The sequence below is a fragment of the Zootermopsis nevadensis genome, unplaced genomic scaffold (assembly GCF_977971745.1).
Source record: "Zootermopsis nevadensis isolate Lab colony 2312 unplaced genomic scaffold, Znev_1.0 Znev_ptg000013l, whole genome shotgun sequence".
NCBI classification, from domain to species: Eukaryota; Metazoa; Arthropoda; class Insecta; order Blattodea; family Termopsidae; genus Zootermopsis; species Zootermopsis nevadensis.
The window spans coordinates 864,201-1,987,917 of record NW_028259145.1 but is presented as its reverse complement, the minus strand read 5'-3'; the positions used below and the strand labels follow the sequence as shown (position 1 = coordinate 1,987,917).

General features: G+C 37.7%; 20 protein-coding genes, 1 long non-coding RNA gene and 1 pseudogene across 58 annotated transcripts; 10 read left to right on the top strand and 12 right to left on the bottom strand.

Annotated features, from left to right (window-relative positions):
- Positions 1–84,161: 84,161 nt before the first annotated feature.
- On the bottom strand, positions 84,162–88,143 carry LOC110835550 (uncharacterized). The gene has a single exon (XM_022075866.2). It carries the CDS (start codon positions 85,530–85,532, stop codon positions 84,438–84,440), a length of 1,095 nt encoding a protein of 364 aa, XP_021931558.2. The 5' UTR covers positions 85,533–88,143; the 3' UTR covers positions 84,162–84,437.
- Positions 88,144–88,253: 110 nt separating this feature from the next.
- On the bottom strand, positions 88,254–93,179 carry LOC147873831 (uncharacterized). The gene is made up of 2 exons (XM_087348788.1): positions 93,116–93,179; positions 88,254–90,982 (listed from the first exon to the last, which is right to left on the bottom strand). The coding sequence occupies exon 2, from the start codon at positions 90,916–90,918 to the stop codon at positions 89,824–89,826; it is 1,095 nt and encodes a 364-aa protein (XP_087204914.1). The 5' UTR covers positions 90,919–90,982; positions 93,116–93,179; the 3' UTR covers positions 88,254–89,823.
- A 13,488-nt stretch (positions 93,180–106,667) lies between these two features.
- On the bottom strand, positions 106,668–164,251 carry LOC110835546 (uncharacterized). The gene is made up of 12 exons (XM_087348766.1): positions 163,565–164,251; positions 159,287–159,504; positions 158,144–158,308; positions 157,856–157,969; positions 157,538–157,692; positions 119,560–120,864; positions 119,173–119,290; positions 113,838–113,977; positions 111,358–112,375; positions 110,674–110,847; positions 109,008–109,036; positions 106,668–108,789 (listed from the first exon to the last, which is right to left on the bottom strand). The coding sequence occupies exons 1-12, from the start codon at positions 163,584–163,586 to the stop codon at positions 107,940–107,942; spliced, it is 4,308 nt and encodes a 1,435-aa protein (XP_087204892.1). The 5' UTR covers positions 163,587–164,251; the 3' UTR covers positions 106,668–107,939.
- Positions 164,252–165,337: 1,086 nt separating this feature from the next.
- Positions 165,338–267,289, top strand: Bruce (BIR repeat containing ubiquitin-conjugating enzyme). 2 transcript variants are annotated; one of them, XM_087348367.1, is made up of 63 exons: positions 165,338–165,486; positions 165,633–165,949; positions 171,096–171,277; positions 172,775–172,909; positions 175,775–176,019; positions 178,863–178,991; positions 181,187–181,406; positions 181,737–181,920; positions 183,576–185,306; positions 186,184–186,463; positions 187,507–187,728; positions 191,544–191,776; positions 194,223–194,437; positions 194,784–195,028; positions 196,400–196,699; positions 198,086–198,340; positions 199,893–200,107; positions 201,226–201,378; positions 201,833–201,936; positions 206,184–206,498; positions 212,112–212,417; positions 213,604–213,747; positions 214,437–214,643; positions 215,448–215,657; positions 216,764–216,975; positions 218,617–218,876; positions 219,786–219,967; positions 220,257–220,367; positions 220,450–221,062; positions 222,261–222,691; positions 223,227–223,640; positions 223,812–224,076; positions 225,196–225,416; positions 227,077–227,272; positions 228,117–228,350; positions 229,594–229,724; positions 230,797–230,971; positions 232,506–232,706; positions 234,107–234,386; positions 235,271–235,536; positions 236,265–236,425; positions 237,659–237,804; positions 238,987–239,166; positions 239,251–239,495; positions 242,575–242,739; positions 245,185–245,371; positions 246,662–246,810; positions 247,791–248,024; positions 248,517–248,759; positions 249,179–249,394; positions 250,011–250,237; positions 251,353–251,569; positions 252,697–252,911; positions 253,947–254,135; positions 256,064–256,247; positions 257,913–258,111; positions 258,818–258,941; positions 261,012–261,153; positions 261,775–261,992; positions 262,942–263,181; positions 264,013–264,201; positions 264,330–264,464; positions 265,502–267,289. In XM_087348367.1, the coding sequence occupies exons 2-63, from the start codon at positions 165,745–165,747 to the stop codon at positions 265,796–265,798; spliced, it is 15,129 nt and encodes a 5,042-aa protein (XP_087204493.1). In that variant the 5' UTR covers positions 165,338–165,486; positions 165,633–165,744; the 3' UTR covers positions 265,799–267,289. The 2 variants fall into 2 exon arrangements, with proteins under 2 accessions (XP_087204493.1, XP_087204494.1); XM_087348368.1 differs by lacking the exon at positions 206,184–206,498 and having other exon boundaries at positions 165,338–165,949.
- A 1,627-nt stretch (positions 267,290–268,916) lies between these two features.
- Positions 268,917–280,076, bottom strand: LOC110829986 (uncharacterized). 3 transcript variants are annotated; one of them, XR_002543140.2, is made up of 6 exons: positions 279,698–280,076; positions 279,400–279,615; positions 278,991–279,301; positions 276,440–276,663; positions 274,720–275,070; positions 268,917–274,036 (listed from the first exon to the last, which is right to left on the bottom strand). XR_002543140.2 is itself a non-coding variant. In XM_022064305.2 (6 exons), the coding sequence occupies exons 1-6, from the start codon at positions 279,890–279,892 to the stop codon at positions 274,021–274,023; spliced, it is 1,110 nt and encodes a 369-aa protein (XP_021919997.1). In that variant the 5' UTR covers positions 279,893–280,076; the 3' UTR covers positions 268,917–274,020. The 3 variants fall into 3 exon arrangements, 2 of the variants coding, with proteins under 2 accessions (XP_021919997.1, XP_021919996.1); XM_022064305.2 differs by having other exon boundaries at positions 274,923–275,070; XM_022064304.2 differs by having other exon boundaries at positions 268,917–275,070.
- Positions 280,077–281,820: 1,744 nt separating this feature from the next.
- On the top strand, positions 281,821–312,080 carry Prp39 (pre-mRNA processing factor 39). 4 transcript variants are annotated; one of them, XM_022064308.2, is made up of 18 exons: positions 281,821–281,935; positions 287,785–287,942; positions 289,213–289,621; positions 290,794–291,344; positions 293,235–293,463; positions 295,990–296,264; positions 297,406–297,531; positions 298,774–298,922; positions 299,829–299,954; positions 301,744–301,933; positions 302,332–302,442; positions 303,637–303,801; positions 305,304–305,439; positions 305,757–305,965; positions 306,454–306,513; positions 307,853–308,034; positions 308,995–309,081; positions 309,775–312,080. In XM_022064308.2, exons 1-18 carry the CDS (start codon positions 281,857–281,859, stop codon positions 310,202–310,204), a joined length of 3,672 nt encoding a protein of 1,223 aa, XP_021920000.1. In that variant the 5' UTR covers positions 281,821–281,856; the 3' UTR covers positions 310,205–312,080. The 4 variants fall into 4 exon arrangements, 3 of the variants coding, with proteins under 3 accessions (XP_021920000.1, XP_021919999.1, XP_021920001.1); XM_022064307.2 differs by having other exon boundaries at positions 295,987–296,264; XM_022064309.2 differs by lacking the exon at positions 281,821–281,935 and adding an exon at positions 282,090–282,149 and having other exon boundaries at positions 295,987–296,264.
- A 2,483-nt stretch (positions 312,081–314,563) lies between these two features.
- Zpr1 (zinc finger protein Zpr1) lies at positions 314,564–326,378 on the top strand. 3 transcript variants are annotated; one of them, XM_022064333.2, is made up of 9 exons: positions 314,931–315,173; positions 315,533–315,785; positions 316,170–316,327; positions 317,902–318,187; positions 319,886–320,046; positions 320,644–320,907; positions 322,208–322,407; positions 325,211–325,291; positions 325,548–326,378. In XM_022064333.2, exons 1-7 carry the CDS (start codon positions 315,057–315,059, stop codon positions 322,340–322,342), a joined length of 1,374 nt encoding a protein of 457 aa, XP_021920025.1. In that variant the 5' UTR covers positions 314,931–315,056; the 3' UTR covers positions 322,343–322,407; positions 325,211–325,291; positions 325,548–326,378. The 3 variants fall into 3 exon arrangements, with proteins under 3 accessions (XP_021920026.1, XP_021920025.1, XP_021920024.1); XM_022064334.2 differs by lacking the exons at positions 314,931–315,173; positions 325,211–325,291 and adding an exon at positions 314,564–314,704; XM_022064332.2 differs by lacking the exon at positions 325,211–325,291 and having other exon boundaries at positions 314,933–315,173.
- On the bottom strand, positions 324,535–333,741 carry LOC110830002 (dynein axonemal light chain 1). Of its 3 annotated transcripts, XM_022064338.2 has the most exons (5): positions 333,537–333,741; positions 329,272–329,420; positions 327,310–327,421; positions 325,879–326,059; positions 324,535–325,300 (listed from the first exon to the last, which is right to left on the bottom strand). In XM_022064338.2, the coding sequence occupies exons 1-5, from the start codon at positions 333,537–333,539 to the stop codon at positions 325,182–325,184; spliced, it is 564 nt and encodes a 187-aa protein (XP_021920030.1). In that variant the 5' UTR covers positions 333,540–333,741; the 3' UTR covers positions 324,535–325,181. The 3 variants fall into 3 exon arrangements, with proteins under 3 accessions (XP_021920030.1, XP_087204491.1, XP_087204492.1); XM_087348365.1 differs by lacking the exons at positions 324,535–325,300; positions 325,879–326,059; positions 327,310–327,421; positions 333,537–333,741 and adding an exon at positions 331,675–333,370 and having other exon boundaries at positions 328,027–329,420; XM_087348366.1 differs by lacking the exons at positions 324,535–325,300; positions 325,879–326,059; positions 327,310–327,421; positions 333,537–333,741 and adding an exon at positions 331,735–333,370 and having other exon boundaries at positions 328,027–329,420.
- An 85-nt stretch (positions 333,742–333,826) lies between these two features.
- LOC110829998 (serine/threonine-protein phosphatase 2A 56 kDa regulatory subunit gamma isoform) lies at positions 333,827–493,080 on the top strand. 4 transcript variants are annotated; one of them, XM_022064327.2, is made up of 14 exons: positions 333,827–333,966; positions 334,238–334,306; positions 389,853–390,069; positions 440,768–440,967; positions 468,506–468,639; positions 469,824–469,893; positions 470,604–470,734; positions 471,197–471,256; positions 472,255–472,468; positions 473,269–473,388; positions 474,845–474,972; positions 475,066–475,167; positions 481,371–481,560; positions 483,484–493,080. In XM_022064327.2, exons 1-14 carry the CDS (start codon positions 333,940–333,942, stop codon positions 483,625–483,627), a joined length of 1,806 nt encoding a protein of 601 aa, XP_021920019.1. In that variant the 5' UTR covers positions 333,827–333,939; the 3' UTR covers positions 483,628–493,080. The 4 variants fall into 4 exon arrangements, with proteins under 4 accessions (XP_021920019.1, XP_021920018.1, XP_021920020.1 ...); XM_022064326.2 differs by having other exon boundaries at positions 481,368–481,560; XM_022064328.2 differs by lacking the exons at positions 333,827–333,966; positions 334,238–334,306 and adding an exon at positions 359,451–360,061 and having other exon boundaries at positions 481,368–481,560.
- A 1,879-nt stretch (positions 493,081–494,959) lies between these two features.
- Positions 494,960–573,271, top strand: LOC110829988 (RNA helicase aquarius). 2 transcript variants are annotated; one of them, XM_087348358.1, is made up of 27 exons: positions 494,960–495,236; positions 495,330–495,430; positions 496,477–496,633; positions 497,310–497,516; positions 499,842–500,010; positions 501,575–501,753; positions 551,000–551,113; positions 552,851–552,954; positions 553,052–553,163; positions 553,921–554,134; positions 554,532–554,580; positions 555,806–555,903; positions 557,030–557,167; positions 557,484–557,701; positions 558,628–558,797; positions 561,113–561,244; positions 562,463–562,597; positions 564,415–564,705; positions 564,803–564,992; positions 566,022–566,155; positions 566,770–566,930; positions 567,750–568,017; positions 568,319–568,490; positions 568,817–568,987; positions 570,324–570,521; positions 571,611–571,787; positions 572,973–573,271. In XM_087348358.1, exons 1-27 carry the CDS (start codon positions 495,156–495,158, stop codon positions 573,183–573,185), a joined length of 4,353 nt encoding a protein of 1,450 aa, XP_087204484.1. In that variant the 5' UTR covers positions 494,960–495,155; the 3' UTR covers positions 573,186–573,271. The 2 variants fall into 2 exon arrangements, with proteins under 2 accessions (XP_087204484.1, XP_021920002.1); XM_022064310.2 differs by having other exon boundaries at positions 494,962–495,236; positions 566,031–566,155.
- mthl5 (G-protein coupled receptor Mth-like 5) lies at positions 502,006–512,628 on the bottom strand. Its single transcript, XM_022064315.2, has 7 exons — positions 512,334–512,628; positions 509,075–509,481; positions 507,986–508,286; positions 507,602–507,680; positions 507,155–507,321; positions 506,525–506,660; positions 502,006–505,422 (listed from the first exon to the last, which is right to left on the bottom strand). The coding sequence occupies exons 1-7, from the start codon at positions 512,428–512,430 to the stop codon at positions 505,152–505,154; spliced, it is 1,458 nt and encodes a 485-aa protein (XP_021920007.1). The 5' UTR covers positions 512,431–512,628; the 3' UTR covers positions 502,006–505,151.
- On the bottom strand, positions 515,746–532,846 carry LOC110829991 (G protein-coupled receptor Mth2). Of its 2 annotated transcripts, XM_022064316.2 has the most exons (9): positions 532,606–532,846; positions 527,074–527,159; positions 525,411–525,657; positions 522,908–523,218; positions 521,612–521,690; positions 520,347–520,510; positions 519,152–519,296; positions 518,295–518,387; positions 515,746–517,693 (listed from the first exon to the last, which is right to left on the bottom strand). In XM_022064316.2, exons 2-9 carry the CDS (start codon positions 527,093–527,095, stop codon positions 517,486–517,488), a joined length of 1,269 nt encoding a protein of 422 aa, XP_021920008.1. In that variant the 5' UTR covers positions 527,096–527,159; positions 532,606–532,846; the 3' UTR covers positions 515,746–517,485. The 2 variants fall into 2 exon arrangements, with proteins under 2 accessions (XP_021920008.1, XP_021920009.1); XM_022064317.2 differs by lacking the exon at positions 527,074–527,159 and having other exon boundaries at positions 532,606–532,845.
- On the bottom strand, positions 566,767–575,561 carry LOC110829996 (uncharacterized). Of its 2 annotated transcripts, none has more exons than XR_015535029.1 (3): positions 574,440–575,561; positions 567,062–572,123; positions 566,767–566,969 (listed from the first exon to the last, which is right to left on the bottom strand). It is a non-coding gene; the product is annotated as an uncharacterized LOC110829996 (long non-coding RNA). The 2 variants fall into 2 exon arrangements; XR_015535030.1 differs by lacking the exon at positions 574,440–575,561 and adding an exon at positions 572,253–572,976.
- A 39-nt stretch (positions 575,562–575,600) lies between these two features.
- Positions 575,601–595,817, top strand: LOC110829989 (protein phosphatase 1 regulatory subunit 21). 3 transcript variants are annotated; one of them, XM_087348362.1, is made up of 17 exons: positions 575,601–575,712; positions 577,255–577,338; positions 577,434–577,628; positions 579,707–579,829; positions 581,021–581,143; positions 582,348–582,543; positions 583,743–583,930; positions 585,508–585,698; positions 586,702–586,838; positions 587,176–587,268; positions 588,518–588,645; positions 590,419–590,568; positions 591,241–591,426; positions 591,519–591,635; positions 592,610–592,756; positions 593,955–594,188; positions 595,037–595,817. In XM_087348362.1, the coding sequence occupies exons 2-17, from the start codon at positions 577,276–577,278 to the stop codon at positions 595,061–595,063; spliced, it is 2,298 nt and encodes a 765-aa protein (XP_087204488.1). In that variant the 5' UTR covers positions 575,601–575,712; positions 577,255–577,275; the 3' UTR covers positions 595,064–595,817. The 3 variants fall into 3 exon arrangements, with proteins under 3 accessions (XP_087204488.1, XP_087204487.1, XP_087204489.1); XM_087348361.1 differs by having other exon boundaries at positions 575,602–575,789; XM_087348363.1 differs by lacking the exon at positions 575,601–575,712 and adding an exon at positions 575,941–575,961.
- Positions 595,818–596,955: 1,138 nt separating this feature from the next.
- On the bottom strand, positions 596,956–603,304 carry LOC110829993 (iron-sulfur cluster assembly 2 homolog, mitochondrial). Of its 3 annotated transcripts, none has more exons than XM_022064319.2 (3): positions 603,137–603,304; positions 598,591–598,806; positions 596,956–597,293 (listed from the first exon to the last, which is right to left on the bottom strand). In XM_022064319.2, the coding sequence occupies exons 1-3, from the start codon at positions 603,250–603,252 to the stop codon at positions 597,116–597,118; spliced, it is 510 nt and encodes a 169-aa protein (XP_021920011.1). In that variant the 5' UTR covers positions 603,253–603,304; the 3' UTR covers positions 596,956–597,115. The 3 variants fall into 3 exon arrangements, with proteins under 3 accessions (XP_021920011.1, XP_021920012.1, XP_021920013.1); XM_022064320.2 differs by lacking the exon at positions 603,137–603,304 and adding an exon at positions 600,988–601,098; XM_022064321.2 differs by lacking the exon at positions 603,137–603,304 and adding an exon at positions 600,399–600,535.
- Pkc98E (Protein kinase C) lies at positions 601,113–642,782 on the top strand. Of its 2 annotated transcripts, XM_087348359.1 has the most exons (14): positions 601,119–601,624; positions 615,220–615,280; positions 616,185–616,344; positions 619,099–619,130; positions 621,069–621,151; positions 622,448–622,592; positions 624,537–624,679; positions 625,735–625,957; positions 627,678–627,985; positions 630,194–630,348; positions 634,365–634,503; positions 634,693–634,881; positions 635,787–635,933; positions 637,972–642,782. In XM_087348359.1, exons 1-14 carry the CDS (start codon positions 601,280–601,282, stop codon positions 638,146–638,148), a joined length of 2,307 nt encoding a protein of 768 aa, XP_087204485.1. In that variant the 5' UTR covers positions 601,119–601,279; the 3' UTR covers positions 638,149–642,782. The 2 variants fall into 2 exon arrangements, with proteins under 2 accessions (XP_087204486.1, XP_087204485.1); XM_087348360.1 differs by lacking the exons at positions 634,365–634,503; positions 634,693–634,881; positions 635,787–635,933; positions 637,972–642,782 and adding an exon at positions 632,700–634,356 and having other exon boundaries at positions 601,113–601,624.
- Positions 642,783–646,596: 3,814 nt separating this feature from the next.
- Myo81F (unconventional myosin 81F) lies at positions 646,597–811,116 on the top strand. 5 transcript variants are annotated; one of them, XM_022064340.2, is made up of 35 exons: positions 646,597–646,963; positions 667,361–667,473; positions 741,142–741,204; positions 761,333–761,588; positions 764,145–764,335; positions 765,309–765,527; positions 766,526–766,690; positions 767,600–767,842; positions 769,306–769,431; positions 769,769–770,008; positions 771,219–771,367; positions 773,237–773,449; positions 773,821–773,990; positions 774,233–774,369; positions 775,290–775,435; positions 777,361–777,396; positions 779,346–779,547; positions 780,658–781,134; positions 782,565–782,772; positions 783,196–783,350; positions 784,598–784,822; positions 786,006–786,140; positions 787,737–787,966; positions 788,848–789,043; positions 791,225–791,389; positions 792,470–792,617; positions 794,495–794,775; positions 795,225–795,361; positions 796,050–796,258; positions 797,491–797,789; positions 799,294–799,501; positions 800,017–800,306; positions 801,638–801,877; positions 802,832–803,035; positions 804,272–811,116. In XM_022064340.2, exons 1-35 carry the CDS (start codon positions 646,951–646,953, stop codon positions 804,437–804,439), a joined length of 6,657 nt encoding a protein of 2,218 aa, XP_021920032.2. In that variant the 5' UTR covers positions 646,597–646,950; the 3' UTR covers positions 804,440–811,116. The 5 variants fall into 5 exon arrangements, with proteins under 5 accessions (XP_021920032.2, XP_087204481.1, XP_087204482.1 ...); XM_087348355.1 differs by having other exon boundaries at positions 794,474–794,775; XM_087348356.1 differs by lacking the exon at positions 777,361–777,396 and having other exon boundaries at positions 794,474–794,775.
- Positions 811,117–811,529: 413 nt separating this feature from the next.
- Positions 811,530–852,131, top strand: Klp98A (kinesin-like protein 98A). Of its 8 annotated transcripts, none has more exons than XM_087348342.1 (25): positions 811,530–811,702; positions 815,143–815,212; positions 820,859–820,972; positions 821,600–821,716; positions 825,199–825,441; positions 826,593–826,762; positions 827,430–827,671; positions 828,818–828,993; positions 829,794–830,030; positions 831,009–831,198; positions 832,053–832,227; positions 832,774–832,846; positions 833,744–833,833; positions 835,098–835,271; positions 836,811–836,951; positions 838,565–838,690; positions 839,526–839,648; positions 840,596–840,684; positions 841,950–842,394; positions 842,862–843,047; positions 843,515–843,654; positions 843,834–843,950; positions 844,089–844,137; positions 845,487–845,720; positions 845,943–852,131. In XM_087348342.1, the coding sequence occupies exons 1-25, from the start codon at positions 811,656–811,658 to the stop codon at positions 846,177–846,179; spliced, it is 4,005 nt and encodes a 1,334-aa protein (XP_087204468.1). In that variant the 5' UTR covers positions 811,530–811,655; the 3' UTR covers positions 846,180–852,131. The 8 variants fall into 8 exon arrangements, with proteins under 8 accessions (XP_087204468.1, XP_087204470.1, XP_087204469.1 ...); XM_087348344.1 differs by having other exon boundaries at positions 821,587–821,716; XM_087348347.1 differs by lacking the exons at positions 811,530–811,702; positions 815,143–815,212 and adding exons at positions 816,805–817,102; positions 817,214–817,895 and having other exon boundaries at positions 821,587–821,716.
- A 1,773-nt stretch (positions 852,132–853,904) lies between these two features.
- On the top strand, positions 853,905–868,338 carry LOC147873830 (uncharacterized). Of its 3 annotated transcripts, none has more exons than XM_087348351.1 (7): positions 853,905–854,312; positions 854,445–854,507; positions 855,603–855,765; positions 856,720–858,697; positions 861,627–861,735; positions 862,391–862,859; positions 864,631–866,245. In XM_087348351.1, the coding sequence occupies exons 1-6, from the start codon at positions 854,242–854,244 to the stop codon at positions 862,824–862,826; spliced, it is 2,820 nt and encodes a 939-aa protein (XP_087204477.1). In that variant the 5' UTR covers positions 853,905–854,241; the 3' UTR covers positions 862,827–862,859; positions 864,631–866,245. The 3 variants fall into 3 exon arrangements, with proteins under 3 accessions (XP_087204477.1, XP_087204476.1, XP_087204478.1); XM_087348350.1 differs by lacking the exon at positions 864,631–866,245 and adding an exon at positions 868,198–868,338 and having other exon boundaries at positions 853,906–854,312; XM_087348352.1 differs by lacking the exons at positions 853,905–854,312; positions 855,603–855,765 and having other exon boundaries at positions 854,461–854,507; positions 862,391–866,245.
- Positions 864,173–868,844, bottom strand: MED6 (mediator complex subunit 6). Of its 2 annotated transcripts, XM_087348354.1 has the most exons (6): positions 868,766–868,844; positions 868,209–868,266; positions 867,425–867,584; positions 867,070–867,244; positions 865,511–865,763; positions 864,173–864,400 (listed from the first exon to the last, which is right to left on the bottom strand). In XM_087348354.1, exons 2-6 carry the CDS (start codon positions 868,237–868,239, stop codon positions 864,303–864,305), a joined length of 717 nt encoding a protein of 238 aa, XP_087204480.1. In that variant the 5' UTR covers positions 868,240–868,266; positions 868,766–868,844; the 3' UTR covers positions 864,173–864,302. The 2 variants fall into 2 exon arrangements, with proteins under 2 accessions (XP_087204480.1, XP_087204479.1); XM_087348353.1 differs by lacking the exon at positions 868,766–868,844 and having other exon boundaries at positions 868,209–868,343.
- A 47,116-nt stretch (positions 868,845–915,960) lies between these two features.
- LOC110840053 (pre-mRNA-processing factor 17-like) lies at positions 915,961–928,961 on the bottom strand (annotated as a pseudogene). Its single transcript, XR_015535151.1, has 10 exons — positions 928,938–928,961; positions 926,558–926,639; positions 923,719–923,948; positions 922,572–922,668; positions 922,138–922,351; positions 920,228–920,336; positions 919,574–919,728; positions 918,959–919,092; positions 918,191–918,412; positions 915,961–917,654 (listed from the first exon to the last, which is right to left on the bottom strand). The product of XR_015535151.1 is annotated as a pre-mRNA-processing factor 17-like (transcript).
- A 6,855-nt stretch (positions 928,962–935,816) lies between these two features.
- On the bottom strand, positions 935,817–1,122,062 carry LOC110840052 (oxytocin receptor A). 2 transcript variants are annotated; one of them, XM_087348339.1, is made up of 6 exons: positions 1,121,544–1,122,062; positions 1,119,764–1,119,859; positions 1,009,411–1,010,907; positions 966,481–966,575; positions 953,739–954,004; positions 935,817–936,673 (listed from the first exon to the last, which is right to left on the bottom strand). In XM_087348339.1, the coding sequence occupies exons 3-6, from the start codon at positions 1,009,903–1,009,905 to the stop codon at positions 935,931–935,933; spliced, it is 1,599 nt and encodes a 532-aa protein (XP_087204465.1). In that variant the 5' UTR covers positions 1,009,906–1,010,907; positions 1,119,764–1,119,859; positions 1,121,544–1,122,062; the 3' UTR covers positions 935,817–935,930. The 2 variants fall into 2 exon arrangements, with proteins under 2 accessions (XP_087204465.1, XP_087204467.1); XM_087348341.1 differs by lacking the exons at positions 1,119,764–1,119,859; positions 1,121,544–1,122,062 and adding an exon at positions 1,087,853–1,087,970.
- Between the last annotated feature and the right edge of the window lie 1,655 nt (positions 1,122,063–1,123,717).

Here is a 1,123,717-nt window from a genome sequence, read left to right as displayed (position 1 = left end):
AGCACCAGGCAGCACATACATGTAAGTTTTTTCTGCTACTTGAAATGCTTAAATAATGAAAGGTAACAATATTTTACTTTTACATCCAACAGTTACTTATCAGACAAGAATATGTCCCATATTTTGAAACCGAAAATTGGGCAATTCGATATAATATTTTAGATGCCACTTACATCCTACTTTCTAGAAAGAGGGATTTGGATTACCGGTACATTTGAAGCCCTTTGTAGGACTTTTGGTACTTTCAGAATCCTTGTAGTCCAGTGATATGCTGTAGTAACTTTTAATACTGAGCTATAAAAGGTTTAAAACTAATGCAGAAACTGAAGATTTTTGTCTTCTGGGTTGTTGCGCTGTGTAGTCTGGTCGATGTTAACCAATGTTTCAGAGGTCATACTGCCTCCGTCATCAGGGCAATGAATATGCCAATAGGGTGTGTGGGGCTAGGTTTACAGGAGCTCCTATAAACCTAGCCCCACACACATATGGACCTTATCATAAATTTCCTTTCTCAGCTCTCCCATCTAACCTGTTCCACTGCCGCCAAAGACCTTCCACAACAATTTGTTCTTTCACCAGGTCAGCAAATGGGCAAAATCAGACTTCTCCACTGCTTCTAGTTTACACTGGTGATTCACATGATTTATAATCTCTCTTTACTATGAATGGTTTTCTACCCTCCTTCTGGTTGATGACCATTTGTAATTGTTCAGTTTATACGATAAAGAAACAGAAAATTAAGTAGAACCAACTTGCACACAGAACTACGATGCAATGTTTTCTCAACTAGAAGATATCAGTTTCTAGCCACATATACACTGCCATCAGACTTCCATCTTTACTGCGAAGGTAACGAACCCATCAGCGAGTGCACAGCATAAAATCAGATTTGTTACCCAGAAGCCCTGAGGATGAGAGCAGCGATTGTTCTCTAAACTTTGGCAAAAGATACAGTTTATTAACCATTCAGCCAACTGATGCGGCTTGTAACCCAAGAGTCTTTCATAAATACCAGACTTTTAACTATCAATGCATTTTTTAAAATGTTTGAAAGATTTTGTACTTACATGAAATGTACCACCATGTCCAAACTGGTTCAGGAACCTACCCAGCCTCCTGTCCAATGGGTACTGGGGTTCTTTCCTGGGGGTAAACCACAGCCTGGGTATATCCATTATTTTCTATTCTATTCACTCACCCTGATCTGGTGCATGCAGCTATAACTCATTTCCCCAAATGTCCTCATGGCATCAGCTTAAACACAGGAATGCATCGTTATGAGTGGTGCTGAAGTAAGCACAGGAACTGTTTGTAAATCTGGCCTGGAATCGTATGAACAATACGCTCACTACTGAATGGACAGCAGCTAACTCCTCTGTTCTGCCAATTAGGTCCTTCACAATCTACTCACTACCTACTGGCTATTCTATTTCAGGCTTTCTGAAATTACATATTCACTCTGAAGAAGACGTGACCTGCAATGATTGCTAAAATATTGGGAAAATATACACCAAAGCTGCTCGTTCCTGGTAGACGAAGTTGCACACTTAACTCCAGTCGTGAAAACCGAAGGACAAGAACGAATAGAGAAGCTAACATTTTTGTGTTAAAGTATTTTCCAAGTATGTTTGACTTTCAATTTTGAACAATTCACATCCGTAACCGCGCGAAAGTTCAGTTTTGGAAAACAAGTATGCCACAACATGTAAAAGTATGATTCACGAACTTTATTTTAAAACTATTCAGAAACATGAACAGGCGAAAATGCAGGACTGGTAATCAACAAAATTTAACTATGAATGTGCTATTCTCCTTATACACTCTGTGCAACAAAAATTAAAAGCTTCATATTTTCAGTCTCATACCGGAAGTAATTCAGGCGTACAGGAAGCACCATAATTACCGCCATCCGTAATCTCCTTGTTTATATGTGGCTCTTCCCTTTCTTCAGTTATTTGAAATGGTTTGTGTCAGATGTCTATTAACCAAAGACATTAACGTGTTTTACCTAATTTTTAATGGGACGTGAATTAATGTTCATAAGATTTTCAAGAAGATTCAGTACGTAAACCTGTAAAACCAAGGCGGAAATTTCTCCCTTCAGACTATAGTATCGGCTAGTAACCAAATTGATAGCGCGGCTGATTTTCATTGATGTACAGGCCGTGCAATGAAGTTGGAATTTTGGTGTTTTTTTATTTTTAATGCATACGTTGTATTCGCACAGGTACTCATTTAAACTGTGTACTTATGTTTTTTTGTAACTTTAACGTTTTTCAGAAGGTATGAAGCCTGGTCCTAGGCAATGCTGTTACCACATGTCAAAAATATCCTTCTCTGTATGCATGGAGAGCACCAATCTTGCAATTTATTCTAGGAACAGTAGAAACAAAGCCATTATTGAGGTTATGGAGAATTGTTTTGTAATAGAATTTGATAGGAAGGAGGAGGACCAGCATTGGGAATGAAAGTTTGAGTGTTGATGATTGTATGGAAACAAAGATTGAGTTGTTATTTGAACGTTCTGTAAGAGCCAAAAGTGGCACCACTACTACATTATTTGCACAGGAAGTTTTACAAGAGTACTCTGCCATCAGTTATAAAATAAGAATACCGGTAGTTTTAATTTTGAAATAGTTTTTATAGATTCAAATAAAAATAGTAGTGGGTTCATATGTCTCTACTTGAGAAAATATATATTTAAGTAATATTTTATAAAATGTTTTTGTTCCCTACTATGTAGTGCTCTATTCAGTGCAGGCTTTTCTTCTGCCTCGTCTTAAGATAATTTAATTTAAAACAAGAAAAATGAAGTCCTTCACAAGATTTTCAAATTGACAGCTCAAGGACTACAGAGCAAGAAGGTGGAAAGGAGTTATGTATATTGAATTGTAGGAAATCAGTAAAATATATGACTTCATATAACAACTAACCAAGAAAGTGGAAATGATTAACTTACAGAAACTTTTTTGCACAGAATAATTTTATTAATGAAAACATGTTTTAGGAAAAAACATTAAAAGTTCTAATTATGATGATGAAAGTCAGTGCAGTTATTGTGACTTCACAAGAAATTAGTCTTTCTACAAGCAGCTTACAATATGAATCAAAATTTTACAGGAAATTTTTTTTTGGTCCCTTTTCTGTGATGTCCACTTCCAGTAAGAAATATCACTTGTAATGCCGAGCTCTGTGCTTCACCATGTCACTACGCTGAGCAAATGGACGTTTACATATGTCACACACAAAGGGCTTCTCCCCAGTGTGCGTACGAAGATGACCAACCAAGTATGTACGGCGTCGAAACCGAGCATCACAATATGTACATGCATAAGGTCGCTCTTCAGAGTGCAATGCACGATGGGCATGCAGTCCACTCAGGGAACGAAAGGGTTTTCCACATTCTGAACAACAAAATGGCCGTTCACCCGTGTGAATACGTTCATGTTCCACCAGAGTCTTCCGTAGCGATAATTCCTTCCCACACATTTTACACACAAATTTCCGTGCCTTATGTGTCTTAGCATGAGTGTCCAGTTGTACCTGAGTTTTGAACTGCTTCTTACAGACCTCACATGAGTATACAGTCTCTCCATTGTGGTCTTTCAGGTGAAGTGCTAGAGTCAATTTAGATGAAAAGCTGGAATTACATATGTGACAATGAACAGTCTTTTTAAATGTTTCACTTTCTAAGATCTCATCACCTGTGTGAGAAGCTACATGCCTCTCCAAAGCCATTACTGATGGAAAAGAACTGTTGCAAATGTGACATGGATTATCTTTTTCAGGTAAATGTCTTGCTTGATGTTCTTCCAAATTGCTCTTTCTTTTAAACATCTTGCCACATATATCACACTCATGAGGACGTTGTTCAGAGTGAGATATGGCGTGATACCTCAAGTTTGATCTGGTTGCAAAACTCTTCCCACAAGTTCCACATGCAAAATTCTTTTCCCCTGTGTGGGTGGGCATGTGCATCCGAAGCAAGTTACCGCTCTTAAATTCCTTACCACACATATCACAGACATATTTCTTTGTGACTTCAGTATCCCAGTGAGCTTTGAGATGTGACATTAAAGAACTTTTAGATCTGACAGTCTTTCCACATGTTTGGCATAGGTACATTCTGTCTGTTGAATGACTTGCAAGGTGCAATTCATAATCATGATAATTTTCATAAGTCTGGTCACATGTCTTGCATGCATAAATGGGGGAAGTCAGATTCTGAGGCACTTCAGTACCTTTCATTCTGGTTTTCACACAAATAATATGTAATGGCTGTTTTTTGACAAGGTTAGGGTCTTCTTCACTTGGGTAGCTTTCTGTAACATAATCTGAATAGACAGCAATGTCTTGGTCAGTTTCTAATACTTCATAATGTTCCTCATGTCCTTCTTCTATAATTTCATCCATATATAAGTCCCCTTCTGCACACGTCTCTGATCCAGTAGACACAATTTCATTTTCTTGAATATAATAGCTGTGATCAGACATGATCTGAAATTCTATTTCTTTGTTACTTTTATTTTTGTCCAGCATTTCTTGTGGTACTGTTTCTACCAATATCCATGATGATTCATCATATCTGGAATGAAAATAAGAAGGGTTTCAGAATTACTTTTATGTTATGGAATGCTGTCAACTTATCAGTAACAAATTTACTAGTTAAATAATGCAGAAATTACATTGGAAGCATTCTCTAATATCTGTTTTGCACACCAATAAGAAAAACTAATTTTCAGAATATATGGCCTACAGAAAATAAGTGAAATGTTATAAAAATGGTTTAAACAAAATCACAGTCTGTATTTAAACCTTCAAGTACTGGTACCATGGGCATTAAATTGTGTTCTGACAGTGTTTCTCCATTTTTGTTAACTTCAATTCTCCTTATCCCAGCCACAGAAAGAATGGTTAGTTCAATTTAAATATTATTGAGCTAAATATACTATACATTTCACTCTGCACTATGCCTGGATGAAAGGGCATAAAGAAGGGGGGATGCAATGACATTAAATGATCTAAATTAGATTCTATTAATCTGTAATAACTAATTTGTTGTTGAGTAGGAACAGCATAAATCACATCGAGGAAAATATTTGGACATAAGATGAATGAATTAATGTGAAATGAAGGAAAGTACTTAATGAGAAATTTTATTATGTACTCTTTTCTTCTAATCTTGTTAGTATGCACACATACACAACATTCATTGATGAACTGAAACTCTACTGCCACAAAGAAATAATTTTCAGCACCTCTTATAATGTAGCCAAGTTGATTTTATGGTTATGGAATGATACTTCAATCAGAAAAAAATTTGTAACACTTGGCAGTGCATCATGCAATTCCTGCTGTGAGCTGGGAAGTGACAGTAGCATTCTGGTTTATCAGTAAATGCAATCTATATAAATAACTTCAAACTTGGAATCCAATGAAGATGGTCAATTGGCAACCTGCCATACAATATAACTGCAATGCAAAACATTAAACATACATAAAATGTATGACTATTACCTTTGTAAAACAGTATATTTTAATATGCTCATTTAAATTATGAGTAACTAGCTGAATATGAGGTAGGATGTTATGTTGCATAAAAGGTACTAAGTGTTCTAGTGTACAGATTAACACTTGTACTTGATATTCCCAAGTTCAAACCTCAAAGATCAGCTAGCCTGACAGATATTTTATGTCCTTCCTCAGTATTTCCAAGAAAATGGTTGCATTTGACAAATAAATAGCCCAAGACTTATTCCTTAGGATTAAAATTATGCAGAAATACTGTACAGGAACATTTCAACTGCACATTAACTGTATGCACTATCCCATAAACACATACGGGGTTGAAGCAGGTTGGGTTCTGCACATCCTTTAAAAAGAACAACATGAAGGCTGAGTAGTCAGCTTCATGTTTCAGTCACTTTAATAATTTGTGGAAGTATGCCCAGTATGACAGATTTATTCTGGATGTAATAGTATGCAATGTCCTTTAAAATTCCAACCAGTGTGTAAGTAGCAAGTTGTCAGTGCATGTCCTGCTTGCAGAAGAAATGTACTGTTTTATGTGAAGATTAGAAAACCTCAATACTCAAGTTAAAAATCTTCATTAAGTTATTCCGGACAAAAGATCAAAACTAATAAATAAAATATAGAATGTTCACCAACATTAACTTCAAGGTTTTAGCCTATTGGCTTATTCAGTTGCAATCTGAATTGTTACTCCATTTTCTAGGTCTTCCCACAGCTTAACTACGTCATGAAGCATCTTTAGTATCAATAGTGCCATTATCAGGTGTTATGTTATAAACTTTTTAACAGAATTACTGAATTTTACTGATTTTTTAATGATTTTTAGTTTTCATTTTTCTTAAAATAAGAACACCTGATGATGGCACTATTGATACCCGAAACATGTCGTAAATGTTCCACATGTAAATCGAGTACTCGATAAGGAACGAAAAATGATATTTTAATCTTTTATTTATCTTATATTGTGATTGACAGCCAATTTTAATATATTTTTAATACTATTTAAATAAATCACAATATGACGCACCTACAATATCTTATTCAATCACTTCAGATTCTTTAACTAATGGGTCTTTATGATGTACTTCAATAGATGTCATTGTTTTTCTTGTTGTCATGCATTAATGAGTGTCCATGAAGATATGCTATGTAGAGTATGGAATGAAACTGAATTCAGATGGTGAGTGTGATATGGGATGTGTGTGTGTGATATTACCTGTGGAGGTCACATCAAACATCTGTGAACAATATTGCTAATGTTGGGCTACTGTCATGGAGCAATTTTTTTCCGGTCACACTATGTTGAATTTTTTATGCAAAATTTTAACTCTCTGTGCTTTGTAGATTTATTATTTTCCTGTAATCAACAGCAATGGTTTCTGTCAGTTGAATGAAATTCAGAAAATCATTTTGTGGGATATGTACATTAAACCAATGAAGAAATGCTGAGGGGTTGCATGACCTTAGTTTTCAATTTTAATTTATTAGAATGAATCTGAGACACAGGATGATACCCTTAATGAAAAGCCTATCTACAATAACATGGCCCAACTAATACAGTGATTTCAAGAGTTGGTAAACATCTACCAGACTACACAGTGCAACAACCCAGAAGACAAAAATCTTCATATACATATATTAATTACGCAATTAAGATATATATAAAAAAAATCTTCATACTGATCATATATATTTCATTATGCCATATGAATGTAAGATTACATATAGTAATTATTGTATGGTTGAATACATTTGTTAAAGTATTTATTCAATTAGTATACAAAGAAATATGTGAAATATCAGAATATAAATACATCAATAGATTAGAAATCAGTAGGATTTGAGGTTTTTATGGTGGTGAGTCCAAAGATGTCTGTCTTCTGGGTTGTTGTGCCATTGTGATGAGCCCTGATGATGGAGGCAGCAAGGACCTCTGAAACGTTGGTAAACTTCTACCAGACTACAAGGTGAAACAACCCAGAAGACAGTCATCTTCTCAGTTACAAATCATTTCACAGTGAGATACTACCTTTTAAAGTATGTGATATGATTAAAAGATCACAAAGTATGAGGATAAGATACAAATTCCATTTTCTAAGTTTGTCTCTTTTCCCGAGTTTCCAAATTGAACAGTCATACATACTGAGTTAATTTCTACCACAATTATGAACTGGAACTGTACCATAAGTTAAAAGACAGCCTCTCAAAAACATTCACTCATACAAAGACCACTGGAGTCCAGAGACTGAAGTCACAATTACTTTTATTTTCAAATTTTAATATTACGTGATGTACTGACCTGCATATCAGCAGAATCTCAAACAACTTACAATGTTTAATTTTATTAACATATTACAAATTACTACAATAAATAAATATATTCACGTAGGGAATATCAGGTGATTCATATTTTGTGATGCTTCATTGGAGCACTACATGTTTATAAATAATGTACACTGGAAGTTACTTAGTTAAAACTTCCACCAAGTGGCATCGATAATCTGATGATGATCTCTTGAGGTTGAAACGCGTATGGCAATAGTGTCTTTTTATAGTGTTAATAGTTTTTGTTTACTTATTTTATATACCAAGTGGCAGCTTCGATGAGATGTCATGTTTTTCTTTTCTCTCTCATGGTAATGCCAGGTCAGAACTTTCTTTAAGAAAATTCATAATTCATTAATTTAAAGTTACTTTTACATTTACTGTTGATGCTACTAAGAAATCCAACTTATATGCAGTGTAGTGAATACCCCATGATCAAAGGACTTGTTAACCTGGCTTCAACACACTTAAATAAGCATCATATGTGTAAACATATATATGTATTCTACATATGGCCAAAATCAGTGGGCAAACTGCAATGTACTGCCTGGACAATCAACTACAAAATGCAACAATCATTGTTTAGCTACAGAGTTCTCCATATAGAGGCAATAGTTTACACAAATGTATTGCACTAAATGTCACAGTGACCCAGTGCTTTTGTTTGGAGAGTGATAAGTGTTTCACAAGATACAAGTTTGAATGTATTACTTTCAAACATGTGTTTAATATTTTAAAAACCCCTGCCAAACTCATGAGTTTAAAATTATATTGTAAGTCACAAATACTTCCTTTCAGTATGGCACAAAGATATTCTTTTTCCATTGCTACCAGACATATCACGCCTCAGTTGACGAAATTGGAAAGGGAACTAAATATGTACAATGATCTACACATCTCATTTAAGGTATAGTTTAATACCAGACGGTACAAAAATTAGCATCTTATTAAGATTTGAATATTCACATTAAGGTAAAAGTAATTCAATAAAAATATTGAATGATGATGTAATACACATTGAAACATGTCGTCGATACAAAAAATGTAACGAGATGCAGTATCTACTGCGAATGTTATAATTTTAAGTAATTTTAAACAACGTTATTTTAAGTTTGTGTATAGACGGAAAATAAAATATTGTATCAATAAAACACAAACATGACGCAATTAAGATATAAAAAAAAATATTGAAGTTATTCACTAATAATAATCTGATACCATTCTCATTGTAACTTTGTATTGAACCAGTTTTTATTCTAAATTCTGATCTGAAAACCTAAAGAGGTCTGGCTACCAAATAGGTACTCAAATAAATTTTCACTATATTGTTTCACTGTTTGTGACCACCTGCACTGTGAAGTTTAATTCTATGTTTCTTCATATCACCATTCTGAGAAAATCCCCGGCCGCAAATGTCACAAACATAAGGCTTCTCGCCCGTATGAGTCCGTAGGTGTCCCTCCAGATGTGGGCGACGTCGGAACCGTTTGTTACAGATGGTACATGGAAAAGGCTTTTTGTCTGTGTGTGTCTCACTATGAGCATGCAATTGTGCTGGGGTCTTTAGGGCCAAACCACAAATCTTACAAACATAAGGCCTCTCACCTGTGTGAGTTCTAATGTGGTTATCACGACCATGCTTTGAGGATAGAACCTTACCACATATATCACAAGGGAAACCTACAAACTGTCCTGTGTGGCACCTCATGTGCATCGTAACTTTTTGTTTTGTGGAGAATTCTTTCTCACAAACAGAACATGGATAACTAATACCATCCTTTTCTTGTTCTGAACGTGCATTCACCAAACCATGCATATTCTGTTCATGTCCCCTCATGTTCCTCTGCCTCTTGAAAGCTTTGCCACACACTTTACATTTATGTGGGCGCAGGTCTGAGTGACAGACTTGATGGTTCTTTAACAGATGCTTGGTTCCAAAACGCATCCCACAAGTTTCACACACAAATGGTCTCTCCCCTGTATGCTTCACCATATGACGCCTCAATTTGGCACCAACATGGAACATCATTCCACAAACCTCACAGATATGTTGCTTAGGAATACCTTGATGAATGTGCTGCTCATGTACTCTTAAACTAGCTGTCCTTTTGAAAGATTTTCCACACTTCTGACAAATGTGAGATGTGGTGGGAACTTCCTTTCCATCAATTTTTGATTTAGAATGAATAAGTTGATGGTTTTTGAAGCGCTGTTCTGAAGTTAACACCTTGCCACATTGATCACATTTACGTTCAAACCTTTCTTTATGATCTATTTTCAAGTGTTGTTTCAAAGATGATAAAAAGATGAACCCCTTACCACAGGGCTGACATACATACGGTTGAGGACCTGTATGAAGGCTAATATGAGTTTTAAGTACATTTTCATTCCTGTATGTCTTCCCACAGATGTCACACTTTGCTCTTTTTTGGAAGTGTTTCTTTGTATGTTCTCTCAAAGATTTTTTTGTAAGGTACTTTCTCCCACATATGCTACAAGAGTGCCTCATAAGTTCAATTTTTCCAGACAGGAATTTGTCAGACTTCTGTGCGATCTTTGAGTTTGCCATAGACTTTCTGTAAGTGTTTTTGAGCTCCTTTACAATAATACTGGAGACTCTAACAGGGCCCTGTTGTGTCCCTCCACATTTATCCAAGTCTGTTGTTGGAGAAGCAGATGACACTGCTGAAAGTTGAGCTGGCTTGGACAGGAAAAGATCAGTGCCTCTCACTGATACTGAGGATGGTGGAGGTTTTAAAGTTTTCCCCAGTTTCAGAGAATACCTGCAAGACAAAGTGTGCATAGTAATTATCACATAGGTCACTCAAGTTTGTTACGGCAGCATGTTTTAACAGTAGCAGATCAGAAAAAAAATTGACAATTAGACTGTAGCACTAGTAACATTTAAAATGAATATATGTTTCAGCAGTGCTGAATCTCTTCAATAAGAAGAGCCAGTTATTGAAACTATAAGCCACAAACTTCAAATTCCATGGTCAGAACTTCTTGTTCAATGTGTTGGCAAAATTAAAAGAGTTGCAAGAATTTTCACTACATGTGCCTTGCTTATGCTAGTGTTCAGATCATATACAAACAATATTTCCAATATATTCAGGCCTCTCACTGATATTCTTTATTCATTTTCAATGACTATTATAATGGGGAATACTACAAATAAAAGGCATATTTTAAAAGGATAATCTAATTAGTCCTACACAATTAGACATAACAAGAATATTATGTTAAAGATCTATTTATGCAGTCAATTAAACTGATGCCTTATACAGCAATCGTAACATCTTTGGTACAAATAAAATTGTGAAATTTAACAATGGCCTAAAAACATACATTACCACAAGGAACATGACTGTCTTCTGACATGTTGCATAATATAGTCTTGTAGAAATGAGACAAAATGTTTCCACAAGACTGCATGGTGCAACATTCCATAAGACAGTTATCTTCATATTTGCTGCTGTCAGAACCAGGAATCTCAATTATCTTCGGCAATTTTTATTTTTGTATAGAACAGGAAATTAGGAACGTCCAAGAGAATCAATTAAATGGAAGAGAGATAGATGTCAACAATGTATAACTGGAGACAGCAAAAAAGTATATAATAGCAGGGAAATACAGGAAATATAAATATATAATGTATGCATACCTAACAAATGAAAAGATGCAACATTTTATATTTGTAAATCCACTAACATAACACAAGTAATGTTAGTGATTACAGGAACAACAGGCATAGGCTATAACATATAATTTATAATCCGTGGCGTAACAGCTCCAGAGAGCCAAAGCCGACTAGCTTGACTGCTGGCCTCACGTTCACATGCCTAAGCAGAGGTAAACGATCATCCAACTAGATATAGGGTGACGTGTGGTCAGCACGACGAACCCCCAGCCATTGCTAGTTTTCATGACTGGATTACGCTACTCATTGTAGCTCCCCAATTTCCTCACGATGCTGGGTTGGCACCGGTCCCATACTCCAGTCAAAAATCTCATGAGAAATTTCTTGCCCCGAGACTCTCGAACCAGCACGTGGCTACGGCACGTGACTAACACATAACTGATACTGACTGTAATTTCATACAATTTAATGCAAAGTAAACTTAGTGTATCACACTGATGAACACACACTGAAGATGGCCTAAATGGCTAAAATACTTATATGTAATAAACCAGTGTGGTCCAACTGGCAGCCAATGGAGTGGATCCGGCCCACGACCACTTGTAATCTGGCCCGCAAAAGTATTTGTTAATTTGTTACTAGTTAGTACAATCCAATTTTTTTAAAGTTGTTATTCCATCACTAGTAAAAGAACATTCAGCTCAGTGCTCTCACTAAAGCCTTTGACTTTAAAAAGCATAAGATGCACATTCTACTGGTACAATTGTTATTGTATCAGATACAAGCTGTTAAAGTAGCAGAGTTCAAATAATTTGTGTAAGTTTTCCAGGTAAAAATTGTGAGCGATACAAGCTGTTGCAGGATAAAATTTAAAATAATATACAACTCTGTAGTAGTTTGTGAACATTTAAATACAATTTATATTTCAGCATATGAAATGGTAATTTGTCATTTCTGAATAAGTATTATTAAAGAGAATGGCAATGCAAAAATAGTGACAGCAGGGGTTTCTTGGCCCTCGGGTCCAACAGGAAAACTATTCTGGCCCAAATGAGGGAAAAAGTTGGACCACCCTGTAATAAACAATCAACTGTGAAATGGTAATGATGAAGATACAAATTGCAATTTGAATTTTAGAGGGGCTTGAATTAAGATACTATGAATGGAAGAAATCAGGTACTTGTTTATGATGCTGTTGATAATTTATTAGGTGATAATATTATTACCATAAACAATGACAAGTTTTCATGAAAATCTGTAGACAATGATCCAAAATAAAACATAGACACAACCAAGAAAATATTATTTCCTTCTTTATTCATCCTTCTATTGTCAAGATATTGACATAGGACATGTGAGTACAGTACATGGATTTAAATTTACATAAATTTAACACTTCAGTTAAACTATTCTGTAACAAGATGCACAAAACTACAAATAATTTTCTTCAAACATATACACGTATAACATAACTCAACTACCAAGTAGAATGTATGGTGTAACAGAAAGGTTCTAAACTTCCTCCTTGAAATGTTGATTTTTTTCTAGTTTCCTGATTTTATTTGGTAAGGTACTGAATTTAATTCCTGTGTTCACAACACTACACTTAAAATTTTAGTCCTGCAAAACTGGACATGAAGATTCAACTTTTGGCATGAATTTCTGTGTCTGCTTCCAACTTTTCTATATTTACTTTTATGTAACACAATATTTGAAGTAAAAATAAGCTACAGAAAGAATATGTCGGTCTCTAAAGAGTTGTCAGAATTGAGTATGTTTCCCCACCTGAATGATTATTTGTATTATTTGGTTTTGCAATTTGAAGATGTTTTTGGTTTCAGTACTACCACCCCAGAAAATTAAACCATGCCTCAAATAAGAATGAAAATATGCGATATAGATACTCCTTATGACGTGGGCTCATTATATTCTTTAGAGGCTGTATCATGTAGCAAATTTGACAAAATTTGGAGCTTCATGATTTAGCATGCACATCCCATTTCATATTTTATGTCATAAGTATGTCTATGATTTATAGACAATCTCCAAACTAATAAATCTGGTTAAAATATATAATAAAATACAGGTCAATACACAAAACTTTATTAGGATGTTAAAAATTTAAAATTTAAATGTTAAAATTTAAAATTTTAAATTTGCGCTATTCATCTCTATAAGGATGGAAGATGATGTATTACATCGAAACATGTTGTGAAATGAATGAAAGCGCTCTAATGTAACATCCTTATAGAGATGAATAGCGCAAATTTAAAATTTTAAATTTTAACATTTAAATTTTAAATTTTTAACATCCTAATACAGTTTTGTGTATTGACCTGTATTTTATTATATATTTTAATCAAAAACACAAACATGACGCATGTAAACCTTGAACTTAATAAATCTGGCTTTTGGTTTTAATAGAGTTCTTTTTTGACAAGTATGAAAAATAACTGTTATTGTTTTTTCTACATTTATCCTTAGGCTCTTTGTGCAAAACCATGAATGGATCTTTTCCATATCCTTATTTATTTTAAGTTGGGGGGTTCTTTCCTCCCCTGCCATTATCACCATGTTGATGTCTCCAAATAAACTATTTGCTCTTTCAGAAGCACATGATTGAAAAACTTCAGCTAATTCATTCACAGCCTTTCTAACTATGTGGGCTGTGGCACTGTCCTGCATGAAATGCCCATATGCTGTTTTGCATTCAGTCAGTTGTTCAAAAAAGACTGAAAGAATTAATCTCACTTAACATTAGGAATTTTTTGTTCCATCAAGAAAAATTGCCCTTTTATTCTCTGAGCACTAATTGTGCAATATACTTCGACTTTCCAATCATGTACAGGCACACTGTTCAAAGAACAACTATGGGATTTATGGCCAGTTTTCCCGAGAAGAAGCAGATAGCCTGCCAACCTCTGATTTCAGGGCTGTTGGTCTCATGATAAATCAAAGTCTATGTAAGATCTGTGACTAACTATTAAAGTTTATTTATGTACAGACATTTAAAGTTTGGTTATAGAAAAGGGAAATTTATGGAGGAATGGTTCTTGGCAAATGCTTGCTAATAAATGATTTTATGAGGAATATTATATCAAATAGTTTATTGCTACTTTTAGTTTTCACTACACACATATTCTACAATGTTAAATGCAAAACATACTGATATTAATACTTGTCGGGATAATAATACCCTCTTGTCTGATAGATACTTATGAAACATAACACACTCTGAATGTCAGTGGTAACAAATTCAATTCAAGAGATTTGAACCACTTTTTTACATATATATCTGTTAACACAGATCAGTACCCTTTTAGTCACTATTTAAAGATTTTAAGTGCATTCAGCCACAATTTTAAATTTGGTCCCTTTTATGACAGGCAGACATTCTTCTTATGGCTAATGGAATTTTTTTATAAAAATATGAATGACCAACAGATTATATTTCATGACAGTTGAGCCAACACTACAGAGAACAAAATTTCCTGAACGTTTAAGGTGGAAAAAACAGGTTTTCTTACCAAACTAATTAAAGTTTTAAGTAAATCTTGGACTCTCATAAGACCAAGTAGTTTAGACCTGTAAAATAATAAGATCATACTTTTTTACTTCGGTTCAATAGGACCATGGAGTTTCAGTCTATGTTTTTTCATGTCACCATTTTGAGCAAAGCACCGGCCACAGACATCACATGCAAAAGGCTTCTCGCCTGTATGGGTGCGAAAATGTGTCTCAAGATGTGGTCGACGACGAAAACGTTTGTTGCAGGTAGTACAATGAAATGGTTTTGTGTCTGTGTGTGTTTCATTGTGGGTGCGAAGTTGAGCCTGTGTCTTAAGAGCTAAACCACAGACTTTACAGGCATACGGACGTTCCCCCGTATGTGTTCGAATATGATTATCCCGCCCATGTTTTGATGTCAACACCTTACCACACAGATTACAGGGGAAACTCATGAACTGGCGTTTGTGATATGCCAGATGTGCATCTAATCTTTGCTTAAGAGAGAATCCTTTCTCACATATTGTACATGTATATGAAATACCATCCTTTCCATGTTCCGGCTGTACAAGTTGGTCTGAATGTGAGACAACCAAACCATGGTTTTTTTCTTCATGACCTCTCATGTTCCTCTCTCTCTTGAAAGCTTTTCCACAGAACTTACACTTGAAAGGCCTAAGATCTGAATGACAAATCTGATGATTCCTCAGCGTCTGTTTGTGACCAAATCGCATGCTACATTTTTCACATTCAAATGGTTTCTCCCCTGTGTGCTGAACCATATGACGTTTCAGTTTACTTGCTAGATGAAACATCTTTCCGCAGACTTCACATATTTGTTTTTTAGGGACCAGCTGATGAACAAATCTCTCATGAGCTTTTAAGACTTGTGTTGTTTTAAATGATTTCCCACACTGATGACAAATGTGAGAAGTTGTAGGAACTTCCTTTTTGTTAGGACTGTTTCTCAGCTCCATAGACTCTGGAAGTTTTTTCTTGTGTATAATTCTGAGGTGATATTTTAGATGTGCCAAAAATATAAATTCTTTGTTGCAATGTTGACAAGTATACTTTCTTGGTCCCTTGTGGCGTTCAACATGTATTTTCAGCATACTTTCATTTTTGTAACTTCGGTCACAAATATGACACTTTACCCTTTCCAAAAAATGCTTTTTTGTGTGTTCTCTTAGTGATTTCTTTGTCATATACTTTCTTCCACATAATGAACAAATGTGTTTAGCAACACTGTCTCTTGCTGCACTAGGAATTTGAGTAACTTTAGTAAGTGTTCCTTTCTGATGGACATTTGTATCGCATAATAGTCTGGAACTATTATCTGGCACATATGAAACTTGTTCAGTTGCTGAATTTTTATCTGTAACTGCCATTGAACCTGGTGATATTTCTGAAGCTGTTCCAAGATTCTGAAGATACCTGCAAGACAAATTGTGCATAGCTATTACTGTAATACTACTAATAAGATTTGTTTTATGTGACAAATATTTGCAAATCAGAAAAAAAACATATACAGACACTGGAAGCAGACGTAGTGCACATGATGTCTTGACAACTCTTTTTCTGCCATTTAAAATGTCATGTCATACTAGTTATAATACCAACTTAAGTTCACAAAGAGAGATTTTAATTTGACGCATGTTATGTTCACCTAGGTACTACTGATATCAGTTTAATACCATGTATAGAATAAGATCAATGTAACTTTAAAGCTAAATAAAATAAATAATTTGTAAAATATTATATTACTCTTACATTAAACACAACTATTACCATCCATGAGAAAACCAATAGAGTTATTATGTGATTAGGTATGAATAAACAAACAACCACTCAAGTGAAGTTCCAGTCCTGTTTAGCATTATACCAAACACGAAAATAAAAACTTAATTTTGTAACCTGTTTCATATGCAGGCTCTATAATATAAAGTCATACCTGCACAAAATACTGTCATTAAGACCTGTGTGTTAATAATTGAGGTAACATAATCCTAAACTATTATCAACATAAATTTTCAGTAGTGTACGCACACAATTCTGATGAGAAATCAATGTTTGGTCACTGTTCACAAACATTTAAAATAAATGAATAACCTCCAATAAAAGAGCACCGCAAGTGGGAAGGTTGTCCATTGTCAACATCACTGACATTACTGGATGATATTAAAATGGATATTCAAGAAATAGGAAAGTTAAAGGAAACTACCCAAGAGGGATACCAAATACAAAATGGGAAGAAACAAAGCAGGAACTGTGGGAAAAGAAAGTAGTAAGTTACATAGTGTTAGAGAAACTACATAAAACAGGGACTGAATATGAAGGAAATAACATGGCACATTCCAAAAGTAACTGTTTTATTATTATATTTATAAAATAATAATAAACAAATTGCATGCTCAAACTCAGTATAGCTGAAAAACACCAGATTCTGATCTCTAAACTTATCTTTTTATATAACCAAAGAAAAATCATCCTAGTTACAATAATAATTACCTTCTAGTATTCTCACATAATAAATGTAGGCAAACAACAGAACCCAAACTGAGGTGCATCTTATAATCAGAAACATATAAGAAAGTTACTTTATTCTCACATGTACGCAGTGCAGAGAACCCATAATGTTAAAAAAACATTGTTTCTAAAAGAAAACCAGCCTTAATTAAGATTCTTATGGAGAAGTATATCAACCCAAAACAGTGGTTTGTGGGACTCTGTCTTTTGTATCTCCTATGGTGCCTGACAAGTTCTGATATTTTACTTCACACATGATGTTTACCAGTGTTTTAATCCCACAGAATTATACTATGAATACAAAATCAATCAATTAAAACTAAGATATTTTGCATGAAAGCTGATGCACAAAATGACTTGAAAACAGCTGCAAAGAAGTCCTAAATAATAATATATGTTCCAGAAACTAACACTGCCACATTCAAGAACCGTTCTTTCTTTTGAACACTAGATATGAGAAAGCATTTGAAGTGTATTCTGCAACATTAAAAAACAGAAGGAGCCATTTTATAACCACCACACATTTTTTGGCTCAGAAAACAACTACCTCTAAATTCCACAACTAAAATTCCGATTTAAGTACAGTCAAGCCCTGTCAGAGCAACACACCTTGTCCATCATCAATACTGACTTTAAAGTAGGGTCAGTGGTAAACTGAAACTTTACTTTTTCCAGAATATTTCCAATACAGGACTAACTGATGGGTTTACCCATAAAAGGGAGACACACACATGTTGGAAAATGGTGGCTAGTGGAGGTGGGATTTAGTTGAAAATTACACAGAGAAATTCTGTTCCTGGCTTTCATAGGTGAAATGCAAGCGAGGGTGGCAGTACACATATAGAGGCACTGTACTGTATTGTACTGGAGTTTGACTGTATGTACATTAAAGGAAGAAAGAGTTTGAATTTTAATAAAGTATGTAAACTAATATTCAACATTTATGAATCAGCCATTAAAGTTATGATAGTGTTTCTTTGTTGTCGTGGAATAATTTACATGCACACAGTACCAACAAAAAAACTGTTACTGGAACTTACTAGTGTTCAGTTCTCAGAACCCTCAGGGTCCATATCAGTAGAAAACTAAAAGCTTGTTGGACACTGGATGCATCAGCATGACAGTGCCAGACCACGTGTTATGAACACTGTCACTCAATTTTTGATAAGTAAAACAGTGTATCGTCTACCCTCATTACAACCCAGATGTAGCACCTTGTGACTCTTTTTGTTCCCAACACCAAAAAGACAGCTTCGAGGACAGCACTTCCAGACCACAGATTCCGCAGCCAAAGCTGCAGAAGTGATTTTAAAGATGTCCAAAAATGGCTTCAAACATGTCTTTGATGACTGGCAAAAATGCTGGGATAAGTGTACTGAGTTCAGGGGAGCCTTACAACAAAGAAGGTATATTTTGAAAAACAGTCTTTATTGAACAGCCCTCATACTTACATCATGTTGATATTTTCCTTTATATATACACATTAATAAGGCTTACTCTGTGAAACTAATGTGTTTTACCTTCATATTTTACAGAATATTAAGCATTACATAAAGCAAGGTATTTTACAGAACTAAAATTCCTCTAAGAAATCTTCACAGTCATGTTCACCTGAAATGTGGTAAAAGGAAAGTTTTTAAGGAAAGATAAACAAGGTAAATATATACAATGTTGTTCATTCACAGCCTTATCAGTTGTCAGTTTACACAAGTTACACATATTCTTTTCAGTTCAATGGTAGAAATGGCCATGAACAAAAGTAGGAAGATGTACTGCAGTGGTGTACACATTTTCTAAATGTTACCTTTGTGGTAGAAATGAGCTATAAATTTATGACTTAGAGCAACATATTAGGAACTCAGGAATGTATTATGTCTCTTCCTATTTTAAATAGCTTTATAATCTACAAGTTTATTTAGGCGAAGATACAAACATCTTGTTGCTAAAGCCAAATACATACATAAGGACACATTAATTTTGCATATATATTTAATTAACTTATTCATACTCAACTGACAACGGTTTAATAATGTGAAGATAACAGATGTTATAATTAAAATAATTATTATATTTGTTTACCGTCAAATCACAATAAAATAGTAAGATAAGATAATTAAAATGATTACAATATCATCTTATGTTCCGATGTAAATCGAATGCTCGATATTGAACATAAGATGATATTTTAATCATTTTAATTATCTTATCTTACTATTTTATTGTGATTTGACGGTAAACAAATATAATAATTATTTTAATCAATATCACAATATGACGCAACTATACTATCTCATGAATAGATGTTATAATACTTATTTTATGTTTCTTTGTACAATTCTGTGCTGTATCAATGTGGTATAAATGAAAACTAATAATTGATAACATATTAAAGCAACAAGTCTATTGCTAGGAAAGCTGACCAAGGATATGTGGATACATAACCTTGCCTTGTATTTCATTAAACTATCACACCAGCAATATCAGAAATAAGTACATTTTAAGAAGCAATCTTGTAATTTGAAAACTGAATAAAAATGTTAAAATTTTTGTATCTTCTTCAAGTCATTATGTTCCAGTGGTATACTAGTGGCAGAAATAAACACTAACAGGTATCCATAACATAACAATTCTGGCTCATTTGCCATAATTTGACTTCTGGCCCTTGTAAATGGCTCCAATGATGTCAGAGCTTAAGGGAAACAATGACTTTTGCGTGGGCATGATGTGTTGGTGGGTGATGTCATCATAGAGGATCTACCCATGTGCTTAAGTGACAGGATAATGACTACTGAGGTAATCAAGACAACTATCGCACCCTGGGGATTTCTACCCAGTTATTTACACATGCAGACAAATATAAATATAGGTCTTCATATGAAGTGCTCATAATTGTTGTCTTACTTTAACCAAAATTGCAATGTGTTTACAAATTTTAGTAGAACTCCCTAATATTAAATTTAATGAAAAAGAATCCAGTCATTCTTAAGCTGTATATAGATGGACAGACAAACATGACATGGGAAAGCCAACAGGTGCATTTTTGCAGTGTTTATCTGTAAACATGCCAGAAAATTTATCAACATTGACTGACACATTTACTGTTGATGAATACAAAATAATCATTGTATTTAATTAAATATATACCATATTAAAAATGTCTATAACAAAAGTTGTATGCATTAATGTGATATACTTTATGTAAGGTGCAAATTTTTTGTTTTGAACCATTTTTGAGAAAAATTATGAAATATGATTTGAGCTTCACCTAAGAAGGGGCTACACTAGATTGAGACAAAACAATACTACAAAACATTCAAAAACTGACCAGCACTTTTAAAGATAAAATATGCAGACAAATAACATCTCCAGTGTGCATTAATTTCATACACTTTATGTGAAGAAGACATAAGAAAGTAACATGTTCACATCAAAGCGGTTTCACAAATTGATAAATGCAGTTCACTGCCATTTTTTCTGGATCTGGAAGCTGCACAATCATTACTAACTAATGGACTAAGACAGAGCATATAAATATATCTATAGTTTATTACAGGGTAACAAATTCTGAAAATGACTGCTGTCTAAACAAACAAATGAGTTAGTAGAATTTGAGGTTCTCACAGTGGCAAGTATGAAGATGGGCGTCTTCTGGGTTGTAGTGCCATTTAGTCTGGTAGAAGTTTACTGATGCTTCAGAGATACTTATTGTCTCCATCATCATCACCCCCCCCCCCCCCCCCCCCACCAGACTTGCTGCCTTTATCAAGGTGGTGATGATGAAGACAGCTACAACCCAGAAGATACCCATCTTCGAACAGAAGAGCTGGAACACCAGTAAAGCCATAATGTCTCAAATAAAGAAGATAACTTCTCTTAACTGTTAATTGCTAGATGAAAAGTAAAGGCACTGAGCAAGCTGGCTCAGGGTTAATGTACCTGACTTATATTTTCTGGATAGTAAAACTGAAATACAGCCACAAGTTCTTGGAGACAATTCCTCAATCCCCTCATGCCAAAACTGGGAATAGTACCTAATGACAGGTCATGACTATTTTCTTTGACATCCTTATGGTTTCAAATTTCATAACCTCCAACACTACATAATCTCTTTGGCGGATACAGTATTACAAATCATTAAATAAAATATGGTGGACTCTCCCTTAATCAATGCTCTTGCTTAACCACGCTTTTACCAGGAACATCCAGTTGCAGTGAATATAATAATAAGTTGAGTCAGACTTCTTATTTTATTTATCTACACAGATGGATATTGTATTTAAGAAGTGGAGGGAATATGTGGTGAAGAAACAAGTGTCATCAGTACACCAGCAAAAAGTGATGGATTATATTTAACTGACTACATTTAGTAACTGAAGTTACATCACTATTACAGGCATTTGAAGATTACTAAACATTTTCCTACTACCATATTACTTGCTGCACACATATTCAGGTTACATTCAATTTCATAGAGTAAACTTTGTGTATTGCTTCAATCGATGCATTTGTTGCCTACAACTGTGTGTACCACATGTAAGAACAAATGCAAAACTTGTCAGCAACTGTTTACATAATTAAGAGACACTATGCAACTTCAGTCTATGTTTCCTCATATCTCCAAGCTGAGAGAAAGCCCGACCACAAATATCACATTTGTGGGGTTTCTCGCCTGTATGAGTTTGGATGTGTATTTTCAAATGTGAATTGCGAAGGAATGCCTTACCACAAAGGGTGCACACATATGACCTCATGTCTGTGTGATACACTATATGTTGAACAAGACCTCCTTTCTGGGTGAAAGCTTTATTGCAAATCTTACATTTGAATGGTCGCTCCCCAGTGTGGATATTTAAATGCATGCTGAGAGAACTATTAGAGGTGAAGGTTTTACCACATATATGGCATGTAAATACACGTTCTATCCGTCTCTTATAACCTCTGTGATTAATTGCCTGATGTAAGCAAAGTGCATTTCGAGAGCTGTACCCTTTGTCACATTCTTTACACTGAAATGGCCGCTCGCCAGTATGAATCCTTACATGACTGTTCAGTCTCTCATTAGTAGTAAATTCCCTGTTACAGAATCTACATGAGAAACTCAAAGAAACTTTTTCCATTCCTCGCCCTAAAGATACAATACCATGACAGTTTCTTTCGTGAGTTATTAGAGCACTGGAAGTTTTGTATGCCGTATGGCAAACTCGGCAAACATGTTCTCGAAGGCTTGTATGGGAAATCTGATGCTGCTTCAATAGCCATTTATTTTTTCGCACCACTCCACATACTTCACACATAAATTGTTCCTTTCTCTTTTGATGTACTATAGCATGGTTCTTCAGTGATGCAAGGTATTTAAATACTTTTCCACAAACTTCACAGATGTATTTCAAAGAATTCTTTAACTCAGATGTATGTCGCTTTTCATTGTCTTCATGGACACGTTTTTCATGAGACCATAATTTACGGAAAGTATCAAAAACATCACCACATGCATAACATAAATACTCAGAACATTTATCTTTTTGTTTAAACATAGCTTTTTGATGACTCTTTCTGTGAATTATTAATTCCAATTTTGAATGAAATACCTTGTTACAACCCTTGCACAAAAACTGAAGTTTATCTATGTGATCAACTATTAAATGCTTCTCTAAAGAAGATGCAAATACAAACTTTCTCTTACAGTATAAGCATGAATGAGAACTGACTGCACCATGTGTCAATTTATGAAGTGTTAGCATGTTCTTATTTTTGTAAATCTTCTGACAAATTTCACATTTTTCTGGCTTACACAAACGCATCTTTACATGATGTTCTAAAGCAATCAATGTAAGGAATTTTCTATCACAAACAGTACAAACATGTTTTGGTTTTTCTACACCTGGAATATGATACTTCATGTGAGCAGTCAGTTCTGCAAATGATACAAAATCTTCATCACAAGCAGAACATGAATAAACATTTATGAAACCACCAGTAGTTTCTTTTAAAGAATTTTCAGGTATATTTGATAAATCAGGTATGTTTTCTTTGCTGTATTCCTGGGGCTGTACAACAGTATCACTGTTCATTTCAGAACTTTCACAAGCATTTAGGTTGTTATTAAGTGACATATCAGCCTCCTCAAAAATATCAGCATTTTGGCTGACATTTTCATGGCAAGTATTGCTGCTTACTTCATGTATGTTCTCATCCTTACTTGCCTTCAAAACATCAGGGAGGAATTCAAAGTACCCATCAATATAATCATGATAACAAACTGATGCACTGTCCATCTCATCAAAGATCTCTTGCTGAATACTATTAGAATTTGTATCTTTGCCAGTTTGGAGGTCATTTTCTGCATATGCATCATCCGGATCATTTTTAACACATGTTCCAATAGCAAACAGGTCATACATAGACATATCATCAACATCCAATTCAATGTCAGACTCATCTTTAACGTCATCTCTTGCCAGTGGTGAGGGCACAATTTCTATTACATATAGCTGAAATTCTTCATCAAGATTCTTGGAAGATTCAACATATCTGGAAAATAAAGCAATCCTCAGGGTTACAAAATTAAAGGATTAAATTACACCACTCAGCATTGAAACATTTAATATCAAGTTAAATAAGTAGTTTAAAGTACAAATACACGTAATTTATTTTAATTCCAAAACTATCCACTGATGTTGATGTCTTCACTATTTGCAACATTTGAATATTAATATGATGTATGCATTTCATTTATGTTGCTGGAATATCAACAATTGTATTACACTTTTTCTTATAATTAAAAACATTGTATAACAATAATATTTCCTTATGCAAACAATGAAATGAATTACATGTGCAGAAAGGAAAGGAATCTTGATGAAACACATACTGACATTGACAACTATGCAATATAAATGTTTACTTATCTATCTGCTTGAAGTTACAACTATCTTCTAACTAAGACCATCCTTCTTGAGTACCTGAAACTGCTCAACTAGTAAAGAAATTCTCTGCCTTTTATAGAACATAAAGGTCAATTACCATGTTCACTAGATCCTGTCCTGGGCCAGATCAATTCAGTCCATACCCTCATGCTCTATTAGATTAAGGTCCATTTATAAATATCTTTCCATCTATGCAAAGATCTTCTGAGCGGTCTCTTTCCTCCACTTACCAACCTAATTTTTGTATGGACTTCTCATCTCCTATTTTACATGCCCTACTGATCACACACTCCTTGATTTAATTAACCTAATAATATTTGGAGAAGAATTTTCTCTAGCATTGTGTTATTGCAATCCTCTCAGGCACAAATATTCTTCTAAGAACCCTGTTTTAGAACACCCTTAATATGTAGATGGTGATAGCCCTGATGATGGAGGCAGCAATGACCTCTGAAACGTTGGTAAACTACTACCAGACTACACGGCGCAACAACCCAGAAGACTGTATTTTCACTTTAATGAATACTAGTCTACAATAAAATGGTATATAAAATGAAAATATCTCATGACATATTTTAAGTTATTATTGTCAATTTGTATTTGTTATATGACTTCCTTCTAAATATTAGAAGCAGAATAAGGCTTAATGTAAATGGAAATACTGCATATGTGTCAAGGTGATCCATCACTGAGTTCAATTACAATTAATAAATTACAACACCCACCATATTCTGCCAGTGTCTATTTGCCACCTTCAGGGGGTTGAACTTGTGTTATAAAGCAGTAAAATTTTGCATAAGTATGATACATTATGTTTACATACACATATGTATACTTTGTGCAGAAAGAAATGATGTGCTGAAAATTTTCAAAGTCCAAAACCAGAAGAAAAGCAAGCATACAGCTGGAGTCATAAATTCAATTATTCAGAATCCCCTTGTATTCATCTGTATGTGGCCTTTCTGTACCTTTCTTTAATTACAATTATTTGTGCCAGATGTGTATTAAGCAAAGACTCCAATATCTGAAGAAGAACAGAGTCTTGTATATTTGGAAAGATCACATTTGCAACTTCAAATCCTCATTACATTACTTAAACCACCTTACATGGCTGGTATCCCAAGAAGAATTCATTATACTTAATTGCCATGAAAAGCTTCAGATCATACCTCATGTCATATGTGTATCATATTCATATTTTACAGCATGTAGCAATTTTTTATTACATATTTTTGAGAAATATGATATAATTTAATTTGGGCTTCATGCAAAACAGCATTTGTTATGATGACTGACAAGCAAAAATATGTTTGTCTAAATGTTTTAAGTGTATCCCCCCACACCCCCTGTCAAATTTCACTGAATTCTGTCAGGTAGTTTCAGAGATCAAACATGTGAATTATTGGATAGACACAACCTCCCGTTACATGATCATTTTAATCATGTCTTGCAAACTAAAGAAAAAACTCTTTTTTTTTGTTCTAAATGAAGCAGAATACTTTATGTTATCATAGTCCATGTTTTCTTTCCACAAAGCACACATATTATTAATAGCAAATAACAAATGTGTTCTATTTAACAATAATGAATACTAATACTCCAAATAAAACTACAACATGAGAGATTTGAGGTTCTCACAGCTGCAAGGAATTACAGCACTGCAGCATTTTTTCACTTTTATATCCTATGTCTTATTACGTAGATTAAAATAGCCAAGCTTTATAAAAGGAACACTTTCACTTACAGCAATCCTTTGTTGAATGATGGAGTTACAGCCCTTGAATACAACCACATTTGAATCAGTTAACTTTTAAAATATCTTAGTTTCAAAATATACTATATTTAGCAGAATAATTTTCTCCATTTCCACTTCTATTATTATTATTGAGTGTTCTGTCTTACGACAGGTCCATTGCTCTGCCCAAAAAGAGCTCTCCAGTTTTCCCTATTCTCAGCTTCTCGTTTTAATTCCTGGAACGTCATCTTATTTCCTTGTTTAAGATCGTCCACTTCTATAGAGGAAATAAAATTATTTCCCCATCTGTGCTTTAAAGATTCAATGTTTTAAAACTACTCTTCCAACTTTATATTCCACCAACCACCACCCACCACCACCACTACTACTATCACTACCATTTTACAGTACATTCTATGCTCTACTATTGCAGATTCCTTTCAGGAACAAAGGTTTACTGCATACAAGTCACTATAAAATTAATAAAAACTGGTATCCTGGAAATATAATAATCTCTCTTTAAGTCTATGAGAATGTTTTCCAATAACTTCGCAAGAAGCACAGTACTATACCGCACTTCATTCACATCTGATACCATTAACTTTCTGTTCTGATACTGAATTATTATAATTGTGGATGAAACTAATGCTGTCTTTAAGATCTAAGTATCAGTAGCTAACCAAGAAACATGTATTATACGTGATATATTATTGTCTTTTGTCAACTTATATCAATTACAGTAGTAGATTTTATAATGTCAATTTTAAAGACATCAGTGTAGCCTTCTGCTGCAACATTTAAATCAAATATATCCTGACACCATTCAACCAGTTAGCGTAAATGGCCTTTACCCTTGTACACTGAATTTTAATACATTTACTGAGTATGTCCTACTACAATAAACACAAAAGGGTTAAATCCTAACAAATGTAAATGTTTTAATTAAAAACTCTAAAGAAGTCCATTAGTTATGAAAGAGTGTATGATCCAATAAGTCAGATACAGTAGCTTGATATAGGAACTGAGAGTGAAATCCAAATTCAAACCTTCATGGAAAGTAACAGGCAAAACAGTGCTACATTCATATAAGTGTTCATCATATGCACATGAACAAGAAATATAGTATATTCCGGTTAATTGGGCCATCGGTTAATCGGGGCAGCCATTTATTTGGGACAAATATTAAAGAACAAACCTTTTTAACTCTTTACGTGGAACCGCATAATTGGGCCAAAGTGTTCTAGTCCCGATGTGTCCCAATTAACTGGAATCCACTGTTCCTTATGAACGAAACATGTGTAATCTGATATAAAGTTATATCTTTGAGACTTTTAAAAAAAAGAAGCAATCAAGCTAATAGTAATGACTGAAGTCCTACTTACCAAGCATCAAAGACACACAAAACAAAATATATAAAGGGGCACTGAAAATAAGGTATATGAAGAGTATGTTGTAAAGGTATGTGGAATGTTCATAAGAAGCCTGTACATTAAGTGTAACTGACAAATTTAATTTTTCTACATTTTAAACATATGGCGTGACAAAGCATCAAGTGAATTAATTCACTTGATGCTTTATAAAATTCTCTAACACAGCAAGGAGAAATTTGTATATCACAAATTAGTTTAAATATGAACAACTAAAAGATACCTACTGCCTTTTTTCAAAGCAAGTGTATTCAGGCATTGCACCAATCTATTGTATCTGTGCTACAGAAGGAACAAATCACATACAGACTCTGTATCAAGATTACAATCAGCACATTCACTACATTATAGGAAAATCAATTTATATGTTATATCCAGGTAAGTAAATGAATTCCATAATTCCTTTATTTCTTTCAGTATTAAGACATGTCAGTGGAAGAACATTATTAGATAAGTAATATAATATGCATATAATTTTCTTACATTTCTAAATACATTTCTGATATCTTGTAATACAGTGAAGTCACACGGATTCTGTGTCAGAGGCATGCAAAATACTGGACATCTTGATGCAGTTCTTGAATTTTCTCTGTGTATACATGATACTTCAGTCTGCCATAAACTTCAATTTCAAGCATGTTACACAGAATTCTTTGTTAAAATCCAAATAAAAGTCCACAAAATTACATGTTATTATTAGAATTTATAAAGTGAATATTTTGATATAACAGTGGTGAATGAACCTCCATGTTCCATAACACAAGAAAGTCTTGACAGTTAAATAATTAACTGCACAGTTAAGACACTGCTATCATGGGTATTATTTGTCAGGTTGGCTTGCTTTAATCAGACAACTTAAATAACTTACTTCTATTATAATTTCTGATACCTGAATTCTGTCAATGAAATACTAAACTACTGCACAGTTGCATGAATAAAGGAGTTAACAGGACAGACTATAAACAAACAGTCAGACGTATGCCAGTTATATCTCATTATTCTCTACTTTGAGCTGAAAGCATGTAAATAATCTTTTTTGGCACTTGTTTTCTTAGATATGTGCAAATTTTAGATATAACCTGTTGGAAGGTGTCATTTCAGAACATTAAAATACATGATCCAAAGGAGGTGAATATAATTCATGTTAAACATACAGTTAAATAAAAAATCCTGATTTAACAATTGACAAATGCACATAGTAATAGTAACTGAAATCTCAGTAAGTCAGTTCTTCTTTGGTATAACAACATTATGAATTTTCAACCTGTGTTTCTTCATATCTGTCAGCTGAGCAAACCCACGACCACAAATTTCACAAATGTGAGGTTTCTCCCCTGTATGTGTGCGGATATGAATAACAAGTGTTTCTCTCCTACGGAATGCTTTTTCACAAAGGTGGCATGGATATGGTCGGTGGTCTGAATGAAGTGCAGAATGATTTACAAGACTGGTCCTTTGGGTGAAAGCTCGATTACAAATCTTACACACATATGGTTTCTCCCCTTTGTGTATTCGAAGATGGATGTCCCTATACTGTTTAGTTGAGAAGACTTTGCCACACACTTCACAAGGGAAGACTCCTTTATTGCCATACACCTTGCGACCTTCATGAACCACCCTCCGATGAAATAACAAGGAGCTGTAGATCCTGAAGGAATGGCCACACTGTTCACAACTAAATGGGCGTTCACCTGTGTGAGTACGCATGTGGGCTGCCACTCTCTTTGGTGTAGTGAATTCCTTCTTACATACACCACAAGGAAAACTCAACGACTCTTTCACTTTGCCTGGTCCTAATGAAAATATCCCATGAACTTCCTGCTCATGAGACAACAGATTCCTATGTCTCTTGTAAGCAGACCCACAGATTTTACAAATATAGGGTCGCTGTTCTGAATGACATTCTTGATGCATTTTCAGTTTGTAATTAGTTTCAAATCTTTTGCCACATGTTTCACATACAAAGTTTTTCTCTCCATGCTTTAATATGTGTTTCCTCAGGTATTTGCTAAACTGGAAAGCCAGTCCACAAACCTCACAGATATGCTTCTTTTCACCAAAAAGGACAACTGGTATATGCTGATGTACTCTCTTTTCATGACACCTCAATTTACTTGAGGTGTTAAAAGTTTTTCCACATGTATGACAGAGGTATGATATCTCTACGTCACTCCAAACACTAGGATCATGAGTGATTCGATGAGACTGCAATTTACTTCTGGATGTAAATACTTCATCACAAACCCTACATCTGTGTTCAACAAGTTTTTTATGTTCTGTTTTTAAATGCTGCTTCAACAAAGATGTAAAACCAAACTCCCTCCCACAATGTTGACAATGATAGAGCTGCGGTTCAGTGTTTTGCATTTCCGCATCTTCTAATTGCTCAGTTACATATTCATTGTCTTTCATGTAGCTGTCATATAATGTAAAATTATCACCACAATTGTAGCCAAGCTCTGAATTTCTATCAAACAAATCAGAGTCATCTTTGCTTTGTATATTTTGGGGGAAAATTCCAACTCCAAACACTTCATGAGCAGAAAGGTCATCTAGTGGCTCTTGACCAAGTAGATGGAGCACATCTTTGGTCTGGGAAATGCCACCTTCTGTCACCAAGTTAGTGTCTTCTTTTTCATGTTGAAATATTTTGATTTGTTTTTTTGATAACCTGCTGCACCTGGAAAAAAATTGTGCTTGCTTATTAATTTTGGCAAAATACAATACATAGGTACTTTCACATTTTCTTTATAACAGATCAGTTTTCAACTCTGACTAGAACGGTGTACAGCTACAACCTGTATAATGTTGCTTTGTACAACAGTCCGGTTCTTACGTAGTTGAAAATTAATACCATTTTGCACAATGTTGTTGGTGTCTTGAATTTATGTTGTTGAACAACCAAAATATGAATTTGTAAATGTTCATTCCTCTTTTTATTAAATCCCACAAAATCTATGCCACGCATTCATTATTACCGACAAAGCATCTGACAATTTATTGAATCGTGATCCAATGCAAGAAGACTATGAAAAAGTTTCTGCAGCACTGCACAACGCCATTCCTTACTACCTTACTTAAGTCTTTGTTCTTGAAACATGATGTGTAATATTTGTCTAACGTTCATGATGAAGGTGTATCTTTAAATTGATGCATATAGACAAACATTTTTCTTCACAAATTTAAAATTTTTAATAACTTTTAAAAATGTGCAACATTATGGAAGCTGGCTCTGCTTGTTAAGTTATATGATGTGTCATGTTCTGTGAATAAATTGGAAATATAAATTCTCTGCTCATACATAAAAATTCACTCAAATATTTTATGCTTCTCCATGAATTATTGGGTCTTGCATTTCTTCTAATATCATCCAAATAGAAATAAAAGTTGGCAGACTGCTGGACAGTTAATTACTGGATTTTAGTAACCACTTCTACTTAAAATGTATATCACTGATAAGTACAACTGTTGACTTTGGAGTGTCTTACAGATGGATTAGGTGCCATCTACACCCATGAGTTATCTCCTGCAAATGACTGTCACTGTCTGCAGTTTCTTGCTCTGAGCACTTCTATGTTGAAATTGTCCAGATCTAAGGATAGCTCAACAAGGGGGCCTAACACCTAGTGTTTCTGTCCTTTCCTTTTAAAATGAAGATGCATGAAGATCCAGCTCCTGAAATGTATTTTATTTCTATTTGTAATTTAGACAAAGTAAAAAAAAAAAATCTTACAGGTCATAAACATGATTCATATCCCAGTGATGACTTGTGATTATGACATGTTTTTGGTTTGAATACAATGTACGCCTACAAACTTCTTTAATTCTTTCAGCAAAAAACCTTTAAATGCTTTCCAACTTATATAACTGACAAGAAAATATTTTTGGTGATGTTAGATAGCAGGGGATCTTACTCTTTCTCCCCTACATACCTGCTGTCCACTATGATCACTAAATTATTTTAAATAATATCTGCTGAGATGTGTGAACCATGGAGCAACATTTAGTTTGTCATATTTCCTTCTAAGGTCCCTTTCTGAGAATGGTAATTCTAAAGATTGCTCAGACTCATCGTCGTGAAAACCTCAAATCCTATAATGGTAATTTTATTAGTACAACATGAGTCAACAGAAGTTTACATAGATATCATGTAATACACTATTATTTCTTTCTTTTCATAAAATTAGGTCCGTAATAGTTTCTAGTCGATTACTTCAGAAACATTTGTCAACTTGAATATAAAAATGTTTTGATGAAACTCAATTAAACCTGAAGATTCAGTATGGACCAAAGTTAATATTAAAATTAAATAAAAAATATAAATAAAAGTGATTTAATAAATTACAATCACATACAAGTCCCAATAAAATACATTCATCCAAACCTGATCTATCAACACAAATAAACTCAATACCAGCACAAGTAAAAATGACAGCACAGAAGACAGTTCCATAGCTGCTTGTCCCTAGAGAAAATATCAACCGTTTTCAATGAAAGAGTTAAGAGTGTAATGGAGGAACATCGTCTTCGGCCTGTTTTACTATATTCTTCTTCTCTCTAATATTAGTTGAAATAACTATTAACATTTTGAGGAAAGGAAGACTAAAAGTATGAAGACAGCCTGTATCACACACAGCACATGTAAAAGTCTCATTAGCATTTTACTTGATTTATAATGTTGTAATACCACCAATGCAAAACAACATGGTTGTGTGTGTGTCCCCTTATGTAACAACCTTTCAATTGAATGGCTTATTTTCACTAAAATGTAATTAATTTTCAGTCACTAGAGGCCAGTCTATCTTCATACAATATGTAAAAGCTGCAGGAGGAACATATATATAATTTATAAAGACAACCAACTTCAAAGTTCATGGTATTCCTTAAAAAGTTGAAGGTAACAACACAACCAAAATGTTCCTTGAAGGTCCATCACTTTATTCACAAAAATCCTTGATCCAGTTTAATCCAGTCCCATCTCAACATCCTATATTTCACAGATTCATCTTGATATTTTTCTCTCCTCTATGCCTAGATATCCCAAGTGGCCTCAAGGATTTCCAAACAAAATTATGTATGCATTTCTCATTTTCATATGCATGCTACATGCCATACCCACCATACACACTCCTTGATTTAATCATCTAATAATATTATGGCAAGAGTATATATAACTATACTCTTTTTCCTGATACTTCATCTTTCGTAGAAGTCAAGCAAAACTGATATAAATTTCAGTTTCCAAATTTAAAAAAATTAATCAAGGCAACTCTTAACCATTAAAATTATGATCCTAAATACTAAGATGCAGTCTTTAAATCTTCAACAATACTTAATTGCCTGTATTAAATAATATCTGTTATCTTAATAATATGCTATCTTAAGAGAAACTCAGAAACTGATAATCTATCAAAATTAGTCATACTCTGACTCCTTTTTATCCATTCAGAATATGTATGACAACATACATATTAAAAATAAAACTTCAGATGGCAAATGAAGGAGAAGAATTACATTTTAGTATGAAATACATAATGCACATATAACCCAAATAAATAAATCTTTCTTAAAATTCCCCTGAAATTATATTTTATTCATTCATCAAAATACTGCCATTAAAATCTACTGCAGTAAATGCATCAATGGCATGCCTGCCATGCTTGTATACTAATCAACTCACACATCTGTCTTACACTTTTACATCATAATACAATACACACACATATGAACTATTTGACCAGGAGACAGATAAACTAATATCCTAGAAAATAATGTGGCATTTAAAAACTGAATTATGTTACAAATTAAATTTATGCAAATAAGCCACTAATAACTTGATATTTACAGTCAGTAAAATCAATTAACAAACTATTAATCCACATTACTTATGCTTTTCTTTGATGAGGAGCATTGTGTATTTTCAATCTATGTTTCTTCATGTCAGTCAACTGAGCAAATCCTCGACCACAAATATCACAAACATACGGTTTTTCACCTGTGTGTGTACGGATATGTATTATTAGTGTCTCACGGCGTCGGAATGCCTTTTCACACAATTTGCAGGGGTAAGGTCTGATATCCGAGTGCAATGCTGTGTGCTGAACGAGGCTAGTCCCATGTGTGAAAGCTCTGCCACAAACCTTACAAACATACGGTCGCTCACCAGTGTGGATACGAACATGTTCATCCCGATAATGCTTTGTTGAAAATATCTTCCTACATATGTGGCAGGAAAAGAGACCTTTGTTTCCATACACTTTCCTGCCTTCATGAACCACTCTGCGGTGAACCATGAGAGACTGGTAAATCCTGAATGTGTTTCCACACTGCTCACAATGAAATGGACGTTCTCCTGTATGAACCCGCATGTGAGCAGCTGCTCTTTTTGGTGTTGTGAATTCTTTCTTGCATACATCACATGGAAAACTCAAAGACTCTTTCTCTTTACCAGGTCCTAATGAAAATATTCCATGCACTTCTTGCTCATGAGAAAGAAGATTCCTGTGTCTCTTGTAAGCTGACCCACAGACCATGCAGGCATATGGGCGCTGTTCTGAATGGCACTCTTGATGCATCTTTAGTTTATAATTAGTTTCAAATCTCTTTCCACATGTCTCACATACAAAGTTCTTTTCTCCATGTTTCAACATATGCTTCTTTAAGTATTTGTTAAACTGAAATGCCAAACCACACACTTCACAGATATGCTTCTTCTGACATTGTCGTATAGTTGATATTTCTTGATGAGCCCTCTTTTCATGACACTTCAACTTACTTGATGCATTAAATGTTTTTCCACAAGTGTGACACAAGTGTACACCTTCTTCACTATCACTACAAGCATTTGAATCGTGTGTTGTCTTATGAGCTTGTAATGCACGTTTAGATATGAAAGTAGCATTGCAAACTGTACAGAGAAACTTCTTGAGATCTTTATGTTCCTGTTTCACATGTCTTTTCAAAGATGTAACAGAAGTACACAACTTGTTACAGTGCTGGCATTGAGATGGTTGTGGATTTTGTTTACTCTCAAAATTCATGTCCACAAGCTCATTGATATAATCATCACTTATAAAATAGTTGTAATCATTTACAAGAACATCAGAATTTACACCCAGATACTTCAATTCATTTGATTCTGTATAATCAGCATATGATTCATGTAAATCAAAAACTTCATAAGCACACAGATCATCACATAACTCCCTTACAGTCAGCTGCAAGGTATCCTTAGCTATTAAATTACAATCTTCTGTGGTTTCTTCCTTAATGGAAAAATGTTCTTCCTTAGTCGAGTTCAACACACTGATCTGTTTCATTGAATACTTGCTGCACCTGGAAAACAAAGTATTTCTGGTAATTACTGTTGGCAAAACTATAACTTTACCACAAGTTATTACAAAATACTGATACTAAACATTTGTATATTCCAAATATACTGAGAGTTATATATACATAAATATCTTATAAACACATGATGTCTCTTGCCACCTAGATCTTCTGACAGATTTTGATTGACTTTGGAATGGGAAGTAGTTACTGAAAGACTGCTAAAATTATGATTTGGGTTTTTTTGATAAAGAAGATTCCACTGCACTGGACATCAGGTGACTACATAATGAACTCTGTTGTACTGTATGTTTTATGAAGCTGCATTAATGCTAATGATAAGTCCTGTGCGTGGACAACCCACTGTTGACTGCTTATACATACTTCAAGAATAAGAACATGTTTCCTTCATCCTGCAATGAATTGAACGAACAGCAGCTGGAAGGTGAATTTAAGAATGAAGGTAAGACATGTAAAATACTCACCCCCAGGACTGCAGAATATAAAAGAAAAGTAAGATGAATGCACACATGCCCATGAATACTCACAGTTTATTATGTATCATCGTCTTCTGGTTGTCAGAGGCTATAAATATTACTCTGTTTCTCAAAAGTACAGCAGTGACTAGCTACTTCTCAAGTTTGTATGAAGCTTACACCTCTTTTATGGGGAGAGATAGAGGGGGATAAAAAGCGGTAACATAATGCCCAAGGGAGTTTTAATGCATGCAGTGAACATATTCAACAAATGGAAATTAATTTTAGTAGCAGGAGTAATGATTTTCATACTGGGGTTCGCTTTTGTCATGAGTGTAAAACTCTCTCATTGCACTAATAATTTGTTCAAATTAATATCACAAAAGTTAAAAGTATAGTTTGTACAACATGGCACAGAACAGCATTGTAAAAAATAATGGTGCTGATGTGCATTAGTATTTAAAGTATACACAATGTTATTACAGTTTATTCTTCAAGTTGCAAAAATACTATTTTGATGGCTGGAGTGCACATGTTGTACACACATCCTGCATATAAAAATTGTGGTTGAGGTTGACTCAAAAGGCAAGACATACTTCCAACTAACACCTGGGTAGGTTAGACAGTGAAATGATTCTGTACCAACTCTAAGCCAAAGCTTGTCTAAATATTTAAGAATTAAGTCTGTACCACAAAGAAATATAATTCACCATAACAGAAAAACAACTGTTAAATGCTGTTCAAAGAAATAATACGTGTTTACAATGAGAATCATACAAAACCAATAAGTAACATCAAAATGTTCGTTAAAGAAAGTTCCTAACTGCTATCAAATATGTCTATGTAAGGCTGTAAAATTCTTTTGACTCAGTGAATATTAATTACACTTTTCTCCTTGGCTTATAAACGTTCCAAGACTGAGGTATCCAGAGTGTAAAAACAAGAGATATTTTAACACATCATTATTCCTGATCTGTCGAATAGTAAAACTGTCCATGAGATGACAACATTACATACTGACTGTATGGCTGAGCTAACAAACAAAATTGTTCCAATTATATACCACCTTATTGTAAACTCAACACCATTATTAATGTTTCATTACTTCTTGCATATATGGTAAGAACAAAGCATTACAAGAATCCAAATTTCTATTAAAATACACAACTTGACTCATGACAATGGGAGACACAAATGAAATTCACTATTTCTTCTAGTGACTATTACTTTCTAAATGTGTCCGTTATGCAAACCCATTCACACAACAATACGCATTACACCTAAAATCAGACAGGAGCATAGTGTTTCAATACAATTTAAATCATTATTATATTAAAATAAATTTAAAGTAAAAGGGCGTGAGGATGTAGATTGATTCAGCTCAAGATAAGGCCCAATGGTTAGTCCTTGTCAATATGGTAATGAACCTTTTTGTTCTGTAAAAGGTTGGGATTTTGACTAGCTGAGTGACTATTATCTTCTCAAGGGCTAACAACAATGGTCTTAGTCATATTAAAACATTGTTAAGTAAATATGAGAATGTGTCATATGTTGGATGCAATCAGTCTCCCTCAAATTGTAGGTATTCTGGTACATGATCATAAGGAACTGACACCCAATGCATACGCTCCAATATTAACATTTGTCAGCTGTACACCACCTACATTGTCCAGCTGGCTGTGCACTACAGCAAAATACTTTTAAAATGTTGATTCCTCAGTTAAAGTGTGGCTGGCAGCCCAGTTGTTCAGGGGTTTAAATCCCCTATACCCACACAATGAAGATAAATGTTTTCATTAACTCTTCATCTGCACTATTATATTACAGCTAAGTCCTTCAACATTTCACAGTTCAGTGACTGTGCTCTGTGCTGGTAAAACATTGCATTATGAAGACAAATAACTAAAGTGGAAATAAAACTCCATGCATTCTCAACCTTGATGCAATATTACTGGCTTTACGCTCTGTCATTTTATCTGTAGGGATAGAATGTATTGGACAGGAGGCTGGGTGAACACCAGAGTTGTTTAGACACATGTGAAACAGAAAACACCTGTCTGTCATAAAACACACCTAGGAAATCCTGCACAAAGTGAGTCTTTTTTCCTCACTCAGCTGCCCCAAATTCAGTCCTGATACGGATACTAACTGAAAACAGATTGTGCATGGTCGATTGTTTTTGCAATATAAAAGTGCCATATGGCAATGGCCACTTTTTCACTACTCCATTTTAATATAAATTAAAAGAATTAATAAGCAAGAAGAAATTGCTATTGGTACGTTAGAATCCAAAAGTACTAGATGTTGCAAGTTTATTAAAACTAGTTTACATTTATCTGTAACATGCCAATATGTAAAATTCAGTGATCAAGTTACAATGATGAAAATATTATCATAAAACCATAATATATCATGCAGTCACCATGTTGTATTTAATTTTCCTACAAAGCTACCATCATGAAAGTTGCATAATTTGCAATCAAAAAGATATATCACCGCAGAAAACCTAAGAACTGTACAATGAATGGTGATAATGCTGGAAACAGCATACAAGTATGCACAATCTAATGCCACGTTTCTTTAAATTTATATTTTTAACAATAACAGAACAGATGTGTAAACTTGTGAAGAGGGAACTTTTGGAAAATAGAACGTTGTTCTCAGAAAAGAAGCATATGGATATTATTTCCAGAATCATCAATATAAAGCTTACAAAATCATCAATGATAATAATTCATAAACATTCCAAATATGTAACATTTCGACTATGCAAACTTTATGTGGACTAGACAAAAGATTTTAGTGTAATGAATGATGTACTTTACATTATGTACATGTAAACTTTGAGATACAATGAACAATGTTATGAAAAATGTGTTGATATAGCTTCATAACACTGAAGGCTTACATCTCTGCACTTGGTGTTATAAAAACATGCTTGATGAATTTGTGAGGTCCTGAAAATAGTAGGGAGTATGTCACTAATACAGTGCCACACTCCTTATTGGGTTGCTAAAATCATTGACTGGGGTGTTTATAGTTCTATAAAATGCAGAGATCAGTCACTGCTACTCTTTCTTTGATTGAACAGTACTATGAATTTTCAGCCTGTGTTTCTTCATGTCCGTCAATTGGGCAAATCCACGCCCACAGATATTACAGACATGAGGTTTTTCCCCAGTGTGTGTGCGAATATGGACAGTAAGTGTCTCTCGACGTCTAAATGCTTTGTTACAATGATTACAAGGGTAAGGTCTTGAATCAGTGTGGGATGCAGTGTGATTAACAAGACTTGTTCGCTGAGTAAAAGCACGATTACAAACTTTGCAGACAAAAGGTTTTTCGCCTGTATGTATCCGGAGGTGGACATCAAGATAATGTTTGGTTGCAAAACTTTTACTACACACATCACATAAGAAAACTCCCTTTTCAACACATTTTCTGCCTTCATGCACTACTCTGCGATGAATATACAAACTGCTCCGTGATGTGTATCTATTTCCACATTCTTCACAGCGGAATGGACGTTCTCCAGTGTGGGTTCTCATGTGAATGGCCACCTTTTTCCTTGTAGTGAACTCCTTTTTGCACACATCACAAGGGAAGCTCAAAGACTCTTTTTCTTTTCCTGGTCCTAAAGAAAAAATTCCATGTACTTCCTGTTCATGAGAGAGAAGATTTCTGTGCCTCTTGTACGATGATCTGCAAATTTTGCAAATGTAAGGGCGAACTTCAGAATGGCATTCTTGATGCATTTTGAGCATGTATTTAGTTTCAAATCGTTTCCCACAAGCTTCACATACAAAATTCTTCTCACCATGTTTCAACATATGTTTCTTCAGGTACTTAGAAAATCGAAATTCCTTTCCACAAACTTCACAGATTTGGTTTTTATCAGTGATTTGTTTTCTGGGAGAGTCTTGGTGCACTCTCTTCTCATGGCCTCTCAATTTGCTCAAAGTATTAAAAGTTCTTCCACATGAGTGGCAGAGATGGGTAATGTCATCATTTACACATGCATTTGCAATATGAACTGCTTTGTGGGACAGAAGCTTGTTTTTTGATGGAAAAACTTCTTTGCACATTTTACATGTAAATTGTCTGAAATTAACATGATCAGTTTTCTGATGCTGTTTATAAGATGACAGTGAGATAAATTCTTTGCCACAGTGATGACATTGTGAAAGTGGCTTCGTTAAATGTCTTGTTCTTTTGTTATCACTAAAATAAATATCAGGACAAAACTGAGCATTAAAAGTATTATTATCTAATACATCAGTGCTACTACTCTGTGGAATATCTGTATAAAATGATACTGATTTATTCCTCAGAGTTTGCAAACCAAACACTTCATATGCTGACAGATTATCACATGATCCCTGCTCATTGAAATCCACTTGTGCCTTTATATGATGGCCATCTTCATCATTGAAGATTAAATATGAAGAGTCTTCTCTAGTTTGTTGAAATCTTTTTATCTGATTCTTTGTAGATTCTTCAAACCTGGAAAACAAATTGTGCCTAGTGATTACTATTGGCAATGTTTGATTTTGCAACAAAGGAACTATTTCTCAGGCTTAAAAAATATACAAATATTCCACTTCTAGTGATCAGTCATATGGGTGATGAAGTCAGCAATTAAAATAAATACCAGTACTTTGAAACACTTGATGCCAGTGGCTGTAGCAAAATGTTCTCTCTTCAGTTTTAGCAAGTAAGTTCAGTTTCTGAACATTCATATCTGTAAACCACTAATTAATTAAAATCAAACATGGGAAAAGGGTGAGGCCAGGCTGAAAATCGGTTATATAAATGGGAACAAATGGAAAGGTGGTATTTCTCAAACTAAAAGGATATAAGTAGAGTCCTTTGGTGTGAATGAGGTGCAAAGTGAAAAAAGGAGTACTCTATGTAACATTCTAACCTCTCTTATTAACATTTATGGGAACTTGGGATCACAGCTACAATTTGTCATGATCAAATACTAATTTCCATTAACATTTCAGTACTAGCACTAGAGTAAGTTAATTTTTCTATTTTTTTCTATCATTTCATGTAAACAAACGGAAAAAAAAACAGACTGTGTAATACTAATCATTACTTATATTTTCTCTGTGCATCCATAATAAGTTAGTTCTAGTGAGATCTGTAAATCAAACCCTAAACCCTTGACGTAAGTGGAAGGAAGGTTAAGGAGAGGAAAGGGATGATAGGAAGGGAGGGAGCAAGGGAACAGAAAGATGGTTGACACCCCTCCTGGGGTAGAGTTGGTGAGGGATGTCAGCAAGTCACATCCCCTAGTAAGGACATAAACAGAATCCAAAAGCAATAGCTTTGGGAACTCGTATTATTATATGAATCTTCCTAACTCCTTAAAAGGAAAATCCTGACTACAGCCATAAATTCTGTAATGTTCTAATGGAGTATGAAATATGAAGATTGCAAAGGAATACCTACCAACTACCAAGTATGAAGAACGATCAGAAAGTAACAGGACTAAATCTACCAGGACCTGCCACAGGTTGCTTTGTTGCAAACTGTAACCTGTCACTACATCTCATACATGTTCAGTATGGTCTGTTATGTCCTTGTGTGTCCATAGGACTTATATAAGAATGTAAGAGTGCTTAATATACCAATCATACATTATTTATATGCAGAACATATGTGTGTGAAAACACTTGAGTGCATTTTGGTAATACAGGCAAAGAAACGTTTGAAACAATAAAAAATTCATCAGACATTATCTCACAGTATTGAATCTGAGAGGAATTTAACAGTTTCTCAGAGATGTAGATTAACTGCAGAAAGTCAGCTAAATCTATAAATAAGAGTTTCTCAACCTATGGTATGCAAGCCAATGTTGAGTGGTACGCGAATTACGTAAGAAAATCAGAAGATATTATAAATAAGTTTTCCCTGAACGCATTCGGTTACTGGTACATTTAATGTGTTAAATTAGAATTAGTGGTACACCAGCGAAAAAGGCTGAGAACCACTGCTATAAATTAATCATGTGACCAGAAATTAAAAATATGTCTTCAAAAACAGTTGAATACAGAGTTGACCAAAATATTATCAATGGTAATTTAAGCTATAGGAATTGCACAGACAAGTAGATGATAATGTACCTGCACATTACATTTGTTTCCCAACAGAGAAATGGGTAGTAAGATCATGGTCCACTTTAGGAAATTAAACATTATAACAAATTGTATTATCAGATTATTATATTTCTTTAATTAATACCTACTGTAGGCATATATCTTTTTTTAAAATCCTTCCACTGTCATTGATATGACACAGACAACAAAGAAAATGCATAACAATGCCAAATGTTTCACATTTAAGGACATTTTCCTTCTTATCTTGACGACAACGTATCATTAAGATTTTAAGTGTGCACATTTTGTGTAGCCTGTACCACAAACAGTAAGAGAATTTAAATATTCAAACCTAAAAATATCAAAGTTGCTGTGTGTTCTAAGTTTGTGAAGACGACAATGTAGGTTCTAATACTTCTTGTACTCCTAAGGACATGTTTGTAACATGTCACTATACAATATTCACAGATCAAGATACAGCAATTCAATTACTACGTTCATCAAATCAAACTAATTCATGGCAACATCACTTTTCTATTTCCCATTTTCTTAAAAAATCTCAAAGGAAGTTGCACAATTCTCAAAGAGTGGTCACCACAAGACTTTAAGGACTGGGTATTAAATGGTGATAATATTGCTCCCAACAAGTTTGCACAGTTGCCATACTGAAGACATCAAGAAGTGGAGATCTACAATAATTACTGTGCTCATACCAAGTTTATTGCAACTGGTCAGGAAGTGTGTACAATATTAACATCTGTAGTATTTGAACCCAGAGAGGGATATATCGGCAGACATGTAACTTGTTAATAAGGACATGAAGGAGAAATCCATGTTAATTCAGAGCACTAATAACAACAAATTAAAATTCTTAAGTATTTCTTCAGCATAAAAAAAAAGGTGTAATATTCTACATGGTGGGTGCATCCATTTATATATCTACAACCAATTATTAGAAGCACTCTTGATCAACAAATGCACAGGTAGGAATACCATGTCATTAGAGGTATTCCAGACACCACATATCCCAAAATTAAATCTTCAATATTATGAACAGGCCACTGTAGAAACTCATGGAATAGGGAACACTGCTATGGCCAATCAATGTAGGAAGAATGGATGTGGTTATTGTATAAATTCATACTATCCTGTGGGTTTTACAGCCACAGAATACTATAAATGTTACTAATATATCCACATTATAACAGATAAATACATAGACTGTCCCAAAAAGATGTATACACATTCAATGAATGAAATGAAGACATTTTAATAAACTCAACCATTAAATATGCCAGCAATGGCACTTGGCGAATTAGCGAAACAAATGTAGGTGTTCAAAGTGGCACAGCTGACAGCAGGGCGCAACTGTCAGACAAGTGACCACCAATGTTGCAGCTGTGTGTATACCTTTTTGGGACACCTGCATACGAATACTGAACATTGATATCATGTATTTCTAAGTACAAATATAACATTTGCCAAGGCCAAAAATACACTGACTAAAAATGGAATGAATTATGTGCATGAAAATTCCTGTACAAGGACATACATTTCCATTCGTTAATCTAGCTGTGTTGGGAATAAATTACTGCCACTTGCGGAGACCTCTCAAGGAGTAATAAGTCACTGGTATGATATTCAATGACCTTGTTACTTGCAGGGCATCACAGTCCATAAATCCTATGATGTTCTGCCAATTTTGAAATTCAAAATGTTTTAATACAACAAAAAATTAGTTAAATATATTTATTTTGTACAGTCTATACACAAACGTTTGAAGTTTATTGGTGTTGTAAAAATTATATAATATTAAAACATTTTGTTGTGTAAAATATTATGTTAGCGTTCTTAATCGTAAATACGATTAAGAAATCGTAAATACGATTAAGAACGCTAATATAATATTTTACACAACAAAATGTTTTAATATTATATAATTTTTACAACACCAATAAACTTCAAACATTTGTGTATAGACTGTACAAAATAAATATATTTAATCAAACACAAACATGACGCACATAAGATACAAAAAAAATTAGTTTTTTTTTTTAAAATGTAGCATTATGTTATTAAAACACAATAACAATCCAACATATTTAATCCCATTTGCATAAAACGAGTTACTAACAAATATTCTCAGACTGTCTCATTATTCTGGGTATGATCGTTTCTTTAGACATACAATTATTACTTCACTGAACTTCTGGAATTTGCAAAGAAGGTAGCTACTGCCACATATTGAAATACTTCTCAATCTGTTAATGTTTCCTTGATTTAACAGAACTGTGAATCTTCTGCCTGTGTTTCTTCATGTGACTCAATGTGACAAAGCCACGCCCACAGACATCACAAATGTGAGGCTTCTCCCCAGTGTGCATGCGAATATGGACAATGAGTGTATCTCGGCGTCTAAATGCTTTGTTACAATGATTACATGGGTAGGGTCTGGAATCAGTGTGAGTTGCAGTGTGATTAACAAGACTTGTTCGCTGAGTAAAAGCACGGTTACAAACATGGCAAACAAAAGGTTTTTCACCTGAATGTATTCGGAGATGGACATCAAGAGAATGTTTCGTTGCAAAACATTTACTACAAAAACTACATAAGAAAACTCCCTTTTCAACATATTTTCTGCCTTCATGCACTGCTTTGCGATGAATATACAAACTACTCCGTGATGTGTACCGACTTCCACATTCCTTGCAATGGAATGGACGTTCTCCAGTATGGGTCCTCATATGAATGGCTACCCTTTTCTGTGTAGTAAACTCCTTTTTGCATACATCACAAGGGAAGCTTGAAGACTCTTTTTCTCTCCCTGGTCCTAAAGAAAAAATTCCATGTACTTCCTGTTCATGAGAGAGAAGATTTCTGTTCCTTTTGTAAGATGATCTGCAGATTTTGCAAGTGTACGGACGAACTTCAGAATGGCTTTCTTGATGCATCTTCAACATATATTTTGTTTCAAACAGTTTCCCACAAGTTTCACATACAAAATTCTTCTTGCCATGTTTCAACATATGTTTCCTCAGGTATTTGGTAAACTGGAATTCCTTACCACACACTCCGCAGATTTGTTTTTTATCAGATACTTGTTTGCTGGCAGAGTCTTGGTGTACTCTCTGCTCATGGATTCTCAATTTGCTCAAAGTATTATAGGTTTTGCCACATGTGTGGCAGAGATGGGTAATTTTTTCATAATTTCTGCACACACTTGCACTATGAATTGTTCTGTGGGACACCAGTTCATCTTCTGACAGGAATATTTTTTTGCATATTTCACATATAAAACCTTTAAAGTCTACATGATCGATTTCCAAATGCTGCTTATAGGATGACAGTGAGATAAATTCTTTGCTACAATGCTGACATTGTGAAAGTTGGTCTTTTGAGTCTGCATCAGGATAAAACTGAGCACTGGATATATTATAATCTAATATTTCAGAGGTACGGTTCTCCAGAATATCAGTATCAAATGATACTGATTTACTTCGCACAGCTTGCAAACTAAACACTTCATATGCTGACAGATTATCACACATTGCCTTCTCACTGAAATCCACTTGTGCCTTTATATGATGGCCATCTCCACCACTGGAGATTAAGCATGAAGAGTCTTCTTTAGTTTGTTGAAAATGTTTTATTTGATTCACTGCAGAGTCCTCAAACCTGGAAAATAAATTGAGGATATTCAGGCTTCAAATAAATAAAACACAAATATTTGAATCTGGTAGTTGAAAACACTATTGAAGGCAAACCCAGTGCTTTAAAACACTTGCTGTTAAAGGAATCATGTAAATGTTCTCTTTTCATATTTAGTAATGCACTTTGGCCTCTGCACAGTAATAATCACATACATTTATTTTTAAAAACTTAACACTGGAAAGTGGAAGGACACTGGGAATTGGCAATATAAGTGAAAACAAGAAGAACGTGGTAATTACCAGAATATGGCCACATATGTGTGGATAAAAATCACATAATGTGTTCTGGATGAAAACTTCCAACAAAATCCTTTTTGCTTACCTGCAAATAAAAGTCACACAGCACTTCGCAATGAATGAGTTCTGAAAGAAGACATCAACAAAGTCCTTCTTCACATTTCATTCCCTTCTATACATGTTAATGACAATCATGGAAGATTTGCATGACCCTAGCTTGTTATAATCAAATATGAATCACAGTTACCACTTTAATAATACCTGCATTATGGTTTCTCTTTATTTTCAGAAAATGCACAGAGAACACCATTATAACAGATTATGTTTTTGAAGTGTTCCATATAATACCACTGCATGGCACATAAACCTACAAGACCACCATAACACTACGGAACTCTCAAATCTCACAAGACTAATTTTGTCATTCTACTGTAAAGACAAGTTAGATGCTGCCTTCATTGCCCGTCCCTGTCACTACAATTCACATACTCCATTCAATATGTTATGTCCCTATGACTCAAAGACTGTAGAGGTATATTTTTCCAATCATGCATCATGTGTAACAAAGATATGCAACAATCTGTGTGCATTAAAAAAGACAGGCTTGACTAAATGAAAGTTTATTAAACAACGGCCTTTTCTGTCATAGTAGTGTTTCAGTGGAATATAACATTTTCTGTGGAATGACAATCAACTGAATTCAGTCATCAGAAGCAGCCTATACACCACAATCTAGATAAAAGTCCATCAAATCAATGAACTTACAATATAAGAGTCATGAGATAACAAAAATGAAAAATCTATTTGCTGCTATGGACAAGGTACTGAATTAATGACAATTTTCCATGATTATTTTGATTATAGATATGTGGTGAAGAAATGGTTATGACAATGCACCTTTATAATGCTCTTTAATTTTCAAAGAAGCAAAAATTTGGATACCAAGACCACATTTCATCTACCATCGGCCACAGCTGTACTGAAGGAGCACAGAAAACAATTACACAAGATGAGTTCCTTTAAGAGATTTAACCCTCACGATCAAGTTTTCCTGTCAGACCAAAACCATCATCACATCTTACAGGCTACAGGCCTAATTTTTGGTTATAGGTAATACAAATGGGTTATCCTACATATCCAGGATCACAGCATAACTCAGTAATTTTGGAAAAATAAGAAAAAATAGAAAAGTTGTTGCAAAGCATATGATTCCAGTCTGAAGTGCTGGCATATTTTTTTACATAGGACAAGCCATTATGGAGCTACACCCTTTACATTATCAACATTAAAAACTAAGGCCATGTTACAACATAAGACATTACAACAACAGAGGTATGTGTTTCCACAGTTTCCTTCACTACTGTTTCCCGAACTCTGGAAACAACAACAACCAATATTTGATTTGCATTTTCCCATTTATTGATTTATTCCGCAATATTCCGATCTGATGAATGGGTAAACCCAAATAAAATAAGCTGCGTGAATGAATTTTTTGTGTTACTACGTTATATAACCATAAAACAGAATGCCTTTACTTACGATAACCAATTTGCTTACTGCATCTCTTATTTTAAGTGTCACACCAAATAACGACAGTGTAAATAATACACTAACTGTAAAGTATTGCTATGTATCCAACTCCATGGAGCAGAGTCCTTCTCGAGAAGCCAAAAGTCACCCCACTGGTCAAGAAATTGCACACAACAATTCATTACCACATTCAAAGAACCCGACAATGATCCCTATCCTAAGACAAACTAACCCAGCCAACACCCTCATGCCTTGCTTCATTCACTCCATTTCAATATTACATTTCCACCTAAGCCTGAACATTCTGAGAGAGTACTGTGATAAGTGTGTGTATGCATGTAACGGTATGTCCATAGCTTTATGTATCTGGCTGCATGGAGTAAATACAAAGCAGCCAAGTTGTTATCAGTAGAGAGTCACACCAACTCGACACAACTTAGTTGGCGTAGACCTGTCCTAATTAATCTCCTGTCTAACGAATGGACTGGCACTGAAGTCATTGTCATTGTAACTGTTTACTGTCAATCACCAGGTTGTACATGCAGTCTTCGCCCTTCTCTTGGTAGCGACAGGGGAATGCCCCTCCCATTCACAACTGAGAAACTGATGCCCGGCTGGAAATAAAGCGCGAGGCTCACTCCCAGGTGGCAAAAAGCTGATATGCAGTATTTTCCTTAACAAGGTACTACTCCCCCCACTTACACACACACAGACACGTGTATAAAACAGGATGGCACAAACACATGGTATATTTTTACACATATTTATTCATTCTTAATTCATGTAACGTTCTTTACATGTGCATAAATTAATATTGTTTTAACACATGTCAGACCTACATAATTAAACCTGTCAGGATGACATAGTTTAGATAAACAAAAGACACATGGTTTTAAATAATGCAACATCAACCCACCTAAAAATGCTTCAACATATTACTAGACAAAATCTCCAGGCAGACAATTTATATGCATATAACTTGATTACATACATAATGAATCATTTTGAGTCTAACTCTACATAACAGAAAATGGAATAACGATTATGGAAGGCAATTACTTTTACTTTAAAGCAAAAATCACAGTGAATGTATATTGTGGGACTCTACAACTGTCAAACTCAAAAACAACATGGAACACATCAACCAAAAAATTTCGCTTTAAAATATAATTTAAAGAAAGTGTCAGAAATTAACTAGCATAAAGAGAAAAACCAACCAAACGTGAACTTCATCAGCAGAATTACAGTGTAAATATAAATGTCTTAGAGTGACTCTGGTATTCAACATGGTTCCAATTACACCAGCTACTCTGTCAGAATTTCATTATCTTCTTTTCAGAGGAGGTGCATTGTGAATCTTTAACCTGTGTTTCTTCATGTCTGTCAACTGAGCAAAGCCACGGCTACAGATTTCACACACATATGGCTTTTCACCCGTATGTGTTCGAATATGCACCAACAGTGTTTCTCGACGTCGGAATGCCTTGTTGCAGAAACTACAATCATATGGTCTAGCATCTGTGTGTAATGCAGTATGATTGATGAGGCTGGTACGCTGAGAAAATGCACGATTGCAAACTGTGCAAACATACGGTTTCTCCCCTGTGTGTGTCCGTCGATGCACTTCAAGGTAATTTCTTGTTGAAAAGGTTTTATTGCAAATAACACACAGGAATTTCCCTTTTTCCACCCGCTGCCTACCTTCATGTACAACTTTACGATGAACATACAAACTGCTACTATAAGGGTAAGTATTGTTGCACATATCACAGTGAAATGGGCGCTCTCCAGTATGAGTCCTCATATGAACAGTCACTTTCGCTCGTGTTGAAAATGCTTTATTGCACACATCACACGGGAACATTTTCATAAGACTCTTCTTCGACTTACTACGGAGTTTGTGTGCATCTTTCGGTTTTCTTGGACCAACAGCATAGATCCCATGAACCTCCTGTTGGTGGGAAAGTAAATTTCTATACCTCTTGTATGATGAACCACAAATCTTGCAACCATATGGGCGCACTTCTGAGTGACATTCCTGATGGAGCTTCAGGATGTACAGGGTTTCAAACTGTTTCCCACATGTTTCACAAACAAAATTCTTCTCTCCATGTTTCATCATATGCCTTTTAAGATATTCTTGAAATTGAAATTCTTTACCACATTCTTTACAAGTGTGTTTCACATCAGTAGTTTCATTACTGTTTTTATGGCTTGAATGAACTCTTCTTTCATGACTCCTTAAAGTGCTAAATATACCAAATGTTTTACCACATACACTACAAAGATAGGGGCCATCACCGCCTGTGTTTCGACTATGAACGGATTTGTGAAACTGCAAATCGCTTATGGATTCAAAAGTATCATTACAAGATATGCATCTTAATTCATTAAGTTCAGTATGATCTACCTTCAAGTGGTGTCTGAATGATACTTTAGTGAGAAATGTTTTACCACAATGCTGACAGTGGTGTTTATCTTGACACAAGGCCTTATTTCCTTCAATGTGTCTGCCCTCTATATCGTAATAATAACTTTCAACATCAACATAGTAACTATGATTGATGAAACAACTGCCAAGTAACATGCCAGTGTTCTGGTCATAAGGGCAACCTGAAAATACATGTTCAGCCACAGACTGAACTTTATCACCCTTCATGTCTTCATCCTTAACAAGTATCAATGTGCTCTGCTCATCTGGGTACCATTTATGGAAACCAAGAACTTCATAGGCAGATAAGTTGAATACTTCATATGCAGATAGATTATCACAAGTGCCATGGTCGTCAAAATCAATTTGTGGTGTTAATATTATATGCTCATTATCAGGCACTACAGATGAGTCTTCAACGCTTTGATGAAATGTCTTTAATTGTTCCTCTGATGACTCTTCTGACCTGGAAAATAGATTGTGCCTAGTGATTACTACTGGCAAAACTACTTGTTGTACAAGAACAATAATTCGGTATTTAATTGGCAAAACATAACAAATAATTTATATTTTCTAGAAAGATCTAGAATCTTGTAAGACTTGAGGTTCTCACAGCGGTGAGTATGAAGATATCCGTCTTCTGGGTTATTGCGCTGTGTAGTCTGGTCGATGTTAACCAACGTTTCAGAGGTCATACTGCCTCCGTCATCAGGGCATCGACCAGACTACACAGCGCAATAACCCAGAAGACGGATATCATCTAGAATCTTGCATTTATTAAATTATCTACACCACATGAGATCATGCAAAAATTCTGTCCAACTCCACTTATTTGTCTTGTGCTATGAAATACACAATGAAAGATTTTGCAAAACCATCTTTGGTAAGACAAAGTAGGTCAACTTTCCATTTCCCTGGCAAAGAAATGTTCTCTGCTGACACTGAGACACCCACCAAATACAGGAGCTCTTAGATACTGTTAATTCACTGGCTCAATACTTCCATTTATTTGTATGTGTTTTGCACATGGTGTAAATATGAAATCAGTCCTTGAAGCCTACGTCAAGGTTCAATATTTACACTAGCCAATTGGTTCACAAAGTAGTCACAGTATATATATAATTCCTAATTGCCACTTATTTATGCCGTTCAGTGCATAAGCAGCTGGAACATAGAACCACACACTTATAAAGGTTAATGTCTGGTAGTACTAGAGGGGCTGATTGTTTCATGTAGACCAAAAAATATACAATGAACAGAGATGCACTTATCGATGAGATTATGACAATGAAAAGGAATTTGGGAAAATCACATAATCATTTCTCCATCTGTGGCAATGTATTTCATGGCACAGAAAATAGAAAATATTTTATATCTGCTCTGCTAGCACAGACTTCTTTTGAATATTTATTAAATACAAAACATTTATGTTGCACACTTCCTTATCTACGCTTATAGGATTAAGGAGTTTAAACATTATTACATAAACACGTTAAAGAATTAAATACCTCCAAAAAATTCTTGTATCATCTACATTTCAATATAACATTTGCTTGATGTCACCTCAACTCATTTGGCAATCTTTTCATAATGAAACACTGGTGACAATGGAACATTTAGTCTTTAAGTCAAAATATACAGAATGCAAAGAAAATTCAATTTTTCCAATGATTCTGTCTGTGTTTAATGGAATGAGTCATCCACCAAGAGACTTTTCCATCCTATTAATTATAGTAATTCAAGGTTTCATAACAGGAAAGTATTGTATAATGTTATAAATGCAATGAAATAATAACAACGGCCCACCTAACATCAGGATGCCCCATTATAGCAAAAAATAAATACATAATAACACATTATAGTTTGGGCACATCTGCATTATTCAATATGAAAGACGTAAGACACTGATACAACAGGAAACTGGTACACACACATACCTAAGTTGGCATGCGAAGATAAAGATATATCGGTACTATGGAATCAATGAGTGCAGACAGACTCTGGCAAACGGGGCAGATATAATAATTAAGATAAAGAGAAATACAATTTGCTTGCTAAGAGATGTAACAATACCATAAGATGGACTGAAAAGTCATTAAAATACAAAGGTCTATGTACACAAATTCAAGAAGTTGGGGGGGGGGGGGGGGGTGTAAAAAGAAAGAGACAAAATAATAATAATACAGGATATTTTCTTCAAAAATCCTTCAAGCTGGTAGGTACAGTAGAACTTCATATGAAGAATAGAAACTGCACAAGCTAGGATAACGTAGTAACAAAAACGGAATTCAAATTCTACATATGTTCTTGTCCATAGGTTTTCGTGGCTTGAGTTCAAATTGACGTTTCAGAAAACTTTTCAGTTGTCACTTTCACAGCAGGATTGGGCCAGTTGTGAAGGCCTCATATAGGGCAGGCAATGAATGGCAAGATAAACACAACAGTGCTGATTGGCGGAACAGGCTGCTCTCCAACGGGACAGGAAAGAGGGGGCAGAATTTGGGGAGGAGGTGATGATTAAGTTCTGGTGACCATGTTGGAGAAGAAAGGATTTGCAGAAAATAGTAGAAGGGAGTGGCAGATGTTCATCAACCAAGAGGTTCAGACAGGACCTGTAGGGTTGGTGATTTGAAGGAAAATGGGTAAAACAAAGATTTCCTTAGCCTGTAGCTATCCTTGCTTTTGAAGTTGCATGGGTGCTTGGACATCTCCCTGATTATGTGGGGACAGTAACTGCTAATGTTGGGCAATGACTTGTTTTGTTAAAGTTTGCCTGGTGACTGTAGAATGCTTGGCTACCATTGACTGCCAGTTCTCCAGTCTTGTGTCTCTTACATGTTCTGTAATCTTGGTGGAGATATAACTGCTGGTTTGTCCAATGTACATCTTGCCACATGTTGTAAATTTGGGTTTGGAACCATATTACATATTTTTTAACATGTTATAAACTTACTTAAGAATTAAGTACATGTGCATCACATCGTTTTTACCCCACTGCCAATGATGCAGATGCACATCACTGTAGCGTCACTGACCTTGCCTGTCTGGTCAGCACTGTCATTTACTTTATTGTTGCCTAAGTGACACACAGCTTGAGGCTAAATTTATTACAGCGCAGATTTGGTTCAGTGCTTCTGAAGTCCAGAAATCATATGAGATAAAACTGACAATTATTGTTACTCAACTTCAGGTCCTTCATAGCCAGAAACACCACAATGTGACTGAAAAATTCTATACATTGTTCACAAACAAGTTTTTGGACCAATGAATTTTATTTTGACTAAATTTTGCAAAATTGTAAGGGAATTTATATTCTAATACTTTAACACAAAGCATAATGCAAATTCAACAATGAATGTCTTTTGTGTGACTGAACTTACTGTTCACCAACAAAAGAAAATACTTAATATTCTTATGTAGTTAAGAACTGTTCTTAATGATACACACAAGGTTGAACCACATGGTATATGAACAAAACAGCACCACTTATACACATGTCACGAGTAAGTTTTCAGGGTACATTCAACAAATTAAAATATAATAGTACAAATACCATCTGATGCACTGTATATCACAAAAAACCACCCCAAAAATACATTTTCTTTTGCCGTTCGTCATCAACTTAAATAGGTGGCAGTGAACATGTTAATCTTCTGCCATGCCATTTCAATACATTGTACTCTGACATATCACTTTAGTTAATCTAAATTTGTATATTATGTTTCAATTTATAACTTGTGTCAGATGGTAAACCCACTTCCAAAAGTACCCAAGGTGCAGTACAGGGGACAGGCAAAATACTTTAAAATGTTCTTTATTATAATACAAAATAAATTAAACATCCAGCAATGATAAAAAATAGTTTAATTAAACAACTTATAAGTGAATGCAATGCATATCTAATACATCAATAATGTAAATTACAAAATAATATGAAAATCACACTTAATGCATTTAAAATAAGAGTTATCCCAAATTATCTAATTCGTTCCAACACAGATATAATGATGTTATGACTTAATACTTGTCTCTCAGCAAGTTTTTCTATGATCGTCAACGTATTTCATCTGTTTGTTACTTTGTTTCCGCAACATTATGGTTCTTGAACATATGTTGCATTAAGTAACGTTTAAGCCGGAATCCCATTCCACACAGGGCACACTCAAAGGGTTTGTCATCTGAATGAATAACTCTATGCTTCAACATGTCTTTATTTGTAATAAACCTTTTATGACAAATATCACAAGGATGTGGTCTCTCCCCTGTATGGGATCGCAGGTGAATGGAAAGACTATACTTGGTTCGGAAATGTTTCTGACAAGTGGGACAAGACACGGCATACGATTTGGTATGACCTTTCTTATGAATGTAAATTGAACATTTTGTTCTGAAGTCTTTCCCACAGATTTCACAACGGTACGGACGCTCTCCTGTATGCGTACGAACGTGGTTATCCCGAGTCACTTTCTCAGCAAAGTCTCTTCCACAAATGTGACACTGAAAATCCCTCCTCCCTTCGTGTACATTCCTCACATGACGATTTAGTGCCCCTGGAAACCTGAACTGCTTTCCACACTGTTCACAAGTGAATGGTTTTTCTTTTGTGTGAATGTGCTCATGAAATTTCAGCACTGATCTCACAGGAAAACACTTTCCACATTCTTTGCATTGGTGGGGCCTGTCTCTTTCTTCACCTGTATGGCTCTTCATGTGCCTGGTCAGCAAACCTGGGAAATGAAAGCTTTTCCCACAGATGACACATTTGTGAGGAAGAACGTTTAAATGGTATTTCTTATGTATACGCAACGCCACCTTAGACTTAAAACACATTTCACAGAGGTCACACGGATAAGGACGCTCGCCAGTATGAATTCTCACGTGGTCATCACGTGCTACCTTCTCACCAAAGTGTTTCCCACAGATATGACAAGCATAATCTCTCCTGCCTTCATGTACAGTGCGAAAGTGCCGATAGAAACCGCTAATATGCCTGAACTGCAGTCCACATGTCTGGCAAATGTGTGGACGTTCTCCTGTATGTATCCTTGTATGCACCTCTAGAGTTCTCTTTTCAGAGAAGGACTTTCCACATTCTTCACATCTGTACAATGTTAAATCAGCATCTGATCCTCGATTCTGCGCCAAATGAGTCCTGCAATTTTCATCCACTTTCAATACTGGAGAGTATGTTACAGGATTATTCAATGCTGTGATTTGTTCAGTATCAATTCCATCTAGAGAAACATTCTCCCTTTGTATTGGTCCTGTCTTGTCAACTTTTGTGTTAGGATGGTAACGCATCACGTGTTTTACAAGATCAATCCTGCGGTAGAATCCCCTACTACAGATGGTACAAATGTATTGTCTTTCTCCTGTATGTTTCCTCATGTGTGAAGCAAGAGCAGACTGAAAGTGGAATTTCTTTGGACAGTGCACACACTGAAAGCGGAATGATTCAAGCCTTTTGGAATGATACCTCTTGTGAGAGCAAAGCATGGCCTTCGCCCGAAATGACTTGTCACAAAGGTCGCATCTATATGGTTTTTCACCCGTATGTATCCGTTCATGATCATCCCTTCCTACTTTCTCAGAAAAACCTTTCTGACAGAAAGTACATTTAAAATCTCTTCTTCCTTCATGTACAGTTTGAAGGTGACGTATTAATCCAAACTTCCGATGAAAATCTTTTCCACAAATATGACAGGTGAGAACATGTTTGTCACCGACTATCATACCGTATTTTGTATCAAAATTAATACTGCATGTACTGGTACCAGGTACACATCCCTCTAAATTCAACTCTTGTGATATGTTGGAACTGTCATAGTTTTTATCATCAGAAACAATATTCTGTTCACTGAAGGCCACTTTCTCTGGTGAAAGGGAATTAGAATCTTTGGAAGGACGAGTGCTTTGCGAGTTTACAGAATCAATAGCAGGTGGGTTTAATGCATTATTAGCGTCTTCTTCTATTTCTACTGCTTCATTTTTAAATTGATCTGCAGCACCAACTGTTGAACTGGAATGACTTTCCAACACACGTTTCTGAAGTTCAGTGTTGTTCTGGAAGTCAAGCTCACAGCTACTGTACTTAAATTCTTTTTTATGTTTTAACATGTGTGCAGCAAGAACAGTGTGCAAGCTAAATTTCTTTGGACACTGTGTGCACTGATAATGAAATGAGTCGTATAATCTGATATTTAATTTTTCATTCATGTTACAATTTCCGTCATTACTTACATTCTCTGCACAATTAGGCGAATCATTGGCTACTACACCCGACTCTTCATCAGAATTCATGCTACTTACTGATGCTTTAAGAGCCCCATCTTCCACTGGCTTTGACTTTTCTTTCTCTGAAAATGGTGCAAACTCATGATGGAATCGTAATTCATGTCTTTTGAGATCAATCTTGCGAGAGTAACCTTTACTGCAGACTGAACACTGATACTGTTGAACAGCTGTGCACTTCAATGCATGAGAAACGAGAAGGGACTGGAATCGGAATTTTTCAGAGCAGTGATTGCATTTATAACTGGCTGAGTCATAAGACTTTCTGTGTGTCTTTTTATGTTGGTCGAGAAGAGACTTTGTCTGGAACACTTTGTCACAGTGGATACATACAAATGGATTGCTACCTCTATGTAACCTTTCATGTTCATTCTTTGAAACTTTGTCAAAGAAATCTTCCTGACAATATAAGCAAATGAAACTCTTTTTATCATGCGCAGAACTAATATGATGCAGTAATTCTGTGTTACTTTTTAATTTTTCTCCACAAATATGACATGACGTTTTCCGTGAGCCTTTTGAATGTAGATCCATATGAGATTCTAGCAAACTCCTCGAACCAAGCTTTTGATTACACAAATTGCAGGTATAGTATTTCTTTCTTTCCATCAGCTGTTTTGACGCATATGGATCACCTTTGTCAGCAGCTTCATCTTGTTTACTAGATTCATTCCATACCACAGGTGTCACAGATTCTTCCAATGGATCAGTAACATTAATATGTTTAATATCTGTCAGTGAATCCAAGAACACTGTTTCATCTTCCCATTCTGCAGCACCATCTTCACTTTCATGCAACAGTGCTCTAGAGCATGTTAGCTCACTTGGTACTTCTTGGCCACTTTCAACCTTCAGTCTCTCCACATTCAATTCAATTTCTTTTGGATTTGGATATGATGCAGTATTCTCAGCAACAGTGTTGTATGATGAAATTTCCCAGTCCACCAGTTCAATTTTAATGTCCATTTCAGGTATAATATCAAGAGATTGTGTACCAATGGGAGTTTCAGAGGTTTCTGGTGGTACTGTACTATCTCTGTTTGCTGATATTTGGGGAGACTGTGGCACACACCTGAAACATAAATTTTCATACTAAATATGTGCATTCAAGTATGCTAATTTCATACAAATTCCTTATGAATTCTGAGATGTAAGCTGTGGCTTCATCATACTGAAGGGTAATTTTCAGGAATTCAAAGTGTTGAATTTATGTTATATAAATAAAAAAAATTGACCGAATACTTTTCAATGGTAAATTTTGTTTGCATACATATAAGAAGTAATTGGGAGATGTTCCAGGTTGTTTCAATGTCTGAAACATATACATACATGTACATATTGCGGCACTATACCTAAAGCCAGGACTGAACAGAAATATCTGGCTACATAATTACATACATACAGCTAGTATTTCCATCAAAGAAAATAGTAAAATTTAAAAGTATATCAGTATATTCCAACAGATCACAACCAAATCTTTGGAACATGTGGTTTTAAGAGTTACACAAATTAACACTCACATAAAGTCTAATATTTTCCCTAAAAGTCGCACACACACACACGTTTCATGAGTTTGGCTCTATTCCTGGTTAGCTGTCATTATATTAGCAGACAATTTTATTTCCAGCGTTACTTACAGAGGTGTAAAAAATAACTTTACCAAATCAAGACAATTTTATTGAATCATGTGAAATCAAGTGGTGATTTACTTTGCCACAGAAGCAGCAAGAAATACAAATGAAAAGCATGAGGGTAGACACAATACATTCCAATCCTCTACCAGTTGGAGACTGAAGAATCATTTAAATTACAAAACAGAAATACAACATGTTAAAAAAAAGAGCTGAACTTTAACGTGACTGAAAAGACAAATTATTACAAGATACAACAAACGATAGAGACACTATTGGCAGAAAATCAGTTCCATTCTGACAAGAAAGCAGTGCTCTAAATAAAGCAAATATTTTATTCATTAATTTTCATATTAATTTAGCTGAATTTTGTTCTGCCATTTGGTACGCATTACCGGCTTCCCATAAAAACTGTGTGTGTCTGAATCACTCAATTTACCAGGTGGTCAGGAGATGCTAGAAATGTTCTAAAACCAATCATATAAGCCCAAAAATTGTACTTACTGGTGTGGCACAAGCAGAGTGCATTTTTCTGAATAAGGAAATATGTATACACTATTAATGACAAAAATTATACACACAAAGCTTGAAACAAAGTAAACAGAATTAAATTTAAATGTAGATGAAACAATCACACAATGTTTGGTTTAAAAAGCATACACCCAGAGATTTTCAAGTACAACTAACTATATACTTAAATTATTTTACATATACAAATTCATTTCAAATCAACTGCATAAAAAGCCAAGTATATCACATATTATTTTTTCTTGTACAACATATGTAATTGTTTATCCCAGCAAACACTGTGAAACTAAATGGCAGCATTAGTGACAGAATGTTATTTTACTACACATGGTAATCAAGCAGTTAGCATTTAAGCTTCATACCTGCGAGGTCTCAGGTTCAAAAACTTCACCAGGAGGCCAGTTACCATTACTGATATATTTTTATGATCTTCATTAGTCATTCCTGGCACAGGGTATAAAACCAATTCTAAGAAAATGATTTCCTTGAAGTGATAATTCGTGAATGTAAACTCAGGTATGGGAGGTCCGTTGCAAAGATGGGCTAAAGTGTGTTAAACCGACGAGTATTCTTAGACATTTCCCTTTAGAAAACATCCAAGAGCATGCATCATTTTAATGGCACGCCTTTGCCAAAAACCTCTACACAAATCTTAACGTCCATTCTTTTGAAATATACCAACTAAAATAAGTGTTGTTGTAAGCGTTTAAGAGTGAGCGGCAAACTAACTAGGTAACTGTACATGTGACATATAAACTCAGCATACCACTGAAACAAATATTGTAGTACTCAGTTTATGTGTCATTACTGTTAAGACATGACTTTTAAAGGCTCCTTGCCACATATAAACATATTATTGGAAATGCATACATACGAAAAAAGTCTAAGTTGTGTATGACCTGAAGCTTTCACAGCAACTAAGAAAAAGGAATTCTTCTCAGCTACCAGCTGTGTCAAATGGTTGAATAGAGAAATGGTGTTTTCTCCATTTAACCACCTGACATGGCTAGTAGCCCGAGAAAATTCACTTTAAATCTATGTCGAATGGAAGAAATGAGAAATGCAGACATTTAATCAGAAAACATGAATGGAAGAAGCAACTTGAGAGAGGATGACACTAAAATGGATCTTAGAGAGAATTAGGGAGTTAGCGTGTGGAATGGGTGCATCTGGCTCAGGACAGAGTCCAGTGGGTGTTCTTGTGAAAATGGTAATGTATCTTTGGGTTAAAAAATTGTGGGAAACTTAATGACCAGCACAGTAATCATAGTTTCTCAAGAAGGACTCTACTCCATGGACCAAGTTCATTATGACACAAAATATTCTTGATGAATGCAATGTCCTAAAATGCTGTAACAGTGCATGTAGGAAAGTAAATGAGTTCAATTTCAAATAAATTAGAAATACAAGAATACAGGTCAATATATAAAAAAGATTTGAACATGGTTTGGAAACTTTAGAAGCCTCATAAAATAAAAAAAATTCTCTACCATCTTCAGTCAAGAACAGATACCAACATTTATACACACTAATCAATATAACTTGTACTCAATAATTTTCTGCAGCACACTACAAGAAAATTAAACAGTTTCAACTACTACAACTGTCATACGCTTCCATCACCATGGTCATTACATAGTCAGTACACTCTTGGTCATGGTTTTAGCATTACCTAGCAGTCCAAATGCCCGTATGCCACACACATCGCAGTACTGCTCTGATGGAACGAACTGTGCCATTCACTACTCACAATACGCCACTGTCAACTCCACAGGAGCTCACAAGGAAGTTCAGTTGCTAAAGTTATGTCATCCGTATGGAAAAAGGCCAACTATGTAACAGATCTGGTGGCTATGTCCTGTTTTGTAAATAGAAAAGTTTGATTTTTATAAAATAATTCTCATTCTAGTTTTCAGTACCATTGACATGTGTAAATATTATTTCTTTTCATCTAAAATGCCTTCAGACAAAGTTAAATTCCAAAACACAGTAGTCAGGCAAGAAAGCTTGTTTCTATTGTCCACATAATCATGAAAATATGAAGTACAACTGAGCCTCTTGAAACCATGAAGGAAATTCAAGAAAATAACAAAAGCTGGAACTGGAGTTTCAAAAAGAAAAGCATGAAATACTGTTCTGCAAAGAAGAAATACAGACTCCTCAAGAGATCCAGACATACCAACACAACTGCAGGAAAGACATGAATTCTATTAGAGAATGAAGATTTATTGCTGATACTCAAATCCACAGCATGAACAGGCAATTATCAGAGACAACTTTGTGACAAAAAAACTTATCACAACACTTTGTTTTGGTACTTCATAATGCATCTTATCATAATGCACAGAACAGCCCCACTACTACCTCAGAACATAAATAATGCAGGTCTGTCTCAGTATCTGAAATGTATCTCAACAGTCCCCATATAACAAATTCAAGTCATATGAGATGAAGTCAATAAACTTCAACTTAAAGTTTGCATGGTAAACTCAATCTTCGAACAACACAATATTCTACTTTGCGCCCGTCACCTTATCATCCAGAACTCAGATCTATAAAATTAATATGGGGCCTGGAGAAAAACTGGGTTGGTCACAGAATGTGTCATTCAGACTTAGCGAAGTTAAAAATTTGTTGGAAGAAAATTCAATTCACCAGCACCTGATGAGAGAGTTTCAAGATGCTGGCAAGCAAAAAGCTTTAAACAATATTACTGGGAGGCTGAGAGAAGAATAAATCATTTTGAAGAAAGATTATTTATTACATATCTCAAGCATTTAACGAGCTAATATGGTGAATTGGAGAGCAATACGGATATCTCTGGGATAAAAAGATAAAATTCAGCACAGTAAAAGCGCGTAACCAACCTAAACAACTGATTAGTGAGTCTATTAGATCAAACTTTTTAAAAATATTGTTAATATTCTAAGAATATTAACAATATTTCATATATTTTCCAGTTGTCTGTGATGAGAAATGTTCTAGACTGCTTGCACTTCATTCAGTTCCCTGCCTGTCCTTTCTCTGGCCCATATCACAACATATTTGTCTGGCTAGGTCTATACCAGCTGATCCACATTGATCAATGCCTCACCAAACTGAATGAGAGAAACTTCTATTACTGAGAACATCTTCATCCAAACTCTGAAGATAGCAGCTTGTTTACCTTGCTTGATATGCAAGTTTCCCCTGAATGATGCCCATCCAAGTGGCTGGTTCTTGTAGTTAATTTTTCCAGCATTTCAGAGGCCCTTGCTGAATAAGCTGTGTGCAAATAACTGTTATAAGATATAGGAACCAGTCAGTCAAGGCATCTCAAACCAATTTTACTCAGTGCCCTGATGATGGAGACAGCAAGGACCACTGAAATGTTGGTAAACTTCTACCAGACTACATGGAGCTACAACCCAGAGGACAGCCATCTTCCTACTCACTGCGGTGAGAACCTCAAATCCTACTTAAGAGAGAAACAGTATGTACTAGCCAAAAACCTACTGGTCACTGACACAGGGAACACTCATAGGCCCTCATTAATGTCTTCTATTTTTAAAACTGAACTGAAAATAAGGAGAAACTGTGGTATATAAATTGAATATATTGTTCCAACAGAGGATTATCTGGTGTATAAAGAGTAATAAAAATGTAATTTATATTCCCTTCTGTTTCTACATCGTAAGATGTAATGAAGGATATGCTCTAAAATATTTGGAGAAATCTTAAGAAGAAACTGTGCCAGTTTCATCTTTGTTAAAGAAAATAAATTGATATATATGAAACTATACAATCAATACCATACTGGAGAAGAACTAATCAGCAAAACACAACAGGCTGCAAACAGTCGCAATGTACTACACAAAACATTAAATCACAAGATCTGCTATAATACACTTTATTACAACTCCAAAATTATCATCAAATCCACAAATTACAAGGAAAATTTTAATAATACGTAATTATCTTGCTGTACCTCAATTACACAACTAATCAAATATGATACAAAACCTGTAGTACAGATCATTCGTACACAATTAAAAGTAATGGCAACATGACACAAATTATTAGCTCACAAAGTTATAAACTCACATTGTGCAAATTATTAATTTATGACACAATTTATTAATTCACAATCACAAACTTTCAAGGATATTCTAATATATCAAAACCTGAGACATAAACCCTGAAATCCAATTTCCTGGTGAATTCCGCACATGATAGAGGCTAAAACAATCAATGAAAAGAACAGAACCATTAGTTACAAAGCCATTTTGTTTCATCTTTGCATCCCATGACGTGATTTCTCATGGTTCTTTAGATACCTCTTCTGTCCAAAACAAAGGCCACAAAAAGAGCAAATAAATGGTTTCTCATCTGAATGAATCAATTTGTGCCTTGTGAGGTCATTCTTCACACCAAAACCTTTACCACAGACATCACAGGTGTGAGGTTTCTCACCTGTGTGTGTGGTCACATGAGCTAGAAGCTGCTGCTTCCACCGAAATCGCCTTTCACAGTAAGTACAAGGGTGTGGAAAGGAATCTGTATGAATTTTACTATGGATATATAATGAAGCCTTTGTTTTGAATGGTTTACCACAAGTGTGACAAACATAAGGACGTTCACCTGTGTGAATACGCCGGTGGTCTTCCATGGCAGCCTTCAAAGCAAAACTGCGGCCACATATGTCACAACTGTGGTTTTTGATGCCAGCATGGACATGTTTCAAGTGATAGTATAGACCACCAGTGTAGGAGAACTGCTTCCCGCAAATATGGCAAGTGAAAGGTTTCTCGCCAGTATGGATTCGCTGATGGGACTTGTAGCTGTCCTTCAACGCAAAGTTTTTCCCACATATCTCACACTGATATGCTTTCTTCACTTTCTTTTTCCTTCCAGATGCTGTATCATCTTCTGTATTACTTTCCTCTTCATTACATGATTCCTCCTCCGAATCAGACCCATTCATTATAGCCTCATTTTCACTTGCTGCAACTTTCAAGATCATGTCATGAACTTGAATATGCTTCTTAAGATGATAAAGCCTCTTAAAATGTTTACCACATGTGTCACATGCAACAAAGTTCTGTTCAGTAGGTTTTGCAACAATTTCTAATTCCAATGCAGATTTTACATTCAGTATTCTTAAATCTTTTGTTTCATTTTCATGAGGAACGCAATCATCGTCAGTTGGATTAGATCCATGACCAAAACTGTCAGAACAAGTGTCTAGAACTTTTTGGAAATATTTTCCACTAGATTCATGTAACTTCATATGGGCTTCAAATAATTTTTTGCTATTAAGCATACTATCACATATTTCACATTTAAACGCACGTTCTGAATGTACTTTATCTAAATGAGACAATAAGTCATTCTTCTGGTTGAAGAGACTTCCACAGTAATCACAACTTTCAGGAGAAATATCTTTTTCTGTTTTTATCCAAACAGAATGAGCATTTGACAAGTCAGAAGCAGAAGCAATGGTACTCTTCAAGTGAACTGTGTTGCCCAAGTCACTTTTCAATTTGTGGAAAGCTCTGAATGATGCCACTGAGGACTGAAGGCACCTGCAAAACAAAGCCTACTGTAAGTGTTACTATTTTCCTCTTCAACGAAAAGATGCAATGGCAGGTGCAACATTTTTTGAGCCAGTATCATATAAATATAAAAACATAACAATTTGGATATTTAAAAGGTTTCATAATAAAATAAAGTATTTTGATATTAATGCTTTATATCAAACTGAAGCTTCAATTTGGAGAAAATTATCGCATTTGTCTATATAAACACCACAAAAATATACAAATGTTTGCTTACTCACTTATTTTATGATCCTGTATCAAATGCAAGGTTATGCAATACTGAATTATATGTGGTAAAATAATGAATATGGTGGCAAACTGAACTATCCTGGCAGATGCCAGATGGGAGGAAAAAAGAACAGAACTCTTCAAGGTAGCTGCATCCTAAGAAGGACAGAAGCTAATATCCTGAATGAGAGCCAGATTATTATTTTGCTAAATTCTTTGTTAAAAGACTGTAAAATAAAAACCAAAGAACCTGAAATTTCCTTAAACTATTTAGTTAAAATAACTGAGTTATTACTATGATAACTTCACAGGCAGTGAAGGATGATCAGCAGTTGCAAATTAAACACAGAGCCACTGTAATGATAAGATACAGCTGCTGCCCTCTTTGATGTTTATGTAACTTGGCAGAGTTCTCTAATTATGCATGATGTGTGGACCAAAATGTCCAAATTTTAATACATATTAAGTTTCAAATGCATTTCAAATACTGTTTTATATCTGAATTAAATAAAATGAAAAGCATTTAAGCAAAATTCACATTTGTTTATGCCTGAGGAAAAAGAGGAATTAAAAATTTATCTTGAGCTTCAAATTCATGAAAGTAATTGGTTATGACTTTCTTCAGCCATGAGATGGACCCCAAACAGTCATCTCTTTTTTAAAGCAGTCCTTAGTGGACAATAAGTTAGACATGCCTGCTCTAGATCCATTTATATACTGACCATACAGATTGAAGTGATTGGCATCAATATTAATGTTGCTCTTCTGGGTTGTGATGCTGCATGGACTCATAGGTAGAAATCAATGTTTCACAGAAACAATCTGATTCCATCTTCGGGCTGAAGACAGAACATTATATTTCTCTGAAATGTTAATTTCCACACATCACAACCCAGAAGAAAATTGATATCTTCACCACTGTTAGTCTCAAATCTCACATAAATGGTATAATTTTTCTGGACAAATACCTCATGCAATATATGAACTGTTATGCTTGATACACATTCCCTCACATGCAGTATATGATGAAAAATTTTCATACTGTTACTGTATAAACCCCAGTCCCATTTACGCATAACATTTTCTTTGCTGTACTGCTACGCAGCACATAGGTATTTTGTGGGAGAGGTTCATTCTTTACCTCAACACTAGATTTGGGTTAGTGGTCAGCATCACTCCCTGGCTGTGGTTTACCCCCAGGAGGCTGGGTGAGCCACAGAGCCAGTCTCAATGCAGAGGCTAGAGGAAAAATCCTCTGTCAGATTCACACAATAGGCAAATTTACTTATAATTTCAGTACACATACCACGATGTCGTTATCACAGAACAGCGAATCATATAGAACTGGACAATTTCACAAACTTAAGTTAGTAGTGCCTCCAGTAACAGACTACTTGAACATTATGGCTTTTGTTCGCCTTAAAAACCGAGTAAGTATCTGCAGTGGAGGCAACTATGAGGCAATTTCAATAGCTCCAATGGCAGGATGACAGTAAGAATTATGGATGGTAAAATATCAATATTTAACCTCTAAAAAAAAGTGAGTTAAGGGAAAAGCTAAATTAAGTCAGTCTAATACCTCTGCAATAGAAGTGCAAATGTTAGCATATTGTTTGCCCACCGTGTTCCCCCGCATAAAACAGAAGTATAAAGTAAATTTCAGTACTTTAAATTCTAGTTACATAGCCAGTAGAAATAGCAAGTGACTTAGAATAGAGGAGCTCAATATAATTATCTCAGAATTATGACTTACTAAAATGAGTGTGTTGGCATACTAGAGCACAATTTAACACAACAAAAATACTCCTACGCAAACAATCACAAGAAATACAACACAGCATACACATAAAAATCAACATCTTACTTGTGCTAATGAAGTATGTACACATTATACACTCACCAAATAACATGAATGATAACTTACCTCAAGAAATAGTTGAAACCATAAGATTCTCAAAAAAAAACGGAAAATGGCTGTCCATAACTGTACACAGCCAGTAAACAGTAAGGATCATAACAAAAAACCAAAACTGGGACAGAAAAGCTGAGAAATCACTGGGTGGCACGGAAGGCAGAGTCAAGTATGATGTTACACTGGAATACGCAAACTCAATTTCAGGTAATATAACCTGACTGATAAGCAATGCTAATATCAAAGTCTACTGATGAATCACATTCTCAGCCAGTGAAAACTTTCCAACATCCTCAATCTATTGCTGTAATATTCACATTTTCTGGGCCTTTCAAATGGCTGCTTTCTGAGAGGATTCTCCAAAAACAAAATCTCTATGCATTTCTTGTTTAGCTAAAGAGAGTTATTTGAATCAACAAGTAAGACAAGTGGAGAATGGTGAATATTCCATGCCAAGGATACTTGTGATATATACAGCTCACATAGTTAAATTGTTACAGTAAAATCAAGCCCATAAAAAATATAAAAAAAAGTATCACTGTAAACAATAAGATTAATTTTCAATATTTAGATTAAATTATCTACTACAAGGTCCATGTTAACAAATGTTATGAACCTCGACTCACTGAAACTCAGAATGACTGTAATTGAAAGGTTTCAAAAAACTACCAAATTTAATTCAGTATTAATAGTCCTTTATTAATTAATACAAGAAACATCATTAAATAATAGTACAATGATTAACATCAGATTACAAATCTCAAATGGGAATTGCACTTAACTGTATATGTTAAATGTTAACTGCATATCTAAATTGGCATTTCTGAAGTAAATCTCATCAGGCAATGTACAAAATCAAACATACAAATAAACAATACACAGTACAAAAAATAATTCTGCAAATGCTGTGAACACCCATTCATAATTTCCAAAGTTAATTCAAATATTTTCACAAGCGAAAGGAAAAACTAAACTGGACTTGGACATAAACTTCTGGATGAAGTGTTCTGTAAGCTTCAGGGTAACCCTCCCCCCACCCCAGTACATTCTTTTGTACACATTAAAGTAAACTTTAAAAATAATTTTCATTATTTAGCAATGGATGTCAGGTCTCCTGTGAACATACACACACAGTACCTATAAGTGGACAGCCGCCTTTACTGTGAACTCTGCACACAAATACATGACTACCCCCCTCACATGAGTTAATTCCGTACAAAATAGCTTCGTAGCATGTAATACTAGATAATGCATAGTACTCTTATTTATTTGTCCAACTGATTCTTCTGCTCAGGAAGTCACAAAATGTGAGGACAACTTCCTTTTATCACTGAACATACTTTCACAATCTTACGTGTATAAATATGCAGCTGAGTGTATTGATGCAAGAATAGTATTATAGAAGTTTGCGACAAACAGAACTATTAATAAAAAAAAACACGTCTTACATTTTCTCCTCTATAAATGCCCAACTTTAAAAAGCAAAGAATTTAATTTTTACAGTTCTTTTAAGAAGAAAATAAAACAACTTTTAATATACTGCATTTTTACATACCTGCAGTTGCTAATGTTGAAACTGTTACAACCAATACAATTACTCTAATTTTTATATAAAAGATACCTGACGCAAGATATTCCCTTCTTTTGATACATTTTGCTTGTGTCTATCCAAATTACAAATTAATTTTAAACTACCTATACACAATAGTTAGAGATGCATGTTTTAAACATTTACAACCTTTTTCTTTCCCAATATATTTAGCAGTATTATGGAATTTTAAAACAGGAACATCAAATGACAATCAACCTAGCATTTCAAAATAAAAAAAAATCCTTAATGAAATAATAGTTTGCCTATGCTCTAAGTTAATACTACTAAACTAGATTCTATTAGTCAGACTTATTAAATTCCTATTAACAACCTGAAATGAAACATTTTATATACTACTAAAAATTAAACATCGTCTCTTTTGGAATGAGGCTAATTACCTAGAATCTATGTAAACTTTACATTTATAAATACACTTTTCAATTTGCAACAAGATTCCTATTTGTGACCCGGAGTCTATGGTTCCTTGCATGGTTCTTGAGGTAACGCTCTTGTGCAAAATGCTTTCCACATATTACACACTCAAAAGTTTCTTTGTTTGTGTGTATCAAGGTGTGATCCTTGAGAGTTTTACTTAGACGAAAGCTCTTGCCACAGAAGCGACAGGTGTGGGGTTTTTCTCCAGTATGGTGCAAGATATGTATGTTTAACTGCTGACGCCGGCGAAACCGTTTATCACAGTGAGGACATGGATGTGGAAAAACGTCTGAATGAAACTTGCTGTGCACAAACAGGGAGGCTTTTGTTTTAAACGCTTTCCCACAAAGATGACAAACACATGGACGTTCTCCAGTGTGTGTTCTCCGGTGATCATTCCGTGCATTACTATTTGCAAATCGTCTCCCACAGATGTCACAAGCATGATTCTTGATACGATCATGCACCTCACGAACGTGACGACTAAGAAGAGCCTGAACTCGAAATTGTTTACCACACACATGGCATGTGAATGGTTTTTCACCTGTGTGTATGCGCAAGTGTCGAATATAACTATATCTTGTAACAATATGTTTATTGCATTGGTCACAATGATACACTGTTCGCCCATTCACCTCAACTTTTGCACGAGATACGTCATCCTGTTCCTTTTTATTGTCACTATCATTATTACTTTGCTTAAGGTCCCTCTTGGCCATCTCTTGTGGCAGTTTGGTGTGATTAAGCAAATAATCACCAGAATCATCATCATCATCATCATTTTCATAAAAATCTCCCATTTGTCCCAATTCTTCTGTGTGTCGCTTTCTGTGTTTCATCATGTCATATTTCCTAGTGTATGTCTTTCTACATACATCACAGGGGAATTCATACTGTTTCATTTGTTTTGATTCTTCACTTACCATACTTACTCCTTCCAATTCAGATGAAAGCTCTACTTTAATAGGTAATTCAGAATCTGTTTTGTTTGGTGAACAAGATCTTATATCACTTGAAGTTCTGTCTGATGTTTTGAAACTATGAACTGCCAAAACATGTCTCTTCAAATCAAACTTCCTTGGAAGGAATTTATTGCAATAGGTACAAAGAAACTGTGTTCTTTTAGAACCATTTTCTTTCTCATGAGGCTTATGAATCCTCATGTGCCTTTTCAGGTCAAAACTTCTGGACAAGACACTGTCACAAATAGTACAAGGATAGTTCTTCCTTCTCACTGACTGTTTATGGACATTTAAGGATTGTTCTGTTGATTTTGAAACAACTGAGGCAAGCTTCATCAGACTAGGTACTGAGATATTATTTCTCCCTGAAATATCAGACCATGAGTCATGTTGCTGATAATGGCTTTTCATATGTTCCATGAACTGATCTTTATTATCACAAAATATTGCATCACAAGTATTACAATGGAATACTTTTGATGAATGAGTTACTGACAAATGCATTGCCAATTCACTGTTGCTATTAAAATATATTCCACAGTAGCAGCATTCAAGTCCACTTTCAACTGTGCGATCTTCAGTTTTAATGAAAACTGATGTGGCATGTGATGGGTCAGGGACATTCTCGTTCCTGTGCAGAGTTCTCCATGGATTCTGTGTGTCAAGGAAAGCTCTGAATGATGTCAGAGAAGACGGATGATACCTGCAAGATAAAGTGTGCAGAGTGATTACAGCTGTTGAATGAAGATCTTGAATCACCTTCTTCTATAGGAATTTAGGCTGGGGATGTTACACTGAAATTGCTATTTATTTCAAGAAAATTATCCTAATTGTAAACACTACAGAACAATCTTTAGAAAGTCAAATACCTGATTTGAGATGGCTACCACAAAAGCATGTCTCTGAATCCAATTAAGGCCATGTGAAATCTAAACTACATCACCACCACTTGTCTCCTTGAGATTCATTTTATGTTATCTTCCCATTTCCACCTATGTCAACTGAACAACTGCCTTAAAAGTTCCCCACAAAAATTCTCTCTGCATCTGTTAACTTACGCCACCCAAATCTTAGCTGCAAGTTCACACTAATGTAATTAACAGTATCTTGAAAAAAGAGAATTTTTAAGTCACAAAGTTTCTCAATTTGTAACATCCTCTATTTTGCACCTAATTCATCTCTCTTACATCCAATTATATTCATCGCCAATTATTTTCAAATATAATTTATGTCCATTTCACAGAGAAGTGAGCCATGTTGTACCATAAAAAATAAACTAAACACACAATATTAAATGACAACTACTACCCATAACATTCCATACCTTTTACATAATCCACTAACCGAAAAACACGTTTAGTAACATTAAAGAATTTTGGGATGCTATGGGTCATATAAATATTTTAAGATAAGAAATTCACAAATTCTTGTTCAAAACATTTCCCACACCCCACACATTCAAAGGTCTGTGTGGTTGAATGGACGAGACTATGGTTTTCCTCAGACAAAATCACTTCCAACAGAAATGACATATAGGGGGTTTTCTCCTGTATGCAGTAAGATATGAATGTTCACTTGCTGTTTCATCCAGAAGCTTCTACTGCAGTGTGGATGAGAATTAGGGAAAACATTGTGATGTAAATAAAAAGAGATGGTTTCGGTTTGAAAGCAAAGATGGCAAATACTGTATGGAATCTCCTGTTATTATTATGTGTAGGTCCGTTTACAAATTTACATCCACAGATATCACAGGGATATTTCTTGATACCTTCATGCACATTCTGCACACAGCAAGGCAGATGCACTAAACTTCTGATGTGCCTCCTGTATGAATCTGAAGTGATAGACAAAGCAGTATCTAGCAGCTACCATGATTTTTTATTGTGCTTGCAATGGCAGATAATCTCTCCACATATACAACTATTTTTGGCTGTGCAATTTCATCATTATCACAACTGCTTACTCTTGTATGGTTGCTTCAGGATTCCTTTCACGAGTATGTAATAGATATAATTACGGAGTCTCATTCTTGCTCCTAGTTTCTCCATTCTGACTTCAACACCTGTCACTTCTGTTTCTCATCATGTCATATTTCCTCATACGTGTCACAAGAGAATTTTTTCTTTGCCAAACACAAACCCAGACTTTTGGCTAAAACTTTGATTGAAGGAAAAAGGTCTGTTGAGTCACATGCTCATTTCCTACCTTCTGACACAATATTTTCTTAAATTCTCTTCAGTGGTATTAACAATATTATGTTCCTTCAAAGATCAGACTTCTTTACAAGGCACTCAGCACAAAAGTGGCACTTTAATGTTTTAAACGCATCATCTACCCCAATGGTCGAATAAGGATGCATTTTTTGTTGTATGTCTCATTATATCATACATTCTGGAAAAATACCTTTCGACAATTTCTTTGAGAAATTCTGATTTACTTCACTGAAACAATTACTTAATTTTGTGACTTGCTGTTTAGTTTTGAACGCTATGACTACAGTCATCAACTTAATAATTTTCAACTTCAGTACCTTCACTTGTAGTCTCTCATTTTAAGTCCTTATGAGATAATGTTCCACAAAGTGGTCCTTATGGCCAAAAAAATCTAATTACAGAAATCACAGTAATACACAGAATTTGAATGTGCAGAAAATTCACTTCTAGATAATATCTCTGATCGCAATGAACACATACAATGTTAGTCATCTTCAGTCTTAATGTGGACACAAGATAAAAATAAAGTGTCAGTTACACTATCTGACTTGTGTTGCTTATTCAGCAACTTTTCTTTTCTAATGATGTAAAAGATGCCACAGGGGACTGCTTACACTTGGAAGATAAAGCGTGCAGACTGAATAATACTGCTTGCCAAGCAAGCACTTTTACCCTTTTTCCGGATCATGACAGAGAAATATATTTCATACATTATTATTACCAGATAAGATAGCAATTTAGAAAAGCAACAAACATTATATAAACTTTACAGAAAGAACTTAATACACGCCTACTCCACCACTTCTGCCAAGTTGGCCAATTTCCGTACATAAAAATATTATGCATTAAAAAAGTGTTAATAAGAGAAGTGTTACTGATGGAAGTTTTTTTTAAATAAATCGCATGATGTTTATAGAGTATAAATATAACAAGCAGGCTTGATATTTAACATCTGAAGTACGTGCTTATATTTCAGATACGCGTTGACTGACAACAAAGTGTATGTTTATGTCTTATTATAAGACTGCAGGACAATATTATATAAAAGCTGCTAATGAATCCTTAAAGAATGTGGCAAAGTTCAGGTATTGAGAACAAAGAAAGAAGATATGAAATTCAGAGAAAACTTGCTACAATGCAGTTCAGGTCTTCTACCTTCCTCCCCGTTATACCAAACCACACAAAAAAAGTACACAACTAATACTTGACTTGTTGTTTTACATGAGTTGTGAACTTAGTCACAATAAGGGAACAACACAGACTGGCAGTGTTTATGAATGTTCAACAGGAAGGTTGTGATAGGGCACTGGGAAAAAAGGAGAAGTATCATGATTTGTATCTTACACAAAATATTGTTAGGATTATCAACTCAAGGAGGATAAGATGGGTGGGGCACTTAGCACATAGTGGGAGATAAAAATTCATACAGAATATTGGTTAGAAAGCCTGAAGGGAAGAGCTCACTTGGAAGACCTGGATGTAGATGGGAGTGTATCAAGGAAATGGTTGAAGGGTTTGGACTCGATTGATATGGCTCAGGATTGGGACCAGTTGCAGTATCTTGCAAAAATGGTAATGAACACTCGCAAAACACACAAGTTCATGACTAGCTATGTGACTATGACTCCCCAAGAACTCTACTTCAAGGACTTGATTGATTACTTGTCTTCTGACATGCGGGTATGTCTATCATCCTAGAATGTCATTAACAAATGGGAGTTTGGGAATGTTTGGCAATAGAAAAAAGATATGTAAATAGTGTACTTTGTAAGAATCAAAATAAAGAAACTCCAATGTTGCCCTTACTGTTTTAATCTCTCTTGTATCTGCATAAACAGCTTAATACATGCACATTGTACATAAAGGCAAAGACAGTTTTGAATCTTGCCAAATGCTGGGAATTTGGTTGTAAAGCTGTTTTAATATCTTAACTGAAGCTGGAAAAAACAAAAAAGACAATAATGCTTATATGATCATGATGATGCTAACAACAAGAAACAAGGATGACCATCACCATTATAAATAATAAGTGAAACTATGATTTTAATGTTTCAAGATATTTATTTTCATGTAATAAATCAAATACAACAATGTACAAATATTAAGTCTAGTTGTTACAATATATTTTTTTTTAAATTTCTGATATACACTTATATAAAAACGGTTCTTCAATCTCGACATTAATTTCAAGTTAAACATTTCCCTATTAAATAAAAGGAATAGGTCTACTCTAAAGCTGATCACTAAATGGCTTCACAGTAATGTCACGATTGTACCAAATGTTTGTGAACCTGCTTAAAACCATGAGATTTAAATCAAACAAAGCAGAAGGATTTTGATATTAAGTTCAAGATACACCAAAATAAATGTCACATTACATTTATACACATATATCATCTCCACAAACATAATGTTCAGCCATTCACCACATAGCCCTAAATCTGAACATAAATCATTCGCCAAATTAACTCACAGGAGCTTTTAACACATTTTGTGTATTTCAATACATTAGAGGTCTTAAAATGCACTATGCCTCCTGTTACTTTGTTAGTAAAACAATGAGAACACCGTCATACATTGATTTCTACATAACCTACATACTTCATCTACCACAGAATAGAGATGCCTCACGGACTTGGACATACAAACAGAATAACCTTTAATACAACTCACATCTAAGTTCATTTTATTTTGTTTAGATACTCTACTCATGTAATATTTGGAAACATTTGGTTATATTTCTAAATTTCCTATACATTTATATTCTTTTCCATAAACTGAATGAATAATTGTAAAAGGTGTGGGTGCTAAAGTGACCTTTGTACTACCGCCATTAATTGATCTTTTGTGTCCCCCTCTTTATTTAATCTGCTAGTAGCCTTGTACCTGTAGCAAAGTACAGTATCTTACTTAGTAAGATCTAATGATAGTCACCTGGTCTCATGAAGTAGCTACACAGGTGACAAAAGCTTAATTCAGCCAAGGTCTCATAGTCACCTATAACAGTTTTCAGCGGAATTGGCGACTGAAGCATGCACCAATCACATGTGCTGTGCCATGGTAGGAAGTAGGGGTGGAAAAAGGGCGAGAAAGTGAGGAAACAACATACAGTGGTGCCACATGTAGCATCGTGGAACATTGGTTTCCAGTGAAAGGTTACAACACTACACAAAGAACATGTAATAATTGGCACCAATGCAGTGCGGCTGCCGATGCTTCTACCACAGGGTTTCTGAGCAGACTGAGGTCTCCCTGCTTACCAACAGACTTTCTTTGTGCTGACTGGTCACTCACAAAGAGCAGAACTCGACTCAGCCGCCAATTCCGCTGAAAAATACTATAGTATATGTGAGGCCATTTCTGTTTAATGGTGACACCTCCCACAAGCAGAGCCGCTGATTTCCCCAAATTCAACGAGGAGTCCCCTTAATTGACAGAGCCATGGTAATAGACCTGTCACTCATTTTGCTTGGAACCTACTGAGCTTCAAAAAATCAGTGGTCCTTTTAGCAGAGGTCCCAGCTAAGAATCGCATTTTGTCCTGAAATGACATGCCGATATCTTTAGCGTTCCCTGCACACCCAATCCCTGATAGCATGCCCTGTAGATCTCCCACAGATAGATGATGCAGGCATGCTCTTGTCTTGCAAAGAGCACTTTATAGATAGCTGGTCAACAATTTCATTACTCTCAATCCCCTTACATAGTGGCAATCACAGCAAATATACACTGTTGCATTCAGCCAGTATCATCAGGGACTGATGGAAATCCCAGAGCAACCTTGAACTAATCCTAGAATTGTAAAATTGTTAAATGCTTTAATTGCAGCTTGACTGCTGGAGAGTATATAAATGTTCCTTTTATGTAACCCCCTTTTAATATGTATTCTCATCAGCACATGCCAGTCTATAAACTGACTTAAATCAAACTGTTAAATTAAAAAGCTAAGCCAGTTGGTTAAATAAATGAAAAATGAATATCACACAACATACAGATGAAATGGTACTTTTCAAAAGAGACTTACTTTTTTATATCTGTTGGAACTGATAAATTAAAACGAAAAACAATCCGACTACACCTGTACTGTAATGTACAGCAAAGCATAAAAGGATTTCTATTTACTGAAGTCATAGTTCATATTTAAATCCCATTCTCACCAAAGTAGCTTGATAACTAAATGAAAATTACCACAAAACATTTTAATTCCCCCGTTAGTACGTATGTATCTTATGTTTTCTTTATCCCCCATTTATACTTGGTCTCTTGCATGAGAAGAACAACACAAACACCATATTGACTTTACAATACATGGTACCCTAAAAGAGCCTAGAGATGCCAAAGGGAAGGCAACGTGAAGAACAGCTATGCAAGTGACTCCACCCACTAGTCCCATTGGCCACCCAGTCAGACAGCAACTGCACCAGGCAGGGTATATATACATAGGATTTCCTGGGCTCCTCAGGAATCAGATCCCTGATGAGAACGACCAAGACAGTACTCAAAATATTGGTTTTTTGTGACCACCTAATGTGGCTGATTGCATAAGAAGACTACACTGTACTATATAACAGACCTTAGTAAAATAAGGCATGAAAGTGTGGAATCGATTCAAATTGCTTAGAATAGAATCCAATGGCAGGCTTTTGTAAAGACTACTAAATTTTCAAAACTGTGAAAAGCTACGGAATTCTTTGTTAACTGGGTAATCATCAATTTTTCAAGAAATACATTGTACCATGTAATCAGTTCACTGTAAACCTTTTTCTACAATCTGGATTGTTGGGTTTTGTGGACCATGTCCATTTGATGATGTTCTGAGAACAGGATCTGTCCTCATCTTCAGGTGTAGTGAAGAGAGCACCTACTCTATGTGATTTGTCAGAATGTGCTAATCCAAATCAATGGATGAGGACAAGGACAGATCCAGTTCTTGAAATGTTGTATGTTTTATAACATCAAATAATTGGACAAGGTCCAAAAACCCAACAAACCAGATTGTATTACACCAACATCAGAACCCTTCAGCATCAGATTTTCTGTAATGTTCTTTACAAAATGTCCAGGAACATATTTTTCTGATGCGTGCTTCAAATTGTTTTTGTGATATGCGTTCTATGATTCCTCAGGTGATTTTTTAGGTATCGCTCCTGCAAAAATTGTTTTCCACATATTGTACAATGGAATGTCTGAGTATTAGTATGTATGAGTTCATGGTTTTTCAGTTCATGTGTTGTTCGAAAACACTTTCCACAGAACTGACAGGCATACGGTTTCTCACCTGTATGTATCATTATGTGTGATTTTAGGCTTGGACGTGTCTTGAATCTTTTATCACAATGAGGACACTGATAATCGCCAATAGCTTTGTGAAATCTATTATGCATTTTGAGGCAAGCCTTGGTTTTATATGTCTTCCCACAAACATGGCACATGAAAGCTCGTTCTTCAAAATGGATAAATCTGTGTTCAGCTCTTGCACTACTGCTGGAAAACTTTTTCTCACATATATCACATGGATATTTCTTAATGCCCTCATGTACATCCTTGACATGGCGACTGAGCAATGTCTGAATACGAAACTTCTTCCCGCACTGAGGGCAAGGATATGGTTTCTCGCCTGTATGTATACGAATGTGGCGGACATAATTGTACCTTGTAATTATGTGTTGCCTACAAAAACTGCAATAATACAACGTTCTACCATTCACTTCAACCTTAGCACGAGATACTTCCTCTTCACTTAATGGTATCAGATTGTATTTAGAAAACTCTTCATAGGCTTTATTGCGTTTTGTTTTAATTCTCTCTTCATCCTCACATTTTTCTTGTGTGGCATCTCTAACATCATGCATCTTTTGATGTCGCTTAACATCATACTTCCTTGTGAATGACTTCCCACAAACTTCACAAGGAAACTTTCCCTGAGAATTCTGATTTTTTGCAGTATCAGTGTCACCACATTGATGATCATTAAAAAAACCCATCTCAGACTCATGTTTATTCCAGTCACCTTTGACGTTAGCAACATTTAAATCAGAACTTAACCCAGAACAATTTACAGATGATATGTGCTGGAAAATAAAAGCACTTTTTGACTGCAAAAGGCCATGTACAATTCTCATGTGTCTCTTCAAGTCATATTTTCTTGAAAGCAATCGACCACAATACTTGCATTTACAGCCTACTTTCATAGAGACATCTAAACTTACATTTGTTGACATATGGTTTTTGTTATGCTCTCTTAAGCTTCCCTTAGATTTAAAGGTCTTGGAGCATTCAGTACAAGCATACAGCTTATGAGTTTCATGAACTTCCATATGTCTTTTCAAGTCAAAATTCCTTGTGAATATTTTCCCACATACATCACACGTGAATTCCTTCTTTGATGAATTAATTCTTAAATACTTAGATCTTTTTCTTTCTTTACTAATTCTACCTGTAGATTCTTGACTGTCTGTGCTTTTAGCAATACTGGTATCTACACAGTCTGTCCACAAACTTACCGATTTACTTTCTTTAAGAACTTTGTGGCCTCTCATGTGCTCAGAAAATAGCCCTTTGCACTGATATACTTCATTGCATTCCATGCAATGCAGCCTGTCATTTGAGTGAACTGAATATATATGCGTGTCTAGTTCTGACTTATGGGAAAAGCAAATACCACAATAAAAACACACAGCGTCACTCTTACGCAAGTTAACATCATGTCCTTTCAAGTGTTCCAGAAAATCATCTTTTATAACAAAAGTTTTATCACACAGACTACAATTCAAAACACACACAGTTGAAACTGCAAGATGGTGCAATTTTAGATCACATTTCTGGGGGAAGGACAAGCCACAGAAACAACATTTGATCTGCAAGTCATTATCAGACTTAATACTGACAAAATGATAATGCTGAGAAAGACATTTATCTTCATCTGTAAATGTTATTCTTGATGAATCTGGTGTGTGTTGCAATGTTGATGATGATGTCGAAGGAGAAAGTTGATACCTGCAAGATAAATTGCGCAGAATAATTACTTCTGCTGTTCCAAATTGTGTTCAGAGTCCGCCTTTTATTACTGCCAAACATATTTAAACAACATTTATGCAACTACCTGTGAACTAAATGAAAAAGATGACTGACTGTCTTCTGGGTTGTTCTGCCATGTAGTCTGGTAGAAGATTACCAATTTTCAAAGGTGCTTGATGCCTCTGAAACATTGGTAAAAATCTACCAGACTATAGAGCGCAACACCATAGCAGACAGTCATCTTCATACGTATATGCCACCTCAGATCTGAGCTGAGAAATACCAAAACTTGGTTATAAAAGTGTATGCTCTCAGAGCAGCACATTACTAATAACAGATAGAGGGTTCATCACATTTGAATCATATCTCTATGAAATGGAAGCACCAAACAGTAATTTCATATAGCAATTTACTCAACACCCACAAGACTTAACTCATTTATCTACATCATCTTATGCCTCCTTGGCTATTAAAGGAGTTACAAACATCTCTCCATCTGTTTACTCCTGTTCACATTAGGTCAGTTTTATTTTGGATTTTATAACAGTCAGAATACCTCAGACTCAAAATCACTTTATTGAAATATTTTGTTACGTAGGTACTTTGTGTTTTCAAAATAGCATCTGAACTTCAACAAGGGCGCATGATGGGTAGTTTTGCTGCCAATGTGACATGAACTGAAACTATATGACTTGTTCAACGGTAAATGCTCACCAATCAGTCTACAGCAGTAACTGCTACATCAGAACAAATAGTGTTTTTTTTTATAGTTTTTGGCTACTTACTTACATGTAAATTTCACATTCTGTTTATGTATATTCACTTGCAGCTCAAGAGAGGATAAACCAATTTGTCCGACTTGGAACGCTCATGTCTTTAAAGAAGGAAGAGAATTCAGAAAGCTAACAACTCTGAATAAGTGTCCTGGGTTTGAATACAGTTGAGGGTGGTTTCTGAAGCTTGGACACTAAGCACTACAGTACAGCACCATGACTAATGTTGCTTGTTCCAGGAAGAAAGATCATAAACCCAAAAACTCTCAAAGGTTTGAACCCTGATGGCTGAAGAGAATAGATAAGACAACAGTTTGTTTTGGCAATGAGATTACAGGAAGACCACAACCTTGAAAAAAGCGTGTTTGAGTTTTAGTGATGATAATTTTTCTGTTCATAGAAAACTCATGTGACAGACAACTGTTTGATGTCAAAACCTTATTTGTTCCCAAAATATCACTAATATAATACAGTTTAAATACCTGTTTGAGTTAAAATGTTTCCATTTAACCCATGCTTTGCCATGATAATCAGTAAAGTTCAAGGTTAAGTCTTTAAAAAAGACGCAGGCACTGATTTTAAGAGAGGAGGTTCCATGGTTTCAAGCGAATTTAATATAACATGGAGTACAAGAGTTTCAATAGTATAAGTTTTGTGTGATGGATACTGTATAATGTTACATTATGGTGTATGGGCATAATCCTGTTTAATGTAAGTTTGTAAAGTTACTAAACAGAGATATGCAGTACAATCATAAAATTTATATTAGCTGCATACTGTTTCAATAGAATAAGTTCCATGTGATGGATATTTTCATGTTACAAAAGTGTAGGTAAAATCCTGTTTAATGTGAGATTGTGAAATTACTTTTGAGAAGGAAATGTGGCTTATTTATGAAGATAATGATGAATTTACTCATTGTCCTCATGATGGAGGCAACAAGTACCTCTGAAATGTTCGTAAACTTCTCTACCAGACTACATGGCACTACAACTCAGAAAACAGGCATCTTCATACTTGCTGCCATGAGAACCTCAAATCCTACTGTTGTGTTTACATAACTGGATTGAATAGAATGTGATGTAAAACATGAACCTAGAGAGATATGGTAGAGGAAGGGTAGCTTGGCCAATAAAATTTAAGGCATGGGCAAGAAATATGGGGGAAAGAAGGAAGGTAGAAAAAGCAGAGCAGAATGTATTCTGTGTATTTAGTACAGAAAAAAATCTCATATTTACAAGCACATCTAAGTGGGAAAATACTCTTTCGTAAGGCCATACATTTATAATACTACAATGCCAGAGTTATGCAAAGAATTCTATGGTTAAAATATAAATTTCAACACCCAAACACTTTGAAACCTAACTAAACATTTGATCACAAAGGAAGGTTATCTCGAACATTACGGATTGTAATTAGTATCACTGCAATCATAAACCTTACAAATATTTATGTAAAGTAGAAGGTTTTGGAAATGTGTGGTATACAGGGATGTTTCTCTTGCAGGAAAAAATTTATACAGCTAAATTTATTTAAAAATCTAAGTAGACACTAAGAACAATTAGTATCAATCTGCATAATCTTCAAATCAGTCATATGTAAAAGAAATTTCATGCTCTACAGTATCATATGCATGTAAAATAATTCTGAAGAAACACATTTACATCAAAAACAATAAATTAAACAATCTGCTGGCATGCTTACCTTCCAAAACATTTCTGACATGGTGGAAGGCCAATTACAGATATAGCACAACAGAGAAACACAAGAACATAATAATAATTGAATGTAAATTAATACTTAAAACAGTAACACAGTTATTGTAGAATGTGACTGACAGAAACAATTCTTTGTTACAAATATATCGCAGTCCCTTCAGACAACACTAGCAGATGACGCACATCTAGCAAGACAGTCTTTAATTGAAGGGCTGTAATTGAACACAGAAAAGTCTTTCTGATACCAAGTAGGAATTCGAAAACCAACAGCTTCCAGAAGGGAAGGTCAGTATTCAAAACATAGTAACTTGGACAAGGACCAGTGCATCAATTCAGTACCTCCTCTTACATAAAGTTTGGAGTTTTAAACACTCTAAAGCGTTAGCATAGGTGTAATGCACGTGAGGAAGGATACAATTATAGCAAAAGCTGCAAACATCTGCTGGATATGTTCCAGTTTTTTGGTATCAGTAGTTGTAATAAAATTCCACATGACTGAGGCATACTCAAGCTTTGATCTATCTATGGTAAAATGCAATATACAGGCAGTCAAGAGAAGCAAATAAAAAATTTGAAGTGCGAACAAGACCCAGCAACTTAATATACTGTAAAAACACATAGTCAACATCATTGTGGAATCAAAGGTTAGACTCAATAAATATTCCCAATAGAATCAGTATATGTTACATACAATTGACAAAGTTTATAATCATAGTTGAATGTATTGGCTTTTCTTAAGAAGGAAATTACTCTGGTTTTACTAATATTGGATTTCATGAAGTTGGCAGTGCTCCAACTTTGTACAGAACCAATGTCAGATTGAAGTTTATTGCAGTCATCAGGAGATTTAATAACATGGAAGATTAAGATTTGATAATAATATACTTTAATAGGTGGGAGTTTCATTAAAAAATTGTTCTGTCTTGCTTCATAGCACCACACAGTTAAGAAAAAGTTTGGAAGAACAGTAAAGCTGTGTGGGATCATAATTTCTCCATGTTAGGAATGAAGAGAAGTCCAATTTGAAACATTCTTACTTGACCTCACAAAGCTACCATACGTACCAAGTCTTACTTGCATCATACACAAAAGTTGAAAATACATTCCTCTTCCCACAATACAAAATGCTGTTTGTAGGCAAAAAGACATTCAAGCCGTTATTTTATTATTAATTCCAATTCCATGGGTTTTTCCATGGTTCTTCAGGTATCGCTCCTGAGCAAAAAGCTGTCCGCATACCAGACATTCAAAAGGCTTTTCATTAGTATGTGTAAGAACATGTCGTTTCAGTGATTTTCGCATTCGAAAACACTTCCCACAAGTTTGGCAACAATGTGGTTTCTCACCAGTATGAAGCAAAAGGTGCACATTCAATTGCTGTCTTCTACGGAAGGACTTATTACAATGTATACACTGATGTGGAAATACATCCATATGAAACAGATTGTGAACATAAAGAGATGCCTTTGTCTTAAATGCTTTCCCACACACATGACAGACACAAGGACGCTCTCCGGTGTGAACCCTCCTATGGTCCAGCATAGCACGTTTGTTGGCAAACTTACGTCCACATATATCACAAGGATGTTCCTTTATACCCTCATGCACATCCCTAACATGACGATTTAACAATGCAGATGTTCTAAACTGTTTGCCACATACATGGCAAGTACAAGGTTTCTCGCCACTATGGATACGTAGATGTCGCACATAGCTGTACCTTGTCATAAGGTACTTACAGCAATGTTCACATCTGTAAAGTGTCTTGCCTTCTATAACCACCTTTGCAGAAGCCAATGATACATTGTCAGTACTACTTTTCAAGGAAACAATTTTATCCACATCTTCGCTGGAATGCCGCTCTGCATGTCTCTTTAAATCGAACCTCCTGGTAAATGATTTAGAACATACACTGCATGAAAAGTTTTGACTTGTGTGTATATCAAATGTACTTGTTTTCCCATCTGAATTCTCCAAATGTGCATCATCACCTGAGCATGAGTATGCATTTCCGTCTACAAATGCTGGTCCCATGTCAGACAGTCTGTCATCAGAATATAGATACTGCTTCTTGCTGTGCGTTATCAAATGCCTATGCAAATAATATTTTCTTGTCAGCATTTTACTGCAAATATTACACAGTAAATCAGTTTTTCTTTCATTATTAAAAACAAATTCTGTAACTGCAACCTTGCTTCCATGAATACTATCATCATTTGCTTCTAGTAGAGTACTAACTGGGCCATTACCTGAAGACAAGCTGCCTGATGGAATATCGTCTCCAGAACCAATATTTGAAAGTGTTTGAAAAAATTCACCATCAACCTGATCTGGCTTCCTGGAATGTTTTCTCAAAGGTCTGCGCAAATCAAATGTTCCTCTAAGTACTCTACCACAAACATGACATGGATAACCTTGAATGATGTCAGTCTCTGACAATTCAGAACTTCTGTCACCAGACTGAGCACCAGAAACCATTTTTTTAATGCTGCCTGCTGTATAATAATTTACATCTGAGGACACAAACGAACCCAATTTTTTAGCATGCATTTTCAAATGCCTAAGTAAATCATGCTTTCTTGTAAGTTTTCTACCACAGACATAACACGAGAAACTTTTATTCTTCCCACATATTACTGAATCGTTAGTCTTTTCATTGCTTGTACCAAGTGAATTTTCATAGTTCCTACGTATTTCAACTAAACAAGATTTAAGATGTTCACTGTCAGGAAATTCCTGAACATTTTCAGTAGCCAAGCCACTGTCAGAAGTACCATACAAATCACCAGCAAGACTTTCTACATTTTTAAAAACAAAATCCTGTAATTTGTGTTTTTCAACGTGTCTGCAAGCATCAGACTTCCTCTTAAAGAATCTTCCACACACACTGCATGGAAACTGCTGATTTGCTACAGCAGAATGTTTTACTTTTCCCAATCTAGATTTCCCAAAACTACGGCCATTATGACCTTCATACATACAATCCTTAATCTCACAGACATCTGATTTACATTCCAACTCTGACCCAGACACACATCCTGCAGGAATATTCAAACTGGCCAACTCCTGCGGATGTACTGTAGAGATATGAATTATCAACTCAGCTTTCTTAGCAGATATATGTCCACAATAATCACAAGTTAACCATGCATCCTTTGAATCAGTACATTCATTCTTAACGAGACCATTGTCTGTCAAAGCATCAGCGGTATTCCTGGGCCCGGCCATGTTCATTTCATTTTGTTCTTGGAAAGTTTTGAATGGAGTCTGAGGAGGCTGTTGACACCTGCAAGACAAAGTGTGCAGAGTGATTACAGCTTCTCATGCCACAAGTTTCAGGTTTAATTAAAGTTGCAAATGAATTGGACTTCCAGGAAACAAACACCAGAAATGCTACACGCTGGATATTGTTCAGACAAAAGACCAAATGGATGATGTAATATTTTCATATGAAGTCTATATTAGTGCACTTCTTACTTCATTTAGTGACACTGCCTCAGTTGCATAGGTTATATAGTGTTGAATTCGAGGATGATTGTGGATGAAGAACAGGGAGAGATGTGGAAGAAAGATGTCTTATCCTAACATCCGTTTGCAGAGGCTGAGTAGAACCATGAAAAATATCAGAGAAGTTGGTGTTAAGAACACCAATTAACCCCCCCACCCACCCACACGATACATAACATGAGCACAAACCACTCAACTATTGACAGTTTCATTTCATTATCAAGCTCTACAGAGAGAATTGATCACTGGTTCTTCAACACAGTCCTTACATTTTATATCCAATATCAATGCCAATGGGAAATTACTGAACGCAACACCAAGGGAACAAAATCACATTCGGATAGGATGTTCAAAAACCCATTTCATTCATTATATTTACTGAAGAAACAGAATTAACAGCAAATCATACACACAAAAACATGGGACTGCCAAATAAAATAAGTCTTGAAGATGACTGTCTTCTGGGTTGTTGCACTGTGTAGTTTGGTACAACTTTACCAATCGTGAAGAGCCATTTGCTGCCTCCATCATCATTCATCAGCCTGATGATGGAGGCAGCAACTTCTACCAGTCATTTTCATACTTGCCACTGAGAAAACATCAGACAAAAATAAGTCTTACTGGTCACCAGGATGGTGAGCTTTCATGTGTCTTTTCAGGTATCGTTCCTGCTTGAATCCCAAACCACAAGCAGAACAAACAAATGGCTTATCATCTGAATGCAACATCTTGTGTCTAGTCATTTCATTTCTTGCCCTAAAACCACGTCCACAAATATCACAAATATGCGGTTTTTCACCTGTGTGTGTCACTAAGTGTTTCACCATCTCATGCTGATTCCTAAACAATTTACCACAGTACGAACATGCGAAAGGAAACACATCTGTGTGAATTTTATTATGTTTATACAATGTAGCCTTTGTCATAAATGATTTTCCACAAGTACTACACACATAAGGACGTTCTCCTGTGTGGATACGGCGATGATCTTCCATAGCAAGTTTAGCTGCAAAGCTACGACCACATATATCACAGCTGTGGTTTTTTATGCCTGCATGAACGTGCTTCAGGTGATAATATAATCCTGCCTGAGAGAAGCTCTTACTACAAATGTGACAGGTAAATGGTTTCTCGCCTGTATGTACAACTTGGTGAGACTTCAAAGTGCTTTTGCAACTAAAGTTCTTCCCACACAATTCACACTGAAAGATTGGTTCATCTTCTGGTGGCACATCACTCTGATGTCTGTGTGTTCTTTTATGTCTGTTCAAATGATATGTCCTATTGAATATTCTGCCACATATATCACAAGGAAAATCCTTCTTTGTGGATTTGCTGCCAGTTCTCTTTGTTAATTTAACAACCTTAAGCTTCTTCAATCTAGTCCTTGCCTCTTTCTTCCTGCCACAACTACCACTGCTATGATCATCAGGAGACTCATAATGTGATGCTTCAAACCCTAAGTCTAAACTGTCTGAATCATACACGTTTGGTTCCTCTGCCTTATTTTGTTCATGACCTTTCATGTGAATCTCCATAGCATATTTGTTCCCTCTGATTTTCTCATCACAAATGTCACAATGATACAACTCATCTGAATGATGCTTTTCATCTGTCTTGGATGTGTGTAATTCATCTGAGTTGTAATCTTCAGACTTAATCCAATCAAAAGATTCAGATACAGTAGAAATGGTGACCATGGGCTCGTACATGCTCTTCAGTGCACTTTGTGCCAGTTGGAACTCCCTAAACGTTGTCAGAGTAGGCTGTTGGCACCTGCAAGACAAAGTGTGCAGAGTGATTACAGCTTCTCATGCCACAAGTTTCAGGTCTAATTCGAGTTGCAAATGAATTGGACTTCCCGGACACAAACACCAGAAATGCTACACGCTGGATATTGTTCAGACAAAAGACCAAATGGATGATGTAATATTTTCATATGAAGTCTATATTAGTGCACTTCTTACTTCATTTAGTGACACTGCCTCAGTTGCATAGGTTATATAGTGTTGAATTTGAGGATGATTGTGGATGAAGAACAGGGAGAGATGTGGAAGAAAGATGTCTTATCCTAACATCTGTTTGCAGAGACTGAGTAGAACCATGAAAAATATCAGGGAAGTTGGTGTTAAGTACACCAATCACTCCCCAGATACATAACATGAGCACAAACCACTCAACTTTGACTGTTTCATTTCATTATCAAGCTCTAAAGAGAGAATTAATCACTGGTACTTCAACACAGTCCTTACATTTTATATCCAACAGGCACAGAGTGTTTCATATTACTGATGTACAGTCATTTCTATTAGACATATCCCCATAAATATACCACAACAAAAGGAAACGGCTTCTCTTTGATCTAGTGAAAGACTGATGGAACAGCAGTAACTGAAGAGTCCCTCACAACATTCAACTCCTTTGTACCTTGTCACAACACATCAACACTGTTATTAACAACGAATATAACACAGTAGATCCTACTTATCAAGCACTAACGTTAATCTTTATCATTTACAAATAATTACGATCAAGCTATAATTTGCAGATATATAACCAATTCACAGAAAAACAAAAACCACAACAATCTTCTCTAACTCCTCTGGTTGTTCACACTTGTTTACTCATTGCATTTTATTCTTCTCTCAATTAACTCCATGGAGCAGAGCCCATTCTAAGAAACTGATAGCCAATCAGTTTAGAAAATGCCTAACTTTTATGAAACAAAAACGTTTATTACCAAATTCACAAGAGTCTGTTACCACTCTCTATCCACAGTCAGAAAAATCCACCTATTAACTGTACAAGCTTCATTTCTAAATACCTTTCACTTTTTATAGCAGCCACAAAAAAGTTAAAAAAATAAAAATAACAAGCATGAAACATATTTGTGATTAAAGAGTGCTGCCAAAGAATGATTGGTTGCTTTCACAAGAAAGAGTACAAAATTCTGTTAGCTGTTCATAAATATTTCAGCAGACAAGTAGTATAGATATGATTCACAATGTGCAAAACATTAGAAATTTAGAAATAACACCTGTGCCATGAACATAAATTCTATCATGATTAAATAACATTCCTTTAAATATGAATGGGTATAAGCCATTGCAACAAAATATTAAAGCTCTTCAAATCCATCATGCATTTACACATGCAGAAAATCATTTCAAACACCAGTAAAGATGGATTCACATACAAACATAAAGTCTTGCCTCCATTTAGTTTCTTGTGCACCAGCTGGTGTTGTCTGACAGCTCTAAAGTGCCTCTTTCCTAGTCAACGGTTCACTTTGCATAGACGCAAATGAATATGCTCAGCCAATATCATCTATAGTGTGCTTGGTTCCTTCTTAAATGAAGACAGTCCTTGAACTGGTGAACAAACTTTCCATAACTTTTGATACGCAAATGTTCATTATTGTATTCACCAGAGTAAAAATTCAGACCCTGCCGAGTCACTTCCATTCATTTCATGCCTATTTTTCTTCAAGATCCATTTAATTGTATCCAATGTCTTCCAAGTGGTATCTTTCTTCCAGGTTTTCTAAGTAACATTTTGTATGTATTGCTCACCCCCTTCTAATCCACAATGATTAGATAAATCTAATAATAATTGCTGAAAAATACAAATTATGAAGCTCCTCATTATGTAGTTTCTTTAATCCTCTACCTTTAACATTTCATAATTCAAATTTATGAGCACAACTTACAATTTTGTGGTCTGTAACAAAGACGTGTTCATTGTATAATACACCTGCGTAACATAAAACTGAGAGCCTGAAATACTGCAACCAACAAACAAAGTACTATGATCATTTTCTCCAAAATTAAGCCACTTTTCTCCACCATTCACACATTCCATATGCACAGTATCTGTATGTCCAACAATGTCTTGCAAAATACGCAAACAATAACTTCAACTACCATTTCCTAAAGAACAAGTCAGCAATAAAAATTCCATTTTTGTTTTCACATCTGCCATAATTTTAATTTTACGCAGTATGATACACAAGCAAGACTGCTGCTTTCAGAGCACGTCATCAATTGCATAGTCAATGTCAAAAGAATTTCGTGTCAGTAAGAATATTAAAAATTTGAGGAAATCCTAGATATTTAAAGAAGAGATGATGGTAAATATTGGTTACAACAAACACCATTAAGCAGTATTATGAATATAATAACGGTGAAAAGGAGGAAGTCTAATGGCATAATTCTGAGAACATGGTGATGAAACTTCAGGTTCCAAAAAATTAGACAATTTCTTGACGAAATTAAATAATGCCACCTACTCAAGAAAGGTATTAAATTATTGTATTAGTTATTAATGCCTTTCCACCCTTCTATTTACAATAAAAATTTGTGGCTATTCATTCTTGGGCACTTTTACTCGGACTATCCTGTAATTTCACATTATCCTTGAAAATTAAAAAAAAAAAAAAAAACTGCCCCCACAATAATTGTAAGTTCTAATTTTCTCTTTCTTTTAGAAAGAAGTATAATTTCTACTGTTAGGATAATGATGAGTTCTAAGTAATACTAAATTAATACTGAAATCATTTATTTTAATGATACTGAAAAACAATGTCAGAAAATTAATACAAAAATATCTCAATACATCGACATCATACATAAAAAAGGAAATCAGAATTGAACTACATACACTTGAATATCCTCTAGCTCAAATTGATCTAAAATTATAATGTTCAAGGGAGAAGAGAAGTGGTCAGCTCCAAATTACATGGGAGATCAAAAAACAAATAGAGAAGAGCCCTTTACACACTTCTCTGTTATCACTCTTATCCTTTTCCCAGATACCTTCGTATTAAGAATCACCTTGCAATCATTTTATGAGGCTTCACTATTAGAGGTACAAAGCGAACACTCATAAGTGCTTACCAGGAATATACACACTGCAGCAAATATGAAAGGGATCTCTGTTTTCAATCATAAATCTCTGTACCAAAATAGGCTGAACCTCGCAAATTATTTTAAAAAAATTAATTGAATAAAAATTTACTTGGATATTATCCATCGTCTAGTAATAAAACGTAAAACGACATTTCGGAGATGGGATTAGCTCTATCTAGTGGGCCCAACTGAGTAGGAACCTGAAGACGGAGATAGAGCCCCATCTCCGAAACGGCGTTTTACGTTTTTTATGTTTTATTACTAGACGATGGATAATATCCAAGTAAATTTTTATTCAATTGACTCTTCACCATCGTCAAGAAGTTTTAGATTTAAAAAAATTAAAATCACAATAAAAATAATACACTTTAAATTGACTCTGTGACCAAGTCACTCAAAGTGGCAAGTCATGGGCTTGGGAGGAAAAAATGTTACAAAGAAAGTAATGGAAAGGCTTAAGAACAGTGGTGACTGGCTTTCCTGGTTATAATTTCAGGAATACCTAACACAACACATGACTAAAGAGTATTATCTCAAGATTTTCAATACAAATAAAAGAGAGACAGAAACAAAAGCCAGAAACTACCACCACTAATTAGGTTTTTGTAATATTCCACTGTTCTCCATACTTGGCTAAGATACTGATGGGATGTTATTTTTATCAAAATATTTACAGAATAACTGCTGCATTTTATTTATACCATTGTGGAAACTAAATTTACTTCAAGCATCATAGTATATCACTAGACAGTAACCAGTTATCAATCTGCCAATGGGAAATTACTGAAGGCAACACCAAGGGAACAAAATCACATTTGGATAGGATGTTCAAAAACCCATTTCATTCATTATATTTACTGAAGAAACAGAATTAACAGTAAATCATACACACAAAAACATGGGACTGCCAAATAAACTAAGTCTTGAAGATGACTGTCTTCTGGGTTGTTGCACTGTGTAGTTTGGTACAACTTGACCAATGGTGAAGAGCCATTTGCCGCCTCCATCATCATTCATCAGCCTGATGATGGAGGCAGCAACTTCTACCAGTCATTTTCATACTTGCCATTGAGAAAACATCAGACAAAAATAAGTCTTACTGGTCACCAGGATGGTGAGCTTTCATGTGTCTTTTCAGGTATCGTTCCTGCTTGAATCCCAAACCACAAGCAGAACAAACAAATGGCTTATCATCTGAATGCAACATCTTGTGTCTAGTCATTTCATTTCTTGCCCTAAAACCACGTCCACAAATATCACAAATATGCGGTTTTTCACCTGTGTGTGTCACTAAGTGTTTCACCATCTCATGCTGATTCCTAAACAATTTACCACAGTACGAACATGCGAAAGGAAACACATCTGTGTGAATTTTATTATGTATATACAATGTAGCCTTTGTCTTAAATGATTTTCCACAAGTACTACACACATAAGGACGTTCTCCCGTGTGGATACGGCGATGATCTTCCATAGCAGGTTTAGCTGCAAAGCTACGACCACATATATCACAGCTGTGGTTTTTTATGCCTGCATGAACATGCTTCAGGTGGTAATATAATCCTGTCTGAGAGAAGCTCTTACCACAAATGTGACAAGTAAATGGTTTCTCGCCTGTATGTACAACTTGGTGAGACTTCAAAGTGCTTTTGCAACTAAAGTTCTTCCCACACAATTCACACTGAAAGATTGGTTCATCTTTTGGTGGCACATCACTCTGATGTCTGTGTGTTCTTTTATGTCTGTTCAAATGATATGTCCTATTGAATATTCTGCCACATATATCACAAGGAAAATCCTTCTTTGTGGATTTGCTGCCAGTTCTCTTTGTTAATTTAACAACCTTAAGCTTCTTCAATCTAGTCCTTGCCTCTTTCTTCCTGCCACAACTACCACTGCTATGATCATCAGGAGACTCATAATGTGATGCTTCAAACCCTAAGTCTAAACTGTCTGAATCATACACGTTTGGTTCCTCTGCCTTATTTTGTTCATGACCTTTCATGTGAATCTCCATAGCATATTTGTTCCCTCTGATTTTCTCATCACAAATGTCACAATGATACAACTCATCTGAATGATGCTTTTCATCTGTCTTGGATGTGTGTAATTCATCTGAGTTGTAATCTTCAGACTTAATCCAATCAAAAGATTCAGATACAGTAGAAATGGTGACCATGGGCTCGTACATGCTCTTCAGTGCACTTTGTGCCAGTTGGAACTCCCTAAACGTTGTCAGAGTAGGCTGTTGGCACCTGCAAGACAAAGTGTGCAGAGTGATTACAGCTGCCGATGATCGTATCTTGGTAGCCCACATCACCATTCATACGCAGACCACACCATAACACTTAGTACCAACAGCCTGCTATAATTGGCATCATCCTTTATTCAATACATCATTGTCTACAATACCTTCACTTTGCAACACTACTTACAATTTACAGGATGACACTGCAAAAAAAACTTACAGGAAATATGATTTTTATAACATGTCAGTAGATATTCATTCATACAATCATCCAATACATTACCAATAAAAAATTATCATTCATCATGCACAGCAGCCATACTGCTGTTAAACAATGCTACTTATTCAGAGGAAGTTTATGTAAATAGAAAATAGTAAGATAAGCAATCTTATTCATACATCCTATGTAGCACCTGAAAAAACAATACTATAATTCCTAGGCGTAGGTAAATCGAGATTTACAACTTTATTTATACTATTACAAGTGCAACCATGATTACGGAAGAAACTAATTTGTATTTTCTATCCCCTCTGTGTGCACTTCTTTACTAGCTTCCAGCTGAGAGACTTTGTGTTTTTTCATGTTATGGTTCTTCAAGTACCTTTCTTGCCTAAAACTAAGATGACACATGGCACACTTGAATGCTTTGTAATCTGAATGAACCAATTTGTGTCTGATCATGGCATTGTGATATCGGAAACGCTTTCCACATATGTCACATGCGTGGGGACGTTCACCTGTATGAATCATCATGTGCTTTGTGCACACATATTGCCGCCTGAACGACTTGCCACAATGAGTGCACTTATGTGGGAATAAATCTGTATGTGACCTCTTATGTGTGTGAAATGTTGCACGCGTCTTAAATCTCTTGCCACATAGATGGCATACTAAACGACGTTCTCCTGTATGAACAGTCACATGATCATTTCTTGTGCGAGTGTTGGCAAACTTTCTTCCACATATTGGGCAAGCATGCTCTTTGACACGTTCATGAACCTCTCTTACATGCCGTTGAATCTGGGGTTCAGCTCGGAACTGTTTGCCACAAACATGACAAGTAAAAGGTTTTTCACCTGTATGTATACGCATATGTCTAACATACGTGCACCTACGGAATAGATTCTTACTGCAGACTTGACAGTGGAAATAAATCTTCCCATCAACTTTAATTTTTGCATGTGATACAGTGTCATCAGTTCTGTTATCTTCCCTTTTACTATTATTTCTGGTATCAGATGATATATCTTTTGTTTTGACCAAAGTGCTGTTCCTACTGTCACCCAGATGTCTCTCACTTATTTTTCCATCATCTTGCTGAAAATTATGTACATTTTTAACGTGTCTTTTCATATCAGCCTTCCTGGTAAACATCCTTCCACATATCCTACAGGTTATTTCTTTATTTGTAACCATGGATATCCTTGCAAAGTCTGATTCTATGCTCTCACCAACTCCCACAATATCATTACAGTTTTCTCTTACAAAGTGTAAATGTTCACTTTGTCTTATGGCATCAGATTTCCTTCTAAAAGATTTCACACACTTACTAAATGTTAATTTTGATGACAAGTTAGGATCTATATCAGAATTTGAATACATATTAGAATTTGATTCTGATGCCCGCCATAATATTTCACTTCCCCTAGAGCTCTCAGACCTGTCTTTTAACACTCCAAACAAATGCATGCTTTTCCTATGTCTCTCCACATCAATCTTTGTTGTAAAAACTTCACCACATGTACTGCATGAAAATTTGTCATTCATCTTTTGTAAACAACTTTCCAACTCCCTATTCAAATTTTGACCACTTCCATTATCCAAGATTTCAGACATGCCGATCACTTCATGGTCATGCCTCATGTGTTTGATCATTTCCGCTTTACTCATGAATACACTACAACAAGTTGCACAAGGAAAACTAGCACATTTTGTTCTCATACGATAGTCACTTCTCTCTGCAAACACAACTGCAGACCTGGATTCTGACATAAATATTGTTTTAAATTGGTCTCTGTGGTTCTCCATATGTTTGATGAACTGAGTTTTATTTTCACAGAATATTCCATCACAAATTTCACAGTGAAGTACTCTAATGGAATGCCTCATTGACAGATGAGTTGCTAATTGACTTCTTACACTGAAAATATATCCACAAAAGTTGCATAATCCAGCTGTCTCAATCCAATTTTGCTGAACCTTATTTAACTGAACATAAGTTTTAACATCTCTCGTGTTGTTCTGGTGATAAATGTTTTGCAATGCACTCTGGCATGCCTCATGGTAAGCTCTGAATGATGCCAAAGGAGCTGGTTGATACCTGCAAGACAAAGTGTGTGAAGAGATTACTGCTAATGGCATGCAGTTCGAAGAGAATCCAACTACTTGTATTTGTGCTAACAAGTAGGAAGAATGTAAGACTTGAGGTTCTCACAGCGGTTAGTATGAAGATTTCTGTCTTCTGGGTTATTGCGCTGTGTAGTCTGGTCGATGTTAACCAACGTTTCAGAGGTCATACTGCCTCCGTCATCAGGGCGATGATGACGGAGGCAGTATGACCTCTGAAACGTTGGTTAACATCGACCAGACTACACAGCGCAATAACCCAGAAGACAGAAATCTTCAAGTAGGAAGAATTTACTGTAAACAGGTACAAATGAACAGTAACAAACAAAGACCACAGTATTTACAGTAGTTGACAAATTTACTTACTGAAATGGATACTGCCCTCATGTCTGTGGGGATTGAAGACATTTAAATGTCAGGGAAAACATTTGCAATAATTATGCCCAGAAAATTATTTAATTTTAAAATAAACTATTAAAAAGAACTTGAACCATTAAAAAGATTCAAGTAATTTGTGCGCCATGGGCTCTATATAAATATCAAAACTTTTGTTATTACAACCTCCAAGAGAACTCTGAAGATATCTATATATGTAATGCCTTTTTTATTACATTTATTAAATTAATTATGATAAGATTCAGCAACATAAAATTTCCTAATTTTCATTTACAGGACTATACAATATTTCTCTTTCACTTACACTACGAAAACTCTTTTAACATATATCATAACAAAGTCCTTCAACCCAGTCTCATTACCAAATGTGAAATGCAAAGTTCATATTTTGGTATTCTGCATTGTAGCAACATGTATAGTCTTGTAGTTAGTTACAAACATTTTGAACATGTCTCCACCTTCAGGGCACCGCGTACAAGACTATATGATGTCAAAACCCAGATCATAATAATCAACATTTTGGATGAGCATGCTACCTCCATATTCAGTGTAACACCCTCAAGAATATGTGATGTTACAACCAAGATAAACACAATCTGAACTCTAACTTCTATAAAAACCTCACATATAATATGATATTCTTCAAATTACAATTATATGACACCTGTGTAGCATCTTAATACTACAAACTAATATACTTCTCTCATGAAGAATAACTGACTTATGATAAGTGAAGAGGTAATTCCTCAAGTCCTTCATTTCAGCCACATTTTTTATACTGTTTCCTTCCTGTAAGAATAATTATAGTGGTACATGCCTGGCATGTCATTCCAAAATTCCATAAGGTTGACAAATTACAAAGACAGCCAACTGCAACTGCCCTAATTCACACAGCCCTAGATCCCAAGGTAAAGTCCCAGGTTCAAGGTTTTCCACAAAACTCTGAAAAGGGCTGTAACTGTCATAAAAGAATTTACATCTATATGGGAGCAGGTCATCATATGAGAGAAATGAGCATTTATAACTGAGCAGAAAATCATAATGGAGAAACTGGATGTTTATATGAAAGCAAGTAATAATAATGGGGAAAATGAGTGTTTATACAGCAACATCATACACTGGCAAAACAGTGTTTATGTGGTAGATTACTGGGCTGAAAACTGAGTGTTCAAATGCAAGTTCATGTGGGGGGAACTTCTCCCAAAATTATAACATCAAATATCTCATAAAAATAACATGTTACACTACCAAGACAGAAAATAAATTTCTCTATATGAAAACATTAAAAGCCAATCATTAAATTCAGAAACTGAACACAAAATAAAAAATATTTCATAAAACAAAAATTTAATTCTGAATCTGATGCACATATTGTCTGCAGTTTATGATATAAATGCTTCAAAGGAAAAGCTGAAGACTAAATCAATGCAACATTATTATAAATGATTATGAACTCAGCATACATATGGACAAGACATACACCAAAAAGTTTTCAAGCACATACGTGAAGAAAGAGTTGACAAACTGGTTAAAAGAGAAACAAAAGCTAATTCAAAGCAAAGGATATATAATTTTTTGTAGTACAGATGGAGCAGGAAAAGATTTAAAAATAAAATCCTTAGGCAATAACTCTTAAAGACAACTGATTGAACACAGACATCACAAAACGCACTAAAATAAATTTTAAAGGAAATGTATGGTATGACCCACAACAAGATGGTTTACTGAAATGTTGGTAAATATTGAGAGGAAAGGGAAGAGCTGGTGAGAAATAAAGGAGGAGAGATAGGAAGATACAAGATATTTGAGATTTTTCATACTTTTGACAGTATAAAACAGAAACAATGTCTGAAGAAATAAATAATTACAAGAACACTAACATTCATTACCATTAAAAAAGTTAATAAAACCAACGTTTATTTTGATTCGATGTACACTGCTCAAATTGACATTATCATTATCAACCAGAATGCCTAATGTACCCATGCTCTCAAAATCTGTATCTTGCCAATAGCTTATATTGTGAGTCACCCACAATGGTAAATGTTAATAACTCTCCTAAATCAGAAAATAGCTTCAACACACCTTTTTGGTTTATTGAACAAGTAGCATGAGTTTTAAAATTATTTAGTATCAATGAGAAATGACAGGAACAGTGAAATGGGGACGCTAACAAAATAAAAAGTTGTCATATTCTTCAAGATACTACTTGGCATTTAATGGGGGGGGGGGGGGGGGGGGAAAGGCCTGGGGTGCAAAAAAAAGTGGGGGCCACATTTTAACCAGACATCACAAAAATGTTATTAAAGTGCTCTACTACCTAATCAAATCTCCTCAGTTATAATCATGTACTTTACATTTAATGCATAAAATATTTGTATTTATATTGCCATTAATGTATAATAGATACAAAAGAAAAACAAACAACAATCCACTCACTATAAAAACCAGCATATTACAAAATGTTACTCAGGCCCTCATACTATGATGGTACATTCAAAAAAATCTAAGCAACCATAAATTGACAAGAGATTTGAAACTTGGAATGCACAGGTCAGGTTCATAAAAAAACAGTAGTACAAGAATTGGTATAACAAAAGTTACATTTAGTCAGCGCACAGGAGGCTAGCTGGGAAACAGGTGGAAATTGGAGTGATAACTATTGCTTATAGGCAGCCTTTATTGTACATATGATCATAATTGTATCAAAAGTTTGAAACAGTAGTTTCTTTGTACTGTATGTTGTGTTTAAAACTAATAAGAGGTTACACAGCTTATCCGTATTCATTTTGTTTGGGTCCTGCAACCAATGAAATGGGATTTTCTCCCTTCAATCTATTAATTTTTAACATTCTTCATCAAACCAGAGTTTACTTTGCTTTCACCTGTAGTATCCTAGGCTCTCTTTGGCTTAAATTTTGATACAGTTTCTGACATTTTCCCACTCCCTGTTGATACCCAGACATTCATCCTTATCTGCCTCTAAAATTTGTCATTAGGAAGGTACAAGAACACAAGGAAGGGTTGGAACCACACCGAGAACATCAAGCTTCGGTCAATGCTGATAATTTATTGGGTAAAAACAAACATTTGGCAATAAATCAAAATTGCAATTTAAGAATATGGAGAATTCTGAATTCAAGGAATGCTTACTACCAAACACTTCCCTGCTGCTATCGGAAAATATATGAGATAAAAACATACAATACCATTAATTCTATTGGCTGTATTGTAAATGAAACCTGCCTCTTACAACATTGAATATGAGGTTTAAGAAAACTGTGTAGTAGGAGTCCGATAATATGTAATGATCAACGCAAGGAGGACATGATAAGCAGGTCACATAGCATGTATGCAGCTAGAAATGCACTTGAAATTTTGATCAGAAAACTTGATGGGAAGAGACCACCTGTAAGACCTAAACACAAATGGGAGGTTAATATTAAAACGGATCTTGATCAAATAGCGTGTGGATTGGATATATGTGGCTCAGGATAGGAACTGCTCGCAGGCACATGAGAACACAGTAATGAATCATAAATAAAAAATTTCCTGCTGAGCAACTATCAGACTCACTAGACTCTGCTCCATGTAGGTATGTATTAAATGGATTAATATCACTTCGTGCGAAACAAAATTTTGCTATATGAAGTAACGTGGAATCCTCTATATGCTAAAATTCATGTAGCACATTACATCAGGTCTCTCAATTTGATCTGGCCTTGGCCATATACGTCTATGATCAACATTTTGAGAACCTGCTGCTGTTGCCTAATATATTATATTTCAATTTAAACAACAACTGAATATAATGTAAGACATACAAATGTCTGGGTTTATAAAATTATCTAGAATATATTTTTACGTATTTTTATTAGACTGGCATGAACTACACGTTCAACACATGATTTTATAAAAATGAAGTGTTTATTTCATTACAACTGATTCAATGAATCACAAGACTAATCAACAAAGGCTCATACAAACAGCAGAATAAGAAATTGTATGCAATTAATTTTCACTAAGTAAAAGAATCCATTTACTTTTAGTCAGTGATGAATCCTGTCATGGTTTTTCAGATAACGCTTTTGTCGAAAGCGAAGTCCACATTCTGCACACACAAAGGGCTTCTCATCTGAATGAACTAGTTTATGTTTCGAAAGTTCATATTTTACACGAAAGCCTTTATCACAAACTTCACAGCTGAAAGGTCTCTCACCAGTATGTGTGAGGGTGTGGGCAAGAAGCGACGGCCGTGATCGAAATCCCCTACTGCAGTGGGAACAGGAAAATGAATAGGAATCTGAGTGACTTTTATTGTGAGTATATAGACAAGCCTTTGTCTTGAAAGTTTTGCCACACGAATCACAAATATATGGACGTTCACCTGTGTGAACCCTGCGATGGTCATCTCGAGTTGCCTTAGATGCAAAGGTCTTGTTGCAGATATCACAGGCAAATTCCTTAACACCTGCATGAACATCTTTGATGTGCCTATTCAATCCTGCAGGTACACGGAACTGTTTCCCACAGACATGGCAGGTATAAGGTCTTTCACCTGTGTGAATTCGAAGATGAAGTTTAAATTTATCCTTAGAAGCTATTTTCTTCCCACAGTGGCCACACTGGAAGCCGATGCTTTCTTTTTTTACCTTATCCTTCTTAACAGAACTTTTCCTGTTAATGACCTCAGTTTTCTTCAAGGCTGCTTTTCCTTTATATTCAAAACTACCTTTACTTGGCTTGAGCCTAAGGGACCTTTCTTTTCCAGAACATGACTGATGCCTTGTTTTGTCTATATTAAGATGTTTACTGTTCACTGATGATGCATTAATCAAGCCACTGCCCTCCATTCTCAGTTCAGTAAAGATTTCACTGCAATGGGTGTTCATACCAGTAATGCCATCCTTACATTTATCATCATCAAATGCATGTGCAGAACCACTATCTTTCTGCTGATACACACTTCCAAAAGCACTACTAGCTTGCTGGAAAGTTCTGAGTGATGATAAAGAAGACTGATGACACCTGCAAGACAAAGTCTGTAGTAAGTATCTTGACAGGAATTAGGAGCTGGAGCCCTAGGAATTTCTACGTTATAAGATTAAATACTAAAATACATAAACCAGAAAATCTTCACCAGTATTCCCATTTATTTTATGTATAATAAAACAAAGAAGCCGGCAAAATATCAACATTGGTACGTTGCATCAGCAAAGGTAATAACACAGATACGAGACAGGAAGATTGTTATTCGAGTACTTTTCTTCACACTTTCAACTTTCCATGAGCAACCTTCATATGTCTTCTCAGGTACCTCTCCTGTCGGAATCTGTGGCCACACTCATTACATGAAAATGGCATCAAATCTGAGTGAATTAATTTGTGTCTTGCAAGTATATGGCGCAACCGAAAGCCTTTTCCACATATGTCACACATGTGGGGTTTCTCACCTGTATGTATCAACATGTGGAGAACAAGCTTTGACTGACAATAGAACCCAACATTACAGAATGAGCACCTAAATGCAAACACTCCTGTGTGAATCAGTTTGTGACTATATAATGCTGCTTTTGTCTTGAATGACTTCCCACACAAGTCACACACAAATGGGCGTTCGCCAGTGTGGGTCCGACGATGGTCATCCAGTGTACGCCGATTAGCAAATTTTCTGAAGCATATCTCACATTTAAAATTCTTCACATGCTCATGCACATCTTTAAGATGGCGACTCAACCCCGACCGAGTTCGAAAGCATCTCCCACATACGTGGCATGTGAAAGGACACTCTCCAGTATGAATCCTCAAATGACAAATCATGTTATCCCTCGAAGTTAAATTCTTTCCACAGTGTTCACATTCAAATATGTGACACTGTTCCTCCACCAGTTCCTCAGCACCTGTTCTGGAATGGTCACTTTCATTTGTTTTGTAAATGTTCTCTGTTGGTTTTGGCTCCATAATATTACTCTCACTATTTTCTCTATTATTATTGGAAGATGCTTTTTCACAGTGCCTTATTCTGTTACCCTTCTTGCTAGAAACAGTGTTTCCTTTTACCAGATTACATAAGACATGTTCCAAAGAGTTCAATGAAGTCAATGAGGACTGTCCAAACCTGCAAGAAAAAGTGTAGATAGTTACTGACAGCACTGACACAACAGCAATGTCCATTGCTTGGACTCTTACAGCATCTATGAATGCGCTCATAAGCATCTTGAGGTGTGAACAGTGTTAAAAAATCACTTCAAATAGGCGCATTTTCCAACACTATTAAGTGTTTAAACTTTTTTCTTCCCAGCAGCATGAACTTTTGCACACCTGTATTAAGAATTCTCTTTTCTATCAAATCATTTTGTACATAAAACCTTCTCGATCATTCTGAATTAAATGTTACTGATTCACAGTTTATAAGATATTTCTTGTGAACATATCTTATATCACAAATTCAGTGCATTCCATTCATTCTGGAACAGACACTTTTACTCCTTTTTTTTCCCCTGTACTACAATTAATAAAGTCAGGTTCTTCTTATACACCCTGCAATACAAATTCAACAATTCCTTTATTCTTTAAAGCAACCAAATTCAACCAACTGCTTAGAATGGGCCAGAGAAAAGCGATATGCTTACCTATCTAATGTTCAGGTGAGACAAAATGTAGACTGCTGCAAGATTAAAATAAATGCCACTTTTCCTGGATGCATTTGCCTTTCATATGGGTAACAAGTTTCAGATACTTATTCTCTATGGATAGGCCTTGAAAGAGTAAGTCTAGTACACAGAAACTTCAAAATTATTACATATAATACCAAAGTTTCGCCTAATTAAACTCTGTTCGTATAGATGCTTGAAATAAATATCATCAGCAATTAATATGTGTAGTAAAATACGCAGTAACTGACCATCTGTAAACAGTGGATGCAAATCAAATTCCATTTAATAAAAAATAGAAAAACTGGCTTAGCAACAACTTCAATTTGAACATGTAAGTGAAGAAAATAAGCTTAGTAACTCTAATAGAAAAGTTTCCTTGCCAATGTGTAATTAATTGATTAAATTGAATAAAAATTTTCTTGGATATTATCCATCGTCTAGTAAATATAAAACGTAAAACGACGTTTCGGAGATAGGGATTAGCTCTATCTAGTGGGCCCAACTGTGTAGGAACCTGAAGACGGTGATAGAGTCCCATCTCCGAAACGTCGTTTTACGTTTTATATTTACTAGACGATGGATAATATCCAAGAAAATTTTTATTCAATTGACTCTTCACCATCATCAAGAAGTTTTAGATTTGATATAATTGATTAAAATTACATTTTGTAGCAATCATTATACAACATTTAAATACATATAAGTAATAAATATTCCACTTTCCAGACCAACATGTTTCACTGCCTTGAGGGGCATATAACATATTTATTGGTTCAATGATGCAATTCGTAATATTAAGATCAGTTTTCAACATGCATCGTAAACTCTTAATTGTGGGATTAAAATACAAGCTGTTCATGGGAGAGACAGAAACAGATCCACTTAATAAGCAACCAACCAGTCTGTTCAATTGCCCCACTTTGAAAGATGGCTTATAACTTATGGTTGAAACAAGTTGTTGGCTTCTTGGCAGTAATTCCAAAACTGCAAGCAATGACACAAGACGAGCTCATGAGACATTAAACATGGTCCCACGCATAAATGTCATGTTAGTTAAATTCAAGTTGGAGTGGGGTTACTGATAAGTAAATAATACAACTACCACCATGACATAACAGATGAATGTTAAAACAGTTCTGCATTAAGGTGAATCCTTGAAACTGACATACGCTTAATTGTATGTAAATAAGGGAGTTAAAACCCTGTACTGCATGTCTCCTGGCCAAAATTTAACTGTAGGGTGAAACAGTTTACAGGTACAGTGCCATGTTACATTACAAACAATAAAAATTATAAATAAACTGGTAGAAAAGCATCAAAAGAACTAGTTGCTCAGAGTAAAGGTTTTAAAAGGTAAGGCTCCTTCAAACTTCAGTCTTATAACAAGTTTCTATTCAACACACAAAGAAAGAAAGAAAGAAAGAAAGAAAGAAAGAAAGAAAGAAAGAAAGAAAGAAAGAAAGAAGGAAGGAAACACCATTCTCTTCTGCAAGAGACTTATTTCTTTTCATATTTGTATATGTCACTGTTACAAGTTTTTAAAATTAACTAGGCTAAAAAAAGAGATTACTTATGAGTATAAAGAAATTGCCTAAACTAAAAAAATCTTGTACCACATCCATCTGTGCCAGTAGGGATTTATCCAGTGTCAGCAGTAATAGCAGTTTGGCTAAGTTAAAGTCCCTCACTGTGTCTTTTCATGCAATACATAGGACAGGAGTTTCTGGTATTGCCTAGGTCAAACCAGTTTAGACAAAATTCGTGTATTTCCAGTAAAAAATAAACCGAACTGCAAAAGCTGACTGCTCATTTCGCACAGAAATACATACGTTCTGACTACAGAGACCCATTCAATTGAATGGCAGTGTTAAGGACACAGCTCTAATATTTTAGAACAAGGATTTCCATCTTTTGCGCCCTTTTATTGCAGGCCAAGAGTTCACAAATCAAAATTTAGTGAAATGCAGTTGCAGTTAATTAAAAACACTACTAAATTAGACATATTGTTCTAAATGGATTCATATATTAGGTACTCAATAACTTTCTTTAACAAAACGAGTCATTACCGAGATATTTAACATCACTCTTGCTTAAGTAATCCTTCAGTATCAGGTTCGATTTCTGACGTGATTCACGAGCATCCCTTCATGGGTTCATCTGTAAGAAACACCTCGTTCTTGATTTGATATTACTCAAGATGAAAACTTTCTTCCAGCAACCGTTCTAACTTTTTTCACCATACAGTGAAGTAATAAACAAATTATATATATAAGCTACACAAAATGCATTGGCAGGTCAAATGCAGTTTTATACAAACAACACTGCCAGCTGTTGAAGCTCAACATCTTCCATTACCTGAACTTGCACATTTCATTTAAATTTTAATAATTACACTACTAGAGGTACTAAGACATTTCTACCTATGAATACTACACAAAAGACTTACTTCACTAAGTATGTAATGAGAAAAGAATTACTAAAAACAAGCTTTAGAAAAGTCACGGACCTGCATGAACAAGGTGATAAAAAAATATGTAATCCCCTCCCCCCCAAAACACATCCACACACACTTTCTGATCAACAATTCACTAATATTATGGTAAAAACATAATTAAAAGATGGATCATCCCTGCATCAAAAAATACTCATGAGTATCAAGAACAATATGACCACAGACTCCCATGAATGTGGAGTAATAGCTATAACACTTGTATAACATTTTAAAATAATATCAATTTTAGCACCTGTAATCTTACTTGCATTTGAAACCAGAAGATGATCAACCAATCAAAGTTCAATGCACACAACAATAATACAAATAGTCACTGGTTCCCAAATAATATATGTTTGTATCAAGACATTGGATAATGTCAGTAGTTGCGTAAGTCAGGTAAGTAAGTGTCTATCTGTTTGCAACTGTTTAAAGCTTTCTTCTGATGTGGACCACGGTCTGCTGAGTTGCCACATTACCGTGAAACAAATAATCCTGTTGTGGTTTATGGTTAGGTATGTACTAGCCACCTACACAACAATTACCAGTGTATATAATTAAATCACAGACACCCACTGCACTATATATCATCCCGTGATAGACAAATACTAGGGCATATTAACTAGATAGAAAATAGATTAAATACTCTTGGGCTACGAGCTTCAGTCGCCACGAAAGCTTCACTTCATACATCAGATAAAAAATACATTAATGGATACTCAAGATTCATAAAGTATGTGAAGTTTACACAGTATACGTCTGTGAACTAGAAGCTATAAGTAGAAAATATTCTAAGGTTAAAATAGCTGGAATTCACTATTGGACAATAATGGGATTCAAAGGTTCTCATGGTTACAAAATAATGGGGCTGCACATCCCATTGTTAAACACATTATACAACAGTGTTATGACCTTCATGATGTGGTGTAAAGAAACCCTTTGGAATGACAATGTACTCCAAACAGTAAACCATTCCAATCTGGTTGTGTAGGAAATGTGTAGTCTTGTAGGTATAAGGTTTCTCCAACACTATGTTAACCACCAACACAAAGTACCATAAGCCAGGAAACCAGAATCCAAACCTCAAATATCATTCACTGGCTTATTATTATTTAGTGTTCTGTCTGACGACAGGTCCATATGAACAGGATCCTTCCATCCTTTTCTCGGACTGGGACCTGTTCATATACGTTCTTGGCAGATGATCCAGAAGTGGTTTGCCACTGCCTTCTTCTGTGTGTGAATGGAGTAATTGTTGGGATGCCACGGAGGAAAACTCCGTGTTGCCTAGACCACGGCCTTGCCCAACACAAGTTATAAATTCGGGCACCGCCGGGAATCGAACCCGAGACCCCAGGATTACAAGGCCAGCGTTCTAACCGCTAGACCACCGTGGCTCTTTCACTGGCTTATGTATATACAATATGTTTTCAAGCATATGACCTCACATCTTTACACTTTCCATCAGCATTTCATATAATAATTTTCATTAAAAAGGAGCATTCTACAAAAAAAAATATGCATGTACATTTCCTTTATCATTTTTATTTTATTTTATTTAAAAACAATTCCATCTAAATATTTACTATGCTAACATCACCATCCGAATAACTAGAATTTGCAGTAAGAAAGGTATTAATCAATTAAGCATGATTTGGTTTCCCAAGGTTTCAGTTTGTCTTGTGACACATTTATATTTCTATCAAGAAATCACCCACAAGAATTCACCGAAAAGCACGCATTTGACTCGATACAAGTATAAGACAGATCAAACACACACATATAATGGCAGTTACATTAACCTTCAAGCCAATAATTAAATACCTACTAAAGCTAAGACTGTAGAAGTTTTGAAATGACTTGTCAGTAAGATATTAGCAACATACAAACTGTCAAGTTTCTCCCACTTCCAATCACTCTGCAACTGTGGTTGTTTCAACAGCAAATTGCTCACTAACTTGTCTTCTGCATCACTCGAGATACAGCTAATAAAGAAGGCTTCTAGCTAAAAGCGCACCCTAAGGCTACTGGGCTGAAGAGTTAATTACCATTTTTATTCAAGGCGTACAACTTAAAATACAATCCAACAACAGCAAACTAAAGTAAACAAATTAATTCAGAAGAAGGTCCGCTCCCATTTAAACATTCTCCCAACCTTCCCCCTGACACTTGAATCAAGGTCACTCCAGTTACAAGGCAGCTGTTTCACAGCAATTCTGAAATAACCGTGCAGGCGCAAACATGATATATTCATGAGCATGACAGGTGTTACTTCACAAAAATTACTTTGCACTGAAATCATCTGCAGGTGTTTGTGAAGTACTTCACAATGTGTATCCTGGCAAGGACTGAATAAGACGATACGCCTATTGTTAATAAAATTTCTGAACACAGGAAATGTTTGCAACATGAAACACGAAGGATAATGAAAGGGATTGCTGACTTCAACATGATGGGGTAATGACCAACACTGTGAATACATCTGCTTTAATGCACAGGTTCTTCGGTAAGCACAATGTTGGGTGTGGGTTTTAGCCCCACAATCTCCAAATCCTACCCCGTCACACTATTATCTATGTGAAATTGCCAAGTTTATTTTAGTAACACATTAAGTCTGGAGGAACTCAAAACAATACTGAACGGACTGCTGCCAAACACCAACTAAGAAATGATTCAAAAAGTCACACAGATTACACTAAAAAGAATGGATGCTTGCTTTCAAAAAGATAGTTGGCAGTTCCAGACTGCTCAAAAACAGTTCTGTAAGTTCTTCATAACAAATAAAAAAAGAACAGGTCTTTTAAATTGGACATCCTATGTTTTATTATTTATAACAAAAACGTTCTTTTTAATTTTTCAGCACTACCAATTACTTAATGTAACTTCTGTTCTGAACAAATGACCCATTCAAAATGCTGTATAAATTCTGGTAATGTTATTATGTGGGTGATTGCCTCAAAATTTGTACAATCAACAGCACATTTATAAAAAACCTGTGAATTATAACAAATTATACACCTCTTTTCAACAGCTTACGGTATAATTGCTTCAAATACTTAGAATTGTTCCATGATTATTTTTATACCAAGGACTTGAGGTGGGGGATGGGGTGGTAGTGGCAGTGACAGTCTGCATCCAAGGAGTCATGAATACTGCCTGGACCAGATTACTTGCTAGTTACCTAGTGCTGTAGATAGCTGCACTCTGAAATGTCAGTAAACTTCTTCCAGACTACATGGTGCAACAACCCATAAGACACCCATCTAAAAGGCAATGCTTCTGAAATGGATAGAAAAGTGTGAAGGCATGCAAGCAGTGCACATCACCTCTTCCTCTTTACACTGTATTAAGAATTCACAAGAAATCTGGTCCCACCAGTACTATTCACTTGAAAATAAATGCAATTCCTCTATGAAATATCTCTACTCAACACTGCCAATGTGGAAAGTTCATACCAGATCCACAGTAAGTACGATTATTACAGTTAGTTGAAAGTCAAAACTAGGTAAGACATTTAAAATTGTAAGACTTGAGGTTCTCACAGCGGTGAGTATGAAGATTTCCGTCTTCTGGGTTGTTGCGCCGTGTAGTCTGGTCGATGTTAACCAACGTTTCAGAGGTCATACTGCCTCCGTCATCAGAGTATGAAGATTTCTGTCTTCTGGGTTGTTGCGCTGTGTAGTCTGGTCGATGTTAACCAACATTTCAGAGGTCATACTGCCTCCGTCATCAGGGCGATCGCCCTGATGACGGAGGCAGTATGACCTCTGAAATGTTGGTTAACATCGACCAGACTACACAGCGCAACAACCCAGAAGACGTAAATCTTCACATTTAAAATTATTCATTGTCAGGACTTTTTCCATCGTCTGTTCTTTAAAATCACAGCGTTTTGGAGGTTGGTTCTGTCTATGTCTTCAGTTGAGAGGTACTGTCCACAGATGACGAGAAAAACCCTGCTGGGGGAAAGTCGTTTCTGTTGCGGTGCGGGGGGAATGTTACTTATCAGCTGGACTAGAAGGCTGCTATTGGTGGGAAGTGTGATACGTCAGAGTTTTACGCTACTGCACACAGATCGAAAACATCAAGCAGTTAAGAGTAGCGTGTAGTGAGCGCACTTGTAATGTGTTCTGTGGGTGTTGCGATAATATTCTAGATTAAATCACTGTGCCACTGTGAGGTAATCTTAAATCTATACCCATTAGAACACGTGAAAGCCTGTCGTCTGTTGTTCGTTCAGTGGTTGTGGAACGAATGCTTTTAGGATGGGTCGTCACTCACCGCGAAATCTTGCGCATGCGCGTATATCGAATTCCTAGCAGGGATTTTCTCCTGATCTGTGAACTGTACCTACTCAGTTGGGTCCCTTAGATAGAGCTAGTCTCTGTCATTAAATAGCATGATTTATATTGTCCAGTGACAGAGACTAGCTCTATCTAAGGCACCCAACAGAGTAGGTACCTCTCACCTGAAGACGGAGACAGAACCAGCCTCCGAAACGTCGTGATTTTAAAGAACAGATGATGGAAAAAGTCCTGACAATGAATAATTATAAATGTAAACTACCGTCGTCAAAACCCTTTAGAATTGAATTAGGTAAGACATTACTTCTATGCAATAAATATTATTACAATGTTAACCTTTACCATCTGTGCCTGTGTATTGCACTAGTGTACTTGTTAATACCATGTTCAATCAGCAGCACCATAGCAATGGGATGTGAACTGTAAATCTCCCATTCCCGTAAGATAAAGGCTAATATCAGTTATTAAACAAACATAATGCCATATTTGGGCCAACATGAAATGAAATGTGTTAGAGTTGGTATACAATACTCAGCTCAACAGAGTATTTAATGCAGCATTTTAAATCACGACCAAGATGCAGAAATTGTGACCTCGTGACTTCAAAATTGCATTATCTGTTTCTACAAGGCATGGTTATAAATCAGTCCTAAATTCATTCATACTCTAACTTTGGCAGGCATAAATCTGATCCCACATAGTACTAACCTTCACTGGATACTAGAGTAAAGAGAATGGAGTTAAAAAGCTGTAACTCTCTTTACTGCCTCTCATTTAACTGGAAGAAATGCTGAAGTTAATGCACTACTTTCCTCACTATCTTTGTGATGAGTTTTAGTGTGATTTTTCAAGTATTTCTTCAGTCTGAAGGTATGTCCACATCTAACACATACAAAGGGTTTCCCATCTGAATGAATTAGTTTATGTTTCCCAAGCTCGTACTTGATCCGAAATTGTTTTCCACAAACATTGCAAGCATGTGGTTTCTCTCCAGTATGTTTCAGAATGTGCAATGTCAGAGATGTCTGAGCTCGGAAACGTTTATTACAATGTGGACACCCAAAGGGAAAAACATCTGTGTGACCCTTGTTGTGAACATAGAGTGACGCCTTTGTCTTAAACGTCTTCCCACACAAATCACAAACAAAAGGTCTCTCCCCTGTATGAATGCGACGGTGGTCCTCCAAAGTCCGTTTGTTTGCAAAGGCACGTCCACAGATGTCACACACATGCTCCTTCACCCCTTCATGAACCTCTTTCAGATGGCGCTTAATCCCAGATGGAGCCTGAAACTGTTTGCCGCATATATGACAGGTGAATGGACGTTCACCTGTATGAATTCTAAGATGAACTTTCATATTTTCTCTTGAGGCCAGTTTCTTGCCACAATGATCACATTCATAAACAGGGCGATCTTCAGCGCCTTCTTGGTGTCTTCTAGAGCTATGCCCATTCCCTTCATTATGCTCGTAACGCACAACACTATTATCACCATCTACAATGTTTTTATTATAACCGGTGATATCACCTGCACTATGGTACCATCTTGACAATTGTGACATTGTCATGCAGTTCTCCGAAGTATATTGAGCTTGCTGGTAAGCACTGAACTGTTGCCACCTGCAAGACAAAGTGTGCAGAGTGATTACTGCTTCTTGGGCGTATAAAATGTTCTGCTCAGGAGAAAACAACTTATTAAAAAACTTGTTGAAGAACAAACCACATCAAAGACTGCACTACAGCTAACCAAACCAAAACAAACCAAATTATAACACTGCCACTTAAGAAAAATCACACTATCTTTACATATTAGAAAGCATACTATTATCTTTTCCCACCTGACATCAGGTTTCACTGGCACATAATCCTACTACATAACATTCTCATTAAAACAAATATTAACTGGTAACAAGGAGAGTTTAAAAATTCTTAGCTCTTAATTTCACAACTTGATTCACAGGGACTTTTAAAAACATGAAAGACTTGATCCAGATAACCATCTATATTCCACCCACTGCATGTCAAAGATATATGACAAAAAAGAACTGTACATACATATATACATGGTTCAGACCCATTCTGCTCCAACAAAATTCCTTTTCTAAACAGAGGTACTGCATAAATTAAGCATTAATGTCCATCAACACTGGCAACATTGCGCACTGATGGTCACACAACATACTGTAATTCTTTAAAAACACAGAATTGTATGTACAAATGATAATACCTGAATGATTCTAACACTTAAAATTGCTACATATCAATAGTCTAAGCCTTAATAAGAACATATTAACATGCATCAGTCATAGAGCTATTTATATTATGGTTCCTCAGAGATCCCTTCAGATTATAATTTTGTCCAAAGATGGTACATCTGCAATGTAAGTAATGCTGGCCTCATACAATCTATGAAGGCCAGTGACTGAATTCTTTTCTGAAATGCAGCATCTTAATGTTTCAACACAATTATAATCAAAGTACAAACAGCAAATTCATAGTTTGTGCCACATAACTGCATCGTTGATCACCGACGTGTGTGTGGGGGAAAAAAACAAAAATTGTCCCGCAACATGCCATGCAGGTAAACAAAGACAGGCGATTACATTTTGTCTCCATCTAAACAAGTTAAATGCATATACTGTCAACTTACTAAAATTACTAACTTACTGAGAAAATTAAATATAGTGTTCTCTTGCATATCTATGATCCACTGCTTTGTCAATGTTCTCCTTTTTCATTTTATGAAACTTTTACGCATGCAACTACCTACAAAAGTGGTATTAAATAATACAGCACTACATTGCTTTCATTCCCTTATGATGCTTACAGAATGTAATAAACAAGTTATGGGAATTCAATATATAACTTCAGCTATTCGGTGAGAGCTGTGTTGAATGTTTGGTGTTAACCAACATTAAGAAAACATAGCAGTTGCCATTTTCAAAGCACTAGTGCAAAAAAATATTTTAAAAGAAATCACAGCCAAAGTACCACCATTTAGAAGATGGCCATCTTCTGGGTTGTTGCGCCACGTAGTCTGGTAGAAGTTTAATGACATTTCAGAGGTCCTTGCTGCAGCAAGGAACTCTGAAACATCTGTAAACTTTTATCAGACCACACGGCGCAACAACCCAGAAGACGGCCATCTTTCATACTCTGACTTTCCTGAGACACTTTACAATATAAAAAAAAATTATAAAAAATATATGAAACAATCTACCTAAAATGTAACTTGTAAATACATTATTCTTTATAATACCAGTAAATGAAAGAAACACAATTTTCATTATAGCTGAAAAATAAAAAAGTTGTCACATTCTCATTATTGTTACACCTTAGTAGTTTTCCGTAAAACTACATACTGAAAGATTAACAAAGGCCTTTCTTTATCCAACAATCCACAGTAAACAGCATTTCACCTGATATCACAAATAAGATTTTCAAGGAGATGGTACATTATCCCATTTCATATCGATGTGAAAATATTTCTAAACAAATACTTACCTTAACAATGGTTGGGGGAAATGTTGCTCCAATTTCAGTCTTCACAATATCCTGCTTTAATTTACGAATTCTCCATATGGAATACTTAAAAGACAAGATACTGTACATTCCTCCACTGCCAGAAACAACTGCTGATATGAAGTAGTGACCAGTGAAATGACAGCGATAACTAACCTTAACGCCAACACATAACAACATAAAATGAAGACCAAAAGTGGACTATTGCTCTTTGTATAGTCAGTGAAGCACAGTGCTCAAAATTAACTTACCAGATACTTCTAAAAACAACACATTATATATTAAAATTCAATTTATCTTCGGTATGAAGCCATATCTGTTGTTGCTAAAACTCAGGTTCAAACACACTATTGCAAAAGCTCAGCAAAAGGTCATAAAAGCTAGTTTAATCCAATATCCCCCTAAAATCTACTATTTGCAGCAGTTACAGTCACATTCGTTCAGCACTATACATAATAAGACTCAATATTATCAGTCAAAATTATATTTAATACAAATAAATTACTACACTGAAATCTAACATCACACAATATTTTGATTTACATAAAAGTATATTTCTGATGTTCTGACAACAATTTCGGTTTTATCCGCTACTTTCTCAAAACAGAACACCTTTGCATTCACGATCTTTTCTATACATGATGTTTAAGTCTTATAAAATCAAACATCACTAACATTTTCTCTCCTATGATGATTTTTATCATGGTTCTTAAGGTACCTTTTCTGTGCAAAACACACACCACATATGGCACAAATATAAGGTTTTTCATCTGAATGTATACGCCTGTGCCGTCTCATGTCATTCTTAACACCAAATCCCTTCCCGCAGACATCACACACATGAGGCTTTTCCCCAGTGTGGGTTGTCACATGGTTCACAAGGTCTTGGTGACGTCGGAACTTTTTACCACAATGGGTACAAATGAACGGAAATAAATCTGAATGTATTTTTATGTGTATGTACAAGGTAGCCTGGGTTTTGAAAGCTTTGCCGCAAGAGTCACACACATATGGGCGTTCACCTGTATGAATTCTACGATGTCCATCCCGAGTTGCTTTAGCAGCAAACATTCTCCCACAAATGTCACAACCATGCTCCTTAATGCCTGCATGAACTTCCTTGAGGTGTCGAGCAAGACCAGCAGCCCACCGGAACTGTTTACCACACACGTGACAAGTGAAAGGTTTCTCCCCACTATGTATCCTCATATGCACCTTTAAATTCTCTTTCACTGCCAGAGTTTTACCACATAAATTGCACTGATAACCAAGTGGCTGGTATTTATCCAACTCATCGACATCTGGCTTCTGGTCTACATCACTATCATCATTGGTTATTCCATACCACATGCTTTCACTATCCAAGTCCTCTTTACTTTCCTCTGTGTCCTCAATTCTTGGTTTTTGCTGTACTGATGGCTTCCGATTGCAATGAGCAGTCTTTTTAGAATGACCAGAAGTAGATCTATTGCATACATCTTGTCCTTTGAATGGTCTACCTTTCTTTCTGCCACTCGCAGGGTATGAGCTATGTGAATAACCACCTACTGCTTCATTTCCTGTACTCTGATCGTTCGAGCCAGCTCTGCTGTCTTCCAGTTTGGAGTACTTCAATGTACATGATTCATTATGTACAGACTTTTGCTGGCATGCTTTGAATGTCGTAGGAAGAAGCTGTTGACACCTGCAAGACAAAGTTTGCAGAGTGATTACTGCCGGTCCTGGAAATCTTGTGTATTTGCCAGCAGTCCATAGAAAGACATTCATTCTTCTCTTGAAATTTTTTTTACCAATTCTTAATCAACCCAATCCATAAAAATGTGCAATATTTATGCAGCTTTGGAAAGATGAGTAAATGTATTAAAATAATTTTCCATATGCTAGTCAAGTAAAGAAAGACTATATTAAATTTACAAGCATCAGAGCCAAACTTCTAAGAAAATGGTATAGTTAAAGTTAACTACTATTCCCAACTTCCTTCCAGGTACCAGTATATAAGAAATATAACTCAGAATAAAGATTGTTTATTACCAATATAGAACAGCTTCTATACAGGGAACAATAATTACACCACTCCATCTTATTGGCATGTACAGATTTGTATACAAAGTTACAATATCCATACTAAAAAATAAACTGTTCACCCCTTAATCAGTTTAATAGTTGTCAAGTTCCTCACTCAAAGACACTGTAAATGATATTCAATGAGAAACTGTTAACAGTAACTACTGAATCAAATACACACAAGAAAATGTTTACTTCTTAAAGAACAAAGGTAGCCATGATTCATACACACACTGTGCAAGTGCTTACAATTTCCAAAGTCTGCAATCTTAAGTGATGGAAGCAAATAGGTGGTGTCACAATTCTAATCATTCACAATTCCCTTGTACTTTTGAACGGAAAATTTCTGCATTTTTCAATTGCGAAGTCACAATAATTTTTTTGCAAAATATATTTAGAATATTTAATCAATTACATAAGTTTTACTGCTTGCTATTACAGTCTCCCAACGAGTCGCAAGCTTTTAAATTCTGTCCTTGTAAAAACTTCTTGGTTTTGATTCAAAATATGCTATATGATACCAATGTTGACCTCCTTGAATCTTTCATATTTATCGTTATTTAAATGGTTTTTGCAATGATCTGAATAAATGATAATTGGATGGTGCCACATCCACTGAATATGGCAGGTGGTCCAAAATTTCTCAATTCAGTTCCTCTATTTTTTGCTGTCTCAATGAATTGGCATGGGGACAGGCATTGTCCTGGTGAAAGGCAACTCCTTTTCTGTTGACCAGATGTGGATGTATTTCTTAAAGGCATTCATTTACTCAGTCCAATTATAGACAGTAAACTTCTGAATCTATGGTTTTTTTGAGTTAGAAAACAAAAACTTTCTGTTCAACCCAATATAATATTTATGCACAAACATTCATTTAAATTGTGCAGCCATGTACTGTACTACACAACGTTTTAAAATTTCCATGTGGAACTCATACCAAGAGCTACTGGAAATGGACACAAAAATGTGTATACAGTGATATTAAAAAAGAACAACCAACTACTGTTTGCAAAACACATGGTCCGAGTAAGTTTTATTAAAGAGCAAAAACAAGTTTTTAGTATTATCATCAACATTTTCACTGTACCATTTGAGCTGCAATAGCAAGGCTTGGAATGCAAGCAAATGTCAAACTCACTGACTGGCCATCATGAGCACCTGATATGAACGTCATCAAGAATGTGTAGAAGTGAAGAAAGCCAAGCAGGAAACCTGGCCCCACCTACCAACAAGAAATAGTGATGTTCTCTGGACCCTTATGTCAGACGCTTGGGATAAAACTCCTTGGTATCAATGATATGTTATTAATATATTGACAAATTCCAATCTAAAACAAATATCAACGGCTGAAGCTCAGGGATTCTGGGCATCCTATTAAAGATGCCAAGTCTTAATAAAGCCTCTTAAAGGAGAAATACACCTTTTATAAGTAAATGGTATATTTTAATGTGGATAATAATACTGAACATTGATTTTTCCTCATTAATATAGTCACTGGACTGTATATGCTCTGCAGACAAATAACAATTACACATTCTCTTCCAAATAACGAAGTATGCATTTTTCAGTAACCGTTTCCAACTGCAGTTAGCGCGAGTTCCATATGGAATCTTTCAAACATATGGATGAATAATACACAACTGCACAGTTGAAATAAATATTTGTGTGAATACAGAATACGTACTTAAAAAACTTATGATACTACCCTGACTCGAACTTACAGCCTTCTCAACACTAATCTCCTGCCCCACTGATTTGTCTACCAGAAAATACTGATGGCCAAGCAATGTAGGACCTTAATTTTTATTTTGTCATGGAATCCAGTCACAAGTCTCGAGAAAGACATTAAGTAACGTTTACTTTAAATCAGGCCGACATACTGGTGTCCTTGCTCAATACATGTGACAACCATAATTAATGGAAAGCAGAGAAACATCACATTGGGATATTTTCAAGGGAATCACAAATGATAGTAGTTTTGGGTTGAGAAAATTTTAAGCACTCAATTTTTGTTTTACAAAGTGTGTAATATACAAAGGGTGAAGATAATACTTAACATGGTTCTGCATAATAATCACAAAATAAAATTCTGCTGTTAATTTTACATCAAAGCAAGTGTGCATAGGAATTCTGAATTCAATACCAACTAAAAAAATTACTACATTCTTGCATTTAATCCTTCATTCAAGTAGCGCAAATGAAAAAATAAATTACAACTACATATATTGTTCTTGTAAATTAATTTGAAAACTGTTGGATGCCATACAGACTTGAACATGGAATCATTCATGAAGAAACCTGTCCTAAAAGTAAGTGCTGAAATGACTTGTTTTGAACATACAACCTGAAAGGGTCAAATGCTCACAGCAAAAGTTCATTATGGTTTCTTTCTATTCATTCTTGAAATTCATTCATATATGATAGCAGACAATCTTCCGGATTGTAGCGCCATGGAGTCTGGCAGAAGTTTACCAATGTTTCAAAGGTCCTTGCTGCCTTCAACATCATGACAATGAGTAACCGTAAAGTGCTAGAACCCAGAAGACGGCCATCTTCATATTAACAGCCTTGAAACTTAAATCCTATGCATATATAAGCAGTTCTTAAAACTTTTCCTCCAGCATTGTACATTCTATCAGCAAATGGTCTTTGAATACATTGTTTCACCATACACTTCCACCCACTTCTAGTTTACAATATTAATCATGCACATCTGACTGATGTGAGCACATATAAACTCATCTATAGATAAAATATTGACTGTGCATCAGACAATGGAGGAAAGAGTGGGAAATGGAATACAATTTTACACTTAAAGACTCTAGACTAAAGCGAAAAAATTGTACAACCACCTCACTCAATCTGATATACTCCAAAACTAGTTACGCTAATTACAATGTATTTAAAGAAAAGTGAAAGTCTTTATAGGTGCATATTCTTTTGATGCATTTATATATTCAGAACTGTCAAAACAGGATGCTTAGTCAACACATCTTTATAATTTGCAAATAGGATGAAACTACATAGGATGAATGAATGCTGATAATAATCACCAAGTATTAACATAAATAACCATAAATACAAAATATGAAAACTACAGTAAAGTGGACAATTTACAAAGATAGAGGTCCATGTCTGATCATCAGAATGTGCGATAAAATCATAGTACAAAACCAGATAACAAATCCATTGAAAACAAGAGAAAGTTGAAATAATTCATAGAAAAACTAAGAGCAAACACATTTAGGAAAAGCTTATTATCATTCAGTTTCCAATCCTTAGCTTCCTGCCTCCCACCTGAACACCTATGACTAAAATATACAAAAGTATAGTTTTGCCTGTTGCTTTGTACAGGTAATGAACTTATCTCTCACCTTGGGGGAACAATACGAGTGTACAGTATGAGTGTGTTTCAGAATAAAGTGCAGAGGACAGCATTTAAAACAAAGGAGAGGAAGAATATGATGGAGGTATTGTATGATATACAGTTCTGTATTGTGTGTTCTTCATAAAACACAATCAAACCCTGAAGCGGCACCCCAGCATATACTTCCACCCTCAAAATGCACCCACATAAACCTCAGAATAAGAATTCCCTAAGTAATAAATGGGAAACCCCCATAAAGTGACACCCTCTGGTAGCTGCCATCTGAAAACGGCTGCGGCACCAGAAATGTACCATTAAACAACATAATCAAGTCCAACACAGTGCAATTCTATTGTCTCCAATGGTTGATTGGGAGAACAACTGCCTGGAACATTCGGTTGCACAAATACTGTATGTACTATATACCAACAATTGTGTTAACGAGCAAAACCTACACAGGTATAAAAGCTCAGAAAGTGTATTCCATACTGGAATACACGTTAACATCCCCATGCGTTCTTTGCAATGTTCATTTAGAGGTATTAAATTCACCTTGTTTAATATATCCAACTTTGGCCACCAGTCAAAGCACCTCAATGTCCATCTCACAGATATGCTCATCCATCATCATGTTATCACAACTCATGGGATATTCAAAAATACAATTGTTAGGTCATGTAGAATAGCACAACGTCCACACCAAATTTCATCTTAATTCATCCAATGATTCTACAGTTGAATCCACTGGACAGACACAACCAGCCCATAATGTGTTCTCACAATCACCTTCATGCAAAGAACATATAACTTGAAGATATCAGTCTTCTGGGTTGTTGCGCTGTGTAGTCTGGTTGATGTTAACCAACGTTTCAGAGGTCATACTGCCTCCGTCATCGCCCTGATGACGGAGGCAGTATGACCTCTGAAACGTTGGTTAACATCGACCAGACTACACAGCGCAACAACCCAGAAGACAGAAATCTTCATACTCTGATGACGGAGGCAGTATGACCTCTGAAACGTTGGTTAACATCAACCAGACTACACAGCGCAACAACCCAGAAGACGGATATCTTCATACTCACCGCTGTGAGAACCTCAAGTCTTACAACATATAACTTATAGTCACTCGGGGTCAGAGTTGGGTTGTTATTGGGGTCAGAGGCAACATTTCAAATCTATGCAGTTGCAGCAAATAAACCCATTACTAGGAGGGCCTTGAAATCTGAAGGAAACATTATGGAGAATAAGTTGTGTAAAGCAACAGATAAAAGCAAGAATTCTGGTAGAAGTTACAGATCCAACCTCATCATCCATTCCTGTTTGTCAGCATGTGGACCCTTCCATAATGAAACATTACTTCACACTCTAAGTAACCAGTACGTTAGTTTGAAAACAATCACTAAGCAGGTCACAGTAAGGTTATGTAAAACAAAGATAAACTGTATAACCACTAAGTAAAATTTGAGGTTTTCGTGGTGGGGAGTCTGAAGAGGGCTGTCTTCTGTATAACCATTGTCAGTTGTGTCTGACATGGTGAAGAGCAGTTTAAATGTTGAAATAAAAAAGTTATCTGCCTACAACAAACAATATCCTGTAACAAACTAGCAGATGCATGCCAACTGTTTCTCCACTTTATGTGTTGGAGACATACTGAGGGAATAACAAAAAAAGGAGGTTTCGATTTACCACTACCCTGCTTTAATGCCAATACTGTTGGTGGACAAAATGTGATGCCCTAACCAGGTTTGACCATATCTGGATGGTGAAATTAGGAGATGGCCATCTGTGATGATGTATCATATTCACTGGTAGATTAATGTTTCATAGTGCTTTGCTGCATTCATTATCACCTCTTCTCTATGGAGATGGAGGCAGAAAGTACCAAACTACATGACATAGCATTGCAGGAGACAGTCATCTTTATATTTGCTGCCAAGAGAACCTAAAATCTTAACAAGGGTGAGATGGACAACACATGCAGCACACAATGAGGAGACAAGAAATGTGTACAAAATATCAGTAGGATATCTGAAGGGGTGACACCACTGGAAAATCTGAGTACAGGTAATATAATATTGTGTGTTAAACAGCATAAGGATGAAGACTGAATTCCACTTGCTATAAATATTGGTTTCAGAAACAATGTGGGGGAGATCTAATTAAATTATCATACCAACTAAAAATAATGAGCAAAAAGTGAAGGTATTCCGTTTTGATGGCTGTATGTAGATATAGCTCAGATAATGACAATTTTAATCCAGTATATAACAGTACATTAAGTTAAATGTAATATTCTGGATTGTGATGCAGAATAGCCTTGTACGACATAGCCAAATTTTTGAGGATTGTATGACCTCTGTCTTCAGGATAGAAGGCGATGGAGGTGACACATTCCCCAGAAACATAGATAACCACTTGGAAGATTGCATGTTGTCACAACAAAGATTGCATGTTACCTTCACCCCTGAGAGAACTTAAATCACAGATGGTGAAACCATTTATAGTGTGCTACAATTTTGTGCCCTCCAGGCTAGTTACTTCCTTATATCTAATTTGTCTCCTTATACATACAAAATCCAATAAGACAAGAACTTAACATTGAAACTGATTTCTTTTCAACTACTGACAGCAATAATTCAATTATAAACCAACAAAAATAAGACCTGCATACCTCACACAAAACTGACAAAAAAAGATAATGTATCAGCTCTATTTCCTTCAATTTATAAAACTGCTAATTATAAAGAGATGTGGGCTTCGCCTAAAATTACTTTATAGCACAGGCATTAAATTCTAGCATCAAAACATTCTACACTACTCAAAAGTCCAAATCTTAACATTAGACTTTTAACAATAAAATATATTTCATAAAATAAGTATCTTTCAAATATATACATGAGGGCAGTTGCAGCACCAGAACACAGAAATTTACTGTACGCTTGGTGTGATCTGTTCATGAGTAGAAATCAGCCTATTCATTATGACTGTCAGTATTTTCTTCTAACATAAAATCTAAGTTAGTATAGTCAATGCCAGTATCAAATTACCATCTGCTGCAAAGATATAACGTTAAATTTGCCATAAACCATGAACTCCTTTGTATCAGCAGCAGTTATCTGCTTTCTCATCACAAAATTAAACTTTACTACAACAGTTTCAGGCAAACTGCAATCATTTATCAACAACTGAATTTAAAAATTTAAGACAGCCCAAAACAGTAAATAATTATTTACAGAAAGCTGATGGTGTTCTGGGTTATGCCACGTGGACTTAAACGAAGGTACCAATATTTCGGAGGAACGTACTGCCTCCACCTTCAAGGCAGGCAGTATGTTCCTCCAAAATATGAGTTCACATAGCATCACACCCCAGAAAACCAACATCTACATCTTCACCACAACCTATAACCTCATATATTTACAGAGAATATATATTAAGGTACAAATTCAGTACTCATCTCTCGTCTTGAATGGCGTATCTTCTCGTGGTTTTTTAAATATCTTTTCTGTCTGAAAGTCAGGCCACACTCTGTACAAACATATGGCTTGTCTTCTGAATGGATAAGCTTGTGCCGTAACAACTCCCCTCGTACTCTGAAACACTTCCCACAAACTTCACATGCATGAGGTTTTTCACCAGTGTGCGTTGTCACATGAGCCAACAGCTCCTGACGACGACGAAAGTGCTTCTCACAAGAAGAACATTTATGTGGAAATAAATTAGTGTGGATTTTACTATGAATGTACAGAGATGCTTTAGATTTGAATGCTTTACCACAGGAATCACAAATGTAGGGACGTTCCCCGGTGTGTATACGGCGATGGTCCTCGGTTGTTGCTTTAGAAGCAAAACTTCGGCCACATATGTCACAACTGAATTTTTTTATGCGGGCATGCACATCTTTCAGATGTCTTGCAAGGCCACCTGAATCACGAAACTGTTTACCACAAATGTGACAGGTAAAAGGCTTCTCTCCTGTATGTATACGCATGTGCCTAAAGTAACTATCTTTCAGTGAAAAGTTTTTTCCACACTCAATACAGTGGAAGGTGGCTGATCTTGCACGCTTCCGTTTACATTCTTTCGCAGACTCATCACCTAACATTACTTCATAATCTGTTTTCACATCGCCCTCAACAAACTCTGCCATTAAACACTTGTCATTTCCATCATTCTCCACTACATGTTCTGTTTCTTGCACTGTACCTGCTGTTGAAGGAGAGTGACATTTAGAATGTCTTTTCAAGTCATACTTTCTAGCAAATGTTCTCTCACAGACTTTACAAAGAAAATCCTTTCTCTCAGAATGAAGAATTTCTCTACAGTGTCTCCTTGCTTTAACCTCCCTTCTAGGAGCATGCTGTACACTGCAGGAACCTACACTGATAGCAACATCATGTAACCCATTATCTTCAGTGCCACACTTATCCAGACATGTGACCGAGCGGGAAATAGGTTCAACTTTGTCCTCTAGTTCTGCATCACATTTAGTGTTATATGTAACATCTGAATGTGATTTTGACATGTGAATTTCCAATTCACTTCTGGTTGCAAATGAACCATTACAATGATGACAGTTCTTAATATTGCTAGATATTTCTTCGCACTTAATCCACACCAACTGATGGGGTGATATATCAGAAATGGTAGGTATGGTGTCCTTCAGCCCGTACATGTTCCTCAATGCATTATTTGCTTCCTGGAAAGCTTTGAATGACGTAAGGGGAGACAGCTGACACCTGCAAGACAAAGTGTGCAGAGTGATTACTGCTGTTGGTGCCAACACCCTCACTTGTCCCTCACCTCTATATGTTGAAATCCAGGTTTTCCATGCACGGGCCATTATTCACAAGATGTTCTGTTGCAGTGTTGTCAATTACATTTGTTTTAGCTGTACAAATTAGATGCACTGACCTCAAGCTGATACCCTCCAAAAACCTCTGTTTCAGAAGGAACATTCCCACTGCACACCAAATGGGTATTCATAAAAAATAAAATGTCTTCCTTTAAAAACTGGAAACCAGGATTTTCTGCTCAATGTTTCTAATATTACGAATATAATTAGACCACATACTCCACAGCTACACAACTATCACCATAATATGTATTACCATACTTTCAACAAAGAACTTCCTTTAACTTTTTGCACACTGTCCATAGATGAATGGGTGTGAATTTGGTCTCTCCCACAAAGGGGGTGGTGCAGAGATTGTAATCTGCTGAAAATATTCATCAAATACTACTAGAGTAATAAAACAAGACAGGATGACAGACAGGGCATGGAACATACACATCAAGAGGCAAGAAAAGCATACAAAATTGTAGCTGAGAAATCTGAAGACACCATTTCGGAAACTAATGTTAATACAGATCTTTAAGTAATAGGATATGGAGTGAGAACTGGATGTGGCACGGCACAGGGAACTTCCAGGTTCCATAATAAGGACATTTTGTGATTAGTCAAGTGAGAACTGCCTTTCCAGATTCTGCTCTGCATTTATTTATTTCATTAACTACTACCCCCCTTATTAGATACCTTATGTCTTCAATTTGCACCAAAATGAGTAAAACCATTGACACAGCTGTATAAAGTGAAGCACTTCCAACGACTGGAGTTGATGAAAGACTTTCGGGTTATGAGCCGTGTCAGGTGGCTGAATGGTGAATAAACCATATCCTCTGCCAACATTTCTAGAACAATCTCTGCTCACATCATCAGGGCTGTTGCGTAACAAATCTCAATTTGTTGCGAGCTCGCCATTGTTACGCAGCAGCCCTGAAGATGAGAGCAGAGATTGTTCTCAAAACACTGGCAGAAGATATGGTTTGTTCACCATTCAGCCACCTGAGGCGGCTCGTAACCCGAGAATCTTTCATCACTGATACGGCTATCAATATGACGAGAAGAACTGTGATTCAGCATTCTAAACAGAATTCCTTTTCAAAATGGCACTACATACCGGAATTCTAAACAAAATAATTACGAATTAAAATTATTACCAGCTACAATACATAGCAAATATCAAAGTAAGAATTAAAATCTATAATCAACATTATAAGGCTTAAATGAAGAGCTCGATGTTGACAGTAGTTCAGTCATAAAACTTATAATCTCAGTATCCTTCCATTGCCAGGGGTATGTCACGACAGCACAACAGGCCTGTAATAAATATTGGTGAATGCAAAACACACAACTGCTGGAAATTCACAAACATGTTGCACCAAGAATGGACTAACATTTCATAGGCGTTGCATACACCAAAAACTTCACGTGGCACATATGCCTGTCAAATGACAAATCTATCATACATGCTGAGAAAGCAGCATGACACAAAATATATTGCATTCAATGATTTAGCTACATTCAAAACAAAGAAAATTTTAATAATACAGAAAAAACTGACACATGTTAAAGCAAATGAAATATCAACTTTTCAAAATGACTGAAGAATTAGAGAAATTTTACTAGACACAAATCCCTTAGGGCACACACAAAGGAAACCCTATTCATTTGCAGGTCTGCACATCATGGTCTTGCTTATTCACAGAAAAAATTGCAACAAAATTCTTGCATCGTGGCAAAGGTACGTTGTTCTTGCACAGTCGCACAGAGTAATGCCCACCTGTGTCAGTAGCTAAACAGATGCCATGCCACACTGAATATACTACACCTGTCCTTTTCCAGTTTTTTAAACTGATTGTTGCCCTGGTGTTCATTCAACCAGAAATGCCAATGTCAACACAATAAACACTAACATCAAAGTTTTAATGCATATTAATCATTAAATATACATATTAATCATGTGTCTTTAGTACCCCTAACACCAGTCTTCCAATAATGTCTAACTTTACATATCACTATTTTACTGTGCAAGGATTTCAAGAACGTAACCCCACAAATGGCAAGAATGTGCTAAATTCTGCTTAATGCATGTGATAGTTGTCGTGTAGCAATGCAGAATAACAAGTAAATTAAAAACTTTTGAATCAAGTATCAGACATGATAACTAAAGCTGAATGTCAGTACGTACTTCAACTAGTGAAGTCAAATGTAGCAGAAACTACGAGGGTGAGTCAAATGAAAACCGTAAAACTGAGATAAAAATTTGAAATATCGCGCCATTGTCCTATAAGTTGGCAGACATGTTACCAATGCTATAAAGAGTATCCTATAGGTGGTAGTATAATGCAGACAAACATATCGCCATCACAGTGCCAATTTGAAAATGGCTGCTCCACTAGTTACGTGCACGAAAGAAGAACAACGTTCTGTAATTCGTTTTTTGATCAGTGAAGAATCTTGAAGAATCATCTTCGACCTGCAGTCAGATCAAAGCGACGTGGACTTTTGACTAGAGGTGTCCTTGACATGACAATGCTCGGCCCCATACTGCCCGTGCAACAGTTGCAACAATCCAAGACTTGCACTTTGAGTGTCTTCCACATCCGCCATACTCACCAGACCAAGTCCTAAGTGATTACCACATGTTTGGGCCATTCAAAGAGGCGATGGGAGGAAAGAAGTTCCGTTCTGACGAAGAGATACAGCAGGCGGTGTATGAGTGGTTGCGCAAACAACCACAAGAATTTTTTTCTAGAGGAATCCATACACTTCGTAAACGCTGGAGGGCCTGTATTGAACGAAATGGAGACTATGTAGAAAAATGATATGGTTGTGTACCGCTTTCACTCAATAAATTAAATTTTAAAAAAAAAATTACGGTTTTCATTTGACTCACCCTCGTATGCTGTTAACTTTCTTTAGCATACCTACATTTCAAATTAATTTAATACTGAAACAGTTATTCATTTCTAGTCAAATATAAAATCCACTGTAAAACAGACACACACTGGAGAAACAGACTGTGACATGAATAATGATTTACTGCTGGGAGAAAAAATGCTTAATCTAATGAGTACCCTTCAGCCTTGAGAAAGACAGAATTATTCAGTTTTATTGCACAATCTCATAGTATCACTCAATTCCCCCCCCCCCCACATATGCACCAATATGAATCATATTACCACTAAAATAAGCCACCTAATTATCCTAGCAATTTAAACACCTGCATCAAAGTGGTAACAACTGACATTTCTGAAAGCAGTCCTGAATAATGAAACTGCATGAACCTAGTGTCAGTATGTCATAAAAAGAATTGACATATCCTAACACGTAATTTAAAATATGTCGCTTGGGTGTTGCTTATTTATTCAGAGTGCCAAGAAACTAAATCACTTTTGTACTGTAAGCCAATTTCAATGGCAATAAAGAGTTTGCGTGTGTATGAAAACTACACTACATGTCATCAACAAGAAGAGGAATGCACTGTTTAGTAACAATTTTCCCCAATACAAATCATAAAATCTGAAAATATGTTAACACCTTAATTAAACTTAATCTCTATTATTCATGTGTGTGTTTATGCTTTATCATATCCCACTTCTGTGTGTAGGCTCGGCCACACTTTTCACACATAAATGGTTTCTCTCCTGTATGTATCCGAACATGACAATCAAGTTGAGACTTTTTACGAAAGCTCTTCTCACAAAAAGAGCATGCATATGGTCTGACATCCAAATGAATCTTTGTGTGAGAACGTAAACAGCTCACTGATCGGAATGTCTTATTACATGTGCTACACTTGTATGGACGTTCCCCAGTATGAAGTAGCATATGGTTGGCATGTGCCTGTTTTAAAGGAAAGCACTTGCCACAGACATCACATTCAAAATCCATAATGGCTAAATGTACAGTCTTCATGTGATAATCTAAGCTGGCTTTCTGTCGGAATTTCCTATCACAGTTGTCACAAGAAAATGGGCGTTCACCACTATGACTTCGCATGTGTACCTTCAGTTTATCTTTGTCTGACAGTTCCTTTTTGCACACAGTGCAACAAACTTCTGTACCCAACTTCTTCCCTTCATCTCTGTTATGTATTCTTGAATGCACTTTCAAGTTCTTAAGCCAGCGAAATTTCTGGCTACAGAGTGGGCAATGGAATGGCCGGGCCTCAGAGTGAGAGCGCAAGTGGATATTCAAATTGTGAACATTGAAAAAACTTTTCCCACACTTATCACAAACAAACTGCTTCACACCAGTGTGGAACAACAGGTGGTTTTTAAAATGTGTAAGACTCCTGAATACTTTTCCACACTTCTCACAAGTTCTAATTAGATTATTCTCATTCTTGAGATGCACTTCTGCATGTTGACTTAATGCATTTCTCTCTTTAAATGATCTGCCACATAAGTGACAAAGGAATTCTTTGTCATTTCCATGTATTTGTAAATGTTCTTCTAATTCAACAACCTGTTGGAAAGCTTGTGAACAAATGGTACATATCAGCAAGGGATTATTCTTATGGTACAATGAATGTTTAAACAGAGTGGCAACAGATATGAATCCATTTCCACAATACTTGCATTCAAAGGGCTGTTTCCCAGAATGAATTCTTTCATGATTCTTCATTTCTGCAGAACCCCTGAACATTTCCTCACAATGAGAACATTTAATTAATTTCTCAGTTAAATGCATTTTCTCATGGGTCTTCTGTAACTCCACTGTTTTCAAATCATAATGCACATTCTTGAAACTACCACCTTTTATGTAAAGTTCCTCTTTAATATTATTTAACTCGTACTGCACTGCGCGTTTTCCCACACACCCTTCGGTACAATCTTCGTAACTTTCAAGAATATCATTCTCCGACGGCTCTATACCATGCATAGCCAAATGTGACAAGAAGAGTTCCTTCACAGTACAAAATCTTTCATCACAGACCTTGCAATGGTAAACAGCATGTGCGTGAGCATCAGATAAATGAGCTAACAATTCACTTTTATTCTGAACACACTTCTGACAATAACTACAAACATGTCTATCCCTGGTGGTATCTTCATTATCTCCCAAATTCTCAAATATTCTTTGAGGTTGAAAACATTTATCTGCACTGTGAGGAATGTGTTGGTGAAACCTGGAAGATAAAGCGTCTAATGAGGATCACATTTCGTGCCAAACAGATTGCAACTTCTAGCATGTACCTCTGAGCTAAGATACATATTGAGTTTATTAACCCTTTGAGGAGCAACAGTTAAATGGCCTAAAAACAGTGCCAAGCGAGTTTCTTACCTCTCAAAATAAAATTCCACCACTTATGCCATTTTTGTCAAGGTCAAGAGAGAGAGGGAGAGAGATAGTCTGAGCACTCAGTGCTGTCAGTCCACAACACAAGTCAGAAGCTTACAGTCCTCAGCAAAGTGAAGTTTAAAACATGGATATGTTTAAAAAAAACATGCAGCACAGTGTTGCTGAACGTACTGTTATGTTCATATTCGTCAAAGGGCTAAAACCCAAAAAACAACAAAGCCTTATCGTGACCATTCCAACAGAAGCAACAGCGAAAATCATTCTTTCTTATCTGCATTTTTATTATAGAATTAGAAATAATTAATTCTTCCTACTTGGTTGTTAGTATTTATTCAATATCATGACAAACAAATATAAGGCATTAGAACCAAATAATTAATTACCTTTGGCCACTGTTCAATATGGTCCAAACATACAGTATTTTGAATTACATTTTTATATCTCTGTAAAAAGTACAACCCATATTCAAACAGAAAAACAGCCATGAATGATAAAGAGTCACAAGCATGAATCACCAATTAATTCAGCACAATGAAACTGGTTGAAGGATAGTTTTCAGACAGCAGAAACTGCTTGCTTGTAAGAAGTAAAATGTTTGCAAATAGTTGCAACATTCCTTCACTTTTTTATAGAACTCTTCACAATATAATTTTCTCATTTTAAAAATCCAAATAATTATTCTAAAGGACTACCTACCTACAAAATTAAACAATATTTTGGATGGCAAAACTCAGTTTTCATATTGCACAGCAAGATTAAAAATCAAATATAAATCAAAAGACTTGCAATAACATCAAGTGGATGCAGGCAACAAGTGTGGTTCAATTCCTTTCATTTTGAAGACCTGATTATGGGCACGTACAAACATTCAATGTTCAGAGGGCAGTACACATTGCAAATTGGCAAAGCTCGACCTTCAACACTTTCCATTTTGTAGCAGCAAGTAAGGATTTGGAGTGTACGAGGCGCGTCCACAAAGTAAGTTTCCCACTCGTCCCACAGCTAGCAAACCTTATATTGCGCGAAGCGACTGTGCGTACGTGATAGAGCAATGACGTAGCATGGCGCATACACTAACGGCACCTCCCGCATTCTCACAGTAGCATCGTTGCAGCTGTTGAAGATGGAGGTTCTTATTCCAGCTCCCGCCGACTGTGAAGTGCGGTCAGTGATAACGCTAGACCGCACACGGCTTGACGGACAGCAAGTCTCCTGCAGGAGATCAGCTGGGAGGTGTTTAATCATTCACCCTACAGCCCGGACCTCGCTCCCAGTGATTTCCATCTTTTCCTACACCTCAAGAAATGCCTGTCCGGTCAGCGTCAGCGTTTTGAGAATGACAGAGAGGCGGAGATGGTTGTCACACAGTGGTTCCAATCCCAGGCGGCAGACTTCTAGGACACAGGTATTCAAAAGTTGGTCCCACGATATGACAAATGTCTCAATTCCGGTGGCGAATATGTTGAAAAATAGCTGGACATTTGCTGTATCTGTTGCAATAAATATTTCCATGAAATTGTGTTTTGTTTCTGTAAACGGCCCCAGGGAAACTTACTTTGTGGACGAGCCTCGTATTATCCATCACTGCAAGACAACCCACATCCTGGTAGCTCTGAGGGAATACGACACATTTAATAGCTGTTCAGCAAACACTTCATGGAATCAGACATAAAAAAGACTGAAGAAAGAAACAAGCCAGACATAATTCACGATGAGTAAAACCTCACAAAACAGAAGACAGAATGGTAGGGGAGATCTTAATCAAATGCAAAATAGAGCTGCTCAAGCAATATGCATTTCTCATAATTCTCCATGAGAGAACACGCAAACAATTCAGCACACCAAAAGAGAAGGGGATAAGGATGATAAGATAAATTTGACAAATAATTTATAGGTAATGAATGAATTTTTTTACCAATACATATCAACAGCCTACATTAAATGCATCACTTGCAGTTCTCAAGAACAGAATTTCCAAGGACCCTGCAGAATGGCCTAGTCTTTAGTCCTTAAGTGGAACAAAAAGTGCTGATAGAATATTTACTTATTTGTAAATTTCAGTTATTCGATATGAATCCCATTTAAAAATTACAGTGCACATGTAAAGCCATTAATTTAAACTGATGAGATGTATCTTAGAACACAAAACCAGGTATTCTTCCATACATTTCAAAGCATAAGCAACGTATAACTAGCCATGCTGGAAATTAAAACAGGTTTATTCCAAATGGTACACAATTATTTAAATTGGTTCAGAGAGTGATTATCATGTGATTCTTGAGCCAGCAAGACAAAACACCAAAAACAATTACAGTACACTTGGGCAATAACGACAACACTAATGAAGTGACCCAGGGAAACAGATGACATGACTTTACAAGTTCGGTGGTGATGAGTGTCTGTAAACAGATGTGTGCAACATGCTCGTTTTGCATTAGACTAGTAGGTAGGATTTCCAATCAAACACCTTCTCCTCTTCCCTCTACCATTCATCATTCTACTACCCCTCACAAAACTTCATGCCATATACACCCCATTGTGACTTCCAGGATGTTTGTTACACACTCGCACATATAAACAAGAAAGTTAAATGAATATGCGTTCCACAAAGTCGACTTTGTGTTACAGATCTTTTATCCTTTTCCAATATTGTCAACATTGTACCATTCAATGTAAACTAAATCACAGTTGGAATGGCGGTGTTGATACTGAAGTCTGACACTATTAAATTCATCTGTAGCCTTGATGCCATACCCCTATCTCTTGCTGCTGATGACCAACGTCCCTTCAAGCATGGAGGCAAAACAACCCATGATCCCCAATTAAAAATTTTGGAAGAGAAAAAAGGAATCCAACACAGAAAAGATGCATTTCTTAACTGGTTACATAAGAATTTTTTTTTGGTGTGCAGAATTCGCAGTTTTATTTTTTTCAGGCTTTTAAGTTACATGCATGCAAGTACCTGAAAGTAAGCAACCCATTTCAATGGAATTAGTGATTAAGCATTGCCCAGAAACTTGTACAAATGCTGTTCTCACTTGTTAGTGCCTTAACTACATTAAAAAATCTGGTTATTTCACATAAACTGTGATCTTCTGGATGAAGAAGACCTGCAGTCTTGCACACATCACAACTCCATTGGCACAATCAGGCATTATAATCCAGAAAACTATCAAATCTCACATAAATCTACAAACCTATGAATAATTTATCATCTTACTGGCAACATCTAAGTATAAGAATTTAAAGTATAGTCAAACCCCACTGGGGAACCACATTTTAACCATCACTAATACTGGCATTACAGTGGATGTGTAATTCAATCAAAACCGTCCTCCTGTTCATTCAGAATATCTCCAACACAGAATATCTCCAGCACTGACTGAAGGGTTTACCTCATAATAGCTGGCAATGATAATGTTCTTTGAAGGGCAACAACCTATTTCGATCAACATTTAACAATTCCATTTCCCTGTCATACAAAGGACTCTAAAGGACTTGATTATAAAACTTAATGGTACATAATTATTTGTACTGCCATAGATGTGGGCAGATGGCAGTCAATGAGTGACTGTTTATTGGGATTCCCTCTGAAATTACGTAGGTAATTCGTGTTACAAGGCTTTTGTGAGCACAATGTCAGAGTGGCAGTATACAGAGGGTTGCTCTATTGGAGTTTAACTGTAGTTTATTATGCTGCCCAAAACATGTTCTATCCATTAGTTCACATGACAAAGCAGAAGAATAATTTCTTCACTTCCCCATCATATAAGCTGGGTCCAGAAATGCTCAACCACTCACAATGGATAAGTTTACAGGGACATGTGCCAAGTGTACCTTCAGCCTCTATACAAACATGTTAAACATGATTTACTAACATATGTAAAGTGCAGGAAGCAAATTAAAATGTGTATTACATTTTTCCTGATGTTATTTAACATCTACTACAGTTTGTACATATCCTGAACAAAAACACTTGTATTGAGTTTGCTTTGTAACTATAGCTGAGTAGATTTTGTTATACGGCTGTTAGATTCAATTTATATTTCGTAAGTCCAGGTAATCTTGATACGCTGTATTGTCCAGCACCGGATATGACTACCATTTTGGTCTGTGCCCTGCATACTTTACAATGCAATATTTTGCCAACACTTACATAAAACAATCTTTAAAGGACCCCTTACATGCCTCCAAAACACATATATAGCATTCAGAAAAGAGCACTTGGTGCATGCACGGTCTGTAGTAATTTATCATCTAAACGGACATTATACAGATGGTTAAAAAACATGTTACCAGTACAACCGTACCACAACATTAACAGCATACAGAAAAACTTGAATAAAGTGCCACTAACTGGAAACATCCTACCAGTTTTATTGCGTGCAGCTTATTGAAAATAATTTAATTGCACAAATGTCAACAGAATGGACTGCAGTTTTCGATAAACACGCCGTCTGGTCAACATTGCTGTTTCAGTGTGTTTCGTACTAGTAATATAAAAGTATGCAACTACCAAAGACTCCAAATTTCAACTCCCTCATAACCCAATGCTACTATTAGGAAGTTAAAAAATGTATATGTAGTGTAATAATTCTGGTGCATTCACTGTCATTACCCCTAGATTATCAATTACAGAATGCCAACTTTTGGTGCTCTATTACAAAGAGAGTAAAGAAAACGGAGCAGTTTAGCAAGAACCATCAATGTTAACATTTTATGAAAAGCAACTCGATGGTTCCCAAGTAGAAGAGTACCTAGCACAAACATACCCTTCATTTACCTTGAAACCGAACACAAAATGTGTATTACATTTTCCTCTGTCACTGTCATTCACTTTTACCTAGAGCATTTATTACTCTGATAAAAATTAGAAAGTTGCTCACTTCAAACATTGCTTAAAAAATGGCAAAGCAAATGCCAGCAGTAAGACTAATTTGAGGCTGGTACAGGCATTGAATTACCCAATCAGTGAAGAGAACGAAATACAAATTATAAGACACACAGGAAAATTAAGATCTAGTAATTATATGCTTCAAAATCAATCAATTCAGTTATGATGAACATTAACAATTTCATCTTGTTCCATTGGAACAGTGATAACTCATAACAACAGTGATGAACCTATGTTCAAGGCCAATTTAAATAATTAATCACTTCAGTGCCTGGGTTAAGATAAGAAATGGAATACCTAACTTGCTACACCTTTAGGATATTAATTGAATCAAGGGATCAGACAAAAATTAAGACATTTAAATTTTTCATTTGATGTGTATGTTCAAACAAACAAATATTACGGCATGTTCAAATGCATAATCAAAATACTGTTAACCCTTTGTGGTCTTATGTCAGACTGAGTCCGACATTAAAATAACCAAGTTCCAGTCCGATGTCGGACTGAGTCTGCCACGTATTTTACAAATTTTTTACATGATCTGGAGTCAAACTGAGACTGGCAAACAGTGTCAGCATATCATTCAAGCCTTCTTCTTTGTACTAGTTCTATCCTAGTTTTCCTAGCAAGACTTTGTGTACCTTATAATAGTGAAAGGAAGCAGAAGAGAAACATCGTTTTATTCTGACACGTGTCCAAGGAAGCCAGGACTCCACACCAAGTGTTTTGCCATACATCATAAAGTGAAGGAATACCATCGTGTGTGTAGCTGTCATATTTACTTAGAATAGAAGTATTTTATATCTGATAAAGTTATAAAACAAATATCGCATATTCCTACTACGAAATTATATTTTTAAATTATTTTTGACGCATAGAGCGATCCGCCACTGACATGCATATTCTTTTGTCTTCTTATCAAGCATTCTTTATGTGTAGTGACTTCATCAATTACACTTTGCATTCTGTTTCACTTTCATGGTGTCGATCTTGGTCTTGGAACTTTCAAACACAATCAGCCCAAAATAAAACATAGCTCAGAGAATATGAAATCCAATGCTTATAAATCGTATATCTGCATGCAATAAGATATGTTTAGACGTCGCCAAAGTCATCTCTACCGCCTTGGACTTAATTTATTCTCTACCAAACGACAGGAACAAGAAAGGTACCACTTATTACACATCTAACTAGCGACAGTGGTACAGTCCGTGAAAAATATTTCACATAGTCAGTAATCAAACAAAAGGAACTGTCATCCTCTCAGAACATATTTTCATCCTACTTTTTCTTCCGTTTAATGCAAGTTAAAAAAGAAAATCAAAACAGTTCATAATAGTCGGTGAATGTATACAGCTTAGTGGTATTTATATAGACCAGCAGAGAGCCATAGTGGTATTTAAAATGGACTGCAAATGGTTAAAATACAAACACAAACTAAATGCAGCATTCCAAATAAATTACAAATTAAATATGATGCCAAAAGTAACATCAATCAAAAGCAATAAACAAGACAATGCTCAAAACTAAGCAACTCTGGCAGTAAAACTGGAACTAAAAATGCCGAAGGTAAAGTAAAGCAAAACGTATTCAATGGTGCAAAATGATTTGTTTTGTACTTTCATCCCTCATCCTCACTCTCACACGCATTCACATAGAAAAACACAGTGGACACTAGGCAGGGATCAGGCCTTCACCAAAAGGTCAGTTTCAGAAACCATTCTTATTTATTTTCAACTACAACCAATACCGCTTACATTGTTTTCCAGAAATGCATCACGCTAAACACTAGAGAGATCCAACTAATGCCTAGAAACTTCTTTATCATTGTTTAGTTACAAATGCAAATTGTGTATGATAATGTAAAAACAATTAGACAGACAATTACTCTGTAAGACCTACTAGTATCTCAATTCAGATACTAAAGCTCAGCACAATTACCCTGTCATCTCTCACCACTCATTTCTTACTAAATGCCTTCCAAAAGTTGTGGGGGAGTTCAAAAGGCTTCTTTATGTTTTGCATATGTAAACACAGGTAAAGGAATAAAACCAGCCGACTTTTAACAAAACTTCAAATAAGGTATGCTGATGAGGAAAGGTCATTGTATGCTTTTGACACTCCATTATACCAATGTTCCTCATTTAGGGCACTTTCTATAATAAAACTACATTCACTATATTAAAATATTTGAATATTTCAGCAATAGTAAATTACATGAGACAACTTCAATGCTACTGTAAATTCAGAACACACTGTATTAAATGTAAGGTCAGAGATATTTTCTTACTTTCACATACATTTGAACTAAACATATAACTGGAACTTAAAAAGAGAAACAAGTAAGTCACATGAAAATTTATTTTAATCAAAGAACCACTCTATAAATATCAATTAATTTTGTAAATTCTTACCGATTTATATACAACACTTTAGAGGCAAACATCATACACAATTAAGCATAATTTTGTTATTTTTAGTATGTACACATAATTTGGGTGACGCACAGCATAAACTAATTCGAATTTTCATAACCACTTTTTGCAGAACAGTGGAAGTAATAATGTAGTCATCAACAAATCAGTTTTTGTTAAGGCTATACAACGGACATTCCGAGGACAGTACTCATCGATTATGCACCTGCATGTGTTTAGTCATATCATTCTTCTGAGCAAAACGCCTACCACAGATTTGACAAGCATAAGGTTTCTCTCCTGTGTGTGTCCGAATGTGAACTATAAGGTGCGGACGGCGACGGAAACGTTTTTCACAATATGGGCATGGATAAGGACGTGTATCTGTATGCACACGTTCATGAATTCGGAGCTGCTGTTGAGTACGAAATGTTTTACCACAAGTGTCACACTGAAAGGGTTTCTCACCTGTGTGAATGCGCATGTGATTATCTTTTGTGGCTTTGGCTGTGAAACTCTGATGGCATATCTCACATGTGTAGTCCTTGGCCCCATCATGAATGACATGAATGTGTCTTGCAAGAGCTCCTGACTGACCAAAGCGTTTTTCACAAATATGGCACTCAAAATTACGTTGCCCAGTATGACTTATCTGGTGTGTCATTAAAAGACTAGGTGTTGGCCATTGTTTGCCACAGTAATGACATTTAAACATGACACCTGGTCTCCTCCTAAAACGTGGAGGTATCAGCAACTTACAATTTGCTTCATGGCTTAAGATATGGCGATTTAAGTGTGACTTCCGTTTGTAGGTAGCTCCACAAAGAGAGCAAGAAAAGGGACGCTCATCTGTGTGGCTAATCATATGATCTAGCAAGTCCCTCTCATTTATAAACTTTTTATCACAAGTGCGGCATGAAAAAAATGTTCCGCATTTATGAGTTAGCATATGTTCCTTGATTTCAGCCTTTGTAAGAAATTTTTCTCCACAAACATCACACTTCTGCTTCCGCCTAGCTTTCCCAAAATGAGCTCTCAAGTGATCTTTCAAGCTGGGTTTTAATTTATACATTTTGCCACATATTGTACACATATATCTCTCATTATTGCCCTTGGTTAACGGATGGGATATTTTAGATTCCTCTTCTCTGTTTGATGTGTATGTACAATAACTCATGTGCTGTTTCAATGAAGATGATAACATAAAACTTTTCCCACAATACTTGCAATAAAATGGAGAAAATCCGGTATGCATTCTAAGATGGGTCAGAGAGACAGCCTCACTTTGGAAGTATTTCAAACAACACTTACACTGCACTGGCTCATTAACTAACAAGAGCTTGGCACGATATTTTCCACCAGATACTGCACATTTCAAGATGCATTTCTTACGGGCCCTAACGAGACAAGTTATTGAAGTCCGATCTAGTCTTAAAACAGGTTCATACACAACTTTAGTTTTATTTAAAACATTTCCATTAGACTGAACATAATCATGATCAGTTAACTGAGAAGTCACGTTTGTGTTCCATTTTATCTGATAACAGCTTGTTGATTCCTCTTCTGATATATGATCAGTGGTAGTAACAGATGCTGTTTTTGTGATTTGAACATCATTTTCCAGTTCCTTCACATCACATAAATAGTATTCCTTTTCATCCTCATCAGTTTTTATCCAAATTGAATAAAACTGTTCACTTTCACTATCAGATTTAACGTAACTCTCTGCTTGCAAAGAGTGCAAGAGGTCAGTGTTTTCAAAGACTTGCAATGTGGATGTGGCTTCTTGCTTGAAGTCAGTTTTTCCAAGTCCATGTGACCTGTAACACAAAGTGTGCAGAATAATTACTGTGGTCACTGCACCTTCAGCATGACCTGGATAATTCCTCTGGATCGTGCAGAATCACCACTTTATTGAATCACTCCACATGAGTTTCTCTATCTTCAACAACTGGTAATGTATTTCTTTCAACAATCACAAACTGATATAATTAAAGATGAAAGGTTGGCTTAGCCAAACCTAAAGTCTCCTTGCAAAGCATACTGTGTAAACAAGTATATCACTTTATCGGACCAACATTTAGGTAGTTTTACATCTACTGGCACTTATATTATCTAATTTAATAAAAAAAAACATCATAATTAACAGAGTGGAGATAATTTTAAAAGGATATAATACAGAGCATTCTACTATAAAAGGCATATACAATTTCAAATTAAAAACTGTGAATGTAAAACACATGAACTGAACGCTGGAATAAGGACATTTAGAAATAACAAAAATCTATGAAAATATCTATTACTATCCTGTATTCTCTTGCTCTTATTAGTTCTGTGTAATACATGCATTACACTGATAGAAAAACACCATGTGAATAAATGCATCACAAACTTAAATCAAAACATAATCAAACTCACAGATATCCCTTGTTTAACCTTCATTATACAGCAGTGTTTCGCAACCTTTCTATACTTGTGGCACAACCCCACTTTGCATATTGTGGGGGGGGAAGATGGTTTATGCCATAAAATCAAATAATGCAATTCACAACCATGTACAAGCAGTCTCCAAAATAGTATGTCGCAGGACCAAGTGCAAATCAAATATTTTGGAAACGATGATGATACAAGAACCACACATTATTACAACAATATACAACTACTGTACAGGCCTTTAAGACACAGTACTAGGCGAAAATGGAAGGATTTAGCCAACAATAAGGTCAACACAAACAAAAAAATTCCTCCCACCACAATGATCAGGACATCACACCCACAGGCCTGCACTGCGACAAACCATCAAAGCCTTCTAAGAAGAAAGACTCAATATGCACTTATTAATCCTGCAGACAAAATACAGGCATGAATGCTAACAACATGGCACACCAACAAGTGTAAATTCAATGGTTAGTAAGTTTCTCTTCAAACAAAATTGGGGAGTTTACAGATTGGGTTGCCATTATTCAAAGACATATAATGAAAAGTAGGAGTAGCAAGTGGGGACAACTTTTATAGCAGGGCAGATGGCCAGAGTGGGAGGGTTCTGTCACCTCTTTTTGCAAAAAAATACAATAAAAGTAAAGGGGAGGTATGTACATTTTGCTGAAAAGTGGTTATGTTACTCTGCAATTCCATTTAGTAGAGCTTATCTGTCCTCTGTGTGCCCAACCATAATAAAGAAAATGAAAACTGAGACAGAGTACAAAACAAGATAAACAATTATGTAACCTATTATGGTTATAATTCAGTATAGTGACTGGCTACGGACTGGGCGACCAGGGTTCGATCCCCGACGAGGGCAGAGGCGTCCAAACCGGCTCTGGGGCCCACCCAGCCTCCTATCCAATGGGTACTGGGGTCCTTTCCCGGGGGTAAAGCACAGCCGGGGCGTGATGCTGACCACTCATCCCCATCTAGTGCCGAGGTCAAGAATGAGTAGGAGCTATACCATCTCTCCCCCCAAGCGCCTACATGGCGTATAGTGGGACAGCTTTACTTTACTTTACTATGGTTATAATTATGAAACGAGGTAAAAATTTCGTGGCACACCCGGATGGCCTGTGCCACAATGGTGTGTTGCAAAACACCAGTTGCACATCACTTTAACAGAGGAACAGAGAATTTAAACTGCCATACTACAAGCTGCTGGACACGCTTTAACGCCAAGGTCAACAGCTTAGCAGTACACTACTCTGACATATGGCCAACTGGATTATGTACAAAGCATGGCACATACCTATGGCCTAGCTGTTTACATAAATACATAATTGCACATGGTGAAACATGTTTAGATCATGTGACGTAGCTAATTAAAGTTTTGTAACAATTACTTTGAAAACAACATTCCTAAATTTAAAGTTAAGTATCACGCTGGTAAAGTGTGAATAAAAAATCCAACAGAATCAAATTCAAAATGGCATTCATATCTGACTGCAATCACTATATTTTTACACAACGCAATGTTGCGCAGGAGTTAGTGCTGTGGGCTCTTACATGTAATAAAATTATGCCAAGGTCAAACTTTTTTACTTTTTGCTTGCAATTGTATTAAAGAATGTTATCATTAAATGTTATTTATGCCACCTCACTTCTTGGCCTAAATCAGGACTATGACTGCATTCTGAATAGTATACTGCTCAACTTCGTTACTACAAACATCAATGATTTAGGTTGATGAAAGACTCTCAGGTTACAAGCTGCGACTTGTAACCTGAACGTCTTTTATCTTCAGTCGCCGCAGAAGCTTCACTTTATACAAGTGACTTAAGTGTTCCTCACCAATTCAACAGTCGCTTCTAATAATTACCATCTGCCACTTGTCCAACATTTCAAATTTATTTTTGTCAAATAATTCATGACATAATTATTCAAAAGGATGTTTACTACTTTGCAATACCTTACATAAAACTGATTGGCCATGCAATTTAAATGAGAATTCTGTTGATTCTGTAGTTTATATAATCTTTAAGCCTACTGTCCATTCCCTTTATAAAACTTAAAACATTCCACCTAATTTCACTGACTTTCCAAACTGCTTATACCTGTGTATATAATATAAAGAAGAAGAAATTATTTTAAGGAATTCAAAAAATGTAAGCCTGATAATCATTAGGGAACTTATTCATACTATCGCAAACTAGTAAAATCACTATACTTCTGGAAATATATTTCTAAGTTTAAAATAAATTATCAATGTCTTACCCAAAATAATGCCAGAAACAAAATTTTGATGGAGCCGTAATTTGCAACCTCTTCTGTTCAATTTTTAAATCTTATGTTAACTAACAAATAATTCTGAGTTCAATGGTTTCAATTTTTTTTATATTCCACACATCCAGGATGCAGACATTAAATAGGTGACCAGTCGTCTCCGTTCAACGAAATGTATTGGACCTCAACAAAGTTCTAATTTTGCTACAAAATCTGATCCAAGCTATTTAGTCATCTTTTATTCCACATGTTCAATCTCAGTTTACTTACTGGGAGTTTTCCCAAATTACAGAAGCAAGTAGCTGTTGTGCCTATATTTAAGAAAGGCAACAGTGCTGTAGTTACAGATTATAGACCTATTTCCATTTCATAGAACATTTCCAAAAAAATTTAAAAGTATTGCGCATGACTGCCTTTGTTTCAATTTCAAATTTAAGTTACACCCTAGTCAGCATGTTTTCATCAAATTCTGCGGCATCAATTTAGTTCGTTACCTAAAACGTTTTGTCAGTGATGATTCAAATTTGCATAAAACATATTTCAATCATGTTAGATAGTAAACTGTATTTTCATTGTCACATTGAGCTTACGCATTGCACTGAGACATAGTGCTTCAGCTAGGAGCACCAGCAAATGACATATACATATTTTGAATATATTAAGCAAAAGAATGTCTAACTTGATTTACACTTCTTTTATATATACAAATGAATTTGTGCGAATTATGTTCACCCATAGCTCGAGAAAAGTGAAACCAAACTTGGCATGCTCATGCCTTGAAACAGGGAAGAGAATTTAGAATGGCCACATCTCCAAAAAGTGTCCTGAGCTCAAGTACCAGTAATAATGGTTTCTGTTACTGTGATATTACAGTTTAGCAAATTTCTAGCATACAGGTGACATCCACAGATCAGTGAAATTACTTTTTAGTAATAATATAATCTGTTGCAGGTGCTTGTAGCTTGCTATCGTAGACTATTTGATGTGGTGTATGAAGGTGAATTTAAGGAAAGTCCTACAAAATTAAACTCACTCACTTAAGGAAAAACTGTAACATCACTTCAACTGGGACAAGTTTTGTGGAACCAAAACGTCATCCTGTGTCATTCTGTGCTGCAATATTTTGTTAAAATATTCCAACATGCAGAATTTTATAATGTAATTTATTGCTGGTCTGTATTTCTCAGTCACAAACTGCAGGCACTGTACTTTTCTTCTTCAATGCACTCTATTTTATAAACCAGCTACAAAAAAGAAACTAGACTGTGGACACACAGCAAAATAACTGTAATAAAAGTACCGCACAAACAGAAGATGAAAGAACTATCATCAAATTGTTACAGTCAAGGCTTCATAAAAACTTTAGTTTAACTTATGCTGGAAAGTTGCCAGTTCAATCCTATTTCTAAATAAAAAGCGTGTTTTTAAAATTGATTTAGTACAGCATCACCTTCAGGCACTTCTGAGGAGTCCATTGTCATGCTAATTAGCTCCTGAATGGTGTATCAGACAAAAACAATTACATAAGGAAACACTGCTTACTAACATAATTTCTCTACAAGCAGGATTCCAGAAACTGCTAATGTATGTCACTTTACTTTCAAGTAATTAATTTACAATGGCAGGAAAACATCAAAGATTGTGAATGGAAGCTTTCATACGACACATCAAATATAACTTGAAAAAAGTCTAATTTTGATTCTATCACATGGATGTTGCTTGCTGGAAGGGGGGGGGGGGGGGGGGCAGAGAAAGAAGCTGGTCGTAAAGAAGAACAGAAATAACACTGAAAAGGTGTGATTTACATTACAAGACAATATCCACACACATTCCTTACAATCTGAACTTGCCTGGATGACAAAAAATTACCATATCATACATATACTGACATAAAAAATACACCATATCATACATATCCTATGCAAGCATTACCTTGAGTGTAGTCCACTTAAGCGTAGCAGTAAATCACAGATGGTGTAAAAATATATACATGTTTTCAACATAAGATTCATTCATACTCATCTTCCTACTCAAAATAGAAACTGGAGAAACTGCAATCCAGATTACACATTTCCACTCTGTTTCTATACATATTATGAACAAATCGATAAATGAAATGTCTCATCACCTGTTAATTATAAAAGGTATTCAATAAGAAAATGTATTATCTTTCTCAAACTATAATTTTCTTTATGATGTAAATCCATGTGTACAACAAAACATGAGCTAGTTCTGTGGTAGCATAATGAACATATACTCAGGTAGCCATACGGTCACATTCTGCAGAAAAACATGTTATTCTTTCACGCAGCTGCCATGCTGTTTTTAATTGGACAAAGAATTTCTTCATCCAAGTTGCATATTTTCCAAAGATCTATTTCTGTACATAATTATACAACCCTATATTAAGTGCCATCAGTATTGTTCCCACCTTAGAAGTTCATGTGTCTGCCATGCTGGTGTCACAATTGCAGGAAATTAAGGACAACAGAAAAACACCCACACAAAATTTCATCATGAGAGAACCTGACACCTCACCAAGTTAAAGACACTGCATAGGCCACTAACCAACCACAGCAATCGCATTCCAGACAGACATTAACAGAAGTTTCTACACAGTGAATGTTCACTGAGATTTCTGGGGTGAGACTGCATGTAGTCTAGTAAGTTTTTACCTAAGCACCAGGTTTATATAATTACAAGTGATAATAAATAAATGTGGCCCAAGTAAGATTCATTCATTACAATCTGCAAATAAGCCTACAATGCCAATTCATGAGCTACGCTGCATTTTTTGCATTTTTCCTAGATTATGAACTTACATTACCTGAATATAACAATAACACTACAAGACCTGTTGGATCGGAAATCTGTGCAAAAGGAAAATAAGCTCTATCAGTTTCGCACAAGACTGGTTCTTCTGTTAATACGTTTATGACAAACTTCCAATCGTCATTTATCCTCAGTTAAATTCCCATGGTCATATTCCTTAACAATTACGTGTTGCACATCACTGGCAGTAGGCAACATTACAAGACATTGGCAGAAAATGTTTATGAATGTTCAAAACTATGGCAATAAAAACTTGTATTGACAGCAGCCTTCAAGAGTAACCAAACATCATGGTCAAACTGTTAACACTGTTGTATATTCAGTAGGAAACAGGATTCAAAGCCTCAGTCTCCCAGGTAAAAAAAAACAGGACAGTACCTTACAACCAGTTCCTTCAACACAAACTTTCAAATTATCAGCAATGTTAACAGTTAATAAAACGCAAATAAATAAACCAAGAACAAGGGTGGTCTAATTACATTCCAGCTTGGAATAAATGATATTCTGATGATTACTGCCTAACAAAGTTTAAACGTAGTGTCACTTTACAAATGAAAAACCATTTATGTCACTTTACTTTCCTTTCAAATTAATAATCTCATCAAAATATATGGGATCTTTCCAAACAAAGAAAACTGTATACACTTCAAATTTAGTACTTATCATCCACCACCTTTAATGCTGTTGCACAACTGGAAAAAATTCTTTCACTGTACGACATGCGATTGTGATAGAGAGAGCAAAATACAAACCCAAGTGAATGAATAAATGGTAAACGTATTCAGGCAGTAATGATGTCGCTATTCCAAAAACTGCCTAATTAACCACAGAAATTCACATATCACATTAATGAAGGGATGTTATGCCGAAGTAAAAAAAATCCAGCTTATTAGGAGTGATTTACAGCTGTGATGGACAGGTTAGACTGCACCTAAATCTACAGACTGCTAAGATGAAGGTATTTACCAGGGTAGTCATAAGTTATATCTAATATGTAAGACTTGAGGTTCTCACAGCGGTGAGTATGAAGATATCCGTCTTCTGGGTTATTGCGCTGTGTAGTCTGGTCGATGTTAACCAACGTTTCAGAGGTCATACTGCCTCCGTCATCAGGGCGATGACCCTGATGACGGAGGCAGTATGACCTCTGAAACGTTGGTTAACATCGACCAGACTACACAGCGCAATAACCCAGAAGACGGATATCTTTATATCTAATATATTCCTATCTGACAGAGCACCATCAAGGTAACTAATGACATTACACAGACACCAAATCAATTGTACCATTCTCTTCTGAACATGTTTCAAATTAACAGGAGGTATATACAAACAGAATTTGGCCATATATGTTTTAGACAAGAAGTATGTGGAGTTCTAAGCCTACACACTGCCACTGTAATAAGTAAGCTACATGTTCATTTGGGTTATTCTGTTGGTTTCAGATTAGAGAGCTCTTGAATATGGCATCAAACTGGTCTCTGTGTAAGTCATCTAATTCACATTCTACAATTAACACTAACTTTGTATATTCACATCCAAATAATATCAACATTCACAGAATGGAAACAATATACTGAAACACGAGACTGTTTGCTCATTCATGGTCCGACAGGAAAACAAACTGGTATAGTGGTAACAGTGGTTAACAAAATTGCATACTTACTTTCATTAAACCGATGGCAAATTTTTACTTTTCCATACACTGGGATGACATTAGTTTTCAAATGATTGCACATGCACCTCCAAAAATGCTTCTGCTTAATCACGATTTCAATTAACATCAGAGAATTATATGTAGTTAATGATTCTTATCATTCAGCTCACATTCTTTTGACTTTTAATCTTTTATCCAAAAATGTCAATAATTACAAAACTTCAATTTCATTAATTGTTTTTAAGGGTGTGAAACTTACTTGGTCTCTCACCCCAAAGGACTATTTCAGAATATTGCACTGAAAAAATGTATACCCAAAGGCAGAAAGTAACAGGAAAACAGCACAAAAATGCACAAGATGCTTCATTAACTTCAAATCAAGAATAAGATGAGTGGTGCATGAGGCATTAATGTGAATTATGATAAACACAAACGTTTCACAAGAACATCTAAACAAATGACAACTCAGAGATAGGAAGGTAATATTAAAATGGTTTTTAAAGAAACAGGATTCATCTGGCTCAAAATAGAGACTAGTGGTGAGCTGACAAGGACGTGGTACTGAATCCTTCGGTTCAATAAAATGCAGATAATTTCTTAACTAGCAGAGTAACTATAAGCTTCTCAATGGCTTTGCTCAAAGGAATCAATAAATAAATTCAATACTATACATAAACACAAACCTGTTCCTTACAATGCACAAGAGACTACTATTTATTCTGATTACAACAAATAAACCAAATAATCAAAAATATGTAAATTTTATGGTAGTGATTTTTCTACCTTGAGAATGGCATAAAAATTCTAAAAAAAATTTACTTCAGTTTAAAATTCCTTAATTTACACTGCAGCCTTGCGGCAGAAATAACCACTAAGTATTGCCAAATACAGCAACCTAGAAGTCGATTATTAGCAAGACTAATATCCTTGTGAATTCAAACCTCTCAAATCAAAGTAATTTCAGATGGATACAGACCATAGTGAAATACACTGAACTTTTAATGTGGATCCCCCATGAAATTCATCTCATCTGACCAAGTCATTTGTCTTTCTTCATAAGTGCAGTGTCATAAACATTCCAAAATTTGAAGGTATTGTTGACTGTTGTAAAGAAATAAATTCATTCTGAATAACTTGAGCAGTCAGTGAGTGTGGATTTGATCACTGATTTTGTTACAGGGTTGCTGTACTGGAAGACAAGTCTCATTTTCCCAGACATCTGTTACAAAGTCAGCAAATCTCTGTTCTAATTTTTTACTTACTCCTGAGATTCTTAGGTTCCATTTTTTCACAGATTTTGTGCTGAGACCTTTGGTCAAAGGTGGTTTCTCCATTACATGTTCAGTTCTTTTATCTTCTGAACAGATAACTGAAGACCATTTCTCACTTTATACAAATTATGATAGGTCTTTTAAGTTGTCACTTGCAATGTCTTCCCTTTCTTGAAATTGCCTAACCCACACAAAAAAGCGAGCTCTACAAAATCGCTTGCCTGAAATGTCATAAGCGTTTTGAAAATGTCAGTAGCATTTTTCATCAATTTCACTGCAAATGCAATGCTGACAATCTGCAACCACAAAAACCGAAATCCAAATACAAACCTGCTTAATTACGCATTCATGTGAACACCACGGTGTTGCTAGCTGCAGTACAAAAACATCAGTCTAGACACTTATACATAGTTATGAAACCTCATGTCTTAAAAACATGCAATGTGTGTTACATCCCAGTGATTACAAGTTATCAAGGGTAGATAACACTACATAATGTGCTCAAAGTTTTGACCACAAAGAAAGATAAAACATTGTTAATACAGTAGTATACGTGATTCTGTATCTGTAAATCTGTGAGATAAAGAATGTATATTTTAAAGTTAAATATGCACACAGATGTCCCAAACAGAAGCACATACATAACCATGACAGCATTGTGCATACATCTTTTTGGGACACTACAGACACACATTAATAAAATTCTACACCTTCTTGTTTGAACAACATAAATCAAATCCATGAGATATAAAAGTACTTTCTCTCTCTCTTCTGCTTGTAGTCTGTATGATTTACCAATTCTTACTGTTGCATGTATGAATACCTACTCAACTGTCAGTTTCAAAGTGACCAGCTAGAACTTGTGAGTTAAAATAATGGAATGCTCAAAAACAATTAAGAACACTTACAAGTCAAGCCTAAGTCTGTTTTAATTAAAACCAGAAGCTACGAAATGAATCTTACTGCTAATACCTGATAAAAGTGAGAACACATGCATTACAATCAATAATGGTCACACAAACTTAAGCACGCTCAGACAAGCTACACAGAGCACCTTCATAAATAATAGCCGATGTCCATCATGTTTGTGCTTAAACAGTTATAATCACTGCCAAAGTAATGCTGTTGTTGTGATTCTTGCCAATACGATTTTCATTACTGACCATAAAACCTAACCTACCACATCTGATTAACAAGTTTCACAAGCCCTCCCCCAACCAATTCTTGGTTATTACTGCTACACATGAAAGTTTATTAAGTTTCTTCTGCGTTGAATGGGATCAGAAAATTACTGTGAATGGCAAGTAGGGAAGGATATGACAGGGGACTGTCACTCCCTATTTTAGCAATCTACTCCTGGAATGAATTAAGAGAATCGCAAAAATCTCAGCTACAACAGCTTCTGGGTTTGATGCCCAATGAAGATGGTTTCTGTAGCTTGGGAACTACGCGTAACAGAAGAACGATACCAAGATCAAAGTTGTTTGTTTCAGCAAGGAAATTATGGGAACAAAGACCGCAACTCCAAAAACTGGTCCTGGGTTCTAGCACCAGTGAAGATGGTTTCAAAAGTTCAGGAACTAAACGTGACAGAACTGCTCAGACATTAAGCATAATAGAAGAACGATTCCAAAACCAAAGTTACTTCTTTCAGGGGGAGAAAAAAACACAGGAACAAATGTCACAACCCCAAAAAAAAACTGTCCTGGGTTCAATTTCCAATGAATTTGGTTTCTGTGGATTAAAAATTAAACATGACAGAAGAGCATAGCCAAGACCAAAGTTGCTTGTTTTGATGAGAATATTAAGGGAATAAAGATCACTATCCCTTAAAAAAAAGCTGTACATCTCTTTGGAAACAGCAGACAGAAGAACAGTGTCAAGACCAAAGTTCTCTGTTTTGGCTGCAAGATTAAAAGAATAAAGAAAATCTGTTCTGGGTTTCAGTTCTGGTGACAATGGTTTCCATTTTCATACTTCAGTCTTTACGCAATACAAAATGGCACTAAGCATTTCTAAACGTGTAGGCATTTGCCAGATTTCCGCAGAGTAACACTGCGGGCATGAGGCTAGTATAAAGTATATTTATTTACCTTTATAATATGCACCATAAACATAAATATTTAAATTCTGTATTTCCTCAATCAGAAGATAAATATGTAAGAAAGAATGTGAGACAACACTCAAAGCCTTTACATATGAAGAAATATTAGTAATTATAAGCCTCTTACAGCAACAGAGACTGTAGAGATTCTGAATATCCACACATAATATTGCCCTACTAATGACTCCTACCTGCTAGGTTACAAGCTTATTTACCAAGACAATAACAAATTATTCACTATAAAACATTATAGTTCAGAAGCACAGAAACAAGTTTCAGTAACTCTAATTTCTTCCACTCAGTTTCACAGATAAACCGAGTACACAATATTTCCACTAATTGCAGACAGTTTTATAAGCTGAACACCAACAAACAAACAAATTTAATCTTCCTTTCTTCAGCTCACATTTTACTATGCTTCCATTAATTTGAAGCACAGTAAACAATTTCTCTCTTCAGCAGCTGTCTAGAAAATGTTTGGTATAATCTTTAAAAGAAGTCAAATTCCTGCCAGCTTCCCACATCCTCAATGGCATTTTCAGTTTTAAAATTAGTTCCATTCATTCTTGCAATGATGTTACAACAGAAATGTAATGGCTTAAGGTACTTACCAGTTCTCTCACAAAATGCATTCCTATTACTTGTAGCCACCAAAAGAAATATTCCAAGGCAAAACAAACCTCTACACGCAATACCACATACAAAGTACAACTATGTCCAAAATACATCTTTAATCAATAATAACTTCCTGCTGACAGCGTGTGCCTGTTTACTTTACATTCTTGAATGAGAGTATTTCTAGAGTAATATTCAATACGTTGAACACAGGCCAGCTGAGAAGCATTTACGTTAGACATCTGAGAGCTTCCTAACAATAACTGTCTCCATATTTAGATCTATGTCTTTATCTGACCTATCTAGATCTGCACTTAACTGTGTGTAATGACATGCCACAGTTCTACAATGAATACATACTCTTCTGAATTAAGGGGAAAAAAAAGTTCTCTTTAACAGTTCATTTTGGTTAAACTGTACTGTCCCTATCAGTTTCTATCTTAAATCATCCACGGAAATCCTACTTCATATACTGTGGGATCAAGTATGTACTTTTCGAGTAATAAAACAGGTGGGCCACAATATTGCACATGTTTGCAAGTGACAAAATTATATCTCATTTTCAACACTTTCTCAAAATTCAACCAATGCTATAAAAATGCATAAACCAAAACCTGTTGCATTTTTCTTAAATACATAATTAATAAACAAATTAAAGCAAAGGTTCAATTTGGAAAATGTGCATTTACTAATACCTACTATGCAGACCGATGTTAATTCAATGCCACTTAATATATACAGCTTGAAATTTAACTTGGATATAAAATTATAAAAACTTGTAAATGGTACCACATAAATTGATGGCATCTGTGACATTCAACCAACAAGGGCTTAAACAAATTATCTAACTACAATGAAATGTAATGGTACTGTACAGATAGTTTCTGACAAATCATTTTTACATAATGAATTACAACTTATAAGAATGTAAATAATTCCATGTGAGAATGCTGACTGCCTTTATAATTTGATATTAAAAGGAGCTAACCAACATAAAGAAACTATCCATACATTCCATTGATGGTAATAGGTTGTACATTTGGTTGCCAGTCCAACATTCAATGTGACATGTTACAATCTTCGTCACAAATATAAACATACAATTCAAATTTCAACACACAAGAAAACAATTCCTAATGTTTATCTGCATCTATTATAAAGCCAAAACAGATAACAATCATGTTCTGAAAGAAACACTGTAAATTCTGTTTTAAGACAAGGGTTAAAACTTGGCATAAAACATTCCTTCAATGGCCATGCTTCTTCTGCATGGTCCAGATTGCTTTGAACACCCCCAAAGGGCAGTCCTGTATTATTCCCATATGACACAGGTTACAATTATAATGGCTCAACAACCACACAATTTAGATTTTGAATTCCCACCCTCAATGACATTTTTATTTAATTTGTAACAATCATGAGATACATAAAATGCTGAAAGTTATTCAATGCTGCAACAAACAATGCAGTTGCCATCTTTAGGGTAAACGTCTTTCATCATCTCTTCTTCTTCTGCATGTCCGTTAAAAACTTTTCATTACCTCGTTTCCTCAACCAAGACTTACAAATGGAAAACAACCTAATGTTCAGCTCCACCGATCACATTCGACTCATCAAATCACCAAATGCATAGCTGTCTGCTCTTTTGGCTCCACTAATCATTTTTGTCATATCCCACTTGCTGTCTACTTCCTGCCCTACATAAGGCTTCCAAAAAGAAGCCCGACCAATAGACATTTACCCTGAAGAAGACAATTGCAATGTCTGCTTAAATATTTTAAAATATTCAGAATTCAATGTGACTCATCCCTGAAAGCCAAAGATGTACACGTTAACTCCAGCAGTGAAAACCTTAGGACAAGAAAACCAACGTTCATTTTTGTAATATTAAAGATTTCGTACAACATATAACTGGTTCCTTTGTTCCATGTATGCAACTTTTCACTTTTAAACATCTTCAAACAAATATATTTAAAAGATCTGTAAGCTTTTCATAAACAGAGAAGAGTATTCATTTTCATCACATCTGTTGGCAAAGAACATCAGCATAAACAAATTTTGAATGAATTTGATATTCTGAAATCACTACCCTCTCAGCTTAAAAATAGTATTTTGTGTTGGCCTACAGAGACTGCCACTCCGTTACCAGGCATAAATTACATTTACTAGCCTGAAACATGTTTTGAATGGTTAAACTCCAAACAATTAAAAAAAATAATGGGTGTAACTGATGCACTTTCTGGATCTCTATACTGGCAGTAAAAGAAAACACAATACTAATGTTCAAAACAGCACAACCTGAGAACAAATTCCATTTAACAACCAACAGCTTCCTGAACATGCCCTATTTAACAGCCAGTCAATACAACATGAACCTATACTGGGCTTTAAGTTGCACTTATTTGGACCCCCCCCCCCACTTCCAATGCCCGACAGATCTGCTTACAATTTGTTAACTACTAAGTTCAATGGGATGGTTTTCTACCTTTCTACTTCCTCACCTCCAGTCTTCATCAAAGTAAACAGAAACACAACTATTATAAGTTCGCAACTATATATACCCCAGAAACTGCGTATGATATTTGAAAGAAATTCTTAACAGAAATGTGTTTATAAAGATTTCAAAGTTCAAATATGCACACAAGATTAATTCTACTTCTGCAAATGGATTCCACAAAGATAAACTCAGAATAAATTAATAATTAACAACAATGGTACTAGCAACAATAAAATGAGGCATATTAACCAAACATTACAAGGATGTAACACAGGCAAGATACAATACTGACAACCACCCTGCAGAAGAGCAAATCTAATCATCAAGTTTAAATGTGAAGGTTCAAAATGTTAACTGAATACATAACACATCAAAGAAATAATTTACACTCCCCTAACATCACAACTTCTCACAAATATTCTTAACTTCTCTTGAATATAAGAGGAAATAATTCAATTTCAATTCATTAAAATACAATGCATATGATGATTTCAAAAAAACTCAAATATATTAACAAAATCAATCATTTTCACCCAATGAACACCAAGTTCCTCTCGCACTTGATCAATTTCTACAATAGGTTTTCTATAATTTTTTTTAAATTATATATCATGCTACAAGTCACCAATACCCTCATAAAATATTACTTTACAGGGATGGCCAAAAGTCACAATTGCATGGTGTAGAAGGCATAAAACAAGAATAGGGTTTGGTATGGAATTTCTTAATTACATTGATATCAATGCCTCTATTACGGAATTACAATGTGTCACACCAATCAGCATGTAGCACTGAACCTCCCAATCAATCAGTGTGGATACTGTCATTATTAACACATAAATGGCCATCAGACCGTTACTGGCATAATGGTGTTGATGATATGGCAAATCTCGCCTTTTAACTCAGCAAGAGTAAATGCAAATAATGCTTCAATGTTCTTTCACAATCAGTTATTGCATATCATCAGGTCAGCATTTCTGGGAGGCCAGATGAGAGGTCCATGTCATCCAATCCACAGTAAACATTTGCTGTTCATGAAAATGTACATCAGCAGCACAACACACTGGTGTCTCATATTCTTCCAAAATTACAATATTAGAAGGTTTACGTTATCAAATTATGGAACTAGCCAATGGGACAGCTCCAGATAACTTTCGCCAGTCATACACATCAAAGAAACATGGTGCAGTAATCATCTCAGTGGTTACTTCAGCCCACATCACAACATGAGCTGCATACCATACTACTTTTCTCAAAATAAAAGAAAAAAATTGATTTTGTTCAGTCCCACATTTCAAGACCTTACACTGATATATGCCACGCATTCGTAAGTGAATGTGTTCTGATGGGACGACAACTTTGGAAAAGTATGCAATAAATTTGCGTAAGCCTACGGCTGCGCATCCATGTAATGATTACTTTATAGATATTCTGGGCAAATGAAGAACCGACTCTTCCAAATAAACACGGAGATCCACATGCGCATTTCTGTGGTCTTCCACTTCATTTAGCATATAACACCAATCCAATTAGGATGTTTTTTTCTCCAATTTGCATAAATTATGCAGTAAGAGCTGCTTTACTAAAATCCATGGCCAAGTCTGCTCTAATTTCATCATACCTTTGGCCACTTTGTCCTTTCTCATGAATCCGCATGCTCGCACGACACTTCTCAATGGTCACCGTCAGCAATGTCTGAACATGTTATGATAAATTTGTTGTTACTGTTGTGTAAGACACGTCCATTAGTAACACACTCAAACCTACAAACCCCAGCCACAATATTTCATGTGACATACCTATCTCCCCTTGTTTCCAGCAATGTCTCACTGCCCACTCCTCTAATTTCTTTCATTTATGGCAAATATTTCATTATGGTCTATAGAGAAACCATGTGCGACTTATAGCCATCCCTGTGCATCCTGCATTGATGAGCATTTCAACAAACACTACAGAACAAAGTAAGTAAAAGACAGGCATTCAGAATCCCAGTGACAGATGCAAATGACAGATGGTAGAAGTTATGAAATACATCACAATGACTTAAAACATGGAAGATGTGCAAAGTCCAAAATGATAGGGTGGGGATAATTTGAAAGAATAGATTATACTTCACGTGTGTGTGTGTGTGTGTGGGCATAAAAATAAAACAGGTTGTAACATGTGATAGCTTAGGATTTGCCTAGTGGCTAACTGCTATTAGTTAACCTTCAAATTTCATAACATTATGGATGAGGTTCACAGAAAATTGTTAAGAGTAGTTCATAAGATTAGTGAGGAGTAAGTGGCTAAATAAGATGGCTGTCTTCTGGGTTGAAGAGCCGTATAGCATGATAGACATTTACCAACATTTCAGAAGCCTTAGCTGCCTCCATCATCACAGCAATTCATCAATGACAAACTTCTACCAGACACATGACCCAAAAGAAAAGCCACCTTCACACTCACCACAAGACAAACTAAAAATCTACTTAGTAAATGCCTACTTCCTGCATACACCAATATAGAATAATGGCGAGAAATTGAAGTGGAAACAAACCTTTAGGATTATATTATCTACTCTACCTCCAAATATCTTACAAATGTTTGTTATATTTTAACAACATTCTGAAGAAGTTAAAACAAGATAATATAAAATTCATGTATCACAAAGCAATGAATTACTTTACAATGCATTTTACTGCACAATTTAGTCTTCTTATTCATATTAAATGTGACTAAATAGCAAACTGCATAAATCAAGGCCCTGCTCAAATTATTTCCATCATTAACTAAAACTACCCCCATGGTGAAATTTTAATACTGTAAATGGAGAGCAGCTGATGATAAACATCGCACATTATCACCCAAACAAATTATGTTACAAAAAACAAGTTACCTTTACTCAATTCATATCTGTAATACCTCAACCACTATACACAACAAAACCATTTTTTTAACTCATGTTCAATTTCTAAGAATCTGGAGTTTTACTAATTTTTTTTTTCCCTGAAGTAAAATGAAATCTATAAAAATATTCAAGAATGATTTTAATTTACTGTATCACAAATCCTTGTACAATTTGAAGTCATGAAATGTCAATTCTGAAAACTTAAACTTGCATCCATATATATACTACAATCTCTTGTTTTACTTATCAATATCCACTGACAAAAATTAACTTTACTCTTAAATAGCTTATACTTTACTACCATAATGAGATATAAATACAGACAAAATAAAGCATTCATATTCAGAACATGAGAGGTATATCCTGTTATTCTCAAGCCTACGACATAAAAGAATTTTTGTAAACTCAGTACTTCTCTTACAAAACCGTGAATTGGAAACATAACTTTTTCAATGAAAGATACGTGGAAATACTGTTTTTATCTCATCAATAAAATATAAGCCCTGCTCAGGTCATATTCTTTGGCTCCATTGCATAATTTATATGAAAATGGGAAGAAAGTTAAACAAAATTCAGCCCATTTTAATCTGTTAGGATAGTAATAACCATTAATCTAAAATGTGCAACAAAGTAAGATTAGCAAGAGAAGCAGAAAATTGAAACTCAAACATGATCCTGAATATTCTTTCAATACAAACCCTACAAACTTGCATTAATATCAACGTACTACCGCTTTAAAATTATACTACATATTTGTACTGAAAATAAAATAAGCATGCAGTACAAAATACCGCACAGTTTTGGATACAGTATAATATATGAAATGACACTTCATTTTAAATATGTCTAGAACTGATCATCTATATTTTTTATGATGCAAGTCAATTTAGTTTCAACTTTATGATGAACATTTCCTTATGACTATTCATTCCAAGGTCATGTTGATTTTCTATAGCAGAAAAAAATGAAACATACAAAACTCAACTGATGGTTTAGAATGTGTTAGCTCCCTTTCTACATTAGCTTGCTTCAAGGATTAACTCATAAACAGTTCAGGTAGCTCAATATAGCATTCAGTAAAACACAGAATGATGTAACTTCTCTAGCAAATACCCAGAGTTGTGTGGATACTTATCACAACTATAAAGTGATCGCACACATCTTATTGTTAGTATATAGGGTGTCAAGAAGTTACTTGAAGGAAAATATTACAGTAAGGATTCACTAAAATACCTGTAAACATTCGCAGTCTTAATCCTACACATCACTGAAACTTCACACGAAACATAAGATCTACCACCCCCTTCTCATAAATCATTAAAAAATATATTGGGGGGGGAAGGTAAAGAGGAGGAAGGGGGGTTATTTTAAGTTTGTACATCAAAATATAAAATTAACTGGTTTCCAACTAAGACAAAAATCACATCTTTTAGGAACACATCCTTTCTGAAACACATACAAGAGATCTCGTAATGAACGAAAAATTTATGAATACAGATGAGCTACTCATGTGCATTTCAAAATAAAGCACATTATAAGTACTGACTGCCCTTCGACCACTTTCTTTAATTTATACTGCCCTTGTTACTTATTCCTACATACAATTCTAATATGTCATATACTGTGTTTTCATATTAACAACCAAGCAAGAACTTTTGCCAAGGAAGTACATCAGGTAGTCCATTAAATTTGTCAATAGTGCCACATACTTTCAATGTATACAGTGTCCCCCTAGAAAATGTATCCACCCTTTGAACATTCATGAACACATAATGATGTGCACAACAAGGTGATATTCAACAGTTATAGGAAATGATGCTAGAAGAACGTAACAATCAAATAATGCAGCTAAGTGGCACAGTTATTTGTAAACTTGCAATAAAATAATTAATACAGCAGAGTGGCGCAGTTAGCAGTAAACATCCCAGTACATAAAATTTTCTTGTTAACCCTTCAGCGTGGAGTGCCGAACATCGCTCGTCATGACGTAGTCTTCCCATGGCGTGGAGTGCCGAGCACTGCTCGCATAATGCGCGCTAAGACTTCTCCTTCTTCCTAGCGACTGACCTTGTATTTTATGTATTCTGGATCCAGTAGCCATGTAGAGAAAAAAGCTGGCTATCAATTGATATATAACATGACTCTGACAGATCGATTTTACCAGTGTTTTTCGACTTTGAAATATAGATCGATTTTTGAACTCAACTGCATTCAGCCTCTGCTTTGTGGCTCTCTCTAGGGAAGACAAATGGAGTAATATAGTTAAGGTTACGACGGCTGTGTAGGACACATTCCAAGCTTTCTAACGGTATATGATGTCAACGACCTTAGTCAATGCATTCTCTGTTCTCCCCTTGGTATGAACAGAATTCTATAGTACATATCTGCCGTCAGTCAGCCGTGATTATGGCTTCGAGTAGCAGGCGTTTTTTGTCTCCTCAAGACATTGCTAGAAGTGTAGACGAACCTCTAACTGATTCCGAAAGTAGCGTGTTCGATTCAGATGATGAATCAAGTGTAATCGATGATTTACCTGTGCGTGAAAGACAGTGTTTTGGTGTCCTGATTGTGAGGCTGGTCTCTGTGTTGATGGCTGTTTCAAGATATTCCACACAAAACTCAACTTTTAAGGTAAATTTTTTACTGTTCTATAAAGCATAGTGTGTTGTGAACATTTTGTTCAAAGTTTCACTAAAATTCATCAATTATTAGGGAAGTTGTGCCCATATAAGTAAAATGATGCACTTTCAGCTCAAAATTAAATCCCCAAGCAGAAACTCCTCCCACAGCACGGTATAGACTTGGGATTTAAATGCTCCCACGCTGAAGGGTTAATCAGAAACGCAGAAGAGTTCATTTACCTAGATGGAAGATGGGTAACAGGAGAGAAAAGTGATCTGTGAACCAACATCAATGGACTTTTTGTTTGTGGGATATTCTGAACATAGTCACTAAGATGTTAGCAACGCCACAGAAGCTAAGAGCATCATATATCTGCCTGTATCGCTATTTCACCAGGAGCATAAATAATCACTGTGACTTGCTGGTAACAATGCAGAAGCTATGATGGCACATTTGAGTCTTTAAGATAAATTTCAAAATGGTCCAACATCTACATGTTAAGAAAATAAGTTATTACAGTGGGTATACATGTTTTTGGGACACACTGTATAATGATGTTCCACGTACTGAACCGAGTGCATACAAAGCACAGAGCCATCAGTTGCATGTCAGTGCTGAGTAACTTGGTATTATTATGCTTTCAACACTACAGAATAAGGCAAACCAACCAAATGCACAGCCTACGTACAAATTTCACCAAGCTCTTCCCAACAGCTTGTACTTACCAGTATATCCTGTCTAATATATCATACAGCAGCATAAATCTAAAAAATAACCCACAACTGAAACCTGAAAACATTCGCACGTTCTGTAATGCAACACATCTGTAAAAACATAAAATGGTAGGGCAAAAATTCCCATTTCCAAAGTTACAAAATCATGGTGCTAAAGAGGCTCCACCCACCCCACCCCATTCCAAAGTAAATTTCTTGTATTATTCTCTTTATTTACCAAGTTAGGATACAAGAAAACACTGTCAAAACGGCAAAAAGTTAAGAAAAAGTAATTTTATTACTTATCCAGATTCTCCTGCACAAACTAGTGAATGTCAATTTTTCTACCCTTCTATAAAACTCCATTACAAGTTGGCAGAATGACTTGGAACTGTTCTTCACCCTTAAAATCCTCTGCAATGGGCACAAAAATGTTTATTTCCTCAATGTTATGCAATTATTATCCTCTTCAGTATACCATTAATTTAAATTAAATACCATAAACACTGAAGGAATCTGTAGAGTGAGTCCTGAATTCCACTTTACATTACACTGTTTATCAGAACGTCAGCTCGGAACAGAAGGGGCAGAACCAGCCAAACACGCATACCCATCCGCATGTACAAGCATTCCTGCTCTGCCAAGTTAGGAGGAACAAGGACGGAAAGACAGGAACTAGACACTATCCTTCAATTTGAACACCAGGAGCCCAACCCATTCCTTACTCACACACTTCAAGGAAATATATGAGTCAGTTAGGAAAAGAAGTATTATACAACTTCAATTAATTCAGTACAACATTAAAACTAGCTATGTTATTAAAATGTGTTTAAATTAGACTTATAGGGAAGTCTCAAAAGGTAACATTTACACACTTCTTATTCAGAATGGGCTTAAATAATATTTATTACTTTTGATTAATTTTTCATTAGAATACACATGCATCAGGAATGTACAAGAAAAACAAAGCGAGGCTGGATTTGAATGGGATACACAACTTCTTAGTTTGTGCTGATAATGTTAATTTATTGGGCAAAAACAGAAATATCAAAAAATTAAAATACAGGTATATAATACGCTAGTACACAGGCTGGTCTAGAAGTGAACACGAAGAAAACTATGCAATGTTCAGCGTAGGTTTCATGTCTCATCACCAGGCTATGGGACAAATCATTACCTTAAAGTAGCTAATAAATCCTTTGAATGGCAAAAGTTCAAATATTTGAGAATGACGGCAACAAATCAAAAAACTGCATTTAGGAGGAAATTAAGAACAGAACAAATTCAGAAAATACTTGTAACCATATCAGGAAGAAAAAAATACCTGTATTTTGTATGGGTGTAAAAGCTTGGCCTCTCACATTAAGTGAACCACTTAAAATAATATTCAGACCCAAGAGGGATGAAGTGGCTAGAAACAACTGCACAATGAGGAGTTACATAATTTGTACTTTTCTCCAAATTATGTCAGGATGAACAATTCAATGAGGTAGGCAGGGAGCTTAGCATGCACAGGGAAATAATAAACACAAACAAAATTTTGGTTGAAAAGTCTGTAATGAGAGACACTACTCACATGAACTTGGGGGGGGGGGGGGGGGGGGGGGGATGAGAGAATTTTTAAATGGATCTGAGAACTAGGGTTGGACAGTATGGACTTGATTCATCTGGCAAAGAACACAGGCACTTGGGAACACTGTAATGACCTTTTGGTTCCATAAGAAACTCAGAACATCCAGACTATTTGGCTAACTATTAAATTCTCAAACAGGACTCTGCTCCATGATGCTACTAAAAGGAAGCACTCAAATTTCCTGCCTGCCAATCCCAAGGGTGCAGAAAATAAAAATAAAAACAAACAGCCTACTCATAAAACATTTTGCTGCAACAAAGATGATTGCTATATATACACGCCCAATATTTCTCTCAAGAACGAAGACCTCTCTGTTCCTCATGTCCTGTCCTGGAGTTCCTCTTGATGAAAAGCAATATTGGGAAGAGCATTGGTATGAAAGTGAAATACGTAACATGAAATTCACCTACCTTTCACTTGCTGAATCCTGACTGGAACCATCCTTGGATTTGGCCAATTCAAGGGCCTTCGCAACTTGAGTCTTTGAACTGGTCTTCTGCCCAGATGTGCCAGCTGCATGTCCCTTCACTAACACCATTTTCAGCTTCGGTTTCTTCTCCTTGTTCTGAAATTACAAAATCAACTTACATAGTCATAAATACAAAATATTCCTTCACATACCACATCCTGAATACTGTAATCTGATCTCTAAGCATAATTTTTTCTGCATCTGAAAACTATTTTAACCTCAACACATCACAAAACATGAGAAACAGATAAGTACTTACAAGAAGTATTTTCTTTGGAGATGGAGTCTTTGAAACTTGGCTTTGTACTTCTGATGTACTTGGCTGAACAGCATCATCTGTCATTTCAGCATCCAATGATGGAGACTCAAACATCTGAAAACAAAAATGCATCGTGAGCATCTCCACCAAAACACTCCTTCGCTGTCTACAAAAAGACACCATATGCTAGTTCCCGAACGTATTTCAACATAAAGTACTCTTTGTGTTACATTTTCCAAATTATAAAGTAATGTAAAATTTAACTTTTTTTGGGTCTTGCAAACTTACCTCAGCACCCTTGTCATCACCGTCATCATCATCATCATCTTCCACTTGTAATTCTCTCAGCTTCTTATCAGCTTCTACACAACTAATGACAAGATCGTGCCATGCTATTAATGTTGATGCACACTGGTAACACATCTGTTGAGGTAAACTGTCAGTCTCTGTCACCTGTTGGTAAAACAAATTAGAAAATATATGTAAGACTTGAGGTTCTCACAGCGGTGAGTATGAAGATATCCGTCTTCTGGGTTATTGCGCAGTGTAGTCTGGTCGATGTTAACCAACGTTTCAGAGGTCATACTGCCTCCGTCATCGCCCTGATGACGGAGGCAGTATGACCTCTGAAACGTTGGTTAACATCGACCAGACTACACAGCGCAATAACCCAGAAGACGGATAACTAGAAAATATATGCTCTGTGTAACAACTCTGCAGTGCTTGCCAGAATCTGAAATTTGTGCTGGAGTTCTTCCAAATGTTTACACACTATTAACACAGGATTCCCCAATCGGAGTAGCCTTACACAGAGAATCCACACCCAGTCACTTCCGAGCGCTGATATGCATGTAGGTTTTCATGTAAAGTGACCATTATTGTAGTCCATTCTTAACCAAAACTGGAATGTGTACACAAATTTCAGCAGAACTCTCCAACATGTAACTTGGTGACAAACTGTTTAACGGTTCTCTAGTTTCTGTCTGCAGATGAACCAACAGATATGACACTAAGAGGCACATTTTTGACTACATAATTTTAACAAATCGTTACTGATTCAATTTTTAATGTCTTTTCATTATGGCATAGCTGTGAATGGAAAAGTATTAATATCAACACTAAACACAAGATAATCCTGTAATGGGCCATTAGATGTCAAATTAACACAGATCACAACCCAATCCCCTCAGAACGTAACAATTTTTGTGAAATTGTAGACCCTATGGAGATTAGTATTCCTGCCAACGGCACAACTCCAACACAAAATCCAATCCCACTGCAGTCCCAACTTGTTATTTGCTGTTTTAAAGAAAATTTACATGCTCAAACACCTACACAGATTTTTGTATGTAGATAACCATTCCCTATCATTATACAAAAAGAAAACATATACTTGTGTTTCTCACCAGCAAAACAATACATTCACATTACCTTGATCGGAAGGTGTTTCTCGATCTTCATACCAAGTTCATGCTCCAAACCTTCACCATCAAAAATGGGTATGAGATAATCGTTTGCATTGGCACACACACGACACAACTGGCCAGTGTCGACCTTTTGGCTCCATTCACTGCCTTCTGGATTATAATATTCTTCACCTTCCATAACTGAAGATTCCATCATTCCAGATGAACCAGCTTCTAGTTCAACTAATGTTAAAACAAAATGAAAATACTTATGTTAAATTAAATTCTTAATTTGGCTGTATATTACTTACAGGTAATTATGATTAAACTGTAATGATCAGGTGGCAATCCAAATTAAGTTCAATTCCTTAATAATAATAATAATAATAATAATAATAATAATATATTAATAATATCAGCAACAATAGCAATGTTTTTATGATTTGTTTTTGTGTGCTGCATCATTAACAGCCCAATGGCCTATTACAGATACAGGGGATAAGAACAAAAAAGAAAATACAACAAAAACAGAAATTATAATAACACAATTTTCATAAACAAAAATAAAATATACAACTCAAGACATAAAATAATAATAACATAAATGCAAATGCTTCTAAAAATTATAAAAATCAACATAAATTGATGCTACCAGAGGCACTGCAAACTTATTTAAAACAAGAACAGTAGCTGCTTGTTTCTACATATATGAAATTGTTGCTGAGGTAAGCTATGAATAAAAATACATTTAAGAATGTTCTGAAATTTGTGAACCACCTTTTGTTACAAAAGCAACAATATCAGCAAATCCAGCAGACTCAGAGGACCATAGACACTTTAAGACTTTACATACACCTGAGTGGGTACTAAAGATACAAATTCTGAGGTACATAACAGAGAGAGGAATTTTCCTATGTGAAAAATGTGATAACTGTTTCAAAGTACTTTGCAAAAGCATCAGCAACTCCACAGAGTTTGAAGGAAAAAATAATAGTCCCAACAACCTCAAGCTGAATGGAATTAATAATTTTTGTTTCCTAAATGTAGACACTGTGTATCCCAAAAGTTTATATAAATAATACGGAAATGTTCCCGCTGTTCATCAGCTGTATGGAAGAGGACATGTGATATCAATAATATGAGCGAGCACCACATTACTACTGCATTGTCCGGGCCTATCATGACGACACTTTTCCCAACTGACAGAGAGGATGCAGAGGATCATTTGATTACCCTGCCGCAATCACCAATCTGACTTTCCTTGTGGGGTTACATTAAGAATGTCTTACACAGCACAAAGCCAGCAACACTTCAAGAGCTCTGGCAAGAAACTGAACAGTCGTGCACAGCCATTCCAGCAGCAACTTCAATGGTCATTTGTCAATCAGTTGCTCAAGGCCATCACAGCCATGAAGTTAAAAGTGATAATTTTGAACACCTACATTACATTTGCTAATTCACTAAGTACAAATGTTGATGTATGTAGTGGTTTAGTTTATTCAACTGTCTTAATTTAATTCATTAAATGTGTGTATACATCTTTCTGTTCATATCTCAAAAAATTGTGATTTAAAGTTTACATTTACAAATTTCAACCAAGGAAGTCTGTCAAACTCAACAATGGCCTTCACAAGCTTTCAATAAAAATATTATTGATTACATGACATATCATATTTGTTCTTAAGAACACCTACAAATACTTTCATTACAATACTTTAAAGCAGGGCTGTGGAGTCATAGTCGGAAGCAATTTTAGGTGGAGTCGGGAGTCAGTAAAAATGGACCGACTCCGACCTCGACATAAAATCTTAAGAACACTTTCGCTACCGTGTGGGCCGCTGGTGGCCTCATGCTTAGGGAGATTCAATGACGCATTGAGCCACATGGTGTGGAATACCTTGTAACTTTGGCTCCAGTACCTTAAGAATACAAACTGTCAACAAATCAACAGACTTCTGCAATAACCATTAGATAAATATTTAAATACTGGGATACTGGGAACGACCTGTTCTTCAAGTGCCTGAGCACTGTGGGTCCCAACTTTTCGTTGGCTTAATCTATAGACATTCGGTAGGACTCCTTGGACGAGGGATCGGCCCTTCGCAAGGCCTCTACCTGTACACAGGACAGCGCAACACAGAAAAACGCGGACAAACAACTAAGGCTTGAGTGGGATTCAAATCCATGGTCCCAGCGACCAAGCAGCAGAAGGCCCTCGCCTCAGACCGTGCGGCCACTGCGGACCCCGTATATTTAAATATAGGTTATAAGTCTAAAAAAGTAACCTGATGATTAACGTGGTGGTGATGAAGTCGCTTGTGGTACCATTTACCATTTTAGTAGGTTTACCATTATTAATACATATTGAGCTTTCATAGAGGAGTAGGGGTAGGTGTCAGGGTTGGAGTCGGAGCCGAAGCCGAAGCCGGAGTCAGAGATTTTAGCATCGACTCCACAGCCCTGCTTTACAGCCAGAAAACCAAACAAGAAACTTCAATTTTCTGCCAGAGCCATGGGGAAGTGTCTGGTCCATTTTGGCTATTAACAGCAGCATCAACAGTGGCTGTACAACACACATGACCAGACATAATTATAAAAAATAGTACACAGTAATAAGTAAAGCCCTGAAGCAAATCTGTACAGAACATCATGCCAACTATATAGTTTTCAAAGGATAATAAGAGTTATCACAAAATTAGTCACATATACTGCTAACTTAAGGCAAGAAAACACATGTAAATGAAAATCAAACTTTCCCCTTAAGTTTAAGATAAAAAATTACAACTGGCAAAGGACACATCACTCTTCCCAACCAAAACCAGGAACATGAAAACCATGAACACATATAAAACAAAAATGTTCTCTGTCCTCATTCTCAAGGCTGTTTATGAGCCACATAGAAAACAGCCCTGAGAATGAGGACAGGATGGTCCTCAAAACGACGGCGATTAATCACCACTTAACATGGCTGATAGCCCGAGAAGACTTTATTAATAGTTGGAGACATTTTTACAAAGGTTAAAGATCATTATACTATTTTTAATCCTGTGGAGTCCATTTTGTTATATTAAATAATAACAGTGGCAAGTCACACATCAGAAGTTTCATGATAAGTATAAAAGAGTAAAGCTGTCCTGCTACATGCCATGTAACCTCAGATCTAGATAGATGTCAGTAATCAGTGACATGCCCCAGGTGAGCCTTACCCCCCTCCTCCCAGGAAAAGAGCCCTGTAACCATTATACACGAGGCTGGGTGAGATACAGCACACATTAAATTAAAGTATATGGTCTAGCTATTAAACACAGGCATGCTCAAAAAATACTACTGCAGTGCTGCAGACACTTGGATGATTAATTCATTAATCTATAATTTGTCAATAAACTGTTCTCATTTAGGGCAGCTGTTGATAGGAATTCATCTCCAACATCTGAACACTTCATAGTCATTATGCATTTCATTTTCCGAGTCCTCTGCATACACTACCAATGTAGCATACATACAGCATGCTTCAGGATTCTGCAGTAACTGATTACCTAAACATGCATTTTTCTGAAGTTGCTGTTGTTGCTTGTGAAAGAAGCTAAAATGAAGTATTTTCCAATTCATTTAGACTGTATTTTAAGGTCAAATTGGAGACTGCAAACAGGTGTTTTATGATTTACATCCTGGTAAACCTCTGTTTACAGAACACAGACTCTTGTACAAACATCTTAACACCTGTACAAACTTTACATAAAATTAAATTCAAAAAGTTTAACAATTATTTATTTTAATCCGTCTTATCACAATATTTGAAATTTCTTATAATTAAGATAATAAAATATCATTGATGTTCCATATCGATTGATCGATTTACATTTTGGAACATCAATGATATTTTATTATCTTAATTATAAGAAATTTTAAATATTGTGATAAGACGGATTAAAATAAATAATTGTTAGAATATTCACAATATGACGCAATTACACTATCTTCAAAAAGTTTATCAAGTCAGATATTACTTGCTATGTTGAGTGTCCAACTGTCCTCAGTTCACTGAGATAAAAAAGGCCGCAAAAGTCTCTCTTGGCCCATGATGCATACCACATTCACACAGTTAACCACTTAAGAACTATTCAAACACAGGAAACGATGAAAATATGATAAATTCCCTAAGTAATAATCGTATATAAACTCAATGGCTAATACAGTGTTTGTGCACAAAGTAGAAAAAATATGCATCTATAAGGAAATACATAACATGATATTTGCCATTATATTTCTTAACGTAATTATTATAACTATGAAAGCAACTTACAATTTTCTGATGCTCCGCTCATTTATGACCGGTTGCAGAATATTCAAACATGTTTCGTGAAGTAGACCATGATTACTGCACACACAACAAAACTCTTCCTTGTATGTAGGTGTTATTTTTTCACTGCACAATACCTCTATTGCAATGATATAAATACTGCTAAGGCCTCATATAATCGCTAATCCATTAAGCGGTACTTCCAACAAAGACAAAATGGCGGAAGCGTTGCTTACAAGCTAAAAAAATAGTTTGTGACTACCCATGACCTTCGAACTGATATGGGCGGTCGCAAGAATCCACATTATTCAGTACATGTTAAACATATGCTTCTCTCCTTCGCGAGACCAACATACGTGTGAAAATTGAACTCATAATCTGACTATTAACTCAAAATATTTTCTTCGCCACCGCCACAAAACGACGCTCTATTCGCAGTCCAAACTATAAAGCTTTCAAAACGTTGATATTGAACGCACTTCGACTATTTACACTGCTCATATATTCGCTTTAAAATATAGTTCTACAATTTTTAATGGGAAGAGCATACTACGAGTTCTTCGGAAATGTACAAGCAACAGCTATGTAATTCGAAAACGTTATATTATTACCAATTACCCACAAGACCGATATAAACTAAACACAAATATTAATCCGCAATCATTATAACAAAATCAACTCCAGCCTACCAATACGGTTGCAGCAGTTGTCGTAAACCCTAGCACAGAAGACAAGGATACAGTAAATTATAGACGATCAGATATTACGAATCCAAAATAAGGTTGCCAGTTTACAGTTTCTTGAACACGGGTTTTTTCCAACAAATTATGCGTATAGTTGAGAAAGAATATGTATATAGATGTAACACAAAATGGTAAAGTTATAGAACAGAATTTATTTACATTTCATAGGCCCAATCCAAGGATGTAGAAATGTATCAATGCACAAATACAACACTTGTTTCTAATACAAACATAAAATACATGGATTGACAATAATATATAGTCACCACATATTACCACACAAATAAATACACGAGAAAGCATACCCACTATTGTTCAGATGTATTTTATATTAGATGAGAATTTCTGGTTGAGGTAAATTCTTTGGAATAGAAGTGAGATAGATACTGTTTTAGTGCTGGCTTAATTTCTTTATGTTGTGATTCAGACTTTAATTTTTGGGAAATTTTGTTGAATAGTTTAATTCCAGTATAGTAAACATGACAACATATAAACAAGAATTCTAGGGGGAAAATACCTAATGCCAATTATTAGACTAATAACCAATAAAAAGTAAAATTGGAAGCCCTTTTACAGGTCGTTTGTATGATATGTTTACTCCTGTTCCCCCTGCTTATTATCTTTGTATATCTCCTTAAATGTTCTTTGATGCCTACAGAATGAGCAAGTGTTAAGACATCGGTATTTGCTGTATTTAGCAGAGAGGGTCGTTTTGTAGAACTACATTTGTTTGCATCAGTTCCTTTGATTTGTTAACCGTATAATCTATTGTAATATAGTTTATTAAAATATAGTTATAGGCTAGCATATATCGTATTATACTTCACACGTGATATTCTCCTTCAATCATAACTATTTATTTACTGGTTAGTTTAGGACGGTAAAAGCCTGTGTGTGGCCAACGGTTATTGTCTGCTGCTGGACAAAGGTACATTTGCTTCTTTGATCTACTCCGGACTTTTCTTTCCCGTTTAGTAGGTTGGCCATAGCATAAAGCGTTGATTTCCCCAAATTCCGATCAGAGATTCTGGTATCATTGTCGGTTAGGGTCGTCAGTTTCTTATTCAGGAGTTTAGTAAGCATTTCAACATACCACTTTCCAGTGTCACCCCTCGACAAACGCCAGGAATTGTAGGGTTATTTTTGCCTTGCATTGTGTTCTACAATATGGAGCGAATAATGGTAAAGAAATGTGAAATAAAACACATTCATTGAACTCTGAATAATTGTGGAAGGAACGTTTTAATTGTTTCAATGCATTCATGAACACTGTTGTTTTAACGTAGAAATAAAGGAATTTGTTGGAATGTTACTTTCTGGTCTACCAGTGGTCAACCAGTGAATCTACGCAGGTGTCTTTGGGTAGTACAGTCGGGTGGAACCGAACGAAGGAGGTAGAAGAAGAACATATTGACGTTATGATCACATGACTACATAAGTATGGGGGGCGAGAACCGAAGAAGCAAAATGGCTGATGACGATCCGTGGAAATTGTGTGAAGACGGTTGTTTAAATGTAGATACTGATTCGAAGAGTATTATTTATCACCCTAATTTAAATATTATACTGGTTTCAACAAAAACGTCAGAAGTTCATGTAGTCGACGTGAATTCAGGCGTGATTTTACAGAAGAGTTCTTTATCAGGTATGTCACACGTTGACTGTGAAAGCAGTCGAAGGCAATATCTTATTCAGTAACTATGTGTAAAGTGGTAATTCTGATGTTGCGTAACAGGATTATATAGGTTTAGCGGAAGTACAGAAGTAATTTATTTCCTGCATAGTTTGTAGACATAAGCATGTTCAGTCATTCCATTTGTAAATATTCTCTCTGTGACTCATTTAAAAAAAGGGTATTATTTGTAATGATTCGCTTACATTAAACTGCATGATTTCATATTGTCACCAGAAATATGTACCACTTGTCTGTGTCATTACTCGCAAGGGGTTTAGATGAAATAGCTTTCATAAATATTTTGCACATTTTCAGTTTTGTCTTTTTGCTGAACAAGTCAGAGGATTTTAGTGTATAAGACATGGTGTTACTTAACATTTATATAATCTGTAACATTTATTATGTCAATGACATTGAAGATATTTTATACTTCTTGTTGTGAATATTTTTACTATATTTTGTACCAGGATCTGTTATATGTAGATGTAATTTTGTGCTGTGAAATGGTTTGGAAAATTTTGAGTGTTTCTGTAATACAGAATTATACACTCTGATAACATATTGTGAATTGAAGTATTCAGTGCATCTGCATCGCTACAAAATTCAGCCTCATACTGTGACTGGTTTTCAGTATTGTTTTTTATTTTACACTTTATAGAATGAAAGAATGCTTTCTGAACATCTGAGAGCAGTAACTTGATATGAAATTAATCTAGATTTTCCAGGGGTTGTGACAGTGTTTGGTTCAGTACACCACAGTTCTGTTTGTTGGAAACTATTGTCTGAAGTATATTTGATATGTGTAGTGTGTTTCTCCTATCTTCAGGAGATTGGTTTGCCAGTCAAGTGACTGGTAATTGTAGTATTTTTTTTACTTTGAAATTAGTGACAGTTATCAGAATTGCTGTACTTGCATGTTAACTATTAAGTGACTGAGGTGCTGTGGTGTAACTCAAAACTAAGACCACTTAAGAATTTCTTGCTGTGTATCAATAATCTCTTGCCTGTAGCTGGGAGTAATGATTCTAGAAATACTGCGCATATTAATTTGAGGGTGTGGCTAGAATGTATGAGTGAGTTCTGCACACAACTATGAAAAATGTTGATATCAGCTTGAGTCCAGAAAAGCCTCCTTTCTAAGTGATGACATACTTTTTCTTTAAGACATGGTGGTATTATCTACTGCAAATGTTGTTTTGCATCTATTTCTGCCATTTGCAGAGAGTTCAGGGTCAGTCCAGCTGACTTTCCAGCAAGCAGGGCTGTGGAGTTGGTGCTAAAATCTCTGACTCCGACTCCTTCATGAAAGCCAATATGTATTATTAATAAGGGTAAACCTACTAAAATAGTAAATGGCACCATAAGAGAGTTCATCACCACCACATGAATCATCAGCCTACTTTTTAGACTTATAACCTATGTTTAAATATACGTCTAAAGGTTATTGCAGAAATTGGTTGATTTGTAGACAGTTTGTATTCCTAAGGTACCGGAGCCAAAGTTACAAAGTATAATTCTCACACCATGTGGCTCAACGAGTCATTGAATCTCGCGTGAGACTGTCGACGGCTCACACGGTATAGAAATTGTTCTTAAGATTTTATATCGAGGTTGGAGTCCGTACATTTTTACCAACTCCGACTCCACCTAAAATTGCTTCCGACTCCATGACTCTGACTCCACAGCCCTGCCAGCAAGACATCTTCTGTCAACATTTTCTCATTCTGTGTTCCTTCAGTGCTATTTACAGATGAAACAGTCTTCATCAGGAATGGTATAATGAATTTGCACAATTACTTGTGGGCAGAGGAAAATCCTCATGCTTTTGTTCAATGTAGACAAAAACAATACTTAGTCTTTAATATGTAGGCAGACACTGTTGACATTGTTTAGGTAGGTCCCAATGTTTAGTCACAAAGAGTAACAGTTAATGCGTATTAGAAAATGATATTTCAGCATTACATTTTCAGAATTCTTGGACCACATGTATTCTGCCTGATGATTGGTTGATGAGGGCATACTGAATGGCCCCTGCTTTAAACAAAGTCAATTTTTATCTCTGGGCACACTGAAAAGCTCTGATTTATGCATCTCCAGTAAATGACATAGCAACTCTTTGACAGTGAGTTGCCCTGATTTGGAAAGGAGGATTTTCTGGGTCCATGTTGATATGGCTGTCTTCTGGGTTGTATTGCCATGTATTCTGGTAGAAGTGTATCAACATTCCATCATCAGGGTGATGAGTAACTTGTCACCCTAATGATGGAGGCAGCAAGGACTGTTGAAACATTGGTAAACTACCTGACTACATGGCACTACAACTTCGAAGACAGGCATCTCAAAATTTATGTTGGTGGGAAGTGAACTGACAGAATTTACAGCTGGGTCAACTACTATGAAAATTTCCTACAAAGACTGTCATATATCCTTCATTATAAATAGATGCTTACATATCCCATTGAATTAAATACAGTAGATGAAGTGATGTACAGGCAGTGGTTAACAACAGACAGATCAACATCAGAAACTATTACTCATTCAGTGGAAGACTTTTTTGACAATTTCTTTGAAGAATAGTGCATTCTGCTGCATATTTATATATAGCAACACACATGACAACTTTCCAAAATTAACTCAAGTTAGTCCTCAACTTAATTGAGTATATTGTTCTGTGTGACTTTACTGACATTTATTCTTTTATTCTGCAGTATGAAGTTAACTCATTTAACTGGAATTATGCCCAAGCTGCAATTCACCCTTTTGTGATTTATTTCAAGAATGGAGACTGCACTTTGAACAACACTAACTGTGTGCTAATTTCAGACTATATCATGATGAGAAGGTTTCTTCTCTGATGAATCTGATGTTTAGAACAAAAATAGGAGTTTTATCTGTCAGTATTTTCATGAGAAGAATTTGGTATTACTGTTGAATGTCATTTTTATGAAACTTCCATGGAAAATGTCTATGTGTAGCTGGAACACTTAAGCAGCTAGATGCACATGCTAGCTTACAGTGAATGACCACATGCGCTTCAAATAATTACTCCTCTCTAGTCACATAACTGTTATATAAACAACATATATTAAAATGTACAATTTTGAGTAAATAACATTTCTGCGGTACAATGAGGATGAACACCTTGTGCCAAAGTAATTCTGCAATGCAAAGATGAATGTATAGTCAAAGTCTGATAAGCACAGGATGACTGAAAAGTCATGCAGCCCATTCCTTACACATGAAATGCACAGCTCAGTAGTTTGTTTGTTCTTTTGGTGTGTGTTTGGGCTGTGTTTTTATACATTCTCCCTCAAAATGCCCCCAGATTTAGAAATCTGGTGGTGATTGGTCTGGTGATCAAGGGGGTCAGAAGTTTTGAGAAATAATTGAACCTCCAAAGAACTTACTCAACATTTACATTGTTGAATTTGCTGTATGCACTGTTACCCCATCTTGCTGAAACTAGTAGTCTTTAAAAAAATGTTGCTTGAAGTTGCCTCATCAATACAAGTGAAGTGGCTCTTCAGAGTAAATTGCATCACAAAACCCAATCTCATTGCAGGCCTGACTTGATATTTGCATATGCTTTATATAATACTTGCATACATTGTATTTTTTTTTTCAAAAGCATGAAAATACTGCATTTTATGAATTACATGGTCAGATTTGAACACTTTGAAAACATAATTGTGCTGAATGTATTGGTGTAATAGGTCATTTAAAAGGGCATTTTATTAGCTTGAAATAAGTATGAAATTAGCTCTATTTCATATCGGGCAGAAGTTGTGATACTTATTTTTTGACAACTTGTGCCAAGAAATTGAGTTGTTTTACAGTTTTGGATATCTTCTCTCAAAAATGTAGTGGCCACGAAGCAGAAAAGTTAGCAGGAATAAGTTATCTTTATTGGGACTTCATTAAAAACAACAACAACAACAATTGTGGAAGTGTCAAGCTGAAAATATCTCTTTTCTTTGTTGATTTGTTGTGGAATGTCACTGTTACTTTGTATAACTTAATTCTTTAAAAGATTTTGGTTATATAATCTTAATATATTATACTTCTGTAATTTGGTCATCATGTGTATCCCACTAAGTACATAATGTTAAGGAGTTTCTGTAAAATACACATCTTTTATAATTTGTGCATAAAACACAGATTTCCAGAGTAGCACTAGTATAATACCAATACATATTATCAGAAGTGTTGTTTAAGCTACTTTGATTATTATATTTTCATGTAGCAGATCTAAGTTTGATTTACAGTTCCTTGGCCTCACATTCCTTCTTGTGCATAGATCGCAGACAAGTGTCATACATAAGCACAAGATACCTTTAAATGTTATCTATACCAGTTCATGTTCTTGTTTATAGTTTATAGTTATCAACTTGCAATAATCATGTACATTTTTTCAGGTTATTGTCTTCGTTTTTGAAGCAGTAGTCATGTTCTTAGTACTACTACTACTACTACTACTATGGCGTAACAGCCCAAAATCGAGCCCTAGCCTCCTCGTTCTTAGTACTACTACGACACAATTACAGAGCCTTTCAGCTATACTGTTCGCTACTATAATCTTGAGACTTGCAAGGAATGCAGGAAGTCTGAAGCATTAAAGCATAGCAGACACTATCTTTCCTCCCCCCCTCCTTCACCCCACTTCCTCACTGTGCAAGTCTCAAGATTACAGTTGCAAACAGTAGGTGTATCATTAGGTTTAAGAAAGTTTGTGAAGACATTCATGGTATGTTTAAAAAGTAATTTGTTAATGTAATGGACTAAGTATAATACTGAGGTTATAGCTATGATAAGGCAGTTGGTTGAACAGGATACCTACCTGTTTTTTAGCCTGATCTCTTCTGAATATGAATAATAGTTGTCAATTTTAAGGCATATTCCAGAACAGTACTTTCAAATAGGTGTGTCCACCAGCATCCTTTATCTCTTCACAAACCATAATTATTTCTCCACCTCATTTTGCACTATATAACCTTGTCAGTTAATACAGCATCTTTAAATAATGTAGGGAACAATCTTTAGTTGTAGATGTTGATTATCTTATTCATCAATTCACATTTAAGTAGCTCATATGTTACAGTAGATATTTATGTTTCAGGAAAAGGAGAAGGTATTCTCCATGGCCTGTACCTACCTTGTCATGATAAGATACTTTTCACCGATGGGAAAGGAATTGGTGTCCGAAGAGATTATAATGGTGTTCTATTGTTGGATACCATCCTGCAGACACCTGTCACCAAGCCAGATGATGTTGTGAAGTTGGAGTTGTTGCTGTCAGAGGTAGTTTATAACTTATGTACAGCATGTGAAATTGCGTTACCTTTTTTACTAGCATATTCTATAGTATAGATTGCGTTGGGATATGGTCGTTGTTGTGCTTATGAGGACTTTGTTGATTTGTCTCATGATTCCTACTTGTGAAACTGAATGTGATTAGATCTCTTTGGTTCCCTCTGGAACCAATTTTATTATTGAATTGACCATAATCAGTTTCCGTCATCCTCGGTGGACTAGTGATTAGCGTGCTCGCCACTGGACTGGATTTTAAGAAATAGTAAGATTTGAGGTTTTCACAGCGGTGAGTTATGAAGATTTCTGTCTTCTGGGTAGTTGCGCTGTGTAGTCTGGTCGATGTTAACCAACGATTCAGAGGTCATACTGCCTCCGTCATCAGGGCCCTGAAGACAGAAATCTTTAAGAAATAGTGTTTGAGGGTGTGGACTGGATTCATGTAGCTGAGGATAGGTTGCAGTGGTTAGCTCATTGAATGTAAGAATGAACCTTTGGGTTTATTAAAGGGTGAGGGAATTTCTTTACTAGCTGAGTGACTGTTGGCTTCTCGATAAGGAACCTGCACCTGTTATGATTAGAATAATAAACCTTTGCATTTCATGAAAGGTGGGGAATTTCATGACTATCTAGGATGTCAGCTTCAGCATCTCAAGAAGAATCCTGATTGGGGTCATCTTTTGAGTGATCTAACTAACTAACTAACTAGATGGCTTACTGAACCCGAAGGTTCATCACCGAATTAACCAAAGCCCTCCTCCAGACCCTGTCCTGGGCCAACAAAATCCAGTCTCCTTCAACTCCTATCTCCCATACATCCGCCTGACATTATCCTCCCATCTACGTCTAGGTCTCCCCAGAGGTCTCTTCCCCTCAGGTTTCCCAACCAGTACCCGGTGCACACCTTGTCCCATCCATGCGCGCTACATGCCCCGCCCATCTCATTCTTCTCGACTTAATCACCCTGACAATACTGGGAGAGGAGTACAGATTTTTAAGTTTGTCATTATGCAGTTTTCTCCATGTCCCATCGTCTTCTCTCCTAGGTCCAAATATCCTCCTCAACACCCGATTCTCAAACACCTGCAATCTATGTTCCTCCCTCTGAGTGAGAGACCATGTCTTGCACCCATACAACACAACAGGCAAGATTATTGTTTTGTATACTTTAATTTTCAGGTTCTTAGAAATCAGACTGGAAGACAAAATATTTTGAACTGAGAAGTAGCAAGCATTTCCAGAATTTAATCTCCTCCTAACTTCCTCATGAGTGTCATTTTGATTTGTTATTGTTATTCCCAGATATTTGAACTTTGTAACCCTTTCAAAGGATTTATTAGCCACCCTAAGATAATTTTGCCCGCTTGTCTGCTGACGACGAGATACTAACATCTACTTAGTTTTTTCTGAATTTACTTCTAGCCCCACCTGTCTACTACATGTTTTGAGTGATGTGATATAATAGTAAGAATTTCTTCCTTTCAACAGGCAATCTTACTGCAACACAGTCTGAGGTGTGTTGAACTACCAGGGGTTGATCATACAGCAGAAGTTCTGCAGGAGCTTGGGAACAAAATCAAGGAAGGACAGGGAAAGCCAAAGAAAGGGACCAAAGCTCAGAAGGTTAAATTAACTATTACTATAGTGTGCCTTATAAAAGTGCATATAATGCATAGTGTTATTTTTTTTTTCTTAATGCAACAGATGTGTATCCCATAAGTATCATGCCTTAAAATTGTCGGCTTTTTGTTAATATAAAATTGCTCATGTCACATTCAAATAGGGAAAACAGTTTCTCAGCCACAAACCAATTTGTTTTTTTAATAATAATTGTAGTCCATTTAAATACAGATTTGTTAGATTGCATTTGTATTTTGTTTGGAAGACTAGCAATTCTTCCATATTAAATATTTAATTATGTGCACTAATAATAATGATATGTTATTGTGATCTTAGTATTTGTTTCTTCTGACATTGGATGCAGTTTTTTCCATCACAGGTTTTAATTCTAATCGTTTACCGTAAACATTAATTTTATAACATTGGTTTTTTACAGTATAACATCCCTGTAATAGAATTCAAAGTGTCAGATTTGTGGCTGTCTTTGTTATATAGAAATCCTATATGGAAGTCATACAAAATTTGACGTAGTGGAATAATTTATTTTAACACCACGTCGTTTGTTACTTCTGGGAAGAGTTCACAACTTGTTCTCCAGTGGTTCACTTTTTTGTAGCCTTTCGTACTTATTTAGTATAAAAAATGTTTATAATATCACTAGTACCACCGTGTCCTCATTCCATACCATTTATCAACTTTTTAAATGCTCCTGAGTGTTACATTGTAGACACATCATGCCGACACAGAGTCCACCCCAGTTTGCACCTTTAACATCCTGCCATCAAGAGTAACCAGAATTTGGCTTTGAGAAGGACCTCTTCATCCACACTTTTGTGTGTGACAAAATGTACAAGAACTTGGCAGCTGTCCAAAAGTTGGAGTTTTGAATGGATTTTGATAAAAATACCAGTTAATGACTTATTCTATGACACCGACAATATGGCGCTGTATGAGTGGAAATTCCCATCTTGTACTGAGCTTGAGATTGAGTAGGAGCTATACCACCTTTCCCCCTAAGTGCCTGCGTGGTGCATAATGGGATAGCTTTTTACTAGTGGAAATTACACTTAGAAAGATGAAAATAAATTGTATAACAATTTATAATAATTTCTTGTCTTTCAATCCAGGGATTCTCATTCTTGGCCAGACCTTGGGTCACATTCACCCTTTCTAATTGACGTGGGTTGCGAAGTCATACATTAGGGCATTTTATTGAAATGCGGGTTATTTGACACTGACTTAGTTGAGTAATCAGATTATCAGGTTTTGTTTGTTTTGTAATTCATATGCATCCCTTTAAATGTCCATCAGAGTAGCTCACGGCCATATACTGATAACATTAGCAAGACTTGTTTCTGTACAGGATGCATTGTCATTGATTGAGAACCTGTGGATTAAAGAATTTACAGGAAAATATAAGTCATCATTTTCCCCCCAGAACATCTTAATTTTTCTGGAATAGTGTTTAAAGATTAGAGAATAGAGAACTAGATATTTCTCAATAATCTCTCTGGGTAAAGAAAAGGAACATATGCACAGGAAAGACAATTATAAAATTTTGTTGACCTGTGGAATAAATTATGATTAATAATATTTGCAGATTAACATACAGTTCAATCCAAAAACCTGTTGCCAAAGGAGGAAGTGGGGCAGTAACATATCTGACTATTGTATTTTCTTGGACATGTTGTTTTGTCTATTAATATAAAACATATTTTATAAGCTGGCTGTGCTTCCACCATCTTGTTAAACCATACAATCTATTCAATTGGTTCCACTGTTAAACGCTAATCTCAATCCCTAGACGTGGTGCTGTAACCAAATACAAGTCTATATTCACATTGTGATTATTTTTTTTTAATGGACCCCAGCTTATTAAGGTGGCGACTGACTTGTAACATTTGCCTGTAATGTAACATTCGCGGTGAGCATGTTACATTACACCACAACTGGTGTGGCGTATCGAATGCTCGTTTTGAACGCTCGGCTCGACCGTGCTCATGTGTGCTCCATTCATTTCATTCAATATGTCGGACGTGGAGGTTGTGTTATCTTTGTTTCATTTAATACGCTACTCTTATCTAAAGAACTCGTGAAAGCTCGTACGACGCCGCTCGACTGACTGACTGACTTGTAATGTAACACTCAAAGGGATTCGCGAAAAAACCGACAACACGATGGAGCGCCCGCGAGCGTGAGCGGCTCACATCGAGCGGCTCCGTTCGCTGTCTTCACTTGTGTAATGCTCGATTTGTAACACGTTACATTACAGGCAAATGTTACAAGTCAGTCGCCACCTTTAGGTTGTGCGACTTCATCTAATCACAAAAGTAGAGCCAGCTTCTGAAATTGTGTTTTTTTTTATTGAAGGAAAATGTCAAAGAATATTCATCATTTTAATCACACACCTTCGTCAAAAACCTTTAGACAACATCTGATTGTAATTCAGAGGTGTAAGATTTAATATTCTGGCTGGTGACTAGCTATTCTGACTTATGGCATTTTGTTGTTTTACTCAGATTCTCCAGGCAAACATAGGATAATACCATGAAAGTAGGCTGGCTGGCTGACTGACTTTGCTCGATTGGTTCCAGTTTAACCTACAAAAAATATTGATTATGAATAACCTATGAGGTTGTGACTGTGATGTTGAATAACCTAGAACCAAAAATAAATATGTTTTAAAATTATTTTGTTTTTACTCATGTAACTTGTTTGATTTTTAGACTTCAAGTTATTTTGTTTACTCGCTGTTTGCTATTGTTTATAAAACCTTTATTTAATTTTTGTTTGCTTTTTTCGCATGGCTGTTTTTATTTGAGTAGTTATTTATTATTCATTCAGTTCTATTTGGGAATTTACTTGCAGTGGAATTCAATATGTCTGGAGCTCCCTCACTGTGCTCTGAAACTTGTATGTGCTGGGATGGTTCAGGAGTTGAAGCGTCAGAACCGTCATATACCAGCATTATCAATAGCATCAGCCATAAATGAGCGACTGAATTGCCTGCTGCCAACATTTTCCAGCGAGGGAGTACCAGCTGATAGAGCTCTCATGTTCAGTGAAGCAGCTCGCAGGGACACCTTCATCAAGTGGCCACATATGAACTACAAGTATGTAACTGTTGAATTTCATTGTATTGTACATGCACTTCTTTTAAAATAATGTGGTTTCATAATTATTGTATATGTGTACTGTATAGTACAGTGATTATCAGCTCATTGTTTGTTGCCTTTATTTCTTGTAGTCTGTGATTTAATTAATCATAATATATGTTGTAATGTAAGAGCATGATACTTACATTTTACATTTTAACCTTTGCTTGCGTATGAACGTACAAATTCGTTAGGCATTTAAATTAAAATATCAGAGGATGTCGGTGCACTGTACGGGCGGCTGTAAGGTTAATTTCTGCAGCTCATAACTTTGTAATTAATAATGATAGCGTAATGAGGTTTGTACTATTCTGTTGTGGAAAGTTTTCTGTGTGTGTGGAGATCCGGCAACCCTGTTGAAAATCCCTTCAGCGACTACCTGGGAGTCTAAAAATAAACACCCTCCCTCAGTGGAGAAACTTTCAAGCACATAGCTGATCAAACCAACAGATATGCTCAGCAGGAAATTCCTAAAAGTGCCCATCCTCTCACATTTCGATCTAGGATTAAGAAGTGGCAAGATGTCACAGTAGACGAAATTTACGTGGACTTATTAGTGTAGTGAGTGTGCTGGTAGGGTTGTGTATGTATGGCTGTTTGAAGGACTACCACACAAAACTCAAATTCTGATCCACTTGCTCCAATTGGTCACACACAGGGTGCTCATCTTAAAAGGTAAGATTACAAAACCATCTTTTAAGAGGATTTCAGTGAAAAATTCATAATTATATCTCATATATGTAAGACTTGAGGTTCTCACAGCGGTGAGTATGAAGATTTCTGTCTTCTGGGTTATTGCGCTGTGTAGTCTGGTCGATGTTAACCAACGTTTCAGAGGTCATACTGCCTCCGTCATCAGGGCGATGAATATGCCAATAGGGTGTGAGGAGTTGGATTTTATAGGCAGGGAAGTGAAAGGTGTAGCCTGCCCCGAGCCAATGGGAGCAGGTATGGGGGTGGACCAATGGTAGCACATGGGCGAGAGTGGGAGAGGGAGAGAAAGTAGAGAGAGAAAGGTGAGTTTAGTTGTATGGATAAAGGCCCTGAAAGGGGCCGAGTTAGTGGTCTGGTTGGTTCTGGCGGCCAGAACCAACCAGACCACTAACTTGGTTGGTTAACATCGACCAGACTACACAGCGCAATAACCCGGAAGACAGAAATCTTCATATCTCATATAGTTCAAAAGTTATGGAAAAAAAGTATTTTACAGCAAAATTTAAATGGACATTTAAAAGAAACCACCGCCATCATAGCAAAACAGCGGTAAATGCGGGGTATTTAAAAATTCCGCGGCAACGGGTTAATGTTATGTGCATGATCAGGAATTGGTAAATTCTGAGATCCAGATCATTTTGGCTTGTAGAAATTATTATAGCACATAGATTTTTTTTTTGTGGGTGGTAGGGATGTTGTAGCCCTGATTGGTTTAAAATCTTTAATTCTAAATCTTATTTTCCAGTCTGTTGTCAGAAATATAGATGACTATGAGCTCTAGACCAGATTTGTTGAGAACATTTGTTTCTGAGATACCAGAATTAACCTACCTTTCATGACTGTGTATATGAATGTTGGTATTGTCTTTCTAACATACTGCATCTAACATTTGGTTAGTATGTAACATTCCATTTTTGTAATAATATATGTTTTATATGCTCTTTACATCAAACCTTGATGGATCTCCCAGTCTGGCCTACTTTAGTGCATTGATATAGGATTTGGTACATGCCAGGGACGTTCAGACCCAAATCATCCTTGACCGGCCCTGAGCATGCGTGTATTTTTCTTTCATATAATGTGGGCAGTTTTGATGTTATATTTTGCTAGAATGGTCTAGCGGTTAGAACGCTGGCCTCTTAATCTTGGGGTCTCGGGTTCGATTCCTGGCGGAGCCCGAATTTATAACTTGTGTTGGGCAAGGCCGTGGTCTAGGCAACACGGAGTTTTTCTCCGTGGCATCCCAACAATTACTCCATTCACACACAGAAGAAGGCAATGGCAAACCACTTCTGGATCATCTGCCAAGAACGTATATGAACAGGTCCCAGTCCGATGGAAGGATCCTGTTCATATGGACCTGTCGTCACACAGAACACTAAATAATAATAATAATAATAGTACAGCTATACCAGTAGGCTTTTCCTCTTTTAATCTTGGCTTCTGTTTTGGTCGTAGACCTCGCCTGATATCCTTGTAGTTGTACACGTTTTTGCTGAATTACATTCTTCAGATGTTGAATTTCTTGCTCGAGACTTTCAGTTTCACAAAGTGTTCTGGCACATTGTACTAGAGTAGTTAGTACAGTCCATTTCTGTGCCTGATGGCGTTCAGACCTTGTGTGGAGGTATAGATCCGTGTGTGTGGCTTTTCTGTATACCGAGTGTCCTATTGATGACGAAGATATTTCTCGAAATGTTTGTTCTTACACCTTTTGACCACCTGACAGCCAGAGAAGAATTTGTCATGTTTAGTCGCAGCGGAAGCTCCAGATCATACATTCTGTTTTTGACTGTCATTACAGAACAAAGAATAATAACTTTGCAACTTTCGTTATTATATAAGCCGTCTAAAATAATTATGGTATATGAGCAGTGTTGAAATAATCAGGAAGCTTTGCTTATGTGTTTGTGCAAAAATACATTAAACACATTTTTTTAAATAGTTTTTCCTACTGCTGCTTCAGAAGGTGAATTGTTATTCTGTATAACTTTAAGCAGCCTACATTTAAAAGGAAAGTCGTGTGTGTTGCTATATTTTTATGAAGCAGATAAAATTTTATAAGGCAAGAATTTATTTTGTTTTAGGTGGGCTTTACCAGACCAAATGGCACAAGCAGGGTTTTACCACCAGCCCAATTCTACAGGGGATGACCGTGCTATGTGTTTCACATGCAATGTTTGCCTTGTTTGCTGGGAGCCAACAGATGAACCGTGGTAAGTGACATTGGGATTTGAAACATGAAGCATTAATAACTCTGAATATTTAATTTGTAGCTTAGATGCGTCATGTTTGTGTTGAACTAAGTAAGTATTTATTATTCCAGTCTATACACAAACTTAATTTAAAAATGTTGTTGTTAAAATTATAGCGCTTTTCATCGTATTACGATGTTACATTTATTCGGCACTTATTATTAACGACATGTTTCGATGCTATTATTGCATCATCTTCAGGTTTTTATCGTTATTTATATCTTTATATTATATATTTAGTCTTATCTTTCTCACTCCTCCAGGGCACATTAAGCACCATGTAAGCTGATGGACAAGAAAGAAAAGTAGTAAAGCAGTGTAGTGTGCGGGGAATTGACTACAAATACTATAATTTAATCAGTTACACAAGAATTCATTAACATTTTTAGCCCTTCATACCTTTTAAGTTTTTGATCTCAGAAATTTTAACAGTGGAATAAATGTGAGTTATTGTTGATCGGGAAACAGAGTTTGCAACTCATCATATAAAATTATTGTACAAAATTATATGCATATTTGGTTCATAACATTTTCATCAGCTGTACTTGCGGTTTTGCTTCCAAAGCTGTTTATGGTCGTGGCCCAAAAATGTGCTTTTGATCTACAGTTTGTGAACCTGTAGTCTAGGAGAAGAAAGTCCGCATTGTAGAATGTACTCTTTTCCTTTGTCAGTGACTGCCTGCTTGCATAAAGCAAGCCTTAACATTTTGTTTGAGATTGAGATATTGTTCAAAACATTGAGGATGCTAATTATTGTTTGTTGTTTTCATATCTCTGTGATATTAGTATTGTGTCATATGTAGTTAGAAGTTAGGAGATTGGAAGATTATGCATTTCAGCTGTTTTCAGACATTATGAATACCCATTAGAATTAACTTTTTTCCCCAAATAAGTTCTTATTATATGGAGGTTGCACTGTAATTTACACTTATTCATCTCTTTGTAAGAGCCATCATATTCCATGCTTTGAGAATGATGCATTGGACAGAAACTTTCTCTTGAAGGTGTTTCAGAAGAGACAAGTTCTTTAATGATCAGAATCTTGTATCTGCACCAAAATGTTATATTTTGTATGTATTGAACAGTGTGCTGTTTGAGATAATACAAATTGACATGAAACCAGTAGTGCTTCTTTCAGCATGGAAAGTTAAGAAAAAGTACTGCAATTTAATATACTCATGAACTTCGGTTAAATTTTATTGGAATTAATATGAGTAGGTGCCTGGACATTGTTTATAACTCAAAAACATTAAGTATTGTTAAGTATAAAGGTACAATTTGGCTGCACGCGACAGAGACAAGCGACTGAGGCGGGGGACAGACACATCGCAGCTTGTCCCCACACACTACTGAGGTGGCGACCGAGACATGTGGCAAAGTGTTTGTTTTCTTTGTTTTGTTGAGACATACGTGCACATATTCTGTGAAAAATGAGTACACAAATGCTTCTAAAAAGGTTACTTGAAGAATAAGAAGAAGATGATGATGTGTTGCTGTGTTATTTGTTGCGAAAGAAACAAAGAAAACCTATGAGTTCAATATTCAAAACCAGACGTGAAGAAGGTTCTTTCTGTCGGTGGTCGGTTTTCTGCTACTAATTCTACCAATTGCTCATCTTGGTCACCAGTAAATTTAATTTCTGCCATTATTTTACTCAACAACACACGTGCTGCCTGAGCCCGTCGCGAGACACTACTGGTCCGAGAGCGGTCCCCTGTGCTTTGTCTCGCGCTCGTAATTGTACTTCATACGATTGTACAGAGAGCAGACAGGAAGCGACCAGTCTCTGTCTCGTAACTCTGTCGCTTGTCTCTGTCGCGTGCAGCCAAATTGTACCTTAAGTTCTTTTACATGTCAGTAAGGAAACTGAGCTAGGCTTTGGATTAGATGGAATTAACTACACAAGTCTGTGATGAAATGAAATGTATGATAAAGTCATAATGTTGTTGTAGGTAAGAAATTCTTTGTAGGTAGAAAGCACTTTCTTAAATATTCTTACTATAATATGCCATCCACTTTATGCAAATACAGTTTTTTGCCGGTGTCTCACATGAGATTAAAATTATGGAGAAACGAAGAAATTTTGTAGTGCTGAGTACAGTAATCACACGTAAGGACTGCTGATAGTACTACTGTTTCTTTACTGTGTCACTCAGGTCTGAACATGAGCGCCACTCTCCATCTTGTCCTTTTGTGAAGGGCGAGTACACTCAGAATGTTCCTCTCTCAGTGACATATGCAGCATCCCCTGCCATATCATTTGGGGATCAGGGTGAAGAAGTAGCTTGCATCGGAACTTCATCAGTTCCTGAACTAGTTGCTACAGCTACGCAGCATGGTCTTGTGGCAATATGGAATATCTCTAGGCAGTTGAAGGTATGTTGCATCAGTTCATATAAATTACATGTTAAAACATTAGTGAAGACCTTGTTAATGTAATTGTATAATAACGAATGTGTTCAGTTAAATTTCTCTGTCATAAATTACTAGTCTTCTAATGTTCTGGTAACATTTTGGTGAAAAAATAATTGCTAGGAAAGTAAATGTTGATTGGTTTTGATAATAATAATGATTTTGTTCTTGGTTCCAAGAATATAATTAAAAAAATGTAAAATGTTGTACAACTTTACTGTACATATGAACAGTGTACATTACTGTCATTTCTGAGAGATATTTGTAATTTCATACAAATTTGGTTTTGAGCAGAAGGAAGTATGTTTTTATATTACACCGTCTGACCCTGCAATAACGAGGTCACAACCTCAGGACAGCATCGGTTATAGTGATATCAGACAGCGGGAAGCATGGCCTGAAAAGAGTGATGATGCTTTTGGTTCAGAAGTTCCTTCCTCCGATATTGTGGAGATACCTCTATCTGATATTGCAGTTGGTAAGTAAACACTTTACAATGCAGTACAAATTCTGTTGTAACAAATTTATCCATTCAAAGATAATTTTGGGCACCCGGTTGATTGTTACCCTTGGTCTTGCAGTATGGTAGTAGAACCTTCTTTGACTTACTGGCCAAAATATTACGTGTAGATATTCCACAATTTATTTGGAAAATAGAGTTTTATTTTTCACTTTCTTCACTTTTTTCTTGTTAGCGAAAGCTCATTTGGTAGTGTTCTTACTTATGGTCTCTGATCTGTTTATTTTATTTGTTCCATTCTTCACATTTGAAAATGATAGGAGTGCAGTTGGTTTCTCAGTGTGTTATGACCAAAATTAAATTATTAGTACATAACACCATTTCAGAATGTTGTAGACAATCATACCAGTAATTCCATTTTCTTGTGCAAAGGTTAGTTTTATTCTTCAATAGTGCAGAGCCCCCCTCCACAGAGTTTGTGTGTGTAATTGTTTGTAAAATTTGACATGAACGCAGGTTGGCTGCAACATAAGTAAGCTCTTTCTTAATTTTACAATCTTTTATTGACCATTCACTTGTTTCACAGATTTGTCAGTTATGGTAAAGAACAGTTGAATTAGTTAATATTGCCAGTAAATAATCCATAAATAAAAATAATCGTTACTAGTATGAATTATGAAGTTGAAGGTCCATTTATATATCTTCAGTAAATTTTAATATTGAAGTGAGAAGAGGCATGTACAGCATTTATGAAGATGGTTGTCTTATGAGTTGTTGCACCCTGTAGTCGGGTAGAAGTTTGTAGGTAAACAGCAGACTACAGGGCACCACAACTTGGAAGAGTGCCATCTTTATACTCACCACCACGAGAACCTCAAATCATAATGCAATTTTTAAGTTTAAAATATTGTGGTCCTTTTGCGTTATCTCCCTGCCACTTTCTGTTTCTTCCTGTGGCTCTACAACCCAGTGTGGGTTTTGGCCGCCTCCTTTTGGAGGTTTCTTATCATTTTTAGACATTGGTAGGGACTTCTTGGACGAGTGATCAGCCCATCACAAGGCCTCTACCAAAGACATGGGTGAGAAATGGCGTTGAATTTTGATTACAATACATCTCATTCATGCTCGTAAAATTCTTTTACATGCTATAAATTCTTGACATGGGACTGCCAGTATTATTTCCCCTCTGAAGGAAGTCGTGCTGCTGATTTTTATCACCCTTAAAAAATCCATTGACCAGGGGTCCAGTGGCAAGCATTGCTACCACTAGACCGCCAAAGGTGACATCTCCCTGCAACAAAAATGTTCTTATATTTTCATAGTTTTGTACCCCTCCCCCCATTTCCAGCCATCAACTTGTAGCAATGTTTAGTTATAGTGGTGTTTGTCAATAAGAACAGAGTTGCATCAGTGTTGTGTTAGGTTTTATCTTAGGTTAGGCCATCTTTGTTTTATCATAGAGGTATATCTTTTACTACCATAACCACAGCATGATTAACCTGAGTTATGTTTTTATTATAGAAGCTTGCAAAGAAATAACAGAGATTGTCTATAAAATTGCTTTGTGGGTAGATATTCATTCCTTTTGTTCTAAAGAGAGTGCAGTTTGAAGTAATAATACATGCACTGTTGTTTAAAAATGTTGCGAACATAATTAGTTTTTCATATTTCAGAAAATTTATTGGGACCTCCGCTAGGCTGTCAAGACATGGAATTAACAGCAGTGTCTATAATGGGCAGTCCTCACCAACAGAAGAGTCAGCGGCATCTGAGAAAGAAAATTACAAAACCAATTCAAAGTGGCAGTAATGTAGCAATTCGGCCTTGCCTGGTTGGGGGTATTAGTGTTAGTCCTTCTGCAGTATCCAGTCAAAGAACTAACTTAGACCTTGTGTGGGGAGGAAGTAGCGATGTCATTAACTCTCCAATGGTACGAGCCTTGAATGACGTGAATGAAGCTAGTAACCGTGAATCTGCTGCATTGGATATCATGAAAGTCCGTGAGGGTGAATCTAGTTGTAACAGTGATCACAGGTCATCCAACAATGCTGTGACAGTGGACCGAAAGAAATCATTATTTCTTGTTGTGTATGATTTCCATTATCATAACCACATAAGAGATGAGTGTGGAGAAAGTAAAGATGATGGTAATGGGGGAAAGAATAATCCAGGTCTTGCCGGAAACAGTGCAAAGAAAGTTGGGTCTGGCACAGGAACGAGCGCTTCTTGCTCTGGAACAAGACAGGAGAATAACAACATGTACCCGGAAATATTCCTTTCAAAATTTCTCTATGATGTACCAGTTATTGAGGATATGGACACAGATATTGTTATGGCTCCACCTGAGTGTTTAGTAGATGGGTTAGAATTCCCTGCAGCCTCATCTTCTGGAGGTATCTATCCACCACCAGTCGCAGTTGCAGCTCCATCAGGTGGAGGAGTAACATACGATTCTTCATCAGTCAATGTGACATTTTCTGCCATAAATGGGGGCATCAATATGTCCAGTTTTCCCTCCACCTCGGATAGTAGCCCGCCAGTGATGATAAAAGTTAATCGTGAGTCCAAGAAAGATAGCTGTGTTGGTAGTAATAAGACCAGTGTGGATAGTATCACTAGTTGCCAGCTTACAAAACAACATGATCCAGTTGTAGTGCAGTGTATTGCGTTACCTGATGTGTACAAAGAGATGAGAAATCTGTCCATTTTGGGAATCTATCCTACTAAGGATGGTGGTCACCTGCTTGTAGTGCTAGGTTCTGCAGACTGTGATAGTAACGATAGTTATAATTCAGTTTCTGGTTATCATAGTATAATGTCTGTGCCACTAAATTCAAAGCACGAAGGAAACATGATGTTCGAGTGCAGTGATAATGACAGTGATATGGATATTGACGTGGATGACGTAGCAGGAAACATGGGACTTGCAACTAACGTGAAAACCACGTCTGTGTCAGAGGGCAAACCTGTTGAACAGCATCCTAGACAAAACTTTGGTTTCTTTCATGATGGTGATATATTTCAGGAAGGTTTAAAAATGCTAGACAATAGTGACTGCAAAAGGACAGACGCATTGTGTAAAGGGAGCGTGCTACTAGTGTACGCCCTCAACTTTGAAGGTGACGTAGTGAAACTGGATGAGACGCCTGTGAAGGTGAGGAACTTCGGTATATATGGGGAGTGTCCTGTGGAAGTGACTCTTCTCCCTCTGCTAGAGAAGGAAGATAACGGCGATTCTTGCAGTAATCTTCTGACCCTTGTAAAAGGATGTCCACAAGGAATGGCAGTATTGGTTTGCAGAGATGGTATTTTGAGGATTATTGACTTGTCAACTTTGAAAACAGTATCCCAGGCTGTGCCAGAGAAGAAAGGCACTAAATTTGTGTCTGCTACATATTGTAATAGTGAGTAATGTTTTGTACAATACTATACACAAAATGGGAAAGGATAGTAATGTAAATATATAGGTGATGCTAGTGTTGGAGACTGTAAATTTTACCTTTTGTTTAAAATGGTGAAATTTGGTCTCCCACTCTGAGGGAAGAATCTGGTCTGAGAATAAAATATGAAACTGGGGAAAATAATTGGAACTGAGAAAAGCAAGTAGGATATAGGATTAACGTTCATAACATGGAACTTTGTAATCCATATTCTGTTCATTTATTGTTAGGGTGATTAGCCCATTGGAGACAAAGCTTGTCTAAATTATATTTAAAAATTGCGTGTAGCTCAAAGAAAGCACTGCACTTCACAACAGAGGCCATTTAGGCAATGCTGCTTACAAAATAATCACTGTTTATTTTGTGAATGTGAAACCTATAAATACACACAGTGGGAAAAATGTGAAGTTACTGATTATTAAAGCAGGTGGTGCATGTAGTTACAACTTGGATTTCGAAGGTTAAATCAAGGAGAATGTTATGGGTGGAATGTGTAATTTGTATGGTGGGAATGAAATGTGCATTCAAAATCTTTGTTAGAAAACTTCAAAGGATGAAACTGCTTAGATTGAAGGATCTGACGGTGTGTGAAGATGTGGACTGGATGGGATTTAATGGCAAATTTTTGGGAACATTGTAGTTAAAAAGTGCAGTGGTTGAATGTTCTTGCACTTAAATTACAATAATCGCTCTTTTTCGTATGCTGTTTGGGGAATTTATATTTTTCTTCCCATACCAGTACATCATGATGATGGTTCTTTTAGGTTGATATAATGAAACTGTTTATATACTTGAGTATTTAAGATTGATGTAATTAAACTATGTATTTTCTTTTTCCCAGGCTTGGAGAGGCTTTGTGCCTGTACAGACAAAGGTTCATTACATTTCTTTATGCTTAATGATGACAGCAGTGTGGAGGAGAGAGAGGAAGATTGCCTCAGCCATGTGAATGACTTCTGTATGTCAGTATCTTCACATAATCTCAATTACCAACAGAACAGTAGTGTTGGATCACCACTGCCAACTAGTAATAATGAAGTTCCTGATACTATTCATGAACCCTTTAACACTGTAGGTGCATCCAGAAGTACTCTCTTGCCCAATGGCAATGCAAATTCAAGGTAATTACAAATAGATAGTCGTCTGTTATTTATTACATGCCACATTTTTATATATTTTTGCATAAAAAGCAGATGGAAAATATGTTGTTTCTTTATGTTTTTTAAGCCATATTATTGCTTCACCATTACCATTAAATTTCAAGTGATTCTTACTTTGGCATACAAATGCAGACATAAGAGATTCATCCATGTTGATTTTGAAGGTTATTAATTAAATCTAGTGAATCGCATAAATTAATCTCAGTAATACCATGCAAATACAATTTATTAATGTAAGTATTTTAACTCCTTACACAGTATTTGAAATATGAATCAATGGTTGCTTTTGCTTTGTGATACTTTGACATATGACAGTGTTCCACTTCTGTTACATAACATTTTTGGCAGCTGTTCCATGATAACACCTTATTAATCATGCCCATCATGTGTGTAAGTTCTACCTGGTATGAAAAAATAACTTTTGTTCTTCCTCCTTTTTGTCAGCAGAATGGACTGCTCCTTTGTCACAGATTCAATAATTTTGTTGTGAATAGACCACATCTTCTGCCATTCCTCCCGATATATATATATCCTTCATAATATCTCTGTCATTCCTACATAATCTTTACATATATTTTTTTTCTTCATTTGCATTTGTCCTGCATTTGTAGGGTCCGCGTTTTACCTCTCTTGGAGGTTTATGATTGATCTGTTTTTGGGACATTGGTAGAACTCCTTGCATGAGTGATCAGCCCTATCTGCTAGGCTTCCACCTATACAAACACAGAAAGACGCAGATAAATATCCATGCCTTGAGTGGGACTCGAACCCATGGTCACAGCGGCCAGGCGCACGAGGTCCATGCCTCAGACCGCGTGACCACTGCGCCGGCCAACCTTTACATATAATATGTTATTATTAAATAACATACAGAACTAATATCTATAGAATATTTATTTCCAGCATCTTGCTGTTTAGTGACACCATTAGCATTACAGATATGGAACAAAATGTAAACATAATGAAGTGGTGATATTTATGCGAATTATTATGTATCTTTGCAGTAGTGATCAGTTGTTGGTTAACAAGCCAGCATTAGGTATGCCAGAACTGCATTTGCTTCATGAACTGACAAAATATGAGAACTTATCCCCATGCTACGCTGCTACTGTTCCACCATGTTGGAGTGAGATGATGCAGGCTCAGAAGCAGCGACGTCATCCACAACATTTGCAACAGGGGGATGATCTTCAGCACACTAGAAGCTGGAGATTGCAGAATGATGCGTAAGTGTTAATGTCTCTGGAATGAGTTTGTTGGTTAACTGTCTTCAGCTGCTGAGGTTATGTGCCATTAAGTGCCATTATAAATAGATAAGGCATTGGAGGAAGCACTTGTCACTTATTTTAACCCCTTGTCTGGCAAAATCTTCTTCTAAGGTGCAAGAGCCCGAAGTCGAGCCTTGGCCTCCTCCCATGTGGGAGGTTTCTTTCTCTTTGAAGTGTACATTTATGAGTAGTGGGTGACAAGCCCAATGCCTCTGCATAATTTCTACTCAATCCTGATTTGTCTGCTAGAGCTGTCTAGTAGTGAATCAGGAGAGGCTTGGGTGAGATATGGCCGCTGAATTTTGCTTATGAAAGATCTTGTTCATGCTCATAAGGTTCTTTTACATGCTGTAAATCTGCCACGTGGGACCGCCAGCTTTACGTCCCCTCCGAAGGAAGTTGTGCTATGGATTTTTATCACCCTTAAAAATCCATCTACCTCGGCCAGGTTTGAACCCGCATATCTTGGGTTCAGTGGCGAGCATGCTATCCACTAGTCCACAGAGCTCGCCCTTGTATGGCAAAATGGACATCTAAATCCTGCTATAGACTGGCAAGACATTTTAAAAACAGAGTCACAGTGTTTTTATATTGATAAAATGGAATATGGTTGATATTACTCTATGGAATGATGATTTATTTTTGATTTCCATGTTTTTATAGTTCAAAAACTGTTCTAGGAAAGTCAGTAGCGCTTGGAGACTAATCTTGCACCTTCAACATGATATTGCACTAAATATAGGAGATGGTGGACTGAGCCTTAGTATGATTTTATGCCACTATCACCTAAAAGGGATTGACGAATGTCGTAAATTCTTAGGCATTTTCATTATGCACCTGGATTTGAAGAGGTTACCTTGTGGGTACAAGACACACAAGTTAATTGCTGTGCTAAGTAGTATAGCTGGAAGGAGAGGGAAAATTTGTAGTGGTAGAAGAATAGATAGCGAATCACTGGAGATTTATTTTAGCGTGTAATAACTGTCTTGCGAGCTCTTCTGTACTCTGCCTGTCCACAGTGGTTAGAAGCTATATTTCTGAAGTAGGAATACCAGTGATGTGTTTTTGATAGTTTTAACCACAAATTAAAGTTCATTTCAAGAGAATGGAATCAAGTTAGATTTTGCATTTGAAGTGTGCAGCATGTAGTCTGTACATGATGTTTAGAAATCCAACTGTTGTTACTCAGAACAAGACAATGCGCAAATAACCTGAAATGGAGGACAACATTTTTTCTCTCCTAATATGAGACTTGAAAAACTGATGTCTTGTTAAAGTTTGAAATATTAAATTTTTGAAACTTTATTATGATAGTTTATGATGTAGTGTATGCTGACATTCACACCCTACTGTGCTGTAGACATAACAAGTGAGAAAGACAAATATATCTGAATATATCAGCAGCCACAAGCTATCATATGTTTGCCTGCAGTATAACCAAAAGCAGTGAAATAGAAATATGTCTCAGTGTTAATAGACACGACTTACCACAAGTTTGCTTGAAATAACACTGAAGCTGAGAATAAAAGTGGTATGAGAGAGGGAAATTCATACTAACTGTATGAACGTAATGAGTTAAAAATGGTTTTTCTATGCAGAGATGTTTCTTAGTAGATGAGTCTTATTAGATTTTTAGTTCTCTTCCATTTGGATAAACATAGTATATGGGCAAAATGCCAATTAGTTTAACTATAATAAATTATTCTCTGGCTGCCAGCTGTGTAGTAAGGTGGCTTAATGAATAAAATGCCAACGATTTGAGAACCATCTTCATCCTCATCCTCATGGTACCGTAGGTCTGCAGTACCCTATGGAGAATTTATTATACATAGTCGCTGTGAAACGTTCGGATCATACAAGTTATTCAACTCTTTAGCACGTGGTACTACTGCCCTGTAAATAATTAATCGCTGCCATATTTTGTGTCATAATTTCTTTCAAAATCTTAAGATCAAGGTGTAAGATTTACAGAAATTTTGTTTAAAAAGTTGCTTTATGAAAAATATCACTCTCTACCTGTCCTAAAAATTAAAACATTTTTCTGAAAAACTCAGTACACCTTATATTGTGCTTGTTTCTCCAGACTAATAGGCGACGCATATTCACACCCAGGAAAGTGATACCCATAGTTTTATGCTGATTGTTCATTTATTAAATTCTGTCTGCAGATTCCACATTAAATCTTGTGCTGTGTGTTCTGGTGCATTGTCCTACTGAAAATATGTGTCTTATGTTTGTATATCAGTTTATTTTTAAAAGAAGGGTTTCAAAGTGTTGTTATTCATGTATTGATCTGTATTACCCATGCTGTGAAGTTATTGTTTAATTGCAACAAATATTGTTAAGATCATTGGCAACAGGGACAACAAGGAACTGCTGAAGTTCAGTAATGCGTCTCACTGTAGCTGGGCAGAAAAAAAACTGACTTGCTGTGAGAATAAGTTACTTATGATTCACGAACACATTAAATAATAACAACAGCCTACTTGAAAGCAGTCACACATTGAAAGCTAAGATTATGTTTGCAGGATGGTGACATATTCAAAGAATTAGATATCTTACCGTTGGCATCACAATATATATTTTCTTTATTATTGTTTGTATTACAAAACAAAACTCTTTTTCCATCAAACATTGACTCTCATACTATTGATACTAGACAGAGACAAAATTTGTATCTACCCCAAGCCAATTTAACTATTTATCAGAAAGGAGTTCACTATGCGGGTATAAAGATATTTAATAAATTACCCACAGAGGTTAAGAATACCTCAAATAATTTTAAAAAGTTCAAGGTTGCATTAAGGCATTTCTTAATTACTCACTCGTTTTACACTGTGGATGAGTACTTAATTGGATAACTATTGTAATAAAAATACTAATTATATTGTTTTGAATTTAGTACGCTGCTTGTCTAGATGTAATTTTTTAATGTATGTATTTTATGTTTTTATACTTGAGTTTGTGACGTGTTCTATATCCACTATTGGATTCTTGGAACTTGTAAATAAATAAAAATAAAATAAATATAAATACAAGGTTTTACTGTGCTTGAACAGTAATATGCCAAGGTTGTGAAAGACTTGATATTTATCTTTTAAGACACTCGTATTCCTGAATCGTGTTTTATTAATATCGTAACTGGAGTTCAAGTATAATATGGAAGACTAATGGAAAAGACGAGAATAACACTTATACACCATATCGTTTTGCCACTGCTTGCTTACCTTTCTCTTTATCTAGTTTTGCCAGGCTTCAAGTTTTTGTTTTGTGTAATCTACTACTTTTTGTCTTATTAATGAAAAAATGAGGAATTAGTTATTTTCATCGTGTTTGGATAAGATGGTATGTCAGATAACTGAAGGTTGGATAATTGGAACCTTACTGTACTTGTTCGTCACTTCTTTCATACCGTATTTGTACTTGTAAAAGACAAAGATAAACACACACACTTATATAGTTGAAGATTTCTGTCTTCTCGGTTATTGCGCTGTGTAGTCTGGTCGATGTTAACCAACGTTTCATCGCCCTGATGACGGAGGCAGTATGACCTCTGAAACGTTGGTTAACATCGACCAGACTACACAGCGCAATAACCCAGAAGACAGAAATCTTCATACTCACCGCTGTGAGAACCTCAAGTCTTACACTTATATAGTTACTTTACAAAGCATTGTTTTATTCTTTATGTTTGTAGTTTTAAAAGCACTTTCTGTTAAAGTATGTCAGGTGTTCTGTCAGAACTACTGATGATAATTTTTTGTTGTTTCCAGCACAACATGGGATGAGCATGTATTTGAGATCACTCTCCCTCGGAGCTGCTGCATTGGTCATGTGGATCTGAAATTCTCACTGCATGCTCCTTGCCCCTCACCACCTCACATCCAGGTCACACTGCTCAAGCAAAATGCCAATGGCATTGGTAGGAAGGAGAAGATGTTCACGCCACCTGTTGATGAGCCAATAGATTTCAATATTAATATGCAATTTGATGGAAACACAAAAGGTATAGTAGCTTGTTTTTTGTCTTTATTTTTCTAGTATATGCTCAAATTCTGATTGTTTAGGTGTTATAGTTCTTTCATATCAGCATGTAAAATGAACACTGCACTCTTCCCACCACCTGAAGATGTTTACAGTAGAAGTCCGTTATAATGGAGTTAATCAGATTTGGAAAAAGTGTTGTTATAACAAATGCTTGTAATAGGTAATTAATTATCTGGAAGGGTAAATGGTGTCTTCAGAATGAAACAGCAAATGATTTAAATTTGTATATTTTACAGAAATTTTAACTATATTTATGCGTATTCTGAAACAATGTATTTATCTTATTAACATTTTATGTTCGATTCACAGACAAAAGAAATTAACCCACAAGTTTAAAAACTGCAAGAATTCATAGTTAAATTGAAAATAATGAAATTATGCTCTAATTAAAACCAAAACGTACTCCTACATCTCTCTTTACATTGAAATTGGTGTCATGTTGGTTTAGATTGTGGTAATTTAAAGTTTAAAAACTGCAAGAATTCATAGTTAAATTGAAAATAATGAAATTATGCTCTAATTAAAACCAAAATGTACTCCGACATCTCTCTATACATTGAAATTGGTGTCATGTTGGTTTAGATTGTGGTAATTTAAAGTTTAAAAACTGCAAGAATTCATAGTTACATTGAAAATAATGAAATTATGCTCTAATTAAAACCAAAACATACTCCTACATCTCTCTATACATTGAAATTGGTGTCATGTTGGTTTAGATTGTGGTAATTTAAAGTGTCATGCCAGTAGGTGGCTTTGCCAACAACATAATAAAAATGTAGGACTACATAATAGTTGTCATAAAAGGAAAGATTAAGTTCATGCCATATTCCAGGTAATTTAAAAAACTTTTGATTAATAAAACAGGAACCCAGCATGTTTTTAAAAAATACCAACAGCTGCAATTGTGTTTTTGCTTTAACTCCACTTAACTTGAGACAGGATAATTTTAAAGGAGGTATACTTGCTTGTTGTCTTCTGGGTTATTTCGCCATATAATCTTTTAGATTTCCACCAGCGTTTTAATATGACCCCTGAAACATTGGTGGAAATCTACCAGACTACACGGTGCAATAAACCAGAAGACATCGATCTTCAGACTCACCACTGTGAAAACCTCAAATCCTGGCAAGCAAAACAAAGAGGGACAGAGCCCTTCATTTAACATTATTACATAGACTATGCATTAAAAAACTCCTTGAAGTGAACTTTTGTTATAGGCCATACTTATTTTTGCACAAGATTTTACTGTGTTTGGAAATGTTTTGTGACTGATAACTAGTTATACAGTGAAACCTCGATGCATCGTTTTCGGCGGGGGTGGGAAATAAAAACGATGAATGCGGGAAAAAGATAGATGCGGGAAAGCATTAAAAATTTAAAAAAAACAATGTTTCTCTTTCAAAGTTACTTCTTTTTACCAAAAAAGTCTTTAATGGACAGCTGGTTTGTCGAAACTTTACGTTTTAGACCAAACAGAGCACTTTCAACGTTCAAAATGTTTTCCTCGTCACGTTCACTAATATTAAGCGCATAAAAGAACGACTTCACTTTCGCCAATGCAGCGTGTGCTTCGGCAAAACTCGGCAAAGCTTCGGGCTCGCATTCGTCGTCTTCCTCTTCCTCACCACTCCCACCCCCTTCGCGAACAATAACAGGAAGAATGGAAATACTATTACTGCCGAACTCAACGAAACGTAGCTGTAGAAGACCCTGAACCACTGGAAACGAGATGAACCAGAAGAATGAAAAGTGCCGCCCGCCTTTCCTTTGTACTTATAATAAAAGCATTTGTGAAGAAATTCACACTGCACATGCCATCTGGCATCGCTGGAACGAAATATGAGTGCACCCTAATTAAAATCGTAAAATTTCTGACAATGAGCACCGCCATTCACTTCAACTATCACCCCTGCACCGCTGACCCCTCATTCCAAAAGAATCTGTGCTGGTTGGGCGACATAACAGGTTACCGCTACTGTGTATTCCAAAAACATTGTGCGTCTTTCGGTATTAATTTATCTCAAAACCCAGCATTTTAAATTCTCAGAAACGATCATTGCGGGAAAATTGTGGGCCGGGACTAAGATTTTTGAACGATCGATGCGATAAAACGATAGTTCGAGGAACGATAGAAGCGGGAAAATGTAACATTATTTTATATGGGATGTATTCGGGACCGAACAAAACGGACGATGCATCCGGGAAAACGATAGTTCCGGGAACGATGGATAGAGGTTTCACTGTATACAAATCTGATATTAGGAAATTAGATCATTCTATCCCAAGCTCCTCTCTGCTCCTTTGATTTTCAGGTTTTGTGTATCACTTTATAGCATAAATCCAAGTGTACCATTTGAATTAATATAAAACTGTGAAGTTATTATGTAATTTCCTTCCTTTATTAGGCCCTGTGGAAAATCCTGTAACTTCTGAAGAGTATCTGCGTGACCATAATACTGAAATTTTGTGTGGGCCAGTGAATCTTGCTTCCTGTCTTGACTTATCGGATCAAAGTGGTACTGTTACTCTCACAAGTCCTAAACTGTTTCGAATACGAGGGCGAACACTTTTAGTGCACATAAAAGCTCTTGGTGAAGATAAAGAAGCAGTTAAAGAAATGGTAAGAAGTTCATATGATATTGGACAACATCTGTGTCATTTATGTGCATGGTATATTCAAATCTATGTGCAGAAGTAATGAAGTAATTATTATTTGGTATGTTGAAGGTGTAACTAGGACTTAATCTGATATACTTAATAGATTGCTTGGATAGTTGCAGTATGAAATTGACCTCATTTGTGGAACAAGTGTAAATGTGTGTTTTCAACCAGTAAACTTGTTATTGTATATTCTATGTAGCGTCACTTCAATTTATTTTGTGTAATTTACATTGTGGTATAATTTTCTCTGTTGTAAATATGTTAGAATGTCACTGCTCTTAAAATTGTTTGTTAATAATTTTCAGACAAGTAAAATTCGAATTGGCGATGAGAAAGTATCTGCTTCAAAAAAGAGCAAACTAGACAGTGGAAAGGGAAAATCAGTAGACCCAGTGTTGGACTATTACCTGCACGTGCCAGGCAATACAGTGGATCGTCTTGCTAGTGCAGCTGCCAGTAAGAAGATGGAATATTACTTGGGCTGTGATTGGTTACATGAAATATCCATCAGTATTAGGAGAACTAAGCAAACTAACATTCCAAATGAAAGGTTAGAATGTTTATGTTTAATTTTAAAGCTTGTAGTAATTGAAAATTTCATCTCAATAATTTAGTTAATATATGTGCTGTTATCAATGAATGGGGTTTTTAAGATAATTTTACTTAATCCAGATCATAGGTATGGCCCTATGTGACTTACAGAAAATTGCCATTCGGAACATCTTAATCAGTCAGTAAATAGATGTGAATTGTATCACACGCTACACTTGAAAATTTCAAATCATACTTTCTGAGAGCTGAAGAAAACTAACTGTATTTATCCAAATACCACACACACATTTTTAATAAAAATTTTTGCATAAGTAAAACTGGATGCGTATGTTGTTTGAGGATCTGATTTGGGTAATGCAAAATGCAATTATAAAGAATGATTAAAAAGTTGTGCAGCCCAACATGAAAATGTGTAGTAATGGATGATGGTGTGTTGGAATGTTTCTTGTTTCTTGTAGTTGGTATCACCTTTGTGTCACAGTGTCACCAATGGTAGTGTTATATGATTTCATGGCTCGTTGACTGTTTTTGTGAAACTGGAAGTATAGATGACTAGAGAGTTGGTGTCCATGTGTGTTAACCGTGAAAAAGACTCGAATGATGTGTTAAAGCAGTCTTTTATGAAAAGTCGTAGGAAACTTGTATTGCAGATGTACATGGCCCATTTGAGTGTACAGAAGTCTGTAAAGAAATTAAACCTTTGGCTGTACCATATTCATGCAGTCCATGAATTGATTGAGCTGGACAAATCAAAGTGCTTGCAGTATTGCACGCTGTTTCAGGCATTCATTAAGGAAAATGGAATGAAATTGCTGGGTAGAATTTTCTTCAGTTCCACTTTATGGGTGTGTATAAGCCAGAGCAGTAGAATTTTGTCCTGTGAAAATCCACATTTGTTCTACAAAGTGCCCCCACATCCTGATAAGCTTGGGGTATTGTGTCTCATTGGCATGTGGTGGGCTCCATTTTCTTTGAGGAGGCAGTTGCTGGTAATATATATCAGAATCTTCATCACTCCGTTAATTTCACTCCCGTAAGTGGATGAGCATGATCACTGGCTTTAGCAAGACATGTGTCACATTTAATGAAGCCGTCACCTTTGCGGTAGTTCTTTGGTGATTCTCGAATCTGCAAAGACCAGTGACCTCCAAGATCTTCGTACATGTCCCCCAATTTCTTTCTCTGAGGCTACCTTAAAGGAGTTGTCTGTGATTGGAACACTTGAACCAACATACACTGGAGAAGACAAATATTGAAGTTGCAATTGTGAACATTACTACTGAATTGATGGAGTTTAAATCTCCCATTCCTGTATGGTAAAGATTAATAAATACAGGTTGTGAAATTACTGATTGTTTCTGTTTTACAGGAACCAGCGCTGTGCTATGTTGGAGTCAAATTCATTTGTTGAGAAGCTTGTGAAAGTAGTTTGTCTTGAGGGACCTGACAAGACTGTTGTAGCTCAAAGTATTGCTTTAGATATTTTAATTTGGGTGACGTCAATAAGGCTCAGTAGGCATAGAACAGCCAAAGGAGATGCAAAAACACAACAGTTGGAACTAGCTAGAATTGTTGAAAATAATCTAATCTCACTTATTAAACATTGCATACTACTGTCAGGAAGAAGTATTGCTCACAAGTGTGTGAAGCTTATCATCATCTGCAGTGAGTAAGTAGCATCTGATCGTCCAATATGTAATTTATCTGCCTCATTAAATGTGATTTTGTTGTAATAAGCTTTGCTTTCCTTACATATTCCAGTTAAAATGTAAATATTTCTAGATGTCTTTGTTTTTTTTTTTAATACCTATAATTACATCTAGTCTGTAAATTGGTTTAAGAGGTGCAGACATGAATTTTTACAGATTGTCTAGAAAGACAGTTATAAAATGTTTTAGAGCTTTAATTATTTCTAGTTTAGTGCTGCAACTCTTTAATAAAAGTTGATTTTATTACCTGAAATTCAGTGAAGGCCATGAAAACATTTATTCATATTCTTTCTTTTATGCAGGAATTCAAATTGACAACCATTGTATTATACAAATTTAACGTGGTCTGTGTATAATACATTATTCCTCTTCATGATCATCATCAACTCTAAAATAGTAATATCTTTCAGTGACACAGCACTAGTTAAAAAAAAAAGCACTTAACGTGGGTGGGATTTGATTGTCTGATAATGTACTCAGAAGCCCTAATTCATAAGCTACATTATACAGTAGGATATAGTGCACAAGAGGAATGATTTTGGGCAGACACGACTGACACCTGGAATTAAATTCTTTTAGATTCATTATTCACTGTTTGCAGAGTTCACAAATTGATATATTTCATACTTTTCATCACTCTGGATAGTGAAAGTCAAAACCTGCTTTATGTTGCAGTTAAAATAAGGTTATGCTGTGTTATGCATAAAGTATATAGTTTATTGCATTGCCAATGGTATATTTTTCAGTGGTTGAGGTAATTCTTTTATTAAAAATGATAGTTGAGGTGGTAATTCATAAGGTTTTTTTGAAAATTGCTATACACATGCACGAACACATGCGTTATATTTTTATTCGTATCAGTATAGTTACTGCGTGTGGTATAGTGTAGAAATGAATGATTTAAAATGTAGGGGTGACAGAGCCAGAACTGTCGCACTATGTTTCTCCTCATTTCCTTTTACTATTGTTTTCCTAGAGATATACAGTAATATGTGCACTAGTTGTCTTGAGAGTTTCCTTCCTGGTTGCCACTCAGTCTAGCCTTCTCAAGTTCTTGTGAGCAGGAATTCTAGTGAGTGTTAAGGAAACATATTATGTCCCCTCCCCTCGCTGTGAAAGACTTTGTTAAACCTGCTTCTGCTGATGTGCATAATCATTCATTATACTATGAACAAATGGTTGAAGGATTGGAATTTAGCAAGCATTTTCTACCAGACTCTCACAGAAACATTCCTTTTTGACTCTCCTCCCCACTCGTCCTTCATTTGGCTATCAAGATAACCTGCCTGTGTAGTATTTGTTTTGTTAAAATTATCTCTCATAATGTTGCTTTCATTTTCTTAAAGGGGAATGAAGAATGTTTTAGATTCAATAACAGTTCAGTTTGATGGCTGTGTTCTTCGAGCATTGCTGGAGTGGTTACCCATGATATCTTCTTGTATATCAGCTGGAGCACTGCAGTGGTATTTCCTGCTCCTCAGTCGTGTGATGTCACTGGATGTTTCAGCCACTACAGGACAGAAATGTGTTACACTTTTGCAGCAAATAGCACAAGAAATGAGTGCAAGATCCAGCCCCTACCACTTACTCTTAAGGACAAGGTTTGGTAGATTGGTACTTGTATTAAGTACATACTTATAGTAAATTAGTATGTGCACTTACATGCACATGAAAATGAAAGTGAACCGGAAACATATAATGTATGTGGTTGTATGTTCTATAACTTTGTTTTTGTGGGATGCACTTAACATTTTGATGATTTTTCTTTTAGCTTCCATTATTATTATTTGGTGATTCTGGTTAGACTTGTGATTTAATTTTGTCATTATGAAATAAATTCACTGAACAGTCTTGAATGGTTAATATATTCATGGCTACATGAAGGGAATTATGAATGAAATTTAATTTTATTTATTGAAAATAGAATTTTGAGAAAAACATTAGTCATATTGTATTTAATCATTTCATGAACACTAGTTACAAAACCTAGTTGTAATTTATTTTGTTAGCATGTTAATCTGAAAATTAGGTTACTTTGTATTGTGCTGTAAGTACTGGAGCTAAACATTTTTTGCCAAATTTAATCAATGTTGCATCGTTATTTTACTTGAGGAAAAGGAATATCATTATGGTATCCCACTGTCTTCAGAACATCTTATTGCGGTTTGTTTGATCCTGAGAAGGATGCCTTGTTCTGTGGGCAATTCTTGTTTGTGTAATGAAAGTCATAGTTTATAGAGGTTAAAAAGTAATACAAGCCAGACATTTTCTAATACTGACCCTACTCAGTTCCAGTATATACTCTGGTCCAAATTAATTTAGTGAAGATGACTGTCTTCTGGGATGTTGCACCGTGAAGATATGGTAGTTGGTTACCAACACTTTAGAGGTGATTTCTGCATCCATCATCAAGGCGTTGAGTGCCCTGCCCCATCCATTTCTGTGATGATGGAGACTGCAAGCATCTCTGAAATGTCAGTAAACTTCTACCAGACTACATGACCTAACATTCCAGAAGACAGTCATCTTCATACTCACTGCTGTGAGAAGCTGAATGTCACCTAAGTGTGATAATTTATCAGTTGTAACTCAGAAAATATGTCACCTAATACACCCATATAATTGTCATCACTTCACGTTTCATTTACTACTCTAACTCTATCCTCATCATTTAACCTTTTAACTATTGTGTTACAGCTCAATTTATGTTTTCCAAGGGAAGCATAAAATTGCTGGGCAGTGCGTAGACTAACATGGTCTTTAGTTTGATACTGATGTTCAATTACTTTGTATTAAAGTGTTTTCCATTTGGAAACTGCAATAATTTTCATTGATAGATTTGAGTTCTTTAAGAGCAAACTTCAGATAATTTACATGCCATTGATATATGTCAGAAGTCTTCATATCTGATACTACGTTTTGAATTGAACTCAACTTTGTACCCAGTAGAATGAAATGTGTTGTTGAGTCCATCTTGACATTGAACTGGAAAGGGTTAATAACAGTTTCCTTTAGCGTGATATTTTAAGAAAGGAGTATGTTTATCTTCAGTCACATTCCTATCCAATGATTTTGACCGATAGGGAAGACAGATTAAATGTTATTTAACTTTTTTTGCAGCTGAAGACAACTTATATATACATTTCTTTGCAGATTTGGTTTGTATAATACTCCTTTTGAACCAGAACTGTTTGACATTGAACCACCAGTACCTGCGAAGTTTTCCTCAGTTCCCATAACTTACGCAACGGTTGTTAGCGGGGAAACAGGTGGAGGTGCCATGGTAACAAGCTCAGGAGCTACTGCTGGATCTGCGGGTTTCGGTTTAACTTCTGATCTGGACCTGAGGGAGCTGCTGGGAGTTGGAGGTATGAATATGGTGAAATCGATGTTTCATACACTAAGGTGTAATAGTCGTCTACACAAAAATAATCATTAAATATATGAAGACTGTTTCAACCATTTTCACATATTGTGTATGTTAGAATGAGCATTTTTTAAAATTTTGTGAATTTTTATTATATTGATGATGTACTGTATATATCATGGAATGTGCAAATACTTAAACCATGTTACTAGTGCATATCACTGGCACCTGTTAGGGCTACCGCACACGTAAGACAAACAGTCAGACGACTGTTTCGTCGTTTGCACAAAGCCCTTAAAAACATATAGAGATGCGCACACTGTTACGACACGACAGCGACACGACTGGCAGTCGGTTACCTCTACCGACAACCCCGGACATTTCTGTCTACCAACTGTCGTTGGCCCTTCGAATTATATGAAAGCGCGCAGACGAACGACCTTTCAGTCGTTCTGCCTTTCATTCCGTGAGAGCATTTGCAGACAGTAGACGATTGTCAAACGTGGATTTTGTTGAAACTGCTGTAGTATGTGCACCTGTGATTCGCCTCAAGAAAAGGAGGAAAAGGAATTACTGGGTGCATCCATTATACAGTGAGAGACTGTTCAAAGAAAAATTCCATACTATGTATGAAACATTACGGAATTATCCTGCAAAATTCTTTTCATATTTTCGCATGAGTACACAAAGTTTTGATGAAGTTCTATTATTGCTGAGACCGAGTATAACCTATCAACATACGGATATGCGTCTCGCTATTTCACCTGAAGAAAGACTGGCACAACTGAACAAATCTCTTGCCAAAGTACTCTTTTAACATTGATGTTTGCATAATCTTTTTTTTTCAATTAATTGTTCGATATTCTCTTCTTGCAACATTCCTGACTTCTGTACTCGGCGAGCATAGAGGGAAGAATGTGGAACAAAAGAACGACTGTTTAGTCGTACGTATACCCATGCTCATGGACTGAACTGTCGTGTCGTTTATGGGTCTTATGCTTCAGCCGACAACGACAGAACAGTCAACCGACGGTTAAGTCTTACGTGTGCACTGGCCCTTACTGAATGATGCTGAGATGAAGAGAGAGAGATAAAGCTTCTGAATTGTGGTTTTTACAGGTGGATGTTCCAATCTTGGGGATAAAGCAGCAGCAATGAGATTTAAAGGCCTTACTTCAAATCATTACATGAAGGGGTTATTGGAAACAGAACCTTTGCACTTCACTTGTCATGCAGCCAGTGATGGGACCAAAATGGAAAAGATAGAACCAGGTCTGGTCTGGCTGTTTTCTTTGTGAAAGTAGCGTCACACTGAACACTTTCTTGATGATACCATTATGAGATTTATCATGTATTAAGGGTGGATATGGATAATTCAATAAGAGGAATTTGCAGCGTTAGCTACATGTTCACACAGCAGATATCTCGTCAACAAATCTCCTTTAGTGACTTGTAGAGCGAGTATGGTGTAAGTGCACGTTGTTTGGAAGTATGTGATGCTGGCAGTTGTTTAATAACAAATTTTATGAATAATATTTTACTAAATACATTGAAAGAAATAACTTTGAAGTCCCTCAGCAAACAAAGAAAATGTAAAGGTGCCTAGGAAGATATCAGAAAATAAGATTAAACAGCTACTTTGTAACACCTGCAAGACCTCTTCTCCTATTACCAAGAAGAATGAAGGTAGTGATGAACATGTCATTTATTAATTTTTATTTTTCAGGATCATCATCCGGTGCAAGTGGCTCTGTTCCTGTCGGGAGTTTCTTTGACCCAACAAACTTCATTACTACAAATTCTGGTTCTAAGAAGGCAGATACTGAATTTGTGAGTACATTGTGTGGTTTACAAAATTTGAAAGCAAATTTCTTATTCATATTGTTGTGATTTGTCATCTATTGAATTCTGTATATATCCTGGACCTCCATTGTGTCTGGAGAGTAAAAAGACTTGTGTTTGACCTTAGGAATAGATTTTTTTACCACAGAATTGGAAGTTTTTGTGTGGGGGAGGGGGGAAAGAAGTTTCAATTACAGGTACTTATACTGTCATTTTGAAAACTTAACACCATTCAGAATTTGTAAGTTACTTTTCGTGTGAGAAAACTTTCTCCACCATAAATTTTAGTGCCAGACAGGCTGTTCTATCTTATTTACCTTCGGCTGACTATAATCTCCGATATATCTGCTCATTCAGAATACCATATTTACCTGTGTTTAACACAGTTTTTCCCCCCTTCAAAATTATTCTTTCTTAAGATTAGGTTTTGTGTAATATGTTAACCATTTTTTAAAGGGGGGGAAGCAAGTTTTTTTTTTTGCCCAGTAAAATGTTGTGTGTGTCAGCGATTTGTAGTTATGAATTTTGCATTTTCTATTGCTGTCAAAGAAAATCCGCCAACAATTATGCCATTATCTGACTACTATAAAATATGAGCTTGTCTATGTCATGAATATCACGCCTCCATAATAAAAATCGAAATGAGGTCCATTCGACCAATCCGGGGGCGGTTTTGTGTGTTTCATCACAGTGTTGTTAAAGACCAGTTTTATTGAGCACATGGTCAGCACTGCACACTTTAACCATTCTCTACTAAAACCCCAATTGTATAAACAGTCTGTTGTAATAAAGAAACTGAAACCATAAGAAAACCACTGACCTAATCTAATGAAGAGTAAACTCACAGAATATTAGTTTGTGTCTTAATTTTCCTTCATCCTTCAAAGACCATAGACACTAAAACAGTACCATTCATATAAACTATTTTTGGTTAGTGCTTTGGTTAGGGTTGTAGATTTTTATTAAGTTTGGTTGACAGAGCGAGGGAGCGGGAATTTGTGGGAGGTGGCTACTGTCAACATATTGATTGTGCACACAACGACTGATTAACTGTGATTCAGAAATCTGATACATGATTTTTTTTCTCTCCCTGTACTTTTTTTATTTGAAAGTGTGTTTTCACAAATACTTGATTTTTTAATTTTCTAGTCCAAATATGCACATAAATGTGCACAAGTAAAATGGTATTATCCTTAGATTAATTTTTGATTTCTTTTACCAGAAAAAAAATTGTACAGTTTTGATGGTTAAAATCAGAATGCATTAGATGTAATATTTTTCGATTTTGCATATTGCAGTCTCCTCTTTGTGCTTTGGTTTTATGCTGATAAGTTGGACAGAAGCAAGAATATTTATATTTTTATAATTAGACCATAAGGTAGTTACATAAGATAAAATAAGTCTGAGTGACTCTGCTGCATTTGATCCAGGTGGATTCAGACAAATGAGGTTATGTGTTTGCGTATTGAAACAAAGTTCAGTCAGTTGGCAGACTGAAGGTTTTGTGTTGTTACCTTGGTTTATTTTTGATTTGCATAGTGTACTTTACTCACGTGGAAACCACTTCAGAAAAGAATATACAGTGAAACCTCTATCTATCGTTCCCGGAACTATCGTTTTCCCGGATGCATCGTCCGTTTTGTTCGGTCCCGAATACATCCCATATAAAATAATGTTACATTTTCCCGCTTCTATCGTTCCTCGAACTATCGTTTTATCGCATCGATCGTTCAAAAATCTTAGTCCCGGCCAACAATTTTCCCGCAATGATCGTTTCTGAGAAATTAAAATGCTGGGTTTTGAGATAAATTAATACCGAAAGACGCACAATGTTTTTGGAATACACAGTAGCGGTAACCTGTTATGTCGCCCAACCAGCACAGATCCTTTTGGAATGAGGGGTCAGCGGTGCAGGGGTGATAGTTGAAGTGAATGGCGGTGCTCATTGTCAGAAATTTTACGATTTTAATTAGGGTGCACTCATATTTCGTTCCAGCGATGCCAAATGGCATGTGCACTGTGAATTTCTTCACAAATGCTTTTATTACAAGTACAAAGGAAAGGCGAGCGAAACTTTTTCATTCTCTGGTTCATCTCGTGTCTTCTACGGCTACGTTTCGTCGTGTTCGGCAGTAACAGTACTTCCATTCTTCCTGTTATTGTTCCAGTCTATACTTTTGTTGTTGTTCCCGTAAATATTTTGTTATTCCTCTTACTCCTGTTAATTATTTTGTTATTATTCCTGTACCATGTCTCGCCCACTAAAGCAAGTCAGAATTCTTCAAGAAAGATTAAAAATCATAGAAGAAGTGGAGAAGAATCCATTTGAAAAAAGAATCGACATTGCTAAACGCCTTGGATTAGCACCATCTACTTTAAATTCAATAGTTGCAAAGAAGAAAAAAATCCGAAAACAAACTGACAAGTGCGGTAATTCATGCAAAAAAAGGAAATCCGGAAGAAAATCAACTTTCAGTGAGCTAGAAAGTGTCCTCTTCACTTGGTACCAGCAATCGCGGGCCTCAGGAATTCCTGTTGATGGCAACATCTTGCGGGAAAAAGCCAAGACGATAGCCGCAAGACTGAATATTGAAAATTTTGCAGCGTCGAATGGCTGGATTAGTAGGTTTAAAGAACGACATGGTATGGTCTACAAGAAGTTAGCCGGCGAAAGTGCTGCTGTGGATGTGGAAATAACGGAGCTGTGGCTCGAGAGACTGCCAACACTGCTGGAGGGATATGAGCCGCGGGACATTTATAATGCGGATGAGACCGGACTTTTCTACAACGCCCTCCCGGATAGGACTCTGGCATTGAAAGGTGAATCTTGCCACGGGGGAATACGTGCAAAACACCGAATTACTGTTCTTCTGTGTGTTAACAGTGACGGTAGTGACAAACGGGTTCCGATTGTAGTTGGAAAATCACGAAAACCGCGTTGTTTCAAAAACATGAAAAAACTTCCGGTGAAATATCACGCCAACAAAAAGGCTTGGATGACAACAGACATCTTTACGGCGTTTTTAAGTTCTCTGGATGCCTCCATGGGCGCACAAGGCAGAAAGATTTTGCTGTTTGTTGATAATTGTGCCGCTCATCCGAAGGACACGACATTTCTACGAAATGTGAAAGTCGTGCAGTATCCAGCAAATTGCACGAGCGTCTTGCAACCGCTTGATTTGGGCATCATAAAATCTTTCAAGCAGTTGTATAGAAAGCGCCTTGTGCAAACAGCTGTATGTGCAATGGATGCTGGGAAGGATGTCAACATGAAAATTGACGTGCTACAAGCAATTCATTTCACAGTGGCAGCTTGGCGGCATGTCTCCCAACCAACTGTTCTGAATTGTTTTCACAAAGGTGGCTACGGGTGTGAACTTCGCACAGAAGCAGACTCTAACGTCAGTGTGGATGAGCATGATGGCTTTCACGAAGACTGGAATAGATTTGGCGCCGTGAAAGACGTGGTTAAATTTGGTGACTACGCGGCAGTAGACAGCGAGCTTGCTACATGCGGAGTCGACACGATTGATAAGTTGTGTGACGATCGCGAAGGGGGTGGGAGCGGTGAGGAAGACGACGAATGCGAGCCCGAAGCTGTGCCGAGTTTTGCCGAAGCACACGCTGCATTGGCAAAAGTGAAGTCGTTCTTTTATGCCCATAATATTAGCGAACGTGACGAGGAAAACATTTTGAACGTGGAAAGTACTCTGTTTGGTCTAAAACGTAAAGTTTCGACAAACCAGTTGTCCATTAAAGACTTTTTTGGTAAAAAGAAGTAACTTTGAAAGAGAAACATTGTTTTTTTTTTAAAATTTTTAATGCTTTCCCGCATCTATCGTTTTCCCGCATCTATCGTTTTTATTTCCCACCCCCGCCGAAAACGATGCATCGAGGTTTCACTGTATATATTAAATGCAGGAATTATGTTCCTGGACCTGAGAAAACTTAGTGAATCACATTTATTGCAGGGGACAGGGGACATTATATTATATTACTTATAGAAATGCATTCCTAAAATTGTAATTTATTATATCCTTTCAAAATATTGTTGTTTCATTGGATTACTGGAACACTATAACATGATTTTATACAATATATAAAATGGCCATTGTAGTAATAATTATTTTTTAAAATTTACGTGCTTGCTCTTCTTTCAATGTAAGTTATGTAATATATCTGAGCTATACACGCAGTATAGTATAATGTTCTTATTTGTATTCATTTGCCATCAGATCTCATTTTATGAAGATGTGAAGAAGGAAGATTACTTTCAAATCATGTCCAATTCAGGCGTGAAGCTAAAGCGCCAGTCCTCGTACACATTTGATAATAAGAATAAATCTAAGGCCAAGGCACCGATAGTGGTTAATATGTACAGTCAAGGTGGTGGAGGTGTAGGAGATGCAGAAACTAGTTCAAGTTCATCATCACAACAGTCTACTGTCTCAGGTCCACCTCCCACCAGATTCACAAGTTCAGGTATTGGTTTGGCCAAGGAACATTCATCATGTGAAATAGACAACAGAAAACAACAGGAAGTCAGGAAGGTTTGCATTTGAACATACTACTGCATGGCTGATGTTTCGTCTCTCTAGAAAATGTATTTGCATGCTCTGTTCTTAGGCCCAGTGAGCTTTCAGTTTTTGATGAAGATTGCTGTCTTCTGGGTTGTTGCGCTTTGTAGTCTGGTAGATCTCCATCAACATTTCAGAGGTCATGCTGCCCCTGTTATCAGGGCGATGATCATCCTGATGATGGAGACAGCATGACTTCCGAAACGTTGGTTAGCATCTACCAGACTACAGAGTGCAACAACCCAGAAGACAGCAATCTTCAGACTCACCGCTGTTAAAACCTCAAATCTTATATTTTTTTTTTACTGTTTTTAGGTAGGCATATGTAAGAACTGTTGCTACAATAGATTAAAATATATTAAGTTTCATAATTAGTGGAAGTTATATAGAGTATTTTAATAGTGAAAAAACACTAAAACTTTGTTACTGTTGTTATGTTATAGCTCCAAATAACAGTGTAACCTCATAACTGCTTCAGAGTTGTTGGTTTATATGTATAATTTTCTGACATCGCTTTAAAATTTGTAGGTTTCTTTTCCAATTACATGCCTCTGTTCTCAGATACATTTGCTACAGCTTTGCGCATTAATCCACTTCAGCCGCGTTTTGCCGAGTTCTCGCTGTGAAAGCCTGGCTTCAATTTCAGGGTAGTCCGTTTTGGATCTTTGATGGACAGAATGACACTTGTATTGAATTTTTTCGATGAAGTTTATTTTACTCCTACCGTTTATCGTTTCAGTCATGTATAGCTAATCTGAGGTGTGTCACATCACTAGCCTGATCAGTCAGCGTGTTGTCATGACCTTGGCTCTCAGTTTGAGTTGCACAGTCTGGATTGGTCTATTTTTAAGGACACAGATTCAGCTAAATCTGTACTATCAATCTGACGTCTATTTTTGTTTTAATGTTAAAGCATCATGATAGAAAAACAGCTTTGCTCCGCTGTGAAAGCATTGATTGCATAATCAAAGAACGAGAGCTGTCGAAAACCAACATGGCGCGCTTGCATAGCAAAGCGTCTGGTTGCTGTTTCCACACCATGTTCATCCATTTGAGGCTGTGCTCTTCAGTCACCCACCCTCTTTTTCAAACTCTTAACAATAGTTCCTGGTAGAAATTTGTCTTTTGGAATTTTTTTCTTCCAAAAAATACAAATAGTGGCAACTTGTGACCATCTGCAGTGATTGCCAATAATATGGTGCATCATCACTTATCTGCTCCTGTTATTCTAACGTGAACTGATCTATCACCAACATGTTCAATAGTAGTCGATTCTGACATGCCAAACCATGTTAGAGCCTGATCAGAATTTCCAATTTGAGAAAGAATGTAGCCATGTTTCTTTCTTAATGAACTCGCAGATTTCTGAAGCTTAATTACTTTTTATTCATACTCTCCAGGTAGTTTCTGAGAAATTGTCCTGTGAATTGAGAGCTGCCTATGGTTCAAGAATTGTCATTCCAACCTATAACTAGCCTTGAATTTAGTTACAGGAATGTTTAATTTTTTATGCTATTTCAGTAGCTTCCGACTGCAGCGTTTTGGTAGAAACCATTTAGCTAGACTTCAAGTCCATGACATTAGCACGGAGTTCATCTTCTGTTTGAGGGAAGGCTTTTTGCTTGTGATAAAATGCCTGCTTGCCTTTAGGTGCAATCTGTAGCTCTTATTTTAACGCCATTCCTTAATGCTCTGTTTGTTCACTTCAAATTTATGACCTGCAGGTCTTTTGCTGTGTTTCTCTCTATATTAAACAACTTGCAGTTTAAAACTTGTAGTGTAATTCAGTCTGCTGTTACCCATAGCTAGATTGTGTTTGTTACTGTAACGAACAAAATTCAACAAATCGGAAGATGTATGCAGACAAACTGGGTGTGTCAACGATTTCTGATCATGAATTTTGCATTTTTTTCTCCCCGTCAGAGAAAAGCTGCCGGCAGTCACACCACCATAATCTGACTGATTTACAATATGAGTGCATGCAGATCAGTTTGAATACAGAGTACGACATGCAACTATAAATGCTAACACTGTCTACCTTTTTTTATTTTTGTTCAGTACCTACATTTTATTTATTTCAAAGCATATTATATATGATTGCTTGATTTTTTAATTTTTCCGTGTAAACTAATGGTACATGTTACACGTGTGCATGCACGTGCACACACATACACATGAGTAAATACAGTAGCCATGTTGACAGAGTAGTGATTATTATTGTTGATTGTTTTTGAATGTAAGTTTGTCGTGACATTTTGAATTCAAGCACATTTTTTCACTTTTAAGAATTGTTAAAAAAAATTCAAGATCTAGCATTGATGCAGTTCCTTTTGAAAATGATTGTTGCCATGGAAATTTTCGTATTTCTCTTTTTTGTGGTAGTGCACTATTCCGTTTTTAATCTTAATATTTTGTTTCTCATTTTTCTTTTTATTAATCATTACTAATATATTAATTTGTTACACTTTATTTTGAAATGTATATTTAATTAAAAGTATATAAGTATGTATTTATTATTCCAGTCTATACACAAACGTAATTTTAAAATGTTGTTGTTAAAATAACTCTATAACATTTGTAATATAAATATCACAATAAGTTATACTAAGTTATAATTATAATTATAGCGCTTTTCATCGTATTACGATGTTACATTATTCGGCGCTTATTATTAACGACATGTTTCGATGCTATTATTGCATCATCTTCAGGTTTTATCGTCTTTTTTATCTTTTATATACTCAATTTCATATACACACATCTTCATATTATTTGATGTGCCATGAAATATAGAACTGCGCCTTTGTGTGGAAAAAGTTAATAAACATAGTTACAGGGAGTGTCTTTACATAAATTGGAACATTTTAATTGGAAGCATAGTTCAGTGCAAGAAGCAGAATGCTAACCTTAAGTGACTCAACTAACATGTAAAAGAGAAATGTTGAAAATTTGTTGGGTTTTGTCATTTGCAAGTCTTGTATCTTCTATTCAGTGCGATGGAGAACCATCTGCTGTAGTCGCCAGATGTTTTGCAAGTTGCATTTCCTAGTTACCAAGCTGCATTTGATTCAGCACAGTCAGGTAAAAGAGTGACCTGGTGCTGAAGTAACCATCTTCGAAACACTGACTGTTGGGAATGGACTGTTCTAATTAATTCTCAGTCCTTACTGTGAATATCTGTTGTATCTTCCTTTGTCTATTTTACTTTCCATTATTACCACTACTCTTTAAGTTAAGTCACGGTATCACCCATAGTTAGAGATATGGAAGTAATGGAAGATGTCTTCTGGAATGTATGTTGATATGCATGCAGCGTGTTTCCTATTCACTGCTCACTCTGCGCTGAAAGCTCGTGTGATGTCTGGCGACTACTGTACTTTACATTGTTTGCAGTAACAGGAAGGACGGAATAAGGCACATTCTATACATAACATAAAAATTAGTAGGATTGGGAAAGTATTTCTATAAATGCTTTGAATTTCAACACTAGTTAGAATGAAGAATGGTGTATCTGCTTGTCCCCATTTTGAACAAGTCTTTCCGGTTTGATAATGTGATGAACATGCTTGTAGAACTTTATGCATTCATTCGTTTTCCTTTACAGTTATTATTTACAGATATGTGTAACGTGTTGAATGTTGCCATTTGGTGGTTAGCACTTGTTCATATTCAGAAGATACTGTAATTCATTCCTGTCCTGGAGGCTAACAATTCTTGCTGGTACTTCTGAGGTGTTTTTCCTAGTACTGTAAAGCAAATTCTGCATTGGCACTGTGAAATGGGTATACCTGCCTACTTTCACATCTTTTCAGATTAATTCATAGTCATCATACCAGTCACCACTACATAACCTATCCAGTTGAGAAGCTACTGTTAAATAAACTAGAAGCAAGCAAATACGTGGTGCACACAGAATACGTAATAGTCAGTCTGAAAGTTAATCTGACCTTGTCTGTATGTCTATAATATTTTTATCTCATTTCTTTATTGGGTTCTCGTAAGATTTAATTTGTGAAACCCAAAAAAATAATACAGTGACAATATGGTTTTATGCTACTTTATTTATTGATAAATATTTTATTTACTGTATATACAGCAAAATATCCATTTAATCTTAATGTTTTATTTTTTATTATTTGTTGTATTACGGTAGTTTCTCTTGTCCCTGCCGAATTATCTCAGACTTAAATTCGCTGCATTCAATTCTAACTGACCACTTTACAACCTCGGGTCTCCTTGCAGTCCTTTTGAATAAGGGTTGCCCTAGGTGACTCTCAGGGTTTGTTGAGAGGATGAGAAAGGTGATGCAGTTCAATACAGGATGATCAGCTGCAGGGTGGTGATTATGTGATGGCGCAGCATCTCCAGATTACTAAAAGGAGGACTCTCAGTATTATGTTTTAATTTAGTGTTATTTAATTTTCATTCATATGTAATGCATCACTCCTTTTAACCACACTACTCCAGTGTCTCTTTCTCTAGGCGTACTGCTCAAGAACTACAAACTCTTCTTCCTTGTCTTGTCTGTTGCCCCAAGTTAACTGGTGCAAGCTTGTTGGTTAACTGGTTATCTTTTACACAATTAGGAACAACTGTTGTGTGAGGCTTGACCCATCCCATCACTAGTGCCAACTTCTGAACTTAAAAAACTAATTAAATGTTTTTATAGTATGTGGGAAGCATTGCATTTTTAAGGCACTGGGGATCTGCCTGTGTACAGTGTTATTCTCAATTGCTTAAATCAGAGGTTCCCAAACTTTTATACCTTGCGCCCCCCCTTGAAACATTTCATAAATTTCTCGCCCCCCTTTGAGAACAAGTGCCAGCAAACAGATTTGACGTAAAATTTAGCTATGAGTATATGGCACTGTAAGACAACTAAACTGCCTCAACCAAGCAAAGGATGTTAAAAATGTTTCGCCATATTTTATTAAAGAAAGTTTTTCATACAAACAACACACCTCTCCAGAAAACCACTCGTGCCCCCCACTTTGGGAACCTCTGGCTTAAATTAATTGTGAGGGTTCATTAAACCAACTCTTCTGTTAGTCCGTGGTAAGTGAAGTGAAAATATCTGATTTTTTCATTAATATTCTTTCATGCTTTTTTTTTCTCTTTGCTCCACAGATATATTATCGTACAATTAATTTGTAACTGTAGTGGATATGAGGATTTTTGTTAATGCAGCACTGGCATATTTGAACATTAGGACATGTTGAGAGGAAATAAATTTTGATGGTTGTTGTTATTTGTCACCATGTGAATAATCATAGTTTTGTTTCACTTAAATTATATTAATGCTATGTGATCATTAGAACTGTTGGTATTGGTGGTACCTCTCCATTGTGCAGATTAGAAGTTATCAGTTGTTTGCTGACAGCATTTGTTCATGATGGTTTCTCGTGTGAAGGGAATGTCTAGTGAGTAGAATTTTTGTCTGGTCCTTATTCATTGTATACCTGACCAACTTCAACTGGGGATTTCAGTATTTTTTTATCTTTAGGAAGCAATAACATTTTATTTCAGAATATATATGTATATGGATGTTGTGAGCAAGTTTGAAATATTGTGGATTTTGTTTCTTAGGGTGATGAAGTGGGCTCTCTGCTATTACCATGGCAGCAACTGTTGATGATGCCTCCTCAGCACATGCTTGTCATTGAGAGGATGCACTCGGGTGCAAGGAGGTTTGTTGTCCTTGATTTCGGGAGCCCAATTTTGCTAACTGATCTCATGATACCCTCGTGTTCTGACCTTGTGTCTCTGTCCATCGATATCTGGTGTCAAGGTGAAGAAACAGATGGTCAGAGGCTAGTTGTAGCGTCTGACATTGGAACGAAGTCCCTGGTTATGAGTGATCTGCAACCACCACCAATATGCAGATACCTCAAGGTATGTTGTAACATAAGAGAGAATTTTCTTTTTTGAAGTTGAGTAATCATTGTAGCTCAATGTTTGTTTTCCTGATTTGTGTGTTTCTATAAATATTCAATTAAACACTGACACTTAATAACCAGAAACTATACAGCAATTATAAATACAGCTGAGACCTCATTAGTTGAAAATGTTCTTGACTGAAAAACACAAATCTTCAATTTTCATCACAGAGATTATCTGCTGGTTGTAGTAATTGAAGCTAATGATAGTAATGCTGGAATAGGCTTATAATAAACACTATTCTGTGAATAAAATGGGAGGAATGTAATTTTTTTTTTGCACGTATTGTAATTAAAATCAGAGTTGCTATGCCTAAAAGTTAAATTACATTGATATTCAAATTTCTTCTTCAGTTATCATTCCCATATTTCTTTAAATTTAGTCAGAAGCAGTCATAGTAGGCCACAGAAAAGCTGAGAACTTCTATTAAAGTTTTACTGGTAGAACCTACAGTCCTGGTCTCCTGTTAGAAATAAAAAAAATAATTCAATTCACTATGACGTAGAGGGCTTATTTGTTACTTCACATGAACTTTTCGCTGGATTTAAAATTGTCATCGTCAAATAGTACATATTCTCAGATGGGCTGTCACTGACTTTGAATTTAATGGTATTTTGAGCTATTTGACAAGGGTTTACTGTAAATGTCAGGTCTCGTCTAAAGAATTTTTCAGAAGCTGCAATTTTGTATGTGATGTAGAAAGCCGGAAATTACCCATATGTTTGCTTTGAGTTGTTCATTTTAAATGTAACCTCCATAGTTTAGTTCAAGGAAACTTATTTTTAAGCCTAATATGGCTTTTGTATGTATGAATGTATTTTATTGCAGTTTGTGCAGATTTGTAACCAAATAAGTGGGGTTGAGATATCAGTCTAAGTCAGAGTGCCCACTCATATTTCCATGAACCGATTTACTTTCGTAGTGATTTGAGGTTCTCACAACAATGAAGGTGTGACATTATGCGGTCTTGTAGGTGTTTAAGATTTTAAAGAAATGTTTCACTTCCATCTTCAGAGTGAAATCACTTCATCCTGAAGATGGAACTGTTAAAATACATAAGGTTTACATTTTGCTCCCCACTTTCCACAGCCAACTATCTTCTTCTGTGTGTTAAGACAGGATCAAATTTGTATGTCTTTAGATCACGACCATCGGAAGATACGGAATGAGTACTACAAGATGTAAGATTCCAATAGGTTCTTTCTATGGACACATAGTTATTCTACCTGGCGAATGTTATCCGGAGACAAGTGAAGTTCAAGGCTTCTCAGAAAACAATATCCAAGTAAGTTTGTTGGTTGTTGATATATTTTGTGTTAGCAGAGCGAAGAATTTGCGCAGTGTGACTCAGACTGGTGTAATGGTAATGGAAGCAAATTGTGGAGTGGAATATTGAAGGGTCCATAGTAGTCGAATAAAATTAAATGGAATGCATTGTTTTAATTTGGTATATACACAAATTTGTAAATAGAACCATACAATTTTCTGTCTATGTGAGATTTGCGTCACCGGTGCCGGACTGCATCATTTCCTGCGATAAAAAGAATGTAAGAAATACTCTCATTTTATACATACATTTTTGTGAACCTGGAAAAGACCTGTTTTCTAAATGGTTACCAAATTACTTGGCAGTTCATAGAAATTTACAGGTTTTACACAGTACTATTCATGATTAATCAGGACATAAAGGTAGCGATGATAATAAGTCTGCTTGCAATTGAGATAATAGTGTACCCAGTTTCTCTTTTAGATTTGGCATCCTGCATCAAGGAAACTATGTTTTGGACTTTAAACTTATATTCTTTTACGTCAGTCGTAAACCATATGTTTTATATCCATGATCATCTCGGCTGTTGCTCCGTGTCTTGGTACTCTGAAAAATTATCCCGTAAAAGTGTTCATAAATCTGCAGTGTGCACCACTTCAGCATAGCACATTTAGTGCATCCTGGTATTAATTTAATAATTATTTCAGGCTCAATTGTCTGTGCTGTCAGCATTGTTTGAAGACATTCACTGTCGCTATAGTTTAGCTTGTGCCAAACTCCAAGAGTTCCTTACTCCTTTGCTGACTTCAGAAATTCCTAATGTAGTTCACATGCACCATTATCTTCAGAGAGGAAGAGACATAGAGAAGTACTTTCCTAGCCCTGAGGGACAAAAAATTTTGACAGCATATCAGGTAAGTCTAATAAGCATTTAAATTTATGGTACTAACCCTTTCAGAAAAGACTTGTAGTGGGCAGTACGTTTTGAACTGACTTATCGTAATTAAGATTTTTGCCTAAGATTAAACAAATTTAGGTCATGCAGTGAAATATGAATGTACAGGAAATGTCTGTCACCTTACCAAGTTTATGGACTGGATTTTTTAAAATTCATGCTTTTCCTCAGTCTTTCCAGGCAAAGGCCAGGGTAGTAACTTAAATTAAGCTACAATTGCTTCTTTCCATATTCTTTGTTCATTAATCATCCGATCATTTTTCACTAGTTTTGCTACTGAAACCACTAATAAACCACAACAAATAGATAAGAATTCAGTGTCTCATACCATTTAAGTCATGATAAGGAGTCAGGCAGTGTATATACAGGCTTGTCCCTTATTTCAGTGCCATAGTCTGGTAACATGTGAAGACTAGGACAAATTTTTGTTCTGTGTTTGGTATTAATTCTCGGAATAAGTTGATCCCTTTGTTTTTCATTACACCCAAGAGAGATGAAGTAATGTGTTGGTAACGGAGGACATTGCGTAATGATGAAGACTTTTTAATTACATGAAGGCTTGATGTATGGGACTTAGCTTGGGTAAGGGAAACAAGAAATACATACAAAATTTTCAGAGGCAAAATGATTTTGAAAGGAATCTAAGAAAGAGAAGCATGACCTTGAAGATGACTGCAAGAACTCTGTGTTCATGATAAGCTAGCAAACTCCTCTTTCAGTTCACATAAATATTTGCACTTAAGGTACTGTTATATGTTTCCAGGAATGTGTGACATTTCAGCATCAGTTAAATTTAGTTCGTAATGTCATGCGACGACTTGAGTCTGCACAAGGCAAAGTGCATTCTCTTCCGGACATAAAAGGCACTCCGAGAATGCTGTCTGAAGCTTGTACAGACAAGTTACGAGTTCTTGGAGAAGGCCTTCTTGATCTGTTGTTGTATTTGGTCTATGAGATTGGACCAGTGCCCAGGGTAAGTAAAAACCTTTTCATCAGCGTGAATTAATGAGAGACTTGCTAATGGCGAGTTTTACTAGTTCTGTCAAAACTGAATTGAAGTCTCAGTCCCTGAAATTACTTTGGCACTTAACTATTTGTTCTCTTCTGCATGTTTTGTTGAAGCTGAACCCGTCTTGTTTACATCATGGTACTTGTCAGTTTGATTCTCATTCATTTTTACATTTTGGCAATACTTTCTTTGATTTCAGTTGAAGTAATTTAATTTGTAATGATTCTAATAGGGTCTTGAAATAATTCCTTTATTACATGCAGCTGTAAGCTCTCAAATGTAGAGGTACTATGTTTATTGTAAGGCATAAATAACTGGCTAAGTGAGTGTCATAGTTTTATGGGGGGAAAAAATTGTTCTTTACCCCTTTTAGCCAATATTAAATGCGGACTCAGAATTAGGACGCAGCCAGAATTGTTTCAGACCGCATGGATATCAAGAAAAAATCTTCCTCATTGTTTGTTGTGGAGACATTAACCAAATATCACATCAAATTGTAAAATCATGTAACCTGTATATGAAAATTATAATTGTCTCATGCAGTGTGTGTAGTAATTATTATTATTATTTAGTGTTCTGTCTGAGGACAGGTCCATATGAACAGGATCCTTCCATCCTTTTCTCGGACTGGGACCTGTTCATATACGTTCTTGGCAGATGATCCAGAAGTGGTTTGCCATTGCCTTCTTCTGTGTGTGAATGGAGTAATTGTTGGGATGCCACGGAGAAACCGGGGAAGCCCCCGGAGGAAAACTCCGTGTTGCCTAGACCACGGCCTTGCCCAACACAAGTTATAAATTCGGGCATCGCCGGGAATCGAACCCGAGACCCCAGGATTACAAGGCCAGCGTTCTAACCGCTAGACCACCGTGGCTTGTGTAGTAATATTAACGCTAAATCCGAAATACAGTAAACTTTTTTTGTGTGTGTGTTCGTCAGAATGAAATATTCTGTTGTCCAGTAATTGTCAAAAGAAACATACTGCTTATGTAAGTGTGTTTTGCAACACATTTTCATGCTATTATTTTTTAATGTAGTTGTGATAACATATAATATTGTTTGTTTTGCAGTTACCATTGGCATTGTATGAGTCATTTGATCAAGGTATGTGTGAACATTTGTTCCATTGCCTTTGTGTGAAAGAAGACACTCGAATGCAGTTGTCAGCATGCACGTTACTTGTGAGGATGTGTGGACTTCAGCCGTGGTGGGGCGATTTCTTGGCGAACACTATCACCAGACTGTACAGCTCACAGAATACATCCATTTTCCCACAAGATAGGTATATATGAATAATAATCTCTAATCATATTCTCTTCTTACATTGAAACCTTCATTTAAATCTTTTTTCCAGTAACGTAGTATCCATGACTTGCAATAGGTTTTTGTCTGCTTCATATTCGTCTTAATGAATGTGATCATTAGGTTTGGAATGCTCAAATAGAGCTCATTTACTATATTTCTAGTTCTTTTCTCTCTATTCTCTCACCTCAGCCTATAATTTTCTGTGCTAATGAAAAGCTTCGTTAGTTAAGAGCTTTGAAGTGAGACAACATTTGAAGAAAGGAAAAGGCTATAGTACACAGGTTACTTGTCATACTGCTCTTCTTCATATGCATGAATCTCAGCAGTGCTGTGTAAATATGGTTTATTCTTTAATCTGTTTATAGTTTAAATGCGTCATGTTTGTGTTTTAAATTCAAATATATAATATAATTCAAGTCTATACACAAACTTTAAATTGTTGATGTTAAAATTTAAAATTAATATTTGCATTGAAAATATAGAGTAGTTTTAAAGATAAGAAAACCCTGAAGATGATGCTATGCATTGAAACATGTAGTAGTATAAAGCGCAATACTGTAACATCGTAATAACGATGAATAGCGCAAAATATCAATATTAATTTTAAATTTTAACATCAACAATTTAAAGTTTGTGTATAGACTTGAATTATATTATATATTTGTCTTTAAGCTGTGTTATATTCCTGGACGACAGCATTTGGCATTATGTGAGATTTCAGGTTTTCATGGTTTCAAGTATGAAGATGACTTGTTTTCTGGGATGTTGCACCATGTGGTCTGGTTGAAGTTTACCAGTGTTTCAGAGGTGCTTGCTGCCTCCATCATCAGGGCAATGAGTAAGCTGTGCACAAGGAATTGGTTTGACATGTAGAGTGAGGATTGGTTGAGAGCAAGGTGTTCACTGATCTCCCTCTTGGTTCATGATGGATCCTAATAAGGGCTGTTTCCTCCCTCCTGTGCATGTCTGGCATATACCCGTCTCCCCTTCTTCCAGCCAGGCTGCCTTTAACCACATGCTCCCTTGGTCATACCTTATCCTCACCCTCTTCTCTACTAGTCTAGTCTCGCCAAGGTTTGACTGTGTCCTGCCAGTTCCCATATCTCTAACCATTTTCTCCCTTGCAGCTTACTAATTTCCCTGACAGTGGAAGCAGCTGGCACCTCTGAAACATCTGTAAACTTCTGTCAGACTACACAGCGCAACACTCCAGAAGACAATCTGTCCTTAACATTTTCAATTGTGTTGAGTCAGCAATAAGAGTTCTCTTGTAAGACTTGAGGTTCTCACAGCGGTGAATATGAAGATTTCTGTCTTCTGGGTTATTGCGCTGTGTAGTCTGGTCGATGTTAACCAACGTTTCAGAGGTCATACTGCCTCCGTCATCAGGGCGATGAATATTCATCGCCCTGATGACGGAGGCAGTATGACCTCTGAAACGTTGGTTAACATCGACCAGACTACACAGCGCAATAACCCAGAAGACAGAAATCTTCAAGAGTTCTCTTGCATGTATTGTCTTTATTTAGTGAAGTGTTTGCCCTTTCCCCTTAAAAATGTTGTTTTACTAATTACTGAATGTTGGGAGTGTCGCTACTGGTTTTAATGTGTTTTGTAGGGTGTTCATTTTGTTAACGTACTTGGGGAGGAAGTCCCTAGGTGGTGGTGCTACACGATGCTCAGTTTTGGATAGTGTACTGGGAACTCTCACCAGACTTCTCTCTCCTCTCACAACTCATCAAGCTGGATTTTTGCGCGCTGAAATGGATTTGTCCCTCATTGGCTGGATCCTGCTTTTTCTCTCAGTTTGTCTTGATACTAATGGTACATCTGGTTGCTCTGAGGAAATTGCTGATAAATCTAAGGACAGAGACCAAGGTGAAGTAGTATTAATTTAAACATTTTATTGACTTCAGTTTTGTTTTGGTGTAAGAATCAACAGATACTAGATGGTAGGTACTAGCTTTATTGTTTGTGCATTTTTTTATATACACACTTTTAATCAGGCAGTGTATGGAAGTATAGTTTCATTAAATTAAATACGTTGGATTGGACATTTATTGTGAAATGGAGCACGTGACAAAATAAAGTTTACAAAGAAAGATAAGTTGAGTATGGAGGAATTTCTGTTTAACATTTTTTGGCATTGGCATAGGTTTACTATCCAAAGTTCCAGTAAAAACTCAACAAATTTTAGCCTTCATGCAGCAAGTGTTTTAACTTATGAAACACACAACTTGATGGAGAGGCATTCATATCATTTTCATTCAGTGCTCAAGAAATAGTTTCCCACGCTACATGGTCTTTTAATGGTGACTGATGGTGAATAGAAAAGTATTTATACTAGTACTGTCTGACTGTGCACAAGTGGATTTTTTCAAGTGGCTAGTAGATGTGTGTTATATTTCTGGAGCCATGTCTGCTATGTGTGTTTACTTTATACACTGAATTACAAAACACATAAATCCACGTACGAGTCTGACTTGCGAGTCTGGCTTGGATATATTTCACCACACATGCATAGCAGACTCGGCTCATGACACCCCACCCACAAACGAGTTTGGCTCAATGGAACTCGAGCCGAGCCGGACTCGCAAGCCAGACTCGTACGTGGATGGGCCGCTTAAGGGGAGCAGATACTGAAACAAGGGATTCTAACCACATTGACAGAAAACAATACTGTTTACAAAGTTTTGTTCACAGGGTCACCTTTCGTATTAAGAGGTTGATGTGGATTATAAAGACTGAAGCTTAATGTTGCTTGACATATATTTCTTTAATGTCCAGGTACTGCTTCACGTTGGGATTTTATCCAAGGAGAAGTCGCAATGCAGCGACGAATGGCCACCACAAGTCGCTGCAATGCTTCTAGAAGTTACAGGCGCAAATTGCAGAAGCGTCTCATGCATCATAAGCAGCAACTTGAAGATCTTGAAGCAGCAAAGAAAGCATTCCATGCATCAACGCAGGTATAGTGGTCATTCAAATCTGTTACCTTTGCATTGCTCAGATCAAAACAGAAGAAAGAAAAGGAATTCAGAAGAGGCCTTAAAAAAGTTTGTTCTGTAAGTGAAAACGTGAAAAAATCTTGCGCTTTACTTTGGCACACTTCAAAAAATGGAACTAGCCTACAAATACTGACCTTATGGAAGTAGTATTTAGAAATTCATAAATTTGCTTTGTGTTGTGCAGGACTCTTGTTTAACCTTTAATTACCATGCCCTGTTTTTTATGTAAGAATTCTCTTTCTTCTGGAAGGCATTGTCAGCACTCTCAAGTCAAGCAGCAAACTTATCCAGCAAGTTAGAAGCTGCTTTGAAACAGCAAGAACAGTTCTTTAAGAAAACATTGAAACAACACTCAGCCAAAGTGAGTAAGATGAATTACGCATAATTTAGGTTTCTGTCTGATTAAATATTGCAAACAAAATTGTTCTGTTTTTCCATTACAGCATTTTAAGGATATTCTTCAAATACGTCGGAATGATGGTCCGACACTACTCAACAAACATGGTTTACCTGTTCCAAGGACATCTAGCACAACGTCTAGGGAGAGAGATGAGAGCGAAACGGAGCGTGACCTGAACTTGTGTCTCCCGCAGTCACATTGCCTACCTGTAGCAAAAGGACTTGTATCACTTATTCTGCAGATGGACTTCACTTGCAATATAGATATGTTCTTACTGGCATGTAAAGTTGTAGCTCGCATTGTTGTATCGACGAGACCAGCTATTACACTTGGTGAGTTAATGACACAAGATCAGTTACTTCATTTGGTGAGACTAGCCGTGTGGAATGATCAGCATAAAGCTTCATGGGGTGGCCCATGGTCTTCTCATGCCATCTGCTGCCTGCTGCAAGATATTCTGGAAGGAGTGAGAATGTATCCTAATCTGTGCAGCCAAGAAGGAAGTCCTGCAGAAGACGTCTCAGATCCTGCAGTAGCCACACCTGTTACTATGACAGAACCTGAAGAGCCTGTGTCTGAACCTAGCACAAGCAACAATATTCAGGAAGGGGAAGAGGATTTTAATGTTGAAGATACTACTGACGCTTCTACACCAGGTAAATTATGTAATGGTACATAAGTCATGTAGGCTTTTTTGTGCTATTCACTGATTCACCTTTGAACTCTTTAACTAGTGAAGTTCCATATACAAGAAAATCTGTGGAAACATCACTGAATTATCTATGTAAAGTTGGCCGCATTTGGCACTGTTTTACTGCATCAGTCAGAGTGGCAGAATGGCTGTACAGCGAAACCTCGATGCATCGTTTTCGGCGGGGGTGGGAAATAAAAACGATGAATACGGGAAAACGATAGATGCGGGAAAGCATTAAAAATTTAAAAAAAAAAAACAATGTTTATCTTTCAAAGTTACTTCTTTTTACCAAAAAAGTCTTTAATGGACAACTGGTTTGTCGAAACTTTACGTTTTAGGCCAAACAAAGCCCTTTCCACGTTCAAAATGTTTTCCCCCCTCACGTTCACTAATATTATGCGCATAAAAGAACGACTTCACTTTTGCCAATGCTTCGGCAAAACTCGGCACAGCTTCGGGCTCGCATTCGTCGTCTTCCTCTTCCTCACCACTCCCACCCCCTTCGCGGACAATAACAGGAAGAATGGAAATACCATTACTGCCGAACTGAACGAAACGTAGCTGTAGAAGACACGAGATGAACCAGAAGAATGAAAAGTTTCTGCCTGCCTTTCCTTTGTTCTTATAATAAAAGCATTTGTGAAGAAATTCACACTGCACATGCCATCTGGCATCGCTGGAACGAAATATGAGTGCACCCTAATTAAACTCATCAAATTTCTGACAATGAGCACCCCCATTCGCTCCAACTATCACCCCTGCACCGCTGACCCCTCATTCCAAAAGAATCTGTGCTGGTTGGGCGACATAACAGGTTACCGCTACTGTGTATTCCAAAAACATTGTGCGTCTTTCGGTATTAATTTATCTCAAAACCCAGCATTTAAATTTCTCAGAAACGATCATTGCGGGAAAATTGTGGGCCGGGACTAAGATTTTTGAACGATCGATGCGATAATACGATAGTTCGAGGAACGATAGAAGCGGGAAAATGTAACATTATTTTATATGGGATGTATCCGGGACCGAACAAAACGGACGATGCATCCGGGAAAACGATAGTTCCGGGAACGATGGATAGAGGTTTCACTGTATATGAAATTCTGAAGATGAAACGTTTCTGAGCGATGTAATAGGATTTATTGTAATATAATTTTTAGGACCTTCATGTTCCAAGAGTAATGGATTCCAGCTACCCTCACTGTTGGAATCTGATGATAGCGAGCTGGAAGACTTCCTGGATGACATACTAGAACGTGGGCGAAATTTACTAAGAAAGGGAGCTGCAAATCGTGTACCTGTTAGTGCAACTTCAAGCATATCAACTGCCTTGGATGCAAGACTAGAATATGGAGTGGAGGGAAGTGCTGAGGTGATGTTGCGCAAACTGACAGCTTTAGGAGCTTATAATTTGCCAGTCAGTGTGAATGCAGCAATCCAGCCTCCACCTGAAACTGCTAGACAACCAGCTTCTTCTGCGTGGGATGAGACTAATTTAGTAATTTGGCAACAAACTGATTGCAACCAACCTGACAGCTTGCAAATGCTGACTGCTTGCTTTGACAAAGTGTTTACAGAATTACATCAGCAAGTATGTATAATTCTCATCATTATTACAGTATGGACTGTCACAGTATTTTGTTCTCGTATCACCATAGAGCAGAGTCCTTTGAGAAACTGATAATCGCTTAGCTACTCAAGAAATTACCTACCTTTTTTGCATCCAAAGGTTTGTCACCATGTTTGAAAGAGCCTGTTACTGGTTCTTCTACTGAGTCAGATGAGTCCAGTTCACATAACCACATACCTGTTTTCTAATATTATTTTAATATTATATCCCATCTCTTCTTCTTACAGCAGAACTTTTTATTAAATCTGTATTTGTAGGTACCCTGCTTATCTGGATGTTTTCTCCTCCATTTGCCATAATTACAAGGCGCCCACTTGCCATATTTTTTAAAAAAAATTATGCAAAAAAACATACCATCCTAAATACAATATTTTTGCCGGACAGAAACCTGTCCCATATTTTGGTTTTGTGATACATTTAATTCATTTTGATCTTGTGCACTTGTTAATTTTTACTGTGTGATTGAATGTTTAAGGAAAATTTGTTCATATTTCAGAACTCATGGACAAATCTGGAATTGGTGCTACAGTTGTGGTTGACCCTGAATTTGGAATCTGCATGTGATCCGGGAGTGTTAGGAACATTTGACCCAGGGGTTTCTCCTTGTATATATCTCAGTCCAAATGCAGTGTCAGGACTAATGGCTGCCTTTGCATGGCATCCTGGCATCTCTCTGCGAGCTTGGTGTTTGGCATTTCAGAGCTTAACAATGTTAGCAAACACTCCATTTGCTGAGGCTGGATCACCAGAAGCAGCTGCCTCCTGGGCACCAGAGACAGTAGAGGAAATTGAAAACTCGCTAAGAGGCATGGCCAAGATAATTGTTGGTGATCCACAGTTTGTGCCCATGTTGCTACGTTTTCTCTCTGGTTCTGGATTGAACACTGGAACTTACTCTGCTAAAGGATGCGTAAGTAAATTAGTTAATTGTGTAAACTTGTAATTGGATTGGAGGGGCGGGGGGTATGTAGAAATACCTGACAGTTTTTTAAATGAAAGACGGGATGTTTTATGCATTATTTGAAATTTGCATTTTTAGTCAAAGTATTCATTGGTCTATTTCTGTTCGATGAATTTTCAGGCTGGACCATCTGTTTGTCATGCCCTCCATGATTTCCTTGTGAGACTACAGATGAGGTGTGATGTTGTGACAATTACCAGTAAATATGGAAATAAACTTAAAGAGTTACTGCTGAAACTAGTATATCAGTTAGTACAACCTTCAGGAGCCCTGGCTAACCGACAGGGACCGTTGGATGCTCAGTGCAAACTTGTTGAATTACTACTCAATCTCAACTTTGCTAACATTGATTTGAGCACAGCCATGAGTATTCTTGAATCAGTTGGTAAGTTACATTTCTTATTCAAGTCTCCGAAGTTCTTTGCGTACAAGGTTATACAAAAATGGCATAAAGGCCAAATCTCTTTCACTGTGACATTACACTGGGCAATGGCTCTGTTTGCAATTGAATGGGACACATCAGCTATTGGCATATGCTGATGATGTTAATTTATTGGGGGATGATATGAATACAATAAAGAGGAACGCAGAAGTTTTACTAGAGGCTGGTAGACAAGTGGGGCTAGAAGTAAATTCAGAAAAAACTAAGTACATGTTAGTATCTCGTCATCAGAAGACAGGCAGGCAAAATCATCTTAGGGTGGCTAATAAATCCTTTGAAAGGGTTACAAAGTTCAAATATTTGGGAACAACAATAACAAATCAAAATGATACTCGTGAGGAAGTTAGGAGGAGACTGAATTCCGGAAATGCTTGCTACTTCTCAGTTCAAAATATTTTGTCTTCCCGTCTGATTTCTAAGAACCTGAAAATTAAAGTATACAAAACAATAATCTTGCCTGTTGTTTTGTATGGGTGCGAAACATGGTCTCTCACTCAGAGGGAGGAACACAGATTGCAGGTGTTTGAGAATCGGGTGTTGAGGAGGATATTTGGGCCTAAGAGGGAAGATGATGGGGCATGGAGAAAACTGCACAATGACGAGCTTAAAAATCTGTACTGCTCCCCCAGTATTGTCAGGGTGATTAAGTTGAGAAGAATGAGATGGGCCGGGCATGTAGCGCGCATGGATGGGACAAGAGGTGTGCACCGGGTATTGGTTGGGAAACCTGAAGGGAAGAGACCACTAGGGAGACCTAGACGTAGATGGGAGGATAATCTCAGGCGGGATCTATGGGAGATAGGAGTTGAAGGAGACTGGATTTTGTTGGCCCAGGACAGGGTCCGGTGGAGGGCTTTGGTTAATTCGGTGATGAACCTTCGGGTTCGGTAAGCCATCTAGTTAGTTAGTTAATGGCTCTGTTTGTAATATTGAAATGGTGATGTTCAGCGCTAGTGTAACTAGTTCAGGATGTAAATTCAATTAAGTTTTTATTCAGAGTGATATTAAGAGTATGCGGTATATATAAACATGACATTTGTATAACTTATGATTTCTCCACAGGTGTTTTGGTTTACACATATATCTTGAGCCTAGAGAAAGTTAAATGTCGCAGTGTATCAGAATCGAATGTGATTGCTTCCTCATGTTTTGGTGGCCTGTTTGCTTCTGTGCTGGGAGGTGAAACAAAGCAAGGAAAACCAGCATCATGGGATGCTCTCCTATGCAGCTTGCTGAAATTAGTCAACAAATTGATCCAAACACCTCTGGTCTCTCATACACATGTAAGTTGCAATGATTATTTATATGAGAATGTTACAATTATTCTCATTTGTGTTAATGTTTACTATGTGTTACAAATACCATAACTGATTATAAGAATTAGATTAAAGTTATTGTAAACTCCAATGACAGATTTTTTAATATTTGACTGAATTAACCTCTGACATGCTTTTGTCAAGGAAGTAGTTTTTACTGTTTGGAAAATGCTGAGAATCTTCCTGTTCCAAGTTCACTGTCTGAGTTTTCAAAGCTGTAAGCTAGTCATGATCCATTAACCAACAATAGGTTTAGTGTTACTGTTGATTTTATTTAGTGTACACAGAGGTGTGCCATGGTGGTCTAGCGGTTAGAACGCTGGCCTTGTAATCCTGGGGTCTCGGGTTCGATTCCCGGCGGTGCCCGAATTTATAACTTGTGTTGGGCAAGGCCGTGGTCTATTCAACATGGAGTTTTCCTCCGTGGCATCCCAACAATTACTCCATTCACACACAGAAGAAGGCAATGGCAAACCACTTCTGGATCATCTGCCAAGAACGTATATGAACAGGTCCCAGTCCGAGAAGAGAAAAGGATGGAAGGATCCTGTTCATATGGACCTGTCGTCAGACAGAACACTACAAATAAAATATAAATAAACACAGAGGAGTCAAAAAATAGAACTACGTAATTTCTTATGTTTTAATGGCATTAATTAATCTCAGCGTAATGTCGTTGTTTAAATGCGGCATTGTTGATATTGGATAATACAGCCAGTGGATTCATCGTAGCCCCATATTTTCCAAAACCAAACTGACTGATGAAAGTTACTTTTAGATGGATATATTGTTTATTTATAAACTATAAATGGTAACACTTTTTATCAAGATGTATCAAGGTACTGGTATTGCATTAAGATACAAAACTAAAACCTTATATTTATGCTCCTAGAATGTACATTTTTCCATGATTTTTCAGTCCCATTAATTTTCCATCAAATACATGTCATTTCATTTGGAAATCACAGGTTTTATACATGTTTTGTTGTGAACTGGTCAGCTTTTGTTTTCAACTAACGTGTACTCCGACAATTCAGTTACCATTTTCCATGGGTCTTTCTAGCTTTCAAGCTGAGTATGCTGCATTCTATGCAGTTGTTTTATTTGAATTGATGTCTTTGATAAAGCATGTTTACAATACAAAATAAATTAAAAACTATTTCCTTAAAACAAAAACTCAACATATTAGTAACAGGATGTTTTCACATTCATGGGGACTTGTCTTTCCTTTGTGAAACAATTTGGATTATCATTATTAGCTCTGAATAAAATAGTCAAAAAAACACCATAACATTGAAGAGAATACTAATTTTAGTAGGATGTGAGGTTATGACAGTGGTGAGTACGAAGATGGCCGTCTTCTGTATGTTATAGTTCATGGGGATTATAAATTGTATTAATAATGTTCATACAGACCTTAATAATTTACCTAGATTATTTCAGATGAAGGTAATTATTATTATGTTATATCTTGCAATTACACTGTTTTTCGTTAATACCCGCAAAAGAGTGAATGAGGGGTTTGCTATAATTTCCTCTGGGAGCGGTGTACTGTTTTCCATCTCAAATTATTCTCCTTATAAGTCCCATAAATCTGTAGAGCTCATTATATGCATTTGGTTTGTAGGCAGTTAGGCAGGCAGAGAGTATGGAGGTATTGGATTGTCAGTCAGGTCACCTAGCAGCAGGAAATTCCCAGTTGGATAACAATGATATGTGTCAGACGGACGAGCATAAGGCTGCTGAACAACAGAACTCTGTTGATGTACGTCAACCGCAGGGTGTAAGGCAGGAGGTAAAGGTGCCTTGTGTTGCAGATACAGGTAAGTCATTTATGAGTGAGGTGTTCCCATATTCCCACAACTTCAATTCTGCTTCATTATGCCTTTAAATAATTTAGCAGATACCATTTTATTTATGGGTTTTCCCCCCTTTAAGGATCAGTTCTTATATCAGTTCAGCTCCCTGAATTTTAAATTTCTTCCATCTCAAAAAGTTCAGAATTAAAGTGATTTCACTACATTGCATTCATGTGTTATACAAATGAATGTATAAGATGAGGATAAATACTTGATGTAAACCTCATATTTTATATTTGTAAGTGCTGTTGTAACTTTTCTACAGATTTACACTAATGTAAATTAATTTGAGTGCATCAGATAATACACTAAACTTTTGGGTTGAAATTCTACAAACTGTAGATAAGTGTTTATCTCAAAGTATGTCATGAAGGAAACTGTTACATTACAAATGCTGGATTGTAACATGCACCCGAAGTTCTATTCCTGGACAGTGCATGTGAATTTTGTATTGGAAAATATGTTACTGAACACACTTTCCTCCATGCACATCTATTTTCATTCCATGCACTCATGTATCTTCACCCTTGAGATGCATAACATGCGTGAATAATTTTTATTCTTAGTTGGCACTCATATGACCCAACAGGAAATTTAAAGATCTGTCAGAGAGGTTAGCTGAAATGTTAATGTGTCTCAAGTAACTAAAGTAATGTTATAAAAGAAATTAACATTTCACTTCTTGAGAAGACTACATTTTTTATATGTGATATTACAGGTAAGCTGAAGTAAACAACAATTAGGAGCATGTATGTAGTTAAAAATGTAAGCCAAACTGAATCTTGAATGAAGTTATGTAATTCTGTAGTGTTGCAGCATCATCCAACTATGCTGAGACTGTTGAGCGCTCTGGCAGGCTGCAGTGGTTCTACCTTAGCAATGCTTCTTGGATCTGCTGCACCCCCTGAACAATTGGCACTGGGTGAATTTGGAGAGCCATTGTCCGTAGGGGATGCTGTATTCCAGCTGTTGGCCATGTTGGCTCGGAAGGCTACTTCACCACAGTTGATCCTCAGGCCCTTGTTTGATTTTCTGTCTTCTGGTAAGTTGTTTTCAAGGTCTGATGACAATGTTTTTGTGATATAAGCAAAAAACATGTGTTTTATGATTTAAAAAAATCTGTTTAGATGTGGTTTGCAGCAGTTTTCAGGCTTTACATAGATATTTCCATCTTGCCACGCACAATGTTTAGTGGTTTGATTCCTGTGTCAAGTGGGTTCCGTGCATTCTTACACGAGGTTAAATTAGCTAGAGAGTGAAGCTGAACTCTAACTCCCATCCCATGCAAAGGTTTAAAATTTGTGGAACTGTCTGCCCATTCCATATATACTTTTTTGGTGTCTACTCTATAAAGTAGTTAGTTATTTCTGTCTAAGATAGTCCTCTAAAATCAGAGAGTTAAGTACTGAAAAAAAGGAATTGCATTTAATTTAAAGAACAATCAAGATAATGCGTATTTGTCTTAGTAATGAATATATTGTTTGTGCCTCTGTTTTTCTGTGCATCACTTTAAAATTGAGATTGCCTGCTTTAATTTTACCTCAGTTTTTGTACATGGTATATATATATATATATAGGTGTACTGTATGGTGGACAGTTACTAAGAAAAACTGTTACTTTTAACTTAACTATTCTGCTTTGGACATGTCAATCTTCTTAGTTTTTTAGACAACTGTTTCAGAGACTGGATCTGTCTCCATCATCAGATTCTTTTTTTCTTTCTTTCTTTTTCTATGGCTCTCCGGTCTGTATTCGGTCCATGGCCTCCTCAATTCTCCTCTTCCATTCGGTCCTCTGTTAGGTCTGTCTGTCCGAGGCTTTGATTGAGGTTTCGAGACATCTTCCTTTTTACGGTGCAAGGTTGTTAGCCTTGCAACCAACCCCCAACCTGGAGGACCAGGGTACCTGTCGTAGTCTGACCTCTCCCCCTTGACCAATCTGGCTAGGGACGCCCTACCAGTAGCTATGCTACCGCCAGCATAGCTCTTGGGGTCACTGAGGTACTCAAGCCCCACGACCACGGCAAGGTGTAGGTACCAATAAGTGAGGCCATCATCAGATTAAAGTAAGAAGAAAAAGGGTGCTTATTGTGTCTAAGGGACATACCAGAATGAGCACCAGTTTTGTCATTACCTTAATCTGATGATGGGGACAGATCTAGTCTCTGATGCAGTGTGGTTTTTAACATAAAACTGAGGCAACAGACAAGGTCCAAAGTAATACTTGAGTTGATTGCAACACATCATTATCAGGATCTTTTAGACTTAAACTGATACTTGTTTCAGCATGCAATGCGCAGCCTCCTGTGGGTGCAGTTGGTGTAATGCAGCTCTCAGAACCTCTTCTGTGGTTTATTTTACGAGTAATAGATAAGGAGAGTGCCCTGGAAGAATTCAACAGAATGGGGGGTGTCAGGGTATGTATAAATCACGTTATTGTACATAACTTGAAAACACTTTTTTGTGAAGAAATGGTCTTACAAATGCAGCTGCAGGAAATGTGAAATCATTTCTGCTGGTACATACTGATCCTAAGTGTTTCATGATTCCAGTCTTTTGAACGTCATCTTTTTCACCTGTCTTCCCCGTTTTATTCCTTGCTTGAAACGTGTGAAATGCGTAATGTAAACGTCATCTGTCTATATGTTTCATCCGTGAATCTACAGAACAAGGTTTCTTGAAATTTAATATTGGAGAATCTGTACTATTGTTGTTGGACAAATTACATTTTGATTTTAATGTGTCTTATATAACTCCTGAGGAAGCCACGGTGGTCTAGCGGTTAGAACGCTGGCCTTGTAATCCTGGGGTCTCGGGTTCGATTCCCGGCGGTGCCCGAATTTATAACTTGTGTTGGGCAAGGCCGTGGTCTAGGCAACACGGAGTTTTCCTCCGTGGCATCCCAACAATTACTCCATTCACACACAGAAGAAGGCAATGGCAAACCACTTCTGGATCATCTGCCAAGAACGTATATGAACAGGTCCCAGTCTGAGAAAAGGATGGAAGGATCCTGTTCATATGGACCTGTCGTCAGACAGAACACTAAATAATAATAATAATAATATAACTCCTGCATCACATGAATCTCAAATAGTATTATGTATATTCATAACAGTAGTGTTCATTTCAGTTTTATGTTATATCTTCTCCTTTGTATTTGTTAACTGAAGAACATTGATAGGGGTATCAGAGCTAAGTAACTACACTAACTCCATGGAGTAGCATTGGTCTCAAGAAATTGATAGTACACTCGGTGTCTTATGGAATTGAAGGGATCATTACCGTGTTCATAAGAGCCGCAGAAGTAGTTGGTCTCATTTTAAAATTATACTTTTTGCTAATGGTGATTATTTTTATTTCTTCACTAGTAAAATAGAGTGTTTTTTAATGGAATGTTGGTAGAATTTATTAAAAGTTTATTGTCTGTTGATACCTCCTACTTGCAGTATACATGAATAAATAAATATATGTTTTGTTTTCCCAAAGGTGATCTGTGAGAATCTGGTAAAGAGTAACCAGGCCCTGATAAACGCACATCCAAGCTTGGTGTCTGTAGTAATGCAACATTTTAGCCATGCTCCCCCTAGCAGTTCCCTCAACAACAAAAAACTGCCAAGTCCAATTGAGATGTATGAGGGACTCCTAAATTTTGCTCCTTTAGGTGAGTTGCACTGATCTTCAATCACAGTTATTCCATTTCAGACCGTATTATTTCATTTCTTAACATTAGAACTAGCTTTTGTCTGTTCGGATTTTATGACAGTAGGTGTTACGCGGATAAAGTGACCATTGCTTCAGCCTAGATGTACTCTTCTGTTTTGCCCTGTTAACAGATTTCTGGGTGCAACTTGAATAATTTATTGCATTAGTTTATTGAGCACCATATCATGAAGGCATGTAGTGAAATGGAGGTATATGGATTCTTAACCTTGGCACTAGTTGATGGTGAGTGGCATGCTCTGTGTTGTAGCCACTGTCTGGAGAAACAATCTACGGAATCCAGTGAATTGTTGGGCTGATTGGGCACTAGAACTGATCTGAATCTGGTGATAAAGAGAATAATACCTGCCTTATTTAAGAAATTAACAACGATTGTCCAGCCTGTAAGCAGTTACTGTACGTTGTTATAAAATCCTCTCAGGCAATCAGCCGTGCCAGTGTTGAGTTAAAAAAAATATTTTGGAGACTAACTCTGTCTCGTAAGACTTGAGGTTCTCACAGCGGTGAATATGAAGATTTCTGTCTTCTGGGTTATTGCGCTGTGTAGTCTGGTCGATGTTAACCAACGTTTCAGAGGTCATACTGCCTCCGTCATCAGGGCGATGAATATTCATCGCCCTGATGACGGAGGCAGTATGACCTCTGAAACGTTGGTTAACATCGACCAGACTACACAGCGCAATAACCCAGAAGACAGAAATCTTAACTCTGTCTCCATTATCAGACCTGATCTCCAAAATGTTGGTTTTAACTCGACATTGACATGACTTGATTGCCGAAGAGGATTTCATAACATTCAGTTGATGTGAAAGTTACAGATCTTACATCGATGCTGTACTGATTGTGCAGTTTTGGTTTAGTTTTGTTGCATTACTTATAAAGAACAAAATTTATTCCTCTGGATATTTTTGATTCATGTTCAGTGACTAATAGGAAACTGTATACAAAAATCAGTTTTGACACACACACACAGAAATCTTTAATCACATGTTATATAAATTCAGATTATAATTTCTGTTGTGTAGCGTTTGTTTGTTTGTTGTTGTTGTTTTTTCCTCCTCCATACAGTAATATGTGGATTAGAGGGAGTAGATTATTTCACCTGCAGTGAAAACAGGAAAGGAAGTGATGTGCACAAAACTTACACACATGTGCGCGTGCACACACACAGTCATACTAAAAATGATACAACACATAATTTTCTCTGAATTTGTAATAACTAGCCTGTCCATTATATGCTGGTAGCACGTAGCGGTCACACCATTAAACTGACCACTCATCTCTGTCTGGTGCTGAGGTTAGGAATGTGTCTGGAGCCATACCTTTATATTTGATGTATTTTAATTAATCATGAGGACAACTTTACTAAGGTTACTACAGCCATGAATGGAATCTGGAAGATTTTTGTTGACTGTCGTGGAATTATGTAATACTGCTTCAAAAATAATTTCTAATTGGAAATATCGCTTGTTTAGGTACCATAAGTTCAAGCAATCCTACAGCTCAACCAGCCGATGTTTTAATACAGTCTGTGCCCCCTCATCGAAGAGCACGAACTCCAGCCTGGTCCTATCATTTCTATCCAGATGAAACTTGGGTAGACCTCACTCTGACTCTTCCATGTGCCGTGTTGTTGAAGGAGGTGCAGTTACAGCCGCACCTCACTTCATTGGCGAGTAAGTACCTTTTATGGGTTGTTAAGGTGCAGAAGCATTCTGATAGGTCATAACTTCTTTTGAATTTAGTTACATTAAACGACATTTCTCTTTATTCTGCATGCAACTCTGCAGGTTTTGTAGTAGATGCAATTTATGTACCTCCAAAAATATAAATTGAGTTCAGGAAAGTTTTAAAATTGAGGGGAATGATTTGAAGTGAAAATGTAAGTTCGTGTGTTGGTCTTTGTGGTGGAGGTATGAAAATGAGAAATGAAAGTTTTCACGCTAAACCCTTCAGCGGAGAATGAACGCAGTTACTGAATATTCAGTCTGGTGATTGTAATAACCAGGAATAGATGATCCTCATAAACACAACTGATTTGAATTACAGTTTCTTCTGTTTAGAGGTGGTAGATAGAATAAGAACATTATTAATAGGTCCTGGTAAATTTGATTCAAAGCTGTACCAACAATCAGACTTCTGTGAGTCAGGTTAAATAAGAATGTGTTTAGTGTTCAAATATTCTGCAAACTATAAGGTGGCGACTGACTTGTAACATTTGCCTGTAATGTAACGTGTTACAAATCGAGCATTACACAAGTGAAGACAGCGAGCGGAGCCGCTCGATGCGAGCCGCTCACGCTCGCGGGCGCTCCATCGTGTTGTCGGTTTTTTCGCGAATCCCTTTGAGTGTTACATTACAAGTCAGTCAGTCAGTCAGTCGAGCGGCGTCGTAACGAGCATTCACGAGTTCTTTAGATAAGAGTAGCGTATTAAATGGAACAAAGATAACACAACCTCCACGTCCGACATATTGAATGAAATGAATGGAGCACACATGAGCACAGTCGAGCTGAGCGTTCAAAACGAGCATTCGATACGCCTCACCGGTTGTGGTGTAATGTAACATGCTCGCCGCGAATGTTACATTACAAGTAAATGTTACAAGTCAGTCGCCACCTTTACATGTAGTCTGTGCGATTTTAGGTTCTCATGGTGGCAAGTGTGTAGATGTTTGCCTTCTGGGTTGTAGTGTGGTAGAAGTTTACCAACTGGCCCAATGATGGGAACAGCAAGAACATTTGAAACATCAGTAAACTTCTACCAGGCTACACAGCACAGCTGAGAAGACGGCCATCTTCTACACATCCAGTCACGGAGCAGTAGCTGTTACCACATAATTTCTAAGCCCTTTGGCAGCCTAATGCCCAGAATTTGTTCACCCCTGTTTGTTGATCATAATATCTCGTTTCAGTCTTATGGACCCTAAAAATTAAGGTGGCTGTAGCTTCACATAGGGTGATTATAACTCTTTGAGTATTTGTCACCCATTGTGACTTTAAAGAAATTACTTAGTTTGGAAGTGCCCTAGATGTTGTGAGTACATCTTCCATGTATTTGTTGCAAATCTTTCCAGCTTGTCCATCAGCTGTAGCTGTGGAAGTGTCTCGGGATAGCAGCTCAGGTCTCGTCCCAGTTTGTCCGCCACTGTCAACAAGTGGACTCACCTTTGTTCGCCTCAGTCTGCCTCAGCCTGAGATAGTCACTAGCGTTCTTGTGAGACTGTATAAACCACGTGACTCGTCTAATATTGGATTATCTCAGATTCGACTTCTCGGTTCTACTACCTTTGGTGAAACAGTTTTTAGGACTGCTAATATGGATGTCCCAGATGAAGAACAACTCACAAAATCAAGGTATTGCGATTATACACATTCAGTTTTTTGATCGTCAGGCAAAGTGCTGCTTTGAAAATTCTCAATTGAAACAAAAGGTTCTAAATCTCAGTTAATTTCTTATGAAATTAATAAAAAAGTAGAATAAATTGTAAAATTGTTTCTGCTTCTTATTATGACTTTGCAGGCATTGAATTCAGTTTACACTTTCATGAATTTTTATTACGTGAACGATTACTAGGGATAAGCAAACTACGAGTTTTCAAGTTGAGTCAAGTCATTTTGCTTCTTACAACACAATGTTATATAACTCTATTTCTGTGCTATTATTTCCATTGCTTTCCTGAAAGAATGTATTTTTAAAATAAACATTAGAACTCATTATGGGGGTTAGGTTATGCGTGTAATAAAATATTACTAAGCTTACCAATCCGTGAATCACATACCCAATATTATATTTTAAAAAAAAAACATTTCTACTCTCACATACATGTTTAAAATTTGGAAACATTGGCAAAAGTGTGAAAATCTCACTCAAAAATTACTTTTCTAAATTATGACAGCCAGTTGACATTTTTATTACAAACTCTAATAGATGGTAGCACTATAGAGAATGCATTTTTTAGCCCAGGCAGTAAAGTTGAATGATGTGCATTAAATGGAGATAATACTTTGATGTGGACTGATGTTGAATTTCACTCAATGTATAGTAATAATACACTTTTGACTACATTTGCATGCCATACGAATAGGATTTTTTTTTTTTTTTTGAAATAGAATTAGTCGCAACCACTTTCGCCTGAAAAAACCAAAAGAGTGATTTATCCACTATGAAACTAGAATGTATGAGCCTAAATGGAAGAATGATTGTTTCATTTTCATCAAAGCAAATTAAATGTTTGCAGTTTGGGCTGGTTAAGGTTGCTACACCACTGCCTTAGTTTGCCCAGTCAGGAGTCTGAGTTAGCAACCGCAGTAATCACGTCAACAGCGAGTGTTTCTGGTCTTCTGGAAGCATGTTGTGGTCTGTTGTTGATTCCTGCACCTTCACCTTCACTCTTTACCCCCAACTTGGAGCGAGTTCTGCTTAAACTTGGCCTACATAATCGTGAACTGGGACTGAAGCAGATAAATACTCTTCTTAGAAATGGAGCGGCAGCTTTTCTTCAAGGTATGTGCATCTCTTTAAATCCTGTAGATTCTGTTACATATGGGACAGTCTTTCAGGTTGTGGCTGTTGTGATGCCATTTAGTCTAAGAGGTGGTTCACCGACAAGAGTACGCAGTAACATGAATCAGAAGACCGTGATCGTCTTCTCTCATGTTAGCAGATTGTCTCTCTTGCGGCATTGCAGTTTTTCAGCCAGTCATAATATGGAACACTAAACTTCATTTTTGTGTGTGGTTTGTAATGAAGACTTGCTTGAAAACAGCATATTAACTAAAACATGCAATGTACGACATGTCTGAGTTTGGTGCAGTTTGTGTCAAGTCATTTTACTTATTTATGTTGCATCCAAGGACATCCCAGGATTATCTTTTGGTCTGGAAATATATATTGTAGGAAATTTCATTTTTTGTGTATGAATTTACATTTGCATAACAAAGCAAGAAATTTGTAAATATATGAGAAATGTGCAACATTTGAATATTTTGATGAATAAATTATTTTTATTTCTAATTTTAGAAAAATAATTTTCGATTACAGATTGTCTTGGATATATATGTGTATTTTGTTTCCGTCTAATGAAGGCCCTCACAGAGAGGATTAGCCGTTTGGAAATTTCTGTGGGTTTTCTGTGTTGTTTAGAAAAGAAGAGAATTTTTTGTGTTAGTATTATTTAAGTAATCTTCATATTTGTAAGGAGGATGAGTGAAGTCTCATGTGTGATTCCACAGGATCATTGCCTGTTGGTCAGTCCAGTTCATCAACATCTGCTGTTGTAGATTCAGTAGTGGAGCTCTTGTACCAGTTATGCACCACACAGGATGAGGCCACGAAAGACAGAGTGAACACTTTGCTCTCCTGGTTGCATGAAACTGCAGGTGCAGCTGTGCAGGTATGTTCAGCTCTGACAGCACTTGCTTAAACATTGACATAATGTTTGATTTTAATTCTTATAATATTTGAAGTTTGTCGGTATATACATACTATCCCACACAGAATAACATCCCAGAAGAACAACTTTCTTATCTTATAATATTGTTTGTGCAATTTATTGTTTAGTTGCATGCCATTGTCTTTACCCTCTTCCTGATTCCCAACATTGTTTACTATTCTCCCTTTTAACGCATTTCACAAAGAACTGAAATATATGGTTTCGTAGTCGCTTTTTGTAGACTTTGTTAATTGTTACACAATATTTATGCTTACAATTAAATTTTTTCTTTGTCATAATTGTGTATACAGTGAAACCTCCATCCAGCGAGCCCGAAGCTGTGCCGAGTTTTGCCGAAGCATTGGCAAAAGTGAAGTCGTTCTTTTATGCGCATAATATTAGTGAACGTGACGAGGAAAACATTTTGAACGTGGAAAGGGCTCTGTTTGGCCTAAAACGTAAAGTTTCGACAAACCAGTTGTCCATTAAAGACTTTTTTTTGGTAAAAAGAAGTAACTTTGAAAGAGAAACATTCAGTTGTTTTAAAAAATTTTAAAGCTTTCCCGCAACTATCGTTTTTCCGTATTCATCGTTTTTATTTCCCACCCCCGCCAAAAACGATGCATCGAGGTTTCACTGTATATGATTTAGCAAACAGGTGTATGATTTGGCTTACTGTCTCCAGATCATAGTACATTTTTAAAGTGTTTTCTTTTCCCCCTTCAGATATCCTTGATATAATACTATCCTTTCTGTAGTATGTTGACCTACAGGAGGAATAATAGTATTAGTAGTGATGATAGCGATAGTGATAATAGTGGTAGAAATAGTAAAAATTTACAATACAACAGAAAGGAACAAATTAATTAAGCTTAATATTAGATTTTATAATATACAGCCAGAATAATATTTGTGTTTCAGTTTCTTTATGTCACGTCCTTCTTTATAAAATATTTTACAACTAAATAAGTTTTGTTAAGTTAGAACTTTTTGCCAGTGGGCTTTATTTCTGTTATTGTAAATATATGAGACCTTAAGTCTCTGACTTATAAATTTGTTCATAAGCTTGACTACATAAAAGCGTGTTAGTAATATATGAAGGACATGAGAGATGTGCAAAGTTACATATCAGTATCTTTTTGCGTGGTTTTCATTTTCATGTTGTTACTACTGTGTTTTTATTTTAATGTGCAGAATAAGCAGTACATGCAACCTGGAAGTGCTGAAATATGGTCACCGTCATCAGCATACGTACATAGTGCTGCAGCTATCTTGTGGGCAGGGCACGAGTCTGGAGTCAATTATGATCTACCAGGAATGGTTACAACAGATTTGTTCAGGTAAGTAACCACAGTATGAGCAGGCATAGCTGAGTCAGTTTAGTGACTGGCTGCGGACTGGACGACCGGGGTTCGATCCCCGATGGGGCAGAGGATTTTTCCTCTAGCCTGTGCATCCAGACCAGATCTGGGGCTCACCCAGCCTCCTATTGTAGTTGCCACTTCCCTTACCATTCTTAACTTTGCCCCTATGGACTGCCTTTCTCCTTTCACCACTCATCACGGACTTTTTCAGCATGTTATTGTTCACAGGGTCCATCTTTGGACCTGTGCCTTTTATGGGATCTCCCAGTCACCATCCCATTCTCCATATCTCTATTCCTTTATTCTCCTCTTTCCATTGGCGTTATACGAGGCTGGTCTACAAAGTAAGTTTCCCTGGGGCCGTTTACAGAAACAAAACACAATTTCATGGAAATATTTATTGCAACAGATACAGCAAGTGTCCAGCTATTTTTCAACATATTCGCCACCGGAATTGAGACATTGGTCATACCGTGGGACCAACTTTTGAATACCTGTGTCGTAGAAGTCTGCCGCCTGGGATTGGAACCACTGTGTGACAACCATCTCCGCCTCTCTGTCATTCTCAAAACGCTGACGCTGACCGGACAGGAATTTCTTGAGGTGTAGGAAAAGATGGAAATCACTGGGAGCGAGGTCCGGGCTGTAGGGTGAATGATTAAACACCTCCCAGCTGAACTCCTGCAGGAGACTTGCTGTCCGTCGAGCCGTGTGCGGCCTAGCGTTATCACTGACCGCACTTCACAGTCGGCGGGAGCTGGAATAAGAACCTCCATCTTCAACAGCTGCAACGATGCTACTGTGAGAACGCGGGAAGTACCGTTAGTGCATGCGCCATGCTACGTCATTGCTCTATCACGTATGCACAGTCGCTTCGCTCAATATAAGGTTTGCTAGCTGTGGGACGAGTGGGAAACTTACTTTTGGGACGCGCCTCGTACATATACGTCACACTCCTGTCCTTACATCAGCTTGAAAGTCAGAGGTGCTACATTTCTCTTAGAACTTCTGTAACCACCTACTAGACTAGAAAACATCATATCCCACACAAGACCACAACTGGTGCATATAATATTGATGCCCATTGTTTTTAGATGTGTGGATAATTCAGAAAATTTTGTAAACATGTTTGTGAAAGGTAATTTTGTTCTTTTCCAGTATTCTGTACAAATGGACATTAATTTTGCCAGCACATTCAGCATTAAAGAAAGCCATCGACACATTATTGTGTTCTATGTGTTACATTAAACCGGCTCTTTTTCCAACTCTGCTTCAGCGTATGGGTGTGTTGGTACCCAACTTGGCAACACACCACAGTGCTTCCATCTCTGATGACAGGTAACTTGAAGTTGCTGTTGGCGAACTATCGTAGTACTCATATTGTTTGCCTGGTTTATAATTTACTGTTTGTTTTATGTATAGGAAGGACCATGAATTGGATGAATTGTATGCTTCAATCTCGGATGACTCAAAAGAGTTGGTTATAGGGAATGAACAAAGTTGTGATATTGGAGAATGGTATAATCATCTGATGATCCAGGACCTTCATAGAATGAGGCTGAGTGAATGTCAGTTGATGACCGTAGCAATGGCGTGTCAGTCACCACCAGCTATTCACCAGTTGTTGGATTCAGGCTTACCAACTCTCTTGATACATGGTGTCCTAGGTTAGTATTGCTCTTTGAATGCCATACAAGTAGTAATCATGTTCGAAGAGTAGTCTTGTTAATATCGGTATATTAATGTCTTTTATGGTTTGTGTGACGTAGGTATGACTATTTGTAATCCTCTGCTGTAGTAGTGATGTGCGTGCTGTAAAAATAATCTGACAGGGAACAATTATAGGTAGGAAATTCAGTAATTCTTTGTCATTTTTGTATGCTCATCTGTCATTTCTGTTTCTCCTGTTAAAGTTCAACCTCTTTGGACATGTTATAACTTACAGTGACATTAAATTGATTGAAAACTTTTTGCACAAATTGTAAATATGGTACAGACAAATTTCCTCTTTTATGTTTTGCCATTGATATCGTAAAATGATGGAAGATGAAAAATTGAACATTAAATGCTGATAACATGCTGTACTTCTCATGATGAAAGTACATTAATTTTGTACGTAACAGTATTTATATGGAATTTTATGTCCTTGTTATATTTACAATTTTGTTACAAGATTTTTATATATATCATTGTTTTCATCAGATATGTTAAAACAGGGTCTTTGCATCATTTAATCTTTAAGGATATTGCTGTCATAAATATTGGTTTGTTTTTATTTTTTCTCCCTTAATTCGTAAAATCTGTTTTCTGTCTTACTGCACATACCAGTTATATACTCTTGTCAGTCTTCTACTTTGTTAGATAATTTCTTGCTTGAAGAGTATTGAGGATGGTAGTGGCTTTCGGTTATCTTCTTCTTTCTTTACCTGTCATAGCTGTAACTGCTGTTTCTGTAATATTTAGTCTGCTGCTTAGACTGCACATGACTCTGTAACATTGTCACATGCCATAATCTATAAACTTAGCATGAGGTTGCTGCTATTACCAATCATCTTTTATCTCGCCCAGCATTGTGTCATCAATGGGAACATCAAGACTCAAACATGATATTCCAGGCTTTGAATGTGAAGGATATTCTATCTTGTATGATTTGAGGTTATCACAGCGGTGAGTTTGAAGATGGTAAACATCTACCATACTACATGGCGCAACAACCCAGAAGACAGAAATTTTCATATTCTATCTTAATTGATTAACATATTGAAGCAGTTGTGCATCAGTCATTGCTGCTGCCGTATTTGCTAGCCGCTTTCATTATTGTTACTTGTCAGAATCGATATATTCGTCTGGATGTTCAAGGTGACAGTTTGCTGGAAAGAGCACCGCAGCCTTTGCACTTTTTTAGGCAAGATGTCCGTCCTCAGTGTTCAGAACATTGATCTATGTAATGTCATTTAGCTTATGAAGATGTCAGCAGTGATCACTGAAGGCTTTGTTGTTTAGCAGATGTTTTGTTGTATTTGTTATGCCATCTTTGGACTCAACAGGGATTGTGGTATTTCCCCATGACAAGGAGTGGTAATTGCTCTGATCATCAGCATTTCTTGCTAGGAAAACTATAATTCTGTCCTTTGATTTTCTGCTATCATGCCAAGATTCCTCTCTCATAGTGAGTATTGTGTTGGGAGATGGATTACCAAGAGCCCTGTTCTATCTGTTTTCTATACATCTTGTTGTTTATATCTGTGATTTTTCCATACTTCTATGTCACTAGCTTTACACTGTTTTTGCTGCCTGATACTGCCTTGTATGTGATGTTTTGCTGTGTTTTGAACTTTATATATGTAGCTGTTAGAAGTGGTAAATTTATCCACTCTCACTCTGCTAGATATACATAATGAGCACAAAGTCACTACATGATGAGCATAACTTGCTCAGATACTATCTGGTGACATAGTGGCATATGTTGGTAACACTGTATAACTTGATGGATGAAAGTGATCAATGTACCATACACATTACAGCAAAAAAAAAGTAATGAGACTGAAATAAAATAAATGTCGCAACATGTTTATTACTCGTTTCCGTCAAAATAGTCCCCTACGGACTGAATGCACTTATAGCATTCATATACTCTTCGGAGAGACTTGGCAAACTCGGCTGCTGTGATGGTATACAGTTTTGCTGTCACATTTGTCTGAATGTCATCAATTATATCACATCGTCAACCTTCAGTCTCAGTCTCAGCATGGGAAACAAGGTTTAGCCAGGTTGTGAGAATATGGAGGGTGATTGAGCACCTGCAATACCCTGTTTATTTGCCAGAAATGTCCTTACATTGATCGCTGTGTGAGCAGGCATATTGCAATATAAAAGCTGCAAACACGAATGTTCCATGTCTGTGATAATTTGGACCATATCAGTTCCTTATTCACATTTAGGTCACTTGCCATGATTCCGAGTATCAGTTGGCAATCTCACTCGAGTAAATTGCTCACTTTGTCAACTAATTTGGGGTTGGAGGTCATTTTCAGTTGTCCACTGCGAGGTTTGTGTTCTATATCCTGTCTGCCCTCTTGAAAATGCTTAAACCATCAAAATGTTCATGCTCAGGGCAGAGATTTGTTCGCATAAGCCATTCATAACATTTCATATGTTTCAATGTTCCTTTTCCTCAGCTTTACACAAAACTTGATGTTGACATGTTCCATTGTTTGGTTTCTGATAAGGCATTAATACGCAAATGCACGAGGCATGTCCATACGAAATAACAGTGTAATTCCAATTGGTTATGGTAGCAGCACTGCCAGGGTCACTCTTCAGTGTGTCTGTAGCTGCCTCTCACGGAACAATACTCTTACTGCATATTTTTGTTTTATTTCAGTCTGATTACTTTTTTTTGCTGTACTGTGAGTGTAGTAAATAAGCAGGCCTGTCTTAGTTACAAGTGATCTGCTGGAATGTACATTCTCAGAATCGTAGATACAAATCAGTGGTGCTTTGAGGAGTGTTTTGTTAGTGTTCAGGCCCATGAGATAACACACAACAGGCAGAGAATACAGCAAGTAATAGTGTTGTCCCAGCAAAAGCCACCGCCTCTCACACAAACAAACAAACAAACCAAAACAAAAAAAATACCTCTTACCTTGGGCAAAAGCATTGCCTCACAAATTGACTTGAAAGCAATTGTTAGAACTTGGAAAACCGCGTTGACAACATAATTAATTTTCTTTATTTTTCTACCAGAATTTTGCAGCTGGATGCAATGCTTTGGAAAGAATAACCACAGATATGATGACAAGGAACAGAATTTATCTTCAGGAAAGCGACAAGTGAACCAGTCGCGAATGACAGATGCAGATAAGGCAAGTGGAAAGGAGGGAAGAAATCATCTGCTTACAAACTCTCAAGGTCAGTAGTGTGTTCTTTTGAAACTGATCATATCTGTATTACATCACGTGAATCAGTACACCAAACTACATTTTGATGTCATTTAACAGTTTTATGGAAATTAATGATAGTATTGGAAGTTGAACTTAATAAAATTTATGTTTAAAATCATTCTTTAGGACTATGTTCATTGTCTGAATTATAAATTTATAAAAGTCTAGAATTTCAAAAGCTGTTTTCTGAAGCTAGCTCATATGAGGGTCCCAATGGGTTAATGTTCTGTCCTCTTCCCCCATCTTTGACTCCTGATTAACATAGGGTCCAGCTTTTGAAATGTTGGAATTTTGTGATTTTATAATTTAAATGATGTACAAAGTCCAAACGAACAATTTCTCTAGAGTATATTCAAGCTTAGCACTGATTTCATCCAATTTATCTTCAGTCAACACCTAGCGTTTATTTATATATTTTTTCCAGTGTCTATTATATCTGTCTTAATTTGTTTGCAACCCTGTGTTGATTTATTCTGTGTGGAACTGTAATATTCTGAAATGGATATCACAATCATCATCTTGTCCTACAGAACCATTTCTCACATAGGTATCATACATGAAGACTTCCAGTTTGTGTTTATGTATGTTTAACAGTCAATAAAGGCGAGTAATTTCTAATACTGGAAGTTATTTTAGTCTTGTTACTAAAATACTGGAATGCCATCATGATATGCCTTTTTCTGTCAGTAACATAACAACCAGTTCATCTCACATGCCAGTGGTTTGTTATCATTGGCGTATATTGTATTATAAAATGGAATATGTCAAGCTCTCTGGCATAATACTGATACCATTATCTACTAAATGTTGTGGCTTAGTGGTTAGTACTCCTGCTTCGTGTTTAGGAGCTCCAGGTTTAAATCTTGGCCTGAAGAACGGTTATCCTAGTTGAGGATTTTTGTGTTTTTTCGCTGTCCCTCCAGGCATATGTTGGGCTGCTCAGAAGTGACTGGGACTCATATGGAATACAGGCTAAAAGTTGATGGCTGCACAATCACATTTCACATACTCCCCATTGAGGTCAATGTATCATTGCTATCTTTCTTGTAACTTCCTGACGGATACAGCACCCATTCTTTTGGAGAGTACTGACTTATGGACTCTGCTTTGCGATTCAGCCGTGTCATTTGATGGTTGGTACGGAGTCTGGCATTGTCATGCAACAACAGAATTTTCTATTCCCATTCTTTACTGTATTTTCTGATGAAGATATGTGAGCCACTGCACAGCCGCCAATTCTCGAACGATGACAGCTTGCAGACTAGTATCAGTGAGTGAGTGAGTCAGTGTGTGTTATCTCAAAAAACTGGTTTGCTGCATCCATCAAAGGTTGCCAGAAAGAAAGCTGTGGTGCTTTGATTTCAGTGGGGAGTATGTGGAAAAGACTGAAGTGTGGTTATGTGGTTGATATATTCTTGGCCTATATTCCAGGCAAGTCCCAGTCATTCCTGAACAACCCTTGTACCTTGAATGAAGCCACAACTACTTATTTCCATATTCTTTTTAGTTTATTGTTTATTAATGATCCTATCATCCAATGTGCTATGGTCTGTTCTGTTGACAGGGTTGTTAAATGAATCACACCATTACTTATAAACATGTCATATATGGGCTCGGAGCTGGTTTGATGTTCATGAGAATTGTGAAGGAATTTTTGTAAAAAGGTCAAAATATTCTAGAAAAGTTACCTAAAATGTTTATTTCATTAACATCTGCAGACTTGGTCTAAAATAATCTCAGGTGGGATCTATGGGAGATAGGAGTTGAAGGAGACTGGATTTTGCTGGCCCAGTACAGGGTCCGGTGGAGGGCTTTGGTTAATTCGGTGATGAACCTTTGGGTTCGGTAAACCATCTTGTTCAGAGGTTCCCAAACTTTTATACCTTGCACCCCCCTTCCAGAACAAGTGCAAGAAAACAGATTTGACATAAAATTTAGCTATGAGTATATAGCACTGTAAGACAACTAAACTGCCTCAACCAAGTAAAGGATGTTAAAAATGTTTCTCCATATTTCGTTAAAAAAAAGATTTCCTCCCCAGAAAACCACTCGCCCCCTCAGGGGAGAGGGGCCACACTTTGGGAACCTCGGATCTAGTTAGTTAATTAATTTTTTTTACTAGTGATTAATTTTATAGCGATGTTTGATCTCATTATTTTTCTGTTCTGAACTGTTGCAGTTTTGTTGAATATATGTGGAATAAAATTGTTTGTGTTACTGATATAAAGTTCAGGTTTCTTATTCCTTTAATTTCATAATTCTATTAAATTATGTATAAAATTAATATTTTTTTTACATGTAATTGAAATGTATTTCCGATTGCTTTAATTTTATGTAAGTCCTGCATGTGACTTGCAGTCTTTAAGATTGAATCTTGCAGCATAATCAGTGCTTTTTATTATTATTATTCCAGGTTTGCCGATGCTGAGAGTTGACACGATGGCCATGGTTCTCAACTTCTTTGCAGAAGTGTGTGCTGAAGGTCACATGAGAGACTGGTTGGGCTCTGCTGAAGGTTCTGTATTCTGGCTGCCACTTCTGAGTCTCTTGTGCAACAAATCTAACTCTGCTGACAGTGGGGATTTTGAAGGACAGAGCAGGTAAATAATAATTTTTGTGTGTATATTTATAAATCAGTTTGTGTAAATTTGATGACATATTCTACAATTCTCCAGTATATATAAGTGTTTAGTCCATTTTATGAGCTTTAATGAAAATTAGAAACATGTTAACTTTTGATGCTTGTCTTCTGGGTTGTAACCCCTTTTGGACTTACAGGTAGATACCATTGCTTCAGAGAAACATACTACCTAAATTTTTAGAGCTGATTGGTGGCAGTATGTTCCTCCAAAATTTTGATATCATTTAATGTAGTAAAGTAAAGTTTGTCCCACTATACGCCATGTAGGCGTTTGGGGTGAGTGGAGGTATAAGCTCCTCTCTTCCTTGACCTCGGCACTAGATGGGGGTAAGTAGTCAGCATCACGCCCCGGCCGGCTTTACCCCCGGGAAAGGACCCCGGTACTCATTGTAGAGGAGGCTGGGTGGGCCCCAGAGCCGGTCTGGACGCAGAGGCTAGAAGAAAAATCCTCTGCCCCCGTCGGGGATCGAACCCCGGCTGTCCAGCCCGTAGCTAGTCGCTATACTGACTGAGCTATCCCGGCTCATCATTTAATGTAGTACATGTGTATTTAAAGGGCTTTTTATGTATTATGGTGTGCAGAATGTGCTAGCTGCACAATTATGCGGATTGTAACAAAACAGTTTAGTCTAATAATTTCAAGGTAAGATACCAAATTTGATGTAGGATTTGAGGTTTTCATGGTCGTGAGTCTGAATATGGCTGTCTTCTGGGTTGTAGCATCATTTAGTCTGGTAGAAGTTTATTGACATTTTAGAGGTTCTTGCTGCCTCCATCATCAAATACCTCTGAAACGTCAGTAAACTTTTACCAGACTAGAACACAACCCAGAAAACAGCCATCTTCATGTAATTTGATCTTGCCATCACTTCATTGTGGCTAGAAAATTGCTCGACACTTTGAAACCAAGGCATGTCTAAATAACATTTAAAGATTCAGTGCTCATCACAAAGGAAACACAATGCATCTCCATTGCAAAGATCAATTGGTTAATGCTGTTTCTGGAAAGAATCACTGTTTACACTGAGGTTCATACAAAAACCCACAAATGCAAAATGAAAAGTTACTGATTGTTGAAGCAGATGGCGCATATAATTACTATTCGTAATTACTGATATAAAGTTGAATAGGTTATCTGTTCCTTCATACTCTCTGAACCTTTCACAGTTTTATACAGGCACTTAGTGGAGAAAATGGTGATAAAATGAGCTAATCGATATACTTGTATGCATCTCTTGGTTGATCTTAGGGGTGACCTCACAAGTGAATCATTTTCTGCCTTGGAATCTGCTACGGTCAAGTTCCTGTCTCGATGCTGTTGGTGCCATCCATCGAATCAGCAGTTACTTTCCAGGGTTCTTTGTGATGTAATCAGCCAGCAGAAGACTGTGCATCAAAGTAAGAACCTTTTAAACTGATTTCCATAGGAAGAAGAAAAGCAGTTGTATTATGTACAGTGCTAAGGTAGTTCCTTATATTTTTCTTCAACATCATCCATATTCTGTGTGATTCAACATTTACTTCTGTCATACCATGTCTCATTTAGTGATGCACACTATCTGTAATTCATACACAATGAACAGCTTTATGTATTTGAATGAAGCTTGTGTAAGTTTTGTAGAACATAACCTAAGTATGTGTACAAAAATATATCTGTTCAGTTTAGTTGATTCCTTTCACAAATTTCCCCCCCCCCCCCCCCCCAATTTTGAATGTTAAATATATGTATTAATTCAACAGTACAGTCAAATATTTTGTTGGAATCATCGTCAGATAATGCTACAATTGACAAGACAGAAAGTCCCGCGCAGTCTGAGGCATCACGCTTCGGACCGGCGATACGAAATGCGCTCTGGTTCGAATCTCGGGGGAGAAGAAATTTTCTCATGAGCTTTCGACCGGTGTATGGGACCGGTGCCAACCCAGCATCGTGAGGAAATTGGGGAGCTACAATGAGTAGCGTAATCCGGTCAGGAAAGCTAGCAATGGCTGGGGGTTCGTTGTGCTGACCACACATCACCCTATATCTGGTTGGATGATCGTTCACCTCTGCTTAGGCATGTGAACGTGAGGCCAGCAGTCAAGCTAGTCGGCTTTGGCTCTCTGGAGCTGTTACGCCACGGATTTAATTTTTAATTAATTGAATTGAAAGACAGATGGTGCCAATTTCTGAAAGTCATTTGCCTAGTGGTGTTGTAGCCTTACACACTGGTTAATATGAATGTAAAGATGATTATTCTTAACTGTTTTCTTTAGAAAACACTATTTTTTGCTTCACGTGGAGAATTGATATTGTCTTGTTTATCTGCTTAAATTAGACTGGTGTATGGTAATTCTTACCATACTTTACTGTACTGCTTGTCATTTTCTAATTTCAGATGTCACATTTCTGCATGGAATTTCTGGCTTTACACGTCGCTTGGTGCTACAACTCCTTCTGGAGAATGAAAAGCTTTTCGTGTTTGTGAAAGCCAACTTCCCTCTTCAGCGCAGCAGTCTTGCTGTGACAATGAGTGCTCCATACCAACCTCGTTATGGTGTTGGCCACCAGCATCAACTTCTGTATCTAAGCACACAGGCAACCTGTGCTGACATACTAAAACATGTGTCAGGTTAGTAAAATCTGAACCCACGGCCTACACCAGGACTTGAATCCAAGGTGTCATATCACAGCAACCAAGTTTTATTTATAGTGTCTTATGTCTTCCAGAATATTGTTTTAGTTTTTATGTGATCATTTATGAACATTTTTTTAAATTTGTAAAGTGTCTTGTGAATTCAGATTTGCATGATAAAGGGTAGTTGTTAATCTGTATCCCAATAGATACTTGCTGTAAATGCACTTATCTTAATCTTGTTTTTCCTGAGCATTGAAATACGAACATTATTAACAAAAATAACTATAAATGTGTGATTATTCACTTGCGCAAGTTTGTTGCAATTTTAAGTGATATTTAAGCGAGTAAGAGATACACTAGCAGATTTTTTTCTGTGTTTTTGCCCGTGCATACGCATGAATTTGCATTTACTTTGCATCTTCACATGAGTTTGTGCTTGTGAAGGTTTGGTTTTAATTTGTATTTATTTTCTACTCTCCTCTTCAGCATCAGGAAATTTGCTTCCTTTGTTGGGAGACACGAAGGTCAGTGAAAACAACGTGGCAAGTCTTAGTGGCAGCAAGGAATCACGGAAGGAGTTATGGGAGATCGGACTAGGACTTGTCGATCAGTTGTCTGTGGCAGCAGGAGTAACAGCCAAGGACAAACGAGTCAAGGATGCAAAGAATGCTGCAGCTGCTGGCAGTCGATCACCTTTTGCTAAGAAGTCTCGTTCAAGTGGATTCACAGGTATAAAACATGTATGATGTTTCCATCCTCAGGTTAATGTAATGGGTAGCAGTTTTCTGGACTTAGCCTGATAGGCTGTTTCATATAAACGTGTGGTTTCAATGGGGAACAATGAAGGTATTGTGTAAAAGTCTCATGAAAATACCAATATTTTGTGGTATATGCAAGTATACCGTTGTCTCTTTGACAGAGTGGGCTGCAGTGGTTGTCTGATGAATTCCTGTTCATGTCTGTTTACCTTAAATAGCATTGCAAATTTGTATATAGATATTTAGAACTCCAAAGATCACTTTAGCATTTCTTATAACAGCAGACATAAACTTACTTCTATTGTATCCAACAAAAATTTGTAGCCGTCACTGGTAGCTGCAACAGCGTAGGGTGTAATGTTTAGGCATATCTCTTTTCTTTCTTTACAGATTCAACATCACCTACAGCATCATTTATGTCAGGATTGTCAGTTCCGCAGCAAACATTGCAGCACTCTATGTGCCCTGGTGTGTCATTGCCTGGTCAGATGACACTGTCTCAGCTTCTTGCATTAGCACAAGAGCAGGGAGAATCCCTCAGCACTCCCTGTATTGCCCTTACACTTACACAGCATGCCAAAACTACATCGAATAAAGAAACCAAAGGTATGTGAACATTTTATGAAAGTTCAGTTAAAAAACATTTGCTGCATTAAATTCCCGAACACGGCTTAACATGTTGGCATCAACCATTGTCACAGCTGCTTGAAGTCTTACCGTGGATCTTCGATAATCCTGGAAGGGACTGTGTAAACATCCTCCCTCAGGTGACCATGCAGGATAATATTTTCCAAATTGTGAGGTGCAAAGCTCAACATTCAATTCTCCATGTTGAGAATTTTGCCTTGGGCTTGCACATATGCATTTAAAATCAGAAGTCTATTCAAAGTAAAACCACATTGACAGAATAGGCCAAAAAATTTGTTCATCGAATCTGCTGGTGATTGTGTCATCACAGCTTCTATTCTTAAGTTTCATTGCCCAATCTTTATTAATTAGTACAAATTCTCCCATGGTCTTATCATCTGTGCATTTAAATAACTTAAGACCTGGTAATCTATGTGAATAAAGAAAAGTAGCTCTTCTCAGTGATGATCATGATAATGTTCTTATTTCACACAAGTGATGAAATTACGATTTTTTTAAGGATCTTTATCAACATTTTTAATAAATGAACTGTAGAAACAGATGTCGATTACAGAAAATATGTATTATCTTATAGGTGCTACTTCGAAAGATGAATGTGACGAGTTGCTGTCTTACCCCGGCCTACCCACGCCTCTGCAGGTGTTCACTCAGCAGGGGGGTTTGGCGCTGTTAGCACAACACCTACCATTGGTGTACCCTGAAACGCTCCGTTACTCTACTCCAGACAAAGTTTTAACTCCAGATGCACTTGATGCTGAGTGGGTCAAAGTTGATGCCAGTGATGACATCTATGAGGTTAATGTAAGTTTTATTATATACTTGGTTTCTAAGATTAAATGGAATTTATAACTAACCGTAATATATCAGTTACAAAATATGCTGCTTGAGGTTTTCCCCATTTTCATAGATCTCCTCTGTCCTACTGCAACTCCATAAATTAATTTATTCTGATATCAGTTAAGCTGTCTTCGTGGTTTAGTGCCATGCATCAACAAAATATGTAGCTTGCCGAAATGTTGGTTAATACCAAATATCTGATGCGACTCTCGCCCTGCCACAAAGACCTATGAACAAGAATATATAGCTTGTATTGTTTCTTCCTCTATTTCCCTGTTCTATTAAATTACTATGCATATTTCTACTGAACATGTTGTCTCAAGCCTTCTGAATTGTATTCAGATGGTGTCAAGTTTTAAATCCAGCTGGAACACGATTGAATTTTTTGTGGTTTTTCAAAGTTCCTCCGTTTTAAAAATGGGATGGTACAGGCCTTGGCCACTTCCTCCCCATTGCTTTAAATTCACTGAATGTAATTGTCATCTCATATTATTTGACACTAAGTAATTGGTACAGTTTTTTGCTGTAACGTGCTTCATCCATCTTACTTCAGCTATACAGTTCATAAATTTAAGTATGGTCATCCTCCTGACTTTTTAACTACAGTAAACTCCCAGTTTTGAATTTGCTGATCTCTTCATTAGGAGAACTTTGCAAATCATTTTCTTCTGGATCTGGAAGAAAATTCTTTCATGATCAAACCACCATTACTGGATTCATGGAAGACCACACCCAAAATATGCCATAATTGTTTTCCATAATGCTATTATATTGTTACTTCATCATCAAGAGCTCTGGGGTCAGCATGGTAGCATCATTTCATGGACACAATCACTCAGTCCCTATCTATCCCATAATCTTTAGCTAATTCTATTGCCGACTCAGTCAAATCTTTTTATTGGCTTTAAACTTTTGTCATTGTGCATTGGATAAAACTGTCAAATAACCAAAGGTTAGATAATTGGGACTCTACTGTTAACACATTTTGGGCTGCTTTATATTGAGCCATATTGTATTGCTGTTCCAAGTCAAGGAACCACATTTTGTTGTTTGTTGTCAAGTTTATTTTGTTTCTGTAGGACTTGGAAGATTCCCTTCCTGCAGGCAGTTCATCACCTGGTACGGGTGGGAACCGTTCAAACTCGTTACCACCTCCTTCAGTCCCTCCACATTCCCTTGCAGCATTTGGTTTATTCCTGCGCCTACCTGGATATGCTGAAGTTCTGCTCCGAGACAAGAAGAAAGCTCAGTGTCTGCTCAGGCTGGTGCTAGGTGTTACAGATGATGGAGAAGGGGGTATGTGTCAATGAGTGGCCTTCCTGCCCATAGTAAGATTGTAATTGAACACAACAGTTAAATTGGAGAAAAGCATCTGATGGTTTCTGCCACCTTACAGTTAGATTAGATACTGTGTATTCCCTATTAATATTTATTTGGGAATAAGGAATTTTGACACGAGGCATTGGTGAGACAGTGGGAACATTAAATGAGTAAAGTCTTAAGTAGAACACTGAATGGGAATTTCTCATTAATGTTAATGAGTACTATTATAAATTTTTATATGAAAGTAATTATATTAGTTATCTTCTTTATTTTAGAATTATTAGATCCAAGATTTATGTAGAACCTCATTTAAAGAATAGTTGAAAGTTAGTTTACAGGTTCAAACATGTAGCGTTAACCTATCCAAGGCTCCCAAATGAATTGCAAGACGTTGCGGAGACAGCACAGAGGATCATATCATAATGTGTTGGACATTGTGCTCTCTTGGAAGTTGGAGATGATCCCAGGCTTAGGAGGCCATCAACAGCAACAGAAGACACACCTGTGATTACTATCAAGACTATGACATTTCATGGGCCTCGGTTTTCAGAATTCTAACCTCACATGCCTCTAGGTGGTGTTCTCATGCAGCATGACAGCATGCTGACGACAGTCTGATCTTGTGGGAAAGTATGAGTAGGAAGAGCTCCTTCACCTTTGTCACACGGTCCTGACTTGAGTCCACCAGACTGATTTTTTTCCAAATTGGAATAATCGCTGTATGTCAGACATTCTGGGAGCCTTGGAATTTCTGCAAAACTGATCAGACAATTTCAAGTATTTTTTTGGGTAAATGTCCACGTACAGACTTCAGTAAGCGGGTCTACTTTTATCTTTAGACAGTGTTGCTCCTTGGGGGGGGGGGGGATTTACATAATTCTGTCCAGCATGTAGAATGATATACCTAAACACACAGGAGAATCTTATTTGAATCACTTCCTTTGTTAATGTTTTCATCCTTCCAGGTAAAAGCTAAAAGAATACCTTGAAATTGACCTTGAAGTTTTTAATACTATATAATCTTTCCATTTGATACGGCCCTGTTAAATAATATGGAATAAAGTAAGATAAGTAATTCTGGATTCTTTTTTTATCCTTAGGTGACATCTTCAGCTCTCCAGTTGCTGGGTCTCTACACACATTGCCATTCCAAGTCTTGCGTCAACTTTTTGACTCTACGCCACTCACGACTGATGATGGGGTTTTGTTGCGTCGAACTACCATTGATATCGGTGCAGTACATCTCCTGTTGGGTTGCCTCTCTGTTTTTACACATCAATCACAAGACATAAATCTTCCAGGAGTTCAGCATGAGGTTGGTATAAAGTAGCAGAATTTAAAAATGAATGATTTTCTGAAGGGAGTTGCTTATGATTGCAGTTGTATAGACTGGTATCTGAAGATAATAATTGTTTGCTTGTACAATTTTGGATAATTTTCTGTGCAACAAATTTTAAGAATTACAGTGAAATGTGATAACACTCTCCTGTAGAAATTTGTTATAATGATAATTTATGGAAAGGCGTAACAGGTCTTATACAGTGAGCTCTTATTGTTGGTAACAAAAATAGGACATGATGTGAATTAATAAGTTACTTGGAAACTTATTTAGTAATCTCACCATAAAATGCATTTTTACCGTTTCCAAGCAATCCAGTTTTTAAATAATATTCTACATGAAAAATATTTTGTGCATCACTAACACTAAGCTCTCAGTTTGTTACCCAAGGTTTCAAATGGAATCCCGTTTAGTTTCAGTCCTTCGGAACACTTTTATTGAGCTTTGTGTTAATGTCCATCTGACTGTCACTGACCCTCCCATCATACTTTCTAACTTCCTGTCGTCTGTACAACATGGCAAGTGTGCAAATGTCTTTAAGTGGAAATAATTGTAGCGGTATTCAGTGTAAGATTTTAAAATTTTGAACCATGATAGGCATTTGAAGTTTTAAAACTTTCATTAACCATTTTAAAAATTGGATTCTTCCTACATAGCTAACACTTTTATGTCAGAATTTTGCAGTGTAATACAAAACTTTAAACTAGTAATGAAATATATAGCCAAAATATTGCAAACTCTACCACTGTAATTGAGAATTTAGGCTTCTGTGATGTGCAAAAGTTGAGAAACAGCAAGTGTGTTTAATGCTTGTTTAATTACACTTGTTTTTTGTTTTTTTTATTCATTAGAATGATTTTGCCATCTTCAATAGTGTGTTGACTTCTTTTGTTGGATGTAATGTATTTTTAATCACTGTAGATTGAAATGAGGCACATGCTAGGAATCTGTATGGAGTGTGAAGTCGGTATCCTGTGATATTAAATACTACATGGTAAACTTCATTTTCAGTTGGTCATTGCTGCCACAAAAGCCACTGCTATATGCCAGGACAGTCGAGGAAAATCTGATGACAAATCACATTTATATTGGGCTAAAGGAACTGGTTTTGGCACTGGAAGTACTGTACAGTCATGGAATGTGGAACAAGCATTGTTACGTCAACGTAGTGAAGAAGAGCATGTCACAGTATTGCTGCAGGTAAAACTTATTCATAGTCACTTGTGAACTACCAAACTTGCAATATTGGGGATATCTCCGATTCATCTGCAAACTGTGCATTTGAAAACTCCTTCGTGCTGTACAGTGTTTAAAGCCGAAATTAGCAGAGTTCAGGCTTGGGTTTCTTGAAGATTCCATTTTGCAAAGTGTAAACAATTGCCTCGATTTAAACAAATTTACACCCCACTGGAATTTACAGTACAGTTGTTTTTGGTCCATTAATGTGATTGATGAACAGTGTTTTATTGTGTAATGAGATTTTGTGCATGAATAGCTTATGCAGTATTTGAGTTATCAAAATAATTGCTGATTCTGTATATTTTTGATTTGCAAGCCTGTTCTTTTAAAATTTAGTATTCGATAATCCACAGCAAAACTGGAGCTGAATCAGAAAATTTCAATTTGCCATTTCCCTTTGTAAGTGACATAACTTGCATTGCACTTTGAAACATAAAGTAAGGAGAGTACGCAGGCTGACTGTTGAAGTATATAGAACCCTCTCCATATTTCCATTAAATAAATCAACCATACTGATATCCTTCTCAAATAACAAGACAAGTATCAACTGAAATCCACAGTGTAATTAATATAAGGTTGTTAAACAGCAAATTTGTTTCATCTCTGATCGAGTCCATGCTGAGACAAATGAGGTCTATGGTTGAAGATCAACGATTCTGGATATTTTATTTAAGATGTCAGGTCTTTCAAGAGTTAACATACTAATTAATGTTATGTTTAAGTAATTGACATACTTTACAAAATAAAATTGCTTCCGAAGTATATATTTTTTGCAAGTAAAATTGTCTTCGGTCAAATTCGACGAAATCCTCATATCAGAATGCCATCGAATGACGAATCACCTAAAAATAGAGGAAATACATTCTTCCCTTATACTCTTAGCCTTTCCGATGCTGCTTAGATAATACAGTGATAATACGAATGATAATACGTATAATTACTTTTTGCTTATTAGCAAAAGGTTACTGGACTGCATATGCTTTACAGACAAATAACAACTACGTATTGTCTCTTGAATATCACAGTCTATTTCCAGTTGCTGTTTGCATGAGTTCCACACAGAAATTTTGAAACATATAATTTAATAATGTGCAACTGCAGAGTTTAAATGAGTATTTGTGCGAATACAACACATACGTTACAATAAAACATGTGACATCAAGACTTGAACTTGCAAATGTGTTGTTTGCGTCAATGCTAACCTCCTACCACACCGACTTGTCTACCAGCAAATGTGGAAGGCCAAGCAAATTATTGTTTTTACCTCAATTTTGCCATGAGATGTGGTCACGCGTTGGTATCTTTGCATAATTGACATCTGTCATAAATAATCCTAATTGATGGAAGGTACGGAAAAATCACATATGGACAGATACAAGGAGTACAGATAAATAGGATTACATATAGACAGAACAAAGAGTTTATGAATGGTGGCCTGTTCGCTGTTGAAAACAGTGTTGAAGAAAATATTTGAGCATATGAGAGATGTAATTGGAGAATGTATTGAGGTTATTAAGTAATTTGGAACTTGTGATTTATACAGCTTATTGTTTGGGTAGTGCATGTAGGAGGCATTGTAAATGTATATAGTATTTTGGGGAAGTAGCTGAAAAGTTGACATTTTGGAAGACCAAAGAAATAAAGAGATTTACGTTAACTGAATCATAGGAAAATAGGATGTGAGGATGATAAATGTATGGAACCAGTTCAGAACATGTCCAAATGCATGTTTTTGTGATTCACTGTTAAACTTAGGTTCTTTTATGAGAGAATTAATGAAACAGTGAATACTAGCCTTAATATATGATGTTGTAAAGGTCATAGTTATTGTATTTTTATAACGATAGGTCATTTGGAAATTCACAAGCACCTGTCTTGTTCTTTGTCAGGTTTTGTCAAGTTATATTAACCCTGGCGGTGCAATCCCTCCAAACTTCTTCACGGTAGAAGATGAAGACGAAAGTGAGAGTGAGAGTGGACCAGAACAACCGCAGTTGCCCATGTTATTCCATGACCTCTTGCAGCAGTCCTGTCTTTTGCCGGCAGTGTCTTCATACCTTCGAAATGATTCTGGTAAGATCATAATAGAAACTTAAATTCTGAGGCATATTTGTATTGTGCAGGGGGATATTTGGTAATTATTGTAAGTAAAAGTAAAAGTTTGTCCCACTATACGCCATGTAGGCGTTTTTTTTTTGGGGGGGGGGGGGTGAGTGGAGGTATAGCTCCTCTCTTCCTTGACCTCGGCACTAGATGGGGGTGAGTGGTCAGCATCACGCCCCGGCCGGCTTTACCCCCGGGAAAGAACCCCGGTACCCATTGTAGAGGAGGCTGGGTGGGCCCCAGAGCCGGTCTGGACGCAGAGGCTAGAAGAAAAATCCTCTGCCCCCGTCGGGGATCGAACCCCGGCCGTCCAGCTCGTAGCTAGTCACTATACTGACTGAGCTATCCCGGCTCATAATTATTGTAAGTACTGACTGAGATATCCCAGCTGACTGACTGGACTGAAAGACGAGTTCGTTTGTGATAGAGCAGGATTTTTCTCTTTGACACAACATCCAGACCATCTCTTTGGCCCATCCAACATCCTATCCAGTGGGTACCAGGTTTCTTTGCTCAGGTTTAAAGCAGCCAAGGCATGAAGGTGATCATACACCTCTATGTAATGCTGAGATTAAGAATTAAGCCCCAGGCATAAGTATTTTACCTTGTTCGAAATCCATTTTTGTACATAATTTATATTCATACTGATTTTCATTCCTCAGACAACCAGCTTGCAGCCAATGAATCTCAATTACAGCAGTTTAACAATATTACATTTTTGAAGAGCGACTTCCACTTTACTCGTTCCGTGACATAATCTACAGTCTGACAATATACATTACGGTTAACTTTATGTTATTACAACTTCACTGTTAGAAGGTGCAGTTCAGATCGAGTAGTTTTGCTAACATTCTCTTGAAACCATTGAAGTGTAGGTGTTTTAAACTAACTTGACTTTTTGATCTTATTGTGTGATCATGTAAGGTGAAACATGTAGTAGCAAAAATAAGAATAATTGTGAAGGTTGTGTAGACAGTCCAATTAATAATTCTTATGTATGTGTTTTAAAGTCTGTCGGTAGATCCCATGTTATGTACTGAAAAGTACCATATGCTTATCTTGCCATATAATGTCATGAAAGCAGGCTAAGAAGAACGGGTACTTTATTGTGGACTGATGTTAGTTATATGGTCAGGATAATGTTTACGATAATGCTGTAAACAACACTGTAATTATGTTACATAAGAAAGCATTTATGAAAATGCATTTATAATATTGTTAATTATATATTAAATCTTGTCTGTCTAATCACAATAATTGTTATTAAATATTAAAATATTACAATAATTAACATTTAAAATATTAAATGGTGTTCTTTATCGAAATATTCGATTTACATTAGACCATCATTTTTCATGTTTCACGACATGTTTCAGTTCCTAAAAGAACCATCCTCAGGTGTATAAAATTATATAAAGCTTCAAAACGATAAATAATTCAAATACAATTTTCATACATTATGCTAGCGTACATTTTTATCAGATTTTTACCAGATATCAAACGATGTTCTTTTTCAGATTTTTTATTCCATTTTTAATATCTTATGAATATTGTTAATGTTTGATGAAATTTCTTAATGTTTTTATGCGTAGTAACCTTGTAGGAAAATTGTTGGTTGTTACCATATGATTGCAGTTCTTGATATGGCAAGGCATATACCATTATATCGTGCTGTGCTACAACTACTTCGGGCAATGGCACTTAGTCCGCAACTTGTGTCACTCTTGCTGCCTCAGGACAGAAGACAGAAGTCATCTCACGGAGATGAACTGTCAGTAGTTTGTCTACTCACAAAGATGAAGAACTGTGTTGATACTTACGCTTCACGCCTTAAGTAAGTAAACATGACTTCACTGTTTTTTAATATATTTATTTATGTAGACAGGTATATGTAATGGATATTAAATTTAAGTGAACAAATGTTCTTTAACATTTTAAATAAATGCTGCAGTACTGAGTGATAGTTAACACACTTCCTCGTGGTTCACAGAAAAAAGAAATTCACTGGCCTACCAACAAGTTGAAAATATATACACCAGATTATTTTAAATCTAAAGGTGGCGACTGACTTGTAACATTTGCCTGTAATGTAACGTGTTACAAATCGAGCATTACACAAGTGAAGACAGCGAACGGAGCCGCTCACGCTCGCGGGCGCTCCATCGTGTTGTCGGTTTTTTCGCGAATCCCTTTGAGTGTTACATTACAAGTCAGTCAGTCAGTCGAGCGGCGTCATAACGAGCATTCACGAGTTCTTTAGATAAGAGTAGCGTATTAAATGAAACAAAGATAACACAACCTCCACGTCCGACATATTGAATGAAATGAATGGAGCACACATGAGCACGGTCGAGCCGAGCGTTCAAAACGAGCATTCGATACACCTCACCAGTTGTGGTGTAATGTAACATGCTCGCCGCGAATGTTACATTACGAGTAAATGTTACAAGTCAGTCGCCACCTTAAGAGTTATATCTGCCTCTATTTGTGCTTGATGCGTATTATATCACGTTTGCAATTGTGAACCATCTTCTTTTCAGAATCAACAAATCAAAAGGCAATGGAAAATCAAGATTACCATCAAAATATCAGGATGAAATAGAGCAAGATGAGGGTTTGGCACTCCTTATTCCTGACATTCAGGAAACTGCCAATCTTGTACAGGTAGGCAGAACTTGTGGGGTGTGAAATATTCAGAAAAATTGTATAGAATTAATCAGAAGCTAATTAAATTATTTCATTTCTTAGTGAATGCAACTTTGGGACAGGTTGCATCTTAGCAATCCGATTTAGTATGGGGAATAACAGGTTTGTCTGTGACTTCTGTTTAACTGTGGAATGCAAGGGTTGAAAGTGGAAACCACATTACAGTGAGTGAAGGATCAACTTCTCCAAATATAAAACTGAATAATGCGAAGTCCTTATCTCTCCAATTGGATTGTTTGATTTTGTGCTTTTTGCATTCAACCGATTGGTTTCAGGAAGTCTGAAAGGAAACTACTTAATATCCACATCAAACGTAGCTTGTATTTATGTTCCCACCAGTCACCACCTTAATTTGTAACTCTGTAGAATTAGAGGTGGCGAGTGTGGGAAAATTAATCATTAAGAAGGTCATAACAGAGTTGCTATATTGTAGCTCTCATGTATGCCCATCTTTTACAGATGTTAAGCAATTAACACTACACAAGTGATTTATTTTTGTTAGAGGACTATTCTTTTTGTAAAAATAAATTTTATTATGGAACCCTGCATAAAACTATTAAAAATGACTAAAACTATAATATAAGTTACAAAGATGGAATTTTACCTTCTAGATGGTCCATTTATAGATGAATGAAAGCTGTGATAACATGATGCATTGTTTTTAATGTAAATATTCACTTTAAAAAGTAACATATGTCACTCCACTCACTACTTGCTGAAATTGATACCTTTCCCACATATCTGTCATTGCTTTCTTTCAGGTGATCCAAATTATTTTGGGCAAATACCCTGATTTTAAAAAAGTTCATGAGGAAATTATTCTGTATATGTTACAGTTCCCAACATGTAGATTATACAGTAACAAACAAGTTGGAAAATGTATGCATACTGAATCTGTTTTTGAACATTTCTGTGTTGTTTGTAGATTTTCAATTCTTAAATGATAGTGTTTGATGTTCTGTTATAAATAGTGTAATCTAGGCGGGGTGGTCGATCTGGTACCTCAGATACAAAATTTGATCAAATTGAGTCCAATGGCTCTCAAGTTGCAAGATGGCACAGAAGAAAGATCACTTTTGTTTAATTATCTAACAACTACCAAACACATAGAAAAGTCTATTGATGTGTGTTATATTTATTTATCTCAGCTCCTTTTGTTCAGAAAAATTTTCACTCCATTAAATATTAGCGAATTATGCTCGAGATGCATGCAGAAATTCATGTAAGTCGTCACGTAAAGTGTCTTTTATTGTAGTCTGATTTTAACCAAAATTGGAATGTACTGGCAAATTCTAATAGAAACTCCACAGTATAAAATTTCTTGAGGTCTTGAATTATTACTTTCAGACAGGCAACATGGCATAGCTAATTGACGCACCTTCATTGCAAATGTGCCTATAAAGGTACATTTCATCGTATCATATATATCAGTACTGCTCCTCAATCTTATAGATATTTACTTAATTAGAAGCTTTTGACTGGTACAGTTCGTACATATGTCTGTGCATAAAAATTGCTGTTTGCTGCATATTTTATTTAACAACATTGTAAGTAGCTCAGATTATATAGCATCAAAGATGATCTAACTAGTTATTAGATAGGTTCTGAAAGACAGATCATGACCAGTTTTGATGTAAAGAATAAGGAAACTGAGAAACAGCTGCATACATGCCATGACATAAGTGGGGCAAGGGCTCTCCTCCACAGCAACTACAGAAGCATGCACTGTGAATTAATCAAAGTCAGATCATGTCAGGGCTCCCTAACCACCTCACTTGATTTACTGGTACGAAAAGGGTTAAATATTGATTAGGGATGAGTTATAGAAAGTATTGAAAAAAATATTTGTAGATATGATGTACGTTTGTAGTTTGATGAATCGTTTCAAAGAAGCGCGATTAATATAACATTAGAAGAATATAAAATGCATGTAGGTTTTAATTGGCTGTACATCTTTCTACTTATTTCTGTAATTAAATTCTTTTAACATCCCACGTGGTGTTTTGTATTCCTTTGTTTCATTTACAGGTTGCTACTGATCGTCTTGTACTAGAAGATGATGTTGAAGCACCAACAGGGAAAGACAGTTTAGTGTCAGGCAACTTAGAATTTCCAATGCAGAGATCGGTTGAAGAGAGGTACTTAGAAGTCATGAAGCAGTTACAGTTTGGTACGTATACTTGTCATTATATTTATGGATAGTAAAACGCATTTGATGGCAAGCAGAAAATTACTTAATTATTGTGTGTTACAAATGAATGCTTGTATTATCTGTTAGAACTTAACAAGTTTCACAAAAAATTATGTTTTTGATTGAATTAAGTCAACATTCCTAAACCCCTGCAAATTTACAAGTTATATAATACGTGAAGATATCCGTCTTCTGGGTTATTGCGCTGTGTAGTCTGGTCGATGTTAACCAATAATACGTTTTTAACATTTCTTTGTTCCTTGTAAATTAGTGCCTCATTAGTTCTCCTTAAACTCTTTTTTGTTGAGTTCATAGTACGATATATATAATTATTAACATTTCATTATTTACTGTTCATATACATTATATTTTGTTAATTTTATTGTAATTGTTACGTAATCTGTAACAGTTGATATTGTTTCTCTAACCCGGTAGCAACTGAAAGTCTAAAAAAAGTTGCTATTTCAAGTCTGTTGTTGTTCGTCTCATACAGTAACAGTACATCATGCAGAGTAATCATCTTTCCAGACGTGCAAGTATTATATGTGTATAATCAAGCACAGTAACAATTTTATGGAGCATTTATATTTTTGTTTCTAGATACATACGAGATGATAACCGAGTGCAGTGAAGGCGGATACCAGTTTGTCGTTTCGTATCACTTTGAGTCAAATATGCGTGCAGCAGGCGAAAGAAGCCACCCATCAAGAGTGAAAAGACTGGCACAAGAAACAGTTACACTGTCGACCTCTCTTCCACTATCCTATAGCAGTTCCGTGTTTGTTCGCTGTGATACTGATCGTCTTGATATCATGAAGGTATGACAGTTTTCCCTCATTATCAAAAAGATAAGTCCAGTTCTGATTATGTCATACATTTAAAGATAGCGAGTATATAATAATTCCAATATTAGTATTGCTGACGTTTGAGCCTCTGGAAATGCTATTTGCATCAACATTTCTTCCAGCACTGTAGTAATAGATATCCTGCTATGACTCACTGTGCATCTCCACTACACATGAACTGTGCGAGGATGAACTACGTCATTGCTTGAGTGAATGGAGCAGGAGTAAATTGCATTCTGAAAAAAATTTCCTCTTTCAAACAGTGGTTTTGTCACATGAACGTGTACTGTACTGATAAGTTATAGTGGAAGCTTGTGATTCTCCTTAATTTGGTTTTCATTTTCTTCTCATAAGTGGGTGGTGTTTGCATAAATTCGGTTTTGAATAGGAAAAGTTGTCTGATGCACATCCTCCAAAAATAGGCAAAATATTACACAGTGCCCAGATATTTCTTGATAATGTTCTGAATTTTATTAGGTTGGGGCTAAAGTTCGCTGTTACCTCCTGAAAATTTTAAATGAGAACTGTATGACACATCGCCATATAAGAAAATTTAGCCGTTACAAGAAGTGCATGTGGTCATCCACTTAAAAACAAAACTGAATATTAGTAATTACTTTAGTTTGATGTTGCACAGGCTGTGATACTCAAAAGAATCAAGAAATGCATGCAGATCTGTAGTGGGGAAGGCCACTTGAAAAGTGACAACCTAAGTAGATGGAGGATAATATTAAAATATATCTTAAGAAAATATAGTTATGGTAATGTGGATTTGATTAAATTTGATCATACTTGAACTTGCATTTCTTGGCATTTAGAATCTTAAGGTTGTGATGGCATAATACAGTGTTTGATTAAAATATTGGTGTTCATGGCTCCAAATCAGTCTGTACGTGTCATTAATGTAATTTTGTTTACTTAGGTATTGATAACTGGGCCTGCTGAAACACCGTATGCCAATGGTTGCTTTGAATTTGATGTGTATTTCCCATCTGACTACCCCAATTCTCCAATGCTCATCAACTTGGAGACGACTGGTCATCACACTATCAGGTTCAATCCAAACCTCTATAATGATGGCAAAGTGTGCTTAAGTGTGCTTAATACATGGCATGGACGACCAGAAGAAAAATGGAATGCTCAGACTTCAAGTTTCTTGCAGGTATTTAAACCAAGAATTATGAATTATTCCAAATAAAATTATTAGCTAACAGATTAAGCTTATTCCTCCTTCTCACTGTTGTCTTAATGGCAAATTAATTTTATTATTAAAACTTTTACACATTACAAAAAATTTATTTACAAATTTGTCATTAACTAGTTAATTACTAGGAAGGAAATGCGCATAGCTGCTATATTTTTGATTATGAAGAGATGATTTTTTATGCAGTAGAATCCCAAATATCTGACCTTCAGTTATCCGACTTGCCATGTCAGATTGCTCCATTTTATAGACGGTCAACTCAGCACTTAGCAGAATGAATGATACTCCCCCAACATGCACCTTTTACATTTTATGTAACCCTGCTGCAAAGAAAAGGAAGGAGGCTCGGAAACAATACCCATTACTGAATTCTTTTAAAAAAATAACTTCTTTCATTTACAGAATTACATTATGTTAAATTCTGTTTTTGTTTGTGAAATTTTATTTGATGCTGTATTGTATTTTCTTAATTTTTCATAATTTAGTAATGTCGTAAAGTGATTATAAATTGAGTTTATATTTATCCTCATCTTTATCATTTCTCATATCATACAACATTTTTGATTATCTGACTGTCCTTCGGTCCTGTTAGGTCAGATAATTTGGACTGTACTGTACATGCTAATTCAGCAGTCATGTGGTCAAATTACAAAATCAGTATGAAGAAAGTGGGTTTCATTGCAAACACGTACAAGTAAGGAAAGTAAATATCAGTCAGCTGCAAAATGCCTGAAATTTGCAAGGTTGTTGCCCTGCAAAATAGACATTTTCGCTCTTTTTCCCTTGTAGGTTCTGGTGTCTATACAGTCCCTCATCTTAGTTCCGGAGCCATACTTCAATGAACCAGGTTATGAGCGATCTAGGGGAACGCCTTCTGGCAACCAGAGTTCACGAGAATACAACTCCAATATTTGTCAGGCTACCGTTAAGTGGGCTATGCTGGAGCAAGTTCGTAATCCATGCCCATGTTTTAGGGAGGTAAGTATGGCAGTAGGACTGAATATTTAAAATCATCCACATTCTGATCTTTTTTTCATTATAAAAATCTGATTTGTTATATGCCTGTAACTTAGGTAATTGTGGGTAATATAACTATGTTTTTACAGGTCATTCACACACATTTCTGGATGAAGCGTCAAGAAATTGTAAATCAGATTGAGGGCTGGATTTCAGACATGGAAACACAGTGTGGAGACAGACGTACTGGAAGAGCCATTTCTTTGAATGCATTGGCTCTCAAGGTAATGTTTGTATTATTGTTTTACGTCTTTCTGTAGCCGCTAATATTGCTCTTCAGATCAAATCACTGTCACATACATCTGTTTACATTCATATATATTTTTATTTAATTGGCATAAATTTTTAACATTTAAAAGGAAGAGGAATGTGTAATTTGGTTTTACATATATCTGAATAAATTCACTAATTAAGCAACAAATCTCAGCAGGAAAACTATAAACAGAAAGTATATACTACATATAAATTTTCTCTGTGTTCGATTTAATGTTTATAATCAAATAAACTTGTATAAAGTGCCATTTAATGATTGATGATGATACTATAAGATATTGTAGGTGCGTCATATTGTGATTTATTTAAATAGTATTAAAAATATATTAAAATTGGCCGTCAATCACAATATAAGATAATTAAAAGATTAAAATATCATTTTTTCGTTCCTTATCGAGTACTCGATTTACATATGGAACATTTACGACATGTTTCGGCTATCATAGAGCCGTCATCAGGTGTTATGTTATAAACTTTTTAACTGAATTACTGATTTTTAATGCTTTTTAGTTTTCATTCTTATCATTTCCTCGTCCTTCATATTGTATCTTCATCCGTTGTTGTGTCACATGTCACTAATATAATTGCATGTCGTAGTGATGCCAATGTTGTGTATATTGGACTGAGAAGTAATATCGCAGCAGTATTAGGAGAGATTGGAGGTATACTGTATCGGATCGTGGCTGGTTACCGACGAGAAAATGATAAGAAAAATGAAAACTAAAAAGCATTAAAAATCAGTAATTCAGTTAAAAAGTTTATAACATAACACCTGATGACGGCTCTATGATAGCCGAAACATGTCGTAAATGTTCCATATGTAAATCGAGTACTCGATAAGGAACGAAAAAATGATATTTTAATCTTTTAATTATCTTATATTGTGATTGACGGCCAATTTTAATATATTTTTAATACTATTTATGATACTATAGTTCTGGGGTTTATTTCAGAATGAGATAGAGAACATAATTGGTATTCTTTTCAGCGGCACTTTCGTCAATTGAGGGAAGAGCTTGGCAAGCTGAAGACTCCGGAAGGTCTCGATGACCTTGCAGACCCAGCATTTCAGCTCGCTTCTTCTCCACCCGCATCCGCTGTTCAGAGTGCTCTGGACTCAAAAGACACGTCACCAGTTGTCGGTAGCTCTAGTCAAGGGTTTGCACCTTTAGGTCCTGCGGGTGGACTTACCAACAGTCAGAAACATTCTGCAGAAGAGAATGTCCATCATGACATTGACACTGATATAGAGATGGAGAAAATGGTATCTAAAGTATGTGAGTGAAGAGAAAAGTTACTATGCTTGCTACATTTTAGGTGTCTGTTCATCACCCCGAGAACTCCATATGCTACTGAAGCTTGTTAAGAGTGACAAGATGACATCAGAGTTAGTCATCGTTAACACTACTTCTATAAATGACCTTGACTCTTAGAACGTGAATATTTACAAGTTGAGGAAGAACGAGGCCAAATTAATGACTGAGGAATCTTATGCATCATTTGGGGCTTACATAACAACCCACAAATCTGATTATGAACTTGTAGCATCATTGGGCTTATGTTTTCCAGGTTTTTGTTTGGAATTGAAGAACATTTACATTGTATCAGAGATGTCACGTATTAATAATGTGGCAGTAAAAATTCTTGTTGCTAATACATTTCTGAATCTAATTATTTATTATGTATTATTAATTGTTCCCCAGAGACATTAGTTGGCAGCATTGAATTTTAATTTCTGAAGTGTATGACAACCAACATTGTGCATTGTTCCAAAGAAGCATTGATTTTCCTGCATGTTGAGTTTTCTTTAAATGATGGCAGGAATTAGAAGTGACACTAGAACCACTGATTTAACAGAATTATTCATTAAATATTTTGTACTGTGATTCTTTTCCTACAAGTCAATTCATTATGAATTACAAAGAATAATTTACAGTTTTACTTTGCATTAGTTAACAGAATATAACAGTAATTCTTCTTATAAGCAATATTTTGATTCTGATATAATGGTATTATATCCTTGAACTAAACAGGTCAACCGTAAAAGCAAAATAAGTGTAAGTACTGACACTGAAGGTAATATGTGTATAATTTCATATTATGAACACCTTGTTTATACCCATTTCTCTCTTACAAGCTTGGAGCTGAGTACTACTTTTGTACAGGATTTTTTATGAGCTGCATTCTTGAGTTCTGTATGTAACTTAGAAACTGCATGACGTATATGGACATTTTGTTCAGTTACATGTTACTTAGTATGTTTAAGAACGAAGGCTCCAGTGTAGTTATAATCATTTCTATATCTTTAACTTCAGAATTAACAATCCAGTCTTGCTGATACTAAGAAATAATGACAGTTGTTCAGTGACTGCGCCACCTATTTTGGACATGCCATAATTTTATAATGTGCATAGTTCTTATCTAAGAGTGATGATAACCTACTTCGCATGTGATATACGGGTCACCAGTTACAGAATGTGTGATACCTTTTGCCAATGTGAGGTTGTGGAATATTATCTGTTGTTAGAGAAGACACTTGGTTTGATAGTGTCTTGTGTGTTTACACGTTGACATAGTGGCTAAAATTGTGAATATTGTGTAAAATGTGTCTTTAGAAGAATTTAGTGTGTTTGTGTGATGATCAGAGTGTTTTTGAGAGTGACTGGGAAAGAAAGCGCCTGTTATGGAGAGGGACATGTGGTTATCATTAAGTAAATATGGAATAATTAGTTGTGTGAGAGCGCATTGCATAAAGGAATAAACAAAAATATTTTAATTGTTTACAAACTTGTGACCAGAGTCAGGGGATTTTAGCAAGTATTTATTTCTACAACTAATGCAGAACATTTTCCTTTTGAAAATTCTGATCGTTTTTGTAAAGATTCTAAAAGGGTTTATACTGTATACTGTTTTATAAATATAAGCAGTTTTGAAGATGGATGCAAGTTAAGTTGCAGAGAGTATGTAGTCCCATTGAACTCTGGGATTTAATAACACACAAGAAAAAATACATAACAAAATACTTTGTATTTCCGATGTTTAACCTATTTAAGTCCAGCTTATGCTTTCACCCAAGTCCCTTTGAAGCTCTTTTCTTATGTGAATAAATGAAACAAGGTGGAAGGACAAGTAATATACAGTATAATAGCATCAGGATTTTTAAAAAAATATGTTACGTGAGAAAAATATTATGATTGTAATTTGGAATCAATAATAGATGGTAAAATTTCCTGGCTCTCAGTACATCATCAAGAGTTCCACCTTCCCAAGTGTGGCATAAAATGTGCAGTTTTAGATATCCTTTATGTCCTATATTAGCATATGTTATATTATTATTTTATATATTACATTGGCCTGTCATTTTCCTTATATGCGTTATTTATGAGTCCTTTCCTCGTAATATTTATCTCACCAGATATTTTCCTATTCCTTTCAGTATATGATATTTGGAAAAGAAACGTTTAATTTGAATAGGTATAAATGCTTGCTAAATTACAGGACATAGTCAGTTTCCCCAGGAGTACATGAAACTGGTCTCTCACACCTAATGTCAGTGATGATTGTGTGGTGCTCACTAATTAGTAAGTACAGTATTAAAGATTGGTGTTCCTTCCCGTCCTACTGAAACATTCAGCATGTGATCTTTGTGCATCTGTAGTACAGACCTGTCCATCCAGTCTGTGGCAGGCAACAAATACCAAATTTATGTTCTGTTTCTGAAAGCACTTCAGGTGTTATACACTTCAGTTACAATACAGCAGTTAACAAAACCACTTCCATCCCAGCTTTTTTTTTTTTTTTGTGTTTGTTAGTTAATTTATCCGTGATATTAATATTCTGTGTAAGATTTGAGATTTTCACAGCGGTGAGTATGAAGATTTCTGTCTTCTGGGTTGTTGCGCTGTGTACCAGTCTACACAGCGCAACAATCCAGAAGACAGAAATCTTCATATTAATATTCTCTTTATAGTCAATATTCCATTGCCTTATACCAGTGCAGCTTATGAGACTTGTTTTATGAAATTTTTACATTCATTACTTTTATCTGTTATCTGTAATTTTCCTAGAATTAAATGGTAATTCAAGTACAGAGTGTTTTATATAGTTAACACTGACATAGAGCAATACTTCTTTCAGTTCTCGAGTCTGTGTTGAATATCTCTGGTTACAGTAATGCCATCTTTCACAGATTTTGCCTAGTTAATAAGGTAATGGAGTAAATATCTGAGGTAGGAGCATCAATGAGGCAGGTTCCATTACTATAGGAAGCTGTCAAGAATGAGGGCTCAGAACCATGGAGGTTTGGATCTGTGCATACAAAAGTCCACACACACACATCAGAAAATGGACAATGTGGGATCCTTTGAACAAAAGAAGAAGTGTACTACACAGAACACAAGGGGTAAGAATCAGTAAAGCTAGAATATATATATGCCAAATTTAAAAGTTTACATTGTTAATATTCTCTATCACACTATATTGTTATTAAAATAAAGTGTAATTCATATTTACTTTATAAATAAATCTAAGACATGAGCACACACCACAATGGCTAAAAACACTAGGACAAGATCAGATTAGATTCTATACATAAGTATTATAAAATTAGGTGTTTTCAATAACCTTGAACATCACTTTTACACAACATCCAGAACACTTGTTGCTAACCTGTTAATATTAAAAGTACAGGAGAAATGCTAATGATTGTCATGGATAATGTTGCTTCTCCACCTACCTAATACAACTCGTTGAGAGAATTGTTTAATCATGGTGCAACATTTTCCTGAAAGTGCATATATTAATAAAAAGCCCATATAAAAATAGAATACAAATTAATAACATATACCTCTACCTGCTGATAAAGGTATATTACAAATAATATTAACAGATTTCTGACCTTTGTCCCTTATCTAGTGTTCCATAGAGAATAACATTTTAGAAACTATATGTTCTGTCCTCGTCCCGTAACGTAGCCGCGCGGTCTGAGGCATCATGCTTCGGACCGGCGATACGGAATGCGTGCTGGTTCGAGTCTTGGGGGAGAAGAAATTTTCTCATGAGCTTTCGATCAGTGTATGGGACTGGTGCCAACCCAGCATCATGAGGAAATTGGGGAGCTACAATGAGTAGCGTAATCCGGTAATGAAAACTAGCAATGGCTGGGGGTTCGTGCTGACCACAGGTCACCCTATAACTGGTTGGATGATCGTTCACCTCTGCTTAGGCATGTGAACGTGAGGCCATCAGTCAAGCTAGTCGGCTTTGGCTCTGGAGCTATTATGCCACGGATGTTCTGTCCTCAGTTGAAAAGATGCTAGTACCTACTCTCTTAGGTACATTAGAAAGAGCTAACTTCAACTGCTGGAGTTACTGAGGTTGGCTCCTAACAGACCCAACTGAGTAGGTATCTTCCACATTTTCACCTGAGTCAGAAACCAGATCCAGTTTCTTAAACATTGTTCTTTTTTGGAATACTAGTACAGAAATCCAGCAATACTAATACCAACTACTGCTTGCAGTGGTACAGGTAGGTTCATGAACCCTATATCATTTCAAGATCAACACAATTATACAAAATTGTTTAATTTGTTACTTATAATTGTATGTGCTTTACAGTACCGGTTTTCAAATTCAGAGTCATTTCTGCATAGCTGAGCTACTGGTTGCAAACAGATATGTGCAACAGACTTCACCAAGTAACATGAAAACTTTACGGATCTTAAAATCAAAATTTAACTTCCATAGTAATGTATAAAGTGAAGCTTCATGGCGACCGAAGTTGGTGAAAGACTCTCGGGGTAACAAGCCGCGTCAGGTGGTTGAGTGGCCATTCAGTTACCTGACGTGGCTTGTTACCTGAGAGTCTTTCATCAATGTCCATAACATTTTAAGGCCTCAAATAACACATTATTCAAGTTTACAGTGGTGATAGTCAAGACTGGATTGGTAAATTACACTGCTGTACAGTGTACGAGGAAATGCAGTGTACAGTTTGTTTTTTTACTCCTTATATCGTTAATGCTTTTAAGCCATAATTTGGTGTCACTAATTTGTGAAAGGTAGAAGAAAGTAAGAAGGGCAAAGTCACAGGCAACTCTGCAACTATTAGGTAGGTTTGGGGCACAGTCACATTACCCTGGATCCAAGTGAAATGAAGTAATTTCAAGAACTGTGGAACACAGTGGTAAGAATAAATCCCCTACATATTATAAGGATATTACAAGAATAATATTATTATAGATGGTGTTTAATTTACAAAGACATGCTGCTGAACTGAGATTCAGTATCTGTGCAAGCATCAGTGACAGTTTTTGACATGCAGTACATAACCTGCAAAACAAATTAAAATGGAATATGGTAAAAGTTATGGTATCTAAATATGTAATACAACTGCAATAAAACTATACATTTGTGCTTTATTATCCACACACTAATTTTTTCTGGAGTGACATGACATATTTTAATAATCACAACCTCTCAAGAAAACAAAAATAATTTTCACTCCTATTTCTACACCTGCTTCCACATGAATAATGCACCCAGTCAACTGTGGTAAAAATATGATTGAATAATCCTTCCACATCATCTTGATCACCATAATGAATCATAAACTCAATACTATGCCGAGTCCAATGAAACTTTTAAATTAAGATATATGATATAAAGCCTTTGTACACAAAGCAAGTTAAAACTGCACAACAAGCAGTGACTTCTGACACATCAATCAAATATAACTAATGAATCTAATGAGTACATTCACATTTCATTCTGAAGTACACCAAATTCCTGATTATTTGGGCTAATGAATAGGAAAAGATGCATAAATAATCAAAAAACACAGATAATCTGAAATATTTTGTTAAGTACATTATAAGATGTCATACAATACCTTATATTCTTTTTACAAAACTGGTTTATTTTGAGAAAAAATGACATTACAGCTGCCAGGAAAATATGTACTGCTGTGAGGAGGAGCATTAAACAGTTCACAAAAAGAAGTGACCATTACACACCATATTTGAACTCTCTCTGATCTATCTAGTCTAATACTATCAACTGCAGGACCATATCACAGACAATGTATGTACCATGCTATGACTGATGCACTCTACCATCTTTCTTCACTTCTCATCCTCTTCTTCTCACTTTCATTTAACAGCAGCATTGACAGTGTCTTCCACATCTTTAATAAGCTACAAACCCAGTTCACACACAAAACCCTTTAGCCATTCTCTGTTATTTTTGTCAATTTCAGAACTTCTCATAACATACATCATGTCAAGAATTTCAGACTTGTTGATTTCTTCTTTAGGTACACCTTGCAAATCATCATCCTCTAGATCTGGAAGAACTTTCCTCCACGATCAGATCAACGTTACTGGATTCATGGAAGACAATATCCAAAATATGCCATGTATAGCATTCAACAAAATCATTTCTTTCCACAATGGAATTATGCTGGCATCTTCATTGGCAAGAGAGGTCAGTCCAATAGTGTTTCAGGGATGCAGTCACTCCTTGATCCATGGTCTGTATAACAGCTATGATATCAGGAGGCAAAAACTTTACAACAATGTGCCATTGTTGAAAGTCAGTGCACACTCTCTAGCATCAACCATGTTTACTATGGTAATCCATTCTCTTTGAGGAAAGCCCAAACTTCTGGAACAAAGTTCTTGTGGAACCAATTTTCATAAATTTCCCTATCCACACTCCTTTCCAGTTGTAATAATGAGCAGGAATGCAGTTTGCTTTAGTACCCTAAAAAATGTGTGGTTTTTCAGCTTTAAAAATCACTACACGTTTCAGATTGTGATTTATGGATGCATTTCTACAACATATGGCCATAAGGTGTTCTTTAGATGCATCATGACACCTGGAACAAACCTCCTCTTCTTGCCCCAACACCAATACTGAACATAAATCACTGAGAAAAGGTACAGTTTGACCATATCTTCCGCAGGCCCACCCAAAACCAACACCTTCCCCCCTTATGAAGTAAACAGTACATCACAGAAAAACTTTGAAAACCTATTTCACTCATATCTGCATTTAACAATAAAAACTGTGCACAAATAATCAGGAAATTACCTAAGTACAAGTTCTCTCAGAATAAAAAAAAAACTGCAAATGACCATGATTCTTAAGTATGGAATCCTGCCTACTGACTAGAAAATGGTGGTAAACAGAATTGGGCATTCTAATAGCAAGAGTACATGCAGTGAGAAGTAAAAATACTTATTTTCAATATGTAAACAGCTTAAAATTACATGCAAATAGCAGCATAGAAGATAGAACCAGCTTTTATGAAACTCTGCAAATCCATCCATCCAATGGCACTACACCGTGAGTCAGGCCTTGGCCCCCTCCCATGTGGGAGGTTTCCTAGTCCGAAGTGTGCATCTGTGAATAGTGAGTGACAAGCCCACTGCCTCTGCACAATTTCTACTCAATCCTGATCTGTCTGCTAGAGACATCTAGTAGAGAATCAGGAGAGGCTTGGGTGAGATATGGTCGCTGAATTTTGCTTACAAAACATCTCATTCATGCTCGTAGGGTTCTTTTACATCCCGTGAATCTACGACATGGGAATGCTAGCTTTACTTCCCCTCCAAAGGAAGTTGTGTTATGGATCTTTCACCCTTAAGAATCCATCACCTCAGCCAGGTATGAGCCCGCAAACCTTGGGTCCAGTGGTGAGCACACTAACCACTAGTCCACCGAGGGCAACAGTTAATGTCTTTTTGAAAAACATGGAAGAGACCTGACTATTAGATAACAAATATAAAACAAATGTCTTATGAAGGAAGTTAAAAACAATTACAAATGCAAAGCATTACATATAATTGACACAGTGCCGACAGTTTCATAGTGACCAATATTTGTATTACCCAGTATCGTATTAGTAAGATGTTCCTGCAGTTCATGACGCTACGCATCAAGACATAAGCAGCTATTTGCTGCTCCTGAAAATATCACTTAACCCTCAAAGTATCCATGAATTATACCAAATAATACATTTGACAAGAAGCCATTAAATTTCTGAATTTATTGGAGAAAACCTGATGTTTAGTCCCACTTGTTTATTTCCTACGCCTGTTTAAACCAAATTTCAATAGAGATACAAGGTATTGAAGCTCGGTAAAATTGTACTGAACATGTACGTGGTTCTTTCAGGAAGACAGTGGTTCACGGACCATGTTTCTAGTTTAACTTTTTTATAGTCAGTTTCTTCCAAAAGTAAATATCTGAAGCTGAACAAAGCAGATTAATTTCCCAAAGTGTCAAGACCAAAGAACCAAAGCAAGCGGCACGCATAAATCAAATAAAGATACGATGATGATGATACTCCTTTAGCTGTTTCCCTGGATTAAAACAAAATAAAATAGGAAGGTAAGTTTTATAAGCCTTTAATATACATTCGTCGGACTGTGTTCTCCACACATACAAGTGCGGAGGACTGGCTGCCAACATGGCAGTGACTCGTTCGTTGGCTGCCTTCAAACATCAGGAGTGGTGAATCCTGTAATCAATTAAGAGAAACATAATGTGAATCAGAGGATGACGACAGAGACGGTTCTCAAAACATTGGTGTTTTCACCTTTCAACCACCAGACACAGCTGGCAGACTGAGAAGAAACATTACGAATCATCATATTCTGTCAGTTCCCACCCTGAACGTAACATGGTTAAGTCTACAGTATTTCTTAGCGTCTTCATAGTCAATACAAAATTCAGCACATACACATTCATGTATACATACAAAACAGGTGGAACACAATAACCACTTATCAGAGAAAGAACCAAGACACAAATCCAAGAATAATAATAATTCTCCTAATCGAGTAAGTTCATTCAGTGAAAGGCATGTCAGGTGTTCAACCTGTCTTCAGCTGGTACCAAGACTGGTTAAGTACTTCATTCTATCTTACCCACTTTACATATAACTTTGTGCAATTAAAAATTTGAACTATGGCCTCATTAAAAAATTCAAGTTAATTTTCTCATTTTTTTATTGTTAAGTTCTAGAATTTTTTTTTATTACAATAAATAATTTAAAAATGCACTGGTATGCATTTTTTGTACTTTCTTCCTGCAATTAAATGCAAAGTACTTCTACATCAAGCTTTCAATAGCGTCTATAAATTACTTCAGATTAAGAAACTGTTAACACATGCAAGAAAAATCATAAAAGGATTTACTTACAAGCATGTTCTCAGCCTTCTTTTTTTCTTTTTAAGAATTGTAAGTTGTTTAACAATATCAAAATTATTTCACAAAATGCTTCTGCTAACAATATCTTAATACTGTTGTAGAGACAACCCATCAAATCTTACAGAAGTGTACAGAAACTTCTGTTTGGTAAGGAAATTTCTTCATTTTGAATTTCTCTAATATAATTGTCATACTCTTCATCCATTCTCTCTGCAGCTCGCATCTGTTCTTGATGAGCCGGAATCTCAATGGCTTCTGCACAAGATCGTGAACATGCCCAGTGTTGGAATGGCACACACGTGTTTCCCAAGTATGGGTTCTTAAAAGTGAACACTCTGTAACCTGACATAAAGGAAAAAAAATAATGGTAACTAACAACGTGAATCACGCTTTCTAAACTACGGCTATGTGCTACATATAAACCTTGTGTAAGATTACAGTAATATTTAGTTCGGATGTAATTACTAAACCCACAGCAACCAGGCACAAATAAAAAACCTCGATTAGATAGAACAATAATTTAAGTACATTATTCATACCCATAATACAGTCTGCTATTTTGCTCAATTAAACAGTAAAATCCTTCCTTGTCCCTCAACTGACACAGTAATAAATGATGAAATATTCAAACACTGTTCAGCGCGCCAAACTATTTCACGTCTAATATGAACCACTACCCTATTCACGTACGGAATAATAAACAAAAATAAAACAGTATTAATACATGAAAAAAGCTTAAAATCTATATTAAATTAATTCATCATACAATTATAAAATTAAATAATCTGTACTATATATTCAAAATACATTCACAACACTACAATGTATTGGAATCTTATGAATATCTATTAATACATACAGACACAGACGAAGAAATTCCATGAACACAGGGAGGCAGAGTTAACATATGCAACTGATACAGCATCATAGTAAACAATATCAATTAATTATAGAGACTCACATATATCTCTATGAATTCTTTTTCTTCTACTTATGTTTTCACATGGTGAGGTCTCCTTACAATGCTTTTAAAAATTATGTTAATGTTCAAGGTCAAAACCAAACACATAACATAAATTTTCAATTAAAAGTAAATGTTAGTATTTCTGAGTAGTTTTCACCACCGTAGCCGCGCGGTCTGAGGCATCATGCTTCGGACCGGCGATACGGATAGCGCGCTGGTTCGAGTCTCGGGGGAGAAGAAATTTTCTCATGAGCTTTCGACCAGTGTGTGGGACCGGTGCCAACCCAGCATCGTGAGGAAATTGGGGAGCTACAATGAGTAGCGTAATCCGGTCATGAAAACTTGCAATGGCTGGGGGTTCGTCGTGCTGACCACACATCACCCTATATCTGGTTGGATGATCGTTCACCTCTGCTTAGGCATGTGAACGTGAGGCCAGCAGTCAAGCTAGTCGGCTTTGGCTCTCTGGAGCTGTTACGCCACAGATTTAATTTAATTTAACATAAATTTTCAATTAAAAGTAAATGTTAGTATTTCTGAGTAATTTTCACCAGTTAGCAGCCATCAAAAGTGTTCATGCTCCTTGGTAGAAAGTTCTAAACATCAACTTAAATTCCAAGCTAAAAAAAAGCTCAACACATTGTCCCCTGTATGACGTAACAATGAGTTAATTCCAAAAACAAACTCAAATTCCAGCTCAATGTTGTCCTCTCTATTCTAAGCCTGAATACATAAATGACAATTTACCCGATGAACTGTATGGTACAGCTGTATGGCAATTGTCACATATACTGAACTTTGGATACATATCAGCCACGTATTCCTGAAGCGTGTTTGGAAGCAATCCTGGCTCAAAAAAATTAATATTTGACGATACTAGAGCTGTAGCTGAAAGGAACAGCAAGCTATCTGGATTATAACTGCTGGTCGGTTTCCTCCTTTTCTGAACCTCGTCAAGCACATGTAGAACTCTGGTGGATGAAAGATACCGAACATGAGAACATAACCAATACTTTTGAACATGTAAATTGTACACACTAATAAGAAGAGTAAAAACTAACGTAATCTAAGCTAAGCATAGCATGATCATCAATAATCTGGATCCTATTTCTGGGTGATGAAGTCATTCCATGCAGAATCATCATAGCCCACAACCTGACATCAGATTTCAATGAAAGATGGTGGGCTTATAGACTCCACAGAAAAAGGTATTCTTGTAAAATTTCAGCAATCACATTTTCTGTGGTGCAGGGGTGCATACATAAAAAATTACATTTGTTGGAATGATGCTCCACTAATAATGATCATAACTTTTTGTTCTGTACAAGCCACAAAGCTCATATGGGACTTATTTATTATTATGATCAGATTTATAACTTGTGTTGGGCAAGGCCGTGGTCTAGGCAACACGGAGTTTTCCCCCGGGGGCTTCCCCGGTTTCTCCGTGGCATCCCAACAATTACTCCATTCACACACAGAAGAAGGCAATGGCAAACCACTTCTGGATCATCTGCCAAGAACGTATATGAACAGGTCCCAGTCCGAGAAAAGGATGGAAGGATCCTGTTCATATGGACCTGTCGTCAGACAGAACACTAAATAATAATAAGGTGAGGTGGTCTAGCGGTTAGAACGCTGGTCTTGTAATCCTGGGGTCTCGGGTTCGATTCCCGGCGGTGCCCGAATTTATAACTTGTGTTGGGCAAGGCCGTGGTCTAGGCAACACGGAGTTTTCCTCCGGGGGCTTCCCCGGTTTCTCCGTGGCATCCCAACAATTACTCCATTCACACACAGAAGAAGGCAATGGCAAACCACTTCTGGATCATCTGCCAAGAATGTATATATGTATGAACGGGTCCCTGACAGCCTGAAGAGGATGGAATGATCCTGTTCATAATATATGGACCTGTCGTAAGACAGAACACTAATAATAATAATAAATGAAATGCTCTTTCTAGAATCTTAAAACTATGCATACCGTGGGGTGTATTAGAATATAAAATAAGCAAACAAATAAACTATAAACACTATAAAAAAGATACAAGTGCCATAGTCATTTGATTAAATGAATTCATTTCCCTGTTGCCACTGATGATGACGTCTTGAGGTTGAAACGCATATGACACAAGTCTTTTTTATAGTGTTAATAGTTTGTTTCTTTGCTTATTTTATGCTCTTTTTAGAGATATATAATTCACATTCAGATACAGTAGATTAGGTTTCAATGTTGCCTGACATAACCTGTGACCTTCAGTTTCTCACAAAATGTAATCTCTTCTGCAAAAAATATATTTGCTTCATAAAGGAAAGAAGATGAAGTTTCAGGAGTTAAAACGAGAAGCTGAGAATAGGGAAAACTGGAGAGCTCTTTTTTGGGCAGAGCAATGGACCTGTCATCAGACAGAACACTGAATAATAATAATGTTATAGTCTAACAGACAGCAAAATGTCAGATCATTTGTAATAAAATCAAGAATGTGCACAAACTATGAAACGCATAATTCTGGAACATTATTTACCACGTCTGTAACACAGCAAGCAGTACAATGCAAAAAGTATTGACAACAGACATGGTGGTAATACTGTAAATTAATCCTTAATTACAAATATGATAATTAGTCATTTCTCTTACGCTTTAACTTCTCAGTTGTTAATGATGTTCTGGTTGATGTTAAAACTATGTAAGTTACATACATTTTAAAAGATAATTTCATTTGCTTTTAAATAAGCCCCATATGAGCTTGGTAATTTGTATGGAACAAAAGTCATAATTTCTAGTGAAAGTGAATGCCAAAAAAATACACTTTTATGATTTGTTCACCCCTACACCACTAAAAATAAAGAGTGCTGAAATTTTGTTAGAATACTAATTTCTTTTGAGCTTACAAGCTCACCAATGGTCATTAAAATCAAAGTTCAGGTTTAAAATGGCACTTTTGTGTGATGATTTGCAGTGGTATGATTGGATGGTACTATGTATATGTAGGCTGCGCTGCCTATGTTTCACACTTCTTCTGGTTTCAAACGTTAAAGCTAAATGACTGCTCAGTGGCACAAACAGAATATTTATCAAGGACGTGTACCATAAAAATCAGACTGGATAGTTGCTGCACCTTAAAAATGGAAAGTCTCCAAAATGTCAGCAATACAATCTATATCTACATGATGACACTACCCAGAAACTGGGTCCATGCTGATTTGTCATCAAAGTCTGAAACCATCACATCATCATCAGTATAACAACAATAATGCTTATACATGTCAAGATTTTAAATAACTTAATAATAACCGTACATACCTATCATTAACATCTGTGTGATACCACATGAATGTAGCCTTGAAGTAATTGTGATTTCCATGTCGATGCACTGTACACAGCTGTGGCATGTCCAACAAAAATCCTGGAAGGGCATCTAGCAAGTTGTTATCCAAATATAATTCTTTTAAGTGATGGCAGAAGGTAAGAGTGTGTGGGACTGATTTGTTTTGTAGACGGTTATTAGTTAGGGACAATCTTTCCAAGCAACAAAGACGGCCAACATCAGGTGGAATCCACTCCAAGTTGTTGAAATTCAGAGATAAGACTCGCACATTTCTACACCTAAATAACTGTCAATTAAACAATACAAGCACAATAAACAATTACAGTCAGAAGTACAGTATTTTATAAAGAACTCTATGTAAGATTAAAGGTCTCCATTACATACTTCTTTTGGAAGTGTGGCAGTTTCTCCATATTTAAAAATGCTATCCAAATGCATTTCTACGAAATTGTAGTGTGACAGATACCTGGCCAGTACAGTTTGACCAGGAATTTGCACGTCTTCTGACTCTTGACGGAGTTCCGAGTTTAGAAAAGCCAAAAGCCGATGGGGAGACTTTTCAAGTGTCACTGCTAGAAACCACAAATCGGCGGAAATCTTCTGTAAAAAGTGGGAGATTATAAATCAATCTATAGTCAAAACACTGAGATAATTAACATTTTGTAACAATGTGTGTGTGTACCTTATATCTAGACACATCGGTATCATTTTCTACGCAATCACTACCATCAACTTTAGTTTTCAATACTCGGTCCTGAAATGCGCCTAAAAATGTTTTCAGATTAACCCAAGTTTCTGCTTTCAATTCATTCCATAACAACGAATCCTCCTGAAACTTCCTCATCAACAGAAATTCGTAACAATGAAAGACTTCCATTCTGAAACGAAAGCTCAAAACCAAAAACTGACACCATATCAATTACACTATGAAATAAACCGTTATGAATACATAAACTTCTACAAATAAAGCCATTTTGGTTTCAGTTGTGACTTATCGAAATTAAAAATATCGACAGCCATGATATAGCGCGGTATAGGATCATATTTTCAACGTCAGGACGATCGCATGAATCCAACGAATCTAAGCCAGGGGTTTATCAACCTCTTCAATACCTGTGTCACACATACTCTTTATTAGCCTTTCGTGGAACGCTAAATTGTCTTTGAGGATAATTTGTTGAAATCGCGTGTAATTTTATTAAAATGCTTCCTTATGCATATAGGCCCATTTATTACTCCATTATTTTTAACCGAGTTAATCATTAGTGAGCTATTTGACACTGCTCTTGCTTGCTTTATTCTTTTCGTGTTTCATTTGTGTTAATTATATTTGGATGAAATCGACCAAGCGTTCATCAGTACGATGCCTCCTAGTTTTTGCTTCAGAGTACACTTTATTATTATTTAGTATTCTGTCTGACGACACGTCCATTGTTCTGCCCAAAAAGAGTTCGCCAGTAGAACAGAATTTATTTACGTTCCATAGATCCTTCATAGACCCAAGCCTAGGATGTAGAACATGGATTAGAACAAATACAAAAGTTGTTTCTAATACAAATATAAATGACATAGCTGTCACAGTAATTTGCAGTTAACTACAGCATTACCGCAAAAATAATTATACAGGGAAGCATACCCACTATTGCTTACATGTTTATAATGGCTGAGAAATTTGGTAGAAGTAAATTCTTCAATGGGGTAGAAGGAATGAGACAGATATTCGATGACATTCCTTAATGTGAACAATTTCTAGCGGCTATACTTACTACAAAATATAAACGATACTAAACTTGTGTTTTCTGATTATTTGAGGGGGGTATTTTGAGTATAAATCAGTGAGACAAAACATTATGTTTTTTTTTTGGTTTGAAGTCGGGAAAGTCTGTAACTTAAATTCACAATCTACGTTCTGATACAATCACTATATTTCTCTAAATTATGTGCCCTAATTCAATTTTCCACAGTTAGTTATGGAAAATTAAAACATTTTTTAGCTCTCAGTTTGCATTCCCATTGTAGCAGATTCGTCTGAAAAACTCTTTCGTAGAAATGAATAGAACATAAATGAGCTGGTCTTTGCGATGTAAATAACAGTTATTAAGTTTGTTCAGATGCTACACTTTGGATTCCGAAATTCGTGCCCGGACGGCTCCTCTGATCTCTGAATCAATGAACTATTAAACTTCTTTCCTCTAGGAAAATATGCACTTAAGAATTTTGCTACGACTCATCCACATCAAAACAGCAAAGCCAATTTAAACACATCTTTTAACAATGTCAGCATAAACCACAATTGATTCAGTAATATTCGTTCTGTTCTGTCCTATTCTGTTCTATTCCTACAACAATGTTTATTTGCACGTGGTTTAGTAAATAAACGTGTTCTTCAGCGTACGCATTTCAGAAACATTCAGCTAACATACATGCAAGTACCTGTACATATATGTTCTATTTAGTCTCCTCCTTTGTGTAGTATAATTTTTATAGGTAACTGTTTTCATGTGTTCGTGTCACTTGCCGAAAAGTTCGGTTTCTGTGTTTAATTCCTTCTACGTTTTAGTGTTATCATTGTAAATACAATCTGTTTTGACCGCTTTGTCGTATGGATTTTTTACTGATGGGTTTGTATGCTGTTGCATAAATGGGTAGTGTTGTCATTAGGTTCGATTCTTATTTCAGTAATAGTAGTGGGTTGAGTAGGTCGTCTTGTTACTGTGTATGAGGCAATGCGGATTCACTATGCGCTCTTTGGTTTGTATAGTTCTCCTTACTTGTTACCTCTGACTAACGGAGTAAGTAGCTGTTAGTTTACTTTATCTGTGGTGAGCTTGTCGTTATAAAATGGAGCGGTGGGAACCTGTTGTTCACCTATTTAAAATGGCGTCGGATGATGAAGGCGATATAGCTCTACAAGAATCTGGTAAATATATACACCATTCTATATTTCTTATGTTGTAAGTGTATATGATTTCGTGGGCTAGTTGTAGCTTATATATAATGAAGTAATTTGTATAATATTTGTCGCCAGCTATGAACCTTCCTTTTAATGAAAATGTCGCCATTTCTTATTGAGGCGTCTTTAGTGTGTGGGTGATGTGCGGCACATATGCGAATATGTGTTGAAATTATGTATGGTGATTATTTTATTATTCTATCGATCGGTATAAAGCATTGTATTTGTGTTGTGAGGTGGGGGGTTGACTTTGTTCCTAATGGCGAGTAAACTTAATTGTGGTTAATTGTAGTGAGGCATTGGGGTATGTGTATCGTGATACATTTTTAATTCTGATGGTGCGTTATAGGTAGTGCATGCTATTACGTCTTTACTTTCTCTGAGAAACTTGTGCATGTTATGTATTCCCACTTCCAGAGAGTAAACTGTATTTTTTTTTCAGTTCATGCATGCACATACTGGGAAAACAGTAGTGTTATAGTGTGATGCCTTTAACACATTTTCATATTTATTACTCACTCTTCACTTTTGTTTGATGATTTGCATCCTGAGTTTTATATAATAAATATAATCAGAGATTTGGCTGATATATAAAGTCTTGCATTCAAACAAAACTGTTTACACTTTGAAAAGACACTTGGTGCCAAACGTGTTTCAACCTCAAGAGGTCATCATCACAGATGATATAAACAGTTTTGTTTGTATGCATTATTTTATATATCAATACACTGGACGGTATGCAAGGTTTTAAGATTAGGCTGATGGTTACCATTCGTAGTTAGGATGATCTTAATAGTGATCTGCAAACTGTGATAGCCGCTGTTTATCTAGTGTTAAATATCTTTCAATATCTGCTTTCAGTAAATAATTTCATTAATGAGTGACATTGTCTTATACCATTTGTTTTTTGAGTCTGTTGTATTATTTGAGATCTAAGGTTGACTCAGTGGTGAAGATGTCAAATATGATTCAGTGTTGTTATATACCAAACATCGTAGTTGACTAGTTAATACTCCTTTATATTCGGTAGGTTCCAGGTTCAAGTGTTGGGCTGGAGACTGGGTATTATACGTGAGGTTTCTGATGGTTTTCCATAGTTTGTACTAGCACATCTCAGGATAGCATTAGGCTGCAAATGCTTCCTTCCATATCCTTTCTAATTTATTATTCCAACATTTGATGCTGTATAGTCTGAACTGCTGATAGGAGTATTAAATAAGCTACAGATATGTGTATAGTCATGTAGGTGGTTACAGTAATTTCCGAGGAAGATACTGCCACCATCTTCATGTTTAAAGTGAGTCAGTTTTTTTTTTGATTTGATTGTTTTTGTATGTATGTGATTACTCAGTTTGTATGCTTTCATAACAGCAAATGAGGTAAAAAAAATATCTTTTTGCTTAGTGAATGACATTTTTATGTTTTGTAAAGGCAAATTTTTTTCTGAATTAAAGTATTCCTTTTTCCCCCCTAATACTTAATACTTACTAATAATTTTTCCCCCCTGTAGATCAAAAATACATTGATATAGGATGTCAGTCTATATTATACGTTATCGGAATACAATAATGATTATGATATAATCCCACATTAGATTATCAGTAGCCAATATTCGAAAATTCTTTATTAAGATAGTCTTCTAGTGAATAGTAGCACCCCTTAATAAGAAAGTCCTTCAATTCCTTCTTAAACTGGTTGTTATTTTTTATTTGTTTTATTGTGGTAGGCAGTTTATTATAGAAGACACAACCTGCTACTGACGGCTTACTGTTATAAAGTTCTAACTTGTGTACATATTTATGATAGTTATTATTATTTCTTGTGTTATATGTATATACTTGTTTGTTTACAGTGCAGACACTTTTCTTTTGTGTATAAAATGGTTTCTTGAATGTATAATGAGTACACTATTAATATCTTTAAATGCCTAAAACTATCTCTGCATGATTCCATTGGTTTTAAACCTGCTGTGTACCTTACTGCCCTTTTTTTAAGATTAAAAATTTGCCGAGTGAGTACTTTGGCACTCTGTCCCCATACGACGATTCCGTAAGACAAAAACGGACAAATCAAACCATAATACAACATTCTTGTTTCATTTATATTAAGTATTTTAGAGAGTCTATTAATTATAATTAGGTTACCGCTAATTCTACTATACATTCTTTCAATATGTACTTCCCAACTCAAGGTGCAATCTATCACAACCCCCAGGAAGTTAGTACCTTGTACTTTAACTATTTCCCTGTTCTTTATTAAAATTTGTAAATTACTTTCCTGCCTACATTGTTTTGTCCAGAAAAGAATGTAATGTGTTTTAGTTGGGTTTATAGATAAATTATTTATTTCAAAATACTGCTTTACTAAGCCTGTATTGTCTAAGGTTACTTTTTGGAGTACATTTATATCTTGACCTGTATTAAATATTGATGTGTCATCAGCATACGTTATTATTTTGCCTTGTGTTAGATGTGGAATATCATTTACATATAAAATAAAATGTAATGGACCAAGGACAGAACCTTAAGGAACTCCATATCTAACTGAGTAACATCAACAACCACACCCAAATTCTCACATGTGGTCTCCATGTTGTAAATTTGTTCCTTGCGTACTGTAAACTTGGGTTACCTTGACCCAGATAAACATTTTTTTGTTTAGAGAACTTCATGTTACAACAAAAAAACTTCATTACTAACACTTAGTAAAGGCAAAGTAGGAACTGTTTTTTCTGCCTCTAAATTAAATTGATTAACAGATTTCAAATGCAGTTGGCCCTTCTTGGGGCAAAGATTTTATTTATGGTGGCTGTAAGATGTTTTGGAGGAGTATACAGCAGTACTCCAAAGAACACATGATTTAGTGTTGTGGCCCATTTTTATTTGGATGGATGTGTGATCAGGCAGAATGTGTGCGCGTGCGTGCTTGCTCACAACAGCGAACACCTGCATAATATTATTACACCCTGAAAAATGCGTCCTTTGTTAATTGTTGGTTCAATTTTTTCCATCATTACTGTCCATTTTGATATCTCCATGTTCTCCAAGGAATGGGCATCGGCTTTGGAGAAACATTTTTTCAACAGGACAGCTCAGGCACACACCACAAACACAGTGTTGGCTATTGTTAATGAGAATTATCGTGATGAGTGTTGTATATTCATTTTTCTGAACGATTTAGATATGGGTCGTCCTGACCACCTTACTGTCCAGATCTTAATCTATGTGATTATTATGAAGATTTCTGGAAGGCACAGTTTATAATCTGCTTACAGTTGAGCTGTAAAAAGAAATTTTGGCAGCAGTGATCGGCATCAGTGGAAAAAACTAGTTGCCTTTGTGCGAAATTTCTGTTATCAGCTGTAGATGATCTTTGAATCTGATGGTGCACATTTTGAAACTTTTTACATGATTGTCAATCTCCTGTACCTTAGGAATATAAAAAAGAACTGTTTCTGTGTATTGACTTTGAACTTACATTTGAACCTGATGATGACTGTATTGGATTGAGATTTGTAGTTCAACAAAAACAAGCTTATGTGTAAATGTGGCTGAGAATAACCATCAACAATCAACATAACACAGTGGAATGCTACATTATAGAATTTATGAAATGAATGCAAGAAAGCAGGGGGCTGGGATACTTACTTAGGCGACCGGTTCTTCAGTGCCTTGAGCATCTGCAGGTCCCAACTTTCGTTGGCTTTGATCTATTAGACATTCGGTAGGACTCCTTGGACAAGGGATCGGCCCGTCGCAAGGCCTGTACCTGTACACAGGACAGCACAACACAGAAAGACGTGGACAAACATCCATGCCTTGAGTGGGATTCGAACCCACGGTCCCAGTGACCAAGTGGCACAAGGCCCACGCCTCAGACTGCATTGTGTGAGGGAGTAGAATGGAGATTCCTTCTAAGCAGTGCTACTATGTTGGTATGGTCTGTATTTGTGGAGTATTACCTAACCTGAGCTGTATTTTAGTGTACTGTTACAGAATGATGTGGAATGTGGTGTATTTTCCATTTTAGAAGAAAGGGTAAGGGTTAGTACGCTTCTGTCTGTTAGGGTGTTTTATTAGTTTTTGGTAGATAATTTAAAAAATTGGGTTTGCAGTTATCTATATCAAATTCATTCATATATTTTTTGTTTACTGGTGAGGAATATGTAGTATTTTTCAAGGCTGTTAAGAAATTTTCCTTCTCTGGTTTTCCTTGTTATCGTCATGGTGTTCTCTTATTTCCATATGTGTACACTGTGTGTAGTATGTGTCGGGAGTATCCTGTGTCTGGTTAGTTAGTTCATATTGCATGAACATGCGCCTTATATCTAGTCTTAATACAAGTTTCAACTGTTGGGCCACTGTACTTCTTCGGGCTTCTAAACAACTTAATTCATAGATGCAGCTGTTATGTGTCTTTATTTGCATCTTTGAATAATTTTGTATTAGTTTTTATTTCATTCTTTACATATGTATGAGCTGGGATAGCTCAGACAGTATAGTGACTAGCTACGGGCTGGGTGCCCGGGGTTCGATCCCCGACGGGGGCAGAGGATTTTTCCTCTAGCCCCTGCGTCCAGACCGGCTCTGGGGCCCACCCAGCCTCCTCTACAATGGGTACCGGGGTCCTTTCCCGGGGGTAAAGCCGGCCCCTATCTAGTGCCGAGGTCAAGGAAGAGAGGAGCTATACCTCCACTCACCCCAAACGCCTACATGGCGTACAGTGGGACAAACCTTACTTTACATATATAAATATAACGCTTCTTTTGTTGCAGTCTTTGTTTTCTTGAGGGTTCTTTGTTTCTTGTATTGGTTGTTTTGGAGGATTCTTTGTATATAACAATTCTATCTTTTGCATGTTTTGATAGTGGATGTGTGTGTAATCTATATTAGGTAATTAATATTAGCTAATATGTGCTTGTTTGGATGACATGAAATATTGTGAGTAAGGGTATCTGTTGATATGTGTTTCCTTTATATTCTGGTGTTTAATTTATTGTTTTGAGAAGTTTGTTGTCTGATTTATTTTCTGTTATAAGTTTAACGAGGTGAAGGGTATGTTTCTCCAAAATGATGTCCACTTATAAGACAGCATGGCATTACAACCTACATTTGTAAAACTAGCAGTAGTTTAGGTGATCAAAAATCTTGAACCTGGAGTTTAATTTTCATGTTCACAAGATTTTGCCACCAGGCGTTATCATGTACCAGTTGAATCTAGTCCATAATCTTAAACCCCGTGTCTTTAAGATTCATTTTGCTATCCTCTCATTCATACCTGAGTTACAAAATGTGACTTTTCCTTTTGATTTTTCCGCTAAAACGTATGCATTTTTCACCTCCACCACACACCATCCTTCTCATCTTTGCCTTGAAGCTCCTCAGACATTCTGAATCTATTGATGTGTGAGACCATAGATTATGTCCGTCTAAAAACAAAGTAAAACCTATGCTTGTAATAAGGTATGCTGTAAGAGTTGATCGTTGCCCTTGGTGGACTAGTGGTTAGATTGCCCACTGTCATTTATTTTGTGTAACTGTTCACATAGTAAAGAATGGTTTTGATAATTTTAAGGGATGCGTCCTGTTGCATGTTGATCGTTAGGTTAATTCTGTCTACACAACTATTTGTTAAGATCCACTATGTGTTTTGACCTTGATTGGTCATTTTGGGTTTGTGTTCATGGTGGCGACATGGAGAAAATCAGTACTATATTTGCAAACATTTTCAGGTTCTGTACGTGTTATGAAATGTTGTATCTTCATACAGGAAATACATTGTTATGTTGAGAACCTGAAGAGCATCTTACTTTTTAGGTGTTCGCCGCACGAGGGCAACACGAGCTGTTGCTACAAGGAGGAATCGTGGTCGAAAGAAGACTACAGCTCCACCAGCGCGATCAACCAGATCAAAGAGAAGTACACGTACGTCACAGTCTGTTGGTACGGATGAGGAGGGTGATGAATCGCAGGTGGTGAGTGGTTTATATTTTCCATATTCTGCTATATTGTGGGATATGATACATGAGATTAAAATGGGCCAAAACTTTTTGAGATATTCAAATTTATTGTTGATGGCTGATTTCTGGGTTGTTGTGCCATGTAGTCTGGTAGAAGTTTACACGTTTCATGTTTACTCATTGGTGATAAATCGCCTCTGAACATCGGTAAACTTTTACCAGATTACGTCTAGGTCTCTCCAGAGTTCTCTTCCCCTCAGGCTTCCCAAATAGTGGACCCAACCAACCAGATGGCTTACGGAACCCGAAGGTTTATCACCGAATCAACCAAAGCCCTCCACAGGACCCTGTCCTGGGCCAACAAAATCCAGTCTCCTTCAACTCCTATCTCCCATAGATCCCGCCTGAGATTATCCTCCCATCTACGTCTAGGTCTCCCCAGCGGTCTCTTCCCTTCAGGTTTCCCAACCAGTACCCGGTGCACACCTCTTGTCCCATCCATGCGCGCTACATGTCCCGCTCATCTCACTCTTTGTCCATTACCAACACAATATATATAATTTGGTATGTACTATTAGGATGTGTGTGTCTGCTTTAATGTCATTTTAATTGACTGCTTAATTACATTTCTTTCAGCACATTTTGCCGGTTTTTCGAGTCAGAACCGGGAACAGCGGTGTTCACTTTTTGTGACTAATATATAATTATTAATGAATGTATTAACACTTTTATTTTGTTAAACTTTCTTAATGGATCACTAGGTTAAAATGATAAGTTTAAAGGAAAACTGTAACATGGCAAATGGGAAAGATATGGAGATACAAGTACTTCTGGTATTAAATTACAAAAGAATGGATATTACAACTATCTCTTAGTTGAATTTATGCATATTTCTGATTACAGTCCTTCTATTGCTCAGTGTGCTGTTACCAAACTTTAGGACGCAGCGCTGTGGTTTCCACAAAATTGCGACAAAATTTTCATTGCAGTAGGTCCCTCCTGTTTATCCAGAGGTCTTCTAATGATATTTAAACTGCGTTGTACCTTGTGCTGCACCCCAGTGCTTCTCTTTCAGCCACTCCGTAACCTGTTCCTGCTACCAACGTATCTGCCAGATGAGTAAAAGAGTAAAAGTTATCTCTTTCTCCTTTGGAAGTTATTTTTGCTAGTTTTATTGAAGGGGGCGCTTTAAGGATTAGTAATTTCCACTGCATGGGACTAACTCTGTAGAAAGGTTCTCTGATTTCGCCTACTTGAGAGAATGATTTGTATTTTATGATTGTAGGAAGTGAGTCAGAACGTGTCGGATGCAGAGGCAATGCAGGACCGTGCCAATGAAGAACGTTCACCACAGGCACCTACAGATGATTGTGAATATGGTGGTGATGGAGAACAAGCACTATCCATATTAAATGCAATTGCAGAAGAGAGCAGTACAATAGAAAATGGGGTAGGAGGTGGAATTTACAGTACAGATGGTGGGCGAAATGTAGAAAATGAGGACAGCGATGTAGAAGAGACCATTACTCCTCAAGCTGCTGATAGCGAGGAAACCGAAGGTGACATTAATGACGTGAAACTGAAAGAAGAGCAGCAGGGAACTGCTACTTCCCTTCACAGTGGCGAAGGTGATGATGACGACGATAGAGAAAGTGTCGGTGGGAACGTTGAACTTCCAGAGAACGACAATGAAGGTACATCTAAACATACTTAATATTTCTGTATTATAAAGTTGCTGGTGCCATGGTTATCAAGTTGAGCTGCAGTTCCATAAATTGATTCTTGTCTGAGCTATTGAATATTAGAAGTTTGTTTTGCTGCAGCTTTTGATTGTGGAGGAAAATGTCTGCAGATCTAGAAGATGATGGTGCACAAAGTTTTCTTAATGAAAAAGTCTGAAATTTTTGATATGGTTTGTGCTATGAGAGGTTTTTAAAATGTTGAAAGTAATGTTGAAGAATGGCTGTGAGGTGATGCATGTGAACTGGGCTTCTAGCACATGACTAACACAGGAATTGCGAACGCTGCCGCTAAAAAAGGAGGTTGGGGAGATTGTGAGGAGAAAACATTGAATATCATTTACAGTGTGTTGACACATGGGTTAGAGAGGGTTTTGTATAGAATGACAGCTGCAAGGAAGAGGATTGAACGTTTCACAGAAACAAGTGACGATTACAGACTTTCTGAAAATGAATATCTGTTGTGTAAAAAATATACGTTGTGAATGCACCAAAGCGTTTCACATCATCCATGTTTGTTTTTTCTTCTAATATCTGTGCATCTTCTCCCTTTCATTAGCTGGGCAATTGGTAGTTTACTGTATTAAAAGTCGACTGCGATTCTTTCACGTGATTGATGTGTACAGTCATCTCTGCTGTTATGTGATAGTTGCATTCATGTAAAATGCGTATTAAAAATATCCCTGGTACCTCCGCAGAGATTAAAATAGTCCTTTGAAAGTTTAAAGCGCCAGGAATGAAATTGCATAAGAGCAAACTCGCATATGCAAAAGTTTGAATTTCACAAACAGCTTTTACCGATTCATCGATCTCATTGGAGCAAATTTGCGTTAACGAAACATACGTAATTGCAGAGATGACTGTATTTATAATCTTTATTCAAAGTCAGCGATGTAAGAATTATGATTTAGTATAAGAATCAGTACGAGATACATTGAAAAAGGTTATAGATAATAGTAAAAATATTTTTTTTTCACTTTTTGACTTGCTGGTTTCAAAATTGGCCTTATTCTGAATCGGCGCAAATGGAGGGCTGCCTGTATTTCAATATATTTTGAATATATTAAGCTGATATCATAAGCCTGTATATGTGTATATATAATATAATTGTAAATGATTCTTTTCAGTGCCACAGATAAAAATAAAACGTGAGAGAGAAGATCCTGGCCTGGAAGAGGAAGTCAGTGGACAGAGTATAGATGAGAAGGAAGTACCTGAATTGGAGGATTCTCCTCCTCCAAGCGTTAATGTTGTTCTGCCTTCTCCTATACGTTCAGGATTCAAAATCAAGTCTGAGGTTTCAAGTGTTGACAGCTTGGAAGAGAGTCAGGGTTTTTCTCAAGAAGCTCTTGAAGAAATTGATGTTAAGCACTATACAGCTGTTGAAGAGACAGACACGGATCATGACTTCGGTGATGCCAGTGTAAATGGAACTAAATATAACATCATTATTGTAAAGAATGAAGAGGAGCCGATGGAAGTTGAGACAGATGAGTTACCTGCAGTTCCGGAAGCCCCTTCACAAGAGGAATTGTATGTAACTGATATAAAATATAATGTAGAAGAAATGACTATTATTGATGAAGTGACAGATGATGGAGGTCAGGAAGAGAGGACTGAAACAGCTGGTGTAAATGAAATTGGAGAGCAGATTGGTGTAGGAGAATCTGGAGATGGGGTAAGCAAGGAATTATGCAATTACATCTTAACACGCTTTTATTCTCCGAGGTCTTTGGATAAGGAAATACGAACTTTGCTTGCTTCAGTAATATCTTTGCATAATGGACACTGATATAACGGCATTTCAGAATATCAAAACTTATTTAGAACGTGTTGGCTGTTACTGAACAGACCCAGTACTGGCAACACACGTGATGTTTCTAAATTAAAAAAATACTGATGATTCTTTTAATTCGCTTAAATGTGTTCTAGGTGTCGGAAACATTCTTACCTCAGCATGCACTGTTTTCTGGTTGTCAGTTGAGTGAACTGAAGACCAGAAATGTTAAGATAATAGTTCTTGCCAGAAAGACAGCTCATTATAAAAACCTTTCAACTTTCTTGCGTCTTCTAGTATGCGGTATGGCAGAGAAAAGCAGTAGTGCTGATATGATGTCAGTTTTTAATTGTGTGGATGCAAATCTTTAAAACACAGATCGTAGTGATACTGTGATTGGTGATAAGAATTTAATTGCAAGTGTGGCATATCAGACAGTGAACAAAATGGTTCCATTGTCTGTGGGTGGCGTGATGAGAAATGGCAAATGAAAATCTGGCTCATGGGAGTCCGCCAAGTGGCAAGTTGTCCATACCAGATACCATCTAAATACGCTGTGTGCTTGTGCAGAGAACAAGTTATAACCATCAATTGAGAGCAAGCTGTACCGCATATTGGGCTTGATGGATTGCCAATAAAGGATAGTTTACATAATCATGTTAATGTTAACTAACTAACTAGATGGCTTACCGAACCCGAAGGTTCATCACCGAATTAACCAAAGCCCTCCTCCAGACCCTGTCCTGGGCCAACAAAATCCAGTCTCCTTCAACTCCTATCTCCCATAGATCCCGCCTGAGATTATCCTCCCATCTACGTCTAGGTCTTCCCAGCGGTCTCTTCCCCTCAGGCTTCCCGACTAATACCTGGTGCACACCTCTTGTACCATCCATGCGCGCTACATGCCCAGCTCATCTCATTCTTCTCGACTTAATCACCCTGACAATATTGGGGGAGGAATACAAATTTTTAATCTCTTCATTATGCATTTTCCTCCATACCTCATCGTCTTCTCTCCTATGCCCAAATATCCTCATTACCCTATTCTGAAACACCTGAAAATTATGTTCCTCACTGAGGGTGAGCGGCCATGTTTCGCACCCATACAAAACAACAGGCAAAGTTATTGTTTCGTATGTTTTAATATCTAGGTTCTTTGATATCAGATGGAACGACAAAATATTTTGAACTGAAAAGTAGCTAGCATTTCCAGAATTTAGTCTCCTGATTTTGTTGTGAATATCATTTTGATTTGCTATTGTTCACAAATATTTGAACATTGTCACACTTTCAAAGAATTTATTAGCAATTCTAATATGATTTTTCCTATCTGTCTGCTGACTGGATACTAACAGGTACTCATTATTTTGAAAACCCATTTAATTTATTGTAGAAGTTATGGTAAAGAAAAGATGTGAAACTATTTATGTGCATCATTTTGTTTGTTATCTCATTCTAAGTTGTAACATACAAAGTCATTTCTGAAATAGCGAAGGAATTACAGGGATCAGAATGTAATTCCTGATAGGCACATTGGGCTTTTACGTTTCATTGCCATATCCAGGATGGCTCTGGACTCCCTTAGCCTCGTATTAAACAAGTGCCAGAGGAGAATCTTTGCCCAGCCGTAAAGATAACCACAGCTTGAAACCGAACACTTTATTTTGTGTATATGTGAAGAATGCATGCCTTTGTATTCTTGAAGATAAGGTTCTAACATGGATGTTATCTTAGCCCCCCTTTTATAATTAATAATGGTTGGGTTACATTACTATTTTGGCTTATATTTAGGAGGATTTCCGGACAGAGCCTGACACTGAAATGGTATCAGAGGATGAACTTCCAACAGAAAGTTCAAAGGGACCCTTAGAAACAGAAGCAGTGTCTGATGAAGAACTTCCAGATCACACAGCAGCTGTAGATTTGCCAGAGACTGAGGCTGTTTCAGAAGATGAACTTCCGCCAGAGAAAACGGACAAGAAGAAGAAAAAGGCTGGAGCAAAGAAGGCTGCTGTGTCAGGTACATACAAAACTAAACGTTGTAGCTAGCAATTGTTACCCGTTAACACAAGTGTAACGCTTTTAAGAGAATGTGTTGTCACATTTTTAGTGGAGCTCTAGCGTACTAAACTGTTCCTTTTCATGTTTTTATGGCTATCATAATTCTATGCATGTAAAGATGTTTCTATCGTTCCTTTTCTCGTTGTAAATACAACATGATGCGTAAATATCTTGATGGTTTCTGGTATTCATACCATCTACTATAAAAATTTGTGATTTCGTCGTCATCAATAAATTATGTCAACCAACCAACCAAAAAGCTAACTAAGGGCGGAGGCCTGCGCGAGCGCAGGCATCGTCCCTTGCTAGGTGACACCATTCCGGCGTATGAAACGCATTGATGGAAATGGTACACGGTCTTGAACTAAAAACGGAAATTATGCTAACGCTAACGGGGTTTCGTCGTGGCGGGTAAACACATATAACGCTTCACAACAAAGAAATAAAAAAATATCAAGCCAGTCGCATTATCACTATAACTAACAAATAAAGAAAAGCGAAGGGAGATTTACATTGATAAACACAGAAAAACTTATTCAACAAGAACAGAAGAGCAGAAGGAAATGAACGAAGACTTGCAAGGGTGGGGTTGGACGTAGAAAGTTGACTGAACAAAAACAGTTGGTCTCTGAACAGCGACGTAAAGAACTAAAACATCAGAACTATTCAACAAAAAACAAGAGAAAAAAAGAAGACTTGGAATGTTGGGGTTGGACGTAGATAGTTGGCCAACCAAGAACTGATGGCCTCTGATCAGCGACGTAAAGAAATAAAATATCAGATTACAGGAAGCGCTCCGAAAGGATTAGTCGTCGTCGTCGTCAAAAAATGACGTCATGAACAATATCACCTTATATTTGTTTGTACACGGCATTGTTGTGAAACAACAATGAAGTGTATACAACAATGCCGAGTAAACAAATAACGCTTAGTTCCAAGCCAGTCGCATTATCACTGCTCTACAAGCAGCACAACGTCACTGAACAGCGACATAGACCATTTAAGAAATGAAGAAAAGTGAAAGAAGACGTTACCAACACCAAAAAGGTAATCTGATACTAATAATAATACTCATCCAAGTCATACTGCTCTTCAAGGGTTAAAACACTTGAATAAGACACCCCGAAGGGGGTTAGTTTAGTGTCTTACTCAAGATTTTAAAACGCAACCAACCCCTCGAAGGGGAGTTAGTCAAGTGTTTTAACCCCCCCATTCGGGGGTGAGAGTTAGTTTCGTTCCTTACTCAACACTTGAATGAGACATAAACTAACCCTTCCGAAGGGGGGTTAGTTTAGTATCTTACTCAAGAATTTGAACGCAACCAACCCCCCCGGAGGGGGGGTTTGTCCAAGTATTTTAACCACCATTCGGGGGGTTGTTTAGTTTCTTACTCAAGGGTTAAAACACTTGAATGAGACACTAAACTAACCCTTCCAAAGGGGGTTAGTTTAGTGTCTTACTCAAGATTTTAAAACGCAACCAACCCCCACAAAGGGGAGTTAGTCAAGTGTTTAAACCCCCCCCCCATTTGGGGGGTTGTTTAGTTTCTTACTCACGGGTTAAAACACTTTAATCAGACACTAAACTAACCCCCCGAAGGGGAGTTACTTTAGCGTGTTACTTAAGATTTCAAAATGCAACCAATTAGTCAATTGTTTTAACCCTCAATTCGGGGCGGTTAGTTTAGTTTATTACACAAGGTTGGTGGCGTTTTACAAACTTGACCAACCCTCTCTAGGAGCTCCGAAAGGAGCGCCCTGCTCTAGTATCTGAAAATGATTCCCAGTGTGCAGTTACACCTCAAAAATGTTTCCACATGTTCTGTCTTGCTCGTAGCAATACATTAAATTATTATTGTTGTAAGAATTTGGGTTTGGAGTTGGCTTTCTTTGTTACTTCTCCGTATATGCTTTTGTATGTATGTATCAAGCAGAGCTCATGAAGTACAACTTCAGTTTACTAACCAGTTCTCAAAATCCACTCATCCATAGTCTTGAAGGAATGTTATTTTATTTCCATAGAAATTGAGCTTGTTGTGGCAGTCGAAAACGTTCCTCTTCCATGCTTCTGACAAACAGTGCACTGTATTTGTGGTCACACGTTTTTCTTATTTGCTGGAACGTTACTTATAAAATGTATTTCTGTTAGTTGTGGCACTGTATTCCAGCATATTAGGATACTTCACAAATAGCTCAAAGTAACTGAAACTTGAAAGACCGCTGAGTGTTTTTCTTCCACGTGTTTATATTATCATGGCGTTCAGAATTGAGGTATTTCTATGAATTATTTTTGCTTTGTGTGTTACAAATTTGTTTTGTAGTTGATTAGGTGGAGTTAAAATTGCTCTGCACCATAAAAATGTATGATACGTCACTTAAGAATGTTTCTGGGCACTTGTGGAAGAAAGGAGATCAGGATGTGCCCGTGAATGCCACCTTTTTTAGTGGTGAATGAATAAATCTTAATGTGTGTGAATTTGAAGCAGACAAGAAGAAAGCCCGTTCTTCAGAGGCTCAGAAGAGGAAGCTTCTGGATGGAGACACATATGACCCCAGTTCTCCGACATCGGAGAACAGTTGTGATGAAAGTCCCGCAGCCAAGCGAGCAGCTGTCAATAATGCAAGTGGCGGGATTCAGGCCAAACCCGTGGTAAAGGCCCGCAAATCCCTGCCTGAATTAGAGAAGTATTGGAAAGCTGTGAAGGAGGACCCTTCGGACTTTACTGGTTGGACATACCTTCTTCAGTATGTAGACCAGGAGGTACGCACATGTTTGTATTTTGTTTATTTCAGGTATCATGTGTGTTCATTTGAGGTTGTATCACCTTGTCTGCTTCCTGCTGTATTTGTATATGTTTAAATCAGGTAAAAAGAATAGTTTGTTGAATTGAAGTACTGTTTGACGGTCGAATAGAAATTGGATGATAGGATAACTACCTTCCTGTCATTGTGACTTGTTATATGATGCATACAAAATGCAATGAAATTGTGTTTTACATACATGCAGCAGATAATAACATAAAAGGATTTGAAACAAGTTCCTCGCATATTTGAATCAGTTTCGTATGGCCTCCCGATTACTGCAGGAGGGCACGTTGTTAAAGAGCTTTACTTTGTCTCAGGTGGTTTCCATCCATAACCCTGGCATCCTTTCTTTAAAATATATTTGTAAGTTCATTGCATGGATGTTATTCAGATCAGATTCAGAATTGCCCTTGCTTTTTATTAATATAGAAATAAGTAGTTGTACATTACCGCCACGGTGGTCTAGCGGTTAGAACGCTGGCCTCGTAATTCTGGGGTCTCGGGTTTGATTCCTGGCGGTGCCCGAATTTATAACTTGTGTTGGACAAGGCCGTGGTCTAGGCAACACGGAGTTTTCCTCCGGGGGCTTCCCCGGTTTCTCCGTGGCATCCCAACAATTACTCCATTCACACACAGAAGAAGGCAATGGCAAACCATTTCTGGATCATCTGCCAAGAACGTATATGAACAGGTCCCAGTCCGAGAAAAGGATGGAAGGATCCTGTTCATATGGACCTGTCGTCAGACAGAACACTAAATAATAATAAGATGAGGTGGTCTAGCGGTTAGAACGCTGGCCTCGTAATTCTGGGGTCTCGGGTTTGATTCCTGGCGGTGCCCGAATTTATAACTTGTGTTGGACAAGGCCGTGGTCTAGGCAACACGGAGTTTTCCTCCGGGGGCTTCCCCTGTTTCTCCATGGCATCCATACACAGAAGAAGGCAATGGCAAACCACTTCTGTATCACCTGCCTAAAAAACAGTCCGAGAAAAGGATGGAAGGATCTGTTCGTAATGTTGCTAACCTCCTGTAAAGGAGACGGCGTAATAAAGAAGAAGTTGTACATGCTTCCATTCTTATCGCCCTGTTGTTTTCAGAATGATATTGAAGCAGCACGCGAGGCATATGATGCCTTCCTGTCGCATTATCCGTACTGTTACGGATATTGGCGCAAATACGCCGACTATGAGAAGAGGAAAGGCAACAAAGAGAAGTGTGAAGAGGTAAGGTTGAAAATATTTGTGAGAGAACAGTGACATGTAATTGAATGTAAATTTCAGTGGAAACCATCTAAATCATTGCTCAAGTCTCTGTTAGCAACAGACGTTCATTTGTAACGTAAGTTCTTGACGCACGTGATTCTTCACGTGGTTTCCATTGCAATTTAATAAGTTACTATTATATTATCTGTTCACAAGCCAGTGTGGTATGTGGAGTATATAAACTGTTATTGCTTGATATTAATTTTATTGTGTTTGAGGTAAATAATTTATTATTAAAAATTAAGAATTAAAAGAAACAGACTTTGTGAACAGAGTAGATACTTCTCAAAATAACACTGTTTTTTTCAACAGCTTCAACAGCTCCTGTCCAGCTTTGGCTACGCGTTTGTTGCTTTTCAAATGGCAATAAGACTGCCAGGAAATCTCTGTAATATTAAAATACATGGTAAATGGACTTTCTTGTGTGCAGCTGTATATGGCATGTACCATTCATGATATTTTGACACACGAAATTCTAAATGTGCATCATTATGATTTGTTTCATGGTGAGATTGTGCAGTTTGTAATTATACACAGACTTCTTGTACAAATAGAAACACAAAAGTGTTGTGGAAATAGTGCTAATCGGAAACTTCTAGTTCAAGCCCTGCAGAATATTTGAGATGTTGGTGATACGTTTGTTGTATTGTGTGTGTAGTTATTTTAGACTAATGTTAAGTATTTAACATAATTGTGTATGGTTTCTCGATAGTAATTTATCTTAGAATAATTGTTTATACCTACATAGGTGTTGATAAATATGTAGTTAACGGTGCAGATGCAGTAAGTATCTGGCACTTTAGGTTAAGTTGTCAAAACTCTTTCTGCATATAGGAAATGGTAAGAAATGAAGAGGGGTGCCAGTAACATGTGAATGTAAATGTCTTTCCCCATTCAGTCTTGAAAGGATTAAATGGTGTAAGTTGTTGGAGTCAGCCCTTTTCCATATGGAAGAATTGGGCTGAAAGAAGAAAAGGTCCTGGGAGCTCATGGTTGGGAAATCAGCGATGAAGACTTTGGGCCATGCGTCTGTAAGGTGATACTGTATTGCTAATCTGGCTATTGCTATAATGTGATTTGAGGGTGCTGTGATGTATTGGGTTTCTAGGCTAAGTAAATGTGTTAAGTTTTGGGCCAGGTCATGGGATGATATCCTGGTTTCTCGGTTATGTCATGGTAAGAGATGTCGGCTTGTTTCCATAGGTGTTTGAACGTGGACTGAAGGCCATTCCTCTGAGTGTGGATCTTTGGATCCACTTCCTTAATTACTCAAAGGCAACATATCCTGAGGATGAAGAACATCTCCGTACCCAATTTGAGAAAGCCATCGGTGCATGTGGAATGGAATTCAGGCATGTTGGCATAATTTAGATAATTGTTTGTCACCATATAATTAACTGGTTTTATGCTACTTATGATTCCTGTGAATTGTGAATCTGATTTGTTTATTGTTAAATCGTTGCTCTCGGTGGACTAGAGGTTAGTGTGCTCACCACCGGACCCAAGGTTCACAAGTTCAAACCCCTTCGAAGTCGTAGATTTTTAAGGGTGATAAAAATCTGTAGTACAACTTCTTTCATAGGGGAAGTAAAGCCATGTCGTAGATTTACAGCATGTAAAAGAGCCTTACGAGCATGAATGTGATGTTTTGTAAGCAACATTTAGCAGCTGTCTCTCCTGATTCTGTACTAGATGACTATAGCATACAAATCAGGATTGAGTAGAAATTGTCCAAGGAATCCTACCGAATGCATAGCTCAAGTAACCTCAAACATTGGAGGAGGCCGAGGCCTGTTGGGGTTGTAGAGCCACAGGAATAATAATTTATTCTTAAATCAGGTTGTACATAACGTTACTACTGTGCATTAAGTAGTTTTGGAGGTATTACTCGTCTTGTTCCCCTGGCTAGGTAGTTTGTGTTGAAGAATACCTCCAGTTCTTGACTGATTGTCCTTCGTTTCTCTGCCTGTCAGGCTAGCTGTAAGGTTCCATGAATGAAAGGGAGGGAGCATTTATAAAGTGATAATCGAGCCCCATGTTTGCAAGCTTCAATTGGTGTGAAGGCTCCAATCTATAAGATGAAAAATCAAACCTGGTACCACGTAAACTGGAATTTGTATCATTAGGTCCCCCCAGCACGCAAGAAACGCTAACTAACTACAACAACAGTGCTTGTTAAACTTTAATGTTCGACCACACAAAAATTTATAGCACGTTTATTGTCATTGGCTTATTTTATATTTGTGCGCTCGTTTCAGATCTGATCGTCTTTGGGAGAGCTACATCAAATGGGAAACCGAGGGTAAAAGACTTCAGAATGTTACAGACCTGTATGATAGGCTGTTGGCCATGCCTACACAAGGATATACAAACCACTTTGACAAGTAAGGATTTTTTGTACATGTAGTTTTTAACGGGTTGCTGTGAAGAATTTTTACAGCAGTAGGATTTGATTTGAACATTTCCCATCTGTTATATGAGGAAGTTAATTTTTTTTTCCTCGACACTGTGCAAGCATGTGCATTCTCATGCATGTTTTTGTGAAACTTCAATGGACTATCCTGGTAAAATAATTTAAATTAAAAGCTGTTCTGTTGCATTCAACATTGCATCATGATTCCACTAGAAACAACACTTTTACCCACAGCTTCCGTCATCGGTGACCCTCATACGGTTATGTTATCGCAACAAGTGTCATTCAGTATTCGATGATTGTTTATAGTTACTTTCCATCCTAACTGTTATAAGTGAATAATTAATATTAAATGTTTTATAATGGAAGAAAATAAATATAGAAATAATGAAAGGAGGCAATTTTATTTGCACATGTTTAAAAATAATATCAGGTTTATTATACGTGATTAATTTTGTAAGATGATTTTTCAGGGGTGTGTGTGTGTGGTTGAGCTGATCGCCCCCTGGGCCAGAGAAAATCTTTCTGGGGGGATGTTGTGCAGGATTAGTGTAATGGAATTGACTTGTGTTACTGATCTAAGACACTAGTGACTCAAAAAGACTGAGTAGCTGTACCCTCTCTCCTCATCAAGACCACTAGAATAAACCTCCCCACCCAACCATTGATACTAATCATAAAACACTAAAAAATGAAGGTAGTGAATGACCATATTCTCTGTAAACCCTGACAGACAACCTATCAGTAATCTTCCCAAGCAGACTACAGAAAAGTGATGAAAGGATGGCGATGGCCTAGTTCACACGTTTGCGTTTACATAAAAAAGTAGTGCGTGGGTAATCTGCGTATGGATAAGGAAACATTTACTGTACAAGTTACTTACTATATCTGATTTAATGCAGCTGTGTCTGTTTCGTTTAAATGGTTGATCAGCATAGTCCTTCATATTATTTTGGTTCTCCAATTTTTATATTACATGTTACAGTATATTTGAGTATCATTCTTTATAATGTAATATAGTTATATCACATTTACAAACATGCAAATTGCATTCTAATATATACTTTCCACGAACATTTTCTTTTCTATTCATTTGTTCATCAGAAACTTATTGTTGACGGAACAGCAGAAGTTCAGATGAACTTGACTTGGTGTTATAGCCTACAGCAGTGGTCCCCAACGTGGCGCTCGCCAAGGCTTTTTTTGGGTGCCCGCGTTGTTACGGAAAGAGGTTATACTGAATAATGAAGGCCGTTCAACCACGGACATTATAAAATCAAAGCACAGATCTCGACTTACTGACGCCCGTCTTGACGATTGTTTGCGAGCAGCAGCATCATCCTACACTTCCAAATTTGAAAAACTGGCCGATTAAATGCGGCGCCAAACATCCAACTTGAGTAATAATAATTGTACTTATAAAACTACGTATTTTTGATCGCACGGTTTCTTGTGTCATTAAACTTCGTGTTGTTTTGCGTATTATTTGGTGTCCATATCTTATTTGTCCAGAGAAAAGAAAATTTGGCTTTAATTGGTTGGTGCCCGCCACGATCTCATAAAGTCCCAAATGTGCCCGTAGGAACAAAAAAGTTGGGGACCACTGCTCTACAGCATGTGTTGAAATATATGTGCTGCTTTGTTGGACTTTTCAGTGATTTTCTAAAGTTTTGCTTTAGGTGGTTCTTGTCGTTCTTGATGGCAGTTTTCTAGGGAAATCAGGATCCTGCGTCTTCATTGACACTAATTTTAACCTTTAGTTTCCAGGAGCACGTTAGTAGTAATCCTCCACAGAAGGTGCTATCTGTTGACGAGTTCCTGACGCTTCGGCGGGAAGTTCTCCAACTGCTGAAGCAGTATGAACAGCCAGCTGCTGTTGTTGATGAGACAGCTCCAGGTGAAGAGGTTGAAGCACCTCCTGGAGAAGAACCAGATGAACAGCCTGTGGTTGTAAGTTAATTCGCCTCAGCACTGTTTTGCAACTGATACTTCTTTTCTTGTGTGTTTGTGTTGTTCCCACTAATTTGTGTGGAAATGGATGAAAGAACTTTAAAACGCCTAAGACTTTTCTTTTTTCTGTTAGCCCAGTCCATTCTTTGTGGGGAGCCTTCTGTCTAGGCTATTCTTTGGATCCTTTTGCCTTTCACTTGTAATTCAAGAGTGCTTTTAGGTAGGCCTATTGTATTTATATTTATTCTTTCAACATTTGTATATATATTTAAATTTTGCCATTTATTGGGTGAATCTAATGTCATCAGGTGGTAACTTGCATCGTTTGTGATGAAACTTTGTCTGTGCGCTATTCAGAGCCTGCAGTTCCTTTCACAAACGACATATTCTTATTTCAGAAAAGTGATGAAGAGACTACTGCTCTGAGGGAAAGGATTATCTCCATTCGTAGGAAAGCACATAAGATAACTGTGAGTGCTGTGGCAGACAGATGGAACTATGAGGAAGGGGTAAGTGGTAATGAAAATATCTCCCGTTCCCTGATTCCTGTTTAAATTTGCCAACATTTAACTTTAATATTGTTTTTAGGTGGTCACCAACATATTTGCTATCAAGTTTGTGAAGAATCTTCTGTTGTTGGCTTCAAGGATTAGGCCCAGAGACTTCTATCCTTATGGGTCCGCAGTGGCCGCTCGGTCTGAGGCGTGGGCCTTATGCCACTTGGTCGCCGAGACCGTGGGTTCAAATCCCACTCAAGCCACGGATGTTTGTCCGGGTTTTTCTGTGTTGTGCTGTCCTGTGTACAGGTAGAGGCCTTGCGACGGGTCGTTCCCAGTATCCCAGTACTTCTATCCATTCATTGATTGAACATTCCAGTAGTACCACTACATATGAAACAGAGCAGCCAGTTATTTAATAGTACTGCAAACTGCTGCTTCATATCTTGGCAGGTTTTTCATGATTTTTCTCAGTCCTTCAAAAAATGGACTGTGACCACTATCATATGCTTTCCAGTTCACTGATGTTTGTGTCATTCTCCACAAAAGCCTCAGCTATTCTTACTGTTCTTAAGTAAACAAAAAATAGATATGAGAACAGCCACTTGTTCAATAAACATACTAAAAGTCAGTCTCATGCCTCATTCCCTAGTCAGACTCTTCCTGAAAAAAGTTTTAAAATATTTATCTTTGAATGTGTCTGTTTATCAAAGAACCTCTGCGTTTTAACCTGAAATGTATATTTATTACAAGCAGTTTCTTGCAAGACAAATTGCCTCTCAGAAACTGAAGAAATGACTGTGTTCAGTATTGGGCTGATGCACCAAATTTTTTTTACTTTGGCCAAAATAATATGCTGTATAGGATTGTATTAATCAGCAGCTGAAATGGAATTGCTTGTAATATCTGGACCATCTTTTTGGTATACAAAATGGTTTTTAATTAAGATACATGATGACACTTCTGCGGTTTATTTTGTTAGTAAATTTAATAGTGACGTTATTGAGTAGTGAGTGCCTTGAACATGTACTTTTTGCAGTCTTTATTGATTTAGATTCTTGCTATTACTTTGTAATGTTTGTGTGAATACATTGTATTGTGGGAACTGTCAGCTGGAGCAGAGCATACGCAGTAACGTATTTTTTGTTTAAAACTAAAATGTCTTTTCCAGTTTATTATTTCTCATATTGCTTTATAATTTTTCAGATCAAGAGACCGTATTTCCACGTGAAGCCTCTAGAGCGCTGCCAACTAAAGAACTGGAAAGAGTATTTGGATTATGAAATTGAACAAGGTGACCAGGAACGGATCATCGTCCTCTTTGAAAGGTGCCTTATTGCCTGTGCGTTGTATGAAGAATTTTGGATAAAGGTAAGCATTGTTAGAAATGATGTTACACACACATATTGCGCTGCCTCAAACAGTGGACCATGTCTCGAGGTAGTGAAAGGTTAATATGAGAACTTATTTCACGTTCTGCCATTGTTTTCTTTCTCTGGTAATGGCCAAGGACCATCATAAATTGAGTATAACATGCAATTTCATCAACCAGTTGAGTTGTAAGCCAATGTGCATTATTGACAATAGAAGTTAACATTAAATATTGTTTTGGCACTGGAGCCGTCCCTTGATCACGTTTGAGACAAGTCATTTTGACCCCCCCCCCCCCCCCCCCAAGGTTTTACTCTGCTTTTGTTCAGCCTGTGCTAGCAAATTAATATTCAGTAAGTGATTGTGTTCTTGATATTCATCAATCTTTTTTTATTCTGTAGAGCAGTTTTGCCTTTCCAGATGCCTAATTGCCCATAACAAGTATTTGTTACAAAAACATCTTTTCTAAACATTGTAAACTCTTGTTTTAAGGAACTCCTAGTGCAGGTAGCCCTCGATTTACGCCAGGAATGCGTTCCTGGACGAACCGGCGCGAATGGAATTGGCGTAAATCGAAAATCTTTATAATGTAAATCAATGACACGCGTTCCCAGCACCCAAACATTGACGAGTAATATGATGACATTACATTTAAAGCTCTGAAATAACGTAAATAAAATAAAGGGAATTTAAAAAAATATATTTTATACACTTACAATCAGCAATTCGTTGGTCCCCGCGATTGACTGCGATTCTTTCATGTGATTGATGTGTACAGTCATCTCTGCTGTTATGCGACGGTTGCATTGATGTAAGACGCGTAGTAAAAATAACCCCGGTACCTCCGCCGAGATTAAAATAGTCCTTTGAAAGTTTAAAGCGTCAGGAATGAAATTGCATAACAGCAAACTCGCGTATGCAAAAGTTTACATTTCACAAACAGCTTTTACCGATTCATCGATCTCATTGGAGCAAATTGGCGTTAATGAAACATACGTAATTACAGAGATGACTGTATTTCTAATTTTTATTCAAAATCAGCGCTGTAAGAATTACTATTTTGTATAAGTATCGGTACAAGATACATTGTAAAACGTTATAAATAATAGTAAAATATATTCTTTTCACTTTTTGACTTGCCGGTTTTCAAAATCAGCATTATTGTGAATCCGCGCAAATCGAGGGCTACCTGTATATGCAAATTTTCTCAAACAAGTCCAAGCCCCACACATGCCTAACTATATTATCATGTATTTCTTAAGAAATCTGTAATCTGTGCCTGTTACTTTACAAGCATATTGAATAAGTTTTGTGACAACATTCAGGCTTATTGAATAAAGGGTACAACGCAGCAGTCTCTTGATTAGGCACAGATGTGTTTATACACAATTTCATTCTGTGTGTTTCACATTATTCAGTGTGTAACGAGACAACCCCATGTGTATTTTTAGGGCATGAATATTTGCAGCTCAGAATACATTTTGTTTATGCATGTTTCTTAGTTCATCCGTTACCTTGAAGGCCTGAATGGAGAGCCACTTGATAAAATACGCAATGTGTACGAGCGTGCTTGCACTATCCACCACACAAAGAAACCAAATCTGCATCTTCATTGGGCAGTCTTTGAAGAAAGCCATCGTAAGTAAACTTAGAATGTTTTTATTTCCCAGAAATAAAAATCTGTATTATTTAATTAGTGAGAATGTTTTTTAAATGATATATGAAGATAATTATATATACAGAACTACGTAGAATGAGGAATGTAGCAGTCTTGGCCTGCTTGAAAGTTCTGTACCGGCATTTGCCGGACGGGCGGAGTGCAACAACCTTGAGTGCCCAGCACATGACTGAATTCATGTCTGTTCTTGTCTAATTCATAATTTATTTGCAGTTGATCATTTTGGCAATGCTGTAAAATTTCATTTTTACAATTTTTGTTTTTCTTTTCACTTCAGAGAATTATGACAGGGCTTCAGAAATATTGAACAACTTGGAAAAGCTTGTTCCCAACATGCTACAGGTTGCATACCGTCGTATCAATTTGGAGAGGCGATGTAATAATATGGACAAAGTTTGTGCTCTGTACGAGCATTATATCTCCAGTACTAAGAACAAAGTTATCTCCAACAACATGGCTATCAAATATGCCAGATTTTGCTGGAAGGTAAGTAGAATGAATATTTGGTATCCCCTTGGAATTATTTGTGTTCTACTCCTTACCACTTGTGTATTTTTTCTGTATGCAGTGACCTATTTCTGATAAGTGTTGACTTTGCACCTCCAGTTTTGCTCCACCCCCCAAGGTCATGAAATGCTGGGGAAATGTTGCAGAAATGAGAATAGTTGCTCCTCATCAGAAAAGCCATACACAAAAAATCACATGTGAACACTTTTCTGGCCAGTAACTGCATTGTGTTAAATCTTGATTCCTACTTTCAGCAATTTGAGGCGAGAACAAGAGCTATGCCTCCACTTCACTTTGATACGCTCTTAACGCTGAGGTAAGATGCCTCTTTGGGCCAAGAAGGCCAGTATACTTTGTTCTCTTTCTGCTGCAGTGCGTCGAAATGGATACTTGTGGAAGAAATCTTCTCTTAGGTGGCTGCATCACGTAATTGTGAACGTGGTATAATGTTTGTTTTTCTTTGACAGGTAAAAGGGGATGTGGAGAAAGCCATATCCATTTTGAATAAAGCTGTTGAGAAAGATAAGGTTAGTATTATACTTTTTTAGCAGTACATGGCAATACAGTTTTTTTATATAGCTTCTTTTGTTTAAATTTCATGACAAACTGCTTTCTTCTGTCCAACCAGATAAGCATTTGGTTACTACAAGGCCTGCAAACATCAGCTTTTGATGCCAGCTGTAAATTATAATATACCTGACCCAATGTTTTCTGGTAGAGCAGTAGTTAACTTCACTTTGACTAGAGTATGTAGTGAAAGTCAAGCTGAAACTCGCTGACCACAGTGTACATTTTACATAAAAGCTGTAATGTAGAGTGTTTTTCAGCTGGCGAATATTAGCTCTGTTTATCCTGTTGCATAAACCATGTAACAGACGGACAAGTTCAGATGTTTAGTGAACTGGCAGGTACAAAATAGTTGACCCTAACAGCAGAAGAACGCCACGGTGGTCTAGCGGTTAGAACGCTGGCCTTGTAATCCTGGGGTCTCGGGTTCCATTCCCGGCGGTGCCCGAATTTATAACTTGTGTTGGGCAAGGCCGTGGTCTAGGCAACACGGAGTTTTCCTCCGTGGCATCCCAACAATTACTCCATTCACACACAGAAGAAGGCAATGGCAAACCACTTCTGGATCATCTGCCAAGAACGTATATGAACAGGTCCCAGTCCGAGAAAAGGATGGAAGGATTCTGTTCATATGGACCTGTCGTCAGACAGAACACTAAATAAAATAATAATAAAACAGCAGAAGTAACCCATTGAAAATTAAGAAATTATGTGCTGAGAATGTTACATGTAACAAGAATTGATTTAAATTGTCAGTACAGCCTTACTCCTTACTTCCTAGAAGGAAAATGAAAATTTGAAGATCAGGTTTCTTACTTTTCCCAGTGGCCGTCGAACTTAACACCAGTGATGTTGCCAAGTCTGCTTCTGCGTCTTTTGTATTCCCACGTGGTTTTATTCTCTGCGGGTATAAGTAGCAGCACATTCAACGTTGTTAATGCTATTTGCTGTGTGTATGGCCAGGGCAGACAAGGCAAGGAATACTGTGAATTTTACAGAAATGTGTAGAACCGGCTCAGGACTGTGTCAAGATGGCAAATTTGTATGATTTCTTTGAAGTCTGTTATTCTGAAATTATATTACATTATGATTCTGTTACAATATCTTTTCCAAAATTGTTCTTGAAGCACTTCTTTGGTATTTGTCGTTAAGAGCCTTCTTCCCCGCTAATATTTGTGCAGGTAATTGAGAGTTGCTGAAATGTTAAGACAGTATCATATTTTGTGTTACATGACCTACAGATAAATTCTTAGAATATAATATGACTGGCATATAATGTAGTGTTTCGCGTGCTTGCAGGACAATCCTCGACTATATCTCCAGCTTATTGATATGGGTCTGCAGCAGAATCCTCTGAATGAAGATGACATTGTTTCTATTATTGATCAGTTCCTTTCAAGAGATACAGATCCAGAACAAAAAGTTCTGTTTGCTCAGAGAAAAGTTGAGTTCCTTGAAGATTTTGGATCCGATATTCTCAGGTATATTAATGTTTTTAAAGTGCAGTGGCGTGAAATATATCCTTGTTTAAGAAACTGTTACCATTTAGACAGAGTAATAACTTGCCAAAGATAATTATTATAATAATTATTTCTTCAATAAAAATTGTAAAACAATACACAGTGAATTTACTTCAGCTTAATTTTGGCAGCAATTTCGACATAAGATGTCCATAACTCCTTTAAAATCGAGAATGAGTACTCCTTATTTTTGACTTGTAATAACATCCTCCGAACATAGGTGAAGTATTGACTTTAATAGATCACAGTGCAGACTACGGTGCTGACTGTCATTAAATAAACTGCATGCTCTTGATTTAATTATGTTAAAAAAGGAGAAGAGTAAAAATTATGATTTTTCTCCATGAGTGAAAGAAGTGGAATGCTTTAGTAATTTAATGGAGATGGCTGAAACAGTGCATTAAATAAGAGAATGCCCTCATTAGCATATGGATTGAAGATTTAACTATTGATTAGATATTTTATAATGTAGTTTTAAATCATGTTCAGAATCTTGTGTGTACCAAATGACATCAGTGATTTAAAGGATAATTTCAAATGTGTAATTAAAAGTGGATTACAGTTCTCTGGTTCTGTCATGGTATAATACACATAAATTTTTATATTTTTTTGTTTTTATCGGCCATTTTGTTAATCACTTCAGAGCCATCTTATTGAAGGTGTTGTTAAAGTTGTCATATTCATATATATTCTGAAAATTCCGATTTTAAGTCCGTTGAAATTTATTTAACATTTCACCATTAATGACAGGATTTGTGGTTTTGGATTAATATTTAAGTCGATAACTATGCACGCACAATGTTGTCGTAAGTGTCTTGGTCAAAGTAGATCTTTTTCATGGTTTCTAACTGAAATGTTTATGATGTATTAGTGCTTCATTAGAGCAGCTCTTTTTAATTGTTATTGTAATTATTGTTGCAGTGTTCAAAGGGCACATGATGAATTTCAGCGTTATTTCAAGCAAGCAAAAGACAGAAAGAAAAAATCACCAGAATTAGACGCCAAAAAGTAAGCATGTTGATAGGTTTAGTTATATTCATAACTGCATCTAAAAGTCCTGTGTTTAGGTTCCTAATGTTTTCATTTCTGTACTTTAGTAGTGAAACAGAATTCACATCAGTAAAATAACTTTTTTACATGTCAAAGTAAAATCCTACCTTTTTAAAAAAAATATACTGATTTGAATATGTGTACCTCACATTCATCTTACCTATTGTGATGTGGATATGTTGTAAAGTATGTTTTACTTGTTTTGTTTAATCATTTTTTGGATGGGTTTAAGACTTCAGTTTTTGGAGTGGTGGGTACGTGCTTATAAAAATGTGACCTAGGTTGGTAATTACGCCCTTTATGGTCAACCCTTGCTTTTTGGAGTCTGCTGCCTTGAATATGATTCGACAAACACTTTTACATGGGGATACACACGCTCAACACTTTGTTGTCTTGCCGCCGCAGTGCCCTCCGGCTCACACACAACTTGGTCGCGCCCAGGAATGCGACTTTGTTTATAATCCCCCCTCCCAAGATGTTGAAATATCCAGACCAGGCAGCCTGGAAGTCAAGCGACCCCTCCCCTCCAGCGCGAGGCCCCGGCACCCACGGCAACACGTCACAATAAGGATAGATGTTACGTTCATATACCATGACATGGTGTGGTGAATTCAGTAGCAATTAATTGTGTTCATTTATACTTTTTAACAGCTTGGATGGTACATCCAAGAAAGCAAAGAGCCTTTCTGCAGTTGGGGATGGCACTCAGATACATTCAGGCCACACACCGTCCCATTCATCCCCACAGAGTGCACACAGTGGCGCAAGTCAGCAGACTGCACAACCTCCAAGTGGAGCGCAGCCACCCACGGCAACGACTGGAACCGGACAGTATCCACCTCCAACCTATGGACAAACGGGTGGATATTCACAACAACCTCCAACTCAAGGAAGCTACCAGGGGGGTCAGTACCCTCCGACAGGTCCCCAGCAACCACCGACACCCTACAGCCAGCCACCTTACAATCAGCAGTATGGCCAGTCCAGTGATCCCAATTATGCTAATTATCAGAATTGGGGCTATTCTCAGACTGGGTATGGGGGTTATAACCAGGGTTGGGGAAACTATAATTATTACTAAACTAGAATAAGTATCTGTCCATGTATGTGCAGTATGGTTTATAAATATATCATTAAAATGATCTTATGTATTTCTTGCATGTGTTTTAATGATAGATATTGTTGATTGACAGTCAGTGGGAGAGATACTGGTAAAAATGTGTGATATGCCAGTATGTATTATGGGGAGATGCCATAATGGACACGGAAAAGTAGTTGAAAGCTGCGGCACATGGTAAAGTGTTTTAAATTTAAAATGAACAATTTTGAATCACCGTATTTAGAATAATCCTAGATTGGAATAAAGCAAATGCCACAATCTTGTGTTGTATGGGAGTCCCATTCTCACATGTTCAAGGTTACTGTGTTTTTAAGTGTGCACTTTAAAACCTCTTAAAATTAATTTCTGTTCCGTGTATCACGTATGTACATATAAATTTATTCAAGTAATCTGAAAATTAAATGCATATAGTGCCATGTTTTGATCTTTGTGAGTAGGCGTAGTAATCCTGTTGTGCAGCTGCATTTGTGCTTGCATTCCAATGTTGAGATGTGACATCAGTTTCTTCTACCAGCTATACGACACTGACAACAAACTTGCAACACTTTCACACGGATGAATCGTCCGTGGCTTACGAAACCATCCACACTTTGCTAGAATTGTGTGTTAGTTTTAGTATGTCTGCATTCTGGACTCGTTAGGTGTCGCTTTGTTTTCTGCAAGTCTGGTTTCATCCTGCTGTTGACAGTGGATTCACACCATTTTCAACATTTGTGTAGGTTTCATATTCTTTAGGTATCATATTTGTCCTTATAATTAAATGCATGGTGTGAAATGAATAATCAATTATATATACAAAGTGCAAAGTAAAGCATTTAAATTTTTATAAATTAATTAACTTGTCTTAACTCTGTCATTCCTTAGATATTTTTGCCCAGGGTGCAGTTTAAGTGAAAAGTACCTACAAAGTTGTACCAATGAGACAGGTGCAAAGTATTGAGTGTGGTCTTCTGGGTTGTGGTGGTATGTAATCTTTATGTTGGAGGAATATATTGTTTCAATCTTGAGTGTTGACATCACTTCAGCTCTGAAGATGGATGCAGTATGTACCTCCAAAATGTTAGTAACAACTTACAAGACTACATGTTATCATTAAGGAGGTCACAGTCAACATCTTTACTTTTGACAGAACCTCTGATCGTGGAGGGTTGAACTTGAGGAGAAAATGAACGTCTGTCTCACTGGTAGACGTGATGCTTGACAGAGTTTTTGCATCAGAACAGAGGTTCAAGATTTTGTCCCCTGCCTACCTCCTCTCCTATAAAGACATGGCTTTCATTTGAAAATATAATTAGCGTATAAACATAAAAGGTAGAAAACTTCAAATTTGTTACTTTACAGAATACAAGTGTAGTTAATTTTCATCCTTGTATATTGGGCCTGAGGTTAGCGACATTTGACTTACTCTCGCCATGTTGTGGTTTGTAATTATGTGCATATTTGATTTGGTTTTAGTTAGGTGAGAAAATGTGTTGTCCAATAATTTTGTTTCCTAAAATGAGCGTCACTGTTGGACACATTTGAATCAACCCCCCTCTCCTCCCCAAAATAGAGATCACAATTATTTTTAAATTTGTTTATTTGTAACATCACATAAATTGAGATTTGTAGGTTATATTCCTGGTCAAAACCACTGAAGACTGTGGAGATTACATTATAAAAAGTTGTTTTGCACACCTTTGCATGCTTTGAATTTTCATTGGCTGAACAGAGGTAAGGTTATTTCTTTGTTGTACTTTTCATTCTTAACCTTCATTACATTAACCATTACTTCATTTGTAAGGTTGTGCTTGTTCCAGCCACTGTTTTTATAATAAAAAATATAGTTAACTCTTCATTGTACTGTTTCTTTTAATCATATTGATATGAATATTATGCAGGGAAGGAGATATCGGATGAAAAATTGTAATAAGTTATAGAAATAAATATTAATATCCAACCTACTCCCCCTACATTTCTGACTTAAAAATTTTCTAGATTATAAAATGGTTAAAGACCAATCTGAAAGTTGTATGGGAAAAATTATCAGAGTTTAGTGGGGGTTGATCATAGCCTCAAGTCTAGTATTTCAACCTGTGGGTCCAAGACATCTTTTTTATATACGTGTAATGTTTTATCTGATAAAAGATTTGAGGTTTTCGCAGCGGTGAGTGTGAAGATTTCCGTCTTCTGGGTTGTTGCGCCGTGTAGTCTGGTAAATGTTAACCAACGTTTCAGAGGTCATACTGCCTCCGTCATCAGGGCGATCATCACCCTGATGACGGAGGCAGTATGACCTCCGAAACATCGGTTAACATCGACCAGACTACACAGCGCAACAGCCCAGAAGACAGAAATCTTTTATCTGATGAGTTTGCACATGACATTTTCATGCAAGAATTCACAGTTCTGATGATGCTGGAAGATTGTTAAAACAGTCTTGCATATAAGTTGATAATCTTCATATTGCTGAAGTACTTCCCCCTCTTTTTTCTACAACTCTTTTATAAATGAACATATCTAAGGATTCAATTCAGGTAGTACAGACTGTTCCATGAATATATATACATTATGCAGATGTAGACTTAGCGACAGTGCATGAGCCAGACTTAGGCATTGCAAGAATCTTGACCTTTAAAATCTCCTTTTCTTGCAGGAAGAAGAAAGGAACTGGGTTATATTTTTGTTTATCAATCACTGCAAAGTAGTCTCTGCCATCTCCACACTATTTTTTAATTCACAACAGGTTTTCAGTAGTATTACAGTCATCTGTTATTGTTTTGCCACAGTTTACCTGGTGTCTGCTTATGTTTAATGTATGCAGTTTTTTTGCACTGGTTAAAACAGTAGTGTTTGCTGCAACCTGCTCACTATACACGACAGAAACTTTTTGGATGGTGGCAGTGAGCAGAGCATGTATAGAGCATATTTTATGAACGTTCCTCCTCCCAATCCTGTTTCGAAGACATGAAGGACAACTACAGCTGTTAAAAAGGAATTAAACCAAATGTAATAATTTGCTGTATGTGAGAAATTAAAGATATTATCAGAAACAGAACAAATAGGGAATTGCGGTGCAACAAGAAAGTTTGAAGTGAGCGTTTGCATCTGACACTTGAGAAGGAAGTAAAGTTTGTCCCGCTACGTGCCATACAGGCCCTTGGGGTGAGTGGAGGTATAGCTCCTCTCTTTGTTGACCTCGGCACTAGATGGGGGTGAGTGGTCAGCATCACACCCTGGTCAGCTTTACCTGGGAAAGGACCCCGGTACCCATTGTAGAGGAGGCTGGGTGGGCCCCAGAGCGAGCCGGTCTGGACGCAGAGGCTAGAGGAAAAATCCTCTGCCCCCATCGGGGATCGAACCCCAGTCGTCCAGCCCGTAGCTAGTCACTATACTGACTGACTAGATGCAGAAGAAGTTATTTTAATTATTTCTGAATAAGATGGCAAGCAAATATCCCACAGACATGTGCTGATTTGTACATTGGAAAATTATTCAAAAGTACTGGTATTTTTGTTCCAACATGATGTATTTTTATTAATTTTTTGTATTACTGTGGTTTCATCTCCCATCATGTGTGTAGATTTATGGAGTGTGACTAGCTACATTAATATAATTTATAAATTTTGGTATTTCGTATTATTTTCATCTACCCACCCCATTCTTGAAATGCCTTACTTATTGTTGGGTTTATGTACTTGGCATCTGAATGTGTTCCTGCTGAACTGCTTTGTTTTTTTATAAATTAAATGTTGGAAATGTGTAAACTAGTAAATGTGGCATGCAATAGTCAAAAGGATTGTGGGTTTTTACCAATCTATTGTATCAGAAATGTGTCATGCTGGAAAATCTGCATATTTAATGGGAAGGGAAGGAGATTTGCATTTGAAACAAAATATAAGGTAGTGAGATTTGATGTTCTAATGGCAGTTTTGGGTTATGACATCATGCAGAATTTTAGGGTAGATACCATATATAATAGCAACACATGGTACAAACATTTTAGAGTAACATACTGTCTCCGTCTTCAGCTATGAAGGTAGTACGTTTTTCCAGATCGTTGGTAACAATGAGTCCATATGGCGTTGCAACAATAGTCCCTAAGGAGATATCCGTCTTCTGGGTTGTTGCGCTGTGTAGTCTGGTCGATGTTAACCAACGTTTCAGAGGTCATACTGCCTCCGTCATCAGGGCGATGACGGAGGCAGTATGACCTCTGAAACGCTGGTTAACATCGACCAGACTACACAGCGCAACAACCCAGAAGACGGATATCTTCATACTCACCGCTGTGAGAACCTCAAGTCTTACAATAGTCCCTAAGTTCGCTATTGTAATTGACGAAGGCGCTATAGGCGGAAGGGCCGATAAGGTGTTCTTCGCATAAACTACAGCGTAAAGAAGTCCAAAATAGCGGAAACGCTGCAATGTGCATGTTCACCTTAATTGGTTCTGTAACTTTGTTCGTTGGGTGTTAATTTGGTATGTATATTATTACATGTTGGTATTGCAGGTGATCACAAAATTGACATTCAGTGCACGTCTGAGAGATAATGTTGGATTCTCCCACTACATATCTGAGCTGATTATTGGCTATCATCCACTAACTTTGTACCAAGATTTATTAATCAGACAATCCGTAGCTGCATTATACCCGTTTCTTCTCTTCTATAGGTTATTTACATGTGTTTATCATAGATTAATCTGTCTGTACTTGTCGGTAGGTGGCAGCCCTGTATTCAATTATGTGCACGTGGTATGTTGACAGTATAGGTTATTGGGACTAGAATTTTTTATTGTTTTCGTAACTTGAGCTCAGCGAATCTAACAACAAATGGAAGTTTTTAAAAAAAGTGGAGGTTCTTTACCAATTTTCAGAAATTTGGCAGCAGATGACCCAGAACCAGAAACAACAGAAATTGAAAGCTTGTGTGTAAACTGTGGTGAAAATGTATGTGAGTTTTCGAACTATGGTTAAGGGTGTTTGTTAAGTATTTCTGTAATTTTGTACTATAAAATTTAAAAGCAAATCTTTCGTAATATTATAATTTTCAGTATTAAGAGTTGGGTTTTATTATGAAGAAAACAGATCGAAACACTTGCCATGTATAATTGTTTTGATAAGTGTATATAGGTAACTAAGTTTTTGTGTTGTAGAAGAGTTAGATTAGAATTAGACTTTTATTTACAAGACAGGTGATTTGTTTGACGTAAGCGCAGGAGGTAGACCGTGATGAATTTTGTTGTTGTTGAGAACCTCTTTATATTTTGTGGAAATGCAACCTTCTGATTGTGTATATTTCTTTTCAGGGTATCACAAGATTATTGCTTACAAAAATACCATTCTATAAAGAGGTTGTACTGATGTCATTTGAATGTGAACATTGTGATTTTAAAAACAATGAAATCCAACGAGGAGGAAAAGTGGGAGAGAAAGGAGTTCGCATAACAGTACATGTTCAGTCAGAACGTGATTTAAACAGACAGGTTGTGAAATCTGACTATACTTCTGTTAAAATTGTGGAACTGGATTTTGAAATTCCTGCACAATCTCAAAAAGGAGGTAGGTACTATATGTTACTTTGGTTTACTTTCGTGTCTTTATTTATATAGAATATTTACTATCATATTTAAGCACTTTAACTTCTGTATTAAGAATGCATTTAAAATCTAAAGATTTTTTTAATTGCAAGAAGCATGTATGCATAAAACAATGTCTTAATAAGCATCAGACATCAACATGATCTGTTTCTGTGATTCTAGTCATAAATGTGTGGGGTATGAGTTGTGTAATATTTTTATCTAGAAATAAGTACCTCTGTTAAATGAACATGTAACTTAAATGTACAAATATTCAGGCACATTGGGATTCTGTTACAAGCAAGTTATATTGTATGGAGTCTTAAGTTCACACTTACCATATTTCTGAGTATTTGAGATTTTCCAGAGATTACAACAGTTGAGGGAGTAATAGATCGTGCTATCTCTGGTCTTCAGCAAGATCAGCCGTTAAGAAGGATAGAAGATCCTACTACTGCTGCACAAATTGATGAATTCCTAACCAAATTACTGAAGTTAAAATCTGTTCAAAGTCCATTTACGATGGTATGTATTTATTTTAATTAAAATATAGAGTATGCCAGTTTAAGTTCATGATTTAACATGCCAGTGAATGTGTATAAAAGGGGAAATACATATTACAGTATTTGGAACCTGCATATTGTTTGCATGACTTCTTCTGTTATCAGTTAGAGGAACGATTCTGCAAATTGAACTGTACTAAAATGCCAAATAAGGTATATTAAGATAGTATTTCCGTTTTATTCAAGTTTTCTGAGTTAAAATTCAGGCATTTTGAAGATTTGTTTTATTTTTTTAATTTTTCTAGTTATTATTATTATAATTATTATTATTTATTTTTTAGAACCTAAGTAGTGTGTAAGTGGACAAGTGGATTACCTGTTGTTCAGTGGAACTTGCATTGTTAAGGTTACTGCTTCCTGAATGTGCAACAGTTATGAAAAACAAATCTTTGTCATGAATGAACTGCACTGCTTCAGTCACAAAAGTGACTAGCATGGCCAAGGTCCATACCTGTCCTGGGGCCTGTTTAGCCTCATAATCAATACATACCTAAGAATCTGATCTCTCATCTTCAACATGTGCAAAGTGGAGCTATATCTGCATGTCCCCATACGTCTTTATGGTAAAGCTGTCCCACTATACGCCATGTAGGCGCTTGGGGAGAGAGGCGGTATAGCTCCTACTCATTCTTGACCTCGGCACTAGATGGGGGTGAGTGGTCAGCATGATGCCCTGACCGTGCTTTACGTACAAGGACCCCTGTACCCACTGGTTAGAGGCTGGGTGGGCCCCAGAGCCAGTCTGGACTACATCTTTATGGTACTGTGCTTAAACAGGGACAAAGTCACCTTTTATTTTTTATGGGAAATTCTGAAATAGACATATTATTTTACACAGACATGTTTATTAGTCTCACAACAATAAAATTTCAAGGGATCTGTTCTACCTAGACTGCTTTGTTGGGCATGCATTGTTGAGGTTCCCAATTTGAATCTCAGCCACGAACCAGCTGTGCTGATTGATAAATTATAGTGGTTGTTGTCTGTCTCTTTAGTCAAATTCTGGGATAATTCTTAACCTTCTTCAATTGTGCGTTGCAGTTTATGTTCTGCCCAGCAAGCTGTGTTTACATTAGTATACCACTAAGCTTTTAATCCCTGAGCCAGCCAGCCACCCTGTAACACAGAGGTTTAAACCTTGTGGGTGGCCAAACACACCCAGAGAGGTTGAGGCTTTCAGGAGGGAGGCAAAGCTATCAGGAGGAAGGTCTCAAAGTGAGGCATGTCAAAGTGGAAAGCCCTGCTGGAGTGAAATCTGGAGTTGAGACCACCAGCAGAAGGAAGCTTTGTATTGTAAACCCCTGGGTTCACTTTTCTCCTGGGGGTTGTCTTGTTCCTAGACTGAGAAATGGGACAGATAGGCCCAGAAGTTGTTCTTTACTCACACTAGAGTATGAAAAATACCTAATAGTTGAATAAGCAAGCTTTACCAAAGAATGAATGAATATTAAGTTTACTGAATATTTTTTTTATTGGAAAATGGTTTATATTGATGTCTGAATTGATTTTTATAGATGATTTTTGCTGATTGGACAGGTATTTGAAGATATCAGTGGGAATTGTTTTATAGAGAATCCTTGTGCTCCTTTAAAGGATCCTAGAACTGAAGTGGTGAGATTTGCTCGTAACGTTGATCAGGACCATATTTTAGGAATTTATACATCCACTGAAATTGGTGTTCAGCCTCAGTCAGACTTAGGTCTGTTGAAGAAGATTGAAGCAGGAGATTTTGTGTTAGAAGATCTCCATGGTGAAGTGTTACACTTTCCAACACAATGTCCAGACTGTGGAACAAATTGCCAAACTAATATGAAAGTTACAAGTATCCTTTATGATTTTCAACAGGAATTAAAGAGGAAGATTGTCTTATTAACCATTATCATACTTGCGTTATGGCTTACATATGGTCTGGCTGGTCATGTGTCACGGCAGGATGGTGCTAAACCATTAAACATGAAATAATGTCCTGCTGGTAGGTCTGTGGTACTGCCAATTAAATTCTCTTGTACTGTACATTAAAGGCTGATAAATATAAGGTTAACATATTCAATATACAGTAGCCTGTTGAAAAGAGGGCGAGAAAGTAGGCATAGGAGAATAAACTGAATCTGACGTTAAATTAAATTTTTCAAAATCTCAAACTTGCTAACTCATGTTGTATACTCCATGAAAATTGATAATATCTGTGAAATGGTGATGTCAGGGAAGCCAAGTGGCTTGTGCAGTGCTTCATAAGGAGTCACACATTAAGAATGACAGGTGCTATGAAGTTCTGTGACATTGATGCAACATCCGTTTGTTAACTTGACATGGGATGATCTGTGATAAACCACTGAAGGTTCATGGTTATGTAGCCATTTATGGATTTCATCATCACCGTTGCATATTTTCTGGGGTGGTACAGAAGGAACAAAAAATGGAACCAAAGAGAATATTGTCTCATCTAATAAAATGAAATAAATATACATTTTGAACTGTTAAGAGAAATGACCTTTCTAGTAAGAGCTTTGTTGAGTATTATGTACTAACTGAGAGATATTCAGACTTCTTTTAATTCATGATTTAATCTGCAGTATAATGATTCTCTAACAGTTTCAGACCTGTCACAGTGGTCTAGTTATGGTGAATATGTACATTTTCTGAGTTATATTTCATATGCACATACTGGGAACTCCCGATTATGTCTTCGCAGATTACTTGGTTTCTGGATTATCCATGTATGACTTCATGCACAGTTTTTCTTTACAAAATGTGGACATGTATGAACCAGGCCAGAGGTTCCCAAACTTTTATACCTTGCGCCCCCCTTAATACATTTCATAAATTTCATGCCCCCTTCCAGAACAAGTGCAAGCAAACAGATTTTTCATAAAATTTAGCTATGAGTACACATTTTTTTATAATTTAGTATATATTATTCAATGCATTTAATTTAAAAACTGTAATAAAATATACGCTTTGTACCTGGATTAGTGAGATGGGACCCTAACTGTACGTAGACTTATGAGATGCTACCCAAAAGTTCAGGGAATTTGCCCATAAAAAATTGCTTATCATAATTCCTAGTTTCCACCGTCTCCTTCGAAGTAGTCCCCTTGGGCATGGAAACAGCGATCCCAGCGTTTTTTTCCCCATGATTCCATGCATCCCTGGAAGTCTTCAAGGGTGAGTGCTTTAAGCGCCTCCTGAGATTCTGCCCGGATCTCTTCAGTTGTGTCAAAACGACGGCCATCCATCCTTAAAGCGTTTGTACCACAAAAAAGTCTTACTTTGACTCATAGCATTCTCACCAAATGCTTCCACAAGCTGCGGTGGGTTTCTACAGCAGTTTTTTTTAAGCTTAAAGCAAAATTTGATGATGTTTTTCATTTTTATGTTGATGTTGGGGATTTCATTAATATTCCCTTTTCTGATATTCATGTAGGAACTCTGCAGTTTATTCATCTTTAATAAACAATATAAAATATGAATAGTATGTGTTAATGACAATAAGAGTACTTTCCTGAATAAAGTAAAACAGATATTCCTTATTTCAAAGAAGTGGTTATCATGGCTACAAACTGTGATGCGTGTGGTCACCGAAGCAATGAAGTAAAACCAGGTGGTGGAATTGGGCGAAAAGGGATACGCATTGAAGTGAAAGTTAGAAGCAGAGAAGATTTTAGTCGAGATGTTTTGAAGGTGAGTGTCTTTCTTAATCTCTGATTTAGTCTCGGTGGTTTACAAACTTTTTGGTGCTGCATAAACCTTTTGGTAATAAACTCTATTTATGGTTCCCTCAAAACAAAATATTGTGTTTTGTTAGTGCTTATTTTTAATTTATAAGCATGTATACAAAAACTTAAAATTCACCCCATGTTTAGGAAATAGATTATGTTGTAAATACTTAATGCTTGCTGGGCAGATGGGAGTTGAGGTTTGGTACAATTTTGGAAATCTTTATCCTCATATTTTCATCTACATTAGCCTCTTAGCATTTTGTTGGTATTGCTGCATATCTTGAGAGTACTATTTTGCACAGATACGTAAATGTAGACGTAAGTAGTGTTTTTACAACTACATTTGGAATGTGTGTAAACTCATCCTTTAAAGCCACCGAAAAGTTAATTGGAGGAACATTTGTGCACGTACCTTTCAAGCCTGTGTCTTGTCAAATTGCCACTTAATTCCTCATTTTGTTTTGTTAATAACCTCTTCTCTGTGAAAGGGAATATAAATTACTTAAAAGTAGCATGTCTTTAAATCCACTCACAGTCAGTGAAATTATTTGATTTTCAGTCTGAGACATGTTCTTTGGAGGTTCCAGAGCTGGAGCTAAGTGTTGGTCCATATGCTCTGGGAGGTCGCTTTACTACTGTGGAAGGTCTTTTGGTAGCTGTGAAAGAGCAACTGACGTCTCAGGCGACAATGTTTATAGACAGTGCGGATGATGAGACAAAGAATAGAGTCTCAAAATTTGTAGCTGAGTTGGACGTGTTACTGGAAGGGAATAAAGAAATTACACTTGTGCTGGATGATCCTGCAGGAAACAGCTATGTACAGGTAAAAATTAGAATGTAGAATCTAATATGGTGCAATTTGCAGCTATAATTCTAGATTTGCCTCAGACCACGTGGCCACCGTGACCGGCTCTGTCCTTATAAACATATCCTAGCATATTTTTCATGCCTGAAATTTTTTTTGGAAATTATTTTGTTATAGTCATTTCAGTACTGCTATCACATTGAATATGACTGTCTTTTGGGACGTTGGCTGCTACCGAGATTTCAGAGGTGGTAACTGCCTCCGTCATCAGGATAATAATGGTGTTACATTGTTTTGAACTCCCATCAACAGATTCTGAACTAGAGTCTTTAAAAAATATTTTCAGTTTTTGAAACATGGGGGAGTCTTATGCCAGGATGTGGTGAGTGTCCCAACACTAACATTTGATTAATGACAAGCATATTCCTTATGGAAAGAACATTGTATGAAGGCTTATCTCTTGATTTAGTATCAGTCTGACTAAACATTTAGTGTTTTATTGAATATGGTGTGGTGAATCATCCAGAGCTGGAAGACAGAATGTTTGATTGACTGTTTTTAGTGGAGGAATAAGTTCATAACGCAATCCCTCACTGAAAAGGTCAGATTTTACATGTGCTGTTTTATTTGATGTGGAAATCCCTTTACTCTTCCATTGGAGATTTTATAACATTTTGTTTTTGAGTCAGACTGAATGACCCAAATCCCTTTCTTGATAACAGTTTTCTTCCAAAAGCTCAGGTTTTGACAAAGTTCTTTTGGAAAGTGTGAACCTTTTATTTATTTCTCAGTTTTTTTTAGATTGTTGTGATATTTTGGCACCATCTTTGTGTTCATATTTTTTTTCAGAATAATTCTAGAGCAGTTTTTGTATTCATATTTTGCTCTTCTGCTAACTTTGAACAGTTAACAGGCAGTAACTTCTCACTTAATATTTTCAACATGTAAATGAGTTCTTGAAGTTGTTCAATATCTGGATCATTTGTCACCTTTAGTAAATTCTTGAAATCTCTTAACCCAGATTGCAGAATGCAATACAACTATCCATTCTGTCAAAAACATTAAAGGGACTTCACAAAAATGTAATATTTATTTTTATGATTTACATAAATTTTACAGTGAATTCAAATTAGATCGTTGTTATTGCTGTTGTATATTTACAAATATATTATTCTTGGCTTTTCAGTTCTAATGATAGGATGATGTGGGTTACCATGTTAGGAATTATGATATATCAATAAATACAGCATTACATTGGAAGTCTAGTGGGTAACGACGGCTACCTGAAGTTCTGAGACTGAACATTCTCTGCTTTCAGAGTTTCACTCCTCCTGTACCAGATTCAGGAATAACTATTATAAACTATGAGAGGACATATGCACATAATGAGGAGCTTGGCTTGAATGACATGAAGACTGAGAACTATGAGACAAATGACAACCAAATGCACTGAAACAGAAGGCAGGAAAATTAGTCCAGTCATCATGCAGATAGCCTGTTGAAATAAGATGGGAGTGGGTAAGTAATGGTTGCCTTCAGAGTGTATCTCAGTATGTACTGCTTTCACACAAACATTACGCAAAGTATGTCCTCAAATATATATATATCTCTGGAGATAGGGATTAGCTCTATCTAGTGGGCCCAACTGTGTAGGAACCTGAAGACGGAGATAGAGTCCCATCTCCGAAACGTCGTTTTACGTTTTATATTTACTAGACGATGGAAGGTCCGGAGATAGGGATTAGCTCTATCTAGTGGGCCCAACTGTGTAGGAACCTGAAGACGGAGATAGAGTCCCATCTCCGAAACGTCGTTTTACGTTTTATATTTACTAGACGATGGAAGGTCCGGAGATAGGGATTAGCTCTATCTAGTGGGCCCAACTGTGTAGGAATCTGAAGACGGAGATAGAGTCCCATCTCCGAAACGTCGTTTTTTACGTTTTATATTTACTAGACGATGGAAGGTCCGGAGATAGGGATTAGCTCTATCTAGTGGGCCCAACTGTGTAGGAACCTGAAGACGGAGATAGAGTCCCATCTCCGAAACGTTGTTTTACGTTTTATATTTACTAGACGATGGATAATATCCAAGAAAATTTTTATTCAATTGACTCTTCACCATCGTCAAGAAGTTTTAGATTTGATAAACCATGAAGCTGATGTTGTGATGAATACATGAAGTCATTACAGTTTAGTGGCTGCAGAGTAATTGGGTAAGGTCTGATTTCTGGCAAGTGTTGAAGGAATATTTTCCTCCAGTACCACATGCAGAATGGCTGTGAGACCTATCTGCCTTCTAACTGTTGACTCTTAATGGGAATAAAGGTATAAAAGCATGAAAGTAGGATGTGAAACTGACCAGTTATTTCCATGTAGTGCTATATCTGTGCTCCCCCACTCATCTTCATGTTGTGTGTTTAATTAAGCACAGGAATACACTTTCTTATCATATGGTACTTAGTTAAACATGGGAAATATCTTCATGTGAAGGAAGAAACTTCCATAATGTGTAAATTCTGCTGTATGAGTCAATTTGTCAGTGGCCAAAACATCCTATAAATTCTTTGTTTCTGGGCTTCAAGATAGTAAATTATTATGTAAAATCAGGCATTGTAATTTTTGTTTCTGAAAGTTCTGTGTAAAGATATAACTGAGTTTAAGTTTTCTATGTTTTACACTACTTACATATTAGAGGCTGTTCAGATACAATGATGGTCAATGGCTGAGATTTGTGAGTATTCAGTTGAATGCCAATAATACGAGGCGCGTCCTCAAAGTAAGTTTCCCTGGGGCCATTTACAGAAACAAAACACAATTTCATGGAAATATTTATTGCAACAGATACAGCAAGTGTCCAGCTATTTTTCAACATATTCGCCACCGGAATTGAGACATTTGTCATACCGTGGGACCAACTTTTGAATACCTGTGTCGTAGAAGTCTGCCGCCTGGGATTGGAACCACTGTGTGACAACCATCTCCGCCTCTCTGTCATTCTCAAAACGCTGACGCTGACCGGACAGGAATTTCTTGAGGTGTAGGAAAAGATGGAAATCACTGGGAGCGAGGTCCGGGCTGTAGGGTGAATGATTAAACACCTCCCAGCTGAACTCCTGCAGGAGACTTGCTGTCCGTCGAGCCGTGCGCGGCCTAGCGTTATCACTGACCGCACTTCACAGTCGGCGGGAGCTGGAATATGAACCTCCATCTTCAACAGCTGCAACGATGCTACTGTGAGAACGCGGGAAGTGCCGTTAGTGCATGCGCCATGCTACGTCATTGCTCTATCACGTACGCACAGTCGCTTCGCGCAATATAAGGTTTGCTAGCTGTGGGACGAGTGGGAAACTTACTTTGAGGACGCGCGTTGTATTAGGTAGCAGGATATTTTTTTTAAAGCAAAAGTAACAAATCAGGTCAAACAGGGATGTACAGCAAATAACATTCTACTCCAGATGTGCCACATTTTTAAAGACTATTCACCTTCTCCCCAATATATAGAAATGTCTTGATTCTTATTAAATATTCTATTTCACAAAGGTTTCAAGTTGGGAGTATGGTGCATGTTGACACAGAGTCAGCTGTTTATTTGACAATACTTTTCTGTATAAATCAGATACAAATAAAGATTATACAGTAAGGATTCTGCTGAATACATTTGTAAAGTGCTTTATTTTTGAACTACATGCATGTTTTCACAAACAAGTACAAATAATGTAATTTTAGAATACAGCTGATACATAAATATTTACATTACATATGGCATAAAAGCAAATTTCACTGAACAGATGCTAATGAATATGAGACATGTCAGTTTATGTACATTATTTTCATCCAGATGTACTTCCTCACTTAAGCCTCTTGTGGTAACGTATGTCTTTGACTTGTTGCCCTTGGTGAACTAGTGGTTAGCATTCTTGCCACTGGACCTTAGGTTCACGGGTTCAAACCCGGCCGAGGTCGATGGGTTTTTAAGGGTCATAATAATCTGTAGCACAACTTCCTTAGGAGGGGAAGTAAAGCTGGCAGTCCTATGTCGTAGATTTACAGCATGTAAAAGAACCTTATGGGCATGAACGAGATGTTTCATAAGCAAAATTCAGTGGCCATTTCTCACCCACATCTCTCCTGATTCTCTACTAGATGGCTCTAGCAGACAAAATCAGGATTGAGTAGAAATTGTGCAGACAGTGGGATGGTCACCCACTACTCATAAATGTACACTCAAAGGCTAAGAAACCTCTGAAAGGAGGTGGCCAAGACCCACACTGGCTTGTAGAGTGTGTATATTCATTCTTGTACTTCTTCTCTGATAACAGGTTCTCCATCTAATTTCTTCAGATTTGGAAGTCGTTTGCATGCTTCAGTCTTCCATGTGGCTTCATCGAGGCTATCATACAGTGGGTTTCCTATATAATAGAGATATATATATTTACCTTTTTTTTAAAAAAATTTACAGTGGCCATTATTCTTCCTCAAAAACCACTACATTTCAGAGATGGCTCTTCTTGTGTCCTCAGGTGAACCTACAGTTAGGCCTGTTGGAAGGAGCTGTTTTTTTATTGATTGAAATTGGAAAATCATCACCATTGTCTATAACATTTAGAGATGAATATATGAATTTCATGTAAAATTTGGTCTGTTCACTAATTTCAGAATGAAGCATTATCAAGAATGTTGTGGATAATAGGGGATTTAAACTACCATACTATGGGGCTTCCAGCCGGATGTTAACCCCAGAGTTAATAGTTTAGCAGTATGCTACTATAACCTACATTGAGCTGGACCATGCATACATAAACTGTGATGCATGACAATGTCCAGAACCAAATAGGAAGAAATGTTCCATTCTGTTACAACAAACAGCTGTTTCGAAGGGATAAGTATCTGGCTAGCATAAGTAGCCTTTGGCATCATCAAATACAAGAACTTTGTAACAAATTATAGGCATTGCCACCCTAAAACTAAAATAAAATAATTTACAAACCTACAAAAAGTAGATCCTCTAAGCTTGGCAGATCTTGCAGTTTGTTAAATTCTGCCCAATCTTTGACAAGATTATTTGACATGTAAAGTACCTTCAGTTTCTTTAGAACACTAACTCCTTTTACTTTTTCAATTAAATTATATGAAATCCACAGTTCTTCCAGTGTATCACCCACACTTTCCTGCAAAGAAAGGAAATAATAATTGATCATTGCTGAAAATACAGCAAAAATTCTGCCTCGATAAGTAATGCTGTAGTCAAAGAATGTGTGCAGTGCTGCTGAAAACTGTTGTCAGAGGCAAATGCTGCCATCTGGCTATTTATTTATTTATAGTTTATTTAAGGATGCTTTTTCAGTAGCTGAGATTATATAGCATCGAAAAGAAGATAGTGGGTAATAGATTGGAAAGGATGTGGTAGGAAGGGGTCTGGTTATTAGCGTGTCACCATACTACTAACATTTGAAGGATACAAAATAAATTCTTTACAGTATGACACAATAGTGGCATATTATCATTATTTTTCTTGTTATAAAATACCTTAGAATTGTAGTGTGACTATTGTGGGAGGGGTTAATACGAGGCTCGTCCTTAAAGTAAGTTTCCCTGGGGCCGTTTACAGAAACAAAACACAATTTCATGGAAATATTTATTGCAACAGATACAGCAAGTGTCTAGCTATTTTTCAACATATTCGCCACCGGAATTGAGGAATTTCTTGAGGTGTGGGAAAAGATGGAAATCACTGGGAGCGAGGTCCGGGCTGTAGGGTGGATGATTAAACACCTCCCAACTGAACTCCTGCAGGAGACTTGCTGTCCGTCGAGCCGTGTGCGGCCTAGCGTTATCACTGACCGCACTTCACAGTCGGCGGGAGCTGGAATAAGAACCTCCATCTTCAACAGCTGCAACGATGCTACTGTGAGAACGCGGGAAGTACCGTTAGTGCATGCGCCATGCTACGTCATTGCTCTATCACGTACGCACAGTCGCTTCGCTCAATATAAGGTTTGCTAGCTGTGGGACGAGTGGGAAACTTACTTTTGGGACGCGCCTCGTAATATTGAATTTCTGCATGACCTGATTTCTAGACCAGAATTTGCCACCTACTGTTGTCCTCTTATATCCTGAGAAATAGGATAATATAATGTTTAAAATGACCAGTCCATTTTAATATTAATAAATGCTGATGAATGAAATTATCTCAGAACATACCATACACACTTCATTTTACATGTTGTGGTTTTCTTCAGTTCCAAGGGTTTTGCCTCAGAAAATAACCTGCTACGTCTTTGTCAAAGTCTATTTTACAATTCACATTTATCTTAATACAGCTAAAATGTGGAATGTGAAGCTGTAGAAACCTATTATTTGAACTAGAACTCCTCTATATTGGTAAAGCATATGAGTAACAACAAAGTGGAATAATTACCAGACCAGAGAAAGTTTTTATGTAGTTTCTTCCCAGTGACAGAATTCTGAGATTCTTCAAACTACTAATTCCAGATATTTTTTCAATCATATTAGTTGACAGTGATAGTATCCTACAATAAAAATAAACTGTAATTAATTACAAGTATATTAATTGAATTCACAGTATGAGGGCTGTTCAGAATGTGCAAAAGTTATTAGAATCTAGTAAAATTGGCATATAGATACTTCACATGTACAGTCAGATCTGAGAATAATTAGCATTTATTTATTTTTGTGTATATAAAGTAACTCGAACAAATATGTGAGACCAACATACATAAATTTAAAATACACGTAATGTAAAGAATAATTAACAAAACGAGAACTCACATAGTGACATTTAAGGTATCTATTATCACAATCAGTGGTTGGAAAACAAAACAAAACAACTAATGCATAAACCTGATTAGAATTAATTATCAGAGACCTGAATATTTGTGTCGATGTAAGACGGGTTTCTGTTTAACATAGGTTCTTCTGGATAAAGAAAAACTTCACAGTATATAACTTGTTTTTTGAATTAAAGTGACAAATCAGATGTTCATCTTACATGTATATAGTACACTGTTATGGAGAACATAATCACTTTCAGTTTCATCTGCTCTCTCTCTCATCCCCCCCCCCTGGCCCCCTACATTTTACAGTAGTCAGAGTATTTTTATATACATTTTATCAGCAGTTGAGTTTTAATTCTTTAGATTTAGAAAGGAATGTTTGTTCTCAAGAAGTACAGTATTATTATTAAGTGTTCTGTCTTACGACAGGTCCATTGCTCTGCCCAAAAAGAGCTCTCCAGTTGTCCCTATTCTCGGCTTCTCGCTTTAATTCCTGGAACGTCATCTTCTTTGTTTGTTTAAGGTCGTCAGTTAGCTGTATCAATCTTCTTCCTAGTCCTCTCTTTCCTTCAACCTGGCCTTCGATGATATCACTCATTAATCCATTCCTTCTCATAATATGTCCCAGCCAGTTAGCTTTCCTTCGTGTAATCGCCTGCAGAATGTTTCTTTGCTCGTTGACTCTCCTCAATACTTCTTCGTTGGTCACTCGATCCGTCCACCTGATCTTCTCCAACACCACATTTCAAAACTCTCCACGTATTTCTGTTCCTTCTTCCTGAGTGTCCAAGTCTCTGCTCCATACGTAACACTTCACTAGTTTCTTCTTCATCTCCAAGCCCAACTTGCTAGTGAGAAGTATCCTCCTCTTGACGAAAGCTGCCTTGGCCATGGCTATCCTTGCTTTTACTTCCTTGGTGCATAGGGCGTCCGTCGTGACTATGCTTCCCAAGTACTTGAAATGCTCCACATTCTCCAGCTGTTGGTTTCCAATTACAACGTTCAATGGTTCTGCTCTCGGTGCTATCCTCATTACCTTTGATTTTTCAATGTTGATTTCCATTCCATACTCTCTACCTGTTTCCACTAACTTGTCCATCATGTTCTGTAATTCCTCCTCTTCCTTCGCCAATATTACTAAGTCATCTGCATACTTTACAGTCTTTATCACTCTTCCTCCAATTTTGAAGTCTCCTGTTCCCTCCAGAGCTTCCTTGGCAAGCCATTCCCCATACAGGTTAAAAAGAATTGGTGGTAAGCAGCATCCCTGTCTTACACCTCTACCTATCTCAACGCTGTTGGTGTCTCCTGAGTCCAGTCTCACTTTGACTTTTTGCTGCATGTACAGGTTTTTGATTAGTCTTCTAGAAGTACAGTACAGAACAAAATTACATGGACAGAAAATAATATTTCCATTTATTGTAGGTAATTTTACATTGGTCTTTACACTGTTCTGACAGGTGTCAGCCTACTTAAGATGGGCTCTGCTCCATGGAGTTAGTTCAGGTTTCTGTTTAATTTAAATTCTGTCTTAGACAGCTTTACTGTATTTTAATGCTCCAGTACATGATTACATTCTAACTTACTCGCACTTAGCTAGTATTGCTAAAGAATTATCCATTTTTTCAATAGGAGGCCACTGGAAACACAGCCGAATGTCAACAGCTTCTGCTACGCTTTTTCCGTTTCTTTCTTCCCACCTTTTTAAGGCATCTTTTATTGTCGTGGCCTTGGACTGAAAATGCAGAGGTAAAAAAATTACTGTCTTTCAAGATTCTATATAAAGTAATATGTATTTTTTTATTATGAAAATTATTGCTTTTGGTTATTTTAGCATCTCTAGAAATGAATAACCTTCATTTGTGTTGTTTTCATCTGTGACTCATGACCTTATGACAGATAATACAGCATAAAAAGAAATGATACCCGTTATCTGTAATCCTATTCGTGTTTGCTTGCGAATATTTCAAATAACCAATGTAACATTTGTAACCACTGTTGAAGAATAAGTATTCCAGGAAAAGTAAACTTAATTTAATGGTAAGTACATATAATAATAATAACAACAATAACAGGAATGTAAGACTTGAGGTTCTCACAGCGGTGAGTATGAAGATTTCCGTCTTTTGGGTTGTTGCGCTGTGTAGTCTGGTCGATGTTTACCAACGTTTCAGAGGTCATACTGCCTCCGTCATCAGGTGATGACGGAGGCAGTATGACCTCTGAAACGTCGGTAAACATCGACCAGACTACACAGCGCAACAACCCAGAAGACAGAAATCTTCACACTCTGATGACGGAGGCAGTATGACCTCTGAAACGTTGGTTAACATCGACCAGACTACACAGCGCAACAACCCAGAAGACAGAAATCTTCATACTCTGATGATGGAGGCAGTATGACCTCTGAGACGTTGGTTAACATCGACCAGACTACACAGCGCAACAACCCAGAAGACAGAAATCTTCATACTCTGATGATGGAGGCAGTATGACCTATGAAACGTTGGTAAACATCAACCAGACTACACAGCGCAACAACCCAGAAGACAGAAATCTTCATACTCTGATGACGGAGGCAGTATGACCTCTGAAACGTTGGTTAACATCGACCAGACTACACAGCGCAACAACCCAGAAGATGAAAATCTTAATAACAGGAATAATGGTAGTCAATTGAATTATTGGTGTCATGTTAATAAATTGCTTTTTCTTTGTCATGTAAATTATGTATATTATTTGATACTAAGGGTGTTAGGATTGTTCATTATATTAAATATGGTAGTCACAATAATTCACAATTACTCCATTACTAAATGTTTTTATAGAGAGCTTCAGGAAAGATCATACTTCTTTTGAACCAGTGATAAATGGGCTATCTGATGCACAACTTCTAATTATAAATTATATACAATCAGTCTCCAATTATAATTAACAGGAAGTGAATCAGACTTATAAATAAAGGAACTATTAAACAATTTATTACATCTAAGTAATGAAAACTGGGACTCTGTATTAAGCAGCCATGATGCAGATTCAAAATTTAACACACACAGTAAAATCTCGGGCGATCAGCTGGGTCAGATGGTTAAACAATAAAACCGACATTTCAGGGACCGTCTCTGTCCCCATCATCGGGATTCTGATGACATCAGACATGATGGGGACAGAGATAGTCCCTGAAACTTCAGTTTCATTGTTTAACCATTTGACACGGCTCATCGCCCGAGAAGATTTTATTGGGTTACGTCGCCGTGAAAGCTTCAAATCATTTAACACTCCTTATTATCTACTTAAGAAAGGTAGTTTCCCCACTAAAATAGAGAAAATGGAGTTTAAAAATAATGAATGGATTACTAAAAGTATCAGAACATAAACAAAATATTTACCTAAATTCTCAAACTAGTAACCGAGTAACAAAGATTCACTGCAGGAAATATTGCAGAATATTAACACAAGCCATTAAAGAGATTAAACATATGCATTACAGTGAACAGGTATTAGATCTGTGCAATAAAGAAAAGCAGTCCGGAAAGTTGTGATAAAGGAAATATATTCTGCAGAAGTTACATTATCAATAAAGATAAATGATAATGTAGTAAAATATTTATAACTTGTTTCAAATTCTAACAATATTTCTTAACGAAAGAAAGAATGATCAAAAGATGCAATGAAGTACCTTATTGAAGCAACCCCTAAAATTTTTCTAAATAAAAACCCACACTAGTAAATGAAATTGAAAGTATAATAAATTACCTCCAAATTCATGTGGGTATGTTAAAATATTCGTTCATATATACATATGTCTGTTCAATTTGTGCTTTAGTGTGGCACTCTAATTTTTATTAGGTTAAGTTAGATTAGTAGGTGTGTTAGAATTTTAGTATTGTACAACAGCAGTACAAGGTCATACTATTTAGCAGGTAATCTGCAATACATAAAGGATCTATAATTAACAAGTATTTCCAATATGCCAATGAAATTCGTACATTATCTTTTGGTATCTTTTAAGCTATCGGGAAAGGATTTTCTCATATTCTTGTCTTTACCCTTGCCCATATATTCCATCAAGCTGGTGCAAACCAATACACATGTGAACTGAATTAGGTTAAAATGTAGTCACGGATGAAATGTCTCCTAGGGGAAACTAGAATACGAAAGTTGACGTGGATGAAATTTATGTAGATGTACTGACAACAATCGGTGACACGTCTCGTAGGTCATGGAACCGAATTAAGGTGTATTTCACAAGGACAGTGAGGAAGGGAATGAACGGCATTTATTACGCAATGTTAATGACAATAGCGAGGGGTCTAACCAGATGTCAAATAGATTCACGCGATATGAGATTGTGATTCCAAAGATAAAATTGGATGTCTAATGCATTGTCTAATCACTGTTTGCTAATGTTGATATTAATATTTTCTGTTTGGCGGACAATTTAGAGGCGCGGAGGGATACAAAAGAGTGTTTTTGAGTCACGTCGATTCGCTGTTTGACGATTTCCAATAGTAAACAATACAGTCACAGGCGTGATTGTTATTTTTCGATCACACTAATTAAATCACGTTCAATATTTTTACTTATTTTGTTCTAAAACTGGAACCACTACATGTTGCTTTATGTAATGTTTTACGTTGCACATTTTGAAGCACTGCAATTCTTTCCCTGTTCATTTTATCCAATTGTGATATGTGCACATCCATACAGAAAGATTAATTGAGATGTCTTCCTTCTAACACGGATTATGACTACCATTACAGCCACTTGTGAAAACATTGTTGAAAAAGTACACCAGTATATTTATCGAATAGATTCATTATTATTTATAATTTTAGAGGGCTCTGTAGTTGTGTACGTTCACTGAGCGAAATTGAACAGAATGAAATCAAGGTTACATAAACACCTTACAAGTCTAAAAACACGTTACGTACACTCCACAAATTAGACCTTGATCTTCTAGTACTCTTGCTGTGCAGTTCTGAAGTTTTCAAAAGAGGCCACTATAAATTACGTTCCTCTCAGACCTTGAATGCTAAACAAATGGCCTAAACCAGTAGTCGACAGCTTTGTAAATAAGAACAAGAACATTTTGTAATACTCTTAGGAAATAAGCTTTTGGAGAACTACATTATAAATTCAATGAAGTGTTCTCGAGCTCTCAGACACATCAAGTTGTCGTTAGAAAACCGACGTTTCGAAAACCGTCTCGGCCTTCATCATCTGCGGAGCCCAGTTCCGTATATACATCCTGTTTTTCTGCAACTACCTAACATGGCTGATTGCCTCGTCCTCAGGGTACTCTGAGAAGATGGTTCTCGAAATACTGGTGTTTTCGCCGTTAAATCACATGACGCGGCTGGTAGAACAAGAATAAGTCGCCGTGAAAGCTTCAGATCATACAAAAATGATTGCAATGTACTTTGAAGTCCAGATAATTACAGGAAGTACGAATATAATAAAATGAATTAAATACACAGTAATGTATGTTGTACGACACACGTTTCCTTGTTGGCGGAGTGACAGTGAGTTTGTTAATTTTTACTGTTATTCGCACGCGGCTCGCAATCCACCGGCTGCCTGCCCTTGGCCTATATTAAACAAACATTTTATGTAACTAATGTTAATTTTCGTCTATTCTTTCTACATTTTTCCATAATGTTTTACGTTGAAATTAATATGTTAACATGTGGATGTCTTCCTAGTAGGTGTCGCCAACAGGAGAAACAAATACTTCCATGTAATAATTCACATTTTATCGGTAATCTATCGGAAAAATGGCACCAATATGTATTTATTACTATATTATAAGCAGCATACTATAACACACATTTATGTAATTTTATCTTACCATTTCACATTATTTATGTAGTGTTGCCAAGACAACGGCCAAAGACACAAAATTCTTTAAACGTTCCAGAGATGTCAAAACATGGCTTAACATGGAGCGGACCTATAATGACAAATAACTTGGAAGAGATTTTTAAGACATACCACGGAACAAAAGAAACTAGCAGTTGCGTTTAGTGTCATGAACGCAGATGTAGGTTGAGAATCTGCGATTCAGTAGCAATTTTTTTACCTCTGTAAGACTGCTGTTTCTGAGACAAGAATGCTCAATTTTTATAAAAAGTTATTACTCCTCAAATTCGTGACCTCTTAGAAATGGCCACGTGATCGAAATCAACCAATGGTGATGTACTTTCAGATTGTAAGTGGTGTTGGTGTGTCTTCATGCTCTAACACATATAAAAATGCCCAACAAGCCTAAAAAGGAAAAGGTATGTAATAATTTTTGTTACTAGGATCATTTTTGAATTCATAAATATACTTTTTGTATTGGTATGATTTGATAAACACTAGCGTAGACTGGGAATAGGTTGTGGGAAAATGAGGGTGTAACATTTGACGCCGTGTCGTGTTTGGCTTCAAGTATTAATGTAACCTCTTACGTTTTTCGTTTTTTGGTAGAAATGATCACATGGGAAGTATTATAATGCTGTTTTATTGAGTCATTAATAATTGAGATTAACGGTTTTACTGTGATTGCAGGAGCCAACAAAAAACAAGACTGGAAATGGGAAGAATGGTGGGAAAGAAAACTTGGATAGTGGCGATGAGGTAGGATAACCAGTGTGATGTTTAGTAATATTAACAGAAGAGGTGATATGTTTAGACAAGTGAAAATAACTGTTTAAGTTATTAAATTGCATAACTATGATTCTGCATAATGTTTTGCAAAAATTACTCACAGCTGCTGTGGAACTTAACCTAACTTTGTCATGTTTTGGGGTTAACTTTTACAGTGGACATATACAACCTTCAGCCCTAGGGCGAATTTTTCACCGAATCTCCATTTTATTGTTGCACTTGAAAATGTTCAGTCAGTTCCTTAACAGCTATGCAGCTAAGTATGTAGCTGAAATTATAATTAAATAAAGTAAAAGAATGCATACCAGTACCTAAAAACAATATACATGCAACTTTTGTTGTATTCATGTTTCCCTCTGGAATTACTCGTAAGAAACTATGGTACCAAGTAGGAATTAATGTGTATGTCTATTCAGAATGTTGCCATGTTTCTCTGTATCTTCTTATGAACTTCATCAGTTTGTAGGTATTGCAGTATGTTGGCTTCATAATTGGTAATTGGTTTCTAAATTATTGTTCAGAAAAATAAAACTGTAGTATCAGCTCAGAAACATGATATCTAATTTGATACTGGGATAAGAATAGGTGAATTGTAGAAATGTTTATGAAACATTGGGTTAATATTGTCTTGATACCATTGAGAAAAATATATTTTTTTTAATTATACTGCTGTGTCACACGTGTTTTTTTGGTGATGTAAGTGTCGTGTATTCTTTCAGTATGATGCATGGTTATTCTCTACACTTTATGATGAACATGATTAAAAATTTGTCAGTCACTGAAAGTCCTAATGTATTTTCACTACACATTGAAAAATGTGCAATAGTAATTATGAAAGTGATTGCATTTCCTTTAACTCTGATGAATTGCACATATTTGCAAATATGAACCTTGTTTTTTTTTCTAGGTTATTAAATATGTTGTTGGTTATTTCGTGGTAGATTGTAAATCAGGTGTGAAGACATTCCATGATATTGATTTTGAATTAGTATTTTTTTTCCCTTTGAATAAGCATACCTTGGCTTTAGAAAATTGCTTGATGGAGAACTTTATAATTCGTACTCTTTAGCAGAGATTAAGACTCGTTATGGTGATCTAATCAAGCAGGGTGTTTTAGTTGGAAATCCTGAAGGAAAGATACCACTTTGGAGACCTTGGCGTTAATATGAAGAGAATATTGATATAGGTCTTGAGGAAAACAGGTTTAAGGATGTGAGGATGAGACCCAGTTCTGGGGCTTGTGCCATAAAGTTGGGAATTTATTGATTAGCTGAATGACAATTAGCTTTTCAAGAAGTACTTCCTCCTATGGGGTTAAGCTTGTCTTATAGTGTGATGAATTGGAAACATTATTAAAGTATGTTTGCTTTTATTGAACATTATTTTACCATATTATTGCTAGTTAGTTTCATAGTGTGCAGTAATGTGAATGTTATCGTACAATATGAAATTTCCACATTGCATGGCTTACAAATTTTGTATATTGTATACACCATAACTTTGTTTTTTGGCAAAGACTGTAATATTTAATCTCAGGCTTCTTTATGTTTGATGTACATTTAATTTCTGAGTAATATTTACTTATCATTTTGAAATTGGATGTCATATGAAGTATGAACAATTTTCAGGGTGGAATGTTGGTATAATAAAACAAAGTAATAACTAATATTAATTGTTGCGCTGTTAGTGAGTAAAGATAGTATTGCAGAGTTTGCTAGTTAACATATTTTACATAATTTGCAACTTTTCATCAAGTCTTGGTTGTGCTGTAATGTAATAAATATTCTTATAGTTAGGGAACAACTTTCCAGTACAGTGATAAGAGGTGTTTTAGTTTTCCCACACATGGCAGCCGTACATATCACAAAATTGCGTGATGTTTGTGTTGGGTTTCGAAGGAATTGACAAAACATTGAATAAAATTTTGTGGCTGGAGTTTAATGTATAACTTGGCTTTCAGGAATAATTTGTGTTGATTGTTGAAGTTTTTTCAGTGTCTCTGCAAACTTTTGCAATTGTCATCTTGAGGGAGAATGTCAGGGATTGGGGGTTGGGAAGCTCTTATATGATCTGACAGTCGAGATTGAGTGGGAGATGATATATGTGATTGGTTTGAAAAATTGATAACCATGTGGTACCTATTGGGTAGGAGGCTCGGTCTTTTGACCCAGCTAGGGATCGAACCCCAATTATTAAGGTTGTAGTTAGACACTGTACTGCCATGGCTCCCAGTTGTAGAGGCAGTTAGGTGGAATTCTTGGAAGAAACAAGGTGAAGGTAGGCGTTGCTAAGTAGTCTGTATCGATCTTCTTGGTTGAATTTGTGTGGGTGTTGTTTTATATTGGTGGCTTCCCTGATGATGTGGGGATGACAGGTCTCTGTGTTAGCTTCTGTACTTTCAAAAACTTGGTTACTGTTGTTTGGCTACTACTTTTCACCGATATTTAAGATTGGCATCATTAATGTGCTAAAAGATTCCAGTGGAGATGTGACTCCGTACTACTAATGGAGAAGGGGGCCTTCTGTATACCCAAGTGTGTAGAGTTTCCTGTTCTTGGTAGAAAATGTGAAAGGAAGAAACCTGTGCATAGATGGGAGATTAATTTTAAACTGGATCTTAAAGAAATAGGATGCGGTAGTGTGGATTTCATTGATCTGGCTTAACATAGGGGACTATAATGTTGGAATCTTGTGAACACAATAATGGCAATTTGGGTTTCATAAATGGTAGATAATTTTTTTTTAATAACCGAGCAACTATTTCCTCGTCACAAACTTTGCTTCGTGGAGTGAGTTAGTTAATGTGTGTATGCCTCAGAACAAAATATGTGATATTAAATTAAAGAAGCAATCATAATTTTTCGTGTTTGAAGATTGTTCATAGGTTTAGAGCCTATCCATCTTAAGGTGTCCACACACTTTTATGTGGGTCTCTTCTGACTTACGCATGCAATATTATTTTAAGTCAGCAGTTTGAACGTGGTGAAGTGCAAATCTTTGAGGTTATATCTGACAAATTTAACATAGAATCTTTATTAATATAGAAAGTGTTTCACATAATGCTGACAACAATATCAGCAGCAGTCTGTAACATTTTAACAACTGAAAGCGATACAATTTCTGACTGCATGGGATTAGAATTAGAATTTATTTGTATTCCTTAGATCTTTTATAGAACAAGCTAAGGATGTGGAATATGACGTACTATGAATATGAACATTTAGTGCAATAAAATAACAAAACTGCATATTTATTATATCAGTTTATGGTATTGAATAATTTTCAGTTGAAGTAGATTTATTTATAGCTTGGAGAGTGAGATTTTATCGTAGGATCAACTCTGCATACTAGTGAATGAGAAAATGTATTAACCAGCAGTGATACTACATTTTGGCGTACACACCGTGTTTTTGTGCACTCTCAGTTGTGCAACACTTCTGTGTTACGCATGTATTAGTTATCCTCACTATGAAGGGGATTCAGCAAGTGGAAGTGCAGTGCATTTATCTAGCTCACTGAATTTATATTTGTTGTGGCGTACAAAGGAATTCAGATGAACGTACAGCCGAGGTCTACAGAGAGTGACAGGTTGTAAGGTCCTGGTAGTGACCAGGAACTTAAGATATTGAATGCATTCAATATTTCTTTGTGTGAGACATGAAGACATTCTGTATGAGGTTTCTTGGTCCTTTCATTGTATGGGTAGGTCCAATTCCTTGGCCATCAAGGACACCTGATTTGACTTCTTGAGTCCTTCCTTTGGGGTGATGTGAAGAGTATCATCTGTAGGTCTACTGGGCAGGTGGGCTGTCTGGAGGAAATCAAACACCAGGCCACTGCAACTGTTGCTGTTGTTGGGCTGTGTGTGGGATGTAATTGAATATTTTCTGGGCATCTATGATCTCATTGAGGGAGCTCTGTGGAAATTTACTAACAAAATATTTTTTACATATTCTTCTTATCTGATTTAGTATTATTTGGTAACTCTTTTGGTTAATAAAATTCCTGGAGTCACTAACTAACCAACTAGATGGCTTACAGAACCTGAAGGTTCATCACCTTACTAACCAAAGCTCTCCACTGGGCTTTGTTCTTGGTTAACAAAATCCAGTCTCCTTCAACTCCTATCTCCCATAGATCCCGCCTGACATTATCCTCCCATCTACGTCTAGGTCTCCCCAGCGGTCTCTTCCCCTCAGGCTTCCCAACCAATACCCGGTGCACACCTCCATTCGTGCCACATGCCCCGCCCATCTCATTATTTACTTAATCACCCTGACAATATTGGGGGAGGAGTACAGATTTTTAAGCTCGTCATTATGCAGTTTTCTCCACGCCCCATCATCTTCCCTCTTAGGCCCAAATATCCTCCTCAACACCCTGTTCTCAAACACCTGCAATCTGTGTTCCTCCCTCTGAGTGAGAGACCATGTTTCGCACCCATACAAAACAACAGGCAAAATTATTGTTTTGTATATTTTAATTTTCAGGTTCTTAGAAATCAGACGGGAAGACAAAATATTTTGAACTGAGAAGTAGCAAGCATTTCCTGAATTTAGTCTCCTCCTAACTTCCTCACGAGTATCATTTTGATTTGTTATTGTTGTTCCCAAATATTTGAACTTTGTAACCCTTTCAAAGGATTTATTAGCCACTCTAATATGATTCTGCTGACGACGAGATACTAACATGTGCCCCATAAACATTTAAGAGCTGGTTAAAGAAATTTTTCCACCTATTTGAAATTTTGATTGGATCTGCAAGAAATTGCCATTATCGTCCTTTACCAAATTGGTCTGAGGTTGATATCCTTTCTTAAAATTATTTATGCCTCTCCTGGAGTCACTAACTTGACAAATTTTATATTTAACGTGCCACGCTTGTGTGTTATTTGCACAAAGTACATGCACCCAATGAATAATGGGAAATCTGTATCTGTCTGTTTCATCTCTGAAACCACTGAGTGGGTTATAGCAGTGGATTGTGTGAGCAGTAGAGTGACATCAGGTCACAAAGAACATATTTGGAAAATATGTTTACTCCATTGGAGTGCATCTGTACAGTCTTGGTATAGAAGCGCTATATTTTTATTGGCCATCGTTATAATTGTTATACTTTGTCTGTCATAATTAACCTGTATTCATGCTCCAGAGAATAGGCAGTTGATGCAGCAGTGTAACATAACTTTTTAACAAATCAGTCAGTAATGAGTTTTAATTTTGTCTCCTTCGTTCTGGGTAGTTACATAGTACAGATCCCTTCAAAGTAAATTTTGAAAACCACCTCTAATTTTATCATGTCTGTCTGTTCATATACTGGTAAAAGAACATGAACCACTTTCAAATTTGGCGTAGTAGCCTATGTAACATTTTTTTATAGAAATTGTTTATTTTGGTTTAGATTTATTCATTTATAAGCGTCACTTCATCTGGGGCCTGGATGATCTTTCGACACTTATTTTTGTTTACAGATTTGTTTGAAACTTGAAATACAGCAATTCTACTACTACTACTATACATTTGATTCACAATAATTCATTTTACTGATATATATTTTGTCCTTTATAAAATGTTCATGAGACTGAAATACAGCTTTTCTGTGTGTTGTTATTTCCATAGTTACGTTCATAAATTTTGAGAACCGTTTTGCTCGAGGACATAAATGAACTTTTGTGTTTGTCTTTTGGTTCCTTTGCCAGATTTTGATTAAATTAGATGACCCTTCTATTATTCAGGTATTAGCGTGTGTGACTTTAATTCACATCAGTTCATTTTAAGGTCTGTAATATTTAATGGACTGAAATACATTTTGGTCCCATCTCACTAAATATTTACTACAGATGATTTTCTTGAAAAACTTTGAAGGCATCTATAAGGCACATACTTTGACTTATGTGGTGCTGACGTATTGGTATCCTGAGTCAGTCGAGGCCACTGAACGTAGGGAAGTCTGATAACATACCGCTGAAATAATCGTACTTTGCTATTCTCCTACTAGCTTAATTTTGCTTTTTTTATTAACGTACAAGGATTACATTAGCAATCTTACAAACCAAATGTTATCAGACGTCCCTACCTTCAATGGTCTCGACTGACTCAGGATAACTTCGGAGGACGTGGATTCCTATTCGAAAGTCGTTCTCTCTGAGTCCCTCTATACGCTCCTTCGATTGGCTCTAACATTTTGAATCACCCTGTATAATTTGCCTAAAAAATCAGAGGCATTTTATAAAATTCCTATGTATTCTATAGAATACCTAGGCAAATTATAAAATAAACTGGTAGTTTCATACTTTGCCTAAAAGTTCAAGGAATTTTATAAAATGCCTGGGCATTCCATAGAATGCCTGAATTTCATACTTTGTCTAAAAGTTCTAGGCATTTTATAAAATGCCTGGGCATTCCATAGAATGCCTGAATTTCATACTTTGTCTAAAAGTTCTAGGCATTTTATAAAATGCCTGGGCATTCCATAGAATGCCTGAATTTCATACTTTGCCTAAAAGTTCAAGGCATTTTATAAAATGCCTGGGCATTCCATAGAATGCCTGAATTTCATACTTTGCCTAAAAGTTCAAGGCATTTTATAAAATGCCTGGGCATTCCATAGAATGCCTGAATTTCATACTTTGCCTAAAAGTTCAAGGCATTTTATAAAATGCTTGGGAATTCCATAGAATGCCTGAATTTCATACTTTGCCTAAAAGTTCTAGGCATTTTATAAAATGCCTGGGCATTCCATAGAATGCTTGAATTTTATACTTTGTCTAAAAGTTCTAGGCATTTTATAAAATGCCTGGGCATTCCATAGAATGCCTGAATTTCATACTTTGTCTAAAAGTTCTAGGCATTTTATAAAATGCCTGGGCATTCCATAGAATGCCTGAATTTCATACTTTGCCTCCGGATTTCATAGTTTGTCGGTAACATTTATATCATGAAGATTTACAGTTCCTATTTGAAACTTCTTGTTGTATACATTTAACGAAACAAGGAGAAATATGCATGCCTGTTAGAGAAACTGCTTTGTAGATATGTCAGCAAAGGCGTTTGTGATTCTGTGCTTTGTCAGCATAGATATATATAATTTATATCTTAATTGCGTCATGTTTGTGTTTATTAATACAATAATTTATTTACCGTCTATACACAAACTTAAAAATGTTGTTAAAATTACTTAAAATTTATAACATTTTTTCATTAGATACTAGATATTGTTACATTTTATATTGACGACATGTTTCGATGTGTATTACACCATCATCAGGTCTATCAATTTTAAAAACTGTTGCACATCTTGCTTTGCTTATATTGATTTGTTTGATTTTTAAGTCTCTTCCTTTAAATGTTGTGCTTGGATGTTTTATATCTGTAAAATTAATTTTCAAATCATGATTTTGGATATTGACATATTGATAGACCTGATGATGGTGTAATACACATCGAAACATGTCGTCAATATAAAATGTAAGAAGATCTAGTATCTAATGAAAAATGTTATAAATTTTAAGTAATTTTAACAACATTTTTAAGTTTGTGTATAGACGGTAAATAAATTATTGTATAGATATATATATTTTTTTTTGTAATATATGAATATCAGGGCCTGTAAGTGATACATAAAGAGGAAATGTGTGTGATCAAGAGGAGGTGACTCTTACTTTCATCTCGTTATGCCAAACTTGTAATAATCACGTCATTTTCTTGGTACTTTCGTTATGGTGTATAAATGTTGTAACCGTGGTTCAGACATTTATTAGATTGCGGACGGGAACTGATTTTCATTTCTCTTGTTTATCGTCTGTATTTCAGTGGCGTGTTATTAAACTTTTAGCAAATATATTTATTTTTCATCCACAGTTTAACACAAATTGTTCTGAATCATTTGAATAAAATTTTTCTTGGATATTATCCATCGTCTAGTAGATAAAATATAAAACGTGAATTTTTATTCAAATGACTCATCACCATATTCAAGAACTTTTAGATTTGATATACAAATTGTTCTATTACGTGAACATGTTTCGACATGGCGTCTTCAGTGCCTCGTTGCACCATATGAGGAAAAAATGTTTACCATTTAAATTACAGTTATGTAAAACGTTGTATAAAAGTTGGCACTCGGAGTTAGGAATTGGCAGCTGTCATCCAGTTTGGTCTGGTTTTGTGACGAAGTGGCCCGACATTGGTAAATAAAGCTTATTATAAACAAAATACATATCGATCTGGACCTGCCGTACTCTGTTGTAAATAACGCAAGTGTAGTATTGTTTCCAGAAGATTCTCATTTCACAACTAAACGTGGTTTTAAAATTGATTTGAACGGTGACCACAATCTTACATTGCATGAACTGACTGATAAAATACAAATTTTTTCGATTTTTTTTTTTTGAAAATTAAAATGTGTTCACGAATATCGCAGAATACAAGTGTATAGAGTAATTATTATTTATATATTATTTAAATCTTGTCCGTCTAATCACAATAAATTCTTATTAAATATTAAAATATTACAATAATTAACATTTAAAATATTAAATGATGTTCTTTATCGAAATATTCGATTTACATTATTTCGATAAAGAACGTCATTTAATATTTTAAATATTTTAAATGTTAATTATTGTAATATTTTAATATTTAATAAGAATTTATTGTGATTAGACGGACAAGATTTAAATAATATATATTTATTATATCACAATATGACGCAACTTTACCATCTCATAATTATTATTTATTAATTTTTTGTTTATTAAACAGTGTTTTCAGTTGCTAATATTACGTATGGTCGGGTGACGATGATTAATGAACTGGATAGGACGAGGTTGTAGATTAATTTAAAGTAGTTAACTATCCCGACAATTAACCCGAAGGACTGAGGAAAATTACGAAAATGTCGGAACAGGAGACCCCATGTTCGGGCCGTTGTTAATTAAGATATACAGCGCATGTCGTATCGATTTTAGATTTTTTATAATTTCATGACTTGTTGAAAGTTTTTCTACGTGTGTTTTAAATAATTACCTCATCTGCCGTGAAGCATAGATTGAATAATGTAGCAGAACGCCACAAGATTAAGATGCTTGTCTTATCGGATGTGTGTCTGGTAGAATTTAACCGATATCCTCCATCTTCAGGGCGAGGAACTCGCACCTCTGAAAATTCGGCAAAAGTTCTGATTTCACGGGGCACCATCTCAGAAGAGCCATCTTTGTCCTCGCCATATTTTAATACGCGAGAGGAGTTACTGTTGCAGTGGGACTGTTGAAATGCCCGGAACTTTGTTTCACGGTGTTGAGATTCATGTGAACGTCCCACATTGCTTATGGCTTAAGCGTGTTTCTTACTGTATGTCTCGAGGCAAATAAGAACTCCGCTTAAAATCATAGTTGGGCTACTTGCTTCGTAAACAGTTACGTTATAAATGAATCTTTGCTATTTTCGTTACGCGACCTTCAAAAGCTGAGAGTCATCACGAGACACCTAACATGTAACAAAATGTATTTAGTGAATTGGTTTATGGCACGAAGAAAGTTTGTAATAGCCGCCTGGATTGTTAAGACTGGAAGGGTGAAATCGTACAGTGCGCATAGGCGTTCTTTCGCAAATTCTGAATTATTTTGAAAAATTACAACTGTTAACTTAAACAACTTTAGTTTCCATCTGTACAAAGTCTTGTGGTAAATCAATACGGTTAGGTCACTTTGTGGTAGCTTACTGGACTCGCATGCAAAGGGTCACGGCTTTAAATGCTGGTCTTTTGAATTTTTCGTTCATATAGTCGCCATGTCATTTGATATTATAGCAGGAGTTAATATACCAAAGTTTTGTGTTTTCTGAACATCTTTTACTATGCATCATTGTATGGCCCTGGCAGTTGTAAAGTACGATTTGAGGGTACTTCCCTGTGGCGTAACGTCGATACCAAATTTAATCCTAATTCGTCCAGCGGCTGTCTAGATCAGTGGTATTCAACCTGGGGTACGCGAACACATCTTAGGGGGTACGTGAAATTAAAAAATATTATTTTATGATAAACACTGAATAATCAGTAAAGTAATTTATTTAATTTATTTTATATGTAGATTATATACTATGTATAACTCGAATTATACACCAACAACTTTGGGGGTAAAAAGTTGAAGAGAAATTATATCTGGGGGTACGCGAACAAAAAAAGGTTGAATACCACTGGTCTAGATGAATCATGCGGACTAATATGACCAGCCCCAAAACACTTTATTCATATAACGCATAAAAAGCGAGAATACTACGTGGAAGGTGTAATTAAACCATATTTTATTTTTATATTTGTACCTTCTAGAACATCTGCTCCGTGGTAACACGATGGCTCCCAAGTGATTTTGCCGGACATACATTCGTATCGTGTCTCACCTGTGACCCTCATCCTACGTTGATAAAAGAAGGCAGAAATCTTAACTGTCTGAACCATTTGACACTTCGGTGGTGCTTACAAACCTCGTCCATCTTTGGTTCTAGCTTTGGTGTTGGGAATACTTTATTTCTCACCTTGAAGACGGTCTCCAAGGAGCGATATAGTCCTGCGAATGTCGTGGGAGCTGACTGTAATGGAATGAGTTCCTTATGGTTTTATTTAGTTTGTGGGAGGGTCTAGTCTGTTGAGTTGTCGGACATTTTGGTAGGTTCGTACGCGCACCACAGGCCTTGGGAAGAATTTGTATGAATGGTGAACATTTAACGAGGTATTTTTAAAGTCAGGTCGTGCTTTTAATATGATGTGGAAATATACTTTTAGGCTCAGAATTTATTAAGAAGGCCCTCTGCTAATTTTTGAGCAAATGATGCTTGTTTATACAGACTAACAAGGTTTTTGTGTCGTTGTGAAATTTTTTCTAAAACGTTTCTTTGTTTTAACCCAAATAATGATAGTTCTAATGAGTTAAGACTTGACGTTTTGTAAATTTAAATCGTGGAGTTTTTCAGTTGTTCATAATTCCTTGCTGGGAGTAGATCGAAATAAAAACGCGTTGAATCGGTTTACTGAGCGCCAGGTATCATGTTGATGTCGTATCTGTATTCATACTGCCGGATTTGTGGTAATTAAACGAATTGATTTTACTCAGTTTGATTATTAGATAACATAAGATCCGTCATTTATTCACTCCATAACTTTGTCTATACACAGGTTATTAATTCATAATTAGTGTCGTGGTTTTTCATAAATTCGACATTTGTCTGTTTGGAATACCGGAACTTCTGGCTGAGATTTCGTATTCTTGCTCAGGTGTAAGGAGAGATTTAATCTCGTTTTTATATTTCGTATTGTAGGGTTTTATTATTTCAATCCGTTTCTACAACCCGATACAGATTTTTTATAGAACGCTGGCCTTGTAATCCTGGGGTCTCGGGTTCGATTCCCGGCGGTGCCCGAATTTATAACTTGTGTTGGGCAAGGCCGTGGTCTAGGCAACACGGAGTTTTCCTCCGTGGCATCCCAACAATTACTCCATTCACACACAGAAGAAGGCAATGGCAAACCACTTCTGGATCATCTGCCAAGAACGTATATGAACAGGTCGCAGTCCGAGAAAAGGATGGAAGGATCCTGTTCATATGGACCTGTCGTCAGACAGAACACTAAATAATAATAAGATGAGGTGGTCTAGCGGTTAGAACGCTGGCCTTGTAATCCTGGGGTCTCGGGTTCGAATTTATAACTTGTGTTGGGCAAGGCCGTGGTCTAGGCAACACGGAGTTTTCCTCCGTGGCATCCCAACAATTACTCCATTCACACACAGAAGAAGGCAATGGCAAACCACTTCTGGATCATCTGCCAAGAACGTATATGAACAGGTCCCAGTCCGAGAAAAGGATGGAAGGATCCTGCTCATATGGACCTGTCGTCAGACAGAACACTAAATAATAATAATAATAATAATAATAGTCTACAGAAACCTCTTGTTCATGAAAAGTCATTCATCGTTAGATATGTGTCTTTGGTACTTCCTGTAAATTTTTTATATCATCCTCGATTTGAAAATGTACCGTAGTACACAATTTCGTATGACGCTAATTACACGAATTAATAATATCTCGGAAGCAAATTGGTCTTGCCTTATTCCTGATGTTGATAGCGCGTAGTTGGTGGTACTTGTTCGTAACATGTGTGAAAATCACTGATGTTCCACCGTTGTATGGTGATAATTGTTGGCGAATGCAAGAATATAGTTGTTATATAATGAACTAAACTAGTTTCAATATCGTGGTAAAGGTAGCTGTTACTGATGCCATTAAGGTCGCGTGGCAAGGTCTTTTTCTCCTAATTATCTCTCAGTCATAACCATGTCTGGGTACACGTTTGGTGGTTGAGCTCTTGATGGTAGATTGTGATCGACAGAATGTGTAAGTTAGTTTAAGGACTCTGTATTATCTCCGTGGTGCAATGTCTTCCTTATTCAGTTTCCAGCTTTGTAAGTTATCAAGAAACTCGTACTTCTAAGGAACTGCGAATTAAGTACCTGTTAACAAAATCCCGCCTTTTAAGTAATGCCGAGCCACTTCTTATCGGAAGCTTTTAATAACTTTTACCTGATAGCATTCAGAATTGGTGTATGAAATGAGGCGATTTATTGGAATAAATTCAAGACAATTGACGTTGTGTAAAATTCCACAAAACTGAAGATAACGCATGAAGCCCGTTGTCATTTACAAGTTTTATGACAAGACTAGAAAAAAATCTGATTATTTGAATATCCATATCGCGTTTATCGTACGTCGGTCAAGTGAGGATTGCTTACTGGTTGAAGAGATCGCCGTGTTTGTTGGGCAACTTCTTTGGCACATCTGTGGTGCGGGCGAGACAGTATAAGGGACACGCTCGGGCATACTTTAGAGCAGTGGTATTCAACCTTTTTTGTTCGCGTACCCCCAGATATAATTTCTCTTTAACTTTGTACCCCCAAAGTTGTTGGTGTATAATTCAAGTTATACGTAGTATATAATCTACATATAAAATAAATGAAATAAATTACATTACTGATAATTCAGTGTTTATCATAAAATAATATACTTTTTTTTAAATTTCACGTACCCCCTAAGATGTCTTCGCGTACCCCCAGATATAATTTCTCTTCAACTTTGTACCCCCAAAGTTGTTGGTGTATAATTCAAGTTATACATAGTATATAATCTACATCTAAAATAAATTAAATAAATTACATTACTGATTATTCAGTGTTTATCTTAAAATAATATATATTTTTTTAAAAATTTCACGTACCCCCTAAGATGTCTTCGCGTACCCCCGGGGGTACGCATACCCCAGGTTGAATACCATTGCTTTAGATCGAAACAACGAACTATTCATGCCTGTTTGTCGTGAAAAAATATATAGGTTGAAGCTAGTAATCAGAATATTTCACAATGTTCCCGTTGTTCATAATTGCACTTGGAATTATTCTGATGGAAAGTCACAGATTGACCACGTCTTGATATGCTGAAGACGACGATTTGATGTCTGATTTTTTGGAGGCGCTGGAGGTGATCTTGGCAACTATTTGGCGGTTTCGAATCTGGGGAAAGGATGTTGGCAAGTAAACGAGAAACATTAAAGTTTAAAATACAGGAATTTATCTCAGGAAGTTATAGGGAATGTAAGCATTCCAATAGCGCGAGTATAGGTTATTACGAGTTAAATCAGCATAATCCGCTGTTGACGAAGATCGTTAAATATTATTATGGTAAAGGAAGGCTAAATTGCGGTGATTTCAGTATCCAAGTCATGTTAATGGACGTAAGACTTAAAGCTAGAATAACTTTCAGGAACATTGAAGGAGAATACTTGAAAGCAATAATTAGTGAGCTTGAAATAAACTGTAAGAAGAATACGCCACAGACTGCACAGAGACGTAAATGAGTTCAAGCCTGGTTATAAATCGAGGATTAATTTAGTAGATGAGAATGGTCTTACGAGTTCGAGATTGCTGTTTGAAAAGGAGAAAGGTATCGATCGAACTCCGGCAGAATTGAATCAGTCGGGAGGTAATGCTTTACGTTCTGAGATCCACAAACGTTTTTATTCTGTTTGGAATTAGATGGAATTGTCACGTCAGCGGAAGGACTTTTTTTTTTATAGCATCTGTTCATACGGATGACGATAAAACTGACTGTTGTAATCATCGAAGATTATTACCGTTATCAGCTACGTGTACAAGATTGTATCTAACATTCTTCCGTCAAGGTTAGCTCCATACGAAGTCGAAATTATTGGGTATCATCAGTGTAGATTTCCACGTAATCGATTAACTACTGGCCAGATATTCTCATTGGTTACTTAGGTACCGGAGTGGGACAGTACATTGGCTGTTTATTTATAGTCTTCAGATTAAGTTATGAAAATATTGTTCAACATTCCCACTGAATTCGGTTTACCCATGAAACTACTCGTAGTATGGGTAATTAAAATGTGTTCGAGCAAATATTGAATATTCATACAGGTGGGCTTTTGTCTAATGCATTTCTTTTTAGAATGATTTTAAAGTAGGAGATACTTTATCACCATTGTTTTTCGATATTCCTGTAGAAAATTCTGTCAGGAAGATTCAAGAATACAGAGTTGGGATTGTAAGATTTGAGGTTTTCACAGCGGTGAGTATGAAGATTTCTGTCTTCTGGGTTCTTGCGCTGTGTAGTCTGGTCGATGTTAACCAACGTTTCAGAGGGCATACTGCCTCCGTCATCAGAGTATGAAGATTTCTGTCTTCTGGGTTGTTGCGCTGTGTAGTCTGGTCGATGTTAACCAACGTTTCAGAGGTCATACTGCCTCCGTCATCAGAGTATGAAGATTTCTGTCTTCTGGGTTCATGCGCTGTGTAGTCTGGTCGATGTTAACCAACGTTTCAGAGGTCATACTGCCTCCGTCATCAGAGTATGAAGATTTCTGTCTTCTGGGTTGTTGCGCTGTGTAGTCTGGTCGATGTTAACCAACGTTTCAGAGGTCATACTGCCTCCGTCATCAGAGTATGAAGATTTCTGTCTTCTGGGTTCATGCGCTGTGTAGTCTGGTCGATGTTAACCAACGTTTCAGAGGTCATACTGCCTCCGTCATCAGAGTATGAAGATTTGTCTTCTGGGTTGTTGCGCTGTGTAGTCTGGTCGATGTTTACCAACGTTTCAGAGGTCATACTGCCTCCGTCATCAGAGTATGAAGATTTCTGTCTTCTGGGTTGTTGCGCTGTGTAGTCTGGTCGATGTTTACCAACGTTTCAGAGGTCATACTGCCTCCGTCATCAGAGTATGAAGATTTCTGTCTTCTGGGTTCATGCGCTGTGTAGTCTGGTCGATGTTAACCAACGTTTCAGAGGGCATACTGCCTCCGTCATCAGAGTATGAAGATTTCTGTCTTCTGGGTTGTTGCGCTGTGTAGTCTGGTCGATGTTTACCAACGTTTCAGAGGTCATACTGCCTCCGTCATCAGAGTATGAAGATTTCTGTCTTCTGGGTTGTTGCGCTGTGTAGTCTGGTCGATGTTTACCAACGTTTCAGAGGTCATACTGCCTCCGTCATCAGAGTATGAAGATTTCTGTCTTCTGGGTTCATGCGCTGTGTAGTCTGGTCGATGTTAACCAACGTTTCAGAGGGCATACTGCCTCCGTCATCAGAGTATGAAGATTTCTGTCTTCTGGGTTGTTGCGCTGTGTAGTCTGGTCGATGTTAACCAACGTTTCAGAGGTCATACTGCCTCCGTCATCAGAGTATGAAGATTTCTGTCTTCTGGGTTGTTGCGCTGTGTAGTCTGGTCGATGTTAACCAACGTTTCAGAGGTCATACTGCCTCCGTCATCAGAGTATGAAGATTTCTGTCTTCTGGGTTGTTGCGCTGTGTAGTCTGGTCGATGTTTACCAACGTTTCAGAGGTCATACTGCCTCCGTCATCAGAGTATGAAGATTTCTGTCTTCTGGGTTGTTGCGCTGTGTAGTCTGGTCGATGTTTACCAACGTTTCAGAGGTCATACTGCCTCCGTCATCAGAGTATGAAGATTTCTGTCTTCTGGGTTCATGCGCTGTGTAGTCTGGTCGATGTTAACCAACGTTTCAGAGGGCATACTGCCTCCGTCATCAGAGTATGAAGATTTCTGTCTTCTGGGTTGTTGCGCTGTGTAGTCTGGTCGATGTTAACCAACGTTTCAGAGGTCATACTGCCTCCGTCATCAGAGTATGAAGATTTCTGTCTTCTGGGTTGTTGCGCTGTGTAGTCTGGTCGATGTTAACCAACGTTTCAGAGGTCATACTGCCTCCGTCATCAGAGTATGAAGATTTCTGTCTTCTGGGTTGTTGCGCTGTGTGGTCTGGTCGATGTTTACCAACGTTTCAGAGGTCATACTGCCTCCGTCATCAGAGTATGAAGATTTCTGTCTTCTGGGTTGTTGCGCTGTGTAGTCTGGTCGATGTTTACCAACGTTTCAGAGGTCATACTGCCTCCATCATCAGAGTATGAAGATTTCTGTCTTCTGGGTTGTTGCGCTGTGTCGTCTGGTCGATGTTTACCAACGTTTCAGAGGTCATACTGCCTCCGTCATCAGAGTATGAAGATTTCTGTCTTCTGGGTTCATGCGCTGTGTAGTCTGGTCGATGTTAACCAACGTTTCAGAGGTCATACTGCCTCCGTCATCAGAGTATGAAGATTTGTCTTCTGGGTTGTTGCGCTGTGTAGTCTGGTCGATGTTTACCAACGTTTCAGAGGTCATACTGCCTCCGTCATCAGAGTATGAAGATTTCTGTCTTCTGGGTTGTTGCGCTGTGTAGTCTGGTCGATGTTTACCAACGTTTCAGAGGTCATACTGCCTCCGTCATCAGAGTATGAAGATTTCTGTCTTCTGGGTTCATGCGCTGTGTAGTCTGGTCGATGTTAACCAACGTTTCAGAGGGCATACTGCCTCCGTCATCAGAGTATGAAGATTTCTGTCTTCTGGGTTGTTGCGCTGTGTAGTCTGGTCGATGTTTACCAACGTTTCAGAGGTCATACTGCCTCCGTCATCAGAGTATGAAGATTTCTGTCTTCTGGGTTGTTGCGCTGTGTAGTCTGGTCGATGTTTACCAACGTTTCAGAGGTCATACTGCCTCCGTCATCAGAGTATGAAGATTTCTGTCTTCTGGGTTCATGCGCTGTGTAGTCTGGTCGATGTTAACCAACGTTTCAGAGGGCATACTGCCTCCGTCATCAGAGTATGAAGATTTCTGTCTTCTGGGTTGTTGCGCTGTGTAGTCTGGTCGATGTTAACCAACGTTTCAGAGGTCATACTGCCTCCGTCATCAGAGTATGAAGATTTCTGTCTTCTGGGTTGTTGCGCTGTGTAGTCTGGTCGATGTTAACCAACGTTTCAGAGGTCATACTGCCTCCGTCATCAGAGTATGAAGATTTCTGTCTTCTGGGTTGTTGCGCTGTGTAGTCTGGTCGATGTTTACCAACGTTTCAGAGGTCATACTGCCTCCGTCATCAGAGTATGAAGATTTCTGTCTTCTGGGTTGTTGCGCTGTGTAGTCTGGTCGATGTTTACCAACGTTTCAGAGGTCATACTGCCTCCGTCATCAGAGTATGAAGATTTCTGTCTTCTGGGTTCATGCGCTGTGTAGTCTGGTCGATGTTAACCAACGTTTCAGAGGGCATACTGCCTCCGTCATCAGAGTATGAAGATTTCTGTCTTCTGGGTTGTTGCGCTGTGTAGTCTGGTCGATGTTAACCAACGTTTCAGAGGTCATACTGCCTCCGTCATCAGAGTATGAAGATTTCTGTCTTCTGGGTTGTTGCGCTGTGTAGTCTGGTCGATGTTAACCAACGTTTCAGAGGTCATACTGCCTCCGTCATCAGAGTATGAAGATTTCTGTCTTCTGGGTTGTTGCGCTGTGTGGTCTGGTCGATGTTTACCAACGTTTCAGAGGTCATACTGCCTCCGTCATCAGAGTATGAAGATTTCTGTCTTCTGGGTTGTTGCGCTGTGTAGTCTGGTCGATGTTTACCAACGTTTCAGAGGTCATACTGCCTCCATCATCAGAGTATGAAGATTTCTGTCTTCTGGGTTATTGCGCTGTGTAGTCTGGTCGATGTTAACCACCGTTTCAGAGGTCATACTGCCTCCGTCATCAGGGCGATGAATTCACATTTTCATTTATCTCCATGATGACGGAGGCAGTATGACCTCTGAAACGTTGGTAAACATCGACGCTGATGTTAATGTGTTGATTGAAACTTAAAAATCACAAGAACAGAAGATCTGTCAGGTGCTGGTAAGGAAACTGATCTGTAAGTAAACGCAGAGAAGATTCTCAACATGAGCTAATATCTCTACAAAATTTTGGCTGGGAATCCTGAAGAGACCACTCAGAAGTCCGAGTTGTAGATGTAGGATGATATTAAAGTGTATTTTAGGCAGATTGGGTTGGAGAGTAGACTGGATGTGCCTGGCTTAACATAGGGACCGATTTTGGCTGGGGGGCTGTTGTGAAAACGGTAGTGATGCTAACAGCAATAATAATAATTATAATAATAATAATTATTTTAATGAATTAGTATTTAAAATAAACATCTTATTTCAGAATTTTCTGTGATAGAAAATTGAATATTTAATAATGTTTAAATTTTGCAGTGAAATTTCGTATAACGATCTCTCAAGAGCTGTTTATTTTTAGAAATACCAACCTTCTACTGTGAAAAAAGGTGCTTAGTCGATTTCCGAGTTCGGCTAAAGAGATTGTCATTATATTATTGCAACTATTTTTAATATTATGCTCTATGAACGCCACAAAATTAAGTTTTCAGTTATAGACGTGTTCGGCATTGTGCCATTACCGTCTTGTTTACAGTTTTGAATATTTTGCCTTATGTTAACTAGACCAAAATTGTTTGTATAAGTATTAATATAGCGTTGTGCCACGGTGGTCTAGCGGTTAGAACGCTGGCCTTGTAATCCTGGGGGTCTCGGGTTCGATTCCCGGCGGTGCCCGAATTTATAACTTGTGTTGGGCAAGGCCGTGGTCTAGGCAACACGGAGTTTTCCTCCGTGGCATCCCAACAATTACTCCATTCACACACAGAAGAAGGCAATGGCAAACCACTTCTGGATCATCTGCCAAGAACGTATATGAACAGGTCCCAGTCCGAGAAAAGGATGGAAGGATCCTGTTCATATGGACCTGTCGTCAGACAGAACACTAAATAATAATAATAATAATAAGTTAATAGGTGTCTCCTTCAGGTTGTAATCAGTAGGCAATTTATCAACTTTCGCTCACGAGTGTTGTGAAATTGATAAATGGAACGTTGTCAAATATCGGACACCGTCGGTGAAAATTGACTCAAACTTTGAAACTTCGACTAGTTTCACTGCTTTTCGAGTTTAAAGCAAATTTGTTATGGGTTTTTGTTCTTCAAAAAAAAGCCGTTGAACAAGAAGGTTTGTTTAAATTTTGATCTGGACTGTTTTATTTGCGTATTTAGCGCAGTTCGTTAATGGGATTTGTACATTAATGTTTTAATTTAGGTTTTATTAAAATTTGCCTGATTCCTAATGAAAATCTACTACTTCAGAGGAACACTTTAGTTTCTAATGAAGGTGGGATTAGGGCCTGTAATTTAATCGATTTGAAACCTTGCCTGTTACGTTCTTAAGGTCTTTAGTATCCGAGTTTTTGCGTATTATGCAAGAAATGTCTTCAACTCGTGGAGAGCGAAGCTAATGAAGCAAGGCAAACATTGCAGTCGCTCGGGTTTTTGAGCTTAGATGGGGTAATTGAAGAATAAAGGTGTCTGAATTAGCATCAAAACCTGTTAGTAGCTTTGACATATTCTGTAATAATCTGGGATTGAGCAGTCAGCCAATGACGGGTGCCTCAAATCGTTTTCAGCGATGTGAGTTCAAATTCCCGAAGTTCGGAATCAGCGATTTCTGCAGGCACATGAACGGAATTGGAACTTGCCATGATGAGACGATGGGATAACGCCACCGCGATCATCTATAACAGTGGTATTCAACCTTTTTTTGTTCGCGTGCCCCCAGATATAATTTCTCTTAAACTTTGTACCCCCAGAGTTGGTGTATAATTCAAGTTATACGTAGTATATAATCTACATCTAAAATAAATTAAATTAAATTACATTACTGATTATTCAGTATATTCATAAAATAATATTTGTTTTAAAATTTCACGTACCCCTTATGATGTCTTCGCGTATCCCCGGGGGTACGCGTACCCCAGGTTGAATACCACTGATCTATAACGTCGCTGAAAGGAAGAAAAGAGAATTTATTTTGTTCTGGGGTGTTTTTCTGCCTGGAATAGCTTCTTTGCTTATGTTTATCTGCTGTGAATAGACTTGCACTGAATCGATTCGTTATCCTGTGACATCAGCTGTTTGCCCCGATGAAAGATAATTTAGGAGGCAATAGATTAAGATTTTTAATTTTAATTTAATTTAATTAGTGTTCTGTCTGACGACGGGTCCATATGAACAGGATCCTTCCATCCTTTTCTCGGACTGGGACCTGTTCATATACGTTCTTGGCAGATGATCCAGAAGTGGTTTGCCATTGCCTTCTTCTGTGTGTGAATGGAGTAATTGTTGGGATGCCACGGAGGAAAACTCCGTGTTGCCTAGACCACGGCCTTGCCCAACACAAGTTATAAATTCGGGCACCGCCGGGAATCGAACCCGAGACCCCAGGATTACAAGGCCAGCGTTCTAACCGCTAGGACAACGAATCGAAAAAAAAATGCTGTCCGGGAATGATTTTTTGACACTTCAGCCCGAATGTGTTTTGAAGGCGGGAGAGTACTTCGAAAAGTGACAGAGCTTAGGTTGTCGTATTGTAAACGCAATTGGGCAAGGTAGCACGTGAACGTGAACAGTAAAATCCCTACGGAAAGAAAGACTTGATCTCAACCTCGATTAAATTACTATCTCCTTTAATCTTGAGTCCAGCTGCATGTCTGCTCCGAGGCTGTGATAAACATAATAGTTTCTTAGACCTGTCTTATTCCTTAATGGTGTTGATTGGCAAGTTGGCTTATACGTAGCATTGAACTGCGGGCCATAGGGAGAAAACGTGTTTGAAAGCTACTAATTTCGTCTCAGATTTTATTTAAGTTGCTATGGCTTTCGAGCTCTTTTTTTTACGTGATTGGAAATCGGGCTTTTAAAAGTTTTGTCGTGGTTCAGTTAACTTTAAAGTTCTTTCGAATGTTGAACATGCTGTGGTTTTCAGTGGGTTAAAAATCCTCGCTTGTGTTCTTTAAGAAGCGAGTTCAAGGTTATGGGCCTGTTTCGAGACAAATAACATTTTGAAAGATTGCCACGAGTCCCACGTTTTAAATGGCGTACAAATGATCATGTGTTTACATCCTTGGCTTTAAAACTGAAGGTCTCGTTGGCCATCTTTTCTTTCGCTAATTGAAAGTCTGCGATGAAGGAAGGATGCTTGTTATCAACACTTCTAAGAACGTTTACTTTAAGCGTTATTAACTGACCACTGCTTGCTGTCAGGTAGGCCTACCCGCTGAACGAATTACCCCAAGAACGCATTTGCAAAGATGTCACCTAAATTCAGTTTTTCGGGATTGTGAGACTTGAGGATCTCGTGGCGGGTAAGGATGGTTTGTTACTCCGTGTAGTCTGGTAGAAGTTTACCGACGTTTCAGAGGTGCTTCTGCGTCAGTCATCAGAGATACGTATGGGACCTGTCAGCTGATTATAAAGGAAGAACTCCACATGCGACGCCAAGGCTCCTGTCTGAGGACCAGAAGCAGAATCGACTTCTCGTTTGTCAGGAGCTCAAAGATCTTGCAAGAACCGACCCCAACTTCCTTTCTAAGCTCCGTGTGACTTCTTCCTCTTCCCAAAGATGAAAATTCAGCTAAAGGGAAGGAGATTTGAGACGATAGAAGAGATTCAGGCAGAATCGCAGATGGTGCTTGACAGGCTGACAAAGAAAGATTTCCAGGGATGCTTCCAGGCTTGGCAGCGGCGCTGGGATCGTTGTGTTCACTCCCAGGGGAACTACTTCGAGGATGATGGATGAATTTAATACCTGAGATAAGTGTACGGTTTTTTTTTATACGCGCAGTCTTGAAACTTTCCGATCGCACCTCGTAATTACTGTGGTTGTTTTCTCGCGTTGTGTTTACAACCAGGTTCTGAAGAGTAATTATTTGACAGTTTTAGTCGCTTTGACACCTGCGTTAGGACTGTATGTCGAAAGTCAGTGAGAAGTGTTTCGACCTAATTCATGGTTCATAATAGCGTGCGTAACTTACTGAGGCTTGTGACAGTGTTCTGGGCGATCAAAATTCTGTAGGGGTTATATTCTTTGTCACACGAGAGATTTCCTATCTCGGTATTAGATGTAAATGCATGAGATGTGACACGACGGGACCATATGAAAACTCTTGTCATTAATAAAGTCTTCTCGGGCTATCAGCTGTGTTAGATGGCAATATACAGGGAAATGTAAGGAGGAATAAGTACTTGCAAATGATGTTTTCACTCTCAGGCTTTGAAGTTCTTTTGTCTGTGACGAGACTTTACGACGCCACACTCTTTGTATTATCAATAGTAAAAACAATACGGCAAAGTTAACACGTTGATAGCGGAAGTGGATGCTCGTTCATCCTTTCAGTAACCATTTTGGGGTGAATTGTCTTAAACAAGTACTCGGTAGGTTTGTGCGATGTATCGTTTTAATTCAGAATTAACCCAATTGATTAGCATTCGGAAAATTCGCGATTCGAACATCAGTAGTACTGTCCACAGACCAGGAGAAAAGCCCTGTGGGGGGAATGTTTACTGCCTGGTGGACTAGAGGGCTGCTATTGGTGGGAAGTGTGACACGTCACAGTTTTACGCCACTACACAGACTGAAAACATCAAGCAGTTACGAGTAGCGTGTAGTGAGCGAACCTCTAATGTGTTCTGCGGGTGTTGCGATAATATTCTAGATTAAATCGCTGTGCCACTGTGAGGTAATCTTAAAGCTGTACCCATTAGAACACACGAAAGCCTGTCGTCTGTTGTTCGTTCAGTGGTTGTGGAACGAATGCTTTTAGGATGGGCCGTCACTCACCGCGAAATCTTGCGCATGCGCGTATATCGAATTCCTAGCAGGGATTTTCTCCTGCTCTGTGGAATGTAGATTACCTGTTCTGGTCGAGGTATTGCGTTATTTTACTCATTCCAGGATGATTTAAAACAAGCTACAATGCTTCTTCTAGAGTTCTACATCATTTTGTGAAACATTCATCATTTGTGGCTCTACAACTCAGTGTGGGTCTTCGTCGCCTCTTTTGGAGGTTATTTAATCTATTTAGACTTTTCGCAGTACTCCTTCGACGAGTGATCAACCCGTCGAAAGGCCTCTGGCACAACACGCGGTCAAACATCCGTGCCTTGAGTAGGATTCGAACCCACTGTCCGCAGTGTCCAAGCGCACAAGGCCCACGCCTGAGACCGCGCGGCCACTGTGGCCGGCTTATGAAACTTTTTCCCCGAATAAATAAAATTTGTGAAATAGTTTTCAACAGAAAGATGTAAATATTAGCGATCATCTTAATTCGTTGTTGCTGTAATCGTGTCTGCCTTTTTATTTCTGTTGTCGCCGTCAGAAATCAGTTTTGTTATACATTTGGATACCCCCGTTATTAAGTTACAGGCGAAGCATTAAGTAACCTATTCGTGAGTTCTTTATTCGGTATGTCCGCCGAACACCGGTTTTTTTTACTGATTATAGCTCTAATTAAGTTCAGTTATTCATTAGTCCTTATTTTTAGTGTGCTGATAAAAGTCTCTAATGGTTCTATTGTTTTGCTGGATTTTCTTTATTTTATAACTAAAAACATACCATTTGCTTCTGTCTTCGAAGTTACGTCTTAGTAATGTTATTCTCCTTTATTTATATCTTAATTTATACATAATTTTTCTATATGCCTCAGTGCTACAGTACCCGTAGAATTAGTCGGTTTCTTCGTTAACAACAAGTCACTTTCTGCACAAGAAATTGTTCACGCTGCTTCCTCGGCTCTGAACATTTCAGTAATACGGCACTTCCTCGATTTTAGGACGCCGTCAGTTGTAAGACGCATCCTTGATTTAGCAATAGGTTTAAAGGCATATTACAATAGGAATTGTCAATATTCAAACATAAAACTTTTTGTGTTTATACTTTCGGAATCAATTCCCGGCGGTGCCCGAATTTATAACTTGTGTTGGGCAAGGCCGTGGTCTAGGCAACACGGAGTTTTCCTCCGTGGCATCCCAACAATTACTCCATTCACACACAGAAGAAGGCAATGGCAAACCACTTCTGGATCATCTGCCAAGAACGTATATGAACAGGTCCCAGTCCGAGAAAAGGATGGAAGGATCCTGTTCATATGGACCTGTCGTCAGACAGAACACTAAATAAAATAAATAAATAAATTATTCAGAAACCGCCACTGTGGTCTAGCGGTTAGAACGCTGGCCTTGTAATCCTGGGGTCTCGGGTTCGATTCCCAACTTGTGTTGGGCAAGGCCGTGGTCTTGGCAACACGGAGTTTTCCTCCGGGGGCTTCCCCGGTTTCTCCGTGGCATCCCATTCACACACAGAAGAAGGCAATGGCAAACCACTTCTGGATCATCTGCCAAGAACGTATATGAACAGGTCCCAGTCCGAGAAAAGGATGGAAGGATCCTGTTCATATGGACCTGTCGTCAGACAGAACACTAAATAATAATAACAAAACATCAATGACTTTTTTCCTTATCCTTTGGAAACATTAATTAATTTTTACTTATCGTACCCACAATGTTCTCTCCTGGATCAATCCTTATATGTCTCAGTCCTGTTTTATTTAATTATTTATCAGTTTCCTTGCCATAACGAGTAACCATAGTTCAGGTACATTCGATAGCCTCTGTACATTGATTTGCTGTAGATTAACTGACGTTTTTGATAAGATTAATATAGCATAATAGTTCTGTTTTGAAGAGGTGCCAAATACGAAGTGTTTATACGCCTATCCCTCTGTGAGGGTACGCCATGTCCCCCCCCCCCCCCCACCACCACCACAGAGCCAAGTCAGGAAGCACTCCACACTATATCCTGGCTTTAGTATTGTGTAAGTGTCGGACACTGGAAGGCGCTGGTTAAGCACGTTTAGCATTTGTGAACACGCTCCTTCGATCGGTTATGTTTCAGCTTTTCAGATAACAGTAGAAACGTGTCGTGACATAATTAAAGGTCGAAGTGTTTTTTAAAATAGGTTTTAGTAGTTCGATAGTTACTGTAGTTTGAAAGCGGGGAAAGGACGAACTAGTTTTGTTATCTCACATACATTTTTTTTTTTTGTAATGTTGGGAGACTCGTTCGACAAGGCTGTTATGTTACGTAGGGTTCTGAATTTTCAATGTATTAGCATCGAAGCTAGCAATTTGTTGGCTGTATTTCTCCCAGTATTTGTACAGATGTTTGCTGATGTAGAATGTGGTTCAGGTCTGGTGTCAGTCATGTCGTTATTGATATTTGTTCGCGTGTGTAATGTCATGCATGTACCGAAGTGTTTGATGAAGTGTTTGGAAGTCTACCGAAGATGTTTCGCGCCTTCGACATGCTTTATACAAATTTCTTGCTGAAACATTGAGTGTAATTATGCAAAAGATTGCCGAAATGGCTCTTGGAAACGTGTTTCGAAGAAGAAACAGTTGGACTCTGGAACCGGTAGGTTTTACTTTAAAATCTTCCGTGTCCATAAATTTAATTGGGATGTAACATGAACATCGGTAACAGGTTTTGTGTTTGTGTTCGTTGGTGCTGTGGATCGACGTCTTATGTTTGTGCTTGTATTATTTCGGAGTTCAGACGGAACAAAGACGAAATGGTACAGAGAAAATCGTAGTTCAGTTTGAATTGATTATATATTCTGTGTTATGTATTATAAATCTTACAGTAGCATGATGGGAACTGAGTGTATTTAAGGTTACAAAAACCAGACATTTAACTAACATGACATAATACGAAATTTCTGGTAGTTAAGAACATGAGAAGGCTTTATAACCTGGTGTCTAAGCATATTATAAAAATAAAATCAGGCATATTTGTGTTATAATGTTGCTGTAATAATAATAATAATAATAAATCCCGAAAGACGCTTTAATAAAATAAAATTATATAATACATGTGTGCTAAAAACAACATGTTTCTCGGAAATAGTTGCTGCCCTTTGGGATAATAATAAACTATAACAAAATTCATAAATTTTCCATCTTTTAAATTAAAATTTCCTCATCGAACGTCGTAGTCGAGTGGTTAACACTCCTGCCTCGTATTCAAATCTCGTCCCGGAGATGTAGCTATCCTTATTGGGTTATTTTCGTGGTTTTTGCTCAATTTCTAAACGCAAATGATGAGATAGTACCTAAAATTAGGCCACGACCGCTTCATTCCAAATTATTTCCAATTCAGTACCCTGAGGACGGAGGTGGTTCTTGAAACGTTGGTGTTTTCACCTTTCAAACACCTGACACGACTTGGTAGCCCGAGAAGAATTCATTATAAATTCATTATTCACTATAATCCTCTCATTCGACGCTATGTAATAACTGTAAATAAATAAAGAAAGAGACTCTTTCTGGTTAGTATACTGTGGAAGATGAATACGAAGTGTGTGCTGCTTTAGACTGACATTGTTTTTAACGTGTTGAATTATGTTTAGAGTAGAAAATCCGAGAAAGATGTTGATTTTAATGCGTGTGGAACTCCAGGCATTTTGAGAGTTTTAATTTCTGTACAAGTGAAAATGTGTCTGGAGTAAACTGTGTTTGCAAATAATGTATTTTCATTACTTAACGGGTGCCGTAAAGATTAGAGAGGCTTGTTTTCAAATGTAAATGCTTACTTAACAAGTCATGAGATAAACGTCGCGGTAGAATGGTTAACAGTCACTTTTATTTCAAAGGTCGATGTGTTGTCATTTGATCTAATTTACAAATTATAGGAGTTGATCTTTGATGGTTGCAGTTTATATACTTTGATTATAACCAATGTTTCCTGATGAGATTATGGTTTTACCTGGTGGCGGAGGACGATAAAGCTTCTGAAACGTCGTGTGGTTTTAAAAAACGAAATGGAGACGACGGAAGATGACCTAGAATACGCGTCAGTTTATCTCCTTCGTTTGTGAAAGGTCCTGGGTTTAGATCTAGGCCCGGAGACTGATTATCCTGACTGGGTTATTTCGTGGTTTTACTCAGTTTCTCCAGCAAATGCCTGGATAGTACTTTCAGATTAGGTCATGACCACCCCCATTCATATACTTTCTGGTTTATAATTGATTTAAAATGTTATTCGACGCTATATAGTCTTAACTGCTGAACACGCCGTTAAATAAGTTGTAATTAAATGCCATGACGCTGTGTCAGAGCAAATTTTTCATCACTGTTGTCATAATTGTCTGCTGCTAAGATGTGTATTAAACAACAGTTTGACGGCGATAAGCAAAGAACTATTGTAGCATTTAAAATTTGGATTTTTAGGGAAGAACGCACCTACAAATTATGTTTGCAAAATTGTTTTGTGTGCCGAGAATTACAGGCATTGATGGGTAATTCGAAGTCAGATCTCACAAATTTAAAACAGAATATGAACACCAGTACTCAAAAATATAATAATACTAGTAATGGATCATAACGACAGTTAGTAACTTTCAATTACAAACAGTAATAAGGAAAATATGACGAGTGGGATTCCAACGCAAACTCATTGCTAATTATAAAGTTGAATGAAAAGTAATAGCTCAAGTTTTGCATGAATAGGAATTTGCACATTAGGAAGGCAGTCTTTGAGACACTGTGGAACTCTGTTTATAAATTGAGATTGCTTTTAATTTATCTTCACTAATTAATTATTTTTTAGTTGGAGGAATTTTGAATGTTATTGAACGTCAACCAGGTATCTTTATAAAATTACAGATTTGATAGGCACTGGTCCAACACAACGTTCTCAAAACGTTCAGCTGGGTTTGTGGTTGGGTTACCAGCCCCGACTCATTTATGGTGTCAGATATTACACAGCTATGATAAAGTGACGACGAAGTGTTTACAGAAGTGAAAAAAAAATCCATTCTTTGGTTATATTGTCCCAATATAACCCGTACCCCAATTGGACCTACACCTTATCATCTTCCTCAGAAACTCTAAGAAAGTGTTACATAAAATATAGCTGTCGCCAAGACCGATGCTTTTTGTTTAAGTTTTTGTATATTGCTAATACATAACCACGGTGGTCTAGCGGTTAGAACGCTGGCCTTGTAATCCCGGGGTCTCGGGTTCGATTCCCGGCGGTGCCCGAATTTATAACTTGTGTTGGGCAAGGCCGTGGTCTAGGCAACACGGAGTTTTCCTCCGTGGCATCCCAACAATTACTCCATTCACACACAGAAGAAGGCAATGGCAAACCACTTCTGGATCATCTGCCAAGAACGTATATGAACAGGTCCCAGTCCGAGAAAAGGATGGAAGGATCCTGTTCATATGGACCTGTCGTCAGACAGAACACTAAATAATAATAAGATGAGGTGGTCTAGCGGTTAGAACGCTGGCCTTGTAATCCCGGGGTCTCGGGTTCGATTCCTGGCGGTGCCCGAATTTATAACTTGTGTTGGGCAAGGCCGTGGTCTAGGCAACACGGAGTTTTCCTCTGGGGGCTTCCCCGGTTTCTCCATTCACACACAGAAGAAGGCAATGGCAAACCACTTCTGGATCATCTGCCAAGAACGTATATGAACAGGTCCCAGTCCGAGAAGAGAAAAGGATGGAAGGATCCTGTTCATATGGACCTGTCGCCAGACAGAACACTAAAATAATAAATGCACATATAAAGTTGTGAAATCTGCACCAAGTGACATTTATATGCTTTCAGTTTCACTTATTTTCGCCTTTATCTGCACAAAAAATTTGTGCTGATACCGAGTTGAATTTTCTCATTGATACACGAGAAGTGTTAATCATTATCTCTAGTTGATTAGCTCTGTCGTAATGCACTTGTTTTGAGTAGATTGGATTGATTATGACGTCCCATTCCTGGGGTTTTCAGTAATGTGAGAAATTTTATTATTTCAAGCTGAATGATTCGCCTTTAAAACTGTCTTCCTACGTGTTCTGCTTCGAACTTGCTACGTTCGTGTAGGCTATTTAAGATTCGGTTCGGAACATCAGTTGAAGCGTTTTTTTACTGGGTGCAATTAGTGTTTATCCACTTGGATGCAGCCTACAGTAACAGTCTTAGGAATCTCGTAACAAATTCATGCATGTCCAAATATAAATTGTTTGTCCTGAGGTCGGCGGTTCGCTCGCTCGTTTTAACAAATGTTTCAATCGTTCCAGCATTGCGTCAACATACAAAACAGCGATTAATATAATTTGAAAGGAGCTTTGCAATATTTACATATCTTAAAGTGTGCTAATTGTATTATTGACCATTTAACTACAGTTTATCATTTTAGTCTCAATTATGAGTAACCGACTGGTTCGTTAAACGTTTTTTGCATCTGAGCGCCAGTCATCCTCGAATTGTCTTCCATGAAGCAGATTCTATTAGAAGGTAATTAGCCAATCATCTAATTAAAAAATTCCTTGACATGTTTGCTTTTACGCGTGTTGTGAAGGAAAGTGTTTTATTTACATTTAATTTTCGATGAGATATCACACCTTGTACAACTGCTGACGTGAGCCGGTTAGCTCAGTCAGTATAGTGACTGGTTACGGGCTGGACGACCGGGGTTCGATCCCCGACGGGGGCAGAGGATTTTTCCGCTAGCCTCTGGGGCCCACCCAGCCTCCTCTACAGTGGGTACCGGGGTCCTTTCCCGGGGGTAAAGCCGGCCGGGGCGTGATGCTGACCACTCACCCCCCATCTAGTGCCGAGGTCAAGGAAGAGAGGAGCTATACCTCCACTCCCCCCAAGCGCCTACATGGCGTATAGTGGGACAAACTTTACTCTTTTGTTCATTGGCATTCTCATCTCAAGGCTCGTGTTCGAATTTGACTGCAGACAATTTTCGAAAGAACTTTTCAGATGAATTTTATTTCGTATAATGTTTGACCTTGAAACTTGATATCTTTAATAAGACTACGTGTTTGTTTCTTAAAGCATGAATCGGTGTGTTGGCCTTTGAACTGAGATGTTCACAATCCCCGACCCTCAACCACGGATCACATTCGTCTCGGGCGTAGACTCCGAGGTCGAACGTGACGCTGAGTCGACTTCGCTCTTAGTCGACCTTACGTTAACTTCAGCGTGGGTGTCATTTGTTATTTCTGACTTGTTATTGTAAAGTATGAAATGAGCTGATATTAGACAGGATAGTCGAAGGAAGACGTCTATGGAAAAAATATTACCAGAAGATGCACCCAGGATTGGTTAATTTGGTAATGGAAGGAACAGTTGAAGGGGGAGACAAAGATTGGAATATGTGACGTAGATTTTTGAGGATGTGGAAATAAAGAGATTGGTGGAAGATAGACGAAAATGGAGGATCACATCAAACCAGTCGAAAGACAAACAGTTTCTGATGGACATATGTGCTGTTGGTTTATATATATGTAACTGAGATTTGTAGAGGGAGGATTTGATGGGTCACCCTGTGTACTCTTGTTTATTTACGTAAGAAATTGCGGTGGCAAATTGTACCCCTTGTGTGTTCTTCGCAACAGCAATAGCCTGTTAGCCTATAGACTTGTCTACCAGGGAATTTGAACGGCCAAGCAAAGCACAGTTTGTTTGTTCCAAAGAAATATGTTCACACAAGTTTAATATTCCGTATATGTGTGTACATCTTTTTGGGACATTCGGTATAGCCATCACCTCCGTTTTGCCGTTGATATTGGTCTCACGTCTCGGGAAAATTATTGACACAAATTGTGTTTTTCTTCAAATTGGACACATAGACGTGTGGGATAAATAATTGTAATTAATGGAAGGTACAGGAAAGTCACGCACTGACAAATACGAGGATTCTGCGGGTGATTTGAACTGTGACACCGGTTGTACGCTTCTTGTTAAAAAAAATTATCGCTTGTGGTTGATGGCTGTCTTTTGTTCGCCCTGAAGATGGAAGCAGAAAGTGCCTCCGAAACGTTGGTAAACTTCTACAAGACTACGTGGCGCAACAACCCGGAAGACAGCCATCTTCGGACTCACCGCAGTGAAAACCTCTGATTCTGGGCCATACCGTGTTGTACCAAATGAAAGAGTAGATAGATAACTCTTTTTACTGGGTTTAAGTATACTTAGGTGAAGTTTGGGCTTTGGTGAGTTACATTTTCGTTTTCATCTTTCTTCATAATATCATTGTAATCAGTTCTGTGCACAAAACTTAGCGAGCAGCGAGTCTTGGCCGCCTCATCTGTGAAGGTTTCCTAAATCATTGTTCAGTCAGAAGGTATGACTTATTGTAGATTCACGTGGCAATAGATTAACGCGAACAAGCTTCGATGTTCCTAGAGGGACTTGAACCCGCAACCCCGTAGTTTCAATTGTCCTCAGGGTCACCGGCATGGACTGCAGATGAATGTAAATAGAGTTACGATTTGCCGTATTTAACTATTCATTGTGTACGAGGTGCGATCGGAAAGTTTCAAGACTGCGCGTATAAAAACCCGTACACTTATCTCAGGTATTAAATTCATCCATCACCCTCGAAGTAGTTCCCCTGGGAGTGAACACAACGATCCCAGCGCCGCTGCCAAGCCTGGAAGCATCCCTGGAAATCTTTCTTTGTCAGCCTGTCAAGCACCATCTGCGATTCTGCCTGAATCTCTTCTATCGTCTCAAATCTCCTTCCCTTTAGCTGAATTTTCATCTTTGGGAAGAGGAAGAAGTCACACGGAGCTTAGAAAGGAAGTTGGGGTCGGTTCTTGCAAGATCTTTGAGCTCCTGACAAACGAGAAGTCGATTCTGCTTCTGGTCCTCAGACAGGATGCGTCGCATGTGGAGTTCTTCCTTTAGAATCAGCTGACAGGTCCCATAGCCTATCCCAACAATGTCGCACAAGTCGTTGATGGTACGACGTCGATCTTCGTAACATTTTCGGGCGTTGTGCTCGAAGATGGTGTCCAGAACGCTCGTCATCATCGACAGAGGTTCGGCCATTTTTAAAACGTGAATGCCACACAAAAGTTTGTGTACGACCCATTGCGGACTCCCCAAATGCTTGCTTTAGCATTTCACAGGTTTCCGTAGCCGTTTTGGCGAGTCTTTGGCAAAATTTGATGCACACGCCATTCCGAAATCGCAGGAGGGTCGGTGTAATGCACTACCAAAACGCCCGTAACTAAGAAACAAATGCTAATTCGATGATGCCGGCTGGCACACTGATTCACTATGAATGTAGGCCGCACCCCCTAGCGGCAGAAACTCGTACTACATCCGGTTCGCCCTCTATTGACACAGTCTAGAAACTTTCCGATCGCACCTCGTATATTAACTTCTACTCCATTTAAACTTATTCAACGTATGGAGAGAGGCCATTGTTTTGTAGGTCTTTAGAGGCAAGAAAGAATTTAAGCCAGTGAAAGCCTCTGTGTTTGACGCACAAAATGTTGACGCTGCCTTCATTAAAGTCGTGTGATTTTCGATATCGTTAAATAAAACAAGTCACTGGATGCTTGCAATGTTTCAGTTAGAATACAAACTGCGATTACTTGGGACCAGTAACGCAATGGATCCTGGTGTGATCAAGTCTTAAATGGCTCTGGGTGGGGCCCTCTGAAGCCACTGTACGTGAGGATAATATTAAAATTAATCACAAGTAAATGGATATAAACCGCCACGGTGGTCTAGCGGTTAGAACGCTGGCCTTGTAATCCTGGGGTCTCGGGTTCGATTCCCGGCGGTGCCCGAATTTATAACTTGTGTTGGGCAAGGCCGTGGTCTAGGCAACACGGAGTTTTCCTCCGTGGCATCCCAACAATTACTCCATTCACACACAGAAGAAGGCAATGGCAAACCACTTGTGGATCATCTGCCAAGAACGTATATGAACATGTCCCAGTCCGAGAAAAGGATGGAAGGATCCTGTTCATATGGACCTGTCGTCAGACAGAACACTAAATAATAATAAGATGAGGTGGTCTAGCGGTTAGAACGCTGGCCTTGTAATCCTGGGGTCTCGGGTTCGATTCCCGGCGGTGCCCGGATTTATAACTTGTGTTGGGCAAGGCCGTGGTCTAGGCAACACGGAGTTTTCCTCCGTGGCATCCCAACAATTACTCCATTCACACACAGAAGAAGGCAATGGCAAACCACTTCTGGATCATCTGCCAAGAACGTATATGAACAGGTCCCAGTCCGAGAAAAGGATGGAAGGATCCTGTTCATATGGACCTGTCGTCACACAGAACACTAAATAAAATAAATGGATATAAATATGTGGACTGGTTTCATCTGCCTTATTATGGGATAAAATATCTAGATTTATGAACGTGCAGTATAAAAGTAAGGAATTTATTGACCAATATGAGAACTTTCAACTGCCCAAGAAAGATTTTTCACCAGGCAGTTTGCTCCTTGCGAAGATGACGCGAGTGATTAGTGCAGTCATTAGTTGCGACCAGACGTAAAGCACATTCTGCAGTTATCAGTAATGGCACAGAATTAGTAGTCGGTGCCTGTTTAGCCGAGACATCCCCTTCGTTCGTGCCATTTTCGGAAGTACTCGTCATCCTGCCATATTTAGAGGCGGATGGCCGTGCGTGGCTTTTGTCGGTTTCAGGCTCCGTCCTACGTCTCTACACCAGACATGAGTAATAATAAGTCGAATTCCAAGTACGTAGGATGTTGCTACATGGGAGTGTTGAAAACAGCGGGGTTACGAATTACGAGTTCGAAGATTCGTGCCCCTTCGGTGGTCATATCTTATCCCTCGTATGGACGATGTTAATTTGTTATGAACAGAGCTGCACTTGAAGTAATTTTCAGAAGCGTATGTCAGCATTTTACTTGTACTGAAAAAGACGGACTTGAACGCAGTCTTATATCGGAGATGACACTTAAATCTGCCCAGCGGATTTGTAGCAACTTTGAACCTCTGATTACGGATTGTGATGTCATATCTTCCAACTGCCAAACTACTTGTAAGATTCTGATTAACTTTTGTTAAGTACGTCTTGCAGAAACTCAGTAAGTATTTGGTCCTGAAACATTTCGTATACTGAGCTTTACGAAATTCGAACAAAGTCGATTTAGAGCTACATCAGTACATAGTACGCATGGGGCAACAGTAATTGCGTGAGTCAGAATGTGAACTTTGACCTCTGCGAATAGAGCCAGTAGTCTTTGAGTGGGAGGGATTTGTAGCTCCTGCCTGGTTGGTTTATGCACTAATCATGGAGGATTCCCCTCGTGTTACGAGGCTGGCTGGGGATTCTCTAAGCGGAGATACCCGGCGATGTACGTCTTTATGTCAAATTCCCGTTATTGTAGCCCGATTTTAACCAAAATTTGAGTATTTATACAAGTTTTAATAAAACTCCCCAGTATAAAATTTTTGTGAAAATCCGTTCTGCGGTTCTCGAATTGTCATAATTGAAAACAGAGTACAAAATATTTGAGATTCGAACCGCCGTGGACACGAAGGCAGTCTCCCGGAATGTTGGACAGTGTGATTTGGTATATATTGACCGGCGTTTAAGTTTGTCTACTTGGTTCATCTGAAACGTCGGTCACTGTATGCGAGTCGAGTCTATACGGTGGACCAGTTCAGAAGACTGCCATATTCAGGTACAAAGCAGAGTGAAAATTAATTCAGACCTCTCTACGAACTTTAGATCGCCCCAAAGCTTGAACAGAGCTACCACTAACCAGTGTCTACGGATTTTACAGATCTCTGTAGCAACAACAATGATAGATGCATTTTTAAAAAGATTATTTAGTGACTTTTTTCTCGTGGCACGTCAGCGTGGTTTTAACCCTGTAAGTACAGTCGTAATTGTGTGTCAACCTAATCGGGGCTAATCACTCCTCCAAGGATTTCTACCAAATGTCTAAATAAGTAAGAAACCACACGTGTGTGAAGAGGCCAAAATCCTTCAAGGACTGTAGAGCTACTGATGATGTTGATAATTAACATGAATTGCAGTTTTTAATTTATGTTTCCCAGTAATTCAAAAATGCGTTCCAAAATTATGACTGGACTATTTCTCGATTGTATCAGGTGACTTTAGTGGGCGTGTGTAGCCTTTTCTCCTCTCCCGCTTGAATTTCAGCCGTTCTCTGTCTGTCACGACTTAAAATGCTGTGATTGGAGCAATTTAAGAGCTGCACTTACGTATTAGGGAGGCCGTACACGCTGCCAGTTACCGGAAGGCTTTACGTCTGTGCAGGCAAACCTTCCGGTAAACCGGAGCGTTTGGCCGGAATCCGAGCCTCCGATAAATCTGCAGTCGCTTGATTTTTTTACCTCGAGCTTTAGAGAATGTTTATAAGTCGTATCGTGTTCGGGCAGAGACGAGGGTAGAAGGCTTGTAGCGTTTAGTCATCTCAATCAGTCAGCACAGCACTATACAGCTCTGTGTGTTTCGTCAGTTTTTAGATTAACATTTTTTTGGCGTGATGACTGACATGAGATCCTGACCGAATTCATTGAGATGTACAGGTCTCTGCCTTGTCTGTGCGGCGTTAACAGCAAACAGTATTCCAAGCAAGAAGTGGATGGTACTGCGACAGAGGATCTCTATGGTATACGACCAGGTAGTTTACGCCAGTCCGTCGGCTCTAACAGAATTTCATTCAACAAATTTATGCGAGAATGTTTTGGTCTATCTAACAAACTTCTGACCCACTTAGAATGTTTTAGCTTTTTTTTTTTGGACGTTAAAGTGACAGCAAGGCCGGTTACAATCGCATCGACTTCACTGAACATGTCGTAGCATCAACTCGAGAATGAAATACTGAGCGCAAAACTGCGACAAAGTGAAAGTCAGAGGTCAGAGGCTTACCTTCCGACTTTAATCTTGGAAAGCAGGCCTTCCGGTGGGGCGTAGCGTGTGTGGCGACCCCTACGGAAAAGGATGTACCTCTTATGCATAAAACATTAAGCAATCTCCTAAGTGTGTAAAGTAGCTTAGCTGCTTCATGTTTGTGCCTACTGTAAGTTCACCCGAGGATATTGTCACAACCTAACCTAACCTATCCTAACCCAATCTAATCTATCCTAACCTATCCTAACCTAACCTATCCTAACCTAACCTAACCTATCCTAACCTAACCTATCCTATCCTAACCTAACCTATCCTAACCTAACCCAACCCATCCTAACCTAACGTAACCTAACCTATCCTAACCTATCCTAACCTAACCCAACCTAACCTAGCCCAACCTATCCTAACCTATCCTAACCTAACCTAACCTATCATAACCTAACCTATCCTAACCTATCCTAACCTAACCTATCCTAACCTATCCTAACCTAACCTATCCTAACCTAACCTATCGTAACCCAACCTAACCTATCCTAACCTAACCTATCCTAACCTATCCTAACCTAACCTATCCTAACCTAACCTATCCTAACCCAACCTAACCTATCCTAACCTAACCCAACCTAACCTATCCTAACCTAACGTAACCAAGAAGTTCACCATTGGGGTTGGAAGAACTGATTAAGACTGTTAATGTAGTATTTTAAACGTGACTGTACATTAAATATAGTTCATTAGGCGTACAGTATCTTACGCCACTCCGGACCACGATTTATTGTAGAGTTTTGTATATGTGTAAAATGTGTTAATGTTACTGGTGATCATCTGGGTGGTTGCGCCATGTAGTATTTTGGCAAAATGCCGACGTTTCGGGACTGAAGATGGGGGCTGCATATTCCTCAGAAACACTGGCCTGCAGCCAATATATGCAGAAGACCATTCATTGTCTGTATCCACGCCATCGTGAACCTCAAATCTTGTGTTTATGTTTTTCGTCACTCTGTTTTATGGTGTGTGTATGTATCGTTTTATTTATTTATTTATTTATTTGTGAACGCAATAAGCTGGCAGCTCAGATTACTTAGTGTCGAATGATAGGATCGTCACTGAATCATGCGTGAATTTGTAAAAAATACGGATGGGCCAAGATTTGAACCTGGAGCTCACGAGAAAATTGTATTAACAATATTTTACGAATTAATACTAAATTACAGAATATTATAATTAAATAGCTCTTCTGAAAGCTTACGTAATAATTAAAAATGTGAAGGAAAATGAAGACCAATGATTTAAGAAATAAACTACAGCACAGACCAATTTCAAAACAGAGATGAACAAGTTCTGTCTGCTTTAGAAATACATTTTAATTCCAAATTCCGCTCAGAACGGTTGAAAAAACCTGTTTTACTGTTGCACTCAGGTATGTGAGTGTAATCATCGAATTAATTTCGTATTTACTGTTCGCACTGTTAATTTAAATTGTATTACTCTCGTGCATCAAGTTCCAGAATGATGCCTCCTCCGTTCATGTTTGGGATTCCGTTTTATGACTGTGAAGTGTTGCATTGAGACCTTGTTGGCTTTCTCGGGCGGGTTTAGAGCTACAGGACCATCTAGTGCCAGGTCGAACAAAATGTCGAGCGACACTTCCGCTCACCATGTCTTCTAGGCGTGGTTCTATATTTTTCAGTTGCTCTAAATCATTTTCCGTCAGAATTAGCGTATATTCCACACTAATAATTGCTGTGTAAGTGTGGCTGAGAAAAGGCACGCACCTTTAAGGGATTGCTAGATTAAGCATCACATCACACAGTACTTAGAAGCAAGTAGGCGTATATGGGGCTTAGACATAGACCACACACACCTGTTTTGAGAATTAACATTCGCAGATAAAATGGGATCTCATCTCTTCTTAAAAAAAATTGACTTCTCGAATAACTTCTCCGTTAGAGGCAAGGAAGTATCTAAACCAGTGGTATTCAACCTGGGGTACGCGTACCCCCGGGGGTACGCGAAGACATCGTAGGGGGTACGTGAAATTTTAAAAAAATATATTATTTTATGAATATACTGAATAATCAGTAATGTAATTTATTTAATTTATTTTAGATGTAGATTATATACTATGTATAACTTGAATTATACACCAACAATTTTGGAGGTACAAAGTTGAAGAGAAATTATATCTGGGGGTACGCGAAGACATCTTAGGGGGTACGTGAAATTTTAAAAAATATATTATATTATGATAAACACTGAATAATCAGTAATGTAATTTATTTAATTTATTTTATATGTAGATTATATACTGTGTATAACTTGAATTATACACCAACAATTTTGAGGGTACAAAGTTGAAGAGAAATTATATCTGGGGGGTACGCGAACAAAAAAGGTTGAATACCACTGGTCTAAACCATCATCAGTATTTCGCTACATAATTCCATCTAATTCGCCATGTTAACTTGTACTGATGGCGGTGTAATTATTTTTTAAGCGGCCTGCTATGAGTTTGAGACCTTTGGTGGTTGTGACAATTTGCAAGGTAACATTACCCCGATCATAAATGCCCAGAACTTTGTCCTCTGCTAAACTCACGTGATATGTCGATCTCGGCGCGTCAGAAACTGATCTAATTTCACGAAACTTGTCATTTGACTTCAGCATTGTGATGCCTGGCATTCGGGGAAACATTTATGCAGATTTCTTATGTGACCTCCTCTGTTTATTGGCCACAACGAAACACTCTGTTCCTTATCATTGCGACCGCGACGTGATGTATTTGAGAATTCCGAAGGATTGTTTATTAAAGGTTTAAAAGTGGTGTAGCTTCTTTGTAATTTATTCACAGAGATTAGTATTTTTGATCCGAAACTTTTTTTGTGTATGACGAATCATTTAAAAGACGTGGGCGTGTTTTTCCAGAGTTGATTACTGAGGCCGAGGCATCGTGATAAATCAATAATGACGTGTTTCATAATTGCTTTAAGCGCGATATATTTCAGACTAGACATTTGACCTATCGTTGCTTGAGGATTGGTATTTCATAATACTTGGGAGAATAATATGTAGAAAGAAGTTGGATGCGACTGGCCGAGTATCGTGTCCAATATCTGGACTTTGAAACAAGTGTTGTTAGCATGTAGTTATTTTGAGTTGTAAGTCTGTATTACATAATATTTATACACGTTCGAAAAACCAAGCTGCCCATGCTAAAATATTTATCGACATTCGATATTCATCTGGATTCGATTTCCGTGTCTGTGGAAGCATGGAGGACAGAAACCGCTCCGGTCGAACTCCGGTGTTACGTGAGGATAATTTAAATAAATGTGACCGGTGCTGGAAGGAGAGGGAGACGAAGATACGAATATGTTCAGTGTGTAGTGCATGCAGAGAAATGCGATAAATGTCGCAGACCGATCGAAACGTGGCGAAACACTTCCCCACGAGATGCCTTCCAGTGCAGGTCTCCGAGCCGAGATTTAGGGCGGTATCGCACTAGGATGCCAACGGGAGGCCATGGCGCAGCTGCCAGCATCTCGGCCAAACTTAATGCATTAATTTAGTAGTCATATAACGCACCTGGCATCCGTCTGGCAGCACTTCCAACTTGGCATCGCTGCCAACCAAGATGCCAAGTTCAAATGCTACTGGCATCGCTGCCACGGCCAAGGCCAAGGCAAAATCACATGACAGTCTGGCCAGTCCATTGACGTCCGTGCGTGAATGTGCTTGTGTGTATTTCTGTTTCTTCCAAACGTGGATAATTTCGACACCGAAAGATTGATAATTGAAATTCAGTCCCGACTATGGGATTCATCTGCTATTGAATACGCAAACCGGGATTTGAAAAAAAGAAACTGGGTAGAACTTGTGGAAATATTTGGAGGAGGAGATTTATTTACAGTAGAAAAGAAGGAATTAGGTAAGAAGTGTTTCTATGGCTTTATTTGTGGGGCCGCTTTCCAATATGGCAACCTGATTTTTAAGTTTTTTTGTTTAGAAATCTCTATATCTATCTATATATCACAAATAATGTGAATTAAGAAGAAACCTGCTTTTATAATGTTTTATTAAATAAAGTTTGTTCATGTAATATTACATGTGATTTGCAAGAACTGAAATATTTCAAATTCAATAATGGTATGGACGTGCAAAGTGTGTGTATGGAGAATTTTTCTTACTTATTTATTTGTTACAGAATTGAAATTCACTCCAGGTATGTAGTTTTGATAAAGATAAATCTCATTTCCTCAAAAGTGATAAAAGTGGACATTTCTCCTTGCTAATAGCCCTTCATTTCGTGATCTCATAATGTTGATCCATCTGTTCGCTCGACTGGTGTCGAAAGCTGGCAGCTTGTCTGGCGTCTTTTTCTGGCAGCTGGACGCCATGGCATCGCTGTTGGTGTCGCTGCCATGGCATCCTAGTGCGATACCGCCCTTAAACTCTTGATCTCCCGGAGGAGTGTCAGACACTTGACCTTGACTCTCGGAAACTGTATTATGTCATACAGAAGTTAGAACGTCGTGTGAAAGTGACCTCTGGAGGACGGAATTCCAAATCACAATTAAAATACGTATGGCGTTTTGAGTATAACTCCCGGCGAAAGAGTCTATTCTCATTCCTTTCTGTAATGAGTGGAAATGAAAGTTATAAATAAATACTCAGGCAAGATCTAGGAACAGATCCATCACGTGGTTTTTCCAAGTGGGTGTATGGCTTGTAGACGTAAGAGTTTCGAGCCCGGGGGGGGGAACCCCACCCCAGAATAGTCTGTTCTACTACGACTTTCGGTTAAACCGTACTTTGAGAAGCGTCGCTTTGAGCAACACGTAAATATTTAGTGTTGGTATTTTGGAGTGGCTCGCGCGACCGCCACTCGTCCTGTGGGCGTGTCTGCACCCACCCAAGTGTGAGTACGTCGATGGTCTGAGCCGGGGAAAGCATGTGGAAGGACACGGCGGTGATATTTAGCAGTCACACTCAGTTGCGTTGTTGACTCCATTGAAAATGGTGTTTTTTTTTAAGAAGCTCAGCTGATAAAGAGATTCCCCGCTTCTGTGTAACGCAATGGTTCATTTCGAGGACCGGATGAATATATTCCACATTAAAGACCCATTTCAGTGTTATCGTCCCATTTATTGATAAACCTATTTCCCCCAACCGATGTCATCTCATTATATTGTCACATATTTCGTCTTCGTTTCTGTGCTCTCCCATGTGTTTTACATTTCGTGTCCATATTCATTAGGCCTGGGGGTCTCGGGTTCGATTCCCGGCGGTGCCCGAATTTATAACTTGTGTTGGGCAAGGCCGTGGTCTAGGCAACACGGAGTTTTCCTCCGTGGCATCCCAACAATTACGCCATTCACACACAGAAGAAGGCAATGGCAAACCACTTCTGTATCATCTGCCAAGAACGTATATGAACAGGTCCCAGTCCGAGAAAAGGATGGAAGGATCCTGTTCATATGGACCTGTCGTCAGACAGAACACTAAATAATAATAAGATGAGGTGGTCTAGCGGTTAGAACGCTGGCCTTGTAATCCTGGGGTCTCGGGTTCGATTCCCGGCGGTGCCCGAATTTATAACTTGTGTTGGGCAAGGCCGTGGTCTAGGCAACACGGAGTTTTCCTCCGTGGCATCCCAACAATTACGCCATTCACACACAGAAGAAGGCAATGGCAAACCACTTCTGGATCATCTGCCAAGAACGTATATGAACAGGTCCCAGTCCGAGAAAAGGATGGAAGGATCCTGTTCATATGGACCTGTCGTCAGACAGAACACTAAATAATAATAAGATGAGGTGGTCTAGCGGTTAGAACGCTGGCCTTGTAATCCTGGGGTCTCGGGTTCGATTCCCGGCGGTGCCCGAATTTATAACTTGTGTTGGGCAAGGCCGTGGTCTAGGCAACACGGAGTTTTCCTCCGTGGCATCCCAACAGTTACTCCATTCACACACAGAAGAAGGCAATGGCAAACCACTTCTGGATCATCTGCCAAGAACGTATATGAACAGGTCCCAGTCCGAGAAAAGGATGGAAGGATCCTGTTCATATGGACCTGTCGTCTGACAGAACACTAAAAAAAACCCCGAATATGTAAGTGGCTCCCACTTTGGTAAAGACTACTAATCCTGTCTTGGAGAGAGAGTTCCGGCGAAGTTGTCACCGTTTTCCTACTTCGAAAATTGGGCACGTGGGTTTCCAAAAAACTTTCTGCGCATTTCTCTGAAATATCGCCACTTCAGTACCTAAATAGGACCAACCGAGGAATGAACATGATTTTAAACGGGCAATATCCGCTGTACTACATCGAATTTGTTTATTTTTGCTGTATGATTGATTCTGCGCCGTGACTGACCGTGGTTCGAATCCCGTCTGTGGCAGGTGGTTTTATCTTTGTCATCACGTAGTTTGTGTTTGGGTATAATTATTTCCCCTGGCCAGTGGGTAACCAAATATCAGCCTGTCAATAACCTCCTGTTCTGTTTTGTGTAGATGTTCAACCTTACTCTGTACTGTTCTGTTTCCTATATTCCATCATTGCTTGGTACTTTGTACTTCGTTCAACCTGACACTCCTTGCGTTTGATGCTTGTTTACGAGTATTGAAGTTATTTTCTTGTGGTCACGTTTTGACAGACTGATTCTCTGCTTTGTTTATGTAATAACAATTTCGTTTTGTATTTATGTACTCGTATGTAGAATATGTAAGAGGGAGTGAATGTCGTGGCTGGTTTTCAGCATTACACTATTTTGGGGATTAAAAGTTTATTAAAACATTTTATTTTCAAAGGAACATTAAGTTGAGATCGAAAAGTATAAATGCAAAATATATATTTAAACATGCTTTAGAAAAATACGAGGCGCGTCCACAAAGTAAGTTTCCCACTCGTCCCACAGCTAGCAAACCTTATATTGCGCGAAGCGACTGTGCGTACGTGATAGAGCAATGACGTAGCATGGCGCATGCACTAACGGTACTTCCCGCGTTCTCACAGTAGCATCGTTGCAGCTGTTGAAGATGGAGGTTCTTATTCCAGCTCCCGCCGACTGTGAAGTGCGGTCAGTGATAACGCTAGGCCGCGCACGGCTCGACGGACAGCAAGTCTCCTGCAGGAGTTCAGCTGGGAGGTGTTTAATCATTCACCCTACAGCCCGGACCTCGCTCCCAGTGATTTCCATCTTTTCCTACACCTCAAGAAATTCCTGTCCGGTCAGCGTCAGCGTTTTGAGAATGACAGAAAGGCGGAGATGGTTGTCACACAGTGGTTCCAATCCCAGGCGGCAGACTTCTACGACATAGGTATTCAAAAGTTGGTCCCACGGTATGACAAATGTCTCAATTCCGGTGGCGAATATGTTGAAAAATAGCTGGACACTTGCTGTATCTGTTGCAATAAATATTTCCATGAAATTGTATTTTGTTTCTGTAAACGGCCCCAGGGAAACTTACTTTTTGGAAGAGCCTCGTATATTGCGAAAATGTATACAGGAGGAATATTAGTTAGTACTTAACGAAAGGCTTTTGTGATGACGAGGATGAACTTTAGCGTACATTACCGTGGAACGATACTTGTTGAGGGTTGAGAAAATTTTGCACTTGGAACCCCGAGGGTTGAAGTCCACGTATCTGTAGTAAATGCCAAGGCTAGACAGATGTCTTCTCTGAATTTCTGTGTTGATTTTGAACTCGAATCTGGATAATGTCCAAAAATAATGAATTACGACTTCTACGTACTTCTAGACCAGACCAATGGTTCCTATTCTTTTAAACTTGTTCTGCGTCATTACAAATTGGGCATATTACACAACAACAAATCCTATTGTCGGTGTGGAGTTTCTCATTTGTTTGACATTGTAGTGTGATCTTCCAAGGTCTTTTCGTATCTCCGATTCTGCCCAGTGTAAGCATGTGATCGCTACAAAACGTATGGATGGACTCATGTTATGAACATTTACTGCGCTGCCATCCCAGTTTCTTCGTCGAATGTTGGCACGTCGTGATCGTCTGTGATTGGTCAGAGCCATTAGCCATGTTTCGGTTTACAACTTGCACGTGTGAAGCATACAAATTAAGTAACGAGTCTGTTTACGAAATCATTAACCACTGCAGACGTGGTCGCCTTCAGATTGTACTCTGCTGACTTTAAATGCACATCCGAAGTACGAGGTGCGATCGGAAAGTTTCAAGACTGCGCGTATAAAAACCCGTACACTTATCTCAGGTATTAAATTCATCCATCACCCTCGAAGTAGTTCCCCTGGGAGTGAACACAACGATCCCAGCGCCGCTGCCAAGCCTGGAAGCATCCCTGGAAATCTTTCTTTGTCAGCCTGTCAAGCACCATCTGCGATTCTGCCTGAATCTCTTCTATCGTCTCAAATCTCCTTCCCTTTAGCTGAATTTTCATCTTTGGGAAGAGGAAGAAGTCACACGGAGCTAAATCCGGCGATCCGGCAAGATCTTTGAGCTCCTGACAAACGAGAAGTCGATTCTGCTTCTGGTCCTCAGACAGGAGCCTTGGCGTCGCATGTGGAGTTCTTCCTTTAGAATCAGCTGACAGGTCCCATAGCCTATCCCAACAATGTCGCACAAGTCGTTGATGGTACGACTTCGATCTTCGTAACATTTTCGGGCGTTGTGCTCGAAGATGGTCGTCCAGAACGCTCGTCATCATCGACAGAGGTTCGGCCATTTTTAAAACGTGAATGCCACACAAAAGTTTGTGCACGACCCATTGCGGACTCCCCAAATGCTTGCTTTAGCATTTCATGTACAGTAAATTCATCTGATAAGCGCTACCTTTTATTTTCCCTGCGTTCGAAACACAGATATATCGACAACGAAGAACCCCTTCTTTATTACATACGATGAATTTGCATTTATATTCCGAAAGCATTCTTTAAAAAAAATCATGTTTGTGTTAATTTGTACGGAGGCTGCACAGAGATTTTTGGTTTCATTTGTCTGACGGAAAACTTACGCTACTCAAAACTGACAAGTCTTTGAAGTTGCTTTATTTTATTAGCAGGGTTGTAATCTAACACGGGGGCGGCAAAGTAGTTCAGGGGGAGGGTGGATATGAACTGTCTTCCCCTAAAATATAAGGTGTAGAGTACGCCCCTCCAGAGACGAGAAATGAACTGTGTTAAAATTCTCAGACTTATGTAACTTGTTAGAATGAAATTTTGCATTGTGTAATTCAAGTTTATCACGGCACAAACTTCACGTTTGTCTGAGAATGAAAGTTTCATATACCTTATAATATCGTTTGTCTGTGTGTCGTTACTCAGTGAGAACAGGTGGTTGATTTTGACCAAACTCGCTATAGAAGTTTCCGTTGGAAGTCAGTCCAAGCTCATATTAATTCGTTTCTGTCCCTGTTTTAAAACTACATAGACGGTGGTGGGTATTCTGGAGGAGCTGTAACACGCCATTAGGTGAGCATTGACGTTCAGAGTTATTGGTCTTGTTTGAGAGTTTGAGTTTCTTGTCTTTAGGCAGTTGGAAACTATTAGACAAACTCCAGTGGAAATTGTGTATTCGAGGAACCGTCTCTACGTAGGGATTTTGAAGGGCGGAATTGGCAAGATTTGGTAAATTCATACCAAATTGAAGCCTTCGAAACCTGAAGGGAAGATCTTGCTTCAGAGATTTGGAGTTTGTTGGGAGGACGATACTAACATTGGTCATAAGATGTCTGGATTTAGCTCAGGATAGTGCCCAATGGCACGGTAACAAACGTTCGGGCTCCATAAAGGCCTGAGGAATTTCTTGATTAAATCAGTGACTACTGTCTTCTCAAAGATTTTTCTGTGGAGTCTATCAAAACCATACGCGTCTACAGCATAACGCTTTAAAAATTTAAGTTATCAGCATTTCAAAAGAGTCCTACTCGAAAAGATTGCTGTCTTCTGAGTTATTGAGCCCTGTAGTCTGGTAGATTTCCATCAATGTTTCGGAGGTTGACGCTGCCTCCGTTATCAGGGCGATGATCGCCAAATCTTGAGGCTCACCGCTATGAAAACCTCAAATCTTACAAAACAGTGGTTCTTACTTAAGTTACATCTATACACTTGGTTGGTATTAAGGGATTTTGGACCTTAAAAGATTGTGTGTTGTTATAACTGTTGCCATGATAACGCTGTTGAAGGGACTTTATGCCTTGTGGGATAATATTTATTGCTGAATGATCTTTCACCCATGGACTGCAGTGTACATGTACTTTCATACGACGCAACACAGTTATTATTAACTCGAAATTATAATGACGTCATGAACCTGTGAGTTCATATTTGGGATTCCACTACATTAAATCTGTTTTGTTCTTTAATTAAGCAAAGATAACACTTTTTTTATTTTTATGTACTGATATGTGGAGACAATGCACTTAGACAAAATGACTCACGATAACACATCAAAATAGATGCTTACGTTATATCGCAGCCCAGATTTTGTAATTAAACACATAACTAATTTTTTTTCTTATGTTTTTACGTTTTAACCCTTTGAAGTCGAAGCTCGTCTAAATAATATTTATGAATCCAGACCGTACCGCGAAGAAAACACTTCACCTCACCATTACGAAAATCAGCTGGTTAACCCTTTGAAGCCGAAGCTCGTCTTCATAATATTTATGAATCCAGACCGTACCGCGAAGAAAACACTTCACCTCACCATTACGAAAATCAGCTGGTTAACCCTTTGAAGCCGAAGCTCGTCTTCATAATATTTACGAATCCAGACCGTACCGCGAAGAAAACACTTCACTTAACCATTATAAGTCGAATCAGGCGGTACCACATAAGATTTAACATCCCGGTCAAAGCCTTAATAATAATTGTTTTTGAGTAAGATTTTTCCATCATTCTTGATTTGCAAATGTCTAGTTAATAGATAAGTAGATTTGTGTCTCAGTCTACCTGCCTCAGTGCCGGTAAATATCCTGCCTTAAACCAAGGAAAGCGAAATCCCTCTGTAACTGTCAGGTTTTCCCTTTATAAATCTGGAAAATAATGGCGTCTTCGCAATCGGCGGAAATACTTCCCCCACCTTCTTAATTTTACTAACTATAACCTGGTAGGTTGAGGAAAAGTTGCCCCAACCAATTTTTGGAAGGATTAAGACAATGCAGTAACTTCTCCCAGTTGTCAGTAAGTAATCAGTAAGTTCCTGAATGTTGGTCAGAACGGATGTGCAGTCATCGTTCTATATCTGTGTGAAGAACAGCTTTTGTTTCGTGTCAGGGTCGGATCAACCCCCCAGCCTACGGTTATGGTAAGGCTTTTTCTGGGACGTAATTTATATTCCCTATTTGTGTTTTTCTGAAATTAAGCAAAACGCCTGTTTCATTTGTACTATCTTATAGGCACTTCACGAGTCCTCGAGTAGAGGACAAAACGAAAATGGAATCGAATATGAGATTTCTTAAATGTTTTCTGTACTTTTTACTGATTTATTGTGTTTTGCATTGATGATTATAATAATGAGATATTGTAATGTGCTATTCACTGTGCTCGTTTTTGAAATTAACCTACCAGTTAATCTTATTATTTAAAGCTACTTAAATTGTAGCTTTCAGGTCATAGGTGATAGGTTTATAAAAAAGATGATTGTAGAACAGATCGCTATGTTTAATAAGAGGAATAATTAATCGTGATTTAAGTCTTCTATTGCTTACTTTCCGAGCTGAAGCACGAAGATTTTAAGAATATTTAACACCGACGGCTTTCAGTTCCTGGTCAGTGAATATTAATAATGTTTTAAAACTTCCCGCAACGTTCATAGGTAGACTCGCTGCGCGCCGTGTTGGCGCTTGGGGGGGGGGGGAGATGTCGTATAGCTCTTCTCGTTATTGACGTCGACACTAGATGGGAGTGAGTGGTCAGTGTCTCGCCCTGTCCGGGCATTACCCACGGGAAAAGTTTACCCGATAACCACTGGGTGACTGATTGGGCCTCAGAGCTACCAGTCTCGGTGTAGAGGCTAGAATAAAAAATGCCCCCAAGTCACAGTTCATAGTGTCTTCTCCTGCCTAACTCGGGCCTTATTATGGAAATACATGTGCGAGCCAGTAATCCTAATTTGACTGATAAAATACACTATAAGACGTGGCCGGTCAACTTTGTTAGCATTTACTCGGGAGAGGAGAGGAAAGGGGGTTGTAATTACTTCCTGCGTGTTTATACCGTCAATCATCATTGTGTGATAGCAATAACTCCTTCCCCACCTGAGCGCAGATGAAGGAATTACGAGGCGCGTCCCAAAAGTAAGTTTCCCACTCGTCCCACAGCTAGCAAACCTTATATTGCGCGAAGCGACTGTGCGTACGTGATAGAGCAATGACGTAGCATGGCGCATGCACTAACGGCACCTCCCGCGTTCTCACAGTAGCATCGTTGCAGCTGTTGAAGATGGAGGTTCTTATTCCAGCTCCCGCCGACTGTGAAGTGCGGTCAGTGATAACGCTAGGCCGCACACGGCTCGACGGACAGCAAGTCTCCTGCAGGAGTTCAGCTGGGAGGTGTTTAATCATCCACCCTACAGCCCGGACCTCGCTCCCAGTGATTTCCATCTTTTCCTACACCTCAAGAAATTCCTGTCCGGTCAGCGTCAGCGTTTTGAGAATGACAGAGAGGCGGAGATGGTTGTCACACAGTGGTTCCAATCCCAGGCGGCAGACTTCTACGACACAGGTATTCAAAAGTTGGTCCCACGGTATGACCAATGTCTCAATTCCGGTGGCGAATATGTTGAAAAATAGCTGGACACTTGCTGTATCTGTTGCAATAAATATTTCCATGAAATTGTGTTTTGTTTCTGTAAACGGCCCCAGGGAAACTTACTTTTTGGACGAGCCTTGTATATGAAATTTAATCTTGTAGAAACAGGGCGTTGGTATTTCTGAATTAAACTGGCCATAACGATTCAGCCCCCCCCCCCCCCCAGAAAATGTGCATCTGTACGTAGAAATCAGAGACAAATGAACCCAGTTACCTCGATTTTCATAACTTTATTTAAGTAGAAAGTCACAAATACTTAGGTACTAGACGCAATTTGTGAAGCATCGTGTATCCGTGCCTACCTGTGTCTCAGTACCAGTGACACTCCCCCTGAACGAATTATTGGTTTTTTAAATTGAAATCATCGACTGAATTAGAAGCCAAAAATGTTTCTGGTTGTATTCAATCAGTGGAATTTTATGTTAAATATTTTGATACAATGAACTGTGTGTGTAGAAAGAATAACCCTTTCGAATAATTAATGCCAGTAAAATTATTAATCCTCAGTTCTATTCAATGTCACGTGTAACTCACTACAGTTTCATAAAGTAGTCTATAATTAATAAGATTTTATCAAGTTTTCGAGCACGGTTCGTGAGAGACGAAAGGACTATGGATTTTATTTCTGTGACGAAAACCCCGATTGACAGATATTTAACGCGAGTTTCACTGATGCAATATGCTCGAGGGTCCGGGGGTGGCGGGTCCCGTCCACGTTGAAACTTGTTTTTCAGGGTGTGCTGGTGGGACACGGCCGTTTTGATTTGCGCTGTGCTCAGCAGAGATATGATTAGATGGTTGTGAATTGTGGCTCGGGGAATATCTGCTTAATGAACGTTCTCGCTCGTCATTTAATGCGTTGGAACATGAGCAGTGTCGAGCCATTTCGTTGTAGGAAAAACGTTAATTAATTTCTTAATTACTGTCATATATAACTTTTTAATATATAAAGTCATAGATTTGGAAAATAATCGTGGTGAGTGCAAATTTTTTTTTTAAAAAAAAAAAGAATTTCACGGAGGAAACAGAATGCAGCTGTGAATTTGCCTTTGAAGTTGTATGCTATATGGAAGTCCCCTGTAATATAAATAATACAAATTTCCGAACTCTTAAACACCACCATTCATAAATAAATCTGTTCTGTGTCTGAAATGTAAATCTTACGCGGTATTTTTGGGGACGTATGCATTTGGATTCGTTGAGTTTTACTTTAAACGCCCCTAAAAGTGGAAAGCGTTGCGTAATCGGTGCAGGATTTACCGTAATTACAAATCTGACATGAATCCCAACTGAAAAATCAGAATATTAGTAAATAAGTGAAGGAATGAAGCTGGCTTCTGAAAGATTGTTCCTTGGCATAGAAATTGATATTTATATGAGGATTAGAGATTGCAAATTATACAGCGTCCTTCGTTTTCCGATTTTGTCATTAATGTTTTTTTTTATATTTCCGTTTTATTCAGGTGTTGCGAGGTTTGTGGTAATTTCAAGGCCGTTTGTTTCTTGGGTTTTGACAAAATCGAGGAAAACTGTAAGCAAAAACGTATTTTTACGCCTGTTAGTTACATGTTCGTGAAATTCTTGAAACTGCCTGAATAATTTAACACTTGACAGAAGTTCCAATACCATTTAGCGTTTCTGGTCCCCACGTTCTCATCTGCAGGACATCGCGGCTTCTTCGACGTCGAAACTTGTTAATTATTGCATTAAACCGAACCAGAATTTTTAAACTAAGAAGGAATGCCCCCTTGTTTATACTCCTTCTGTCTTCTGTATCAGAATTGTATGTATCGGAGTTCGATCCGTCGTTCAGGAGCTGATACGCGAAACGTCACACAGATGATCCAACATTTTGTGTCTAAAAGGTGTTTAATTATCCGCTTCTGTTAAACGCCACGTAACATCGAAGATTATAGTCGTTATTTTTCGACATCCCGCTGAGACTATGAAAACTGGTTTGGTTTTTTTTTTTTTTTTTTTTTTTTTTTTCCATATTTTTCTTAAGGATGAGAAGTAACAACTTCTACGAGAGTAAAAACGTGCTTATTCGCCTCTTACTACGTTACAATCCCGTATATTTTATTTCATAAATTGAAGCATCAGCAGTGGTGAGTGTTTTGATAGTTTCCGAGATGGGCTCGTTTAACAACCTCCGTTTTATGTCTTGCGACAGTTACTAGTAATTATGGCGAAGTTTTGCAAATGAAGGTGGAAGCAGGCAAACCGCCCTCAGTCAACTTGCGTCATTGAAGGTTCCAGAAATAACTGAATTGCCGTATCCACGCAACAGTTTACATTTCTCTCGAGATGATTCACACACTGGAATCCCTCTTGGAATAGATACGTGCGTCCTCAGCATCCAGATACTTCGTATCGCCGCGAGTAGGGAATGCATCGTGTGTGTTTCCTTACACTTGTTCAGACCTTGATCCTAAGAGTTGTGCTGCTGAATCGACTAGCTCAGTGGTATTCAACCTTTTTTGTTCGCGTACCCCCAGATGTAATTTCTCTTCAACTTTGTACCCCCAAAGTTGTTGGTGTATAATTCAAGTTATACGTAGTATATAATCTACATCTAAAATAAATTAAATAAATTACATTACTGATTATTCAGTGTTTATCATAAAATATATATTTTTTAAATTTCAAGTACCCTCTAAGATGTTTTCGCGTACCCCCAGATATAATTTCTCTTCAACTTTGTACCCCCAAAGTTGTTGGTGTATAATTCAAGTTATACATAGTATATAATCTACATCTAAAATAAATTAAATAAATTACATTACTGATTATTCAGTGTTTTTCATAAAATAATATATATTTTTTTAAATTTCACGTATCCCCTATCACATTGCCCAGGTCTCACATTCATGGAGTCAGTTACTAAAATCCATCGGCAGATCTCCGTAACTTTTAATAATGATTACACGTTTTTTGAGTGGGAGTCTCAGGGTCTCAAAATTTCCACCATTCATTAGCAGCACGACATGAAATAATATTAAATGAGTGTTGATGAAGGAATCTCCACGCATCCTTGACCTGGGCATTTTCTGCAAGTGAGTGGTCAGCGTGGGGAACCACTGTCCGGTGCACATTGACAGGTTGGTTGGAGTCCATAGCCTATCTGAGTGGTTACGAAGAGAAATATCCTGCCCTTCTAGGCAGTCACATTGCTGATGAAGTTACCCTGACTCATTCGGAATTCTATGAATGACGCATGGAAAAGATAACCATATTGCATAACATACAGGAGAAAATGAAACTATGTCTTGGCGCCTTCAGCCATAAGCGAATGCTTGCTTCCCGAAGACATCACTAAAAAGTTATTGGTGGTGCATTCATGTAGTAAAATGGAGTAGCAATGTAGTTACAAAATCAACTCCAGGATCTGTTTCCTGCTAGAGGTTGCCTTATCAAATTACGTGAATCCGTAGCAGATGACATTTTTTCCTTGTTTATCCTCGTAAGCCCCCCTGCCCGGGTTTGGTAAACGATCATGAGTTACTTCTGGAGACTTCCGGTGATTTTCTTGCACGAATTCCTTATGAAATATTTCATTAGTTTGCTAATTTGTTAAAAGGGCGGCGTTGATACGCCTGGCAGGCTGCAAACAATAAGGAAAACGAAATACATAGAAATTTGATCGAAACATCTCACGAACAGGGAGAATATACTTCATACAGTAACATCGGAGAATTTATGTATCTCTGGATTCTTTGGATAATTGAACGTCTCGGTGAATATCGGAGTTTCCGTCTTGAGGTTGTGTGCCTGGAATCATCTGTTGGTATGTACGAGGTGCGATCGGAAAGTTTCAAGACTGCGCGTATAAAAACCCGTACACTTATCTCAGGTATTAAATTCATCCATCACCCTCGAAGTAGTTCCCCTGGGAGTGAACACAACGATCCCAGCGCCGCTGCCAAGCCTGGAAGCATCCCTGGAAATCTTTCTTTGTCAGCCTGTCAAGCACCATCTGCGATTCTGCCTGAATCTCTTCTATCGTCTCAAATCTCCTTCCCTTTAGCTGAATTTTCATCTTTGGGAAGAGGAAGAAGTCACACGGCGAATAAGGAGGGTGCGGGATGACGGCCATGGTGTTTGAGGCCAAAAACTGCCGAACTTTGAGGGCGGTGTGCGCTGGCGTGTTGTCATGATGCGTCGCATGTGGAGTTCTTCCTTTAGAATCAGCTGACAGGTCCCATAGCCTATCCCAACAATGTCGCACAAGTCGTTGATGGTACGACGTCGATCTTCGTGAATGGCCTGCCGAATCTTCATAACATTTTCGGGCGTTGTGCTCGAAGATGGTCGTCCAGAACGCTCGTCATCATCGACAGAGGTTCGGCCATTTTTAAAACGTGAATGCCACACAAAAGTTTGTGCACGACCCATTGCGGACTCCCCAAATGCTTGCTTTAGCATTTCATAGGTTTCCGTAGCCGTTTTGGCGAGTCTTTGGCAAAATTTGATGCACACGCCATTCCGAAATCGCAGGAGGGTCGGTGTAATGCACTACCAAAACGCCCGTAACTAAGAAACAAATGCTAATTCGATGATGCCGGCTGGCACACTGATTCACTATGAATGTAGGCCGCACCCCCTAGCGGCAGAAGCTCGTACTACATCCGGTTCGCCCTCTATTGACACAGTCTAGAAACTTTCCGATCGCACCTCGTATGAACGTGGGAAGGAGAAATTCATGATCGGACGAAATCTCTCGTTTACTGACATCTCCGTTAGCAACCGTCTGACGTCAGTGACCGGGTTTAGGTATTCTTCTTAGCGTTCATATTGGGGAAAGAAATCCTACTAGTTTATTTCCTTTCTGTTTGTTACGTTGTCTGCATTCCTTTTCGAAGTGGCGTGTACAAATTTATAGGATGCCATGCGATACACGTGTCCTTTCATGTTGGCCGCGTCCACCTGATTTATGACGTATTACAGACGCCATGCATAATCGAAACTATCGATTTTAATGCCAGGTGAAGTTTTTTATTTAATATTTTGTATGTCAATTTCTTTTTAGTGAATCGCGACGTTTCGCTACCTCGGATTGTGGATCAGATGCAGACTGCAGCTGCTAGAATATTGAATAATCTTACACTGACGGTTGTCAGGGGGCTTCAGGAAAATCATTTACTATGAAATTCATAGCGCTGTAGAAACTTGGGAAGATGACATTTGTAATGTTTCTTAAGGAAATTGATTGTGAGAATTTAAGATGGTTTGAGCTGGTCTAAGGTCTGGTATCACGAGGGACGTTGACTTTGTAGATTATGTGCCTTCACCGGATGGGTTATTCATAGCTATGAGTGTGTAGTGGCTTACGTGTTCATACACACAAATCTTCGTGAAACTAAGCTTGGAGTTTGATTATAGCTGTTGCTTTAGTGATCCACGAATGTAATTCTTCAAAATCCCGGGTTTCCGACGCTGGTACAGTGGTGACTGCAGAATTTATATTAGAGCTCTCATAACATTGCTAATCGTTCGCGAAATGATCATGAGATTTCATATATACTTATGGCGTCGAGTATGGAGATGCTTGGCTTCTCTGGGATGTTACGCCGCTTAGAATCATAATTGACCAAAAATAAAACAAATTAAAATTTCATGGTTTTTTGTTAGCATTCAATGGTATAACTCCTGACCATATTCGAGCAAATCGGTTTTTCTTTCCAGTTGAAATATGCGGACGGACAAACAGTATTTTTTTTTTAAATTTAACTCCTTTCACGTGTTGGGAGCAAAATCCTTATTGAGAAACGAATTGTGGATCAGTTCGCGGAATTCCGTCTTTTATGAAATATGAATAGACTTTATAGTGTTCACAAGAACCGAATTAGATTAATCTATATCAAATCTAAAACTTCTTGACGATGGTGAAGAGTCAATTGAATAAAAAATTTTCTTGGATATTATCCATCGTCTAGTAAATATAAAACGTAAAAACGTAAAACGACGTTTCGGAGATGGGACTCTATCTCCGTCTTCAGGTTCCTACACAGTTGGGCCCACTAGATAGAGCTAATCCCTATCTCCGGACTTTTTCCTTGGATATTATCCATCGTCTAGTAAATATAAAACGTAAAACGACGTTTCGGAGATGGGACTCTATCTCCGTCTTCAGGTTCCTACACAGTTGGGCCCACTAGATAGAGCTAATCCCTATCTCCGAAACGTCGTTTTACGTTTTATATTTACTAGACGATGGATAATATCCAAGGAAAAAGTCCGGAGATAGGGATTAGCTCTATCTAGTGGGCCCAACTGTATAGGAACCCGAAGACGGAGATAGAGTCCCATCTCCGAAACGTCGTTTTACGTTTTATATTTACTAGACGATGGATAATATCCAAGAAAATTTTTATTCAATAGATTAATCTATCCCATATTTGCACACATTTTCTTTAATGTATATTGTAATATTATGCTCGTATCTTCTAGATATTTCAGTGAGGGTTTTTTCCCCTTCAGGTTTTCGGACCAAAATTTTGTGCACATTTCTTACGTGCTGTACCCCCCCCCCCCCGGGGCTCACACTGCGTTACATGGTCACCCTAATAATGTTTTGGCGGATTAAATATTCATTTTCCTCGAGACTCCTGTTACGTCATCTATGAGCAGGTATTTGCTTCTTAAAAGGGGCTTTGGTCCAGCGAATTATTGGGTACGTCGTAGTTTGTGCAGTTGGTGATTCTGCTCTGAAACGGTGTGTGGTATTTTAATTTGCAGATCAAGACGAATGCAAATTCGACACAGCCTCCGATACCACCGCCAGCCCAGCAGACACAGCAGCAACTCTCACCAGGAGCCAACGTCCCGCCTCCAACGCAGATCAACAAGATCAAATACCCAGGCCCGCCTCACATTAAGAAGGACAAGCGACAGACCTCGTCTAGATTCAATATCAGCAAAAATCGCGAACTCCAAAAACTGCCTCTTCTTAAAGGTAAGTCCATCTAAATGCGAGGTTGTGTTTCTGTCGGTGATGATCGTCAGGATTGTGACATCGCGTGGACTAGAATGTAAATACAGGTAGACCTCGATTTACGCCGGTCCAATTTGCGCCGATTCAGAATAACGCCGATTTTGAAAACCAGAAAGTTAAAAAAGTTAAAAAAAATATTATTTATAACGTTTTACGAAGTATCTCGTACTGATTCTTATATTAAATCGTAATTCTTACATCGCTGATTTTGAATAAAAATTATAAATACGGTCATCTCTGCAATTACGTATTTTTCGTTAACGCGAATTTGCTCCAATGAGATCGATGATTCGGTAAAAGTTGTTTGTGAAATGCAAACTTTTTCATATGCGAGTTTGCTCTTATGCAATTTCATTCCTGACGCTTTAAACTTTCAAATGACTAATTTAATCTCTGTGGAGGTACCGGGGTTAATTTTACTACGCGATTTTCGCATAACAGCAGAGATGACTGTACACATCAATCACACGAAAGAATCGCAGTCAATGGCGGGGACCAACGAATTGCCGACTGTAAGTGTATAAAATATATTTTTGAAATTTATTTTATGTACGTTATTTCAGAACTTTAAATGTAATGCCATTATATTACTCGTCAATGTTTTGGGTGCTGGGAACGCATGTCATTGATTTACATTATAAAAGAGTTTCAATTTACGCCGGTTCGTCCAGGAACACATCCCCGGCGTAAATCGAGGGCTACCTGTACTGTATTTTCTGGTGAACATATTGCCTCAATCTCCGAAAATAGAGGCAGTATTTTCCTTCGAGAAATTAGTATTCATCCACAAGTCCAACCCAGTAGACCATTGTCGAAACGGTTATCTGTTCGTATCGAAATGCTTTCGATATATATCGATAGTGAAATCGATGCAAAATTGAAACAGAAATTGCTCATTGGGTAAGCGGAAGAAATAATACTCTTGCGGGCGTTTACTTAAATTTTGTATTCATTAAACTTTGGTCTGATATGGAAACTACTGTACTCAGTGGTGATTTTTGTATGTGGTGTGGATCATGGATCAGTGACTCGTGATTTGAATCATAAATACGTGGGCCGTGATCAGATTTTTTTATCTCCTCTCCAGATCTGTAGGCCTCTAATCACGTATGCTAAGTGGTAAACCCCAGCTCCCAGCGTAATGTGTGTGCAAGTTTTAGTTGTACACGGCTTCTTCGATTTAAGGGGCCTCTGCGTTAGGTCTGACAACCATTCTGGATTTATCATGACGTAACCGATTTTATGTTACGTGAGAAGATGTAAGTTACGATAACAAATATTGGCTTTCGAGACTAACTAACTAACCAACCAGATGGCTTACGGAACCCGAAGGTTCGTCACCGAATTAACCAAAGCCCTCCACCGGACCCTGTCCTGGGCCAACAAAATCCAGTCTCCTTCAACTCCTATCTCCGATAGATCCAGCCTGAGATTATCCTCCCATCTACGTCTAGGTCTCCCCAGAGGTCTCTTCCCCTCAGGCTTCCCAAATAGTGGACCCAACCAACCAGATGGCTTATGAAACCCGAAGGTTCATCACCGAATTAACCAAAGCCCTCCACCGGACCCTGTCCTGGGCCAGCAAAATCCAGTCTCCTTCAACTCCTATCTCCCATAGATCCCGCCTGATATTATCCTCCCATCTACGTCTAGGTCTCCCCAGAGGTCTCTTCCCCTCAGGCTTCCCAAATAGTGGACCCAACCAACCAGATGGCTTACGGAACCCGAAGGTTCATCACCGAACTAACCAAAGCCCACCACCGGACCCTGTCCTGGGCCAACAAAATCCAGTCTCCTTCAACTCCTATCTCCCATAGATCCAGCCTGAGATTATCCTCCCATCTACGTCTAGGTCTCCCCAGTGGTCTCTTCCCCTCAGGCTTCTACACCTCTTGTCCCAATCATGCGCGCTACATGTCCAGCCCATCTCATTCTTCTCGACTTAATCACCCTGACAATATTGGGGGAGGAGTACAGATTTTTAAGCTCGTCATTATGCAGTTTTCTCCACGCCCCATCGTCTTCCCTCTTAGGCCCAAATATCCTCCTCAACACCCGATTCTCAAACACCTTCAATCTGTGTTCCTCTCTCAGAGTGAGAGACCATGTTTCGCACCCATACAAAACAACAGGCAAAATTATTGTTTTGTATACTTCAATTTTCAGGTTCTTAGAAATCAGACCGGAAGCCAAAATATTTCGAACTGAGAAGTAGCAAGCATTTCCAGAATTTAATCTCCTCCTAACTTCCTCATGAGTGTCATTTTGATTTGTTATTGTTGTTCCCAAATATTTGAACTTTGTAACCCTTTCAAAGGATTTATTAGCCACCCCAAGATAATTTTGCCCGCCTGTCTTCTGATGACGAGATACTAACATGTACTTAGTTTTTTCTCGAGACATTACCGTAATTTGGAAGCATGTTTAGAATTTGCTGTTGAGACATAATTAAAACTGGGGATGTGGGTCTAATGAAGTGTGGAAGTGTATTTATTCCGGAAGTGGAATGATGGACATCGAGGCCAGTCGTTAACTTCCGTGAACTTGCTCCTAAAACTCGTTATTCTCTATAAAGAAATGTGGTGTAGAGGCGTTCGAGGAAGAATCTCACATGTGTCCCTGTTTATCTAACCAGTCTTTCTCATAACCTCGCTTCTCGATGTTGAAGGAATATTCTAAGACAGTCCGGTCCTTGAAAACACGGCTACTACAGGTTTCGTTCGTGAATTTGAGTTTCTAATGTGTGGTTTGTGACTCGTGTTGTGATTTTGAGAGTTGAAGACCAGTAAGGAAAGATGAAAATGAGTTTTTAAGGTGTCTGGACATTTCAGAAGGGAAGGAGACTCATGCAGATTTTCAACTTAGTTTCATGTCTCTCGGCGCGGTCATCCGACTTTGAGTACGAATGAAGGTTTGTGTGATATTTTCGTACATTTAAGTCGAAGGCAGATGGAAGGCTCCATTACCCATATCAGTTCTCTGTTTGACACTTATATTCCGTGTGATTTTAAAAAATTGATAAATAAATATTGACAAAATATTTAGGTGGCTATGCATTTTTTTGGAATGTCGAAATTTTATGAAATTCAGTTATCTGTTGTTAGTGTAGTCAGCGTAATACGTATCGAAGTAATTATTACATTTAGATTGCAAATGGGCGTATCTGCTGCTTATAATTAAAGATATCTCGTTTATATCTCAAGTTCACTTCAGATTTACAATTTTTTTTGTGTCTAATATCTCTTGTGTGTCTCCTCCCAGACATCGGTTTGATAACAGAGACAACGTTCAAAGCCATTCTTCTTAGATTTGCTGTTATCGTGTGCTTATGCAGATGGTTTTTTAACCTTAAGATTGTTTGTGGGTAGAAAGTAATTCGTAAACTCCTTGTTGGAATGCATTACCTCCTACTCGCATTTTTAGGGCAGGTAAAAGTGAATGGCCAGGTCGAGGGTGTGTCCTTTCGTGATGTTCCCCTTTGAGTCACTGGATCCCTTGCACACTCAAACGGTTTCTTGATTAAAGCTTCTCGGATTCGCAAAAAATCGTTTCGAAGCATTCCTTCATGCAGACGTGTGTTGTCATCACCAAATTACATTTACGGTCGTCTGGCGGTTAGAACGCTGGCCTTGTAATCCTGGGGGTCTCGGGTTCGATTCCCGGCGGTGCCCGGATTTATAACTTGTGTTGGGCAAGGCCGTGGTCTAGGCAACACAGAGTTTTCCTCCGTGGCATCCCAACAATTACTCCATTCACACACAGAAGAAGGCAATGGCAAACCACTTGTGGATCATCTGCCAAGAACGTATATGAACAGGTCCCAGTCCGAGAAAAGGATGGAAGGATCCTGTTCATATGGACCTGTCGTCAGACAGAACACTAAATAATAATAAGATGAGGTGGTCTAGCGGTTAGAACGCTGGCCTTGTAATCCTGGGGTCTCGGGTTCGATTCCCGGCGGTGCCCGAATTTATAACTTGTGTTGGGCAAGGCCGTGGTCTAGGCAACACGGAGTTTTCCTCCGTGGCATCCCAACAATTACTCCATTCACACAGAAGAAGGCAATGGCAAACCACTTCTGGATCATCTGCCAAGAACGTATATGAACAGGTCCCAGTCCGAGAAGAGAAAAGGATGGACCTGTCGTCTGACAGAACACTAAAAAAATAAATTAGACGAGCGAAGAATGCTTATAACACTGGACTGACATCTAAATAATCTTTGAATAGGCCCTGCTTTGTTTTGTTTAAGACGATATTCCGCGTTCGGTGGAGGACCGGGCGAGAGATGGTCCTCCAATTGGGAATTAAATAATCGTACTTTGCTATTCTCCTACTAGCTTAATTTTGCATTTTTTATTAACGTACAAGGATTACATTAGCAATCTTACAAACCAAATGTTATCAGATGTCCCTACCTTCAGTGACCTTGACTGACTCCAGATAACTTCGGAGGACGTGGATTCCTATTCGAAAGTCGTTCTCTCTGAGTCCCTCTATACGCTCCTTCAGTTTGGCCCTAATATTTTGAATCACCCTGTATATTTATTAGTGTTTCCCTGTCAATGTTATTTGTTCGTTGTGAAACACTGAAATGGAGGATTTTACTACCACTACAGCTGCTGAAAGTCCTCCTGTTCGTACCTCATTTCCGGAAGGTTTAAAAGTGTACTCACGACAGGAAGGAACTTGGCTTTTCATAACCAAATATCTGGCCGATAATGATAAATGTTAAAATACGGAACAGGTTTTTAGTCTGAAAACCGGAAATCAAGAGATCTCTTCCGGGATACGTTCGTAGATTGAAGGACAATGTTGAAATCGGTCTTGAAGAGCGTGGTTTATGTGGGGCGCTCGTCAACACGATATTGAATTTTGGGGTTCTATAAAAGACTGAATGTATTTACCAGACGAGAGACTGTTAGCTGATGTATGTGATGTCAGTTCGTTGAGCAATTCTGAAATTAAATCATTAAAATATTCTCATTTATTAATTAATTATAATATTCCATACTTTCCATGCCTTGAAGAAAGTTATTTGGAGTGTTAAGAATGCACTATCAATTGTTTCGCCTTTCTCGTTTTGTTTACATAGCTTTTCATATTTGTACCATCCTGTAATCACAAAATAGTGGGGATCGTTGTCAATCGCAGATTCCCAGGGTCAGTGCCCGTATTTATTACAGCCAGACAAAACCCTGAAAAATTAACTCCGAGATTTAACTCCTTCACGAAAAGTAAATGTCGATGTAGTATTCATTCTATCACTTAGTGAAGCGTGTCTTTGTATTTTGCGCTTGTGTTGTGTTTGTGCTGACATCTATAAAGCAGAAGTCGGAACTAGATGTATCTGTGCACATTGCTCTGTTGGTAGCGCTCTCATAGGAAAGATGCTTGTCGGTGGGTGGCGTTGGCTCCCTTCCCTGCAGTGTCTCTCAGTTCCACTCTGTCTGCCGGTGAGAGCAGTAAGCTCTCGGTTTCTGGAAGGGTTTGTTTCCTCCTGTCATCTCAGAGTGAGTGCGATGGTTCCAGTTGCCATGACAACTGAAATCGGAGGGAGACGTCTCTTTCTTCGGTAGCATATGTGGCCGCTGGAGCTAGGCTTTTTTCCCCTCTCCGAGTGCGTGTGGTAGAAGTCAGTTTGTGTAGATGTTCATTGATCCAAGTTGGACAGGAGTACTTAGTCGGGTGTGGTGAATGTTGCATATTGTAACTTAACACTGTAGTCAGTGATCTGTGTTGAGTTGTGGTTTTTAGTTGGTGGTGGCAGTGGTGCAAGCGTGGCGGGTGAATGGTGCGATGGTGCACAGTGAGGCCGGCCTCGGCGCGAGGGCCATGTTTTATCGTGACACGGCGGCAGGCAACACAACTATTCTTGGTTTACCGAAAAGTCCAAGTTTTCATAGCGGTTTGGATTTAGTAGCAGCTGCAGATCCCGGCTCAAACACGGTGGCGGGGTTATCACAGGTCGGTGGTGTGGACCCCACGGGTCGAGGAGGCACCCAGAACGCAGACCCTGCCCCAGGAGATATGCTAATTTACAGTGACACGGGGCTTCCTAGACAGTTGCCTTCCTTATTGGGTAAGAATTAATACACATTTTTGTACGCCATTTCTTTTTTACCGAGTTTCTCAACAATGTGCACAAAATGAACGCTACACGAGACTGGCCTTTTATGCATGTTAAACTTGATAACCGCTTGACCGATTTTGATAATATTCGGTATGAAGGTTATGCCATTGGAGGCCACGCTGTCTTCCAACATAACAATTCGATACAATACGTAATAACAACTAGACGATCACGTGAACATTCAATTTGGGAGCGACACTAGTACAACAGAAATGGCGTACGTTAGTAGACGGTTTAAAATATGCAACCTTTATTTACGTAATTTTTGTTAAATGCAAAAACAAGATGGCGTCTGTACGAAAACATATTCTACTCTGACAGCGACAGCCAATGAGGTATTGGAACTAGCCAACTAAAATTTTATGTGGAGGGGGATAATAAACATAGCCTACCGAGTTTTTACATGACATGTTGAAATTCGACGTGCAGAAACATGGCGACGGTGCGCAATAATGGTGTAATATGATAGTAATAACATCTCGTGACATTCAGAATTGGAAGGAATAATAAGAAATGTGGCGCTAGTTGAATCTGGCCGTGCTTAATATTACAAGAAGGCTAACTCATGAGTCGCATTGCTTTGTAGAAAATAGTGCACAAGAGTAAAGAGAGATATATAACCGTCTTTTTTTTTGAATTTTATTCTATTCACATTTGTCTGCGTAGTGCACTGAATGCTTAAGTCTTTTAACCCAATTAACTCAACTGTATCTCGACTTACACAATACATGCGAACATTCAGAGTAGCAGAGTGCAAGGATCGGCATGGATCGTACCTTTCCAGCGTTGTTGCATATTTTTTGGGGGTTCGACCGTTTGTTTTAAAGCCCTCTCATCTCTTTTCATCGGACGTGACTTGCAGACTTGTTTTACTGTAGGGCGTAAAATATTCATAACCTTGAAGTTTATAGGCTGTTTAACGCTTTGTTTTTCTTTATGGATGTTTTTTTTTCCCGGCGGTCCGATATTGGCCGATGTATTTTTATTCTGCTTACATCTGTTAGATCACTGATAAGGCTCGTGACAGTTATAAACCATTTTATAGAAGTTACATATTCGCCCCAGTGGTTTCGTGCTCGTATTACGTAATACCATGTTGAAACTTGGCATTATAATTATTATGTCATCCAATTATTATTTGATAACCAGCTGTGTTTTGTTAGGTGTTTACTTTGTTCAGCTAGGAATATCGTTTTTAAAATATTTATATCATACGGACTGTCGTAAATGTTTAGCGATTTATTTTGAAGGCGCTACGAGGGTTAACTTGATTTTATGTAGTGTTGGGGCGTATGTGATTCAGGGTTGAATTCAGTCTTCTAACCGTGTAATCCGAAGTTATATTCTGTACTCGTGCTGAAAGCTTCAGACGAATCAATGATCATTCAGAGGCCAGACTCAAGAGATGTTTTTGTGTGGCCAATCCGTTACGTATTGCTGTAGGTTGGAACAGGAGACAAAGCTCACAGTTGAGTGCGTGGCAATTGGAGGGACTTATTTCACGTAAACCTGAGTTTTGGCGTAGTGTAAAAGGAAGATTTATGTATTCTTTCAGAGAGTTTAAGAATCGAGCAACGCTTTGTGAAGACACACTTAGCGAGAATTATGTATGATCCCACGGTTTATTCATCTGATATTAGCGTTAATGACAGTTTTTTGTCCTTAACATTCCTTTGCATTTATTTACTTACTTGTAGCAGCACGAATTCAGACAAGAAGATTGGAATTTTTTTTTTGAAGTGATTAGCAGATAAAAAGAGACGTTTGGAATCAGGTTTTCTTTCGCTGCAGTAACAGGACCGGTTTTGAACGGCACTCATGGAATTCTGTAGGAATGTTTGGTTTTAATATTATCAGAGCATTTCATACGTAGTAATTGGTTCAAGACTAGTCAGAATCATGCAGAATTTAACATTTGAGAGAGATCTTGTGTGGACCTAATTAAGCTAAGTTGAAATTTAAGCCTGTTTAACCATTTGCAGTCCATTTTAAATACCACTATGGCTCTCTACTGGTCTATTTAAATACCACTAAGCTGTATACATTCACCGACTATTATGAACTGTTTTGATTTTCTTTTTTAACTTGTATTAAACGGAAGAAAAAGTAGGATGAAAATATGTTCTGAGTGGATCACAGTTCCTCTTGTATGAATACTGACTGCGTGAAATATTTTTCACGGACTGTACCACTGTCGCTAGTTAGATGTGTAATAAGTGGTACCTTTCTTGTTCCTGTCGTTTGGTAGAGAATAAATCAAGTCCAAGGCGACGTCTAAACATATCTTATTGCATGCAGATATACGATTTATAAGCATTGGATTTCATATTCTCTGAGCTATGTTTTCTTTTGGGCTGATTGTGTTCGAAAGTTCCAAGACCAAGATCGACACCATGAAAGTGAAACAGAATGCAAAGTGTAATTGATGAAGTCACTACACATAAAGAATGCTTGATAAGAAGACAACAGAATATGCATGTCAGTGGCGGATCGCTCTATGCGTCAAAAATAATTTAAAAATATAATTTCGTAGTAGGAATATGCGATATTTGTTTTATAACTTTATCAGATATAAAATACTTCTATTCTAAGTAAATATGACAGCTACACACACGATGGTATTCCTTCACTTTATGATGTATGGCAAAACACTGGGTGCGGAATACCGGCTTCCTTGGACACGTGTCAGAATATGACTTTTCTCTCCTACCTCCTTTCACTATTATAAGGTACACAAAGTCTTGCTAGGAAAACTAGGATAGAACTAGTACAAAGAAGAAGGCTTGAATGATATGCTGACACTGTTTGCCAGTCTCAGTTTGACTCCAGATCACGTAAAAAATTTGTAAAATACGTGGCAGACTCAGTCCAACATCGGACTGGAACTTGGATATTTAAATGTCCGACTCAGTCCTCAGTATTTCGTATTATAATGACCTGTCTGAAGAATGTATATGTACTTATTTTTGTAGGAGCAAGATCCAATTCTCTCTTTTTTTAAAATAAAATTGCGCAAATTTACAGCGTTACTTTCTCTCTCAAAAATATCAAAAACAGATGTGTGTCTGTTTTTCATACGGATTCCAATATTGACCTTTACTAATTCTGAAGGTTTGCGACGCTGCGTTGTTGAAGTAAATTGTTTTAAATATTATCCATCGTCAGAGATAAATTCAATAATTAAAAATCACGACGTTTCGGAGATGGGAGTCTATCGATTGGGCCAAACTGAGTAGGTTTTACCTGAAGACGAATATAAACTCCGATCTCCGAAACGTCGTGATTTTTAATGATTTAATTTATCTCTGACGATGGATAATATCCAGAAAACAGTTTACTTCACCTAATTATGCTGTGAGAGTAGGGTAATACTTCAATGCGTGGAGTGGGTTGTTTTGTATACGTAGTTTTCAAAGATGTAAATATTTTTCTGCTGAGTGTTGAAATGAGGTGATATTGTTGCGTCATATTGTGATGATTATAATTCTTTAATTTTAACCGTCTAATCACAATAAAATATTTTATTAAATATTAAAATATTATTACTATAATTAACATTTAATATTTAAAATATATTAAAATATATATTAAAATGATGCTCTTTCTATCGAAATGTTCGATTTACAATTAGAGCATTATCATTTTTACGACATGTTTCGGTTTTCAATGAACCATCTTCAGGTGTATAATCGATATAAATTTAAATGTAATATTCTAAATGCAATCCTTCGTCAGATGTCCATTAAATATCGGAACGTTATCCTCTTCTAGATCAATTGTACTTTGTTATCACATTCAATGTTGTTTACGTAAATGTATGTCGCGTGTAGCGTGATCTTGCGTGGGTGAAATGTTTTGTAGTGGTTTTTTATATTTTTTTTTATAATCGGCCTGAGTGTTGAAAGTAAAACCTATCATGTTTTATTGTACAACGCTTAAGGCTTTGACCGGGATGTTCTTTTGTTAAATATTATGTGGTACCGCCTGATTCGACTTCTAATGGTTAAGTGAAGTGTTTTCTTCGCGGTACGGTCTGGATTCGTAAATAATATTCAGACGAGCTTCGGCTTCAAAGGGTTAACCAGCTGATTTTCGTAACGGTGAGGTGTAGTGTTTTCTTCGCGGTACGGACTGGATTCGTAAATAATATTCAGACGATCTTCGGCTTCAAAGGGTTAACCAGCTGATTTTCGTAACGGTGAGGTGTAGTGTTTTCTTCGCGGTACGGACTGGATTCGTAAATAATATTCAGACGATCTTCGGCTTCAAAGGGTTAACCAGCTGATTTTCGTAATGGTGAGGTGTAGTGTTTTCTTCGCGGTACGGACTGAATTCATAAATAATATTCAGACGATCTTCGGCTTCAAAGGGTTAACCAGCTGATTTTCGTAATGGTGAGGTGTAGTGTTTTCTTCGCGGTACGGACTGTATTCGTAAATAATATTCAGACGATCTTCGGCTTCAAAGGGTTAAGGAGAAGTAGGATTGAGTTTTGATTGATGAAATTTACTGTAGTAGCAGAACGGTATTATCCCTTATAAGAGTAAATTTTTCGCAGAATGGTAAAATGGAATGGATGAAGGCCTGTAGACGGTATCGTGGAAAATATCGAGGCGTCAGTTAACATTGTCCCCAAAGGGGTAGTAAGCTCAGCTTACATTCAGCCTGCCTGTTTGTTTGCAGGTCAGTCGTGGATTTGCCCACTCAGAATTTGATGTTTAAGGCGTCATCACAAATATTTTCGTAGTAGAATATCAATCAGAACACATTTGCTCGTAATTGAAGTGCATATTTGAACTCCTGTTAATTTTTGTTCTCACTGATTCAAGGATCAATTGTAGTATCGCTAAATCAGTGAATAGGTTAAATACGAGGAGTTTGTGATGTGTTAAAACATCACTTTTCGCCAATACGATGCAGGAATGTGGTCTGGAGTAAATACGCGAATAAATTTGGAGTTTTCCCACAACCGGTTAAGATTTCAGAGGCATTGATCTGATTACAAGTGGTTGTATTTCGTACATATTCCTTTTTATACCATTCGTATCGTTTTCATAGGTTGAGGATCATATGCGATGTTAGGATTTCGGTTTGTGAGGGAACATGATTTATCTCTGCATTCGCCAGGACGGACCGAGGAATCCTATAAGTAACCACATTTGGATAATTTGCCCCAGTCGTGTTTCGGACCAAGTACCTTATTAAACGCTATACCGTGGAGCGTATTCAACAGGCTTCACCAGCTGTATAGTCCGCCTGAGAGGAGAATTGACTTGACCGTCAAACACAAGTACCCATCTGCTCAGGGGCACAGCCGTTCTGATATACTGTGTAGAAACATCGGCTGGCTCACTTATCTAGAAGTTTTATAGTTTTATATTGTTTCGTCCCATTCTTTTATTTTGTGTAAAATTTAGTATATTAGTCGAGTCATTGGTAATTGTTTAACATGGCACGCAGTGTTACTAACTAACTAGATGGCTTACCGAACCCGAAGGTTCATCACCGAATTAACCAAAGCCCTCCACCGGACCCTGTCCTGGGCCAACAAAATCCAGTTTCCTTCAACTCCTATCTCCCATAGATCCCGCCTGAGATTATCCTCCCATCTACGTCTAGGTCTCCCCAGCGGTCTCTTCCCTTCAGGTTTCCCAACCAGTACCCGGTGCACACCTCTTGTCCCATCCATGCGCGCTACATGTCCCGCCCATCTCACTCTTCTCGACTTAATCACCCTCACAATACTGGGGGAGCAGTACAGATTTTTAAGCTCGTCATTGTGCAGTTTTCTCCACGCCCCATCGTCTTCCCTCTTAGGCCCAAATATCCTCCTCAACACCCGATTCTCAAACACCTGCAATCTGTGTTCCTCCCTCTGAGCGAGAGACCATGTTTCGCACCCATACAAAACAACAGGCAAGATTATTGTTTTGTATACTTCAATTTTCAGGTTCTTAGAAATCAGACGGGAAGACAAAATATTTTGAACTGAGAAGTAGCAAGCATTTCCGAAATTTAGTCTCCTCCTAACTTCCTCACGAGTTTCATTTTGATTTGTTATTGTTGTTCCCAAATATTTGAACTTTGTAACCCTTTCAAAGGATTTATTAGCCACCCTAAGATGATTTTGCCCGCCTGTCTTCTGATGACGAGATACTAACATGTACTTAGTTTTTTTCTGAATTTACTTCTAGCCCCACTTGTCTACCAGCCTCTAGTAAAACTTCTGCGTTCCTCTTTACTGTATTCATATCATCCCCCAATAAATTAACATCATAGAAGGCACGCAGTGTTACAGATATTTAATTTTGTTTACCTGAAATAAAATTTATTATACACCGAAAGGAAAAGTGTGTTTGATAGTGAATTCCCGTGTTTTCGAAACTCGTGAATTAATGCACACTTTTGCGTGAACGCTGATGAATTGTGTGGATTGTAAAAATATTCTCTGCATTGGCCAAGTAATACATAGAAGTTTTCAAAATAAAAGCTGTTGATTAGCTAGGGGGATTGTTAAGAAATATACTTTAATGAATGTCTGTGATTTTTTTAAGTTGGTACTTTTTATAAAATAATAAAATATAGATTTTGATTACATAAACGTTATTTTGGCAACGTCTTTTACCGAGTTTTATTTAAATTTTTGTTAAAATTCATCAAAGCCAGAATGCGGTACTGGGCATAGGGAATTTTCGAGTGGTTGTTTCTAGCACGAATCAGTGTTGGTGTGCCCCTAAAATTGCAGTTTGGTGGATTTTGCAGGCTTTATTTTATTGTAGTGTGTAAACGACCTTGCCATAATATTTTGCTACAGCAATCTATTTTCCGAGCTCGTGGTTATTCAAATCCTTGGTGGTATTAAAATGCCGGAAGATTGATGTTATCGGCTGAGTTAATGGAATGGGCGTATGTATATATCGCAACTGTTGGTCCAATTAGACCAGCGTACGAACTTTAATTATTTTAAAATTAATGAGAAGGAACAACAGCTGCTCTTTTGTGATTGTATTTAATTTGTAGTAGTAGCATGTTGGAGCTTAAAGTAGCCCAGATATTAATCTTCATGATTTTTATAATCAAGAATTGCAATCTAATTCAGTTTTAAGGGTCACTGCACGTGATAATGTATTTAGGAAGTGTCTACAGACACGCGGCTTACGGGTCTCGTTTCAGGCATCTGTAAACTGATATTTTGGCGTTCAAATCACTGAATTTATCGGGCAGTTGTCTGTTGCATTAGAGGTCTTCGAACAGTACAGAAGAATACTAATGATGTTAAAATGATGGTATTATCTAATGTAGGTACGTTCGAATTTGGAATACAATTTTTCGGGCTGTCACTAAAAAAACTTTGCTATTATGCGTGTGGTTCTATCTGAAGGTTGTCTAGCATTCGGTGTCTTCCATTTAAATTTTGGAGCAAAGCCTCTGAGAATTACCAGAAACGCGAACTTTATGGGGTGTCAGTGATTTTCCGACTTTACAAGTAATTTTTAAAAAATTCGTTGTTTATCCTTTTGAAAATTTGATTCGGCGAAGGCCCTTCCCATGGCACCAGGTATTTTTTTTGTTTTTACTGATTTTGGACTCTTTAATCTTCTTAACACTGTGTACACTAGATGATCGCATTGCTGGAGTAGCCTAAAGTAGACGTCATAGAATTCCTGTGACCTCGATAAAAAAAATACTTACCCCGAACTAAAGCAGCTTACCGTTAGAATTGCTGGCCACCTCAAGGTTTTCTGCTTTGCACTATAGTGATTTGTGTGTTCTAACTGATTTTTACTGTTTTACATACTTTTTCACTGGTCTAGCGGTTAGAACGCTGGCCTTGTAATCCTGGGGTCTCGGGTTCGATTCCCGGCGGTGCCCGAATTTATAACTTGTGTTGGGCAAGGCCGTGGTCTAGGCAACACGGAGTTTTCCTCCGTGGCATCCCAACAATTACTCCATTCACACACAGAAGAAGGCAATGGCAAACCACTTCTGGATCATCTGCCAGGAACGTATATGAACAGGTCCCAGTCCGAGAAAAGGATGGAAGGATCCTGTTCATATGGACCTGTCATCAGACAGAACACTAAATAATAATAAGATGAGGTGGTCTAGCGGTTAGAACGCTGGCCTTGTAATCCTGGGGTCTCGGGTTCGATTCCCGGCGGTGCCCGAATTTATAACTTGTGTTGGGCAAGGCCGTGGTCTAGGCAACACGGAGTTTTCCTCCGTGGCATCCCAACAATTACTCCATTCACACACAGAAGAAGGCAATGGCAAACCACTTCTGGATCATCTGCCAAGAATGTATATGAACAGGTCCCAGTCCGAGAAAAGGATGGAAGGATCCTGTTCATATGGACCTGTCGTCAGACAGAACACTAAATAATAATAAGATGAGGTGGTCTAGCGGTTAGAACGCTGGCCTTGTAATCCTGGGGTCTCGGGTTCGAATTTATAACTTGTGTTGGGCAAGGCCGTGGTCTAGGCAACACGGAGTTTTCCTCCGTGGCATCCCAACAATTACTCCATTCACACACAGAAGAAGGCAATGGCAAACCACTTCTGGATCATCTGCCAAGAACGTATATGAACAGGTCCCAGTCCGAGAAAAGGATGGAAGGACCCTGTTCATATGGACCTGTCGTCAGACAGAACACTAAAAAAAAATCTATAAGTTGTAAGAATATTTGTATAATTGTCCAAAATTTTGAAAATGTGATGTAGCGAACTACACCCATGAACAGGATATCAAGAAATGTAAACCACGCAAGTTCGATGTAGGATTCTGGGCAAATATAGATTTGTCTTCGTGTTTTTTTTTTAAATCTGAATTATAGGTCTAATGCTTCAGGTTTCGTAAGTTTTGTTCGCATTTAACAGAATAATTTTTGAGATGATTGTCATTCAGCTGGTCAGGATATCTGTCCCCTGTCTTTTATGGAGCACGAATGTTTATTGCGATGTTAACAAGAGCCCGCCACTGGCCACCTCCTTCGCCTGACTTCATTTTCCTTGAGGGACGGTTGGCTAATACTCTGCTTCTAATTGCCCTCGACTTGTTTGACGAACGACACGTGGACTGAAATTTAATATAGCTGGTCACTGACGGTGCCTTCTTTGGACATTGATGAAATGTAGGTCATAAAACTTTTATCACATAACCTTCTGAGGTACTTTTAATTTCCATTCTACTTCGGATGATGAGCGATATTACAGTAAAATTGAATACTCTTATACGAAGTCTTCACTGACCATTAGAAATTCAAATGTTTTAGTGTTCCATTTGAATGCATTCCGAGTCCTTTCCCTACGTTGCATAATCACCGCCTGAGAAGTGTCGATATTTGACATGGAATATTGATCTCCGTAAAATATGCGAAAAATATTTTGACTATTTTGTTGGCTCTATGTGTTGCACGTAACCTAATACAAGGGGAAGTAACTTAAGTATGCTGGTATCTGCGACGTTATTAGCTTTGTGTGTGTGTTTATTGAAATAAGGCCACAAGAATCGCGAAGAATACTTTTGGAGAGAAGGTGTACTCCATTAGCGTAGGGTCCCTCCCTTTTCCTCTGCTACTGAGTAAAGGGATACGTCTGTTTGCCATTTTAAGGTATTCTACAAATAGCTTAATACATTTAATGGATGGATTAAACTGATATTTAGCGTCTAATTATGCTGGATAATACGTTGAAAATACGGGCAGGTAGACCAGGGGTTCTCAATCTACGTGCCGCTCATATATTTTGCGCGGTCTAAGCACATTTTTGTAATGTTGTATTGTATGTAATTTTCACGAAGTTTGAAGTAGGTTTGTTTTATTTTAACTCAGCGACTAGGGAGCCGGTAAGACATTGTGAAAACGACTTCAGTCCTAAAACTTTCAGAATATCTGAGCTAGTGGCTTAAAGAAGCGTTGCGGTAAAGTGCAGACGTTTCGTTGCAATCATCTCGTGTTGCGGTCAACGCACAGCGTTACTAGTCAGTCTCAATGTTCGATAGTTTGTCATTGAAAATTGCTGTCTTCTGGATTGTGGCGTATAGTCTGGAAGAACTTCCCCGACGTTTCAGAGGACCTTGCTGCCTCCATCATCAGGGCGATGTGTAGTCTGGTATGTTTTTACCGGCGTTTCAGAGGTCCTTGCTGCCTCCATCATCAGGGCGATGTGTAGTCTGGAAGAATTTTCCCGACGTTTCAGAGGACCTTGCTGCCTCCATCATCAGGGCGATGTGTAGTCTGGTAGGTTTTTACCGGCGTTTCAGAGGTCCTTGCTGCCTCCATCATCAGGGCGATGTGTAGTCTGGTAGGTTTTTACCGGCGTTTCAGAGGACCTTGCTGCCTCCATCATCAGGGCGATGTGTAGTCTGGTAGGTTTTTACCGGCGTTTCAGAGGTCCTTGCTGCTTCCATCATCAGGGCGATGTGTAGTCTGGAAGAATTTTCCCGACGTTTCAGAGGACCTTGCTGCCTCCATCATCAGGGCGATGTGTAGTCTGGAAGAATTTTCCCGACGTTTCAGAGGACCTTGCTGCTTCCATCATCAGGGCGATGTGTAGTCTGGAAGAATTTTCCCGACGTTTCAGAGGACCTTGCTGCTTCCATCATCAGGGCGATGTGTAGTCTGGTAGGTTTTTACCGGCGTTTCAGAGGTCCTTGCTGCCTCCATCATCAGGGAGACCAGACTAAACGGGACAACAACCCAGAAGACAGCAATCTTCAGACTCACCGTCGTGAAAACCTCATCCTCCTTAGTTTGTCATTGCTTATGAACACGAAGCTCGTGTAGGTTTCTTGGAAGTTCCTAATTTTTAATTAATGTTTCCGTAATTATTGCTTATTGCAGTGATATCGAGTATACATGAAATTGTTACATGAAAGAGTCTTTCAGGGCTAGACATCTGAACGAAGTAACAACATCGCCCGTGTCTGGGGTGAGGAATGTAAGAACGGTGAGATTTTTTTTCAAGAAGTTAAAACCAATTTTCAGATATGAGCTCAGAATCGTTCACCGTCATCATCTGCTGCCTTCCACGTCTTAGGTCCAGTAGCCTGTTAAGGTCTCATGTCAGAGTATGTAGTGTCTCCCCAGTACGAAATAAGACAGCGACATTCCACGTGTAATTATTGGACCCTGGTACCTGCGATGTACGCGGTGCGATCGGAAAGTTTCAAGACTGCTCGTATAAAAAAAAACCGTACACTTATCTCAGGTATTAAATTCATCCATCACCCTCGAAGTAGTTCCCCTGGGAGTGAACACAACGATCCCAGCGCCGCTGCCAAGCCTGGAAGCATCCCTGGAAATCTTTCTTTGTCAGCCTGTCAAGCACCATCTGCGATTCTGCCTGAATCTCTTCTATCGTCTCATCTCCTTCCCTTTAGCTGAATTTTCATCTTTGGGAAGAGGAAGAAGTCACACGGCGAATAAGGAGGGTGCGGGATGACGGCCATGGTGTTTGAGGCCAAAAACTGGCGAACTTTGAGGGCGGTGTGCGCTGGCGCGTTGTCATGATGCGTCGCATGTGGAGTTCTTCCTTTAGAATCAGCTGACAGGTCCCATAGCCTATCCCAACAATGTCGCACAAGTCGTTGATGGTACGACGTCGATCTTCGTAACATTTTCGGGCGTTGTGCTCGAAGATGGTCGTCCAGAACGCTCGTCATCATCGACAGAGGTTCGGCCATTTTTAAAACGTGAATGCCACACAAAAGTTTGTGCACGACCCATTGCGGACTCCCCAAATGCTTGCTTTAGCATTTCATAGGTTTCCGTAGCCGTTTTGGCGAGTCTTTGGCAAGAGATTCAGGCAGAATCGCAGATGGTGCTTGACAGGCTGACAAAGAAAGATTTCCAGGGATGCTTCCAGGCTTGGCAGCGGCGCTGGGATCGTTGTGTTCACTCCCAGGGGAACTACGTCGAGGGTGATGGATGAATTTAATACCTGAGATAAGTGTACGGGTTTTTATACGCGCAGTCTAGAAACTTTCCGATTGCACCTCGTATTCTTAAATTTCCATATCGAAATGCCTTTACATTACCTCATAGGTGACTTATGATGCCTCAGTCACTTTAGAACGAATTTACCGGATTTTGATGAAGATATTACGATTGTCATGACATTCGGGGTCACCTCTACGCCATTACAAATTCTGTTTTCAACTGCACCAGTCACGGTCGACCGTTCGAGACGTTCTTAGATAACAGAGGTCGGAACGGGTCAACAGATGACCCAAGTCCTTGTCAGTTTGACGAATCAATATGGCTGCCGTCGAACTTCTGAGCCGGCACCAATTCCAGTGCGATACCAGTTCGTTAGATGCGACTATGGAGGTTTGGTTTAAAATTAAAGGCAAATGAAATTCCTGGTAAATTCATTATAATACCACGTATCTGCGTTTTTAGGTTGTATATATAAGTATTTCTGTACTGAATTTGGAATTATATCCCACGTGATGTTACAGGGCGCCCGAAAAAGTCTGAGAACCGTTCGAAAAAGAATCATACGAGGATTGTTAATGAATAATTTGAAAAATGAAGCAGCTTTCAAGCACTAAGTTTATCGTGAAGTTATGAGCTTATACGTTTCAGGAATACTTGTTACCTGTAAGTTTATAAATTTCTCGTCGTGTATCCAAAACCTGAAGGTGAACGTAAAACTATAATTTTATCTTATTATTTTTATAAGGACGTGGACTTGGCCTGTAATTTCTAGACCAGAAGATAACCATTGGCTTTTAAAATAAAAGCATGCCCTTTGGAATTTTGTTTGATATATTTTTCGAGACGTTTGTGTCTGTGTGACAAAATATCTTCATCGTGGTTCTTTGTGAAATTTCATACATTTTTTTTGTGTTGACTGTAACTTCAAGAATTGGAGAAGGGCATTGTGCATTTTTTGAAGGCAGATTCTGAAATTACCCGAAAATTCAGATAAGGCACATGTATATGTGTGCAACCATCGTTTTTTAATCTACATTCTTATTTAATATTTATCTGCTATTATGTGTTTATTTTATAAGGAAGTAGATGACTGTGGTATATGTAGTGGAATCGTATGTTGCCCTACTTAATATCTTCAGAACCAGTTCTCTGTGATCATCGTACTTTAAAATACTCAACTTTAATCGCTTGTGACCATGAGTTCTTCCTTTAACTTCTTAAAATTATGTCGCAGATGTTGATTGATTGACTTTTTGGAGTGTTCAAAAATCTTGTGTTACTCAATTTTATTTTCCTAACACGGTGGTCTAGCGGTTAGAACTCTGGCCTTGTAATCCTGGGGTCTCGGGTTCGATTCCCGGCGGTGCCCGAATTTATAACTTGTGTTGGGCAAGGCCGTGGTCTAGGCAACACGGAGTTTTCCTCCGTGGCATCCCAACAATTACTCCATTCATACACAGAAGAAGGCAATGGCAAACCACTTCTGGATCATCTGCCAAGAACGTATATGAACAGGTCCCAGTCCGAGAAAAGGATGGAAGGATCCTGTACATATGGACCTGTCCTCAGACAGAACACTAAATAAATAAATAAATAAGATTTTAAAAGTATAAAATAGACAACAGTTAAAGGCCCAGATTATTTGTCGGTAGATTTGTTGAACAGAATCGTGACTTCCTTAGGGCGTCGTTGCATCTCGAAGTCATTTGTGACCTTACCTCAGTTACTTCGTTAGGAGTTCTCGGATTTCTGTGCGTCTGGAGACGTTACTTAACCAACCCAGTTGATTTATCGTTTGTGTTCTAAGACTCGAATTTTCTCCGAGCGTGGAGGTTGCCGGATTAACCAATACACAAACCTGGCTGTCAGCAAAGGAGAAACAAATTGAATGAATAAAAATAAAGAAATAGCTTAAATGTTGGTGTTCGTGGGTTTGTAATATGCCACCGATTATCCAAATGACCGATGGCGGGCATGCAGTTGTAATTGTCACTTACATGGTATCTTGTGCTAATAGGTTCTGTGTCACTGATGTAAATAGTTTTTCTTTAGAAGCTGAACCTACAGACATTAACTATTAAGTAACATCATTACTTATTATAGAAGAGTAAGTTTTTTATTGCAAAGAATGGAAAAACCCATATTAAGATTATATATTCCGATTAAACTGCACAATATTCATTTTCTAGTGACAATTTGGGAGACGGATAGACGCCAAATTCTCTTGCTCGGGTCCTGGGTATGGATTTAATAGTGGGATGTTATAATTGTAGGGTCATTCTGTTTACGAATGTGTCACGTGGCATGCAAGGATGATGTTTTAGATCAGGCCTGCCCAATATTTTTTGTTTATCGGGCAAAATTTGGTCTGTATGCGGGCAACATGAAGTTTTATACATAAAATGTAGACTCTATAATTGTACGTCTTAGCTGCATATTTTCCTTTACATTATATACAATAAAAATATACTGATAATAATATCTATATTTATTTTTACAGTCTATACACAAACGTTGAAGTTAAATGATGTTGTTAAAATTATATAATATTGAAACAGTATGTAGTATAAAATATTATATTTTGGCGCTTTTAATCGTAAATACGATTTTACATTATTTAGAGTTTTTTTATTTTTTATTTATTTTATTTTATTTAAAAAAATATAGATTGAATCAAACACAAACATGACGCATTTAAGCTACAAATTGATAATAATATGAAACTTTTTTTTTAAAAAAAAATGCAATTCACAACGTCAGGGTGTGTTTATTTTTAGCATATTTTTACAAAACGAATTAGTAATGTAATGTATTTCTCCGTAAATAAGCAATTTTCTTTTCCTCAAAGAAAATTATTTGAAATATAAAAACTTATGTGTCTAATATGAAAACCACATAAACATTCACCTGGAGACTCGAACACAGATTTACTTTAAATGCAGCTTGTAAAGAATTTTTCGTATGTTTTGTGTCCTTAGCAAGTTATCATGGCGTTTGTAGAGTCTTAAAATAATTTACATTTACATTTAGGAGACGGGAACTGTAGGCTGCAGTTTTATAGAGTTTTTATGTTTCGGTTCTAATGGTAAGCGTAGCAGCGAAGTGCAATATTATAAAAAGTTTGCTAAATATATTCACTTTTTGCCAGTTTTTATATTCCCATATCCCGCTCGTTTCCACCAAACTTGCCTACGTCTTAATATGCTAAGTAAAACTACCATAAACACGTTTTCATATGTTACTTTCTAATGTAGTGGCTTATAAACTGACATAAGTTTGTATCTTATATGCGTGATGTTTGTGTTTGATTAAATATATTTATTTTGTACAGTCTATACACAAACGTTTGAAGTTTATTGGTGTTGTAAAAATTATATAATATTAAAACATTTTGTTGTGTAAAATATTATATTAGCGCTCTTAATCGTAAATACGATTTTACATTATATTTTTAGCACTTTTTTATTAAAACGACATGTTTCGACGGGTATCAATTTAAAAAATATTTTAAATTGATAAAAACCTGAAGACGACGGTATTACCCGTCGAAACATGTCGTTTTAATAAAAACGCTAAAAGAAATATAATGTAAAATCGTATTTACGATTAAGAGCGCTAATATAATATTTTACACAACAAAATGTTTTAATATTATATAATTTTTTACAACACCAATAAACTTCAAACGTTTGTGTATAGACTGTACAAAATAAATATATGACATAAGTTTGTATAGAATTTTTCAGAAGTGTCTTCAGTGTTTGGATTTATGAATATGTTAGTGAATCTAGCCTGTATGTACTTATCTACGCTAAAGAACTTTTGGTTATGCGGTTCCCAGAGAACTTTCAGGAAGTGTCTGGATATATTTGGAATTTTTTTACGAAAATATCGTGATTGTACACACATGAGATATTTCCCTACAATCCGCAACGGGGCTTGTCATCAGATGTATCGAAATGTAATTACAACTGAAGATGGCTATCTTCTGGGTTGTAGCGATGTGCAGTCTGATAGAAGTTTACCACCACTTCAGAGGTTCATGCTGACTCCATGAGGGCGATTTGATGGTCCGGATGATGGAGGCAGCAGTGAATACCAGACTACACTGCACTAAAACCCAGAACACAGCCATCTTCGGACTTACCGCCGCGAAAACTTTAAATCATACTCAGTGATTACAACTGTTCACTGAAACGTAGTCGTTAAATAAACAAAAAACTGTTCATATGTTCGTTGATTCGCTAAATGGTACAATCGTGGCGTTTTCCTTCTTGTATTTTGTCTATTTATGAAAGGTTTTATCAAATTAAGGATTTTTTTTTAAAAAAAAAAACGTTTATTTTTCGTATTTGAATTTTTTCTTTCGAAATGTGACAAATTGCCCCATTTTTCAACCGGTCGCTACAGCCAACTTTTTCTTATCTTTATCCTCATTTACGAAAACCACCAAAACACAAATTTCTTACGCCAGGGCACCCGTGTCACTGAGGATGGTAAACAATGCGACTGGCTATTTGCAAAGTTCAGGCCTGCAGGTAACGGACTGAACGATCAAATTCACGTGTTTCCGGTTTCGAATTTGGTCTTCAGTCCTTGCCTTGGCAGGCGGTGGCCTTCCGGTCGTGTCCTCATGAATGGGTACTTTCCGATGTGGCGTGTTCACAGTGCGATTTGGTTATGACTTGTCGAGACCTTCCTAAAGTGATGGATGGCATTACGTAATTCATTTTCGAAGATATATTTTTATGTTAAAATCGTTTACTCCCATGATATTGATCAATTAATTAATTAATTAATTCTTAGTTTTTTAATAGGTTATACACCATGGGTAGATGTTTATGATGAATAGCTTCATATTATATATATTTTGTTTTACCAAAACTGTAAAAATTACAATTATATAAACTTAAAAACTTAATCATAATTTCTTATATGCAACTTTTTTTGTAGTATATGAAATTATGATTAAGTTTTAAGTTTATATAATTATAATTTTTACACACCTGAAGATGGTTCATCTAAGAACCGAAACATGTAGTGAGAAAGTGATGCTCCAAATGTAAATCGAATGTTTCGATAAGGAGCATCACATGGTATTTTAACTATTTTAATTTTAAATTTTAAATTGTGATTAGACGGACAAGATTAATTAATTAAATATATATCTTCACAATGTGACGCAACTCTATTGTCTTATGTTTTCTGATATCAGGTAACAATTTTTCTTCTAACAGAACAGCAGAAATTATTGGAAATGTACGAGGACCGCACAAAAACAAATCGACAAGCCGCTAATTGAAAACTCGTGATTTTTATAAAAGAAATATGAGCTATAGATTTTGCGAAGGTTTATGTAATGTTGTTTTCGCGTTGACTGAAAACATAAGCTGTGAATTCAGGTCCACAACAGGATGTTTGCATACAAAAGACTGTGAGTTGATTGATTCGTTTTTAGTTACAGAACAAAGTAAGTTTCCCTGGGGCCGTTTACAGAAACAAAATACAATTTCATGGAAATATTTATTGCAACAGATACAGCAAGTGTCCAGCTATTTTTCAACATATTCGCCACCGGAATTGAGACATTGGTCATACCGTGGGACCAACTTTTGAATACCTGTGTCGTACAAGTCTGCCGCCTGGGATTGGAACCACTGTGTGACAACCATCTCCGCCTCTCTGTCATTCTCAAAACGCTGACGCTGACCGGACAGGAATTTCTTGAGGTGTAGGAAAAGATGGAAATCACTGGGAGCGAGGTCCGGGCTGTAGGGTGAATGATTAAACACCTCCCAGCTGAACTCCTGCAGGAGACTTACTGTCCGTCGAGCCGTGTGCGGCCTAGCGTTATCACTGACCGCACTTCACAGTCGGCGGGAGCTGGAATAAGAACCTCCATCTTCAACAGCTGCAACGATGCTACTGTGAGAACGCGGGAGGTGCCGTTAGTGCATGCGCCATGCTACGTCATTGCTCTATCACGTACGCACAGTCGCTTCGCGCAATATAAGGTTTGCTAGCTGTGGGACGAGTGGGAAACTTACTTTGTGGACGCGCCTCGTATATCCTATTAAATTGCAGAGTGCGAGTCTATAATTCGATTTTATTCCCAGTTCTTGTTTGAAACTACATTCTCTAGGGAAGGCAGGATGTAATATCAATAGAATTATCATCATCCTGATTACTGTAAAGATATGGAGTTGTGTTTCGAGGTATGGGACTTGCAGAAATAGAAATTCATACCATTTACCCGGCTTCAACATAGAGCAAATGGTTAATGACGTGTTAAGTTGGATTGCCTCGGGGCGTAGTTCTGACGAGGAAATGAATATTCAGCAGATAGACCTGCAGAATATTCAACCCATGACCCACGTGTGACAAATGTCAAACTCTCTGTTTCAGTCTTTCGTCGTTGAATCAGTGTTGCGGTTGCCATGCTCTCTGTTATTGCTAGAATTTAAAAGGATATCGCAAGGAGGTCCCTGTTCTTGAGACCGTGCCAGAAACGCGAACTTCTACGTTAGAATAAAATCCAAAATCAAGAAAGGCGTTTATTTGAACGAAACAAACGACCCCATTTCTGAAATCCTGACAAATTCCAATAATACCTGAAGACCGTTCTCTCTATCCACCACCCTCCCTACAAGATCCACCCCTCAGCATCAGCTAACCCCTTCAGGTCAGCTACAGCTTTCCACCGCCAACTCCACCTACGTAGTCCATACTTCAAAAAAAGGTTAGCTGCTTAAGACGCAGTCCAATTACGTGGTGAAGTCAACGACAGAAAATTTGTGAACAAATTTAGTAGTCATAACTATTACTTTCGAACCCCGAAGATGACCAACTAAGCTCGAGCCATGTACTGGATGCTTAATAAACATTGAAGTTATAATCAGTAATTGCTGTGTTAGTTGATGTCTTCATAGTTCGGCCGCTGTACCCAGGAAGCTGCCTCCACACACGTTCCATAGTGTGGGTGGACCCCACAGACAGTCTGGAAGTCGTGGTCAAGAGAGGAATCTTATTTCTGTTAGGATTCGAACACCGAAAGTACTCACCGATTGGTCGGCTCTGATACCCCGGAGACAGGCTATCCGTTTCTCCAGTACTTTCGAGCCGAGATAATGTGTTAAATCAGTGGTATTCAACCTTGGGTACGCGAAGACATCTTAAGGGGTACTTGAAATTTAAAAAAAAATACACTGAATAATCAGTAATGTAATTTATTTAATTTATTTTAGATGTAGATTATATACTATGTATAAATTATACACCAATAACTTTGGGGGTACAAAGTTGAAGAGAAATTATATCTGGGGGTACGTGAAATTTAAAAAAAATATTATTTTATGATAAACACTGAATAATTAGTAATGTAATTTATTTAATTTATTTTAGATGTAGATTATATACTATGTATAACTTGAATTATACACCAACAACTTTGGGGGTACAAAGTTGAAGAGAAATTATATCTGGGGGTACGCGAAGACATCTTTGGGGGTACGTGAAATTTTAAAAAAATAATATTATTTTATGATAAACACTGAATAATTAGTAATGTAATTTATTTAATTTATTTTAGATGTAGATTATATACTATGTATAACTTGAATTATACACCAACAACTTTGGGGGTACAAAGGTGAAGAGAAATTATATCTGGGGGTACGCGAAGACATCTTAGGGGGTACGTGAAATTTTAAAAAAATAATATTATTTTATGATAAACACTGAATAATTAGTAATGTAATTTATTTAATTTATTTTAGATGTAGATTATATACTATGTATAACTTGAATTATACACCAACAACTTTGGGGGTACAAAGTTGAAGAGAAATTATATCTGGGGGGTACGCGAAGACATCTTTGGGGGTACGTGAAATTTTAAAAAAATAATATTATTTTATGATAAACACTGAATAATTAGTAATGTAATTTATTTAATTTATTTTAGATGTAGATTATATACTATGTATAACTTGAATTATACACCAACAACTTTGGGGGTACAAAGGTGAAGAGAAATTATATCTGGGGGTACGCGAAGACATCTTTGGGGGTACGTGAAATTTTAAAAAAATAATATTATTTTATGATAAACACTGAATAATCAGTAATGTAATTTATTTAATTTATTTTAGATGTAGATTATATACTACGTATAACTTGAATTATACACCAACAACTTTGTAGGTACAAAGTTGAAGATAAATTATATCTGGGGGGTACGCGAACAAAAAAGGTTGAATACCACTGTGTTAAATAAGACCACGACCATTTTTACAAACCAAATTTCAATTAATTGGTTATTAATCATCGAGTGTAGTGTCTGATCTAGCGACAGCGTCGATATATGAGCTATAAACGAGTAAATTGGACTAAGCAAATAAAGAAATGTCTCCCGGATTTGTGGCTGGCTAAATTCTAGGCAGAGGTCACGTTCATTCATTGGTTGCTTCTGTTTCGTTTTCGAATTTTGATCCTGTTACCGAATTTCCTCATTAAGGCTTACGGTATTTCTCAGTACCTCCAAGAAATTCTGACGTAGTGCATTAAAATGTGCAATGGCCTTGTTAATTTGCCTGTGTAGCTGCTAAAGGAGGAATCACGGATTTGACGTCCGCGTGCTTATTCTTCATATAAAATGTATCTACTTTATATTAAATGTACGTGTTTTCAAGCATGTCTGGTTTTGTATATGTTAATAATAGCGATAATTTTGTCATAGCTGCATTAATTAACTGGAATAAACAGCTGATAGTGTATTTTTCTTCTGATATAAATTCTAATTTGATTATATGATCTTCAAAAGCTCACAACAGAATTAACATTCATTATATGTGTGAGGTTTGAAGATGATGATGATACTGTTGTTTTGGATTTCGGCGCCGTGTAGACTTGTTTATAGATGCCAACGTTTCTGAGGAACATACTCTCTCCATCTTCGGGCCATTTTTATTTTATGTAAAACATAAACTTGGGCTTATATTATTCACGTAATCTGTGGTACTTGATTTTATATTCTCGTGCTTATTTCATAACAACTTCGAATATGCATAAACTAAGGTTTGGCAAGAATAGATACGAGGCGCGTCCTCAAAGTAAGTTTCCCTGGGGCCGTTTACAGAAACAAAACACAATTTCATGGAAATATTTATTGCAACAGATACAGCAAGTGTCCAGCTATTTTTCAACATATTCGCCACCGGAATTGAGACATTTGTCATACCGTGGGACCAACTTTTGAATACCTGTGTCGTACAAGTCTGCCGCCTGGGATTGGAACCACTGTGTGTCAACCATCTCCGCCTCTCTGTCATTCTCAAAACGCTGACGCTGACCGGACAGGAATTTCTTGAGGTGTAGGAAAAGATGGAAATCACTGGGAGCGAGGTCCGGGCTGTAGGGTGAATGATTAAACACCTCCCAGCTGAATTCCTGCAGGAGACTTGCTGTCCGTCGAGCCGTGTGCGGCCTAGCGTTATCACTGACCGCACTTCACAGTCGGCGGGAGCTGGAATAAGAACCTCCATCTTCAACAGCTGCAACGATGCTACTGTGAGAACGCGGGAAGTGCCGTTAGTGCATGCGCCATGCTACGTCATTGCTCTATCACGTACGCACAGTCGCTTCGCTCAATATAAGGTTTGCTAGCTGTGGGACGAGTGGGAAACTTACTTTTGGGACGCGCCTCGTATTTATTCCTTTTCCAATCATTTCGATTGGAAAGTTTGTAATTATATGTGAGTAAGTGGTCTTGGATTACTTTAGACCATCATCTTATTTGCATGGGCCAGGTTTAAGGAAAGCGATGAATACACTTGTCTTAGTAGCCGATATCCCTGCCAAGTGTCGAGTCGGCGACCTAAATAAAAACTGAACTCCAAAGAATAGTCAGTGAGAAAACAATAGTCGCTTGGATGTTGAAGAAATTCCTTGCCATCAGATTTGAGACTTTCGCGGCGAGTACAATCTTCTCGGGACAGTCACATCAGAACCCTGATGATGGGGACAGTTGGATCCCGAAACGTCGGTTTCATACGGTAACCAGTTGACGCGGCTGATTGCCCGAGAAGATTTTATTGAAATTCCTTGCCTTTTATGGGACCTGAAGCTTCATTACTACCGTGTTTACAGAAGTCGCCAGTCTCTATTCTGAGCCATATTAATCCAGCGTAAATCCTCCCACTGCTTGTCCCTGCTGTCATTTTAATATTATCCTGTTCCAAGTGACGATTCCCGCAGGTCTTTCGACCAGGTTGTCTGGTCTGTGTTTGTGATATTAATTTATTCGACGAAAACATAAATATAACAGCCCCTTAGACGCTAGTAATCAGAGTAAACTTAATACACGCTTATGTCTTGTGGCCAGAATGTGTAGCATGAGGATAGTTAACAGGTCATTCGAAAATGTGGCCAAAGTTCACCCATCTGTGAACGACGGTAGGAAGTCAGGATTGCTTTCAGAGTAGATTCCGTTCTGGAAATGCTCTCTTCCGTTCAGTTCAGATTTGTTTGCCGTCCAATCTGCTACGACTTACACATCAGACTGTACAGAACTTAAATTTGATGTGTTGTTTTGTATGGGTGGGGAACTTGGCATCTCGTATTACGGAAGGAACACTGATTAGGTTTTTTTTTTGAGGAGAGGTTCTGAGGAGAATATTAAAATTGAAGATGGGCGAAGTGACATGAGCTTTGAGAAAATTCTATGGTGAGAAGCTTTATCATTTGTACTACACACACAATATTATTTAATGTCTAATTAAACTAAACAGGCGATTTTGAAATCATGGATTATGTTTAGAGACACTTTTCTGTAATAATTAAGAAGTGACAAATTACAACCCTTAAAAATCATTCCGTCACTTAGCGATATTAAGGTTTTTACTAATATGGCGGTCCTTTTATTGATTTTTGTTTCTTGTACGTGGTTTTTTAATCGCAATTAAAGGAAATATAATTGTTAATAATAATGCCCTTTTATTAACCGGCATCCTTTATCGTCCGTTCGTCGTTCCTAGGTCATAAGATCCAGCTAAAGATGGCAGCTGGCATTAGCACACCTCAAATTGTTAATCTCGGAATAAAGACCTGCTCCAGCCCCATTCCCCTGTGGTTTGATGTATTTCCGTACGATAAATGTTAATTCTCGTATGTGGTCCGCTCGAATAAAGTAGATATTTTAATATTTTCGACGGGAAGTCGTTTATTGTGTGTACAGCTGGTTTAAAGTCAAGCGAGACTTTTTCCAGACTGAGTTTTTATGCGTCACAACAAACATTGTCATTTATGGTGACAGCCCCTCAGGATAGGACAAAACAGGCACAGGATGATTGAAAATCGTAAAAGGCAGACGGGACGTCATCTTCAGTGAACCATGTTCCTCATAGGTGGAATAGAGACAAGTAGAGCTATCGCATTACTTGGAAGTCCAGACTGAACCTGTGAGCCATTTGAGAGAACATCGTTACAAAACATTAAGGAATTGAACGGTAATTTGCCTTCCTAATAGGTCCAACTTCGTGATGTTTAACTTTAAGATTTAGTAGTCTAACTAACTAAGTAGATGGCTTACAGAACGCGAAGGTTCATCACCGAACTAACCAAAGCCCTCCATCGGACCCTGTCCTGGGCCAACAAAATCCAGTCTCCTTCAACTCCTATCTCCCATAGATCCCGCCTGAGATTTTCCTCCCATCTACGTCTAGGTCTCCCCAGCGGTCTCTTCCCCTCAGGCTTCCCAAATAGTGGACTCAACCAACCAGATGGCTTACCGAACCCGAAGGTTCGTCACCTAACTAACCAAAGCCCTCCACCGGACCCTGTCCTGGGCCAACAAAATCCAGTCTCCTTCAACTCCTATCTCCGATAGATCCAGCCTGAGATTATCCTCCCATCTACGTCTAGGTCTCCCCAGAGGTCTCTTCCCCTCAGGCTTCCCAAATAGTGGACCCAACCAACCAGATGGCTTACGGAACCCGAAGGTTCATCACCGAATTAACCAAAGCCCTCCACCGGACCCTGTCCTGGGCCAACAAAATCCAGTCTCCTTCATCTCCTATCTCCCATAGATCCCGCCTGAGATTATCCTCCCATCTACGTCTAGGTCTCCCCAGTGGTCTCTTCCCCTCAGGCTTCCACACAGCTTGTCCCATCCATGCGTGCTACATGCACCGCCCATCTCATTCTTCTCGACTTAATCACCCTGACAATATTGGGGGAGGAGTACAGATTTTTAAGCTCATCATTACGCAGTTTTCTCCATGCTCCATCGTCTTCTCTCCTAGGCCCAAATATCCTCCTCAACACCCGATTCTCAAACACCTGCAATCCCTCTACTGTATGAAAATTAATCTTTTTTGTGTGTCCTTGAGTGTAGCCTTTGGAAGATAATGTATAAGGAATTGAAATACTGTTTTTTTTCATATTATTATGAATAATTATGCTGCTTTACTATTACGCCACTCGAAAATTGAGCTGCATATTTTCAGTGGTATTTTAAGTTTCCTTAACCCTTTTACGCAAAGATCATCAAAGTAGTATCTAAGATTCAATTCTCAGCGGAAAGAAAACACTTTACCATTACAGAATTCAATTTGTTGACGTTGTTTAGGCAAGTAATCGCTCTTTACTCTGATAATAAGAAAACCCATAAAATGCAGAATTATTGACTGTTAATCGCCACTGGTACACGTGATTACCACTGGTCTAGAAAAGATAATTTCAGTGTTTCTAGTTCAAATATCTCAGTTGTTACGTCAATTATTAATAGTGTGGGCTGGGCATTTGAAAATCCAAGCAGTCACTTGTATTGTGTGGCCTTGTACCTGAAATATGTATTTTTTAACAGCATTGAAATGAAGACACAAATGTTAAACCTTGGTAACAGCAGTCACGCGAAGGTATTTCGTGCGTGGTCTTTTTTAATTATCGAATTTTGAGTCGTTGGGGCCTGTGTTTGGTGGACGTGGGTGGACATTTTGTCCTCAAACAGAAAATTTGCTGCAAGCCGTGAGGACGCTGCCTGAACAGTGTCGACGTATGACGTCAGCTGGCAATCGATAATGATAGAACAGGGTTGCTAGTGCTGTACTGCCACCTCGTCTCGTCCATCAGAATCCTTCTTCCGTCCTCTGGCTCTGTTTAGCATCCGTTGTATCTGAGAAAAAGGAAACCTGATTGAAATTACTGGAACAAGTGATGGATTGAAGAACAGGTGATAAAAATGAACTATAAAGGGGCAGCGAAATATCAAAGGGGTTTGTTCTATAAAAAGAACTTTGTTTGTAACCACTCGCCCGTCCATGTGGCAAGATCTGGCTTGCTTTTGAAGAAAGCGTTTTATTTATTTGAATCCGTGAGACGGTTGCAGCTTATTCTCCCAAAATTTGAATCCATTTATGAGTTATTACAAAAGGCTCATTGAGTTATAGACGTTTGAGCGTTCGGCTTCAATTTGGAACGTTTTTCGGTGATATGAATATTTAACGAAATGCAAGGAAAAAAGTTTGAATCGTAGGTATTTATTTGCTTTTATTATTCTTGTCAAAGGAACTGCATGGTTACGTAGGTATTTAAATTGCATATTTTTTTTATGATTTTAAGTTGTATTAAAAGGAGAAATGAAGGTTGGGATTTGTTAACATTACTCGTAAATGCGGATAAGATATGATTCATATATTAATTCATGTGTAAGGTGATTAGTAACCAAAGTCATATGTATGAGAATACAGAAGTCACGTGCTTTTAGGTTGTGTCAGAATGAATATGGCTGTCTTCTGGGTTGGTAACCTTCTATTAGACCAGTAGTATTCAACCTGGGGTACGCGAAGACATCTTAGGGGGTACGTGAAATTTAAAAAATATATATATATTATTTTATGATAAACACTGAATAATCAGTAATGTAATTTATTTAATTTATTTTAGATGTAGATTATATACTACGTATAACTTGAATTATACACCAAAAACTTTGGGGGTACAAAGTTGAAGATAAATTATATCTGGGGGGACGCGAAGACATCTTAGGGGGTACGTGAAATTTTAAAAAAATATATATTATTTTATGATAAACACTGAATAATCAGTAATGTAATTTATTTAATTTATTTTAGATGTAGATTATATACTACGTATAATTTGAATTATACACCAACAACTTTGGGGGTACAAAATTGAAGAAAAATTATATCTGGGGGTACGCGAAGACATCTTAGGGGGTACGTGAAATTTAAAAAGATATATTATTTTATGATAAACACTGAATAATCGGTAATGTAATTTATTTAATTTATTTTAGATGTAGATTATGTACTATGTATAACTCGAATTATACACCAACAACTTTGGGGGTACAAAGTTGAAGAGAAATTATATCTGGGGGTACGCGAACAAAAAAGGTTGAATACCACTGACCTATACTACACAGTGCAACAACCCAGAAGACAGAAATCTTCAGACTCACCAGCGTGAAAACCCCAAATCCTGTGTCAGTGGTAATCTGAACAAGATTTAAAGTAATGTGACATTATGAATCTAGTTATATGAAAAACACGTTTTATTGCACATTGAGAATATCAATTCGGTATGTCACATAACAAGGTTCAAAATTGATTGTGGTACGTATTCTTGCCTTTGTTAAAGTTCTGCTCACATGGCATGTGTCGTGTGATTGACGGAACGTGTTATTGATTTCTTTCAGGTAACTTTAATATATGCGACAGTACTTTGCTTTGCTCTATTTTTGGTCGTGTTTCAGGCACGTGTAAAATATTTCCTCGCGGGAATCCAGTGGAGAATTCGGCGTTGTCAGTTAATTTTAAGCTTTTATGATTGAAGTGGTGGGAACACGACAAAACCCCACTGAGGGGCTGATTCTTATTGTCACAAAACGTCTGTGTATGACTTGTAAAATATTCATATTTAAAAGCAAGTTACACAAAAAGTTTTAAGTCTTATGCTTCCTCCAGGCTTTGTTCTCGTACATCAACTAGGGTTACGCGATGAAACCTGTTTCAAGTGGATCCTGAAAAGAAAACGTTTCTTTATCGAAAAATCCAAACTTGAAAAAGAGCGTAGATTTATCAGTTAAACCCGAAATCGATTACTGCAGAAGAGATGAGGAAATTCAGTATTATCTCAGAAAATATACTGCTTGAATAGGTATTGTTTTTCGTTGATATAATGATTGTGCTTTCTACAATTCATCTGAGAAGGGTTATTGCTGTCATAAATTGGTCTGATTGGTATTGTTTGTATGTATTACCTTCAAGATTTCTGTCTTCTGGGTTGTTGCGCTGTGTAGTCTGGTCGATGTTTACCAACGTTAAAGAGGTCGCTCTGATGATGGAGGCAGTATGACCTCTGAAACGTTGGTAAACATCGACCAGACTACACAGCGCAACAACCCAGAAGACAGAAATCTTCATACTCATCGCCCTGATGACGGAGGCAGTATGACCTCTGAAACGTTGGTTAACATCGACCAGACTACACAGCGCAACAACCCAGAAGACAGAAATCTTCATACTCACCGCTGTGAAAACCTCAAATCTTACGTGTATTACCTTGTTCACGAAATCTAGAAAACCAAAACAGCCGCATCTGTATTATTTGGTATTGACGAAACTCAGACAAGATAAACGTAATATCATTTCAACTTCCGTCATCCTTTGACAACAGATGTTTGTTTTCGTAGAGTAATTTATTCGTAACCGCTCATTTTTAACGAGGTTTATGAGCTATATCATGGAACGTTTTATTTGAAACTGAATCTCTCATTATGTAAGTTGTTTTCAAATAAATCTGATTCGGGTACGTGTACTGATGTGAGTAGAGTATTTATACAACTTTATTAAATTTCTGTTTTGTGTAGTTCGTATCCCGAGTGCAGCTTTCTACAAGTTCGCCGGACGCCATGTTTCATTGTAATGAAATTGCACTTAACAGACCCATATCCTGAAGCGTGTGTATTGTAGGCGTATTGTATCTCTCCTGTGGTGCGTGGGCTTCAAGTTCAGTACAAAGACGAATTCGCAACTAGAAAATTTGCTCAGGTAGAAGGTTACTATGCACTTAGCGTTGATTAATATCCTCTTCCTCCTTCACTTGCTGAAAGAAATTACTCTAATGACTGTTTATGTACACTATAATTAAAGAGGGGGTGGTGTATTCTATTACTGAGTACATGTGAACTTCGAGAAACTTTTCTACGTATAAACCGATGTATAATATCAGGACGAGCACGTATTCCGAGTCATCAGTTTAGTGCAGTGCAGATTCTAAGGAAAAGAGAGGAATCCACTAGTTCATACTCTTCGTGTGATTGTTTACGTGATACATTTATGTCGTATAATATATCTTCTTGACCGGAAGAAAGGTCTTTCGAAATTGTCCCTCCCCTTGTGTAAAAGGGATGTACGATAATGGGTGTCTTCTGGGTTGTACCGTCGTGTAGTCTGGTAGGGGTATATCAGCGTTGTAGAAGTCCTCGCTGCCTCCATAATCAGGCGAACGTCGGTAAACTTATACCAGACTACACGGCGCTACAACCCAGAAGACAGGCATCTTCAGACTCACAGACGTGAAAATCTCATCCTACTGAGATGTACGACCTTTCAGATTTTCATTCTGTATTTTTTATTATTTTAGTTATCTGTCTGACGACAGGTCCATATGAACAGGATCCTTCCATCCTTTTCTCGGACTGGGACCTGTTCATATACGTTCTTGGCAGATGATCCAGAAGTGGTTTGCCATTGCCTTCTTCTGTGTGTGAATTGAATAATTGTTGGGATGCCACGGAGGAAAACTCCGTGTTGCCTAGACCACGGCCTTGCCCAACACAAGTTATAAATTCGGGCACCGCCGGGAATCGAACCCGAGACCCCAGGATTACAAGCCCAGCGTTCTAACCGCTTTATTACAACATTATGTTGATGATATATAGTCGGAGGTACTGAAAAAACGTCGTTAAATAAACTAGAAATGAATACATCTGGAAGAAATTGGCAATATTAACAGTACCTCCCATCCTTAGCTGACATTTTTATGGCTTTGCTGTTTAGATACTTGACAAGCACGAGGGAAAATAAATCTCTGGATGTGGGTTTAATCTTATCGTGATACATCGAATCAGGGCGATTAGTCGATAGTGATCGATCACAAGCGCTGTCATTGAAATAATTGAAAATTTTTCAATATAATTCATTAGCGAAGCGATCTCATGTACGAGAACAAGTATTTATTATACTTACCTGTAATTAAGGTAATGAGTACTCGCGGAATTTTAAACTCTTACGCCGGAATGTCCTTACCTGAGAGTTTAAATCAGGAAAAATGTTTTTCCTGGATGTGAAATTTCTCGGAACAGAATCAGGAAACTTTTCTTGTCGTCGCACGCGGGCTGTACGCTTCAAACCACACGTGATGTAAGCAAAAACATTTTATGGCATGCAATATAACCTGTCACGCCATTTTACATGTATGATCAACGGTGAACACACATGGAAAAGTGTGTTTTAATGCCATCACGCACCCGTGGAAGAATATATAGGGCAGCTTTTCTCAGCAGTCCCGGTCACACTCTTAGACGGCTTAAAAACATAAACTAGTGAGCAATTCCTCATGCAGTTTCTAGCAACTTACAAAAGCTTTCTTCCATTTGTAATTTTCCTCATTTTACGCTATGTATCGTCGGGAGAACTTCGAAAGACAACACAACAAAACAACTTCAAATATATAAAAATGGAATCTGGAAGTGAACATCACTATTAACTGATAAACAACTATAAAAAAGTTGCATATAAGAAATTATGATTAAGTTTTAAGTTTATATAATTTTAATTAATTAATTTTTATACACCTGAAGATGGTTCATTTAAGAACCGAAACATGTCGTAAGAAAAAGATGTTCTAAATGTAAATCGAATGTTTCGATAGGAACATCACATGATATTTTAATTATCTTAATTTTAAATTTTAAATTGTGATTAGACGGACAAGAATAATTAATTAATTAAATGTATTAGACATTTTATTAGGGTGATAAAATTAGGGACAGTGAGATGGGCGTCATTTGTAGCACGCATGGGATGCATTAAAAATGCGTAGAGAATTTTAGTTGGAAGACTGAATGGGAGGAGACCATTTTGGACTTCTATGCGTAAATGTGTGGTTAATATTAAGATTGAAATTCTGTACGCTGTGAGGATGTCTTCTGGATTAATTTGGCTCAGGATGTGGTCCATTGACGGGTTCTTGTGAACACAGCAGTCAGCTTTTCGATTCCAGAAATGTCTGAAGACGGACTGCACAATCTACCCACCGTCCTTTGTGCAAAGAGTATCTGTTGCCCCGGGCATTAATAGGGTTTGATCGTGGGAGACATAACACTGGTTTTCAAGTTCCACTCTGCGGTGTAGATTTTCTATCGGGGCTGCCGTATCTTGGTTTAGTGACCTATTGGAATCAAGGTTACGCATTGTCTCCTGTCGCAGCATCACACAAAGCAGCGATGACAAGCAAGTTGCTGCATCATCAGGCGCTAAAGAGAAGTTTCCTCTATTGCGACACTTCACCATGTTGACACATGTTATGTAAGACAAGTATTTAATCGACGTTTCGACATAGATTTGAATTTATTGTAAAGCCTTGGTGTATGGAAAAAAAGTTACCTAAATTCAATACATTGTTCCTGACCTCAAATGTTTTCTGATGTGTCATATTCTGGACGGTATAATGGATTTTCTTCTGGGAATTGTACGTATGGAAGGAGATGAGGTTATTTCATATTGAGGCTTGCCAATGATTACGTAAGGGGAAATGGAAATACTCGATGACGTGGTCGTGGCCAATTTCAAGCTTGTTTTTAGACTTTTTTGGGGGGAAACGGAAATGGAAAACCTCAGAGTAACCCAAATCAAGCGCGGTAGCATTGTACCGGGGATTCCTTTCGAAGATACGTAGGGAATTTCTATCCCGAGGTTTTCGTGGGCTCAGTGCAGTGGCGGTGGTGTGTATCGGCGTGGTATATCCGGTTTAGGCTGTACTTCATTGTCTGGATGCCGATTTATATTGTTTTGAAGCGTATTACACTTCGTAGTCAGTGTTAATCCACGTATGTAGTTAAATTGAGTGGGTTCCTTGGTCCAGGGAGTAATGGAGGGACAGTGGAGCAGTTTCGGGGATTAAAAATGGCACATTGCTCAGAGAAAGTTTTAATGCAATGCATAAGAATGCCTAGGTCACGGAAGAATATTATTCCAGCGTGAAATTAGTATCACTCACTCACTCACACACACGCAGAACTAAAGACCACGTGTTCTGCCTTCTCACGAAACGGAACCGGATGTATAAATTTTCAGTTCTTCTTCCTCACGACAAGATAAATAGCTTTAGTTTTTTTCTCCTCTCCTGTGCCTAATTTTGTTTTTCAAATGCTCTGAGCTACGTTAAAAAATTTTCAGTTTTGCGTTCGCTAGAGTTCAAGACATTCGTTGAAGTCTGTGAACAGGACACAATGCAGGTGTTATATATATATTATATGGATGAAATTAAGATTAATCGTGCGTAGGTTTTGAGGTTTTCACGGAGGTGTGCCTGATGATGACTGTCTTCTGGGTTGTTGCGCCGTGCAATCTCGTAGAAGTTTATATAGACATTTCAGAGCCGTTGTAATTTCGAGATTCGTCACCGGGTGTACAGTTATGTGACAACTTCGTAACTGACCATACTACCAATAATACACACACTTTTCCAGTTTTATATCACATTTTGGGTCTCGGGTTCGATTCCCGGCGGTGCCCGAATTTATAACTTGTGTTGGGCAAGGCCGTGGTCTAGGCAACACGGAGTTTTCCTCCGTGGCATCCCAACAATTACTCCATTCACACACAGAAGAAGGCAATGGCAAACCACTTGTGGATCATCTGCCAAGGACGTATATGAACAGGTCCCAGTCCGAGAAGAGAAAAGGATGGAAGGATCCTGTTCATATGGACCTGTCATCAGACAGAACACTAAATAAATAAATACTGTAATTACCGAGGTGGTAAAATATTAGGGCATTGTCTTCAGTTCTCTAGTTCGCCGTACCAGAATTTCCGCACATTCAGCTTTAAACTATTGCAAGGATTTTCTTGTAGTCTGAACTGAAACGTTTACGCCGTCTCTTGGCTGTGTAAAGGAAAAGGAAGTTAAACCCCATTGAAACTCCTGAGCCGCTTGGACTTTCGACTAGAGAACGTCCAAGCTCCGGTGTTTGCCGGAGTTTTTGTTCACTGAGCGCTCCTTCGACCATTGTTTTGTACGTATGAAACGAAGTTCACAAGGCCTCGTGTCCTGCGCTGAATACAATTGTTCTGATATGAGGATTCTGCTGTACTCCGGTGCAGACTTTACACCGTATTTTATTGAAATTCCTCAACTGGGTTGGGAAAGGAAATACATTACAACCCCGCTATAACGCGGTCGCGGGTGACTGAGGTAAACCCGCGTTATAGAGAAACCGCGTTATAGAGGAGTTGTACTGTATATGAATGTCTTGCCCATAGACTGCCATATTAAGACTTGTTTCTTCTTTCCAATTTAACGATGCATTTTTGATCGAGCCTGAAGATTGAATTATCTGTTGGGAAAAATTTGGAAGCAATTTTGGTACGTCTTTTAAAGGTACTGAGAAACATGAAAACACGCGGATAGTTTGTGCAGTTTTTAAGCGGGATTTCAAACAAGAAGCAATAGTTGATGACAAATACTCGGTACTTGCGTCCGGTGTCGTGTGAGACGTAGAGGGGTTTGCAAACCCGGTTACTGGGAGCGTTACTTGCAAACCAGTTGTGTTGGGGGTCGCGAGACAAGCAGACCTTGGGGGAACTGCAGGTCACTGTGCCTTGGCCGGGCCCCACGCCGCCGTGGCAGGAACATCGAACGATGGCTGACCGCTGGAACCTTTCCGAATTGATTTGCCGTACATTTGATGAAGATACGAAGTTTCTCGGAAGTTGCTTCACGCCTATTTGATCCAACCGTGATATCGAACTGTCGTGACACAAAAGCTACTGACATTCTTTTCTTCTTTTTGTATGCAATAAACAAACGTTTTCCTTACGTCTAGACTTGGAGTACTGACAGAATATCAGATGACTCGTTATGGAGTGGTAGAAAAACAGACGTGGCCTATTTCAAGAATTTCCAGCGTTCTTTAGAAATGAGTGAGGGACATTATGAAGAGTTATAAGGACTTTCGACATAGTCCCTAACAAAATCCATTTGCAAAGCCAGCTAGTTCGACATTTTTAAAGAACTGACTCATTCGTACACAGTTTATATAATAAAAAGAGGAATGTAGAAGTCTGTTAGAATGTTGAGAGTTTAACGGTGTACTAAACGCAATATCTGCAGATAGACTAGTCATGTACTGCAGGGGTCTAGGACGTTACTAAATCGTAAGAGAAACACGTTATTCAGATACATAATTACCTCGTGTTAATTAGCTCGAATAACACCTGTAGTTCGCGACTGTAATCTTGAGACTTGCGGGGTAGAGTCTGCCTTTAACGCTTCGGAGTTCATGCATTCCTTGCAAAGTCTCAAGATTACAGTCGCGTACTGTAGAAATATTTTTAGGAATTAATGTTTCGTTGCAAGCTGAACCAAAATTACTCTCTTGTTCGAAACCGCCCTTCAGCGCCAACGGAATCTTTTCAGATGCCTGTGTAGTGCGTGTGGCCTGAACGAATCCTGACACGTCTGTAGCAATACTAGATTTCCGAAAGCAAATATGTTGCATGATTTCCAATTCCCTTCATTTTCAAAGTTTAGTCGCCATGTTGATATCGGCGTTAATCACGTCACATATTTGACTGTTCTGTAAAGACATCAGCTGCATTTCAACGTTCGTTACTGTGCATATACAGGGTGATTCAAAAGGATGTATAAAAATTATAATACGGAATTTTAACCATATTACTTTGTCCGGAGATAGGGATTAGCTCTATCTAGTGGGCCCAGCTGTGTAGGAACCTGAAGACGGAGATAGAGTCCCATCTCCGAAACGTCGTTTTTTACGTTTTATATTTACTTGTGTTGGGCAAGGCCGTGGTCTAAGCAACACGGAGTATTCCTCCGTGGCATCCCAACAATTACTCCATTCACACACAGAAGAAGGCAATGGCAAACCACTTCTGGATCATCTGCCAAGAACGTATATGAACAGGTCCCAGTCCGAGAAAAGGATGGAAGGATCCTGTTCATATGGACCTGTCGTCAGACAGAACACTAAATAATAATAAGATGAGGTGGTCCAGCGGTTAGAACGCTGGCCTTGTAATCCTGGGGTCTCGGGTTCGATTCTCGGCGGTGCTCAGATTTATAACTTGTGTTGGGCAAGGCCGTGGTCTAGGCAACACGGAGTTTTCCTCCGTGGCATCCCAACAATTACTCCATTCACACACAGAAGAAGGCAATGGCAAACCTCTTCTGGATCATCTGCCAAGAACGTATATGAACAGGTCCCAGTCCGAGAAAAGGATGGAAGGATCCTGTTCATATGGACCTGTCGTCAGACAGAACACTAAATAATAATAATAATAGACGATGGATAATATCCAAGGAAATTTTTATTCAGTTGACTCTTAACCATCGTCAAGAAGATTTAGAACCGAATATGTGTTTGTCAGCGAGTCAGTTAGGTTCATTTTATACCAGTGGGCTGATTTATTGATTCATAGAGCTGTCCCCTAAAAATTCATGCGATTTAAGGTTGTCAAGGCGCCTGGTACGAAGATGGCTGTCTTCTGGGTTGTAGCGCCTGGTATAAGCTTTCCAACATTTCGGAGACGGATGCAGCCTCCTGATGGACGTTACGACGCAGAAAACAATGATCTTGTTTAATTCCCTTGACTTTTTTTTTCGATAGTCTTAGTCATAGATTAAATATTAAATTTGTATCTTATATGCGTCATGTTTGTACTTAATATTTAATATATTTATTTTGTACAGTCTATACACAAACGTTTGATGTTTATTGGTGTTGTAAAAATTATATAATATTAAAACATTTTATTGTGTAAAATATTATATTAGCGCTCTTAATCGTAAATACGATTTTACATTATATTTTTTAGCGTTTTTATTAAAACGACATGTTTCGACGGGTAATACCGTCGTCTTCAGGTTTTTATCAATTTAAAATATATTTTAAATTGATACCCGTCGAAACATGTCGTTTCAATAAAAGAGCTAAAAAAAATATAATGTAAAATCGTATTTACGATTAAGAGCGCTAATATAATATTTTACACAACAAAATGTTTTAATAGTATATAATTTTTACAACACCAATAAACTTCAAACGTTTGTGTATAGACTGTACAAAATAAATATATTAAATATTAAGTTTAAAATGTAAAAGAGAATTCTTATTTGATTTCTTTATTTCTGTTGGAAGTTGTAGCGATAAAATGCTTTAGTTGCCAGTAGGGAAATTGTATTTGTTCCTGGCGAGACACGTTTAGGAGACAGGATTTTCAGACTTGTGTTTCTATACTCGGCCCTGCTTGAATACTCGTATGTTCTTCGTGAGGATGAAACCAGGACATCAGAACACAGACGGGAAGTGGCCTGAAGACCGGAGCTGTATTTATGATGTGTGGCCGCATCTGGATTGGCTGGCTCGGGGCGTTTAGACGCCATGCAAATATTTATCCACGCTGTAGTTTACGTTAGTCGCCGCCACATGGTCTGAGATTTGGGGCCCCTCCTCCGTAAGAAACCTTTCTCTGTGTTAATAACAGAGGAGGGACCACGTCTTACAGTTCATAATCGTTGTTTCTCATTCACATGCAACATTGAGACGAGAGAGAAATATTTAAATGGGGTCTTATGAAAATGGAATCGGGCCTAATTGTGAACTTTGTCACCAGTGTTTATTTTTCTTATAATTCTCTCACGTTTTCTTCGGTTTTTATTAAAATGTGACGCACAGACGTTAAATGTGTTCTTGAATATTACACGTACTCCGCTTTTGAGGAATTATATTGTTTCTGGTATTAACAATCTAGGTTTTGGCGTTTGTATTTTAAATTTTGAGTTATCGATGATACGATAACCTGACGGTTATTAGACTTTTAATTTAGGGTGAGAAACACTAGCTCCATTTAACTTAGGGCCCTGAAATGCTTTATGGTAAGAGATTATCGATAAATGCAACGTCTATCTTCGGAATTGGTTTTAGCAGAATTTAAAATTAAGCTGTGATTCGGGGTCGAAATCAATATTAGGTTTACTTTTGATGCTGTATGTAAGGTGTTGAAGCTCGTACGAGATTCAGTGTGGCGTTAGGTTTGTGAAAATACGCGGACATTTAATATGAAACTAATGCCACACTTGTAAATCTTGTGACTTTCATTGTATCTCGGTGTGGACAAAAGTGCCATACAGCATTTGGAAAATCTTCAAGAATAAATTTCCGGTATGTTTCTGTTTTTGACGTCTATACGGAAGGGTCATTCGGCAAAAACATCGTTACGAAGATGTGTAAGATCCATACCAACAATGTGTAAATATGGAACCAACCAACCAAAGAAGCTAACTGAGGGCGGAGGCCTGCGCAAGCGCAAGCATCGTCCCTACCTAGGTGAAACCATTCCTGCGCACAAGACGCATTGCTGGAAATGGTAAACGGTCTTAATATAAGAACGGAAATTTTGCTAACGCTAACGGGGTTTCGTCATGGCGGGAGCCTCGACCATTCAAACTCGGATCTGTTGCTGCTGATGGGAGGTTATCCCGTCAGGCAAGTTGTCGAAGGAATTTGGTTGGTTGGGTCTCTGGGGTATGAACCCAGAGAGGGAGGGGCCGTTTCGGCTGAAGGCCTCTTCGGCATAATTGTCAACCCTTGATTGTCAATCGGCTTTTATACAATTACCGCTCTCAAAGCCAACCAACCAACCAAAGAAGCTAACTGAGGGCAGAGGCCTGCGCAAGCGCAAGCATCGTCCCTACCTAGGTGAAACCATTCCTGCGCACAAGACGCATTGCTGGAAATGGTAATCGGTCGTAATATAAGTGTAAATATGGACCGACAATGGTCAGCTTTTATATGAACTCCTGGGTGCATTTGTTTTGTTACCTAAGAAAGTAATTGTTACGTCATCTGTTTACTCGGCATTGTTGTATTCGTATGTATTGCCGTCAACAATCCGCTTTCGTTATTGCGGAAAGAGCTGAGCTGTGAATCGCTTGTAGAAAAAGTGCGTCGTAGAGTAGATAATTTTGTGCTGTTAAAATCCTTTCACAAGTACTTATCTTATATAAGAATTATTAAGAAGTCTGTGATACTCCATTTTAGTTTTGATTAAATTAATAATTGCCGGTGGACATCGAGGTCTCTTACAATTGAACAAAGTTTGAGGTAAGGGATTCCTATTTATTATTATTGTTCGTCACATTTAATGTTTTCATCTGCATTTGTGAACTCGTGTAAGAGAATTGGCTTGTCTTCTTACAATTTTCAACGCATCTGGCTCGTTAAGCTCCCGCCTCTCGAAAACCGTAAGAGATGGATCAGGACATATTGCGTACGAAATACGTATTACTTCTTGAGCTTTCCATATCTGTTTTCAGATTTTACATATCTCAAATGGTTTAGGTTCTACAAACATTTATTTATACAAACAAAGGCGCATCGCACTTCACGTTACTACTGCGTCTGCGCGTTGCGTCATACTACGTAGAGATAACAAGATGGCTGACCTTGAAGCTAAAATAGTCCGTAATGCAGAATATATGAGACAGTGCAGGAAACGTAAAAAAATACAAGCATTAAATAATGAACCTGAATTTCCCCCCAAAAATACCAAAAAGTAATGCTGAACGTATGAGGGAATATAGAAATCATAAGAAGCAATTATTACAAGTTATGAAGCTAATATATAAACTTCCTTTCATTGTATTTATTGCGTAAATATAATTTAAATACAAAGACGTATTTACGTCAGATTCTCCTGAACCGTGGTTCCAATGTCAATTTTTGACAACGAGTTTAAAGTAAGTTAAGTCTGAGGTTGGTTTTAGACAAGTTCTGTCGTTTTTGGAGGATCCAGTCATATTGTTAAAACCTATCGCGCGTTCACGGGTGTAACGAGCAAATCTTTAAGTCAGTGGTATTCAACCTGGGGTACGCGTACCCCCGGGGGTACGCGAAGACATCTTAGGGGGTATGTGAAATTTAGAAAAAAACATTATTTTATGATTAACACTGAATAATCAGTTATGTAATTTATTTAATTTATTTTAGATGTAGATTATATACTATGTATAATTTGAATTATACACCAACAACTTTGGGGGTACAGAGTTGAAGAGAAATTATATCTGGGGGTACGCGAAGACATCTTAGGGGGTACGTGAAATTTAAAAATATATATATATATATTATTTTATGATAAACACTGAATAATCAGTAATGTAATTTATTTAATTTATTTTAGATGTAGATTATATACTATGTATAACTTGAATTATACACCAACAACTTTGGGGGTACAAAGTTGAAGAGAAATTATATCTGGGGGTACGTGAAATTTAAAAAAATATATATTATTTTATGATAATCACTGAATAATCAGTAATGTAATTTATTTAATTTATTTTAGATGTAGATTATATACTATGTATAACTTGAATTATACACCAACAACTTTGGGGGTACAAAGTTGAAGAGAAATTATATCTGGGGGTACGCGAAGACATCTTAGGGGGTATGTGAAATTTAAAAAAAAACATTATTTTATGATAAACACTGAATAATCAGTAATTTATTTAATTTGTTTTAGATGTAGATTATATACTACGTATAACTTGAATTATACACCAACAACTTTGGGGGTACAAAGTTGAAGAGAAATTATATCTGGGGGTACGCGAACAAAAAAGGTTGAATACCACTGGTCTACACCTCTGCCTTGTGTAATCGTAAACTATGTTTATTCATTATTGTTATTATCCATTTTTTATAATTATATATATCTGTCTACGCGCGTGTGATGAAAGTAGTAACAGCAAAAGTGGCGTATAGCTATAATAACGGATATAACGAGCACTTTTCGTCCCTCACTTGGATCTCGTTATAACCGAGTTTGACTGTACAAGGATGTCTTCCTGAGGAACATTTAGGGATGCATGCAAATCGCAACGTGCTGGATTGGGTCTAAGTGTTTCTAAAAATAAGTTACAAGAATTTTGAGACGATAAACCTTTTCATTGTGAAAATTGTTTCCGTTTCCGGTTAGACACCAGTATAACGACAACCCATTTTTAAATTTTGAACTTAATTAAACCGTTTTTCTTGAACCGGAATAAGAATTGACTGCAGTTATTAAGACTCTTTAAATTTGAACTGCGTCCTCGCCAGGGTTTACAGTTTGGCGTGTGAAGTTAGTTTTAACATTTGTTTCGCGATCTTGTCTTTGCGTCATTCGCACGTAAATGTTTATAAAGTCCTATGAATTGAATCATCTTGTATTTTTAGGTACTTTTGACATTCCCTTCACGCCTACAGGTGCTCGCGAATTGATTCGAAGCCTGTTTTGGATTGGCACGAAACGTAAAGAAAATGTTACCCTCTGCCCCCCACACACGGTCGCCTTAATATCCTCGATTCATTTTTAAACCCCCCAGAGAACGAGTTGGTTTGAGTACATTTTGTTTCTTTGTGTACGTGCGACATCCCTTGGCTTCTGAATTTTGTTAACTTAAGTAGCTTTTGGTGTAGAAACTGTTGTCATAGGCCACACACAATAACAGAACAAACGACTTTTCTATGTTACTGATTTCATGTTAATGTTTTCCTATGGCATGTTTCGGGTAAAATTGTCCATCATCATTACAACATTTTATGTCGTTAATACATTTTTTTTTAAAGCCACGGTGGTCTAGCGGTTAGAACGCTGACCTTGTAATCCTGGGGTCTCGGGTTCGAATTTATAACTTGTGTTGGGCAAGGCCGTGGTCTAGGCAACACGGAGTTTTCCTCCGTGGCATCCCAACAATTACTCCATTCACACACAGAAGAAGGCAATGGCAAACCACTTGTGGATCATCTGCCAAGAACGTATATGAACAGGTCCCAGTCCGAGAAGAGAAAAGGATGGAAGGATCCTGTTCATATGGACCTGCCGTCAGACAGAACACTAAATAAATAAATGCATTACAATGTTACGCAAACTTGTCTCATTTTCGTCTTGCATTTAAAAGGTAGTCTTACGTGTCTTTGAAAAGACTTTTTTCCTGTTAGTAATTTCCCTGAAAGATGTTTCGATAAGCGTTTGATTCTTGGCCACTTCTGTTACTGAGTAAGGCTTGTCATTGTTTCCGTTTCCGATAAATCAGTTCCCACCCTCGCCCCGTGAGTTCTCGCATCACGTGCAGCGAAATAGAAGAGAATCGGGAAACACTCATCAATAAAAGCACGAGAATGTTGATTCCTCTTGCAGATTTCATACGAAACAGCCGGGCCTTTGAAGAATAATGCCTATTGTAGTCTGGGCGAAACCACTCTCTGCCTTACAATTTGTAGTCTGTTATTACGTAGGTGTTTGCTTGAATCAACGGAACTTAGTGTAATTGTAGTGTTCCTACACTTCCTGGCGTTTTGCGTACGGATAATTTATTATAGTTCTCATTGTTTTTGAGTCTTTTGTCTGCTGATGGCGTGTCGTTTTAATGATTGTGAAGTACTTGGAATTATGCGAAGAATTAATTATTTTTTCCCAAGAAAATTCGTAACACAAATGTGTCGGTCCGTTCTCCGACATTGATTTTTAACGGAGGTAAGTGGAATAGTGGTTTACGTGCTCGCCACTGGACCTAAGGTTCGCGGGTTCAAACCCGGCCGAGGTCGATGAATTTTCAAGGGTGATAAAAATCCGTAGTACAACTTCTTTCGGAGGAGAAATGAAGCCGGCGGTCCCATGTCGTAGATTTACGAGCATTAACGAGATGTAAGCAAAATTCAGATGCTATTTGTCACCCACGTCTCTCGCGATTGTCTACTAGATGGAAGACAAATCAGGATTGAGTAGAAATTGTGCAGAGGCAGAGAGGTTGTCGCTCAGTACTTACAGATGCACATTTCAAAGACTAGAAAACCTCCCACATGGCCAAAGCCCGAACCTGGGCTGTAGTATCGTTGGATGAATGGAACGTTTTTGACGTAAATATGTCTATATTTTAGGGCCAGTGTCATTCGGCAAAAAGTGGAACGAAAAAGTGAAAGGAAAAAGAGTAATTGCATTGTTATGTTACCTAGCAAACGTCATCTGTTTATCAACAAATCGACAATAATGGTTACCTAGGAAACGTTACATTACTCGGCATTGATGTTACCTATAAAACATTTCATTACATTACATTACATTACAGTACAGTACAGTACATTACATTACATTACAATACATTACCTTACCTTACCTTACATTACATTACAGTACAGTACAGTACAGTACAGTACATTACATTACATTACATTACATTACAATACAATACAATACATTACCTTACCTTACATTACATTCAGCTACCACAGACCCATCTTAAGTGTAACTAATTCAAGTTGATTAAGCAAAGTCTTAATCATACTTATCTCAATTGTAAAGCATGTATAAAGGAATTATTTTGAATAAAGCCAATATATAAACTTCCTTTCCGTGTAGACGTATTTACGTCAAATTCTCCGGAACCGTGGTTCCACTGACAACTTTTTAATCTCATTACTGAAGTAGTCCGATTTATTGTGCCTGCCCGGTTTTACTCAGCCACTCGAGCGAATTCCTTCTTTCTTTGTCTATCAAGGTTACCGATCGAGACCACCCCACACAATTGGTCACCAAATAATCACTGCAGTTGATAAAGCGTACTCAATAACCCTCTATCTGTCCGTCCGATGTTAGTACGGAGAGAATTGTCATTTTCGCCTTTTACAAAAAGTAACTTGACAGCAGCAAAAGTTATATTAGGCCTTCGAGTTCCTTTTACGATGATGAATTGCTCATTTTTGTTTCTGGACGTCTTAAATTGTGTTAGGAAAATCTTTATAAATTTGCCTGCAATTTTTATGAAGATTTTTGTCTGTCCTGAAGTTCGATAATGAAAGAATGGCCACTCAAATTTAGTTACATGACAGTAATTCATAAGAAATTGTGGCTAAATGAATTAAGATTGACTATGTTCTACATCATTAGTATTTGTCACAACTCACCTGAATTTTCAGAGTCACGTTTTCTTTTACTGTTACTGAAGCTGATTATATTCTATCAACGGCACAAAATATACAGTAATTATCGAACGTTTTGGCTTATCTTAACCTGAAGCTCTATGACGAAATTTCGCTGTTAAACTGATGAATATTTCTGGATGTTTGATTTCGTCATCAGGTGAGAGCATAAAACCCAATTCGTTGGTCGAGTGTTTATAGTTGGACTTTTGGTCTGTCGTCTTATATTGTAAAATATTAAAGCAGCATTTCAGAGAATGGTTTCCACTTCCGTCTTCTGGTAAAAAGGACGTTTTCTGTCCCTCAACTCCTTCCTCCTTTCTACATGACGGAAGAAGGGTCTTTCTTCAGAAGCGTTCTCTACATGACGCAAATGGCTCGTAAAAGTGAGGCTGGCGTTGGACTTTTGACGGACGGACGGGCGTACGTACGTAAAGGCCACAGCTGAGCGCCCAAACTGTTTGTCTCCACCGATTCATGTCATGTAGGTCCTCAGGGTGACGATACATGTCTAAAGTCCAAACCTACCGGACTTAAAATATAGAATTGTAAAGAGACCTTTCACCTTTTACCATCAAATGTCAAGTTGCTTCTCATGAACTATAGCACGAATCCTCTGCAGTCTGGGGACATCCGCGCTGACAGGACCATCATTTCTCCATCGGATAACAATTTATATTAAGAAATGGCGATCGGCTGTATTGATAGGAGACGTATTAGCATAATCGTTTAAAAACTGGCTTCGAATTTCATATCTTTTGATAAGTCTGAATTGTATGTACGTTGTATGTTTAATTTTGAGATTGAAATAAAAGTGTAAGGAGGTCTAACGACGCTGGAGTTGAAATTTAACACGTCCGCGGATAAGCGTCCAGGGCAAACGAATTGGCCGATATTTGTGAGCGCAGAATTTGGTAAAGTCAGACTGAAATTCAGGCCTTTTGTTTTTAATGTTGAGTGCGATGTTGGCTGTTGTTTGGAACTGGGGGATTTTGGGTTTTGTGCGGTGAACATGATATTAGGGCGATCGAATGAAGGAGGATGAGATGAACGGGGCATACAGATTTTAGATGGAAAACCTCGACAGAAGAGAGTGCTTGGGAGACTGAGGCTTGGATGCGAAGATAATATTAAAAAATTGACAGTGGAACCACGGTTCCCTAGTTAACGTTGAATAACGTTTTACTGTTCAAGTATATTTGTAGTGAAATAAAATTTTATTTACACATTAATATATACCTTTACGTCTTATCTATACGTGACGTCATCTTCCGACAGCTTATCTAAGTGTTGCGTCATGTACTCGACACACTCACTCTAGAACCTTTCTTTGTTACCAAATAAATGGCCAAAACTCCTAAACTGTAAGAGTTATCTGAAATCTGTTTTCAAATTTGAGAAGCTCGTGTTTATTTACGTATTTCACTCCCAATATGTCCCGATCTAACTCTTACGCTTTAGACGTGGCAAGCGGTTGAAGTTAAGGAACGAGGGTATAGTCATTACATGTTTTGGGTAATTATTTCAAAAATGTGTAAAATATGCATTATAGAATAAATTAAACATCAAGTAGAACAGTGGTATTCAACCTTTTTTGTTCGCGTACCCCCAGATATAATTTCTCTTCAACTTTGTACCCCCAAATTTGTTGGTGTATAATTCAAGTCATACGTAGTATATAATCTACATCTAAAATAAATTAAATTAATTACATTACTGATTAATCATAAAATAATATATACATTTTCAATTTCACGTACGCCCTAAGATGTCTTCGCGTACCCCCGGGGGTACGCGTACCCCAGGTTGAACACCACTGATGTAGAAAAAGCCCTTTATTTACTCTTTAATTTAAATATAGGTTTATATTCTCTATCTTACATAGGTCTCGAGTTATTGGCGTCTGAAGACGTTACATACCAGAGTTACAGTTTCCGTCGAGTGTACCGTGATTTTATAAACGTTCGCCCTGATAATAGAGGCGGCAGACGGCTCTGAAACGTCGTTAAACGTCCAGGAGACTACATGACGCAAAAAACCTAGAAGACAGCCATCTTCAGTTACAAATCTATATAATAACCTGTATACGGGAATGTGGCTACTTTCCGAAACGTCGTTTGTATTATGTACTGCAGAAAATGGACAATGTATAAGTTTCTTTGTGTGATTCGAGGTTTTCACAGCGGTGATTATGAAGATGGTGGAGGCAGTATGACCTCTGTAACGTTGGTAAACATCGGCTAGACTACTCGGCGCGACAACCCAGAAGACAGAAATTTTGATAATTTTCTTGTTTCAGACGCGACAACAAACGAGCGTGACGAGCTCTTCGTGCAGAAGATTCGTCAGTGCTGCGTCCTCTTCGACTTCGTAGCCGATCCCCTTTCCGATCTTAAATGGAAAGAAGTGAAGCGAGCAGCGCTGCACGAGATGGTGGAGTTCGTCACAACGCAGAGGGGCGTCATCACGGAAGCAATCTACCCCGAAGCAGTGAACATGGTGAGTACACATGAACGGCGTACGTGACCGGTTGATGGCTCTCACCGCAGAGAACAAAGGACGCGCGACGTGAATATCGATGTATCTCGATCAACTTTTCAGATTTATTTCCGAATACATGGCGCAGGCATTGTCGTATATGCGGGAAAGGTAATGTGGTTTTAAAATACAGCTTTGCTTTTGGTACGTACGTTCGTACTTTCGTCTCAGCGGCTTTGTTGTCCGACACCGTTATTCATAAGCCACGGAGGTCTAGCGGTTAGAACACTGGCCTTGTAATCCTGGGGTCTCGGGTTCGATTCCCGGCGGTGCCCGAATTTATAACTTGTGTTGGGCAAGGCCGTGGTCTAGGCAACCCGGAGTTTTCCTCCGTGGCATCCCAACAATTACTCCATTCACACACAGAAGAAGGCAATGGCAAACCACTTCTGGATCATCTGCCAAGAACGTATATGAACAGGTCCCAGTCCGAGAAAAGGATGGAAGGATCCTGTTCATATGGACCTGTCGTCAGACAGAACACTAAATAAATAAATAAATTTTACCATTATTCATATTAACACTGTCCCCCCCTCCCAAGTCATTTCCAGACATTCGTAAAATGATGAATTTGATCATTTTTCGAATTTAGAAGTGACAGCGGCCGACGTCATGGTCACACTTGAGTTGCATATTTTTTATTAGTGTTCCTGTGGCTGTTATTTGGCGTGTAATTAATTTGCCCTGAATTTGTTCGAAACGATCAATAAGAGTGTCTAAATATCAAAATGATACATCTTAAGTTTGGTCACGTCGTACGTTGTATTCATGAGAATAGCTTGTGGACCACATTTGACAACTTGGTCATTTGAGAATACCAGTTGCTTATAATACAGCTCTTTTATTGGGTAATCTGTCGATCTCTTCTAATTCGGAAGATTGAGACAGTTCTGAGGATTAGGGACTGAGTAATAATTAATACAGAGCCTTAACTAGATTACGTTCGCTTGTCCAAATTTACAGGTATATTTAAATGTGTGTACCCATCCATCGTGGACGATTTAATTGTCATACGAACTAGGAATTGTTATCGACTCATTTGTCTGAAGCTCGCCTTTTACAGGATTTTTCTCTGTTCGTTTGAGGGAAAATTAAAAACGTTCGGCTGTTTTCGACGTTAACACTTTATACGCCCACCTCCCTCCACAGAATTCTCCCTGAAGATGGCAGCTCTACCTCTTGCTTCTATATTTAATATCCCAGCTCATTCTTGTAGTCTTTTTCCTAAACTATTTATCTGAAGTATAAATTTTTATTCGCTATGCAATCACCTCGATGGGCTGTAGTTCTAATAATCTGCTGACCTGTACATTTCATGACCTTTCAGTAGATACAATTTTTTTTTTAGAGAGAGATTTAATTATGAAGTTCGAGAACTGTGCGAGGTGGAACATAAAGTTGGTATATTGGTTCCATCAATGTTTCTGTACTTTTTTTTTTTTACTGTGAGTCGATGTTGTAAATCAGGGGTTGCCAACCTTCTCCTGCCAATGGCAATATTTAAACTTAATTAAAATGTATTAAAAATGGTACGACTAACTTACTATTGTGAAGAGGTTCACTCAGTTTCGTGTACCATCTGTCATCAGTGAGATATGCTACCGTGCTGATTTATTATTATTATTATTCTCTCCCCAATATCAAGTTTAAATTCTGTTGCGATATCAGTTTATTAGTAAACCGCATCCTAGTTCTTGGTTTTGACAGTCTTCAGAAAGGTAGTATATTTGCGTCATATTGTGAATTAGGTTAATATTTTAATATTTTCCGTCAAATCATAATTTTAATAAGATAATAAAATATAAAATATTTAAAATATCATTTCTTATAAAAAACAATACCTTCGTTCTAATATATAAGAGTAATCTGATAAGAACATTTCAATAAACTGCATAACATTGTAAATGATTGTAATTCGAGTTTTAAAATTTACCAATCTAATTTATACCTGAGGACGGTTAAATATAACCGAAACATGTCGTAAGAGACGTTCCAATTTGTAAATCGATCATTCGATGCGGAACGTGAAATGATATTTTAAATTAAAATATGTAATAATTCAGGTCTATACACAAACTTTATTTATAGATGTTAAAATTTAAAATTTAAAATTTGCGCATCTATAACATCTATAAATAAAGTTTGTGTATAGACCTGAATTATTATATATTTTAATTATAAAACACAAACATGACGCATTTAAACCTTAAAGATATTTTAAATATTTTATATTTTATCATCTTATTAAAATTGTGATTTGACGGAAAATATTAAAATATTAGTCTTCAGAAAGCTGAATACCTGTAGATGTTGGTCTTCTGGGTCATAATTCTGTGTACATTTGTGGATAGATACCAACACTCCCCTGAAATGTTAGTACAGGTATTAACACACAGGTCCACACGGCTTTAAGAATCTCATAACCAACATCGACGTGTTAACCACCTTCAGAACTTCAGATCTCAAAGTAAACAGTTCATAACAGCGATCTGCATTTGAGGTTCTGACGATATTAACAGAACGTTTTCTGTGATTTCAGAGAACCATTTTTCATCATTCTCATTGACAGTGTGGAATTATTATAAAAATACGCGCTAGTTGAAAACCCTTATTTTCTCTCAAATATTTTATTCAGATATTATTAATATCGGATCCAGAAATGTGTATGAAATATTTAATATTAAGCATATTTGTAGTGGGTTTCACGAAAACCCACGTAGTATCTAATAATCCAGTAAAAATGTGATATAGAAATTGGCTGAATTTTAGAAGATTTCTGACGCAATATTTTAATAAGCATTTTTATTGAATGACGTTTTAATCAACGTACGTTAATGGACCTCACATTTTAACATGTTTCTGTAAGCCATGCTTTGAGCGCTGCAGGTAGGATCAATCAAATTCTTTAAAAAGGTTTCGACGTATTTCTTGTGCTCATATATTTCCCTGCGTTGGAGGTTACACCCGTATAAAGTCGTGATGCATGCCACAATAGAAAAATCATTTACAAAATAAATTACAGACTGCAACACCATCCTTTTTTTTACGACAGTCAGAGCACAAAAACCAGGCAATTATTTGCAATATAAACATGAACAAAGCAAATATCCAGAACGTGTACGTACTGGCGACTTTAATTAATGTCTCGACGAAATGTGTATTCATCGAATGATCCATTCCCAGTTTAATTCGGTACAACGAATGGAAGATACGACAGATATAATGTGCTATATCGAAATGTCTCCGCCATAACCAACACAAAACTGAAAACTACGATAAAACCGCCTAAACTACCAGACTGCAAGGACCTACAACCCAGAAGATAGCCATCTTCGTCCTCACCGCCGTGAAAACCATAATTTTACTTAAAATTCTCTTATTAATGTTCAATTCCCGGTGGTGCCCGAATTTATAACTTGTGTTGGGCAAGGCCGTGGTCTAAGCATCACGGAGTTTTCCTCCGTGGCATTCCAACAATTACTCCACTCACACACAGAAGAAGGCAATGGCAAACCACTTCTGGATCACGTAGAACGTATATGAACAGGTCCCAGTCCGAGAAGAGAAAAGGATGGAAGGATCCTGTTCATATGGACCTGTCGTCAGACAGAACACTAAATAATAATAAGATGAGGTGGTCTAGCGGTTAGAACGCTGGCCTTGTAATCCTGGGGTCTCGGGTTCGATTCCCGGCGGTGCCCGAATTTTTAACTTGTGTTGGGCAAGGCCGTGGTCTAGGCAACACGGAGTTTTCCTCCGTGGCATCCCAACAATTACTCCATTCACACACAGAAGAAGGCAATGGCAAACCACTTCTGGATCATCTGCCAAGAACGTATATGAACAGGTCCCAGTCCGAGAAAAGGATGGAAGGATCCTGTTCATATGGACCTGTCGTCAGACAGAACACTAAATAATAATAAGATGAGGTGGTCTAGCGGTTAGAACGCTGGCCTTGTAATCCTGGGGTCTCGGGTTCGATTCCCGGCGGTGCCCGAATTTTTAACTTGTGTTGGGCAAGGCCGTGGTCTAGGCAACACGGAGTTTTCCTCCGTGGCATCCCAACAATTACTCCATTCACACACAGAAGAAGGCAATGGCAAACCACTTCTGGATCATCTGCCAAGAACGTATATGAACAGGTCCCAGTCCGAGAAATGGATGGAAGGATCCTGTTCATATGGACCTGTCGTCAGACAGAACACTACAAATAAAAAAAAAATGTTAAACTTGGATCTGTCTTGTCCCCGCGTCCGAATTGGCATTTGGTTCCAGATTTGAAATACCAGTTGGCATCACATAAAAAGTACAAATCGATTATTCTTGAATGGAATATTTATGTATTTATTTACGTTTATACATGTAAGTCATATAATGGCTACTAATGAGATGATAAATTGTGATAAATATATATTTGTTTAAATCTTGTCAGTCTAATCACAATAAAATTCCTATTAAATATTAAAATATTACATAAGTGACATTTAAATATTTAAAATATATTAATGATGATCTCTATCGAAATGATCTAATGTAAATCGAACATTTCGATAGAGAACATCATTAATATATTTTAAATATTTAAATGTTACTTATGTAATATTTTAATATTTAATAGAAATTTTATTGTGATTAGATTGACAAGATTTAAACAAATGGATACTAAACAAACTCTCTCAAATTTCCTATTTACTTATGGAACTGAGAGAACTGAGATACTGACAAAGAAACGTGAAAAGTAATTAAAGTTACCTGGTTCGAACTAATACGCAAAATTGAGTCATACTGCAGATTAGCCAATTCAGGCTTTAATTTGTCTGGAGCGTCTCTGACATCAACGGATAATGAAATAATTTTCAGAGGTACCGATATATTTGTGACTTGGTTACGTAAGTGGTTTAATTTCATTTTAAATTTTATCCAAAGGATCAATAATTTCTACAACACAAACTTGGTTTGTAATGCCTAGATTTATATACTTTCAAACAAAGACAAAAAAATGTCTTCGTAAAACGCACACACGCTGGTTTATTATCGAGAGTTGTATTCAATATTTAATTTTTGTTTTGTTTTTACGAGGTGCGATCGGAAAGTTTCAAGACTGCGCCTATAAAAACCCGTAAACTTATCTCAGGTATTAAAGTCATCCATCACCCTCGAAGCAGTTCTCCTGGGAGTGAACACAACGATCCCAGCGCCGCTGCCAAGCCTGGAAGCATCCCTGGAAATCTGTCTTTGTCAGCCTGTCAAGCACCATCTGCGATTCAGCCTGAATCTCTTCTGTCGTCTCAAATCTTCTTCCCTTTAGCTGAATTTTCATCTTTGGGAAGAGGAAGAAGTCACACGGAGCTTAGAAAGGAAGTTGGGGTCGGTTCTTGCAAGATCTTTGAGCTCCTGACAAACGAGAAGTCGATTCTGCTTCTGGTCCTCAGACAGGATGCGTCGCATGTGGAGTTCTTCCTTTAGAATCAGCTGACAGGTCCCATAGCCTATCCCAACAATGTCGCACAAGTCGTTGATGGTACGACGTCGATCTTCGTAACATTTTCGGGCGTTGTGCTCGAAGATGGTCGTCCAGAACGCTCGTCATCGTCGACAGAGGTTCGGCCTTTTTTAAAACGTGAATGCCACACAAAAGTTTGTGCACGACCCATTGCGGACTCCCCAAAAGCTTGCTTTAGCATTTCATAGGTTTCCGTAGCCGTGTTTGTACACCCCTTAATGTGTTGCAAGACCTTCAGTAAAGTGGAATAGAAACACAGGATGTTTGTTTATTTGAGAGCCCTGAGTTAGTCGGTTTATTGAATTTAATACAGATGAACCCCTCGAATGTTAACGATGAGATGGTTGGTACTCGCTGTTCTCGGCGACATGTTGGCAGGACGCCAGTACTGACAGATCAATGCGACTGTTTCGCCTCCCTGGTTCCGTACCCGACCGTGCCCACACTCGGGGCATGGAGTTGTAGAATTTGGAAAACCTTCGATTCGAAAGTTGGTATCACCTCCGTCGATGTGTTGGCTCCCCTAGCTGAGCTAGTCTCGAACCTTGACTGCTTTAACTAAGAGCTAAAATTTACTTTCAAAGACTCGTGTTTATCAGGAAGAGTAGTGTCTGTCAGGTTTTCGGCCTTGAGAAACCGAAACTTTGGATATCCCCTTATAGACCTCACGGCGCCAACCCGCAAGACCTCGATCTACATATTCACCTCCTCGAAATCGCTTTAATGTGTTAACAGAACCTTACCGATGGGTTTGTAAGTACAAAGTTCTGCATAGAATTACGACAGCATGAGTTAGGGATTTATTATTATTTGTTCGTAGACTATTTCGCCTCTCCTCCTGATTTAAACCAACGTCCTTCATGGTAGAATGTAGTAATCGGTCTGATACTCCTTTAACAGTACAACGCGTGATGGGTACATGGAAAGATGATAAATAAATGAGACTGAACTGCATTTAGCGTCGTTAGTAACATTAATCTCGGAAGTTCGTGCCTTACATATCAGTGTCTTTTATCGATTTCCTTTTCGAGTTGGTCTAGCCCAGGGGTATTCAACCTCTATTGTAACATCGTTGTAGCGATGAATGGCGCAAATTTTAAATTTTAACATCTAAATAAAGTTTGTATATTGACCTGAATTTTATTATATATTTTAATTATAAAACACAAACATGACGCATTTAAACCTTAAACTGATTATTCAGTGTTTATCATAAAATAATATATTTTTTTAAATTTCACGTACCCCAGGTTGAATACCACTGGTCTAGCCTGTGTACTTGAGAGATATGATCATAAATAATAGCCGATGTCCGTCACGCGTGTGCTTAAATAGTAATTTCCGTTTTCATGGTAACGCGGATAAGGGATTATCAGCGTCGTGGTTTTCATTACTGGTCATAAAACTGTACCTATTACGACAGGCTAACGATTGTCGTGGGGGGGGGGGGGGGGGGCTTGTGAGCGTGTCTTGGCGGTTATTATGTAGAAGTTTATTGGTTTGAAGCAGACGTGATCATTATCATAATGGCGAGGAGGTAAGGATTTGACAGGGGACTGTCAGTGACTACTTCCGTATTTTATCCTTGGAAGGACGTAAGCAAATAACTTGCTAGAAGGGTACATTTCCCCATTCTCCTGTGTCAAACAGATCGACAGTCTCTCATCCGGCAAGCCGTTTCCGGGTCTCTGGAAGCGTGCTCCGGTCGAACCTCGGTGTTAAGTGAGGATAGTCGGCCAACTCTGCTACACTCTCCTCGAAGGTCACTAAGAAAGCTTTCTGTTCAGGGTGGATTAACCCACAGAAGGCCTAATCCCTAAAGTTGAAGAAGAATCCGTCATTACCACAGTCGTGTAAATCAGTGGTATTCAACCTGGGGTACGCTTACCCCCGGGGGTACGCGAAGACATCTTAGGGGGTACGTGATATTTAAAAAAATATATTTTATAATAAACACTGAATAATCAGTAATGTAATTTATTTAATTTATTTTAGATGTAGATTATATACTACGTATAACTTGAATTATACACCAACAACTTTGGGGGTACAAAGTTGAAGAGAAATTATGTCTGGGGGTACGCGAACAAGAAAGGTTGAATACCACTGGTGTAAATGATTGCTAAGGATGTTACCATTAGGCAGACAAGAACCTTTTCCCAGGGCTCATGTAAGCATAAGCCTATGTTACGTGTCTAACGATGAATTATACGAGAGGTGGTATTCGTTTATTTAATCTCGACTTGGTTAATCTGGAAATATTTCCTGATAAGTTAATTCTGAATCTCTTTTTAGTGTGTTTCTCGATATATTAGCTAATGTTGATATTCATTGGTGAGCCCTCTTTTCCGTAGTCTCTTACATTTTATCTCCGTTACAAATGGTTCTAAGAGCTGGCTAATGGTGACAGCACGTCTTCCATCTGTCGTAATTACAGTATATATTATTATCTTATTGTGTAGGATATTTGATATCTGAGCAAACCAGTAGCCGATTCGAAAGCATTTATCTTTGATCTCAAGACGTCGGAATTGGACCAGGACACGAACGTGTATTATAATTGTCTGGTAGTTATTAGATTTTAGATTCTCACGACGGAAAGTATGTAGATGACTTGTATTGTCGGTGTAGTCTGTTCACACTGAAGTTTCAGAGGTCCTTGTTAAACTTCTACCAGACGACACGGCGAAGCAACTCTTGAGGACAAATAGAGTTGTATTCGCTGTCGGAGTTGTCCTCCGCGTCTGTTTGCATCAAGGCCTCGGTGCATGTCTCCTTATCTGTCCGTCCAGACAAATCAATGTCCGCGTACTCTGAAATATGAGGTGAGGCTGTTTAGCGAGTATTTTTACATAGGATAAATACACAGACGTCAGCGCCCGAACCGTTTAAGGACGTGCGTTCTTAAGCCGAAAGAAAGAACGCTGGGATTGATTGTCCAAATCGTACACAGAAGACGCCACTCCACCTTTTCCTGGATGTTCCCTGGTTTATTTGTGTTTTAGGTTTTTGTTTTGATGGAGTTTTGATAGTTCTGTTATGAACTAGACACTAATGCGGATAGAACACAAATTAATGGGCCAATTCATGGCAAGTAATTTCCTAGATTGCCAGAAATCCATAGACAATACAGTTGCTTCAAATGTGGAAGATTGGTGTAACGTGTTTCGACATCATTTCTGTTATTACTAATATAAAATATTCTAACGTTGTTATAATGATTATATTTCGTTTTGTTCTTGTATTCTGGGACTTTGTCCGGAGATAGGGATTAGCTCTATCTAGTGGGGCCCAACTGAGTAGGAACCTGAGGACGGAGATAGAGCCCCAACTCCGAAACGTCGTTTTACGTTTTATATTTTATTTACTAGACTATGGATAATATCCAAGAAAAGTTTTATTCAAATGACTTATCACCATCGTCAAGAACTTTTAGATTTGAAAAAGGACTCGCTTTAAAATAAATTTTAAATTTTCATACCTGAGAATAAATTTGCCTGTTGAATTTTTTATTTAGTGTTCTGTCTGACGACAGGTCCATATGAACAGGATCCTTCCATCCTTTTCTCGGACTGGGACCTGTTCATATACGTTCTTGGCAGATGATCCAGAAGTGGTTTGCCATTGCCTTCTTCTGTGTGTGAATGGAGTAATTGTTGGGATGCCACGGAGGAAAACTCCGTGTTGCTTAGACCACGGCCTTGCCCAACACAAGTTATAAATTCGGGCACCGCCGGGAATCGAACCCGAGACCCCAGGATTACAAGGCCAGCGTTCTAACCGCTAGACCACCTCATCTTATTATTATTTAGTGTTCTGTCTGACGACAGGTCCATATGAACAGGATCCTTCCATCCTTTTCTCGGACTGGGACCTGTTCATATACGTTCTTGGCAGATGATCCAGAAGTGGTTTGCCATTGCCTTCTTCTGTGTGTGAATGGAGTAATTGTTGGGATGCCACGGAGGAAAACTCCGTGTTGCCCAGACCACGGCCTTGCCCAACACAAGTTATAAATTCGGGCACCTTCTGGAATCGAACCCGAGACCTCAGGATTACAATATGTAACATAATATTCATGATATGCTAGCATCAGTAACAGTAGGATCTATCATAACACAGCGAACATACACATGAACGATGTGTGTTTGGTTGTGTACGTGGAACCAGAATTCTAATCTAGTTAAAAGTGATACATACATATGCCTCCTTATCCCTGTCCTATGGAAAATTATCGTTCCGTGTCTGCAGTAACGTTCACCTCTGACCTTTTAATCTAACCTTATGACATCTCCACGAGCACTGGTTTCGTCGTTGGCCTTAGCTGCAGGCTGTTACATCAATTATGGCAATCAGACGTGTAGTCCAAACCATGTCACGGGCTAGTGTAGACCTGTCGTTTCGAGGGGGGGCATTAATTAAATATAATAATTTTGTGAGATGGTAAAGTTGCGTCATATTGTGATATAATAAATATATATTATTTATTTAAATCTTGTCCGTCTAATCAGAATAAATTCTTATTAATATTAAAATATTGCAATAATTAACATTTAAAATATTTAAAATATTAAATGATGTTCTTTATCGAAATATTCGATTTACATTAGACCATCATTTTTAAATGAAATATTCGAAATAAAAATATTTTTAAATCGAAATATTCGATTTACATTAGACCATCATTTAAAAATGGAATGAAAAGGATGGAAGGATCCTGTTCATATGGACCTGTCGTCAGACAGAACACTAAAATAATATAAATAAAAATCACGAAAGTACGTTCGAAAATCTTATACTCCAGCTCGTCAGCAGTGGGTCCTGTAAATTTTGAAATAAGCCATGAAACGTTCGGAACAAGGACTTATTATGGAGATCCCTACGCGAACCCTGAATAGGAGATTGAAGTCTGACCTCGATCCGCCAGGTAGACGCACATATCATCACTAATTATAGGTGTTCCGAAATCATTTCTTCAGTTAGCAGATTTTAGGGCGTCTTGTAGATATTCGATTAGTCTTGGTAGTAGCACGCATCAACGAACTGGGATTAGTGGGGTTAATATTGTTGACCTTACCCGACCACACTACAGCAGCGTTGCTAACCTCATACAGGGAACGTTTTGGTCCGTTCCAAACACATTTAAATCAAGGTGATAACTGTTGGGTCAACAACCATTAATATTGGGGAAAGTGACAAGGATGCACGTAGGAATTTTGATGGTCGGAGCGTGGAACAGAGCTGCTTCAGTAGCAAATACCACGTCTGCTTTTGAAGCCACTAGAATATTCCCTTTAGAATTGATTGCAATCCCATGTTTTAAATCACCGATTAATTATTAGCGTGAGGACAATTTCGCAACAGCCACGGTGGTCTAGCGGTTAGAACGCTGGCCTTGTAATCCTGGGGTCTCGGGTTCGATTCCCGGCGGTGCCCGGATTTATAACTTGTGTTGGGCAAGGCCGTGGTCTAGGCAACGCGGAGTTTTCCTCCGTGGCATCCCAACAATTACTCCATTCACACACAGAAGAAGGCAATGGCAAACCAATTCTGGATCATCTGCCAAGAACGTATATGAACAGGTCCCAGTCCGAGAAAAGGATGGAAGGATCATGTTCATATGGACCTGTCGTCAGACAGAACACTAAATAAATAAATAAAATTTCGCAACAAACTCGAAATCACCTCTTACGCCGTCTGAAGTGTTAAATGAAGTCAGTCCGGTGCCTTCACATTCCTGTGAAGAAGACGGAGACAGCTGGCAATTGTCTTGACGTCTTAGGAATTTATTTAAACGAAAAACTGAACGAGAGAGAGAGAAAATGAAATTCGAAAGAAGCTCTCAGCATCATCCACGGATGATAAAGCAAGTCTTGCCTTGAAGAAATCTGCTGGAAGTCTTGATCGAAGTCGACCTGCGCTCATGTTCTGAATGTTGGGAAACAATGAGGAAAGATGGCTAGATTAGATGTTGGAAATGTATTACGTACACGTGTTTGATAATGTCAAATGCCCATTAGCTAGAAACTGTTTCTTCCGTTCTAGAGTTTTCACTGTCCTCACTGACGATGTGTTCTGTTGTTACTGAACATCGAAATTGGAATTGAAGGTTACGCCTCGGTAATTTGTGATGTGTCATTGGTCTATCATTTCCAGCTGTTGTCAAGAGTACGTCATTTGACACATAATTTAGCGGCAAGTGTCATCGAACCAGAGTCCTTATTGTTTGACATGTCATAGCTGGACGTGACGTAGCAGATAATTAGAAGGTCCTGTAACGCCATGCTACTATAACGTCGCAATTTAATATTTTGTGAGGTTTCAGGTTCTGGGGTGTTGCGCCGTGTAGTCTGATTGAAGTTACCGACGTTTCAGAGGTTCTTGTTCCCCCCCCCCCCCGGCATGAGGGCCCTCATGATGAAGGTAGGATTCTTCTCTGACACGCCGGAAACTTCAAACTACGGAGTGTAAAATCCCAGAAGTTTGTTTTTATCCTGGAATTTTGACGTTCTGATTGTATGACCGTCGTTGACTATACTTTTTTTTTTGGAATACGTTTTCGCTCAGATTCTTGTGGTACAGGTCTTTGGAAAACGTTTGGTCGAATTTTCAGAAGCAACTTTAAAATCTACGTGATTTTTAAATATCTTTAATTACGGTGGGTCTAGCTGTTAGAACGCTGGCCTTGTAATCCTGAGGTCTCGGGTTCGATTCCCGGCGGTGCCCGAATTTATAACTTGTGTTGGGCAAGGCCGTGGTCTAGGCAACACGGAGTTTTCCTCCGTGGCATCCCAACAATTACTCCATTCACACACAGAAGAAGGCAATGGCAAACCACTTCTGGATCATCTGCCAAGAACGTATATGAACAGGTCCCAGTCCGAGAAAAGGATGGAAGGATCCTGTTCATATGGACCTGTCGTCAGACAGAACACGAAATAATAATAAGATGGTACATACTTATGCCACTCTTTCTTTTAATTACTTATTCCTAGTCAGGCATTACAAACTTAGCCTGTAATCAACTCGTCACCAAGATTGCATCCTTTAAGAATTTATAACTTTCGAGATTGAAAATGTTTGTTCGAAAAAAGTAATGCGATATAACGTGATATAGGAAAATGTTTCAAAGTTCTTGAAAGCCCTCGTTGGTGCGAAGCAAATTGTCGGAAATGTCGAACGGAAGTCTAAATGCTAATCATTTCCACACTTGTAATTATGGGATATCTTATTTCATGGTTAACAGAAAAGGGTGTTGCGTTTAGTTCTATCGCGTGCCGCTGTGTGGCGCAGATGCTGTCATTGATAATTAGGAAGGTAGGAAATATATGCCTTATGCGTGTGTTTAAAGGAGGCATTGAATGCAAACAAAGGACGTTCGCGTCGAAAAACTATTATCGCGTGCAGTCTTTTATATTTTAAAATATGCGTGTTATTAAGCGGGGAGAGAAATATGTTGTGAATGGAGTGCATTTACATAGCTGTTTTCTGCATTCGGTACTGGTCTGTAGAATTCCTTTCTTTCGCATAGGAGAAGAGAGAAATGTGGAAGGTTTTGAAGATTTCTGTCTTCTGGGTTGTTAACCGACGTTTCAGAGGTCATACTGCCTCCGTCATCAGAGTATGAAGATTTCTGTCTTCTGGGTTGTTGCGCCGTGTAGTCTGGTAGATGTTTACCAACGTTTCAGAGGTCATACTGCCTCCGTCATCAGAGTATGAAGATTTCTGTCTTCTGGGTTGTTGCGCTTTGTAGTCTGGTCGATGCTAACCAACGTTTCAGAGGTCATACTGCCTCCGTCATCAGAGTATGAAGATTTCTGTCTTCTGGGTTGTTGCGCTGTGTAGTCTGGTAGATGTTTACCAACGTTTCAGAGGTCATACTGCCTCCGTCATCAGAGTATGAAGATTTCTGTCTTCTGGGTTGTTGCGCTGTGTAGTCTGGTAGATGTTTACCAACGTTTCAGAGGTCATACTGCCTCCGTCATCAGAGTATGAAGGTTTCTGTCTTCTGGGTTGTTGCGCTGTGTAGTCTGGTAGATGTTTACCAACGTTTCAGAGGTCATACTGCCTCCGTCATCAGAGTATGAAGATTTCTGTCTTCTGGGTTGTTGCGCTTTGTAGTCTGGTCGATGCTAACCAACGTTTCAGAGGTCATACTGCCTCCGTCATCAGAGTATGAAGATTTCTGTCTTCTGGGTTGTTGCGCTGTGTAGAGTGGTCGATGTAACCAACGTTTCAGAGGTCATACTGCCTCCGTCATCAGAGTATGAAGATTTCTGTCTTCTGGGTTGTTGCGCTGTGTAGAGTGGTCGATGTAACCAACGTTTCAGAGGTCATACTGCCTCCGTCATCAGAGTATGAAGATTTCTGTCTTCTGGGTTGTTGCGCTGTGTAGAGTGGTCGATGTAACCAACGTTTCAGAGGGCATACTGCCTCCGTCATCAGAGTATGAAGATTTCTGTCTTCTGGGTTGTTGCGCTGTGTAGAGTGGTCGATGTAACCAACGTTTCAGAGGTCATACTGCCTCCGTCATCAGAGTATGAAGATTTCTGTCTTCTGGGTTGTTGCGCTGTGTAGAGTGGTCGATGCTAACCAACGTTTCAGAGGTCATACTGCCTCCGTCATCAGAGTATGAAGATTTCTGTCTTCTGGGTTGTTGCGCTGTGTAGAGTGGTCGATGTAACCAACGTTTCAGAGGTCATACTGCCTCCGTCATCAGAGTATGAAGATTTCTGTCTTCTGGGTTGTTGCGCTGTGTAGAGTGGTCGATGCTAACCAACGTTTCAGAGGTCATACTGCCTCCGTCATCAGAGTATGAAGATTTCTGTCTTCTGGGTTGTTGCGCTGTGTAGAGTGGTCGATGTAACCAACGTTTCAGAGGGCATACTGCCTCCGTCATCAGAGTATGAAGATTTCTGTCTTCTGGGTTGTTGCGCTGTGTAGAGTGGTCGATGTAACCAACGTTTCAGAGGTCATACTGCCTCCGTCATCAGAGTATGAAGATTTCTGTCTTCTGGGTTGTTGCGCTGTGTCGTCTGGTCGATGTTTACCAACGTTTCAGAGGTCATACTGCCTCCGTCATCAGAGTATGAAGATTTCTGTCTTCTGGGTTGTTGCGCTGTGTCGTCTGGTCGATGTTTACCAACGTTTCAGAGGTCATACTGCCTCCGTCATGAGAGTATGAAGATTTCTGTCTTCTGGGTTGTTGCGCTGTGTATTCTGGTCGATGCTAACCAACGTTTCAGAGGTCATACTGCCTCCGTTATCAGAGTATGAAGATTTCTGTCTTCTGGGTTGTTGCGCTGTGTCGTCTGGTCGATGTTTACCAACGTTTCAGAGGTCATACTGCCTCCGCCATCAGAGTATAAAGATTTCTGTCTTCTGGGTTGTTGCGCTTTGTAGTCTGGTCGATGCTAACCAACGTTTCAGAGGTCATACTGCCTCCGTCATCAGAGTATGAAGATTTCTGTCTTCTGGGTTGTTGCGCTGTGTATTCTGGTCGATGTTTACCAACGTTTCAGAGGACATACTGCCTTCGTCATCAGAGTATAAAGATTTCTGTCTTCTGGGTTGTTGCGCTGTGTAGTCTGGTCGATGCTAACCAACGTTTCGGAGGTCATACTGCCTCCATCATTAGGGCGATTCTTAGTATGAAGATTTCTGTCTTCTGGGTTGTTGCGCTTTGTAGTCTGGTCGATGCTAACCAACGTTTCGGAGGTCATACTGCCTCCATCATTAGGGCGATTCTTAGTATGAAGATTTCTGTCTTCTGGGTTGTTGCGCTTTGTAGTCTGGTCGATGCTAACCAACGTTTCGGAGGTCATACTGCCTCCATCATTAGGGCGATTCTTAGTATGAAGATTTCTGTCTTCTGGGTTGTTGCGCTTTGTAGTCTGGTCGATGCTAACCAACGTTTCGGAGGTCATACTGCCTCCATCATTAGGGCGATTCTTAGTATGAAGATTTCTGTCTTCTGGGTTGTTGCGCTTTGTAGTCTGGTCGATGCTAACCAACGTTTCGGAGGTCATACTGCCTCCGTCATCAGATTATGAAGATTTCTGTCTTCTGGGTTGTTGCGCTGTGTATTCTGGTCGATGTTTACCAACGGTTCAGAGGTCATACTGCCTCCGTCATCAGAGTATGAAGATTTTTGTCTTCTGGGTTGTTGCGCTGTGTAGTCTGGTCGATGTTTACCAACGTTTCAGAGGTCATACTGCCTCCGTCATCAGGGCGACGAGTATGAAGATTTCTGTCTTCTAGGTTGTTGCGCTGTGTAGTCTGGTCGATGTTTACCAACGGTTCAGAGGTCATACTGCCTCCGTCATCAGAGTATGAAGATTTCTGTCTTCTAGGTTGTTGCGCTGTGTAGTCTGGTCGATGTTTACCAACGGTTCAGAGGTCATACTGCCTCCGTCATCAGAGTATGAAGATTTTTGTCTTCTAGGTTGTTGCGCTGTGTAGTCTGGTCGATGTTTACCAACGGTTCAGAGGTCATACTGCCTCCGTCATCAGAGTATGAAGATTTCTGTCTTCTGGGTTGTTGCGCTGTGTAGTCTGGTCGATGTTTACCAACGTTTCAGAGGTCATACTGCCTCCGTCATCAGAGTATGAAGATTTCTGTCTTCTAGGTTGTTGCGCTGTGTAGTCTGGTCGATGTTTACCAACGGTTCAGAGGTCATACTGCCTCCGTCATCAGAGTATGAAGATTTTTGTCTTCTGGGTTGTTGCGCTGTGTAGTCTGGTCGATGTTAACCAACGTTTCAGAGGTCATACTGCCTCCATCATCAGTGCAACAACCTATAAGACAGAAATCTTCATACTCACCGCTGTGAAAACCTCAAATCATACGTGGAAGGTTTTATTTCTAAAGATTCATATTCTGCATCGTACCATTAACATCCTCGGTGTATACTAGACTCGGATTACTACCGACACCGCCACTTAGGTACGTTTCTGTAATTTTAATTGTTAACTTTTGTAAATACCCGACAGTGGCTGCTTCTTTGCACATTGTTCCGTACTTACCTCTCCTGGTCATCCTCGTGTCCGATTTAAGAAAAATGCGTTTGAGGTGGTTTTTGGTTTTTCTTAATTTGTCGGCTGCTGTCTGCAATGATAAGGTTTTGATGCCAGGTTTGGACATTTCTGGGAAGGTTAGAAGTCCGTTCCTCTTAAGCTAGACATTGTGCACGGTACAATACTATGGCTATTGCAGATATTTGCCGTTTTCGTTCCCTTTATCATTGCACCAATTAAAATTCTCGAGGAAATAAAGATTTAAAGTCCTTTTACTTCCAGACTTGGTTTCCAGCGATTTCCATCTCGTTAGCCCACAGTTGGTGCAGTAGTGGATGGGGGAACTTTGAGCTCCTTCCGTGGCGTCTCTCGTCATTTTCCGAGAATTCTGAGAAGTTAAGCTGCTGGGTTTACTTGAGGCGTACAGAGGCTGAAGAAATGTGTGTACCTGGATGGCGATTAGATAAATTGAGATGCCGAGGCTCTCGGCACGTTTGAAAGACCCACGACAAAAATTCTGAGGATGGTTATATAAAGAAGGCAGGACATCGGAAGCGTATCATTGGTCAGTGTAAAGCCTGGCTTAGTGGATATCGATTGCATGTCGTCTGTTCTGCCCTGCTTCTTGTGACGTCAGAGCTCGCCGTCTCCCCATTCAGTCGTCGTCGATTTCAGCTACTGTCTAGTTCCTTCAGCGAGCCTCGCGGCTTATTTGTGCACATGAATGCAAATATTCCTTTCACGTAGTTATTGCGAGCAGAGGGCAACATTGCACGTTCGCCAGAATACGTCGTTGAACGAGAAAGATTTAATCAGGTTCCTCCTTATCTCCAAGTGCGTCATAGAGACGGGCATATGACGCCGAAGTTGTCGGGAAGATAAGACCACCGACAGAGAATATGTTACAGCCGTGGTAGGAGAAAGTACTTTCACCCACCGCGAATACAGCTTAAGCATACGAAGATTCTTTTAGAGAGTGATTTTGTTCCACCATTTGTTTCTATAGTTTGAACGGAGGTTCGTTCTATTGTGTCATTTTGTTTCGTATGTTCTGTACATCGGAAATTCTCCTCTTCGCTGTTGACAAAGTCACTGTATTCTTTGTCAGGAAAAGTGTCGTTATTATATTTTGTGTGATGACAATGATATATCGACAGAATATAAGGAACAAGGCTGTGGGATGTGGATAGATGGCAGTGCATTTTAGTTGTAATTCGAGAGCAGCTCGAGTCAGTAGCCTAGTGCATTTTTGAACTGGGGTTCAGACACGGGCTACAGGCATAATTAGAAATTTATATTTAAATAAGTTAAAGGTCTAGGCAACACGGAGTTTTCCTCCGTGGCATCCCAACAATTACTCCATTCACACACAGAAGAAGGCAATGGCAAACCACTTCTGGATCATCTGCCAAGAACGTATATGAACAGGTCCCAGTCCGAGAAAAGGATGGAAGGATCCTGTTCATATGGACTTGTCGTCACACAGAACACTAAATAATAATAAGATGAGGTGGTCTAGCGGTTAGAACGCTGGCCTTGTAATCCTGGGGTCTCGGGTTCGAATTTATAACTTGTGTTGGGCAAGGCCGTGGTCTAGGCAACACGGAGTTTTCCTAAGTGGCATCCCAACAATTACTCCATTCACACACAGAAGAAGGCAATGGCAAACCACTTCTGGATCATCTGCCAAGAACGTATATGAACAGGTCCGAGTCCGAGAAAAGGATGGAAGGATCCTGTTCATATGGACCTGTCGTCAGACAGAACACTAAATAAATAAAAATAGTTAAAGGTAATGGGGAAAGTTGCTTGTGAATAAACACTACTGTATGAATATTTTATGAAGTGCGTGGAGCTAAAGCTGGACGATTTATAAGTTTCGTCAGTAGATGAATTGGTCAGCTTCGGTCGATTTGGATAGGCATTTTGTTGGTCCTCATGGCTTGTCTGTTCGTGCCGACAGAGATAAAGAGATATCACTGACCCTGCCCGAAATCGAAGCCCTTTCGTGTAGATTATGCCTAGACCTTGACCTCGAGTGTGCAGAATGTAGCTTTCCTTGAGTGGAATGTGCAAATCTCATGGCGGTAGGTATGAAGATGGCTGTTTATGGGTTCTTGCGCCGTATAGTCTGGTAGAACTGTACCGACGTTTCAGAGGTACCTGCTGTCTCCATCATCTTGCGATGTGGAAAGAGTTGAAATAAATTTATGGCAGTGTTGTCTCCATAGCAAGGAGTACGAACTGGGCTGGCGGAGTCTGCATTTGGCGTCTTCGGGAGGTTGGTTTCATGTTGATGCCTTTGGCAGGAATCTGTGTCTGTGAATATGTTTTCACTTCTTTCTACAAGAAAAGAGTTCGCTGCTTAATGCTACGAGGCTCGTCCTTAAAGTAAGTTTCCCTGGGGCCGTTTACAGAAACAAAACACAATTTCATGGAAATATTTATTGCAACAGATACAGCAAGTATCCAGCTATTTTTCAACATATTCGCCACCGGAATTGAGACATTTGTCATACCGTGGGACCAACTTTTGAATACCTGTGTCGTAGAAGTCTGCCGCCTGGGATTGGAACCACTGTGTGACAACCATCTCAGCCTCTCTGTCATTCTCAAAACGCTGACGCTGACCGGACAGGAATTTCTTGAGGTGTAGGAAAAGATGGAAATCACTGGGAGCGAGGTCCGGGCTGTAGGGTGAATGATTAAACACCTCCCAGCTGAATTCCTGCAGGAGACTTGCTGTCCGTCGAGCCGTGTGCGGCCTAGCGTTATCGTGCAGGGGAATCAAATGAGAAAACTAGTTTACACTGTAGCATTGCTTTGCTGTTACTGACTTTGCACATCGTAAAATTAGTAAAAGGGAGTTGAATATTTTGCAGTGGAGTTCGTCAAAACAACATTGAGTAGTCTCTAATGTCACTTCCCGTTTGAAAGTGAAGGCAGGCGAAGTCCTTCGCTGATCGTGTGTGTACCGAGGTTTGTATCATAACAGATCCATTTCTCCATTCCTTGTGTCCGCTGTCTGCAATGGATATTACCAGATTTGGTGTTCAAGGTCGTTTCTGGTTGTGTACGTTCTTCAGGTTTCCAGTTTGAATCGTTTTACCCCTGCTGAGCTTGGTTTAGGTTACACGCCATGCCACTGTGCAGGAGTAGTTGTCTCAGTAGCCCGGGGAAATGGCAGTCGTGAATCTGTTAAGCGGTGGTCTAGAATTCGCACCGTTTTTCGTTTACAGTGTGCATTCAAAATTTGTCGTGGAAATTCTACTTCAGAAAAATTATTGCTGGAAAATTTATTTTCGAACTGGGGTAATGAATACCAAGTTTGGAGTAAATTTACGTTCGAATAATGTTCTTCATGCCAAGTCACTTAGGACAATGTTCTAATGTTTTCTGTCTAACAAAGACCTCTCTTATTATAGTTTCGCCATGTAGGTTGCATATCCCAAAAGGAAATTGCGAGAGACAGAAAGGCTTGAAATGCTCTTCTCTCACGCCAGAGCGTGAAGGACACCTTAAAACGAGTTTCATGACAAAATTACAGGGTGAGTCAGAAGTATGTTTACAAACTTCGTGTGCGTGTTCCAGGATAAAAAATAAGAAATAATGTACCTTTCAACATGAGGTCGCAAATGTTTCATTTTCGAAATAATAGCCAAAAATAAGTTTCAATGAATTTACTTTATATCAAAGTGAATCCAGCTTCCAGCAAAGATTTTCAATTAACGTTTGGGCAGGAATTGTTGGCGACATGAATATTGGTCCACACATGCTTCGATCGCGTCTAAGAGGACCTTCATATCGGCGATTCTTAAGAAGACACTTGCCACGTTCTTGTGTAACGTCGTGCTCGGGCATGTGTGGAGAATAGAGGAATCAAACAACCTTTGAGCATCTGTTACAAAGAAACATCCCTGTCCTTATACTTGACAATAAAGGCATACATTGAAACTTATTTTTGGCTATTATTTTCAAAAAGATGCATTTGTTGGTTCATAAGAACATTTTGTCTTGTTTTTGATCCAGGAACACGCGCACAAAGTTTGTAAACATACTTCTGACTCACCCTGTATATCCAGGAAATGATTGCTACGTCCAATTCAAATATTTTTTATTGTCTTGTGTGTTATCTGCAAACGCAAAGATTAGTGTATAAAAGCCAGAATCTTGCCTTTGTTTTAAGGTAAGCGTGGAGTTGTAAGAGAGAGACAGATTCAGGATGTCTGAGAACAAAATGCTGCTAAGAATGCGTACAGGAGGCTGGCGAGAGTTCCACAGTTTACAAGTCCTTCCTCACGAACAGTTGTTAGCAGTTTATTTAAACATGGCCTATAAGCACTTAAACTTATTTATTTGTTTTATATTCTTGGTTTACGTAAACAGGCGATAGGTTTAAGTGAATTGTTCATATCTGTTTGTGTGAACAGATTTTTCAATATTCACTAAATCCATAATTTGTACTCTACACCTCATGAGATGATAAAGTTGCGTCATATTGTGATAAATATATATTTGTTTAAATCTTGTCAGTCTAATCACAATAAAATTCCTATTAAATATTAAAATATTACCATAATTAACATTTAAATATTTAAAATATATTAAATGATGTTCTCATCGAAATGTTCGATTTACATTAGAACATCACTTTTTTACATTACATGTTTCAGTTCTAAAAGAACAATCTTCAGGTGTATAAAATTATATAAACTTAAATATAATTTCTTAAATGCAACTTTTTAGTCAAATGTTTATCAGATTTCAAATGATGTTTTCTTCCAGATTTTATTGTATTTTTAATATCCATAATATCAATTAAATTTTGAATCTATTGGGCTCAACAGAGTAGGTACCTGAAGACGGAGATAGAGCCCCATCTCCGAAACGTCGTTTTCTATTTTATTATTTCCCAGACGATGGAAAATATCCAAGGAAATTTTTTATTCAAATGACTCATCATCGTCACGAACTTTTAGATTTGATATGCAAAATGTTGATCGCAAATATAAAGTCGCGACCTTTTAAGAGGCCTAGGCATTTGTAAAAAGAAGGGGAGAGCTTTAAATTTTGTAGGGATGTGGGAGATGAGAAACGGCTGTGAACTTCTAGTCGAGTATCCCAAGGGGAGAGATGGCCTGCAAAACCTAGACGTTTATTTGAATATTTATTCGAAAAATACTCCGGGTGATGGCCTGGATTCAACTGGATCAAGATAGAGACGTGTGAATTTATGAACACGGCCGAATATTTTGTACTTCAGTCAGTCAAAATTGCTGTCGGCAGCCGGTGAACTGTATTTCAATGTAACCTTTTCCTACGGCCTGACTATTCGACAGAAAATGTTCACAAAAATACTGAAGCTGTTTCTACAATTCACGGACAAGCAGGCGAGTGGATTTGTTCAGCATGCATGTGTTTATACATTTAATTAATTCGGATGTAACCGTGTGTTTTACGTGCGTAGAGATTAGTTTAAATATTTCGAAGTTGCTGTTTTGAAAAAAATTCTTAACCCTTTGAAGCCGAAACTCGTCTAAATGTTATTTAATAAATCAGTCCGTACCGCGAAGAAAACACATCTCTTCACTATTACAAATGACAACTCGTTGACGATGTTTAAGGAAATAATCGCTGTTTACACTGAGAATCTTACGAAAGCCATACAAACAAAATACAGATTAATTAACTGTGTGAAGCAGGTGGTATATATAGTTACCGCTGGGGCTTAGAGGGTTAAATGCAGTCTTTATACAAGAGTGTCACATCTCCTGAAAGGCTTGTTTTAAACTAACGTATTTCGGGATTAGCCCGTTATAAAGACGGTATTGGCGTATTCGTGGCGGAATAATAATTATTATTCCTGTCATTCACATTTTAAATTAAACAATTTGTGTCCAGACGGAACTGATCGATGACCGAGCGTACAGTCAATAATCCATTTCCTCCTTCGTCTTTTTTCCCGTTTTGTCATTAATTTCTTTAATATGTGTTTCTGTGCAGGTAATTCGCGCGTAATAAAAACTGTGCGTGAATTATGCTAAATTCGTTTTAACAATTATTTATTTTAATCCGTCTGATCACAATATTTTAAAATTTCTTATAATTAAGATAATAAAATATCATTCATGTCCCATATCGATTGATCGATTTACATTCCGAAAAAGGATAATTAGACCCATTTTGTGTAGATAATCACCTGAGTAGCTCTGAGTTTAAACACGTGGACATATAAACTCAGACGTTCATTGTATGCATTTTGCGAGAAGAATTTTTGAACAGTTTTGTCTGAATAAGTGGCTCGCCGCTGATACTCTCGAATTTCACATAGACACTGCATCCTCGCTGTTTTTTTGTAGACTGAAAATGTGGGTTTTGAAGTCATCTTATTTAGAATTTAGACAACAGTCTGTGAACTATTTTAAACAGACGACAGGCTTTCACGTGTTCTAATGGGTACAGCTTTAAGATTTCCTCACAGAGGCACAGTGATTTAATCTAGAATATTATCGCAACACCCACAGAACACATTAAAAGTGCGCTCACTACACGCTACTCGTAACTGCTTGATGTTTTCAGTCTTTGTAGTAGTGTAAAACTCTGACGTATCACACTTCCCACCAATAGCAGCCCTCTAGTCCACCAGGCAGTAAACATTCCCCCCGCACCGCACCAGAAACGACTTCCCCTTGCAGGGTTTTTCTCGTCATCTGTGGACAGTAGGCAGTGCACTCGGTAGATGTCACTGTCGTGACTGGTACAAATAGAATAACTATGTAACTACCACCCACCAGTTTATTCCGTGCAGTTGGCCATGCGTTATTAGGTAAACGTTGTGCTCAGATTTGAGTGAGTCGTTTAATTTAGGGGGTCACAGGGGTTAAGAATATATTTAGATGGCTTGTATCCGTTGTACTTATGACGGGTTGCTTGGTTTCTAGTTCATAGGCGTAGTATCATCTACTGAAATTGAAAAATGGGTGATTCCGGTGGGAGAAAAGTGACCAATAAGGCGTAGCCCTTATAATCAGCAGTTATGTAACATTTCAGTTCACGCTTCGTACACGATGCGACCTTAGGTTGAAACACCAGAACAGTTGACAGTAATAATGGCATGCAAAAATAAACACGTTTCAATATTACTACCAAAGAGGCGTGGGACAACATGAAAATGAAATAAGCATAAATATAGGTTAGAAACGGCACCATCTCATATCTGGTTCAAAATATTTCGCCATCCTAAATTGGAACATTTGCAACTTGTCTGTAACGTTCCTGTGGACGGATCTACAAGTTCGGGAGCTGTCATTGTTTTGCATTAAACGTATTTATGTGCAAAAAACATTCATTAACCTGCGTTCAGCTGTATATTCATAGCTAAATTTTATGTCAAATCTGTTTGCGTGCACGTGTTCTGGAATTTATTAAATGTTTTAAGGGGGCGCAAGGTATAAAAGTTTGGGAACCTATGGTCTAGTCACATAGCGCATCAGCATACACTGGAGATTGTGGCAAAATGTAAGCATAATTGAATTACTAATGTAAAAGAAATTAGTATTCTGTTAAGTATCCCGGGGTAGTAATGCTTCCGTAAGGTATGAGAGATTGATTGAATTTGCAGTTATTACCCGTTGTGTGTGTGTGTACTACGTACGGACAAATATGTTTTCTTATGTGCTTCGTTTGCATTTGTTTTGTGCGAGAGATTGAGATGTCAGTCATGATCTTTTGGGCCGTGACATCGTATAGTCTTGCAACAATTTTTCGGCGGACTGCAATAGCATCTCCGTGCCGTGCTCCGTATCGATACGCTTCGATAGTTGAACTTTCTGTTACATATACTTTTTGCGACTTCGTGTGTGCGCCAGTGAGCGTAGTGTAACAAGAATTATAGACAGACAAAGAATAGCTGTTTCATGAAGTAAGTGTTGTACGTTATTTACATTTTTGAGTTTGAAGTTTTGAAAGCATTACTCGTAATGCAGTAACGCTGGATCGTTCTGTTGGTTGAATGATTTCTTTGTTGGCAGCCAAGTTGTTACTTCCTGTTGAGGTGTCATGTGACGAACGTAGTTTTGCAACGCGTAATGTAAATAAGATGTGTTAATAGGGACGGAGCGTTGTTAACCATGTTAGCTCGGTTAACACTGAAAAATAAACGAGTTTGCTTTGTGGTTCATTGATAATTTTTAAACCAAGAACGAATATTTTTACTCGTTGTTACCGTATTTACTCGATTGTGAGACTCGCCCCTGTAATTCAAACTGCGCACTGTTTCACTTCCGGGGTTTCTAGCTACGAGGCTCGTCCACAAAGTAAGTTTCCCTGGGGCCGTTTACAGAAACAAAACACAATTTCATGGAAATATTTATTGCAACAGATACAGCAAGTGTCCAGCTATTTTTCAACATATTCGCCACCGGAATTGAGACATTTGTCATACCGTGGGACCAACTTTTAATACCTGTGTCGTAGAAGTCTGCCGCCTGGGATTGGAACCACTGTGTGACAACCATCTCCGCCTCTCTGTCATTCTCAAAACGCTGACGCTGACCGGACAGGAATTTCTTGAGGTGTAGGAAAAGATGGAAATCACTGGGAGCGAGGTCCGGGCTGTAGGGTGAATGATTAAACACCTCCCAGCTGAACTCCTGCAGGAGACTTGCTGTCCGTCGAGCCGTGTGCGGCCTAGCGTTATCACTGACCGCACTTCACAGTCGGCGGGAGCTAGAATAAGAACCTCCATCTTCAACAGCTGCAACGATGCTACTGTGAGAACGCGGGAAGTGCCGTTAGTGCATGAGCCATGCTACGTCATTGCTCTATCACGTACGCACAGTCGCTTCGCGCAATATAAGGTTTGCTAGCTGTGGGACGAGTGGGAAACTTACTTTTGGGACGCGCCTCGTATTTTGACAAGGTTTCAGACGATCTGACTATTCTGCATTTCTTTGTTACTGGCTAAGAAAATAACAGCAACAACAACAGTTAAAAATGATCCCTTATTTTTAACTGTTGTGTCCCCCCACCAAGTTTGAGAACCACTGATTTTATCGCCACATAACACAAATACAGATAGAGCCAGGCTCATGGTCAGCACGTGTGTGCTGAAGTTAGGGCTTTCCAGTCATCTGCATGGGATCCACTGATCTTCAGGCCTCTCTTTTGCAGTACCACAAAAATGTGTTTTCTTAATGGTACCATAACTGTTTTCCAATGCATTGCTTGTAGGCTATTACCGCTGCAGATGAGAAATGCCAGGCCATTTGTACTTGTTCTGTTTGTGGCCACATATGCATTTTCAGTAGGTTTGTTTACGAGGTGAAACCCCTTGTTTTCAAGGAAGTCTGTCACTATTTTGGTCCTGAGGTTGGCCTTATTCAACATCACAGTTGAAGCTTCCTGGTATGATAGTTGGCTTGTTATGGTTTGTTTGTAAGATGACCTTTGCCTCGTTATCTCTGATATAGTTACAGGGTTAAGATATACTCCTGTATTGTTGTCTACGACCACAGTGACTGCAAATGAAGTTACGTTGTGTAACTAGGGAGTGATGTCCACTAAGAAATGTTTCCACTTGGATCGCAATATCATGTTTTCATAGTGTGTTCTCCTGTGCTGTATTCATTGCATCTCTGGCAAAAGTGACCATGGCATCCATTGGATGGGAGATTGGGTGGTCCTCAGCATTCGAAGATTTCTGTCATCTGGGTTATTGCGCTCATGACGGAGGCAGTATGACCTCCGAAACGTTGGTTAACATCGACCAGACTACACAGCGCAACAACCCAGAAGACAAAAATCTTCATACTCTGATGACGGAGGCAGTATGACCTCTGAAACGTTGGTTAACATCGACCAGACTACACAGCGCAACAACCCAGAAGACAGAAATCTTCATACTCTGATGATGGAGGCAGTATGACCTCCGAAACGTTGGTTAACATCGACCAGACTACACAGCGCAACAACCTAGAAGACAAAAATCTTCATACTCTGATGATGGAGACAGTATGACCTCTGAAACGTTGGTTAACATCGACCAGACTACACAGCGCAACAACCCAGATGACAGAAATCTTCATGCTCATCGCCCTGATGATGGAGGCAGTATGACCTCCGAAACGTTGGTTAACATCGACCAGACTACACAGCGCAACAACCCAGAAGACAGAAATCTTCATACTCATCGCCCTGATGACGGAGGCAGTATGACCTCCGAAACGTTGGTTAACATCGACCAGACTACACAGCGCAACAACCCAGAAGACAGAAATCTTCATGCTCATCGCCCTGATGATGGAGGCAGTATGACCTCCGAAACGTTGGTTAACATCGACCAGACTACACAGCGCAACAACCCAGAAGACAGAAATCTTCATACTCACCGCTGTGAAAACCTCAAATCTTACAAGATGACATTTCCTCTTCCTGTCAGGAATCAAACCCAGGTCATTATCATCATCATCACCAATTCCTGTTGTTCGTCGAGGAACATAGGGCATCAACAAAGCACCACCACCTGGTTCTGCTGACAGCCACTTCATTCCAGCTCTTTTTTTCTTCCAGTTCCTCAGCGTGGACAAATCTTCGCCACATCTGTCTGGGCCTCCCTCTCTTCCTTCTCCCCTGCAGATTCCAGTCCAAGACCTCTCTCTCAATGGCTTCATTTCCCTTCCTCAGCGTGTGCCCGATCCACTTCCGCTGCTTGATCTCCACGTGGTCATTCGACTGATTCAGGATGATCCAGTGGCAGGCCTTAATGGACCATAATAAACGTTCACGTTTTAAACAGTGAGGAATCCCTAAGCCATTTAAATTTCTTTTCAAAAGTGCCAAGCCAGTAGCCATAATAACCTGATCAGAACAGTAATCGCTTCGCATTAAATTCCGAACACCAGTGGGGCTTAGCTTTGTATGTCGAATAAGTATTTATTTTATCAAGTAATTGCCATTTTGATGGTTTATTCTGTTTGTCAGTTTGCAGTTAATCTTTTCCGGACCCTGCCGCCCTCAAGCAATCCGAATGGGGCCGAGTTTGACCCAGAAGAAGATGAACCCACCTTGGAGGCTGCTTGGCCACACTTGCAGCTCGTTTATGAGTTCTTTCTCAGGTAAAGTGTGATTCCTTATTTTCATAATTTTATGTATTGTGCTTGTATTCAAACACATTGGAAGGCAAGACAGAATGACTTTAAGGAATGCAAGCTTGAATAATCTTATGCTATAGAAGAAATGATATTTTAACATTGTACACCCTTAAATAAGTGACAGTTCTTTTAATTCTAAAAAATATGGCTGATAATGCCCAAGGCTATTTTTGTAGGTGGCATTTCAATCTTCTTTAAAAGAAATTGTAGAAGAAAATTAGACGTTGATAGAATCTTCTCAGGCTCTCAGCCACGTCAGTTTGGAGGAGAAGTCAAAAGTTTCAAAGATATCCTCTGCGTCCATCATTAGGGAATTATCTTGGTGGCGGCAGAAATCTCCGAAACATTGGACTTTGCTTCAAATTAATGTGTCTGATCTGCTGAGAGATTTTATTAATTAATCACGATGAACACTTCAAGTCTTATATAAAATTACACTCTGTTTGCATAATGCTTGGCAGAATTTATCAGGATATTTTTTAACTGTCATCTTTTTTATGTTTTGTTTTGTTTCTTTGCGTCGTTTTGTTCTACAGATATGCTGTAACATTAAGTACTATTATGAACCACGCATACTTCATCACATCCCAACCAAATAGAATTGTGCAGCCTGTTCTATCAGTTTGTCGTTCTGTTATCGGAAATCTAAAGGAATGTTCCTCTTCAGAAGCCATTTCTTTAAGTTTACAGTTAATATTATTTATATTGTATTTCAGCAATATTTAATTTAAATTGTGTATTGCCTTTTTAAGTAATTTGGTCGCGCTATTAATGTTGTCATTACATGATAAAGAAATAACTTCTGTTAACTCTTAATCGGCCATCCATCTTGTCATACGTCCAGTCCTGCTAGCTTTGCGTCAAAGTAGGGTACTGCAACACCGTTAGACACCAGAGAATGTCTGGCCAACAGCCTCTGTGATAATAATAAGTCCTAAGAAAATGCATTTATTATTCAAGGATTCCGTTGTAAGTGTCCATAAATCAGTTGTTTAGCCTCCAAAATTTCCAACAGTATCATGTAACATTTTCTTTGCCTCACAAAGCTTGTGATTAGTGTATATTCTGCACGAGCATGTCTTCGAAGGATATTCCTGATTTTAAAATTTGTGTAGTATACACATAACAAAATGTTTAATTCTTTGCAGATTTTTGGAATCGCCCGACTTCCAACCAAATGCCGCCAAAAGGTATATTGACCAGAAATTTGTTCTGCAGGTCAGTAACATTTATTGAAGTCGCTGGTTATGAAAGGGGTAGTTTGTTTTGATGGGCCGAAATAATATCTTCGACACACTTTTGTCACAAAAAAGGGTGATACAGTAGAAATGGCGCTCTTATGACTTTGACAGATAAAATCAGTTGCTCTCCCTGGTTTATGTGCGAGACTTTGAATTGAAAGATTAATTGAGCAGATTTACCGTGACTGTTATGAGGATAAACATTCCGAAACTCGTTCTCTATTATAACGTTTCTTAAAAAAGTGAGACTACGTAGTACAATAAGTTGCATTCTTTTTAGTAAATAGTCTCATTTAGGCATTTAATCTTTCGCTTTCTTTGGAATTTTGATATGTGTAGGTGTTTAATTATTTAATATACAAATCACATTCCAGTAGGTTAATTGAAGTTTACTGAAACAATGCAAGTTAATTAATATTAAACCTGAAATATCAGTAGACATAGTAAGGAAAGGAGGGAACGTAATGAGCCGGTTTATATAAAACTTGTTACTCTCGTTGTCAGGCTATGGGCAGAATGTTTAAATAATGATTACTTTTAGTTTTTAATTACATTAAGTCGTTGGTATTTTTAGTTATTAAAATGTGGGATCTCTTTTGTGATTGTGGAAATTAAATTTCTAGTTCCGATTTTTTTTTTTATTTATTTATTTGATCGATCAATTGAGGCTAACGTTCGTTGTTCCAGTTGTTGGAATTATTTGACTCGGAAGATCCAAGAGAACGGGATTTTCTGAAAACAACGTTGCACAGAATTTATGGTAAATTCCTGGGACTCCGCGCGTACATCCGAAAACAAATCAACAACATATTTTATAGGTAAGATTTCAGATGTTAACATTTTTGTACTGGATAGCTTTTTGCTGCTCTGTTCCTTACCAGCGTTGTATTCAGTCTGTTGTTCGCATTTTGGAACTTGTTCTTCAACGTGTCTGGTACCTTTAAGAGAGTGGTGTCTTGTGAAATATATTGTGTTTGTTTTTGAAATATCATTCAAGTTATTAAATTCTTTATTATTACTAAATAATATGCTGGCTTTTAGTAGCACCGTCAGTCACTGATATTGACCAAGAAGTGACTGAACTTCAGCCTTTAAAATCTGACACAGCGTAAAAGGTAGTTTCTAGTGCTCCCTGTAATTAGTGTTAGAAGCACGGAAGGTAGGAATATTCTTCCGACTCCATGAACATGTTCATTATCCTCCAGCTTGTGAACTGAAATAAATGTGGCATTGGCTAGCATTCTCTTTTGCATTTAAATTTTGTTTGTCTTTATCTGCAGGTTTATCTATGAAACTGAACACCATAATGGAATCGCTGAACTACTTGAAATATTGGGCAGGTAGGAGATTGCACCTTCGTACAGTATTTGGTCTTATTTAATGCACCATTTCTCTTTTTTCTTAGTGCGTGCCAGGAATATGTAATATTTCAGTAACAGTGATTTAAGTAATGTTATTAAAAAGCAGCCTACACCACCTGATACTCATTATCTGAAGTAGCAGCGATCAAATTCGCTGCTTGCGTGTGCTGCCTGGCTAGACCTCAATCTATATAATAGCTGCAGTAGACAGCGAAAAAGCCTGTGACTGGTGGATATGAAATTTGGCATGAGTGGTTATAAAATATGCCCGAAATCTTCACAAGTATTCTTTTTCTATGGCTCTCCGGTCCGTATTCGGTCCATGGCCTCCTCAATTCTCCTCTTCCATTCGGTCATCCGTTAGGTCCGTCTGTCCGAGGCTTTGATCGAGGTTTCGAAACGTCTTCCTTTTTACGGTGCAAGGTTGTTAGCCTTGCGACCAACCCCGAACCTGGAGGACCAGGGTACCTGTCTTAGTCTGACCTCTCCCCCTCGACCAATCTGGCTAGGGAGGCCCTACCAGTAGCTCTTGGGGTCACTGACGTACTCAAGCCCCACTACCACCACAAGGTGCAGGTACCATTAAGTGGAGATCTTCACAAGTTTGGTGATAAAATCAGTTGAAGGAGTTGCATTTTTCCTACAAATTCTTTTTACTTCTATTTACTTTTGCCATATGAACTGTGATTGCTCACTTCATAAAGTGATTTGGTATAGCTAGAGTTTTCTCGTTATCACAACATTTAGCACTGTTCTGGAGTTCACCAAGCCTATGAAAGGGTACCACGGATGCTTTCGCAGAAATAAAATGGCTGGAGCATGAAGCTGGCCACTCACCTTTATCCGCTGCTTAAGCTGAAAATGTTCCAAGCGTTTACGTACGCTCTCCCTGTATGTCTTCGTACATGGATATTTTTTTTTTAATTCTTACCAAGTAAGTTTGATGTACGTTAGCAGAACGTTTGACTCTGTTGCAGCATTATTAATGGCTTTGCCCTGCCTCTGAAGGAAGAACATAAAGTGTTCTTACTGAAGGTGTTGCTACCGCTACACAAGGTGAAGTCGCTCTCAGTGTATCACCCGCAGTTGGCCTATTGTGTGGTACAGTTCCTCGAGAAGGACCCTTCCCTCACAGAACCTGTTATCAAGTGTCTGCTAAAATTTTGGCCCAAGACACACTCGCCCAAAGAGGTAAGATTGCAGAGTGTAGTGCGTGCTTAAAATATAACTTCTCTCACAAGTCACAAGTTGGAAGTAGTTTTTTTTATTTTATTAATATTCTTTACATATGTGAACATAGGTCATCCATATATGTAATGTATAAATGATAGTAAAGCAGGTTATAATATGTTTATCTTGAACTGGGTTTATTTTCTCTTCTCTTCTTTCATTTTCTCTCTGTCTCACCTGATCGTGGCATGTTACATATTGAGCTTCTTTCTTTCTTTCTTTCTTTCTTTTCCACAGAAATTGCTGTCGTTGACTGTGAATCTCTGTAATAATCCTCATTATATAAAAGGATATTCTATTATTCTGTTTATTGCATCCTGATTGCCTATGTGATAGTACTTTTCAGTGACTTTTCCTTTGCTTTTTCCACTTTAGTCCTTAACACTGTGAGCACTTTCCCTGTAAACTATACATCTTCAGCACTGAAGATGGAGACAGTTTGTTTCTCTGAAACCATTGGTATCTACCTACAAGTCCGCATTGCAACCCAGAAGACCAACTGATATCTTCACCTATGTGAGGACCTCAAATCTCATATATATATATATCTAGACTTTCCCCCTCTACAACTTTTGTTTGCTTGAATTGCTCTTTGTTGTATTTACATTTGTGTCCTGCTTTTCTGCTTTACATTTCACACAGTTGCTCTTTGTTTTTATCGTCATTCATCAGCATCTGCGTTACAGTTTCTCTTGTATTATACTACACTCTATTTAATAGCAATTAGATATATTTTTGCAGTATTTGTGTTTTTTTGTCAGGTGATGTTTCTAAATGAGCTAGAAGAGATTTTGGACGTTATCGAACCGGCAGAATTTCAGAAAGTGATGGATCCGTTGTTCCGGCAATTGGCTAAATGCGTCTCCAGTCCGCATTTTCAGGTCAGTACACTTTGGCTGTATATGGAAGCTCGGTGTTTGATTCTTGTTTCTGAATTTGTACTTTTGAATTTTGATCTTGAATTTTCCTGGCCAGTGATTAATTGTGTCTGGGAAGAAATAATGCATCCTGTATGGATTAAATATTCCTTAGAGACATGGGATTTTTGTACCTTACGTTAATGAATACCAACCTAACTTGCAGAAGACAGTTTAGTCAGATTATCATTTGCAAAACGCTAAATATTATTGGTGGCAAGTATGTTTAATGTAATTTGATGGATGTCTTGTGAAATGCATGTCAGAATTGGCGGTTGTGTGTTTGTTGATAAAATTTATTACTGGTTTTCCTTTAATTTATTTAATGCATAGTTTTCTCTGTATCATTTTGGGTGTTGTCACTTCAGTAGAGCCAAGAACAACTTGCGAGTCCATGCCTCTGTGTGCACATGTGTGTGCCATTGTGTCACTTTTCCTGTGGGTTTATATTACATGTTGGGTCTTTGTTGTGCGACAGTGGGAGCCCTTGGTTCCTGTTAATTAACGCAATGTTGTAACAGCATGGGGTCCGCAATGGCATAGCAGTCTGAGGCGTGGGCCTCGTGCCGGTTGTTTACTGGGACCGTGGGTTCAAATGCCACTCAAGCCACGGATTTTTGTCCGCGTTTTTCTGTGTTGTGCTGTCCTGTGTACAGGTAGAGGCCTTACGACGAGCCGGTCCCTCATCGAAGGAGTCCTACCAAAATATCTATAGATCAAGCCAACAAAAAAAAAAAAAAGTTGGGACCCGCAGTGCTCAGGCACTTGAAGAACGGGTCGTTCCCAGTATCCGAGTTATACAGCATATAAAAGACAGGTCATTAATTTTGGAGCACATTGATATTCCACAACAGTGACCTTGTTCACATTAATGGAAATATGATTGAAGACGCAAGATCATTCATCAGTTGATACAGCAGTAACTTTCATATCCACATCCTTCTCAGTGTATATAGTACGCCTATTTACAGGACAGAGATAAGAAGTGTTGCTTTGTCCCAGCATATGGTATTCTATTTTCCTATATAGAATGGAATGACGAACACGACTGGGGGACAGACATATCTGTACAATCAAATCGAAGAATTCAAATTTTGGATTATACCTGTACTTAAAAGTAGCATCTAATTCTCTTAGATTTTGATTAAAATATCCTGGTTGAGATTTGTGCAAGCTTAATATAATATAATATATGAAATAATTGTGTTAAACACTAAAATTATTCAGTTCTGAAAAAAAGTAATTTCAGGATGTAATTAGATGGTTAAAAGATTGGATTAGAAGAAAGGTGGGAACCCATTCCTGGTCCTCACCCTTTCTTGTGTGTTTCATTTAACTTCAGTAATTTCTTGGTGTGAGCCATTTCTCTAGAATGCATGAGTTTCCTTTTGATGAGTGTGTCCTTTTTATTGTGTTACAGGTTGCAGAGAGAGCACTGTATTATTGGAACAATGAATACATAATGTCTCTAATTAGTGATAATGCTGCAGACATCCTTCCCATTATGTTTCCGTCACTTTACCGTAACTCTAAATCGCACTGGAATAAGTGAGTGTCCTCTGAGAATATTATTTTACCTGTGGCTGATCTTGTGCCCTGTTGGTTTGCTTGTTTTAGACCTGTTTCTGGTTTTAATTTCAGAACAATACATGGGTTAATTTACAATGCCTTGAAACTCTTTATGGAGATGAACCAGAAACTCTTTGATGAATGCACACAGCAATACAAGCAGGAGAGACAAAAGTGAGTACCTTTGCTGCCCCAGAATGGATGCCATGAAATGAGAAATGTGTTCTCAGTTTGGAGTATTCAGTGCAGAGTGCCTCTTTTTGATACCCATGTTCATTTATTATGGACACAGGTGTGATGTTAATACTCGTACAACTGAAAAAGAGGATGTTCATAAAATAAATTATTTTGTTAAATAAAACAATGTTTTGATCGAAAGTTTAAAGTCTTCTGGGATGTTGCACTGTAAGTCTGAAACTGGAAGTGATGTAAGGAAACAGCTTGCATCATGATTCCATTCAATCCTAATTTCCTGGTATTTTTAAAAATGTGGCTTTTTTTCTAACTTACGTTAATTTCATATATTTATGCCAAGATGTCAATTTGTATGCTTGATTTAAAGAAAACATGAATTAATGACTTTGCCAAGATGTTTGACTACTCTCTACAGCAAAATGAAGGGGAAGACTATATACTTTGCTCGGACATCCGTATTTGTTGGTAGGCAGGTTGTCGTAGTTGGGGGACTAGCATTGATGTGAAGGTTGTATATTCAAATTTGAGTCATGATATCAGCATATGTTGTATTTGCACTGTGCAGTTCAGTTGTATATTTCAAAATTTCCATGTGGAATGCATATCAAGAGCAGAGTTTGAAATGGATTCTGAAATTCGTAGCCTGTGATATTTGAAACAGAATGCGTAATTATTATTTTTCTGTAAAACATAGAAAGTCAAATAACTTCTTTTAATGAGCATTCCAGTAACGCGCAAAAGCGTTTGTCCATATTATCACGGTATTATTTGTGCTGCCTTGCTGTGGCCAAAATGCAGAGGAAAGAGATATTTCATTTAGCTTTGCATGATTTGTTGATCATCGGCCTTCTGATTTAAAGATTCAGTGTTGGAATCTGACTATAGACTAACAGTTTTATTTGCAAGAAATACTTATGGAGTGATTTTGTTTACTTACGAAAAATATGAGTTATTATGAAAGAGTTGTTTTCAAGGCCTGGCATCTTTAATACGATGTCCAAGATCACTAGGTGCATGCTGGAACAAATGAGATCCATGGTTGGAGCTTAGGGATTTGTATTGAAGATGTCAGGTCTTGAAAATATCCCTTTCAAGGTTTATCATACTAATTCGTAGGTAATCATTATACTTTAAGAAACAGCAATACTTGTAAAGTATGTGCTTTTTGCAAGTAAAATTATTTGTCTGCAGTTTGATATCTTTGAATCAGAATGTTAATGGACAACAGATCATGCAAATACAAAAGAAATACGCACTTCCCTTGCACTTATCACCAATGCAGCACAAATAATAAAGTGGTATTATTATTATTAATGAGTGTTCTGTCTTACGACAGGTCCATTGCTCTGCCCAAAAAGAGCTCTCCAGTTGTCCCTATTCTCGGCTTCTCGCTTTAATTCCTGGAACGTCATCTTCTTTCCTTGTTTAAGGTTGTCGGTTAGCTGTATCAATCTTCTTCCCAGTCCTCGCTTTCCTTCAACCTGGCCTTCGATGATATCACTCAGTAATCCATTCCTTCTCATAATATGTCCCAGCCAGTTAGCTTTCCTTCGTGTAATCGCCTGCAGAATGCTTCTTTGCTCGTTGACTCTCCTCAATACTTCTTCGTTGGTACTGATGATAATTCTGACTACTGTGTTTCCTCTGTAACAAGTTATTGGACTACATATGCTTTACAGAAAACAGTAATTTCACATTTTTGTTCAGTATCACGATTACATATTTCAGTATTCGTTTCCAGTTGCTCTTTGCATGAATTCCATGTGAAAATTTATGAAGAATGTAATTTTAATAATATTCTGCTCTGTTTAAATGAGTATCTGTGTAAATACAACATATGCATTGAAGAAAACATGCTGATATCATGACTCAAACTTGCATGTTTGATCTTTGCATTGATGCTAGTCTGCTACCTCACAATTTTGTCTACCGGTGAATACGGATGTTCGGGCAACATATAGTCTTCACCTTTGTTTTGCTTTGGAATGTAGTCGTCACATGTCTTGAAAGAGTCGGTAACATTGATTCATGTTCTTCGAATTAAGCAGACACATTGCTGTTGTTCCTTAATAAACATGAGGCAAAAATAATTGTAATTAATGGAAAATATAAATAAATGCCACGTATGGACATATACAAGAAAATTATGAATGTCTGGAATTAATATAAGAACTGTATACTTACGTCACTTCCAGTTTTGAAGTTTAAAAATTTTTGTGTCACTGAATGTTTCCAACACCTTTAATGTCGAGCTGTCAAACAAAATGTAACCAAAATATTCCATTTATTCAGAACTTGAGATACATTAATTATTAGGCCTTACGTCTTCCTTGTGCACTGCACAAAGTGCAAAGGGCACAAAAAACTGATAAAATGCTCAGAACATCTTTCATACATATTTCTAGACAAAAAAGTAGATATGGACCTGCAGAGAAAATTAGTTTTAAATACAGTGGATTATGGTTAATTGGGACACGTCGGGACTAGAACACTTTGGCCCAATTAGGCGGCTGCCTCGATTAACTGGACTCTACTATATATGGAAGTATTCATTTACTGTTGAAGTTGTTCACAAAGAAGCAGGGGCCATAATCTCATGCTTGGGATATTGAACACAGAACATCTTAAGATTTTTGATGCTGCTTTTTTTTTTAAAAAAGTAACCATCAAGGTCAATATAATTTCTGTTGTTGAAAAGCTGGGAATAGGTGACCTTAAGTTCGAGAGGTGGTGTAGCGCATTTTTCACTAATTTTCTTGGACCCAAATGTCCCAGACCAGAAGGTTGAGACAGCCCATGCCTAGCATGAAAAGGACTAGTAGACAACAAATGGTCTCCACATGAGGATGGGGACAATTAATAAGCAAATGTTAAATATCATCGTGGATTATTTTCTTAATCACCAGCATTAGTACAGTGTTGGAATTAAATGTGAAGTATTTATCTTTGTAATTTTTTTCATTATTTTCTGTAGCTACTTTATTTTGTTCTAAAAATTGTACAGTAGGGCCCCGCTTTTCGGCGATCCGCTAATACGGCGCTCAACAGCTGAGTCAGAGAAGTGCGTCCGGCGCCATTTTTTCGTCGCTGATTCAGTCTGTTTACAGCTTTTGTGCGCTCCGCGTGTCTCTGTATTTCTAGCAATTCAAAGTTATTACAAACTGTATATTTATATAATATTTTTGTGTTACTTTAGTGTAATTACAATGGCGTCTAAGGGTAGTAGCGATAAAAAGAGGAGTCCTAAGCCTCTTACTTTAAATGCCAAGTTAGAGATGATTAAAGTTCGTGAACAAGGCATGTCTATGCCCGAGATAGGACGTAAACTAGGCATAGCTCGCCAAACTGTTAGTGCCATCGTGAACGCTAAGGAGAAAGTGTTAAATGAAATTAAAAGTGCCACACCAATGAACTCTAAAGTCATAAGAAAAAGAGATGGCCTTATTGCCGACATGGAAAAACTTTTATTTGTGTGGATTGAAGATCAAACCAGCCACAATGTGCCTTTAAGCCGAGGCATCATCCAGGGCAAGGCTTTAAGTCTCTTCAATTCTATGAAGGCTGGGAGAGGTGAGGAAGCTGCCGATGAGAAATTTGAAGCTAGCAGAGGCTGGTTTCGAAGGTTTAAAGATAGAAGCCAACTTCATAACATTAAAGTGCAGGGTGAATCAGCTAGTGCAGATACAGAATCTGCAGAGAGGTATCCACATGAGCTAGCTACGATAATCGAAGTGGGTGGATACACTAAAGAACAGATTTTTAATGTAGATGAACTGCATTATATTGGAAAAAGATGCCATCCAGGACTTATATTGCCAAAGAAGAGAAGTCAGTGCCTGGATTCAAAGCTGCAAAAGACAGGCTAACACCCTTGTTAGGGGCTAATGCAGCTGGTGATTGTAAGTTGAAGCCTATGCTCATTTATCACGCAGAGAATCCTAGGGCACTAAAGAATTATGCAAAAGCTCGCCTACCGGATTACTATAAATCCAATCCCAAAGCATGGATGACTGGTAATCTTTTTAAAACTTGGTTCACGGACTATTTTAAGCCTACAGTTGAAGCTTACTGCAAGGAAAAGAAGATTCCTTTCAAGATTTTACTTCCTTTTGATAATGCCCCAGGACATCCTAGAGCTCTGATTGGCATGTATCCTGAGATACATGTTGTTTTCCTCCCTGCAAATACACCTTCATTACTGCAGCCTGTGGACCAAGGTGTAATTGCTAACTTTAAAATGTATTATGTAAGGATGACTTTCGCTAAGGCTATAAATGCCTCGGACAGTGATACATCAGCAGCATCAAGAGAAAATAAATTAAAAGCATTTTGGAAAGGTTTCACCATTCTAGATGGTAAGTTAAAGAAAGTACTCTTACAGGCGTTTGGAAGAAACTAATTCCAGAACTTATGGAAAATTTTGGAGGGTTTGCAAATCCAGTGGAGGAAGTGACTTCAAATGTTGTGTAAATGGCAAGGGAGTTGGAGGTCGATCCTGAGGATGTGGCAGAATTGCTTAGGTCTCATGATCAGCCCTTATCGGATGAAGATCTTCTTCTGCTTGAAGAGCAAAGGAGGATTTTTCGAGAAGAGGAGTCTCATCTTGATGATAATTCTGATGTCCCGAGAGAAATGACAACCAAGGAATTGCAAGAATATATCAACCACATAGAAATTGGAATAGCAGGTTTTGAGAGAATAGACCCAAATGTTGATAGAAGTTCTAAAGTCAAAGTTACTCTTCTAAATGGTATTGCATGCTGTAAGAAAATTCTAAGGGAAAGGAAACATTATTCTATGAGGCAAAGCTCATTGCTTTCATACTTTAAGAAAGCACCAGCCCCATCTTCAACTGCAGAAATTTCAACTTCATCAGCAACACCAACCCCTGCAAGAGCTTCCGAACCATCACCAAAACGAATAAGATTCGTTGAGTCAGATGATGAAGATGTGCCATCTCCTTCATCCTTCCTACTATAAGCATATTAATTTTCAAATTTATATTCACCAATCACTATAAGCTGAAGACGAAAATATTTTAAGGTAAGCAATGTGTGTACTACTGATATTCATTTTACTTTCATGTCGTTTTCTTAAGCCTAGCGCTATTGTGCACTTACTATATGATAGCGTAAACATCTTATTAGGCTTTGATTTGCATTTGCAAGTGAAAAAAGGCAAAGATCCGCTTTACAGCGGGGGTCTGTTCCCTAACCTGCCGTATAAGCGGTGCCCTACTGTATTATACAGTTTGCATATTCTTTCTCTCGTGTTCTCTTTTCTCTTGCAATGAACTGCATAATTTTAATGTACGAGGTTCGTCCACAAAGTAAGTTTCCCTGGGGCCGTTTACAGAAACAAAACACAATTTCATGGAAATATTTATTGCAACAGATACAGCAAGTGTCCAGCTATTTTTCAACATATTCGCCACCGGAATTGAGACATTTGTCATACCGTGGGACCAACTTTTGAATACCTGTGTCGTACAAGTCTGCCGCCTGGGATTGGAACCACTGTGTGACAACCATCTCCGCCTCTCTGTCATTCTCAAAACGCTGACGCTGACCGGACAGGAATTTCTTGAGGTGTAGGAAAAGATGGAAATCACTGGGAGCGAGGTCCGGGCTGTAGGGTGAATGATTAAACACCTCCCAGCTGAACTCCTGCAGGAGACTTGCTGTCCGTCGAGCCGTGTGCGGCCTAGCGTTATCACTGACCGCACTTCACAGTCGGCGGGAGCTGGAATAAGAACCTCCATCTTCAACAGCTGCAACGATGCTACTGTGAGAACGCGGGAAGTGCCGTTAGTGCATGCGCCATGCTACGTCATTGCTCTATCACGTACGCACAGTCGCTTCGCGCAATATAAGGTTTGCTAGCTGTGGGACGAGTAGGAAACTTACTTTGAGGACGCGCCTCGTATTAAACACTATCTTGGATATGTTACCATTCTCTTAGACATAGGGTTCTTGGAAATAAGTTTTTAAATTTTAAACAAAGATTAGAAGAGTAAGTTTTCATGGTTTTGAAAAAGACTGAAGTTCTTCATCACAAGAAATTATACTGCATTTTTTATTTCTGTGTATTGCGGACCCTTATCATTTTTTAATTACGTTGTACTTTCCTGTGAAGACCTGCTCTTTGTTATCATTCTTTTTTCTTGTTAACACCATTTGAAGAGAGAAAGAGCGCCAAAGGGACCGAGATGAAGCTTGGACGCGAGTCGAAGAGCTAGCTATGAGGAATCCAGGTTATGCCCCTTCGCGTACCAACAGCATAGACAGCAGCATTGGTGATTTGAGTTCTCCTCTGGATGGTGATGCTGAAGATGACATGACCTATGAGAAGCTGGAAGCCGAAGCTAGAGAGGTCAATGATACATAATATACTTTTATTATAGTTGGTTCCATTTGCATCCAGGTGTCCAGCATAAGTTGACCAAAATGTTGTGTAACTTCGGAGAAAACAAGTTTATCCATGGCAAACTGAGGAACTATGCCTCAGGGCCTTTCTTAAAAGTTGTTTATCAAGAAATTTTCAAACAAAGGTTCACAGTTTCCATTATTGAACACGGGTTTGAGGTTCTGTGTCTTCACATCCATCTCTTGTAGAGCCTTTTTAATATTATCCTCCTATCTACTCTTGGGTCTCCCTTGAGGTTTTCTAAGTTAATTTTTTTTCTTCCCTCGTTCAATTTATTCCCCGGCCATCTTCATTTAATCACCTTATCATATTAGTTATGAGTACAAACTATAAAGCCTCTCGCTTAAAAGATGGGGGTCTAAATTCTGTATGTTTACTTGTTAAAATTTGTATTTCTGATATCTCTTTACAACAGTTTGAATTTTTCTCATTTCTGTAGTGTCATAATATTCAAATTCCCACTTAAACATGTGACTGACATACTGTGCCGTTCTTTTGTCTCTTTGTTTTATGGCAGCACTGATGATGTCCTGTGTGTGTCGTACTATGCTGGAAGCCTGGTTTATACATTTCACTGTGCAGCTATTAATCAAGGTTTTCTTCATCAGCATTTTAGAAATGTTCGACACATTCACAAATTTAGCAGTTTCAGATTGCTTAATTCTTCATTTAAGAAATGGAATAAATTATCATCTTCCATTCATGATCAAACAAGTCTTACTGGGTTTACATTAGACCACATCTGAGACAATACAAAGTATCTAATAATGATATTTGTTTCTAGAATGCCTTTAAATAAAAATTTTCATCAGCAGTATTTCTGAGAAAACTGCTTAATAGTAGTGTCATTTTATGCAGTCATAACCATGAACCATGAGCTCTGTTTTGGATATGACATTTGGGAGGGGGTTTGACAAACATCACTTCTTTTTATGTAAGACTTGAGGTTCTCACAGCGGTGAATATGAAGATTTCTGTCTTCTGGGTTATTGCGCTGTGTAGTCTGGTCGATGTTAACCAACGTTTCAGAGGTCATACTGCCTCCGTCATCAGGGCGATGAATCATCGCCCTGATGACGGAGGCAGTATGACCTCTGAAACGTTGGTTAACATCGACCAGACTACACAGCGCAATAACCCAGAAGACAGAAATCTTCATCACTTCTTTTTGTCTTCCCCCTTGGAAAAACTAAAGTCCTGGAACGAATTTTCAAAAGCCTCCATCCATCCACACTCCAATTTGTGGTTTTCAGATGTGATTCCACAGCATGCGACTGAAGGGAATTTTTTAGGTCATGTCTGGGGACAAACTTTCCTTTTACAAAATTAAGGGTTCTTGGGTTATTGTCGGTAACCTTTTCTAATATTACCCAGTCTCGTGGGATTGTAAGTTTGGTCTGGTTTCATATTTATGTATATTACAATTTTATTAAATTCATTGTGTATTGAATTGAATGCTGCTGCATTTGCACTAAACTGTTTCCCATCACAACAATTTCATGAATTCCACACTTAAATTTGGTCAGCTGCCCAAATAGACACAAAACTTTCCTTCTAGTGGCAGTGCTTCGTGAACTAATTTGACTGATGTTCCTCTAATTTCTGGTTCAACACTGAAGTAAGGTTGCATTCAGTCTCTCCGTTAGTACGTTTATTTAATACAATGGTTTTATATTTCCATAATTCTTCTCCCCACCATTGCTAATGTCATGAAAAGGTAGGTACAGTTTATGTTAGAAACTGCGTGTGGTTGGATGGATGAATGAATGAATGAATGAAGTGGACATGATAAAGACCAGAGAGTGGTTCTTACTGTGGTAGTTCACAAAAGTGATTTATTCTTACAAAATAAATTTTTTGTTTTCACAGGGGCGAAAAGTGCGAAACAAGGAGAAACCGTTGCTTCGACGGAAGTCAGAACTTCCTCATGACACTTATACTTTAAAAGCCCTGATCGACCACAAACGAGCTGACGAGTTCCTTCCGACTCCGCCAGATGTAAACAAATGCTAATGAATGGGCAGTGTTTGCTTGGCCATGAGGCAACAGCATTCTCTTTGTGCCACTTGCAACTGACAGAAGTTGAGCAGCATGAAGTGTTTGAAGCTTGGAAAAGTCTGACTTAAACAGCTATCAATTACAAATTGTATAATGAGCATTGCAACGAATGCATTTCATGCTTTGAATAGTTATTTAGCTAAATAAATGCTGTAAATGAAGACCTAGTTTATGATGTTTAAATAGCCCAGCATCATAAAATTAAATAGACAGTACACAAGTGTTTAAACTCGACCAGTGGTTGCAATAAATATTACGCACCGTGGCAGGTGTCTTTGTGTGCTTCACACAATCAAGGTCAATGTAGAGAGAGGAAAGTGGTTTGTTCATCATGTAAGTTGCAAAGATGTCGGCTGTTTTGTACTTGTATAAATGTACCATTGAAACTGGAATGAGTCAATGCAAGTAAAGAGGAATTATTGTATCTAGAACCATAGATTGTGCTGATGGTCTGCCCATACAGAATTGCAGGATCGAGCAAGAGAAGGAGCCGAGTTTCTATTCCAGCATTTGATTCATAATCAAGATTACAATGTCCTATGTAACCAGTGCGGACTTTGCCAAACACAACCGAATTCTGTCCCAGTAAAATTAATAGCTAACTGGCAAGCAAGTTCCATGTACCCAGAAGCTTGACCATCAAGTTCATTCGTTCACGTGGGCTTCGTAATGAATTACTATTACCCGCATGCATTGAGATCTTGTGAACTTGAAAGGAAGTAAGGTTGGGTTGTCTTTGCCCAAAGTCAATAGAAAACCCTTTGTCATCAATGGCAACTCATTTTACTTCTAAAGCAGTTGGGGATGACGGACCTTGTCTCCCATGTTACCACTAGTGATCCGGCCCGCCCAGTTCATTTCAGCCATGCTTGGTGAGATGATGTGTCTTAATATGGCTAAATCATGTGTAATGATTAGTGCTTGTGCCAATACTAGTAGGTTTCTTAATCAAATTGTAAGTGATAACTACACATTTTACAGTATTAACTAGTTTGGGGAAATGAGGTAAATATATTCAAGTTTCAGGAATAGCAGGAGAAACTGTATGGGTGGAAGTACAGAGCGGCAATGTTTAAAGAAATATCTAAGTCCTGGTTGACAATATTTGTTGTGTAGCCTATAGTATATGTTCTCGCATAATATTCATTACCACTATATAATATTGTGGCCTTTACATGCCGTACTCTTAAGCAGTGGTAAGCTTTGCTTTATGCCAGTGAACTTCTCGTTATTATTATTAGTGTTGCCACCAATAGAAACATGAGTTAATCTGTGTCATACGATCGATCCAAACTGTTGATTTGATAAGTTGAGTGGTTCCATTATTTTCAAGATTGGAGGTGATTGGGTATTACCACCCTCAAGGCTGTGCTTGCAAGGTAGTGGCATTGCCCTTGGTAGTAATGAAGTACTTTTAAGATGGTTGGAGGTACTCGAAAAATACGTTGTCAGTTGCCGTGTACCTGATGCTACAGCTTGAAACTCTTAAACGTAAATTTAAAACACAAAATCCCTGAGAAAGATATACCAAATTTTTTTAGTGAAAAATATTTAAAATTTTGAATCACTTGATATTTTGCACAGATGGTGATAAAATGGTTAGTGCTTGTGATTTTTTCATTCCTCGGTACCTCTTCACAGATGGTTTTGTGTTACCCTCTTAAAATTCTGTTTGTTTTGTGTCACTTAGTTTCTATTATAATATATGCGGTATGAATGTGTCGTCAGTTTTCCACGTCCAAGAGTTAAAAAAGTTTTGTGTTGGTATTGTGGCTATAAACATTTGCTGTGTGATGATATCATGTTACCTCCTTAAAATTCCGATTATTTTGTTTCATTTAGCTGGTACTATTGAAGTATATACAGTATGAGTATGCCATAAATTTTCCACATGTGGGAGTTTTATGTTAGTATTGGCTTTTGAACTTTGCTGTCATAGGTTAGAAGTTCTGAGGGTCATTGTTCATTTTAACTAACATCTGCACACAAAATTTTTGATGGCATATACTTAGTTTTCCTTTCAGTGTTGTTTTAAACTTGTAAAAAGTTTTAAAAACCTGGCTAATTAATATTTGCATTTGACAGTAATGAAATTCATATACATTGCAGATGTGTTTACTCTCCTTTTTATAGCAGTTTATGTATCTTTAAATAGAACAGTGGAAAAAATTATAATTCTGATAAATATAATTGTTCACAAATTTACCATATAAATTTAATGTGTTTGATAATGATTTATTGGTTAACCCAACAAATAAATTAAACAATTCTTATTCTTTTATATCAAAAGATTATGTTCTTTGTATTTTCCGCATTTGCTCATTTTGATACATCTGAGTGGGACAAGGTTGATAATTGTACAGATATTCCAAATTCAGGAGTTTGTCAGTAGGAAAAGTTGTATCATAAGAGGGAATGAATAGAAGGAAGGTTGCAGTACGTATAATTATAAGAACTCATCCTTTATGTTGTTGCTTCTGGATGTTCTTAACTTTTATTACGATTGTGTCCCCTTTCAGTTATTATAGAAAGAAATATATTGAAGTATGTCCTCTCAAATTATAAAAGTAAAATGGATTACAAATATATTCTGCACACTGAGTTTGGCGGCAGAGATTTATTGAAGTGTCAGGCAAGGGGCAGCTAGTTATACTGTACATGCATAATATTTATGTTAGTGTCTGTGCTGTTCATTGATTGAACATTCTAATTTACAATAAAAGGGAAGTCCAAGTGATTCTTGGATGACAAACTGTGAAAGTGATAAGCGATAGTTTAACGTTGTGTTTGGTTTGACAGTTGTAATTTGTTGGAATAAGACCATTTGTATTTCTCATTGAAATGACATTCATTTGCAATGAAGGTGCGATCGAACAGTTTCTGTTGTTGTCGTCGGTCATCATGTATGTTGCTTATGATGATGGAGGCACATAATATTCTTTTGAGGCTTCTCTGAACCATAACCAAAAATATAGAATGCCCCATAATTGTTCATCCAGAAAGAATTATCTATCGCATAACAACTACTGCATATGCAGATGTGAAAAATTTACAAGATAATTAAAGAGTGGTGATATTTTGTTAGTTTTCCAAGTGATCATCATGTTCCAGCAGTGAGCAACCTCCAACCTTGTGTTTCCAAGAATGTTTGGAGTGAATGAGGCAAGCAGGTACAATGAGTTGCTAAAGTTCAGGCAGTCGTTGGCTATAAACATTGTTTTTAACCTGCCCCATGGTCATGTGTTTGTATGCACTGCTGTCAACTAACTGAACAAAATTCCTCGCTTCCATTTATTTTTTAACGATCCTGTATTGCTAGTTGTTTGTCCATAATAAATTTTCTTTTTCAGATGAAAAGTTATGGGACACGTAGTGTAGCCAGAATTGCTTTATACATTGATATTCAGCTGCAAGAATTATACTGCCATATTCATAAAATGTGTCATTTACCACATAATAGACGGGCAGGGATGGGGATTAAGGAAATGCTTAACGACTGATTATTTCTCTCTTTTTTTACTTAATTATTTCAACTATAAGGACCTTATTACAATTCCATATCATAAAAATTTCAGTTAAGGAGCACCCACAAGACATTTTCTGAAACACCAACTTCTATTTTTGAGTCATTTGTGAAGCTGTTCTTAAAAACTGTTTTTGGTCCTGGCATTAAACTGCATCTTTTCTGTAGTTGAGGAATGGGTTGTGTATTCACCTCTTGATTGCTAAATATTGTAAGAAATATGTGATTTAACATTTTTGGGTTAAGTGCCGTGTTTTCAAGTGGACTGAAGTGTTTACACGGTTATTATACTATACTTAACCGATTGATTTGCATGTATCTGTATGGCAAAATTTAGGGGTTACCAAAGTGGAAATATCTCTTAAGAAAAGTTATCCATCAAAATTGTAACATTAAAGACTGAAGAAATGAGAAAAGACAAGTATAATAATCTTTCAAGGCTTTATATATTTTCAGGGTGATTTGTATATGAGGATGTATCATGTACATGATGTTTCTGATCAGTTTATGCAATTCTTCGCCATTTTTATTAGCACCTATTTTGAAAACTGACACCTCTTTTAAACATGAAGATTACTGTTTCTGGAATGTTGCGCCATGTGTCTGGTAGAAGTTTATCAGTGTTCCAGAGGAGTTGCTTACTGTCTCAATCATCAGGATGATGAGTAAAGTCACTGCCCTGATGATGAAGACAGAAAACACCTTTTATATGCTGCCGTGAGAGCCTGAAATCTCACCCGTTTAAACATGCTACACCTACGATCTTTCTTTGTTGTATTATCATTTTTTCTTGCCAGAAAAGATGATGCGGCAGCTTTGGTAGATGCACGTGTGTTTGGAAATGATAGCCTCTTGTCAAAATCTACACATTATGTATTGTACTTTTTATGGCTGGGGAATGAACAATTTTGTTACAAGAATACAACAGGTTTTCTTTGCATGGTCCCTAGAAAGGTGTTACTGACAAAAGAGATAGTAGACAATTAAAATACTTGCTTCAAATTGGACTGTGATTTCTTGGTTGTTGCACCATGTAGTCTGGTAGGAATTTACTGACGTTTCAGAGGTCCTTGCTGCCTCCATCATCAGGACGATGATGATGGGGGCAGTAAGGACCTCTGAAATGTTGGTAAATTCCTACCAGACTACATGGCGTAACAACCAAGAAGACAACCATCTTCAGACTCACTGCTGTGAAAACCTAAAATCCTACTTACTGGACTTACTTATTGAGTAAATGAGCAAGTTGGTCAGAAATAGTCATGTTATGTACAGTGTGAAGGCTGTTGACATTATCCTTTTTTCAAAATTGCAACACAATTAAAATATCTAGGAGAATCACTTAGATTAATGATCAGTAAGCACATACACGCAGGTAATGTAAACTTTGTTATGTGGCTGTAGGTCATAATTCTAATGTAATATTCCGTTAACTTTATAGTAAGATTGCCTTGTTACATCTTTTTCTGTCATTGCTTTTTTATTACAAATCTTCTTGTACTCTTATGTTTTGTGACTTGGGCTTATGATAGGAATGGTTACTTCTGTAAGTACGATGTTCAAATGTTGCATAGTGTGTGTGTGTTTGACCGAGATTAATCCATGTAGAATTCCAAGCATGAAAGTGCAGGTATCATAATTGAGCACTTAATGTCAAAAGCCAGATGTGGCGCTTTTCAGTTTAATGGCGAGCAGTCTCTTGCATTGTGGAATTCTCGTTCAGTTTATACTGCTCTAGCTGCTGTGAGCCCACATTGTATTGAAGTTCCAAGTTTTCCGTCGACACTTGCGTGTTTGATTAGCAATTGGTATGCAACGATGAGTCCTAACGATAAAGAATGTAGTACCTCCTTCCTGTTTTCTGTAAACTAAAATTGTTATGTGAATAGTTCTGAGTGGAGTGTGTGAGTGTAGCGCAGGAAGTAGTATGTGTGCATGTACACATACATAATATAAACATAACTATTTTGTGTACCTTTTGAGGCATTTTTTTCCCCCCACCTACAATGGGGAATAACTGCAGTTATCTTTTGTAGTCTATCAGTATTGTATCTTAAAAGAGAGAGGTGCAATTAAGATTGATCTGAAAGGAGGGGGGGGGATATTGGTGGTATGAAATGTAAATATACAGTTTAAGTTGTGCAATGCAATTCTGTCAAATATAAAATAGCACTATAGTCTCCAAATGGCCTGTAATATTCCTTTCTAAAGTGTTTTTACTGCTCAAAATGCTCTTGCATCTGAATTGTTTTCTTAATTACAGATACTGTCTTTATTTCTTGCATCGGAGAAATTTTATACCATCAAAGAATTTTATTCTTATATAACTTTAATAAAGAAAGGATTTGGTGAGGTATTTATTTACCAAGTAACAATTGTTAAGGGAAAGTTGGGGACAGTTCTTTGTAAAAGGGCACAAGTCACAGGTTTGAACTTAAGGATGTGTAGATTATGGTATATCTGTGTTTTTATTGTTACCTAGTGATAATCTGTCTTGTCTGAAGTATAAAAATCAGATTTTGCTGTGTAGCCTTAAAGAGTGGTTTGGTTTTAATTCCTCAAAAGTAATTAGTAAAATAAAAGTCCTCGCTCTTCATACACTGGGAATAAATGTGAAATATCTGTGTTATAAGGTTAGCATTACTTGAGGATTTTCAACGCCAATCACAAATGCATCTGGAAACATGACACGGGTTGAAAGTCTGTGTCTTACGTGCGAAGTACCTTATTGTTACTGCAAGTTGCAATTGAAGAATCGTGTTTTTCTTTTCTGTGATTTTATCATATGATATACAACTGCTGAAATACTCTATAAACTTGCAATATGAGCGTAAGTGAAATGTTTAAATGCTTGTAATTCAGTAATGTGAGCTAGAGGCAGTGGTACGGCTTCCAAATAGAGTTTAACAAAGTTTTTTGCCCAAAGATTTTGTTTATGGAAACTAACATTCTTGTGCTTTGTATGGATCTTCTTCTGTTTTAATATTGTGGTAAATGTAAATCTGACTTCCTGAAACTAGAAGCAGCACACCAGATCTGTTTGGTTTTGGTTATATTTTAACCTAAATTAGATATTTGAAAATTAAGTAAAGTTTCATATAAAGACTTTTTCCTTTCCATACAACAGCATATTTCTTTTGTTAACAACTTGTGTATGTTGCACATGTATGTAGAAATTGCAAGTTTTGAAACTCTGAACTGGCTACCTCTTAAATCTGGATATAAATCTTGTTCTCTTATTTTCAGATGTGTCTAAATCTGATTGTTTCCTCAGTTGTGCTAAAAGAGAAAGGATCTAGAAGAATGACAAAATGTTTCATGTAGGTAGAAAAGAAGCTCTGTGCAAGTCTAAACTCGGTGCATTCCTACAGAAATGGAAAGTATATAATAAATTAACTCAATTTTACTAAAAGAAGAAATAACGTTCAAAACTTGGAAGACGATGTGTGGTGTGTTGAAAACATGCTTTAGGTAAGACATATTACTATTATCTCCATTCCAGCATGAAACTGTCGGTGATTTATGTATTAGTGAGAACATAAACTGAGCCATGACGCCTGCCAGACTTGTATATTTGTTTGCTTACCATTAAACCACATAAGGTAAATGTGAAGAGAGAGAAAAATTAGTACATTGTAGATTGCTGAAAAGCTTCGGAATATGAAACTGTATTTATTAAATTGTCTTAATAGTTTTGTGGCTTGTTCACAATGCAGTTTTTTCTGCATTCAATATTGGTCATAGGCTGGTTGTGTGTTGTGTATATTTTCATGTGTGCATGTGTTCTGAACAACCCTTTATTGTGTGATTTCAGAGAAAGTTATTACTACCTTCTAAACCTTCAGTGTAGAGTAATGGGGATGAGGTACAGGAAATGGTGGCATAATTATTGGATTGTATGACATCAAGTTTGTTTCTTTAACAGCAAAGAGGAAGTAAGCGTACTTGACTGTGCTGACCCCTTCCACATCTCCCTCAAGCAGTTAATATTTCCTACTCCATCATGGTTCCTTGTACTCCACTCCATTCATCTGGCCAGTCTGTTTACAGTGATTATCTTTGCTACCAACGAGCATTTTGGGCTCACTGATAGGCTGTATGGTGAATACATGGAATGCAACAATAGATTGGGGGGGGGGGGGTTTCCGCAAAATAATATTTTATCCATTGACGAAACTAGTTTCTATGAACACAGTGTATTGCTGAAAATTAAAATCTGAAACTGCACATTATGGGTATGGTGTGGTAGAGTACACTGTAGTCGTTGTAGATATTATATATCTGAACCTCCTACCCGGATAAATGCATTTTTTTTTTTATTATTATTTGAAAAACATTGTTAACCTTGTCAGAATTTGATTACACCTAATATGTTGGCATTCCCTTTTCTTAGTGGCAGAAATAAGGGAAGCATGAGAAAACGTCTTGTGTTTAGTATTAGGTTTTGTGTGATTTCATCAATACCATCATTCTTTCTGTGCATACTGGAGAGGTTTCAAAACTACTCGGTGGATTCTAATGAATTTTGAGTTTTCAAAAACAGTTAATTGTACACAATAAATACACGACTGTCATTGTTAAGTACCGCAACTTTAATTTCAAAATTTTTAGTGTAATTAATATTGAATAAAAGAAAAATAGAATAAAAATTTACTTGGATATTATCCATCGTCTAGTAATAAAACGTAAAACGACGTTTCGGAGATGGGGCTCTATCTCCGTCTTCAGGTTCCTACTCAGTTGGGCCCACTAGATAGAGCTAATCCCTATCTCCGGACAAATTAAAAAAGTGAAAGTCGCACTTTATTACTAGACGATGGATAATATCCAAGTAAATTTTTATTCAATTGACTCTTCACCATCGTCAAGAAGTTTTAGATTTAAAAGAAAAATAATTTGTCTATACAGTGTAATTATCTGTAGTGTTTAATTAATTTTGAGGCTGTATACTTTTTTTTGTAATAAATTAACATCAATGCCAGTAAGGTAAATTGGGAAAGAATTAATTTGAAGAACAGAGTGAAATTCAGATTTATTCATGTCCAGTCTTTGCTGGAACCTCCCCAGGTATAATAAGTAAGTTGATATATGGCTGAATAGTGTCAGAAGAAATTCCTTTAGGTGTAAATATGCTTGGTTTTGTATAATTCTTTCCAGATTTTGCCCCAGAATATGATACTGAATGTATGTAAAGTTGAGAAAAGAAGTGTTTTGTTCCCTCAAAGTTATGTTGTTTCATTCATTCCATTCACAAACAATACAGAATGAAAAAGCACTATAATAAACCCACAAATGCTGCAGTACAGTGGTTCCTACCAATTTTGTACATACCTATGCCAGTCCATGACCATTAAGCTATTACTGTGTAGTGCTTAATACATGTGGGAGTATTAGGATTCAAATTCTGAACATATTTATCATATATTCTCAACATTTCTGTGTAATATGAGGAATACCTTACATCATATCTTGTGTGTGTGCCAGATGTGTTAAAAACTGTCGACTTTATATTAGAATATTATTAAACTTTGAGTGGCAGAGGCCAGATTCTATGGGACCTTTATTGTTCTCACTGAAAGGTAAATTTAGTTTTTCATTTTGAATACTCTCCAAACTATAAATTATTTAAATTGAAAGTTGTTGAGCATAACGAGCTAACATCTGTCATAAAACCATTACTTTTTAGGAATTCAGTAGAATAAGAAATGCCTACTTGGTACTGTGAACACGCCTCTGAAATATATGTATATGGAAATCTCAGCAATGTTCTGTTATGTGAGTAATGTCATCAGCAGTTCACATTCTTAATTATCACGGAAAACTCATACAAAATGTAGAAATAATAATCTGAAAATTATGCAGTAATAAATTGTAATGATTTATAACTAATCTTTTGTTAATAGCAAACAGTTGTTACCACAAAGGGTATTTGGCTTCATGTGTGGTGCTGACAGTAGCAGCAGTGGCTCCACATTAATAGGATTAGGCTCGTAGATTAACTAAAATACCAAAAATATGATTTAGTTTGTGGAGCATAATTATCAGTGTTTCTCCCTAAAAATATTAAAAACAGATACAGTAAGGATATTTGGCAGGTACATTGAGGCACATCTTTTCCACCGTGGTAGGAAGTGGATAAGTTGGCAGAACATATGGTTTGTTCACCATTCAACAACCTGACGCGGCTTGTAGCCCAAGAGTATTTCATCAGCAAGTGGATAAGTTTACACTACAGCACTGGGTTTTATATGTAAATTTAATAACTGGCAAAAGTAATTATTCCCCTACTTAAAATACTATTCCGAATCTGCAAGTAGATCACTATTCTTTTCTTGTATTACATTTAAGATGGCTGTCTTCTGGGTTATAGCGCCATGTCTGATAGACGGGTGATCACCCTGATGGTGGAGACAGGAAGGACCTCTGAAACGTTGGTAAACTTCCACCAGACTAAATGGTGCTACAACCCAGAAGATAGCCATCTTTCGGTTCACTGCTGTGAAAACCTCAAATCCTACTTTTTATTAAATTATTTTTTTATTAATAATCCATCTTAAGTTAATGTTTGCCTCCACTGATATATAATATTTTTGTTCTGTTTGTTTCTCTCACGTTGTTAATGCCTTCAACACCAGATGGGTCAAAGATTCCTTTACAAGCCAGAATTCCATATTTTACCTGGTGAAAACATATCTTCATTTCCGATTGTTACAAACGTCCGTCCATTCAGCAACATATGCACGTCTCAACATTCGGATTGGTCTAGGCCAGGATGGGCCTGTCTCTCCTGTGCTGTTCAGTCTGTAATGGCATGTCTACACCGTGCCATCATGTCGAGACAGCATAGTCACCAGATGATTCGCTTCTCAGTAGTCTCATCCTGCAGTCCATTGCTGCATGTCAACTAAATGGTGACTTGCCTCTGTAGAAATGAGCACTGACTATAAAGTTGGAGGGTTGCCATCAAAAAAAAAATCACCACGATGCTGTTTGCCAATGTTACAAGACACATCCAACACCTACGGACATTTCACTTTCTCATAGAGCCAATACAGTACGGTATCTTGGTGTGACCCTTGATACACAGCTGACCAGAACGGCACGAGTCTGCCGGATAGCAAAAAAGGCAGCTCAAAGATTGGGCAACTAACGCCCCTTCGTACGTTAGTAACAGGCAGATTCACGAGGATTCCATTCTTAAGTATTAACTGAGAGCTTCGACGAAAAATTAGCTGATGTGGGGGACTTGGAGGCCAGTAGATACGATCAACGCACAACCGAGGACAAGCTCAGCAGGCTAGTACAGGAGGCCAAGCCGACAACATTTCGTGTCTAAAACTATTCGGCTACCCTGATTGAGATTCCTCGTGCTTTTCCTTGGTTGTAAGGAAAATGCCAGTGTATGTTTGAAAGGGTCACGGACAGCCAACTGTAAGCATGGAGGCCTCGCTGTGATTGTGGGTACGGCAGGAGCGAACGGTTACCGACCGGCTTTTGATACGACATAGCAGAGAGCATTTAAATCCAGAGGACCACAGAAAATATGAAACCAAGACTGTTATTTGGGAAGCAACAAACATTAATCCAGGATATAATGAATTATAATAGTGTGAAATAAATCCTTCTGGTGTTCTAAAACAAAGAAATAATTGCGTTATCACCAATTACAATATGTATTGTTAATATATGGTATATCTCAGTTCAGTGTTTACAAATTATTCTGTGGACAGAAGACTGAAAGATTCATACGTCGTTACCGAAAGGATTATAATTGTCTGTGGATTCCAAACACTGGTAGATGTAATCGATATAGGGAAATTTATCGTCATAGTAGGGAATTCCTTGTCGGCGAAGGTGAGCGACGACAGGTTGTGTTACGTATTTAATGAATTTTGAGTATAGTGTGTGGGTGAATTTAAATGGTAATACGGTGTAAGCGTGTAAAATAACAGGTTAAACAATGGCAACTACTACGCAGACTGCAAAATCGAAAGGACCGGCTCCTACTGTAGATCAGATAAATGCTGATAGAATTACGCAGGTAAGGGATCGCATTAACGTTGACGTTCTTCTTACGTTTTGATTTTTTTTAATGTAAATTCAGATATTTTAAATTCGATATGTTCTATTTCAGCTTGCAAATCGGTACTGGGCACCGTATACCATAGAAAACCATCTTCCATTTGATGACAGGGTCGTTGAAGATATATACATAAAGGAAATATATGGCTCTAAGTAAGTTTGGTTATATTATATTTAGTTGTGTAATTCTCATATGCTGTGGACGGCGACAGAATATTTTCGCGGGACCCGTGCAACCATCACTTTAATTTATTAAAGTCGTTTTTAGAGTGCAATATACCAATATGTCATAAAAGTTTAGATATAACCCACAGCCCATAAAAGTTACTTTTGGACCATCATATGAGTTGAATGGATATGCGTACTATCAACACAAGCTTTGAATTGAGGTAGGAATTTAAAAAGATGTGTCCTCATGTTGTGTTTTTCATTAAACCTGTGGTGTATTCAGTTTTTGTTGCCGCATATCCCGATAATGCTGTTTCACATAGATGAACAGCCAAAAGTAAAAGTAATTTCTTCACATGAAACACAAGGAAACTTGCTTCAGATCTGCCAAAAGTTTAACATAACATTTGTGTATTTATCGTTCAGGGAAATATCAGTAATTTCCTCATTTTATTTTACTTTTGTTCTCTGTGGCAGATATATTGTAAGTGAATTGTGTATCTACTGAAAATTTTCTACTTCAAGTGGAAAATACTTGTTAATGTGCCTTGTAGATCTTATAAATTATCAGTTACGTCTGAGAAAACTTTAATGCAGAAAAAGAATTGGCACATTTTTCAGCACACATTCTCTGAAATTATTTTATACAAGAATGACTCAGTCTTTTCACATGCTGAAGGAATTGTGCCTCGATTACAAAGAACTGGGACACTAATTTTATATACCTGTGTAAAAATGTCATCTAGTTACACCAGTCTTTGAAGCAAAATACAGCAGGTCACTGTTATTACTCACAAGTGAATGAAATGATGACAGAATTAGAAATTTTGCCAGTAACATGCCATGTATGATCCTACAGAAGAAATTAGGAAGGAGAACTAACTATAAAATGGTAACTAAACAGTAGAAGTCATCTAAAAAAAAAGAGGAAAGATTCTGTTTTGTAGTGGCCATATTAAGGCAACTGATCCTAATTTGGGATTGATGATGATAGTTATGTTATTTCCAAATTTCTTTCTCATGAATTTCAGTTTTGCAATTCGCCGTATTATGATGTTGGAGTTCAGCCAGTATTTGGAAAATTATCTGTGGCCCAATTATGTGACATTGAAGTCTTCACATGCTCACATGATGTCCATTGTGATAATGATTAATGAGAAGTTCAGGGAGAGGGTTCCAGCATGGCAGGTGAGGCTTTGTTCATAAGTCGCCATAAAAATATTTCAGTAAACTAGAGGCAGAATTCAATAAATGGTAAGTGCCGCAATTGTCTCAGAATTATACGGTATAACACGTTATATTTTATGGACTTGCTACCTTAAATTGTTTCTTCTGAATGTTAATTCTGAAAAGTTATGTAGTAAGAACAGAGTGTGAGGGTTTCAATTGTATTCTACTGGTTCTAAATAGGGAACAGCTGCAGGTCTTTGTGATTGCAGAATGATTTTTCTGGTTACATTATTTGAACAGTGTATTGATAGCACCATTAAATAAACCATAAATAAATATATTTTCAGTGTTTGTCATTTTGTATTCATATAATTTTTTTCTGAATTCTGCTTCCTGGAATGTGTCTGAGAAGGATATTTCTCCTAAATGGGAAAAACTTCCATTGACAGAATATGTACAAAATATGTCAGTAGACTACTGAGAAAAGTACTTCTTGGTAATAATATAGTTTTATGTAGCATGAAGTTTTGGTTTGTGTTTTGAATCTCAGCTACATCATGTGTGTATGCTGTTACATATATTTTTGTTTTAAATTAGAAAATCCTTCTTTTATATTATAATTATTTTTAAGATTGTGGATCAATACGTGGATTTTTGTCATTGTATTAATCCCAGTGACATTTGCTTTTCTTAGCCATTCAGGAAGCTACCAGAACATTTTCCTGGATTCTTCCAGCAAATGTTGGAAGCATGTTTAATGGATGGACCAAATTATTCTCTTCGTGAACAGACAGCACTGCTTGTGTTTCTGAACCACTGTTTCAACAGCATGGAAGTGGAACTTATCCGTGACCAAGTGAAACGACTAGTATCATTGTCTATGTGGGTCTCGTTACAGCAGGTAAATGCTTTGCACCGTAATCTAGGTATTTCTAAATTCTTGTAATTGTATGTTGAATTTTACGAGGCGCGTCCCAAAAGTAAGTTTCCCACTCGTCCCACAGCTAGCAAACCTTATATTGCGCGAAGCGACTGTGCGTACGTGATAGAGCAATGACGTAGCATGGCGCATGCACTAACGGCACCTCCCGCGTTCTCACAGTAGCATCGTTGCAGCTGTTGAAGATGGAGGTTCTTATTCCAGCTCCCGCCGACTGTGAAGTGCGGTCAGTGATAACGCTAGGCCGCACACGGCTCGACGGACAGCAAGTCTCCTGCAGGAGTTCAGCTGGGAGGTGTTTAATCATTCACCCTACAGCCCGGACCTCGCTCCCAGTGATTTCCATCTTTTCCTACACCTCAAGAAATTCCTGTCCGGTCAGCGTCAGCGTTTTGAGAATGACAGAGAGGCGGAGATGGTTGTCACACAGTAGTTCCAATCCCAGGCGGCAGACTTCTACGACACAGGTATTCAAAAGTTGGTCCCACGGTATGACAAATGTCTCAATTCCGGTGGCGAATATGTTGAAAAATAGCTGGACACTTGCTGTATCTGTTGCAATAAATATTTCCATGAAATTGTGTTTTGTTTCTGTAAACAGCCCCAGGGAAACTTACTTTGTAGACCAGCCTAGTAACTTACAGTGAAATGTTGTGATTTTTGTTGTCACCACCATCTGACTGTCACTACTGTGTTCTATTCAGAATGTGTATGAGACAGGCATCAACAAACACTAATCAAGAAGGGGGTATGATGTTGGCTTCCTGTTGGTTGAGGGACAGGAAGTACCATTGAGCAGTGTTCGCACTATGCCTCCAACTTTACCACTATGAGGTTAATCCCATTAAGCTCATATGGGCACTGTCATGTGACTGTGAACTATGCTTCTCACTTGCTTGTCTGTGTTTGGTTCTACTCCATACACATTTTGAACATAACATTTTGCTATTACTGCAGTTTGCATGTTTCATTTTTTGATTTGTTGTTGTTGGTATGAGTGATCATATTTTCAGTAATGCCATTATGTTATGGAAGGCAATAAGAACAAATTAACATAAGATTTATTAAGTAGGATTTGAAGTTTTCATAGCTGTGCATCAGAAGATGGCTGTCTTCTGGGTTGTTCTGCCATATAGTTTGGTAGAAGTTTCAGAGATCCTTGCTGCCTCCATCATCTGGGTGGTGGGTCATCGCCCTGATGATGGTCTACGCGGCGCAACAACCCAGAAGACAGCCATCATAAGATTTGCTGTTTATACGAAAGTCAATGCATTTCTGTCAAGTAATTGGCTTGCAGTGTGTATGTAAAATTATCTGTCAGTGTAAATCAGTGTTTATTTTGCTGTTATGGGGTAAACTAGAATGATCTACCTAACATTAACAAGATTATGTAAATTATTATTTATTCGCCTGCATCAAGGCTAACTCGTGGTTCAGTTGGCTGTATGTCCCAGTAGCATGCTGTTCTTATGCTTCATCTTTGCAGATGTTCACATATAATATTTTGATGAAATTTAGAATGGACGACATGCCAGTGAGTGTTGCCCAGGAGCAAGATTTTCATTTGCCGTTTCACATCACGCCACACGATGACTCCTTGAGCCACATGCCTGCCAGTTCATTCATTGTCTTAAGTGCCACTTTTGTGATCAGAATCTTGATTATCATTATCACTAGATTCTATTTCTAAAAGGTTTTCATCCACGTAATCCAAAATTAACACAGTATCGTCATTGCTTTTTGCTTTATTCTGCACCATATTGTTTACTAGGGGGATCATATTAATTTATAGATCTTTACTGTGTACTTTGTCATTAGAATATTTTCATGTTACACTTCACTGTACTGATGTCTAGACTTGTAGTACATGTAGAGATTTGTATGCTTGTGATATCTAGTGCGTGTTTAACAAAGCGTTTGAAAGAAACAGCTGTATTTTTTAATTCTGAATCATCACTTGTGTTGCTGGTACAGGATTTGCTTGAGAAGCGTTATCATATTCTAAATGACACCTCATATAAGATTTCATTAAATTTGGATGAATTTATTTGGAACAGGGACATGGTTTTAAAGTATTTTACTGAAATTTCCTTATCCCTGTATTTGTTATTCTGAAATATTTTTCCATAAGAATATATGGTAATTTAGTAGGGGATGAACAGTGTTTGTGTTATCTTTAATTTTATTAAATTGGCATTCATTCTACTTAGATTTTACTGTTTTTATTTTTTAATACTGGCTTATATTCATAGAAGGTTTATGTATTGGAGCTCTTATTTGCTTCAGGGGCGGAGAGAGCAAGAGCTACGTGCTGTACCCAAATGGAGGAAGTATTGGAAACTGATTCAGCGTAAAGATACTCCAGAAATGCGAGAAAAATTGGATTGGGAACGTAGATTTCTGCAAAGGATTATGGTCAAATTTATGAAGTTACTAGAGTCTGTAGAAGTGAAAGGTTGGTATATTTTTATGATAATGTACTGTATTTATGTAAATACAACATTAATTTTTTTCTCTAAACCTTTTACGTAAAAATACTGTTTGTTATTATAATTAAAGATTTAATTTGAGTAGCACAGAGTGGTATGTGCGAGAATATACAATACACAGCAGTTGATTTGGCACACTGTTCGGTGAATTAAGAAGCTTGGCCTTCAAACTTTTCCTCTTGTAGCAAGACATATGGAGCAGGGGGTATGTTGTCAGTCCTCGCTGTATTCTCACCTGTACCGATTCGTCATTCACAACAGGTTTTCGTTGCTGTTGAGGTCAACTGTTATTGTTTTGTCCATGTCAGTTTATTGAGCATGTGAACTTGACTTGGTTTGTTGTGGCTTGGTTTATGCAGTGGAATAGCAAATCGAGTGTTTGCTTGCAGATAGGTATTTCAATATTTCCTAATGTGTATGAAGAAAAAATGTTTGTATTTAAAAAGTACTTGTGCCGTAGTTTGGGGCACTGATGACTTGATTAATTCAGACTGCTGTGAAGCATACCGGTAATTGTGAGTATGATGTCCATAACTTTATTTCCCCAACAGTGTTAGTGTTTGTTGGGTGAATATTGCATTAGTTGCATGCGATTCAAAGTTTTTGTCAGCACCGAGTGCCAGGTGTGGAGTATAATGACTCTGGAAAACCATGTTTGCATGGTATATCAAGGGCTGGAACTTGACTGGGTTCTCCCGGACTGCCAAGATTTCTCTCATCAGCTACATAAAAAGACTTCAGAATAATGTGGAAATTAATGGTTTCTAGAAAGCATATTATGAAACCTAATAGTACGAGTATTTGAAAAGTCACACAACATATATTAACATGTTTATTGATGGTTGCAATTCACTTGGATTAATAAACACACAAATTCCTGTGACCACACAAGAGCCTACACAGGTCACATCATGTCACGTTGTAACCTGCTTGTGCCAGTCCATCTTTTTCATGAGTACAGCAAGTGTTCAATGTTGAACATTACATGACATCTTTCCTTCCTTTCAGGCAGTACTTTTATTTTCCGTCGTTACACAAGCTTATTGTTAAAATCATATAAAATTTCACAAATGTAACAATTTTATGTGAAATTTTATATGATTTTAACAATAAGCTTGTGTAACGACGGAAAATAAAAGTACTGTATTGAGGAACACAAGCATGATGCAATTAAGATATAAGTTCCTTTCAGGCTTCACTGCATCTGCTGTAGTGATTAGAAGCGATATCTTGCAGCAGAGATGAGAATTATAGAATTGCTAGTGTGTAGATAAGGAGGCCAGTAGTTAGGCCTGTGGAAATTTTAGCAAAACTGCTAGCCGACATATCGGCCATTTGCCACTAAAAGGGCTAAATGGGGATTCTCCTGCATAAGACTGTAAAGAGTGTGTGGGACTTTCTCAATTTGGTTATAGAATGTATGTGTGTATGGTTCTCAACACTAAATATTTTCACTTTGAGTAGTGTTACTAACCCCATAATAGAACACGAGTAAAGAGCAGCTTATTTTTGGTTTGTTTTGCGTTGTAGGTGAAGTCGGCAGTGAAGTGGTTCATTACTGTGAAAGGTTTCTGGAACTAGTAATTGATCTAGAAGCCTTGCTGCCAACACGTCGTTTCTTCAATACTGTGCTCGATGACTGCCATTTAGTGGTTCGATGTCATCTTTCCAGGCTTCGACAACTAGGGGAGGGAAACCTTTTCACTCAGGTAGGGAACTTCTGTTTGTTTTCTCAATCTAGCATTATATAAGTGTGTAACTATTTATATATTTAACTTCTTGTAAATCTTTCATCACAACCTACTTCAGCCAAGATGCCAGTTGAATATTTTACTATCGTCTTCCCGTCAGGGATCGAATCCCGGTCTTCCAGTGTGTGGTCAGTCACTATACTGACAGCTCTGTACAGACAGAATGTACCCATCCCTTGAGTAAATAACACCAAAAAAACATACACCAAATGTAGTTAAATGTTATGGTACAAAAGTTTATTTAGCATACATATAATAAAAAATACTAATATACAATCTTTCAAAGATCTGTAAAGTCTCCCAAAGTATCTGAATACAAATTCAGTGAGTTATAGAGATTCGTGCAGTTTCTTAGTATCACACCTGTTCAGATTATGTTAATCATTGTAGGAAAATTATTTGCAATGCACATCCACACATTTTGATTTTTTCCTTAAAATAATGCCTGTCAATTTAAGTGACAAAACGAAATAAAATGTCAACTGTCACAGCATGTTTGAACTGGATGTATCACTTTACATCAGCATTTAAGTACTCTAGAAATTATGACATCAGTCAAATGGGGAAGGCAATCATTTCATGTTTAGAGCACATAAAATGAACTTCTTAGACTAGGACGAAGTACTCATTATATTAACTAATACTCAGTTGTCACTAGCATACTCAAGATTAGGCATTTAAGTTATGAATGTAGTCGCAGGCTGCCTGTTTTAATGCACAATTATGGCATTGAAGAAATAGCAAAGTAGTGAGTCAAATGATACATAAAATTTCTTCTGAATTTCTGTCTACTAAATACACAGAATAGTATTAAAATATATTAAAAATTGTCCATCAATCACAATAAAGTAATATAAGATAATTAGATGGTTAAAATATTATCCTTTGTTCCGTATCGAGTACTCGATTTACATATGGAACATTCTCGACATGTTTCGGCTTTCATAGAGCCGTCATCAGGTGTATGTTATAAACTCTTAATTCAATTACTAATTTTTAGTTTTTAATTTTCTTATCATTTCTTCGTTTTTCTTGTATCAACTTATTTGATGTGTTATATAACATTGGTGTAATCGTATTGTCGGAGTGATGTTAATGCTGCGTATATTGGTCGGAGAAGTAATATCGAAGTTGTAAGAGGAGAGATCAGAAGTACATTCGTATCGGAGCGAGGTTGGTTATCTTATAAATACGCAGAATATAGCTCATTTCAATTAGTGAAAATGGGATATGTAATACAGGGTTATATTAAGGGCTAGCCGGGGTGAAGTGGATAACACATTATTAAATGACACCGAAGTGTTGGATTACTGATTAGGATCCCTTAATTCTTACCTGGATATTATTATTAGATGTACAGTATTCTGAAGGCCTGTACACATTACACTGGGTTGCTTTATAATACTGTTTAAAACTGTGGGACATTCTTGTTGTCATGAACTTGAAAGTTTGATTTTAATTTTACTTTGGAGAATGCTTGCAAATTTCTAGTTAATACAAAGTAAAGCTGTCTCTGGTACATGCTGCAAAGGCACTTGGGGTAAATAAAGGCAGTATGGCTAATACTCATTCTTGACCTCAGTACTAGATGGGGTAGATTGTCAGCTTTATGCCAGAACAGTATTTTACCCCCAGAGAAAGGAACTCCAGTATCCTCTGGATAGGAGGCTGGGTAGGCCCCAGAGCCAGTTCAGACACAGACCAGAAGAAAAATCCTCTGCCCTTGCTGGAGATCAAACCTCAGTCATCCAGTAGTTATTTTATGGAATTCAGAAACAATACACTGTATCAGAATCCAAATGAATACAAACAGTTTAAGTATTAAGATGGCTGATTTCTGGGTTGTTGTGCCGTGTAGTCTGGTAGAAGTTTACCGACATTCAAACTCGCTGCCATGAAAACCTCAAATCCTGCATAGTTTAAGTATTCAGAAACCAAACCAAATATGTCATGCCTGTATCATTTAAAACATTATTTTTATACCAGTGGCCAAACATTATTATATATTTTTATGTACAATCTTCAAATAAATCTGGAAACAACACAAATGCTTACATATATAAAAAGCTGTCATTTTATGTGCTGCTATGTTCTTTTATTGAAGAATTTTTCTTACGTGCAGTTAAGCTTATATTAAGTACAAGAAGAGAATAGTGCAACCCATTTTTTTTAAATGAGGGTCATAAGTACTGCCACAGATTCATAATATTGTGAATAAATTATCTCTCTCCGATTAATACAAGATATTCCTTTGGATTCAGTGTATAGATCAGTGTATAAATGTTGATTATAAAGAAGGCTGTGACTTGTGAAGATAATGAATTAATGGTGACTGAGTAAGAGGGTATTTTGGGTCTCTGACTTTCATAATGCGATGTGGTATGTCAGTAGATTATCGGAGTATATTGAGTTTAACATATGAAGGCACAGAAGGCAAGAAGTATAAAAATTAAATCCGTCCATTGGGGTGTAAGCTGCCTCTTTAAATGCTCCCCAAAGCTAACACAGATACAGCTGCACCCATAGGTAGTTTAAAGGGTTGATGGTGTAACTACTTCAATTAAAACCATGTTTATATAACATGATGAACAGACTTTTACTCTTCATATTTAACTATTGGCTGTCAATTAATTTTTGAGGTACTCTAAGTATAAAATTAGTTATTTCTGTATGCAAAGGTCTATCAAAAATATATCAATATTTTCAGTAAGCGACATTGTACGATGTTCAACTTATGCCATCTGCGTAAGTTTCCTTTAAACAGTTTGTGGATTGAGGTGTCTGTAATTTTGTATGAGATTAAAGGTTTTCATGCTGGTGACAGTTCAGGATTTGGTCTTCTGGGTTGTGGCACTGTACAGATTTGTAGACGGTTAGAGTTTCAGAGAAACGTGCTCCCAACATTCTCAAGGTATGATATTTTGTTTAGCACTTTTCATGGTATGCTATAACTTCACTATGTGCGAGGTGCTGTGAAAGATTAGTGCCAAGTATCATAAGATTGATAGACTTTCAAAATGCCAAATGCAACGGATATACAAGGAAGAAATACGAGTTTGAAAGCGATTCATGTCACAAGGAAAGTGTTGTAGCAGTACGGTATAACCTGTCTGGAAACAGAAGATTCCTCTTTAGACAAAAATACCAGTGCTTATAAATCAACTGTGCATGATTATCAATTATAAAATAAGAAATGGATGTTGAAATCCATTCATTAAGAGTAAAAAAATGTTCTCACTAATGGACAGAATACTGGAATAATATAAAATTTCATGTTGGTACTGAACAAACAGCATCCATAATGCTGCTTCTAGCAAACAGCTACATAACAGTATCTGCAGTGCGCTCAAATCAACTCAGTAGATAGCTGTATGCATTGAGGACATTTCCTCACCCCATTCTACTGTGTCAACTGGTTCTGATGGTTGACAGCAGCAGCAACAAGCCTGGCGTAAGAGGAATGTGACTCGTCGCTGGCCCAGAACACAGATGTAGAGAAACATTAATGCTGACAAAGCATTCATTACTGTATGACAATAGATTACTGCTGGATAATGCAGCCAGGACAGCAACAGGAACAACCAAGCAACTGCCATCACCAGGAACATCTTCACAAAGAGTTCAAAGCTGTGAATACACAAATAAAAAAATTACATAAATTTCTTATGTCTACAAACCAATTTTGTATTAGAAGCATTAATAATTTAAAAGGTTTTCAGTCCAAAATTAAATGTTTTGATACTACTGTATGCAAGACTGATAAATTATCCAGCTTAATTTGTGCTGCAGAAATGATAACAGAAAAAACTGTTAATTGAAACATTTTAATATCACTATTTGGTACTGGCAATTAGTACCTTTCACATCTCAGTTGATGCCAAATAATCTATGTAGCTGATAAAGCTTAATTAAATAATCTTAAATGCACTCTTCAGGAGGAACTTGTAGAGAGAGGATAATTCAATATAAAATACAATAACTGAGCAAGATTGCTTCACAGTCAAAGCATTTAATGGTGTGCGAAGTTTGAATCTTGGTGGGTGTCGGCTATCCTGACTGATTCTTCTGTAGTTTCCCTTGTTTTCAGAAATACAGTACCTTCTAGGCAGTTTTCAGAACTGGTCAACCACTTTCTTCTATAACTGGCAATATAATTTATCATTCATAAGTAAAGTAAGGTTTGTCCCGCTACGTGCTGTATAGGCGCTTGGGGTGAGTGGAGGAATATCGCCTCTTTCTTGACCTCAGCACTAGATTGGGGTGAGTGGTCAGCATCACACCCCGAATTTATCATTCATATCACTCATTAGTCCTTGTTTGGTGCTAAATAACTGCCTACTTTTGCAAAAGCCCCCCCCCCCCCCCCCCCAATGTACACACAATTTTACCTAACTGTTATGACCAAAAGAATAATCAGTGTTTGTAACCATCTTCCTCTGTCACACAGCATTCGTGAGAAACTTCCAGTTCTGAGCCCTGGTCCTTCTATTCCAAACTGTTTTCATGATAAATTGATCAGAATTTCACTTATCCAGCCTTGCCCCGAAGGTTTCTTTCTGCATTTAGTTAGATGGATTCTCTTTAACAGATGTATTCTTGCGCTTTGCAGTTCTCTGTTAGAAACTTGTTCCAGGTGCTACTTTGTACCTCCACAGAAGATATTCCTTTTTGAATTACCTAAGTTTTACTGCAACTCAATCGAACATATGACTCGGAACAGCTTCATTACCTGTACTTCATTTTATGATGGATTCTGCCATACGTAGACATCTGACTGATAGCATGTCCTGTTGTCAGGTAAAAGAATATGTCCACCAAAACTGTGAAGGCAACAGGCATGACGAAAACTGCCTTACCAAGCCATCCTGTCAAGATAACAAATATTTATATTTGAAATTTTGTCAATTCTGTGAGATATGTGGTTTCACTTAAAGATAAATATGCAGTGTTTTCGATTATATTGACACTTTAATATTGTGGTGATAACTATGGTGTCGGAACCTGGCATATATGGATTCCAAGTTAAGCTCTCATTTATCTGACTAGTAATGGAGTAATCAAGATACCATAACAGAAGAAACACTTTAATGTGAATAAAGTTTTATTGTTACAGTGACGAAGGTGATCGTAAAATGTGCAAATATGAGAAACTACATCCTGGAAACAATGAGCAGGAGTAAGTTAGGCTGGTTCCAGACAATGTTGCGTACCAATATCAAGACAGAATAGGATTAAAGTACAAGAAATTTACAAATAAACAATTACTGAACAGCAAGATTCTGTCAAGATGTTATGGTTACTGTATATAAAAATTATTCTCTTACTGACAGCAAAATTATCAGAAATATAGTGAACTAACCTATGGTCTTCTGTGTTGAAGGTATCGAGCCTGTTGGATTGTTTGTATCCAGTATGAAATGTGCAAAAAGGGCAATGCTGGTCATCATAAATGTTGAACCCCATGCATAAGAAGAATAGTAGCAGTATTTTCGACCGTCAGTTACCCGTAAAAACACATTCCTTGACCTGAGAAAACAAGTACTTTCAAATATTTATATTGAACACATTACATTTCAACTCAAAGTAAAGAGACAGAAAACTTAACAAAATATCTGCATCTGTTACATCAGCTATTTTTATGTAAAAAGTACTTTTTTTTCTGATGTAGGGGCAAGCCACAGGGTCAGAATGATGTATCAAAATGGAGTTACAAATTCTGAAAGTATTACAATAGCTTAAAGCTTAAAACTGACATTTTACACACTAGAGTATCTGATTGAATTACTGTGGGTAAGAACAGACATACCTGAATGTTTTCCAGATGTAATAGCCCAAGCTATTGAGCCAAAAGAAAGCTGCCATTAGGCTCACATACATCATAATGTCTAGAAAAATAACCCAAAAGTCATGTAAAACAAATACAACTGAATCCTGCAGAATGACAAATGTATTTAAAAAATACTAGTCTACACAGCGCAACAACCCAGAAGACGGAAATCTTCATATTCACCGCTCAAATCTTACAAAACAAAAAAACCCTTCAAATAATGGTGTAGTAACGAATCCAGGTGTCCATAAAGAAAGCCTCGGGTTCCAAGAAAATTATGATGATAATAAATTATTGCTAAGTCATGTACAAAATATGTTACATCATGAAACTAAATATTTACAATTGGTTTAAATAACACACCTGCAACCAGAAAACTAACATGGCTAGTGAATTCAGTGAAGATGCTGACAAGGTTGGCAGCTTGGCTTGTTATGAGGCACAGAGAAATTGATGTAAGAATGTTGCCAACTAGATCTCTCAGTTGAGGCATAACAAAGTAGACAACAGCTATTATGACATAACAGATGATGGCCAAACCATGGCACACAGGATTCACAATGCGACGCATTAGGTATTCTGTGAAGTCCGATTTGCTTGAGTCAATTTCAGGAACACACACAATTGCAGTTTGTGCTTCCAGCTGTCCATGTGTCAATACCACCTGCACAGAAAATAGTAACATTACAATTGTACTAGTCAATTTTGAAGGGTTCTGATGGTGGTGTGTTACACTCGGGATTACTAAATTCTTGGACTTTGTCCATCGTCTGGTATTCAAAAGAACACGTTTCACTTGCGTCCGTTAGAAAGAGCTAATCTCGGTCACTGGACAACATAAGTCAGTATAATTAAATTTATATAAGCACTTGTTATCGGGTTTAGTCAACAGGAGGTAATTTCTTTCGTATAAGAGTTTCTGGACCGAGTCTTTTTGATTTTTGTTTGACGTATTTATTTTTCACTTCCTTTTCTCTCTTAATTTTAGGACTTCTAATGCATTTCCAAATTTCATGAATGTAATTTTGATTTGTTACCATCATTCCCAAAAATGTTATCTTTACCACAGCTTTGAAGGATTTATTAGCTGAAGATATCCGTCTCCTCTGCCTTAATCCATGCCTTCATAACTGTGTTTCTACAAAGGCTGTGTACAGTCAAACCAGCAGCTGGCTCTTAGCTGGTTAATGCATACTTTGTATTTCCATATTTTCTTACCAAGTGCTTGACAGAAAACCAGCACAAAGAGACTTGTGTGGGATTGCATAACAAAAAATTTGAAGGCAATGAACATTATCCTGTATAACAGTTTTCTTCAGCAAGACAAGACATTGAACAAATGAGGAAAGCTATAAACTCAGAAAAACAAATCTTAGACAGTATGAACCATAAATATTAGTTGGGTAATGTATTTCACCATGCCACTAGGTATATATTAATCACTGGACGTACCTTATCAAGACAGTAAGTTCCTTGTTTGTAATCGTAATACCACTGAATATCGCCATCCTCATTATGATGTTCTTGAAGCAAATCATTGTCCCGAGTTATTTCAACGCCCTCAGGATGGGTGACATAGTGTCGAAGTATTCCACTTGGAAGTAATACTAGGCGATCAAGTGAGTCTGAATAATGGTAGATGGACCATAGCTGTCGTGTACACTGTGGTATTCCAATAATCAATCTAAAGCCCGGGAGTTGCACGTTACTTTGTCCATCTTCACCCGTAAATAACGGTGACCACACTCCTGCATCAGTCTCATTACCATGAACGCAGTGTGAATCAACCATCAGTTCGTATCGTTCACAACACTTTTGTACTCTCACCAAATCATGATTTTCTTCTTTATTTCTTAGTTCTTGAACAGCAAGATGCAAAACAATGGTAAATTTAAAATTTTTAAAATTATTATTTTTTTCTCAAAGAAATCATGAACATAATAAACAAATGACTAATTATTTTTAGAATGTCCATGTCTGTATCCTTATGCCTGAGAGGTTCATCAGATTTCCTTCCGATTTGTATAGTCGAACCCCAATAGAGCCCCCCTCTATATACCATTACCCTCGTATTGCATTTATGAAAGACGAAGTACAGAAATTCTGTACATAATTCAAAGGAAATCCCTCGGTAAAGTGCCTTCTGCCAACATCTGTTACAGTACAGGTGTACTGTTAAGCATTTTATCAAGTCTGATATAGCAGCATGCCATTTTGTTTCCACCAGCTGTACACATAACTCCCAGGATTATTCAGTTGTAAATATAAATTTATAGAAAAAAATTCTGCATTAATAAATGAAACCTACTTTGGAAAAAGTGAGCCAAATAGCTTAGTCAGTATAATGACTGGCTATGGGCTGGGAGACAAGGTTCAATCCCTCACAGAGGCAGAGAATTTTCTTCTAGCCTCTGCGTCCAGACTGGCTCTGGGGCCCACCCAGCCTCGTGTCCTGTGGGTAAAGCATGGCCAGGGCACGCTGATGACCACTCACCCCCTTTTAGTGCCAAGGTTGAGAATGAGTAGGAGCTATACCTACTCTCTCTCCCCTAAGTGCCAACACTGGGATGTAACGGGATGGTTTTACTTTTTACTCTGGTAAGAAATCATCTATACCTCCACTTGGGGGGGGGGGGGTGCTTGGGGTCATTCACTCACTCTATGGTGCAGGATAATCTTTGAGACTATAAGATGACGTTCATTATGCTTAATCAAAATTATGTAATCAGTTTGCAGTTACTACCTTGGTTAAAGGTCAGAATCAAATTCTTGCAAACTTTCCAGATGATAGTGTAGTTGCGTCATATTGTGATTTATTAAATTAAAATTAAATTATTTGGTTATTCCGTCAAATCACAATGTGTTTAAAATAAGATAATTAAAATAATTAAAATATCATTCTGTGTTCCATATCGAATAATCGATTTACAATTGGAACAGTTACAACATGTTTCGGTTTTATTAAACCATCATCAGGTGTAAAATTATATTAAATTTAAAACTCAATTACAATTTTTTACAGTTTTTCATAGTGTAGTTTTTTTAGAGGTCGTGTTCAGATATTTTCATATAATGGATCAACTTTATTGTTTGAAGTGATGCTTTGATGTTTATATCGGTCAGAGATGAAATAGTAGACAACACAGTTGTGTCTGGAGGTGATCCAGAAGTATTACCGTATCCGATCAAGGTTTATTACCGAGTTGTTATGCTTTGCATACATTAACATCTTGTTTTTATTATAACAGTTTGAACAGTAAGACTAAATATTTTTCATCAAAACCCATATCAATAATTTAGTTTTTGTGAGTATATTCCAAATGTGAAATAAAAAGTGTGATTTTTGTTCATACTTTCAGAAAAAATTGATAGTGGTTACCATAAGAGCTAGTGTAGAGCACAATAACATGTGCATTAGCATGTTATTCCTGCTTTATCCCCACTTCTGTGAAAGTTTGTCTGTGAGAAGTATGCAGTACATGCTGCAAACTGAAAAATTATTCTTTTGACAAGAGCCTGCTTTATAGGATAAATTACACAATTTTTGCTGATAAAGCCCAACAGTGTTTAAATGAAGAAAATGAAGGAAGATTTACTTGAATATAATTTTGACATAGATTCAGACTGTCAAAATTGTAATGAATTCTTCTCAGGCTATCAGCCATGTAAGATGGTTAATGTTGGAAACACCAACATTTTGAGAACCATCTTCATCCTTTTCCTCAGGGTACTGAAGTTGTGGGAGCTCCTACAACATGTACTTATACTTAGTCGCCATGAAAGCTTCAGATCATATATGTCAAAATTGTTTCCAGCATTGAATAAAATGCTACAAATTGGTAGCACAGGGAAGATTCAGAATCTCTCAGCAATGTGTGGGACAAACTATTTGTGTGGAAATGACATAAATTTATGTTGGGAATCAAGAGCCCAACAAATCAAGATGGACTCCCAGTTGAAAAACAATTTGAGGTTTGCCAATACTAAATCTTCGGAGCACTTTAAAAGCTCTTTGATGAAATTTTAAAATGGGCGTGCAGTTGGAGTAAGAGAGGAACATTATTACCATCAGAAGAGGATAGAGATCTGTTGGAGATCCATTTTTACTTCCACTCACAACTGAAAGTTAGCTTCATTGCGTCTCTCAGTGGTGGTACAACTCTAGAAACACTGAATACATTTTCATGAAATTTCATGTTGGAACTAAAATTTGTACACACATTCTAATTTGAGTTGCAGTCAGACAACTTTACTTGAAGACCTCCTGTGTAAGAAAATTACTTTGGGGGAATCCCTAGTGTCCGCTGAAGTGGGGATTCCCCCGACGTCATCGCGTAGGCAGATAGGAACCAAATACTGCACCCTTGCGAAGGCCAATAACCTCGGACAATTGACGTCACAGACAACATAAAGATGCCAAATTGTTACTCTGCATACATTTCCGAACTTCCCTATTTCTTTGAGTGTGAGAAGAGTCAGATTATCTCAGATGGCAGGAATCTGGCTTTGGCTTTGAAAGGGTCTGTCAGACTGGCATTTGTAATTGAAAATAAAATACCATTATTTCGGTTTACGCAATGACCTACCGGACTGAATTGTCTTTATTGTTTTTGAGGTTATGGGCGGAGTGAAACGTTTAGGAGCGAAAATAAATATGCAAGACATTCAAGCATAACCATTCATCATAGCACACAGAAATAATTAAGTTTACCTTCGATCCCCATAACTGCAGGCAAAGTAGTAAACAGGGAGGTATCTGCTAGGAGACATAACGTCCCTAACATTAATTTTAGATTGTCTCCGACCATTGCACCTTCTTTACAGCGTGTTTTTGTTATCACACATAAAATAGCTTAAGTTCATACAGCTTCTTGTCTTTGTTGAGAAAACGTCCTTCGTAGTGTAAAACTTCTTTCGTTTCCGAGGCGCATTGCCATCTACTACTCGATACTTAGCTGAATGTGACGCATGGCTTCGGCGTGCACAGATGACAGACCTTTCCAACGAGTTTGGCTACCATCCACGAATGACTACCGCCATCTATGCAATGTTGTATGAAACAATTGAAGTGAATATTCCGTTGGGTGGCTTCTTCGTGTGTGTTTTTTTTCTGCACGTTACTTTTCGCACACTCACTTCACTGTCTGCTCACTTGAAGCGTGAAAAGTGACGTCCAAAAGACGCAGAATTCAATGAGAAAAATTGGGCCTTGTAATAGGGTCCATTACATAGGATTTGAGGTTTACACGGTGGTGAGTCAGAAGATGGCTCACTTCAAGGTTCTTGCGTTGTGTAGTCTGGTAGTATTTTACCAGCGTTTCAGAGGTCCTTGCTGCCTCCATTATCAGGGCGATGATGGAGGCATCAAGAACCAGTGAAAGGTTGGTAAACTACTAGACTGCACGATGCTACAACCCAAAAGACAGTCATCTTCAAGGTTCATTGCAGGTGACACAAATCAGGTTAACAGAAACAAACATGGGCTGCATTCTTCCAGTTTACAAGGGCGAAACTACGGGGGTCCCATGGGTGTAGGGCTGATCTGGATGCGAATTAACAATTTGTGCATCATTTATTTTTCAAACTTCGTAATGTTTTGCTGCTTAATTGTGTTCACACCATTATGGTGTATCACTTTAAACGCCCAAGAAGTAAAAACATAGAAATGGAACAAAGAAAAACAGAAAACCAAGTTAAATTTGCAGATTGTCAAAGGAATCCTTCCCCACTGAGCATATCTTGTAAGAGGAACTGATCGAAACAAAGGTTTTGTAGAGGTGAGGAGTATTTCTGGTCTGTTAGGTATATGGTACAAGAACACATTGTGGGGTTGAGAGTTGTTTCACCATGCTCATGATTGGTTTATTTTAAGGATGTGTAATGCATCAGATTTAGAATTTAACTGGTAATGGCAGCAGCTCTGTGATGATTCTCCATGCAATGTTTGAATCTTTGTAGACATGTGCATAGTTATCCCCCCCTTTTGTAATTTTGTGTCATTGTTTAGTTTTGCACTGAGTAAAGGGAATAGCGTGTGATATGTGTTCATTGACGTAGGAAATACATTTTAAATACTTGGTGAACAACATTCTTCAAAAGTTAAACAAATTAATTGGGATTAAGAACTCTGTGTAGCAGAATCCTTGAGAAGCAAAGCGTTAAGTTTACCTAGTCAGGAAATCCCCTTTCTTTTATGGAACCTGGTGGTTCATTGCCATGAAGAGTCGTCATCGGTATTAATACAGGTTTAATGGCTTAGAAAATTGTATTTATATGTAAATTCATATTTTAATCAGAAAATATGAAAGGGATTCTGGACTGAGAATCAAACTACTGCCTGCCTTTAATGTGTGTCTATTAATAAATACCACGTGTTAATGTGACTGCATTTCTGTGTTCACGGTAAATGACATAATGGAGAAAAAACATTCATATTTTAAACTTGTCGTACTACTTGTACTTCATGTCCTAGCTCATACTGATTTAAACTCACTTATTCAGAACTCCATACATCATTCAAGCATTTATTTGCCCACTAAGAAAAACTCATTATTCTATTAACCATTAAAATCAGAATTTCTTTAAGCATAATGTAATTGTTTTAACAAGCAAGTCAATGTATTATGCATTTTTTGCGCGATGTGTATGAAATGAACACACAGGGCTGGCCATGTTTGTCCACATGATTCAGTTCAAGACCTGCTGGACAGATTTGTATGAAATTTGGGTTTATCCTAAAACCAACATGGCAGGCAAGTGAACTTGTGGGGTGAGATTGCAGTAGGGCTGTTCAGTGGTGTAGGGTGAAGGATATTTGGAAAGTATTGCGTTGTTTAAAATTAAAGTTTTCTGTGAAGGATAACTGATATAATTTATTAATAATTATTTTTAAAAGCTAACAGGTTAAGAGACATTTAATTATATGTCATATGCTATACATTGCATTTACATATTGATAAATTTGTAATACAAAGTCAAGGCCCTCTGAATCTTTGCTTTTTCCTCAACATTCAGTTTTTAATGAACAACTGAATCAATAGCAAAGAAGGACAACAATGTTTAAAATGTGCGCTTACATTTTGGTGAAAATTATGGAAAGTAGGTTACAAATCCTCTTGTTTCTTCTGTTAATAAGTCAAGGTTCTTCTTTCTGAGTGGTATTTATCATACCTTTGTTTATTCTTCTAAATGCTTATAAATTGGGATTTAGAAATTTTGTACAACTTTATCCTTGAATATACACTTGTTTAATGTAACACTTATATTATGTTCAGAAGTCTTCAACATAGCAAATTAGCAACTATCGCCAGATCAGTCATGGTCATGTTCTTTCCAAGCATCTAATTGTAACCAGGCTAGCATCTTTATGGGGTTGAACGCAAGTTTCTGATGCTACAGTTACAGTGTGGAAAAGTACTTCATTATTAAAACCGAATATTTTATATCCTTTTTTGCCAACAAGATATTTTTTCAGTTTATACACTGGACTACCGCCACGGTGGTCTAGCGGTCAGAAAACTAGCCTTGTAAGCCTGGGGTCCCGGGTTCAATTCCCGGTGGTGCTCAAATTTATAACTTGTGTTGGGCAAGGCCGTGGTCTAGGCAACACGGAGTTTTCCTCCGTGGCATCCCAACAATTACTCCATTCACACACAGAAGAAGGCAATGGCAAACCACTTCTGGATCATCTGCCAAGAACATATATGAACAGGTCCCAGTCCGAGAAAAGGATGGAAGGATCCTGTTCATATGGACCTGTCGTCAGACAGAACACTAAATAATAATAAGATGAGGTGGTCTAGCGGTTAGAACGCTGGCCTTGTAATCCTGGGGTCTCGGGTTCGATTCCCGGCGGTGCCCGAATTTATAACTTGTCTTGGGCAATTCCGTGGTCTAGGCAACACGGAGTTTTCCTCCGTGGCATCCCAACAATTACTCCATTCACACACAGAAGAAGGCAATGGCAAACCACTTCTGGATCATCTGCCAAGAACGTATATGAACAGGTCCCAGTCCGAGAAAAGGATGGAAGGATCCTGTTCATATGGACCTGTCGTCAGACAGAACACTACAAATAAAAACACTGGACTGTTATCAGAACAGAAAGGATTTATGTCGAAGTGTCAAAGCTGCAGACTTTCTTTTATTCATGCACATAATGATTTCAGTAAACATTAATATGTATCATACAAGAGTTTTGATTATTATTTTATAGCTTTATTTTTATAGATACCGCGAGCAATAAAATGCTGTGCTTTCATGTACTATCATTGTATGAAATAAAGATTTGCTCAATTAATCTAGAACATGTTTCTCTGTGACAGAGTTAATGCACTCTACAAATCATAAAGGATAATTCTTTATACCAACTTTCAGCATGGAAGCATTAATTTTTATTGCAAGGATAACATTATCAGTTAGAACCTTCACCATAAAAAAATTAGTCTTTTTGTGCTCTGTGACCTCTACCCTTAGCTTTTAATCTCGCTTGTGGTTTGATAAGAATTCATACAGTACTGCCCTTTTTTAGGTTTCGTAACTTAAATGGAATCCATATGTACTCGTTGCTTTAAATGCCACTTTAGATAATCCAATTGTCCCTCATTCTACTTTTTGCCACCGGTGTGACATCAACAGTTTCTCGATGAATGAATATGTCTCTAATCTTTACCTTTTGGCAGTTGGATTTTGTTGGCCCAGAATGGACTGGTGGATGGCTTTGGTTAATTTGGTGATGAACCTTCAGGTTCTGTAAGCCAGCTAATTAGTTAATCTTTATACGTTTTGTCTTGATCTCAGAAAGCCATTCTTTTTTATCATCATATAAAATTTCATCTTTGTAGAGCTTGAAATTAAGGGTTCTGAGCAACAGAGGTCATGCACCGCCATAGTAAAATTCATCTGTCATGCCCTGACAACATGATGATAATCTATCTACTATAAAAATTTGTGATTCCCCGTTGTCGTCAACCAATTTGTCGTCAAAGAATGACGTCATCAACAATGTCAATTATAAACTAACAACAATGCCGAGTTTAGTGTCTTACTTAAGATTTTAAAACGCAACCAATCTCCCCCCCCCCGAAGGGGTTGGTTGCTTTTTAAAAACTTGACCAGCCCCTCCGAGGAGCTCCGAAAGGAGCGTTCTGCCCTAGTTTACGAAATTGTTGAGCACTAAGAAAAAGCAACACAGCTCATCATGTGTGCATAAATGGCAAATGGTGTTCAGGCATATCTACTTTCCTGCCGTTGTAAAAAAGAATGCAGACGTCATCTCTCAGGGCCCCTTCTGTCTCTCTATTGGTACTGCTGTGTGATTCTTTAAGTATTTATATCTAAAGGGTTTTTGTTGCTTCCAAATGTTTAAATTTGTGATATATTTAAAACTAATTAGTGAGAACAGTTTAGGATTTAAATATCTTCTATCATACTGAGATTTTTGGTCTTTTACTTCCAACTTTTATTTATGGAAATCCTTTAATAGGAAAAATGATATGCTATATATAGCAGTTATGATCTCCAGTACACATTCTGCAGTAGTAATAACAGTAGAAGGCAGTATTTTATCACAGATGCATTAATGTTCTCAAATAGAACAGGTATTTTTGATTTTGGAAAGGTGTAGGATAAATACTGACTGATATCAAATAAGTCTGTTCCTTTTCATCTGCACTTATTGCAGCTGCCCCCCCCCCCCTCCTCCTTTGCTGGTGGCCTTTCTCACTTCTTTGTGTAACATGCCTCCTCCTCCTTCCCATAACGTGCCTAATACAACTGCCACGTCTCTTGTAACGGCATACTTTTGTAGAATTCACTTGTACTGCAGTGCTTGCCTACACCACAAATTTTGTCTATGTTATTGATCAGGTCCTGACTTGAGTTTGTGAGAGTTCTTCCTCCTCTGCCAGCATTCCTTCAGATTCTTCATCCACTCCTGCAGCCCACCTCTTAGGACAGTTAAATCCCCACGGTCGATTCTTTACGAGGCCGCGAAGCGCTTTCTTGCGAAAGACTACCAGTATTAGGAAAATTATTAATCCTTGTAGGCAGTTCAAGATGTCCATAACTAGCCTGGAATCGTAAACAGAGCAGTATGATACTTTATATGCTGCTTTAGACGAAACCACGTAGAATGAAATATTTTATTTGGGGGAGGGGATTAAAAGTCCATGAACATGAATCATATGTTGATATTCAGACTTGTAAATCAAATGTGCGCATGACACAGATGTTTCCTTTGCATACACATATGGTTACTTAAAAACAGCACCAGTATTTAGAGTGAAGGTCCGATTGGATTGGGCTGGTACTTTTATATTTTGGGGGTATCTGGTGTATAAATGTTGACCAGAACATGATAGAAAGGAAGCCAAAATTAACCTTTAAAGAATATGAAAGTAGCTAAAATATAAAAGTTAGTCCAAATTTAATTCTCCATTGTTCCATACTTTTAATAATGATTCTATTGTTATTTTTATGCTTTATGAAGAAATGTGTCGGTATGGCATATATACCAGAGAAAGATGCAATATGCGTACATATATGGGAGGGCGGAAGATTATATAAATATTTATGGCATGATTTTTATGAGATGTACCATTGATAGACTAGTGGTAAGGTTAGAGAGCTACTTCTGGCTGACTTTTGTAACGTTAATAGAATGCATACTTACCAGAAACCTGTGGATTTATCCACAATGACAGAGATCAATTCAAATATCCATGGAATTCCCATAACAATAAACAGCTTGAGATACAGGAGACATCTGTAAGAGAAGGACGATATTTAGCAAATTATGTTGCCCCACATGACGGTGACATTTGTTGTTTAACAGTCGCTAAGTATTTTTGTACCGAGAATCATATTATGGAGAATTTGTGCACAATTTATGTTTTTCAATCTGTATAGTTATTGCAGTTTAAGCCAGATTGTGTGAAAGTAAGGCGGAGTAGAAAAAGAAACAACTGAAATAGTATTCTGAGACATGCTGATGTGAGTGAATTTATTAGATAGATTATGAAAGAAAGATTAACATTTTTTAACTGAATAGAAAATGTGATTCAACTGAAATGATACATTGAAAAATGGAGTAACAAATATTAAATATTAAAGGAAAAGCCAAAAATGAGAAGAAAATAGAAAGACAAATGGATTATAAAATGTGGAGCCAGAACATATGTGGGACCATAATGTCTGACACAGAGGAATAAAATAATAAATTGTTAACAAAGACTTATTACCAAGCTAAATTATACATGAGAATATTAGTGAAAAATCTTTTATATACAGTTGATTTGTCATTTATATTAAAATCATCCATTCACTAAACTAATTTAGAATTAAATGACAAATTTTCAGCATGTGTAATGTGGTAGATACACTAATGATTATTTTGGTGTAATTACCATTTCAGTCTGATAACGTAGGAAGAAACGTTCGCACTACTAGGGAAGATACGAGAGTAAATATAAGAGTTCAGTTAAAAAGCTTTGGTTTATGACCTTATTTTACATAAAGTGGAACACTCACTTGAATCTTAGACACCGCAGTCTGGGTGCAGACTGGTCCCGGCAATCCTTCCATAGGCGCCATGCTGTCCAAATAAAGTAGAGCGTGTTGAGGAAGAGCAGCACTGCCATTGGGCCATACATATATGCCCATTCCTCTGTTTGACCTGCAACAAAACTAAAGTTTATACATTGTGATTGAACAGAAGTTCCTATAGGGGTGTACTACCTACTGCGTATTTGAAAGATAACATCAATATGATGTTAAAAAAACAGACTTAAGAGAACTATGACATATGCTGACGGGGTCCGGTGGAGGGCTTTGGTTAATTCAGTGATGAACCTTCGGGTTCCGTAAGCCATCTGGTTGGTTGGGTCCACTATTTGGGAAGCCTGAGGGGAAGAGGCCTCTGGGGAGACCTAGACGTAGATGGGAGGATAATGTCAGGCAGGAGGAAGCCTGAGGGGAAGAGATCACTGGGGAGACCTAGACGTAGATGGGAGGATAATGTCAGGCAGGAGGAAGCCTGAGGGGAAGAGATCACTGGGGAGACCTAGACGTAGATGGGAGCATAATGTCAGGCAGGAGGAAGCCTGAGGGGAAGAGATCACAGGGGAGACCTAGACGTAGATGGGAGGATAATCTCAGGCGGGATCTATGGGAGATAGGAGTTGAAGGAGACTGGATTTTGTTGGCCCAGGACAGGGTCCGGTGGAGGGCTTTGGTTAATTCGGTGATGAACCTTCGGGTTCCGTAAGCCATCTGGTTGGTTGGGTCCACTATTTGGGAAGCCTGAGGGGAAGAGGCCTCTGGGGAGACCTAGACGTAGATGGGAGGATAATCTCTACGGGATCTATGGGAGATAGGAGTTGAAGGAGACTGGATTTTGTTGGCCCAGGACAGGGTCCGGTGGAGGGCTTTAGTTAGTTCGGTGATGAACCTTCGAGTTCGGTAAGCCATCTAGTTAGTTAGTTATGACATTACGCTAGTTCTGGTAAACATTGCAAAGTGTCAACATGTAAGAATCTATTTTATGAAAAGTCCTTTATTAATATAATATGCATAATTAATTCCAGATTCTAGTATATAGCAGTAAGGCAGTGCATATAAGTTGTGAAACAGCAACAGCATTACGTTGTAAATGTGCACGAGTCAAATTGCTGTTTGTAAAAAACCCTCTAAACTTCATACTCTTCATTCTAAGTAATTAGCTCACCATCAAACCAGCAACTGGAAACACCAAAGTTTGGTTTGATTATGTTGGCACTTGGTGTATGGTGTGTTGCTAGTGCCACCACAAGGAAGAGAAATGGACCGCCAATTGCAAAGACACAGAAGCTAATTAACAGCTGACCATCTGACAAGGGGAAGTGATGGAATCTGTGAATGTAGGAGAGACATAGAACATTTTCAGTTTCTTCAATAGTTGCAATTTTGTACTGAAGTTTACAGGTTAAAGAAGTAACTGTCGTAACATACAAAACAACTTTAAAAACTCATGCAAAGTATTTTAAGGTCTTCAAGGTTTCGTAATACATAGTTCCAAAATAATTTTGTTTTGCCTGACATCTGAGGTAAAGTACTGGAACTCGTGATAAGAGGGGAAGATTGAAAATTTGCAACATTTCAACGTATTTCCATCTGTAAGCACCTTTCTTTAACTTACTCTGTTGGAGTTTCATACAGAGCAATACATAGTATGGCTTCAGGGCTGCAATTAGGTGTAGATGCCATCTACCTAGTTCCAGAGCTTTTCTTTAAGTTATTTATTATATTAAAAGCCATTTCCGAAGAGACGTGTAGGAACAAATCCCCTATAGCTAACAACAGGAAATCGTAGTACCCAGTGCTTGTCCGTACTGTATACATACTTGCTGCCAATAATGAAGTAACTTCTTGTCATTGTCAATGGTCAACTACTTGGAGATACATAATTATTTTATTTGGAGATATTATTAATATTAAGTATTCTGGTTTCTAGTCATATTAATTTTTATATCATATCTTCTTAGAATTGCATAAATAAAGAGAGATTTTGTTTTATTGTGTGGGTGTGGGAATTACAGTTATGACAGTAGGACAAATGCCATTGGCTCCTTTCTTCATGTTATTATAAGCTGATCTCAGAACTGCGACCACTATCAGTGCATGATGGGGGTTATGCATTTTGGCAACCAGGAGGTAATGCATAGAAAAAGCCAGATCTCATACTTCCAAGTGCATCGGAATTGGCACTGCCCCTGTTGTCCAGTGAATAAAAACTTAAAGTGGCAGATGGAATTGAATTTACGGAAGTCATAAGAACGTTCTAATAGTATTAAAACACATTTTTCAAAAGACTGCCATTTTAATTGCTCTTTTCTGTGCAGTTAAAGTAAGTTTGTTACTTGTTGACTGTGAATTGTGTCGCATTCATTACCATGGCATAAAACAGTGCGCTAATGTGGTTGTAAGATACAGTGATTATAAGCTGAAACTTACATAACAGTTCTCCACACATTGAATGACACAACATTCAGCCAGAAAAACGCAGACAACATCCAGAAATATGTGAAGAAGGCTGGAAGAAAAATACATTGTATCAGTTAATTTATTTTAACAGATGTTAATGTAGGAATTGCTGGTCACAATGGCCGTGCAGCCTGAGGCGTAGACACTGGGACCGTGGGTTCGAATCCATCTCAAGGCACAGAAGTTTGTCCGCGTCTTTCTATGTCATGATCTCCTGCGTACAGGTAGAGGCCTTGCGATGGGCTGATCACTCATCCAAGGAGTCCTACCAAATGTCTAAATAGATCAAGGAACCTCCGAAAGGAGGCGGCCACATAAAAAAATATAGGAATTACATCTGATTCAGATTCTTTCAGAAACATAAAATAAGAAAGTTGTGTTTGTTTTTATGATCACGTAATTAAAATACTACCAGTGGCACATCAGTGACAGTGACTTTGTACATGCATTTATGTATAAATCGAACATTATACCTTTAACATGTGTACGCATTCATCATGGGCTTCTATCTGTGGTTATTATTAGTTGTGAATTCCGTTTATAAATGAAGTAACACAAGATTGGCTGTGAGTATTTTTTACAACCGTATGGAATCTTCCTAATGGAAAAATTCTCTAAATTCTTACTCATTTGTGAAGAATACAGAAATTGTGATGATTTAGATGTTTTTTTGGGGGGCTGAATTAGGTTATATTTACTGAATTTATAAAATATTGGGGGAAAGCCTGAAGGTGTTGAATTGCTGATGGCATGTAACAGAACAGATTGTTCGTGATAAATTTAAGAGAGCAAAGGAAGATATGGAATTTTATTTAATGGGTGAATATTGAAGTGTAAAGATTATATATCTTTTTGCGTTGAATTAATTAAACAGATTTGTACTTTAAATATGGAAGTACGTAATCAGCCGTGCTGTTCAATAATATTAATTGCAAAATAACCATCATTTTCATGAAGTTGTCTTCATTGTTTTAAGTTTTTGCTACATCAAGGAAATGGTATATTTCTCCACTGAGGAGCCATTGACAGCAAGAACAAAAAAAAGTAAATAAAATATACTTATGCATTCATTATGTTTTCTTGCATGTCACTATCAGTTTGTAATCTAATCTGAAAGGAGTGTTCTATTGAAATACTGCATTACGTGGATTCAAATCAAGAAAATTCATGGAAAAACACAACCATAAGCAATGATAGATTGAATTTAGTATTAACGAGCTTGTCTGTGATATACCACACAACCGTAAGAGTAGTAAGTGCCTTTACCTTGAGACACGCACATGGTGTTGCTGAGGTTGTGAGATTGGAGCTGCAGAACTGCAAGTGAGATGTAGGCAAGGCAGAGACTGAACATGCTGCACATGAGACACTTTCCCTGCAAGTCACGCAGTTCAGGCACCAGCATATATACGAGTAATGTAACCAGGAGGAAGAATGATGATATAAGGACACATGCCGAATATATAGTGTATTGGTGGTCGTTGGCTGGAACGGCTTCTCCTTCAGGAAAACATACCAGAGCAATGTCCAACGTAGATACTGTTCCATTTTCATCGAGTTTACGCGTTAGACAGAATCTGAAACAGACATGTAATTGGGACATCACAGTGTAGAAAGTTTAACAAATACTCGAACGAAAACCTACAAAAGAAAGTGCTTATTAGCTTCACCGTCTGTCATCTGTCTGGCCGCGTGTAGCAACTCAAGATCGGCTTGATTAGATTTTCATAAAATTTGATATTGGGGAATACCAACTTTTGTCAACATATTACAATTTTACAAAGACGTACCCCCGGGGGTACGCGAAGACATATGTGAAATTTAAAAAAAAATATTATTTTATGAATACACTGAATAATCAGTAATGTAATTTATTTAATTTATTTTAGATGTAGATTATATACTATGTATAACTTGAATTATACACCAACAACTTTGGGGGTACAAAGTTGAAGAGAAATTATATCTGGGGGTACGCGAACAAAAAAGGTTGAATACCACTGATCTACAGTACTAAGTTTACATGAAAATGGCCATGTAGTCTGGTAGAAGTTAAACTTCTACTAGACACATGGCGCAACAACGCAGAAGACAGCCGTCTACAGACTCGCTGCCATGAAAATCTCAAATCTTATTAGATATACATGTTTGCTCAATAAGCTACAATTTAGGGCCTCACATTATTAGGGACCTCAGAAAATTAACAGAGGATATGAGGGTGGGTTGGCTCAAAGCCAGTGTAGATACGATGGTGTATCAAACACTCGTCACCTAGCCGATACTTATCACTTTACAGACTGAGCAGTCTACATACTTATTATAGAGGAAGTTCTCAGAGCGAGCTTGTTTTGTACTAATGGTGGTTGGAAAACATGAAGAGGTGAGGTCACTTGGTTGGGTTTGGCGTACAGTCTTAAGCAAAAGGTGTAAAGATGTGGACTGGAATCATCTGGCATGAGACAGGGTTAGTAATGGGTTCATGTGAAATGGTAATGAACCATTAGGGAATTTCTTGATCATCGGAGTGGCATTAGATTCTCAAGGACTGTGCTCTTTGAAGTTTGTGTCAACTGGAGCCTTCACGGACACTGTTGATGCAAAGAATTTTTAAACTAGTTTTAATTTTTTTTTCTATTTAATATCTGAAAAATGTTCACTGTCCCTGTTTTGGAAGTTTAAAAGCACATGGATACATATTTAATTGTATGAGAACAATAATTTCCTATTTTAATCAATTTCATGTATAAATTTCAAGTTTGTCCTGATGCGTGTTAATTTTATGAAAATCGTACATTTCCTCTTTTGCTCATTCATACAGTTTTCTGTCTGTCAGTCACCTCCACTTACGTGTGCACAGACACAGAAGCAGATATGAAATACCAATTAATTTAATGTTTTATTAATTAAAACAGGCTGTGTAAGATGTTACCAGCAAAATCTTTTATTTGTACGTTGTGTACTCATATTTCAAGGATAGTATGTAACCAAAAGTTCCTTAGAATAGTTAAATAAATGCACTCAGCTATTAGTAGCAGGAGTGGCTAGAAAATTACAGGTAAACCTCGATTTGCGCCGGTTCAATTTACGCCGATTCAGAATAACGCCGCTTTTGAAACCAGGAAGTCAAAAAGTGGGAAAGGTAAATTTTGCTACCATGTCTGGTGAGAGAAGTGAATGTGTTGCTAAAACGTCGCGTAGGTCTGTTGCGTTAGAAGACAAGATGGACGTAATGCGTAGAACAGAAGGTGGTAATACCGTACGAAGTTGCCTCCTTCCACTGTGACCACCATAATGAAAAATTCGTATAAAATAAAACAGTCGATGCAACAGGCTACGAGAGTAAGTGCAACGCAAGTGAGTTATAGCAGAAAGAATGGAGAAATTACTGTTGCTATGGGTGGATGACGTGAATGGAAAAAAAACATTCCATTGACTGAAATTGCTATCATGGATAAGGCGAAGTCAATTCTTGAGGAACTTAGGTCGTCAATGTTTGGGTGCCGGGAACGCATATCATTGACTTCTCATTGATTTACATTATAAAAAGAGTTTCAATTTACGCCGGTTCGTCCAGGAACGCGTCCCCGGCGTAAATCGAGGTTTACCTGTACTGCGGTAGAATGCATTCAGATTTCTTATCGGAGGGATTCAGACGATAGATTTAAACACAGAATGCATAATTATCTTAAAGTTGAAATACAATCTGCACAGACAAATTCTAGTGCTGTACAAATATAGTTTTTGTTTTTTTACAAACTGAAAAACTTACTTTTCGTGTTGAATAATATCATGGCCTGACTGGAGATAGCCTGTAACTGGGTCCAAGGTGAATGCATCATCTGTTATAAAATTTGGATCCAATATATATATGCCGGAATGATTGCAATTTATATGCAATCCAGCATCAGGGAACTCATCACAGTGTGTCTTTTCCATATTAAGTAGATTTGATCCAGGACAGCAGGGGGTTGCAGCGGTAACAGCAGTTGCCAACCCCACAAACATCCATGACACTACTGCAAAGCCACAATTAACATAGAATCAGGACGAATAATGAAAGTTGTGGTCTCTGGTAGGCAGGTGCCTCTGTTTCAGAGGAATGTATAGCCACTATCTTCATCTACCCTGAAGATGAACATACCACATACTGTCCACAGATGACGAGAAAAACCCTGCTGGGGGAATTCGTTTCTGGTGCGGTGCGGAGGGAATGTTTACTGCCTGGTGGACTAGAGGGCTGCTATTGGTGGGAAGTGTGATACGTCAGAGTTTTACACTACTACAAAGACTGAAAACATCAAGCAGTTACGAGTAGCGTGTAGTGAGTCCAACTCTAATGTGTTCTGTGGGTGTTGCGATAATATTCTAGATTAAATCGCTGTGCCTCTGTGAGGTTATCTTAAAGCTGTACCCATTAGAACACATGAAAACCTGTCGTCTGTTGTTCGTTCAGTGGTTGCGGAACGAATGCTTTTAGGATGGGTCGTCACTCACCGCGAAATCTTGCGCATGCGCGTATATCGAATTCCTAGCAGGGATTTTCTCCTGGTCTGTGGACTGTAGCACAAACTTCTCTACATAGATAATATTTAGTGAGGTCATGAAATGTAGGAATCACTGGTACAGAAACAACGCTGTCCAACTCTGCTCATAAATGTATTAAATTGTTTGTTTATTTATTATTTATCTAAAATCGCGGTCTGTAGCCATGATTACATGAATGTCAGGGTGATTAGTGAATAACGAATTGAAATGGCTAAGGTAGAAAGTGATCGCGGCGTAATTGTAAGGTCCTGTTCATTGGTGGGGTTACCACGAAAAACTCAGGATGAGACTTGAGGTTCTCACAGCGGTGGAGATTTCGATGTTGGTCTTATGGGTGTGGACTCGTAAGTAGATGCCAGCATTTCGTATAACATATTGTCTCCTTCTTCAGGGTATGTTTCGCTGAAATTGTGGCGTTTTTACCCACAAGACTAATATTTACATCAGTCAGGAGAACTTTTCCCCACGCCAAGATTTGAACCAATGACCTCCCGAATACTGTGGAGTGTTAACCCCGCGGATGTTATGTTCGGTTCCATTTGGTGATGTATTTCATTGGTGTGATTTCTTAGGGTTTTTTTGGAGTTATTTTTATGATGTGTTTTAAAAAGGCAGAATTAAACCTTCGGGTTATTTAAAAAGCCCATTTTCTGACTGTCCATGTGTTTTGAGATATCAGTTTGTGGTTCAGCGCGTTTGATGTGTACCACGTGGTTATTTACGTGAGAGGGAGGGAGATCGAGTGTTGGAGACTTGAATTGTTTTATGATGAATGTCAAACGTGTCCTTGGATGAGTGGATTATGCATGCGTCATTAATCCGTATATATTTGCATGTGTAGGAATGCATTTGGTCATGTTCTTATAGGTGTTGGCGTGTTATCTTGCCATCTGATGCATGCCAGTTCATAGATTCTTTAATGTTTTTCTTGTCATAATTTATCCAGAAACGATTTGTGGCAACTTCTCAGGACCTGAAAAGAAATTGTGTATTAAAATACGCCCCTGGTATAAATCGTCCGGTTTTCCCCAACCTTTAAAAAAAAATTTGATAAGCAAATTTTAAAGTTTTAGCTTTAATAACACCAATTTTAACAACTAAGTTTGTGTACTGACGGAAATAAATAAATATACTACTGAATTAAGCACAAACATGACGCATTTAAACTACAAATTTGATAAGCATGTTTGTCGCAACTCTTCAAAATTCAGCACCTAACCAAACTCACTGTATTGCTGTAAGAATTGTCCCTAGATTAACGCGTCTGGCGAAGATAACCAACAGGAAATTCAGTAAAACAGACGCAAAGTTTATGTTTCATATGCCTGTACGCCGGGGGCCGGTAGTAGTGAAACCAGTAATTTATTCGTTTACGTAATTATCCATAATACTAAAGTAAATTTATTCATATGTTTAATAAAACATCATGCCATGAAAAGCTTGCGTGTACACTCTTAACCTCGGCATTAGATGGAAGTACGTTATTAAAGTGCATGAATTGTTAGGGAAAGCTGAAGGCGAAAGCTAGGTGCGATCGGAAAGTTTCAAGACTGCGCGTATAAAAACCCGTACACTTATCTCAGGTATTAAATTCATCCGTCACCCTCGAAGTAGTTCCCCTGGGAGTGAACACAACGATCCCAGCGCCGCTGCCAAGCCTGGAAGCATCCCTGGAAATCTTTCTTTGTCAGCCTGTCAAGCATCATCTGCGATTCTGCCTGAATCTCTTCTATCGTCTCAAATCTCCTTCCCTTTAGCTGAATTTTCATCTTTGGGAAGAGGAAGAAGTCACACGGCAAATAAGGAGGGTGCGGGATGACGGCCATGGTGTTTGAGGCCAAAAACTGCCGAACTTCGAGGGCGGTGTGCGCTGGCGCGTTGTCATGATGCGTCGCATGTGGAGTTCTTCCTTTAGAATCAGCTGACAGGTCCCATAGCCTATCCCAACAATGTCGCACAAGTCGTTGATGGTACGACGTCGATCTTCGTGAATGGCCTGCCGAATCTTCGTAACATTTTCGGGCGTTGTGCTCGAACATGGTCGTCCAGAACGCTCGTCATCATCGACAGAGGTTCGGCCGGCCATTTTTAAAACGTGAATGCCACACAAAAGTTTGTGCACGACCCATTGCGGACTGCCCAAATGCTTGCTTTAGCATTTCATAGGTTTACGTAGCCGTTTTGGCGAGTCTTTGGCAAAATTTGATGCGCACGCCATTCCGAAATCGCAGGAGGGTCGGTGTAATGCACTACCAAAACGCCCGTAACTAAGAAACAAATGCTAATTCGATGATGCCGGCTGGCACACTAATTCACTATGAATGTAGGCCGCACCCCCTAGCGGCAGAAGCTCGTACTACATCCGGTTCGCCCTCTATTGACACAGTCTTGAAACTTTCCGATCGCACCTCGTAACTCCGCACCTCCACGACCCCTATACTACGTCATATGTACAAATACCCTGATCGATTCCAATCTATAATTTCTTCAGCAAAAGTCATAATAGAAAATTAAACCATTGGAGCCGAAGCTCATCTAAAGAGATTAATATTTAATAATTCAATCCCCGACAGCAATGCGTCTCCAGTTGAAAGATCAATTTGTTAACGCTGTTTAGAGAAATGATCGCTGTTTACTCTAAGAAACCTGTATATACACCTTGTGGGCGAACTGCAAAATTATACAAATTTTAAGCAGGCAATTCTTAAGTCACCGTAATATTATATAAATGAGAACGATTTATTGACACTTAATGGTAATCTTCTTAAAAATTACAAACAGGTTCACATTTTACGTAAAAGTTTTTCTTAACAAAAAAATCAGTCGTTAATAAGATACTTTACATTGAATGAGGCTTAATTTCTGATGATGGCAGTATTTCTAGGTTGTAGCACCGTGTTGTCTGGTAGAAGTTTACTAACTTTTCACAAGTCCTTGCTCCCTGCATCGTCAGGGCATTGACTGATCTCAAACGTTGGTAAACTTCTACTACGACGATGCAACCCGTAAGACAGTCGTCCTTCCTAATGTTGATGAATGAGGAATGTTCTGGTTCTTAATTAAACGTTCTTGAAAGAGCTGAAAAGTTGCTCACAGCGACAGGAACTGTCAAAGACTGACGATATTAACAAATGGAGTTTTCTGGCCTTTTAATAAAAACAGCTGTTTTCATTCGTTCCAGGGAACTGGAAAGGCAGTTCATATTTTCCAAGTTGTTATTCAAGTCAGATAAGAAATTGAACTGGTTTCTTCTTCACTTGAAACACAGTTCATATTAGTCAAGTCATTTGAAGTTTTTGTTCTCACTAGACTAGTGTGGACGAGGCTTTAGACGTCCGAGCATGTACGAGGTGCGATCGGAAGGTTTCCAGACTGCGCGTATAAAAACCCGTACACTTATCTCAGGTATTAAATTCATCCATCACCCTCGAAGTAGTTCCCCTGGGAGTGAACACAACGATCCCAGCGCCGCTGCCAAGCCTGGAAGCATCCCTGGAAATCTTTCTTTGTCAGCCTGTCAAGCACCATCTGCGATTCTGCCTGAATCTCTTGCCAAAGACTCCCAAAACGGCTACGGAAACCTATGAAATGCTAAAGCAAGCATTTGGGGAGTCCGCAATGGGTCGTGCACAAACTTTTGTGTGGCATTCACGTTTTAAAAATGGCCGAACCTCTGTCGATGATGACGAGCGTTCTGGACGACCATCTTCGAGCACAACGCCCAAAAATGTTACGAAGATCGACGTCGTACCATCAACGACTTGTGCGACATTGTTGGGATAGGCTATGGGACCTATCAGCTGATTCTAAAGGAAGAACTCCACATGCGACGCATCCTGTCTGAGGACCAGAAGCAGAATCGACTTCTCGTTTGTCAGGAGCTCAAAGATCTTGCAAGAACCGACCCCAACTTCCTTTCTAAGCTCCGTGTGACTTCTTCCTCTTCCCAAAGATGAAAATTCAGCTAAAGGGAAGGAGATTTGAGACGATAGAAGAGATTCAGGCAGAATCGCAGATGGTGCTTGACAGGCTGGCAAAGAAAGATTTCCAGGGATGCTTCCAGGCTTGGCAGCGGCGCTGGGATCGTTGTGTTCACTCCCAGGGGAACTACTTCGAGGTTGATGGATGAATTTAATACCTGAGATAAGTGTACGGGTTTTTATACGCGCAGTCTGGAAACTTTCTGATCGCACCTCGTACACGCACATTTCACTTGGCAGAGCCGACTGGAAACATTTGTAAGCCGCCAAAGTTTTTTGTTTCGTATTTATGTTAATGGTTGTTGAAGGACATTGCGTGTTCAGCGTTGGGATTCTTTTGAAGCGTGGGTTTTCGTAAAATTTGCATGTTATAAATATTTTTTGTACTCTCTCAGGAATGGATTGCTGAAGCGATCTGTTTGACGTCTTGACTTTTAACAAACAATTCGATCGAGGAGATTCGTTTTTGTTTCGCCCTGCTTTGATTGCTTCAGTTTAGTGTCATGAAAAACAGTGACACGTGGGGGAGAACAGTAGATAAATTCATTTTATTTTAATTACTTTTGTGGTGTGGGAATTAACAAGTCAACACTCGATCACTCGTGTGAAATTCCACCTTTGTGTTTCATGCATCAGCTTAATTTTGTGGTGATTCCTATAATTATTCTTCCCAAGATGGCTAATGCTTTTATAAACTAATTCTGTGTGTTGTTGCAAGCTGGTGTTAAAGCATGGGAGTGTTTACTGCAGTAGAATGAGGGTTGTGTTGTGCGTCATTAAATACCATCACGTCCTTAAAATTTACTGAAGGGTCAATGCGCACAGACCGACGGACTCACAAACATGATAATTGAAACTATCTGTATACAGGTGTCGTACGAAACGTCTTCCAAACTTTGGGCTGGTTATTCATTGGCTTATTTTGAGTGAAAATGTAATATCAATAAATATATATTATTTAAATCTTGTCCGTCTAATCACAATAAATTCTTATTAAATATTAAAATATTACAATAATTAACATTTAAAATATTTAAAATATTAAATGATGTTCTTTATCGAAATATTCGATTTACATTAGACCATCATTTTTAAATGAAATATTCGAAATAAAAATATTTTTAAATCGAAATATTCGATTTACATTAGACCATCATTTTTAAATGAAATATTCGAAATAAAAATATTTTTAAATCGAAATATTTCGATAAAGAACATCATTTAATATTTTAAATATTTTAAATGTTAATTATTGTAATATTTTAATATTTAATAAGAATTTATTGTGATTAGACGGACAAGATTTAAATAATATATATTTATTATATCACAATATGACGCAACTTTAACATCTCATAATAAACCTTGTTTGACAACAAAAATGTTACGTTATCTGATATTTTCCTTCTGAACTTGTAGTTCTCACAATCCTTTGAGCGCACTTGGTAACACGTTGATTGGGAAATATATTTTCCAGGATAATCTAACCCCTGGATAATTCGCAAAAATTTTAAAAAAAACACGCAAATGTAACACATACGTAAGTTTATTTACAGACATACACTACTAAAAAAATTTTTTTATAAAGATTTGCTAATAGCAGAAAGAATTTTATATAAAATTGAAAACTACGTTTAAGAACGTTTCCAACTGATACTAATGTCTGTCTATTGTCACAAACTTAAGGCTTCAGCAACAGTTAATATGTTAAATAACGTGCCATTGTATTTGTAACTTTATTTTTGTTTCAAATTCTACAACAGATTTTCCGAAATACATTTTGAAAGGCTTTCCTTCCAGTAAAAATTAAACATCACGACATTTCTGCTTCTCATTTCGGTCTACACATCATTTGAAACAGTGGGCACAGCCTCGAGTTGGTGGTTCAGTGGAATAATGATATATAACTGAAGGAAAATAATAATGAGATGGCTATCTTCTGGGTTGTAGCTCGTATAAGAACTTATTCATCGCCCTGATGATGGAAACGTTGGTAAAACTTCTGTAAAATACATTGGTTTTTGGGTGCCGGGGCCCCACTAATTTTAGAAACATAGACGTCAAACATACGCGGTGTAGTCGGAAAACAAATGTGCATGATCTCCTGCTTAAAATAAGATTCACGGCCTTCTTGAAACAAAGAAAAATGATTTAATATAAAAGTCAGAATAGTAAATTGCTGTAATGATTCGCTCGTGTCTTATTTGATTTCCGAAAGCGTTGGCCTCTTGAAGTAATCTGTGTACATTTCTGTACTTGTAAGTTTAAAGTCTTCTTATCTGTATGATTACAACCCTGAATATGTCTGTTAAAAGAAGGCAAACACGTGTAGACTGCCTTATCTCATAAGAAAACAAGTACAACTTTTAATGACTGCAATTGAAGTCTTGTTTCTGTTCAGAATGTTCAGCGATGTTGACAACTCATTTTTGTACGTACCCGTAGTTGTTAGTGTCATTCTCGTAGACCTCACAGCGCTGCTATGTCCAAGCACTCCAGCAACTCAACTGCCCTCGATACTGACTCGAAGGCTCGATCTTGCTAGAGTTGGACCTTGTTCATTGTTCTTCGGGGGGGCTTACGGATTCCGCGCCCTGTGCCACTCTTGGTGTGTTCTTTTCTCTGTTGAGGTCACAGGAGCAGTTCTCTGGTTACGTTATCTCGAACTGCAGAAGAGGAATTCTTCTGATGCGGGTGCCAAGTCGAATGACCTTGCCCTCTCCTCACACAATAACGTTTCTGGGGGCAAATATTTGGAGCCAAACGTAAAACAATTTGTGGAATTCGTGTAGCGTAAGAAATGACGTTTTTTATTTTTATTATTAGTGTTCTGTCTGACGACAGGTCCATATGAACAGGATCCTTCCATCCTTTTCTCGGACTGGGACCTGTTCATATACGTTCTTGGCAGATGATCCAGAAGTGGTTTGCCATTGCCTTCTTCTGTGTGTGAATGGAGTAATTGTTGGGATGCCACGGAGGAAAACTCCGTGTTGCCTAGACCACGGCCTTGCCCAACACAAGTTATAAATTCGGGCACCGCCGGGAATCGAACCCGAGACCCCAGGATTACAAGGCCAGCGTTCTAACCGCTAGACCACCGTGACCTTATTATATACATTAAAATAATTTGACGAACGCAGAGGAACTCATTTAATATTAATTGCCTGAGCTATTAAAATATTTTGGTGTCAGGCTCTTTGCGTGAATGCAAGGCGTTTTTTCAACTTTCATTTATTGAACCAGTATATTTGTAGGCGGGACTGATGACTGGAATATGAAAATTCTTAATCAGATCTGGGATACGGGCCTACCAGTCCACAGATCTCACCGCGCAGATTAGCTCAGCGGTTACGAAACCGTATTACCTTAAACAGACTACGACCTTTTGTTTATTCATTCGTCCATACATATTCAATTTTTATAACCTGCGCAATTGATAGAGCGTCATTTAATTGAATCTTTGACGAAGTTGTATCATTTGCAGTGGTTGGTTACATCGAATGAGCGATTATAGGGGACATTGAGTGATGAGTTTCAAAATATGTGAACAGGAGCTTTTTTTTTTCCTTTCTCCTTCTTGTTCCCTGCCCCAGAAATCTACCTGGAGAGGATAGTCGATGCTGCTGTCGAGATTCGAACTGGGTGTTGATCACAAGATGCAACCATCCTCACGTTACGTAGGCGTCAGTTCAGTAGATGAAGATTTTTTCTCGAGTCAGACGTCAGCTTTACAAATTGTCATAGACTGTGACGCCAGGCTTGAAATGATGAACATTCACGTTCAGCGGTGGAATTTGGCCTATTCATAGTAGCAGGAACATTTGCTTGCTTTCACATTCCTGAACGTTTGTTATTCGTAATGTATCGACATCTTAAAAAATGTACACCGAACGCAACGGTTTGATTAATGTGTTTTGTGGTATTCCTCAATTCCGTCCTTAAAATAGACTAAAGAGATTTATCTCTTGGATTCGTCTGGCACAGGATAGGTAACATTTGCGGGTCCCAACTTTTCGTTGGCTCGATCTATTAGACATTCGGTAGGACTCCTTGGATGAGGGATCGGGATGTACACAGGACAGAACAACACAGAAAGTCGCGGACAAACATCCATGGCTTCAGTGGGATTCGAACCCACGGTCCCAGCGGCACGAGGCCACTGTGACTGCAAATATCGGGATAGTATCTGAAAATAGGTCATGGCCGGTTTCAATCTTTAGGAATTTATCATACACAGTCAATGCTACAAAAGGACTGAGAAAAACCACGAGTAACCTGAGCATAGCCGGTCTCCCGATAAAGATTTGGACTCGAGTTCTCCCGAATACGTAGCAGTTTGACTTATTAGACGATTATTTATCAACGTGTTCTTGTATTGTCGAATGGGGGAGACAGAATGGTGAATTGCGGAGGAATTGGAAAGAGCCGATCGTGGTTTATTTTAAGATACGTTAGGGGCTGATGTGAATAGGAGATATGATTCAAGAATGAATTGTATTCTATGGGACAAAAGTGTTGCAAACATGTTTACAAGGCAGCGATATAAATAGTATTTTGTACAGGTATTCATCGCGATACGCGACAAATTGGTTCCGTTATATCGCCGCGTAAAATGAATTTACTTTTACATACATGGGTAAAAATAATAAATAACTATCTAAAATGTAGAATGAAATAAACTTATTTATTTTTTATTAAAATAATACATCGATACTGTAATTAATTTAATCGGATGATGAATTATCTAATACAGATGAGTCTAGATTATCCTTTTCTCGCCCCTTTGAAGGCTCTGAGTCGGTTGACTGAGGATTTTTAGCTCTGTTGAAGAAATGGCGAAGAGAGATATTGCGGGCAGCATCTTTTCTCTCCCTGTAGAGTTCTGAGTCTCTCTAGAAACTTCAGTGATTCTCTCTCTTGTGTCACAAGGCGTGCAACAGAAGAGAGGTTTGCCTTGACAGAGATGAAATTTTAAACTCGACGCGGCAGATGTGTACGGTAAATAGGTCGTTCGTAAAATCGAATGTTTTTATTCGTTCGCCCAAGTAGACCGAACGCCATTTGAAGATGTCGCTGTACTGGCCTCAGATTGGACGATCGGGGTTCAAACCCTAGACCAAGCGTTGGAATTCTCTTCCTTCCATGTGCAGAACCTCCTGGGTCCTGAGTTGACAACGCCGTTATTGCGTGATGCTTAGGAACGATATTTATCTTCAGGGGATCGACGTTATCGAATTTTCTGAGGAACAGAAAATTAAAGACGCATTGAGCATCGGCCATTGGCGTACTTTTTGGGGGATAAGCTGTATTCTCGTCTTTATGTGATTTGTTAACTATACTGATATATTTTTATTGTTACCTGGTATTATCGATATTAGCGGTAACAATCGAAAATAAAGATGATATCGGTGTGATTACAGTCGATCATCTGAAGACTGGAATAGAAACGACTCTCAAAAATAGTTCCGGTAATAAATATAGGAGCTTATCGGTGTCTGAGACAGTGGACTAGGGTTTGTCGATTTTTAAAAACCGGTTGTTGTTTTTTTTGGATAAATTTGTAAAATTCGAAAACCGGTTTTTAAAATTTTAAAAACCGGTTTTAGATACTAGAATTAATATGTAAAAATTAATTAATTTAAAAAGTTAACATTTTGACTTTAAATCGCCTCGGACACAACTAATCTTCATGAGTCAGGCTGAAATTAGTTCTAAATTATTAAATGCTTTAGAAGTACGAATTCAAGAAAGAAATCATATTTCCTGAAGAAAAATACTAAATGAAATAAAAATTTATAATTTATATTTTGAACGGATTTTAGTTATTTTAGCTTGTTTATTTGGTTTTGTACGTAGTATATTTTATTTTGTTATATTTTTGTAGTTCCATAAATATTAAGTACACTGAAAAGTTTTAAAATAAGTATAAATATTTCTTTACTGTTTTAATTATATTTTGGTTTTTTGTAACAATTCGAAAATCGGTTTTTTGGAAATACTGCGATTCGAAAACCGGTTTTTTCAAAAGTCGGTTTTTGTATAAACCCTACAGTGGACTACATTTAACATAATTCCTGCTGTTGAAACAGCCTTTTGAAGAAAGATTGATTTACAGACCCCACTCACTTAAGAAGCTCCTGGGCTTTGACAGGTGAAAGGAGTCGAATTACGGCCTATAGAATACTAAGAGGCTATAGCATCATAGGGACCAAGATACTCGTTTCCTGGCGAAACAATATTAAAATGTTCTTCTCACAGGTTATTTCTCGAAGACTTGTTTTGCAGTTGTAGAGTCTTAAAGTGTGCTCAGCGGCCCTTACTTTGTGTTGTCTTGTGAAAACGGAGAGTTAGGAAAGGCGAACGTGTTTGGAATCTATAAACGTCGAGGGCTGTTTGAGCCTGTCGTGTTATTCTCAATGGAACAGATTACAATATTAGGATTTGAGGTTTTCACGTCTGTGTGTCTGAAGATTTCTGTCTTCTGGGTTGTTGCGCCGTGTAGTCTGGTAGAAGTTTGCCGACGTTTCAGAGGTCGTACTGCCTCCGTCATCAGAGTATGAAGATTTCTGTCTTCTGGGTTGTTGCGCCGTGTAGTCTGGTAGAAGTTTGCCGACGTTCCAGAGGTCCTTGCTGTGTAGACAGTCTGCAAGTTCGAACGGTGTTACAGCCCAGAAGACCAACATCTGCATCTTCGCCACGTAAGAACATGAAATCTCGTTCATCCCGAGTTTAGTCCTGGCTTGGAAAACGGGCCACATCCGGTCTGCCGCGCTTTTGTCTGGTTAACGTTGAGGTTTTGCAGTTTTCGACACTCGGACATTATTTCAACCACTGGTAACTTAATTTGCTCGGTGGAATACTCTGTAATTACCCTATCTGACCACCCAGGGTGACTGCACGTGCGGTTCGAGGTCGACAAAGCTCCATTCTCTTGTTTTTTTACAGAGCTACTCCACGTTCCACAACGTCTTATTCCACCTTCCACTCACAGACGCCGCTGTGTACAAATTCTGTTGCCCTCACTGGCGTTGTAACCTTTTTGGTAAAAGATTTTCTTTCCAAAGTGTTCTGTAAATATGACTATTTTTAAATTATATAAATTTGTTTCATCTGGAACATCTCTGTGCCGTCCGTCCAGCGATGTCGAAGAATCTTTCCTCGATTATAGGCACTCAGACCGTTTCAGTGGTGGTAGCCTAATGTAAGATAATGTTTCGATATATGCCCGGAGTGTCTTAGGAAAACCAAGAAATCAGTCATCGTAGCTGATTTCCTAGTCGTCATTTGAACCTGAGGTGTTCGTAGTGAGTGGACTGAAGTGTAATTATGGTCATTCGAGACGAAACATGTGTTGAGCACATTTGTTTTTAAAGAGTGAGTCAGTTCTGAAATACGTTGTTGAAAGACTCTCGGGTTACAAGTCTACAGATCTGATAGATTTGTTACGTAGCGGCCCTGAGGATGAGAGCAGAGATTGTTCTCGAACTTAAACGTTTAGTCAAAATCGATCGACCGCAAATGGACACTCTTACGTGGCGAGCGCTAATCGAGTATCGGAGTGAAAAATGTTTTAATGAAAAGTTGTAGAGGAGATTGAAACACGCGTTGCATGTCCAATACATTTTGTCCCCCCCCCCCCCCCCGCCGCAAATCTTAAAACGGGTTTTAGGCAATTAGACGGAAATATTTTTATACTGTCATTCATAACTCGAGAACCGCTGGACTGATTTTGATCAAATTTTGTATTTGAGTTTCTTGTTTCGACCTGTTTGTAAGAGAACTTCAGATGTTAGTATTCACGAATTGGAAAATATAATCAGTAACAGCCAACGTATCAGAATTGTTACGCAATGGATGCATTTCTTAACTTGTTACCTTTAATCACCTCTAAATGTAGTTTCTCATGTATATTATTATTACCTAAAACATTCATATTACGTGGTATGTCGATGTGTTATACTGAATATATCGATGGCTAAGAGATTTTTTTTTTTGGGGGGGGGGGGGGGGGGAATAACGTTAACCGATTGGCGGCTAATCAGGACCAGTAAAAGTGCAGACATCAACCAACACTGTCCAGGAACTGGTATATTCGTTTCGTATTGGACAATATCAGGGGAAAGTAGGTCTCATTGATTGCGCTTCGCGCCATGTTCCTTCAATATCGAGCTGAATAATTGGCACATAAAGTGGGCCTACGCGAAATTGCTGCACTCGTGTCGAAAACTTAATTTTTGTGATCGGTGGTTCGTTGCGTTTGGAAATGCTCAGCCAGATCGACGTGCGGTTGTGAACTACGCTTGTAATTTACTGGCCTTGTTTCCTGTCTGTACTCCATAATTAACGTTTTATCAAGCTGTCATCATTTTCAGTTCACAAAGGACATCACAGACGTTAACGGGGAAGTGTTCTTTACACGAAGTGCATGGCGAGAACGCGTTATGGGCTGGTTTTGTCTGTCTGTCTCTCCAGTCGATTAAACTCGAGAACCACTGGACGGATTTGGATGAAATTTGATGTGCAGGTTGTGCTGTTCTACGCGACCTCAAAACCGTACATTCGAATATCCTACACGGGATGATAACAAAATGAGAGATAAAGAGAGTCGTGAGTTTGACATTGAGGTACTGCGATCTGGTGGTCAAAGTGGGAACTGTCGAACAAGGCGGGTTTAATGCCTGTAAGTCAGTGGTATTCAATCTTTTTTTGTTCGCGTACCCCCAGATATAATTTCTCTTCAACTTTGTACCCCCAAAGTTGTTGGTGTATAATTCGATATATACATAGTATATAATCTACATGTAAAATAAATTAAATAAATTACATTACTGATTATTCAGTGTTTATCATAAAATAATACTTGTTCTTTTAAATTTCACGTAACCCCTAAGATGTCCTCGCGTACCCCCGGGGGTACGCATACCCCAGGTTGAATACCACTGCTGTAAATACACGTTGCAGAGAACGAATGAGAATTTACTACTGATCGTTCGCGAGCTGAAAACCTTTAAGTGGTTGTGGCAATTTTGATGTGTCGGTTGGATCGGATTCTCATTCGCGTATGTGTGTTTGCGAAATGAACATGAAATCGCAATTAGAATAATTCGTATGCTTTCGCAATGAATAATAAAGCTGCCCCTCCTTCTACCAACACTTTCGAGAAGTGTAGGGGGTCTCTTCCCCCTACTTATCCAGTTCCTCCGCTCATATTTCCTTGACCTACAAATGTGGTTTCATAACAGTTTAGTTTTGGGTTTGAATAAAAATTGCTGTTTGTCAAGTTAATATATTTATTTAGTGTTCTGTCTGACGACAGGTCCATATGAACAGGATCCTTCGATCCTTTTCTCGGACTGGGACCTGTTCATATACGTTCTTGGCAGATGATCCAGAAGTGGTTTGCCATTGCCTTCTTCTGTGTGTGAATGGAGTAATTGTTGGGATGCCACGGAGGAAAACTCCGTGTTGCCTAGACCACGGCCTTGCCCAACACAAGTTATAAATTCGGGCACCGCCGGGAATCGAACCCGAGACCCCAGGATTACAAGGCCAGCGTTCTAACCACTTAGACCACAGTGGCTCTCGTACGGAGTTAATTCTCATAAATATGATGTGTTTATGTTCTTTGTGTTGGCATCGTGAAAGGGTAATCTGTATTGCCAGCCTCTTCTAATTGTTACTGTCAAACGCTGTGCCTTGAAAATAGGGCGGGGTAGATAATGTAGGATATCCGAAGCTCCGAGTTTCGTGAATTTTCTCTGGTGGTTGAAACGCGGAGACACCAACGTTTCGATAACCATCTTCGTCCTCAGGGTACTGAAGTCTTCGTTACCCTGAGGACGACGACGAAGATGGTGTTTTCACCGTCACTCACCTGATATTGTTGGTAGCCGGAGAAGAATTCGTGTGTCTCAGACTTTCCCTTTGTTGGTCTGTGTATTCTGTTTGGTGGAGCCACATTTACTCTGAGACTAGGCAAGTGCGAAGTCGGATTATAGTCGAAGCCCTTAACTTAGTATCTAGGGCAGTGATTCTCAGTCAGGTATAAGTTGTGCCGAAGGGTTACGCGAGTTGATACTGCTATTTTATTTTCATGCTGTATTGATGCCAATTTTCAGGTTTTCACATCAATTTTTAATTCCAAATTACGAAAAACCAACCCCGTCTATTCTATATTTCAGTTAATCTCTATTCTGTTTGACCAAAATGTAGGAGATAATTTTGGAGAAATGTTGAGGAAAACTGACCAAGGGTATTCCGGCGAAATGTAGGACGCATTTCGAACGTGAGTGTTTTTCTTGAACATTGTAACAAAATGAAATTGAGTTTTTAACACAGTGGTATTCAACCTTTTTTGTTCGCGTACCCCCAGATATAATTTCTCTTAACTTTGTACCCCCAAAGTTGTTGGTGTATAATTCAAGTTATACATAGTATATAATCTACATTTAAAATAAATTAAATTAATTACATTACTGATTATTCAGTGTCTATCATAAAATAATATTTTTTTAAAAAATTTCACGTACCCCCTAAGATGTCTCCGCGTACCCCAGGTTGAATACCACTGTTTTATACCACAGTTTACACACTGATGTGGCATACGTTTCCATATTTTCTACCTGTATTTTCGTGCGGGTCTCTGCCCGGTGTCCGGCTGTCCTGACTTGACGTTCTTCGTAGTTTTTCTCAGTCCCTTCAGGCAAATTTTGGGACAGTGCCTCAGATTTCGTTACCAATCTTCCTTCCACAGTATTTTCAGTATATCATATCTTTATATGCCGAAAAGTATAAGCTACCGAGCGTGTCGTTAAATAAACCACAAATAAATAATTGTAAATATAATCTTCTGCGCGGAAATGTAATTTCCAACACAAAGAAAAACACTCCTTTGATTTGAAATCTTTCCTCCGTACGTTTTTACCGGAGTCTCTGCTGTTTTCATTTACCGCACGTTCCAGAAGTCCTCGCCATCGCCTCTTTTGTGAACTGTCACGTTCGGTATACAGAGAGCTGACACCCATTAATTTACCAGCGCCTGTAATACCATGCCCATATTAAGTGGCGTTACTCGTAATTAGTATGCACGCGCACAAGCAGACCGTGTGTCACGAAAGTCTGACCTTCCGTGTAACATTTCCCTTCACGAAAGAGCCGACTTCACATAAATAAGACGCTGTTCGTGTACTACAGGGTGGGTGCGAAGTAAGTAGGCATTGAGAAATGGTTATAATATAGAAATATAGAGTAAGGTAGTATATTTGCGTCATATTGTGAATTAGGTTAATATTTTAATATTTTCCGTCAAATCACAATTTTAATAAGATACTAAACTATACAGACTAATATTGAACATCAGATGAACCACGCCATATAAAAAACAATACCTTCGTTCTAATATATAAGAGTAATCTGATAAGAACATTTCAATAAACTGCATAACATTGTAAATGATTGTAATTCGAGTTTTAAATTTACCAATCTAATTTATACCTGAGGACGGTTAAATATAACCGAAACATGTCGTAAGAGAAACGTTCCAATTTGTAAATCGATCATTCGATGCGGAACGTGAAATGATATTTTATATATTTTATTATCTTATTAAAATTGTGATTTGACGGAAAATATTAAAATAGAAATATAGAGGTTATAACCATTTCTCAATGCCTACTTACTTCCCACCCACCCTGTAGTTAATGAATGCCAAGGTGATTTTTATGTTCCGGTACTGACGTACGATAATGCATCCACGTGCATTGCATTTCGAATTATGTTTCGCGTTTACCGGCAATCCTTGTTGTGCCGACTGATTGGCTGTTGGAAATGCATTTCAGATGATTACATAAGCGTTGGTTAAACTGGGTGTTGCTTTCCTTGTGAAATTGGGCGCCGTGGGACACGCCATAGTTTCGTGTCAGCTCCACCGGTGCTCGGTGTTGGAATAAAGATATTCTGTTTGAAATGAATGGTGGGAAATTTGGTACATTTAGAGCAGTGGTATTCAACCTTTTTTTGTTCGCGTACCCCCCAGATATAATTTCTCTTCAACTTTGTACCCCCAAAGTTGTTGGTTTATAATTCGAGTTATACATAGTATATAATCTACATCTAAAATAAATTAAATAAATTACATTACTGATTATTCAGTGTTTATCATAAAATAATATATATTTTTTTAAAATTTCACGTACCCCCGGGGGTAATTAATTAAATAATGTTTGCCTGTCTCGTATGAAAATTTTAATTTGTTTTGCAATAGCGTCTGAATATCTGTGTTAAATGCGCGTCGGAGCTAAATTGGATATTTTTAATCATCGCCGTGTGATTTTGCCGACGTAATACAATTGTTTTTACCTTTCCGTATTAAGCCGTGCGTAACGAGTATTAGGTCAGCTTTTACCATGGGCTGTTATGATCCCGTGACCGTCACTTGTATCGGGGCATTTGCATAAGTCATGTTTTGCTGACGTAATAACTCACAATTTTATGTCTGATGATCTAATGATGGCGGCTAACCAGAAAAACATTGCGCTGTGTAAAAGTCTCGACGTAGTTTCGTATGACCGTCAGTGGAATCTCAACTACCCACGTCCTTTAGTCGTAGATTTAAGAGATTTACGTCTGATTGTAAGGGAGACTTGTCGGCCCCTTTTCTGACATATTTAACCTCGCACTTTTATTTCCAAATATTCTTATAAGAGTATAATTCTGAACTCGGTTTCTTTGTTTATTTAACAACGCTCCGTCAGTTACGTGTCAGGTTTACAAAAACAGATTTTTTTTAAAATTTGTGGTAAGAGCGAGATTTTATGTTCTTCCAAAAATTTAATTTTACAAATTCTTACAAATAAATGTTGTTGAAAGATAAAAATTATTAAATGAAGTAGGACGCGGATAGTTTAGTGACGTTGTGACGTAATTTGTATATATTTTTTTCCGTTTTTTCGTATGCAGATATGCCTTGTTATTAAGTGTTGAAAAACAAGGAATTGCTTCCGATTGATTGATTGTCCTCGCAAGCACATTTCCTGGGTTTCCAGCCAAATGCAGCCCAAAAATTGTACTCCTATTGTACACAGCTGTAGGACACACGAGATGAAATTTGCAGGAGTGAGACAACCGAGAAACAAGAATTGGTACTTCAGCTGGACAAATAAGAAATGAGTGGTATATTTTGGCCGATAAACCTCTACGGAAGAAAGGAGGATGGAATCGTGGATTATTGGATTTGGAATCTTCTCAGCTGAGCTGGTTTATTGGCGTCTTGAACCACGTCTCGAGTTGTAACCAACTGATTCCGTGGTGCAGAGTCTTGAAGAGTCGATATTCATCCTTTTAATTAAGAAATTCTCTGCTTTTACTGAACCGAAGGTCCGTCATCGAGTTCAGAGAATCCTATTCTGATTCACCGGGATCACCACAATTTTTTTTTTCTTCAGAGATCCATTTTAATTTCATCCTCCATCTACACGTGGTTTTTCCAAAGTGGTTCTTTACTTCAGATTTTCTTACTGACGTTTTTACGAATTTCTCATCTTCGTTTCTAATCCTTCTTGATTAATTAAATATCTTAATAATAGTAGCTCTAGGACATGTTTTATTTAAATACTCCTTTTACTTTGTGTTCTGTCCAGATATTTTCATCAGCACGTTCTCTCAATCGTCCTTCTTCCTTCCTTGGATTGAGAATCCAATTTTGAAACCCATATAACAGAAATATTAACCCTTTTCACGGTTGTCATGCAGGCACCAGGATTATTGAAACCGCCGACATAGAATTTAGGTGTACTCTCCCTACAATTACTCAATCCCAGCACGGAGCTGACATTAATAAAGTCTTCTCGGGCTATCAGCCGTGTTAGATGTTGATTAATCGCCGACGTTTCGAGCACCATATCTCTCCTAATAGTTTTTTTTTTTTTTGTTCATTTATATTCTCCAGGAATTGTTCTGGTTACAGAGGTGCTTTTTGCCTCCATCGTCAGGGCGATGAATCAAATGTGAGCAGATCTGTACCGTAATAATCTTTTTAAATATTTGAATTGAAAGTGGTTGGAGAACATTACCACATCTTCGTAAGTTTTCCGCGGTCAGATGCAGGCGACGTGGAGGACGACCTGGTTCTGTTTCGATACAGTTTCAGTTCGTTTCTCATCGCACTGAGGACTTTTCTTGTACTCGCTGATGCCACTGTGTCATCTGGCGTAGTTAATTATTTATCTCGTAATGGAACAGCTGTCATGACCTGTCACGATATTTCATGATCTCCAGACAGACAGGCCTTTTTATATATATTTGTTTGCAATTCATTTGCGTTGGCCTCATAATTTCTCTCATAATTAACACAATCAACTCGGGTCAGAGGTCCCAGTGAGATGTTTTTTTAAAGAAGATGTAGTTAGAAGTCTGGACGATTTGTAACGCAGAATTTCCAAGAGTAGATATTTGTTTAAATCTTGTCAGTCTAATAACATTAAAATTCTATTAAATATTACTATAATTAACATTTAAATATTTAAAATATATTAAATGATGTTCTCTATCGAAAATGTTCGATTTACATTAGATTATCACTTTTTACTTTTTACAAGACATGTTTCAGTTCTAAAAGAACCATCTTCAGGTGTAATACACCTGAAGATGGTTCTTTTAGAGATAGAGAACATCATTTAATATATTTTAAATATTTAAATGTTAATTATAGTAATATTTAATAGAATTTTAATGTTATTAGACTGACAAGATTTAAACAAATATATATTTATCACAATATGACGCAACTTTATCATTCCAAGAGTAGGTCGTGTGAAAATTGTGCAGTTCATTTATTAAATGTTATCAACATTTATTATGACTCTGTATTCAGTATCGTGACTGGATACGAGCGAGACATTTGGGATTTGATTCCCGGTAGGAACAAGAATTGTTCTCATTGCCACCACGTCAGGGGTAAAGGGGCCTGGAGCGTGACGCAGTGCACTGAACCTACACCACAGGTTACTAATGCGTGGAGTTGTAGGCAAATGAGTAACTTTTTGAAAATATATTTTTATATTTTTGTCATTTTAAATAAACGTTTTATAAACGTGACATTGAAGTGCGTATGTCAATAATATTAATCTCTTTAGTTCAATTAGAGGCTGTGCTATGGTAGTTGTCTGTATCTGCGAATGAAATTACGACGCTGAATAATATTAAGCGATTCATACACACGTATGATAATGTTTTCTGGACCGCAGTTTTAAAATCGTCGATATAATTCTCTTTTAGAGACAGCTGTAACAGAACGTTATGTTATCTGACTGGTACTGAACATTCGACGTGCTTTTTGCAGAGCTAAAATTGGAACTGCACTTGGTGCCGAGTTACACAGCCATGTGGTTAAAAGAAGTTTTAGATTGTGTCAGTTTTGATGGTCTGTATCTGAAACGGGCATCAACTTGTGATGAAATGACGCACACTGCATGGATGAAGTGGTATGTGTATAACAGATAAGTGTTTTTTTTTTGTTTTCGTTAGCCCTGGACTCGAAACTGACTGCGGTTTCCAAAGAGCCATAATGTTTAGCTATTATTATTATTTATTTATTTAGTGTTCTGTCTGACGACAGGTCCATATGAACAGGATCCTTCCATCCTTTTCTCGGACTGGGACCTGTTCATATACGTTCTTGGCAGATGATCCAGAAGTGGTTTGCCATTGCCTTCTTCTGTGTGTGAATTGAGTAATTGTTGGGATGCCACGGAGGAAAACTCCGTGTTGCCTAGACCACGGCCTTGCCCAACACAAGTTATAAATTCGGGCACCGCCGGGAATCGAACCCGAGACCCCCAGGATTACAAGGCCAGCGTTCTAACCGCTAGACCACCAGGCCTAATGAATGTTTAACTGTAAGCCTTAAAATGCAGACGCTTGTGTCTGTAGTGTGAGCCTAAATATGTTGGAAGCCTTTCGCTGTGTAAAACAGTATAAACTCGAACGCTGGCTGAATATCTTTTTATATCGATTTCATTTCATTAACACGTTTATCGATTATACTCGTAGTTCGATATGAGTCTTGGCTTTTCTGGGTGGTTTTTTTTTTGACATGTTTTAATACTGAGACGGGAGTTTGGCCCGTCGCAACGCGTCTGTTGGACACGAGAACACAAATCAGAAAAAATTCAGACACTTTTTTACCTGGACGGGGGTTCGATCCCGTGATGCCATGTTCGATCGACGAATGCTTACGCCTTTAGACCTCCGACCTGATCTTTTAGCCGTTGTGTTAGGTTAGGTTGGGTTAGGTTAGGTTGGGTTAGGTTAGATAAGGTTGGGTTAGGTTAGGTTAGATTAGGTTGGGTTAGGTTAGGTTAGATTAGGTTGGGTTAGATTAGGTTGGGTTAGGTTAGGTTAGGTTGGGTTGGGTTTTATTTGAAATGAAAGTATCGACTGGCCGGTCGTAAACTTAAAGTTTGTAAAACTTTTACTGGCTGTTTCAAACAGGTTGCCATATTACACGTGATTTTGTTTAACAGATTTTTTGGTATGCTGTTTTTAAACGTCAGTGTGGAATTTAATTTATAAATAGTTTTCATTATACAGAGTATCTCAAAATTATACCCGAGCCACAAAAGATTTATCGACGGGCCGTAGGTTGATAACCCCTGATCTTGATGTCCGTTCATTGCAGATACAATAAGATATTTTACGAATTTAAATTTATATTTCAAGAAAATTATGCGTTATAATTGACAGGTACGCGCAAAAATGAAGTTAGCCTGGCGATTGATTATCGCAAATTCCAAATTTAATCGATATCCTTCAGGTATGTCGGAGATGAAACATTCTGTGGGACCATCACCTGTCCATTGTGCGTTAATTTTCTCATATTCAGTAAATATAAAGCTGTGATACTAGAATGCCATTTGTTATTAATTGAAGTTTATAACCGCGGATTATTATAACGTTCGTGGAAATGGTCACGTGATATCCAAGTGGTTGCTTTCGCCTGCCCTGTACTTGTGCACAATTAATTAATTAATTAAGTTATCCTTGAGATGATAAAGTTGCGTCATATTGTGATAAATATATATTTGTTTAAATTTGTCAGTCTAATCACAAAAGTTCCTATTAAATATTAAAATATTACTATAATTAACATTTAAATATTTAAAATATATTAAATGATGATCTCTATCGAAATGTTCGATTTAAATCGAACATTTCGATAGAGATCATCATTTAATATATTTTAAATATTTAAATGTTAATTATGTAATATTTTAATATTTAATAGGAACTTTTGTGATTAGACTGACAAATTTAAACAAATATAAGTTATCCTTATCTCTCAGTCGTATCACCTAAGCCATTTTAATAAAGTTTTCGTTAAACCTCGACCCGTAACCTTTCGCTGAAGACCAACTGCACGAAGCCGTTCCTAATTTTATCTTCGTAAATATGCCCAACTCCAATAAAACATATTCGTTATTTCATCGGCTCTAGGTCTTCTGAGAAACGGCGGATTTCATCTTGACTGCAAGTTGAACGCATTTCGAGTGAAATGTTTCAGAGAGTCGAAACATCGAGTGTTTCTCAAGCCGCAGTTAGCAAGACTGGCATATTTATTTTTAATAGCCTGAATGACACAATTGATGTCTCTGACTTGTGCCCTTATTCTACCCACACGGTTGTTTAAACTCCAAGCATAAGAAAGGAGAAACAAGGAATTTGTCCATGTACGAGTCAGAACAAGACGTGTTCTTCTTAGACGGCAATTAACGAGGAAGTCAAAGCTTCCCGCGGTCGGTTCACAGCTGACTCGGCCACTCTTGCACTACGCATTTATAAGTCTGTTGTCGGCTGTGCGTCTTGGCAAATGCACTTCTGTTATGTTGGCAGACGCCTGACAGAAGGATCTGGCTCCGGAAGACTCCATTCCCCTGTTTTGTATTGTCATTATGAAGCAGGCGCGACATTCCTATTTGGATCTTTGCCACGGTGGTCTAGCGGTTAGAACGCTGGCCTTGTAATCCTGGGGGTCTCGGGTTCGAATTTATAACTTGTGTTGGGCAAGGCCGTGGTCTAGGCAACACGGAGTATTCCTCCGTGGCATCCCAACAATTACTCCATTCACACACAGAAGAAGGCAATGGCAAACCACTTCTGGATCATCTGCCAAGAACGTATATGAACAGGTCCCAGTCCGAGAAAAGGATGGAAGGATCCTGTTCATATGGACCTGTCATCAGACAGAACACTAAATAATAAATAGTTTTAAGAATAATGCATGCTCAAGAAGGAACATGACATCACTGAATACCGAGTTATTTCTGTATCACATTTATGCGTTGTTCGTAAGATCGTAACTGGACTCTGGCTGGCGACCTGCTAATGATGTAGCGTCGTGGAAGTGGATGGTGGAGAGGTCACGCAGAGGTCACTGTGGCGGCTGTCGTTTGATCATTGTCCGCTGATGGCGCCATGCAAGTAGCTCCTGTCATGTCGTCTTCAATACGTTGAACCGTAAATGTTGACCCAGTTATATTGTGAGTTGTGACGTAACATCGTTGCGTGGAGCTTCATTTATTTATCTTCTTGTAACTTGCAGAGTAGAAGCCTTAAGACGGTTGTGATTGTCAGTTGATATTTGCAAATACCTCGCCGTCATTAAAAGATGCCGTGGCGTTTTTAGCCTTGTAAGCACGTCTAGAAGGAGAGTTAAAGTTAACCCTCTAGACCAGTGGTATTCAACCTTTTTTGTTCGCGTACCCCCAGATATAATTTCTCCTCAACTTTGTACCCCCAAAGTTGTTGGTGTATAATTCAAGTTATAATAGTATATAATCTACATCTAAAATAAATTAAATAAATTACATTACTGATTATTCAGTGTTTATCATAAAATAATATATATATATTTTTTTAAATTTCACGTACCCCCTAAGATGTCTTCGCGTACCCCAGGTTGATTACCACCGATCTATCGAACACGAGTCGAAAACGTTACCGTTTCAACCTGCTTCAGGACGTGGCCAATTCTAAACTTTCCCGGGCTACAGATTTTTCGTGGGTTTTTTCAGTCTCTGCAGGGGAATGTCTACGGAACAGGACACAGCCATTTCCTTCCAGATGCCTGCCATCTTATCCATTTTGGTGGTCAAATTCAATGACACATAACCTCAAATGATCCAAGACAGAGCGAAACATTGGTATATCATAAATTAATAAAAGTGGAGAGTAGGACACCGTCTTCACACACAGTGCATTGTTACAACACATAGTTGTATGGAATCAGTATGTTAATGGACTGGTTTTAATACGCCACTGATGATGACCTCATGAGGTTGAAACGCACGAAAAGTTGTGTTTTAAAGTGTAAAAAGTTTGTGTATGTGATTTGAGAGCAAATAATATCAATTTAAATAATTTAATTAATGTGTAGTGACTGACTACGGACTGGACGACCGGGGTTCGATCCCCGGCGGGGGCAGAGGATCTTTTTTCCTCTAGCCTCTGTGTCCAGACTGGCTGTGGGGCCCACCCAGTTTCCTATCCAGTGGCGTGATGCTGACCACTCACCCCATCTAGTGCCTGGGTTTAGAATTAGTAGGAGCTATACACCTCTCCCCCCAAGCGACCTACGTGGCGTGTAGAGGGACAGCTTCACTTTTTTACTTTACAAAAAATGAACATACAGAAATTTGACATTTTTCACTTCTATCCCATTGGAGATATAAATATTAAAAAAATAAAGAGATGATTTTGTATGAAGTGTCATTGTGGTTGATATAATTCAGTGATGAATCTGTGTTGATTTCTGGAACTCATACGCTGCTTTATTTATCATAATCAAAAAGGTTCAGTTTATCTTGAGACTTCAATGAAGCAGGTGTGTATCTGCGGAGATAATGCCTTTGATCCCCACCTGCGATGAGCCACTGGGAGAGGTCTCTGGTGTTTTATTCTTTCCGCTGCTGTAGGTGCACTTCGGCATTATTCTCTGTTGTGCCTGGAGCTGACCAATGAGCAACAGCCTGCTTATTGTCACAATAATAATGACAGTTCGATAAAAAAGTGCCAGCTGTTGAGTGTACTGGCCCATTTTATGACAGCCAAGATGTCCAGTGTTGCGTTAAGTCTCGTAATTTATTACGAGACACACACAGAGGACACGGATTCACAATAAAATGTCTCAGAATGTAGTAAAGTACAAAGTGATGAGTGCCTCAGAATTATGAGCAGTTTTGGTTATGAAATAGTTCATTTCACAAACATTTATGATTCCGTACTGACGAATCGGCTCTCCTTGTTGGCAGAAAGTAATTTCTTCCAGTCCCCATTCACTGCCATTCTTCCAGGTTCATTTCACTTTATTTTCTTGTGATTTATATTTGTATGTAAGTAAGAAAGTTATTGTGTTGATGCATTAAATTTTTTAAAATTTTAATCCGATAAACAATGTGGTTAAACTGTCAGAAACTTCACTAAAATGTTAGAATAAAAGATTTTAATGTTTATTCTTTGGTGTTTTGAACAGATTGACAAATAACTTATCTCCTTTAATAATATTGCTTCAAGTCGATAATGAGTTTTTGAACGCGGAAACAGTAATGGTAAAAATAGTAACAACATTAACAATAGCAGTAATAATAAATGACCATTAAGAAGTAATTGTGATACATCCTGATAAATGACATGGTAGGATGTAAGATGTACATTTGGAAAAATTTCTTCTGTTGGTTATGTTGTACCGTATTTAAATTGGATTAAATCATTAAAATCCCTTTGTGTTTTCAGAATCAGTGTATTATTTTAATTCATATGAGTAATGTCTTGTTTCCAGTTGCTGGACATGCTTAAATTCTATTCGCGGTTTGAGATCAGCGATGAGACGGGGGATCCCCTCACAGATCATGACATGACACAGTTGCATTACTCCAGAATCACATCACTACAGGTAAGTTAAATTTATTGATGCTGGAATGTTATGTTTTTTCACAAAATTATGGAATCCTATTTATCCTGTTGATTCTTTTAAACGGCGGATATTGAGGTGAATGTTTGTGGCTGAACTCGTGACAGATTCAACTGGGTTGCGTTTGACGGGAGATAGTTTAAAGTTACAAGAATTGTATTATTTTTACATATAATATGATTATAATAATTACATAACAAAGTATAAATATTTGTAATAATTGTTCTGTTTGTTTAAACAATAATTTCTTTCCATTTTCTTTTGTTATGAACATAGTGTTGAACCTTTAACAAGACCAGTTAATTTTAATTTAAAGAAAAAAGGAAACTGAAGTAAAATTTCTTGACAAACTGAGTAATTATAAGACTTAATTTATGTCATGTGATTTGTCATTTACTTAATCATTCAGTCAGTAAGTTAGAAGTTTGGAACCATTTACTTTTTATAAAGCAGATGTAAAAATTGAAGCGTTCTGATGTATTATTAATGTAGGTTAGTTATGGTCACAGAGCACATTTATATCGACCATACGTTCTCTGGTGCAAGTAAGATCCAGCTGACTCTCTGATGTGCCCTGCACATCATAAGTCAAGCAAAAATGTAAATAGAGTAAAAGTGCTTTTCACACACCCATTTTCGCATTGTATCGAAATCAGTGGTAAGGTAAACGTCTCATCCTATGTGTCCTCGGAATCGCACGTAAGAGGATAAAATTCATTAGGCCAAAAATTGATTTCTACAAATACATTTCTGTAGCAGTCTCAACTCATTATTCTTAATCATCCTTTATTTTCTCAGTTTGGCTGTGTAAAACCTCTGCAGTCGATATAAAATTGGAATAAGATGGAACACATTACATATTTTCAAAGCTATGGCTAACTATCCCATCAGAACACAAATGTGTCAATTCATTGTTTTGTAAACAAGAAGATTACTGAAAACTGTTCAAAACTTCCAGTTCTTATAGGATCTTTGCCCAGAGTGACCACATTTTGAGAAGGCTGTGTCCTTCCGTCTGACTATTCGTTCTATCTCCGAAACTAATGAATGTATTACATTGAAATTTGGTGTTTGGGGTTTTCGCTGAAAGCTTTAAATCCAATATCACTTCCCACTTTGTAATCATTTATCAACATAATTAGTATTTAAAAAATATAAAAAATGGTCGCGTCTGACTCTGTGCAGTTATGTGTGCAGAGTGATTAGCTTTTTCACCGATAGATCTGAATCTGCAATAATTGAACATCAAAGTTCAATGTGGTTTTTAAAATTTCAAAGAATGCACATGTAAAATATGTCACATGCATTGCAGTATGTACATTTACGCTCTTGGTTTGTCATAAAAGTAAAGTAAAGTTTGTCCCACTGTACGCCATGTAGGCGCTTGGGGTGAGTGGAGGTATAGCTCCTCTCTTCCTTGACCTCGGCACTAGATGGGGGTGAGTGGTCAGCATCACGCCCCGGCTTTACCCCAGGGAAAGGACCCCGGTACCCATTGTAGAGGAGGCTGGGTGGGCCCCAGAGCCGGTCTGGACGCAGAGGCTAGAGGAAAAATCCTCTGCCCCCGTCGGGGATCAAACCCCGGTCGTCCAGCCCGTAGCTAGTCACTATACTGACTGAGCTATCCCGGCTCATCTTGGTTTGTCATAGGTATTTTGAAATGTGCAGCTGCAGTCATCCCATCCACGCATTATAATTTGGTACTTCTGAATGTTACAGAAAGCAGCATATGCAAAGTTCCCAGATTTACGTGACTTTTCTTTGGCAAATGTTGCAAGTGTGGACACAAGGGAGGCGTTGCTGAAGCACTTCGGACCACTGAGGTATGAGTATATAATAATCAGATGTTTCTAGCAGTGTTACATTTGTCAGAAATTATTAGCTTTGGTTTCATAAAAAAAACTTATGCTTTTTTTACAGTCAGGAGAAGTTGAGAAGTATTGCGACATACCTGAACTTAGTTCCACCTCCTGACAAGGCTGAAGTTGAGGACTGGTTTCGATTTGACAGTGACTTCCTTCTCGAACTTCTGGTATGGTCCCTTATACCGACAATTTAAACTTTTTATTGTATTACTAATTGTATATATCTGTTTTGCCCGAGCAAGGTACTAGTAATAATTTTTTTCCAGATATATTTTATAACTGCTTACACTTGTGTCATATTGCATAATTTTATTTGGTTTAATTAATTTTGATGAAATTTAGTATTATGAGTTTTTACTGAAGTTTATCTGTAAAATTTGTGTTTTAGATATAATTCAGTAAATAGTGATTAAAATTAATAATATTTTTATTTTTTAGTATATTATAGTATGCTCATTTTATTCAAGGTAGTGATCATAAAATGCTGAAGTAGATTATTGAATGAAGGTGTATAGAATATGTCTATATGTAAGCGTGCTAGCCACGTTTATGTTAACATGAATGATAAGGCAGAGTATGTTTCTTATTTTCATAACCCAGGAAGTGTTTTTGAGTAGAGCAATAATTAATAACTACAGACCTTTCAAGATGTGTCTTATTCTGTGTCTTGACCCTTTTAAAATTCTGTACATACAGTGTGTCCCAAAAAGATGTATACACAGCAGCAACTTTGGTGGCTCCTTGCTCACCACTGTCAAAGCTAATGATGGTAATTTTGAACACGTGCACTAGATTTGCTAATTCACTAGGTTCAAATTCTAACATATGTAATTGTTTAGTTTATTAAAATCTTTTTATTTCATTCATTGAATGTGCGTATACATATTTTTGGGACACACTGTTTATCCGTATTCTTTCCTGCAGGTGTCTAGGCACGAGCGACGGGCATCACAGTTGCAGGCCCTGAATGAAATGCCTCTATACCCAACAGAGGATATAATCTGGAATGAAAACATTGTTCCAAGTGAATATTTTTCTGGAGAAGGGTGCCTGGCTCTACCAAAACTCAACTTACAATTTCTTACGCTACACGATTACCTGTTACGCAACTTCAATCTATTCCGATTGGAGTCAACATGTATGTATCAAAACAGTTTGTATTCATCTGCATAATTTTATAATATAATTTTGAAGGGCATAAAGGTTGTTTCTCGTTATTTGCTCCCACTGTCAGAGATCGCTGTTCCTGGGAATATGATGACTCCTTTATACACCAGTTTATGTTAAATGGAAATATGGTTATGTCATCTGTTCACTCAATTTGTATCTTCAGTTAATATAATGATTCTGATTGAAACTTGAAAAACACGTGTACTAAATGAATTCCTCCATTTCAATTTACAGATTCTTAACAGTGTTTTTTAAGTGAGGGAATAAAGTCATTTTTAAATATGCAAGACTTTGCTTATTCAGCTGTGTATATGTTGAAATAAGGATATTCATTCTAAACTGTACTAATTTGAGTATTCTTTTAGATGAAATTCGCCAGGATATTGAGGATGCAGTCAGTAGATTAAGTCCATGGTAAGTGACACAAACTCTTTGCTCCAGTAAATCATGTAATGAAACTCGCTATTACAAGTACTATGGTTGAAGTTTGTTTTAAAGACGGTAATAAAGGTTTATTCTTGAAGGTATCTTAAATTTGTTCTTTACTCTAAATTACATTCATAAAATGTTTGTGCCTCAGAATGTACCAATACACAAGATAAACACATATTTTTATGAGTTTTTATCTAAAGAATTCTGTGTTTTATGTAAGCAGTTTATGATTATAAATCAGCAAATATTTCTGTCATCAAAATTTAACACAAAAATTTGTAGGCACTTTGAAGTCTTATCCACATTACTTATTTCCTTTGTTTCCATTGGCTTGCACCAATGGTATGTCAGTAGTTCCATGCAGTTCTTGAGTTTTTAACACAGTGGTATTCAACCTTTTTTGTTCGCGTACCCCCAGATGTAATTTCTCTTCAACTTTGTACCCCAATAGTTGTTAGTGTATAATTCAAGTTATACGTAGTATATAATCTACATCTAAAATAAATTACATTACTGATTATTCAGTGTTTATCATAAAATAATTTTTTTTAAAATTTCACGTACCCCCTAAGATGTCCTTGCGTACCCCCAGATATAATTTCTCTTCAATTTTGTACCCCCACAGTTGTTGGTGTATAATTCAAGTTATACATAGTATATAATCTACATGTAAAATAAATTAAATAAATTACATTACTGATTATTCAGTGTTTATCATAAAATAATTTTTTTTAAAATTTAACGTACCCCCTAAGATGTCCTCGCGTACCCCCAGATATAATTTCTCTTCAATTTTGTACCCCCAAAGTTGTTAGTGTATAATTCAAGTTATACATAGTATATAATCTACATCTAAAATAAATTACATTACTGATTATTCAGTGTTTATCATAAAATAATTTTTTTTTTAAATTTCACATACCCCCTAAGATGTCTTCACTAAAATTTCTTAAACCATGCAGTATTTACCTTTATTCTATTTATATGTAAATAATATATGGAAAGGGAGGCATTATGCATCCACCTCTACTATTTAAATATTACATCTTACCACATATTTTCCTTTAAACTTTCTAATGCTTCTTGAATATTGTAATTCAGTCGAGTTTTGACTTCCTTTTCTTCAGTGGCGTAAAATTTGCAGACATTTTTATAGACTTCCCTTCTGTCCACTGAATTATGTGAAATGGTGTTTTATGTTCTTCAGGAATGCAGAAGATGGCAACATCTTTTATGGAGGCTGGGCTCGTATGGCTCAGCCAATTATCAATTTTGCTGTCGTTGAAGTGGCCAAACCTAACATTGGTAAGTGACGTACACTGGAACTTGGAAGTTTGCAAGGAAATTGAAAAATGTGGTATAAATTATTGGTACTTTGATAAAAGTGCTGAGTTTATAAATAAAAAAAAAACAAAGGTTGCTACAGTTTTGTCTTGGAGTGGTGAAAGTTAGAGAGTGAGTGACAGAGTGGAAAATTTTACAGCTGTGGTTTTCAGACTCTTGCTTAATTAATATTTGTTCTTTTGTTTTTCTTTCTTGCTCCTTGTCATATTATGTGGGTTATCTGTAGCATAGAAGGTTTAATATGATTCAAACTGTCTGCATTTCCAAGATCAAAACCTTTTTCTGATCTTCCTAATATTAATTTTCCTTTAATGACATCTGAATTAGAACCTTTTTTTAACAAGAAGTAGAGCTATTCTACAATATAACTACAAGATACAGGGAACTCTAAAATAGTACTTAAAATACCACATTTTATTAAAAGTGTAACAACAAAGCTATATACAAAGGCTAAAGTCATTACTTATCTTTGCTTAATTGAAGAATATAATGCAATTTAATGTATTGCAAATAATGATTTTAAAAAAAATTATTTCCAACTAACCAACACATATTTCAACATATATCTTGATCTATAACTTGCATAAAATAATCAATTTGTAATAAAAAGTCAAAGTTAATTTTATGGTCTTTTTTACCATGTTGGTTTTGACATTTGACAGATTCTGCACTTTAACAGCCGTGTTTAGCATGAAGCGTTCAACTGTTCTTTTATGCCTCTGGAGGTATGGGTTTACAATTTTTAAGTATTAGCCTATGAACTTGTTCTCGACTGAACGATAGCAAATCCGCAGGATTAGTGGTTGGCAGGAGGATTTCAGCTGTTCTTGTAAGAAAATTTACGTTCAGATGATACACAATAGCTAGCTCCAAAGCTGATCAAGATAAAGGGAATAATTAGCACTGAGGAGTGATCACATAAGATACAAATTGTTAGTTTTTCAAAAATGTTCTGGTTGGAGGAGGCACAGTGAATTTTGTTTACCCAGGCAGGGCACCATTATTCCTAAGACTGGTCCTGCCTTTGCCTTTACATATTTATCTGTTAATGATGTTTAAATGAGTAGTTCTTACTGGGATATTCCAGGGGAGAAGCGACCATCACGAGTTCGTGCTGATGTAACAGTGAATCTTAGTGTCAGAAATGAGATCAAGGCAGAGTGGGAGAACCTTCGAAAGCATGACGTCTGCTTCCTCATTACTGTCCGTCCTACATTTTCCATAGGTAAGATTTGTCTTATTAAATGTCCGTAAAAATATCAGATTCTACGGTGAACTTCTGAGACTTTCTCTAGTGGTAGTAATAGGCAAAATACATGATTTGTGTTGTATGTACTGAATTCTTGTTACTAAGCTTAATTGGTAAAATTAGTGAAAAATCTCAAGTTACTTTCAAGACAGAGTTCAGCTTCATTCATATATGGAGATATGGGTGTTTTTTATACATTCCTAATATGTACCTTTGAATTTGCTATAGGAAGTGTGCATGTTCATAAATTTTTATGTTTGTAAAGAAATCAAAAAGAAATATGCACTTCCAGGTACCAAATATAGCCACAGGGAACCGTTTGTACCACAAGTGGGTCTGACATATGTACGAGGATGTGAGATTGAGGGCATGCTTGACCAGAATGGACGAGTTATCGAAGAGGGTCCCGAACCCAAACCGCAGCTGCCAGGAGAGAAACGAACTTTCCGCGTATGGTTGGATTGTAATCAATATCGCACTGACATGGACTTAGCAAGTCAAGGCAAAGAGGTGTGTTTACTGTAATGATTTCCAAGATTAACACAAATTTTGCACTGCTAGTTAAAACGTAAAGTTTTGTATGCAGACAGTGTAACATTTTTAATTTCATTACCAAGGCGAGAAAACTATGAAAGTAAGCACGTAGTGTTATTAATGTTAAAAAGTGAAGTGAAATGGTTTAAAGAAAGCTCTACTACTTATTTCAGCCTATCACATTTTACTGACAAATTCCCAACTTAGTTTGAAATGTAGTCCAATAATAAAGATGAACATTCCTTTAGGAAGTGCCTTTTAAAATATTAATGACAGATCCATAGACACGTTAACCATATCCTAATCTTGCATAACTGCTTGATGCAAGGTGGCATTCCAGTTGCTCTCTGCACCTGTAGAATTGGCATATTTTGATAGAACCGTCAATCACAGTATTTTTGTTCACGTATATTGAAAGTTTGTTGTTTTTATTTGTTAGTTTGTGTAGCACCCTAATAACGTGGAAAATGATAAAAATAAATACATATTCAGTGTTATTTGTTAATGGGTTAACTTCACCATCAAACAAATAAAATTTGATATATTAATTTACATTCATTCTTACATTAAATTACATTAAACATGATAAATTATACTTCAGAGAGGTTCATAGTTATGAGACTGATGAAATATTTTCATGCGAGAAGAATAAATTTACTAATGAGGGAGTAAGAGAGAGAATGGTAATTCAAATCTTTCATTCTGTTATTTCTCTAAAAAAGCAATGTGTTTTGTGATAGGTAATTAGACGTAAATTTAATTACTGGGACGTATTTCCTATTCTCCAATTCCTCCTCCATTTCTGTATCATTTAGGATACTCTATTGCCAGTTGCAAATGTTATGTAATGATTGCTGTCAAAATAGTTTCAGTAATTTATAATTTTTACAACAACTTCTCAGGATGTCTATGAGACCTTCAATATTCTGATGCGTCGTAAACCTAAGGAGAACAATTTTAAGGCAGTGCTGGAAACAATCCGCGAGCTTATGAACACAGAATGTGTTGTGCCGGACTGGTTACATGACATCATCCTGGGTTATGGAGATCCCGGAGCTGCTCACTACTCAAGGTCGGTTCTGTTATTGGTGTCAATTCAGACTTGTCTTTCACTCTTTCTTGTTAAAATGTTAGGAAATGTTAACACATTGCCAAACGTACTACAAAGGTCAGTTAAGGAACTGAATAGAAAATGGTCTTCTACATTTAGGATACACGTGATCATTAGTGTTTATTTTGGACTCGAGGGCTAGATGTAAAAACCAAGTGGTGGAAAAAGAAATTTGAAAAATAATGCACTACAGTGTAGGAAAAGAGTGGACGCAGATATAAGAGATGTATCGGGGGAAAGATGGAGGGGAATAGAGGAGTCTTTGTCATAAGATGAACCATAAGGATGGAAATGTCACTGCTTGATGATAATGATCAGTATTCATACTTCGCCTCTTCCCTCGTTCCACAGTTTATCTCTGTGTATTTACCATATCTGTTCTCTTACTGTCCACACAATTTTGTTCTTTTTCTTCCAGTGGATTGTCTTGATGTAATTTTCATGTCTTAAGATAACCTTTGTGTCCTATGTTTACAAATCTGCTAGTACAAGGCGCGTCCTCAAAGTAAGTTTCCCTGGGGCCGTTTACAGAAACAAAACACAATTTCATGGAAATATTTATTGCAACAGATACAGCAAGTGTCCAGCTATTTTTCAACATATTCGCCACCGGAATTGAGACATTTGTCATACCGTGGGACCAACTTTTGAATACCTGTGTCGTAGAAGTCTGCCGCCTGGGATTGGAACCACTGTGTGACAACCATCTCCGCCTCTCTGTCATTCTCAAAACGCTGACGCTGACCGGACAGGAATTTCTTGAGGTGTAGGAAAAGATGGAAATCACTGGGAGCGAGGTCCGGGCTGTAGGGTGAATGATTAAACACCTCCCAGCTGAACTCCTGCAGGAGACTTGCTGTCCGTCGAGCCGTGTACGGCCTAGCGTTATCACTGACCGCACTTCACAGTTGGCGGGAGCTGGAATAAGAACCTCCATCTTCAACAGCTGTAACGATGCTACTGTGAGAACGCGGGAGGTGCCATTAGTGCATGCGCCATGCTACGTCATTGCTCTATCACGTACGCACAGTCGCTTCGCGCAATATAAGGTTTGCTAGCTGTGGGACGAGTGGGAAACTTACTTTGAGGACGCGCCTCGTATTTGAGGTTTTCGCGACGGTGAGTCTGAAGATGGTTGTCTTCTGGGTTGTTGCGCCATGAAGTCTGGTAGAAGTTGACTGATGATTCAGAGGCCCTTGTTGCCCCCATCATCAGGGCGATCGATGATGGAGACAGGAAGGACCTCTGAAACGTCAGTAAACTTCTACCAGACTACACATCGCTACAACCCAAAAGACAGCCATCTTCAGTTCTGCTCTTGATTAACGCAGTATTTACTCTAAAGATAAAAATCGCCAACTCTGATGCTGATTTCTACATTATTTACTCTAAAGGTCTTACTTCTTTCTTCTGTTCTCTTACGTCTTTGATCTGTCCCCTTAAGCCTGAATTAATAGGTGACAGGTGAGTTTGTACAAACTGGAATTGTTTACGCCTTTCAATCCTCACTGCATGAATACAATCTGGAAAATCCTGTGTCTTAGTTACTATTTGGTGTTGACTATGGACCATAAACCATGTCGGAGAGGATGAAGATGATTGTCTTCTGGAATGTCGCATTGTGTAGTCTCATAAAAATTGGTCAACATTTCAGAGATATTTACTGAACCCATCATCAGGGCAGGATGCACATGGAAGACTCGGGCATTGATAGGAGGGTAATATTAAAATGGATTCTAGGCTAAATGGTGTTGAAGAGTGTGGATTGGATTCATTTTTGGCTGAGAATAGGAACTGGTGGCAGGCTCTTGTGAACGTGGTATTCAGCATTCAGGTTCCATAAGAGGCACAAAATTTCTTGATTAGCTAAGTGTATTATTTAGCTTTTCAAATAAAAGACTTCCACGAAGTTTATAAGTAAGTTGAACTTTCTTATTGAGAAACTGATATTATCTCATGGCTGTATATCCCCTTTTCACACAGAAATTCTACAGTGAAGTAAGTCTGCATGAAATCACTGAAGAACTTTTAGTGTGAACATTGTTCATGTTTGTTGTAGCAAATGTTGCCTTCTTCTGGTTTTATATTGTTATATTCCTAGATTTATCTTCTTCAACTTCACGGTTTAGGCCTGTGGCCTGTTCTGACTTCAAGGGTTGTTTTAAATTCCCTTGAAGATTGTCAGTAATATAAATGTCCCCTGGCTGCGTTACGGGCGCTGCCCAATCCTAGATTTATCCATGCCTAATATTTTACCACAATGGTCTTGCTTTCAGAATGCCTAATGAGATTGCAACAGTGGATTTTAACGACACATTCCTAAATATGGACCACCTTCGAGCCAGTTTTCCAGAGCACGAGATCCGTGTACAAACTGATGATCCAGTGAAATTGGTACCTCCATTTAGGTATTTTGGAATTTTTCCTCTCGTAGTTCATGCAACTGGACTGAGTATTTACTAGGAAGGTTCAATTTCTAACACTATTCTGTAGTATTAACTTCATCATATTTTTAATAGGCTATTCATAGAGCTGCAGGTCTTGATTTCTGGGTTTATTTTGAATCTACAATATATTGTTACCTGAAAATGTTTTTGCCAAAAGTTTGTGATTGCACACAATGTTTTAAGCAAAGTAGTCGCAGAATAGGATTTGAGATGTTTGAAGCAGTGTGAGAAAAGATGGTAGTTTTCTAAGTTGTTGTGCTTTGTAGTGTTTCAGCTGTGTGCCAATGGTTTGGAGGTACATACTGCTTCCATCTTCAACCCTTAGTCTCACCATGATTGTTTATTAAACTTCTTTTGTTTAGATTATACACTCAAAGGAAACATATTTATATACATAACACATTTCTGTACCACTGTGACCTTAATGTGGCAAATATTTTTGTAGTGTTTGTATTTTCAAATCTTCCCTTTGTTCTGGTTTCAGATTGTGTATTTTGTTCATTTCTTAATACTCTATTTAAAACACTTAATTGCTGCTATTATAATCTTCTAACAGTTATCGTCAGTGTAGGCTATTATTAATGAGTGTTCTGTCTTACGACAGGTCCATTGCTCTGCCCAAAAAGAGCTCTCCAGTTGTCCCTATTCTCGGCTTCTCGCATTAATTCCTGGAACGTCATCTTCTTTCCTTGTTTAAGGTCGTCGGTTAGCTGTATCAATCTTCTTCCCAGTCCTCTCTTTCCTTCAACCTGGCCTTCGGTGATATCACTCAGTAATCCATTCCTTCTCATAATATGTCCCAGCCAGTTAGCTTTCCTTCGTGTAATCGCCTGCAGAATGTTTCTTTGCTCGTTGACTCTCCTCAATACTTCTTCGTTGGTCACTCGATCCGTCCACCTGATCTTCTCTATTCTTCTCCAACACCACATTTCAAAACTCTCCACGTATTTCTGTTCCTCAGTGTAGGCTACTGTAATTTAAGTAGATTACAATAATATAGAGAGAATTATAATAGCGTTGAAGACCCACATAAAGTGGAAGTGATGCTAGAATAAGAGGAAGAAGATGCTCTAATTAAAAAGAAATGTACATTTGTAAGATTAAAGACCAGAACATGATTCATTGTGTCTTCAGCTTTTACCATAACCTGAAGCTTGTGGTTGCTTCCGGATGTAACAGGTTAACATTTTGCGAGGTGTTGAGCAAGAAACGAGATTCAGCGGACGGTGACAGATTGAAATCATCAAAGGTGATTACTGTGCAACCTCATGTGATCCCTAGCAGAGGACCATACTTGTTCAATGAACCCAAAAAGTAAGTTTTACTGTCACCTGAAAGAATGCTATTTTATCATATTTTAGGTTTTCTGTGTATTAAATCTGGGTAATGCGTGCTAACATTCAGTTCAGAATCTTTTGTCTTTTCATCCGCTATCTAAAAATTTAAAGATTAAAATATACAAAACTATAATTTTGCCTGTAGTTTTTATGGGTGTGAAACTTGGTCTCTGACACTAAGGGAGGAATGCAGACTGCGGGTGTTTGAGAACAGGGTCGTGAGGAGAGAATATTTGGACCCAAGAGGAATGAATTACTCAGAGGCTGGAGAAAGTTGCATAATGAAGAGCTTCATAAGTTTCACTCCTTGTCAAATATAAGTAGACTGATCAAGTCAAGGAGGATGAGGTGGGCAGGGCAGGGGAGAGAAGAGGAATGCATACAGGAAACTGGAAGGAAGAAGAGTGGTAGGAAGATCTGGATATAGGTGGGAGGATAGTATTAAAATTTATCTTGGAGGATGGGGTGGTATGGACTGGATTCATCTGGCTCGGGATAGGGACCAGTGGCGGGCTCCTGTTAACATGGAAATGATTCTTCAGGTTCTATAAATTGTTGGGAATTTTCTGAGTGACTGTTCGACTTCTCAGAAAGGACTGAGCTCCATGGATTAAATTCTGTCAGTGATCTAATATTAAAGTTTGCATTGAAATCTATCATTAAAATAGAGAGATTTGTTCTTTCTTCCATATTCCTTTCTCTTCTGCAATGGGTACTAATGTGCATCTAAAGTCACACACTCTCTTCCTATTCCTTTCAACTTAGAACACAATGAAAATATCAGCTGTGTTTTGTCCTACATTATTTTAATATTGCCATTACCCATATAAGAAGTGCTAAAAGCTCCCTAGTAGTAGCACCAATTATAATTATTTGATACAGTGCCATTATAAAATTGATAAATTATGCATTTAGTACATATATCATTTCACATGATGAAACTGGTTGTTATGTTAAGCTATCAAAATAGAATGACAGTGTCGGACACAGATGATATTGTTGCTGGGGTGACCAAGATGACCAACCCTTGTAAAATTTACCTACATCAGGGTGCGTGAAGATATGTAGTCAGTATTCTGAATCTTTATTTTTGAAGTTTATCTTATTTATCTTTGGAAACATTTTGTAAAAAGTATGGAAAACAAAAAACTGAATTTATCATAGCATATAAACTTGGAGGAAGAGACGTTAAATGGTACCACTAAGGAGATGGCATGAAACCGTAACAAGCCACGTGGTCTAATACCTGATAAAATGATGAGGATGATGAAAAGAACACAGTGTTTCAGAAGCTAGTTCTGCTTCCTTCTTCAGGTAACAGGAGCACAAAAGCCTAATCTGTTTGGCCCCATGGTTGAGCTAATCTCAAACCTGGGCACGTGTTGTGTATTTTGCATCTAGTTTATCCAGGGGGCTCAACAAATTTCTTGTCCTGTCACCTTAAGGTGAAACTAGAAACAAAATCCAAAATGTTTTGGTTCATTAAAGCATGTGGACAATGGATTAAGTCCAAATGAACCACTGTACAAAGTTACAAATTACTGGAAAATCTGAAAGGACAAATGCAAAAAGTAATGTAGAAAATGGTTTAATATATGAGAAATATTTGGAAATTATATTAGTATTGGATGACAAAGAGCAGAGGAACATTATATAAATCTCTGAGCTGTCGTTATCTTGTTAAAGAATATGAAGTACGTCTTTTTGGACCAGAATATTGCATGTATAGCAGAACAGAGTAACCATATTCCAATACTTGCTTCTAATTTCTCATATTTTCACTTGTTCTTATAGGAACGCAATTCCATTCACACCGACGCAGGTAGAGGCAATTCGTGCTGGAATGCAGCCAGGCTTGACATTGGTTGTGGGTCCACCAGGAACAGGGAAAACAGATGTGGCTGTTCAGATAATTTCAAACCTTTATCACAACTTCCCAGCACAACGGACACTCATTGTTACTCACTCAAATCAGGCCCTGAATCAGCTTTTTGAGAAGATCATGCAACTCGATATTGATGAGAGGCATCTGCTACGTCTCGGTCATGGAGAGGAGGCTCTTGAAACAGAGAAGGACTTCAGCAGGTCTGTACAGTTCTTACTGACACTGTTTACAGTTTCACACATTTTTTTTTAGCCTTACGAAATTATGGAAATTGATAAACGCTTGGATCTCCTTCAGGTATGGCCGAGTAAATTATGTTCTGGCAAAACGTTTGGATTTATTGATGGAAGTGCAGAGACTGCAGGAGAGCCTGGAAGTTGCTGGCGATGTTGCGTACACTTGTGAAACTGCAGGCCATTTTTTCCTCTATCAGATCTTGGCTCGATGGGAACGCTTCCTCAGCAGAGTTCGTCCTCCTACTGGCAAGGTTTGATTCATGTTCACTTTATTATTTTGTCATTATGTCTTGACGTACACAATTGTTCGAGTATGATGCATGTTTTTATGAATTAATTTAAGTACTCATTCTTCGCTTATGTTTACTTAATATTAATTGAAGTGAAATAATTAAATTACTAAGCAGAAGCATTGATTTCATAGGCTTCACCAGTAAAATGACAAAAAGCCTAGTTTTTATTATTTTTAGAATTTTCTTCCCAATTCTTACTTGCACTTTGACAAAGACGTGTAACAACGTATCATTCTTATGTGCTGTAGTGATCATTACAGTTTGACTTGTCACTTCAGTAAACATTTCTGACAGTACTAATTGTTTTTATTTCATTTAATCTCTCTGTCTGATATTTCTGTTTGTTCTACCCTGTGTCAATTGGGTAGGGGGCATGAGAGTGACCTGGCAAGCATATGGATATCACTGCTACACTCAGTGACCAACAGTTTGTCAAGCGCACAAACTTTCGTATGAAACTGTATTGTCAGCCAAAGATATCTCCATTGTAAATTGTTTTATTCTGAAGCCTTTGTAGTTCTTTCATTTACCTTGTTTTGGATCTTGCCTTTTTCCTCCATTGTTCATGAAAATTGTGTATAAAACTAATTACTGTTAAATTAAATGCTGAGGAAGGATATTTCATTCAGTGAAGACATTTCTTAACAATTTTCACAAGCAAATTCAAAAGCCAGCCCAATTGGGATTCTTTTTAGAGTGGTAGCAGTGAGCTGTTACACTTCTGGTACTGTTTGTCCGCAGATAAGACAGCTGGAAGATGAAACTGACCACACACCTGCATTAGTTCTCACATTAAGAACACGTGTAGCTTTTACCTTTTGTGTCCACTAAAAACTTTTATGATGCAATACTAAGCATATGCATAATGTTACACCACACCTTTTTCTTTCAAGTGATTTAATAATAATTTATGATAGAAAATTTAATATTTTGCGTTGTTTCTTGGTCAGCAGAAACATACTGAAAAGGATCTCTGTAAAATAAAAGTATTTTCAGATTGTTCCAGTGAAGACTATAAAAGATGAGTTCCCATTCCATCGCTTTTTTGATAACGCACCAAAACCCCTCTTCAAATGTCGTAGTTATGAAGAAGACATGGAAATTGCTGAAGGTTGTTTCAGGTGAGTTTTTACAGTTATAAAGATGACTTGTCTTCTAGAAGGTCTATTGCCAAATTTCAAATTGTTCGCAAATTCTTCTGTGAGTCATATTCTTTATAAATTTCAAAAATTTTAATAAAAATGTTATAATTTATCCTCCGAAGCTCCTAAAATTTATATGGTCACATTATTTATTGACTGATTAAGAGTCCTAGAGTACATTGCATTCTCCTCAGTTATTTACTGCAGTGACTATCATTGATTGCATTATTTTAATTTGGAAATTACTGTTCTTACAGTTCCATTTTAGTCATTCCTGTATTGTATTTGTATGTAAAATAATTCCACTTTGTTATGTGAAAATAGAGATTATCAGTATAAAGTTTGATTGGAAATTAATAATATTTCATGTGAACTGTCATTCCCTTGTTGTATTCATTTAACCATACGTAGGCAGTACAATTGATTGGTGGAAGCCACACTGAACTGTGATAGCTGAGGCTACCTTTAACCATAATGCATCTGATAAATAAGCTTTATGCCAGTGTTTTTTTTTTCTTCAAGGTCTGAAGGCACATTTGTGTGCAGAACTGATGAGTTTGGATTAGTGAAAGAAGTGTAATATCTTTTAACAGGTATATAGAAAAAATATTCACTCAACTGGAAGAGTTCCGAGCATTTGAATTGCTGCGCAGTGGGCTGGACCGTTCAAAATATCTGCTCGTGAAGGAGGCAAAAGTGATTGCCATGACTTGTACCCATGCTGCACTCAAGCGCAGGGAATTAGTTGATCTTGGTATGTAGGTTAAACGTAGTCCTTTAATGAAGTTCTCTCCTGTATTCAATAAATATTAAATGTTAATATAACAAACTGCTTGATAATAGGACCATAAGATTCAGCATCAATAATATGAAAATCCTTCATACCTTCATCCGTTTCTTATTTCTCTCAGGTAAGGGCATTTTAGTGGATTTAAATAATGCCAAAGTGTGATCTAATGCTGTGTCAAGATGGATTCGCCAATTTCTTGTAGTGTCCCCCCAACTGTGGCCACCGTTCCCTCTGTTAGCTGTTACCAAAATATGAGGTCAGTAGCACAAGCTCCATTGCGGCAAATATGTGTTGACATTGAGGAGCTATTTGTTGGAAACTGACAACAAATACAGTTTTCTTGTTATATTTATACAACATTTCAGATAATCTGAGAGAATTGTGGTCAGTTGTGTATTGGCAGTACTTAGCATATCTGACAGTGTATGTATAATATCATTTTTTCACCAGTCAGTTTGGAAACATGTCGTTAGTATACGCCTCAGTCTCATGCTAATTGCCAGTATTTTCTCCCTTTTTTTACATAATTTATGCTGACTGGGCTAGTGTCTGAGACAGCATGATATATGTCTACTGGGCGTTCCTATCCTTACAAAACTAGGATGTGATAGGTTCTTTAGGTTGTGGAAGACTTAGAGAGGTCATACTAGTTGATTTTTGTCACCAATATGGAGTGGGATATTTGGATTTTACAGTGTAGAAAACTTCTCACAGCAAATATTGTGTTTAGTGGTGCCATAAATGGACTAAGTGCAGTGAGTATTTACATATCTTTACCTTCAGGTTTCAAGTATGACAACATCCTAATGGAAGAGTCAGCACAGATCTTGGAGATTGAAACGTTCATTCCGTTGCTGCTGCAGAATCCTGAAGATGGCTTTAGTCGACTTAAACGCTGGATAATGATTGGTGATCACCACCAGCTGCCACCAGTAATTAAGAATATGGCATTTCAAAAGTACTCCAATATGGAACAGTCTCTGTTCACTCGCATTGTGAGGCTAGGGGTGCCAACTGTTGACTTGGATGGACAAGGCAGAGCAAGGCCAAGGTTAATATTGTCTTAAGTCTTCTGTTATGCAGCAACATGTAGGCCTGTAGAGTATGAATTCAGATCTGTTTGAAACCTACGTGTATCGTGTTACTGCTCCTTGTCTTTGTGTATATGTCTTTTTTGCATTAACATTCCTGTTGTTAAGAATTGTTAAAATAAATAACAGCAGAGACACAGAGAGGGTAACTTTCTTATATACTCTCAAGAGCAGAAGTGATAATTTCAGTAAGATTATGTCTGTGAGTGAAATGTTACTGATTTTTATGTCTTTAAATAATCTAATTTATTTTTATTTCAGTATCTGCAACCTATACAAGTGGCGGTACAAGAGATTGGGCAATCTGGTCCATGTAGAAAACTGGCCTGAGTATCGTGTTGCCAACCCTGGCTTTTGGTTTGATTTTCAGGTTATCAATGTGGAAGATTTCAATGGTGTTGGTGAGTCAGAACCAAGTCCATACTTCTATCAGGTTAGTATAACATCATTATCAAGTCAGTTCACAATTTGAATGATTGGTACCATCCATTTGTTAAAGGCAGAGTAGACAAATTTTATTTTTCCTAAAGGAAATTTGGAACAAGAAGGGTTTACTCCATTAAAGGGAGAAACAGTTGGCAAGAATTCTAGAAATGTTACACAGTTTTTTCTTGGTAATGTTTTCATTTTTAAATCATTGCCTATCCCAGTAGCTGGTTCACTTACTGCAACTTTCTGGATTTTGAATGTTGCTGTTTACACTGATGACCACAACTAAGAATCATATTCCTGCTAATTGAATGAAATTGTACTGATCAGAATCTGGCAGAGGCTGAATATTGTGTGGCTGCGTTCATGTACATGAGACTGATCGGCTACCCAGCCGACAAGATATCCATTCTCACCACGTACAATGGACAGAAGCATCTCATTCGTGATGTCATCAACATTCGGTGTGCCACCAACCCGCTCATCGGACGGCCACATAAGGTACAGTCTAATTTGTAAAAATTAACCCATTGGTCAATATAGTCCATAAATTGACTCTGCAGTTTATCGGCCTCTGTTTGATCCACTAACAAGTTGCTGTCATGTATGACTTTGAAATCTGACTTCTTACAAGGAATCAGTACTAAATTCTATGATAATTTTGAAAAGAATCGTGAAATAGGAAACGTAGAGTTGAATATTAGATGTAAAATGCAATAAAATCTCTTATTTAATTAAAATAAAGATATCCATTGTCTTTGAATATGTTTTAAATGGAGTTTTTAGACTAATAAATCCAGTTTTTAAACAAAAACAAACTGGTTACATCATCAGAAGACTATAATCCATTTTTATTGATGTTAAAACATCATATCTGGTGATTTGGTGGAGTCTAATTCAAGGTACAGTAAGAGTAAAGCTGTCCCACTATACACCATATAGGCATTTGGGAGAGAGGAGGTATAGCTCCTTCTCATTCTTAACCTCAGCACGAGATAGGGGTGAGTGGTCAATGTCATGCCCTAGCTGTTCTTTACCCCTGGGTGATTTCTCACCCCAACGGCATGAGGGTGCCCTGAACCTCCACCCTCTGAAGAGGCTGTTGGCACTTGGTAGAGGGGGACCACTTATACCGGTGGTCACTCGGTCTATGGACGCAGTTTAAGGTCTGTGGACGTAGTTTAACGTCGTCCCCGGGACGAACTGAACATTTATTTGTGATTAATATGTAGATTACGTGACATGATCAGTGAGTACTGTTACAAACAATAAAAGCCCTTGATTCACACTTTGCTTTATTCTGAGGAACCTGCATATGATCATTCTGAGTTAATGGTTGTCTCGCATTCCAAGGAGACTAATAATTGAGTATTAATGAAGCCAATTGACAAAAGACAAAAACAAATTTTTAGGTGCAAGTTGTACCAGACCTAAAACAGGCCATTGTTAAGAGAGGGGGAAACAGGTCACTTTCCTGAGATTTATACTTAACAATTTATCTGCAGAAGTATTAGCATGTTATTTTTCTTAGAAGTTTCCATTTTGAAAGGAAGTGAGATAAAGCTATATAAATATTTAATACAGAGATTATCATGATTGTCTGTTTATCTGCCCCCTATTCGACTGTATATACATTTGTTTTTTATCTGAAAACTTTCCCAGAGACTGCTTCTACATCTAGATGCCCTGTCTTGCTGTAGTAACAAGAAACCCAATTAAAATTTTTACAGTGCTTGTTATGCTGTTTATTTAATGTTATGTTTAATCTAATGGGCCTTCAGAGTCTGTATGAGTTAGTATATGCAACATCTATATACAGAATATTTTAATTTATCAGGTGACCACAGTTGACAAGTATCAGGGTCAGCAGAATGACTACATCTTACTTTCCTTGGTACGGACGAAGGCAGTTGGGCATTTGAGAGATGTGCGCCGTCTGGTAGTGGCTATGTCTCGTGCTCGACTTGGTCTCTATATATTTGCCAGGGTCTCTCTTTTCAAGAACTGCTTTGAACTGACCCCAGCATTCAGTCAGGTAAACACTTTCTATCATTGCACAGTGTAAATAAAAGGTTATGTTCAAATTATCAAAAGATGTCATGTTTGTCTGCTTCCTCACCTTGTTGATATAGTTCCTCTGCATGACAGCTTACTTCAGTCACATATATTTAATTTAACTTGTGTTGGGCACGGCCGTGGTCTAGACAACACGGAGTTTTCCTCCGGGGGCTTCCCCGGTTTGTCCGTGGCATCCCAACAATTACTCCATTCACACACAGAAGAAGGCAATGGCAAACCACTTCTGGATCATCTGCCAAGAACGTATATGAACAGGTCCCAGTCCGAGAAAAGGATGGAAGGATCCTGTTCATATGGACCTGTCGTCAGACAGAACACTAAATAAATAATAATTCTGGTTTACAGCCTTCAAACATCATGCAGTACATTAATGCCTATTATAGTTGCCTTGCTGTGTCCATCTGTGTTCTTGCAAGAATTATGTTTCATATAAAAATAAATTTATAAAACTTGGTGCTTTGTGTATGTAACTAATTAACTCTTTGATAATGAAGCTAATTTTGAAGTCTTCTATTGAATGCATTCCTGAGCCATTGCTAAGAGTACATCAGATGAATTGAATTTCAGTCCAGGACTTCCAGTTTACACGAATACCAAAAATGTCAAATTTTGATAAGATTAAAAATTTTGATTAGACAAAAAGTTTCTCACAAAGGCTGTAGCATGTACCAAGACAAAACATAAATGTTCCTTGTAAATTGCGTTGTTTGCAAGACAGTGAACGATGCCATAAGTTTTCAGCCGATAACCAGTTTTTCACAAACCTGGGCCAGTTCAATCCATATCACACTTTCTTAATGTGCTTAAAAAATTACACCTAAGAATTTTCTTTGGCTAACAATCTCGTGCTGTCACGTGGTGCAGTAGTTGTACTCTACAAGTTTAAAGTTTATCCGCATTGCCATGACAATAGACCATTTAATGCTTTCATCCTTTTAACAGTGCCTCACTAACTTGTTGGCCTAATAAATACACTTCCCTTTTTCAGTATTTAATTTACATTTTATCTTACTGGGTTTTTATTTACAAATGTTATTCATTTCAGCTAATGGCTCGACCACTTAAACTGCACATTGTTCCTCAAGAAACATTCCCTACCCAACGACTTAACAACAGCGTTCCCCAAGGTTGCCCTCAAGAAGTGGAAGACATGCCCCAAATAGCAGCATTTGTGTATGAATTCTACATACAGAAGGTGCAAGCCATGAAATCAGCATTCTATGTAAGTACATGGTTTTATATCAACAGGATAAACTGCAGTTTAAACCTAAAGTATTTTGTGGACACACTGTAGAAGCATTACAGACTGTCTGTGAGATATGCGTATTCACCGCACACATAACAAAACCTGTCTGCTGAATTATTGCACTGATGTGGCATTTTAAAAGAACTTTTAACTGCAGTTGACACCAACAACTTAAAAAGAGCACTAGTTTAATAAATAACAATGTTATATGACACACTTTTAACTCTGACTGATTGACCGTGTTTGGCGTGTTTGCTTTATACATCTGTTTGACGTGCAGGGGGAAGTGGGGGTAGAATAGTCTGGAAACAGCTGAAACAAAACACGGTTGCAAAATGTATAAAATTTATGATGCCAAAACATTACAGTCTGAAATATTTTGCGAACTGAGAGTGCTAGGAAGAAACAGGCTGCACATTTAAAATCAGCATTAAAAAATACCTTGAGTCCACCATATTTTGAAAAAGAAATTTTGCGTTTTTGTTCAATGTAATTACTGAAAGAGGTACAAAAGCCTCTGTGGTCTTGTGACCATTGAGATTTGTAAACACGCCAGTCACACTGAATATTGAACCTCTTTAGGGACATGGTGTGTGTGTGTGTGGACATACAGACATTTGTTTGTTTGTTTCTGTTGCCTCAGTTATGGTCCTTTGACCTTCATGGTCTCTGGCCACCCAGCAAGAAGTCTTCAAAGATGAAATCGTACATTCCAACAAACATATAAAAGAGGGAATTGAAATCAAACACCTAGAAGAACTACTTTAACATTTAAGGAACTCTGGACAGATTCTTATTTTACGTGTATATTTTTGATCTTTATTTTTCACACGTTAATGGGCTGTGTGGCATTTGGTGATGCCACAGATCCATATCAATGAAGTGTGGTGTAATCTGTTGTTAAGGTGTACTAACACAGGATTTTTGTTTACTTACTTATTAACAGATAAAGATCCAGGATTTCTTTTTTAGCAATACACAGTGCTACTGAATATCACTCCTTACTTTTCATAAAAGTAAACCAAAGTGTGGTACTAAAATGAGCAATGAAATGAATAAATGTGTCCCCTCTATCATGTAAAAATATTGTCACTTTCTTTATAGTAAAAGTAGAGTATGTGCACGCCTCATCTCAAATGGATTTTTGTGTTGTGTTGACAGGGAGCCCAGAAAGTGTGGCAGAAACCTGGTGCGCGCAAGGAAGTTGTCCCCGAACACTTTGTCTCTCATCATCCTGGAGCAGATGATGATACAGACAGTGAAGAAGAGCAGGAGAGAATTAAAGATGACTTGAAGAAGGAACAGGAGGAGAATGCTGCTGAAGAAGATAAGCAAGAAAGTCTAGAGGTGACGGAGGAATCTGAAGAGACATAGGAATTATGTTGTGCAGAAACCATGTACATTGATTTGATCATTGACAATAAATAAATATATTATTATGAAGTGATATTTTGACAACAGTTAAGTAGTTTCATTGACGATAAATTGAATTATAAGTGTAACCGTCCTTTCACTCCTTCCTCTACATCAGGACGCCCGGCTGGTTACAAGGAGTTTTCTGTTGGGTTTCGTTTTGGTAGCTCAGGGCATGGACTCTCGCCTTCAGGGAATATACGTGGTGGCTATGAAGGGTTCCAGAAGCAAGGTGCGAGGCGGTGGGATACGAGGGGATGTAGTCCGATAATTCTGTATTAGTTCACTTTTATTCTTTCCTTCTCTCCTCGTCGAGTGCAGGACTACCCGCGGTCGAGACTGCTGCGTAAGTGAGTTTTTGGAAACCCCATGCTGGACACACCGCGTTCAGCAAAACTCCCCCAGACTTTTTCAATCTGAAGAGTGTTCTCATTGGCTGAGTGGTTCATCACCCTAACCTTACAAATTTTCCGCCGATAGCTTATTTTAAACCCATTGGTGGTTAGTGACATGATTTATCCTAAGTCTTCTAACGGCTAAAACACATCTGGAAGAGCTTACTCATCCCACCAAGTCGAGCCACCGATCATAAAATCACCTATTCACACAGTCACGTAGCTGGCGCCAGGCAGTCGCCCGGTGGAACAAACAAGTCTCCCAAGATGTGGCCCGAACTAGCGATACTAACCGTCAACTCGGGAAAATTCAATACAATTTGATTATAAATTCCGATTAAGGAAGGCGCTACCGAAACAAAACTAACTTAGGCCCCTTTCCTTGCGTATAAACTGGAGTAATCGCCAAAAGTCCCGTCTAAGTCTATCTCAGGTCCACCTGCTCGAGAATCGAACTCAGAGTGGGCTGTCACATAAGGGATGATGTGTACTATGAAACATTGTGGAAAAGAATATCAGATCTAAAATACAGTGAGTGTATGAATGTGTGCATGCTCACACATTCATATGTAAAGGGAGAGGGAGAGAGAATGTGTGTGTTGAATGTTATTTTCTATTTTGTGGTTCACATACTTTAGCTAGAAAATTTGAAGGGCCAAAATACTTCCAAATTTTAAGGACACTGTTCACATACAAAACTGGATAAAAAAAAATGTATGTTTTTCTTTCAAGAACTTAATCTAAAACTAATTTTAACAATTAAATGTCCATAATTCATTTAAATACAGACTTTAATTCATTTTACATCTAACATTCTTACCCATGTGCTTAATAGCACCATTTTCCTCATTTGAAATAAAAGATTTATTCTCCAAGGCTTCGTGTGGTTTTTCCAAGAGTTTCTTATGGCAAATACATTTCATAATGCTGTCCTATAACCAAGAAGTGGATAGAAGGTGTTAAAATATTAAGTTCATAGACTGCTCCAAACATGTAGATGCCTCAAAAGTACCACCTCTATGGTTAACAGTAATAGAAAACATAGCATTTCCTTATCCTTATTAGGTAATCTCTTCAGCATCTTCTTTTATAATTCCACTCGTCACTTCTGCACACAGAAATGTGTGTTGGTCTTTGTTGTAAAAAGTTGCAAGAGACCAGTGAACTTGGACCAAGGACCAATAACCCTAAATCTGGAACCATTGTCCTTGACACTTATATCAAAGATCTTTGGACATAATGCCAACCACCTTCGACCTAGGGTAGCTGATTCTAGACATGAGGAGTTATCTTGGACCAATAACCTTGGGTATTGAGCCAGTGCACTTCAGCAGATGGCAAAAGACATTTAACCAAATATTTTGCACATGAAACTAATTGCCACAAACCCAGGATGATTGACCCAGCACATAGACTTATGGCTGATGACCTTGGAAATGGACCCAATGACGCGTGCGAAAATATGTGGAGTGACACCTCCGCGCCCCGTACGTTCGCGTTGCACCAGATACAACTTATTAATGAAAGCTCTCAATAATGTGCAGGTAAAAGTCTTTACTCTGGTGCCGGAACAGGAGTAATGCTGCCAGGCTTTGTCGTCCCCTTGCCAGAGACTTTGATTTTCTGAGGTCCTAAATTGGTTTAAGAAGCACCATATGAAAGCTGAGATACATATTAACATTTTGAATGAGGAGAACATTGGTATAAAACATTACTCTGTAACACTCTTCGTTAAGATCTATTATGTATTTTTAGGCTCCCGAAATTGCAATACCCTGAGCTGTAGCTTAGCGTATGTGTAAGTCCGGTACTGATCTTTATAGTTATTTGTAAGATCATCAAGAAAAAGAAAAATATATAATTATTAGTCGATTCGAATGCTTTAAAATCTACCCATGAAAACACCATAACTGATTTCCACTAGAATACTTCCGTTGTCTGTCCTGTTTAGTAACCTTTAGTATATATTGGCGACATTGCTTATGTCCGCTGTTGGTTGTGTGATGTGTTGTCGAGTGGTTGATGTTAGAAAGGGGGCGGATTATGGTTATGTAAAATAAACGGCACTTGGAATATTTTCGAACAACACACATGTAATTACTCTGAAACTATTTCTGAGTATTAATACATTGTTTTGTAAATCTAATGTTGAAAAGGAAGCGGCAAATAGGTAATGGTTGCTTTGACAGGTAGTGGAGGAAATAACTTGTCTGCCAATGACGAGTCTAGCATAATGACACTTTCAGTCTGTGCTCTGTTGACTCTGTTATGTCTTGTTAATTTGAGGGTCTTCCAAACGCTTTCGAGGAATAGTTAAAAGAGTAACGGACCGAGGCCGACAAGTATAATGCCATCTAATTTCAAATGAGTTTGCTTTCATCCTCAATGAAATCCAGTTGTATTTTTATCACACATTGTTTATGGTGATTTCAGTATCAGTATTTTTAATTGTGTGTTTATTGCTCATACGTACGTCTGTTTGAATGGATACAGATAGCATTATATAGATGATCCCCCCACCCCGACCACAGAAATTGTGGGACTGTGGAATAAGGTTTCCTCAGGCAGTAACTTGTGTCACAGTGGAATGAGTTTTCAACATTTTCGAGACTGCTTCTGCCTTCATAATCAGGGATAACCACCATATTTTCAATTATTATTATTAACACTTTAAAAAGTATTAGGTGCTTTGAAATAACTTCATTCTCTGACTCACAAACCTGGGATATAAAGTCATACCAATGTACAGATCATAATTACGTTTGTGTATGGATTACTAGTTCCTTAAGTTTGTGATTGTGCATACAATTTTAAAGCATACCTATGAAGTACTGCCCTTTGTAATATTCTTAATGTTTACTCCTGTGCATGAACAAAGTTATTAGACTTGTCTGAAACGTTAGTTGGTATCTGTTTTATAATATGTAAGGAAATGTGTTACATTTTACTGTAAGCAAGGAATGCCATCAACATGATTCAATCCTTATTTAATTTATTCAGTCATAATATGGCAGGTGTATAGAAATTATGTTTTATTTTGCACTGTCAGCATAGTACAGTTAAAAAATGATTATTTGATGTATTGTAATTTTCTCCCAAGTGTAATGATTCTAACCCTGTGCTGTTTTTCGAGAGGTGTGAATTTCTTTATGTGATTGCTGTGAGTATAACCAAATGAATGCCAGGAGAATCCACTGACATATGCATTGACCACTTTCTTTGTCTGTCTTACTGTTGATAATAATTAAATGATTTGGAAGGCAGGTAATGTAAAAAAATTTCTGCACACCTGTCAAGAATCCAGGATATTTGTACTGTGGTCTTTTGAGTTGTGATGACGGGCAGCGTCATAGCCCAGAGCACCAAAATGCAACATTTTCACCATTTTGAAAACCTCAAATATTATGTAGTCTAGGATATTTTTGTCTTTTTCTTCTGCATTTCTTCCTCCTTTTAATCTTCTTGTCTTCATAGGTTACATGCCTTAATGTCTGTACAAGTCTTAAAATACTCTTGCTTTCTAATTCCTTTTTGCACTTCCTGTATAAATCATATCCATTCAGTGTTGTTGGTAGTTGAAATTCATTTAGAGAGTGTGTAGAGCAAATATAATCTAACATATTTAATTTGTTTAGGTTGAAGCCAGAATTCCTGTAATGGAAGGCGTGCCAGGAGATTTGCAAACAAAATACCAGAAAGTTGCTTCAGAATATTCAAAGGTACTTCAGCTTTGTATCACGTATGAAGGTGACATGAAAACAAACTGTGTTTTATAAGTTTGTTATTTTTATTTTATTGTTTTCACATCTTACAGATAAGGGCACAAGCCAATGTTCTGAAGAAGGCTGTGGTAGAAGAGCAGACTCGTAACTCAGAATTACGGGATGTTCTGAAGGAGCGGGAGCAGAGTCTGCGCAAAGCTGAACAGGAAATGGACAGTTTAACATTTCGTAATCAGCAACTCACAAAGAGAGTTACTGTACTTCAAGATGAACTTGATTTAATGCAGGCAGGTGATCTTCAGTTGCATTTAAAAAAGAAAATGTTTGGTTATCAGTCCGTTGTTACCGTAATCTGGACGTTAATTTATGGATAGTCAGAAACATAGATTTATAAAGTTTATTATTATTATTATTATTAAGTGTTCTGTCTTACGACAGGTCCATTGCTCTGCCCAAAAAGAGCTCTCCAGTTGTCCCTATTCTCGGCTTCTCGCTTTAACTCCTGAAACTTCATCTTCTTTCCTTGTTTAAGATCGTTGTTAGCTGTGTCAGTCTTCTTCCCAGTCCTAGCTTTCCTTCAACCTGGCCTTCGATGATGTCACTCAGTAACCCATTCCTTCTCATAATATGTCCCAGCCAGTTAGCTTTCCTTCGTGTAACCGCCTGCAGAATGTTTCTTTGCTCGTTGACTCTCCTCAATACTTCTTCGTTGGTCACTCGATCCGTCCACCTGATCTTCTCTGTTCTTCTCCAACACCACATTTCGAAACTCTCCAGGTATTTCTGTTCCTTCTTCCTGAGTGTCCAAGTCTCTGCTCCATACGTAACACTTCACTAGTTTCTTCATCATCTCCAAGCCCAACTTGCTAGTGAGAAGTATCCTCTTCTTGACGAAAGCTGCCTTGGCCATGGCTATCCTTGCTTTTACTTCCTTGGTGCATAGGGCGTCCGTCGTGACTATGCTTCCCAAGTACTTGAAATGCTCCACATTCTCCATCTGTTGGTTTCCAATTACAACGTTCAATGGTTCTGCTCTCGGTGCTATCCTCATTACCTTTGATTTTTCAATGTTGATTTCCATTCCATACTCTCTACCTGTTTCCACTAACTTGTCCATCATGTTCTGTAATTCCTCCTCTTCCTTCGCCAATACTACTAAGTCGTCTGCATACTTTACAGTCTTTATCACTCTTCCTCCAATTTTGAAGTCTCCTGTTCCCTCCAGAGCTTCCTTGGCAAGCCATTCCCCGTACAGGTTAAAAAGAATTGGTGGTAAGCAGCATCCCTGTCTTACACCTCTACCTATCTCAACGCTGTTGGTGTCTCCTGAGTCCAGTCTCACTTTGACTTTTTGCTGCATGTACAGGTTTATAACAGTAATTAATTCCTGCATTGAGCTTATTTTGGACATTGTTCATTTTATGAATCATATTTCATGTGTACAATATTTACTTTCAAGCAATTGGTGCTTATGCTGATTTTTTTTAATTTTATTGATTGGAGGGGGAACAAAATCTTGAACTTCTGGATCATGCGTATTATTGCACTAACCGTGAGGTACCAGTGCTTCACATTAACCATTTCGATTCGTAGTTTTTAAGAAGAGGTAAATAACTTTTTTCCTTTTTCATTGTTTCGTGTTAACTCACATTTGGCTCTTTTGAATACCCGTGAACAGTTTCTGATTGCAGTCAGTGTTTAATTTAAGTGATGCTGTTAAGTGACATGCTGAAAGCAGAGAAGTAAACTTTGTTGTTAGCATTAAAGCGTAGTGTTTACTGTATTTATGACTTTAACATTCAGTAACTGCCTTTTCCCCACAGAGTTTATTGGTTGTTTATTTATGATTCTCAGTCTGCGCAGCTATTCCCTAAATAACATAACCAATTGATCTTTGTTGTGTTTTCTCTAAGATTTTTTAACACTATATCAGATCTAAAACTTCTTGACGATGGTGAAGAGTCAATTGAACAAAAATTTTCTTGGATATTATCCATCGTCTAGTAAATATAAAACGTAAAACAACGTTTCGGAGATGGGGACTCTATCTCCGTCTTCAGGAGATGGGGATTAGCTCTATCTAGTGGGCCCAACTGTGTAGGAACCTGAAGACGGAGATAGAGTCCCATCTCCGAAACGTCGTTTCACGTTTTATATTTACTAGACGATGGATAATATCCAAGAAAATTTTTATTCAATTGATTTTTTAACACTATTTACATGAGCATCATGCTTCAGAAGGCTAAGAAACTTGTAACTTTGTTATAAGCTTCCTTCTGGTATGAGAAAGATAATTAGCTTAGATGGATGAGATAGAATTATGTCTTGCCATAAAAGCCAAAAACTTGCATAATTCTTATTTCAGGCACGACCCAAGAAAGGCAGATCGAAAGGTCCTGGAGCGTCACCAAACAGAGAATTAACAAACCACGTGTTGGATGAAGAATTTCAGAAGAAGATTACCGAGAATGCTTGTCTGTTATCATTGGTGGGTGTCTGTGAAGCTGTCTCAGACATTGGCTGCAGAAATAAAACATATAAATGCTATTTACATTCACTAGCTAAAGGTTTACTTTAATAAGGTAGCAAATATATACATCGTGTGACATATTAGCAAGGATTTGGCTAGTCAGATTAAATATTGGAAGAACGCTGTCGTTGTTTGGTAACCATAAAAAAGAAAATACATAATTTTGGTTTTAATTCTTAATTGTTGCATTATATGGCAAGTTTGTTAAACACGGGAATCATAGTAGCAAGGGTAACTATGGTTCCATTGGCATGTCATCGTAGAGGATCGTGCATAATGAACATTGCAGATGATCATCTTCCTGCCTCACAGGCTTGGCCTTCTGTCATGTTGGTATCATTGATTGAAGGAAATTAAAAGGCAAGACCTCGGAATAGCCTCCAATGACATAACATCCAAAATCCCAAATACGAAAATTCAAGAAAACTTGTTCAGTCATTCTTCAGTTATATGCTTATGAGCAGTTATGTCATGATGGGAATTGATGTTATCAGTTGTCTCGAAAGGTCGTGGATAATGACATCACAAAGGATTATCCTCCCACCTCATTGGATTCCAATCTCAGCCTGGAGACCAGCAACTTTTTCTCACTTACTTTCACATTTCAAAAGATTATTATATCAATTGAAATTTATGCCAGATATTTTACTGAGGTGCCATCTAAAACTTGACCACATACTAATTATGGTTTGTATGCTCAATTTCCATACTGCTGGTCTAGAAACTTGACTTTCTACATATTATTTGGTGTTAAAGATTTAAAAATATTTGTATGTAAAGCTGTACTACTACTGCTACCACTGCTGGTGTAGCGCGGTCAGTTTAGTGACTGGCTACGGACTGGATGACCAGGATTTGATCCCCGGCGGGGGTAGAGGATTTTTCCTCTAGCCTCTGTGTCCAGACTGATCCTGGGGCTCACTCACCCTCCTATCCAATGGGTACTGGGGTCCTTCCCCGGGGGTAAAGCGCGGCCGGGGCGTCATGCTGACCACTCGCCCCCATCTAGTGCTGAGGTCAAGAATGAGTAGGAGCTATCCCACCTCTCCCCCCAAGTGCCTACATGGTGTATAGTAGGACAGCTTTACTTTACTTTTCACTACTGCTGGTGGTGATATGATCTCAGAAGATTTATCTGACTTGTTACAGATGCAGGATAAAGATTCTGCTCATGAGCGAGAAATGTCATCATTAACGCAGCGCATTGAGAAGCTGGAACATGAATTGCAGCAGTACCGTGAGGTCAACAGTGATGCTGAACTGAAATACAAGGTAAGTTGAGTAGCATTAATACCAGCTAAGGTTTGATTCCCGGCGGTGCCCGAATTTATAACTTGTGTTGGGCAAGGCCGTGGTCTAGGCAACACGGAGTTTCCCTCCGTGGCATCCCAACAATTACTCCATTCACACACAGAAGAAGGCAATGGCAAACCACTTCTGGATCATCTGCCAAGAACGTATATGAACAGGTCCCAGTCCGAGAAAAGGATGGAAGGATCCTGTTCATATGGACCTGTCCTCAGACAGAACACTAAATAAAATAAATAAATAAATATAGTTGGAGGGGTGAGAGGAGACAGACTTCTGGATAGGGGTAGTAGAGGAAAGTTACAGGCTGAAACCAAAGAGTTATCGATCAAAGAAATTAATTAGAAGCTGTAAAATACAACTTTCAGCAGACCTTGTCACAGTATTAATTTTTTTTGCAACTACTTTATGAAGAACTTTTGCTTTACTTACCTTAAAATGCTTCAGTGTGTGTTGAAGAATTATACAAATTAGCGATCCATTTTTGTGCATGATGTTCACCACTTCAAAATTCTGTTTTAAATTTGTCAGATATAACCTCGAGAAGCATTTCAGCGTCACCATGATTATTAATATTAACGTATAACAACATAGTTTATAGAGAGTTTGTAGATATTTTTATGATATATTGGCACATGCAGTGGTTTATTAAACCAAGAGTTAATTTTTCATTTTGCAGTGTTGCCATTTTTTATTCTACAGAAATATTATTTTCAAATCCTTGCATACTTTCAAAGGTTTATTTTCACATTAAGTGATACAAGTGTTGTTTTCACAGTGTTGGTATTGGTGGTAGGAAATTAACCTTTATCGGCCGTGTAATCTGTATCGACATTCATAACAGTCCATCAGTTAGTTCAGTAATTACAGAGGAGCAACAGACACATGTATGTGATAAAACATGTGAAAAGCAGATAATAACAGTTTGATTCCACTAAATGATTGATGGCTAAGTTAGTTTTGTTACCAAAATGTATTCCTTTCAGGTCCGTTTTGTTTTAGAAAGTTTATATATTATTATATAATTTATATGTAACAGTGTAAAAAAACTGTTAGTGTTGTTTTTGGTTAAATTTGAATTTTAACACCTGTGCATAAAATTAATTTCTGAGCTGTGTCAGAAATTTTGCTAGAAGGTTTGGTTTCATGTGCTGACATGATGTGACAGGCCGTGATTGAAAGGTTGGAGGAAGAGAAGGGGTTGCTGATGCGGAGTGTGGACGTCAAGGAAAGTGCCCTGGAGCACTGTAGTACACAGCTTAATCTGTTAGCAGAACAGAAGTCTCAGATACAAATGGATCTCGGCACACAGTTGCAGTCAGCAACAGCTACCATTGCGCAACACCTTCCGTTTGTAGATTCTAGTGAGTACAATGATCGTAGTACAAGGATTTTCTATTATTAACATAAAGTAGTGGAAATTAAAAAAATAAATGATTCTAGAAGTTTATATTTCTATTAAAGTAGAAAATATTTTAGATTTGAGGTTCTTGCAGCGTTGAAGATGTAAGTTTCGGTCTTCTGGGCAGTAATTTCATTGGACTTACTTGTAGGTATGTACCGATATTTTGGAGAAACGTTCGGTGTTACTACTTAGAGACCAGCATTGATATAGAAAATATTTTTTCTTGTTGCTAAGGCATATAAATAAAATACGATTTATGGGTGTTGTATAAGTTTCATATTAAACACTGTTTATTTTTCTAATAAGATTTAAATAACGTATTTTGTTAAGAAGAGTTGCACTGTGTTTTCTTACGGGAGAAGATGAAGTGTACGGTTTTATTTGTAAATTAAATGTGACGGTGAAGTTGCGGATAATGCAAAATGTATTTATTATAATGCAAAGAAAACCAGAGGCTCGTTTTCATGTGACATAAAGTCATGACATTTGAGGTCATGAAATCAAATTCCATGACTTACGCCACTGCGAGAACTGAAAGTCGTGATGCCATGAGATTGAGAGCATCGTTTCAACTCCAGTGTCACGTAATGAAACCAAATTTGATTTTTAATGAAATTTCTGTTGTAATGTCACATTGCCATGACATTTTGGCAATGCCAGTCAGTACATGAATGGCTGTGTTTTACTTTTTCAAGGTTTATTTCATGTGTGGGAATAATGGAAGACTCTGTGTTTCAACATAATTATTCTTTTAGAGGAATGTCAGAAATATCCATGCTTTTGGGAGAAAGTTAATCCAGATTTCAAAGACAGGCTGGTTAGGACACAAACTGATGTGAACAACACCTCACTTGATGACATGTTTTCTACTGACAAATGTCATGACAATTATTTGTCAAAAAACTCACAAAAAAAGGTCACACTATCATGACCACAAATATTTCAAATTTGAATATCACATTAGAACTAGTCTTGAGTCATGGTTTGGGGCATTATAAACACTTCATACAGATGGAAATTCTTATGTTTACGTTACCATTGACACATTTTACTGTATATATCATATACTATAATGTATTAAGGAGTAATTTTTCTTTCATAGACGTCGTGTGGAATGTAGTGTAAAGATATTGTAATTAGGGTAATATTGATTGACAGGATGTGGGGATCTAAATGAGTTGAACATTCCACGTCATGACCATAAGCAGCAGATCTATGCTCAGCATGTGATTTCACAGGCAGGACTTCATTTACATGACCTCACAGCAGCGCTGTCTGACTACCACACATACAGCGAACAGCGCTTGCATGCTGTATTTACTACTCTAAGCCCAGTGAATGAAAGGGTAAGCAGACAAATGTTTAAGCTTAAGAGGGAACCTAGTGTTGGCACTACTGTGATATCTCGGAAGGCCTGCCAAGCACACTGAAAATATATAGAAAGTACGAGGCGCGTCCTCAAAGTAAGTTTCCCTGGGGCCGTTTACAGAAACAAAACACAATTTCATGGAAATATTTATTGCAACAGATACAGCAAGTGTCCAGCTATTTTTCAACATATTCGCCACCGGAATTGAGACATTGGTCATACCGTGGGACCAACTTTTGAATACCTGTGTCGTAGAAGTCTGCCGCCTGGGATTGGAACCACTGTGTGACAACCATCTCCGCCTCTCTGTCATTCTCAAAACGCTGACGCTGACCGGACAGGAATTTCTTGAGGTGTAGGAAAAGATGGAAATCACTGGGAGCGAGGTCCGGGCTGTAGAGTGGATGATTAAACACCTCCCAGCTGAACTCCTGCAGGAGACTTGCTGTCCGTCGAGCCGTGTGCGGCCTAGCGTTATCACTGACCGCACTTCACAGTCGGCGGGAGCTGGAATAAGAACCTCCATCTTCAACAGCTGCAACGATGCTACTGTGAGAACGCGGGAGGTGCCATTAGTGCATGCGCCATGCTACGTCATTGCTCTATCACGTACGCACAGTCGCTTCGCGCAATATAAGGTTTGCTAGCTGTGGGACGAGTGGGAAACTTACTTTGTGGACGCGCCTCGTATATAGAAAGTAGCTCTAGTGAGGATGTGTTAGGTTTAGGAAACTAACAGTGGATATCAGATTCCTTTCAGAAACAGGGCCTCAGACCATGAAAACCTTCCAGAATAAGTGAAATTGCGTGAGTGATTAATAATGGTTTAAACCTGTTGGGCTGTCATTTGACTGTAGTCAAATGTTTGTGCACTACCATGTAATGAAAAATTCAAGATAACTCTTGAGCTATACAAATACATTCATGTTCGGCTTCATAGTACTGCCATTTACCTTGTAGAATTTGAAGTTGTATGTAAATGTCAACATGATTTTATATATATATATATATATATACAGGGTTTCCCAGGAGGAAAGGTCAATATTCTAGGAGGTCATAGTATCGGTCATTCCTAGCAAAAAAGTGTATGTGTTCATGTGTCCTATTCCGAACGGTTTCCAAGATAGAGCTATTTCACTGTACAGTAGTTTGGATTTGGCGCCCAATATTTTCCTTCCCTACTGGATGTTATCGCCCGCGTAAACGAACGTCAAGGTGCACTCAGGCGAGGAACGCGCCATGTCCTCACACGAGTTGCAAAGCGCTTTGATATTGACGGTGGTATTTTCGAAAATGTATTATACTAGGTAAACTGTACCAACTTTGTCACTTGAACAATAAATACCGGAAACAGTACGTAATATCTCTTTGCACAAAAGCGGGAAGAGAGATTATTGTTGCATAAGTGATCTTGGATCACATTAGTACTGCATTGGCCTATGTGATGTGGCACAAAGAACGCACTTGTAATGTCCGTACACTCCAAAAAGTACGCCTTTCCGGCCTTGTTTTGTTGAACATCTTGTTTGTGATTGTTATGAGTCTCATGTACAGTTTTCCAGCCACCTGAAAGAGAATGCAAGATTTCTGCGTGCCCTTGAGCAAGGCTACACTGACTTCCAAGCTGGACTTGAGAATGAAAACTGTTTAAGTCTGGAGACACTGCCTTCACTGCGCAAACTCTCTGACCAACTTGCAGCTTACACAGTCTACCTGCATCGTCTGTTACCGTATCATTGTCTCAGGTACAGTCAGTAATTTTCTGTGAATAACATCGTTTTGCTATTTCATAGCCAACATTGTACAAGTATCGTGGGTGCCAGGATATAGGGGAATTGAAGCGAGTGAAATCAAAGACCAGCTGGTAAAGATGCGTTCATTCTGCAGCACCTCGGAAAGAGCAGCTAAGTGGGCCATCAGGGACGTGTGAACAGAAAACGCGAGGAATACTGGCACTCCACACCTAGACAAAAACATGTAGCAGATTCGTAACATGCCTGGAATTTACGAATACTTTCAACGGTCTTAAATGAAACATGCAGTCGCACAAGGACAGTGCCGTGAGCGTCTTTCGTAATTCGTTGTTGTCAGAACAGTAATCTGTAACATTGGGATCGGCAGTTTATAAATAAACGCTTTCCTATGGATTTGTTTACACTGTTTTTATATTCATCCTTCCAAAATAAAATGGGCCGTAACTCTAAGATGAAGAAGCATCTAAGGACCCATGTTTGTACATACTTTTTTCCTTATCTTTGTGCTCAGAACATGTCCCTGAAATGGTGCCATGTATTTCATAAACACTGTAAAGTAAAGTAAAGTTTGTCCCACTATACGCCATGTAGGCGTTTGGGGTGAGTGGAGGTATAGCTCCTCTCTTCCTTGACCTCGGCACTAGATGGGGGTGAGTGGTAAGCATCACGCCCCGGCCGGCTTTACCCCCGGGAAAGGACACCGGTACCCATTGTAGAGGTGGCTGGGTGGGCCCCAGAGCCGGTCTGGACGCAGAGGCTAGAGGAAAAATCCTCTGCCCCCGTCGGGGATCGAACCCCAGTCATCCAGCCCGTAGCTAGTCTCTATACTGACTGAGCTATCCCGGCTCATTCATAAACACTGTGTGCTTTAGAAATATTTAAAAGTTCATCCTGTATGTTTCTGTAAATTTGCTTCTTAATTATTCAGTGAAGTACAGTGTTCATATGATAGTTAATTATGCCTAGTTTAGTGGTTTTACATGTTTTGTTCTAGCATTGAAGAAGAAAGTTCATTGTCTACTTGCACTGAAGTGCTGAAGGCAAGCAATAGCGACGTGTTTCAACATACAGCTGAACTCACAGCTCACTTTGTCAAGCTCAGCACTTACGTTAAGCTGCTGGCTGCACAAAGTAAGTGTTGATAGATATTAATTTTGGGGTGAATTAGAGCTTTGCTGGGACATTCTGTCTCTATGCATTTAATAACCAGTGTGCTGTGCCATAATTTTTTTTTTAAGAAATTCCATGTTGTAGTTAGAAAAAGGCAATATCTAATTTTTCATAATTAGAATTTATAAGTCAGGAAGTTAGTCAATTCTCCAACGTATGTCGCTTGGGGACAAGCTGAAAATGCAGATGCTTTTGGGTAGTAAGGCCAGGACTAACAATTGTTTATATAGGAAATTTTTAAAGCATTTAAGTCAGGAAAGTGTTACAGAATATCTATAAATATAGTATCCTTGTTCAGGTAAGCGTGCTTGTCAGCATCCACCTTCTTCACAGAGGAGGTTCCTATTAGAATTAACTGAAGCCCTGAAGGCTCTACACGTATCTATGAAAGGTATGTTTATTCACTCTGTATGATCTCCTGTAGACAGATAACGTCCTCGTACCTACCTTAAACACATCGGGGTTGCTGGATTGGGTGGGAGGATCACAGTTCCTTTCTACCACCTTCACCCTTGGTTCTTTTCTGTGGGGTTATATCAAAAATAAAGTTTTTGTTCTGGCAGTACCAAAAACTTTGGACACTTGAAAGGAAAGCATAAGTAGTGCTATTGGAAGAGATCATAATTATATGCTACAAAATGTCTGGTAGGATACAAGGAAAAAATTCTTTAGTTCTTCATTTTTCCTATGGTCTGATTTTCAACTTATCCTTGTTAATTGCTTCATAATCAGTATATCAAATCTAAAACTTCTTGACGATGGTGAAGAGTCAATTGAATAAAAATTTACTTGGATATTATCCATCGTCTAGGAAATATAAAACGTAAAAACGTAAAACGACGTTTCGGAGATGGGACTCTATCTCCGTCTTCAGGTTCCTACACAGTTGGGCCCACTAGATAGAGCTAATCCCTATACGGTCCAGAGATAGGGATTAGCTCTATCTAGTGGGCCCAACTGTATAGGAACCTGAAGACGGAGATAGAGTCCCATCTCCGAAACGTCGTTTTACGTTTTATATTTACTAGACGATGGATAATATCCAAGTAAATTTTTATTCAATTGATTCATAATCAGTGTTTGAAATCACACAGATAATTTTTAGTGACTATGTATAAATTTATTTCCTTTCATTGTTTTTGTGGCTTCTCTTGCTTTGTAATTAATACAGTATCTCATTTTCTAAATTACTCAATCTCCACATATTAATTTCTATTATACACATATTCCGTCATACTTAATCTGTTGGTTTTTTTGTGTATGAAAGAGGAATAGAGACTGGTGAAGAGCACGGGAAGGTAGGTGGGGGCAGGGCTACAATGGTGTGTATGGAAATAAAGGAAACAACAACAACAGCTATTTGTAATGACAGGGCCTTTTATAGTTTTAACTAAAGAACTGAGAATAACAGTTACACTATAATAATCAAATTGTAAATGTTGATACTGATTCTTGACTGTCAGTGGGGCTAATTACATGGGCAATATTTATCCAGACCACTCACTTTTTCAAGACTTTTATTAAGAATTACAAAACATGTGTCTTTTTTCATCCATCCTTGAATATAATTTGTTCCTTACGCTTATTTTCAAGAGAATGTATGATAAAATGGTACTGACTGATTTCATAAATGGTTGCAGATTTATCTCGAGCATACAGTCAGAAGAGTAACTTAGAGCATGAAATGCCGACATCTACTGATCGACTAAGAGCAACAGATGAGTGCTTAGTAAAATCTCTAGGAGCTATGGTATCAGCTACAGGCAAGGTTAGAATAACAATCTTGGAAAGTGTATTCCATACCAGGATACACGTAATATCCTTATGCATTCTATGCAATGTGCATTTAGAGGTATTAAATCTGTCTTGTTTGATAGTTCCAACTGTGACCACCACATCACAGCACCTCAATTCTACCTCCTCATCCGTCATTTGTTATCACCGCTTGTGGGCTATTCGAAAGTAAAGTTTGAGGTCATGCAGAATAGTAAAACCTCCACATTAAATTTCATCCAAATTTGTCCAGTGATTTTTGAGTTGAATTAACTGGACAGATGGACATGACCAGCGGATACTGCATTCTCACCATTCACTTTGTGCAAAGAATGCATAAGTATTTTAAATGTTAATGCTGGTCTTCTGTGTTGTAATACTATGTGGATTTGTAGGTAGATACCAACATTTCAAAGAAACATATGGAATTACAACCCAGAAGAGCAGCGTTGACATCTCCTCTGCTATAAGAACGTCAAAGCTCATATAATTTGTCAATGTTGACAGCATAATATTATTCTGGCAGCACCAGAGGTGTCCCACTTTTAATGTAGAATGGATTTTGTGTCATATGATAGGAAAAATATATAATGTTTGTTGAACTTGGAAGGACTGGAAAGAAAGTAGTTTCGGCTTATTTAATGATGCAATCCCAGCATTTGCATGGAAGAGATGAGAAAAAACCCTCAGTCATGACAGAGATGTGAATTGAGTTCCTCCCAAATAGAAGTCAGAGATATTATCACTTGAGCTAGATTGTTCAGTGCTGTTACGTCTAATACAGTGTTACATTTGAGTGTCTGCCATTTCAATTTCTGTCTTTGCATTTCTCTTGCTGTTTCCCCAAGAAAGTGTATTTTAGCAGTTACAGGATTTCTGAAGTTTACGCTGGTTAAGTAGGGAAACGTTCTTAAATCCCTGTAGTTCAAATGTACACATAGCCAGTGTAAAAATTTTGCAAGTGATTGCTACAGAAATTGTTTCTTTAGGTTATTTCACACACAAATATGTTTCCTGAACATATTGCAATAACTATTTTACTGGATTAAGGTGATAAATACATGTGAACTTCAGAATTTTTCTCCATATTATCTGCTGGAAATTCTTTGTTACATGTTGAAATTAAATCTGTGGCGTAACAGCTCCAGAGAGCCAAAGCCGACTAGCTTGACTGCTGGCCTCACGTTCACATGCCTAAGCAGAGGTGAACGATCATCCAACCAGATATAGGGTGACGTGTGGTCAGCATGACGAACCCACAGCCATTGCTAGCTTTCCTGACCGGATTACGCTACTCATTGTAGCTCACCAATTTCCTCACGATGCTGGGTTGGCACCGGTCCCATACACTGGTCGAAAGCTCATGAGAAAATTTCTTCTCCCCCGAGACTCGAACCAGCGCGCATTCCGTATCGCCGGTCCGAAGCATGATGCCTCAGACCGCGCGGCTACGGCGCGGGACCTTTGTTACATGTACTGAACAAAAATTCATAGTCTGTGTTTGGTTTCAGTATCAGTCAGTCTGTACTTGACAAGTGCAGTAAATTTACTCTGTGTTACTTAAGTATCAAAATGAGCGCAAGTGGAAAAGTTTCAGCAGTTTTAAGAATATGTTTCATGACATTTTGTATTAATAAGGTAATATAAAATAAATAAATGGTAGTAAATAAAGGGATTTTTAAGTTTATAATTAAGTTCAAATTGAAGTTGGTAATATGAAATCTGTGGCTGTTCTCTGTAGAGGTTTTTAAGTGTTTCACTGTTTCAGTTGGCTACTGTGTTATCTGACAGTCGAGCAGAGTTATGCAGAATGACAGGTGCAGTAGTTGTTTCAGTAGTGTCAAGTACTGGAACCATGCATCCTGTTGTCTCAGGATTTAAGAAGAGAGCAGCACTGTATGTCAGTTCTCTCGATCAGGTAACTTGTAATTGTGGATTTGGATCAGGTGAAATATCAGTTCAATTTTAGTTTTGGTCTTTTCGGTTGTGACACTGTGTGCTTTTACATGTGAAGGCAATATTTTCCTCAAAAACATCGGTAATAACATATAAGACCATACTGCGTCACAACCATAAAGACCACGATCAACATCTTCACTTCTGTGAGAATCTCAGATCTCTTTTCTATTTAATATGATTCTGTCTGCATGAATATTTGTGACTAAATTTAATTTTGGTGTGTATTAGTTCACTGTAGCCATGGTGGTCTAGCGGTTAGAACGCTGGCCTTGTAATCCTGGGGGTCTCGGGTTCGATTCCCGGCGGTGCCCGAATTTATAACTTGTGTTGGGCAAGGCCGTGGTCTAGGCAACGCGGAGTTTTCCTCCGTGGCATCCCAACAATTACTCCATTCACACACAGAAGAAGGCAATGGCAAACCACTTCTGGATCATCTGCCAAGAACGTATATGAACAGGTCCCAGTCCGAGAAAAGGATCGAAGGATCCTGTTCATATGGACCTGTCGTCAGACAGAACACTAAATAATATATAATTAGTTCACTATGACCTGTACTTCACACAAAGTAACCTATGTGAAATTGCTTAATGAAGAGGTGGGACCAGATTTATTCTTTATATATTTGTTGTAGGAGGAGTCTCCATCTGTTCCATATGAAGATGCCTTGCAAGAACATGAAGAGGTGAAGATCAATGCATTGAGTTGTGATTCACTGAATGAGCAGCTGACAAGCTGCAGGCAACGAGCTACAAAGCTGGAGCAGGATAAGGAGCACTGGCGACTGGAGTATCAACTACTGCAGCTTCTTCATTGCAAAGTGAGTGCGAAACTGTGTTATGTGATGAAAACTGACAACAGTGTACTGTTACAGGCTGTATTATGTAACATGGCATTCCTTTTGTTTGCTAGAAAGTGAAGGATTTGGAAGGACAGATACAGTCAATCAGTGGAAGCACCACGCCTCATAGTGACGATTCACAAGCCGATAAACCACCACCTATGGATCCTGCAACTGTAACCAACCTTGTAAGTTTATGCGGATTAACAGTTAAGCTCATGATCAGAATTTTCAGCGGTACGAAGAGTGAGAGTTATAGTTTGGAGAGAACCATTTGAATCTTTGATGTCCCGACAAGCTTTTCATGAGTTTCCAGAGTCCCTCATTATCTCCCCAAGTATCTCAAAATAGGCCACAGCTGCTTCCACTCACATTTATCATGATTCACATGTGGTGGTCATACCATCTCATTCAGTGCTTTACAACCCCAGCACCTGATACAGGATAATAAAATAAGTGAATAACTCGTATCTCTGCAGCAAAATAATTTCCGGACAAAGATTTTTTATATGTAAGACTTGAGGTTCTCACAGCGGTGAGTATGAAGATTTCCGTCTTCTGGGTTGTTGCGCTGTGTAGTCTGGTTGATGTTAACCATCATTTCAGAGGTCATACTGCCTCCGTCATCAGGGTGATGAATATGCCAATAGGGTGTGAGGTGCTAGGTTTATAGGCCGGAAAGTGAAAGGTGTAGCCTACCCCGAGCCAATGGGAGCAGGCATGGGAGTGGACCAATGGTAGCACGTGGGTGAGAGTGGGAGATGGAGAGAAAGTAGAGAGAGAAAGGTTGAGTTTGGTTGGATGGATCAGGGCCCTGAAAAGGGGGGCCATGTTAGTGGTCTGGTTGGTTCTGGCGGCGCACTCTTGCTCGCTCTCGGAGTCCTCGAAGTGTGTGAATAAGAGGCTTCCAGGACCGGCTCAGGTGAAGTCCATCTTCCCTGTTAAAGTTATCGGGATGTAGTTCGATTTTGATGGCTTCCCCTATTATCCGATCCATGTAGCCGGTTTTTCAGGAGAGGATAGAAGATTTTTTACTTAGTTTTGCATTTGGCAGCCCTGTGTTATGTCTGGACAAAATGCACGTTGTTAAGATATGTTATAGAAAGAGGAATTGGTGTTTTGTACCGATGATGAACTTGTGGAGTATTTTGCACACTTGTAGCTCGGTCGGCTGGAGACTCCACTTGGGTTCGCGGCCGAAGCAGAGGCTCGTGAACTGGAAGTGAAGAATTACTTGACAGGTCGCATTAACCAGTTGGTGGCAGCATGTCAGAGTGCTGAAACCAGAGGTGGTACTCTTGCTGCAGAGGTCAGTACTAACTTGATTTATATACTTTGCACATATATTTCAGCGTTCTGCTTGAGTACTGTCTGCTTCACTGTTTAAATCGAGTGATAAACTTCTGCAATAATAAAATTAATAGTTACACCTAAGGAAGAGGACGTGACAGAAGAATGGAAAAAATTTAGAAGCTACTTAATTTGTACTGTTCATCAGTGTTAGGGTGATCCAGTCAGTAGGATGATGTGGGTTCGACATGTATCATATGGGAGATATGATAAATACAATGTTTTGGTTTGGCAAACTTTAAGGAAAAATGAACGTGGCCACATGGAATACCTCTGAATATCTAAACTAACTAACTAACTAGATGGCTTACCGAACCCGAAGGTTCATCACCGAATTAACCAAAGCCCTCCACCGGACCCTGTCCTGGGCCAACAAAATCCAGTTTCCTTCAACTCCTATCTCCCATAGATCCCGCCTGAGATTATCCTCCCAAGTACCAAATCTCATGTCCTTTTTCAATTGCCGTGGTCATGCCAAAGAGTCCGTCCTGATCCGAGGCTTGGTTGATTTTTTCGTAACACATATTTTTTTAAAGGTGAAAGGTTGTTAGCCCTACACCCAACCCCCAACCTGGAGGACCAGGATATCACTCTTAGTCTAGCGCATCTCCTTAGACCTGTCAGGCTTGGGTGACCCTACCATGAGCCGAAGCTCAGCCCGGCATAGCCCTAAGGGTCATTTGAGCACGCAAGCCTCCTCACCTGGCAGATTGCCTTCGACAAGGTGGTGATACCTTCGAGAAGGACCTCTGAATATCAGAGAAATAATGTGTGAAGCATGGAAATAGATTGAAATGGCTCATGGTAGTGTCCAACGAGCATATTAATGAACCTCAGTGTTCCTTTGAAGCAGGATTTTTAAGCAGTTGAGCTACTGTAACATTTTCAAGGAGGAATCAGGAAGTTAATATTGATTCTAAACCATCCGTTAAAAGAAGTAGTTGTGCACAGTACAATTTTATCACATCATACCGATTATATGTTGGCCTTATTCTCATCTGAATGAGTAAAAACTGCACGCTGACTAATTCTTTAGTCGACACGAGGTTTTCACATCAGAGAACGCTCGGTTTATTTCCATATTTCATATTTATAACAAATTGTCTGCCAAGCTGTAAATGTTTTTTGACAGTTCTTTTATTCTTTTACGCTTCTAGTGCCAGGCATTACAAAATCGACTGGAATTATGCCTTCAAAATAAATTACAGGCAGAAACTAGTCTACAGCAAATGCAAGATCTTGGTACAAAGTTGCAGGAAGACCTGCAAATTACCACACAAAACTATGAGATGCAGCTGAGTATAATGTCAGAGCATCTAGCCAACATGAATGATAAGCTGACGGTTCAGCGGGATGAAATTGATCAACTGAAATACCAGCTGACTAATAAAGTAAGTACTTTGTATCCGTCATCAGCTAAATTCAAATTCTCTTAATGGGTGAGATATTTCGTAGAGTTATAAAATACTTTTACTACCTTCATCTGGGAAGACTGGTAGCTATTCTTTGTCTTGGTCATACCAACACACGTCTTTTAATATTTGAAACAGACTTGAATATTCAGCTCAACTGGTCATAAACTCAGGTTCTGTTGGAGTGAAGTTAAGTTGGTCATCCCAATTTCAAATTAATTCCGTATTCTGAATGAGTGAATAATTTAGTTGATGAGCCATTAGAGATGTCGATATCCATTTTTATGCATCCTATTGTGGTTGTTTTCAAGTGTATAGGAAGCAGAAACAGAATCTGTATTTCAGAGAGACTGGCATGTCTCATGTGTTGCCATTGAGTACTAATTTGAAAATATTTCTGCTTCATGCATTATTCCTTTTGGTCAAGCAATGTGGATTTTTCATCTTTGCTTAATGTATCTCAAAAGCAGATCCATGGCTATAAAAATATGGAATTTGATAAAATGCCAGTATGGCAGTAGTGGTAACAAGAAGTAAGTTAGTGCTTTTGAAATATTTTCGTATTGACATAATCGATATTATATTCTGTGGACATGTGAGTTAGGGATACCCCACATTTTCCAGAAGTCCATTTTCACATATCATTCACATTTTCTGTGCACTTTTCTTAATTTGAAAATATCATATTATAAATTGAAATGAAATTAAAGAAATTTAGTATATTCATACTTTTCTAGAACAGTGTTTTTGCATTTTGTTTGTGTCGTGGACTGACATTACCGACACTTCATTGAGAATTTATCTGATTCAAGCGCGTTTTATTTCAGTCTAGTCGGAAGGGTAGACAGAAATAGAGAAGTTGAAGACAAACCAAAAGGAGTGTATGTGACATGCCCGTGAGAACAACTCAGGTAAAACAGTGGCTGCAGACATTCCAAGAGTGGTGAATGTGTGTCTTGAATGTAAGTCTTGCTCTTGTAGAACGTGCGTTTACATTACCAGCGAGAACTGTAATAATACAGAAAACTGACATTGGCCCATATTGAACAGTTGTAAATAATTTATCCAACAATTCTAAAAAAAAAATTTGGTCATTTAATCACATACAACTTTCTGTAGCGTGAGCGTAGTTTAGGATTGGTTTGAAGAGCATTTGAAAAAATTTGGGTTGCAAAAGGCTTTGAAGAGGCCTACAAATTGATAAAAGCTTTGAAAAGGTAGCAACTTATTGTAAACAGAAAAGCACAAAAGTGTTGTAAAACGAAATCATGCTGTTATGCTGAAGTATCCGTTAAATGAACCAAGAAGACAAATTAAGACATACAAAATACTTCAAAGAATAAAAAGCCAGGTATATATACAGCACTGTGATATATTTAACCTTCCTTATGAACATGTTCATTTTAAATTCGTAGTATCCACCTTAGAATGCAATGCATTTATGATGTAATGGTCAAAACTGTTCTTTGTTAATCTCTTTAATTTCACCTCGCAGCCTTAATGTCCATCTCATTCAGTAGGAAATGTCTGCTTCTGAGCTAGTTCTTCGTTTCTGGAAAATATAAATGTTCTCTCTTCTCCATTCAATAAAAGCTCTGTTTGCTTGAACTGTGTTATGTGAATTGTGAAGCTCGCCTACCACGGCATTTGGTCACCTTTGTATGTGTCGGGGGAAGCTGATAGATTCACCAGTTGAATAGAGGTGCCAGTTTGTGCTTTTGTGCATATGTCGGAGTGAAAAAAGCGACAGAGAATATGCCTCTTTAACAATACAAGGTCATGCAGCTTTCATCATGCTATACCTCAGCCAAGCTCAACACTGCAAATATTCTTTTCCTTTATGTGAGATTCTTGTGGTGATGGTAAATTAGTCTGGTTGTTTTTAAAACATTACTTTTAGTATTGTAACAGCTGATTAAGAGCCGGGTAGCTCAGTCAGTATAGTGACTGGCTATGGACTGGACAAACGGGGTTTGATCCCGATGGGGGACAAAGAATTTTTCCTGTAGCCTCTGTGTCGAGACCAGTTCTGGAGCCCACCCAGCCTCCTATCCAATGGGTACAGGGGTCCTTTCCTGTACGTAGAGTACGGTCAGGGCATCATGCCAACCGTTCACCCCATCTAGTGCCGAGGTCAAGAATGAATAGGAGCTATACCACCTCTCACCCCAAGCGCCTACATGGCGTATACTGGGACAGCTTTACTTTACTTGCCCAGTAATCATCTTTAGTATTTTTCACATGTGAAATATCACTTCTCCACCGATGCTTGCCATATTGGCTTCTTTTCTTATTTTATATATAGTTCTTTTGATTTTCCTGTTGGTGCACTGGCATGTTTTATGTTAAAATTTTCACTTCATTATTCTTGATTGAAAAACTATATAACTTTATTTATAATGGCACAGCCATCATTATCAATAATAAGTTTGGATTTAGTTTTTGAATTTGAAGACAACTGTCAGGATAGGATAAAGATACGCTGTATAAAGAATGCATTTTGAGAAAGACTGCTGCATGCACTGTACAAGCCCACCACGTGAATCTGTTCCTTCCTCCACCATGACACTTTAATTAGTTAACATACTATCTGCTTTCAGAGTTAATACAGTCAGGTGGCCGCTTACTTATTCTTCCTCAGATCTTATTTGGTAAACATAATTGAGGAGCTCAGGATATCAATTCTGGAGTATTTTGGAAGCACTGAGGAGCAGGAGGGGCGGAGTGCTGAGGCATGACAAAACAATTTAAAGCTAAATAATGGAAATTATATTTTTTTTTAAAATTTTATATGGTTATACACATTAATAAATACAGCATTATTTATTCTATGCAATACAACAACAAAAATCATTTCATAATATATACAATACAAATAAATAATTAAACAGTCCAATGATTTCTACTTAGTCTATTTTAATAGAAAAAGAAGCGCCACAGGAACAACCCTGTTCTGCAAGAGGGTTGTTGACTATACGGAAGGTTGATCTTATCAGCTCCTGATGGTATTCAATTGTTGAACCGCGAACATATTCTAGTGATGTCTCATCTATTACAACTTTTACACCATTTGCGTTGAAGACTCTGTGTAAAGAATATCAGATAGTAAGTGAAAGAAATGTGTATGAATATTAGGTGTTCTCTAAGTTGCCAGCAAATGTTGGCTTCATGCTAAGGAATAATGTTTTTAGTGAGATTTCATGTTCCCATGGTGATAAATATGAAGATGAATGTCATCTGAGATGTTACACTGTGTTGTCTGGTATAAATTTACTGATGTTTGAGATGTTCTTGCTGCCTCCATCCTCAGGGTCATTATGACCCTGATGATGGAGGTACCAAGCACCTCTGAAATTTTTGTAAACTTCTACCACGCTGCATGACAGAACATCCCAGAAGACAGTCATCTTCAGTAACGTTCTTGTTTGAGAATGTCGTAAGATACAAAGTTAATTTGACCCCTTGAGTGCCAAAGTAAGCAACAAACATATGCCTGGAAAGTGCCAAGTGATTTTACCAGAAAATGCAGGGAGGCACAGAAATAGTAATAAATACGAAACTTACAGACAGAGTACTGGAATTTTTACAGGAACTGATCAACTATCTATTTTCACAATAACAGATGTGTAATAAAAATTCTTGTTGGAGGAAAAAACTATGAAAAAATTAAGTCAACATGGTTCTCAGGAATTAAAAAACTTCTGAGAATTCACTAAAAATGTTACTGCAAACCTAAGTATGTAGCTGACTTAATATTTTCCAAACTAAGTACATCACTTAATGTAAAACACATTCCAGTGAAAAATATAACAAGTAAATGAGAAACATTGCTACTGAAACAGACTTTTCAGCCTCATTTCATTTGACACCACCAAAACAGTTGATGTGGACTCTTCTGTCATCTGTTACATCTCTGCAATCTTAAAACTGTTTAACCCACACAAAAGCCAATGTTCTATTCATTGTTCCTACTGCATAAATTTTAACAATTTCTAAATGTAAGTTGCATTTCTCTGCAGTTTTTGTAAAAAAAAATATATATTGATTTGTTGTAACAATTTATTACCCAGGTATCTAATGACTTATTCCAGTAACAAAGGTAATCCCAAGGAATGTGTGATATTAAACTGCAGAATCCTGTAGACACATAATTCAACGTACGCCAACTAACCAGCGTTGCCAGATGCTGTACAGAAACATCAGTCTGGTTATATAATTATCTGCCCTTTTAAATTAAGAGCATACCTTTTATCCGACACAAGTTCCCTCTAACACTAAATAATAATCACATTCTGTATTGAAACATTCAGTCCTTGGCCATTTCATAATACATTATGTGAGTGAATAAATAACCGTTATATAAACTATATGCATTGCTTACATATCATCGTCTTTGATGCTCTTCTCCAGGTCAAACTTGTACTGGAATCCTGAACAACCGCCTCCTTCAACCATAACCCGTAAAAAGTTACCGTCAGTTGCAATTTCTTTCAAACGTTTTACGCAGCTGTCACTGATATGGAGTGCATCAGATGCAGCTCTATCTTTGGTATTTGGGGCTGTTGACATCAGCTGAGAATATGGAGTGGCACAGAGTCTGAAAACATTTTACATAATTTAGGGTAATGTGACGAGGCACAACATATTTAGGTAAAAACCTGCCATATCTTATAACCCAATTCTGTAATATAGTCTTGGCTAATTAACAAACTAATACTATGGAAGCAGAACTTGAAGATTCAGCACTACTAATATCAAAAAAAACCACAACTGGACATAAGACATCCAGTTCCATCAACTTCTCACAAATCTTAATGTTATCCTCCTAGATCATTCCAAATAAAATATAGCAGTTGACATAACCTCTTTGGAATTCCATGAAATTTTGTGAGCCTACAGAGTCTGATAAGTATACATTATTCCCTTCTTATGTTAATTTAAAAATTATTTCAGTTTGAAGTTTTCCTTAAATTTTCTATAATTCTGATTCACTCCAATGCTTATAATCAGGAATCAGTCCCAGTCATTTTATTAACACAACTTCCCCAGCTCATACTTCTTCAATCTAGTGGCCTCAATGTTTCCCACATGTACTATATGAAGATAAATAAGTTATTCAGATAATTCTTCAGGCTCTTAACTGCATTTATACTAACTGCATAGATGTATTACTTCCATTCAATCATGTCATGGAATCATTTTCTGGGGAAATTCAACGGACACCAAAAAAGTATTTTACGTTCAAAAGAGGATCATTAGAATAATGGCAGGCACTAAGAGGAGAGCCTCTTGTAGGGAATTATTTAAGAAGTTTAATATTATTCCATCACCCACTGAATTCTTGCTCTCAATATTATCATTTGTAATGGATAACATGGAAAAATTTCAAACAAATTCAGACATCCACAATATAAGAACAAGATACAGATACAACCTTTGTGTGCCAAATTCTAACCTCAGTAAATATCGAAAAGGAGTTTACTATACTGGAAGTTATTCAATAATCTTCCACCTGCTATCAAAAGTTAAACCAGAATATAAAAATGTTTATGCCAGGGTTAAAAGAGTATCTCCTATCTCACTCCTACTCAGTAGAAGAATTTATAAACACTTGTAACAATAATGTAAGATTTGAGGTTAATGATGATGGTTTCTCATCATAATAATTTTGCTGTAATACTGCAGTTCCAAAAATCTATAAATAGCTGTTATAATTATGTATTTATATAGAAACAAGTATTGTATTTGTGTTATGATCTGTTCTACATCCTTGGCTTAGGCCTATAAAGGATCTATGGAATGTAAATAAATTCTACTCTATTCTTATATGCCTGATAACAAAGGGGCTGGGTCCAGCTTGTGGGAGTTCCTTCAAATTAAAAACATCCAGAAGAAGCCAGATATGGATAATTTGCTTGTAATATTTAAGAACTTCTTTTTCCATGAGGGATTGCAAAGCTTATTGCTGTTCGTGAAAAAGGTTTCTGCCCTTATCTTAAAGTTACCCAGATGAGATGCTTTTTCAGTATCTTTTGAAAGCCCTTGGTGGAAATGAGCAACCACACAAGAAAATATGTGCATTGGAGTGAGAAAAGACATGAAAATTGGAATAAGGAAGCTTCTAGAAATATATCACAAATTAAATCCCGAACTGCCTATTAGTTATTCACTTCATGCTGTCATTCTTACTGAACAATCTTGGGTCCAAATTTTTTGTTCACCACCCTGTTTAATCTCATTTTAATTACTCTATATCTCAATCTGTCTTGAATGGGACGTTTCCTAACCAAAAGTGGTTTACTTGGTTCTCTCTGAGCCGCATGCGCAAGTCTACACAATTAGCATCTTTGTTTTCGTTACTTTAACAATACTGGCCAAAATACAAAAAACAGTTCATCATACCATTTTACAATCAGTAAATTATCACGATTATGTTCCGATACTGAATCACCAATTTTAGTTTGTGTATGACTTTGATTGCATAGCTAGATTCCAACTCCAAGGAGTTTCTAAAAATAACTGAATAATCTGAGGTATTATTTTTTTCGAAGACGGTCAAAATTTTGTAATTTCTGAAATTAAAATCGATCCAAAAGAAGCTAGTTTATGAAGGTATTCATAGATGTCGCGAATGCCGCATATTCTATAAGTTCCTACATGTCTCCAAGAATCACTGTAAACTAATAGCCTTGTATCGCAAATGAATACGTGGCACGTCTATGAATAGTACAACTGCAACAGAGACAATAATTATAAAACGTTCAGGCATGTGACTTACTTCAACAAGCACAAGTAATTTGTTTTAAATCCAAAATCTGTAGTTAAATTACGCACCACCAGTCTGCCAATTGTCGCCATGTTGGTTGTGACGTAACGAAAGGCATTGTGGGATAGCTAATTAGAGTGCAGTGAATTTTTATCAAAATCGACCTTCATGGCTGTCAAGAAAGCCTTGTTTTTGAAAGAAATTTCAACAGCTTCCCTATGCGGTTGACATATAATTTAGTTACGTGAGTGGGCTGCCGGATCTGCTGAAGAGTTTTGTTCGAGTTGTGGGTCAGACGACGCCAATGTTCACTGGAACCGTAAGGGTGAAAATATGCGAGGCTTGCGGGTTGAGACCTACGGATTTTCAAACGCGGCATAGTATGGCGTTTGGGAAACCTGATGACCAGCCTATAGATCCTTATGTGTCGATAGACGTGGATGAAAATCATTTATATCGTTCGTCAACAAAGGCCAAGACTTGCGATCCAGTATGGAACGAGTACTTCGTCCACGACGTCCAAAGCGCCGTCAACCTGGGGTTGACTGTTTTCCACGATGCCGCCATCCCGCCTGATGATTTTGTGGCCAACTGCAATATTCCGTTTGAAGATCTCGTTCACAGAGATCGGGATTCTGCTGACTTTTGGGTATGATTCTTTATTTGCCGTTGTTTTACAAGAGGCTTGATATGTACTTCTTTGCATGCTATACACATAGGTCTCTTAGGGTTCCCAGTTTTCACATCCCAAAACCTAGAAAGTATTTTATTTTCTGTTGGCACGCAAGTGACATGATTTTAGACCCTAACATGCATTTTAATTACCCATAGTTAACCAGGTAGAAGTAAGGTACTTGTTATGTACCCCAATGAAGGTATAGTTAATATTGTTGGCATATGACAGAAAGACTGTTGCACACACAAATATGCACAAGTACATTTTTTGTATTTGAATTATGCACATTCATTGTTAAAAGTATGAAACCACCTGTCACAGTACAAAATTGTATGTCAGGTTTGTGACCTTTACTTTCCTGTTGACATTCCATTTCATTTTTATACTGGAATTTACTTCAGTGATGACAGTCTAAATAAAGATGTCGTTATTGTCACTGATACTCCACATAGTCACAGGACATCAATTGTGTGATGTCAACATAAACATCAGAAACCAATATTTTCTGAAATAACCTTCCATAACTTTGATGAAAAATTGCATCAGATAAAGTAAAATAAACCAAACTATATCCAAACTTTATCTTACTCAAACTTTGACATTTCCAACTCAAGCTGTCACTAATGTCGTGCTGACCTATGAGTTTCACACCTTCCTTACAAAATGGGCTCTTGTACCATATCACTAGTTAGCTGCAGACAGCTTATTACATAAATTTTGCCAACATTTAACAACATGGAAGAATGGAGTAAAAATAGATTAATCATTGACTTTAAGCATAATTTCCACCTTCTGTCTAACATTAAGGACCAACGTTGGACCTGATTCTAAGTTTGAATAAAGTTGATAAAGGGTATAAAATGTATAATGAAATCTTCTCAGGCTACCAGCCATGTCAGGTAGTTTAATGAATAAAACACCCAATATTTTGAGAACCATCTTCGTCCTCGGTCTTGGGTGAGGGTGTGACCCTGAGGACGAGGACAGTTTTTAAACATAAGTATTTTCTTCATTAAAGGGCCTTACACGGCCGGTAGCACAAGAAGAATTCATTATACTTAGTCACCGTGGAAGCTTCAGATCAGGTATAAAATGAGTATACCTGTTAAGCATTTAATTTTCAAATGTATTTTTGAATTGACACATATTTTAGACATCTGTATTTCAGTAGCGTAGGTAATTGGATTAAAGTTATACATGCACCATTTGACATAACTATACTACTTATAATCTGCTTTGATTTGTTTATTTTTCACGTAAGTGTTGTGACTTTAAAGCTTTGGGTTTATTTGCTTGTGAGAAGCTACTGAAGTATCTTTTGTGTTTTGTTTAGTGGTATGGTTCATTTAACGTTGTTGTGAAATTGTAGTTGAATTGAAGTTGTATGACTAGTACTTGAAATCTACAAGCCATTGGATTGGTTGGAATTACAAAATTAACAGCAACTTATATATAGATTTAAGACAGGATTTAGTACATACTTACAAAGTCTGTTGCCCTTTTAACATAGGCTCTTTGTGTATTGTTGTAGCTGTGTGTAAATACTCTACAAAAAAGTTGACAGTGGAACCACGGTTCCGGAGAATCTGACGTAAATACATCTCTGTAATGTAATGTAATGTATTGTACTGTAGTGTAATAATTCTTATATAAGATAAGAACTTGTGATATTCTAAAACGTTTTTACCAGCACAAAATTATCTAGTCTACAACGCACTTCTACAAGCGATTCACATCTCAGCTTCTTCCGCAATAATGAAAGCGGATTGTTGAAGGCTGAGTAAACAGATGACATAACAATTAGTTTCTTAGGTAACATAACCATTTTTGTCAGTCCATATTTACACGTTGTTGATATGGATCTTACACATCTTCGTTACGCTTTTTTGCCAAATGACCCTTCCGTATAGACGTATTTACGTCAAAAAGTTTTCAGTTGCTGTAATGGCCACTTCCATGTTGTCTGTTGCCGTGAAATTAGTGACCTTGCAGGGCATTTTAAGATGGCCCAGAAAGATAACACAATGGAGCCACATTCTCCAACTCTGGATTCAGAAGTGCTTCAGTAATTACAGTGGCAATGTGAGATGAATATTGTTGTGGAGTAAATTCTTACCTTCTTGTCTAGTCATCCAGACTGTAGTCAGTGACTATACCGACTGAACTGCCCAGGCTCTCACATACTAAACGTGACGTTCTCTAAAATTGAAAGTGTTAAGTGCGTTGGTTGCCTTGTTAATACATAATTTTACTGTTGTATGCAGGAAATCTCAGGTTTGGGTTCTTAAAGCCAGCTGTCCTGACTTGATTTTTTCATGGTTTCTGTTTAAAACATACTTAATGCGATTGCACGCATATTAACCATTTGAAATCGTTTGCCGACAGACTGTATGCACTGAACAGACAAACAACAGTTATGCAGTTAATAAAATAGAAAGATGATGGAAATATGTTTTAGATAATGACTGTAAAATCTGTCGCAAAAGATATGAAATTCTTATTTTGTTACTTGGTGGGAATATCCTTTTTATATTCTTGAATGTCAGTGATACATGTATGAACTCATTTTAATTCTTCTGAGTCTCTGGTCACTTTTTATTCCTATAGTTTATTACTTTTTATCAAGTACTTTAGTAAATGAAAATGCTCTCCTCTTCATGTATTAGAACCTCTGGTCCATGTGTAGGTCACATGCATAGAATGCCAATTGCCCTGTTGGTAATCAAAGGTTTATAATTTGTTTGTAGAATAAGCAAATTTGTCTTTTATATGTAGGAACTTGGTTGACAGAGCGATTAGGAAATGTTTACCACTGTTGTGTCAGATCAGTGTTCCAGTCACAGGTTTTGCCAGTTTGATGTGTTGTCAGATTTCACCTCGTGCTTTACCATGCAATGCGTATTGACCTTACGTAACAGCGAGGTAGGGAAAATCCAAATAACTGTTGATATCTTTAAGGGAAGTGGCTGGTATCCTGTCTTAATCATCATACGAAAGGATGTTTGGAAAGGATAGAAATGTATTTAAGACTACTTGCACTTTGCAGTTTTAGTGAGTACAATGCAGATCAATTTGTGCAATGCCTGTAAAATTTATGAGCAGATGGAACCTCCCCAAACTGTGTGCATTATGGTTTATCTAACGGGCTATGACAGAGAAGAAACACATGGTACATTGCTTCATTTGGTTGATGAAGCTTGAATTGGGAAGTTGAAAAAATTAATTTTAACTATGAATTTTGTCATATTAATCTACACTTTGCTTCGTGTAAGAAGTGCTGGATGTACTTTGGCTCTTCAACAGTTGCATCCACACCTAAAGGTAGATTTTGCTTTTCTATTTGAACTGTGGGGAAAATGATAATAATATGCGTACCAGTAGCTGTGGAATGGGTTGATAATGTTAGGCCAACTGAGCCATTTTCATTGAACATTATTTTTTGAGGTTAAGATTGCCAAAAGTTGTCAGTCATCAGAATTGGTACAAACTGGAGTTAATACATTATGTTCTGGGATTATTTTATTTATATTTCTATTTTGTACGAGGAATAATTACCAGAGCAGCAGAAGGAATCTATTACTGTATCGATTCAAAAAAAGGGAGATTAAAAGTGGCTGTAGCAATTATGCAATATCACTGTTAGCAACTGCGTACACAATTTTATCCAGCATTCCTCTGTCCCCCATATACAGATGAAATTATTCAGGATCATCTGTGTGAGTTTCAGTATACTTGATTGACTACTGATCAGATATTGTGCATCTGTCTGGTACAGTACATCAACTATTTTTGGCTTCAAGCAAACTTATGATTCAGTTAGTAGGTAGTATTATTCAACATTCATTGAATTCAGAAAACTCATACAACTGGTTGGTCTAATTAAAACATGTTTAAATTAAACACATAGTGAAGTCCGTGCAGGTAAACTTTTGTAAGACTTGAGGTTCTCACAGCGGTGAGTATGAAGATATCCGTCTTCTGGGTTATTGCGCTGTGTAGTCTGGTCGATGTTAACCAACGTTTCAGAGGTCATACTGCCTCCGTCATGATGACGGAGACAGTATGACCTCTGAAACGTTGGTTAACATCGACCAGACTACACAGCGCAATAACCCAGAAGACGGATATCTTCAGGTAAACTTTTGTCTGGTACATTTAAAAATCTGAGTTAAAGTTGTGTATTTTCCATATCCTTTTTGTTATACAAAATTACAGAATCTTATATTGACTGTAAGTAATATTGGTTCCACATAAAAAATGTTATTTGCCCTCAGAAAGTTGTAAGAGGTAGAAAATGAAGAACATGATGGGTATTCGGCGTTGCCACTGATCACCTTACACCTTCACGCTATGTAGTGACACAATCCACAAGACCACAGTTGACATCTCTTCACTGCCATGAGAACCTCGAATCTCCCAACACCACCGACTTCGTGCAGACTCTAATAATTGTCATTTTTCGTTTTCAAGAGATATAGAGACACATACACATATGTAATTCATGTATCTTATGCCTTCTTTTGATTATAAAATAAGATAAATTAGGTTACAGTCTGAATACTTGTTTGTATGCGAGATACATTAGAGTAAAGAATGTGTGTCAGATTCAATTTTTTTCTTTGCATGAAAGTGCTTACTATGGCCCTGAAAATGAATGATCTGTTTAGCGCACAACAGTGCATATTTGTCAGTGATGACATAACACAGTGGTAATCACCATTCATGAACTGGTAACCAATGCCAGGTATTGCTAGGAAGGATCTCCTCGCTCTGTTCTGTGGGCCAGTTTTAATTCAGTGACAATTCCGGTGTTAGTTTGTGACTGGGAATTGTATTACATGCGTTGTATGAATTCTGACCATCTTTAACACATACCAACTGTTATGCATTTAAATTCATAATAGCTTTTACATAGCATCTCTCTTTTATTCTCCCAAAGTGTGAGATATTAAAATGTAGTTACAGTGACTAGATTACCTCTAGTAGGAAGCTGGGAGAGTACATTTCTATGATTGGCGTTAATGAGTATGAGCTCACGTGTTTTGCATTTAAAATCGCAATGAAATTTGATTTCAGAGACTTTACGTTCACAGAATTTCTTGACCAGCTGAACGACTACTGACTTCTCAATAAATGGAGTTTTGTGTAGTTTTATCCAAGTACGATAGGTGGATGAGTCTGACATACTGATGGCCAGGTAGAGTCAGGTGAAGGGTTTAGAACAGATGTTCCGAATGCCTGTTTTGAAAATGATGTGACCATTTCTGAACAGCGAAAGTACAAATTCATCTTGATGTCTGGTCTTCAGCTGATATTTATTGTTCACATTACTTCTGTTGACACCTCAGATATTTACTGGTATCCTTGGAAGCAGTGATTTGTGATCTGAGTAGGGAAACGTCTTAGTTCAGAATTACATAAGTGCTCTCTTGATGCCTTCCTCTTTTCTGATCTTAAGTAACATACAGAATAGTATGCACAAACAGTACAAAGCTATGTGTCAAGTAGTTAATAGTTGGTCTCTAATTATAAGTTTTTCAGTTTGTTAGTTTAATAAATTAACTCAGTTTAGCAAGATTGTGTGAAAATGATCGTTTCTGTTTGTGGTTAGCATACGTTGCTTAAGAACGATGGAAACTGCCAAATTGGTGTTCATTTCAAAAGTTGCATGATTTCATTTAATATGGGCTAAGGTGGGCAGCAAGTTAAACTTTTGCGATACAAGTGAAAACAATGTTCCATTTCAACAAGAATTATGGAGTATATGATTAATTTTCTGGTTTAATTGTTATTAAAATATTGATCCCCATATGGATTAGTAGCATCCCCTTCAAAGATTGCATACAAAGTATAAAAAATATGGAGTTGCGCCGGATAAAATTTGTATTTTGAATGTGACCATGTTGTCATGAGACACTTCAAAAAATGACACACTAGTAGGCAAAATTTTGGTTTTAAGTTGGATATATTTTATAGTAAGGAGCCTGTGCATTTTGACCAAGGTGGGGAAACCTCAGTACAAGAGTTGTACTGGCATAACGAAATACTCTTACATCAGCATTTTATTAGGTAGTGAATTATTATGCCTATGGATTGTTTGTGTTTCTCAGTATGCCAGCCTGGAGAGCTGCTTACTGACATTAGATTGCCTATCAGTAATTTAGTTTCATATGTGCTACAGTGGGATATTGTGCGCTCAGCAAGAAATGCTTGGTATGTTTTCTCTTCATCATTATTACTGTAATACTGATCAAGCAAATATAGCAAGGCCGAGTCCACTCACCTCTGCCTGTTGAGATTGAGAATGGATTGCTTCTTGTATCACGGGTCTTAATGACATGGGCACAGGCTCGTAAGCCATTTGTTTCTGAATGAGAATTTGTGTCTCATTTTGAAATGAATATGCCATTCAGATGAGATCTGTAAAATTAGTTATGAAGATATCCGTCTTCTGGGTTATTGCGCTGTGTAGTCTGGTCGATGTTAACCAACGTTTCAGAGGTCATACTGCCTCCGTCATCAGAGTATGAAGATTTCTGTCTTCTGGGTTGTTACGCTGTGTAGTCTGTTCGATGTTAACCAACGTTTCAGAGGTCATACTGCCTCCGTCATCAGAGTATGAAGATTTCTGTCTTCTGGGTTGTTGCGCTGTGTAGTCTGGTCGATGTTAACCAACGTTTCAGAGGTCATACTGCCTCCGTCATCAGAGTATGAAGATTTCTGTCTTCTGGGTTGTTACGCTGTGTAGTCTGTTCGATGTTAACCAACGTTTCAGAGGTCATACTGCCTCCGTCATCAGAGTATGAAGATTTCTGTCTTCTGGGTTATTGCGCTGTGTAGTCTGGTCGATGTTAACCAACGTTTCAGAGGTCATACTGCCTCCGTCATCAGAGTATGAAGATTTCTGTCTTCTGGGTTGTTACGCTGTGTAGTCTGTTCGATGTTAACCAACGTTTCAGAGGTCATACTGCCTCCGTCATCAGGGCGATGAAGATTTCTGTCTTCTGGGTTGTTGCGCTGTGTAGTCTGGTCGATGTTAGCCAACGTTTCAGAGGTCATACTGCCTCCGTCATCAGAGTATGAAGATTTCTGTCTTCTGGGTTGTTACGCTGTGTAGTCTGTTCGATGTTAACCACCGTTTCAGAGGTCATACTGCCTCCGTCATCAGAGTATGAAGATTTCTGTCTTCTGGGTTATTGCGCTGTGTAGTCTGGTCGATGTTAACCAACGTTTCAGAGGTCATACTGCCTCCGTCATCAGAGTATGAAGATTTCTGTCTTCTGGGTTGTTACGCTGTGTAGTCTGTTCGATGTTAACCAACGTTTCAGAGGTCATACTGCCTCCGTCATCAGGGCGATGAAGATTTCTGTCTTCTGGGTTGTTGCGCTGTGTAGTCTGGTCGATGTTAGCCAACGTTTCAGAGGTCATACTGCCTCCGTCATCAGAGTATGAAGATTTCTGTCTTCTGGGTTGTTACGCTGTGTAGTCTGTTCGATGTTAACCAACGTTTCAGAGGTCATACTGCCTCCGTCATCAGAGTATGAAGATTTCTGTCTTCTGGGTTATTGCGCTGTGTAGTCTGGTCGATGTTAACCAACGTTTCAGAGGTCATACTGCCTCCGTCATCAGAGTATGAAGATTTCTGTCTTCTGGGTTGTTACGCTGTGTAGTCTGTTCGATGTTAACCAACGTTTCAGAGGTCATACTGCCTCCGTCATCAGGGCGATGAAGATTTCTGTCTTCTGGGTTGTTGCGCTGTGTAGTCTGGTCGATGTTAGCCAACGTTTCAGAGGTCATACTGCCTCCGTCATCAGAGTATGAAGATTTCTGTCTTCTGGGTTGTTACGCTGTGTAGTCTGTTCGATGTTAACCAACGTTTCAGAGGTCATACTGCCTCCGTCATCAGAGTATGAAGATTTCTGTCTTCTGGGTTATTGCGCTGTGTAGTCTGGTCGATGTTAACCAACGTTTCAGAGGTCATACTGCCTCCGTCATCAGAGTATGAAGATTTCTGTCTTCTGGGTTGTTGCGCTTTGTAGTCTGGTCGATGCTAACCAACGTTTCAGAGGTCATACTGCCTCCGTCATCAGAGTATGAAGATTTCTGTCTTCTGGGTTGTTGCGCTGTGTAGTATGGTAGATGTTTACCAACGTTTCAGAGGTCATACTGCCTCCGTCATCAGAGTATGAAGATTTCTGTCTTCTGGGTTGTTGCGCTGTGTAGTCTGGTCGATGTTAGCCAACGTTTCAGAGGTCATACTGCCTCCGTCATCAGAGTATGAAGATTTCTGTCTTCTGGGTTGTTACGCTGTGTAGTCTGTTCGATGTTAACCAACGTTTCAGAGGTCATACTGCCTCCGTCATCAGAGTATGAAGATTTCTGTCTTCTGGGTTATTGCGCTGTGTAGTCTGGTCGATGTTAACCAACGTTTCAGAGGTCATACTGCCTCCGTCATCAGAGTATGAAGATTTCTGTCTTCTGGGTTGTTACGCTGTGTAGTCTGTTCGATGTTAACCAACGTTTCAGAGGTCATACTGCCTCCGTCATCAGGGCGATGAAGATTTCTGTCTTCTGGGTTGTTGCGCTGTGTAGTCTGGTCGATGTTAGCCAACGTTTCAGAGGTCATACTGCCTCCGTCATCAGAGTATGAAGATTTCTGTCTTCTGGGTTGTTACGCTGTGTAGTCTGTTCGATGTTAACCAACGTTTCAGAGGTCATACTGCCTCCGTCATCAGAGTATGAAGATTTCTGTCTTCTGGGTTGTTACGCTGTGTAGTCTGTTCGATGTTAACCAACGTTTCAGAGGTCATACTGCCTCCGTCATCAGAGTATGAAGATTTCTGTCTTCTGGGTTATTGCGCTGTGTAGTCTGGTCGATGTTAACCAACGTTTCAGAGGTCATACTGCCTCCGTCATCAGAGTATGAAGATTTCTGTCTTCTGGGTTGTTACGCTGTGTAGTCTGTTCGATGTTAACCAACGTTTCAGAGGTCATACTGCCTCCGTCATCAGGGCGATGAAGATTTCTGTCTTCTGGGTTGTTGCGCTGTGTAGTCTGGTCGATGTTAGCCAACGTTTCAGAGGTCATACTGCCTCCGTCATCAGAGTATGAAGATTTCTGTCTTCTGGGTTGTTACGCTGTGTAGTCTGTTCGATGTTAACCAACGTTTCAGAGGTCATACTGCCTCCGTCATCAGAGTATGAAGATTTCTGTCTTCTGGGTTATTGCGCTGTGTAGTCTGGTCGATGTTAACCAACGTTTCAGAGGTCATACTGCCTCCGTCATCAGAGTATGAAGATTTCTGTCTTCTGGGTTGTTACGCTGTGTAGTCTGTTCGATGTTAACCAACGTTTCAGAGGTCATACTGCCTCCGTCATCAGGGCGATGAAGATTTCTGTCTTCTGGGTTGTTGCGCTGTGTAGTCTGGTCGATGTTAGCCAACGTTTCAGAGGTCATACTGCCTCCGTCATCAGAGTATGAAGATTTCTGTCTTCTGGGTTGTTACGCTGTGTAGTCTGTTCGATGTTAACCAACGTTTCAGAGGTCATACTGCCTCCGTCATCAGAGTATGAAGATTTCTGTCTTCTGGGTTATTGCGCTGTGTAGTCTGGTCAATGTTAACCAACGTTTCAGAGGTCATACTGCCTCCGTCATCAGAGTATGAAGATTTCTGTCTTCTGGGTTGTTACGCTGTGTAGTCTGTTCGATGTTAACCAACGTTTCAGAGGTCATACTGCCTCCGTCATCAGGGCGATGAAGATTTCTGTCTTCTGGGTTGTTGCGCTGTGTAGTCTGTTCGATGTTAGCCAACGTTTCAGAGGTCATACTGCCTCCGTCATCAGAGTATGAAGATTTCTGTCTTCTGGGTTGTTACGCTGTGTAGTCTGTTCGATGTTAACCAACGTTTCAGAGGTCATACTGCCTCCGTCATCAGAGTATGAAGATTTCTGTCTTCTGGGTTATTGCGCTGTGTAGTCTGGTCGATGTTAACCAACGTTTCAGAGGTCATACTGCCTCCGTCATCAGAGTATGAAGATTTCTGTCTTCTGGGTTGTTACGCTGTGTAGTCTGTTCGATGTTAACCAACGTTTCAGAGGTCATACTGCCTCCGTCATCAGGGCGATGAAGATTTCTGTCTTCTGGGTTGTTGCGCTGTGTAGTCTGGTCGATGTTAGCCAACGTTTCAGAGGTCATACTGCCTCCGTCATCAGAGTATGAAGATTTCTGTCTTCTGGGTTGTTACGCTGTGTAGTCTGTTCGATGTTAACCAACGTTTCAGAGGTCATACTGCCTCCGTCATCAGAGTATGAAGATTTCTGTCTTCTGGGTTATTGCGCTGTGTAGTCTGGTCGATGTTAACCAACGTTTCAGAGGTCATACTGCCTCCGTCATCAGAGTATGAAGATTTCTGTCTTCTGGGTTGTTGCGCTTTGTAGTCTGGTCGATGCTAACCAACGTTTCAGAGGTCATACTGCCTCCGTCATCAGAGTATGAAGATTTCTGTCTTCTGGGTTGTTGCGCTGTGTAGTCTGGTCGATGTTTACCAACGTTTCAGAGGTCATACTGCCTCCGTCATCAGAGTATAAAGATTTCTGTCTTCTGGGTTGTTGCGCTTTGTAGTCTGGTCGATGCTAACCAACGTTTCAGAGGTCATACTGCCTCCGTCATCAGAGTATGAAGATTTCTGTCTTCTGGGTTGTTACGCTGTGTAGTCTGTTCGATGTTAACCAACGTTTCAGAGGTCATACTGCCTCCGTCATCAGAGTATGAAGATTTCTGTCTTCTGGGTTATTGCGCTGTGTAGTCTGGTCGATGTTAACCAACGTTTCAGAGGTCATACTGCCTCCGTCATCAGAGTATGAAGATTTCTGTCTTCTGGGTTGTTACGCTGTGTAGTCTGTTCGATGTTAACCAACGTTTCAGAGGTCATACTGCCTCCGTCATCAGGGCGATGAAGATTTCTGTCTTCTGGGTTGTTGCGCTGTGTAGTCTGGTCGATGTTAGCCAACGTTTCAGAGGTCATCCTGCCTCCGTCATCAGAGTATGAAGATTTCTGTCTTCTGGGTTGTTACGCTGTGTAGTCTGTTCGATGTTAACCAACGTTTCAGAGGTCATACTGCCTCCGTCATCAGAGTATGAAGATTTCTGTCTTCTGGGTTATTGCGCTGTGTAGTCTGGTCGATGTTAACCAACGTTTCAGAGGTCATACTGCCTCCGTCATCAGAGTATGAAGATTTCTGTCTTCTGGGTTGTTGCGCTTTGTAGTCTGGTCGATGCTAACCAACGTTTCAGAGGTCATACTGCCTCCGTCATCAGAGTATGAAGATTTCTGTCTTCTGGGTTGTTGCGCTGTGTAGTCTGGTCGATGTTTACCAACGTTTCAGAGGTCATACTGCCTCCGTCATCAGAGTATAAAGATTTCTGTCTTCTGGGTTGTTGCGCTTTGTAGTCTGGTCGATGCTAACCAACGTTTCAGAGGTCATACTGCCTCCGTCATCAGAGTATGAAGATTTCTGTCTTCTGGGTTGTTACGCTGTGTAGTCTGTTCGATGTTAACCAACGTTTCAGAGGTCATACTGCCTCCGTCATCAGAGTATGAAGATTTCTGTCTTCTGGGTTGTTGCGCTGTGTAGTCTGGTCGATGTTTACCAACGTTTCAGAGGTCATACTGCCTCCGTCATCAGAGTATAAAGATTTCTGTCTTCTGGGTTGTTGCGCTTTGTAGTCTGGTCGATGTTAGCCAACGTTTCAGAGGTCATACTGCCTCCGTCATCAGAGTATGAAGATTTCTGTCTTCTGGGTTGTTACGCTGTGTAGTCTGTTCGATGTTAACCAACGTTTCAGAGGTCATACTGCCTCCGTCATCAGAGTATGAAGATTTCTGTCTTCTGGGTTGTTGCGCTTTGTAGTCTGGTCGATGCTAACCAACGTTTCAGAGGTCATACTGCCTCCGTCATCAGAGTATGAAGATTTCTGTCTTCTGGGTTGTTGCGCTGTGTAGTCTGGTAGATGTTTACCAACGTTTCAGAGGTCATACTGCCTCCGTCATCAGAGTATAAAGATTTCTGTCTTCTGGGTTGTTACGCTGTGTAGTCTGTTCGATGTTAACCAACGTTTCAGAGGTCATACTGCCTCCGTCATCAGAGTATGAAGATTTCTGTCTTCTGGGTTGTTGCGCTTTGTAGTCTGGTCGATGCTAACCAACGTTTCAGAGGTCATACTGCCTCCGTCATCAGAGTATGAAGATTTCTGTCTTCTGGGTTGTTGCGCTGTGTAGTCTGGTAGATGTTTACCAACGTTTCAGAGGTCATACTGCCTCCGTCATCAGGGCGATGACGGAGGCAGTATGACCTCTGAAACGTTGGTGAACATCGACCAGACGACACAGCGCAATAACCCAGAAGACGGATATCTTCATACTCACCGCTGTGAGAACCTCAAGTCTTACAAGATTAGTTATGTTGTGTTTTAGATGTCAGGATACTTGGTGGAACCAAAAGACAAAACAGACTAAAAGTTTTCATATAAAAAATTCGTAGATCAGAATGATTTGTGTTTGATACACAAAAGAGACAACATACTTCAAAATTTAAATCTGTGTCTATACATTTCAGAGGTGGTTGCTGCTTCCATGATTGTATCATCCTGATAATAAGGCAGCAAGCATCTCTGAAATATTTGTAAATTTCTACCATCTTTATCCTTATCACCGTGAGAGACAGTTAATCTTATTGATGAAATATTACAAATTTTTAATGAACAAGTCCATGTTCCCTTCTAGAGAGGAGAGGGACTTTGAGCAGGTGTTTTGCTAGTCATTGGCACTGAGAGTTTCTTGAAATGTTGTGGTCGTAGGAGAACTTTATTTTTGTGTATCTTAGGCAGACTGTATAAGTGTTACAGTTTACTATAGTGTGAGGCTTGATATTAATTTATCTGTATATTTGAACCATCTGTGAAGGCAGCTCTTTCTAACAGACAATTCTGATAAGATTCTTCCTACTTTTCCACCTGAGGATGGAAACGTCCAGTTTCCAACAAGCTTTATTGATCTTGAATTGACATGTCATCTTATCCTTAGTGAAATTTGAAAATAATGTCCACCTTAAGTAGCATCTTAAAGAACTTCTTGGAGCAAAAACAGTTTCTGAATTTGCAGTTTTAGTAGAAAATTGATTTTTAATTGACATCCATTATAAAAGTTTATCTTTGGAAGTCTTTCAAAACTGGGAGGTTCTGTCAGCATAACATTAGTAATCCTGTCATATCTAGATGAGTGATAATAACGCACTCAGTGAAGTGATAGGCTTCAGATAGGATGCCTAGGGTTTGAATCCTGGCAGGAACAGGAATGCCTCTGTATCACTATGTTCCATGATTGTCCCTAGGTTTACACAAGCCTGTGTTCATACCAGTGGTTTAGTGCGTCTCAGAGGTGAGATGGGAAGCCTTCTTCATGCATACATTCGGAGTGGTTGAATGTGTGAATTTTTATCTTTGCCATCGCATGTAGAGATGGTATTGTGTTGCTTTGAGATGTTAACAGGTCTTATACTTTCTGCTTTCAGGTGGATCTAGAGCCGCAGGGAAGGTTACACATTCGCATCGAACTGAAATGGAAGTCACAAGGTACTTTGGATTCAGTCATATTTATGAGATAAATAATGTCTTGATAGTTTAATTTTTAACAAAATCTTTTAAAATCCTAAAATGGTTTTATTGTCATGGTGATGGGAAGAATTTGAGCACTGTGTTTGTTTCATATTGGTAAACTATTTATTAGTCTTTATTAACATTACTTTAGGATACAATGGTGTATGTTACATTTGAAGGAGGAGTCTTTCAACTTTCAGAGTAGCTAGCATATTGTGACGCGGGTTGGTAGTTATGACCTTGGTTGTCAACCCTTGATTTATTCACGTTAAATTAAATCAGATACAGAGGTCTACACTGACAGGCAACTCTCTACTACAACAACAGTATCTGAGTCTCTGTTCTCTGCTCTCAACGCGCGCACGCACACACTCGCACTGTCCTTCGAGCCTATCTGGTCCCCCGAGCTCGGCGCTCTTCACATACGCAAACACATCGGCCCGTAGCACCCCACTGGACACACGCTTGCCCCTCAGCCACCACGGTCCACGAACCCGGTGCTCTCACACGCAGCCGGCCTGTCCTTACTCAGCGCCACACCAGACCTCTCGTTAGCTCCACTCACTTGACACTACAACAAACTTCTACGTGCGATTCACAGCTCAGCTCTTTCCACACTAACCCGAAAGCCGATTGTCAATGGCAGTAAACAAACACAACAATGTAAATAAATAGATAACTAAACTGTTTCTTAGGTAACACAATAATGCACGCAGGAGTTCGTATAGCATCTAAAGATGCAGACCAGGCAGCCTGGAAGTCAAGCGGCCACTACCCTCCAGCGCGAGTCCGCTGCACTCGCGGCGACACGTCACAATATATTGAACTGAAAATTAAAAATATACTGTTAAGCCAGTGTACAGAAAGATTATTGTTCCAGAACACCCAACAACAAAACCCAGAGAGTTCAAGGAGAGGCAGGGTTTGAACAGGAGGCGTGGGGCCATGAGACGGCGTGTGCACCAAGTAAATGGTCACAAGTTTATGGCCACATTCCTTCGTCAGCCAACCTTTTGCTCCCACTGTCGTGAGTTTATCTGGTAAGTTAAGTTCATGCTACAGCAATCCACTGGTGGGTAGTTCTGTAACTCTCTATTGGGCTGAGGGACTTATCCGTACATTGCGCAGTGTGTCGCCATTAGTTAGGATGGCCCACCAGTACAGTATTTGTCTCTTCTTGGAGACATACATAAGTTGTAGCAGTTGTAATTAGTTTGGAAGGAAATGTTTAAAACTTTTACTACTCCAGCTATAACAGTAGAGGTCAATATTTTTTTCAGTATTGTTAGACCCATTTTTATTCTTCATGTTATTATTATTATTCCTGTTGATATCCTTGTTCCTTTTGTTATTGTAACAAGAATAACAATAGGAATAAGAATTTCAGTAGGTATAATAAGTGCGCACATTTAATGAGTATGTCTAACTAACTAACTGGATGGCTTACGGAACCCGAAGGTTCATCACTGAATTAACCAAAACCCTCCGCCGGTCCCTGTCCTGGGTCAGCAAAATTCAGTTGCCTTCAACTCCTATCTCCCATAGATCCCGCCTGAGATTATCCTCCCATCTACGTCTAGGTCTCCCCAGAGGTCTCTTCCCCTCAGGCTTCCCAAATAGTGGACCCAACCAACCAGATGGCTTACGGAACCCGAAGGTTCATCACCGAATTAACCAAAGCCCTCCACCGGACCCTGTCCTGGGCCAACAAAATCCAGTCTCCTTCAACTCCTATCTCCCATAGATCCCGCCTGAGATTATCCTCCCATCTACGTCTAGGTCTCCCCAGAGGTCTCTTCCCCTCAGGCTTCCCAAATAGTGGACCCAATCAACCAGATGGCTTACGGAACCCGAAGGTTCATCACCGAATTAACCAAAGCCCTCCACCGGACCCTGTCCTGGTCCAACAAAATCCAGTCTCCTTCAACTCCTATCTCCCATAGATCCCGCCTGAGATTATCCTCCCATCTACGTCTAGGTCTCCCCAGAGGTCTCTTCCCCTCAGGCTTCCCAAATAGTGGACCCAATCAACCAGATGGCTTACGGAACCCGAAGGTTCATCACCGAATTAACCAAAGCCCTCCACCGGACCCTGTCCTGGTCCAACAAAATCCAGTCTCCTTCAACTCCTATCTCCCATAGATCCCGCCTGAGATTATCCTCCCATCTACGTCTAGGTCTCCCCAGAGGTCTCTTCCCCTCAGGCTTCCCAAATAGTGGACCCAATCAACCAGATGGCTTACGGAACCCGAAGGTTCATCACCGAATTAACCAAAGCCCTCCACCGGACCCTGTCCTGGTCCAACAAAATCCAGTCTCCTTCAACTCCTATCTCCCATAGATCCCGCCTGAGATTATCCTCCCATCTACGTCTAGGTCTCCCCAGAGGTCTCTTCCCCTCAGGCTTCCCAAATAGTGGACCCAACCAACCAGATGGCTTACCGAACCCGAAGGTTCATCACCGAATTAACCAAAGCCCTCCACCGGACCCTGTCCTGGTCCAACAAAATCCAGTCTCCTTCAACTCCTATCTCCCATAGCTCCCGCCTGATATCCTCCCCTCCCAGTGAGTATGCCTATTTGTGTAAATGGAATACACACTTTAAAAAAATGTATTTAGACATAAGGACTCAAACTTGCAAATGTGATCTCCACGAAAACACCGGTCTTGTACAATGCCAACTGGTCTATGAGGGAACATTTGCAGTCGGCCAAAGTATAGCCTCCTTTCTTCCGTCAAAGGTCACAGAAAAGCCATTAACATTAATTCAGGTTTTTTCTTTCTTCTTCTTCTTCTTCTTCTCCCAGTTAGGCAGACTTATTGTAGTTAATGGAAGGCGTGGTAAAGCCACAAATACAAGGGGATTATGATGCCAGTTGTGTGCTTACATAATTTCCCATTTAGTACTTGGAAAATTTTGAGCACTTAAATTTTGTATACGTCAGATTGACAGAATTATTACAAAATGTACATCAAATGCTGTCAAGGATGATTTTATTAAGGCTTCAAGACTTCCTCATACATGAAATTTGTGATGGGTTTTCTGTGGAACGTAAGTTTCACCCGGTTGTGGTGCACCTGAAAGCCAGTCATCTCTTCCCTTCTACTGTCCTAATATTTCTTTAACTCTCGTGATTACTCAGTTGCTATTACCAGGGCTTGAAGCGATTAAAAATGGATTCAGCTGCTGTTTTGATATGTCCTGCCTGTGGATGACAAAAGGATGCTTGAATGCACATTGAATATTAATTTGATATGTTTTTTGCGAGCAGTTGTGTCTATATTGAAATTGCATACGTATCCTAGAAAGTTTTGTAGTCTGTATAATAACTTTATTTGTCATCTGCCATAAATTACATTTATTATATAATTTTTCTTAGATTTTCTGCTATTTTTGGTGGGTGAAGGCATTTTGGAAAGTTGAGAGTTGTGACGTTGTACTGACAAAACATCAGACCCACCATGTGCCCAGGAATTGAAGGGATTGCAAACATTTATTGTTTTTAGGTAGGATTTGAGGTTTTATTGATTTTTCTGTGTGAGATGGCGTTTAGAATTTAACCAGGAGAATCTGTGAAATCGTTACAGGTTGGCTGTGGTACAGGGTCTTTCCTTTTTACACCAAATTGCTTGTTTTGTTACAGGCTATTCCGAAAGCAGTATGCAGAAATGTAAAATTTTTAAAGGTGCTAATTTTTTTTACATAGTTTGACATGGTTTTTTTAATTATGTGGAGGTCTTCAATTAGTAAAAAACTTATACTTACGCTTGTATGCATTTAATTTATTTACAGGGGTTTGGGAAAACAAGGCTACCAATGTCAAGGTATGTACATGATTTTTATGGTGTTCTCTTCAACCCTGATCTTGTCTGGTCTAATTGCCGTATGTATTTATATCATCCATGCACTTTTTACCCGTGACATGCAGATATGGAAGATTCTGCTTTCATATTATGCACTTTTCTTATATTAACCCTTTGAGGAGTGATGTTTAAATGGCCTTAAACACTGTCAGAATATTTCTTTTCCTCTCACAAGAAACTCCTGTCACTTATGCCACTTTTGGTCTGAAGATCGAGAGAATGAGGTAAAAACTGATCACTTAGTTAATCAGTCCCCAGCAGATGTCAGATGCTTGCAGTCCCGAGCAAAACAAAGTTGGAAAACGTAACAGGTATGTTCATACACCATGCTGCACTATGATGCTGAACGTACTGATGTGTCTGTAAAGTTTATTGTTATCGTTGCTGTGAATGTTTACTGTATTTTCAAACTGTATTAACTAGAGGTTTACAAATACCCACTTTCAAGTTTCGTTGGGTGTGGTCTCCCAATATTGAATACAGATTCAGGCTTAATGTATAATGACAGTATAATTGATCCTTCTATTAGCTAAAGGAACTGAAACTGATCCTTCGTAATTTTAATAAACTGGAATGTTTAAATAACTGTCATTCTAAAGCAGGGGTGGCCAACCCGCGGGCCGCATGTGGCCCGCCTTGAACATTTTCCCGGCCCGCGAGATTCATCACACTTTTACAAAATATATTTATTTTATAATGGCCAAAGTAGTGAAAACCAATGTATTAAAAAAATACATTATTTGTGCATCCATATGGGGATATATAATTTTATATGTGGCCCGCGGAGTTATGATGCATTTCCAAAGTGGCCCGAAAGATCATTTGGGTCGGCCACCCCTGTTCTAAAGTGTTGCGATGATAATTTTGATACATGAGTCGTGAAAGAGAAAACTCTAAATTTGGATGTATGTAGTGTAAGCACTGTTAACTTAATAGTTTGACTAGTGGTTGGCTGGACTTTTATTCTTTGTAGTGTTTTTTTCTCTTTATTATTTGATTCAGAAATGATAACGTAGAATAATTTTGTTATTACAGTGATTTATACAAAAATGAGGAAATACCATTCAAAATAAAAATATTTATCTTGGTCTACAGTCTGTTGACGCTCCGAACTATGTTATGGAAATGTAGTTTGATTTTTGTTTTGAAATCTCTGAACTCTGAAGCATTTATGAAGAATAGGCATTTTCCGTGTGATGTTGACTACGTTGTTTTGCTGCAAACGTTGTCAGACCACCCACTGTGTTGGATATGCACATTTTGATAAAGCGTCGAATACAGTTCTGTGTGAAATTTTGTCCCATGCAAATTAATTATGATGTACATTGCATAGAAATTGATAGTTCCTTGATCTTCTTAGCACACCTTTTTTACTTTGGTACAGAGCTGTTCTTCATTTTTGGTCTCATTACTACCTGTTTATAGAGCAAGAACCGGATTTCTCGTAGTTATTTATGTTTAATATTGTGATTTATAAGAACAGCACTTGAATCTTATTAGTTAATTAGTCTCACTCCTATATTTATTACTCGTGTCTAAAATGCTGTTAATTTTTTCATCTTTAATGCAAAAAACATAAATTGAAAGCATGACAGATTTAAGACTGTGAGAATGGTCTGTTTACCTAGGAAAAACTATTAATAATTTTTGTTTTGGTGTGCCATGAAATATTGAATGTTATTCCAGTGTGCTACCACATTGAAACACCTACTATGGCTGTAAATGAATATTACTGAACGTAATGTCTTGTCATGTATCTGAAGAAGCATTATGAGTGCAGCGAGTGATTATTATACCTTACATGTGTGGTATGAATTTTTAGTCCCACATGTATGAACATGTTTTATAAAAATGCTGTGGTGCGTCATTTCTAGAACATTTTTATTCTTTCTGTTGCAGTATGTACTTGTGTGGTCCACAAACGCTGCCACCAGTCAGTGGTTACAAAGTGTCCTGGCATGAAGGATGCAACGCAGGATGAGGCAAGTAACAAATTTATCAGATATTTAGTGCGTACATTAGATATTTTTCTGATTCAAGAGGTGTGCTACAGATGTCAGTGGTTATAGTTCTTTTGTCTAAGTAAATGTTGGCAAAGAGGCACTATGATAAATAAAAATGTATATTCGTAAGTGGAAAAGGAAATTGTATCAGCGAGAACATGTGTCTTCACCTATCCAAAATTTCAGGTTTTTCTGTACATGATAATGAACAATATGAACAGTGCTAGGTACGAGGTGCGATCAGAAAGTTTCCAGACTGTGTCAATAGAGGGCGAACCGGAAGTAGGACGAGCTTCTGCCGCTAGGGGGTGCGGCCTACATTCATAGTGAATCAGTGTGCCAGCCGGCATCATCGATTTAGCATTTCTTTCTTAGTTACGGGCGTTTTGGTAGTGCATTACACCGACCCTCCTGCGATTTCGGAATGGCGGATTTTCAAATTTTGCCAAAGACTCGCCAAAACGGCTACGGAAACCTATGAAATGCTAAAGCAAGCATTTGGGGAGTCCGCAATGGGTCGTGCACAAACTTTTGTGTGGCATTCACGTTTTAAAAATGGCCGAACCTCTGTCGATGATGACGAGCGTTCTGGACGACCATCTTCGAGCACAACGCCCGAAAATGTTACGAAGATCGACGTCGTACCATCAACGACTTGTGCGAAATTGTTGGGATAGGCTATGGGACCTGTCAGCTGATTCTAAAGGAAGAACTCCACATGCGACGACGCATCCTGTCTGAGGACCAGAAGCAGAATCGGAATCGACTTCTCGTTTGTCAGGAGCTCAAAGATCTTGCAAGAACCGACCCCAACTTCCTTTCTAAGCTCCGTGTGACTTCTTCCTCTTCCCAAAGATGAAAATTCAGCTAAAGGGAAGGAGATTTGAGACGATAGAAGAGATTCAGGCAGAATCGCAGATGGTGCTTGACAGGCTGACAAAGAAAGATTTCCAGGGATGCTTCCAGGCTTGGCAGCGGCGCTGGGATCGTTGTGTTCACTCCCAGGGGAACTACTTCGAGGGTGATGGATGAATTTAATACCTGAGATAAGTGTACGGGTTTTTATAGGTGCAGTCTTGAAATTTTTTGATCGCACCTCGTATGTTGCAAGGTAAGTATTGAAAATGTTGGCAGAATGTGGATGTGTGATGTTTAAAGGATATACATTGCAGTATATATCGTTTAAAGTTGCAAGTTGGTGAAAATAAGGAGCCGCTAAGGTACCTGGATATGGAACCGTGTACTGCCATTGAGCAAATTATTCCTTCTCAACAGCTGAACCAGGGTATCCAACAGGGGCAGCGGTTCAGTGTGAATATACCACATCGCTTCCTGGTGCACAGTTACAAGAGGTTCACATTCTGTGACCACTGTGGATCTTTGCTGTATGGGCTGTTTCGTCAGGGACTCCAGTGTGAAGGTAATTGTATAAACAATATAAATAAAGCTGCTTTTTACACGAGGTTTTCATCCTGTGCCCTCTTTTGTATTTTGTATTAAGATACCTCTGCCTAAGAGGTAAGCAGTTGTAACTCCAAGTAGGATTTGAGTTTTTCGTGGCATTGAGTCTGAAGATGGCTGTCTTCTGGGTTGTTGCGCTGTATCGTCTGGTCGATGTTTACCAACGTTTCAGAGGTCATACTGCCTCCGTCATCAGGGCGACGAGTATGAAGATTTCTGTCTTCTAGGTTGTTGCGCTGTGTAGTCTGGTCGATGTTAGCCAACGTTTCAGAGGTCATACTGCCTCCGTCATCAGAGTATGAAGATTTCTGTCTTCTGGGTTGTTGCGCTGTGTAGTCTGGTCGATGTTTACCAACATTTCAGAGGTCATACTGCCTCCGTCATCAGAGTCTGAAGATTTCTGTCTTCTAGGTTGTTGCGCTGTGTAGTCTGGTCGATGTTAGCCAACGTTTCAGAGGTCATACTGCCTCCGTCATCAGGGCGATGAAGATTTCTGTCTTCTGGGTTGTTGCGCTGTGTAGTCTGGTCGATGTTAGCCAACGTTTCAGAGGTCATACTGCCTCCGTCATCAGAGTATGAAGATTTCTGTCTTCTGGGTTGTTGCGCTGTGTAGTCTGGTCGATGTTTACCAACATTTCAGAGGTCATACTGCCTCCGTCATCAGAGTCTGAAGATTTCTGTCTTCTGGGTTGTTGCGCTGTGTAGTCTGGTCGATGTTTGCCAACGTTTCAGAGGTCATACTGCCTCCGTCATCAGAGTATGAAGATTTCTGTCTTCTGGGTTGTTGCGCTGTGTAGTCTGGTCGATGTTTACCAACGTTTCAGAGGTCATACTGCCTCCGTCATCAGAGTCTGAAGATTTCTGTCTTCTGGGTTGTTGCGCTGTGTAGTCTGGTCGATGTTAGCCAACGTTTCAGAGGTCATACTGCCTCCGTCATCAGAGTATGAAGATTTCTGTCTTCTGGGTTGTTGCGCTGTGTCGTCTGGTCGATGTTTACCAATGTTTCAGAGGTCATACTGCCGCCATCATCAGAGTCTGAAGATTTCTGTCATCTGGTTTGTTGCGCTGTGTCGTCTGGTCGATGTTTACCAACATTTCAGAGGTCATACTGCCTCCGTCATCAGAGTATGAAGATTTCTGTCTTCTGGGTTGTTGCGCTGTGTAGTCTGGTAGAAGTTTACCAACATTTCAGAGGTCCTCGCTGCCTCCGTGATCAGAGGTAGACTTCTACTAGACTACATGGTGCTACAACCCAGAAGAAAGCCATCTTAAGTTGTAACTCCAGTTTAGAGCCTTTTGCAATAAAATCCTCAGAATGACATCAGTAGCTCCTGTTATTGAAATCATCAATTTGACATGGAAAAAGTACGATTTCGTATAACAGTGGAGGGTCTTTGAACACCTAATGTGATTGTGAGTTCCAGGTGTTCTCAGAGGTACAGATATTTTATAAGTCTGTGCCTTCATTAAAATTCTGTATACCGGATATTGTATTTGCTACAACTGAAGTGGATAAAATCAGATTTTTGTTATACATTTTTCTCTGCGTACTCCATCTTAGCCTCCCTTTTTCTCTTGGTCAGGCCATGGATTCCCTCCTCCTCCAATGCTGCTTCTGCCCTTACTCCTCTCCTCTCCTCCCTGCCTCGTACATTGGTCTGATGAAGCTTCTGCCTTGTCCAACCTTGTATAGCTAAACCAACTTTTTCACCTGTAGCTTACTCATCGCCCTGATGATGGAGGCAGTAAGTGCCTCCGAAATGTCAGTCGTTTTCTATCAGACTACGAGGTACAACATCCCAAATGATGATCATCTCTATGATTGACCTTGTGTGCATTATTGTTCAAATTTATGAAGTTATTTAATGTCACATTAAAGCATTATTATTTAATTTTGTTACAGTTTGTAATTTGAATGTACATAAACGATGCCAGAAAAATGTCGCCAACAATTGTGGCATCAACACAAAGGAAATGGCACAGATCTTGGCAGCCATGGGAATCTCGACAGACAAGTTGGTTCCAGCAGCACGCAAACCCAATAAGGTCAGTTGTTCATTTTTTGTTTCTCTTATGTTTCCGGTTTTCCTTCTTCTACTTTCTTCTTCTCTGCTTTGGTTTATTGTACCATTTTCTGTCATAATTTGTCAAGGTATTATTTTGAAACTGCAAAAATGGCCTGCAAGAATTTTCTGGGATGTCTGCATAATTGTGCCAGCGAAGTTAGCAGCCTGTAACAGCGATGGCAGTTGGTCAGTTTCTGAGTGAGTCTTGTTGTCGCAGACATTTGATTTACATACATACAAGTTTACCGGTACCTTATTGCTGATGGTAGAAATAGTAATTTGTCTGCTATTTTACCTGATGGTAACCTGAAACCTTTAAGGAAGTAGCTGTATGTTTTGATATGTCAAAGAAATCTACCAGACTACATGGCACAATAACCCAGAAGACAGCAGTCTACAAAACATTTCCAAAATACAGTTTAACTTTATATAAAAAGTAAACAAATATATTTGAATGCGTACATTTGATATATTGGCAATATTAATCCAAACCCTCTGCTCTTCATGTATCTTTATGTACATATTTATTTACAAAAATATAGGTTTTGTTTCATATTGTACTGTGAAGAAATCTAGGAAGTCTCACATATTAATTTCAGACTTTGTTCTCAAGAATGTTATCAGATCTATTGTAAAACAAACTTAGTATTAGGGTATTCCAAATTACAGTTTACAATGTAAGATTATGTGTGCTATATGTTTTATTTTAACTATTGTCTGATAGAACATTGGTCTTGTGATCCTGGGGTCTCGGGTTCGATTCCCGGCGGTGCCCGAATTTATAACTTGTGTTGGGCAAGGCCGTGGTCTAGGCAACACGGAGTTTTCCTCCGTGGCATCCCAACAATTACTCTATTCACACACAGAAGAAGGCAATGGCAAACCACTTCTGGATCATCTGCAAAGAACGTATATGAACAGGTCCCAGTCCGAGAAAAGGATGGAAGGATCCTGTTCATATGGACCTGTCGTCAGACAGAACACTAAATAAAATAAATAAATAAATATATATTTATATGCTGATTTTTTTTACAGTCAGGTGGTTCATCGGGTAATTTTCCGTCAGGTGGTGACCACATTGGAGACGGTGGTGCGGTTTCATCTGAGGATGAACCTGGATTAAGGAGAGGTGACCTAGTTGTTCCATGTCAGATATCTGAAGGAGGAGAAGGTGATACTGAGAACCGAATCGTTGTTCAGCCATTTATAGATGACAAGAATCGTGACAAAAACAAAGACGCTTCTGAATCTGAAGGAGGTAAGAACTTCTGTGGGGTTTATGAAAGTGGTCTGTGATAAAAAAAAATAACATTTTTTTACTGTAATACTGGCTAAGAACTACATGAGGTTAATTGGTAACTGAATATAGGCCATTTTTATGTTTTAAGTGCATTTTGTAAATACAGGCTTTGAAAAATTAGCAGATGATTTTCAGGGTGTGTAATAATTTATTTATATCACATGCAAGAAACTTCTGCGCTATAAAATAGTCGCATTATGTTTGTGTTTTTCTCATGTAGTCATGGAAGTTTATACGCAAGTTTTTCATGTGTTATAAATAAATAATTACACACTCTTCAAGTTGTTCATTGTGCTTTGTTACAGGCATTAAAACGCTTGTACATATATGCACTGTCAGCAAAGTAAAATATTGGTAATGAAATCTACAATTTACTCAATCCCAGATGTTAACCTTTGTCATGCTAATGTTTCTTATGCATGAAACAGTGTTCCATCTGTCACATTTGCTTGGCTGCAAGGCCACGCCTCACATCTCATGGCATGTAGCAGTAGCAGAACTCTTCTGCCTCCGTCATGGCCCTGATGACGGAGGCAGCAAGGATCTCTGAAATGCTAGTAAACATCTGCCAGACTACTCGTCACTACAGACCGGAAGACAGCCATTTCATAGAGAACCTCATATCCTACTTCCTGCACATTCTTCATGCTTAAATGCTCATCTAGTCATGTTTATTTCTGGTTTGATATCTCAATTATCGATGTCTTTCATACATAAGAATGAAGGTTACAATATGTGTGGGAATTTCTTTTTTCATAATGTCGCAACATAAAAAAGCATGTATGAATTATAGCATGAGATAGATTATGTGATGACCCCAAGAGCTATGCTGGCGGTAGCATAGCTACTGGTAGGGCCTCCCTAGCCAGATTGGTTGAGGGGGAGAGGTACCCTGGTCCTCCAGGTTGGGGGTTGGTCGCAAGGCTAACAACCTTGCACCGTAAAAAGGAAGATGTCTCGAAACCTCGATCAAAGCCTCAGACAGACGGACCTAACAGAGGACTGAATTGAAGAGGAGAATTGAGGAGGCCGTGGACCGAATACGGACCAGAGAGCCATAGAAGAAGAAGATTATGTGATGAAATGCAGTAACTGGAACTTACAGAATCTAATCCATGTGTACAGAATTTGGGTGCTGTTCATTCAAAGAAATTTTGATTGTTATTTCAGAATCTGATTTTTAAAATATTAAAATAATGTCTTCTCACAGCAACAGGAGGTTTGAGAACATTACACGAAAGCTTTAAAATTTGTACCTTTCATCAAAATTGTAATATGGGTGGACATCTTTCCCAACAAGATGGTAAAAATGAAATATGGTTTTGTTTTATCATATTTAGATGTTGAATCCTGTTGTGTGATAAGTAAAAGTTGTGTAGACAATTTTACCATTAAAAATCCTTCCCACATGAGCAAGTTTTTTGTCATCAGCTTACTCTCATAAATGCTTCTTTCTGTAATATCCAGTTTACATAACGTTGCTCAGCAAGAATTTGTAGTGTATAATTGTTTACTTATGTGTATTTAATGATTACATTTTTTTATAATTTGAACTTGTGTAATGCCTCATCCCTTAGTATAATATAATTTTTTGATTCAATACGTACAGTTTGTTATGATACAGAATAATTGTAAAAGAAAATTTCTATTTAAAATTATGCAAATGGTTGTGTTATAGGTCGTCTGGGTGGGACAGAACAAATTGTAGAGAGAGGTGGAAGTGGCCGTGAACGTAGAATTTCTCTTGAAGACTTCCACTTCATTAAGGTTTTGGGTAAGGGTAGCTTTGGCAAGGTGATGCTTGCAGAGCGAAAGGCACCAGGTGGCATTGGCTCTACTGATGAAGTGTATGCTGTAAAGGTGCTCAAGAAAGATGTCATCATCCAAGATGATGACGTGGATTGCACCATGACGGAAAAACGGATTCTTGCTCTTGCTGCTAAACATCCCTTCCTCACTGCACTTCATTCGTGCTTCCAGACTAAGGTGCGTTACAGTTTTTGTAAATCTTTTTGGATTTTTAGGCAAGTCACTAATACTGAAGTTTAACATGTTTATATGTGGGCCGTTGTATAGTCAGTTGTCATCATAGTCTTGCAACATGTTATTATCTATTGGAAAAAAAGTATTGTCAGCATCACGTTAAAATTGTACACTGAGTTTTGTTTTTCATGTACTGATGGATGGTGGACTTCATATTTTACGCAGATGTTGCTGTTTTTGGTTCACATGTGATTTAATATGTGACTGGTACTTAATACACAGTTGTTTGGAATATGTAATGCTGTGTTTTTTGTAGTGATATTTTTTCTTCGGTAAAAGTATCCAGCGATTGGTTTGTTGCCATCATCTGTAAGCATATAGATCAATTGGTAGTTTACAGTTTATCTTGTATCGAATAAAATTGAAATTATTGGTTTTATGTGTCTGTATGTATGTTTGCGTAAAGCTCGAGAAAGGATACGCTAATTTGCGCTAAACTTTGAATGTCATTAAACCGGGGATATCACAGAAAGGTCAAAACTGTGCAAATGTTTTTTGAGTTCAAATCCCAGTGAGAGTTGTTCCTGTAGCTTTGAAACTAAATATGGTGGAAGAATGGTACCAAGACCAAAGTTATTTGTATTCAAGAGGACATTGCAAGGACACAGGCCACAATCATGAAAAACTATCTTGGGTGTGAGCCCCAGTTAAGATGATTTGTGTAGCTTGGAAATAGAGTGGTTCAGAGGAACATTGCTAAGACCAAAGTTGTTTGTTTCATAGAGGAAATTACAGGAACAAATGCCACATCCACAAAGGAAGTGTCCTTGTTTCAAGTTCTGGTGATGATGGTTATCCTGTATATTGAAACGTAATTATGGTAGTTGATTGCAAATGAACAAAAGGTTATAAAACAACTTTTAATAAGAAGATTTCTGTCTTCTGGGTTGTTGCGCCGTACTACACGGCGCAACAACCCAGAAGACAGAAATCTTCATACACATCGCTGTGAAAACCTCAAATCGTACAACTTTTAATAACATCATTGTTCTTTTCTGGGAGATCACTCCCAAAAATTACGTATTTAGACTAGTCTTATGGTGAAACATTTAAGGAAGAGCATAATAGAAGCTACAATTTTAACAAAACTTGCCAAAGCCAAAACTGTATTTATTCCCAGAATACCATCTGATTACCGATTTTGAGTTTAGATGTTTTCAGTTTCATGTTGAACTGTGTTTTGCAATGATGATAAATCTCAAGGTCAGTGTTGAAAATAAGTGGGGTTTGATTTAAGAAAGGAATATTTTTGACATTTATCTTGCTCGAGAGATAGTTCTGAGGAAGGTTATAAATATATACAAATTCTTATTTAAACATTCTTCTCTCTTTACAGATTCTAATTAGTTTCATAAATGAAACTATCACATAAATGTTTGATTATTTTGCTCTTTCAGTTTTTCACTGTATAATACATTTTAAAATTTAACAAATTTGGAACAGGCTCAGCTGCTGTTTATATTCATACAGAAAGAATGGATAAAATTCTAATTACTGTGGATGATTCTGTAAAGAAAAATCCTCTTGAGTTAAGGGATAATAATTTTTTCCAGTGATTCATATTTAATGATCATGCCTATGATATCCTGTCAGGTGAGAAAGATTGATACAAAACATAAACATTTGTTGAGTTTCTCCACGTTAATAATAATAATAATAATAAATTGCCTGAAATAACACCGAGGACATTTATATGCTGCAGTCAGTATGAACTTCATGTGAGTAATTGAATTTGTTATGAGACAAGCTGAGGTTTTTGCTGAACATTGCAGTGTAATGATTAAGTCTCTTGGTTAATATATTGGAGATATATGGTTTTAATCTTGACTAGGAGACTACCTGCCCTAGCTAAGGTTTGTTGCTCATATGCATTTATATAGGCCAAGATGTTTGTCTCACGTACTAATTCATAATTATGCTGTATGTTACATAATCCAGTGCATTTGACACAGTGTCTTCAAACGGGCAAACACGAAATCGCTAGAAAATACTTAATCCTTTCAGTCAGTTTTTCGTCTCTAGTAAAATGGATACCCAGTGAGAAACAAGTTTTTGAAAAAGCAGTGAAGTTTTTTAAACTTGTGCGTGGTAGACATTTTTCTGCTTTGCGTCATTGTACTTATTGACTTTTCTGTTGTGTTTTGTTCACAGGACCGATTGTTCTTTGTTATGGAATATGTGAATGGTGGGGACCTCATGTTTCAAATCCAGCGAGCACGCAAGTTTGATGAACCACGAGCACGATTTTATGCTGCTGAGGTGACATTGGCGTTGCAGTTCTTGCACAAGCATGGGGTTGTGTATAGGTAGGCATGTCCGTTGTTAAGGTTTTGTCTGTAATTTATAAAATTCAGAGTGTGTAAATGTTCCCGTCACATTACTTTAACTATTGCTTAAGATCAGTGGTTCTTAATCTCCATGGCACTGTTACCATCAAACCAAAATGACCCTCCTTTTTTAAACAGTAGTTTCTGTAAGCCGAAGAAGGTAAGTACCACTGTGGTAGAAAAACAGAAAATTGATTGAAGGTGGCCGACTACACAGCACAGCGACGTAGAAGACAGCAGTTGATTGTCGAAATTCAGTGAGTAATAGTTTAAAAGTGAACATTAAGTGGTTTGGCTTCTAATAATTTTAATTGCAGGATTCAACAGTGCAGCGCATTAAGCTTACTACGACTGGAATAGCAAGAGCTTGGTGATACGACAAAATGCCTAATGTATGATGAACTCCACTGTCTGTACAGAGTGACAAAAAACATTATTGTTAAATATAAAATATTTTAGTCACGAAGCCCATACTAATATTTATTGATGGTTGCAATTCAGTACAATTTGACCGGTTGACATGCACAGTGTCGCCGTGACTCTTCAAGAGCCCATGCAGGCCATGTCATGTGACCTGTTCATGCCAGTTTGTCTTACGACGGTCTGAGTGCAAGGATGTCTTTTTCACAAATGCATTGGATTTTTATTGTCAGATGCTACCTACTTTTTAACTTGCCAGAATGTGTTTAGGGATCATCATCATCTTGGGCGCTACAACCTAGGTTGGGTCTTGGCCTGCTGCTGTGTTTAAGGTGGCGACTGACTTGTAACATTTGCCTGTAATGTAACGTGTTACAAATCGAGCATTACACAAGTGAAGACAGCGAACGGAGCCGCTCGATGTGAGCCGCTCACGCTCGCGGGCGCTCCATCGTGTTGTCGGTTTTTTCGCGAATCCCTTTGAGTGTTACATTACAAGTCAGTCAGTCAGTCGAGCGGCGTCATAACGAGCATTCACGAGTTCTTTAGATAAGAGTAGCGTATTAAATGAAACAAAGATAACACAACCTCCACATCCGACATATTGAATGAAATGAATGGAGCACACATGAGCACAGTCGAGCCGAGCGTTCAAAACGAGCATTCGATACGCCTCACCAGTTGTGGTGTAATGTAACATGCTCGCCGCGATTGTTACATTACGAGTAAATGTTACAAGTCAGTCGCCACCTTTAGAGATGCATTTGCCAATTATTCTGTGCCAAACATATTGACAGTATCTCGTCTTGTGAACTGTTTCTGTGACGCAGGATCTCTTCATTGGGTTACATTAAACGTGAGGAGAAGATTGAATGTGTCGCTGAACACAGACATTTCCAGCGCTTTTGATAACTTGTCTTTTTGTATATAATTTTGAGTGTAATTTACTTTTTAACAAATGGAACATGTCTCAGGAATGGGTTGCGTGACTTTTTGTGCATCCTCTCTGACATCAGAAACAACCTGAATGCATCCATAATTATTATTCATTCATGCTGTACGTGTTTCGGCTAATCACCATCTTCAAGGGTAGTACAGTAACAAAGAGTCAGGCTACTTGTCTACGAACGAATTCATAACAGATTGATCTTTCTTGTCCTGTGTTGCAATGTTTACATTTGTAGAAGGTTTAAAAATTAGTATTTCATGTTATACAAGTCCTGTACTTATTGTATCAGTTATTGGTTAATATATTCCATTCACTAATGGATCTTGTTTAAATTTTACATCATTATAAAAATTCTATATGCATGCTTAATATTATAAAATTATTATTATAAAAATTATTTTCTATTTACAGTGTGTTGACGGAGTGAACATTATTTTGTTATATTCTTTCCAGAGAAAAAGAATTTGTATTGGTTGATTTTGCATTGAAACCATTTACAAAATGAATGCTTTAATGAAGAATCGCCGTATTTGTGTGTGCATGCGTGTGTGTGTGTGTGTGGTGGGGGATAAATAAATATACAACTATATAGGATGTGAGGTTTTCATGGCAGTGAGTCTGAAGGTCGTTGTCTTCTGGGTTGTAGTGCCGTGTAGTCTGGTAGAAGTTTACCGACGTTTCAGAGGTCCTTACTGCCTCCATCATCAGGGCAACAACCCAGAAGACAGCGATCTTCAAATGTATTTTACAATCGCTTCCAAGCAAAGTAAACTTAAATCATATTTTATCATTAATAATAGTAATAATAATAATAATAATAATTCAGTGATTTTAAATATGAATACAGAATCAACTTGACAGTTACTTTGGAACTACATGTTTATTTTTCTTCTCTTTTCTTAGTTGATCCTCTTCTACGTACAGGTGTTGAGGTATTCATTCATTCATTTAATCTATTTAGACATTTGGTAGGACTCCTTGGACAAGTGAACAGACCATCGCAAGGCCTCTACCTGTACGCAGGACAGCACGACACAGGCGCGGACAAACTTCCATGCCTTGAGTGGGATTCAAACCCACGGTCCCAGTGTCCAAGCGCACAAGGCCCACGCCTGAGACTGCGCAGCCACTGTGACTGGCTAATTACTACATGTGTTACATATACAGAAGTCATATTCTTCTCCTAAGATCAAGCAAAAAAGTTTCCATAAATATGTGGTCGCTAGTGAGATTCACATTACTGTGTTGCTGGTGTGGTAGAGAGACAGTAAGTACTTAATCAGGATTATTCTGATATTTTCAAGCACAGCGTTGTTAGTTCAGCTGCTCTACGTCACACTGAAAGTGAAGGCTTCTGGACCCAGTTACATTAATCTCTCTTGATTGTTGTTTGAAACAGGCTGTCCACTGTCACGTATGGCAAATGCTGGCGGACAGTGAAATTGCAGGGGTGCCAGTGCTGAAGATACTCTGCACGGTGTTGAATGATCCTGCTAGTACCAGAGAGTCGGCTTCTTGTTATAATTCTCAATCTATGGCAGGGAAAGTGTTGAATGGACAGTTGTATCCATACCATATATGTCCTGTTCTAGCATTTTCTCAGCATGGAAAAAAATTATTCTAGGCATAAAGTAATTTTTTGATTCTAATTACCCAGGTGGATCTATAAGGTCGCCCCCGGTGGACAAGTGGGTAGCGTACTCGCCACTGGACCCAAGGTTCACAGTTTCGAACCTGGCCGAGGTCGATGGGTTTTTAAGGGTGATAAAAATTTATAGTACAACTTCCTTCAGAGGGGAAGTAAAGCCGATGGTCTCATGTCATAGATTTTCGGCATGTAAAAGAACCCTACGAGCATGAACGAGAAGTTTCGTAAGCAAAATTCAGCACCCAAGTCTCTCCTGATTCACTACTAGATGGCTCTAGCAGTCAAATCAGGATTAAGTAGAAATTGTGCAGAGGCAGTGGGCTTGTCACTCACTACTCATAAATGCACACTTCAAAGACAAAGAAACATCTCACATGAGAGGAGGCCAAGGCTCGAATTCGGACTGGTGCGCCATAAAAGAAGCAGAAGGATGTATAAGAGAAAACAGACCAATTTTGTGGCTCCCATGATCACCCAATCTCACACTTGCCATCTACTACCTGTGGGGCATAGTTTATTCAAATTCAATTCAAACAGGCAGGATAAAATTTGCTGTGTGATTCAAGCAGCTGCAATAGCAATATGACATGCCTGGAATTTTTCAGAATGCCAGGAATTCTGGGAGTCAGGGCTCACATGTATATTCAGACTAACGACATTTTCAACAACTTTTTGTAAGCATTAAGACAGTGTTATGTTAAAATCTAAGCAATAAATATGCTCCTAATGCTTTCCATTCCCGCTGACTGTGGTTGTGATCATATGTTTATAAGAACTTCTCGTCTTGATTTTGGGAGTAGAATATGGTCCTTATATATATTGCATGTAATTGAGAGTTATTTTGTGTGTTTGCATGTTAATTCCTTTGCCTTGAAAAATTTAGTAACGATGGATTTTAGTTACCTTGTATATTTAACTGCAGTATAATAATAAAAATGACCACAATAACTGGGTATGATGTATGTCTTTGGTTTATAGAGATCTGAAGTTAGACAATATTTTGCTGGACAACGAAGGCCATTGTAAATTGGCTGACTTTGGGATGTGCAAGGAAGGGATATCTGATGGAGCCACCACCACGACCTTCTGCGGCACTCCAGATTACATCGCCCCTGAGGTAATTATCACCTTTCATTTTAATTGTGACTGTATTACATTTTGTTTAGAAATTTTAATTTTGTGTAATTTTCATTAGGATTTAACTAAAATGTTCATACTTTGTTTTATTTGATTTATTGATGATTGTTACTGTTGAGCAAGCAGAATTTTATGTTCATCTAATACATGTTCAGTTTTCTTTGTGTAGATTCTGCAGGAGTTGGACTATGGACCCAGTGTGGACTGGTGGGCTCTAGGAGTACTCATGTATGAGATGATGGCTGGGCAGCCCCCTTTTGAGGCCGACAACGAAGACGATCTCTTTGAGTCGATCCTGCACGATGATGTGTTGTACCCAGTATGGCTAACAAAGGAGGCTGTGTCAATACTCAAAGGGGTAAGTGCGTTTAATATCAGCAAGGGGTTTTAGGCAGATCTTATAAAGCATTCTTATGTGTTGCACAGATTTCCAGTGTTGTTAACTGTAAATTTACAACAGAACAATGTAATGCAATTTATCGTATGGTTTAGCGTGCTGGACCCGTGCGCAAATGGTCGTGTGAGCAAATCCTCCATCGGCATTGAATACACCGTATTTAACAAATTCCTAAAATGTGAAGGAAACAATTATACATTTTTTACAGTAATATCCTGTTGTCACACATTTGTACATTGAACGGTTATTTGTCTAATTCATGGCGACTGTAAAGTTTGTACTGCCCTGTCTGGTATTAGCCACGTAACTCGTTACAGTTTCATGCCATTTCTTCGTTGGTCTTCCCAAATTTCTCTTTCTCCTAGGTATGCATGTTATAATTAAACTGAAAAGAAAGATGTTGTGCTGGTAATTGGTCGCTGGCTGAGGAGCAGCAACTGTAATTTGTGTGGTGTAGTCTAATGACATTGTGTGTTCCACATTTCTGTCTCTGTTCACAGCCATACTGAACACGGATATTTGACAGTGTGACATTTCTGTCTTTCATCTTTTGATAATATACCTCATTTCACCCAAGCAGAAAATTGCGTGTCATATTTACATTAATATATTTACACTTAGAAATACACAACTCTCTGTCTTGCAATTTGACTATGAAATATTATTCTTGTGCTATTGCATTAGCATATATTTGTAAGTCCATTAACTGCATAATACTCTTAAGAATGTAATATAAAACTATTGGGTATAGAGGCTTATTTTGTTCCTTTGTAAATTTAAGACAATCCTTGATTCTTCAGATGCTCAAACAGAAAAATAACATCCTCTAAGATTTAGGTACATTAATTCTTTGTTGCTACTGACAGTTCATGACAAAGAATCCTGCCAAACGCTTGGGTTGCGTTGTGGCTCATGGCACCGAGGCAGCCATTAGGAACCATGCGTTCTTTCGAGACATGGACTGGGAAGCTCTTGAGGGAAGACGCGTGAAGCCGCCGTTCAAACCAAAGATTGTAAGTAGCACATTTATATTCGTACCCTGTCATGAGAAATTTTGTTAAAATAGTTGGTATTAGGAGAATAAGAGTCTTACAGGAAACATTCTTCAATAAAATAATGAATCTTGACATGGTTTCTTCGTATGTGTGTAAGTGGAATGTGACGTACGTAAGTTGGTGTAAGAACTCTGATTTATCCGTAGCACAAAATTCTCGGTGTGAGACAGCAATCTCAGATTAGCCAGGGTGACTGAAATTGTCTTATATACTCTGAAGTCAGATGTAATATTTGAGCTTGTTTAAAATGAAATTAATTTAGACAATTTCATGAAAGTTTGGCTGTCTGCAATATTTATTTACTAACATGTCCTTCGTGGGCAGGGTAATTACATTTTATTCAATGACATGCAGTTTATGAATGGATTTTGGTAACGTTTTATGTTGGAAAATAGAATTCTTGGTGATGTTTCTCTATCATTCAGTCAAGGCTGAAGTTTTTCTTGAAAATTTCAATGAACTGTTTATGTTGGTTGCAAAATCTAATTTTTTAGAAATAGATGTTGCGCAGTGTGTCTGAAAGATTGAATGTATGTGGAACAGAACTTTACAGAAGTTTGATAAAACACTTACACAGGAATTAATGTGTAATTATGCAAGATATTTTTACATGTGAATAAAAACAAGTTAAATAACGAAGTTGTTAAGAAAACAGCTCTTTAAATATCTGTCAGACTACAGAGCACAGCGACCTATAAGATAGACATCTTCATCCTCGTTGCTGTGAGAACCTGAAATATCGCATTCTACATAATCAAAATCATGGCACCCCTTATAGCTGTCTTTCTTGTCATGTATGGAAAGTAATTAAATTTTATCTATCACAAGTAGTTTTGCTGATTAAATATGCATGTGAATGGGTGAGGGGATTTGGAACATGACATTTTATGTTTTACATTGTACACGTTGTGTTTAAAATTCCTTTATTTTATATAGTATCGTATAATTTAGGGGAACAAACTATGCTTCCCTCTTAAGTTATTATTTTCCAAATAACATTTTCATTGCAGCTAATTATTTACCATTACAGTTTTAAGGTATTGCCCTTTTAACATGTTCACTCCAAGGTACTCTGTTGCTGGCTTACCTCTCAACATATATATTGTGACATGGCGTCGTAAGTGCCGAAGGCTCGCGCTGGAGGGGAGGGATCACCTAACTCCCCTCCCTAGCTAGTGAGTGCGAACTGTAGGTGTGGCCGCCGCGGTCTTCTCCAGATGTCGTATTCCCCTCCAGAAAGCATACCTTCCACTAGATTTCCTGGTCTGGAACCTTCGGCATCTGGGCCGGCAAATATAAAGGGTCACCTGCCCGGGTGCGAAGAGTTGACAGTTGATAAGAAAGAGAGTTTGAAAGACGATTGTTAATGGCAAATTAGTAGCGAGAGTTGTGTGGGGTCTCTAGTGGAAGAGTGCGGATTGAGTGAAGAGAGTGTGGCACTGAGCGAGAAGAAGGGGGTTGTCTGCGTATTGAGGGCACTGGGTTTGTGGACCATGGTGGCAGAGGAGCCAGTGGGTTGCTACAGGCCGACGTGTGTGTATGTGTGAAGAGCGCCAAGCTCGAAGGACAGTGCATGTGAGAAGTGTGTGTGTGTGTGTGTGTGTGTCAAGTACAGAGACAGAGACCCAGAAACTGTTCTAGTAGAGAGTTGCTTGAAGTTGTAGACTCTTTAAACTGATTTGTTATAGTTAATAAATCGAGGTTGATATATAGTGTGTCCCAACACGCCCCAATATTTTTAGCAATGAGTCAATATTTGCAGTACTACATGGTAAAGAAATGAATGACAAGCTATCTTCACATGTTGAAGAAATCACAAAAAGTAACTGCATGCACTGTCTAGTGACAGAGGATAAAACTGCTTACTCAAATTGTGTTCTGAAAGAGAATCATTTCTTATCTTCTCATGACGTGTTGCTGTCCGAACAGTGTCAGATATTGTAGCCTGCACAAAGCCTGTTAAATAACTAATTAATCACACATTTTATCTTTACAGAAAAGCAAGAAGGATGCCCTAAATTTTGATGCCGAGTTCACAAAAGAAGAACCGGTGCTGACACCTGTTAATGCTGATGTTGTTCGTGCTATAAACCAGGAAGAGTTCAAGGGATTCTCATTTGTGAATCCTGATTTCAATCCAGGACGGTATCAGGCAGATAAATCCACAGCCTAAAGGAGGCCAGTGCTAGTGTGGTCAGTGGTCCTAACTACATCCATCAGTCACTAGCTCTCACAGTAGGCGTGGCATGTTCCCATGAATACTGCCTAAATTTAATTGACATGGCAACAAGCACACAGCTGCTGAAGTGAGGTGGCTGCCTACATGATTACAACAGTGATGTCACCATGACAACATGGCTGCCTAATGCCTGTAAATATGACGGCTGCCTAACACCATAGGTTAGAACTAACTTTAGTATAGAACATTCTCCTCTGTCTCTCCCTTGAGTGTTGTGTCTAAAGCAGTTTGTGTCTGATATAGCGCAGTCAGTGTAAGCATTTTTATATACACATAAATGAGATAGATGAACATCAATTGGATGTAAAACATAATTTATAAGCAGTTCAACAGAAGTTCTCTGTATAAGATAAGTATTATTAAGAAATTTTTTTTGAATAATGACATTTCTGTTGATGCACCTCCCAAGGACATTGAATTCAGTTGTAAAACTTGATTCGTGCTAGTACTATGGTCAGTATTTCCAACACTGGCTGGTCCAAAACATACATTTGAGTACTGACGAGATTAGTCGTCCGGTCAGATCGGCGATTGCGTAGCGACCTCTCAGAATTGATCGTAAAGTATGCTCCTAGAATATTGTCCATTACGTAGGTAATAATAAATGTGTGAAGTTGTATACGATGTTTCATGAACGAGCAGGAGTGCATGTCAGAATGCGTCACGTACCATAAAAGTAAATGCATCGCCCATTTAAACAAAATATTGAGTGCACTGAATATATATATATATATATAAAACATAGCATGAATGAGTGAGAGAGTGAAATTGTTATTATGTATCATGCACGGTTCTAAGCTTCCATTTTGCGTGGCAAGAGTTTTTGCCGAGGCCTACTGTCGCTCGTAACGCGGAGCGGCAACAAAAATGATGTACGTAATGTTACATAAAATTTGTCCTCCGTTTTATTGTAAGAGTATGTGTGTTTGTTGTGTTAGAGTCTGAAGATATTTACGGGTGTTTGTTGTTGTCATTGTTGTTGTTTACATTGCTGCATAATATTTAGCTGCGTTTTCAGAATACCGTAGATAAGGTATGACCCTACGCAGTTTAAAGAGAACAAAGTAACGTCATACAATTAGGTATGGTAATACGTTATCGTAAACATGGAAACAAACGCGAGTTTTTAGATGTTTGTACTGATGCGTACAAACGTAACATTTTAAAAAAAGTGTAATTGCATTTTTAAATAGAATGTAATAGAGAAGTATGTAATTGTAACTTAGCTGAAGTATGAAGTTCATGCGCACTTCTCTTGTGTACAAGAAGTCCTGAGTGGACTTATATACCAAATGGTGTACTGAGGTAAATCTACAAACCTATATACATATGATCTAGGGGAACTCTCCCCAAACAACTGATTACCACATAATGCTGACTGTCGAAATCTAGTCATTAGGGACAAATGCATCTTGATGCATGATGTTATTGACGATAATAAATGACTGTTATTACATAATAATGTGAGATAACGTTGGGAGTCAAATTTCCTGTTACAGGATCACAACCAGTGAAGAATACAGATTCATTTTATTACGTGTATGTTATACAAACGGACTGACCCAAGTCATGCAACTTTCATGAATTGAGGGAAGTTTTTGGCCTATTCCTTATCATGTGGGATGTCAGTCAGCGCAGTGTTTTGGAAGGCATTGAGGTATTGGAGAAATGAGTCAGAGATGCATATGCCATTAAGTAGGATTACGTATGAACGTTTTTTAGAACAGCTGACTGAAAAAAAACTTGTTAGCTTTAACACATATATATATATAAATATATTAAAAATCTGTATTAATATTATATACTTAAATATTTGTGATGAAAATTGCACAAAGTTGAGTGATTAATGTTGAACACAAGACAGGAATGATCACTTGTTTATTAGGCTACTGGTGGTGACCCGATTAAACATTTGGTCGATTTCTTCGGAATTTACCGATAACTCTCGTTTCTGTCTCAATTTTCCGTTGAAACCAGACCATTAGAGCAACTAAGAGTTACGGGCTGCATTACAGCACACTGTGGGATGATGAAGTGTTAATTAAAACTATTGTAGTGTCCTTTTTTGAAAAAGAAATAGTAAGCAATCTTAGTCTATAACTATTTGTAGCTGTGTGTTCTAGAATAGAAACAGGCCTTTCCTTGTCAGTGCTGAAACATTGGAACATTAACGCAATGCTGACATATCTCCGTCAACGTGATTGGTGGTGATGCGTCAGGCAGATTCAGCTCCTGCTGTCCCGATGCTAACGAACGAATGCCGGAAGCCACGATCCCAGCGCGTTAGCAACATGGCAGTCCTCCTGCAGCCTGCGCCTCCCACCGTCCTCAACTGAACGGAACCGCAGCGAGTGTTCTACCATGTCAGGTTGAAACGTTCTCTCCGCGCATTCGTTTGTTCATCTCGTTGCCAACCGTGTTACACGGCCGGCTGTGTTTTCATATCGCTTTGTTGATCCACTTAGTGCTGCAACCAAACCTCTTAGCCGTCCTCGCTCGCTCTATTAACTTCTGTATGTCGATGTGAAAACTTTTATGTGTTGTTCATTAAAAAGTGACAAAAAACTAGTCATCAATATTTGTTGTCGTCGCACAATGAGATCTGAAACATCATTAGCATTTAGTTTTTTTCAACCGATTAAAGATCCAAAGTGTGGATGTCGTGTGATGTCTTAAGTTTTGCGGATGGTTTAAGCTTGTCTGGGCTGTTTTACGTGTTTTAATTTTTTTCCTAGTTGAAAAGGCGGTCTCAGACTGGCAGTGAGCAAACGTACGTCACACGCTAGTGAAAATCGGTTGATTAAAACTAAAACAAAAAATTCCTTGCATCACAGCAGTTGGGTACCATTTTTTTGTACTAGTAGCTGCAACACGTCCCAAATATATCTGGTCCGTGCAAAGCCTAAAACATTATTTCCATAGTCATTTGAAGCAGTACAATAAAACTTATATTTATTTATGTTAATAGAGTTTCAATTGTACTTGAAATGCATTTAGTATATTTTGATTTTTTTTTTTTTCATAAAATTTATTGTGTTGTTGATGTGTTGTTGTATTAGGGAACAAGTTTTTGAATAATGTGATAGTCTAATGAACACATGTTTAAGTTTGTTTGCTAGTAGGTGTCTAACAATAGGTAATCTGTGCCTGGAGCAAGAAAAATGGTCACGGCGCTGATCACGTTTCTGTATTAGGCTTCATAGCATTTGTGAGTGCAGTGACAAAAATCCAGTCGTAAATTAAAAGGTGGATGGGTGCATTGTGCCCTTAAAAATTACGGACCTAATGCGTCACTTCTCCGAGAGAGTGTATCGCATATTTCTTGGGGTTTTAGTTTGTTCGTGTTGGTGTATTTAAAACACTTTTAAAGTATTTTGAAAATTTGCAGTATTTGCTGTCGCCAGAGCATAATGAATTGTAAATTAGTCGTGGGACATGCATGTATTTTATTGGAGGCTTTTATTACACTTTGTTAATGGTTGTTTTTTATGGATGTATAGTATTTTACCAAAGATGGCTTTGAGAAACATAAACTTATTTTTATTTCATAAGCCTAAGAGTAATTAAGTATTGATTTTCTCAATAAGATAAAGATTACAGCAAAGGTCTCAAATCCCGCTGCAGGCTCTTTTTATGCGAAAACATTGGGCTTGGTTGAGACGTTTGTCCGGCAATTGTTAGATCTGGCAAGTTTTTAGTGCAATTACAATTTTGAGTGCATTGTTTTAAATTGATAGGATTTATGATATTGTGTGTACAGTATTAAGAAATGTTAAATTATTTATAAATCTAAATTTTTGCATTTATCAAGATGTACGGACGATTGAGATACCGGAGTAACGAGCAAACATCCGCGTCATTGACGACAAGACTACTGCTGCCAATAGAGTAAATGCGTGCTACATTATTATGTTACAACAAAATATCCTATAAATGTTTATTGTTGTGGATAGCAGCAACATTGATCTAAGCTTGATTTATGTAGGATTTGAGGTTTTCACGGCGGTGAGTCCGATGACGGCCGTCTCCTGGGTTGTCGCGCCGCGTAGTCTGGTAGACGTTTAACGTCATTTCAGTTTACCAGACTACACGGTGCATGAACTCGGAAGACAGCCGTCTTAAACTTAATTTCTTCTTGATTCTGAAGAATGCACAGAACCGGAGTTAGAACGATGTCTGTCTGCTTTTGTTGTCACGAGATTAAACCAGATAAGATCAAATATGTAACTGCTAGTATTTAGCATGTGTTTTTGTATTTATTTTTATTTATATATTTTTATTGTTACTAAGAGGACATTGCTTTTAGGTCGTGCTTTTATTTTTATTTTAATTCACACCTCCTTTATAATCTTGTGCTGCCATGTAGCTTTTCCTTCGTTGTTTATAGTAACCAACATACTACAGACTGTGCCAAAATAGTGTAACCATCTAATCAATATTTGCCTGTTTTCCAATATGTCGTGCAATGTCCTCGGTATTATAATGTATTAATATTTTTTGCTCCCAAAGTTGTGTCTCCCTTGATTTGATCATTTCTCTAATTGTGTAATAAATTACATTAAATATTTTGATTTTATTTTGTGTGCACCCCATCCTGAAATTATTGTTTTCAGTAATAAATTATCTGTGTGTAAACTTTAAAATGTGCATGGCGTAAGTTTCTTGTGCAGAGGTGAAAGTGCCCTGGACTTCAACCATCTTCAATTTTTTAGTAGTGGTAATTACCGTACAGTTAACCCCACAAAGAATTCCCGCTTTTGAAGTGTTTGTTACCTTGCAATAGACTGAGTAAAACCCCATTGTAATTCAATTCAGGAGATCCCATATTACGACTTCTTCGCGGTAGAGTGTTTGAAAGAAACATTCCGTTTCTTTTTGTGATCATTTTCCTGGATGTCCTGTGTTATTTACACCAAAAAGATAAGTGTGAATTTAGAGTAAATTTGAGGTTACTGTTTGTGCTGTGTGCTTTCGATGTTACCTTACAGATATATATCTGAAATTATCAGTATCTCAGATGGCACGTTGATAATGAATATTGTAGTTTTGGGCCATAATTTCAGTTGGAAACTAACGTAAGTACGTGATTCGACTGCATTGAATGCCACAAGAGGTATAAAAGAAAAATAAACATTTTGTTACTCGTTTCCTGAGAACCAACGTTGTGATGAATGCGTTGGACGCTCAGACATGTTTCATACGACGAGCAGTAAATCGCTGTTGGCAGGACTGAAAAGGGATGGAAAATAAAATTATGGAAGCTTAGAGAAGTCAAACGGGATACAAGTATGTTGTATGATTTGAGGTTTTCGCAGCGGTGAGTATGAAGATTTCCGGGTTGTTGCGCCGTGTAGTATCGTACAACAACCCAAAAGACGGAAATCTTAAAAGTATGTTCATGAAAAATTGGTAAGAACATGCGGGTATTAAATGTAAAATATTTGAAGAAATATCAAAGCTCTTTTTAGTGGTGAAATGTCATTCGAGGAGAAATAAAAGATAATTCATGGAGCTGGAAAGTTTCAACAGACAATTTGGAATCAGAAAATAAACAAGTTTTGTAAAATATTTTCCCATTCTGACATTTGGAGCAGAAATGTTAACAGAGGCTGAGATGTAAGCGAATTAGAAGTAGTAAATGACGATCTGAAGGTAGGAACTGTACCAACGTTGGTGTACGAGTGTGTATAATGTGGACATTAATAGGTTTGTTTTTAAAACATTAGAACAAATGAAGGTGGCCATAGACCATTAGAAGAGATCAAAATATGGAATAAGAGAGGTCACACACAGGATGAGTGCATAACGGAGGACAGAAAAGTGCAGGCGGGTTTGTTTCAAGATCTGACGTTCATGGAATGTCACTATTGACACGAATTTCATAAAACAAATGCTACAGTTGCGCTGAAGCGTACATTTTTATTTCTTTAAAGAAGGTTTGTACTAGTGTAAGGTAGGGGTGTGGTGTGATTTGGGAGGTTGGCACTAGTTGCGAAAACATTGTTCCAGAGGGGTCATTGGGCTGCTACCCCAACTTACAGACTAGAAGGAAGTGGTGAGCAGCTGCACGCGCACCCGTAGTTGAGGTTGCCTGCGTGTGTGTGTGTGTGCATCTTCTGCGCATGAGCTGATGTGTACTAAGGAACAAGCTGTTGTCTTGACCAGTACCAACCTCCTGAAATGATACTGTACCTTCTGGGTCCATAAAGTCAAGGACTTGATTGTCTGAGAAATGACGTTTTAAGGTTAGGTTCTGTTACAGTGGGTTTAATTTAACAGCTAAGGACTTATAACATTTAAATATTTGCACATTTCTGATAGAACATATGAAGCATCATGGATTTCATAGACAGACATTGCTTTGCAGAAAAGTGTTCCTGCATTAAGCATAATAGTTGAAAGTTTTGAACTTCTATTTGAAACACATTTTTGTCAAATTAAGACTTAAAAAATTTCGTTTACACATGAGTAAAATGAATTATGTAACTGTTATAAAACAAGGATGTCGTGGTCGAGTGATTAACACTCCTGCTTCGTATTTGGGAAATCCCAGGTTCACATCTCGGCCCAGAGACCTGTTATCCTTACTGCTTTTTTCGTGGTTTTTCTCAGTCCCTCCAGGTGAATGGCGGCCACTACTGTTTACTTTCACGTCCTTTCCAATTCAATATAAACCATTCATTTGAAAAAGCGTTGTTAAATTAACAATTAATAATTTTATAATGTATTTACAAGGTAAAGTTTACTCAGTTCAGTTGATTACAGGAAAATAATATTTATTACAGTTGACCACTGGATTAATTAGAGCAGAATAATGGTATCTACACGAAAGGAAATGAAGATAAATTTTTGTAATGCTTTAAAACTTTTCCCAAACCTACTTTGTTTTACAAAGAAATAAAGAAAATTGTTTTACGTTGTTTCAAGTGAACATAAATTGGGAACTGGAGCTGGTATGTGAAAGTAACGCTACCTTAGTCAGGATAGCCGTTCTTCGGGCAGAGATTTGAACACGAAACGAGTGTTTACCGCTCAACAAGGGCGTTTGGCTTTTAAAGTTTTATATTTCAGGTCTGCTGATTTGTGATACAGCAAATTAGCCCTGAGATCACAGCCATAAAACACATTAATCTTTCAACCTTTTTTGTTCGCGTACCCCCATATAAAATTTCTCTTCAACTTTGTACCCCCAAAGTTGTTGGTGTATAATTCAAGTTATAATAGTATATAATCTACATCTAAAATCTATTACATTACTGATTATTCAGTGTATTTTTTTAAATTTCACGTACCCCCGGGGGTACTCGTGCCCCAGGTTTAATATCACTGCATTAACCTACTATCAGTTATCAGCAATAGCAGACCATTTGCACGTTCCCCATGCCAAAAATACAATACCTTATAATATTGTAGAGGTACTTCTATAGTATTTAAGGGCATTTAAGTAACATCTTAGCGTACAACATCGATGATGGTATTTTAGCTTGTGCGGACTTCCAGGTTGATCTCAACATGTCGGAAAAACGTGCTATCTTCATATTCAACCCTAAAAATGGAGATAGTATACTTCTCCAAAATTTGGTATCTATCTACAAATCCTCACGACGTCAGATCCAAGAAGACCTTCAGGTTTCATATCTCACCGAATAGATCTGCTCTCTTTGTTTGATGCTGTCTCAAGATTTAATCGGATCGTATGAGGAGTACATCAATTCTTTACTTTCTACCTCGTAGAGAAATGAAACGCTATTAGTGCACGAACTGTTAATTAATTTCATAAAGACTGTGGTTATGGACTGACTGACTGATTGATCAAGCGTCTCATTCATGATACATCACTGTAAATGTAAAGTCCGACAGTGGGTTTATTATCCTAAGCCACCTGGATCCTATGCTTACATCATATATAAATTGTCTATTCCATGGTTCAGTGATTTTATCTTAGTCTTCCAAGTTCTTCCTGTTCAGTGTTTCCCTTTTAAAATGGCGTAGGCGAGTTAGGTTTGATCATTATATGCTTCATGCTCAGCGCATTTTATTATTTATTAATAATTAACCCTTGTACATAATGAATGTTCTTCAGTTTGTAATTTTCTACATTCTCAGTTGATTTAGTTTGCTAATTATCAATAAAATTACAACTGTAATTGTTGAAACTTTAATTTCGCAGACAGCAAATTGGTAAACAACGTCTCTGAGCGGAATAAATGTAATTACTTGGCTTGTTGTAAGATGTCCCTGTGTTTGACAAACTACTGCGACGTGAATAACGAAACGGAGTTATAGCTTCATTAATTCTTGACTTCGACACTACGTGGCGATGAGTACTTGATTTTTTTTATACAGTATTTATGTATTTCTCAACCTTTTAAGTCGTTCAAATTACTATGTGGCCCGCCAGTAGCATTGCCTGAACAGCGCATTTTTCTGCACATACCACACAATCTGATTCATGTGTTTCGCGCTTGGGTCGCTAGGAGACACAGATAATACCAGGGAGAAGTCGTGAACAGTCGAGCTGAGACCGCGTTGAGTGCAGTGTCGTCTGGAGCGCTGTGTGTATTGACAATGACAGTTGCCTGTCGTAAGTGCGTGGGGAAGATGAACGCGGTGTGGATAATAAAGCATGTTTAGCGTCTGTTTTAACAATTCATTATTCATTGGTGCGTGAAGTAGAAAGTGCATTATGTGTATGTGTCATATGTGAGGGATAGATAAGTCCGTACAACAACAACCATGATTCGACAAGGTGAGTTAAATAAAACACGGCCATTCTATTCTGAGAGCTGCAGTGTTATTGATGTGGGGCCGGCAGTTTCTTCGATGTTGTATTACAGTGTTATCGATAATTGTATTTTTCTTTCCTTATTGTGTGCTGTGTAACACCAGTTCCTTTGTATTTCTATACGAAAATTAAGGCCACTTAAATGTTAAACTTTTAGAGTAGAGGCGTAAAGTAACTTCCCTTTATGAATGTAGCTGTACGAACGTAACCTTATCCGACACAGTCGGCGAGAGATTTTCATTGGAAGCTTTTTGTTGCTGTGTGAGCGAGCCAGCATGAATCTTGGCGTGTGCTGGGGGGTTGCTTGGCCTCCACCTGCCAGCAGTATGTTAAGCAACCAATTTGCAAGCAGATGTTTCCCTTTGCAGCACACAACGTAGACCATAACCCTCTTTGGTTTTATTATGCGGCGTAGTGCACAGAATTTAGGTTTTAATTAACCATATAAGACGTCCCGGATATCACGCATGGGGAAGATAGTGAACTGTAAAGTCGTCTCGTGCGTAGATATTCAGTTGGTTTTATTTCAACGGGTAATGGTTGAAAACTGCTGTTTGATTACCCTTGTCCAGAGAAACACGTAGTTCACTGGAAGTACGCAAGATTGAATTATTTCCCTTTCGTTATAAATACGTCGTATCATAAAACTCAGGGAATTACTGTCTTTACCGACGGAACGTATTCGCAACTGAATAATAGCAGATATTTATTGTGTTTCTTCCCATAGGATGTTTGGCGAGGGAGGGGGTATTATCTGAGTACAGTCTCCTCGTTGTATTCATGCATAATCTCTTCGGGCGATTACCAGTGCATGCATTGTTCGCAGGGCGGTGCCTACCTTTCCTGCCTCTGATCGCCGTCTGTATGTACCCTTGCCACGATAATCGATGCCCCGTTACGATCCCCGCCTCGTCCTTTCCCCGCTCTAGGTCCGTGTGACGTCATGCGCCAGTCGAGTGCCGCATGGAGCCCCTGATAAGCCCCGGTGCAGTAAGGGTGGGGCCGGCCTCGCGCCCGGACAGTATTCAGTGTTGTGCTGAATCTAAAAGGGCTTGAACTGTGGTTAAATTGATCCCAGACTCTAGCAAGACAAATACAAATACCTGCATCCCTAGATTTAAGTCCCTTTCGACTCGAAACAAAACTTCTTATAGCAGTTTATTAACAGCATTTGTGTGTTTACTACATGATGGAAGGCCTCTCTTGAAAAGCGGGTTTTCGCATGCTTGTCAGTAAGTTTCCTCGAACCTGAATGTTAATTACAACAGCCCTCATTGGATCCTGTCCTGACCGAATTGAACACATTCAATACCCTCAACCCTGTTTCTTCAAGATCGATCTCAGTATTATTCTCCCGTCTTACGAACGGCCACTTTCCTTGAGATATTTCCGATCAAAATTGTGTTTGTATTTCTCATTTATATGGGGGCCCACAACCGGTGACTCGCGGGCCGTATAACTAACTAACAAGATGGCTTACCGAACCCGAAGGTTCATCACCGAATTAACCAAAGCCTTCCACCGGACCCTGTCCTGGGCCAACAAAATCCAGTCTCCTTCAACTCCTATCTCCCATAGATCCCGCCTGAGATTATCCTCCCATCTACGTCTAGGTCTCCCCAGAGGCCTCTTCCCCTCAGGCTTCCCAAATAGTGGACCCAACCAACCAGATGGCTTACGGAACCCGAAGGTTCATCACCGAATTAACCAAAGCCCTCCACCAGACCCTGTCCTGGGCCAACAAAATCCAGTCTCCTTCAACTCCTATCTCCCATGAATCCCGCCTGAGATTATCCTCCCATCTACGTCTAGGTCTCCCCAGAGGCCTCTTCCCCTCAGGCTTCCCAAATAGTGGACCCAACCAACCAGATGGCTTACCGAACCCGAAGGTTCATCACCGAATTAACCAAAGCCCTCCACCGGACCCTGTCCTGGGCCAGCAAAATCCAGTCTCCTTCAACTCCTATCTCCCATAGATCCCGCCTGAGGTTATCCTCCCATCTACGTCTAGGTCTCCCCAGAGGTCTCTTCCCCTCAGGATTCCCAAATAGTGGACCCAACCAACCAGATGGCTTACGGAACCCGAAGGTTCATCACCGAATTAACCAAAGCCCTCCACCGGACCCTGTCCTGGGCCAACAAAATCCAGTCTCCTTCAACTCCTATCTCCCATAGATCCCGCCTGAGGTTATCCTCCCATCTACGTCTAGGTCTCCCCAGAGGCCTCTTCCCCTCAGGATTCCCAAATAGTGGACCCAACCAACCAGATGGCTTACGGAACCCGAAGGTTCATCACCGAATTAACCAAAGCCCTCCACCGGACCCTGTCCTGGGCCAACAAAATCCAGTCTCCTTCAACTCCTATCTCCCACAGATCCCGCCTGAGATTATCCTCCCATCTACGTCTAGGTCTCCCCAGAGGTCTCTTCCCCTCAGGCTTCCCAACCAGTACCCGGTGCACACCTCTTGTCCCATCCATGCGCGCTACATGTCCAACCCATCTCATTCCTCTCGACTTAATCACCCTGACAATACTGGGGGAGGAGAACAAAATTTAAAGCTCATTATAAAGTTTTCTCCATGTCCCATCGTCTTCCCTCTTAGGCCCAAATATCCTCCTCAAGCACCTGCAATCTATGTTCCTCCCTCTGAGTGAGAGACCATGTTTCGCACCCATACAAAACATCAGGCAAGATTATTGTTTTATATTCTTCAATTTTCAGGTTCTTAGAAATCAGACGGGAAGATAAAATATTTTGGACTGAGAAGTAGCAAGCATTTCCGGAATTTAGTCTCCTCCTAACTTCCTCACAAGTATCATTTTGATTTGTTATTGCTTTTCCCAAATATTTGAACTTTGTAACACTTTCAAAGGATTTATTAGCCACCCTAAGATAATTTTGCCCGCCTGTCTTCAGATGACGAGATACTAACATGTACTTAGTTTTTTCTGAATTTACTTCCAGCCCCACTTGTCTACCAGCCTCTAGTAAAACTTCTGCGTTCCTCTTTATTGTATTCATATCGTCCCCCAATAAATTAACATCATCAGGAAATGCCAATAGCTGATGTGTCCCATTCAATTGCAAACCCTCCTGCCTATCTTGGACTTTCCTGATGGCATATTCTAGCGCAAAGTTAAAGAGCAAGGCAGACAAAGCCTCTCCTTGTTTTAGACCGTCCTTGATGAAGAATGTCTCAGATACATATTTACCTACTCGAATTTTGCTACAGGTTTCATTTAAACACATTTTTATTAGACTCAGTAGCGTTGTGGAAATTCTTTACTCTTTACAATGAAATCTTCTGACGCATCAACTTTGTTGCTCTAACAACATTGGCATTACCAAGTCGCGGGCCGTATGTGGCTTTTTAATTAATTATCTCGGAAAAACCACTTTTATCACAAAATTACTTTCAGCTGTTATTGTTTCCATATATAGTGTAAGTAATTCACAGATTTTACGTAAATTTAGATGCTTTTAATGATTCAGAAAGTTCTCAAACGCTACCAGACCACTGCTGTCTCACCTATGACCTTTGTACGTGTTTATATTTTCCATTCGCTGGACGTCTAATTATCCCAGTTTGCAATTAGATTGTTTTTTTTCACAGCTGATGCACCTGTCACGTGAATATTCTTCGTCTGGTGATACAAATATGATTGTTTGCTTAACATTACACTTTTAAGTGTCCACGTTTGATATAAATTATTCGTCTTTTCTTTTGAACTTTCGTAGTCAAGAGTCCTCATTATATTCAGAGGTTTGGTTGTTGTGGTATATTTGTCAGATTATTTCAGCTTAACTTTGTTGGTTGTAGGAGAGAAAGTAATTTGTATTGTTTACGTGATATAAAATAAGCTTTTCTAAGCTTAATAATAATAATAAATTAAATTCTGTTAGATTCAATTCTTTTTACTGCTGCATCAACACGAAACAAACAGAAATCAAAAACAAACAACCGAAATAATAACAAATATATTATATTAGAGATTGAAAGCCACGGTTAGAACGCTGGCCTTGTAATCCTGGGGGTCTGGGGTTCGATTCCCGGCGGTGCCCGAATTTATAACTTGTGTTGGGCAAGGCCGTGGTCTAGGCAACACGGAGTTTTCCTCCGTGGCATCCCAACAATTACTCCATTCACACACAGAAGAAGGCAATGGCAAACCACTTCTGGATCATCTGCCAAGAACGTATATGAACAGGTCCCAGTCCGAGAAAAGGATGGAAGGATCCTGTTCATATGGACCTGTCGTCACACAGAACACTAAATAAATAATAATAATTAGAGATTACATAATTATACTGCACAAAGGAAAACTAATGTAGAAAGCTACTAACACAGAAAACTTCATTAGTAAAATTTTCTAGGGCTATCAGACCCCAAGAAGATTTTATTAAATTAGTTCGCCACGAAATTTTTAGATCATACAGAAATTAATTTTAAAATATGTTTAAACGTTTAACCAGCTGTTTTACTAAGTAGGTTCATGTTAACATCCTAATGTGGAACCAACATAGAATAATTCCCAGATTTTTAACAGTATCCATACATTTATATAAGGTCATAAGGATTCATGTTAGTTTTCACAGTGAAAGGAATAACTCTACATAATAATTCTACAGTTCAGGAAGGACTCTTAATCCTTTGAAGTTTAGTATAAATCATCACCATTTACGTATCTGCTGGGTAGCAGTGGATTTAGTGTAGCATTTCAACATTTTTATGTTATAAACCTTTATTGTTTGTGAAAATACTTTAAATTGTACACATCTGTATGTTTCGTACTTTAATTGTTTATTATTCTGTAGCGAGGCCTAACTGTTGCATCCATTGAATTTGTGTGTATTTATTTATTTATTTATTTATCTATCCTTTTCGCTCCTTCGTGAAACATAGGGCCTCTCTCTCTCTGTGTGTATGTATGTACGTAAATATGCATGTATGTATGTACGAGGCTCGTCCACAAAGTAAGTTTCCCTGGGGCCGTTTACAGAAACAAAACACAATTTCATGGAATTATTTATTGCAACAGATACAGCAAGTGTCCAGCTATTTTTCAACATATTCGCCACCGGAATTGAGACATTGGTCATACCGTGGGACCAACTTTTGAATACCTGTGTCGTAGAAGTCTGCCGCCTGGGATTGGAACCATCTCCGCCTCTCTGTCATTCTCAAAACGCTGACGCTGACCGGACAGGAATTTCTTGAGGTGTAGGAAAAGATGGAAATCACTGGGAGCGAGGTCCGGGCTGTAGAGTGGATGATTAAACACCTCCCAGCTGAACTCCTGCAGGAGACTTGCTGTCCGTCGAGCCGTGTGCGGCCTAGCGTTATCACTGACCGCACTTCACAGTCGGCGGGAGCTGGAATAAGAACCTCCATCTTCAACAGCTGCAACGATGCTACTGTGAGAACGCGGGAGGTGCCGTTAGTGCATGCGCCATGCTACGTCATTGCTCTATCACGTACGCACAGTCGCTTCGCGCAATATAAGGTTTGCTAGCTGTGGGACGAGTGGGAAACTTACTTTGGGGACGCGCCTCGTATTAGTCTTTATATGGTTTTTAGTACACCAGTCACATAAGGAATTAATTCCCATTTGAAGTAAAGAACAATTATGAGGGGACTTAATGACCGAAAAGTGTTTGTCGTCCGCAAATTAAGATAATTGGAAAGTTTAGTAACGTTTCACCGGTTAATAAAAAGTTTGCGTAACAAAGTCCCGAACACAGATCCTCGAGTACCCGAGATAATACTCCGAATTCCCGTTACAAAGCCCTAGAATAACGAACGCAGTCAAGTAACTGTTAAGTAACTATAGAACTAGTTTACATAAGAAACAGATAGCCCATAATCAGTTGGCTTTATGAAGACGCAAGGCTTGCGGAACAAGATTAAAAGCACTGCTGAGATCAAAATAAACGTTAAATTTACGTCGAGAGTAGACCGAGGGGGTAACTACGTGTATTGGTAACGTTAAATTCTGAACTGTTGACGAGGCGAAGATTTCTGCTTGAAATAACGATAAACACGGGCTCACATAATAAATTCAAATACTTTTAAGCAAATTTACGAATGCAGATAGGTCTGTAATTACAAACGGAGGCACTGTTGCGTTTGAAAAGAACAGGAACTTCTGCCTTCTTCTGCAGAGCGCGATATTTTGTTGTGATAAAGTTGGATTATAAAGAAACTCAGGAACAGGGGCGACTATTTTAGGACAGCCTTTAATCACAAAAGTCTGTACACCGCCAAGTCCACAGATTTCGATGCCATCGTTTTGAATTTTGGAGTCTGATATGGAAGTTAAAGATAATTGAGCGATCGAGGATTGCCATGAAAAATGATTTGGATTGGTCTTTGGTTTTCCTCAATAAATGTAAGGCTTTGAAGTCTGTCGGACTTAAGAATCCTTCCATCCTTTTCTCTTCTCGGACTGGGACCTGTTCATATACGTTCTTGGCAGATGATCCAGAAGTGGTTTGCCATTGCCTTCTTCTGTGTGTGAATGGAGTAATTGTTGGGATGCCACGGAGGAAAACTCCGTGATGCCTAGACCACGGCCTTGCCCAACACAAGTTATAAATTCGAACCCGAGGCCCCAGGATTACAAGGCCAGCGTTCTAACCGCTAGACGACCGTGTCTAGTGTAGAAAAATAAAGTTTTAAATGGAGTGACGGTAAAAAATACTTTCGCAGCATCAACTAAGGGATCATGAACTACTTTTCTTTTACCTGAGGTCAGTTTCTGATGTTTCACAGAGTAGAGCTTGTCTTCGGCTCGGCTGTTCCTTCCGCGAACAAAGTGGCAGTACGTCGTACGTCCAAATTGTATGTCTGACAAGACTTTTCCTCCAAGCCGCCGCCACACACGTTCCAGCAATGCTTGTAGTTAATTTCGTCAGGTTAGGTTTTTCATGTCTTCGAAAGTTTCTACAGTTGCTATGGAGGGACACTTGTTGTCATTGTGAAGAAGTTCTCCTTCTAGACTATTCTAGAAAAGTCGCCCTCATTGGTTTTGTGATCTTGGCCTAATAAAGCCACGGCCGTTTCAATATCTGCACAGTACACCAAATCACCATCTGAATCAGAACACTGATGACGAAAGACTGAAATATTTGTATTCTTGTGCAACAGGTTCCGGCCTTACAATCGTAATCCCAAGAATTCAACTTGGCTCTTAGGTTAAGTTCAAATCCCTCCTAAACACGTCATTGAGCTCACCTTGAGAGATAAGACGCTGCTCATTTTATGTCGAAGGCTGAGAGTCTAGATCGCCGATGTCCTGTTCCATAGGGACGGCTCGTCATCCTTGTTGTCGTAATCAATTGTTCAATTTTCGGGTGGTTTAGAAACTGGCAGGCCTTGACTCTTAAGGACTGGTCTGAAGGCATTTGACAATTATGTCTAGATTTAAAGGAGATTCCGGATATCTTGATTAAACATAAGTAACAGTCTTTTCGTTCTCGCCAGAGCATTGGAACAGCAAACGTAATTGACTTCCGACAGCCTTCCAACCATCCTCTCAGTTGGCAAAGGCAATGTGAGGAGCTCGAGGTTTATCCTTATCCTAGTCACAAATTTTGCACCCAAAATATAGCTTTCTTAACTAATAGTGTTATAGTTAGTGCCATGGTGGTCTAGCGGTTAGAACGCCGGCCTTGTAATCCTGGGGTCTCGGGTTCGAATTTATAACTTGTGTTGGGCAAGGCCGTGGACTAGACAACACGGAGTTTTCCTCCGTGGCATCCCAACAATTACTCCATTCACACACAGAAGAAGGCAATGGCAAACCACTTGTGGATCATCTGCCAAGAACGTATATGAACAGGTCCCAGTCCGAGAAGAGAAAAGGATGAAAGGATCCTGTTCATATGGCCTGTCGTCAGACAGACCACTAAATAATAATAAGATGAGGTGGTCTAGCGGTTAGAACGCTGGCCTTGTAATCCTGGGGTCTCGGGTTCGATTCCCGGCGGTGCCCGAATTTATAACTTGTGTTGGGCAAGGCCGTGGTCTAGGCAACACGGAGTTTTCCTCCGTGGCATCCCAACAATTACTCCACTCACACACAGAAGAAGGCAATGGCAAACCACTTCTGGATCATCTGCCAAGAACGTATATGAACAGGTCCCAGTCCGAGAAAAGGATGGAAGGATCCTGTTCATATGGACCTGTCGTCAGACAGAACACTAAACAATAATAATTAATATAATAGACACGCAGATGGTACCAAGTGCGAGAAACGAGTAAAGTTCCGACACGTCACAGATTACCAGACACTTCAGTGCTGTGTCGCGCGACTTGTGAATCGCCCTGTACATTTCGTTGACCTCCCTCTCTCCCCACCAAAGGTTAAACAGATAATTTGGGAATCCCATTGAGCGTCATTCTCACAAGTAGGATGTGTGCCCGCTTATCTATTATCTCCTCACAGCCCAACGAAATTGTCAAGTGTTCCTCAAGCCGTGGAGCGCGGGCCCAAATACCGGAGGCATCAGGAAGTTCTAATCGGGCTGAGCCAGCGAGTGGGTTTCGATTTCATCTTATCTCAAGTTTTCAAGTGTAGTAGATCGACTGTTGGTACTGTCATTAACATTTCCTGTCCATCCATACGTTGCACGTCTTCAGGAGGTCGTGGGAGTTCGGTCTACCATTTTTTACGTGTAATAGGCCAAAATAAGTGTCGAATTTATTATTTTCCGTGTTACTAACAAAGGATTCAGCAATAATTTGTTCCTAGGAGAATGAAGTATCAGAGGACTGACGGTACATAATGAGATATTTCTTAATTATATTTTTTATCTGATATTGTTTGTGATTAAATGAAGAGTGAGATGTCCAGTCGTAGAGTAAATGTAAAATGTGTAGGCCTTCATATCCCGGCCGGGAAATTTAAAGAAAAGAGAAAACTTACGAAATATAGAACTAGAGGTCATTACATCTACAGAACGATATAGAAAATGGTTGATCGATAATCTACATAATCGAGCCGTTGGACCAGGGGCGCTCGGATATTTCGGATCGTAGGTTCAAACCCTGCTCAAGGCACAGATGCCTTCAGTGTGGATAGAGGCCCGAGGTTTTGCGACGGGCTGACCACGAGTCCTACCGAATGTCTAAATACATCAAGTAACCTTATTTAAAATGTTGATTTTTACACAAGCCCACATTTGCTGTATTAAAGGTAACGAAAACTCCGTACCTGTAAGGATTGCTGTCTTCTGGGTTGTTGCGCTGTGTAGTCTGGTCGATGTCAACCAACGTTTCAGAGGTCATACTGCCTCCGTCATCAGAGTATGAAGATTTCTGTCTTCTGGGTTGTTGCGCTGTGTAGTCTGGTCGATGTTTACCAACGTTTCAGAGGTCATACTGCCTCCGTCATCAGAGTATGAGGATTTCTGTCTTCTGGGTTGTTGCGCTGTGTAGTCTGGTAGATGTTTACTAACGTTTCAGAGGTCATACTGCCTCCGTCATCAGAGTATGAAGATTTCTGTCTTCTGGGTTGTTGCGCTGTGTAGTCTGGTCGATGTTTACCAACGTTTCAGAGGTCATACTGCCTCCGTCATCAGAGTATGAAGATTTCTGTCTTCTGGGTTGTTGCGCTGTGTAGTCTGGTCGATGTTAACCAACGTTTCGGAGGTCATACTGCCTCCGTCATCAGAGTATGAAGATTTCTGTCTTCTGGGTTGTTGCGCTGTGTAGTCTGGTCGATGTTAACCAACGTTTCGGAGGTCATACTGCCTCCGTCATCAGAGTATGAAGATTTCTCTCTTCTGGGTTGTTGCGCTGTGTAGTCTGGTCGATGTTAACCAACGTTTCAGAGGTCATACTGCCTCCGTCATCAGGGCGATGAGTATGAAGATTTCCGTCTTCTGGGTTGTTGCGCTGTGTAGTCTGGTCGATGTTTACCAACGTTTCAGAGGTCATACTGCCTCCGTCATCAGAGTATGAAGATTTCTGTCTTCTGGGTTGTTGCGCTGTGTACTCTGTTCGATGTTAACCAACGTTTCAGAGGTCATACTGCCTCCGCCATCAGAGTATGAAGATTTCTGTCTTCTGGGTTGTTGCGCTGTGTAGTCTGGTCGATGTTAACCAACGTTTCAGAGGTCATACTGCCTCCGTCATCAGAGTATGAAGATTGCTGTCTTCTGAGTTGTTGCGCTGTGTAGTCTGGTAGAAGTTTACCGACGTTTCAGAGGTACTGGCTGCCTCCATCATCAGGGCGATCGCAGTGACCCTGAGGACAGCAATCTTCAGACTCACAGCCGTGAAAACCCCAAATCCGTACCTCTAGTCATTCGAAATATGGCTCCAGGCCACTCTTACATGTAGGCTAATGTATCGATCGGCGCCTGCAAGACTACAGCTATTTGCATAATTTTATAAAATGGGTCGTTTAAGTTCAATTTGACTCACATAAGAGAAAATGTTTACGTGTTTTAAATTCTCTTCATGCTTTATTGCCTTATATTTTACAAACGCGTTCCCCTTGGATGGAAATTTCGCTTAGGCTAATAATTGTATTCCATTGCCTTTAAAGAACTTCACATCGATTTTCGAACGCACATGAATAATTTATTTGAGTGAGGAGTAGATTTAATTCTTTCATTTTTATTGTCACGAGACAGAGCCTTAGCTACAGGGAGTTCCAAATTATGGACGAAGAATATATCTAACAGTAAGTCTGAAATATAAAAAGTACAAATTAAAATTCATGAGGACATTTCGTGAAACGAATTAGAGCTTTAAGAACTGACACCTCATGTCTGAAAGGACCGTGTTCAAAGGGTTTAGGGTTCAACTCCCCTCTAGCGAAATATCTGCAACGCACGACTTGCCTGGTTTATTGGGGGGGAAAATATTTTGGCTGTGAATGAACCAGTGTTTGTCAGAAATTGGTTACAGTTACTGGGCTTATGTAAGAAATGTTTTTATCGGTTTGTTTTTGGAAACGTCCTCCAAACGGAATCCTGTCCACGTTACTAATTTTTGTAATTATTTAAATACATTTTTCCTCCCTCGGAACATCACCCTCATTTGTTTTAGTTCCTTGAATTTGCAGGTGATACTGCATGTTAAGTTCGAACTTTTAAAGTGGCCTATACACACAGACATACGAAAGGGGAATTTTAATTTTTTTAGATTTTCGACAACGAATATCCGTGAAGGATACAAAGAGCGGGGAATTTCCTCGAGATTTGTAATGGCATGCCAGCATATCAGTCGTGCCTAATACGGTGATTGTGACCTCAATTCGATATATCGATTTCAGAAAAAAAATATTAAATGTAAAGTGCATTTAGTTGAATGAGAGCTGTGTTATGAATTTAACAGAGAAAGAGTTTTATGTAACATACACTTAAGTGAAATTAAGTTTTAATTTACGTCAATGACCTATGTGTAATCCCCGAACGTACCAGTTTTAAAATTGGAACGCACCATAATTGATTAACTTTTTAAGAGAAACTTTTAATTCAGTTGACATTTAAAGTAATTGTGACTCTACATCTCCAGTATAGTTTGTGCTGATTGAGCATAATTGGTTTTAATAGCCAACAAAACTGAAACGGTTAATACCATTATAATCGTAGTCTGATATCGTATGAGTGTAGTTTCTTACAAATGGCAACCTATTGCTATGTTGTCGAAAACACTCCTGATGTAATGGTTATGTGACCATATTACACTTTAATTAGGGTGTACTGGACCAATATTCGTCCACACAAAATGTAATGAAACCAAAACATATGCAGTTGTACGTAATTATACATATAATTAAAGGATCCATTCTCAGGGCGATGAGTAAGACCCCGACTTACTTATCCCTACTGGTCCCTCTGTCACGGTAGTCTAGCGGTTAGAACGCTGGCCATGGAATCCTGGGGTCTCGGGTTCGATTCCCGGCGGTGCCCGAATTTATAACTTGTGTTGGGCAAGGCCGTGGTCTAGGCAACACGGAGTCTTCCTCCGTGGCATCCCAACAATTACTCCATTCACACACAGAAGAAGGCAATGGCAAACCACTTCTGGATCATCTGCCAAGAACGTATATGAACAGGTCCCAGTCCGAGAAAAGGATGGAAGGATCCTGTTCCCCCCCCCAAAAAAAAAGAGGTCCCTACTGTACTCTACTTTGATATTTTTACTGTTAACATATTTTGATTCAGCTGTATGACGGTATAATTTTAGTTGTGATCAGGGGCAGATGTTTTCCTTTAGGCGAGTATAGAAATAGACTTACGTAATCCATGTGATGCAGTTCGACTAAAATTAGTGCGTGCATCAGTGTTTTTAGTAAAATAAGTGCCGTTCTAAAAACATCAGCTTTTGCACTTTCTTCGTAGGATGTGTTCCAAGGGAATCAAACAGATGTTTCGAAAGCAGTTCTAAATATTTTCTGGTTCGTTGTGTGTCTACTGATACAGCAGCGTCTTTGAGCAGATCCTTTCAATTCTGTCTTAAGATTTTTAAATCAGTTTTGATGCTTTCGCTGCGACTACATTCAGTAAAATCTTCTTGTTCCATCATTTGTTACCGCCGAACGGTGTTATTATTGGTTATAAGGAATTGAACTGAGTTGGATTACCTCTGCTGCATTATGAATTCATTGAATAAAATGTAAATTTGAAGAAGTTAGCTAGTGGTGAGCGAACTAACGAAGTTGGTAAATGAGTAGGCCTTAAGAGAAAATTGGTTATTGGCGAAAATTGATTTATAAAGACCTTCATAATTTGTCCTCATAAATATTTTACGTGGCTAAACCAATGGGGATGAAGTGAGTGGGGAATGTAGCACGCATTGTTTTTATAATGATCTTTAAAATGTAGAAAGTATGAATTATGAAGCCTCCATTGTGTATATTTTACATCCTTATTTAATTTCGTATTTGTTAGGTCCAAATATTCTTGTTAACGCTTCATTTCCCATAATTCTTTCTCTTGAAATAAGGGACCAGGGTTCACACCTGTCTTTGAAAGACGCAATTTTGTTCGGGTTTTAAATACGGTATATCTAATTTCTTTTGGGAAATATTAACTGTTTCTTGAATCTCCGTGATATTGCTTCCCGGACGACTGGGGGACGCCGGAAGTTGAAATATAACAGGAAATAGAATTCTCGTGATGGTCTGCCGGATTCAGTTTGGGAGGTCTCAAATGCACTGCCAATAGTAAAATGGTCGCTGTGATCCGACTTGCGGTCTGTAGGGAGCTTTTTGCTGAACGTGTACTGTGGGGGGTTAATGCTGATTAGGATCTGGTGTTCTCACAGCTGTGATTACTAAAATGGCTGTCTTCTGGGTTATAGCGCCCTGATGATGGAGGCAGAAAATGCTTCTGAAACGTTGGTAGATTTCGCTAGAACCCAGAAGACAGCCATCTGTCAAAATGTCATTCTTTTTAACTTCAGGCTGTCAGAAGTTATCCTGAAGCCGTGATTATAAAATAAAGAATTCAGCATCAGGTCTTGTAAACATTTGGTGCTGAAGTCGTTCGATTCTTATGTATAAAGTGAAGATTTCGCGGCGACTGAAGTTGATTGATGAAAGATTCCCCGGGTTACAAGCCGCGTCAGGTGGCCAACGTTTCGAGAAGAATCTCTGCTCTCATCCTCAGGGCTGATGCGTAACAGATCTGATCCTTTGTTGCGCGCTCGCTGTTGGGGATGTTCGATTCTAGCTCCGAAGCCGAAAGTCATCCTATGAAAAGGCGTTTTAAAAATTCATTTCATACCTCGAAAGCACTCTTGTTTACTCTGAGAGTCATATGAAAACCTTAAATGCAGTTGCGGAGGAATCTTAATCACAGGTTATTGCTTTTATCAGGATGAGAATGTTCACGCTGCAATGAGTCGTGAAGAAGGCAGTGCCTCGGATTGTTCTAATTTGGAAGGAAGTGGCCGTGTTATTTACTTTGGTTCCAGACTGACGTCTTCCGTGCCAGATAATGACACAGTTCGTTTATTACTTATCCATCCGAATATGATTTCCTCCGTTTGGTTTAACGGGCGAGACGGTGTCTTCCGGAGAGCTAGAAAACCATCTCGCCCTCTGCGTCGTACTCGCGAGTTACGGCACTCCGGAAGCAGTCGAGGGCTGTCCGAATACGCCACTCAGATGAGGTTTCTGTTGAATTAACCTGGTGATGGTCGTTAATAAGTAGGCCATATTTCATTGTTTAGTGTCATTCTTGAGATGCTGATAGTTGTTTAGATGGTCATAAATGCCACGCCTCTTCTGGATCACGGTTTATTGTTGTTTTTGAAAAAATATGCCACCAGAAATCCTGAACATCTTGTGTCGGTTTATAATCTCATCGTGTTTCTTCAAACATTCGGTTATTAACCTGCATCTGCTGCTAGGTTTACCAGGTGGCCGCTTTCCTTCAGGTAGGCCTATTAAAATTGTGCTCAGATTTTGTCTTCAGTTCCTGCTAAAGGCCTTGCTGTTTCAACCTGATTGATACTGTAAAAAGGAGAACAGTATTAAGGCTTTGACCGGGATGTTCTTTTGTTAAATCTTATGCGGTACCGCCTGATTCGACTTCTAATGAAGTGAAGTGTTTTCTTCGCGGTACGGTCTGGATTCGTAAATATTATGAAGACGAGCTTCGGCTTCAAAGGGTTAACCAGCTGATTTTCGTAATGGTGAGGTGCAGTGTTTTCTTCGCGGTACGGACTGAATTCATAAATAATATTCAGACGATCTTCGGCTTCAAAGGGTTAATAATGATAATAACACGTAATTAAAATTAATTATCGGGAAGGGGATTCTGTTTTGCTGAAATTTGCAGCTGTGTTATTTTCACAGATTAGTTTATTTTGTGAAAATGCAGTTTCAACTGTGCCATTTATATGTGTGAAACGTCTTGAGATGATTCAAATAATACAGCGTGCGTTAAGCTGTCTGTATACGTCGGAGAAAGAGTCCGTCACGACTCCAGTGCAGATAAGAGGCGGATATCCTGGTCCAAACCGCGTCACTGATTACAATCCGCTGTGCGGGTTACTGAACCGGCTCCTTATTATGAAGACTTAATGAGCAGAGAAGGCACAGTTTCACGCTCCCAACAGCTTTACCCTCCAGGATGAAGGCATACCGATCGTTTGGTTTAGATGCGAACCACGCGAAATACCCAGGAGATCCCGGGTCCGAGACCTGCCCTACCTAAAGTTTGTCGTGATTTAAAACTTCTTCAGTGGATTAAGTGTTGTTAAATTAACAAAGAAACAGCAATGACTTCACGTGAACACCGAAAGTTTATTTCGGGGTTAGTCTAGAATAAGTCCAGTAATTAGTAGGAAGAACCACAGATACTCATGTTATTGTAACGCAAGTTGGCGGATTAATAATGTCGCGTGCCATATGAAGATGATGGACGTATCTGCTGTCTCGTTTAGAAATATACCCCAAGTACGAATTTTTAATGTTATTTTCTTCCTGCTTACTAAGGACCTAGATGTACTGTAAGGATTGGACAGTTAGAATACGCGAAGACAGTTCAATTGAGGTCGAAACCAGGTTCCTGAGTAAACCAGGACAGTCGTATCACACTGAAACCATGAATATACAAATCGTTCAAGCTCGCGTTCAGCAGATGATGGATTGAGATACGAAACAATTTCTGTTCTCAGAAGCAAACTTTACAACGCCTGCACTGGTTCGACGAGCCCAGCAACTCTAAACCGGAGGAATACGGAAATTCCGGTTCCATCACCAGGAATGAGTACAAGAACAGAGAGAGAGAGAGAGAGAGAGAAGTCTGCAGAACAGCGCGTATTGTTTTAGATAGAGCCAGTGTCGCATGAGGATTTCCGAAGATATGACGTATCGTCATTCCAGACACAGGATAAAAGTTTTTTAAAGTTTACGTGAAGAAATGAAAATAAGAAAATAACATACGTTGGCCTCCACTCAGTTAATCAGATCTCTGCTATCTCAGGATGGCAGAGGCCAGTGAAAACGACAAGACATTCTGTGGTACGGATGAGCTACTATCAGCTTTTGTAAAGATGGACTATGCTCCATGGGAGTTAGTTTCCAATTCATCGCATAAAAGAAACCTAATCATCATCTCGTTCCGCGCTAAACAACCCACGAATCTATCTCGTATGATATTCGTTCTTAACGTTGCGACGGGTCCAAACTACGTTTTTGTGAAACTGGGCTTATAATAGGCTTTGTCCATCCACCAAATGACCATGAGTGAATATGGAGCAGCAGTGGCGTTGATATTAACAGGGTAAAAGCAAAGGACTCGTAAAAAAACCCTCTCCCAGTTCCACTTTGCCCCCCATAAACGAACTGAACTGGGTGTGAACCCGGGAATCCTCGGCGGGAAGCCAGCGACGTGATCGTGAATGGCAGGAAAATATCTAAGTAACTGAGGAAAATCATCCGCCAACTGCTTGATGTATGAAGCGGTCTGTAATGGAGTAGAATTGTTCAGTTGGTCTACGTGTTACATTGTGAAGAACATCACGTTCCCTGCCAACAGAACGTGCAAAGGCTTGCATGTTTAATGATGCTGTTACAGAGCAAGGAACATTTCTAATCAAATGAATAACAGCCTCTGTCGGCCTGGTAGCAAAATAAATGTCAGAGACTGTGAATGGTCTACAGCAGTGGTACTCAACCTGGGGTACGCGAAGACATCTTAGGGGGTTCGTGAAATTTTTAAAAAATATATATATTATTTTATGATAAACACTGAATAATCAGTAATGTAATTTATTTAATTTATTTTAGATGTAGATTATATACTATGTATAACTCGAATTATACACCAACAACTTTGGGGGGTACAAAGTTGAAGAGAAATTATATCTGGGGGTACGCGAACAAAAAAGGTTGTATACCACTGATCTATACTACACAGCGCAAGAACCCAGAAGACAGAAATCTTCAACTTTTCATCTGTTTGGTGTCTAATTGGGAGTTAACTGTGAATGACGAATAGGCAAGAGTGAGGATGGAAGCTGTCGCGACCTATTTTAAGGTATTATTCCAGTACTTTAATTCATTAAGGAAAGCGGCCAATATTAAAATCCGCAATCTCCCTAGTATGAAACAGTAGTGCCATCAGCTCGACCTGAAGTTTGGTCATAATTTTTGTTTTCTAAAACGTTAGGGACATTTTTAAAGGAACGGGATCTGAACCAGCAACCGTTCCCATGTAATTCCAGCAGCCCGGATCTTGGACTGATGAACGCAGACGTCATGAAAATATGATAGGCTGTTTTAGCGAACTGTGTAGTTTCAAAGTCTCGACTGACGGCGTTGGATTAATGCGAGACCGCAGGTTATTGTTTCAGGACGTTCGTCTGCGTGCAGGCGTATGTGTGTACGCCCTGTTCGCCGCACCAAATTTCAGGAAAATGAATATAAACCTCTGACCACTGCAGTTTACATAACGACGCTCTGATTCGGTCTTCAAGTGGTCGTTCCCATTATATCTCTTCACCAAAGCCTTAATATCATTTGCATCCGCTGTCCGAGATATGAAGTATTTGAGGGTCTCACGATGGGGAACAGCTGTCTTCTGCGGGGTGTAGTTTGGTAAACTTCTACCAGATTATACGGCGCTACAACTCAGAAGACGGCCATCTTGAGTTGGGCGTATATTTACCAAGTGGCGTCATGGGGGTTAAGCTAGTTAAATGTTTGGAACAAAATCGTTCCTTAGAAGCTGACCGTCCCTTATCGTTCCAGCAAGGACGTCTGAAACGTCGGTAAACTTCTAGCAGAGTACAGAAGACAGCCATCTTCAAACTCACTGCCATGAAAACCCCAAATATTTCATTTCTACATTATTTAATGGAAATGTAAAACAGCGATCTGCAAACAGATATTTGACATACGTTTGAAGTTTAATGTTTGTTAACATTGGGGCATTAGGGGGCCACATATCATGTGTAATTTTATTAACTTAGCGGACGAATAAAACATCAAAGGGGACCGCATGGCGCCCTCTGGCAGTGAGTTTGACAACCCTGCTTTAGGGTGAGACCAAGTTTGACGCAAATAATAGGCAAAATTGTACTTTATGTGTAATTCAAGGAGAAAACATTCTGAACTGAGCGGTTGCAAGCTGGTGTTTGTAAGATTTGAGGTTCTCACAGCGGCGAGTATGAAGATTTCTGTCTTCTGGGTTTTTGCGCTGTGTAGTCTGGTCGATGTTAACCAACGTTTCAGAGGTCATACTGCCTCCGTCATCAGAGTATGAAGATTTCTGTCTTCTGGGTTGTTGCGCTGTGTAGTCTGGTCGATGTTTATCAACGTTTCAGAGGTCATACTGCCTCCGTCATCAGAGTATGAAGATTTCTGTCTTCTGGGTTGTTGCGCTGTGTAGTCTGGTCGATGTTAACCAACGTTTCAGAGGTCATACTGCCTCCGTCATCAGAGTATGAAGATTTCTGTCTTCTGGGTTGTTGCGCTGTGTAGTCTGGTCGATGTTTACCAACGTTTCAGAGGTCATACTGCCTCCGTCATCAGAGTATGAAGATTTCTGTCTTCTGGGTTGTTGCGCTGTGTAGTCTGGTCGATGTTAACCAACGTTTCAGAGGTCATACTGCCTCCGTCATCAGAGTATGAAGATTTCTGTCTTCTGGGTTGTTGCGCTGTGTAGTCTGGTCGATGTTTACCAACGTTTCAGAGGTCATACTGCCTCCGTCATCAGAGTATGAAGATTTCTGTCTTCTGGGTTGTTGCGCTGTGTAGTCTGGTCGATGTTTACCAACGTTTCAGAGGTCATACTGCCTCCGTCATCAGAGTATGAAGATTTCTGTCTTCTGGGTTGTTGCGCTGTGTAGTCTGGTCGATGTTAACCAACGTTTCAGAGGTCATACTGCCTCCGTCATCAGAGTATGAAGATTTCTGTCTTCTGGGTTGTTGCGCTGTGTAGTCTAGTCGATGTTTACCAACGTTTCAGAGGTCATACTGCCTCCGTCATCAGAGTATGAAGATTTCTGTCTTCTGGGTTGTTGCGCTGTGTAGTCTGGTCGATGTTAACCAACGTTTCAGAGGTCATACTGCCTCCGTCATCAGAGTATGAAGATTTCTGTCTTCTGGGTTGTTGCGCTATGTAATCTGGCCGATGTTAACCAACGTTTCAGAGGTCATACTGCCTCCGTCATCAGAGTATGAAGATTTCTGTCTTCTGGGTTGTTGCGCTGTGTAGTCTGGTCGATGTTTACCAACGTTTCAGAGGTCATACTGCCTCCGTCATCAGAATATGAAGATTTCTGTCTCCTGGGTTGTTGCGCTGTGTAGTCTGGTCTATGTTAACCAACGTTTTAGAGGTCATACTGCCTCCGTCATCAGAGTATGAAGATTTCTGTCTTCTGGGTTGTTGCGCTGTGTAGTCTAGTCGATGTTTACCAACGTTTCAGAGGTCATACTGCCTCCGTCATCAGAGTATGAAGATTTCTGTCTTCTGGGTTGTTGCGCTGTGTAGTCTGGTCGATGTTTACCAACGTTTCAGAGGTCATACTGCCTCCGTCATGAGAGTATGAAGATTTCTGTTTTCTGGGTTGTTGCGCTGTGTAGTCTGGTCTATGTTAACCAACGTTTTAGAGGTCATACTGCCTCCGTCATCAGAGTATGAAGATTTCTGTCTTCTGGGTTGTTGCGCTGTGTAGTCTGGTCGATGTTTACCAACGTTTCAGAGGTCATACTGCCTCCGTCATCAGAGTATGAAGATTTCTGTCTTCTGGGTTGTTGCGCTGTGTAGTCTGGTCTATGTTAACCAACGTTTTAGAGGTCATACTGCTCCGTCATCAGAGCAACAATTTTCATAGTTCAGACAAAATTTGACCATTTCGCTTATATTTGTTTGAATTATTGCGAGACGAACTCGTGTAGTTGCGTGGTGGCGTGTAACACATTGTTCTGCTGTTCATTTCATGTGCACGGAGTCATAGTTTCGACTTTTACCATGTGGAAAATAGTGTCCTTGCCTTTTCAATTTTGTCAGAACAGGTAGTACAGAGATTTATATACCACTTCAAACGCTCAGGAGGGTGTCAGCATTGTTTTTCTCCCCTCTGAAGGATCGTGGAGTCGGGTATAGTGTAGGTCTACTCCAGCTTGCAGATAAACATTTTCGTCATTCCGTTTACTGACACTTGTAGATTGAAGGCCCATAGGAGTTTGTTGATGCGACCGGCATGGGAGGAGATACAGTGAGAGAAACTTCCTCAGACGATAGAATTGCATGGCCTCCTCCTTGAACACTGGACTCGTATTAGCACCGTTCTGTGGCATCTCTTTTTTGGGATGAAGGTGTTGGTGCATTATAAAGGTTTAGAACACCAACTTAAAGATGTCTGGTTTGTTTTTGTTGTTTTCAGGGTTAGGGACCAGTCCGGAAGTAGGCGTGCCGGACATGACTGTCATTTCGGACATCGACGAATTGGGAATCAACAAGAATCTTCTAGTTCGTTACGACCGGGACCAGATCTATGTATCCTTTACTCCGACGTCTCTTTTGCAGTAAGTACCAGACGCTTTGAGATGGTTTTTAAATTATGAACATGTGATTGGAAGTGAACTTCTAACTTAAAGTGACTTCTGTGCACAAACGCTGTTATTCAGTTCAGAATTTTTATTTTTTCTTGTATCCTGTCTAAAGACTTAGATTGTTTACTGTCGTACTTGTTTTATATGGATATTTTTCACACGAAGGGAAGAACACCACAGATTGAGGGAGTTGAGAAAAAGTTTGTGAGATTATTTGGACGTAAGAGATATGAGGAAATTATGGAGAAGAGAGCATAACGTGGAGTTTCGTAATTTGTTCTCCTCAAATATCGTAAGGATTATCCAGTCAGCTAGGGTGAGATGTATGAAAACTAAATACAAAATTTAAATAATAAAATCCGAGGAAAATATTTTACATTGGGGACCTAAGCATCGATAAACAGATAATATTAAAGAAAGTTGATAAATGAAGTGTTATGGGATTGCGTGGGTAGATTATTCTGGCATTTGTGGTCTGTTTTGAACATAGTAATGGACATTTCGAGTTCCATAAAGGCACGAAATTTCTTGAAAAGCATTGACGAATTGATGTTTGAGATGGTGAAATATTTTCTTTGCGGTACGGACAATTAAATATAATTTCTTCGAGCTTCGGTTTGAAGGGGCTAATAATAACACAGAACACTTTGATTTTACGTAAAAAGAAAAGAAATACGTTCGTAACAATAAATTATAACTTGTAGAACACTGTACGTGGCTCTGAAATTATCCAAAATGGAACTTACGTGCTAAATTGTTGTTAACACTTTTGTTTCTCATTATTTACGAATTTGAGATAGGTATAAGTGTTTTTGTTGTTGGGGCTAGAACGACTTGGTTGTACTCGTAGGTCATTCTATGTTCTGTTGTGTCGGTAAATACGCAGACTGCATTTCCCCCCTAAGATATAAAGCAGTATTAATAATAATATCGTTGTCTAAAGATGATTAACGTGAAGTGAGAGCCATTACTGTCTCACTAAACGACCTGATGACCAGCCAAACTAAATTAATGATAGTAATCTTATAATCCCTTCGAATTACAAAGAAAGCTAATCCTGTTATGGGCAATGTAATTACTTGGAGGGAAATTAATTTTCCTTGAGTTCTTTTTTTTTTTTTTACCGTGGAGCGCTGTGGAAGGGATTTGTCGATAACATAATTTTATATAGGCGAACCCAGACTTAGACCTTCCGACTAAAGAACCCCAACATTTATGACTATATTTTTTATTCCCCGAGAACCCATCAATCTATGATCGCTGCTCGTAATTACGACGGTGAAAGAATTTCATGTACAATGGAACTTCGTTTTATGCACAGTAACGAAACGTTAGAATTTTTAAATGTAATTTCTGTGCGTTATTTATTTCTATGCTTGTCTTGAGTTAGTAAATGTTTGTAAGGGTTTCGTCCATTCCTGTGGCAAATTAATGTATTTTCAGGGTATAAATTTGGTTTCCAGGAAACGAACAGCTGTTTAAAACACTGCGCTTTTGGGAAATTAGGGTTCGTCTGGCCTGATCTCCAACTTTACCTAGTACGGGGGTTAAAAATGTGAAAGGGCTAAGTCTAGTCCCCTATATGCGAGGTTACGTTGAAGCCCTGACAAAATTTTACCTTTGCAATAATGAAATATTTCGGAACTTATTTTATATCCTTAAGAAACTTGCTTAAAAGTTAAAGAGAAAATAGACTTGTGTAAATTCCCCTTACTTTACATTCCCGCGAAGACCGCTTGCTTTCTGCTTGAAGGAATCATCGACCCAGAGAGTACCATTTGCATATCCCTAGGCCGGACAGTGTTTATTTAACACGGGAGGTAATTCTATTCTAGCTTTATGTTATATTTATTACGATTTTTGTCCGTCTAATCACAATTCATACTTAAATTTACAATTAAGATAATTAAAATATCATTTTATGTTCCTCATCGAACAATCGATGTATCTACACTCTCATCTTTGGCCGATGTAGAACATAAAAAAACATTCACTCCAAAACATTCACTCCAAAACATTCACTCCAATATAAAAATGAATCTGGAAGTGAACATCACCAAAAAGTTGCATATCAGAAATTGTAATTAAGTTTTAAGTTTATAATTTTAACTTTTACACCTGAAGATGGTTTATATAGAAACCGAAACATGTTGTGAAAAGATGTTCCAATTGTAAATAGATTGTTCGATGAGGAACATAAAATGATATTTTAGTTATCATAATTGTAAATTTTAAATTTGAATTGTGATTAGACGGACAAAAACCGAATAATTAATTAAATTTCACAATATGACGCAACTATATCATCTTATTTATTACGACGTTATGACAGCAAGAGGACCGTTCAGAGAAGCCTTATAGATGTAAAGAAATTTTCATTTGAATACGCCTCAGGCTTACTTCAGTTAATAAAATGCATACGGAATTAACTACGTGGGGTTCGATCCCAGATGCTAACAAGGGCATTTAGCAAAACGCTCCGGCCTCTGTGATGGGAAAAGAATTTTACGTAGTGTCCAGAGAGTGGTGGAGCTGGAGTCGACCTCCATTCGTCAAGCCACTTCATTGATTTAACTCTCCTCTGTCATTTTATTAGTTGTTGAAACCAGATGCCAGAACAACGCGAACTTCCCTCCATTCGAAATTAAAGCATATGAACGGTAGGCCTTATCCTGTAGAGACTCTTTTATGTTGTGCACCCCTTGTCATAAAAACGCAGGTTAGAGAATGCTGTTTCGTTGTGAAATAAGAAACGATTTTGTCAAGGCTTTTGTTCGTTGTCATTGCCGTTGAGAATTTCAACGACCTCTTCTTCTGAGGGCCTTGGAGCTGTCATTAAAAAGATTTGCAACAAAAGGGGACCCCCAGAGATCCTCTGAGGAATGTCTGCATCAACTTCCTTCCTGCTTGTTTATAGTTCTGGGTTCAATAAAACCCATCACTGGCCAAATGTTCCTCCCTACAGCCCAATAAAATTGGAAGGTTTCTGTTAAAACATGTAATGCATCACAGACAAATGTTTGTAGAGTTATTGGGGTTTGTCAGTATATTCTGTAGTGGACTGACGAATTATTGTGTTGGCAATTTTATTTTTTAATCGTTTCGGAAGAACTTATCGCTTCCATCTTCAGGGCACGATATCACATTACATCACACCACAGCAGACCATGATAACATCAAATTTCGTGCAACCATTGATTACCTAAACACTGTAACGCGCAGAACTAGTTTCTGGGAGTCCGTGGTTCAGATCTTGGCCACGCCATGGCCGAAAGGTTTCTCACTGAAGTTTCGTGCCAGACCAGCATCAGCACATTTGAATCTGTCATGGCCTCTTTCCCGACACAAGTCCGTGTTCATCACGCCTCTAAATTCAACGTCGTTGTATCTAACAACTGGGGTTTTTGGTGTGGAGAAGTTGGTAAAAGTCGAGCGTTGTTTCTGCTTCTTATCGCCGAAGAAAGATCCCGGAGCAGGAAATACGCGTAGTGCCGAGATAAGCTGGACTGTGGGTTCCTTTTAGTTCAGTAAACAGGAACATTGTGGCGACGCGCACGCTGGATAAGATCAGTGCAAAGTTGGAGTACACAAGATTGAAAAGTAACGTTCCTTAGGCTGTGGATACTTTTATTCTTTCGGTATCATCACAAGCTTACGAAGTCTTCCAATCTTCAAGACCCTGTGGTATAAAAACTCCGTCCAGGGGTTAGAACCCTAAGACGTGCGGACGATTAGACACGTGGTCCCCCCTGTGCTCGGCTCAGTATATGCGTTTGTGCAAAGGGAGTATTAGGGGCTAAATTGTGTCGCCGTGAAGGTATATTTACATTCACGCTTAGCCTCTACGATAGATGGACATGGGTCATCCATGACCTTCAGGTCCCGAACGTATTTGAACTCTATCCTTTCGCTTGGTTTTGTAACACCCCGTGGTGGTTTGAAGTCGAGGGCTGGCTTTTGTGGTAGCGTTTTCGTGGTTTTACTCAGTTCCATATACAACTGCGGGATTGTATCTTGAGATAAGTAGGATTTGAGGTTCTCGTGGCTGTGAATACGAATATGGCTGTCTTCTAGGTCAGTGGTATTCAACCTTTTATGTTCGCGTACCCCCAGATATAATTTTTCTTCAACTTTGTACCCCCAAAGTTGTTGGTTTATAATTCAAGTTATACATAGTATATAATATACATCTAATATAAATTAAATAAATTGCATTACTGATTATTCAGTGTTTATCATAAAATAATATATATTTTTTAAAATTTCACGTACCCCCTAAGATGTCTTCGCGTACCCCCAGATATAATTTTTTTTCAACTTTGTACCCCCAAAGTTGTTGGTTTATAATTCAAGTTATACATAGTATATAATATACATCTAATATAAATTAAATAAGTTACATTACTGATTATTCAGTGTTTATCATAAAATAATATATATTTTTTTAAAATTTCACGTACCCCCTAAGATGTCTTCGCGTACCCCCAGATATAATTTCTCTTCAATTTTGTACCCCCAAAGTTGTTGGTGTATAATTCAAGTTATACATAGTATATAATCTACATCTAAAATAAATTAAATAAATTACATTACTGATTATTCAGTGTCTATCATAAAATAATATTTTTTTTAATTTCACGTACCCCCTAAGATGTCTTCGCGTACCCCCGGGGTTACGCGTACCCCAGGTTGAATACCACTGTTCTAGGTTGTAGCGTCATGTAGTCCGGTGGAAGTTTAGTAACGTTTCAGAGGGTCACGCTGCCTCCACCAACAGGGCGACAATAGCCATGATATGGAACATTTTTGGTCCAATTTCTACCAGGATTTCCGAATTAGGATGATAGTCTTTTATTATTCCGCAAATAAAGTGTTAATTTAGAATCAGTTTAAGCAACTTGTAACAAAAAATATGCAAGACATTAAAAATAACGTGACGTTCGGTTGGTCTGTAATCCTTATTTAACTTTGCTGTGGTTTTCTTGGTTCATGGTTAGTGACTGTTCACGTCTGGCGTTACTATAATGAGCTACAAATTTTTGGTCAGACCTGTAGCGTCTCGTTCCAACTGACTGAGATCTTCCTTGTAACCTCGTCTTGATTTGCACAACTAACATACTTAATTAAATGACGTGAGTATTTATTTCGTTCTACAAGAATATAAAAATGTTTCTGCGACGACGTGGGAATCTTGAGACCTTCCTGTCTCCACGGACGCTACAAATAGTCATTATGGCTATTCGACTTAATTAATGCAGGATATCATCTCTGGTAAAGTTTGAGCACCACATTTTCAACAGTCCCAAGCAACTTCTAGGGTATTACGATCTGACAGTTGAATACCGATATTGCCATATACCAGAAGAACATTCATTGACTGTACTGTAAATGGATACGAATTGATCTGGACATATTTGGGTCATCAAGAGTTGAAATAAACGAGAAATGGAGGAACTTATGTAACAAGACTTAGTCTGTCCTTCGTGAACGTAATTTTAATTTGGTACTTTTCTAACCTATAAGCCTGCATCTCTCATAATACACCGGCTTAACACACTTTTAAGTAATCAGGCCACATTTAGAAATTAACTTATTTGGACCCGAACCAGAGAAGTTATGCATGAACTTTTCTTTTTAATTCTTGATATAAATTCCCTCATTGAGTATCGAATTTCTTGTACAAGTTTACATCCCTGCCCATTTTGTTTTGTAGTAAGTAAGTCACGGTGGTCTATCGGTTAGAACGCTGGCCTTGTAATCCTGGGGTCTCGGGTTCGATTCCCGGCGGTGCCCGAATTTATAACTTGTGTTGGGCAAGGCCGTGGTCTAGGCAACACGGAGTTTTCCTCCGTGGCATCCCAACAATTACTCCATTCACACACAGAAGAAGGCAATGGCAAACCACTTCTGGATCATCTGCCAAGAACGTATATGAACAGGTCCCAGTCCGAGAAAAGGATGGAAGGATCCTGTTCATATGGACCTGAAGTCACACAGAACACTAAATAATAATAAGATGAGGTGGTCTAGCGGTTAGAACGCTGGCCTTGTAATCCTGGGGGTCTCGGGTTCGATTCCCGGCGGTGCCCGAATTTATATAACTTATGTTGGGCAAGGCCGTGGTCTAGGCAACACGGAGTTTTCCTCGACGCTAAATAACTGTTGCAGTTGATAGAGCATCTTCAAGTGCTGCAATGTCCGTTATTTTACGTGTCGATGAAGTAATTAAGAAGTGTAATAGCTACTGTACTGTATTTGATACGCTGATTTCTGGTTAGCAAATCAAAATTGCATTCAAGAGATAATTATTCACAGAAAATGTATCCTCGTATGTGATATCCAGAAAAGTAAAGATTAAAAAAAACATCGAAAACTAACTTTAATTTTATCTGTTGTTTTGTATGGACGTGAAACTTGGTCTCTCACTTGCTGTGTGTCCTCCAGAAAAGCACGAGTTGGACATGTAGCACGCGTGGAGGTGACACGTGTTCCGTTATACACTTTCGTACTATTATATCGGTAATGGCGGAATGGCTTTGTGTAGACTATTAAGAAGCCAACTGAAATTTTCGGACAGCCGTAATTTTAACTGTGGACTGACGTTAGTTCGCGGGCCACCGGTTAATAAACTCTTTATGTTAATTTATGTTACACCGAGTTACGTATTACTTGACAGCTCGTACCGCAGGGCTAAATGAGGAAATCTTACTTAACCCCTTCCTGTTACATGTTCATTGTTTTCTATCCCTTCAGAGGCTCAAAGATTCTCTGCAGATTTAATTTCCATCCTTCTACCCACTCTCCAGTCCATCATTAAACCTTATCCTGTCGCCGACCGTGTTTAACCATCATAGTAAGCGTCACATATTAAGTCCAGTGACCTATTCCGTCTCCATTAGAATCTTCATCTTTTTAATTAATTTTCTGGTTGTTTGATGACGTTTCAACTGCGTCATCTTCCAGTGAAGAGGATGATACTGTGAATGATACGAGGTGCGATCGGAAAGTTTCAAGACTGTGTCAATAGAGGGCGAACAGGATGTAGTACGAGCTTCTGCCGCTAGGGGGTGCGGCCTACATTCATAGTGAATCAGTGTGCCAGCCGGCATCATCGAATTAGCATTTGTTTCTTAGTTACGGGCGTTCTGGTAGTGCATTACACCGACCCTCCTGCGATTTCGGAATGGCGGATTTTCATGAACAAATCAAATTTTGCCAAAGACTCGCCAAAACGGCTACGGAAACCTATGAAATGCTAAAGCAAGCATTTGGGGAGTCCGCAATGGGTCGTGCACAAACTTTTGTGTGGCATTCACGTTTTAAAAATGGCCGAACCTCTGTCGATGATGACGAGCGTTCTGGACGACCATCTTCGAGCACAACGCCCGAAAATGTTACGAAGATTCGGCAGGCCATTCACGAAGATCGACGTCGTACCATCAACGACTTGTGCGACATTGTTGGGATAGGCTATTTGACCTGTCAGCTGATTCTAAAGGAAGAACTCCACATGCGACGCATCATGACAACGCGCCAGCGCACACCGCCCTCAAAGTTGGGCAGTTTTTGGCCTCAAACACCATGGCCGTCATCCCGCACCCTCCTTATTTGCCGGATTTAGCTCCGTGTGACTTCTTCCTCTTCCCAAAGATGAAAATTCAGCTAAAGGGAAGGAGATTTGAGACGATAGAAGAGATTCAGGCAGAATCGCAGATGGTGCTTGACAGGCTGACAAAGAAAGATTTCCAGGGATGCTTCCAGGCTTGGCAGCGGCGCTGGGATCGTTGTGTTCACTCCCAGGGGAACTACTTCGAGGGTGATGGATGAATTTAATACCTGAGATAAGTGTACGGGTTTTTATAGGCGCAGTCTTGAAACTTTCCGATCGCACCTCGTACATTGGAAAGGGCGTGGAATTAAGAGGTCGTGGCCTGATTTAAGATATTTCAGAATTACTCTGCAGGGAGAATAAAACCACAAACTTCCTCAGCGCAGTTGGTCTCTGGACCAGTGTTCGAACCCGGCACCTCTCGATGAGAGACAGGAATGCTGATTGCCCGGTCTCGACGTTAGTCTCTTGTTAACTGAACGCGAGGGAATGAAAGTATTTATTTTTTTTACAAAATGGCGTAATTCAATGGATTACCATTCTTTAAGTGTAGACTCATGAACGTAGTATGATAACTTGTTAGAGTCAGTCAACGTTTTAAAGATCGTTAGTGAAAGTCGCATGTGCCGATTTCAGGGGTGTGTTCTAGGGGGCTCGGAGGGGCTCTTGTAATCTCCTTGTTAATTTTTGGTTAATATCTTTTCACGATTACGACGAGACATGTTCCTTGTTATTGCATTACGTCGCTAACCACGTATGTTGAAGTGTCTAAGAACTGCACACTTTCTTACGTAAAATTGTTCTGGTTAGAACAGAACTGTAGTGTTTTCAGGGAAAACTTATTTATCTAAATATTATCTTTTGATTTAATTACTTATTTCGCGTACCTTTCAACATTGGCTCGCGTACCATAGGTTGAGAATCGCTGTTCTAGGGCATAAGAATTTCGTTTTTCAGTTTCAAGAAACTAAATTTGTGAATACGTCTTTTAAAGAACAGAAGTCATTACCACAGATTGCATTGATGACTTTTTTTGAAAAGAAATTCCGGCTTCTTTCTGTCTCAAATAAAATTCCAGACCCAGCAAATGAATGTCACAAATATGAGCGGCATTGAAGTTCACGATCGAGAAGATTTTTTGGAGTTTAGCATGGGAGACAGCGGGCAAAGTGACCGGGACGAATGAAATATTGGAGTAGAAACGAACATATGTGTTGAAATGTAAACTTGAAACTAACTTATAGTTTTTATTTAAATTATGCGGAATATATATTTTTCTTTCTTTTAAGGCGATTACATTTACGAAACTTTTGAGGACACATGTCAGAGACAAAAAATACGCCAGACCATGGTAACAGAGTTTAAATATGTCAGCGATTGAGAACCGGTATTACTAGATTTTTTAACTCTTAAACATTTTACAATTTTTTTTTTCCCAAGTCGCCGAAAGTTTGGTTTTTGTCACACGTTTCCCCACCTATTCCCAGGTATTCCATTGTCTTCTAACCTTACTTTTTCCTTTTAGACCGAATTACAAATTCTTCAGAATACAATTTTGTTTTATTCTTAATTCCTTTATACATACCAAAATTTTGCTACATTTTTTTAACGTTTAAATCGCAGTGGCAACTGAATGTGGACCTACCACATGATTTAGCAGTCAGTAACTTTTGCATTCTGACCACGGTTTATTTGTGGGTTTCGTATGATTCTCAGAGTGAACGGATTATTTTCCCTAAACGGCACTGAGCAACTCATCTCAGTAATGGAGACGCGTGTTTGGGGCATGGACTAAATTTTTAAATATTATTTACATCAGGGGTATTCAATCTTTTTTGTTCGCGTACCCTCATATAAAATTTCTCTTCAACTTTGTACCCCCAAAGTTGTTGGTGTATAATTCAAGTTATACATAGTATATAATCTACATCTAAAATAAATTAAATAAATTACATTACTGATTATTCAGTGTTTATCATAAAATAATATATTTTTTTTAAAATTTCACGTACCCCCTAAGATGTCTTCGCGTACCCCCAGATATAATTTCTCTTCAACTTTGTACCCCCAAAGTTTTTGGTTTATAATTCAAATTATACATAATATATAATCTACATCTAAAATAAATTAAATAATTTGCATTACTGATTATTCAGTGTTTATCATAGAATAATATATTTTTTTTAAATTTCACGTACCCCCTAAGATGTCTTCGCGTACCCCCAGATATAATTTCTCTTCAACTTTGTACCCCCAAAGTTGTTGGTGTATAATTCAAGTTATACATAGTATATAATCTACATCTAAAATAAATTAAATAAATTACATTACTGATTATTCAGTGTTTATCATAATTTTTTTTTTTTAATTTCACGTACCCCAGGTTGAATACCACTGATTTAGATGAACTTTGGGTTTCAAAAGGTTAAACTGCAATTCCTGGTTTTGACCTGGTATCTGATTTTAACCTCTGTTACTAATCCCAGGAAAAAGCTCCCCTCCTTTTTACTATAAAACTTCTAATTCTTTTGAAAAGTCATTTAAATCTGTTGTATCTTACAGTATTTAATTAGTCTGGCATTTTTTGGTGACGTGGAACACATGCGGTTGACTGCTAATGAACAGGATGTTTTATTCCACTGTCTTCTCGAGAAAAATTGAACTGGAAATATGTAAATACGTGCCGATGAGACTGGAACCCGCGACCTTAGATGTTCTACGAAAATGTGACCTGTCATCGAGGTGACGTGATTGTCGCGCGTAGGAAGAAAATTATACATCGCAAGTGCCTGAATATGAACTATTTCTGAGTTCATTGAGATTTTTCGTGATTTTCCTCGACCCCTTGAACAAATTCCAGGATAATACCTTAAATTATTCTACGATAGCTTCCGTCTGTGTTCTTACATATTTATTAGTCATTGATAATTCTGTCGGTCCAAGCTATATAATCACATGTAGAGCGAAATGTTTACCCTATGGAGCCAGGGAACTTAAACACTGCATCCTAACCTCTTAAAGTCATCTGTATTTACGTGTGAAATCACTCCCCCTCTGCGAGAAATGTTCAACGATTCGAAGATTGATCCAACGTGATATTTTGCCTCATAATATACACGACGTTTCGGCATTTGGCCCTGTTTGTTCTTCAGACTGTTTTCATCTTATTTTAAGGTAGTATATTTGCGTCATATTGTGAATTAGGTTAATATTTTAATATTTTTTCCGTCAAATCACAATTTTAATAAGATAAAATATTTAAAATATCATTTCACGTTCCGCATCGAATGATCGATTTACAAATTTGAACGTCTCTTACGACATGTTTCGGTTATATTTAACCGTCCTCAGGTATAAATTAGATTGGTAAATTTTAAAACTCGAATTACAATCATTTACAATGTTATGCAGTTTATTGAAAATGTTATTATTTTATATTTTATTATCTTATTAAAATTGTGATTTGACGGAAAATATTAAAATATTAACTCTTATTTTAAGTCAAGGCGGTTGACCTTAAGTTCGAACTCGGGACCCTTTAAATACGAGGCTAGTGCTGTAGTCGCTGGACCAGACATTTTGTAACTGAATCACAAGGTTTTAAGTAAGGACTTCTCGTTCCGTGACCTTTAAATTCCCGCGCAGCTGAGATGATGTCCTCTTGTATGCGTGATTATCTGCTTCCATCTCGCCGAGGAGTGTTACCGGGCGGCGTCAGGATTCAAAGGGACTCCCGATGGTGCAACAGCGAGTTCTTGTCATGTGGTTGAACACAGGAGAACCATTACGTTAATTGCTAATGTTTCACACGTTCGAGTTAAGCTATGTTGAGTGCGTAGCACCGGGCCGGAAATTACGTAAAATCTCTGGGACTTCAGAGAGTGAGTCATACATTCTTCTAAGTTCCGCTATTTTAAGCGTATGATATTATGGTAAAACATTCAGAAAGGAAGTCAGTGTCGATAATTCTTCCTTTGGTGTGATATCTCGATGTCGGGTCGACTAATTCGAGACCTGAAATGAAGATTTCTCATCCGAATTTCTCTGACGTGACACGTAATTTTGTATTGTAGGCGTTCTTTGTGGTAGGAGAGAAAATGATGACATACGAGCACGTTTCTTTGTTGGTGTAGTATAGGGCAGTGGTATTCAACCTTTTTTGTTCGCGTACCCCCAGATATAATTTCTCTTAAACTTTGTACCCCCAAAGTTGTTGGTGTATAATTCAAGTTATATATAGTATATAATCTACATCTAAAATAAATTAAATAAATTACATTACTGATTATTCAGTGTTTATCATAAAATAATATATATTTTTTTTAAATTTCACGTACCCCCTAAGATGTCTTCGCGTACCCCCAGATATAATTTCTCTTCAACTTTGTACCCCCAAAGTTGTTGGTTTATAATTCAAGTTATACATAATATATAATCTACATCTAAAATAAATTAAATAACTTACATTACTGATTATTCAGTGTTTATGATAAAATAATATATATATTTTTTTAAAATTTCACGTACCCCCTAAGATGTCTTCGCGTACCCCCGGGGGTACGCGTACCCCAGGTTGAATACCACTGGTATAGGGGACACTTTCATAGTTATCTCAGCAACAAAGAAATCGTGGTATAGAAATGAACGCAGAATTCAGGACAGAACCAGAATATGAGGACAGCTAATTTATCGTTGGAAAATGTGACGAAATTCAAGTACCTGGGGACGAAACTATCAAGTTATAATGACATTTATGACTAAAACAAGAGCAGATTAAATTCAAGGAATGCTTGCTGTCATTCGATCTAAAATCTCGTGTACTCCCATCTCATATATAAAAAAAACGTAAGATTAAAACATTCAGAAGTGTAATTCTGCCAGTTGTGCTGTATGAGTACGAAACTTGGTCTCTCGCCTTGAGGGAGGAACATAGATTAAGGGTCTTTGAGAACAGAGTGTTGAGGAAGATGTTTGAACCTAAAAGGGATGAAGACCTAGACGTAGTTGGGAGGACAACGTTAAGATGGACCTTAGGGAGGCAGGAATCGATGGAGCCAACTGAATGCAGCTAGCTCGTGATTGAGTTCGAAGGCGGGATTTTGTGAACACGGTGACGAACCTCCGGGCTCGGCAAAGAAAGTGGACTATTCTTTGACAAGGCGAGTATATAATAGACTTTTCAAATAATTACCTGTGACATAGGGTGAGTGAGTGAACGAAGGTATCGACTACACGAATTTGAACGAACTTGCCCGATTATAAGGCTGAAATTAATTTCAATATTCTTAACTAAAGAACGTTTTGTGTAAATAAATTGTAAATCTTTGGTAAACGACTATTATGAGATGTAGCTAGACATTAGTAATTCGCTGTAGGTACGGGCTACTAGTGGGTTTAAGGAAAGGAGATGTTAAAAATATTAAGATATGGTCGTAGTGCAAGAGTGGGCTTAGCGCCCGCCCCATTTGCATTCATGTCTTATGGCACATTCGACTCCGTTTGTGTAGAAAATTCGTGATATTCTAAATGGATAGTTAATGAGTCTGACTGCTGTATGTGTTTATTTTACCAATTCTTTTTTTTTAAAGAAAATAAGACTTTAGGGGAAACACTCATTATGCATAATTTTTACTAGTACTCGTAGATTCTGCTGGTTTGAAGTTATCACGTCGGCCTGTAACATAAGAGTTTAATACCATCGCGACGATAGTAGCAATCTGTGTTTCCTACTCTTATTACGCTAGGAGCCAAGCAAATGTGACTGCTGTCGTGTTTTTACTAACTTTAATTCAACAAAAGTTATTTTTATCGAGTATCTACGAGTCTTGTCATACCAAACTTCGACCCTAACCTCAAAAACTGGCCCGACTGCCACGTTGACACATGGTGGTGACCTCTGGTGGATAAAAATCTAAATCAAATTGCGAACAGAGGAACGTAGCAAAGTTAAAGACGTAAGTGTTCCGTACCAGGAGGTCAGTCGATTCGGATGGCACTAGAAACTGCTAATTTAAAATTGTCATGTGCATTGTACACGGCCAATTTAAACTCCCAACGAAGTACGTAATGAAGTTATTGGTGGGGGTGGCCTGCAGGTGACGCGCGCAGTTTAATCCAGCTCAGCTGAGAGAGGGACGAGACTGTGGCGCTGCCTAGGCGGTGGTCATTGATCTCCAACCGCATCTCCCGTATCCATGGCAACCAGCGTCGCTGTTATTGAGACTTTATGACCGCCAGGCGCTTGTTATATTGGCTCATAAACCCTCTTCTTAAAGGCGTCGTCTGACGCGGGGAATCCCATTCATTTGGACGGCGACGTAGGGCGTCCTAAATGCAGACAGATCGTTTGAAGCAGAGAGTTAGTATCAAACTTTAACTTCATTTCTGAACAGGAGGTCTCGGGTTCGAAAATGAGCCCACAGATCGGTCAACCTGAGTGAGATTTTTCGTGATTTTTCTCGGGTATTCCTAGAATACCCCGCCTCGGTGGTGTAGCGGTTAGGACGCTGGCCGTGTAATCCTGGGGGGTCTCGGGTTCGATTCCCGGCGGTGCCCGAATTTATAACTTGTGTTGGGCAAGGCCGTGGTCTAGGCAACACGGAGTTTTCCTCCGTGGCATCCCAACAATTACTCCATTCACACACAGAAGAAGGCAATGGCAAACCACTTCTGGATCATCTGCCAAGAACGTATATGAACAGGTCCCAGTCCGAGAAAAGGATGGAAGGATCCTGTTCATATGGACCTGTCGTCAGACAGAACACTAAATAATAATTCCTAGAATATTCCGGGATTGTATCTTGAACTGTCATCTCGTGCATCTTCCAGTCCGCATTTGTGTTTCGCGGTCGAGGGCACGTAACCAGCAGAGTTGAAAGTACGTCGTTAAATAAACCAAGTTTAGAAAATAAGAGACTAAATTGGTCTTCTCACCTCGATTCCTTGTAGATCTCTTAGATTTGTACGTTTTCCTAACACGTGTGCGAATCGTAAATCTTCGTATTGTACCCTGAGGCCACAGATCACGAATGTCTGTACTTATGTTCGACTGGAGTTCAGACCAGGATGCCGTAATGCTAAGTATATGTTCTACACTCGACAACTGCATTTCTACCATTGCGTAATTATAGGTTTTGTACGATTTTTAGGAATAAACGGATCTATTTATTTAAACGCCCTCAACAACTTGATCTTTGTAATGGAAGTGTTTTCTTTGCGGTACGAACTGAATTTTTTAGGAATGTTTCGCGTCCCTGCGGGCGTCTGTTAAAATAGATTCGTCCCACGTGTCTGTGTGTACGCATGAAAGGAACCCAGAATGGCTGAACGGATTGAAATTAAAAATGGAATATGGAAGTTTTTTTTAAAAAAAAAAATTTCGACACGTTTCAGTTTTTGTTCAAGTTTTACACCGAAGTGACTAGGTAGGGTATCTCCAGATTATTAATTTGATTATCATGGTTACCTGGGTTAAAGGTCAAGGGTCAGAATTATTATTTTTTTCGTGCATTTACTAACTTGTTAAATGTTATTTAGATGAGCTTAGCATTTTATAGATTATACCCCAGTGTGACCGCCACGGTGGTCTAGCGGTTAGAACGCTGGGCTTGTAATCCTGGGGTCTCGGGTTCGATTCTCGGCGGTGCCCGAATTTATAACTTGTGTTGGGCAAGGCCGTGGTCTAGGCAACACGGAGTTTTCCTCCGTGGCATCTCAACAATTACTCCATTCACACACAGAAGAAGGCAATGGCAAACCACTTCTGGATCATCTGCCAAGAACGTATATGAACAGGTCCCAGTCCGAGAAAAGGATGGAAGGATCCTGTTCATATGGACCTGTCCTCAGACAGAACACTAAATAATAATAAGATGAGGTGGTCTAGCGGTTAGAACGCTGGCCTTGCAATCCTGGGGTCTCGGGTTCGATTCCCGGCGGTACCCGAATTTATAACTTGTGTTGGGCAAGGCCGTGGTCTAGGCAACACGGAGTTTTCCTCCGTGGCATCCCAACAATTACTCCATTCACACACAGAAGAAGGCAATGGCAAACCACTTCTGGATCATCTGCCAAGAACGTATATGAACAGGTCCCAGTCCGAGAAAAGGATGAAAGGATCCTGTTCATATGGACCTGTCCTCAGACAGAACACTAAATAATAATAAGATGAGGTGGTCTAGCGGTTAGAACGCTGGCCTTGTAATCCTGGGGTCTCGGGTTCGATTCCCGGCGGTGCCCGAATTTATAACTTGTGTTGGGCAAGGCCGTGGTCTAGGCAACACGGAGTTTTCCTCCGTGGCATCCCAACATGTACATAATATTTTTCCATTTTCGTTTGAATCTGTAAAAAATCAAATAGAATAGACTACAAACATGAAGCCTCCTTACGTAGTCTACATCTCTGCCTGATTATATATAGTCTCAGGTTCTTACTACGACCTGTAGTCTCGTAGAAATTGACCGCATCATCAGGACACTGATGGACGAAACGTCGTAAAACAATGACAACGAGAAGTTTGGATCCCGTAACCTTTGGTCTCGTATATCTCTCTTTCGATTGGGGGAACCCCCCCCCCCCCGGGTCCAATAAAGAACCTGTTTTTTTTAGTTCCATAGCGGACATCTCTTGATATATTTTCCATTACTCGTCTTCAATTCCGAAGGGAGGTACAGACTTTTCAGTAGATTCTGTGCCTGAAAGAAGGAATTCAGACGCCAGCGCTGGAAAAATATTGGTCCTAAGTTAACGATAATAGCAAGAGAAAAGTTTGGATGTCAGGGTACTAGAGACTGTTCTATGTCTGATTTGAGATTTCCTTCCTCGAATCTTCCTTGACACTATCATATTATTATCTTGCATCATAAAGTGTCTGGACCAGATTGGACAGATGAATAAATTCACGTTTTAAATATATATTATTTATTTAAATCTTGTCCGTCTAATTACATTAAATTCTTATTAAATATTAAAATATTACAATAATTAACATTTTAAATATTTAAAATATATTAAATGATGTTCTTTATCGAAATATTCGATTTACATTAGACCATCATTTTTCACGACATGTTTATATAATTATATAAAGATTCAAATAAATAATAACTTAAATACAATTTTTAAATACAATTTCTATATATTATTTTAGCGTACTGAAACATGTCGTGAAAAAATGATGGTCTAATGTAAATCGAATATTTCGATAAAGAACATCATTTAATATTTTAAATATTTTAAATGTTAATTATTGTAATATTTTAATATTTAATAAGAATTTATTGTGATTAGACTGACAAGATTTAAATAAATAATATATATTTATTATATCACAATATGACGCAACTTTACCATCTACACGGTTTAAATAAAATACTTATCGAATTAGATATTACGCACTTTTTAAAGTGTTGGTGGTGTTCGAATTTGTCTGTAACGACATAATTGTTAATACATGAAAGAAAGTGAACATTAGATTAATTTTTGGATTCGACGAAGTCTGCTATAGTCTGAATGAAAAGTTATATTAAAAATGATGTCATATGGTTATTTCATCGGCGTTCATTTATTATTTTGTATATCCAACGTTGAACGGAAGTATCTTAACATACAATTACACGCAGGCATGCATATTTTTTGACTGCGTAAACAACTCCACACAGCTCCATATCCTGTCTCAGAGCCCAGGGATAAAGGATACTATCTTTACGTTCTTTCCGTTCCGTATTCGGAAATTGAGGATTTTTTGACTGTCGGTCCAGATACCGACTTATCATCTTACCTGGCAGCAAGGACCTCTGAAACGTCGGCGAAAATCCACCATACTACGAGGGTCGCTCATTAAGTAATGCCCCACATTTTTTTCCTCAGAATATATTTATTCAAGATGGCTGAAATTTAGTGACAATATAAATCAATGTTTCCCTTACACATACTATTTTTCCACATAGTCCCCATCAACTTGTACGGCTTTACGCCATCGTGGAACAAGTGCGTGCATGCCTTGCCGGTACCAGCTCTTGTCCTGTGAACGTAGCCATGTCCTCACTGCTTGAATCACGCTCTCGTCATCTTCAAATCTTGTTCCGCGGATAGCATCTTTGAGTGGCCCAAAGAGATGGAAGTCGGAGGGTGGATGGGGCAGCACCGTCCAACCCAATTTGGTGATTTCTTCCCGGGTTCTCGGACTTGTGTGAGGGCGTGCATTGTCGTACAGGAGCAAAATTTCTGCTGGATGCTTGTGAGGCCGAACCCGTCGAAAACGCTTCTTGAGGGTTTTCAGGGTCCTGATGTACGCGTCTGAATTGATGGTCGCACCTCTTGGCATCACATCCACAAGAATGACCCCATCACTGTCCCAAAAGACAGTCATCATGACTTTTCCGGCGGAGGGAGTTGTCTTTAATTTCTTCTTTCTCGGTGATTGAGGATGATGCCACTCCATTGACTGCCTTTTTGTCTCCGGCTCAAAGTGGTGTATCCAGGTTTCGTCACCTGTAATGATCCCTCAGCATCAAAACGCTTCCAACAATTCAGAAGAAATTGTTTTCCTTTGAATCCTGTGGTCTGCTGTGAGACTTCGTGGAACCCATCTTGCGCACACCTTCGAATATGCAAGAGCCCGGATAATTGCAATTACACTTCCATTGCTGACTGAAAGCTGTTGGGCCAATTGTCGAGTTGTGACGCGCCGATCCTCACGAATAATGGCATCCGCGCGGTTCAACATGTCTGGAGTGGTGGCTGTGGCAGGACGCCCAGAGCGCGGCAGATCATGGAGCTCGGTTTCTTCACTTCCTGAAGCTTTAACTCTCTTAGCCCAGCGACCAACGGTGCTCCTATCGACTGCACAGCTTCCATACACAGCACACAAACATTTATGAATGTTCACCACAGTTTCTTTTTCAGCAAAAAAGAATTCAATTACAGCTCGTTGCTTGTAACGAGAGTCGTTCACAGACGCCATTTTAACAGTTCACTACAGCTCCGCCATTGGTTGGAATCATTTGAAACTCCGTACACGAACGCGAGAAACATCAAATCTCAAGCATGTAAAAGTACACTTTTCTATCTTCATTATTGGCTGAGAAAAAAAATGTGGGGCATTATTTAATGAGCGACCCTCGTACATGGCGCAACAACCCAGAAGACAGCCAACTTTTAATTTTTTGAAGCTTGACGGAGACGTAGTTCAGCGATGGCCCGCTAGGAGTACAAATGTCGACATAGCAGAAAATGGCGAGTTAACCCAAGAAACCGAATGGTTTGCCATTGCCTTCTTCTGTGTGTGAATGGAGTAATTGTTGGGATGCCACGGAGGAAAACTCCGTGTTGCCTAGACCACGGCCTTGCCCAACACAAGTTATAAATTCGGGTACCGCCGGGAATCTAACCCGAGACCCCAGGATTGCAAGGCCAGCGTTCTAACCGCTAGACCACCTCATCTTATTATTATTTAGTGTTCTGTCTGAGGACAGGTCCATATGAAGAGGATCCTTCCATCCTTTTCTCGGACTGGGACCTGTTCATATACGTTCTTGGCAGATGATCCAGAAGTGGTTTGCCATTGCCTTCTTCTGTGTGTGAATGGAGTAATTGTTGGGATGCCACGGAGGAAAACTCCGTGTTGCCTAGACCACGGCCTTGCCCAACACAAGTTATAAATTCGGGCACCGCCGGGAATCGAACCCGAGACCCCAGGATTACAAGGCCAGCGTTCTAACCGCTAGACCACCATGAATTAAATGTGGGTGGGGGGTGAGAATTTCTCTTGCTAGGACTCTGTTAGCTTGGCTGGTAAGTGTTTACTTCAACTCTATAAACGAACCTGTTTCAATTTACGTCTGTGGGTTTGTGGTGCACGTGTTTGGTAGCGTGTCTTATCCAAAGCGAAACATTGCTGTGGTTTGTGGCTGATTTACGGGCGTTAATAGCCTACTGGCTCTTACCCTAGTTTCGTTATTTAATAGGTTCTGGTAATTTGCCAGTACGTTTTTAACGAATTGACGGATTCTTATGAAACATGGTAAGGTTGTTGTGCCACTACAGACCATCCGAACGTCGTGGCAGAGTTGTTGACACTACTGCTACTTTCAAATCTTGGCCCGGAGTCCCTCCAGGCCTTAAACTAGGCCACGACCACATTTATACATCTTTTATCCTAACTGTGACGTAACGGCTGTGTGTAATTTTGAGGCGGGAGGGACACTACCTCCACTGCCCTTGAATTTTATATGGCAATGTAAAATGCAAATTACACGGCTGCCAGGAATTTTTTTTCCACCTTTCCGTGAGTTGGTAACAAGTAATGTCACTGAAATTGTGGCTTTTTATATAGAGATCGATCATTAACGTGCGTATATATTCTGTATGAAAAATTTCTTTGTAAACATTACGTTTATTAGGTATGTCAGGTATACCAATTGTAAATACGGTGACAGTGCGAAACTTCGAGGTTTTATCACAAAAATATTAACGTTATGGGGGAATCAGTACAAGAAGAACGTTTGGCCGCTGCACCGCGGCACGGCCTTTTTGCTGTGCGCGATCGCTGGCTCAGTTGCCGCCAGTCGCTGCGAGTCACCTTCGTAACGTTTTTAAATGAACCAACGACCATGTTTCAATGGTTATCACGGTGATATGAGTTTTAGTGGTTTCCGTCTCGGTTTTTAGCTATCCTGACGCTGCTGTTAATGGTTTTTCTTTTCACTCATGAAAAATGTTGGGATGCCGCCTGAAATTGGTCACATCTGGCTGTTCATGCTAGCTAATTCACTCTGTGTAACAGTGCTGTCGTTATTTCTTACCCGCATTACAGAATCCTGGCAGTACACACGGCGTTGTTCGATAAACGAGGGTGTTACAGCCATCTGCTTTCGTGTTATTCGTGGTTCGCGTAGGAACCTCTGAAATTGCGAGGGCCTTCCTCGACAGGTTGCTCACCACAGTGCACAGTTTCGCCAGCATCACAGAGGATCACCTGTGGCTGGAAGACCGGTGTTCGATTCCCGGCGCAGGGAATTTTGTATACCCTATCTTATCCATACCGGTTTCGGGGCCCACCTAGTCTGTCCAGCGGGTACCGGAGGTCTCTTGCCCGGAGCCAAATTTGTCTGTAATCCCTCTCCAACGTCCGTCTTCATGGCGAGAGCTGTTTTACCTTAAATCTTACCAGGGACTTGCCGGAATCATGTTTTCGTCGTCTCTAAGTTTGCCCTGGACAAGGGCGAGAGCTGTTCGGAAACACGAAAATCCCTGGGACTGTGTGGAACGCGAAACGAGATGTGGTAACGGACCTGGAATTTCCTCTCCACCTCACCCCCGAACTGATATTGATTTGCAAGTACATTCCCTTGAAATCGACCGCCCCGCTGACTGTACCGCGGAGGGGCACCGCGGCTTTTAATGTGCAGGGAGTTGGCCCCCCTACTCAACTGCTTTTCCGCAGTGCTCTGCGCTGTGGTGTTTGTGTTTCTGTGCATTCAGTGACGCGGTATATCTCTGCGGTTGGGGGCGGTTTTAGGGAAGTGTAAGCTTTTGACACCTTCTGTCTTGTTTTTTTTTTTGTATTTTGTGGAAAGGCAAAATAATTCTTTGAATTTTGAATAAAACACGAGGCAAATGTTTTTGTGGATCCCAGAGATGTGAAAGAATTAGATTTCCGTAAAATATTCACATTTTAATGTCCCCAGAGATTGTTTTATTGTTCAGACTTGTCGGGATTTCTCTTTGTAGTTTCATATCTTTATCGTTAGTTTAATACCAGTTGTACGGTGTGACGTAATGCCTACTTTACAGGCGCCAAGGCCTGTCATAGAAATCCTTGGATATGATAACTGGTTAATTCGTTCTTTGAAGATTACGCCAAAGTCTGCTCGATCGATCCTTTCGGCCTTAACAAATCTGCCGTGGAATGTTTTAATATAGTCACGAATATATGGAATATGTTTCAACCAGATCCATACGTACGTTTTACGGAATCGTATTGGGAAATGATTACAGTGAACTGGTTTCATCAAAGTAAACTTCGTCCGACAACTTTTGGCGTAGGTCTGCGATAGGTTTTTATTTAAATTCGATGGCAAACGAACTTATTATAACCGCTCATCCGAAATTAGTTTAGTTAATTAATTCTGTTATTTATATAAGTTTATTAACAGTTTTGTATTTGACACATCTAAAAATGTTTATTGTATTAACAATACTTAAAATTTTAGCACCATTTGCTTGGAACGGAAGTGGACTATCGCCCCAAATGCTAAAAGTAGTCTCTCTCTTTCGTGAAAAAAGGGCGGTACTTCATACAAAATCCGGTCTCTTACGCCAAAGGAAATTAATGTTACACCGTTCTTGGTTGGAGTCTCGATACTGAAGAGTCCACCCACCGACGAGCTAGGACCCAGTATCATACACCCTGAGATACCCCCATCACCCTTGGGAGGAGAGCCAGCTGATCACCCACCCTGAGACGATAATGGACGGTTACAATATGGATGGATGAATCGATATATACATGACGTGCTTATAGAACTGTTGAAACATCCTAACATCGCCACTCCTTCCACACATTTAGGAGCAATGTTATGACACATTAGCGTGTAGTTAACTTTTTTTATTATTATTAGTGTTCTGTCTGACGACAGGTCCATATGAACAGGATCCTTCCATCCTTTTCTCGGTCTCGGACCTGTTCATATACGTTCTTGGCAGATGATCCAGAAGTGGTTTGCCATTGCCTTCTTCTGTGTGTGAATGGAGTAATTGTTGGGATGCCACGGAGGAAAACTCCGTGTTGCCTAGACCACGGCCTTGCCCAACACAAGTTATAAATTCGGGCACCGCCGGGAATCGAACCCGAGACCCCAGGATTACAAGGTCAGCGTTCTAACCGTGATGTCAGTACACTAGAGTAAGTGCATTTTAACGAGGTATAAAACTTTGTCTTTTGGGGATGAAAGCTACTCATCGTTACGTAAGACATTTTAGTTGCCATCTTCAGAGTGAATATATCAGTTGAGAATTTTTGGAAACCTTATATATACTTCGGTACTTATGCAATTCGAAAGTAAGAGATGTATTGATTTTATTCGTGTTTATTATTCCGGAAATCTCCGGTTCATATCTCGCTCATAAAATCGTTTGTTCTTAGAGAAGTGTTCTTTTCACCGTAATCATACGGACATTTCACACTCCGCGCTCTGTGTCCCGTGCAGTTGGCACAGAGTCTAATGTAGCGTCTCACGCGGTCGTCAATTGCAAATTTTTGGAGCCAGTCTGTCTGCGCTCTTTGAACATAGATAATATAATTTTATTGGCCAGTACGGATTCCATCATCTCACCCAAAATGCATTTTGCCCTGTTGTATTATTTTGCATATCCTTCATCTGAGCTGCTGAGTTCGTAATTAAGGTCTGAGACTGAATCATATTGTAATCTGCACTTAGGGCCAAGCCGTGTAATATCGCCAAGCAAGACTTCTTCTTTTGTTTCATGCATGATTAGTTCTTTCCTTATCCGCTAGATGACACGCAGTACTCATTTGTTCCGGTGGATGTACTGTAAGAGTGTAGCTTGTATAAGTTACGACACAATTCTTTTTTCAGACTCCGGTCTGAAGGTAAGCTGAAACCAGCGATATTGTTTTTTGTCGTCTTATTATAAACAACGGTAGCCTATAAAATATTCTAAAATGACCAATATTACATTTTGTATTTAATTTGAGGACTGAGTAAAATACTGCCTTGTTATTTTTATGTATTTTTCGTAATTTACTGGTATGAATGTTACTCTATGAGTTAATGTTAAATTTACCGTGTACCAGCTGTTCATTTTGTACTAATGTAATTTCTATCTGGGAACAACAACAACAAATCAAAATGACACTCGTGAGGAAGTTAGGAGGAGATTAAATTCTGGAAATGCTGGCTACTTCTCAGTTCGAAATATTTTGTCTTCCCGTCTGATTTCTAAGAACCTGAAAATTAAAATATACAAAACAATAATTTTGCCTGTTGTTTTGTATGGGTGCGAAACATGGTCTCTCACTCAGAGGGAGGAACACAGATTGCAGGTGTTTGAGAATCGGGTGTTGAGGAGGATATTTGGGCCTAGGAGAGAAGACGATGGGGCATGGAGAAAACTGCACAATGACGAGCTTAAAAATCTGTACTCCTCCCCCAATATTGTCAGGGTGATTAAGTCGAGAAGAATGAGATGGGCCGGGTATGTAGCGCGAATGGATGGGACAAGAGGTGAGCACCGGGAAGCCTGAGGAGAAGAGACCTCTGGGGAGACCTAGACGTAGATGGGAGGATAATCTCAGGCGGGATCTATGGGAGATAGGAGTTGAAGGCGACTGGATTTTGTTGGCCCAGGACAGGGTCCGGAGGAGGGCTTTGGTTAATTCTGTGATGAACCTTTGGGTTCCGTAAGCCATCTGGTTGGTTGGGTCCACTATTTGGGAAGCCTGAGGGGAAGAGACCTCTGGGGAGACCTAGACGTAGATGGGAGGATAATCTCAGGCGGGATCTATGGGAGATAGGAGTTGAAGGCGACTGGATTTTGTTGGCCCAGGACAGGGTCCGGAGGAGGGCTTTGGTTAATTCTGTGATGAACCTTTGGGTTCCGTAAGCCATCTGGTTGGTTGGGTCCACTATTTGGGAAGCCTGAGGGGAAGAGACCTCTGGGGAGACCTAGACGTAGATGGGAGGATAATCTCAGGCGGGATCTATGGGAGATAGGAGTTGAAGGCGACTGGATTTTGTTGGCCCAGGACAGGGTCCGGAGGAGGGCTTTGGTTAATTCTGTGATGAACCTTTGGGTTCCGTAAGCCATCTGGTTGGTTGGGTCCACTATTTGGGAAGCCTGAGGGGAAGAGACCTCTGGGGAGACCTAGACGTAGATGGGAGGATAATCTCAGGCGGGATCTATGGGAGATAGGAGTTGAAGGAGACTGGATTTTGTTGGCCCAGGACAGGGTCCGGTGGAGGGCTTTGGTTAATTCGGTGATGAACCTTTGGGTTCCATAAGCCATCTAGTTGGTTGGGTCCACTATTTGGGAAGCCTGAGGGGAAGAGACCGCTGGGGAGACCTAGACGTAGATGGGAGGATAATGTCAGGCGGGATCTATGGGAGATAGGAGTTGAAGGAGACTGGATTTTGTTGGCCCAGGACAGGGTCCGGTGGAGGGCTTTGGTTAATTCGGTGATGAACCTTCTTGTTCGGTAAGAAATCTAGTTAGTTAGTTATTCTGATACGACTCGTGTAATGTGTCAGTTTATCCTTTGAACAACTTACCATTTCTTACTGTGAAGTCCAGGTGAATGCCGATGTTGTAATGAAGATTCATGATTCACGTCTGTTACCTCTGAGGCCCGTCCCTTTCACCGTTAATCATCGACATTGTCGTCGTGTCCAATCGACTATTGGGATGGCACTCGTGCATTTGTGTGATCTTATCTCGGAGACCACCTGGTTTCGTGAAAATTCTAGATCGCGTGGTTCATGCGGGTATAGACGACAGCTGCTAATGTGACGTCCATTATTATCGGGCGTCACAAAGCTTCCAATACTCCATGGTTGCTGTTGCCAGTGGCGTAACCTGTTGGCGAGGACGTAGATGATAAATTTCATGATTTGCGCTCTTCGCCAGATATTAGAGGTCAAATGAAGGAGTATGAAGTGAACGGGGCACGTGGTGCGTTTGATAGACTGGTAATGCATACAAAATGTTGGAGTGAATGAAGGATACCGTTCAGGAAGTAGGAGTAGCTGAAAGAGTTGTCAGTGGAACCACGGTTCCGGAGAATTTGACGTAAATACGTCTACACGGAAAGGAAGTTTATATATCGGCTTTATTCTAAATATTTCCTTTATACATGCTTTATAATTGAGTAAAGTTTGATTAAGACTTTGCTTATTTAACTTGAATTAGTTACGCTTAAGATAGGTCTGTGGTAGCTGAATGTAATGTAAAGTAATGTAATGTAAGGTAATGTAATGTAATGTAATGTAAGGTAATGTAATGTAATGTAATGTAAGGTAATGTAACGTTCCCCAGGTACACTTGTTACACTTTTTTGCCGAATGACCCTTCCTTATAGACGTATTTACGTCAAAAAGAATCAGAATTAACCTTACAGAAATCGTGTTCAAGAATATTAAATGGATTCATCTGGCTTAGGATAAGGTTAAATAACTGGCTGTTGTTAACACGGTAATGAACCTTGGTGTTTAATGAGTGGTGGTCAGTTTATTGATTTGCCGAGACTATTAGATTCTCAATAAGGATTTTGATAAACGGTAAATTGGTGAATTAGGGAAACTCACTGTGAGGTTAATGGACCTGACTGTGAGATATCTAAGTATTTGTGTATTAACGATTTTGAACGAGTTCTGATACCAGAAAGTTGCTTTAAAACAGCTTTAGCTGCTGATTTAGCTTCACAGTGGCGGACCTACGAAGGACTCGTAGAAGAATCACGGCGTTATGGTCAGTACACGTGTTTGGAAGGTCTCCGGGTTTCTTTCCCACTGTCCTGAAGACAGACCATCTTTGATGAGGATTTTAATTTTATCCTTCAGTCCCTCTTTTGCAAATATTGTATTTAGAAGTGCAACGCTCACGACCCTGGAGGAAGACGTCATTCCAGGTGACGAATTTATTCGGAATTAAAGTGCGTTCTGACGGCGATGAATGAAATGTATGAGTCGGACGGACGTGTGGAGCTGTAGGCGTGGGGGCAACAGACCGCCATTCGATGCCCCTCTCACGCCATCTCATCTGCAGTGACTCGGAAAATGACATGCACGCCTCCTCCCTCCGCACGCCAGCTGACACGACACTCTAATCACGAAACGCGTTCTGCCATCAGGCACGTCGTATCCTGCGTTTCAAGTATCGTGTTTAATGACACTACTCCAACTACTGCATGGTTCGGTTCTCGTTTCGGAGGTCAACGATCCTTATCGGAGTTCCTTCCAGTTACTTACAATAGGCCACGGTAATTGTTTTTATTTGTCGAAATAGGTTTGCAGCTTACGCATGTCAGAAAGAGTTTTTAAACGTTGCGAAACAAATGTTTGGATGTAAGATTTGAGGCGAGTATGAAGATTTCTGTCTTGCGCTGTGTAGTCCGGTCGATGTTTACCAACGTTTCAGAGGTCATACTGCCTCCGTCATCAGAGTATGAAGATTTCTGTCTTGCGCTGTGTAGTCTGGTCGATGTTTACCAACGTTTCAGAGGTCATACTGCCTCCGTCATCAGAGTATGAAGATTTCTGTCTTGCGCTGTGTAGTCTGGTCGATGTTTACCAACGTTTCAGAGGTCATACTGCCTCCGTCATCAGAGTATGAAGATTTCTGTCTTGCGCTGTGTAGTCTGGTCGATGTTTACCAACGTTTCAGAGGTCATACTGCCTCCGTCATCAGAGTATGAAGATTTCTGTCTTCTGGGTTGTTGCGCTGTGTAGTCTGGTCGATGTTAACCAACGTTTCAGAGGTCATACTGCCTCCGTCATCAGAGTATGAAGATTTCTGTCTTCTGGGTTGTTGCGCTGTGTAGTCTGGTCGATGTTAACCAACGTTTCAAAGGTCATACTGCCTCCGTCATCAGAGTATGAAGATTTCTGTCTTCTGGGTTGTTGCGCTGTGTAGTCTGGTCGATGTTAACCAACGTTTCAAAGGTCATACTGCCTCCGTCATCAGAGTATGAAGATTTCTGTCTTCTGGGTTGTTGCGCTGTGTAGTCTGGTCGATGTTAACCAACGTTTCAGAGGTCATACTGCCTCCGTCATCAGAGTATGAAGATTTCTGTCTTCTGGGTTGTTGCGCTGTGTAGTCTGGTCGATGTTAACCAACGTTTCAAAGGTCATACTGCCTCCGTCATGAGAGTATGAAGATTTCTGTCTTCTGGGTTGTTGCGCTGTGTAGTCTGGTCGATGTTAACCAACGTTTCAGAGGTCATACTGCCTCCGTCATCAGAGTATGAAGATTTCTGTATTCTGGGTTGTTGCGCTGTGTAGTCTGGTCGATGTTTACCAACGTTTCAGAGGTCATACTGCCTCCGTCATCAGAGTATAAAGATTTCTGTCTTCTGGGTTGTTGCGCTGTGTAGTCTGGTCGATGTTAACCAACGTTTCAGAGGTCATACTGCCTCCGTCATCAGAGTATGAAGATTTCTGTCTTCTGGGTTGTTGCGCTGTGTAGTCTGGTCGATGTTAACCAACGTTTCAGAGGTCATACTGCCTCCGTCATCAGAGTATGAAGATTTCTGTCTTCTGGGTTGTTGCGCTGTGTAGTCTGGTCGATGTTAACCAACGTTTCAAAGGTCATACTGCCTCCGTCATGAGAGTATGAAGATTTCTGTCTTCTGGGTTGTTGCGCTGTGTAGTCTGGTCGATGTTAACCAACGTTTCAGAGGTCATACTGCCTCCGTCATCAGAGTATGAAGATTTCTGTATTCTGGGTTGTTGCGCTGTGTAGTCTGGTCGATGTTTACCAACGTTTCAGAGGTCATACTGCCTCCGTCATCAGAGTATAAAGATTTCTGTCTTCTGGGTTGTTGCGCTGTGTAGTCTGGTCGATGTTAACCAACGTTTCAGAGGTCATACTGCCTCCGTCATCAGAGTATGAAGATTTCTGTCTTCTGGGTTGTTGCGCTGTGTAGTCTGGTCGATGTTTACCAACGTTTCAGAGGTCATACTGCCTCCGTCATCAGAGTATGAAGATTTCTGTCTTCTGGGTTGTTGCGCTGTGTAGTCTGGTCGATGTTTACCAACGTTTCAGAGGTCATACTGCCTCCGTCATCAGAGTATGAAGATTTCTGTCTTTTGGGTTCATGCGCTGTGTAGTCTGGTTGATGTTAACCAACGTTTCAGAGGTCATACTGCCTCCGTCATCAGAGTATGAAGATTTCTGTCTTCTGGGTTCATGCGCTGTGTAGTCTGGTTGATGTTAACCAACGTTTCAGAAGTCATACTGCCTCCGTCATGAGATTATGAAGATTTCTGTCTTCTGGGTTGTTGCGCTGTGTAGTCTGGTTGATGTTAACCAACGTTTCAGAGGTCATACTGCCTCCGTCATCAGAGTATGAAGATTTCTGTCTTCTGGGTTGTTGTGCTGTGTAGTCTGGTCGGTGTTAACCAACGTTTCAGAGGTCATACTGCCTCCGTCATCAGAGTATGAAGATTTCTGTCTTCTGCGGTTGTTGCGCTGTGTAGTCTGGTCGATGTTAACCAACGTTTCAGAGGTCACACTGCCACCGTCATCAGAGTATGAAGATTTCTGTATTCTGGGTTGTTGCGCTGTGTAGTCTGGTCGATGTTAACCAACGTTCCAGAGGTCATACTGCCTCCGTCATGAGAGTATGAAGATTTCTGTATTCTGGGTTGTTGCGCTGTGTAGTCTGGTCGATGTTTACCAACGTTTCAGAGGCCATACTGCCTCCGTCATCAGAGTATGAAGATTTCTGTCTTCTGGGTTGTTGCGCTGTGTAGTCTGGTCGATGTTAACCAACGTTTCAGAGGTCATACTGCCTCCGTCATCAGAGTATGAAGATTTCTGTCTTCTGGGTTGTTACGCTGTGTAGTCTGGTCGATGTTTACCAACGTTTCAGAGGTCATACTGCCTCCGTCATCAGAGTATGAAGATTTCCGTCTTCTGGGTTGATGGGCTGTGTAGTCTGGTCGATGTTGACCAACGTTTCAGAGGTCATACTGCCTCCGTCATCAGAGTATGAAGATTTCTGTCTTCTGGGTTGTTGCGCTGTGTAGTCTGATAGATGTTTTACCAACGTATGTTACGTATCGTAAAAGCTTAGGAATGCGAGATACACATAACGAACAACGTCTTGGAACGGAACTCGTTCCTGTGCTGTATTAGGCAGGGTAGAAGCAATGAAAGGGAACATTTGAAAGTATTAAGCTGGCTGTTTGCTGAGTACATGATGGCTGCAGGAAGAACGTATGAAACGTCGATAAACTTTTACAAGTGTACACGGCGCAACAACCCGCAAGACAGAGCCCGTCAGAACCTGGAATCTAACTTTGCTTTATAGCCGATGACACAGAATGATCAAACCAACATTGCCTGCTGCAGTCTTCAGTACGTCGTGCGAGGCTTATCAGCGATACCTGCCAGCCATACAATTTCACCGCCGACATCTGTCGGGGAGTTTCAACTTCCCCGAGCACTGAACTATCTCGTGTCTGTCACAGCATTGACAGCGCCTGTGTCTTTGTACTCTTGTAACATGTACGTCGTCAAACTATAGTTGTCCAAAGTGCAGGGCTTTGAATTGCTTGAAATACAATCTAGAAAGGTCACGCCCGTGCACTTTGTATGCAGTGGAATCAGAGATGAAACAACTGATTCAGTCATCAAACGACGGTTTGAGAAAGAATTTCATGGATGCTTTTCAACTTGAAAATCGGTTATTTGAGCTCTGTTACTACAATTCTTTCCTTATATATAAATTCTGTTGAACGTTGTACCCTCCCTGAGGTGTATTTATTATTTATTTATTGTTCTGTCTGACGACAGGTCCATATGAACAGGATCCTTCCATCCTTTTCTCGGCCTGGGACCTGTTCTTGGCAGATGATCCAGAACTGGTTTGCCATTGCCTTCTTCTGTGTGTGAATGGAGTAATTGTTGGGATGCCACGGAGGAAAACTCTGTGTTGCCTAGACCACGGCCTTGCCCAACACAAGTTATAAATTCGGGCACCGCCGGGAATCGAACCCGAGACCCCAGGATTACAAGGCCAGCGTTCTAACCGCTAGACCACCTCATCTTATTATTATTTAGTGTTCTGTCTGACGACAGGTCCATATGAACAGGATCCTTCCATTCTTTTCTCGGACTGGGACCTGTTCATATACGTTCTTGGCAGATGATCCAGAAGTGGTTTGCCATTGCCTTCTCCTGTGTGTGAATGGAGTAATTGTTGGGATGCCACGGAGGAAAACTCCGTGTTGCCTAGACCACGGCCTTGCCCAACACAAGTTATAAATTCGGGCACCGCCGGGAATCGAACCCGAGACCCCAGGATTACAAGGCCTGCGTTCTAACCGCTAGACCACCTCATCTTATTATTGTTTAGTGTTCTGTCTGACGACAGGTCCATATGAACAGGATCCTTCCATCCTTTTCTCGGACTGGGACCTGTTCATATACGTTCTTGGCAGATGATCCAGAAGTGGTTTGCCATTGCCTTCTCCTGTGTGTGAATGGAGTAATTGTTGGGATGCCACGGAGGAAAACTCCGTGTTGCCTAGACCACGGCCTTGCCCAACACAAGTTATAAATTCGGGCACCGCCGGGAATCGAACCCGAGACCCCAGGATTACGAGGCCAGCGTTCTAACCGCTAGACCACCGTGGCTTCAGAAGATACGAACAGAGCACTGACCTTTGTTAATGGCGTCACTGTTACCTCTGGTTACTGACCTGTGCGTGGGAAGTGTGCCTGGATAGATTGTGACGTCATAACAGGGGATTTCCCCATTCAGTTTCAAGGGCACTTCGCGCTCAGGAACACGTGTCGGTGTTGCAAATTGTCTGTTACTGTTGTCGTCCGATTTCAACCGAAATTGGAATGCGTTGACATGTTTCAGTAAAACTCTCCACAGAACTACAATCCCTGAATGTCCAGATATCGGGGTCTCTCTGTTATGTACGGATATACAGGCACATGGGAAAGCTAAGAGGAATTTTTAGGCGATCTGAAGCAACAAATGTCAGCATTTCCATCTGCCCGAAGACATGTACGCCTTCTTGCGTTCGGAAGTAACCGGGTGGGTAATCCCTAGCTGGCCATCCAACCACGTTGAGTGGGGAATCCCCCTAACCAAAGAAGAGGTTACTGAACTCTGGTATCCGACGTTACTAGCTCCAGGCTCGGAAGTCAGAGGTCAAATTCTGGGCAATTCGGTTCAATTCACACGCTGTGCGTTTCTAACTTACTCTAACTTCGTTGCTAACAGGTCTAAAAATGAAGAGAAATTGAACGAGTTACCTTCCAGGCGTTACACGATGTCTAGAAAGATTGTTCACACGCAGATATGAAATACGATGACGTATCTCCTCTAAGCAAAAGCATAACAAATATAAATTTTGAAGATGATTTATTGAAGACACGACAACTAAGTGTGAGAATCAGAGGCATCAACGCGGTACTGAAGTAACCAGCTAAGAAATTACATGACTGCATAAAGTAAGAAATGAGATTTTAACGACATAATTTGTAAAGAATTAGGTCAGGCACATTGTAAAAACCTCGGAAATCATCACAATCGATCATATCTGATGCTTGCTTAGGTCATTACGTATTCGAAAATGTCTATGTTGTCTATGTCATTAATCACATCACAATCTTAATCCGAACAACGATCTTAAACCGGCAACTAGTACGAAGTTTATTTGGTACAACAGCCACAAAAATTTGCGTGTTCGTCCTGTAACTCCATCTTTCTTAACTTCGAATATTGTCCCAAGCACCAATTTTCTAAGACGCGTGCTATTGGCATCTTCCTGTTTGCAGACACTTAAATAAATTAAATAAATTGAAATTATAATTTTCGCTATTACGTGCCAAATTATAAAACTTCGACCGACGGTAAAGACTTTTAATTAAAACCACTTACTACTTAATAAAGACGCTAATTATAGGAAAAAGTCTCAAAACGTGTTGTTATTCTCCCTGCTATAAGCAGAGGGGATGTCACTTAGCGATTATCAGTCAACACGACCTCCGCGTGTTACTCGCTCATAGGATGACGTGAGCGTGGGTATTGAACGATACTTCATAGGGGAGTTGAACACTTTTCTTCTATTCAGAAAACAGCATTTCCCATTTCTTTTCTACAACCACCCTCGTAGAATACAAACGCACTTCAAGTAACCGTCTGGCAAGCTGAGAACAGAAACTACAGAAATGAATGTATTTGTGGGTGAAGGAGATAATATCTCAGAGTGTACCCTAGAAACCCTCAGGAGAAAAAGAGAGCTAATGAGAGGGGTTTATTTGCGTCAGGGACCCGTGAAAGCTACAAGTGTTCTCAGTCACTCGGAATACATTCCGGTATGAATCATTTACATACAACTTTGTAAATTCTGTCCTGACAGTGTTTATTTTAAGTAGCAAGTATCGTTATTTCCAGAAACACTCCTCTGAAATACGACCAGGGGAAATGTTGAAGTGAAAACATCAATCACTTCGTCAATTCTATGTTTGTATACAAGCAGAAAAAATATTACAGTTAAAGACGATTATAATAATTTTATTTCCTTATTACAGTGTTGCCAACAACTGAGTGGATAGCAGGGAAATATTAATTAATTTTTACGGAGACATTTCTGATCGCTGATTGTTAAAGCAGGTGGTACATACAAGGTTTTAAAGGGTTTAATTAACCCTTTGAAGCCGAAGATCGTCTGAATATTATTTATGAATTCAGTCCGTACCGCGAAGAAAACACTACACCTCACCATTACGAAAATCAGCTGGTTAACCCTTTGAAGCCGAAGCTCGTCTTCATAATATTTACGAATCCAGACCGTACCGCGAAGAAAACACTTCACTTAACCATTAGAAGTCGAATCAGGCGGTACCACATAAGATTTAACAAAAGAACATCCCGGTCAAAGCCTTAAATAAAGACGTTTCGGAGACTGACTCTTATGTATGTTTGTCATCAGGAAATGATGTGGTCGCTCGTTTTGTGTAACTCGCCACGACGTCATTAGTGGAGACAGCAACAGTCCTGAAATATCGGAGTCTTACTCAGTATCGAAATTACTAAAAATGAATACAAATACTGTGTAGGACGAGCATTATCGGGGATCCTACGGTCGACTCTTGAAATCGGATAAGTAACAGACACGCGAATGGAATTAATTAAGTACTTACGTGAACAAACAATGAAAACGTTTCAACAATACGGTTTTCCCCGACTGCGAGATATTATTTACCTAATACAGAACTTAATTTCCAGACCTAAAGATAATAATTAGCGTTTTTCTTTCAAGATAAACATAACGATTAATGATTGTTCCTGATAATGATTAATTCATTACACCAAAAGAACTATTGTTGGACATCATAGATTTTCTGAGCTATATTTAATTTACATTTCGGGAGTAAAACATTTAGACCAATATAAACCTCAGGAGATAGCCACGGTGGTCTAGTGGTTAGAACGCTGGCCTTGTCATCCTGGGGGTCTCGGGTTCGATTCCCGGCGGTGCCCGAATTTATAACTTGTGTTGGGCAAGGCCGTGGTCTAGGCAACACGGAGTTTTCCTCCGTGGCATCCCAACAATTACTCCTTTCACACACAGAAGAAGGCAATGGCAAACCACTTCTGGATCATCTGCCAAGAACGTATATGAACAGGTCCCAGTCCGAGAAAAGGATGGAAGGATCCTGTTCATATGGACCTGTCCTCAGACAGAACACTAAATAATAATAATACGTCTTCTGTATTAATCGCATGCTTCAAGGCCACGGAACGACTTCAAACCTCTTACCTCGCGGCTCCAAATCGCTACGCTGCTAGTTCTGAGCTGTCTTCACTCGCATGGGCCGTGCTGTAACATTGTACGGTTTTCCTTCGACCTTGAAGCATGCAATTTGGTGTCGGCTACTATAATTGATTTAAATATGTGTGAAGATTCATTTGGTATGTTAAATTGGTCGAATAAATGGAATGGTATTCTCGACTGTTTAGCTGTAAATATTATATGCATGTTTTTTTATCCAGTATGATCTAACGAGAAGAGTTGCTTCATCTCAACGATAACTTAACATCCTTTTCGGGACAAATATGATGATGGATGCTTTGAAAGTTACCCGTTTATTTATTTATTTTTATGTAGAAGCAGCAATCTGCGATATAAACTTTACAATCTACTTAGAATCCCGAAAGAAGTAGTTTCTCGAGCGATTGAGTTTCCTGGTAAGGATTGGCCCACAAACACACACAGAGCTGCGAAATTTTGATAACCGTTAGCAATATAATTTAATAGATGAAGGTATTGTACCGTTACCAACTTACAAGTCTCAAATTTCGTTTAATAAGCCCAATTTAGAACAAGGAATCAGAAATTTAAAAGCGATGTCGAGGGAGGATTTGAACTCCTTAAGAGACTGCTATTTCCAAACACTTGGTTGAATATCGCTGTTCTGGTAATTGTAAAAATAATAGTTAAGTAGAAAGTGTTTTGAACACGAATTTCATGCTTCAGTAGTCCCAGGATTACGAAAATAAACTTTGAATATGGAAACAGACAATATATTGTCGAATGGTATTATTATTAATGAATAATGAATTACTAAGGATGTGGAAGGAAGTATTTGTGGAGGAATTAAGAGTATTTGCCTGGAGCGACTGAGAAAATCACGAAAATCTTGTCAGGATAACCTGTGTTTACTCTGTCGCCTGACGCACTATAATCTGAGCAATTTAAAGGGTAATTAAATTTGTATTTGTTTAAATCTTGTCAGTCGAATCACAATAAAATTCCTATTAAATATTAAAATATTACCATAATTAACATTTAAATATTTAAAATATATTAAATGATATTCTGTATCGAAATGTTCGATTTACATTAGAACATCACTTTTTACATGACATGTTTCAGTTCTAAAAGAACCATCTTCAGGTGTACACCTGAAGATGGATATGTTTTAAATATTTAAATGTTAATTATGGTAATATTTTAATATTTAATAGGAATTTTATTGTGATTCGACTGACAAGATTTAAACAAATATATATTTATCACAATATGACGCAACTTTATCATCTCAGGGTAATTAAATAAAGCGAAATACGTAGTAGGTGAATTTGGAGGTAAATAACTTCCTCTCGATACAAGTTCATAGATCGATTGCCCGTTCGATATTCGTCTCTGAAGTTTTCACGTTTTTCTTCGTGGTACTTCGTAATGCGGCGTTGAAGAACTGAAACACCATAGAAAGTGACTATTAGTAAAATGTGATGAAATTAATAACACGACGCCAAATGTTGGAGGTTTCTACCGAAGTTTCGTAATGAATATTGGCTAAACGAAGGCCAAGGCGTCAGGCTAATTGAGATATGGGGCCAAACTTTCGAAGAGAATTATATTTTCGTGCCCTGTGCGGGATATAATCCAAAAGAATTGCCGTCCCTGGCACATAATTGGAATTTAAAGGTTGCAGACCGCAGAGTGGAGTGGGATTTCGCGGTGGGTAAATGCCATGCTCTATTCAAATGGCACCAATTGACATTCAGCTCCTTAAGGAATTCCCACGTTGACTGTGACCAGTGCTTTTGAGAGAACAAATACTTTTCTTTGTTTTTAAATGAACTGGAGAGTTCTGTGGTTCCTTCTCGAATTTCGATTATTTGTTTTATGTAACAGAAATTTACTTTTTTAATATTATTTATTTTCTTAGGGATAGTTATCTGTTGAAGGGATAAAAAATATATTTCGTGGCATTTTCTCCAATTCACTGTCAAAATTCTTTATGTATTCTTCAGAAGTGAGTCTTGAAAGTCATAACAGGATTTGCTGGCCAGTTCAGAAGCCGATGAATGTAAGATGTTGATAAAAACTTTTTACAAAGAAACAGGACGTTTTATAGATTTTCAGTAGACATTCAAATCAAAGGTAAATACAGAAATGTATTTATTGTTTCTCCCGGCTTAATTTTTATTCGCATAAAATAGTCTCGATAACATTTCTGATTCGACAATTCTTGGCAGCGTGGTGATAGTCTATGAATGTTAATAATTTCTAGTAAATTTCCAGCCACGGTGGTCTAGCGGTTAGAACGCTGGCCTTGTAATCCTGGGGTCTCGGGTTCGAATTTATAACTTGTGTTGGGCAAGGCCGTGGTCTAGGCAACACGGAGTTTTCCTCCGTGGCATCCCAACAATTACTCCTTTCACACGCAGAAGAAGGCAATGGCAAACCACTTCTGGATCATCTGCCAAGAACGTATATGAACAGGTCCCAGTCCGAGAAAAGGATGGAAGGATCCTGTTCATATGGACCTGTCGTCAGACAGAACACTAAAAAAAATACTCTGTATATCTAACCAAATTACTGCAGAAGTGCCAAATGGCCCACGATTTTGTGGGGTTTCAGAGCCATCAGGCCGTCCCCATGTGCGAATAAACGCCTCCCAGATGTCGATTTGGCCTGCTGTTGTTAGCTGTGTATCAGGTAGGCCTACGAGGTTCACGTAGACGCTGGGCCAGTGGGAGATCCTATACACACGCATGTAAGATATTGATCTATGGGTGGAAAGCTTCTGTCATGCATTGTAGATTATGAAATTGCTCATCATATTGATTTCAGGTTAAGAAGATACCCATAGACCATCTAAGAACACCAGTTTCATCTGAATTATTGTTCTTTTTGGACACTAGATGAGTGAATATTTTCAAAATAGGTCACTATATCCAGCTGATATGTTCTTTTTTTACTTGGAAACATAAGAATATTGAATTATTTAAAATATTTTCGACTTTATTTTTTATATATCATATTGGTTTGAACCATATCAGTACTTTTCATTTATTTGAAATATTGTCATTTCAGTGTGTTATAAATTATAACATTACTACATTTAATTTAAATATCACAGCGTAAGAAACTAGGCGACTTCGAACTATTTCAGGTTACATTTATCTGAAGTATTGCGTTTTCTATTTCATAGAACATGTATTTATTTGAATCGTATTAGAAATTTATATTTGTGTCGACGTAAATCCAAAAAAATAATACAACATTAGTGTCTTAGTCGTTCAAGAATATTATATGAATCTGAAGTACTGTCTGTCTGAGCGGAGAATTGACTCGACCTTGAAGCCACTACGTCGTGCTGAATGCCGCCCTAAAAACATTGCCTGTACTTGAAAATGTTCCCACTGTTAGAATAATCTGCGTATTTGATACTATGGACGTTACCAGTGTCAAGACTTTTTTTTTTTTTTAGGAAATCCTACATAAACTATGAAATACCAAAAATGTAAGAATGAGAAAGCCATGTTTCTATACCGCGTATCAGAACGACTTCGCGCCTGCGCTGATGGATACTTGTGTTTTAAGGTCGAGTCAATTCACCGCTCAGACAGGCAGTACTTCCGATTGTCTTTTGTCTTCATGATCAAAAGATATATCAGAATACCTTATTCAATGGAAATATTTCCATCTCAGTTTCTCAGTCATTTCACATTGTATGTTTGTCTTCAGTTTTTCTTATTTAATTATTTAATATATTTCAGAATGTGTTGATCTGGAGTATTTTGATAGAGGTTGGGTGGCCCGGAATCGTTTCAGACTTCTGAAAGATTTTTCGTTGTACTGTTCATCGAATTTCACGTGTTGACTGGATTATCAAATAGATGATTTTCATATTTTCGTACGAACGTATTACCTCCATCTTCTAGGTTTCTGTGTGACTTATCTGTGCTCATGTAAAGTTGAATCGGATTCACAGTTTATCTGCCCTTCTGTTGTGATGTTAAACAGTAAAATGTTTTGGAGTTCGTCGAAGCAGCAAGAAAGGATGTGCATTAGTGACGAAAAAAAGTTACAAGTGACGAAGTGTGACGGGCATCACCATGACTTGGCTGTGTGTAAAAGACTTGTGTTGATATCTGAAAGGAAATGAGAATGTGGTTATGTCTTCTGCAGGAAGTCTTCATAAACATTGCCACGGCCGTAAGAGTCGCGTTGACCTTCAACGCCATTTGTTTCATGTCAGTCTGTAGACCCATCTGTGTCGCGATTTCATGATCCCTGCAATTAGAGCTCAGTACTTGCCGCCTGGAAACAATGACATGTTTGCAAGGCGCTGGGTGCTGGTAGCTTTGTTTAGGACGCTTCTGCGCATGTTCTGTCACGTGCCCTCGTGAGCCAATCAGCTTCAGTCACTTGCTGTATGCTCGTTCGGGTCGCTTGTGTAGGAGAATTTCTAGCAGCAGTGCTTGCAACTGAGGTGTGTAAATGTTTAAGTGTTTTGAAGATTATTGGATTCAGATATGCGAGATGTTAATTACGGCACTTAGTTTCTGCGATATCGCGATTGCTATTTTGAAATGAAAGCCGGCATATTTAAGGCTTTGCCCGGGATGTTCTTTTGTTAAATCTTATGTGGTACCGCCTGATTCGACTTCTAATGGTTAAGTGAAGTGTTTTCTTCGCGGTACGGTCTGGATTCGTAAATATTATGAAGACGAGCTTCGGCTTCAAAGGGTTAACCAGCTGATTTTCGTAATGGTGAGGTGTAGTGTTTTCTTCGCGGTACGGACTGAATTCTTAAATAATGTTCAGACGATCTTCGGCTTCAAAGGGTTAAGAAGTGGTTCGAAGAGAATTTCCTACCAATCTCCAGAATTGTCACTGTGACGGACAGTGCTCGACTTAATCACCCTGACAATATTGGGGGAGGAGTACAGATTTTTAAGCTCGTCATTATGCAGTTTTCTCCATGCCCCATCGTCTTCTCTCCGGGGCTCAAATATCCTCCTCAACAACGTAGCAGCCTGTTAATCTAACAAAATGATTATTGTCATGTAAATGTTACCGCTGTACGGACGTGGAGGTGAAGTTTTACGAAATGTCGACCTCGATAGCGGATGAAGATATTTTCTCGCTGTCTTTGTTTTGTATTCAATGAGGGCCTCTGTTGCCAAGTGGAAATTTTGCTGGATTGCCCCGATGTCAGGATTCGTAGTCACTCAGGAGGAAAGGTTTAACCTTGGCAGTGCGAGCGGACCTTTCAAAATACAAGGCTTTTAATTCCGTAGAATGTTTCGCTGTTACAACCGCCACTGTTATTTCATATGCACGGCAAATATTCCGAATAAGTTTCCTGCTCACACTAGTAATTCACGTGGCTTCACAGTGGATAGTTTCACCCCTTTTAGACTGCTAATAATTTGTAAATAGTTCACTTTTGACGTAAATACGTCTGTACGGAAAGGAAGTTTATATATTGGCTTTATTCTAAATATTTCATTTATACATGCTTTATAATTGAGTAAAGTTTGATTAAGACTACCAGACTACACGGTCCTACAACCCAGAAGACGGCCATCTTCGGACACACCGCCATGAAAACCTCAAGATTGTACTTTCAAAGTTCTGTAGCGACTACAAAAGCCTTGGCTTTTCTGAATGTGCCCCGTCTTAAATGAATACAAATGGCAGGTCTGTAGAAGACACGAGAGACACGTAATTGCAGAATTTGGGTTCTTCTTTCATTAAACTATTCATCTTAATAAAAGACAGCAGGAGGAGAGTCAGTTTTACCAGGAATTTGGCCACGTAGCGTAGAGGAATTTTCGTCATCCGGCAGGAGATACAAGACGATGGGGAGTTCGGTGATGCTGAACAGGTTTCATGCCTCGTGGCGTTCTGGTTATTATAGTTCCGCGCGAATGAAAAACGAAAACTTACACGACCTAACAGTAACTTCGAATATTCAATTTCAGAGAGAGAAAGGACAGCCCCTGTTTATCGAATGTCTTTCGACAAAGACATCAGCAAACTTCGATGAATGTGTCGAGATAATTAGTAGGATGACTGACAGGGTCACTGAAGTATCGGACAAGAAATTCGGTCTTCTGAGGATTATAAATACCACAGATGGGTCCAGACTAACACTGATTATTAAATATGAGGTATTAAAGAAATATGGGGTTGAGACTCAGAACTGTAAATATCCTCATATTACGCAAGACCTGACTTACGAAATACGAATTTGCTGACTAATTATTTATAATTATATATTTCGTAATGTTTTAAGTATAATATTGTGACGTGTTGCTTTGAGAGCAGCATAACAATGTCAATAAACAGTTTAGTTGTCTGTTTATTGACATTGTCGCGTCTGGCATTGTTGTAACCGTTTATAGGCATTGTTGTATTTGGCATTGTTGTATTTGTTTATAACCATTGTTGCGTTAGACATTATTGTGTCTGGCATTGTTGTGTCTGTTTAATGACATTGTTGTATTTGTGTATAAAAGCCGGTTGACAATCGGCTTTGGAGAGTTGGAAAGAGAGTGTTGTAGAGTGGAGTTGGAGTTGGAAAGAGAGTGTAGTAGGAGAGAGTGTGGAAGAAACACCATGAAGAGAGGTTGGAAAGAGAGAGTGTTAGAGTGAGGTTGTATTGTGAGGAGACTGTTGGAGGTTGTATTGTGGAAGGATGTAGAAGTGAGTTGCAAGCGGTATGCTGTTGCGGACATTGGTGGAGTCGAGTGAGTGGAGTCAACGAGAGGTCTGGTGCGACGACGAGTAAGGACGGGTCGGCTACGTGAGCGAGCACCGGGTACGTGGACCGGGGCGGCTGAGGAGCCAGCGAGAGTCCAGTGGGGTGCTACGGGCCGACGCCGAGTAAGGACGGGTCGGCTACGTGAGCGAGCACCGGGTACGTGGACCGGGGCGGCTGAGGAGCCAGCGTGTGTCCAGTGGGGTGCTACGGGCCGACGACGACGAGTATGGACGGGTCGGCTGCGTGAGCGAGCACCGGGTACGTGGACCGGGGCGGCTGAGGAGCCAGCGTGTGTCCAGTGGGGTGCTACGGGCCGACGACGACGAGTATGGACGGGTCGGCTGCGTGAGCGAGCACCGGGTACGTGGACCGGGGCGGCTGAGGAGCCAGCGTGTGTCCAGTGGGGTGCTACGGGCCGACGCCGAGTAAGGACGGGTCGGCTACGTGAGCGAGCACCGGGTACGTGGACCGGGGCGGCTGAGGAGCCAGCGTGTGTCCAGTGGGGTGCTACGGGCCGACGTGTAAGAGAAGAGAGTGAAGAGCGGAGCTCGGGGACCAGATAGACTCGATGGACAGTGGAGAGAGAATGTGTGTGTTGTTATTGTAGAGAGATGACTGTATGTGCAGACCACTGTAAGTGATTTAATTTGACGTGAATAAATCAGGGTTGACAATCCAAGGTCGTATACCGACCCACGCTACATTGGTGTCAGAAGTGGGATTGTCAACAATGGAGTCTGCACTACAGGATAATCTATAACGCACATAAACATGCCGCCAGCATCTGAAGATGGACAGCGCCCGGATGATGATAGTCCACCTGGACAGGTTGGCGTAGTATTCGGGTGCTGCTCGGGACGAGCAGCTTTAAGGAGGGGGTAGTGTGACGTGTTGCTTTGAGAGCAGCATAACAATGTCAATAAACAGTTTAGTTGTCTGTTTATTGACATTGTCGCGTCTGGCATTGTTGTAACCGTTTATAGGCATTGTTGTATTTGGCATTGTTGTATTTGTTTATAACCATTGTTGCGTTAGACATTATTGTGTCTGGCATTGTTGTGTCTGTTTAATGACATTGTTGTATTTGTGTATAAAAGCCGGTTGACAATCGGCTTTGGAGAGTTGGAAAGAGAGTGTTGTAGAGTGGAGTTGGAGTTGGAAAGAGAGTGTAGTAGGAGAGAGTGTGGAAGAAACACCATGAAGAGAGGTTGGAAAGAGAGAGTGTTAGAGTGAGGTTGTATTGTGAGGAGACTGTTGGAGGTTGTATTGTGGAAGGATGTAGAAGTGAGTTGCAAGCGGTATGCTGTTGCGGACATTGGTGGAGTCGAGTGAGTGGAGTCAACGAGAGGTCTGGTGCGACGACGAGTAAGGACGGGTCGGCTACGTGAGCGAGCACCGGGTACGTGGACCGGGGCGGCTGAGGAGCCAGCGAGAGTCCAGTGGGGTGCTACGGGCCGACGCCGAGTAAGGACGGGTCGGCTACGTGAGCGAGCACCGGGTACGTGGACCGGGGCGGCTGAGGAGCCAGCGTGTGTCCAGTGGGGTGCTACGGGCCGACGACGACGAGTATGGACGGGTCGGCTGCGTGAGCGAGCACCGGGTACGTGGACCGGGGCGGCTGAGGAGCCAGCGTGTGTCCAGTGGGGTGCTACGGGCCGACGACGACGAGTATGGACGGGTCGGCTGCGTGAGCGAGCACCGGGTACGTGGACCGGGGCGGCTGAGGAGCCAGCGTGTGTCCAGTGGGGTGCTACGGGCCGACGCCGAGTAAGGACGGGTCGGCTACGTGAGCGAGCACCGGGTACGTGGACCGGGGCGGCTGAGGAGCCAGCGTGTGTCCAGTGGGGTGCTACGGGCCGACGTGTAAGAGAAGAGAGTGAAGAGCGGAGCTCGGGGACCAGATAGACTCGATGGACAGTGGAGAGAGAATGTGTGTGTTGTTATTGTAGAGAGATGACTGTATGTGCAGACCACTGTAAGTGATTTAATTTGACGTGAATAAATCAGGGTTGACAATCCAAGGTCGTATACCGACCCACGCTACAATATTTACTGTATTAAATTTGAGGTTTTCACGGTGGTGAAAATGTTTCTTCTGAGTTTCGGCGCCTTGTTGAATCGTAGTTAGATGCCCTTATCAGTCCTGAAGATAAAGACAGTGTGTTCCCTCGAAACGCTGGCATCTAATTACGATTCTACACGGAGCCAAAACTCAGAAGAACAGTAACGTCAGAATTACCAAAAAATACCTTAAATTTGCTTTAATTTTAAGTTTATGTTTGAATTGTTCAATCAATTGACAGTCACGATCAACCGGTGCATTAAAATCTACTATGAACCCTACAAGTCAGCTTTTAAAAAAAACAGGTTTTTAAATTATAAAAAATTGTACAGAGAATAAATTATAATCTAAACTCTTGGATATCTTTAGGCGTGGAAATAACATGTGTTATTATTAGGTGGACGCTGTGAGTATTCAGTTAACAGTCTTTCGCATATGCTGAGTGTCATGTCCTCCTATTACGAACGTTCTTTACCACTGTAGAGGTCACGCGAGTAGTCGTGGCTCCTACATGCGCAATGTATAAGCCGAGAGAGGGGAGTTCAGTAGTAGAGGCGGTCGCACAGCCTCAGTTGCGGTGACGCACCGAACTAAACACAGCTAGAGCTACAAACCAACTGAAGTTGACACCCCTCTAGCGCGTGCTTCGGACGAGTCCATCTCGCACGACCAAAATCAGTCCTTCGCGCAGGTGACACCACTCCTCGCGCGACCTATACAATATTGTTCTGTATACACTTCGCCATGGAGTCGGTGTTCTGTTGCAGATTCCCTGGAGTCCTGTCCCAGTTGTGTATACAGATCCCACGATCCTTTGCTCTCCGGAAATGTCTTGAGACAAGGGCAGAGTCGTGTTCTTGTTGTAATGGATGAGTTATATAAAGGGATAGATCGGGCAATGGAAATTGCCGTGGCCTATTTAAAAAATTGTTATCCTAATATTGGTCATTGTGGTTGAAATGTTGCACGGTTTACTGTGTTTGTGGGTAGACAGAGCAAAATTGGGTGTGGGTGTCTTACGTCGGGGCGCATCTGTTGGCCAGATTCACTATTTACCTGCCCTTGTCTTATTTATATTTATTATTTATTTATTTAGTGTTCTGTCTGGCGACAGGTCCATATGAACAGGATCCTTCCATCCTTTTCTCGGACTGGGACCTGTTCATATACGTTCTTGGCAGATGATCCAGAAGTGGTTTGCCATGCCATTGCCTTCTTCTGTGTGTGAATGGAGTAATTGTTGGGATGCCACGGAGGAAAACTCCGTGTTGCCTAGACCACGGCCTTGCCCAACACAAGTTATAAATTCGGGCACCGCCGGGAATCGAACCCGAGACCCCCAGGATTACAAGGCCAGCGTTCTAACCGCTAGACCACCGCGGCTGCCCCTGTCTTATCAAATAGAAAAATACAGCTTTAGATAACCACTTTTTTGTTGATAGATAACGGGCTGGTTGAATCCTAAACCCGTGCTGATTCCCATAATGCCTCAGTCAGCGTAGTTTCAGGAACCCAAGTGTTGATCTGCCGCCATCGTCTGGGAGCCTCTGTCGTGTCGTAGGCGTGTATTTATCTGTGTTGAAAGCAGTTGTTAGCCGTGTTAACTGAAGCGTGCTCTAAAATTGTTGTATTATCTCCAGCAAATTGCATTTCCCTGGAATCAGTTCCCTATCAGCGTGGGCTGTTCGGTCCAATTTCTTTAGACTAACATGATGCTGTGCTCGAGTCTTCTTTGCCTCCCACCTACACACGATCTCTGCCAGACCTAGTGATTTTTTTTTTTCAAATACGATCCACTCACTCCGATACCGGATACGACAGCAGATGTTGGAGCATTGAAGAGTCTCGTTTGTTTGTTAGAACAAATTTCTTCAGCGCCTTAAGTTTAACATTTTCGTAGGTTATAATTAATTTTTGTCTGTAATACGACCCCCTGTTTGTTTTAATAGAAAATTCCCTTTGCCCAGAAAACCTATAATTCAATTTTTAACATTTCGTAGTATTTTTATTCGTTTTATTTCCATATGTATCTTGAGAAATATTCAAATATGAAGTTTGCATAAGACGTGGGAACGTTTGGAAGTATTTCACCAGAGCGTGATACTGGAAGGACATTCAGATTTTCGGGTGAGATGAGAAATACGCACGGAATTTTAGTCAGGAAGGCGAAAGGAAGAAGCCGTTTGTATTTATCGTTTCGTATCGGTGGATCGCGTCATATTTCGATACTAAAAGTGCCTCGATCTTGCCTTTTTAAGCCTGGGATCGGAGTGGAACGCCCAGTGTGTTTCGAGACATTACGTCAATCAAGATCTTGCTCTAGGCGTTCAACGGTTGCATCTGACATCTGTCTCTCTTAGTTCAATCTCATTTCTCCTTCCCCCAGGCCTAATTTCCGAGAACAGACAATTTTCTGATAGATTAAGCCAATCCCATACCGAGAAAAATCTAAACTGATACTAGTAAGCTAAATACTTTAAATACTTGAATCAATAACCCACATTTTCTTTAGAACGCGTAAGTTTTTTCAGTGTCTTATTTTTTTTTTGCATTGATTTCGGAATTACGTAAGGAAGACAAAAAGTATTTGTTTCGATTTTCATTACGCTAAGCGTTTTTACAAGTGTGTGCGCAACGATTTATCAGCAGGCCTCGAGGCCTCTGTAGTATTCAAATTCAAAGAAACAACACCATACTCATAATTGCGAAGCGAATCTCACAAAAATGATACCATTTTTGGGCCACCCTGTTATGGCACTCCACTTTGCGGGAACTTCCCTTTAATACCGTAGTATCAGCTGATAACTTAGCATCACGCAATCAACCGTTCATTTGCATTTAAATCGCCTATGTGCGCCACAATACACTTTACACCAGTGGTATTCAACCTTTTTTGTTCGCGTACCCCCAGATATAATTTCTCTTCAACTTTGTACCCTCAAAGTTGTTGGTGTATAATTCAAGTTATACATAGTATATAATCTACATCTAAAATAAATTAAATAAATTACATTACTGATTATTCAGTGTTTATCATAAATAATATATATATTTTTTAAATTTCACGTACCCTCTAAGATGTCTTCGCGTACCCCAGGTTGAATACCACTGCTTTACACTACAGCAGCTCCCTGTTTCGCGTGGAATTTATTTACCTCTGTTATTGGGCCAATACCAAAGGAAGTAGACTAAGACAGTAGTTGGCTGTCTTCTGGGTTGCTTCGCCATGTAGTCAGGTAGATATTTATCAACGTTTCAGAGGTGCTTGGCGATTAATCGTCCTGATGATGGAGGCACCAGTTACCTCTGAAACGTTCGCGAAACTTCTACCAGACCACAGGGTAACGATCCAGAAAACAGCCATCTTTTCGTCGCCGTCCAGAGAACCTCAGATCTCGCTTAGACGAAGACAATGCGGGAAATATTAGAGCTCGTACATTTCCCTGTCTCCATGGAGTGAATAAAAGTTTAAACGTTGCACGTCCGTGAGTGACATTTCGTAAAAATGTTAGTAAAAGAATTTGGTTTCAGGAGATGAGCCAGGTTTGGGGGGGGGGGGTTAAAATGAGGGGCCCCCCGAATGGAAGAGACCTCATAAATAAATTTACATGTTTACATTCTAATAACAAATTAAAGAAGATGTGCGAATTTTACACCAAACAGAGTACACATTTTATGGACTTAATGCGAAAGCTTAAATGGTCAGAATTTCAGTGTGGAAACAAATCCTTTTGATCTCTCGAGAGCTTTAATGCGCTTGCGTGTTTTGAGGGCAGGTAATCTGCTACTCTAATGAAGCTGTGACACGTAACGAGAGTTTGTTTTCATTTCTGATCAATCTGAAGACTTCTCAGACTAAAAATTGTATCTTATCGTTTGTTTCAGTAATGAGATTCTCGTATTAATTATTTTTGAATTATGTTCTGATGTACGACTTTACGAGAAGATCGCTTATCTCTCTGCCGAGATTTTTGATGAAGGATGAATGTAGTAAAGTTCGTACACACTGCCTCGAAAACGAAGTTACTATCGTTTCGATTTCACAACACTTAACACTTTTGAAGGAAAATGTTTTAAACGAAATGCTCGTTATTGAAATACAGCGATGATAAATGACGTCATTACATGAATATGATAGTTGATTAAGGAGTGTCCCAAGAATACTCGTGAATATCGACCAAAGGACGTACGTCCATGGATGCGATGGATGTACCAACTTTATTTGAAAGATGTAACTTCGGCTTTCGACAAATATTGTATTTGCCTTCTTCAGGGCGAATGTGTAGTGGTTGGGCTATTTTGGGAGCCTTATATAGGACAGACAGCAGGTGGCGAGTTGGATTCGATGGTGATAATTGTTGAATGGAAACTTAGGATCGTATCCAATGGCGCGAAAACTTAAGGACAGCTGGGTCTTTGAAAGTTTAAAATACGACAAATCTTAATATTTTTCGTGGTTGTAATTTAAAAATTATTGACATGAATTCTAATCTTTCTTTGGTGATAAAGATGACTTTGTCTGAGACAGGAACTTGGTTATTAAATGTTGTTTAGACGAGCTGGAGCGTCGACGGGAGTGTAATCCTGTAACGAGTACATGTTAATGTCAGTATTGTGCATTACCTGGATTGTAGGTATTAGCAGAATGGCGTGTATTTATCTGTCCACAGATTAGAGGTCTAAGCTGAAATATGTCGGGTTACTTTTATTTTGGTACGTATCGGACATATATAATCTACTTCTTTCAATCGAATCTAATCGATAGTCTCGAAAAGTTCTTATTTTCCGGAGAAGTGTACGTAGACGTCAGTGCGTCTGCAAACTTGTATGAAAGATATAAATGTTTGGTTTACATCTGTGTTTGACGATGTAAAAAGTAATTTTCGTGCTTATTACAAGGACATTGAACTATTATTTATGTAATTATGGTCTGAATTATGCTTTATTGAAAAGTTAGAAAAACACGATATTCTCGAAAGTGGAATAACCTCCTGTCCTAAGTGTTCTTTCTAATCACGCAACTTCTATTAAAACATCCTGTTTCATGTGTCTTTGAGGCGAATCGGTTTTGTTAAGTGACGCCACTTATTTACACGTGATTAATAAAATTAGTGTAACATTAATACGGATCGTAAAGGTAAACTGTATACGAGGTGCGATCGGAAAGTTTCAAGACTGTGTCAATAGAGGGCGAACCGGATGTAGTACGATCTTCTGCCGCTAGGGGGTGCGGCCTACATTCATAGTGAATCAGTGTGCCAGCCGGCATCATCGAATTAGCATTTGTTTCTTAGTTACGGGCGTTTTGGTACTGCATTACACCGACCCTCCTGCGATTTCGGAATGGCGTGTGCATCAAATTTTGCCAAAGACTCGCCAAAACGGCTACGGAAACGTATGAAATGCTAAAGCAAGCATTTGGGGAGTCCGCAATGGGTCGTGCACAAATTTTTGTGTGGCATTCACGTTTTAAAAATGGCCGAACCTCTGTCGATGATGACGAGCGTTCTGGACGACCATCTTCGAGCACAACGCCCGAAAATGTTACGAAGATCGACGTCGTACCATCAACGACTTGTGCGACATTGTTGGGATAGGCTATGGGACCTGTCAGCTGATTCTAAAGGAAGAACTCCACATGCGACGCATCCTGTCTGAGGACCAGAAGCAGAATCGACTTCTCGTTTGTCAGGAGCTCAAAGATCTTGCAAGAACCGACCCCAACTTCCTTTCTAAGCTCCGTGTGACTTCTTCCTCTTCCCAAAGATGAAAATTCAGCTAAAGGGAAGGAGATTTGAGACGATAGAAGAGATTCAGGCAGAATCGCAGATGGTGCTTGACAGGCTGACAAAGAAAGATTTCCAGGGATGCTTCCAGGCTTGGCAGCGGCGCTGGGATCGTTGTGTTCACTCCCAGGGGAACTACTTCGAGGGTGATGGATGAATTTAATACCTGAGATAAGTGTACGGGTTTTAATACGCGCAGTCTTGAAACCTTTCGATCGCACCTCGTAAGTGCCGTCAGATACCTCTCGATACTATAAATCAACAACAAACAAACAGGAATAAGTCTTTAAGCTCAAGACAGGTAATATGAAGAACTTTAGGTTCGTGTGTGAGGTCAGCACAGAAATACATTAGCAATTACCAGTATACAACTTTGTTTTGTACGTAATTTCCACAGAATCTCGAAAATATTCCGACTGGAGTAAGTTACAGCTGAAGATCTCAAAGTTCACCACCGGCCTTCGCCTTGTTTGTAACTTTTCCTCTATCGGATATAAAATAATTTTTCATATAAAATCCGCGGGTATCTATAATTTATGGCCATGTAAATTGTCGCACGTTTAGATCCAATGTTTCATTACCATCATCAAAACGAAAAGTAAATACATACTTCGCGCGGTCCCCTCTGTTTCCGCGGTGCTTAGGCACTTGAAGAACGGATCATCCAAGTACCAAGTACCCCCTGTTCCACATGCTTCAGCAGTCATTAACTCTGGATTTTGTATCTCGTGTTTCGTACAATTCTCACAGTAAACAGCGATCATTTCATTAAACATCGTTAACCAGTTTATCTTTGTAATGATAAAGTTCGGTGTTTTCTTTGCGGTACGGACTGAATTCTTATATAATATTTAGATTAATTTCATGGTTCAAAGGGAGAAAAGTTACTACCTGGGGCAAACACACATGAAGACATGAGAACATTTACATAAAAAAGCCTTTGTTTCATCGCAGGTGCAGATTAAAACTAAATATTTAATTCTACTTTTCATTCGGAAAATGTTTCTGCACTGCTGATGTTATACCAAAACCATTACGACTTGCTTTAATTTTTTTACACGTCTTTATAACCTCGGTAACAGATACAGCGTTGTTAAACGAGCCAGTCTTCCACCATGTGTCATAGGTATCATACCAAGCAGGCGATTAACAAACAAGTACTCAGTTTTCGGAGGTCGAAATTGCATTAAAATTTTTGATTTCAACAGAAGTTGAGCTTCTGAACGCCTCGACTGTGTTCCTTCGGGGCGGGACCTGCAAACAGGAGGGCAGAGACGGAGTACCGGAGACAATCCAGACGAGAAGTGACAAATCACGTCTCCAGCAATAGCAAGATGGAACGAAACACTGGACAGCAAAAATATTTCACTGAGACCGGAGACGTGAGCGACTTGTCCTATTTAATGAGATTCGAATATAACTGGTAGGAGGTCTGCAGTGCTGTCGGCCACGAGATTTTCCATAGTCCCCTTCAGCTCTCCTTTACGAAGATTATGGGATTAAAATAGGCCACGACAGCTTCGTTTCCAATTCATAACTCACGATCACCAAAATTCGGCGACGTTTCGGACGCGCTGTTAATAAGACGGCAAATGGAAATAAAGTGAGACAGAACCTGCTGATGAGGGGGCAGACAATTCTCCGCACGACTTCTGAGGGCATAATCTACGACACAGGTGGCCTCCTGATTCAGCTGCCCTCCAGCAGCTGCTGATACCACGTCAGTAGGCCAATTGCCACTGCAGCTAAAACAAATCGTTCTCATCCTCAAAGCATTCCAGCCGTTCCCATGGTCACAAACTTCAATGTAACCAGCTACAGGTTTAATTACGTAATGTACAAATAACCAGCACACCGTAAATGGTCAGGATATGCTAATTTATGAGAAATGCAATGACGGCGACTGACTTGGGCTGTATCTCGAACAATTGCCTGCAGGTTTAGAATTAAAAAATTTCAGATTTTAAGACGCCATCGATTGTAAGACGTGCCCTTGATTTGGTAATGGGTTTTCGGGGAAAAAGGAGCTATATCTATTCATAAAATCGAGAAATAAAATATTATAATGCAAGTAGAAAGTAGAAAGGAGAAGAGGGGAAAATATTATTTAATTAGGACTTGGAGTGTCGGTAATCCCACACCAAATTCACACTTGTTTATCTCTGCGAGGAGCACGGTTAAATAAATGAGGGCTACTTACTGAAACTTCAAGGCAATTATAAACAGGTTAATATATTGAATAAAAATTTCCTTGGATATTATCCATCGTCTGGTAAATATAAAACGTAAAACGACGTTTCGGAGATGGGACTCTAACTCCGTCTTCAGGTTCCTACACAGTTGGGCCCACTAGATAGAGCTAATCCCTATCTCCGAAACGTCGTTTTACGTTTTATATTTTACTAGACGATGGATAATATCCAAGGAAATTTTTATTCAAATGATTCTTCACCATCGTCAAGAAGTTTTAGATTTGTGGTTAATGTATATCACTCAACAATTTTCTTTTAGAAATTCAGCCATTAGAAAGATACATGATGCTGCTTTAGCTTCGTTGATCGTTCAATGATCGGTTTAACTTTCGTTGCTGAGATTCGCGTGCATTTCCTTCAAACGATCGTCCTAATTCTTCATCGGACAGTCTACACTTCGTTAAACAGTTGCTCACAGCGACAAAGACTACAAATATTTATCACATTAACAAGACGTTTTCTTTGATATTAAAAAAAAATGTTTGGTCTTAGATTAAATTTACCGGGGCACCACAAAACAACCGGAGACCCACAGCGGACTGCGGGTTGAGAACCCCTGGTTTTAGTGTTTTGTGAACGCATACCACACATTCATTCTACAAGCATTTACGGTTCAAACTACTTGTAAAAACTCTTAATATATCTCGACTTCATTCGTTCTTTATTTGTTAAATCCTTGAGCTGTTTATCGTCAGGAAAGCGCCGGGCTTTCGCTTGAGACTTCTCTCATGGTCTTCAAACAAACATTCCCATTATGCTCCATCAGAGGCGCGTGCTCAGAAGATGACGCGAAATGTCAGATTACAGTTTGGATCCAGGCTTTTTAGCCCTAGGAGGAATGCGGAAACTGTGACGCTGGAAATGTATCTACTATTCAGAATGAAAGTATTGACCGAGTTCGCCTTCGGCCCAATGCGATGTTCCCCCCTTTAGTATCTGTCAAATACAGCAGATTCCGGTTAAATGGACCATCGGTTAATCTGTTTATTTGGGATAAATCTTAAAGAACAAACCTTTTTAACTCTTTACGTGGATTTTTTTTTATATCTTAACTGCGTCATGTTTGTGTTTAATCAATATAATAATTCATTCACCGTCCATACACAAACTTAAAATGTTGTTAAAATTTACTTAAAATTACATAAAATTACAACATTTTTTATAGAATTAGATCTTGATACATTTCACATTTGACGACATGTTTCGGTGTATTTCACCATCATCAGGTCAATCAATTTAAAAACTGTTTTAAAAACTGTTGTACATCCTGCTCCGCGTATATTGATGCGTTTGACTGTTTTGATTTTTTTCCTTTTAATGCTTGGATGTTTATATCTGTAAAATTAATTTTCAAATCATGATTTTTGGAATTGACATAGGAAATATAAATTTACAAATTTAAAATTTAAAGGGTTATTACCGTAATATAACGTAATACAATGTAGAAGAATCATAATATAGTAGTAGATGGTAGTAAACATACCGGGTTGTAAGTGATGCGTTGTACGTCCGATATTATGGGGCTGTAGATTGCAACTGAGCTCAGTTGCAATCTACAACCCCATAATATCGGACGTACAACGCATCACTTACAACCCGATATAAACATCCAAGCATTAAAAGGAAGGAAATCAAAACAGTCAAACGTATCAATATACGCGGAGCAGGATGTACAACAGCTTTTAAAACAGTTTTTAAATTGATTGACCTGATGATGGTGTAATACACCGAAACATGTCGTCAAATGTGAAATGTATCAAGATCTAATTCTATAAAAAATGTTGTAATTTTATGTAATTTTAAGTAAATTTTAACAACATTTTAAGTTTGTGTATGGACGGTGAATGAATTATTATATTCTTTACGTGGAACTTAGCATAATTGGGTCAAAGTGTTCCAGTCCCGATGTGTCCCAATTAATATTTAGAAACACTCATTTTCAATTTAAAACGCTCCATGTTACCGTGAAACGTTTCTTTATAAACTTCGTGTGACATGGGCTCTAAGCTTCATAGTCGAGTGTTGTCACGTGCCACTTTTCATAATATTACAGAGATCAACATTGAAAACTTAATTTCTTTAGTTCCTTGTTTACTATGCATTACTTTTACTCACAAGTGCATGAAACGAATGTAATCCTATAAAGTGGAGGTCTGCATGTTTAATTCCTCACGATATTTGGTTACCAGAAAGCGTGGCTTTTAGTTTTGGTCATGCACAAAGGTAAGATTTAGGTGACATTCCACCTTAGGCCAACGCCTAATCAACATGGAACCATAATATTTACTACCTTCTTCAGAACAGCTTGTCGCCGAACTCAGCCAAAAGCTGGTTAAATCCAGTCCACAAACTTACGAGGTGCGATCGGAAAGTTTCAAGACTGCGCCTATAAAAACCCGTACACTTATCTCAGGTATTAAATTCATCCATCACCCTCGAAGTAGTTCCCCTGGGACTGAACACAACGATCCCAGCGCCGCTGCCAAGCCTGGAAGCATCCCTGGAAATCTTTCTTTGTCAGCCTGTCAAGCACCATCTGCGATTCTGCCTGAATCTCTTCTATCGTCTCAAATCTCCTTCCCTTTAGCTGAATTTTCATCTTTGGGAAGAGGAAGAAGTCACACGGAGCTTAGAAAGGAAGTTGGGGTCGGTTCTTGCAAGATCTTTGAGCTCCTGACAAACGAGAAGTCGATTCTGCTTCTGGTCCTCAGACAGGAGCCTTGGCGTCGCATGTGGAGTTCTTCCTTTAGAATCAGCTGACAGGTCCCATAGCCTATCCCAACAATGTCGCACAAGTCGTTGATGGTACGACGTCGATCTTCGTGAATGGCCTGCGGGCGTTGTGCTCGAAGATGGTCGTCCAGAACGCTCGTCATCATCGACAGAGGTTCGGCCATTTTTAAAACGTGAATGCCACACAAAAGTTTGCGGACTCCCCAAATGCTTGCTTTAGCATTTCATAGGTTTCCGTAGCCGTTTTGTGCGAGTCTTTGGCAAAATTTGATGCACACGCCATTCCGAAATCGCAGGAGGGTCGGTGTAATGCACTACCAAAACGCCCGTAACTAAGAAACAAATGCTAATTCGATGATGCCGGCTGGCACACTGATTCACTATGAATGTAGGCCGCACCCCATAGCGGCAGAAGCTCGTACTACATCCGGTTCGCCCGCTATTGACACAGTCTTGAAACTTTCCGATCGCACCTCGTAAGAATCTACTCATTACGTATTCTATCGAGCCTAGTGTAAATTATTCTGTTTTTCGTACCGGTAAATTATTTTGTCCTGGCTTGTAAAATATTGAAAGCTACGAGAAATGCAGTTGGCTTGAAAGATGAGACAAGCGTATGGAAGGTCTTTTAGGCGGTTGTGCAATCAATAAGTACAGGACACACCTCTTTTCCTACTGTGCGTTACGTAACGATCATCCGACATCGTACTGTGGATGTCGTAGTCAGAAAAGCGCACTCCATGAAAAATTTGTTTCCAGCGTTCGATAGCCAAAATGTGGGATCTACAATTTATCTAACATTTACATATAATTCGTAACTAATTTATTTTGATTATTTGGCGTGAAGCGAATGACGTTGTGTACATCAGCTCTTATGAATTTTGTATGAGAGTCTGTAATGAAAGTGGTTTTGAACAAAATTAATATCAGTCACGTCAGCCATTTGCAAGTTCCGTTTTACGTACCTGAAGGCTTGTCGGTTTAAAACGATACTCTTATTACAGAAATATTTGAAATATAATAAATTACAAATTACTTTTCTTTAGTATTTCTTAGGGGCGACGTACAGCAGATGCTCAAGGGACCAGGGTGGCCGCGGCTTTGAATATAACGAGGGAGGTTGGGAGAACGGGGTCGACCTCTTTCTGATTTCATTTATTATAACGTTATACGTGTTTGTTGCCAGGTTTGTTTTGTTAAATCTTCTCTCTTTTATTTTAATAATGGGGGCCGAAGGTACAAGAACTCTACCCGTGACCCAATGACCTATACTGACCACTTCACAGAATGCAACGTGTTACATTACCCACATCATTAATGCTTTGTAATATTTTAGATTCTCATGGTGACGAATATGAAGATTGCTAGCTTCTGGAATTATTATTATTATTAAGTGTTCTGTCTTACGACAGGTCCATTGCTCTGCCCAAAAAGAGCTCTCCAGTTGTCCCTATTCTCGGCTTCTCGCTTTAATTCCTGGAACGTCATCTTCTTTCCTTGTTTAAGGTCGTCGGTTAGCTGTATCAATCTTCTTCCCAGTCCTCGCTTTCCTTCAACCTGGCCTTCGGTGATATCACTCAGTAATCCATTCCTTCTCATAATATGTCCCAGCCAGTTAGCTTTCCTTCGTGTAATCGCCTGCAGAATGTTTCTTTGCTCGTTGACTCTCCTCAATACTTCTTCGTTGGTCACTCGATCCGTCCACCTGATCTTCTCTATTCTTCTCCAACACCACATTTCGAAACTCTCCAGGTATTTCTGTTCCTTCTTCCTGAGTGTCCAAGTCTCTGCTCCATACAGCGCGACACTCCATACGTAACACTTCACTAGTTTCTCCTTCATCTCCAAGCCCAACTTGCTAGTGAGAAGTATCCTCTTCTTGACGAAAGCTGCCTTGGCCATGGCTATCCTTGCTTTTACTTCCTTGGTGCATAGGGCGTCCGTCGTGACTATGCTTCCCAAGTACTTGAAATGCTCCACATCTTCTGGAATATTGCACCGAAAATTAATAGATACAGAGCGGAATTTCAGATGAGCTTTCCTCAGTCACGAGACGACGGCCATATTCATCCATATTAAATGCAGACCAAACTCAACACTTTTAAAATAAATATTATAACGTAGAGATTATTCACTACACGGAGATGACTTTGGGCATTCATGGCGGTTTAGTTCAAACATGCGTATTTTTATGGTTTACGGTTTTGTGAATACGTCGTCTATATCGTCGACGTTTCGGGAATCCTGTCTCCTTATTTATGACAAAGGGGCGACTCAAAGACTTCTGGTGATAGTTTTCAGTAAACGCTCACAGGCCGGTGGGATCAGCTCTGAGCTGTAGTCACATCGCCATGAAGATGGACACTGCAAAGATGTGTGAAATTTCTGCAGTATAGCTCAGAATTCTCATCGGAGACTAATTACGCCTAGACATCGTCCACACGTTTTCGGATTTATTTCTGACGGCGGCGAGTATGAAGATTTCTGTCTTCTGGGTTGTCGCACTGATGACGGAGGCAGTATGACCTCTGAAACGTTGGTAAACATCGACCAGACTGCACAGCGCAACAACCCAGAAGACAGAAATCTTCATACTCTGATGACGGAGGCAGTATGACCTCTGAAACGTTGGTAAACATCGACCAGACTACACAGCGCAACAACCCAGAAGACAGAAATCTTCATACTCTGATGACGGAGGCAGTATGACCTCCGAAACGTTGGTTAACATCGACCAGATTACACAGCGCAACAACCCAGAAGACAGAAATCTTCATACTCTGATGACGGAGGCAGTATGACCTCTGAAACGTTGGTTAACATCGACCAGAGTACACAGCGCAACAACCCAGAAGACAGAAATCTTCATACTCTGATGACGGAGGCAGTATGACCTCTGAAACGTTGGTAAACATCGACCAGACTACACAGCGCAACAACCCAGAAGACAGAAATCTTCATACTCTGATGATGGAGGCAGTATGACCTCTGAAACGTTGGTTAACATCGACCAGAGTACACAGCGCAACAACCCAGAAGACAGAAATCTTCATACTCTGATGATGGAGGCAGTATGACCTCTGAAACGTTGGTAAACATCGACCAGATTACACAGCGCAACAACCCAGAAGACAGAAATCTTCATACTCTGATGACGGAGGCAGTATGACCTCTGAAACGTTGGTTAACATCGACCAGAGTACACAGCGCAACAACCCAGAAGACAGAAATCTTCATACTCTGATGACGGAGGCAGTATGACCTCTGAAACGTTGGTAAACATCGACCAGACTACACAGCGCAACAACCCAGAAGACAGAAATCTTCATACTCTGATGACGGAGGCAGTATGACCTCTGAAACGTTGGTTAACATCGACCAGAGTACACAGCGCAACAACCCAGAAGACAGAAATCTTCATACTCTGATGACGGAGGCAGTATGACCTCTGAAACGTTGGTTAACATCGACCAGACTACACAGCGCAACAACCCAGAAGACAGAAATCTTCATACTCTGATGATGGAGGCAGTATGACCTCTGAAACGTTGGTTAACATCGACCAGAGTACACAGCGCAACAACCCAGAAGACAGAAATCTTCATACTCTGATGACGGAGGCAGTATGACCTCTGAAACGTTGGTTAACATCGACCAGACTACACAGCGCAACAACCCAGAAGACAGAAATCTTCATACTCTGATGATGGAGGCAGTATGACCTCTGAAACGTCGGTAAACATCGACCAGACTACACGGCGCAACAACCAAGAAGACAGAAATCTTCATACTCATCGCCCTGATGACGGAGGCAGTATGACCTCTGAAACGTCGGTAAACATCGACCAGACTACACGGCGCAACAACCCAGAAGACGGAAATCTTCATACTCTGATGACGGAGGCAGTATGACCTCTGAAACGTTGGTTAACATCGACCAGACTACACAGCGCAACAACCCAGAAGACAGAAATCTTCATACTCTGATGATGGAGGCAGTATGACCTCTGAAACGTCGGTAAACATCGACCAGACTACACAGCGCAACAACCCAGAAGACAGAAATCTTCATACTCATCGCCCTGATGACGGAGGCAGTATGACCTCTGAAACGTCGGTAAACATCGACCAGACTACACGGCGCAACAACCCAGAAGACGGAAATCTTCATACTCTGATGACGGAGGCAGTATGACCTCTGAAACGTCGGTAAACATCGACCAGACTACACGGCGCAACAACCCAGAAGACAGAAATCTTCATACTCTGATGACGGAGGCAGTATGACCTCCGAAACGTTGGTTAACATCGACCAGACTACACGGCGCAACAACCCAGAAGACGGAAATCTTCATACTCTGATGACGGAGGCAGTATGACCTCTGAAACGTTGGTTAACATCGACCAGACTACACAGCGCAACAACCCAGAAGACAGAAATCTTCATACTCTGATGATGGAGGCAGTATGACCTCTGAAACGTCGGTAAACATCGACCAGACTACACAGCGCAACAACCCAGAAGACAGAAATCTTCATACTCATCGCCCTGATGACGGAGGCAGTATGACCTCTGAAACGTCGGTAAACATCGACCAGACTACACGGCGCAACAACCCAGAAGACGGAAATCTTCATACTCTGATGACGGAGGCAGTATGACCTCTGAAACGTCGGTAAACATCGACCAGACTACACGGCGCAACAACCCAGAAGACAGAAATCTTCATACTCTGATGACGGAGGCAGTATGACCTCCGAAACGTTGGTTAACATCGACCAGACTACACGGCGCAACAACCCAGAAGACGGAAATCTTCATATTACATTAAATTTATACTCGCCCTGTCTTCTCATGTTTGGTTTGGCTTCATTTTTGAAACGAAACGGTTGGCTGAACACGTTATTGGCTCGTGTCGGGCAGTCGCTCGGCAGATGTTTCTAGGACCACCTGGAACACGGGCCGTGTGCAGACTGCACTGCCATCTACCAAGCTTACTGGCGGGGGCCCACCGAAGATCAGTTCTAAAGCATCTGTTCACGCAGGCCCCATTAGAAATTATCTACGAAGACTAAAAGCGAGATGAGTGCGTGGGACTTCGTTATTTTATCACTCACAAAGTTGAAACTGTGACCGTGGTGTTTAAATGCGCTCGTAGGCGCGGCTCTGGAAGGCGGAAAATTGTCACGTAAGGGGGAGAGACCCAAGGTTGAGGGGAAGGCAGGGACAAAGGGTTAAAGAGACTTCAAGAGGGACCGGAAAAAGAAACAAAGAGTAGACTAGTAAGAAATGATAAATAAATCATTAGAAAGAGAAAGGAACAAAGAAGACAGATCCAAGGGGGTAGAAAGTTTCAGAGAAGGAGTTGGGTAATCACATAAAGGCTGAGAAAAAAATGTCATTTGCCTTCAGTGGATTAGGTTTGTTTGTTTGTTTGTTTGTTCCCAGTCGTGTTACCCTTGCTGGAATCTAAATTAAGGAGCGGTTCCTGTTTAAAGTAGGTTTTAGACCACGTAAGAAATAACCGGGCAACATCACAAATGGTTGCATATTTTTTGATTCTAAGAACTCTGTAATTTCAAAATGGTGAGCATTGATACGAGGTGCGATCGGAAAGTTTCAAGACTGTGTCAATAGCGGGCGAACCGGATGTAGTACGAGCTTCTGCCGCTATGGGGTGCGGCCTACATTCATAGTGAATCAGTGTGCCAGCCGGCATCATCGAATTAGCATTTGTTTCTTAGTTAGTTGGTAGTGCATTACACCGACCCTCCTGCGATTTCGGAATGGCGTGTGCATCAAATTTTGCCAAAGACTCGCCAAAACGGCTACGGAAACCTATGAAATGCTAAAGCAAGCATTTGGGGAGTCCGCAATGGGGAGTCCGCAAACTTTTGTGTGGCATTCACGTTTTAAAAATGGCCGAACCTCTGTCGATGATGACGAGCGTTCTGGACGACCATCTTCGAGCACAACGCCCGAAAATGTCACGAAGATCGACGTCGTACCATCAACGACTTGTGCGACATTGTTGGGATAGGCTATGGGACCTGTCAGCTGATTCTAAAGGAAGAACACCACATGCGACGCATCCTGTCTGAGGACCAGAAGCAGAATCGACTTCTCGTTTGTCAGGAGCTCAAAGATCTTGCAAGAACCGACCCCAACTTCCTTTCTAAGCTCCGTGTGACTTCTTCCTCTTCCCAAAGATGAAAATTCAGCTAAAGGGAAGGAGATTTGAGACGATAGAAGAGATTCAGGCAGAATCGCAGATGGTGCTTGACAGGCTGACAAAGAAAGATTTCCAGGGATGCTTCCAGGCTTGGCAGCGGCGCTGGGATCGTTGTGTTCACTCCCAGGGGAACTACTTCGAGGGTGATGGATGAATTTAATACCAGAGATAAGTGTACGGGTTTTTATACGCGCAGTCTTGAAACTTTCCGATCGCACCTCGTATTGCAGACTGTTGAAGACTGAATTTGACATTACCTAAATGTAGATAAAATTGCGTGTCTATTCGAAGTGCCCACTCTTTCCGAAAGATGTTTAGATGTTGGATTTGAGGTTTTGACGGCCGAGTGTCTGAAGATGGTTGTCCATCATCGCCCTGATTGTGGAGGCATCAGGCACTTCCGAAACACTGGTAAACTCCCACTAGACTACACGGCGCCGAAATCCATAAGACAGCCATCTTCCATGTTTGTATGTTTTTATCACTTCTTAGCTACGTGTGGACGCATCTGGTTAAGGAAAATACCTCGGGAATTTCCAAGATCCAGGCCAAGTAATTTTGTTTTCTGTAACGTGGTAACAGGATGACCTGCATTCCTTTTCCAAGGATCGCTTTTTAAATTTCATTTGTGGTTAGAATTTCCGGATTTATTTCTTCGTTTTCAAGAGTCCTGACGCAACGTCGTTGTAACAACTTTAACGCAGCTGTCAGAGACGTAATTCTGTTATTTGTGGTCTCCTTAAGCCCCGCACAAAAGCACACGCAAGTAATGTTTCATGCTGACATGTGATTACTTTTCATGACGATTTAAGCTCGAGATATTGCACAAAACTACATTTTGATGATTTTTTTTTTTACCAAAGCAACATAGTTCACAGTTGTTATGAGAATGTTATCTGCGGAACTCTGGAGATGAGCGACGTTTTTGATAGATGAGTTAATGACAAAGAGGACCTCACAGCCGGGAGGCTTAATTGGACGTCACGTATGATATCTTACTGAGACAACAGATAAAAGGTCTCCGGCTAATGACGAGGTTTAAGTGCGAGGCGAGGGCGTGAGGATGGGTTAATAAATGGTGTTCACTGCCCAAGGAATTGATTTGGTTGAACCCGTGCATAACCGTCTTCTGAAGAGTGATGATTTTACGTGGTTTTACTTTGTAACGCCTTTATATTAATTTTTCAGCCACGGTGGTCTAGCGGTTAGAACGCTGGCCTTGTAATCCTGGGGGTCTCGGGTTCGATTCCCGGCGGTGCCCGAATTTATAACTTGTGTTGGGCAAGGCCGTGGTCTAGGCAACACGGAGTTTTCCTCCGTGGCATCCCAACAATTACTCCATTCACACACAGAAGAAGGCAATGGCAAACCACTTCTGGATCATCTGCCAAGAACGTATATGAACAGGTCCCAGTCCGAGAAAAGGATCGAAGGATCCTGTTCATATGGACCTGTCGTCAGACAGAACACTAAATAAATAATACTCTGTATGTCTAACCAAAGAACAAGGCCCTCTTAAGAATCCGATGGTCTCTTAACTGGCTAAGAAACTCCCTGTCTTTTATGGAACGCGAACTTTCATTATAGCGTTCATAAGTACTACCCGCTCGTTTCGTAACTGTTTTATGGTTAGGAGTTGTTGGCCTCTCCGCCCAACGTCCAAGTTGGATAATCGACCCTTCTCTGCGTTATTAATGTGGCACCAACTCGCCATATCTGGAGGCCGCCGCCTCCTCCATCCGCAGTTTTGAGGATTCGCCAAGGAGCCCACTTAACGAAAACTGTGGAAAGTGGAATCTTAGGGACACCGTTGTCAACAAACGCGTTTACCATTTGCACTCACGAGTTCGAAAATCGTGTCGGGCTCTTCGTGCCAGAGAAACTGCGATACTGAGCCTCCCTGACCGAGATAATGAGGGACCCGTGGATACTGAACAGATAGAAAAGCCGGTGGACGTCACGCTGCTAGTAGTCGGGATGACTTTGGACGAAACTGATCTCCATATGTAATTGCCATCCTGAAGTTTGACCTCCGCTGCTGTTTTGTCCAAAGACAGCGAAAAGTTCAGTCGGTTTTGAGGAATTTGCTTTAAAATTTCTTAGTTGGGGCGTGGAATAGAGTGGAGGTATTTTATTTATTTATTTAGTGTTCTGTGTGACGACAGGTCCACATGAACAGGATCCTTCCATCCTTTTCTCGGACTGGGACCTGTTCATATACGTTCTTGGCAGATGATCCAGAAGTGGTTTGCCATTGCCTTCTTCTGTGTGTGAATGGAGTAATTGTTGGGATGCCACGGAGGAAAACTCCGTGTTGCCTAGACCACGGCCTTGCCCAACATAAGTTATAAATTCGGGCACCGCCGGGAACCGAACCCGAGACCCCAGGATTACAAGGCCAGCGTTCTAACCGCTAGACCACCTCATCTTATTATTATTTAGTGTTCTGTCTGACGACAGGTCCATATGAACAGGATCCTTCCATCCTTTTCTCGGACTGGGACCTGTTCATATACGTTCTTGGCAGATGATCCAGAAGTGGTTTGCCATTGCCTTCTTCTATGTGTGAATGGAGTAATTGTTGGGATGCCCCCGGAGGAAAACTCCGTGTTGCCTAGACCACGGCCTTGCCCAACACAAGTTATAAATTCGGGCACCGCCGGGAATCGAACCCGAGACCCCCAGCGTTCTAACCGCTAGACCACCGTGGCGGTTAGAGTGGAGGTAAGGCTACGAATATTAACCTTGACACAAGGTGGAAGTGTGTAATTAGCTTCACGTTATGGCTGCTTTATCCCTGATACCTATTGGAGAAGAAGTTTTATTTGTTCCAGAAGAAAAGTCTGTGTACTGGGTGATTGTCCAACTAATGGTCACTTTACTGACAGCCGTCATGGCTTGTCTTTACCGGTCGAGGAACACTCCGTTAGAGAATAAACAGATATTTATCTGTGTTAGAAATTAGTCTTAAGAACTTAGTAAACTGTGCATAGAAATTTTTATGACACTAAGAAAGTTTTAAAGTTACTTATAGCGCAGTCTGTCCTCGGCAAATTAACTATCCAACCGCGCAATCGAACGTTCCAGTAAGTTCAGTTCAACAAGATTCATTTTCTCAGTACACCAACACATCGACCTGAGACTGCAAAATCCAACATCGCTGAGCGAATTTCTCCGTAATATCTGCGACTATCATTCATGTTCTACGAAGAAGTAATTTATGAAGCAGCGTGTAATCTGACATATCTGTACCTCCTACGTAGTGTCATCTCAATTGGCTTGATGTAGTGCGGGAGAGATCAGTGACTTTATCTTGCCATGGACGTAATTGCTTGGAGGAGAGACAGGACGGGGAAGGCGTGTCTCTCATTACACAGTAAAGTCGCACACGTCACGTCGAGCTTTTGTTTAGTGATTGTCGATTTCGTCAGGGGTCGCGCATCGACCAATGTTCGAGAACAGTGGTCCCCAAACTTTTTGTGCTTACGGGAACATTTGGGACTTTATGAGATCGTGGCGGGCACCAACCAATTAACAAAGCCAAATTTTCTTTTCTCTGGAAAAATAAGATATGGACACCAAATAATACGCAAAACAACACGAAGTTTAATGATACAAGAAACCATTTCAATCAAAAATAAGTAATTTCAAAAGTACAATTATTATTACTCAAGTGGGAAGTTAGTGTGATGTTTGGCACTGCATTTCATCGGCCAGTTTTTCAAATTTGGAAGTGTAGGATGATGTTGCTGCTCGCAAACAATCGTCAAGACGGGCGTTAGTAAGTAGAGATCTGTGCTTTGATTTTATAATGTTCATGGTTGAACGGCCTTCATTATTCAGTATAACCTCTTTCCGTATCAACGCGGGCACCCAAAAAAAGCCTTGGCGGGCGCCGCGTTGGGGACCACTGTTGTACATTATTTCGCCCTCACATCGTAGTTATCAGAGTGATTATTCTCATATCATATTGATGTCACTGTTATTCGAAGGTCATGACAAAGCGAAGACAAGATCGCCCCAATAGTTTCCCAGATACGGGTCTTTAAAATTCTCAAGGTCATATATTATCATGCTTATATCTGCCAAACGGTAAATAGCTGGTTGACCGTACTCATGTCAAAATGAGGTTAAGGTAAAGGAGAAGGTCTTATGGTAGTCACAACAAGATGGGCCCACTAGTTTCCCAGATATTGGTCTATGAAATTCTCAAGGTCATATATTTTCACACAGTCATCTTTATAAGATTTTGACTAGCTGAGCTACCATAAAGTTATCGAAGATGACTCTGTTCCTTGCAGCGAAGAAAATATCGGCTTGCTTGAAGCTCCTTGCAATTTCTTAAGTTGATCTTCATCGTTAAAAATTTAACTCTTCAGTTCGCTCGATCTGCAGGCTCAACGTCATTTGGCGACCACGATATTTCGCCAGATGGAATTGAAAGTAGTTTTATTGGACAGCAGATGTGCGGAATATCTGTGACGTAATTTGAGTATTTATTTCGAAATTCTTCATACATATATTGGTAAGTTTAAATAGTAGACTAGGCTTCAGGGGTTAATTATATAGAAACTCATTAAAATGTTCCACACACACGTTAAGGCGCTAGGCTAGAAACACTTTATTAGTAACCATGTCTTGACGTTGCGTTCACTGCCCGGTTGTCTTTTCTATCGGTACAGCATCAAAGCCAGTTCCACGCGAGGTACAGGCGTTACAACCTTTAAATATTAAATTTCCCAGCGTAATTATATGCAACACGCAGCAGCGGTGGAATGACTCAGACCGTTTCCTGTCTTCTACATGACAGCTCGTCTCCCTACCGGAAGCAGTGTCCAAATTTCGTATTCAAATTAACTGCCGTAGTGTTGGTATCCCGGGAAACAATGCGAGGACATGTCATTGGCAAGAGAAAAGGAAAATACAGAAGGCATTGATAAAATGGGGAAATTTGTAAATATGAGATGGCACTCGTGTTTGCCTTGGAAACTTTTGTCATAATTCTTAGGCATTGGTAAATAACAAATTCCTTTGTTTCGTTCTTGAGTTTTTTTTAAGTGTCATATTTTTCTTCAACATTGCAATATTTAAATTGAATTATTATTACGATTATTACTATTATTAACAAAGTAATTTAACTATTATTATTATTTAGTATTATTTATTTTATTTAGAATTATTAAATTGAATTATATTACTTAGGTATCGTATTTAGCCCATTTATTTGTGAAATATGATTCAATAAATGAATCTAATTATTATTAATATGGTAGATTTATATATTTAATTTCATTTGTTTGTTTTACTTTTATTATTATTAAAATAAATTAAATACTTATTATATTTTATCCTGTACTCTGGTTTAGTGCTTGGCTGTTGTCAACCACTTAAATAATTGAATTGAATTGAATTGAATTATTATCGTCATCGTTTCCTTCGTGATACCTGATAAGGATTTTTTTTTCAACTGCACCAACTCCTTTTTTTACGAGAATTTGATTATTTATTATTATTTATTATTGACTGCAAATGGGTTTATACCCGGTGGCAGTGTCCTACAATAACATACAAAACAATGAGACAGAACAGAACAATGAGATACATCAACACAATGAGACAGAACAAAACAATAAACAAAAGGACACAACAAAAACAATAAGACACAATAAACAATGAGATACATCAACACAAAGACAGAACAAAACAATAAACAAAAGGACACAACAAAAACAATATGACACCCAAACAATGGGATACATCAACACAATGAGACTCAACAAAACAATAAACAAAGGACACAACAAAAACAATAAGACACAATAAACAATGAGATACATCAACACAGAGACAGAACAAAACAATAAACAAAAGGACACAACAAAAACAATATGACACACAAACAATGGGATACATCAACACAATGAGACACAACAAAACAATAAACAAAGGACACAACAAAAACCATAAGACACAACATACAATGAGATACATCAACACAGAGACAGAACAAAACAATAAAAAAGGACACAACAAAAACAACACATCCCACTCAAAATCAACCAACTCATAAATTACAAAACCATCCAACCTCAAGTACTTAACTTAAAAAAAAGAACTTAATACCACCTAGACATAAGACAATAACTGTAATGTATTACAAACGTCATGAACTGATGCACTCACACAACAATACAATGAGACACAACAATACAACATACCACACTCAAAATAAAACATCTGACACACAATAAAAAAACACACATCCACTAATTAATCACAATACTTAAGAGTGGAATATAAAGTCCGCTCTCAGTACATGAAAATTTTATCCCAAAGAACTACAGCCCTTCATCACTTGGAGACTAAGACACTTCACTTCACTTATCACCATTTATTCCCAACTTAATAACCCTTAGCTTGTAACTACTTTTCTGACCCTCTTTCTAAAGGTGCCTAATTTACAGGGGAAAGACTCTAGCACGCCTGGAGGTAATTGGTTCCAGCTTCTTATGGTCCTATTTACAAAGGAATATTTGCCTACATCCGTTCTTTGTTTCCTAGTCCTAATTTTCCGAGTATGATCGTCCCTGCCCAGGTAGCATGGCTTTAATAATCTATCCTCTATCATTTTCCAAGCCCGGCCCCCCGTGTATGCTTTGAAAAGGGCGCACATTCGGGCTATCAATCTACGCTGTGCCAATGTTTCCCAACCAGATTCGTTCGTGAAATTAGCAAATTTAGCCGCTCTCTTCTGCACCCGATTTAGTGCTCTTACCTGTCCTTCCCTGTAAGGGTCCCAACACACAGCTCCATATTCAAGTATCGGTCTCACTAGCGACGTATAAGCTAAACGTTTCGTATTGTTATTTCCCTTTTTTAGTATACGCATTACGAAATGGAGAGCCTTCCATGCTTTAATTAGTGTATAATTCACATGATCTGCCCAGCTCAGATCACTGCGAATAAGTATTCCTAAGTACTTAAAGCTATTTGCCTCTGGAATTAATTGATCCCCAAAAAAGTAACTCAGCTTATCCTTCACCCTAGCTCTATTGAAGCTGACTGCTTTACTTTTACCTGGATTTATCTTCATTTCATTTTCTACCGCCCATTCCCATAATCTATTCATATCTGTCTGTAACTTATCAATGTCACTACTATCCATTATTTTCCTGTATACTATACAATCATCAGCGAAAAGCCGTATATTTGAATCAATGTTTTTCCAAATATCATTAACATAAGCTAGGAATAGCAAGGGACCTAATACGCTCCCTTGCGGCACTCCTGACGTTACCCTGACTTCATGAGATAGCTGTCCTTCCACTCTTACTCTTTGCGAACGTCCTAAGAGAAATTCCTTTACCCATAACACTACCCTCAAGTCCACACCGGTTGCAGCAATTTTTGTAATCAGCCTATCGTGTGGGACTAAATCGAATGCCTTTGAGAAATCTATTATAACCGCATCAGTCCTGATTCCCTCGTCCAATGAATCAGCAACATCTTGACAAACCGTGACTACTTGACTTTCGCATGAGTACCCTGGTCTAAACCCATGTTGACCCTCATATAACCACTCACTCCTTTCCCAGACTTGCCTTAGATACCCTGCTATAACGTGCTCCATTTGCTTGCAAACCACCGAGGTTAAACTGACCGGTCTATAGTTCCCAACTACCGATCGATCTCCCCCTTTATAAATAGGGACCACTATAGCTTTCTTCCAGTCCCCTGGGATAGAATTGTTGTTCATCGTTACCTCCAGCAGACGCGCAAGGTATGGAATCATTGCTTCCCCACCTAACTTTAAAATTTCCCCGGGGATGCCATCTGGTCCGACGGATTTATTTTTCCCGATTGCTGCTATCCGTTTCCTTATGATATTGATACTAATGGTAAACGTTTTATCTGAATCTGTTGATTGGATTAGCTGGTTATTTAGCGAAATTATCCGTTCGCAACTGAATACCGACGCATAATAAGCGTTAAGGGAGTTGGCCTTTTCTGTTTGATCTGTGATGAGGTTTCCTTTAACGCCCTTGATTGCCGGAATAGTTTCTCTATTACCCTTACGTCTTTTAACATATTTGTAAAACTCTGTCCAGCTTCTCCCCTCTCTTTGCAAGACCGAAGTTAAGAATGTCTCCTGAGCCTTCTTTTTTACTATCAGCAACTCCTTGGATAACCGTTTCAGCTCCGCTTGGTACTGCCCTCCAGAATTTCTCTTATTATAAACCCTCCTCACCTTTACCTTCAGACGTTTCACTTCCTTGGTATAATATTCCGGATCCGGATTTTTACTCAGGATTCTTTGAGGTACAAAACGATCGATACCCTCGAAGACTATATCCTTATAGCTTTCCCATATCTCTTCCACGCTACTACCATTTCCAGCCCATAATTTAAACTTTTCCCGAAGAAAGCTTTGTAATCCTAAAACATTTGTTTTATGGAACATGGGGACTAATCTTTCTACCTGCGGTTCACGGATTTTTTCTTCCCATTCCACTTCTAATATTACCCCACTGTGGTCACTGATCCCCTGCACAATGCTGCAAGAGGTGAGCGAACTTTCAGGCCGGACCAGGTAAACATCCAGCAATGCATCCCCTCGGGTAGGCCTATCGACTACCTGCTTGTACCCATTTTCCCATACCAGTCTATTTATAAATGCCTGATTTCTGCTAGTACCTTCCACGTTTCCCTTCCAATCTGCGTAGGGCAAATTTAAATCACCCCCAATGATACTACGCTTCGTAGAATTTCCTAAATGACTAGTTCGTGCTGCCAATCTTTCAAAAACTTGCATGTCCTCGTTAGGAGCTCTGTATATTCCTATAATTTCCCACGAATATTTTGTATCTATTCCTTTCACTTCTACCGCAATCATCTCAAAATCCTCATCTACCCATAACTCCGTACAGGCAATGAAATGTTTAACACATATGAAAACCCCACCACCACGGGCAGACCTATCTCTCCTGAAAGTTGTAAAATCTGTCCTAAAAACTTCAGCATTGCTAATATCTTCTTTAAGCCAAGACTCCGTGCCTATAACAATATCGGGGTTATACGTGTCAACTAAATTCCAAAGCTCTAAGGCTTTATTATAGATACTCCTACAGTTAACCTGCAGCACCACTAACGACTTGCCTTCAACCCTATATGCTGCTACCGAAGTTAAAGTTTCTGCCCCTGCCCTAGCTTCTATTTCCCTACTCACCAATTTACTCGTCTCTGTTCCCCTTATTTCATGCAAAGCCTTCTGTTCTCCAGTTGATGAATGCCGCGTTTCCCTGGTTGTCCTCGTTCTGTGAGTGCCGTCCACCCAAACGTGTCACGTCTTCCTTCGTGCTGCTCCTCCACCATCAAGTCCACTAACTCTAGCGTACAGTTGTCCTAATCGTCTCCTTCCCCGTCCATTCAGATGCAGTCCATCCCCAGCAAAATCCCCTTCCTGTATCCAGCTGTTCGGATCAACAAATGTAATTCCAAGGACGTTTGCAACCCAGTCTAATCTCTCATTTAGAGCACCAATACGCCGCCATGACACATCTCTACGCCTTAGCACTCCACTGAGGACAAGGTTGCAGTTCCGACATTTATTCTTTACTGTAGTCACCAGCGAGTACACCTCTCCCATTACCAAGTCCAAATTTCTCGTCGATCTTAGGTCATTTGCACCCACGTGAATAATAACAGTTTCTGGACTGCCTAGATCCGTCCCTTCTATTCTTCTGTGCAACTGCTCCGTTCTAATACCCGGAAAACACTCCACCGTCATATCTGCGTGCTCTCCTCCAACATTGCGCACAATTGAGTCTCCCAGGACCATGCACGTTGCAGCCTTTCGCTTTTCGGGCACTATAACCTTTTTCCCAGCTCCCGCCATTCGCAACTTTTCTTCAAGTTCATTGTTTCTCATCCTCAGTTCATCAATTTGCCGCAGCGCGTTATTTAGCTGATCCTGAAGCATTCGAACACTTGCAGCCCTGCACTTACCACAGCTCCAGTTCTCCCTTTCAGCTGCTTGAGACTTCACATTCCCACAACTATAATGGAACCAGCGTCCACATGACTCACATTGGATTCCGGATCTTAGGTTCCTGCCGCAGCCAGTACATAAAAGTTTCACAGAACTATCCCCTTCCGCAACAGGACCGGGATTTCTTTCTACTCCTCCGATTACCAGTAATACAGCTATAACCAAGGAATTCAACATCGTCACCCCCAAGCAGTGACCAGTAGTTTGGTTAGCGTCACCATGCCTAGGCAATCCACGCCACAAGCATCTACCTGCCCAGCTACCCACTCTCGCCCGGTAATCTTCCAGGTAACAACCCATTTTCAACCCTTATACAGGAGCTCACCACAAACACGTCTGAACACAACAACAGAAAGTGAGAGACTTTTACATGAATGCACTTAAGAAATGCATCTTTATCCTTCGGTTTGATTAATGGATTCTCGCTGCAGCGAGGCACGTGCGTGTGTTCCCAGCTCAGTCGGAGAAACCCGCTTCTCCTCTTAAGCCACCTTCCTCAGAATCTTCTGCCACCAACTTCTACCAGTGACTGAATCAGAGCCCAATGATGTCCATTAGCGCTGGTGTTTTGTTTTCTCTTCAGTTGTTTCTCGCTGTAAAGGAGATGGCTCTTTAAACAGGTCTGTTCGTTTTAACCCTTCGAAGACGGGGTTTATCCAAATATTATTTAAGAAATCAGTCCGTACCGCAAAGTAAACACAAGTCTGCATTAAAAAGATCAACTGGTTGATGCTGTTTAAGAAAGTAATCGCGGTTTGATGTTTCATGCAGCCCGACCCAGTTTTCGAAACTCCGACATCACCTGATTCCATCAAGTTTCTGTAATAAATACTGAATTCGACATCCGTAGTTTACGGCGTTGATGGGAAAGGGTAGAATGACTCCAAGGGCGTGTCCTTGTTTCTTGTTTTACCTACCGGGAATTTGCCCGAGAAGACGAAAGGACCCTGACAGGGTACCGGAACTCCCAACCACGATAACAGGGACAGCATGCCCTCAACACGAGAGAGTGCTAACCATGGCGTCACTTGTTCAGTGTTATTATGATTATTCTTATTTAGTGACGCTGCCTTTGGTGGACAGGCAAATTATAAAGGTTAGGTTAGGTTAGGATAGGTTAGGTTAGGTTAAGATAGGATAGGTTAGGTTAGGATAGGTTAGGTTAGGTTAAGATAGGTTAGGATAGGTTAGGATAGGTTAGGATAGCTTAGGATAGGATAGGTTAGGTTAGGTTAGGTTAAGATAGGTTAGGATAGGTTAGGTTAAGATAGGTTAGGATAGGATATGTTAGGATAGGTTAGGTTAGGATAGGTTAGGATAGGTTAGGATAGGATAGGTTAGGTTGGGATAGATTAGGTTAGGTTAGGTTGGGATAGGATAGGTTAGGTTACGTTAGGTTAGGTTAATCTGAAAATTACATTCGACTCTGTCACGAGGCAGTTTAATCGAGTTCAGTTATTACAAACTTTTTGATGTTATTGTGACTATCGTTGTATTTATTTATTTTAGAGACATTAATGGAACGAGTATTTGTGACGGACCTACGTCGAGTCATTATTATTATTATTATATTTGTTTTGTGTTGTGCTGACTCTGTAAACGTAGCTGTTGAGTCAGCACATAAAAGAGAACTGGATTAAATTGAATTATCGCTGTCATATCGTAATTAATATTTCATCCCGCTATTCAATCGTCAGGAGGAAGGTTTATTTATTTTATACGGCGAATTTAAAAAAAAACACTTGATTGCCGTATTTGTCTCGCTTCGTTGCGACCCTCGATCAGAGAGTCATTTGTTATGTAATGAACGAGTGAGATTAAAATGGCGGCTAATAGGAGATTCTCAATTCGAGTGTTCATTCTCTTCTTGTAAAACATTAGTGGCATTAACACATACGTGCGTACTTAACATACGTCTGTATAGGAAGCCCATTGAATTACAAAAGGCAGGTCTTGAAAAACCTCTGTAGAGGGTGACGCAGAGAGGAGTGATTGTGGGTTTTGTGGTTAAAAGCCCCGAGCCACTTCCCATTCTATGCAGTCAAACGCGTAAGAGCAAACGTTCAGTTTAAATCCCTCCATTTTCATGAGTACGCCATTGATAATCTAGGCGCAAAACTGGCTTCTCTTATTACGAATCGGAGACTTGCTAATGTTGACATTGTGATTCTTAAGTGGTTTATTAACGATGCTGTTTCAGTTACGTCGGTTATGTGACGTTGAATGAGGTGGAAAGATTAACATGAATGGTGAACAGGTAAGGATTTGGAAGGGGGTGAATATAACTTAAGAAAACTTGTCCCAGCCAAGATTCGAACAGGGTACGTTCTGAATCCAAGTGTGGAGCCTGACTTCTGCGCTAACCTGTCCAGTGTAGGGGCTGTATACATTTCGTACTTAAACTTAGGTTAAATGTGCTGAGAGGTTGTGAATCTATTTGCGGTTAAACGTCCGGGTTTTAAATCTCGGTTTTATGCTCGAGAAAATTCTGTCAGAAACGATGTATTGACATCTGTCACTCCTTTGTTATTCTTAAAAGGGATTTAATAGCGCGGTTTTTTTTTTAAATTTACGTTTGTGACCTTTTGTTTAACTTCGCGTTATATTATTTATTATGTTTTATTAAATTACGATGTTAGTTACTCAAGACTGCATTACGTCGAATGATGGGATGATTACTGAATTAGAAGTGGAAACAGTCATCACCTAATTTCTAGTACCATTTTGGTATTTGCGTGGATTAACTGAAGAAACCCACGATAAACCTGGGTAGCCGGTCTCCGGACCGAGATTTGAAGCTGGTACCTCATGAATACAAAACAAGTTTGCTAACCACTAGACCCCCTAAGATCGCTACTTTCTATTATTATTATTATTATTATTAAATATAATTAATAATAAATAATATAAATATATTAATAATAAATAAATAAATTGAATTATTATTTATTATTCCATCTATTAACCACTTTATAGGGTATTTACTTCTACGTAACCGAGACAGACCTTGTCCCTAAGGTACATAGGGCAGCAGCTATTTCCGAAATACATTTTGTTTTTTTAATACGTGTTACATATATTATATATTGATAGTTTTATTGTGAGGGATAACTATATATTTTACAACAACTTCTGAATTATGTATGAAGATCCTAAAATGGCAGTTTTCTGAAGTTCTCTGATGTCGTGTTCGCCCGGGATGTTGGCCAAATATTTTCTGAGTGACTTGGAGTTATTATTATTTGTACTGTGTTAAAAATACACTAAGGTAGACTTCAGTTTGTGCTAGGAGTTTGATCTTCGGGTTTAATATCATTCATTTACAAATTGGAACGTCTCTTACGACATGCGGAACGTGAAATGATATTTTAAATGTTTTATATTTTATTATCTTATTAAAATTGTGATTTGACGGAAAATATTAAAATATTAACCTAATTCACAATATGACGCAAATATACTACCTTATCATTCATTTAGTCAAACAGGCATCAGTTAGTTACGTCATTTTTCATATCCTGTAAGCTTGAAACTGTGTGTGCCGAGTGTCTGTATTTTTCTGTTCTCACCAGCTGTGACTCCGTGTGTTTGGTTTTCCTTAACTACAGCATCAGACATACACAGGGACGATCTTGGTAGCCGTGAATCCTTACAAGGAACTGGACATCTACACGTCGGTAAGTGCCCCTGAGTTTTCCTTCTTTATTTAAGATTTAGCGTGAGAACAGTCGAATGTCTACAGCACCTGAAATAGCTGCTCGCGAGGGATGTGTTCGGTCGTCCACGCCATTTCAAATGACCAGTGGACGTCACCAGTGGATCGATAACTTTAAAAGGTCAGTCCTTTGGTGGATTTAGGTCGTTTTATTTAAAAAAAATTACTATTGGGAACACTTAATTTCAATTCTAAAGGGTTTTGACGACGGTAGTTCACACTTAAAATTATTCATTGTCAGGACTTTTTTCCATCATCTGTTCTTTAAAACCACGACGTTTCGGAGGCAGGTTCTGTCTCCGTCTTCAGGTGACAGAGACTAGCTCTATCTAAGGAACCCAACACCTGAAGACGGAGACAGAACCAGCCTCCGAAACGTCGTGGTTTTAAAGAACAGATGATGGAAAAAGTCCTGACAATGAATAATTTTAAGTGGAAACACTTAATTTGCTTGAAGACGATGGCGCTTCTGGTATTGGATTAGCGAACAACAAACTGACAAATTTTTAAAAATGTTGTGACTAATTGATAATTTAATGCAGACTTGAACATCAAAACTGAATGAAGCCACGGTGATTTTTTTATTAATAAATGCGATCATGACAGGCTTTTCGTTTATGATTAAGGGAATGGAAAAATGAAATGCATTTAACTTTGTTTTAAAGGGAGACAATGATTTCTTTGTGATTTTAAACATGTCAAGGATTCGTGATTGAGTAATATATCTGATAGCTGTTAATTGGTTTGTCCTACTTCAAGTGTCAATACAAAATTAAGGAATTTTAATGACGTGACAAGTAACCAGTTTATCTGAACCAGATATACCATTTTAAAAAAATTACGCTGGTATTTGTATTGTAGCAGTAAGAATGTAAAGTCACAGAAGACTGTGTTCAGGTTAATTGCTAAATGATAATTATTCATGATTCCCTGAAGGTTTGTGACAGTTGTTTCATTGTAGAAGTCTTATGTTACACCAATTCTATGTCATTGTCTAAGGTAGACTGTATTTGATACGTACAAGACATTTCAGCTCTACATCAGCCTTAGAAGTGATTGGTTAAAAATATACAGTAAGGTTTGCTCTAGTAATAATCCATTTTCAATTGGTGGCGACTGTTGGAATCGAACCCACGACCTTTGGTCACTAGGGGGAAACTCAGTTGTGTTGAGTTAATCGTATAACAGGATACTGAAAAACTCCTGGTTTCGATTCAAACCGTCGACATTGAAACAATAATTATTACGTAGGCCCTAGAAAATAATTTGTGTTCGTAGCTGAAAGGCAGGAAATTACCGCCTCATTCTTCAGTGTAGAAGTGATTTAAACACGACGCAGAAGATTTTAATCTGAAAATTCAACGGATATAACTCAAAACGAAATTTAATATTAGTAAAACTTCGATGACAACTTTTTCATGTGTTTGGTCTTTGGAGGCAGATACTAAAAAGATTCTTCCAGGCGATAATACGAGGCTCGTCCTCAAAGTAAGTTTCCCTGGGGCCGTTTACAGAAACAAAACACAATTTCATGGAAATATTTATTGCAACAGATACAGCAAGTGTCCAGCTATTTTTCAACATATTCGCCACCGGAATTGAGACATTTGTCATACCGTGGGACCAACTTTTGAATACCTGTGTCGTAGAAGTCTGCCGCCTGGGATTGGAACCACTGTGTGACAACCATCTCCGCCTCTCTGTCATTCTCAAAACGCTGACGCTGACCGGACAGGAATTTCTTGAGGTGTAGGAAAAGATGGAAATCACTGGGAGCGAGGTCCGGGCTGTAGGGTGAATGATTAAACACCTCCCAGCTGAACTCCTGCAGGAGACTTGCTGTCCGTCGAGCCGTGTGCGGCCTAGCGTTATCACTGACCGCACTTCACAGTCGGCGGGAGCTGGAATAAGAACCTCCATCTTCAACAGCTGCAACGATGCTACTGTGAGAACGCGGGAAGTGCCGTTAGTGCATGCGCCATGCTACGTCATTGCTCTATCACGTACGCACAGTCGCTTCGCGCAATATAAGGTTTGCTAGCTGTGGGACGAGTGGGAAACTTACTTTTGGGACGCGCCTCGTATTACGAGTCACCTGTCCATTTAAAGCACGACTTAATAATAGACGCTAAGCTAGCTAATCAACTCCGTGAAACATTCTCATTGAGAAGCTAATAGTCGCTCATCTAATCAAGGGACTTCCGGATTTGTTTTTAATCCTAAGGTTAATTATCGCTTTAGCTTACTCATCGCCCTGATGATGGAGGCAGCAAGGACCTCTGAAACGTTGGTAAACTCCTACGATATTACGCAATGCTATTACCTAGAACATAGGCATATTTGGGCTTATCGCCGTGTTTATAACAGCTCGTTACTGGTCCATACCGCTCATTGTTTTGCAATGATATTTCAAATCGCACGGCTTTAACCCTTTGAAGCCGAAGATCGTCTGAATATTATTTATGAATTCAGTCCGTACCGCGAAGAAAACACTTCACTTAACCATTAGAAGTCGAATCAGGCGGTACCACATAAGATTTAACAAAAGAACATCCCGGTCAAAGCCTTAATATGTGATTTAGCGGGTAGATTTTTATGGTATTACCGCATGTGTGGTTTCGTAACTCGTTGACCGATATGTGATCTTCCACGAACCGAGGAAACCACAAAATTGACACCGGCCGTTCACCTCAAGCCACACCTGTCACACTGGTACGAGTGTTTGCTTCCGAGTTTTATAATACGACACGAGCAGAATCGTATAAAAGATGCTAAAATGTAAACACATACTGTGTGTTAGTTGTATATGTAAAGGTTAACTGCTTTACTGTGAGTTTAGAGTCAGAAGTAAAGCTCCAGCGACCAATATTGCGATGGAATGCTGGGTATTCGGGCTTGTCGTTTAACAACATAATTATTTGTATTGCGTAAGATTTGAGGTCGTTTGAATGGCTGTAGATTGGTTCGAAAAAGCCGTTACTGAACGCCTGTTGGAATTGTGTAGACTGCCCGCTCGACTGAGGAGTCAGAGAAGTTGCCGCGTTATCGTGGCGTTTTTGTTTATGAAAAAAACACTGAGCTTGCAAGCTTCTGATCTCGCTCAGCCGTTGAAGGAAGTTTCGGTGGACATCAAATTATCTACTAGAAGCATGAAACTCACCCCTTCTACCAGGTTTACAAATTTCCAAAAAGTCCAGCTTTGCGATACGACAGGATTAGTGCATTATTCTTTTTTTTTTGGCGAAGAACTGTGTAAACACATCTTATATGCCAAAAAACATTTGCTGAAGACGGAGGCAGTATGACCTCTGAAACTTTGGTAAACGTCGACCAGACTACACAGCGCAACAACCCAGAAGACAGAAATCTTCATACTCTGATGACGGAGGCAGTATGACCTCTGAAACGTTGGTTAACATCGACCAGACTACACAGCGCAACAACCCAGAAGACAGAAATCTTCATACTCTGATGACGGAGGCAGTATGACCTCTGAAACGTTGGTTAACATCGACCAGACTACACAGCGCAACAACCCAGAAGACAGAAATCTTCATACTCTGATGACGGAGGCAGTATGACCTCTGAAACGTTGGTTAACATCGACCAGACTACACAGCGCAACAACCCAGAAGACAGAAATCTTCATACTCTGATGACGGAGGCAGTATGACCTCTGAAACGTTGATAAACATCGACCAGACTACACAGCGCAACAACCCAGAAGACAGAAATCTTCATACTCTGATGACGGAGGCAGTATGACCTCTGAAACGTTGTTAAACATCGACCAGACTACACAGCGCAACAACCCAGAAGACAGAAATCTTCATACTCTGATGACGGAGGCAGTATGACCTCTGAAACGTTGTTAAACATCGACCAGACTACACAGCGCAACAACCCAGAAGACAGAAATCTTCATACTCTGATGACGGAGGCAGTATGACCTCTGAAACGTTGGTAAACATCTACCAGACTACACGGCGCAACAACCCAGAAGACAGAAATCTTCATACTCTGATGACGGAGGCAGTATGACCTCTGAAACGTTGGTTAACATCGACCAGACTACACAGCGCAACAACCCAGAAGACAGAAATCTTCATACTCTGATGACGGAGGCAGTATGACCTCTGAAACGTTGTTAAACATCGACCAGACTACACAGCGCAACAGCCCAGAAGAGAGAAATCTTCATACTCACCGCTGTGAAAACCTCAAATCATATATGGTATACGTTAATTGTCGAATAACGTTGTGGCCCATTAAATGAATCTTATTTGCAGTCTTTTAGAGAATATCGTAGTTCGAACCCATGTATCAGTTTAACCCCCTAAAAGCCGAAGCCCGTCTGAATAGTATTCAAGAATTCAGTCCGTACCACAAAGAAAACACTGCACTTCCAACATTAAAAAGGTCAATGCTGTTCAAGGAAACTCGTTCTTCCTTGTGATATAAAAGCTCTTTGCTGTCTTAGGCTGTTTCCGGCTGCTAAATCCGATCGTCCGCCATCTTCCGAGACACCTGACCGTTGGCAGCCTTGAGTTTTCGCTTGTGTTACATTGATCATCGTTTAAGACGTGGAAATAAAGAACGTTTGATGTCCTCATCAAAGGGGAGGAGACGCGATGTCTCGTGCCTCACTGCATGTGGTGCGAGTAATAGTTCTCCAGCGTCACAGTAGGTAGCGTTGGATGATCACGTGTAATCTTACATCGTAGGGCTTTGATGTCTTAAATTGAACAGATTAGGAGGTGAGATGAGCTGGGTGTTGGGCAGTGGCTTTAGTAAAGAAGATAGCTGCATTCACACTGCTTTGAGAAAACGGGAGGTTCCGGGAAGAAATGACTACGAACGCATTCCTTTGATTGTTAATTAAGGCAGGTGGAATTCGTTATAATTCCGATTTAAATTTAGCAAACATGGTTATTGAAGATGACTGTCTTCGAGGTTGGTGCGCTGTCTAATGTGTTATTAATTTACTGAAACGTCTGTAAACTAATACCAGACTACACGGCGCAACGTCCCATTAGAAGGCTATCTTCATACTTGCTGCCATGGAAACCTGGAATAACAACTTAGTTACTCATGTTTATTCTATTCTGTTATCCGGTACAAAAATACAAAAATTAAATTTGGGCACCGTCGTCATATGATGTAAGTCTTTAAATCTTTTTTAGCCATAGCAAATCTAAATTGTTTAAAGTTTTAGTCCGTTCCGCAAAGAGAGAAAAAAAAAGCAGGCATTCTCCGTTGCAATTATCAGTCTCTTAATGACGTTTATTCTGGGAATCGTAAGAAATCCGCTAATGCACTTAAAGGAAAATAAATAGTACGTACTAGATCAGTGGTATTCAACCTTTTTTGTTCGCGTACCCCCAGATATAATTTCTCTTCAACTTTGTACCCCCAAAGTTGTTGGTGTATAATTCAAGTTATACGTAGTATATAATCTACATCTAAAATAAATTAAATAAATTACATTACTGATTATTCAGTGTTTATCATAAAATAATATATATTTTTTTAAAATTCACGTACCCCCTAAGATGTCTTCGCGTACCCCCAGATGTAATTTCTCTTCAACTTTGTACCCCCAAAGTTGTTGGTGTATAATTCAAATTATATATAGTATATAATCTACATCTAAAATAAATTAAATAAATTACATCCAAAATAATGTATTAAATCTGTCCCTGATTGTTCAGTGTTTATCATAGAATAATATTTTTATTAATTTTTACGTACCCCAGGGGTTACGCGTACCCCAGGTTGAATACCACTGTACTAGATCGTTAAATAAGGTGGCACAACTGAGTTTTAAAGCGTTAAACATCGATAAAATGAAATCATGACAGACTTAGCAGGACCATCCTCATTGACTCAGTAGGTTTACTGACAGGGAAAGAGACAGGAGGATAAATGAGAAAAATCACGAGGACGAGGAGATTAACCACAAGAAGAAGAGGAAGGAGAGAGAGACACGAAGTCCGCGTAGATGACAAGTGGACAGCCGGTGTTGTACTCAGCGAAATGAATTTCAGGGCGTTATCGCTGTCATGTTCTCACGTGCATGCGACTGAAATGCTGATGACGGGTACATCGTGACTGAGTTGTCGTTCCAAAAGAACGACTTCGTCCTCAGAACTGGTAACTATCCGCTCACTGTGAAGAAAGAAAGAAAGAAAGAAAGAAAGAGAGAGAAAGAAAGAAAGGAAAGAAAGAAAGAAGGAAAGAAAGAAAGAAAGAAAAAGAAAGAAAGGAAAGAAAGAAAAAGAAAGAAAGAAAAAGAAAGAAAGGAAAGGAAGGAAGGAAAGAAAGGAAGGAAGGAAAGAAAGAAAAAGAAAGAAAGGAAAGAAAGAAAGAAAAAGAAAGAAAGAAAAGAAATAAAAAGAAAGGAAGGAAGGAAAGGAAGGAAAGAAAGAAAGAAAGGAAAGAAAGAAAGAAAGAAGGAAGGAAAGAAAGGAAAGAAAGAAAGAAAGAAAAAGAAAGAAAGGAAAGAAAGAAATAAAGAAAGGAAGGAAAGAAAGAAATAAAGAAAGAAAGGGAAAGAAAGGAAGGAAAGAAAGAAAAAGAAAGGAAGGAAAGAAAGGAAGGAAGAAAAGAAAGAAAGGGAAAAAAACAGAAACGAGTCTCTCCTTCGTGAACTACGGGCGTCGCAAAGGACAGGAACGACTCCATCTTGCAACGAAATTGCATCGCTCCATGCCAGCTGAACACTACGATAGTCGGATATTTTGTAAGAATCTGTGTATCACCAAACAATTTCCTTTCTTTACGACTTAATTAAAGTATACAATATTCAACGTACTCCGTAAATTAGCATCACATTCGTGTAGCTATTATTTATTTGATTTAATATTGTTTGTCGGAGAACGAGAGATGAATATTGTGTATGAATAGAAATTAGCGACCAGTCTGTATCCTTTAGCACAGTTATTTGCTCTAAAATTCGGGTATTACTAAATAAATTTTTAGTTACAAGTCCTCGGGAAATTGATGACTGATTACGTTCTCTCCACCCCCACCCCCCCAAAAAAAGTTTTTTTTAAAAGAAATTAATTACGATCTGCTATTAATTTTTCCGAGACCTACAAATTACACAGTTTTTAAAACTCAGCTAGTTCTTAAACAACAAATAGGCCCTCATGAGGATAACGCCAAGAATTATATTTCACAAAAGTATGAACTACAATTTACAAGTGGTCTTGTAAAATTCTGTTCCACAGAGAACGACTTCACATTTGTAAATTTTACTAATACAGTAGACTTGTTCAATTTTATCAGTCTAATGACAATAAAATATTATTATTAAATATTAAAATATTACAATTAACATTTAAATCGAACATTTTGATAGAGAGCATCATTTTAATATATTTTAAATATTTAAATGTTAATTGTAATATTTTAATATTTAATAATAATATTTTATTGTGATTAGACTGATAAAATTGAACAAGTATATATTCAACACAATATGACGCAACATTATCATCTCATAATACATTAGACTTTTCAATTTTCGGGTTAATTGGGAAATATATTTTCCTACATAATCGAAACCCCCGATAAACTTAAAAAATTAAATAAAAATACACATATATATAACAAATATGTACGTTTAATTACAGACGTAAACTACGAATATTTCTAATTATATACAAAAGACGAAAGAATTTTATATAATATTTAATATAATACATACAATTTTTTTAAAAAGGACTGCAGTTTATAGTATTAACGTTCTTTTGTCGTAAACGGCAGGTTTTTAGCAACAATTGATTTATGTTAATACTTTAAAATGCCGTTGTTGTATCTATTAATTTATTTTTAAACGTTTTAAATTTTACGTCAGATTTTCTAAATTAACTTTTAATATTTGTTTAAACCAGGTAGACCCCGGTAAATCCGCCCCCAGATAATCGTGAGCCTTCTGTAATTACAAGTGACATCATCAAAGTACAATTAAGTCCTCGAGCTTTGTGTCTGTGAACGGCTCGTCCTCTGGTGGAAGGAACTTTGGCGTGAACGAGCTCCGACCAAACTGGAGACAGTGCAATGTGCCACGCCTTTAGGAGCCCACAGCTGTGTTCCAGTCGTCTATAAAGTGCATCATTCCGGGCTGGCGCGCCGTGTTAAGCCACCCTTAAAACACTTTCTTGAGGTCGGGCGGGCGACAGACCGGAAAACCAGGCATTTCTCTCGTCGTCCTAACTTCTCCTTGAGCTATCCTTTAGATGTGTTTCTACGCTATGTTTTGTTTGTTCCTAAATGATTAATCTCAGAGGGCATGATTTTTCATGTATGATTTGAGGTTTTTACAGCGGCGAGTATGAAGATTTCTGTCTTCTGGGTTGTTGCGCTGTGTAGTCTGGTCGATATTAACCAACGTTTCAGAGGTCATACTGCCTCCGTCATCAGAGTATGAAGATTTCTGTCTTCTGGGTTGTTGCGCTGTGTAGTCTGGTCGATATTAACCAACGTTTCAGAGGTCATACTGCCTCCGTCATCAGAGTATGAAGATTTCTGTCTTCTGGGTTGTTGCGCTGTGTAGTCTGGTCGATATTAACCAACGTTTCAGAGGTCATACTGCCTCCGTCATCAGAGTATGAAGATTTCTGTCTTCTGGGTTGTTGCGCTGTGTAGTCTGGTCGATATTAACCAACGTTTCAGAGGTCATACTGCCTCCGTCATCAGAGTATGAAGATTTATCTCTTCTGGGTTGTTGCGCTGTGTAGTCTGGGAGATGTTTACCAACGTTTCAGAGGTCATACTGCCTCCATCATCAGGGCGATGAGTATGAAGATTTCTGTCTTCTGGGTTGTTGCGCTGTGTAGTCTGGTCGATATTAACCAACGTTTCAGAGGTCATACTGCCTCCGTCATCAGAGTATGAAGATTTCTGTCTTCTGGGTTGTTGCGCTGTGTAGTCTGGTCGATATTAACCAACGTTTCAGAGGTCATACTGCCTCCGTCATCAGAGTATGAAGATTTCTGTCTTCTGGGTTGTTGCGCTGTGTAGTCTGGTCGATATTAACCAACGTTTCAGAGGTCATACTGCCTCCGTCATCAGAGTATGAAGATTTCTGTCTTCTGGGTTGTTGCGCTGTGTAGTCTGGTCGATATTAACCAACGTTTCAGAGGTCATACTGCCTCCGTCATCAGAGTATGAAGATTTCTGTCTTCTGGGTTGTTGCGCTGTGTAGTCTGGTCGATATTAACCAACGTTTCAGAGGTCATACTGCCTCCGTCATCAGAGTATGAAGATTTCTGTCTTCTGGGTTGTTGCGCTGTGTAGTCTGGTCGATGTTTACCAACGTTTCAGAGGTCATACTGCCTCCGTCATCAGAGTATGAAGATTTCTGTCTTCTGGGTTGTTGCACTGTGTCGTCTGGTCGATGTTTACCAACGTTTCAGAGGTCATACTGCCTCCGTCATCAGAGTATGAAGATTTCTGTCTTCTGGGTTGTTGCACTGTGTCGTCTGGTCGATGTTTACCAACGTTTCAGAGGTCATACTGCCTCCGTCATCAGAGTATGAAGATTTCTGTCTTCTGGGTTGTTGCGCTGTGTAGTCTGGTCGATATTAACCAACGTTTCAGAGGTCATACTGCCTCCGTCATCAGAGTATGAAGATTTCTGTCTTCTGGGTTGTTGCGCTGTGTAGTCTGGTCGATATTAACCAACGTTTCAGAGGTCATACTGCCTCCGTCATCAGAGTATAAAGATTTCTGTCTTCTGGGTTGTTGCGCTGTGTAGTCTGGTCGATGTTAACCAACGTTTCAGAGGTCATACTGCCTCCGTCATCAGAGTATGAAGATTTCTGTCTTCTGGGTTGTTGCGCTGTGTAGTCTGGTCGATATTAACCAACGTTTCAGAGGTCATACTGCCTCCGTCATCAGAGTATGAAGATTTCTGTCTTCTGGGTTGTTGCGCTGTGTAGTCTGGTCGATGTTTACCAACGTTTCAGAGGTCATACTGCCTCCGTCATCAGAGTATGAAGATTTCTGTCTTCTGGGTTGTTGCACTGTGTCGTCTGGTCGATGTTTACCAACGTTTCAGAGGTCATACTGCCTCCGTCATCAGAGTATGAAGATTTCTGTCTTCTGGGTTGTTGCACTGTGTCGTCTGGTCGATGTTTACCAACGTTTCAGAGGTAATACTGCCTCCGTCATCAGAGTATGAAGATTTCTGTCTTCTGGGTTGTTGCGCTGTGTAGTCTGGTCGATATTAACCAACGTTTCAGAGGTCATACTGCCTCCGTCATCAGAGTATGAAGATTTCTGTCTTCTGGGTTGTTGCGCTGTGTAGTCTGGTCGATGTTTACCAACGTTTCAGAGGTCATACTGCCTCCGTCATCAGAGTATGAAGATTTCTGTCTTCTGGGTTGTTGCGCTGTGTAGTCTGGTCGATGTTTACCAACGTTTCAGAGGTCATACTGCCTCCGTCATCAGAGTATGAAGATTTCTGTCTTCTGGGTTGTTGCACTGTGTCGTCTGGTCGATGTTTACCAACGTTTCAGAGGTCATACTGCCTCCGTCATCAGAGTATGAAGATTTCTGTCTTCTGGGTTGTTGCGCTGTGTAGTCTGGTCGATATTAACCAACGTTTCAGAGGTCATACTGCCTCCGTCATCAGAGTATGAAGATTTCTGTCTTCTGGGTTGTTGCGCTGTGTAGTCTGGTCGATATTAACCAACGTTTCAGAGGTCATACTGCCTCCGTCATCAGAGTATAAAGATTTCTGTCTTCTGGGTTGTTGTGCTGTGTAGTCTGGTCGATGTTAACCAACGTTTCAGAGGTCATACTGCCTCCGTCATCAGAGTATGAAGATTTCTGTCTTCTGGGTTGTTGCGCTGTGTAGTCTGGTCGATATTAACCAACGTTTCAGAGGTCATACTGCCTCCGTCATCAGAGTATGAAGATTTCTGTCTTCTGGGTTGTTGCGCTGTGTAGTCTGGTCGATATTAACCAACGTTTCAGAGGTCATACTGCCTCCGTCATCAGAGTATAAAGATTTCTGTCTTCTGGGTTGTTGCGCTGTGTAGTCTGGTCGATGTTAACCAACGTTTCAGAGGTCATACTGCCTCCGTCATCAGAGTATGAAGATTTCTGTCTTCTGGGTTGTTGCGCTGTGTAGTCTGGTCGATGTTTACCAACGTTTCAGGGGTCATACTGCCTCCGTCGTCAGAGTATGAAGATTTCTGTCTTCTGGGTTGTTGCGCTGTGTAGTCTGGTCGATGTTAACCACCGTTTCAGAGGTCATACTGCCTCCGTCATCAGAGTATGAAGATTTCTGTCTTCTGAGTTGTTGGCGCCGTGTAGTCTGATAGTAGTTTACGGACGTTTCAGACATGCTTTCTGCTTCGATGTTTACCCTGATGGTGGAGGTAGTAAGCATCTCTGAAATGTCGGTGACTTATACCAGACTAGACGGAACATTAACCCAGAAGGCAGCCATCTTAATATTCATAACATTTTTAAACCAAACTCTCCCAAACAGTTTTAGTAAAGAGAAAACCTGGGAAGAATTGTAAGGTTAGGTTAGAACGGGCGAAATTTTTAGAATTTCACTCGACCACGCCCGAGGATGATTTGGCCTTACCCCGAAGTTTATTTTCAGATATGTACCCCCACCTAAGACTTATTTCTTTTATTTAAGTATAAATTAAACCCGTGTAGACCTCGAAAGACTTGTTGAAGAATCCTCACGTGCAGGACAAAGCTCTCGTGTAAGTGAGAACGGTCCATTGTATTCATACAGAGACGTTACACGCGTGCAGAATTCTTAAACTCCGTTACAAACCGGAAGACGTAAATATTTGATAGCGCAGTATATTCGCTTAATGAATTAATATGTCTGAGTAAAATATCGTACGCCTCGTATTCAAAAACTCTGCTCCGAACGGGCGAGATTTCTGTCAGGATTTCATTCAACTTTGATCTGTGCTGGAAAACGGACATGACTTGATTTTTAAACACGACGTCTCCAGTACGAAATTTTTACAGGACCTTCGGAGAATTATAGTTTGTAGCCGGAAGTTAAAAATGTTCTTCTGTGGGTTTCAGAAATTTTCCAGCTGTGAGCTATTGTTAACCGTCGAAACAAAACAGACCGACGAGTACATTGACTACTGAGAGGATACATCAGTGTGTCAGGAAGACGGATAACACTCCCAGCCAGTGCGAATGATGACGTCGGTTTTAATTAAGCGAAAACAAACAGAAAACCACTGAAGTTTCTAAAGATGTATTTTTGGAGTTCTTTTGTTACTGCGATGTAAAAATACGTACGAAGCCACGGATAAATCAGACCGACATCGGGATTGTTCATTGTGGCCGAGTAAAGATATTTTTAAATGCGCTCCCTTTGTAGGAGTCGATCACGAAACGTCGTGGCCGAGTGCTGCTTCGTATTGCACAGGACCCAGGTTCAAATCTTTGTCCGGAGGCTGACTCAGGTTTATCGTGATATTTTATTGTCCTTATAAGTAAATACCGGGATAATACCTTAAAATATGCCACGGCCGCTTCGATATCCTTTACAAATTATTATTCGGTAAGTAACTTTGTACGTAAAAGTATTTTCCTTTGCAAGACTCTTTCGAAATAAACGTAACATTGATTTTTCGTTGTTAATTCAGATTGTTTGCATTGTATATAATAAATTAGATATAATTAATGTGTTTCTGTAGCTGAGCAGACGCTAAATACCGTCTCTGAATCATCGGGTTTAATAGTTTTAATTATTGAACGTAACGGCAGAATCTGGCTGTATTCGGATAAAATAGGGGAGGATTCGGATCTGAGTCATAGGATGATGTCATGATCGCAGATTTTTATCTTGGTCTGGCTGTGAGGGCAATCTTCTCTTCCCCGTCCTGTTCTCCGCCCTTATTCCAACCCCCAAGTTATGTTTTTATTTCATAACAGTCGTTTTGACACTGTCAAACTTGGGCTTTAAGTCTTCTATAACAGTGGTATTCAACCTTTTTTGTTCGCGTACCCCCAGATATAATTTCTCTTCAACTTTGTACCCCCCCAAGTTGTTGGTGTATAATTCAAATTATACATAGTATATAATCTACATCTAAAATAAATTAAATAAATTACATTACTGATTATTCAGTGTTTATCATAAAATAATATATTTTTTTTAAATTTCACGTACCCCCTAAGATGTCTTCGCGTACCCCCAGATATAATTTCTCTTCAACTTTGTACCCCCCAAAGTTGTTGGTGTATAATTCAAATTATACATAGTATATAATCTACATCTAAAATAAATTAAATAAATTACATTACTGATTATTCAGTGTTTATCATAAAATAATATATTTTTTTAAATTTCACGTACCCCCTAAGATGTCTTCGCGTACCCCCAGATATAATTTCTCTTCAACTTTGTACCCCCCAAAGTTGTTGGTGTATAATTCAAGTTATACATAGTATATAATCTACATCTAAAGTAAATTAAATAAATTATATTACTGATTATTCAGTGTTTATCATAAAATAATATATTTTTTTTAAATTTCACGTACCCCCTAAGATGTCTTCGCGTACCCCCAGATATAATTTCTCTTCAACTTTGTACCCCCCAAAGTTGTTGGTGTATAATTCAAATTATACATAGTATATAATCTACATCTAAAATAAATTAAATAAATTACATTACTGATTATTCAGTGTTTATCATAAAATAATATATTTTTTTAAATTTCACGTACCCCCTAAGATGTCTTCGCGTACCCCCAGATATAATTTCTCTTCAACTTTGTACCCCCCAAAGTTGTTGGTGTATAATTCAAGTTATACATAGTATATAATCTACATCTAAAGTAAATTAAATAAATTACATTACTGATTATTCAGTGTTTATCATAAAATAATATATTTTTTTAAATTTCACGTACCCCCTAAGATGTCTTCGCGTACCCCCAGATATAATTTCTCTTCAACTTTGTACCCCCCAAAGTTGATGGTGTATAATTCAAGTTTTACATAGTATATAATCTACATCTAAAATAAATTAAATAAATTACATTACTGATTATTCAGTGTTTATCATAAAATAATATATTTTTTTAAATTTCACGTACCCCCTAAGATGTCTTCGCGTACCCCCAGATATAATTTCTCTTCAACTTTGTACCTCCAAAGTTGTTGGTGTATAATTCAAGTTATACATAGTATATAATCTACATCTAAAATAAATTAAATAAATTACATTACTGATTATTCAGTATATTCATAAAATAATATAATTTTTTTTAAATTTCGCGTACCCCAGGTTGAATACCACTGTTCTATAGAGTAGGTAGTAGGTGGGCCACCCGCCGAACTTCATACTTTACAACGTAAATTTATTCTCACATTGAAGTAGTCATTATATTCCGTTAACAACATCCGGAAATTAACTCGAAGTGATATAACACTTGCTGTGATTATAATAATTGATTGGGTTTTAAGTTGTCATCTGCTTAGGTCATATCTGTACACTCAAAAAACACTTAACAAAAATTAAAATGCCCCCTACATGAGCAGAAAGCAAGTTGTGAAGTTGTTAACTCGATTCAAATGACTGTAATCTTGGGACCGATAATGAATCTTAGGTTTCTATAAAAGGCAGGATATTTCTTGGTTAGGTATGCAACTGTAATCTTCTCAACGAGCTCCACTACGTGGAATTGGATAGTAGAGACTCTTCCTCTCGCCATATCTCGGTCGTTACATTCTCGTTTGTAGAAACTACATACTTACTGTCCAAGAAGTCGAATTGGAAAAGTAAGGACGAACATAACTTTTAAATAAATGGCGTTTCTGTCTGAAAGTTTTTGTTTCTGGAGTTCATTTTGTAGACTTGTTAATGGACTTTAAGTATTTCATAGAATATATTTACCGAATACTGCTAAAGCCTCAGTGGAACACACCACATTATTCCAGTCTGAAATCCTACATATATCGATATCTGAAGTCGAAATGGAAGTTTATTTATCGACTTTGATCTAAATTGCGACCACAGCGCCTCTAGCGTTGGCGTTGTTTGGGGCCGGAATTGAACAAGAACGACGTAGCAGACAGTTGACAGTCGCTACTTACGACACGACGAACCACGTCATCTCTGCACTTGCAAACGACACTGCAGTTACTAAGATCTCCGTGACAACCGAAATCCGTGCACTAAGATTAAATCCCAGCGTGGGCAGTGCCTTCAAGCGTCTTGTAAGGGAACAGATCAATATCAGCTGCAGTACAAGCCACGCCTTCTGAGTCAGTCTGCATCTGATGTAGCGGACCCCACGTGGGGGACTGCATTGACTGTCGAATTTAATGTAACTGAATAATTTATATTTTTCGTTTAAAGTTCAATTTCATTAACCGATTAATTATCAGATTAATCGATTATCGGTATATGATGAATCGATTACAATATCGATATTCATAATGTTTTCATCTGTCTTTTGTTTCATTTCCTTCTCCCTTATTTTCCTTTCTTTCTGTTTCCATGATTGAACTGTGCAGAGGAATTTGTGATACGAGGCGCGGAAAATTTCGAGACACCGCGGATGTCTGCCTCGGTGAAGCCTCGTTTATGACACACCCACGCGTTGATTGACCGGATATCGGGAGTTTGTTGTATTTGGTGACTAGTTCCTGCTATTGCCACTGGTTTTCTGTGTCGCTGGGCGTTAGGTCTGCTTTAACACGGTCTACTGTCCAATCTCTTATGCGACTAAATACGGAAATCGCATTTTATATGACCTTACAATACCAAATATTTAGGTTATTTACTATTGGCCGAAGCGTTCTTGAAGCCGTCGTGACCGTAAAGTCTACTGAAGCTCCTTTCTCTTTGAGGAAAGACATTTTATTCAAGTTATAATCGCCCGTGACATCGAGGAATGTTTTATACCGGTTTGTTACGAGGCTTAACGGAGAACAGAAGTTTTCTTGACGTGGTAAAGACGGCCTCCAGCTTCCCACACAACTTCATGATGTACAAAATAACTTTACACTGAACAAATTACTTTAGACGTTAAAAGAATTTTACGTATTTTCTAACGAAGCAGTCAGTGTCAACCTAACATGTAGGATATCGTGTGTCGCCCTGATGATGGAAGCTGTAAACACTTCTGAAACGTCGGTTTCTACTATGCTTCGCGTCGCAACATTCCAGAAGATGGTCATCTTTAACTCAACGACCATTTTTTCGTGGCTGACACTGTCTGTCTGCTTTGTAAATGTTAACACTTTTTAAGTCAAAACTTCAAATGTCAGCGAAGGAAATGGATGATTAGACAATAAGAACCTTCTGAAGTGGTCGTTCTGCACAGATCCTAACTGAGCTCCTGTGTATAGGAGCGTAGAAATTTTCCAATTGCGTTCTTGTAATTTCACATTTCTCTCTGGTCTCGACGTTCATTTATTACAAATTTAATCTGTTGTTAGCCTAATCTTTGCGTTCGAACTTTAATAATTGTTCATTGAGTTTTACTAAAACTGAAACAGAAAATTAGATATCAGTATTTTTTAATATATTACTTCAACTCTGAAACTTGAGGCGTTACGTTCCTCCGAAGGGTGATAACAGTTCTTAACCGCCTTCACGGTGTCAAACTTTGAATTCAATTTCAGCCTGAAATCTTGAAAAGAAGAGATTTTTAACTAGATCGAAGGATAACATTAAAATTAATCTGTAAGAACTAGGATGTGTGAGTGTGAACTGTCTTCATTTCAGTTTTAGGCGACCTGTTTGGATCGGAATTTGCATAATTTTGTGTTGTCGTGGTTTCTCTTAGCCCCTCCAAACAAATGATGAGGTAATACCTGAAGCTCGGCCACGACCACTTCCTTACACATCCTCTGCATTTCATTGCTCATTTATTATACAAGTATTCAGCGGTGTGTAATCTGAGCTGTTGATATTGTCGCAAATAAAACATTTGTTGAAGACAAAACATTTTTCGCAGAACTTTGTTCTCAAAGTAAGCGACAAAGTTTCACACCCGTACACAGTAGCAAAATTACTGTTTTGTGTAATCTAAAAGACTCAAAATATACGAAAAACTCAAAATATACGAAAAGTTTTAGGCCAACCTGTTTCATATAGATATGGAAATTTGTCTCTCTCCGTAAGAGTATAAAATAGACTGAGAATGTTTAAAAAACAAAGTGTTTTATAATCGAAGTTTAAGAGATAGGAAGTAGCCTCAAGCGAAAAGACGGAGAGGATAATATTAAAATGGATATTACAAACGTTGGGTGTAGGTGAATGGACTGGAGGAAATTTTCTCAGGAGCCGTGTAATTAATATCTTAACCAGCTGAGTAACTATCAGTGTATTAGTAAAGACCATGCACCATCTTGTTATTTTTTGTTGGAGTTTAATCAAATCATTTAATTAATTTTATTTTAATTTCTCTATGAGTGAGATGATTTCCGTGTTTCGGCTGTGCGTTTGGAGAAAATGGTGACGCTCACACACACACGAACGTGCGTGCGTACAGTGGGAGGTCAGTCACGCACTCGGCCCACTTAGCGTGTGACCTCACGGACAACTACAGGCCCGACTTTCATAGTTCAGTTCAGCTCGGTCTGAACTCATCGCGGGTCTTCCTTGAAATGTCGAGGGCAGATCGTCTAGTTAAGATGTCTCAGCGTTTCGTGGGACCATTGGTTCATAACCGTGTTACAATTTATACTAAATACATTAATATATTTGTAGTAATAATGTACATAAATTAATAAATTAGTCTATTGTAGAATGTGATGAAGTGTCTCGAATATGTTCAAGTCCGTGCTGACAAAATTAGTAGAAGGACTGTATTTAATCGCGAAAGTGAAGTATCGTAAACCGAGACCTACCTGTACTCTAAAGCAGCTTTTATCAACCTATGGTACGCGTACCACTGAAGCCTAAATTTGTCTGTTATGTATCCGAAAATAGACTTTTTATGCGATATGAAATGGTCATATGAGTAGTTACTAAACTATTCACTAATGGAGTCTTATTTTGCACATACATTTCAGTATATTTTATTATTAGTGTTTTTTTTCCGTCTAATCACAATTGTATATAAATAAAATTATACATAAGATATTAAAATATCATTTACATATTTGGTATGATATATTAATATCTTATGTATAATTTTATTTATATACAATTGTGATTAGACGGGGAAAAAACACTAATAATTAAATTTTAATTCACAATATGACGCAATAATATCAACTTAAGTATATTTTATGTAGTTTTTCTGTCAGTAAATGCAGTTAAAGAGAGAAACTATTTCTCATTGAAGTACGTACACTTGTGGTGACCGCGAAACCTTTGTTACGCCACTGAGGGCAGGCATCAAGTTTTCCATGAACATATTTGGTTAGTGGTACATTTAATGTGTTAAATTAGAATTAGTGGTACGCCAGCGAAAATAGTTGAGAACCCCTGCTCTAAAGCATCATCGTAGCTGTAATGCACTTGGGGGAGGAAAGGATAGTACCTGGATACGTTCCAGTTTTGGCATCAGTAGTCGTAATAGAATACTTGAGTTTGGATCTAACTGAGGTAAATTATAACGTATGAAAGCAGTCGAGATAACAGAACGAAAATGTTAATGTGCGAACAAGACCCAGCAACTTAAAACACTGTGAAAATATGTGGTCAACATATTTGTGAAATCGGAGCTTAGAGTCGATAAATATTCTCAGGTCTTTAATGGTATCGGTACGTGTTATAGAGGACTGAACAATTTTTATAATCAAAGATCATAGTAGTGGTTTTTTCGAGAAGGAAATTACTTGAAGTTTGAAGTTCATTGCAGTCTTTAGGAGATTTAATGGCACGAAAAATTTTGATATCATCAGCTAAAATAAGGCATTTGGAATGATTAATTACATCGCATAAACCATCCGTTCCCTGTTTAACGCCAGAGAACACTAGAAAAGTTGAAAGAGTTCTAGAAACACGAATCTGAGATTGTCTGTTGGTTTAAGAAACTACGAAACAGGTTTACATAACCACCAAAAAGTCTAAGGCACTTAGATTTTTGAGCAGAAGAGATCAAATGCAGTTCTAAGATCAAAATAGCATCAGATTGACCCTCGGAGCCAACTATTGGGTTAATAAAATCTTGATAGGCTACGAGATTAGTTAGATTAGATTTTGTGAAACCTTTACGTAATGTGAGACGTGATTATAAATAACAAGTTCAAAATAATTTGGAGAAAGTTTTAAGTGTAGAAATAGGTCGGTAGTTACCTTTTTTAAGAAAATGAAGTATTGCTGCCTGTTTACATAAAATAAGGAAACAATTCTGCGTTAGACTTAAATTAAAGATGTGTTTGAGAACAGGAACAAAGACCTCAGAACAACCCTTTATAACAAAGCTAGGGATGTCATCAAGTTTGACAGATTTAGATGGTCTTAGACGTCGAATTGCTTTACAAATGTACAATTCGGAGATAGGGGCTAATGATAATAATTCAGAGGACTTCGATAATAGTAATATTAATATATAAGGTCTGAAAAATTGCAAAGAACTTCGCCTTTTAGTCTAGTTCACATCCTACATTTCCCTTTTCCCGTTCCTGAGCTCAGAGACCTCTTGAGTACCGCGATGTAATTCAGACTTCCCACAGTTCATCAGGGGATTAGATAAATCTCACTGGGGTTGAGGAATTCAAGGAAGGGTTTATTTAATTTTGTGCTGAAATTTAAGGTTTGAGTTGATTGTAGGATGTAATTGGATTGAAGGTGAATGAATCTTTGAGCGGTGGAGTGAGGGGATACGGAATAAAGAGTGTGTATTCTTTTTCTTCTTGGGATATTTCAATTTTCATGGATTTTCCGATATTGACTGGCTCAGGTTAGGAGGACCCATGAACATCGTTCCATAAAAAACGTGGAATTTACCGACGTTTCAGACATGCTTGCTGCCTCAATCATCACGGCAATGAGACTCCATGAACTTCCGCCAGACTACATACACGGCGTTGCAACCCAGAAGACGTTTCTAAAGTTGCGTGAGGCAGTTTCTTACGACATTAAAACTCGAATTTTATTTTCTATTTCTTGTTTCCAGGAATACGTATTTCGTTACCATGGACAGAAGATGGGAGCCCTGGAGCCTCACGTGTTTGCTTTAGCCGAGGCGGCTTACAAGTCGCTCCAGGCGTCAGACAACTGCAACCAGTCATGCGTCATCTCGGGGGAAAGTGGGGCGGGGAAGACGGAAACAACGAAGTTCATTCTGCAGTACCTGTGTTCGGTCACCAGCAACGTCAGCACTTGGGTGGAACAGCAGATTCTGGAGGCCAACACCATCTTGGAAGCTTTCGGTATTGTATATAACATCAGGAGAGACGCCTCCTTTGTGATACACGAACACAAGTTAAGACAAGATTGAACACCCTTACGTCATATGAGAGAGTTGCAGTACTGATCCACACATTTTTAAGCTTGGAAATTGAAAATCTGTGGTCAACTTTGCCCCTGGGAAAATGCCATCAGTAACAGGTGTAGAAAAATTGAGCAAAATAAATGACCCTGACAGAAATTATAAAGTAAATGAGACACAGACAGTACATTGTTCCATTGTGGCATAATTCCAAAGAATCTACACAGCAGCGTTAAATATGTAGACTTACCACATACTATCTACGTTCATCTACAAAAAATCAGCAATGACAGATACCTACTCAGTCCACAGATCAGTAGAAAATCCCTGCTAGGAATTCGATATACGCGCATGCGCAAGATTTCGCGGTGAGTGACGGCCCATCCTAAAAGCATTCGTTCCACAACCACTGAACGAACAACAGACGACAGGCTTTCACGTGCTCTAATGGGTACAGCTTTAAGATTACCTCACAGAGGCACAGCGATTTAATCTAGAATATTATCGCAACACCCACAGAACACATTAGAGGTGCGCTCACTACACGCTACTCTTAACTGCTTGATGTTTTCAGTCTGTGTAGTAGAGTAAACCTCTGACGTATCACACTTCCCACCAATAGCAGCCCTCTAGTCCACCAGGCAGTAAACATTCCCCCCGCACCGCACCAGAAACGATTTCCCCTTGCAGGGTTTTTCTCCTGGTCTGTGGACAGTAGGCAGTGCACAAGTCCCTAAATGACAGAATCCTATTACAATGAAGATGATCGTGTGTGACATCAAACTTGTTTAGCGTATTTCATATTTAGTTCTGTTTGTAAATATTTATTACATCGTTTCATCCAAAGCCCATCAATTTAAACAGTTTGTAATGAGAGAATAACGATACATTATAATGAAGTAAATTGATTTGTGTTGCTTGTGCCAACGAGGAGACTGCTTAACAAACTCGTCATTGTGTGACGAAAGGGTTACAGAATCAACTGATAAGTTTATACCACTTTACTGTTCGTTGAAAACAAATTCGAATCAAACTTTACCTTCTAAACTGACATTTACTTTGGATCAGATGGGATATTTAATAGTTATTCCGCCGTTATGTTGGTAACGAGAAGTTGTCCATGCATGAGACAAGACTTCGTAAGATCTCACAAGTTCGTAATAGATGTTAAAGATATAAGTTAGGTTATGATTGGTAGGATGGGTGTGAGGTGGGAAGGGAAGGAACAAAGCAACCGGAAACGAGGAAATTGATTCAGATTCTTCCCGGTGCGAGGCGCTTCGATCGGTCGCATTTCCATTTTGTAGGCCCCTAAACGTAATCAGGACACGTGATCAGTTGACAACTCCGTTACCTCATCGCGAGTAGTGAAATGTTTATTTTAACTTTTTCGTTTAATAACAGTCCATAGCTTTTCAGGTGTTTTAAGCTTATGATTGCAAGCGTTTTGTAGCACTTCGCTCAATGACAATAACATACTAACGTCATCGCGAACAATCCTTCTTAAGAAGCTGATAGTTTCTCATCTGGCTAAGACATTTTCCGCCTCTCCTTGACAGTGGATATCCATTGCCGTGTTTAGAGGAATCCGCCATTGGTTTCCATTCTTAGTCATTGCTTGTTTTGTTCCAAAGAATCCATCCAACTCTGAGGCCCTGTGTAACCTTTCGTGATGTTTTTCTTTAATTCATAACCCATCAGATGGACCTCCAAGCGGAAATATTCCCTTTTCAGCTCTCCGCGCCTTCTTATTTAATATATTCTCTGATGGCTTCCACATTTAGTGGCCTTCTTAATCTGAAACCTGACGATGGAAAACTTGGGTAAGCCGAACGTGGCTCGTCTTAGAAATGTCCTCGTTTTGAATTTCTGCCTGGGGCCCGCTATTTCATGGTTTTATTCATTCCCTGTGGGACATTACCTTAAATCAGGGGAGTCCAACATTTTTCCTGGTCTAGCGGTTAGAACGCTGGCCTTGTAATCCTGGGGTCTCGGGTTCGAATTCATAACTTGTGTTGGGCAAGGCCGTGGTCTAGGCAACACGGAGTTTTCCTCCGTGGCATCCCAACAATTACTCCATTCACACACAGAAGAAGGCAATGGCAAACCACTTCTGGATCATCTGCCAAGAACGTATATGAACAGGTCCCAGTCCGAGAAAAGGATGGAAGGATCCTGTTCATATGGACCTGTCATCAGACAGAACACTAAATAATAATAAGATACAATAATAATTTGTACCAGTGGAACATACATCTTACGCTTTTTAAAGTCAAAGCCTTTAGTGAGAGCACTGAGCTGAATGTTCTGTTACCATTGGCGGAATAAGAACTTCGAAAAAAAAAATTGGTTTGTACTAATTAGTAACTAATTAATTATCGAATGCTAATTCGATGTTATGTAATCTGAGACACAGATAGCATCGTTAAATGTAAATAGAGAATATTATTAAAATATCGCTTTTATTTAATTATAAAATTTGTGTTTCCTTTTTTAGGAAATGCCAAGACTGTTCGCAATGACAACTCTAGCAGGTTTGGTAAATTTATGCAAGTTTGTTTTGACAACAAGTGGATGATTAAAGGTTGCATCATTCAGGATTATTTGCTAGAACAGTCACGGATCACATTTCAAAGTCCTGGCGAGCGGAACTACCACGTTTTCTACCAACTTGTCGAAGGAGCCAAGGTACGGTCTTGTCATACCAAATCACGTACTTAATTCGACGATTTCAATTTTTCAGAGTGGATAACTTTCAACTTTAGTGTAACATACAGAACGATACAATACTCTTGAGTTCAATAAGTATGATATAAGAAGTCCGTGTAGGATTTTTCAGATGTTTCAGACACTGGACTGTCCTCCGGAAGTGTCTTGTCATTATGTATTATAATACCGTATTTGAGTCGCACGATGATTTGCAGTTGTTTTGGTCTGTCAGTATTTAGATTTCCTGGAGTGTTCTTTTGCAAATTGAATACCACAAATAATTTATCCACCAGTTTATTTCCACCTTTTCATACGCAATGCATCTTAATGACCATCCAAAGCAGCAAAGATGAACAGTTGCAAAGAGCTTATTCAAATATAATTTAAAAATTAACAGTAGCTGATTTATCCCTTGAATTTTTACTTTAAATATAATATGTTGTTACTAACCCTTTAAAGCCCGGTGGGAATTATATGTACCACCTGCTCTGAATTTTTTACGTATGGGTTTCATATTATTCTCAGTGTAAAGAGGGATTATTTCCTTAAACAGCGTTAACCAGTTGATCTTCCGTTGGAGAAGTGTTGTTTTCTTTGAGGTACGGACTGAATTATTAGATGTTATTTATATGAGTGTTGGTTCTAAAAGGTCAGTTCCACGATCGTGTCAAAATGGTGTATTACATATATTGAAATTTAAAGTTTAGTAGTCGTAATGTAATGTAATTCAATGTAAGGAATCAGCTAAAGTGAATATGTGATTAAAACTCTCGATGGATGCTGGTTAGTGCTTTAAAATTGGCCCAAGTCATCTTATTTCCAGTAAATATGAAGACCGTGAAATCCTCTGCTATCATTGTTTGACTGAGTTGTAGACAACACGTTAAAAAGAAAAAAGACGTAACACAGGATGCTGGCAAAAATGACAGCTTTTTCGTAAAATCTGTTTCAGAGCAACAAAGAATTGGCAGACCAGCTGAAACTGAAGCCTGCAGACTTCTACAAGTACCTGAATCAGTCCGGTTGCATCAAAATTGATGGAGTTAGTGACGCAAAGAAATTCGATGCCCTGAGACTGGCTTTCAATGTCCTCCATATTCCGTCTGAGATGTGTGATGGCATATTCTGCGTTCTGTCCGCCATACTGTGGCTTGGAAATATGGGGTTTGAGGTTAGTGGTTGGTATTTAGGGTACAGAAGTTTTGTAATTATATTTGTGGATTGTTTTCTGTTAAGCTTAATGCCTGGCAAATGCAGGAGGCGATCTTCTCCTGGAACTACTTCCAAAAGTAAATACGTGACTAGTCGTAGGTTGGAATCTGAAAGAAAATGCTTATGGCGCAATGCTTACTGTACGCGCGTCTCTATAAAGAGTAGCCACTTTTAAGAAAACTTCGTAGAAATGTGCTATTCGGAGGATTTTTCCTGTTAAAAATTTTATTTTATTAACTTTTAAAGTATTTGCAAGTCTACTTTTCCCCCTCCTCATATTTTTATCTTCGGAAGCACGTACATGACCACAAAGTTTGTGACTGAAAATTTCTGGTGATTTTGTAAAGGAGCAACACTTGACCATTATAAAAATTGGCAGCCCTGTGTTTAGCATCACATAAAAACGCACGTAAAAGGAGCATAAGAATTTCTGTATGATAAAATTTAAGAACAGTTTTGTTTGTTTAAGAATTTCAATATAGCAGTGGAATAAACATTTGAGGTTATGTTTTTGACTCATTCCAGTCAGTTCATCAGAATTTTCCTCAGCAAAGAAATCCAGGGGATTGTGTGATTGTGTTCTGTTTCACATGGTTCAGACAAGTGACAGCAGGTGTCAGACAAAGCATTTTGTAATTCATTGCCAGCGGTGCCGTGTGATCGACTGACAAACGACCAGAGAAACGCGAAAAGAAATGTCGCCAACAGTCGGTTAATAAACAACTGACTGTGAGAGATAATTAGTGTATAAATGAAATATTGATACACGGTAGGAAAAGGCTAAAAGACGCAGAAAATAGCTTTCAATAGATCAGTGCGCTTGTTAGTCTTCAGTTTTAGTGTCGTGGATTATTAAAGCATCTTTGTCTCCCTTTTGGTTGATTGGGTAATCGAAATTTTGTTCATTTTCATTCTCCGCTTGTACGTTAAACGTGGCTTTCTGTTGCGCCAATTTAGGATATAGATGGGGAGAGGTGTAAACTGACGGACGAGGACCAAGAAGTTCTGCAGACGGTGGCGTCTCTGCTGGGACTTCAGATGGAGGACCTGGTTCAGGTTGCACTACTGAGGCAAATTAACGTCAGAGGCAACATCACCGAGATACCTCTGAAACTTCAGGAGGTGAGGCACTGAGGCATGGGTGCGAGAATGAAAGACAATTTACTGTTTGTATTGACCATATTTTTCACTTGTAGGGTGTTCATTACCAACAGCTATTCATTCTGTCTCGTTTTGTTGAATTTTCCGATGCCATTAGTGTGTCATGACTTTTTTTTTTTCTGTGGTTTGAATCTTTCTCTGGAAGATGGCTGTCTCAACAGATGTCTTCTGTGGCTTCCTTCAGTTCTGTCAGTCATCCTCTTATTTTCTTAAATTTATCTCGAAGCACATTTCTGTTTATATGTAGTTTTTTCCCAGGCACTAGAATTATTACACATTTTCAAATGTTTTATGATCTGTAGTTGTATATTTAAAAAAAATATTTTTTTTAATGATAATTGGAAATATATGAGCAATACTGAATCGGCAAATCTGCTAATTTTAATCTAAATATTACGTCTTGAGGTTCAAAAATAGGTTATATATAATTATGTGCCCTGTTTATGGTTTATGTAATGATGGTAATAACACAGACTATATAGCACTGAATACATTAAATAAATGAAAGATGTATTCACTTGCATGGAATAATTAATTAGTTGTGACAACTGTAGATTTTCCTCCCATTGTGATAATGTATACCGCAATGCGTTCAAAGAGTTAGGTCTGACCTCAGTCATGTGTTTGCTTGGCCTTTATTAACGCTCTGCCCCTCTTTTGCTCCCCCACAGCTGTTATCGTTGTTGTTGAAACATAAAAGCTCTTTGCCTCAGCTGACGTGAAGTGAAGTCAAGTGGAAAGTCTTTTAAAATAGCACAAAAGCTTGAATTTTGCAGAAGAATGGAGAGTGGAACTTGAAGCAATTGAAGGTGTGGACAGAAATAATCGCAGTAGTTACACAATGCTTATTGAAGGATGTTTTGTGCGCAGGCAAAGGAGAACCGACACGCCATGGCGAAAGCCTTGTACTCGCGCACCTTTGCGTGGTTGGTAAATCACATCAACACATGTACCAACCCAGGCCAAGATTCCACGCGCTTTCTTGGTGTTCTTGACATCTTCGGTTTTGAAAACTTTGCTATCAACTCGTTCGAACAGCTCTGCATCAACTACACCAATGAGAAGCTGCATAAGTTTTTTAATCATTATGTATTTGCACTGGAGCAGGAAATAGTAAGTTACATAGTTTGTAGGCCACATATGATTAATCTTAAAGTTCTTAAAAATTCATTAGGTACTTCCTGAATTTAATATTTTATAGCTAGTTCTCCAGATCGCAAAGACAGGGCACCATAACTGGTATATGGCTGACCATAGAGTGTCGGTGACGAAGGACCGACTTAATTTCATTAACTGGGGCAGATGAATTTTGGTTGAGTATGTCATGAAGCCGCCACGGTGGTCTAGCGGTCAGAACGCTGGCCTTGTAATCCTGGGGTCTCGGGTTCGATTCCCGGCGGTGCCCGAATTTATAACTTGTGTTGGGCAAGGCCGTGGTCTAGGCAACACGGAGTTTTCCTCCGTGGCATCCCAACAATTACTCCATTCACACACAGAAGAAGGCAATGGCAAACCACTTCTGGATCATCTGCCAAGAACGTATATGAACAGGTCCCAGTCCGAGAAAAGGATGGAAGGATCCTCTTCATATGGACCTGTCGTCAGACAGAACACTACAAAAAAAAATGTCATGAAAGAACTCAGGGTTACGTTATTATTAATATAATATTATTTGAACAGTAACTTATATTTCTAGAAGTTCTTGATCTTTATTTCGTCAATTGATGATCTTATTTGATACACAGGCTATTGTTACTTCTTTTAATTTATTTAATTGTAGAATGCAATGTGGAAAATATATTAATTCACAAACTAGATTTGAGGGAAGCACTTGATATAAATCCTATTGCCAGAAATAAGTTCCATATTTACAAGTTCAGAAACATTACCGGGTCCCATTTAACGAGAAATTGGTATGGTGGTCTAAAAATGTTTTTCGGCTTGCTTCTTTATGTCACATCATGCGATTCTAAATTTATACTCCACGTCTGTTAAAATTTCAAATATAAATCAACAATTAATTGCGTACGGATACTCCTGACATTTCTTCTTTTGTAATCAATCCTATGATTGGTTGTCAGCAGCTCTTTTTTTTTTTTTACCTGCTGATACTTGGGAAATCATGAGGATCTTTAATGCGGTGGATTCCCCTTGTCTTCCGCATCCTATGCCGTTGATCCCTCCGGTTCATCCGCCTTTAGGGGTGATTTCTCACCCCAAGGGCAAAAGTTATGATTAACCAGCATAATATGATATATTATTCAACATTAAAGCTGATTTGGTCACTCGGTACTGTCTTTAAACTGGATCTGCGGACTCGTTATCTTTAATTTGGGTTCGTCTAAGCATACTCCTCATTTTCTCTGCTCGATATCATGCGGCCCTTATTCTGAGAACTGTTCTTTTCCTGTGTGCCTTTGTTTTATATGTTCTAATTACAGTACTTTTAATTGTCTTCTCTGTTCAATTTTAAAATCTTGTAGAGATGATATTTGATAGTGTCATTATTCGTTCCATCGTAGACTTTGGAATCGTAGAGAGAAACTGCTTTATAACGCATGAAATTCCTGTTTCAGTATCGACAAGAGGAAATTGAATTCTCTCATATCCAGTTCACAGACAATACAGCATGCCTGGAGCTGGTGGAGAAGCCCCCAAGATGTATCCTGAAGTTATTAACAGAGCAGTGTCACATGCCTAAGGTGATGTTATGTTCATTTATTATAAAAATATATTGTTTCAGAGTTGATTACACCGCATATAATTATAATTTTGTTTGCGTATTTTGTTAAATATAAACAATATTGAAAAATTTTGCATATGAAACTTATATCTCTTGATGACGTCTGTGTTTTTACGTTATGTACACTCCGTGTAACAATAACACTTACAATTTTCTAAGTTTCCTGTCTATTTTGGTGTTTATGTTTGAAAGCGCAGTGGAAATTGGGGTATGGGAGGGGCTTTGTACGTCTTTAGTTCAAAATATAACCTCATAGGTATAAATTCTGAAACAAAGTGTTTATACTTATGTTGCAGGGTTCAGACCTGGCATACCTCACGAACCTGCACGCAGAATTTGATGGACATCCGAATTATGTAAAAGGTGATGATAGACGCCGTTGGGAAAAGGAATTTGGTATACAGCATTACGCTGGCTGTGTGACGTACAGTGTTGATGGTTTTGTTGATAAGAATCGTGACGTGCAGCAGGATGTTTTTTTTGACTTCATGAGCCGTTCTACGAATGAGTTTGTCCAAGAACTAACGATGTACCAGGTAGGATGTTGTCCCGCAATGTAACGGTTAATAATGTTTACACTTGGTGTTCAGAATTAATTGAAAATTGTACAATAAACATAAATCCTTGTGCATTTTATGTCATTGCACTAAAATATATTTTAAGTTCCCTTATAATTTAATATCCCTTTACGCACTGGAAAAGCGTGTTTATGCCACTGACTACAGACATATTTTGTCTGCAACGTTATTCAGTTCAAATGACCTGTTCTGGAAAATACATAAATTTTATAATGAAATTAATTAACTGTACTGATTGGTTGATATTTTCCAAAACTATCATTTTATTAAGAGGATTCAATAATAAATTTATTACTTATTATTTATTTCCATTATGTCTGTAATAGAATATGACAATTTAGTACTGGATTTCAAGTAAAATGGTAGTATAAAATGTTAAACATGGCCAAAATTGTATTTGTTTGATCACCAGGGCAGAATTTTTCATGTGTGCAGATCAACAGTGACATGTTCTTGAAACTATAAACTTTATCTGAATGCTCATTAACTTAAGAAACATTTTAAATGTTTTTATGTCTCTATTCAGTACTATTTTCTGTCTACTAAATTCATATCGCTCGGCTCAGATTTGAATGTTTGACCTTTAATGTAAAATTTTAAACTTTATGTTTATTTTTACATGCACTTTAACAAAAGCTGTTTTTTTATAGATATGTTTTGGTTAAAAATACTACCATTGTAGTTGCATTATGGTATATCAAGAAAAAAAAATTGTCATTACCAATACAGTCACATGAATTTGGTCGTGAATAATTGGCAATGACAGAATTTATTTCTGATATATTTTGATGCAGTTCTGATGATGTCACGTTTAAGCTGAAATACATGTGTAAAAATAACAGCTTATATTAAAGTATTCATTGGAAATAAATATAGAGCTAAGATCTAATAACACCACAGAAATGTACGAAGTAAATATTTTAACGTAAGACATCTACATCTGAAATATGGGAAGCCATCGGCACGACAATTAATATCTTAAAACACTATGGTCAATTATTTTGTCTTTTTTGAAGGGTGCAATGCATAACTCATTCGTATAATAAAAGTAAATAATTTTTAATCGTATGTTTGCTTTTTTGAGTTCGTGAACATATTTCATGGGTTACATCTTTGTAATGTCCTTTTTTTAAGATTAATTGGTTCTCTGCTTTTCCCTTCTGTCCAGGACCTTCTTGGCTCCACAGTGTCTCGGATGGGTAGCGCTAGTGTGGCCACTGTCCCGAGAGGGACGAGCAAGGGCAAGCCGACAGTCAGCGACACGTTCAGACACCAACTCCAGGCACTTGTTGATGTGCTGCAAGCTACCAATCCATGGTGAGTTCTTTCTTTAGTATTCTTGGGTATTTAAAAACAAAGGTTCATTGCGTGTAGTTATATCGGTGTCTGCAATTAAAATTCTTTAAGTGGAGTGTATAGCGTAATTCTTCAATCCCTAATACGTAAGTGCGCTGTGCACTTACTATACCTACAACTGGGCATGGAAAAATTTAGTAGCTGTCTGTCTTACTATTATCAGAACACTAATCAGAATTTAGGGTGTGCCTAAATTATAATTATTGTTGCTGTTGTTGTTAATGTCATATTTATGTCGCTTGGTGTATGTGTAAGTTATGGTCGATTTCTCTAATTAAGTGATAGAGAGGATTTTTATCCATATTGGCACCTGTTATTTTATCCAGTGGGTAGTACGGACTGCTTGCACATTGTAGTCTTATGCAGCTCCTAAGTAAAAATAATTTATAACAATAATGGGGCGATATGTAACAAGACTATCTTATAGTTATGTCAAACAAGTATTATTAAATTTGTAAGTAAATGTTAATTAAGTACTTAAACTCAAAACAGCTTGTATTGGGCCAAACACATTTAATTAATATTGCTGGTTGATTGATTTATTCATTTATTTATAATGTTATTAAATACACTCACTCACACGTACAGACAGACACAGGCACTGCGAGAGACGTACAGACGGAGAGACACAGACAGACACAGGCACTGCGAGAGACGTACAGAGGGAGAGACACAGACAGACACAGGCACTGCGAGAGACGTACAGAGGGAGAGACACAGACAGACACAGGCACTGCGAGAGACGTACAGACGGAGAGACACAGACAGACACAGGCACTGCGAGAGACGTACAGAGGGAGAGACACAGACAGACACAGGCACTGCGAGAGACGTACAGAGGGAGAGACACAGACAGACACAGGCACTGTGAGAGACGTACAGAGGGAGAGACAGACAGACACAGGCACTGCGAGAGACGTACAGAGGGAGAGACACAGACAGACACAGGCACTGCGAGAGACGTACAGAGGGAGAGAGACAGACAGACACAGGCACTGTGAGAGACGTACAGAGGGAGAGACAGACAGACACAGGCACTGCGAGAGACGTACAGAGGGAGAGACACAGACAGACACAAACACAGAATGTATGTGTGTGCATACGTACTATATGTACTGATATATATATATTTTTTTACCATTAGAATTCTCCTCGTGTGCATTCCTACATCTTAAGATACTAAATAGAATAAGAGGCATTGATAATATGTGCATAGCCACGTTCGTTTTAAATTGCCCTAAATAGTTTTAAGGTTGAGATGACTGTAGAATCAGAACATGTAAGTATACATAAATTTATAAACTAGTACAGGCATACCTCATTTTATAGCTCTTCACTTTATTGTGCTTCGCAGATATTGCTTTTTTTTTTTACAAATCGAAGGTTTGTGGCAACCCTGCGTCGAGCAAGTCTTTCAGCGGCATTTTTCCAACAGCACGTGCTCACTTCGCGTCTGTGTGTCACATTTTGGAAATTCTCGCAATGTTCTCGCATTGTTTCTTTAAACATAATGCTATTGTGCACTTAATAGACTACAGTATAGTGTAAACATAGCTTTTATGTGCTCTGGGAAACCAAAAAATTTGTGTGACTCGATTTATTGCGGTGGTCTGGAACCGAACCCGCGATATCTCCGAGGTATTCCTGTAGTTGTATTCTGGTTGTTAGGGAAAGTATATATTAAAACCAGAATAACATCTGCTTTGATAATTATTTCTTGTATGTAATGATTATACCAATGTGTCAAGTTCCTGGTGCTTTATTTGTGGAAATGAAGTAGAGCACCGGAACATGAAGACAGTAGACTAAATTAATGTGACATAAATGCAGGTATGTGCGATGCATCAAACCGAACATGAAGAAAGCACCAAACAACTACAATGAGAAGTTGGTGCTTGACCAGTTGAAGTATTTGGGCATGCTTGATATCATCAGAATCCGCAAGGAAGGTTATCCTGTTCATATGACGTTGACTGAGTTTATCCAGCGGTACAGGTGCTTATATCGCGGCAAATTACCCGCTTGTGAGACTGATGCTGCCAGGTGAGAAAACTTGGTACACATAAAAATTAATTCTTGAAACTTAGATTAATGCTTATATAAAACATTTAGAATTTCTTTTTAGGATGAAGATTGATCAACTATAAAATTTGGATTCAAAATAGATCAGAAAGTTTCAAGCTGTCATGATAGCAATAATAATATTCATACTTCATGCCCACTGCTTTTCTTGAAAACAAAACACTTTATTTCACGTAGGAAAATGCAGCGAAATACAGACATACCAAGGGTTAGTGCACATAAATTGTCTTCTGCTAGAGCTTGGAGTTCATAAAAGTGTACACATGAGGTATCATCAGAAACGGTTCAAAAATTTATTTATTATAAATTTTAAGAAATTTAATTTGTTTCAGAGCACTAATAAAGCAACAGGGTGTTCCCAGTACTGAATGGCAAATTGGTAAAACCAAAGTGTTCGTTCGGAGCTGTATACACGAACCACTGGAAGATGGGCGGAATCAGGTGGTTCATGCCATGGCAATACAAATCCAGAAGTTCTGGCGCGGTTACACTGTTAGGACAGGTGAGGCTACAGTTCTAACTGATATGTACAGATTAATGTTTGGAGTAAAAATGATTTGTGTATAAATTCCTGGCATCTACAACAAACAGATGTCAACAATAAATTTGGTCATTTTTATACGTCACTTTGAAAGATAAGATCAGTTCAGAAAAAATTGCAAACCAAAATCATCGCGTGGGCGACATACAGAGAATTGTTTTACTCAGTTAAAAAGTGTTCTGGTTCTTGTGGATCTGTTTCAGAATTCCTCCAGCGTCGTAAAGCTGCTTTACGAATACAGCACGCATATCGTGGTTGGAAGCAACGATTGCTGTTCCTTCGACAGCAAAGAGCAGCCATAGTTATTCAGTCACATCTTCGTGGTGTCTTTGCAAGAGAAGTGAGTCTTGATGTATTATCAGCAATAGTAATATTATTCTAAGTGTTTTGATGAAGGTGTTTCATTAAACTCATGCATATTTTTGTTTAATTTCCATGCAGAATTTTGGAAGTTGGCTCTGCGTTCATCATGAACCCACGTTGTTGCGAAACACTCTACACTTTCTGCACATTGATACATTGTAGTGAATTGTGATAAGAGAGATGATGGTGTGAAGATTTCTGTCTTCTGGGTTGTTGCGCCGTGTAGTCTGGTCGATGTTTACTAACGTTTCAGAGGTCATACTGCCTCCGTCATCAGGGCGATGAATCGCCCTGATATCGGAGGCAGTATGACCTCTGAAACGTCGGTTAACATCGACCAGACTACACAGCGCAACAACCCAGAAGACAGAAATCTTCATACTCACCGCTGTGAAAACCTCAAATCTTACAGATGATGGCGTGTTTAATGTTGTAATGTAAATTTCATGATCAGAATGAGGGGTTTCTATAAAAAATGACTTGAAGTCCAAAATTAATCTTTTTGGGAAATCAAGAAGAATCTTTTCAGCGTCTGAACCAATTAATATTTCATCTTATTTTTATTTTGTATCAACATATTTCATGTGTTATGATTTTGGAATATAGTTTCAGGTATGTATGTAGTTTTCATTTACTGAAATGAAAAAAAGAGAAATGACCATAGGTTGTTTTTATTTGAAAAATTAGGCAGTACAAGAACACCTATGTCTCGCTACTCGTTTTCTTCTAAATTGATATAGTTTTTGCAACAACCCCCTTATGCACACAAGTTCAATGTGTAAGAATGGCAACACTAACTAAAAATGACCAATTTTGGACTAATACAGTTTTTTTGTTGAGACCCTGCAATATAGATTTTAGAAAAAAAAATATCAAGGACATGTTATCATGATTCAGGTGGCTGCAGCATTACGTGAAATGCGACGTGTAGAAGAAGAAATGCGCAAACGAGAGAAACTTGAAGAGGAGCGTAGGCAAAGAGAGCTGGAGATCGACAAACAACAGACAGAAGATGAAAAGAAAGCTCTTGAAGATAGTGAAAGGTTAGAAAATGTTTACATCTTTCTGATGTTGAATACAAAGACATTTATTCAGTATTCAAAATCTTAACTCTTTGGTTGTTGTTCTGTTTATGTACATATTGCTTATATAGCATCATATAAGCAATGGTATCGTGATTATGAGTAATGAAGTAGGCAGGATGTGAATTGAAGCAGTTGTCGCCTATTTTAACTTTTTTCTTATGGAATTTAAACCTGCCCCCCACCACACTACTCTAGCTTTGGGGTTAGTAGTTTAGCGGCCAGCTGGACTTTGTATGGGCTTTGCGTAACAGTTGATAAAAGTTAATACAGTTTCACAGCCTTTGCTGTACCAACTGATGAAAATCACAAAAAAGCCATCTGTCGTAAATGCCTGAATGACCATCGGTTCAGCAGAAGTTCGCTCTGGTAACCTCCCAGTGAAGCAGGAATGTTTGGTTAACTTCAACTGTGATCAGTACAGTAATGAAAGTGTGTTTCATGAATATCATAAAACAGTTTTATATAAATTGCAATTGTGTACATTTAAAATTAAAATGATGTCTCATGAAGTAATATGTAGACTGCTTGTGAAACTGCTGACATCTCTATATATATAAGTACATTTATTTTCAAAAAACAAAAAAAAGTTTTTAAATTAGACTCTTCTCTTTTAGTTAAAATTGTTGCCCTAAATACATTATCCTGGGGTTATTAAAAATATATTAAAATTAGCCGTCAATCACAATATAATATTATTAAAAGATTAAAATATCATTTTACGTTCCCTATCGAGTACTCGATTTACATGTGGAACATACACGACATGTTTCGGCTATATATAGCCATCATCAGGTGTTATATATTAAAACTTTTCACTGAATTACTGATTTTTTACTGATTTTTAATGATTTTTAGTCTTCATTTTTTCTTATGATGTTCTTGTCCTTTATATTGTTTCTTCATTCGTTGTAGTATCACAGGTCACTAATATGTTTGTATTTCGTATTTCGTATTGATGTCAATGTTTTGTATATGGACTGTGAAGTAAAGGTTTCAAACTATTAATGAAAATTGAATATAGAAAACAAAATAAATAGTTGAAATTAATCATGTGAACTTACCCAAGAAGTAATATCGTATCAGGTTTATGAGAGATCGGAGATGTACTGAACTGTATTGGATCGTGGCTGGTTACCGACTGCGGTGCTAGTGGGTGAAAGGTGGTTTGTCAGGGTTGAGGTCAAGGCACTGAAGTGCTTTAAAAATGGGGTTGTTAAGTACAATATTATTATCATTAAGGCATATGTTTTGTTTATAATTTTGATATATGTGATATTTTTCTATTGTATCCACATGTAAATCGAGTACTCGATAGGGAACGTAAAATGTTATTTTAATCTTTTAATAATATTATATTGTGATTGACGGCTAATTTTAATATATTTTTAATACTATATAAATCACAATATGACGCATCTACAATATCTTATTATCCTGGGGATATTCATAGCATTTAGACTTTTGCAGTTTTGAATTATTGTCCTAATTTTTTTTTTTAATTCCTGGCAATAAGTTGAGCTGCATCTCTGTAGATGGAACCCGCGCTCACTACTTTTCTGACGGATACTACCCCTGACAATTTTTTTATACTTCCTGACCTGTTTGTTACAGTACTTACATATTAAACATTTATTTGTCATCTTTTACACAAATACTTCTGATATGGAACTGTGTTGGATGTAGTAGTATCGGTGTAGAATGAATACTTCAAATGTCTTTTGCCAGTAATCATCATTCCAACAATATTTCACATTCATTTACCATCAGGAGATGGTAAAATAGCCATTGGAGCAAGTTATTTATAAAGATGTACTGAATCTGTCTTGTCAGTAGTTGCAGAAATAATATTCTCGTATGACTAAAAATCAAATTTTCTTTTCAAGCAAGCAGTATCATGGTTTAGTAGGAATGGATCGAGGGTAAGTAATACAAAAGGCTTGGTTTATTTTAATGGAATGTATGTGGACTATCCCAAAATTGATGTACGCTGCAGGGCTCTGCTTATCGCAGAATTCTGATCCTATTGAAATTTGCATACGTGATATACAGCTTCCTTGGGCCGTCAGTTCAACCTGTTTGTTATTTCTAGTGTCTTGTTTTGTCTAGAACTCAGACAAAATTATATTATTGAAGACCTTGCACGAACGTTAAGACCTTGTGATTGTGAAGTTAAAAGGCAACTATGTTCTGTGCCGTGAAGGCATAAAAGGAGAAATGAGGTAAAACTCAACACATTCTTAACTGTCAGCTTCATGTTCCAGCCACTGTACCCTAGGGTAAGAGAGCCTCTGTGTTTTTTTGGATGGAAGGCTGGGTGGGTACCAAAAATTATCTGGATGTAGTGGCAAAGAGTAAAACTTTCCCTTTGTCAGGTCCTCCAACACATAGCGAGTCACCTTACTAATCAAGGTGTCTTAGCTTGTTGAATCATCATAAGTTTAACTTTATTATTTAGTGTTCTGTCTGACGACAGGTCCATATGAACAGGATCCTTCCATCCTTTTCTCGGACTGGGACCTGTTCATATACGTTCTTGGCAGATGATCCAGAAGTGGTTTGCCATTGCCTTCTTCTGTGTGTGAATGGAGTAATTGTTGGGATGCCACGGAGGAAAACTCTGTGTTGCCTAGACCACGGCCTTGCCCAACACAAGTTATAAATTCGGGCACCGCCGGGAATCGAACCCGAGACCCCATGATTACAAGGCCAGCTTTCTAACCGCTAGACCACCATGGCCATTTTAAGTTTAACTAAATGTACCTTTTTCTGTCTTATGAAAAGCTAGAAGTGCTACTTTTTTGATTTGAAAATTTGTTTTTGTGATGAACACAAAAGCATTAAAATGTGATTTTTTGAAGACTTACACATAATCAGTACATTCATAGTCATTGTAACAGGAATTAACCAAGATAAAAGAATGATATTAGAATATATATCAAATGAAAAGTTGTGCCATGTTTTAGATATTTAGTTATGTCATAACTTCAAATTTAGCAAGTACCAGTAACACAATAAGACTTTTATGCACGAGCACCAAATTTGAATCTCAGATGAATCAACAACAGTCCTGACCGATGTTTCTGTGACGTTATTGAGACTATTTAAGCGAATGCCAGGATATTACCATCAGTTACTAATGTGATGCTAAAGTCCCTATTACATTATTTCAGTAATATTTGTTGTGCTGGCTAGTTTACTGCAACTGAATTAAACTGTAATGAAGTTATAACTCAGGTGGGGGTGTGATGTCTTTATAGGGTAATTGTACAGGAATATTAATAAATAAATAGGGAGGAGGTAATGCATTTGATTTGTGGTCTAGAGACCGGTTATCCTTACTGAAGTTATTTGTATTTTTCTTCAGTTCTTCTGTGCAAATCCTGGGACAGTATCCTAAAACAGGCAATCAGGTCACAACTGCTCCCTTCTGTGGCCTTCCATATTCATTATTCACGTTCACAAACCCAAATAATACTGTATATCCAGTACAGTTTGGGAAATCTACCAAAAATAAATATACATCAACCAACCAAAAAGCTAATGAAGGGCAGTCCTGCTCAAAAAGACATTGTCCCTTGCTAGGTTATGTCATTCCTATGTACAAAATTCATAGCCAGAAATGGTAAACAGTTCGCTAAATTTGGCTTTAGGTCACCATTTCAGAGGAACATAGTGGCTTTGAGAACTTTAAATATGTATTGGTTTTCAGGCATGAGTTGTAAACTTTGAGAAATTTAAACAAGAATTTATTTTTAGGCAGGAATTTGTTTTTTTTATGAAATGTGGGTGCAGAATAATTGAGGAAAACCTAAACGTATATACTGATATAAGGTGCTTATTTATTGTGTATTTGTGTTCTGTTATACAGGGCTGCACAGCAGGAGATAGCAGCTCTCTCTCATATGGCTGAGCAACTCAATTCAAAGCTTGCTGTCACTGAACAAGTGGGGGACTCCGTGGATTTAGACAATCTGTTCGCTTTTCTATCAGATGTACAGCCTAATCGTAATCAAATCATAGATGAAATTGGCGAGAGGATGAATGAATTGGTTGAAGACTTGGATGTGGAGGTATGTAACGAAATGTTTCTCGCCAGTCACGTGATTGGATATTTAGCATAATTTGTCTGTTGTACGTTGAATGACGTAGAATAGAATACATAGAATATATGTTGGGTCTTAAGTGTTCAGTCATAATTTGAGAAAGGGCCAAACTAGGATGAGTATAGAAATTCCAACAAACATTTCTTTTATTTGAGTTGATCAAGTATTAGATGTAAAGTGAAGATGCGATTATTAAACCTGTGTTTGTACATTCCCTACTTTTAAAAACAGTTGTATATTATTTTACTGTTTTGAACAAAACTCTGAACACCTGATAAGTACAAAATCAGGGCTCAAACTACATAACCTCTGGTGTTCACTTTATCACAACTGTTATGTAATATAGAAAAAAAAAATTACTTATACTTGTTATGATAAGGTAAATGACAGATAACCTGTAGATTAATTTGTTGATATATTGTAGATTTTACACATACACATCTGATTTTTTCACTTTTTTGTATAATGAACTGATTCTGATTTCCTTCCGACCGCTGGAGCCAACAACGTTTCATTGAAAACACGCGGGCCTTGAACATACAAACCGTCTGAACCCAGCAGCTGTGATATGATAATAATTTGCTAACAGATATTGATTTCTAATTCTAAACATACATTATTTTGATGTGATTAAAACATTGCAATGCAAGAATAGGATATTGTGAGTGAAATTAAATTTGGACTTTAAATTTCAGTGTTTCAATTTAAAATTAAGTGCAACTTTAAAATCGAGGACACCTGACTATCCTAGAAAGCCACAGAAGGATTGGCTCTTTGGTTATTTGTTAATGATACTTGAACTGCAAATGTTATATAGCACTGGATGACACAGGAGAAGATGGTAATGCATATTTGAAGATACCATCACTATATTCTCCTGGAGAGACTGTGGATTACGACAGAGCACTCTGCTCAGGATAGTCATTAACAAGGGCAAGATATAAACTGGGTACCTCCCAGACCAACCTTCTCAGTAGCAGGACATCAAGATCCTCCATGTGAACGGTTAACTGTCCCAGAAATATATCCTCGTAACCCTGGTCGATGCATTACAAAAACTTTTCCTGTTTATTACAGCTTGAAACTGTGATACAACAGGAGAATCAAGGCCTGGCAAATTCTCACACTCCTGTGCCACCATGCAGTCTAGATCTGCAGCCACAGTCTCAGAGAAACAACGGTGGCTCCAAGTGTCTGGGGCTTCCTTCACTTCCAGAACCAACAGAGCCTCCTCCGCCACCTCCAACAGGCCCTGGTGGAGTTTTAGTATGTACCAATGATGCAAGTCCTCCTCAGAGTACTTCATCAGAACCCATCTATGAGTCGGTGCTGCCACGAGATGAGGGGGGAGGTGGCTCATCACCACCTCCATTACCTACACCTGGACCACCTCATAAGCTGCGTCCTAAGAGTCCTGGTGTGGAGAGGATTCAGAGGGTGAATCACAATCATGTTGCAGATAGGGTTCCCAGTCCAAGACCCAGACCCGGCTCTCCTAACTGCAGTTCTCCACGTCATAGTCGACCCAGCTCCAGAGGTTCATCTGTTTCTGGGGTTAGTGTATCACTTTAGTTATGTAAAGGTATTGACACATCGAGTACTGGTGACATGTTATTATATGAAGATTGCTGTCTTCTGGGTTGTTGCGCTGTGTAGTATGGTCGATGTTAACCAACGTTTCAGAGGTCATACTGCCTCCGTCATCAGAGTATGAAGATTTTCGTCTTCTGGGTTGTTGCGCTGTGTAGTCTCGTCGATGTTTACCAACGTTTCAGAGGTCATACTGCCTCCGTCATCAGAGTATGAAGATTTCTGTCTTCTGGGTTGTTGCACTGTGTAGTCTGGCCGATGTTAACCAACGTTTCAGAGGTCATACTGCCTCCGTCATCAGGGCGATTAGTATGAAGATTTCTGTCTTCTGGGTTGTTGCGCTGTGTAGTCTGATCGATGTTTACCATCGTTTCAGAGGTCATACTGCCTCTGTCATCAGAGTATGAAGATTTCTGTCTTCTGGGTTGTTGCGCTGTGTAGTCTGATCGATGTTTACCATCGTTTCAGAGGTCATACTGCCTCCGTCATCAGAGTATGAAGATTTCTGTCTTCTGGGTTGTTGCGCTGTGTAGTCTGGTTGATGTTTACCAACGTTTCAGAGGTCATACTGCCTCCGTCATCAGGGCGATTAGTATGAAGATTTCTGTCTTCTGGGTTGTTGCGCTGTGTAGTCTGATCGATGTTTACCATCGTTTCAGAGGTCATACTGCCTCCGTCATCAGAGTATGAAGATTTCTGTCTTCTGGGTTGTTGCGCTGTGTAGTCTGGTTGATGTTTACCAACGTTTCAGAGGTCATACTGCCTCCGTCATCAGGGCGATTAGTATGAAGATTTCTGTCTTCTGGGTTGTTGCGCTGTGTAGTATGGTCGATGTTAACCAACGTTTCAGAGGTCATACTGCCTCCGTCATCAGAGTATGAAGATTTCTGTCTTCTGGGTTGTTGCGCTGTGTAGTCTGGTCGATGTTAACCAACGTTTCAGAGGTCATACTGCCTCCGTCATCAGAGTATGAAGATTTCTGTCTTCTGGGTTGTTGCGCTGTGTAGTATGGTCGATGTTAACCAACGTTTCAGAGGTCATACTGCCTGCGTCATCAGGGCGATGCAGAGGTTAGGATGTCAGTTGTGGTCTTATGCATTGTTATGTCATGCTGCCTTGTAGGCAGTTACCAATATTTTAGAAGATGCATCAATTCGATCGATATGTTCCTGAAAAACGTTTGTAACCACCTACATGATTTACATGGTATTACAAACCATAAGACCACAATCACTTTTCCATTGTTTTACTTAATCTTTGTTCAAGACTATACTTACCTTAACATGCAAGTTACTGGAGATCCATATGCTGGACTTTGGCACGCCATTTAAATTGCATTAAACAAAACGAAGTTAGAGAAAAAAACTCAGTAAGTTAAAAAAAAATTGTTTTAGGGTATTCAGTCGTCATATTCTTGGCGATACAATGGACATGATGAACCTGAGAGAGAACAAAGACGAAAGTTCCGCGTAGAGAAGAAATTACAAGAACTGGAGGAGATACAAGACAAAGAGGCAGCAGCTGCCGCACTAGACGACACTTACCACGACATTGTTGAGTTTGCACACAACTACTTCAATTCTCATGAAAGATCTCCCGAAGGTTAGTGCCTCAACAACAATTTTCATCTTGGAATCCCCAGTTAAATTTCCTGTTTAAGATTTTTGGGAAAATAGTTTCAAAAATACTTCTAGGTTTTTAAGAAAGTAAAGTTTGAATTTAATGTACATGTGTATTCAGTATATTTTATATTCTGTTACACTCATTATTGTGGGTTTATATTTTTACTGTACAAAGTATATATTAACTTATTTGTGGTGTCTTTCTTACGCAGGATTCTATGACATTTTTTATTTTATCATAGTTAGGTTTAACAGATAAACAATTCTGAAGTTATTCAATATATAGTGAATTCTGATAACTCTTCTTAACTAAGAGCACATAAGTTACAAAATTCAATCACTTTCTATAAGTGTATGGCATTTTTGCACAGCTAGTTTTCTAGTATCTGTTCCGTCTTACTAGGTACCATTATGGCTACGCTTACTAGGAAGAGTAAGTCCACTGAGATTATGCCAAAGTATGAGATGGTGACATACTATCGAGGATCCACAATTCCTAATTCCCACATTCACATGTTTGACCCAGACAATGTAAATGTGGCATGTTCTATCTTCAGGGTAAGTTTTTTTTACAAAATTTGGTATGGCAAGTATAACTCGGATATGGTACACCGTGTCTTAATTAGCTCTCATTGTACCAACATGTATTAGTCTGACAATAAGAAATATTATGTGACGTACCAATGTCAGATTGAGCGCCTGTAACTTTTTTACGTGTTATTTTAGATACCATGTGCAATTATCCCTGATGGCAGGATACGTAAATATTCGTACCTGAAGGTTACGCAGGAGGCGTACTAACTGTTTTGCTATGGTAATTCCAAATTCAAAAGTAATTCATGTGTATTTATGGTACGCGCTTGTTTTTCTTTGGGTGGTGGGGTGTTGACATTGAAAGGGTTACTGCAATGTAATTTTAATAATGTCACATGAAGATCATTTCTGCTATAACAAAGCCTGATGATTAGATTGTAATGAGGCACGCAGTTGGGTAGAGGATTTAGTAACATTTGCAAATCATGTTTCTTTATGTATCGTCCTATCATGAAGGTTAAATTTTCACTGACTGTTGTTATTGTTTCCCCGCGGAATAAAGTATACACAAGTGCGTCAATGTTCACTAACCTTGCTTTCTTTAATACTGTGAACTTAAAAGAAGGAACAGTTTTCGCATCTGAGATTGTGTGTATCGTGGTATTCTGATTTTGTATCTTACTTTGACTAGATGAAAAGGAACAAAGAATAAATTATTAACATATTAAATTAATGCATGTTGCTATCATAGCTGGATAATAAGATCTATTGATAAATTCTGTTCTCTTATTCCTTCAACTGACTGTACAGTCCTACACATAATATTTCAATAATCGTAGTGTTTTTCTACTGTGAACTTACGTTACTCTTTTAATTCATATCAGTTTGGTGACAGGAAGTTAATTAGATACTGTACTTCAGAAATTCAGAAACCAAAAAGAAAAACAAATGCATGTGTGCATCCGTTGCACACGCATGGTAATATGTAACTTATAAATCAAAAGAAGATAATATTAAAATTAATGTTACAGAATTAATTTGTTAGAATTTTAAAAGGTTCAGGATTAGGTCCAACGTCAAGCTATGATCTTATTTATGAATTTTAATGTTTTTCAAAAATGGGACATTTCTTGTCACGTAGAATAGCTGGCTGTTGTTCGAAGAAGATTGTATTGTGGAGTTCAGTTATGTTTTAAATTAAGTTAATTCTTATGTCATCTTAACTTTAAATGTATTTGAATCGTGATTAGTTTTTCTGTCATTTATTACAGGATTTATGTAAATATATGCGTGGGGAGCTGAAACCTGAATCAGAGCTGCAAACAATCCAAAGTATTGTTGGCTACGGCATAGAACGCGAAGAGTTACGAGATGAGATCTTTGTTCAGTGTATGCGCCAGGCAACCAACAATCCCAATCCTGACTCAACTGAGAGAGTTTGGCTTCTGTTGTGCCTCTGCATAGTGGCTTTCCAGCCCAGCAAACTCTTGTTTAAAGTAAGTCTTTTTTTGTCTTTCCTGAGCAGATGATTTTCATGTTGTTAGTTAACGTGTTTGTTTATGTAAGTTCTTGGGGTCATAACCGATAACATTCACTCTTTATTTTTCCTGGATATCTTAGCAAATGAGATTATTACATCCTAACTGTTGTCATGATTTTCAGAATTTGTAAATAACAAGGTTAGTTGCAGCATCTCATTTTATTCTGTCTTGAATTTGAGAGACTTGATGTAATATTCTTAAACCTATCAGCTGGACATTTTTTTGGCCATCATCAGTTCCAGTACAAGGGCAAAGTGGTAACCATTCTGGGTACAATTTAGTATTACGTTGACATTATGTTGATTAGGCAAATAGATGTGTTGTATTATATTTAAAACCTGAATGATATCAGAATTAATTGAATAAAAATTTACTTGGATATTATCCATCGTTTAGTAAATATAAAACGTCGTTATTTACTAGACGATGGATAATATCCAAGTAAATTTTTATTCAATTGACTCTTCACCATCGTCAAGAAGTTTTAGATTTGATATCAGAATTGTTTATTTTAAAAATGTGAATAATGTTGTTAAGATAGTTATTTGAAGTATATACAGTAGAGTAGACCTTAGATTTGCATCCTGTTGTGTGGTAGTGTTGTCCTGAAAATTAAATGAACTGGCATCACACCTTATTTGATATCATAAAATAAAAATATAATCATATGTTTTCACCTTTGTTGATAATCTCATGTGGTAAATTATTTAAGACTTTTGTTACTGAATTGTTTCATTATATTACAAGCCATCTTGTTTGTATGGATCAATTTCAAACTGGTTTAACCATAGACTTACAATTAAAGATTATACATATGAAATTTTAAGATTGTTTAATTATAATATTAGTGTGTGGAGTTTGTTACTACAAGTTAGTAAATATTATTTGATTTATTTTGTCACAGGTCAGTATTCTTTGTAGCAGTAATTAAAATATTCAAATATTAATAACAAGTTTTTTAAAGCATTTACCAATTCATCGCCCTGATGACGGAGGCAGTATGACCTCAGAAATATTGGTGAACATCGACCATTCTACACAGCTCAATAACCCAGAAGACGGAAATCTTCATACTCACCGCTGTGAAAACGTCAAATCTTACATATTTATTTACCTTGTTTTGTTTCTGTGCTTGCAGTACTTTGTGTGCTTCCTGCGGAAGAGCCTACAGCTGGAAGGAAAATTGCGGCAATATGTGCAATGGTGTGCAGATAACTGCAAGAACACAAAAGTTTCATGCAGGCAGTATCCCCCTTCCACAGTAGAGATTGCGGTAAGAAAGATTTCTGTCACTGAAACCAGCTTTGAACACATTCGCTTATTACTTGTCAATTTTTATATTATTATAAGGGAAGGATCATGCTGTTGATTTCCGTCTAAAAGGGAATGAAACTTTATGCTCGAACAAACACAAAAGCACATGTATAGCATATCGTCTTCGCTTCATAAGTTGGCTGATTCGAAAAGTGAGATTTTTATACAAATTGTTTGTTGAAGATGAGTATACTTCTGAATAAATGGTTTCAGTGACTTGCTTTTGTTAGATTCAAAGAAAAATCATGTCAGTTTTAAGAAGTAAAACCATTACAGATAAGAAAAGAGCTCGACAATGAAGATACCATATTTGACTTTTAGATTTGTGGTGAATAAATGTCATAAAATCTTCTCACGTGACCAACTACGAGGCGCATCCTCAAAGTAAGTTTCCCTGGGGCCGTTTACAGAAACAAAACACAATTTCATGGAAATATTTATTGCAACAGATACAGCAAGTGTCCAGCTATTTTTCAACATATTCGCCACCGGAATTGAGACATTGGTCATTCCGTGGGACCAACTTTTGAATACCTGTGTCGTAGAAGTCTGCCGCCTGGGATTGGAACCACTGTGTGACAACCATCTCCGCCTCTCTGTCATTCTCAAAACGCTGACGCTGACCGGACAGGAATTTCTTGAGGTGTAGGAAAAGATGGAAATCACTGGGAGCGAGGTCCGGGCTGTAGGGTGGATGATTAAACACCTCCCAGCTGAACTCCTGCAGGAGACTTGCTGTCCGTCGAGCCGTGTGCGGCCTAGCGTTATCACTGACCGCACTTCACAGTCGGCGGGAGCTGGAATAAGAACCTCCATCTTCAACAGCTGCAACGATGCTACTGTGAGAACGCGGGAAGTGCCGTTAGTGCATGCGCCATGCTACGTCATTGCTCTATCACGTACGCACAGTCGCTTCGCGCAATATAAGGTTTGCTAGCTGTGGGAAACTTACTTTGAGGACGCGCCTCGTACATTAGTTTGGTTCAGGAGTCCAACATTTTAGACCCTTTGACTCTGTCATCAGGGAATGACGTGATGTGTGGCTGCTGTGTGTCATTTATGTACATAATGTCCCTTTCTGTACAGCCTTTGACCGATGCGGAGTACGAATGATCTTAAAATGATTTGCCCGGAGTTAACTGCACGTGGAAGTTCAGATTTCAGTCTTGTCGTGATTGTTTTCTAAAAACAGCCCTTTATCTGCCGTCAATTGAAAAGTGTCGTTGTCTGCAACAGTGGTCACCCCTCCAGCTTTTATCCAGTCTCTGTGTTGCTTAACCTGGTTCTTCACAGGGATGGCATCTCTCCAGTTTCTATTCTGTGTCTGTGTTGCTTGGTTTTAGTTTGGATTAATGTGATAAGTTTCTAAGTAGAGGATGAAAATTAAATATTTTGCCGTTCGAGTGTCCAACTTCATGGGCTTGTGTCAAATACAGTTTTGACAATTTTCTTCAAAGGATTAAAAACAGTTTTGCTTATTTATGTAAAAATTCCAGTAACACAATACAAGCAAATGAGCACATTTCATTTGAAGGTTCTTTTAATTTATCTGCAGGCAATGCGGCGTTTAGGTACGATTGTGTGCCGGTTTTTCTTCCTCGATGGGCGTACAAAAGCGATAGATGTTCATCCAACAGACACAGCTTCAGATGCATCTAGCAAACTGGCAGAGAAACTTGGTCTTCGAAATCTGGAGGGCTGGGCCATTTACCAAAGCCGGCCAGATGGGGAGGAGCATGTTCGAGCACACGACTACCTCTATGATGTCATTGCAGCGTGGGAAATGTGAGTAGATGTTAAACTGACAGATGTTGATCCTCACAAGAATGTTTAATGCTTTTATGGTCAGGTTTCTCCTAACAGAAAATACTCGTACTTCAGATTTTTGAAGTTTATTACTAAAAGAAGTCAGAAGTTGTATTTATAACACATTTCTGTGAGGATGAAGTGTGATTACAAATTCATACAAAAATACTACTACACCTTATGCATGAACATTATAATAGTTCCTGGCAAAGGGGAATAGCATTTAGCGCATTGTCAGTATCGATGTTTTTTCAGAAAACAAGCATTATTTATATGTTGACATGCATGGATGGGGCAAGAGGTGTGCTCTGGGTATTTATTGGGAAGCCTGAGGGGAAGAGACCGCTGGGGAGACCTAGACCTAGATGGGAGGATAATCTCAGGCGGGATCTATGGGAGATAGGAGTTGAAGGAGACTGGATTTTGTTGGCCCAGGACAGGGTCCGGTGGAGGGCTTTGGTTAATTCGGTGATGAACCTTCGGGTTCCGTAAGCCATCTGGTTGGTTGGGTCCACTATTAGGGAAGCCTGAGGGGAAGAGACCACTGGGGAGACCTAGGCGTAGATGGGAGGATAATCTCAGGCGGGATCTATGGGAGATAGGCGTTGAAGGAGACTGGATTTTGTTGGCCCAGGACAGGGTCCGGTGGAGGGCTTTGGTTAATTCGGTGATGAACCTTCAGGTTCGGTAAGCCATCTAGTTAGTTATCCTTCCCACCTTCAATGACTGCTTGTGTTTAATAACTACTGAGCCATTTAATATTTCTTTGTGTTATATTCTAAACTTTATGTTTGACGGAAATGACTATTTTTCATAATATTAATGCAGGAAAGAATGTAAAGCTTGAACTTTTGCAATAGGAAACATTGTAAACTGGGCACTACCAACACATCTACATTTTCAACATTGAGTCGACGTGGCAACAGTGCGACCTTGGGTAGTGGGGAGAACAGATTTGTATTCAAGAGACGATTGTTCCGAACCACCCGAGAACTTTCTCAGGATCCAGTGGAAGTGAATATGCTGTATGCACAGGCTGTGTACAGTGTTGTAAAGGTTGGTCGTACAGCATCAGTTATTTATTTACTGACACAAATTTATTTTGTGAATTGTTTTAATTAGTAGCCATAACAGATTAGTTAAAGGACAGTTTATGGACTGGATGTCTATAGTAAATATTCCTGTAGGAGTGTTGGACTTTGCTGTGCTCTAGCACATATAAAATGTCTCTCATATTTGGTACCAGGAGCACTTTTGTGTTAGATTGAAAGAAGCTGGAGCATAGTGTGACCATTCGGCTCTCTGTAGTACCAAAGTTAATCCTTTGAGGTGTGATTTTTTAACTGCCAGAGTGAGTGGCTTTGCTGTCACACATTTTATCATAAAGTTAGGTAATTTTGGTTTGGTAATCAAACATGTTTTTGTACTGTTTTCCACTTTTACCATTAAAAGGTGTTGCAACTGGTTCAGGTTCACTTACGCCGCTCTCATTTTTATGTTAAGAATTAGTGCTAGCCTTACTGTCATCAGAATCTGAGATGTAAAATTCTAATGTTGTTACTATTTCATCTAATGCAATGGGAGAGCCCTCTTCGTTCACTGTCTCAGTTTATGATCTATTCTAATTGGTTTCAATCACACAAAAAAGAAGTATAACAAAGAGAGAACAAGATAAAGAAATAAGCAAACTGAGAACTTGGTATAATCAGTCCCAAATATATGTCAGAAGCTTACAGTCCTCAGCAGAGCAAAGATTTGATGTATGTTCTTACTGAGCAGGGCATAAACAGTGGAATATGTCCGTGCAGCGCCATGACACCAAATGTACTGGTATACGAGGTGCGATCGGAAAGTTTCCAGACTGTGTCAATAGAGGGCGAACCGGATGTAGTACGAGCTTCTGCCGCTAGGGGGTGCGGCCTACATTCATAGTGAATCAGTGTGCCAGCCGGCATCATCGAATTAGCATTTGTTTCTTAGTTACGGGCGTTTTGGTAGTGCATTACACCGACCCTCCTGCGATTTCGGAATGGCGTGTGCATCAAATTTTGCCAAAGACTCGCCAAAACGGCTACGGAAACCTATGAAATGCTAAAGCAAGCATTTGGAAAGTCCGCAATGGGTTGTGCACAAACTTTTGTGTGGCATTCACGTTTTAAAAATGGCCGAACCTCTGTCGATGATGACGAGCGTTCTGGACGACCATCTTCGAGCACAACGCCCGAAAATGTTACGAAGATTCAGCAGGCCATTCACGAAGATCGACGTCGTACCATCAACGACTTGTGCGACATTGTTGGGATAGGCTATGGGACCTGTCAGCTGATTCTAAAGGAAGAACTCCACATGCGACGCATCATGACAACGCGCCAGCGCACACCGCCCTCAAAGTTGGGCAGTTTTTGGCCTCAAACACCATGGCCGTCATCCCGCACCCTCCTTATTTGCCGGATTTAGCTCCGTGTGACTTCTTCCTCTTCCCAAAGATGAAAATTCAGCTAAAGGGAAGGAGATTTGAGACGATAGAAGAGATTCAGGCAGAATCGCAGATGGTGCTTGACAGGCTGACAAAGAAAGATTTCCAGGGATGCTTCCAGGCTTGGCAGCGGTGCTGGGATCGTTGTGTTCACTCCCAGGGGAACTACTTCAAGGGTGATGGATGAATTTAATACCTGAGATAAGTGTACGGGTTTTTATAGGCGCAGTCTAGAAACGTTCCGATTGCACCTCATATTTGTACCCTTCACAGCCCCTTTAACCAGGGCTGTGTCACAGAGATAGCTAGCAGTTTCATCAGACCTAGTGTAAAAAGTGCTTTCAAATACCTATGTAATGTGTCTTTAAATTCGTGTTTCATTATTTCACTTAATTACTTTGTGAAGTGCACCATCATAATTATCATCCATTGGCATTTTCATCAAAGTGGTTGTCTTATGACAAAGCCATCTCCATTCTTCTATATCCTCCCATAAGCACTCGTATCATATCAATACCCGCTCCTGCTGAGTTCATATTTTGTCTTCACTTTCTCCTTGTTCTCACCAATGGTCATTTATTTAATATCTTGTTTCATTTGTTACTGTTTCTACTTTTATACCTTTTCTAGTGTCCTGGATTTTGGAGTTTATCCCTTGATTATTTATTATGAAATATTTAAACATACAGCTCACAAAGACCAACATAACAAAAATACTTTTTCTCAAGTTGAAGTTAATGTACACTCATTGTGTTGTGTAGTGTGACGACTTCCCCGTGAATGAGAAGGTAGCTCTTCAGTTAGCCGGTCTACAGGCACAAGTAGCACTGGGTGAACCCAAGGATGTTAATCGACTGGACTACTATTCTGATGTGGACACCTACCTACCTCAACGAATTTCTCGGACTCACAGCGAAGAGCAATGGGTATGAACAACATTTAAAACCCAGGCTGCTCTTTTGATGTGAACACTTAGATGCTTCAGAATATTTATTAGATGGGAAGTGGAGACAGCGTTAATTACAACATTTACGATCTGTGCTTTGAGAAACTTTTTAATATGGGCATAATTTATCACATTCTTAATTAAATCCTATGTATGGAGGACTTGTGAATTTTATTCTGTCAAGTAATTTGAGTCAAATCTGGGCCCAGAGACCTGCTATCCTGACTGTGGTTTTCCTTGGTCCATCGAGGCAAAGTCTGGGATAATATCTTATATTAGGCCATTACTGCTTCCTTCCATACCCTTTACATTTCATTATTCATTAATCATCTTATCATTCTACGCTATATAGTCTGAACTACAACATCATTAAATAAACTGCAAATACAAGAACACAAACCTGCTCCAATCTTGGTAAACCATACATTGGCATTTTCCATTTCAATATTTGGAATTCTCCCCCATATCACATTTGAAGAGCCTGCGTCTCCTGATGAATTTTTATTTGTTGGGAATGAAATAATTTTGACAACAGATTAACTGCAACTTCTGAGGATTTAGAATTGAGAACTCCAAAGTATTAACTTTCTTCAAGAGTACTATAAGAAGGAGAATATATTATTTCCCCTTGAAATATTCCAACCTAAAATGAAAGAGTGTTAATGCAATATTTTCTACTCCACAGCGATGGATAGTCAGTAAAATTATTGTTTTCTAAAGCTAATTTAGAACTACCGAAAACTAAACAATGTATAAAGTGAAACTTGGCGGTAGATTTGGTTTATCCGCCACTCAGCCACGTGATTCGGCATGTAAGCCGAGAGTCTTTCGTCACGTTAAACAATGTAATTAAATCTAAAATAATTCTACACTAATATAACTTAAAAGTGGGCCGTCAGAAGTGTAGCCAAAGTAATAGTGCAATGCATACATTTAATATAAGATGAGTGACCTGCTTTATACCCACTCTGATCCCCATAATAAATATGGAGCATGTGAATATGAATAAAACTTGATATCCTGTAATTAATTTTAATGTCATTATGTAATGAAATTGCAGGTGCCTGTCATTGCCCAAGCACATAGACAGTATGGGGCTAGTCGTTCTGAGCTCACTGCCAAAGTGCTTTACCTGTCTTGTGTGATGCAGTATCCACTTTACGGGACCACCATGTTTCAAGTCACTTATCGTGGCTATTGGTCATATGGTGAGTAATACATGAATTCATGGCAGCGCCTGTGTCTGAGAGTAAATTTAATCGTCGTCGTCAGCTGCATCTTTTATGCCTTTTTGACACGTTCTGATCTCCAGATAAGTTGAATTAATCCTTCCATCGCTTCGGTTGTTGACCTCTCTCTCTTTTCCTCCGTTAGGTTAGTAGTCAAACAGGTAACAAGGAATTGAGTAAGTTGGCGTTCTTAGAATATGTTCTAATATTCCCATTGGAATTCTTTTACTTTCTCTCCAATATTGAATATAAATGTTTATCTCTTCTGTAACTTGCCGCTGATCTGTGGAACCTCATTTATGAAGATTCTACTTGTTGGATGTGCTACTTAGTTTACGTCCAACATTCACTGTGATATAAGAAAGAAGGTACTGATGAAACTTTGTAGAATTTTAACCCTTCAAGCTGGTAGCCCAAGAGCGTACTCACAGCTAAAAACCTACGTTATAAGTGATGTCCCAAGTATGTACTCACCATTTGCAGGCACCAAGACAAATTGTCATTGCTACGCAATCTCTTGGATTTTTGTTGTACTGTTTGGATTATGAGATCTTTAAACGTCGTACTTCCCATTTCTTTAATCTATTTGTTCATACGTGCGACTGCACAAGAGTTACTTCCTTCGCTCTTTTTTGGCATTGACACTGTATCAACCATAAAGCAACATGCACAGTCCGAATTTGGAAAAAATAGATCCTGTTAATAGAAATATTAGAATTTATGATAGTGGGAGTGAATTAGATAGAATTGAAGATGAAAAGAGTGTTGTGGTTGAAAAATCATCAGATAGTGGGAAAGTGAAGTAGATGTTTGGAAGTAACACGGAAGTAATTTGGTAGTGAAATGACCCATGATTTCAGACTGAAGTGGGAAAATGTTGATAATTTATGTCACAAATTTTGTATTGAGAGGCCATTTAACTACCACCACAGTGTTAGCTTAGAAGGCATTTAAATACTGGCATGAAGGCTTAAAATTAATTAGTGTGTGTGTTTAATTGTTCTGCACAGATAATTAAACCATTGTCATTTATTTTGTAGATCACAATTTCTATTACTGCTCTATTGACAGCCAAAGGTAATTAAAGTTTTTAACCTGTTCTATTGTATTATTATTTATAATTATTTTATCCTTTTATTTTAGGGATAATATTTTTCTTTTAGCTGTGAAGACGAGAGCTCCTGAGATAGGTTAAGGCAGTTTTAGATAATTGGTGCCAATAGTTTTTGGAGAGAATCTCCTGATGCAGTCATAGTTGCTTAATCATCTGAAAGAGAATGCAGAAGAATTCTTTAAAGAATTACGAAACCATTAATTAACAATTAACAAAAATGAGTTGTTCCTCCATGTAGTCTGGTACAAGTCTACTGACATTTCAGAGGTAATGCTGCCTCAAAACTTGAAGGTGACTACCCTGTTGATGGAGGTAGCAAGTACCTGTGAAACATCAATAAACTTCTACCAGACTGTATGGTGAAACAATCCAGAAGGCAGCTATCTTCATGCTTGATTAGGTCCATTTAACCTTCAAAATCTTACGTGATCTGACTTTGCCAACCTTGATTTAAATTAACTTTGATATGAATTATTTTACTTTTTTAAAATATTACATAATCTTACATTTTAATTTTCTCGTAAGCTTTATATATTTGTGTAATAATTGTTAATTATTGTGTTCACAACTGTTATAACTTTGTTTCATGTCCTTTTTCTATCGCTTAGATTGTGCCAGGGAATCTGTCAGAGGCCGATGCACTGTGTAACATTTTTCAATATAATTTCTTTATGGTTAGCTCATAAAAAGTGAATGAGGAGGCAACATTGTCCAGAGTCAGTATGCCATTGTCGTGCTGCAGGTAACAGCCTGATTCTGGGGGTGAACTCTGAGGGGCTGATGCTGATCAAACCAGATGATAAGTTTGTCTTGTACGAGTACCGCTACCAAGATGTGGAATCAATCTTCCTGGACCCTAGTGACAGTTTTATAACCATCAATTTGATGAGGCAGCAGCCTGACAACAGTCATCGTTGCTTTGTATTTGAGACTGAACAGAAGAATGAGATTGGTTCACTCATTGTGAGCTACTGTCCTGCACTTGCTGCCTGGATTACAGAGAACGAAGCACCCATCAGGAAGGCAAGGCTACAATTCATGCATAAAATATCACCGAACAAGGACACAAAATTCTGAGAACACAATAATTTTGACCTTTTATCTGAAAATTGAAAGATATTCATTTGTTAAATACATGGAGTAAAGATAAATCTATGATAATTTTATACCATAGAAGATGTTTAACTTGTTATTAGAAGTAATTTCAACCCAAAATTACTGTTATATTTTCAAGTATTGTTTGCCCGTTAGTGTACTCATAATTCTTTAATATTATTTGTTTTAAATTAAATCATGAGCTCAAGTTTTCATGGATTTCTTCCCCTATGGGGATGTTTGCGTGGACACTGACCATCCACTTTGAGAAATCCGAACGGTACTCAAGTGTTTTTTATAGAGAAAATGCAAAATATGTATGGAATTGCTATAAATAATTTAGTAACTGAACAGTTTTATTTTCCTGTAATTCACAGGTGAAGGCAATAACTAATGAGGATAGAATACGCCTTTACCATAACTTGGTAAATTGCCGTCGCACTCTTGTGGATAGTGATACTTTAAGAAAGCCACAAGATACAGGTGGAGGTTTCTTGAGAAACACATTAAGAAGGTAAGTACTGTTCTTACTGTGTGAATAAGGGATTTTGATGTTATACAGTATTGAGACCTCCACGGTGATCTAGCGGTTAGAACGCTGGCCTTGTAATCCTGTGGTCTCGGGTTCGATTCCCGGCGGTGCCCGAATTTATAACTTGTGTTGGGCAAGGCCGTGGTCTAGGCAACACGGAGTTTTCCTCCGTGGCATCCCAACAATTACTCCATTCACACACAGAAGAAGGCAATGGCAAACCACTTCTGGATCATCTGCCAAGAACGTATATGAACAGGTCCCAGTCCGAGAAAAGGATGGAAGGATCCTGTTCATATGGACCTGTCCTCACACAGAACACCAAAAAAAAAAATAATAATAATAAATAAATAAATATATTCAGTGTGATTGTTGCATCGGTAGTGGATGAAGTAGAGCAAAATGAGGTGTCAAGTTTGATTTGGTATTTTACTGGAAAGGGTTCATTGGTCAGACCCATAAAATTTTGACTATTCAAAAGCCCAAAACTATGCTCAGTTTGTACAATTTCCAGTTAACAAAATTGTTCTGCATCATTGGAGAAATAAAGTTGAAGCTCGTAGTAGATACAGAAACGAAATAATGACAAAATTTGTCTGATTATTGGTGACGTTACTTTCACTGAATAAGGTTCCATATTTAAACGACATATTTTTTCTGCTGATATTAGGTTGAGCAAGCACCGGTTGGAGAAACTCCGTCAGGAACACGGATCAAGCACGGATCACGGGGAGACATACAAGGGCTTCCCATATGCATACTGGGCATTCAGTCGGCAGGCGATTCCCCAGAGCCTTAGCAAGATGCCAGAGGTTGATGAGCAGGTGGCCTTGCAGGTTTTCCAGAGTATCCTTACGTATGCTGGCCTTGGGCAAGATGGTAAGCAACAGGTCTTGTTCTCTGTTATTCTGTCGCACATTGTTACTTGAAAGGCTTTACAGAATTAAGGGAATATGTAAGACTTGAGTTTCTCACAGCGGTGAGTATGAAGATTTCCGTCTTCTGGGTTGTTGCGCTGTGTAGTCTGGTCGATGTTTTCTAACGTTTCAGAGGTCATACTGCCTCCGTCATCAGAGTATGAAGATTTCCGTCTTCTGGGTTGTTGCGCTGTGTAGTCTGGTCGATGTTTTCTAACGTTTCAGAGGTCATACTGCCTCCATCATCAGAGTATGAAGATTTCTGTCTTCTGGGTTGTTGTGCTGTGTAGTCTGGTCGATGTTTATCAACGTTTCAGAGGTCATACTGCCTCCATCATCAGGGCGATGACGGAGGCAGTATGACCTCTGAAACGTTGGTTAACATCGACCAGACTACACAGCGCAACAACCCAGAAGACGGAAATCTTTAAGGGAATATGTTTAAAAATTTAATGGAAAATTTCATTAATGGGTCATTTAGGATGGGGAGGGGGGGGGAGAGAATTAACTGGTAAAAAAATCATTATTAAATTTTAGTTTCTGTTTTTGGGCTATATGTCCAGCCAATCATATCCTCACAATAGTCTTTGTCTATATTTTGTAACAGTGTAGAAGTTGACTGATAGTTCAGAATGCTTACTGCCTCCATCATCGGCACAATGACTTACCGCCCTGACGATGGAGGCAGCCTGTCAGTTTGTACAGGATTGCACAGCTTAATATCCAGAAGACTATCATCTTCGTACTCACCACTGTGAGAAGCTGAGATCTGACGAATGTTTCAGTGTTGGTCTTTTGGATCGTAATGACATGTGACATCTTTCTACGACATTGCAACCAAGATTACCTGAACTGACAAGCGAACCTCAAATTTTACATAGTCAAAGACTGTTTCACATAAATCTAGTTTATGTAAATTAACTAAGTCCAAGGTGTAAGGTACTTCTGGGAACTTAATAGTGTATCAGATGGTCAAGAAATTACCCATCTGTTACAGATCTTGAAGGTTTAGTTTAATATTCATATTGCCAGTTTAATCTAGTCCATACTTTATTTCTTTTCTTTTTTATAATTTTAATATTATCCTCCCATCTACACTTAAGTCTCCCAAGTGATCTTTTCTTTTCATCTCCTTTTTCAATGAACCTGCTTTTATGTTAATTAGGCAGATTAAATAAAACGTTTGTTTAACAGGTGATGCAATTCGCAGAGTAGAGGATGAGCACGTTAACCTGATCCAGTCGATTATGGAACGGTGCATGCGTAAAGAGCCACTACTCAATGAACTCTACCTGCAACTCGTGAAGCAAACAACTGATCATCCGGACCCGAACTCCAGGGTCAACTTACGTCACTGGGCATTACTCTCACTGGCTTGTTCCGTGATCCTTCCGCCGCAGAAGACTGTCCGCAAGTACCTCATTGCGCATCTCAAACGATGTGCCAGTGACTACGTCACTGAGGAAGGCAAATACGCTCGATTTGCAGAAAAGGTGCATATCTACAACGGTGTATTTATGATAGAAGCAACAGACTGAAATTATGGGATATAAGAATATAAAAGCCATTTTTGTTTGTTTACAGTCGTTGAAACTTTTTTTTTCAAAGATGAGATGTGACTTTCCTCTTACGTTAGCTGACATAAATTTGTCAGCAGTGGCGCTAGATGGTCAAATGTTCTGTACAGTACCCCATAGAGTACGCTGATTTTTCAGACAGGCTTTGGTTTTGCAAGACTGATTTTCTCGAGTAGAATAGTTCTGTGAAATGGATATTGTGTATTATCATGTTATAAAATGTGGGTATAATTGTGTATAATGTGAGGTTTAAAATAAGTGTGGTATATTCACATAAATGGTTAATAGACAATATGGCATGATTTGTGAAGTAAAAAGTGTGATATAGTGGCAAGGAAGGGTGATAAGGAACTATGATAAAGGGATGGGAGAGTAATACTAAAGGAAGAAGGGAAGAAGATGAAGATACAAAAGGGATAAAGTAAAGGAAGGGGAAGACAAGTGACTCTAGAATGAATGAATTAAAGTAATGGAAAAGGGAGAAGGGAGAAAGGAGGGAGGGATAAAGAAAAGCAAGAATAACGATGAAAGAAACTACTGCCTGTTTAGTTTTATCAGGCTTCTACACTATGGCAATGATATAATCAAGGTGTAGTAGGATGCAATGAAACTGGCCTCTAAAGTAGGTAGAAATTATTTTCAATTTAATCAGTGATTTATACGAGAAAAATTAAGATATTGTAGATGCGTCATATTGTGATTTATAAGTATTAAAAATATATTAAAATTGGCCGTCAATCACAATATAAGATAATTAAAAGAATTATTTATTTTAATCCGTCTTATCACAATATTTAAAATTTCTTATAATTAAGATAATAAAATATCATTGATGTTCCATATCGATTCATTAAATATCAGTAAAAATCAGTAATTCAGTTAAAAAGTTTATAATATAACACCTGATGACAGCTATATATAGCCGAAACATGTCGTAAATGTTCCACATGTAAATCGAGTACTCGATAAGGAACGTAAAATGATATTTTAATCTTTTAATTATCTTATATTGTGATTGACGGCCAATTTTAATATATTTTTAATACGAGAAAAATTATTTACTCTAGCATGAATTGCGGTCTGTTCCATCTTTCTAAGCATTTTCTATATTCCTTCTCATTGCCAAATGTTTTTAAGTGTGTTTATTAGGGCAGTTGATTGATAAATGTGTCAAAGGTTGCATTGATTCAATGCTACTGGGGTATGAACACTCACATACAACACGCACGCGCACACACACACACGCTGTCACCAGATGCAGTACAACTTACACACTGCATTGGTCATTTCAAGTGCATTTTCAGAATTTTTTTTAAAAAAAGAACAGGTGTGTGTTTTAAGATATTTTGTATCACAGCAAAGAGTGTCTTTCATTGCTTAGAATTGCTTGCTTTCTAATTGTAGTTGCTTTCTCTCCCAGTGCTTATATAAGACTCAAGGCACACGCCGGCGGCAATGGCCACCATCCCATGAAGAGATAATGTGCACCATTAACAGGCGTCCCATCTACGCAAGATTTCATTTCATGGACGGCCAATATCATGCCGTTGAGTTCCACCCATCTGCTACTGCTAAAGATGTCATGGAGATAGTAAGAAACAAGATAGGTCTTCGTGAAACAGCCATGGGTAAGCTTCTGTGATCGGTAACTATTCTGTACTGTACTTTTCTCTAACTGACTTCTCTAGCTCCATGGAGTCCTTTTAGAGAAGCTAATGGTCACTCAGCTACTCCATAAATCCCTCACCTTTCATTGAACTTGTAGTTTCGTCACTGTTCTCACAGGAGCTACCCATCCAAGTATGAGACTCGTGATATGCTGGCTTTTTGCTATGAGGAGTTTTTAGCCCTTCGCCTATTACAGAGTTGGAGGACCACCCCTTGTAGATTTCTGTGGCTGCTTACTTAATATATGTACACTGTGTGTTTCAGTTAGAATTAATCATGTTAGGTGCATTATCTGTTACTATTAGAATTCAAGTATTATTGTCATGTATTAAACTGCTTCAACTTGACAGCAGAACCACACTGTAAATTAAGAGGCTTTAGTAGTACATGTGTTGGTTAATTTTTACTGCAAAGGATGGTACAGCACAAATATACTTTGGTATATGACTTCTGTTTCCGTCGTCTTCTCGTCCAGGTTATGCTATTTACGAAGTTCTGGGCAACTCGGAACGCAGCCTCGTACCGGAAGAGAAGGTGGCAGATGTGATGTCAAAGTGGGAACGATATCGTTCGGCAAGTGCCGCAGCGAGCCAGGCATCTGGTACTGCAACCTGCCGTCGCCAGCATCACTTCTTCCTCTTCAAGAAACATTTGTTCCTTGATCAGTACATGGATTTGGATGATACAGTGGAGAAAGAACTGCTTTATCACCAAGTTCTGCATGGTCTGAGATCAGACAGGTTTCCTGTTACAGAAAATGAGGCTGTAAGTCTAAAATAGCTTCTGTAATTGGTTTAACTACAGTACTGGTAGTTCAGTAGAGAGAAATGTTGACTTTTGGGTCATATTTCTGTGGAGGTCAGTTTTATTACCTTTTAAAAAGACACTTTTCATGCCATAGGACACTTCAATTAGTGGCATTGGTCCTTCTGGTATGAAGCAAGGTTGATAAAAGAGACAATCTAAAGAATGTAAGGAAAACATATAAAATGTTTCAAATGCCAGACTTGACGTGAGCTCAGGCTAACAAATAAGTCCCCCAGTATAACCAAAACATAATTTCAAACTAGACCATTCAGCCCGTTGAAAACCCAGTGTAACGTACCCGCACCTGGGCCAAAGTCAGACATAGACTGCGTGAACTCTGCAATAGGTGAAGCCAGACACTTGGTGAGCTGTCAAGGTTCATGGAACATCATGGGAAGGTAAATAAAAACCACGGGGCATGGCTCAAAGCACCCCACAACACTCATTTATGTAGCCATATGAATGACTGGCAGTTTATTAACAAAAAGTGGCCTAACCCATTCAGACTTAAACAGGAGCATTTGTGCCGCTTTGGTGCTGAGAGACTTATTTTAAGGTAATGTATAGCACACATCAGAATTGCTTTGCAGGGAAAAGCCAGCCTTGGAAGAGCATTCTGTTCCTTCTGGAATGAGACCCCCCCAAGTGGGATGAAATAATTAATATGTAAGATAAGGAAGAAATGTTAAATTATGTATTTCAACTGAGGGAAACCAGATGAATATGTGAAAAGAGATAAAACCTCTAATACTGAGCCAAGTAAGAAAGTTGCCTCAGGTGATAATGATTCTGACTTGTATTCAGGAGATGCTCAGTTTGAATCTCGACTGTGGCACATGCAGATCCTCAAAGGAGTTGGATTTTTTCTATTATTATTCTGTTAGACTCACAGATATTTTGTTTTAAACTATTGGTACCCTGGTAGGATATTAATATATCGATGAAATAACAAGGAAATGAAGTGTGTATCTTGTGAAAAGGATAATGATGTAAATAGGGACATTTTGAAGCATCTTTAGATATTTCAGTCTGATTTTGATATTGTGTGGGATTACAAAGACAGAGTGGTGTCATAAAAAGAACTATTTTAAATATTCCAGATTTCTTACAAATTTTCAGGGGGGTGTTACTAAGAAAACTCACTGCCTGAGTCGTCATATTAAGATCTGTTGCGCATCCCTACAGACATTCCTGGGATACTAGAACAAGATAATGAAATAAGGAATAATCTCATATATATTGATCACCTGATGTCCATATTGAAACACACCATTTACTGTGTATTGCAGGTGATGCTCGCAGCTCTGCAGGCTCAGTTGGAGTTGGGAGACTGTGGCGATATGTTGGAAGACTACCGACCTATAGCTAGCCATTGTTTACCACCAAGATTTGTTCCTAACATACCACATGACGGTGTAGCATTACACCATCAGAGCCTGCGTGGAATGACATCTGCTGAAGCAAAGAAAGCTTTCCTGAATCTTATTCAAAGTTGGCCACTGCATAGGGCTACCATATATGATGTAATGGTAAGACAACTTTTATTTATATCTCTCTCATGTCCCAGAACGTTTAGTACATTTTCACTTAACTTATTGTTCCATTTTGTGCTATTAGTTTCTTCGATGATAATATCAGATTATATGCAAACAAGAATTGGAATGTGAAATCTAGTATTTGGGAGGCCCCGGGTTCAAATCTTGGCCCGTGGACCGGCTGTCCCGACTGGGGTTTTTCGTGGTTTTTCTTCGGTCCTTCCAGGCAAATGCTGGGATAGTACCTTAAATTAGGCCATGACTGCCCGAATTTATAACTTGTGTTGGGCAAGGCCGTGGTCTAGGCAACACGGAGTTTTCCTCCGTGGCATCCCAACAATTACTCCATTCACACACAGAAGAAGGCAATGGCAAACCACTTCTGGATCATCTGCCAAGAACGTATATGAACAGGTCCCAGTCCGAGAAAAGGATGGAAGGATCCGGTTAGAACGCTGGCCTTGTAATCCTGGGGGTCTCGGATTCGATTCCCGGCGGTGCCCGAATTTATAACTTGTGTTGGGCAAGGCCGTGGTCTAGGCAACACGGAGTTTTCCTCCGTGGCGTCCCAACAATTACTCCATTCACACACAGAAGAAGGCAATGGCAAACCACTTCTGGATCATCTGCCAAGAACGTATATGAACAGGTCCCAGTCCGAGAAAAGGATGGAAGGATCCTGTTCATATGGACCTGTCGTCAGACAGAACACTAAATAAATAAATAAATAGATTTATATATGCACTAAATGAAGCACCAGAGCTGGCTTGAATACACCAGTGAGATTTCAGTGTTTTACCGTGTCATAAAACTACTTGGAAAATTTATGCTAAAAAGATTTATAAATGTTCCTGTACCATTGCTCCCCTGTGTTTGTGCTTCCTGTCAACAGTGGATCACAAGGGGTTAAAGTCAATTCTCTGTTAATATGCTGGCTTTTTTTTTCAGCAATCTTTCACATCCAATTGGCCGCGTGTTCTGTGGCTTGCGGTCGATCAGGATGGCCTGCATCTCTTGGAGCATCGGTCTCGTAATGCTCTTTGCACTTACGAGTATGATAGCATCCTAAGCTACAGTCCTGCTCTAAACTGCCTCATGATTATCACTGGCAGTGAGAAGAAACAGAGTAAAGTCATTCTCACCACATCTCAAGTATGTATTTTTCTTTGACGATTGTAGAAGCTGTGATAATGTCATCGGATAAGTGAAGAACTATTCTGCACTTTCTTGATGCGGTCAACTACACAGACAAATCATTCGGCCATATTGCACTTAACAAGCTTGTTTCTAAACATGTCAGTGTAGAATTATTTTTATTTCTAGAGAGAAAAGTTAAAAAAATAAACTATCTCTATTGATTTGGCATCTTCACTGAATTTGATATTAAAACTTCAGAATTTTTATGCAGATTTCTACCTCCACATCCCAACCGATGCTATCACTGTGTAATGCTTTGGTTTAGGAATTACTTTACATTTTACAACACACGGTAACCAAGAAAATTGGCAAAGTTGTAACGTTTTAGACTTGTTTTCAGTTAAAGTTTTGACTGGGCTGTCAGTGGCTTTCTTTAATCTTGCAAAGGGAATGCCGTGACAGTACCTTGAAATAGGCTATGATAACTTATTCCTACTCACCATTCATGATCCTCTTCATATTTCATTTGATCCTGTATAACATATGCATTTGAAATAGCATCATAAAATAATACAAGAATCAAACAGTTAATTAAAACACTGAAGGTCAGATAATTAGCACGCCCTGAGTTTCTTTGATTTGTGAATTATTTGGATGATACAATATTTTTATTTTCCGTCTATACACAAACTTAAAATAATGTTGTTTAAAATTATAACATTCTCAGTAGACACCGCATCTTGTTACATTTTTTGTATCGACGACATGTTTCAATGTGTATCTCATCATCATCAGGTCTATCAATTTTAATATATTTTAAAAACTGTTGTACATTTTGCGTTGCGTTTATTGATTATTTTAATTTGTTTAATTTTAAGTTTTGATCAATTACAACCCGTTATAAAACATCCAAGTACAACCTCCAAATCAAAAGGAAGAGACAAAAAACTTAAAATTAAACAAATTAAAATAATCAATAAACGCAACGCAAAATGTACAACAGTTTTTAAAATATATTAAAATTGATAGACCTGATGATGATGAGATACACATTGAAACATGTCGTCGATACAAAAAATGTAACAAGATGCGGTGTCTACTGAGAATGTTATAATTTTAAACAACATTATTTTAAGTTTGTGTATAGACGGAAAATAAAAATATTGTATCAATAAAACACAAACATGACGCAATTAAGATATAAATTATTTGGATGATGTTATCTGTTCAGTACTGTATCATTGCTTCCAGGCATTCCAGATTGCTAATCTGATTCGGGAATACACTGAAGTTCTCCAGCAGTCCCCTCAGCAAGTGAGACGTAGAGACAACAACGCAAAAAAGCGAAGTGGTACCTCTAGTCGACCAGTTAGCATTTTGCACAAACCTGTGCCTGTCATAGATTCTGTTGCAAGTTAAAGTTAGTATTTTTAAAATTGGGACGTTCACAAAGAAGGCAAGTCAACTAGTCAGCATTATATTCACGCTTACACTGTCTCCTTGGACGTGTCATTGGAAATGAAGTTGGAAACAATCTTGAGATATAATTGTATCACAATTGTCAGTGTCTGCTGTATTGACGTGAAGAAGTTGATTATTGTTTAACAGGTACAGTTGGAAGGATTATCGGGACACTTATTCAGTCTGCAGAAGTATAACGAAGATGTTCTTGGTGGGAATTTGAAATCTGACAGCACTGTAAACAATTTGCCTAGTCATTATGTATGCGTGCGTGGTACTGAATAATTATCTGTGCCACATTCTTATCCTCGCTGTGCAATGTGATGCTCGCAACAAGATGTATGACTGAGTTATAAAAAAATACTTGTTTTATCATTGACTGTGGACATTTGAAAAGATGAAGTGTTTACATCAGTATCATATTACTCTGTGGCCAGATATGTCGTAAAAGGTTGGTAATTATTAGTGATCATGGCTTTATTTCTTTTCTTTCCAGACTTTTTATACATATTATCATCCAGTTTAATCGGTGGTGATACGGACAGCCATTTAATCTGTTGAATAAAAATCAAAATCATGTTCTGTCCACATGGCTATGGTTAATACTTGTCTCGTTAAGAAAAAGAATTTTCAGTGGTCCAAAGTGGGAGCATGTTTTGCAACAATTCAGAATGTAAATACAGGATGTGTAACATGAATGCAGTGTACAAATACAGCAAGAAACTGTAGGTGTGTTTCCTATTTAAATTGCTAGGGCATACCAAATAATTTGACATTTTATGCTAATATAACATGAGCATAGCTGTAATTGTGAATCAGTATACAGTATTTATACATAATTATTATCTAGACTAGAACTAAACATCCTGTGTGTAAATATAAGTCATTTTACTTTAGAAAAAAATCATGTTAACATGATCATTTGTATAAATATTTAATACCATCAGTATATAACTCAATTTTTTATTATTCTTTGAATTTCCTACAAATCTATATTTTATTCCTTTTTTTTCCATTTTGTTTAACCAATAAGTAATTGGTTTAATGCTTTGAAGCCAAAGCTAATCTAAATGTTTTTTTTAAAAGAAATCAATCCATACCACAAAGAAAACACTACACGTCTCCATTAAAAATACCAGTGGGTTAATCCTATTAAGGAAATAATTATTATTTTGTCTGAGAATCATAAAAGCCCATAAATAAAATTGTGGATAAAATACAGAGTTGTTGATTATTAAAGCAGATGGTATATATAGTTACCACTGGCCTTTTAAGGGTTAACTCATTTAATGTTGTAACTAAACAGTGATTTCCAAGCATTTACAAACAGCTGTATCTTGTAAGAGTATGAAGATTTCTGTCTTCTGGGTTGTTGCGCTGTGTAGTCTGGTCGATGTTTACCTGATGACGGAGGCAGTATGACCTCGGAAACGTTGATTAACATCTACCAGACTACACAGCTCAACAACCCAGAAGACAGAAATCTTCAGCTGTATCTTATTTCTGTCTGATGTGCATGAAAGATGACTCCTAGAGATAAGGGAAAGCACAGTACCAAAGTACTTTGGTTGGTGTTTTCATTAAACGACTGTCAAAAGACAAGGAAATTATCTGTGTGAACAAGGTGCTTGTGCACCTTAAGAAATGTAAGCGACTGATTTTGAAATCAGTTTTGTAAATTTTAAAATTGAAATATCTGTAAGAAAGTTAATCCAAGTTGTCCATATGGACTGTTGTTGTATTGACATGGGAAACAATGTCAATTTCTCCACCCCCACCCCCCCTCTCTCTCTCTCTTTATACTTGCTGAAATTACTAAAATATTTACACACTTATTATATAATATATATATATTGCCATTTTTAAAATGTTCCATCTAGCAAAGACTGAGAAAGAGAAATGTGGGAATGCAGATGTTATTCATTTATGTAACAGTATTTTTGTGTTTGTCACCAGAGTGGACTTAACAGCGATCAGTGAGTGAGTTATGAGCTAAATCATATCCATATCTTCAGCTGATTATGGCAACATTTCTGGCCTACAGTATTAAACTAACTGGGACACAAAAAATGTGATTTGTAAATCATGAACGATTCAATTTCTTACTGTTTTCTTCCATGCCTGTGGGTAACTTAAGTTTTATAGTTAATAGTGCACTTGTTTGCCAAGCACAATGGTACTCATTTACGCTATAAATTTAACATATTATTTGTATCATCATGCAGTTATTATATGTATCTATGGTGGGCTACAGATGCCTTTAAAACACATACATTATAATCCTTATTATTAAATAATTATTTCCAATATGTGGTTTAAATTCCAGACTTGATTCGTAACTCTGGACCAGAGATGGCTGAAGTACAGCATATTTGCATGCACTACAAATAAATTAAGATGGTAGATCAAGAATATATTCAGTGTCAACATTATTTATGGAATCGGTTATCGACACATCAGTACCAAAAGGAAATGAAAATAAACTACATGCATGTTGCAGGAAATGAACGGGGGAATCTGTCCTGATAAATAAAGAAAGTAAATGGTAAAAGGAATGCAATTTACAGTTGAAAATAGTTTACTAGGTGTAGTAATTTTGTTTATTCAAACTTTTTTCCCTGAATTTCCTCATATAATCATATATTTACACATTTCCATGCACAGTATGTTATTATTGAATGTAAAAAAATGTATGAAGTAAATCAATTCTTTGTGATGGGTGAAGGAGGCCTGTAAGGATTGTGTATCACCCTCATGTAACTGTAATGTCACTGGTAAGAATCTTTCCCTATCTTCTAGCCAACACAAGACCAGTCAGACCAACTACTAGCAGTTTCCCATCCCCTCTTTACATTAAAAGTGAATGTAGTCAAATTTTCTTTTTTCGTAAATACTAAACATAGAACTTGATTAGTGTACGTGGATTTAAATACTGCCAGTGCAACTTACACACATGTTAAAAACATGAATTTCCTTTTATAAAGTTCTCAGCGAGCAACATTGTTTATTAGTGTATCTCACAAACACTTGTGAATGACTGACTTGGTTTACATGTGAAATATCAACTTGTCATTGTCTCATCTAGAGGTGGCGACTGACTTGTAACATTTGCCTGTAATGTAACGTGTTACAAATCGAGCATTACACAAGTGAAGACAGCGAACGGAGCCGCTCGATGCGAGCCGCTCACGCTCGCGGGCGCTCCATCGTGTTGTCGGTTTTTTCGCGAATCCCTTTGAGTGTTACATTACAAGTCAGTCAGTCAGTCGAGCGGCGTCGTACGAGCTTTCACGAGTTCTTTAGATAAGAGTAGCGTATTAAATGAAACAAAGATAACACAACCTCCACGTCCGACATATTGAATGAAATGAATGGAGCACACATGAGCACAGTCGAGCCGAGCGTTCAAAACGAGCATTCGATACGCCTCACCAGTTGTGGTGTAATGTAACATGCTCGCCGCGAATGTTACATTACGAGTAAATGTTACAAGTCAGTCGCCACCTTAAGGCAATTGCTCCTCTTACCAGCACAATGTCTACAGCAATTATTAAACAAAACACTTCCGGAGGTCAACCAGAGTCTTACAACAAAACTAGATCTCTGTCTCTAGATAGATAGATAGATACAAGGACCTACAGCTGAGAGTGTACCTCAATTCTGGGAAATTTTGGAGAGTGACTGTACAGATATTGTTTCAGTAGCATATTTATGAAGCAGAAGGGATACATTCTGTTCTTCCAGTACCTTACCAAACTCTGTCTTCCAGATTTTATGCAATTGACCAAATTGTGATCTTTTCATTGCTTTCAAATAAATTAGAATAATTTTATACTACCAAGACATTACATGATATATCAATATGTAGAATTGTTATCAATATGAATTTTTTCTGATATAATTTTATGTTGATTTATTATTTATAATGTTTTTTAATTCACCATCTCTTAATGTGCAGTTAAGGATATGTTACTGTAATTCACATTTGTATACAAAAATATCTTTTACCAAATCACTATCAAGTAGGTAATTCTTTAGTTTAAAAGTCTTGTACACATAACTCCAAACTGTTTAATCATGTTTACTATATACAGCTGAGCACTCGTAACTGTATTTACTTATAAGCATCGATCATTATCCTGTGGAACAGGTAATATAATGCAAGTATCAGAGTGACAGAAACTTTATAAGAGTTCTAGCGTTCATTTATGTTACTTTACGGTTCATGATAAATAACGAACATTTCTTTGCATGTTCTTTCACAGGTGATCTCGTTCTTGCCAGTTATGTATGTGTTCATATCTTAGAAATGAAATTCTCATATGAAATGGACAGTATGAACTTTGAGCATTGTAGTATGAATTACACAGATAATGAAGTTCTTAAAAAGTGAAGGTAAAAATGGAGAACATTGTCATTACAAGATTAAACTTAGGAAGAAGCTGAGTGTCATATCATACAAGTCGGGCCCGATGAATTTGAATAGTCTTCATAATTGCCATAAACAATTAAACATTATTTACGAAGGTCTTTTTCTAGAATGGTATATTTCATAAATATCAGAATAATAGAAGTGACCGTAACTGAGATACAAATAATATTAATGGTTGAGTTGCTCTGAAGAACATAAATATTTGAAATAACTGTAACCCAATAATGTTTCGATAGATATTTTGACAATATTTAGAAACACACAATTTCCACTTTAAAGTAAAATGTCTGGCTTGTGGAATTTTCATAACAAAATGTAGATAAACACGGAATATTTAATTATTTTACTCATTTAAAATGTAAATTTTTATTTTAGATTCATACACTCACTCGCGCAGTAGACCCTGAACAGGGGTTGGGTACAGTTTTAATGCCCACATTGTAAGCGAAAACAGCATTTACACTAGACTCTCGCTACTGAGGGGTGTGATCGTGCCTGTGGTGTACCAGATTCTGTGGTATGACAAGGTGCTGTATAAAAAGGGTCGCCTGTGTCTAAACTGCTTTAATGGTGTCCCAATTGTGTAATCAGTTTTGAAGTTGCACATTATGACAAAATACTGACTTGACTGTAGTGCCTCTTATAAATAAATGCAATGTTCATATTGCTACAAGTAATGGAAATGTCTAAGCCATCAGTCAGAACATTCCCATTATGTATTGGTTCCAATCATTAATAAAATATTTACTTGAAGTGCGTGTGTTGCAACAGTAAATTGTTTTATCCTGCACATGACGTAAATGAAAATAATTATTTTTTGTGCTGTTTAAAATGTTTGAAGCTTCAACTTCCTAGTCTTTACGTTGTGTTTGGTTTACTGATTATAAAATACAAACTGTTGTGAATGATCTGTGTTTTAAGAATGACGACTGTCCATCCTTTTCATTACAGAGTATATTGAAATTATCTTTATAGTATGATCTTTCTTTACATTTCTGTTGTGATTATGTTTATAAATATGATTATTGTTTTCTTTTATTAGCTTATCAAACTGAGGACAGCATCAGCTAATGAAGAGGAACATTTTTACTGTAATTTTGCTGTTGAATGTGACAACTGTAATACTTCTATTCCACTCTTCTCGGTGATGCATTGTCAGTTTTCAAAAGTCAGGGATTTTGTATGGAAACAGACCTTTTGTCTAATAATGAAGTATAGTTCTGAACATGACACATTTATGAAAATTAAAGATGTTTGATATTGGAAAAAAGGTTTATTCATGAATGAAAACTAATATTACAGTTTTCATTACATTTGTAACTTTGGTCCAGGGGTAGAAAAATCCATGGATAATGTATGAAAGGATAAAGTCAGTTTGGGTTTGAAATAAATAACAGTGTATGAAATTGATATATATATATATTTAAAAACTGATGTCTCAGATGTATCTCAAAATTTCTGTTTATGTGTATTGTGTATTTTGTACAATGAGTAAACTGTTTGGACTTTTGTCTGGTGGCTGTTCAAAGCCTTAAAAGGAGCAAGTCTGACTCAAATGGGCAAATGTATCAAAGCTGTCAAAGTGCGTCAGTGAGTTAGTAAGGAACGCAAGTTAAATAGTAAATAATTATCTCTCTGTTATTGGCATTTTTCCACTGGCATACTTTGATGGCCGTGAAATATCTGCACATTTGCTGAAGTGAAACTTAATTTCATGAAAGCTCAAATAGTTTGTCTTGAACAACATTGTTAATTTGAGTAAGCAAATAGTATACCAGTGCAACTTTTAATCATAAGTTTTGGAAAATAAAAGTGGCTTCAATCTGTATAAATATGAATCGTATTCCAGCTTAAAAGAGCTCACGAGAGTCCCCATATCATGAGCACTACTGTATATCTGTATGATATATTGGAACAATGCTAAGCTAAGTGTACATGTGTATTAAGTGTCTGCATCGCACCCCTGGTGGGTGTTCCAGATGGAAAAATCTCCATTGTAATATTATTGTCTTTGGTTTGGATTTTCCCAAAGCAGTAAGCAGAGGAAAAGCAAGCTTAAGTCTGTGATTTGTAAAATGTTAAATTGAAGCTGGGAAAAAGAAGAGAATGTTGATATGAAAACCATTTGTAACATTTATATGATGGATGTTTTATGATATTATTATTTTGTTTGTATTTATAAATAAACAATCATTTAAGCAGATTTAAAGAAGGATCTTTATTACAATGATTTTTATATGTTTTATTGTTTACTCACTCCTTTGTACTTTTTATCTTTTTCCCTTATTCTATAATTTATTAATGTAAATACGTTTCATATTTTATGTTAAGTTTTTTATTGTATAATGCAGCTCTGATGTATGCACTGTACAAATGGGCATTGGGTATATCTAAAGGAAGAAATTGTTTATTGATAAAACCCTATTAAAACAATATTAGACTTGCTTGGCTGGGAGGAGATAACAGATTTTGAAGGGGTTGAGCATTACAAATTTATAAGAATATGAGAACTTTCATGTACATCAGAAGTGCGATTTTGCCGCCTGTAATTATCTCGCAAATCAGTGCGCCGTTGGCCCCACTTCTTCCATCTATCCAAATACCTGTGCTGATGTTCTATGACGTCATATAATATACAATGGCTGGCGTTTGGGAGTGTGCTGTGTATTGTCGCTCTTGGTTTTGTAGACTATGTTTAATGTGATTTAATAATTTATAGTAATGCTTTGAACTGTGAAGAAAATGGCTTCCGTGAAAGTGGCTGTACGAGTTCGTCCCTTCAACCAAAGGTAGGTAGTTGTTTAATCTCTTGTTGCAACTTCGTCGTAGCTGTCAGTTTTAAATTAACCTTACAGGCATGAAATTGTAAGTGCCTCTTCGCAGACAAAGCGCTTCCCGGCTGGTTTAAAGTTGCTTGACAATAATTCTTAAAGTTGCCAGTCTGCAAAACATTAAGTGTCAATAATTGAAAACTGCCCTCATCACCCAGTTACAATTACATTAATGAATGTTACAGCTCGTTAGTAGTGGCTGTCATATCGATTATTTGTACTTAACAAGGATAAGCTACGTGATGTTGACCTCTCGACAGTTAATTGCAGCTTCAGGTTAAATTTGAAACAGTATTCATAATGTACATTAGAGAATCAAAAATTGTAAATTACAATCTTAGTTTTGTCGTTATGACTGGAATTTATTTCATAAAGCAGTGCCCATGTATTTTGATTGGAATCCAGTCTTCTGGCCACAGAAATCACTTCTGTATCCATGTAATTCCAATGTAAAAGGTGAGGTTATTTATGAGAGCCAGTTTAAGTAATAGATACAAGGGCATTGGACATAAGAAATGAATGTAAGGTGACTGATATGCTCAAGTTGGGTCATTACAGTCTTATCATTGGGCTGTGCTGGTTTCTGTGGCCTGGTATGTTTATATAGATGAGACAGGGATGGGCAAGTGGCAGATCCTGGTCAAAAATTTAGTTCAGTTTATGTGACAAAGTCCCAAAGAATTTCACCACATTGTTGTAGTGGTAGTGCTAATAATTATTTTGAGTTATAATCATAATATTAATCATTGCTGAGTCATGTATCAGAACACACTTTTTATATTCCTCCCATTTTAGTAGTCTGGCAAGTAATGAGGCGTACTACTAGCCAGTGTTTGGAGTGTGAGCCTTTGGACTTATAGCACCGAAGTGAACTATTGTAGTTTTAATGTAGTGGAAATTCAAACATTCTTGCAGATTCAGACATGATTTTCATAGAGAATTTGCGAGTCGTTAAGTCTGTAAGGAAGGTGTGTACTATGTAGGGATAACATCACACAAGAAGCTGCTTCTCAAACCAAAACGTTTATCCATTAACAGCAAATAGTTTTAATGAAAGATGAAATAATTCCTTCTGGCTCACATCTACTTTAGAGAGGAATTTATTTTACTAGGAAATAGATGATGTGTTCCTCTTGTCTGATTAGGTGGGTGGCACGATTCCATGCTTTTTTATTGTTGGCAAATGTTTTCTTTGTTTAATTTATTGACAGGGTATTGAAGGTAATTTTGTTGATAGTGAATTTTATAATAAATGTTTTCTGTCAACATAGTAACTAACTGGCTAACTCCGTAGGCTCTTTGTTGAGCAGTTATTAAATTGGTGAATGAATTTCTAGTTTTTATGGAATAGAGAATCCCACATTGAACTGTGTTCTGATCCACTTCACATGTTCACAGCTTATTACTCTAAGAAGAGACTGATTTGAATTCCAGTTTTTCTATTAAAGTATTCAGAATTATGTAATGAAAATTTGGTTTGTTGCTGGATTTGTGGTTAATAACATCTCAGACTTACATTTTATAATTTGTTTTCATTGACGTTTGTATTGTAAGTACTTTCATTTGAACAAACTTGTGTCATAGGATTAAGGTTTCTCTGCATTACTATTTCCAGCTTTTGAGTCAGTTTTTCTGGTGTTTTGAAATCTCCAAGTATGGCAAGAAAGTTTCTTTTCCTTGTTACACACCAGGATTTGAGGTTTTAACAGCCACGAGTCTGAAGATATCTGTCTTCTGGGTTGTCGCGCCGTGTAGTCTGGTAGAAGTTTACGGACGTTTCAGAGGTCATACTGCCTCCATCATCAGGGCGATGAGACGTCCATAAACTTCTACTAGACTACACAGCAAAACAACCCTGAAGACAGCGGTCTTCAATAAATACTCTTGCATCTAAAAAGGTCATGTAAATTTTAATTATATGTTTTTCTTTATAAGCAGGGATACTCCTTTCACAACTTTTCCTCGTTTGGGACTTCACTATACAAGTTTATGTATTCTTTTATTTATTCCATACCCGTACTTTTTTCTTCGTTTGAGTTAGGGCTATAATGTCAGCCCATTTCGTAAATTTCCTCTATTATTTACTTAAATTTCCCTGTAATTCCTTCAATAATCCATGTGGCCATTTTTATTGCTTGGTTTGTCTGCCCTGCATCCGAAAACTGAGGTATTGGTCCAGCGTTTTGACCCCCAGGCTTTAAGTACCAGAGCGTCTTTACTTGTTCGATTATTCTCCGAGCACTAATTGCATCTCAGCATTGCGATTTTCACATCGTGTGTAGGTACTTATTGTACAAACAAGAGGATTTTGTGCGGATCAGTATCAACTATTTTGACTGTTCACATAATTGCATAATGTAAAGCTCGCTTTTGCCATTGAGCAGTTGAGATTAGTTTTCCGGGAAGAAACAGATAGCCTGTGACCTCAGATTTTAAAGCCTGCTGACATGATACTGGGTCTGGACACCGCGCCATTTGCACTTCTGAATACTTATCAGGAATACGAAGATATCGAAAGTGAAAACTTCTGAATACCACTTTTATTTGATAATGGGTCCTAAAATTTTTGTGTGATAATATGTCTTGGAAAAAATTATACTTTTCTTTAGGCAATTGTTTCTTGCGCAACGTAGAACACAACATGGCTGCCTGCGCAACGTAGAACACAACATGGCTGCCATGTGAAATGCATGTTTAGCTTAAAACTAATGATCCATTGCAACCGGGCGTGTGGAACTTGGTGTGGGCTTAGGTCAAAATCATGCCTGTAAATTTTATGACTTTGTATGTGTAAGAAGTGTCTTAGTGCCTGAACGTTCTGACACTTTTAGCAGAGTGGAATTACTGCATTAAAAAGGGTCACTATAACAAATACTTATAACTGTTATAAGTTATGATTCATGATAGTCTCACCTTACGTATTTAAAAGAAGCATTACACATTTTCTATCGTAGTTTTTATAATTTAAAAAATATATCAGAGGCTTATAGGAGTTTGTAATAAAACATTTAATGAGAGTTGTATTGGCGTGTAATTCCTATAAATTATGAGTTATGAAAATACATAATAATGAAAGTAATTTGGAGGGCTATGCGATGATAATTTCTCTATTTATATCACTCTAGAACCGGAAGTAGTAGGGAATTGTCAGTTGAAATAAACCATGCAACTTCCTTGTCGTTATTGTGGTCTGGAGTACTTATTGAAAGAAACGTGTATATTATTGTATCAACTAAAAATCCCTTTATTCCTAGACAATGTATTGTAACAGAAATATACACTGCGTTTGATCTAATTGATTACCTTGGAAAATTGTCCACTGTACGGTTCAGAACCACAACTGTTTTGAGTACGAGAAGTATCGTGTACTTGTTCACTGTTGTCTTTTTGGGTTTTAGGGAACGAGATATGGAAGCCAAACTTATAATTCAGATGGATGGCAAGAAAACCAGGATACTCAATGCCAAGGTACGCTGCCATATTGTAATTTCATGTTTTCATGCCTTGGAAAGAAAACTGTCACGCGGCCACCAAAGTTACTGCTGTGTTTGTCTTTTTCTTGGGACACTCTGTATTTCAAGAGCCGAGTGACTGGCGACGTACTCCGAGATCTGGGGCTCGATTCTCGAAAGAGACGAGATTTTCACTTTGGCACGTTGCTCTAACACACGAACTTTGTCCCCCCCCCCCGCCATAATTCGTACGTCTTTGACAACATACCGTTCGTAGCGAAGTACTAAATTTAGAGAAAGTTGGCGGTCCTGGAGTGTCAGAATTTTCTTTTTACCTTAAATATGGTCAGCAAAAAAACCCCGCCATTGGACCTTACCCGGAGTCAGTCTGCACGCAATCATTTTATTCCTGTGGCACACTTTGTCGTACTTTTGAAATTAGAGGCACACCGTGAGGGGGGCGGGGGGTCCCTCCGATACAAAAATTTTAAAAAAGGAAAAAATGCTCCCTAAACCATATGGGAAAAATTTCTGATTGAATCAAGTTGAATTTACGTAAAAGGTAAAATTGAAAGCTGAAATTTTATAAATAATTACGTAATGATGTAAATAGTATAAATTTGTTATGTCATAAAGAGGAATAGATACCAGTAGAGTATCCGGTTCGTATTAGTGCGTAGTGGAAAGTATCTTAAGGTATTAACGTCCTCGATTTACAGTAGCTGGATAAATTATTGACAAATTTAAAATAATTTTGTCTGTTAGAGTGAAAGTCATATACATATAAGTACACTTAATGATGTGTAATCTTTATTGAATATTAGGGCGATAAAAACAAGGGAGAATACGTTTTAGTTAGAAATCTCGAAGGGAACCAGGGCGTACATGGGAGAATATTATTAAAATGGTTGTTAATTAACTTGGGTGTGGGGTTGGGTGTCTTTAAAGGGACCCCCCCGCAAGAGCTTGGCGCCTCGGGTCCCGAGAAGTGTAAGTACGGGCCTGGTTGTTATTGACGCAAGTGTTGGCTTAAAACAGCAGTGCCAGAGCGGAACCTATTATTCTGAGTTTGTGACTGTAAAATTATGAGCAGTAAAGTTACACCTCGATCCCTGAACCAGGTTGTTGGCAGTAACAGGTCCTACAAACTGTGACCGTCTGCTAATTATATTGTTACGGCGAAGAGTTGTTGTACTCCTTCCTGTTCGGGAGATTTCCGGTTCAGATTTCAGTTGCAAGGCGTGCGGGTTACTCGTTTCTCTCTCACAGATTAGTATCTCCACGAAGGATCACCGAATGCTTCCTGTCTCAGCCTTACCCCATTCGTAATTGACAAAAATTGTTTTTTGTAAGTTCAGAATGTAAAATCTCCGTGAATTACGGGAGAAGTGTGTCCAGTAAGACACACAAAAAAGGAAACACATTTTAGGAATGAAAGGGCTTTTAAGGACGCACTGGAACACGAAATTCGTCGTTGTCAGCGCATGCCTTGAAGTTCTGACTTTAATTCGCTCGCATTTGTAGTTATTTCAGCGTGCCCTAGCGCATGCGCTGTGTAAGCTGGTTCCATTGTCTGTACGTATGACGTGTCATCAGGTGGGTTGTGGATGGAGGAGACGGCCTCCAGATATGAAGGATGGTGCTTTAGGGTTACCTGATAACTCGGAACGTAGCCGTCACTTTGACCCCGTTAAGAGCCAAATGACTTCGCCAAGCCCTAGGCGCAACTGTTGTCAAAATTATTCGCACAACTTCGTTTGAGTGTTGGTTATTGTTGGTGTGTATATGATTAGATATTCGACGTGCTGTTGTTTTGTGTACGAGTAGTACGTGAAATGTCGTTCCGTTAGAAAGTGTCGGAGAAAATGTTGTAAATTTCCCGGGATCACAATTTCAAGCACAACAGGTAGGTTTATTTGGACAAGGTCAGAACGCACACCACATAAATCATTTAATCCGTGCACAAGAGACCGGCATCTTGAAATCGTCAGCATCCACGGACATGTTTTGCTTCCAGATAATCGGTGGTGGAGTTCTGTCAGTCTACATTTATTCTGCATGACGTAAAAGTTGGCTTGTGATGCGCATCGAATGCCGAACGAATTGTTGGGCCCATATTCTACGCGGAAACAATTCTGACAGGCGCGTCAGAAGTTTCGGAATCTACCCACACAGTGGACGATTCCTTGATGACTTTGGAGGGGGCGTTCGCCTGATCTTACCCCCATGCGGCTTTTATTCGTGGGGTAATTTGAAGGACAGAACGGGCCCCATAAAAAGAAGAGTTGAAGGAAAACATGTGAAGAGTAATTTTGGAAATTCCTCAGGAAGAACGTTTTCGGGCTAATTTCAACCTATTTAAACGGTGTAGATGATGTGTGCATGTACCGCAGGAACATTTTCAGCTCCCCTTTTGAAAATGATTACCTGATTTTGTTGTTATATGGAGTAGTGATGAGTTTAATCGTATCGGAAAAAATCTAGAAGCGCTTGGCGGCGAGTTATGCAGTTCTTGCCGGGAGACGGGAAGTGACGGGTTCCGGTTTAACAGTGGAAACACCGTTTGTTGTTATCATCTGTGATACTGAATAAGAAGAGTCGTGGACAACCGATGAGGTTAGGTGGTCCTTGGGGGTTTCCAGCTCATCATAATAAAGAAATGTCGGATAGGGCAAAGAACTTGGGACGTGCAGTGGCAGGTTCGTTTGAACACGTTTTCTGTCCATTAAAGATGCCTTTGTTGACTAGCTGTGCCATTGTTAGTTAGCTGGGCAAGATTTGCCAGTGATTTTCTTGGCGAATTCTCCAGTCTTATACCAGCATCACCAAGTTTTACTTCATTCAATACATGGCGTCTTCTTTTATTTTCCTGTCAGTACCGAACCCATATTTTTTTTATATAAGCAACAGGAAATTTTTGTTGAAATTTTCTGCGACATACGCAGTCAAGATCGACTTTTACGTAACTTTTTTGTGCGAAAATTCGTTATTCTATTTCATACTTTCGTACAGTTGAATACTAACCCATAATCGGTCTGGAAATGTGTCATCGCCGACAGACTATCCACAAAGCAAGTGTCTGCGTCCATCTACAGATTACATGTAAACAAAAACACCCCGTGTAATAAGTGAATCTATAGATTTGGCGGATATCTGGTTGAGAAACGGTTGGCGTGAGTCATATGTTTCAAAATGGCGAGGACATCCAAGACCAATCCGTTTCGTCTGCACGTGTGGCAAAAGTGCATCGCGCGTTACTTGTTTTTCTTTAAACGCGGCTGATACACAGTGTCTGCTGTGTTGGGCATTCTAAAAATAACTCGTCGCTTTGTTTAATTTAATCGAGGTGTGTGGGGGAGAAGGGGCAGTCATCAGTACCAAGTGAATACCGTACAGAAAATGTAATTTATTTGCAGTGAATTGCGTAACGAAATACTCTCGTATATGAGTACCCTGAGGCAGTTGTATTGCTTGCTCCTTCTGCTTCTTTAACCTATAGGAAATTAAAAAGAAAAGAAAAGATCGATTTTTTGCATTCGACCACGTCTATGCCACAATTTCAGTATGAATGCCTTTAAGGAAGGAGCAATCAACCTGCGGTCGGTGACACCCATTTGTGGTCCCCATAAATGAACTTTGGCTGCTGCTGACAAAACTAGATGGGGTGACAACAGACGGAGCTAGAAAATAGGTTTGATGGGTAAACTTGGCAAGAAATGGACAATCAGAATTTGTAATTTTACACAGAAGTTCACAGCATCATACATCAGCAGTCGCTTTGCGTAAAAACTTTGAAGTTCGAACATATAAAATCTGTGGTGTCGGTTGTGACCTTCATTCGTTCTAATAGACTTAATCATTGGCATTTTGAATCCTTTTTTGATGCTGAATATATGTAAACTGTTGCAGTTTGTGGAAAATTTAAACGCCAATACAATTTTACAGACTAGCTGTAATGAGATAAATACAGGTGCCGACAATTTGAAATGGCTCGCACCCACTTATGCGTAGAACAAAAATTTGCCTTAGGTTCTGTGGCAGTAAAATGCACAATGCATTGTAATAGCATACTGTCCCCCGGCTCAAGCACTGGCCTCGTAATCAGCTGATGCGAATCCCTGTGTTACTCGGTTTCAAAGCTGCCAACCTGTGTACGTGAACTTCCATAAACCTGTTTACGTTCGTGTTGCATACCATGAAAAGCACGTGTAGAAATATTGCTAGCAATTATGTGTGAGGTTTTCGTGTTATCCTAAAGTTTAAAATGAATGGGATATATCGTTTTAAAAAGGCCATCTGCCTGTATCCGCCATTCCATAGAAGTTCGTTGACAGTTCAAAACATTATATCGCCTCTTTCATTCATATAACAAAGTCCCTTCCTTATCTGCTGCATTTCTCCCATATTTAACCCACATTGCTTTTTTTAAGGAAAATGCAATATGCGTTATGTTTCTTTTGTTTTTACTTTGATGGAATTATTGAAACATTGGAGCTAGCCATGTGAAATTTTGTATGGAGATTGATAATAGACATACCCACAGCACGAAATATTGTTTATAAATAAACAGTTACAAATATGGTTACTGTCCTGAACTTTGAGATTCTATTTGACAAATTTAATGTATCTAGAATGAAGTAATGTTTTTCCAAGAAATTAAATAAACCAACCAGTGATCTGAAATACATTCTGATGTAGGGTATAGACTTACAATACCTAAATTTAAGATTAATGGCATCAGATTTGAAGGACTAGAATTCTGTTCAACACGAATGTGGGATTTATGTGAGTTCTGCATGGAAAACCATGTTTGCTTTTTTGTATTACCCTTCAATGTCACTTTCTTATACTGTGTTGAAATTAAATGAAGTTGTCTATATACATTCTCCTTCAGAAGTGTAGAGTACCAAAAAGAATGAAGTGTTGGAGAGAATATTTGGACTTGAAAAATAGGAATAAAGGTAGGATGGAAAAATTGTGCTTGGAGATTCATAATTTGTTACTGTTCACAATATGTTATTAGCATGATAAATGAAGGAGAATGAGATGAGTTGGGCTTGCAGCACACATGGGAGAAATAAAACATGCATGAAAGTCTTTTGTTGGAAAACTTATATGGAGGAGGCTTCAGTTTAGGTGTGCGGATTATGGTAAAGTGGAGCTTAACGAAATTAGGTGTGAGAGTGTGGATTTTAACCGACTCAGGATAGGGTCCGGCGACAGACTCTTGTGTGCACCATAATTAACGTATGAGTTTCAACAAATGGTTAATTTCTTGGCTATTGGCTTGTCAAGAAATACTCCCCACTGTCAAGTTTTGCTAAATACTATAAACAATTATTTATTTTAATCCGTCTTATCACAATATTTAAAATTTCTTATAATTAAGATAATAAAATATCATTGATGTTCCATATCGATTGATCGATTTACATTTTGGAACATCTTTTACACAACATGTTTCAGTTTTTATAAAACCATCATCAGGTGTAAAATATTTTAAATATTGTGATAAGACGGATTAAAATAAATAATTGTTAGAATATTCACAATATGACGCAATTACACTATCTTATGAAATACTATAAAGTAAAACTTTCAATTGAAATGTTCCTTGATTTTTTTTTTTTTTTTTTTTTTTTTTTTGTGTGTTAATATTCAGCTTCCAGCTGGAAAGGAAAGCGATCATGGGCGAGAGAGATACAAAGACTTCACTTTTGATCATTCCTATTGGTCATTTGATGCTGTTGATTCTCACTATGCTTCACAAGAAGAGGTTTGTATGTTCATTCAACAGTTTGACATGAAAGTGTTATATACGCAACGAAACGACCGTAAACTACAAATTCCTTGCGTGCAATTTTTTTTTTAATTACACATGAAATAATGGAACAACAAGAAGTTGGAACTGCATCTTTGGGGCTTTAGATATGGTGCAAACATAAATAGTTACTGTCGATGTTGTAAATGGGGTGTGGCAATTATAAGCCGGTATGTTTCATACATCATGAGTTAATGAGTTTTATACGTTAAGTGTCTATGTGGGCTGTCTCTTTTAAATATGCCAACGATGAGTGAATTTTTTGAAGTTGCTAAGATATGAGTTCACTTCTGTAGTGTCGTATAAAGAAGGTTATTTACATTTAAACAAGAAATTAACATAATGACAATTTTCTTATACTTTTCGCTTTGTATGGTCACTCATTAAATTATTAAGCAATTATTAAGTCAATGTAAGAATTCGCTTAGAAGACCAAGGCAAAGTTTAAAGCCTGGCGTTAAATTGGGTATTATGGAATTTAGTCTCGGGTAAACTTTGGATATGTTTCAGTGGCCAGTGGAATTTTAGTCACATTTTTGACTTCATTTTGGTTTATTATACTTGAATAGTTTGATGTTTCAGGTTTACAGAGACTTGGGAACTGATGTGATTGAAAGTGCTTTTGAGGGATATAATGCGTGCGTGTTTGCGTATGGACAGACGGGAAGTGGCAAGACTTTCACAATGATGGGCACCCCTGTAAGTAACTTGTATTGTCAGTTGATCCTTTTCTCTGTTGGTGAACTGATTGTGAAACTTCCTGTAATTCCATATGACCATGTCTGGCATCCTGTTGAGTCACTTTGTCTTTGGTACGTGTATCAAAATAATTTTATTGCATATGTATCTTCATTTATTTTGTTACAATACAAGAACTGCTGTCATATTTATCATACTTCTTGTGATTTGAAAAAATAGTTGGAATTACAGAGAGGTTGTACTGAGTATTTGGCGTAAGAGAGAGTGGGGCGTAGAGTGAGGAAGGGAAATGCAGTAACTTCATGCCACTGGTTTAATTCTTTTTTATTTGTAGCTTTGTAAATCAGAAATGATATATATCCATTCTGTCTCTAGTAGGCTGACTGTCTGTGCTCGTGAACAGGTAGCCTAACACCTTAAAATGAGTTGGAAACTGAACTGATATTCAGAGACCTTGATGCTTATGATTATTATGTAAACAGAGGGGTAGAGAATTTGTCTCCAGCCACATCATGTAATTGGTATAGGAACTTACATGTGACTTGACAGTACCCACTTAAATTCTCATCAACTGATAACAGAATGCTTAAAATTTATTGACGGGTGATTAATAAATTTATAAAAAGTGTAGCAAATGTAGCCGCCACGGTGGTCTAGCGGTCAGAACACTAGCCTTGTAATCCTGGGGACCCGGGTTCAATTCCCGGTGGTGCCCGAATTTATAACTTGTGTTGGGCAAGGCCGTGGTCTAGGCAACACGGAGTTTTCCTCCGTGGCATCCCAACAATTACTCCATTCACACACACAGAAGAAGGCAATGGCAAACCACTTCTGGATCATCTGCCAAGAACGTATATGAACAGGTCCCAGTCCGAGAAAAGGATGGAAGGATCCTGTTCATATGGACCTGTCGTCAGACAGAACACTAAACAATAATAAGATGAGGTGGTCTAGCGGTTAGAACGCTGGCCTTGTAATCCTGGGGTCTCGGGTTCGATTCCCGGCGGTGCCCGAATTTATAACTTGTGTTGGGCAAGGCCGTGGTCTAGGCAACACGGAGTTTTCCTCCGTGGCATCCCAACAATTACTCCATTCACACACAGAAGAAGGCAATGGGAAACCACTTCTGGATCATCTGCCAAGAACGTATATGAACAGGTCCCAGTCCGAGAAAAGGATGGAAGGATCCTGTTCATATGGACCTGTCGTCAGACAGAACACTAAATAAAAAAAATAATAGCAAATGTAATACAGTGGTCTGTAAAATCTCCTTGCCAATATGTGGCAGAGAAATGGTTACTGAATAATGGTATTATTTTTTGTGTATGTGCGTCAGGTTGACATATACACACCATTCTCCCTCCTGTCGTGGGTAGGCAGAAGGTTATTGCCCTTCTTTATGCCTAGGTCTCTGGAGTGGTATCTTCTTTTCAGGATTTTCACCTAAAATTTTGTAAGCATTTATCACCTCTTCCTTGTGTACTTACAAGGCCCACCCATCTCTTCCTCTGTGAAGTGATCATCCTAATAATATTTGGTGAAGAGCGTAGATTACGATGCTACTCATTATGTACCTTTTTTTCCACACCTCTGTTACTTCCTCTCAGGTTCAAGTGTTCACCTGAGCACCCTGTTCTTACTTTCATTCTTAGTTTTTTCCTTAATGTTCTCAAACACGTTCCTTCCTTAATGTGAGAGACCGAGTTTTACACTAATACAAAACAAGAGGTAAATTAAAAGTTTTATATTTTAGATACATTTTTACTATTATGGGCTTTACTATAGGTTTCCCTTAAATACATTTTAATTAGTCTAAGTTCCAAGTGATTCAGAAATACCCATGCACAACAGGTATTGGAAGTGGAAAGTGATTCACAGATTCCTTAGGTGGTGCACAGGACTTCTATGTGTCATGTGACCATGATTTTTATCACTACCTCCAATTAGTTCTGCTGTTTTGTAACCATACGTTTACCCTGAAAATATGGGTGTATTTGTGTTATTTTCGGTGCACAGGGACTTTCTGCAGAATACAATACACCAACTCCTGTGAAACCAACAGTTTTGTAAAGAACTCACCTTAATACCATATTTTTTTGATCATAATATATGAATTAATTCCCCTTTTTGCCACTGACGATGACTTCTTGAGGTCGAAACGCGTTTGGCACTAGTGTCGTTTATAGCGTAAACAGTTTGTTTTATGCTTATTTTTATATTCCAATACACTACGCGGTATGCAAAGTTTTAAGATTCATAAGGATAATGTAAATAATAATGAAATTTTAAACTTGTGTACGTATGATCCATGACGAAGATGCAGTGAAAACTAATAATTGAACTCTATAAAATCTTCTCGGGCAATCAGCTGCGTCAAGTAACCATTTGACGTGGCTGATTGCCCGAGAAGATTTTTATTGAGTTATGTCACTGCGAAAGCTTCAAATCGTATAATAATTGAAAATTGATGAAAGACTGTTTGCGGTAATTTATTATTTTTTTATATTATTCTCTTTTGCACTAACACAAACAACTGAGAGCTTTAAAATAATATAATTAATAAGTTTTTTTATTATTTTGAGGCATCTCATAATGTCAGCTCTCCAAGCTGTGGCCTTTTTTGGCTTATTCATCAATTTCTTACTGACTATACCAACCGTTGATATCACAGATTCCAGACATGAGAATATATTTATGTAATGTATTGCTGTGTATTTGTATTATGTAGATTTATACCCACCCCATAGGATATGAGCGTTTTCTGATTAAAGTGGTTTATAGTGTACCATGCATTTAATTTTTAAGTATGTTTTTTGCAACTTTGATGGTGCTGAAAAATTGATTCGTTATTTATCAAACTGAAGTGCATTTAAATTAAAAATCAGGAATTTATTTTCTAGCGGCAGGCCCCTTAAATTTGGTGTGACAAATGTTATTGGATGTTTTTTCAGTGAAAATATCTAATGTTTGGGACATTCTGTTTATCTGAGTATGTTAAGTGTTTCTTAATTTTTGTGAAACACCCTTATAATTCATTTCAGGCCTGTAGCAATTGGTTTGTCAGTAAGACACTTATCCAATTGATATTCTGCTATAGAAATAAATTCTATTTAAAATATAAAGTCATATATGTTTAAGAAGTTTTATTCAGTCAGAGTTTTAAATTCAGATGGTCCGCCTGCAGATAGAGTAAATTTGTGAAAATGTTTTGTTTTGAAGCATTAACAAGTTTTGTGATGAAATCCAACAATTTTTGGTTGTATGATCATTGATTGTGCTGAGAATCATATTAAACCCATGAATACACTCTGTGGGCAGAATTTAGAATTATTAGATGTTAAAAGAGGTGGTACATATAATTACCGCTATTTTATAAGGGGTTTGTCCCTGTTTTGAAACAATTAATATTGCAGAATGTTCTTTAAATTGTTGGAAGATACTTGTGTTTTGGGAAAAATGTTTATTTTGTATCTGTTGAACAGGAATGCCAAGGTTTAATTCCACGCATCTGCAAGATGCTTTTCAGTCGCATGGCTGAAGGTAAGGAGAAAGGAGCCAGCTATCGTACTGAAGTTTCTTACCTTGAAATTTATAATGAACGTGTCAAAGACCTTTTACAGCCAAGGGCAACAAACCACAGCTTACGCGTGAGGGAACATCCCCGTCATGGCCCGTATGTGCAGGGATTGTCAAGACATCTTGTCACTGATTACTCTGACATCCAAGTGAGTTTAATCATCAGTAATTGTTTTGAATATTGTCTTAATACAATTATGAAAGAATAAAAGAGAATCCAACATGTCTAGCCTGCGAGTGTCTGCATGAGTTCATGTTTATTTAAATTAATATTTTATTTAGAGTGGCTGTTAGCATATTTTGCAAGCTGGTGTAGCTCAGTAAAGGAACTGCTTAAGGGCTCGGCAAGCAGAGTTCAGTTTCCATCATTCTTATAAAAATCCCTAACTCTGCTCTCTTTAACCCTGATATTGGAGGCAGCATATTCCTCCAGGTGTTAGTATACACTAACAAAGACTTTTGGGCAAGAAAGACTGATAAGGTTATGCCAAGATGCAGTCTTGAATAATAAGTAGAATTATACAGTTCTACTTTGTATTTAAAGAATGTTGTGTGTAGAGATCCCTCATTTCAAATGTCAACTTTGATAAGTTATGTTGTAAAGTTTTTTAAAAAATTTACATTGCCATTCAAGGTTGGCAGCATTCATTTGCATGCATGCATGCATGTTGAGCTGGTTTCTGAGGTCTGAATTGTGACAGGTATTTCTGGAACACTGTTACATTAAACTTTTGTTACTCTTACATCTTTCAGAAGTTAACAGAGTGTAATTACCAGTGTAGTATTCTAAAATTAAATTAAATTCGTGGCGTAACAGCTCCAGAGAGCCAAAGCCGACTAACTTGACTGCTGGCCTCACGTTCACATGCCTAAGCAGAGGTGAACGATCATCCAACCAGATATAGGGTGATGTGTGGTCAGCACGACGAACCCCCAGCCATTGCTAGTTTTCATGACCGGATTACGCTACTCATTGTAGCTCCCCAATTTCCTCACGATGCTGGGTTGGCACCGGTCCCATACACTGGTCGAAAATCTCATGAGAAAATTTCCTCTCCCCCCGAGACTCGAACCAGCGCACATTCCGTATCGCCGGTCCGAAGCATGATGCCTCAGACCACGCGGCTACGGCGCGGGACAGTGTAGTATTCTGATATTATTAATACAAATTATTATGAAAGAACACTGTTGTTTGTTGTATGTGTGGTACATCAGTAGAACAACCGTGTCCTCAGGTTTTAGGAAAATAATATAAAACCTGATTGAGTTTACTCCCATATCTTGATATTATTTGTTGTAGGAATTGATGATGCGTGGGAACAATCACCGCACCACAGCTTCAACAAACATGAATGATGTGAGCAGCCGCAGTCATGCCATCTTCACTGTCATGTTTGTTCAGGCTGGTTTCTCTAACAACATGCCCAGTGAAACAGAATCTAAGGTTCATCTAGTGGACTTGGCAGGAAGGTTTGTAGTTTTGAGATGCAGCCATTGGAGTGTGCTATTTGCATGCGAACATATGCACGCACCCAGTGTGTGTTGACTGTCTGTCGGAAAGAAATGACACAGATGGTACTCTGTATCTGGATATTTTATCCTTTGCAACTCACAATTCATAAGCGCCCTCTAATTACCTTAAAGATTATGATTGAAATGATAGCAAGGGTTCGATTCCCGACGGTGCCCGAATTTATAACTTGTGTTGGGCAAGGCCGTGGTCTAGGCAACACGGAGTTTTAATCTGGGGGCTTCCCCGGTTTCTCCGTGGCATCCCAACAATTACTCCATTCACACACAGAAGAAGGCAATGGCAAACCACTTCTGGATCATCTGCCAAGAACGTATATGAACAGGTCCCAGTCCGAGAAAAGGATGGAAGGATCCTGTTCATATGGACCTGTCGTCAGACAGAACACTAAATAATAATAATAATAATAATAATAATAATAATAATAGACTCTTAATGCAGTCATGAGGCACTTTGACGCATTATTATTCCCGAGTTTGCAATTGCCACATAAAAGGGACTTGTATTATGATTTTGTCCTTCATTCTGATGAAGGAAAATGTTTCTCTGAACATTTATTTTATGTCTGCCATTACTTTTGTCGTGTTGCTTTCACTTCAATTTCAGCGAGCGCGCAGATGCAAGTGGTGCGACGGGACAGAGGTTAAAGGAAGGTGCTCATATCAACAAGTCTCTAGTAACATTAGGATCTGTAATATCAGCTCTGGCGGAGTTGTCAGGTTCCCAAAAGGAAGATGGCACTGGCCAGCGTAGAACGTCGCGCTCTTTCATCCCGTACAGGGATTCAGTACTCACCTGGTTACTCAGAGATAGTCTTGGTGGTAATTCTAAGACCATAATGATAGCAGGTATTGATTTTTTTTTTGTAACTTTTCCTTCTCCAGTGTTGTTATCACATTCCTGTGAGATTAATGTTTTAATACTTTACCATTGTGGACTACACTGAGGACTGTTTAAGCCTGGAATTGGTAGTGGATCCATATATTCCAGTGTACTGGGCTCGTAATGTTCCTACGACTACACATGAAGCCACATCCGTTTAATTTCGAAGGTCCAGACTGATCTATGATAGTTCCTCATAAAAGGTCAACTGTTGGGTCAAAGGAAGTCGTTTATGAGGACTAGAGAGAACGGAAATATTTTTATTATTTTTAATATAATTGACAAAGAAGCTGGCACTGGAATAATGATGATAGCTGGTGGTGGTAAGGACACCAGACGAGGTACACTGGAATATTGGACGGCTTAATGAAGTGTAAGTACACAAAAATTGTGGATATTTCAAACATGCTGCATAGGAAACAGTTTAAATATGAAAATACAAAATTTAATTTGGTTAGGGTTTTTGACTGTAAGTAGAATTTGAGTTAAGTGATTCTTTAGAGTGGTTCGAAAAATTAGGTCTTCGATAGGTCCGAGAGTCAAAACAAACACTGTACTCATATTTACTTGTGTTCATTTTATGATCACGGCCAAACTAGTTGCCCCTTTCTGATATATTGCGAGTGGAGTTTTGCAGTTGGGTAATTGTATTGAATGCATTTGAATTTTTATAGCTTTTGTTTCAAGGACCGTGATTTAAGGTAAAATATATCAGTGAATGTGAAAAGAATTAGCGGTTTTGAACTGAAGTTTTTTCTTTCCTGCTTTATATCAGGCCTCTTTTCGTATTGCTTTGTTTGGCAATCGTGAAAGAAATGGCTCTGTATCGTCAATATTAGTGCTTCATTCTGTGATTTACACATTATTTCCAGCACAATGAAAAATAATTGGTAAGGCAACTGGTGTTTGTAAAGTTGATCGTTCTCTTGTATCTGTCTGGTGCTGAGGTTAAGAATGCAAAGAGCTTAACCACCGCTTCCCCACACTCCATGTCATGATGCTTAGTCACAGTGGTTACTTACATTCACATTAAAATTTGTGAATTAATAATTCTTTAAGATAATACGCATCCATTAATATTGGTTCATCTGGTATTTTATGTATCTGTGCAGCAATTTCACCAGCTGATTGTAACTATGGAGAAACCTTAAGTACGCTTCGTTATGCAAACAGAGCAAAGAACATAATCAATAAACCAACTATTAATGAAGATCCTAATGTGAAACTTATTCGAGATCTGAGGGATGAAATAACAAAACTTAGAGCTCTTCTAGGGGCCAATGAATATGTGAGTAATTAATATGCATATATCAACATTTTTTGCGTACCTGTCACGGTGTAACATAACTTGCAGCGAGTGTTAGTTAGCGACCTGTTTAAAATTGCCCTTTTCCGACAGTGTGTGTTTTAAGATGTATGGGCTAGTACTTTGGTGACAGAAATTGAAATTACTGCTGAATGACGTTGCTTCCAATACAGTTTATTAATACAGGCTTAGTTTATATAAAGTGTCGACTACTAGCTGATTGGTAATGACTGTTTATCAATCTTAGTGGCATGAAATCAGAGTATCTATGAACATTTAAATTTTTATTTTCTTGTTCTCTTATAATGGATGGTGGGCTCAAGGAAGTGGGAAACAAAGCTTGAAGAGTTACACGATAAGAAGAAGGAATCGGATATTGCTACATGAATCGAAGACAAATGATAAAGGAACCATAAATAAGATGATAGCAATGTCCAATTTGATTTATGTGTGTTGATGATTTTATTGTGCCTTGTGCTTTTTGAATATTATATTACCAAATTTTAGGACATCATTCCATGGTTCCTGGAAAATTACAACGGCATTTACGAAACACATCGATTGCAGAGACAAACCTTTCATGTTTTTAAACGTAAATATAATTAATGTTGGCCTTCTGACATCAGTCGCGTTTGTACATGCCTGTGGACGTACAAACACATGCATGCATGCGCACATCTGTGTTCCATGACGTAAATTACGTAAATCCTTCGTCTGTGTTCAGTATAGGTTATTACAAGTGAAAAATTGAGTAATCATTTTGAGTTTCTGTTGTATTTTAGACGGTTGAAGCGCAGCCTCAAGTATTAGCTCAGTTACACCAGAAGGAAGCGCAAGAGAAAGTACTAACAGAAGAATGGACTGAGAAGTGGAGGGAAACTCAGAAAATCTTACAAGAACAAAAGGCTCTTGGTCTCCGTAAATCTGGCCTTGGGGTTGTGCTGGATTCAGATATGCCTCATCTTGTTGGAATTGATGACGATGTACTGAGTACAGGTGTCACTCTGTACCATCTCAAGGTGGGACCGGCTGCCTCCTGTCATTTTAATTATTAATATTGAAATACATGACATTTTATTATTAACTTAAAATATTATACATAATATAAATGTATTAATAGTATATGAAATTAGTCATTTGTTGTGGTGGGTATCAGGAATAGTATTATTAATTCCTGGAAGGGATCTGTTACAAGGCTGAGATGCGAAGGCGAACATCCTATGGATGTACCATTCTTCTTGGACCAGTAAGTAATAATTTGTGTTTTATTACTGTTCAGTTATTGAATTTTGCTTGAGGTTGAACGTCATTCATGTTTGTTTAAAATAATTTTCTTGCCGTGACTTAATACAACAGGCTTGCCATATAGCGTTCATTCGGTAAGAGTATAAACTGAACGTCCAAGGTCAAAGTATAAATTTTAATTTTTATATAGTCGTCTGTCAGCCAAACACACTTGGTCCACTTTCATTTTAAGGACATTCTTCCTTCATAATAGAAGTCAGCCAAGTAGAGATTATATTTGTATTATTATCACGTTATATAAAGATTTATCATAATGTTGGTGGGTAATTTATGTTACCTTCATCTTCAGGGCTGAAATGGAGGGAGTTTGTGCTTCTCTGATGTTATGTCTAGAATGTTACTGCTACATCAGCCTTTCTGTTAAGACAGTTCTAGAACTATATTTTTAATATGAAGATTTCTGTCTTCTGGGTTATTGCGCTGTGTAGTCTGGTCGATGTTAACCAACGTTTCAGAGGTCATACTGCCTCCGTCATCAGGGCGATTCATCGCCCTGATGACGGAGGCAGTATGACCTCTGAAACGTTGGTTAACATCGACCAGACTACACAGCGCAATAACCCAGAAGACAGAAATCTTCATATTCACCGCTGTGAGAACCTCAAGTCTTACATTTTTAATATTGTTTTCCTGGAGGACAGGGCAGTAGAACATGAATGTCCTTTGCAAACTGGGGACCATGTGTATTTCAGGAAGGAGAAACACTTATTGGGACAGAAGATGCTGAGGTAAAGCAAGACATTATCCTCAATGGACTTGGCATAGAAGCAGAACATTGTAGCGTAGTGCTTAAAGATGGAGTTGCGACACTGATTCCCAAACAGCAGGCCCAATGCTGGGTCAACACTGTCCTCATTGATAAGCCTGCTCGACTGTCCCAAGGTAAATAAAATTAAGATCCAGGGTCAGATAACGCCTGTTTATCTCATAGTGACGCAGAGTGACTAGACATTTCATTAGGAGTTTGTAACGCGTACATTGGTAATGAACCTTGAGGTTCCGTAAGAGACGGAAAATTTCTTGACCAGCTTATTAACTATTTGGCTACTCAAGAAGGTATCTGATTCACGGAGTTAATATTACGAGAAAGGTAATACTTTTCTATTCATCAGCCTCGCGCTTTTCGCTTGTTATGGACAAGTAGACAAACTTCTTACTGCATTACTTCTCATAGTGGACATCGAACATGTATAGTTTTATCATGAAAGGTGTATGGTAGCGGGAGTTGAGATGCTACTCAACTTTGGATGTTATTTTCATGTTTTTTGAAGGCTGTTGTTTAATATATGAGTATTATGCTTTTTATTCGTGTGATGTCGCAGGACGTTGTTTCTTAAAAACCAGTTGTTACCTACATAAAATTAGTCATGGAGTGTTGTACACCGAGTTACAAGCCTTAGACGTCTGATAGAGGTACTGACTGTTAAATTACAAAAACAATTCTATGGCATGTGCATCTTAATATTTATTATAAAGTATATGATACTGTAACAAGTGAGATTGTTACAGTACTTATTGAAATTAAATTTCTTCAAACACTTACCTCTGGCTTTTCAGTATCAAAAGACCACTTTCACTGGTTTATATGACAAAAACATTTGGCAAACCGTACCTTAGAAAATACAGTAAATATATTGTCTGTGGTTAAATTCTATACAGCACAGGTAAATAAGAATAGAAATAATTATTTTATATATTGCATCAAGGTATAAAGTGGTGTTTGTTGTGTATTTTAGGGTGCATAATCCTACTTGGTCGCACGAATATGTTCCGTTACAATGATCCTGTTGAGGCTGCTAAACTGAGGAAGGAAGGTAGCCGTTCTCATCTTAGTCTGTCTCGCCTGTCTTTGCTAAGTTGGTCAACACCAGATCTTGCTTGGTCCACTGAAAACCTCAATGTTTCTTGTGGGTAGGTGCTTATTTCTAGTGTTCTGTCTGCGTAATGGAGACACATCGTCTCGACGTATGCTTTGGTCTCTTGTTGACGAATGATAACCATGGCTGAACAAATTATTTTTTGCAGAAGAAATTACCTGATTTAATACAGAATCATGATATTTTACGTTTGGCCTTGTAATATATTTTATGTATCTGTACAGATAAGTGTCATTGCATAATTCACTGATGACATTTTTTATGTTATTTACAGAGACTAGATTAACGCATAATGGACAGGTGTATGCGCATTTTCATATTTCGCCTTCAAAAGTACTTGATATTGGGATCAAAATTAAAAGGTGTAGGGTTAACTTTATTTCAGGGCGTACCATTCAGATAATAAATTCCTGTACTTTACATGATGCAAAATTGATCTCCATCAAATTTATCAAAGTGCCTCTTCATCAGGAAATTGAATATTTGAATATTTTTCATTCATTCGCAGAGTTCTTCATGTGCATGAAAATTGGTAGGAGAGTAGTCTGTTAGTTTTATGTTTTTGTATTTTGTACCCCAGTGATGATCCAGAACAGTTGGAGCAGCTTGAAAAACAAAGGGCTTCTTTGCTTAAGGAGAAGGAAGCATTTAAGGTGAGAATAATATAATTTTAGTGGTTATTTATAAAAATTAAAACGGTAAACTGTAAGACTAATCAGAGTGAGGGGCCACTGATGTCACACAAAAATACAAGTGCTGAATTACAGGAGTTTTGCTTGGCCCAGCCTGAAGTTTGTCATCAAGTATGTTACCTGCCCCCTATCTAAGCCTGACATCGTTTTATTCCATCCTGAATGAAACCTGAAATATATTTACAATCTGCCCTGGCTATCGTATCATTAATGCATTTTTCTTTTAATGTTTGAGTGGTAATAATCTGTGAATGAATGTTTTAACCATGCTCTCAGAACATCTGAGGTCATTTTGGTTTTTGAGGAACAGTACGAAGATGTGGGATACCAAGCTTGTAAAGTATTATCTTGAACTATTTCTGGGAGGGGTCAGCTACGAAAATCCCGAAGAAAATCTGTTACAAGCATAAGTCCAGCACAACTATGAATAACTTCTTTATTATTTTTTTTGCAAAAAGAATGGCTCAAGAAAGCCCAAAATCTATATAACGTTTGATTACTATCATTTGAACCAGGCCTTTTTGTTGTTTCTCAGCTCTACAACCCGGTCGTGGGTTTTCGCCCCCTCCTTTTCGGAGGTTTCTTGGTCTTGAAGTGTGCATTTATGGGTAGTGAGTGACGAGCCCATTGACTCTGCACAATTTCTACTCAATCCTGATATGACTGTCAGAGTCATCTGGCAGTTAAAATCAGGAGACTTGGGTGAGAAATGGTCTCAGAATTTTGCTGACGAAATATCTTGTATCATGCTCGTAAGGTTCTTTTACATGCCGTAAATCTACGACATGGAAATCACTTTCAAGAACCCAACCTTATTATAGACATTTCTGTACAGCACATTTGTCTTTTATTGTACAGAAGGAACAAGCAGAACGAGAGCAGGACTGGGAACGAGAGCAACGGGAGAAGCGGGAAGCCCTAGAAGCTGCACAGCGTGAATTGGATGAGGTACTGAATGCTGAGATAATATCTAATAAGAAATTATCAAATCATATGATTGACACTTTCTGTTAGTTCAGATGGTAACATATTAATTTTTTATGTTTTATGATCCCTCTAGAAGATGTGAGACATAACATACATCTTCAGAAACTTTCATTTTGCATTAGTAATGCAGAGCTTAAAAATCTGTACTCCTCCTGTCAGGGTGATTAAGTCGAGAAGAATGAGGTGGGCTGGGCATGTAGCGCGCATGCATGGGACAAGAGGTGTGCACCAGGTACTGGTTGGGAAGCCTGAGGGGAAGAGACCTCTGGGGAGACCTAGACGTAGATGGGAGGATGATCTCAGGCGGGATCTATGGGAGATAGGAGTTGAAGGAGACTGGATTTTGTTGGCCCAGGACAGGGTCCGGTGGAGGGCTTTGGTTAATTCGGTGATGAACCTTCGGGTTCGGTAAGCCATCTGGTTGGTTGGGTCCACTATTTGGGAAGCCTGAGGGGAAGAGACCACTGGGGAGACCTAGACGTAGATGGGAGGATAATCTCAGGCGGGATCTATGGGAGATAGGAGATGAAGGAGACTGGATTTTGTTGGCCCAGGACAGGGTCCGGTGGAGGGCTTTGGTTAATTCGGTGATGAACCTTCGGGTTTCGTAAGCCATCTGGTTGGTTGGGTCCACTATTTGGGAAGCCTGAGGGGAAGAGACCTCTGGGGAGACCTAGACGTAGGTGGGAGGATAATCTCAGGCTGGATCTATGGGAGATAGGAGTTGAAGGAGACTGGATTTTGTTGGCCCAGGAGGGCTTTGGGAAATTCGGTGATGAACCTTCGGGTTCGGTAAGCCATCTAGTTAGTTAGTTAATTAATGCATGCATTAAATGCTAAGAGTTGTCATGTCATATTATTGAAATGAGCCAGATGTGATGTATGCAGCATGAGGAAATATGAAATGAACACAAAATATGTGTTTGAAAGTTTCATGCTATGTATCTATTTGACAAAGGCATGAATGAGAAGTTCTAGTGATTCCTTACAGATTGAACATGGGATGAGAATTTATTTGGCTTAGCCTGTGGTGTAGTGGTAGGATTTTGTGTTTAGTATAATGAACCTTAGGGAACATATTATTATTTATGTTACTGAATGGACATAAGAGTATTGACCATTAGGGAAGACCCTGTAAGAAGATGGCCACTTAATCTTTTACAAACTGTAGAAATAAAATTATGTTCCAAAAGCATAAAAGTACCAACTCCACAATGACTGTTAGGAACGCCAACATATGGAGCAAGAATATGCAGCGCAGTGCAGACGTCTTGCTCAAGACTGGCGTCGTCTTGAAAGGCACCAGCATGATAACTTGGCAACATTAAAACTCAGAGAAGGTGAACTAAGTCGGCAGCGGGGACTGCTGGAAAATGAACGAGAGCTTCAGATGTCACAGGTGTGTGAATATGTCACATTGCAAGCTGTACTGTAATTTTGTTAATTTATTTTCCCCTTCCCTCTGTAGGAATGGTAATCTATAGTGCAGGGTTAGAAGCAAATGAGAGATTCTGTGTATAACGTCACAGTATATACATTGACATGTTATATGTGATCTTGAAATTTTCAAATATTGTTTCACTTTACTTTGTTATGAATTCTGAAAATATTATAATCAATGCAGAATAATTCAGAACAAGGAAAAGTGGTGGAATAGTGAGTAGGAAATGGCAAAATCCGATATCTGAAAATAAATAATGAATCCGCACAGACTCACTGTTCTGTAAATTTAAAACATCAAATTAGTGGAAATAACTTTGTCATTGTGTTTGTGTGAGAACAAAAGAATGCTCATTTAATTTGTCACAGGAAGGTGACTTGTTTCCAGAGGTTAGGATTTTGGATTTTCTCTAGGCCTAGTCCTCGACCGCTATGAGTACCGGGTAGTACAGGAATTAAAATGTCGTCTAATTCTCTCTCATTCATTGAGTAATTCTTTAATTGTGTAGTGGTAAATTGTGGTTGAAAAAACATTTTGCAGTTCAGTCTTATGCCTGAAATTTTATTTGTGATCAATTTGTGCTACAAAGAAATTTACATTATGTGGAGATAATAAAAGTTCAGAATTTTATTCTGTATTTCCTTCACAATACAAAGTACAATTTTAAACTTTCTCGTAAAGTACATGAAATTTTGTTCGTGATTACAGAGCCATTCCAATAATCATTTGTTCATGTTGTCAAGTAATTAAGTTTAAAATTGCTTGCACTTTTTGAAATGAACTTAAGAAGCTTCATCCATAATTCACCAGTGCCACAGTAGAGCCCACAAATTAACAACAGAAGTATGATTGTTTCTTTACAGCATATATTTCATATTACCTGTAATTTAACTAAATTATCACTTCAGCTGTACATTTATTTGCTAATTCTTTAGTCATGTTTTTGTACATTTCTGGAAAAATAAATTTGATTTGTGTTCGAGTTGCTGTGCAGTACAGCAAAACATTGTGTGTTATAATAGGGAAATTTGTTTATGTTAATTTGATAATAAATTATTAATTTTATTATCGATCATTATCTTCATTTATATACTAACAAGTTCACCAAGTTCAAATTACAAGTTTGGAATTAAAAAATTAAAGATAAATTTGAAGTTCATGAATAACAAATAAATACTTATTTAAGTGCAGTATTTATGAATGAGTGAAGAAAAATATAACTTTGATAAGTAAAGCTGCGTTAATATTTATTGCAAATACTTGGGGCCTATAATTTCTGTTACCCGATAAAGAACCCAAGGAGATCGGAAATTATTCCAGATGAACTTTGTTATACAGAAATGTCTTTTATGATTAGATATTGAATTACGTACTAGTCTGTCTCAAGTTCCTGCATTATAGATGCCATCGCAAAATTACTTATATTTTGGTTTTGTGTTTATGCATTTTGTTGTTTGTTTTGTCTGCTTCTGGATGTTGTGTATGTGACTGGTGTAGGTTGCCAGTGAGTGTAGTCAGGTGGTAGCACTGCAGAGCAAGCTGGAGCTGAAACGGAAGTACTTATCAGAGTTGGTCTCTGGAAAGCTGCTGCAAGCAGGTACATTGAAGAAAGGCTGCTGTCGTGTTAAGTCTCTTCTGGTAAGTGTTTCATCTTGTTGCACAGCATGTAGTAACGCGTTGCACGACCGTCCACCTCTCATAGTTAGATTTTTATTGTCTTAGAATGAATGGAAAATATTTTTCAACCTCTTACATAATTAATTTTGTAGTAGGATTTGAGGTTTTCGTGGCAGTGGGTCTGAAGATGGCTGTCTTCTGGGTTGTTGCACCTTGTAGTTTGGTAGAAGTGTACTGACATTTCAGAGGTCCTTTTCTGCCGCCATTGTCAGGGCAAAGAAGCCAGACATCTTCAAGGAATTTTGTACATTTTTTTTGTGTCAAGTATTTTCCAGTACATTTGATGGTAGTGCTAGCTGTGGTAGCTTGGTCGGTCAGTCAGTCGTAGGTTGTTGACCAAATGACCAGAGTTCATTTCGCACCAGTGGCAGGACTTTTCTGTTTTCCACCATGTTTAAAGTGGCTCTGGGGCCCATTAAACCTCTTACACAATGTATATTGGGAGCTTTTGCCCAGGAGTAAGGCAGCCAGATTGTGAAGTAGACTACTTAAGGTAAGGTTAGAAAGTTGCATATGAGGATCCATAAACTTATTCAGTTAATATGGGATAAGGAAGAGATGCCATGACAATGGAAGGAATCCGTAATAATTATGGCCAGATTGTGTCCAGTGGGGTGCTACAGGTCAGAGGCTGCGAGAGTCGAGAGTCGGACGGGTTTGTGGACCGTGGCTACAAAGAGAAGAATTTTCTTTCATTTCAAGCAAAGAAATAAATTGATGTGTTGCACTGAATTCTTTCCATTTTGTGAAAAGTGATATCAACATAAAATTGTTGTAACTTTGAAATGGTGGCAAAGAGAACTTAATGCATATTTTCTGCTCCAGATTTGGTTCTTCTCTTGACTAATGTAATCGACTCCTGTAGTAATGGAATCCCCGTGTGGGTAATTCTACTTTGGTTTGTCAGTCATTGTGCTTGATTCTCTGTGTTTTTTGTGTCTTGTGTTCGTTGTATATATTTTATTGTGGTAGCATTCCATTTTACCAATAGAAATTACCAAAGAAGTTTGTGCAACAGTGTTGCTATAGATTTTATATTTTGTAGATACTTAGTTTGAATTTTAACCACCAATTAACTTCACTGAAATTTTGTAGTTCTCTTTAGTCTCACCATGTGAATGCTGGGATGAGCAATGACAACGTTCCAATTTGTATTTTAAAAAAAAAAAGAACTATACTGTCCTATGCTTGGTAGGCACCGGTATAGCTCCTAATAATTTTTAACTTTGGCACTAGATAGGGTTGAGTGGTCAGCATCACTTCCTGGCCACGCTTTACCCCCCCCCCCCCCCCCCCCCCACAAGGAAAGGACCCTGGTACCCATTTTATAGGATGCTGGGAGGTCCCCAAAGCTGTTCTGGATGCATAGGCTAGAGGAAAAATCCTCTGCCCCTGTCAGGGATAGAATGCCATCTAGTCTGTAGTCACTCAGTATACTGAGATACCCCAGCTCCTCCAATAATGAATTATATATCTCCCTGTTTCAATATTGTATGACCTCTGCCATTAAACGTCTTTGTTAAATAACCCGGGATTCAATCCGTGTTTCCACATTTCTTTTTAATAATTTATAGGCACTTGCAGCGGAGTGTTTGGAGTTGAGTGTGGCCGGGGATAGACTGACAGATGACTCAAGTGCCGAGTCGTGGTCTAGTGTTGCTGCAGGTGATGAGATTGTTCGAGATCTTGTCAGCACACATGTGAGTATTAATCTGATCCTGCGTGCTACTTTGAAGTGTACGCGATGATTGAGAATTCGGTGTCGTAAGTTTTAATTACGTTTTGAGGGGCATTTTAGAAGGGAAACAAAGAACAAAAATATTTATCTTAGCTTGTATTATACTTCCTCAAGTTTAGAAACTTTAAAGATCTATACATTAATCAACATTTTATGTTGATTTATTTAATTATGCTTTGTCAGTTGCTTGGGTGATTCAGAGCCTTAACACAGGATAATTTTATGTTGAGAAGGGCCTAAAAGGAATTTCTGGTTGTGTTTTTAAGGTTCTGTACCAACATTTGCATTGAGTGCTGTAGTTAAACCATGAAATCCCTTGGTCAGGTTAGCCCAAAGCTAAAATTTAAACCCAGCACCTCCAAAATATGACTCAGGAGAGCTGAAAACTGTGCTGTTATCCTGTTTCAGATACATAGGTATTTTAGAATAGCTGTATAATTGTAGAATTGTGGAAATTTTTCTACTTTTTCATGATTATCTGTTTTTGAATGATTTCTGTGGGATATGCATATATGAGGTATGTAATACTTATTTAGTTTTGAAAGAAACCAAGCTTCCACGTCTTCTTCATTTTCCAAAATATGTTTTTACCATTTGGAATGGTAAATTCAAGGTGTAGTTGTGCTGTGCTACTATTGCAATGCTCATATTATGATGGTAACGCAAGTGACAGTTGACAAGACGCCGAAGGGTTATTTCTTTTCTTCAGTTATTCATCAGCTCAGATACTTGAGTGTATAAAGTATTATTATAATCATGGTTTTCAACATAAACCGGTTATAATAACTCTATTTCAGTGCCGGGAATTAGCATCCTTAGAAGCAGAATTGAGGAGAAGAGTTCAATCTATTTCTGATAGTAGAAATGAGGTACATCGTCTTGATTCAGAACTGGCTGCAGTCACTACCTCATTGCAGAAGGTGAGTTTTATGTTTTTTTTAAATGTTTGTTGTTACTTTTAGTGATTGTAGAACAAACGGAGCAGAAACTTTGCCATGGACCAGGTCACTGTTAGTAGATTATAATGGGAGGGGAGATGTGATTTTTAAGAAATACAAAACGCAAAACCGAAAGAGACAGTAAAAATAGAATCAATTAGAGAGAATCTAAAGTTACACAGTTTGGAAGTTATAATAACAACAGAAAGGGTGTGAACACATTTTAAGAATGGATGAAAAGAAAAGTTAAAATATTTTAAATATGGAGGTAAAAAGAGAATGTGCAAGAGGGAGACTGAGACCAAAGTGGAAGCATCAGATTATGAATCTGTCAAAAATGTTATCTCCGTTCTTTGTGAAAGTGCGTTGTCTACCAGTGTCCGTGTCACTGCCTTTCATTTAACAGAAATATACATCCATTGCAAATTCCAGTCATACAGCATGATGTGTGGGATGACGAGAACATGGAACAGTGTTTGCCAACAGTCCACAAACATAGTAAAGTAAACTGTCTGCAAACACTGTTTACTGTCAATGTTTGTAGGTGAGTACAAGCCTTAATGTGGTTGGAGAAGTTATCTACAATAAAGCTGAAGTTTCTTTCAGCTGTTCGGCACACCATTTGCTTTGGTCTAACTTTTGTTGAAACATTTTCAGGATGTATTCTAAATGTTTCTTTCAGGTGAGTACTGAGTCCATTAAGTGTTTGGGTTTTTTTGTGAGCATTTGTGTAATTGTATGTATATGTGGGTGCAACTGGTGGTATGATTATAATAGAAAAATATTTATTCATCATGTTCTGATAATTATAATATTTGAAAAATATGGTACAGTGTCATTAATATTATTTGTAATGAAATTCTTACTATCGTCTACAGAATTGAAAGTTGTAGCTATAATTCTCTGTATGTGAACTTTAACTTTGGCAGGGCAGTGGCTTGGAGGTACAGGCTACAAAGGAATTACTGGCACAGCGAACGCGTGAGCAGCTGCAAGAGATATGGCAGCGCAAACAGTCGTAAGTTTCATATTTAAAAATTTGAATTTAATATTATTACAGTATAATGAACAGACCATTGGTTGAAACTGAGGAGGAGTTGTGGGAAATACAAAAGTGGCTTAGGAAGAGGAGAAGAAGTACACAGTGGACTGCAGTAGAGTTGTAATAGTAGGATTAAACATAAAAATTTTAGTATTATAATGCAATAAGGAGTGAGGGAGTACAGAATGTTAGCGAGATTGAGTCTCAGAGTGGAGAAGAAATTGTATCTTTCAGCACTGTTGGAGGTAAGTGTGACAACACGTACTGCATTATGTAAGTAAAATCATGAGTAGTTCATGAATACAGGTGTTTCAGCGACGAACATTATATCTAAATGATTTTTCCACGAACATATTCCTCTGATTTGTTTACAAGTAGAGAAAGTTTATGTATGGGGGGGGGATATGAAAAATGCTTCCGTAATTTTGGTTGGGAAGCCAGAGGTCACTCAGAACATCTATGCTACAGATGGGAGGATAATTTTTAAATTAATTTTATGGAAATAAAGTTGAAGGATGTGGACTTGATTAATCCAACTTAGGATGTGAACTGATGGCAACATCAGGTTCCATAAACAGTGGAGAATTTTGTGATGCAGAACATTATTAGCTTATCCAGTAGAACTCTGCTCCACGGATATAGTTGGTTCATTGTGAAAGACTTGATGTATGTGAACTTTAGTGTTTTTGAACCTGTGTTTATTTCAGAATGTTCAAATCTGGGTGTATGAAAGTGCTTACATATTTTAATGGTGTCATTTGTTTAAAGTCATGTGTGTAACATTCTTATTTTAAAGTTTCTCTTTACACCTCTGTGTCAAAAGTAAAACCAACTCTTCACCTGTTCATTATTTATGTATAACCAAGAAATACCACCACGGTGGTCTAGCAGTTAGAACGCTGGCCTTGTAATCCTGGGGTCTCGGGTTCGATTCCCGGCGGTGCCCGAATTTATAACTTGTGTTGGGCAAGGCCGTGGTCTAGGCAACACGGAGTTTTCCTCCGTGGCATCCAAACAATTACTCCATTCACACACAGAAGAAGGCAATGGCAAACCACTTCTGGATCATCTGCCAAGAACGTACATGAACAGGTCCCAGTCCGAGAAAAGGATGGAAGGATCCTGTTCATATGGACCTGTCGTCAGACAGAACACTAAATAAAAAAGAAACCAAGAAATCTTTCAGTTGTTCACATGTGGTATTTATTTAAATTAATCTAACTTTAATTTATTTGTTGCAGTCTATCACTTGATTTAAAGTGTCCAATGTTGGCAAAAAGTGTATATAGTGGTAATTCTGGTGAAGTTCCTGTAAATAAGTCCGCTGCAGCAGCAAAGGCATCTGCATCATCATGTACCATTTCAAGCTCGTTGGACACAGCTGATACATTCCATACTGCATTATCACCTTGCTCCGTGGAAGGGGAACGTGATGTAAACAGTGACACCAAAAGGCTGAGTGAGCAACAAGCAGATGCTGCAAGCGCACGACAGTTAGTGGCACACGTTGGCTCTGACGACAGTGATGAAGTGTCTAGTATCGAAGACAGCTATTTGAGGGCAGCAGCGGGTAGCAATGGAATAGTTAATTCAGAACATTCTACCAGTTCTTTTGAAAAGATTTCACCTCCTACGGAGATTCACAATAATACAACGCAGCAGAAATCTCAGTTTATGAATGGGAAGGTTAGTAAAAATCTTGGCAGGAATTTGAGGTTCTTGTAGTGGTTTAAATATTGAATGTGGTCTTCTAGGTTGCATTGCCTTGTAGTATTGCCGTGGTTACTGATGTTTTTACAAAAATTTGGTAAGGTCCCACAAGACATCATGACGTCTCGGTCCTGAAAACCACAGTTGACGTGATCTTCGTATTTGATGGCAAGAGGGCAAATTGATTCACTATTTAAAGTAAAATATTTATTAATGATGACTACTTAATTTCCTTACACATTAAAACTACAGTGAACTGTCTAACCTTTTTAACATATATAATTCAGTTTTCTTCTACAGGGAGTATGTAGGTTGTGGATGTAAGAGTTAGGTTGTACTAATTCCAAATGGAATCTGTTATAAAATTATTAAGTGGTGGGCTTTTATGGTTGTAATAAAACAATTTTATTAACTGAAAACAAGTGACGCTATATTTTTTACAGTGCGTTCCAGGCAGTCAACACATAAATCAGATTATTTTGCAGTCATCTAATCCCGATTGTATCTGTGTGAGTGATGCAATGCGAGCGATGAAAGAACTGTGTCAGCGAGTAACTCACCAAAAGATGCTCATCATGCAGAGTCTAGAGAATGACTGTGATAAGGGCGAGCTCAACAATCAGATAGTTGTGAGTAGTAAAATGTCTGATGTCGATAGGAGAGAAATTTGTGGTTTCTTGGATCCTCTTTCCAAAGATTTCTTTTTTGCAGGAAGATGTGCATGTATCATGTTGGCATATATTTGATGATGACAATTATTTCTTGCAATAAGTCATTTTTTCATGTCTGATCATATTGAAGCATTAAGTAACGTGTTCACATCTAATAAAAATTATGATCAAGTTTTATTAGCAGGATAACAAAAAATTATCAGAATTTATTTTCCCATGGTAATCCCAGTTCACGTCAGTGACTCCCAAAAAGTCGTGTTACATGAAATATACTTCAGGCAATTAATGATGTCCAACATAATTACAGTATAATGAATAATGTATTGATAATCAAGGTAATATGCCAGATGACGGCCATCTTCGTACTCATCGCTGTGAGAACCTGAAATCTCACAAAGTAATATGTCACTGTTTTTATTGATCAGGTTCTCCAGGAGCTTCAGCGTCAGTATGTTCGGCTGGAATTTGCTCTGGAGCACCACCCCCTCAGACCTCTGCAGCCTCAGAGTCCAGTGCGTTGCAGCAGTGAAGAGTCGGATGACATGTCTACGTCAGCTGATGATGGGTCAGTGTTCAAGATCTAAGCTGGAATTTTGATAAAGATTATTGCACTGTAATTATATTTGTTGGACTGAACATCATAAACTCATGTTTTGTAAAATCCTTTCCTTAATTTTGGAGGGTAAATTTTAATTTCATGTAGCATATGTAATCTGAAGGTGATATGATCCCACTTGTACGCAGTTTGTCAGATCTGCTTGGAGACACACTGAAGCTGGATAATGAGGACTTCCATAGCGACGGTGAAAGTCCAGGCTGCAGGCAGTCGCTGGCGCACAGGCACAGACCGAGGATAATGCAGTATGTACCATGAAATAAAAGTAGGAATATGTTGGAGTGCTGTCGGCTGACACACACGGCAAATAACACGAATTGTGTATTTCTGTTCTTACTTGAGCTTCACTGTAATCTGAGATTGATTTGTTCTTTTTCCAACAGGGATGGACTGATGTCACCAGTGAGTCCTACCATTTATCCTTCCCCCTCTGTAAGTAATAACGTTTTGTATAAAGGCATGGCACTTAGTTTATGATAGTATTGTAATGGGGTAATTTGTGGAAATGGTTTGTCCTACTAGTGTTGGTAGCGTGGCTTGGAATGGAGCAAGGCAAGTTCACAACGATGCTGTCGTCAGCTTAAACGTACTCGGCCGATATGATATTTCTTCCAGAAAGCTACAGCTTTTTCCTTAAGACTATACACCATTTATTTCTAAGACTAGGTACTACATAAATTTTACATTTTGTTCGTAACTCAGGCTATTTCACTTTACACTACAACAATTTGGTTATGTAAATTTTGAAAGTTTACTAAAGTACCCTTGGAATCATCGCCTCAGCGCTTACCTGCAATCGGTAGCCCGATCAGTGTCCCGTTGCCCGTGGCTTCATTGACCTCTTCTTGAAAGTTTTGGCAGTCCTGACTGCGATCTGTCTCCCACTTCCCTCCTAAACTTTCTCCGTTCGCCTCTCCAATTTTTATACCGGCTGTTTAGTGGCTATGTCCGCATTTCCGTCAATTGTTTTTTTCCCCCCGTTCCCGTTAGAGAATGGAGAGTTAGCCTTTGCTGTTTTCCACAATGCCAGGAAATGTCGTTTACACATTCCTACGTTTAGCACAATTCAAATATCTGCTAAACTTAATGTTATGCAACTTAAAATCTCTACATTCCTAATTTTACAATGTCTTTAACTAAAATTTATTCGCTACAGTATTTTAATTCTTGATACGGATATAAATTAGAGCCATTATAGTGGCACACATACTGTAAATGGCTTTTGAAATACCACATAATTCACATCCTTTTTCTTTCCCAAAACTTTTGTGATTAACAAATTTGATATACAGTTTATAATTGAAGCTAGCAATCTTCGGGGTTGTTGCGCTGTGTAGTGTGGTAGATGCCCACCAACGTTTCAGAGGTCATACTGTCTCCGTCATCAGAGTATGAAGATTTGTGTCTTCTGGGTTGTTGCGCTGTGTAGTCTGGTCGATGTTAACCAATGTTTCGGAGGTCATACTGCCTCCGTCATCAGAGTATGAAGATTTCTGTCTTCTGGGTTGTTGCGCCGTGTAGTCTGGTTGATGCCCACCAACGTTTCAGAGGTCATACTGCCTCTGTCATCAGGGCACGTTTTACCAGTAGTTTCCTTTAAAATTACATAGGGCAACTATTTGGCAGACTGTTCCAACACAACAAGATGTCATTGCCCAAAATGAATATGTCTCTAGATCACTACGAGAACATGAAGACTTGGATTAAATTATGATTGTGTTGCCTCAAGTTTTGAAGTTTATGTATATTCCAGTATCCAGGTAGCATGTTACTTGTTTCAGAGTCAACAGATGGAAAATTCATCTGGAGTGAATCTCAGCCTTGCATCACCAACCAGCAGTAACTCGGTGCACTGGGTGCAGATTCCAAGTTACGTACTGCGTGGAGCTGGTTCATCGACCCACTATGAGTATGAGGTTCGTCTTGACGTGGGTGGGGAGCGTTGGTCTCTTCTACGTCGCTACAAGCGCTTCCGAGAGTTGCACGCGAACATGAAGGAAAAGTATGGTTCACAGGTGAGTGCTTATTCAGGATTAGTATCACATGTTAAATTCTTCTAGCAACGCATTTTGGAATTTCGCTATGAAATTATTAGGTATGTTACCGACCATTTTGTAATAAACTGTATTGTGTTAATGTTGGCCATGAAAGCACAGATTGAACGTGTTTGTGAACAGGGCGCTAAGGAGATATTGCATCTGTTTGTGTTGCCAACCTTGTTGGTATTCTTATTATAGGTGGAGGCGCTTGCATTCCCTCCGAGGCGGTTCTTTGCAAAAAATTCAGAATCGCTTGCTCATCAACGAAGGAAGCAGTTAGAAGAATATTTAAGGTGCTTGCTAGAAACATGTTCAAACATAGGAAGCTGCCCACTCTATTCCAGTCGAGAGAACCCCACGAAGCTGGCCCTGCACGAGTTCTCTGCCTTCTTCCGCAAAGGAGTGTTTGAAAGTACTAAATATGGCACTAGCTAAATTCCAAGAGGAGGATTTCTGAAATCTTCTAGGTAAAGTTCCAACCAGTTGCATAGGAGTAAGTAGCATTAGGTTGAATTTCAGCATAAAAGTGGTTGTGGTACGCCATATGCATATTAGTTTGCCCTGATGCTCAAAAGTACGTTGCAGTTGTAGAATTATAATTTGCACTCTGTTCATAATCGTTGCTGTATTGGCCCAGCTTCACATGAGATTGTGTTAGCTCTATCAACAACGCAGGAGTGGCATATGATTTCTCTCCAGTGGAAAAGGTTATAACATTCTCATAGAACTGCTAATATCTTGTGTAATTAGCCAGTTTGTGTACTGTAATGGAGCATAACTTTATTGGAACGAAACCCGGTGTTGAAATAAATTACTTGAAGTGAATGGTTATAAATAATAGTATTTTTGTTGCCCTGAACACATTTGCTGCCAGCATTTTTTTGAGGCCATATTTTAAATGCCAGGGCTCGAAGCTCAGTTGTGTGGGAATGGAGTGCAATGCCTGTCTAGTAAATAGAAAGAAAACCTAATTTTAGCAGTGAGTGTGTTAATATACAACATTTGAAAAAAGAGGAACATTTCCTACAGTAAGGTGCATACAGACTGTGGCAGGAGGTTAACGTATTTAATTTTTACTGTCAGCACTTTTACTGACAAGATATTAACAAATTAAATTTACTTGTTGACCTATATTTCATCACGCAGTTCACGCACTGTCTCGTTTACTTTTACAACCAATAACTTGGGTGTTTTATTTATGTGAGGATATACAGAAATTGTCCTTTGGAAATTTGTAAATTGAAACATTTTCACATAGAAACTGGGTAGGCCCTACAAATATTCTATTTTCAACAAATTACATTTTATTTTTATTTGAACTCTTTATGTATTTATTAATTCTACCTTCATTTAACACTCATATTTCTCTCATGTGTCAGAGCATCTCATCCACGTGATGCTGCGGCGTTCGTATGACTGTATGGTCATGTTGTAGATCACATGGTGATTTTTGTAGCAGTGGTTCTTGGCGAACTATATTGAATGTGATATGCTCGCTTCACCTTCCCACTCACTACAGATTTTATACCGGCTGCTGTGTCTTTCACGTTCTCATTCAATTTCTCAGTCTTTTGTGTGAGAAAGCGGAATGCTTGAAATATACAACAATTTATTTGTCAATATGAAAGTATGAATTGGTGATGAAATATGGTATTTTCCTTTTTGTGGTCTCTCTTTTAAATATTAATATTGAGTTAAATGTATTTTAATAAGAGTATGATTACATTCTGTAAAATAAATATTTGCTTACTGGTTCAGCATTGCAGATAGATAATTTTTAACATTGTTTGTATAGTTGTAAAATTATATTCGATGTATAAGAAGTATAAATTTGCTTAACATGAAGGACCACAGAACTGCATGTTTGTTAAACAGGCTGTGAACTTTATCAACAATTTGATGTCCTTAACATTGCAGTTTCTGTCAGTTTTATCACAGATGTAAAAAAAAAGAAGAAGATAATGTGGGTTACCTGTCTAAATATTTACCATGAATAAATGTGTGACTATATGCCATTCTTTTAACATTAAACATGGGTAGTATGTATTGTTTACACAGGGCTTCTGTATCTGTGTTACAGATATTGTATTTTTCAATATGAGGAATTTTTGTGCATAATACTGATATGTTTTTTACAGTTTAGTGAGGTCTGATATACAAGAAATGGAAATCTCTGTGGCGAAGTTTAAAGATGCGGACAGTTTTCAGATTGTGATGATAATCCCCATTTAGAAGAGTTAATGCGGTGTTGTTATTTATTCTGCACACTGGAAACAGATTTCACTTTGCAAATTAGGGGATTGATAAATATTTGCTATAGAATTATCTACTTGGAATAAGCATAGGTAAATTAGATTTTTTATTCATCTCTGCGTGAATGATCTGTTACTTTGTTTCATTTGAGCTGTTTTGATACGTGTAAAAATTCCCCAATAGCTGCCGACGGTTGCGACTCCTGCATTGTGTTCGGAAGTTCCCCAGTTCAAATCTCAGACTGGCTATCCTGACTGGGTTTTTTCATGGTTTTACTCAGTCCCTGCAGGAAAATGCCAGGATAGTACCTTAAATTAGGCCACAACTGCTTCCTTGCACATACTTTCCAATTCATTACTGTCATTCTTCCATTCCACGCTATGTAGTCTGAGCTACTGTAAAAGCATCATTAAATAAACTACAACTGTCTCTCCACTTTGCAGGTTTGCCAACAGCAGTTATTGACAGTATTTTATGTCCTGTATGTTATGTGTTGGTAATGAGACTGGTTTAAAGCGGTTGAGGTATGTGCACACTGAATGTGTTTCGCGTACCGTGTAACATGTAGCTTGAAGCACTACACCAAGTCCTGTGTTCTTAAAATCAAGCTACATGTGACATGCTAAGCAAAGTGCATTTGGTTTGCACGTACAGTACATGGTTTGTGTTGTAGAGAGAATGTCCGCCAGCTAGAAATTTTGCTTTACTGGAGAACTGAAGTTACGTTTGTTACCTCTGCTTATAGTACCGTTCCAGATAAAGCTCACCAGCTCTGGATTTGTGCTATATTCGTGCTGCTTAGCAGTGAAGAAAAAGATTCAGTGTTAATGTGGTTGAAGTTACTGACAGTAGGTAATTGAAAATTCTATATCCACTTGATACTCCTCCATTGATAGTGAAAAGCTTGTCATCAGAATGTGGCATTTTCATTGAGTCCAGTAACGTTTCTGAGCTTATTGTTAGATTTCAGTTATAATGCCAATTTCAATTTGTTAAAAGGTCATTGTGCATTGTGTCGCTGGTGTTCCTAGTGCTGTTCTGGAGACCTCGGTAAATAGACGTATTTTTAACACCACACATTTCAAATACGTCACAACATAAATAATATATATTTTGTAATAGAATCTCTTTAATAATTTTACATATAAATTAGACCCTCTTTAAAATGTTTAAGAAATCAACAAAACTCGAAGATTGAGCAGCAGTTCTTGAATTTTTCTCCTTATGTGGCCAATGTGATCTCATTGGCTGTGTGGTTTAACCTTTATTGGCATTGTCTCAGTAGAATTCTGCTACTTTTAAAACATCCCAGCTGACATCCCTTAATATGGAACTTCATCACATTGCCTTAGGACAGGTGAACTCTGGCACCGTGGGTCTGAATTCTGCCCAGGGCTTTAGAGTTGTGTGTTTTTATTACTACAGCCTTCCATATTTAGAGAAGTTCTACCATATGTTACCCTTTCGTGCATAGGAACTGCAGCATTATTTCTGGGAGATGATTCCTATGATTAAATCTGATTTATCAATAAAATAATATTCCCAAGTAATGAACAGGGACTCAAAAACTAATGTATTTTAATAACATTTGTGTAAGCACATGTGGCTGTTAATTGGACCTGTTCATGCCATTTTAAATTCAGTTTAATTTTTGGTACTCACAAGTGCCTGTTGGGGTTTGTCCCCTGTGTTAATGTTTATGCCAACATTATATCATATGGTTTGGGTGCTATTGAGGCAGTTCCATTCTTCATTTGCATCGAAGGCTCAACATTTCCTCATGCAATATATATATCTCATACATAACATCTTCATGGTTCTCCATAAAATTGTCTTCAAGGATTATATTTTGCCCTTGAAGTGACTGCTGTTTCAACGTTGGCTCTTGCATTCATTGTTCTAATTTGATCCATTTATTTTTATATTTTTCTGAATAACAAATTTTGCTCTGTGTTTCTTCTAATGCCCCCTTAATTTTTATTTCGAGGCATCGAAAACTATTTTTGCTTGGTGTTGAAGAAGTGTTTTTGACTATTCTATTTCCACATTTTGGGAATTACTTTGAAATAAATATGTGCGTTTGTGTAATCTTGCTTTGGTAACAAGTAAGTGTTTGAAATATAAATTGCAAAGTAATGTAAATGTTGAAAAACTGAATAGGAAAATATCATTATCGAGCATTCATGAAACTGGTCCACCGTGTGACTCATTCTGTTGTCCAGTCGTGTTTTGTCTTTAAAGGACTTTCTTTATTTCTTGTTCCAGATTTATTTCATTGCTTGTCAATATATGTATCCATTGGTTTGTGTTATTGAAAATTAACTGCTTGAATTCATTTTTTAGTTCCTGCAAAATATCTTTGTTTCTTTTATAGTCTCATGTTTTTTTAACATTTCTTAGTCTTCTGATGAGTGTTGTAGACCTTTGATTAGTTTAATGCAGTTTATTGCTAACACATTTAATTGTTTATTGACATATCATGCTACTTTTAAGAACTGTTGTACATCCTAGTTTATGTTCTTACACAGTCCTCTTTAAAAATTCTTAATTCAATTGTTTTTGTGTATGAACTTAACGCCATAGGATAACGATGTTGTATTTAAGAATTATGTACCATTTTATTATATGGAAGACTGCGTGTTCTGTGTTAGTAAAGCTGAACCTATAAAGTGTGTGGTTGTATGATAAAGTGCAATATTTATGTATTCTAGGCCTTTGGGAAAATATATTACAAAGGTTTCGCTCTGTGTTGACAAGCACAAATACATCACACAGCATGTAATGTTGAATGAAAGTTTTCCTCTTAAACTTTTGTGCCTGTTTACATACCTGCAATATTTTTTTGCACAAATAATGGGTTTTGCAATAATTTGAAATTATTTAATTTCAGAGTTAGCCATTATTATTTTAAAGATATCCTATAGGGATATGAAGAGTTTTATTAATAATGGTTTGACATTGAATAGATATATCATAACTTCACATTTTGATTTATAATAATCCTAGCACTCCTATTATATTACAACACGAGAGAGAAATTTTGTAAGTCATCGTATGAAGATTGTCAATCAGAATACGTGAGAAAGCTTGAGTAGCATTTATCCTTGGCCATATGTACATATTACATGTGGTATGTTTAATATGTGAAGGGCCTCGTTATGTATTACTTAATGCTGAAGATGGAGGTGGTATGTTCCTCCAAGACTCTAGTAACAATGTACAGGACTATGTGGCATCATAACGCAGAACGCTTCCAAAGTCATTTTAAATATAATTATGTTAAAATTATTTTTTATCGTAATTTATAAAAAGGAATTATGTTGTGGATTACATAAGCATTTATATTAAATATTTATGCTATGTTATGTCTTGTTGGTGAGAAGTTAACACACGGTAAAAATTACTCTGTAGATTCTTTTGTAATAGACGTCTGTGTAACAAAGAAAATCTGGGATGCCAGCACAATTCTCGTACCACACATTTACGCAGTCCTCTCTCTCGTTAACAAATTAAGGTGTGTATGGGTATGTGATAGAGTATGGTGCTCTAGAGGACTCAGAAAGTGTCCAAAGTGGTACAAGTCTGATTCCGTACTTCTTGTAAGCTTTGAAGTTTAGTATTTATAATAGAAATATATATATCTCACATGGGCATTAAGAATTTGTGTCCTGCTCTTAAGTCTGACTGAGAAGGTGATTATGTTGATGTTTCTTACAAACAAAGGACCTGGTAAGAGAACTCTTTGAAATACTGTAATTGCAGCTCAAACCATCACGCAAGGCGTGAGAATATCTCGTACATCATTCCACGCATTTACAATTCACTTTGAAGAATAATCAACTTCGTTGTTTTATGAAAATTGGAAACTGTTGTCAGGCTTGTGCCTTAGCATTTCCTGTTAAATAATTGAACTGTGTTAAAGTTGGGCCATTGCACTGTTAATTGCACGATTTTTTCTTTCATGTAGAAAGTGACTGATCGCTTTAGATCTGAATGGGCTTCCGAGTAACATGTTTGAGCCATTGTAATGCAGTATCTGTTTGTGGTTTTACACTGTGATGATTTAAATACTTAAAATAGTGGCTTTGCCCTATTGTATGAGTTGCAGAATAAAAAACTGTAGATTCAGCAGAATCATATTTTTAAACATTTATAATTCGTACCATTTCCCTGTCATTGAGCGGAAGTCAAGTATTGAAAGTAAAAATTATGTCTTCGTTGGAAGGAAATTGAATGAACAGAAGTTAGCATAACTAATAATAAATGGGGAAACAATATAACTAGCCTCAAAATTCAATTATCTGCGTGCAAATTATTGGTGTATAGGTTAAATGAAGAATTAGATGCAAATATAACGTCTGCAGTTGAGAAGGTGTTATGTCAGTTACGAATCTTTCATTGCAGCCCACAGAAACCTTTTAGCTGAGGTTGGTTAAAATTCTAGCCGTATTTCATATCTAATGAGTAATGGAGAGACACAGCATGTAGGTAAACTAACCTCACTTCCCCTTATGTGTGACATCACCCACCGGCACAGTTTGACTTACATGGCGTGAAACTACATGCTATCGTGATACGGAGAGAGTGATTCCTCTGAACTCGATTTCTGCAATTTTCAGTTTAATGCAACAACGTATTTAACATTCTAATAGCCCAAACGATGCCGGTCCGTGATCCAATTACATTTTGTGGTGTTTTACCTAACTTCGCTTTTCCTAATTTGAAGTTTTTATCAGCGTCTGTTAATCACTTTAGCGGGCGGTTGCGTTCCGAACTTTTAATCTTATTCAGATTCCACGCGCAATAAAAATTAATCGAAATGAGGGCCCATGCCACAGCATAGATGAGGGGCAAATGACGTCTGTGGTCATTAGGCGTAATGAGAGGTAATTAAAACTTCTTTTCTAATAAAGGAAAAGAATTATCAGATGTTAATTAGGCCTGCTGGGGAATTTGTATATTTACCCGAACACGATTACGTTTGTGATCAAATTTTAAGATGGTAACTGGCGTCGAATTTTTCAGAATTTCACTGTGTGTTCAGGTTTGCGTTGCAAATTCTCCCGGTAGACAATTCCAAAGGCTTTATATGCAGCCATCGATAAAAAAAATCGGCACCAAAAACATAAGGAACGATGTAAATAAATACATAAAATGAAGTCTCGGTTCATGTTTCTTCAGTGACCACTCCAGTTTCTTGGCTTAACGGTTAAGAAGGCGTATATGCATGGACTAGAACAACAGGGTGTTCACTATCCTCTGCCGCTCTCTTGAGTTCGAAGAATCTCCGTAGTCAAAACAGGAAGTTAAACTGAAGGCAGGAGTATTCAAGAAGATACTCAGCTCCCCCTAAAATCATACCCGAGCCCTACTGCACCTTCTTTCTCTGCGACAATGGTCGTTATTTTGTGGAACATTGTTAACAGTGACTTGATTTGAATTCGTCTTATTTTCTTTCAATAACGCTAGGTATTTTGATGTAATGTAACTTTTATTGATTTGGGTCTTGTTCCAGCTGCCAACAATCATGTCAACATGAATATAGGTCACTGTTACGATGATGATACCATATCATGAACACAGGCCCACGCTGTAGTATTCAAGGTGGTACCGTACTACCAGCTACCAGCCCCTGCGTGTTTGCGTGCCAAACCCGTCTTATACTCCATGTGTTTTCTTTTTAGAAGCACTGAATATTATATCGATCTACATTTCAAAGACTCGGGCAGACAGTTAAATTAATGTCTTCCTTTCAAAAACAACAATTCATTTTGTGAAGATATGACACAGTGTTAGAATTGAAATGTTATTTTATTAATATGTGCAGAAGGTTTTTAGTTTTCGTTTATTTGCCATTCATTTCTCCGGAGCGCAGGAGTAGGAGTAGTAGACAGTTACTACCACTTCACGCAAGCGTTTGGCACCCATACAATTCATTTTAGTAATTCAACTCTTAGCACTGCGAATGCTAAGACTGCAACTTCCAGTCACGTGAATGATGATTAGTAAATGTTACATTCGTTTTCTCGGCTTAATTGTGAGCAAAGGATCAGTTCAATTCTACGAACGCAGCAGAGAAGTTCGTTTGCTGCGCTATGATTGGTAGACATTCAGGCGCAAACATTTATTGGCTGTTGTTTTGGACAGAAATGTGTCGCATATTTTGGTGGTAATTCGAAGGGTGCACAGTGTAAAAGAAACTTCTTTAATAGTTTCAGTTGTAAATAGTAAGTTAATAGAAAAAATGTCAAAAATAGATGAAACTATTGGATTCTACCGTAAAATGTCAGACTTGCAGGAAAAACTGAGAAGAAGGTAGGCGTATATTTCGTAAAAGAGGTTATGTTGGCTGAGTTGCTTTTTTATTTCAATTATCTTTCGTATTTAAAGCAAGCATGTGAAACTGGATTGCATATTTAATACTCTGCTACACCGAATATTTTCCAGTGAAGAAGAACGATTACAGCTGGAGGAGAAATTTGCAGTTTTAATGCGGTCTTGTCATGACGAGTAAGTAGTAGTGACAAGTTGCTGTAGTAAAGTGTATACTATCATGGATTATAAATATTCCTGTATTCATCTTTGTGTAGTGGTAAAACAGTAATTACCCAGTATTTTTTCATGATATATATTATACATCATTGTTTGCAATTGTCAAATGATTTTACTGAATGTAAAAGTTGACAGTTTTTATAATGATGTCAAAGTTAATTTACTGGTATACAGCCAAGTTTTGTACTTCCATAAATGGCAACTTGGCTAATATGTCCAGAGACCAGAATTAGGTTGTATATGGTTGGTGAGCAATGCACCACACATACACACACGTGGTGAGTTATGTATATTGTTGACTATCAGAGTTACTGCAGGGAAATTCCACAAGTGCGTATAATCTTTACTGCTCAAAATTATATTTCATTGAATATAACAGAATAGTTATTATCTTTAAACCTAACAACTTCACCGAGTCTTGAAGCCAGGATAATTTTTGCGTCTGTGACCTTAGGTTCTGTAATCTCAAACAAGCAACTTTTATCTTGGTGCTGTTCTTCTATTGTGCTTACTTTTTGAGCTACAGGAACTACCTCCAACAAGAATCAAACTCAGGACACTCTTCATGGAATTTTTTGACTCTGCTGTGTTCTCTTCCTGGTCTCAAGGAATAAGCATGCCAAGTTTGGTGCAAATCTGTATATCCATTCTGGAGCTATAATCAAACAAATAAATGCGTAAATGTACCCACAATAAAAACTCTCCATATGTCAGATGAAATTAATAGAGAACTGTGATTTGTAAGTAAGATTAAGATAGCGATATGATAAATAAATATTGGTAATTTAAGTAAGTTTTATGGTTAGAATTTGAAAGTTAATGTGAATCATTGTATTTATTAGTCTCTAGAGCTGGTTATTCTGACTTCAAACACCACTGCCTTCAGCAATCCTTGTTTTTTTTGAGATGATATAAAGGTTATGTAAGTTTTCATTTTTTATATCCATGTTATCATATGTGGTAATATTTTTACAAAAACAGTAAGAGGTCTGCATTCATTTCTCAGCTGGGGTGCCATTATGTTGGCTTTCATGACTGTGATCTCTGTTGCAGCGAAGAAGCAAAGTTGAATGATTTGAGAGAAAGATATGAAGCATTCCTTCAGGAGGAAAAACAAAGACGTGAACGAAATGATAGAATATTACAGGCCCTTGATAGGATAGAGAGCCGAGCAGCTGTACTGACAGCCAAAAGTGAAAGGTTAAGGCTTCTTAGAGTAAGTTATGTGTGTATATAAAATTTTTATGTCTGCAAACTAAAGCTTCTAATTTATCTTATTATTGGCGGAGTACTGAAAATAAAAAGAGTACTTGGTCAGCAAATCAGGGGTTGACGAAACATGTGAGAAACCTCTAAAAGTTTGCGTTTAACAGGTTGGTGTAGCACTGATGCTCTAGATTTGTATCCATGAGGTAGCTGGTTCAGATCTTGTCTGGGTTACTGGTTGTTCTCACTGAGGATTTCCTCATTCTCTTTGGAACAATGCCGGGACAAAATGTCAAGATAGACTTCAACTGGCTTCTTCCAAACACTTACATGCACACAGTTCATGTTCATTTTCCAACCTAAATTGGCATTAACAGACCTGTCCGCAGTTAATAGTGCCATAAAATAATTTAAGGACCGAGTTTTTGGCTCTTGATGTTAATTTTTGTGGTAATAATGATTAATTGACCCCTTTAAACAAAACATAAAAGTTCTTTAATATAATATGTTATAACTTCAACAGTACAAGTGTACAGACGTCTGTCAATAAAAAATGTGATTAAATGAAAACGTGCAGGCAACTCATAAATTCTACCCAGTCCTCCTCCCCTTTCTGCATGATTGTGTTGTTGAGGTGCACCTCGGGTTTAAAGTTTAAGTATTTTGGAAGTGTATTCCTTGGACATGATTCTTCAGTGGCCAAATATTAATAGTTGGTACTCTTTCAGTGTGGTGAGCGAGAGCAATGTTCACATTTTCTTTGAAATGTTATACTGACATTGAGGGTGGAAATTTTCATTGGTCCTCCCATACCTCCAGAGGCCAGGATGATAAAAACTAATTCCTAGGGACTTAAGGCACAATGACTACTATTCAAAACTTTTGAAATTACTGGTAGAATAAAATTATTAATACTGTCATTTCTAAACTAATATGTAAGTAGTGATTTGGTTATCTGTTTCAGAGACATTATGAAGCATATATGTTGAAAATGTATCCAGGTTGGAAGTATGTAACCAGTAAATTCACAGATGACCAGCCTTCTACACCAAAATTTGATCCATCGAATAATAAGTTAAGTTTAGAAAGAGATCGGAATAATTCTTACACGGGACCTGGAAGTTCGTCGTCTCTGTTTCCAACAGACTATAGAAGAGCACCTCTTATGCTGCAGCTCGATCACTCTACTGTTGGTGAAATCTCTCCTGGCTATCAGTCTGTATCAGTCAGGAGGGCAATCATTGACACAACGCCGGCAACCAAAACTGTAGATGGGCTACCACTTCCTAGTATAGCACGTTCTACAAATAATGTCATAGGTCCACAACAAAAGCTACCTAGTAGCGTTGTTACAGTTGGACAGCATTCGGTATCACAAAAGAAATCGCCAGTATGCACAAAAGAAACATTTAATTCTGGTAAGAATATTGAAACTGGTCAAATTAATGAGCTTGATGATTATTTACGAAGAGCAGCTGAAATGTTAGAGTTAAGTAGAGCAGATGAAAATTTGAGTAATACAAATGTCAACACACATGCCAGTGTAATAAATCCTGAGTTTAAAGAAACTAAACATTTGGGTAATTCTGCGGATTTTGAATTTGAGCAGAACACAAGCGGTGATATACTTAATGTCTCGTTATCAGATGACGGACTTCTACAAGAAGAGAGCGACAGAACGCCGCTAAGTTTCAGCCAGAAAGGCGATCAAAACAAAAACGTCAGGCTGACAAAGCACGTGAATAACAATGGTGAAGTAATGAAAAAGAGGGCACAGCTTGTTGAAAATGTAAATAATAAAGATATTTTGTTGAATAAGAATGGCCAGGCTTATTTAGAGGAACAGAACCAGGAAACTGTGAAAGGTTGCGGGGATGACGCACATAATTTTAAAACTGCATCGGACAATAAAGGTGGCGGAGAATTTGATAATCAGCGACGGCCGTACCAAAAGAATACCACAGTAATGAGAGGAGGGGATTCAGTCATTCCAGATAAAGTTCCTGAAACTGAAGAACAAAGTGGGCTCTCTGAAAGGAAGCACGAGAACTCCGTATTGGACGATGAGGTACAGAATCATGATGATAATTTTAATGGACAAAAACAAATTGAATATGTTGAGATAAGTAAGGAAAATCCCAAGGAAAATTATTACGTATGTGAAGACAATGCCGTAAGACGAGAGAAAAAAGATGATACTGATGAAAGCAATGCCCAAGGGCTCATGGGAAATGAGTGTGAAGAAACTCCTGTAAATGAGAATATATACACAGCTGATGGGGACGAACCTGTGGAAGAACAGTGGAATGAAAATGATCAGGAGTATTACCAACAATATGCAGAAGAGCAGGGCGACAAGTATTACCAACACGTAGAAGGTGAATATGATCAGCCGTATGATGAACACGATTTGAATCAAGAGGAGGAGCGGTATTATCAGGAATATGGGTATCAGAATGTTGAACAGTACAATAAAGAAGAGGGACAATATGAACAACAAGCAGGTCAGTATAGTAAACAGGATGTGCAACATGAACAGCAATATGCAGACGAGCAGTGTGACCAACATTATGAAGCTTATGAGCTTTTACCTGAAGAGAATCGAACTGCACACCGTGAAGAAGATAATCAAGGGCTGGGTAACCAAGAAGACACAAAGGAAAAGTGTGACGAGACATCTGAACCGCTTCAGAGGCAGCAACTTGAAGTTGAGGGGGACGAGCAAGGAAGCGCATGTGATGTTAGTGACACGAGTTTATTTGAAGGTGGGGAATACCGAGAACAGATGAAAGCGTACCAGGCAACAGAGAGTAGAAGCCAAGGAGATGGAACTACAGGTCCCAAAGAAGAAAATGTCGTAGATGACGAAATACATGACGGCAGTGTATTACCGAAACGACCTGATTTGTCAAGTGATCTCACACAGCCATCATCGTCAGAAAGTAAGTAGAATTGGTGTAGTTCGGTCACAACTACATTTGGAGACTATCACAAGTGTTGAAGTTAGCCATGAAAAGGGATCTCAATCTGTGGTTACATATTATACTATTTCTGATTGTTTTTATTAGATTTGTTTATAATTATTATTTGTTAAGTTTAGGCCCTCTTTGATATTCATCGTGTTTAGAGTGATACTGTATTTACTTATGCAATTGTCTTCATTGCGTAATTTCTTTACCTGATTTGTGAGGAAAGGTGATCATTCTTCACACCACATATTTACCTCTCCTTAACTTTGCCAGTATGATTATGATCATGCTACATTCACCATTCTGCTTCTCCTTCTAATGGAATGGCGACTGATTTTGTGTTAACACAACACCGACACGTCACAAGAGACAATCCACAGATAAAACACCATCAAATCTAGCTATGCCACTGAAGTTTCTTAAAGTTTTAAACATTTTGAAGTTCAGTTGCTTCAGTTTTATTATATTTTAAAAAAAAATTTGTATCAATTTTGGACTAAACCAAGAATGAAAGTAAATCTTGGTTTTTAATGAGTGCAATGACCATGTAGACAAATTGAACCTGAAGATAGCCACATGTAGTTTGAAAAACACACAGAAAGTGGTAAACATTGTGCATCAAAGTGACCGGTTAAAACGGACATCAAGTATCTGGAGAGAAACGTGCCAAGATCCTGCATTATAGAACAGACTTTGCAAGACTTTTTATTCAAAATTTGTATGGCTGTTGTTTTCACTGCTATAATTTATTTAACTGTATATTCATGCAGCAGTCTGATAGTTTTGTTTTATACATTTTGTTTCTATCTCGCGGATTTTGTCCGTTAGATATCCCCTCTTTTATTCCACTGAGCTTGGCTAGTCCCCATTTCTCTGCTTACGAACCACTGCATTATAGCCATCCTCTGTTCTACTGAAACGAGCACTCATTAAATCACGGTTGATTCCAAGAAATTTTGTGATACGCACTCTCAAGTCAGCCCCGCTTTCATATCAAACATCAGTCATACTTGAATGTCGTCTTCTGTTAGTTAAAATATAATGTGTATCCCGCCAGAAGTTAGTTCCAAGTGTGCTAATTTGTACAGTAATGTGGAAAAGTTGTGCTTTTAAGAGTCATAGTTTTGGATGCACTATTCTCACTCCATTGTCATTACGTCTCATGTAAATTATCATTTTGTAAAGTTGATTTGAAAATGTTCTCCCATTTGACATTAGTAATGAAATTTCAGAATTTTTTTTTGTACAGAATGATAAAACAGATGTTGAGATTCTTCATAAATGTTATCCTTTACATAATCACCATTATATTTGTCTGAGTTATGCATGTTTGTAATAATAATATTGCACCATCATCCTGAAGGATGCGTGCGACATTGTCACTAACAAATATGCGCTCTTAACTATGGTTTCCAGACACTTCTTTGTTACGAGGTATTACGATACTGGAAAGGTGTAATCCATTCTGGAAAAAAACAGAGGTTCTACTTGCATTCTTTATACCTTACATGTACTCATGTACTATGCAAGCATTACCAAAAGTATTATCCACAGAAGCGTAATAATAGACTGCAGATGATGTAAAAAAATCATATTTTTTCAACATATTATTTAATAATTTTCTCTTACCCTTATTCTGAAAATAGGCTGGAGCAAATTTCAATTCAATTTATGCCTTTTCCACGATCATCACAGTTGTTATCAGTAGAATGCTTCAACATTACGTTTTAAACATTGTTCGGTATGAACTTATTTATCAGAAACTGATTGCTGAGATTATAGCATAATATGACAAAAGAGGGTCTTGACTTTATTTCTATACATATATACTAATCAATACACGCAGTTTGTTGCCTATGTTATACGATGAAATATCTTTTAACCTGCTAATTTTAAAGAAAAACATTATTTGTAATAAAATACATCTTTGTGTTGCTTACAAATGTATTCTGAATATTTGCTTTCAGTAAAACATAAAATAATGTGCGTTAGCTCTGTGGTAGCGTACTGGACTCTTACACAAGTGATCGTGAGATTGAATCCTGATCAAGTTATAATTTTGTTATTGTTTGATTTGGCTGCCTTGTTATTTTACATTGTATAAATAATTACTGCACGAAAGGTGTGTTTTTCGAAAATCTACGTACAATTGTATGATCTACAGTAAGTCATGTTACTGCTGCACAGACCTCACAAGTTTGTTTGTATGCCGTGTTGGTATTAATGATTGTAGGGAATTAAGTTTAGGGTAGCCTCCAATGGGATTATATCCATACCACATTCCATCGAAATCTGCCACCAGTTCTCGAGTTGAATCATGTCGTCAAGCAAATAGGTTCAGCCCTGTGTATGTTCAAAGACTGTAAAAATGTAAAAGATGTCATTATTCAGTACTGTAATACTTGTTATATTGTATTAGAGGTTCTAAACCCATGGTCCACTGATGTGTTTTGTGCGGCCGACATAAATTCTGCAAATTTAAGCTCCCTGTGCTATGAACAATTAGTTATAGTCGAAATCATACTTTAATTTTTAAGTGAATAGTCAATAAATGTAACAGATACAAGTTTTTAAAGAACATTGAAAAATGTGTGAACCTGTTTGATAGTAAGCATTTTTAATACACCACTGCGAGTTTTCTATAAATTGTAATTATTTATAACCCAGAGGCTAACAAGTAAATAACAGAAGGTAAATGTGACCCCCAAGACTTAAAAAGGTTGGTAACCCCCTGTATTAGACTGCAGTTGTGGGTGAAATTGATCTACAGATCTTTGTATCTTACGAGATGCAAAGTGAAAGAATGGCTGTGACAAAATATGAAACTGAAGTTATTCTCTGCGTACTTTCAGCAACTAAAATGGATGCTATCATAACCTGACGGAAGTATAAATTCTTTCAGATGTGGAGCAGTATCGCCAGCTGTTAGGTGAAACAGGAGAACCTGATCAGAGTGATACGGATGAATTGGAACACCAGTTGGCTGCACTGGTAGAATCACAGCAAACTGGGTATGTAACGTTCATTGCAAGTACAATGTTTATGAAGCACTATGAATAGTATTTACAAATAAATTATTATATTTTAAGCCTGTCCTGGTCCCAGATTCTATCATATTATTTCACAAGAAATAGTTATTTTTGATTATTTAAAGTTCAGGCAAATAACTTGGGAATCAGACTCTTCAAACACAAAGATTGAAATATAAAGAAATCTAGTTTTACCCATTGTTTTGTATGGGTGTAAAACTTTGTTTCTCATGTTAAGGGCAACAGATTGAGGGTGTTTGTGTTTGTGTGTTTACATATGAGTTATTTTGGACCTGAAGTGACAGGAGGGCGGAGCTCTGTAATTTGTAGTCTACATCACTTATTATTAAGATGGCAAAATTAAGGATGAGGAGTTGGGTACAGCATGTAGCACACATGGTGATACGAGAAATGCATACAAAATTGTAATTGCAAAGCCTGAAAGGAAGAGACCACTCTGATCTAGTCATAGATGGGAAGATAAGGGGTGGCTCTTGTGAACACCTGAAGAAGGGCATTGTTCCACGGAGTTACACAAGTTAGTCCTGCAACCATAACAGGATGCCAGTGGTTTAATGCCATTTTATTTAGTGCTGAATGAAGCGAGAGAATGATTATAATTGAAATTCCTTTACAGAGAAAAGCATGAAAAGCAACTGCTGCCATCTGTTGCAACAGGAGAGAAGATGGAAAAACAAACACCAGGAAAAGTATCAACGTCTGTAGTTGAAAATATAGGCGAAAGCACCAAAACCACTGAGAGTGGTAAAAATATGACGGAACGGGCTAATAGGACGGATACTGAAACTGTTGGACATGCGGGAACTATGCATGGAAATCAAGAGGCACAGTCCAAAATGCTACAGACTTCGTCCAGACCGGCAAATGAACCAGTGGCTATACCAGAGGACGCAGGAACAGCAAAGACAACACAGATGTCTATTCCCAGGTCAGGTTCCAAGAAACTTCCAGGGTTGACAAAGATGCTGGAGTCAGATACTGAATCACTCCAGCTTGATGCAACTGTGTCCAACGAAGACAGCGACGACTTTGATTTCAGCAGTGACAAATAAGAGCACTAAGGCCCATAAACACAACATTAGAAGGTAGTAACAAATATTTAATTCACTTTATTAACTGTACCTGTACTGAGTTGGTAACAGACTAATGAAATATCGTAGAATTTTGTAACAAACTGACAGCTCAAATTTGTAATTTTGGACCTTCGTAGTCAATTCTGTTTTGAAATAGGACAGTTCGAGTTTATCACATAGAAGTGGTGGTACTGTGATGTGTCAGGAGGGTACATTAGTATTATTATTATTATTAATGAGTGTTCTGTCTTACGACAGGTCCATTGCTCTGCCCAAAAAGAGCTCTCCAGTTGTCCCTATTCTCGGCTTCTCGCTTTAATTCCTGGAACGTCATCTTCTTTCCTTGTTTAAGGTCGTCGGTTAGCTGTATCAGTCTTCTTCCTAGTCCTCTCTTTCCTTCAACCTGGCCTTCGGTGATATCACTCAGTAATCCATTCCTTCTCATAATATGTCCCAGCCAGTTAGCTTTCCTTCGTGTAATCGCCGGTACATTAGTAGGGCATTGAAAAAAGTGTGGAATGATATTAAGTACATATTCTGATTAAATTAATTCTAAACAAAAGCTTTGACGAACATGAACACTATATATACTGTTACATTTATTACATACCAGAATGTGCAATTTTGATGGAAATTTTATTGAACTGTAGTACTGATATTTATATTTATGAAGAATAGCCATTTTTAATGCTTCGTAGAATGCATTTCTCTTTTTCAGAGCCTTTATTATAAATGCCTTAAAAACAGAAAGCACAAATAACATTCAAGTCGGTTCTTGACATTATGAATCCTTTAAATTAGCCAGTCACAGTCACCACGAAAAATTGTCATCAGACTCTGCTAAAGAGAGGTCCACGTAGTATTATATTTAGATTCACAAGTTATTTCCGAGTGCCAGTTTGTTACGCGGTCTCCACCAGCATTCCTCAATCTTATTTGAGCTTCATACTGAAGAAATTTCATTTAATGATACCAGAGACGAGTCTGGTATTTCTGTACCCAAGGTAAAGCTATGTAGCGGGAGTGACACTAATGCCATGTGACATGGGGCTCTAAAGTAATGGGTGATAAGAGATCTTTAAAATGTTATGTACTAGTCATACAAACAACTGTTTCATAATATCTTTAAGCATGAACATGTAATCAAAAATGATCTGCCACGCCCCAAAGACTCAAATTAATTTTTATGAAGGAACATGGAATTCAAAATAATGTTTCCCATTCCATATCTCCCTCCTCCTCAAATCAAAACATCTTCCAGAGAAACATGGAACCTAAAATTATCTAACCCCTACTTTTCCCCTTTGCAAAAAAATTATGACAGATTACCTACAAGCCGCCAATTTTTATATTACAATTCAGTACTCTTTAAAAATACATTGTTTGGTTTACAGATTACTATGAAATATTGTTACGAATGATGCAATTTAAAACAGATTACAACTGCTGTTACTATTAGGTCAGTCTCGGTTTCTTTTCTGGTGGTGGTTTCATGTTACGTGGGGTATCTGGTTTCTCTGTCTTCACTTCTCGAGACTCTGACTTTGGTTCCTCTGCAAAGAAGAAAAAGAAGAATATTCTAATAAATGCTAATGTTGTGTTGTCAAAACAACATTGACTATTTTGGGATTCTTATGAACATTTTTCCAGTAGGAATGTGTAGATGTTCAGGTTCTCAAATTTGAAGTTTTGTCTTCAGTGTGACTTCAGACTTTAAACTTTTATCCACTAAGTCTAACTGTGTGTAGAACAGAGCCTTACTGCAAAGACTGAATTGTTTCAGGCTGCATGAACATAAAATTATACTCTTCTCTAAACATTATGAAGATCAAATTGAGGATGTGATGCCACGGCACGTAGCACACGTGGTGAAACGAGAAATGCATATACAGTTTTGGTTGGAAAACCTGACAGGAAGAGAAAACTTGTTAGACCTAGGCATAGACGTAAGGATAATATAAAATGGATCGTAACCCCTTAAGTGGGCTAAGTGCATATATTCTTGAAAAAAATTAATATTGGGGCTCTAGGAGTGTGGCAATCCTGAATGGCCGAAAGGTTAAGACCATTATTTTCTTAGATTTGATTAGAGAGTTCAAATATTATATTTCACCAAAATCTTTCATTATACAGCGACAATTTTTCATAGACAATGACAGAAATTAAATCTTGTGGACAAATTCTAGTAATGGTCGCCAATACCAACTTTTATGAAATTTGTCCATGCAGTGAACACAGCCACCTAAAACTGAAACCTGAATTTAAACTGAATTGAACTTGCAAAAAGGTTTGTGTTTGAAATTCAGATGGTTCACACATTTCATCTCGCAAACTATGAAAATGTTCACAAAGGGTCACACAATTTGTGCATGTAAGAAGCATACAAATGGCAAAAGAAGAAAGTTTTGTTTCGTTTCAATATATGTAGCTGAAAGATGGATATTTAATATGAAGGAAAAGAATATAATTCAAGTATTGGAAATTGCAGTGACAGGACAGAATTACAAATCACAGGGAAAATCATAAATGAAAGAATTTAAAAGAGATGATGAAAGAGAATGGGTCCCTCAAAATCAAGAGAGCAATGGATATATGAGAGGAGCAGAGAAAGATACCAACAGCGATACTGCAAACCAGTTACTGGATTAAAATAAGGTACATACCTGAAGAAGGCTGTTTCTGGGGTGGTGCAGCAGCAGGAATAGGGAACTTTCGAGTCAGTTCTACCAAAAGCATGTCTACACGATGGCGTTGGAAGAGTGAACTTGGTTCCTCTCGCTGTGTTTCTTTCTTTGCCACCAAACGTTCTGGAACCTTACGTTCCTTAAAGTCCCATGAATAACCTTTGGAAGGGTGATATCGTGAATATGAATTTGCTTCTTCAAAAGCTGACTGCAGATGATGCACTGCTGATATCTGCGGCCACACAGATATATATTAAAGAAGAGTTTGTAAATACAGTGCCTAAAATTTATTGTCCATACAAGATGGGGTCATACCTAGTTCAGATTATTCATTTCTAAGGATTTTCTGTTTTGACAAGTAATTTATATTGCTGTTGACGTCAGTTGTTGAGAAATTGGGGAGCATGTTTCCTTCACTGATCTTCTCAAACAAAAAAATAAATCTAGACCAGAAGGCTAGTGTTTCTACATGAGATAACTCATGAAGAGGATAGAAATGTTGAGTAAAAACAATATATTTTAAATATGAACATTTATGCAATTGTATTTACATGTTATTTTAATTAATATAAATATTACACTGTAATACGGTACTTAAGAAAATGTAACATTTTGCTGAGACGAAGTCTACTGAGAAAGAATAGTGTTAACACGTTCACTGACAGGTGTTCAAAAGCAGAGTGTAATTAAAGCTTGATGTCCGGGTTATTTAGAGTGGTGGGTTTTTTTTTTGGCACTGACGACTGGAAAACCCTGATTTTGGTGGTGGCATTGTCAAGATAGTGACTGACTGAAGACTAGATGATCAGGTTCAATCCCTGACAGGGCCAGAGAATTTTTCCTCTAGCCTCTGCTTTCAGACTGGCCCTGCGGCCCACCCAGCCTCCGATCTAATGGGTACCAGGGTCCTTTCCTGGGAGTAAGGCGTGGCTGGGGCATGACACTGGCCAAACCCCTCTATCTAGTGCTGAGGTTAAGAATGAGTACGAGGTACCTCCCGCGGCATATCACGGGACAGCTTTACTTTTTATATGTCAAGATAACTGATGTTGCTGAAATTCAGGGTGAAGATAAACGACAATCTATTCTACTGTACTTCTACTACTACTTAGTGTTCTGTCTGACGACAGGTCCATATGAACAGGATCCTTCCATCCTTTTCTCGGACTGGGACCTGTTCATATACGTTCCTGGCAGATGATCCAGAAGTGGTTTGCCATTGCCTTCTTCTGTGTGTGAATGGAGTAATTGTTGGGATGCCACGGAGGAAAACTCCGTGTTGCCTAGACCACGGCCTTGCCCAACACAAGTTATAAATTCGGGCACCGCCGGGAATCGAACCCGAGACCCCAGGATTACAAGGCCAGCGTTCGAACCGCTAGACCACCGTGGCTCTACTGTACAGTTGGTCAAAATTATAATAAATTGAGAAACATCTGTATTATTGTTCTGTGGATTAGATCATAACGTAGAGAGCTACTGGCAACAAAAGAATCCTTACAGAAACTCAAAAGGCCGTATACATTTTCTCAACTTACTAATCTGGAGTTGACGACAGAGATGAGGTCAGGTGCCTGGTACACAATCCCAGCAATGATGTAATAGTCCGTAATAGGTGTAGCATGTGTTGGCGAATGACGATGTTGTTTTCGGATGACATACAGAATAGGTTCTTGTACATGCAGCAGCATGTACTCCAACCCAGTCATATTGCTGTAACCGATAAAGAGCCAACTATAGCATAATTCATATAAGTATGCAAATAGCCTCTTTAATGAGGAGCCAGAACTTATTCCATACAGATGGCTATAAAAATGTTAAAACAAAATAAATATTTGGACAACACAGGTTATGATTTTCATTATCTTTTGTTACACATAGAAAGCAGCTTACTTTAGTTGTTCTGGATTCAGGCGTTGCATCTTAACGATCTCATTGTTGCAAGTTCGATCAAAGAATGGATTGCTGCGTTCAGAGAAATAGTCCATGATGTTGCTTTGATTCAGCATTGGTATCCAGGCACTATCATGCCAAGATAAGCCCAAGGGATTGTCTACAATAGTTTATAAAACATAAAAATGTGAGGTTAGGTTAGGTTAAAACAATTTTAGGAACTGAGTCAGTCACTGTACATATCTTACAGAAGTTTGATATAATGGTTTGACCAGTCATATATATCTTAACTACAATAGTTGCATTGTTTTAAACTGATTCATAAAATTATTTGGCTAATTGCCTTGTTAAAGAGTACAGATACTCGAAGAAGATTATCTAATTACATGATATTCATGCAATGCAAAACATTTAAAGTATATGTAACACACACACGTAACATGCATGTCTCTTCCATGGTTTTTGTACTCTCTGAATTTACTTTATAATGACGATGGTGAAAGACATTAAAAATCTTAGTAGGCACATAATAAATCCGAATGTTTCATTTTATGCCCCAGAATAATTTTTATTGGGTGGACACATATATGCAAAACACTGAAAGTATGAAATAATTACATCAAAACTGACAATACACTCTTAGAACGCTTGCCTTGGAAGTTTGTTATAGTACAAATTCACAGATTTGTTCCACACTCATTACTGCAGGATGTGTACTAATTATTTGATGAAGTACACATATAATAATGTTTATAACATACTATGTTTTACAGCCACCACTTACCTGGCAAACAAGATGTTCTTCCCGGCATCATTGTTCTTCGTTCAGACGTTTCGGTGGACTGGACAGAACAATAAACTGATATGTAATGGATGTCATGTTTATATAATACCATTAAAGTAAATAATCTGTATTCACTGTATTAATTATTTGGGCGTGATGCACAACAGGAAAGTTTAAGTGTTCTGAAACACATTATCCAATCCAAGTTCCCCCGTATTGTAAAACCACGGGGCTCATTTCACTTGCAACCAGGAAACAATTTTTAAATCGAGTGATTCAAAAAAGGTTATTTTGCTGCTAGTACAGACATACACAAAAACTGTGTCCACCCACCCTGAAAGGATAAAACTGAATACCGTGTATAGGAACATGCAAAGGAGGCCACGCATAAATTACATTGTATGAATACAATAATTATAGGGAGCAGCGTTTGAAAATCAAACGCCCATAGACATACTGACGTCAATAACGTACAAAATATAGAGTTATACATACTATAAGAATCGCAAAATGTAATGACACTGCAATGATTCCATACAAATTGTGTCATTACCCACCTATCACTTCTCCATATACGAACCGTACTTATAATTTACAAAACTATGGTAACAATTAAAAAAGATTATCAGTAATACCAACAACACGCAACAGTTGACAGCAATTTTTCACCTACTGACTTTAGCGTTTCGAGTCGCTTCTGCCATCTGTTAAGAGACTCTAGCAAAGCTTTCCGGCTTCGGTAGCACGATCATCGAAATGTTGTGGGATGTGAAGAGACTTTATGAATAATGGTTGCTATTATCTGCATATGGCTCTACAGTTACTCGAATTGCATTTAGGATTCAATTTATTTGTTATAGGAACACAATGTTGGACACTGTTCGTTGTTTGAGGTATATTTGATATACGTACGCCATACAAGAACCAGTCCCTGCCAATTCCGATCTCACCCAAACTGCGCTTCAACCGGTCTCCTTCAGACACGGTCTCTGCCAGACTCCGCATGTCTCAGAGGTTAGGTTATGTTCGGTTAGGGTAGGCTAGGCTAGAGATTGTCATACAGAGACCAGACGTTACTGAGAGAGGTTACGTCAATGAGGCAGAGCACTATGCTGACAGCGATTGGGTGGGGAGAATTTTTGAAAACTTTGAAAAAATTTTGAAGGTAAAATTTTTCAAATTTTTTTGGTTTTGTGCGCCTTTTGGCCTTCTCGAAGGTATCACCACCTTGTCGAAGGCAATCTGCTATGTTACGAACACATTAACCAAGCCTCGGATCAGGATGGACTCTTTGGGACGACCACAGCAATTGAAAAAGGACATGAGATTTGGCATCTATAAGGCTGGGGCACTGAAATCAGTGAGTAGGGAATTAGAGAATTATAAGTTAGACTTGGTGGCAGTGCAGGAAGTGCGATGGGAGGGGGAGGGCACAATCTCAGTGGACAATTTTACATTTTTCTATGGAAAGGGGAATGACAATCATCAGTTAGGGACGGGTTTTTTTGTTCATAGCAGAATTAGGGCAGCAGTTAAGAGAGTAGAATTTGTTAGTGACCGGTTGTAATTTTGGAAGGACGTTGGTGCGACATCATTGTCCTTAATGTTCATGCCCCAACTGAAGACAAAAGCGATGATATCAAGGATAGCTTTTATGAAGAATTGGAATCAGTATTTGATACATTTGGCAAGTATCACATGAAAATTCTGCTAGGAGATTTCAATGCAAAAATTGGGAGGGAGGATATCTTCAAACCCACAATAGGCAGCGAGAGTCTCCATGCACTTAGTAATGATAACGGTGTTAGAGCAATAACCTTCACTACGTCAAAAGATTTAATTGTAAAAAGTACAAAATTTCAACACCGTGATGTTCATAAATACACTTGGACTTCTCCAGATGGCAGAACACACAATCAAATAGATCATGTTTTAGTAGATAAGAGAAGGCAGACAAATGTAATTGATGTGAGATCATTCAGAGGAGCAGATTGTGACACTGATCATTATCTGGTGGTAGCAAAAGTGAGGGAGCGGCTTTCAGTAAGTAAACGAACTAAACAAAATTTTGACAAAGAAAGATTTGATTTGAAAAAATTAAGTGAGGGAGAGGCAAAGGAACAATATCAAGTTGAAATTTCAAATAGGTTTCAAATTTTAGAGACAAATGAAGATAATGAAAGTGTGGACATCAACAGACAGAAACTGCATCAAAATTTCAGCGAAAGAGAAACTAGGATACCACAGGAGAAAGCAAAATAAACCGTGGTTTGATGAAGAATGTTCCAAATTAATAGATCGAAGGAAGCAAACAAAATTTCAATGGTTGCAGGACCCAAACAAAACAAATGCGGCTAATCTATGTAACGTGAGACGTGAGGCTAGTAGAATTTTTAGGAATAAGAAAAGGGAATACCTGAAGGGCAAAATTGCTGAACTTGAGACAAATAATGAGGAAAAAAATATCAGAGGCCTGTACAGAGACATTAAAAACTTTAAGAACGGATATCAACCCCAGACCAACTTGGTAAAGGATGATCGTGGCAATTTGCTTGCAGATCCAATAAAAATTGTGAATAGGTGGAAAAATTTCTCTAGCGAGCTCTTAAATGTTCATGAGACTGGTGATATTAGACTGATTAAAATGCATACAGCTGAACTGTTAGTGCCAGAACCTAGTTTAGATGAAGTTGAACTAGCCATTGGGAAGTTGAAAAGTTATAAATCTCCAGGAATTGATCAGATTCCAGCCGAATTAATTAAAGCAGGTGGCATAGGGTTGCATATGAGGATCCATAAGCTTATTCAGTTAATTTGGGATAAGGAAGAGATGCCACAACAATGGAAGAAATCCATAATTATTCCTATTCATAAGAAGGGGGACAAGACTGAGTGTGGTAATTACTGAGGAATTTCGCTGCTATCAACCTCATACAAAATTCTATCAAACATTCTTTTGGCAAGATTAACCCCATATGCGAATGAAATTATTGGGGATAATCAGTGTGGGTTCAGACGAAACAGATCAACGATTGATCAGATCTTTTACATTCGTCAGATACTAGACAAAAAATGGGAGTTCGGTGGGACCGTACATCAATTATTTATAGATTTCAAAAAAGCCTATGACTCTGTGAAGAGAGAAGTGTTATATAATATTCTTATTGAATTTGGTACACCAAAGAAGCTAGTGAGTAATAAAATGTGCTTAAATGAAACCTGTAGATATTTATCTGAGTAATTTACCATCCAGAACGGTCTAAAACAAGGAGATGCTTTGTCTCCCTTGCTCTTTAACTTTGCGCTAGAATATGCCATCAGGAAAGTCCAAGATAGGCAGGAGGGTTTGCAATTGAATGGGACACATCAGATATTGGCATATGCTGATGATGTTAATTTATTGGGGGACGATATAAATACAATAAAGAGGAACGCAGAAGTTTTACTAGAGGCTAGCAGACAGGTGGGGCTAGAAGTAAATTCAGAAAAAACTAAGTACATGTTAGTATCTCGTCATCAGAAGACAGGCGGGCAAAATTATCTTAGGGTAGCTAATAAGTCCTTTGAAAGGGTTAAAAAGTTCAAATACTTGGGAACAACAATAACAAATCAAAATGACACTCATGAGGAAGTTAGGAGGAGACTAAGTTCCGGAAATGCTTGCTACTTCTCAGTACAAAATAATTTGTCTTCCCGTCTGATTTCTAAGAACCTGAAAATTAAAGTATACAAAACAAAAATCTTACCTGTTGTTTTGTATGGGTGCGAAACATGGTCTCTCACTCAGGGAGGAACACAGATTGCAGGTGTTTGAGAACAGGGTGTTGAGGAGGATATTTGGGCCTAGGAGAGAAGACGAAGGGGCATGGAGAAAACTGCATAATGAGCTTAAAAATTCTGCACTCCCCCAGTATTGTCAAGGTGATTAAGTCGAGAAGAATGAGATGGGCTGGGCATGTAGCGTGCATGGATGGGACAAGAAGTGTGCACCGGGTACTGGTTGGGAAACCTGAAAGGGAAGAGACCGCTGGGGAGACCTAGACGTAGATGGGAGGATAATCTGAGGCGGGATCTATGGGAGATAGGAGTTGAAGGAAACTGGATTTTGTTGGCCCAGGACAGGGTCCGGTCGAGGGCTTTGGTTAATTCGGTGATGAACCTTCGGGTTTGGTAAGCCATCTAGTTACTTATGCGCCTTTTGGACAATTTCCAGCATTTTTTGATTTTTTGAATATTTTGAAAATTCTTAAAATTTCAAAGGTCTCCTAAAGAGATGTATGCCAGTCTCGGCAATGCCACATAATGTCACTACCGATGTCAACCACTATCTCACCCAGTTGCTGCCTGCCTCGGTGTCTGCACCAACCGGCCTCTGCTGGACTCAGTTCTCTGCAGATGAATGCACAGACCAAGTTCGTCAAATAAAAAGCACATCAGAATAAGTCCGACACAGACCGGTTCTGCAAGGCATCGTAAGAAGTCGAATGTCCCAAAACGCGAGAAGCCGCAAGTAATAAGTCTTCAGAAGTCACTTGTCCCAAGTCGTGAGAAGTCACTTGTCCCAAATCTTGAGAAGTCACTTGTCCCAAGTCTTGAGAAGTTCTTGTCCCAAGTCTTGAGAAGTCACTCGTCCCAAGTCTTGAGAAGTCACTCGTCCCAAGTCTTGAGAAGTCACTCGTCCCAAGTCTTGAGAATTAACTCGTCCCAAGTCTTGAGAAGTTCTTGTCCCAAGTCTTGAGAAGTCACTTGTCCCAAGTCTTGAGAAGTTCTTGTCCCAAGTCTTGAGAAGTTCTTGTCCCGAGTCTTGAGAAGTCACTCGTCCCAAGTCTTGAAAAGTCACTTGTCCCAAGTCTTGAGAAGTTTTTGATCCAAGTCTTCTCTGCTTGTTTAGGGCTGTGCCTCACCCGTCTTTGCTGAATTCAAATTTTTTTCGAAAATTTCGAAAATTCTTGGTTTTCTTCGCGTTTCACGCCATTTGCAGCCGTTTTTAATTTTTTTAAAATTTCGAAAAATTGAAAAACGTGGCAAATCGTCCAAAAAGCGCACAAAACTAAGAATTTTTGAAAATTTTCAACTTTTAATTTTTTTCCGAATTTTCCGAAACGTTTTGGTTTTGTGCGCATTTCAGAAGGTTTGCAGCGCTTTTTGATTTTTCGAAAAATTTAAAAATTTTTCTTCTAAATTTGACCTGTACCATTCCTATCACGACTAGACTCCCAAGTCTTGAGAAGTTACTTGTCCCAAGCCTTGAGAAGTCCTTGTCCCAAGTCTTGAGAAGTTCTTGTCCCAAGTCTTGAGAAGTCACTTGTCCCAAGTCTTGAGAAGTCACTCGTCCCAAGTCTTGAGAAGTCACTCGTCCAAAGTCTTGAGAAGTTCTTGTCCCAAGACTTGAGAAGTCACTTGTCCCAAGTCTTGAGAAGTTCTTGTCCCAAGTCTTGAGAAGTTCTTGTCCCAAGTCTTGAGAAGTCACTCGTCCCAAATCTTGAGAAGTCACTCGTCCCAAGTCTTGAGAAGTTCTTGTCCCAAGTCTTGAGAAGTCACTTGTCCCAAGTCTTGAGAAGTTCTTGTCCCAAGTCTTGAGAAGTCACTTGTCCCAAGTCTTGAGAAGTCACTCGTCCCAAGTCTTGAGAAGTGCGTGTCCCAAGTCTTGAGAAGTCACTTGTCCCAAGTCTTGAGAAGTTACTTGTCCCAAGTCTTGAGAAGTCACTTGTCCCAAGTCTTGAGAAGTTCTTGTCCCAAGTCTTGAGAAGTTACATGTCCCAAATCTTGAGAAGTCACTCGTCCCAAGTCTTGAGAAGCGCGTGTCCCAAGTCTTGAGAAGTCACTTGTCCCAAGTCTTGAGAAGTCGCTTGTCCCAAGTCTTGAGAAGTGCGTGTCACAAGTCTTGAGAAGTCACTTGTCCCAAGCCTTGAGAAGTCATTTGTCCCAAGTCTTGAGAATTCACTTGTCCCAAGTCTTGAGAAGATCGTGTCCCAAGTCTTGAGAAGTCACTTGTCCCAAGTCTTGAGAAGTGCGTGTCCCAAGCCTTGAGAAATGGGTGTCTCAAGTCTTGAGAAGTGCGTGTCCCAAGTCTTGAGAAGTCACTTGTCCCAAGTCTTGAGAAGTTACTTGTCCCAAGACTTGAGAAGTGCGTGTCCCAAGTCTTGAGAAGTCACCTGTCCCAAGTCTTGAGAAGTCACTTGTCCCAAGTCTTGAGAAGTCACTTGTCCCAAGTCTTGAGAAGTCACTTGTCCGAAGTCTTGAGAAGTGCGTGTCCCAAGTCTTGAGAAGTCACTTGTCCCAAGCCTTGAGAAGTGCGTGTCCCAAGTCTTGAGAAGTCACTTGTCCCAAGTCTTGAGAAGTTCTTGTCCCAAGTCTTGAGAAGTTACTTGTCCCAAGTCTTGAGAAGTCACTCGTCCCAAGTCTTGAGAAGTGCGTGTCCCAAGTCTTGAGAAGTCACTTGTCCCAAGTCTTGAGACGTCTTGTCCCAAGTCTTGAGAAGTTCGTGTCGCAAGTCTTGAGAAGTCACTCGTCCCAAGTCTTGAGAAGTTCTTGTCCCAAGTCTTGAGAAGTTCTTGTCCGAAGTCTTCTCTGCTTGTTTAGGGCTGTGCCTCACCCGTCTTTGCTGAATTCAAAATTGTTGTCGAAAATTTCGAAAATTCTTAGTTTTCTTCGCGTTTCACGCCATTTGCAGCCGTTTTTAATTTTTTTAAAATTTCGAAAATTTTTGAAAATTCTCAAAGGGGTACCCCTTTGAGAAATTTCAAATTTTTCGAAAAATTTCGAAAAATCTAAAAACGTGGCAAATCGTCCAAAAAGCGCAGAAAACTAAGAATTTTTGAAAATTTACAACTTTTAATTTTTTCCGAATTTTCCGAAAATTTTTGGTTTTGTTCGCATTGCAGAAGGTTTGCAGCGTTTTCTGATTTTTCAAAAAATTTGAAATTTTTTTCTTCTAAATTTGATCTGTCCCATCCCTATCAGGACTAGAATCCCAAGTCTTGAGAAGTAACTTGTCCCAAGCCTTGAGAAGTCCTTGACCCAAGTCTTGAGAAGTCACTTGTCCCAAGTCTTGAGAAGTCACTCGTCCCAAGTCTTGAGAAGTCCTTGTCCCAAGTCTTGAGAAGTCACTTGTCCCAAGTCTTGAGAAGTCACTTGTCCCAAGTCTTGAGAAGTCGCTTGTCCCAAGTCTTGAGAAGTCACTTGTCCCAAGCCTTGAGAAGTGCGTGTCCCAAGTCTTGAGAAGTGCGTGTCCCAAGTCTTGGGAAGTCACTCGTCCCAAGTCTTGAGAAGTCACTTGTCCCAAGTCTTGAGAAGTCACTTGTCCCAAGTCTTGAGAAGTCGCTTGTCCCAAGTCTTGAGAAGTCACTTGTCCCAAGTCTTGAGTAGTCACTCGTCCCAAGTCTTGAGAAGTGCGTGTCCCAAGTCTTGAGAAGTCACTTGTCCCAAGTCTTGAGAAGTCACTTGTGCCAAGTCTTGAGAAGTTCTTGTCCCAAGTCTTGAGAAGTTCGTGTCCCAAGTCTTGAGAAGTCACTCGTCCCAAGTCTTGAGAAGTTCTTGTCCCAAGTCTTGAGAAGTTCTTGTCCGAAGTCTTCTCTGCTTGTTTAGGGCTGTGCCTCACCCGTCTTTGCTGAATTCAAAATTGTTGTCGAAAATTTCGAAAATTCTTAGTTTTCTTCGCGTTTCACGCCATTTGCAGCCGTTTTTAATTTTTTTAAATTTCGAAAATTTTTGAAAATTCTCCCTTTGAGAAATTTCAAATTTTTCGAAAAATTTCGAAAAATCGAAAAACGTGGCAAATCGTCCAAAAAGCGCACAAAACTAAGAAATTTTGAAAATTTTCAACTTTTATTTTTTTTCCGAATTTTCCGAAAATTTTTGGTTTTGTGCGCATTTCAGAAGGTTTGCAGCGTTTTTTGATTTTTCGAAAAATTTGAAATTTTTTCTTCTAAATTTGACCTGTACCATTCCTATCACGACTAGACTCCCAAGTCTTGAGAAGTCACTTGTCCCAAGTCTTGAGACGTCCTTTTCCCAAGTCTTGAGAAGTCACTTGTCCTAAGTCTTGAGAAGTCACTCGTCCCAAGTCTTGAGAAGTCCTTGTCCCAAGTCTTGAGAAGTCACTTGTCCCAAGTCATGAGAAGTCACTTGTCCCAAGTCTTGAGAAGTCGCTTGTCCCAAGTCTTGAGAAGTGCGTGTCCCAAGTCTTGGGAAGTCACTCGTCCCAAGTCTTGAGAAGTCACTCGTCCCAAGTCTTGAGAAGTTCTTGTCCTAAGTCTTGAGAAGTCCTTGTCCCAAGTCTTGAGAAGTCGCTTGTCCCAAGTCTTGAGAAGTCACTTGTCCCAAGCCTTGAGAAGTGCGTGTCCCAAGTCTTGAGAAGTCACTTGTCCCAAGTCTTGAGAAGTTCTTGTCCCAAGTCTTGAGAAGTTACTTGTCCCAAGTCTTGAGAAGTCACTCGTCCCAAGTCTTGAGAAGTGCGTGTCCCAAGTCTTGAGAAGTCACTTGTCCCAAGTCTTGAGACGTTCTTGTCCCAAATCTTGAGAAGTTCGTGTCCCAAGTCTTGAGAAGTTCTTGTCCGAAGTCTTCTCTGCTTGTTTAGGGCTGTGCCTCACCCGTCTTTGCTGAATTCAAAAATGTTGTCGAAAATTTCGAAAATTCTTAGTTTTCTTCGCGTTTCACGCCATTTGCAGCCGTTTTTATTTTTTTTAAAATTTCGAAAATTTTTGAGAAATTTCAAATTTTTCGAAAAATTTCGAAAAATCGGAAAACGTGGCAAATCGTCCAAAAAGCGCACAAAACTAAGAATTTTTGAAAATTTTCAACTTTTAATTTTTTCCGAATTTTCCGAAAATTTTTGGTTTTGTGCGCATTTCAGAAGGTTTGCAGCGTTTTCTGATTTTTCGAAAAATTTAAAAAAATTTTCTTCTAAATTTGATCTGTCCCATCCCTATCAGGACTAGACTCACAAGTCTTGAGAAGTTCTTGTCCGAAGTCTTCTCTGCTTGTTTAGGGCTGTGCCTCACCCGTCTTTGCTGAATTCAAAATTGTTGTCGAAAATTTCGAAAATTCTTAGTTTTCTTCGCGTTTCACGCCATTTGCAGCCGTTTTTAATTTTTTTAAATTTCGAAAATTTTTGAAAATTCTCCCTTTGAGAAATTTCAAATTTTTCGAAAAATTTCGAAAAATCGAAAAACGTGGCAAATCGTCCAAAAAGCGCACAAAACTAAGAAATTTTGAAAATTTTCAACTTTTAATTTTTTTCCGAATTTTCCGAAAATTTTTGGTTTTGTGCGCATTTCAGAAGGTTTGCAGCGTTTTTTGATTTTTCGAAAAATTTGAAATTTTTTCTTCTAAATTTGACCTGTACCATTCCTATCACGACTAGACTCCCAAGTCTTGAGAAGTCACTTGTCCCAAGTCTTGAGACGTCCTTTTCAAAAGTCTTGAGAAGTCACATGTCCCAAGTCTTGAGAAGTCACTCGTCCCAAGTCTTGAGAAGTCCTTGTCCCAAGTCTTGAGAAGTCACTTGTCCCAAGTCATGAGAAGTCACTTGTCCCAAGTCTTGAGAAGTCGCTTGTCCCAAGTCTTGAGAAGTGCGTGTCCCAAGTCTTGGGAAGTCACTCGTCCCAAGTCTTGAGAAGTCACTCGTCCCAAGTCTTGAGAAGTTCTTGTCCTAAGTCTTGAGAAGTCCTTGTCCCAAGTCTTGAGAAGTCGCTTGTCCCAAGTCTTGAGAAGTCACTTGTCCCAAGCCTTGAGAAGTGCGTGTCCCAAGTCTTGAGAAGTCACTTGTCCCAAGTCTTGAGAAGTTCTTGTCCCAAGTCTTGAGAAGTTACTTGTCCCAAGTCTTGAGAAGTCACTCGTCCCAAGTCTTGAGAAGTGCGTGTCCCAAGTCTTGAGAAGTCACTTGTCCCAAGTCTTGAGACGTTCTTGTCCCAAGTCTTCAGAAGTTCGTGTCCCAAGTCTTGAGAAGTTCTTGTCCGAAGTCTTCTCTGCTTGTTTAGGGCTGTGCCTCACCCGTCTTTGCTGAATTCAAAAATGTTGTCGAAAATTTCGAAAATTCTTAGTTTTCTTCGCGTTTCACGCCATTTGCAGCCGTTTTTAATTTTTTTAAAATTTCGAAAATTTTTGAGAAATTTCAAATTTTTCGAAAAATTTCGAAAAATCGGAAAACGTGGCAAATCGTCCAAAAAGCGCACAAAACTAAGAATTTTTGAAAATTTTCAACTTTTAATTTTTTCCGAATTTTCCGAAAATTTTTGGTTTTGTGCGCATTTCAGAAGGTTTGCAGCGTTTTCTGATTTTTCGAAAAATTTAAAAAAATTTTCTTCTAAATTTGATCTGTCCCATCCCTATCAGGACTAGACTCACAAGTCTTGAGAAGTTACTTGTCCCAAGCCTTGAGAAGTCCTTGTCCCAAGTCTTGAGAAGTCACTTGTGCCAAGTCTTGAGAAGTCACTCGTCCCAAGTCTTCAGAAGTCCTTGTCCCAAGTCTTGAGAAGTCACTTGTCCCAAGTCTTGAGAAGTCACTTGTCCCAAGTCTTGAGAAGTCGCTTGTCCCAAGTCTTGAGAAGTCACTTGGCCCAAGCCTTGAGAAGTGCGTGTCCCAAGTCTTGAGAAGTCACTTGTCCCAAGTCTTGAGAAGTGCGTGTCCCAAGTCTTGGGAAGTCACTCGTCCCAAGTCTTGAGAAGTCACTCGTCCCAAGTCTTGAGAAGTTCTTGTCCCAAGTCTTGAGAAGTCACTTGTGCCAAGTCTTGAGAAGTTCTTGTCCCAAGTCTTGAGAAGTTCGTGTCCCAAGTCTTGAGAAGTCACTCGACCCAAGTCTTGAGAAGTTCTTGTCCCAAGTCTTGAGAAGTTCTTGTCCGAAGTCTTCTCTGCTTGTTTAGGGCTGTGCCTCACCCGTCTTTGCTGAATTCAAAATTGTTGTCGAAAATATCGAAAATTCTTAGTTTTCTTCGCGTTTCACGCCATTTGCAGCCGTTTTTAATTTTTTTAAAATTTCGAAAATTTTTGAAAATTCTCAAAGGGGTACCCCTTTTGAGAAATTTCAAATTTTTCGAAAAATTTCGAAAAATCGAAAAACGTGGCAAATCGTCCAAAAAGCGCACAAAACTAAGAATTTTTGAAAATTTTCAACTTTTAATTTTTCTTCCGAATTTTCCGAAAATTTTTGGTTTTGTGCGCATTTCAGAAGGTTTGCAGCGTTTTTTGATTTTTCGAAAAATTTGAAATTTTTTCTTCTAAATTTGACCTGTACCATTCCTATCACGACTAGACTCCCAAGCCTTGAGAAGTCACTTGTCCCAAGTCTTGAGACGTCCTTGTCCCAAGTCTTGAGAAGTCACTTGTGCCAAGTCTTGAGAAGTCACTCGTCCCAAGTCTTGAGAGGTGCGTGTCCCAAGTCTTGAGAAGTCACTTGTCCCAAGTCTTGAGAAGTCACTCGTCCCAAGTCTTCAGAAGTGCGTGTCCCAAGTCTTGAGAAGTCACTTGTCCCAAGTCTTGAGAAGTGCTTGTCCCAACTCTTGAGAAGTTCTTGTCCCAAGTCTTGAGAAGTCACTTGTCCCAAGTCTTGAGTAGTCACTCGTCCCAAGTCTTGAGAAGTGCGTGTCCCAAGTCTTGAGAAGTCACTTGTAACAAGTCTTGAGAAGTCACTTGTCCCAAGTCTTGAGACGTTCTTGTCCCAAGTCTTGAGAAGTTCGTGTCCCAAGTCTTGAGAAGTCACTCGTCCCAAGCCTTGAGAAGTGTGTGTCCCAAGCCTTGAGAAGTCACTTGTCCCAAGTCTTGAGAAGTGCGTGTCCCAAGTCTTGGGAAGTCACTCGTCCCAAGTCTTGAGAAGTCACTCGTCCCAAGTCTTGAGAAGTTCTTGTCCCAAGTCTTGAGAAGTCACTTGTGCCAAGTCTTGAGAAGTTCTTGTCCCAAGTCTTGAGAAGTTCGTGTCCCAAGTCTTGAGAATTCACTCGTCCCAAGTCTTGAGAAGTTCTTGTCCCAAGTCTTGAGAAGTTCTTGTCCGAAGTCTTCTCTGCTTGTTTAGGGCTGTGCCTCACCCGTCTTTGTTGAATTCAAAATTGTTGTCGAAAATTTCGAAAATTCTTAGTTTTCTTCGCGTTTCATGCCATTTGCAGCCGTTTTTAATTTTTTTAAAATTTCGAAAATTTTTGAAAATTCTCAAAGGGGTACCCCTTTGAGAAATTTCAAATTTTTCGAAAAATTTCGAAAAATCGAAAAACGTGGCAAATCGTCCAAAAAGCGCACAAAACTAAGAATTTTTGAAATTTTCAACTTTTAATTTTTTTTTGAATTTTCCGAAAATTTTTGGTTTTGTGCGCATTTCAGAAGGTTTGCAGCGTTTTTTGATTTTTCGAAAAATTTGAAATTTTTTCTTCTAAATTTGACCTGTACCATTCCTATCACGACTAGACTCCCAAGTCTTGAGAAGTCACTTGTCCCAAGTCTTGAGACGTCCTTGTCCCAAGTCTTGAGAAGTCACTTGTGCCAAGTCTTGAGAAGTCACTCGTCCCAAGTCTTGAGAAGTGCGTGTCCCAAGTCTTGAGAAGTCACTTGTCCCAAGTCTTGAGAAGTCACTTGTCCCAAGTCTTGAGAAGTTCTTGTCCCAAGTCTTGAGAAGTCACTCGTCCCAAGTCTTCAGAAGTGCGTGTCCCAAGTCTTGAGAAGTCACTTGTCCCAAGTCTTGAGAAGTGCGTGTCCCAACTCTTGAGAAGTTCTTGTCCCAGTCTTGAGAAGTCACTTGTCCCAAGTCTTGAGTATTCACTCGTCCCAAGTCTTGAGAAGTGCGTGTCCGAAGTCTTGAGAAGTCACTTGTAACAAGTCTTGAGAAGTCACTTTTCCCAAGTCTTGAGACGTTCTTGTCCCAAGTCTTGAGAAGTTCGTGTCCCAAGTCTTGAGAAGTCACTCGTCCCAAGCCTTGAGAAGTGTGTGTCCCAATCTTGAGAAGTCACTTGTCCCAAGTCTTGAGAAGTGCGTGTCCCAAGTCTTGGGAAGTCACTCGTCCCAAGTCTTGAGAAATCACTCGTCCCAAGTCTTGAGAAGTTCTTGTCCCAAGTCTTGAGAAGTCACTTGTGCCAAGTCTTGAGAAGTTCTTGTCCCAAGTCTTGAGAAGTTCGTGTCCCAAGTCTTGAGAAGTCACTCGTCCCAAGTCTTGAGAAGTTCTTGTCCCAAGTCTTGAGAAGTTCTTGTCCGAAGTCTTCTCTGCTTGTTTAGGGCTGTGCCTCACCCGTCTTTGCTGAATTCAAAATTGTTGTCGAAAATATCGAAAATTCTTAGTTTTCTTCGCGTTTCACGCCATTTGCAGCCGTTTTTAATTTTTTTAAAATTTCGAAAAATTTTGAAAATTCTCAAAGGGGTACCCCTTTGAGAAATTTCAAATTTTTCGAAAAATTTGGAAAAATCAAAAAACGTGGCAAACGTCCAAAAAGCGCACAAAACTAAGAATTTTTGAAAATTTTTAACTTTTAATTTTTTTCCGAATTTTCCGAAAATATTTGGTTTTGTGCGCATTTCAGAAGGTTTGCAGCGTTTTTTGATTTTTCGAAAAATTTGAAATTTTTTCTTCTAAATTTGACCTGTACCATTCCTATCACGACTAGACTCCCAAGTCTTGAGAAGTCACTTGTCCCAAGTCTTGAGACGTCCTTGTCCCAAGTCTTGAGAAGTCACTTGTGCCAAGTCTTGAGAAGTCACTCGTCAAAAGTCTTGAGAAGTGCGTGTCCCAAGTCTTGAGAAGTCACTTGTCCCAAGTCTTGAGAAGTCACTTGTCCCAAGTCTTGAGAAGTTCTTGTCCCAAGTCTTGAGAAGTCACTTGTAACAAGTCTTGAGAAGTGCGTGTCCCAAGTCTTGAGAAGTCACTTGTCCCAAGTCTTGAGAAGTGCGTTTCCCAACTCTTGAGAAGTTCTTGTCCCAAGTCTTGAGAAGTCACTTGTCCCAAGTCTTGAGTAGTCACTCGTCCCAAGTCTTGAGAAGTGCGTGTCCCAAGTCTTGAGAAGTCACTTGTCCCAAGTCTTGAGAAGTCACTTGTCCCAAGTCTTGAGACGTTCTTGTCCCAAGTCTTGAGAAGTTCGTGTCCCAAGTCTTGAGAAGTCACTCGTCCCAAGTCTTGAGAAGTTCTTGTCCCAAGTCTTGAGAAGTTCTTGTCCGAAGTCTTCTCTGCTTGTTTAGGGCTGTGCCTCACCCGTCTTTGCTGAATTCAAAATTGTTGTCGAAAATTTCGAAAATTCTTAGTTTTCTTCGCGTTTCACGCCATTTGCAGCCGTTTTTAATTTTTTAAAATTTCGAAAATTTTTGAAAATTCTCAAAGGGGTACCCCTTTGAGAAATTTCAAATTTTTCGAAAAATTTCGAAAAATCGAGAAACGTGGCAAATCGTCCAAAAAGCGCACAAAACTAAGAAATTTTGAAAATTTTCAACTTTTAATTTTTTCCGAATTTTCCGAAAATTTTTGGTTTTGTGCGCATTTCGAAGGTTTGCAACGTTTTTTGATTTTTCGAAAAATTTGAAATTTTTTCTTCTAAATTTGACCTGTACCATTCCTATCACGACTAGACTCCCAAGTCTTGAGAAGTCACTTGTCCCAAGTCTTGAGACGTCCTTGTCCCAAGTCTTGAGAAGTCACTTGTGCCAAGTCTTGAGAAGTCACTCGTCCCAAGTCTTGAGAAGTGCGTGTCCCAAGTCTTGAGAAGTCACTTGTCCCAAGTCTTGAGAAGTCACTTGTCCCAAGTCTTGAGAAGTTCTTGTCCCAAGTCTTGAGAAGTCACTCGTCCCAAGTCTTGAGAAGTGCGTGTCCCAAGTCTTGAGAAGTCACTTGTCCCAAGTCTTGAGAAGTGCGTGTCCCAACTCTTGAGAAGTTCTTGTCCCAAGTCTTGGGAAGTCACTTGTCCCAAGTCTTGAGTATTCACTCGTCCCAAGTCTTGAGAAGTGCGTGTCCCAAGTCTTGAGAAGTCACTTGTAACAAGTCTTGAGAAGTCACTTGTCCCAAGTCTTGAGACGTTCTTGTCCCAAGTCTTGAGAAATTCGTGTCCCAAGTCTTGAGAAGTCACTCGTCCCAAGCCTTGAGAAGTGTGTGTCCCAAGTCTTGAGAAGTCACTTGTCCCAAGTCTTGGGAAGTGCGTGTCCCAAGTCTTGGGAAGTCACTCGTCCCAAGTCTTGAGAAGTCACTCGTCCCAAGTCTTGAGAAGTTCTTGTCCCAAGTCTTGAGAAGTCACTTGTGCCAAGTCTTGAGAAGTTCTTGTCCCAAGTCTTGAGAAGTTCGTGTCCCAAGTCTTGAGAAGTCACTCGTCCCAAGTCTTGAGAAGTTCTTGTCCCAAGTCTTGAGAAGTTCTTGTCCGAAGTCTTCTCTGCTTGTTTAGGGCTGTGCCTCACCCGTCTTTGTTGAATTCAAAATTGTTGTCGAAAATATCGAAAATTCTTAGTTTTCTTCGCGTTTCACGCCATTTGCAGCCGTTTTTAATTTTTTTAAAATTTCGAAAATTTTTGAAAATTCTTTGAGAAATTTCAAATTTTTCGAAAAATTTCGAAAAATCAAAAAACGTGGCAAATCGTCCAAAAAGCGCACAAAACTAAGAATTTTTGAAAATTTTCAACTTTTAATTTTTTTCCGAATTTTCCGAAAATATTTGGTTTTGTGCGCATTTCAGAAGGTTTGCAGCGTTTTTTGATTTTTCGAAAAATTTGAAATTTTTTCTTCTAAATTTGACCTGTACCATTCCTATCACGACTAGACTCCCAAGTCTTGAGAAGTCACTTGTCCCAAGTCTTGAGACGTCCTTGTCCCAAGTCTTGAGAAGTCACTTGTGCCAAGTCTTGAGAAGTCACTCGTCAAAAGTCTTGAGAAGTGCGTGTCCCAAGTCTTGAGAAGTCACTTGTCCCAAGTCTTGAGAAGTCACTTGTCCCAAGTCTTGAGAAGTTCTTGTCCCAAGTCTTGAGAAGTCACTCGTCCCAAGTCTTGAGAAGTGCGTGTCCCAAGTCTTGAGAAGTCACTTGTCCCAAGTCTTGAGAAGTGCGTTTCCCAACTCTTGAGAAGTTCTTGTCCCAAGTCTTGAGAAGTCACTTGTCCCAAGTCTTGAGTAGTCACTCGTCCCAAGTCTTGAGAAGTCACTTGTCCCAAGTCTTGAGAAGTCACTCGTCCCAAGTCTTGAGAAGTGCGTGTCCCAAGTCTTGAGAAGTCACTTGTCCCAAGTCTTGAGAAGTCACTTGTCCCAAGTCTTGAGAAGTTCTTGTCCCAAGTCTTGAGAAGTCACTCGTCCCAAGTCTTGAGAAGTGCGTGTCCCAAGTCTTGAGAAGTCACTTGTCCCAAGTCTTGAGAAGTGCGTGTCCCAACTCTTGAGAAGTTCTTGTCCCAAGTCTTGAGAAGTCACTTGTCCCAAGTCTTGAGTAGTCACTCGTCCCAAGTCTTGAGAAGTGCGTGTCCCAAGTCTTGAGAAGTCACTTGTCCCAAGTCTTGAGAAGTCACTTGTCCCAAGTCTTGAGACGTTCTTTTCCCAAGACTTGAGAAGTTCGTGTCCCAAGTCTTGAGAAGTCACTCGTCCCAAGTCTTGAGAAGTTCTTGTCCCAAGTCTTGAGAAGTTACTTGCCCCAAGTCTTGAGAAGTCACTCGTCCCAAGTCTTGAGAAGTGCGTGTCCCAAGTCTTGAGGAGTCACGTGTCCCAAGTCTTGAGACGTTCTTGTCCCAAGTCTTGAGAAGTTCGTGTCCCAAGTCTTGAGAAGTCACTCGTCCCAAGTCTTGAGAAGTTCTTGTCCCAAGTCTTGAGAAGTTCTTGTCCGAAGTCTTCTCTGCTTGTTTAGGGCTGTGCCTCACCCGTCTTTGTTGAATTCAAAATTGTTGTCGAAAATTTCGAAAATTCTTAGTTTTCTTCGCGTTTCACGCCATTTGCAGCCGTTTTTAATTTTATTAAAATTTCGAAAATTTTTGAAAATTCTCAAAGGGGTACCCCTTTGAGAAATTTCAAATTTTTCGAAAAATTTCGAAAAATCGAAAAACGTGGCAAATCGTCCAAAAAGCGCACAAAACTAAGAAATTTTGAAAATTTTCAACTTTTAATTTTTTTCCGAATTTTCCGAAAATTTTTGGTTTTGTGCGCATTTCAGAAGGTTTGCAGCGTTTTTTGATTTTTTGAAAAATTTGAAATTTTTTCTTCTAAATTTGACCTGTACCATTCCTATCACGACTAGACTCCCAAGTCTTGACAAGTTACTTGTCCCAAGCCTTGATAAGTCCTTGTCCCAAGTCTTGAGAAGTCACTTGTCCCAAGTCTTGAGAAGTCACTCGTCCCAAGTCTTGAGAAGCCCTTGTCCCAAGTCTTGAGAAGTCACTTGTCCCAAGTCTTGAGAAGTCACTTGTCCCAAGTCTTGAGAAGTCGCTTGTCCCAAGTCTTGAGAAGTCACTTGTCCCAAGAGTTGAGAAGTGCGTGTCCCAAGTCTTGAGAAGTGCGTGTCCCAAGTCTTGGGAAGTCACTCGTCCCAAGTCTTGAGAAGTCACTCGTCCCAAGTCTTGAGAAGTTCTTGTCCCAAGTCTTGAGAAGTCACTTGTGCCAAGTCTTGAGAAGTTGTTGTCCCAAGTCTTGAGAAGTTCGTGTCCCAAGTCTTGAGAAGTCACTCGTCCCAAGTCTTGAGAAGTTCTTGTCCCAAGTCTTGAGAAGTTCTTGTCCGAAGTCATCTCTGCTTGTTTAGGTCTGTGCCTCACCCGTCTTTGCTGAATTCAAAATTGTTGTCGAAAATATCGAAAATTCTTAGTTTTCTTCGCGTTTCACGCCATTTGCAGCCGTTTTTAATTTTTTTAAAATATCGAAAAATTTTGAAAAATCGAAAAACGTGGCAAATCGTCCAAAAAGCGCACAAAACTAAGAATTTTTGAAAATTTTCAAATTTAATTTTTTTTCGAATTTTCCGAAAACATTTGGTTTTGTGCGCATTTCAGAAGATTTGCAGCGTTTTTTGATTTTTCGAAAAATTTGAAATTTTTTCTTCTAAATTTGACCTGTACCATTCCTATCACGACTAGACTCCCAAGTCTTGTGAAGTCACTTGTCCCAAGTCTTGAGAAGTTCTTGTCCCAAGTCTTGAGAAGTTCTTGTCCGAAGTCTTCTCTGCTTGTTTAGGTCTGTGCCTCACCCGTCATTGCTGAATTCAAAATTGTTGTCGAAAATTTCGAAAATTCTAAGTTTTCTTCGCGTTTCACGCCATTTGCAGTCGTTTTTAATTTTTTTAAATTTTACGAAAATTTTTGAAAATTCTCAAAGGGGTACCCCTTTGAGAAATTTCAAATTTTCGAAAAATTTCGAAAAATCGAAAAACGTGGCAAATCGTCCAAAAAGCGCACAAAACTAAGAATTTTTGAAAATTTTCAACTTTTAATTTTTTTCCGAATTTTCCGAAAATTTTTGGTTTTGTGCGCATTTCGGAAGGTTTGCAGCGTTTTTTGATTTTTCGAAAAATTTGAAATTTTTTCTTCTAAATTTGAATTGTACCATTCCTATCACGACTAGACACCCAAGTCTTGAGAAGTCACTTGTCCCAAGTCTTGAGACGTCCTTGTCCCAAGTCTTGAGAAGTCACTTGTGCCAAGTCTTGAGAAGTCACTCGTCCCAAGTCTTGAGAAGTGCGTGTCCCAAGTCTTGAGAAGTGCGTGTCCCAAGTCTTGAGAAGTCACTTGTCCCAAGTCTTGAGAAGTTCTTGTCCCAAGTCTTGAGAAGTCACTCGTCCCAAGTCTTGAGAAGTGCGTGTCCCAAGTCTTGAGAAGTCACTTGTCCCAAGTCTTGAGAAGTGCGTGTCCCAACACTTGAGAAGTTCTTGTCCCAAGTCTTGAGTAGTCACTCGTCCCAAGTCTTGAGAAGTGCGTGTCCCAAGTCTTGAGAAGTCACTCGTCGCAAGTCTTGAGAAGTTCTTGTCCCAAGTCTAGAGAAGTCACTTGTCCCAAGTCTTGAGAAGTTCTTGCCCAAGTCTTGAGAAGTCACTTGTCCCATGTCTTGAGAAGTCACTCGTCCCAAGTCTTGAGAAGTGCGTGTCCCAAGTCTTGAGAAGTCACTTGTCCCAAGTCTTGAGAAGTTCTTGTCCCAAGTCTTGAGAAGTTACTTGTCCCAAGTCTTGAGAAGTCACTCGTCCCAAGTCTTGAGAAGTGCGTGTCCCAAGTCTTGAGGAGTCACTTGTCCCAAGTCTTGAGACGTTCTTGTCCCAAGTCTTGAGAAGTTCGTGTCCCAAGTCTTGAGAAGTCACTCGTCCCAAGTCTTGAGAAGTTCGTGTCCCAAGTCTTGAGAAGTTCTTGTCCGAAGTCTTCTCTGCTTGTTTAGGGCTGTGCCTCACCCGTCTTTGTTGAATTCAAAATTGTTGTCGAAAATTTCGAAAATTCTTAGTTTTCTTCGCGTTTCACGCCATTTGAAGCCGTTTTTAATTTTTTTTAAAATTTCGAAAATTTTTGAAAATTCTCAAATTCCCTTTGAGAAATTTCAAATTTTTCGAAAAATTTCGAAAAATCGAAATACGTGGCAAATCGTCCAAAAAGCGCACAAAACTAAGAATTTTTGAAAATTTTCAACTTTTAATTTTTTCCCGAATTTTCCGAAAATTTTTGGTTTTGTGCGCATTTCAGAAGGTTTGCAGCGTTTTTTGATTTTTCGAAAAATTTGAAATTTTTTCTTCTAAATTTGACCTGTACCATTCCTATCACGACTAGACTCCCAAGTCTTGAGAAGTTACTTGTCCCAAGCCTTGAGAAGTCCTTGTCCCAAGTCTTGAGAAGTCACTTGTCCCAAGTCTTGAGAAGTCACTCGTCCCAAGTCTTGAGAAGTGCGTGTCCCAAGTCTTGAGAAGTCACTTGTCCCAAGTGTTGAGAAGTCACTTGTCCCAAGTCTTGAGAAGTTCTTGTCCCAAGTCTTGAGAAGTCACTCGTCCCAAGTCTTGAGAAGTGCGTGTCCCAAGTCTTGAGAAGTCACTTGTCCCAAGTCTTGAGAAGTGCGTGTCCCAAGTCTTGAGAAGTCACTTGTGCCAAGTCTTGAGAAGTCACTCGTCCCAAGTCTTGAGAAGTGCGTGTCCCAAGTCTTGAGAAGTCACTTGTCCCAAGTCTTGAGAAGTCACTCGTCCCAAGTCTTCAGAAGTGCGTGTCCCAAGTCTTGAGAAGTCACTTGTCCCAAGTCTTGAGAAGTGCGTGTCCCAACACTTGAGAAGTTCTTGTCCCAAGTCTTGAGAAGTCACTTGTCCCAAGTCTTGAGTAGTCACTCGTCCCAAGTCTTGAGAAGTGGGTGTCCCAAGTCTTGAGAAGTCACTTGTAACAAGTCTTGAGAAGTCACTTGTCCCAAGTCTTGAGACGTTCTTGTCCCAAGTCTTGAGAAGTTCGTGTCCCAAGTCTTGAGAAGTCACTCGTCCCAAGCCTTGAGAAGTGTGTGTCCCAAGTCTTGAGAAGTCACTTGTCCCAAGTCTTGAGAAGTGCATGTCCCAAGTCTTGGGAAGTCACTCGTCCCAAGTCTTGAGAAGTCACTCGTCCCAAGTCTTGAGAAGTTCTTGTCCCAAGTCTTGAGAAGTCACTTGTGCCAAGTCTTGAGAAGTTCTTGTCCCAAGTCTTGAGAAGTTCGTGTCCCAAGCCTTGAGAAGTCACTCGTCCCAAGCCTTGAGAAGTGTGTGTCCCAAGTCTTGAGAAGTAACTTGTCCCAAGTCTTGAGAAGTGCGTGTCCCAAGTCTTGGGAAGTCACTCGTCCCAAGTCTTGAGAAGTCACTCGTCCCAAGTCTTGAGAAGTTCTTGCCCCAAGTCTTGAGAAGTCACTTGTGCCAAGTCTTGAGAAGTTCTTGTCCCAAGTCTTGAGAAGTTCGTGTCCCAAGTCTTGAGAAGTCACTCGTCCCAAGTCTTGAGAAGTTCTTGTCCCAAGTCTTGAGAAGTTCTTGTCCGAAGTCTTCTCTGCTTGTTTAGGGCTGTGCCTCACCCGTCTTTGCTGAATTCAAAATTGTTGTCGAAAATATCGAAAATTCTTAGTTTTCTTCGCGTTTCACGCCATTTGCAGCCGTTTTTAATTTTTTTAAAATTTCGAAAATTTTTGAAAATTCTCAAAGGGGTACCCCTTTGAGAAATTTCAAATTTTTCGAAAAATTTCGAAAAATCGAAAAACGTGGCAAATCGTCCAAAAAGCGCACAAAACTAAGAATTTTTGAAAATTTTCAACTTTTAATTTTTTTCCGAATTTTCCGAAAATATTTGGTTTTGTGCGCATTTCAGAAGGTTTGCAGCGTTTTTTGATTTTTCGAAAAAATTGAAATTTTTTCTTCTAAATTTGACCTGTACCATTCCTATCACGACTAGACTCCCAAGTCTTGAGAAGTCACTTGTCCCAAGTCTTGAGACGTCCTTGTCCCAAGTCTTGAGAAGTCACTTGTGCCAAGTCTTGAGAAGTCACTCGTCAAAAGTCTTGAGAAGTGCGTGTCCCAAGTCTTGAGAAGTCACTTGTCCCAAGTCTTGAGAAGTCACTTGTCCCAAGTCTTGAGAAGTTCTTGTCCCAAGTCTTGAGAAGTCACTCGTCCCAAGTCTTGAGAAGTGCGTGTCCCAAGTCTTGAGAAGTCACTTGTCCCAAGTCTTGAGAAGTGCGTTTCCCAACTCTTGAGAAGTTCTTGTCCCAAGTCTTGAGAAGTCACTTGTCCCAAGTCTTGAGTAGTCACTCGTCCCAAGTCTTGAGAAGTGCGTGTCCCAAGTCTTGAGAAGTCACTTGTCCCAAGTCTTGAGACGTTCTTGTCCCAAGTCTTGAGAAGTTCGTGTCCCAAGCATTGAGAAGTCACTCGTCCCAAGTCTTGAGAAGTTCTTGTCCCAAGTCTTGAGAAGTTCTTGTCCGAAGTCTTCTCTGCTTGTTTAGGGCTGTGCCTCACCCGTCTTTGCTGAATTCAAAATTGTTGTCGAAAATATCGAAAATTCTTAGTTTTCTTCGCGTTTCACGCCATTTGCAGCCGTTTTTAATTTTTTTAAAATTTCGAAAATTTTTGAAAATTCTCAAAGGGGTACCCCTTTGAGAAATTTCAAATTTTTCGAAAAATTTCGAAAAATCGAAAAACGTGGCAAATCGTCCAAAAAGCGCACAAAACTAAGAATTTTTGAAAATTTTCAACTTTTAATTTTTTTCCGAATTTTCCGAAAATATTTGGTTTTGTGCGCATTTCAGAAGGTTTGCAGCGTTTATTGATTTTTTGAAAAATTTGAAATTTTTTCTTCTAAATTTGACCTGTACCATTCCTATCACGACTAGACTCCCAAGTCTTGAGAAGTTACTTGTCCCAAGTCTTGAGAAGTTACTTGTCCCAAGCCTTGAGAAGTCCTTGTCCCAAGTCTTGAGAAGTCACTTGTCCCAAGTCTTGAGAAGTCACTCGTCCCAAGTCTTGAGAAGTCCTTGTCCCAAGTCTTGAGAAGTCACTTGACCCAAGTCTTGAGAAGTCACTTGTCCCAAGTCTTGAGAAGTCGCTTGTCCGAAGTCTTGAGAAGTCACTTGTCCCAAGCCTTGAGAAGTGCGTGTCCCAAGTCTTGAGAAGTCACTTGTCCCAAGTCTTGAGAAGTGCGTGTCCCAAGTCTTGGGAAGTCACTCGTCCCAAGTCTTGAGAAGTCACTCGTCCCAAGTCTTGAGAAGTTCTTGTCCCAAGTCTTGAGAAGTCACTTGTGCCAAGTCTTGAGAAGTTCTTGTCCCAAGTCTTGAGAAGTTCGTGTCCCAAGTCTTGAGAAGTCACTCGTCCCAAGTCTTGAGAAGTTCTTGTCCCAAGTCTTGAGAAGTTCTTGTCCGAAGTCTTCTCTGCTTGTTTAGGGCTGTGCCTCACCCGTCTTTGCTGAATTCAAAATTGTTGTCGATAATATCGAAAATTCTTAGTTTTCTTCGCGTTTCACGCCATTTGCAGCCGTTTTTAATTTTTTTAAAATTTCGAAAATTTTTGAAAATTCTCAAAGGGGTACCCCTTTGAGAAATTTCAAATTTTTCGAAAAATTTCGAAAAATCGAAAAACGTGGCAAATCGTCCAAAAAGCGCACAAAACTAAGAATTTTTGAAAATTTTCAACTTTTAATTTTTTTCCGAATTTTCCGAAAATATTTGGTTTTGTGCGCATTTCAGAAGGTTTGCAGCGTTTATTGATTTTTTGAAAAATTTGAAATTTTTTCTTCTAAATTTGACCTGTACCATTCCTATCACGACTAGACTCCCAAGTCTTGAGAAGCTACTTGTCCCAAGTCTTGAGAAGTTACTTGTCCCAAGCCTTGAGAAGTCCTTGTCCCAAGTCTTGAGAAGTCACTTGTCCCAAGTCTTGAGAAGTCACTCGTCCCAAGTCTTGAGAAGTCCTTGTCCCAAGTCTTGAGAAGTCACTTGACCCAAGTCTTGAGAAGTCACTTGTCCCAAGTCTTGAGAAGTCGCTTGTCCCAAGTCTTGAGAAGTCACTTGTCCCAAGCCTTGAGAAGTGCGTGTCCCAAGTCTTGAGAAGTCACTTGTCCCAAGTCTTGAGAAGTGCGTGTCCCAAGTCTTGGGAAGTCACTCGTCCCAAGTCTTGAGAAGTCACTCGTCCCAAGTCTTGAGAAGTTCTTGTCCCAAGTCTTGAGAAGTCACTTGTGCCAAGTCTTGAGAAGTTCTTGTCCCAAGTCTTGAGAAGTTCGTGTCCCAAGTCTTGAGAAGTCACTCGTCCCAAGTCTTGAGAAGTTCTTGTCCCAAGTCTTGAGAAGTTCTTGTCCGAAGTCTTCTCTGCTTGTTTAGGGCTGTGCCTCACCCGTCTTTGCTGAATTCAAAATTGTTGTCGATAATATCGAAAATTCTTAGTTTTCTTCGCGTTTCACGCCATTTGCAGCCGTTTTTAATTTTTTTAAAATTTCGAAAATTTTTGAAAATTCTCAAAGGGGTACCCCTTTGAGAAATTTCAAATTTTTCGAAAAATTTCGAAAAATCGAAAAACGTGGCAAATCGTCCAAAAAGCGCACAAAACTAAGAATTTTTGAAAATTTTCAAATTTAATTTTTTTCCGAATTTTCCGAAAATATTTGGTTTTGTGCGCATTTCAGAAGGTTTGCAGCGTTTTTTGATTTTTCGAAAAATTTGAAATTTTTTCTTCTAAATTTGACCTGTACCATTCCTATCACGACTAGACTCCCAAGTCTTGAGAAGTCACTTGTCCCAAGTCTTGAGAAGTTCTTGTCCCAAGTCTTGAGAAGTTCTTGTCCGAAGTCTTCTCTGCTTGTTTAGGTCTGTGCCTCACCCGTCTTTGCTGAATTCAAAATTGTTGTCGAAAATTTCGAAAATTCTTAGTTTTCTTCGCGTTTCACGCCATTTGCAGTCGTTTTTAATTTTTTTAAATTTTACGAAAATTTTTGAAAATTCTCAAAGGGGTACCCCTTTGAGAAATTTCAAATTTTCGAAAAATTTCGAAAAATCGAAAAACGTGGCAAATCGTCCAAAAAGCGCACAAAACTAAGAATTTTTGAAAATTTTCAACTTTTAATTTTTTTCCGAATTTTCCGAAAATTTTTGGTTTTGTGCGCATTTCGGAAGGTTTGCAGCGTTTTTTGATTTTTCGAAAAATTTGAATTTTTTTCTTCTAAATTTGACCTGTACCATTCCTATCACGACTAGACACCCAAGTCTTGAGAAGTCACTTGTCCCAAGTCTTGAGACGTCCTTGTCCCAAGTCTTGAGAAGTCACTTGTGCCAAGTCTTGAGAAGTCACTCGTCCCAAGTCTTGAGAAGTGCGTGTCCCAAGTCTTGAGAAGTCACTTGTCCCAAGTCTTGAGAAGTCACTTGTCCCAAGTCTTGAGAAGTTCTTGTCCCAAGTCTTGAGAAGTCACTCGTCCCAAGTCTTGAGAAGTGCGTGTCCCAAGTCTTGAGAAGTCACTTGTCCCAAGTCTTGAGAAGTGCGTGTCCCAACACTTGAGAAGTTCTTGTCCCAAGTCTTGAGTAGTCACTCGTCCCAAGTCTTGAGAAGTGCGTGTCCCAAGTCTTGAGAAGTCACTCGTCGCAAGTATTGAGAAGTTCTTGTCCCAAGACTAGAGAAGTCACTTGTCCCAAGTCTTGAGAAGTCACTCGTCCCAAGCCTTGAGAAGTGTGTGTCCCAAGTCTTGAGAAGTCACTTGTCCCAAGTCTTGAGAAGTGCATGTCCCAAGTCTTGGGAAGTCACTCGTCCCAAGTCTTGAGAAGTCACTCGTCCCAAGTCTTGAGAAGTCACTCGTCCCAAGTCTTGAGAAGTTCTTGTCCCAAGTCTTGAGAAGTCACTTGTCCCAAGTCTTGAGGAGTCACTTGTCCCAAGTCTTGAGACGTTCTTGTCCCAAGTCTTGAGAAGTTCGTGTCCCAAGTCTTGAGAAGTCACTCGTCCCAAGTCTTGAGAAGTTCGTGTCCCAAGTCTTGAGAAGTTCTTGTCCGAAGTCTTCTCTGCTTGTTTAGGGCTGTGCCTCACCCGTCTTTGTTGAATTCAAAATTGTTGTCGAAAATTTCGAAAATTCTTAGTTTTCTTCGCATTTCACGCCATTTGAAGCCGTTTTTAATTTTTTTAAAATTTCGAAAAATTTTGAAAATTCTCAAAGAGAAATTTCAAATTTTTCGAAAAATTTCGAAAAATCGAAAAACGTGGCAAATCGTCCAAAAAGCGCACAAAACTAAGAATTTTTGTAAATTTTCAACTTTTAATTTTTTCCCGAATTTTCCGAAAATTTTTGGTTTTGTGCGCATTTCAGAAGGTTTGCAGCGTTTTTTGATTTTGCGAAAAATTTGAAATTTTTTCTTCTAAATTTGACCTGAACCATTCCTATCACGACTAGACTCCCAAGTCTTGAGAAGTTACTTGTCCCAAGCCTTGAGAAGTCCTTGTCCCAAGTCTTGAGAAGTCACTTGTCCCAAGTCTTGAGAAGTCACTTGTCCCAAGTCTTGAGAAGTGCGTGTCCCAAGTCTTGAGAAGTCACTTGTCCCAAGTGTTGACAAGTCACTTGTCCCAAGTCTTGAGAAGTTCTTGTCCCAAGTCTTGAGAAGTCACTCGTCCCAAGTCTTGAGAAGTGCGTGTCCCAAGTCTTGAGAAGTCACTTGTCCCAAGTCTTGAGAAGTGCGTGTCCCAACTCTTGAGAAGTTCTTGTCCCAAGTCTTGAGTAGTCACTCGTCCCAAGTCTTGAGAAGTGCGTGTCCCAAGTCTTGAGAAGTCACTCGTCCCAAGTCTTGAGAAGTTCTTGTCCCAAGTCTTGAGAAGTCACTTGTCCCATGTCTTGAGAAGTCACTCGTCCCAAGTCTTGAGAAGTGCGTGTCCCAAGTCTTGAGAAGTCACTTGTCCCAAGTCTTGAGAAGTTCTTGTCCCAAGTCTTGAGAAGTTACTTGTCCCAAGTCTTGAGAAGTCACTCGTCCCAAGTCTTGAGAAGTGCGTGTCCCAAGTCTTGAGGAGTCACTTGTCCCAAGTCTTGAGACGTTCTTGTCCCAAGTCTTGAGAAGTTCGTGTCCCAAGTCTTGAGAAGTCTCTCGTCCCAAGTCTTGAGAAGTTCGTGTCCCAAGTCTTGAGAAGTTCTTGTCCGAAGTCTTCTCTGCTTGTTTAGGGCTGTGCCTCACCCGTCTTTGTTGAATTCAAAATTGTTGTCGAAAATTTCGAAAATTCTTAGTTTTCTTCGCGTTTCACGCCATTTGCAGCCGTTTTTAATTTTTTTAAAATTTCGAAAATTTTTGAAAATTCTCAAAGGGGTACCCCTTTGAGAAATTTCAAATTTTTCGAAAAATTTCGAAAAATCGAAAAACGTGGCAAATCGTCCAAAAAGCGCACAAAACTAAGAATTTTTGAAAATTTTCAACTTTTAATTTTTTTCCGAATTTTCCGAAAATTTTTGGTTTTGTGCGCATTTCAGAAGGTTTGCAGCGTTTTTTGATTTTTCGAAAAATTTGAAATTTTTTCTTCTAAATTTGACCTGTACCATTCCTATCACGACTAGACTCCCAAGTCTTGAGAAGTCACTTGTCCCAAGTCTTGAGACGTCCTTGTCCCAAGTCTTGAGAAGTCACTTGTGCCAAGTCTTGAGAAGTCACTCGTCCCAAGTCTTGAGAAGTGCGTGTCCCAAGTCTTGAGAAGTCACTTGTCCCAAGTCTTGAGAAGTGCGTGTCCCAACTCTTGAGAAGTTCTTGTCCCAAGTCTTGAGTAGTCACTCGTCCCAAGTCTTGAGAAGTGCGTGTCCCAAGTCTTGAGAAGTCACTCGTCGCAAGTCTTGAGAAGTTCTTGTCCCAAGTCTTGAGAAGTCACTTGTCCCAAGTCTTGAGAAGTTCTTGCCCAAGTCTTGAGAAGTCACTTGTCCCATGTCTTGAGAAGTCACTCGTCCCAAGTCTTGAGAAGTCCTTGTCCCAAGTCTTGAGAAGTCACTTGTCCCAAGTCTTGAGAAGTCACTTGTCCCAAGTCTTGAGAAGTCGCTTGTCCCAAGTCTTGAGAAGTCACTTGTCCCAAGCCTTGAGAAGTGCGTGTCCCAAGTCTTGAGAAGTCACTTGTCCCAAGCCTTGAGAAGTGCGTGTCCCAAGTCTTGAGAAGTTACTTGTCCCAAGTCTTGAGTAGTTACTTGCCCCAAGCCTTGAGAAGTCCTTGTCCCAAGTCTTGAGAAGTCACTTGTCCCAAGTCTTGAGAAGTCACTCGTCCCAAGTCTTGAGAAGTCCTTGTCCCAAGTCTTGAGAAGTCACTTGTCCCAAGTCTTGAGAAGTCACTTGTCCCAAGTCTTGAGAAGTCGCTTGTCCCAAGTCTTGAGAAGTCACTTGTCCCAAGCCTTGAGAAGTGCGTGTCCCAAGTCTTGAGAAGTCACTTGTCCCAAGTCTTGAGAAGTGCGTGTCCCAAGTCTTGGGAAGTCACTCGTCCCAAGTCTTGAGAAGTCACTCGTCCCAAGTCTTGAGAAGTTCTTGTCCCAAGTCTTGAGAAGTCACTTGTGCCAAGTCTTGAGAAGTTCTTGTCCCAAGTCTTGAGAAGTTCGTGTCCCAAGTCTTGAGAAGTCACTCGTCCCAAGTCTTGAGAAGTTCTTGTCCCAAGTCGTGAGAAGTTCTTGTCCGAAGTCTTCTCTGCTTGTTTAGGGCTGTGCCTCACCCGTCTTTGCTGAATTCAAAATTGTTGTCGAAAATATCGAAAATTCTTAGTTTTCTTCGCGTTTCACGCCATTTGCAGCCGTTTTTAATTTTTTTAAAATTTCGAAAATTTTTGAAAATTCTCAAAGGGGTACCCCTTTGAGAAATTTCAAATTTTTCGAAAAATTTCGAAAAATCGAAAAACGTGGCAAATCGTCCAAAAAGCGCACAAAACTAAGAATTTTTGAAAATTTTCAACTTTTAATTTTTTCCGAATTTTCCGAAAATATTTGGTTTTGTGCGCATTTCAGAAGGTTTGCAGCGTTTTTTGATTTTTCGAAAAATTTGAAATTTTTTCTTCTAAATTTGACCTGTACCATTCCTATCACGACTAGACTCCCAAGTCTTGAGAAGTCACTTGTCCCAAGTCTTGAGAAGTTCTTGTCCCAAGTCTTGAGAAGTTCTTGTCCGAAGTCTTCTCTGCTTGTTTAGGGCTGTGCCTCACCCGTCTTTGCTGAATTCAAAATTGTTGTCGAAAATTTCGAAAATTCTTAGTTTTCTTCGCGTTTCACGCCATTTGCAGTCGTTTTTAATTTTTTTAAATTTTACGAAGATTTTTGAAAATTCTCAAAGGGGTACCCCTTTGAGAAATTTCAAATTTTTCGAAAAATTTCGAAAAATCGAAAAACGTGGCAAATCGTCCAAAAAGCGCACAAAACTAAGAAATTTTGAAAATTTTCAACTTTTAATTTTTTCCGAATTTTCCGAAAATTTTTGGTTTTGTGCGTATTTCAGAAGGTTTGCAGCGTTTTCTGATTTTTCGAAAAATTTAAAAAATTTTCTTCTAAATTTGATCTGTCCCATCCTTATCAGGACTAGACTCCCAAGTCTTGAGAAGTGACTTGTCCCAAGTCTTGAGACGTCCTTGTCCCAAGTCTTGAGAAGTCACTTGTGCCAAGTCTTGAGAAGTCACTTGTCCCAAGTCTTGAGAAGTGCGTGTCCCAAGTCTTAAGAAGTCACTTGTCCCAAGTCTTGAGAAGTCACTTGTCCCAAGTCTTGAGAAGTTCTTGTCCCAAGTCTTGAGAAGTCACTCGTCCCAAGTCTTGAGAAGTGCGTGTCCCAAGTCTTGAGAAGGCACTTGTCCCAAGTCTTGAGAAGTGCGTGTCCCAACTCTTGAGAAGTTCTTGTCCCAAGTCTTGAGAAGTCACTTGTCCCAAGTCTTGAGTAGTCACTCGTCCCAAGTCTTGAGAAGTGCGTGTCCCAAGTCTTGAGAAGTCACTTGTCCCAAGTCTTGAGAAGTCACTTGTCCCAAGTCTTGAGACGTTCTTGTCCCAAGTCTTGAAAAGTTCGTGTCCCAAGTCTTGAGAAGTCACTCGTCCCAAGTCTTGAGAAGTTCTTGTCCCAAGTCTTGAGAAGTTCTTGTCCGAAGTCTTCACTGCTTGTTTAGGGCTGTGCCTCACCCGTCTTTGCTGAATTCAAAATTGTTGTCGAAAATTTCGAAAATTCTTAGTTTTCTTCGCGTTTCACGCCATTTGCAGCCGTTTTTAATTTTTTTAAAATTTCGAAAATTTTTGAAAATTCTCAAAGGGGTACCCCTTTGAGAAAAATCAAATTTTTCGAAAAATCGAAAAACGTGGCAAATCGTCCAAAAAGCGCACAAAACTAAGAATTTTTGAAAATTTTCAACTTTTAATTTTTTTCCGAATTTTCCGAAAATTTTTGGTTTTGTGCGCATTTCAGAAGGTTTGCAGCGTTTTTTGATTTTTCGAAAAATTTGAAATTTTTTCTTCTAAATTTGACCTGTACCATTCCTATCACGACTAGACTCCCAAGTCTTGAGAAGTTACTTGTCCCAAGCCTTGAGAAGTCCTTGTCCCAAGTCTTCAGAAGTCACTTGTCCCAAGTCTTGAGAAGTCACTCGTCCCAAGTCTTGAGAAGCCCTTGTCCCAAGTCTTGAGAAGTCACTTGTCCCAAGTCTTGAGAAGTCACTTGTCCCAAGTCTTGAGAAGTCGCTTGTCCCAAGTCTTGAGAAGTCACTTGTCCCAAGAGTTGAGAAGTGCGTGTCCCAAGTCTTGAGAAGTCACTTGTCCCAAGTCTTGAGAAGTGCGTGTCCCAAGTCTTGGGAAGTCACTCGTCCCAAGTCTGGAGAAGTCACTCGTCCCAAGTCTTGAGAAGTTCTTGTCCCAAGACTTGAGAAGTCACTTGTGCCAAGTCTTGAGAAGTTCTTGTCCCAAGTCTTGAGAAGTTCGTGTCCCAAGTCTTGAGAAGTCACTCGTCCCAAGTCTTGAGAAGTTCTTGTCCCAAATCTTGAGAAGTTCTTGTCCGAAGTCATCTCTGCTTGTTTAGGGCTGTGCCTCACCCGTCTTTGCTGAATTCAAAATTGTTGTCGAAAATATCGAAAATTCTTAGTTTTCTTCGCGTTTCACGCCATTTGCAGCCGTTTTTAATTTTTTTAAAATTTCGAAAAATTTTGAAAATTCTCAAAGGGGTACCCCTTTGAGAAATTTCAAATTTTTCGAAAAATTTCGAAAAATCGAAAAACGTGGCAAATCGTCCAAAAAGCGCACAAAACTAAGAATTTTTGAAAATTTTCAACTTTTAATTTTTTTCCGAATTTTCCGAAAATTTTTGGTTTTGTGCGCATTTCAGAAGGTTTGCAGCGTTTTTTGATTTTTCGAAAAATTTGAAATTTTTTCTTCTAAATTTGACCTGTACCATTCCTATCACGACTAGACTCCCAAGTCTTGAGAAGTTACTTGTCCCAAGCCTTGAGAAGTCCTTGTCCCAAGTCTTCAGAAGTCACTTGTCCCAAGTCTTGAGAAGTCACTCGTCCCAAGTCTTGAGAAGCCCTTGTCCCAAGTCTTGAGAAGTCACTTGTCCCAAGTCTTGAGAAGTCACTTGTCCCAAGTCTTGAGAAGTCGCTTGTCCCAAGTCTTGAGAAGTCACTTGTCCCAAGAGTTGAGAAGTGCGTGTCCCAAGTCTTGAGAAGTCACTTGTCCCAAGTCTTGAGAAGTGCGTGTCCCAAGTCTTGGGAAGTCACTCGTCCCAAGTCTTGAGAAGTCACTCGTCCCAAGTCTTGAGAAGTTCTTGTCCCAAGTCTTGAGAAGTCACTTGTGCCAAGTCTTGAGAAGTTCTTGTCCCAAGTCTTGAGAAGTTCGTGTCCCAAGTCTTGAGAAGTCACTCGTCCCAAGTATTGAGAAGTTCTTGTCCCAAGTCTTGAGAAGTTCTTGTCCGAAGTCATCTCTGCTTGTTTAGGGCTGTGCCTCACCCGTCTTTGCTGAATTCAAAATTGTTGTCGAAAATATCGAAAATTCTTAGTTTTCTTCGCGTTTCACGCCATTTGCAGCCGTTTTTAATTTTTTTAAAATTTCGAAAAATTTTGAAAATTCTCAAAGGGGTACCCCTTTGAGAAATTTCAAATTTTTCGAAAAATTTCGAAAAATCGAAAAACGTGGCAAATCGTCCAAAAAGCGCACAAAACTAAGAATTTTTGAAAATTTTCAACTTTTAATTTTTTTCCGAATTTTCCGAAAATATTTGGTTTTGTGCGCATTTCAGAAGGTTTGCAGCGTTTTTTGATTTTTTGAAAAATTTGAAATTTTTTCTTCTAAATTTGACCTGTACCATTCCTATCACGACTAGACTCCCAAGTCTTGAGAAGTTACTTGTCCCAAGTCTTGAGAAGTTACTTGTCCCAAGCCTTGAGAAGTCCTTGTCCCAAGTCTTGAGAAGTCACTTGTCCCAAGTCTTGAGAAGTCACTCGTCCCAAGTCTTCAGAAGTCCTTGTCCCAAGTCTTGAGAAGGCACTTGTCCCAAGTCTTGAGAAGTCACTTGTCCCAAGTCTTGAGAAGTCGCTTGTCCCAAGTCTTGAGAAGTCACTTGTCCCAAGCCTTGAGAAGTGCGTGTCCCAAGTCTTGAGAAGTCACTTGTCCCAAGTCTTGAGAAGTGCGTGTCCCAAGTCTTGGGAAGTCACTCGTCCCAAGTCTTGAGAAGTCACTCGTCCCAAGTCTTGAGAAGTTCTTGTCCCAAGTCTTGAGAAGTCACTTGTGCCAAGTCTTGAGAAGTTCTTGTCCCAAGTCTTGAGAAGTTCGTGTCCCAAGTCTTGAGAAGTCACTCGTCCCAAGTCTTGAGAAGTTCTTGTCCCAAGTCTTGAGAAGTTCTTGTCCGAAGTCTTCTCTGCTTGTTTAGGGCTGTGCCTCACCCGTCTGTGCTGAATTCAAAATTGTTGTCGAAAATATCGAAAATTCTTAGTTTTCTTCGCGTTTCACGCCATTTGCAGCCGTTTTTAATTTTTTTAAAATTTCGAAAAATTTTGAAAATTCTCAAAGGGGTACCCCTTTGAGAAATTTCAAATTTTTCGAAAAATTTCGAAAAATCGAAAAACGTGGCAAATCGTCCAAAAAGCGCACAAAACTAAGAATTTTTGAAAATTTTCAACTTTTAATTTTTTTCCGAATTTTCCGAAAATTTTTGGTTTTGTGCGCATTTCAGAAGGTTTGCAGCGTTTTTTGATTTTTCGAAAAATTTGAAATTTTTTCTTCTAAATTTGACCTGTACCATTCCTATCACGACTAGACTCCCAAGTCTTGAGAAGTCACTTGTCCCAAGTCTTGAGACGTCCTTGTCCCAAGTCTTGAGAAGTCACTTGTGCCAAGTCTTGAGAAGTCACTCGTCCCAAGTCTTGAGAAGTGCGTGTCCCAAGTCTTGAGAAGTCACTTGTCCCAAGTCTTGAGAAGTGCGTGTCCCAACTCTTGAGAAGTTCTTGTCCCAAGTCTTGAGTAGTCACTCGTCCCAAGTCTTGAGAAGTGCGTGTCCCAAGTCTTGAGAAGTCACTCGTCGCAAGTCCTGAGAAGTTCTTGTCCCAAGTCTTGAGAAGTCACTTGTCCCAAGTCTTGAGAAGTTCTTGCCCAAGTCTTGAGAAGTCACTTGTCCCATGTCTTGAGAAGTCACTCGTCCCAAGTCTTGAGAAGTGCGTGTCCCAAGTCTTGAGAAGTCACTTGTCCCAAGTCTTGAGAAGTTCTTGTCCCAAGTCTTGAGAAGTTACTTGTCCCAAGTCTTGAGAAGTCACTCGTCCCAAGTCTTGAGAAGTGCGTGTCCCAAGTCTTGAGGAGTCACTTGTCCCAAGTCTTGAGACGTTCTTGTCCCAAGTCTTGAGAAGTTCGTGTCCCAAGTCTTGAGAAGTCACTCGTCCCAAGTCTTGAGAAGTTCGTGTCCCAAGTCTTGAGAAGTTCTTGTCCGAAGTCTTCTCTGCTTGTTTAGGGCTGTGCCTCACCCGTCTTTGTTGAATTCAAAATTGTTGTCGAAAATTTCGAAAATTCTTAGTTTTCTTCGCGTTTCACGCCATTTGCAGCCGTTTTTAATTTTTTTAAAATTTCGAAAATTTTTGAAAATTCTCAAAGGGGTACCCCTTTGAGAAATTTCAAATTTTTCGAAAAATTTCGAAAAATCGAAAAACGTGGCAAATCGTCCAAAAAGCGCACAAAACTAAGAATTTTTGAAAATTTTCAACTTTTAATTTTTTTCCGAATTTTCCGAAAATTTTTGGTTTTGTGCGCATTTCAGAAGGTTTGCAGCGTTTTTTGATTTTTCGAAAAATTTGAAATTTTTTCTTCTAAATTTGACCTGTACCATTCCTATCACGACTAGACTCCCAAGTCTTGAGAAGTTACTTGTCCCAAGCCTTGAGAAGTCCTTGTCCCAAGTCTTGAGAAGTCACTTGTCCCAAGTCTTGAGAAGTCCTTGTCCCAAGTCTTGAGAAGTCACTTGTCCCAAGTCGTGAGAAGTCACTTGTCCCAAGTCTTGAGAAGTCGCTTGTCCCAAGTCTTGAGAAGTCACTTGTCCCAAGCCTTGAGAAGTGCGTGTCCCAAGTCTTGAGAAGTCACTTGTCCCAAGCCTTGAGAAGTGCGTGTCCCAAGTCTTGAGAAGTTACTTGTCCCAAGTCTTGAGTAGTTACTTGCCCCAAGCCTTGAGAAGTCCTTGTCCCAAGTCTTGAGAAGTCACTTGTCCCAAGTCTTGAGAAGTCACTCGTCCCAAGTCTTGAGAAGTCCTTGTCCCAAGTCTTGAGAAGTCACTTGTCCCAAGTCTTGAGAAGTCACTTGTCCCAAGTCTTGAGAAGTCGCTTGTTCCAAGTCTTGAGAAGTCACTTGTCCCAAGCCTTGAGAAGTGCGTGTCCCAAGTCTTGAGAAGTCACTTGTCCCAAGTCTTGAGAAGTGCGTGTCCCAAGTCTTGGGAAGTCACTCGTCCCAAGTCTTGAGAAGTCACTCGTCCCAAGTCTTGAGAAGTTCTTGTCCCAAGTCTTGAGAAGTCACTTGTGCCAAGTCTTGAGAAGTTCTTGTCCCAAGTCTTGAGAAGTTCGTGTCCCAAGTCTTGAGAAGTCACTCGTCCCAAGTCTTGAGAAGTTCTTGTCCCAAGTCGTGAGAAGTTCTTGTCCGAAGTCTTCTCTGCTTGTTTAGGGCTGTGCCTCACCCGTCTTTGCTGAATTCAAAATTGTTGTCGAAAATATCGAAAATTCTTAGTTTTCTTCGCGTTTCACGCCATTTGCAGCCGTTTTTAATTTTTTTAAAATTTCGAAAATTTTTGAAAATTCTCAAAGGGGTACCCCTTTGAGAAATTTCAAATTTTTCGAAAAATTTCGAAAAATCGAAAAACGTGGCAAATCGTCCAAAAAGCGCACAAAACTAAGAATTTTTGAAAATTTTCAACTTTTAATTTTTTTCCGAATTTTCCGAAAATATTTGGTTTTGTGCGCATTTCAGAAGGTTTGCAGCGTTTTTTGATTTTTCGAAAAATTTGAAATTTTTTCTTCTAAATTTGACCTGTACCATTCCTATCACGACTAGACTCCCAAGTCTTGAGAAGTCACTTGTCCCAAGTCTTGAGAAGTTCTTGTCCCAAGTCTTGAGAAGTTCTTGTCCGAAGTCTTCTCTGCTTGTTTAGGGCTGTGCCTCACCCGTCTTTGCTGAATTCAAAATTGTTGTCGAAAATTTCGAAAATTCTTAGTTTTCTTCGCGTTTCACGCCATTTGCAGTCGTTTTTAATTTTTTTAAATTTTACGAAGATTTTTGAAAATTCTCAAAGGGGTACCCCTTTGAGAAATTTCAAATTTTTCGAAAAATTTCGAAAAATCGAAAAACGTGGCAAATCGTCCAAAAAGCGCACAAAACTAAGAAATTTTGAAAATTTTCAACTTTTAATTTTTTCCGAATTTTCCGAAAATTTTTGGTTTTGTGCGCATTTCAGAAGGTTTGCAGCGTTTTCTGATTTTTCGAAAAATTTAAAAAATTTTCTTCTAAATTTGATCTGTCCCATCCCTATCAGGACTAGACTCCCAAGTCTTGAGAAGTGACTTGTCCCAAGTCTTGAGACGTCCTTGTCCCAAGTCTTGAGAAGTCACTTGTGCCAAGTCTTGAGAAGTCACTTGTCCCAAGTCTTGAGAAGTGCGTGTCCCAAGTCTTAAGAAGTCACTTGTCCCAAGTCTTGAGAAGTCACTTGTCCCAAGTCTTGAGAAGTTCTTGTCCCAAGTCTTGAGAAGTCACTCGTCCCAAGTCTTGAGAAGTGCGTGTCCCAAGTCTTGAGAAGGCACTTGTCCCAAGTCTTGAGAAGTGCGTGTCCCAACTCTTGAGAAGTTCTTGTCCCAAGTCTTGAGAAGTCACTTGTCCCAAGTCTTGAGTAGTCACTCGTCCCAAGTCTTGAGAAGTGCGTGTCCCAAGTCTTGAGAAGTCACTTGTCCCAAGTCTTGAGAAGTCACTTGTCCCAAGTCTTGAGACGTTCTTGTCCCAAGTCTTGAAAAGTTCGTGTCCCAAGTCTTGAGAAGTCACTCGTCCCAAGTCTTGAGAAGTTCTTGTCCCAAGTCTTGAGAAGTTCTTGTCCGAAGTCTTCTCTGCTTGTTTAGGGCTGTGCCTCACCCGTCTTTGCTGAATTCAAAATTGTTGTCGAAAATTTCGAAAATTCTTAGTTTTCTTCGCGTTTCACGCCATTTGCAGCCGTTTTTAATTTTTTTAAAATTTCGAAAATTTTTGAAAATTCTCAAAGGGGTACCCCTTTGAGAAAAATCAAATTTTTCGAAAAATCGAAAAACGTGGCAAATCGTCCAAAAAGCGCACAAAACTAAGAATTTTTGAAAATTTTCAACTTTTAATTTTTTTCCGAATTTTCCGAAAATTTTTGGTTTTGTGCGCATTTCAGAAGGTTTGCAGCGTTTTTTGATTATTCGAAAAATTTGAAATTTTTTCTTCTAAATTTGACCTGTACCATTCCTATCACGACTAGACTCCCAAGTCTTGAGAAGTTACTTGTCCCAAGCCTTGAGAAGTCCTTGTCCCAAGTCTTCAGAAGTCACTTGTCCCAAGTCTTGAGAAGTCACTCGTCCCAAGTCTTGAGAAGCCCTTGTCCCAAGTCTTGAGAAGTCACTTGTCCCAAGTCTTGAGAAGTCACTTGTCCCAAGTCTTGAGAAGTCGCTTGTCCCAAGTCTTGAGAAGTCACTTGTCCCAAGAGTTGAGAAGTGCGTGTCCCAAGTCTTGAGAAGTCACTTGTCCCAAGTCTTGAGAAGTGCGTGTCCCAAGTCTTGGGAAGTCACTCGTCCCAAGTCTGGAGAAGTCACTCGTCCCAAGTCTTGAGAAGTTCTTGTCCCAAGACTTGAGAAGTCACTTGTGCCAAGTCTTGAGAAGTTCTTGTCCCAAGTCTTGAGAAGTTCGTGTCCCAAGTCTTGAGAAGTCACTCGTCCCAAGTCTTGAGAAGTTCTTGTCCCAAATCTTGAGAAGTTCTTGTCCGAAGTCATCTCTGCTTGTTTAGGGCTGTGCCTCACCCGTCTTTGCTGAATTCAAAATTGTTGTCGAAAATATCGAAAATTCTTAGTTTTCTTCGCGTTTCACGCCATTTGCAGCCGTTTTTAATTTTTTTAAAATTTCGAAAAATTTTGAAAATTCTCAAAGGGGTACCCCTTTGAGAAATTTCAAATTTTTCGAAAAATTTCGAAAAATCGAAAAACGTGGCAAATCGTCCAAAAAGCGCACAAAACTAAGAATTTTTGAAAATTTTCAACTTTTAATTTTTTTCCGAATTTTCCGAAAATTTTTGGTTTTGTGCGCATTTCAGAAGGTTTGCAGCGTTTTTTGATTTTTCGAAAAATTTGAAATTTTTTCTTCTAAATTTGACCTGTACCATTCCTATCACGACTAGACTCCCAAGTCTTGAGAAGTTACTTGTCCCAAGCCTTGAGAAGTCCTTGTCCCAAGTCTTCAGAAGTCACTTGTCCCAAGTCTTGAGAAGTCACTCGTCCCAAGTCTTGAGAAGCCCTTGTCCCAAGTCTTGAGAAGTCACTTGTCCCAAGTCTTGAGAAGTCACTTGTCCCAAGTCTTGAGAAGTCGCTTGTCCCAAGTCTTGAGAAGTCACTTGTCCCAAGAGTTGAGAAGTGCGTGTCCCAAGTCTTGAGAAGTCACTTGTCCCAAGTCTTGAGAAGTGCGTGTCCCAAGTCTTGGGAAGTCACTCGTCCCAAGTCTTGAGAAGTCACTCGTCCCAAGTCTTGAGAAGTTCTTGTCCCAAGTCTTGAGAAGTCACTTGTGCCAAGTCTTGAGAAGTTCTTGTCCCAAGTCTTGAGAAGTTCGTGTCCCAAGTCTTGAGAAGTCACTCGTCCCAAGTATTGAGAAGTTCTTGTCCCAAGTCTTGAGAAGTTCTTGTCCGAAGTCATCTCTGCTTGTTTAGGGCTGTGCCTCACCCGTCTTTGCTGAATTCAAAATTGTTGTCGAAAATATCGAAAATTCTTAGTTTTCTTCGCGTTTCACGCCATTTGCAGCCGTTTTTAATTTTTTTAAAATTTCGAAAAATTTTGAAAATTCTCAAAGGGGTACCCCTTTGAGAAATTTCAAATTTTTCGAAAAATTTCGAAAAATCGAAAAACGTGGCAAATCGTCCAAAAAGCGCACAAAACTAAGAATTTTTGAAAATTTTCAACTTTTAATTTTTTTCCGAATTTTCCGAAAATATTTGGTTTTGTGCGCATTTCAGAAGGTTTGCAGCGTTTTTTGATTTTTTGAAAAATTTGAAATCTTTTCTTCTAAATTTGACCTGTACCATTCCTATCACGACTAGACTCCCAAGTCTTGAGAAGTTACTTGTCCCAAGTCTTGAGAAGTTACTTGTCCCAAGCCTTGAGAAGTCCTTGTCCCAAGTCTTGAGAAGTCACTTGTCCCAAGTCTTGAGAAGTCACTCGTCCCAAGTCTTCAGAAGTCCTTGTCCCAAGTCTTGAGAAGGCACTTGTCCCAAGTCTTGAGAAGTCACTTGTCCCAAGTCTTGAGAAGTCGCTTGTCCCAAGTCTTGAGAAGTCACTTGTCCCAAGCCTTGAGAAGTGCGTGTCCCAAGTCTTGAGAAGTCACTTGTCCCAAGTCTTGAGAAGTGCGTGTCCCAAGTCTTGGGAAGTCACTCGTCCCAAGTCTTGAGAAGTCACTCGTCCCAAGTCTTGAGAAGTTCTTGTCCCAAGTCTTGAGAAGTCACTTGTGCCAAGTCTTGAGAAGTTCTTGTCCCAAGTCTTGAGAAGTTCGTGTCCCAAGTCTTGAGAAGTCACTCGTCCCAAGTCTTGAGAAGTTCTTGTCCCAAGTCTTGAGAAGTTCTTGTCCGAAGTCTTCTCTGCTTGTTTAGGGCTGTGCCTCACCCGTCTGTGCTGAATTCAAAATTGTTGTCGAAAATATCGAAAATTCTTAGTTTTCTTCGCGTTTCACGCCATTTGCAGCCGTTTTTAATTTTTTTAAAATTTCGAAAAATTTTGAAAATTCTCAAAGGGGTACCCCTTTGAGAAATTTCAAATTTTTCGAAAAATTTCGAAAAATCGAAAAACGTGGCAAATCGTCCAAAAAGCGCACAAAACTAAGAAATTTTGAAAATTTTCAACTTTTAATTTTTTTCCGAATTTTCCGAAAATTTTTGGTTTTGTGCGCATTTCAGAAGGTTTGCAGCGTTTTTTGATTTTTCGAAAAATTTGAAATTTTTTCTTCTAAATTTGACCTGTACCATTCCTATCACGACTAGACTCCCAAGTCTTGAGAAGTCACTTGTCCCAAGTCTTGAGACGTCCTTGTCCCAAGTCTTGAGAAGTCACTTGAGCCAAGTCTTGAGAAGTCACTCGTCCCATGTCTTGAGAAGTCACTCGTCCCAAGTCTTGAGAAGTGCGTGTCCCATGTCTTGAGAAGTCACTTGTCCCAAGTCTTGAGAAGTTCTTGTCCCAAGTCTTGAGAAGTTACTTGTCCCAAGTCTTGAGAAGTCACTCGTCCCAAGTCTTGAGAAGTGCGTGTCCCAAGTCTTGAGGAGTCACTTGTCCCAAGTCTTGAGACGTTCTTGTCCCAAGTCTTGAGAAGTTCGTGTCCCAAGTCTTGAGAAGTCACTCGTCCCAAGTCTTGAGAAGTTCTTGTCCCAAGTCTTGAGAAGTTCTTGTCCGAAGTCTTCTCTGCTTGTTTAGGGCTGTGCCTCACCCGTCTTTGTTGAATTCAAAATTGTTGTCGAAAATTTCGAAAGTTCTTAGTTTTCTTCGGGTTTCACGCCATTTGCAGCCGTTTTTATTTTTTTTAAAATTTCGAAAATTTTTGAAAATTCTCAAAGGGGTACCCCTTTGAGAAATTTCAAATTTTTCGAAAAATTTCGAAAAATCGAAAAACGTGGCAAATCGTCCAAAAAGCGCACAAAACTAAGAATTTTTGAAAATTTTCAATTTTTAATTTTTTTCCGAATTTTCCGAAAATTTTTGGTTTTGTGCGCATATCAGAAGGTTTGCAGCGTTTTTTGATTTTTCGAAAAATTTGAAATTTTTTCTTCTAAATTTGACCTGTACCATTCCTATCACGACTAGACTCCCAAGTCTTGAGAAGTGACTTGTCCCAAGTCTTGAGACGTCCTTGTCCCAAGTCTTGAGAAGTCACTTGTGCCAAGTCTTGAGAAGTCACTTGTCCCAAGTCTTGAGAAGTGCGTGTCCCAAGTCTTAAGAAGTCACTTGTCCCAAGTCTTGAGAAGTCACTTGTCCCAAGTCTTGAGAAGTCACTCGTCCCAAGTCTTGAGAAGTGCGTGTCCCAAGTCTTGAGAAGACACTTGTCCCAAGTCTTGAGAAGTGCGTGTCCCAACTCTTGAGAAGTTCTTGTCCCAAGTCTTGAGAAGTCACTTGTCCCAAGTCTTGAGTAGTCACTCGTCCCAAGTCTTGAGAAGTGCGTGTCCCAAGTCTTGAGAAGTCACTTGTCCCAAGTCTTGAGAAGTCACTTGTCCCAAGTCTTGAGACGTTCTTGTCCCAAGTCTTGAGAAGTTCGTGTCCCAAGTCTTGAGAAGTCACTCGTCCCAAGTCTTGAGAAGTTCTTGTCCCAAGTCTTGAGAAGTTCTTGTCCGAAGTCTTCTCTGCTTGTTTAGGGCTGTGCCTCACCCGTCTTTGCTGAATTCAAAATTGTTGTCGAAAATTTCGAAAATTCTTAGTTTTCTTCGCGTTTCACGCCATTTGCAGCCGTTTTTAATTTTTTTAAAATTTCGAAAATTTTTGAAAATTCTCAAAGGGGTACCCCTTTGAGAAATTTCAAATTTTTCGAAAAATTTCGAAAAATCGAAAAACGTGGCAAATCGTCCAAAAAGCGCACAAAACTAAGAATTTTTGAAAATTTTCAACTTTTAATTTTTTTCCGAATTTTCCGAAAATTTTTGGTTTTGTGCGCATTTCAGAAGGTTTGCAGCGTTTTTTGATTTTTCGAAAAATTTGAAATTTTTTCTTCTAAATTTGACCTGTACCATTCCTATCACGACTAGACTCCCAAGTCTTGAGAAGTTACTTGTCCCAAGCCTTGAGAAGTCCTTGTCCCAAGTCTTCAGAAGTCACTTGTCCCAAGTCTTGAGAAGTCACTCGTCCCAAGTCTTGAGAAGCCCTTGTCCCAAGTCTTGAGAAGTCACTTGTCCCAAGTCTTGAGAAGTCACTTGTCCCAAGTCTTGAGAAGTCGCTTGTTCCAAGTCTTGAGAAGTCACTTGTCCCAAGAGTTGAGAAGTGCGTGTCCCAAGTCTTGAGAAGTCACTTGTCCCAAGTCTTGAGAAGTGCGTGTCCCAAGTCTTGGGAAGTCACTCGTCCCAAGTCTTGAGAAGTCACTCGTCCCAAGTCTTGAGAAGTCACTTGTGCCAAGTCTTGAGAAGTCACTCGTCAAGACTTGGGACACGAACTTCTCAAGACTTGGGACAAATGAATTCTGAAGACTTGGGACAAATGACTTCTCAAGACTTGGGACAAGTGACTTCTCAAGACTTGGGACAAGTGACTTCTCAAGACTTGGGACACGCACTTCTCAAGACTTGGGACAAGTTACTTCTCAAGACTTTGGACAAGTGACTTCTCAAGACTTGGGACACGAACTTCTCAAGACTTGGGACAAGCGACTTCTCAAGACTTGGGACAAGCGACTTCTCAAGACTTGGGACACGCACTTCTCAAGACTTGGGACAAATGACTTCTCAAGACTTGGGACATGTGACTTCTCAAGACTTGGGACAAGTGAATTCTCAAGACTTGGGACAAGTGACTTCTCAAGACTTGGGACACGCACTTCTCAAGATTTGGGACAAGTGACTTCTCAAGATTTGGGACAAGAACTTCTCAAGACTTGGGACGAGTGACTTCTCAAGACTTGGGACGAGTGACTTCTCAAGACTTGGGACAAGAACTTGTCAAGACTTGGGACAAGTGACTTCTCAAGACTTGGGACAACAACTTCTCAAGACTTGGGACAAGTGACTTCTCAAGACTTGGGACACGCACTTCTCAAGACTTGGGACGAGTGACTTCTCAAGACTTGGGACAAGTGATTTCTCAAGACTTGGGACAAGAACTTCTCAAGACGTGGGACAAGGACTTCTCAAGACTTGGGACAAGTGACTTCTCAAGACTTGGGAGGCTAGTCCTGATAGGGATGGGACAGGTCAAATTTAGAAGAAAAAAATTTCAAATTTTTCGAAAAATCAAAAAACGCTGCAAACCTTATGAAATGCGCACAAAACCAAAAAGTTTCGGAAAATTCGGAAAAAAATTAAATTTGAAAATTTTCAAAAATTCTTAGTTTTGTTCGCTTTTTGGACGATTTGCCACGTTTTTCGATTTTTCGAAATTTTAAAAAAATTTGAGAATTTTCAAAAATTTTCGAAATTTTAAAAAAATTACAAACGGCTGCAAATGGCGTGAAACGCGAAGAAAACTAAGAATTTTCGAAATTTTAGACAAAAATTTTGAATTCAGCAAAGACGGGTGAGGCACAGCCCTAAACAAGCAGAGAAGACTTCGGACAAGAACTTCTCAAGACTTGGGACAAGAACTTCTCAAGACTTGGGACGAGTGACTTCTCAAGACTTGGGACGAATGACTTCTGAAGACTTGGGACAAGAACTTCTCAAGACTTGGGACAAGAACTTCTCAAGACTTGGGACAAGAACTTCTCAAGACTTGGGACGAGTGACTTCTCAAGACTTGGGACGAGTGACTTCTCAAGACTTGGGACACGCACTTCTCAAGACTTGGGAGAAGTGACTTCTCAAGACTTGGGACACGCACTTCTCAAGACTTGGGACGAGTGACTTCTCAAGACTTGGGACAAGTGATTTCTCAAGACTTGGGACAAGAACTTCTCAAGACTTGGGACAAGGACTTCTCAAGACTTGGGACAAGTGACTTCTCAAGACTTGGGAGTCTAGTCCTGATAGGGATGGTACAGGTCAAATTTAGAAGAAAAAATTTCAAATTTTTCGATAAATCAAAAAACGCTGCAAACCTTCTGAAATGCGCACAAAACCAAAAATTTCCGGAAAATTTGGAAAAAAATTAAAAGTTGAAAATTTTCAAAAATTCTTAGTTTTGTGCGCTTTTTGGACGATTTGCCACGTTTTTCGATTTTTCGAAATTTTTCGAAAAATTTGAAATTTCAAAATTTTTCGAAATTTTAAAAAAATTAAAAACGGCTGCAAACGGCGTGAAACGCGAAGAAAACTAAGAATTTTCGAAATTTTCGACAAAAATTTTGAATTCAGCAAAGACGGGTGAGGCACAGCCCTAAACAAGCAGAGAAGACTTCGGACAAGAAATTCTCAAGACTTGGGACGAGTGACTTCTCAAGACTTGGGACGAGTGACTTCTCAAGACTTGGGACAAGAACTTCTCAAGACTTGGGACTAGTGACTTCTCAAGACTTGGGACAAGAACTTCTCAAGACTTGGGACGAGTGACTTCTCAAGACATGGGACACGCACTTCTCAAGACTTGGGACAAGTGACTTCTCAAGACTTGGGACAAGTGACTTCTCAAGACTTGGGACACGCACTTCTCAAGACTTGGGACAAGTGACTTCTCAAGACTTGGGACAAGCGACTTCTCAAGACTTGGGACACGCACTTCTCAAGACTTGGGAGAAGTGACTTCTCAAGACTTGGGACAAATGACTTCTCAAGACTTGGGACATGTGACTTCTCAAGACTTGGGACAAGTGAACACTCAAGACTTGGGATATGCACTTCTCAAGACTTGGGACAAGTGACTTCTAAAGACTTGGGACACGCACTTCTCAAGGCTTGGGACACGCACTTCTCAAGACTTGGGACAAGTGACTTCTCAAGACTTCGGACACGAACTTCTCAAGACTTGGGACAAATGAATTCTGAAGACTTGGGACAAATGACTTCTCAAGACTTGGGACAAGTGACTTCTCAAGACTTGGGACAAGTGACTTCTCAAGACTTGGGACACGCACTTCTCAAGACTTGGGACAAGTGACTTCTCAAGACTTTGGACAAGTGACTTCTCAAGACTTGGGACACGAACTTCTCAAGACTTGGGACAAATGACTTCTCAAGTCTTGGGACAAGTGACTTCTCAAGACTTGGGACACGCACTTCTCAAGACTTGGGACAAGTGACTTCTCAAGACTTGGGACAAGTGACTTCTCAAGACTTGGGACAAGTGACTTCTCAAGACTTGGGACAAATGACTTCTCAAGACTTGGGACAAGTGACTTCTCAAGACTTGGAACACGCACTTCTCAAGACTTGGGACAAGTGACTTCTCAAGACTTGGGACAAGTGACTTCTCAAGACTTGGGACACGCACTTCTCAAGACTTGGGACAAGTGACTTATCAAGACTTGGGACAAGTGACTTATCAAGACTTGGGACAAGTGACTTCTCAAGACTTGGGACACGCACTTCTCAAGACTTGGGACAAGTGACTTCTCAAGACTTAGGACACGCACTTCTCATGGCTTGGAACACGCACTTCTCAAGACTTGGGACAAGTGACTTCTCAAGACTTGGGACACGCACTCTTCAAGACTTGGGACAAGTGACTTGTCAAGACTTGGGACAAGTGACTTCTCAAAACTTGGGACACGCACTTCTCAAGACTTGGGACAAGTGACTTCTCAAGACTTAGGTCAAGTGACTTCTCAAGACTTGGGACAAGTGACTTCTAACGACTTGGACAAGTGACTTCTCAAGGTTTGGGATAAGTGACTTCTCAAGACTTGGGACAAGTGACTTCTCAAGACTTGGACAAGTGACTTCTCAAGGTTTGAGATAAGTGACTTCTCAAGACTTGGGACGAGTGACTTTTCAAGACTTGGGACAAGTGACTTCTCAGGACTTGGGACATGCGACTTCTCACGACTAGGGACATGTGACTTCTCAAGACTTGAGACATGTGACTTCTCAAGACTTGGGACATTCGACTTCTCAAGACTTGGGACAAGTGTTGGAAATTGTCCAAAAAGCGCATAAAACAAAGTTTTTTTGATAATTTCTATTTTCAGAATTTTTTTTAAATTTTTCAAAAATTTTGAAAGTTTTCAAAAAATGTTCAAGTCTCTCTCCATGTGATGTATGCCAGGCTCGGTGAATGCTCACCCTGTCTCTGCCGGACTCGGCCTGTGTCACCCTGTTGCCATCTGCCTCGATATCTGCAACAACCGGCCTCTGCAGAACTGGGTGTGTGAACCGTGTCTCTGTCCGTCATGGATCTCAGCCGGAACTGGGCTTTTTAGAGACGACACGTAATGGATCGTGTGAGGTACAGACCGCGTTCGTCAGAGACACAGTACACCAGATACAGTCCGACAGCGACCAGTTTTGCAAGTCATCGAAAAATTAAAAAATGCTACAAATTGCCTGATAAGCTCACAAAACCAAAATTTTTTTTAAAAAATTCAATATGGAATCTTTCAAAAATTCGTTGTTTTGTGCGCTTTTTGGACAATTTCCAGCATTTTTTGATTTTTCGAAAATTTTCAAATTTTTCAAAAGTTCTTTCAAAAATCTCGCCACCTGATGCCTTGCAGACATTGTCTCTGACGGACGCGGTCTGTGCCTCAGACGGTCCTTGACGTGCCAACTCTGATAAGCCCAGTTGCGTCAGACACCACGGTAAGGCAGAGACCGAGACGGGCAGACACGGGACTTGCGACTTTTCGCGACTTGGGACAAAATTTCTCCACACCTGATGACTTGCAAAACTGGTCGCTGTCGGACTGTATCTGATGTATTGTGTCCCTGACGAACGCGGTCTGTGCCTCACACGATCCATTACGTGTCGTCTCTGAAAAGCCCAGTTCCGGCAGACACCACGTAAGACAGAGATCCGAGACGGGCAGAAACACGGTTCACACACCGAATCCTGCAGAGGCCGATGCTGCAGACATCGAGGCAAATGGCAAAAGGGTGAGATAGGCCGAGTCCGGCAGAGACAGGGTGAGGCATTCACCGAGGCTGGCATGCATCTCTTGAGGAGACCTTTGAAAATTTTTCGAAAAATCATAAAATGCTGGAAATTGTCTGAAAAGCGCACAAAACCAAAAATGTTTGAAAATTTTGAAAAAAATTTGAATGTAAGAATTTTCAATTTTTTTGGTTTTTTGCTCTTTTTGGACAATTTCCAGCATTCCTTGATTTTTTGAAAAATTTGAAATTTTTCAGAATTCCACCACCTGATGCCTTGTAGTACCGGTCTCTCTCGGACTGTTTCTGATGTGTGTCTATGACGAATGCGGTCTGTGCCTGACTCGAGCTCTGCACGTACCTGTCTCTGTATGGCAGGGCTCTGTGAAGCCGAGGTGCGGCAGACGCGGACCTGCAGAGGCCGTTTGGTGGAGATACCGAGGCAGGCAGCAGCTGGGTGAGAGGCTGAGTCCGGCAGAGACAGGATGTGGCCTTCACCGAGACAGGCATGCATCTCTTGAGACCTTAGAAAAAAATTTGAAAATTTTCAAAATTTTCGAAAATCAAAAAATGCTAGTAATTGTCCAAAAAGCCCACATAACCAAAAAATTTGAAGCTTTTTGAAATTTTCGAAAAATAAAAAATGCTGGAAATTGGAAAGCGCAAAAACAATTTTTTTTTGAAAATTTTAAAAAACTTTTGAAGGTAAAATTTTTCAATTTTTTTTGTGTTTGTGTGCTTTTTGGACAATTTCCAGCATTTTTTGATTTTTTGAAAATTTTTCGAAATTCCACCACCTGAAGCCTTGCAGACCTGCTCTCTGTCGGACTGTTTCTTATGTACTCTGTTTCTGACGAACTCGGTCTGTGCCTCACACGGTCCTTGAGTTGCCGACTCTGAAAAGCCCAGTTGCGGCAGACAACACGTAAACAGGGACCGAGACGGTCAGAGACACGGGACATACGACTTTTCACGACTTGGGACTTGCGACTTTTCGCGACTTGGATCATGCGACTTCTAACGAAAAGGGACATGCGACTTCTCACGACTTGGGACTTGCGACTTCTCACGACTTGGGACATGCGACTTCTCACGATGCCTTGCAGAACCGGTCTGTGCCTCACATGTTCCTTGACGTGCCGTCTCTGATAAGCCTACTTCCGGCAGGAACTACGTAACGCAGACACGCGGTGCACACACCGAGTCATGCAGAGCCCGGTTGCTACAGAAGCTGAGGCAGATGTCAACCGGATGAGAGAGTGGCCGAGTCCAGCAGAGAGAAGATGAGGCATTCACCGAGGCTGGCATGCAACTCATGGGGAGGGTTTTGAAATTTTTTAGAAAATTTTTCAAAATTTTCCCCACCTGATGCCTTGCAGAACCGGTCGCTGTCACACTGTATCTCATGTACTGTCTCTGACGCACGCGGTCATTGCCTCATATGTTCTTTGATGTTCAGTCTGTGAAAAGCCCACTTTCGGCAGACACCACGTAAGGCAGAGTCCGAGACGGGCAGAGGCACGGTTCACACGAGTCCTGCAGAGGCCGATTGCTGCAGACACCGAGGCAGATGGCAACCGGGTGAGAGAGAGGCCGAGTCCGGCAGATAGAGAGGGAGGCATCCACCGAGGCTGGCATGCATCTCTTGGGGAGAGTTTTGAAATTTTTTTTGTAAATTTTCAAAATTTTCGAAAAATCAAGAAATGCTGTAAATTTTCTGAAAACCAAATTTTTTAAAAATTTGAAGAAAACATTCATTGCCCTGATGACGGAGGCAGTATGACCTCTGAAACGTTGGTTAACATCGACCAGAATACACAGCGCTACAACCCAGAAGACAGAAATCTTCATACTCTGATGACGGTGGCAGTGTGACCTCTGAAACGTTGGTTAACATCGACCAGACTACACAGCGCAACAACCGCAGAAGACAGAAATCTTCATACTCTGATGACGGAGGCAGTATGACCTCTGAAACGTTGGTTAACATCGACCAGAATACACAGCGCTACAACCCAGAAGACAGAAATCTTTTTCAATGTTGTTATCAGTAACTGATGTACGTGGACAACCTGGGCACTCATCATCTTCCATGCTTTCCCTGCTTTCCAGAAATCATTTGTGCCATTTGAACACAAATGCACGAGACACATAATCTTCACCGTAAGCTTCAGTCAATAACTGAATAGTTTCCATCACACATTTATTAAGTTTAATGAGAAGCGTAATGTTAACGTGCCGTTCCAATTTACAATCAGACATTTTTCAAATGAGCATAACAACACGTCTGTACAGAAACGCTTGTTCACTGCTACTGAACGAAGCAATCGAGTTGAAACTCGCATCACCGGTAGAGGATAGATCAACGTCAAGTATGGTACGTCTACTTCTCCCTTACTATTACTAGTAGTCTAGTCACAGCATCAGTCTTCTTATGTGTTGCGTCCGACCTCATAAAATTAGCATCTGCAGCAGCAACTGGTAGTACAGTGAAACCTCGATGCATCGTTTTCGGCGGGGGTGGGAAATAAAAACGATGAATGCGGGAAAACGATAGATGCAGGAAAGCATTAAAATTTTTTAAAAAAACAATGTTTCTCTTTCAAAGTTACTTCTTTTTACCAAAAAAGTCTTTAATGGACAACTGGTTTGTCGAAACTTTACGTTTTAGACCAAACAGAGCACTTTCCACGTTCAAAATGTTTTCCTCGTCACGTTCACTAATATTAAGCGCATAAAGGAACGACTTCACTTTTGCCAATGCAGGGTGTGCTTCGGCAAAACTCGGCAAAGCTTCGGGCTCGCATTCGTCGTCTTCCTCTTCCTCACCACTCCCACCCCCTTCGCAAACAATAACAGGAAGAATGGAAATACTATTACTGCCGAACTCAACGAAACGTAGCTGTAGAAGACACGATATGAACCAGAAGAATGAAAAAGTTTCGCTCGCCTTTCCTTTGTACTTATAATAAAAGCATTTGTGAAGAAATTCACACTGCACATGCCATCTGGCATCGCTGGAACGAAATATGAGTGCACCCTAATTAAAATCGTAAAATTTCTGACAATGAGCACCGCCATTCACTCCAACTATCACCCCTGGACCGCTGACCCTCATTCCAAAAGAATGTGCTGGTTGGGCGACATAACAGGTCACCGCTACTGCGTATTCCAAAAACATTGTGCGTCTTTCGGTATTAATTTATCTCTAAACCCAGCATTTTAAATTCTCAGAAACGATCATTGCGGGAAAATTGTGGGCCGGGACTAAGATTTTTGAATGATCGATGCGATAAAACGATAGTTCGAGGAACGATAGAAGCGGGAAAATGTAACATTATTTTATATGGGATGTATTCGGGACCGAACAAAACGGACGATGCATCCGGGAAAACGATAGTTCCGGGAACGATGGATAGAGGTTTCACTGTATTTGGATATGAAACACTTAATTTTGCTGTTACCACTAACATGATTTATTATTTCTCTGACTAGTAATGTTAGATATTTCAGTTATAATACAAGCACTTTACGTGAATTTTCTGTCAACCCAATCATTCATGGCACTTGGCATATACTTACAAATGATACAATATATATATCAAAATTTAATCCCAGTACTTTATAAGACCGTCCCATCCAGCGGTAACGAGCTTACTTGGTTAATGCGGATGCCACAGCACACCAATGCACACGCTGTCATGAGCCTTCCACTTCTTGTATAATTTTGTTGTCTTCCCGTCCCACACGTAGCACATTCCATCAGCGTCTCCCGACACCAAGTAGCTGCAACGAAACAGACAGGTCAACGGCGACACGATAAAGATTGAAAGATAATTTAATTTCAACAAGCACTGAAATGTATTAATTTATGATTGAAATTAAGTTTTACTATCATATAAATAACTTGAAAATTTTGTTTCAATCCTATTTTATAGATCCAGTCCATAATAATATTTTATAATAACTATAAATATAAAATAATAATTTAAATATGAAGGAGTCAAAGTTGGTTCTTCAGCTAAATCAAATTCAGCGGATTTAGCGCACAAGAACCAAACTCTAATACGGATAAACTAGTAACATATCTTCTTCATATTCTCCGTAATTTTCAGTTTAATTTCTCGACATCCGCTCCTATTACACCGGTGTCCAATTATTGATATTTAAAGTTTAAATTTGCTGCCCCACTCCTAGAGCGTCACAATATGAGAATTTCAATATAGTCAGCTCCCAAATATTAGTCCTTTGCGCTTTTATCCTTGTTACTGTTACGTACGTCTTTTCATGCCATACCATCAGATATAGTCAATGAGACAAACCTCATATCAGGCGAGAAGTCGACGGTGCACGCGTAACCAGCTACCGTATGTCCGCTGAAGGTTTTCTTGCGATTCGTCTTAAAGCGATTTAGAGCTGAAAATATTACAATCTTGTTGTCCATACTCTGACAAGCCAGCCACTTCCGGTTTGGCGACGGCGTCACTGCAGGCATCGAGTGCATCGTGGGGTCAGCCATATACTTCACGTCCACTGGAACGTCCCTGGAACAGAAATTTTACGATAAACAAATACAAGTAAATACCGCATTTGCGATAAAAATTACCATCCAAAATTGGGGTGTTTTTTTATAAATGGAATATTGTGTATTTCTTTTAGAAAAACTTGATTCTCAGAAGAAAAGAAGCTGTGATCCTGCAATGTCGATGTTACATGTGTGAAACTGTCAAGTGTTTGAGAGAAATGGAAAATGTCAAAATGAACTTGCCAAATATTGACGTACAGCAACACTCTGTCTGTAAAATCAGTTATATAATCCCATCTCACCATCTTTCCTCATGAATTAACCATTTTAATATTATCCTCCTATATTTCCATGTGGGTCTCTTCTGTTTATATTTTAGAACCAAGACTCTAAACGTGTTTATTATCCCTACCATGAAGGGGCAAAGGAGGCATAAGCTACAAGCAAATGCAAGAATGTTTTTGCTTAAAACGTCTGAGAAATACAAATACCTCAATGCCTAGGGTCGAGCCGACAGTAAGAAACCTTAGGATCTGTTAGACAGTCATTGTACTCAAGAACTTACCACTCCCACACACGAAGACTTTTATCATCAGAAGATGTAACGAATCTCCGATTCTGATCAACGAATGTGATCGTATTAACTGCGCCAAGATGCCGGTCGTATTCTTGAACGATTTCTCCTGACCGCACGTCCCACTACAAAGGAATGGAACAGTTTTAAGAAAAAAATTACGATTTACAGACAAATAAATTTACGGATCTTGTAATGATATTGTAATGAACAATATGATATATATATATATATAGAGAGAGAGAGAGAGAGAGAGATAGAGAGGAGCCAACGAGCGGTCTGGTGTGGCGTTAAGAGCACCAGGTTCGTGGACCGTGGCGGCCGAGCAGCCAGCGTGTCCAGTGGGGTGCTACGGGCCGATGTGTTTGCGTATGTGAAGAGCGCCGAGCTCGGGGGACCAGATAGGCTCGAAGGACGGTGCGAGTGTGTGCGCGCGTGCGCGTTAAGAGCAGACAACAGAGACTCAGATACTGTTGTTGTAGTAGAGAGTTGCCTGTCAGTGTAGACCTCTGTATCTGATTTAATTTAACGTGAATAAATCAAGGGTTGACAACCAAGGTCGTAACTACCAACCCACGTTACAATATAAATATTTCAGTGACTTACGCAGATGATCTTCTTGTCTGATGTTCCGGCAACAAACAGATGTTGTTTGTCCTCATCTGGATGGAATTTTGTGCAGTACGGAATTTTGCCGCTTGTGAAGCGAGATACGCACCCACCAGTTTCTGTATCCCACAGCTTGATGTATCGGTCATATGCTAAACATACAAAATGAAAGTAATTTTTTTATAATGTACTTTACATGGGTCTTGGAACCATATTGACCAGCGATCATTCCGACACTGACCCAACGGACTTTTCCAGATGATCAGTTATACTAAAATCCTAAGAACAATAGTCTCAAGACACGCAGGATAATATAACACTTGGAAGAGACTAGCCAATGTGCGTTTCATAAGACAGACAGCACGTCGTTCCCCGTCTCACCACAAATACATGAGACTAAAAAAGATGCAAACTTCACCAAGTACACAGTTTCCACATGCATTTTTGAATGCTCCTAATAATGACGACAACATGAAACATACTACAAATAAATGACAATAAAAAAATATTTCTAACCAAAGTTTCATAGCAAAAGTCAAACTTACTCAAAGTTACTATATACACTCTAACGCTGTAAAAGTGCATAATTTTGAGAACTTATTTATGACTTGTATAATAAATATACGATACATGTTTGCCAGTATTACTCACCTGCTGACAGGAACTGTGTGCCAGCATTATTAAAACAAACATCTCTCACTGCCTGCCGATGGCCGTAATACGTTCTGATGCAGCGATGCTCATTATACACTTCCCATAACTGAAACAATACACAAACACTGCATAGCATTTTCTTCCCTTCCAAACCACATTAAACAGAGAAACGAGAAGAAACTTACAAGGAATGAGCACATCAACTCACGGCACACCCAGCAGAGCCTTCCTCGCAATGAACAGGCAGAATCATAAAATAATATGTGACAGAGAACATTTACTGATTTCATGAAGTGGCCTTCTAAGCGGTGCCATCTACTGTTGTAATGCATAGTAGTTAATAGGATGTTATTATGGTACGTAATATAATATTGGTATATCGGAATAATTGCTAGTTGCAGCACATGAAATTTAAAGCCTTGTATGTGAACACTGTTTTGTAACTCGGACTTTCACCGATGGTGTCCCCGTCTGATAATTGGGTTGTTTTCCAAGGAAACGGTGACACCTTGACACTGTCACCCCCACAACCACTTCAAAATAAGCATCAGCTGAAGTCCGGGAGTGAGGCAAGTGTCAGACAAGAGGACAGACTCACAAAAACTTTAAAACCTTCTAGAACATTCCTATCGGTACGGAATACAAAGAACACATATTGTACCCGGGATATGCCCTTGCTGACCAATATACGAGGTGCGATCGGAACGTTTTCAGACTGTGTCAATAGCGGGCGAACCGGATGTAGTACGAGCTTCTGCCTTTAGGGGGTGCGGCCTACATTCATAGTGAATCAGTGTGCCATCATCGAATTAGCATTTGTTTCTTAGTTACGGGCGTTTTGGTAGTGCATTACACCGACCCTCCTGCGATTTCGGAATGGCGTGTGCATTAAATTTTGCCAAAGACTCGCCAAAACGGCTACGGAAACCTATGAAATGCTAAAGCAAGCATTTGGGGAGTCCGCAATGGGTCGTGCACAAACGTTTGTGTGGCATTCACGTTTTAAAAATTGCCGAACCTCTGTCGATGATGACGAGCGTTCTGGACGACCATCTTCGAGCACAACGCCCGAAAATGTTACAAAGATCGACGTCGTACCATCAACGACTTGTGCGACATTGTTGGGATAGGCTATGGGACCTGTCAGCTGATTCTAAAGGAAGAACTCCACATGCGACGCATCATGACAACGCGCCAGCGCACACCGCCCTCAAAGTTCGGCAGATTTTGGCCTCAAACACCATGGCCGTCATCCCGCACCCTCCTTATTCGCCGTGTGACTTCTTCCTCTTCCCAAAGATGAAGATTCAGCTAAAGGGAAGGATATTTGAGACGATAGAAGAGATTCAGGCAGAATCGCAGATGGTGCTTGACAGGCTGACAAAGAAAGATTTTCAGGGATGCTTCCAGGCTTGGCAGCGGCGCTGGGATCGTTGTGTTCACTCCCAGGGGAACTACTTCGAGGGTGATGGATGAATCTAATACCTGAGATAAGTGTACGGGTTTTTATACGCGCAGTCTGGAAACTTTCCGATCGCACCTCGTATACACCAGCAAGAGCATTACCAAACGCTTTTTGATCTGTTACGAGTCAGTCTTCACGACGGTACTTCGTGCGGTCAGAGTCGGCCACTGCGAAAGCCTCACGCAGCAACTGGTGTATTTATTACTACTTTATTAGTAATAGAGCCTCGTACGAGTCTACGCTCAGCAGTACTTACTCCATTGGCGACGACTAACCAATCAACCAAAATCCGCTCGACCAACGTTATTCGAACCCACACTGTACTTACACGGTTTTCCCGTGTCGGGTACACAACACCATAACTACGAAGACTAAAATCCAAAAAATAGTAGACATGGTTATGTATAACAAAATCAAGGTATTATTGCTATCGCCATCGTACCTTAACTCTGCAGTCCATGCTGCAGACAACAACAGATGCGCTGTCTTCGGAAACCAACGGACATTGGAGATGCCCTTGGTATGACCTTGCCAAGTATGAATTTGTGTTTTTGGAAGGAAGCACCGCTCTGGAGGCGAATCAGATCGCAGATTTACGCCCACATCTTGCGGAGCGTGGAGGAACGAACGACCCTGGTAATCCACTGCATCTCTGACTGAAAAAGAAAGTAAACAATCCATATCAATGCAACACACACTACGACAAATAACGTTTAGAAAAGTATTTATTCCATTTACAAACATCTAAAATGTATGCTGAATAACTGTAGTGACGTTACCCACCGACATCCATCTAGTCTAAGGATAAGAACATGCGAGTTATACGTCACTCAAGACCTCATAAATTTACACGTGTAACAATTATATTATTCTTACCGTGCAATACCGTCTTCTCCTCCAGAGGTTTATCATCCGCCTGCTTTCCTCTCTTTTGTCGTTTTGTGAGAATTTCTTCCAACTCAACGGCTTCCTCCTATAATTTATAAGACGACACCAACTTCAGAACACGACAGAAGGGCGTTTGCTCAGTAAATGTGCACTTGCGGGTGAATTTAACAACAACACATATTTTTATTCCAACTGCGTATCAGCGCATAGACCTACAAACTTGTAGTGATACCGTCCACAGTGCCAAGGATCATTAAGTTGACTGTACAAACACAAAACGAGCTTGTTTTTGTGTACTTCTTTTCTTATTATGCAACTCCTGTTCCAGTAATTATTTAGCAAAATGAAAATTCAGGAAAATTAAGGACCTGACTTTTTTATTTTCTACTACATCCAAAACAGGTAGAGAGTATGGAATGGAAATCAACATTGAAAAATCAAAGGTAATGAGGATAGCACCGAGAGCAGAACCATTGAACGTTGTAATTGGAAACCAACAGATGGAGAATGTGGAGCATTTCAAGTACTTGGGAAGCATAGTCATGACGGACGCCCTATGCACCAAGGAAGTAAAAGCAAGGATAGCCATGGCCAAGGCAGCTCTCGTCAAGAAGAGGATACTTCTCACTAGCAAGTTGGGCTTGGAGATGAAGAAGAAACTAGTAAAGTGTTACGTATGGAGTGTCGCGCTGTATGGAGCAGAGACTTGGACACTCAGGAAGAAGGAACAGAAATACCTGGAGAGTTTCGAAATGTGGTGTTGGAGAAGAATAGAGAAGATCAGGTGGACGGATCGAGTGACCAACGAAGAAGTATCGAGGAGAGTCAACGAGCAAAGAAACATTCTGCAGGCGATTACACGAAGGAAAGCTAACTGGCTGGGACATATTATGAGAAGGAATGGGTTACTGAGTGATATCACCGAAGGCCAGGTTGAGGGAAAGAGAGGACTGGGAAGAAGATTGATACAGCTAACCGACGACCTTAAACAAGGAAAGAAGATGACGTTCCAGGAATTAAAGCGAGAAGCCGAGAATAGGGACAACTGGAGAGCTCTTTTTGGGCAGAGCAATGGACCTGTCGTAAGACAGAACACTTAATAATAATAATAACTACATTCAAACCATCAACTTACTTCGCTAGGTCTCGTCACCCTCTTCTCATCAACGTAACCCCCCCATGGTCCCAGAAATCCTTCAATATCTTATGGGTTGTCATTTTTCCTACGCTTCCTCTTGCGTGATGGCCATTTCTTGGTCGATTCAAAAACTGTTCTCCCTTCGGCTTCCTTTGCTGCTTCTGTGGCACCTATAAACTTTGTTGCTTCATCAGGAGAACATCCAACTGTGGGATCCAGAGCGTATCCTATATCAAAGAACAGTGGATTATTTTTAAACTTATTGCTTGTACTTTCATACAGACAGAGGACAATGGAGGATAGATTTCAATATGCTGAATAAGGACCTACAGGCGTTATATATAAAGCATCATAAAAGATTCAAGAATAAATTTACACTTTTTCCACTCACATGAACAGAGTACATTCAGAAATACATATGCCCTTTTCCCAGTAAACTGACTCAAATATTATATACACAAAAATCACATTTCTTGCGACACTGCGTTGAGAAAAATTTAGACAACAAATTGTCAGGGATAACGCCTTGAAAATTATACATTCCAATTTGGGCGATTCAAAAAACATGGAAACAGAACTGCCGAGATTATCTTGACAGGATACACAAATACCAAATCCTTAGCGAGGGTCTCGAGATGTACAGGTGGAGCATTCACATTTTGAATGCCTTGATAAGTAAACATATTCAAATTCAAATTCATAGTTGTGAGTTGAAAAAGGCACTGACACCATGACAACTATGCAATGTCCCATAAATTCAGACACTGAAATTATAGTGAGAGAGTCCAGGAAAGGATTAAAATAGTGTAGACCTACATAAAATGTACCTCAATTTAACAGTCAGATTGGTTGAAGAAGTAAAAGGATGCTCTGTTCTTACTGTGAATGTCCCTGATCAGTACAAACCATTCCAAATAAGATTAAATCTGCTTGTACTGAACTTGGCAAATTCTGAATTATCTTATGAGTGCTTTGGAATTGCTTACCTAGTGAATATATCGCCCTAGATTACGAATGAGGGCTCTGGGACGTTCGCTTGTGTAGAATGGCAAAATTCTATTGCCATATCAGACATGCTTGCTGCCTCCATCATCGATGTGAACTTCATACACAGCACCATGAGAAACTCAATCTTGAATTCATATTTGATTTATTCACGATGTTTACCACCACCCCTATAACCTGGAAAGTAAATTGGAAGAATTATTTTTTAAGAAGCATTTGTATGAGACTATTAATTAACAAACATAATGCTATAAAGTAGAGAACGTAATGATTTAATTTTCATTACGAGCAATACATCAATACAGTCAAATACAAGTGCAGGCTAAGCTACAATTAACGTGTGGATTCTCAGACGATGTAGAGTATAATAAGCAGGGAATTTCAAATCAGAACGAAAATTTGGTTAGTGGGGTGCAGCATATTAATGGCAATAGACCGGGATACTGTACGTAAACAGCATTGATAATATTCTATAATTAGATGCACCATATACTTACACGCATATATGATTATTTGGATAACAAGAATAATTTTTAAATCGCATAAATGGTAACATAAAACACCCAATTTACTTTACGTTTAGATGTACAGATTTCATCCATAATAACTCTATGCTATCGCTGATTCTAAATTTTAAAAGTGAATATACGCACCATCTATTGGTGAAATAATGAAATTGTGGTCAGCGAAAATATTCTGAATTTCCATGCTATCTAGTGGGGAAGAAGAGAACTAATGACCCGCTAATAATGATGAAAGTGAACTGCCTCTCCATCTATTGGCGGAAGCATTAAATAATGGACCACAACAAATTCTGGACCGTATACCTCCATGCTTGTAGCAATACGCGGGTAAAAACATTGGAATTTAACGGTGCAGATCAAGAATGGACGTGTACTGCATCACCATCTAGTAGTAAAAATGTTAACTAATGCATTGGAATTTATAAATTTTCAGATATTTTATCTAATCATTTTTATAAACAGAAGCCAAACTCACTTCATTTCTGCCTAATATTTATAATATAATTCTATAAACATGTAATCTTAATAATATATCAAGGGTGCTTTCAGATAAATCTTTTACGAACATCTTGAGAAGCTCACAACCACTACACTACATAAAAGAGTATAATTTATTCAGCACTCACTTGAAAGCACTATGTTGAGAAATGCATACAACAGTTTCCTAGTGAATTGTCTCAATAAATGTATATATAAAATCAAATTCCTTCTGAGAGTGCGTTGAGAAAAATTTAGGTACGAAATTTTTAGGGGAAATGCTTTGAAAATTATGCAGATTCCTAAATACAAATTTAGTTGATTTAAAAAAATGAAGAAATTGAAATGCCGAGTGTGTCTCGACGAGATACATAGACGCTGAATTCTTGGTGGTGGGTCTGGAGATGTACAGGTAGAACGTTCCCATTCAAAATGTTTTGATAAGTAGACAAATTCATAAAGGGTCTGGCAATGTCCCATAAATTCAGACACTGAAATTACAATGAGGAGGTCCAATAAAGTCTTAAGAGGGTGTCGTCCTACAAAACCTTTACTGATGTCCCGCATTTCCGTCATTTTAATATTCAAATTTGCAGAAGAATTTTAACGATGATTTATTCTTACTGGGAATGTCGAAGGTCAGTTCAAGGCGAAAGGATTCGAAGGAAGGTTTTATCTGTCGTTCTGTAATTAGCTTATTCTGAATTTTCTTTTAAGTGCTGTGGAATTTCTTACCTAGTGAACATATCGTCCTAGATTATGAATGTGAGGTTTTGGACGTTGCGCTGTGTAGACTGGTAGAATTATATCGCAAAATCATTTCTGCTTGCTTATGCCATCTTCAATGTGATCCTCATTCACAGCACCATGGGAATTCAGAGTTAATTTCTTCATGGGATTTACCACCATAAACTGGAAAATTAATGGTATAAATTATTTTTTAAGAAGCATATACACGGAAAAAATTTCTGAGACTACTAAAGTAGCATATGTAGATCTAAAACTTAGATAATTTAAGTAATTCAGATTAATTACGTACAATATATCAATTCCGTCATATACTATTGCAGGATAAGCTGTTTTTAACTTGTGAATTGTGTGACGATGTACAGTATAATAAGTATAGAAATTCAAATCTGTAATAAGGATTTGGTTACTAGGGTGCTGCATATTATTGAAAAATCCCGGGTTACTGGGAATGAATTGCATTGATAACGTTATAGAATTACAAGCAATAGATACTTCCTGGAATATCCTATTGGCTAGATTTGAGGAATACATTTTAAATCGCGTCTTTTCACACGTACGACTAGTAATTAATACAGCCAAGTTATTTTGGATTTAGTGTAGTTCATAGTTTAGTTTCAAGAGCTCAGTGCAATCTCAGATTCTATTGAATGAAAGGAAAAAGACATTCTATCTATTTTCGAAGGCATAGAATATGGCCCTTCACATTCTCCTGGATCGGGTACCTCCTTCCATATGTTAAGACCCGAATACAAACTTAGAAAATTCGAAGTTGAGTGAACAGCCTTGCCATCTATTGATGAAGGCATAAACTATTAGCCAGCTAATTCAAAGTTAAGTGTACTGCAGTACCATCTAGCGGCGCGGGCAAAATCTAATTACCCACTAATCAATGTTAATTGAACATACGTCACCATATATTGGTGAGGGCGTGTAGTAATGGCTCTGTAGGAATTCTCGTGCGTAAGCTTTCTTGCATATTTTATAAACTTTGACATTCGTTGCTTAACATTAAGTGAAAGTGGACTTCGACGCCATCTGGAGACAAACATTGCGTCGATGCTGGCTTAAGTTATGTTAAGGCCGCCATTCACGATCGCTCCAAATGGATGACGTCCAAAGAAGTACTACATTCAAGGTCGCGTCCCTCTGTGAAGTGCGTGGTGTTTGCGATGGACGAAGAATTGGTACTAGCTACGGCAGTATTCCTGTATATTAAAATGAAAAAACCAAAACGAAAGTGGTCAAAGCAATGGCTCTTAAACAGAAGCAATTTAAGTCACGTCAATTTAATTAGTGAACTGAGTTTGGAGCCGTCAGACTGGAAAAACTATTTACGAATGGATGAGTGTGCTTATTTCCGCTTATTGGGGCTAGTCACGCCTGTGATACAAAACAAACAGGACACGAATATGAGACAATGCATCAGTCCTCATGAAAGATTGTCAGCGACTTTGAGATTTTTGGCTTCAGGCATGAACTATGAAGAACTGAAGTATGTGATAGCTACGAGGTGCGATCGGAAAGTTTCTAGACTGTGTCAATAGAGGGCGAACCGGATGTAGTACGAGCTTCTGCCGCTAGGGGGTGCGGCCTACATTCATAGTGAATCAGTGTGCCAGCCGGCATCATCGAATTAGCATTTGTTTCTTAGTTACGGGCGTTTTGGTAGTGCATTACACCGACCCTCCTGCGATTTCGGAATGGCGTGTGCATCAAATTTTGCCAAAGACTCGCCAAAACGGCTACGGAAACCTATGAAATGCTAAAGCAAGCATTTGGGGAGTCCGCAAACTTTTGTGTGGCATTCACGTTTTAAAAATGGCCGAACCTCTGTCGATGATGACGAGCGTTCTGGACGACCATCTTCGAGCACAACGCCCGAAAATGTTACCAAGATTCGGCAGGCCATTCACGAAGATCGACGTCGTACCATCAACGACTTGTGCGACATTGTTGGGATAGGCTATGGGACCTGTCAGCTGATTCTAAAGGAAGAACTCCACATGCGACGCATCCTGTCTGAGGACCAGAAGCAGAATCGACTTCTCGTTTGTCAGGAGCTCAAAGATCTTGCAAGAACCGACCCCAACTTCCTTTCTAAGCTCCGTGTGACTTCTTCCTCTTCCCAAAGATGAAAATTCAGCTAAAGGGAAGGAGATTTGAGACGATAGAAGAGATTCAGGCAGAATCGCAGATGGTGCTTGACAGGCTGACAAAGAAAGATTTCCAGGGATGCTTCCAGGCTTGGCAGCGGCGCTGGGATCGTTGTGTTCACTCCCAGGGGAACTACTTCGAGGGTGATGGATGAATTTAATACCTGAGATAAGTGTACGGGTTTTATACGCGCAGTCTGGAAACTTTCCGATCGCACCTCGTACTTCTCCACAACGTTTAGGAGTAATGTTTATTTGGAATAAATCAGTTACTTTAGACATTATTATTATTATTATTATTACTTACCTCAATCTCATATCCAAAAGGCATGTCGTCTAAGATAGAATCAACCGACTGGCTCCTTCTGGGTATGTCCTGGTCCTCCAAAAAACAGCATATGGTCGTAGTACCATAATTTAGGTACATTGACCTCATATTGTCCTGCACCAGATTTTTGTGAGGCTTTGACCTGAGAAATTATAAGATCTAATCAGTCATTTTCATCAATGTTAATAAATCATATGAAACTCAAGTTGTACGTATAAGCAACCAAAATTAACAAGAATATTTTATTCTCCTTCAAAATTACCATACTTTGTGGAAATAATATTAATATTGTAGTATTCATTTAGCCTTACCTTATTATGTTCCTTTCTGAAGCAATTTCTAAGTGAATTTATTTTTTGAACATTTCTTTGTTGGCGGTAGGATCTTTGGTTTTAAATAAAACCACCAATTCTTCCGTTGCTAAGCTTATTTTAGCTTTATCATGATAGTCTTCATTACTTATCTGCCACAAACATGGCAACTCTCTATATTTCTCAATCACCTCAATAACAAACTCACGACCCGACATTATACAAGCTTGGACTTCACTGGACGAAGGCTCGTGGCAGACTGGCATGAGAATGGACCACGTTTCCGCCACTCACGAACCGATTTGGAGTGGCTCGATCGCCGATTCCCTCATTCACGATACGATGGCGCGATGGAGCGATCGTGAATGGCGGCCTTTAAGTTCTTCGGAGTCTGATTACGGATTGTGCAGTTCTAGAAGCCGACATGTCCGTCGTCTCAGTATTTCAACCGTATCCGATGTCTTCAATCGAGTTAATCTACTTGTTCTTCGTTTGGTCTGCTTGAAAGAGGCTGCTTACTCGTGAGATCACATAACATACTAACCTAATCTACCCTAAGCTCACTCAGTCCAACCAAAAATAACGGTGTTCACGAATATATCCTAAAAGCAACTGAACATTGAGCAAGTTCATCTGCAGAAGCACATCATTAACCCTACGTATTCCAACGATATACGAGTCAGTAACTTAACGTATCACAAACCAACCTTGTAAACTATACCGAAATTTTACCAAACTAGCATAACGAAATTTACAACCCTCCTATTATAATCATATTATATTATATTAATATAAGAAAATGCAACAAACTCTTTCCATTTGCGGATGATAATTGTGCATAGTCGCCTGCACTGGATACTGGGAACGACCCGTTCTTCAAGTGCCTGAGCACTGCGGGTCCCAACTTTTCGTTGGCTCGATCTACAGACATTCGGTAGGACTCCTTGGATGAGGGATCGGTCAGTCGCAAGGCTTCTACCTGTACACAGGACAGCACAACACAGAAAAACATCCATGGCTTGAGTGGGATTCGAACCCACGGTCCCAGCGACGAAGTGGAACATGGCCCACGCCTCAGACCGCGCGGCCACTGCAGACCCCAACATAACCACAGTCAAGCAATTTCAGATCTCAGCAGGTGATGGTCGTCTGTGCACGTGTAAGAGTAACCTATCGCAACCTAACCTAACTCAAATTTATCCAACATAACATTTAAACGAATATTTTTTATTGGCAGTTGATAATTTCGTGTTGTATTCCGTACGTGATCATCACTAACCCAGACTTACCTAAAATAAGTTAAAATAACCGAATCTAAACAACATAACCAAATTCTACAAAACTTTCCCATTGGCTGGCGATAATTATGCATTGTCTTCTGCGCATTCGTGTCAATAATCTAACCTAACCTATCCTAACCTAACCTAACCTAGCCTAGCCTAACCTAACCTAACCTAACCTAACCTAACCTATCCTAACCTAACCTAACCTAACCTAACCTAACCTAACCTAACATAACCTAACCTAACCTAACGTAACCTAACCTAACCTAACCTAACCTAACCTAACCTAACGTAACCTAACCTAACCTAACGTAACCTAACCTAACCTAACCTAACCTAGCCTAGCCTAACCTAACCTAACCTAACCTAACCTAACCTATCCTAACCTAACCTAACCTAACCTAACGTAACCTAACCTAACCTAACGTAACCTAACCTAACCTAACCTAACCTAACCTAACCTAACCTAACGTAACCTAACCTAACCTAACCTAACGTAACCTAACCTAACCTAACCTAACCTAACCTAACCTAATCTAACCAAACCTAACCTAACCTAACCTAACCTAACCTAACCTAATCTAATCTAATCTAATCTAATCTAACCTAACCTAACCTAACGTAACCTAACCTAACCTAACCTAACCTAGCCTAGCCTAACCTAACCTAACCTAACCTAACCTAACCTATCCTAACCTAACCTAACCTAACCTAACGTAACCTAACCTAACCTAACGTAACCTAACCTAACCTAACCTAACCTAACCTAACCTAACGTAACCTAACCTAACCTAACCTAACGTAACCTAACCTAACCTAACCTAACCTAACCTAACCTAACCTAATCTAACCAAACCTAACCTAACCTAACCTAACCTAACCTAACCTAATCTAATCTAATCTAATCTAATCTAACCTAACCTAACCTAACGTAACCTAACCTAACCTAACCTAACCTAGCCTAGCCTAACCTAACCTAACCTAACCTAACCTAACCTATCCTAACCTAACCTAACCTAACCTAACGTAACCTAACCTAACCTAACGTAACCTAACATAACCTAACCTAACCTAACCTAACCTAACCTAACGTAACCTAACCTAACCTAACCTAACGTAACCTAACCTAACCTAACCTAACCTAGCCTTTCTATTGTTTCAGAAAACCAATTTGTTATTTCCCTCGCTAATCCACGCCGTCTTCTGAGCATTAATTAAATATGGTCTTTGACGAAACGCGTATACGACGATTTAAAAAATAATAAGAAAATACAAAGACAAGAAATTTTTGACAAAAAGAGGGGATTCAGGGAGTAAAATCAACGTAGAAAGAAATTAATACTGAAAACGATGCCAAGAAATGTTTGGATTTTTGAAAACACTGCTCATTTCAGCTGCTTTTTAAGGTATAGAATATAAAATGTGTGAACTTATTAAGAATTGTACAAACTCAAATAGAGCGTGACATTATTTAGGAAATTATTTGTTTTTTTTGTTCTAAAATAAATAATCAAATGCACGCATCTTTTGCCTGTTTATATGACAAAGTGTCTCGTGTTGAGTTATTTCGATGGAGAATATTATCAGGCACGCTAAATATGAAACAAGATGTCACAGAAATATTGTGATAGACACGTCTTGCTCGTAAACTACTACATTGAAGCAGCTCCTTTCTTGCGTATTTACAGGATTTGTTTCGATCGCGAAATAGTAAACTATAAGTTACTATTATTAAATTAATATTTTCGTCAATTGAATAAATTCTTTTTTGGATATTATCCATCGTCTAGTAAGATAGGGATTAGCTCTATCTAGTGGGCCCAACTGAGTAGGAACCTGAAGACGGAGATAGAGTCCCATCTCCGAAACGTCGTTTTTACGTTTTATATTTACTAGACGATGGATAATATCCAAAATTTTTTTTATTCAATTGACTCTTCACCATCGTCAAGAAGTTTTAGATTTGATATAATATTTTCGTAATATTTCTTATTATACAGGATATTTTTAAATTATATGCCAATACGTCAGGGAATCATTAGTACATCCATATAAGTCAATAATTTCCAATAGGTTCAGATATGCTTCTCTAAAAGGTAACAGAGGATGAAATTAAAGAGTGTAATGTTACATTCATCTCTAAAATGCCCTCCATGGGCATGAACACATTCATCAGCACAATGTCGAAACGAGGATTGGACGCGTTTAGAACCCCTAGTGTGTTAAAAATTTCACTTCGTGCATCCTGTATGCTGTCTGACGTCAACTAAGTTGATTAAAGCAGAACTTTTCTTGGAAGCCAACAAAGTAAAGTTTATCGGACAGAGGTAGATGAACTTAGTGGCCATGACACAGGATCCTCGTAACAACGACTGATAAACCGTCCTTTAAAGTGTAAACACTTTTGTTTCTAAGCAAGATTTTATATTCTTAGCAGTTGAGGTGAATATCTACGGAGAAATATTACTTAACTCCTACCAGAAATTTTTGCTTATAAGATACATTGACCAATAATCGTTTGGAGAAGCATTTTCAAGCCTATTTTCACTGGAACTTTCTAACTTACACGGACGCCATAAATCTCCCTTATCATTTGTCGAACGTAATGCAGAATCATTATGTTAACTTTTACTTTATAACAGTGTACTTACAACACATTTCTGAGTCACGAGATTTTTTTTCAATACAGTAGAGATCATAATTGTATTCGATTAATCTACATTTTAAAAAATATAACATATGTTATTTGTACACCTACTATAAATTCTTAACATACAATTGATAAATAATTACATACACATTAATCAGATTTACAAATTAGAGGCCTCAAATTACATAACACTGATAACACTGTAGACAAGAACGACTTCAGTATATCATTTTTAACTTTTCTACTAAACAGTTTTCTCCCCGAAACAATAAATCTGTTATATAAAACCAATGACAAAAATATGGTTTTCGTAGCCTTTACGTGACCTGTTACGAATATAACTAAACTATGCGGCCAGATGTACAAATTCATGAAATTGAAGCACATTAAATATATATTACTTTTGTTATCACATTTTTAATAATTTATAAAAACCTCGTGGCCGAGTTAAATCTATGATTAGAATTTTGGTGGCTACAATAAAGTATTATGACATTTTAACTTCTCGCCAGCAAGCAAAAGTGACCTCATATTTTATAAAAAGATTATAGTCATCGGATATTAATAATATTAAACGTACATATTAAAATTTAAATTTTAATTTTAAAGGGATACAACCATGTACAAGTAAGCTATAATAAATACGCGTAAGGCCGGCCAGACTGGAAAAGAGGGGGGGGGGACGGGAAACACGTGCATTAGCACAAGGCGGTGAAAATTAGTTTAAAAAGGTTTTGTCACTCTCAACATATTTAAATTTTTTTTTTTTTTTTTTCCAAACGCATCGTATTGGAAGCTGGATTAGTTTCTTGCATCATTTACAAAATGAGGGGAGGATAGGCACGGGCAATTTTGAATGAGAATGGCTCTAGGTTGCTCAAAGAGGGCCAACTTAACAATCTATTGGTTTTGTATTTGTAGATGTCAAAACGATGTATTTGGAAATAAACCAAGAAAATTGATAGTTTCCAGAATAATAGTCAAATTTACTCTAACACATCATTTTTAGAAACATTTAGATTTGTATAACAGTAACTGAAGTGTGTGGTGGAGGGCGTTATCAAAGGACTTTAGAAAGGATTCGACCGGCCCTGCTTACAATAAATACACAATTACGATCGTAACATTGCATGTACTGCACATGAGTTACCACGGTAACACTTAACTAAGTTAGTTGTGTGACTTATAACAAAGGAATTACACTGTATTATGAGCGACTGTTGTGGAATTCTTCAGTTTAAACTTCCAAAAATTATTTTTAACACAGTAGTTTTTGTTCTTCTGAATTTTGAGTTCATGTGAACTCGTAAGGGTATCCTGAAGAAATAGACAGCATGTCCCCCACCCCCAAAGTATTGGTATCTTTCTACAAGTCCACACGATGTGACAGCTCTCAAAAAAAAAAATTATCAGCATCTTTACCGAAGTGAAAGATTTATCTCACAAAATTTCACATCTTTTCTTTGTATTAAAGCATTATCCTTTGAGCTTTTACTTCGTTGACATTGAATATTGAATTAGTATGTTGTAATTGTCTGATAGGATTTAATTTTTTCAAAGTAATTGATGTACGAGAAATTATAAACAAGAAAGATTAGAAATTTGTGGGATAATTAATATGGCTGATAAACCATTTACAGAGAGAAAAGAATTTCAATAATAACGAAGATAAAATTCTAGACTAATAAATAATATCATTTACAAACAATGACACGGTAACATGAAGCGGGACATTTTGTACTATCTGCATTTAATTTTTTATATCAACAGTGAATCGATAAGAAAACACCACTCAGAGTAATTAAAATTGTAAAATTAATACTGCGTAATAGGCAGTGATTCTCTAAGACTTATTTCTTATAGTATAATAGAAGTTCTTCAGATTATTTAAACATTCTATATCAGTGGGAAAATATCATTCTAAATCTATAATAAAATCTTATTTTGGCAAAGGATTAACAATTACATGGTGGAATAATAATGAGTGCTCGTGAAATTGTTTCTTATCCTTAATGAGAAATTTAAAAAAAACAAATTTTCGAATATGGAATATGCGGTAGTATTTTGTTATAGAAGACAGAAATCTTCAAACTCACCGCTGTCAAAACCTCAAATCCTGCAATATTTTGTTATATGTTATCTCTCTGTACACACAGACTTTCACATTGGACAAATATGAAAAGTGTCTTGTCTGATGTCAGTTGACGAATCACATTCTTATTTTAATGAGACGCACTTTGCTGTTATCTGCACGCAACTCAAACACGATTGGTTAAGATAAAACTGGTACTGGATAGTCGCAATTTCATTTTAATTGTACAGCACCACACAGAATTACGCGGATCATAAAATAATTTCCTCTGCCTACTGAATAAGTAATCCTGGGGTCTCGGGTTCGATTCCCGGCGGTGCCCGAATTTATAACTTGTGTTGGGCAAGGCCGTGGTCTAGGCAACACGGAGTTTTCCTCCGTGGCATCCCAACAATTACTCCATTCACACACAGAAGAAGGCAATGGCAAACCACTTCTGGATCATCTGCCAAGAACGTATATGAACAGGTCCCAGTCCGAGAAAAGGATGGAAGGATCCTGTTCATATGGACCTGTCGTCAGACAGAACACTACAAATAAAATAAACTGAATAAGTTTTGGTTGTCGTCAGCACAGAATTTATAGAAACGTTGTAACGGAGAAATTTATTTCCTGAGGTACATAGTTTGCTCTTTGTCAGAACTGAACTTGCATCCGACGTCCAACTTCCGGTTCGTTGTGGAGCAGAGCCATAACCTGATTTGTAACACCAACTTTCGCAGGATCACCAATTTTTATTATTCTGCTTCCAGACAATGAATTTCCCTCCTTCTTAGGTGTAAGCGAATAAGAGTAATATTTCCTTTCGTTGGCAACACTTTCAAAACCAGGCTGAATATTGCTGGCTTCAACATTAGACTTCTTCCTAATAGCACCTGCTCTATTGAGCCCTCTGTAAGGCCCTGCAGTGTCATACCTAAAAGTGTTCTTGTGTACGTCACTGTCTTCAGATTCAGCTCGACAACAAGTTGATGCAGCCACAGAAAGTGCCGAGTTCCTGACAAACAGGGAGTTGGCAAGTTGAGATATACGACGTTGTCCCGATGAACGCCTTTCCCTTATAGTATCAACCGAACAGCGACTCCCTGAAGATGGCACCCCACGACAGGAATTATCTTCAATAAACGTCGTCTTTGTTACAACGACTGAATTGCCATGTTTGCTGAAACTCTTTCTCTTGTAAACTCCGGTGTCTCCGGGCGTTCCGGTGGATGAACCACTGCCTCCGGACGCGCCGCGGTAGCTCGATGTCTCACGTCCTCTGCAGGTCAGTTGTTGTTTGAGAAGGCGTACCAGTTCTCTGTTGAAAGCCAGGTAAATCCAAGGGTTCACACAACTGTTGAGGCTTGACAGGAGAGTCAGAATTGTGAACGTGGCCCCTGTGAACAAGTTACCAATCGCCTGAATTACTGTGTCCATATTATATAAGAAGAAATTTAAATAGTATTAAAAATATATTAAAATTGGCCGTCAATCACAATATAAGATAATTAAAAGATTAAAATATCATTTTACGTTCCGTATCGAGTACTCGATTTACATGTGGAACATTTTACGACATGTTTCGGCTATAAATAACCATCATCAGGTGTTCTGTTATAAACTCTCCAACTGAATTACTGACTTTTACTGATTTTTAAGATATTAATTTTAATATATTTTTAATACTATTTAAATAAATCACAATATGACGCACATACAATATCTTAAGAAGAAATTTGTTGGTTAGACCGCGGCACAACGTTTGTGCCATGTGTGATCACCTCGTCGGTTGCATCTAGCCGATGATAAAAATTAAATATGACTCAGTTTTGTTAAAGATTACTTTCGTGTAGGAAAAAAAGACAATTTTTACAAAACATCGTCTTGTGTCTAACCTGAAGTGTAACCGCATTAGGAAAAGTGAAATTTGAGAACAAGAAACAGTTCAATGAATTTGAAGCTCGACTTGGACAATTGCTTCGTAAGTCTCTTAAAAAGCCTTACATGTTCCGAAATGTAAATCGATCAATCGATATGGAACATGAATTAAATATTTTATTATCTTAATTATAAGAAATTTTAAATATTGTGATCAGACGGATTCAAATAAATAATTGTTATAATATTCACAATATGACGCAATTACACTATATTCTGGTAGAAGTTTACCGACGTTTCGGAGGTCCTTGTTGCCTCCATCTATAGGGCTATGAGAGATCACCCTTATGATAGAGGCACCATAGACCTCTGAAATGTCGTTAAACGTCTACACTGCGCAACAACTCAGAAGACTGCCATCTTCAGGATTGTTACTATTTTCACAAGAACCAGTCCTCGGTCAGTAAGATGAGGCAGATGATTCCAATTCCCTCCCACTCGTTTAAGATCCAATGTATTGTTTTCGCGCCATTACATAAGAAATTAAGATTTTATGACCAAATTCTGTGCAAATATCTCACATGTGTGTTACATATTAGGTTCCATCTATTTCTAGTTGATTTCGTGATCATAATATGTGTTGAAGAGTGCAAATTATGAAGTACATTAACGAACAAAACTTTCTCAAGCTAAGTGTTGCCTTTTAAGTTAAGTTAAATTGATTGTACGAACATGACAGGGTGTGAACATATCAAGTGATTATTCAAATAAATAAAGAGAAGTTGTTCACCGGGCAATGTACTTAGACACACACATCTCCGGGAACTGGATTAGTAGTTTAGATAAATATTTGTTTAAATCTTATCAGTCTAATCACAATAAAATTCCTATTAAATATTAAAATATTACCATAATTAACATTTAAATATTTAAAATATATTAAATGATGTTCTCTATCGAAATGTTCGATTTACATTAGATCATTTACTTTTTTCACGACATGTTTCAGTTCTATAAGAACCATCTTCAGGTGTATAAAATTATATAAACTTAAATATAATTTCTTAAATGCAACTTTTAGTCAGATGTTTATCAGATTTCAAATGATGTTTTCTTAGAAATTGTAATTAATTAGAATTTCTAAGAAATTATATTTAAGTTTATATAATTTTATACACCTGAAGATAGTTTTTTTAGAACCGAAACATGTCGTGTAAAAAAGTGATGATCTAATGTAAATCGAACATTTCGATAGAGAACATCATTTAATATATTTTAAATATTTAAATGTTAATTATGGTAATATTTTAATATTTTTAATAGGTATTTTATTGTAATTAGACTGACAAGATTTAAACAAATATATATTTATCACAATATGACGCAACTTTATCATCTCATAGTTTAGATAAAGTTTATCTCTGTCTGTAGAAATTTTACCCATTTAATTGAGAATAATCTTTTTTCTCTACAAATGAGCTCACAAAGGGTAAAGATGGAAATATTACCTCATTTGTTACTGGCTACCCAGTTACTGAGAATAAATAAAATAAGTTAATTTAAAAACACCTGAACTGTTAGCTACTTCTTCAACACAATGAGAATCAAATTCTACAGCGTCGTAAAATTCTCGCAAGCACAGAAGACTCTCTTGTAATATAAAATACGGTTTTATGAAAATATCGATGTCCTTGTCTTTTAGATGTTGTGATAAAACCTATGGTAAGCGATCCACTGCCGGTCTGTAAATTTTATTTCGGGTTTTATGTATTTAAAAAAACTGATGAACACTTAGTAAATTTTATCGCATATTTTTATGGCTACATTTCTCTTTGTATGATGACATTACCGAACAAATGTTGAAAAATAAAGACCTCGAAGTTCCAGACTGAAGGCAGTTTTCCCCAGATACGAAGACACGACCCATTTTATAAAGTGCAGACTCTTGAAGTATTAAATGTTCAGTATCTTGACGCGTTAGTCTTAATTAGATCTGAGGACAAAATTATTTTGTGCCTAAAGTATTGTTCAATTTGAAGCCAATCAGGGACTGTCCTTGGAGAGTTTTGTAGTTCGTGAACTATTATTTCTGAACAATGAAGGCGCGTAGTCTCAATACATTTATAATTAACTGTTGAATTTCTACTTTTACAAGTAAATTTCGAATCTGGTACCTAATATCACAAAGGAAAAGTCTCTAATGAACGTCTAGAAAAAAAATGTTATGGGTCTTCACTTCATCAACGTCAGACGAGAGGAAAACTGCAAATGCTCAAACCAGTCTTCGAAACTCAAGGATACAAGTTCTCAGAAATTGGAATCAAACCTGGAAATCCCCAAATTTTTAACGAGAACTGTTAACTCAACCACGAACATTCATTTTATGAGCATCTGATAGATTTTCTGTTGCCGTCCATCTACCCGAATATATTGTCTTGATGAACGGATATTAATGAAATTTAGTATCTCAATTTATCATCAAGTTACGTGTTGGTTTCAAGTAAACACAACTGGAAATTAATACGAAGATATAAATATATGTTGGTTAAGCAAAACGTAGCTCCGTTTATTCGTAGACGAGCTTCGTGTCGAGACAAGGATGAAGACTTAACTTCGGAACAAGGGCATGATAACGCTCTAATGTCAGGGCTACGACACAGCTTATGGGTCGGTGAGAGATGAGCATGGAGCAGTGGTGGAATGAAGATTAGACGGGGGTGACCGAAGAAATAGGGGAGAAGGCTATTTTAGTGCCACTTTGTCCAAGTCACCCTGGATGGAAACCGTGTTTATACAGTACGAATTTGGCACTAAGCAGCCTGAGCTACGGCGAGACCATTTTGGTTATAGTCAATTTTCAACTGAATACTGAACATAAAGAAATTAAATAAATACAAGAAGAAGGAAACAAGGAAAGAAAGAGGGATAAATGAGAAGAATCTATATGATTTGACTTTTAAAATCTGCTACTTTCGTGTAAAAAATAAGCTATAACATTTATGACATCCATTAAGCTCTTAAGTTTTGTTACAGGTTTTATTAAAAATAAAGGGAATTTGATTGAATTACGCACCTATGTAATGTAATATATATAGTAAATATCAGTAAAAGGAATGTTTTAAATATATACGTAAATAATTTTGTTTAAATTTCAGTTTTGATTCAAAATGCTACTTTCAAAACGCCCGGAGATTAAAAAAAAGTGTGTTAAAAAGCAACCATTTCGCTTTGAACAACAAAAGGCTTCAAAATAGCCCCCAGCACCGACGCTCACAGACTGAATTATTGTTCGCACGAATAAGCTTTGATCTCGAACAAGATCGAGGTGGCCTTAGGGACTCCCACACAAGAGTTACATGCACTGAAAAGAGACTTTACTGAATTCCTCATCGAATATAATGTATGGAGCGTAGCAGACCTGGTTATTGTGAAGCAAAGAGTCACTCAGCTGACCAAGAAGTTTCTTGCGTCTCTTAGAATCCGAATGTTCACTACTGTGCTCAAATATTTAACAACGTTTGTTGAAACTAGTATAATAATAACATAAAAGGTCATGTTGGAGCTCAGTATTTACAGTGAAAAAAAAATTGAAGAGAATTTTTAACCACTAGAAGGCATACGGTAGCAACTATGTGAGAAACCACAGGCCTATAATATACAAGGAACTTAATAATTGAAGCAGGAATAACAATATTAAGTTGAAATACAAAATTTTTGCTTTTAATCACAGGTTTACGAGAGGGATCAGAGTTACCAAATTGATATTTAACCTGTGGGCTATAGAAATGTAATAAGATATTAAATCAGAAGATAACAATTTTCACTTCACACTGTGATCTAACATTTATATATATATATTTATATATTATTATATAATTTATATATACATTTATATATATTTATATATTATTATATAATTTATATATACATTTATATATATATTTATATACAACGAAGATGATTTACAGCCAAATATAAGTAAAGGAAATAAAATGTTGCAGAGATACAAGGCAAAAACATACACGATAAAAATAAATGTTATTACAACATTTGTATGTGGAAATAAATGAACAGAAATGATACGAAATGGAGACATAACATAATGAAAAATAAATGTGTAAAGGAGAATGTAGGTTACAGAAGTAAAGTGATAAAGTTCACTGATAAAGTTTAACAAAATTCTAACTTTCCGGATGTCGACATGAAGTGCCATAATATAGGAAGGTTTATTTTTTATGGAGTGACACTTGACTCCTGCCGTGAAAACTTTATAGTGCTTGGCGGTGAGTCATGCAGTTCCAGCCGCCAGCCGGGAAATTAAATTTGCGTTCAACTTTATGAGTGGTCGCACTGCGAATTAAATGAAAACACAAGTGTAAACTCCGCTCAAAGTATGAAGAAGGATGTGTTATAACGAATTAAATAAAATGTCTACATTTGAAAGGGGGACTTAGATACTGATAACGGAAACAGGGAAGATGTAAAAGTAGCCAGTATGAGATTTCTGAGAGATGAAGTTAGAAGTGAAGACAGTCCCTCACAGGTATGAGAAGACAATGTTAAATATTGTTATTGCAAACAGCTAAAAGCTATACTTTTTAAGCGTCCGGGTAAACGAGACTTGTGTACGCCTGGCTTACTGCGTGTCCTTAGTTTGAAACTAAAGCTTATAGAAAGTTAATAAGAACTGAACTTAATAATGAACACACAAATAAATGAACAGATTTATCTATTGAACTCTGCAGAGACTAATATCACCTTAGAATTAATATTACGAACTGCATCGGACCAAAAACCTTTAGATTGAGATCTTCTATTCATAATTTTTTGTTCTGTTATTATTATATTCACAGACCAAAGGTTTTCCATTACCGTTCTGGAAAATATGTAGAAATTACGACAGCGCGTACATGAAAACAGGAGCTTGAATTTTTTAATGAAAGGATACATTGAATGGAGAGCCATTAGAGGGGCAAATATTACGTTTAAGTTCTTCGAAACAGAATTCTCATGCTTTGTGACATTGAATACTTCTATCGTGCAATTCCAGGAGAACAGTTGAATAGAATTGTACATACTGACTGACAGTCATTGGCATTACGATGAGCGAGAGGTGAGTTTGTACCTTTTATCACCGAAGCGTTCTCTAAAATAGCTTTTCATTCTAATTTGTCTTCTTAAAGGATTTCAAGTTTCCTTGGCGATCACAATTGAGGAAAAGTAACATGAACACGTTAGGGCTCTGATAGTGTCCAAAACCGATTTGGAAGTCATATCAATAAATTGTAAAGATAAACGATTCAAATATTTATTTGTCGAACGAAGTCCTGGAGAATTGATGGAACTGTCGTGGAACATCGAGTCTGAATTTTAATGATAGTAGGCATACGAAAAATTCCCTGCTCTGTTAACCATCGAAATCAGTAATAATTATCTTTATGAGATTATTAACAAAAAAAACACATGTCAACGTCTATCCAGTTTGGGGGGATTGTGTGTGAAGAAAATAGTAGCTAAGAACAATGTTAGAACGCTGGCCTTGTAATCCTGGGGTCTCGGGTTCGAATTTATAACTTGTGTTGGGCAAGGCCGTGGTCTAGGCAACACGGAGTTTTCCTCCGTGGCATCCCAACAATTACTCCATTTACACGCAGAAGAAGGCAATGGCAAACCACTTCTGGATCATCTGCCAAGAACGTATATGAACAGGTCCCAGTCCGAGAAAAGGATGGAAGGATCCTGTTCATATGGACCTGTTCTCAGACAGAACACTAAATAAATAAAAAAATAACACGCATTTATATCCCTGGCACTGGATGAATTGTTACATACACATGTGAGTATCGCATGGGGAGACCGCATCCTAATGGCTAAAGCTGGAGAATCAAAGGGTAAATTGTCGATTATCGAGTTCTGATGAAACTCAGAATCTTTTAGAAATACAATGCGTTTTCTGATAAAATTGAATAGAACCGTCACTTTCTGGCTCTCGACAAGAACAGCTAAAAAAGAAAAGTTGATATTTTTTGTTTTATAGGGCGAAGAAAACTTTGTAGCGCTTGGCGGTGAGCAGTGCAGTTCCAGCCGGGAACCGGGATGTAACAGTTGCTTTCATCTTATCAGTGAAAGCACTGTAGTTCGGTATCGATTGTCTGCCGATCGATTGTTGTACTCGATACTTTAGGGGAAAATACCGAAACAATAATTTTTTAACGCCCACCTAACACATCTCTGTCAAAATCCTTCGGGAAATCTTGGTTAATCCATCAAGAAACTCAAACGCACATGAACCGAAATATTAGTTAAGAAGATTTTCTGTATTTCCCTGTCTTCAAAGATTAGTCACTCTGAAAATCATCTTTCCTTTTCCACAATTCTTCCTATTATTCCTCACACCATAGCTGGTACTTCGAACATCCATTCATCATCCATTTTATCTCAGTACATCATTTCCTATATGTAATAGTCTCTTTAACACTGTGATGAATATCAAATTTTCAATCACTTCCATATATCTTTTACGTCTATTGGATTAGATGCTTGTCAAACTACAGGCTGTAGTGAATTCGGTAACAAAACTTCAGATTTCATAACAGGCAGATGAAATATTTAATAAGCAGCTTCTTCAAGACACTGCTCATTTTATATAAGTGATAATTTCTGCTGTTAATATTTTCGTATTTTATTTATATTTTCCCAATGGTTTAACCAGTTTTTTTTTTATAATTTCAAGTGCAAAAGTGTCTGTAAATTCTTCTAAATATAAATATTAATGTTTGAAATATTATAAGCCACCTGTACCTAACAGATTATTTTTTTTAAAAAATGTTATTATCTCACTTGTAATACTGGCTTAATATGCAGCACGGCATTGTACCTTTGGCGAGATTTTGGTGTATTAAATTAATTTTCCGAGTGATCTATTTATCTCGTATCGAATACCGAATATGATCTGATTTTACCTTCTCGTGCCTTAGTGAGACATTTTGAACCAGGGAAACATGACTCTTCCACTTAATTAATCCTGTTGTAGGAAGGAGAGGGAGGTCTGTGCTAATTGGTTGCATATAAGTTCCGCTTCGGAGTATGACACCTGGGAATGTGAAGACTCTCTGGGTAATTGAGATTAAAGAGAAAGGGTGTCAGAGGATATAAACGGAACAACTGTACAGTCACTGGAAGCTTTAAGGCACAAAGTTAAAGACCTCAGCGTAATAAATGGCGGATGACGCAAATATGAGAATATTAACCAGGTCACCCGCGGAATTAAACACCAGCCTTTTACAGAAACAGTAGGTTAATTACTGAAACGTCGTTTTAATAAATAGGCCCTACACGCACTAAAGCACTTTAATAAACTTTGTTTATTCCTGAATTAAGAAATACAAACGAGAAAACGAGGACAGTCAAGTCTATTTGGAGCTACGGTTTTCATAGACTTAGTAAATGTAATACAAGAACACACAAGTTTTCTTTGGACCACATTACGGACTGATCATTAAGTTATCTGACCAAGAAATATCTGTCAGAAAATTAAATCCTCACAGGCGATAAACTTGATAAAGTTTGATTATGGACTCAATGTTTACTAACATCCAGTACATGTTTCAGCATAATTTTTCATCTTCAGATGAATCTCTTTATGTGCTCGAGACTAATAGATAAAACTGCTAAATATTTAGAAAATTTTAAAACAGATAACATTCGCATGGATCCACCCGTTTTCTCTACAGTTATACTTGGTGGGTACGTACCTAGGGTATAACATACTTTTCTCGTTTATATCTTAATTGCGTCATGTTTGTGTTTTATTGATACAATATTTTTTATTTTCCGTCTATACACAAACTTAAAATAATGTTGTTTAAAATTACTTAAAATTATAACATTCTCAGTAGATACTGCATCTTGTTACATTTCATAATTATGATTCATTTAAATTTTATTACGTTATATTACGTATTAATTTTTTAAATTATTATATTTCCTATGTCAATATCCAAAATAAGGATTTGAAAATTAAATTTTACAGGTATAAAACATCCAAGTACAACCTCCAAAATTAAAAGAAGAGACAAAAAATTAAAAATTAAACAAATCAAAATAACCAATATACGCAACGCAAAATGTACAACAGTTTTTAAAATATATTAAAATTGATAGACCTGATGATGATGTAATACACATTGAAACATGTCGTCGATACAAAAAATGTAACAAGATGCAGTATCTACTGAGAATGTTATAATTTTAAGTAATTTTAAACAACATTATTTTAAGTTTGTGTATAGACGGAAAATAAAAAATATTGTATACTTTTCTCGGTTTTAAAAACAATGTACTGCAGTAGAGAAAAGAAGATTATAATTTGAATGCCCGTTTCATGGTATGCTGGTTAAATTTTAAGAATGTTCAAGCTGTCTATGAGTTAAAATGCCTTCAGGTTATTAATCTTTAAGTTAGAATAAAGCTTTCTTGTTGCGCTTATATTGAATTTGATGGTGTTATGTAATCAATCAGCAGAGACTGTAATTATGAATGACGTGGACTAGGATATTACATCATTATACACTAGGTTTCCTTGTGGTATTTCGGACGTTTTAAAGGAGACAGCCATCTTGAGACTCACCGCTGTGAAAACCTCAAAGCCAATTTAGCAACAGGTATTCTGTGAAAAGAATTAAAATCGCAGATACAATGATAATTGTAGAACCTGAAGATGGACCCATATGCGCTTCGTTTCTCTAATTTATTGTTCATTAATAAAATATCATGTGAGACTGGGCTCCTGATAACGTCGTTAAATAAACCATAATCAAAATATAAAATAACAGAACAAAATAATCATCTTCACGCAGTTTCCTGCACCTCTAATGTTAAACACGTGCATTCGGGTGTTATAATTTAAAATAATGTACTGGTTGACGTAGAAAAATGCCCATCTAGTACTGTAAACTAGGTCTTGATGAGAATATTGTATAACACTTCTCTCTTAACAGAGTCATAGGCTTTTTGAAAATTTATAAACAATTAATGTACTCTCATTTTTTCCTAGTATCTGTCGAATGCAGAATATCTGATCAATTGTTGATCTGTTACGTCTGAAACCACGCTCATGATTCCCAATAAATAAACTAATTAACTGTGTAACTGCATAGAACCGAGTCCATGTTTTGAAACTAATAGTTTCTTAACTAGTCATAGAATTCCATAACTTTTATGAAAACTGAAGGCTCATTACTGTGCTATTTATTAAGCCAGATCACTAAAGTCTAGACGATATAATAAATAAATACACAAATAATTAAATAGTAATTTTTTCCTTCAACCGAGTTAACAGTAAGATTTCTACAAACAGCAAAGTTTCTAAAAAAAAATATTTGGTTCAATGTAAGCAAGTTGGTATGTTGTACAAAATATGAATAATTGGGTTCTACGAGTTAATTATTTTATCAACGTTAACTTATCGAAGACGAATATGAATTTAGGGTCATAAAAGCAAGTAATTTTCGGTCAGCTTAGACACTTGCAAACGTTTAAAGGAAGAAATATTGCAACATCACGACGAATCAGTGTAATTTACTTACATGTTTATATTTGTGATGTAACTGTAAAATACTAATTTCAAAATTGATCGGAAAGTAATTACATAACTGGGAATTTGGTTCCGCTAACATTCTTAGCAAGGTTGAACGAAGAACATTACGTTCGGATGGCCGTGTTGCTCAGGTAAAAACTAAAGACGTACTTACAGTTTATAGGGAAACATTTCCCAAAGCGTTCACTTAGAAGCCGGAGAAGGAAATGGGAGAATATTACGGTGGAGTATTTCCAAACACAGATTGGCAAAACTTAGCAAAGGAACAGATCAAATGAACAGAATTTGTGCTGGCAATGATAAAACTTTGGACTGCAATGTGTGAGAATTTTTTTTCTTAGCCTAAAAACATTTCAACATGCTCCTAAAATGTAAAACTATATGCAGGAGAATGCGTAAATGAAATGTCGTATAAAAGCCTTTCTGAACAGTTTTTATCAAAAGAATATTTAGTCGACTATATATTTATTTTGCGAGATTCTGAAGTAAACCAGAATCTCTGCTTAACGGAGTTTGTTCGAAATATTCGATACAAACTTTAATATCTGTAGAAAACATAAATTTTAAGTTTAATGAAAATTAAAGCAGTCCCGTGGTTGTTGAACAGACGAGATTTTAAACGAAAGAACAAATGGACAACGAATACCTCTGACGAGGCCAGAGATAATTAAATGAATCCGTTCAATTTTACATATATATATATAAATATATATATATATATATATTGTCAACTAGTCTCCCATGGGAGTGTTAACGTTGATGTGACTTGGCAGTGGTGGTTTGAATTGTAATCCCGAACACCAATGTTTAGTGAAACACAGTCAGGCTTCGATAATAATGAGATGAAATAATTCGACCAAACACCAAATCATGTAAAATCAAGTGTACCAAGACCTCAGACAAGAAAAATCTAGGATATCGCAAGTTAAAGGGTAGCAAACCATGGTTTGATGATAAGTGTTCAAATTAATAGGCAAATGGAAAAAGACTGTATTACAAAAGTGACAGAATCCAAGTCAATTCAATGGAGGTGATCTGCAAAATTTATTATGTGAAACCATTAGAATATTTAGGAAGAAGAAAGGGGAATACGTAAAATAAAAATAAATAATGAACCTAAAAGTAATTACAGAAAAAAAATATTGGAGATTTATACACATTCATAAATGAATTTAGAAAAGATTACCAACACAAAGTTAATATTATCAAAGATGAGAACGGTTATCTGCTCGCAGACCCCAACAGGGTTTTAAGTAGGTAGAAACAATTTCTTTAACCAGGTGTTAAATGTTCACGGGGTTCATAATATTACGCAGATATATAAGAACCTAGCGCTATCTAAGTGGAAACTGTTATTAAAAAGTTGACAAAGTATAAATCCCCGTGTACAGATGAGATTCAGGCCAAATTTTTTCAAAGCAGAAGGCGAAACGTTGTGCTCCGACATACGCAAACTTATATATTTTACGTTTATGGCGAAAGGAGAATTATCACATCAGTGGAAGGAATCTATTACTGTACCAATTCGTAAGAAGGGTGATAAGATTGATTGTAATAATTATCGAGAAATTTCCCTCTTATCATCTGCCTAATTAACTAACAAACTAGATGGCTTAGGGAACCGAGAGTTCATCACCGAAGTAACCAAAGCCCTCCATCCATGTCCTGTGCCAGCAAATCGTCTGCCTCCAAAAATTTTATCCAATGATTTTTTTACGAGGCTGATTTCCATATGTTAATGAAATTGTTGGGTATCATCAGTGTGGGTCCTGTCGTAATCGATCTACAACTGATGAAATTTTCTACACAAAAACTATACAAAAAGTTTGAGTACTATGTGAAAGTTTATAAACTATTTATAGACTACAAGAAAGCATATTACTCATTTAAAAGATAAGCTCTTTACAATACTTTGCTTAAATTTGGTTTAAGTGAAACCTCTAGTTAAAATTCGTGTAGGTAAACATTTGTCCGATACATTTCCCATTCAGAATGGCCTGAAAGAGGGAGATGGCCTATCGACGCTGATTTTCAATGTTTCTTTGCAAAATGCCATCAGAAATGTCCAAGCAACTCGGGGCAGATTGATACTGAACGGGAGAGCTCAGCTTTTGGTCTACACTGGCGATCGCCCTGATGATGGAGGCAGAAGGACCTCTGAAATGTCTGTAAACTTCTACCAGACTACATGGCGCATCAACCCAGAAGACAGCCATCTTCAAACTCACCGCCGTGAAAACCTCAAATCCCACATCTGAGACGTATCCCTCCCCCGTCCACAGTTCTCAAATCCTATCATGAGTATCGTTTTGATTTCAGAACGACCAAGGATTGCATTGCAAAATTTAGTTACGAATACGTATTAGTTGACTAAGGAACCAAATTTTTACTGACTTTGTGACAACAGATGACGAAAACAAGATAATCATATGCGATGTTGCGTGTGTCCGATGCAGATTGATGGATAAACTTTAGAATGATATGAATTCATCTGCTGAGAGATGTCCTAGTTTATTTAAATTTTTAAAATTTGAAATAGGGGACACCATAAATTTTTCACTCGGAACTAATATAACTGAGACTTTCCGATGTCATATCGTCATGACGCAGAACCATATTCGTACACTTTTCTGGTTTCATAGCATTGCACATATTTCGACAACGATGAATAGAGGCAATTATAACCGTTCAAGTATGTGAATAATTGTATCATACGTAAATTATATTGGTTGTAATTTATGTTGCAAGTGGATTTCCAACAAATTCAGGTGTGTACTTGAAAGTAATTGGGAACGGAGACGAGGGATTAAGTACGACAAAAGGCAGACAGTTGGCTTTTGTAGTGAACGCAATGAATAAGGTACATTCAGCTTTTGTATACTACAGCGCCAGTAATTGTATCCGGATTGGAGACAAAAGGCCTGGTGGACTCATGTATCTAACTGTAAAAGAACCAAGGCATTCCGTCATAATGTACTTCAGCATGAGACAAACACTGTAATGGAAGCAACTGACCCATGGTACGAGCTTGGTGCTTAGTTTATTAACATAATCTGTATATCCATTGAAAAATGACCATCTAACATAGCCGAGTATAATATTAATGTCGCAGAAAGTCATAAAATTATTTATGCGCTCTCTGCATGAAGTGTAAGGAAAAACTCGTTTATATTTGGCAGTATCTGCCTGTCCGCATGAGTCAAATCGGTAACCATGGTGACCAAGTCAACAAGCCTGGAAAGTGTCTTCCGTACCGGAGTACACAATTTCTTTATGAGTTCTTAGTAATTTCCATTTAGAAGTAATAATCTGCCCTCCCTCACATAACCTAACCTTATATCCCCCCCCACAAATTATCCCAACTTAACCTTTGCTCCTAACCCAACCCAACCCAACACATCGCAACCCTACATTTCGAAAACTAAGTTAATCTAACTTAAACATTCTTAACCTTACTCAAATTGTCCTTCGTCTGAACCAGACCTAAATTAGGGTAATCTCCGTCCTATATTTGGGCTTCATCCGAATATCCTTAACCACAAATGTAAATATCACAATCTTGGTTATAAGTCACGTCATGTTAAATTTAGTCAAAATCCGTTCAACCATCATTGTCGACCAAATACTTTTAACCGCGGCAAGTATTACAGCTAACCAAAGAATTATTATCATTGTCATGTTAACCAGCGTAACCATGGTACGTATTGCCTCAACCCGTAAATTTTTTTACCATGGTAACCATGGTAAACAAATGTTCAAAAGTGCGACTTAGGGGTTTCTCCAATGGCACACCGTCCATATCTCCGTACCATGGACACCGGAGTGATTAAGGGGATGATGGGAGCCAAGGTCACCAAAAAATAGATGGTCATGAAAACCACTGTAACCTTGATAACCAATGTGAATATAGAAATTATTGCAACAAAGACAATGGTTGACAAGGTAACCATGTTATCGTATATGCAACACGGAGTTTTCCTCCGGGGGCTTCCCCGGTTTCTCCGTGGCATCCCAACAATTACTCCATTCACACACAGAAGAAGGCAATGGCAAACCACTTCTGGATCATCTGCCAAGAACGTATATGAACAGGTCCCAGTCCGAGAAGAGAAAAGGATGGAAGGATCCTGTTCATATGGACCTGTCGTCAGACAGAACACTAAATAATAATAAGATGAAATGGTCTAGCGGTTAGAACGCTGGCCTTGTAATCCTGGGGTCTCGGGTTCGATTCCCGGCGGTGCCCGAATTTATAACTTGAGTTGGGCAAGGCCGTGGTCTAGGCAACACGGAGTTTTCCTCCGTGGCATCCCAACAATTACTCCATTCACACACAGAAGAAGGCAATGGCAAACCACTTCTGCATCATCTGCCAAGAACGTATATGAACAGGTCCCAGTCCGAGAAAAGGATGGAAGGATCCTGTTCATATGACCTGTCGTCAGACAGAACACTAAATAATAATAAGATGAGGTGGTCTAGCGGTTAGAACGCTGGCCTTGTAATCCTGGGGTCTCGGGTTCGATTCCCGGCGGTGCCCGAATTTATAACTTGTGTGGGACAAGGCCGTGGTCTAGGCAACACGGAGTTTTCCTCCGTGGCATCCCAACAATTACTCCATTCACACACAGAAGAAGGCAATGGCAAACCACTTCTGCATCATCTGCCAAGAACGTATATGAACAGGTCCCAGTCCGAGAAAAGGATGGAAGGATCCTGTTCATATGGACCTGTCGTCAGACAGAACACTAAATAATAATAATAATAATGTGTATATATCTTTTAGCAACGCATGTACACGTGACAATCAATGTGACCAAGCTAACCATAGCAACCAAGATAAATATGAGAACCAAGGCAATCATGATAACATAAGTAACAATACCAACTTTAATAAGTTTAGTTTAGGCAAGTTTATGAAAGGCTAGGATAGGTAAGGCTAAGGAATGTTTGGTTAGTCGAGGGTTTGGCTCGGCTGTGGTAGGTTAGACTATGAATTTAGAATCCCAAACTTGCTAAAGACCGCGTGTGACATTCTCTGCTGTCTTGTTAAATCCCTTGGTGGCGGCGTTTAAGTTCGTTTAGTATTCTGCACAAGGCTTCCAAGGCAGCAATTTGATATGGCTGATAGGAAAGGCAAATGAAGCAGTCGATCCTGTAGGGGTTCAGTCCAGTTCCAGAGGATTCTAACCGGTCGTCATTAAGTTGACTTTAGTGGTTGAGAGTCGAGTACAGTGACACAGTTCGAAAATAGAGTGAATTATAAGGGAAACTGAGCACAGAAGATGAATTTTGAAAGTGATTAGACTCGTGATAACTACGCAATTGGTATGCGGAATCACTTGAACCGCGCCTTACCAACTCATTTGGAATTCTTTGTTATTTTCCTCGACGTTGGTCTCCTACTAGTAACGCCCTGAAGATGGAGAGAGCATGTCCCGTCGGAATGTTGGTGTCTACGTATGAGTCTACATGGCGTTACAACCCATAATAACATGAGCTAAATAGACCATCAAGATAATAAGATACTCTTACTAGTGTGATAAGGACATGAAAACATAGATACAAATACACCAGATAAGAGTTGAACTTAAAATGACTGTCTTGTGGGTAATGAACTTGCAGAAATCTAGAAGACTCGCTGCCTTGAGGAACTCTAATGTCATAGGAGTTGTACATAACATCACAGGCGGAAAGTAGAGTACAGAAATAATTAATATGATTAATAATAATTAAAATGAAACAACGTATTAAGTATATGAGAGAGGATAAAGCGAATACTTCAGACATATGCACACCCAACAGTAAATACGAACAAAGGTAAATTAAATTAATTGGATTTCTGTGTTAACGTCCGTTTTAGTATTTCAGACCATAAAATTAACGTCGAATGACAGGCTGATTGACGGATAAATAATTGGACAGGAAACGATCGCGGACAACTTTGAAGTATTGTTTCGGAATTTACTTGGAGGACCTGACAAAAACCACGAAAAGTGTCAGTTACGATATCCGGTTTCCGGGCAGAGATTTGAACCTGGAACCTTTCAAATACTACGCAGAAGTGCTAATCACTTCTTTCATCTTTTCACCTGTGACTCTATATATATATATATATATATATATATATATATATATATATATATATATATATATACACATTTCTCACCATGCCTTAAGCTTGATTCAAACTCAAGATCCCATCAACCTCGTGGTCACCGTCGACGTCTCTTCAAAATACGCATTTCATGTACTGATAGATGCCTAGCTGGGGTACATGACTGGGTGAACAGATGGTACTCTACTGCAGTGGTATTGAACCTGGGGTACGCGAAGACATCTTAGGGGGTACGTGAAATTTAATATATATATATTATTTTATGATAAACACTGAATAATCAGTAATGTAATTTATTTAATTTATTTTAGATGTAGATTATATACTATGTATAACTTTAATTATACACCAACAACTTTGAGGGTACAAAGTTGAAGAGAAATTATATCTGTTTTTTTATAGTGTTCTGTCCGACGACAGGTCCATATGAACAGGATCCTTCGATCCTTTTCTCGGACTGGGACCTGTTCATATACGTTCTTGGCAGATGATCCAGAAGTGGTTTGCCATTGCCTTCTTTTGTGTGTGAATGGAGTAATTGTTGGGATGCCACGGAGGAAAACTCCGTGTTGCCTAGACCACGGCCTTGCCCAACACAAGTTATAAATTCGGGCACCGCCGGGAATCGAACCCGAGACCCCAGGATTACCACTGACCTACTGGCTAGATGGATTAGCAGTTGAAAAAAGGTGGTAAATAAATTAGTTATGATACGTGGGCTTAGGTAGGTGAACAGTTAGATACACTAGAGTTGATGATTTGGTAGACGGAGGTATTGGATTGAATGAATGGGTAGCTAGAGCAGACGGTTGTTTGGATGTGCATATGGCGTCCTTCGGAGGGGTGTCTGGAGTGGGGCGCTGCCTACCTGTGAAGAAAGGTTTTGTGTGCGCTTGTGTGTCCCAGGTGGCCCAGAGTTGCGCACTGATAAATGGAGCAGAACAGACGACGTAGAGCGCCAGGACGGCAACCATCTGTTTCACAGTGTTCATCTTGGCGCGTGATATGAGCGGACTGCAATTTCCCTCCTGGCTCTGCGGACTGCGGCCTGCGTGCAACCAAATTTCCCGGCAGATGCTGGAGTACGTCGCCGCCAGAACGCTCAGTGGCACTATGAACACGGAGACGCTGTACCTGACAACAGAGGACACGTGTTCCAGATGCTTGCTCTGAGACATTGCCCACCGCATTTACCTTTAATGCGGAAACAGATTAATAGTTTTACATTTACAAAGCTTTTATGTTATTTCACTACGTATTACATTTGTTTAAATATTTACCATATTGAAAAGTTCTTAACACTATTGTCTATAAATATTAATGCCACTTTAGTATTTTGTCAAGTTCCAATATTTTGTAAAATATTAAAATAATTGTTATAAATTTCAGAGCGAGCTTTATACAAATCAAAAGAAACATTGGACTAAAAGGAACCTAAAATAATTTATTATTTAAATATATTATTTAAATCTTGTCCGTCTAATCACAATAAATTCTTATTAAATATTAAAATATTACAATAATTAACATTTAAAATATTTAAAATATTAAATGATGTTCTTTATCAAAACATTCGATTTACATTAGACCATGTAAATCGAATATTTCGATAAAGAACATCATTTAATATTTTAAATATTTTAAATGTTAATTATTGTAATATTTTAATATTAAATAAGAATTTATTGTGATTAGACGGACAAGATTTAAATAATATATTTATTATATCACAATATGACGCAACTTTTACCATATCTAAAATAGTTTGTCAATATCTAAGACGTATTAGACTTGTGTCTTTCGGGATTTCTTTGAGCATTGTTCTTTCAGTTATGATTCGTGAATCAGAGCGTAAAATGTAAAAGTTACTGTTAGCACAGAAACCAACACTCCTGATATCCTGAACTGAGCATGGACAATCATTCAAACTTAGCTTTCATTTTTATAAACCTGCAGATAGCACTTAAATTAAAATATTTTGAAAACTTTATACACATTTTAAGTATTTTTACATTAAAAAGTCGACGATCTTTTCATTGTAATGATTTAATGACACATAACCCTTCAGAATGCGTGCTTAAATTTTTGACTATCGTGTATATACCGCGCTTTGAGAAAACTTTGTTACTTTGTTTTAAGCAATGGTACCGAGAATTGGCCGGGGAAACCGACAGTCAGTGAATTAAACGTAAAACTAGTGAATGAATCCTTTGTACGCAAATCCTTGGAAGACCGTACTCCGTGCCGATTGAGATCTGGTAATTCTACTCAACTGGTATAGTGAATTCTGAAAAGACATCTGTGCATGACTTACTACAGACCGTATTTGCTTTAGGCTTTGAGTAGGAGTGAAAAAGTTTGTTTCCGTTTCTGTGTGGGGGGGGGGGGGGGATTTCCTTGAAATGCTAGCAAATGACTAAACTCTAATGTCTAAGTTGGTATTTAGTAATTCATATATCTTTTAACGTCAATAAACAGAACTGTGGCATTATGAGAACCCGAGGGATTCATTATAAGCTGCAACGAGATTACCTTAAATATTCTGTGCAATGTTGCAACAGACGTTCCTTAAACCGCTAGTCTTTACCGCGGACATGGTTACTCGACCGCACGGAAGGAAGTTTATTGGTGACCAGAAAGTTGATTAAAACGAGCAGAATCAATGACATTGCTTCCGAGGTTTTCCGACCTTATTTCGTCTTCTGCTGGGGTGTGTCGAGGATTATGGTTTCGTTCGCCATTGCCATGAAACACTTACTGAAGTAAATACCCAAATTATCTAAGTAACTGTATATACGAGGTGCGATCGGAAAGTTTCTAGACTGCGCCTATAAAAACCCGTACACTTATCTCAGGTATTAAATTCATCCATCTCCCTCGAAGTAGTTCCCCTGGGAGTGAACACAACGATCCCAGCGCCGCTGCCAAGCCTGGAAGCATCCCTGGAAATCTTTCTTTGTCAGCCTGTCAAGCACCATCTGCGATTCTGCCTGAATCTCTTCTATCGTCTCAAATCTCCTTCCCTTTAGCTGAATTTTCATCTTTGGGAAGAGGAAGAAGTCACACGGCGAATAAGGAGGGTGCGGGATGACGGCCATGGTGTTTGAGGCCAAAATCTGCCGAACTTTGAGGGCGGTGTGCGCTGGCGCGTTGTCATGATGCGTCGCATGTGGAGTTCTTCCTTTAGAATCAGCTGACAGGTCCCATAGCCTATCCCAACAATGTCGCACAAGTCGTTGATGGTACGACGTCGATCTTCGTAACATTTTCGGGCGTTGTGCTCGAAGATGGTCGTCCAGAACGCTCGTCATCATCGACAGAGGTTCGGCCATTTTTAAAACGTGAATGCCACACAAAAGTTTGTGCACGACCCATTGCGGACTTCCCAAATGCTTGCTCTAGCATTTCATAGGTTTCCGTAGCCGTTTTGGCGAGTCTTTGGCAAAATTTGATGCACACGCCATTCCGAAATCGCAGGAGGGTCGGTGTAATGCACTACCAAAACGCCCGTAACTAAGAAACAAATGCTAATTCGATGATGCCGGCTGGCACACTGATTCACTATGAATGTAGGCCGCACCCCCTAGCGGCAGAAGCTCGTACTACATCCGGGTCGCCCTCTATTGACACAAACTTGAAACTTTCAGATCGCACCTCGTATGCTACATAGGATTAATAGAGGCTTGTTCTCTTTCGTTTTAGTGATAAATCACGCATGAAATACCTGTGATAAAATCTTTTAATTTTCTTCTGCTAAATGGAGTCTTGTTCGTTGTTATAAGTAAAATAGGTTTAAACTTGCAGAGATTTATAATCGGTCAGGTGTTTTTGAGACACGCCTTCCTAATGAATTCCATACACTTCCCCAGCGAATTATGCAATCATTTTTACTGAACCACCTAAAAGTACGCAAAAGATTAACTAAGCGTTAATATGACTTGATGTGTATTTCAGAATTTGGTCTACCAGGTTCAATATCTTTGTTTTCCGGCCAGTTCATTCAAATGTCTATTAATGGTCTTTTCCAGACGCTCACATACTCATAATTTCTCTCATTGCCACATATTTTTCGATGCTACAAGACTCTTATACTTGATACAGGGTCTTAAAATAACATATGTACTCATTGTATCAATCATTGAAGATATAATCTATATTAAATGAAAAATCTGTTCAAACTTGGCAATCGAACTTGGTCGTTGTTCCTTAGCTAAATTTTTCAAAAGGAACGATAAACGATTATTTGTCTCTGAGTAATTCTTGATTTTCTTGTGTTCTAAACTTGTTAAGATTTCGATTCCAGTGATAAACTATTTTCCTTGTAATGAACGTGATCCACTTTTTTTCAAACTGCCAGTATTTTTGTCTCTGTTTCAGTTAATGGCAGTGGTCGCGTGGCATAAGTTATGGACGTCGTCGCTCAAACACTGGGATTGTGGGTTCGAATATCAGTCACAACACGACATGAGTGTTTACCCCGCGATTTTAAGAGTTATGTTGTCATGAGTAGACACAGGTCTTGCGACGGCCTTCGAAAAGTATTCCCAGAGCTGAGAGAATTCTCCAAAGACCTCGAGGCACAGAGTATCCAAAACTGCCTATATATCCGTAGAGTGATATTTATTTAATACAACATTGGATTACACAGTGTCTATTATAAGAGGGGGATATCACGTACAGTGACGTGCCATATGGAAATGTTTAAAAAAGACAGCTGGTTGAAAAGCTCCCCGAGAAAATTGCTTTGTGAAAATCTTCAGGAGTCATATTGAATTTCTTAGCTCACATATTCGCTCTGCACCTGGTCTGACGTATTGATGTAGCGAAATACAACGATATGGTCCGTTGGAAGTAGACTCAACACACTAACCGCACTCTCGACAATCATCTGCTTCAATTCTGAACGGAACTAAATCTTCCACAACAAAGAATTATATGTGAAAGGCAATTTTACTTCAGTGACCCAGAGATATGATACAGAATACAGTTGCGTGCAAGTCTGTAATGCTGACGGCAGTCTGATGAGACGACTTGTTTCAGACCAAACGCTGAATCATTTTACGAAGGAAGAAATCGCGAGCCAATCCATTGTGTTCGTTACCTAAAACAAGCCAGAGACAGTCAGAGAGAATATTCCCCCATCCCAGCTCCTCCCCTCAGCTACTGAGACGACGACTGAATTTTCATTTAACTTATGGTACATTTATCTTCTGATGCCGACTGCCAAAGGTCCGTGGAGATTCTGTTCAACCTCTGAAAAATATTCTTTCTTCGAAATCTCGTTTCTGAAATAAATGTCAATAATTTAACGTGCCGTATCGATTTTTTATGTGGAATACGATATGAAGAATGTAACACTGTATTGTAGTCTCATAAGCATTATTAATATCATCTTAATTCTATTCAGGTTTTTAGCAGCGATTAATTAATTATTAGACTATAATTATGTTTGATCTAGTCCATTTTTGACATTTATCACTAGAAACGATGTTTCGGTGACTAAATTTTACCTTTGCCGTGATTAATATTATGCTGACTGATCTTGATTGTATTAGGTTTTGATATAATTTCAAAGGTCAGGATCAAACCCGGCACCCCATTAGTACTAAACTCGTGTGTTACGTGTACCAGTGGATATTTATAATATTCAATCAAAGAAACTTACTTTTAATTAACTGCCGTGTTATATATTTAATTCTAATATTGGCACAAAATGAAGGCCTGTGACGCTTAATGAAGAGGCATGCAGAATTTTGCTCTCTTATTACAACGTGCTGAATGGAAATGAACTCTGATTTGAATATGGATATGGAACTGTGTGGGTCCAACGTCCATTTTCAATGTTGAGGCAAAGTCTTCTAAAATACTGCTGGTTATCAAATTAAATGTCAGTACCGATCTTCAATCACGTCCCTTCAACGAAACCGACACGTAAAAATTGTATTTTCTACATAAATTTTAATATTTTGATACTCGCATTGTGTTTAGTAACCAATTAAGATTTGAAGTTTTCACAGCGGCGAGTTTGAAGATTTTGTCTTCTGGGTTGTTGCGCCGTGTAGTCTAGTAGAAGTTTACTGACATTTCAGTAAAACAGCCATAATCAATTAAAAATAAATTTCATATAAATCTGAACATATCTGCGACTTCCCACATTGTAAGCAAAATTATATTTATTACATTACCACGTATTATCGTATGTCTTTCAGTGCAATTCTTATTTTATTTAAATTTATAAACGCACTTCTAGGTACATCTTGCTGAATATTCTACCGAGGAGAAAAACAGAATATATCTTGAATTCAAGTTATAGGCGTCCATCAAATCAGTAAAATGACATTCACAATATTTGCACAAATTCCTCATATATAAAGAATGTTACTATTGCAGGAATAATTAAATATTAAGAGTGCCCCATCTGAAGCGTTATCCAAGCTCTAGCAATTGCCTAAGAGTTCACTCGATTAACAGCACGTAGCATCTTCGTGTTCCTTACAACTAGACAAGAGAAAGATTTCATGGGCGAACGAGTTACTTCTTTATATTTAACTTCTAAGGGCGTATTTTCTCGCTTATTTTGAGGCTCTATTCTGGTACCATAAAACATTTTAGGACTTTTGGCCCATGAATCTTTATGATGGTAGCCAATGTGCCAAAATCTGTCATATTTTCTGGGCACAGTGTTTATATTTCAACTTAAATACTATTCACTATCGGAAGAACGGAAATCGTTAGGACCAACTGAGAAAACCCCCGGAAGGTAGGCCTGTACTGTACAAAGATTTACCAAAGTAAAGATTGTCTCAGTCCTTCCACTTTAATCTAGTTTTCAGCCTTCAGCCTTCTCCAGAGTCAGTCACTTTTAGCTCGAAGAGAAAATACTGTTTACTTTTAACCTTTCTGTCTAAGTTTGCTGTTGAATATGCTTAAACGCATAGAAGGTAGTCTGAATGAAGAACTTTTATGGGTCTTTAATAGCTTTTGGTATACACGTACATCAGCTGAATATCCTAGGATGTTTATGTTTTAAGCTTGTTTTGTCAGGTTTTTTTTTTTGTAATTAATATTCAGTAAAACATTTCTCGCAATTTCTTTCAAAAAGTATTTCGGGAAATTTCACAACGTATAAAGCGAAATTAACCTTCCTGTCTACAGGTTATGTGTAAATGTGGAAATTGTGGTAAATTTTAACCACAGTGTTACCAAAAGCTCATTAACAACAGACCAAATTCCACAGTATTCCTGTCACCGAACATTCCGTGGAGTCTTACTGTATTGCATTTTGTGGTATTTTAGCGGATTCTGTCCGGATCTGTAGTCTGCGTCCATTGATAGAAGACCTCGTGCGTTAAACAGAGAAATATGTCAATCCAGTCTAATGATTGGAATCTATTGTGGGAAGGGCTAACACAGTTGTTTGTGGTTCTCATTCTAAAGGACTGTGCCCCGAAACAGCATAGGTTTCGTAAGTTTCTTCTATAATATAATAATAGCATATTGATAGTGTTTAAATGTGAAATATAAAATATCTTGCTACAGTAAAATCTATTGGTTATAGCTTCTGATATATATAATCATTTGAAAAATTTCTGCATGGTTTTATAAATCCACATTAATATAATATTGTATTATATATTATGATTTACTATATCGCAATTTTAGTGAATTGTCATATTAAATTGTTAAAGTTTAAATACCTTTAAGATTACATATTTCTTTATGTAATTGAGATTAAAATAGTCGAAACAGTGAAATCGTTTCATTGAATGACTGGCAACACTACAGAGGTCTGGTATATTGCGGAATGTTGAGAGAAAAGAAAGGAATGTTGTACATTTATGCCAATTTCACTGTTTCAGACAGAAAAAAGCACTATAGCACGTTGCTCGTACTGTAAACATTTTACGTCTCTTACAACCCGGTATTAACAGACAGCAACTGAACCACACTCGCAGAATACCACTGTTTGACTTTGACTTCCTGTAAGACCAGTCCTCAGCAGCGTTGCCACACAACAAAAGTATTATATATTTGTTTAAATCTTGTCAGTCTAATCACAATAAAATTCCTATTAAATATTAAAATATTACTATAATTAACATTTAAATATTTAAAATATATTAAAATGATGTTCTCTATCGAAATGTTCGATTTACATTAGGACATGTAAATCGAACATTTCGATAGAGAACATAATTTTAATATATTTTAAATATTTAAATGTTAATTATAGTAATATTTTAATATTTAATAGGAATTTTATTGTGATTAGACTGACAAGATTTAAACAAATATATATTTATCACAATATAACGCAACTTTATCATCTTATGAAAAGTATTATATTATTGCAGATAATATTTAGTATCTATGTAACTTCGTACAATCTTAAACGTTATAACTAAAAAAAAATTCTGCCTCGAAATTGTCTTATTTTTTTAATACAAATTGTTAAGTGGTTCGAAGTACCTATATTTATTATGTATTAATCTATTTCTTAAATTTTTTTTTCAAAATTTCTTTATGTTTTATTAATTCTCTGAAACTAAAGAATCTCATTTCTTTCCACGTTCAGTTAACTTCATCTTTGTGGTTTATTTTTTAAGTGTCTCTGTCGTAACCTATATATTCTGAAACATTTATTTCTGCGGTATAAAGCAACAAGTTTTCAGCTGTGCCAAATAAAATACGAAGGAATTTATTCAATTAATTTTTCATGACGTAAGAGAAAGCGATTGCGAACTTTGAAGTACAACCCCAGCATTCGCATGACAGGACTCAAAGAGCCAAAGCAGTCTTGGAGTTAATTTAGAACGTGGTTACCCCCAAAATGCAAGTCACGTACTAAATAATCCTCTCTATAACCTAATTTCTCTAAATGTCCATTAATTTTGATTCCGTTAAGGTCGTTTCATATCCGGATTTCCATTTCCTCATCAAAACTCCAGAATGTTTCTGTGCCACGTGAGTCATACCTGTCCTCTCTTACTCTCAATTCGTTAGGTATTGATTTACCTTGGTTTTACTAAAATATACCCTTGTTCTATCTATAAAACATCTGACTAAATTTAATCTTCACTTCCTTTAACTTTGTTATGGCTTAATTAAAAGTTTATACAATAATTAACAAGATATAAATAATTAACAATAATTAATTAATTAATAATTAAATAATTAACAAATATTATCACATTTCTCACTGTTCCTCACTTATAAATTTTGAAAAATACCTGGCAATTGACATCCTATATTATCTTAGTCATTGTCAATTGAATGCTACCATATGTTTACTAAACTTCATCATGACCGATAAATTTATATTTATGTACTGATTATTTCGAGTAATTCTTTACTAGTTTATTTTCAATAAAAATCTGGAACGAAATATCAACAGATAAGTCGTGATTAAGTATTTATGGAAATGTAGAAAACTCAAATAAATGAGCAGATTAAATTTAAAATACGAATTGAAGGGACGAATCAGATTCTTAGTCATGGTGTCCCGCTCGTGTTTGACGTAATGTGTGACAAACTAATTAATCGGCCTGATATTTGCTTTGCCAATTCTTCTATTTGGCACCAGCACTGTCCTTGTTGCACAGTGAGATTTCATCTTAAATCTGCTATTTTTTTTTATTTTAACAAATTCTTCATGTATCCTCACGAGCACAGATCAAGGGATGCGGAATTTCGTGACCACTGCGACGATTTTCATGGTATCGATTTAAGTAAAATATGTACTAAAAGGATTGTGAAGACTATAAAGCGAGAAATACACGAAAACATAATTATCAGGTAACTAATGTAAAGGCTGATATTTCGATTCGTATTTCTACTACATTTTTCACTGAAAATAAACCAATGAATAAACACCTAAGTTTGATAGACGTTTCGTGCGTTATCCTTTACATGACTGCTTCAAACACACACACACAAACACATCCTCAGAGTTACGCACCGTCGCCATGTTCGTAATTGTTAACTTAGGAAAGTAATTCAAACACAAATTGTTAATGATCTATCTCCATAAATTCACAGATGCTTGGCTCCAACAGCGGTTCGTTGTTTACTGCCATCAAACAGAATATTATTTTTGCTTTACATATTAAAAACATTATTATTCAGAAGCTAAATGTTGTACCAAAATCTCTTTGCGTGAGTAGCTCTGGTGTTGGTACTTCGCACGGCTGTCATATTTAGTTCAGTGACGTAAGAATTGAAAGGATCGAAAGATGGAGTTGTCCCTAGATTTATGGGTTCACGTGGTTCAGAAGCTTTTAAAGGGGAAAGTAACGCTGATAGATACACGAAAATAATGATACCATTACAGACCATGTTCCTATATCACGTCTATGATATTTACGAGGTGCGATCGGAAAGTTTGTAGACTGTGTCAATAGAGGGCTAACCGGATGTAGTACGAGCTTCTGCCGCTAGGGGATGCGGCCTACATTCATAGTGAATCAGTGTGCCAGCCGGCATCATCGAATTAGCATTTGTTTCTTAGTTACGGGCGTTTTGGTAGTGCATTACACCGACCCTCCTGCGATTTCGGATGTAATCTGGCCTAGTATGGTTTGTGAGTTGGTTGTTATTTTTAATCTTAAACAAATATGACCTAAAATATGGTATTAAAGTGTTTGTGTTATTAAAATATAAAAATAGTACCAGTCCTAATCCCATTGCCATGATGTTGGGATTATTTCAAAGATGAGTTTTTAAGGGAATATGACATCTATATTTAAGAATTCTTCTCTGGTAAGCCATTTTGGAAATATAGAAAAGTTACGTGATTATTGTGCCACTAGGTTAAACAGACGATTTTTGGGTATGTTGTGAAATTGGTAGGGGAGTTAGAGATATTACCATTCATAGCTAACAAGGCCTGAGGTCATATGGCTCGTTGGGCAGAATAATGTTGTCCTTTTGTGTAGGGATAAATGGAATTTGAACATGAAGGGGGCAACATTGTTTGAATCAATTTATGAAAATATTTCAAGCATGTCTTCAGTACCACACAGGATTTCGAAGCCTGGCTAAATGTCATAATTTACATTAAACCTAATAAAATAATTTAAATTTTGGTGATAATATTAATATAACAATCTTACTTTGGATTGAAATATTATAAATTCTTAGCATTCTCCATCGATAAAGGGTATTACGAGACAAGATCAGAGGCTCAGAAGTTAAACCGGATTCTTAGAGATTGTCGTGGGAGCTGTGTGGTGTGGTGCTGAAATTGTTATTCATGTTAGTCACAACAAGGAAGTTTCAATGGAAATTTAAATTTTTGTTTTCGCGAACTCTTACAATTGACGGCTGTCTCAAAAACGTAAATCTAAATGAAAAAGTGAAAATGAAGCTGGACTGATTTACGAATGGCAATTCCACCTAGCCTAATAAAAGTGCGTAGGCACACGTATTGTGTTCTAAAGCTTTGAAATACAGTTCCATGGCCTCCACAACATTAACGAAATTTACATGCAAAGAAATTCCATTGCAAAGACAAACGAATAGGGTATTTTGAACTTAAATGCGATGAACCCAAGCACTCTCAGGCTAACGTCACTTTAAATCACTAAAAGAGAAAACAGAAATGTTTGTGTAAATCATGAAAAATATTGCTCATTGCGGTGATGTATATTAAACTGTCCAAAATCTTATTGTGCCTGGCGTAGAAGGCAGTTTCGTATGTGCTTAGTGATAGAAACTGTCCTCTAAAGAAGTTTATTATTTGAATTCTGCAGTTTCGAGAATAATCAAGAACATGAACTCTAATGAGATGGTAAAGTTGCGTCATATTGTGATATAATAAATATATTTTAAATCTTGTCCGTCTAATCACAATAAATTCTTATTAAATATTAAAATATTACAATAGTTAACATTTAAAATATTTAAAATATCAAATGATGTTCTTTATCGAAATATTCGATGGTCTAATGTAAATCGAATATTTCGATAAAGAACATCATTTGATATTTTAAATATTGTAAATGTTAATTATTGTAATATTTTAATATTTATTAAGAATTTATTGTGATTAGACGGACAAGATTTAATATATATGAACTCTAATGTCGAATGCGATTTAGTTAAACGGATTAAAAACATATATTTTCGCTATGCAAGCTGATGACGTCAGTAGACATATAGTGTAATATTCTAGCTGAAGAGGAAATGTATATGTGCATATATTAGACCAATCATTTAACCTACATGAAAATATATTTTTAACCCATTTGACTTGTCATAACTTTAAAAATTGAATGGAGACAATTTGTTTATGTTTGTAAGAATGACACAAGTTTGGCTGTTTGGAAATCGCGTGGTATAATTACACATGTTAAGATCATTGCACCAGAATTCAACAGTAACCAGGTCTAAGGTATGAAAAACGATTCCAAACTGACTGAAAATGATTTTATAAAAGGTTATGAAGATAGTGAACTTTACAAAAGAAGGATACAAAGATAAATAAACTGTATTCATATCTGCAAGAGACGCTATCAAAATTATCTCGGAACGTGGAAAATTAACTCGTCTTTAGTACAACAGACTTTTGGAGTACATCAATGGCAAATGCTCTGGTAGTGGGCAGAGAGACCACAGTCAATAACTGTATAACACAACGGCAGCTATTATATATTACTTTAAAAATATATTAAGATTATAATGGGATTGTTGGGGGTATTAAATAGTGTAGCATTAACGATAAACTTGAATACTAGACTAAGTTTCGCCAATGAAGAACATGCCTTGAAAAATTACGCAGTCGTTGAATGATTTTCTTAAAGAACTTTACATTCAGATGAGCGTTTAGGTTTATTCTTTCAACCAAAAATTACAAAACCTAAAAGCTACATTGAAAGAGTTTTTTCCCGCCTTTGGCAGAAGTATTTATGAAATCCGTTTAAAATTTTTCCTATAAAAATAAAAAAAATTTAGTAAAAGTTTATGAAAAAGTAACTTATACTTTAACAGACATAGGTTTCGAGGTGCATAACCAGACATTCCTCTGATTACCTGATGGACCTGCCTGAATGAGGAGTTTCCATGTATTTACAGTGCAGTTGTGAAGAATATACTCTCGGTTTCATCTAAATATCTGTGCAAAAACAGTAATTGCAAGATATGCAATGGATAAACAAAACAGATAATGGAATTACTACAGAACAAAACTTGAGGGACTCTCTTGCGGTCAGCAGACAGTCCCATCCGTTACAGTCGATTAGTAAAATATTAATTATGACCTAAAATATATTTTAGATTTAATTTATACTTGCATATAGTGGTTAATTTTAAAGCAAGTACTTAAAATGAAAGTTTTTGTCTCGAATGAAATTATCCAATTTTTTTTTTGTAACTCAAGAAAGCCATTACCGTGATATCGCGAGCTCAATTTGGAACGTACTTCTACCACAAAGCCTTATTGGAATTTCCATGTGTAATAAAGATAAATGAATATTAGGACTTATAATTCAATATGGATAAAAGCTGCGTCAAACTAAGGTGGAAATTTGACTCAGTGACCATTGAAGTGTTTTAAGTTTCTTGAAATAAATCTGTATAACGTTAATACGCGCTTCTCGTGATGGTACACTCACCACGTGACATACGTTCGCTCTCCCCAGGGCTTGACGAAGGTCGCCCAACAGTCGTAAACACCTGGTCCCACCTCCTGATACGAGAACACCACCACCTGTGAACACAAGGCAAGAAACAATATTGCACTCTGTATGCCTGAATTCGAATTTAATTAAATATGCATAAATAACTCTTATACACGGGGGTTGATTCCCTGCGAAGTAAAAAAAAACGCTTACAAATGGTAATCGTGTAATTGCCCGTAGAGGTTTTGAGTGAATGTACCACGAGACGTATTAATTTGTAGTCCTCGGAGGCAAAATGATGTGGTGAGTCAGTGAAACCACGCGTAATTCAGTGGACCTGTGAGGAAGATTTTACCGTCACCACTAATAGGATATTGATCCTTCTCGTGATACTGAAATAAAACAATAGATATGCAAAAACGATAACGGCAGAACCGCGTATAACGAGAACCACTGAGCAGAAAATGAAAAAAATTGATCATCGAATGAATTTTTTATATCCTGAAAAAGTTGAACTCCTATATAAAAAGGACGATTATATACGGGCCTGTATTTAATATACTACGACCATACATTAAGGATGATGGGATAAGTTGGGCATGTAGCACGTCTGGGAAAATGAGAAATACGTAAAGGATTCTGATCTGCAAATAAGAGAGTGTCAGGCCACTTGGCAAACCTGGGCGCCGATGGAGGGATATTTTATCAATTATTTATTATTTTATTTAGTGTTGTGTCTGACGACAGGTCCATATGAACAGGATCCTTCCATCCTTTTCTCGGACTGGGACCTGCTCATATACGTTCTTGGCAGATGATCCAGAAGTGGTTTGCCATTGCCTTCTTCTGTGTGTGAATGGATTAATTGTTGGGATGCCACGGAGGAAAACTCCGTGTTGCCTAGACCACGGCCTTGCCCAACACAAGTTATAAATTCGGGCACCGCCGGGAATCGAACCCGAGACCCCCAGGATTACAAGGCCAGCGTTCTAACCGCTAGACCACTGTGGCGGTCTCATTGTATCAATGATGGGACCTTAAAAAAATACAGTGTATTCAGGCTGAATTCATGTGGCACAAGACCTTTGGAATCAAGATAATGAATCCTTGGGGTCCATAAACAGCGGTGTATTCTTAATACTAACTCTTCACCGAACGTTGTGATCGAGTGGTTATCGTATTCTGGAGGTCCCTTGCCTAAATATCGGCCTAGTATTTTGTATGAGAGTTTTGTGGTGTTACTCAGTCCTTCCAGGCTCAGTAGTTTAAATTATATCTACGACTTAATACTCTTTCCAGTTGATTTGTCCTCTCAGTCGATATAGTCCGATCTAATGACAGTGTCTATAAATAAACCACAAATAAGAAGGAAAATCTCTGGACTATGGATTTGTTACATAGTATCGTTTAAATGGCCTTTAGTTACTAAGGTTATGAGTACGTGGCAGGTGGATTTTACGAGCGATATCAGACGTGACAGCACAAAACCTAACTGGCTCTGTTAGATTTATTGAATTATTAACTTGTGTTTAATTTAACTACGCTTAAATAACTCAGACTGTCGGCGTTGAATCAAAGTTTCAGCTCTGGATCTGCGGAATAAGAACCAGTCGACGGTGAAGAGTAGTTGGGTAAATGAAGTCAGTTTTTTTGGAAGGACCGCAGATATTATCTTAACTCACATTAAATATAATGTATGTAAAACGTACCAATAAATTACATTTGCATCCTGAACTGTATTTGCCGTAATGTGGACATTGGTTTACCATAAAGCCTCGTGAGCAGTTTAGAGGGCAAAAGATTTCCAAAGTTCACGCACGGGAGAGGCGTACAGAGAGCGGTTAAATCAACAGCTCTGATAGTCAGCGTTATGGCACAGTGGATCGTAAAATGGCGTGGCAAGTGTTCGAAGGTTTCTGTCTGCAGGAGGAACCGAACAGTATACAATTCCAGTTACAAGATTGGAGAAATGCAGGTTATCGCCTTCAAGGGTGTTAAGATAAATCTCCATAATTTTAATATTTTAATATTTTTTCCGTCAAATCACAATTTTTAATAAGATAATAAAATATAAAATATTTAAAATATCATTTCACGTTCCGCATCGAATGATCGATTTACAAATTGGAACGTTCTCTTACGACATGTTTCGGTTATATTTAACCGTCCTCACGTATAAATTAGATTGGTAAATTTAAAACTCGAATTACAATCATTTACAATGTTATGCAGTTTATTGAAATGTTCTTATCAGATTACTCTTATATATTAGAACGAAGGTATTGTTTTTTATATATGGCGTGGTTCATCTGATGTTCAATATTAGTCTGTAAAGCAATGGTTTAAATAAAACATTAATAAATATGGAGTAATATAGAAAACAAAATGATGGAAGTAAATAAATAGTAGAATGTATAAGTAAAATAATTCTATCAACAGTGGAGAAGGAAGACGTAATGTACCGAATCAAACCTAGCATTTTCAAGCTTACGAGTTTTAATAATATGACATGGATGCTGCATCTCTTGGAGTCTTTCAATATATAGAAAGAACGTATTACTTAAATGCACGTGTAACATTAACGGTAAGGACTGAACGTCAGAGGAACAGAAACGTGCGCTCCATGAGGTCTTATCAGAACGCTTTGTTGATAGTCAGGATTTATTGCAAAAATGGGAAATGTAGGATATCATTGAATAAATCTTCCAGAAAGACCACATAAAAACAGAATCAACGGAAGTTTGCTACTGCGTAATAAATATCACGTAGGACAACATCAGCAGATGGATTTTTTTACTGCTCACTAAGCACTGACATTAAAGACTAAGACTGTAATAAACTGACTTAGTATAGTGGACAATTAAGCGCTTCTTATATGACGGCTATAAGCAATTTCCGGGGATCCATATTATGGAACATTCCTTGAATGTTTGAGTACAATGTATACAAATTACTTGGAAGTAAGTTGGATCCATTCGAGTGGGCCTGTCCTGTCACATCGCCGTTTATTCTGAAACAGTTTAATGAAGATTATACGCGTGTTATGAAAACGGAAATTACGTCGCTAACTACTGAACTGGAGCTACAGTGTAATTAAGACCGTCACGTATGTAGTCCTTTAAGCAGGACGAATATCGTATATGGCACATTAGCTAATAGATCTGTTAAATGTGAATACGTCAGTTCATTATCATTGTTAAAGTATTTTAAGTTTAGACGTACAGTGCCGCCATGTGGATTATTTTCTATTCACACAGTTTCTGCAAACACGTGTACTTATAAAATGTGTATTCTTTTCTAGCTGTTATGGATTAGTCGTGTTGTCCGTTTCATTTTAGAGCTATATTGAAATTATAAAACCTTGATCTTCAGATATTAGACAGGACTTCTTGGACGAAGGGTCAGTAATAATCATGTTAATAAATAATCAAGTTAGAATATATACTCGTAAAGTAACAAATCTGACAAGTTTGGCCCATTACGAAAATAGTTACGTTTTCTACAACTTTTTTCAAAACGTTTTCCTTCGGTAAATATTACACAAGTTACTCTAAAGATGAAGATTTCCGTCTTCTGGGTTGTTGCGCTGTGTAGTCTGGTCGATGTTAACCAACGTTTCAGAGGTCATACTGCCTCCATCATCAGGACGGAGGCAGTATGACCTCTGAAACGTTGGTTAACATCGACCAGACTACACAGCGCAACAACCCAGAAGACAGAAATCTTCATACTCTGATGACGGAGGCAGTATGACCTCTGAAACGTTGGTAAACATCGACCAGACGACACAGCGCAACAACCCAGAAGACAGAAATCTTCATACTCTGATGACGGAGGCAGTATGACCTCTGAAACGTCGGTTAACATCGACCAGACTACACAGCGCAACAACCCAGAAGACAGAAATCTTCATACTCTGATGACGGAGGCAGTATGACCTCTGAAACGTTGGTTAACATCGACCAGACTACACAGCGCAACAACCCAGAAGACAGAAATCTTCATACTCATCGCCCTGATGATGGAGGCAGTATGACCTCTGAAACGTTGGTAAACATCGACCAGACTACACAGCGCAACAACCCAGAAGACAGAAATCTTCATACTCATCGCCCTGATGATGGAGGCAGTATGACCTCTGAAACGTTGGTAAACATCGACCAGACTACACAGCGCAACAACCCAGAAGACAGAAATCTTCAGACTCTGATGATGGAGGCAGTATGACCTCTGAAACGTCGGTTAACATCGACCAGACTACACAGCGCAACAACCCAGAAGACGGAAATCTTCATACTCACCGCTGTGAGAACCTCAAGTCTTACATACTCTAAAGATGTTCGTAAAAATCCATGGAAGTCTTCCTGTAATGGGTTATATTATTTAATAAGGCGATTAAACTCTGGGATTTGCATCATATTGCAAAGAGAAATCTTAGTTATGTTATTTTGTCAAGCTTTAACCAAAATTGGAATGTGTCAAAACGTTTTAATAAACGAAATTCCGTTCAGAGGTTCTCGAGTTGTTACATGATGACAGATGGACAGACAGACAAATATGGTGAAGCTAATAGGCAAGTTTTCTCAATGTTTCGTTCTCACATTGCATCCACTGGCTCAAGAAATCAAAAATTCTGGCAGTACAACACAAATGACGTATTTGATGAGAACGAACGTTCAGAAACGGGTTTGCTTCGCCTTGCATTTGAGGCAACTTCTCTGTCGCTGCTACAAGGCGGGGTGGTATCACACAGGCGTACACGTGTTACGTTACACATCTGGACAATACTGTTATAAAGTATGAATAGTGGTCAACTGTTGCTCGTTGTATCGTTAGCCAGAAAAGATAAGTTTCGGAGGAGCATGCTATCTTCGTCTTCAAGGTTGAAGTTGATTTTATACGGCCAAAATACTACACGGCATATAAATCCAAGAAGCCACAATCCTTAAAACTATCAAGTTCTATAGAGAGACACAAACAACAGAGTTGGATGAAGGAAAATGCTATTAAATACAAGGTCGTCAATGATATTTTTTCGTGGTATCCGTGCATTAGAAAGACCTTCATATCGAATTACTCGTTTATAAGATACTAAGTCAATATTAAGACGATAAAATCAAGGATGATTCAATGAGCTTGGGCATGTAGCGTACATGAACGTGATGGGGAATCCTAGGAAAAGTTTAGCTGAAGGGCTTGAAAGTAAGATACAATTTCGAAGACCTAGTAGATAGTAGTTGACTTTTAAAATCGATCTTCGGGGAAATTTCGTAAGTGCGTTTGTATTAGGTTTATCTTGTTTAAAATGGGGCGGACTGCTGTGAACACAACATTGGACCTTGTTTTTTTTTTTGTGAAAAGAGTGGGATTCCTGTTTAAGCAGCTGAGCGTACTATGACATTTTCAAGAAGGACTCTGTTTCATGAAGTATGATTATTTATTCAATGTTTACATGTAGCTACCACCTTTATATGTAGAACTAACTTTTCTGAGTGGACATATTCAATTGAGATGTTAAGCTGGTGTTCAGGCTTGTCACTGAGGAAAGCGTTGGTGTGCCTTGCAGGGGAAAACTGCACATGATTTACTTGTTATAATATAAATAATACAGATTATTAATTCTACAGAGTTTCAAATCCCGAGTATTTTTTGCTATGATGAATACGAGCTGGGATCATTGATGTGTATTTAAGCGATCATTTTAATCTCCTCGTGTGCATCACGCAACACGCAGGTATTCATAAAGAACTGCACATCAAGGATTAATTAAATGCCTAGAGTCATCTTGGAAAGCTAATAGTAGTCCAGCTGGTGAAGAAATATCATGCCTATTAAGAAATCCGAATTTTTCCCCTCGGAGACACCGTTTCGAGCCCAGGGCAGACCCGGCAGTCTGTGTGGAATTTCTGGTAAACAAAATGTCACTTTGATAGACGTTTCTCCGAGTTATTCTGTATTCACTACAAATGCCATTTTATCGTTGTTCCATATTTAGTCATGTATCGCTCCATTGATCTAGCTCGTCTCCCCAAGTCGAATTGTTACGGTGCAATATTTAATAAGATTATTTCTAGAAATCCTTCCGGTGGACTAATCAATTTAATCTGATGAACTTCCAAACTTATATTTTCACGAGGTCATTGTTTAAGATATAATAATGCGACTTTTGCTGTAAAATTTTAAAGTAATATTTGCTTCTTTTCTGATATATTCATTTCAATATGTCTTATCTATGCACACTTCTCTCAAAATAAACATCTCTTTACCAACGTATCTGAATGTTTGTATCTGACTATATTTTATCACGTTATCCAATATTTATTGTTCTCTGCTTAGGTCGTTCCAAAGAATCTATCCAAAGGCTAAGATACTGTAAAACAATACTGCTTATTTCATTTTTTTACGGCGAGTGATTGGTAGCATTCTGTCAAAATATAACCTGGATTTCCAATCCCCTTTCGGCTGTCCACAACTTCTTATTCAGTATATTACCTACAAAATGTCACTTGGAATATGAAATTTATGTTTCGCTTTTCTTCGTTTATTCTTTGGTCCAGGGGCAACATTACCTTTAAAACTTACAAGTTATGTCTCTCTGTCTCTAAAATGTCACCTAATGTCTTCTTGTACATTTTATAGTTAATGAAAATCTGTAAGATCGATTTCTGTATTGACTTTAAAATATTTCCTGTATCATCATTTATAAATAAGTTCTGACTTAAGGTAATGTGTAGTTTTAAAACTGAAGTTTAAATTCATAAACCACAACAAAGGCGGCGGGCGACTAACGTACTCAATTTTGCACACCCATGCTCTGGAGAATAGTTTGTCGGTGTAGTTTAGTTCTGTCTTGTCACCCACTCTTACACCGGAATAAGGGTTCAGGAATTATGGCCATAATGTTAAAGGTATTCCGTTGCCTTGTACAAACAACAGCGGAGGCACGTGCTCTAATTTTGAACACGCTTGTTTTCCGAATACCTTCCTTGCGATTTCCATGTTAAGTGGAACTTTCGCCACCTTGGCAAGGCGCGTGGATGAACTTGCGGTTTGAAACGACGACCCTCAGATATAAAGCAATCCATCGTGAACAGCCGATGTGATTGGTCGTCTTGTTCTGAGACTGGGCCGGAGTGAACGATATGCGGCATACGCAGCTTAGAACCTCGGTGTTGGGAAGATGTTTCTGGATTAGTCTAACAAACTGAAAATAATGATATTAAAGAAACAGATTTAAGGTTGTAGACTGGATTATAATTTGACTCGCAATCAGGACCAGTGGCGACTCTCGTGAAAACCGTAACAAACTTCCGGGTTCCAGAGTATATAGAAAAATCTTTTGATTAGCTGAGCAACTAATTAACTTCTGAAGAAGGATTCTGCTTCTTTGCGGATTCGCACACAACATTGAAGTTTTTATTTATTACAGACACGTATATATATATATATATATTTAGGAACAACATTGCATTACTAAAGCGCTAATCACTCTTTCTACATGCCCTGTACGAAGTTAATCCAGATTCATACAACAACTTCGAAGTTGAAATTTCAGTTTTAACGAACACTGTCTATGATTACTATCTGGTAAATTGTGATTAGGTTAAACTAAAAGCTGACTGACTCCATTAAGGAGATTCATTCGTAAGAACATCAGGTACTGAATGAAATTCACTGTCTTTTGTAAAACCGGAGTTTACAGGTGCCCTCCAGTGGTCTCTATACCGAGTCATTTTCCCTGAGATAAATTTTAATTTTATCAATACCTTACTCCTACGTATTCTGAATGACATCTTTCTCTGTAGTTATACAATCAAAATTTTATACGCATTTCTTATCTCCCCCATGCACTACCTACCCCGCCCATGTCACTCTGGGTTCAGGTACGTTACCTTATTTTAAATTCACTTGGGTCATCGTATTTCAATTTAAGTGTGCATCATAAACCTTGCTCCTCTTTCATAAATATTGTTTGCAAATTATTTATTTCATTTGAAATTTCCTTCAACCTGTTTACCATCCTTCCTCTTCAAATACGACTGACATTGATCATCGTCGGGACGCATGAACTGAATCAGTAAGGATAATTAAAGGCCTTTCGCGTTTTAAAATATAACGACAGATAACGTTATTCATATCAGAACACAACAGGCCGCAACTATAATGCTTATTTTATAACATTTTTGTTTGTATTGTAACAAAAGTTTCAATTTATAAGTTTTTATTAAAAAAAAATAAACCTAAGAAGCTTGAAGGCTGTCCATACTTAGTACTATTGTCTCTTTGCAAAGAGTTATCTTCCTACAATCACACACTTCAACTCCGAACATGTTACGTGACTTGTTAGTGGAAAGAAATTTCTTGTAACATTTCTGGACAGCTCAATTTGGGCTTTTATCTGTCAACTTGTCAACAAGAATAAGAATAATAAAAATAACGGGGATGACAGTTTGGAAAGTTTTATTCGGAGTAACTGTGGGCTGAATATGAGCACAAACGAGGAATCAGGTGAGACGAATAGGAAGGTTTATACATAACGTGCCGAACCTGCGATACCACTTAATAACTTGTTTCTAGTAAATATATAAGTCTAATCAGTATAAGGGTGCTTCAGTCAAGAAATATACTTTGTAGGGCAGAAAGGAAACCAGGGATCTGAAGTTTTCGTGGTGGTGAGGACGGCGATTACGTTCTCCTGGGCTGTAGAGCCATCTACACTGAGGATGCTAGCGCTCCTTTCTGATCACAGTAAACAAGGCGTACTTCCATAACTTGATTTCACATTCCGGTATATATTTCCAACTATTTCTTCGAGATGTAACTGTGGGCAATTACCCAGAATTCCAGGATTTCCATGTTACGTAACATTCAAGACTAAATTACAATTGATGGAAATTAAGTAGAACATTGAAATGAGTATGGTCTTTTAATAAATTTAAAGTCTTACATGTTTCTTCATTTATTGCTTAGAGATGAAGGAATTTAAACATTCAGAAATAACATTTAGAACTATGAAAGTATGTAGCCACTTGGTAGGACTCCTTGGACGGGGATCGGCCCGTCGCAAGGCCTCGACCTGTACACAGGACAGCACAACACAGAGAGACGCGGACAAACATCCATGCCTTGAGTGGGATTCGAACTCACATCTCAGCATTCCAACAGCTCAAGACCGTTCACGCCTAAATTATTCTGTTGGTGATGATGAATCATCATTATCAGCTCTGACGATTTGTGAATGCTGATTCTAACACTGCTTCAACAGGCCTTAATAAAATTTGATCACTTTTTCAGGTCTTGGTGCATCTTACAGGAGATCCTTGAATTTGCTTGTAATTTGAAAATTTTGTTGTGTATTACCACCTATGACTTTAATCTAAGATTTAATATTTTAGTAGGATTAAGCTGGCAATGGACTGTCTAGAGGCAATGTACGTATGCGCTAGCTTGTTCTATAATTTAGTAATTTCATCTAACCCGTTCCTGCAAGTTTTTAAACTAACCTGAGAAGCTTTAATCAAGTTGTAATTCTCTAAAGTACTCTGCTCTGACTTCAGCCAGTCTATGAAGTAGACAACATTTTGATCTCCACAGAATGACTACTAGACTTGTTCCCACTCTTAAAAATTGCAAAATTTCATGAAACACCCGATGGAAATCTTTACTTTTCATCTCCCCATAATTTTGTTTTTGAAGCTTGATTAAAAAGCCAGTTTTATGTTATTTACAAAACCCATTTTACTTCTAGAGTGAGCTACAATTACTAACTCTTAAACCCCCAGAGAGTTTATTTAGTTACGTCGAAAATTCACTCTAGCAATCGATTCTTCTTTTAGCAATCACCAATTTTAATCCATGATTCGCCTAAATAATGGATCGCCTCTCTGTCCGATGCTGCTCCGAGGTTATTTCTGATTCACAACACACGAACAATTTTGACGGAGGAAACTATTTTATGAACAATTAAATTACAGGTCAGTCAGCTGTTCGTTTGAAATCAGGAGGATACCTATCATAAATTTACCAGTTTTTGGGGTTTGAGTTGCTAAAGTAAGAGCTATAACATTTTCTCGTAATGGTGATTTAAAAAATTAATTAGATAAACTGTTAACTTATTTATTATTTATTTATTTAGTGTTCTGTGTGACGACAGGTCCATATGAACAGGATCCTTCGATCCTTTTCTCGGACTGGGACCTGTTCATATACGTTCTTGGCAGATGATCCAGAAGTGGTTTGCCATTGCCTTCTTCTGTGTGTGAATGGAGTAATTGTTGGGATGCCACGGAGGAAAACTCCGTGTTGCCTAGACCACGGCCTTGCCCAACACAAGTTATAAATTCGAACCCGAGACCCCAGGATTACAAGGCCAGCGTTCTAACCGCTAGACCACCTCATCTTATTATTATTTAGTGTTCTGTCTGACGACAGGTCCATATGAACAGGATCCTTCCATCCTTTTCTCGGACTGGGACCTGTTCATACACGTTCTTGGCAGATGATCCAGAAGTGGTTTGCCATTGCCTTCTTCTGTGTGTGAATGGAGTAATTGTTGGGATGCCACGGAGGAAAACTCCGTGTTGCCTAGACCACGGCCTTGCCCAACACAAGTTATAAATCCGGGCACCGCCGGGAATCGAACCCAAGACCCCCCAGGATTACACGGCCAGCGTTCTAACCGCTAGACCACCGTGGCTATAAACTGTTAACTATAGTCCTACAATTCATTGTTTCGATTTATTAACTTATTTAAAAACTACCATCATGCATGTAATATAAATGCATATGATCTTTACCTCAATTGCGCCTTTCCACTGCTTAGGTTAAGGACCCCGTGGTCGCCTCATGGAGGTTCATACGGTCATTTCATCACTACTTTCTCCGTTGTGTACACATGTAGTCTATTGTTACCGTAAATAGAGTATCCCTACTTCAGATGGAAATGGGGTTTATATCTCTGGAGGGGGAGTGCGATGCGTCAGACCATGACGGCACCTTGGTGACACGCCCAGGGTACATGGTGTGGGACGTCCAGCTAGCTCTCCCTTCACTTTGAAACTACGTTGTATCTGCACTGGACCAGATGTTGCAATGGGACAGGGCACAGTTATCTTATGCGACGCTGTTTGAGAATGGCTGTCAACTACTTTACAGCTGCATTAAGATGTACGAACTCATTAGTGAGGAATTTTCGTTGATGTACACAAATATTCACAATTCTCTTAACTGTGGCTACTTTAGACCCATTAATATAAGGGAATGATTATTTATTATCTTGAAGAAAAACCTAATTTTTTTAAATTCTGTGAGTATGGTGCAAATGACGTGTTTATTTCTAAACCACAAAATAAAGATTTAAAATAAGAGAGAAAGGAAAATGATATTTTAATTGTGGGAAATCAACAAAGTCTTGATGGTTTTTCCTGAGTGACCTCGCAGTGTAAGTAAAATATTTTTATATTCAAAATGATGAGTTAATTCCCCTTAATATATTTTCCCGTGGAAAATATTATTTTGGATTTCTGTGTTGCTTGTATTTTACGGTGAAATTCTATTGTTTTTTGCACAAATTCCTTTTCTCATTAACAATAAAGGCGTTTGCCTTTTAAATGAAAATTTTTACACAGGGCACTTAAAAACTGACTCTGAATCAAAACAGAAATTTTAATAAAAGCTGTTTTTTGAAAAGAGGGAAACCTCATAGAGCAGAGCCCTATTTTGAATTTAATAGTCGATTATGTGAACAAAAAACTTCATGACTGTAAGAAAATACGAAATTTTAATACATGCTGTGTTCACAACAGACAACCACTAAGCCCGACACTGATCTAGATGACTCCAATACAGAATTTTACGTCATGTGTAAGAATTAAGATCCCGCTTAATATTATTATCCCATCTAAATTCTTTCTCCTAAGGATTTAGTTTGAATTATGAATTAGTCCTGAGTTCTGTTGACGAGACCTGAACGGAATGAAGACGATATTGAATATTTCGGAGTGTGTAAAAAACTACACAACGCTCACAGGTTTGTCTATATTTAAAATCTGTATGGGTCTAAATACTTAAATTTGAAATTTAAATTGTACACTCCGATGTGTTTCAGAAGGAACGGTAATTCTATCACAGCAAAACACTTTCTACAAAAAAGCCATATGAACAAATAAAGGGTCCAGGAACATTTATTACAAGTTTGCCTAAACATTCCGTGAATAGATTATATTCTATTTTTTATTTAATTTGGTGCGGTATTGCTACAAATTTTTTTGATTTTTCAACTCATTCTTTACTTTCAAATTAGAGTGAAAAACACGAAAAACCATACTTCAGTCTTTATTTTCCATAATTTTCAGATCCTATTTTATTTTATTAAATTGTACGAAATAATTTTGAAGACGGGGCCCATAGAAAGGCTGAAAGGGAGGGGATTAATCGTACCTGAAATGCTATGAAACACTGCACTAGAGTATATAATTTTAAATTTGAACATAAGACATACGTACTCACATAAGAATACTATAAATATTATCTAATCTAATTCACTCACTCTAATGAACAATTTGACACTAGCATGCCTGAAGAATATTAGGTGACACGTGTCAGAGGTCTTAGCATGTAGTTATTAATAAATAAATAAATATATATGTAAGTTAAAACACAGAATATACCTAATATGAATATAAGTGAAACATAACGTGAATCAGTGACATGTATCAGGATAAGTAATATTAAATGAAGGTCTTCTGGATTTTGACAATGTTTCGGAAGAAAGTATCCACTTCATCTTCGCGGTTGGAGTTGGTAATCACATATAAGACTAGACGACATCACAGTTAAAAATAAATTTTTACTGCCATATGAATCTCAAATCTTGCAACTAATAATATTAAGGTCGAATGGTATAAACGTTCGGATGTCAAAATTGATCAAGCGTATGCCAACAGTTGTAAAGCCATATCAAATGATTTCTATCGTATGCGCTGCATAGTTTATTTTGAATTCCGCGTTCTCCCAATCCGAATGTCAAGACTGTAGGTTTTGTGACAATCTCGCTGTTCTACTGTATAGCGTGCCACTGAACACGAGATTTCGTAGTAACAAAAGAAATATTTTTGTTCTCAAACAATACGAATTCTTTTCCTTAAACATAGAGTGAAGTGTGATATTAGGGCAGAATTTTCGCCGGTTTTCATTTATGTTTCTGAATTGATTATTTTTTTTATATTTTTTCATAAAATTGTTCGTCCAAACTTATTAAATATGACATATTTTAACACTGATTAATTTAGGAATAGGCCTTTATTCCATTGACCTGATACTGTTTATCTAAATTATAATAAATGTAATTTTATTTCGACTATCAATCGATATTTAATTCTATATCGACACAGAAAACCTTGGTCAGTTCAGGTCTATTTAAATTGTTCAAGTGAGTAATTAAAACTCATTCTTAATCAATGTATTCCCCGGTTTATTTACTTTACATGTTTTCGTTATTAGATATAAATTACACTGAAAAACCGCTTTTCAAATTAAACGTTTTAATTTGTTTATTTAACAAGACCGGAGAAATGTAATCTTTTGAGCACACAGAAGTTTCAAGCCGTTTGTTTGCGCCACGGATTGCTCAGCGTTATCTCCTTAAACGTGTATGAGAATAGCAATTAATAATTAAAGCAACTTCACATTTTCTCCACGTTCGAATTATTTTTCGTCTTAATCTGTAGGAGGGATCCAGTCCTGGTGTTTAATTCTGTTGTACATTACATTCACCCACTGTCTTACTCAAACACTCGGAAGAACATCCCATTGCTGTTTCGTATTCGAGAAGTCCCGAGTTCAACTCTCGGCTAGAAGACCGGCTGTCATATTTTAGATTAATCGTGGTTTTCCTCGGTCCCTCTAAGCAAATGCCGGGCTAGTGCCTTAAATTAAGTCACGACCACTTACATATATATAATTCCACTGATTATTTTATCATTTGGGGCTATAATCTATGAGGTGTGACGACACCGATAAATGATCCATAAATAATGAATATTATTAAGATTTTGTTTCAAAATACTTGACGTTGCATAGGCTGTACCTTGTATAAGGTGTAATTAATATTAATAACAGAAAAAGTAATAATGTGAGAAATAATTTTAATTAGTAAAGAAATTAATTAGTAAAATTATATCTTTTGTAATGCCATGTCACGGATTTGAAGAAGCAAAGTTTCTATTTAATGTAATCTCAGTCTGAGTCTAGAATTTTATGTCTGAGCAATTAAACAACCAATTTACTGTCGTCATTAAATAGTTAGTGGATCTGTAGGAGGATGATAACATGCAACTCGATTTCTACTGAATGTGGAAAAGGGACAAGCCAGACTTAACAACATTACGTAGGAAGATGACTGTCTTCTGGGATGCTGCTCCATATAGTCTGGTAGAGTCTTACCGATGCTTCAGAGGTGTTTGGTGCTTCCATCATCAGAGCGATAAGTTAAAAAAAAAATCAAAATGTAAGTTAGGCATCTATGTTTATAAAAGGTGAGATTTCAGGTTCCCACAGAGATCACTATGCAGATATTCTGAGGCATTGTGCTATGTAGTCTTGTAGATATGGCAGAAGAACTAGGCACTTCCATCATCAGGGCTATGTCCTTTTCGACGTCGAGAGTAGATGCTGTTAGAAAGTCACCAATTTTACAGGGTGTATCATTTAAAACGCAACCCCCAATACAATCACGTAATCCGGTAAATATTAAATCAGAAGCGCATCGATTTCATGTCAGACTCTCCTGACCTGTCACGTGACACTCGACTCAAGGTTACTCTGGTTACTAGGCCATATGTTAAATAGCATTAACCTATATGAATTACAGGTTTCGTTAATCATAGACTAGTCGATTACGTTATATGAAGTGTGATGTCATTTGTCGATTAGAATTTGATTAGTGACGGATTTGATTATAGCCTAGGGAAATATATACTGAATAACGTTTTTGTAAAGTTGTTCTCAATCGCTCTAAACTAATGAAAGGTAATCTTGCTGTTTTATTGTGCTTAAAATAGTTATGGATCGCTGTTAACGATCTGGACATTTTTAATTTAAAGGAAAATTTGTATTTTATTTAAAGAAATATGTAACATTCACTGAATGACGCGATTATTATTTTATGTTAAATGTTATGATTAAAACAAATATTATTGTATACCAGTTCTTAATTTAGGTTTACCTTAACCTTTCATTGTCTCTTCTATAACTATCCTTCCTCACTACTTTTATCTTCTTTGTTCTTGCAGAAAGAGATAGTTATATCCCGAACTAGAGTCAGTGGGGAACAAGGATCACCTCAGGGTTGACGTGGTAATTTTGATGTATATCAATAAATACAGGAACAACAAATTTAAGAAACCGAATAATTTTACTTTTTAATTTACAGAAAATCTTGTACACTGTTTCCCTGACTGGTAGTAAAGTTTGGGTTACTGTCTGAAAGCCCGCTGTCGACTCTGTCCACTTGAGTACTGCCATGTGTTTTGACCTGCAGACCAGATCCCTTGCTGGCGAGGGAACCTCCACATATGGCTTGCTAGCGGGGGGGCCTTCACCCCTGATCTTCCGGCCAGTTGAAACTTAAAGTCAAACAGTTACAGGGGTTCTGGACTGGTATACTTCCTTACTTGGGTTTGCCAATTTCTTAAGTACACATCTTCGTACTTAATGAGTTGTTAATCATACCAGTATCCTTCCTTAAATTAATCTTGTCCATTAATTAATTAGTAAATGTTTATTAATTAACGTCTTACTTCAGCGTTGGATTAAATAGTTCTAACTATAAGCACACTAAAGAATGTCAGAAGCACGCTTCACTTAGCTTCGAAGCTGATAGAGTAATCCCTCTCCTAGTTTACGAAGTAGAGATCAACGCCTACAGAGAATCGAGTAATTAATTACAAATGTTAAACCACACCTCGCGTGTCTGAAAACTTTCACGTTACGTTGCATTGTGTTTGGGTTCCCGTTTGATGGGTTTTGAAACATCTGTTTTCTATTGTCATAAACTTATACTGAAAGATATGCTTTTACATAATTAAAAAAAAAATTATTTCCACCTATTAGTGAAGACGTTTTTAATTCAATAGGCACCACCCATATAACCCTTGGTTTTGTCAGTTTTCCTCCCAAATGATTGGTATATTGTATTAATACATCAGTACAATACGTTAATAGCTTTCATTCATTTCTATTCAGATGTTAAATTATTCTACCAAGTTTTTCATTTATATTGAATAAGTAATTTTCAATATCTTTGACGAATATTCTACAATTAAAATTCCGATCACAATATATTGGTGGTAATTTAACCACTGCGCACAATTAAAATTCATCCGCCAACCTGCAGCCTCGCCATAACTTAAAAAGACATGTTCAGAAATTTCTAAATCACTGCACATGGGGAAGAATCCTTTTATAACTCTACGTCTGTAACATTTCTGTTTCGCTGCTACTAATCTGAACCGAACTTCTTTCCTGCTGCAGAATTTAAAGTATTCTTGTCTGTCCCCCAGACTTATTTGACATTGGAATTAAAGCGAGTTTTACCCAGAGCCATCACTTACTCTGTTTCGGCTGTGGTACGAGTTTTCTGTGTTGGATAGCTGTTTACTTTTGGGCTTGGCTCAACTAATCTACCACGATTCTCCGAGTTCCCAGTTCACTCACACTCGTTCTGGATAGTACTCGAATTACTGTCCTGTTTTGTGTCGAATAATCTTCGATATCTCACTGGTATAAAAGTCTGAGATCATTTTATTTCGATTTTCGTATTCTGTTTAAAGTATCTCGACTTCTATATCTCACCCATCTGGTTGCTCTCTACAAGCTAACCTTTTTTTCTAAGCGCCCTGTAGCCTCTCCACTGCTCATCAATTACGTAGACAGTAATTACTTTTTTGTCCTTCTGATTACAGCAGACTAGTCATGATTCTTTCTGTCTTGAGTTCGGCTGGATTTACAGTATTTCTCAGTAACTCAGAGGATTTTTCTCGAAAACGTAAACCTCATCAAAGAATGCTTCTCACACTTGTTCTCTCCAAATTGAACACTTCATTCGTGCTTTAATTTAATGTATTTATATTTATGATATCCTTAAAAAAATTTCCACACCCTTCAAATTGTCAAAATATCGCTCATCCAACTTGTAAACCATATTGTATTAAAATCGGTGATTACATTGTAGGACCTTAAAAGTAAGATTGAATTATTAAATAAATTACTGTTACAGTTATTTTCTTGTTGGTTTTTAGTCTTAACTACAAGACTTCAAACTTGTTAAAACTGTAGTCTTCCGTCTGAACGAACACATACTAAATTCACCGCCCTATAACAATCAGCGGTCTCCTCCAACCGCTTCTTCAGTGGGCGTAAAACTTCTGGAAGTGTCTGGACCAAGCGTACATCCCCTCAGGATGACATTTCTTGAAGATGGTTACGAGTGGTTGTGGGGGAGGTGTAGCTTCATGCAGGAGACGTCACATCTCATGTCCTCTCGGCGGTCGGTATGTTATTATTTCTTGGCTCATCTTCCAACACCAGTATTTTGTATTCATGAACCTTTTACCTCGTCTCCCACATTCGTACAGTTTGTTGAATTTGCATATAAATGTTTAACGTTTCGTCTCTCACTTGTTTGAACTGTCCAAATTTGTATCCAAAGAAGTATACTTCCTACGTAGGGTTTGAAGTTTTCACGGAAGATTACAGACGTTTTTGAGATATCTGCTGCAATCATCGCACTGAAGATGGAAGCATCAGGTCAACATCTACCTCTGTACCGCCGGTAAACTTTAACCACACTACGCGGTGCTAAAACCCAGAAGACAGCTGGTCTGATTCCGATAATATATTTCTGTATTATTCTAAAAGATCTTTTATCTTATAACATTCTACTCCAAGATTCTTCTCAGGTTCTAATAGAGGTCGATTTTACACCGTCTCTGATGATCGGTCTGGGTTCAAGTTTATATCCATTATTTAAAATATCAGCGTCCTAAAATCATATTTTCACTCATATTTTTCATGTTCAAATCCCGCCGCTTCTAACATTATTTCATGTTTTTTTTTGAATCCGCCCATTTTTGCCTTACAGATTTCTGTACTGTATGAGATTTGAAGTTCTCAGATCGGTAAAGATTTCGACAGCCAAAAATACCAAAATCGATTACTGACACACAATTCAGAATTCCCAACGCAACTAATATTCCACAACTCCTAATTTAAATATTGAAAAATGGCATCTGTAAAAAAACTGTCTTCTTATGAAAAATTCAACATAATTTGAATGTACATTAGTGAAAATTTGCCCAGAGTTGGTTCACTAAATTTTGTAATTGTTTATTTATCACTTTTGTTATCCATGTTATAAAGACTGAAAAGTGAATAGATAAGCGTTATAAATTTCTTTGACGTTAGAAATACACGCGCAAGTCCTCACTTGTCTGTTAGTACGTAGTACAGGTCTTGGTGATCACCTGTTCTGTGTCGCCTGTATGTTGGAATTGTGCATTCGAATCGTGCTTGGGGCTTCTATTGTGCCCGTGTTTTTCTCTGTTCCGTGACGAGAGAGGCGTTCAGATGTGTTGATCCCAAAGGACAGTATCTACCGCTTGTCTGAATACGAACAACCAAACTTTTATACCATTAGAGGAACAACAGAATAAGGGAAACCATTTGGAGAAAGTGTGGACAAGTATTTCCTTCCGCGTGTGACATTCCGAAAAAGACCTTTGACGACCAAAACGACGATGGACAGACCAGAACCATTTTGAAATTAGAAGGAATAGGCCTTAGCGACGAAACTCTACAAAGTTAATGATAATTATGATGATGACGATTAGAGAAATCCAAAATATGCAACGTCAATACTAAAACGAAGGGCAATATTTTTTAAAGTGGATTTTCATGTGTGACCATAAATGAACTACGCAGAGCTTGAATTTAATAAAATGAAACCCATTATTCTAAGCAAATTTTATATACGCCCTAAACGACGTTTTGGGACTCAGAATCTCTCCTATCGTCGGCGAACAAGTTCAGGATTCATGGTAGTTGTTGCTGTGACCTTGCCTGGAAAGTTTCTTGTTTAGATTTAGATTATTTGACATAAAACTTTTTCTAATTAGAATTCGAACCGCACACTCTCACACATACACATACAAACTAACTAACTATCTAACTAAAACTAACTCCCTGGTAGCAGAACCCGTAGGTCCAACACCGAAAACACCAAAGCTCGCCACCGGACTCGATCCAGAAATAAGTCCATACATTTACAATCCTCAAGGCCTGTCTCCCTAAGGCCCATATTGATTGATTATCCCATCTCCTTCTAGATCTGCCCAGTGGTCGTTTTCCAGAAGGATACCCGACCGAAATTCTGCATGCTCCCCTTACCTCGCACCAAGCGTAATATATGCCGAACCCATCAGAGCCTCCTACATTTCGCTATCTTCACTGTTCCAGGTGACCCGTAAAATTCACGCAGATCCTCGTTATGCAACATTCTAAATTCCCGAATTATTTCATCCCTCCTTGGTCCAAATATCTTCCTGAGCACCCTGTTTTCAAATACTTGTAATCTACGTTTCTCCTTCAAGGTAAGAGACCACGTTTCACAACCATACAACACAACAGGCAAAATTATTGTTTTATACGTACATCCCGATATTTAGTGTTTTGGATAGGAAACATTTTCAAATGATGTGCTACTCATACGTAATTATGTTGATCCCATATTAAGCCCATGTATTCAGTTTTGCTTACATTCAATTCTAAGTCTTTTTCCTTTCTAGCCTGTAGGAGATTTTCTGCGTTCTTGGTTATGGTAAACACAGCATCCCACAGCAGATTGAGATATCTGGGGGTACGCGAAGACATCTTAGGGGGTACGTGAAATTTAAAAAAATATATATTATTTTATGATAATCACTGAATAATGAGTAATGTAATTTATTTAATTTATTTTAGATGTAGATTATATACTATGTATAACTCGAATTATACACCAACAACTTTGGGGGTACGAAGTTGAAGAGAAATTATATCTGGGGGTACGCGAACAAAAAAGATTGAATATTACTGGTCTATACGATACGTTTTATTATAATGTGCGTTATGTGAGAAACATTAAATGCCGCGTGGAATTTAAACCAACGTTTTTTTACTGGCTAGATTAGTTTTATTAAACAGGAACAGTTCAGTATAATTATCATATAATAATTTTCAGATAATTATTGTAATAAATATATTTTTTATAAATTTGTTTATTTAATTCTTACAATTATGTTCACTATACGTATAGCATTTCGTTTTATAAAAAAACTCTATTTATGGCTGATTAAGTCTGATATAGAACAGGTTATTGTATTATTAAATTCCTCAAGTTCCTGCTTCATGTAATCGATAATGAAGATTGATAACGACGCTGTAATGAGATCTTAATTTATGTATAATCTTTAGCGCCCGAATCATGAGAAAATTGTTCTTTTCGGGTAAACCTCTCTGTCAGACTGTCTACTAGCGTACACTACATTAGAATCTAATTTCTTTGAAATGTTTTGTGTATGATTTTGAGATAACTCAGCTGAAATAAATGACTGGCTGGACGATTTGAAAATGATTCACTACAGGACATGAATATTTCTGTTCGCCAGCACGTTCAGCTCGGCTCTGGGACCCATCTGTGCGTACAATCCATTGGCTACTGAGGTCTCAGTCCCCAGGCGTTTTTGCTATTTTTACGATCCAACTGGACAAAATTATTAAAGAAACAGTAACGTGTTTCTGGTTTAAAATTTTTATGAAATGGTGAATACATTTTTAATCACTTTTGTAATAAAAGCAGTATCATATCAGGTTTCTAGTCAACCCACAAGACTACGCTGCATCTCAACGCACATATTCACCGTAGTAAAAACTCCACATCTCAGATACTTCATACTTTCTAGCGTTCAGTGTTTGGCTAACGTTTGTTAGGAGACGATTAACATGGACGAAAGAGACAAAGACTGGATAAAATAGCAAACGAGCTAAGCATTCTACTTTAATGACATTCTGTACGAAGAAAAAAACTGAGATTGGAAAAAAAGTTCGCCCCACTTAGTCCTCGTAATTACTAACTGTGACCCCGTCCTGTGAGTTAAACGACGTGCTTTATAGTATAACCACCATGATGTTAATCTGATAGTTTAAAATAGATTGAATCGTAAATTAATATGCCTTCAATCCGCTTGTTAACATAAGAGAAATACATGTAAATGGTTTATTACTGAAACGACGAAGTTTTGAGACCAGGGGGTCCGAGAGACCAGGATTTGTTTTACTTACAACTAAAGACTGAGGCAGAATAGTATAACGTCTAATATAACAGTGAGACATGAGGTTCATGGAGGCGATTATTGAAGACGGTTCTTCTGAGTTGTTGCGCCATGTTTTCTACTAGAAATTTATCGACGTTTCAGAGGTGTTTGCTGCCTGCAACATCAGGGCGTTCAGGGACTTACAGTCCTCACGATGGGGGTAGCAAGCAGTTTTGAAGCGATGGTAAACTTTTACCACACTGCACAAAATAAAAGACAGCCATCTTCAAAGAAAACAGAACAACCGTCAGAAATCTTAACATTTCGGAGAGCAAAGTTGACTTGTCACTTGTAGACGTTTTTCAGATCTTGAAAAAGTTTAACGTCAGTAAAAGTTTCATGGTTTTTACACCGTCTGTGGGCGAGCAGGAGAAGTGTATGTTAAACTTGTTGCATAGTTAACAGTAAATTGATGGAACTGTGTACATACCTAAATACATGAAGATACCAGTACAAGTCAGTAATTCAGAAAAAAAAAAAATTATAAACCGCGACAGGTTTCGAAGTATTGAAATATTCTTTAAGTCGAGCCTTGAACGGGACGTAACCCAGTGTCTAAAACGCAGGTACAGACGTGAACGAATGACAACAGAATATTTGTGTTTTAGCAACGATTTAAATTTCCTGTAAAAATACATTTTTTATTTAGGCTTACTTCACAATTATATTTTATGATATTATACAAAATATACGACCATAGGGATACTGGGATACTGGGAATTACCCGTTCTTCAAGTGCCTGAGCACTGCGGGTCCCAACTTTTCGTTGGCTTTGATCTATAGACATTCGGTAGGACTCCTTAGATGAGGGATCGGCCCGTCGCAAGGCCTCTACCTGTACACAGGACAGCATAACGCGGACAAACATCCATGGCTTGAGAGGGATTTGAACCCACGGCACAAGGCCCACACGACCTTAGGAAAATTGTTATTTGACAAAATATTGAAAAAATATTGAGGTGAAAATTATTGTAAATTAAGTGTCTAGCATAATGAATTTTAAAATTTTGTCTAGAACTGGCAGTTAGAACCATACACTCTTGATATTATCAGTAGTCAAAACCTACGGCGATGTTGTCACGTTGATATGACAACCAAAGGTAAATTCATTTCCAGAGTAAGGGAAAAGATAAGAAAGTAGACTCAGGTACTAAAGAAGATTCTGGAAACATTTCTCTTTTGCTCTTATATGAACGCGGCAATAAGTCCTTAAGTTTTATTGTTGATAATGTATAGACTGTAACTTCTCATCCTAGGTAAAAAAAATCCAACACTACTGAATGGAAACACGTGATTTGCAACAAAATTTCCTACGGCTCTGAACATACAATCCGGAACTCAGTGGTTTTCATACTGCGTATGAGGGAAGGGCCATATTTTTGATCTCATTTAAGTAATGTTTCTTGTCGAACTGAATATTTTTCCGGACGATATTTTCCACATTTTCGTCGTAAGTGAAAACCCGCATAGAATCAGGTCACGGTGTAATTCTTCCAAATCTTTTCCCAGTCCACATTCTCTACGACGCCCACGATGACGTTCAAAACTACTCAGCTGTACCAACTCTACAGCAGACGCGGCGAGCAACCTAGTTCAAGCGGAACGTATCCGCCCTGCATTGCGGGGATTCCTAATACGAGCATAGCCCGGGGCATCGGATATACTGACTGACTTTTCTCAATTTCTCTGATTGAATTCTGGACAGTGCCTTGAAATACGATGTTAATATTTCCTTCCCAGTCCGTTCCACTTTACAGAGGGTATTCATAATTTTATTTAATTCATTTAGATTTCTTACTACTATTACTACTACTGCTATTTGAGTCCAAAATGAGCCGTGAGATTTTCAAGAGATTTTTTTGCAAGCTTTTAGAATATTTTCGTAAGACTGCTTTTACGGGAGATAGCACATAGCAGGATCATGTACGTATGAACACAAGATAGCGAAATGTGGTCTCACATCCATGCCTCAAGGGACATTCGAACCCCTGTGCAATTGTTACAGCGGCAAATATCCACGACTTATGGTTATTATAAAGTAATTTCAGTGATAAACCGGGAAGAAACTGTCAATTCCTGGCTCCCGGCAGGAACTGCATGGCTCACCGCAAAGCTCTACTACATGTTCCAGATACGAGTCACGTATCGCTCCATATAACAATAAAATAAGCTTAAATACTTTACAATAGGTGCTAAGAATGATTTCCTGATACACGTACTCACTCTATATACAGTTTAAACAGAATGAAATCCACCCAGAGAAGTTCTTCATACTTCCAACTTTCCTCTTTGTAAGTTTTTCTTTAAATCTTTTTTTCGCATGAGAGTTCGTTCTGTAGATTTTATTCCCTAAATAAATGTCGTACGGTGTACGATTAAATGAACGTGTTGGTCTTGAACCACAACGTATTATTCTGTGACCAAACACCTCTTTAAGAGCCTTTACAGAAATTTATGAGGTGTGAACATTTGCTAAATTTCTAATCCCTTAGTCCTTATTTTATTTAGTTATTCTTCGATAAGTATTATTATTATTATTATTTAGTGTTCTGTCTGACGACAGGTCCATATGAACAGGATCCTTCCATCCTTTTCTCGGACTGGGACCTGTTCATATACGTTCTTGGCAGATGATCCAGAAGTGGTTTGCCATTGCCTTCTTCTGTGTGTGAATGGAGTAATTGTTGGGATGCCACGGAGGAAAACTCCGTGTTGCCTAGACCACGGCCTTGCCCAACACAAGTTATAAATTCGGGCACCGCCGGGAATCCAACCCGAGATCCCAGGATTACAAGGCCAGCGTTCTAACCGCTAGACCACCTCATCTTATTATTATTTAGTGTTCTGTCTGCCGACAGGTCCATATGAACAGGATCCTTCCATCCTTTTCTCGGACTGGGACCTGTTCATATACGTTCTTGGCAGATGATCCAGAAGTGGTTTGCCATTGCCTTCTTCTGTGTGTGAATGGCGTAATTGTTGGGATGCCACGGAGAAATCGGGGAAGCCCCCGGAGGAAAACTCCGTGTTGCCTAGACCACGGCCTTGCCCAACACAAGTTATAAATTCGGGCACCGCCGGGAATCGAACCCGTACTCCAGGATTACAAGGCCAGCTTCTAACCGCTAGACCACCGTGGCTATTCGATAAGTATACTACTTTTTTTTAGCAGGTCTCTTGTACAAAAGTGATTCGTTAGACCTGATTTTATAAATAAGTTTGTTGTTGCCTTGTTGTTCTTCGAATTTTAATTAAAATTTCTAGCGGAAATCACATTTTCTAACCAATTCGTATACAAAACACGTTGTTCAGCAGTATATCAAAACATTTCCACACACATACAACACAAAAATTGCAAAGAACACGATGTTAGACTCTGGCGATGCGGTTAGATTTTGTGTCTGTGAAACTGATCCTCTATGAGGCCCTGTCCATCAGCGAGATGGATCTGCGTTGGAATGAAATTGACAAGGCGGAAAATATGTCCCGATCCCAAATGGAATAACCTGGGCTGAAACCCGAGCGATGGATCCATACTTTAGACCTTAAGGACACTGAGTTTAGCATCGAATAATCGTAGAAATAATTAATATCAGAATTAGGAATGTTGGTTTATTCATTGTGCTTTGTATCTTGAGCTGAGAATCGTCTATCGTTTTTTGATAAATGCACGAAGAAGTTTCAGACAGTGATAGACAGCGTAGGCCCCGTGGGTCATTAAGGCACGTGTCGGAAGTACAATGAAGGATGAATGTTCCGAGTACGGGGGCGAAGGGATTCTACTGCTGAGAGCAGCTCTTGCTTGCAGATAATTGATTCAACACCATGCTCAGTGAAAGTTTAGAGGCACAAGTTTTTTTCTCACTCTCAAATTTTTACAGCCCGTGGAAAATGGCACGTACGCACGTGTGTGATCAAAATGTATTCAGGCTGATAATTCTTTTTATACTTAATCTATTTAACGACTATTCCACGTTAATTATCTAAAAATAGTTCCCTTGGGACCTCGTCCGAGACCACAGACACTGTTAGTGTTGGGAGGCCCATGTTTTCAATTCTGCAAAAGTAAAATCTGCATCAGAATGATCTGTTATTTATCCATGATTCACATAAGACGTCATTCTTTTGTGATAATGTTTCCTAAGTTGGGTCATGGATCAACTTCTGAGTTATTGCGCCTTGTAGTGTGATAGGAGTTTGCTGAAGTTTCAGAGGTGTTTGTTGTCTCCATCATCAGGGCGATTGTCCTTACGATGGCCGCAACAAGCATCTTTGAAACGTCGGTAAGCTTCACGGCCAAAAAAAATGTAAAAGGTAGCTAACTTAATACTCGCCTCCGTGGGAATCTGAAATCTTACTCTTTAAACGTTCAACGTCATTCCACTTTTTAAATTCGAAACAAACTAAAATATGAGATTTTTGGTTGAACATCAGTGAATATGAAGGTTGTACGTACCTCCGAAACGTCGGTAAGCACGTGCAAAATAACACATACCACCGTCTACAAGCAGAATATTCTAGTTTTTGTAATGTTTTTCCTGTTCTGAAGTACGTTTTATCATGTGGCAGGTTTCCATTTCAGTATCGCTTAGTTAGAAAATTACGTACACGTGCTGTAGTCTGAAGTATGTAAGGTGTCGAAACAGAGGAAGGGCGGATAAAACTAGACACGATCTCACTCACGAAACACGAAAAAATGTCTGAATAACACTTTGCAAGACAGGCACGTCAAACCCAATATCTGATAATAGTCTCTTAAAAATGGGTTCACTTTGCTGTCTTCGTTGAGACATCATATGACTGGGGGGAAATACTAATCGACTACTAATCGATTTCAAGCGTAAGCCAAATATATAGGTCATTTCCCGTTCCACTATCTTCTCACAAGCACATACAAATTATAAATATATTATTATTATATTAAATATGATACTAATTAAAACATACTTTAATTTTATCTAATTGAATTATAAAAATGTTTTATACAAGTAGCCGTTAGATTCGCAATTAAAACTTATAATTTTTTAAAAATAAGGTCACTGTGACCCCAAATCCTGTTTCATTATCTTTCTGTCAGACGACATAAAATGTTAGTCAGCGGGTTTATTCCTGTCTTACGGTTTAGAAGTTAAGGGAAAATCATTTAGCAGGCTGTAAAACCATTTAATAAAGAAAAGTGCTGTGAACAGCTAAGACAATATAACTTCGAATGATGTTGTGATTATGCGGTTATGAACTGGGCAGACTGAGGAAAACCAAGGAAAAATCAATCACGTAATGAGATTTGCGGGTTAGAATTAGCATTACACTGTGTTCAATCTAGCTGTGTCGGTGGTTGAAAGCGAATGAAAGATTAAGATGCTAGAGGTTTATCGCTTTGAGAAAATAAATTACCTTCATTGCGCAGAAGTCAAATAATCGATGCCGGTGGATCAGTTATCTGTGATCATCCCTAAAATTAAAGTCAGAATCTGGCAATCCTAACAACGATACTAAGAAATTTTACCCAAGAGTATTTAGTACATAGATCATATGTTAATTTTACAGTTATCTGTAGATTTCCATTCTTTGTTCCTTGTTGCTGTAAATTTTTAGTGAAGTTAGGTTAAATATTTTTAAAAAACCTGCAGTTATGGTAAATGTTATTGGTACAGATAGTACAAATATCCTTCAATACCGATTGGGACGCTCATCTGTATCTCTTCTTCCTAGTTCATATTTCGGACGCTGCAGCTGGGGGCGCCATGTCGAAACTTATAGCGAGACACCCATAGAATCTCTTTCGCTTTGTACAGACCGTACCAAAAACATGTGTGTGTGTGTGTGACAACAAACATGTTTTGAATGCTGCCCTGAAATAGAACTCACGTTCATGTTACGTTATTGTTACTGCATTTCTGCATAAGCTGTATCGGCTACAGGCAGGTCGTTTACAACCTTACAACTGTCCCGAGGGGCTGTATTTTTTATTGTTTTGTTAGACGTCTTGAGACAAGCCGATCCCCACATCAAGGAGTCCTGAAATATATCGTGAGAGATATAGTGTTTCAGAATTAATTTTTAATCTGGAGAGATGCGAAACTTTTTCGTGGTAGGTTAGACATTGTTTTTTCTTAATACTCGTTTTTTAATGTCTTCAGATGATTTTCTCCCCTGTTTAATTATCAGAACTTCTTTGTTTCTAAGTACAGTATAGACAATGGTTTAATTACTTACGTTTTAATTTATTTTATATATATTTTTTCTACGAATGAGGGCGTATAAAGCAAACGATAGTTTATATCTATACGTGGAAGGGTTGATGTTTTATAGATTTGCCTAGTCGTGGCAAATTGTTTTGTTACCATTGTCATCCAGACAAATTGAACAACACTCTGATATGACGTCAATGCACAACGCGTGTTGAAAGGTCAAAATTAATTTCACAATTACAAACCGCACCACGAAGTATGTTATAATTACGTAAAAATAATTTTTCCATCCGCCCGAAAAATATGACTAACAAGCCACATGAATTATTTTACTAAATTGGTACTCTTGTTTAAAAAAAAACTAAAAATCGGGTACTCTATGAAGATCGTGGCGTAGGAACGCAAATTGAAGTTATGTAAGCATTTTTTAGTGGTGCGGAATTCTAGGCTACTTATTTATTTTAAGTTGTTTAAAATATGCCTATAAAGAAACCCATCACGGTGAAATGTCATAAGTTGGCTCGCCTCTATGTTTTATCCCCGAAACTACTGATTAGATTTTGATGAAACTTGGTATTAAGTGACTGAATTGAAAATTGTCGAACGAGTATTTTACAGGAAGCTCATATTGATGTTTATCAGGTATATCAGAAGAGGTTTGTACAAAAATTATACGTGAAACAAAATATAGATATTAATTTTTACTACATTTATTTGAAAGATTTTTCAATTTTTTCAATATTTAGGGAAATGTAACGAAACTCATTACTGTGAACGGTTCTAAAAAAATTATGAAATTGTTGATTGCCCGAGTTGTGACATCGTACGGGCTTGTAGGTAGATAACATTTCGGAGGATCATATTGTCTCCATCCTCAGGTCTAAAAATGGGGTTCCGACTTGAAAATCTCAGATCACATATATATTATAAATACAGTGTCTCCACCATTAAAGAACCGAATAATGGCTTTTATTTGTATTTTTTCTAATCTAACATATACTAACTGCATGGAACAGAGTCTTACTTGACAAAACAATTATCGTTTAATTGGTCAAGATATTTGCTGTCTTATGAAACTGTGGGTTTGAGGTTCTCGTGTAGATGAATATGTCAACAGTGACATTCTTGCTTGTGGTGCTATGTAATCTTTTAGGTGGTTGAGTTAGTTGAAATTGAAACCTGAAGTCAGAGGCGATACATTCCTCTGAATGATGGTAACCACCTACAAGGCAAGCCAGGAGACCACAATCTTACATTGCCGTGTTCCCGAGGTACCGCCATATTAAGCGGGTTTAACGTTGTCACGAGTTCTCTTTGCGGTAAGAGGAAACCGTCTTCAGACGTGGATGTTAGAGCGAAAATATTAAATAAACTTTCGAGGACAGGTAACAAATTGTGGTCCTCCACTTTGGGATTAGTCGGCGGGCTACCAACTCCTCACCATGTGGACCATAATGCTGTGGAATGTTATTTCTAATGCTGAAGAAAATACATAGGTACATAACTGTATTTAGTAATTTAAGTAAGTTTAAATGCAGGCATAAAGCTAGCGACTGGAATTAATATATCCATTTAAGGATTACATTTTATGTTTTATGACAACAGAACATAGCTATAAAAGATAAACAAACGCAATTATTGAAATAAAAGAGATCAGTCTATTATAAAGAGATGTGTTATTAAACGTATAGCACATGTATTTAAACGAGGAAAAAATATATTTTAATTTCAAGCCACAATATCTTTTACAGGGACGAATGTACACGAAGAGCAGTGAATTAAATACAGTCATAATAAAATTATTTGCAATTAAATATGGTCGAAATTTGAGTTCTTTATATAAGAAAAAAAAACACAAATTTAGTATGAATGTATCAGTTAAAAATTAACACATTTTGTCAGTCTATTATCTTAACGTATGAAAAGAAATATAGACTTATTGCATCATATCTGTGGGTTAATCCCTGTTTGTGAGAGTCCTCTAATACCTTTGGTTCAGTTACGGTAATTTCATGACACTTGTCCTGAGGTCGTCCGATATTTATACCTATATGTTTAAAATTTTGAAGAACTTACAAAGCGTAAATATCACTTTTAACAGGTCCTCAACTATCACAGTTAGATACGAACTTATATGTTGTGTGCTTATAGCAGATCCAATATTTTTTTTATTATTGTTAAGGCTAATGTTTTGTAGAATGTGAAAGACTCAAATATCAGTTGTGCAAAATATATAGGTCTATGTGATTTTCAAATTGACGGAGACAACGAATGAAACATTGAGCTTAGAGTGTAAAATCTTGTACAGAAATTCTGTACACCGAATTTCTATGTAAGTGTCACACTTTCACAGAAATTAATATTTATATGTGTTAAAAATTGTTAACATAGGAACGATGCGAAAATTTGTTTATATTAAAGGCGATACTAGGCAATTTTAGGATGTTACGACCTCGGTGAAATACAATTTCTAACTCTCATTCAAAATTGTAATTTATTTACAGTGTAGAAACATATCATAATATACAACTCGTCAACATTTTTCATATATGATCGCAAATTTACAATGTAACTGTTCTTGCTTTAACAGATGAAAATCCATTAATTACTTAATTAAAAGTAATGTATTTTTCAAAACGGTACTCCCAGCTAGAAGGACTGTTGTTCACGGAAAGGTTTAGACCATCAATTTTATTCGTACGATTTACATAACAAAAATATATTCCACAGAGTGAGGAATTTACTGATGTCAAAAAATATTGTTGTTAGCCGCTGGAAATGTTACGTTTTCTTATCCCTTCTCTGTTGGGTAAATTTAATGTTGTCGGAATCTGAACTGGAGGAAATTACAGAAATGGATCATTGAATTATGTAATTAAATTTATTTGTGTTAACTTCGTCATGTACATTGAAACACCAAAATAAAAGAAGGCGTCATGAGTTATACCCAGCGACTTTTTGAAGAACGCAAGTGTTCAGGGGCAGAGAAATTACAGGCTCTTTACTCATCACAGACGAAGAAAATTAAATTACGACAGAACGGAATTAGCTTTGCCTGGGAAAGACGGTAGCTATGCTTGTAATTGAAACGTGTAGTATGCACGAATAAGGCAAAAGACGGATGAAGGCTTCAAGCAGGAGCGAACAACAGCATTGCCACAGGCAATGCCTAATTTTCTGATTGTGCCTTCACTTTGTAAAGAGACTGTAATCCAGACAGAAGAAAGCTTGAAATGGATTTCAGAATTGGGCCATGGTTACAGCAGTCATATATTCCACATCCCACAGGTTTTCTGTGATACAAATGGAAGAAGGACCTCTGAAACGTCTGTAAATTTCTACCAGACTACGTGGCACAACAACCCAGAAGACAACCATCGATAACTAGTATGAGTGTTTGTATGCCGTGCGTGGTACCAGAAAGAATATTCAATTGTGTTATGGGCTTTAAATCCAAATAAATTCAAGATTTGAAGACCAAGGAGTTGTAGCAAAGACTGCCTCTGAAATGAAAGAGGCCATATGTGACCTGTGACCTTGGTTGCAATTTTTAACTTATTTGTGTTTGTCTCCTCGAAGATTTTTCTGTCTGTATATAAAGCTTTCTCGTCATCAGAAATAATACATTCTTAATTATATTCTTAATGTCATGTGATAAACAGCAGACTCCCGATTATCCGACATGGTTGGGAAATATATTTTCTCGGATAATCCGCCGATATAAAAGGAAAACAATGTATGTAATAAATACGCAGATTATTTACAAACATAAAATAACAATTTTTTTAAAAATATTTACTAATACCAGAAAGAAGTTTATATAAAATATAATACAATACATACAACTACTTTTAGGAATAATTGTTAGGGTGATTAAATTGCGGAGGATGAGATGGGTGGCGTTGGTTGGGAGGACAACGTTAAGATGGACCTTAGGGAGACAGGAATCGATGGAGCCAACTTTAATGCAGCTAGCTCGTGATAGAGCACTGTAGCGAGTTTTTGTGAAAACGGTGATGAACCTTTGAGTTCCACAAAGAAAAATTGATAGGCAGTGTCGGACACTGCCGGAGTTATATTCGTGAAAACGTCAATCGTGTATAGTATATTGAAATTAAACAAAATTTTTGTTTTGAATCGTTTAATTCATTTGAAACTTACATTTATTGAATACAGGATAGTGGTATGAGAAGTAGGATATATATGGCTTTGAAATTATTTGAATACCTCTTGCAAATGTCAAATCTATACAAGTTTTCCCTTGCGTGGTTGGTTTCTCCAAATCATTCAAGTTTAAAGAATTTCTGAAGGTATTCACAGCTTCGTATCTTTTTGAGTTTTTGAGATACACACTTGGAGGCCAGGATGAGTTGTAACATATACACTCCTCTTCAAAACAACACTTGGTTCACTCGGATCGGATAATTAGTCTCTGAGATATGATCCCGTTTATGGACACGTGTCGAATCCGGAAAATCGAAAATCGTGGGTTCACTTTGCGCGTGCGCAGTTCGCGACGTCCGGCCGTCACGAATGTCGGAGCGGTACTGGCACAAACTTTCATCCTTCATCTTTAAAACGAGACTACGATGGCGGCGCTATGTCTATTTGTAGCCGAGTTATTGAAGTTTGAAATTACTTCGACAGAAACTTCGCTCATTTGGGCATCGATTTTAAAGACGTTTTCACGTCAAAAGTGAGGTATTCTTTGATAAAGCTTGCATACAGTCGACTTTTCGATGACTATCTTGCACCAGAGAGAGATGCTAAAAATGAATCAGTGTGGTGTTTCGTTAAATACTCTAACGTTAGGCCTAGGTTTTAATGAAGATTTTATTCAACGATGTGTGTTTAAGGAAACCAAAGTAGTTTATAATTTCATTATTTTAAGTAACATTCTGGAGAGGAAATGCCAATTTATTCTATTGCTGCAAATTTCTTGTTGAGTTCCTCAGTGTCATCTGTGAATAATGAAAGCCACACAACCTCGATGGTAAATGTACGCGCCTTTATGGACATTTTGAGTGTAACAAACAAAAGCAAGGGTAAAGATGGACCAGTAGTTTATAATGAGGGTCACTGAACCCTCAGGAAGAGGTTTTCTGAAGAACTCGTACGCACTTTCTAATGAAGTATGAAGTAAATATGACGAAAGCTTCGTATGAGAGAAAGATAAAAGAATGAAACCAGGAAGGGAGATAGTGGATAAATAATGGAGGAGATGTAATCGATAAGACTTCAATGTACAAACCGTTAGCGAAAATGTTCATCAGAGCTTCATTAGCAGCGTATGTACAAAGAGATTAGGTAACCCTTTCGTTGTACATGAGTGACAAAGTTGAAGCCCTTAATATAGAGACTTTACCAAGCGACTTTGGTCCTTACAGGAACGAAGAAGAGGTTGTAATGACAACGTCGCTTAGAAGTCATCCTGCACTTTATGTGTTGTCTAACTAACACCCACACATGTAACAGAATTAAGGCAAACATATTATAGAATCGAGAGGAACAGAGGAGGCTGTGTATAATTAAATTACAAGCGTCAAATTAGAAATGGCGGTATAATAACGAAGTATTTATTATAAAGGAAGAAGATGAAAGTGGCAGATACCTAATCTAAGGTAATATCACAGTATTTACAGGATGTCAGTTAATGCAAAAATATCTATCAGGATAGCAGTTGAAGATTTCTGTCTTCTGGGTTGTTGCGCTGTGTAGTCTGGTCGATGTTTACCAACGTTTCAGAGGTCATACTGCCTCCGTCATCAGAGTATGAAGATTTCTGTCTTCTGGGTTGTTGGGCTGTGCAGTCTGGTCGATGTTAACCAACGTTTCGGAGGTCATACTGCCTCTGTCATCAGAGTATGAAGATTTCTGTCTTCTGGGTTGTTGCGCCGTGTAGTCTGGTCGATGTTAACCAACGTTTCAGAGGTCCTACTGCCTCCATCATCAGGATACCATGAAAATGGAGACTTAGGGTACGTAGTAAAGGTTGATAGAAGACCCGTACTGGTTGGTCGTATTTCGTCAGAGGCAGAGAGCATATGGTATCATCCCGAGACCATTATTGAAGCTAGCCAGTCAATTTAAATACGTGCTAAAACATGCATAGAATCCCAAAGACTCTTTTAACAGTTACTATTATTATGCACTTAATAGTTTGGTTGTTAATAAATGTTTAAAAATCAAAATATGAGCAGAAAATAAGATAATAATAATTTAGGGTAATGCTGATTACCACTCAGTTCAGAACCTTGTCTTTACGTCTGCTCTCTAAAAAAAGTAAAGTTTAAATACACAAAACTATAGTTTTTCTGTGGTTTTGTATGGGTGTAAAACTTGGTCTCTGACACCAAGGAAGGGCATTTGAGAATAGGGTGCTGAGGAGAATATTTGGACCAAAGAGAGGTGAAATTATAGGAGGATTTGAGGTTTTTACAGCGGTGAAGACTGCGAAGTTGCAGACAGAATGTTCATGTAAAATGACGTACACACTTTCACAGCTTACAGCAACATCGACAATCGAATTACTCTTTGTTATCTGGCTTAGTGAGGCCGCGGTACCGTTATCGTGGAACTTCATGATCGTTCCATGAGATTATCCCACCGTGAAGTTTATTAATGTGTTTATTTGTCGTCATTCAGGCTTAGTCTGTTTATAATAGCACATTCGACTCAATGAGTGAGATCTGAATGTGCTGTTATACAATTAAACATCTTCAAAGCGCGCTGCAGACCTATTTGTAGTAAGTTTGAACTCAGAACTGCGTGTTCTTTGACTTAATTCAATTTAATTCTTTTTGTTAGAGTGCTGCATTAACAGCCAATTACAGATTCAGCACAAAAAAAACAAAATAAATACAATAATCATATAATAATAATAATAATAATAGAAGAGGGCGTCTAGGTGACTTCTCCTAGTGCCAAGAATGTAACAATTAATTAATTCAATTAATTTATTTAAGTGTTTGCCATCAGTAAGAAGCCAAAAACAGGCAAACACTGATAATACATACAATAATAATAAAAAATATTACACAAACAGATTAACTAAACTTATACAAGTACAGTATTAAATATAACAGCCAAATACAGGCAAATCCAAAATAGAAATAATATTTTACACAAAGAAAATAAATGAAAAAATATAAATAAAAACAAATAATCCACCTAGGGAACACTAATATAATTGTAAAACTTTAAAAAATATAAAAAGACAGATAACGAAGCTAGATCATTTCCCTTGTTGAGAACGTTCGCTCAAGAGAGACAATGTTTATGCGAAATACATCCAAAGATTTACATACGTCATTTGCAGCGATGACGCACCTCGCTGAAGGACTATGCCTTAGCGCACTGCTCACACTAAAAGTAGAAAATTCTCTTATTTGCCTCGCCGGCACACGTGTACCAACCAAGTCCCTTCAAATAATGTACCTGTACTTTTGAATACCTCACGTAGAAATCGAATTGACGACAATAATATTTTCGTAAAAGAAGAGACTTTGGTTAGATCAGATTTATATACGATATATGTATGATTTGAGGTTTTCACAGCGATGAGTAAGAAGATCTCTGTCTTCTGGGTTGTTGGGCTAACGACGGAGGCAGTATGACCTCAGAAACGTTGGTAAACATCGACCAGACTACACAGCGCAACAACCCAGAAGACAGAAATCTTCATCACCCTGATGATGGAGGCAGTATGGCCTCTGAAACGTTGGTAAACATCGACCAGACTACACAGCGCAACAACCCAGAAGACAGAAATCTTCATACGCTGATGACGAAGGCAGTATGACCTCTGAAACGTTGGTAAACATCGGCCAGACTACACGGCGCAACAACCCAGAAGACAGAAATCTTCAGATGTATATAGATATACTTATGCCACTTTTTATATAAGATTCATAACCTTTACTGGTATAACATGTCTGAATCTGGAATGCAAATTTTCTTGTGGGCTCATGTGTTCCATTCATGGGTATTTTCTCTCTTGAGAAGTGGGCTAAGTATTTCGTAATAACTAACGTTGCTACAAAAGCCACTTTTGTACAAAACACTGGCTTTGTAAAGATCGCACATTTTAGTTGACTATATCTTCTATCCTTCACAAGGAACCAAATTTCTTCTCCAGTGTTGTAGAGTTATTATTTTTTATCTCTGCACGAACTGCATGGGCTATTTTCTTGTTACGCGGATTTAATTATACTCAGATCTTATCAACCTACGTCACCTCACAATAAATAATTATTATCTGATACCGTCAAATGGTTTCCTTCATCGGACATATTTTAAACATGTCGACATGAAATTACACGAACTTTGCTGTGTAATATTTAAAGATAAACTTACGCAATTCTTACGATTTGTAACTTTTGCCAATTAGTTATCAGAGAGATGGCGGCTTTAATCTTTAACGAAAGCGACTTTAACTCGGGCTTCAGAGGCGACCGTCAGAACGCCATTGTATCTAAAAATCACTCTTCTCGTGCCTTGAGAATGCAAAGGGATTACCAGAATTATTCTCAGACAATTAATTCTCCTTCTAAAGTTTCTCCGTTGTTACAGAAGGCAACTTTCGCCGAGGCCGGGCGCTTAGCTCTCCAGCCTCGTATTCCGCAGTTCATGAGCTTAAATCTCGACTAGGAGACCGGATATCTTGACTAAGGCTTTTCGTTATTTTCGTCAGTCCCTCCGGGCAAATGACGGGATACAACCTTCCCTCTTCCTTTAAAAATAAATTATTAATTAATAATCCTATCATTCGACACCCTATAGATGTTGTTAAATAAATAACTAAGAAAATAATTAAATTAATAAACAATATAAACTGAGACTTTATTGAGAAAACGTATGTTTGGATGAATCAATTACATCCCATACTAAGAGTTTTTTAAAACAGAATATTAATAATACAAAATCAAAAATTACTAACCGCGGAATCACATAAATATCAATAAATGCAAAACGTTTGTTGAAATCCCCGATATTAAACGCAAATGCCAAATTAATCATTTAAGCCAATGGAAACGATGTACTCTTAATTGAAGATTTGTTAGAACTAAAACAAACACAGATAATGTGAAACTGTGGATATACGTACGAATACTAAACGTACTTAAAAAAATAAGTCAGTTTCATGGAAAACATACATTGCGCGTCATATCCTAGTTATTATGACTGCTTATTATTTTTGTTTAAAGAAATAATAATGATTGAAAAATTAGCAAAGAACGAGAGAGTAGCATTATTTTTGGTTAACAGATTTCCACAGTTTAACATCTTTATCAGTTTCAGATTCATCATTCACTTAGTGAAGGAATAATTATATGTTCTAAAAAAATCGAACAACAACAGAGTGGAATAATTTTATTTAAATTATATAATTTATAGATACCAGGACGTTGCTAAATGCAGACTCAATCTGGAACTCTCTTCAGAAATAGAAGACTACCTCCATAAACCCCAGTCAAAATATTGTATCTGCCGGAAATGTATTATTAAAATGTATTCATGCAAACAGAACGTCACAATACACTAATTTAATACCTTGTGCTTGGAATGATTAAAATTTGAGTCTCATTCGTGCGCCCAGATATCCTGATTGACGGGTTTCATTAAACAATTTGGTTCCAGACATTTTCCTTCAAAATCCTTCCCAATTTACAACCACAAAGTCGTTATATAATTTTTACGATTCAAATTGTATTTTTTAATAAACAAATAAATAAAAAGTACATATCCTTTAAAACGGACAGACTGATGCATACATAATTTAGCGAGAAGTTAGTTTTTCAAATAGTCTGCTTACTAAAATGTACTACATTAAAGCATTTGAAATGGAAATTGAAAACTTGGTCTTGGCATTCACTGGACTCCAGAGTGAGGTTAATGAAACAAATAGCTGAATGCATTAAAGTTCACGGGATTGGTGTTCGTTCCGCCACTACATTAAAATTATTAGAGTTGGAGGGGATTATGTGTGTGTCTATTTTGGTCATTTCAAAGTTACAGAAACGGGTGTCACAGGTCATGCTATATAGATATGAATAACAGCGAAATTTCTGCCCAAAATTCTCAGTACAAGGATGCAAATATCAACTCGATTATCGAATCTGATATTCTGCTTTGAGACAGAAATATATTGCAGCAGAATATTGGGGGAAAAGTTCAAGAAATGAGTAACATATTTCAGTGTCTCCTCGTGTAACCAATTCGGTTACTCGGTATTTACGTAGAACCGTAAAATTAAACTTTTCATGAATTTATACTATGAAATGTCACTCTATTAGGTCCAATTTAATTAATATGATTTTTAAAAAATATTGGATGTTCTTACAATGTAATTGAATGTAATTTTCTGAATGCCTAGCAAAGTACAGAAACAGAAATTACGTATACAAATTAGCGGTTATATATTTTAAATGCCGAACACTTTAAGATATCCACCTGAAAATGAACAATTCAGATCGAAACACGTAGTGGATTTTTAATAAGCATTGAAACTGTAATAAAGAATCTTTGTGTAAACCCTTAAAAATTATTTACTACGAGTGTGACAAGCCATCAGGACAAATTTAACTATATTTTAAGCTGTAAGCTTGTACAGATAATCGGACTGAGCCTAAAAGGGCTAACCCTTCGAAGCAGATGCCAGTAAACAATATTTAAACATTGTCTTAAACTCAGAGAAAAAGTTCAACACTAAAGAGATTAATCGGTTAATATATTTTTTTTTAAAAAATAAATGCTGTTTATTTTAAGAATCATACCATAAACATAAATAAAATGTGTTGGAAAAAATGTTATATTATTAATTTTTGAAATATTTGTTGCATATGTTTACCAGTTGGATGTAAAGACTTAAACCATTTGATCTGTATCTTTGGCGTTTTAATTCAAATAAATAAATAAATAAATAAATAAAGAAAGAAAGAAAGAAAGAAAGAAATAAAGAAAGAAAGAAAGAAAGAAAGAAGAAACAGATAACACGTTGCGCCACTTTTAAAGGCTGCAGCAATGGCGCAGTATGCTTCAGACCTTAAATGTTCCTCACGATTTATACGGTGCGTTTAATTAAATTTTCCTACTGTTAACTTGTGTTTGGTGTCAATACAACCTTATAAAGAGATGTTGCCTTAGGTGTAGGCTGACATTCTTCCAGCATTAGAAAACATCAGACATCTCATTTGCAGAACAGAACTAAGAGGGAGACAAATTTATGCTGGTAATATTTCCAAGGGCGCAAAGCCCCTTTTAGAACTAGGCAAATTCTTTACAGCGTCCGTAGCTCCGTGCATTTCATTCCCGTTGTTGGTTAGCAGCCCTTTCAGGGACATGAGTTGGTCCCACAGAAGCTCGGACGTCATCACCGTGAATTTTACACGAATAGGTTAAAATTTTGCCTTACCACAAGATATTACGTAATTTGTTGACACAGAATTCGTTGCGACTTATAGGATGAACTCTCTCATCCCCGGGGGCCTCATTGTTTCTACAAGATTTTTAATTAAAAGTGTACTGTCTCGGTTCAAAGCGTGAGTTCCGCCTACGTCACGAGCTCTACAGCATGTGCAGTTTAAACCACAGACACTATCGACGTAGGAATTCAGACAATGAGATACAAAGGAGGACGCTGGGAAATGTTGTTAAAAGTATGGGAAGTTCGTGTTTATTTCTCAGCTACCCCTCGAAACCCCTTGCATTTTACTTGTTCTGGACCTCGAACGCACGGATTCATCCCGACTACTATAATAATACAAGAGCTCATTGAGCTGAATCTCTCTTTGACAAGCCAACGATCATGCAGGCAGTTCTCAGGGAATGAGACGAGGGAATGTTTAAGTTCATAAAATACAAAAATTAGGAAATTATGGATTGGATGATTCCCCAGCTGAAGTTTGAATCAGTTATTTGCTCTTATATAAATGCAAAATTCAGCGGCCATTTCTCACCCAAGTCTCTCCTGATTCACTACTAGATGGCTCTGGCAGTCAAATCAGGATTGAGTAGAAATTGTGCAGAGGCTGTGGGCTTGTCACTTACCACTCACAAATGCACACTTTAAAGATTAGGAAAACATCCGAAAGGAGGCGGCGAAAACCCACAACCGGGTTGTAGAGCCGAGAAAACAACAACAATATATATATATATATATGCATGTACAAGACACTGTTCACCTTGTGTTTGTGAATGAGAAACAAAGTTTTCGTAGCTCTGAATGTCGGTCGTTTTGAAAATCACTCGGACTGTGAGCCGAGTTTGCAGTAAATTGATTACATTTCTCATTGCTACAAAAAGTCATGTTCCACATTAACACGGAGTGACGTTAAGATTTATACTTAATTAGGATTCAAAAGCCTAAGAACGTTCTGCTTTATGAACTTAAAAGTTCATATTAGTTCCTTATAGCTTAAATTATTCACTCTATTCAAATCTGGATGAAAAGTAAGTTTAGAAAATATAATACTGCCCGCAGGGAATTTGTAAATTTCATCTAAGGGAACTGAAAAACAGGAAGTTATGATAAACATATGACTGTTATTTTTGTACACGTTTTAATATAGAATTATACATTTAATATCAAATGAACACACAAGACGTACGAAAATAAACTATTAAATGTCATTTTGCGTCGATAATTCATCAGCATTTGGCTGAAACAGCCAAAGGAAACAAGAGAATTCTCATTATTTGTAGTCCGTCTCCGGTTCGAGTTTTTAGAACTCGGGACCACCCAAATACGAAGATCGGATTTTGGGTTTACAGCAATAACTACAGAGTAATTTCCTGGAGCTGAGGCGTTCTTGACACGCTAATATATCAGCTGGGTTAGAATTTTCAGTCTTTTATGGAACAAAATATTTGATTACAGACCGCAAATTCCGACGCTGGTGAGGATTTTAATTCTAAATATTGCTGCGTACTGATCGTCTTTGTCTGTTCTAGTCTAATATTTTGTTAAGTATCTGCAAAGGATGACGAAGAATACAAAAATCTTCAAAAGGAAAAATCCGTCCTTACCGAATACGAGATAGCTGAATAACCGATGAGTTGAAAAAGTTGGTTAGAAAATTATTTCAGAAATTATCCATCGTTTGTGATATGTCGCGTATTGCAATTTCGAAGTTTTTTTCGTTTAATATAAAATAATTAATTTTCATTAAACGCGTAATTGTTTACTTACATGTTGTTACGTTCTTTTATCAGTAGTAGGCCTACGATTTAATCCATGACTAATTAATAATCACTCATTGGATACGAAGAACAAATAATGTACTTTGTTTCACGGAAGGACAATCAGAATTCGCCTCTAGCCACGTCACGTGATTGGTATAAAAAAATTGCACCCGCTTAAAAATTTATAAAGTATATGATTTTACAACACTGCATTGCGGAATTTTAAACTCAACGTATATTTTGCTTTTATTATTATTTAGTGTTCTGTCTGACGACAGGTCCATATGAACAGGATCCTTCCATCCTTTTCTCGGACTGGGACCTGTTTATATACGTTCTTGGCAGATGATCCAGAAGTGATTTGCCATTGCCTTCTTCTGTGTGTGAATGGAGTAATTGTTGGGATGCCACGGAGGAAAACTCCGTGTTACCTAGACCACGGCCTTCCCCAACACAAGTTATAAATTCGGGCACCGCCGGGAATCGAACCCGAGACCCCCAGGATTACAAGGCCAGCGTTCTAACCGCTAGACTACCATGGCTATATATTTTGCTTACGATATTTAAAAATTAATGGGAGGGATTAATAAATTTATGAAAATTGCAGCAAACGTAATGCAGTGATCTGTATAATCTCTGACCAGTCATACGAGAGAAGTGGTTAGTAACGCGTTCCGGATTTACATATGTGCATCAATCTCCCTCTCATCTTTGTTTACATCAGGTTCCTTTTAGGGCGGGTCAAAGATCAGCACACTTTTTCTTAACCGTGGTTCGAACCAGCTGTATCTGTGTGTGACGTCACATGTAAGGGGAAGTTGATATAAAAAGGAAGATTCTTGTTCATGTGCTGTTCTTACCGACCAAAGGATTCGCCTATTTCAAGGTCGCTTTGGGTACTAAAACAAACGACGCTATTAGGTTTGTACGTGTGCAAGAACGTTGTCGGCTATGTAAACTTCTTTATAGAATTGCAACGTTCGCGAGTTGCGTAAATAAAATGTGTAAGATTCGTTGCTCAGAAATGAGAGGACAGTAAACGTTGTGAGGCGGCTTCTGTAGATTTAAATAAACTATCATGTCTTTGTCGTGAATGTCCGACTTTCGTTCTCTCGTTTAGAAAACTAAGGCAGCAGGTGTCCTAGAAAGTTCCACAATTGCTCTAATTAACATCGCAGCAGATGAAAGTGTAAGTAGAAATGCTAAGGAAACTTCAGAAGTTACATATATAGTTTATGTGCATTACAAAAGTCTAATGTTTCTTAATAACGCGGAGCACTTTTAATTTATGTCGTAACGTCGCATAGAAATTTATAACCGTGTTTCTAACTACACAGAGCTGGTTGGATGTCTACCCTTTTTCTGACAGTACGAAAAATTATTTTGTAAACGATTTCGGAAATCGAATATCCTACTGTTACAACATGAAACTAATTTCCAAGAACATGCTCTGAATAAGTATTGTTCTTTCCGCCTTTTAGGCGTACCTGGAAATTAAATTGATATTGTTAAAAGTTCGAAGATGGGTGATGGACTTTATAAAACGGATCGGAGCTTCACGAGAACTGGACATTAAAGCTTATAGCATCCATGACTGAATTTTTAATAGTAAAAGACAAGACATAAATAAACGTCGCTTATTAATAAATACTTTACTTCACAGGGCAGAGTTTTCTTGGAGTTGATTGCAACTCAGTTTACAAGCAATTCCTCTCCGTTTATGGTGCCCAAACTATATTACCGTACTGAAAATAGCTGATACTAGATTCTTCCACATGAAACCAATCCAAAAACTTCCCACATAATATTTAAGATCCATGTAAATATTATCCTTTATTATGTGCCCAGGTCTCTAAAGTTGTCCCTTCTCTTGAGATTTTATGACGAATTTTGTCTGAAAATCTCATCTCCCCATGCATGTCCCACCGCATTTTAAGTGTTCCTTCTCTGTTCACAAAAACAGCGTTTAATATTTAGTGAACGGTACAAATTATGAAGATCACAATACGATTTCAACCAACTTCGGGTTAACACTTTGTTCCTTAAGACTTAATATTCTTGTAAGCATTTCACTAAGATCCTCAGTCTTTGAGATAAGAGCCAAGGTTCCGAGGACGGAGTAGGTCTATGTATACTGCACTGACCTGAGGTATGCAGAAGAGAAGGGCGAACACCCAGGCCATCCACACCATCGCTCGCGAGCGTCGAGACGTCCAGGAACAATAGGCCAGCGGGTGGCACACGGCTTGGTAGCGGTCCAGTGCCGTAGCCATGAGAATATAGGCGCTGAGGTACGGACCAAGCGTCTGGCCGTACTTGACGATCTTGCAGAGGAGGGGACCGCCGTAGAATCTGTACGTGACGTCCCAGGCGAGCTGAGGTAGCACGGACAGGAAAGCCGTACAGAGGTCTGCCACGCTAAGATGCAGAATGAAGTAGTACATACGGGAAAGCTTCTTCCTCGGTCTCGCTGACAGAGCGAGCAGAACAGCGAAGTTACCCAAGACAGTGACCGTCAACATTGTGGCAAGTGTCGCTATCTCGGCCTGAGCGAGAGCTTCGTCGCGGTCCAAACCACTTGTGCTGTTCGCGGTCGTCAGGTTACAGGCTTCTGATACTTCTGTCACTGAACTTTCCATCGTCAGCGTAGCTTTTTAGCCGCCACTGTACTTTGAGTCATTATCACAATGTTGAAACAATTATTACATCCCGATAATGTATTTCTAACTGTTTTCTGACAAATTTGATTATCACACATACACACTTATCACAAACATTTTAATATTGTCTGAACTGAGTTCGCATGATGGAAGAAACATTAAAATATATGCACGATAATATATTCTTTAACATGTATGTCTGTATGATTTAAAATATTTTAAAAGAGTCTTATTTTGTCAATACACCAAATATTTTGAGCTGGGTCTCGCTTCTTATCCCTTGTGAAACAATCCGTTTTCAGGCAAAGATACCATTGTCATAAAAATCTCTTTTAGAGGTATTGTTCATGAAAGTCTTCCTCTGAATGACACAAGTTTTTAGCAATAACACCATTTCACTCGCAAGTCTTTAATTTAAAAGCATAACGTACGGAGTAAACTGATAAATTACAGATTTGCACTGGTACCGATGTCCTGAGATGCGTTCTTCATATTCAACGACAATTATAGGAATGGAATAATTAAACGAAAATTCCTTCTTGTCTATTTTTCCTGTAGAGCCAGTTGTGAGGATTATCTACAAATACAGCCTCGTTTAGTGGATTTACGTCATAAATGTAGCTGGTAAATAACGGCTACAAACTACTTCATAACTGAGTAACTCATTCCTAAGTTATTTTCTTTTTTTAAAAATTTAAAATAATTTTTTTTGAACTAATCAGCTGATAATTGCCGTAGATAACAATCACTTTCTTGGATTTAAGAGCCGAGATACTGAATACTAATTAGATGAAGTTCATCTTGGGTTATGGCCTTAAGTACAGAATGTGATGATCATTTCTACCATTTCTGTAACCGAAATTTCATGAACCAATAACAAAATTTTGTAGAGCTTCTATTGTATCAAACTGCCTTTGATGACATATTGATCAATGATGTCCACGATGTTCCATTGACTTGAACAACAGCTGAGAGTCCCATCTAAAAAAAATCAAAACAGAACAGAAAATTAATTCAGTGTTTCCAAGGAACAAAAATGAAACGTTTACGTGCTATTTTTAATGGTGTGAAGCTTCGTCTCTGAATCTGAGGAAAGAACATCGATTGAAAACGTGGAAAATATTTGGATGTAGGAGGAAGAGAGGAGACTGGAGACAATTTCAAGATGAGGAACTTTATTATTTATATGAATTTAATTAAATATTATTAGGATGATAACATTAAGTATGCATAAGCGACGCATTGGAGTAACGCCGAATAGGTCGACAGACCTGAAGGAGGGAGACTACCTGTGACAAACACCTAGACTTATATAGGAGGTAACAATTACATTTTATAATTACCATTTAAAACCAAAGCTGGTCTTAACAATATTTCAATATTAAATTCTTACGTCAAAGAATGATATAGTTGCTGTTTATTCTCAGAATCATATGAAATACATAAATACAGTTTGTGGGCAAAATGAGTTACTGGTTACTAAAATAACCGGTATATGTAATTACCAATAGGCTCTAAAGAGTATAAGAAATAGGTTTCGGAGGATGTGAAATGTGGCTTATCCTGAACAGGGTCTAGTGACGTATCCTCCTGAAGAAGGTAATGAAAATTTAGTTCAATAAAATACAAGGAGATTCTTGTCTAGCTGATGTGCTCCTAGCTTGTGAAGAAGAACTGTTTTCTATGGCTGTAGTTTTGATTTGACCAGAGAATATTGAGAGAGACTATGTTCGTACTGTTAATAAAACAACGTTAAAAGTTTAAGATGGATAACTCCTCAGTGGCATAATATTCATACAGAATTACAAAAAAATAATTAATGTTCACAATTGTGATGTCCAACAGGAGCCATTAATATAGGAGAGACGTTTAAATTTTATAAATGTATATCAATCGTAAGCTGATTTACATTTAAAGTATATCAATTTGCTTGTATGTTTGTTCTGCGTGTATTATTTTTTTTTAACCAAAGTAACCTTAACGGGGGAAATATGATTTCAAATTACACAGCTAAGTAAATATTTTGTGTGTGAGCATTCACATTCTGATTTGTATTATGTAGTTTTTCTCACTCTCCATGATTTTACGAACGCACGTGCTAGTATAAATGCTTCATAAAAGTAGGTCACAAGGACACAATTATTAAGCTATAATTTCGTCTTGTCTTTTTCTAATTAGGCGAAATACTTGAACCAGAATTTATTGGCTAAACTCTTGTTACTAATATAATAACAATTACTAATAAGTCTATATTAAGACTGATATTATTACAAAATTTAAATCTGTGATTTAGACACATTGAAGATCGTAAATATTTAATTGACGTAAATAGTAACTGAGATACACTATTTGTAAGTTATTCCTTTGATAAATTTTCATAGCTTTAATTATGAAATCGGTCTTTGAAGTTTGTAGACTTCGCAGAATACAGAAAGGAAATTATATTCTAAGTTATGTGCAAACCTAGTTAAGCTAAATTAAAATACAAGTAAATTTTAAAATTTATAATATACATAAACTGTATTAAACCTTTTTGAATGATTCTATAATATTTGAAACTAATGAAGAGATACTGTCCATATTTCTACTTGTATGCTCTCTGTGTGGTAAATTATAACAGGGAGAGATTCAAAAGTCCCTTTGCTTCTCAAATTGTTTTATTTTATTTTGTTTCAGATTCTTAATAAAAGGCAGTTTCAGGTGCTAAGTTCGCTTGTTTTGATTTAGATTTTGAAGTGAATTTTTCATAAACCTAAATTTTTGAAAATAACTGGGATATATTAGCTCTGTAAGAATTATTTTACTGGTATTATGTAATCTCGTATTGTACATCATTATAAAAAGGCGGAAAGAAAATTCCATAGAACAACATCTCTTGGAATTAAAGCGAACATTCCACGTGTCATTAGCGACAGCTGTCAGAATTTTCCCCACAGATGACGTGCCATAGAATATAACTCAATCGCTCCGCTTTGAAGTCCAGTTCAATTTTAAGATCATAAACATTATGGAAGGAATGGTATTACCAGTTTCAATACTTTCCACCAACTGAATAAGTCAGACAAATTATAAATACATTTTATTTCACGACAACCAAAGACATTATACTCAGGAGAATCATTATAAACTTGAAACCTTCACAACATTAAGAAGAATTACTCTTGTATCTGAGTACTGATATTTATTACAGTGAAAAGAATGATTATATAACAGGTAGAGATAACATAGTCTATAGCCTGCTGCCTGAGCATATACCGTCTGTATGGGTAAGTTACTCTCTTTAACAAATTAAAAATAAACAACCAACAAATTAACTCCAGGCTCACAAAGGGAGTGTGCAATATAAAAACCAGACAATTTTAATTCCATTCATATGAGCGGCATAAAAAGTGACTATCCTCTCGCATGTCAAGTGTCAGGATCGGTAATTACACCCGAATTTAAATTAGACAGTGCCCCCTACGAGTAACATTGATCGAGCGGAAGCATCTCGTGATGTCTGATCTTCGGTTCGACTCTAATCATCGACACCTGCAGTCAGAAATTTGCAGCAGATAGTGACGAAGACAAGATGACTTAACGCAAAGTAGAGATCCAGGTAAACACGAGACTAACGACCAACGCTATTTCATGACGGACGAGATTCATCACGAAATCGCGGCTAATGTACAGTGAAATTCTTGTAAAATTTTAGTTGGTAAAAAATAGTACAGTATGAAATATGTAGGGCATTACAGAAAATGTCAGAATTGTATTTGTAATTTTCAGTGCAGGGCCATAAACAAGTTTAATGTTTTATACGTAATTTGAAAGAACGTTAATAGTCACAGCTCTAATTTCTCGAGCCTAATTGGCGATGCTTCGTTAATCACGGCTGTTGTACGGAAAAGAAAATGATGTTTTATTCTCACTTACAGTGGTATTTCATGAGATGCAAAATTGACGATAGAATCACGAGTGTGTATTGAAGTTGGAAATCTGCTGTTTCAAAAATTATCTACATTTCATGTACAACACGATGTAGACCATTAAAGTTTTTCACTGATCACGGTAGCATAGAGGAAATTACTGCGATCCAAAAAGGCGTAAAACATTTTCCTTTTTTTTTTTTTTTTTTTTGTAAAGTATGGAGTAATTTTGAAACCAAATTAAAGAGTATTTATAAACCATGATAAAAATTTGCATTTCAAGCAATTGCACAGAATGGAGTATGAAATGATATCCGATTGAAAGTTTGAATACAAGCTTTAATATTAATATAATGGTACAAATATCTATGAAAATAAAATAAAAATCATTAATATTTATCCTTTATTGATTACATGGTCAATACGACCACCGTTCAGTCGTGCAATTTCGAAAACACGATTGGCTACGTTTGTAATGTCTCGACGGCATATTTCCTTTGCAATTTCACCACACATCTAAACAATCAAAGCCTGAGCTGCATACAGAGGCTTCATTTAGAAACAGTTTTACCTTACCCCAATGGAGAAACTTGTAGGGTTTAATTTCTAGTCTATTGAGTGTCCGCCAATATTCTTCTCACCACGGATATTGATAAAATTTCCCACAGAGTAGCCCGTTCGTGAGTTGGAATCTGCATGACAGAACTGTAGTTACATTGATATTGTAATCTATAAAAGTGATATACCAACATAAATTATTCTTTATATATATATATATATAAATAAAATATACAAATATACAAAAGACACAGTACAGTGTCAGATGTTTATTTTTCTAAGGTTAAGCAACTGGACCATGAATTTCTTACATAGGCTTACATTACATGCCTTTATAAACCTCTTGTTTTAGGTCCGAAATCACAAGCCAGGTTTCAGTCAACGCAGAACAATAAGGTTTTCAGGAAATGTTATTGCTATAATGTAAAATTAATCAAGACATGTTCCTGCTACAAGTAATTATCATCAAGTATTGCATTATTTGTTCTTTAAAAGTGAATTTTATAATTATCTTAGTTGAAACATTCCATTATATTGTAAACCTCATGTTTTGTTTTGCTTGGAATGATCTATTATAATAATTAACGTTTTGGGAAATGAAGATGGCTGATTGACCTGATGATGGAGGCAGCAAGGACCTCTGAAACGTCGGTAAACTTCTACTCAGACTCCACGGCCCAACAACACAGAAGACAGACATCTTCAGAATCACCGCCATGAAAACCTCAAATCCTACGAGTTGGGAAATGTAACAAGTTACTTACTTTAAATACCTGGGCTATAAAATTTCGTACAAATAAATAAAATAATTAAGTTTAACTACGTATGTGGAACAATAAAAAGATGTCTCGAAATGAACAAGTAAAGAAACACGCCTGAAATTTTATACGATAATAGTAGTTCCTGGGATACTTCATGGATCCGAGAATTTGACTCTAGCAAAGAGACGAATGAAATGAAATTTCTACAGCATGGAGCGGACTAAACACTTCTGGACCGGAAGTGTAGTGAGGAGATACGAAAAGAATTGAAGTTCTTTAAAATTAACTGGCAAAAAATATACCCATACAAAAATGATTGCTTAGAGAATTTGTTTAAAATGGAAGACTGCCGTGTTACTAAACATCTACAACATTACCGGCCGACCGGAATGAGGAAGGTAGGACGCCCAAGGCAAAATTGGAAGCACCAACTCTAATTGGGATCGCAACAAACCACTAGGTGTAGTAACACTTGTTGCTGCTGATGATTATTATGATGATGGGAAATGTGCACGTGGCATCACAATTATCACGTGTTCGCTTGGATTTTAATGTATTAAATGACACACTGTAAGGCAATTGCTCATGGCTTTGCAACCATATAAAAAGAATGTTCTTTTTCTAGAATTATGTGGATACCTTTCACGATATAAAAGTCCGTTCAGTCACTGTTAAATTTTACCAAACATGGGGACAGACAAAATAGAGAACTTAATAAGTGCTCCACAGAAGTACAAACGCGTTTCAATGTAATTAATGTATAATTAAAAATCATATATATAAAATTATATAACATAGACTTAATATTATACATGTTAAATACAGTCTTATGGATTTTATAGAAATAATAATACCATACTTTTTATTTAAGTTGCCGTATTGCAAAGTGTTTTCTTTGTAACACTTGCTTTGTATAATATTTTAATTTAAAATTGTGCCAGAGAAATATCATACCCGAATATGTAACAATAAATCATTTTGTTAACATTATATTTTTGTAAGGACTATTGTTATTAGTATAGACGTTCCTTCCTTATCTCTTAATAATATGTATTATATTTCCTTCACTAGTTGATATATTAAAATTATTCGCACATAATTATTCTGTTGTTTACTAAGGGCATTAAAATGTTCAAAGCATCCCTCGAATTCTGCAATAAAGATGTACGTAAATTGTTTTATATTTGTGTCACTAATCGCCCTGACGATGGAGGCAGAAAGGACTTGCGAAACGTTGATAAACTTCTATCAGACCATACGGCCATCTTTGTACAATGCCTTAGTAGTCTGAAATTCTACTTCATGGCTTTTGTTTGCTTAGAGTTAAATTACCGTTTAAGTACTGAAGCCCTGATCTGTTAATCAATTAGCATTATATAACATAAAACAATCAATAAAACCATTTTATAAGGAAATGATTTAAAACGTTTTGTTGTGCGGTGACTGAAAATAGAACTAATGGATTTTACGTTCTATTTACGTGCGTGTAATACTTCGTTGGTTAGATTTTAGGTTTTGGGAATGTGTTCGTCTTTGTCGTTGACGCATTCATTTTAGCGAGAACTGTTGAATTATTTATCAAAGTCGTTAATGCAAACGACACTTTAAATTTCTCTACACATTTCACAGGCGGTAGAAAAATACAGAAAGGATATGTTAGAACACTAAAGCTGAATCAAGAAACGAGTACAAGTATGGAATACTTAAAGTGGTATTTTCGATGCAAAACTTTTGACATGAACTTTCTGACAGAATAATTTTACAAAGAATAATTACGAAGCATCTCATAAAATTCTTTTGAAACTATTTTCTTTTTAATAAATAATTTAATAAATGAATTTACAGTAAATATACATGTTAAAGAAAGGTTATACTTAAAGTTTTTAAAGCTAGATACTGCATGTTATAACCTATAAACCATTACTGCCTACAGAAGACACCAGTACACAACTGAATAGTAATTTATTATCTTGTAATATGCCTAGCTTATACGATTTCCAAATTTATTACTTAAGATTGTGTTTCCAAAATTTACTGTCGCGAGAGACCTGTCGAATGGAAGTTGATGGAGCTCCGGACTACGTCTTACTAGCAGCAGTGTCAAATGTATCTTACAGTTAAAGTAACTTATCTCTTCGACGATGTAAAATTATTCAGGAACTTGTTAGAATTCGTCTTTAAAGAAGATCTTCACGGAGCCCCTGCCAAGGCATTTCTGAGCTCGCTTAGCACCGTTTGGGAACTAGTGACTTAAGGTATCAGGAACACAGAGGTTTGTGTTTCCTGATGATGGAGACTGAAGTATTGCAATATTTGACAATTATATAATTGTATCAGGAAATTAAAAGACACAGTCTGTGACGAGTGTCAATAGAGGGCGAACCGGATGTAGTACGAGCTTCTGCCGCTAGGGGGTGCGGCCTACATTCATAGTGAATCAGTGTGCCAGCCGGCATTTTTTATATATATATATATATATATATATATATATTAAACCGCGCAGAAAATCTGTTTTACTGTATTTATATAAACACATCCAGACGTCATTCAGTGAAGCAACTGCATGTACAAGACATTCAGAGTAAATGTTAAAAATAATTTACATTTACTTTTGTGACACCTTGTAAACGTGACCTCAGCTAATCGTAAAGTTTACTAAATTCTGTTCAGATATCTGTGGCTGATCAATCACAAATAAATGTCAATACTTGACAGGGACTGACACATGAAACGTGAAACTACGTGGCTACTTGTATCGGGCAGTGATAGAATCAGTACATTATCTCTCTTATCCAAATAATCGATAATGTTTGAACAGCACACTCCAATGAAGTGCGTATTTCTTATCAGTGTTTTCGCTATGAAATTATCTTAAGCTTCTCTAGTTCAGTAAGCTTGTCTCACTTGTATTCTGAACGTACTGTGGAAGACCTTCTTTAAACGGGTATCGTATCTTCTCAGTATTCAGCAGGTATCCGCCTCAAAGTACCTGCTATTCAAAGTAGAGTCTATTCATGCTGGTCCTATTCTGTTAAATTGAATTGACCGCTGTCCTCCCGTTCCAACACATTTTACCCAAATCTGCTCACAGCTACCCTTCTCTGCTTTATCGAGTGAAATGTAGAACCCATAAGAAACCAAAATCATCAGAGGCAGGCCTTCTTATCTTTTAAATTATTTATTATTATTTAGTGTTCTGTCTGACGACAGGTACATATGAACAGGATCCTTCCATCCTTTTCTCGGACTGGGACCTGTTCATATACGTTCTTGGCAGATGATCCAGAAGTGGTTTGCCATTGCCTTCTTCTGTGTGTGAATGGAGTAATTGTTGGGATGCCACGGAGGAAAACTCCGTGTTGCCTAGACCACGGCCTTGCCCAACACAAGTTATAAATTCGGGCACCGCCGGGAATCGAACCCGAGACCCCAGGATTACAAGGCCAGCGTTCTAACCGCTAGACCACCTCATCTTATTATTATTTAGTGTTCTGTCTGACGACAGGTCCATATGAACAGGATCCTTCCATCCTTTAGAATGATATTGTTTCAATCTGATGTTACTATATTCTACAATTTAACTCTCTGAAGCCAAAGTTAATTTAAACAGAATTTAAGAAATGAATTCTGCTTCAAAGAAACCACAACTGTATCAGCCGAGTAATGCTGTTCGGGGAAACAAGATTGGGGTATACTGAAACTAAGAAGGTGTTCCTTCACCTCAAAACAGGTCGGTGACAAATTTGATATTTTTCTTGTTGTATTTGTCAACTGAGACCCGATGGAGCTGAGTACTTAAATTACTCTTAATCGAAAGAAACAACAAAGCTATTGATGTTCAAGGTCACTATTACGATAATATGCGTTGCCTAGATGCTAGGAGAAATGCGACAGACAGACAGACAGACAGACAGACATGGACGGGCCCACAATGTGATTCTCTGTTACGCTAATGAGTGAATAACTGTTTGTTCCCTAATTTTATACTAAACCTATGAATACTCACCGTGGGTAAATTTAGAGCTGCTGATTTATGACAGGTGGTACATACAGTTATCACTAGATTGTTAAGAAATATTAGACCTGCAGTCTGGGACGTGGAATATAAACTTTGCTGTTACATGCTCACGATAGGAAATCTCCTACGTGGCCGACGTTTTAGCTTTATTTTTGTAGTGATTTGTTTTCTTATTAAGACTATAAAATCAAGGACGATTAAAATGTTAGGTGTCACAAGTATGTCCCGGATCTGCTCGCTTCAAATGGTTAAATTTGAGTAAAAATAAAGCAGTTTACATGCCACAGACGTATACATCAGAGACGACGCAACTTCGAGCTACATCGCAGTCACTTTTTTTGTGCTGAAGTCTAAACATTTGCATGCAGCCGGAAGCTGTGCAGATTTTTCAGTTTTATTTTGTAACAGGAATAGATGAGTGTGAGTCTCTCGAGCTGCTGCAAGCAATGTTCAAAGCGTTAAATTCCATTCCTATTTATTTTAACTGGTTTCGTTTGATAGATTTATGTAGGGCATTAGTATATAATTATCAAAAAAAATTGTGTTTTGCCACCGGTGCCTACAGTACAAAGTTTAGGATGTCGTTCAGTGTTTAAGTAAGACTATTTATTTTCCCAAATAAATTGTCCTTACTTTGCGGAAGTTGTGTAAGCTAGCGTGCTCTTTGTTTCTCAATTTACACAACGATATTTTATTATATTATTTTCATAAGATGGTAAAGTTGCGTCATATTGTGATATAATAAGTATATTTTAAATCTTGTCCGTCTAATCACAATAAATTCTTATTAAATATTAAAATATTACAATAATTAACATTTAAAATATTTAAAATATTAAATGATGTTCTTTATCGAAATATTCGATTTACATTAGACCATAATTTAATATTTTAAATATTTTAAATGTTAATTATTGTAATATTTTAATATTTAATAATAATTTATTGTGATTAGACGGACAAGATTTAAAATATATATGTATTATTTTCGTTCTTTAATTTTATGTTTCTCTCAGGACGCTGTTCCCAATTATGTTCCAGTGAGGGAGAAATTTTAAAGCCATTTAAAATATAAGATAAAATTATGTTTTCGTAAGAATTATATGTTTTAATGTTCATGTTGAAGAAAAATGTAATTTCAAAATTTATATAGGAAAAGTGGATGCGAAGAAACGAGGTGAGGAACATGGAGTATATGTAATTACAATATTAAAACGGATATTTTATAAATAAAGCTTGAATGTAAGTGCTAGGTTTATTTAGTTCACTATAGCACAGAATAACGGAGAATTGTGAACACTGACTTTCGGAATATATGAAAAGTGTCACTCTTTTGATTTGATAAATAAATATTAGCTTTTAAAGATAGAATTTTCTGCAGGAAGTTAATTTACATTGGGGCTCAGTAGAAGATATGACATTTAGTGAATCTTTAGAATAAAAAAATATTCTTCTACGAGCGTTTGGGAGACAGGTTTCCATTAATACATTCGTACACAAAATGGGGAGAGTCACAAATACTATTTTATATTAAAGCATTCAGGTATGTTTAGATTGTTAGCGTATTGTAAATAACATTTCTGTGCCCATAAATTGTAAATATTTTTTCCTTTATGTATATATATATATATATATATATATATATTAATTGTATAAGGTTTGTGCAAAATTAATCCGTTTTCAAAATTTGGATATGTCAACACCATATATAACACTGTATGTAAATAGGTCTAACTCTTCCAAAAGCAAATTTAAAACATGTGTCATTTATAAGGTAATTTATCGTATAATTATTGTACATGGTTCAATGAAATCATAGTTGATAACTGCCCCATCTCAATTACTCCCTGATTAACTCGCTTCGTTCAGACAAGTATAATTACAATATATCATAAGCCTGATGTATTATATAGGACAATTTGTAAGTATCCCTAATTTCACTAGGCTTTGACGATTTTAAATGTTTCAGGTCGTTGACAACATTAAGGGTATTATCATTGCAATTTTGAATAAAAGTAACGAATAAAATGCGGGAACGTAAACATTTTTAAATTACGCATTTTGGAAAGTCAGATTCTCGACTCAGCTCTAATTGACACCACAAAAAATATTAGGGGTCATTTTGCAACTGCGGGGCGACTGTCTTGAAAGATATTTTCCCAGTGCTATAGAAAGTCTGGTAAAAGTGTATTGTGAAAGCTTTCGTAATACCTTTCACTTTCCTGGGACAATTTTGACGTCTGACTTGAGACCTGTAGTGGTCGAAGGAAAAATAAAAAAACCCACAGATCGAATTAGCGGCGATGGAACTCATAAAGCTTGCTTTCCCGGCGCACAGACTTCCGGTTTAAAAAACCTTGTTTTTAATCTTATGTTTAGGTAAAGCATGTTATATTCCGAGAATAAAATTAAGTAATCTGATGGGTTACGAGCTGAGCTTGTAAACAGATAATCTCGACATTGTTAATTTGATTGCTTAGATTTGCAGGAATATTAAATAGAGATTATTATTATTATTATTTGAAACGAAACATTTTTTTATTTAAGTGTATATTACGATAACATTAAATTAACTTATATCTAAATGAGGATGAATGTCTTCTTTAATATTTTTCTATGTGTTACGGTAGAAATTGAGCGACGTTGCTGTTCTATCATCAAAGTAATGTAAACATCTGAAACGTCTTTTAATTTCTACCTCACAGCACGGCATCTAAGATTACAATAATCCTTATATTCGTGGCCGTGAGTACCTGTAATCTCACTTACATCTAACCTCAACGTTTTACTTAATAAGAATTAATTTTGAGAATAATTGTTTCGACGCTTTACCAGGAAACAATTTCAGGAAGAAGTAGGCACGAGAAAGATCCGTGCCTTAATTGTCACCAAAATTATATATATAAATATAATATGTATATATACACAGGTATATTTTCATTATATATAGTTAGAGAATATCTTTGAATGCACGGTTCCTTACGGGTCATTTAGAGATACATCGTAGTGTTTGACTGTAAAGATGTTCGCTCATCTCCATCTAATACCAAATGCCGGACTTTCGCGCTGTCTGTATGACTTCATTCTATAGTAAACGGGCACGTGAGTCGTTCAAAGAAACTGCCATTGATCTCTCTCTACTTCATCTCATTTTACGAGAAAGTCCTTATGACGTATTGAAATTCAGAAATATTTCTGAAATTACGAATTCGTTTTTGGACAAGAGATCAGCCCGACGCAAGGCCTCGGCCTCTACAGACCAGCAAACACAGATAAGAATCCAATCCTCAAGCGGATTCGAACAAACGATGACAGGGTTTGAGCGCTGAACGTCTGTCTGTCAGTAAAATACATAAAAAGTAACGTTATTTCAGTAAAGTAATTGTATGTAGTTATTCCTGACTTCACATTACTGTTTATTTAATATTTTAGAGAAAATGTATTTTTCCTTAAAATATTTTAATTAAACGCACAGAAATTAAGCATTTTCCTTGTTCTTAGATTTAGCGGCATTATGGAATAAGTCTCACAGAATATTGAAGATTTTACAATGTTTTGGCAAACTTTACAGTTGCCATCTTCAGGGTGATTTCCCTTGGGGGGGGGGGGGGGGCAGCGATGAGCTGAGAGTGAGGAACTATTAGACAACCATTAAAAGCGAGACACCATTCAATGGCGAATTATTATTGGTTGAGACAAAGAGTTAGTGTGAAAAGATTTTAGGGACCAGGCGGATATTTGAAGTGAATATTTTCCACGTAATATGTGCAGTTAAATTGTAATATTATTTAAGTAACAACCCAACTACCCTTTGTTCTCCGATGGCTACCATATTAAGTTTCGTATGATTTGAGGTTTTTACAGCGGTGAGTCTGAAGATTGCTGTCTTCTGGGTTATTGTGCCGTGGAGTCTGGTAGAAGTTTCTCCCAGTCTATCCAGAAGACAGCTATCTCCATATTACTTTTCTTGAACTGCTCTGATGAATTTTTTTTTTTTGTAAAACGTTTTCTCTGCTACACACACTGAGAACTACCTTCGGCGAAACATGTTTTTTATTATATTTTTATGACATGCTGTAATTTACACTTAGGATGTTATTGTTTTTCCTTTTTACAGATATTGATCCATTTTATGAGATAGATTTATAAAGCGTTACTAATATTACAGTTGATACCAAATCACCCTCTTTGAAAACATGAACTTTCTCGTCAGTGATATTGAGATGGCAGTTCTGCGAACGTATGTGGCAACAGAAACACCAGTGACCTTGAATGTAGGACATCCATATTTTATGTCCTAATAAATTTCCTTAGTTAATTCTTCCTGTACAATCTCACTATAAAAGCATGTTTACCATACTAAATGTTAAGTTAATTGATAAACTGTTGTGACTCTGCTTGTAAAATCTATGTAGTGACATGTTTGAAACACATCCGTTATTGTGTAAGAAGTGAGGTTCTCACAGCGGTGAGTATGAAGATATCCGTCTTCTGGGTTATTGCGCTGTGTACTCTGGTCGATGTTAACCAACGTTTCAGAGGTCATACTGCCTCCGTCATCAGAGTATCAAGATTTCTGTCTTCTGGGTTGTTGCGCTGTGTAGTCTGGTCGATGTTAACCAACGTTTCAGAGGTCATACTGCCTCCGTCATCAGAGTATGAAGATCCTGTCTTCTGGGTTGTTGCGCTGTGTAGTCTGGTCGATGTTAACCAACGTTTCAGAGGTCATACTGCCTCCGTCATCAGAGTATGAAGATCCTGTCTTCTGGGTTGTTGCGCAACAACCCAGAAGACAGAAATCTTCATACTCATCGCCCTGATGATGGAGGCAGTATGACCTCTGAAACGTTGGTTAACATCGACCAGACTACACAGCGCAATAACCCAGAAGACGGATATCTTCACATCCGTTATTATTATTTAATTTTGCAGTAAACAAAAATTGCCATGCACCAAAGTAAGCTTCAATACTAATCTCACTAAATGATCATATTTTTTTCTCGCTTTCTTGAAAACTGCTGTAGAAATATTTAATAACCGCTTCAGCCACAAACAAGATCCACATCTAATAACAGCTTCCTCGTTATTCTCTTTTAATCTGTTCTGTTTAAAGGCAATTTGTTCTTTCTTAATCATTATTTCCTGAGATATGGATTTAGAAGAACGATATTTCTTTCATGCTATTTTAGCTTAAGGCCTTGTACGTTCTTGATGGCTTTCAAGTCTCTTTTACGTATTGTGCAAGGCGAAGGAGTATTCGCCTCTTTAATGTTTCTTTCTCCTCATGATATGAGAAGCTTCTGAGAGAAGTTACATATTTTATGAGTTCCTAGAAAATAATCGATCACTTTTGAAGACCGCTTTCTCTTCAGAATACGTAAAGGCACAACAAAGTCACAGTGTCAAATGAAATTATGTCTAAGTAAGTTACACGAAACTAGCGATCAGCCAAGTGAACGGATTTCAAGTTTTTAAATCGCCACGCCGTAGAACGCTGTGGCATTTCAAATGCGATTACCAATTAACAATAAATAGTTTTCGTTCTCGAGACTAGATGTGCTGACATCCTGAATACGAAACAGCAATATAATTACCCTAACCTCAACTTCAGTAACTTAAATATATGATGTACGCAACACATAAATCAAAATCCAATAACTTTTAATTATAATACAATATTTTTATTATTAAATTTTTCACAGTGTTCCCTGAAATCGAAATCTACATATACAATATGATATTCGGAAGCGAATAAGCCCTATGTCACGTTTGTAACTACCAGGACGGATAACACACTTGTTCTACCTCAGATTATCAAAAATACATCTATAGTTTGTTCGAAGGTACGACCTCTGTAATGAAACCAATCAATACGTCACGTGTATCCAACACTACGTTGTTATTCCTCAAATTAATCTGCGGTGTTTAGAGGAATTACAACTGATTCTCTGATATGTGTTTCAACTAAGCCTCTATTGCACCACTTTTAATAACTATCACAAATCAAACACATATACTGTTTGTTTTGAATCTTGTTATTACAGTGGAAGATAGACAAATACGAGGCGCGTCCACAAAGTAAGTTTCCCACTCGTCCCACAGCTAGCAAACCTTATATTGCGCGAAGCGACTGTGCGTACGTGATAGAGCAATGACGTAGCATGGCGCATGCACTAACGGCACCTCCCGCGTTCTCACAGTAGCATCGTTGCAGCTGTTGAAGATGGAGGTTCTTATTCCAGCTCCCGCCGACTGTGAAGTGCGGTCAGTGATAACGCTAGGCCGCACACGGCTCGACGGACAGCAAGTCTGCTGCAGGAGTTCAGCTGGGAGGTGTTTAATCATTCACCCTACAGCCCGGACCTTGCTCCCAGTGATTTCCATCTTTTCCTACACCTCAAGAAATTCCTGTCCGGTCAGCGTCAGCGTTTTGAGAATGACAGAGAGGCGGAGATGGTTGTCACACAGTGGTTCCAATCCCAGGCGGCAGACTTCTACGACACAGGTATTCAAAAGTTGGTCCCACGGTATGACAAATGTCTCAATTCCGGTGGCGAATATGTTGAAAAATAGCTGGACACTTGCTGTATCTGTTGCAATAAATATTTCCATGAAATTGTGTTTTGTTTCTGTAAACGGCCCCAGGGAAACTTACTTTGTGGACGAGCCTCGTATATAGGCCAATCACCATTAATAATACGTGTTGCCTGTTATGTATCTGACAGGTAGAGAAATATATTTTAGTAACTCAGCGTACTACTACTTAAATTTGTCTAATTCAGGCATTATATTACTGCAAACTCGTTAAGAAAATAATTCTATTTTTATTTCTACTTATAACCGTTCTTTGGTTCTACACACATTTCTTACATAACTGCGCGAACTATATAACCTGATTGTAACCCTTCCCGCATACTGATAAGTTATTTTCTTAAGCTAAGTCCCAAAGTTATATTCGTGTTTCATATAGGTCTAACAACTTTTATTTATTTTCGTGGTCAGTTGGTTTATTCATTAATTCAAGCTCATTAAATTTCACTGTCATAATAAAAATATTTACGTAACTCACGAATTTAATCCGCGTTAACACCACAAATTTCCAAAAACTTAGTCCATCTTAGGTCTATAAGTTTTTTGAGGCCGGATAATTCAATTGTGTAACATTTTGATTTTGTGTTATTACCTCTAAATACGAGAGCTCACTTCACGGTCAATAAAACAGCTCGGTTGAATTATTTTATTACGTATATTGAACATTTTCAACAAAATTTTTCATGTGCATTGAGCTTGTACTCGGTTGGGTTGCAGCTGATATGTTACTCGCTTCGTGGGGGACTGTAACCAAGCGTCACATTCATACATACCATCAAGATCATCACTTCTACCAGTAATGCACATGTTCATACCTTTTTCCATTTTGTTGAACTGGGATAACCGAATGCGTACATTTACGAAAACCATTAACTGATTAACAAAGGCTCCTATATTCTCATATATTATACTCCGGTTTAGCGTATTATTATTTTTGTTACTTAATACACAGTGTTCCATTTAAAGCACCTAATTGCTATATGTGATCAACTTTACGCATAAAACAAAAAAAGCAATAAGTTTAAAGTTTAAATGCGTCATGTTTGTGTTTTGTAATTAAAATATATAATATAATTCAGGTCTATACACAAACTTTATTTACAGATTTTATTTACAGATGTTAAAATTTAAAATTTAAAATTTGCGCTATTCATCGTTACTACGATGTTACAATACTGCGCCTTCATTTACTACATGTTTGTTTTCCATTATTCTGTGAATAAATTAATTAACATATGAGTTATTTATTTATATGTAAATAAGTTTGGAATATTGTTGTATATTTGTAAAAGTAAAAGTAAGTATTGTAACATCGTAGTAACGATGAATAGCGCAAATTTTAAATTTTAAATTTTAACATCTGTAAATAAAGTTTGTGTATAGACCTGAATTATATTATATATTTTAAAAAAAAAGCAATATTAAATTCTTGCATCCGTATTCTGCTGTTTCAACTGATGCGGTGTTCAAAATTGTTACGGCCGAAATATCAGCTCTTTTATCAAAAAATGTCATTAACATGTTTAATCAAGTCTTCTTCATCACATCCTACCTCTCGAGGCTTCTATTTATGTTTATCATCTACCCTTAGTTATTCAACATAGCATCTTCCTCTGAGGTTTCTGGACCAAATTTTGCTATGAATTTATGATTTACCAAGGCGTCTTACACACTTAGTTCATCTCGCACGCTTTGACTTCCTAACACCATCCGTTGAAGAATGCTAATTATAAAGTACTGCATTGTGAAATTTTAGAGATTCGTGTGTTACTTCGTATATTTTGGATCTGAATGTTCTTCTGAGCTCTAAGTTCTCAAACCTCTCTAAAATGAGAGATTCTTACAACATACAAAACTGTAGGTCTGTATATTTTATTCTTAGTCTTAAATTAACGCAATATTTATGCAATTGCATTATCTCTTTCGACGTCATGTTGCGCCCAAGAATAACCAATCACAAATATACTTGTTCAATTTTATCAGTCTAATCACAATAAAATATTATTATTAAATATTAAAATATTACAATTAACATTTAAATATTTAAAATATATTAAAATTATGCTCTCTATCGAAATGTTCGATTTACATTAGAGCATCATTAATTGTAATATTTTAATATTTTAATGTTTAATAATAATATTTTATTGTGATTAGACTGATAAAATTGAACAAGTATATATTCAACACAATATGACGCAACATTATCATCTCACAATCACAAATATTTATAGTCTGTTGGACTTACAGTAACCAACGTGGCATTTCTGTAGCTGTCCGTTTTTCATGTTTCTGTATTCTGAATCTTGATATTTACTGACATCCTTGTTAGAGCAAGAGAATTGTCATTTAAGGCTGTGTCTTGCTTTATTTTCTCCTCGGTTTCTCACTTTCCACTTTCTATAGACTTTGTATGTCTTCCTATTAAACGAACCCAAAAATAGTCGCATGTGACACGTGATTATTCAATTTGTTCGATCGTTTCTTCGCCAATTATTAGCATCTCGAACTGATATTATTTGTTTTCAGCTATAATTTATTTAGGTTGTTAAATCGGCAAGGGGTTTTCTTAAAATGTCCATCTCTTATTATTGTTCGTGTCAATGCTTGTGTAATTATATATTAATTTTGGTTTGCTATGTAAGTATTAGCTCTTTCATACCATTTTCTTTTCACTTCTACATAAATTTATTTCTATATTAGTTTGGTTCATTAAAATCAATTCTGTAAATTTAGATGCCTGGTGTCTGAAGTACGAAATACTTCAAATTCATTTAAGAAACAAAGATTTCAGGAAGAAATCTGTTACCTAAGTGTATTCTTCGTCTTATTGAGTCAGTTCTAATGAATGCTAGTTTTTTCATTTCGCTTTGTACTCCATTTCAATGGTACAAGCTCATTTACTTTAAGCTGCTAGCCACTCAGGTTGTCAGGAAGTATTATGAAACCTCTTAGTAAGTGCGTTTCCTCCCCTGGGCCAGACCATCCCTTTACCACTTAATACAAATTACATTGCCATGCCATCTACAAAAATAATGGATAATGTTCTCTTGTATAGTCGAATTTCAGTTATCATTTAATGGCATTTCTCGTCACTTCCATGCGTGCTAAATGCCCAGTTCAACGCGTTCTTCTTGATTTAATTATGTAAATTTCTCAGACATCCTGATACTTCATCCTCCTTACTTCAAAAATTTTTATCTTAGCATCCCTGTCTTTGTAAACCCCTAATTCTTTGCCTCAAAATTAGAGACAAATTTTCACACCGATTCAAAACACGAAGTTAAATTATTATATTTTTTATTAACAGCAACGTAAAAAGTCTGTAATTTAAAAGATGGTATGATATATTTTTCACTGTTTGTGGGTTTCGAGCGTGTGGACTGCTTTCATCTGCCTTGCGATGGGGCCCATGGGTTGAGGGGGTCTCATGTGAACACAGTAATTGACACATGAATTGCATGAATGGCTGGCGAATTTATTAAAAAGCCTTCTCAATGATGACTTTGATCAACTGAGTTATTTTTCCCCCCTCTAATAGATTACGTTATCATCACACAAAGTAAATTTCTCGTTTCATCTTTTTATCAATTCACACAAGACGTAGCCATAATTCTGAATTTTGTTAATTGTGATTGGGTGACATAGTTCCGAGATAACACGTGTATGTCCACAATTATATATTAAAAATATCACACGCACGTGCGAGATCAAGAATATGGCAGAATGAAATGTTGCGAAATGTGCACTGCTCGTTCCGGACCCCAACGTTTTTATAGGTCACATTGAGAGCTGCCGGAGTTGGTCCACGTCATTTTATTCTCCTGATACTCTCCATTGCTAACCATAATAGTAGTGTTTCTGGCTCGGAGTCTGTACTGCTTAGTTTATACAACGAGGAGACAAAATTATTCAGAGATGAAATGTCATACTGTGCGGCGAGGTTACACATGCACTCTGCTTATACTACACGTGGACGGTGGCAGAGTGTGTCACACTGACCTCTCTACAGGACATCATTCTGGAATAAGCCAAGATCGATTAAGCGCACAGTACAAAAACGGAACTGGAAATGTCAATGTTGGTCTTCTGAATTCTAAAGATGTGTGGCTTTAATAAACAATTCTACCTCTAACTTTAGATATGATCTACAAGGTTGTAGCGACATATGGATTTGAAGATTACTGTCTGTCTGTCTGGTAGATTCTTACCGACGTTTCAGAGGTACTTTCTGCCTCCATCATCAGGGCGATCATTGCCCTGATAATGGTTAACTTCTTCCAGACGTCACAGCGCAAGAAGACAACAATTTTCTTTTTAATAAATGTATCTTCTAAGGTGTTCTGTTTAATGTAGCCCAATTTCTTTTTAATTATAGACATCCCATAGCAACTAATATTAGAATAAACACTGTAATTGCTAAACAATTTGATTAATTGGCTCGCGTGTGTTATAAGTTGTGAATGTTATGAGCGGATTCCGAAGCTGTGAGATTTGTAACCTCGGTGTTCAAATATGTATGTAAACGTAGTTCGGAGATTAAAACTAAGACTTAAAAGAGGTAAGAAGTAAAGAAAGTTTTAGAAAATTATCGAATGATTGGGACTGTATACCCAGTTTTTCTGTCTTAAGCATCCGTAATTGCAGTGGAGTTGGAGACTTTTTTGTGAAGGACGTGAACATCTTTCTGTGTCATCAATTCCAGGTGGCGACTCCTTGCAATTACAGCTTTAGTGGATGGACATCTGCTCCTCACTGTAATGGAGCCAAGCATTTTACAACTTTTGTTTCTGTAACGAAATCCTCCAAAAGGCAAAAGATTGCAATTCTGTGGTCCAGCGATCCGTGTTCGAATGGTGCTCATTAAGGCGAATCTTTATTAAAACAGGGTCACATATTGCTGATTGACAAGCGTAATATATTAATCCCTGTTATTCATCAAAATCCCCTATACTTCCAAGGCTGAGTATGGAAGATGGAATGCTTCAGTGTTGAGCTCGAAACAATGAAGAAGTCAGTGGGACATAGTAAATTATTCTTCGAATTTAGTAAATCAGTGCTCAAAACAGTAAATTTTGAGAATGATTGATAGACCAAAGTATGATGGCTCCATAATCGGTTGCCGCATATTATCAGTTTACACGAAAGCCTTGGTTATCAGCACTGCATTACGATTGTCTACTGATTTTGTAAAAAAACTATCGAAGTTACGTTGAGTTATCCTGCGAGTTTTGAAGATTCCGAACCAGTGCCAAACAATGTTTGTTAATTCGAACTGCAAACCTCACTTCTCCATGTCTCCTGAAAACCTGATCATTCAGTTTCCATTTTGTCTTGCAGTGTTTACACTCAACTCTTACATAATCCCTGGAAAAGCCCTCGTTCACTGAGTTAGCCAGACATCACAAAACTCAAAATCCCCAAGTACCCAGCCAGAGCTTTGTACGAGAACTGCGGCAAGTCGTGACCGATTAGAAACTGGCGCTTTTAGCCGTGGGACGACTAAAGTACTCACTATCTACTCTTAGAACACTACAAGACCTAAGTAATCGTATAAACTTTCCAAAGACAATAATTCTGTCTTGCTAGAAACAGTCGCAATTTTATCGACAAAAAACTGAAGTACATTCAGTTGTGTCAAGGCACGAAACTTTACCTCAGACGTACACTTAAGCCTGTAATAAACCCAACACAAACATCTCATTAATGTGATCTACCTATAAATCAAAAATACATTGCAACTCGAATTTAGAAACAATGTTGAGCTCGCGTGTGTGCTACCGGGAACTCTGAAGACCGGTTTTAATACAAAGTCCAGAAATTCTGTAAGGGAATTATTAATCGATTTACCCCTTATCAAATTATGAATGTAAAATAATTAATGGTGTTTGTCGATTGTCACTAGCAATTGGGCAATTCTTTGAGGTAACTGACCCCTAGCTTATTAAAACATTGATGGATTTTGATCTAGTATTTTGTTGACATCGCAGTCCTACCAAATAATGAACTCACTGCTCAACAAAATAACATTTAATATATTTATTTGTACAGTCTATACACAAACGTTTGAAGTTTATTGATGTTGTAAAAATTATATAATATTAAAACATTATAATGTACGGATCATTATAATGTATTGCATCAAGTATCTAATAGTTTTTAAAATATTTTAAATTGATAAAAACCTGAAGACGATGGTATTACCCTTCGAAACATGTCGTTTTAATAACAGCGCTAAAAAAAATATAATGTAAAATCGTATTTACGATTAAGAGCGCTAATATAATATTTTACACAACAAAATGTTTTAATATTATATAATTTTTACAACATCAATAAACTTCAAACGTTTGTGTATAGACTGTACAAATAAATATATTTAATCAAACACAAACATGACGCATATAAGATACAAAAAAACAAAAAACAAAAATTTATTGAAATAACAATTTAAAAAAAAACAAAATGTTGCCGAATTCGGGGGCAAGACCAAAGCGTTGTCTTTATGTTTCCTCAAAATACTCTGCACGTCTCATCAAGGCTTGTTGCACGCGCTAACGAATTAACTCGCCCTAAGTGGTGGTCCTAATGCCCCACCAACTGCTGTAACATTCACGATAATTTGAAGATGGCCTTATAAAATTTAAGCGGGTTTAAACTAGAATATCTTGCGGACCATAACTATAACACTAAGATTAAAAAAATCTGTTTCCAAATATATTTTTTGGTTGTATCTGTGTATAAAACACCCCCCCCCCCCAAAAGGGTACATGGTATATTACCCTGGCTTGTAATGAAGGAATTATATATTACTTGTATGTATATTTTAAATTTGTGTTCTAGATTTATTTTACGAATTTTCATATCCACATCAATGAGCCGTGGTTATAAAAAACAGAAATTAGTAATGCCTAATTACGGGCTGGACGACAGGGGTTTAATAATCTGCAGAGTCAAAGAATATTTCTTCTAGTCTAAGAGGTCCATCCAACCCCATATTCAATGGGTTCTTGTTGTCATATTTTGTCGGGGGTTAAGCTCGGCCAAGGCACTCACCCCCATAAATTACAGAAGTCAGGAATCAGTAGTGTTTATAACATTTCTCCCAGTAAGGTACTCCATGACATGTGGTAGGACAGATTTACTTATGTCTATGTTAAAATTATTTATTTATATATTACATGTTTATGTACACAATTCGATATGCCTGTGTGTATGGGAGGACAAACAACAACATGCAATTCAAATAGAATGACCGATACATTGTAATTTTCAGTCCTTGCCCAGTATGACAAGTGATTACACACGCAATTGCAGATTTATAAAAACACCAGGTCATCTTAATGATGTCAATAACGAACATTAGTCCTTCAGACAGATTTTGATAATTAATGCATGTAGTATAAATTAGTAACGTACATATAATATTTTATTATTTTTAATATGCAATATAAGTAGACCATTTTAATGTAGATATAACAATATATAAAATAGACCTAGTAAATAAAATTTTAATATAAACACAAGTAAATATTACGTGATAGGTCAGTTACAAATCAGATTAATATACCATTTAGAATATATACTGAGGCATGCGTTTGATAAATGAAGTGTACTTGTAAATTAGCTTCGAAACAAGTTGTCAAATGAAATGTGTGACATATGCAGATTTATTAAAACTGTTTTATTTATTGGAAAATAATTTAATGTCATTAAAATAATATACACAACAAGAATATGTAAGTAAATAATAGACTCAAATGATTATGAAATTATTTATATATTTTTTGACATTTTGTGTAGGCCTGTACACAAGGAGGCTGAAGAATTTTTATTTGTTACTCGTAATTTAGCAATAAATACATACGTAACAGAGTTTATTAAATAGTACCAGTAAAATACATCAACTCGAAACATGCACCCTTTAACAATTTCATAATACGGAAACAAAACGATTTTAAGTTTGCTTTCTGGGGTACAAAAAGCGTATTCAGTATTAACGTGAAATCCGCTTAGCGTATGAATTCAGTAAAAATGCACTAGACGTAATGGAGCCCAGTTTTGACAGGGCTGAGTGTTGTTAGTAATCTACAGAGGCAAACAATTTCGAATGCCTGTCATTTTCATTATTGTGTGGCATAACAAAGAGACTCTGGCTCTCGTAAAGAGAAATTACAAGAAAATTGAGCAGTAGTGTGTTTCTATGCTCTCCATATACACAAGCTTTTTCATATATCCCCCCCTCCTTCCCCGTCACCAAGCTTATAAAATCCTCACGCTCGTAAATTTCCCATACGACGTAATTCATGTTTTAATAGCCATAATTACATTGAATAAGTTACAGTACACTTTAAAAGCAAAATTTGAAGTAAAACATAAAATATATAAAAATGCATAAATATTAGAATTGCAAAATAAATGAAATACAAATTATTTCGAAATAAAAATACACCTGGTTCAGAATAAACCTGATAATAATTACAGCAATAATATGAAGTCAAAAGTAATAAAATTGCTGATATCTGGGTTTCCGTTCCTATTTTATCACAATTTCACCAGGTGATGAATTAAAATCAATTGAATTTCAAAATGCGTCAAATCTGCCCTTGGAATCTTGCCTGCCCCCAAGGTTAAGAACCAAGGGCCATAAAATGACTGCAATATCTATTAATAAAATAAATACATACTGAAAACATTTATCCAAAAGAAGAATAAATAACAGAAAAATATTTGTATCTTATATGCGTCATGTTTGTGTTTGATTAAATATATTTATTTTGTACAGTCTATACACAAACGTTTGAAGTTTATTGGTGTTGTAAAAATTATATAATATTATATTATTTACGATTAAGAGCGCTAATATAATATTTTACACAACAAAATGTTTTAATATTATATAATTTTTACAACACCAATAAACTTCAAATGTTTGTGTATAGACTGTACAAAATAAATATATTTAACAGAAAAATAATTAGGATAGTTGAGACAAGGCGCGTTGCCCAGAATTTAACCTTTAACCTCTTTAAATTATACCTGTGACGTCAGAGAAATCTTTTGTGGGTAATCATTGTTTGACGCCCTATGGTTGTTTTTGACGTTGTAGCAGCGGATTCCCCCACACGTTTGGGGAGTCCCCACGAGTATCCCTACAAGCACCTGTTTTTACTCTCCGATCCGATCCAAATTTCGAACGTGTCTACAAATAGGAAATTTCTCCCAATCAAATATAAATATCTGTTGTGCGGTTCTCGTGTTTTCATGTTCGGATAGATGGACGGACAGACTAGTGAGGTTAAGGTAAAATGCATTTTATCATATCTTAGCTGTGATCGCCACCAAAATAATCAAGAGGAATTAAGTAAATTAAAGAATTCCTAGCACGGCGAAACAATATAGTTCCATTAACGAGTATGGCGCATTCACTTGGTCATTGCCTCTAAATTTTCAGTTTACGGACGTTCATGTATTAAATTTGATAGAAATCAGTTCAACATCCCTCGAGCGATCAAACGACAAAGAATTAAAGATCCTTCTAATTAATTACCTGATAAAAGGGTAGATATCAGAAGAAGTGTGCTGGACATAACTTTAACTATTACGTTAGATCTAGACTATTTACACTTCCATAAATATTTGACATTTAGAACGAACATAATATTTCGTGTAAAGTATCAGTTATTAGTGTCCGATTCTAACCGAAAATTTTTGATGCATGTCAGTAAAAGTACCCAGTACAAAATTTCATTAAAATCTATTCTGTGATTATCGAGCTGTTTCGTACATAACGAAACTAAAGACGAATTTAAGCAATTTTATTTTCAAAAGTTTTTAAAAACAAAACAGTTACGATCCAAAATTTCGCAAGAAGGTTTAAGATTTATAGACATCAGTTTGGTTTTACTGACTGCAGTTATCTTTGTGAAATACATTTCCCGGAATACAGATCAATAACGTTCAAATTGCTTAAATACAGATTGTCCCAAAAATATGTATATATATATATATATAAACAAGTAAACACTTGTTTGTGAATTGGTTTCTGAAACTGCGGTAAATGCGTTATGTCTTTTATTGTGCGTCGAATTTTGTTAGACACATTTCATTGTAGTTTTAATAGAATTTTGAAAAATGCCAAACTTGTGTCCTAACATTTTACGAAATGGTTAAACTCACTGAAATTAGGATTGTTGAGAGTGTAATTCCAGACTTAAGGCTGGCCAACTTCCTACCTAACTTTTGGTGTAGTGAAGATCATCTTGTAAGCAAAAGTACAACATTCAGGAGTATAGTTTCAGATCACAAGAAAAGTGTTCAAGACTTAGTTTCAGAACAGGCAGTTCCAAGTTCCTAATCTAAGTTTAAAGTAATTCCGAACATTTCACGTGAGGTTTAACCAGGGATCTAAGCTTTGGTTTTACACTACAAGTATGTATTCGTTGGTGTACATTCTCCTAAGTCCAACAAGACGGTTCATGACTCAAATATATTTAATTTCTTATATTTATTTTATTAATTTATAGTTGTATGAAGAGTTCATATAATAGAATAACAGAGCAGTGATTGTTTTTACAGGCTTCACTGTTTAACAGCTATAAAGAATGCATATATTAAAATATATTTGTTGTGAATCATTTTAATATTATAACCCAATCTACGATTTGTCTTCTAAGTGAGTTTCCATATAACTTTTGAATGTATTTCTCAGCATTACATTCTTCGGTTATCTCACCCTAACTCGGACTTAGGTGGTTTCTTTGAAGGGTGTGATTGACCAAAATGGAGATGACATGTGTTGACAGTTTCAATATGTGTATGAAGTTGTAATTTATGACGTAAGGCTGAAATGAGGGAGTCTTGTAAATATTAATGAGGTCAGTAACAGCAATGTTTTATTATCTTTTTCTAATAAAACATATGCGAGATTAGTATAATCACTAGAAGATTTAAGTTGGACAATTTTTTTAAAATTTAATTTTCTATAATTTACTTCAGCATTAACTTTATTGGTTAAAATGGATAGCAGGTTAGCATAGTTCATGAAATAATGTGCATCGTATCCCACGCACAATGCATATTTTTGTCCACCTGACACGAGGATATTCTTATTACAGATTCCACGTTGCTATGACAGCGACAGGTTTTATTTCAGAAAGACAGAACTGTGTGACGTTGTTTGTATGGAGAGACGGAACAGAAAATCAGTCCAGAACAGTCTTTCAAAATCACAATAACTTTTTTAAAGCTGAGTGATAAACGTGATAGTTGGGTCCTGTACATAAAAGTGTACTGAATAATTTAAAGTGCTTCTAAAATAATCCGCACCACGTTAATATCACTACAGAAAGAAAAAAGTGGTCCACACGAAGCTCTTTCAGATTTCGTAAATATATAACAGCATTTCAATAAAATTTTGTGTGAATTTAATCTACTGGGGAATGAGATCAGTTTCATGAACAATTCCTATATATCGGCTAAATATTTTCCCACTAGCGTATTTCTGTGCTGCTATTCAATATTGGATCTTGGTTATTTTATAATAATTTAGGTTTTTTTAATAAATATACGTAATTTTTCATATTGAAATGTTCGTCTCGAATAACACAAATCGATAGATACACTGATAAATATTGTGTTCGCCCTATTTTACTGCGATGTGCCTTAAATCAATTCCGTTTCATAAATTTGACACTATAAATAGTTTTACACACACAATGGTATAAATTACATGTGAATTACAGTAAAATATGGTAAACATTAGAGAAGACCAAGGTAGGTATTCGCGTAATCACATTACAGAGACATATAAGAGGCGTGGAGGGAGAGTTCCACGCATTCTTAACGTCAGTGCGAGAAGAAAGCATCTGCTTATAGCTAGCATTTTAAAATTAGCTTAAAATACGCAATGAAAAAGTTTCCGTTTTCAATTAATATCCGGTCTGTTAAATTGAGACTATCTATTAAATTAAGGAAGTTGTGCAGTGGCGAACTTGTTGAAGGAACTTCTCGCAGAATATCACTAAAAAAAAAAGTACTTGCAGTTTGTTTCCACGTGGCTCGGATGGAATGTACGAAAACTTTGGGGTGGGGATATATTTTACGCAAGAGTTTGCAGATGTAAATTGAATATTGAATTATGGAGGGAGCACACTAAACTATAGCAGAGTGTGAATGTGCAATGTGGCTTGTATGAAGACAGTAATGAATAGATGAAGCTCATAAAAGATGGAATGTTTTTTTGTTCTACATAAAGAAGCGTCTACTTGCTCATATTACCAAGAAATTCTGAAGCTTTTATTCCATATTGCATCCAGAAGAGCTTGTAATGAACACTATTCTGAACCAGCTGAATTCAGTTTGTACAAGATCTGTCTTATTTTTCCTTGAGATTTTTAGGCTAAAAATCTGTAAAATTCTCTCCACCACTGTTATATTATCTCATCCGTCTTATCCTATACTCATTCAGTTCCTCACCTTAATAATGTCTGGTAAACAGAACAAATTATAAATCTCTTCCTTGCGTATTACTTCCCTTGTCTTACGTCTAAAAATTCCCCCAGCAACAAATCAAATGTCGCGGCATGATGGTTGGCAATCATGCTTCGTATTCGAGTGTGCCCGGATGCAGATCTCTGTGTGGAGACCCGCTATATCGACTGAGATTATACGTGTTCTTCGTTAGATTCTTCAGGCAAATTCCGGGAGAGTATGCCTATATTTATATCATCTACAAACGACTTCCTAAATATTATTTCCAAATCATTCATTAACCACTATATAATTCGGTGCTAGTATGTATATTTTATGCTGTGTAAGAACAGCTTTAATGAAAACTGAATTATGAAAAATGACACTACTTGTATTTGCCATATCTAAATTATATTTTTACATTGGCTTGGCTGTAAATTATGTAATTGACTAGAAACATACCCAATTTTCGGAGAGAATTTCTTATGTATTATTCTTTATTGTACACTCCATCCTACAAATAAAATACGTCTTCCTAACGTTCCTTAATTCTACTTTCAAGATACAAGGGCTTTTCCCACACCACATAATTTTGCCTCACACCGTACAGACCACAGGCTCACTACCTCTTAACTAAACTTTAGAGTGTAGAGCTAAGATTCAGAAAACTATTTATGTGCCAAGTCATTTCCTCGCCAGTGAGCTACACTGTAATACACGCTTCTAAGTAAAAATACATCACGGACGTCTTCATGGCAAGAAATCTTTATTGCCTGCTTTCATATACATGTTATAATGTTTGCGTTTAATCTACAAATAAAATTAAAGTAATATATGCCAATGGTGTGATTCTAATATATAACTATACCAACTAGGAAATAATAATTTGTAACATAAATATATGCTGTTTTAGTGACTTTCATAAATAATGTACTAGTAGATCGTGCGATGCGGGAAGACACACTTTCAGTGTTATATAAATTATGATATTTAAAGATCGGGGGAACATAGGTGAATATTAGACTTTAGCCGAGAAAAATGTAGGAAAAATACTTGGAATACTTAAGCGTATATGAGAAAATAATATTAAAACGGAGTTGGAATTTTGGTTATGATTGTATCAATTGGATTCATCTGACTGTGCCAGTAGCAGGATCTTGTAAATATGACAATAAATATGCGGATTTCATAAAAGGCTTGAAGTTCTTTGACTAACTGAGGGACTGAGAGCTTCTCAATAAGGACTTTGCCCAGTGGGGACATTTATAAGATTGGTACTTAAAATTTGGGCTGGACATATCTTCGGAATGTGTAATTTGTGTTTTTGTATATCGCGTTGACTAGCAATCATCAGCATTTAAAGAAATCTAATGTACAGGCATATGTACTATTAGTTAGCTCGAAATTATATATATATATAACGAAACACAAAAGAAGAATATCTTAATAAAATTGTAGTTCTTACTGTTAGCTTTGTGTAAAGTGGATTGACGTCAGAAATAAATAAGTACCAAGATTTTAAGGTTTACATGCGTCATGTTTGTGTTTTTGATTAAAATATATAATAAAATACAGGTCAATACACAAAACTTTATTTGGATGTTAAAATTTAATGAAGATGATGTATTACATCGAAACATGTTGTGAAATGAATGAAAGCGCTCTAATGTAACATCCTTATAGTGATGAATAGCGCAAATTTAAAATTTAAAATTTTAACATTTAAATTTAAAATTTTAACATTTAAATTTTAAATTTTAACATCCAAATAAAGTTTTGTGTATTGACCTGTATTTTATTATATACCAAGATTTTGTGCACAGAGTTTTTAAATTTGCACTCGATAAATTTGGAAACTCTTGTGTATTCTGAAATAGAAAACAATTAAATTTTCATGCAAACACACACGATATACGTCCATGTAATTCATTCCTTATTAGTGAGACTGACACATCCCTGTTGGCCAGTAAAAGCTCTTGCTTCATGTATTAATTAATCGAAGGGAATTCGCTGATGCGTCGTCATTTATTATTAAGACCAGCGGGTCACTGGGTTTTATGGAAGCAATATGGCTGCATAAAGTTTAGGAAACAGAATTTTATATGCCTATTTACAGCACAGACGAATTTTGTAATTTACGAGAATAAGCTTTCAGAATGTGTCACCATATCACTCGTACTGAATTACATTTAAATTTACTAGGTTCAAATTATCCTTCTTTATAAACTGACAATTATTCGTCTCTTTAAGAAAATTTCCTTTGTTTATGCAACCTGAATGTTAATTACAGCGTTCACAAGTACACGCCACTGACACTGTTCTGAGCCAGATTAATCTAGTCCTCGCCCACATATCTTACTTCGTTAAATTATATTTTAATAATATTACTATACATGGGTCTGACTCAGTAATTTCTTGACGTCAAAAGATCCTACTAAAATACTGCTTTAAATTCTCTTGGCTCATATCGGTGTTATCCACACTTTAATGTCATAATCTTCATTTAATGATCCTAATAATTTTAGGTGAAGGTCGTAAATTATGAAACTCCTCATTACACAACTTTCTACAGCCTTTCTTTCTTCCCTGCAAAGAGTCATTTACTGAAAGTTCTGTTGTGAATTTTACGATACACGTAAAGACAAGAGAAAGGTACAGACAGACGGAAAATGAAATAAAATATCATATTAAACTGACGGAAGAAGTACAGAAATGAGGCGAGCATATTGACACACAAGACTATATTACATGCCATGAAAAAGACATTTTAAACTAGTAGTAAAAATGTTTGGGAGGTGGGTATAGAATTTAATATGATACAGACATCTATACACTTTATATTTTGTTTAATGGCTGAATTTATAAGTACGAAAGGTTTTAAATCCTTCATATTATTATATATTTATATTTCAATAGCTTGAATGATGAAAGTTGTGTTAGCCTTCCACTCAAATTAAGTAGAAGTTTAATTTTCTGTTAACCAAAATTTAAGTAATTTTATTCTCGAGGAAAAATGGGGTAACGCTTTCAGATCTTTTTAATTTCGTACAAGTAGTATAAAGATTATGAGTAAATGTTACAATTCTCCTATAGATATCAAGACTACAACAATCTGCCTGGACTTACTAGGGGACGATCTAATATTTCAAACACAAACAGCATTACAAATTGGTGAGTCACAGATTTAACTAAGCACTCTTCTATTTTGGTTAAAATTTGACAACAACCATTCTTAACTATTTTCATCCAATAATTTAGAATCATTTTTGTGACAAAATTTTATATTTATTAAAGTGTAACTTAACGTTTCCAAAATATTTTAGAGAATCATAATTTGCGTTGACAAAAGTGTGGTAATACGAAAAAGGAAATTATTACCTAAAGATATGTTTTTAAACCTAATTATGTCGTTGCAAGTGATTTAAATAAAGATAAAATAAAACTGTTGCGTACAGACGAATAATAATAATAATAATAATAGACTATGTAAATCTAACAACATGATTCTCCTGCATAATCTTTAATATGTGATGTTTTGCTTTAATATAACTGTTATTATCATATGCACAAGATATTAACTTTTCTTTCACAGAAGTTTTACCGTGTAGGATCTAAGGCTTTCTTTTCTGGAATGTAAGTTCAGATCTGTGCTGATGCTGTATGCAATCTCTTAGTTACATATAAAAGATTCCGAGAATCATGTATCTTCAGGGTTGAACGATACTTACTTTAACTCTAAAAATGAATGCAGCATATCCCAGCTAAACATCGGTGTGCAAGCAGAAGGCAATATCCAGAAGAGAAATATCTAAGTTCAACCGTGCTTTGGTGCTGTCCGACGCTCCGAGACGTGACGTTAAGATTAATGGAGTAGGCTAACGCATCGTAAAATTTGGTCCTTGTAAATCTTGTACTAAAAGGGGATGCTAGTCTGTCTACATGAACAGTTATTAGAGTTATATTAATTGAATTGAATTAATTCAATGTACACTGAATGAAAGGAAAATGCTAGTTAGATTGTCACGTCATGTACACATTATCACAGTTCATAACACCATATTAGTAAAAAACGTATAGTTACTTTTAGCTGCTTGGGGTGGAACGAGTATTTGTAAATGTGTCTGTGAAGCTTAAGCCTTCAAGAAATGGACACAAGACAGTAGCACAGATAAGTTCTGTACGACCTCTACTGAACAGCACAAAACTTTTCATCAGTGGGAAATTTTAAAGAATTTTAGAATTGAGAAAATAACTGAAAGTTATATTGGTAAACTCGAAATGGTTACCGATTGGAATAGCAAGGCGTTCAAGTGTGGTTAAGTGATATTTGTCGTAAGGAAATATAAAGATTGGATTCATCTGGCTCAGAATAGGGTTAAGTGGGAGTTCTTGTAAAACAGTAATGAAACTGAGTGCTCCATAAAGTCGACTTTATTATCTGAGTCAATCTTTGCTTTTGAATAAAGATTCTGTTCCATTTGATCTGGTCACCAAGAAAACACAGACATGAGAGAAAAATTCAATGTTTTAAATACTTTTTATACTGAATGAGGCCAAAAGAATTGGCTGCGACGTGTCTGTAGACTGAAGATAAAATAGAAATGCAGAAACTTGAGTATGAACCGTTAGGACAGGGAGTTTCTAGACTTCGGGAGTAACGACTGAGAGACACAGAGGACCTTGGGATGAATATGCATGGTCACATGTGCTGGCTGCTGTACTCAAGTGGTTCATGAATGTTAGTCCGTACCATTACCATGGCTTTAACTCGCCAGTCATGTTTAGTTTCAAGTGAGGACACGTTTTCAGACTTTTTATCTATACGAGCCTCGCTCTATAAAGGCCTAAATAAAATTCATGTAAAAATGACTTCATCACATATGTACCCTTCGAGGCGACTTGTTACAAGGATCAAGGAGTGATTAAAATTTTACTCTGCACCGCGAGAATTCTCTCTATGGTTCAGAAGCTACAGAATTACTTTTTTGCAGGGGTTAATGTTTCTTCGGTGCTCTGTATTAAATTCTTTGCAACGAAATTATTAATTATTACCAAGCTCTCCGGTTTAAGGCCTTCAGGATAGTTCGTTCCGTGTGTTAACAAAGCCAAGTGACCAGTGAAGCTGTGTCAGACTTGAAGTACGACTGAGTCTAATTAATAATATAATGTACGGAAACTTGTTTGATGTACTTTGAATTCACCAAAATAGTAGCAGTTTTTCAAGAGTGTGCTAGATTAGTAAAAATTGAGTAGCATTGTCACAGATGAATCTTATAACTGTTTACTTTAACCTTTCTATTTTATTAATCTGACTTTCCTCTTTGCGAAGAAGTTACTGTGCAAAGAACACTGATGACCTCTGGGCGAAGAGAATAAATACATAAAAAAGGGAAACTGTTATTTTGTAATGTTGGCCTCATTCAGCTGTTCTATGTCGAACAGTCATGCATTCGTAGTCGGTAAATATCAAAGGATTATTTATTTCAATTTGCTTTATTTACTAAGAATGTTCACGATGACGCAAATCTGCCTTGTAATTACTAATGTTTTTTAGTAGATTAATTAATATTTCAATGGCTTATTTTTTGGTTGGTTAATAAATATAGAATGCTTTATAATTTTAAAAAGTAGTAGATAAGGGATATGTCAATAAACAACCTATTGACTGAAATATGAAAGCTGAAGGAATTTTGGACCCTTCTTAAAACAGACAACACAAATATGGGAATATAAATAAACCTTTGTCACGTTCCCAACCACTTCAATTAGTAGGTGTAAATATTTGAAATAATTAATTAAAAAGTGAATAAAATAATTGATATGTGTGTTATAATTTTCAGTTTATTGACTCTAACCTGAAAGATAAAAATTATGTGAAATTATGATTCTTAGGAAGGGACATTTTTATTGCATACGGAAACTGAGAAACATCAATGACCTGGATTACATGGAACGTAGCAACAGAAACAAATATGCAATATTTACTAGATTACTGTACACACTTCCAGTAAATGTAAATGTATGCAAATTTGTCTGCACAACAGTCAACTAAGTTAAGTTGGTTTTGCAAAATATATTCTTCACGTTAATACACTTATTGCGATAATTTCGGTATAAATGCAGTGACTGTGTAAGAAACTCTGTCCAACTATATACGTACCATGTAGGTGTTTGGGGGGAGATGTGGCATAGTTCTTACTAGTTCTTAACATCAGCACTAGATGGGGTGAGTGGTCAGCATCACGCCCCGGCCATGCTTTATCCCCAAGAAAGTACCCCAGAATCCATTGGATAGGAGGCTGTGTGGGTGTGTGATAAGAAAATTAAACAAAACAGAACGCTAAATAGACAAAGTCTATGGAGTAACAAAGCATATACAGAAACAAACGTCATTATGATAGTAAGCATTACTGGACAGTTTCCCAGCGCCATTACATCATGTTACGCTAAAACCCATATTCCACCCCCCGGACTCTCATAAAGGGACATCTTTTATTCGAACTATTATGTCACTGACACAAAGAGAACATCGAAGTATTCAACAAACGCATATAGTGTAGGATATTTGTGACCAGATATTGGCAATTTCACTAGGTCTAGAAATTGGCTGAATTCTATGAATCCGAAAGGTAACAATCATATTAAAAGGACTTGAAACGTGCACTATGCAGATCGCACAAACGTTCAAAAGGTGTTCTCTACACCACATCCGATAGATGTGACATCAACTATTTCACATAAACACTGACAGTTGCTAGCACGAATAGTTCATACGATCACTGATATATGAAAGCACGACCTTTCTTCTGCGGTCCTGAAATATTTGTTATTCTAATAAAATATCGGTCATGTACCGAATGGTATGCCCTAATACTATTACTACAGATACTGATGCTGACAATGGATATTAATGTATTCTTATTTTCATTACATATAGGAATAATAATTTTATTATATTATATTCTTATTATTATTTCTGACGTAGATTCTTGAAAATAAATCATTTCTTCTAATATGTCTATACGTCATTTGTTTATGAAGGGTATAAACCTTGAAAGATTAAAAATTATCATTTCTAAATGGAAACATGTATTCTAATTTATTTTTATTTGTTTGGAGAACTAGATGAATTTAATAACTTACCGCGCTTGAAATTATTCAGTTATTTGTTATTCATCTTTCTATATTTTACGTAATTTTTCCTTCAGTTTTATTTTGTTTCATAAAGTTAATTTATTGCATAAGAAGCAACACTAGAACACTTGGTTTTGTGATAGTAAATATTTTAGTAGAAGACTTGTGAGAAAGGAAAAAGGTAAGCATGAGTATCAAATGAAACATCAAGACAATTTCTAATACGTCTGCAAAATATCACAAAGTACTCACAAAAACTTCGAGATCCTAAAAACAATAATTTTCTCAGGACCCCAAACAAATGTAACGTTTCTGTTAGCGAGCTATAAAAGCCAGTATCATATGGAGTGATTTATGGAACTAAATTTCAAGCAAAAGGAAAGAATGTGTAGGAAGAAATCAAATTTATAAATACAGTCCAGTAAATTTCTTTAATGTCATGGGGGTGCCTTCTTGGAAACACTATTAATGTGCCAGATCTTAAATTTTCATCTAATTTATATAAGGCATCGGTTGCGTAGATAGCAGTTGCACTATTTTCGTGTAAACAGCGTTGGAAATATAGATAAAGACTCGATCCCGCAATTACATATATACGAAACCAACATGCTATCACACAGCTAAGGTACCTTGGTACATATTCGTATTGATTTGTGATATTTAAAGAAGACATTTGCATCACACGATATATTTAGCTGGAATCTGAAGTTGTCTAATTAATATAGCTAAAGCAACTTTTATTAATAATTTAGTATTTGCAAACAACTCATGTGGATGGACTACATATTTCAAGCCTTATTTTAAGACAGCTTATTATTATAAATTGTTGTTAAAGAACTGACGCTTTCTGTGGTCCACAGGATTGTTTTAATTATAACCCAGCTTTAAAATTAGTAAATATTTCATCCAAGGGCGTCAGATAATTTTCAAGTTATGAACTGTCCTTCAGGCTTGTTTAAGCTACACTTGAAAACTTGTGGAATAATTAATAAGATGTAAAACTCTCTTCGAGCTCATGAATTATACTTAACTGATTATATCCGATCACTCTGACACACATAATGTTCAAATTATTCAGTTTGTAACTTACATCATCTGTCTTTCATAACATTTATACATTGCTGCAACGATATTATGTTATTCAGTAGTTAGTGTATACGCACCAAAACAATTTAAATTACATCTGTTTACTAAAAATAAAAAATAAAAAAATTGAAAAAACTATATTATCGTCTTCCTGTATCCACTATTGAACATATGTGTACCTACACTAGTAATGTACATGTTTCTCAAATGTTGGTAAGAGCTTTTATCCAGATTGTTATTTCTTATATCGTATTCCCGAATTTCTCCAGGGAAACAATGGGATTAGTATATTATCTGAAAAGGTAGTCCGAACAGAGACCATGAAAACATCAACTATGCCATACTTTGTATCGATTCTGGCTACGACTTACACTTTATAATACTCACAAGTACCTACATCCCGACGCAACACATAACTTTGCAGCCAGGTCTGTCCTGTAAAAGGGCGAATACGTGGACAAACACACTCAAAAACCCCCGGCAATGTAAATTAAAGTACAGTGCACTCCTGAAAGGCACTGGGCGTTACGCTTTCTACGGAAACTTTATTTATTAATTGTGATGTTTAATGCAGCGAGATCATGTAGGACTGTTTACAAGTTGGCCACTGTTATAGCAGGTTATAACCACTCCGGTTACAAGGGACTGTAGTGTTTAGCAATAAAGAGCTCCATTACCAAAACGTCTGCGGATTCAACAATAATTTGCATTCCACAACACATAGTCTAAAAAGACTTAAGTTATTCATTTGCCAAAATATAACATAAATCTACATAAAAGAGCTGAAATAGACAAGAGTTTTATGGCTATAAGCGATGTTATTTGTCTAACTTGATATAATAGAAGTCCTCCATTCTGCAGTTAATATGAATAAGGGTTTTTTCACCATAAAGTTCAGATCGGTTTTATAATACAGGTTACGAAAGTTTTAGAAATTTTTACAAGTTTCATCGTACGAAAGCAAACTTTCTTATTACGAGAGTCTAAAATCCGTTATCTGAAATCAAACTTTTGATGAGAATATTTTTTTTCCCCACAATGAATAAAGTTTTATGAATGTCAAGGTATTTCTTGAGAGAAGTTTTATTCAGATGATGCTATTATTATAGTGACAGGAAGGCATGGAAGTGCCTGGGGGTTGGACCTACTGCGGCCGATCATCATGAGTGCAAATTTCGCGTATAGAATTGAATTTGACGTTTCTTCGTTGCAAATACACACGCCCGATCTTGATCATCTCATCACAGTTATAAAAATAGCTTAGAATCATAAATTACGTCACAACTATTAACAAATTAAAATAGGAGTTGAACATCATCACTGGATCTGTATATTTTATCCTGTGTAGCAGAATTTCTTGTAAGATAATTTTTATACGATCTAGACCTACATTTCAATACATAGTCATACTTAACAATTTAGAATGTAATTGATCGACAAGACCCAAAATTGAAGTCATCATACACCTTTCAGTATCGATATGAAATTAACACATCTCATAAAACCCCGTCACTAGTTTCGGTAACAGACAGAATCGGCCTCACCATTGTGTACTCATTTCATACACTTCGTGTGAATAACTCACATAAATTTGCACACAGAGTAGTTAATAAACGTTATTAAAGATAAATATTATCACGCCGTACACACACGCGTAGCTGTTAAATAAGGAACCACATAACCTCTGTTATTAATGTTTGCGGCCGAATATTTATTTACAAACACACCTGTTTGTGCATGTGCGACGTTAAGCTTCATAGAGAGAGATATCAAACAGCATTTATGATAGAAGAGCAGTTATATGAGTAGCCAAATCGGCGACAGCTCCGAGCAGAGTTGCTGACTGGGTCCTACGAGTTGGTCGTATGAACTGAGACCTTGTACTTCCTGTTTATAGAATTTAATTCCTTCTGAATGGGATAGATTCATCTATCGCTGAATAAGGACTAGTGACTAAATATTATGAATGCAATAATCTACCTTCGGGTTTAGTAAAAGCTGGTTTATTTTTGGATATGCTAAACGAATATGAAATTCTCAAGAACTCTGCTTTAAGAAGATATAAATTTATGAAGTTTGGTAACTAGGAGGGAAATATGTGGGGGATGAGAGAAACCACTGTTTTCTGTCAGACAAATTAGAGAAGTTAGTAGAATGTAAATACAATAATTTATTTTATGGATAACTATTGCTGTCGATTTAAGGATATTATTTGTATAAAGTCAGATGTGGATGACAGAATAGAATTAATAAATACGTTAGTGGTAATAGGGAGGAGAAGGGTAGTTTTCTAACTAAGAATAAATGCTTTGTAACATGGAAATAGCACCATTAGAGAAACAAGTAGTTATTTGATGCTAAGGTCAGCAAAACTCGATGTACACGACCGAAGTCTTCCGTATAGAGAACAAAACTCAGCAAAAGAATGAATAAATAGATTTCCTGTAACAGATTTAGTAAGTACGTGGCTTTTCAGTCATACATTTTACGCGAATTTCACGTGGACAGTGTCAACATCTGTACTTCCGATTAGTCCATCACAGCAAATTACCACCATCAAACAAAGGAAGCTACGACCCTTCACTTGTTTGTTGCTTAGATACGTAGTTGTCACTTCCAGACGCACGATCCAATTACAATGTAATTACCTAACCGTACCCACAACATAGAAACAACTTACAATTGCATGTTTATTGCAGGCTCGGACTTTATATTAGATTATGCCTCAAAGTACTGAGTATGGCCACACTGGTATCGACTGGGGCCGATTCAGTTACGTGGTTTTATCAGACTGTGTTTTGATATTAGCATTTGATTGTATGTACAATGTTTATATCAGTCATTAGCAATTCAAATTTCAGTTCGTGTAAAGGCTAAAATAAGATCAGAAACAGTAGAATTGTTGTAAATTAATGAGGTTAGGTGAGGTTGGATATTACTAATTTATATAATGAATATCATCTCATTTACTAACTAACTAACTAACTAACTAACTAGATGGTTTACCGAACCCGAAGGTTCATCACCGAATTAACCAAAGCCCTCTACCGGACCCTGTCCTGGGCTAACAAAATCCAGTCTCCTTCAACTCCTATCTCCCATAGATCCCGTCTGAGATTATCCTCCCATCTACGTCTAGGTCTCCGCAGAGGTTTCTTCCCCTCAGGCTTCCCAAATAGTGGACCCAACCAACCAGATGGCTTACGGAACCCGAAGGTTCATCACCGAACTAACCAAAACCCTCCACCGGACCCTGTCCTGGGCCAACAAAATCCAGTCTCCTTCAACTCCTATCTCCCATAGATCCCGCCTGAGATTATCCTCCCATCTACGTCTAGGTCTCCCCAGAGGTCTCTTCCCCTCAGGCTTCCCAACCAATACCCGGTGCACACCTCTTGCCGCATCAATGCGAGCTACATGTCCCGCCCATCTCATTCTTCTCGACTTAATCACCCTCACAATACTAGGGGAGGAGTACAGATTTTTAAGCTCGTCATTGTGCAGTTTTCTCCACGCCCCATCGTCTTCTCTCCTAGGCCCAAATATCCTCCTCAACACCCGATTCTCAAACACCTGCAATCTGTGTTCCTCCCTCTGAGTGAGAGACCATGTTTCGCACCCATACAAAACAACAGGCAAGATTATTGTTTTGTTTACTTTAATTTTCAGGTTCTTAGAAATCAGACGGGAAGACAAAATATTTTGAACTGAGAGTCATTTGCATTACATAAAATTATATTTCAGAACTGAGGAAGACTTTGTTCTTAACACCTATGTTTTTATCAAATAAACTAAATAACTTTTGTTATATTTATGAAGCCCAACAAAACATGGCAGTCCATCGAATAATTTGTTAGGTTCGTAGTGACATTTTCCTTCCAATTCTGTTTCGATATGACCACTGGTGTTTCAAATAAAATGTTTGAAAATTTTGGAGTGAAGCCCTCACTTGAAAGAGAACATTTACCAAGTACAGTAACTTCATTAAAATGTCAATGTGTGCTTCTCCATTCCTTGAATACAACTGATGCAACAATTCTTGGATTTAACACATGTATAGTAATACAGCTAGAATGTAACATTTTTCTCACATTCCTACGTGTCATGAGCGCGAGCTCATCTTAGGAACTGTCTTATTCCAGGAATAAGCTCCTGTCACGTACAAAGTCAGATAGTTAGCATTCAGTAGCCTTTCTTCAGTTCGTGGAATGACGTCAACGCTTTCCATAAAATATTTATATTCATAAAATACGAAGGTGTTCTTAGGTTATTTTCACCAGAAACTGAATTAGGTCCTTTTCAAAAAGACAATTGTATCTGATATAATTTTCACGGAAACATTCAACTTGATATTCAATATATCTCCATTAAATATTTCAAGCTGTTATTACCTTATAATCCATATTTTTATGATAATTTACAACACACGTCGCTTAAATTGCACAAACAGTTAGTTAGTATGGCTGTTAGATGTAAGTTTTGAGAGATAATTTAGCCTGCTTTAGAAAAAAATGATTTTATAAAAGAATGTTCAGTAATTGAAAGGAGACGTTTCAGGCTTTGCCAGAAATGAGTTAATTAAGCAAGCAATATGGCTGTTAAGTGTTATTCTGAAGTTGTGCTTCATATTTAAGTTGAATTATCCTTTAAGTTGTCGTATCAAAATGGTTGAACCTATTAACTTATAGCTTCTTTTTTTTCTAATTCTTTCAACTATAAAGAGCAGAGTATTACACATCAAATATTATCTTTAGCGTTGTATTTGTTAAAACTTTGATTTGTACAAAATGTTATATTCTTATTATGGAAACTTTTCAAAAAAATTCTTGTATTCAGCGTCAGGATTGCATTGAACAAAATGTTTCTTACATTAAAAAGGATATTTCTCAAGAATTCGCTTTTATGGTCACTGCTTGAAGAGTTTATTGCATCCATATTTCTTTACTTTCAAGGGGGGAAAAAAACATCATTTCAAAAAGATGTTACAGAATTTATTCTGTGGAATCGTTTTTTCAAACAGAATTTGTTATTGTGCGGTGTCTCCTGTCTCAGAAATAATAGCATTGTGTTTCATGTTTCTTGGATTAGGTGCACGAAACTTATTGCGATTAAGGCAAAGTCTCAGGCAGTACAGACTTCAGTGCAGTCGATTTTCTAACCAATAACTGAGATGCAATTTGTTCGGTCCTTTGACACACAGCAAACAGATAAGACAAATGAGAGGATATGGAAACCTCATACAAGTCAGAAGAATTTAAACTATGTATAATATAAAAGGCAGTTTTAAACAAAGGATATCTGTATTTATTAGAAACGATGACATACGAGTGTAATGTAACATTAGTAATGTAAGAAAAACGATGCAGATGAACATTACAAAGGAAAAACGTGGATTGAATATAGGATAAAATGTACGGAGATTTTTGAATTTCACAAATATTTACAAATGGAGAAGATAATAAAAAAGTAATATATCATCCTTTCAGTAGGACATAGCAATGAAAACAGATTTTGGAAGCAGCTGGAGTAAGATTGATTCTTGGGTTGTTTAATGATGGGGTACGCCTGTTGTAACCACTGAGCACCGAACATCGTGGTTAAGTGGGGCCTAGAACCAGATATTCTGTGATGTTCCACGGCGTTTCTCAGTGGCCCCAGACAAATGATCGAAAGTCACCTTCGGGAACGATTTCTTCCTTCCACTTGCATTCCGATTAATTATTCAATGATCACGCCGTCTGTCGTCTCATCTGAGAAGTTCACATCGTCGTTAACTAAGCCTTACACAAACAAACTTGGACAGCGTCTGAATTTGCATAATGATTCTGAGGACCAAGAGTGAGAAAGTCCGAAGATTGGCCCACGTTCGAGCCGGATATCTTTCAGATTGGACAAATCTGTTTGGTTAGATCAAATAAATTATTTCTGAACGCGAATTAACAATGAACAAATTTATGTTTTATCAATTCATGAACTTAACTTTGAAGATTCTACTTTAACACTCATTTCAAAAAAATAAATCAAAATAAACATGGCGAACTCTACATTGACCACTGAAGATGTACTAGCACCCTGCACGGTGTAGCATTCCAGAAGAGAGCCACCTTCCTTTATCCTCGTTATCAAATCTGACACATTAAAAATTATTCATATCATTATGAAATCCTTTATTGAGGGCAATAGATTATTTATTGAAAACATACAGCTCACAGTAATGATCTGAGTGACTACTACCTCTTCAGGAAGGTGTACGTATATAACATCATAATCCAATGCAATTAGATTATTCAGAAACAGGGAATTAAAATATAGAAATACGCTGCACAATGGAATTAGTTTGAAACTAATCTCGTATTAATAAATACTGAATAAGAACATTCAAAAATTGAACATGTTTGCCTTATAAAAGTGTAATATTCTGATGTTAAACCGATTAAATTTCTGTTGTGTATTATATCCTCTTTTAAAGCCTTGTATTTAATCACGCCATATAAATTGTAATTTGAAAGTTTTAGCTCTTCTAAAGGAGGAGAGACGTTACAAGTAACATAACATGTCTTGGATTTGTTGAACGTGGCTTCCGGTCTTGTGAGGCTTATCAGAGGCGACTTGGACATAATCTTGACAGCCTCATCTTTATACTGAGGGAATTGCAACTAGTTGCTTTCGTCTCGAAAATGCAACCGTAGAAATGTTTCGCTTAAGTCTTTTGCCAGTAAATGTCATTGGAAAAGTTTCCTCGAGTTTACTTTAAGAGAAATTTTCAAATCTGTTCTTGAAGATGGCTGTCTTCCGGGTTGTTGCGACGTGTAGTCTGATAGAAATATACCGACGTTTCAGAGGTCCTTGCTGCCTAGCCATCATCCTGATGATTGAGGCAGCAAGGACCTCCGAAACGTCGGTAAATTTCTATCAGACTACACAGCGTAACAACCAGGAATACAGCCTACTTAATACTGACCACTGTGAAAACTCAAATCCTACAAATTTGTTCTTATTGATTTAAAAACACGTCATTAAAGCTGTCTTACATTTATTGCAGGTAAAAGACTATTAAACGAGACTCACTTTATAATTGAAATTAAGGTCACTTAAATGTGTGATATGCTGTAATAATATTAATATTCACTTTCATTATTAATATTATTATAGAATCACTGGGTAGGTAAAAATGAACATACGTTTTGCTCAGAAAATGTTAATGAAAGATACCACTTGGAAGTCACATGGGAGATGAATATAAACAATAGTAAAAACGTGTACCCTGAAAAGTACACTCCAGTTACAATAACATTATTTGGCCTATATTCAATGTCTGTGATATAAAATATTTCTAGTGGCCACTAATAGAATCTGTTGAAAGACGTGAAATACAATGCCCACTGTGGCCAGTGTACTGTCGTATAAAAAACACGGTTCTGGGTCGAATCTCTTGTGGTTACGCGTGTGGCTAGTAATTGATTATCCATATCCGCGCACAGGACCAAGGCGAGCAGTGATGGTGGGTCTTGGTTAGCTCCTCTCCACAGACCAGGGGCAAGTAATGTTATGAGACTCCAGAGGGGTCTACAGTCTTGACCGGACTTGCCCCACAGACCTAGTGCAGATTAATAAAAGGACAGCCAGCGGCCTAATGTTCGCCTAGTATTTTAAAGACCACGATGTCGATTCCAGTTGGACGAATGCATAATCATAATTGTTATCCTCCTTGTTGGGCGAATGTAAGGGATTCCCCATTCAATAACTTCGCGTGTGGTAATGTAGGGAGCCAGGGTCATGACCTCCTAGCCTCTAACACATAGGACAGGCAGTAACAATTAGAATTTGACCTTCGACCTTTGTGAATAACCACGAAATCCGCCAGTTACGGTTACCGTGCTATAGATTTCAATCCCAACCGTTGTAAATGAACTCTAATTCTTGCAAAGAATTCAAGAGACGTCAATGTTGTTTGAAATTACTGGTATTTGCGTGAGAGAGGAGTTTGGCGCCTGTGTCGTCGGATGCTGACTACATCTTCCGTGATAGCGTTTCCAAGTACGATAATGAATGACAACGTTATGGTCTGTGATGGCTTCTTCACAAAAGTTGGACTTGATATCAAATCTTTCATATGGCCACTGATAGGTAACATAACAAAAAAGTTCGTATGGCCACTCATAGATGGTAGCACGATCTTCTAGACTGAAGAACAGACATCAGCATTATCAAAACAACATTATAATACTTATTTATGTCATTATTATCATAAATAACCGCCAGTGTTTAATAGCCAGTACTGTCACCATTTTATAATTATCACCATAATCACAGATTACCATTATCGTTCGTTATGACCTCATCTAGAAGATTCCATATCCGATGGGTGTGGCATAAGATAGTTTAAATAGCCACTGATAGATAGCAGTACCATCTTTCGGCTGAAAGGAGAGACGGATGAAATGCGAAATGAATAGTACGTGCCCATAAGGCGTTCTTCGCTCCGTTAGAACCTAAAGGCATATAAAAGAGCCTTAAGTTGAATACTACGCCGTTGGCTATATCAATATGGATCAGGACAGGATACAATGACAAGCTCGTCAACACGGGAGTTGTACAAAGGCGCGGAATTCCTTGAAAATCTGAGGAATTATTACTTCCTTACGGCACGAAATCATTTTCATGTAATTCGTGTTCTACTTTACTCCGAATCGAGATATTTTAAAATAAATAATTTTATATATTAAAATCTTGTCCGTCTAATCACAATAAATTCTTATTAAATATTAAAATATTACAATAATTAACATTTAAAATATTTAAAATATTAAATGATGTTCTTTATCGAAATATTCGATTTACATTAGATCATCATTTTTCATGTTTCACGACATGTTTCAGTTCTTCATTTAATATTTTAAATATTTTAAATGTTAATTATTGTAATATTTTAATATTTAATAAGAATTTATTGTGATTAGACGGACAAGATTTAATATATACTTATTATATCACAATATGACGCAACTTTACCATCTTATAAATAATTTTAGATGTTAGCCTTACGGGATCTGTATTTTATTATATAACTTTTGATGAGTGGTGTTGGAGACTATCAATATAATTCTACTTAAGTGCCACTAAAACTGCGGATTATGTTAGATGGATCAAAATAATTAATTACTGTCAACAGTATATAATGTAGATGATAAGTGTCAAATTTCATAGGAGTAAGTCAATTATTTTCTAAGATTAAATTTCCAGACGCAAAGACAGGCATTACTATTCATTGTATTTTAATTTCATAAAATTTGTTGCAAGAAACGTGAAATGTATCTGTTAATCTTTTTTGTTGCTTAATAAATATAATCGATGTCTGATTGTTTCATGCGTTTTAGTATAGCTGATAATTCTTTTCAAACTCTTGTTAGTGGTACGGGCATGTTAGCTTACAAACTTTTAAGTTAAGTTAGTTTTGTCAGTACATTATCGTGCGATAATGAAGTTGTTCTATTTTAATAAAAAAAAAAGAACTTCATTTACGTTTCCATAATTCGAGGTTACGTCATCAGGTATATATTTATCATCATATATTGAACAAAGGCAACATGGTCTGTTACTGACGTCACCAGTCGAATATCGACTAAAAGAGAGTCACGCTGTCCCGGGTTTTAGGTATTACGTGGATTTCATCGGCTTCTCCAAGAAAATTCTCTTCTAATATCCAAAAGAGTACGCGACTCTTTTCTATCGTGTTCTTCTCAGCTCACATTTTTATTCATAAGGCCATTTCTTAAAGATGACCGTCTTCAGGGATGTTGAGCCGTGTACTATAGTAGAATTTTACGGACGTTTCGGAGGTGATCCTTCAAACCATCATTATTGCAGAACAAAAACAAAAAAACGTGCGCTGTTTATTTATCGCCATGATGAAGGAGGCAGAAAGTACTTCTGAAACGTCGATACACTTTTAGCAGTCTACACGGTGGAACATTCCAGAAGACACTCGTATTCACTATCGCGGCCGTGAGAACCTGAAATCTCAGCCAGATCTTTTGTTGTTTGGTGTTGCATAACGTACAAAGCTAAAATAGAAATACAAAGCCATTTTAAAGGATATGGACTTCGAGTACAGTCGCTTGCAATAGCATATGAAACTTGTATTGTCCTTTTTTCACGACAGCTGAAACATTTATGTTTAATTTGGACAGAAATACAGGCGCATCAACTCCCATCAATGTTAGAATTACCCAGAGTCAAAATGTTACGGATATGTCAGCTGAAAATTGATTGCAGACGATCAAACGCACACAAAAGTCGGAGAGATTAATGGGATTTTGTACATTCAGAGTTTTAGATAATTCTGACAGCTGCTTGATTAAAGTGTGGTCGCTAGAGAGATGTGATTGCAGTCCCGTGGACCAAGATCCCCGTACAGCTGATTACGGATCAGCATTAGGGGAGCATGAAAATAGTAGTGAAATTACTTTATTTTGAAAGAAATTAAAATACAATTAAACAAAATGGGATATTTATAAGCCTACATTCTAAAAAATACGATGGGAAGAATTTAGGTATTTACCTATCCAGTTGTTACAGAACTTATTGAAGAGCTAACTGTCGCTTAGATATGTACGAAAACCTACCATTAAATACTGTTGTGAGCCTCATCCCTTTCAAAATCTCACGTCCTGTTTCCTTAAAATGTATCTTAATGTTATCCTTGGATCTGTGAAAATCACCGCCAAGTAACATCATATCTTTTTTTCCATACCTCGTGCGTTTACGTAACATGAATATCCAAGTTTCTGGCAAATATTTTCAATATTAATTTTTGTAACACATAGGACTAACACTGGATTCGCTCTGATACAAAGTGTGAGAAGGTTGAAAAGTCTTGAAGAACAGAGATAAACTAAATATGTCCCTGGTGGCTGAACCCGCAGGTCCAACAGCAACAACACTAGAGCCCGTCACCGGACTCCATCAATTTACCATCCTCACAGTCCACCTCCCTAAGATCCATGTTAATATTATCCTCCCATCTTCTTCTTGGTCTGACCAGTATTCGTTTTCCATAAGGATTCCCAACCAAATTTTTGTATGCATTCCGTTCCCCTCGTGCATGCTACATCCCTAGCCCATTGGAGCCTCCTACATTTCGCTATCCTCACTATGCTAGGTGACTCGTACAATTCACGGATTTTCTCGTTATGTTAATATTCTAAATTCCCACTTATTTAATCCCTCCTAGGTTCAAATATTTTCCTGAGCACTTTGTTTTCAAATACTTGAAATCTACGTAAGTTCTTCCTTCAAGATAAGAGACAATGTTTCACAACCATGCAAGACAACAGGTAAAATTATTTTTTTTATGTATGTCCTGATCTTTGGTGTTTTGGATAGCAAACGAGATGATAACAGTTTTTGAACTGAATAAAAACAAGCATTTCCCAAATGTATTCTACTCTTAATTTCATATTTATATTTGTAATATTTCTTCCAAGATACTTAAAATTTTGAATCATTTGGAGCAGGGATACGAAATGAAATGTTCTAGAACAGAAGAATGGAATAAACATAAAGGGTATGTTTCGTGTATGTGTAAGATTTGAAAGGTTATGAATTTATGGCCCAGAATACATTGTAAATAACGAGAAACTTGGTCGGTTACAATTGACAAAACATAAGTATCAGTATATATTAAATCTTGTCCGTCTAATCACAATAAATTCTTATTAAATATTAAAATATTACAATAATTAACATTTGAAATATTTGAAATATTAAATGATGTTCTATATCGAAATATTCGATTTACATTAGACCATCATTTTTCATGTTTCACGACATGTTTCAGTTCCTAAAAGAACCATCCTCAGGTGTATATAATTATATAAAGCTTCAAAACGATAAATAATTCAAATACAATTTTCATACAAGATTTAATATATATTTATTATATCACAATATGACGCAAATTTACCATCTTATAAGTATCAGTGAAAATTCCTGATATTGAATAAATGGAACACGGTAAAATATTAAATGAAGAAACACTACAACCAAGAGAGAACATTGCCAGGCGATACACAGAAAAGTGTCTCAGTGGTAAAGCATAACGTCATGATGAACTGAGAGATGGTGGTAAAGTTTCAGGTACTCGGCACTAGACACAGATGAGTTAGCTTCAAATTCGTCGCCTTGCATTTGGGAAATGCTCAGGAAGTGTGCGTTAGACCAGTGGTATTGAACCTGGGGTACGCGTACCCCCGGGGGTACGCGAAGACATCTTAGGGGGTACGTGAAATTTAAAAAAATATATATTATTTTATGATAAACACTGAATAATCAGTAATTTAATTTATTTTATATGTAGATTATATACTATGTATAACTTGAATTATACACCAACAACTTTGGGGGTACAAAATTGAAGAGAAATTATATCTGGGGGTACGCGAAGACATCTTAGGGGGTACGTGAAATTTTTAAAAAAATATATTATTTTAAGATAAACACTGAATAATCAGTAATGTAATTTATTTAATTTATTTTAGATGTAGATTATATACTATGTATAACTTGAATTATAAACCAACAACTTTGGTGGTACAAAGTTGAAGAGAAATTATATCTGGGGGTACGCGAAGACATCTTAGGGGGTACGTGAAATTTAAAAATATATATATTATTTTATGATAAACACTGAATAATCAGTAATGTAATTTATTTAATTTATTTTAGATGTAGATTATATACTATGTTTAACTTGAATTATACACCAACAACTTTGGGGGTACAAAGTTGAAGAGAAATTATATCTGGGGGTACGCGAACAAAAAAGGTTGAATACCACTGCGTTAGACTACTCATTTTCGTAATTCGTCTCGTGCGCCTTGGTAAGTGCGGTCGGTTTTGCGAGCCCGAAACCAAGCAACGCGAACAGCCGAAACCATGGACTCGAGCGGCTCGTTACAGTGTCAGTAGAACTGTCACACCGCCAACAGTCATCACGAGCATCTACAGCACGAGCACTCTGGACGTCCCGGAATCAGGCAAACCTGTGACCTTCCTGGACTCTGATTGGTTGAAACGTAAACGTTCCTGACCCTTCGAGACCCGGTGACCCAGCACTTCGCCAGTCGTTATACCGACTAAGCTATCCGGAAGAACAGAAAATGGTTATGTTATATACATAAGAATAATAGGAAAACATGACGAGAATATTTATTCAGTTGACGTCAGATGGAAAACGTAGAAGGGTGATATGAAAAGACATTGGTTAAAATGTCCCTGTTTTAAAAAGCGATGGCTTGAAAGGATTTAAAATGAAAAAAAAAATTGGATAAAAAACGCTGAGTCGGAATAAGAAAACGGGACAATTTTGTAAACGGAAATGGAATACTCTGATTTAAACAAATATAAGCCTATAAATTGCATGTTTGTATTCCGTAATGCAGTGCTCACAGGAAGCTATTGATTGGCTGTAGTGAAACACACAGAGAGAATGATTGGGTACCTACAGGACGTCCTTGCGATAGTAACACTTAGGAAAGACATACATTCATCATCAAATGCCACTTGTGCATTTATTCCATTTCATTTTCTTATCCCACACAGAAACCTTCAGGTGTTTACGAAAGAAAAATTAATGTTTCCAATCTAAGGTCCTTATTGTTTCAAAATACCTTGTGAAATAGTTTGTTTAAATCTTGTCAGTCTAATCACAATAAAATTCTATGAAATATTAAAATATTACTATAATTAACATTTAAATATTTAAAATATATTAAATGATGTTCTCTATATATTAATTATAGTAATATTTTAATATTTAATAGAATTTTATTGTGATTAGACTGACAAGATTTAAACAAATATATATTTATCACAATATGACGCAACTTTATCATCTCTTGTGAAATAGATTAAATTGTTTAAATATTAATTAAAATTATTTCTGTTGTCTAAAGTAGTTACGTACATTTTAGCCTTTCGGGCCTAAAAACCTGAGATATACTGATTGTTTGTTGTAGTCTTCTTCAAACATTTTACTCGGAATAAATAGAAAAGGCTTCTAGTTTTTCGAAGGAACATACTGCCACTATTTCCAGGGTAACAGGAAGTATTGCAGATATATATCATCGCAATTAACATTCTTTTAAACATGAATTATTTTTAACGCAACAAATGTATTTCGTTCCTATATAGTTTTTAAACATCTTCAATCCTAGGACGATTATTTTGAGATTGAATTGCAACTGGAGAACACAGAAGAATCAAATTTCATACCAATTACAGAAAACATCTGTTTCCTAAAATTCAGAAAGAAAACTGGAGAATATATCGGAACTTTGGTTGCCATAGCAATCGGTTTTCTGTTCGCCTTACCTCATCGGTAAATTCTCTGACACTGCTGTAAAGCGGGTACCATATTCATTCAGGCGTTTCTAGATTAACGACAGACACTACACGAGTTACGAAGGAGGGCAAGTGACCTTTATCACCAATATGATCGAGTTACATTCAGCTATAATACTCACAACATACTTCTCAATGTTATCTACATGCTATCCGCACAAAAACGTTAAAAAAATTATGATTTCAAACATTTTGAACTCAGAATTTTGGAACGTAGACGAATTTGGAAACTGAACAATAAAAATTTCGAAAATTCATCATTATTATAATATTCTCACTAACTGTTCTATATTTTTTAGTTGTTTTAGAACTGTATAGTTATTTTAGATACTTGTGTAATTACTTTATTGGTGATTCTAATCATGTTTCCTGTTCACATATATGGTATATCTATATTTAGTTTCAAATTATTAAATAAAACTAACTGCTCAAGTCTTACACGCATAAGTGATTCATGTCATTATAATATGAAATTTAGTTCATCGATAGATTTGATTTTGTCTATTAGAATGTTTAGAATTGTATTGTTTAATACACGAATCTGCAGTGCTACCGTTAATTAATTAATATTATTTCATTATTAAGAGTTTTTATTTCATATTTCCATAAGGCTTGCTTTTTATCGAATAATTAGACTTTTATTAACTGCCAATTCTTTAGTTTAAATCTTGGGTTATCGTTACTTGGTATTTATAATATTATTTAAGTGATTATCGATATATGTATTTTAGTAAATGGGTTTTAAAACAAAAAAAGTAATATTTCCTAATGCACAGTTGATATGGTAAGAATGTGTTTCCTAGATACCGTTGTCTCTTTGCGAACTTGAATCTTTCATTGCCCCAAATCGCCTGGAGGCGAGTTCTAGTCTTCTGCTTGAGTGCGCATTTACAAAGAAAATCACTGCAGTTCTATTTGAGCGTTTGTTTGCTACTAAATTTCTGCATGTCTTTTTCGTTGGCTTAACTTACAGGTCAGTGCTTCAGAAGCTAGAAAGCGCCATACTTTGTGTTATAACATATTTCATTGGCTGTGCTATCTTTCTAGAAGTAAGATGTGTTTTGTGCCTTGCCCAACATAATTTATAACTTGTGTTGGGCAAGGCCGTGGTCTAGGCAACACGGAGTTTTCCTCCGTGGCATCCCAACAATTACTCCATTCACACACAGAAGAAGGCAATGGCAAACCACTTCTGGATCATCTGCCAAGAACGTATATGAACAGGTCCCAGTCCGAGAAAAGGATGGAAGGATCCTGTTCATATGGACCTGTCGTCAGACAGAACACTAAATAAAAAAATATCTACTTAAGTTTAAAAGCGTCTAATGTTACAGAAATCTATAGCAATACTAAGGTAATGATAAAATTCACTTATGGTAAAATAGATGGTATTCATTGCAGATGCCTCGTTATTTGAAAACATATTTTTTTTTTAACTTTTACGTTTTTATTTTTAAAATTAATTCTGTAGTTATGGGCATTAAAGTTTTGTTCATGACGTAAGGACTAATATGTTAATAAATTTCTTAACACTGCGCAGTATATAATGTAATAGAAGAAGTAATCGCTTAATTCTGCAAATACCAAGTTCATAAAATAAAATTATAAGTAAATTAAATTCGAGAACTAAACGAATGAACGTAAAGTTTAAAACATCGAGTAGGATGGGATGGATGGTAATAAAGATTGAGGGATAATAAACTAAGAATAACGCGGCAGTGACATCTTCAAAGGCTTAAATCAGTAATATCCTAAACGGACTTAAAAAAACACACCATGAAATAGTTTATCCAGGACATAACATAATCCGGTCTACATTCAAACTGATTACCATCCGAATAATAGTTTAGCTTGGAAGGCTGTTGAACGTGAAGATCACTTTGCTTCTTACGAGTGGTGAACGGTGAAGTGTCTTTATATTGTTTAAGAGCGTCCATTCAGCTGCAGAGGTTATGTCGAAAGAATATATCCTAAACGGTGAATGGAAAATCAATTTGGAATGATGACGTCATGTGATCTGAGAGTTCTGTTGGAGAGAGTAAAGACAAGACGGCGGTAGTCAACCACAAAGATTCTCAGTCAGTACAGTCAAAGCCATAACGTTTTACCTCCCGAATACGAGTCTCAGATGTTACAGCTAAACCATCCTGTGCAACGGAAGATGTCGTTCGTCAGTGATGAATCGGTGGTCTCTCATAAAAACTGTCTGATATTCTGGTATTTATTTTATAGAAATAATTTCATTTGGGTTTTCCTGAGGCTAATTGTGCCACATTCGACGCTAGTGTATCCAGGGGTATCCTTGAAAACGTCATATTATTTCTAATAGTAGTTACAGCCTTTCAGAGTTGTAGCATCCGGAACTATTTTGACTCATTAAATGTGTTTATATCTCGCTGATTACAATCTTAAAACGTCCCTGTTGTTATGAAGTTTAACGGAGCCACACAATTACAGTATTTCCTTGGCCGTGTTGCGACTCCCGTCACTTTTTAAATCGAAACTCGCCTCGCAGACCTTTCCCAGTGACTGGAGTAATCATATTTACTATGAAAGATAAAAGCCGTGAATTTTGTTGATGGAGATTTGGACAGGGTAAATACAAAGTGAGCCGATCAGAGGCCGCGCCGTCTGACCGTGGGTTTTGATCGATCGGACTCAGTGACCGTGGTTTCGAATCCCACTCAAGACGTGGATATTTCTCAGCGTCCGTCTGTGTTGCGCTGACGACTCGTCTAAGGAGTTCTACCAAACGATTAAAGAGTTAAGAAACCTATGTGTGGACAGGCCAAGGTCCTTTATGGACCGCAGAGCTATGAAAATAGAAGAATAATTCAGAAGTGTATAATTTTGTACAGAGTTAAGAACACCTCAAGCTGATCCCATAACATTTATTTATTTTTAATTCCTAACCGTCCTAAACAACAAGTTATAACAGCGGTTCAGTAACGGTAAACAGAAACGCTCTCTTAATCGAGACATTTGAAATATTTCTCAGTGAGCTGTATTCTGTCAGAAAATCTTCCTTCCAGATCCTTACCGCTTTATAAAAATTAAGGGCATCGTCTCAGAATTCTACTGCTGTCAAATAACAATTATTCTATTCTAGATTGAAATCCCATGTAGTATTATTGTTAGTTGCTATTCATAAGTATCGAACATCGCGGTCCAGTGGTTAGCACCCCTGGTATTAGGGGAGGTCCCGGGTTCATATTTCTGTCCGGATACAGATTATCCTGACTGGGATTCTTAGTGGTTTTTCCTCAGTTCTTTAAAAGACAAATGCTGGGATATTACCTTAAATTAGGCCACGCCCACTTCCTTCCAAACCCTTCCCAATTCACTATCATTTTCTCATTCGGCACAATATAGTCTGCGCTGAGCTACTGAAAAGGTCACAGCAATGATAAGCAAGAATATGTTTCCGTCCGTTCTACCCTGAAGACGAAAGCGGTAAGTTCCACTAAAACGCTGAGAAGTACTTAAAGCTGAAATCGCGTCGAACCCAGAATACAGAGTAACAATATGAACTAGCTGTCTTACGTGAGTCCTTCCGTGGTTTTCCTCTCTCTATACGAGAATGTCGAGTTTGCTAATTTAAATAGGCCTCATCGCTGTCTTACCGTGTCCTCGCCTACCTTTAAATAAACTGTGAAGCAGTGTACACGTATTTTGGTTTGGAAAAACACAAAACCTTTCTTGAATTTTCATTTTAGTCCAGTAAAAATGTGGAGGAGAGCTTTGTCCAGTGGTGATTACTACAGTTTTTAAGGTACGCGTTTAGTTAGTTAATATTTCAGTGGCTGTTAACTTTATAAGAAGCTAGGAGTGTTAAAAAACACTACTATGACACAGATTCATGACATGAGACAGAAATAATCCACGGCGGTATTTCCAGAGCCATGAACCGATCGAAGGTTTGGAAACTGCAGTAAGTTGAATATATAACAAGTTTGGAAAATGTATTCCATACCAGAATATACATAATTTGCTCATGCGTTCTTTGCTACGTGCATTTAGAAGTATTAAATTCATATTGGCCATCAGATCAATGTTCATCTCACGAATTTCCTCATCTGTCATTTTATCATAACTGCCCGCAGGATATTCAAAAGTACGATTCGAAGGTTTGGAAAATGCAGTAAGTTGAATATATAACAAGTTTGGAAAATGTATTCCATACCAGAATATACATAATTTGCTCATGCGTTCTTTGCTACGTGCATTTAGAAGTATTAAATTCATATTGGCCACCAGATCAATGTTCATCTCACGAATTTCCTCATCTGTCATTTTATCATAACTGCCCGCAGGATATTCAAAAGTACGATTTTGAGGTCGTCGATTTTTATTCAAATAGACTGGACACACGGAAGGACAAACACGATAGTCCACAACGCATTTTAGCGGTGCACTTTATGCAAATACGCATAACCTAATCCTTTCATTATACATGGATAGTATGCACATAAAACACAGTTTTATTTTTTGGCATGGGATTAGACGAATCGGTGGGAAACCTTCTTCAGGAGAAGGAAAATTTGATACAGAAAACATTAAATTAGAAAGTAAAAATTAATTTATTTTGCCTGTAATAAGTCAATGTGTGCTAAAATTTAAGGAAAAAGAATATAATTTAAAACAAACTAGGAAATGTTCACGTTGCATAAAAATTCTCATCGTTTAACCAGAATTTAAAACTTGAATTTCGTAGGTGTCTGTGAAATTTACAGCAATATTTTCTAATTTTGAAGAGAGATAAAATGTTGAAATTTCTTACGTATATTCGTCTTCCTAGACACGTGGCTCAACAAATACCAAATTGCTCACTCAAAGTTTGCGTCTTCTTAGGGACATAATTTTTCTGCTTTGTTAAATGTACAACACATCGAATCTCCTTTTAAACAAAAATCTTTCCCCTTAATAATATCGGTGTTCTAATGTGTTCCAAATTTTAGAACATAATTTTTTTTTTTGAATAAGTCTACAAAATCTGATATCAGTGTAAATTGAAAGTTAAATTGAACACCTAGAAAATCTGAATTTGCCTGACACATCGAGTGAGGACCGCTTTAAGGTAACTTTGGACCTTGTGCTCTGGCCCTGATCTTGTGGCCCCACTTTCATTACATTTACTATTCATCTTTTGTTGCGAATTACACGTTTCACTCCGTATTCGTCCTTTCTCCCATTTGCTGATTACTCTCTTGACGTCTACACGAAACTATTTAGAAGTCTGCATGACAGACGTGACGGTGACATGTCGTAATTATTGGAAACTTGCCGTGCCATAGCCTAAGTAGTCCGCAAATGTAAACTATTCTTGAGATACGAAACCCATCACGTAATTTCACAGATGAAACATTTGTACCTTCAGACAAACAAGACCTTGTATTTATAATTAATTTTCTGGATTTTTGTAAAATATCTACGCAAATTCTCCACCTTTTATTAGGCCAGAATTTTCGTTGTCATATTCATAAGAGCTCAGCCTCCAATCTCAGCCAAATGAATCCAGCCACGGGCTGGACGGCCGGGGTTCGATCCCCGACGGGGGCAGAGGATTTTTCCTCTAGCCTCTGCGTCCAGACCGGCTCTGGGGCCCACCCAGCCTCCTTTACAATGGGTACCGGTGTCCTTTCCCGGGGGTAAAGCCGGCCGGGGCGTGATGCCGACCACTCACCCCCATCTAGTGCCGGGGTCAAGGAAGGGAGGAGCTATACCTCCTCTCACCCCAAACGCCTACATGGCGTATAGTGGGACAAACTTTCCTTTACTTTACTTAATAGTTCCTTGTGGCCTCTTACCTTCATGCTCTCCAACGAACAATCTAAACGAAAGTTTAAGTTCTTCAAGAATTCTGTACGTCACTCTGGAGTAGTCCGAAATTACTGTTTTTGCAAGTGCTTTTTGAAATTACACGCTCTGTACAAAAGTGTACTCAGGCCACACGTAACACATCAGCAGACAACTCGAGGCCCCACTGTCCAATATCCCAAATGTTGTATAAATTAACACAGAGCGTAGGCACAATTATATTAACAGAGGTAACTTTTCTCAGTGTAACCGTTGTCAACCATAAATCCTATATTGACGCGAATCCGTACGTCTGCGGTGAGAAGACGGCGAATAATTGTCTGAGCTATGGCACGACCAAGTTTCACACCCATAAAAAACGGAAAAAAAACAGAAGTCTCACTTTCCTTAAATGTGATGAGCTGTGAAATATACGTGTCAGAACATGTGTCTGGAAGGTCGATTAACGGGGTCATGTTGTCTGTAGGAAAGCTCTAATTTTGCTAACTGTGTCCATGCGAAGACCACACCGGGAGCTCCTGGTAATTTGATACTATTTTGTAAGTCTCCACGCTCAGCAGTTAGGCTCCATATTGATGTGTGACATTTCCTTCCCTGTTACAAATGAAACATCATAACAAGAACTTTCTTGGCTAGATTAACTTGCTATTAACTCATCGTAAATTCTACAGAAGGATGTTTTTTTAGCTGGATACAGAAAGTTTTCGCACATCTACTATAGACTGAGGTAGGCTAAACCATCAGTCACTATGTCTGTGTGTCTGTATGTCTGTATGTGCCAAAATGTATAATACTCAAAATGGAAAAGAGCTATAAAGCTTTTGCGGGTTTCTAATTAGCATAATCGCACACAAAATTCTCCACGTTTGACAATACTGGAGTTCACACTAGAGGTCTATGTAACATTTTTCTTCTCTCATTTCTGATTTTTTCTGTTCCGAATTGCTTATAAGTTAATGAAACCTTTCGACACGAAGTAGTATTTTTGAATAAGAAACAAGTCCACTGCATGATATGTGCCGCTACGAGAGAACATAAAATCAGATGAAATCGATAGTAAGACGTCTGTGAATCGAATTCGAATCTGCACACTTAGCGCCACCAAGCCATCTACGCCTTGAAGAAATTAAGTCATCCTTTAATAAAATTATTAGAATACACAACGTTGACTTGTTTATTGAGATTTTGTCAGTTATGTTACTTCATATTAATAAATAGCGACAACATTATACCGAGGAAATCATTAATTTTATTACTGTTGAAACCTATCGATATATCGCGTTATTTTCAACTCCATAGATTTTACTTATTTATTGAAATGTAATGCAGGGACTTGGACATATTCGAGACGAAATTTGTTACACTTAATTACACCCTACAATAATCTAACTTACTTGATTTATCTAAATTATTACTGCAAATATACTAATGTACTCAGTAGCAATTTATCTTTGTGAATGGGCGTCCTCTGCACTCATGTATTTTATATTTTCCTTTGTTGTTACATTTCTATATTTATTACTTTGTTCGTGTGTTCGTCTCTGTTCTGTATCTGTAATTGGCCTTCTGGCTGATGATTGAATTGAATTGAATTGAGTTATTATTATGGGCGTCAAACCCTAGGGCTTCGCTACCATATTATTAGTTAATTAGATCTATTCGTTGTCTATACCACGTTATCATGTACCTTTCAATGCATCTTTAGTGATGTAAGCGATTCTATTAAGCATTAATTACATTAAGCGGATAAAGCGATTTGTATAGAGGAAGCTTACTTGAGAAATAGACGGGAGCCGAGTCGAAGGAAGTTTTATAGACTTTTAAGGTACAGAGGGCAGTGTCCGGCCTTTCCAAGGTTAACTTTTATCCACAAGGAATAGAATATTCCAATTTCGATTTACGTCTAAATATTTCATAATAATTCAATGCAGAAGGATTCTTCTTTAGAAGCTATCAGTCGCACAGTTGATCAGTACATTCTCAGCATTTAATGAAGCCCAAATGTTTATTACTATGCTCACAAGTGCCTGTCACTGATTTGCATTTTGAATTAGATTAATATATTCCACAAATTCACGCACTATTTATACGATTTAGTGTTTTAAGCAAAGCTTCACGTCTTGTCCATCTCGTACTTCATTCGATCAGAACCAGTAAAGTTTTGTTAAGAGTAGGCTATGTATCTCTAAGTTTCTCATTAAGGAATTTTTCCCATTCGACTGTCATTTCTGTCTATTAGATCCAAATATTCTCCACAGCACAATGTTCTCAAACATTCTTTATCAACGATTTTATCTACGAAATATGCTATATTAAAAGAAAAGCTCGCCTTTAAGGAAAGGCGAACTTAATGATCATATAATCACAAAATTTTGACTGAAGAAGACTTTGAATTTTATATTCGAGGAACCTGTGTGACATCACGCGATTCTAAGGTTTGTAAAACCTCAATAGTTACAGATAACAAATGATTATAGAAATTCTCTGCAAAATCCTGACAAACGTTCGCACAAAGGAGATGTAGTTAGTTGTGAATGGACAATACTCTGTAAGTAAAACGATAGTTTAATATGAGGTATTATCTACTGTTGGAAAATTTATCCGGAAATACTTACGAATGTAAGAGAAAAATGCCAGTGATATTGGTAATGATTTTAGCGAAAGGAATTAGAACAGTGCACGTACGAAATGGCCCCTAGAGATTTTTGACAAAGGTTGAGTCATTATACCCCATTTACATTGGGAATTATTTATTGTCTGAAGCACATTTGATTTTTACGAAATTTCAGGAGTTCTTTATATTACCGTTTTGAAGCGACTGTTTATCATTAGAGCGACACTTAATGAAATGTCCTGCATTGATACAAAAATCTTAGAAAACTGATTATTTATAATAATCACAGTGAAGTTTTAGTGTGGTGCTCAGATTTGGGTTCTCACTGAGAGTCTGAAGATGACTGTATTGTGGGATGTTGCAATACGCCAAGTGGGAGATGCTAATCGACGTTACAGAGAAGCATACAGCGTCAATCAGCTGGAGTATCTTGCAAGAGGTGTATAGGAAGTTTCTCGTTGTATGTTGCTCTCATCATTCAACATTAACATTATATTTTATCTACAAAACACTTTATTTTGTTATAATATGTTAACCACTTAGAACGCTGGCCTTGTAATCCTGGGATCTCGGGTTCGATTCCCGGCGATGCCCGAATTTATAACTTGTGTTGGGCAAGGCCGTGGTCTAGGCAACACGGAGTTTTCCTCCGTGGCATCCCAACAATTACTCCATTCACACACAGAAGAAGGCAATGGCAAACCACTTCTGGATCATCTGCCAAGAACGTATATGAACAGGTCCCAGTCCGAGAAGAGAAAAGGATGCAAGGATCCTGTTCATATGGACCTGTCGTCAGACAGAACACTAAATAAATAGTATGTGGATATTTCTTTGTCAATCATTCGTTAACTTTCGTTGATAGCAGCGCCTTAGACTGTTCTGTAAAATTTAAGAAATCTTGTAAATTTTCCAAAAGGATTAATCTGTTACATTTCTAATTAATATTATTTTTGTTAATCAATCTCTATATCTATTTGCTAGACATACATTTATTTAAGTAGGATTTTAGGTTTTCATGGCAGTGAGTTTGAAGATGGCTGTCTTCAGGGTTTTAGCTTTACTCATCGCCCTGATGATGGAGGCAGCAAGAGCCTCTGAAACTTCAGTAAACTTCTACCAGACTACGCGGCGTAACAATCCAGAAGATATATTTATTTGCTTCAAAATATTAAACTTCATATAACTGCACATGACAGTAACTTCACGAAAATTCAGTTGTTTTTCGTTTTAAACATTAAATTAAACAACTTAATACTTTCATTTCAAAGTAATTCCTAACAGAAAATAAATATATATCTAATACATTATATTTTATTTATATCTTTATTGGTAAGCTGTATGAAACTGGTGAAGATATTCCTCATTTGTTTGTAAGCCAAAGGTTAGCCTTCTCTACATTCGGCTATTGGATCTTGTCAATTGAATTCATCCGCATTGTAATACCATATTTATCGATGATAATTTTTTTATTCCCACGTCTGTTTCTAGATCAGCGGTGTAATACATCCACTAGAAATTCTGCGACTCAATTTGTCACACGCATTTCTGTTCTAATTTCCCATGGCAATACATATTTTGTTCGTCTAATTACTTTGATTTAATTACTCCAATATAATTGCGTGCATTGTACAGATTATGACATTAGTCATTACCGGTATGCAATTTTCTTCGTTAAATTGTTAATTACGCTCTCTTATGTTCAAATGTAATCCGTACAGGTAAACTGTGAAGACAACTTCAATCTATGTTCTATCTTTGTCAATGCTTACAAGTAGAACTTAATTGGTATTTTTCTCAATTGACTGATAAATCTTTAAGGTCCGTTTTTATAATATAATAAGGTTCATGTAGGTCACTTGTATTTGCTTCACTATATTCTATGCGTACTACATGCAGTGCCAATATAAAACTTCCTAATTTATTCATAATGCGAGGGATGCATGCATAATCTTGAACATCCAAAAAAGCAGCAATACTATTTTTAGCGGCTATAAACACTATAAAATATTTTGTTAACATTTGAAGGAAAAGCTCGTCTAAATAATGTTTAGAGTTCAGTCCGTACCACAAAGAAAACACAACAGTTCATCGTTACAAAGATCGCGTTCCTAATGCTGTTTAAAAATTCCAGTTTATATTGAGAAGCATACGATACTTGTAAATACAAACTGGAGTGTTACTCATAGTTAAAAAAGAGGTATGTGCTTTAAAGATGTTTTTTTTATAAAGCTGTACTTGTTAGTTGAGTTAAACATTAATTACTGAAGTTCCTTTATGAAAACAAAATTTTATTTTACTTAGTGAGACACCGAACGTAAAACTCATCTCTTCTTTGTTTCCAAATGAACGGTTAGAGTAATTTATATTAATACTAAGTGAATAGAACTTTTATTTTAAAATTTTATGTTTCAGTGCTCTCTCATTAATGCACAACCAAATGGAATCAAAAGCAGATATTTAATAGCATTTTAACACATTTAAAATGGACAATGTACCGACTTCCCTCAATTTTACATTAATTTTCCTGGTTTATAAGGTCTGAAAGAGTAATGGTCTTTTGCCTATGTTTTGAGATTAATAATTGCAAAATGGTTATTTATTTAAGTTCCTTGGATGACTGCATTTGCGAGGTCACGGTTCATTTCAATCCTTATCAGCAGTGATATATCACGAGTAGACGTCTGATATAGAAATATGTACCTCGTTTACAGCTGAAACTTTACCGACACTCTACGCCTTTAGACAAATATTAATAAAACTTGAAAGAGGCAAATATAAAGTTGTCCCATTGAGATAGATATTTGTTGAAAAGTGGAACTATATATATTCTTAACTGCGGCAGATGAACGAGGTAAATGTTAAGATTAAGGACCCAGCCATTTTACCACCAGGTAGAAAGTTCTTGGTACTCACTAATATGACTTGGGTAGACGCGTTGGCAAACAGAATGGGGAGTTTCTGTACTTAACGGAAGTCAAATCTGTCTTTCAGTCCGTAGACTAGTCACTTTACAGACTGAACTGTTCCGATATTTTACAATTTTTTTTATTCTGATTATTTTAATATTTATTCTTATCCTTTTAATATCTGGATAAAATTGTAATAACTCTGAGTAATGTAGCAAAATTTGAATGGTCATTGGAAGGCCTGGAAAGTTGTTCTAGATTTAATAAGCGTCATGTCACTTTTATTTTATTAATATCGGTTTGTCTGTCATATGCACAATTTATTGCAGGAAAAAGGAGTATATATAATCGTTCGAAAATAAATTAACTGCACATTAACTTGGAAATGCAAAAAATAAGGCCTGTAGCTTTGAAATATCCCACAGATCGACACCATTAACCTTTCCACACCTTTCGTATCTTACCGCCCAGGTAGTTGAATCCCGAACTGCAAACGTGTGAAGGATTCTATGTTATTAGAAGTTCTTTGTTCGTTTCTGTAACTCGAGAGAGCCAGGGTCTGTAGGACGACGTGAGGGGCAACACTGATCGCCCGTGACTAGAAAATAAACGTCGAATTCACTGTCTGCGTTCCTTACAAGCGAGAAACTCCTTGAATAGGAATCTCGAAGCCAATCTGTGGTTCTGTGTAGTCTCTGTTGCCCGTAATCGATATGACCGTTCGACCAAAATAGCAAAACTCACGGTGTAAGAGGTCATTCCAAGCTTTGACGTTCTGACATGTGAGAATCGCGTAGCAGCTTGCAAAGACCGGCTTTCAAACCTAGTCCTGGCTAAATCCAGACGCAACTAATTGGAATTCCAATGACCACAGACTTCATCAAGAGACAAAATTGTTATCGATGTAACAACCGCACTATTGGCCGGGGATAACTATTGGTTAGACTCGGGAATGAAAGACTATGGTTCGATTCCAGGCAGGGACAGACATTTTTATCCTGCTCACTGCGTCAGGATCGGCTCTGGGGTCACCCAGCTCCCCAGTTAATGGGTTCCGGTTCTCCGGTATTAAGACTGTCGGAACGTGAAGCTTACTACTTACTTCCGTTTAAGAATGCGTGGAGCTTTATCTCCACTCTATCGTTTATCTATATGAAGTGGTGCTTAATTAAGAAAAGTGATAGCATTTATTCATTAACCTAATAACATTAACTGCATGGAACAGAATCCTTATTCTGAAGCTAATAGTAATCTGAGCTAATCAAGAAATTATCCGTCTTTTATGGAACCCAAGTTTCGTTACCGAGATGATAAGAGTTGGCCATCAACCATATCCTGAACCAGATCAATCTAGTCATCACTCGCTCAAACCCTATTTTCGTAACACCCGTTTGAATATTATCATTTTAATTTTTTTCTAATGCCTTCCGAGTGATCTCCTCCCTTCAGGATTTAGAACAAAACACTTTAGAGAATTTCCCATCTTTCCCAAGAGCCCCTTTCATACTCCACGCCACTCACTCTGTTTGGTTTGACCACCTTAATAATATTTGGTGAAGAAGAATATTGTGGAACTCATAATTTTCTTCGGAGTGCTGTCACTCTTTATTCGTCTTTAATAAAAATACTATCCTAACGACCTTGTTTTAAACACACTTAACCTGTAATATTTTTCTGACGTCATGTGCCAGGCTTTACACCGATAAAACTCATGAGGAAAAAGTGATATTTTACGTTCTTAGACAGCAGACAAGAAGACAAAAGATTATGAACGGCATAGTAGCATTTAAATTTAATCCGCTCTCAAATTTCTCATGAATGCAATGTTAATTTGTTAACGTCGTCCCCACTTATTTAAACTTTTCCCCAATTAGAATTTTAAGCTACATCTATTTAAAGATTTTATCTTGCAGTCTCTTATGAACGTATGCAATTTCTCCTTCAGTTTCGTTACTTACATCTAATAGAGTTTCTGTGTTTTCCTGGACGAAATTTTTGTTTTCGTCAAATAAATTAACATTTATGGACTAAAATTTACTGTGTCCCAATCCTCTTTTCTTCTTGGGGTCTTTCTTTTGGAACATACCAAAATTCAAGTTGAAAAGAAATTGTGATAAATTATCTTCAGTTTCTGTTTATCATGAAAATGAAATACACCAGATAAATATATCCCTATGCGGACTTTATATATATTTCATCCAAGCAGTTCACTGAATACTTATCTTAATCTCTCCAATAAATTTAACAATGTTTTAAAAAAACCATAAATATAAAAAATAATTCATTACTTGCTACATGCATTCTATAACAGAATTATATATTTAAATCGTTATAATATTTAAATTAGCATTTCTGTTTTAAGTACTGTATAACAACAGAACGTTGCATGTTCAGGCCTCTCGTAAACATTTTATAAGCAGATGCTAACGTCATTAGCAACATTTAGCCGGAGGCAGATTGGTAATGGTGACTCAGTACGTAGGTATAATGTAATATTTGCATGTCCCGTATGTGCGTTCCTTTATTTGTGTCAGGACGACTGTCGAAATCAAACAAAATTAAAACAAAGTAGGTTTCCTGTAACATTAATTCTCTAATTATCGCGATTCGTGGATTACTGGAATTAAAAGGGAAACGACCGCTTTTCAATAATTTTAAATTTTTAACATAGCTGAAAAAAAGGCAGGATTCGATTGAGAAACAAAATGTTTCCAGTTATTATATTCTTTGTAAAATAATTTATGAAGCAATAAAGTAACTAGAATTCCATCTCTATAATACAGGCTAACAGTTTATGAAGTTGGTTTCACCACGCCAACCAATATTTTGCTTCTAAATCTAGGATTCAGAGGCTATATTGTACAAAGAGACAGAAATCGAATTTATAGAATGAGGGAACAGAACATTTCTCTTAGTTTATCTAACGACACATTTCTACTGATACAGATTTCATAAAATCTAATGTAAATATGATTATGAATGTTGAACTTGGAAATAGTTGGTAGAAGGCTGTCTATTAAGGAACATTGCTAGGTACTGTGTCAATGTTTTTTTGGGGAAGAATTAAGGAAAACATCTAAACGTATAAGCGAAAATAGTTTAACCTTCCGAATAGGAGCCACTCAACTCCGCAGGGTTAAATGTGTTTAAAATAACCAATTTTGAAATAAAAGTACATAATTTTGTTGTTATTAATCACTATTTCTGCTTTTCTACAACGATATGAGGCATTTGCATAAATTTTGCATATTTTTTCCAGTTAGAGAGAGAATTAAAGCAGGCGATTTGTCATACGTTTAGGCCAGAATATTAACTCATAAAATAATAATTAGCTGTAAAAATGTAACAAAACAGATTATTCAATTAATAATTACTTCGTTACTAAATACGAAAGCATTAAGTTTCATGATTTTAACGTTTCTTTAGAAATGTCAAATCAGTTAAATACACTACAGTTTAGTGTTAGAATACGAGATATGTTATTGTAAAATTGTGTGAACTTTTTATCAAGTACGGGCCCTGTGGTTTTCTTTCGTATATAACTGAGTTGAAAATTATAGACGTAGCTCGTATGTGATCCTTTTTATTTCAACGCCACCACGCAGGAGTTGAAGTTACTACTAAATAAACTCTTCAGATTATAGAATTTTCAGTCATCTGAGTCATGACCTGAATAATATATCATATATATCTTTGTCTTTACTAATGGAAAATGTCGCAACGCAGATATGCTGTTACTGCAGTATATTCCTTCAGCTGGCCTCTTGTATGTTATACCTAAATGCAGAATCTTCTGTCATGAACAGACGAGACATGGGAATGCTAGTTATGAATAACAATCCACTGCAGGTATGAAGTGGGCAACATTGCGTGTAAACTTGTCAGTTTGTGTTTTGCCAACTTCTACTGGTAGATCAGATAGCTTGCCGTATATTATTCTCAACAGACTCACAGTCTCCTGTTCATATTGGCATAATATGCACCCGGAATGTGGCCTTCGATCAATCAAACAAATGAAAGACGAAACATTTGGCTTTACCCATCACCAATATTTTACGAAACTTGTCAGCCTATCCAAACCACATGACTGTTTACATCAGTGGTCACTGTTGAAGTTCAATAGCTGTGCCTTAGTATATGAGAATATATAGGTTAGGTTAGGTTAGGTTAGGTTAGGTTAGGTTAGGTTAGGTTAGGTTAGGTTAGATTAGATTAGATTAGGTTAGGTTAGGTTAGGTTAGGTTAGGTTAGGTTTGGTTAGATTAGGTTAGGTTAGGTTAGGTTAGGTTAGGTTTGGTTAGATTAGGTTAGGTTAGGTTAGGTTAGGTTAGGTTTGGTTAGATTAGGTTAGGTTTGGTTAGATTAGGTTAGGTTAGGTTAGGTTAGGTTAGGTTAGGTTAGGTTAGGTTAGGTTAGGTTAGGTTAGGTTAGGTTAGGTTAGGTTAGGTTTGGTTAGATTAGGTTAGGTTTGGTTAGATTAGGTTAGGTTAGGTTAGGTTAGGTTAGGTTAGGTTAGGTTAGGTTAGGTTAGGTTAGGTTAGGTTAGGTTAGGTTTGGTTAGATTAGGTTAGGTTTGGTTAGATTAGGTTAGGTTAGGTTAGGTTAGGTTAGGTTAGGTTAGGTTAGGTTTGGTTAGATTAGATTAGGTTTGGTTAGATTAGGTTAGGTTAGGTTAGGTTAGGTTTGGTTAGATTAGGTTAGGTTAGGTTAGGTTAGGTTAGGTTTGGTTAGATTAGGTTAGGTTAGGTTAGGTTAGGTTAGGTTAGGTTAGGTTAGATTAGATTAGGTGTATATGTTTTGACGTCACTCGAATGATCTTGATTGTACAACCATGTCTGTGTGTCTTCTTAACATCAGAAGTTCTACATCGACCACAGTCGCTGCACCAGTACTAATTGAAAAACGTATGTTCGAGAAGTAATAACAGTTCTATAATCGCACAACCGTTTACGCCAAGAAATCTTTGTCACATCCTTGTTCGTAATAAAGAACGAAGTTCATCTAAATATGACATTTAAAGTTTTATTTTATGTCTCAAGACGGGGTTAGAAGAAGTAATCTATAAATATACAGAATTCCAAGGACGTTCTGTCCGTCGCTTTAATTAATATTATTTATTTATTTCTACGTGACGTCCAACGCGTGGCCTGCTGGGGATTCAATACCCACTCACTTTCGTGAGCATTCTCAAGTTGGACAGTGAAAAAAGGGGCTTCAGGTTGGCTCCAAAGCCATGGGACGGAGATTATTAAAAAAATACCAGGGTCCCTACCGGAAGTACCTCACATACCTAGGGCTGGCAGTAATTAAGGAGGATAACCCCGATTGCATAATGGTAGACCTAGTCCGTTAATATTAAAAAGGTTATTGATTTGATCGCAATAATGCGATGCGGATGATTCAATTCACGGTTGGGAATTCTCTACCCAGTCATTTCCCCGTGCAAAGTGATTTAAGGGGTTACAAGGTTCGTTTCCACAGATCACGAGCGTGTGTATTAAAGAGGGAAGGACGATATTTTCATGTGAAATACGCGATGGTAGGCAAAATGAACGTGTCTTTAAAGCGTCCTTCGATTACGTTAAAGCTTATAGCCATGGTCGCGGTTCTGGTAGTGCATTATGAGAAGCGTCGTATCAATTAATATTTCTTTTTATTGGTAATGCAACAAATTGATTGCGAATAAAGTTCGCTGGAACCTGTGTCCATCCATGAACTGCCGGCGCTCTAGTGTGTACACGGCCTTCGTAATACGAATGTATTGTGGTCGCGCCGCCGTGAAAGATCCATGAAGAACGAAACTTGGTGGTATAGGGCTTATCAAACCTATCTAACCGATAATATTTTAGGTTTTCAAAATTTGTAATCTATCCCGTTTATTCTTATAAACGGCAATATTCGTCATCATTGATTTGTTTAAATTGTTTTAGGACTTCAGTGACAAGTTCTTTCCCACCTTGTTATGTTCACATGACTTAACCGTGCACAGCCGTTTTTAATTAATTTTTCTAATTTTATCATTTACGTTAGGGGCTTTCACAATTTTACCTGAAGAACATCCATTTTATTATTATACTCTGTTGATCTGTAGGCATTAAAGTGTAATTTTATAATACGTATACAGTTTTAGGCGCTCTTTGAACAGATAAATATAGACGAAGAAGAATTTGTGCACATGGAAAGCAAGAAGTGTGTGGTTACTGACATTTTCTGCTGTGTTATATTGTATTTGTAAATTACGTAATAATCTAAAACATTATAGTTTATTTTTTTGGATTTCCGTTATCTATTAATACCCATTCATATGGAAGTATATAAACAAACATCCGATGGATCACTGCATGACCAATTTATACTGAATTTTAAATTAGATTTTGAGAATATGAATCGATAATTTTGTTAAACATAAGAAATTGCGAGTTAATTCGTTTTTATTATATATATAAAATGCTTCGTATTTAACAAGTGGACTAAATGTTGGGAGTAGAAAGAAACCAGACTCAGGGTGAACTATGGGAGTTTTACGGCTATAAATCCGGCAAAACCCCCGGGAGATAGAGAAAACCCGGCGAAACCTACATCGCTAAATAAGAGATGTGCTTTTGCGAATCAACCCTCATAAAATTAATTTTTGCTGGTGCTATCTTTTTATGTAGCGGAAGTTTACGTTAATAGTTGCCATGAACGAATATTTGATATGGTCAGCCTGTGGTGAATATTGATATTCAAGGAACATAGTGCGGAAATACAGTACCATCACACCCGCCCAAAAATCCCATTTATATGCTAAGGTATTTTAATGTTAATGATAATAATAATAATACTATGCAACAGCGTTTCAACACATCCGCCTTTTTATAAAATCTAATAAGGTCAAAGGTCAGCCCCTACTTTCTACCCCTTCCACACCGACACACAGAGAAAATGATGACACAATAAGAAGTCTTTCGTTTTGAAACGCTGATGGACGTTTAAATACGCAGATATACCCTGAACAGCGAATATTTAAAACAATTTGTCATCTTCGATTCCCTGGAATCTAAACCATTCTCAGTGAGCTTGTTCAAAATTTGTTTTTTACTCTCTTACTTAAAATTCAGTTTGTAAACAACAGAAGCGTAGAAATAATCAAAAATTGTCTTCTACTTTACATAAATGCCCATAATTACTATCGCAGATTTTAATTTGACTTAACGAATATAATTTTGGGATTGCAATGAAATACCAATCCTGCCTTCATTAAAATTACGAATTTAATTTTTTGTTTGACTTTGGAAATGTTTCAGTGCTCCTCAAAAGAGACAATTTTATCTAATACGTCCCGGTCGTGACCCAATAATATCAGGGTTTCATTTTATTATATCTTCAGAACCCAAAGAACAAAAAATATAAGAACACAGCAAACAGTAGAAATTTGTGATTGGTTCCTACTGTATTCAGTGTCACCCAAAGTCGTCTGTCAACACCGCAGTTGCCCATTCGCGACAGTTCAATTTCCTCTAGAAGAATTTTACGTTAACTCACTTACTCTTACGTAGCCGAGTCCTTCCTGAGTAGCCAACAGTCGCAGAGACACTCAAGATAATCCGAAAATTTTATGGAACCCAAAGGTTCATTACCGTGTTCAAAAGAACCCGCCACTGGGCTAGATAAATCCAGTCTATACCACTCCACTGATATTTTATATCACTTATCAATGTTAATATTTCAATGTAGTACAGACAAGTCTCTTTGAAACTGGGCCTTCAACACTTCCTTTGCTGACATCACAGGTAACATATGAATAAAATGGTGCAGCTGTGGGAGGATAATGATACAGATATCTGAAAAATGTGGACTGAAACTTCATACGTCCTGCGAACCCCTGTATCCGCTGCCCGAAACCGGACACTGACCACCTAAAGAAAAATTCGATTACGCGTGGACTTAAGACTAGTTCGTAAAAGGCCAGGATTTCAAGTAGGGATGTAATTACAATGGAAATGCGCCTTTTTCATTGAATAGAACGAAATAAAAGGATTACGAATCAGCATTTATCTTGTTATTGTTAAAAACCGCTTTAGTATATTTTAAAATTCACCCCTTAAAATATTCACTACCCGCTGACTCTACCCTGGTCTGAGGCTAAGAATATTGTGTGGATGTTTATCTCGACGACCACGCAACCTAGTACCAGGAATCCGAACTATTTTATCTCTACTTCAAGCTCTCATTTTTAAAAAACACCAACTCGATCATGTGAATTAGATCCGTTTGATTGCATTTTGTTGTGATTGCTAATATGCAAATGTGAGTTTCAGGCGTGGACATGTCCTCTGAAGATATTCATCCAAATGATATTTGTAGGCAACACGCAAGACCTTCAGCAACACGAACTGTTTCGGTAAACGAGACAAGGGAAGACACGCGATCCAGCGCATTAAGAAACGTTCTACGAAAGGGTTGCTTACAAATTAACGTGGTATTTATTAATTCAGTAGCGTAGCTCACGCGATGTTACTACCAGAAAATCAGACCAATGCTTAAATTTATTGTCAAATATTCTGGCCCGAAAGTTATCACAGGCATAATTATTCGATGATTATTATTGAATGTCATCTACTGCAATTAGTATAAAAAGTATTGAGATTTTACCTTTTCCTTATCTATGCATATAAGTACAAGCTGGACCCTATTTCATTCTCAGATTTATTTTATGACAGATTTGTTAAATTTATTAAATTTAATATACAGCGGAAAATTAATAAAGAAAAGTAATTAAACATTCAAGCTTTAGTTTTGTTTAAAAACATTATAGATCTATAATGACGGAAGAGTATGTTTGAATAAGGACTTTTATTTACGATTTCTTAATGACAATTCTTAACGTAAAAATATTAAAATTCTTCTTGAAGGAAAAATTGCACGTCTTTATGATAAAAATACATCTATTTTTCCTGTGTGCATCTGTACATTCAATTCTTTTGCAGAATCAACTTTTGAGCAAGCCACACATAAAAGAATACCTAGGAACCTATGGTTGTGGAATTTTGATGTAGGATTCTGTGTGTCCTCCCTGAAACAGACAATGCTTATCATTCCTATCTCACTCTATCACAATCAATTATTAAGGTATAGATCTTCGCCAGAATTTGAACACGGTATGGCTGTCTGCTTTTCTAAGCATCGTGTTTGTAATCTCCTCGCTGAATCGATTGATGTTGGTCTTACCGGGGCGTGATGCTAACAATTCACCCCCATCTAGTGCCGAGGTCAAGAATGAATAGGAGCTGTACCACCTCTCCCCCCAAGCGTCTACATGGCGTATACTGGGACAGTTTTACATGTTCTTACATTACTTACCTATGTTTTTTCATCAAAATTAGATATCACGATGCAGGGACCATTTTCACCGAAAGTTTAAATCAGAAGAGTTTTGGTTTGAGACATTTGTTCCTACATTCTCCTCCCCCCTCCCGAAACAAGTAACTTTGGTATTGGAGCCCTTCTCCTATCATAGGTAGTTTTAGAGCTACTGAAACGAATCTCACCGGGAATCAAACCCAAGAGAAATTTTAAGAGTTAAGCAAATTTACATAAACTCACACACAGCCACATTTTTAATTTTAATTGTAGGATTGCATACACGAATACATTTTCCGTTTCCCGTCTTACGCATCACAGTGGGTGAAACTAGTGATAACACTTCATAACAAATCTAAATAGAAATGTATGAATACTTTAACCTTCAGTTGTGAGTTATTCTCCATTGCAGAAAAATTTCGTTTAATATACAAAAATTCCCCGAAATAAAAAAATGACATTTTAAATGTTAATAAGATATATGTTTCATATTATATGCCTTATGTGACTTAACAATATATCGATTTTTGTACGAAAAGTAGTATTTTATTCAAAAACAGATATACTCAAACGTGATTTTGTCGGCTAGTCAACGATTGGTGTAATTATACGCCTCCCACCGATAACAATACTTTGCGACGAATTAACCTGTAAACAATACTTTGTTATTTATTATTTTATTTATTTATTTAGTGTTCTGTCTGACGACAGGTCCATATGAACAGGATCCTTCCATCCTTTTCTCGGACTGGGACCTGTTCATATACGTTCTTGGCAGATGATCCAGAAGTGGTTTGCCATTGCCTTCTTCTGTGTGTGAATGGATTAATTGTTGGGATGCCACGGAGGAAAACTCCGTGTTGCTTAGACCACGGCCTTGCCCAACACAAGTTATAAATTCGGGCACCGCCGAGAATGGAACCCGAGACCCCAGGATTACAAGGCCAGCGTTCTAACCGCTAGACCACCGTGGCATACTACTTATACCTTCATAAAATAAATTCAGGTTTACAAATAAATGCCTACACATTTTCAACATAAATGTTTTACGGTGACAGGCTTAACTATTTTTGGATAATGTGCGAAGTTACTCTGTTAAAAAAGAATCACACCACAGTTTAACTAGACCCGGTTTTACTGATTGATAATTAAAGCACTTCAACGTTCTAGATGTTGATTTCTACATTAGCCGTCATAGGCTTACTGATTATACTTAATATATTCTGCATTTCAAACGAATATTCATATTATATGTGTTAATTCCAGGCTAAAATTATCTGTTAACTTTTATTTCATATCAAGTTGTACTAGATTTACTGTACCAAAAATTTTCACACTGTGCAATCTCACAGATTTTAATAAATTCCCTATTATTAATGAACATAAAAGTTTATCATCATCATACAAGCCCGAACGGAACGTCGCGGCCGAATGTTTGGCAGTTCTGCGTATTTAAGATACAGATTTTAAATAAAGCCACTGAGGGTTTCCCATACTTAAGCCAGGCTACCGGCTCAGGATCGTAAATTAGGTCACAATCGCTTTCTTCCACATATTTTCTAATTATTTAATAATGCTATCAATCGATGCTACATAGTCCTAAGTACTGACAGTGTTGTTAAATAAACAACCTTATAGCATATTGCGAGCCAGTTCAATTCTCCTAGCAACCAGTATTACAGCTAATATTGGCTTTATTATTATACCATCTATTCACCATTTTATAGGGTATTTACTTCTATGTACCCCAGACAAACCTTACCCCCGAGGTACATTTTGTTTTTAATAAAATCGACTTAATTTAATTGTCATTACAAAGGTATTGATGTATTGTATACAAGTTGCCTTCATGAATTAATGTCCTCTACACTCATGTAACTTTTCTGCAATCTCTTTGTTGATACCTCTCTATATTTATCATTGTGTTTCTGTGTTCTTTCACTGTGATCTGTCCATAATTGGCCCTCAGGCTGTTGATGCAGAAAGGCAATAATATACTACTGAAGTAAATTGAATTTCTATTATGCGTTGTACGTTTCAATCTACAAAGTCATCTCATTCCATGATTACAAACCAAATTCCTGCATGTGTGTTCCACATTTATTTTGCACGTCCAAACGATATCAGTCCTATTCAGTTAAACACTCTCTTGTTATTAGCCAAAGATCGCTGAGTGTACATTTACATTTGTTACATTAATGGTCGATGGCGTGACAATTATAATGACATTAATATGTCAGCAACGTGGTTGATGTTTTGCAATTTGTTATGCGTGAGTCTACGGACAGTTTACACATTTAAACTAGATTTTTGTAATCGACTCTTTAAATTGCTCAAATGATTAACTAACAGTTAATTTAAAAGGATATGAAATGGAACTTTCGTATCTTAATGTAAGGTACTACACCGATATCTGATTTAAGAGACTAAGGAGAACTACGAGAAACTTACGTAATTTTAGCTGGTATCCGAACCAAGATTTGAACCTAGTATATCCCATATAAGAAGCAAGAGTGCTGACTACTTACCAGAGGAGTTCAGCCTACATCCAAATAAACAAACAAAAACGCTTAGAGGTTACACGTAAAACCACCCACAAATTCAACATTATAAAGAAACAAAATTCAGTAGCATGCACGAAGAACAATAAGAAGATGGGGTAAGGACAACGTAGCCCGAGAATGCTTTTTAAACATACCACTGTTGTTTATTTACGAGGAAGTCTTGCAGGCTCCCAAACCTAATTAGAATTGTGGCGAAGCTAGGACACACGAAATCCTGCAATTCAACACGCACACGGTCAAACAAGAAGGAATTCTCATTGCTCACGGGCTCCAGTGTTCAAGCGAAAAGTAATTCAGTACCGGATGTGCGGCCCACCCAACGTGCTATACAAATGACACCTCCATCCAGGGCCGAGGTTAAAAACGGGTAGAGATATAGGCCTACTTCTACTCCACACTTTCGCATGGCTGATCCATGAATTAGTTCCTTTTGGGATGGTAATGGACCTTCTGGTAATAAAAACTTCCGCCTATGTTATGAAACTCAAAGGTTCATTATTATATTCGCTAGGGACTGACATTTCGGCCCACCACAGATGGATGTAGTTAGCACTTTCAAATAATAATTTTAGGCGACTTTGTATTCCTGAAGAGGAGATAAATAGTCATCATACATGTAAAACATAGAAAGCAGCTGAACAAATTTCTATGTAATCTGATATTGGAGTATCTAGTTGGAGTAATTTAGCCTACTAGCGGTATTTTCTTGATGTAAGATTATTACAATAGGTTATTCTGCACGAAAATTAATGTAAGATTTGAGGTTTCCACAGCGGTGAGTATGAAGATGTATGTAAGTAGTATGGTCGATGTTTACCAACATTTCAGGCGATACATCGCCCTGATGACGGAGGCAGTATGACCTCAGAAACGTTGGTTAACATCGACCAGACTACACAGCGCAACAACCCAGAAGACAGAAATCTTCATACTCTGATGACGGAGGCAGTATGACCTCTGAAACGTTGGTAAACATCGACCAGACTACACAGCGCAACAACCCAGAAGACAGAAATCTTCATACTCTGATGACGGAGGCAGTATGACCTCTGAAACGTTGGTTAACATCGACCAGACTACACGGCGCAACAACCCAGAAGACGGAAATCTTCACGAAAATAAATGTTTCAATTCTTTCAGCCGAATGTCTAAACCATAAAGAAATACAAATAATATATTTGCATCACTATAAATTCTTTCGTCACGATTACCAGGCTATGAGTGTTTTTTTACAATAATTCACCTGACCATAGCTCTAGAATCGTCACGCTATGCTTAAATTTCTTAAGTTGTTTTAAGATCAATTTCAATATTATCTCCCTCTAGGTCTCAAGTGATTTCATTTCTTCAGGTTTTCCAAACAAAAATTCTGCATGTATTTCTCATCTCCTCCGTGTTGTGCCCCTCCCAAAAATATAATCTTCATCAATTCGATCTTTTTAATAATTAGGATACCATTTAAAAACAGGTCGCTCATGGGTACTAAACGGGTGACATTGGAGCGGTTTGACAAATCCTTGCTTGGACCGACTTGATAAAACCAATAGCTGCAGACTAACCTAGTTCAAGAACTTAATTCCTGAGACGGTAGTGCAAGCTAGTTATCTATGAAAGAGCTCTACCTTGGTTCCGAATAATCTCATTACTCTAAAAGCTTACTGAAGCGCTATTCTCACTAGAATGATCTCATTAAACGAACAATGGCTTATATAAAAACGCTGAATCAGTCGTACGGTTTATTTCAGTTTAAAAATATTTTTTGCAAACTGATATCTAATATAAACAACTATGAATTGACATGAAAACGAAAATATACAGCACAATTAAGCCTAATGAAAACACAGTATGTTTTATGAATGGAGTACTAAAATTTGTGGCCAAATGCTTATCAATCCGGGTTCGTATTCATAAGATTCAAGGATGAAATCTTGACCAGCGGAATGTCCGTCCTATCTGATCGAGGGTTTTTATTTTTTATAGTGCCCTTAAGCAAATTTCGAGTTAGTAACTTAAATAAGATCCTCCCCAATTTATTCGTAACGAACAGCCCTGTAATTTAAAGCTATGTAGTCTGAACTACTGACAGAAATGTTAAATCCCTTCAAATTAATTCTGAATTAATCATTTTTTTTTCCTTAAATTTTATCAGCTGAATGTCTCCGATATGAATCTCGCCAAAGACGGTAAATTTTTTATAGTCTTCTTCAATTCTTGTTTCTTAAGTCTGGAATTCAGCTTAAAATCAGCCACGACCGTTTTCTTATAAATGCTACTAAGTTCACGATTTCTCAAGTATTGTTTATTTTTATGTCCAACGCGTGGAATTTATGACGCATTTTTATAAACAAAGGAACATCAGAACGCCCTAGTATCAGAAATAAAATTATCAACGTCAGATAACTAAATGTGAGAAATATAAATTGGTTCAGAGCAACACGCTTTCTTATGAAGTTATTCTGACTAATATTCTCTTTGCGTTTGTCATTTTCGGAATTCTGGAAAATATTTTTAAATTCCCACGAAAGAGAACTGAACTCAGCGTTTAAAACTGTATCACTGTTTATATTCCATCAGTGCAACTGAGCGAACGCTAAAATTAAGCAAGAAACAAAACAGATTTCGTGTATTTACATCCAGAAACTTCCAAGTTCGTGATTCCTTAAATTATCCAACGATTTTCTATGAAATCGATAATTATGCCGCGTGTAAGTAAACGAAGAAAGAATACATTTGTGCGATGAACTTTAAAGAACTAGGCTTTCCTCCTGTATCAGGCCACCACTTTCATGTCGATTTTCTTGTAGTTTTCCTCAGTCACCAAATTTATACTAGGGTACCCGGCACAAAATCCTAGGAGACGGTTATCTTCAGGCAAATCTAACATCTCATTTCGTTGCAAGACCTGATATTGTAATATTATAACGGGGTAAATTTACATGACACTGCCATTGTTTTTAAACGAGTCTTAAACTCCGAGGTATTAACTTCAGAGCCTTCAACCTCCTTCCTATAAGCATGGGGTCACGAGAATTCGAATCGAGTGCCAGGGATGAGCGATTAACCCTCCTGTTTCATATTCGGGAGATGAAATTTGCCCAATTTATCGGCCAAGACACAAGTGACCTGGCTGGTGTTTCATCGCGTTATCCAGCAAAATGCTAGGACAAATATCTTAAAACAGGCCATGATCGTATCCTCATAAGTGGAACAAATTTCCAATTTACGATTCTTAATAATCTTGACATTCAACGTTTTATAAGAAATTAAGTCAATAGCGTTTTACTGAATAATATAAAAGATTTTAATATAAATATTACGTTATGATATTCTGAGTAGTAGCGCGTTGTAGACTAGTGATTGTGTACCAAATGCTACTTCCATTACAGAGTTAATGTTTTCTAACCTTACTCGGAACAGAACTGAAGATGGAGGCGGTATGATCCTCCAAAACATTGGTATGCTTGAAAACTGTATGGCAGAACAATCTGTACTTGAAAATATAAAATCCTAAAAAAATATTACATTAATCATAGCCCCGTACTGAATAAATGCACTACTGTGAGAAATAAGATACTGTAAATTAGTCCAACTCCTGGTGGAAGTTCCTTATTATATTTTCTTAAATTAGGAGGGTTAATGGGTCATGAACCAGAGGCTGCAGAGTTGTTTCACAAGACTAGTCATTATAATCTTATGAACATATCTCATCGGCCACATTTCATATATAAACTAAAAGAAACAGCGACTTACCACTTTTATTTTGTCCAGAGAATTACGAGGAAGACGACATTTAGGTCACTCGCGCTTTTAGAGGACCGTCCATGTCCACAGCCGCTCACGACTGTCGGAACACTTTAGTCATGTCGCAGGCCGTGAGCGTAGAACTGGTTCGCGCGTGCGTTCTGCCGGACACTTGTTGTGCGAGCTGAAGCTGTGTTGCAGGAATCTCATTTTCTTCCGTGCAAGAACAATCTTAAGTGGCCATTTCTTTCGACTATATTTACGTTTAAATTAAAATAACGCTGAGTTAACTAAATGTTGTCAACGTTCTACCAACCGCATTGACAATAATTCTTCTTTAATTTTTACTGAACAGACCGATACGACTCGCCAGTATTTCTACATTAAAAAGGGGGAATACAAATAGAAATTTCTTGTGACATGCATAGAAAGATTTGATTAACGACCATAATATTGCATATTACTTCAATTTCCTAAAAATTAATATGCATTGTCTCTATTATGTTTATATTTAGACTATTGTAGAATGTGGTACACTTCAACACATTCTACAATAATCTAATTTCATTAATTTATTATATTATTATTACAAATATACTAATGTATTTAGTAGAAAATTTCTTTAGGTATTAGAGTCCTCTGTAATAATACATTTTATATTCCCTTTGTTGTTACATTTCTATATTTATTATTTTGTTCCTGTGTTCGTCTGTTCTGTATCTGTAACTGTATATCACACTAATAATAAAGAATTGAATTATATTTTGTATTATGCTTAAGAACTATTTTATCTAAAAATTTGAAGCTAAATGTCTTCCATTTCCGTCTACCTGAAGAGGTCTGCGAACTTTATTTTTCTAGAAAGATTCCATATTTTCTTAATGTCTCTATTGCATTGCATTATCACTTGTTTTGATGTAGAGTAGAAAGGTTCATGTAACACTCTGATCCGTAAAATCGTTCTCGACCAGACAAAGGCCCTCGATATATGTCGTTAAAACGTGCTCATCTGGAAGCTGCGATCGATGAATCAAACGCACACAATACAGCCCTGGGTGTCACCCAGATTTCCGATTCCGTTGCGGATATGAATGTTAATGGTTGTACTGGAGCTTTGTGCTGTGGTTGTAACTTCTTAAGTACCCGTCTCCACATAAAAAGAAAGCATCTGGACATGTACAACGTATCACAAATACAGAAGACTCCCATATACGTAACATTGCAAAGACATGTTAATGTTTGTGCAGATATTAATTGAATCAAAACAAACGCTATGTAGGATTTGGTGTTTTCACGGTGATGAGTATGAAGATTTCTGTCTTCTGGGTTGTTGCGCTGTGTAGTTTGGTCGATGTTAACCAACGTTTCAGAGGTCATACTGCCTCCGTCATCAGAGTATGAAGATTTCTGTCTTCTGGGTTGTTGCGCTGTGTAGTCTGGTCGATGTTAACCAACGTTTCAGAGGTCATACTGCCTCCGTCATCAGGGCGATGAGTATGAAGATTTCTGTCTTCTGGGTTGTTGCGCTGTGTAGTTTGGTCGATGTTAACCAACGTTTCAGAGGTCATGCTGCCTCCGTCATCAGAGTATGAAGATTTCTGTCTTCTGGGTTGTTGCGCTGTGTAGTCTGGTCGATGTTAACCAACGTTTCACGGGTCATACTGCCCCCGTCATCAGAGTATGAAGATTTCTGTCTTCTGGGTTGTTGCGCTGTGTAGTCTGGTCGATGTTTATCAACGTTTCAGAGGTCATACTGCCTCCGTCATCAGAGTATGAAGATTTCCGTCTTCTGAGTTGTTGCGTAGTTTTTTGGAGGTCGTGTCCAGATATTTTCATATAATGGATCAACTTTATTGTTTGAAGTGATGCTTTTGATGTTTCAATCGGTCTGTGAAGTAAATGATTCAAAGAAACGTTAATGAATATGGATGAATATAGAAAACAATTAAATAAATAAATAATATTATGACGAAAGTAAAATAAATAAAACAGAGATGAAATAGTAGGCAACACAGTTGTGTCTGGAGGTGATCCAGAAGTATTACCGTATCCGATCAAGGTTTATTACTGTAATAAACCTTGATCGGATACGGTAATACTTCTGGATCACCTCCAGACACAACTGTGTTGTCTACTATTTCATCTCTGACCGATGTAAACATCAAAAGCATCACTTCAAACAATAAAGTTGATCCATTATATGAAAATATCTGGACACGACCTCCAAAAAACTACACTACGAAAAATTGTAAAAAAATTGTAATTGAGTTTTAAATTTAATATAATTTTACACCTGATGATGGTTTAATAAAACCGAAACATGTTGTAACTGTTCCAATTGTAAATCGATTATTCGATATTGAACACAGAATGATATTTTAATTATTTTAATTATCTTATTTTAAACACATTGTGATTTGACGGAATAACCAAATAATTTAATTTTAATTTAATAAGTCACAATATGACGCAACTACGCTATCTTATGAATATATTTCCTATCTAACTGTCCTTGGTCAGTGTCTTTCTCTTATTATAGTTGTTTTTATTTTTTATTTATTTATAGCTTATTCAACGACGCATTCAGTATCTCGGACTATGCAGCGTGGAATGGCAGTTGATAATCAATAACGAATTGAAAATAAAGTTGTTTGATTTAACTCTTTGTTGATGTGTACTTTAGTTACTTTGTAATTATTCTTCAATTTTTTAAATATTTATTCTTGAACTCTGTTGTGTCATTACTGCGTGATTGCGTGTGTTTTAATGCAGCAAGTAGAGTTTTGTTCTAATGCCCCGTTTAACTAAAGAATCCAGTTGTGGAACCCACGTGTGATAGTTTCTGGAACGCAGAACCTTTTCCGTTACAGCTAAACACGATAGGTAGGCAGCCACAATAACAAGACATAGTAACAGCTCTATAACTCATTATAAAATATGTAGGTGGAAAAGAATATTAATATTGAATCAGTAATAATTTATACTTATCACCAAATATTAAATAATGAGATGAAAGGAAGAATGATAAGATGGTCTGGTATGTAACATGTGTGGGAGAGATGAGTCGTCGTAAATACAAAATGTTAGTCTCGAAATGAAGGTAAGACAAAGACTCATAAAAGAGTAATGTGGATAGAAAAGTAATATTACAGCAAACATTAAATAAGCGTGTTATAAGAGTGTACACATTCGCGTTAATATGTCTTACAGGGGCAAGAATTTGGCTTTTGTGGACACGATAATATATTTCCAGCTTCCATAACGCGAGGGTAATTTCCTACACATCTGAGTGAATATCAAGTTCTCAGGAAGCAATGTTTTCTATGGAATTATTATTATTAATAATAATAATAGTGTTTCGCATTGTGCCACAGTCGTTCTCTCTTGTCAGAATAATTATAAATTCCGGTTTATTATAGATGTATGAATGCTAAGTTAAATCCCTATTAATGACGTGCTTTACTTAGAACACTCCACAAAATGCTTCTAGAGTGAGACTGGGTTTCATCTAGGAATAAATCACTAGATCTTCTTGAGAGAGCGCCAGGAGCAATTATTATTACTGGATCTACGTAACACTTGGAATTCTGGAACAGTGAAGTACTTTTGTTCTTCTTATCCTTACAATTACTACTATCACTGCTCTTATCATTATTACAACCAACGTTTTCACCGTCTAAACGACTTAAATGGTACAAAAGTACGGAAAAGTCGGATAATAGGGAATTGTAAATATCAAATTCATTTATATATCAATTTGCCATGCTGTTAAATTACGAAGAAAATAGAATAAGCTAATGAGTACACGAAATATAGGAGGAGCGTGGTTCTTTCCACAACATACAGAGTTGACCGTCGATAAAATGGAGCGTTCCGAAACGGAAAGTCGAATAAGACAATGTCGGAAAACCAGAATTTTACTGTACGAAAAATATAAACTTGAATAAACAACTGTTTCTGACTCTCATTCCTCTGGCGAGGCTGATTCCATTTTTTTTTTTTTTTAGTGTTCTGTCTGACGACAGGTCCATATGAACAGGATCCTTCCATCCTTTTCTCGGACTGGGACCTGTTCATATACGTTCTTGGCAGATGATCCAGAAGTGGTTTGCCATTGCCTTCTTCTGTGTGTGAATGGAGTAATTGTTGGGATGCCACGGAGGAAAACTCCGTGTTGCCTAGACCACGGCCTTGCCCAACACAAGTTATAAATTCCATACGCCAATGAAATTATTGGGGGGTCATCAGTGTGGGTTCCATCGTGATGGATCTACAATTAAATACATTTTATATATTCACCAGATACTAGTGAAAAACGGGACAGTCCATCAACTATTTTCAGGCTTCAAGAATGTCTATGAATCAGTTAAAAGAGAAACTTTGCTTGAATTTGGTGTACCTAAGACGCTAGTCAGGCTAATTCAAGCAGAAACACTGTTAAGGGCTGGTAAGGACGTTTGTCTAGAAATAAATGCAGAAGAGACAAGGCACATAATCATGTCTAGGCATGAGAATTCAGGACGGAACCACAATATAAAGACAGCTGACAAATCGTTGGAAAACGTAACAAAATTCAAGTACTTAAGGGGGCGACGCTAAGTCGGAATTACATTTATGGCGAAGTAAATAGTAGATTCAAGGAATTCTTCTATCATTAAGTCATCCCGTCTCATAAAAAACTAAAGATTCGAACACTGAAAAGTGTAATTTTGCCAATTGTGCTGTATAAGTGCAAAACTTGGTCTCGAACTTTGAGGGAGGAACACAGATTGAGGATCTGTGAGAGGAGAATGTTGAAGAGGATATTTGGATCTAAAACTGATAGAGGGCTTTTGTGAACTTGACAAGCTGAGTGTACAGTCGACGTTTCAAATAATTCCCTTCCCCGTAGAGTGAATGAGTTCTGATTCTTTTGTACGTGCGTTGAGCATGAGTAACTAAGTTCTCAGTAATGACGCTAGGTGACATAATTCTCGATTTTAAAAATGCTGCTATCATTAGGAATCTTTTAGAAATAAAGTAAATGAGATGGAAATGGAATGAAGGAAAGTGAAGAGGTGTAGAAGGAATGGAGATGCGACAGAGAATATTTCTAGTTGAATTTCAACGGGTCGTTTACACTAGTGTGTATAAAATTGCGTCATTTATTAAACTGTACATTTTCGCTCTCCGTTCAGGCAGACCAGGTTCGGGACTACGGTAAAGCACAAATGCTGGAGTGGTACTTTCAGGTCTGTGATAGTCATTTATTTTCACTATCCATTCTAATTCACAGCACATTCAACTGCTCAAAAATTTCTCTGACTTTACGAAACACGAATGTGTAATACAAAGTTTACAAAAGGCAGCTTTTAGATTCTCTTGGCTACTTCAATCCACTTTACATAAATTACGACCTGCGTTTCTGGAATATACGATACATTTTTCTCACGTCGTGCATGTAGCCTGTTTCGTTGAAGTTATAAATCCAAAGAATTTCATACTTGGTACTCTCATCTTACTTTCCTCAATGTAACTATCATCATCGTAATGTGTGAACATTGAAGTAAATCATTAAGTTAATTCCCCTCATCTGCTCCTCAGTATTTTGTCTCAGACACCCGCAGTATTTGGAATGACGTTCAGTTCCTTATTTTTGTTATTATAAAGAATGTTACGAAGACTCGTGACGCCGCGTCAACGTTCTGTTGTTAAATCCCCTGAAATGTGCTTAGTCTCAACAGACAGATTCCAGGCTATTGAGAAAATGCCAGGCAGAGCATCGGAGACTCGGAACAAAGCGACCTTGGATAAGGATTTTGGAGTGAGCTGTCCCAGGAGGCAGACATCTTTCGCTGTGGAGAGAGGAAGGAGAATCCGTGTTCTGCGACGAAGCGTAAGAATTGTGTAACACCAGAATTGGACTATTTTTTTTTACAACTGTCGGTCTCTTTGATTCTATAGCCGTTTTTTAACGGGGTTTGGAGACTCCAAAATCGGTCTCACGAACTTAGAAAAAAAATTCTATATAATTTTGGAATTAAGTTCTTTGTTATTTTGGTATTACGCATCGAAACTTTATTATTTTGTAGAATCTGTGGGACTCGCGTTAACAAACATAATGTGGCTTCATAAGCAACTAAACTTCTTACAGACAACTTTTAACTAAAGCAATTTCATTTCCCCAACGCAGATTTGTTATAACTTATGGTATTATAAATCAAATCGGAAATCATATCTTACTCTTTACGGGAGACAGAGTACGTTTATAGTCGGATCCAGTCCTTTATCCCGTCGTGTTGGTTAGGTTTTATATTGGAAATTTGCGTGATTTGTACAGGATAGATCTGTCATCTGTATAGTCTGATAGATGTTCACCAACTTTCCTGAGGCCTTGCTGACTCCGTCATCGGAGTAATCAGACTGAAACGTTGGTAAACCTGAATAAACAGCGCTGTAACTCAGAATACAGCTATCTATGTATAAAATGAAGCTTAAATAGGATCATTGTCTTCTACGTATCCATTCATTTAATGAATGCTGTTTATTTAATTGAATTGATTCTCCTATGTATTTTGAGTACTTTATGTGTGTCTTGCTAAATGACAACCTACCAATCTGCATCGAGTCATCGTGGCAAGGTTATACCAAGTTAGATGTACATACAATGTAATCTCAAACAGCATAGACAGGTATTACATAAAATAATTTGCATCCAAATTTTAGCTTGGTTAAATCACAGAGCAGCCGAGAAAAATACAATGATTAAGAACATTAATGGCACCACATAAACACGCACCAATAAAAATGGAAAATATTTAGATACAATGACGAGTACATTCGAAAGATCACTAATTTTTTCAAGGATACTAGTCGTATTATAGGTTTTCGAACCAAAAAACACTGTAAATTATTAAAATATATAAGTAATAGGGCAGTGGAATGTAGGAATTAAAATTTACTGAGTGTAATAATATATCGAGCAAAATAGAAGAAATTAAAAATTAATGTTTCAAGAATACATTCTAGATATTAAAAATAGCAGGGAAGATTCAAAATTTGCCACCTGCATATTAAATAATAAACACTCCTATGTACCAGCAAACCAAATAATAATACAAATAGATCATGCTAATAGCAGTTGGTTAAGAGATACTCGCACGTTTGTTTATAAAAGAGCATGATGACCTCGCTGACAAAATAAGTATGTGATAATATTTGTCTCTTTGAGGGAGTGTAGTGGCACACCTGAAATTAACCGCTGAAGTAAATTAAACTGCTCCGTAGATGTAAATACACTGACCCAGACAGTAGGTACACAACCACCAACACACGTAATTCAACATAATTTACCTCAGTCACACATGTACCACTAGCAAATGCTTACTGTGCAGTAATAAACATAATACACACACGTAAAACACCCTCTGATGTATTTTGTACATATTCAGCATATTAAACTAATCACATTATAATAATTCATTACGACCAAAACATTTGCAGATACTTGTAAGAATATCTATTCTATAAATCTTCGGACATTAAAATCATACACCAGCAAAGTGTGTAGTAACACTAGAATTATGTTAAAATTATTTAAGAATTTAAGCTAAATTAAGTACTGGACCTATAATGTGAAGTGACTCAAATCATCAGAACGCCTGAATTACAATTTGTTTTTTACACCGCACGATGTTTAAGAATTGTCAAGAATTTTACCTGTGTTATTTGGCAAACTAAGATAATTTATGTTTGATTTCAAATTCATGATTTATTAACTAGATTTTAAAATATTGTTATATTGCGGGGAATTTGGGCCTTCAACGGACTCCATCCCCAAGATGAAACACGAGTGAATAACGAGCAACCGTGGAAACATATTGACAGCGGAAAACCGAAATCCGCGGATAATCACCAATCTCAATGCCACTTTGTTCATTACAAATCCCACATAGACTCACCTGGGCGTGAACCCACGACTTCGCGGTGAGAAAACAGCAGCTGACGCTTATTTTGTGTCTCACTAGAATACATTACAACGTGTTTGTATTCTTCTGCAAATATATAAAATTACGTTGTAAGGGATTTAGTAATAAACACATCTTAATATATCAAATCTAAAACTTCTTGACGATGGTGAAGAGTCAATTGAATAAAAATTTACTTGGATATTATCCATCGTCTAGTAAATATAAAACGTAAAACGACGTTTCGGAGATGGGACTCTATCTCCGTCTTCAGGTTCCTATACAGTTGGGCCCACTAGAGAGAGCTAATCCCTATCTCCGGACCTTGAATAAAAATTTACTTGGATATTATCCATCGTCTAGTAAATATAAAACGTAAAACAACGTTTCGGAGATGGGACTCTATCTCCGTCTTCAGGTTTCTACACAGTTGGGCCCACTAGATAGAGCTAATCCCTATCTCCGAAACGTCGTTTTACGTTTTATATTTACTAGACGATGGATAATATCCAAGAAAATTTTTATTCAATTGACATCTTAATATGATTAGTAAAAATAGCAATTGGACTGAATTCGGTCGTTATCTCGCCCAAATGCGGAGTTTTATGGTGACGGTAATGATTCCTTTGCTTCTGTGGGATCATAGGTTTGCTAACTGATTCAGTGACATATCTCAGTAAAAATTTATTCCAAAACCGTGCGCCTCAAAAATTAGAAAAATTCAAATATCGTAATCGATCAAGTCAGCCTCTCAGTTTATCGCTGAAGTCTTCACTCAATTTTTTCCTTAAACCTTTCGCCTGATGATTCCTCTTGAACTGCATTTTGAAATGACTTTTTGTCCAGATCAGTTCCTTCGCCTTGTCTTTTATTTTTAATAAGAATGCCCATTATTCACGTGTATTGCCTTACTTTTATGATCTGTGTATACGCTCCAAGAGTTATTAGCAAATGGATCTTAGCTGTCTCTCTCTTCTCTGACTTCTTGTTTTTATTCGTCTAGGATTATAGTCTCTAAGCAACGTGGCTATTGTTATTAGTTATAATGTCGAACAAAAATATTGCCTCTTCCGGAACTTCCTTTATTAACTTTTAATTTTTTATTGTAGATCAAAACCTTTGACATATTTCAGTAAATCTGCGACTACATTTAGACACTATGAAAATATTTCAATCATTTTTTTTTGTATGTGACGTCTCGTAATTCGAAGAAACGTGAGATTTTACAGAATTGTGTTTCAGATTCTAAGAAAATGTTGTAAGCTTATTCGTTCTGAAATATAACGCAAGACACGTACTGTCATTAGAGACATACGAATCAGGAATCAATAGTGGAATATTGCTTGCAAAGTTTATTAGATTGTTAACATAATTTCATGTAATGAAATGCGCTTTATAATGTTAGTGAGACAGGGATAAACTGCAATTCTAAGAAAGGAATATTTGTGGAACACAAAAGACTTCTTGTTCTATACTACATTTTATTCAGCAAATATAAAGGAATTGGCATAGAATAATATTAAATGAATCTTAAAGAAATAGTTCGTACCAATGCTGTCTGGATTAATCTGTTTCAGTACTCAGCTCAATGACGGAGTTTCGTGAAAACAGTTACGATCGGCAAGGTTTGTCGTCCTCGCGGCTATGAGTAGGAAGATGGCTGCCTTCTGGAATGTCTCAACCATCAGAGCACTGATAAAGAAAATTATCTCCTCTGAAACGTTGGTCATTATCTAACAGACAACATAGTGCTACAACCCAGAAAAGAGGTGGTTAGCAACGTTTTCCAAGATCACTTTTATCCTGAAGAAGAAGGCGGTACATTCCCCCGAAACATCGACAACCTCTACAAGACTACACAGCGTTACAACCCAAACGATCACAATCCACATATTTCCAAAATTAATATTCTCCAATCTCCGAAAATTGACTTTAAATTGAAAATGACCGACAAAATTATGTAAAGGTCTACGATAGTGAATTTCGAGTGAATCAATTTTTCGAAACGTGGCTTTACTTTCAATACTAGAAATGTGTGACAACCAATAGATATATTTGATGTAAAGTTTCTTTACAATACGTGATGTTTTCGAATCGATAACCATAGGATGTTTATGGTTATACCATATGCCATAGCCGCCTTGCATTTTGCAATATAAGTGTTGTTATGGAAACCGTATTAGCCATGAACAGAGATAGAACAAACTGAAAGACTTAAGTCAGAGGTTTTCAACCCGTGGTCCACTGATGTATTTTGTAAAAATCGTGTTCGTTTCTATGACACCACATCACGCCGCACAATAACAAATAGTTATTACTAAGTACAAAATAAATAATTAATAAAATAAATAATAATGCATGGTTTTAATATAATTTAATTAGGTTAATAAGTGAAGTTTCTTTCAGAAGTAACTTAGTAGAGTTTTCACATTGTAATAAATTGTCGTAATTATATAAGAGAACCGGTGTATAAGAAAGGAGCTAACGTGACTCCAAGTCTTAAAAATTCGGATGTCCCTGGTCCAAACCGTGTTCTTCACAAATTATTCTTTATACGTACAAAATGTTACTTATTAGAAAGGGCTTATATTCTTCTCATTACTCTAAAGAATACTTAGGAATTGGAGTGCCAAAAATGGCTGGGAAATTGTACGTTTCTAGTATCAACACAGGCGACTTCACTGTAGAATTCACAGCTACATTAATTCTTACGTTATATTAAGTATTTGAGAAAATGTACTGGGAATAATATTACTGAGTAATGCGAATATCCCAAAACTTGGCATGAGAGTGGACCATTTTTCCTTCCTTATTCCAATCGTTAAGTAACACATTATTTAAAAAGTAAAGCTGTTTAACTTCGCGCCATGTAGACGCTTGGGGGAAGAGAGGTTACACCTTCTACTCATTATTAACATGTTTTCAGCTGTAAATTAATTTAGGAGTGATTTTAGGCAATTATTAACAAGATGATTTACTTATGATGGGGTGACGTTAATGTTAAATATGAAAATCATTTTACTACAAAGCTAATGAGGGGTATCCATGCAAACGCTGTTTTCTTATTTCAGTAGGGGAAGTACAGAAATTATTAGGAGTGTTTATTTCGAAAGAAAAAAAATCAATTGTCTTTTGAGAATTCTAGAGCTTATTACTTACTATCTGTGATATTTTGAAGATAATAAACTTCACGTTAATACGTAGTACATGAAGTATATAATATCAACATAGGCTCTGTGACAATGCCATCTATACTCCTTTCATAATACTTGCTACTCCCTTCTTTCAGTTCGTCGATTCTGTCGGTAGAGGTCACGAGAGTGAACATTACCTTATACGTTGCATGTATTGAGCGAAGTAGAACGCCAACGAGGAAGGAATTTGATATAAAATAATTTGTAAAAGAGGCCCGGCAATACATCCTCCAGGAAATAAAGACATCGCCCGAAAGTTTATAATACTTTAATAAGAATGGGATTTCTAATGACTTACGTTAAATAAAACCTTTTGAAATTAGAAATACAAGCATGGAAGTTCCAGAGTAGGGACACTTCGTTGATAAATCTCTCAAAAGATGGCAGAACGTGATTGAGATTCTCATATATTTCTATATTCGGACGCCAGATTGTAGGAGGTTCTTTACTTGCATCGTTAGAATATCCCCATATGTAACAGGATGTGTTGTTATCACGGCCGTGATTATGAAGATGGCTGTCTTGTGGGTTGCTGGCCGTGTACTCTGGTACTCATCGCCTTGATTATGACGGCAGCAAGGACTTCTGAAACGTCGTTAAACTTCTACCAGACTATATGCAAACCAGAAGACAGACATCTTCATTGCAAATAGGAACATGTTTATCTAGAATGATTGTCCGTCACTAACATAACTTAAGTAGAAAACTCCATGTAGCAAAGCCCTTCCTGAGGAGCTGATAATAAGCTCAGAAAACCAAAAATATTTTAGGTTTTTTTAAGGTTTATCACAAGTTTAGCATTGTACGTGATAAATAATTTATCTTAATTAATCATTTATTTCTAACAATACCCAAGAAATATTTATAAAGTTTCTCTTATATTAAACATTGATATATCATTTATTAGAACTAAGTGCATTACATTTGCGTTCAGGTTTGTCTAATTTGCATCTGATACATACAAAGACTCAGGAATTATCTCTACCGGCGTCATTTGATTGACTTTCATTAGACCGACCGACATTTTTATTAATTTTATTCTCAAGATTGATGACAGCGTTGGGGATCGACTCATAAAGTCTTTAAATAATAATCACTAGACTATCTCAAATAACTTATGAAATATAATTCCAATATTTTTTTAGAGCAGTGAATTAATATTAGACCTTATGAAATTTTATTTGCAATTCAAAATACTCTAAACAATTAATTCAGACATTAAACAATTCTAAAACCTTCTACGACCGGAAGACTGGCTATGTTTAGTCTTGCTGTAGAATGGAACCTAACAGACACTGCAGATATAGAAGATTATTACTTGAAGAAAGTTACTGAGCCTGTCTCCGAAACGTAGTATATTTCAGAACTTTTATGTGAAAATTCTTATATTGAGATAATTGAAAATAAAAATATCAGTAACTATTTCATCAAAAATTCCTTCTGTGTCGAGGTTTTAGTGGGCATTATGAAAACATAATTGCGCAAACCACTTATACACCAGAACAGCTCAGTCAGTAATATTACTTCCTAAAGTTTCCTGTTGTATAAGGAATATTAAACTTCTCTACTGCATTCAGACCTGATCTGGGGTCCACCGAAACGATCGACTAACCTAACCTAACTTATTCATAGGTTTCCGTCTGCACAAATTCTGAAACAGTACCTTGAAACGATCCACGGTTACTTCCTGCTATATTCTTCACATTTCATAACGCACAGGTCATCTTACCATCCGATGCTACGTAACCAATAAAGGCGAAAAGGTGAAAAGGCGAAAAGGCGAAAAGGTGAAAAGGCGAAAAGGCGAAAAGGCGAAAAGGCGAAAAGGCGAAAAGGCGAAAAGGCGAAAATGAATCCTTTCTCTAGGCACTTCAGGTTTTAATGCAAGCCAATGATGAGCGTGTTGCCATCCGTTCAGGGGCACCGAGTGTGCCGAAGGCTTGTCGTTGGTAAGCGACGACACGAGGGGTGAACTGAACGTGCAGTTATGAGCTGTCAGATGACGTAATTTAAAGAATGTGACAGAGCAGATGAGGTGTGGAGATACTGCTGTCACATTCATTTGTGTGTGCGGGCGTGCAAAATTTTAAGTGGCGGGATTATAACCCAGTCTCGGAAGTGGCCTGCCGGACGGACAGAACGTAGGCTACATTAATTCGTTATATTACGAGCCGTTTCGTGTGTTTGTAACTTTTTGTAAATGACGGCGTTACATGAACATAATTATAATTTATATTGTTGTGGTGAAATGTAAATTTTTTTTATATTTTTAATGCCTCTGTGGTTTATTATGTTTTCTGCATAACTGATTAGTGTCTTAAATGGGTCCAAATTCGGTCTGGTTTAACAAATTTTAAGTTACAGAAACATTTCATTTATTTTTTATTTATAAAAATTCTTATGATATTTTAGAAAAATATGCCCGTTTCCACAGATTTGCTCCAAACTTACTACTGATTATATATCACCTCTAAACCGACTTCAGCAATACAAACTCCACGAAATGAACGCATATTAGGGCAGATAACATCTGTCTGTCGATCCGTTTGATTACACTTGTTAACCATTGCACGGATTTTGGATAAAATTTGGCATAGAACTTATGCTCTTAGTCTATCCCAAAAAGTAATTTTTAATGCCCTAATTCGGTAATATGAACATTCATATTCCGATAAAAAAATAATTAGTAAAGAATGAAGAAAAGATTTTAAACATTATGTCCAAACATTTTTACGAAAACTGGAAGATTGCCACATTAAATTAAAATTCGTTTATATATTTTGTTAATAACAACATAAAATTTTAGGAGTATATGAATAAATAAAGTGTTGTAGAGATACACTTTAGTCTAGCATCGCCTGTAAGCCTTTTTCCTTAATTCAGCTAATTCCGAATTCCTGACTTGCTAAGATTATATTCCAGTACGTATTAAAACTTTCCGGTCTTTTTTGCCTATTATCGGAGATAGAAATGGGCGGAAAACGTAGATAATTTTCTTTAAAAAAAGGTCTGGAATAAGGCTGAACTAATATTTGATATGTTTTTAAGTTACATGAATTATCGATATGGAAATTTCCATAAATACTCGTTAACTATGAAGTTCTATTTTATAATATTAAAACACCTTATTCTTATTGTACTAGGTTTATAATTGTTTTGATAAGAATATGTCGAATGAGGTAATTTGGGACAAATCGCGTAAAATATTAAAGGTTTTCTGGTATTATGGAAAACATTGTATTTACCCTGCAGTGTTAACCCAGAAGATAGTAAATAAATAATTGCCGAAACGTTGGGAGACCTCCAACATTCTTCACGGCTTATCCCCGAAAGCGGAGGTCATATATTTCAGCCGGAGAAACATAAGGACAACAGTTCTGTAGAAGAAATACTCCCTAGGGCAAAATGCTAATGTACTACTGTAAAATAATAAAAATATTCTAATGATGTTGGTTTCCTATGTCGTAAGGCATCGTGGTCTCATAAATATTGCCAATGTTTAAGAGAATTATACCGCACCCATCATTAGTACATTTCTCTGAAACGCTGGTATGTACGTACAGATCCAAACGGTGACATGAGAAACTCAAATTTAATTCTGTTTAATTGAACTCGGCAGCCTCGCATTTGTTGGTCCGAGTAGTGTCCATTTCAAGAAATTACGGACGGAGTGCGGCCACAGTTAAAGTTGATACAATCCAAACATATTTCGATTTCCCTGTAACATTTTCCTTACCATTGTAAGTGTTTCTATAAATGAATTTCTGATAACAATTTATTAAAATATTTGAATGATACCAACCGAAACTCCGCTTTAAGAGAACAGCGAAGAGCAATCAGGTTGAGAAATTTATCTGGAACTGCCCTCGTTCCATGATTTTCGTGAAAAGGACGCATGTAAAGACGGTAATATGTCAAATCTAAAACTTCTTGACGATGGTGAAGAGTCAATTGAATAAAAATTTACTTGGATATTATCCATCGTCTAGTAATAAAACGTAAAAAACGTAAAACGACGTTTCGGAGATGGGGCTCTATCTCCGTCTTCAGGTTCCTACTCAGTTGGGCCCACTAGATAGAGCTAATCCCTATCTCCGGACAAATTAAAAAGTGAAAGTCCCAGAATAAAAAGGCATAACCACACCATCCATCCGTGGGCCCAACTGAGTAGGAACCTGAAGACGGAGATAGAGCCCCATCTCCGAAACGTCGTTTTACGTTTTTTACGTTTTATTAGTAGACGATGGATAATATCCAAGTAAATTTTTATTCAATTGACGGTAATATGTGTCTGTCCGCATGATTCGACATCCGAACCGCTGGACGGTTTTGGATAAAATTTGGTAAGGAAATTATGCCATTGGAGTCTACCCTAAAGTCGAATTTTGTATTTTCCCACTATTGGTACTACAAACATGGCTGAAGAATGAACTTGTGAGGTGGAATCTACAGTAGATCCATCGGAAAATACAAAACTCTGGTGTAGTAATTCTTCTTATAATGTAAAACCAACATGGCGGCCTCACGAAAAGAATAATTTTAACTTAAGCAGTTTTTACGGCAAGACTCCAAGCATGTTAGCACAGAACTAGCTGGTCTTGTTACCTACCGGCATTGATTTACATTACTTAAGAAAACTTAAGACAGGATTTGTATAGTAGGAATTTATGGTTATCCATCGTGAGACAACTGATTTAATCTGTTATTGATAATTCAGAGTTTGCAAAGGCCTCATGTGTGAATTACAGTCCGCACGTTTCTTTCTAGTGAATTCTAAGTATCAGCTTACCGTAATGCATCAGCTGCATTTGACTGTTTCTTCTTTGTTTAAATCTGATTTTCACATACAACTCAACCTGAGAAGCTATCATCGTTTTGTGAGAATTCTGAAATATATTTGTCTACTTTTTAGGCAAACTAATTTTTATACCACTTCAGAAATCTCATACCATCATAATGGTGTTCGCCTCACATGTTAAAAAGCTGTTTACTAGTGAGAAGCTGAGGTGTTCGTAGGACAAAAAACATATTATCTGATCAAGCTTTGTAGATACGACTAAAATGAAAAATTAATAATTACAAAATCAATACATAGTTCACACATGACCTACGTTTTACAAAGAGCAGGTTTTATTAGAGATAGCACAGAATTACTTCCTGCCTTGTGTGAATATTTTGTGATGAATGCTCATAACCTGACCTCATTAGTAACAATTCATTACGTGTGACAGTTGGTGGACCGTAATTAGATGAAAAGTGACATATCATTTATTATTTTTGTAAGTCAGAAATTGTTATCATTTAATAAATTATAGACAGGATTATTTGAACAGTGTGCCGGGGCATCTCTGTCAACGCCATCCTGCTCACATACACATGACAATACCGTAATTTATCTTGTTCACAGGAATTTTCGTAAAAGCTTAAAAAAAACCCAGTAGCTTATTTATCTAGGTCGTACTGACAGTAATTTAGTGTGTAGAATTTTTACTATTTCATACGTTTAGAAATTTATAATTTTTGTTACGAGTTCTGTCTATATACGTAAATTTACATGAACAATTACAACTTTTAATTTAAATTTCTTTTCCAAATCTTGGTAATGCCAAAAACGTTAAGGTATTTGTGTGGAATAATACATTCCGAAATTAATTATAATATTCGAATATAAAATGGATTATGTGAAGTTAGTAGGGATCAGTCCTCTGCTTCACAAATACCAATCTGAGAACATCGATACTATATCGATGTGGTAAACCACATGATATTAACAAAATATTCCACTGGGGTTTTCAAAGAATCAAAATTATCATCTTTTTTCCACAGTCACTGAGAACTGTGAATCCCTTTCAGAAGTTTATATTTTAAATATGTCTGTAAAGTCTACTTAGAGGTTTCATATTTTTAGAATTTTATATGTAATTTAAGGAATATATTAATCAATTTTTCACAAGCTGTAGCGTAAAGATTTTTTTGATACATCGTCCCTTCAATAGTAAGTTCCTAACCTTTTCTACCACAAGGATTAGTAAAATAGTTGTCAGTTTTCCACGAACCAGTACACGTCTTTCTCACATTGTATAGAACACATAATAAGATTCTAAGAATCTATTAACATCTCAGGTTGTAGGTATCTCATCTGAGAAATATGCTACGCCCATGGTTAGAATATTTTTTCCTGAAGATGGAGGTAACATAATCTTCCGAAACGCTAGTAACCGCCTACTAGTATACACGATGTTATAACCAGAAAACCACAATATAAACACCAAAACAAAATCATTATTAGTGCAAATAAACATACGATTAAAATATATCTTTATGTGTTATTAAAGTTTAAAATATATCGTAATATTAGAATTAAGAATTATGAGGTTAGAAATATTATAGCCAAAGTAAACGTAATTTACTCAAGTCGAGGGAGACTTTGTAGGAGGTGCAGTGTTGTTAATTACGTTCTGAAGAAAAATTGAGCTGAACTGCCATCAGCTAACCGAGTATCACAGGTTGAGAAACATAACTCTGTAAGTTCGTGTGTAATAGCTGAAATATGTTGTATGTCAGTTCAACTTTTATATCTTGCCCGTCCATTCTAATGAGAAATATCTTCTTGATATTAGAGATGAAAATATGAATGGAATGTTAGGCATTGTGAAGTCAGGAACTATGATTTAATAAGTGTTTTCTCATATACTCACGACGTTGAGGACCGTTCACTCCGTCAGTGTTATGACTGTAATCTGTCTGTAAACTTGCATCTGGTCTGGTACAAAAGAATTTATTGAAACAAAAACGATATTATGTGAATTCTTAATAAAGCGATCGTACTGGCCAAGACGAGCTGGCTTGTAGCCTGAAGATTGCGCGCAATTCGATTACGTCTTTTGAATGACGAAACCACGCAGGCAAAATTGAGATTCTCTGGAATATTTCTCTCTGTAGTCTGGACATAATGATTGAAATCTCAGAGGTTCTTACTGCCACAATGATCATCACACCTTGTCCCAGATTACAGCTTATATTCCCCCCCCCCCCCCCCCGGAATAATATTTTACTTAGATAACTTTTAGGGGGAATTAGTTTTCAGGTGTCGGATGGTTTTAAAACAATGACAGAAAATTATCCAATTTCCCCACCTAAAGCAGTACAAAGTAAACAATTAATTTTCTCCTGCCCCACGTGACGTAATAAAACATATAACATTTCAATTGATGCATCAGGATGTAGGATATGTAAATGGCATGGCTTATGGTTATCTAAACTAAGTTTATGCTGTACAAGAATGTGAAACTAATGATGTTACAGCTTCAAATTTCAAGTGACGTACTGAAAACAATTTGATCTTTGCAACTCCGCTGACATCCTCATCGGGTTCAAATACCTATTCAAAAACCGGTCATATTGAGGTTTCCGAATCGTTCCTCAGCCCATCCAAGAAATGCCGGGCTAGAATCTCTAATTTGACTACAACTATTAGCATCTACATTATGTTAAGTTTATTAAATGCTAAATATTCTATTCTTCTACGTCATTTAAGAGTATTAAATAAGCAACGGATAAATAAGTTTCCGTCCTGTTGAAACTTTTATATATAATCTACATTGACTGACAGTATGTATAACTGTTAATGTGTTCCATACAGATTAATTTACTATAACAAGTTAAAACATGAAATTGTACGTAGTTTAGAGTAGACTATTGAAATCCAAATTGAATCGAACTTTGCTGAATAATTTTGAATGTAAAACAAATGAACGTAAACATAACGAGTCTTCTATACGTTAATTTAACTTTAAGATCACATCAAATATTTCTGAAATGAAATTATTAATTGGATAAAAAAAATGAATATCATTTCGGTGATTTATTTCCAGTCTTGATATGTGGAATCAGTAAATTTAAAAATCAATAAAATCAAACCGTTAAATAGATCTTATTCCGATAGGAAATGAGAAGATTGTTTTTAAATCGAAGGATCTATCTGTTTAACTTATCGTTTAGCTTGAGTGCCTATACAATAATAATTTATTTTAAAAAATGTGTCGACTTGTAGTAATATTTAAAAATGAGTCTGTTGCTGGGATGCCCCATGTTCATTATTCATAAAACATAATCGTGAATAAGGCAGTCTCTGAAAGAGAATATTTTATAATGTGGTTGATGGAAAACGATCATACAGTAAGCTTCAGGATTACTCAAAAACCTTCCGAACTCACGTGTTCGTTTATACCAGAAAAGCTGCCAAATAATGTATACACAGTAATTCACCACCAAATTCAATGCCTTCTACAAATTTGTGAGTCGCGAGTCACACGTAAATAATATCTATACGCCTATAGGGCAGACTTAATTCCGGTAAAACAGAGATAGTTTAACTTATTGTGATGCTTTGTTATTGATCATAACGTCTGAAAAAATTAACCACGTGACACTGCTGGTAGCCCGAGAATAATTCATTATACTTAGTCGCCATGAAAGCTTCAGATCACACATTTTGAACAAACTGTCATTTTTCGTAATATTGGTATCAATATTTCATCTTGTAGCGACATCTCGCATAATGAAACATTTTAATCTACTACAAAAATGTAAGCGGTGAGTATGAAGATTTCTGTCTTCTGGGTTGTTGCGCTGTGTAGTCTGGTCGATGTTAACCAACGTTTCAGAGGTCATACTGCCTCCGTCATCGCCCTGATGACGGAGGCAGTATGACCTCTGAAACGTCGGTAAACATCGACCAGACTACACAGCGCAACAACCCAGTAGACAGAAATCTTCATACTCTGATGACGGAGGCAGTGTGACCTCTGAAACGTTGGTTAACATCGACCAGACTACACGGCGCAACAACCGAGAAGACAGAAATCTTCATACTCTGATGACGGAGGCAGTAAGACCTCTGAAACGTCGGTAAACATCGACCAGACTACACAGCGCAACAACCCAGTAGACAGAAATCTTCATACTCTGATGACGGAGGCAGTATGACCTCTGAAACGTTGGTTAACATCGACCAGACTACACAGCGCAACAACCCAGAAGACAGAAATCTTCATACTCTGATGACGGAGGCAGTAAGACCTCTGAAACGTCGGTTAACATCTACCAGACTACACAGCGCATCAGCCCAGAAGACGGAAATCTTCATACTACAAAAATGTCTGTCGTTCCATCTTACGAGGTGAGAAGAAAATAAAAACTCAGAAATTGAAATAGTCTTGAAATTTACTGCGATAATATTTGCCTTGAATTTATGTAGGATATTGTTCTGATTATTATTCAATATTTATAGATGAGGTATAGTGGCCTGCTGGATTAAAAAAAATATCAATCTTCGATATTTATCAAGACTCATTGGACACGTGATTAGCCGGACGAAAGTATATTAGTTATTGATAAACCCAATTCATAATAATTGATCATAACATCAACGACGCTGTGTCCTGTTAGAAGTAATATTACGTGAAGGATCTACTCTTGTTCTATAGGAGACTTTGGAAGCCAATGCCATTTCTATGAGAGATTATGATTTTTTCTTGAGATCGCTTATGTGTACAAACATATGTTACATTTCCATTAAAGAGCACATCAAATGTTCTGCTGTGTTTATACTATATTGTAAAGGAACTAAAGTTCAGTTCTCAATCACCCAATTTTATTTATTTCGTTTGATATTAATTGTACGAAATACTTTTCGCTAGAATATCATACATTTACAAGTAGCCATTTTCAAAGAAACATTCCTCTGCCATTCAAAAACATTCTAATACGAGTCGAATACAGACATTTTTTAGAAAACTTATCAATATGACAAAATTAGTTTATCCCTTTAAATTTCGTGTTTTACACCCTAAACTTTAGAAATGTATTCAAGGAGAGGTAAATAAATGTAATTAAAATGTTAATTACTTTTCTAAGTAAGTTTTAGTTTCAAATTATTAGGTAATGATGAAATTTATTTTATAATAAGTTATGGGTTGACCACATATGTCATACGTATTATACATGTAAGAGAAATACATAAACGTGAATGTACAGACATGTGTTCAGAAACGCTTAATATTGGTTTTTAAATTATTGGTCAAAGTCTATATGAAATATAGTTACAACGTGATCAAAGAGAACTGTACAGAGGAAAAAATATGTCAATAAATAATTCCTGTTGTTTGTGGGAGTCAGCGCCTAAATTATATTCCATTTTGAAAACAAACACGGACAGCGATAGAACTATTATTACGTCATGTCAGCGTTGTATAACGTTTAACAAGAAATGTTACAAAGTTTATGAATGACGAGTTTGGTTAAGATGTAAAAACAGGTCAATCAATAATAATTTGATGTGGGAAAATTAATTCGTATCATAAAGCAATTGTATAAACTATTACATTATTTAGTAATATTAAAGAGTGTTAAGGATGATATGTTACATTTAGTATTGAGAGGTGTTATGGACTTTGTCCACCGTATTATATTCTACAATAAAAACTTTATGTTTCGGAAGATGAATGTGCTCCAGTCTTCAGATGGCAGTTATCTACTCAGACAGTTCAAATAGAGGTGGCAAGTACCACGAATGTAGTTCCGAATCGAGTACTTACCGAAAACAAGTCTAATGTGTTACCGCTACACTAACCTGATCATTGATTCTGTTTTGAAAAACGAAGGAAACTTACAACATTTTAGCGAAACTACCGGTATTTGAAGATGCTACATAGAAAACTTCGTCCTATACGTTGAATAACATAATTTGCAAAGTCTTTTCAGGATATCAAACCACGATAGTTCAGTTTATAGTGATTTAAAATGAGGCGATATGCACCTTGCACTGTGAGAATATCTGACGGTTGTGCCGCTAGAAACAGAAATGCTACAACCGATTCAGTGATGTCGCATAGCGGAAAGGCTGGTTGTCCGGTGTCGCCATAGATTCTCATTGTAGTATGAAGTACATTTAAATGGAACTACGTATAAGAGACGCGATTAGGCAGATGTCCGAACAGCATTTGAATGTAGAAGGAAACTGGATATTACTTTACGTTTGTATCAGCGAAATAACGATAGAAAGAAATTGCTATGAACACAGTAAAAAATAAGTTTTAAGTCTCACAAGCATCAAGTTGACATAAACTGATTTATTTTTGTGATATTACAGGAAAGAAATGTCTACTTATTATCATCTGATTTGTAACTTAGCTATTAAATTTTATAATAATTATTCACACATGAGAGGAGTTTCACACGCATGCAGATAATTTGTTTACGTTACTATTTTAACTAATGAAATGCCAATGTTACTTCAATTTATCTCTGGTATTTCTAGTAATCTAGAAGTAACATTTGCAATTTTTTTGGCAGATTTTCTTACTTATGGGCTGATGGTAACATGATGTTGTCATCTCGCAGGGCAATGGTTTATATCTTCCACTCTTTAATAACGCCGTGGTACTACGACGTTAGTGTTAGCTTTCGCTAAGAAGTGGCTTCAGAAAAGGTCACATGAACCGTGGTCGACCAAACTTTGTGGTATTAGCGCTCGTACTAATGAATCTCGGATTCGAATCTCTTCCCGAAGGTCCCTCGTAATGACTGTGGTTCTTTGTCTGTCCATGAATATAAGCGGATTTTTCTTTATAGCTTTCAGCGACCTGTATTTTCGCGTAATGTTAAACTATTTAGGGGCGATGATTAAAAATTATACATGCACTAGAGAAGAAATTAAAAACAGAAAATTTTGGGAAATAAATTGCAATTTAGAATTTTTTTGCCTTCCCGTATTCTACCTGAACAACGTGGATATAAAAACATACAAAATTCTTAATTGACCTGTTGTCGTTTATGGACATGAAATTTGGTCCTCCGTGTTGAGGGAAGAAACACAGATTGAAGGTGTTGAGAACGGGGATATTAGGAGAATATTTTGACTCAGCGGGGTGAAGATTTAAGAAATGCGTTAAACATATGATTAAAAAGCTCGAAAGGAAGAGACAACTCGGAAGATCTATGAAGGATCACTTCAACGTAGGTTTTATGAAAACAATGTCAGAGGGACAAACCACACCTGGCATCTTTTATCATTTTAAATCTTATCGTCTCACATACTCATAGGAGCTCCAAATAGGCTGTTCCTTTCAGGTTTTCCATTTGAAATTTTGTGTTCATTTTTATATAACACATGCATCCTACGTGCTCCATCATACCATCTTCATCGATCTGATTACCCTAATGTTAGCGGAATACAAATGTTGAGGCCCATAATAAGATTTCCTCCAGCCTCTGCCACGGACGGACATTTTCATCATAATTTTGCTCTCAGTGCATCTTATTTTCTGTTCTCGTATTAATCTGAGATACAACGTTCTACGTCCATATAAGGTTAACAAAATGATGATTTTATACTTTTGAATCTCCAATTTTTAAAATACAGAAGGAAAGCGTAAAGGTTAGAACAAGTTACGTAATTCTTAGCATACTTTTATTATCTTATAAGATATAATTGGGTTAATGTGTTATCATTGCAATGTCCCCATCTGTCCTGTCTTATTTATGAAGGAAGTGAAAACGTTTTTAAGTAACCTTTCATGAATATTACACTGCAAATATCATTCCAAATGAAAAGCATTGAAATGAAGTTACGTCTTAAAAATATCACCTGTCATATGTCGTCCATTAAGCCAGATGTACCGACGAACTCGATTCATAACGTGCAATAACACGGCCGGTAATGTGAGGTTCATTTCTGAAGAAATTTACTGCTCGGAATTCGACGAACACTTGAAGGACAAAGTATGAACGCGGAATAATTTTCTGTTATGGCGAAATTTCTTGGCGAGCCCGATCACCCGAATTCGGCTTGTGATATATTTTTTTATGACCATTTGAGTAAGTGTTTCTTAAATAATCTTTCATAGAAAAATTAAGAAGAACTTAATTCCAATTCTTCCACGATGTTACTACGCGTAATGAAAAATCTCATACATCGAGTCCATCAATCTTGACGAACATATAACGGGTGTTTTTTTTAAAGATGTAACATTGTTATGATGCTTTTAAATAATGGTAAATATTTGTCTATAAATTTACATTACTCTAAATAAATTTGGATAAAATGTGGTGGATTAGTGTCATTAAAAATGTCGAATGAATTATCCCCAGCCTGTAAATACATGAGATACACTTATGTAGTAGACGATTTTGTGCCTTTCGTTAGTTTAATAAAACAAAGTTTAAAGAAGTTTTTCCTAATTTGATATAATTGCATCATATTGCGAATTAAAATTTAATTATTCGTGTTTTTTTCCGTCTAATCACAATTGTATATAAATAAAATTATACATAAAATATTAAAATATCATTTACATATTTATTTATTTGTACCGAATATGTAAATGATATTTTAATATCTTATGTATAATTTTATTTATATACAATTGTGATTAGATGGAAAAAAACATGAATAATTAGAAGTTTTTCCGTAATGCGTACTAGTGGAAATTGTACGCAGAAATTGATTGCTACGTCACCACGGCTTACACACTGACGCGAATGAAGAAAATCAGGAGTACTCCTGAGATTTCTGTTATCCCTGATGATGGAGGCAGCATGGACCTCGGAACTACCAGCCTAAACGGTGCATCAACGCAGAATACAACCGTCATTATATTAGTCTTCATTTCTCAGAAAGTCTTTTTATTAATTGAAAAGATGAATATTTTATTTAAAATTAATATATAAAAATAGTTTAAACGTCACGGGTTCGTAACTGAAACTCACCGAAATTCTCAACCTCGTTAGTAACCCCCCTCCCCCTCCCCCACACACCTTACATCTTCGGAAAACTCCAGGAAGAAAATCTCGTCCTGAGATATTTCCCTCCAGTTAAATTCCGAGACAGTACCGTGAATTAGGTGACGACCAATTCCTTCCATATTGATATTACATATTATCCCATAAGTGAACACTACGTAGTCTGAGCACAAATGAATTCTTGTTGTAAAGACGCGATGAACGTCTGTCTGGGTCCAATTTTTTTTCGTCAGTTCGCCTTCTGTATCACATCGGTTTTTCCTTGTCTCAATAGCGCTCAATCTGTGAGTTGACCCTTGTTCACGAGACCACAAGATCCCACGGGAAATCCTGCTGTCAGGAGGATTAACGAGACGCTACAAGACTAAGACTGGCCTGTTTACATAGGGAAGACATCTTGCAATCTGCAGCAGACTTGGGGGCTTTCTTCCGTCCTGAGGAGCAAAGTTCTGTTGTCAGTAATCCCAGCTTTTACCGAAAGGTCATTTGAAATATCACATTAATTCAAGGATTAGACTGAAAGCAACTCAGCCTCTTGCTCTAATGTAAGAAAACCGATTGAGGGCGTTTGAGAAAATATTTCGTGTTAAGTTTGGTGGAGTGACAAACACGTAACTATAATTACATAATGAGTAGCTTCATAATTTGTACCCTTCAGTAAACATTATTGGTATGATCAAGTCAAATAGAACGAAGTGGGCGTGGCATGTAGTGCGAATGGGGGGAGACGAGAATAAAATGCGTCATTAAGTAGGAAGAACTGAAGGAAAGGAAATGAAAAAAGAAATGGAGAGACCAACTGGGTCTAATAAGTTTTGCAACAGTCAGTCCTAACTATCAAGAGCTCTGGATGATTAGGCTTATGGTAACCATCGCCAAACTACATGATAAAAGACCGTGGAAGGATTTCTACTCAGCCTCCACGAGATTCTACCACGTTGCTAGCTTTGCTATGGAGTAAGTTTTGAGCTGTCTTCAGTCGCCTGGCCTAAATTTCCTTGGGCAGATAAATTATATGAGTTTTCACTCTGAAAATTTCTGTCATCTAGGTTGTTGCACCGTGTAGTATGGTAGGTGTTTACCAACGTTTCGGAGGTCATACTGCCTCCGTCATCAGGGCGATTCCGAAACGTTGGTAAACATCTACAATACTACACAGCGCAACAACCCAGAAGACAGAAATCTTCATACTCACCGCTGTGAAAACCTCAAATCTTACATAAGTCTTATTCTCTTTCATAAATATATAAGAAAATATAAAATTGATATTTTATCACGATACACAGCTTTTAATCCCTGTATATTCGTCCTATTAAAGTTTCTATTAGATATACACGTGTACGTCTTATTGTTTAATGCTGAATTTAATTTCCGATGTTGTGTTGTAGAGCTTCATGCAATGTTATTAGGGCAGTTACTATAGGAATAATGAGGTAGGAGAATTGTGCAGCAATGAGTTAAAATACGAATGCTTTGAACTTCGACTAGTAAGCTTCAGGAAGAAGGTCGGCTCTAGAGACTTTCAGATATTTTTATAGACCTCGGTGAAAGTGTTACGTCAGTGTTTGGGTCTTTGTGAACATTTCGGTTTTATAAAAAGCAGGCAAGAAAATTGTACCCATAAACAAATTTGAGAGAAGATTCTGAGTTTCAAATTTCACTAACATCTTATTGTACAAAGCATAATTATTACTCCGGAAAGCAGAGATTTTTCGCACTTGTGAGGTTTCTAGCGTGTCGGCGAAACTCGGGAAGTCACTAAATATAATTTTTGCGACATTTAGTATAAAGGTCACGCAGTTTTCGAAACACTGTAGTTTCTGAAGATGCTGAGAGCCAAAGATATTGCGTCGACTCTGAGTATCTCGGGCATTTGATAAAAGGCACACACCATGTTTCAAGTGTTGGTCGACAGGTGGCGTGATAGTACGCCATTTGAAGAAGGAGTCTACCAGGGCGTGAGAGAAAATCCGAGAATCTCTGTCTCTAGTTTAACCTTTTCTTTTCCTTCTTAGCCACGTAATTCTTGCTGGATGTCTACTTTTTATCACCATCTGAGATGTTTATAGTAATGGGGTTTGGTCGTGCTATTCCATATCACTAACAATGTTCTGTTAAAGAAATACTTACTTTGTGCTTCGAGAGGAAAATTATTAGACCTACAAGTGACTAATTATTCGTCGTCTTATTACAATGTTTATTATGTTTATAACATAAAAAACATTGAAACACGCTGCTGTATATAAAATAAACTTAACTTGTACTATTATTGAATATTTCTATTGTAAATACATTTGTATATTTGTGGTTTTTGAAAGTAACATGTGGATGAAGGAAATTGAATTTTGAAGTTCTGTAATTTATACTTTTCACATACATTTTTCGTGAACATGTCAAACGAAATGAGAAAGACTGGCCTAACGCACTTAAGGACATTTCAAATGGAGACAAAACCTTATTTGGAAAACCTGAAGAGAAGATGCAGTTTCCTCACCTAGAAGTAGATTGGTGGACAGTACAATTTATGAGATGTATCTTTTTACGTTTTATTCTTCCTGATGAAATCGCTCTGCGGCTAGTGGCTTGTAACTGCCACTCCATCTTATCGTCAAACTCTGACAGTAGTTTATAAAATTGAATTTTTACCTTCAAATAAATGTAGAAAGTAACAGAAAACAGACTTTTCTTTTCGGATTCAATAAATTTCAGTTAAAAGTGGTTTACTACACTGCACTTAAATCATCGGTGTAAAACAGAGCAAAATCACTTTCACTTCCCGCATCAAAATTGCAACGATTTACGATAATGATTCAAGGAATAAAACCTAGAAATATATAATTACTTGTCTACATAACGAAATTAGTGTAAAAAAAAATCTGTGCTCTTGCGTAAAATGCTGTTAAAACTACACGAATTAAATTCAAACTGTGATCGTACAATTATTAAGTTCTCTAATATTTAATATAAAAACATCATTTAATTTGTTTACAAAATATTTCTTACGTCTTGAGGGCCAGATCATTTGTAACAAGCATTACATCGTAAATGCTTCTCTATAATAAACAGAAAATTAAAATCTCCCCTTTCTGTGTATAACAAAACAGAATGGAAATATAATTTTAAATTTGACAGTAGATAGCGCCTGGTTTTTAAACTATTGTCTTTTCTAGCTTGAATCTCACTCGCATATTCTATTATAAATTGAGCTGTGTACTGTACCGAATGTGTAATAAGTTTTTGAAACTAAATTTGTACATTGCAATAACTTTTATTCATAAATTACGTATCAAACAAAATTTGTTATCATGTTTCTACACCGTGTCTGTACAGAGTAGATAATATAATCTTGACCCTACCTGCTTCTGTTCGATTTTCTGACATTTTATCGTAAGTGTCTGGTTCTTGTGACAGAGGAGGGCGTGTCCGTTATCAGTGAAAGTGCCCGGCCTTGTAACGAGGTACCGCGTTATTGCATCTACAGGCGCAAGGCGTCTGGGTGTTCAGGCGTCGTTTTCTATCACGGTGATATCAGAGCAACCACTAAAACATGCAACTGCGTGTATACGATCATGGCCACGTAATAAAAATGAACTTGGTTGCAAATTTCGAGATTTTTCTGACTTTTCCAAGATTAAGATAAAAGGATTGTTTTAAATCAATTATCACACTTAGCGCTGGTGAATTTCCATATGAGAACAAAGTAGAATGCCTATACAGATGTAAATTCTTCGAAATTACGGAATAGATTACAATTAAATTTAGTTCTGGAGGTGTATACAAAATCTTGGTGGTTAATATCATTTAGATGTGCGTTGATAAAGCATTGAAACCTATTTATATAAAAATGAAATAAAGTTTTATGATATTTTTGCGTTCCTTAGACTAGTGGTCGGCAATCCACTGCCCGCAGATCGCATCCATACCTCGTAAACCTTTTAAGCGTTCTTATAAATGATTTGAGAATTAGCAAACGTAAAGTGGACGGACATGTGCTGATACTTATAAACAGTGATTTATATATATATATATATACAATAAAATTATTTAACACACAAAATCGTAGATGTAATGTTGCAGAACACAATTGTATTGTCACGTTGTTGATACATAGGAAATTTAACAAAATAATATGAAAATTATTATGGTTTTAATAGCTGAAATTTTATGAAATTAAAAATGTTTTTGCTTGAAAGCTACAGTTGCACTTCAGTTAACAACGCCATAAGTAGCTACGGTTAATTTACATACACACTATAATGACGATCTTCGTGATTTGTACTCTTTGCTTAATATTATGGTAATCGAAAAATGAAAGAGATTGGTGGATCGTCTAGTGCGCACTGTAGTGATGGTAAGATTTATACAAATTGAGAATCCTTGATATATATGGAACAAATATTTAAAAGAAAAGTTTTAACATGGTGAGGGTAGTGATGGATCAAACTGGCTCACGAAACTCATTTGATCACGGTAATTAACCATCAGGTTCTCGACCAATTAAGCGAAAACCAATTTATTAGGATATTTTCTGCCCCATGAAGTTACAAAGCCTGATTAATGTTTTTGTCTCAAAAGATAAGGAACTTGTCGGTATAACGTGTACGCTGTCACCCTTATCAGTCTTTATATCAGGACTCTGGTTGCTATGGGAAATAAAATAAATATCTCATTCGACATGATGATAGAAAATTTGTGGTTAAATATGTTCCCAAATGTAGGATAAATTTTGCGATTGTAAAGCGTATATATTACCGGAGATCTCTCGCCCGAACGATTAAATACTATTATTAATAAATGAAATGTTAATTTCAGGAGCATTAAATAAATGCTACTTTCGTTTGACACATTCTCAGACGTACCTTGTATATCAAAGAAGAGTGTTTTAAGGCAACAAAAGCAGCAGCATTTGTATCTAAGATATATTTATCGTTGGAAGAACTTTGCTGTTATAGATTATTGTAAATATTTGTATATGAATATCGTCACAGAGTTGGCCCAATGGTGTAACGTGTTGTACACCATTTATTCTGCGTTATATGCTACATATGGTGTAGAGAAATTTATTAGTATATTGTTTATAAACTATTAAATGAATATATTTAAGTATTTAAATTTTATTTAAATTACTCCTTAGCGTGCCTTATAAGTATTCGTAATAGACAGATCATCCGCCTTGAAAGTATTAAATAAACACTGTTAAAATTAATTAAAATCTTTAAATAAAATAACTATGAGGGAGAAATATACTAAAATCTGGATTAGATCGCTAAATACAGAAAGCACAGGGCTCATGTATTTAAATAGTTTGGCAGCAATGACATTTGCATTTGCTAGCAATGTAATTGACAGTCACTCCACTAATTTATCTCGTATCACGTTTGCTACAGACTAATGATATTAGTGTCCCACCGAAGGAAAATACATTTAATTCGATTCTATCTTTACAACACACATACATTTTATATGACAAATTAAACGTACGAGAAAGAATGTTCATGCTCCCCCTGTCGAGCATTTCTCAGAAATGGCTCAAGAATTCTATGCCTCTCTTCAGTTTGAGTTACAGTTCATATAAATTACTTCACTGTAGTATCAGTAGAATATCACAGGCATTTGTCCTCCTATTATATAAATTGTTAATGTATTCTTGCCGGATTCAATATTGGCGTAGATATAAAATTACTCCAATATGCCCATTAATAATCCTTTGTTAATCTGTACTAAGTCCATCATATTCTTCATTCTACGACACTCCTAACCCGCGTCTAAAATCTATTAAGAATTCTTCTACTATTCCGTGGCACTACAGACATTTTGCAGGCCTTGGCCTCGCTGTATGAATTTTAATTTTATTGTATCTATATCTTTAATATTTCCTTTACACATCTGGGTAAAAAATTAATCCTGTTTGACCAAAACAATTTTTGTTATAATCTAATCAATTTAGATAATAAACACTGTTATTTGTTGTATGAGTCTAATTTATTTATTTCTACTGTGGAGTGTAGATTTGTTTCTACGATATTATTAGTCTTGAATGTCATTATAAAATTGCTATTCTTAAATATATTTTTGAATCTACTTACGTTTTACCCATGCGGATAAAAGCGACATACTTCTGTATTTACGTGGATATTCACTGTTAATATTTTATGTTCCGAAGGTCGCAAGAGTAATAATTTATAATTACTTCTATAGCTGAGGGTCTCCTAAATATATTAAATAACATCAATATTGCGATTATTTCTAATAATTAAGTCAAAAATATTAGGGGAGTTACCCTCTTCTATTTCAGAAATAAATTTTAGTAAAGGAATGATGTTGACATAATTAAAAACACGTTCCGTGCTAATTACCTCTTAAAGGTACGTAAAACGAATATTATCGACATATATACAGTAATTTATTAGTACTGGTATTATATATCTGTGTTCTATATGCTGTAAGAAAACGTGGGTTGTGTTTCCAATACCTAATCCATTAGTATGTTTACAATATTATCGTGTTAGAATCATTTTGATTGATAACTAATTTCTGAGAGTATAGATTTGTCTTATTTCATCGGTAAGAAGTTTCCTGTGTTGTACTATAAACTGTATGTCCCAACTTGGGTCTGTTTGCCTACGTATTCTTAACATCAAATGAACACAAGTTTATGTGTTGTTTTATGAATATATTTGTAGTTCCATGATCAAAGACAGACTTGTGTATATTCAAATGTTAGGCATATGTATATGTTGAATAATATATATTAAATATTTTATACAGAACTAAGCGTTTTTTTTTCGAAAATAGCATTCGGCATATTTCAGTATCAATTTCAAATTGTTTTTTTGGTATAAGTTTCACACGAAAGCTACAAATCACATATAGTTAAATAATTTAATAAGTTCGAAAATTTTGACGAGAAAGCCAATTTGTGGTAAATCGACGAATGTATTAGAAATATATATTTAGATATTAGGATTCGAACTTACCAAAGTGATCTTCGCATCAACGCCAGTTCAACAAAATTTCTTCGCCCGCAACAGAGAAGGAACGCGGTTTCACCTCCATATTGCTGTCGGAGGGCTCTAAAAATTCATAAAATAAATTCATAATCTTTAAATTAAGAAGACGTATTAATTAATTTGCACTTTTGCATTTAGCATTTTAACTGGAATTAATGTGGGTTAGAGAAATGCCACGTACGGAAAAATACAAGTAAATTAAAAATGACGTATTATGACGACATCTGTGCGCTTAAATCACTTCCGGTCTGGGACATTAAAAATTCAAGCGCTTCATTTTTATTTCACAGACTGTACAAGGAAATAAAGACAAATGAATGACGTTTAATTTATAACGGAACCCTACTACTAAACACGTACCCCATCTAAAAAAACACTAAACCATTGGGAAATTTTAAATTCGTTGTATCGCGTTGTTGCAGCTGATGTACTGCTTGGAATTGGCATGGCCGTCCCAATAAGCACTTGTCACAGAAAAACACTCCCTGTGTTCTCAAATTTCGTTACCAGTCGGTCTTGTCAGAATACGCATTTTAAATGATACATTCTTTGTATAATATATGACCCAGACTGCACTGAGAATGTTTTGCTTCATATTCACATTCTGTAGAATGTACAATCAGGATAGGTTTTACGTAAGCCTCAAGACTACAAAAAACTTTACCAGTCGTTCGACAGATATCTTTATTAATTTAATACGCAAACTAAATTAAAAATAGGCTCTATACAGACTTCTCTGTTACTAAAAATTTAATGTTTATATGTCCTGTATTAGAAACGACTTTAAAACTTAGATACACAAAGAGAAAATTGTCATTTGTCATAATAGAACTCTAAACCTTACTCTTTCATTACAACAGCGTCTCTTAGCCTATGAAAATCCAAAGCGTCACTCAGTATTTTTTATCGACTGACGAATCAAAACTTATTAAAAATGATAGTCAAACAGGTACATATATTACTCAATTACATTAAACTAATTTGTTTTGTCATTCGTATTAACCATTCACTTAAAAGTATTTAAATATTAACCGGTAACTATTTTATCACCCTGAACATTAATAAAATATTAAAAAATGTATACGTGGAATAAGAACCAGTGACTTTCTCTGGTATGGAATAACATATAACGTTTTGAAATCAGTATCAGTTTCTTTATAATCCGTTTTGTTGGAGCGGGAAGTAACCTCAGTTTTCTGTACAAAATAATAGGTATATTTATACACAGTTCGTACAAAAGATCTCAAATAATTCTATTATAGTAAATCTCATTTTGAGACACGTTGTGTTTTTACAGAAAACTGTGTCCCACAAAACGTTTGACAAGCTGCTGATGGATATTCTAATACGTATTTTGAAAAAAATGCGTAAGGCCTAAACAACAAGGTTCGAAATCTTAACCATTATGAAATTATACTCAACGAAAGGGATAAAGTTCATAGAAAAACGTAGATAAAATTGAATAATTTTATTTGAAGAAACAAATAATGGTAATGTATATGATAAATCTGTGATGATTAATTTGAAACGAAAGATAGATTTATTCCGAGCATTGTTTTAATTGTTTATTTTATGAACTAATGTCCCGTCAGTTAAACAAATCGAAGTCTTAAATACGACTTTACTTCGTTCTTCTCCTTTCCTCGTCAATATTGCATTGAACTGAACCCGTTCCAAACCTCATTTCTGTTTATATAAAAGGAATAGATCTGGTTGGAAATAACGAAGCTTTTAGAAGAATTTGTACCTTTTTAACTTTCATCGCAGAAGCATCTTGAAGTTTCCAGAACGTCAACTGAGAAATGTCGAGGTGAGTCAGCACGTGGCCGGCCTGGCTGTCGTGGGGGCCCTCGATGTCGTCGTAACCCAAGGCCGGTCACATCACAGCTGTTAACAACACGTGGTCTCACTGCGCATGACTACGAATCATGCTTACGTTAGCGCTCAGCGTACGTTGAGAAACATTCTCGGGCTTACTTGGAATTCGATGTGATCGCCGGCATCTGATATTCACAAGAGGAGAGCCGTGGTTTTGCAGCCACAAGTATGTTTTACATACGTAACGGTAGCGATTTCTACCAATCTTTCTACGACAGTTTTCACTCAAAATAAGCCAATGAAAATCCATCCAAAGTTTTACCAACGTTCCGTGCAAAACTCTGTGTTTATGATTTGAAATATTGTACAACTGGAACATCCCAACAGTGAAACAAGGTTATTCAACAGATCTGGTCTCTAAGTAATGGAAACCCGAAGGTTCATCACCGAATTAACCAAAGCCCTCCACCGGACCCTGTCCTGGGCCAACAAAATCCAGTCTCCTTCAACTCCTATCTCCCATAGATCCCGTCTGAGATTATCCTCCCATCTACGTCTAGGTCTCCCCAGAGGTCTCTTCTCCTCAGGCTTCCCAAATAGTAGACCCAACCAACCAGATGGCTTACGGAACCCGAAGGTTCATCACCGAATTAACCAAAGCCCTCCACCGGACCCTGTCCTGGGCCAACAAAATCCAGTCTCCTTCAACTCCTATCTCCCATAGATCCCGCCTCAGATTATCCTCCCATCTACGTCTAGGTCTCCCCAGCGGTCTCTTCCCCTCAGGCTTCCCAACCAATACCCGGTGCACACCTCTTGTCCCATCCATGCGCGCTACATGTCCCGCCCATCTCATTCTTCTCGACTTAATCACCCTCACAATACTAGGGGAGGAGTACAGATTTTTAAGCTCGTCATTGTGCAGTTTTCTCCACGCCCCATCGTCTTCTCTCCTAGGCCCAAATATCCTCCTCAACACCCGATTCTCAAACACCTGCAATCTGTGTTCCTCCCTCTGAGTGAGAGACCATGTTTCGCACCCATACAAAACAACAGGCAAGATTATTGTTTTGTATATTTTAATTTTCAGGTTCTTAGAAATCAGACGGGAAGACAAAATATTTTGAACTGAGAAGTAGGAAACATTTCCGGAATTTAATCTCCTCCTAACTTCCTCACGAGTGTCATTTTCATTTGTTGTTGTTGTTCCCAAATATTTGAACTTTGTCCCCCTTTCAAAGGACTTATTAACCACCCTAAGGTAATTTCGATAAGAGAAATGCTCCAACAAACAACAGAGTATAAAATTCATACTAGTGAAGTTCCCCCCCCCCCCCTTAGGTCTAAATTCTCCGCTCAAATTCTTCAAACTATAATTTTCTCTTAGGGCGAGAATCGAAATTTGGCACCCGCGTAAAGGAACAGGTAGAATTATAGTGTTCTACATTTTATTTCTTTCTTTGGATATGAACCGGGAAGAGATGGGAGTTTTGGAACCGAATTTTAGAAGCAATTGAAGATATGACTCAACTTTGACAGGCTTTTGAGAAATTACATAGATCATATTTAATAGTTTATATTAAGCTGTATCTGATTCTCCTCTTCACATCTTGTACTACGATAAAAAGGCTTTAATTATTCTATTCAATTACAATGTTATTTTTAAATTTTGAAAACCTAAGAAACTTTTGATTTGCTTCATCGTATCTAAGATAATGGAACAAATTTGTAAGTCTTAAGGCTGAACGGATTCTCGGGGTTTCTAATGCCAACTAGCTCTTGCTTGAAACCACAACGCATTCTGGCCTCATGTTCACGATAACAGTGTAACTAATAACACGAACCTTGCCGTTAGTCCACGAATAAATCGTGCGATATTTTATGTATGACAAAACTTAAAAGTAAATTTCAACCAGACCTACTACCATCCAGTTATTACACTGAATTATAATTTCTCAAACTTAATGTGCTCTTAGCTTCTGAATGATTGTAATTATAATTTGTTAGTGTATAATCGAAATGTATGAAGTTCTTATTATATTTAAGGGATATATTAAAAAAATTGTATAATAAAAGACAGTTTTTTACAGTTAAAACCTTTAA

Excerpts from the sequence above, each read along its gene's own strand:
- LOC110835550 (XM_022075866.2), bottom strand. The coding sequence starts at position 85,532 with ATGTACGAGCCCATGGTCACCATTTCTACTGTATCTGAATCTTTTGAT.
- LOC147873831 (XM_087348788.1), bottom strand. The coding sequence starts at position 90,918 with ATGTACGAGCCCATGGTCACCATTTCTACTGTATCTGAATCTTTTGAT.
- LOC110835546 (XM_087348766.1), bottom strand. The coding sequence starts at position 163,586 with ATGAGCGGAGCATCAGAAAATT. Across the intron at positions 158,309-159,286 it reads AGAAACACCTTCCGATCAAG|GTGACAGAGACTGACAGTTT; the intron begins GTAATGTGAATG and ends TTTTACCAACAG. Across the intron at positions 157,693-157,855 it reads CTCCAAAGAAAATACTTCTT|AACAAGGAGAAGAAACCGAA; the intron begins GTAAGTACTTAT and ends TTGTAATTTCAG.
- Bruce (XM_087348367.1), top strand. The coding sequence starts at position 165,745 with ATGGGGGGCGAGAACCGAAGAAGCAAAATGGCTGATGACGATCCGTGG. Across the intron at positions 186,464-187,506 it reads AATGGCAATGCAAATTCAAG|TAGTGATCAGTTGTTGGTTA; the intron begins GTAATTACAAAT and ends GTATCTTTGCAG. Across the intron at positions 219,968-220,256 it reads CATTCCATGCATCAACGCAG|GCATTGTCAGCACTCTCAAG; the intron begins GTATAGTGGTCA and ends TTCTTCTGGAAG.
- LOC110829986 (XM_022064304.2), bottom strand. The coding sequence starts at position 279,892 with ATGGAAGTCTTTCATTGTTACGAATTTCTGTTGATGAGGAAGTTTCAG. Across the intron at positions 279,616-279,697 it reads CCGATGTGTCTAGATATAAG|AAGATTTCCGCCGATTTGTG; the intron begins GTACACACACAC and ends CACTTTTTACAG. Across the intron at positions 276,664-278,990 it reads CACACAGATGTTAATGATAG|AGTTCTACATGTGCTTGACG; the intron begins GTATGTACGGTT and ends TTCATCCACCAG.
- Prp39 (XM_022064307.2), top strand. The coding sequence starts at position 281,857 with ATGGAGCGGTGGGAACCTGTTGTTCACCTATTTAAAATGGCGTCGGAT. Across the intron at positions 293,464-295,986 it reads AAAGAAGGCTGCTGTGTCAG|CAGACAAGAAGAAAGCCCGT; the intron begins GTACATACAAAA and ends GTGAATTTGAAG. Across the intron at positions 308,035-308,994 it reads TTTGGATCCGATATTCTCAG|TGTTCAAAGGGCACATGATG; the intron begins GTATATTAATGT and ends TTATTGTTGCAG.
- Zpr1 (XM_022064333.2), top strand. The coding sequence starts at position 315,057 with ATGGAAGTTTTTAAAAAAAGTGGAGGTTCTTTACCAATTTTCAGAAAT. Across the intron at positions 316,328-317,901 it reads TTCAAAGTCCATTTACGATG|GTATTTGAAGATATCAGTGG; the intron begins GTATGTATTTAT and ends CTGATTGGACAG. Across the intron at positions 318,188-319,885 it reads AACTAATATGAAAGTTACAA|ATATTCCTTATTTCAAAGAA; the intron begins GTATCCTTTATG and ends AAAGTAAAACAG.
- LOC110830002 (XM_087348365.1), bottom strand. The coding sequence starts at position 329,027 with ATGCAGCAAAAAGTCAAAGTGAGACTGGACTCAGGAGACACCAACAGC.
- LOC110829998 (XM_022064326.2), top strand. The coding sequence starts at position 333,940 with ATGCCCAACAAGCCTAAAAAGGAAAAG. Across the intron at positions 474,973-475,065 it reads TCTAAATCGCACTGGAATAA|AACAATACATGGGTTAATTT; the intron begins GTGAGTGTCCTC and ends TTTTAATTTCAG. Across the intron at positions 475,168-481,367 it reads TACAAGCAGGAGAGACAAAA|AAGAGAGAAAGAGCGCCAAA; the intron begins GTGAGTACCTTT and ends TAACACCATTTG.
- LOC110829988 (XM_087348358.1), top strand. The coding sequence starts at position 495,156 with ATGGCAACTACTACGCAGACTGCAAAATCGAAAGGACCGGCTCCTACT. Across the intron at positions 495,237-495,329 it reads ATGCTGATAGAATTACGCAG|CTTGCAAATCGGTACTGGGC; the intron begins GTAAGGGATCGC and ends GTTCTATTTCAG. Across the intron at positions 555,904-557,029 it reads AGTGGCCAAACCTAACATTG|GGGAGAAGCGACCATCACGA; the intron begins GTAAGTGACGTA and ends GGGATATTCCAG.
- mthl5 (XM_022064315.2), bottom strand. The coding sequence starts at position 512,430 with ATGGTCGGAGACAATCTAAAATTAATGTTAGGGACGTTATGTCTCCTA. Across the intron at positions 508,287-509,074 it reads GAACTTACTGTCTTGATAAG|GTGGTATTGACACATGGACA; the intron begins GTACGTCCAGTG and ends TTTTCTGTGCAG. Across the intron at positions 506,661-507,154 it reads TTCAACACAGAAGACCATAG|GATGGCTTGGTAAGGCAGTT; the intron begins GTTAGTTCACTA and ends TTATCTTGACAG.
- LOC110829991 (XM_022064316.2), bottom strand. The coding sequence starts at position 527,095 with ATGAACTGGCATGCATCAGATG. Across the intron at positions 520,511-521,611 it reads AATGTGTGGAGAACTGTTAT|ATTCCATCACTTCCCCTTGT; the intron begins GTAAGTTTCAGC and ends CTACATTCACAG. Across the intron at positions 517,694-518,294 it reads GATAAATCCACAGGTTTCTG|GCTAGTTATGGACATCTTGA; the intron begins GTAAGTATGCAT and ends TTACGATTCCAG.
- LOC110829989 (XM_087348362.1), top strand. The coding sequence starts at position 577,276 with ATGGAAGGCGTGCCAGGAGATTTGCAAACAAAATACCAGAAAGTTGCT. Across the intron at positions 577,629-579,706 it reads ATGAACTTGATTTAATGCAG|GCACGACCCAAGAAAGGCAG; the intron begins GCAGGTGATCTT and ends TTCTTATTTCAG. Across the intron at positions 586,839-587,175 it reads TAAGCTGCTGGCTGCACAAA|GTAAGCGTGCTTGTCAGCAT; the intron begins GTAAGTGTTGAT and ends ATCCTTGTTCAG.
- Pkc98E (XM_087348359.1), top strand. The coding sequence starts at position 601,280 with ATGTTCACTGGAACCGTAAGGGTGAAAATATGCGAGGCTTGCGGGTTG. Across the intron at positions 615,281-616,184 it reads ACTGAAATGGAAGTCACAAG|AACACCCAACAACAAAACCC; the intron begins GTACTTTGGATT and ends TTATTGTTCCAG. Across the intron at positions 627,986-630,193 it reads ATTCGTGCTTCCAGACTAAG|GACCGATTGTTCTTTGTTAT; the intron begins GTGCGTTACAGT and ends TTTTGTTCACAG.
- LOC110829993 (XM_022064319.2), bottom strand. The coding sequence starts at position 603,252 with ATGTATTTACGTCAGATTCTCCGGAACCGTGGTTCCACTGTCAACTTT. Across the intron at positions 598,807-603,136 it reads TTAAAAGGGCAACAGACTTT|ACTCTGTGCCACTCCATATT; the intron begins GTAAGTATGTAC and ends AAATGTTTTCAG. Across the intron at positions 597,294-598,590 it reads AGCATCAAAGACGATGATAT|AGTCTTCAACGCAAATGGTG; the intron begins GTAAGCAATGCA and ends TTCTTTACACAG.
- Myo81F (XM_087348355.1), top strand. Across the intron at positions 773,450-773,820 it reads TGTGAGACTGATGCTGCCAG|AGCACTAATAAAGCAACAGG; the intron begins GTGAGAAAACTT and ends AATTTGTTTCAG. Across the intron at positions 791,390-792,469 it reads CTCACAGCGAAGAGCAATGG|GTGCCTGTCATTGCCCAAGC; the intron begins GTATGAACAACA and ends ATGAAATTGCAG.
- Klp98A (XM_087348342.1), top strand. The coding sequence starts at position 811,656 with ATGGCTTCCGTGAAAGTGGCTGTACGAGTTCGTCCCTTCAACCAAAG. Across the intron at positions 826,763-827,429 it reads CTAGTGGACTTGGCAGGAAG|CGAGCGCGCAGATGCAAGTG; the intron begins GTTTGTAGTTTT and ends CTTCAATTTCAG. Across the intron at positions 845,721-845,942 it reads AGGAAAAGTATGGTTCACAG|GTGGAGGCGCTTGCATTCCC; the intron begins GTGAGTGCTTAT and ends TTCTTATTATAG.
- LOC147873830 (XM_087348350.1), top strand. The coding sequence starts at position 854,242 with ATGTCAAAAATAGATGAAACTATTGGATTCTACCGTAAAATGTCAGAC. Across the intron at positions 854,508-855,602 it reads ATGCGGTCTTGTCATGACGA|CGAAGAAGCAAAGTTGAATG; the intron begins GTAAGTAGTAGT and ends TCTCTGTTGCAG. Across the intron at positions 858,698-861,626 it reads ACAGCCATCATCGTCAGAAA|ATGTGGAGCAGTATCGCCAG; the intron begins GTAAGTAGAATT and ends AAATTCTTTCAG.
- MED6 (XM_087348353.1), bottom strand. The coding sequence starts at position 868,320 with ATGGTATTATATAAACATGACATCCATTACATATCAGTTTATTGTTCT. Across the intron at positions 867,585-868,208 it reads AAGAACATCTTGTTTGCCAG|ACAATCCCTTGGGCTTATCT; the intron begins GTAAGTGGTGGC and ends AAACTATTGTAG. Across the intron at positions 867,245-867,424 it reads CTGAATCCAGAACAACTAAA|CAATATGACTGGGTTGGAGT; the intron begins GTAAGCTGCTTT and ends TATCGGTTACAG.
- LOC110840052 (XM_087348339.1), bottom strand. The coding sequence starts at position 1,009,905 with ATGGAAAGTTCAGTGACAGAAGTATCAGAAGCCTGTAACCTGACGACC. Across the intron at positions 966,576-1,009,410 it reads TTCTCTTCTGCATACCTCAG|GTGGTGGTGTTCTCGTATCA; the intron begins GTCAGTGCAGTA and ends TTGTGTTCACAG. Across the intron at positions 954,005-966,480 it reads GAGCGAACGTATGTCACGTG|GTACAGCGTCTCCGTGTTCA; the intron begins GTGAGTGTACCA and ends CTCTGTTGTCAG.